The sequence below is a fragment of the Pleurodeles waltl genome, chromosome 7 (genome assembly GCF_031143425.1).
Source record: "Pleurodeles waltl isolate 20211129_DDA chromosome 7, aPleWal1.hap1.20221129, whole genome shotgun sequence".
NCBI lineage: Eukaryota > Metazoa > Chordata > Amphibia > Caudata > Salamandridae > Pleurodeles > Pleurodeles waltl.
Window position 1 is genome coordinate 496513998 of NC_090446.1, and position 1037228 is coordinate 497551225.

Here is a 1037228-nt window from a genome sequence, read left to right on the forward strand (position 1 = left end):
TGTTGCCCCTATACCTATGTGCTCTCATTGCAATCTATTGTGACTGTACATTGCTTGCATTACTTCCTTTTGCTATTACTGCATATTTTTGGTATTGTGTACATATATCTTGTGTATATTTGCTATCCTCATACTGAGGGTACTCACTGAGATACTTTTGGCATATTGTCATAAAAATAAAGTACCTTTATTTTTAGTATATCTGTGTATTGTGTTTTCTTATGATATTGTGCATATGACACCAGTGGTATAGTAGGAGCTTTGCATGTCTCCTAGTTCAGCCTAAGCTGCTCTGCTAAGCTACCTTTTCTATCAGCCTAAGCTGTTAGAACACCTCTTCTACACTAATAAGGGATAACTGGACCTGGTGCAGAGTGTAAGTACCCCTTGGTACCCACTACAAACCAGGCCAGCTTCCTACAGTAGTGTACACCAATCACTGTAGGTCAAGTGCAAATGCAAGTCCTATCCTCACCGCTGACAACCAGTGTTAGAAATGGTGTCTCTAGATGGCAGTTGGTTTGCATCCTGTCTAAGTAGGGACCCTCACTCTAGTCAGGATAAGGGAGATACCAGCTCAGATAACCCCTGCTCACTCCCTTGGTAGCTTGGCATGAGCAGTCAGGCTTATCTCAGAAGCAATGTGTAAAGCATTTGCACATAACACACAGTAATAAGTGAAAACACTACAAAAGGACACCACACCAGTTTTAGAAAAATAGCCAATATTTATCTATATAAAACAAGACCAAATACGATAGGAATCCAACATACAGTAAGAAAAATATGAATTATGCAAGATTTACTCAAAACTACAGTTCCTTGAAGTCGATAGCTCCACCTGGGGCTATCACTAAGTCGTGATCAACAAAACCAACAGTTCAGGCCGGCCGCGGCATTGTGGGCCAGCTACGGTGTCGGGAAGACCCGCAAACAGTACCTTGGATTTGCAGGTCGTCGTGATCCTCGCGGTGAGCTCTGGAGGGCGGCGTCACTGACGTCGCAATGTCTGGTCCGGAGTCAGGGCAGGAGTCGTCGGGCCCTTGAGGTCACACACGTTGCAGATCGAACTCCAGGCTGATGAAGTCAAGTGCACTGGCGTGGATGGCGTCGGGGCTGCGGTGCGAAGTGGGACGATGTGACGTGCGGTGCTCACAGGTCACGGTGCAGGCAGCGGCTGGGTGATGGCGTCCAGTGGCATCGGTGAGACCAGGGCTGCGGTGTGAAGCGGGGCGGTGCGACGTGTGGTTCCCACAGGTCATGGTGCAGGCAGCGGCGTCATCATTGCCGAAGCGCTGTCGTCGGTAGGCCCAAGCCAGCGGTGCAGGACGGAACAGTGCTTCGTGACCCTCACGAGCGGTGTCCACAGGCCACAGTGCAGGTAGGATGCCTGGGGACGACACAGGAGTCGATGGTGCTGGCATCGGTGGACCGGGGCTGCGGTGCGGGATGGGACGGTGCTTCGTGTACCTCACGAGCAGTGTCCACAGGCCACGGTGCAGGCAGCGGCGCTGGTGTTAGCAGGAGCGTCGTCATCGGAAACGCCCAGGCTGCGGGGTGAGCAGGCGATGCCAGAATGCGGGGCCCACAGGTCGCGGTGAAGTCGTCCAATGACGGCGTCGGTGAGACCAGGGTCGCGGTGCGAAGTGGGGCAATGCGACTCCGTGTGGCATCTGCAGGTCACAGTGCAGGCCAGCAGCGTCGTTGGCAGCTTTGCAGTGGTTTCTCCTCTTGAACAGCACAAAACACAGAGTTACCAGTGCTACAGGTCGAGGAAACTGAAGTCTTTGGTGTCCCTGAGACTTCCAAAAGGAGGCAAGCTCTACTCCAAGCCCTTGGAGAATTTTCTCAAGCAGGACACATAGCAAAGTTCACCCTTTGCACTCTTTTCAGGCAGAAGCAGCAACTGCAGGCCAGTCCAGCAAAGCAACACAGCAAAGGGACAGTACTCCTCCTTCAGCTCTTCTCCTGGGCAGAGGTTCCTCTTGATTCCAGAAAGAGTCTAAAAGTCTGGGGTTTTGGGTCTTCTTCTTATACCCAGTTCTGCCTTTGAAGTTTGCAAAATTCAAAGCAAAGTCTCAATTGTTTGCAAGATCCTTCCTTGTCCAGGCCAGGCCCCAGACACTCACCAGGGGGTCGGAGACGGCATTGTGTGAGGGCAGACATAGGGCCGTGTTTATACTTTTTGGCGCACAACTGCGCCAACGCAGTTGTGCGTAAAAAAATTCCATTCCAAAGCACCATGCGGGCGCCGTATTTATGGAATGACATTAGCCGGCGGAGCTGCCTGGTGTGCGTAAAAAAAAATGACTTACACCAGGCAGCGCCGGCGTAGGGGAAAATGGAGCTTGGGCGCCAAAAAATGGGGCAAGTCAGGCTGAGGCAAAATTTTCGCCTCAACCTAATTAGCGCCATTTTTTTTTACTCCCAACCCCCATTGAAATGACTCCTGTCTTAGCAAAGACAGGAGTCATGCCCCCTTGCCCAATGGCCATGCCCAGGGGACTTCTGTCCCCTGGGCATGGTCATTGGGCATAGTGGCATGTAGGGGGGCACAAATCAGGCCCCCCTATGCCACAATTTTTTTTTTTTTTAAATACTTACCTGAACTTACCTTAAGTTCCCTGGGATGGGTCCCTCCATTCTTGGGTGTCCTCCTGGGGTGGGCAAGGGTGGCAGGGGGTGTCCCTGGGGGCATGGGAGGGCACCTCTGGGCTCCTTCCGAGCCCACAGGTCCCTTAACGCCTGCCCTGACCAGGCATTAAAAAATGACGCTTAAACGGCTGGACGTAATTTTTTTTTACCCGCCCACTCCCGGGCGTCATTTTTGCCCGGGAGTGTAAATACGGCACACATGCCTCGGAGGCATTTTTTAGACGGGAACGCCTACCTTGCATATCATTAACGCAAGGTAGGTGTCCACGCTAAAAAATGACGCAAACTCCAAGATCTTTGGCGCTAGACGGGTCTAACGCCAAAGTATAAATATGGAGTTAGTTTTGCGTCGGAATTGCGTAAAAAAAACGACGCAATTCCGGCGCAAACAGAGTATAAATATGCCCCATAGTCCTTTCAGGTGTGAGTGACCACTTCTTCCCTCCCATCCAGCACAGATGGCTAATCAAGATATGCAGGCTACACCCCAGCTCACTTTGTATCACTGTCTAGAGGAGAGGTGTGAACAGCCCAACCGTCAAACTGACCCAGACAGGGAATCCACAAACAGGCAGAGTCACAGAATGGATTAAGCAAGAAAATGCCTACTTTCTAAAAGTGGCATTTTCCATTGCACAATTTTAAAATCAACTTTACTAAAAGATGTATTTTTAAATTGTGAGCTCAGAGACCCCAAACTCCACATGTCCATCTGCTCCCAAAGGGAATCTACACTTTAATCAGATTTAAAGGTAGCCCCCATGTTAACCTACGAGAGGGACAGGCCTTGCAACAGTGAAAAACGAATTTAGCAATATTTCACTGTCAGGAAATATAAAACACATTAATATATGTCCTACCTTAACCATACACTGCACCCTGCCCTTGGGGCTACCTGGGGCCTACCTTAGGGGTGCCTTACATGTAAGAAAAGGGACGGTTTAGGCCTAGCAAGTGGGTACACTTGCCAAGTCGAAGTTACAGTCAGAACTGCACACACAGACACTGCAGTGGCAGGTCTAAGACGTGATTACAGAGCTACTTATGTGGGTGGCACAATCAGTGCTGCAGGCCCACTAGTAGCATTTGATTTACAGACCCTGGGCACCTCTAGTGCACTTTACTAGGGACTTACCAGTAAATCAAATATGCCAATCATGGATAAATCCATCAACAGTACAATTTCTATAGGGAGCAGTTGCACTTTAGCACTGATTAGCAGTGGTAAAGTGCAAAGAGACAATAAACCAGCAAAAAAAGACCTGAAAAAATAGGAGGAAGAAGGCAAAAAGTTTGGGGATAACCCTGCAAAAAGGGCCATTTCCAACAGGTATGATACTTTTACTATCTGTTTTTTATTATGTGTGTGGGTGGATGGGGGATGATATTGGGGTTTTGGTGTAAAGAAAAAAAAAAAATATATATATATATATATATATATATATATATATATATATATATATATATATACTGGAAGATGCAGGACCACAAGAAAACAACAGCCAGCCAGGGCAAAAGTCTGGATCCCAAAGGATACAAAGAGCCACAAGAAAATGTAATATCCAAGAAAGAAGTGACTCAAACAGATGATCTCACTAAAGAACAAAAATATATTTCTACTACATGCGTTTAAAATCACTGCATCCAGATGGACTGAACATCACTGACAACCCCACTTGATTTCGGCATATCTGAAGAGTTCTCAGGACTGCATTGATTCCACATTCCAATTGGAATCTTCACTCATGATGCTTTTTGAAAATCCAGCAGTGTCAGCTGTGCAGCCACTGAGCAAACCATCTTGTACTACCTGAGGAAGGCGGAAGCTGAAACGTTGTAGTAGAAATATATTTTTGTTCTTTAGTGAGATCATCTGTTTGAGTCACTTCTTTCTTGGATATATATATATATATATATATATATATAAAATTTTAAAAAAACAAATATATTTGTTTAGTATAAGATACTATGGGCCTGATTCTAATTTTGGAGGACGGTGTTAAACCGTCCCAAAAGTGGCGGATATACCACCTACCGTATTACGAGTTCCATAGGATATAATGGACTCGTAATACGGTAGGTGGTATATCCGCCACTTTTGGGACGGTTTAACACCGTCCTCCAAAGTTAGAATCAGGCCCTATGTGTTTAGGTTAGTATATGTTGTCCTCCATGTGTCCCGTCTGATAAGGGGGGTGGGGGGGGCTGATGTTTAGATCTTTTCGTTAAATGTGATAAGTAAGTTTAGCTTAGGTTAGTTAGGGCCTGTTGTGGGTAATGTGTATATCGGATAGGTTAGGTTATGTAAGGTGTTTCCCCAAGTTTTAGCTTCCTTTTTCACTGTTAAATAAATATTTAGGTAATCCTTTACAGTATGTGTCACATGCTTGGGGATCAGGGCCTTGGCATGGGTGAACAGTGTCTCTGCATTTGTGTCCCATCCTGCAACCAAATCCCAATTGAGCTATTACATTAGCAGCTACACCTGAGCTACTTTGCTAAGAATCTGCTATTCATTGCACCCACCACTCAAGGTTACTACGGATCCCAAAGTGTTGTTATTTTTTGATGTATGTTTTCAGTCTCACATACTTTGCGACCAGATTTGGTATTGAGGACACTGTGTTAAGTCTGCCTGCAGCCTGATTTTCAAGTGAAGCCTTATAAGGTGAGTGGTAGTATGATCTCATGTAGTATGGTATATATAACTCACACCTATCATTTATTACATTGTTCAGCCAGGTTACATATTTGTACGTACACTCATACACATCCATTCATGCTGTATGGTGTGTGTTAGGAAAAATTTGCGTCAAATGTCACATGCATAAAGACTGGCTTGAAGAAAAAGTTGAAGTCAATCATTTTTGGCTTAGACATCCCTTGAGGAAGCGTTATTCTGTCCAACACAGCATTATACTGTATAGTTACTATTTCCTTCATAATTAACCCTCAGGAAGGGCAGATGATGGTACAATCCAGACCACAGTGCATAGTTATCAGCCGACATTCTTTCAGGTCAGTTGTATTGACATTCTATAATCATTGACCTGAGGTAAACATCACTGATTTCCATCACGGTTGATGTGTCACATTACATAGAGACAAAGTTGTTGTGTAAGTGCTATTTATTTTAAAGTGCTGTAGTGCTATATGTACATTGTCCATGATTGTGAGTCCATTAGTGTGACACCTTCCATTGTGATCCGACACAAGTGCAAAAGGACATGTCATTGGACATGCTGGGGTGAAGTGTCAGACAGTGCAGAGGGACAGGATTTGCCAATCAGTTAGTGAGAGACAATCACAGAGCAAGGTGACAAGATAAACAGTGGGCCGGAGAACAGTGTTTGTGAGCAACTGTTGCAAGACTGGCTTGTTACAAAGCACAGGACCTTGCTTATAGGTGGCTATGTGCTACCAGGTACTCTTATGGGTGAAGGTGATCTGTTCCACGTCTTCATCTTCTGATGTGTGTGTTGTCTCCTCTGCCCTTGGTGGTGGTGATTGTGAAGGGGCAACACACACCTCAGTGTTTGAAAATGTGGAGTCAGACATCCAGGTAGCTGGCAACTGTGGGGCTACTAAGGGCAGTACTTCAACAAGGAGGAGCTGCTGGTTCTTACGTATAGCAGCCACATCACTATGGTAGGCAGCCAGGTTGACCCTGAGGGGGTCAATATTGCATTCGTGCACACGTTGACAGGATTGTTGTTGGAGGTGTTGTGTCAACTCTCTTACAGCTGTGCTGATTTCCATCACACTTTTTTTGAGTTCATGCAAGATTGATGTTCACCCTAGCATGGCTGCTGCCTGTTCTTCAGTTGACATCATGCACAAAAGCACCCCCTCTAGACTGGCTGCCATATTTTCCATCCCCACCCGCACCTCCTTGGCCAGCAACTGCTGTACTCCAACTACAGTTCTCTCAAAGCTGGTGCCAGTGTTGTCAGAGTCCTCAGCTGGGTTGGAGCTGGCAGGTCGTACAATTGGGGTGGTGGGTGGGTCCTCTGTGATGGCTGCTCTATCTGTGCTCCTCCTTGCGACTGAAGGTGGGGTCTGGAGGGTTCCAAGGACATCTTGGAGGGTCTGCTGGCTGATGTTTGTCAGCTCGTCATCCATGTCATCCGGGAAGTCCAGGACAGGCATATCCCCAGGAGAGCCATCGTCCTCTGCAATGAGATAAGGTACAATTAGTGTGTCTGTGTTGTGGGATTTGTAAAGTGACATGCCTGACTTCCTATTTGTTGCACATTGTGATCTTGGTTCCGGTTCATTACTCTTGTCTTTCATATTAGCATTCTCTCATGGCCTATGTCCCACCTGCATGTCACATGTATTGTGGTCAGTTTGGGGACTTGTCAGAATCACATCCTCTAGGTGTTTGTTATGGCCAAATTGTGAAATGCTACCTTCTTGTCCTAATCAACCCTCCGCCTACTTCCATTCTCATGGTGAGGCATTGCACTGGCTGTGGTGGCTCTGATGGCACTAGCACCACACTTCACAATCTAGAACTGGCCCAGTCTCAGATATTTCACATCCAACTATATGTTGATGAGACCTAGCATATACTGTGTATAGCATTGGCATGGCACACTACATATGTCAGCATTAGTAGTGTGTAATGTTGATGTTGGGGAACGTGTGCTACATTGGATTGCACTGATGGTCCTAGCTGTGTTCCATTTCCTCTACTGACTGTGAGGGTAAATTTCACTAGCCGGTGACATATGTCCTCCCCCTAAATGCTGTTGTCTGAGCAGTATGATATTTGGGATGTTGCATGGTGTCATTGGAGCTATTGTGACCCAGGCACAGGGTGGATCCTGACATATGCAGCATGGGTATGAAATTAGTGCTGTGTACCTCATAATGTTTATGACAATGGCTGATGTTTGTAGCAACTATGGACAATCACATTTGACAAGATTAGAACATTTTTATTGATTACAGGGGATTGATAAAGTTGTCATCCTGAACCCTCTAATTTGGGTGTGTTTGATCCATGGCGCCGTTACTGCCATTAGCTACTTGACCTGCATACACAGCAGAGGTGGTAGTGGCAACTGTTGTCAATGTTAAATTCCACTTGCAGATATGGCCTGAGACTGATAACTGAGCCCTAGTTCATGTAGGGAGAATGCCAGCTGACGTGTGACAGCAGGCCAGTTTTACATTGTACCCTACTCTCCTGGACTGGCCTTACCTTTCCAACATCCTTGGCATGGCAGCATACCCCCATGCAAAGGTTGTTGGTGTAGTGTAGTATTGTGCCCCAGGTTTCCTCTGAATGGGCCATGCCCCCGTGCCGTGCCCCTTTACCCATTCCACTCCCTGAATATCATGACTTACATTCATTGTGTAGTAGGTATGTTTCCCCCTGCTTTCAGTTAACATTTGTGCCTTTTAATTCCCCATGCGACTTACCCTGCATCTGTGTTGTCTCCTGGTAGTCTGCGCTGTCCTGTCCCTGAATCCCTGTGACGATCTCCTCAGGGATGATGGCTGCCACCATCTCCTCAATGTGGTCCAGGGCCTCCTGCGGTGCTGGACTCCCACCTCCAGTCTGCAGTGCTGCCCTCCTGTTCCTAGCCATCTTTTCCTTGGTCCTGCGCTTACAGTCATGCCAGCGTTTCTTGCACTCGATGACTGTTCTCTGTACTTCTGCCACACTGTTTATCTTGTCAACAATTTGTTGCCATATTGCCTCTCTCCTACTGATTGGCAACTTTGAGGGTGACAAACAGTTGGTGCTGGTGTTCCGTCACCTCTTTCACCAGAATTTCCTGCTCCTCTGCACTGAAGCAACACTTTCTTTTTTCTTCTCCCTGTCCTAGGTCTTCTGTGGGTCCTCCTGGCTGGTTTCTGGTCTGTTGTCATCTTCCTGGGGTCTGTGCAAGCACCTGGGATCTATTTTGGCTCTCCTTAGCACATTTTGCTGTGTTTGCGCTGCTTTTTGACACAATTGCGTCAAAAAAATCGCGTATCCAGTTTGCGACGTCGTAAACCGTCTCACAGTCATTTTCACCGCGTTAACGTCGTATTTCTTTACGACGTGATGCATTGGTTTGAGTAAAAAAAAAATGACTCACACCAGTGGTTTGCGCCGCCGTGCGTCAAAGTATAAATTTGATGCCCGAGCGGCGCAAAGAAATGGCGTTAGCCGGCGGTAACATTTTTGACGTAAAACTTTGTCGCCACAGTTTTGCGTCAAAAAGTATAAATATGGCCCTATGTATTTATGTATGGAAAAGTTAACATAACTGTAATGTTTGGCACATCCAATGTGCTCAGAGCTGTCAATTTTATGCAATAATTGTAAGAAAATGTTTGCCATTTTAAGGAGCCTCAAATATTTTTTTACGCGGGTGAGGGCATGGTATTAAAATGTTTGAAACCCATTGACCTAAAATATTAAAAGACATAAACTAGCAATTAAATTGTTGGTGACATGAGATCTTCTAACAGTTACTGGTGTCTACAGCCAGATTTAAAAGCATGTGATGCAATAGTTATTCAAATTAACGTGTCACAACAAGACCAACGACTTGCTAATATTATTACAAAACAGTTAAGAAAACAAGCGCTGCCCTTGGCCACATCCTCTTTTCTCTCCACAAATTCTGGCTTCACACACTACCTTTACTAACAAGTCACTTCATTCCAGTTTACTCACGTGCCTCTCTGCCATTAATTGTGGCATAGCCTGTGCTTCGTAGTGCTGCGTTACCAAGAGATCCCCTCATTGCCTGCTCCACTACACCAAAATCATTGCATGACATAATATCAAATTTACTCACAAGCGCCAGATACCACTCTGGTCCTTAGCAAACTGGACTAATGCAACAGCATTCCTCACAGATCGCTGTGGTCCTATTACTGCCTCTATGTTGCACTGTTCTAATCATACCTTATGTAACCATCCGATTGCACTTTTCTAACCATCATATTTACCTCCAGATCGCTGTTGGCACAGCAGACAGGCAAACTAACCACGCAGCAGGCAAACCTTTTACAAAGGCTAATCATGCTGGCGAGATCATTCGCTTGGAATGAAATGTGAGTGATTGCAGTTGCTTTGGGTGCTGAGAGACTGGAATAGTAACAAGAGTTGTTGGATGTGACAGTGAGTAGGAAAACAGAATAGTTGGAAAAGATTTCTCTCAGAAATTAGCTATTACTTTTTGACGGTGTTCTGATACAAGCCATGCTGTTGACCATCTCATAGAATTCCATCTCTTAATTTAATTTTGATAATATTAGCTTCCATCCACTTGGCTTGTATTTTCTTCCACACGTTCTCCTTAACTTTCATTCTTGAAGAGAAATTAGATTTATTTTGTTCTTAGCGTTGTTCCTTAAGCTGTTGATCCATTCATTAGGAGACCCGATTTAGCCTTTTTTCATGTTGATTATGATATGCAGACTTTGTGCCATGTTTTAGTTTTTACCAATGGACATTACGCCTCTTGTACTGCTTTGGCCAATTAAACAGTGCTGCAGTTAGAGGTGGTCAAATGGCAGTGAACAAAGTGAGAAGGGGAGGTTTGGGGGGGGGGGGGGGGACCAGCTGTAAAAAAAGATAAAATGCTAAAACAGCAATCACTGTGGGCAAACACTGGCTTCAAGAGTTTGTGCCCCTGTCTAGGGTGACCACCTCGCATTGAGACAAATTCTGGACAAGACTTTAAAAATTTCAGGATAAAGGATCAAAATTCAGGACAAAACTTTAGTAAGAAGGTTCAAAATTCAGGGCAAAAATTCAAGAACAAACATCAGTTTTACAGACAGATCCAAGAGAGGCCATACCCCATTACGTTATCAGTGCATTTATTTATTCTTTTTTAACATAGCACTATTTATTCACTGTGGTCTTTTTGTGATTGCCTCCTGGTATGCTACATTCAGGTGTCACATTACGTCCTTTTTCAGTAGTAAATTAACGCTCTTCAGCACTGTATCAAGGCCATCAGCCCTAACCAAATCCACCCAATCTTTCTTGGAGAGAAAGCAACAGCAACATTTTGATGATGTTTCTAAACGTTTTAAACCCCATGTCAACAGTTTGGGAAACATTAGATAAGTAACCTTATGCTTATAGTTTAAACAGGTTGAACAAAACATGTGGCTCACCTCAACCTCCAATGGATTTTCAACCTCAAAAACAAAAATAATGAGACAGAGCAGATGGTGTGGGCGAGTCTCACGCCTGATGTCAGGATGTGCGATACCCACAAATTGTCTGTAGTCTCACAGCACTAGAGTTTATGACCGGGACTCTACATTTATATAAGAGCTGGGAGTCTGGCCTACCAATCAAAGATAATAAAAGAGGAGGATGAAATCGAGATCAAGTGGGAGATCCATGGCAACTGATTCAAAGGGTTGTTGCTAAGAGCTGGATAAATAATGAAGAGAAGAACAAGGTGGGACAATTTCTAAAATCAGGCAAGATGGGTTCACCAATACTATTGGAAGGTATTTGTGTACCTTAGGAGTGGTCTCTGCAGACAGTGGAGAAGTGTGGCACAATGGTTAGAGCAGCAGACCCTGATGCAGAGATCTGGCCCGGGACCAAGGTCCTGCCTCGGTGGGTCTTGGGCTCAATTCCCTAGGACCAGATCATTCTTGCCTCAGTGCCTACTCTAATTAACGGGTCCCACTCTGTAACTCTGGGCAATAGCTTGCTTAATCTCCACAACAGCCCTGACAGGCTTGGATACCTGGGGTTGACCAGGAGTGGGTGCCTCACAGGGAAAAGCCAGGAGAGGTTCCACAGCGGTATGCAGACAGTGCCTTGAGACCCTAAAGGGTGATTAGTGAGCTATACAAGTGCGAAGTTTACTTTTTTTTTTTTAAAGGAGAGAAACAGAAGAGACACTGTCAAGTAGTTGAATAAGCAGCACCAACCCACCCTGGCAAACTCTTATGGTGCAATGCTCCCTTGTTTGTGCTTGTGAAGGATGAGCATGGCAATTGCCCGCTCTGTCCGTGTCTTAAAATGGTTTTGCAATTGAGTGAAAGCCAAACCAGTGATCTTTGTCAAGTACACATAGAATCTTCAAAATATTTGGGATGTAGATTGAACAAACAAAATGCAAGAACATGAGAAAGATTTTAAAATGTAATTAGTGTTTCTTTAACATATGGTACTGTTTTGCCCTTTATATCCAATTAGACCTCAGATTGAACTGGAAACCAGTTACCTTTCGATACTTAGTGATTAATATCTACCATTTCCCCACTGATTTACAGGATGGAAATCTCGGCAGAGCGTCATGGTCCCTCTGAGCCCAGTTTGATTTTTGTCTTCTCTTCTGCTTTCTATAGTCGGCCACGTGGCATTTTAAGGAGGGCTTACCGCACTGCTCATTGTTTCCTACTGACCATTCTACGGAACACTATCCAGGGTTATCACGCACAGCTTTCTCTTGCTAGAACCTGTAATCTCATTGACACGAAGAAACCTTGTGCTCCTGCAACACCTTTGCTGGGCCTTCCCACTCGCACAGGAGAGCTGCGCTCAGAATAGCTCAGTCAGTGGCATGCTGCAGGTGTCTTAAAATTGGGGGATTTGTTTCTGGATGGTGGGCTACTAAATTTCCAAACCCTTGTGGCAGACTACCATCTTCACCCCAGTCAACTCCTTACTTACAACCACCTTAAACAATCATGAAATGCCCTATTTAATTTCTGTCACCTAGCACTAACCCTACATGAGGTGTGCCAGAAGCTCTACACCATAGGGACTGGCGAAAAACTGACAAGATGGGTGTACAGACCTTTCCTGCAATATGGACACCACTCCAGGTCTTCTTGTCATACTACCTGGGTGATTGATGTGGCCAAACCACTGCAAGATATGGACTGGACTAAAATACTGGGCTTTCCCCCACAAAGTATCCCACAGCTGTCACTTTAAGCACATTCATAGAGCTTCCTTGGGAATGCATTCCACCCATTGCTTGCCATTGGGTTTGTCACTCACACTGTGTTGCTTTCAATTTGCTGACTTTATTTGTTTTAGGCTATCCAGCTTGAGCTTGTCCCTTCCCTTGCCCAAACCTTATTTATAGTATCTTTCCGAGTGCTCCCTTTCTGTAAACAGGCCTGTAAATCTTGTTCTCATCTCATCACATTTACTGTGCATTCAAAGAACAAGATCAAACGTCAGGCTCTGTCTTCGGTGGGACCTTAGTGTTTACTTTTATTTCTCTGTCTTCAAAATGAGAGGATTTACGTGACAATCTTGCTAGATACTGGAGATAGGAAAGAGTTTTTTCTATCACATGACAACATTCAAATAAACTGTGCAAGGATTTCAGAATATATCAGAATTAGGAGTACAAATGAAGCATATTTTTGTTCATTCTGAATTGTGCTGGAAACAAATACCTTTATATGATTAAAAGAAATCATTACATTAGCTGATGCAATTCCCACACATCATTGTCTGTGCACTGTATAGTTTTATTTGAAAAACTGTATGTCTGTGCAAATGTAATGGCCATTTCAATCAAAAACATGTTGTTACCACACCATGAATACACCATTCTACTCTACACCACTCAAAACCACTGCACCCTACTCTGCACCACTCCACTTTACATCACTCCATGCCAATGCACTGTGGGATACTGCACTTTCGCCGCTCTTCTCCACTCTACTCTATGCCACTGCTATCTGTACCACTCTACTCTATGCCAATGCATTTTACACCTCTCTACACCACTGAGCTCTGCACCTCTGGCCGCTATACCGCTCCAGTCTAGGCAGCACCAATCCACTCCGCACGTCACTCTACACCACTCTGTAACACTCAACTCTATGCCCCTGCACTCTACACCAATACACTACGTCACTCTCATCTACTCTACACCACTTTACTCTATGTCATCACACTGTATGCCACTCTCCACAACTCCACTCTACCCTGCACCTCTCCACTCTTTGCCACTTCACTCTTCTGTGAAACAATCTACGCCACTGCATTCTATGCCACTGCACTCTACCCTACACCTCTCCATTCTATGCCACTGCACTCTACTCTGAAACAATCTATTCTACGCCAATGCACTCTATGCCACTCCCCCCACTGCACTATACTTCAATGCATTCTACGCCAGTGCACTCTAAACAACTGCACTATACGCCACTGCACTCTACTCTGCACCACTATACTTTATGCCACTGCTCTCTATGTCACTCTACTCCACCATACACCACTGAAATTTATGATACTCTAATCTGCAACACTGCACTCACCGCCACTATAATCTATACCCTTGTATTCTGTATTACTGCATTCTGCACCAATACACTCTACACCATTCTACTCTGCATAACTCCACTCTACACCACTGCACTTTACAGCACTATACTCTACTCTGTACAACTCTGCACTACTCCACTCTATGCCACTGCACACTATGCCACTCAGGCCTACTCTGCACTCTATGCCACTGAACCACTTTAGACTACTGCACTGTCTGCCACTCTATTGTATGCCACTCCACTCCACTGCACTCTATGCCACTACACTCTATGCCACTTTACTCTGCATCACTCAACTCTACACCACTGCACTCTACACTACACCCTACTCTGCACTGCACCACTCTACACTATTCTACTCTGCACTACTGTACACCTCTGCACTCTATGTCACTCGAGCCTATACTGCACTCTATGCTACTGCACTATACACCACTCTACACTACTGCACACTCTGCCACTCTATTGTACCCCACTCTACTCTTCACCACTCCACTCTGCAACCCTACATTCTACTATGCACTGCTCTAATCTATGCCTCTTCATTCTATGACACTACATTGTACGCAGCTGGATTCTATGCCGCTGCATTCAACGCCACTTGACATCACTATATTCTGCAACACTCTACACTAATGTACTCTACATCAGTCAACTCCACTGCATACCACCCCACCATATGCCACTCTACAAGACTCCACAGTATGCCACTCCTAAACACAACACTCTCTGCCACTCTTTGCCATTGTACTCTGCAACACTTCGTGCCACTCTCCTCTATGCCACTAACTTTTAGCCATGCTGAACAGCAGACACTCTGGTGCATAACATGGCTAAAATACATTGGCAAAGCCATTAACTCTTGCGTAGATGAAACCTATTGGTTTTACCAATGGTTGTTAGTACTATGAAGTACCGCGTTCCCTGAAAGAACTCTGAATGTGTAAGTCCTTATTTTAAACATGATTTACACACACCATAATATAGGCTGCTACAAAATGTGCAAATACATTTAGATTAAATAAAAAAAAGTCCTTCTAAAATACAAATTTCAATAAGATACAGATTATACCTAGTGCAAAAATGTTTTATCTAACAGTACATTAAAACCACACACTCCACAGCTCACCTTGGAACACCCTTGCAGTATCTCTCTAGAAGAAAATATCTTTGCCATTAGAAAGCTTCAAGTGACTCATTTGATTAAAGTCAATACAAGTTCCCAAGCCCCTTTGCATTTGCAGATTTACCAGCTGGGCACATTTGCATTTCTTTAGGGATGGAGACACCCTTGCAAGAAGGCCTGTTTCTTATCTGTCTACCCCTCCCTCCCTCAGAGCACACAAGACTCCCTGCCTTTGAATCCAGCTGGAGAAACTGATATGTCCTAATTGCATTTTGTCCTTTAATTGAAAGTCTAAAATTACGGACAAATGCTGTCCATTAAGCCGTTCATCACGGACAACGGACGGTAGGGGTATATTACGGGCAGTCCGTGAAAATTAGGAATGAGTGGTCATCCTATAAATGTCCCAGCAGCTGTGCTCCATTAGGTGCCTCCATCAGGGTGGAGGAGCGGTGCTCCTCAGCTGAAGAGCAGAAAACACGAAAAATAAAATGGTAATAAAACAGATTACCATTTTATTTTTCTTGCTGGGAGTGGCAGCAGCAAAGTCTGAGGGTGGGGTAGCAACAGGGAAGAATAAGATGCATTTCATTTTAAAGTGGGCATATCACTTTGGCCTGCTGTCTTGCGATGGCCAACCTGACTTGAGCACTTTCAACATTCAAACCTGCATGGTCTTAGACAGCTGGGTGGAGAGAATGCACAGGCCCCCAGTGCTTCAAGAAGCGTCGAACCACTGTGCTCCAGCCAATCCTGGTGCTTCTCTCATGCTGCCTGATCAGCATGTGAGCAGTGCCAGGGCCAATAGAGGGGAATTGGACAAGGATCTAAGGTGCATATTTATACTCTGCACCGAATTAGCGTAATGATTTTTAATCTAATTCGGTGCAAAACGAACTCCATATTTATACTTTGGTGCTAGACCTGTCTAGCGCCAAATTTATGGAGTTAAAGTAATTTTTTTGAAGTGGAACCTACCTTGCATTAATGAGATGCAAGGTAAGCGTTCCTGTGCAAAAATGTACTCTATGGCCTTAACGCCATATTTATACTCCTGTGCAAAAATGGTGCACGGGAGGGAGGAGGGGTCAAAAAATGGGGCAAAGCTTGCTTTGCCCCATTTTTTAACGCCTGGGTCAGGGCAGGCGTTAGGGGACCTGTGGGCCTATTTCCATGGTGGAACACCATGGAATAAGCCCACAGGTGCCCTCCCCAGGCCCCGGGGACACCCCCACCCACACCAGAGGGACAGCAAAGGATGGGGGACCCCATCTCAGGTAAGTACAGGTAAGTATTTTATTTTATTTTTTAATGGGCCCCCCTACATGGCACTGGGTGCACTGGCCATGCCCAGGGGACCCTGGTCACCTGTGCTGGCCATTAGGGTGGTGTGCATGACTCCCGTCTTTTCTAAGACAGGAGTCATGTGATATGGATGGTTTTGCGTCAGAAAATGACTCTAGGCAGGTTAGAGTAATTTTTTTACTCTAACCTGCCTAACGTCATTTTTTTGTGCAAAAACCCCTTCTTCCATACTGCCAGCTCTACCCGACTAAAGTCTTTTTTTTTTGCCACTTTCCTACCCTTTGCACCGGCTTGCACCATTCCATAAATATGGTGCCCGGCTGGTCCACAGAAATGGTGCAAGCCGGTGCTAAACTTTTTGGTGCAAAACTGAGTTGGTGCAGTTTTGCACCAAAAAGTATAAATCAGGGCCTAAGGACTATGCTGTCTGTGCTGGTAGAGCCACCCACTGCAGAGATGAAGAGGAGCAGTGGGTAAGTAAATCTGTATTTCTTTATTTTTATTCAATTCAACGCACTGACAGGCACTGTGAGAAACTCGCAGTATCCTCAGTCTCAGCTCCAGAACTCTCAATCATGGCTCGTTATAAACACTGTTTAAAACGGGCTGGGACTGAGAGCTTTGGCTCTCAGACTAAGGGCACTGCTGGTTTTAATTAGTGCCTGTCAAAGGGTTACATATTCGCCCGTCACCCCACCTGTTTTGTTTGCTGCTGGCCCCACTGGAATGTCCACAAATCTATGACTACATATCAGGATTAGAGGTGGAGATTAGGGTTCCAGCTTTCTCTAAATGAGATTAACAGCTCACCAGCTTTAGAAACCTTGATACCCAGAAGTACTTTCTGTAAATTAAAAACAGCAAGTGCCATCTAAGACCAATCCAGTCCTAGAGTCATCAACTAAGCCATATAAAATAGAGGCAACCCCCTCTTTCTTTGATGTATGAATAACAGATAAGTACTTCGAGGTCTGCTTTAGAGACTTGTAAAGTTATTTAGATTTCTGCAGGGTATTTATATCCCACGATATTCACATTTTCCACCCCATTTAGATGTGCTAGAAACAATGGGCTTCTGCCAATAGAGCCACAGCTTCACACTACTTAAGAAAGGGCAACTGCCATTGATTTTAATGCCCGGTATAGCAAAGTGGGGTGCACAAGTCCAGGACTGCAAAATGTTAAAACATCCCCCATGTGCAGGGAGAAAACTCTCTACACCGCTTCTACATCTTCTTTTTGTGTTTTTAGAAACAAGCCCTCACTTTAGCTTAAAAGCAAATAATAAGGCTGAGAAGACTGCATGAACATGGCAGCCCACTCAGCATTCAACTGTGACGTGGAAAGTGCATCTACGGCATCTGCAGATGAACTTTCATCACAAGAGATCCCTGCCAGGCAGATGGGGGTCTCTAGATATGGTGTTTAGTCGTCCAATGGCTGGGTTCATGAGCAAAGGCCTCTGGGAACCTGGCAGGCTGCCCATGAATGTCTGGATTGGAGCTTCAGGGCCAGATGTATCAAGCGTTTTTGCATTTGCAAACGGTGCGAATGGCCGTTTGCGAATGCAAAAATGCCTTTCATTATGTATGAAAGGCATTCGCTATGCAATTTTAAGGAATCGCTAAAATAGCGATTCCTTAAAATTGCGACCCCGTTTAGAGATTAGCAAATTGCGATTCTCTAAATAAGAAATCGCAAATAAGGAATCCTTATTTGCGATTTCTTAAGCACATGTATCAAGCTTTTCCTTAATGCGTATTGGGCATTCAGGAATCGCAATTAGCACCAAATACAATTTGATGGTAACCATGTGCAAATTTAAAAAATGCATTTTTAAAATTGACATGTAACGCACACATGCCCCTTTGGCATGTGTGCACCTTACATGTCCTAAAATAATTTTTTGGGGTGCAGCAGAGGCGGCCTTAGGCCCCCAGCACCCTGGGGTTTGCATTTCCCAAATTGCGAATTCCAGTTAGGAATTGGCAATTTGGGAAATGCAAAAAATTCGCAAATATGGGACAGGCCCATAGGTGCAAATGGGTTGGGAATTGCAATTTGTGATTCAGTAATAGCATTTGCGATTTTTAAGAAATCGCTATTACCGAATCGCAAAAATTATACATACCATTTTTCATTTCTGAAATAGAGATTTTTTTTAAATCGCTATTAGAGAATCACAAAATGGTTTGATGTTACATCTGGCCCCTAGTGTTTTGTTATACTATTTTCTTAGGTGGTAGTTTCTGTACAACTTTTACTTCAGCATTACCAATCGGAATCGCCTGTGACAGACAAGCACATCTCACATCTCTGTGAGACATATACCTGGCCAGCAAGTCATAGTTTGGTAGGGAGTAAATTGATCGTGAGCAGACTGGGATTTTCCTGCTGCGCTAGGTGGAACAGCTGTATGTGCAAGAATACTGGAGGGAGGTGGTGAACCATACTTGTGCCAGGTTGTTGGCTTATTTCCCTGATAGTATACAATAGAGCGGGTATCCAGCTTCCAGGAAAAATCACTTGACTTATATGCTGTCATGTATTACCTTCCCCATTTTCTTTATCAATCCAGGGTGAAGTGAGACAGATTGGTTGGCGCCAGAACTATTCTCATTGGGCAGGAGCCCTTTAAATTTCACGAAGCGCACCCGCTGCTCGGGTCGCGCCAGGACTATTCTTATTGGGCAGGAGCCCTTTAAATTTCACGAAGCGCGCCCGCTGCTCGGGTCGCGCCAGAACTATTCTCATTGGGCAGGAGCCCTTTAAATTTCACGAAGCGCGCCCGCTGTGCGGGACGCGCCCGGGCGGGCCCGTCCTGCGCCCGTCAGCGGCTGACAGAGGCTGGGCTGGGCCATCCCCCTGACATCTATCACCCAAGTAGGCCTTATTGGACTTAGCCCCTTTTGCTATTGCCAACTCTGTGACCTCAGTAAGCTGCTCTACTAAACCTGAACACCTTATAGTTCAACTTTGCACCAACATCAACACCAGATGGGCAAAAGAAAAGCAATAGAGGCTGGGGCCGGGGTCGTGCTAAAAGCCAAGCGAAAAAGGCATAAGCATGCAGCTAGCAACTGCGTCATGGATAGAATCGACTCTCTCCTGGGTGAATCCAATGGAATACTAACTAGCCCCCAGGGAAATAATCCTATTGAAACTGGGGGGGAGCCCACATCAATTAGCAGGAAAGATGGTCCCATGAAAATCGCTGAGATTTTCGTGAAACGTGGACAACAAGTCACTGACACTACAGGGCAGGGCGAGAGTAGGAATGTTATCACCCATACCGCTCCTTCTCTAGTAGAAGACCTACCACTGGCCACCAACGATTTCATCCAGCTCAGTAACCGTTTTAATCCCCTAATCAACATCCCTGAATCACACGACAACATCAATCCAGGCACCCTGGCAGATGGGCCAGCAGCCACCAATATGCATTTTCCTCATGTAACCCCACAGCATATTGAATGCATACAAGTGCTAAAGAAGGAAGTCACAGAACTCAAGCATATGGTTAACTCCCTAATTGCAATAGTAAAACAGCTAACTCACGCAAATAACACGGCCACCACAAACCTTGTCCAAAACCCAACCCTATCAGGCACCATAACAAACCCGCCCAACTTCTCAGCTTCTAGCCATGTCGGCCCCCTCCCCAACGGGGATAAGACCACGAACTCTTACCAGACACCCTTTTCCCACAATTCAGGCATAGGAAACTCACCAGACATCTATCATAAAACCCCCAAACCCATGAGCAACACTGCCTCAAAATACTCTACACAACCTGCCACTGATCGGTCCCATTCAGGTAATATAGTTCTAATGGTTAACGTCCCCAAGTTAACCACATTGACACGCAAGGAAGGGGCAGACTCTATCAAAAACAAGGCAATCCATTGGATTCGCCATGTTAGAGGCTGCCGTTCCATAATACGCGAGGATCTAATTAACGTAGTACGACGGCCAGACCCGGGAACTCACTTTGACATCCTAAAACTGACACTCAAGGACAGGACCATGGTGAACAACCTGGTGGCCTTAGATGCAAGAACAAGCCCACCAGCACACTGACGCATCCAGTTTAAATACCCCAGGCCACCTACGCACCACGAGGAGTGCTCGAGTTACCACCCAGCAGAAAATGTATCCACTGGCTAGGCCTGCAAGCACTTCCCGGACCAGGACCAGGTCAGCTCCTACAGAGGAACATCACCAACCACCCCAGGACCCACGGGTAAACATTGGTATCAACCCACTTCTGCTCTCTCAACCACATCTGCCAGACCAACCCCCGACAGCCAACCATACAAACCCCAGGCATTTAGACAGGATAATTCAGCCACAAACTGGGGGACGACTTGTTTCATGGAACGTGGCAGGTTTGAAATCTATTCTTCCCCTTCCATCCTTCTCCTCCTTTATTGACGAACATGACATATGTCTCCTCCAAGAGACATGGTCACTCGACCCACTTTTTCGAACAGGCTATACAAACTTCCACATCCCCGCTGTGGCCAGCACGAGAGGCAGGCCCTCAGGGGGTCTGACCATCTGGATCAAAACATCACTTAGCTGCCATATTTCACAGCTACCTACCGACTCTCCCGACCTGTTAGGCCTTCGTCTATCCTTTGGGCTTGACTCTGTGGTGAACATCTTTAATATCTACACTCGAGTGGTCGGGGGTTAAGTTTCCAAAACCCTCTGCGCCCTCGTAGCCCTCTTACAAAACTATCCCCGCCATCACAAAACCATTGTGGCTGGGGACTTCAACGTCACATTCAAACCCCTTGACTGGGACGATCTCAGGTCCACCAATGAGGAGGATCAAGCCTGGTCTATCCCCGCCCTGTCAATCCCACCCATCAAGAGATGGACGCAGGTCGCTATCCAGGTCAAATCACTGACCATGGAGTTCGGGCTCAGGGCGTTAAATGGCAGAACCAAATCAGACACCAATGGCAGTCACACGTTCAACAAAACCAACCACACCAGCAGAATCAACTATTGTCTATTCGATATAAGACTATGACCTCTAGTCATCGACATGACGATCATTGAAAGGACTGAAAGTGATCACAACCCTCTCTCTGTCCACACATTAGCCCTAGGTAATCTCCCATCCACGTCTAACTCCCCAGCAGTAGCACCCGAGGGTATTAGCCTGGCCAACAATAAACAACACTTAAAATGGGACAGGGTCGTGGCTCGGCCCGCACTCATCAACGCTGCCAACAACGCCCTAAAATCCACACTAATGGGCCTAGAGGCAGGTCCTGCAACTCCCTACCAGGAAATAAGCTTAATTCACACCTCCTGCTTTAGGGATATCGCAGCCCACTTCTTAGTACCCCCAGCCCACTACGACAAACGACCCATAGGTAGGCACTGATGGTTCAACAAAACGTGTTGGTCTCTAAACAAGCGCTTAGTTCAAGCCATTAAATCCAAGGACCCCACCTCCATCCACATAGCAAGGAAGTCCTATAAATCCGCAATACGCATAGCCAAGCGTGACCAAGATAACAAATGGTGGACAGCACTCAGTGACGCTGTGCGCAAGAGGAACCATAGTCTGTTCTGGTCCCTGGCAGCGCGAGGCCCAGAAACCAGTGGTTTGGACATCACAACCAATATTGCCCCAAAAGACTGGGTAGTTCACTTTAGCAGCCTGTACTCCCCTGATCATGATAGCCCCATCCCTGTTTGCACGGGCCCCCACCTAAATCACTCATTAGCACCCAACACCGCAGCACCCCTGTTGTTTTCCCAAAGTGACATAACCTATTCTCTAAGCACCTTAAAACGCGGCAGGGCCCCTGGATCAGACTGTGTCCCAGCAGACCTGTTCTCAACAGACCTAGCATCCTGGTCAAGATACCTCACCATTATAGCTAACGCAATAGCATCTGGGGCGCCAATTCCCGAGTCCTGGAAAGTGGCTATTGTTATTCCAATCTTTAAAAAGGGCGACAGATCACTTCCTTGCAACTATAGACCTATTAGCCTAATTGACTGTGTCCAAAATGTCTTCTGCCACTGCCTCCTAGGAAAGGTCGAACAATGGATGACTGAACGCGATATCCTTAGCCCCCTCCAAGCCGGTTTCCGGAAGAAAATTTCCACCACTGATCAGGCCCTCAGATTCCTATTATTATATTGGAAAACAGTGTTCATTGGTAAAGGCAGCCTTTATGTAGCTTTTGTGGACCTCAAATCTGCTTTTGACCTAGTACCTTGCAACAAACTAGGGGACACTCTCTTTCGGATGGGAATCCCGGAGAACATTCTTGCCATTTTGATACGACTCCACGAGGACAACTACGCACAAGTCAGGTGGGGCAACAAGGGCCAATTAACTGATAGAATCCACGTTTCCCGGGGTGTGCGGCAAGGGTGCGTACTTGCCCCGACCCTCTTTTCCCAGTATATCAATGAAATCGTCCCCTCCCTCCTCAGTCTGCAGGCTGACGCACCTTCACTTGGCACACAAAAAATCCCAGTCTTACTCTTTGCCGATGACACTCTCCTGATATCCAAGACCCCTAGTGGTCTAAGGAAACTCCTTGCGTGCTTGGAGCATTTCTGCTCATCACAGGGACTCGAAATCAACGCCTCGAAAACAAAACTAATGACCCTCAATCCCGACAGATCTTTTAAAGGGAAGTTTACTTTAGAGGGCTCCACACTTGAGAAGGTGGGCATTTTCAGCTACCTGGGCATAACATTCACTACATGTCTTGGAAGTCACACATAGGAAAACAAGCCCTAAAACTAAAACAAACAACAGGGGTCCTACTAAAAAATGTTCACCTCTCACACACAAAACCAATTCGCCCAGCATTACAGTTATACGAAGCCCAGGCCGTTTCCTCAGCACTTTACGGGGCTGAACTATGGGGCTATACCAAAACCCAAGACTTAACCACCGCTGAAAACAACTTCTTAAGAAACCTTGTGTCCCTTCCGCTAAGCACCCCACTGTTCCCCCTTTTCAAGGATCTCGGTATCAAACGCATTGGACACAAAGCCCGCCTGCGACCTCTGCTGTACTGGTGGCGTCTCTGGACCACTCCGGAGCTCGTCATCTTCACTGAAGCTCTACAGGTCATCCTAAAAGCCGACCATCTTCACAGAATCCCCTGGCTACGATCCATCAAGGGTTCACTGTACTCACTTGGGCTCGATGATCTCTGGAACTCACCAACCATGTCAGTCTTCCCCTCGAAAAGCGCACTAAAGAAACTATACTGGCAAATTACGAAGACACAAGGGCTGCACTCCACACTACACTATCCTGTGACTTTGCCAACCTAAAAGAGTCATGCAAGTACGAAGCTTTTTGGGACCTAATCACGGCCCCAAGGGAAAGGAAACTGTACTACCAGCTCCGCATCGGAACACTCCCATTAGGACTTTTCACCAGCAGCTGGTCACACAATGAATCAACTGTATGCCCAGCTTGCAAAGCCCCCGTCGAGAATCTCCCTCACGCGTACACCGCCCCGCGTACACAGCCCCCCGTATGAAATGGCTGGCCCCGGCATGCAGACTACTGGGAGTCCGCAGCTCTGCGCTAGCCCTGCGAATCCTCAGATCAGACACTAGGCCAATGCTAGTGATCACCGTCGCCAAATTCCTCGGAGCTAGTTGGCTTGTAAGAGGGAAAACCCTTCTGGATAAAGACTCCTTATAAGACTGTCCCATCGTCCTGTGCAGCACATTTTATTCCATTTTTATTCCACTTTTTCCCATTCTCTCTTATCTTTTACTCCCTTTTATCATTATATATTTACTTGTAATTATCATTATGTGTATTTATTTGTATTTATTACTGCTTGCGCTTTTTTGGCTCTTGTAGCCGCAATAAAGCTCCTTTGAAATGAAATGATTGGTTGGCGCTGTGATTGAAGGGTCTAACAGAGAAACAATGTGACATTCTCATTCCAAAGGTGAACAACTCAAACCCCCAAAAGGATGACATCTTGCCTGATCCAGACTCCGAGGAGGATCCAAGCAGCTGTGGACTGATCATGGCTACAGGAGCATGGTGGTCTGTTTGGACGATCTCAGTTGGGCCACTGACTTCTTAGAACATCTGTTGGCATCACATTCAGTGGCAAGTGCTCATGACTGCCACACATTTATAACTGTGAAAAATGGCAGATTCCTGAAAGTACAGAGCTATTCAGGCTGAAGAAGGCACCGGCTGTGAATCATACCTCTTTGAGGAAATCTCAAAGGCTTTTGCATTTGAGAAACTCCTTGTAAACTTTTTGATCATTACACATGCCCTGGGAATCTCTAATTGGAAGTGCAAACTAGGTTGCAAATAGTAATTACCTTGACAGCAGAATTGTGATATTTTGGAACAGTACTACTTGCACAAGGGATAACCCAGATGACGGAGACAGGCCAAATGTTCCCACAAAATGGACTGCATGAGAAGCATGTTGAGGCTAAATGAGGGCTGAAGGCACCAATCAGGAAGAGTGGACTGAAAAGAAAGATCATGTGATCAACTCAGATAACCTTAAGCATAAATTACTTTAGCAGTTTCCCACACTTCTGGTGGGACGCTGACTAGACTTGCCAAAAACACCATTGACAAAGACGTTTAGAAGCAACTTTGGGTAGGGAATTCTCAGGTCTCAAGCATCTTTGTTTCTGATTTGCAGGATGCCATCCCTCCAGCCAGTCCATTCTTCATCTGGGGTGATGAAGTGCCAGGTCTTGCCCTCTGCGATAACAGGAAGTTTAGATGGGAAGAGCACCATGTACTTTAAGTCCCTGGCATGGAGTTCCTTCTTTACCTCCACAAAGCTGCGCCTTTGTTGTTGGACCTGGAAGTCTGGGCATAGATTGATGGTAGCATTCTCAAACTGACCTATTGAAGGATATCCTACAGCAATGAGATTGGATGTTCCAAACCAATATAACGGAAACTCATCTGGAGGTCCTAATTGTTCTATCCCACAAAGTATCTTTCATTTTGTCTAGCAGATCTGTCTCTCCCGATCAGACTATCATGCTCCTGCTGGAGTTTTGCCATACTCCTAAATCTGGTAGGGACAGTCATGATTGCAAAAGTGAGAAAGATGATGGTGGACAACATGCTCTTCGTACCTCAAGCTCATGAACTATGTTATTCATAGGGGAAGGTAGCTGTGGCTCTTCTGTACATTCTACCTGAAAAAGGACATCACCCCTAAACAGTTAACAAAGTCCTGTAGTTTCACAACAAACTCAGGAATGGAGACCTTGAGCCTCCAAAAACCAAGATGGTGTTGGTCAAGAAAGTCCTCCTGTGGGATCATGAAGATCATGCTTAACAACTTGAGCATTGCGAGCCAAGATGAAGATACTATTGTTTGTGTGACAACCCTAACAGTCTAGAATATCAATTCTGTGCAGCACTGACTGCAACAACTCTTTGCTAAGGGCAATATGCAGCACTCAATCATATAAATATACAAGTGCCTACTCCAAAAGGCCAGACCTACATTATATAGACAGAACTGGTAAATTTAACTCAATAAACCTTTCACTGACAAGAGTTGGTATTTACCCCTTTCACACATATGGACAGTATCTAGAAACATGAGATTTAAATATACAGAGTTCAATTATTTGCATATGACATAAATGCATCCTAGATACTTCAACCTGATTAAAGGTGCTTCTGATATACGTTGTCCTAGATGCAGTTTTCTGGTGCAAATATTTTCCAATGATTTGGTTGTTTTGTTCTTTGCAAGTGCTTTGGAATAGAATTATGGGCCATTTGGGGAATTTTTAGAAGCCTAAACATAAGAAAGCCGGTAATCCATTTCTAGATCAGACGATTATGCTTGCGAAAATGTGTGTGGCAATGTTCTGGAAATGCACCTCCTACCACTGAGAAGTTGCAGGCAGACATGAGGCTATGGAGAAAATGAGAAAGTCTTCTATTGCATTTGCAGGATCTGCAATCCTGAAATTGATGCGCCATAGCACCTTTTAGGGATGAGATACTGCTTTTCTCCTAATCCTGTCCTAGCCAGACAGGAAGGAGTTGCCTCTGACTAGCTGTCCCATCCCACTCACGCATTTTTATACTCTACTCTGGTGTTTATTGAATAGGCACGCTACATGGCTCTTATTTGCTGTTCTTTTTGTAAATTTTGTTTCTATTATTTGACTAATGGCACACACCATCTGAATATTTTGATTGAATCAGCTATCTCATGGGGAAAAAGTGTTATGAATTTTGGCAGGCAGTTGAAAAACTGTTTAGTATCAGGAGAGACGACTTCTATCTATCCCATAAATGTTGCCAGGATGTCTCAGATTTTGTCACGACCGGTATTATTGTGGGATGCTTATGATCAATATACAAGTTGCCAAGGTTAGATGTATATGTGTAAATATGCTTTTCAAAAAAGAAAAAACTCAATAAACAAATTTGGAAAAAAAACAACAGTGTGGAATATCCACATTTTGGATACAGAATCCTTATCCACATTTTGTTGCATGCTTCATCATAGAGTCCTATCCACGGTAAGGATGGTTTTCCACCTGAGCAGAATTAACTAAAGGTGGGAGCTCTTTATTTTAGACAGAGGATTTTAGAAGCGATCTAATTGTATAAACTAATCTGGAGGATCACCCAAAAGTAATTTTAGTTTGGGTGCCCTGATTACATTTAAACATATAGTGGGATGTGTTGGAATCCTAATTATTCCTGCATCCATCAGTCAATATGTTTCAGTAATCAGTTAAGCCCATATGGATTAGGGGCCTGCCTCTGGATTGTGAGGTCCCTAGCTCAGTTCACTCTGCCTAAGGTACATGTAGCCCTAAACGTAGGGGACAACAACTGACAAACATAACATTAACACATGCATCCTCACAATAATTAATGAAATGTCATGGGTAATGCCTGGTAATAGAAAGACAAATGACTTGCATTATTTTCACAAATAAACATCCCTGGCAAATGAGAGATTACTACATGCCCATAACATGCATTTGCCCTTCGGTACCACTCCAAACTGCAAGGTGCTGTTCAATTTAAAAGAGTTTGAAAGGTATAATGCAAACATATTGTCAAAAGGTGGAAGAGTGGACTCACTTATTCTTGCTTTAGGGAAATCTGGCCCTAAAGAAGTAGGGGAGAGACAACTTCCTTTCGACAAAACTAAATAAGAATTATGAAGACACTATGGCCCTCATAATTACCGCAAAATTATGAACAAGGTGGATAGATCTCTGATAGACAGCCAATGTACCACACAGACCGCCAGGGTGGAAACAACAGGCACCACGGCGGTAGCCGCCTACAGCCAGGCGGAATTCAATGTTCCGCCCACCAAGACACATCAATCCGCCACCTTTTCCGTGGCGGTACCAATGACATCAATATCCTGGTGGAAACAGACCTCAGAAGGGAAAGGAATCACCATTGGAGACACAGGGAACAACCATGCCACCATGGAGCCCGAGCTGCATGTCTTCCCCATGGTATTCTATGTGCTGCTCCACCATGAACACCAATGACAGCGAAGATGACAATGAGTACAGCCGCCTAGCACACAAGGGGTGAGGGGGAAGAGAGTGACACACACATGCACAACACCCCCCCACACAATTAGCTGCAGTACTAAAAGATATTTACCCTGTACCTCGAATGAATGATGCAAGGACAAAACGATTTTGAAAAAGTGAATGTAATGAGAGCAACACATCAAGATAAATAAGTGAGGCAAGATAATAGATATATACATATGTACATAAAAAGAGAGACATTCCCAGTCCACAATGTACGTCGTCCACATGGCCACAGGCCAAATTCCAAGGCCATACATGGCACCTGCCTCAACACGGAGAGAACACTGCAGGGGCATCAGTTTGAAAATAGGCAGGCACCTCAGGGGGACGGAGGGCACCTCAGCCGGCAGATTGAACAAGACCACTGGTTCTGGAGGGGGCAACATGTCCTGTGCTTGGTCCTGGGGAGTGCAATGTCACAGTCTCTCAAGTGGGTGACTTACCCACATGCTCTGGAGGGGGCAAATGCCCTGTTCCTGGGACTGGGGAGTGCAAGGCCACAGTCTCTCAAGTAGGTGACTTGCCCACAAGCTCTGGAGGGGTCAACATGCCCTGTGCCTGGTCCTGGGGAATGCAAGGCTACAGTCTCTCAAGTGGGTGACTTGCCCACATGCTCTGGAGGGGGCAACATGCCCTGTGCTTGGTCCTGGGGAGTGCAAGGCGACAGTCTCTCAAGTGGGTGACTTGCCCACATGCTCTGGAGGGGGTAACATGTCCTGTGCTTGGTCCTGGGGAGTGCAAGGCCACAGTCTCTCAAGTGGGTGACTTGCCCAGTTGTTCTGGAGGGGGCAACATGCCTAGTGCTTGGTCCTGGGGAGTGCAAGGCCACAGACTCTCAAGTGAGTGTCTTGCCCACTGGTTCTGGAGGAGCATTGTGCCCTGTGCTCTTGATCCTGAGGAGTCTGGGGTAGGTGGGTGTCTTACCCACTGGTTCTGGAGGGGGCATTGTGCCCTGTGCTCTTGATCATGGGGAGTCGGGGTAGGTGGGTGTCTTACCCACTGGTTCTGGAGGGGGCATCGTGCGTTGTGCTCTTGATCCTGGGGAGTGCAAGGTCAGTCCATGGAGGCAGGATTACATACTGTCCGACGGCGGTGACAGCTGCTCACTGATGGTGGTGCTGCTGCTGGGGGGGCGGGAGGGGGAGGCTCCTGCCTATCCCCTGCAACCTCGGATGGCTGTTCACTGGTGGTGGTGCTGCTGCTGGGGTGGGGGGAGGCTCCTGCCCATCCACATGCAACCTCAGACGGCTGCTCACTGGTGGTGGAGCTGCTGGGGGGGATGCTCCTGCCCATCCCCTGCAACCTCTGGCGGCTGCTCAATGGTGGTGCTGCTGCTGGAGGGGGGGAGGCTCCTGCCGATCCCCTGCAAACTCGGATGGGTGCTCAATGGTGGTGGTGGTGTTGATGCTCCTGCTGCTGGGGGGGGGGGGTGGCTCCTGCCGTTACCCTGCAACTTCGGATGGCTGCTCAATGGTGGTGGTGCTGCTGCTGTGGGGGAGGGAACCTCGAGTTCATCCCTGCAACCTCGGACGGCTGCACAACCATGGTTGGTGGTGGGGGCTCCATCACAGTCCCTGCCCCAGGCCCCTTGCCCTTCCTGCCTGCTGGGGCAGGCTCCTTTAACTTCTTACCAGCAGCTGGGGAAAGCTCCTTAGTCTTCCTGGTATCAGCTGGGGCAGGCTCCTTTGTCTTCCTGGCAGCAGCTTGGGCAGGCTCCTTGCTCCTTCCAGCAGCTGTGGCAGGCTCCTTTCCCTTGAGGCTGCCTGGTACAGGCTCCTTCACCCTCAGGATATGTGCCCTGGATCCTTTTCCACCACGAGTGGGTATGGTGACGACTGGGCCCATGGACTGGGTGGTTGAGGTGCGTGGTTGGGTTCTTCACACCCTGGCCAGACGTGCAGGAGGGGGGGAGGGGTGGGGAAGAGCTCAATGGTGGATAGGAAAAGTTTTTTAGGGACATTGGGCGGGAAAAGGGAGAAGGTTTGGGAGTGGAGGAAGAGGGAGTGGTTGTAGGAGTTGTCTGTCTGGTGCTTTTAGGTGCAGGTGCATGGGCTGGGTGCTGTTGTGAGGTGGATGGCTGTTGGGTGTCTGAGTGCTTGCGTTTGTGTACCTTGGGGGGGGGACAGACACAGTGGGAAAGGACACAGGGGACGTGTGCATGGCTGTTGTGGAGGTGTCTGCCAGTGAGGTGTGTGTTCTGCTAGGTGTGGTGGTGATACTGGTAGTGGATGATGATGTAGTGCATGCAGGTGTGAGTGTAGACGGAACTGGGAGGGAGGTGGAGGAGAAGGAGGAGGAGGAAGGGGAAACAGTGGAAATTGTGGATGTTGGTATGTCTGCATCTGAATGGTGTTTGTGTGAGTGCCTGTGGGATGAAGTGTGGTGCTTTTGTTTGCCTGTGCCACTCTTGTATGTTGTCTTGTGTGCATGCTCATCTGCCTGTGTGCTTGGGATAGGTTGGAGGTGAGGAGAATGGGATTGGGAAGAGGAAGTTGGAGGGGGGAGGGTGGAAACAGGGACAATGGCTGCCATCAGAAAGGAGGCCAGAGCCTGGATCGATCTCGGTTGGGCCGCCAAACCAGTGTGAATGCCCTCCAGGAATGCAGTAGTCTGTTGCATCTGGGCTGCCAGCCCCTGGATGGCATTCATAATGGTTGACTGCCCTACAGAGATAGATCTCAGGAGGTCAATAGCCTCCTCACTCAGGGCAGCAGGGCTCACTGGGGCAGGGCCTGAGGTGCCTGGGGCGAAGGAGATGCCCACCAGCCTGAGTGAGCGGGCATGGGCAACTCGATGAGGGGCTTCTGGGAGGGCGGTGCTGGTACGGGGGTGGCGGATGTACCTGTAGCTGGGGTGGTCACTGAGGTGTCCGCCACCACCAGGAAGCTTCCATCAGAGGGAGGTCTCTGTGTCAGAACTGTCTCCTCTAGTCTCCGCCGTGGCGCTCCCCTCCATCCCACTCTGCCTCCTGGGTCCTGTGGGATGCAGCTCCCTCCGTCGCTGGTGCCTCTGCTCTTCCGCCAGATGATGCTAATGCACATAAGGACAGGGTGACAAAACAAGAATGTGGGGGGGAAGAGACAAAGGATACACTTGGTCAATGGCTGCACCAACACCAGCATTGATGTACACAGCACCGTCACACACAGGGAACAGGCCTACGCACTATGCATTGCATTACCAGTGATACTGCTAGCCAACAAAGCATGGGGAGGGGCACACACCGGCAAATCCAGCACACCTGGGACCCACGCAGCCCTGACCAATAGTGGATGCCTTCGAGCTAGGTAGCAGGATTATCCCTTCAGAACCCTGGCCTAGGGACACCCAGTGACACACATCCAGCACCCGGATACCACCCCACCAGGCGTTGGTAGTAATGAAGGGCACTGTACTCACCTCCTTGTGGCTGCTGTGATGTTCTCAAGCGCCCATCCAGCTCTGGATAGGCCACCACCAGTATGCGGGCCATCGGGGGGGGTCAGGGTTGGACGGGCACCCCTTCCTCGTTGGGAGGCCATCCCCAGCTGGGCCTCTGCCTTCTTCCGTGCCCAGTGTTTCAGGTCATCCCACCATTTATGCCTGCCGTAGACCCCCAGGGTCCGCACATCCTTGGCGATGACACGCCATATACCCTTCTTTTGAAGGGCTCTGACCTGCAGAGGAAATACACAGACAAAAATAGTATTAGTCAGACAGTCCTGCCTGTTACACTTATGGCCCACCATACCCCTTCACATCACCATTTGCAAACACATGGCCCAGCACATAACCAATACACTGCCCAGAGGACATCCACCCACCCCCCTTGCACGAGGCCTTCACACACCACTCCATGCATTCATGCCACATGCATCGTGCCAACAGTGTACTCACCTGTTGGTCTGGAGGCCCATACAGCTGTCCATACTGGGGTAGGACCCCATCCACCAGTCTCTCCAACTCTGTCGAAGTGAAGGCTGGGGCACCTTCCCCAGTCACACGGGCCATGACACAGGTCACAGCAGCACATGCAGGGTAGGTCCTCTCCTGTTGAAGATCAGGTAGCAAGTGAGGAATCAGTTATAAAATGGCGGTCAAGTCCGCGGGGGTGCATACCGTCACCGCCGCTGTGGATCACCATTGGCCACTGTAACCCATAGGGCCCAATTATAAACAATGAGGAGTTGCACGGCGGTTCCCGACCGCCTCCTGCAACAGCCCACAACGTCAGCAGAATTACCTCACTTCCAGCTGTCCCTTCGCAAAGGACAGGCGGATGCCATTTCAGTGGGATGGGGGCAGGCCCTGGATAATTGCTGTGTCACTGTTTAAATTTGGACATACTGGACAAGTCACACTGACCCACTACAAGTTAACAGCATGCAATGTTCTGTTGTAACCCCATTGTTCAGTTGGTGACCAGCCCCTCACTCTTTTGCCCCAGAGATTGCTACCACTGTGGATGAATAGGAGATGGAGACATACCCCGGTGTACAGAACCCTGGTAGACTTGGCAACAATGGAGGACAGGCACATCATCCTCAACTATAGACTTGACAGGGCCACAATCACAGGGCTGTGTGCCCAATTGAAGCCTGACCTGATATCTGCTATCCGTCATCCCACTGGGATCCCCCCTCTTGTGCAAGTTCTATCTGTGCTCCATTTCCTGGCAACTGATTCTTTCCAAGTGACAGCGGGCTTGGCAGCAGGAGTGTCACAGCCAATGTTCTCAAACGTGCTGACCAGAGTGTTGTCTGCCCTGATTAAACATGTGCAGCTACATTGTATTTCCCCAGGTAGAAGATTTGACCAAAGTGAAGGCCGACTTCTATGCAATGGGACATATCCCCAACATAATTGGGGCGATAGATGGAACACATATTGCATTTGTCCCCACCGTCTAAATGAATAGGTGTCCAGAAATCGTAAGAGTTTCCACTCTATGAATGTATCGATGGTGTGCTTAGCGGACCAGTGCATCTCCCGCGTCAACGCGAAGTATCCTGAGTCGGTGCATGATGCCTTCGTCCTGAGGAATGGCAGCATCCCAAATGTGATGGGCCAACTACAGAGGCTCAGGGTGGCTAATAGGTGAGCCCTGGTCCCCACTCAGTATATGATGGTGTATAGGTATGGTGTGGGCCATATGGGATAGTGTGTGGCTAAATGTTGTCCCTCAATTTTGCATGTGACTCTGGTTACCCCAACCTATCTTGGCTGCTGACCCCTGTGAAAAATGCCAGGACAAGGGCAGAAGAACGTTATAATGAGGCACATGGGTGAACCAGAAGGGTTATAGAAAGGACCTTTGCCCTCCTGAAGGCCAGGTTCAGGTGACTCCATCTAACAGGTGGGTCCCTGTGCAACTCACCCAAGAAGGTCTGCCAGATTATAGCGGCATGCTGCATGTTGCACAACCGCGCCCTGAGATGCCATGTGCCTTTTCTGCTGGAGGAGGAGGCTGGAGATGCCCGTGTGGCAGCAGTGGACCTTGTGGACAGTGAGGATGAGGAGGCAGAGGATGAGGATGAGGACAACAAAACATCAGTCATTTGACAATACTTCCAATGACACACAAGTAAGACAGTGTTACTTCACATTTCACAGAAATTATTTTGAATTTCTGTGACACTGGCATGCTGTTATTTACAACTTCTATGCCCACTTACTGTACCCTTTGGCAATTCATTTTACAGATGTTGGTGCCTCACAATAGCTCCTGGTGTGATCACTAAAGCCAGCTACAGTTCATTAACATATGCTCATTTACTGTACAGTTGAATAGCAAGGTTTGTACCTGGTTAAATGAATACATCTTTGAGAAATTTGTCATACTCCATACTTCTTTTTTTCCCAAGGGCGTTTATTGAAGTGCTAAAATATTGTCCAGGATCTGTCCCATTGTGTCCTGAGAATGTTGATATGCTCCCAGGATCTCTGCGAGTGCCTCCTGGAGAGTCGGCTCCCTGGGTCTGTCCTCCCCTGGCGCACAGCAGTCCTCCCAGTTTCCCTGTTGGCCTGTGCCTCTGTCTTCCGAACCGTGTGCCCACTGCCACTGACCCCAGATCCCTGATTGTCTTGTGTATGAGGTGTGCCCCGGGGTCCCTGTAGAGGTGGACACACTGCTGATTGACGTGTTCTGGAGATAGAGGTGTGGGTACCCTGGGTGGGTGCTGTGGTGGTGTTTCCTGATGGGGGAGGCTCTGTGGTGATGTGTGACTGGACTTGGGTAACCGACTGTCCAGAGGTCCCTGCTTTGCCAGGTTGGTCATCCAGATCCAGAAGACCAGAGTTTCTGTCATCACTGTTAGCCTCTTCAGTTGGAGGACTGGATAGTGATGGCACCTCCCCCCCGGTGACATTGGCTGGAGTACCTGAGGGGATGTAAATGATGTGTTATTGTTTCTGTGTCTGACATATTTTGCATCCGTGGTTTGCCCTTTTGGTTGTATTTGCCATGGCAGCTTTCACTTGTGTAAGTTGGTATGTGGTGGGATAGCTGATTCTCTCTAGTGTGCACGCTTTAGTGATAGGTGTCCATGCAGGGCTGTGAGTGGTGTCCATGCATTGGTATGGCATGCAGGGCTTGGCATTGGGATTAGTGCGAAGTGATGTGATGGTGGAGTGTGTGGGATGGAGTGGAGTGATGGGAGTGAGGGTGAGGGTATGTGATGGCATGCAGGTATGGGGGAAGTGATAATTGTTGAAAGTTGACTTACCAGAGTCCAGTCCTCCTCCTACTCCAGCCAGGCCCTCAGGATGCATGATTCCAAAGACTTGCTCCTCCCATGCTGTTAGTTGTGGGGAAGAGGTGGGGGTCCACCGCCAGTCCTCTGTACAGGGAGCTGGTGTCTTGCTGCAATGGAACATACCTTCCCCCGTAGGTCGTTCCACCTCTTCCTGATGTCATCCCTAGTTCTTGGGTGCTGTCCCACGGAGTTGACCCTGTCCACGATTCTCCACCATAGCTCCATCTTCCTAGCTATCGATATGTGCTGCACCTGGGCTCCAAATAGCTGTGGCTATACCCTGATAATTTCCTCCACCATGACCCTTAGCTCCTCCTCTGTGAATCGGGGTGTCTTTGTGGTGCCATCGGTGTTGTGTGAGTTGTTTAGGTGAGGGTGTGTAGGGTAATGTGTTGGGGTGTGTGATGTGGGGTGCGTGGGTGGAGTATGTGTGTAGCTCTGGTTCGGTCTGTGGTCTTAATGTCTCTCTGCTGGCAATGGTTTGTAATCGTAAAGGGTTGTGGGTAATGTGGGTGTGTGTTTTATAGTGGTGTGTGGGTGTGGTGTGTGTATGGGTGTCAGGTGTGTGTTATTTAAATTGTCCAATGTGGTGTTGTTTTGTTTGTGTGTGTGTGTATTTTGAGCGTGGCAGTATGTACTGCCAATGGTTTACCGGCACTGAATGTCCGTCGTGGTGATTCATGTGTTATAATGTAATGGGCGTAGTTCTGTTGGCGTAACGGTGTGGGTTTTGATACCGCCCGTTTATCACTGACCTTTGGTGTGGCAGAATTGTGTATGTGGGTGAATAGTGACGGATTGGTGTGTGTGTGTGTCATAATATGGTGAATGGATATCCGTGGCAGCGGCAAGTTGGCAGCAGTCAGTGAGGCGGTAAGTGGGATTTACCGCCAATGTCATAATGAGGGCCTATGTGCACATCAACACTAGTGATTAAAAAAGAACTGCTGTAAAATCACAGAGAAAGTATACATACAAGGTATCCTACTTAATTCCTCAAGGGTCAGTGTCTGTGGCGCTAGCTATTCACCTCTGACCTTATGAATGATAAACATCCAACAGGAAATGAGTTTTAAACCTACTGTAGGTGCTAAGGTAGCTTGTGTGCACTGCAGCAGCCAGGAGTGTCTGGTTCAGGTGTGTGAGGTCACAGTGTCATGTCACTGCATGGTGTGAGGTTCAGATGTGTAACCTCATGGCGCTGAGTCTCAATGTGATGTTTCTGCATCTCATGTAGTGGCTCTTAGTGAAGACTGTGACTATTCTACATTACTATCTCCAAAAGGTACTGAAGGTAGTGCACCAAAACAATCTTAAAACGCCATGAGGTGCATAAAGTGAATATCTTAAAAAGGATTTCTGCTAAAGTAAAAATTATTACAGACGATAAACTAACAAATGCGACTAGCAGTATCAGTAGTAAAATGTTATTCCTGGATAATAAAAGGCTTGTGATAGTAGCTCCTTGTCATAAAGCACAAGACTGTTAGACAATAAAATGAGGAGGGAATCTTCATACTTTCGTATATCAGGACTGTGTCCATACTCAGAGAATTATAAAGGAGTAATACTACAACTGAAAATAACAATTTGGATAAATTAGAATAAGGATCAATCAGAATTACGTCAATAATGAAGACAGAAATAAATAGCAGAAGTAAGACAGCCAAATGCAATACCCAGAAAGGATCTCTATCCAAATGTATATTGATTTGGGAAGGGTCATTACTAAAATAGACTATGCTAACACTGAATATTGATTTGAGACCTGTGGATGTCATCATTCAAACCGGTGATACAGAACGAGTACCTAATTTGTAATTCCATCTTTGTTCTCTTTCAAGTAATAAATTGTATACGTATGTTGCAGAAACAGCTCCTTGCATTTTTTCTATGCCTACCCTTTCAAAGCTATGCTCTGTGCATCCAGATTCCCAGAAATGGGTAGTCACGACTGATCGGTTTATTTTGCAGTGAATGTTTACTCTATGTTCCCTTATAAGACCTTATGTTGTCATGCCAATTTACTTTAATCCACAGGGACAAGTAGTCACATAGTTTACATTTTCTGAATTACAGTTCATGTGTTTGTTGAGTTCCCACAGAGTGTGTAGGCCCAGGGCAATGATCTTAGTAGTCTTTGTAAAGAGCAGACACTGCATCTTCTGCATGGGATATGACCCTTCACTGGGGTGTTGTAGTTTTAGGTTCAGGATAGCTTTCATGTGGTCTGGTGAGCTAAAGTATCTGGTAAATTAATCCCTCATTTGAAGGAAAACAAGTCAAATTTCACGAGACCAAACATTTCTAATTTTTACTGATGGCTTTTTTTTTTTTTTACTCTATTAGATGTGGAACTATAGGTGGTAGTACAAATCAATCTGTCTTCTTGTTTTTGGGCACGCTGGTAAAAGAGCCTTTTCATTATTGTTACTGGTTTGTTTTTTGGCTTTCTAAATAATCTTGTGGGGCTAGTGGTGATTTTGTGATTTCTTTAATAGTTTATCTGTTTGTTTCTAGCAGTCACCCCAGGTTGCACAGATGCTAAAGAATTGGCTAAACTCAATGTACTCCCACACAGGTAGTACATGGAAGATTAAGAAATTGTTTCTCTCTATGGCTTTGTGGTAAACATGTATTACAAGAAAACCATGTTTCAGTATTATTTTTAAGTCTAAAAAAACACTGCTATCATCCTATGTGTACATTTCAAAAACTTGATTACAAGTATTGATCTAATCTATAGCTTTAATGACTCGATCCTTGTTACCATTACAACTGATAAAAATATAATCAATATATCTCCTCTACTTCAGGCAACAGACTCAAGGTAAGAACCATTTCAAGTCTGGAGGGTCACAAGGCATAATATGGATATTTATTGGGTAACATGCATAATTTTCTAATTCAAAGACTAAAGATCCTTCCCCTCAAGATAGATCTCATAAGCGCTGAAGTTCTGACCATTTCTGAGAAAGCCAGGTAGGTGTGTCACTGATGACTGAAGTGCAAGGATGCCTGGAGTGGGCAGGCTGTATTCTGCAGAGCTGCGGATCTGGGAGTGGAGTCCAACACCAACAGGACTGGTTGTATATTGTTTTGTAGACAGGTAAGAACAGGATGAAAGTAGAGTGTGGGAGAAGTATTGCAAATAAATGATCAAGAACTGTAAGCAACGTATTTGCATTCAAGTGCTAATAGGCATAATTTTAATGCTGCATCCTGCTAAGGATAGACAGTGCATCTGCTGTGCCATAGTTAAACCATCTGGGAAGCATAAGATCAAAGCGGTTGATTGACTGGGCCTATAATGTTTAGTACTTCACTCGCCCGAAAGTTTTAAATTCAGGCGCAATACCTTCTGTCAGCAATGAAACGGTGGAGAACTGGAATTCTCATTGTCTGAGGGATTCCAGCACCTGGTTGTTAGATCACCCTGTACAGGGTCCATGTGGCAGTATCATGAAGACAATGTTCTTCAGTCAAAATGTTCTTCAGTTGGAGACAGGCCCAGAAGCAGTATCTGCAGATGCATTTCTGCTGAAATTGGAAAAGGGAATTGTGAGCTTCCCCCTTTCATTAACATCCAGAGGGTTCAGGTACATGCCTATCAAAAAGAGGGAATACCTGGTTGTGGTGTAACCCTTGTAAGGATAAAGATTTCATTGTCTGCAAAGTAATAATGATTACAGCAGGATTAATGATGGCAGCCACTGGTGATTTGTCAATGTTATTTACTCTGAATAGCCTTAATTTCTGCTTTTGATGTTTAATCAAACAGGAGTTGCATGTATCTAGGTTTATTACTTCTTTGTGTGTTTGTCTCTATGGCAGATGCCTGCATGAGTGATGCTGTGCAGAAGGTTTAAGGAGTGCTGATGCACAGTAGGTGTAATTGATAGAATGTTGATGCTGAACAGAATATAGGGCATTTGGAATTAGGAGGCTGAAGAGTTAAAAGCCAGTAGTGGAAGCAGCAAGGAGGCAAAGGCCAGAAACTACACTTTTACTGATGACAGGACCCCTGGTACACCTGAGGTGACATTTGTTTAGCCCCCTGGTTCACTTGCAGTAACATTTGTTTAGATTTAAAACAATAAAAGGGGTCAACTTTAGAATATAACAGACGTGGAGTAAGGAAATTGTCTAATTCCCAACATGTGCTTCACAACTTTAAACAATCTATCATTGTTTCTTCTGAGCAAATCAATTCTACTTTCTTATCCAGCATCAATCAATTATATTTCACAATTTTAAACATTTCAGATCTCATTAATTTATAGACAAAGAAGGGAAAGAAAGAGGGATACATACAATGGGAAAAATCTTGCTTTTGTGGAAAAAAATGATTTTTGACCTGTTTAAGACTTGACAACAATAGACTCTTTTCTTCTACGACTGACATTCAAATGGCATTGTCTCACCTCATTAACCCTATTGGATGGTTATCTACATTATCCACTTCACCCAGATTCTGAAAGATTTTTCAGTTTTTCAGCCCTCAACCAATATTTTCAGTTCCAAGTGCTCCAATTAGGGGAGGGCTCTACTCTTTTGAAGATCACAAAGCTCTAGCTCTGTTGATGAGTATACTTCATTCTGAGGGCATTCCCATATACAGATAACTGCTTCTTCTTTTTCCAAAGCATGCAAGGCTTTGTGACGAGCCTGCAGTGCATGTCAGGACCATGGGTTACTAGTTTTTATTCAAATTGGAAAAGTCATACCCAATTCAATATCAACATCTTCTGTTTTTTGGCAGACGTGAGGAAAGTACTTCTTTCAGCACCCAAATCACTGAAGTTGACTTTTCATGTCAGTAATTTTTAATCAACCACGGCTGTGGCCAGTGAATGGCTGAAAGTCAGGGATACATTGAAGCTTGTCTCACTTTGGTTCCTTAGGCTTAACTTCATCTGCAACCCCAAATGTAATATATTCTTCAGTATTGAAACCCCACCTCTAAGAACTGTGAGGCTTGTCTTCCAATTACACCTCATATAAGGCATTATTACAGAAGTGGCTGGCACCAAGGAATCTCAAGAAGGGGGTTTCTCTGTATGCTCTATCTCCCATAATTCTAACAAAAGTTAAAAACATGAGGGCCTACCCTAGGGGAGGAATCAGCCTTAGGTCCATGGTCCCTAAAGGAAGCAAATAAATATTCTAATTGAACAGAGCTTGATGGGATCCACTAAGCCCTACAGCTATTTTCTATCTTGTTTCAAGGCCAGTCAGTTTGTGACAAAGAAGTCTAAGCGAACATAAACTGTGAGGGAAGTTGGGGGAGGAAGAGGGTTGTGACCCCTTTGTCTGGTAGCCCTAGCATTAGAGACAGATCAGTGTGCATTCCCTGAAAGCTTGGTACCATTGATTGAAGGAGAATGGGCCTTTAAAGTGTTTGAGTCAGACCTTTCCCACCTATCACTGCCTCATTTCCATTCTATTTCCAGAGAAGGCAGCTTGCTGCAGTTTTTCTTGGATGGGTCTATTTGTGTAAGAGGAAAATGTGCTCATTCCATGCTTTTGTACCCTCTGGAAGTTCAGGGCAGAAATCGTCTCACTGTATCCTGTCCTAAGGGCCTTGATTACACTTTCCCTCCATTCCAAATAATCCTGAGTTTTACACAAATTCATAGCTCAAACCCTTCGCCTAGGGGGCTAAAGCTTGAGAGGTTAGCCCTTCAAGTGAAAGGTTGATCTAATGAAGTGGTTCACTAAATTCAACAGTCTCGACATCCAGGTACTCTCAAAGTATATGCACCTCGTTGGAATAACTTTGAGAACTGGTGTATCTCTAAAGGTATTATGGTGATTTCCTCTAAAGTTGTAAAGATTCAAAACTTTTTGAGAAAGCTTTATGCTGGGTTTAACCTTTTTCTATTTTAGGAAGCCACAGGGTGGCCATTGAGGAATCTGTGATTTCAGAACAAGCACAAGTAGCAGATTGGGTGTCTCATCCACATAGAAGCTTTTTCTACCAGACCTAGTAATCCATTTTCCTGGTTCTACATTGGTGTCTGCCTTTTGATCTCCAGAGTCTCCAAGTTGCTACTTTTGAACCCATAGATATAGTAGACTTTCTTTCCGCTAATGCTTCACTGACAGAGGCTGCTTGTTCTGGACATCGCATAAATAAACTGGGAGTTCTACTGCATGCCTCCTTTCCTTCAATTGTTTCCAGTTAAGTTAGTTCTCTGTACAAACCCATTCTTTTTTTACCCAAGATTCCTTCCACTTTTTATTGCACACTAGATCTGGTATTGTCAGTTCCCCCTTTCACTCCCAACCCACGCTGGGAAAGTCAAACTTCACGTTTTAGATGTTTGTACAGCTGTTCTATTTATGTGGCTCGAGCTGCCTTGCTTCATGAAGATACCAACCACTAGAGATACCCACATGTACGCCTGTGCAGCATCAATGTTGGTATCACTCATGGTCATATAAATTGCTTCTGTCAACAGCATCAATGTTTCAAATCAGGTTTGCACTGCAGGCTGTTTAATCGATTAAAGAACTGACAATTACCAACTTTTTTGAGGTCTGAAATATCAACTATAGGCCTACTGTTGTGAAATTTCCACAGACCAATGGTAATGGATGCTATTTACAATTTGGACCCGTTTAAAAGAGCTTCTCAAACCACCAATATTATTGTTTTTAAGGAAACACAAGATCTTCTCCCTGATTTAATACTGCTGTGCTATCTTATTGTATGCTCTACTGGATCAAAGGTTACAGATTTATTCTGCGTAATCAAAAATGATTGGATAATTTCATTTTTTAGAAGAAATTAGTGTTATTGTATCTTGTAACCCTTACCAACTAAATATTTCATATCCTCAACGACTTCTCATCTATAGGATTTGTCATCAAATTTAATAGATCATTATCCATTTTTTCAGCAGTCCACGCAAAATTACAATATCTTCAGTCAGTAGATAATACTGACAACTGAACTGATACTCAAGAAATGTGTACCGTCTAAAATCATTGTTTTAAATTACCTTTCCTTCAAATTGTTTTGTTGTTATGTCTGAATATTCCTAGCAATACACATTGTAATCATTATACTCGAAAATAGAAAAACTTTTTGAACTTCAACCCTAATACTTAGTACCTCAAGTAACAACCAACTGCTTAATATATATATATATATATATATATATATATATATATATATATATATATATATATATATATATATATATATATATATATATATATATATATATATATATATAACCAAATACTTCACATTAGTTCTTATATCAATTCTTCTTAAAACAGAAACACACAAATTATTAAATCCAAATTATATAATTTAGCTCAACTCTGTGATTAAGTCTTGGTGGTTGTAGCGTATTCTGCCTATTCTTTGTGCTAGGGTTCTCTCCACATTTTCACCCCTTTTAGGGTATAGATTTTTTAAAGACTATCAAATCTGATTTGACTGAGATTGTGTCTGTGGTCTTTCCAGTGGGCTGCCACTGGCACCTCCATGTTACCTGGGTTAATTTTCTTTGGTGAATCTGATGTTGACCTTCTTGTTGGTTTTTCCTAGATATTCCCTTACCGAAGGGACATTTTATGAACTACACACAGTTCTTGGTGTCACATGTTTTAATGGGATCTTCTCCCCTGTAGTTGGATGTATGGCTGTACTTCATTTTAGGATTGTGTATCAATCTTTCTTTATTTCGGCTGTAAGCCATAAAAGTAGACAAAACAAAACATAACATGATTAAGAAACATAGCACTTTAAGATTTTTAAAAATGTGTAGATAATATTGTTTTTAAACATTTTTGTTTTTACAAAATCTCAAGACATATAAAAATATTAGATCGTTAGAATTTGGGTTCAATCAATTAAAATGTATCAGACTAATTGATTATAATCTAAAACCAAATTATTAAAAGCACGTAATTATCAAAGTTTTAGTTCATGTCTCCTATATTTTTTACAAAACCCTCGCCGCTGGAGGACCAATTTTTCATTTATCTCTTTTTTTTTTTAAAACCCCTAAATAAAGTTATGGTCACAAATTTATAAAACATGCAAATCATCATTATTCTTTAACTAAAAGTCCAGACCATTAAGGCTATAGCTTCATCCAATTGAGAACTGATATATTAAATGAATATGGTCTAAAACCAATGTGTTGGGATTACACATTTATAATAGTTCTTTTGTTCTTATTGACCATGCACTTCGTAGGTATCCCACCACAGAGAAAACTATTTTATCACTTGTATCAGTTGTTAGGAGTCGTAATGCCGTATTCCATTCCCTTATTCCAATTTCCCTACTTAAGGGAGCAATCCACTTTTTCCTGGGTACCAGATATCTAGGGCAGAAAAACATAAAGTGCGCAAGTGACTCTTTTGTCTTTTGACAGTGATGGCAGTATATTGAATTGCAGTCCTCCGATCTCCATTGCGCTGTAAATGACTTAAGCGGAAGAGTCCCTAGTCTAAACTTAATAAATAGTGTTTTGGTATATGGAGGATTTACATTATCCATGTAAGCCTCAAACTTTGCACTTCTTAGACCACAAATGCAGTCCCAAGTCAGACAGCCATGGTTTTTTAACCAAGTTTGGGTCAAAATGTTCTCCCAGTAGCACTTTTTTACACGTTCCTTTATTTCCTTTACCAAATTGTGGGGAGCACTCCACACCTCCTCCATTTTGAGAAATTTACACGTGTCTCTGATGTATCTAAACCAAGGGATCTTTAGTACACTGTTATTTGCGAGAAATTCATCTAGTGCTGCATGGAGAGTATGCCGGTCCTCTGAGGTCCAAAGATTAATCCAATACATTAGGGGTCTTAGTGCAATTTCATTGTGTATTTCATTTAGGGCTAAATCAAATCTGAGCGGAGTGAGAGGGGTGCTCATCGGCAACTTTAGGAAGTTTCGAATAAACCGGTTTTCTACAGTGATCAGACATCTAGAATTAGTATGGCCCCAAAGCTCGGCACCATAAGTTGAGGCCGCTACTGCCACTGCTTTATAAACGGTGATGGCAGGTGTTATCTCCCCCTCATAGGTATTAGCTATTTTTTTGGCTATCACTATAGCCCTTTGCCTAAGTATTGTCAGACTCTTCTTGATCTGTGCCGACCAACGTTGGTCGTCGCTTAGCCTGATCCCCAAGTAGTCAAATTGTCTGACTCTCTCCACTAATTGGCCTGCTATCGTCATTTTTCCCCTAAATAATTTGTGTGGGTTAAAGGCCATAAACTTAGATTTTGTTAGATTAATGTCAAGTCCTCTTTTGGAGCAAAAATTATAAAAGGTATCCAGTTCGTTTTGCAAACCCATAGGTGTTCTTGAAATTAATAAGGTGTCATCGGCAAACATTAAAATAGGGACCGGAGTTCCAGCTAGTCTAGGGGCATCATGATTACAGTGTAGCAATTGGTCCACAGCACCATTTATATAAAGATTAAATAGTGTTGGTGCCAAGATGCAACCCTGCCTAACCCCTCTATTGACGGGTATGGCTTCCGTTAGGTCACCACTATCTGACCAACGAACATGGGCATAAGTCCCTTCATGGAGGTATCTAATCAGTCTTAGTAGTTCGCTATTGGGGTGATAACTCTCCATAACTTCCCATAGTGTATCCCGAGGGACCGTGTCAAAAGCAGCTTTTAAATCGATAAAAGCTACATACAATTGGCTTTTATTGAGTGACAGGTATTTCCAGCAAAGGAGGTTGAACCTAAATGCCTGGTCTATTGTACTCACTCCTCTTCTGAAGCCTCCCTGGAATTCGGAGAGAATTTGGGAATCCTCTATCCATGTCTGTAGTCTGTTAAGCACTTGCTTAGCGAAGATTTTTTGACTAACATCAATAAGGCTGATAGGCCTATAATTGTCAGGTTGATCCCTTGGCCCTTTCTTATAGATAGGGACTATGACTGCTCCTTGCCATGTGATAGGGAGTCCTCCCCCCCTCAATATCTCGTTACTAAGTGCATTTAGATACAATGACCACGTTGTCAGACGAGAAAGATATAGATCTCCTGGGATGCCATCAAGACCAGGGGCCTTTCCCTTGTGTGTAGATTTGAGAGCCTCTGTTGTTTCTTTTAAGGAAAATAGGTCCAGATCAAATTTGGGTGGTGTTATACTCCCCCACGTTAAGATATTGCCAACAGAATCATTAGGTTTTAGTAGGGGTGTAATAGTACTGTTGATATGTGGTTTCCTATATATATTTGAAAAGTGCGTCATCCACATTTCTGGCTGGATAACAGGGTAGCTTCCCATTTCTTGGGGGCTACTCTTATCTGACACTAGCTTCCAGAATAGGTTAAGATCCTTCTCCTGGAGCGCCACAACCATCTTATTCCAATTCCTATTCGTCCATTCTTTTTTTGCATTTTTAAGTGTGTCTTTGTACACAGACCTATTCTTCCTTATCTCTCTTGGGTTCCCTTCCTTAAGTGCTACCAATAACTGCGTCTTAGCTTGGCGGCAGGGATTGGAGAACCACCTAGAGGTTTTAATCACAGTCTCTGTCCGCCTCCTTACCGTCTGGAAGTGTGGTTTTAGTCGGGTGACCAAGGTGTTATGAAGATAGACCAAGTCTACCAATTTGATGTTTGTATGTTTCAAGGGAGAGAGTGTTGTTGCGAGCGATCTATAGATCGCTAGCTGAAAATTCGCATAGGATTGTGTATCAATTGGTGCAGTTTAAACATGGAAATGTTCAGGTTTGTTTTTAGGTCGAGAGCACAAGCGCTTTGACCTGTTGTAAGTATTGTGGGCTTTTAACCACACGTCACTTTAATTCGTTCCTAGGTTGGCCTTTAAAAAATCACTTGATGTCATTGGTAAATGCTTTACGTTTGTCCTGCCTTGAAGCTGTTTTTGTCATGCCTTGCAGACTTCCCCTGTTCGGGATTATTTCACAACTGCCAATATACTTTGGCGCAGTAGAACAATTTTTTTCTTTTGTCTCTCCACCTTTGTGCTTCATGGTGGCCATGGCACTCAGCGCAAAAAGGCACAACAGAGTAAACTCGATTGGTGGTATTGGAGCACAGGTCACATTGTTCAGTTACCTAATCAGAGTCATTTCTTGTGGCTCTCCCCTTAAACACTTGAAATTGGTAAATGCTTTGAGTAAAGCAGAAATCCTCAAAGCGAAAGTGGCTCTCCCGGCACAGAGGGAGTTCTGATACTATAATATTCACTGAACTCTGGAAATACACCCCATCATGCTTTGAAGGGCATTACTTTTACAAAACATTTTTGCTCATAACAGCCTGTGGTGGTCCTAAGACAATGTACCACCACCAAAACATTCAGCACAACACACCCTTTCCGTCTCGGTAATCGCTGATTACCCACACTAGGTTAGTGGGGACCCCAAAATAGTAGCCCCTCCCACATTCATGGCCTGATTATGACCTTGGGGGATGGGATACTCTGTCACAAATATGATGGATATCATGCCTGCCATGTTATAAGTTTCATTATATCCTATGGAACTTGTAAAATGGTGGGGGGATATTTGTCATGTTTGTGATGGAGTATCATCTCTGCCAAGGTCATAATCAGGCCCTCAGTGTCTTTTTAAGCACTCCCATGGCTAGAGTGTTTGTTTTACAGCTGCAAATAGATCGTGTTTTAAAGGCACTGTTTGTAATATCGTTACTATAAGCCTGCTACCCCTGAAAATGTGTAATGAACTAGTCTCTCCAGGGGCTAAATATATGGTTACACTGTATTATTTATTGTCGTTTTCTTTTTGTGTGGTTATGCTGTCTAGGGGCTAACCATATAGTTAAATGACCATGTTTCTTATAAATAAATACTATTTTAATTGAGGTGTCCCCTAGGGACTGTTCTAAGCATTACAGTCTTATCAACATACTAAAATATTTGTGGCACGGAAACTTGCCCCATAATGTATGGCATTACTTTTACAAAATATTTTTGTTCATAACTCCGTCTGTGGTTGTCCTAGGACACTGGGGCCTCCTTCAGAACATTGACCGCAATGTGATCTTTCTGTCTACATCATCTCTGGGTCCCCACACTATGTTAGTGGGGACTCCAAAACCCCTATCACCATTTGTTATCTTTTGAAGCTCTCACATGGCTGGAACTTTTGTTTTATAGTTGAGAGAAGTTATGTTTTATGGGCCTTGCTTGTAATATCATTGCAACATGCCTACTAACTTTGAAAATATGCAATGCATTCCATCTTCTCGGGGTTACATATATGGTTAGAATGCATTACTTTCTCTCAATCTTTTTTTATGTTGTTATGCTCTCAAAGAGCTGACAGTATGGTTACGTAATTGTAATTGTAATTGTAATCGTATTTATATAGCGCTTACTACCCCTGACGAGGCGTCGAAGCGCTTTTCGATGAGTAGCACGCTAGTCCGGTAACCAACAAGAATTAGTGATGGATTAGTATAATTTAAATAAGGAGTACAGTTTTAGTATTATTATGAGTTAATTTGAGTTGCAGATATGAGAGTTTGTTAGTTAGATTGACTGGAGTAATGGAGGGGTGGAGGAGGAAAGAAATCCAGAAGTGTTAGTTGGGAGTTTATCCTTCATTTACTCAATCCAAAGGCTTGAGATGAATAAAAGGGGAGCGGAGGAGAAAGAGGATGTGGAAGGGTTAGGGAGAGCATAGTAGCAGGGTGAGATGAATGCAGGAGAATTTAGTAGGGTTGTGTGGGAGGTCACAGAGGTAGAGTGAGATTTGGTGAGTTAGATGTGGAGGTGGAGGGAAGAGCTTAGGCAGAGATATTTAGGAGATGAAAGTGGTTGAAGGGATTTGGGATGAGTCCGAGTGAGAATGGAGGATAGTTTGATAGAGACATGACATAAGAGTGATGAGTAGATAAGTGTGATAAAAAGAGAGCAGAAATTCATAGATATCTAGTATAACAACCCATGCAATGATCCACAAACATGCCAGGCACAGAAACAACATATACACATACATACACATATATATATATATATATTTATACACACACACACATGAATACACACACATATGCACATACAATACATAATTAGAATCATGGGTAAAAAATACTTAGTCAGACAGGTTTAAAAAGAGTGTGTGTGTATTTTATTGTTATTGGTTTAGTTTCTGTAAAATGAGCATCGTGGCCTACCCAACCGGAGTATTTTCTACGAGTATGTCAGTAAGCGTTACCTAGCATGTTTTATATGCCCCGTTTATATTGTACACTAAGGGTACGTGATGGGCCACGGGGTAAGCGTCTCCAGCAACCTTGTGTGCCTTTGGCAAAGTGATTGTTACTAGTGCGTCTTTGTGGAGATGTCCTTGTGCTTCTGAGCATCAACAACGCACCACCGGAATCGGCGGTAAACGCATTGGGGTCGTTTTGGAAAGCTGTCCATCATCCTGGTAAAAGGCGGGAATTTCTTTACCTACTTCGAGGGTGGACGGGGCGTGGCTCAGCGGGCGGAGCTTACAGGTGCTTTATAAAGGGAGAACCTTCTACTCTGTGTCTCCAGCAGAGGAAGATAGAACCCGAGCGTCACAGTCAGATACAGATTACGCTCCAGTACATCATCAGTTCACCTCCAGGAAGGATTCTAGATCTTTTCTGCTATGGGATCTCTGAGCGTACAGCCTTGCTTTATCTTTGCCAAGCCCAAGAGTTAGGGTGGCTTGTCCTTTCCAGAGGCTGAGCTTCAACTGCGGCATCTGCTACGTTTATATTTCTAAGTGCTTCCTTTGAGGTTTAGTTTCTGTAAAATGAGCATCGTGGCCTACCCAACCGGAGTATTTTCTACGAGTATGTCAGTAGGTGTTACCTAGCATGTTTTATACGCCCCGTTTATATTGTACACTAAGGGTACGTGATGGGCCACGGGGTAAACGTCTCCAGCAACCTTGTGTGCCTTTGGCAATGTGATTGTTACTAGTGCGTCTTTGTGGAGATGTCCTCGTGCTTCTGAGCATCAACAACGCACCACCGGAAATCGGCGGTAAACGCAGTGGGGTCGTTTTGGAAAAGCTGTCCATCATCGTGGTAAAAGGCGGGAATTCCTTTACCTACTTCGAGGGTGGACGGGGCGTGGCTCAGCGGGCGGAGCTTACAGGTGCTTTATAAAGGGAGAACCTTCTACTCTGTGTCTCCAGCAGAGGAAGATAGAACCCGCGCGTCACAGTCAGATACAGATTACGCTCCAGTACATCATCAGTTCACCTCCAGGATGGATTCTAGATCTTTTCTGCTATGGGATCTCTGAGCGCACAGCCTTGCTTTATCTTTGCCAAGCCCAAGAGTTAGGGTGGCTTGTCCTTTCCAGAAGCTGAGCTTCAACTGCGGCACCTGCTACGATTATATTTGTAAGTTTTTCCTTTGAGGTTTAGTTTCTGTAAAATGAGCATCGTGGCCTACCCAACCGGAGTATTTTCTACGAGTATGTAAGTAAGCGTAACCTAGCATGTTTTTATACGCCACGTTTATATTGTACACTAAGGGTACTTGATGGGCCACGGGGTAAACGTCTCCAGCAACCTTGTGTACCTTTGGCAATGTGATTGTTACTAGTGCTTCTTTGTGGAGATGTCCTCGTGCTTCTGAGCATCAACAACGCACCACCGGAAATCGGCGGTAAACGCAGTGGGGTCGTTTGGAAAGCTGTCCATCATCGTGGTAAAAGGCAGGAATTCCTTTACCTACTTCGAGGGTGGACGGGGCGTGGCTCAGCGGGCGGAGCTTACAGGTGCTTTATAAAGGGAGAACCTTCTACTCTGTGTCTCCAGGAGAGGAAGATAGAAACCGCGCGTCACAGTCAGATACAGATTACGCTCCAGTTCATCATCAGTTCACCTCCAGGGTTGGATTCTAGATCTTTTCTGCTATGGGATCTCTGAGCGCACAGCCTTGCTTTATCTTTGCCAAGCCCAAGAGTTAGGGTGGCTTGTCCTTTCCAGAAGCTGAGCTTCAACTGTGGCACCTGCTACGATTATATTTGTAAGTGCTTCCTTTGAGGTTTAGTTTCTGTAAAATGAGCATCGTGGCTTACCCAAACCGGAGTATTTTCTACGAGTATGTCAGTAAGCGTAACCTAGCATGTTTTTATACGCCCCGTTTATATTGTACACTAAGGGTACGTGATGGGCCACGGGGTAAACGTCTCCAGCAACCTTGTGTTCCTTTGGCAATATGTTTGTTACTAGTGCGTCTTTGTGGAGATGTCCTCGTGTTTCTGAGCATCAACAACGCACCACCGGAATCGGCGGTAAAACGCATTGGGGTCGTTTTGGAAAGCTGTCCATCATCCTGGTAAAAGGCGGGAATTCATTTACCTACTTCGAGGGTGAACGGGGCGTGGTTCAGCGGGCGGAGCTTACAGGTGCTTTATAAAGGGAGAACCTTCTACTCTGTGTCTCCAGCAGAGGAAGATAGAACCCGCACGTCACAGTTAGATACAGATTACGCTCCAGTACATCATCAGTTCACCTCCAGGTAGGATTCTAGATCTTTTTCTGCTATGGGATCTCTGAGCGCACAGCCTTGCTTTATCTTTGCCAAGCCCAAGAGTTAGGGTGGCTTGTCCTTTCCAGAAAGCTGAGCTTCAACTGCGGCACCTGCTACGTTTATATTTCTAAGTGCTTTCTGTTGAGGTTTAGTTTCTGTAAAATGAGCATCGTGGCCTACCCAACCGGAGTATTTTCTACGAGTATGTCAGTAAGCGTTACCTATCATGTTTTATACGGCCTGTTTATATTATACACTAGGGGTACGAGATGGGCCAGGGGGTAAACGTCTCCAGCAACCTTGTGTGCCTTTGGCAATGTTATTGTTACTAGTGCGTCTTTGTGGAGATGTCCTCGTGCTTATGCGCATCAACAACGCACCACCTGAATCGGCGGTAAAACGCAGTGGGGTCGTTTTGGAAAGCTGTCCATCATCCTGGTAAAAAGGCAGGAATTCCTTTACCTATTTCGAGGGTGGACGGGCGTGGCTCAGCGGGCGGAGCTTACAGGTGCTTTATGAAGGGAGAAACCTTCTACTCTGTGTCTCCAGGAGAGGAAGATAGAAACCGCGCGTCACAGTCAGATACAGATTACGCTCCAGTGCATCATTAGTTCACCTCCAGGAAGGATTCTAGCTCTTTTCTGCTATGGGATCTCTGAGCGCACAGCCGTGCTTTATCTTTGCCAAGCACAAGAGTTAGGGTGGCTTGTCCTTTCCAGAAGCTGAGCTTCAACTGCGGCACCTGCTACGATTATATTGTACACTAGGGGTACGTGATGGGCCACGGGGTAAACGTCTCCAGCAACCTTGTGTGCCTTTGGCAATGTTATTGTTACTAGTGCGTCTTTGTGGAGATGTCCTCGTGCTTCTGCGCATCAACAACGCACCACGTGAATCGGCGGTAAAACGCAGTGGGGTCGTTTTGGAAAGCTGTCCATCATCCTGGTAAAAAGGCGGGAATTCCTTTACCTACTTCGAGGGTGGACGGGGCGTGGCTCAGCGGGCGGAGCTTACAGGTGCTTTATAAAGTGAGAACCTTCTACTCTGTGTCTCCAGGAGAGGAAGATAGAAACCGCGCGTCACAGTCAGATACAGATTACGCTCCAGTACATCATCAGTTCACCTCCAGGAAAGATTCTAGATCTTTTTCTGCTATGGGATCTCTGAGCGCACAGCCTTGCTTTATCTTTGCCAAGTCCAAGAGTTAGGGTGGCTTGTCCTTTCCAGAAGCTGAGCTTCAACTGCGGCACCTGCTACGATTATATTTGTAAGTGCTTCCTTTGAGGTTTAGTTTCTGTAAAATGAGCATCGTGGCCTACCCAACCGGAGTATTTTCTACGAGTATGTCAGTAAGCATAACCTAGCATGTTTTATACGCCCCGTTTGTATTGTGCACTAAGGGTACGTGATGGGCCACGGGGTAAAACGTCTCCAGCAACCTTGTGTTCCTTTGGCAATGTGATTGTTACTAGTGCGTCTTTGTGGAGATGTCCTCGTGCTTCTGGGCATCAACAACGCACCACCGGAATCGGCGGTAAAACGCAGTGGAGTCGTTTTGGAAAGCTGTCCATCATCCTGGTAAAAGGCGGGAATTCCTTTACCTACTTCGAGGGTGGACGGGGCGTGGCTCAGCGGCCGGAGCTTACAGGTGCTTTATAAAGGGAGAACCTTCTACTCTGTGTCTCCAGCAGAGGAAGATAGAAACCCGCGCGTCACAGTCAGATACAGATTACGCTCCAGTACATTATCAGTTCACCTCCAGTATGGATTCTAGATCTTTTTCTGCTATGGGATCTCTGAGCGCACAGCCTTGCTTTATCTTTGCCAAGCCCAAGAGTTAGGGTGGCTTGTCCTTTCCAGAAGCTGAGCTTCAACTGCGGCACCTGCTACGTTTATATTTGGAAGTGCTTCCTTTGAGGTTTAGTTTCTGTAAAATGAGCATCGTGGCCTACCCAACCGGAGTATTTTCTACGAGTATGTCAGTAAGCGTTACCTAGCATGTTTTATACGCCCCGTTTATATTGTACACTAAGGGTACGTGATGGGCCACGGGGTAAACGTCTCCAGCAACCTTGTGTGCTTTTGGCAATGTGATTGTTACTAGTGCGTCTTTGTGGAGATGTCCTTGTGCTTCTGAGCATCAAACAAACGCACCACCGGAATCGGCAGTAAACGCATTGGGGTCGTTTTGGAAAGCTGTCCATCATTGTGGTAAAAGGCGGGAATTCCTTTACCTACTTCGAGGGTGGACGGGGCGTGGCTCAGCGGGCGGAGCTTACAGGTGCTTTATAAAGGGAGAACCTTCTACTCTGTGTCTCCAGCAGAGGAAGATAGAACCCGCGCGTCTCAGTCAGATACAGATTACGCTCCAGTACATCATCAGTTCACCTCCAGGATGGATTCTAGATCTTTTCTGCTATGGGATCTCTGAGCGCACAGCCTTGCTTTAGTTTCCAAAGAAACTATAAATAAATAGAAATATACATATAATCTGAAAAAAATAATTATCCACATAGGCATATGCAGTTCATAGTTGTTTGAAAAAGGTGGTTATGAAGGAAAGAGACAACTCTTGAGTAGTTTCCTGAAAACAAGAAAGTTATCTGTGGCTCTTATAGTTGGGGGTAATGAATTCCATAGTTTGGCTGCTTGGACGGAGAAGGATGTACCACCTACAGTCTTTTTCTTGTATGGTGGTGTTCTAAGGCGGGGTGCCAGTCTTGAGCGGAGGGTTCTTTGTTGGATGTATTTGGTAATTTTCTTTCTGATGAAAAGCGGTCCTGTTCCATGTATAGCTTTGTGGGTGATACAAAGCAGCTTGAAAGTGCATCTTCTGGCAACGGGTAACCAGTGTAGTGCTCTCAAGGCAGGGGAGATGTGGGCTTGCGGCTTTATATGTAGTAGTAGCCTGGCTGCGGAATTCTGGATACGTTGTAGTTTTTTCATAACAGATAGAGATGATCCATGGTAGAGGCTATTGGCATAATCCAGTTTGGATAATACAAGTGAGATAGTAGCTTGCACCTTGTGTGGAAATCCGAGGTGAGGGAAAATGCGTCGTAAAGTCTTTAAGGTGATGAAGCTTGTGCGTGCTAATTTGTCTACTTGGGCATTCATAGTTAGTTTGGAATCCATGGTGATTCCTAGGTTTTTCACTTCCTTGGATAATTGAGGAGGTGGTCCGAGATCGTCAGGCCAGACGCACAGAGGGTCATAATGTTTCCAGTCACCACATATGAGTATTTCAGTTTTGGAGGTATTTAGTTTGAGATGGCTCCAGGTCATCCACTGATCAACGGCTCTGAGGCAACTGAAGATTTTAGAGTTTTCAATGTTTTTAGGGTCTTCTAATTGAAGTAGTATTTGTGTGTCATCTGCATAGTTGTAGCATGTGAGATGGAAATCATTGATCAGTTCTGGTAAAGATATCATGTAGATGTTAAAAAGCAAAGGTGAGATGATTGACCCTTGGGGGACCCCTGTTTTTGTGAGGTAGGGTTCGGATGAGAAGGGGGGTGAGTGGATGATACTTGCTCTTTTTTGGAGATAGGAAGTAATCCAGTCGAGCGCAATCCCTTGTATGCCGGCTTCGTGGAGTCTTTGAGTTAGGGTGTCATGGTCAACCGTATCAAAGGCAGCTGAGAGGTCCAAGAGAAGTAGTGCAGCAACTCCATTTCGGTCAACTGTGTTTTTAAGATCGTCCCAGATTGCCATGAGTGCTGATTCAGTGCTTCTTCCTGGGCGGAATCCAGTTTGGAAGTCTGAAAGTATAGAATTGTCTTCAATGAATTGTGACATCTGGGCGAATGCTGCTCTTTCTATCAATTTGCCCAGGAAAGGTCCATTTGTGATAGGTCTGTAGTTGTTGGGGTCTTGCGGGTCTAGATTTGTTTTCTTTAATAATGGTCGTATGTATCCCTTTTTCAGGTCTGTAGGAAAAGATCCTGAAGTTAAAGAGTTGTTGATGATTCTTCTTACAGGTGTGGCAGCGGAAGTAGATAGCAGGATGTTCTTGAAGATCTGTGGTGGGCAAGGGTCAGAAGGGCAACCAGAAGGTCTGCTTGCTTTGACCAAATCCATAAATTCATCCTGGGATATTTGTTTGAAGGACTGTAGAGGTTGGGATGGTTTATTCTTAAAGGGTATTTTAGTAAAGGGGTTGGTGCTGATGGTTTTCTTCTGTTTTAAATAGGAGTCCAATGTCTCTGCCTTGGTTGTGTAGTGCGTTGCCAATTTGTTTGTGAAATCTTGAGTGGTGGGATGACTTCCTTCCATGCATGTGGGTTTTCGAAATTCATTGAGAATTTTGTAAAATTCCTTGGTTGTAGATTGAGCATTTAGAATTCTGTCTCAGTAGTATCTTTTTTTAGCTTTTTTGATTGATGATTTGTATATCCTGTTAAGTTTGTGTAGCTGCAGTTTGTCTTGACTGTTGTTTGTTTTGAGCCAGGTCCGCTGCAACTTTCTGATTTGTTTCTTTATCTTTTTAAGTTCTGTGTTTCTCCAAGGTGTTGGTTTTCTTTTGTCATGTTTAGTTTTTCTGAGTGGTATTAGGACATCAAAAGCTTCCTGTAGCCACTCATAAAGTTTAGGTACAGAATTGATTGTATCTAGATCTGTGTTTGCTGTTAGTTGTGTTTCTAAGTGATCCAAATTGAGTTTTCTCCATGGCCGATAGGTGTATGTATGTAAGTGGTTGTGGGGTGTGTTGATTTGTGGAGTTGTCTGTCGGAAAGTTATCAGATGGTGGTCTGACCAGGTGGTTGGTGTGATGCTATGAATAGTAACAAGTTCAGGCTTAGCAAAAATTACATCTAGGATGTGACCAGCGATGTGTGTGGGATTGTGTACAATCTGATGTAGATTCAATGCGAGTAGGCCAGTGGTGATAGCTTTTGGATGGGGCATATTGGGTTTGTCAAACCAAATGTTTAGATCCCCAAGAATGCATAGATTGGAGTATAGTGTAATAAGGTTTGAGACTATGTCAAGAAAGGCATCTGGGAAAGTGGAGTTGTTAGGTGGAGGTCTGTAAAGGAGGAGAAAGTTACAGGTGGAAGTTGGAGTAGGGTGGCATCTGGTAAGGAGGGCTTCACAACCTTGTATGGAGATGTTGTCTGTTTTACTGAGGATTATTGCCTGTTTGAATATAATAGCTAGTCCACCTCCTCTCTTGCCTATACGGTTTTGTGTGATGGTTTGATAGCCTGGAGGAAGGGCTTCGTGCAATACTGGTGCCATGTCATCTCCCAACCAGGTTTCCGTAATGAATAGTAAGTCAGGTTGTGTGTCTGTGAGAAGGTCGTAGATGTGATGCTTGTTTTTTGAGAGTGATCGAGCATTTATGAGCTGGCAGTTTAGATAGGGTGTGTTTGTGGTAGTGTTGTTTTGTTTAGTAGAAGGGTAAGTAGTATAATGTGAGCTTGAAGCAGGAGAGTTGCTAGTTGTGTTAACTGTTTGAGGCTCACAATAGTCTTGCTTTTCAACATAGTGTTCCTCTTCCAGCAGGTTAAGGAGGCATTTTGTTGGGTCTGTGTGTGTGGGTGGTGAACTTGGTGGCTGAGAGAGCCATGAGGAGTGTAGTGTTTTTTGTAGGGTAGTTTTATTATGAAACAAACAAGGGGATGTGAGGTTGCTATGAGTGGCCTGTTTTTTATTTTGTTTGCGTTTGTTTAGTGTGGATGGAGTATGGGTTAGGGGTGGTGGCGGAGCATGTGGATCATGATGTAAGGCTCTAAATTGTGCAATGGAGGAGAGGCGACTGAATGAAGGTTGCTGGGATGGGGTGCTTGTGGTAGGTGTTTGTGAAGAGTGGGGGGGTAGGGGAGGAGATAGGATGGAATTTGTATCCTTTGTGTAGTCTTGGGGGTGAGAGTGGGTATGATGATGAGTGTAATGTAAGTTTGTGTTGCTTTGATGTGCTGATGTTTGTGGTTGGTATTGTTTTTGTGGAATAATGAGAGGGGCTATTGGTGTAGTTTTTTTTGGTGAGGGACTTGTATGTGAGTTAGTGCTGTTAAGTGGAATTTGAGTGTTAGATGGGGTGTTGATGTGTTTTGGAGATGAATGTATGAGGTGTATATGAGGTGATGGATGTGTGTCAGGGAGATAAGTATTAGTTGAGATGACTGGAAGAGGTAATATGTGTGGTGGAGTGAAATATGGGGATTGTATGGTTGTGTGTAATTGGTGAGCAGAGGGGAAGAGTGTGTGTAGAAGATGTGTTTGAAGGCAGGGTTTTGGCATTGTTAGGAGTTCAGGCGGTCTGTGTGAAGCGAACAGCGGATAGTGTTTTTGGTTAGTATGTGTAGAGAGTGTGTATCTGGGAGACTGAAACTGAGAGAATTGTATGTTGTAGTTTTGTATTGTGTGGGCGGTGGCAGGTAGTGTTAGTGGGAGGGGACCATGTTTCTTCCAAATGCTACTTTTATTGTGGTGTTCTCTAGGAGCTGTTCTGCGCATTGCTGTCAACATACTATAATATTTGTGGCATGAAAACTCACCCCATGCTGCTTTGCAGTGCATTACTTTTGGCAAACATTTTGTTCATAACTCAGCCTGTGGTGGTCAAAGGACAATAGGACCACCTTCCAAACACTTGAAATAATAACCATTCCCACCATTCAGTGTCTTTTAAGCTTTCTCATGGCTAGAACTTTAATTTAACAGCTGGGAGAAGTTTTGTTTAAATGGCCTTGTTTGTAGTATCCATGCAGTGCTGCGAGCCCTAAAAAAAGCCCTCTAGGGGCTAAGTATATGGTTACACTGCATTACTTTTTCCTGTTATTTTTCATGAGGTTATGCCCTGTAGGGGCTAACAATATGGTTACATGACCATGTTTCTTACAAATGATATTTTTGTTATGGTGCCCTCTAGGGGCTGTTTTGAGCATTACAGTCTAATGCCAAAGGTATATTTAACATCCTTATTACACTATGACTGTTCGAACACTCTTGATATGTTTGGGTGACACTTCTAGTTTATTTCTCCTCTGTGGCTGTCTTGTGTCTTTTTGGGGGGAATTGTGCTAGCCAGCCAGCAACTCTGATGGTAGGGTGATGAAAGTGATATTCTATTGGAATTAGCATGGCAGATTTAAATTAGGATGCTAAATGGCAACATTTTCATTTTTTGTTGAAGACAGAGGGAGAATGTAAATGGAAGTGTTTTAGTTATACGCAGGGCCACTGGAATATTATATGGCAGGAAAAGGTGAAATTATGAGGCAGGGTTGACCAATTTATGTGGCAAGAAACGTCCAGTTATGAATTGACAATGCCAGTGGCTCTAAATCAAGCAAATGTGAAACCTTTTGCATTGCAAAAGCATTTGGTATTATGACCATCCTTGTTTCTTACATATAATCCATAACTGCTTTTGAGATATTTTTTGGAACAATCACTGTGTGTCGGGATCAAATTCAAAGGTACTCTAATTTATTTTTATTATTCCTATGATTTATCACTTTGAACTCAGAATTTCTTCACAAAAAAACAATTCTGCAGTCTTGTTTCCTTTGTGTTTTTACTAACCCATCTCTAGGGACATTTTTTGTTCTCCTCTGCGCTTCCATTAGAGTGTGGTTGTTAGAAATGGGGTTTCTGGCTGGCTAGGGTATGCACCAAAGTCAGGCAGAACCTACCACTCTAGTCAGGGCGATGGAGTTACACACCCAAGATAACCCCTGCTCACTACCCTTGGTAGCATGGCATGAGCAGTCGGGCTTATCCCAGTGGCAATGTGTAAGGAGTTTGCACAACACACACAATGCATGTGACACAATAAATACACAACAAAAGAAACACAACTTATATAAAAATAAACTGTATTGCATACAACATCATTAGACCACAAATGACATGCATCAGTAAAATCCTGCTACACAAGTAGATGCCAAAACAACACACAGGTTACTAGTACTCTGCGACAATAAGCAGTAGTCCGGTAAACATATAGGTTACTGGTATTCTGCAACACGAGCAGTAGTTAAGTTGTCCTTGTCACCAACAATACACATGCCAGCAAAAACACATTATCAGGTCTGCCAAGACATCATGAATGTGCATAGAAAGAGAAACCTTCCCAAATGGCAGATTATTACCCAAAAGAAATGCACATCTCATAGAAACATTGTCATAAACACATTACTGCGCAAAGGTAAAAATCCCTGAAACAGTATTTGCACATACACCCACCCACTGCATAAAAGGCAGATTTTGTAAAGGTATTCGTCACCCCAAAATGGCAACAACTACCTATGGCATAAATCAGATAATAAAACAGGCAGGTAGTGAAAGTACAATGACCGTATGACCCTACAGCATTTCCCACTACCATTCCAACTGTACCAAATATGCCTATGCCACCCCTCATGATCAGACTATACCACTTAGACATATGTTAGGGCATTTCCAATGCAATCCTATGAGAGAGGCAGCCCTCACCGTAGTGAGGAACCAAACCGTCTGTGTGTCACAACTAGGACATGCAGTACATAAAGATATATGTCCTACCTTTTACATACACAACACCCTGCCCATAGGGCTAGCTAGAGCCTACCTTAGGGGTGACTTAGGCATACCAAAAAGTGTGACTTGCCAAGTCAATGTGACAGTAACTGTACATGCAGGCTCTGCAGTGGCAGGCCTGAGACAGGTTTGAAAGGTTACTTCTGTGAGTGGCGCAAGCTGCGCTGCAGGCTCACTAATAGCATTTAATTTACAGGCCCTCCGCATAGGGATACCAGCATACAAAGAATTTACAGGTAATTTAAATGTGCCTATTAGGTGTAAGCCAAGCACACCAAGTTTAGAAAGGAGAGTACCTGCACTCTAGAACGCATCTGCAGTAGTAAAGTGTCCAGAGTCCTAAAATCAACAACAAGAGTCCGAAAAAAAATAAGAGTAGGAAGACAAAGGGTTTGGGGATGACCCTATAAAAAGGGCCAAGTCCAACTGTGTTTTTTATAATCCCCCTGTATGAACCTACATAGCACTGATGCTTCTTGTTTTTTAAATCTGATTTTATTTTTGATCGAGAGGAGTTGACTGTAATGTAGGTTCTTAATCAATCTTCTTTGATGATGGTTGACGTGTTCCAATTGCCATCTTTTACCGAAATACTCACATCCAGGTAATTTATCTAATCCTTCTAGTAATTAGTTATGAATTTTATCTGTTCATGTATTGCATTCAAGTGTTCCATGTTTTCTTTTAGTTTGCGCCTAAGGCCCTCCCAAATGATGAACAGATATTTGCTCTATCTCAAATATAGCTTTAAAGTCAGCCACCATTCAATGTTTAAACCTCAAACACAACACCTTGTAACAATGTCTTAATATATGTTAATCTCAGATCTGTTGACTCTGCTATGGGGCGTGTGTAAGGGAGAGTTTGGACAAAACTAACATTTGCAAGGAACAAGTGGTAATGCACCCGTCTCTCTCAAGTCTTGTTCACGCCAGCTGAATCGCAGCAGACACTCAATATTAACTATGAATTACACAGGTAAAAGTGAATCTCAGATAGAGAATAGACAAAGACTATGTTTAATTAAAAAAAGTACAATTGAGGTATAGAATTATAAACTGCTCTCCCTGTTTATCAGCTAGCATATATTGTTTAAAGGTCAACAAAGCAGTTTAACATATATAGCTAAACTATGCATATACTGAAAATGTGCAATGATACAATGCTCATGTGTTTTAGTGAATTTCAGTATCAAAAAGCACTGGTAAAGCCTACAGGTTTGGTTTTCACTTTGATATCTGCCAAATGTATTATTTTTTTTGCTGACTAAAAACAAAAATAAATAAAAATGATCTGTTCTTGTATAAAATATACTTATGAAATAAAGGGCCTGATTACAACTTTGGCGGAGGGGGTTAATCTGTCCCAAAAGTGACGGATATCCTGCCCACCGTATTATGAGTCCATTATATCCTATGGAACTCGTAATACGGTGGGCGGGATAGCGGTCACATTTGGGACAGATTAACACCCTCCGCCAAAGTTGTAATCAGGCCCAAAGATTGTGTAATGATTCACTCTACTTTTGAGGAGTTAACCAATTCCCTTGTGCATTGTAAACACCCCATTGGTGGTGGAATAATACACCAAACAGAAAATACATATGTGCTGAGAGATAAATATTCTTTTGGAAAGAGCCAAAGCTCACTCTATGCATATTATAAACAACAGGTCACAATAGGATATGCAGCTCCTGTTCTCAAACCAGACCTAAAAACTAGCATTGGCAAAGCCAATGGATTTCAACTACGTAAGAGCTATTGGCTTTACCAATGCATTTAAGCCATATTTTGCGGCAACACAGCTGCTATTCAGCATGGCTAAAGGTTAGTGGCTGGTGTAGAGTGGCTCAGAGTAGCGTGGAGTAGAGTGGTGTGACGTACAACAGAGTGGTGTAGAAAGGCAAAGAGTGACATTGTGGGGAGTGGCGTAGAATGGTGTTGATTGGCATAGAGTGGAATGGTGCAAAGTGAAGTAGAATGATGTGGAGTATTTTAAATGAATGGAATTAGTAATTTCTGCTGTGATAGCTGTGGCCTGGCTGAGTGCAAGTCTCAAAGGATGCTTCTGACTCAAAAGCCACGAAAAATAAAGAGGCTCTCTGCTGTTTGTTATCTAACACTTGCTTACTGTATGGCATCCAGGGAACATGAGCAGAAAAGCATGTTTCTCTTGCTACATCAGAACTGCAGCACTTTCGTGACCGAAGCTGCGCTGGAAGAAATAACCAGCTGCTTCCACGATTGATGTGCATTTACAGTGAACCAATGACGCTCCATGATTCTTCCCCATAGTCCCTTTTCTGTTTCTCAGACATCACTGATCTGCCCCTGTTAGTTGCACTACTGCGAGGAGAGGAGCAGGAGGTGGCGCTGTTAGGTCTGCGGCACAGTTGGTGTAGGTTTTGAACTGCTGTAACTTGACCCAAAGGGGTACCTCCACACAGGGTGATCTTGCGTAGAAAAGTCAGAGCTGCAATTTAGTAAAATTAAGGAAGGATGTGACTGTACCCTTTGGAGGGAGCTGCATCGACATTCTCTATCCATTCTGCATTTGAACTCCAACAGAAACCCTCCTGCCCTCTTTGATAAAACTGCTTTCTACTGAGAATAGTAAATAACTGTCTGTGTAAACTGTGAAGGGCACTCATCTATTAGTTTCCGTCCTACTCCCCTCTTTATGGGTCAGTGGGGGATGGGGATTTTTTTTTTTTTTTTAAGTACCATCAGAAGCATCTAGCCACCTCGACTGGGAGCACACTGGCCCCCAAAAGCAGTACGTGGTCCAGGCTCCACGGCCTGAAGACGGAGGTTATGACTAGCAAGGAGCCACGTGTGAGGCAGCCAATGGTAAGTAGGGCGATGTGGAGCCATGCCAGAGCCAGCCCGTTGTAAGTAATGTGACATAGCAGCCAGTCAATGGTAAGTAATGGGAAGGCTTCAAACCCCTTTTAAAGTTTGTTTATATATATATATATACACACACATATATATATATATATACACACACTCACATCCATATACATATATAAAAAAAAAAAAAAATCACATTAGATGTCAAGCGTTGTACAAGCAAAACCTTAAAGAATAAAAATTAAAAAAGGAGGCAGAAATGAGTTGCACATTCTCAATTCTCAAGCATGTATGGGCAGTTCCCTAGCCATGGTAACATACTGGATGCATTCCACACCAAATGTAGTCATTGGGGAGGCCACTCAGACAGAACCAGAAGTAAAATGGAATGGACATGGTCAGAGAAGCATGAAAAAGCATTAAGGTGTCAAAACTGCATGACTACAAGATGCAACCATGCAACACTTATACGCTCTCAAACCTATGGAATGGACAATACATACAAGTCCTGAGGACTGTGCTTCTTCAAGAAAAGTCAAAGGGCATATGGGCCCGCACAGCCAGCTGAGCTCTCACACAGACTCCAGATACTTGTAAATTAATAAGAGGCCATAATCAAGCGGGGATGCCAACACATCAATATGTGTGTGTATACACACACACACACACATATATGTACACATAGCCTTAATTTTTGTTTAAGGGCATGATGGATTACAAATCAAAGTTACATCTACTGTTCTTGGCCCTGCAAATTACTTGTGCAGACATCAAAGTTAGCAGAGCACAGCAAAAAGCGTGTTTGCGATCACACATAGGGCTGTCCAAAAAAAATACTATCACTATGTGAAATCAAACATAACACTAGTGAGGCAGACGCCTCCACAAGCTGTTGTTCTAGCGGCGCAAATCCATCCTTTGAAAGACTTATTTGACGGACACTGTCACTGATTCTCAGCTACAATCCACATTGACAGGTTTACGGAAAGTGAGACTTGGACGGAGTTCCTGGTCCATAGAGATAGTCAAAAGGTAAGTCCATGGTCATTTATTTTGCACTAAACCCTGCCCACTGACACGTCAAGAAATGGTCAGTACCAAAGCAGGACTTTGCAACAATGTGTGGTTTCCACTGATCGACTTTCATGTGAAGTACCTGGAATATCAGGATGCACAATGCCACCAAACCACTGGCTTTGGTAACCAGATGCTGTCTGAGACACCAAAGAAAATGATTTTGTTTGCTTCAACAATACTCACTGCGGACAGCCACAGTAAAGAAGGGAACTGTTGATACAGTCGGGTATAAAATCAGTGTCCGTAAATGTGCCGAGGTTCAAATTGTTGAGAGGGAATATGCGCCTCACACGTCCCCGGACTGTTGCAGGATCAGGAGATCGTGGCGGATGCAAGAGACAAGGAGCCCAATATTTTTACCAGGCTGAATTTAAAAATAGAGGTCAGGAAGGTAAATAAATTAAAAAAAAAACTGCCAGGGAAGCTACCTTAGATACAACACCCGCAAACATCTACCGATGAGCCACACAGGTTCTAGCAGGAAGAACAAAGCAGCAATAAGCAGGTCGCACACATCCATGCCACTCAGGCTGGGGCAAGCAATTCCCTCCCTGGAAATCTAAAAACTTAGGATGGTTAGTGTGTATAACAGTGAACGCAAACGCACAACTTGAAGCGTGCGTACTGGACCCAGGCCATACCAAACATCGCAGCGTGCTGTTGCCATTGTCAGTGATCGTCACTAAGTTCGACGGCCAGCATTAGCAACATCTAGCATTTCCGCTTTCATACCACAATACACCCCTGGCATTGCCTCACTTTGGCACGTCGGCCATGAGGCTCCCCAGTCGCGCCTGTCAAAACTAGTAACTCTCCCAGGCGAAGAGGAGTCCCCTGCTAACAGGACAAATCTAAGTATCAGCCCCTTTTTGGGTAAACAGCTATTACTTTGCCACACCTTCAAGTGTAGTGTTTCTTAAATGGGAGCTCACTCCTGCGGGGTAGATACATAACAATGCCCAATGTTAGAAAGGGGAAAAACTCATGAAATATCAGGGTGTCAGATAGTTTAACCAGCATTCTTTTGAACTTTCATGACCCAAACATTATGCAGAGCCTGACAATAGACGTCACTACGCACGCCGCGGCGAGCGCGACCACGCCGTCATCGTCAGAGCAAACCACGGTTTCCCAACTGCAGATTCGTAACTGGCCTGGAAGCTGGTCGCGGTCGGTAAGAACACAGCCACATTTCTAAAAGGAAAGGCGGAGGGTCTGGGATGTATCAGAAAAGGCTTCGATAACCTCTATTAATTATACTCTGAAGAGGAGATTTTTTTCTCTACTATAAACTGCCATTGGGTGGATTTGGAATATGCCTACGCGCATACGCGAATAACTGCCCGCCTTGTTGTGATCGCCTATTGCTAGCGCAGTGTCCTGGGCCTAGAGGAGAGCCGCTATCTAGGCCGGGGAGCGATCCGGAGGCCAGCGGAGAGGAGCACTAGAGATCGGAGAGGAGCACTAGAGATCGGAGAGCAGCAGGCAGCGTCCGGTGGTTCCAGGACACAAGCCTGCAATCCAGCAGGATCCTGGTGAGTGACAGTCTGACAGAAGTTCCGCTACGCATGCGCGGGACTAGTACACTGAGTGCACGCCTCTTTTTTGTGAACCGCGCCGCTGTGACGTCACATTGATCAGGCGAACCGAGCGCGCTCCCGTGATATCACTTGTGGGGTTATTTGGAGAGTACTGTAATATCAGCGCGCGGTTATAAACGGTCTAAAGGAACCCGGGAAGGAGAGAAAAGGCTACTAAAAAGTAAGAGCGCATGCGCCGGTCGCATACAGAGTGATGTTGCGTAGGCGGCCGTTGTGACGCACAATGCGAGGAGACGAGGCTGGAGCCGGAGCTTGTGAGAAGTGGTGAGTGAAAGGGACCAAGGGGCGCCTGGAGGGGGTGTTGGAGCCGGTGGTTCTTGTGACGTACTGGCAGCTAGAGCTGTGCGCTGCAGTACTAAAGGAGGGCGCTGGAATTAGACTGGAGGGATGAAAAAGTAGACTGGGGGAACAAGAAGGGTTTTGACAGGCTAGCTAGCTTTCTACAGTTGAAAACGCAGAGGTAGGACGTGAGAGAACGTGGAAAGTGTATGAGATTTTGACAGTGGGTAGGAGGGCGTGCGGTTAGCTGCGCTGTGATGAGAGAATAACTCTTGCTTTATTCGTGTATGTAATTTTATTTGTCTCAGGCATTAAATAAGGACATTAAAGCATCTTACGTTAGAAGTAATGTTACAAGCAACGGGATCAACGCAGGGTATTAATCATTGAATAGGGTGGAAGCACCGAAAACCGCGCAAGTTTGCAACTGTAATCGGAAAGAGTATACTGAAGGATGCACCTGAGGGCTGTCTGAACGGTATCAGTGAAAGTATGCAGACACTTGTCAGAAACCGCGGAAAAAAAACGTAATGTGATTTTTGTTGTACTAAATCAGCATAGGAGGAGGAGGAGGAGTTTGTTGGGGGGGGGGGGTGTAACATGGGAAGAAAATGATAGGTGGGGGGCGAGGAAACTAGAGTGCGAGGGGCATCGCCAAACATCAACACAGTAGAGTGAAAGAAGGAGACCTCAGGGGGGATAGGATCTAAAGAGGGGACGTCAACATGGCTCTAGCTAAAGTGTTTTTGGAAGAGAAACACTTTCTTCTCGCACTCGAATATAGATCGCAATGTGGGCAGACCTGGTGAGAGTTCTAGATTCTAATGGCGCCGCTCGAAAAGTTTGTGGCGTTCTGCGTTCCCTTTTCAAGAAGGACGTTCTAGAAGGAATATTTTATTGCTCCTGTATTACTTTAACCCACGGGATACTTTCAGATTCTAGGCCAAGTATTTGAGTAAACCATTTTTAGATCTCAGCTACATATAGCTTTTTGTAACTAGACTGTAATGTTTCCAATATGTAATATACACTTAAAGTTGGTTTTGAGTAAGTCCATTGCTCATCATTGGATGGCTTTGTCTGCCTAACTTGTTTGCTCTTAAGTCAAAAGCTCTCCTTCCTCTTACGTTATTTTTTTGTTCTTACCCAGGAGCATTCTGTCCCGATCGTAGTCTGATTAAATGAACCACATCCCTTTACTCATTATTTCAGGGGACTGTTTAATTTAGTATTGAGTACTCAGTGGAAGTGTGTTTTAAAAAAATAAAAAAAAATTCCCGTCCCCATTTTCCTCTATGTTCCTCCATGCTCTTTTTTTTTTGGTTTTGCTCACCCTTCTCCGATTCTTCTTGCTCCCCTCCCATTCTGTGCTTTTTTTTTTTTAACTCGGGCCTGGAAACTGCAAAGTGCTTTTAGTCCGCTCACTTCATTTTTCTCTTTTTGAATGCCGTTTTTTTGCTTTTTTTGACACTTCATAAGTTACCGTGTTACCATTTTAGATCCGTCAATTAAAAAGGGCCGTGCATCACTCTCACACTCACTTACAGACAGCATCTTGGAATGGGTTTTCTTTAAGAATACCACTGCAGGATTGCTCTCAATGCAAGCACATCCTGACACGTGCATGCGTCTGTTAGTCAACCAGTAGTGGTTTAGATAACAGCTCGGTCCTTTAGGGCCGTGACACATTTCCTTTGCCAATGCTTTTATATAGTGCTGTAGCTTCAATACAAATCGATTCGGTGTTTAGTATTATCCAGTGTAACATGATGATAGCCTTTGGATCAGGACACAATGTACTATGGCATGTAGGACTACTTTCATTGAGAGTAGGCTCACTTTTGCATGTTGGAAAATTGATTTGTTGAGATCATGTAGTGTGGCACATCGCCCACTGTTACTATAGATGCTGGTTTCAGCCCTGAGATTTCGAATTTCAAATAAATCATAGCTGTAGGTTATGTAAATCAAATATGTTAAATACATTCAAACCGTTCATTCAGCACTTAGAACATATTGTTTTGTTGTGTGATATGTTGTAACTGGGTGTGATGTCTGTGATGATATGAAATGAATCATCCACCGTAACTCCAGGTAGGGGTGAAATACCAATGGCATCAAAGTAAATGTTTGGGAGTTCACCAGGGGCAAGAATAAGGCGAGGCAAGGGTTTCCTGCTACCTAACGTCTGATGCATTAGAATGCTTCTAATTAAGTTGAATTGTTTTTCAGCTTGGTGTTACACACTGGAATAACACATCACCTTATCCTGATTGCACAGTTACTGGAGAATGCACTGTCTTCTTCCAGTAAAGGATTGATGCTTCAGTGAGCTTTGAGTAAAGTGTACCTCTAGAGGTAGCATTGTCTGCACCCTCTGTCTATGCTTACCCATGGGCCATTTTCTCTTCCACCCAGATAAGCCCTGAGAACTGGCAGCTTGGACTGGGGTCAGCCCTTTTGAGTAGCCACTGACCAAGGCACTTAGCCATATTTTACAGGTGTCTTTTCTTCTGTCTTCTAATAAGGTTTGAAACGTGGCGTTTGCTGAAACGAAATATCAGTTTGCTGTTTAGTTCCACCATGGAGAGGCTAGTCTTTTAAGACACTTGAAAGACGTGATTGTTGGAAAGGGGTTGAAAGCAGAAAAGATGCAGAAACCTGCAAGACTTATACTAGAGAATGCTGTACTTCAGGTACTGGTAAGAAGTTAAAGAAAGTACGGGTACAGGTGAAGCCACTTGTGAGAAGACCAGCAGCATCACGCTCTGGAAGCCTGGAGAAAACTCTAACCATTGATGATCACTTACTGTGAACTGATGGTGTCTTCTAAAGAGTTACTGTGAAACAGGTGCACATGTAGTGATGTCAACATTTTGTTTTTCTCTGAATTGTTGGCATGCACTCATGGTTGTAAAAAAAAAAAAAAAATTCAAACACACAAAAGGTGATGAGAAGAATGCTTGACATTTTATATACAGTGGCATTTGCCCGGGGTAGCATGCTATCCGATCGTTCTTTCGCTCACCATGTCACCTCAGTTAGTCACAAACGAATTTACATTACATAAGCGCTAATCTCGGATCTGTAGTTTCTGGTGTTGCCAAACTGGTGTAAAAAGCAGTCACATAGTGAGTACCTTTTGTGTTGAGCTGTTTACCAAGGTTAGTAATCCTAGTTCAATTCGGCGAAGGACGAAGGGATGTCTAAACTTTAAAAGATCTATTCTACCCTTAAAGTATCTGCACAATTTCCTGACAGAAAATGGGTTACCTTTCTATTGGAAGGAGTTTTATGAGTGTTTAGAGTGACTAGTGGATAAGCATAAAAAATGGTGCATTGCTGATGTCCTGTAATGGTTACACACATGCGATTTTTAACATGGCTAAAATCTGAAATTTCTTGGTGGAAAACCAAATAAAGCTACTTGACTTCACTGGGTAATCCACTTCATGACGTACTAATTTAAAAAAAAGTTGTTTGCGCCATACCCTCCTATTTCACCTTGTCCTGAAGCTATCTGTGCATGAGCATATTGGAAATGATAATGCCTTATGAATGAGAACTGGAAAAATGTAGTGCTAAACTTCATGGATGGTGATGTGGTACTGGTAAAAGAACATAACGAGAAAAGTCTGCATTCTTTAAGAGACTCAGTTCAGTCGCATTCGGAGATGTGCTGTAATACTCAGTGCTTCTAGTGCCGTAGTTTCACCTGGCTTGGTGATTAATGCTGGTTCAAATCATCCAGTTAGATAACCACCACTGGAGAAAGATAACTTTTTTAAAAGCCATTATCTCCCCATAATTTATTTAACAAATTGATACCTCTGAGGATGAACTAGTTCCCACCAATTATGTAAGATGTATGTATCATCTGAAACCGCTCATTGGCGCTCCTTTCTGAATGAAAAAGCGCCATACTACATGCAGTCACACACACATTCTCCTGCAATTTTGAAAAACTTTGTACCATGAGCTTTATCCTTTTTGTGAGACCATGACCACTGTACTTCTGTATTTTTGAAGAGCTGTTTCCTGGTAGTCTTCGAGGGTGTAGGGTTTCTAAAGGGTGTCAGAGTTTTATTCAGTATGGCAGAGTTTATATTTTGAAATAGATTGTGTGCCCCCGTTAGTGCTAGAACTCTTCACATCTAGGTCGTGAACACTCCCGTAATTTCCCAGGAATGCACAGTTGCATCCCGGGCCAACAAAGGTTTAGTCCCCACCACCCATGCATGTATTCCTGCAACAGCTTCTCCGCTAAGGCGGAGGAGCGTTGCCCCCACTGCTTTATGAAGTGAATAAAAGGGAAAAATAAAATGATAATAATGCAATGTTATTATCATTTTATTTTTCCACTGGAGCTGGTTTAGAGTGGGGCGGGGCTGTGCTGGAGGAGTGGTTTGTGTACATAAGTGCGCATGACGCTTTGGCCAGCCGGGTTGGGCCGACCAAACAGCCGGGAGGAGAAAGTGCACAGGGCCCTATTCCCTGTCTGAATGCTGAAGCAGGCCACTCAGACCAATCACAACTCTGCTGTCATGCTGGTGACAGCAGCGTCAAGATTGGAGTGGAGTCTGGAAGCCTGTGTGCTTCTGGGAGTCTGCAAAGAGATGAGGAAGGAGAGACGGAGCAGTCTCTCTCGACATAAAAGGGACTTTTTTTTTTAATACCTCCTTTCCCACCACCCCATTGACAAGTAGACGCCACTGCACGGTTTGATGTCATCCCAGTTAGTAACTGCAGACTCAACGTATCATCATCAGTGTTTTTTTGTATGGGTCTTCATGCTACATCAAGGAAGGTGTTTAGGATGACCTGTTTCTACTGCCTGTCAGCTTTTTTGCTTTACATTGAGTGAACAATTTGTGTCTGAAGAGCTTTCTCGGAGGCAAGACCTGCAGAGTCGAAGAAAGTGACCTACTAGACCGTGCTTGACTGCCATGTCAGTGTTTAAAGTTGTGTATGTCAGAGAGCCTCATCATCCAGATTTGTAACTAAGGAGCTGTCTGTCTCTTAATGTTGATGTTTATTGTAATAAGAGCACCTTGATCTTACTTGCAGATTCTACCTTGTGGAGGGTGAAGTCCGTGACTCTACAAAGCACATTTTTGCATGAGTGCAAGGCCCAGTATTACTTTTAATTTTTAAATTTTTTTATAAACAGTTGACTGTCTCTGGTTCTGTATGGCTGGGTGTCTGCTGCGAGTCTGAGGGGACGGTGAGTCAGTTAGATACAATAGTTACTTCATTCCTTTGTTATGCTTATCCTCCTGTGCTATGTTTGTGTTCTGTGGTCACCTTGCTTGTTAGATGACTTAGTGAGTTGGACCCTCACTACGAGTTGGTTGGAAATTTCAAGCATAAAATTGCCTCTGAGCTAATGATAATGCTCCTTTTATGGTTTTACGCAGGAACAATTTTTACCACTTTATTCTGAGTTTCCCAGGTTAGAATTAGGGAGAATATGTTGAATCAGTTGCTTTACGCAAATTCCTCACATGTTCTCCCGTTGCTTTCTTTTTTCTTCCTGCGGTTTTAGCTAGTTGAAAGCTGTCAAAAAGTGCCTGATGTTACAGAAAAAAAATCAAATCTACATAGTTGCTATACACATAGAATGTCCGGGTTTAACAAAAACAATATTTTTATCCTGTCTCTATATTTCTGACCACCTCATAAGGAGGGCCTCACTGCCGACTAATTCCTTCATCTTTGCCATGTTGTTAAAGAATACCGTTACATTGTGTATTAATAATACTTGTTATTTTAAGTGTTAGAAAACTTGTAGGGTGCTAACTGAGAAATACCTTATATCACTGACGCTTAATTTTTCCAACGTAGGTTGTCCCCCTGATTCGTCATGTGAGCTTTTCAAATGCCTCCCACATTTGGTAAGTGTAATTGTATGAACATTGTTTATCCCCAAGATTTTTTGTTGTTGCCTATGTTGTGGCTTAATCTGCCGCTTGGTGTATCAGCGTTACAGTTTCATTGGGAATCCCTTCTTTCCCTGTACAAGACGTGCTACATTTGCTTGGGTTCTTTTATGTGACCAGCTAAGACGGGTTCAAAGATGGTGTAGTACATTTAGTTCATGTGCTGTCTGTGATTCTTTGTTTTTAGAGATGACGTTTTTTAAATATAAAATTTGTTTAACAAAACCTCGCAATCCATTATATAACAAGAAGGCCTAACTTCATACGGGTCATTTTTGTAAGGCCATTTGCAGGCACTGTAATCTTTAGCATCTAAAGTGATGTGCAAGTGACGATCATGTTGGGGAACCTTCCTACCAGGGCATACACATTTTGAGTTTATTTTATAATTTTTCTTGACTTTTAACTTAATGTGAGATCGCATCTCTCCCGCTAAATTTGGCTACTGAAATTGTGGTTCTGTAAGTTGAAGTGTGCATGAAATGATAATTTATTTCATTTTATATCATGAATGTTGTTTGTTCTCTTGTCACAGAATTGTCTGGGACTCCCGTTCCGTCAATTGGACCCATACCCTCACTACATGAAAGCTAATTTTGACCTCTTAAATCTTTCTTAGCGAGCCTTCATCCAGAAAGAAGTGTTTGTCTGAGTTATGTATTTACTGTTTTCCCGTGCTACCTGTTTGATTTGTACTTATGAGTGGTATGAGCAATTATATAGTACAAGTACATTGTAGTTGTTGACAATTTGTATACAAAGTAGATGAAAAAAGGATGTAAAAATAACAGCTGACCCCTCCAGTACATACATCCAATCATACACATTACATTACATCCTCAAAGTGAGGTTTTAGTGGCAAAGTTTGTTTTAAGTGATGTTTTGCTGAGTCTTATGCCCAATACTTCACTCTGGTCGTCCCGTTGAATGCCACCTACGTTCAGAGCTTATTGAAGCATGTGAACAGTGTTACAGGTAAGTATGGTGGAAGATGTCTTTCGTTGCTAGCAATATGCCAGCGTTACTAGTAACATTTATTGGTATTTTGGTCTTGGAAGATTCCAGTAAGTTAAAAAAAAAAAAAAAAGTTTTAATTTGGGGATTTCAGGCCATTGCTCTCTTTGCATACTGTTCTGCAGAGATCGTCATTATAGTTTTAATTAGTAATTGTGGCAGCTTCTGTACACCTACATTTTGGTCTTACCTGTGCCATTTGACATTTGGATGCTTATGCTTTTTTGTTGCTCAGTACTGAAGCTACCACAGCACTGGTTTGTTTCCCTATGCTGTAAATGTGTGTCCACGTTGTTTTAATTTTTCCAAGTTTTTGTTTGGATTTGGATTACACATTTGTTTCCGTTTGGAAACGGCTTGTTTTTTTAACAGAGCACTTTTTTGTTGTGGGATACTTAAGCCCCTTTTCCATTTTGGAGGTTATAAACAATGCTGCTGCATATCGGCTTTTTTCAGACCTTTCCACAGCAAATTCCAAAACCCGGGCTTCCTTATAATCCCTGGCAGGTGAGGAAGAAGGACATGATTTTGACCTGGATGTAACCTGACGGCAGGGTTTCCCAGCTCCTCATTGCTTTGCAGAATAAGCTGCATGCTTTTGTAGCAAGATGACCTTTGTAGGCTATCAGTAGTAAGCCTTCAAGATAGGAGTTTTTGATTGTACTTCTTTTTAAACTTGGGGGTAGGGGGATTTGAGATGCCTGCTGGGGGAGTGCAGAGGAGCAGTTATAATGAGAAGATTGTTACTGCTGCCAGACAAGCATGCAATTCATCTGCTGCTAAATGAACTAATATAAATTTGTTTGTCATGTCAGAAACCAGAAGCATGACACCTCTGGTCCAGCTATTACAGTGGTATCCACAAGGACAGGAAAGAGTGAGTAAGGGGGTTGCCATTGTCTTTAAAGAGCGCATACAGACAACAATTGATAACACCTTCCATCCTTGTTAACATTTAGAGATTCGGCTGTTGATGCTATGTGTCAGCTTCTTGTTCGATGTACTGATTAATACTTTGCAGACTACCTGACTCCACTGAATCATTCATTTAAGAGACATTTTGAAGTTTACAATATTTTATTGATCAATTCACTCAAGGTGATTATCTTAGTTAATTTTAACCTGTAGTATGGCGCCCCGCAATCTGGCTATATGAACCTTTTTAACTTGATGACTGCTTGTAGGACTAACAATTCGCTAATCAGCAAACCACCAAGATCATACAATTGACCTCTCTTCTGGTTCTCTGTTTGATCTACTTTTGATCTTCAACCCCTAAGGAATGGACTTGGATGGAAGATTTTCTCATATTATTTCAAACACAGTTTTGTTTATTTGTAAGTTTTATAGTGCCCTACTCAGCCTGCTTTCTTCACGACTTTGCTTTTAAAAGAATGTTTCTGCCCTACTCAAAGACCCACCTCGAAACAGGTCAGTCAGCAACTTAAGAGCAAAGGTTACATGTTGAAAAATAGAGTATAAGTAAACATTTGATAAACATTTAGTGTATTAATTAGAACTCGTTCTACATCAATAAAAGAAAGGGAAACTCCACATTTTGCAGTGTTGCAACAATGTACTGCTTAAGAAAAAGGTGCTCATGTGCTCACGCTAGTGAAATTATGCAAAAGAATAAATTGTGTATAAAAGTAAATTAACAAAGGAACCAAAGTTGTAAATAGTCATTGACGGTACATAGGTCACTGGGTGGAACAGTCCCAAAACAGATTCCATGTGACATGTACATTGATGGCGTTTCGACCCTTTGTGATTATTGGGTCACCGTCAGGACTGTAGGTTATTGAATAAGCAGCAAGATGTGAATAATGTCATCCTGCATACATTTGAGGAGTGGTAATCAAAGAAACTGTCCTGGAAAGTGGGATGATTGAGAAACACAAGTTCACAGTCAGGAATTTGAGGATCAACAGCAGTCCATAAGCAGGCAAGAAATGTAACAGGGAAAATGGTATTCACAAACGTTTACTTGGAGTATGGTTTCCAGGCCGTCTGCTGTGAGTTTCTGAAAGTCAGAAATATGCATCAGTGCAAAAACATACCTGTGAGTTCATTTTTGTGGCTTTCGTTAATTGGATCCCCTAATTTACTTCTATGTTGTCAATAATGGTTTTACTCTAATTCACCATTGTTGTTGTTTATTGGCATGCATCATGCAAGTTTTACTAAATGATGCGTCAGAAGTGAAATGAGAGTTGCATTACAGTTTTTTAAAAACATTTGTTTCAGTTTGCAGGCTTTTCATGTAGTTTTATTTTTTAAACAAATAATTACCAATCTTGTCTTCATACTTATACATTTAATTCCATTTAAATGGGAAGCATTCTGGCAATATTATAAATGTCCTCAAATTGTTTTAAATGTTGGTAGCATGTGTGCAGGTTGTTATACTGGATGCATTGTCAGTGAGAGGCTGGCTTAGCTGGCATCACAGAATTCCCTTAGAGCGTTGACCCTATTAGTAAAGGGTTTAGTATTAATGTCTTATATATAAATGTTTGAACACCTTATACAGATGGATTCAAATCTTGTCTTTAGTTGCAGACAATGCTCTTTCACAGATTTACACCGCAGTACTGTAAGCTGACAGCAAAATGGCTTGTGCTGCAGGGGGTTGGGCTTAGTTATCTAGTGGACAAAGTAAACATAAAATCTCCATTTATTTTGACTCCACACAGTATGTCGCAGGCATTGTGTGATATTAATTTACGCAACCCGAGTAGTATACACTTAGAATATAACCTTCACACACTCATCACAATGACGTGGTTATAATTCTAGAACAATTAAAATACATTTATGACGAAATATACCAAGAAGTAAAGCAAATAATTAAAACAAATAATGTTGAAACTCACTGTAAAATGAGATTGAGACATCTCTCTGTGTTGAGTAGTATATTATATGGATGGATGTATTATTTTAGCTGCATTTTATCTACTTAAACACATATGAAGTCTGTGTTGCATGGCAAATATAGAAAATAAACAGTTGCTCTGTATATTATACTGATTAGTTTGTAAGACTCAAGAGATGTAGGATAATATTGCATAGCAGTAGAGAAGTTATCATTTTAGTGATTCCCATACCTTTTCTTATAGTAGCACCCAACAATTAATGAGCAAAGACTTGGATACAACAGAGAGTCTAACATGACATCATTGGGGAAAAATTAAACTTGAGCACGGAGGCCACTCAGCTACATGCATAAGGCCACCACAAGAAATTACATTATAAGGGGATCGCCCCCTCTAACTTAATCGGGGACTACTGCTGCTTGAAGACTAGCTTGCATGCAAAATTGTTAAGAGGAGGATGTACCTTGCATGCACACAGAATACTGTCAAACCAAAACTAAACTTTACTGTTGTAGGTCCTTATGCTATGACTCAGTCATTGAATCGCACCTGGCCACAATTGTGATTGAAGTAGGCTCTAACATAAAAGAGGAATTCCGCACACTATGATCACTTGATGAGGGAGCGATCGCACTGGGCACCTCTGCAGAATGCAGTAGGGAATAGTGAGACATATTAATGTTCAATAACTTCCCATATAAGTTATGGTCAATATCCCAAAGAGAATTCTGTCATTGATACCAAAGCAGCTATTGCCTAGACCTTTTAGAATGGTCTCTTTAAAAAAAATGGACACATTCAGAACACAGGATAGTAATCCACTTGGTCAACCCGCTCTTAAAAGTCATGGTTTCTAATAGACTAGCGTATGAAGGTGCATGGTATGTTTCTCAAGTACACAACTGATCTTGGTCACACTGAACTAATTTGTAATCTTTTCCATCACAACGACCAAGGGAATTTGTACCTACTATTTGGTTATTACATTTCATAACCTTTTTTTTTTTTTGTTCAACAAATTTTATAACCTCTGAATACAGAGTGCCTGATGCATGCTGAACTCTAATATTGCTTTTTTTTATATGGAAGCCTGTGTTACATTTTGCATCATAAGACATACTCTGGGTAATACTTTTAGGTCTACTACACACATGCTTTGTATTCTGTGCCTTCACGAGTGCAGGATACATAACTGAAATTTTTTTTGATTCATTCTACTAAGTGTACCGCATGGAATGGGTTATCCTAATGTAAACATATGTTTGCATAATATTAGGTAGTGTCTTTTTGTATCGATAACTACAAGCTTGAAAAAGTGCCAAGCATACAAGCTGTTAGAGACAGAATAACGTTTGCTGAGAGATAAGCGAAAAGTCCAAGCACTGCAAATTGTAATCGTCCAAATACCAAGAAAGAATTAAGAATGCAAAAAAAGGTAACATAAATGACTGTGCTGGTTTTATGATCACTGTATGCATAATGTATGTATTACTATCTAATTTGGCAGTTGTTATTTTGGGTAGGTAGTTGAAACTCTGTAGTTGGTGTAATCAGTGTATTCTAGGTTCACTTACAGCTTTATTGTCTGAAGTGCTGTTTAAAAAAAAAAAAATATCTGTACAATTTGCTAAAGGTGTACTTAAAAAGTAATCTGTAAGTTTATTTAATGGGACTTTCCATCGCGTAGGAAAAGGACAATCTTCCTTATTTTGTATCGCTGTGGCACCTCAATTTTTGAAGGGTTTCTGGAACAGGATCACTTCTAATGTTTACATTGCATATCAATGGTATCGTACCCTGGGTTTCGCTGTTAATGCTTTGAAAGATGTCGTAGGCCATTTGAAACATTTACACAGTTGTGATATCAAGTAACTTTTAGAATAATTCTATCCTTAAATCATAAAATAGGTATGGGATTTTATTGAAATAAGTTATTAGAATCTCCATCCTTCTTACTGCCCTTTGTTTATTTAAAGCAGAAAAGAGGATGTGCAGATTAGATGCAAAGAAATCATGTATTTCTGCCATCTCTTGGTTTGATGAATATAGGATGGGCCTGTAGCAGTACTTCTAAAGTTGCAGCTTTTACAAAACATGCTTTTGCACATTGTATGGCATGCATAAAAATGTCTCAGCCAACAGAAAAGGAATACTTGCATGTTCTTCAAGAGTGGCATTTTCTGCTGCCATGACATGGAGGATTGTGGAGGAGATGTGCAGGGGAGCTGTTTGGTTTTCATTTAATCTGAAAGCAAAATAATGTCTTAAACTAGATATTAGGGATTCAGATAAGTGGTTCAGCCCATTTCAACATGACCTTTCTTTTAATGTCAAACCATACATATTTTTTAGGTATTTCTAGATAATCCTTTATCGATAAAGAATCCTTTAGTAGAAAGCAATATGTACCTTAATATAGTACTGATTCTGACAAATCCTGTGTTCCCCCTGCAGATTTTATCGCTTCGCCACCTTCTTTCATAGGTTTTGAATTTTAATGCCAAGTTGGCTGGAAAGAGAATGGAAATGAAGAACTCAGTGAGCTATTGCAATTTTTACACTTGTTTTATTGCAGGATATCAGTGCAGTGGTTCGATACCGTGTGGCACCATCCAGCACTGTAGCAGTGTACAAAAAAGTATTGCAGGGTCTTAAGCTATCGCTGGGAAGTTTTAAAAGAATATGTGATCAGGAGAGCGAACACATTATCCATTGCATCGAACATTGAAACAAAATGGAACTTTGCTTTCTGTTAAACACACTACTATAATTACCTTAGTCTAAATATGCTCTTGTGTGGACAGTGAAACTGAAACACAGGTGATTTTCACTAATAATGTTGCTATATACTATTAAATATTTGTAACCAACTGCACGTTTAGAAGCATTTGGCATGGAAGATCTGTCTGTCCGTTCTTTACTGATCAAACCAAAAGAAACACGATCACACGTTTGGGCCTTGTCTGGTATAATAGGCCCACTAAAATATGTAGGGTACCATTTTTATTTGAAGCTGAGTAGGAGTGCTTGATGGTTGTCCATTTTCCTATAGGCTGCAAAGTTTCTAAGTTTGTGGTATGTGGCTGGATGCTGTACAGACATGAGATAGTGTGGTGTTGGTTGGGTGGAGAGGGCGTAGGGGTGAAGGGAAGACCTGACTGGAACATCTTCTAGGTCTGGATCTCCACAGGCGTCTGTCGTAGTCTTTCCACAGCCCCCTTTGGGCAAAAAGGACATTGTAATCCTTCTGGAGAGTAGGGGTTAAGACTGCTAGTATCTATGTAGAGCTGTGGTTCCCAACCTGTGGTCCGGGGGCCCCTGGGGGTCTGCAAAGCCTCCTCAGGGGGTCTGCAAAGCCTCCTCAGGGGGTCCGCAACTGCTCAGAAAATAAACGAAAATTAACAGATTAGGTTCCCAGCTTTCAGTAATGGCTTAGTCGGGGGTCCCCGGATTCCAATAATGATTCAGTGGTGGTTCCAGTAATGATAAAGTGTTGGTCCTCAGATGTGAAAAGGTTGGGAACCACAGATTTAGAGCTTTGGTTTCCCCTGTGGGGGAATCTGGAGGAGATCGTGATATTGGAGGTGAAAGTGGTTGAGTGAGATGGAGAACTTGTAGTGCTGAGGGAGGGGAAATGGGTGAACTTTGGTGGAGTTTCTCACCAGTAGAGTGCAAATTTGACCACGCATGCCTGGCAAAAACAGAAAGAAAGTGGAGTCAAGGAGCACTGTTGATACATGTCCGAACCCAATGGAGGAGAACAACAATCTAACAATGGGTTTTAAGCCCATCCATCCGAGCCCAACTGTAGATGTTTGGAGTATGCAGAGCATGTGTATCTACAGCCACTCTTGCTACAAACATGCTGTTCTAATCTGTTCCCTCGCTGTGTAGTTTTGGGATTATCTTTTCCCCCCATATACTGTCACTTGGACATCCAGGAATTAAATCTTCTCTTTAAAATGACCTGTACATATAATATTGTCATGACACTTCTTCAGTTAATCTCTTTTTTCATAGTTCCATCTCTGCACCAAATCTCTGCCACTCTTTCTCACAATGTGCTTGCTCTCCTTGTGCGGTCGAGAATGTCTCTTGAGCAGCAGCAGCACGTTTGCAGGTGGCCCATACCACGGGGGAGTCTAGGGGACATGACTCTTGATGTATGTGGAGTCAGAAGGAAAATATAAAAAAAAAAATTCCACTCTATGCAGAACCATTCAGGCGTTTACTCGCCCCTTAGAGGTGCTGGGCAGACTTCAGCATCCCTGTCAACATTGGGAGGAACTGAACAACCCGTTCTATTCTAGATAGATGATGAAATCATTAAGAAAATGATATTAACTGAATAAATCAAACTTTCATCCACAAAACCACTGAATTTTGCCAGGTATGTTTAAGAATGCACACAATACATAACGTAATTCACAATGGACCACCATAAACAAACACCCATTTGGCAATGGCACAGTGCACAAAAAAGTTAACTTGAGAACATGGTGGACAACCGTGATTTAAGTTGTGTCCGTTCTTAGACAAAACTGGTGAATTACAAAAGTTTTGCTTGTTTGAGCCTTAAACCTAACTAATTTTCTGTGATTTTGTTTAACAAAATATGCATACATACACAGGCTTTTGCCAGCCCTCTTCTGCTAGTGTTCTGCCATTCAAACTGTGCTTCCATCCCTGTCAGCATGGAGCAGGGGGAAATAGATCAGCTAAGATCTGACACTATCTCGTTTGCCCTGTGAGTGACAACATTTGTCAGATCACAAGTGTTCTTCGACCTTAAAAAGGTACACGCTTCAGTGCCAGATCTTCTAGGCCAATCCATTTTAGTTTAACATTTTTTCCTTTTAAAGGTGCCCTTTCATTTCTTATTTTCCTTTTCTTTTATTTACTAGAGCATACTTTAGTTCCCCGGTGTTAACAGGTTGCATGCTTGGTGCTCATCTCATTTCCTGTGTAACACATCCCATGTGGGCATTGCCTCTGCACCGGGCAACCATCATGATCTCCTTTATTTCTTTAATTCATCTTGCCTATTTTGCCGTGTTTGTGTGTGATTTATTGTGGCATGTATGTGGGTTAAATTTGTAAGGCAGACCTATTGGCATTGCCAGTAATAGTTCAGTGTTTACAAAATCACTTGGTAAATACAATTCTTTCAGGTGAATGGTACAACAGTAAACCAGATGCATTTGGATTAGATACAGAGTGCATAATTGATTGTATGGGATTATGCACTTTAACACGTTTAAATAAAATAATGCTGCTCAGTCTCATCATTGACTACTGATGGTTATTTTGTCAATGAGAATTCTAAAGAATCCAAAAAAGCATATTTAACAGTCTACAGTGAACATGGACCCATTGTACACCGGGGATTACACAATTTTATGTGGTAGATGTTGGAATATTTATGGTACTTCATTAATGAGCCTTCCTTAGTTGTATATTGAATTTAATGACCATTGAGGGAAGCTAAACAGTAAGGGTCCAATTCCAAAGTGTGGCTTGGAATGAATCTACATGGGTAGATTGACATAGGTGTAGCATTGGGAAATCGGCTTTGGATTTGTAGTACAAAATAGCTAGTTTCATTTTCTAAGGAAATAGTGCTGATCTAAAAAAAAAAGTGATTGCATTTGAATGTTTGAATACATAGCTGTACCATTTTAGTGGTTAGTTTTTTTTCTCAATATTCTATAAAAGTGCTGCCTTTCAATAATTGTATAATGTAACAAAATTAGCTTGGCATATAATGTTTTGTTGTGCTGCACAAAAGAAGACAAGCCTTTTGTGACTTTAACATAATTGAGAGAGAGCGCGCCTTAGAGGCACTCCATGTCCTTCTTTTTTTTTTTTTTTTTTTTTAAGTATGAGACCATGAGCACAAATGTTTAATTTCTGAAGGAGGAAAAAGAAAGCCAATTGAAAAGGTTTGAAATCTTCATAAACAACTGTGAAATGTCTGAGCTTTAATATAATGAACCAAATTGCATTAAACTGTGTAAATATACATTTAACTTGTCCTGAATATTCAACAAAAACTCAGATGCACTCATACAGTCTAACTCTCTCACAAATTGGTTGATAGTCTACTTGTGTGTATTTCCTTTATGACTCTCCTTGCGTGATAAAAAATTATGTCCCTGCTATCTAGTTTTCTGTAAGTTGCATGTACCCCTGGCCTTGTTGGTTTAACCGAAGGTCCCTTCCTTTTATGAATTTGTGTTTTACTTTACCCTGAGAAGGTTGATATATTATTAGTGATCCCATGTGGGTTCATTGGCAAAGGTGAGTTCTTCTTTAACATCTCTGGGGTTTGTAATGTATTTAGGTGTAGTGATATTTATAGGAATGCTGATTTAGCAGTGCCACTTGTGGCCATCCCAATTCACCTGTGCCAAGCAGTCCGCTTGCTGTTCTTCAGCTTTTTTTGTGGAGAGAGTGTAAGATTGCTGTTCTTCTCTTTTTCAATCCGGAGACTTCCCGTGGCACTCTTACCACCTTCTTAAAGTTGCACGAGAGCTCTATACCCAAAATGCCATTTCCTTTTCCAACGATGGTACCATAAAAGCCACTACATGCATTTATGTTTTTCCTGTTTTGCATCTGTGGATAGGCATTTATTTTGTACTTATAAAGTTCTCCATCTTGCCTTTCATTCACTTCAGAATGCTATGGTGTATGGAAGAAAAAAGACAGCGCAGGCAGTGATAGGTTGGTTAGAATCCAGCACAGTGTGGGTAGAAGCCCTTCATAGACATCCGTTAACTGTGTCCTATTCTTTGCCTGTAGATATCTAAAATGGATGGTATATTGAATTTGTTTTCCTTCATTTCCTTAACTGCATGTAATCATATATGTGCCGCTTTAGCAAGGTTATTTGCATTCCAAAACTTGAAGTGCTGTAGGTTCAGCGTACTGCTGTGTGTGATTGAGAAACTCTAGGTCTTTTTGATCAGGGAACGCATTGTTGATTAGTTTCTTTGTTGGAGTGTTGGTATTTGCAGCCAAGTCCGGACTGGCCCTACAGGCTTTCAGCATTTTCCTGAGAGGCTGGAGGGAGTGCTTTTGTTACTGTGGCCAGTTTTGTAGCAGTGCAGTAGTTTTAAAAGCACTGCAGAGTTCCTTGTATATTCAAAAGTTTTCAGGGAACAATAGAAGTGTCAAGATAACTCTGGTGAATAATGTACCTGCTGGCGAGAGATCAGGATTTTGTCTAGTGTCAGGATAGGCTCATCTAAGGTAGCGCAGAGGATTGGTATGCCTGTTGCAAAGAACGTATACTATGCAGATCACAAAACAGTATTTTATGGTTACAGCTCAGTGGGATACTGCTTTTGTCACAGAGCTCCTTTTGTTACTGTGCAGTTCATAAGTTAAAATCCTAATCTAGCACAGGGAGCTAAGAAACTCATCAAAAGCTACATTTAAACTATATGCTGCTGGTTAGAAAGTCCCCCCCCCCCCCCCCCCCCACACCCTCCCAATCCAGATTTTTCTAGAAAGGGTTTGTTTGGGTAGAAATTGAGTTAAATTGGGTTACCGAAAATCCTCTTTCAACAAGCAACAAAGCCACTACGAATAAGGACAAATGCAGTGAAGATGTCATTCCAGCAGGACGCATGGTTACAATCTCCAGCAACTGACTGGAGGTTAATGTTAGAGCTATCACTCAAAAGGAAGGCCTTCCAAAGATATCCCGACAAAGTGGCAAATTAATTACAAAAAACAAAAAAAAAATGCCACAAGAACAGAGGGCACATGCAAAGTTACGTACTTACAAAGCATGGACGGGGGCAGTTTTCAATATTCCCCAGTCTCGTTAAATCTCTCCAGGGAGTTCGAAAGTGACAGTTACCAAGTTCTTCCAATTCCTCAGTATGCCTCTCAAGGCCATCGGATGCACTGAATAGAGGCAACATAATCAGGTTGGTCGCCGAAATACCCGCTTTGAAACTAATTAAATCATCAGATTTGTTATCTGTCAAATTTCTAGCCAGTGTGGACTACAGACAGCGGGAGCAAACCCAAACCACATGGATGTCTGAAGATAAAGCGCTCGTAACAGTGAAGCTCAATAATTTGAGATTGCAATATTTATAGAGGAACCAGTCCCGGTTGCCCTGGTTCACTGCTACTGTTCGCAGTCTATATTGACCCCTTTTTAATCAAACTCGAGGAGTGCACAGCTATTAAGCCAGTTAATCAGAATGGGGAGGATTATAAGGTACTTGCTTATGTCGATGATGTTGCAGTAGTTCCAACGGATCCAGGGGTAGCTGTCTACGAAATTGAAAGGCTGGCAAAGCTGTTTGGGACATACTATGGGTATAAAATAAATGAGGAAAAGACTTGGTTCATCTGCTCGGGCCAAACCACGTTTAGGGACAGGCGGGTAGTATCCAAAGTCGTATACTTGAGGATTACAATCACTGCCAGGCTAGATCAATTAGTGGAGCTAAACATGGCCCCCGTTATTGGCTAAAGTTAAAAGTGATTTAGACAGAATACATTGATTGCAGCAGCTTAGAAGAGAAAGATTCAATGTGTTAAAAATGAATATTTTGCCTTAAGTACTGTACTTTTTTTTTAGTCTATTCTGCTAGAGTTCACCAAAGGTTGACCGACAAAGTTAGAGGCAATTGGTAGAAACTTTCTGTGGGGCCATGCCAAACCCAGAAGTGCTTTAAAATATATGACCCTCCCAAGAGTCCGGGGTGGATGGTCGTTGACCAATTATATTCCATATTTTTATGCATGTTTTTAACGCACATCCGTATGTTGATTACTGAAGAAACAGAGGGGAGTAACTACGCAGAGTCTCCCACAATTTATGAAATGATGCTCTGTTCTGATGTCTGCTGAGGTACCTAGAACCTTCCTATTTTAAAAAGACAAGCTTCAAGGCTCTTAGGGTTGCTTACGTGATATGGGTGAAGCTGAAAGGGTGGTTGCCCATTGGGAGGATTCATTTTTACACCCCTTTGTCCGGCTTGCCGCTTCTCCCTCCTCTCCTTCAAGCCTCTCTAATGGCTAATTGGAGGCAGCAAGGAGTAACCATGATTGGATATTTATATGCTCACACTCAACTTAGATCCTTTATGGAACTGCAGGGACACTGATCTGCCTCGACAACACTTCAAGTTTTTGCAAGTGTGGGAGTTTCTTTATCGTCGGAAAAGGGAATTGCCCCTTATGGAGAAGATAGCTATATTAGAAGCAATCAGGCGCAGAGATAGGATAGGTGTATTGTATAACTTATTACTAGATAGCCAGAATGACGACCTTGTTCTTCAGAATGAGAAGTGGAGCATTTGTTTTGGTACAGAAGGGCTGTGGCTAGCGGAATCCCTTGAGATGGCCGAGAAGGCTTTTCTTACTGCTAGTTTGAAAACAACACTATGTCAGTATTTAATTTATATTGCACTCCGTTTAAGATCTCTAAGTGGGACAGCTCCAATGGGAAATGTAATCGCTGCAGAGGAGAGGAGGCTGAGATTATACACATGTTTTTTTACCTGCCTGAAGTTGAAGCCCCTGCTACATGGGAAGGAGCAGTTTCTTAGTCATATCATCAAGGGTCAGGTCTGTCTTAGACCAATATTGGTGTTACTGGAGGGTAGCGGATGCAGCTGAAGAAAATGGACTTGTAAAGATAACTTTATCTTATATTTCTTGCTATGGCAACAGCCCAGCTCTGCATTGCTTCCAATTGGTTAACAGAACCCCCAACATTTGAAATTTGGAAGGCGAGCTTTTTGACTATAGTATGGAAGTGAGTCCATATAGGCTCAAATGATATAAGAAGCGACGCTGGGAGCAGAGGATCTGGCCAGCTGTGACAAATTGGTTGGAGAATCCTGACCGTGAGACCCATGGGCAGTGAAATGGAATACCTAATGCCCTTGCTAAATGTCTTTCTTGGGCCCCAGGTTGATCTCTGCTTCACTGTCACTTGACGTACCTAGGGATTAGAGGAGTGATGGAACACTGCAACTCCTCTTCTCAACCTTTGGAATTTGCAGTGATCGTAACTTGAGCCCATTCATTCAAAGTATATTGAAATTATATTTTTTCACCTCTCTAAACGCTGCACTCTAAGTGGTTTGTTCTAGCCAGGATTGTTATTGGTGGGGGAAGGAGGCAGTAGGTTGTGCATATTGGATATCTGCATTTCGTGGAAAACCCTGCGAGAGTACTGGGTTCTTGGTTCTTTCCTGTGGTATGCAATAATTAATAGCATTTCATGATTATGGCTGTTTTGCCTTATGTGATTGGAAGCAGAAAATCAAATAAATAAATAAAAAATTTGAATCATGGGGTATATTTCTTTCCACACCCATAGAGCCTCATTATACCTGTACTCTGCTAAAATCTGTTTGAAGACCAAGCAACATCATGAAACTCACCACTGTGAACTCAGTTCTCCAAAGGGCTTGCGGTCCAGTAGGACGAGTACACAGACGAAAATCGGACAGCATCTGGATGGGAATCAAGATCAATGGCACTGGCTGGCTTCAACTATAAACACATCAAAAGGCGAGTGACTTTCAACGAAACTAACACCCCAGGACAGCCCACCAATGGAAACTAAAAGCAAATGGCAGAAAAATATACTACGTATCCTCTCGTGGAACATCGCAGGTGTGAGCTCTGTGATAGTGCCCCCACTAAGCTGGCGAAAATTCAAGATCATTGCCCTCATGAGACCTAGCTGATCGATCCAGTCCAAATGGCTGGCTGCGTCCTTCACCACATTGCAGCCAGGAAGTTCAATTGATTTGGGAAACCAAAACGGGGGTTTGCTGTTTGTGTTCAGAGGACTAAATGTTGCCACTGAGCAACTACCCTACTCAACTCCCAAATTACAAGTTGTCAAGCTCACCATGAAATTTAAACAACATAAAAGCACTTTAATCTTTTTCAATGTCTATTTGCATCCTAAGGCACAAAAAAAAGCTGCGCTTTCTAACACACTAATTTCTGAGAGAATCGAATTAAGGTTTACGAACCAAACTGTGACAGGCGACTTTAACACAAACATAATATGTACTCCAGATGAAGATGAGCACTTGGTAACTGAGAACGAAGTTTGGGCTATCCAGCAACAGGCTGTCTGATCTGGGCTGCGTCCTAACCCAAAAGGGGGAAAAAATTGTTATTGCTATTGAACACCTAGGCTTGAGATTAACGGCAGAACCCAGGATATGATAACCCCCAAGGTTCACGTGTTTTGGGGCAAATTCAAGGTCTATTGTTGTTTGCGCAATTCTTTCTTTACTGCTATTTCAGCATCTAAGGAAATATGCAGTTAAATACAGAATACAAAACGATCACACACATCCGTATCTAGAGCTAAATTTGAACTTGTCAAGGCACGTGTGCGTCATGAGAAATGGGAAACCTTAATACTACCAATTTGAAGCGTTTAAGATGGACACATCATTCACTACCAAGGCTAGCCAATATAGCAAAGACTATTGTGGAGACCATATGCGTATCTAAAACTACCTTTACTAACGCTTGGACAACCTTTTTTAAGAAGGTTGCTGTTATGTGGTCCTGTTCTAATCTCCGCCAGAATGGGAGCCGTCAACCTGCACGTCTTTAAATCTGAGAAATCAATTAAGGCTAGCAGTAAGGAACGCTAGAATATCTGATGCGGCAAATTATGCTTCGGTTAGGATAAAATCACAGCGGAGGCAATATAAAAAACAGCTGTGGGAGAATAGGACAGCAGCCGGTGACTAGTTCGGGATCAAACTACTAACTCATGACGCCAAACAAACGAACACCAGTGTCTTCTGGGAAGTAAATGGTATCAACAGAAATCCACGGGTAAAAAAATTGCTCAAGTGTTCCGGAGAGAACCCGGGTAATCCTTATGTCTAAGACATTCAGTGATGGGTCACATATACGAAACCCGTATCTTGAACGCAGAAGCCGCTCGTCTGAAGTATCAAACCCCACAAAACCATCACCATAGCCCCAGACGCACCTTACTGTTGCCGTACCCCAGACTGCCCACCTTTTCCAGTCAAACCATGTTACACAGCAGCAAAGGTGGTGAAAGTGATAAAGGCAGGACAAACTGACAGGGCACCATGTCCAAATGGTATTCCACCGGCAATCTCTAAGATTGACCCTAAAAATTGGGTAAACCCACTATTGGTGCTATCCATCGAATTGGAAAGAACAGGTATAATGCCAAGCAGCTGGAGAGGTTCAATAATCTGATCTTCCAGGGTCGGCCCGCCAACTATAGGCTGATAGCCCTCATAGACTCAGAGGCCAAATACTATGCAACGGGGACAGGTTGCTTCTCAAATCTACTTGTCCTGTAAAAAAATCTACTTGTCCCTTTGGTGCCATGTAGTGTGGCGACAAATTATGGCAGCAATCTCATTATGTAAGAGCTCTGATAATAGCCTCTCTGATTATGCCAGGGCTACTACCATAGTAGGGCTTGAATACTTGCAGTTTCAATCCCTACTGTAGCAATTTCCTTATTTTGCCACCTTTCTGCAGATCTGCATACTGGGGCTGGAGGAAGCAGTAAGCAACAGTTCCAGGGCTGGAATGCCTTTGAGTCTGCAAACCTACTAACCTGCATGTTTTAAAGATTTTCACCAGCTTCTCTCTAATATTTTCCCATAATAAGATAGGTTGGACATTTACTCCTGACAATGGCAGAATTAGAACTTCTTCCAGGGTTGGGAAGAAAGTGGCCGGAGGGAAAATGAACTTGCAAATGCTCAATAGATTTTCACATGAGCAAATCTACACATGCGTATTTACCCATGCTAAAATACAGTTCACAAATATTTTATAGGGGTACGACATATACCATGGGTGCACTTTTGTGACTTTCTTTAAGAATTTGGGGCCACATGTAGGTAGGTTCAGATTTGCGACCCGTAAATTGCGAGTCAGAGCGACTCGCAATTTGTGAGTCGCAAATCCGAATGTAGGATGGTGTCCCTGACACTATCTGTGATTCGCAAGGGCTTCGCAAATGCCCACCTAGTGAATAATCATGAGGTGGGACGCAATTTGCAACCCCCTTGCGAATAGCGGCCCTCACAGGGATGGTGGCCTGCTGGAGACAGCAGACCACCATGTCTGTGACTGCTTCCTTAAAGGAAAACGAGATGCATTACAAAAACGAAAAATGAAACGTTTTCGTTTAATTTTTTCAGAGCAGGCAGTGGTCCACAGGACCACTGCCTGCTCTGAAAAAATGTTTACAGTGACATTCACAATGGAGAAGGGGTCCCATGGGGACCCCTTCCCTTTTGCGAAAGTGTTAGCACCCATTTGAAATGGGTGCAAACTGCGATTGGTTTGCACCCGCGTTCGCGGTCACAAAACAATCCTACATTGCACTGCGAGTCGCAATTAGGAAGGGAACACCCCTTCCTAATTGCGAGTCGCAAACCCGTTTTGCGATTCGGTAACCAAGTTACTGAATCGCAAAACTGGGTTTGTGCATCGCAATGTGCTTTTTGCACGGCGCAAACAGCGAACGTCGCTGTTTGCAACATGCAAAAAGCTACCTACATGTGGGTCTTGGTCCCTAATTAGGTCTGGTGTTAACAAAGACATTTTGTTTTTATTAAACTTCTATTTCTCTCTCTTTCCGCTAGCTTTACTGTGAGTGATCGCATTCTGCTCTTCCACAAGGAGCATATTGGCACACAAAGTAGTTTTGTTCAGTGTCAGGAACTACAGCGGCAATCAGTGACGTAACGAAACTGGAGGGTGCCCCTTTGCAAAGAACATGGAGAAGCCCCCTCTCCAGACTCACTCAGGGCAGGTGCTGTGCTGAAGGGGCCCCCTGGAGGGCGGCTGCGGGGCCTTTGTTATGCCACTGGTGGCAACGTGTGCTTTTAGAGTTAAAACATTTTTTTTTTTTTTTTTGCCAGTGTTTGTTACAATGCTGAGGGCCTGGTAGCTCCCACAACAATAAAGTGTTACAAAAGCCATGTCAAAACAAGACACACATTGATGAAACTAAAAGACTTCTAAAAATATGTCAGACCAGTTGGCTTTGTCAGTGTTCGTTTATTTTCATGCTTCCCATATTCATTTTGAAAATGGTTACACTGATTTTCCATTAGAAATATTTTTGGGAAATACTAGCATGCATCAACACATTTTACTAAATGACACTTCATTTGCATCTAATCAGAGAGCATTCTGGGAGCATTATACTTAGCCTCATAGCCTAAACTTTTCAAACATGTGTATACACGTTTTTTGTTGTTGTACTGGAACCAACGTCAGTAGTGAAGTGTGACCTTAAAACATTTATTTACAGCACTCACCCTAATAATGAAGGCTTTCAAATAATGAACCATAAATACAAGTTCGAACAGCATTATCTTTTGGAAACACATTACCTCAACTGCAGAGAGTTCCACTCTCTATAAACAGGCAGCCAAAGGGTTTGTGCTGCAGATGGTTGGGCCTACTTGTCCCAAGGACAAAGTAAACATAAAAACTTGTTGCCCTTGACCCCAAACAAGATGTCCCGGGCGTCGGGCGATAGGAATTCCACATCCCTGACCAAACTCTACTTTGCTTCCTTTCCCTGACTCACATTAGAATTGTCTTGATTTCAAGCTATTTGGTCTGAGATTATAACCTAATCTCTTCATATAGATATTTATTGTCTTCTGACTAATCATTAATTTCTTTGGTTTCCATATTCATAATCATTCTTATATTTATATGTCTGATGTGAAATCCTTGGCAAAGATAGGATCTTGCTAATATTCCTGTTATTCCCCCCCATCCAGCGTTTAGTTATCCTGAATAAGTATTTATTTGGTTACTTTTCATTACCAATATGATAATTAATACCGTATCTTAAAGGGCGAATTGTGGCTGTGTAAAACAGTGGTGCACACTTCCAAGATTTTACACATATGCTGTGAGCTATACGCGTACACGGACTACCTTACGGACTTACTATGGTCCAGGTGCGACTATTGATTTAGTCTTACAGTGCACCTCAGAACTCAACATGGAGTACCTTCGTATAGGAAAGGACTCTTCACTCTAAATACCGCAATACGGACATAAATGGCACACTTTGAGTACCATATACTATATCAGCAAGCCTTGAAAAAGTCGTTGTTACGTCGAAACACATGTTGGCTGTCTCCACATTGAACACTGGCTGATGTTTTTCAACGGATAACTAAAAGGAAGAATAAAGGACATTATTATGAATATTTGGATGTGCCGTGGTTCCTTCTATTCTATGATAATTAATACTCTATATACACTTCAAAGTAGCCTGGATTAGCATTTGACTAATTGCACTAGACTTGATCAATATGGCCGACGCCATTACTGAGTTCCCTTTGGGATTGTTTGACTGACACAGAATTAGGACTCTGTTTAGACTAGCTGTATCATAAAAAGAGTTGAGGGACTCAGGACGCCGCCATTTGTCCCAGTACGGCATAGGAATAAAAGTAGGACCACAAGAACTTCTGATCTTACCATATAAATAGATACAGAACCGATGTAGGCGTTTTTTCCTAATCCAACATGGCGCCCGTTCGGGAAGCCGCGATCACGATCTAAGGATCGTTTTGAGGATTCTCCTATTGAATATTAGGTAAGGGACAAAAGTCCCATGGATTAATTTATAATATCAATCTGTAATACATGTCTTTGGCTGTCCTGATTTATTGCCTTTTTTTGTATTACCAGTGGTAAATTATCAGCCATTGGGGAGTGTATAGTTTGTGCTTTTAGTCTGCATCATCTATCAAGAGTGACTGTGTCCTTGATCACAGTTTGCTGTATTTTAAAATTGATTGATCCATGAGATTGTATTCTATTTTATGTTTTAAGTGTGCGAAATTTGTCTACCTGTGTGTGGAGTAAAGTGATTTGAATTTGAACTACGAACTGAGTTAAGAAATTAGGAGGGGGTCACTAAATATTCTGAAAGTATAAAACACCTGGAAGATTGGCCCAAGTTTAAACTGAAGATCAACTTGAGGCAACAAGGTTTGCTGAGTCTAGAAAGAATCCATCAAAAGTTAGAAACAATGGGCGTTGGTCCTCCAAAAAGGAATGTCTTTTGGCAGTATGTGGGGACTTCAATTCAAAACTGCATGCTCAATGGCTTGATCCAAAGCTTAAGTATGAAGATATATGGGAAACCCTCCAATTTCTAAAAAGCATTGCGCTTCTACAAGGAAAGGCAAATTCGTTTTTTAAACCTTAGTTGTAGGGGGATTACGTTCATTGAATAGCAGAACTCCATCCGATGACCCACCAAAATCAACTTTTAAATCTGGAAATAAGTAAAGCGTTATTGATGATCAACATCGAAGCATGGCATTTGGTAGCTAATATGAAAGTGTTTGAGATAACTGAAATCAATGACAACCCGCTACTTTTGGCTATGGCCTATCCAACCCTAAGCTTTTTTGACCATCAAAAATCCATACATAACCGTAGTCTTGAGACCAAATAGAAAGAACGTAATCAAAACGATTGAAACAAGCGATCAAACGGCTCACACTTTGTTTTAAATTGGTGCCCCGGCATGCTTTGGCTACTACCATAGATCCTAAATCAAATATAACAAATTTGAAAGCATTTGAAGGTCTATTCATACAGACAGCTGTAGTAAGAAAAAGCATTATTCAGGTTGCATTTGCAAATCCATGTGTTGTTTAAATCTGTTTCATTGATTATAGTCCAAGGTTAATTACAACATACTTCCCACCTACATCCATAGACCAGTGGGGTGCAAGAAAAACAAGACTCAACAACTGGGCATGGACAGGTAGGAAGGTGGACGGCAAGTTGTGGGGTGAGACAGGGAAGGAGTAAGGGGAGGGAAGGATAGGGGAGGTAAGAGAAGGGAGAAAACTTCCTCAACTGCTCACTATGGGTGAAAGCATGACACAACTAGGGCAGAGTGTTGGGAAGACATGGGAAAAGCTGTCCCCAATGCTCATTGAGTATCACGGTCCAAGCGGGTAAGTTCGAGGAATTGTGAGTAGGCTGGGCACGTTAGCTCCCGAAATTCATTGGACAGGAATCATCATCATCATCATCATCATCATCATCATCATCATCATCATCATATATAACTTTATTTCGGCTGTAAGCCGTAAAAGTAAACAATACAAGACATAACATGATTAAGAAACATAGCACTTTAAAAAAATTTAAAAATGTATAGACAACGTTATTTTTAAACATTTTTTGTTTTTACGAAATCTCAAAACGTGTAAAAATATTAGGTTGTTAAAATTTAACTTCAATTAATTAAAATTTTATCAAACTAATTAAATATAATCTAAAACCAAGTTATTAGAAGCACGTGATTATCAGAATTCTAGTTCGTGTCACCTGTGTATTTTACAAGAACCTTGCCGCTGAGTGACCAATTTTATCATTTGTCTCTGTTATCCGGGATAAAAGGAGAAAATTGCATAATTTACTTTTTTAAGAACCCTAGATAAATAGTGAGGTCATATATTTATAAAACATACAAATCATCATTATTCTTTAAACTAAAAATCCAGACCGTTTAGGTTTTAGGTTCATCCGGTTAAGAACTGATGTATTAAGTGAATATAGTCTAAAACCAATGTATTAAAATTACACATTTATAATAGTTCTTTTGTTCTTATTAACCATGCACTTCGCAGATATCCCACCACAGAAAAAACTATTTTATCATTTGTATCAGTTGTTAGGAGTCGTAATGCCGTGTTCCATTCCCTTATCCCAATTGCCCTACATAGTGGAGCAATCCACTTTTTCCTAGGTACCAAATATCTAGGGCAGAAAAACATAAAGTGCGCGAGTGACACTTTTGTCTTTTGACAATGATGGCAGTATATTGAATTGCAGTCCTCCGGTCCCCATTGCGCTGTAAATGACTTAAGCGGAAGAGTCCCTAGTCTAAATTTAATAAATAGTGTTTTGGTATATGGAGGATTTACATTATCCATATAGGCCTCGAACTTGGGACTACATTTATGGTCTAAGAACTGCAAAGTCAGACTACCATGATTTTTTAGCCAAATTTGGGTCAGAATGCTCTCCCAGTAGCACCTTTTTACACGTTCCTTTGTTTCCTTTGCCAAATTGAGGGGAGCACTCCACACCTCCTCCATTTTGAGAAATTTACACGTATCTCTGATGTGTCTGAACCAAGGGATCTTTAGTACGCTGTCATTTGCAAGAAATTCATCTAGTGCTTTATGGAGAGTGGACCGGTCCTCTGAGGTCCAAAGATTAATCCAATACATTAGGGGTCTTAATGCAATTTCATTGCGTATTTCATTTAGGGCTAAGTCAAATCTGAGTGGAGTGAGAGGGGTGCTCATCGGCAACTTTAGGAAATTTCGAATAAACCGGTTTTCTACAGTGGTCAGACACCTAGAGTTGGTATGACCCCAAAGCTCGGCACCATAAATTGAGGCCGCTACTGCCACTGCTTTGTAGACGGTGATGGCAGGTGTTATCTCCCCATCACAAGTATTAGCTATTTTCTTAGCTATCGCTATAGACCTTTGCCTAAGTGTTGTCATACTCTTCTTAATCTGTGCCGACCAACGTTGGTCGTCACTTAACCTAATCCCCAAATAATCAAATTGTCTGACTCTCTCCACTGGTTGGCCTGCTATCATCATTTTTCCCCTAAATAGTTTCTGTGGGTTAAAGGCCATAAACTTAGATTTTGTTGGATTAATTTCAAGTCCTCTGTTGGAGCAAAAATTATAAAAAGTGTCCAATTCATTTTGGAAGCCCATAGGTGTTCTTGAAATTAGTAAGGTGTCATCGGCGAACATTAAAATAGGGACCGGGGTTCCAGCTAATCTAGGGGCATCATGATTTACAGTGTAGCAATTGGTCCACAGCACCGTTTATGTAGAGATTAAATAGTGTTGGTGCCAAGATGCAGCCCTGCCTAACCCCTCTATTGACGGGTATGGCTTCCGTTAGGTCACCACTATCTGACCAACGTACATGAGCATAAGTCCCTTCATGGAGATATCTAATCAGTCTTAGTAGTTCGCTATTGGGTTGATAACTCTCCATAACTTCCCATAATGTATCCCGAGGTACCATGTCAAAAGCAGCTTTTAAGTCGATAAAAGCTACATACAATTGACTTTTATTGAGTGACAGGTATTTCCAGCAGAGGAGGTTAAACCTAAATGCCTGGTCTATTGTACTCACTCCTCTTCTGAAGCCTCCCTGGGATTCGGAGAGAATTTGGGCATCATCTATCCATGTCCATGTTCAGCACTTGCTTAGCGAAGATTTTTTGGCTAACATCAATAAGACTGATAGGCCTATAGTTGTTAGGTTGTTCCCTTGGCCCTTTCTTATAAATAGGGACTATAACTGCTCCTTGCCATGTAGTAGGGAGTCCTCCCCCCCTCAGTATCTCGTTACTAAGTGCGTTTAGATACAATGACCACGTTGTCAGACGAGAAAGATATAAATCTCCTGGGATACCATCAAGACCAGGGGCCTTTCCCTTGCGTGTGGATTGGAGAGCCTCTGTTGTTTCTTTTATGGAGAATAGGTCCAGGTCAAATTTGGGTGGTGTTGTACTCCCCCACGTTAGGGTATTGCCAACAGGATCGTTCGGTTTTAGTAGGGGTGTAATAGTACTATTGGTATGTGGTTTTCTGTATATATTTGAAAAGTGCGTCATCCAAGTTTCTGGCTGGATGACAGGGTAACTTTCCATTTCTTGAGGGCTACTCTTATCTGACACTAGTTTCCAGAATAGGTTGAGATCCTTCTCCTGGAGCGCCACAACCATCTTGTTCCAATTCCTATTCGCCCATTCTTTTTTTGCATTTTTAAGTACATCTTTGTATACAGTCCTGCTCTTCCTTATCTCTCTTAAATTCCCTTCCTTAAGTGCTCCCAGTAAGTGTATCTTAGCTTGACGGCAGGAGTTGGAGAACCACCTAGAGGTTTTAATCACAGTCTCTGTCCGCATCCTTACCGTCTGGAAGTGTGGTTTTAGTCGGATGGCCAAGATGTTATGGAGATAGACCAAATCAACCAATTTGATATTTGTATGTTTCAGGGGGGAAAGTGTTGTTGCAACTGTTCTATAGATCGCTAGCTGGAAATTTACATCACTTTCAACCCGATCCCATTTCACATTTTTACGGTCATTGGTCCTAATGAGGGCACTATTTGAAGTCCACGTTGATAGTGTCTTGGAACTAAATAAGATAGTGGAAAAGGAGGTACTTAAGGCTAGATGGTCACTATCAATGCGAGGGAGAACTATCATGTCAGTTAGGGATTTCCAGAGGGCGTCATTTACTAAGACATAGTCCAGGTGGCTAGTATATACACCTCTCCTATATGTAGGTGACGCCGGATTGTCTGATCTGGTATTCCCATTTACTATTCTTAATCCCTTTATTTTTATTAGGTCTTCCAGTAGTTCTGAGGCTCCTCCTTCTTTCTTAGATGTAATTTGCACCGGCCCTGATCTATCCCATGAGGGGATCCCTCTTGCTGATTGCCATCTCCGCGGTTCAATTGCATATTGAAGTCGCCCGCAACCATTGTGCCCCGCCCATTAGGTAAGCAGTTAAGAAAGTCTACTATTGAACTCATCTGGATGGTCTGGGTCCTTTGGGTGCCAGGTCTAATATATAAATTTACAATTATTATGTTAACAAGACCTTTAACAGTACTAATTTCAACTGCAAAGGCTAATAAATCCCTCAAAGGGGATACTATCTCTTTAACTTTTGGGAACAAGTCGTGTTTTAACCAAATTATCAGGCTGCCTGAAGCCCTACCTGATGGTGATGGTAGTGCAGCCTTCTGGAAGGTCCAATAGCCTTCTCTATTTACTACAGATGGCGCCCATGTCTCCTGTAATAAAATGATGTGGTGGTGATGTATAAGTCTGCACCAGTCAGGATTAGCTATTTTCTGAGTCAGGCCTGCCACATTCCAGGATAGAATCTTAATCGGTAGGTCATGGTCATGCCCATTTTCTGGTAGATTTTCCCTAGTCTCATATGTACAAAGTATTTCTTGCTGGGACTTCTCCTTTGGCGAGCCACTACAATAAGTTTTAGGCTCTGCTCCCAGGATATTAGGTAAGTCATTTTTTGTAGTATAAGAGTCGGGATTGGGTATGCCATTGCTCCCAGCTTCAGCGGCAGGAACTTCAACGGCAGAGACTTCGCGTCAATCTATGTCTGAAGTATGGGTTTGCTTTCGATCCCTTCTCTGCGGGCAAGGATACTGGGCCATTATAGTATTATTTATCTCTTGTGGAGACCGGTTTGTCAATGATTGAGGAAGTTTGTGAACAAGTGTCATTTGGGAGGAGGTGCCCGGTCTCATTCTTTCCTCAAGTGCCAAAAGGCCCTTAACTAGATTCTGACTAGTCAATTTTATCCCAATGAGATCTGATGTTGAACCTATTTTTGTAATTCTCTGTGCAATGACTATATCGTCCCTTATAATGGATCTACACTTCTTTGTTCTTCTTATCCAATGTATAACTTTATTTTTGAGGGAATCCCCTTGCTCAAATTGATCTTTACTTAGCTTGGGGACGTTTGTTATGTAAATATCATAGACGTTATGTCTAGTCTGGCTTTGGAGGTTATTTCCCAAGGGGCATTTGGAGCTTTTATCTAGGTGTCTTTCTCTGTGCATCTTCCAATTATTCCCTGTGTCCAAGGGTGGATTGTAGTTATTACGAACACACGCTGCAGGAGGTGCGCTATTGCCCCCCTGAGTAGTCTGTGTTACCATTTCGACCCTTTGAGCCCTACGCCTCTGTGGGATGGGTGTTTCCGGTATTTCAACTGACTTTGGTAAGGAATTAAGGTCTAATTTTTGTGGTGTCTTCCTTATGTCCCCAATTACTGCAGATATGCCGTCCAGCTTCTCATATATCATATGAGTAAAAGATGTAAGATGCTCTCTAAGACTTAAAATTTCATCTCTTATCTGTGCTAGCTGGAAGACAGCTAGATGTTCATCCTGAGTGGATATGACTGGGACTGGCTCCTCAATTTCCCTTGAGATGGTTCTCTCTAATTCAGCTGGCGATGGTAGGACAAGGGGTAAGAAGCGGTTATTGCAGTTTGGCAGGGGGGATACACCATCTTGCTGGTTAGGCAGATTTAAGTTAGGGCTCTCTGTTGGATTCTTTAAAATTTCTAACTTCCTGAGTTCTGTGCTGGTGCCTTGGGGTATAGATATCTGCGAATCTCTGTGTACAGGAGCGAAGAAAGATTTTATGACATTAGAGGAGGAAGAAGCATCTTTCCTACGAGATTTTGAGGGTTTAGTGGCTAGCAAACTCTCCACTTCCTCTATAAGATCATCAATTTGGGTGAGCGTACAATTTTCGGCCGCGTGTCGAGGTGCTCTTTTTGCCCTTCCCTGCTCAGTAGGATTACTGGTAGCTTTCCTTTTCTCCATCTTGATAAGCTATTTGCCTCAAGGACGTTATCACTAGCGCGCGAAGGGGGAGTTATGAATAACTTGGGTAATATATTCCAGAAGCCGTTAGGCCCTAATTGGGAGGTAGTGCGATATGGGTGAGGTTGTTTGTACTTAAATAAACCCAGGCGCACTGCTTTTAAGGGGCATCACATTTGAGCCTACCTAGTTCAAATTATTAGGGGGGTGGCCCTGCCCTGGCTCTTCCTGGCAATGACGGGCAAGGACGGGCCCGCCCTTGCTTCGCCCGCGCGCGTCCCGGGCAGGAATCATATGCAGCATTCCCTCAAGTTTTACCAAAATGCTTTAACGTACGAGATGCAGCATCTGTTAATTTCCTCATTCACAGTCCTAGGAGATCCCGTAGCTTGTGGAGCCTGTCGAGGTGCGACTGCACCAAGTTCGAGTCCCAGCATATCAAGAGGACCTGTTAAGCCACTCCAAGCGCCAATGTGATAGCTTGCCCCTCCGGCGACTTCAGTGGGTAAGTGAGCGGTTTTGGAAGGCGTAGGAGAATGTAACTGGGGAATCTGGGGATCTCTCTCTTGTAAGTTTAATTAATGTTAGTCAGTACTTCTGCCCAAAACAATTGTATCCTGGGGCAGTGCCAAAGCAAGTGTGAGAGCGTACCGATTGGTCCACAATGTCGCCAACAAGTCACATCACTGCTCTGTTTCCGCTTGAGCACCCTCCCTGGTGTGCAGTACCAGTAATGTGCAGTCCTGAGCATCATTTCTGCACCTGTCGCACTACATGCAGAGATGTGGGTTCTGTCTCAGATGTCACCCCTCTCTTTGGTGGTGAAGGTTTGTTTACATTTGTGCTCCCAGCGTTATTGCGCTGGAGACTTTGAGGGCACTAAGGGGGTATTGAGAGATTTATAGATGTCCGAGGGTATGCGTTTATCGGATGAGACAGTGATGAGCCACTTTTCAAAAAACATCCGGTATTGGCTCAGGTGGGCAGATGTGGAGCTGCAAGTGCCAATGTCGAAGGGCTATGTACTTCCAGCGGGCTTTTGATGGAAGGCCATAATTATGCAAAGTCCATAATGCCTCCGCCTCAAATAGATCTCCCAACCTTTTGCAGCTGACAGCTTGCCAGGACTTAAAGGAAAGACCCTCTTCCACTGGCAGGAAGTCAGAGTTGCTTTTAAAAGGGGGCCTGGTGCGATATGCATGTGGAGAGTTTGTACCAGGTTTGTACTGTGTCCCAGACTCCTAATATGGCATGAGTCACTGGGGAGATGTACAATCCTGAAGGGCGGTAGGGTTTAGGCAGCCATGATATTTTCCAGATGTGTATGTCTGTCACAGCTTGATCTTTGAAACACCAGTGCTTTCCTGTGTATGGCCTAGCCCATTCCACGATGTAGAGGAGTGGGCCGCCTGGTAGTATCTTGTTAAATGAAGGGTGTCCAATCCACCCTCTGAGGCGGTCAGGCCTGCTTCTTCACAAAACGCACCTTTTTCTCACCCTAGACAGTCATCGTTGAGGTGCTGCAATTTGCTGAGGAAATAGGGGGGAGGGGGGGGAATGCTGTGGTCCAGTGTGCCTTACATATAGAATCTTCAGTAGAAGGGTCATTTTGACTACTGCTAGCCTCTCTAGCTACCTAGCTACGACGGAGTGTACCTCTCCAGGAAGAGTGGTCAGATCTGGTATTGGCCAGGAGCTTTGCATAGTTGCTTTCTGCAGTTCGGCCTGGTGTCGGGCATATGTGGAGGCCCAGACAACGTACACTCTGAGCTGCCCAAGTAAAGGGGAAGAGACTTTCCAAGTGGGCTTGGTCTTCCTTATGGAGGGTGAGGTTAAGAATATTGCACTTCAGAAAGTTGATTTTGAAACCAGAGGCTCATCTCAATGCCTCCATCTTCCTCATCAGAGGAGGTAAGGAGGAGAGAGGCTTTGTCAGTACTGTCATCATATCAGAATTTAAGCCACCTGTAGTTGTTCTTGCATATCAGTTAAGCAAAGGGCTCCATTTAGAGGGCAAAAAGTAAGGTGTGGGGGTGGATGGGAAGGAAGGGGGGATATGGTGGATGGGAGGGGGGTGCAGCAGGCTTGAAGAGTGCCCATAGAGATATCAGGTCGTTGACTGGAACAGCTTACCAAGCCCATTTCAGCGAGGACAAGTTGGAGATATGGTCTGTGTACTCTGTGAAAAGCCTTTTTGGCATTGACGGATAGAATGGCTGGAGTGCAAGACCGCTGAGCTTTGTCAAGGAGATGCAAAGAGACTTGGTGGTGTTGCTGCAGTTGCTTTCAGGTATGAACTCTGCTTAATCAGGTTCCACAAGGTGTGGGCAGCCAGTATACCTGTAAAGAGCTTGGCGTTCACATTCAGCAGTTATATGGGTATTAGGAACCCTAACCCGGTTTAGGGATAACTGTAACGGTTGCCAGTTGCAGTGTTTCAGTGAGCGTACCAGTTGTGGTAAATGAGTTGTACAGACAAGCTAAGATGGGTGCTAGGGTATGGGTGCAAAGGTCTTATAAAGGTCTGCTGTGTATTCGCCTAGACCAGGTGCCTTGCTGAGTGGCAGCCGTTGTACAGTCCTCAGTACTTCAGTGGCTTGGATGTCCCTATCTAGGCTAGAGGAGTCATTTGGGGGGGGAGGGGGGTGGTGGGGGAGGTGCAGGACAGGTCGGGGGTGCTCGCGCCAGATATGATTTAGCATCCCCAAGTCCGGGGCTTCGGCTGTTTAGAGCATGGTGTACAAGTGTTCAAAGGCCTGTGCTATGTGTTCATCTTGACAGGCTCTGTTTCCCTGGGAGTCCTCTACCTCTAATATTCTGTGTTGGAGTGTCTGGGCCTGAAGCCTGTGTGCCAATAGGCGGGCCATCCTTATTGCCCTCGACATAGTATTTCTGCTTAAGGCGCAGGGAGCGTATTCAGCTTAGTCAGTATCAAGGGCTTTGAGTTGCTTGTGGGTAGTTGTAAGATGCCGCCTCACCCTGAAGGAGCCTGTACGTTTATGTTCTTCCTCCAAGTCCCTCACCTCATCCTCCAGCTGTGTCTACTTATCCCTCCTAATCTTGTTCGTCTGAGCTGTCCAAGTAATAAAGCAGCCTTGAAGTATTGCCTTTAAAGTACCCATAGTAGTGCTATGGGGGTCTCATTGGTAAGCACAAAGACGAACATGGCGTTTGTCATTTCATTGGCTATGGCATCATGTCCTAGAAGTGTGTGGTTAAGGCGTCAGGCACAGTGTTGTGGTGTGGGTCCCAGCAGGGAATGGATATGGGAGAAGGATCAGAGTGCAGCCACCCCAATGTCAACCACTTCAGTTACTGCAGCCAAGCACTGGGAGAGGAGGAAATAGCTGATTCTAGCAAAGGACTGGTGTGCCGCAGAGAAAAATGTATAGCTCTTCGTGAGAAGTTGTGGCGCTGGCACCAGATATCGATCAGACAAACATCTCAACCACTGCTGACACATCGGCGACAGTGCACCTGCTTGTCCGATCCTCTGAGTTGACCTATCTAGGGAAGCATCCGGGAACACATTGAAATGTCCCCTACCATAATATCTGCATCCAGAGTGGCTAATACTGGCCCCACTGCTTCCTAAAGAAAGACCTAATGATGGTCATTGGGAGCATAGTTTTACCAGTGTAAAAGTGTAGCCCTTTGTGTCAATGCGTAGGGACAGTAGTCTGCCCTGTATTTCAGCCAGGGTCTGAACACCCTCCCCAGAAAGTGTGTAGCCAGCAGTACTGCCACACACGTTTTCTTCCCCAACCCCAAGGAGAAATATTGGCAGTCGAACCATCTGGAGTGCAGGCGCTTCCAATCTGCTTTAAGGAAGTGTGCCAAACAATTTACAGACTGTTTGCATTTGTATGAGACAGTGTGTTGAAATTAAAAAGAACACTAACTGTAGCATTGAGAAATGGATAGCTGTCCAACAACAGGAAGCAACACATCTACAAAATATGAAAGCAATATAATCAGTCGATAAAATACAAAAGGAAAAACCAATCACAGAAATTGTGGTGAGCATTACATGATGCAATAACATCTACAAAATTGCAGAAAACTCTGGGAGCTAATAAGATGGATCACAAGGGTCCCCTCATGTAACTTAGAGCTGAATATAAGTCCACAAATTTGGTTTAATTGTTTTGCAGCTCTTTTTGTTAATGCAGGATCAATACTTCCAATAACAAGTAAGGATCCAGTTGTAGACAACAAGGTCCCCTCAAAGGTCAATACTTCTTTGAATCTATCAAAGCAATTAAATCAGTGCTTCAGAAATATCGATTAAAAGATAAATATGAGTGAAAATGAGAACGAACAGGAAACTTGAATATCAAAATACAGACCATTTAAGATCCATGGCAAACGCCTCAAATTTCAGCACCCTCCCAGTTGACCCACCAGGTGGTCCTTTATATCACATAAACCTGAGGCTAACTGATTAATTTACTGAAGAAGTTGTTCAACTGATTTGGAATCATTTAAGTTTATGGTCAACCTTGTAATTTAACAATATCTGGTCTTGTGAAGAGATTCCATCTTCTGGGGGAAAAAATCAACAATTGTCCCATTATACACAAAGGGTCCTAGAGACTGGAGCACTATCGTCCAATCTCACTGCTTGGTAGAGTAGAAAAGATCTTCGGTAAGTTGATACTGGCTTGCCTAGCCCAGTGGGTGATTGAAAAAAGACCCATTATCTCCATCCCAAGCAAGCTTGGGATGGAGCAGAGCACAGTAGACTAAGTAATGAGATTAAGGTGCTCATTATGACTTTGGTGGTCTTTTGCCAAGACCATCGTCGAAGCAGGCGCCTAAAGACCACCATTGTTGGTGGTCCGAGGACCACTGTATTACGACTCACCAACGGATTTTCCCCCATAAACAGGCAGAAATCCAAAACCGACTGCTTGTGAGAGGGGGGTTCCACTGCCACATTTCAAGGCCTCTGCCCGCCATATTACGAGAAGTAATTGGGCACATTGGTCTTTGCATAGCGGTTCGGCATTGGCTCTGGAACAGCCGACATCCACTCCCTCCCAGACGACCACCTCAACGTGGGCTGCTGTGCGGCCCAGACAGGTAGGTGGACCAACTGAAAGGGGTGTGTGTGGGTGGGTGTTAGGTGTATGTGTGGTACATGCATGTGTGCGCGTCCGTATGTATGTGTGTGTGTGTGTGTGTGTCGGAATGGGTGTGCGCCTGTGTCTGTATACGTGCATGGAGGGGGGGGTGTGTGTGTGAGCATGTATGCGGAGGGTGTGAGCATGTATGCAGAGGGTGTGTGTGTGCAAATCTATGCAGTGTGTGTGTGCACGTATGCGGATGGAGGGGTGTGTGTGTGTACATGTATGAGGAAGGGTGTGTGCGTGAACGAGTGGGGGTGCTTGTCTGGATGCGTGCTGTCGGCAGGGGGGTGCTTGTCTGGATGCGTGCGGTCGGGTGAGGGTGTGTGTCTGGATGCATGCAGTCGGGCGTGTGTCAGGAAGGGCGTGTGGGGGTGCGTGTGCTTGTGTGACGGCAACAGGAATGAGGATTCCTGTTGCCGAGTGCATTACTGCCACAGGTTTTTGTGGCTGTTTGCTGTCTCTTAACACGGCCAGCGGTCTTCGGTATGCCGCCGGCCTGGAGGCGCTCACCGGCGGGAGTGGCTTTGGCCAAACCACCAAACTCGTAATGCGGCAGTCTTTACTGCCGGTATCCCAGCTGTAAAACCACTCGTAATAAGGGCCTAAATCTTATTTACTTAAAATATACAGTCTGCCAAAAGTCACAGTCATATTTGGTTTTTATTGTTCAAACGGCAGTGCACATTGTTGATCACTCCATTCTGTGGCAAGTTCAAAAGCAAAAGGGAGTCCCCCTGCAAGCTCTTAAACCTTCTAGTTGCAATGCACTCGGTTACTATTACCTGGGTGAAATATAGCACAAGAGGTGAACTTGCTGATGAGATACCAATTGAACAGGTCGTCAAGCAAGGCTGTCTGTTAGCAACAACATTATTTAACTGTTATATGAACAATGTTGTAAAAAACTGACAAACCTAAACGTATCAAAGATAAACAAGTCAATACTAATACTGTTCTTGGCAAATAACTCTACTAAAATCTTGAACAAGATTATTAATGCACTGTCTCTTGGCAGGGTTTGAGTGATTTTGTGCTTCTAGAAGTGTCACGATTACCATTGGAAAACCAAAGTGTATGATTCTCAACCAAAAAACTAAACTCAATGTGACCTTTAGGGTTTATAACAAGCTCTTGGAAATTGTAACCACCTTTGATTATATGGGTATCCGTCTGGATAGCAAATTGTTGTGGTCTTCCCTTGTGTACTCTGTTCTGGCTCAACAAGCAGGTGCAGTTCTGAGACTTGCAAAATCATCTGGGGGCTGCTAGTTTGGTTCTGCTACCCTGGCACGCACATTGAAAGACAGGGCTGCTCGCACGTATGGCTCAGAGATCTGGGGATAAGGAAAAATGTCATTAAATGAGATAACTGAGAATAATTCTATTGTCTTTTGCCATGGTTTGCCCACTTATCAAATATCCTGTGTAATATTTGTCTGGAAGATCTTTGGACTAAACTGGAAGGTATTACCAAAGTTAGTCTTGAACAGGTAACAAAAAATTACCAGTCATATGTAGATCAATTAAAGGCAAGCAACACACGTCCCCTGCTAAAAAATAAATGAATAAATACATTTAAAAAAAATATGGAGTATAAACAGGACCGACACTTTGAGCCATACTTGGTTGAAATCTTTCCAGCTGAGAAAAGATCTCTTTGTTTGAAGTTTCAACTGGGCACTTTGACCCTTAGATCAGCTATTAATAGATGGTCATCAAAACCCGTCCATGGAACAGAATTGTGTCAGTGTTTTTTGGGATGTCAAGAAACAATAGTCTACCTCCTTCTGTTATGCCAGTACACATTAGGCATACAGAAGTTTTACCTGCATTTGCTCTTCCTTAAATATAAAATGAGACTGTGCAGTGAAGCTCTAACCTTTTGTAGGAGAGCAGGCTATGGGAAAATTGTATCTCACATATTTATGTGGCTTGGAAAAGCAGGACCTGAGCCTGGAAAATACTGCCCAAGTTTTAAAACGGTATTCTGAATTTTCTTTGTTTGCCTCCATAATAGATTTAGTTTATAAAAGCCTTGATTTTCTTCTAGACCCAGCTTGTAACGGTTCATATTACATGGTTGTAAAGAAATACTGCAATGGAGATAAACCTTCTTAACGCTCTTGATGTTAAGTCCATGCAGTAAGATATTGATTGTTTAAAGATGCTAGCTTTGAGTTCTAATAAGTTAATTTTCTAGCTTACAGATTTATAGCAACTCTGTTATCCTTTACTGCCTGCTACTATTTTAACTGCACTTAGGTGATATTAAAATGCTGTGAACTCTATACTTTTTAAAATCTGCTTGACATCCTATATGAATTGTATGGTTGACCTTTGGTTTGATCATGTAATTCATCAAATTGAAGATTATCAATGAGCATTTGTATTTTTATTTTTTGTAACCCTAAAACATATTGGGGGTCATTCTGACCCTGGCGGCCGGTGACCGCCAGGGTCACCGACCACGGGAGCACCGCCAACAGGCTGGTGGTGCTCCCGAGGGCATTCTGACCGCGGCGGTTCAGCCGCGGCCAGAAAGGGTAAACCGGCGGTCTCCCGCCGGTTTACCACTGCCCTTGTGAATCCTCCATGGCTGCGGAGCGCGCTCCGCAGCCATGGGGATTCTGACACCCCCTACCGCCATCCTGTTCCTGGCGGGAGACAGGATGGCGGTAGGGGGTGCCACGGGGCCCCTGGGGGCCCCTGCAGTGCCCATGCCATGGGCACTGCAGGGGCCCCCGTAAGAGGGCCCCGCAAAGTATTTCAGTGTCTGCTAAGCAGACACTGAAATACTCGACGGGTGCAACTGCACCCGTCGCACCCCTGCAACTACGCCGGCTCAATTCTGAGCCGGCGTCCTCGTTGCAGGGGCATTTCCTCTGGGCCGGCGGGTGCTCTTTTGGAGAGCGCCCGCCGGCCCAGAGGAAATGTCTGAATGGCCGCCGCGGTCTTTTGACCGCGGTGCGGTCATTCAGCGGCGGTACCTTGGCGGACGGCCTCCGCCGTCTGCCAAGGTCAAAATGACCCCCATTGTGTATTTTAAATGTGAAGGTTGCGTTTTATTGTCATGGCCTATCCTTGCTAAACACAATAAAGTTTGTACTTTTGCATAATAAATAAGAATGTGGAATAGGAAATTACTCCAGCTTTCTTACATTCAGAGAAGTAGATGCGGCATGCTTTGGTTTGAAGGCTATTCAAACTGTGGCAAGCCTAGCTGTGCACTACCATTATTGGAATGTTGGTCTTGTTTGCATTAATCCAGTGGGTAAAAATGTCAGAAAATTAGTTATTTGTGAGGCTAAGGTAATCAAAACTACTGCAATTCACCAGTTTTGTTTAAGAATGAACACACCCAAACTCATGGTTTTCCACTATATTGTTCTCAAGTTAACTTATCTTATTTGTAGATCACCACTTGTCACATTATACAAAAGGGGTGTCCTTTTGTGAGTTACGTTATGCATTGTGTGCATGCTTGAACACAATTGCCGATTTATAGTGTTTTTGTGGGTTGGACCCTGACTTACTCTTTCAATTTAATTTTCCTAATGATTTACTGGTGGAGGTATTCAGCCATTTTAACCAGATTCTGTTGCCCAGTCACATGTGGATTTAGCCTGTTTGGTGTATATTTGTAAGTTTGCCTGTTACTTTCTCAATACAAGTTTAATAGTTGTACATAGCTGCTCAACGATAAGCAAGAAAGTGATGACCTATGAGGTATCCCATGAGCCAAGTTATGTGAAATTGATTCTTGTCCAATCCAAACTTATTCTCTGTAGTTAAAGAAAAAAGATGGGACCCGCGTAATTTGTAGTATATTGCAGTCTGCTTGTTTTTGAGTGTGACAGTTTTCATCACCTCATGATGAACATGTAGGAAGTCTTATAGTAGAGTGAATCACAGTAGTCCAAGGGAGACGGGAAATGCAGCCCATCAAAACAAACAAAATGTGATGGTAAGAATGCTTACTGTTAGAAATGGGGTCAAATCACACCGAACAATCAGTACTTGTAGAGCGCGGCTTATCACCTGTAGGCTCTCAAGGCGCTCTGGTGGGCATGCTGCTGATTCGAAGAACCAGGTCTTGAGGTCCTTCCTGAATTGCTTAAGTGATGTGGCCTGTGAGTTTGAAAGGGAGTGTGTTCCATGTCCAGACTGCGAGGTAGGAGAAGTATCTGCCTCCAGCTGTGCATTTCTTGATTCTGAGGGTGAGATGGGAGGATTGGAGCTGCCTGGTGGGGGTGTAGATGGTCCGGCGGTGGTTGTGGTAGTCTGGTTCGATGTAGTGAAGTGCCCTATAGGTGTGAGTCAGTAGCTTCAAGGTGATGCGTTTGTCAACCGGGAGCCAGTGGCGATCTCTGAGGCGGATATGTGGTTTTGGTGAGGGATGTCCAGAATGAGTTTGGCTTCTGTGTTCTGGATTATCTGTAGTCTTGCTTGTAGCTTGTTTGTGATGCCAGCGTAGAGTGTGTTGCTGTAGTCCAATTGGCTGCTGACCAGCACATGGGTGACCAACCTTCTAGAGTCAGTGGGGATCCACTTGAAGATCTTTCAAAGGAGCCCCAAAGTGTGGAAACTGGCTGAAGAGACTGTTGACTTGACAGGTCATAGAAAGTGTTGAGTTCAGGATGATGCCCAGGTTGCGTGCGTAGTCCATGGGTGTGTGGATGTTTACCAGGGCGCCTGGTCACCAGGAGTTGTCCCAAGCGGAGGGGTAGAGCTAAGTACGAGGATCTCTGTCTTGTCCCAGTTGAGCCTGAGGCAACTGGCTTCCATCCAGGATGTGACTGCTCTTTCACTGTTGTGGAACTTTTTCTCTTGGCTGTTGATGGGTCGTTGGTCAGGGAGAGGACCAGCTGGGTGCCGTCGTCATAGGAGACGGTTTAGTCCATGGTGTCTGATCTTAGCGAGCTAGGCCATGTAGATGTTGAAGAGGGTTGGGCTTAGTTAGGATCACTGGGGTACTCAGCATGTTTCTTTGGGCTCTGAAGTGTATGTTGAGAGTCTGACACTCTGGGTTCTTCTGATCAAGAAGGATCATCTCCATTTCAGTGCGTTGCCTCATATGCTGGTGTTGTGGATTCTGGTACAGAGGGTGGAGTGGGAAACTGTCAAACATGACAGAGAGGTTGAGGAAGATGAGGGCAGCTGTGGCTCCATGGTCCAGTGTGGTGCAGATGTCTTTGGCTGCGAGGAGGGCTGTCTCGGTGCTGTGGTTGCTCCTGAATCTAGACTGAGGGGTCCAGAATGTGGTTTTGTTCGAGAAACTCCGACAGTTGCATGTTGATGGACCTTTTCTGTTACCTTGGCTAAGAAGGTGAGCAGTGAGATGGGTCTGTAGTTTTTCATCTCCCTTGGGTCGGCGAAGGGTTCCTTCAGGAGTGGATTGATCTCTGTGTGTTTCCATCGATGGGAAGGTGGCGGTTTCAATAGAGCGTTTCATAGTCCTGCAGAGCTCAGGTGCAATGCTGGTGCTAGCCAGGTTGAAGATGTGGTATGGGCACTGGTCCGAGGGTTCGCCTGAATGGATAGAGTTCATGATTTTTTCCTGGTGTCTCCTGTGGAGATGGGGGTCCAGTGGTTCAGGGTCTGTGGCTTGGGGTCTTTGGTGATGCTGGTGGGAAGTGGGAGTGGGTTTTGGTTCTTAAAACCTTTTTTTACATATCCTGGATTTTCCAGTGGAAAAAGTGGTGAGGTTGTTGCAGAGATCTTGAGGAAAGGGCGAGGGGTGGTTGGGTGTGGTGGTGGTCAGAGATGTCTGATCTAGTGTCTGTGAATTCACAGACTAAGGTGAATGGCTCCTTGCTATTGTGTGCGTTGGTGCTGATACAGTCTTGAATGGCAGCTTGCTTGGAGGCTCTGAGGTGAAGGTGGTGTTTGGAGACTGCGTCTTTGTAGGCTGTGTGATCTGCAGTTTCTTTGCTGTTCTCCATTTTCGTTCCTGTCTGCAGTTGTGTTTGGAATCTAGGAGTTCTGTTATGAACCAGTCCGTTTTTTCTCCAGTGCTGGTTTCCGGTGGGTTTTCTGAGGGGGGCTATGGTGTTGGCGCATTCAGTAATCCATTAATGCATGTTGCGAGTTGAGTTGTTCACGTTTATGGCATCTGGTGGGGAGAGGAGGTGGGTGCTGGGGGTTGGCTGAGGGCATCGGTGAGTTGGGTTTTGGTGACTTTGCTCCAGTTTCTTCTTTGGGGGGGGAAGGAGGGTGGAGGTCTTCGTAAAGGTGAAGTGGATACTTTGGTGGTCGGTCCAACGGTGTTTGAAGGTGTGGGAGATGGTGATGTTGTTTCCAGCTGAGAAGATGGGGTTGAGGGTATGACCTGCTGAGTGGGTTGGGCGGTTGACTAGTTGCTTTGAGACTGAAGGTGATTAGGTTTTCTAGGAAGGATGAGGTGTTAGGGTTGTTACGGTTTCCAAGGTGAAGTTAAGGTCGTCAAGTATGATGTAGTCGGTGGAGACGTGGGGGGGCGATGAGGTCAGCAAATGTTTTGCTGAACTGGGGCCGTGGTTCTAGTGGTCTGTAGACGAGCATGCCACAAAGAGAGGTGTTCGGGTTGGTCTGAATTTGAAAGTGTAGGTGTTCAATGGTGGTTGAGGTGGAGTGGGTTCTGGTAGACCATGGCGGCACCTCCTCCTGGTCGATTGATTCTGTCTTTGTGTGCGATTTTATAGCGGTTGGGAATAGTAGTGGTGATGTCTGGGGCTGATGTGGAGGTGATCTAGGTCTCTGAGAAAGGCGATGTACGGGCCGATCCAGTCGGAGAATCCAGTCGAGGAGATCCCGTACATCTACTGCATGTTTGGCAAGAGGTGCTGAGGAGTAAGCAGTTGAGGTGTCTGTCTGGGCTGTGGGCGGGGCAGTGCGGAGTGCTTTGGCAGCGGAGGAAAATACTGCCCAAGTTTTAAAACGGTATTCTGAATTTTCTTTGTTTGCCTCCATAATAGATTTAGTATATAAAAGCCTTGATTTTCTTCTAGACCCAGCTTGTAACTGTTCATATTACATGGTTGTAAAGAAATACTGCAATGGAGATAAACCTTCTTAACGCTCTTGATGTTAAGTCCATGCAGTAAGATATTGATTGTTTAAAGATGCTAGCTTTGAGTTCTAATAAGTTAATTTTCTAGCTTACAGATTTATAGCAACTCTGTTATCCTTTACTGCCTGCTACTATTTTAACTGCACTTAGGTGATATTAAAATGCTGTGAACTCTATACTTTTTAAAATCTGCTTGACATCCTATATGAATTGTATGGTTGACCTTTGGTTTGATCATGTAATTCATCAAATTGAAGATTATCAATGAGCATTTGTATTTTTATTTTTTGTAACCCTAAAACATATTGGGGGTCATTCTGACCCTGGCGGCCGGTGACCGCCAGGGTCACCGACCACGGGAGCACCGCCAACAGGCTGGTGGTGCTCCCGAGGGCATTCTGACCGCGGCGGTTCAGCCGCGGCCAGAAAGGGTAAACCGGCGGTCTCCCGCCGGTTTACCACTGCCCTTGTAAATCCTCCATGGCTGCGGAGCGCGCTCCGCAGCCATGGGGATTCTGACACCCCCTACCGCCATCCTGTTCCTGGCGGGAGACAGGATGGCGGTAGGGGGTGCCACGGGGCCCCTGGGGGCCCCTGCAGTGCCCATGCCCATGGCATGGGCACTGCAGGGGCCCCCGTAAGAGGGCCCCGCAAAGTATTTCAGTGTCTGCTAAGCAGACACTGAAATACTCGACGGGTGCAACTGCACCCGTCGCACCCCTGCAACTACGCCGGCTCAATTCTGAGCCGGCGTCCTCGTTGCAGGGGCATTTCCTCTGGGCCGGCGGGTGCTCTTTTGGAGAGCGCCCGCCGGCCCAGAGGAAATGTCTGAATGGCCGCCGCGGTCTTTTGACCGCGGTGCGGTCATTCAGCGGCGGTACCTTGGCGGACGGCCTCCGCCGTCTGCCAAGGTCAAAATGACCCCCATTGTGTATTTTAAATGTGAAGGTTGCGTTTTATTGTCATGGCCTATCCTTGCTAAACACAATAAAGTTTGTACTTTTGCATAATAAATAAGAATGTGGAATAGGAAATTACTCCAGCTTTCTTACATTCAGAGAAGTAGATGCGGCATGCTTTGGTTTGAAGGCTATTCAAACTGTGGCAAGCCTAGCTGTGCACTACCATTATTGGAATGTTGGTCTTGTTTGCATTAATCCAGTGGGTAAAAATGTCAGAAAATTAGTTATTTGTGAGGCTAAGGTAATCAAAACTACTGCAATTCACCAGTTTTGTTTAAGAATGAACACACCCAAACTCATGGTTTTCCACTATATTGTTCTCAAGTTAACTTATCTTATTTGTAGATCACCACTTGTCACATTATACAAAAGGGGTGTCCTTTTGTGAGTTACGTTATGCATTGTGTGCATGCTTGAACACAATTGCCGATTTATAGTGTTTTTGTGGGTTGGACCCTGACTTACTCTTTCAATTTAATTTTCCTAATGATTTACTGGTGGAGGTATTCAGCCATTTTAACCAGATTCTGTTGCCCAGTCACATGTGGATTTAGCCTGTTTGGTGTATATTTGTAAGTTTGCCTGTTACTTTCTCAATACAAGTTTAATAGTTGTACATAGCTGCTCAACGATAAGCAAGAAAGTGATGACCTATGAGGTATCCCATGAGCCAAGTTATGTGAAATTGATTCTTGTCCAATCCAAACTTATTCTCTGTAGTTAAAGAAAAAAGATGGGACCCGCGTAATTTGTAGTATATTGCAGTCTGCTTGTTTTTGAGTGTGACAGTTTTCATCACCTCATGATGAACATGTAGGAAGTCTTATAGTAGAGTGAATCACAGTAGTCCAAGGGAGACGGGAAATGCAGCCCATCAAAACAAACAAAATGTGATGGTAAGAATGCTTACTGTTAGAAATGGGGTCAAATCACACCGAACAATCAGTACTTGTAGAGCGCGGCTTATCACCTGTAGGCTCTCAAGGCGCTCTGGTGGGCATGCTGCTGATTCGAAGAACCAGGTCTTGAGGTCCTTCCTGAATTGCTTAAGTGATGTGGCCTGTGAGTTTGAAAGGGAGTGTGTTCCATGTCCAGACTGCGAGGTAGGAGAAGTATCTGCCTCCAGCTGTGCATTTCTTGATTCTGAGGGTGAGATGGGAGGATTGGAGCTGCCTGGTGGGGGTGTAGATGGTCCGGCGGTGGTTGTGGTAGTCTGGTTCGATGTAGTGAAGTGCCCTATAGGTGTGAGTCAGTAGCTTCAAGGTGATGCGTTTGTCAACCGGGAGCCAGTGGCGATCTCTGAGGCGGATATGTGGTTTTGGTGAGGGATGTCCAGAATGAGTTTGGCTTCTGTGTTCTGGATTATCTGTAGTCTTGCTTGTAGCTTGTTTGTGATGCCAGCGTAGAGTGTGTTGCTGTAGTCCAATTGGCTGCTGACCAGCACATGGGTGACCAACCTTCTAGAGTCAGTGGGGATCCACTTGAAGATCTTTCAAAGGAGCCCCAAAGTGTGGAAACTGGCTGAAGAGACTGTTGACTTGACAGGTCATAGAAAGTGTTGAGTTCAGGATGATGCCCAGGTTGCGTGCGTAGTCCATGGGTGTGTGGATGTTTACCAGGGCGCCTGGTCACCAGGAGTTGTCCCAAGCGGAGGGGTAGAGCTAAGTACGAGGATCTCTGTCTTGTCCCAGTTGAGCCTGAGGCAACTGGCTTCCATCCAGGATGTGACTGCTCTTTCACTGTTGTGGAACTTTTTCTCTTGGCTGTTGATGGGTCGTTGGTCAGGGAGAGGACCAGCTGGGTGCCGTCGTCATAGGAGACGGTTTAGTCCATGGTGTCTGATCTTAGCGAGCTAGGCCATGTAGATGTTGAAGAGGGTTGGGCTTAGTTAGGATCACTGGGGTACTCAGCATGTTTCTTTGGGCTCTGAAGTGTATGTTGAGAGTCTGACACTCTGGGTTCTTCTGATCAAGAAGGATCATCTCCATTTCAGTGCGTTGCCTCATATGCTGGTGTTGTGGATTCTGGTACAGAGGGTGGAGTGGGAAACTGTCAAACATGACAGAGAGGTTGAGGAAGATGAGGGCAGCTGTGGCTCCATGGTCCAGTGTGGTGCAGATGTCTTTGGCTGCGAGGAGGGCTGTCTCGGTGCTGTGGTTGCTCCTGAATCTAGACTGAGGGGTCCAGAATGTGGTTTTGTTCGAGAAACTCCGACAGTTGCATGTTGATGGACCTTTTCTGTTACCTTGGCTAAGAAGGTGAGCAGTGAGATGGGTCTGTAGTTTTTCATCTCCCTTGGGTCGGCGAAGGGTTCCTTCAGGAGTGGATTGATCTCTGTGTGTTTCCATCGATGGGAAGGTGGCGGTTTCAATAGAGCGTTTCATAGTCCTGCAGAGCTCAGGTGCAATGCTGGTGCTAGCCAGGTTGAAGATGTGGTATGGGCACTGGTCCGAGGGTTCGCCTGAATGGATAGAGTTCATGATTTTTTCCTGGTGTCTCCTGTGGAGATGGGGGTCCAGTGGTTCAGGGTCTGTGGCTTGGGGTCTTTGGTGATGCTGGTGGGAAGTGGGAGTGGGTTTTGGTTCTTAAAACCTTTTTTTACATATCCTGGATTTTCCAGTGGAAAAAGTGGTGAGGTTGTTGCAGAGATCTTGAGGAAAGGGCGAGGGGTGGTTGGGTGTGGTGGTGGTCAGAGATGTCTGATCTAGTGTCTGTGAATTCACAGACTAAGGTGAATGGCTCCTTGCTATTGTGTGCGTTGGTGCTGATACAGTCTTGAATGGCAGCTTGCTTGGAGGCTCTGAGGTGAAGGTGGTGTTTGGAGACTGCGTCTTTGTAGGCTGTGTGATCTGCAGTTTCTTTGCTGTTCTCCATTTTCGTTCCTGTCTGCAGTTGTGTTTGGAATCTAGGAGTTCTGTTATGAACCAGTCCGTTTTTTCTCCAGTGCTGGTTTCCGGTGGGTTTTCTGAGGGGGGCTATGGTGTTGGCGCATTCAGTAATCCATTAATGCATGTTGCGAGTTGAGTTGTTCACGTTTATGGCATCTGGTGGGGAGAGGAGGTGGGTGCTGGGGGTTGGCTGAGGGCATCGATGAGTTGGGTTTTGGTGACTTTGCTCCAGTTTCTTCTTTGGGGGGGGAAGGAGGGTGGAGGTCTTCGTAAAGGTGAAGTGGATACTTTGGTGGTCGGTCCAACGGTGTTTGAAGGTGTGGGAGATGGTGATGTTGTTTCCAGCTGAGAAGATGGGGTTGAGGGTATGACCTGCTGAGTGGGTTGGGCGGTTGACTAGTTGCTTTGAGACTGAAGGTGATTAGGTTTTCTAGGAAGGATGAGGTGTTAGGGTTGTTACGGTTTCCAAGGTGAAGTTAAGGTCGTCAAGTATGATGTAGTCGGTGGAGACGTGGGGGGGCGATGAGGTCAGCAAATGTTTTGCTGAACTGGGGCCGTGGTTCTAGTGGTCTGTAGACGAGCATGCCACAAAGAGAGGTGTTCGGGTTGGTCTGAATTTGAAAGTGTAGGTGTTCAATGGTGGTTGAGGTGGAGTGGGTTCTGGTAGACCATGGCGGCACCTCCTCCTGGTCGATTGATTCTGTCTTTGTGTGCGATTTTATAGCGGTTGGGAATAGTAGTGGTGATGTCTGGGGCTGATGTGGAGGTGATCTAGGTCTCTGAGAAAGGCGATGTACGGGCCGATCCAGTCGGAGAATCCAGTCGAGGAGATCCCGTACATCTACTGCATGTTTGGCAAGAGGTGCTGAGGAGTAAGCAGTTGAGGTGTCTGTCTGGGCTGTGGGCGGGGCAGTGCGGAGTGCTTTGGCAGCGGAGGTAGCAGCTGAACAGTCCATGAGTGTTCCTTGGATCTGCTTGGTGGCAGGCTGAGGATCTTCCAGGGCTGAGGGTGTGCAGAATGCTGGTTTAATACCAGTGGATGGTGCGGGAAGCAGGGTCCGTGGCACTGGGTGCAGACAGGTTTGCCTTTGGCACGCCTTCTGATCAGCTGGGAAGTGGGAGGGCAGGAAAACGCTTCACATGCAGGGGTGCAGGGCCGCAGGGCCGGAGCGCGGGGTAAGAAAAGGAGCAGAAGGGGTCAAGAGGTACATAGTTGGCAGTGGTTTGCACCCTGACCGAGTAGGGACCCTTGCTCTAGTCAGAGCAAGGGAGCCGCACAGCTGCAAACACCTGCTCACTCCCTTGGTAGCTTGGCTCAAACAGTCCGGCTTATCTCGGAGGCAATGTGTAAAGTATTTGTGCCCCACCTGCCCACCCCCAAAAAGTACTCCACACAAGTTTAGAAAAGTAACCTATATTTATCTGAGTAAAACAAGAACATATCACAGTCCCCAGGTACACTACCTTGGAAAATGATGAGGAAACAAAGCTGTTGCATGGAGACAGGGGAGTGATGTCGCTGGTGCGGCATCTGCTCCTTACTGCTATTGGGGAGGTGAGCCGTCTGTTCCTTACGTTCGCAGAAGAGGTGATGAGGCATTGGTTCCTTACGACCCCAAGGGGGTGGGGGAGGGGTCGATGAATACAGCAGGTCAATATATGAGGCGTCGACTTTGTGGTGTTGCAGTTACACCACGAGGCCGGCACACGTACTTCGGTGGAGTTGGGTGTGCCGGATTTTGGGGATACAGCACTCCGGATTCGCGCTGTGGTGGGACTTCGGAGGCATTGGGCCTGTGTTGCAGGTCGAAGTCATTGCGGAGACCATTGCTCCATTGCAGGCAGCACAGAGTTGGAGAACAGTACTGGTCCCGAAGTTACTCTGGAGTCAATGTGCTTAGTTTCTTCTTGGTTGCACCAGAGCTCCCTTATAAGGACCCAAGAACTGGATTTGGCACCACTTGCCAAGTCAGGACTCTGAGCAAGGGAGCTTAGGGACTGGCAGGTGAAATCTTTGATGTCCCTTGGACTTCTTAACAGGAGGCAAGCTCAGTTCAAGCCCTGGGAGAACCTTGGCTTTCTACATCCTGCTTCCAAGTCCAGTCCTTTTACTCCCAGGACAGAAGCTGCAAGCCACAGGCGAAGCACAACTAAGCAACAGGTAGAGTGGCAGTCCATCCTTCAGCATCCAGTCATTTTTCTTGGCAGAATTTCCTCATTCCGGAAGTGTTCTAACTGGGTGATGTCAGAGGTCTAGTACTTATTCCCATTTCTGTCTTTGAAGTAGGCAAATGTCAAAGAGAAGTCTTTGTAGTGCACACGGTCGTGCCTTTCCCTGCTCTGGCCCCAGGAACATTCCAGGGGTTGGGAGACCGCTTTGTGTGAGGACATGCACATCCCTATTCAGGAGCAAGTGTCTGCTTCTCCCACCACGCTAGTTCAGGGGGACCAATCAGCTTGGTTATGGGTCATCAAGCTATGCAGGGCACACCTCTGCTCCCTTTGTGTGACTGTCTAGAGTGAATGCACAAACAGCCCAACTATCATCCTGACCCAGACGTGTATTCAGCAGACAGGCAGAGGCACAGAATGGTTAAGCAAGAGAATGTCCACTTTCTAAAAGTGGCATTTTCAAACTTAAAATTAAAAAAAAACCTGTTTCACCAATTGTTGTATTTTTTAATTGTCATTTCACAAACCCCAACTCCAAATCTCTATCTGCTCCCAATGGGAAATTACACTTGGAAGATATTTCAAAGCAATCCCCATGTTATCCTATGGGAGAGATAGTCCTTGCAATAGTGAAAAACGAATTTAGCAATATTTCACTATCAGGACATTTAAATCACACAAGTACTTGTCCCACACTTTAAATACACTGCGCCCTGCTCTTGGGGCTTCCTTGGGCTTACTTTAGGAGTGACCTAAATGTAGTAAAAGGGAAGGTTTGTGCCTGGCAAATTGTTTCACGTGCCATGTCGAAATGGCAGTTTAAAACTGCACATAATGTTACTGCAATGGCGGGCCTGAGATGTGTTTGCAGGGCTACTCATGTGGGTGGCACAATCAGCGCCGCACGCTCACTAGTAGCATTTGATTTACAGGGAGTGCAGAATTATTAGGCAAATGAGTATTTTGACCACATCATCCTCTTTATGCATGTTGTCTTACTCCAAGCTGTATAGGCTCGAAAGCCTACTACCAATTAAGCATATTAGGTGATGTGCATCTCTGTAATGAGAAGGGGTGTGGTCTAATGACATCAACACCCTATATCAGGTGTGCATAATTATTAGGCAACTTCCTTTCCTTTGGCAAAATGGATCAAAAGAAGGACTTGACAGGCTCAGAAAAGTCAAAAATAGTGAGATATCTTGCAGAGGGATGCAGCACTCTTAAAATTGCAAAGCTTCTGAAGCGTGATCATCGAACAATCAAGCGTTTCATTCAAAATAGTCAACAGGGTCGCAAGAAGCGTGTGGAAAAACCAAGGCGCAAAATAACTGCCCATGAACTGAGAAAAGTCAAGCGTGCAGCTGCCACAATGCCACTTGCCACCAGTTTGGCCATATTTCAGAGCTGCAACATCACTGGAGTGCCCAAAAGCACAAGGTGTGCAATACTCAGAGACATGGCCAAGGTAAGAAAGGCTGAAAGACGACCACCACTGAACAAGACACACAAGCTGAAACGTCAAGACTGGGCCAAGAAATATCTCAAGACCGATTTTTCTAAGGTTTTATGGACTGATGAAATGAGAGTGAGTCTTGATGGGCCAGATGGATGGGCCCGTGGCTGGATTGGTAAAGGGCAGAGAGCTCCAGTCCGACTCAGACGCCAGCAAGGTGGAGGTGGAGTACTGGTTTGGGCTGGTATCATCAAAGATGAGCTTGTGGGGCCTTTTCGGGTTGAGGATGGAGTCAAGCTCAACTCCCAGTCCTACTGCCAGTTCCTGGAAGACACCTTCTTCAAGCAGTGGTACAGGAAGAAGTCTGCATCCTTCAAGAAAAACATGATTTTCATGCAGGACAATGCTTCATCACACGCGTCCAAGTACTCCACAGCGTGGCTGGCAAGAAAGGGTATAAAAGAAGGAAATCTAATGACATGGCCTCCTTGTTCACCTGATCTGAACCCCATTGAGAACCTGTGGTCCATCATCAAATGTGAGATGTACAAGGAGGGAAAACAGTACACCTCTCTGAACAGTGTCTGGGAGGCTGTGGTTGCTGCTGCACGCAATGTTGATGGTGAACAGATCAAAACACTGACAGAATCCATGGATGGCAGGCTTTTGAGTGTCCTTGCAAAGAAAGGTGGCTATATTGGTCACTGATTTGTTTTTGTTTTGTTTTTGAATGTCAGAAATGTATATTTGTGAATGTTGAGATGTTATATTGGTTTCACTGGTAATAATAAATAATTGAAATGGGTATATATTTGTTTTTTGTTAAGTTGCCTAATAATTATGCACAGTAATAGTCACCTGCACACACAGATATCCCCCTAACATAGCTAAAACTAAAAACAAACTAAAAACTACTTCCAAAAATATTCAGCTTTGATATTAATGAGTTTTTTGGGTTCATTGAGAACATGGTTGTTGTTCAATAATAAAATTAATCCTCAAAAATACAACTTGCCTAATAATTCTGCACTCCCTGTACAGGCTCTTGGCACTTGTAAATAAAATATGCCAATCATGGATAAACCAATCACCAATAAATTTTAGACTGAGAGCAAATGCATTGTAGTACTGGTTAGCAGTGGTAAAGTGGCCATAGTCCTAAAGCAAAAGAAAAAATAGGAGGAAGAAGGCAAAATAATTGGGGATAACCCGGCAAAAAAGGTCAGGTCCAACACTTACAATAAGTCTAACCACTGGCAGTTACTTGTGGTAGCATTCCAACATATCCATATCTTGTCCACCATGCTACCTCAGATTAGAACCAGAAATTAGCAAATCAGTTTTGGTCCTGCTACAGTAGGAGCAATCCAGCTCAATCTGCCAAGCCAGGTCCTCTGAACTGGAACGCAAGCAAGTCAGGACCAGTTTTGGACTGGTTGGGCCTCTTCACTCCTGTGTAGCCTGGCTCCAGTGGCACAGTAGACAAGGGACCCACATCTAGGCATAACTTTGACTGCTTAAGGAGTCATACAAAAGTTGAAGGGATGGTTACTTGCAATAAATCTAGCCACTGACAATTGTTTAGTGTGGCATTCTAACCCATCTGACTGAAGCTGTTGTGAGGAATAAATGGATAGGTTTCCTAAGTTTTGTACCTTCTCTACATGGTATGGAGGAGGTCTGAGCTTCCACAGCTGAAAGTCAAGGGACCAGGTGTCTGGGTCTCAACCTATATATATCTTCGGTGTTGTCGCCATTCAGATTGATAAAATTGGAAGAAACCCTTGCATCCCAACCAAGTAGTCACATAGGTGACCACTTGAGATGGATGAATACTTTAAACTTAAGTAGAAATTTTATTATCATCTGTCAGAGCAAGTGTGGTGAAGGTGTGGTCAAGCTTCAAAGCTTGATGTAAATGTTAAACAGGATTGGGTGCAGTGCAGAGCTACAGGCTCGCCAAAGAGAAATGTTGTTGATGCGGAAATGGGGTGGTGAAACAGCTTTGGTCTTTTTGACAACAAAGGCGACAAACCAGTTCGAGACTGTGCAATAAAATGGTATTGCTGAACTTGTAGCGAGGCAATAAGAGATCAGGGAGCAGAGGACTACCCCACTGTTCCCCATCCTGCCAGGTGAGCAACTGGCCAAGAGATTTCCGGGTGGAATCTAGCATGGCAGTTGTTGGAAATTTGTTTGTTTTGCAGAGTCATCCCAAATTGTTAACCTTTTTGCTGAATCCTATTTTTGTCTGGCTAAACAACTCTGTGCACTTCCCTGCTAACCATTGGTAAAGTGCGTTTGTTCCTCCTAACATGATAAAATTGGTATACTCCTCACTTGTATATTTAACATACCTGTAAGATTCTAGTATGTGGTGCCTAGGGCCTATAAGTTAAATGTCACCAGTGCACTACAGCGCACATTTTGTCAAACACTACATGGACAGAGTAAAGCTTGTCCCCCAAGCCTACCACTATAGCTTGGCTATGCAATTTAAGACTTCTACTTAGAATTATCAAAATAAACCCTTTTGACAGGCCTAAAATTTCCTTTTTAAATATTAATAAGTCAACCCTAAGTTAGGCCCCACTGCCCCCAAATAAGGGTGCCATGGTATTTAATAATGGGACACCTACAAGTTTAATATTCCACGTGCTTACAGTGGAAAAAAACATAAAAGCTATTTTCGGTGTAGCAAGTTTGGCTGCTTTCATAGGGAAACACTGGATTGCATTATAGGATCTTATAATGCAAATTTCGGATTGATAGCAGCCTGAGAATTATTTCAAGGACTCTTATTAACAGTTGGACAAAATTAGAATTTACCATTAAATTGGATTTTGTTTAACTGTTACTGAAAAGATACTTTAGTAAAGTTGCCTTTTGTTTGTCTAAAGCCCTTGGAGGCCTTACTATAGTATTCAATTGTCATTTGACAGCCTGATATCTCCCCTATAGTGAGGTGTGAACTGCTTCCAGGGCAATAACTGGGGGTCTTGGGTGTGGTGACGCTTTGCATGTCTTCCTCTTAACAGTCCCTTTGGGCTCTTCAAACTGGCCTCCCCATCACAGACTGATGTAGCTCACACCTGGGCCTGACCTCCATCTGTCCTAGTCAACCAGGCACCATCACCACTGGGAGGGAGAACTGCCCCAGAACTGGTTTAGAGTGACCCCTGGAGGTGGGATTTGGGCATCCTATTTGACATTAGAATGTCAAATCTGGGATTTTACTTCTAGCATTTGGGGTCCACTTCAAAGGAGGGCAACAGAATGCCAAATTCTTTGTATATCCACTGTTTGGTTGCTAAAAGCCCAGCTTCGATTTTACTTCTGCCTCTGAGTGGGTTGGAGGTACAAGGACTGTCTAGAACTGGATTTTGCTGTTAGATGTGGGAGGGCACGAGAATTACTTTAGTGCACTCCCCACACACATCCTCAGCCATCACAGTCCAAGTGTAGTGTGGCCAAAGACTTTGGCCACCTTGAAAATGTCTAAAGGGGATAGGGTTAGCCCTGGTAACCGTTACTTCATTGGTACCCGAAGGTGCCATTCCCACCCTCTAGCTCATGCCAGGCATAAATGTGCCACCTCCAGGCACTCAGTCTAGAATACCCCTGGACCTGTAGAAGATAAGTGGACTGGACTGGCTGTCTGAGGCCTGAGAAGAGTCTAGAAGACTGAACCCGCTCTCCCTCTTGTACCCAGGACAAAGAAGTGGACTCCAAGGGTCAACAAAGCTGACCTTCAGTTAAAGCTACAGGGACTCAGCAAGTTATAAGAGGCCTTTTCCCAAAACTACCAAACTGATCAGTGGGACCTGGACTAGACCCGACCCTGCTGCCCTCTGTGACTCTAAGTGCTTTCCTGGATTGGGACTGAGTCAGAAGTTAAAATCCTAGACCAGGACAAACCTTGTTGATGTATCTGACCCGCACTCTTATCACAGTCCTTGTCAAACTGCACCTGTTCAACCGCAAACATTAACCATCATTGGCACTTTTGGGTTCTTAGCCCTATTTCATTTCCCCGTTCCTCTATTTGAGCTTTTCACTTTGGTGTAATTTTTTCATTAAATGTTCCTTTTAATAAATTGTGCATAAGTTAAGCCAGTTTTCTCTGCCATAGCTACCAGGGGGTGAAGCTCAGGTTTATTTTGTGACTTTAGTGGTTCAGCCTGACAAGGATTATAATTATTATTTATATTATTATTACTTGTGAATGGGTACTTACCCCTTCAACTAATAACCAAGTTCCGGTCTCCAAGAAGATTGGCTGGCCAGCCTGCAAAATGTTTTTTGTAAGTTTTTGGAATAGTGTGGAGCAGTTAAATGGTTTTTCAGTTCAGAAGGGTCTCACCTTCTACAAAGTGAAGCATTGACAACTGCTTGAATGAGTTCTGTGGTAACAAGGAAAATACCCTTTTGAAGGACTAAGGGACAGTGGCAGTCTGGAGAGCTGGAATTCAGGCCCAAAAGAATGGAAGTGACTTTGGACAGTCTGATTAGGGATGATCAGGCACAGTTGCTGAGAAGGGCTGAAGTGATTCCCTGACACTGGCTGGAAAATCTCCTTACAGTGTCGTAACCTTTGCATAAATTATGTTGATTTTAAAGGAGGGATTTGGAAAGATTATCCCAAAACAGAGGAGGTGCTGGAACACTTAACTTAGAGGAAGGGTTATAACGAGGTCTTACAAAGATGTTTGGATGTGTTATGTATTGATTGAAGATGTGCTGTGATAAAGGTATATTTGGCCAGATGAAGAATAAGTGTGTATTATTTTAGTACCCTTTTGTACTCAAGATCATAAAGTTTAGCATGTTCCCTGTATTACTTGCCCTCATGTTATGCAGCTTTGAGGCTCTTATCTGACCTCCAGAAAATACCACCTATGGCAAGGTGTGGTGCTCTTGCTTAATAGCTGTTAGTGGAGCACCACCACTACCATCATCAAGAGATCTGGGGGGGCTGATGGAGAACAGTTGAAACAGCATCATGGAGGACATACATGAAGGGGAGGGGGTGGTTGATGTGCAAGTATTATTGGGGGGCAAGGGGGAGTGCATGGTACGTCAAAGTCCATCAACATGTCCTCAAGCTCAAGTTCCATTGCTCCTTCATAACTCACAGTGGTGGCGGAGAGGAACACACAATTAAAAAAAAAAAAACAGGTGGATCACCCTAAGGTTGCTAATGACAGTTAAGGGGATTGCAAAAGATAAAGTCCAGCATGTGACCTGCGATTGAGCATCTTGATCAGTAGAGCTAAGCTCCATGAGTTCATCTGAGACCTGGCAAAAAATAACAGCAGTGTTATTTCCTTGAGTATTAATGTCTCCTGGACCACACAATTGGTATGACTCTTACAGACTAGGCCCCACAGCTCCAGGTAAATGTAGACAAAACCACAGTCTGGACCAGGTAGGTCATATAGGTTCAGATGAAGGTGATGGAGTGCAGGGATCAAGGTGCCATCTGCAGACAAGTCTCCGACAAGAGCAGGCACTCATTAATAAATTTACCATCAAGATTTACTTTGACAGTCATGAATACCAGGTGCCTCACCCCATTCTGTCTGAATGCAGGAGCTTTGAAGCCTATCTTGCAAAGGCAAGGCGCTGTTCCTGTAACAGTGAGAACACCTCCTGCATTTGCAGGGGTAAAGAGTTAGTTTTGTTAAGCATCAAGCTGAGCGAGAAACCCAGAGTTGAGGGGGACATTGGGTCCATCATTCTGCTTGGTGGGCACCCTAAGCGGGGGGCTCTAGACCATGCTCATCTAATTGTGACTGGGGAAATCTACTGTGCAGTCAAAGATGCTTACGTTCAGGCACCAGTAAACAAAAGAGAGGTAAAAAAAAATAGTTAAAATTGGTTATTCATCTCACAATCAACATCATAATTTAATCAGTATAATGAAGATGAAGACCAAGACTAAAACCAAAAAATTGAAAGTCATATGTAGAGTATAATGTTCAAATTACTTTCAAAAGATAATATAATCTCAGAGGACTCCAAATATTATAGAACCTCTAAGTTCAGGTCGACATGTTTCGCGTCTAGGGGTCCAGCCGGATCCATTGGATCCATTAGTGCAACATAAGATTTCAGAAATCGCACTTGTGGTTGTGTATTTGTGTATGTGCATCTGAAACTCAGTCCATTTTCAAGGTTTATGGGGTTGTACAACTGTGTCCCTTGCCGTTCATCTCAATGACAGCACATCATTTATTCGCAAATGGAAATGCTGCTTTTGCTTCTACCTACAGTTCAGTCCTGATATGTGGTCCTGCTGCCATCATTATGCATCTGCCTTCTTGCAGAGCATTTCATGGAAATTAAGCACTGTATAAATACTGCAGTAAAGTATATCTTCCCTAAGGGTTTGCAGAATCACAGCTTGTTAGTGTTTAACTGGGAATATCAGAAGCACTTTATAAACAAGCAGTATTGGGCATACGTTGCACTTGTTTTCTTTATTTTCTTATCGTATATGCCACACTTTAACCCTGTTGTTTTGGTAAGGCTTGCAAACGACAATGCACCCTTAATGTTGGTAAATATGAGGTCATGCCCCGCGTGAGGGAGGTATGAGCACGGAGTGCAAATTTCTTTTATATTTTCATTTAAAAACAAATATCCAGCTGCCATATTCAGAAGCCATGATGTTTTCTTTTCTAATTGTATTATTATTTGATTTACGTTTTTTTATGCTTGCAAAACAATAAACACTTGCACTGGAGACATTTGCTTGCCGAGGCCAGACCTATTGGCTTTCCCAGTGCTTCTTTCTGTTGGTGATTATATTGGATTAGTCAGAAATACAGAAAATACGTAATACTCTTGCTGTGGTTTCTGTGTCATAGTTAGGGAACCCTTGTATGATTAATGAATATGTCACACCTGTGCGAACTTTCAAGAGTATCTACTTTTCAGAAATATCTAATGTTTCTACATTTTCTTAGGTACCTGGATTCACTCGGTCAAAATCTGCAGGCATCACAGATGCTGAGTTTTTATACAAAAGGATATTCCAAAACCACATCGAACTTCACAGGGGTTTAGCTTGTTTCTCTTATCTGAGGTGTCCCTATTCACAAGAGTATGCACGTCGAAGGTTGAACTGACCTTAAACAGTATATTCTTTTGATAGGCTGTAATTTAAAACATGAGGAATTAAATCTTTGCATGTGTGTACCGTTAATAATGTTATTGTTGTCCCTTGTGTGCAGACACGTAATTAACCTTCAATTGATGCTTCGTAAATGACAAAACGGATAGTTGCCTACATACAATTGCTTAAATAAGCACTAGTTGGTAATTTCTGAGCTATAGGAGTCTACAAATGCAGTGTTGCGGAAATTTGCCAAGTGAAGGGAAAAAGATTTCCTTTATCAGCATAACTTAATCTGTGTTGCTGGTCTGCCATGGGCTTCAAATTGGACCTAAGAACATTTGAGGATTATTGATCCAGGTAGGAAAGGACATTGTGAATAGGTACTTGTACCAGCTACCGAGTAAAGGATAGAAATGCAAAACCTTGAGTGTCATACTAATAAGTTGGAAGTTGAAGCTTTTTTTTGCAATTTTTATTCAAAACTGAATCTCGCTAAAAGGAGTTCCCAGTCGTGTGCGATGAAGGATTTACCAACCACAAATTTACTTCACAGATTTTAGGAGTCGCTACTTGAGTTTGCTCACTAAAGTTGTCTGCGTTTGTAATGGATGATTACATCGTTGTAGATGAGCTGATCTGCTATTCTTAGAGTTTCTGTGCCTTACTCATATCAGCTTGAATTCAGTGTGATTTGAAGTAGGCAGCTGCTGAACTTCTACTAAAAGCCAGAGAATGGGGTTAGAGAAGACTGGGGGGTGGCTGCTTTATTCCTGAGCTCTACTTTGTGGCTGCTTCTTTGTGTTGCCCTACTTCTTAGGGTGTTTGAAACTGTGATGGCTCCATGCTGCAGAGGACCGAGGTAGGCTGAGTGGGCTGAGCAATAGGTGCAGTTGACCCAGGTTTCACCTGCAGTTTGACATAAACTCTGCTTTCTCTTACTTCCTCCAAGACAAATAAAATCTTGAGAATGAACTGGAAAGTTATTCTTAGCCACTGGTTATTACTCTGGTCCGCATACAGCTTTAGAAATCCGCTGAGCCTGTAAATAATTCCACTTGTCCATTTAGGTGCAGTGCATTGAGATGACAAACTATAGCAGCATCCTAGTAGTACCCTGTATGGGCTTATATCATAAAAGGGTTTGGATTCTAGCAAGGCTCTGATTTTGCCAGGTTTCTGAAAATCGGACTACAAGGGCTTTAAGTGAGCATGAAGTGCTACATCCAAGGTTGGAATGACCTATGAGTTCCTGCGCATACACAAACTAACATGTAAGTGTATATTCAATAACTCCATTACACTGAAAAAGATTGGAAATTTACATTTCTTCATGGGTGGGAAAAGGATACAGGAAAGTGACTTTGCAACTGCTCAGCAAATTTTTGCATGAGCTAATATACATGTTCATTTACTTATGGAATTTATGAAAACCTGCTAGCAGGACACTGTTCATGCTCACTCCTGCAACTATTTTGGATTTCTGGAAGTCGAAAATCTGCTCCACTGCAAGGACATCTACCTGCAGCTTTTCTTACATTCTTTGAAAATCGAGCTTGCAATTTATTTCCATGTTGTACATCAGTGGTTCCCAACCTTTTGATTTATGTGGACCCAGATTTTAACATTAATGGAACCCAGGGACCCCCACTGAGTCATCATTGGAATCCAGGGACCCCCTCCTGAGTCATTACTGGAAGCTAGGGATCTAATTTGTCAATATTTGTTAATATTTTTTAACTTTCTAAGCAATCGCGGACCCCCTGAGAAGGCTCACAGGTTGGGAACCACTGTTGTACATGATGATTTTGCAAGGATTGTCCCTTTGTTTTTTTGTTTTTGTTTTTGTTTTTTAAAGCAGACAATCGCCAGTGGTGCTGGCATAGTTAGGCATGTACTGTCATGTAGGCAGAGAGGAGCATTTGAAAGTTTCAAACTGTCAAATACTGCAAACATGCTTTCTCGTTTTTATACTGAACCCACATCAGTAATGTAAGCTGAGTTCCACCTCACTGCATTTCCAACTAATACTTTTTTACAGATCTATATTGTGGTATTGCTGGCAGACAAAGGTCTTGTGCTGCTGGGAATTCGGCCTATTTGTTTAGTGGACAAAATGAACAAGAAACCCTATGTTCGATGGCATCTGTCGCTGTAGATACGCATGTTCTGCAATAGCTCGCCATCTGGTGTTGGGCCGGAGTGTTACAAGTTGTTTTTCTTCGAAGAGGTCTTTCGAGTCACGGGACCGAGTGACTCCTCCTTTTGTCTCCATTGCGCATGGGCGTCGACTCCATCTTCGATTGTTTTTTTTCCGCCATCGGGTTCGGACGTGTTCCTGTCGCTCCGAGTTTCGGAACGGAAAATTAGCTAATTTCGGAAGATTTTCGTCGGTATTGTTGCGTTCGGGATCGGCGTACTTAGATTCCACACCGCATCGAAGATCGAAGAGCTCCGGTGCCCTTCGGGGTAGTTTTTCGATCCTCCGTCGGGGCCTGGTCGGCCCGACCGCGTGCTGAAGAACGCCGATGGAACGGACCCCGTTCCGTTTCTGCCCCAAATGCCACAATAAATACCCTTACACAGACCAACACTTGGTCTGCAACCTGTGCCTGTCACCTGAGCACAGCGAAGACACCTGCGAGGCCTGTCGTGCGTTCCGGTCCCGAAAAACACTCCGAGACCGTCGAGCCAGAAGACTTTAGATGGCGTCCGCACCGACAGCCCAACGGGAGTTCGAGGAACAGGAAGAGGAAGGTACCTTCTCGATCCAAGACTCAGACTCCGAAGGATTCGACGATACACAAACCGTGAGTAAGACGTCGAAATCCACTCAGAAGAACATTTACAAGGCCCAGGGGACGCCACTGCCACCAGGCCATGGCTCGACCCATAAATTCGGTGACCGACCGGTCGGCACCGAAAAAGGCCCAAAGAGTGCCGAGATCGTCCGACTCCGGTCGAGACACCGGCACGCAGCCTTCTCGGGACCGAGAAAGTGCTGGAGACAAGCCTCGACACCGAGATGCCGGTGCCGACACGGCTCGACGCCGAGACAGCGGCACCGAAACAGATCGACGCCGAGAGGTTTCGGCCCCGAAAAAGAAAAGAGTCACCTCGGAGCCGAAAAAACACGCAGACAGGGTTTCGATGCCGAAACAAACTGCAAGCGACCCAGCTTCAGGCTCTTATACAGAAGAGCACTCGCTAACCTCCCAAATGCAGAAGCATAGGTTTGAGGAAGAGCTGCAAGCAACTGATGTGGACCATACGCAAAAGCGTATCTTCATACAGCAGGGGACAGGAAAAATAAGCACCCTTCCCCCCATTAGGAGAAAGAGAAGGTTGGAGTTCCAGACGGAACAGACACCACAACCAAAAGTGGTGAAAAGAGTTACCCCACCACCCTCTCCTCCGCCTGTGATTAACGTCTCACCAGCACAAACTCCATCACACTCCCCAGCTCACACCACCATGAGCCAGGGTGACCAAGATCAGGACGCATGGGACCTATACGACGCCCCAGTGTCAGATAACAGTCCGGAGGCATACCCTACAAAGCCATCTCCACCAGAAGACAGCACCGCGTATTCTCAAGTGGTGGCTAGAGCAGCACAATTTCACAACGTAAGCCTCCACTCAGAACAGGTCGAGGATGATTTCTTATTCAACACACTCTCCTCCACCCACAGCTCCTACCAAAGCCTGCCTATGCTCCCTGGTATGCTCCGGCACGCAAAAGACATCTTTAAGGAGCCGGTCAAAAGTAGGGCAATCACACCAAGGGTGGAAAAAAAGTATAAGGCGCCTCCTACAGACCCGGCTTTCATCACTACACAGCTGCCACCAGACTCTGTCGTTGTAGGAGCAGCTAGGAAAAGGGCCAACTCTCACACATCTGGAGATGCACCACCCCCAGATAAAGAAAGCCGCAAGTTCGATGCAGCTGGTAAGAGTCGCAGCACAAGCTGCAAACCAGTGGCGCATCGCGAACTCACAGGCACTACTTGCGCGCTATGACAGAGCCCACTGGGACGAGATGCAACATCTCATTGAACATATGCCCAAGGACTTACAAAATAGGGCAAAACAAGTGGTTGAGGAGGGACAGACCATTTCCAACAACCAGATCCGCTCCTCCATGGACGCTGCAGATACAGCTGCACGGACAATTAATACATCTGTAACTATCAGAAGGCATGCATGGCTCCGAACGTCTGGATTTAAACCAGAGATTCAACAAGCAGTTCTCAATATGCCTTTTAATGAAAAAGAACTGTTCGGTCCAGAAGTGGACACAGCGATTGAGAAACTCAAAAAAGATACGGACACTGCCAAAGCCATGGGCGCACTCTACTCCCCGCAGAGCAGAGGGAATTACAGCACATTCCGTAAAACGCCCTTTCGAGGGGGGTTTCGAGGTCAAAGCACACAAGCCAGCACCTCACAAGCCACACCGTCCAGTTACCAGGGACAGTATAGAGGAGGTTTTCGGGGACAATATAGAGGAGGGCAATTCCCTAGAAATAGAGGAAGATTTCAAAGCCCCAAAGCCCCTACTACTAAACAGTGACTCACAGGTCACTCACCCCCTCCACACAACACCAGTGGGGGGAAGAATAGGTCATTATTACAAAGCATGGGAGGAAATCACTACAGACACTTGGGTTCTAGCAATTATCCAACATGGTTATTGCATAGAATTTCTACAATTCCCTCCAAACATACCACCAAAAGCACAAAATTTAACAACACACCATTCCAATCTCCTGGAGATAGAAGTGCAGGCACTATTGCAAAAGAATGCAATCGAATTAGTGCCAAACACACAAATAAACACAGGAGTTTACTCACTGTACTTTCTGATACCAAAGAAGGACAAAACACTGAGACCAATCCTAGACCTCAGAGTAGTGAACACTTTCATCAAATCAGACCACTTCCACATGGTCACACTACAAGAAGTATTGCCATTGCTAAAACTACACGACTACATGGCAACTTTAGACCTCAAGGATGCTTATTTCCATATACCAATACACCCATCGCACAGGAAATACCTAAGGTTTGTATTCAAAGGAATACATTACCAATTCAAGGTACTGCCTTTCGGATTAACAACCGCACCAAGAGTCTTTACCAAATGTCTAGCGGTAGTCGCTGCACACATAAGAAGGCAGCAAATACATGTGTTCCCATATTTGGACGACTGGCTAATCAAGGCCCATTCGTTCATACAGTGCTCAAATCACACAAATCAGATCATACAAACCCTCTTCAAACTCGGGTTCACCGTCAACTTTACAAAATCCAACATTCTGCCGCGCAAGGTACAACAATACCTAGGAGCCATAATAGACACATCAAAGGGAGTAGCCACTCCAAGTCCACAAAGAATTCTAAATTTCAACACCATCATACAACGCATGTATCCAACACAAAAGATACAGGCAAAGATGGTATTACAACTCCTAGGCATGATGTCATCATGCATAGCCATTGTCCCAAACGCAAGACTGCACATGAGGCCCTTACAACAATGCCTAGCATCACAGTGGTCTCAAGCACAGGGTCACCTTCTAGATCTGGTGTTAATAGACCGCCAAACTTACCTCTCGCTTCTGTGGTGGAACAACATAAATTTAAACAAGGGGCGGCCTTTCCAAGACCCAGTGCCACAATACGTAATAACAACAGATGCTTCCATGACAGGGTGGGGAGCACACCTCGATCAACACAGCATACAAGGACAATGGAACGTACATCAAACAAAACTGCATATCAATCACCTAGAACTTCTAGCAGTTTTTCAAGCACTAAAAGCTTTCCAACCAATAATAGTTCACAAATACATTCTCGTCAAAACAGACAACATGACAACAATGTATTATCTAAACAAGCAGGGGGGGACGCACTCCACGCAGTTAAGCCTGCTAGCACAAAAAATTTGGCATTGGGCAATTCACAACCAAATTCGCCTAATTGCACAGTTTATACCAGGGATACAAAATCAACTCGCAGACAATCTCTCTCGAGATCACCAACAGGTCCACGAATGGGAAATTCACCCCCAAATTCTGAACACTTATTTCAAACTCTGGGGAACACCTCAGATAGACTTGTTTGCGACAAGGGAGAACGCAAAATGCCAAAACTTCGCATCCAGATACCCACACAAACAATCCCAAGGCAATGCCCTATGGATGAACTGGTCAGGGATATTTGCTTACGCTTTTCCTCCTCTCCCTCTCCTTCCTTACCTGGTAAACAAACTCAGTCAAAGCAAACTCAAACTCATATTGATAGCACCAACTTGGGCAAGGCAACCCTGGTACACAACGCTGCTAGACCTATCAGTGGTACCCTGCATCAAATTGCCCAACAGGCCAGATCTGTTGACACAGCACAACCAAAAGATCAGACACCCAGATCCAGCATCGCTGAATCTAGCAATCTGGCTCCTGAAATCCTAGAATTCGGGCACTTACAACTTACCCAAGAATGTATGGAAGTCATAAAACAAGCCAGAAGGCCATCCACCAGGCACTGCTATGCAAGTAAATGGAAGAGGTTTGTTTGCTACTGCCATATTAATCAAATACAACCATTACACACAACTCCAGAACATGTAGTGGGTTACTTGCTTCACTTACAAAAATCTAACCTAGCTTTCTCTTCCATTAAGATTCACCTTGCAGCAATATCTGCATACCTGCAGACTACCTATTCAACTTCCCTATATAAAATACCAGTCATTAAAGCATTCATGGAGGGCCTTAGGAGAATTATACCACCAAGAACACTACCTGTTCCTTCATGGAACCTAAATGTTGTCCTAACTAGACTTATGGGTCCACCTTTTGAACCCATGCACTCCTGCGACATACAGTTCCTAACCTGGAAGGTGGCATTTCTCATCGCCATTACTTCCCTGAGAAGAGTAAGCGAGATTCAGGCGTTTACTATACAGGAACCTTTTATACAACTACACAAAAATAAAGTCGTCCTAAGGACCAATCCTAAATTTTTGCCAAAGGTTATTTCACCGTTCCATCTAAATCAAACAGTGGAACTTCCAGTGTTCTTTCCACAGCCAGATACCGTAGCTGAAAGGGCACTACATACATTAGATGTCAAAAGAGCATTAATGTATTACATTGACAGAACAAAAAACATCAGAAAGACTAAACAACTCTTTATTGCATTTCAAAAACCTCATGCAGGAAACCCAATTTCAAAACAAGGTATAGCCAGATGGATAGTTAAATGCATCCAAATCTGCTACCTTAAAGCTAAACGACAGCTGCCCATTACACCAAGGGCACACTCAACCAGAAAGAAAGGTGCTACCATGGCCTTTCTAGGAAACATCCCAATGCAAGAAATATGTAAGGCAGCCACATGGTCTACGCCTCACACATTCACCAAGCACTACTGTGTAGACGTGTTATCCGCACAACAAGCCACAGTAGGTCAAGCCGTATTAAGGACATTATTTCAAACTACTTCCACTCCTACAGGCTGATCCACCGCTTTTGGGGAAATAACTGCTTACTAGTCTATGCAGAACATGCGTATCTACAGCGACAGATGCCATCGAACTGAAAATGTCACTTACCCAGTGTACATCTGTTCGTGGCATCAGTCGCAGTAGATTCGCATGTGCCCACCCGCCTCCCCGGGAGCCTGTAGCAGTTTGGAAGTTACCTTCAATTATTTATATATGTATCATCTCAACCTTAAATAGGTGCATACTTAGTCACTCCATTGCATGGGCACTATTACTACAATTCAACTCCTACCTCACCCTCTGCGGGGAAAAACAATCGAAGATGGAGTCGACGCCCATGCGCAATGGAGACAAAAGGAGGAGTCACTCGGTCCCGTGACTCGAAAGACCTCTTCGAAGAAAAACAACTTGTAACACTCCGGCCCAACACCAGATGGCGAGCTATTGCAGAACATGCGAATCTACTGCGACTGATGCCACGAACAGATGTACACTGGGTAAGTGACATTTTCATTATCTTGACCCTAAACAATTTGTCTGGGGCTTTGGGTGGTAGGAATTCTCCAACAATGAATTTTTCCTAGATTTAGAAACTTTAATATTTTCCCGTCCTGGGGCTGGAACCCATCAGGAGACTGCCATACACCCCTGTAGCATAGTGGCCTTCTTTAATTCCCCAAATGTCTAATCAACCAAGTAGCTAGGCAGTGATCTCTGCTCTCATCATAGGCTGTAACTGCAGGGTTTTCGTCAGCAAATTAGGATCTCTGCCCCTGTATTTTTTTTGTTGCTTTAATCTAATTTATGTTGAAATCTAAATATAATTCTCATGTGAAGACATATTTTTCATATCTGGAATGCATTCCAGGATTTTGGAAATAATGTACTGAAACAGTTTTTGAAAAGTATACAGGGAGGATAAGCACACAGAGTACATTATATATCCACAACATGATACTGAGAACAGAAAATGTGTATTAGTCTCACATATTCTTAAGAAAATCTGATCATGAGAATAGCAGGCTCCGCCTTGCATTCTTGGAAGAAGGAAATTCAACACCATTAAACTGAAGAATATAAAGCTTCCTTTGGAATTTCTAAAAAATATTTCCCCTCCATCGGTTTCTCTGGCGACACTGTCTACTTAGGTGCAGCGTTCAAGTCAGTCACTGGTTGCCTGCCTTTTGGGTGCATAGTTAGCTGCCTTAGCATCTGGGCTAGCTACTCCTAAGAAGTACACTTTTACACTTTTAAAGCAAAACAGCTTATTGGCCAGCCAGTGATGATGTCACAAATGTTGCAGAATTAATCTGTACATTTTACACATATACCCCATGTCTGAGGCCTACAATAAACACAATCATTTATCTTGCAATGGTTCATTGCTGATAAATTTGCTGAATTATTTTCAATCAGTGATGAAAATGTTTTAAGAATGATCCCGTAAGCCACAAGAACATTTATATTAACCTTCAGGGTCACCCAAACAAACCTCATTAGCCTTTAATCAGAAAGAGACCAGAACCTTAACACCAATTAAGTACCCTGTTACAGCGCATCCTATAAACTACGACAAACCAGATGATCGTGACCATGATATTTAAGGTGATGGCGAGGTGGCAAGTAATTAAACAAGTGATTCCAGTTGTGAAGGTCCGGGATCTAAACGTGTGCCTAAAAAGGACGAATTTGTGGCCCCTGAAAAACATCAACGGAACAGATGCCCTAAGATTTGATTCCAGATGATAATGGAAAATACCATTCCCTAGTTGAGAGAGCAGCATAAAATTTTACCTTGCCCCTGTAGATGATTTTTGATTCCTTTACAACTGTAAGAAAAACTTTTGACAGCCAGTAAGGGCTATTTTACTTCTGGATCATTTATGGGAAGGAAGTCTGGCTGACATTAAAAAATCTTTCTTCAGTCGAGTGTCAAGAATCGAAAAGAAATACAAAGCCCCAGATTCCACTCTTGAGCATCCGATAAAACAAACTAAGTGTCAAATGTCAGTCCCTGACAGTGTGCCCACTAAGGTTGCGATTTCCGTGAGGCACTAGGGGCAATAGTTTGTGCACTATTTTCTTTGTCCATCAGAATTGCTAATGTGCTTGGCTTCATGGCCAGATACTTTCATCAGTCATGGCAAAACATTGTACCGTTTTTATCACAACTGCCCAAAGAAGACTTAACACAAGACTTAAATATCCTTATGGAAGGGGAGTTAGCTTCGGCATCTCCAATTGATTGATCAAAGGATTTGGCTACAACAAGTTTTTAAACAATTCGGAATGTGCCATGTAGCTTTGTGGATGGCTAAAAAAGTAATCCCTTTAGGCCTGCAGTAGTGACAGAATATCTAGACCTGGCATTCAGCGCTGAACATTTTTAGGAAAGTATAAAGATGAGGTCCTACAACCCATTAAGTCAGATAAAGAGACTGCCAAATCATTAAGTTCACTTCAGCACCATCAGAATGCAGATCTCAGACCTTCCTCTCAGCAGACAGGTTATTAGTGCCTCAGAGGTAGCAAGGGGAGAGGATTGTTTGGTGTTCTGAAACACTAAATCATTGCTATTATTTTAACATTCTTTAAAAAAAAAAAAAAGAAAATCTGCTTTACCTTCCTCTGTTTAAATTGTTTTTGTCTGTCTTCTTGAAAGTTTGCAGTCTAGTTCTTTATGACCTAGTTGACCTATAAAGGAGCAGAGCAGCGGGCTTGCCAAAGGCAAGACTGTGTGTGTGCCAGACTGTGACCTGGGGCCAGGAGCCCTGCTTGTTTTCTTTACCCTCCCCATGTAGAAGGTTCCTTTTGACCCCCACCTAATTCTCCTCAGTCCAGCTCTCTGCCTTTTTGTGGATCACCCCTCTCCCCAAAAACTCTCTCTCTCTCTCTCTCTCTCTCTCTCTCTCTCTCTCTCTCTCTCTCTCTCTCTCTCTCTCTCTCTCTCTCTCTCTCTCTCTCTCTCTCTCTCTCTCTCTCTCTCTCTCTCTCACTTCCTATCTTTCCTTATACATGACTCTCCTCAATAACAGGTCATTGAGTAAGCTTGCACTGAAATCAACAATTTGTGGGAGAAGAACTCACAACAGACTTAATAAATTCTTCCTTGAGGAGACTCCTATGCCTGATATTTTGGAGGACTTACTCTCGCATATCATTTTTAACACAAGTAGCGTCACTCACAAGAGGGGTTGCCATTACCACCCCCTAGTTCTTAACTCCTCTGTTGCGAATTTCCGACTTGCTGTCTAGTGTGCATGGCTCTATTAAGGCCACTGCACTGCATGCCTATCTTTACTGACGTCTCCTTTGAAAGAATATAGAGACTTAGAACCTCTCATAACCATCTGTTAGTCGTTCAGGATTTTAACTTTTGGTACGACAACCCTGCCGCAAATTCTAAGGACAAAGAGTTCTTTGATCTAATTTCTTCTTTGTCTTTCATTCAACAGGTCCAATTACCCACCTTGCTAAGGGACATATTTTGGATTTGGTATGGTCACACAACACACTTGTCAAGAAGGTGTCAATCCTCCCATGAATATAGTCCGATTACCACCTCATTAATTTTGAAGCATTTCTGAGGACCAGCACTTCATTAAGTAATGTGTGGCTTAGCACCTTGTGCCACTGGAGCAAGGTAATTCTCCAGGAAATGGTTAAAACCCCCACAAAACCTGTCTAGAACTCAACTCCTTTCTTGAACAGACTTCTGTGTTTTTGTTGTTGTTTTTTTAAAATAATTGGCTGCAGTGCCCCGGTGATCTATATTTCCCAGAATGTACACGCCTGCAGGCGACGTACATTAGTGCATCATCTGGATATAGGGAGACAAGGGTCTGGCCATCCTCCACAACCCCCGATCTACCTATGTCGCGGCATAACCAGACGGCCAGGGGCTCCATTGTTAGGACGAACAGGAGAGGAGACGGGACAGCCCTCATGCCCCTCCTGAAAAGCAGCTTAATCTTACCATAAGAGTCTCAATTATTAGATTATGATGTTTTTTTATTTATTATCATTGATGTGTAATGTGTCTTTTAACCCTTTTGCTGCTAGCCCCAATGCTAAGCCTTTGTTTCTCTAATTGGGGTAGTTGGCACTCGCTTAGGGTTCCATAACGTTTTATCCACACAAGCTATCCATCCCAAATTTGTGTCCTTTTTTCCCCCAACATCCTAGGCATTCTAAAGGTGCCCAGGGTTTGTGGATTTCCTTGGAGGGGGTCCAAGAAAATAGGCGAAATATAGCAATCAATGTGTTTTATTTTAACGAGAAAAAGTGCTCCAGATAAGGACGTATTTTTTTTCCCCCACTTAAAACTGACATCCACAAACAGCTTGTTGGACTAAAGTTACCATCATCCCAGCTTTCAGGAACACACAGATCTGAATCAAAAAACCTAATTTTCTACCACAGTTTTTTTTTATTTTTTTATTGTTTTATTAAGAATATAGGGCGGTACATACTGTATACAAATAAGCTTTCAACTTTCAAAGCATTTTCTTTTTACCACAGTTGGTTCCATAATGGGTATATAAGATCATACAATCAATCAAACAAACAAATATTCCTGATCGTATAGTTGAAAATTGTACACACATTTTTTGAGAGAGCAGGTGGGGGAGGGGAGAGGGGGGTGGGGTGTAAGGGAAAAAAAAAAACAAGGATAAGGTGGGGGATTGATCTTGGAATAATGGAGAGATGGGGATGTCTTGTGAAATGAGGGATAGGGAGAGAAAGTTGGGGGGGGGGGGGGGGAAGGTTGTTAGGTGGAGAAACTGGGGGATAGATAGGGAGGCCATGAGTCCTGGAGCTAGCCTGGCCGGACCAGAGGGTAAGTTGTTCCATAGTTTCCCGTCTGAAGTGAGTTACTGCCTGGAAGTGGGCAGTGTGATACATGGACCTAATTTGTTATGCGTGTTGTTAGTAATGAAGTCAATTTAAGAAAGGATTCTTCTTATATGTGTTAGTTTCTCAAACACTAATTGCGTTAGAGGGCAATATACGGTATCAGGTTGGTTTGTCAAGGTGAGGGATCTAGGAGAAAAAGGGGATGGAAAAATAACTGGAGGAGGAGAACAGGAGGAGGAAAGAAAGAAAATGATAGGTTCTAAGAGGACGGTTAATGTTCCTTGGCTGTTGGTCATTGACCATCCGCCAGCTACTTCATGGTTCTGTCAAGAATGGGCGCAAGACGTCCGCGAATATAGCAGCTTGGTCCTGCAGGTTGTAAATCACTCGCTCATAGGTGGCAGTTTGGTACATGGCATTCATCCATTCTGTCGGCGTGGGGGCAATACTGGACCTCCAATGCCGGAGTATGCATATTTTGGCCATAGCAAGTGCCGTATGGAGTAACCTTTTATGGGCTCGTGATAGGGAGGGGTACATACGAGTATTGTGTAAAAGAATAAGTGATGCCGGGGTCGGATTTGGTATCTGTATGAGATCCAATAGGGCATGGCGTACCGCGTCCCATAGGGGCTGTATCGTCGGACAATGGCATAGGATGTGGAGTAGATCACAATAGGATTCTGTGCATCTCCAGCAGTTCGCCTGCGGCATCAAGCCTGCCCTGAGAAGGTTAGCGGGGGTCCAGTACCATTCTTGAAGGATTTTGAATAGGCAAAATTTCAGGCAGGCTTCGCGTACTCCCCTATCGAGGGCTTCTAGTATGTCTGGCCATTCTTCGTCCGTATAGGTTATCTCAAGTTTGTCCTTCCATTTTAAGCGTAGTCGTTCGAGAAGAGGCTGCGAATAGAGGTGGTTTGTTAACTCTGCATAAAGACCAGCCATAACGCCTCTGTGTCTGCCCCATTTCTGGAGATAGGTGACGATGGGTGAGGTTTTAAGGGTCCACGGGGGACTCCTAATATTCTAGGCATACAATGTTTAAGCTGTATATATCGCCACTCCTGGTTGCTGTGGATACCGTACTATTCCTGGACAGAGGCGAAGTTGCGAAAGTTATTTCCGTCTACAATATGAGATATATTGTAGATACCTGCCTCGAGCTATCTCTGTGTACTGTCCATTTAGGAGTTTCTCTGTGGCTACCCATTGCAGTGGATTGGGTATATCTGGGAGTGTGTATACTAACTGTGAGAGTTGTAGGGCTAGTGAGTATTGTTCTACCGAGGGTAGGCCTAAGCCTCCATAGGGTCGTCGTGCCAGTATGATTGCAGGTTTCAGTCTTGAGCGTAAGGAGCCCCAGACGAAGGTCCTTATGGATGAGTCAATCAAGCGGAGCAAAGAGAGGGGTATATTTAGGGGGAGCATACCTAGTACATATGTAAAACGTGGCAGGGTAACCATTCTGACCGCTTGTGTCCTGCCCCACATGGACAGGCTTAATAATGACCACTTGGCAAAGTCCTGTTTCATTTTAGATATAAGGGGGTCTAGGTTGTCCCTGACCATATGTTCCAGGCCTTGGTAAATAAACGTTCCTAGGTATTAAAGATGGGTCTGGGTCCATTTAAATGGGAGGCCTTGTATTGCTGCTCTCGTCGTTATGCGGGATAGTGGTAGTGCTTTGCTTTTGTCCCAGTTTACACGGTATCCGGATAGGAATGCGAAGTCCTCTATGGTAGAGAGTAGTGCTAGTAAGGAAGTTTTTTGCAGATCGGACAGGGTTAACAAAATGTCGTCTGCATAGAGATAGATTTTGGATATGCCCCCGGTTATATGAATCCCTTTTATCTGTTGGGAGTTCCGTATGGTGGTTGCTAGGGGTGCCATGGCCAGTAGGAATAGGAGCGGTGACAGGGGGCAGCCATGGCGCGTGCCTCTTCCAATAGGGAATGGGTCTGACAAGAAACCCCCACAATTAACCTGTGCTGTGGGATAGTCATATAATAGACATACTTTGGAAATAAATTGTTCCCCAAGGCCAAAGTGCTTCATGGTAGTGAATAGATAGGACCATTCGATGCAGTCGAATGCTTTCTCCGCATCTAGGGACAGAGCTAGGGCTTCTTCATGTAGTTGTAGGGATTCCAGCAGTGGATGGCAAAGAGTACGCATGTGATTTCTGGAGGTGCGGCCCGGTACGAACCCCACTTGGGTATTGTGAATCAGGGATGGTATCACCTTGCGTAGGCGTGCTGCTAAAACACTGGCTAGGAGTTTAACATCTCCGTTCAGAAGGGAGATAGGACGATAACTGCCCCAGAGGAAGGGGTCCCTCCCTGGCGTAGGAAGGATGACAATTGTGGCCTTGTTGGATAGAGCACCCAGGAAGCCTTCCTGACATGCTTCCGTCAGTGCTTCATGTACTGCTGTGATTGCCTCTTCCTCGGCCCATTTATAAAATTCCACAGGGAATCAATCCTCTCCTGGAGATTTATGGTAGAGGAGGTTTGTTATAACTTGCGTTATCTCTTCTTTGCTTATATCGCTGTCTAGGAGAGCCCTACCTGCCTCCGACAAACGAGGTAGGTTAATCGCGTTAAGGAATACCTCCAGTTGTGTCTGATCGGTCGTTGTTTCAGGAGTATACAGATGTCAGTAGTACTCGGCAAATTCATTCACAATATCTTGCGGGCGAGTCAGCACTGCTCCTGAGGAGGATGTGATGGCAGAAGCAGCCTCTCTTTGTCGGAGCTGTGCCGCTAGGAGACGTCCTGCTTTTTCTCCTTGTTCGTAATGGCGGTCTCGTAATTTTTGCAGTGCGTATTCCGCCTGAGATGTATAGAGTTCATTGTGTGCCATGCGGGCCTGTTCTAAGGAGCAGTGTAGCCTAGGGGACGGTTGGGAGGTGTATTGTTTAGTGAGGTCATGAATTGTGGCCTCTAAGGTGGTTTGGCGGGCTATTCTGTCTTTATTGGCCAATGCTGCATCTCGCATCATATTCCCTCTCACAGTCGCTTTTGCCGCTGCCCTTAGGATCCTTTTGGAGGTCACTGTACCTGTATTCTCGGTCATGTATGTGGATGTGTGGACTCTTAATTGTTCCTTCCCTTGGGGGGAGCGGTATCTGCGTACAGCGAGGCACCATGGTTATCGGCCGGGGGGAATAATCCTACCTGGATCAGAATTAATATTGGAGAGTGATCTGAGAGGCCACTGTCTAGGATGTAGGTGTCTTGCATGTGAGGAATTAGTGTGTGATACCAAGAAATAGTCCAGGCGCGACTGGGTGCCATGGGCAGCGGATAGAAAAGTATATTCCTTATCTTTCGGGTGTTGGATTCTCCAGCAATCAACTAGACCGACATCCGTAGTTAGGTCCGTCAGGAGTGCCCTATCATGATTGTTGCTTACATCAATGGGGCCTGTCCTGTCCATTATGGCATCTTGGGCGAGATTCCAGTCTCCTCCGATTATATATCGAGTAGTTCCGATTTCAATCAGGAGGCAATTTAGTTTTAGGAAGAATGGGCGTTTTGGGCCGGTTGGTGCGTAGATGGAGTCCACGCATAAGAAGGTATTCCCTAGTTTTAGTTTGGCAAATATATACACCTACCTTCCGTATCGTTCCATGTTTTGATGATTGTGATCGGAAGGGATTTACGCATTAGTATCGCCACTCCGCATTTGCGGGCTACGCTGCTTCCGGATTCTTGGTTCACAGGGCTGCAGCTGAAGGCGACCCTCCCTACCCAATCCCTTTTAAGTTTACTGGATTCCAGAGTGTCAAGGTGAGTCTCCTGGATCAGAGCGATATCTGCTTTTTTGGATTGGAAATAGGACAGTATCTTTTTCCGCTTAACATAACTCGTCTATGCCATGTACGTTCCAGGAGAGTATCCGTAATGGTCGTGCCGCTTGGTGGGTGTTCCTCGACATCCTGGATGAGTGTGAATAATCACACTTGTTCCGGGGTTAGCGTTGGGGGGGAGGGAGGGTGAGGAGGTACTGATTCAGTTGTTAGAGTGGGAGTTGCGTTTGTTATAGTACAGTGTTTTATTGTGGAGGGGGGGATAGCAGCTGGCGGAGGCCAAGGGTGTTCTCTGGAGGAGGGAGAGAAAGGGAGGAGGGGGTGAAGGGAGAGAACGCAGAATAGATATAGCAGGAGCCGGGGGGGGGGGGGGGCGATATGGAGGAAAGAGGAGGCAAGGAGAAAAAAAAGAGGAGAAGGAAATAAGAAAAAAAGGGGGGGGAAATGAAAAGATCAATGTGTATACTGAGTGTAAGAAAATAACGAGAGAGCGTGCAAGAGGGGGAAATGGGGGGGGGGAGAGAGCAGGGATGAGGGAGCTAGGAGTCCAACCTCCTTTGTTTGATCTGTAAACGGCGGGTCCGATTCCTCTCAGCTCACGTGCTGTGGGGGAAGGGGGACTGACGTGGGGGGGGAGCAACAGACAGCCAGCTGTCGATAGCAAGGAAGGGTGGAAAGTACATGGTTGTGTTTCGAGAGACAGGCCTATTCGTCGGGGGTTGATGGCAGTTATAGTGTTTATATAGCTAAAGTGTGTACTGTTAGAAGTAGGGGGTAGTTGATAGTCATCGTGCCTGGGCAGTACTATCGTGAAGTGTTACTGATCGTGCAGGAGCATTAGCAGGAAAGAAAGAAGGGGGAGAGAGGTTGATGTAGGGTGATACTTAATGCGTGGTGCTTGATGGTGTAGGGGACGTGGAGTGTTTTATGGGCTCATAAGATAGTATCGTAAAGTAAGAACATAGTAGATGAAAAGATAGGGATCGGTAGGTGGGGGAGGTCAGGGCGGGGGAGGGAGGGTGCAGACAGGGCAATATAGTTCTAGTACAGGCGAAGGTACATAAAGGTGCAAATATATAGTACATCCTGAATATTTCTTTTCAACTAGAACACCGCTTCATCACGCACTACGACATTTCTGTAACCTATTAATTCAATTAACATAATACGTCCTAGTACCTTATCGCATTATTATATTATGAGCCGTTGAACTAGGCGTCAAGCTATTTATCATAGAATAGATAATGAGTGCTTGTGAGCCCCAGGTTATGCGAGGGCAATGTGTGTCTCACCCCCTTGTAGATATCTTGTGTATTATTACATCATAATACTGTAAGGAGGAGTGAATTCATGTATTGCCAGGTTGCTAGCTTGGCATGTGCTACCATCATGGTCATCCTGTCTTAGATGGGAGTTACGGGTAACGACAATAGTTAGTCTGGGGGCAGGTACATGCGTTTGGGGGAGGGGTAATTGACAGTTTATATTGTAATAAAATAGTGTGGGATACCATATTATTAAGCTATGTTATTTGATATTGTATATTATTTTATTATTTTATTTTATTATAGTAATGGGGGCATTGATGTACCTTAGGTTGTGTTGTGTGTCTCGGGGTTTAGGTTAGTTTATCTTTGTTTGGTCTAATCCCAGCCGCTGGGATAATTATGGGGGTTAGTTTGTTCTAGTGTCGGCGTTAGTCGTACGTGTTATGTGTTAAGGTAGGTCTGGGTTGTACTGTGTTTGCTGCTATGGAATATTTTGTAGTGCGTTGAGAACGTGTCAGTTTCTATAATAGTTGTTATTAGTTATTTGATACCCCTGGTACAGTGTTGTAAGGTCTGGTCTGGACCCTTATGTAGCTTACGAGGAGACGGTAGAGACTAGTCCCTGCATTGGTGAGTTTCCCCCATCGTTCCCTGAAAACAAATAACAATTTGCTTGATAGTTTCACATTATAAGGCCTCATATCTAATCATGGAGAGCATGGGCTTTTCAATCGCCTGGTTTTAACATCAACACTAGCAATCGTAGACAATTATAATAATGATACACATATATGATCTGGATAGGTACTCCTCCGTCCTCGGGGACAGCAGCTGTTGTTTTTCGATTTTCAAGCAATTGTCTCTCATATTCACAGCATTGCGTCGTCTTCTCAAGAAGATGCAGTCGTTGGTTTTAAAGGAGAGCGGGATTTGTCTCTCTCCGATAGTTGGGTGCGGGTTACTACTGTGTGTAAGACCTGACCCCTGTCATCATATGATCTGGCTAGTCTCTCTATGTCTCTGCCTCCTTGGCTGGCTTCAATGTCATATAGAGCCGTATTCGTCTTCTCCTTTCCCGCGGGGAGGGTTCAGACACCTTCACTGTCTCTTGCGATATCATGCAACCAGTCTGTACTAGTTGAGTCCATAGGCTGAGATTGGAAAGAATTGAGGAAAAGTCTCAGTTCGTCGGGATTGTAAAAGTCCTTGGATACTCCGTTTTTGGTAACCCACATTCTTGCAGGGTCACAAACGGCATATTTAATCTCTAGTTGGCGAAGTCGGGGTCGTAGAGCTAGGAAGGCCTTTCTGCGTTCATTGGTCTCCTTGGAATAATCAGGAGTTATTCAGATATCATGCTGATCTATTCGGAAAGGACCATGAGTGCCCGCCACTTGGAGTATTTGACAGGTTTGGTCATGCCGCAGCAAGCATGCGATGATTGGTCGTGCCTTGAAGAGTTGTCGGAGTGTTTTGGGCCTATTTTTTGTGCCCGTTGAAATTCTAGCGGTGGGTCGAAGTTCAGTGAGGTAATTTTTGGGCGGGTGGAGCTCAGAAAGGCCTGCATATCCGTGCCTTCTTCATTTTCCGGGATCCCAAGTAGGCGAATGTTGTCTCTCCGGCTTCTATCCTCCATGTCCGTTAGTTTACTCCTAAGGTAGAGGAGATCTTGGTCTCGTTCCTGAGACACATTGGCCTGCACCTCTAGTAATCCCATGCGCTGTTCCAGTCCCGTCACTCTAGATTGAAAGCCTACAATGTCAGATCGCATAGATTTGGTCTCTAGTGTTAGCGAAGTTATAGAGGCGTCTATCCCTTCTATGTGGCGACTGACAGTGGTGATCTCCTGTAGTATCCGGTCCATAGTTGTAGAGTGATCTTTATCAGACATTGTGGTAGGCTCGGTTGGAGGTGGCGATGTACGAGGGCTTGTCGTTGTGGGGGTTAGACGTTTGTGATGTAGCGCTTCTGAAAATATTAGCTGTTGTGCAGGTTTGCTGGCGGATTTATGGTTCGGTTTGTTACCGGGCATCACCTCAACTGTCTGCAGAGACTGTCCACTTAGGGCCCGGGTTTCCCGCCTCAGGATCCGATAAGGGTATGGGTTTTCCGTGCCAGCCAATTCTCGTTTTTATTCTGTGTCTCCCCTTTTTTGGTTCTTGATTTTTTTTTTTTTGATCATCCCCCTCCCCCCCACCCCACCGGTTTCTGTGTCGGCTTATTTCTTGTCCTCCACTTTCCTCCCCCCCCTTTCTTTTTTTTTTTTTTTTTTTTTTTTTTACTTTATCACCCTAGCTATTATTGTGGGTTGTGACGGCCTGTCATAGTCTTCGGGTCGAAAGAGAGGTTATAACAAGAAGAATTCCGCTGCCGAGGAATCGATGTAGAGCCTACCGTAGCCCAGAATGTTGAAAAGCTATGTCCACTATCCGCCATGCCTGACTCTTCTGTGATTGGCGTTGATTGCGGTGAGTTTTAGGGGGGAGGGGAGGGTCGGGCTTGCTTTACTCCAAGTCTTTTGCCGGCTGCCTAACCTGGGCAGGGTATGGATGACTGCGCTCTCCACCTGTCGTCGCCAATACCCCCCTGGTGAATGTGGGTTGCGGTAAGGGCGTTGGTTCCTACACTTGAGCTGAGGTGACCTGAGAGGAGGGGGAGGAGCAAGTGATGATGAGGCCCTCCCCAGTCTTCCAGCTTGGCTCACTTGCCCCTGATGTAGCTTTCTTTTCAGTGTATCTTTTCGTGACTGTTGCCTTGTCTTTCTTTTGTTGTCATTCTGTCTTGACTTTGGGCACTTTTTTTGGGTATCCTCCCGTTGTTCTCTGGTCCTCTCTTACTCCAACATGTCCTATGGGGAGGGGGGTATGGGGTGTTTGTCCCTCTCTGGATGTGGTGAATTTTCTCGTCCCTCCTCCTCTCCTCTCCTCTCTCCGGTCTCTCTGCTCCTCCGGCTTCCTCTGTTCACTTCTCGCTCTCTGCGTTTCCTCCGGTCTCTCCCCCTCTCCACCCCGTCTCTTCGCCTCTCCTCTGCTCCCTTCTGTTCCCCTACTTCTCCTTCCTCCTCCCCTGCTTTTATTGATATTGTCTGCTTTGTGTGGGGGGGGGGGGAAGATTAGGTATGGTGTCCCAATGGAGGCATATTACTGTCCCTTGGTATCGGAAGAGAGGATGGGGGGGGTCATACCTCTGCTGCCAATGGTATGCTTCTGCTGTGTTGACTGCTCCGTCCTGTGTTCGAGAGGCACAGTCCCGCCTCTCTAACAAAACTTCTGCTCCCTCCTCGGCCGTCAGAGGGTCCGTGCCGCTTCAATGGATCTCCCCACTGGGGGCCAGAGGTCCGTAAATAAGATTAAATAAAATAAACAAGAAGGCGCAGGTCGTCGCAACCCCTCAGCCCTCCAGGCTGCCTCGCAGCCGCCGCACCGGCTACGGCCTTCGGGTGACGCGACTCCACCCCTCCGGCCAGGTCTTCTCAGCCGGGAGCGAGCTGCGAATTTCTGGCCCTCCGACCTGCTCTTGCGGAGTCCCAGGGCGCAAGTCTGAGGCACAGCTGTTGTGGGTATGAGAGGTGCCGGGCGCGATGGATTCTCCAGGTGACACCCCCCCCCCACAGGAATTGCCACGGCTCGGAGCTCACGCTCTAAGCGGCCATCTTGTTTCGTGGCCCGGCCACACCCCCCTTGTACCACAGTTTTGAGATTTTTCTAAGAGGTAGCCTATTTTCCACATTTTTGTGTCTTCAACCTACTTCCTGTTTGGTGGAAACCAGTGCGAAACCCATGAGTGATTCAGAAAAGCCATACATTTCTGAAAAGATAAAATTCTGAATTCAGCAAGGTGTTATATGTGTAGATCTGTTCAGGTATTCACAAGGAAAGTAACTGTTGAACTAAACAAATATTGAAAATGAGTAGGAAAAAATTATATTTGTGACATTTTTATCTAACTTTTTGTCACAATGGCTGATTGACAAAAGTAATACACCATTACTCCTGCTAGACCCTTCTGTTTGCTGGGATATATAGGGTTTGAGGTTTCTCCAAGAACCCAAGGTATCCATAGCAAACAGAGCACTGCCCCATTCAGTGTTTTTTCATTGAGTAACGAGTGTAGACCAATTCTTATAGCAAAATAGGCAGAGTGAAAAATGTGTATTAATGAAACTTATGTATTACTGAAATGGACACAAGATATAGGGTTTAGGAGCGGTGATTATTTCTCCATCTCTGAATTTATGGGTACCAGTACTAGCGTCTAATTTGGAGGGTATCTTCAATATATTGTCTTTCTTACACACTGGCTTACATTCGAAAGGCGCAAATGCAGCGAAATCCAATTGATAATGACAAATGTTCTACTATTGTATGATCCCACAAGTCTCCCAATTAAAAAATGTTACCTCACTTGTAGACCTAGTGCCTGCGACAGGAAATGGACGTAAAATGGATGCAGCGTATCTTTCCACTGAAAATTGACCCTCTTGCCATGTAGGTAGCTCTAGATTTTGGACCCTAACCCAACTGCCACTCATGAAAACCTAGTCAACCTGCACCTAAAGGTATCCAGGGTGGGCTGACTTCCGTGGCTCTCACTTTTAATTTTTATTTTTTATTTTAACTAGTAACCGGGCTTGGGCCTTGGAGATCTGAGGGACCATGCTATGGTGAAAAATCAGTAGGAGTAAACACACCTCACTCCATAGAACTAAACGGATTCCTTTTTTAGTTTTGCTGCAAGACATTTGTGCAGATTTTTAGGGAGGGAGTACTCGAAGCATTATAAGTTCTATATTGTCGGCCTGGATAATTCAGTGTTGGCAAAAAAAAAGGTCAATATGTGCAGCGGCTATTCATTTTTAATTGTTTCACAGTAAGTAGAATGACAGACACTCACAGCCTATATTTTTATCCTTCCTAAGTATATTGAATCACAGAAATTGAAAGGATAGGTATTCAAACCCATGTCTCATTCTACTTTGTTGTAGAGACATTTCTCTGGGAAATGTAAGGACCTTGCTTACTCCTGATGTCCTGCTTCATCACTGGGCTTCCGACTCCTTGTCTTCATGAACGTCTGTGTGGTCTCAACCATTTAGTTCGAGAGCAAGATCTCTTGAATGTTTGGTTTTGGGGAACGAAGTTTAAAACAGCCTAGGGCCATCTTCTGAAGTGTTTTATTGCTGGATACCCTGGCTGGATTAAAAGCTGCTTTATAGATGAAGTAGAGTTACTACCTAGCTGTCTCACTAAGTCCTTATGTTTCGTCTAACCATTGAAAAAGCCCTATTGATTAGTGCCTTTTACAGGCTAACAGTAAAAGCGCTGCAAGATCTTTGAAAGAACTGATGCATTTTGGAATGATAGGTGAACCGAATTAGCATAGAAGGGTCTGAGTAGAAGAGTAAGGACAAGGGTAGAATTGAAGGGTGGTACTAGTGGAAGAGTGGGGTGTACAGATAGTTGGGAGTGGTTAGCAGGAATATGAAGAAAAGGCAAGGAGAGGTAGTTGACAGTGAAGGTGACTACAGGAGTGAGGGTGCAGGAAGGATAAGAGTAAACATCACATTAATAAGGGTAAATGGTGTTCCTGCATGTTACATGTCTGTCTTTATGATGTGGACAACAAAAACACATCTTAAAATATGCGTATTACTCCTGTCTGGTGTTCATCTAATCATCAGTCTTTTCAATGGCTGAGAGCACATAGCAGGTTACAAAGAACCGTTTAGGTTAGTATATGTTAATTGTTTTCTCTACATACAAGATCGATAGTGACGTGAGGCGCAGCACAATGTGAAGCTCAACACACATGGTGTAAGTTAGTGGTATCACTTGGACATAGTGAATTAATCACACTCTTACTCGAGTTGTTGTTGTTAATCCGGTCAATCAGGGGGCGTCACCTAGTAGTGACACACTGTAAAATATCAAGTTCATGTTCGAAGTAGAAATTGTTCTGTTTGCAAAAGGAATTCATATTCATAGTTCCTCACAATTTTAGTTAGGGGATGTTAATTAAATGATTGCCTGTTTGCATCATATAATGGTGGAGGCCTCTTTCTTGAGTCAATGATAGTTATAATATGTTTTCTAAGTATTTCACTCAGTGACATTGTGGATTTGGCTCTCGAGGCTTCTATGGGTGGGTTAGATAATTGTGAGAAATGAGTGATCTTTGTCTCTTTTGCCCCTGGTTGGCCTGGTGGGTCTTGTGTTCCTCAACTAGAATCCTAGTGACTTAATATAGCGGAGTTAGCCATGGGCTTTGTGATAGTTGACCAAAACTTTTCAAACTAATAATACCATGATACCAGCGCTTACCTTGTGTACTATTTTTTACAGTGCTTTTAGTTTAGTGGTGCTAAGTATTGCTATGCTAGATAGCGTATTCTGCAGCTGTAATAAAGACAGAACATTTGCAAGTTTGTTCTCCGTTACATGGTGGTGTCTCGTTGCCATCCCTTCAAGTTTACAAACCACAGTTGACCAAATTGATAACTCCTCCTGAATTACACTTTGTGTGTTGCTTGCTCATTCATGGCGTCTCAAAGCCTAAATCATTTTTTTTGGTTGTGGATGTGAATCGACAGATAATATAAATTCTGCACAGGAAATACCCTTTGCCCTAGGAGTCTTTTCCTCAGCAACATCTTTTCTGGGTATTTTGCTTCTTTGTTGGGTATGTTTTAGGAGATCTCACAAACTGGCACTTTTCTCAAAAGAAAAATGGGTTTTGGAAATTTCATCTCATTGGAGCACAGCATTCTCCAGAATTGATTGGCAGACTTTTTGATATTAGATGCTGTTCTATATGTTGTTGCACAGCTGAGTTTTATCTGTCTCGATCTTTGGGTTGGCTTCATAAGGGATTGTCTTTAGTTGTTTCTTGGTCTTTTGGTTGCTTTCACCAACTGTTTGGGGGTAGCCTCGCTTTGTTTGCCACACAGTGCCTCGCAATGTTTTGCCCCCTCATCGTAATCTTGATGGAGGAACAATTTTGGCAGATGCATAGAAACTGACCCACCAGATTTTTTTTTCTCTAGGTTCTCCGCTGCTCTAGTCAGTTGAATTGTGGTATACCCAAGTGGTGATTATACCTTATTTAAGGGTGATGACAAGGTCCAGAAAGTAGAAAGATATTGTAGACATACCATGGTTGCATTTAAAGAAATTACAGGTGCCGATCCAATAGGTAAATCAAGTGTTCCTTTATAATCACCCTGCCAAATGCATAGACCATCCTCCATATAGTGCGCCCAGTATTTTATTCTTTGAAATAGGTTGTCATTGAGGTAAGTAAATTGTTCCTCGAATTTGTGCACATATAGACATGCCAAACCTGTGGCTAATGTTCTCTCCATAGCCCTCCTGGGGGATACACTTGCAAAGTGCTTCTGTATTTAACATTTATAAGTATTGTTGATCCGGAATAAATGGCATTGTGTCAGTAAGGTTAGGTACTCTTTTCATATCTTTAAGGTATGGTGGCAGGTATTGTACCAGAGGTCTTAGATATGATGATCACAAAACTGTGATAAGGGTTCTAAAAAGATGAAGCCAATACTTAGTAGAGTGGACCAACCTGAAGGTTTTTTTTATTTTTTGGGGTGCATTTTTGGGTTTGTGTAGAAGTCGGAAACTCTCCAGATTGTTAAAGATTCTTTAATAAGGCATTGCAGGGTATCTTTTTTACATCTTTGAGTCCTTTTTATTGGATCCTCCCTGCTGATTTGATAGTTTCTTGTATCTCAATAAACGTAGGCATCCATTGTTATATCCAGTGGTGTTTTGGGTAACTATGGATCCATCTTTGTCTGGAGCTTGATAACTAAATATCTGTGATCTTGAAATAATTAAATGCCTTTTTTCATCCTTATTCATAATCTGGTGTGTTTATATTAAGGTCATTTGAAGTGTTTATCTTTCCTTCTTTTCCAGAGGCTGTCTTGTCTATGTATGTTTCAGATCTTTATTCTGAAAGAACATTTTAAGTCTTGTCTTCCTTTAAAAAAAAAAAAAAAAAAAAAAAAAAAACCCGACCAATTCTCACCTTACTAGCAATATATCCAGTGTGTGTGGAGGGACAAAGCTGAATCTGTGTTAAGTGATCATCTGAGATATTTAGTAGTCTGCTAGATTCACCACATAATTGTGGTCTTGCTGTTACTCAGCAGTTCTTCCTTGGACATGCTGTTTGATTTGATGTTGATTTATTTTTAAACATTTCCTCCCCTTTCCTCAAACAAACCCGGAGAAGCTAGCAGTGAGATGTCTCTACTTTTGGACAAGAGTTATCAAAGAATGAAAGGCCTCTAATGCATTCCATAATATCATCTTAATATTATTGTACTCCGATCTAATATATAAAAACCTACAAAGCTGTGGAAATTAAAATGGAAACCCTTACTGACAGAGTGCAGTTTGTAAGTATTGGAAACAGTTGGCACCCTGACACACTCCTGCTGCGCCAAAGACCCCTCCAGTGAAGGTCTTAAAATCTCTGGCACTAAAGTTTACATACTAGTCATTATGGAGGTCCCTGCTTGAAACTCCTGAATGCAAATAGCCCCACAAGTTGGTGAAACCAGGTTCCTCTAACTGTAGTGCAAGACATGGATGGGGTTTAGAAAATGGTGATAATCCTGGTAGTCGACCTGCTGAGTGAGCAGTGGGGTTCTGGTGTAGTGTCCATTAACAACCTTTCGATGGGAAGAAGACTACTGGCACTCTGATGCTGAGGAATGGGTAAGCGCTGGCAAAGAGAAGTTGGATATAATGAGCATCGTGGTTTTGCTGAACTGTGCCCTGCAACACTCCAGAGGAACACATACATATGGGATATGGCAAGAACTACATACTTTGTAAATTTTTAGTTTCAGTCAGCTACCAGTGCCAAGCCAGTGTCGCATGAATGCACAATAAATATATTTACTGGAGAAGCAGCCTGGTCCTTTCTAGAGAGAGTAAAAATAATTGATTAGGGTGGTATTGGTCCTCCGTGTTTTCGTGCCGTGACTTACAAGTATGCATTTTTGTTGTAGATGGACGAATGTACACTTCAGCTCACCATCGTCGGTACTCCTTTGAGTATTGCTGGAATGTTGGAGTGTACTTAAGCCTTCAGAATGAAATAGTTACCTAATATTCCAGCACTTACTTTTCCTCTATTTCTAAATCCACTCCACCCTTCCCACTTTGATGCTGGTAGAGAATCATTCTTTTGTTAGAACTACTATGAAGGCAAAAGTGAGGATGCTGCTTCTCTTTTGCTCCTACTTGGGACTGTTTGCCTGGAATCAGTGCTACCTGTGGGGAGTCTTATTGTGTCAGGTGTATTATTGATTAAAAGACTTACAAATTACACCCAGTCTAATGTGGATTTTAGCAACCTCTACCTCATTAACACACACAGCGCCATCTGCACACAGCGCCATCTGCTTACAGCGCCATCTGCTCCCACCCCTACCCCAGTAACACACACAGTGCCATCTGCACACAGCGCCATCTGCTCTCACCCCTACCCCAGTAACACACACAGCGCCATCTGCTCTCACCCCTACCTCAGTAACACACACTGCGCCATCTGCACACAGCGCCATCTGCTCTCACCCCTACCCCAGTAACACACACAGCGCCATCTGCTCTCACCCCTACCTCAGTAACACACACAGCGCCATCTGCTCTCACGCCTACCCCAGTAACACACACTACATTAAAAACAAATAAATAAATAACCAAAGAGCCTTACCTGACTCAAAGCACTGTAAAGATGCCACAAATGTGGAACAGCAGGCAGGCAGGCAGGCGGGCAGCAGACGTGGAGCCGGTGACAGGAAGCAGACGACCAAAGCCCCGTAAAAGTTAGCTGCAAGCGCTGACTTTTATGGGGCTTTGGCTTCCAGGATCGTCAGGGCAACGCCATAAACAATGGCCGCCATATGTAACGGCCCTCCTCTATGTTTACATACTGCTGCCATTATGATATGGCGTTTGGTGTGCGTCTCGCGGGCCGCCAAGCTAGGTCCGTGGGGCCGTACTTTGAGTACCGTTGCTCTAGATCCTCTTGTAAAAAAAAAAAAAAAAAAAAAAAGAGTTTTAGCTGTAGTAAAGTGCTACAATTGGGATATTTTTGCGGTTTTATTCATGGCTTTGGTTTGCTAAAAAGTGTGTAATTCATCAGTGGTACCTAGGAAAGTCTGGTACTTAATAAACATTCAGGTGTGTGTTAATTACTACGGGAAAAGGGGTAAACTGTTAATTGAAGCACTTGCACTTGAACTGTCAGGCTGTGCATGCAGGAGACCATTCATTCTTAACTGGATTTTTTTTCTTTCTACTAACAGTGTAAATGAGTCAGAATGGAACAGGACGGTGGGGGAGACTTCCAGAAGACCCCAAATTTTCAGTGGAAAAGCTATAAACTAGTAGCGGATCCATCTTTAAGAAGAGCCACGCAGAAAATATACCGATATGATGGCATTCATTTTAGTGTTCCGGTAAGTACCTTGATTCCTCTGCTTCGCAGATACTCAGGCGCCATTATTTTATGTGTAATAATTCTAAACCACTTGTTCCTACAATAAGGACTTCTCAAAATGCTGAGCAAGGTCAGAAAGAAGTGCAAATGAAGCATTCAGTTGAGGGAATGACAAAAGAGCTGTGTTTCTCACTGGGCTAATAGCTAGCTTTGTGGACACATATGCCTTATTTGTTTTATTGGGCCATAGAGAAATAATTGGTGGAAAAATTCAAGAGGGGATAGGGAAGGAGAAAGGTGGAAGTCAATGAGGCAATATGACTTGTGGAACCAAACCTCACAACGTTTCCGAAAACAATACTCATGGGGATCAACTTGTGGTGGACATTTAGAACCTTGGGAAATTAGAAAATCCTTTTCACTCCCCTTCTACCATCAGAGTGCAAGTCGGTCATGCAAGTCTTCCTAACAGATATGTTTTTTGCAGTGTGATTCTATTCTACTTTGACATCTTGTGACTCATCCTGTCATTTTGTGATTGTGCTCAGTATATTTAGCATTGAGCAAGAGTCAAATTGACATGACTTATAAAGGTATTGGGGAAAATGGCTCCATCAGGACACTGGCAACTCGGTGGCAAGCTTGTGTGCTTGTGCTCAACAACTTACCAAGATCATAACAAACAGAACATTTCTGGGAGCGATTGTCTTGTGACGATGCAAACGAAGCCTAAAATCATTTGGACCAGTCTGCTCTCTTAAGCTGTACAATTAGATCCAGTCTTCCAGCTTCAAAGCTGACCCTCCTCGTATTTGCATGTGTTGATTTAGGGTGAGGAAGGACTGTTTTTGGAGTTATTTCATCCTTGTCAGAGATACCTTCCACCAGTGTTGATTAATCACAATCTTTTTCCAAAGGTGTCCACAAAGTGCACTGCTCCCATTTCAGAAATGTGAACCTGAAGGCAAAAGTAAGATTTTATTTTCTTTCACACCAGAGATGTACCTCTCGTCTGTGCCAGACCAACCACTGCTTCATATCAAAAGTCCATCTCAGCCAAATCCTAAGTATGGTTATTGAGCTGGAAATAAACCTCAACACCAACACTTCCTCAGTGCCCACAAAGAAAGTCCAGGATTTCACTTTAAATTAAGTAAGTCAGCCAAAAGGTGGAGTATGACTCCAAATGAAGAATCTGCTTGCTTTCTAGTATGGTTGTCCACAGTATATCCAAGAGCTAGTCTAGTCCATTGCACCCATCAACGCAGATGAATTTAAGTCATGGTGCTGTGCACAGTGCATCCCATTGATTTGGGGTACATTGGAAGAAAAAACAATCTTATGTACCCAAGTATAGATCCTTACTTTCTCCTGTAACCTAATTTGGACAACCCTTTTGCAGATAGTAAACCAAGTACCAGATCTCTTCAACATAACAGCCACTGCTGAGTCAGTGACACATCTGGTGGCAAGACGTTTTGCTACACCAGTCTGTATTCCACATAAATGAGACCCAAAGAAACACCAAATTCCCTTATTGTGGTCATGGTACAATTGAGATCCTGGAGTCTGAGCAGGCCTTCCTCCTGAAAAGAATAGCAGGGATCTGGATAATGAAGGTATGTAACATGATGCATAGTGGCCACTACATGAATATACCCTAATACTCTTCTAAAACAGTGTGCTGCCTTCAGTGAGAGCAGCTAGCTTAAATTCTCCAGTATCTCGTAGAGGAGCACAAGAACATATGGCCGTGGCATTGGAGAAGACATACTTAATCTCTTGCAGGTATACCACAATCTAATTGCCCCTATTTCTGGGATGGGTGGAGAGTAAGTGGAAAGAAGTAGGTGGGCTAAACTTGTAGGTAGCTTTATTTGGCTTCCTATAAATTGTTTTTCCGGTTTTCCTTTGTGAATATTGCATAGATTTTATGACTAGACCCATAAATAACAAATAATGACAGACTTTCATGAAATCTCTGGAAGTAGCAGCAGCCAGGTGACTCCACTGGTTTTCCACATTTAAAATGAGTCCAGAGGGAGGATAGTAATCTGAAACATTCTTCTTAGTCAGGTGTCTTCTTTTTCCTAAATTGGTGTACATGTCTTCTTGGTACCAAGACAAGAAAGACGAATCAAGGGATGGTTGCGAGTCTTATACCAATACTCTTCTGGTGGCCAAGACACAATAACTAAGCCAATCAATATGGTCTGCAACAGTAAACAATTAATGTGCTCCTTCAATCTAGGAGGTTTGTTCTATCCTTCTTGTTGGCCATATTGTGCTATCTTCCAAAATCAGAGACCTCAGTCAGACCATTTCTGACTGGTGTAACTTGTATGTATATTGGCCTCAGACCCAAGATCACATCTGTTCCTGATGATACTTACAAATAGAGGGCCCTGATTAGTCACTGTTGGCACCTGTTTTTCGTATCACAAAACAAATGCATCCCCCCCTCACACAACTTTGTTTTCAGTGTTGCTCATTTGTATTTGACATCAGTTCATTTCCACAACATAAACATGTTCTGCCATATGTCTGCTGGGGCTATGAAGTATACGTTTTATCCTGCCTTTATTAACCATTAACTTTTGGATTGAGATCCTGGGCACATCGGTTTATAAGAAAGTTTGCATCATCTGAGTTAAACAAACCCTTGATGTTCACTGTCCTGCCATCTAGTATTGGGTTCAGAATATAACACCTTGCTTAAGTGTTTATTTGGAGTTTGTGTCAAACATTTATGGTTGCTCAAACCCTAAATGTAGAGATTGTATTTTTTCCACCACTGGGTTTGGAGTTGTTTAGTTTGAAATACTGCTCACTAAAGGTGAACACTGGACATTGAAGGCCAAATTAGAAGTAATATGATAGGCCTAAACACTTTAAGTATAGAAAATGATATGACTCAGAGGGATAGAAGTTATTATATTGGCTGTAAAGGCCTCCTTTAATCACCACAGTGTGCCTTTCAAGAGGAGTTCAGATGTGACATAAGCTCCAGTTAGGGGGTTATAAAACCAACTGAGCATTCTAACATTGGATGAAAGAATGAACGTTTTTGGATAGTGAAGAATAGAATCGTTTGGTTTGTGGAGTTTATTAAGCTCAGTTTATTCCACAGAAACTCACTGACCAGGATACACCCTGCATATACAATGCCTTCAAAGCATACCATTTAAATACCAGGGCCATCAAAATGTGGTCACACATATTCTTGTATTTCCTCACAAGATACTGAAAAAGTGCTTTATCACTGGCTTCTAAACATGACTTTATAAAGACTGTCAACCATGATAGGAATGTTGTATGGAGTCTTGAACACTGAATTTCCACACTTTTCACTGAGTTTGAAAAAGCCTGCATATCTAATGCACAGAGGCACCTCTCAGAGTGTGTCAGAGGCTAGGGTTACGATTTTGTTTTTTTAATAGGGTGATTAAAAAAAAAAAAAACAGCACCCCACAAAAAACTACATTGAAGCACCTATAACTAAACCTGCTCATTAACATATCTGAAAAAATAAGACAAAACAACCTAAAATCTTTAACAGTAGAAAAGCTAAAAACAAAAAAGCTCCCTCTTCTTTAAAACTTCAGGTCAGGGGTCTCCATCCACTTCTATAATAATGAGACCTACTTTTGACGTATGCAAATCATCCAGCACTACTAACAAATATTATCACTGTTCTGCTAGAGACTTTTACATGCAGATTCCTCACATTATGAATATCCTCAGGCTGGATCTAGCAACTGTTGCGTAACCAATGCCTCACATGCTGACAGGTGGCAACATGCGGCTTCATTCTTTCTCATGCCACGCCGCCCCACGCAGATGACATGTTGGTTCTCACCGTTGCATCTTTAATGGGAGATTTAGAAAACCAAAAAGGATCCACAAACATAAAGCATTCAAACAAGGGTGGCCAGTGTTGTGCCACACACACCATTCAGAGTTATATGATGCACCTGTGTTGACCATATAGCCATTCTCTGCCAGCTGAGTCTGCTTTGGTCCTGATTCTGTTAAGAATCCCTTACGATCTGGTGTGACTCTGGAACATCTTCAGTAGCTTAAATTAGCTAGTTACTGAATCTCTGGTGCTACACTAAATACCACTGTACCCCCTTCGTGCCACATTTATCAAAGAGGTTCTCAAGCTGGCTTAGGTTCTGGATTTTTCCACATGCCAGCTGTGCCCTTAGATCTCATTCCGAGGCCAGTTCCATGTTAGGCTCCGGTCTGGTTGAGTCTGGATCCAACAACACTTATGGCTCCATTAATAGTGCTGAGTATGGCATCACTGGTGTTGACATGACCAACACCATTGCCTTGGGCATCGCGAGTCGAGGACTCTATTCTCTCAGATTGAGCACACACATTCCATAGCCTAGATCTAGACTGTGTGCCCAGTCAGAACCCGATTTATTCTCAGGTGGAATGTACTTCTGAAAACAAAAATACCATTCATGTGAAGAAGGGGATGTTTTTGAAGATCTGCAGAAAGCCAATGGTCTGGATACCTAACAAAACACATTGACTCTTCCCCCAATTTCTGCAATAGCTATTGAGGAAACTCAGTCATTTGCCATAGATAGTAGCAGACCCTTGACTATCTTACCCACACAGGTGGTCTGAACAAGTCTGTTCACAGGGGTTTTAAACCCAGGGCAATCTTCACAGGAGTGCTTTCCGTACCGCTCCTCCAGACAGGGAGTATAAGAAAATGGAGGATTCCTCGATGTGACAAAAGCAAATTCAGCTTTTCAAAGGATCACAGAGAGTAAGGCCACTCCCAGTTCTTTAGGTTTAGATCTAGAAACTAGAGCTAGTCAAATAAAGTGACCTAATTAAAGTTGCTCACAATTTCATTGTCAACCCTAGCCCAGTTTGTGATTGGGTTCGTAAATGGAATACGTGGGGAATATCAGGAGACTGCGCTATTCTTGCCTTCAAGGCCGATCTCTATTAGCCTGCTGTTTGTTTCACAACAATGTTCTTTTTGACACTGAAAATATGTTACAGGCTGTAGTCACTAGATGGCAAAATAGCCACATGGCAAAATCATCAATAGTGATGGCATACTTTAATAACATTTAAACAAAATCTGACAAACCCTCCTTCTTGAATGCACAATTATGGCACAATGTAATTTTATGTATAATCCTTATAATGGGTAGGTGAATGTCTTTTCAACCTTGGGTGCAATAATAAAAAAGCTAAAGAAAGCCTTTTTAACTGGTGGTGGTTTCCTTTAGCATCATATACACATCACACAAACGGTATTGGCCATAATCCTAATGAACAGTGTTGTATTATGCAATAGTGGTGGCAAAACTGAAAAGAAAATAGTGGCAGTAAATGGCTTAACAATCTTCAAAGTGAAAGAAAAGACTGTTTTGTCCAATCAATAATTTTTTCAGTATTTACTACAGAAACACAACACAATAGAATATGTTTTGGTACAACAGTAGTAACAGAGGATGAGGGTGGCAGCTATTTCAAATGGGAAGGCCTCCTGCAAATTGCATACACTGCAGTGCACCAAAAGCAATTTTTAAAACAAAAATAATTAAAATAACAAAATTCTATATGGCATGCAGACCGCAGTGCTCAATAGTATTGGTTCTCACTCATCCAATTAAAGTTTTCTATTAAACTGTTATATTTTTATTTTGTTATAGCTATAATTAAAATACCTTCATCTGCTTCATCCTAATTATTTTCAGGACAAAAAACGGATGTGCTCCCTTAACATAATGGTGAGCCGCAGCTAAATCCCTATAGATCAAGGGAGCCGCAGGTTAAAAGTGTTTGGGAACCACTGCCGTAAGATGTGAGGTTGGGATCTGGTCAACAGCGTTCAGCTTGTCCTGTCAAGGTAGAACCAATAGTGACGGCATCTTGTGACCCCATCCCCAAAGTCAACAGTATTTACTGAGGCCTAAGCAGACAAACTGGACTTTATTAAAATCTAACACCCCTCGCCACTGCCCAGACCACTCCCAGTGTCTGAAAATAGACTATAGGGTGTATCCGCCAGTGGCAACAAGCAGCTCCTGGGGTAACAAGTATAACAGCAATTTAGAGAAAGTGCCTCTTAGACAATAATCAATCACATATATGAATAAAAATAATCATATGATCCCAACGGAACATAAATACAAATAGGATGTTGTAAGGAAATGCCTCCTTGGCATGGTTACCCCCTGACATTTTGCCTTTGCTGATGCTATGTTTTGAATTGAAAGTGTGCTGAGGCCTGCTAACCAGGCCCCAGCACCAGTGTTCTTTCCCTAACCTGTACTTTTGATTCCACAATTGGCACACCCTGGCATCCAGGTAAGTCCCTTGTAACTGGTACCCCTGGTACCAAGGGCCCTGATGCCAGGGAAGATCTCCAAGGGCTGCAGCATATCTTATGCCACCCTGGGGACCCCTCACTCAGCACAGACACACTGCTTGCCAGCTTGTGTGTGCTGGTGAGAACAAAACGAGTAAGTCGACATGGCACTCCCCTCAGGGTGCCATGCCAACCTCACACTGCCTATGCAGTATAGATAAGTCACCCCTCTAGTAGGCCTTACAGCCCTAAGGCAGGGTGCACTATACCATAGGTGAGGGCACCAGTGCATGAGCACTGTGCCCCTACAGTGTCTAAGCCAAACCTTAGACATTGTAAGTGCAGGGTAGCCATAAGAGTATATGGTCTGGGAGTCTGTCAAACACAGACTCCACAGCACCATAATGGCTACACTGAAAACTGGGAAGTTTGGTATCAAACTTCTCAGCACAATAAATGCACACTGATGCCAGTGTACATTTTATTGTGAAATACACCCCAGAGGGCACCTTAGAGGTGCCCCCTGAAACCTTAACCGACTATCTGTGTAGGCTGACTGGTTCCAGCAGCCTGCCACAACCGAGACATGTTGCTGGCCCCATGGGGAGAGTGCCTTGTCACTCTGAGGCCAGTAACAAAGCCTGCACTGGGTGGAGATGCTAACACCTCCCCCAGGCAGGAGCTGTAACACCTGGCGGTGAGCCTCAAAGGCTCACCCCTTTGTTCCAGCACCGCAGGACACTCCAGCTAGTGGAGTTGCCCGCCCCCTCCGGCCACGGCCCCCACTTTTGGCGGCAAGGCGGGAGGAAATAATGAGAATAACAAGGAGGAGTCACTGGCCAGTCAGGACAGCCCCTAAGGTGTCCTGAGCTGAAGTGACTCTAACTTTTAGAAATCCTCCATCTTGCAGATGGAGGATTCCCCAATAGGATTAGGGATGTGACCCCCTCCCCTTGGGAGGAGGCACAAAGAGGGTGTACCCACCCTCAGGGCTAGTAGCCATTGGCTACTAACCCCCCAGACCTAAACACGCCCTTAAATTTAGTATTTAAGGGCTCCCCTGAACCTAAGAATTTAGATTCCTGAAACCTACAAGAAGAAGAGGACTGCTGAGCTGAAAGACCCCTGCAGAGGAAGAAAAGAAGACACCAACTGCTTTGGCCCCAGACCTACCGGCCTGTCTCCTGCCTTCCAAAGAAACCTGCTCCAGCGACGCTTTCCCAAGGACCAGCGACCTCTGAATCCTCAGAGAACTGCCCTGCTTCAAGAAAGACTAGAAACTCCCGAGGACAGCGGCACTGCTCCAAAAGAACTGCAACTTTGTTTCAAAGGAGCAGATTTAAAGACCCCTGCAACTCCCCGCAAGAAGCGTGAGACTTGCAACACTGCACCCGGCGACCCCGACTCGACTGGATGAGAACCAACACCTCAGGGAGGACCCTCCGGCGACTCCGAGACCGTGAGTAACCAAAGTTGTGCCCCCTGAGCCCCCACAGTGACGCCTGCAGAGGGAATCCCGAGGCTCCCCCTGACCGCGACTGCCTGAACTCCATTTCCCGACGGCTGGAAAAGACCCTGCACCCGCAGCCCCCAGCACCTAAAGGAACGGAACTCCTGTGCAGGAGTGACCCCCAGGAGGCCCTCTCCCTTGCCCAGGTGGTGGCTACCCCGAGGAGCCCCCCCCTTGCCTGCCTGCACCGCTGAAGAGATCCCTTGGTCTCAAATTGAAAACCACTGAAAACCCGACGCGTGTTTGCACACTGCACCCGGCCGCCCCCGCGCTGCTGAGGGTGTACTTTTTGTGCTGACTTGTGTCCCCCCCGGTGCCCTACAAAACCCCCCTGGTCTGCCCTCCGAAGACGCGGGTACTTACCTGCTGGCAGACCGAAACCGGGGCACCCCCTTCTCTCCATTGAAGCCTATGTGTTTTGGGCACCTCTTTGACCTCTGCACCTGACCGGCCCTGAGCTGCTGGTGTGGTAACTTTGGGGTTGCTCTGAACCCCCAACGGTGGGCTACCTTGGACCCAAACCTGAGACTTGTAAGTGATTTACTTACCTGACAAAACTAACAAAAACTTACCTCCCCCAGGAACTGTGAAAATTGCACTAAGTGTCCACTTTTAAAACAGCTATTTGTGTTTTATATGAAAAGTATATATGCTACTGTAATTATTCAAAGTTCCTAAAGTACTTACCTGCAATACCTTTCAAATGAGATATTACGTGTAGAATTTGAACCTGTGGTTCTTAAAATAAACTAAGAAAATATATTTTTCTATAACAAAACCTATTGGCTGGATTTGTCTCTGAGTGTGTGTTCCTCATTTATTGCCTGTGTGTATGTACAACAAATGCTTAACACTACTCCTTTGATAAGCCTACTGCTCGACCACACTACCACAAAATAGAGCATTAGTATTATCTCTTTTTGCCACTATCTTACCTCTAAGGGGAACCCTTGGACTCTGTGCATACTATTCCTTACTTTGAAATAGTGCATACAGAGCCAACTTCCTTCAGATGTAGAAGAAAGTCTGCAGGGGAAATCTCTTTAGGACTAAAAGCTTAAAGGTGGCTTTGAGCCCTCCTATTACCTACCATTAGTAAGCTTGCACATTGCTCCAGTTTCCTTGCTTATTATTGGTCAGCAGCTCGCTGTTTCCTTCTGGGACTTGAGTTACTGTCCCTGCAGTGGCGTATGGACTAACTACAGTTTCCTCTCTACGTCTAGTTCCTTCCACTGGCAAAGTTCTTGTTCTTCTTGTTCTTCTTGTTCTTCTTGTTCTTCTTGTTCTTCTTGTTCTTCTTGTTCTTCTTGTTCTTCTTGTTCTTCTTGTTCTTCTTGTTCTTCTTGTTCTCCCTTTCCGGGGTCTTGCCCAAAGCTCCTTCCTCCAAACCCACTCACTTTGCTTGCACCCCTCTGTATGTGGTCTTTGTGCTCTCCGACTCTCTCTTCCTCATCGTCCACCAATTTCTTCCCTGAGAGGCAGTTGGATTTCTTAATGTTTTATAGAGGTGAACACACCAGTGTGGGCTGCTGTGCAACATGGCTTAAAGCAAACAATAAAAAGGCGCTATGATGCAGTCATCTCTGGCCTCGCCATAGCACTTTGTTTTTATTTACGTTAAGACATGGTGCACAGCAGCCAGTGCTGCTGTGGGACATGTCTTAAAAAAAAAAAAAAAAAAAACTTTGACAACACCAATAGATCTCGCATACGCAGAATCTTTTGGCTTGCCAATGCTTGTTTTCAAATCCATTTTCCTGCCAGAGAGGCTTTAGGATGCCCTTGCTGTGAAAAGGGCATTGTGTTATTATTTGAACAAGCAAAAAACGTTTTGTAAGGTCAAACAGCTCTTTGTCAATTATGGCGCTCTTCAGACAGATTTCTTTGCCTCAAATTCAAAAAGCTATTAGCCAAGTTGATGGGTTCTTGTATTGTTGCCAATTATAAGTGGGATGAGGAGCCTTACGATGGCTGTTTTTCCCCAACACTCCATTTGAACAGCTTGTAAAGGAACTGTACAAATATTTCAAAATGCATCTGCAGTTAGGAAGTACGTTGGTTGGTAACTGATGGACACAGAGATTTTAGTAGGATCAAAACAAATTTGAAAACTTTACCTAGTGATGTGTAAATGATACACATTTGCAGAAACCCGATTTTCAAACATAGATTGTATGCTTTATGGTTGTATCAGTTAAATTGCATGGCAGAAGGTAATTTTGAGGCATTTTTTTATTGGACAGTGTGCTGTATGTAAATGACAGTTCGTTATTGCATCATGCTTTACTAATATATTTATTAAAAATGAGTTTTTAAAAATGAACTGAGAAACGTTTTTGCCCCCACCCTGATGACAATGCTGTTTGTAAACTAACAGAAGTGAGGGGTTGAGTGTACGCTATATGTGGGCTATATTCTTATTATACAAAAAGTTTAATCCATTAAAGCAGTGGTTCCCAACCTGTGGTCTGGTGTCCGCGACTGCTTCGAAAATTAAATAATATTAACAGATTAGGTCCCCATCTTTCAGTAATGACTTGGTTGGGGGTGTGGGGGGGTCTCTGGTCTCCAATGATGATTCAGAGGAGGTCCCTGAGTTCAGTAATGATAACGTGGGGGTCCACAGAAGTCAAAAGTTGGGGAACTACTACATTAAAGCAAACAATTTTTGTGCAGCAGACATGCCAAAATAACATGTTTGAAGGAGCTCTTATATGTGATCATGAAGGAAAAGATGGCTTGGGTAAATACAAATATTTGTCTAGGTTCACACAATTTAAGATCAATTTATGGGTCAAGAGCGCATTACAGTTAGGTCAAGTAGATTTTTCAAGTCACTAGACATCTTTGATTTTTCAAGGCCTGCTTTAACAATTGAGCTACTTGTTTTTTTAAAGTATGTTGTTTCTGATCAGGTTTACTTTTATTTAATTGGCTTGGGAAACATGCCATTTCTTAAAAATTTGTGTTCCAGCAACTTAGAGACATTCTGCCTTTGACGCGTTCATTGATAAGGCCCATACTGAAGAACTAGGATTACAAGTAAGAAAATGTTGCTTCTTCAAGACAGTTTATCCCAAAATATAGCTTTTATAATCAGAAACGGAGGCTTTAATCTGCTTGTTGGTCTTTACATCAGCAAGATCAAGGGTACCAGAGAGATTGTTGTCACCAGTCCCTAGTTTCTTAAACCAAAAACCTAATTTGCAAGTTCATCAGGACATTCACCATAACACTTGTGGTGATTCTTCCCGCCCTCAGCCCCCTTCCTCACCCGCCAACCTCCACTCTTCACTCCATTAGGGGGCAATGTGTGGTGGTCTAGAACTGTAAATTTAAGAGGGAGGCAAAATGTCACAAGAAACAAATTGGTGCAGCTTGTTGTGTGAAATGGCTGTTCAGTTCGCTTGAAGGCATCTCCATTTTCTGTTGCTCTTAAGTCTGTTTCAAAACACTATCTAATGGATTTGCGCAATGAAGACAACCTACTTACAAAAAAAAACCCAAAACAATCTAATCCCAGAGAGAAAGGCATTTACGAACAGTTGCCTAGTTTGAAAGAAAGATCATCAGGAGTTCAGACCGTAAAAGATACCACAAACACATCAGAAGTAATCTATTACACCTGTTTGTGTCATATTTAGGGTCAACTAACTACACACAATATAAAGAAAAGTGTTTCCTTCGAAGGTGAGTGTCATCGATTTGGAGAAAGTTTGAACTCTTCATAGGACTTACTAAATGTATGGCCGCAGCATTTGTTGATGTTGGGGGTCAATGGCCCCTTTTTAATGTTATCATTCCAAATGCAAGTGCTGATGATGCCACATGGAACTGAACGGAACCATCCGAGGGCGTGCAGGGGTATTGATCAAGCAAAGAATTCCAGATCCAGTCTGATGCCTGTGGAAAATCAAAGGTAAGGAATATGCAGCTAGATAGTCTCTACTAGATAATGCGTCACTGAAGGTAAGTAACTTGTTCATCTGAGCACAAAATGATGATTGCCCATTGTTGGAAACTGAAGTTGAAATTCTCTCGTAGCGGATTTCCATGTATAGTCATAAGCACTGAATAGTTCCGCACGCCTGTGGGGACCCCGGAGCACTGTTCTGAAGTGTATTCTTAAGTGTAGATGCTTGCCTTTCTTGAAAAAGGCCTGTAAAGTCACTTAAGAATATCAATGTGCAGCCTAGAGGAAAGGCTACGAAGGCCAAATTGTTCATTCTTTTGGTTGGAAAGAAAGGAAACTGTAGTACAGATATACCTTTAAAACATAATTATTCTAGAAATGTAGTAAAAAACATGTTTTCCAACCTTATTTACAACCTCAAATGAGGATGAAACAATGCAGGGCAGTGTAGCCCATAGGCTGCCATTATACAGAATGTAAATAGAGCTGTGCCTTTAAGAAAAGAAAAGTCTTCCTCTCTCCCATCATGCACAGCAAACGGCAGTTGCCTCCGTTCTTTTTTTCCGGCTCCTTCTGACAGGACCCTGAAGCATTGAGCTCCACCTCTCATAGCTTTTTTTGACTATAATTCAACAAAAATCCTTTGGATTTCAATTTCACTCAACGTTTTTCATCTAGAGTGAACGTTTCCTAGCTTTTACTGTCAGATTCTGACAGAAAGTTGAGGCTTTTTGGCCACCAGAATGCCTTCTCTTTTTGATAAGTGCCCTAGCTGTGGCAGGAAAAAGGCCAAAACAGACCCACATCAAGTCTGTATTATTTGCCTGCTGTCTTCTCATAAGCCTAATGCCCTTGACATTTGTAAAACCTTCTCCCAGGCGAACCCTTCGTGACAGGGAGAAAATCCGTCTTCAAGTCAAGGAGGACAGGAGGAGAAGAGGACAATCTGCCACAGAGCGAGGAGAAGGTCAGTCTTCTACCAGGGCTCTCACTGTGTCCTCTGGAGCAGCTTCCAGATCTGCTCAGAAGCGTCACAGGTCCCCAACGATGTCGAGATCATCAACGTCGAGACAAGGAACGGCGCAGACATGCTCGCCGTCGAGAACCAGTCCGACGTCGAGGAAGAGACATCGCTCGCCGTCGAGAGCGTTATTGTCGTCGAGACGGCGTAGACACTCGACGTCGAAGTTCCCAATCCAGGTCACCGTCGACGCGAAGGGGAAGATCGACGTCGGTGGACAGTACTCGTCGTCGGAGACGATCGCCGTCATCCCATCGAGGGAGATCGCTGTCAAGGGGCTCTCAACGGGGAGAGGGGTCAACGCCGAGAGGTATTCATCGGCGACGTACTTCGACGTCGAGAAGGCACTCTAGAGACCAAGGAGGGTCTATACCACCTCAGAATCCTTGGCTTCTCTCATTCTCTTACCACCTTCGCCTCAGCCTTCTCCTCAGCCATCTCCTCTACCACCGACACCTCTGGCACCTACAGCTCCTCCGCCGGTATCTCTTTCAGAGTCTGCCCCAGTGACTCCTGCATCTCAACATCGTCATCGGCATGACTCGGATCGCATGTCTCCTCGTTCCCACCATAGACACTCCTCCTCATCCATAAGAGATTACTCTCCGACGTTATCTGACTCCCCGTCTCCGAGAGTTTCTCCCATAGACAATGTCAACACTTTTCAAGAGGTGCTAATTTGCGGTGCTACCAAGTTGAACATCCCTCTGGCAGAACCCACTCCATCAACCTCTGTCATTTTTGAGACACTAAACCAGCGTTCTTCTGCTAGACCATTACTACCGCTGGTCCCAGGGTTACTTGAACCGGCAACGGACATTTTCTTAACACCGTCCACAACTAAAACTGCTCCCTCCAGACTCATAAAGAAATATCGTCCTCCGGAGCAGGACCCTTTATTTCTGAGAGCGGATCCAGTGCCCGATTCGGTGGTAATCGTGGCTGCTAAGAAATTACATTCTACATCTCCGTCTTCTTCTTCTCCACCGGACAAGGAGAGTAGAAAAATTGATGCCGCAGGCCGCAAAGTTTGCTCCACTTCAGCCACCACTATGAAAGCGGCTAGTGCCACTGCCCTGTTGGGCAGGTATGATCGCGCCCCTCGGGATTCTGTGCTGCAATTTGCAGAATACCTCCCTAAGGAGAAAAAGGAGGATTTCTTGGAGATGTAAGTGAAGGCGCCATGGTCTCCAATCAAGTAATAAGCGCGGCTGCAGACTCCTCTGTGTTATCCGCACATAATTATTCTCATGGAATTTCCCTGAGTAGACATTCCTGGCTACTCCTTACTTCACTTAAGCCAGAGGCGCAACATAGGATACAAAATTTGCCTTTTTCAGGTTCCACTTTGTTTGGTTCTCATGCTGACGACGAAATGTCGAGGATGAAAACAGAACTGGACACTCTGAAGGTGGTGGGCATCGAGAAGCCAAGAGAGCAACGGAAAACATTCCGTCCCTACCACCGTAGATTCTTTGCTCAAAGGCTTCAAACACCGCAGTGGATGCCTCCAAGATCCCAGCCACAGCAACATCAGAGAACCTTTTCGACCCAGCGAAAACAAACAAGGGGTCGCTGTACGCCACAAATTGCCCAAACAGCTCGTCAAGCATCAGCGTCTAAGCCCTGAATCCTCACTTCCCCCTCCTCCGTTACCCACTCCGGTAGGGGGAAGTATTTCACATCATCTGGAAGAGTGGCAACGCATAACGCATAACGTCAGACGCCTGGGTGTTTGAATATTGTGCGGAATGGCTACTGTCTCGGGTTCATAAGCCCCCGCCTTCTGTTCCACCCAAACCAGTGAATTACCATCTCAACGCTCTCAAAGTGGAAGTAACAACCCTATTACAAAAGAAGGCGATAGAACCTGTCCCTATCAACCAGCAGGGAAAGGGAATCTATTTGGGGTACTTCCTGGTACCAAAGAAAGACCAACACGAGTTCCGACCCATTCTAGATCTAAGGGTAGCCAACAAATGGGTTCGCAGAGAAAAGTTCAGGATGCTATCCTTACACCAAATCTATCCCCAACTTCGTCAAGGCGATTGGCTCTGTTCAATAGATCTCTGCGACGCTTACTTCCACATTACTGTGATCAAAAAGCATCGGAAGTTTTTAAGATTCCTCGTCGGAAAAAGTAATTACCAATTTACAGTGCTACCTTTCGGCCTCAAATCAGCACCGAGGACGTTTTCCAAATGCATGGTGGTGGTGGCAGCCCATTTAAGGAAACATCGGATATTCGTCTATCCCTATCTAGACGATTGGCTCATAAAAGCATCCACATACCTAGAGGCCCAACAGCACTTCAATTGGACTCACCAGCTACTCCAGAGGCTGGGCCTTCAGGTCAACCTCTCCAAGTCCACGGCAACACCTGTACAGAGGTTGCACTACTTAGGCGCCATCATAGACACCACTGAAGGAAAGGTGTTTCCTTCGGTGGAACGACGTTTATCAATCCTCCAAAAATGCCAGCAGCTCGAGAAAATGCCTCAGGCCACTGCAAGAGTGATATCCTCTCTCCTGGGGTCGATGGCGTCTTGCATCTACCTCACTCCCAACGATCGCCTCCATATGAAACCTTTACAGGAATGCCTAGAGAATCAGTGGTATCAACTAGTAGACGATTGAGAGAACAGCATCCTTCTTTCTCCTCTTGCCATTCAATCTTTCAAGTGGTGGTGTTCTCCGAACAATCTTCTGAAAGGGATGCCATTCCACCAACAGCCTCCAACTCAGACCATAGTCACGGATGCATCGCTGCTCGGATGGGAAGCGCATATGGATCACCTCCAAATACAAGGCTCTTGGTCGCAGAGAGAACGACTGTATCACATCAATCTTTTAGAGCTTCGCGCAGTCTATCTTGCACTCAAAGCCTTCTTCCCCGCACTGAAGGCGAAAACTCTGCTTCTCCAGACAGACAACATGGCCACCATGTACTACTTGAACAAACAAGGGGGTACCAGATCCAGGACTCTGTCGACAGAGGCCCAAACAATCTGGCACTGGCTTCTAGCCAGGAACCTATCAATAGTGGCAACTCACCTTCCGGGCATACAGAATGTCCAGGCGGATGCCCTCAGCCGAGCAATGGACGAAAACCACGAGTTGGTTCTGCACAACAACGTCGTCCGCTCCATCTTTTCCATGTGGGATACCCTTCTATAGACCTATTCGCAACCCCAGAAAACAAAAAAATGCCAAGACTTCGCCTCCAGGTACTACCATCCAGGAATATTGGGGAATGCCCTGTGGATAAACTGGTCAGGAGCATTTCTTTACGCCTTTCCACCGCTTCCCCTGATACCGACAGTCCTCCTCAAGCTGTCCCACTCCCACACCAAGATGATTCTCATCGCCCCAGAATGGCCACGCCAGTGGTGGTTTCCAGACCTCCTTCACCGGTCACTCAGACCAACCATCAGATTACCTTGCCGCCCCGACCTTCTCACGAAGTTTCGAGGCCAGATGAGACATCCCAACCTCTAGTCGTTGAATTTGGCAGCATGGCTCCTGAGCTAGTGCAATATGGTCACCTTAATCTTCCTCAGGACTGCATGGAGATTCTAAGGGAGGCAAAACGCCCTTCCACAAGAACAGCTTATGCCTTCAAATGGAAAATGTTCTGCCTGTGTTGTTTGGACAAGAACTTTGACCCAATAACATGCGGAGAAGCTATTCTTCCATATTTGTTAAACCTGGCAAAGTCTGGCTTACAGTTGTCATCAATCAAAGTACACCTGGCAGCTCTAACGGCATATAGGAAGAGTCCTTCCCAATCCTCTTTCTTCAAAATTCCAATCATAAAAGATTTCCTAGAAGGTTTGAAAAAGGGTTTTCCTCCCATTAAACGGCCATCTCCTCGATGGGAGCTTAATATAGTCCTTTCGCGTCTGATGCTGCACCCTTTTGAACCAATACACAAAGCATCCCCCCAGCATCTTACCTGGAAAACTGCTTTTCTGGTTGCAATCACTTCAGCTCCAGGCCCTTTGCGCTCAGGAACCTTATACGGTTTTTCATTCCTCAAAAGTAGTAATGAGAACACATCCTAAATTTCTACCTAAAGTCATTTCAGACTTTCACGTAAACCAGACCATCTCCTTACCGACTTTCTTCCAAAATCCATCTACTCCTGCTGAGAGAACCCTACATTCTCTTGATGTAAAAAGGGTTTTAAAATTTTACTTGGATAGAACAAAATCTTTGCGCAGATCACAGCAGCTGTTTATTAACTATGGCCCAGTTAGAACAGGTCTGGCCACCTCCAAACAATCCTTATCCAGGTGGATTGTCTCATGTATCGTATTCTGTTATCGGTTAGCAAATAAATCCCTCGATGGCTGGCCAAAAGCCCATTCTACTAGGGGGGAGGCAGCAACTGTTGCTTTGATGAGAAACATTCTTTTAGCAGAAATATGCAAAGCGGCTACCTGGAGATCTGTCCACACCTTTACTAAGCATTACTGTCTTGATTCAGATGCTAGGACAGATGTTCAGGTTGGCCAGGCCTCTCCTAATCTTTGCGTGATTTATTGTTTCTTTATTGTTCGGTATACTCCACCGCGGTTATTGGGATGGGCTTTCTAATCTATTCAGTGCTTATGACTATTCATGGAAATCCCCTACGAGAGAAGGAATAGTTTCTTACCTGTAACTCCAGTTCTCTCGTAGGAGTATTTCCATGATAGTCATAAGCAACCCTCCCTCCTCCCCGGTGGAGTTGACATGAGGATAACTATACAAATAGCGATATTGTTAATGAGAGAGATATTCAGATTTCTTCATGTCACATTACAAGCCTACAAAAAGAACTGAGGCAACTGCCTTTTGCTGTGCATGATGGGATACAGGAAGACTTTCTTTTCTTAAAGGCACAGCTCCATTTACATTCTGTATAATGGCAGCCTATGGGCTACACTGCCCTGCAATGTTTCATCCTCATTTGAGGTTGTAAATAAGGTTGGAAACATGTTTTTTACTACATTTCTAGAATAAATATGTTTTAAAGGTATATCTGTACTAGGCGTGCAGAACTATTCAGTGCTTATGACTATCATGGAAATACCCCTACGAGAGAACTGGAGTTACAGGTAAACTATTCCATCTTAACAAATAGGACAATAAAACACTGAGCTTTAGACTCCATAGTGCAGATATCAGACTTGAGTGTTTTCCAAGTTTCAGAGCAGATTTTAGCAGCACTCTTAAACATTTGTCTCAGGGCTGAAAAAAACTGAAGTTTATAACATCTCCAAATGACAATATTTTAGAGTCTAAAGTAGTTTTTTTTAAACCAAAATTCTTTGACGTGCAAAAAGCTGAAGACTAAACAAAGATATATACTTTAAAGTATCTTCTTTGTGGTTTATAAGACAACACTGCACAATCTAACAGAAGGTCAGACTTGATGTCTTAATCAGATGATTGCTCTTGACAAGAACCAAAATGAATTCAGAATTTAAAAAGCAATGAAAGATAGCTCTGTCTTTGTTACAAAAACAACAAATAATTCAGCCTAAACCGTCACCCTCCTACACCAAAAAAAGAACAGCTAGACACCAAAAACTTCACTATGCAAAAAAAAAAAACCTAAGAAATTCCTGTGATGAAGCATTGGTAGTCCTATATGCTTCCGAAAAAGACCAGACAGAGTTGGAAATGTATAGAGCTCAACATGTTTCAATCCTTAGCAGCTACTACAAGGTATTCCATCTGTGTTAATGAAAAAGCCACTGATGAAACTGGGGAGAAACTGAGACCAGATGAATGGGAATCGCCACAAGAGGAGACAGAGGGCAACCAAAGAATACAGGAAAATATAAGTGACTTCACAACATGGCCAAAACTTGTGTCCAAATAGATCTCACCACATGAGAGTTCTTCTATTTTTGAAAAGGCAGTGAACACTTGTATCCAACTGAAGCAATATGAGTAGGAGTCATGTTTCTCATTAGAGATAGTAAGACCCATAACTAAGCTTAGTCTACCCAGTATGATATAAGACACCAGCTGTGGTTGAGGCAGTCACACTGTTAGAGGAAACATGGATCACCCACACACTGCCCTACATATTTGCATAAGGATAGGTATGTAACTGCTTAGTTGTTGACAGCATCAGCTAGAAAGAGATCATAGACCCCAGCAGCCACTAGTAACTTTCTAAAATATTGGTAGAGCAAGAGGTTTGATGGTAAACATAAGTAGCTAGCGAGAGCACCGGCCACACAATAGGACATTTCAAACACTACTGTGCTTCTCAGGTAGTACAGCCACCAAATGTGGGAAGAAATATAGGTGGTTGAGGGGTCTCGCTCCACTTTACTGAAAAGTACAAGAAAGGAAAATGCCCTTAATCAGCCTATGATGCAGTAACTACAGCATGGAGACCACGAAATGCATGCACAGTAATACAACTGACCAGCACACTCAGTGCAAACTGGAAATTCAAGTTGTGGTTCATATCCTTCTGGTTGCCCAGTGAATGAATCATTAGAATAGTTGAAAAAAGAAGGGACAGCAAAACTAATAAGTGCTTTACAGTGTAGAAATATGTCTAGAAGAAGATATTTACCGGGATGAGAAGATAGTCTGATGTATTCACAACATTGTTATATACAACAATCTCAGCAACCAGTGATGACATGGTTGCTTTCATCTAATACTCAATCACAATGCTTCTGTGGCTGACTGAGTTCTAGTTTCTGTTGTCTTCAAGTGACATGATCTTTTTACACTTTCCCTACTTACCCTTATACTATATCTTTGCGAGATGTAGTTTGTGAGTACCTATTATTTGTTAAACATAAATTCCTCTACTTGGATTATTTTCAGATTTGCTTGTTGTTCATTTTTTTAGAGGAATATTTTATTTCCACGTTTTACTTTCATGATGTAAAAACATGATGCAATGATATTCGTATTTTCTTGTGATAAGCTTTTGATGTGATCTTTTGCCATGTATTTTTTTTTTTTTATGTTGTCTTCCAGTGGACCTACATTGTATATTTCATCCCTATGTCTTTCTCATGTTAGTCATTATTTCCATCTTTATTCCTCTGTCCATTTTCAGTTGCTTCAGGCTTCGATTTTCCTTGCTACAAGTGCACCTTAAATTTCCTCATCTTCTTTCAGTCCATTTGAAAATACAAATACAGTTATCATTGTTATTAAGTCAGTTTGTCGTCATTTATGGATGCAATATCCACTTATCTTGTGTTTTTGAATACTTACTCTATTCCAGTGGTTCTTAACCTATGTTTGGGGGACCCTTGGGGGGCCACAAAGCCTAGGCAGCGGGTCTGAGACTGTTTTAGAAAATGAAATAGTATTGAAATATTAATGACGCATAAAAATAAAGAAGCAAATTATAAAATGTAAAATTGTAAAAATTTCTGTAAATGTGAAGGAGTTTTTAATTGGAGGGTTAAAATTGTCGGTGTCCTCAGATTGATTCATGGGAACAGTGTAAGTGCATCAAGCAGAATATAGTATGGATGATGAGTGGCCTCAGTTGAACTTAAAAAAAAAAAATAATGGACTTTCCGTAGTACTCTTCTCAGAAAAAAGTATATATCTTGAAACTGAGAAAACAAACCACTCTTCATAACCAGAAGATCCTCACAGATAGTCAAATATTCCTAATGAACCCCATATTTGGGTAAAAAGAAGTGCAGCAGAATTCACAACTTGCTGCTTGTAGGTAAAGGAAAACAAATGTAGGCAAATGCACCCTGAAAGGAAATTGTAATGGAAATGCGAAATGTAACAATGTTGATTTAATGCACCTGCTTCAGTATTCCATCATAGTGTACCAGCAAGTTATTTTACCTGACCTATGTAACAGTGATACCGGAACATGTATTTTTCCTGTCCCGCGTGACAGTGATTCCAGAGTACCAGGCCCAGCTGCCTTTTCAGTTTTTTTCATCTAACTTCCTTGTTTCTCCTTTCACACAGTATCTTCTACCAGCAGCAGTGTTAGACCTTGTCCTAAATTATATCCCTGTTTTTCAGTTTTGTTTTGACCCTTTAAGACATGTTTTGTTAGTTTGAGATGTCTTAACTTGGTCAAGCATGGATTGTGTATGGTTTGCTTCTCAAGCTCTTGTTTGTGATACGAATATTTTGCCAATTAATGTCCAAGGTAATATTGGGGAGAGGGGACAGAAAGGGAATTTGCCTTTATAGGATAAAGGAGATTGTCTCCATTAGACAGAGGTTGCATGATGCACTGGAGAATTATGCTAGAGCTGCCAGGTAATTGGCTCCGTCCACTGAAGTCCATTTCTTAGCCCACTAGTTCTTGCCGAGTTTGTGACGCAGGGAATGAAGAAAGTGTGACATTTTTTAATTTGTATTCCTTTTGTTCTACGTCGAAGACTTATGCGTCTATTAAAGGCGCAGAGGCTACTTGTTTGCAATCATAAGTTACTTGTTCACAATTATAAACTAATGTATCACACACTATATAATAAAGTGATTTGTTGTTGGTACATACATTGTGAAGACATTTGACTTCTCATTACATTTCTCAGTCAGCGTCTGGAGCTTTAGCTTCAGTGATGTGTCTTTTGTTGATGTTAACATGTGCATGAAAGTATAACAATATTAAGATATTGCCAAATCCGCCGCCTTTTGTTTAGGTTTGTGCTATAGAAATGCCATTTATTTACGTACCACATACACATAAATTTAGTCTATCATCATCATTATTGTCTTAATGACCCACTTTGGCCATCTCTGCAGCTATTGGAGATGTACATTTAACAACCTTGATCTGTTTACACATTGATGCCAATTAGCTTGGGTATTGCCTCTTTGGATAAGGAGTTAATCTCCACATGCCTCAGTTGTGGTTCCCCCTACAATTCCTTGAAGTACGTGATTGTTCAACCTCCGATACCTGTGAGACCTAATGTGTCTGATGTTCGTCCCGATTTGTGACGGATATGCCAAAACACACGTCCCTTGCTCATTGTGCTGTAAAACTCAAGTTCTGACTTTGCTGATAAGGGCAAAGTGGGCAAAACCGTACTAGGGTTGCCTGTGTCCCTGTCTGCAGAGGGGGCCAGGCTTGAATGTGTTGTTGACTATTCATATTGAAGCACTACCAAGGCTGAACTGCATGTGACTGTTGCCTTTTAAAAGTGGCATGATGAGCATAACAATAAGGGACTCAATAGCCACAGAAGAAATTATTAATGGCTGAGATTAATTCACGCAATCCACTCATCACTTTTTTTTTTTTAATTGTTTTATTTTTCTCAGTGCCTTCCACTCCAACAATGCCAAGTTTTCTGGGGCGCTACCGAACAGATGAGGTGTATGCCTGCTATGGGTGAAAGGAACCAAAGCCAGACCGTCTCCTCTCAGAATGGGCATATATACAGATTCATACACTGAGGCATCACCACAACATTCTACCTTAAGAACATTAGCAGTGGACAGCATCATAATGTTTTATGAAGTGTTGACAGGGGGAGCTGACACTTCGAATATTCCACAAAAAAAGGTTTATGTCAAAGTTGAGATTCTGCAGCCAAAGGTTCCTACTTGCCTCAGCTTACTGTTGGTTCGAAGATTCATAGGGGTAGTTTCTGATAATTTCATCTTTAAGACTATCACATAAGTAGCATCCTCAATGTTGCTGATTACATTTGCATCGCTTACTGGAGACACCCCCTTGGGTTGGGTTCAGTGATTAGTTTTTCAGTAAGGAAACACTATGCATTTAATGAGGTTTCTTCTTTACTGTCAGATAAGAAAATTAAGCCCTTGGATTTAGTTGAAATTAAAGTGTGTGGCGCAGCTGGAGTGACACACTAATGGCATTAGGTACTATGCTGCTGTGAGGTAAATTGTGAGAGGTCACTGGAAGTGGCTGCATACATTCTCGGAGGCAACCACCTGAAGAGAGGAGACAAATTATACAAAGTTTTAAAAGACGGTTTAATGTTCTTCAGCTGGGGGTGCAGCTGTGATTCAGTGAGCTTGCCAAACCTGAAAATTGTTAAACACCTTTTGCTATGTTTAGATCTTCAAGGATAAGACTCCCAATCTTCAAGCCAGATCCTCAGCTAAAAATCATTAGCCTTTTGTTGTCGGCCTCTGCTCTCATTCTTGAACCTATAGCAGCAGCTCTAGCTGTACCAACTTAAAGGGTCATCCAGAGGAAGAGGAGAAGCGTCTAGAAAACCACAAGTGTCTTCAAGAAAGACACATGTTCCCTACCACAGTATTTCACATATTGGTTGATGTGTTGTAAATTGTCTAAAAGAATGGTGATGCCTAACAAACATAAATGGGTGCTGAATATTGAATAAGATGGTTTGCTTCATTTTAGAGCACCAGTGATTCCAACAAAAAAGGTATAAAGAATACAGCTGAACCTTTTCTAGAGCGGGGTCAGGGGGCAGGGTCCCAAAACATGGTTTTCCCATGTTAATTTCCATAGTGATTTTTATCACTACTACAGCCGGAGCTGCTGGGCAGATTTGCACCAAATTTGGCAGATAGCTAGCTCTTGGCCCAGGAAACACCCTTGTTGTGATTTGGTGTAAATCTGTTCAGTAGTTTTTTAGTTATTACATGAAAATCTAATTTGTATCTAAAGGAATCCGGATCCTTTGCGATGCCTATCCGGAGCTTCGCAAACCCTTGCACCTGAAGTGCTGTAATTGGTGGGCTGCAACCTGTGAAGTAAGTTGCAGCCGCCATTTTTTAAACCAGGACCATGTCCTGAGGGATGAGAATAAATATTGGAAACTATAGAAGGGGTACCCTGACCCCATGGGTGCATTGTAGAGGTCTCTGAGTGACCCCTTATAAGTTTAAAAAAAAAAAAAAAAAAAACATTCTAGCATGCATGGAATCGGTGACTCCATCGCGACACTCAGGGCGGCCCCCTGTGAACGCAGCGACGGAGACGCAAACTGTGCTGAACAAAATATACAATCACACCCTCACACACTAATGCACGCACTCACAGACCCATTCAGACTCACGCACCCACTCACAGACCAACTCACTCACCTGCTCACAGACCCTCCCAAACTCCCACACCCACTTGCAGAGACACTTGCACCGACTCTCACACCCAGAGACACACTATCACACCTATTCTCTCACACTGTGGCCAACCCCTGCTGCGCACGGCTAAAGGCAGTTCGTGGTACGGAGTAGGGTGGATAAATGGGGGTTGGCAGCCAGGCCCCATGACCAAACCCCGTGGCCAACCCTCGCAGCCCACGGCATTCAGCAGTGATTGCATTAACGTATAGTAATTGAAATTACTTTACTTTAAAGAAAAAGAAATAGAAATTCACTGAAAAATAAAATAAAGGTTAGAGGGACGTTATAGTTGGGAGATACAATGTTAAAAAACCTAGAAATTCACTTAAAATTCCAAAGGTTACGGGGAATTTATAGTTAGTTACTAAATTTACTCGCACAAAACCAGAGAAATTCAGCAGTTATATTTAGAGCACGAGTTCTAGTTAATTGAAATAACTCTAACCACTCTTATAGTTGATCTGATTGTAGTTGTTGGGGTCGATTACATGCCCTTAGGGGCGACCTCGCCCTTTTTGGGCCTACTTTAACAAGTTGTAGTGGGACAATGGTAGGCTGATGGAACGGACTCAGTTTTTGTTCTGTCCTCTGTGCCATGCCAAATTTCCCTACACTGGTCAACATTTGGTGTGCAATCTCTGTCTCTCTCCGGAACACAGAGAATAAAACTGCGATGCTTGTAGATCATTCTGATCCAAAAAAAACTCTTTGGTACTGAAGGGCGCATCAAATGGAGATGGTATCCAAGTCGTCAGAGCACACACACCAGACATTTTCGGAGATTAACATGCACAATAAGAAGTAGGACAGCTTGTAGCCCTTTCCATTGCAGATTTGGATTTGGATCGAGACTCCAATGTCGACAGCCAATCCATACCACCAGTGCAGTATGAGAGTACACCAGCCCTGTCACACCAGACAAAGACTATTAAGAAAACTTGTGCTTTGGCCCCCCTCCACTCCCTTCGGGTCATGGCCGGACCTGAAAATTACCTTCGGATTACCAACCCCCGGGTTTGTCACTGAAACAAAAGACCAATGTGCTTTCGACATATACCAAACAGCCTGCTACATCTGTTTCGGTAACGAGCCGAAAATCAGACTTTTCTACATCAGAACCTAAACAATTAGAAGCACTTTCGGGGCTGACATTTTCGGTTTGAGCCAAGCATTCCGTATCCAAACCTTCGGAATCGAAAGCTGACAGTAGTAAACAATGCCCAGCTAAAGAAGAGTCATCATAGATACAACCTATATAAGGGGTATGGACGCTAAACAGTGCAAAATCCATATACATAAAGAAACAGGAAGGATCATAGCCTGTCCTCCTTCAAAAATAGAGAGAGAACTGACTTTTCAAGAGACTTTGGATGCTGGGCCTCCACCTATTAAGGTCTCAAAACAGAAGGAGAAACAAAAGGCAAAGCAACAGCCTCAGCCTTCACCGCCACATTCTCCTATCCTTCCTGCTACCCCACCACCACATCCTTCACCTACACACTCAGCACAAGTTTCTGCACAGGCATCCTGTACATCACCACATGCAGATGACCTAATTGATCCCCAACAAGAGGTAGACGTATGCATTATATATGACATAGATCCCATTCTCCATAATGATCCAGATTTATACCCAGCAAGACCATCTTCCCCCTGAAGATACTACTGCTTATAATCAAGTTATAGCTAGAACAGCTGCTTATCATAAAGTAAAGGTACATAACGATCCTATTGAGGACGACTTTCTATTTAATACACTAACATCTACTCGTAAAGAGTATCAGTGTCTCCTTATGCTTCCAGGTATGCCTAGACATGCTGAAGACATTTTTAAAGAACCTGTGAAAGCAAGAGGGTGGGTTAAAAATATAAACCTGCACCCTCTGATCCAGTTTTTCTAGGACACAATTACCACCTGATTCCATAGTGGTAGGTACAGCAAGAAAAAGAGCAAATACCCAGTCTACAGGAGATGCTCCCACTCCTCCAGACAAGGAAAGTCCGAAATTTGATGCAGTGGATGAAAGAGTTGCTACTCAGGCTGCTAACCATTGGAGAATTGCAGACTCCCAAGCACTCCTAGCAAGGTATGACCGGGCTCATTGGGATCTGATGGGAGACTTGTTACAATATCCTCCACCAGAACTTCAAAAAAGGGGACAACAAATAGTAGTAGGACAGGCTAGTTTTAACAGCGCAGTTAGAAGCACTACAGATGCAGCTGTTACATCGGCCAGGGCAGTCAACACCAGCATAATCATTAGGAGAGATGCATGGCTAAAAGCTTCAAGGTTTAAGCTAGAGATAAAGCAAGCAGTATTAAACATGCCCTTCGATAAAGAACATCTATATGGGACAGAGGTTGATATGACAATAGATAAACTTAAAAAAGATTCAGAAACAGCTAAAGCTATGGGTGCATTATACACCACGCCAACTAGGGTCATTTTTTGTAGGCCACAATTTAGAGGTGGTTTCAAATCATCAACCACAGAACCATCTACCGCTCAACAAAAACAAGAGCCACACTTCCTTAACAGAGGTTCATTCAGAGGCTCTTACAAAAGATCTAATTGTAGGGGAAAAGCTAAATTAGCCGCTCCCACAGGTTCCTCCACCTCAACAAAACAGTGACTTCTTAGAAGTCCCCACAGAGCATACATCTACTGTGGAAGGAAGACTGTCAAAATATTACCCACAATGGTACATCACCACCACATATCAATGGGTTTTATCAATTATCCAACATGGGTATTGTCTAGAGCTCATCTCTACTCCACCATACATTCCCCCTCGTTCACACAGACTCACTCAGGAACATCACACTTTATTAAAACAGGAAGTAAAATCTCTACTTCTCAATGGAGCCATAGAGATAGTACCTATATCCCGACAGTGGTCTGGAGTGTATTCACTATACTTCCTCATACCAAAGAAAGCTGGTACTCTCAGACCAGAATTAGATCTCAGACCCCTCAATCTATACATCCTTTCAGAACACTTTCATATGGTCACTCTACAAGACATAATTCCCCTACTACAAAAACAGGATTACATGACAGCATTAGACCTCAAAGATGCTTATTTCCACATTCCCATACATCCAGCACGTGAAAAGTATCTAAGATTTGTTATCATAGGAAAGCACTAACAATTCAAGGTGCTACCATTTGGGGTAACAGCACCAAGGGTAATCACCAAATGCTTAGCAGTGGTTGCAGCATTCCTCAGATGACAGCACATATACGTCTTCCCATATCTGGACGACTGGCTCATAAAGGCTAATACAATTCAAATTTGTCAACAACACACTCAATATACCATAGACAACCTACACAGTCTAGGATTCACAATCAATTACCACAAATCTCACCTGCAGCCATCACAAATACAACCGTATCTGGGAGAAATTCTGAACTCTCAGTCAGAATTAGCATACCCAAACCCAGTGAAGATTCAAACATTTCACCATCTCATATCTCAACTACAATACAGCCACACTTATAAAGTAAAGTTAGTGATGAAACTATTGGGAATGAAGGCTTCATGCATAGCAGTAGTACTGAATGCAAGACTATACATGAGACCACTACAGCAGTGTTTTTCTCAACAATGGTCTCCGGCACAGGGTCAGATTCAGGACCTAGTGTTAGACCGCCATCCTCACCACTCTCTTCAGTGGTTTAATTACACCACCTAACAAGGGGCAGCCCTTTCAGGACCCTGTATCTCAGACCACAATTACACCAGATGCATCAATGATAGGTTGGGAAGCTCATCTGAACAACCTCACTATACAGGGGAAATGGTACTCAGTTCAACAGACATATCATATACTAGCAGTTTTCCTAGCACTCAAAGCCTTTCAGGCACAAATCACACACAAGATAGTGTTTATCAGGATAGACAATATGACCACAATGTATTATCTGCAAAAACAGGGGAGGACACACTCATCTCAATTGTCCCTTTTAGTATAAACCATTTGGAAATGGGCAATTCACAATCATTCAATTACTGACAGAGTATATTCCAGGGGTACACAATCAACTAGCAGACCTCTTTAGCAGGACACATCAACAAATACACAAATGGGAGATTCACCCACAGGTGATTCAACAATATTTCCAAATGTGGGGAACCCCAGTCATAGACCTTTTCGCCACAAGAGAAAGCACAAATGCCAAAACTTTGCTACCAAATACACACACCCTCATTTCAAGGGCAAAGCTCTATGGACCAATTGGTCAGGAATATTTGCCTATGCTTTTCCACTTCTCCCACTAATTCCATTTCTGATCAAAAACATGAAACAGACTTCCCTCACATTAATACTATAAGCTCCCATGTGGGCACATCAACATTGGTACACAACACTATTGGTTCTGTCTGTAGTACCAAATCACAAACTACCAAACAGACCAGATCTGTTGACTCAAGAGAGAGATCAAATCAGACATCCAAATCCCAGCATACTCCACATGGCAATTTGGCTCCTGAAGTAATAGTTTGGCTACTTACAAATTCCATCAGAATTTATGGCTATTCTAAAGGAAGCATTCAAACCCACAACAAGACAGTGTTATGCGGCTAAATGGAAGTGTTTTGTCTTACTATTGGCAGCCTTAGAACATTAACCCACTGAAAGCATTCAATGCAGGTTATTGTTTGCTATTTGCTACACTTATCAAAAGCAAACCTCGCATACTCCTCTATTAGGATACATTTAACAGCAATAGCTGCTTACCTCCAAAACAGACAACATACCTCCCTGTTTAGGATTCATATTATAAAGGCTTTTATCCGGGGGGTGGGGTCTTAAAAGGGTTATTCCACCTAGAGCTCCACCAACCCCTGTGTGGAATCTTAACATTATACTCAAGACTTACAGGGCCACCATTTGAACCCATGCATTCTTGCCCAGTTTTTATCATGGGATGTTGCTTTTTTAGTAGCAATCACTTCTTTAAAGAGTTAGTGAAATTCAAGTGTTCACTTTAGAGGAACATTTCTTTCAAAAGCACAAAATCTTACAAATTAGGTGGTCTCACCTTTTTATATCAATCAGTCAATGGAATTGCCAGTCTTCTTTCCACAGTCAGATTTAGTTGCTGAAAGAGCTCTTCGCATCCTTTGTTAAAAGAGCTCTCATGTACTAAATAGACAGAACAAAAGATTTCAGAAAATCCGAGCAACTCTTTGTGGCATATCAACAAACTCTCAGAGGTAATCTAAAAAGATGGATTAGCACGATGGAGAGTCAAATGTATACAAACTTGCTATCTTAAAGCTAAAAGACAGTTACCAGTAACTCCTAAAGCTCATTCCACTAAGAAGAAAGGGGCTTCAATGGCATTCTTAGAGAGTATACCAATGGCAGACATATGTAAAGCGGGCACGTGGTCTGCACCACACATTTACTAAACACTACTGTGTGGATGTGTTATCTCACCAACAAGCAAACGTTGGACAGGCAGTGCTTAGAACACTGTTTTAAACTACTCCTACTCCTACAGGCTAGCCACTGCTGATTTTGGGAGAGGACTGCCTTACAGTCTATTCACAGCATGTGTATCTACAGCTACACATGCCATTGAATAGAAAATGTTACCCAGTAGACATCTGTTCGTGGCATGTAGTGTTGTAGATGAACATGCACCCTCCCTCCTCCCCGAAAGCCTGTAGTACTATATATTATAAATATGTATATACATTGCATGGACATCTTTTTTTCTTTACTATACATGTACGTATACGCTTATACACTGTCTACTTCACCCTCCTGCGGGAAAAAGAATCTAACAAAGGGCTCAGTGCCCATGCGCAGTATCACCGAGATGAGGACTCACTCGATCCCGTGACTCAAAAAAGGAAAACAGTTTGTAACACTCAGAGCACAACACTAGATGGCAGACTTGTGCAAAGCATGTGAATCTCCAGCACTACATGCCATGAACAGATGTTGGGGGTTGGGAGGATGTTGGACGCAGGGCCTGGCCTGGCATTGTGCTACCTCCAGCCAAACTAGCTGCTATTGCACCCCCTCCTCCTTGCCATCCATTGTCCAGGTCCATGTCCCTGCGCCCTTATTAAAGCCCTGTGTGGCTGTTGTTCTGCCACTCCCCTTCATGCCTGCCGTGAACAGTTAGCTTGCTGCCTTGTCCATCCCCACCCTACCCTCTATTGTCCCAGTCAACGCGCCAGCCCGCTCCCTCCTGCCCTGCATGGTTCGATGTGCTGCCTTTGCCTCAATTTAGCTTCATGTCCCCATCCGCTCCTTCTGACCCCCCCCCCAATTGTCCAATTCTGTCCCCATCACTGCCCTCCTGCTTAGCCTCTGTGCTTAGCTTGCTTTCCCTACCCTCCTCTCCCCTGCCCTACGTTATCTGCGTGCTGGCCCTTGCTCCCTCCCCTCCTTTTTGCCCACTATGTTCCATGGATCTGCCACTGCCCCTCCTATGTACTCTGAGCATTCTGTTGAGCTGCCACTGCCCCACCACCTGCCTAGCATGATCAGATGACTGCTGCCTGTCCCTGGTTTGAGTTTGTGTCAGCTTGACATCTTGTGATTCTGGGTGTATCGCTTAATCACCCAAATCTAAAACGCAAAAGCAGTGTGTCCTTGTAAATGTAACTGATGCTCAAGTAAAGGACTGCAATACTGTCAGTTCAAGTCTGCGCTATATAAAACTGCAAGAAGACAAATTGTTTTGCAAACGTCTATCATTGGGCTGTACTTGGGCTTCATTTAGGTGATATTTGTGCTACATTTGGGCTCTTTTTCTCTGATGTCTATCTTGGGAGACTTATTTGCTATGAAGCTCCCTAATCTCCTCATTTACTGCAGTATCCTCAGTAAAAAATGCTTTCAGTTTTCCTCTTCGATTCCATCAAGATGGCAGTCAGACGTGCCACACTTTTGGCATAAATTCAGAATGTTAGCACTGTAGTTGCTCATTAGAAGCTTTTAGTAAACTGCTGATCACCGGGGGTTAACTGGCAGTTTGCTGCTGGTGTTGAAAAGTGCATGTTTCAGTCTACCTGTCAGAATGTTTCAATGAAATAGAAAAGGAAAATGTTTGAGAACTCACTTAAAACGTGTCCTAATTTTCTTTCCACAGCACTAACCATAATTTCGTTGACAAAATGAACCCCATCATTTTTTTTCCTACCTAAATTGAATGTTTTAAGTTTTACGAGTTTGATTCAATCAAGATGGCTTCAGGTGTGCCACACTTGTGTCATAAGTAAGACTGTTCGTGCTCTAGTTGTTCTTTAGAACACTGTGGAGGCTGCTGAGGAGCACAAGTGAATCAACTGACTGGCTGCTCCTGTTTGAGGTACATGTCTTACTGAGAATGTCAGGCTTCATTCTCATAAGGCTGAGGAAGATAGTGTGAATTTACAGAAAAAATGCTCTCATTTAAGCTTCTGGAGCACCTTCCATAACCTCTGGGAAAATCATGAGAAAATAGTTTTCTCTCGAACATGATTAATGAAATCCGAGCAGAAGGCTTTTTGATAGGGCACAATCACCTTAGCAATAGATTATTTATATTGTAACTAAAATCAGTTATCACCCTCTATACGTTCTCCTTTGTGGTCCTCAAAACCTGCCATTCACTACAATGCACTTTCATGGGGGTGGTGTCATGTATATTGGTCCCAAGATGGCTGCCATCACTTTCTGTTTGAAGTGCTGACAGTAAATCAGATCTCACCATGCGATCTGTGTTTAGGCTCTGCCTAGATATAAAAATGTAATTTTCCTATGATAGCTCAAAAACTAGTGAACGGATTTACACAGAAAAAAAGGTGTGCTTTCGGGGCGAAGAGCTACCTTCCTGTCAAATTTGGTGTAATTCTGTTCGGGCGGAAGTTGTGTCTAAAATCTCTGAGAATTAACAAGGGAAGCGCACTTTTTTTTTTTAATCCCCACTTTTCTCACCTCCCCGCTTGACAAATAACCCCGAAACATTCTGTGCACAAAGATATAGCCCCAAAAAATAATATCAAAATTGGAATGTAATTCTTGTGCATATTAATTTAAACTTGAGTTTGTATTAAATCCTTTTCAATCAACAACAAATATATGGTTTGGAAGAGTACAGCTGTGTGGTAAAAATGTAGGGGCCTATTCAGTTAAGATAGTGTTTCATTTAATACGGCAATTACGTTTTTTTTTTTTTCTTTTTTTTTTTTTCCTTCTCATTCATTTGCTTTTGAGCAAACATTGCTTTAAAATATTCGTTTTTACTGTTTAGTTGTGTGTTTTGTAATTCATAACTTTGTATGGTGACCAGTATGACCCTTCATTTAGGATTCAGGGTTCTTGCCTGTGGGAGATGTGCGAGACCCAAGAGCCCGGCGTATTTGGTCCAAGCACCGGGACCTCTCTCTCCCTGTCCCCAAATTTAAGGTAAGAGCTTAAATCCTTCACATGTGAATAATTTAATGTGATGAGTGCACTGGGCAAAGCATGTTTTTTTTTTAATTATCCGATTTATTATGAATAATGTGCCTTTTGACCTGGTCCTTTTTAGCATCCGATCGAACTCCCATTGATTACTTTTGTGTGTCATGCCCACTACTTTATCAAGTCTTTGATTTAATGTACACCATGATGTTTAAATAGCCAAGCACATTAAGTTCTGCCTATATTACTACTCATAACTGATGGATTTGAACAATTCGCTTTAAAACTGGAAAGTTCATATTTGTTGAATATAGGCCATAGAGCCTGCTTGGATAGGTCAAGCAGTACACAGTGACATCTGCAAATATAACCACCTTGTCATGGCTCAATCCAGAGGTCATCCCTTCAGTTCATGGATCAGAGTTTTTGGCCTGCCTATAACATTCCCCGTTTTATCCTATTAAGCATTCAAAGGTTTAGCTACCATCCAAAAATGTTACCTTTATCAAGACACCATGGCCTCATTTCAAGATTCACTGTCCAATAATTTTCGTCATCTTTGATCATTTCTTTATAAGCTTAAACAATTCCTCTTGCATTTTATTCTGTTCTGAGCACAACTAACATGTAAGTTGTTCTTTCTACAGTATTGAATCAACCTCTTTGTGACTATTGTTTTTTTTTTTTTTTTTTTTTTTTTTGCTGAATGCATTGCTGTAGATACACATGCTCAGCATGTTCCTCCCTATGTGTTGATGTTTGCAAGATGTTTTTCTTCAAAATTGTCTTTGGTCTAGAGGCATCTAATGACTCCTCCTTTTGCCCTCTATGCACCAGGATGAAGACTGTACCTCAGATTGTTTTGTTTTATTTTTTTTCTACCATCTGGTTTGAGCGTTTAGCTCAAACTTTGGGACCATTGACAGTTTCTGCATCTGTTTTGGTTCCTGACATCAAATATCCTGATCCATCATTTGAAGAATCATTTGAAGAATCATTTAGATTAGCATGGATGACAGTCTCTCTTTGTTTCCAAACTGCATCAGAGAGGATCCTTTCCAGGGCTCAGGTTGTATTGAGATTCAGTGTTAATGGAGGGTTGTATGGGTGCACATCGTTCCAGTTTTGCCCACCATGGTAATAGCAAATACCAGTGGTCAAGTCACCACTGGGTCTGCAACTCTTGTACCTTCCTAGAGTGCAAAGAGCTGACCTGATGTGTTTGGCAGGTGTTAAAAAAACAATCAGATATAGCCAAGGGAGTTGCTGGGTTAATCATGAGATGCAGTGTTGAGACTCCACCGACATACTCGTCGTCTTTGACTATGAAGACATTGAGAAGAGTCTACAAGGAAGTAGATAGCATATTGGGCATTTTACAAGCAAGCAGGTTCAAAGCCTTGAGGGTTTGACCTTGGAGGACTCATATATCGAGGAAGAAAATCTAACTCCACAACTACTTCAAGGGCCCAAAGCAAAGACTGTGCCTATAGCCACTGTTCCTCATCCCATAACTGAGGATCGAGCATTCCGGAATTGACCTTGGAAGCTGTCACAGCAAGATGCCAAGCACTGTTCCTCAGCATATTGGGCATCGAGCCCCTGAGACTGGCCACAACTTTGGCTCTGTCCTCTGGGTCCAAACCTGATCAACACTGGAAGTCAGCCTTCGTTCCAGAGAAGTCTTGACTAAGGCCATTGAGCATCGACTCCATCCAGCTTGACCTTAAGGGACAGACCAGTTGCCTTTAGAGCGGACATCAGCTTTAAAGCCCATTTCGAAACCAACACCCAAAACAGGAAGCGAAAAATACCTCAATACTGAGGCATTTCCTGTCATAGAGCTATCTGTAATTCTGCAGTTAGCTGCACAGAATCTCCATTTATTCTTCTGCAACACAACTGCTGTTTGGAGGGAGGGAAAGATGGCCTTTGTGGAGGGGATATCAGAATAGCTGTAGGAAGTTGGCTCTGTATGTGCTATTTCAAAGTAAGGAATAGCATGCACAGAGTCCAAGGGTTCCCCTTAGAGGTAAGATAGTGGCAAAAAGAGATAATACTAATGCTCAATTTTGTGGTAGTGTGGTCGAGCAGTAGGCTTATCCAAGGAGTAGTGTTAAGCATTTGTTGTACATACACATAGACAATAAATGAGGTACACACACTCAGAGACAAATCCAGCCAATAGGTTTTTATATAGAAAAATATCTTTTCTTAGTTTATTTTAAGAACCACAGGTTCAAATTCTACATGTAATATCTCATTCGAAAGGTATTGCAGGTAAGTACTTTAGGAACTTCAAATCATCAAAATTGCATGTATACTTTTCAAGTTATTGACAAATAGCTGTTTTAAAAGTGGACACTTAGTGCAATTTTCACAGTTCCTAGGGGAGGTAAGTATTTGTTAGGTTAACCAGGTAAGTAAGACACTTACAGGGCTTAGTTCGTGGTCCAAGGTAGCCCACCGTTGGGGGTTCAGAGCAACCCCAAAGTCACCACACCAGCAGCTCAGGGCCGGTCAGGTGCAGAGTTCAAAGTGGTGCCCAAAACACATAGGCTAGAATGGAGAGAAGGGGGTGCCCCGGTTCCGGTCTGCTTGCAGGTAAGTACCCGCGTCTTCGGAGGGCAGACCAGGGGGGTTTTGTAGGGCACCGGGGGGGACACAAGTCCACACAGAAATTTCACCCTCAGCGGCGCGGGGGCGGCCGGGTGCAGTGTAGAAACAAGCGTCGGGTTCGCAATGTTAGTCTATGAGAGATCTCGGGATCTCTTCAGCGCTGCAGGCAGGCAAGGGGGGGATTCCTCGGGGAAACCTCCACTTGGGCAAGGGAGAGGGACTCCTGGGGGTCACTTCTCCAGTGAAAGTCCGGTCCTTCAGGTCCTGGGGGCTGCGGGTGCAGGGTCTCTCCCAGGCGTCGGGACTTTGGATTCAAAGAGTCGCGGTCAGGGGAAGCCTCGGGATTCCCTCTGCAGGCGGCGCTGTGGGGGCTCAGGGGGGACAGGTTTTGGTACTCACAGTATCAGAGTAGTCCTGGGGTCCCTCCTGAGGTGTTGGATCGCCACCAGCCGAGTCGGGGTCGCCGGGTGCAGTGTTGCAAGTCTCACGCTTCTTGCGGGGAGCTTGCAGGGTTCTTTAAAGTTGCTGGAAACAAAGTTGCAGCTTTTCTTGGAGCAGGTCTGCTGTCCTCGGGAGTTTCTTGTCTTTTCGAAGCAGGGGCAGTCCTCAGAGGATGTCGAGGTCGCTGGTCCCTTTGGAAGGCGTCGCTGGAGCAGGATCTTTGGAAGGCAGGAGACAGGCCGGTGAGTTTCTGGAGCCAAGGCAGTTGTCGTCTTCTGGTCTTCCGCTGCAGGGGTTTTCAGCTGCTCAGTCCTTCTTCTTGTAGTTGCAGGAATCTAATCTTCTAGGGTTCAGGGTAGCCCTTAAATACTAAATTTAAGGGCGTGTTTAGGTCTGGGGGGTTAGTAGCCAATGGCTACTAGCCCTGAGGGTGGGTACACCCTCTTTGTGCCTCCTCCCAAGGGGAGGGGGTCACAATCCTAACCCTATTGGGGGAATCCTCCATCTGCAAGATGGAGGATTTCTAAAAGTTAGAGTCACTTCAGCTCAGGACACCTTAGGGGCTGTCCTGACTGGCCAGTGACTCCTCCTTGTTTTTCTCATTATTTTCTCCGGCCTTGCCGCCAAAAGTGGGGCCTGGCCGGAGGGGGCGGGCAACTCCACTAGCTGGAGTGTCCTGCTGCGTTGGCACAAAGGAGGTGAGCCTTTGAGGCTCACCGCCAGGTGTGACAATTCCTGCCTGGGGGAGGTGTTAGCATCTCCACCCAGTGCAGGCTTTGTTACTGGCCTCAGAGTGACAAAGGCACTCTCCCCATGGGGCCAGCAACATGTCTCGGTTTGTGGCAGGCTGCTAAAACTAGTCAGCCTACACAGATAGTCGGTTAAGTTTCAGGGGGCACCTCTAAGGTGCCCTCTGTGGTGTATTTTACAATAAAATGTACACTGGCATCAGTGTGCATTTATTGTGCTGAGAAGTTTGATACCAAACTTCCCAGTTTTCAGTGTAGCCATTATGGTGCTGTGGAGTTCGTGTTTGACAGACTCCCAGACCATATACTCTTATGGCTACCCTGCACTTACAATGTCTAAGGTTTTGTTTAGACACTGTAGGGGTACCATGCTCATGCACTGGTACCCTCACCTATGGTATAGTGCACCCTGCCTTAGGGCTGTAAGGCCTGCTAGAGGGGTGGCTTACCTATACTGCATAGGCAGTGAGAGGCTGGCATGGCACCCTGAGGGGAGTGCCATGTCGACTTACTCGTTTTGTCCTCACTAGCACACACAAGCTGGCAAGCAGTGTGTCTGTGCTGAGTGAGAGGTCTCCAGGGTGGCATAAGACATGCTGCAGCCCTTAGAGACCTTCCTTGGCATCAGGGCCCTTGGTACTAGAAGTACCAGTTACAAGGGACTTATCTGGATGCCAGGGTCTGCCAATTGTGGATACAAAAGTACAGGTTAGGGAAAGAACACTGGTGCTGGGGCCTGGTTAGCAGGCCTCAGCACACTTTCAATTGTAAACATAGCATCAGCAAAGGCAAAAAGTCAGGGGGCAACCATGCCAAGGAGGCATTTCCTTACACAACCCCCCCCCAAACGAAAGAGGATGAGACTAACCTTTCCCAAGAGAGTCTTCATTTTCTAAGTGGAAGAACCTGGAAAGGCCATCTGCATTGGCATGGGCAGTCCCAGGTCTGTGTTCCACTATAAAGTCCATTCCCTGTAGGGAGATGGACCACCTCAACAGTTTAGGATTTTCACCTTTCATTTGCATCAGCCATTTGAGAGGTCTGTGGTCAGTTTGAACTAGGAAGTGAGTCCCAAAGAGGTATGGTCTCAGCTTCTTCAGGGACCAAACCACAGCAAAGGCCTCCCTCTCAATGGCACTCCAACGCTGCTCCCTGGGGAGTAACCTCCTGCTAATGAAAGCAACAGGCTGGTCAAGGCCATCATCATTTGTTTGGGACAAAACTGCCCCTATCCCATGTTCAGAGGCATCAGTCTGCACAATGAACTGCTTAGAATAATCTGGAGCTTTTAGAACTGGTGCTGAGCACATTGCTTGTCTCAGGGTGTCAAAGGCCTGTTGGCATTCCACAGTCCAGTTCACTTTCTTGGGCATTTTCTTGGAGGTGAGTTCAGTGAGGGCCGTCACAATGGATCCATATCCCTTCACAAACCTCCTGTAATACCCAGTCAAGCCAAGGAATGCCCTGACTTGAGTCTGGGTTTTTGGAGCTACCCAGTCCAGAATAGTCTGGATCTTGGGTTGGAGTGGCTGAACTTGGCCTCCACCTACAAGGTGTCCCAAGTAAACCACAGTTCCCTGCCCTATCTGGCATTTGGATGCCTTGATAGAGAGGCCTGCAGATTGCAGAGCCTTCAAAACCTTCTTCAGGTGGACCAGGTGGACCAGGTGATCCTGCCAGGTGGAGCTAAAGACAGCAATATCATCAAGATAAGCTGTGCTAAAGGACTCCAAGCCAGCAAGGACTTGATTCACCAACCTTTGGAAGGTGGCAGGGGCATTCTTTAAACCAAAGGGCATAACAGTAAACTGATAATGCCCATCAGGTGTGGAGAATGCTGTTTTCTCTTTTGCTCCAGGTGCCATTTTTATTTGCCAGTACCCTGCTGTCAAGTCAAAGGTACTTAAGAATTTGGCAGCACCTAATTTGTCTATGAGCTCATCAGCTCTTGGAATTGGATGAGCATCTGTCTTGGTGACAGAATTGAGCCCTCTGTAGTCCACACAAAACCTCATCTCTTTCTTTCCATCTTTGGTGTGAGGTTTGGGGACTAAGACCACTGGGCTAGCCCAGGGGCTGTCAGAGCGCTCAATTACTCCCAATTCCAGCATCTTGTGGACTTCCACCTTGATGCTTTCCTTAACATGGTCAGATTGTCTAAAGATTTTGTTCTTGACAGGCATGCTGTCTCCTGTGTCCACATCATGGGTACACAGGTGTGTCTGACCAGGGGTTAAGGAGAAGAGTTCAGGAAACTGTTGTAGGACTCTCCTACAATCAGCTTGCTGTTGGCCAGAGAGGGTGTCTGAGTAGATCACTCCATCTACTGTGCCATCTTTTGGGTCTGATGACAGAAGATCAGGGAGAGGTTCACTCTCTGCCTCCTGATCCTCATCTGTTACCATCAACAGATTGACATCAGCCCTGTCGTGGAAGAGCTTAAGGCGGTTTACATGGATCACCCTCTTGGGGCTCCTGCTTGTGCCCAGGTCCACCAGGTAGGTGACCTGACTCTTCCTTTCTAGTACTGGGTAAGGGCCACTCCATTTGTCCTGGAGTGCCCTGGGAGCCACAGGCTCCAGAACCCAGACTTTCTGCCCTGGTTGGAACTCAACCAGTGCAGCCTTTTGGTCATACCAAAACTTCTGGAGCTGTTGGCTGGCCTCAAGGTTTTTGGTTGCCTTTTCCATGTACTCTGCCATTCTAGAGCGAAGGCCAAGTACATAGTCCACTATGTCCTGTTTAGGCTCATGGAGAGGTCTCTCCCAGCCTTCTTTAACAAGGGCAAGTGGTCCCCTTACAGGATGACCAAACAGAAGTTCAAAGGGTGAGAATCCTACTCCCTTCTGTGGCACCTCTCTGTAAGCGAAAAGCAGACATGGCAAGAGGACATCCCATCTCCTTTTGAGCTTTTCTGGGAGCCCCATGATCATGCCTTTTAATGTCTTGTTGAATCTCTCAACCAAGCCATTAGTTTGTGGATGGTATGGTGTAGTGAATTTATAAGTCACTCCACACTCATTCCACATGTGCTTTAGGTATGCTGACATGAAGTTGGTACCTCTGTCAGACACCACCTCCTTAGGGAAACCCACTCTGGTAAAGATACCAATGAGGGCCTTGGCTACTGCAGGGGCAGTAGTCGACCTAAGGGGAATAGCTTCAGGATACCTGGTAGCATGATCCACTACTACCAGGATATACATATTTCCTGAGGCTGTGGGAGGTTCCAGTGGACCAACTATGTCCACACCCACTCTTTCAAAGGGAACCCCCACCACTGGAAGTGGAATGAGGGGGGCCTTTGGATGCCCACCTGTCTTACCACTGGCTTGACAGGTGGGGCAGGAGAGGCAAAACTCCTTAACCATGTTGGACATATTGGGCCAGTAGAAGTGGTTGACTAACCTCTCCCACGTCTTGGTTTGTCCCAAATGTCCAGCAAGGGGAATGTCATGGGCCAATGTTAGGATGAACTTCCTGAACAGCTGAGGCACTACCACTCTCCTAGTGGCACCAGGTTTGGGGTCTCTGGCCTCAGTGTACAGGAGTCCATCTTCCCAATAGACCCTATGCGTTCTATTTTTCTTGCCTTTGGACTCTTCAGCAGCTTGCTGCCTAAGGCCTTCAAGAGAGGGACAGGTTTCTTGTCCCTTACACAGCTCCTCCCTTGAGGGTCCCCCTGGGCCTAAGAGCTCAACCTGATAAGGTTCAAGCTCCAAAGGCTCAGTTCCCTCAGAGGGCAGAACTTCTTCCTGAGAAGAGAGGTTCCCTTTCTTTTGCTGTGTTGTAGTTGGTTTCCCAACTGACTTTCCTGTTCTCTTGGTAGGCTGGGCCATTCTTCCAGACTCCAGCTCTACTTGTTCACCCTGTGCCTTGCACTGTGCTCTTGTTTTCACACACACCAGTTCAGGGATACCCAGCATTGCTGCATGGGTTTTTAGTTCTACCTCAGCCCATGCTGAGGACTCCAGGTCATTTCCAAGCAGACAGTCCACTGGGATATTTGAGGAGACCACCACCTGTTTCAGGCCATTGACCCCTCCCCATTCTAAAGTAACCATTGCCATGGGATGTACTTTTCTCTGATTGTCAGCGTTGGTGACTGTGTAAGTTTTTCCAGTCAGGTATTGGCCAGGGGAAACCAGTTTCTCTGTCACCATGGTGACACTGGCACCTGTATCCCTCAGGCCCTCTATTCTAGTCCCATTAATTAAGAGTTGCTGTCTGTATTTTTGCATGTTAGGCGGCCAGACAGCTAGTGTGGCTAAATCCACCCCACCCTCAGAAACTAGAATAGCTTCAGTGTGGACCCTGATTTGCTCTGGGCACACTGTTGATCCCACTTGGAGACTAGCCATACCAGTGTTACCTGGATGGGAGTTTGGAGTGGAACCTTTCTTGGGACAGGCCTTGTCTCCAGTTTGGTGTCCATGCTGTTGACAGCTATGACACCAGGCCTTTTTGGGATCAAAGTTTTTACCCTTGTACCCATTGTTTTGTGAAGAGGCTCTGGGCCCACCCTCCTGTGCAGGTTTTTGGGGGCCTGTAGAAGACTCTTTACTATTTTTAGTTTTGGTTGTCTCATCACCCTTCCCCTGGGGAGTCTTTGTGACCCCTTTCTTTTGGTCACCCCCTGTTGAAGTCTTGGACACCCTTGTCTTGACCCAATGGTCCGCCTTCTTTCCCAATTCTTGGGGAGAAATTGGTCCTAGGTCTACCAGATGCTGATGCAGTTTATCATTGAAACAATTACTTAACAGGTGTTCTTTCACAAATAAATTGTACAGCCCATCATAATTACTTACACCACTGCCTTGAATCCAACCATCTAGTGTTTTCACTGAGTAGTCAACAAAGTCAACCCAGGTCTGGCTCGAGGATTTTTGAGCCCCCCTGAACCTAATCCTGTACTCCTCAGTGGAGAATCCAAAGCCCTCAATCAGGGTACCCTTCATGAGGTCATAAGATTCTGCATCTTTTCCAGAGAGTGTGAGGAGTCTATCCCTACACTTTCCAGTGAACATTTCCCAAAGGAGAGCACCCCAGTGAGATCTGTTCACTTTTCTGGTTACACAAGCCCTCTCAAAAGCTGTGAACCACTTGGTGATGTCATCACCATCTTCAAATTTTGTCACAATCCCTTTGGGGATTTTTAACATGTCAGGAGAATCTCTGACCCTATTTATATTGCTGCCACCATTGATGGGTCCTAGGCCCATCTCTTGTCTTTCCCTTTCTATGGCTAGGAGCTGTCTCTCTAAAGCCAATCTTTTGGCCATCCTGGCTAACAGGAGGTCATCTTCACCGAGAGCATCCTCAGTGATTTCAGAAATGTGGGACCCTCCTGTGAGGGACTCACTATTTCTGACTAACACAGTTGGAGACAGGACTTGAGGGGTCCTGTTCTCCCTATTTAGGACTGGAGGAGGGACATTGGCCTCCAAGTCACTAATTTCTTCCTCTGTGATGTCATCATCAGAGGGGTTGGCTTTTTCAAACTCTGCCAACAGCTCCTGGAGCTGAATTTTGGTAGGTCTGGAGCCAATGGTTATTTTCTTTATATTACAGAGAGACCTTAGCTCCCTCATCTTAAGATGGAGGTAAGGTGTGGTGTCGAGTTCCACCACCTGCATCTCTGTATCAGACATTATTCTGCTAAGAGTTGGAATACTTTTTAAAGAATCTAAAACTGTTTCTAGAATCTAATTTCAAACTTTTAACAAACTTTTAACTCTAAAAGACAATGCTAAACAGGGACTTAACACACAAGGCCCTAGCAGGACTTTTAAGAATTTAGAAAAATTTCAAATTGCAAAAATGAATTTCTAATGACAATTTTGGAATTTGTCGTGTGATCAGGTATTGGCTGAGTAGTCCAGCAAATGCAAAGTCTTGTACCCCACCGCTGATCCACCAATGTAGGAAGTTGGCTCTGTATGTGCTATTTCAAAGTAAGGAATAGCATGCACAGAGTCCAAGGGTTCCCCTTAGAGGTAAGATAGTGGCAAAAAGAGATAATACTAATGCTCAATTTTGTGGTAGTGTGGTCGAGCAGTAGGCTTATCCAAGGAGTAGTGTTAAGCATTTGTTGTACATACACATAGACAATAAATGAGGTACACACACTCAGAGACAAATCCAGCCAATAGGTTTTTATATAGAAAAATATCTTTTCTTAGTTTATTTTAAGAACCACAGGTTCAAATTCTACATGTAATATCTCATTCGAAAGGTATTGCAGGTAAGTACTTTAGGAACTTCAAATCATCAAAATTGCATGTATACTTTTCAAGTTATTGACAAATAGCTGTTTTAAAAGTGGACACAGTGCAATTTTCACAGTTCCTAGGGGAGGTAAGTATTTGTTAGGTTAACCAGGTAAGTAAGACACTTACAGGGCTTAGTTCGTGGTCCAAGGTAGCCCACCGTTGGGGGTTCAGAGCAACCCCAAAGTCACCACACCAGTAGCTCAGGGCCGGTCAGGTGCAGAGTTCAAAGTGGTGCCCAAAACACATAGGCTAGAATGGAGAGAAGGGGGTGCCCCGGTTCCGGTCTGCTTGCAGGTAAGTACCCGCGTCTTCGGAGGGCAGACCAGGGGGGTTTTGTAGGGCACCGGGGGGGACACAAGTCCACACAGAAATTTCACCCTCAGCGGCGCGGGGGCGGCCGGGTGCAGTGTAGAAACAAGCGTCGGGTTCGCAATGTTAGTCTATGAGAGATCTCGGGATCTCTTCAGCGCTGCAGGCAGGCAAGGGGGGGATTCCTCGGGGAAACCTCCACTTGGGCAAGGGAGAGGGACTCCTGGGGGTCACTTCTCCAGTGAAAGTCCGGTCCTTCAGGTCCTGGGGGCTGCGGGTGCAGGGTCTCTCCCAGGCGTCGGGACTTTGGATTCAAAGAGTCGCGGTCAGGGGAAGCCTCGGGATTCCCTCTGCAGGCGGCGCTGTGGGGGCTCAGGGGGGACAGGTTTTGGTACTCACAGTATCAGAGTAGTCCTGGGGTCCCTCCTGAGGTGTTGGATCGCCACCAGCCGAGTCGGGGTCGCCGGGTGCAGTGTTGCAAGTCTCACGCTTCTTGCGGGGAGCTTGCAGGGTTCTTTAAAGTTGCTGGAAACAAAGTTGCAGCTTTTCTTGGAGCAGGTCCGCTGTCCTCGGGAGTTTCTTGTCTTTTCGAAGCAGGGGCAGTCCTCAGAGGATGTCGAGGTCGCTGGTCCCTTTGGAAGGCGTCGCTGGAGCAGGATCTTTGGAAGGCAGGAGACAGGCCGGTGAGTTTCTGGAGCCAAGGCAGTTGTCGTCTTCTGGTCTTCCGCTGCAGGGGTTTTCAGCTGCTCAGTCCTTCTTCTTGTAGTTGCAGGAATCTAATCTTCTAGGGTTCAGGGTAGCCCTTAAATACTAAATTTAAGGGCGTGTTTAGGTCTGGGGGGTTAGTAGCCAATGGCTACTAGCCCTGAGGGTGGGTACACCCTCTTTGTGCCTCCTCCCAAGGGGAGGGGGTCACAATCCTAACCCTATTGGGGGAATCCTCCATCTGCAAGATGGAGGATTTCTAAAAGTTAGAGTCACTTCAGCTCAGGACACCTTAGGGGCTGTCCTGACTGGCCAGTGACTCCTCCTTGTTTTTCTCATTATTTTCTCCGGCCTTGCCGCCAAAAGTGGGGCCTGGCCGGAGGGGGCGGGCAACTCCACTAGCTGGAGTGTCCTGCTGGGTTGGCACAAAGGAGGTGAGCCTTTGAGGCTCACCGCCAGGTGTGACAATTCCTGCCTGGGGGAGGTGTTAGCATCTCCACCCAGTGCAGGCTTTGTTACTGGCCTCAGAGTGACAAAGGCACTCTCCCCATGGGGCCAGCAACATGTCTCGGTTTGTGGCAGGCTGCTAAAACTAGTCAGCCTACACAGATAGTCGGTTAAGTTTCAGGGGGCACCTCTAAGGTGCCCTCTGTGGTGTATTTTACAATAAAATGTACACTGGCATCAGTGTGCATTTATTGTGCTGAGAAGTTTGATACCAAACTTCCCAGTTTTCAGTGTAGCCATTATGGTGCTGTGGAGTCCGTGTTTGACAGACTCCCAGACCATATACTCTTATGGCTACCCTGCACTTACAATGTCTAAGGTTTTGTTTAGACACTGTAGGGGTACCATGCTCATGCACTGGTACCCTCACCTATGGTATAGTGCACCCTGCCTTAGGGCTGTAAGGCCTGCTAGAGGGGTGGCTTACCTATACTGCATAGGCAGTGAGAGGCTGGCATGGCACCCTGAGGGGAGTGCCATGTCGACTTACTCGTTTTGTCCTCACTAGCACACACAAGCTGGCAAGCAGTGTGTCTGTGCTGAGTGAGAGGTCTCCAGGGTGGCATAAGACATGCTGCAGCCCTTAGAGACCTTCCTTGGCATCAGGGCCCTTGGTACTAGAAGTACCAGTTACAAGGGACTTATCTGGATGCCAGGGTCTGCCAATTGTGGATACAAAAGTACAGGTTAGGGAAAGAACACTGGTGCTGGGGCCTGGTTAGCAGGCCTCAGCACACTTTCAATTGTAAACATAGCATCAGCAAAGGCAAAAAGTCAGGGGGCAACCATGCCAAGGAGGCATTTCCTTACAATAGCTGTGTATCTTTTTCATACCCAAGAATAACAGAACAGGACACTGTCCCAGAACCACAGTATCTTCTGCACTCTCCCTTGCCACCTCCACGTACACACAGTATACCTGCACACCCGCCACACAGACCATTCTGCCCTCAAAAGTCTATAAATTCTTTCCATACTGCCCGACCCAGGCCATGATTGTCATCTTGACATAAAGTAATCGTATTTCGAGCATGCATCACCTGGGATTGACCTATGGGGGGACAACCACGAGGTTGACCCACAAGAAGAGTTTAACCAAGAGCCAAATCCCTTGAAAGCCTCACCTCCTGATCACACCTCCACATATCATGTATTACTGCATGAGGTAGAGCTTCATGTAGTGGGGAAGGAGGATGATTTCCTCATAGAACACTCAAAAACAAAGAGTGGAGCAGTAGTTGCCAGTGCTTAAAAAGTTTACTAGTTATCCCACGGAAAACTTTAGAGAACCTGGAAATGTTTGGGCGGTGACTCCAAAGATATGGAAAAAATCAAAGCCTTCTCTTAGCAATCCACCTGGTATCGGAGGCATAGCCACCAAACTCTTATTGGCCATACGTCCAGTTAATTAGCTGCTGCCGAGGGATACAGGGAACACCCCACCTCCCCTCACAAGTAGAATAAAAAGACACAACTGATAAGTCACAATGGGAGCATTAACCCATTGGGGAATTTCCAGTACTGTGGGGGCTTTTTTTTCCCCCAGAACCGCGATTAACACTAGGAGAAAAAAGATTAGCTTGTAAACCACCTGCCAGAGGCATACCGCAAAAGTGTGCACTCCTGCTAGAAGGCAAACTTACATCTAATGTCAACATTTGGTATGCAGGAGGTGCTGCATGTACAGCCTCCAGAAAAGTCAGTGCCAGTACCATTGTCTGCCATCATGCATGACTTAGGGTGTTGAGTTTCTGCTTAGAGGTTTAACAACAGCTCATCAGTGAGGCTTTTGATGAGGACATATCTTTGGACTCAAATAGGCAGCATGGTGTAGAGGGCTGGAAAAAGGTACTGACACCCCTAAAGCTATTGGTGCTTTTCAATCACAATGCAAAAAACTGGGTTTTGAAAACAGCAAACTTAAAGGGTGGAGACAAAGCTCTAACTTCAACACAGTAGGGAAATTTCCATCAGCAGCAGTACTTTTGGGGAGGGGCATACTTCCAACTCCTGTGGCTGGGGTGGGGACCATGACACTGGATGAGATGAGGGTAGAGGCAGTTCTAGTAGGGGCTTCTCCACATAGAAACAGAGTTGACATCCATTCCTGCAATCTGGATCCTAGAAACGATATGTTGTTGCATAATTTAGAATTAAGATACTCAAGCCTACACTCTGAAGATGGAGAAGGCTCTGATCCAGGAAGGCAGCATACAATGAGAATAAGCATTTGGCAGTAATAGTGGGGGTGGGAAGAAGTGCAGTTTTGACCTGGGTGGTGGGGGTGGCGACCATGACCCTGCATTGTTCCAAAAAGTGAAAGTGTTAATAGGGTCTGCCAGTTACAAACCAGCAATGTTTGACCAACATGTATATCGAGCTGGATTCAAAGTGTTCTTCTGTCAATGTTATTCCTTTGGAATTATGGATCATCAAGTTCATTTTGAATGGTATGGAGCACTTTTCTGGGCCTCGCATATACACACTATTGTACTGTTTTACAGTGCTTTTAATTAGGACACCATTTCCTAGCTTTACTTTTACTTATAAATTATTAGCAAGGATCTTTCAACTGACTTGGAAAGGTACATTTGTAGAAAAATGCCACACGAGGCTGAGGGAAAGGGAACATGTGCAACTCTGGGCATACAGTAGTGAGATTGATAAAGGTCTGTACAGTGGCTTCTTTAGCTTAGGAGGTGAGAGGATCAGCTTACCTCCGCTCCGGCTTTCATTACTCAAATTCTGCCACTGCTGGAGGTAAGTGGGCAGTTTCTCACGCTCAACACTGAGAGGCCATCCAGATGTTCACTTGCAGGGCAATTCTATGCTTTAAAGTCAGAGCACACTAGGTGGACATTAAGACCCCTCTCGCCATTAAGACACATTTTAGTTTCTATAAGCTTCTTGTCCCTCATGTTTTCTTCCTCCTCGGGAGCAGCTTTTCTTTTGTCTCGTAAGAAATTGATTTTTCCCTTTTGCATTACCAGTCACAGTATAGCTTTCTGGGGATAATGTCCTTACTTCACCAAACTCCCGAAGAAGATGCACCTATAAAACCACTCGTACAAATTTTAATTCAGATGATCTCCCTATAGTTGGTCAACCCCACACATGTCGCAGTTGAGGTTTTTGTCCTCTCATCTTTGTCCCAATCTCCTCTGAGACCCTAGTGACAGGTAAAATTAACCACCTCCTGATAGAAGTTACCCCAAGGCTGAAACCCCTTTAGGCTGCTCTCACAAATGGCTTGGTTACATAAAAGCAACACTCTTTTGTCCCATAGGTGAGCGGTGATTTCTAGGAAACATAAAACATTCAATAGAGCAGTTTCCCCAGCTGCTGAGGTGTGCAAAGAACTGGCTAGAGCATTTTATGGGGAGGAAATATGGGGTTTGGCTGACGCCACAAGAATTACCACCAGAGAAAATTGGTTCATAAGGTCTGTGGTGAATGTACCATTGACTACTCTCCTTATACTACCAAGGTGGGACTCAAATCAGAGAAAAATTGATCATGTTGCTCATCTTAAAATATTGATATATTGGAGCAGTAGCTTGACAACCGAAAAGCTGATTCCATATAAAGCAGCCTTGAGGAGCTTATTACTTTAGACAAGAACTGTGTTTCACCTTGGCTGGGTGCTGTAACATCCTTATGTAACAATCTAAATGAGCATATTAGAAGATCCTACCATGTTATATAGGAACTCCGTTAGATGAATAAAAGGGCTTTTATGGGACTATGTTTCAGAAAGAGTGTGGCGCGATATGAAGTCTGAAGAGCTGGTAGACAAATTCTTGACTCACAGGTCTACTACACACTTTGAGCCATACCTCAATAGGATTTCTCCAGCTGAGGCAAAATCCTTGTATATTCGCTTTTGAATTGGCACATTACAGTAAAGGACCTCAGCGGCAAAGTGGGATCATTGTGGGCAAGGACTTCAGAGCTACCCTTTTTGTCTGAAAACTGCTGAATCGGAGGTTCACTTCTCTGATGAAAGCAAAAAGGCCCTTCAAACTTCCCTTCATGGGTCAGCCAAAGAACCTTTAACAGTGGAGAAAAGTGCACAAATGTCATCAGGCTGCCTCCTCTGAGCCTAGCACTCCATCTACCAGGACTGGATATCACCCACTTACATCCTCCTCAGAACCGTTGACGACGAGGCATAAAACTCTTGCTAAAGCACAGTCGATGGCAACTTTGCTGTTGGCAGCATTGTTGTCGACGATGACTGCAATTGCGGTCATTAGCGTCTCGCCGACTAGACCATTGACGACAGTAACACAATCCACCTTCGAAGCACAGATTCCGTCAAAGATTTCATTGTTGATGAAGAATCCATCGAAAGCTACGCCGCTGCCGTCAACGCCAAACCATGGCCCTGTGATGCTGCCACCAAGAACCTCAATAGTGCCGAACAACATTGATCCATCCGGTGACGATTATTTACATTAAACATTTTGGAATAACAAAACAATTACTTTCCAAAGGCAAAAGGAGAATATATACAGCATAGATATGTCACATTCACAATAATTTCATTATTATTATTATTATTATTATTATTATTATTATTATTATACTCAAAATTCCTAAGAAATCCTACCCTCCCACATACAAACACAGAAGGACCAAAAAGTTCTCGTGATTTAGAACCACAAAGACCAAGAGTAAATCACCCACATATCCATTAACATCCACAATTAAAAAATAGCCTGTTGGTTAAACATTCTTGTCAGTGAATCACCACTTATTTACATCTGGGTACATCTTCCCATTTTAGTCCTACACTTCATTCGAAATAAAGGCAAAGACAAAAACAATCCAGGCTAGTAAATAACTCGTTGATGTTTCGACCCACTGTAGGAGGCTGGCCTGTAGTGGGTACCAGAGGTACTTACACCTTGTGCCAGGTCCAGTTAGCCCTTATTAGTGTAGAAGAGGTGTTTCTAGCAGCTTAGGCTCATAGAAGGTAGCTATGGCAAAGCAGCTTAGGATGAACTAGGAGACCTGTAAAGCTCCTACTATACCACTGGTATCATATGCACAATAGCATAAGAAAACACAATACACAGAAGTACTAAAAATAAAGGTACTTTATTTTTATGACAATATGCCAAAAGTTTCTCAGTGAGTACCCTCCGTATGAGGATAAGATATATACACAAGATATATGTACACAAACCAAAATTATGTAGATAATAGCAAAAGGAAGTAGTGCAAGCAATGTAAAATTAATGTAGATTGCAATAGGAGCACATAGATATAGGGGTAACACAAACCATATACTCCAAAAGTGGAATGCGAACCACGAATGGACCCCAAACCTATGTGAGCTTGTAGAGGGTTGCTGGGACTGTAAGAAAATAGTGAGGGTTAGAAAAATAGCCCACCCCAAGACCCTGAAAGGTAGGTGTAAAGTGCACCTACTACCCCCAGAGAGCACAGAAGTCGTGATAGGGGGATTCTGCAGGAAGAACAAACACCAGCAATCCAACAACAGTGGATTTCCGGACCGGAGTACCTGTAAGACAAGGGGACCAAGTCCAAGAGTCGCAACAGTGTCGAGAGTGGGCAGGAGCCCAAGAAATGCCAGCCGAGGGTGCAAGGAAGCTGCCACCTGTTGGAAGAAGCTTGGTGTTCTGCAAGAACGAAGAGGACTAGGAACTTCCCCTTTGGATGATGGATGTCCCAAGTCGTGAAGAAGCTTGCAGAGGTGTTCCCACGCAGAAAGACCGCAAACAAGCCTTGCTAGCTGCAAGGGTCGCGGTTAGGGTTTTTGGATGCTGCTGTGGCCCAGGAGGGACCAGGATGTCTCCACTTGGATGAGGAGACAGAAGGGGCGCCCAGCAACGTAGGGAGCCCTCACAGAAGCAGACAGCACCCGCAGAATACCTGAACAGGCACTTAGAAGAAAAGTGAACCAGAGTCCACCCGAAGTCACAAAAGGGAGTCCCACGACGCCGGAGGACAACTCAGAAGGTTGTGCACTGCAGGTTAGAGTGTCGGGGACCCAGGCTTGGCTATGCACAAAGGAAATCCTGGAAGAGTGTACAGGAGCTGGAGCAGCTGCAAATCACACGGTACCCAGCAATGCAGTCTAGCGTGGGGAGGCAAGGACTTACCTCCACCAAACTTGGACTGAAGAGTCACTGGACTGTGGGAGTCACTTGGACAGAGTTGCGGAGTTCCAGGCACCACGCTCGTCGTGCTGAGATGGGACCCAGAGGACCGGTGATGCAGTCTTTTGTTGCCTGTGGTTGCAGGGGGAAGATTCAGTCGACCCATAGGAGATTTCTTCGGAGCTCCTGGTGCAGAGAGGAGGCAGGCTACCCCCAGAGCATACACCACATGGAAACAGTCGAGAAAGCCGGCAGGATGAGGCGATACAAGGTTGCTAGTAGTCGTCTTGCTACTTTGTTGCGGTTTTGCAGGCGTCCTGAGCAGTCAGTGGTCGATCCTTTGGCAGAAGGTGAAGAGGGAGATGCAGAGGAACTCTGGTGAGCTCTTGCATTCATTATCTGGTGAGAACCCCAAAGCAGAGACCCTAAATAGCCAGAAAAGGAGGTTTGGCTACCTAGGAAGGAGGATTGGCTACCAAGAGAGGTAAGAGCCTATCAGAAGGAGTCTCTGACGTCACCTGCTGGCACTGTCCACTCAGAGCAGTCCAGTGTGCCACAAACACCTCTGTTTCCAAGATGGCAGAGGTCTGGGACACACTGGGGGAGCTCTGGGCACCTCCCCTGGGAAGTGCAGGTCAGGGGAGTGGTCACTCCCCTTTCCTTTGTCCAGTTTCGCGCCAGAGCAGGGCTGGGGGATCCCTGAACCGGTGTAGACTGGCTTATGCAGAGATGGGCACCATCTGTGCCCATCAAAGCATTTCCAGAGGCTTGGGGAGGCTACTCCTCCCCAGCCCATCACACCTATTTCCAAAGGGAGAGGGTGTAACCCCCTCTCTCAGAGGAAATCCTTTGTTCTGCTTTCCTGGACCAGGGCTGCCTGGACCCCAGGGAGGCAGAAACCTGTCTGAGGGGTTGGCAGCAGCTGCAGTGCAAATCCTGAAAAGGCAGTTTGGCAGTACCCGGGTTCTGTGCTAGAGACCCGGGGGATCATGGAATTGTCCCCCCAATGCCAGAATGGCATTGGGGTGATAGTTCCATGATCTTAGACATGTTATATGGCCATGTTCGGAGTTACCATTGTGACGCTGTACATAATTGTGACCTATGTACAGTGCACTAGTGTAATGGTGTCCCCGCACTCACAAAGTCCGAGGAATTTGCCCTGAACGATGTGGGGGCACGTTGGCTAGTGCCAGGGTGCCCACACACTAAGTAACTTTGCACCCAACCTTTACCAGGTAAAGGTTAGACATATAGGTGACTTATAAGTTAAGTGCAGTGGTAAATGGCTGTGAAATAACGTGGACGTTATTTCACTCCGGCTGCACTGGCAGGCCTGTATAAGAATTGTCAGAGCTCCCTATGGGTGGCAAAAGAAATGCTGCAGCCCATAGGGATCTCCTGGAACCCCAATACCCTGGGTACCTCAGTACCATATACTAGGGAGTCATATGGGTGTACCGGTATGCCAATGTGAATTGGTGAAATTTAGTCACTAGCCTGTTAGTGACAAATTTGGAAAGCAGAGAGATCATAACCACTGAGGTTCTGGTTAGCAGAGCCTCAGTGAGACAGTTAGGCATCACACAGGGAACACATACATATAGGCCACAAACTTATGAGCACTGGGGTCCTGGCTAGCAGGGTCCCAGTGACACATAACAAACATACTGACAACATAGGGTTTTCACTATGAGCACTGGGCCCTGGCTAGCAGGATCCCAGTGAGACAGTGAAAACACACCGACATATACTCACAAACAGGCCAAAAGTGGGGGTAACAAGGCTAGAAAGAGGCTACATTTTCACACCCACTGATAACTCTCTGGCCTATTCCAAGCTCCCACACGTGTCTTCCTCAGGACTGAGAGGTAGGAAACCTCTAAAACACTTCCAAAAAATGATTACCCACTTACTAATAAATCTATTTTATTCTATGCTGAAAATACGAACCCATCATTACTCACCTCCAACGTACTCAACCTCCAAACACACACATCTTCTCAATTCAGTCTTGCAGCATATCTTCCATAGTACACAGATCTAAGAAAGATAATAATAAACTCTTCCCAACAAAAAATCCTTCACCCCCTAAGTGGCCAAGGAGAGTCACTACTGACCAAACTCTTACCTACATTGCATTGTTGATCCTTTTTATTATCCACTGCTCAGGACACTATTTTCACCAAATCCAATGGTAAATTCTTCCTAACTGAATTGCTGAACGGGCCCCTTAAAAACAAACGTATTCAAAAAGTTTTATATAGATTGCCCTTAACTTAACAGCCATACCACATTTCACAAACCTCTGACTGGATAAGAACAAAACCTTCCGACCGTATTTAATCAAAAAAAGGTTGGCTGTAGGCATTACCGCTGATCTCATAATACAACTAACCTGTTCAGACACCAGGAGCACCGCATGTCGAACTAAAAATAAAACATCAATTTGTGCCTCAATATTACTTTCAAAAATAGACACGACATAGTTGATTATTAAATCCAACCTTCCCCGTTATCCAACGATTGTAAAAATTACATCATATCCACTTAAATAAATAGCGAAGTAAACATCCCACTACTGCACCAAACGTATTTTCACACCTCACAATTCTATAACCTTGGAGTCACACCTCATGTTAATATTAACTCGGCCGGCACTTAGATTAACAAGTGCCAAATGGGGTGGTCCTACATCTCAAACCTCCTCACCATCCCAATCTCTTTACACTAAAACCACCATCTTCTTATATGTACCATAAGTCTTAGCCATTTGATAAACTTGCTGTTTGTCTAGTTATCTCTTCACATTCATTCAAACCCTGGGTCACAGAGTCCAAAAGTTGAATCCATTTATATTCATGCAAGTTCAGAATACTAGCTATGTCACCTCCACGTCCGTTTATAATAACTTTGTAAATCACCCTGAATCTCAGAGTTTTCTGAGTGATTCATTGTCACAAAATGGTCAACCAGTAGTGCACCCCGTACCTTACATCTTATACAGCTAGAATGTTGTAGAATGCGCACCTCTACTTTCTGTCTGGTCTGCCCTACATATATCAAGTCACATGGGCATTTAATCACATGAGTTACAATATTACTGTTACAACTAGTATGTTCTTTAAGTGTCACAGACACCTGCTTATATTGAAACATTTTCATTTCCATGTAGAGTATACAAGCTTTACATGTTCCACATTTATAATGACCCAAAACCTTTGGTAAATTCCACATTGTACGTAAAGAGGATTTGCGGAGTGTATCTTAAAAAAAGAACTTACCAACCAATCTTTAATATTCTTACCCCTCTTAAAGGCATACATCAGAGTATCTTGTGTATCAAGCTAGTCCGATATTAGGGACCAATATTTATTAATGATCTTTTTAATATCAATGCTCCGTGTGCAGTATGTAGTGACACACATCGTCCTGTTGTTCCCTATATTTGTCCACTCCTTAGGTTAAGGTAGTTCCTCCCTATGGCAGATCCACGCTCTTTTCCGTGATCTTCTCACCATAGTCTTGCAGTAACCTCTCAACACAAGTCGCCCAATCAAATCTTCTGATTCTTTAAAGTAATCGTGCTTACATAAGCTATTCCTCCGGAGACTGAGGAATTGGCCATAAGGAAGTTTATCGCTCAAATTGTGGGGGTGATGACTCCTATATTGTAACAAAGAATTCTTCTCACTTTCTTTCCTATATAAGGTGGTATATAGTTGGTTCTCTTGCACATCTAAGAAATTGATTTCTCGCAAACTATATTAGATGGTAAATTGTATATCATCTGATCTTTCATTCAACCATTTATGAAAATCCAGCAGGTCATGTTGTGTACCTGTCCAAATCATTAATACATCATCGATATATTGTTTCCATAAGATTATATGTTCACAGTATGACACTGATTTATCATATATAAAATGTCGCTCATAATTGTCCATGTATAGAATTGCTACATCCGGTGCAAAGGTAGCACCAATGGCAACTCCTTACGTTTGTACATAGAAGTCACCCTGAAAAAAGAAAAAACCCTTGGTCATTGCTATCTATAACAGGTCTACTATAAAATCTGTAGGTACTTGTGTTGGCTGTGATCTTCCATTGAGTTCTTCTCTCATGACCTGTAGGGCATGTTCCTGGGGAATATATGTATATAATGAAACCATATCCATTGTTACCAAAATCTGGTTAGCAGGGTCAAATTCTAAATTGTCAGTTACCGTAATCGCCTCCATCGTATCTCTCAAATATGCCTCTGTAACCTCAACAAGTGGTTTCAAGAAAAAATCCACATATTTGCAAACTGGCTCTAGAATCAAGCCACAACCAGATATAATAGAGGACCAGGGGGGGTTCAAAGGAATTTTGTGTATCTTAGGTAGTGTATAGATAGTAGGGATACGTGGGTTCTTCTTATTCAAAAAATCATATTCCAAGTCAGTAAGGAAACCCAATCTTAAACCATCGTCAGTCACTCTTTTAACCAAAACTGCCACCTCATTAGTCAGATCCACATCCAGTTTATCATAACTCCCTGTATCGGAGAGCTGTAAGAGAATCTCATTCTTGTAATCCATCATATTTTGCACCACTATAGCCCCACCTTTATCTGCCATTTTAATGACTTTTTCTTTATTTGACTTCAAAGCCATCGGTGCATCTTTCTCAGCCTTTGTGATTCTATATTTTACATATTTCCCCTTTAGGAGTAGGTTCATTGTGTCTCATAACTACCTGGTGAAAGGCTAAGATCCTCTGCGACATCAAATGGGCCGGCGGGGACGGGGGGGGGAACGGGGGGGGGATTGGGGGTAAAAGTGGAAGGAGTTCTCAAACCGGTGACAGAGGATGATGGAAGGGACAATTTTCTATTAAAATTATATCTTAATCTCACCTTCCTGAAAAACTGATGTAGTTACATTTTCAAATTAAAAGAGTTTGGTAAATTAGTTGGGACAAAAGAGAGTCCTCTTGATAAAACCTGTTCTTCCACCATAGAGAGGCAGCAAGATGACAGATTAACCACTGGATTAAGTTGTTTCCAATTCACCACCTGTAGTGTTGTCTCTGTGTCTGTATCGCCCCATGGTACTCCTGTTGAAAACAAACCTGTTTACTGCCTCTGAATCTCCCTCTGCCCCACCCCCACTCTCTGGGTTGTCCCCTGTTCCAAGGGCGTCCCCCTCCCCTGTGTGAAGTCCACTGACTGGTCTCTAAAAAAAAAAAAAAAAAAAAAAAGACCAGATGCCAAATCTGGATATTGAAAATCCTGCTCCTGAGACGCCGTACTAGTACTTGGTGGTTCATTATCACTCTCTCCTCCACTGGCACTGGAAGTATCAGGAAAAAGTGGTATATTGTTTGTAACCCCCACGGCCCCTACTCAAAAACCTACCTTGAGAATCCTGTCTATAGTACTTATCCGTTAGATAAGGGTAAGTCACTTATCATAGAAATTGATATCTCTAGCTAATTTGTCAAGTTTATGGGCCTGTGTATTCACTTCAAAATCCTTCATTGTTCTTTCCAGATGTTCCAAAGTCTCCTTACTATTCACCAACCCCTTATTCTCCAAATTCTCTCTTAAGGTCTGTGATTTCCCTGGTTAATTTCTGAACCTCTTCCAACGCCGTTTCTACCCCTAATACCATAGCTAAAGTTCTCTTTAAATTTGGGTTTATCGACAAAAATGGCAGGTTCATTTCTAACCTGCAAACCTAATGGAATGGTATTCTATTGCAGATGTTTTGTTAACAAATGTCTATGTAGACGAGTCCGTATTAGTTTTTTCTCCAATCCATCTAATCTATTGATCTCACCACTTAATGATAGATGCATTGAAGAAGCTACAGTGCTTAGAAATTCCGTGCCCGTTGGTCCCTATATCAATCTGTTGATGTAATCTTCACTGTATGACAGCGTCTCTTTCTAAAGTCATGTTTACAGAACAATTCATTCCTCTATTCAAGCCAAACACACGTTACTGATAAATATAACCTCAAGGCAGTGGGCGACATTACTGCTCGCTACCATCACCTGGGCAGCATAGTCATGGTCTGACACCGTCGATGACAATTAAAATCACCAAGACTTTCCTACGGCCTGAGCATACCTTGCCTAGCAAGGTTCTCTCCTCCTCCCCCCCCCCCCCCCCCCCCCCCCCCAATTTGGTAGATCTAGTGGAGTGAGTGGAAGAGGGCCCATTTGAAGCAGCCCATCGGAGCTCCAGGTTAAATACCAGGAGGAGGATGAAGAAGAGCATTATTATGGCGATTGTAATAATCCCCAGGCAAAGCAGAGCATTTTGAGCACCATTATCAGTACTATACTGACCCATCTTCCAGAGAGGGTGACATTCAATTGCCTATGTCACTTTTTCAAGATCTACAGAACCATTGTAAGAGGTTCCTGGAACCTTCACAGGAGCAGCCAGTGGCTCTCTCTGCCGACATCTCTTCCAACGCCAAGGCTTATCCCACTGATTGCTCCCAGGATGATGCCTGCTTCCACCATAGCAGCACCAACGTCATCAGATAACTACAGAAAGGAAGGCAACCTTCCGGACATTCCTCCACCCCAAGGTGAATAGTATGATTATCTTATCCCCACTCCGTCGCCTCCAACACCACACCTTGCGGACTGTCCACCGGAGGACATCAGAGGATTCCATAATCTAATGGAACAGGCTGCAACAAGATTTGACCCACCAATTTCGGTTAAGCAGTCTGACAGCTTCCTATAAGATTTTAAAGAGCAGACCAGGAAATCAGCCCGGTCCATTCCAATTATAGATCGTGTGGGAAGGGGGGATAAAGAATATGAAGAACCCGACGACAGTGGCAGCGGTATTATTGCACATTGACAAGAAATACAAGGCCCCAGAAGATTCTCCTGCTTGAGTAACAGGGCATTCAAAACCAGATTCTGTTTCACAAGTGGCAGTGTTGCTCTAAAAATTCTTCCACTCCCATCTCCGCTCCGTCAGACAAGGAAAGCAGGCACTTGGACAACATAGGGAAGAGATTCTCCACCATGTCTACCATCGGGGTTTGTGCAGCCAATTCCCTGGCTATGTTAGGCCGCTATGGTAGACAGATGTGGTTAGACGTCAGCACATTCATTGACCAAGTGCCTGTAGGCAGAAAATCTGAGGCAAGGAATATCTTACAAGAAGGGAGCTCATATCTTCTGAGATAATAGACTGCTCTATGGACATAGCCTTCACCGGCTTTCAACAAGTGACAGGAGCAGCAGTTTTATGAAGGCAAGGCTTGCTCAAAGCAACAACCTTCTGGCCAAAAGACCAATCCAAGATTCCGGACATGGCCTACAATGGGGGAAACACTGTTTGACAAACACATAGACAATACTGTGTTGGCCTTTAGGACGGACCTGGATAAGGCTAAATCCGTTGGCACCCTACAGTTTAGAAAGTGACCCTTTTGAGGGGCATGTGGAACAGGTTTTGCGACATACTGTGATTGGAAAGGCTGATACTGTTGGAAGCATTGGTATCCCTCTCTGTAGGTCTGCCTACCTGCAAGAGCCCTACAGTCTACCATCCACAGCAGCATACACCAAACAAGGTCCTCAATGGAAACAACCCACCCAAACTCTGGACACGAGCCACAAACAGTGACCTCAATCAGATACCGGCTATCCCCACTTCTTCCCATCCCATGGGTGTGAAAATTTCAAACTACCTCCATCAGTGGTGCCAAATAACTTCAGACATATAGGTATTGGATCGCATCACCTATGGCCATACGCTGGAGTTTATCAAGAGACTGCCAAACTTCTTGCCGACACACTCAGCAGATTCTAAGACAGTTGCCACAAGTGGAACTGGGTCAGTCAGAGCTGGATAATATAGTCTGGCTTTGGGGCAAACCAGCATTAGATCTCTTTGCGGCAAACAAGAACAACAAATTTCAGCTCTGCGCCAGTCAGCACCCGGTCCCAGGGTTGTGGAGGAATGCCTTTTTCCTCCATCCCTCTCAAATTGAAGGTTCTCAACAATATGAAAGTGGAACAATGTCACCTCGTCCTGATTGCTTCCAGGTGGCACAGGCAATATTGGTTCACAAAACGTTTCCTCCTATTGGAGTCTGCGCCCATTCACCTTCTGACCACGCAAACACTGACAATAAACCAGGGCCACGTCCTACATCTGGACCTAGATACTCTCCACTTATGCACATGGTTCCTGAATTCCATGAGTTTCAGGATCTTAATATTCCCCAATACTGCAGGGATATCCTCTCTAAAGTGAGACCGGACTCCACCACCAAGACCTATAAATGGAAAAGAAACTGTTCTGCTTATGCTGTCAGCAATGCAACCTGCATCCTTTATAGGCATCACCAGAGCAGATCCTACCTTATCTTCTCTCTCTCTCTTTCCGGTAGATGCCTGCGTCTATAAAAGTACTCCCCCCTGCACTATCAAGGTATATACGTTCCTTGCGCTCTCTCTCGATCACTGTGTTCCGAAGCATTATCAAGCAATTCATGAAGGGATTGTTCTGGTTTTTCCCTCCTGTATGAGCTCCTCCTCTGGAATGGCACCTAAATGCAGTTCTCTCTCAACGTATCAAACCTCCATTCAAACCCATTCACAAAGCTGACCTTAAATTTCTTACGTGGCAGGTAGCTTTACTGTTGGCACTCAGGTCAGCTTAAAGATTGAGTGTGATACAGGCTTTAATAATGCAGGCATCTTTTATTTTTAACGTTTCGTGGATTGATCATGTGATCCTTTAGAACCTATCCAAAGTTAATTCCCAAAGTTCCATCTTAGTTTCAGCTCAATGAAACAGTTGTACTATGACCCTTTTTCCCCAAATCCAACATCACCAGCAGAAAGATCTTTGCATAAGCTTGACATTAAGGGATGTCTGAAATTCTGCCTGCATCGCACCAAACGGATTCAGAAAACTGAGCAACTGTTGGTCGCTTATGGACAAACTAGACAATGTGATCCAGTCACAAAAACAACCATCGCAAGGTGGATTTTGACCACAGTCCAGTTTTTCCACTCCAAAGCTGGCAAGTCGCTCAAAGCAAAGGCACACTCTGTGAGGGCAGTTTTCACTTCAGCTGCCCTGTTTGTGGTTGTTTCGCTAGAAAGGATATGTTGTGTTGTGCCCTGGAGGAGCGTCCACAGGTTTACGAAGCACTGTTGCCTGGAATCGACAGCGCATCGATGCAGCCGTTGGACAGGCAGTGCTATCTCTTTCAATAAAGTGAGCCCCTGTTACTGTAGGTACTTATTTCATTATTTCAATGTGTATTTATATATGTTCCTTGGCATGTGTAGCTGCAGATACACATGCTGTGCATTATCCTGCCATCTAGTGTTGGGCTCGGAGTGTTACAAGTTGTTTTTCTTCAAAGAAGTGTTTTCGAGTCATGGGATCGAGTGACTACTCTTCGGTTCCGTTGCGCATGGGCATCAACTCCATTGTTAGATTGTTTTCTTTCCGCCGTCGGGTTCGGACGTGTTTCCTCTTCCTCTGAGGTTTCGATTTGGGAAAACTCTGTAAAACTCTCTTTTCGTCAGTATTGTATCGATTGGGATAATATCCTTCCATTGACACAGCAGTACAGTCGGGAAAACAACTTTGTTCGCCCTTCGGGGCACGCGTCCCCAACTCGGGCCTTTTCTGGCCGACCGCGTGGAAGCTCATGGATTGGAATCCATTCTGATTCTGTCCTCGGTGCCACGTGAAGTACCCGTACGCAGACCAGCATCTGGTTTGCAACCTCTGCCTTTCCCCAGACCATCGGGAAGAAAATTGCGAGGCCTGTCGATCCTTCCGATCGAAAAAGACTCTTCGAGACAGAAGGGCAAAAAGACTCGAAATGGCGTTGAAGTGGTGAACATCTCGACGTAGAAGAAGAACTGATGCAAACCGCAGTCTCAGTTTGAGATTCCGAGTCCGAGCAGGAATCAGAAGAAGACAGACATGTCACAGCAGGTCAACATGTGAGTACGTCTGTGTAGGAAAGTACCATCTTGTCTGGCATGTTACCCCCATCTTTCACTGTATATATGTTGTTTTAGTGTATGTGTCACTGGGACCCTGCCAGCCAGGGCCCCAGTGCTCATAAGTGTGCCCTGTATGTGTTCCCTGTGTGATGACTGTCTCACTGAGGCTCTGCTAACCAGAACCTCAGTGGTTATGCTCTCTTTGCTTTCCAAATTGTCACTAACAGGCTAGTGACCAATTTCACCAATTCACATTGGTATACTGGAACACCCTTATAATTCCCTAGTATATGGTACTGAGGTACCCAGGGTATTGGGGTTCCAGGAGATCCCTATGGGCTGCAGCATTTCTTTTGCCACTCATAGGGAGCTCTGACAATTCTTACACAGGCCTGCCACTGCAGCCTGAGTGAAATAACGTCCACGTTATTTCACAGCCATTTACCACTGCACTTAAGTAACTTATAAGTCACCTATATGTCTAACCTTCACCTGGTAAAGGTTGGGTGCTAAGTTACTTAGTGTGTGGGCACCCTGGCACTAGCCAAGGTGCCCCCACATCGTCCAGGGCAAATTCCTCGGACTTTGTGAGTGCGGGGACACGATTACACACGTGCACTGTACATAGGTCACTACCTATGTACAGCGTCACAATGGTAACTCCGAACATGGCCATGTAACATGTCTAAGATCATGGAATTGTCACCCCAATGCCATCCTGGCATTGGGGAGACAATTCCATGATCCCCCGAGTCTCTAGCACAGACCCGGGTACTGCCAAACTGCCTTTCCCGGGGTTTCACTGCAGCTGCTGCTGCCAACCCCTCAGACAGGTTTCTGCCCTCCTGGGGTCCAGCCAGGCTTGGCCCAGGAAGGCAGAACAAAGGACTTCCTCAAAGAGAGGGTGTTACACCCTCTCTCTTTGGAAAAAGGTGTCAGGGCCGGGGAGGAGTAGCCTCCCCAAGCCTCTGGAAATGCTTTGATGGGCACAGATGGTGCCCATCTCTGCATAAGCCAGTCTACACCGGTTAGGAATCCCCCAGACCTGCTCTGGCACGAAACTGGACAAAGGAAAGGGGAGTGACCACTCCCCTGACCTGCACCTCCCAGGGGAGGTGCCCAGAGCTCCTCCAGTGTGCTCCAGACCTCTGCCATCTTGGAAACAGAGGTGCTGCTGGCACACTGGACTGCTCTGAGTGGCCAGTGCCAGCAGGTGACATCAGAGACTCATCCTGATAGGCTCTTACCTGTGTTGCTAGTCTATCCTCCTTCCTAGGTAACCAAACCTCCTTTTCTGGCTATTTAGGGTCTCTGCTTTGGGGAATTCTTTAGATAAAGAATGCAAGAGCTCATCAGAGTTCCTCTGCATCTCTCTGATCCTGCCGGCTTCTCGACTGTTTTCCTGGTGGTGCATGCTGTGGGGGTAGCCTGCCTCCTCTCTGCACTAGAAGCTCCGAAGAAATCTCCAGTGGGACGACGGAATCCTCCCCCTGCAACCGCAGGCACCAAAAGAACTGCATCACCGGTCCTCTGGGTCCCCTCTCAGCACGACGAGCGTGGTCCCTGGAACTCAGCAACTCTGTCCAAGTGACTCCCACAGTCCAGTGACTCTTCAGTCCAAGTTTGGTGGAGGTAAGTCCTTTCCTCCCCACGCTAGACTGCATTGCTGGGTACCGCGTGATTTGCAGCTGCTCCGGCTCCTGTGCACTCTTCCAGGATTTCCTTTGTGCACAGCCAAGCCTGGGTTCCCGACACTCTAACCTGCAGTGCACAACCTCCTGAGTTGTCCTCCGGCGTCGTGGGATCTCCTTTTGTGACTTCGGGTGAGCTCCGGTTCACTCCTCTTCGTAGTGCCTGTTCCGGCACTTCTGCAGGTGCTGCCTGCTTCTGTGAGGGCTCCCTGTCTTGCTGAGCGCCCCCTCTGTCTCCTCACGCAAGTGGCGACATCCTGGTCCCTCCTGGGCCACAGCAGCATCCAAAAACCCTAACTGCGACCCTTGCAGCTAGCAAGGCTTGTTTGCGGTCTTTCTGCGTGGGAACACCTCTTCACGACGTGGGACATCCATCCTCCAAAGGGGAAGTTTCTAGCCCTCTTCGTTCTTGCAGAATCCACAGCTTCTACCATCCGGTGGCAGCTTCTTTGCACCCTCAGCTGGCATTTCCTGGGCATCTACCCAATCTCGACTTTGTCGCGACTCTTGGACTTGGTCCCCTTGTTCCACGGGTTCTCACGTCCGGAAATCCACTTTGGTTGCATTGCTGGTGTTTGTCTTCCTTGCAGAATTCCCCTATCACGACTTCTGTGCTCTCTGGGGAATATAGGTGCACTTTACACCTACTTTTCAGGGTCTTGTGGTGGGCTATTTTTCTAACCCTCACTGTTTTCTTACAGTCCCAGCGACCCTCTACAAGCTCACATAGGTTTGGGGCCCATTCGTGATTCGCATTCCACTTTTGGAGTATATGGTTTGTGTTGCCCCTATACCTATGTGTTCCCATTGCAATCTATTGTGACTATACATTGCTTGCATTACTTCCTTTTGCTATTACTGCATAATTTTGGTACTGTGTATATTTGCTATCCTCATACTGAGGGTACTCACTGAGATACTTTTGGCATATTGTCATAAAAATAAAGTACCTTTAGTTTTAGTATATCTGTGTATTGTGTTTTCTTATGATATTGTGCATAGGACACCAGTGGTATAGTAGGAGCTTTGCATGTCTCCTAGTTCAGCCAAAGCTGCTCTGCTATAGCTACCTTCTACCTGCCTAAGCTGCTAGAAACGCCTCTTCTACAGTAATAAGGGATAACTGGACCTGGTACAGAGTGTAAGTATTCCTTGGTACCCACTACAAGCCAGGCCAGCCTCCTACAGTCTGCCCCTGTATCCTCACAAAAGAAAAAGCACAAGGCCTTTGGTACGTCGCTGCTGGAAGGCCATGACTCGGCCCGAAAAAAGACTGGCGGTGACCAACTTAACAGTTCGGCACCGAAAAAGGCAACTCCTCCGAAAACATCTGAGACAACAAAAAGCTCAGTTTCCGACTCCACTAGACACAATTTTTCAGAGTTGAAAATTAGAAAACCAGTTTCGGAGCCAAAATCTTCCTCCTCCTCATCTTTTTCGATTCCCAAAAAAGCATGCTTCGAAGCCGAAAAGGCCAACTTATACAGAGGAACATGGACTTTCAAAGAGGCTTAAAGAAAGCCACAAAACCTCGGAAGAGGAGTTAGAGGTACAACCAACACTAGAAGTTATGGATGAAAGGCAATCCAGGATCCACATCCATAAGGAAACAGGGAGAATTCTGACAGCACAACCTCAACAAACCAAAAGGAAGCTAGCTTTTCAGGAGGAATTTGACACTTTTGCTGGAGGCTGCATAGCGTCCAAGCACAAGGAGAAACCACAACCTCTTCAAACTTCTCCTCCTCATCCTCCCCACCTACCTACCTCTCCTCCTACTAGCCCTACACCAGTGCAGTCACCCACTCACTCTTACGATTCACAACGAGACAGTGTGGATCCATGGGATCTTTATGACCCAGATCCCATTCCAAGTAAAGATCCAGACCGCTATCCCTCTAAACTATCACCACCTGAGGATAGTACTGTCTATAACCTAGTTATAGCTAGGGCTGCAGCATATCATGGTGTCACCATGCATACAGCGCCCCTTGAAGAGGATTTCTTATTTAACACTCTATCCTCAACACGTTCTAGATATCAGTGCCTCCCGATGCTTCCAGGCATGGTAAAACATGCAGATCAGATATTTGGTGAACCTGTTAAAGCACGCATCATAACACCTTGGATAGAGGAAACAATATAAACCTGTACCCTCTGATCCTGATTGTATCACCCATCAGGTACCTCCTGGTTCTGTGGTAGTTAGCGCTGCCAGGAAGAGCAAATAGTCAGTCATCAGGAGATGCACTCTCTCCTGATAAAGAGAGCAGGAAATTTGATGCTGCAGGGAAAAGAGTTGCGTCCCAGGCAGCAAATCAGTAGAGAATAGCTAACTTGCAAGCACTATTAGCTCGCTTTGACAGAGCCCATTGGGACGAGATGCAAGACATAATCCAGCATCTCCCCAAAGAACACCAGAAAAGGGCACAACAAGGAGTGGAGGAAGGGCAAACCATTACTAATAATCAAGTACGATCTGCCCTAGATGCAGCAGATACCGCTGCTTAGTGTCAATACTGCGGTCACTACACACAGGCATGTATGGCTCAGATCTTCTGGATTCAAGCCAGAAATTCAGCAGGCTGTATTAAATATGCCGTTCGATAAAAATAAAAACATCTTTTTGGGCCAGACGTAGACACTGCCATAGAAAAATTGAGAAAGGACTCTGACACAGCAAAAGCAATGGGCGCACTCCACTCTGCACCGTACAGGGGGTCCTTTCGAAAACCTCCGTTTCGAGGTGGTTTCAGACCACACCCCGCTGAGGCATCCACCTCACAGGCAAAGCCAGCCTACCAACCGCAATATCAACGGGGTGGTTTTAGTGGCACATATAGAGGACAGTACCCCAGAAATAGAGGAACATTTCAGGCCTCTAAGCAGCTTTCACAGCACCCAAAACAGTGACTTCTCTCATCCCCTTCTACTCTTCTCCTGTGGGGGGGGGGGAGACTACAACAGTTCCACACAAATTGCCAAAATATTACCACAGACAATTGGGTGCTATTAATTAACCGCAGTGCCCCACCAAGGTCACACAAACTATCCACAGAACACACCATTCTGTTGCAGGAAGAGGTCCAATCTCTACTACTCCAACAAGTAATAGAATTGTTGCCACAGTCTCAAATAGGGACAGGAGTTTACTTACAAAATTTTCTAATTCCCCAAATAGATGGCACCCTCAGGCCAATATTAGACCTCAGGTCACTCAATCTTTACATCCTGTCACAACATTTTCACATGGTAACTTTACAGTATGTCATTCTACCACAACAAAAACAAGATTTCATGACACCTTAGACCTCAAAGATGCGTATTTTCATGTTCGATGGCATGTGTAGCTGCAGATACACATGCTGTGCACAGTCCGCCATCTGGTGTTGGGCTCGGAGTGTTACAAGTTGTTTTTCTTCGAAGAAGTCTTTTCGAGTCACGAGACCGAGGGACTCCTCCCATTTAGAGTCCATTGCGCATGGGTGTCGACTTCATCTTAGATTGTTTTTTTTCCGCCATCGGGTTCGGACGTGTTCCTTTTAGTTCCGTGGTTCGGGTCGGAAAGTTAGTTAGAATCTCGGAAAAAAACGTCGGTATTGTTTGCGTTCGGTATCGGGTTAGTTAGAACAAATCGACACCAAATTTTGAAGAGCTCCGGTGGCCCTTCGGGGTTTTTTCGATCCCCCGTCGGAGCCTGGTCGGCCCAGCCACGTGCGACTTCAAGGCTCATGGAACGGACCCCATTCCGGTTCTGCCCAAAATGCCATCACAAGTATCCGTATACGGATCACCATCTGGTCTGTAACTTGTGCTTGTACCCCGAGCACAAGGAGGATACTTGTGAAGCCTGTCGAGCGTTTCGGTCGAGGAAGACGCTGAGAGACCGAAGAGCCAGGAGACTGCAAATGGCGTCCACGCCGACAGGTCAAGAACGCTTCGAGGAGGAAGAAGAAGCTTTCTCCATCCGCGAGTCGGATTCTGAAGAACTCGACGCCGAAGAAACACCCCAAACCGTGAGTAAGACGTCGAAAAATCAAGACTCACGAGAAGTCTACAAAAGCCCAGGGGACGCCACCGCCAACAGGCCATGGCTTAACCCGAAAACTAGGTGACCCATCCAAGGCACCGAAAAAGGGCATGCTAGTGTCGAAGTCATCCGACTCCGGTCGAGATACCGCCACACAGCAACCTCGGAGCCTAGACAGTGGCTCCGAGAAACTTCGGCACAGAGACAGCGGCACAGAAGAATTTCGGCACCGAGACACCACGCCGAAAACAAAGAAGGTTTCTTCGGAGCCTAAAAAGACTTCCGAAAAGGTTTCGGTTCCGAAACAGCCAGCCTCGGAGCCGAAAACTAGTTCCTATACAGAGGAACAAGGATTAACCTCCCAATTACACAGATTTGGAGAGGAGCTTCAAGCTGTAGAGCCTGACTACACGCAAAGAAGGCTTCATATTCATGAGGACACAGGGAAGATAACCACTCTTCCCCCAATCAAAATAAAAAAGAAACTTGCCTTTCAACAAAAGGACAAGCAAAGGTGGCAAGGAAAACAACCCCACCACGGTCTCCACCACCATCAATACATGCATCACCAGCAACAACTCCACCACTGATGCACTCACCAGCTCATACCACAATGAGTCAGGATGATCCCGATGCGTGGGACCTCTACGATGCTCCAGTGTCTGACAATAGCCCAGACTCTTATCCTCCAAAACCGTCACCACCTGAGGACAGTACATCCTATACACAGGTGGTCGCAAGGGCAGCCGAGTTTCACAATGTCTCCTTACATTCGGAACCAATTGAGGATGACTTTCTCTTTAACACCCTATCCTCCACCCATAGCCAGTATCAATGCCTTCCCATGCTCCCAGGAATGCTAAGACATTCAAAAAAAAAAATTCAGGATCCAGTTAAAGGCAAAGCCATAACTCCAAGGGTGGAAAAAAAATATAAGCCACCGCCCACAGATCCAATATATATCACAACACAACTAACACCGGACTCAGTAGTTGTGGGGGCAGCTCGTAAGAGAGCCAACTCTCATACCTCAGGCGACGCACCACCTCCAGACAAGGAGAGCCGCAAATTTGATGCTGCGGGAAAAAGGGTTGCAGCACAAGCAGCAAATCAGTGGCGTATTGCCAATTCACAAGCACTTTTGGCAAGATACGACGGGGCTCACTGGGATGAAATGCAACATTTCATCGAACACTTACCCAAGAAGTTCCAAAAAAGATCGCAACAGGTGGTGGAAGAGGGACAAAGTATCTCAAATAATCAGATACGGTCTTCCATGGATGCAGCAGATACAGCTGCAAGGACAATAAACACTGCAGTCACAATACGAAGGCACGCATGGCTGCGCACTTCTGGGTTCAAACCGGAAATCCAGCAGGCTGTGCTCAATATGCCGTTTAATGAACAGCAATTGTTTGGGCCGGAGGTAGACACTGCCATCGAAAAACTCAAAAAGGACACCGATACAGCCAAAGCCATGGGCGCACTCTACTCCCCGCAGAGCAGAGGCACATTTCGGAAAACACCTTTTAGGGGAGGGTTTCGAGGTCAACCTACAGAAACCACAACCTCACAAACAAGGCCTACCTACCAGGGTCAATATCAAAGGGGAGGTTTTCGGGGGCAATTTAGAGGGGGCCAATTCCCAAAAAATAGAGGAAAATTCCAAGGCCCCAAAACCCCTCAAAATAAGCAGTGACTCACAAGTCACACACCCCCATCACATAACACCTGTGGGGGGAAGACTAAGCCAATTTTACAAACTTTGGGAGGAAATAACAACAGACACTTGGGTCTTAGCAATTATCCAGCATGGTTATTGCATAGAATTTCGCCAATTCCCTCCAAATGTCCCACCGAAAACACACAATATGTCAAAACAACATATAGATCTTCTAGGACTAGAAGTTCAAGCATTGCTACAAAAGGACGCAATAGAATTAGTTCCAATTCAACAGAAAAACACAGGAGTTTACTCACTGTACTTTCTAATACCCAAAAAGGACAAAACTCTGAGACCAATACTAGATCTCAGAACACTAAATACCTACATTAAATCAGACCACTTTCACATGGTCACGTTACAAGACGTAATCCCACTGCTCAAACAGCAAGACTACATGACAACATTAGATCTAAAAGATGCGTATTTCCATATACCAATACATCCTTCACACAGGAAATACCTAAGGTTCGTATTCCAAGGAATACATTACCAATTCAAAGTGTTGCCATTCGGAATAACAACTGCGCCAAGAGTTTTTACAAAATGCCTGGCAGTAGTAGCTGCACATATCAGAAGGCAGCAAATACATGTGTTCCCGTACTTAGACGACTGGTTAATCAAAACCAACACGCTAAGACAATGTTCACAGCACACAAACTACGTCATACAGACCCTTCACAGGCTAGGTTTCTCGATCAACTACGCGAAGTCACACCTTTTGCCGTGTCAAACACAGCAATACTTAGGAGCGACAATCAACACAGCAAAAGGGATTGCCACTCCAAGTCCACAAAGGGTTCAAACATTTCACAAGGTAATACAGGCCATGTATCCAACACAAAAGATACAAGTCAAAATGGTAATGAAACTCCTAGGCATGATGTCTTCATGCATAGCCATTGTCCCAAACGCAAGATTGCACATGCGGCCCTTACAACAGTGCCTAGCATCACAATGGTCACAAGCACAGGGTCAACTTCTAGATCTGGTGTTGATAGACCGCCAAACATACATCTCGCTTCTATGGTGGAACAGTACAAATTTAAACAGAGGGCGGCCTTTCCAAGACCCAGTGCCACAATACGTCATAACGACGGATGCTTCCATGACAGGGTGGGGAGCACACCTCAATCAACACAGCATCCAAGGACAATGGGACATACATCAGAGGCAGTTTCACATAAATCACTTAGAACTGTTAGCAGTATTTCTAGCGCTAAAAGCATTTCAACCCATAATAACCCAAAAATACATTCTTGTCAAAACAGACAACATGACAACAATGTATTATCTAAACAAACAAGGAGGGACACACTCGACACAGTTGTGCCTCCTAACACAAAAAATATGGCATTTTGGCGATTCACAACCACATTCGCCTAATAGCACAATTTATTCCAGGGATTCAGAACCAGTTGGCAGACAATCTCTCTCGAGATCACCAACAAACCCACGAATGGGAAATTCACCCCTAAATACTAAACAATTACTTTCAAATTTGGGGAACACCTCAAATAGATCTATTTGCAACAAAAGAAAACTCAAAATGCCAAAACTTCGCATCCAGGTACCCACAAGATCAATCCCAAGGCAATGCTCTATGGATGAACTGGTCAGGGATATTTGCGTACGCTTTTCCCCCTCTCCCTCTCCTTCCATATCTAGTAAACAGGTTGAGTCAAAACAAACTCATACTAATAGCACCAACATGGGCAAGGCAACCTTGGTACACAACACTACTAGACCTTTCAGTAGTACCTCATGTCAAACTACCCAACAGACCAGATCTGTTAACACAACACAAACAACAGATCAGACATCCAAATCCAGCATCATTGAATCTAGCAATTTGGCTCCTGAAATCCTAGAATTCGGGCACTTAGACCTCACACAGGAATGTATGGAGGTCATAAAACAAGCTAGAAAACCTACCACTAGACACTGCTATGCAAATAAGCGGAAACGATTTGTTTATTACTGCCATAATAATCAAATTCAACCTTTACACGCATCTGCAAAAGAAATAGTAGGATACTTACTACATTTACAAAAATCTAACCTAGCTTTCTCTTCCATTAAAATACATCTTACGGCAATTTCTGCTTACCTACAAATTACGCACTCAATTTCATTGTTTAGGATACCAGTCATAAAGGCATTTATGGAAGGCCTAAATAGAATTATACCACCAAGAACACCACCATTTCCTTCATGGAACCTCAACATTGTCCTAACACGACTCATGGGACCACCTTTTGAGCCCATGCACTCTTGTGAAATGCAATACTTAACGTGGAAAGTTGCATTTTTTATTGCCATCACATCTCTAAGAAGAGTGAGTGAGATTCAAGCATTTACCATTCAAGAACCATTTATTCAAATACACAAAAATAGAGTTGTTCTAAGGACCAATCCTAAATTTTTACCAAAAGTAATTTCACTGTTCCACCTAAATCAAACGGTAGAATTACCAGTGTTCTTTCCACAACCAGATTCTGTAGCCGAAAGAGCACTACATACATTAGACATCAAAAGAGCACTAATGTACTACATTGACAGAACAAAACTAATTCGAAAGACAAAACAATTATTTGTCGCCTTTCAAAAACCTCATACAGGAAATCCAATTTCAAAACAAGGCATTGCTAGATGGATAGTTAAGTGCATTCAAACCTGCTATCTTAAAGCTAAAAGAGAACTGCCTATTACACCAAAGGCACACTCAACCAGAAAGAAAGGTGCTACCATGGCCTTTCTAGGAAATATTCCAATGAACGAAATATGTAAGGCAGCAACATGGTCTACGCCTCATACATTTACCAAGCACTTCTGTGTAGATGTGCTAACTGCACAACAAGCAACAGTAGGTCAAGCTGTATTAAGAACATTATTTCAAACTACTTCAACTCCTACAGGCTGAACCACCGCTTTTGGGGAGATAACTGCTTACTAGTCTATGCACAGCATGTGTATCTGCAGCTACACATGCCATCGAACGGAAAATGTCACTTACCCAGTGTACATCTGTTCGTGGCATTAGTCGCTGCAGATTCACATGCGCCCACCCGCTTCCCCGGGAGCCTGTAGCCGTTTAGAAGTAGATCTTAAACATTTGTAAATATATTACTTAAAACTTTATTATGTACATACGCATTCACTCCATTGCATGGGCACTATTACTAGCATACACAACTCCTACCTCACCCTCTGCGGGCAAAACAATCTAAGATGGAGTCGACGCCCATGCGCAATGGACTCGAAATGGGAGGAGTCCCTCGGTCTCGTGACTCGAAAAGACTTCTTCGAAGAAAAACAACTTATAACACTCTGAGCCCAACACCAGATGGCGGACTGTGCACAGCATGTGAATCTGCAGCGACTAATGCCACGAACAGATGTACACTGGGTAAGTGACATTTTCCATACCCATCCATCCTGCATACAGAAAATATCTCAGGTTATTATTCAGGGAAAACACTAACAGTTCAAGGTGTAGCCCTTTGGAATAACAACAGCTCCAAGGGTATTCACAAAGTGCTTAGCAGCTGTTGCAGCCTATCCAAGAAGACAACCTATACATGTCTTTCCATATCCAGGCGATTGGCTAATAAAATCAAACAGTCATATGCAATGCCAAAATCATATGCATTATGTAATACAAACCTTGCACACACTAGGGTTTCTTAATAAACTACCAAAAATCACCTTCACACCTTCAACCAGCACAAATACAACAATATTTGGGCGCAATATTAGACACTCTGCAAGCTCTAGCATATCCAAATACACAAAGGATACAAGCTTTCCAAAATATAATCACACAAATACAAACAAATCAACAATACACTGTCAGATTTGTCATGAAGATTTTAGGAATGATGGAAACATGCATTGCAATTGTGCCACACGCAAGATTAAACATGCAACCCTTACAACAGTGCCTTGCACAACAATGGTCACAGGCACACTGTCAACTTCAAGATCTAGTGTTGATACACTGCCAAATGTGCATGTCCCTTCAGTGGTGGAATTTCACAAATCTAAAAAAAAAAGGGCGTCTATTTCAAGACCATGTGCCTCAGACCATAATCACAACCAATGCATCAATGATTGGTTGGGGAGCTCAGCTAAACAATCACAATATTCAAGGGCAACGGGATGTCAAACACAAAGAGCTACACATAGACCACTTGGAGTTATTAGCTGCTTTTCTAGCACTCAAAGCTTTTCAACCTCTTCTCACACAGAAGAATGTTCTTATCGAAACAGACAACATGACAACCATGCATTATCTCAACAAACAGGGAGGGACACATTCATCCCAACTCTCCCTTCTAACCCAGAAAATTTGGAAATGGGCAATCAACAACCAAATTCATCTATTAGCACAATATATTCCAGGGATAGACAATCAATTGGCAGATATCCTCAGCAGAAATCACCAACAAATTCACAAATGGGAGATTCATCCTCAAATACTTCAAAAATACTTTCAAAAGTGGGGAACACCAAACATAGACCTGTTCGCAACAAGCGAAAACACAAAATGCCAAAACTTAGCATCCAAACACCCACGTCCCCTATCCAAGGGCAATGCTCTGTGGATCAATTGGTCAGGGATATTTGCATACACTTTTCCCCCTCTCCCACTCCTTCTGTTTCTAGTCAACAAGTTGTGTCAAACTTCACTCAACATGATGCTCATAGCACCAACATGGGCACGTCAACCGTGGTACACAACATTATTAGATCTGTCAGTAGTACCGCACTCCAAACTCCCAACTAGACCAGATCTGTTGACACAAAAGAGGTCAAATCAGACATCCATATCCCAAAACACTCAATCTAGCAATTTGGCTCCTGAGGTCATAGAGTCTGGATATTTACAACTCCCATCAGAATGTATGGAAATTATTAAGCAAGCAAGAAAACCCACTACTAGACAGTGCTATGCAAACAAATGGAAATGATTTGTATATTACTGTCAATCCAAATACATTGACCCTCTGTAGGAGGCTGGCCTGGCTTGTAGTGGGTACCTTGTGGTACTTACACCTTGGGCCAGGTCCAGCTATCCCTTATTAGTAGACTAGAGGTGTTCTAGAGGCTTAAGCTGATAGAGGTAGCTATAGCAGAGCAGCTTAGGCTGAACTAGGAGACATGCAAAGCTCCTACTATACCACTTATATCATATAGCACTATATCATAAGAAAATGCAATACTCAGAGTTACTAAAAATAAAGGTACTTTATTTTAGTGACCATATGCCAAAAGTATCTCAGAGGATACACTCCCTTAGGAGGTAAGTAATATACACAAATGATATGCACACAAACCAAAATCAGGTAAGTAACAGTTAGAAAAGTAGTGCAAACAATGTAGAACACAATAGAATGCAATAGGGAGAAATAGGCCTAGGGGCAACACAAACAATATACTCCAAAAGTGGAATGCAAACCACAGATGGACCCCAGGCCTAGTGTAGTGTGTAGAGGGTCGCTGGGACTGTTAGAAAACACTAAGGGTGTCCAAGATACCACACCCCAAGACCCTGAAAAGTAGGAGTAAAGTTACCCTACTACCCCAGAAAGACAGTAAAGTTGAGATTGGGGATCCTGCAAGGACAACAACTGACTGCAAAGCACTGAAGACGGATTCCTGGACCTGAGGACCTGTAAAGGAAGAGAACCAAGTCCAAGAGTCACGCAAGTGTCCAAGGGGGCAGGAGCCCACTAAACCCCAGATGAAGGTGCAAAAGGGCTGCCTCTGGGTGGAAGAAGCCAAAGATTCTGCAACAACGGAAGGTGCCAGGAACTTCTCCTTTGGTCAGAAGTTGTCCCACAGCGTGCTGGAGGATGCAGAGTTGTTTCCATGCAGAAAGACCGCAAACAAGCCTTGCTAGCTGCAAGAGTCGCTGTTGAGGATATTGGGTGCTGCTAGGACCAGGAGGTCGCCCCTTGGAGGAGGAAACAGGGGGGGCACTCAGCAACTCAGAGAGCACCCGCAGAAGAACCTGAACAGGCACTTAAAAGATCTGAGGACAGCGGTCAACTCAGAGTCACAAAGGAGGGTCCCACGACGTCGGAATCCAACTCAGCGAGTTGGGCAATGCAGGGCGGAGTGCTGGGGACCTGGGCTAGGCTGTGCACGAAGGAAGTCTTGCAAAAGTGCACAGAAGCCTGAGCAGCTGCAGTTCACACAGTACACAAGATTACTGTCTGGCATGGGGAGGCAAGGACTTCCCTCCACCAAACTTGGACAGAAGGGCCACTGGACTGTGGAAGACACTTGGACCCAGCTCCTGTGTTCCAGGGACCACGCTTGTTGAGATGAGGGGACCCAGAGGACCGGTGATGCAGACGTTTGGTGCCTGCGTTGGCAGGGGGAAGATTCTGTTGACCCACGGGAGATTTCTTCTTGGCTTCCAGTGCGGGGTGAAGGCAGACAGCCCTCAGAGCATGCACCACCAGGGAACAGTCGAGAAAGCCGGCAGGAAGAGGCACTACAATGTTGCTGGTAGTCTTCTTGCTACTTTGTTGCGGTTATGCAGGCGTCCTGGAGCAGTCAGCGGTCGATCCTTGGCAGAAGTCGAAGAGGGAAGTGCAGAGGAACTCTGGTGAGCTCTTGCATTCGTTATCTGAGGAATAGCCCACAGGAGAGACCCTAAATAGCCCACAGAGGAGTATTGGCTACTGAGAAAGGTAAGCACCTATCAGGAGGGGTCTCTGACGTCACCTGCTGGCACTGGCCACTCAGAGCTGTCCTTTGTGCCCTCACACCTCTGCATCAAAGATGGCTGAGGTGTGGGACACACTGGAGGAGCTCTGGGCACCTCGCTTGGGAGGTGCTGGTCAGTGGAGTGGTCACTCCCCTTTCCTTTGTCCAGTTTTGCGTCAGAGCAGGGCTGGGGGATCCCTGAACCGGTGTAGACTGGCTTATGCAGAGAGGGCACCATCTGTGCCCATCAAAGCATTTCCAGAGACTGGGGGAGGCTGCTACTCCCCAGCCCCTTCACACCTATTTCCAAAGGGAGAGGGTGTAACACCCTGTCTCAGAGGAAATTCTTTGTTCTGCCTTCCTGGGACCAGGCTGCCCACGCCCCAGGGGGGCAGAAACCTGTCTGAGGGGTTGGCGGCAGCAGTAGCTGCAGTGGAGACCCCGGAAAGTTAGTATGGCAGTACCTGGGCTCTGTGCTGGAGACCCGGGGATGCATGGAATTGCCCCCCCCAATACCAGAATGGTATTGGGGTGACAATTCCATGATCCTAGACATGTTACATGGCCATGTTCGGAGTTACCATGGTGACGCTACATATAGGTATTGACCTATATGTAGTGCACGCATGTAATGGTGTCCCAGCACTCACAAATTACGGGGAAGTTGCCCTGAACAATGTGGGGGCACCTTGGCTAGTGTCAGGGTGCCAACACACTAAATAACTTTGCACCTAACCTTCACCAAGTGAGGGTTAGACATATAGGTGACTTATAAGTTACTTAAGTGCAGTGTAAAATGGCTGTGAAATAACGTGGACGTTATTTCACTCAGGCTGCAGTGGCAGGCCTGTGTAAGAATTGTCTGAGCTCCCTATGGGTGGCAAATGAAATGCTGCAGCCCATAGGGCTCTCCTGGAACCCCAATACCCTGGGTACGCAGGTACCATATCCTAGGGAATTATATGGGCGTTCCAGTGTGCCAATGAGAATTGGTAAAATTAGTCACTAGCCTTCAGTGACAATTTTAAAAGCAGAGAGAGCATAAACACTGAGTTTCTGGTTAGCAGAGCCTCAGTGATACAGTTAGGCACTACACAGGGAACACATATGGGCCACAAACTTATGAGCATTGGGATCCTGGCTAGCAGGATCCTAGTGACCCATATCAAGCACACTGACAACATAGGGTTTTCACTATGAGCAATGGGCCCCGGCTAGCAGGATCCCAATGAGACAGTAAAAACACCCTGACGTATACTCACAGGCCAAAAGTGGGGGTAACAAGGCTAGAAAGAGTCTACCTTCCTACACCCTCTTACAGCATCAACACAAGAGATTGTATGGTATTTACTTCATTTACAAAAAACTAATTTAGCATTCTCTTCAATAAAAATCAATCTTATTGTAATTTCAGCATATTTACAAAATAGACAACATAGCTCTTTATTTAGAGTTCCTCTCATTTAAGCTTTCATGGAAGGTTTAAAACGCATCATTCCACCCAGAACACCACCAGTTCCTTCTTGGAATTTAAATATAGTGCTCACACCACTTATGGGACCACCATTTGAGCCTATGAACTCGTGCCAAATTCAGTTTCTAACATGGAAGGTTGCCTTTTTAGTGGCAATTACTTCTTTAAGAAGAGTAAGTGAAATCCAAGCCTTTACTCTTGAAGAACCGTTCTTCCAGGTACACAAGCATACAGTTGTACTAAGAACAAACCCAAAATTTCTACCAAAAGTGGTACCATTTCATATAAATCAAGCAGTGGAAATGCCTGTATTCTTCCTACAGCCAGGTTCTGTGGCAGAAAGAGCTCTACATACAGTAGACATCAAAAGAGCTTTAATGTCCTATATAGATAGAACTAAACCATTTAGAAAGACTAAACCACTATTTGTCGCTTTCCAAAAACCTCATACAGGCAATCCCATATCAAAACAAGGTTTAGCACGATGGATTGTAAGATGCACAGCTTTTAGTTACTCCTAAATCACATTCTACAAGGAAAAAAGGTGCGACAATGGCTTTTTAGGGAATATACCAATGGCTGAAATATGTAAAGCTGCCACTTGGTCAACACCACATAGTTTCACTAAATACTACTGTGTAGACGTATTATCATGACAACAAGCCAAAGTAGGCCAAGCTGTACTAAGAACATTATTTCAAACAACTTCAAGTCCTACAGGCTAACCACCGCTCTTATATGGGAGGACAAACTGCTTTGTAGTCTATGCACAGCATGTGTATCTGCAGCTACACATGCCATCGAACGGAAAATGTCACTTACCCAGTGCACATCTGTTAGTGGCATGTTCCACTGCAGATTCACATGCACCCTCCCTCCTCCCTGGAAGCCTGTAGTCGGTCAAGTTACAAACATTTGTACATATGTATATACATTTACATTAGCATGGCCATCTCTTACTTAGTACATATATACTCTATCACTCCTTCCTTTACCCTCCGTGGGAAAACAAACTAACTGTAGTTCTCCACTATTGTTATCTTTCATAGATTCACGTGCGACCCACCTTCCTCTCCATAGAGGCTCCCTTTATGTCCTCTCTGTATATATCTCACTTGTGCTAGAAAAGCTGTGCTTCTATGCTATAACGTGTGCTGTTGCCTGATTGGCTGGACTTTGGGTCTTTTCTAATGATGTGAATAAGCTGTGAAAGTGAATACACTTTAACATTGACTTCTTGCATGTCAAATCTTCTATACTGCTACTTGATTGTACTGTGGGACTCCCACTTTGACAGAGAATGATGAGAATGATTTAAGCATGGGGCTCTGTTTTTATGTGGACACAGACGGATAGGATATTTTGCGTCAATCAAATTGTGTATTTGCCTTTCTGTTAAACGTTAGAGTCCACAAAACTACTTCTTGAAAAAAAAATTCGCAGAATCTTTATTCAAAACCTAGCAATTATAGCTAATCCAAAAGATGAGTGGGAATTATGACCTCTACCTTCCTCTTGGTTTCTTGGGTACCTTAAAAAAACAAATGCACAACTTTTTTTATTCACAATTTTTATTTGTTCGATTTTTCATCAAGTGGTACAGGTTTCGAATACAGTCATAAAAAAATGCTTTAAGCCATGGCCTAATAGTTGGCTGTGTAATAGATTTTTGGTTAAAATAAAACTACTCTATCTCTGTATTCTGAAGAGCCTGTCTGATCTAATCATGTTGCCATTCACTGCAAAAAGGTACTAATGAAACTTTCTTTCCCTTTTCTCTACTTCTATTCACTTCTTTAATCTCAGCATTGATTTTCTTAGGGTAAACATTTAGCAGAGAACATTAATATTCTCCCACTGAATTCAGAATATCTACAACTCTCCACAGTACAGCCTTCTGGGTTCACCTGGGGGTTTCTCACCGGTTCCTCGCCAATTTGGAAGTAGTTTTAAACCCCACAAATAAACGTTAATTGCCACTTAACAAATTGAAAACTGAAGTAAAAATCTATTTTTTTCTTCTCTGCTTAAAACTGGGAAGAGCTGAATCTTAACACAGTAAACCTTTTGTAGGTGCCATTTTAGCCATATTTTGGCTTTTCTCTAGACCCCTGATGATAAATGTGATTTGACATCGATACCGTTTATTAAAATGTTTAAAGACTTAAGCATGAACATCCACAAATGTCAAACAAAAAGTGAATGGCACTGGTTTGACTGAGAGGGAAAGGTTCAGGGCCACTGGAATTATGCGGCAGGCGTATACAAAATAATGCGGCAGTGTAGACTATAAATTATGTGCCAAGGCACATTATGCAGAGTAATACAGCACATTTTGTCATAGTATTACTTTATTATTTTGTCACTTTTACACTTGTTAACACTGCAACAAGATTATTTGGAACATGCAGCAAATCCTTAGTTGTGCTGGAATCGCAATGGCTGTAATATCGTTTAATTCCAGTGAATCTGAAGAAGCTTTTCAGCACTTGAGGATTTGAAGGGAAAGGTTCAGTTTGGACAGTTTTACATTTGTTTTAGGACACAATTTCTTGCTTTATATTTACTGTAAATTTGTATTTAGCAGTGGTGTTTTCAGCCAAATGCCCTGCATTTTGATTTGTCACTGATAGGTTAAAAAACAGTAACTGTACTTAATGTTGCCCACCTGCTCATGTTTTCTGTGTAGTTTTTATTGTATTTGAAAACATGATTTTTTTTTTTAATTAAAAAGACGTGGAAAAGAAGAATCCCAGCTTCTTGTCCACATTTATACCATCTCTGGAGAATTTTCAGGGATTACCCATGGCGGAGAACTACAATTATTACAAGTACTGTTTCCATTCTGCATAACATGAGTATGAGGAACCCTCAAAATGCTCTGTTTTCACAAATTGAACATTTTCCACAATTAGTAACTATTCTCTAAAAATATCTTTATGGTTCAGAACTTTGTACACGATGTTTGACCAGCTTCCATCAAAATAAAGCTAATGCTTCTTTAGCTGTACTTTGATTGCTTTCTCTGGAATTATAAAAAGCACATCATGCCACCATTTTTATTACAATTTCCTTTAGCTCATTTCCACGTGTCACATGTAATAAACTATTTTACAGCTTTGTTTACTGGTTTCCTGTGCTTGTAAGCACAAACGTTCCTGCTGGATTTTTAGCGGGTAACATGTCCACTGAATTTTTATGAAAACTAGAATATTTTTCTGGAAATATTTACTTATTGGGTAAATTGGGAATTTGTGAAATCGAATTTTAAAGATGCCTCACACTGAGTAGTTTAGATATTATGTACTGAACCATATCTGTTTGATATCTCATCCAGTGTGCTGGGTAAGCTTTTTATTTTGTTTTCTCTTTTTAAACAAGGTGGTTGTGAGAAGAGGAAAACAGCATTATTGCACTTTTCAGCTTAACATTCGGCAACGTTTTGCCTCTAACATTACACTAATAGTAACTCTTAGTGTTCTGAGAACATGCAATTATGAGGTGACACTTGTGATTAAGAATTTAATGAAGGCTCCTGTGGCTTGTAACTTTTGTATTTGCCTATTGCTTCCTTGTTTCTCAAAGTGTGCTCCTTTTGCAAACTGTACCATTCTGATAAGTGTGTGAGAAGAGAAAGCAACTGTTGTCTCTGTCTTCCCTGCAGTTGTTTGTTACATAATTCTCTAACCTATTCTCTTGTCTCCCTTGACAGCTGGACGAGCATTATGTTGGACAGATTCCTCTAAAGGAAGTAACCTTTGCCCGTCTCAATGACAACATCAAAGAGCATTTTCTATCTGAGATGTGTAAAAAGTTTGGGGACATTGAAGAGATAGAGATCCTGTACAATCCCAAGAACCGAAAACACCTGGGATTGGCAAAGGTTCTCTTCACAAGCACTCGCGGTGCCAAGGAGACTGTGAAGAATTTGCACAACACCTCAGTCATGGGCAACATTATCCATGCCCAGCTAGATATCAAAGGTGAGTGAGGCTTTATGGGCACTTTTTAGCACCTTTTACATACTGAGTACACCCAAACATGGTCTTTTGTTCTCCCTATGAGTAGATTGTGTGCACCAAGCTGGCGATTCAGAACTTCTTATAGTTAGCCAAACAATTTGGGTTTTGTTAGAAAATTAACATCGTTTTCAATAGTACAGATTCTAATGTCCAAGGTGAGATTAATTAATAAATTGCAGGTGTTCTTGAGATTGGGCAACCATGTTTAGTATTTATTTGTATTTGAGGGTTTTACTCCACAGATTGGCTCTTTGGCCTGCAACTCTTTTATTCAGCCGTACGTAGTGGGTGAGTGCTTTTGACTTCGAATGCTACCGAAGAGACTTAATTCTTTGATGGATTATGTTGCAAAAGTTGAATCCCTTACAATAGGTGAATATGCCCTGGGCCATATCGCTTCTGTTGAAGGTTGAGATTTGTTCTCTGCAGATCGGACCCCATTCCAGGGGCTGTGTGTCAGGCAGAAGCTACTGGGACGTGTCGGTTTATGTAGAGGTTGCTTGCCACAGTTGTTCCTGGGTCCTTCCTACTATGCCACTGCAAACCTGCCCAAGTAGAACTTGTTCGGCACTTTACCCTCATTAGTAGTGATGGCGACCAGCCACAGATTTTAAAGGGTGGTATTGTAGGAGTGCTAAAGCTCAAAACCCAGTATTAACACAAAAAAACGAATTAACATTATGGCCACTGCTTTACGTAAGAAAGAAAACTACTTTAATGCAAATTAAATTAAAACACTGCACATTATTGCAACAAAATGCAAGTTAGTTTCCTTGGGTGTCTTCACTCTTCCAAATCCTTGACCTTGATTCATGCTCCAATCCATTGGTCCAAGATCTGAACCCAGGTCTAGGTGGTTCCCCAACCCATCTTGGGGATAAGTGGTATTAGCGTGATTTGCACCAGAGGCAGTTACTGCTCCTGAAGTTATTGTGCTCAGTCTCAGTTTTTAATCTTATTACACATAGTGGATCAGTCCTTGATCAGGCGGTACAGCCTCCCATCTCCTATGCACTTGCAACATCTCTCTTCAGAGGTGGCGTGCCAGCCAGTAACTTAGTTCACTCATCCTGTCGGCAGTCATGGGCCATCCCAGTCCTGGCCTGATATTTAATTGATGTTACACCATTTTAGTTTTTTTTAAATTTCTTTGAGTTTTTACATGTTCACAAACAGGTCTAAGTACAATACACAGTATATTCGGGTCATAGCTTAATATGCAGTGGAGTGACTAGTAGACATGATCAGACATATACAAATAACACAATTCTAGCGGCCCTGAAGGAGCTCTGCCACAAGTAGAATCAAAAGTGGGGGAACCGTCTAAAACACAGGTGTAGGCTTTCTGCAGTGGTGCTTCCGCTAGTAGTGCCTCCTATTTATCTGAGGGTGATGAAGGGGTTGGCTTTGATTTGTCATCTTACATAATTGAGTGGGTGTCAGAGTCCCTAATTCGAGCCAGATAAGTTCTGAAGGGTTGCCAGATGTTCCTTGACCAGGAGGCATGGGGTCATAGCTGCCCATAAATTTTGCATTTGTATTGCAGTGCACCAAATCTCCACACCAGGCCTGTCTATGTAGCGCCCACGGACTCCCCTAGCCCATCGCCATGCGTCTCCTTCCATTAGTAGAGCTATTGCAATGAATCTATACACTCCCTTCGAGGTCTGTTTCAAAAAGCCCAGTAGGGCAACCAGGGGTGTTAGTCCCAGGCGGAACTCAGTCATATCTGTTATCACATCCACTACCTCCCCCCAAAAGGCCCTATTTTAGGGGAGTCCCATGCCAGGTGGAGGAGGTCTGCATAATCATGGGAGCACAGCAGACATCGATATGCGTGAGAAGGCTCTATTTTGGCTCTCTGGGCGGGCGTGGAATATAACAGGTGCAAATATTTGAAAGGTATGAGTTTGTTCTTGTAGTTCAATGAGATTAGTTTAGTTTGCATGCAGCAGTGTGTCCATTGGGAGTTGGTAATGTCAGCTCCTGAGCCTCTGGAGCTGTCCAAGGCACCCTAGTGCATGGCAAAGCAGTTTTTTTTTATAAAGGCGGGATACCCATTTGGTGGCTCCGGTAGAGCGGATAATCAGGGTTAAGAGAACAAAGTTCAGAGACCGGTCGTGAAAGCTGGGAGGACATGTCTGGGCAGGGTGGCTCATTCTCGGGTAGAGGAAACTGTCCAAAGGAGCGGGGGTAGTGTCTCAAAGAGGTGCTGTGGATGAAGGTCACCCAGTTCCTTCACCTCCCGTCTCATTTGTGGAAAAACTGGGAAGAATCACCATATTTATAATGGCAGTTCTGCCAGCCATGGATATAGGCAGCTTGACCCATAGTTCCACCTGTGTTTCAAGACGTTACAGCGCTGGCTATAATTTTGTTGGACAATACTCTGTTTATCTCAATGGAACATTGTCCCTAGATATCGGACTGTGATGTTTACCTAACAAATGGGGTGTTCAAAAGGAACCTGTAAGGTACAGGCTGCTAGTGGGAAAATGACAGATTTTGCCCAGATGATAGCTAAGCCAGAATAACGACTGAACTGTATAGTCTCACGGATAATAGCAGGTAAGATTGGATGCAGGGTCACAAATGAACAACAAAATAATATCCACATACATGGCCATGAGAAGGTGCGGTGCGCAAAATACAAGAGTGAAGTCGCTGCAGATGGCTGGCCAGAGGATCCATAGCTAGCACGAACAAGAATGGTGATAGGTGACACCCCTGCCTGGTACCTGTAGATATTGGAATATGGTCAGTCAGAGTGCCATTAACTAGAATTTGGGCAGTTAGATTTGCATGCAGTAATTTAATGAGTGCAATAAAGTGCAGGGGAATGCCCGCTTTCACTAGCACCTGAAAAAGAAAAGGCCATTCCAAAAAATCATATACCCATTCCACGTCAAGAGAAATTGCTGCTGCACGAATCTGTGGGGTGCTGATAAAACAGTGCACAGTTTGATAGATGAGAACATATGGGAATCAAAGCCAGATTGTACAACCAATATAAAATCTTCCATTAGCAAGGAGTCCTGCGCAGCAACGGCCTTTCTAAAATTTTATTATTAATGTTTGAGCGACAGCAGCCTGCATGAGGCACTGTATGCAGGATCTTTACCAGAGTTTGGCAGTAGTATGATCACAGCCTGATGGAGAGAGGGAGAAAGGGTCCCAGCCTGCACCTCTTTAGAGTATATGGTGTCCATCTTCATTGCATATACGAGTTATGTGAATCCCATATTAATAGCCCTGCAAAAGTTGAGTCACCCTCTTCACATGCCTGGGCAATAGAGAGGTTACTCAGGAATGCTACCATTGTATAAGCAAATTCTGTATACTGCTAGAGTAAACTGTCGTTCATGGAGGTGTGCATTAAAAGGGGGTGTGGTGGCGGTTGTGTCCAACCGCAATAGGTCTTGTCAAAGTTTACATGCAGATTTCAACACTCCAGAATGTTTTTATAGAGCAATACCTCTAATCTAGACTTTGAAGGCCTTCCTGATTGTGGAGTGAGTAACCACAGTCCCCTGGTTGAGCCTCAGATATTCTTCTATTGCCTCATGGAGTTCCTCCCAAAGAGCTCATCTTTGAAGCCCCCCACTAGGAAATCACTGGGGGTGTTGATGCCCACGACCAGGCACTTGGAGAACCAATTTGATGGGGGAATGGTCAGACAATGTAAGCGGTTGATGTGACGTCTTTGATCTATGCCATGATGGATTGAGTGACAAGCCATTAGGCGGTCCAGGAGTGACTACCATGAAGGACAGAATGGAATGTGTATTTGCGACTAGTGGTGTGTATACGTCTCCAGGCATCCATCAAGTCTAGCAGGTCTATAGTTTCTACCTACACTCTCTCTGTATTATTGGGACTGCTGTGATGCGCTGGAGGGACCATAAAGGGGATTGAAAAAAATTCAGGCGCGTCAACATTTCAGGCACACGTGTTATGCAGAATCACCTTCAAACAGAACATAATGCCTGTTCAGGTCTGAATGTGCTGTGTCCATAACGAAACAAATGTGTTTGTGTATGAGGATGCAGAGCCCTCACGCAAAAATGCGGTGTGATTAGTAGTATCAACGGCAGCGCACATGGAAAGCCTGCCAGGGGGAATATGCTTTTCTTGTAGAAATGCAATATCTGCAATGGCATACTAGGTATGCCATCACCAATTTCCCTTTATTCAGGTTATTTATACCATGGATGTTCCAGTATATTATTACTAAATCTCTTTCTGCCCTAATAGCCATGGCTGATTGTGGAACTTGGCATGTGCGGTTGAATTAAACTAAACCGTATTCTGCATGAATGTAGTAGGTTGTATGTGACCCTGCTGTAAACTAAATAAAAAAATTACAAAAAAAAACATTGCAACCTAAAACACCAACCCCACACCCGCCCTGCACACTAAAATACCCAACTTTCAGTAATGGTTTGCGTTTAACATCCGAAAGCATGAAGCAACTGATGCACACAATGGGCGATGACAATGTTCTGTAGTACCCATTCCCACCAGGCATTATAGCAGGAACATTAGAATGTCCAGCAAACAAGAGCATATGACAACAAGTTGATTAAAGTTTTGTAAGTAGAATTCCAGACACACAATGTCTTTAATAGGTGGACTCCGATGTAGCAGGCTTTGGTGACCAGTATCCATTCAGTCTCCATTGCCCACCTCTGGGTCGGATTCTGCTGAATTCTGTGGGTGAGCTTGTTTGCTTCAGATGCCTTTTGCAGAATGGGCCCACACATGCAGGGTTAATGAAGATGTGCGTTTTGCCATTCATGTCCATCCGCTTCAGAGCTGGGTATAGCAAGCCATATCGAATCCCTTTGCTGCGTAGCTATTTCTTCACATCTGTGAACTTCTTGTGGGCTCGCTCCCTGAACCGCTTGAATAAAGTCTGGGAAAATGGAAACCACGATTCCCTGGTACTGAAATGGACCCTTCACTCTTGCCAAGCGGAGCCCCATGTCCTGATGTCAGTAGTTCAGTAATCTGGTTATGAGAGGGTAGGGTAGAGCCCCAGGGGCAGCCTTCGTCCCAGTTAATCTTTGGATGCGCATAACTAAAAACTCCGAAGAGAACTCAGAGGTGGCGAACAGGTCTGCCAACAGCTGCTCCATAGACCTGTCTCAGAGAAAACATGACTGACTTCTGCCATTCTAGCTGTACCTATGTTGTTTCTGCAGGATTAGCCCTCCAAAACTTGATTCGTGACCATTACCTGGGAGAGCTGCTTTTCTAGTTTATTCAAACAGCTAGCACGAGTGCTCTGCTGTTCTCCAGATTCGAAGCTATGTGCCATCGATAAGCTCTGCCGGTCTATCCAGTCTTTCTGCAAGTTTCAATCTGAATTGCCAGGGAGTCTATTTTACTGCAGATGGCTTGCCAGGGCACCACACAGTTCCAAACGAAGTGTCTTCAGCCACTTGAATGGGTGCCACATGACACCCCCATCCTCCGCCGACCTGGACCTTTTCTGCTCAAACTGCAGCTTGGCTTGTGTGGGGGTCCCCTTTCCCCATCATCGTGAGCTGTTGTACCGGTTACAAGAGGTTAGTGTAAAGGACAGCAGCAGTACAGCAGGATGAGGTCATGTTTGGAGGACCATGACCTGCACTGCCCACAACAACAATCCAATCGGCAGGACACCTCCCTCTTAATAGTTAAAAGTGCAGGATTTATGTTAGTGGCCTCAAATACAGGTAGATCTGCAGGGCCCGCATCCAGCACCAGTATCCAGTCATGGGACCCCACAGCACCATTCGTCCTTGCAACTGGTCCGGCAGTAGAAAGCAAAGTGTGTCTAGGCTATATGTGCCATATGCATAGATTAATGGAGGTGTAACTCCATCAGGAGGGAGGAGTCTATGCGTGAGGGGGCACCCACATCTCACCTTGTCTACCATACAGGGACCAGCCTCTCCTCTCAGCGCGGGTATGGCAGATCTGCACCTGCAAGGTTCAGACAGGAAGCCCCGAGGCACGGCCTGACTGCCTGTGTTCTTGTCCAGCTAGTTCTAGGCCACAATCAGGCTGTGTGGCCCTGCGGGAGCCTCACCCACAGTACCGCTGCTGACCAGCAGACTGGGCTGGACCTCCTATCAATCAGTTAGTCAATCCATCAACATAAGCTTTATTCAGTCATAAATAACCATCAAAGCATAAAACAATCCAAAAATTACATACTTGATATATAATGTACAAAGAAGATAGTTATTTCTGACAAAGGACCAATAGGCAGATTTCAGAAGTTGTTTCTGGGCCTTCGCTAGATTCTGAGGGTTCTCCCAGTAGTTCCCAAGTCCCAGGGTGCGAAACCATTTTGACACATGCCTGAGCCATGAGATGGAAGCTGCATTAGGTCTATTTAGAATGTCAAGGAGGGACTCCCTGTAAACCGTGAGCTCTGGTGTGGTCCAGATCCTCACCCAGACGAGTAAGGGTCTCAGAGATATCACGTCAGAGATGCGATTAAGCCCAAGATCAGAAAGACCGGAATCAAGGGTGTACTATGTGGACACGCAAGTAGAGCTCTGGTGAAGTTGTTTTCGCCCACAGACAATTTGTTAGTATTAGAGAAGCCCCATACCTCAGCACCATAGGCCGCAACACTCTGCGCTTTTGCCAGATCGATCTTTATAGCCGGAGAAACAGCTTTCGTGGCAGGGCTTTTATAAAAGCCCAGAATGGCGCCTGACCTATGCTGAAGAAGTGATACACTTTTACTGATCTGATCCTCCCAACGTAAGTTGTTTGTAATTCTTACTCCCAAATAATCTGTTGAGCAAACCTTACTTAAGGGGGCCCATTCTAAAGTAGTGGTACATCTCTTAACTGGTCCTGAACTAAGTACCATAAGTTTGGTTTTACTAGCATTGAGTTCCAGGCCATAGTCTACACTGAAAACATTGAACCTGTCAACAAGAATATGAAGACTTGTAAGGGTTTTAGAGATGAGGAGCGAGTCATCTGCAAAAAGTAATATGGGAATTTTCTGTGCGTTAAGGGAGGGGGCGTCATTTTGACAGGAGCACACAGCATGCACCACCTCATTTATAAATAAAGTATATAGAGTTGGTGCAAGAACACATCCTTGACAAACCCCGCTGAATGGCAATATGATCAGTTAATTCTCCCAGACTACCCCATCTCACCTGGGCATATGTGGTCTCATGCAACCGTTGTAGTAAATAAATTGTGTTGGTAGGAGTACCTATTCTGTGCAGAACATCCCATAGCTTTTTTCTTGGGACCATGTCCAAGGCAGACACAAAAACAACATATAAGTTTTGCTTTGCCAGGACTATATATGTCCAATATAGGAGGGTCAGCCTAAAAACCCAGTCCACCGTACTGGTTTTTGGGCAAAAGCACGCCTGAAGTGGGGATAGCACCTGATGGTCTTGTGCCCAGTCCAATAGCCTATTCAAAAGCTGTTTGGCAAAGATTTTCTGAAGGTTGTCGATAAGGCTAATTGGTCTGTAGCTGCCAGGGGAGCTCACAGCGCCCTTTTTGTAAATGGGGTTTATTTCGTCCCCTTTCCAGGTGTTAGGAATTGGGCCTCCTGCAGCTATGGCATTTGAGATAATATTTATGTACCAGGACCAATTTACTGATTAAGATTTAAAAAGATCCTCCGGTATCTTGTCAGGGACTGGTGCTTTGGCAGATTTTAGTGTTAATAGCAGCTGTGGTTTCCGCCAACGTAAAAACAATAAAATCATCATAACTAGAAATGTCCTTTCCTTGATCATCGGGCAGATAGCACTTTTTAGCTGGCTGAAAGGGTGGGGTGGGGGGGGTGGGATTTCTGCATCACAAAAGTACTAGGTGGGGCATAAAGTTTGGAAGAATATTCCACCCAACTTTCAGGTTGGATATAAGTGTGGATTATGCCTTTGCCCCCTCGGTCTATTGGACAACAACTTCCAGAATGTCACATTATAATTGTATTTAATTGCATCAAGCAATTTCTGTCACGTTATGTCTTCCCAGCTTTTCTTTGCCTGTATTAGGGTTTTATTATAGGCAAATCTAGCTGTTCTAATTGCCCCCTGTGAGCGAGTCAAAATGGCTGATTTGGCATTAGAACAATCCTTATTAAACCACTCCCTAGTTTTGTAATTACTACTAAGCAATCTCCTGATAGTCTTCCTATAGAAAATATCCTGTAGATTCCTTATAATTTCTTCATGAATGCTGAGGATTGGAATGTCCCTGACCTCTCGCTCCTCATAATCAGCCATAATATCAATAAACAGTTGATAAATTTTCTTGATCAAACAAGGATTAGACATTACTTTTGGCCAGCTGACACGAGTATGACTATTGTTCAAAAGAGGCCCTGGAACCACAGTGAGATGGATGTTCTGCGATTTCCTAAATATGTTACTATGTAGGGTAAGAAGAAGGGGATTATGGTCACTCTTGTGACGAAAATCCACCTTCATGTCTATTAATAATGACCAGAGCCGAACATCCACTAAAAAAAAATAGTCAATAATGCTGGAGAACAAACCTCGCATAAAAGTAGGTGCAATATTAAAATCAGAACAGGTGCGTCCATTGCATGCCCTAAGTCGATAATTAAAGCATAGGGAAGTGAACTGTAAGGCAGCACATGAGTGAGTACACTGCGGCTTATTCATCAATTGAGGAATGCCCCAGAATTCATACTCTTCAGCCATCCGATCACTACTTAAACAGAGGTTCAAAATTACAATTCATATCCCCTGCAACCACTAATTTGGTTGAGGAATGCAGGGTGTCCATATATACTCGGACAGCTGAGCCAGTGTCTGAGACTCTAATCCCCTGGAGACAGACTTGGCATATACATTAATTATAGTCATCTTAAAATCGTGGTTAAATACAAGCTGGACACCCAATAAGTTTGGGGAGTCTATATTTAATGCAAAATGAACACACTGTAATTTCTTGTTTAACAGTATCATGAGCCCCCCCCTTAGCATGGCCACAGCCCCCCGCTGCTGGCTAGGCCATGGAAAAATATGACAGAAACCCATCCAGGTAAACCGGGTCCTTGCCCCGAGTTTCCTGGAATAGGCATATGTCCTGCTTATTTATATAATAATTGACCCACTCTGGGTCCCCCAAAGTTCTGCCTAACCCAGCCAGATTCCAGGACATGATAGAGAGTTCCGAACTGGTTATCAAAACAGCAGGCCTAGAGCACTGGGCTTCCCTATGATTTCCGGACCCCTCTCCAAAACTAGTCCCAGGAATCACAGTTTGGTACATTAGGTGAGGATCAGTTAGTAGTCAATCTACTTCTGATAGTGTATGAAGATGATTTGCTGGCGGGACCAAAGCACGCTTTTGACCAGGATCACATTTCCTGCCCGCTGGGCCATCACATAAAATTTGTTGATTTTGGTCTTCCGACATGGCGGAAGATCAGTGTAAGGAAATGCCTCCTTGGCATGGTTGCCCCCTGACTTTTTGCCTTTGCTGATGCTATGTTTACAATTGAAAGTGTGCTGAGGCCTGCTAACCAGGCCCCAGCACCAGTGTTCTTTCCCTAACCTGTACTTTTGTATCCACAATTGGCAGACCCTGTCATCCAGATAAGTCCCTTGTAACTGGTACTTCTAGTACCAAGGGCCCTGATGCCAAGGAAGGTCTCTAAGGGCTGCAGCATGTCTTATGCCACCCTGGAGACCTCTCACTCAGCACAGACACACTGCTTGCCAGCTTGTGTGTGCTAGTGAGGACAAAACGAGTAAGTCGACATGGCACTCCCCTCAGGGTGCCATGCCAGCCTCTCACTGCCTATGCAGTATAGGTAAGACACCCCTCTAGCAGGCCTTACAGCCCTAAGGCAGGGTGCACTATACCATAGGTGAGGGTACCAGTGCATGAGCATGGTACCCCTACAGTGTCTAAACAAAACCTTAGACATTGTAAGTGCAGGGTAGCCATAAGAGTATATGGTCTGGGAGTTTGTCAAACACGAACTCCACAGCACCATAATGGCTACATTAAAAACTGGGAAGTTTGGTATCAAACTTCTCAGCACAATAAATGCACACTGATGCCAGTGTACATTTTATTGCAAAATACACCCCAGAGGGCACCTTAGAGGTGCCCCCTGAAACTTAACCGACTGTCTGTGTAGGCTGACTAGTTCCAGCAGCCTGCCACACCAGAGACATGTTGCTGGCCCCATGGGGAGAGTGCCTTTGTCACTCTGAGGCCAGTAACAAAGCCTGCACTGGGTGGAGATGCTAACACCTCCCCCAGGCAGGAGCTGTGACACCTGGCGGTGAGCCTCAAAGGCTCACCCCTTTGTCACAGCCCAGCAGGGCACTCCAGCTTAGTGGAGTTGCCCGCCCCCTCCGGCCACGGCCCCCACTTTTGGCGGCAAGGCTGGAGGGAACAAAGAAAGCAACAAGGAGGAGTCACTGGCCAGTCAGGACAGCCCCTAAGGTGTCCTGAGCTGAAGTGACTCTAACTTTTAGAAATCCTCCATCTTGCAGATGGAGGATTCCCCCAATAGGGTTAGGATTGTGACCCCCTCCCCTTGGGAGGAGGCACAAAGAGTGTGTACCCACCCTCAGGGCTAGTAGCCATTGGCTACTAACCCCCCAGACCTAAACACGCCCTTAAATTTAGTATTTAAGGGCTACCCTGAACCCTAGAAAATTAGATTCCTGCAACTACAAGAAGAAGGACTGCCTAGCTGAAAACCCCTGCAGAGGAAGACCAGAAGACGACAACTGCCTTGGCTCCAGAAACTCACCGGCCTGTCTCCTGCCTTCCAAAGATCCTGCTCCAGCGACGCCTTCCAAAGGGACCAGCGACCTCGACATCCTCTGAGGACTGCCCCTGCTTCGAAAAGACAAGAAACTCCCGAGGACAGCGGACCTGCTCCAAGAAAGGCTGCAACTTTGTTTCCAGCAGCTTTGAAAGAACCCTGCAAGCTCCCCGCAAGAAGCGTGAGACTTGCAACACTGCACCCGGCGACCCCGACTCGGCTGGTGGAGATCCAACACCTCAGGAGGGACCCCAGGACTACTCTAAGACTGTGAGTACCAAAACCTGTCCCCCCTGAGCCCCCACAGCGCCGCCTGCAGAGGGAATCCCGAGGCTTCCCCTGACCGCGACTCTTTGAATCCTAAGTCCCGACGCCTGGGAGAGACCCTGCACCCGCAGCCCCCAGGACCTGAAGGACCGGACTTTCACTGGAGAAGTGACCCCCAGGAGTCCCTCTCCCTTACCCAAGTGGAGGTTTCCCCGAGGAACCCCCCCCTTGCCTGCCTGCAGCGCTGAAGAGATCCCGAGATCTCTCATAGACTAACATTGCGAACCCGACGCTTGTCTCTACACTGCACCCGGCCGCCCCTGCGCCGCTGAGGGTGAAATTTCTGTGTGGGCTTGTGTCCCCCCCGGCGCCCTACAAAACCCCCCTGGTCTGCCCTCCGAAGACGCGGGTACTTACCTGCAAGCAGACCGGAACCGGGGCACCCCCTTCTCTCCATTCTAGCCTATGCGTTTTGGGCACCACTTTGAACTCTGCACCTGACCGGCCCTGAGCTGCTGGTGTGGGAACTTTGGGGTTGCTCTGAACCCGCAACGGTGGGCTACCTTGGACCAAGAACTGAACCCTGTAAGTGTCTTACTTACCTGGTAAAACTAACAAAAACTTACCTCCCCCAGGAACTGTGAAAATTGCATTAAGTGTCCACTTTTAAAGTAGCTATTTGTCAATAACTTGAAAAGTATACATGCAATTGAAATGATTCAAAGTTCCTAATGTACTTACCTGCAATACCTTTCAAACAAGATATTACATGTTAAATTTGAACCTGTGGTTCTTAAAATAAACTAAGAAAATATATGTTCGATGGCATCTGTCGCTGTAGATACGCATGTTCTGCAATAGCTCGCCATCTGGTGTTGGGCCGGAGTGTTACAAGTTGTTTTTCTTCGAAGAAGTCTTTCGAGTCACGGGACCGAGTGACTCCTCCTTTTGTCTCCATTGCGCATGGGCGTCGACTCCATCTTCGATTGTTTTTTTTCCGCCATCGGGTTCGGACGTGTTCCTGTCGCTCCGAGTTTCGGAACGGAAAATTAGCTAATTTCGGAAGATTTTCGTCGGTATTGTTGCGTTCGGGATCGGCGTACTTAGGTTCCACACCGCATCGAAGATCGAAGAGCTCCGGTGCCCTTCGGGGTAGTTTTTCGATCCTCCGTCGGGGCCTGGTCGGCCCGACCGCGTGCTGAAGAACGCCGATGGAACGGACCCCGTTCCGTTTCTGCCCCAAATGCCACAATAAATACCCCTACACAGACCAACACTTGGTCTGCAACCTGTGCCTGTCACCTGAGCACAGCGAAGACACCTGCGAGGCCTGTCGTGCGTTCCGGTCCCGAAAAACACTCCGAGACCGTCGAGCCAGAAGACTTCAGATGGCGTCCGCACCGACAGCCCAACGGGAGTTCGAGGAACAGGAAGAGGAAGGTACCTTCTCGATCCAAGACTCAGACTCCGAAGGATTCGACGATACACAAACCGTGAGTAAGACGTCGAAAACCACACAGAGAAACATTTACAAGGCCCAGGGGACGCCACTGCCATCCGGCCATGGCTCCACCCATAAATTCGGTGACCGACCGTCGGCACCGAAAAAGGCCCAAACAGTGCCGAGATCGTCCGACTCCGGTCGAGACACCGGCACGCAGCCTTCTCGGGACCGAGAAAGTGCTGGAGACAAGCCTCGACACCGAGATGCCGGTGTGGACACGGCTCGACGCCGAGACAGCGGCACCGAAACAGATCGACGCCGAGAAGTTTCGGCCCCGAAAAAGAAAAAAGTCACCTCGGAGCCGAAAAAACACGCAGACAGGGTTTCGATGCCGAAACAAACTGCAAGCGACCCAGCTTCAGGCTCTTATACAGAAGAGCACTCGCTAACCTCCCAAATGCAGAAGCATAGGTTTGAGGAAGAGCTACAAGCAACTGATGTGGACCATACGCAAAAGCGTATCTTCATACAGCAGGGGACAGGAAAAATAAGCACCCTTCCCCCCATTAGGAGAAAGAGAAGGTTGGAGTTCCAGACTGAACAGACACCACAACCAAAAGTGGTGAAAAGAGTTACCCCACCACCCTCTCCTCCGCCCGTGATTAACGTCTCACCAGCACAAACTCCATCACACTCCCCAGCTCACACCACCATGAGCCAGGGTGACCAAGATCAGGACGCTTGGGACCTATACGACGCCCCAGTGTCAGATAAGAGTCCGGAGGCATACCCTACGAAGCCATCTCCACCAGAAGACAGCACCGCGTATTCTCAAGTGGTGGCTAGAGCAGCACAATTTCACAACGTAAGCCTCCACTCAGAACAGGTCGAGGATGATTTTTTATTCAACACACTCTCCACCACCCACAGCTCATACCAAAGCCTGCCTATGCTCCCTGGTATGCTCCGGCACGCAAAAGACATCTTTAAGGAGCCGGTCAAAAGTAGGGCCATCACACCAAGGGTGGAAAAAAAGTATAAGGCGCCTCCTACAGACCCGGTTTTCATCACTACACAGCTGCCACCAGACTCTGTCGTTGTAGGAGCAGCTAGGAAAAGGGCCAACTCTCACACATCTGGAGATGCACCACCCCCAGATAAAGAAAGCCGCAAGTTCGATGCAGCTGGTAAAAGAGTCGCAGCACAAGCTGCAAACCAGTGGCGCATCGCGAACTCCCAGGCACTACTTGCGCGCTATGACAGAGCCCACTGGGACGAGATGCAACATCTCATCGAACATCTGCCCAAGGACTTACAAAATAGGGCAAAACAAGTGGTTGAGGAGGGACAGGCCATTTCCAACAACCAGATCCGCTCCTCCATGGACGCTGCAGATACAGCTGCACGGACAATTAATACATCTGTAACTATCAGAAGGCATGCATGGCTCCGAACGTCTTGATTTAAACCAGAGATTCAACAAGCAGTTCTCAATATGCCTTTTAATGAAAAAGAACTGTTCGGTCCAGAAGTGGACACAGCGATTGAGAAACTCAAAAAAGATACGGACACTGCCAAAGCCATGGGCGCACTCTACTCCCCGCAGAGCAGAGGGAATTACAGCACATTCCGTAAAACGCCCTTTTCGAGGGGGGTTTCGGGGTCAAAGCACACAAGCCAGCACCTCACAAGCCACACCGTCCAGTTACCAGGGACAGTATAGAGGAGGTTTTCGGGGACAATATAGAGGAGGGCAATTCCCTAGAAATAGAGGAAGATTTCAAAGCCCCAAAACCCCTGCTACTAAACAGTGACTCACATGTCACTCACCCCCTCCACACAACACCAGTGGGGGGAAGAATAGGTCATTATTACAAAGCATGGGAGGAAATCACTACAGACACTTGGGTTCTAGCAATTATCCAACATGGTTATTGCATAGAATTTCTACAATTCCCTCCAAACATCCCACCAAAAGCACAAATTTTAACAACACACCATTCCAATCTCCTGGAGATAGAAGTGCAGGCACTATTGCAAAAGAATGCAATCGAATTAGTGCCAAACACACAAATAAACACAGGAGTTTACTCACTGTACTTTCTGATACCAAAGAAGGACAAAACGCTGAGACCAATCCTAGACCTCAGAGTAGTGAACACTTTCATCAAATCAGACCACTTCCACATGGTCACACTACAAGAAGTATTGCCATTGCTAAAAGTACACGACTACATGGCAACTTTAGACCTCAAGGATGCTTATTTCCATATACCAATACACCCATCGCACAGGAAATACCTAAGGTTTGTATTCAAAGGAATACATTACCAATTCAAGGTACTGCCTTTCGGATTAACAACCGCACCAAGAGTCTTTACCAAATGTCTAGCGGTAGTCGCTGCACACATAAGAAGGCAGCAAATACATGTGTTCCCATATTTGGACGACTGGCTAATCAAGGCCCATTCGTTCATACAGTGCTCAAATCACACAAATCAGATCATACAAACCCTCTTCAAACTCGGGTTCACCGTCAACTTTACAAAATCCAACATTCTGCCGCGCAAGGTACAACAATACCTAGGAGCCATAATAGACACATCAAAGGGAGTAGCCACCCCAAGTCCACAAAGAATTCTAAATTTCAACACCATCATACAACGCATGTATCCAACACAAAAGATACAGGCAAAGATGGTATTACAACTCCTAGGCATGATGTCTTCATGCATAGCCATTGTCCCAAACGCAAGACTGCACATGAGGCCCTTACAACAATGCCTAGCATCACAGTGGTCTCAAGCACAGGGTCACCTTCTAGATCTGGTGTTAATAGACCGCCAAACTTACCTCTCGCTCCTGTGGTGGAACAACATAAATTTAAACAAGGGGCGGCCTTTCCAAGACCCAGTGCCACAATACGTAATAACAACAGATGCTTCCATGACAGGGTGGGGAGCACACCTCGATCAACACAGCATACAAGGACAATGGAACGTACATCAAACAAAACTGCATATCAATCACCTAGAACTTCTAGCAGTTTTTCAAGCACTAAAAGCTTTCCAACCAATAATAGTTCACAAATACATTCTCGTCAAAACAGACAACATGACAACAATGTATTATCTAAACAAGCAGGGGGGGACGCACTCCACGCAGTTAAGCCTGCTAGCACAAAAGATTTGGCATTGGGCAATTCACAACCAAATTCGCCTAATAGCACAGTTTATACCAGGGATCCAAAATCAACTCGCAGACAATCTCTCTCGAGATCACCAACAGGTCCACGAATGGGAAATTCACCCCCAAATTCTGAACACTTATTTCAAACTCTGGGGAACACCTCAGATAGACTTGTTTGCGACAAGGGAGAACGCAAAATGCCAAAACTTCGCATCCAGATACCCACACGAACAATCCCAAGGCAATGCCCTATGGATGAACTGGTCAGGGATATTTGCTTACGCTTTTCCTCCTCTCCCTCTCCTTCCTTACCTGGTAAACAAACTCAGTCAAAGCAAACTCAAACTCATATTGATAGCACCAACTTGGGCAAGGCAACCCTGGTACACAACGCTGCTAGACCTATCAGTGGTACCCTGCATCAAATTGCCCAACAGGCCAGATCTGTTGACACAGCACAACCAAAAGATCAGACACCCAGATCCAGCATCGCTGAATCTAGCAATCTGGCTCCTGAAATCCTAGAATTCGGGCACTTACAACTTACCCAAGAATGTATGGAAGTCATAAAACAAGCCAGAAGGCCATCCACCAGGCACTGCTATGCAAGTAAATGGAAGAGGTTTGTTTGCTACTGCCATATTAGTCAAATACAACCATTACACACAACTCCAGAACATGTAGTGGGTTACTTGCTTCACTTACAAAAATCTAACCTAGCTTTCTCTTCCATTAAAATACACCTTGCAGCAATATCTGCATACCTGCAGACTACCTATTCAACTTCCCTATATAAGATACCAGTCATTAAAGCATTCATGGAGGGCCTTAGGAGAATTATACCACCAAGAACACCACCTGTTCCTTCATGGAACCTAAATGTTGTCCTAACTAGACTTATGGGTCCACCTTTTGAACCCATGCACTCCTGCGACATACAGTTCCTAACCTGGAAGGTGGCATTTCTCATCGCCATTACTTCCCTAAGAAGAGTAAGCGAGATTCAGGCGTTTACAATACAGGAACCTTTTATACAACTACAAAAAAATAAAGTCGTCCTAAGGACCAATCCTAAATTTTTGCCAAAGGTTATTTCACCGTTCCATCTAAATCAAACAGTGGAACTTCCAGTGTTTTTTCCACAGCCAGATACCGTAGCTGAAAGGGCACTACATACATTAGATGTCAAAAGAGCATTGATGTATTACATTGACAGAACAAAAAACATCAGAAAGACTAAACAACTATTTATTGCATTTCCAAAACCTCATGCAGGAAACCCAATTTCAAAACAAGGTATAGCCAGATGGATAGTTAAATGCATCCAAATCTGCTACCTTAAAGCTAAACGACAGCTGCCCATTACACCAAGGGCACACTCAACCAGAAAGAAAGGTGCTACCATGGCCTTTCTAGGAAACATCCCAATGCAAGAAATATGTAAGGCAGCCACATGGTCTACGCCTCACACATTCACCAAGCACTACTGTGTAGACGTGTTATCCGCACAACAAGCCACAGTAGGTCAAGCCGTATTAAGAACATTATTTCAGACTACTTCCACTCCTACAGGCTGATCCACCGCTTTTTGGGGAAATAACTGCTTACTAGTCTATGCAGAACATGCGTATCTACAGCGACAGATGCCATCGAACTGAAAATGTCACTTACCCAGTGTACATCTGTTCGTGGCATCAGTCGCAGTAGATTCGCATGTGCCCACCCGCCTCCCCGGGAGCCTGTAGCAGTTTGGAAGTTACCTTCAATTATTTATATATGTATCATCTCAACCTTAAATAGGTGCATACTTAGTCACTCCATTGCATGGGCACTATTACTACAATTCAACTCCTACCTCACCCTCTGCGGGGAAAAACAATCGAAGATGGAGTCGACGCCCATGCGCAATGGAGACAAAAGGAGGAGTCACTCGGTCCCGTGACTCGAAAGACTTCTTCGAAGAAAAACAACTTGTAACACTCCGGCCCAACACCAGATGGCGAGCTATTGCAGAACATGCGAATCTACTGCGACTGATGCCACGAACAGATGTACACTGGGTAAGTGACATTTTCATTTTCTATAACAAAACCTATTGGCTGGATTTGTCTCTGAGTGTGTGTATCTCATTTATTGTCTATGTGTATGTACAACAAATGCTTAACACTACTCCTTGGATAAGCCTACTGCTCGACCACACTACCACAAAATAGAGCATTAGTATTATCTATTTTTACCACTATTTTACCTCTAAGGGGAACCCTTGGACTCTGTGCATGCTATTCCTTACTTTGAAATAGCACATACAGAGCCAACTTCCTACAATCAGCCTCAGCGGTCATAGGCTGTCCAGCGGTCCCTGTTTCCTCCAGGCCTCAGAAGCATGTGGCGGCCTGCAGACGTTTGCTCAAGAGCACTCGTCACAACCGCGCACCCTGGTTGGGGCAGCATAGGCATCTCTGGCCACAGATGAAGGGCGTCCTCTGTAATGATCAGGGATGGGGCCGGATTGCCCTATTCACAAGCAAAATGGCCAGGTTTGGTACTGGAGCTATGCTCTAATTGGCCATCTTGGACCCCAGTGTGGCCATGCCCCACTTTTGAGACCTTGGTGATGAATGCAGGTACAGCCTGTTTTGGTTATTTGCGACATAAGTGATTGTATTCCTGCATGGGCTAGCTGGTGGAGTCACGTACAGGTCTGATACACTCAGCAGGTATGTCCAAGCACTAACTTTTTATTCCTGGATATATGTTGCCTCGCGCTGCCTGGTAACTTAACATTTTATCAAATTTCCTACTGGGCCTTGGCAATTGCAGTTACGATTTTTGCCGTTCCTGCCAGTTTACTAGTTTATTTTTAAGTTTATGTAGACCCATTTTAACATTAAATTTATAAATCAATTCCAAAATATATTTAATTATGATAGTTTATACACATACACATTTAAATGCATATTAAAAACAAGTTTAAGACCTTTTGCTGCATCTTAACAAAATTAAAATCTTTACTCTAGTATTGGAACTTTCATAGATTCACATGCTTGAATCCTTCCCCGTCGTCGAGATGGGAGCCCCCGGTACATCAAAACAGCTATACATACAGGCTACTGCAATGAAAAGAAGCCTAAAGGCTTTCACTTTAGTAGCCTATCCTTATCACTATGAGTAAAAAGGACCAAAGCAAGGCCCAGCCAATCAGGCTTTCCCTCCCTCTAGAACCCTCCTGAGAGGAGGTCCCTTCCCTCACATTTTCTACCGCACGTCGTGCTAGGGAGTCTCCATTGAGCTCTGCTCAGTCAACACTTCAGAGAAGTTCATTTTTGCTATTTTTCCTCAGGAAAAAAAAAAGGATTTCCTACAGCAAGTAAGGTGTTTTCTTCTTACTTTATTTAAGGGAACTCTATTGTGAGGAGAATTCACCATGTCTGATAAAGAGAAGAAAAGTCTTTTCAGAGCCTGTAAGACCTGTGGGAAGAAAAGACTCCACTTTGAGAACCCACACAAGGACTGTATTTATTGCCTCTACCCTGACCATGTAGCCACAGACTGCACAGTTTGTAGGACCTTTTCTAACTAAACCTTCAAAGACAGGGAGGGTAGGCTACTAATTTGGCTCCAGAAGTTGAAGTCCAGATCTAATCTAGTGTCTGGTTCAGACAGTGAGGAATCTACAACTTCCTCCAGAAAACTACAGAAAAGAGGCAGTTATCCTCAACCCCACTCAGAAGATCTTCCAAAAAAGGCTCACAAAAAGACCAAACGGGTGTCGTCTAAAGCTGGAAGTCCTTCCAGTTCTCCGCACAGGAGTTAATTTTCTTCTAAAAAGCACTCTAAAGAAAGCTCTTCAGAGCGCAGCAAAAAAACCTTTTCTGAGCCTCCAACTCCACCTCCTGTGGTGAAACATGTCTATAAGAGGCCATCTGAAAAATCGACGACGACACCGTCGATGACATCATCGACGAGAGCACCATCGACAGCGGTGTCTAACGGTGTCTGTACAGCTTCGTCGTTGACTGCTACAACTTCTACAGTCTCTACGTCGTTGTCTTCATCATCGACTATCGTGTCGACGACGTCCTCGTCGACGGCGTTTATGGTTGCCTCGCCCACCGCCTCTCCTTCATCAATGCTACCTCTGGTGAGACTGTCGACGTTGACTCTGCCGTCGTCGTTTTCCTCGCCAATGAGAATTTCTCCAGCGCCGTCGGTGATGCTGACGAGTGTGCCAGCTATGTCCCAGTCGACGAGGGTGAAAGCACATAAGTCTGCTTTCACCATTGGTGACATCTCCAAGTAGGGTTTCAGCCTTGGTACCTACACATTTTCTGGTACAAGAGGACTCCGATGATCAGGGAACTTTCGGGGTTGCTCATAGCCCATCTGAACTACATGTTAAGTGCCAGGATCTAGAGGAAGACACGCAGCATGATCCGCACTTATTACCCGGAGGCACACCTGTATCCTTATCAGGAGCAGATGGTTTCTTTGCCAGGATCACTCATAGCTGATCTGCAACTCATGTTGGATGACTACAGAAGGCGGTTTCCACCAGCTGGCTTGGAAGTTCAGCAGCCTTCTGTTGCACCCTCTCTGCCTTCTTCTCCGGTCCATCCAGGAATCCAACCATCTCATGTACCGCCACAGACACCAATTTCCATCCCTATGCAAGATTTGTCCTCTTCTGATGATGATGAGGACAGAGAGGAGGGAGAATTACCGGATGCAATAACAGAGTGAAATGACCATCAAATTCCTACTCCATCCTCGCCCTCCGGTTCCTGTGGATTTCCCTCCTGGCAACATCAGTGGTTTCCACAACCTGCTTGAAAGAGCTACTAAAAGGTTTGAGTTGCCCATGCCCACGAAGCAGATGGACTGCTTTTTGTATGATTTTAAGGAGCCATTTCAGAAGCGTGTAAAATCTATGCCGATTGTGGACTATATCTGGACTGAAAGCATTAAAGTTATGAAGAACCCAGCCACGGTCACCCCGGTTCTACCTCGCCTTGACAAAGTATAAGGCGCCTGAAGACTCTCCAGCCTGCCTCACGGGGCATCCCAGACCCGACTCAGTTATTGCCCAGGCGGCACAGCACAGATCAAGGATCCCTTCAGCACCAATCTCTGCCCCACCAGACAAGGAGGGTAGGAGATTAGACAATATAGGAAAACGCTTCTCTTTAATGGCTTCGCTTATTATAAGGGCTTCTAACTCTGTCTATCATAGGCAGATATGATAGACAGCTATGGGCTGACATGGCTCCCTGTTTGGATCAACTGCCTGAAGACTCTAAATTAGAAGCCAGGATAGTCTTGCAGGAAGGAGAGAGGTCTTCTGCAGAAATCATAGACTGTGTTATGGACATCGCCACCACGGCTTTCCGTCAGATGGCAGGTTCTGCAGTTCTCAGAAGGCAGGGTTGGCTTTGAGCGGCTTCATTTAGACCCGAGGGCCAAAACAAAATCCTTGACCTCCCTTTTGATGGTGAAGCCCTTTTTGGGAAGCACATTGATAATGCGCTTCAGTCAATCAAGACAGACACTGACACGGCCAGGTCACTTGGCACCCTGCAGTTTAAAAGACAGCCTTTTCGAGGAGCTAGAGCCCTAGGCTACTCATCGTATAGACCTGGTTTTCAGCAGTGCAGATACCCTTCTGTGTCTGCGGCATCCCATTCCTTTCGTCCTCCGCTCCAACAGCGAATGCCTCCACAGGCAGCTTATTCAAGAGCTTCCCAGAGAGGAAGGGCTGGAAGACAACCAAAAGATACAGGCTGTAGACAATGACTTGCTATCGTCTCCGGCTACGAACCTTCCCTTGGGCTCAAGACTAGGGGGGAGGATTTCCCTCTACTTCCACAATTGGCAGAAGATAACATCGGACCAATGGGTCCTAAATCATATCCAGTTTGGCCATACCCTGGAGTTCTTGCATTACCCTCCTACGAAGCCTCTCCTTCCTCGAAAGGTGAAGCACTTGCATCTGCTCAAGCAGGAGGTCGAGTCCATGCTTCTCATGGGAGCTATAGAAAGGGTTCCACATCAGGAGAGAGGAAAGGGTTACTACTCCTGATTCTTCTTAATTCTAAAGAAGCAGAAAAGTTGGCGTCCAATTCTAGACCGCAGGGATCTCAACACTTATCTAAAAAAACAATAATTCCGTATGATCACCCTATCAGACATTCTGTCCCTTCTCAATTTGGGGGATTTCATGGCCACCCTCGATTTGCAGGATGCATATTTCCATATCCCTATTCATCCCTCCCACAGACGTTATCTCAGATTTGCAGTAGCCGGAGACCATTTCCAGTTCAAAGTCTTGCCCTTCGGCCTGAAATCGGCCCCCAGGATCTTCACCAAGTGCTTGGCTCCAGTGGCAGCTTTCCTCAGAAGACAGAACCATCAAGTCTCCCCGTATCTGGACGATTGGCTGGTCAAAGCCAGATCCAAATCTCAAGTGCAGAAGTCCACAAGAGTTTGTATCGAGCTGTTCACAAGCCTGGGCCTAACGGTCAGTCGCGAAAAGTCAGCATTCCAACCCTTAAAGAGAAGAACTTTTCTAGGGGCAGTACTGGACACTTCCACCAACAATGCAGCCCCTACAGAGGACAGAGGTAGAGAAAGCTCAAATTCCTCACAAAGCGTTTACAAAAAATAAAATAAGTTTCAGTTCGCCTCTTCAAGTCCCTGTTAGGGATGATGTCCTCCTGCATTCCTCTGGTGCCTTTCTGTCATCTAAGAATGAGGCCCCTACAGGAGCAGTTAGATATTCAATGGACACAATCCATGGGGTCTTTCGACGATATCATCAGGATAACAAAGCCCATGATGCCCTCTCTAGCTTGGTGGACTCAGGAGTCTCACTTAGCAAAGGGGCTTTCTTTTTTCCCCCAACAAGCACCTTGGGTGATAACTACAGACACTTCTCTCGAGGGATGGGGTGCTTTCCTCCAGCACCTACAAGTCAGAGGCAAATGGAAGCCACACCACAAAGTCTTTCACATCAATTACCTCGAATTGAAGGCTGTTCGATTAGCGCTTTGCGCTTTTCTCCCAAAAATAAGAGGTTCCTCAGTTCTCATCCGGACGGACAACACAACGACAATGCATTAAATCAACAAGCAGGGAGGAACCAGGTCCCTGCTCTTATCGAGAGAATCTCAGCGCATTTGGGAATGGTCTATCAGCCACAAAGTAAACATGTCCCAGGCGTACAGAACACCATTGCGGATTCCCTGAGCAGATCACGGTCATCCAGCCACGAATGGGAATTGGACCAAGGAGTCTTGAATCAATTCTTCGCCCTATGGGGGAAACCGAGTCTGGATCTCTTCGCCACCCTGCAGAATGCGAAATGCCATTTCTTCGCAAGTCGGGTTCCACATCGGGGCTCTTGGGGGAATGCGTTTTCCATGGCATGGTCAGGAATTTATGCCTACGCTTTTCCTCCCATTCCCCTAATTCCAAGAGTTCTGGCGAAGATCAAGATCGAACGCTGCAAGCCCCTTCTGATTGCTCCGGCATGGCCTTGTCAGTTTTGGTATACGGTAACTCCTTCACCTCTCGCAGAGCTGCAGCATCCCTCTACCAGTTATGCCCTCCCTGCTTATGATGAACGAGGGCCAAGTTCTCCACCCGGATCCGGCTTCACTTAACTTGACAGCCTGGCTCTGAACACCATGAGTTGGCACATCTAGATATAACTTCGGATTGCAGAGCCATCCTTGCCAGAGCTGTAGCTGAGAGTACCAACCAATGTTATTGTCTAAAGTGGAACAGATTTTGCTCTTGGTGTGCTCAGGTTCAAGCGCATCCCTTTTCTTCATCATCTCAGCAGATACTACCTTATCTTCTACTCCTGGCTAGATCAGGTTTGGCGATTTCTTCGATTAAGGTCCACCCGGCAGCGATTTCCTGTAATAGGCGTATGGAGAATGTGCCTCCTCTGTGGTCAGCGAGAGTCATAAAACTGTTTGAGTCTATTCAGGTCCTTTCCTCTGGTACGGCCTCCACCTCCATCATGGCACCTTAATTTGGTCTGGTCTCAATTAATGAAACCACCGTTTGAGCCAATCCACAAGGCGGACATGAAGTTCCTATCCTGGAAAGTCTCTCTTCTCACTCTCACCTCAGCTAGAAGAGTAAGCGAAATACAGGCATTCACTATCCAGGATCCTTTCTTAAAATTCAATTGGGATAGAGTAATTTTGCGAACAAATCCAAAATTCATACCTAAGGTCCCGTCCAATTTTCATATAAACCAACCGGTGATACTGAAAACATACTTTCCTAATCCATTGACGCCAGCAGAGCAGGCTCTACATTCTTTGGATGTTCAGAGGTGCCTGAAGTGTTATCTGGACAGAACTAAACAGTTTAGGCAATCTAACCAACTTTTCATGGCTTTCAGAGCTCCACGTAAGGGACGAGCATTATCTAAACAAGGAATTGCGAGGTGGATAGCCTCTGCTATTAACTATTGTCATACAGCGGCAGGTAAACCTTTGCAGAATCCAGCGCATGCACATTTTACAAGAAAAATGGCTGCATTCATGGCACTTTTTGCAGGAGTACCCATTCAGGACATCTGTAGGGCAGCCACGTGGAAGTCTGCTTACTTTCGCAAGGCATTACTGTTTGGAGGAAACTCAACAAGGTGATATGGCGGTAGGACAAGCGGTGTTGAGACATCTTTTCCAGTAACGGTGAGCTGTTGTAAGTTCTTTATTCCATTTTTCCCGCCAGCCCAGTTTAATTTGCGCACTTTGCATAGGTTTGTTTCTTCCTTTACGGCTCTCATATTCATTGTTTTACCTGGTTAGGGTAACGTTCTATTATCTTATTTATTGTTTATCTAATATGGTATTCTTTCCTACGTAATCTTTTCTTTTAAGATTTTGCTGATAAATGTATGTTTCAAGATGTATAGATAGTCATATGTATATGCATGTATCAATTAGTATACATATGGATTAATGCTATACAATGTGCTTCATTACAGCTTGCTATTCTGATTCAAGAATGTGAATCTATGAAAGTTCCAATACTGGAGTAGGAAAATAAGCTACTTCCCTGTAACTGTAGTTCTCCAGTATCTGAATCTTTCATAGATTCACATGCGACCCTCCCTCCTCCCCTGGGAAGCTCACCGTTTCCTGTTTTCTTCAGATACTCTTACACTCGTGCTTGAGAAAATCTGAGGGAAGGAAGCTCCTCTCCGAAGGGTTCTAAAGGAGGGGAAGCCTGATTTGCTACGTCTTGCTTTGGTCCTTTTTACTCATAGTGGTAAGGATAGGCTACCAAAGTGAAAGCCTTTAGGCCTTTTTTCATTGCAGTAGCCTGTATGTATAGCTGTTTTGATGTACTGGGGGCTCCCATCGCGACGACTGGGAAGGATTCAAGCATGTGAATCTATGAAAGATTCCAATATTGGAGAACTACAGTTACAGGTAAGTAACTTATTGTCATTTGCAGCTTTAGAGCTGAGATTCGGGTCAAGATTGTTTACTATAAAAACAAGTATTTTGGACATTTTGTATGAATACTTGGGAACATTGGGCATTTCAGTGCTGAATGGATTGGTGCATATTTTACTTCCAGCTGTCAAATACTACGTTCATCATACTTTGTCACTCTTAAAGTTAATTCTGCCTTTGAAACCAAGGGATTGCAACTTGTTAGAAATTTTAGCACATCCAGTCTTAATTGAGCATCAATTAATTTCTCTGTAGTGAAATAAGTTACCTATGGCAGCTAACATTTGGGCAATCAGTTGTTTAGAAGAAAGGTAATTAATATCAATTTTAATTGAATGATATAAGGCTGATTGACTTAGAAGGGGTTTTAATGGAAAAGGGTCCCAAAACATTTTCTCCCCACAATTTGCTTTGTCTTTTAACATTCGTAGTGCAAGCTAGTACAGTTGTCACAAAGCTACTTTAGTTTTTCAGTACCTGCTTTGAACAGAAGGAACCCGTTTTGATGAAATGCTCATTACTTGGCAAGATGGCTCATTTAAATAACAATGGATGGCTTGAATCAAATATCTCTATTGCATATTAAATGGTCTCTTTAAGCAGGTGCTTTCTATTGAGCCCACTGTTGTTTTGGAATTGGCATAGAGTAACTTGGAACCTTCTCTAGATACATATGCTCTGGTTACTCATACCATCTAGTGTTGGGTGAGGAGTTGTGCAAGTTGTTTTGCTTCCAAGAAGTCTTTCACGTCACAAGGTAGTGACTCCAGGCGTCCACTCTATTGTTAGATTGTTTTCTCTCCACCATTTGCTTTAACCGTGTGTGCCTTCACTCCGTTGTAGACTCTGTTACAGTTTGAGCTTCGGTTTCACTTACAGTCCCTTTCATCGGTATAGTTTACCATTGCGTTTTACCATCTGTGCATCAACAAACAATCTCGCTGACTCAACTCAGTTCGGGGCCTACCTTCAGTCTATCCCAGTTTTTAACAATGCCTAATGGTATGCATACCTTTTTAGTACTGTTCATATTGCCATGCGAAGTGCCCCAGCACTGACCATCATTTCTTGTGCTTGTCCCCAGAGCGCAACGAAGTTGACTATGACAAATGCAAGTCTTTCTGATCCAAAAAGACACTTCACGATTGAAGAGCATGTCTCCTCCAGATGTCCTTTAGAGCCTCTGAAAACACTCCTGGCATATTTGGTGAGGAGCATGCTGTCAGAGAGCAGGAGGTCTCCTCTATCGACGAGCATTCCGGCTCCAAGTATGAGGTTGACTTTGAAATATAGGACATGACAGCAACTCAATCTGTGAGTATGGCGGCCCCTGTCCATGCCCTCCAGCCCAAGCTGACTAAAAAAAGCTTCTGACACTTCTGGTTGTAGACCCTGAGATCCTCTGTCCACCACTGCTGCCTAGTCATTGTGGGCACCAAAAAAGCCCTACTGATGCCACACCCTCTGGCCCGCCGCTGAAAGCACATTTGAGGCTGAAACGTTCTGCACCAACCTCCTCGGACTGAGACCAGCAATCGGCACCGTGTCTGCCTTTGGTCCCGAGCCAGCAGTCAACTCCAGCCACCTCCACACTGACCTCACCTTTCATCTAAAAGCCAAAATCTTTGCAGCCAAAGATTTCAGAGCTGAAAACATTGAAATTGAGCTCCAACCATGCTCCTGATGCACAGATGTAACTAATCATGCACAAGCTGCTGGAAAAACTAGATGCATACAGAAAGAAATACATATCTAAGCAGAGACTGATCAAATCCTGCCTAGAGTTTCCTCTCCACCACCACCTAAAAGGAAGTTCACCTTTGAATAGGCGTTGAAAGTGCCAGTCCCTCCTAAAGGAAGACTGTGGACAAGACTACTGGCCCTTCATCCCTTCCATGTCCATCACCACTTCCATCTCCATCACCCCTACCTCCACCAATACCAGACTCTCCTTCACCACCACCTCATTCTGGCGAGACACTAGATATTTCACCACAGGGGTCACCTCAGCCTGATACTGTTGGGAATGAGGAGCTACAAAGATGATCCCTGGAATACCTAAGACACTGTTCCCCGATGCTGACATGGATACTGACCTTTATCCTGCACGCCCTTCTCCCCCTGAAGATACTACCTCTTATCAAGAGGTTATGGCTAGGGCTGCTGCTTTCCACAATGTAGAGCTACATAAAGAGCCCTTTGAGGATGGCTTCCTCTTCGATACGCTGTCTACAACACAGGGCTGTCCAGCACCTGCCCATGTTAAAAGGTATGCCTAGGCATACCAGTGACATATTCAAAGACCCTGTTAAGGCTAGGGTTGTAACACCTAGGGTAGATACAAAATATAAACCTGCACTGTCTTTACCTAGTTTCATTAAAGGACAGGCACCTCCAGACTCCCTTGTTGCCACCACCGCACGGAGGAGCCAATGGCCACTAGAGACACCCCGCCTCCGAATAAGGAAAGCAAAAAAAATAAACGCTGCGGGTAAAATGGTTGCAGCACAGGTTGCCAACCATTGGTGTATTGCCAACTCGCAAGCTCTCCTAGCACTCTGACCACACCTGTTGCAGTGAAGTGGAAGAATTACTCCAGTACCTCCCAGAGGAACTTAAAAACGTGGTCAGCAGTTAGTCTCGGATGGAAAAATGATCACAAACACCTCCATATGGTGTGCATTATATGCTGCAGACACCGCCTAAAGAGTAAACACCGATATCTTACTTAAGCATCACACCGGGCTCAGAATCTCTGGGCTTACGTCTGAGGTCCAGCAGGAAATAATAAACATGCTCTTGGACAATGGAGAACTTTTCGGTCCTCATGTGGACTACACTAGAAAAAATCAAAAATGACAGACGGCGAAAGCCATGGGAACACTTCAAGCACCTGCTTCCTGTGGCACTTTTCGTCAACCAACTTACAGAGACGCCTTCAAATCTACCTCTTCTGAGGCATCCACCTCTCAACAGAAACTAACTCAGGCCTCTTGTCAAAGGGCACTGCATTGGCTCCTTTGTAGGTATTAACGCCAAAGATGGAGGTAAGGCCCCCCCCCATGGATCTACACACTCCACCAAGAAGTGACAACCCTCTCTTACCCCCCCGACCACAACACCTGTCGGGCAGACTACACAATTTTCTAACAGTCTGGCAGTCAATCACATTAGGCGAGTGGATATTAGCCATTATCTAACATTACTATTGTCTGCAGTTCACTACTGTGCCTCTGAATATTCTGCCTCACGTTCACTGGTTATTGCAGGAAGTTCAAGCTCTTATTGTCAAAGGAGCTGTAGAGCCTGTACCTCCTTAACATCAGAGGTATACTTTCTCTACTTCCTATTCCCCAAAAACGGACAGGGCAATCTTAGATCACAGGCCCTTAGAATGTATCTGTTTATCAGAGCACTTCACGTGGTCACTTTACAAGACGTCATTCAACTTCTGAAACAGGACGATTTTATGGCAACACAAGGGCACCTACTCCCACATAACAATATACCCAGCTCATTGCAAATACCTAAGATATGTCCTAGCAGCCAGACATTACTAATCTAAAGTGCTCCCATTTAGGCTCACAACTGCACTGTAGGAAGTTGGTTCTATATGTACTATTTCAAAGTGAGAAATAGCATGCACAGAGTACAAGGGTTCCCCTTAGAGGTAAGATAGTGGCAAAAAGAGAGAATTCTAATGCTCTATTTTGTGGTAGTGTGGCCGAGCAATAGGCTTATCAGAGGGTTGTGTTAAGCGTTTGTTGTACACACAGACAATAAATGAGGAACACACACTCTAAGACAATTCCAGGCCAATAGGTTTTTGTAAAGAAAAATATATTTTCTTAGTTTATTTTAAGAAACATAGGTTCAAGATTTACAAACAATACTTTAAATGAAAGGTATTTCACTTAGGAACTTTAGGAACTTTGAATTAGCAAAATAGCATATACAGTTCCCACACAAATGGCAATAAGCTATTTTAAAACTAGACACTTAGGGCCAGATGTATCAAAGGGTTGTACCCATTTTGTGTCAATGGGAAAATGTCTTCGTACATATGGCCCCTAGTGCAATTTTCAACAGTTCCTGGGGGAGGTAAGTGTTGGTTAGTTTTGCAGGTAAGTAAACCACCTACAGGGTTCAAAGTTGGGTCCAAGGTAGCCCACCGTTGGGGGTTCAAAGCAACCCCAAAGGTGCCACACCGGCAGCTCAGGGCCGGTCAGGTGCAGAGGTCAAAGTGGTGCCCAAAACGCATTGGCTTCTATGGAGAAGGGGGTGCCCCGGTTCCAGTCTGCCAGCAGGTAAGTACCCGCGTCTTCGGAGGGCAGACCAGGGGGGGTTTTGTAGGGCACCGTGGGGGGGGGGGGGACACAAGTCAGCACAAAAAGTACACTCTCAGCGGCACGGGGTCGGCCGGGTGCAGTGTGCAAACAGGCGTCGGATTTGCAATGTAGTCCAATGGGAGACCTAGGGGTCTCTTCAGCGATGCAGGCAAGGGGGGGGGGGTGGGGCTTCTTGGGGTAGCCACCACCTGGGCAAGGGTGAGGGCCACCTGGGGGTCGCTCCTGCACTGGAGGTCGGATCCTTCAGGTCCTGGGGGCTGCGGGTGCATTGTCCTTACCAGGTGTCTGGTTCTTAGAAGCAGGCAGTCGCGGTCAGGGGGAGCCTCTGGGGGGGCTCAGGGGGGGCTCAGGGGGGGGTCAACTCTGGCTACTCACGGGCTCGCAGTCGCCGGGGAGTTCTCCCTGTAGTGTTGGTTCTCCACAAGTCGAGCCGGGGGAGCGTCGGGTGCAGAGTGCAAAGTCTCACGCTTCCGGCGGGAAACGTGTGTTCTTTCAAAGTTGATTCTTTGTTGCAAAGATGCTTCTTCCTTGGAGCAGAGCCGCAGTCCTCAGGAGTTCTTGGTCCTTTTAGATGCAGGGTAGTCATCTGAGGCTTCAGAGGTCGCTGGATCCTATGGAACGCGTCGCTGGAGCAGTTTTTTTGAAGTGGGGAGACAGGCCGGTAGAGCTGGGGCCAAAGCAGTTGGTGTCTCCGTCTTCTCTGCAGGTTTTTCAGCTCAGCAGTCCTTCTTCGTCTTAGGTTGCAGGAATCTAGTTACCTAGGTTCTGGGAGCCCCTAAATACTCGATTTAGGGGTGTGTTTAGGTCTGGGGGGTTAGTAGCCAATGGCTACTAGCCCTGAGGGTGGCTACACCCTCTTTGTGCCTTCTCCCTGAGGGGAGGGGGGCACATCCCTAATCCTATTGGGGGAATCCTCCATCTGCAAGATGGAGGATTTCTAAAAGTAAGAGTCACCTCAGCTCAGAACACCTTGGGGGCTGTCCTGACTGGCCAGTGACTCCTCCTTGTTTTTCTCATTATCTCCTCCGGCCTTGCCGCCAAAAGTGGGGCCGTGGCCGGAGGGGGCGGGCAACTCCACTAGATGGAGTGCCCTGGGGTGCTGTAACAAAGGGGGTGAGCCTTTGAGGCTCATCGCCCGGAGTTACAGTTCCTGCAGGGGGAGGTGAGAAGCACCTCCACCCAGTACAGGCTATGTTACTAGCCACAGAGTGACAAAGGCACTCTCCCCATGTGGCCAGCAACATATCTGGTGTGTGGCAGGCTGCTAAAACTAGTCAGCCCACACTGGTAGTTGGGTATGGTTTCAGGGGGCATCTCTAAGATGCCCTCTGGGGTGTATTTTACAGTAAAGTGCACACTGGCATCAGTGTGCATTTATTGTGCTGAGAAGTTTGATACCATACTTACCAGTTTTCAGTGTAGCCATTATGGTGCTGTGGTGTTTGACAGACTCCCAGACCATACACTCTTATGGCTACCCTGCACTTACAATGTCTAAGGTTTTGCTTAGACACTGTAGGGGCATAGTGCTCATGCACTTATGCACATATCACCGTTGGTATAGTGCACCCTGCCTTAGGGCTGTAAGGCCTGCTAGAGGGGTGATTTATCTATGCCATAGGCAGTGTGAGGTTGGCATGGCACCCTGAGGGGAGTGCCATGTCGACTTAGTCATTTTCTCCCCACCAGCACACACAAGCTGGCAAGCAGTGTGTCTGTGCTGAGTGAGGGGTCCCCAGGGGGGCATAAGACATGCTGCGGCCCTTAGAGACCTTCCCTGGCATCAGGGCCCTTGGTACCAGGGGTACCAGTTATAAGGGACTTACCTGGATGCCAGGGTGTGCCAATTGTGGAAACCAAGGTACAGGTTAGGGAAAGAACACTGGTGCTGGGGCCTGGTTAGCAGGCCTCAGCACACTTTCAAATCCTAACTTAGCATCAGCAAAGGCAAAAAGTCAGGGGGTAACCTTGACAAGGAGGCATTTCCTTACAACTCTGTCTAATGCTTTCTCAGCCTCCAGTAGGAACATGGCCATAGGTTCCACTGCCACGTGTGTGGCATCGAATAAAGCTATAACTGTCCTAATATGATCTGTTGTATCCCTCCCTGGAACAAACCCATGTTGATTAACTGTTACCAATTTACTAATGTGGGCTGACAAGCGAGTCGCTAATATTTTAGAGTACATTTTCATGTCGCTGTTTATAAGAGTGATTGGGCGGTATGAGCTTAAGCTGAGCCTGTCCTTGCTTTTCTTTAAAAACACTACTGTATTAGCAGTGCCCCACGATGGTGGAGGGTTGCCCCCCTGCTGAGCTTGAGTTAACACTCTCAACATCACTGGTAAAAGCAGGTCCTTAAAACCTTTATATAGCTCGAGTGGAATACCATCCGGGCCTGCAGCCTTCCCATTCGGGAGTACCCTAAGTGCTTCCTCCAACTCTTCCATTGCAGGCTCCTGTCCTAGCGCTATAGAAAAATGAGAATGGAGCACACAAAAAGTAATGTCCCTCTATTATCAATAGTCAAATAGTCATTGCACTCTTAAACATATAAGGAAAACATAATATGAGTTTCCACTAGAGTGGTATCAATGCAAAGTATAATCGTTGCAAAGTTCAGAAAGGCAAAAAAGAATTTTAATAGATAAATCTTAAACATTGAATTTGATGTACAAAAGTTATTTCCATAGGGAATTGTTGATAACAAAAACTAAAATTTCATAACAAATAACCTATACATATATACAAACATTCAACCGACATTTAACAGAAGTATGTGTTTAGTCAACATATGAGTGGTTCATCCCCTACTATGACCATTCAAAGTCCAAAAAAGAGAAAAATGGTTATAGGGGTAGAAATTGTCCACTCTGAAGATTAGGAAGCGGAAAGAATTATCTTCATCCAAATAGAAATAAGGATTGTCCAGTTCTTCCAAACTCAGCCGACACGTGTTTCGTCCTGCAAGGGACTTTATCAAGGCTTTCTCTTTTTATAACTGTTGTTTGAGATCGAAATATTGGTCCAAACTATATTCAAAAAGTCACGAAGAATCTGTGATTGGAAATCTCCATTACAAAAAATGTCTCTACAGGTCCAAAGTTAACCTGACATCCAAATATAGGGTGCCTCAGGGTGTCTGCCACGAGACCAGAAGGTGACCCGGAAGCGCCTACCCCTGAAGGCCCCGACCTCCTAGCATCCGTAGAAGAAATCCTGTCCTAGCGCTCCTTGCTCCTCTATGGTAACCCTGCCACCCAGAACCTCATCTATCCACCTACCAGCGGATTGCCCTATACCAACGGTGGTGACACTATACAATTCTCCATAATACTCCCGAAAGACTTCCCTAATTGCTTAAGAGACAAAAACTATCAGCCCTAACTTATTCTGAATTTTCTAGACTGCCCCGATGGATGCACTTTGGCGAGCACGTACTGCTAGGACATGCCCCACTTTCTCACTATATTCGTAACACTCACTCCTACGTGCCATATATTTTGCCGCAATCTTTTTGTGCCCTTATCAATTAACATTTTGGCTGTCACTGTCTGTTGTAAAGCATGCTCAATGCCCACGCCAAGCTCAACTGCTCTGATAAGCTGCTCTTCTGCTACACGCAGCTTTCCCATTAATTCCTGCGCCTGAGCTGCTGTCAATTTCTGCCGTCTAATACAAAAACCAAGGTCCCCCACTCGCCCCCCCCCAATTACCGCCTTTAATGTATCCCACTCAATTTCGAGTGGAATAGTCCCAATATTAACTTCCAGAAATTCCCTGAGCTGTGTGCACATATGCTGTATATACAGAGCCATTCAGTAAAGCTCTTTCAAATGTCCAATCTTTCCTAGATCTCTGTCAGCCGATTAACCTAACCTCCAAAAGCAGAGGATTATGATCTGCCATATATCGAGGATATAACACAATGTCCAGCCCTTCTAGAAATATAGATGAGACGAGAAAGTAGACTAATCATGCAAGCTTCCTATGTGGTGCTGAAAAGTAGGTGTATCCCGGATTTGGCCATTTCAGTATTGGCCATACGCCTACCAATCCTACTTCCCTTTGCATACACTTGAGGGCCTTAAAGACTTTAGGTTTACGCCCCGGATAACTTTTATTCCTGACCTTACTTAGATTCTGCAGTCCATGCCATGACCCGTTTATATTCAAATCACCACAGACCAATATACGGGCGGACCAAGCTGCTAGTTCTGCTGAAATTAAATCAAATAATGACGGGTATTCATCTACCGAGCCATACAGTGTACATAGGGTAAATCTTGTTTTATCCACTAAACATTCATTGATCACCCATCTCCCGAATGGGTCAGCTTTCCTCCGGGGAACAGTACATTTCTTTTCAGTATTACTTGTTAAGATAGCTACCCCACCTTGTTCTAAACTTTTGCTCGGAGCATCCTAACAGGCGTAAGCCCAGGGTCTCCAACAGAGCCTTATCGGAATTTTCTATGCGAGTTTCCTGCAGACAGTAAATGTCTGCCTTTAACTTTTTCAGATCGTGAGACGTTTTCCTCCTCTTACGGGGATTATTTAAGCCACAAATATTAATAGTTGCTATACGAAGTGGCACCATTAAAATACCACAGATAGTTTTATACCGGCAAACCACACTTATAGGTCATCCCCTTACAACTCTCACAACTATTCTTATCTATCCACCTCTGACCCTTTAATTCCCTCTTCGTACCAAACGCTCCAAGCCCGGAGACAACCTGCAAATGGTAACTTTGCCTTTGACTACAATCTCTTGGGTACCAATTTTCCTGCATCCCCGCTCCAACCACCCCTCCCCTTTCCCACCGGTTGCCCACCCCACCCCTACCACCCACACCCCCACCTCCCCTTCTACCCCCTACCGACCCACCCCAACCTCCCTCCACCACCATAGGACCTTGCTGGGGCCTCCCACCCCCACCCAGCCACCCCCCACCCTGAAGAGCAATCAGACCACCCATGGCCTGAGTGTTAGTGCGACATAGGTGCAGGCCGCCAACCCACCCCCGGACTGCCGCTTTGACCTCATACACCAACCCTGCACTACTAAATATTGTCACCTAAAGGCTGATCCTTCACTTTTTTACAGCTTTAACCCTGACAGTCTTTCGCCTGAACCTCTGAGGTAAACAGTTTCACTTTCCCATTAACCACTGTTTTTAAGCGAGCGGGGGCCAACAGATAGGCCTCCCCTCCTTTATCCTGAAATGATTTAATCATCTGTCGAGGCCGCCATCTTCGTTCAACGGTGGTATGACAGTAATCTGGTCGAGTAAAAAAAAGTAACTCCATCTGCACTTCGCGGGGTGTCTGGGAGAGCTTTTTCGAATATGGCCTGTCTTAGCAGGAAGTTACCAAAGAAGACCAATATGGCTCTGGGACATTTAGATTCCGCTATGCTGCCACCCTCCCGACTGACTGCTGGAAACCTATGAACCCGCTGAACTTTAATCTCCCAGTCCCAGTTGGTAAGCTCTGGGAAGGCGTCTCGTAAAATCTCAATCATATAGGCCCGGATATCATTACCCTCTACCCCTTCACCAATGCCTAGGAAACGTAAGTTATTTCTCCTTTGCCGATTCTCGTGATCTTCAAGTTTCCACATTATATCAGTCAGTTGTCCATCCTGTGATGCACACTGTACTCTTAAGGCTTCCACATCCGCCTCTACCGCCATCGTGCTTTCCTCCATTGTATTTAACTTTCCTTCAATTTCAATGCGCGACTTCGCAACCTTGCGGTCAGTTCCTTGCAGGCGCTTTGTGGCAATCCACGCCCGACGATTCTCTGTCCTTGGTCTCTGTTTACAGCTCCTTAATTGAGTCATATATTGACTGTAACATTCCTGTCTCTGTATTAGTGCATGTACTGATCGCCGGGCCACCTATGCGCCCGACAACATCCCTATCAACCTTTAACTGCTCGTCTATAACAGACGCCTCCCCAGCCGCCGTGCCTTTGATGCCTGCATAGTCCCATTTAAGTGCCTTGCTGCTCAGCACGGAAAATTCAGTGCCCTCGCTGGGGCCAGAACGTGCTTTTACACACTTGCGTTGTCGCTGTTGCTGTCGCACCTGGTGTAGGAAGTTGGCTCTGTATGCACTATTTCAAAGTAAGGAATAGTATGCACAGAGTCCAAGGGTTCCCCTTAGAGGTAAGATAGTGGCAAAAAGAGATAATACTAATGCTCTATTTTGTGGTAGTGTGGTCGAGCAGTAGGCTTATCAAAGGAGTAGTGTTAAGCATTTGTTGTACATACACACAGGCAATAAATGAGGAACACACACTCAAACAATTCCAGGCCAATAGGTTTTTGTTATAGAAAAATATATTTTCTTAGTTTATTTTAAGAACCACAGGTTCAAATTCTACATGTAATATCTCATTTGAAAGGTATTGCATGTAAGTACTCTAGGAACTTTGAACAATCACAATAGCATATATACTTTTTACATAAAACACATTTAGCTGTTTTAAAAGTGGACACTTAGTGCAATTTTCACAGTTCCTGGGGGAAGTAAAGTAAAGTAATGTTAGTTCTTGCAGGTAAGTAAATCTCCTACGGGGTTCAAATTGGGGTCCAAGGTAGCCCACCGTTGGGGGTTCAGAGCAACCCCAAAGTTACCACACCAGCAGCTCAGGGCCGGTCAGGTGCAGAGGTCAAAGAGGTGCCCAAAACACATAGGCTTCAATGGAGAGAAGGGGGTGCCCCGGTTTCGGTCTGCCAGCAGGTAAGTACCCGCGTCTTCGGAGGGCAGACCAGGGGGGTTTTGTAGGGCACTGGGGGGGACACAAGTCAGCACAAAAAGTACACCCTCAGCAGCGCGGGGGCGGCCGGGTGCAGTGTGCAAACAAGCGTCGGGTTTCCAATGGATTTCAATGGGAGACCAAGGGGTCTCTTCAGTGGTGCAGGCAGGCAAGGGGGGGGCTCCTCAGGGGAACCACCACCTGGGCAAGGGAGAGGGCCTCCTGGGGGTCACTTCTGCACTGGAGTTCCGATCCTTCATGTCCTGGGGGCTGCGGGTGCAAGGTCTTTTCCAGGCGTCAGGATTTCAGAGTCAGGCAGTCGCGGTCAGGGGGAGTCTCGGGATTCCCTCTGCAGGCGTCGCTGTGGGGGCTCAGGGGGGACAACTTTGGTTACTCACGGTCTTGAAGTCGCCGGAGGGTCCTCCCTGAGGTGTTGGTTCTCCACCAGTCGAGTCGGGGTCGCCGGGTGCAGTGTTGCAAGTCTCACGCTTCTTGCGGGGATTGCAGGGGTCTTTAAATCTGCTCCTCTGGATACAAAGTTGCAGTCTTTGTTGAACAGAGACGCTGTTCTCAGGAGTTTCTTGGTCTCTTGGAAGCAGGGCAGTCCTCTGAGGATTCAGAGGTCGCTGGAGCAGGTTTCTTCTGAAGGAGGGAGACAGGCCGGTAGGGCTGGGGCCAAAGCAGTTGGTGTCTTCTTCTTCTCTGCAGGGTTTTTCAGCTCAGCAGTCCTCTTCTTCTGTAAGTTGCAGGAATCTAAATTCTTAGGTTCAGGGAAGCCCTTAAATACTAAATTTAAGGGCGTGTTTAGGTCTAGGGGGTTAGTAGCCAATGGCTACTAGCCCTGAGGGTGGGTACACCCTCTTTGTGCCGCCTCCCAAGGGGAGGGGGTCACAATCCTATCCCTATTGGGGGAATCCTCCATCTGCAAGATGGAGGATTTCTAAAAGTTAGAGTCACTTCAGCTCAGGACACCTTAGGGGCTGTCCTGACTGGCCAGTGACTCCTCCTTGTTTTTCTCATTAATTCCTCCGGCCTTGCCGCCAAAAGTGGGGCCGTGGCCGGAGGGGGCGGGCAACTCCACTATCTGGAGTGCCCTGTGGTGCTGGAACAAAGGGGGTGAGCCTTTGAGGCTCACCGCCAGGTGTTACAGCTCCTGCCTGGGGGAGGTGATAGCATCTCCACCCAGTGCAGGCTTTGTTACTGGCCACAGAGTGACAAAGGCACTCTCCCCATGTGGCCAGCAACATTTCTCGAGTGTGGCAGGCTGTTAAAACCAGTCAGCCTACACGGGTAGTTGGTTAAGGTTTCAGGGGGCACCTCTAAGGTGCCCTCTGGGGTGTATTTCACAATAAAATGTACACTGGCATCAGTGTGCATTTATTGTGCTGAGAAGTTTGATACCAAACTTCCCAGTTTTCAGTGTAGCCATTATGGTGCTGTGGAGTTCGTGTTGGACAGACTCCCAGACCATATACTCTTATGGCTACCCTGCACTTACAATGTCTAAGGTTTTGCTTAGACACTATAGGGGCACAGTGCTCATGCACTGGTGCCCTCACCTATGGTATAGTGCACCCTGCCTTAGGGCTGTAAGGCCTGCTAGAGGGGTGACTTATCTATACTGCATAGGCAGTGTGAGGTTGGCATGGCACCCTGAGGGGAGTGCCATGTCGACTTACTCGTTTTGTCCTCACCAGCACACACAAGCTGGCAAGCAGTGTGTCTGTGCTGAGTGAGGGGTCCCCAGGGTGGCATAAGATATGCTGCAGCCCTTAGAGACCTTCACTGGCATCAGGGCCCTTGGTACCAGGGGTACCAGTTACAAGGGACTTACCTGGATGCCAGGGTGTGCCAATTGTGTAAAACAAAAGTACAGGTTAGGGAAAGAACACTGGTGCTGGGGCCTGGTTAGCAGGCCTCGGCACACTTTCAAATCAAAACATAGCATCAGCAAAGGCAAAAAGTCAGGGGGTAACCATGCCAAGGAGGCATTTCCTTACACCTGGGTTCCATGGTTGATGGTAAACTCCCTATCTCGGAGGATATGCTACCACCAGTTTCACTCTGATTATATTCACTGCTGGTAAAATCCGAGTCCTCTGTTAAAGAGTAAAATTTATCACCGCCGTCCTTAGACCAATCAGGGGCTTTTTTACTCTTTCCAGTTTTTTTTGGTTTTTACCAACTGTTTTAAGACCGTATGATTTGAAACCCCCCACACACAATGCTGGGGATGTGTCACCCACGTTGTGTACCTCCTGCACACTACGGGGGGTTCAGTCCATTGTGGTTGATACGCGCTTTTATTAGCGGGGAATCCCCCTATTTGGAGTTTTTAGATCATCTTGGTTATCCAAACCGCCAGACGGGCTACCACCCACATAGTCGACTCCTTGCAATGTAAAAAATAGAGGTCCACTTCCTTCCATATGCGGACTCTCCCCACTAGTCAATGAACATTTTTCTTTAACTACTGAAAGATTGTCTGCTGTGGGGTTGGGGGGGGGAGCAGTATGTTCAGAGACATTTTCTTGTAGCCCAGCCGACAAAAAGGATGTGATCGTAGGCTGTGTTTTATCCTTCTTCTCCCCCCCCCCCCCCCTGGCATCTAAAGGGGGAGGCTTGCCATCCCCATTCTTCGCGTCCTTGACAGGATCTACTGTGAGTTTTCCACTCGATTTTGCTGCCATTAAGGTAGGGTGTCTGCCAACGACAGCTGTGTCGCCTTTGTCTTTTCCCATTCGCGCTACCCGAGCCCCCTCCCCTTTGTCTCCGGAGTTCTGGCTGGTTTTTGGTGCCATATTCCTTTTTAAAGCGCCTGGAAGCGCATTAGACGATTCGCCAAGCCTCGCTAGTAACGATAACGTGTTCTGTGTCAACCGCCTAAGAGTACTCCTTACAACACCTCTCAGTTTCTCCCGGGAATCTATACAGATTTGTTCAGCTGAGTCAATCAAACATGCTAATACGGACAGCATTAGGCCCCCGCCACCACCTTAACAATTATTCTACTGTGAGCTCTCCCGGAGCATCGTACCTCTTGCTGCTCCACTCACGCCGACAGTTCCAGCACTGAGGCTCCGATACTCTCTACTCCTCTGAGCAGGGGCGCGCTCCAAACTGCAGGACATCGATTAACGCCGAAAAAAGGGAGACAGGGGAGGGCAGCGCGGAGTTCCGGCGATGCAGCTTCACCTCCTTCGGTCAGCCGTTTCCAGATTCTGCCGGTGTCCGAAGTGGGCAGGGCCTAGCGGCCTTACACTACGTTAGCACCATCTTGCTCCGGTAAGGGGACAGAGTACTGGACAGCGTCTTCCAATACTGGGGACGACCGACCCTAGATTTGTTTGCCACCAATCAGAACGCCAAATGCCAGTTGATACCCACTCCTGGAGTCGTGGGGAAATTCTCTTTCAATGAGATGGTACGGGATCTTTGCGTACGCTTCCCAAATCCGTCGACAATCACAGAAAAGACTCTACATTCCTTGGACATCAAGAGATGCCTGAAATGTTACCTTCAAAGTACCAAGCAGCTTAGTAAGACAGATCAGCTGTTGGTATCTTTTGCTCATGGACTGCAAGGGGCAGGTGTCACTAAGGCCACCATAGCCCAGTAGATTGCATGTACAATTCAGTTTTGCCACACAAAAGCAGGAAAACCATTGACTAAGCGCCCAAGAGCGCACTCCACAAGAGCAGTTTCCACATCGGCTGCTCTGTTCCCAGGGCATTACTCTGGATAAAATGTCAGGCTGCGACGTAGAAGAGTACGCACTCCTTCACGCAGCACTACTGTTTAGAATCATCACAAAGAACAGACTCTCTAGTTGGACAGGCTGTCTTATGTCATCTCTTTCACTAAGGTGAGATCTTTCCTTTAATATGTAGACACAATTCTTTATGCAGTAGTCTATATTTGCTATGCAATATGTTTTGAGATACGGATATATATATATGTTCGATGGCATGTGTAGCTGCAGATACACATGCTGTGCACAGTCCGCCATCTGGTGTTGGGCTCGGAGTGTTACAAGTTGTTTTTCTTCGAAGAAGTCTTTTCGAGTCACGAGACCGAGGGACTCCTCCCATTTCGACTCCATTGCGCATGGGCGTCGACTCCATTTTAGATAGTTTTTTTTCTGCCATCGGGTTCGGACGTGTTCCTTTTCGCTCCGTGTTTCGGGTCGGAAAGTTCGTTAGAATCTCGGAAAAAAATCGTCGGTATTGTTTGCGTTCGGTATCGGGTTAGTTAGAACGAATCGACACCGAATTTTGAAGAGCTCCGGTGGCCCTTCGGGGTTTTTTCGATCCCCCGTCTGGGCCTGGTCGGCCCGGCCACGTGCGACTTCAAGGCTGATGGAACGGACCCCATTCCGCTTCTGCCCAAAATGCCATAACAAGTATCCGTATACGGATCAGCATCTGGTCTGTAACTTGTGCTAGTCCCCTGAGCACAAGGAGGATACTTGTGAAGCCTGTCAAGCTTTTCGGTCGAGGAAGACGCTGAGAGACCGAAGAGCCAGGAGACTACAAATGGCGTCCACGCCGACAGGTCAAGAACGTTTCTAGGAGGAAGAAGAAGCTTTCTCCATCTGCGAGTCGGATTCTGAAGAACTCGACGCCGAAGAAACACCCCAAACCGTGAGTAAGACGTTGAAAAACAAGACTCACGAGAAGTCCACAAAAGCCCAGGGGACGCCACCGCCAACAGGCCATGGCTTAACCCGAAAAATAGGTGACCGATCCAAGGCACCGAAAAAGGGCATTCTGGTGTCGAAGTCATCCGACTCCGGTCGAGATACTGCCACACAGCAACCTCGGAGCCGAGACAGCGGCTCCGAGAAACTTCGGCACAGAGACAGCGGCACCGAAGAATTTCGGCACCGAGACACCACGCCGAAAACAAAGAAGGTTTCTTCGGAGCCTAAAAAGACTTCACGAAAGGTTTTGGTTCCGAAACATCCAGCCTCTGAGCCGAAAACTAGTTCCTATACAGAGGAACAAGGATTAACCTCCCAATTACATAGATTTGGCGAAGAGCTTCAAACTGGAGAGCCTGACTACACGCAAAGAAGGCTTCATATTCATGAGGACACAGGGAAGATAACCACTCTTCCCCCAATCAACATAAAAAGGAAACTTGCCTTTCAACAAAAGGACAAGCAACCACAGGCAAAAGTGGCAAGGAAAACACCCCCACCACCGTCTCCACCACCGTCTCCACCACCATCAATACATGCATCACCAGCAACAACTCCACCACTGATGCACTCACCAGCTCATACTACAATGAGTCGGGATGATCCCGATGCATGGGACCTTTACGATGCTCCAGTGTCTGACAACAGCCCAGACTCCTATCCCACAAAACCGTCACCACCTGAGGACAGTACATCCTACACACAGGTGGTCGCAAGGGCAGCCGAATTTCACAACGTCACCTTACATTCTGAACCAATTGAGGATGACTTTCTGTTTAACACCCTATCCTCCACCCATAGCCAGTACCAAAGCCTTCCTATGCTCCCAGGAATGCTAAAACATTCAAAACAAATATTTCAGGATCCAGTTAAAGGCAGAGCCATAACTCCAAGAGTGGAGAAAAAGTACAAGCCACCGCCAACAGATCCAATCTATATTACAACACAACTAACACCAGACTCAGTAGTTGTCGGGGCAGCTCGTAAGAGAGCCAACTCTCATACCTCAGGAGACGCACCACCTCCAGACAAAGAGAGACACAAATTTGATGCTGCGGGAAAAAGGGTTGCAGCAAATCAATAACGTATTGCCAATTCCCAAGCACTTTTGGCAAGGTACGACAGAGCTCATTGGGATGAAATGCAACATTTCATCGAATACTTACCCAAGGAGTTCCAAAAAAGAGCGCAACAGGTGGTGGAAGAGGGACAAAGTATCTCAAATAATCAGATACGGTCTTCCATGGATGCAGCAGATACAGCTGCAAGGACAATAAACACTACAGTCACAATACGAAGGCACGCATGGCTGCGCACTTCAGGGTTCAAGCCGGAAATCCAACAAGCTGTGCTCAATATGCCATTTAATGAACAGCAATTGTTTGTGCCGGAGGTAGACACTGCCATTGAGAAACTCAAAAAAGACACCGATACAGCCAAAGCCATGGGCGCACACTACTCCCCGCAGAGCAGAGGCACATTTCGGAAAACACCTTTTAGGGGAGGGTTTCGAGGTCAACCCACAGAAACCACAACCTCACAAACAAGACCTACTTACCAGGGTCAATATCAGAGGGGAGGTTTTCGGGGGCAATCTAGAGGGGGCCAATTCCCAAGAAATCGAGGAAAATTCCAAGGCCCCAAAACTCCTCAAAATAAACAGTGACTCACAAGTCACACACCCCCATCACATAACACCTGTGGGGGGAAGACTAAGCCAATTTTACAAACTTTGGGAGGAAATAACAACAGACACTTGGGTCTTAGCAATTATCCAGCATGGTTATTGCATAGAATTTCTTCAATTCCCTCCAAACATCCCACCGAAAACACACAATATGTCAAAACAACATATAGATCTTCTAGGACTAGAAGTTCAAGAATTGCTACAAAAGGGCGCAATAGAATTAGTACCAAATCTACAACAAAACACAGGAGTTTACTCACTGTACTTTCTAATACCCAAAAAGGACAAAACTCTGAGACCAATACTAGATCTCAGAACACTAAATACCTACATCAAATCAGACCACTTTCACATGGTCACGTTACAAGACGTAATCCCACTGCTCAAACAGCAAGATTACATGACAACATTAGACCTAAAAGATGCGTATTTCCATATACCAATACATCCTTCACACAGGAAATACCTAAGGTTCGTATTCCAAGGAATACATTACCAATTCAAAGTGTTGCCATTCGGAATAACAACTGCGCCAAGAGTTTTTACAAAATGCCTGGCAGTAGTAGCTGCACATATCAGAAGGCAGCAAATACATGTGTTCCCGTACTTAGACGACTGGTTAATCAAAACCAACACGCTAAGACAGTGTTCACAGCACACAAAATAGGTCATACAGACCCTTCACAGGATAGGTTTCTCCATCAACTACGCGAAGTCACACCTTTTGCCGTGTCAAACACAGCAATACTTAGGAGCGACAATCAACACAGCAAAAGGGATTGCCACTCCAAGTCCACAAAGGGTTCAAACATTTCACAAGGTAATACAGGCCATGTATCCAACACAAAAGATACAAGTCAAAATGGTAATGAAACTCCTAGGCATGATGTCTTCATGCATAGCCATTGTCCCAAACGCAAGATTGCACATGCGGCCCTTACGACAGTGCCTAGCATCACAATGGTCACAAGCACAGGGTCAACTTCTAGATCTGGTGTTGATAGACCGCCAAACATACATCTCGCTTCTATGGTGGAACAGTACAAATTTAAACCAAGGGCGGCCTTTCCAAGACCCAGTGCCACAATACGTCATAACGACGGATGCTTCCATGACAGGGTGGGGAGCACACCTCAATCAACACAGCATCCAAGGACAATGGGACATACATCAGAGGCAGTTTCACATAAATCACTTAGAACTGTTAGCAGTATTTCTAGCGCTGAAAGCATTTCAACCCATAATAACCCAAAAATACATTCTTGTCAAAACAGACAACATGACAACAATGTATTATCTAAACAAACAAGGAGGGACACACTCGACACAGTTGTGCCTCCTAACACAAAAAATATGGCATTGGGCGATTCACAACCACATTCGCCTAATAGCACAATTTATTCCAGGGATTCAGAACCAGTTGGCAGACAATCTCTCTCGAGATCACCAACAAACCCACGAATGGGAAATTCACCCCCAAATACTAAACAATTACTTTCAAATTTGGGGAACACCTCAAATAGATCTATTTGCAACAAAAGAAAACTCAAAATGCCAAAACTTCGCATCCAGGTACCCACAAGATCAATCCCAAGGCAATGCTCTATGGATGAACTGGTCAGGGATATTTGCGTACGCTTTTCCCCCTCTTCCTCTCCTTCCATATCTAGTAAACAGGTTGAGTCAAAACAAACTCAAACTCATACTAATAGCACCAACATGGGCAAGGCAACCTTGGTACACAACACTACTAGACCTTTCAGTAGTACCTCATGTCAAACTACCCAACAGACCAGATCTGTTAACACAACACAAACAACAGATCAGACATCCAAATCCAGCATCGTTGAATCTAGCAATTTGGCTCCTGAAATCCTAGAATTCGGGCACTTAGACCTCACACAGGAATGTATGGAGGTCATAAAACAAGCTAGAAAACCTACCACTAGACACTGCTATGCAAATAAGTGGAAAAGATTTGTTTATTACTGCCATAATAATCAAATTCAACCTTTACACGCATCTGCAAAAGAAATAGTAGGATACTTACTACATTTGCAAAAATCTAACCTAGCTTTCTCTTCCATTAAAATACATCTTACGGCAATTTCTGCTTACCTACAAATTACGCACTCAATTTCATTGTTTAGGATACCAGTCATAAAAGCGTTTATGGAAGGCCTAAAGAGAATTATACCACCAAGAACACCACCAGTTCCTTCATGGAACCTCAACATTGTCCTAACACGACTCATGGGTCCACCTTTTGAGCCCATGCACTCTTGTGAAATGCAATACTTAACGTGGAAAGTTGCATTTTTAATTGCCATCACATCTCTAAGAAGAGTGAGTGAAATTCAAGCATTTACCATTCAAGAACCATTTATTCAAATACACAAAAATAAAGTTGTTCTACGGACCAATCCTAAATTTTTACCAAAAGTAATCTCACCATTCCACTTAAATCAAACGGTAGAATTACCAGTGTTCTTCCCACAGCCAGATTCTGTAGCCGAAAGAGCACTACATACATTAGACATCAAAAGAGCACTAATGTACTACATTGACAGAACAAAACTAATTCGAAAGACAAAACAACTATTTATCGCCTTTCAAAAACCTCATACAGGAAATCCAATTTCAAAACAAGGCATTGCTAGATGGATAGTTAAGTGCATTCAAACCTGCTATCTTAAAGCTAAAAGAGAACTGCCTATTACACCAAAGGCACACTCAAACAGAAAGAAAGGCGCTACCATGGCCTTTCTAGGAAATATTCCAATGAACGAAATATGTAAGGCAGCAACATGGTCTACGCCTCATTCATTTACCAAGCACTACTGTGTAGATGTGCTAACTGCACAACAAGCAACAGTAGGTCAAGCTGTATTAAGAACATTATTTCAAACTACTTCAACTCCTACAGGCTGAACCACCGCTTTTGGGGAGATAACTGCTTACTAGTCTATGCACAGCATGTGTATCTGCAGCTACACATGCCATCAAACGGAAAATGTCACTTACCCATGTGTATCTGCAGCTACACATGCCATCAAACGGAAAATGTCACTTACCCAGTGTACATCTGTTCGTGGCATTAGTCGCTGCAGATTCACATGCGCCCATCTGCCTCCCCGTGAGCCTGTAGCCGTTTAGAAGTAGATCTTAAACATTTGTTCATTTGTAAATATATTACTTAAAACTTTATTATGTACATACGCATTCACTCCATTGCATGGGCACTATTACTAGCATACACAACTCCTACCTCACCCTCTGCGGGCAAAACAATCTAAGATGGAGTCGACGCCCATGCGCAATGGAGTCGAAATGGGAGGAGTCCCTCGGTCTCGTGACTCGAAAAGACTTCTTCGAAGAAAAACAACTTGTAACACTCCGAGCCCAACACCAGATGGCGGACTGTGCACAGCATGTGAATCTGCAGCGACTAATGCCACGAACAGATGTACACTGGGTAAGTGACATTTTCCATATACAGGGAGTGCAGAATTATTAGGCAAATGAGTATTTTGACCACATCATCCTCTTTATGCATGTTGTCTTACTCCAAGCTGTATAGGCTCGAAAGCCTACTACCAATTAAGCATATTAGGTGATGTGCATCTCTGTAATGAGAAGGGGTGTGGTCTAATGACATCAACACCCTATATCAGGTGTGCATAATTATTAGGCAACTTCCTTTCCTTTGGCAAAATGGGTCAAAAGAAGGACTTGACAGGCTCAGAAAAGTCAAAAATAGTGAGATATCTTGCAGAGGGATGCAGTACTCTTAAAATTGCAAAGCTTCTGAAGCGTGATCATCGAACAATCAAGCGTTTCATTCAAAATAGTCAACAGGGTCGCAAGAAGCGTGTGGAAAAACCAAGGCGCAAAATAACTGCCCATGAACTGAGAAAAGTCAAGCGTGCAGCTGCCACGATGCCACTTGCCACCAGTTTGGCCATATTTCAGAGCTGCAACATCACTGGAGTGCCCAAAAGCACAAGGTGTGCAATACTCCGAGACATGGCCAAGGTAAGAAAGGCTGAAAGACGACCACCACTGAACAAGACACACAAGCTGAAACGTCAAGACTGGGCCAAGAAATATCTCAAGACTGATTTTTCTAAGGTTTTATGGACTGATGAAATGAGAGTGAGTCTTGATGGGCCAGATGGATGGGCCCGTGGCTGGATTGGTAAAGGGCAGAGAGCTCCAGTCCGACTCAGACGCCAGCAAGGTGGAGGTGGAGTACTGGTTTAGGCTGGTATCATCAAAGATGAGCTTGTGGGGCCTTTTCGGGTTGAGGATGGAGTCAAGCTCAACTCCCAGTCCTACTGCCAGTTCCTGGAAGACACCTTCTTCAAGCAGTGGTACAGGAAGAAGTCTGCATCCTTCAAGAAAAACATGATTTTCATGCAGGACAATGCTCCATCACACGCGTACAAGTACTCCACAGCGTGGCTGGCAAGAAAGGGTATAAAAGAAGGAAATCTAATGACATGGCCTCCTTGTTCACCTGATCTGAACCCCATTGAGAACCTGTGGTCCATCATCAAATGTGAGATGTACAAGGAGGGAAAACAGTACACCTCTCTGAACAGTGTCTGGGAGGCTGTGGTTGCTGCTGCACGCAATGTTGATGGTGAACAGATCAAAACACTGACAGAATCCATGGATGGCAGGCTTTTGAGTGTCCTTGCAAAGAAAGGTGGCTATATTGGTCACTGATTTGTTTTTGTTTTGTTTTTGAATGTCAGAAATGTATATTTGTGAATGTTGAGATGTTATATTGGTTTCACTGGTAATAATAAATAATTGAAATGGGTATATATTTGTTTTTTGTTAAGTTGCCTAATAATTATGCACAGTAATAGTCACCTGCACACACAGATATCCCCCTAACATAGCTAAAACTAAAAACAAACTAAAAACTACTTCCAAAAATATTCAGCTTTGATATTAATGAGTTTTTTGGGTTCATTGAGAACATGGTTGTTGTTCAATAATTAAATTAATCCTCAAAAATACAACTTGCCTAATAATTCTGCACTCCCTGTATATATATATATATATATATGATGGCATGTGTAGCTGCAGATACACATGCTGTGCATTATCCTGCCATCTAGTGTTGGGCTCGGAGTGTTACAAGTTGTTTTTTTTCGAAGAAGTCTTTTCGAGTCACGAGATCGAGGGACTCCTCCCTTTCGGCTCCATTGCGCATGGGCGTTGACTCCATCTTAGATTGTTTTCTTTCCGCCATCGGGTTCGGACGTGTTCTTCTTTGCTCCGTATTTCGAATCAGGAAAGTTAGCTAAATATCGAATATTCGACGGTATTGTTCGCGTTCGGTACCGGTTTTAGTGTTAGCGTATCAACACCGATAGTAGAAGCGCTCCGGTGGCCCTTCGGGGCTTCTGCTCCTCAGCGGGGCCTGGTCGGCCCAGCCGCATCCATCGACGAAGCTAATGGACCGGACCCCCTTCCGCTTCTGTCCGAAGTGCCACTCTAAGTATCCTTATACAGACCAGCACTTGGTCTGTAATCTGTGTCTATCACCGGAACACAGGGAAGATACTTGTGAGGCCTGTCAGGCGTTTCGATCAAAAAAGTCCCTACGTGATCGAAGAGCCAGAAGACTACAAATGGCGTCTACACCGAGAGAACAACTCGACGTCGAGGAGGAGGAAAGAATTTCCATCCAGGGGACGGACTCAGACGATTCCGAAATTGAGCGACCCACGACGATGCAGAAAACAGTGAGTAAAACTGCCCCGTCCAAGACTCACACAAAGATCGTTAAGGCCAAGGGGATGCCACTGCCAGCAGGCCATGGCTTAACCCATCGAAAAGAAGGTGACCAAACATCGGCACCGAAAAAGTCCAAAGAATTGCCGAAGACATCCGACTCCGGTCGAGATTCAGGCTCCGAACAATCTCTGCACCGAGAGTTCGACTCACCCAAGGTGAGAAAAGTAACGTCGGAACCGAAAAAGACTTTCTCGGAAGCATCGGTACCGAAAAAGCGGCTTCGGAGCCGAAAAGAAGCTCTTACACAGAAGAGCAAGGACTTTCCAGCCAAATGCATAAACACAGATTGAGCAGGAAATAAGTATGGGGGAACCAGACCATACCCAAAGGAGGTTGCATATCCAGAAAGAGACTGGAAAATTACAAACTCTTCCTCCAATTAAAACCAAAACAAAGCTGTCATTTCATGAGTCAGAAATGCAGCCGAAGGCAAAGGTGGCAAGAGATAAAACCCCACCACCAAGGTTTTCGCCACAACCTTCCCCACTACTCTCACCACAGCTGTCCCCGGTAACAACACCTCCAATGCAGTCACCTACTCATACAGGGATGACACAGGATGATCCGGATGCATGGGACTTATATGATGCTCCAGTATCAGACACCAGCCCAGATTGTTACCCAACAAGGCCGTCACCTCCAGAGGACAGTACTCCATATATTCAGGTACTATCAAGGGCAGCTACGTTCCACAATGTAGCAATGCATTCAGAGTCAATAGAGGATGATTTCCTATTCAACACCTTGGCATCCACCCACACTTCATACCAGAGTCTGCCAATGCTCCCGGGCAAGCTAAAGCACGCAAAACAGGCCTTCAAAGACCCAGTTAAAGGAAAGGCTATCATGCCTAGGGTGGAGAAAAAATACGAGCCTCCCCCAACGGACCCTGTGTTTATAACACAGCAACTTACACCTGACTTGGTGGTTGTAGGAGCCGTAAGAAAGAGGACAAACTCTCAATCGTCAGGAGACGCACCACCACCTGACAAAGAGAGTAGGAAGTTTGATGCAGCGGGCAAACGTGTGGCAGCACAGGCAGCCAATCAATGGCAAATCACGAACTCACAAGCTCTGCTGGGCCGCTACGACAGGGAACACTGGGACGAGATGCAACACATTGTACAGCAGTTGCCCAAAGAACACTTAAAACGTGCAGGTTGTGGAAGAAGGACAAGCAATATCCAACAACCAAATAAGCTCTGCATTAGACTCAGCAGACACAGCAGCAAGAACAGTCCACACTGCGGTAACCATTCGCAGGCATGCATAGTTACGAAGCTCGGGATTCAAGCCAGAAATCCAGCAAGCCTTTTAACCAGGAACAATTGTTTGGGCCGGAAGTGGACACAGCAATTGAAAAATTAAAGAAGGACACGGCTAAAGCCATGGGCGCGCTCTACTCCCCACAGAGCAGAGGCACATTTAGAAAGCCACAATTTAGAGGGGGGTTTTGAATGCAAACACAAGAGCCTTCCACCTCGCAAACCAGACCTACCTATCAGGGACAATACCAGAGAGGAGGGTTTTGTGGCTCATACAGAGGTGGACAATTCCCAAGAGGAAAGAGAAAATTCCAAACACCTAAGACAAGTCAAACCAAACAGTGACTTCAGTGTCACAAAACCCCAACACTCAACACCAGTGGGGGGGAGACTTACGACATATATAACCAAAACTGGACACACATAACTACGGACGCATGGGTCCTAGCCATTATCCAACATGGTTATTGCATCGAATTCATATATTTCCCACCAGATGTGGCCCCAAGGGCACACAATATGTCCAAACAGCACTTAGACCTATTACAACTAGAGGTCCAAGCATTATTACAAAAACAAGCAATAGAGTTAGTACCCAAACATCAGAAAGGAACAGGTGTCTACTCACTATATTTCCTAATTCCAAAAAAGGACAAAACGTTAAGACCTATATTAGGCCTCAGAACACTGAATCTCTTCATCAAGTCAGATCACTTTCACATGGTAACCCTTCAAGACGTGGTTCCCTTACAAAAAAAAAAGGGGAGGACTACATGTCAACGTTAGATCTCAAGGATGCCTACTTTCACATACCCATTCATCCTTCCCACAGAAAATACTTAAGGTTTGTAATACACGGCGTACACTATCAATTCAAAGTGTTACAGTTCGGGATAACAACAGCCCCAAGAGTATTCACAAAATGCCTTGCAGTAGTAGCCGCTCACATAAGGAGACCGCACATGCACGTATTCCCATACTTAGATGACTGGCTAATAAAAACCAGCATTCAACAACAGTGTCTTCTTCACACGCAATACGTTATAGAAACTCTACACAAACTAGGATTTTCTATAAATTACCAGAAATCACATCTGCAGCCATCCCAAATACAACAATACTTGGGAGCAACACTCAACACACAAAAAGCGATTGCCACTCCAAGTCCACAAAGAGTACAAGCGTCCCAAAATATAACATCAAACATACAGCCAAACCAACACTACCAAGTAAGGTTTGTAATGAAACTTCTAGGCATGATGTCTTCAGACATAGCCATTGTCCCAAATGCGAGATTACACATGCGGCCCTTACAACAGTGCCTAGCAAAACAATGGACACAGGCACAGGGTCAACTCCAAGATCTAGTGTTGATAGACCGTCAAACTCACTTTTCGGTTCAATGGTGGAACCCTATAAATTTAAACAAGGGGCGGCCATTCCAGGACCCAGTGCCTCAAGATGTGATCACAACAGATGCTTCCATGATGGGGTGGGGAGCACACCTCAACTAGCACAGCATACAGGGACAATGGGACGATCAACAAAAACAATTCCACATAAATCATTTAGAACTGTTGGCAGTGTTTCTAGCATTAAAAGCATTTCAACCACTAATAGTCCACAAACAGGTTCTTGTCAAAACCGACAACATGACAACAATGTATTATCTCAACAAACAAGGAGGGACACACTCATCACAACTGTGTCTCTTAGCCCAAAACATTTGGCAATTCACAATCACATTCGCCTAATAGCACAATACATCCCAGGCATTCAGAACCAGTTGGCCGACAATCTCAGTCGAGATCACCAGCAAACACACGAATGGGAAATTCATCCCCAAATCATACAGGATTACTTCCTACGCTGGGGAACACCAAAAATAGACCTATTCGCAACAAAAGAAAACACAAAATGCCAAAACTTCGCATCCAGGTACCCACACCCTCAATCCAAGGGCAATGCGTTATGGATCAGTTGGTCAGGGAAATTTGCTTACGCTTTTCCCCCCTCTCCCACTCATTCCCTATCTGGTAAACAAACTAAGTCAAAACAAACTCAAACTAATTCTCATAGCACCAACCATGGTACACAACACTGCTGGACCTCTCTGTAGTACCTCACATCAAATTACCAAACAGGCCAGATCTGTTAACTCAACACAAACAACAGATCAGACACCCGAATCCAGCATCGCTCAATCTAGCAATCTGGCTCCTGAAGTCCTAGAATTTGGGTACTTAGACCTTACACAAGAATGTATGGAGGTCATTAAACAAGCTAGAAAACCTACTACAAGACATTGTTACGCAAACAAATGGATTTGTTCATTACTGCCACAATAATCAAATTCAACCACTACATGCTTCCGCAAAGGACATTGTAAGCTACTTATTACACTTACAAAAGTCTAAGCTAGCATTCTCTTCAATTAAAATACATCTCACAGCAATATCTGCCTGTCTGCAGATTACACATTCAACATCGCTTTTTAGAATCCCAGTCATCAAAGCATTTATGGAGGGATTAAAAAGAATCATACCCCCGAGAACACCACCAGTACCTTCGTGGAACCTTAACATTGTATTAACACGACTCATGGGACCACCATTTGAACCCATGCACTCTTGTGAAATGCAATACTTTACTTGGAAAGTAGCCTTTCTAATAGCTATCACATCACTTAGAAGAGTAAGTGAGATACAAGAATTTACTATACAAGAACCCTTTATACAAATACATAAAGTGGTTCTCCGTACAAATCCCAAATTCCTACCAAAGGTTATATCACCATTCCACCTAAACCAAACAGTGGAACTCCCAGACTTCTTTCCACAGCCAGACTCAGTAGCCGAAAGAGCATTACGTACATTAGACATAAAAAGAGCACTAATGTATTACATTGACCGAACAAAACAATTTTGTAAAACAAAACAATTGTTCGTAGCCTTCCAAAAACCTCATGCAGTTTATTCTATATCCAAACAAGGCATTGCTAGATGGATAGTTAAATGTATTCAAACTTGCTATATTAAAGCTAAAAGAGATTTACCTATTGCACCAAGAGCACATTCCACTAGGAAGAAAGGCGCCACAATGGCTTTTCTGGGAAATATACCTATGACAGAAATTTGTAAGGCAGCCACCTGGTCTACGCCTCATACATTCACGGAACATTACTGTGTAGATGTGTTAACAACCCAACAAGCCACAGTAGGACAAGCTGTATTAAGAACATTATTTCAGACAACTTCAACTCCTACAGGCTAAGCCACCGCTTTTGGGGAGATTACTGCTTATTAGTCTATGCACAGCATGTGTATCTGCAGCTACACATGCCATCGAACAGAAAATGTCACTTACCCAGTGTACATCTGTTCGTGGCATGAGACGCTGCGGATTCACATGCTCCCTCCCACCTCCCCGGGAGCCTGTAGCTGTTAGAAGTTGGATAAAAACAGTAAATTTGTAAATAAATATTATTTTAATACACATTATGTACATACATACCTACTCCATTGCATGGGCACATTTAGTATATTCACAACGCCTACCTCACCCTCTGCGGGGAAAGCAATCTAAGATGGATTCGACGCCCATGCGCAATGGAGCCGAAAGGGAGGAGTCCCTCGATCTCGTGACTCGAAAAGACTTCTTAGAAGAAAAACAACTTGTAACACTCCGAGACCAACACTAGATGGCAGGATAATGCACAGCATGTGAATCTGCAGCGTCTCATACCACGAACAGATGTACACTGGGTAAGTGAAATTTTCCATATATATGTAATGTTTGTTTTATGCTCATAATAAAAGATTTATAAGCTTGTTAGTTGCTAATATGTTTTATTGCTCGCACCCACCATCCACGGAGGGCATGACGTTTATTAAGAGTACTGCTGACTATTCAGATTCAATCATGTGAATTTATGAAAGATCCAATACTGGATAAGAAAACCAGTTACTTACCTGTAACTACAGTTATCCAGTATTGGTATCTTTCATAAATTCACATGCGACCCACCCTCCTCCCCTTAGACGCTCGCATTTCCTTCTCAGGTCACCGTCTTCACTCTTGTGCTAGAACGTCTGAGGTAAAGAGCCTGTCTGGAGTGTATTCTAGAGGGTGCTGGTGCCTGATTGGCCAGCAACCAGGTTTGGGTCCTTTTCAGAAAAGGACTGAGATAGGCTATAAGAGTGATTTGGGTTACCGTTATAGCCTACGGAAAATAATTGGTGATTATTGCTTTTCATGTACCGCAGGACTCCCACTTCGACGGGGATGATTCAGACATGTGAGTTTATGAAATATTCCAATACTGGATAACTGTAGTTACAGGTAAGCAACTTTTTTTCTTTCTTAACACTGATTGTTGGATGATTACATTTACACTACAAGGAGAACTCCTCTAATTTTCTTTGAATACCTCTTGTGTTAAAGTCCATAGTAACAGGTTGTTTGCATATAATAGAGAGGATATGTGAATTCCACCCAATTTGGAGCGAGGGGGTAGTGAATTAGTATTCTTTAATACAGAGGCAAACTAAACTCTTCTGAATACAGGTCAAAATGTGATGGGACCAATAAACAGCTGTGTTTGACACAATGTCTTACCTTCATCTTATTAGGGAGATGTTCAGTTGACTTAATCTCGACTTGCTCCTATATAGAGCAGCTGTATGAGAGGTAATAGATCATGTGAAATATTCCAGTTCTTTAATTGTTGCCCCAAAGTCCCTCAATCATTAGTATCGTAAGTGGTGTAGTCTTCTGTTCTGCAGACTTCCACTGTACAACCCACCAGGAAAATCAGTTGTCCAAGATATAGTGACCTTCCCAGAAGCCTCCCTGTAGAGTCGGCAAGAGCTTTTATTTTTCTGTTACCCTTCTTCCGAAGCAAAACTTTGGCAAATACTTTTAACAATAATGTCTGTTAAACTAATGAGTTGTAGTTGGAGGGCATACTGCATCACCCTCCTCATGTATCAGTTTCATGATTGTTGCCCTCCATAAATTATTAATATTAACAGTTTCAATTGTTCAGTTTCAGAACAGCGATAGATGAATTTCCCATTGTAGGAAAGTCCCTCTTTTTGGCATGGTTACCACGACTTTTTGCCTGATATCAATGTGCTTAGACTGTTTTTACTGGGATCATGCTAACCAGGACCCCAGGGATTGTGCTCTCTCCTGTACATTTGCTTACCTTGGTACCCTTTACACACCATAATTGGCATACTGGTGCACACCTGTAAGTCCCTAGTATATGGTACTTAGGTACCCAGGGCATTGGTTCACCAGGGGTCCCCCATGGGCTGCAGCATGTATCATGCCACCCATGGGAACCATGCAAATTGTGTCTGCAGCTCTGCCATTAGCAGCCCGCGTGAAAAGGTGCATGCACCCTTTCACCATTGGTCACCACACCAGGTCACTGCAAGCCACCCCTATGGTATGCCCTCCTAGTCCAAAGGGCAGGGTGCAGGTACCTGTGTGTGAGGGTACCCCTGCATCAGCAGAGGTGCCCCTATCAACTCTGGTTCCTGTGATAGGCCCTTCCAGCCCTAAGGATAGAGTGCAGGTTTCTGTGTGTGTGGGTACCCCTGCAAGAGTAGAGGTGCCCCTGTAAACTCCAATACCAATTCCCTAGCCTCCATAAGTGCGGGTAAGCCATTTTAGCTATGTACTGACCATAGATCACTACCTGTGGTCCAGCTACATAATGGTAACTCTGAACACAAGCATGTTTGGTATCAAACATGTCATAATCATACCCCAATACTGATGCCAGTATAGGTGGCATGATTCCAATCACTCTGGGGCTCCTTAGAGAACTCCCCAGTATTGCTCCTACCAGTCTTCCAGGATCCGCGAGCAGCCCACGCTGTTGCAGCCCCTCAGGCAGGATTCTGCCCTCCTGATGCTTGACCAGCTCGAGAAGGGGAAGGCAGAACAAAGGATTTCCTGTAGAAGAGGGGTGCGACCTCCTCTCCCTTGGAAAGAGGTGTTACAAGGCTGGGAAGGGCATAGCCCCCCCACGCCACCTGCTTGCTCTGAAGGGCACATTTGGTGTCCTCCTTGCATAATCCGGTTAGCACCAGTCCAGGGACCCCCTGCCCATGCTTTGGAGTGCAACGGCAAAAAGGGAAAGGGGAGCGACTACTCCCCTTTTCTCCACCATCCCAGGGGTGGTGCTCAGAGCTCCTCCAGGTGGCCACTTGATTCTGCTGTCTTGAAACCAAGATGGGCAGAGGCCCCTGGGAGCATCTGAGTGGTCAGGTTAGGCAGGTGATGTTGGTGCCCCCCTCTGATAGGTGGTCACCTTGTGTAGGAAGCTGGTCTAGTGTGTGGTGACGGTCTATGGTGTTATCACCTTCTACCAGGTCCAGGTATCCCTTATTAGTGAGGTGTAGTCTTCCAACTCTCCTCACTGCTGACGGTCACATGGGTCTCCCCTCCATGGGTTGAGTCCCCCTGGACGTTGCTGGTCCCCGGCAGCTCTGCAACTCTTAATCTGTGACTTTTGCCTTTGCCAAGGCTTGTTGGTCATTTTCCAACTCTGCTGACTGACTGGAATTCTCCTTCCGTCGTGGGACATCGTCTGCTTCTCTTCTGCAACTCTTCTCCTGCTCCAGTGTGGCACAACCGACTCCTTGTGTTAACCGTCCACATGTTCCTGCTTCACCAGAAGGGTGAGTAGTGGCTCCTGCCCCAACCAAACACTCCAACTCGAACTGGACTTGGTCTCCTTGTTTTGCAGGTCCTTATCTATCAGAATCCACCTTTGGTTTCTTCTAGTCTTGCTTGGGTCTTGCACAGTCCTTTTCCAAAGCTTACCTGTGAGTTTGGGGAAAAACCAGGTACTTACCTCCTCTCTCCTGGTCAGTAGGGGGCACCCTGGTACCTACCTTTTGGGGTTCCACCAGCTCCCCTCTACAGATTCCACTTTCTTGGGTGCAGGACTGCCTTTCTCATTCCACTTACTTTAGTATATGGTTTGGTCTTCCCCTAGGGCCTTCCCTATTTTCTATTGTTGTACTATTTGCTGTTGCTTTCTATGCTAATCACTGACTTCTGAGGTGTATATATTAGTGTGTTTACTCGCCTCCTAGGGGAGTATTGCCTTTACAGTATTTTAGTATTTGTGTTACCTTAATAAAGTACCTTTATTTTTATAACTGTGTGGTTCTTTCATGTGTGTGAGTGCTGTGTTAATGTAGTGCTATTGCAAAAGCTTTGCATGTCTCCTAGATAGGTCTTGGCTGCTCATCCACAGCTACCTCTAGAGAGCCCTGGCTTCCTAGACACGGTCTACACCTCATTAATAGGGGATACCTGGACCTCGAATAAGTTGATAACATCATAGGTGCTCACCACACACCAGGCCAGCTTCCTACAGTCTGCTGTGCAGACAGTGTTGTAGTTTGACTCTTGTTGTAGTCAAGACTGCTGGTTTAAGGATAAAAGCACTTATGTTTGTAGGCGACTATGCCAGTTCCACAACAAGTCGCAGCTGTCGTCCCAACCCTACCGGCTCACAAGCAGCACCTCACCAAAAACCCAAACTGTAAAAGGTGATTTGTGGTAGCCTTTACGCATGGTGTGAGATCTCAGGGAGTGTTGTGGTTAAATGGAGATTGCCCCTTTCTCACATGAACAACATGTCTCAATCAAACACAGGCAATGAAGGAGATGCAGTAAAGTTTCCAATAGGTTTTATTAACAAAACTGCAATCTACAATTAGTTGCATGGGCTGCAATGATAAGGATAATGAATAATGTAAGAAACAGAATTGTGAACATGAGTCATTAACACAAAGACCCTCACCATCTTGAAATGACATGAGATATGAAATATGTCCTAATACCCTAGTGCAGAGGTCTTCAATCTGGGGGTCGGAACCCCTGGAAAGGGGGTTGCGCATTCCCCCAGCCGATTGTTAAAATGCCTCAGGTGAACTTTGATTTATTGAGTCTCCTTTGCTGTGAAAGCCACAGATAGCTAAGGAGGCCTTCACACCAGGTCGCCTGCTTCCTGAATGAAATGTAAATTTGCTCTATGAACTGATCTGCAAATGTAAAGGGTAATCTAAGTGTAAAGGATGCTTGAGAGCTGATCAAATCACTCAAAGGTTTGTATTGACAAACATTTATTCTTTTTTCGGGGTAGTGCAAAGAGTTGAGAAATGTGTGTGCTTTTAATTGCAGTTACACAGCGCTTACTTCACCTGGAGGTGTTGGGACAGCTATTTAAAAAGAAAAAAAAGGCATTGCATATGCTCTAGTGCGCTGTTGGTGCCGGGAGGATTGACAAGGGGCAGGAGCCCTTTAAATTGAACTCGCGCTCCCGCCGCACGGGACGCGCGCGGGACGCCCGGGCCAAGGGCAGGCCAGTCCTTGCCAGGAAGAGGCAGGGCTGGGCCACCCCCCCTGTCATCTACTCAAAGACGTGGACCTGACAGCTAACTTGCTCATGGCTGCCTGAAGGAGAATTTAAGTTCCTTTGCTCGTGCGTGGGCAGCCTTCCCATAGAGCCCCAGGCCCCATCAAGCACGTGGAAAACTAGCAACCCAAACCGGATATTCGCAGGTTTTCTGTATACTCAGTTGAATTTACCTCAGTTCATCACATAACTCCCTATTGAATCACGCTTTTTGGAGGGCCGAAGGGGGCGGCACCACTCTTCTTCCAAGGGCAGGAGCCTAAAATTCATTACCCGTCCTGCGCCCGTCTGTGCCCGAAAAGTGGTTGGGCTGGGCTATATATACACACACTTTGGGCATTTGATTGTGGTCTTGTCTTTGGGATCTGCGAACAGTAGGGTCTGAGAAGCTCACTAATCGCGCTATAGTGGCAGAGGGTGGGGTCCCAAAGGCCTAAACACCCCTATAAGCCGGGGGCTCACTAAAGGCCCCTGGTTTCAAGAAAAAAGGGCCGACGACGTTGGGGGGGGGGGGGGGGTGTTGGGGGGGGTTGGAAGGAAAGCAGCACTCTAACAAAACCCTAGATGGTTTTCTGCAAAAGGCTGTTGGGGAACTTGAAAAAGAAATAGTTAGTGCAGCGACGCTTAGCTGCCCCCCCCCTTCTTCAATTAATAGCCTAGTTCATGATAGCTCAGCCCCACAGCCCCCCCTGCGAACAGAATTACAGCCTCTACTGACTACCCCTTCCCCTCCCCTCTAAAATCCCCCAGGAGATCCAGGATGAAACTCCAATCGCAATTTCCACCCATGCTGCACCAACTCTGTTGGCTCGGAGTCCCTCAAATGAAGGCCCCCTTACCTCAGTAGATTCTAATACCAAAGGAAAAAGGAAACGAAGGGAACCCGCTTTTAAAAACAAACGATCCAGGACTTTGAGCCCCTCTAACTTGGCTCAACCTTCTAATAAGGATACGGTATTAATCCCCTCACACAACATCAATGACTGTCATGCAAATGAGTATACCAGGGATCTCATAAGAGATGAGCTTTCAAAACTATTCCTTCCTATTTTAACCCGCCTCCAAACAATTGAGGACAAACTGGAGAGTCTTATACCAATAATTGCTCCACCCGTAGAAATTCAATCCTATCCCCTTGCCAAACATGACCTCATCACTGCTAACAGACCCACTGGCCAAATAGCAAAAATCCCTTTTTCCTCTTTAAACCAAGATTGGCCCAGCTCTGTCAAAACACCTAGTATCTTAATGAATAAGCCCGATATGGTCCCAGTTCCCCTTTCAAAAGGAACCGCCCCATGGAATAACCCAGTAACTAATCCGGGAAATGGTAACCCCACTTGGGAGCACCCGCAATCAGAACACCAGAAGAGTGACAAGATCAGGGGTCTGCTAGATCCAAAAGTGCTCCATTTACCACCAGAATCAAGCCCTTATGTTCTCATTATATCGAATGTACCTGAACTCAAACCTCATTCCACTGAATCTTTCACCGAACTTAAAAACAAGGTCATCCATTGGTTGCACGCGAATGCAGGGTTTGCTTTTCCCATGACACCCTCAATACTGATGGTGAGAAGGGTAGGGTGGGTGGGTGGGTTCCCTAGCGAAGATCGGTTCAGGGGACTTCATTGTTATCAACTTTAACTCACCTGACCTTGTCCAATGGCTTTTTTAAAACGCTAATAGACCCTATCCTATAATTAGTCAAGCTTCACTTTGCAGGCTACAAGTGTTTTATCCACCTTCCATGCCATCTTGGAGTAGACAATCCCCACCGTTACACGGGGCTCCCCTGGTTATCCACACACAGTCTATCCCTGCACTCGGCCCTAGATGCCCTTCGTCATCTCTTTCTGAGACAGACTGACTAGGAGATGACCTTTCGGAAGTGGCTCAGAGTAATTGTGAAGCTGAGGACACTCACCCTACTGTCCTCAGCATCTCTAACCCTGTTGTCCCTTTGACCTTGGCAGATTTTGTTAATCAGGGATTACCCACAAGCACCATGTGCCAAGCAAGCGAGGAATGTATTCCGAACCTGTCAATTGTTCCTTACATCCTGGGGTCCACCCGCATAGCCAATTCACCAAACTTAAATATAGCTGGGGTCACATCCAGCGAGGTTTATAAGGCACAGAGTGAGAAAGCTACTGGTCCTAATATACCTGAGGGAAATAGCATGGTTCCTAGCAGTTCCCCCCCCCTGTAGGAAATATCCCCAGAATAAAGTAGGGTCCATAAAAACAGAGGATCTCGATAAGGTACTCAGCTGGAATATAGCAGGGTTGGAAAGCAAATTACAAAGCCCAGGATGGGGCAACTTTATTGATAATCACCTGATCTGCCTCTTCCAAGAAACGTGGGCATTAGAACCCAAATATAGACCAGGCTTTAAAAGCTATTGGGTTCCAGCACGCAAGTCCTCTTCTGGGAGACCATCGGGAGGGCTGCTTGTGTGGATAAATATTTCTCTTAGGTGCAAGTTAGAAGAAATAGATATGGGTTGCCCTGATTTGCAAGTCCTATTATTAACGATTTCTGAAGAGAGACCTTTACTTTTAATTAATATCTATAACAGGAATGTGAGCTCCCACCCTGATTCCGATGTCCTGCCCATTTTGGACAGTTTTCTTAAAAACAATCCTTCCTTTTTTGTCTTGATTGGAGGGGATTTTAATGTCACTTTCGAACCCAATCCTCTAGTTCAAGGAATATGTAAAGAAGAGGACGCCCATTGGGGCATCCCTCAGCTAGTCTCCAACAAAAGACCAAGACTGAACAAATCTGCGCGCTTACTGGCTGATATCACACTAGCCCATGGCCTCCGAGCCTGCAACGGTCGCTCGCGCTCAGATGCAAATTTGCAAGCTACCTTTAGACGCGGAGGGCACAGTAGTCGTATTGATTATATATTTCTCGACATCCGACTGTGGAGCCACATGTTCGATATGAGGGTCCAAGAGCAAATTGAGAGCGATCATGACCCGTTGATTTTATCGACCAGAGGTCTTTTTCCTACGTTTAAAGTGCCCTACTCCAAGAGCCATGCCTCCCAGCTGGCCCTAACAAATAACAGACACAACCTAAAATGGGAATCTGTTATTTCTTCCTCTAAGCACCAGGCATCTATTTACAACCTGCTTGCCAACCAAATGGAGTGTATGATTTGGTTTAATGAGAACGGGGAGGGTGACAGACTCTTAGCAGCCCACACTGATTTGTTCCAATCTTTAAAGCATCTTTTTACAAAAAAGATTCTCAATAATCCAAATAAAAAGCACTGCGCTCCCTGGTTCGACAATTCTTGCAGAGAAGCACAACTATCTCTCCTGGAAGCAATAAAAGAAGGCCATGCTGAGCTGTTAAGAACAGCCAGGAAGGTTTACAAGAAGGAATGTTCCAAGGCACGCAGAAGCTGGGAAGAGGCCAGATGGGTTACCATTCTGGAGTCTGCTAAATCCAACAATACATCTAGGTTTTGGAAACTAATAGCTGATGACTGTAGTGATTCCCCTGCCGCACCTGGCTCCTCAATTCTCTCAGCATCATGGGTAGAGCACTTTGGGCAATTATACGAAGGGCCATCTGAAGCTTCTCTGTGGGCCCCTGATGCCCCAATAAACCAAGAGACCACCCCGATTATATTCTCTCTAACCGAAACAAGAGCAGCAATTGATTCATTGAAATGGGGAAAGGCACCTGGCCCAGATAAGATTCCAGGCGATCTATACAAATCAAGACCCGACATATGGGCACCATATCTTAACCTTATCTGCAATGCAATTGCAGCGGGGGCACCCGCTCCACCTACTTGGAAAGGGGCTGAAATAGTACCCATTTTTAAAAAAGGAAACCCAAATACCCCTGCCAATTATCGTCCGATTAGTCTCCTTGATAACTCCCAAAAAATCTATGCTAAACATCTTCTGTTCCATCTTGAGGAATGGATTATGGAGTCTGAAGCTCTCTCTGACCTACAAGCGGGATTCAGACCTGCAGTGAGTACAGTTGACCAAGCCCTAAAATTCATGTCAGTAAAATGGAAGAATGTTGACCTGGGGAGGGGGTAATCTCTATGTGGTCTTTATAGACCTCAGAGCCGCATTTGATCTGATCCCCAGGAACTTGCTGTGGTCAACATTATCAAATATGGGAGTGCCATCTGGTCTCCTGAAACTCATTGCTCAACTGCATGAAAATACTTTCGCTCAAATTAGATGTGGCCAGGGGGGTGAGCTGACTGACCCCGTAGCTATTAAAAAAGGAGTTAGACAGGGATGTGTCCTGGCACCCACTCTTTTTCTGCTCTATATCAATAATTGCATTCACTACTTAGAGAATTGTATAAATGACTCACCTAAACTGGTTGGGAAAAAAATCCTGTGTCTGCTATATGCAGATGACACAATTTTGCTATCAAAATCGCCAATGGGAATCCAAAACTTGATCAATCAATTCTGTGTTTATTGTAGTGATTATGGTCTGGACGTAAACATCAAGAAAACAAAACTTATGATATATAGTACTTCCTAGAAACGAACGCGCTTCAGTATAGAAATGAACTCGATTCCGTTGGAGAAAGTAGAAGAGTTCGACTATTTGGGTTTCAGACTATCGACCACAGGCAAATGGAAGGCAGCCATTGACAAAGGGGCTCTTATCATAAGCCAAAGAGGCGGGGCCCTTGTCTGTAGATCTAGAAAGGCTCCGAGCCCCCCCTTGAACATACTTGCGGAGATTTACAATGTTCAAATCTAAGCGGCGGCTCTATATGGAGCGGAACTTTGGGGGTCCCACAAAAACCTGGACATTCTGCAAACCAAGGAAAATTATTTCCTCAGACAGGTGTCCCGGTTAGGTATGGGCACACCAATGGACCCCCCTTTAAGGCTCGACCTAGGTTTAAATAGTATTAAAACCACAGCGGCCCTAAGACCTCTCTCCTATTGGATTAGTTTATGGAAATCTGTTGAACTCGAACCATATAGGCTGGCTATAAGAGAGCTCATAGCCGCCCCCCAGGCACTGGAGAAAATTCCATGGCTGAAGGAGATGAAATCTGCCTGGGATAAATTAGGTCTTCCCCACTACTGGAAATATCCAGATCAAATCCCCGATAATGCAAGGAAACTTGTCGTAAGAAGATATTGGGAGAAAGTTAATGAAGACTCCTTGCACCAAAAGGGGGCGGGCAGGCTAACAATGGTATTTCTCCAACTCAAGCACGAGCCCTGGGCTGAGAATTTCTTGAACCTTCCCATGCCTCCGTATGCCCGTGCTCTATATCTCCAGCTAAGATATGGTACATTGCCTATTAATGGTTTTACGGCTCACTGGCCATCCAACATCGTTTCAAATGACAGATGCATCTCTTGCCAATACTGTAAAGAAACAACAGAGCATATACTATTCTTCTGCCCTTTGTATAAGAGTCCCAGAGAGAGGTGGATCATTCCCCTCTGCAAAAACATGTCATTGCAGGATAGAGCAAACACCACCAGAATCTGTACATATGATTCATCCTCCGTGGTAGCTATTACAGTTACCAAATATCTATCGGAGGCCTGGTACATCCGTCGTAGGTTTACCGTATCAAAGGGCATTTGAGCCATCCTGACATTAGTCCACAGAAAGAGTCTCAACTGTTATTTTCTATGTAGTACCAGTAGGAATTTTCAGTAGGAACTTGCTGCCCTCCATATGAACAATAGAGATTGTATAAGCTCATAGAGCCATTTTTATCCTTGAAATCTGATAGGCTTCTTGACAAAGTATCTTATATCTAAATGGGAACTATACAGTATTTGTTTCTTGGATTGACGAGGGCCAGGTCTTATGGGAAAATAGCTGCACACATTGGTATGTTAGACAAAAGTTTTATATCCTAGCTTTTATCTTCTTTCTTCTTACCATTTTTATCCATGTCCTATTTATTTTATTTTTATCTATGATCAAAAGCTTAGTCCTGTCGATTTTATTGTTATATTGTTCAGATTATATTGGTTTTTATATTATTACGTTTTTTAACATATATTATTTATCATGTATGATTGTTACCTTTGTTACTCTAAATGGTCCAGATTTCTAGACCGAATGAATTCAAATAAATATATATTACTTAAATCTACATTTTGAAAGCACAGTTTTATCTTTAGGCCACTACAAAAAGGTTTAATTTATACTGGGTGTAACACAAGTATAAAATAATGCCTTACATATTCACAATGCTTTCTGTCACAGTCTGTGACCTCTTGGCACTAAAAATACATGTCACTATTCTCCACTGTACCAACCAAGATTTAATTCTGTTGCTCTCCGGTTACACACAGATCTCTGTGGTGCATTAACTAATAGAGGTTTCCTAATACACTACATTGAATTTCCAAATGAGTAACAACTTCCTTTTAATTATTTTTCATTTAAGCTGGCTTTTATTTTATATGTAGCTTCCTGACGTGAAAGACTTAAAAACAAATAAAAAAAAATTGGGGTTTATTTATGAGAGGGTTGCGCTGCTGGAGCATCTTTTTTTTTGACGTTCCAGCCTCTCAATCGTATGTATGAGGTGATGCAAAGCCATCCTACGTGGCTTTGAATGGCCTGATAGATATGGAGTACCTTACTTTGTGTCAAGGAGAGGTTCCAGGGGTGATGTGGTGGGTGTTCCCAAGCAAAACCTGTGGATTTCGATGCACCACAGATTTACAAAGTCACATAAACTGGAGCAGTGCCAAAACCTTACACCTCCCCAGAGCAAGCATAATGAGAATTTTTTTTATTTCTCCTTGTTTTTCCTCTTTCCATGTGTGTTGCTGTCTGCCGCACATACAGAAAGAGGTACAATGCCTCTCTGGATTGTTTTTGTGCAGCAAGGTGCCCCTTCCTGCACAAAAACAATCCTAGCTAAATTGGTGCTAGGCAGCAATTTATGCGTCAGCAGAGGGGGAAAGGACAGAAATGCTCTGTATTTCATAAATACGGTCCATTCCTGCCCTTTTGTATTGGCGTAGGGCAGTGTAGCAACAGACTTGTGACACTGTCCTACGCCAAATCCTCATAAATGAGAGCCTTTGTTTTTAGCTATTTCTTTGGCCATGCACCCACACTCACTGACCTTTGGTTTGCTAAATACTGTTTAATATTAATATTATTTCCTCAAAGTAAAAATGATTTGCTGTGGGAAATGGGGACATTTATTATTGACGATGATGATGAGTACCAGGTTCTAGACATTTTTGTCAGGAATGTTAAACCTAATCTGCCAATGCCATGTCCATGAGAAGAGCCCCCAACTCTTGTTAACTTGGAATGAGGTTTCTAGCTCAGAGTCCATAGGGACACGAAGACTGGGTCAGCGTCAAGGAGACGTGTAGCATGGATAGCGTAGATGTCATCTGGTCGGAATCCCTCTGACTATCTGTTTATGTGAGGTGCATTTATACAGATCTGCTCTGACCCTTGACGTAGGTCTGTACCCAAACAGTAGATAACAAGACATGCTTGGGGTGGCAATTACATAAGCAATTCCACAAAAGCAAAAAGTGGGAATGTACCTAATGTGAATACCTACATCTTATCTATCTCCGGTGCTGATAGTGATGGCTTAAAGAGTGGCACTAATAGCGGGAAACTAAAACATTGTCCTAACTAAAAACAGTGCAGCCATCTTGGAAGGATGTAATTAATTAAATAATTGAGCTAAAACAGAACAAGCTAATTAGGATAAAAGTCACTGGGTAACGGGGGCACAGGCATGCAAGCCAGAAGGCTTAGGTAACTCCTTCCCATTAAAACAAGATAAAATTCACTATAACAGTGAGCATTGCAAGGGTGCTGGTGCAACCTTCGGCAGCAGCATTGCCACTGGCTCGATTACAAGGCGGCGACAATGCTGCCACCACTTTTGCGCTGGGCTGACGAGCATAAACCTTGGTATTCACCCGTCAGCCCAGCAGGAAAGTCGAAATGGGCCTGGCAGGAAGGTAGCCTGTATGGTGGCAACCTCCCCATAGGACGTTCGGCGGATGTGTCATCCCGTCTGCAGAACTCATAATCAGGCCCAATATCTCTCTGGGGCGAAACTGTTGGACAATAGAGTGGATAATATGTCCCACTCTGACTTGACTGCGAAAGGGGATTGTGATCAGATAAAGGAAGGATTAAAGAGTCCAGTAAGAAGAAAGGCATTAAACCTCCACCTGAAAAGGCCTTGCCACTGCATTATGTTAATCAAAAAGCCAACGCTGTTAACATAAAAAGAAAAAAAAAAACACGGCCAAAACTGTGGCTTTACTTCAAAAGAAGGAGTTCATAGAAAGCAAGAAGGCTTTCAAAGTTCCCTCCAAAATAGACAGTCAATGGCCCGGGTACATGACCGTAATAGAACAGGAGGAAAATGTTCCACTTTCAACCCTTGAACCAAGGGACAAAATGCAGGACTAAATTTGAACAAGAGACAGTCACCTGTGTGGGATGAAACCATGTATAATTTGGAAAGGCAGTCTACAGTTGACAGTATTAGGTTGCTATTTAAACAAGTATCGAGTGGAAATACTGAAATGGGCCAAGGCATAGCTTCTGAATCTGTGTATATCAAGAAAACATATGGTAAGAATGAGACTAGTTGAACTTTCTAAAAGGCAAAGTTAATAGTGCTCTTAGGCTGGACATTAAACAAAGGTACTGTCAGATAATTTCAAACTATGGGGTGAGGGTTTGGTTGTTTTCAATGGGGTCAATTGGGTGTATCTGCTAAAATGCCAGTTACAAGTGAGGGTGGCAACCTCCTGGATCTGAACTTATGTAGTGTCTTGCAGGCCCTGAATTTGTCGTCCGCTTTTACCGAGAATGAATTGCTGTTGAGTGGTAGTAAAAATAAAATGAAATAAAATATTTGCAAAAAAAAAATTACTCTGCATGCTGACATTATAGATTGCAGGAAGAGTTCACAGGCTGTTCACTAAATACACTTCGTTTATTAGAGGCATGTTAAACCAGTATCTAAAGGATATACAGTTAAGAAATATTCAACGTTGAATGTTGATATTGAGAATAGGACAAATCTCGTCATTTATAGAATGGAAATACAGCCCTGTGATATCTGTCCATGTTGCATACAATGCACTTTAATGTGGTCATATGTCCATTTTCTGCACAACTTTTAAAATTTAAAGAAAATATTATTGACATTTTTTTTGAGCGCTTCAGATATGACACACCCAAGTCTTATCTTTAATATTAGAAAGTAGCAATTTTAAACTATGCTACGGGTGGACATATTTTTACAGCTGGCCAATAATAGTTTCAGTCAAGGTTTTTAAAAAAAAAATTTATTGGATTTTTGGGCAGTGCTGGGGCCAGTGGTGACAAACAATAGTAAGTGCGATATAAATTCCAAGTATTCCAGATATTTTTACTTTGTAACGAATAAGATTCTAAAAGTATTTGATTAATTGAATAAAACTGATCTTGAGATGCAAGTGTCCTGATCAGGGTATCACAGTGTAAGACTAAATCTGTTGAGCCACATTTTTGAAAGAAAATGCAGTGATAATAGTAGGTCAAGTAACTTTTTGTGGAAGAAATTCTGCCTTTGGCATTAAGGAAAATGGCAAGTAAAACAAATGAAACTTTCTGATCATCATAATCTGTGCACAGTAATAGGTGATGAATGTAGTAATAACTCGATGGAGTTTCCAAAGAGTTATTCAACTTTCAAACTGTGACACTCTATCTTGTCAATATGAATGTGTGCAAACATCTTTATGCAGTGATGTAGAATAATGTTAGGTTGCTGCATTAAATTAATGGGTTGGAACATCCATGGTTTCTAACAAATATGGAAAAAATATGACAAAAATGTTAAGCCAGTATCATGCTTCAATGTTCAAGGAAACGTGGTTGCAAGAGAAACCCTTGGTAGGTGTGGCTGCTTTTTGTGTGAATGACTGCCATGTTGGTGGCAGAAGATTGGGTGTTTATTTACATTGATGTCAACACAAATTGTAAAATACATAATAAATGATAGGAAATAAATATAAAACTCACTCACATAATGATTATTCATGCAAATAAACGTAAATAAAAACATAATTTTTGTTAATTACACAGTGGCGGTCAACATTGTGTAGTTCTAGTTATGACCTAGTTACCATTGAAAATGGATATTTTAGGTTTGCTAAAAACTTAAGAGACATTTGACAAATCTTCACAAACATTTCCAAAAAATAAAGGTTCATCGCCCTCCGCTCCATCCTGTAAAGTTTTGAGGTAATCCTACAAGTGGGGGCCAAGAAAAAAAAGAAAGGGCCCCAAAACAAAAGTTCCCTATGCAGTTTCCATACACAATATACACAATTTTAGACACCACTGCAACCAAAACATATGAACGGAATTACACCACATTTGGCAGAACACTAGATCTATACCCAGGAAGAGTGCTGTTTGTGATTTGGTATATATCCATTCAGTGCATTTTTGAGAAATTAAAGTTCAAAATGTATATATATCTGAACAGTTGGGTTTGTGGGACTCTTGGGAGCCAAAAAGTACCCTGAGCACCTGGAACTTAAGGTGGTTGCGAGGTGTTTCGCAGAGGAACCCATTTAAAAAAAAAAAAACATTTTTAGGGGGGGTTCCTGCAATCCCCTGGAACTTCTTCATGAGTCAGTGAAACCATCCTACTCATACGAGAGTCGCACAGGATCTCAGGGTCCCGAACTGGTTCTTACGAGTTTGGAGAACCAGTGAAAACACAAATAGGTTGAGATGGGGGCTAGGGGGTGTGTATCTGGTGAGGTGGCTGCATACGTGCAGTAGCCTCTAAGGTTAACACATGCCGTGCCTGGCCAAAGCACTAGCGGCTTCCTTGCCCTCCAACCGGTTACTCAAAACCTCACCGAGGAGATCAGAGTTAATTAACCGGCGTTTGCACTCACGGGCATCCAGTGCTTGGAGTGCACAGCCCACAGAGAAGGATACAGAGTTTTTGTGCACCTCATTAAGACATGGGATGCTAAGGTCCTTGCCTCAGTGTATATCCTTCTGTTTAAAATCAGGCAGTAGTTCGGACTTAGAAACATGTTTCACCACTAAGTCCGACTGACTGGAGCATAAGGTTCTCTTTCCTAACATGTTCTGAGCAGGCCCTAAAGGATTTGGGCCGAAATGCATTGACATTCCTTTGGAGGAGTTACAATATAAATTATTACAGCATATAAGGACCGGCCGATGGCGATATAATACACATCCTATGGTAAATGACAAGAAGTCCAGACAGTCAGGCGACAGCACCTTTTAGAGCTCTCACCACAGAGGCTCCAGTCCCTCAGATTTTCTACTGTACATTGTGTGAAGGGAGTGTACCTGAGCTCTTCTCAGTTCAGAATTTTCCTGACAGGAATTCTTCTGAATACTGTTGTTTACCTCTCGGACTGCGACTTCCACATCATGTCTACAGCCAATAAAGATTTATTTGGACCCTGCAGCACCTGTGGAAAGCTAAGGCTGTATTGTGAAGACCCTCACAAGAACTGCATATACTGTATTCACTCAGAACACAAGGTGAAAGATAGTAAGATTTGTCAAACCTCTCCTCACAAAACCTTGAGAGACAGAGAGGCCAGGCTCCTGCTTTGGCTACAAAACCTAAGTCCAAAGAGTACCCCCTCTCTGATGACAGCGACACTTCACAGAGAAAAAGATATGTGGAGAGTTTCTCTCCAGAACGAAGTAAGGCAGCCTAGAAAACCCATTCTGTGGGAGAAAAAGCAGAGGACGGTCCATCCACCTCAAAGAAAGAGAAAGGAAAAGGTAATTATGAACCTTCCATACCAGCTGCTGGTACTATTAAGATTGAGAAACCATCCAGATCTCTGCCACCATAGACTTAACTTTGGTCACCACTGCTACCATAGCGACGGCAACATTTACAGCACCACCTTCGCCCATGATAACGTCGTCACAGATCTCATCGATGAAGATACCATTGGTGAGCATAAAGCATAAACCTGCTTTACCGTTGACAATATTTCTGAGTAAAAAAGTGTCAACAAAATAGTCTAAAATTGACCCTTAAATGAAGAGGTTCTGTCCCTCAACATCCAAAGAGTACCCCCTCTCTGATGACAGCGACACTTCACAGAGAAAAAGATATGTGGAGAGTTTCTCTCCAGAACAAAGTAAGGCAGCCTAGAAAACCCATTCTGTGGGAGAAAAAGCAGAGGACGGTCCATCCACCTCAAAGAAAGAGAAAGGAAAAGGTCATTATGAACCTTCCATACCAGCTGCTGGTACTATTAAGATTGAGAAACCATCCAGATCTCTGCCACCATAGACTTAACTTTGGTCACCACTGCTACCATAGCGACGGCAACATTTACAGCACCACCTTCGCCCATGATAACGTCGTCACAGATCTCATCGATGAAGATACCATTGGTGAGCATAAAGCATAAACCTGCTTTACCGTTGACAATATTTCTGCGTAAAAAAGTGTCAACAGAATAGTCTAAAATTGACCCTTAAATGAAGAGGTTCTGTCCCTCAACATCAAGTTTGTCGATGTCAGTAAGGGAAGCGACTACATCAAAGACATTTAAACGGCTGACGCTGATTCAGTCGACTGCTTCATTGACATCCGCTCCGATGACCTACATATCGACGACTGCAGCTCCTTCGTCGGCAACACTGTCAGCGACCGCACAGTTGAAGGAAACACCGTCTACGACAGCACCATCAACAACTCACTTATATCCTGCAGGCACACCATCAACACCGTTGACAACAATACGGAGAATTCCTTCAACAAAACTTATTTTCTACCATTACCATTAATAGCTGCAAGGTTAAAATCCACTCGAGACATTGCTACTGTCACATACGTCACCCAGTAAAGTATCACCTGCACCTCCAGAAAATCTTCTTGATGATTAGGAAGATGAAGGGGAATATGAAGATGAATGTTCTGATGATGGGTTGTTTGCAGTGGCTCGTAGTCCTCGGATTTACAAATTAAATGCCAGGAAGACAATGAGGAAGACCAGCAGTATGAACATTCATATGTTCACAAATCGCTTGTTGACGCATGTGCACAAGAACCAACGCTGCAGATACTAATGTCACTGATTGGCAATTTACAACATATCATGCAAGACTGCGTGTAATAGTCCCACCACCAGGATCAGCAACTCCACTACCAAGGACATCATCATCACTTCAGTGACCACCTCCGTTAAGCCCTTCTACCCGATCACTTGTCAGAGTTCCAGGTACCCGAAACACCGTTGCTGCTTCCTTCTTCCCCTCCCGAAAATGATCCACCTTCTTCGAGGACCAGGAAGAGGGGAAATCCAGGATACTGCCTCACTTCCCAAAGAGTGGGACGACTACAAAACACAGCTCAGGGCATAGAGGGGTCAATAGTATTATGGAACGAGTTGCCAAAAGGTTTCAGCTTCCCATTGTCACAAAACAATCTGATTGCTTTCTTCACAACTTTGAAGATGGTACCAGAAAGCCAGTTCATGGAATCCTGATTGTGAATTGTATTTAGAAAGAGGGCCTTAAATTATGCAGACCCCATACTCAATACCAGCGGTACTTCCCAGATTGGATAAAAAGTACAAAGCGCTGTAGAATTCACCAGCTTGTCTGATTGGTCAGCCCAAACCTGATTCAGTGATAACTCAAGCAACCCAACGCAGGTCCAGAAACCCATCCGCACCCCGGATAAGGAAGGGAGGCGCCTGGATACCATAGGAAAGAAATTCTCCACGATGGCAGCTACAAACGGTCAGAGCAGCAAATTCATTGGCGAACCTGGGATGATATGACTGCCAGATGTGGTTGGATATTTCCTAATATATCTATCTCCTTACAGAGGATGCTAGATTTGAAGCTCTGGAGATCTTACAAGAGGGAGAGAAGACCTCCACGAAGATCATAGACTGTGGCATAGATGTCTCATTTACAGGCTTTCGACAGCTAGCCGGAGCAGTAGTACTAAGGCGCCAGGGATGGCTAAAAGCCACTTCTTTCTGCCCAGAGGTTTAGATGGGGGTACTAAACATGCCCTACGATGGAGAACTCCTGTTTGGTAAGCATGTCAATGAGGCACTAAAGCCTGTAAAGGCAGAAACGGACAGATCTTTGAGTACTTCAAAACACAAGGGGGGAAAAAAAGGGAGAATTGGGCGGTCCAGTGTACGTTCTCCCAATAATATGCAAATATAAAGTGGTACACTGTTCCGAATAAGAGGAAAGAAAAGGAGTCCTGAAATTCAGGAGCAATGGTCCTCACACACCTTGGTTGGTGTCATGCTTCATCATCGGACAGCTCCTCGTCAGACCGGCGCTGCAATGTCTGACGGGCACCCCCCGAGGGGGGGCTCTTTGCCGGAGATCTTTTTATATAGTCGATGATGCCGTGGGACCTAATATGGATCTGAGAAAAGAACAAATCCACAAGAGAGAGAAAGATAAGGATAAAATTGGCTCAAATCCCTCACTCAATGATTTATTGTTTGCTATTGGGAGATGGTCAAAAATCCGGGACCGCGAACCCCAGGGTAGGTGCTACGGAGGACTTCGGCTACTTGAAAAATTTTCGGTAAGCCAGGCAAGAGGCCAGCGTGATCCCATGGAACCTGTTCTTTCAGTAAAGAGGGGTGACTAGTAGGAAAGAGAAGCCAGTCCGGCTTGACCTCAATTTTCGGTAAGCCAGGCAAGAGGCCAGCGTGATCCCATGGAACCTGTTCTTTCAGTAAAGAGGGGTGACTAGTAGGAAAGAGAAGCCAGTCCGGCTTGACCTCAGTAAGTGACTGATGACGCCTTGACTGTGTACGATAGTCAGCAAGAGTATAGGTATATTGATATTTTGAGAGTGATTTCTTGATTTAGTAGGTCCTGAAGAAGCGTCACTGGATCCTGTTGGACCATCACAGACGCGAAACATGTCGACCGTATACTAATGAGGAGTGGATTATTTCCACCATCCTCTTTTCTTAAATGTTTTGTGTGAGTGTCCGAGCATTACCTCTGTTTCGACTCCCTACATTTTTTTATTTTTGACCATCTCCCAATAGCAAACAATAAATCATTGAGTGAGGGATTTGAGCCAATTTTATCCTTATCTTTCTCTCTCTTGTGGATTTGTTCTTTTCTCAGATCCATATTAGGTCCCACGGCATCATCGACTATATAAAAAGATCTCCGGCAAAGAGCCCCCCCTCGGGGGGGTGCCCGTCAGACATTGCAGCGCCGGTCTGACGAGGAGCTGTCCGATGATGAAGCATGACACCAACCAAGGTGTGTGAGGACCATTGCTCCTGAATTTCAGGACTCCTTTTCTTTCCTCTTATTCGGAACAGTGTACCACTTTATATTTGCAGATCTTTGAGTACCCCACAATTCCGAAGCCAGCCCTTTCAAGGACCCAGAGGTCGGGTCTTTACTCCTACAGAGGCGGTCTCCACCAATATAGGCAATAGCAGCCTTATCAAAGCCAGTGTTGTACAACCACCACACAACAGCAGCAACAACAACCCTATAGGCAACCACCATCATCATCATCCGAAGCCTACAGACATCCCACCAGAGGAAAGTCTTCCTATAGAGGCAAGGGCGCTTCCAGAAAGCACTGACCTCCACTGGCTGCTGGCCACCAACCCCTATTACAATACTCAGATAGGGGCTTAGTTTCCACCTTCTCTTACCAGTGGTCCCAGATCACTTCAGACCAGTGGGTCCTCGATATTCTCACCAGAGGACATACCCTGGAATTCCAACAAACCCCTCCACATGTACCACCACGGGGACCCTCACCTGCCCATTTGAAGGAGCTCCTTTTACAGATTAGCACATTGGTGGACAAGGGAGTAATAGAAATCATATCAAAGTCTCAGAGGCAAACCAGCTTCTATTCTCGCTTCTTCCTCATTCGGAAAAAGACAGGAGACTGGCGCCCCATCTTAGATCCTCGACAACTGGACAAGTTCCTGAAAAAACAATCATTCCATATGGTCACTCTTCAGGATGCATTACACCTTGCTCAATCAAGGGGATCACATGACGGCCTTAAATCTCCAAGACACCTATTTTCATATCCCAATTTACCCCAGCCACAGGAAATTCTTACGGTTTAAGGTAGCCGGCACCCACTACCAATTCAAGGTGTTACCATTAGGTCTGAGATCAGCTCCTTGAGTGTTAACAAAAGTCTTGGCTCCGGTAGCAACATATCTGAGAGAAAGGGGAGTTCAAGTGTTTCCGTATGTGGACGATTGGCTCATAAAGGCAAACACAGTGTGCCAAACAGCCAGGGACACATCAACCTGCCTATCTCTTCCAAACCTTAGGCCTTTCGGTCAGTTACCAAAAGTCACACCTAACTCCTACAACTATCATCTCCTTTCTAGGAGCTGTACTGAATACGCAACAATCAGAAGCCTTCGCCTCTCTCGAGAGGCAGAAAAAAATCTAAATCTAGCGCTACGCCTCAACAAAAGAAAGTCCCCTTCTGTCCGAATCTACAAATCTTTTCTGGGGATTCTATCCTCTTGCATTCCTTTGATACCAAACTGGCGTCCCCACATGAGATCACTTCAGGACCAGTTGGACAACCTGTGGGTGCAAATCAATGAATCTTTCAATGACCTTGTTCAAAGACTTCACCAATCTCCAAGGGTCTCTTCCTGAATCAAAGCAGTAATGACCACAGACACGTCCCTATAGGGATGGGTGCTCATCTCCATGACCTTACAGGGAGAGGGAAAAGGACCACCCAGGGAGCAAAGCTCCACATCAACTTGCTAGAATTAAAAGCCATCTTCCTAGTGCTCAAATCCTTCCTAACCAAGATCAGGGACTTATCGGTTCTGATCTGAACCGACTACACCACAAGCATGCACTACCTCAACAAGCAAGGTGGTATACGCTTACCAGTGCTATCTCCCCAGGCGCAAGAGATCTGGAATTGGGAGTCTCCAACACCCTTGCAGACTCATTAAGCAGGACCTCAACAACCTGTCACGAGTGGGAGCTCAACCATATAAAGGAAATGAAGGAGTCTTGCTGGCTGTTACTCATAGCTCCCAAGTGGCCATGCCAGTTTTGGTTTACAGAGCTCCTACTCCTCTTGGAGCAGCCTCACATTCTGTTGGAACCAACACCGACCTTATTAACGATGAACCTAGACCAACCTGTTCTGTCATCCCAACCCGACTTCTCTTTGGTTGTCGGCCTGGCTCCTTCATTCATTCAATTTGCTGAGCTAAATATTCCATCTGGTTGTCGAGAAATGCTTGCTAATGCTAGAGCCCAGACTACAAATTTACAAATAAAACATGTGAAGTCAAATGGAAAAGATCCTGAATGTGGTCTAACGATTCCGACGTCCACCCTTTCACATCTGCTCCAGAACAGATACTTTCATAATTTCTTCACTTGGCAAAATCGGGTCTTTCACACTCATCCATCAAGGTACATAAGGCAGCAGTTTCTAGGTTTCCCCCTATCACGAATTCTCCATCTTTATGGTCCTCCAGAATAGTAAAACAATTCCTTAAGGGACTATTGGCATTGTTTCCTCCTGTAAAAATCCATCCTCCTCCCTGGCTTTTCAATGTTTTACTATTGCAAGTGAGGAAGCATCCATTTGAGCCTATACACAAAGCGGAGTTGAAATACATTTCCAGGAAGAATGAGCTTCTCCTAGTGCTTACTTCATCAAAGAGGGTCAGTGACATCCAAGCATTTACAATCACTCAGCCTTTTCTCCAGTTTAAGTCTGACATTATCATCCTCAGAACTAATCCTAAATTTATCCCTAAGGCTCCTTCGGACTTTCATCTAAATGAACCAGCAACATTGAATTTGTTTTCCCAAATCCTCAAACTACAGCAGAAAGAGCTCTACATTCTCTAGATATCCAACAATGTCTCAAATTATGCATACAAAAGACTAGCAGCTTTCCCAAAGCAGATCAATTGTTTGTAGACTATGAACAACTGAAAAAGGGATATCCTGTTATTAAACAAACTATATCACAGTGGATTGCTGCCGCCAAAAGTTTTGTCATCAGCTAGCAGGAAAACCATTGACAAATAAGGTCAAGGGCCAAACCACAAGAGCTGTCTCCATCTTTGCAGCTCTTTACGCAGGTGCGCCTATACAACAAATATGTAGAGCGGCAACTTGGTCTAGCAGGCACACCTTCACTCAGCACTGCTGCCTCGATGCCGCAGACAGAATGGATGCAGCAGTAGGTCAAGCGGTTCTACGTAATTTGTTTCGATAAGGTGAGCCACTTATTCTTTTTCCCACCTTCCACTATTTAATCGGCATGGCATTTGATAGATATATATTAGCGTTTCTGATTCAAGCATGTGAATCTATGGAAGATACCCCAATACTGGAGAAGAAAATAAGTTACTTACCTGTAACTGTAGTTCTCCAGCATTGGTATCTTTTTATTGATTCACTTGTGACCACCTTCCTCCCCATAGAGGCTCACCTTAGGTCTTGCTGTTTTCTACATCACTTGTGCTAGAAAATTTGAGAGACTGGAGCCTCTGTGGTGAGTGTTCTAAAGGGTACTGTTGCCTGATTAACTGGACTTTGGGTCATTTATAAAAACACTGATAAGCTATTCAAGTAAATGTCTTTTGCCTTAACTTTTATGTAAATTTAATTTGACTGCTTTTTTAGTACTGTGGGACTCCCACGTGGATGACTGCGAATGAGTCAAGTTTATGAATCTATGAACGATACCAATACTGGAGAACTACAGTTACAAGTAAGTAAATTATTTTCTTTTGGTTTTCCAGTGACTAATTAAGGTTTCACTGTGGCACAAATATTTTTGGGGAAATTCATCCCTGGCGCATCCTGTTTTTTCTTTCTTTACCCAATGGGTATTGAGCACATGTACTGGTTGCAGGCTGTGCTCTGCTTATGACCACCAATATGCCATCACTCTTTACATGTTCTGTGACATCATTGATAACATCACTGATGACTATCTAAAATGACGTCATTGAAGACAACAGAGTGCATGGTGAGGGCAAGAGTATAATTACTTCAGTTGACTATAATCAGTAAATTTCATTTTTTTTTTTTTTAAGTCAAAAAAAGTTACCTTTAAGCTAATATTTTCACCCAGCGATAAATTCACTTAAACCTTTGTTTTTTGTTTTTTTTCTCCAGGGATTATGTATTTGCATAAGAGTCCAATACCTGTAGTCCTCACAGTATGGAAGAAATAGGATTAGCCATTCAGTAGATTAGGTTAGAGTATCCAGAGTCAAATTGTTGTAGCAGATAGTATTTTTAATATGAAACTGATGCCACCAAATATAGACTAAGTTATAGGGGTTGTATTGGCATCCTACAAAATCCTCAAGGCAGGAAATGAGTTCATGTGCCTTAAAGGAAGTACACCATTGGATTCTATACCAAATCAAAACTTTGCTATGGAAATTAAGTCTGTCCTGTAGAATGCATCTTTGTTCCGTTATTGCAGTTCCTCTAGTTTAGAGAACATAACATTTTAGGCATATTTTTGGAGGGGTGTGGAGAGGGATTATTGGGCAGTTGGAGGTGTGTCTGTCTTTAAGATTAAGTGAAAGGGAGCACGTTTTTTTAAGTGTTATTCCGTTGCAAAGAATTTACCGTAAAGGATTAAATATTTGTTAAGGTCCTAATCATATTCAATTACTGCATGACTAAAAATCTGCTAATCACATAATTTGATAATTTGATAGGTCGAACAAGCTGCTTTGGTATTCTCTATAGACTGTCCTTAATTTGTGAAAGGACAGGAGCCCGTGGTCACGTGTTTTTTTTTTTTTTTTTCCCAGAAGCCCACGACTGGTGCTATCAAAGGTCAGGGTGTTGAATACCAAGACTGCTTAGTCTTGATTCCATTACGTGCCTCTTTAATCCACCACTAGGCACTCCTTCCCTCTCCGTCTCATTCTTGCTGGCTCTATCTCATAGAGACTTCTATTTCCCGGAGCAGGTCTCGATGTTGGCACCATCTGGCGCTGTCATCCCTGTTCTCATCCCTGACTGACACAGAGCCGGAGGGGCATCGTCTGAATCAGACTCTGGCACAGACTATAGCTCTTCCTTCCAGGCTGGAGCCTGAGCCCTATTTCTATGGTCTGGGACTTGGAGAGGATTGGGAGTGGTTGTTAGTTCCTGAGGAATACCAGCCCCTAGATCTAAATTGGGAATGGTGATGACTTGGCAGAGGCCAGTGGACTGAACACCTCCCCAGATACTGACGTGCTTTCTTCCTCTATTGTCGTTATGGAGGACGTAGTGTCATTTGCTACGGTGGTGAAAAGCTGAGGTCCTGGACCTTCAGTTGCTGTCAGTGGCTGTCAAGACTAATGCCCAACAGAGGTGCTTCAACCAGGAACGACCCCTTCCGAGCCACGTCTCCCTTTTAATGAAGCCGTTACAGACGTTCTGCTTGGGACTCCTGTGAATAAGGCTATTGTCCGCAGCCAGTGCCCTGCCCCAGGGGACCCCTGGTTCCTCACACAACAACCTACCCCAGAGAGCTTGGTTGTCCAAGCCTCCACCTCTTGTGTAAAACCAGGAACAATCCCTACTGCTTCACTAGATAAGGAATCCAAGACACTTGTCACCTTAGTTAAGAAAATGTTTTTTCACACCAACCTGGCACTGTGATTTTTGAACACCTGTGCATTTTGGGCCATTACTCCAATGCTCAATGGGACTTGGTTGCACAGGTGCTGATCTTGGTTCCGGAGGAGGCCTGGACCATACTTTCCCAAGCTTTTGCTAATGAAAGAGACACAGCTAAGTTCATGGTTCTATTTGAACTGGATACCACTGACTTGCTAGACAGAGCAGTTTCATCGACGACACCACTCCTGGCTGAAAACAACAGACTTTTCCAGGGATGTTCAAGCATCGCTTATGAAAATGCCTTTTGATGGGTCCTGTCTCTTCAGGGACGAGACAGACTCCGTGCTGGATTACATCAAGGATAGCAGAGCTATGACAAGGTCCTTGGGCCTTTCCATAACCCTTTGCCTACCACAGTCTGCCTTTCGTTACCTCACTATGTATTAGCCAAGAAGCAACCCCAGAGGGTGTTCGTGCTTGTTCCACCAGAGGAAAGGCTGTGACCACTGCACTAGCATGCAGAGTTCTGGTACTAGACATGTGCCAGGCAGCAACATTGTTATCTGTGCACGTTTACCAAGCAGTACTGTCTGGACAGTCAGGTCTGTGGGGATAGGCATTTGCCCATTTCGGTTCTGCATGACACTATTTTCTTTTTTTTTTCTTTTTTGTGTGTGTGTGAGATTGTATCGCAAACCCACATCCTGTTTTGCTTCGGTATCTGTTCTAAGGTAGGGAATTGGTAGCTAAAAGTCCCTATCCGATGCAGAATTTACTTAACATTGGGAAATCCTTATGTGGTAGAGATTCTGTCTAGCTGCAGATTCCTTATTGACCCACCCTCCAAATGGTTTTCTAGGGACAGGGCTTTTCCCTTTCACTGCCCTTGTTTTCCACACAAGTGGTCAGTGTTCTTAGTGGCTCTGTGCTCTTGGCTTGGAAAGTCGCAAAAAGAAACTGACCTCAGTGCACTAGGGTGGAGCCTATATAGGCATCACAGACATTGCCTACGGCACCACGCAGAGCCGAATGATGCCATCTATTGGCGCACACGGGGTTCTGCTTACAAAAACATTCTGCATCCAGTCTGATGCCTGGAGCTAATTCTAAGGTAAGGAATCTGCAGTTAGATAGTCTCTGACAGATAAAGGGTTACTGCAGGAAAGTAACTTGGTCTTTATGATTTACGCCTTGTTTTTGTAATTGCTCTCAGTTCTTTAATCTGCTCTTTCTGTAAAGAAAAAAAATCCATATTTAATGAGCAATGCCAGCTAAAAACCTACAATGATTGGCTGACCACTGTAAGGGATAAATTCTGTCATTTGTGGGCTTTCGAAATATGCAACATGCGATCACATCAAACACTAACTGTGCAGAGAAAAATATTTACCAGCAACCACCATTAACACATTGCACAGGCTGCTTTAACAAAAAGCTAAAATTGAATTTTTGAAAAAAAAAACCAAATGCTTTCAAGCATTGAATAAACCTGTGGCTGCAGTGTCAAAGTGTGTCATTCTGAGTGTGATAAGTGAAAGAACACTAACATCACTACTTGGTCCATGCTCCATCAAAGGGAATGAACACACAGAGAAAAGGGGCACACTGACCAATGAGAAGCGGGGAAATGAGAGAGACAAAGTCAACCACAGTGGTAAGTAAAGGGTGGGCTCCAAGCCCCTTGCTATGTTAACAAAATATCTGAGTGACTGCACGTGCACTGTCCAAGAGAGACCTAGAAACATAATACCAGAAGATAAATGGGAAAGCAATCTTCAAAACCTATTTGGTATGCCAAATGTAATTCCTTCTGGTAAAACGTATGTTTCATCAGGAAATTATTCATTCTTTCTCAATGACTAATATAAGAAATGTCATCCAGTCATTCAACCTATTCCAAGTTGCAGGTCCCGGTAATCTTCTTGCTGTGGTAGTTCAAAATAACATTGAATGGCGGGCAAACTTTTATACCTTCCTATTCAAATGGATGTCAAACAGGTGAATGCCAGTGTTCTGGAAGGGAACATTGGTAAAAACCAATATATAACCAGGGAAATTGAAGCATACCACATAATTATTGTAGACTAATAGATCAGATTTGCAAAAATTCGTTTAATGTAGCTACAGGAATATAGAGCATTTCTGAAAATCTCAGTCATTGAGAGCTTGGATGATTTCGAGGAGGGCACTTGATGTTGGAGTACTGTTTTCCATTGTGGGCAACAGTTTAGAAGTCAATAGCAGTAAATTAAAGGTTCTGAATGTGCTTTCTGAACTTCGGAACTGCCTTCAACACTGTAGTCCGAGGCCACCATTGGACTAAACTAATCATATGGAAAATACAGATTGCCTTTCTATCTCTGATTTAACAATTGCAACTTTAAAAGAAAGGAAAAAATCTCAGTACATAATGGCCTGCACCAGAGCTGCATCCTATCCCTCACTTTTAGTCTGTAAATGGGGGCTCTTCCCTCTATTCTTAAAATCCGTCTTTCTCACTGAAACTGGGAAAAGTGTATATGCCGTGCTCCTTTATGCTGACAACTTAATTGCCATAGATTATGCCACTATAGCTTTACAGAGGAACATGGATATTCTTACTCATTGTAAAACGAATTCTTTAGCTATGAACATTGAAAAACACAAATATTATGATATTCAATAAAAAGCAACCAAATTATAAATTATTCCTTTTAAATGAAAGAATAGATGAAGTTAAAGATATAAATATCTTGGCCTATACTTTATAATACTTCAAATTGGGAAGGTTACTCTAAGTCTATATCAGTGTGGTCCCTATCAAGGTTTAATGGGAAATGTGATGGGCTTTCTTTTTCTCCTCCTAACACATTTTGGCTTAACAAATGCCACCAGTGGTGTTATGTGGAGAAGACATTTTACACTTGATCAGAAAACCACTTTGGGAATAATTGGAAACTGCTATGTTTAAGAGAGTGTTAAACATACCAAAAAGGTCCATGAAATAGGCTACCAGGAACGAACTCAGTCTTACCTCATGGGCAAAGCTTGCAGAAGTATGTCTTCTATGCTTTATAAAGAAACTGTCCTTGAAACAAAACTTTAAAAAGTATCATATACTTGTTGACAAAAAGTACAGAACAGTTATAGACAGTGAGACTAATTTAATTTAATCAACAATTGCTATGAAAACCTAAATTGGCTGGCAGTACAGAAATTTGTAAGTGTACAATGTATTAAAAAATCAACTGCTTTTTATCGCAAAATTGGCAAAACCCGGAATTTTTAATATTTGGGAGAAAAAGGTGATAATTTGCATTACTATTAAAGGCATTGGGAGGGGAAGAAGTGTACAAATAAATGAATCACAATTTATGTCTAACTGTTTTACATTTTAGAATGGGATGCACTCCTATTGTTTCAGTAATTTTTTTTTTATCAACAAATACAAGGAAATGTTAAAAAAAATTCTGTCTACCGAGTAACAAATCACTTCATTACATATTGTAATAGATAGTATTTTGTTGTTGGTTTTACATAAAAAGATTCTTAATAATTTTTTTATTATACTGAAAAGTAGTAGTAGACTTAATAATTAATATGCAATTTTTAGATATCAGTAGCCCTAGGAAGTTTTATAAATTCTGTTAGAGGTAGGATGGAAAGATCACTGTGATGTGATGTAATTTATTTTACTGTGCTCCAACGTACAGGGAGTGCAGAATTATTAGGCAAATGAGTATTTTGACCACATCATCCTCTTTATGCATGTTGTCTTACTCCAAGCTGTATAGGCTCGAAAGCCTACTACCAATTAAGCATATTAGGTGATGTGCATCTCTGTAATGAGAAGGGGTGTGGTCTAATGACATCAACACCCTATATCAGGTGTGCATAATTATTAGGCAACTTCCTTTCCTTTGGCAAAATGGGTCAAAAGAAGGACTTGACAGGCTCAGAAAAGTCAAAAATAGTGAGATATCTTGCAGAGGGATGCAGCACTCTTAAAATTGCAAAGCTTCTGAAGCGTGATCATCGAACAATCAAGCGTTTCATTCAAAATAGTCAACAGGGTCGCAAGAAGCGTGTGGAAAAACCAAGGCGCAAAATAACTGCCCGTGAACTGAGAAAAGTCAAGCGTGCAGCTGCCACGATGCCACTTGCCACCAGTTTGGCCATATTTCAGAGCTGCAACAACACTGGAGTGCCCAAAAGCACAAGGTGTGCAATACTCAGAGACATGGCCAAGGTAAGAAAGGCTGAAAGACGACCACCACTGAACAAGACACACAAGCTGAAACGTCAAGACTGGGCCAAGAAATATCTCAAGACTGATTTTTCTAAGGTTTTATGGACTGATGAAATGAGAGTGAGTCTTGATGGGCCAGATGGATGGGCCCGTGGCTGGATTGGTAAAGGGCAGAGAGCTCCAGTCCGACTCAGACGCCAGCAAGGTGGAGGTGGAGTACTGGTTTGGGCTGGTATCATCAAAGATGAGCTTGTGGGGCCTTTTCGGGTTGAGGATGGAGTCAAGCTCAACTCCCAGTCCTACTGCCAGTTCCTGGAAGACACCTTCTTCAAGCAGTGGTACAGGAAGAAGTCTGCATCCTTCAAGAAAAAACATGATTTTCATGCAGGACAATGCTCCATCACACGCGTCCAAGTACTCCACAGAGTGGCTGGCAAGAAAGGGTATAAAAGAAGGAAATCTAATGACATGGCCTCCTTGTTCACCTGATCTGAACCCCATTGAGAACCTGTGGTCCATCATCAAATGTGAGATTTACAAGGAGGGAAAACAGTACACCTCTCTGAACAGTGTCTGGGAGGCTGTGGTTGCTGCTGCACACAATGTTGATGGTGAACAGATCAAAACACTGACAGAATCCATGGATGGCAGGCTTTTGAGTGTCCTTGCAAAGAAAGGTGGCTATATTGGTCACTGATTTGTTTTTGTTTTGTTTTTGATGTCAGAAATGTATATTTGTGAATGTTGAGATGTTATATTGGTTTCACTGGTAATAATAAATAATTGAAATGGGTATATATTTTATTTTGTTGAGTTGCCTAATAATTATGCACAGTAATAGTCACCTGCACACACAGATATCCCCCTAACATAGCTAAAACTAAAAACAAACTAAAAACTACTTCCAAAAATATTCAGCTTTGATATTAATGAGTTTTTTGGGTTCATTGAGAACATGGTTGTTGTTCAATAATAAAATTAATCCTCAAAAATACAACTTGCCTAATAATTCTGCACTCCCTGTATTTATGCTACTGGTTTGTTTTATGGACACATTTGTTTTGATAAACGTATATAGGTTTCTTAAATGAAATAAGACTTTTGATGGAATGTTGACACAAGCTCACACAGAGAAGGTGTTGGTTCCAGTAGATCCACACCTCTCCAACAGATGACCTTTCACAATACCATAGATTAGTAAAAAGAGCAGTTAAAATCTAGGCAGTACAGGAGGCTGATTGATGCCTTTTGAAACACTTCTGTCAACTCAGAAGTGTCATTTCTTGCCATTGTTACCAAACATTTTCCTGTAAAGTAAAGAAGCCTTAACAGAGCCAGCCTTTACAAAAGCTGTCATCTCTTGGAGTAGGTAAGGAAAAGTACAGGGCTTCTGCACAACATTCATCGTACATTGAGATAAATGTACTGCTGACTTCTTTACAATCGCTACAACCCTTAACTGGGCAAGCACTCGCTATTCAACTGTTCTTCTGCCAGAAAACTGGAGGCACCGGGGAGACAGATGGAAAGAACAGCAGTAACACAAAGGAGGATTGAAAACTCAGACTGCCTTCAAGATACTATCATCATAAAGTGGATGAGATCAAAGAGTTCATGGAGCATTTGCCCATAGAGTTCACAAGGAGAGTAAAGCCAGTCATACTAATGGGAAAGACAATCTCAAACATTTGCCTCAAGTAATCCCTCAGTACTGCTGAAATAACATTGAGACAGCTGTGCACAGGCACAAACATAATCTTAGGAGACACTCATGGCTCAGAATTTCTGGATTCATAACTGAGGTGCAAGCTAATCTCATGTGCACCCTTTTCATAGGAGAAGACATGCTTGCTTCCGCTGTGCATGATTCATTATAGCAAGCGGAGAAAGATAATGGCACAGCATGGATCAAGGGAGTCTTACAAAGAGAGGGTCATTCAAAAGAGGAATACCAAAAAGTTGGGGTTGACGTGCCCCTTCGAACACCCACAATTTCAGAGTGGTCAGGCTCACAAGCTACATCTTTACAGTGTCAGCTGTCTGCACAATCCTTTCAAGCAAAAGAGGAGGCCTGAGCTCAGGGGGCACAGACCAAAACCCAAATTACATGTATGCAGATTACCCCCTTTTCCCAGTCATCCAACACGTTTAAGCAGATAGACTGAAGATGGTATTTTCTCTACGGATGGGTAAGGGTAACCTTGGATAATTGGGTACTAAACACATTGCAGCGTGGATACTGGCTCTCAGACCATTCATCTTCTATGAAGGTCCCCGTACTTTTAGCCCATGATCAGCGAATGGTGGGATCGCTTACACACTGGCCTTTCTTTTGTCAACATTTTGATATCCTAGTGGAACGAGAGATCAGCTGGCCTCCACAGTTGCAGTGTCCACGACCACACGTGTTACCTTAACCTGGCGGTGTTTGTCCATCCTTGCCCAGTATGAAACTCCTTCCTCCTTTTCTGATGGATTTCTTCTATCTTTTTTGTGGGGCAAGTTATTCATCTAAGTCTTTGGAGACTGTTTCATGCTTAAGGATAGACTGAGGCATTTGAGTCCTTTGCTTCTACCTCTTGAGGCAATTACGCTTTATTTTGGCTATAACCTACCCTTCTGTCAGTTATGTGTGTGGCAGCGGCTGAACATGTTTATGTTGGCAAACTGAAGAGGTGGCCGTTTGCATGCAAGGTTGGCAGTTTTTAAGCTTGTCTTCATCTTTGAACTGACAAGGTTGCTTGCCTGAACAGTTAGACGTATTTTATTCTGAGGACTCAGTTGGACCCTGTTTTGGAACTTTCTTGTCTGAGTCCACTTTTCTGGTGGGTACTTCTAATAGAGATTCCTCACCTTGTGAATTATCCACAGGCACCAGACTGAATCCGGAAACTCAAAAAGCAGTGTTTCACTGCCCAGGTAGATGGAGCCATGCAACTTTGCGACGACTCTGTCCTGCTCTGGAAGTGACGAGCAAAGCCTCATATAAGCACCATGCTTGCATGCGGACATCATTTCCTTTCTTTCCGTGTTTTAAGACCTGGATTCAAAGCTCCCATACTTTTCTTTTTCACTACTTGAAGAGATTTTTTCCTATGATTTTCACTGTTAAATTCTTCCTTTCATTGTGCAAAGGGACATGTCATGGCTAAGACTACAGTATTTAAACCTTGTGCAGACTGTTGCAAACACATCTGTGATAGGTCCCCAAGAGCTCTACCTGTTTAGGATTGGTGCATGACACCAAAGGCTATGACGACTGCCTGGATGAATCTGAAAGCCACATGAGGACACAAAACAAAGCTCTATGTGGCAAAAATTGCAAGACTCCACGTAGGTCCTGCTCCTGGTTGAAGTCAAGAGTGTGGACTTGCTCCTGAAGATGTAACAGTCGCTGATTTTCTTTGTGGTCAATGTCTTTGGGTAAGTCCAAGAAGAAACATTAACAGTCTAAGCAGGACTACCACCACTCTCGTTCTCCAATGAAGACACAGAGGCCACACCATGCCTCCAAGACCCATGCCTTTTCCAGCAACACGTAGATTCCAGCATTCCAGGAGCAATCAAAGCCTTTATAAGGGCCATACTCCACATATTTGGAACACTTCCATCTTCCTTTGGCATGTTTTTTGGCCACCAGAAAGGTTACCACTGGTGGGTTCGTTCAGTTGCCCTTTAGCCTGCTTTGGGTTCTGCATTGGTTATACTTTGGCTCTTGCTCCAAAATGTGGATGCTGCCGATGCCAGAGGAAGAGCCAAAGTCACCTCAACTGACTCCACGCCCAACTCCTGCTGTGGTACAGCAAATAATAAATCCATCAGACACTTATCATCCATTGCTGCACAGTCCTGAACAGGCCCTGCACCAACTTTTTGGCTCCCTCCAGCCAGATTTAGCCATATGGAAATGACAACGGAGATGATGTGAAAATGTTCGCCTCACCCTATGATGAGGATAAATGGTGCATGGATCTTGAAGATGCCAGTGTTTTGGACTATATTGGTCCTGCCCCTAAGCCCACCCCCAAATATATCACTTGCAACTGTCATTAACATTGCTGCTGAATCCTCAAACTCCATCTCCCTCTACTGGGGTAAAAACAAATGTTCATACTGAGGTTCTCCAGCCTGGCCAGGTACCAACCAAACCTCTTCTACCCTTCAGTGAAGCCCTCTCTAATACATTCTTGGGATGTGAGGGAAGGCAAAATCTGTCCTTTGGGTCAATCGGCGGTTACAATCAGAAGGACAGGCATTATCTATAAACCAGCAAATGACTTAAATCGTGCCACGTTATAGCCTTTTACATTGTAGTCTGATTCCACGACTGTATGGTAGTATATATGTGGTAAAACTCAAAACCAAACATGAGCCTTGAAACCCATATGGAATATAAAATGTGTTCGGGCTGTACAGTACTGCTGGTGAACCACCCACAAGGGTGTTTTTTGGGGGAGAGGGGGTACAGAAGGAGGGGAAGTGCTGTGGTAGAAATGCATATGATGGTAAAATGCATTTTGTGTCAAGTCATTCAGATCCCTCATTGTCATCAGGAGGGTCCTGACAGGCAGTAAGCAATGCATCCCATTCCACCACAATAAGGGTGTCTTTATAAGCCCTGTATTTCTTGTGGCGCAGCCGTCTCTGCGTGTATTACTGGACGGTCATGCGCCACCAGTATGTCAGACCAGTCAACGTTGAGGCCTTCCAGTGCATTGTGATTACCCACTTAATCAATAGTGGCAGGTCAGTGAAGCGATTAGCAGCTTCACCCATCCTGCGGCACCTGGAAGGGCCCAGTAAACAGCGAGGTATGCAGCCGTAAGTCCACCCGGTCTGTGGCACATGAGAATATATTGTGAACTTCCACCCACAGCACTCTAACTTATGAAGAGCTCCAAAGCATATGCGCTGCATCTGCCACTGTGACCCGGCAATAAGGGCATTGTGGAGATGCTGTAGGGTATAGCAAATGTACCTTAGCTGGTGGTAAGTAAGCTCTATGTAACACATTAAACTGTGTGTGTGTGTGTGTGTGTGTGTGTGTGTGTGTGTGTATGTATGTGTATATATATATATATGTGTATATATTTTGAATATTTTGAAAGCAGGCATTACGCAAGACTTTTCTTGGGTACATCAGTGCTCTCTCCCACTCCTTTTTGGGTCAGTGTACTCCCGAAATACCTCTCCCAAGCGTGCAAAGGATAGTCAATGGGTCTTGAGCGGTATTAAGAATGGCTCTAGTTAGCCATGCAATCAATCTCCGCCCTTTATCCATGGCCTAAAGGTCCTGCATCAACAGATGCAGGCCCTTCCTGTCTGCCAGACATTGACCCATCGGATCACCAGTCTGCTCAGACAGGAAGTCAAAGGGGAATCAGGGCTCCAACATGGAATAAAGCCCCAAGTGTACCCACCCCTGCTGATTTTCAAAATTCCAGTCCCTCCCTACCCACGCTTGCTCAACAGAAATGGATGGAGCCCACGGAGATCTCCGGAGTGTACAATTGCTATCCAGGTGCAACTTTCAGCACTATAAGCTGGCACTCATGCACCACTTGAATGAGGGTGTTAGAAGACCGAGGCAATGCTGAGCCCTGAAGAAACACTTCCTGCATAAGCCTCAACACCCTCTGCTCCGACCCAAGATTCACCTCAGCTCAGTGGCGCCCAGCCAGCCAACAGGTTAGCCATTGGAGCTTTGTCTCCAGGTAATAGTGTTTAAACACCAGAGCTCCCAGTCCTCCATGCTCTCTTGTCTGTTGTAGTTTGGCCATGCTACTTTACATCTCCCCTTATTCCACACAAAGCAACCCAGCATTGTATTCAGTGTCTTGAATGTGCTGCGAGGGACAAGGATTGGTTAATGGATGAAATAGTACAGGAGCCTCAGCAGCATGACCATTTTCGTGAGGCCAACCCAGCCTTCTACCATTGCTTGGGTTCTCAGTCAATGACCTGAAGTCACACCTGACTCCTTCATGGAGCTTCCTTTAATCAGAGACATCCGGAAATGGCGTGCTAACAATCCTTTCCTCTGGACCGACATGTCCAGGATATTCAGGCTAAGACCTTGATGTTTCAACCTCTTTTGTGTGCAAACTGCACTTCCATGTGGGAGGTTGAGTGGTTGCAGTTTCATCTCATTTTACCTGTTTTACCTTGCCTATTGTTCATCTCCCATTGGTTCATTGTTAATTATGCCTGCTCTTTTCTTCTAATTCTTTGATTGTGCTGTCTGTAGGAGCTCCACACTATGGGATTACTCTAAAAACATCAACAAAACCTACAAAGGTTGTAGTTAATAGGTAATTCATTAAATAATCATTTCTCTGCCACTTAGGAGCTCAAATTTCCAATTCGCTTTTCTCACCCCTAATCTACCTGATCAGTTCATTATGTGGATCAATAGCCAATTTCCAACTGTCATGAGCCTTTAAATAAATTAACTTGATCCTATGTCCCACACTTTTCCTGGGGCGCTCAAAATGAAAGAATCTCATTTAGTCAAGGATTCCCCTTTTCTCTTAATTACTCCCAATTGCCGTAACCTTGAATAAACCCTTCAAAAATATATTTTTATAAAGTTACTATCTTCACAGGGGAGTCTGTGTATCTCATGTTTTCCTACCTTTCTTTATAATGTTGTAATGTTATGTTGAGATTACATTGCCAGAATTGCCAACCTACTTAATATCGAAAATTATTTTTAGAATTGGGGAATGCCCAACCATCTCCACTAACACAGCACTGTTTTATTTGATCCACACAGGGTGCTTCAAAATAAGTCACTAATTCATTTAATCTCTTAATTAAATCATCCTCGAGAAAAACCTGAGGTACTTCTATTTGTTAAATATTTGACTCGTCGTTGTGTGAGGGTATATTACTGAACATCAGAATCACCCTTAATCCCCCCCCTCCCAAAACCCCAAAAGGTGGCATAATCCACACAGTATAATGCACAATAATCTGCCAAAGCAATGCTATTTTAATGATAGTCATATATTTGTTTTACATATTGATCTTTTATTCAGAAATAAGAGAATTCACTAAGAACGTCTTACAACCTAGTTATTATCAGTTTTAGTCTGTTTTTCAGACGTCAGTCACTTTCCTAAGACATTCCTGGAATACTAACACTACCTTGAAACCCTTAATAATATATGCAGCCAAATACTAAATAAAAACTGCAAATAAAACTGGGAGAAAGTTATGCTGTTAAGTGCCCCTACTAAACTCAACCAGGGCCATTTCCCTTTGACATGTCAACAATTGCATGCCCATTTGTTTGCACCTCTGCTTTTCTGTGATCTTCCCATGGGAGTTGTCTTCTACAAAAATCTTTTAATTAAACGTATGATTATTCAGTACCTTTGTCTCCTTTTACTACTTCTGTGCTTATTAGGTGCATTTAAGTGCATAATACATCGTTCTGTCGCGGGTTCTGTTGCATGCTTTCACTGTGTAAGGTGTAGCTGATGTATAAAAATCAGAAATTCTTTGTTTTCCGTCTCAATTCTCTTCCTCTTGTCGAAACAGATATACCTTGCAAGAATAATTTTAATTGTTCCCAAACTATACCATACTCATCTGTTTATGAGTGCAATTATTTCCTTAATCTGCTCTTCAAAATTCTCAAGAGAAAAAATAAAGGAGCAAGAAACACCCCTTATCTGTCAAGTGAGAGGAATTGAGTTTGGGCCTCAGCCGTTCTCAAGCTGGAGTCATTATTCAAAAAAGATTATCAAATGGCCTGAAAGGACTGCTAGTGCAATTTTGGCTTGAGGCAAATTGGAGCCTGATGTAAGAAAAGGCTATTCCTTCATTTACTTTGGTGCTGTTTACTTGCAGATGTATAGGAGGTCTAATTGAAACATAATCACTGCCAAATAGCAACCGGTCCAGTATTGGAATCAGTACCTTTGAAACCTTAATTATCTAGGAGCACCATAGCTATTTAAGTTTCCGTCACTACCCAGGCATGAGGGGGATCTCCATGCTCAGTGGTTAGCTTTTGGAAATCTTGGGACATCTCCGATGCTCACCAGTAGCATAACAAAGTACAGTTTGAGGATGTCAGTTATTAGCTTTTTGTTTACAATTGCATCTGTCACTGATCTGTTTTACCAAATGTTGAACCCTAAAGGTGTAGTGAGAATCTACTGTCCATGTGTGATGCATTCTTCTGTATTAGACATCTCATCAGTACATTGTCAGTAGTGATCAAGCACCACAGGGACAAAATTAAGATAGCCTCTTGAGTGAGTTTGTAAAATAACTAGCTATGTGATAATGGTACAGTTGCAACACTGAAACCATGTCAAAGTGAATGCCTTACCAGTGGGGTATTATCCTACAATGAATTTAACGCCACCAATCCTGCCACACATGTTAAAAGCTTCAAAGAATCACAAGAGCAGTTGTGTATTTCATAAGGTGTTTTCTAAATATTTCATAATTCAGTTTTAAAATGTTGGCTGCTAACATTAACTGTATTTCATTTCCTCTTTCACAGGGCAGCATAGAAAGAAATTGTATGATTTGATTGTTAATGGCTCCTACACCCCCCAAACTGTTCCCACTGGCCTGAAGCCTGGTAGCGAGAAGCATCAGCCACCTCCTCCTCCACCCCCGCCTCAAGTTGAAGTGGTAAGGGAGCCCCACCACGTGTACCCAGATAGGGCTACAAGTGGAGTTTAAACCTTTTGTAGTTTTAGCCACTGTTATTTACTACTTTAGCTCTTGATTTTTAGTGTTAATGTGGGACAATTTGCTGGGCAAAGAATTCAACAGTGTGACAGATTTTTCTTTCGGAGCTTCATCACTGTAGTTTGAATTGTCTAACATTTTCATTTCTGATAATGTTTCCAGGCATGACCTGAACAAGATTTTGATGTTAAAGTGGTTTGCCTTGTTGGCACACATTCCATTTTTAGAAAGATTGAACAAGTGATCATTGGCTCATATGGGGGATCTCATTCTACCAGGAAAGGAAAATTAAACTTTCTCAATACATTAACCTTAGTTTCTTTAGCGTTTGGATCTTTCCTAGATTCAGTTATTACCTGACCTCCGACCTGGAATTTATTATCCCCAATTGGACTTCTCTTTTAATTGATAAACTGTCCAATGTAATGTATACCTGCAAGGAGACAGTTTATTTCAAAGTATGTAGTTTCCAAAATATAATTAGTTTGATTAAAAAAAAAGAATAAATAGCCAAAGAACGTCAACCCAGCTTTTATTAGCTTTTGTAGACAACTAGGAGACCAAATCAGACTAAAGCACATTTGCACGAAAACTACGACAGAAATGTGATAGAAGTGAAAAAATAAAACGGGGAATCGTCAGTAATATATTGCAACAATGTACTGAGACATTTATCTAATGTTGCAACTTGTTCAGTGTCACCATTTTATTTTATGACCCATGGTCTGTCTGTTGAGAGCTTTTTATCTCTACTATATCCACTTCCCCCACAAAAACCTCATATCTACTTCAGTTAAAAAAAAAAAGTTTAAAAGTGGGGGGAGGTGGTGGACTGAGGAGTGTAGAATTAACCTCCATGGGTTTATGGGTAATATCTGGTTTCTGATGGTATGGATACTTCTCACTTTAAATCCTTCACCTTGTGACTATCCCAAGACACCAGACTGGATCAGGAAGACCTTTACCCCCTAGCCCTATGCGCCTGCAGGTGGCATTGTGTGCCTCCACGTCTGTCTTGTTCTTCATCCAGAAGTGATGTCAAAACCACATGTGAAGGCAACACCTGTCCACTGACACCAATTCCTTTCTTGTGCATTAGGAGGTGGATGCACAGCTAACCCCCAACTTTTTCTTATCAGTGGACAGGTTTTTTTCTCAAAATTCATATTTTCCAATGAGCAAGAGAACATGTCTCCTCTTAAAAGTACATAGTTTAAACCTTGTAGGGACTTTCACAAACACAATCTGTGGCTGATCCCCTAAGAGGTGTATCTTTCATGTTTTGGCTTCGGTCTTCTGCTCCAGGTTGTGCAAGAAGTGTGCTTTTATGCTTCCAAAAGGCAATCCAGGGTCCTGAGGCCCAGCTTTACATTACCGAACACCTAAAGAAATTGTGCCAGTCTTGTTCACGCTCTAAGTTGAAGGTGGAGACACACTCCTGCTCGAGGGGCTGTTTCCAGGACAGGTCATCATTGCAGTCCAAGTCTTCTGGTAAGCCATAATTAATGAGGAAGCTTAAGAAGCGCAAGCAAGAATCATCCCAGTCTTGACATATTTCTTTCTGAGAAGTTGAGGATGTCAAGGTGCCTCTCACTCCTCTGCTAAGGAGTTGATTCCACAGCTATTCCTGATGCACCCTGAATTCCCGGGTTCGCTGGCGATGTTGCAACAGACTAAGGCTTTCAGAGGAGTTACGTTGTGAATCTTTGGCACCCATCTGGCTCCCTCTGGTGAACCTTCTGATCATATTGATCCACCAAGGCCTCCAGTTGGGTTCCTGCTGGTGAACCCTTCTTCTACGCAGTCTGTGCCTCCGGAACCCATTTTGAGTTCAGCTCTGACTTCTGAACAGACTTCAGTCCGAGTGCCAAGAACCGTGTTACTTCTTGCCATGTCGACTCTGGCCTCATCACTGCCAGCAGATGTCATTCCTGTTGTCTTGTCTGACCTTGAACAGAATTAGTCTCAACCAAGGCTGCCTCCCGGGAAAGTTCCGAAGTGCCCAGACCCATTCAGACTTTGGCGAAACATTGACTTTACCTAGCAGCTGCTCTCCAGCTCTTCAATAGCTTTCCAACATCAATCACTTTTGGCAACAATGGGGATAAATTATCATCAAAATATAATGACAATTTCTACTTGGGCCAACAAGAGGGCAATGGATTCAACACTTCCCCTCATCCTGGGTTGGGATCTCCCCCTAGTCTTTCGACAGAAGAGACAGCCTTATTTGCTATGGTCATCAGATGCTCAGCTGGATTCCTACTCTTAACTGTTAACTACTATTGAGGCAAAAAACATTGTCTTCACAGATGTTTTGCATTCTGGCAGGCTTTGTCTGAACTCTTATTGCCAGTCTCCAAAGCCCTGACTGACACACTCATGGATACCCGAGTTAAGCCATGCCCTTGCCCACATGTGCATAGACAGCTAGCCCAACACCATATGCCTGCTTCAGGTACCCCTGCTGTCCTGACACAGCATCCTGCACCTGAGAGCCTGGTAGTAAAGACATGTACCAGCAAAATTAATCCCAAATAATTTGTTACAAACCTGCTTAGACACAGTTTAAAAGAATCAAGGCATTTGTGAAACTACTGGCCAGCTTAGCCCTTCGGTCAGTCAGTGCCAGCTGTGTAGGTATTCCCAAGCGTTTGGGATGTGGTCTGAGATTTTGCTGGCAGTCTGGAGAAATTCCATTTCAATCTGGCACAAACTATTCAGAATGCAGCAAAATGTCATTGCAACAGGATTGGACTGTTGTGGTTGTGTAGTCATAGCAGTCAGGGCGAGCATTGTGCTGAGGTGCTAGACATCAATAAAATCTGTAGGTTTCTTGTGTGATATTCAGCTATCACATATGGATATGTCTTTTGATGGGACTCACCTGTTGGGAAAGTAGGCCGATTTTGCAGTGGTGCGCTTCAAAGGGAACAGTGCCACAGTGCGTTTCTTGGGCCCTGTGAGTCAGTATCCTCATCAGTTTTGCCCTTTTTGAGGTCTTTCCAGGGGTTTTGCATACATGCAGCGCTAAGGCCCACTGCCCCTGCAACAGACCCATTCTTTTTGTGCCAGTAGATCCAGTTGACATCATCCAGTCCCTCTGAGACAGTGAGCGGCCCCATCCCCCCGCAACAGAATGCCCATCCAAGCCGTTTTAGTTTTTTCTTTAGTGCCACAAGACAGGCACAGTAATTTTCTCCATGGATGGTATAAATACGTCAACTGGTGTGTTATGTAGATTGTTCAATTGGCTACATCTGCCATTCTTTTCTGACTGGCCACATCTTCCTCCCACATCAGAGCAGCTTTTGGGAGAACACCTTTCCATTTAGCTGCAAGAAGTACAGGTGGTTTTGATGAAGGGAGCTGTAGCGAGAGTGCTGGCTTAGGAAATAGGAAATGGATGTTAATGCCTCTGTTCCTTAGTGCTGAACAATGACCAAGATCTTCGTTCTGTTTCAGGGCTTTGACTTCTCAACTTCTTCCTATGGAAGGACTAATTCAGAATGCTCGTCCTGAAACAAGTTCTGTCTGCTTTAAATGTGGACGCTTGGATGTTACTTTAGACCTTCAGGATGCATACTTTTATGTGCCCCTCCTGCAGTCCCAGTTCAAGGTCAGCAAGGAGCATTTTTAATTTGCTGTGTACCCCCTTTGGCCATATCCGCTCCCCTCATTGTTCACAAAAGTGCTGGCAGTGGTCACTGCCTATTTTCGAATGTCAGGGATATCGGTTTTCCCTTACCTTGATGACTGTTTAAGGTGGGCTTGCCACAGTCATTTGTAGACTATGTTCAGATGACAGTGAGCTTCCTGACATTGTTGGGGTTCTCTTTCTATTTATAGTAGCTGTTCTGGACACTGTGCATTTCTGTCATGAGTCCAGGACATTCAGACTATGATGTTTCAATCTTGGTCCTAGATCTTTTTTAAAGCAGCTTTGAGCCTACTTAGTCTGCTGGCCATATGTTGGTCTCTACTTTTGGCTTCTGAAGTCTGTGGGCCCAACACCAAGGGAATTTTCTGTATATCATCCAGGTTTTGGAGGAGACTGCTGCAGTGCATGCTGCTCAACTGCACCTTGACGAGAAGCAGACCTCTCTTCCATCTCCACTCGGAGCTGACCATGGTGATTGATTCTTCACTGCCCTGCTTTTGTGGTGCCTGGCGGATATCTAGTGATGATTGCACCCAGAGTTGGAGCAGGGCCTCTTTCAACTCTGTGGAGAATCCTGGCTGGATCTTTTCACCAACATCAAGAACACTCACTGTCAAAACATTTAGAATTTCCAAGAGTGCTCTCTGTAGGAGATGCTTTAAGGCTGGGTTGGAGCACTGGACACCTGTATGCCTTTTTTCCACTGTCCCTTCTGCCCACATTTCTAAGGATGATCATGAACTGCTAGCCTTACTCAACCTAGTGACTTCATATTGAGCCAGAAGAGTGTGGTACCCAGAACTTTCTGGGCATGAGCATCTGTCCTCAATCAGATAATTGCTTCTGAAGGATCTTTTGTTACAGCATCAGGGCAGAATTGTGTATTAAACATGTGCAATCTGCTCTCCCATTCGCTGAGTCTGACCATCAGAAGTTAACTACATTTGATCTACCTCTTTTAGGTTGTTGATGCGATCTTTGCAGCCAGATGCCTCTCTACAAAATCTTATTTACACAAGGCGCTGGGACAAATGTAGGATCTCCGTAGCATATACCCTTTACAAACCAAACTGTGGAATGTTTTTTTTGTGTGTTTGTTTTATCTTTGGCTATTCAGGGTCTTGCATTGTGCCGGAAGGTTATTTGTCAACCCTTTCATAATTTTTGCGTTTGCTGGGCCAGGCCAGTCATCCTTGTTTAAATCATCTGTGGTTTATTAAAGATTTTACACATATCACCTTCTAGAGCATTTGTGATCCCACACGGGCATCTTCATTTAATCCTGACGTCCTCATGTGTACCTCCTTCAAGCCAATTCAAAGCTGCTTGTTGCAGTAATGAGCTCTCAGATCCATCTTCTTCACTGTGATTACTTCAGCTCATTACGTGAATGTGCTCCATGCTGTGTCTGTGAAGCTGTCCCATGCCACCCTTAGGTGCTTAGGACCAGGGTAGCCTTTTTGCATAATGTACTGATGCCTTTTCATGTTGTGCAATGCATCACCCTCCCCATCCTTCTTTGGCCCCCCTCATCTCTGAGAGACTCCATCGGCTGGACCTCAAAACAGCTATAAGCTCTCACATCGGTTGCACCAAATGCCATCAGGTGGAAGATCAGCTCTTCACATGGTTCTCTGGGCCAAGAAGGATAAGGTGCTGTAGAAAAGCACCCTGTCACTAGCCAAGAAGCAGACTCCAGAAGGACTGAGGTTTCATTCTACCAGGTCCAAGGCAGCGAACACTGCAATGGCACAAGGAGTTCTTCTACTGGACATCTGTCAAGCCGTGATGTGCACATCATTGCACACATTCATCAAGCACTACTTCCTTGACCACTGTATCTGACTCGAAGGGAATTTCGCTCTTTGTTCCTGCTGTACTTTTTTGGTCTGAACCCACTCCACCGACCCTCCATCGTGGGAGCTACTGTTATAGTATCTAGTCTGAAGGTGAAGAATTTACAGTCAGAAATATCCTTCAGAAGAACAAGTTAATTACCTTCTGTAACGTTGTTTCTGGTGGGTTCTCTGTCAAACTGCAGATTGGTCACTGCTCTCCCACCTCCCCGTTGTGTGACAAGCTCAGGTGCCTCCCCTTCTCCCCCACCCACCACAAAAGGTACCAAAGTAATGATATGAACACTGGTAACTCCAATTGTCTTGTGCTCCACTCCAGGGCGCAGAAAGAGTTAGAAAGAAACTAATATCGGTGTGCAGGTGTGATACCTCTGGGCGGCTCTCCTTAGTCACTTTTAGAGGGAAACAGTCAGTGTGAAGCCTCATGTGCCCCCAATCAGTGCACAGGAGCACTACAATGAAGATCCCGTTTGGCACCTGCAGAATATTCTAAAGGTGAGGAATCTGCAATTAGATTATCCACCAGTGTTACTGAAGGTAAGTACCTTAGTCTTCAAACACTTGAAATTCATTTTTTATGTTGTCCACCAATGGGTCAGTCTTAAAAAATAAACTAATCACTTGTGATTCCCCCTTACTCTTGCAGAACCCTATCAAACATTTACTAGAAGCCTCTGTAGGCGACTAGGAGAATGCTGAGTTGAAGACTAGCTTCCTTATCGTCAACATCACCACTTGAAGGTGCAACAGTGTTGTCAGATAAGGTCTAGAGCACTTTTGCCCCTCTGCTGTATTTCCACACGATTTTTGATCATTCTCCTTAGCATCTACAGACACCACTGACACTGTTCTGTCTCCGATAGTAATTAGATACTGGATGCACAGGTAAAGGGGATTCCTCGTTGGCTTTTGTCTCCTACATTTGTGAAATTACATAAAAAGGAAGACTTTTTTTTTCTCTCAGGGGTAAAAAACGCAAAACACTCCACAAAAAGACAGTCTGCTCCTACTGAAGTGACTAGCTAGGACATGGCAACATTTGGCGAAGCCAAGTGTTTCGATAGCCTCACATACGAGTGCAGAAAGATTAACTGAATCCCAGCTTACTTGGCTGAGTCATACTACCTATGCAGTTTTTTTTTTTTTCAAAAAAAAATTCAGCCTTAAAGAAAATGCTTTTATGTTGGATAGGAAAAGGGATTTGGAATAGTTTTGCATATGCAAGTTTTTGCAAAGAAAATCTTTTCAGGATTCACATGATGTACATATTCTGCAATTATGTGGTTGGGTGCAAAAACACAAACCAGGAAAGGACCGTAAAAAAAAATGGATAACCACTGGATATCACCATAAAGTATGTGCACTGCTCTGGGAACAGACCACGAGGGTGAATGTCCAACTAGGAAACTAGAAAATCAAGGAAAATGTAAAGCACATGCTTTACCTGTCTCAAGTACCACTGTAAATGTGCACAAAAGGGCAGCCACAAAGTCTGCAACCTCTGACTGCGCAGAAACTACACGGCAGAAGACTGTGGGGAATGCACCTAATTCCAACTGAAGAGTGTCTCTGGACCAGGGGAAAGCAGAGGTGGTCGCACTATATCACAATGCAGATGCAGCACTGTAGGAAGTTGGCTCTGTATGCACTATTTCAAAGTAAGGAATAGTATGCACAGAGTCCAAGGGTTCCCCTTAGAGGTAAGATAGTGGCAAAAAGAGATAATACTAATGCTCTATTTTGTGGTAGTGTGGTCGAGCAGTAGGCTTATCCAAGGAGTAGTGTTAAGCATTTGTTGTACATACACATAGACAATAAATGAGGTACACACACTCAGAGACAAATCCAGCCAATAGGTTTTTGTATAGAAAAATATCTTTTCTTAGTTTATTTTAAGAACCACAGGTTCAAATTCTACATGTAATATCTCATTCGAAAGGTATTGCAGGTAAGTACTTTAGGAACTTCAAATCATCAAAATTGCATGTATACTTTTCAAGTTATTCACAAATAGCTGTTTTAAAAGTGGACACTTAGTGCAATTTTCACAGTTCCTAGGGGAGGTAAGTATTTGTTAGGTTAACCAGGTAAGTAAGACACTTACAGGGCTTAGTTCTTGGTCCAAGGTAGCCCACCGTTGGGGGTTCAGAGCAACCCCAAAGTCACCACACCAGCAGCTCAGGGCCGGTCAGGTGCAGAGTTCAAAGTGGTGCCCAAAACACATAGGCTAGAATAGAGAGAAGGGGGTGCCCCGGTTCCGGTCTGCTTGCAGGTAAGTACCCGCGTCTTCGGAGGGCAGACCAGGGGGGTTTTGTAGGGCACCGGGGGGGACACAAGCCCACACAGAAATTTCACCCTCAGCAGCGCGGGGGCGGCCGGGTGCCGTGTAGAAGCAAGCGTCGGGTTCGCAATGTTAGTCTATGAGAGATCTCGGGATCTCTTCAGCGCTGCAGGCAGGCAAGGGGGGGGTTCCTCGGGGAAACCTCCACTTGGGCAAGGGAGAGGGACTCCTGGGGGGTCACTTCTCCAGTGAAAGTCCGGTCCTTCAGGTCCTGGGGGCTGCAGGTGCAGGGTCTCTCCCAGGCGTCGGGACTTTAGGTTCAGAGAGTCGCGGTCAGGGGAAGCCTCGGGATTCCCTCTGCAGGCGGCGCTGTGGGGGCTCAGGGGGGACAGGTTTTGGTACTCACAGTATCAGAGTAGTCCTGGGGTCCCTCCTGAGGTGTCGGATCTCCACCAGCCGAGTCGGGGTCGCCGGGTGCAGTGTTGCAAGTCTCACGCTTCTTGCGGGGAGCTTGCAGGGTTCTTTAAAGCTGCTGGAAACAAAGTTGCAGCTTTTCTTGGAGCAGGTCCGCTGTCCTCGGGAGTTTCTTGTCTTTTCGAAGCAGGGGCAGTCCTCAGAGGATGTCGAGGTCGCTGGTCCCTTTGGAAGGCGTCGCTGGAGCAGGATCTTTGGAAGGCAGGAGACAGGCCGGTGAGTTTCTGGAGCCAAGGCAGTTGTCGTCTTCTGGTCTTCCGCTGCAGGGGTTTTCAGCTGGGCAGTCCTTCTTCTTGTAGTTGCAGGAATCTAATTTTCTAGGGTTCAGGGTAGCCCTTAAATACTAAATTTAAGGGCGTGTTTAGGTCTGGGGGGTTAGTAGCCAATGGCTACTAGCCCTGAGGGTGGGTACACCCTCTTTGTGCCTCCTCCCAAGGGGAGGGGGTCACAATCCTAACCCTATTGGGGGAATCCTCCATCTGCAAGATGGAGGATTTCTAAAAGTCAGAGTCACCTCAGCTCAGGACACCTTAGGGGCTGTCCTGACTGGCCAGTGACTCCTCCTTGTTGCTTTCTTTGTTCCCTCCAGCCTTGCCGCCAAAAGTGGGGGCCGTGGCCGGAGGGGGCGGGCAACTCCACTAAGCTGGAGTGCCCTGCTGGGCTGTGACAAAGGAGTGAGCCTTTGAGGCTCACCGCCAGGTGTCACAGCTCCTGCCTGGGGGAGGTGTTAGCATCTCCACCCAGTGCAGGCTTTGTTACGGGCCTCAGAGTGACAAAGGCACTCTCCCCATGGGGCCAGCAACATGTCTCTGGTGTGGCAGGCTGCTGGAACTAGTCAGCCTACACAGACAGTCGGTTAAGTTTCAGGGGGCACCTCTAAGGTGCCCTCTGTGGTGTATTTTACAATAAAATGTACACTGGCATCAGTGTGCATTTATTGTGCTGAGAAGTTTGATACCAAACTTCCCAGTTTTCAGTGTAGCCATTATGGTGCTGTGGAGTTCGTGTTTGACAGACTCCCAGACCATATACTCTTATGGCTACCCTGCACTTACAATGTCTAAGGTTTTGTTTAGACACTGTAGGGGTACCATGCTCATGCACTGGTACCCTCACCTATGGTATAGTGCACCCTGCCTTAGGGCTGTAAGGCCTGCTAGAGGGGTGTCTTACCTATACTGCATAGGCAGTGAGAGGCTGGCATGGCACCCTGAGGGGAGTGCCATGTCGACTTACTCGTTTTGTCCTCACTAGCACACACAAGCTGGCAAGCAGTGTGTCTGTGCTGAGTGAGAGGTCTCCAGGGTGGCATAAGACATGCTGCAGCCCTTAGAGACCTTCCTTGGCATCAGGGCCCTTGGTACTAGAAGTACCAGTTACAAGGGACTTATCTGGATGCCAGGGTCTGCCAATTGTGGATACAACAGTACAGGTTAGGGAAAGAACACTGGTGCTGGGGCCTGGTTAGCAGGCCTCAGCACACTTTCAATTGTAAACATAGCATCAGCAAAGGCAAAAAGTCAGGGGGCAACCATGCCAAGGAGGCATTTCCTTACAAGCACAAATAGTAAGTCTCCCGTCCGGACCTTGATCTGTTCAGTGATAATGACGAACCATTAAAGAAATTGATGTGGTGCAAGGGGTGGGTTCTGACGTTGAGTGTGTTGTTCACTCCCAAAACGAAAGGGCTAATGAAGAGGTGCAGAAAGACGGAGAATATAGGGCATACCCATCTAAACCTTAAAGACCTAGCAGGCTAGAGATGAAACAATCATACTTGAGAAACCTGAAAACCTCCTTTACGCTGAAACCCTTGACAAGTGAAGGGAGTTCATAATAAAAAGATCCCCATTGGTCCTGGTTGAAAGACGTTGCTGGTATATGGCCCTAGACACCAATTCAGTGCTGAAAAATGATCGACATTGTGGGATGGACTCCGTAAAGGATGACTACACCCACCCACAATTCTGGAGAGAAAAAAAAGTGCTCAAGATCAAAAAGGTAGAAGTGACAGCTGAAAATTGAAATAGTGGGGATCCTCCCAAAGGAGTAATTTTGATGAATGTGAAGGTGCAAGTAGGATTAAAACTGTGAACTGCACATGAACACCAAGATGAGCTCCCAGATAAGTCCTCTTCCGTGGGACAAAGAGATGTATGGACAAGACCCTTTTCGAGAACTTGAAAGTGCTGTCAGGGACCACCAGGCCATCACAATGAACACTTATCTAGTGAAGAGAGTTGCAGACACATACGGGGTTCAGCTATAAAATAGTCAGTCAGAAACTTTTAATTCAGAAAATAATCTTAATATCGCAGCAAAGGATCAAATTCCTTCCAATTATCCTAAGTATTCTAGACCACTAGGTAAGGAGGCTTTTAAGGAACCACTCTCATATAAAGCAGTAACTTCAAGAGTGGAGAAATAGTACAAGCATTCCTCCATAGACCTTTATAATTGATGGGCGATGCATGGTGGACTCAGTAATAGTGGCTACAGCCAGGAAAAGAGCCAATGCCCTGGCTTCGAGGAACCCTCCCAGGGAAAGAAAGCAAGTGAGTGGAGATGATGGTACGCAAGTTGGAAACAACAGCTGCCACCAAATGGAAATACGCCAACTTCAATGCACTCCTTAATCAAAAGGTTATTAACATTCGGAGGAGATAGAAATATAAAAAGAGGGCAGATATCATCATCCTAGAGGGCAAGAGTATTTCCAACACCCGAATGCTGTGGACACAGTAACCAGTCAACTGTAAATGAGCACTACCCTCAGGAGATAAGGGGAGAACATCTGTTAGGTGTAGTAGTGGATGACTCCCAACAGATGTCAAAAAAATTAACAAAGCCATGGTGAAGGCAATGGGATGACTGCTGTTTTGTCACTTTTTGAGAAGGGGATCTGCTACAATGAGGAGGACTTTAGAAAGGGGGGGTGTTTGGAATCTCTGCATAGGGAAAGCAGTTCGTGGAACAAACAGTGCCACAACAAACAACTACACAGTGTCAGTTCTGCCAGCCCTTTCAAGGCAGGGGCTGGGAAAGGGCCAATTGCCATGAGGATTGGGGTCACTTAAATGTCTCCCAGGAGGAAACCCCACCATTTAACACTGGCAAGCAGAATAGGAAGGTTCCTCCTGTAGTGGAGCTCCATCACATTTGACAAACTGATACTGCACATTGTCTACCCGTACTATGTTATCGAACTGCTAGGAAAACCCCCAGCTGTGAAGCCAAGAAAGGGAACTTGTACCAAGAAGGAACAAAATCACTTGCAGCAGGAGTTTGAGGAACCCCTACAAAACCAAGCGAGAGACGAAATACAGAGGAGAGAGACCAACAAAGGGATCTGTCTGCTTTTTTCTACCAAAACCATACCAAACATTCTGGCCAATTTGGGATGTCTGTTTCTTAAATACATAAAGACTTAGAAGTCCAAAAAGATGACACTTCAGGCGGTCAGTCTGTGGCTGCAGAAGGTACATGGTGATCATATAACTTGAGGATGCCTGTTGACATGTGCAGGTAAACAGCAGGCACAAGAAATTCCTTCAATTCAGCTTGAATCAGGTACACTATCAGTTCATTGTACTTCCATTTAGGGTAAAGAGAGCATCTTTATAAAATGTTTCACTGTTGTAGCGGCACACTTAAGGAAGTGCAAAGGATACATGTATACCCCCTAGCTAGACTAGCTGGTAAAGGTCAACTTACTGAGACCGTGCCAAAGGAGCATACATACTATCATACGTAGCCTAGACCTACTGGTGTTTTCATTGAGCTCAAAGTCTTCCCTGTTACTGGAGAAGGAAAAGGCATTTCTAGCAGTAGGACCCAATTCCGAGGATACAAAAGCATTCTTCACAACAAAAAAAGATCCTCTCAGAGCAAACTTGTTTATACCAAAAGGGGCAGTCTACACCGCTTATGACAGCTGAGAAATAGATGGCTATGATTGCCTTTTTCATCCCTTTATTCCACATTCCATACTCCACGGGAGACAAGTTGAGGAATGGTTATGAAACAGCGTCGGAGACAGTGGTCACAGGCAGGGGGAAGTTCGGAGGATTTAGTGGTTGCTACTCGGAAGGTATAAAAGAAGGTAGCATGGTGGAATTTGGGCCTTTAAAACCATCAACTAACTATCACCATAGATGCATCCAACACAGGATAGAAAGCATACATGGGGGCCCGGGACCAGAATCCTTGGTGTGCACAGACTCTGAACATCAGGGTCTGTGCGTACCAAGGGAAGCAGTAAAACACATGCATTTGCTGGAACTAAAAACTGTTTTCCTGGTACTAAAGGCTTTTCAGGAACAGATGAAAGAGAAAGTCTCCTTTTCTGCATGGTTATCCCTGATTTTTCGCCTTTTTCTGGGCCTGATATTTTTACTAGTTTTTGAATCTGTGCACCTTTCCCCTGCTAACCAGTAATAAAGTGCCTGTGCTCCCCCTTTAAACGTAGTTGAATTGGCAGAATCCAAAACTGTTATTTTTAACAAACAAATAAGTCCCTTGTATTTAGTTCAATATGTTCCCAGGTATTTCAAGTTAAATGTATTTGGTATTTAACCCCTTCGCTGCCAGACATTTTCCCCTCAGGTGGCAGGACTTTTTTTTGGCTATTTGGGACAGTTCGCGCTTAGGCCCTCATAACTTTTTGTCCACATAAGTTACCCACGCCAAATTTCCAACATCCTAGGGATTCTAGAGGTACCCAGACGTTGTGGGTTCCCCTGAAGGAGACCAAGAAATTAGCCAAAATACAGCGAAGACGTAAATTTTTTTTTTTTTTTTTTTTTTAAATGGGGGAAAAAAGGTCTGCAGAAAAAAGGCTTGTGCCCCCTCCCCCCCACAACCTCCTTAGAAAATGGCATCTACAAAGGGTTTGCGGTGCTAAAATCGCCAGCTTTCAGGAACAGGCAGACTTTAATCAGAAAACCCAATTTTTCAACACAATTTTGGCATTTTACTGGGACACACCCCATTTTTACTATTTTTTGTGCTTTCAGCCGCCTTCCAGTTACTGACAGAAATGGGTGTGAAACCAATGCTGAACATTTCTGAAAGTGGACAAAATTCTGAATTCAGCAAGGGGTAATTTGTGTAGACCCTACAAGGGTTTCCTACAGAAAATAACAGCTGAAATTAAAAATTGAGGTGAAAAAAAAAACCAGCCATTTTTCTCCACGTTTTACTCTGTAACTTTTTCCTGCAATGTCAGATTTTTTTAAAGCAATATATTGTTACATCTGCTGGACTCTTCTGCTTGCGGGGATATATAGGGCTTGTAGGTTCATCAAGAGCCCTAGGTACCCAGAGCCAATAAATGAGCTGCACCTTGCAGTGGGTTTTCATTGTATACCAGGTAGACAGCAGTTCATTTCCTTTCCTGAAATATAGAGTGAAAAATAGGTATCAATAAAACTTTTGTATTTCCAAAATGGGCACAAGATAAGGTGTTCAGAAGCAGTGGTTATTTGCACATCTCTGAATTCCAGGGTGCTCATACTAGAATGTGAATTAGAGGGCAGAAATGGCCTAAAAATAAATTGCCTCCCTGGGAGCAGCTCTTGCCCAAGGGGCCGCTCCCCTTATTCAGTCTCCCCCCCCTCCCTCCCCCCTCCAACAAAAACTCACTGGTGTCTAGTGGGCATTTCTGCGATCGGGCAGCAGAAATGCTCAGAAAAACATCAAAGGAAAGGCCTTTCCTTTCCTTAGATGCCTATCTTGGCCCCTCCAGTGATCAGAGGAGAAATGCAAAAGCATTTCTCCTTTGATCGGTGTTGGAAGCTGAGCTTCCTGTGCGGCGGGGTGAGAACTGAGTGGAAGGGGAAGTAATTCCCCTTCATCCCTGCCCAGGGGAGGAGGAGGGTGCCAGGCCCCCAGGGGAGCGCTAGCGCTTACCCTGTGGGCCCCTAGCTGGACGTAACGATTACCTCCTGGGCATCCGAGCAGTAACCAGGGTGCAGGTACCTGTGTGTGGTGCCCATAGCTCCTCCAGAGGGGCCCTGGGATCTGCCATCTTGTTTCCAAGGTTGACAAGGAACTCTGGTAGCATCTGAGTGGCCAGGCCAGGCAGATGCAACCTCCACTTCGACTTCTGGAACTGCAACTGGACCTGCCTGGAACCGACAACGTTGCTACAACGAAGAAGACTCCTCTGCAACTTTGTTTCCATGCCTCCTGCTAGCTTTGCAACATTTCCCTGGCTGTGCATCCTTAGAAGACTGCAACTCTTCATCTTGCCCAAATGAATCTCTTGGAGTGAAAGAGTCAGTCAACTGCAACCGCAGGCACCTACAGCAAGCGAAGCGACGACTGGCTGCCTGGATCTCCCCTCATCCTGAGCTGAGTGCATCTTGTATCACCGGTGGTGGTCCAGAGTAGTCCTCTTGGTCCTCTCTGCCAGCTGTCCAACTTTGGTGGAGGTAGGCCTTTGCCTTCCCATGCAGAAGAGTACCCCCATGCACCCTGTCACTTGTAGCTGTCACGGCTTGTTAACATCTCCTCCAAGGGATATTCAGGCGCCAGCACGCTCCATCCTGCAAAGCCTAACCTACTGCCTGGTTCTCCGGCGGTGTGGGATCCTCGTTTGTAGTGTTGCATGGGCTCCTTCGACTTCTGTGTCCCCTTCCTGTGGGACTCCTGTGGGTGCCGCCTCTGCTCCTGTGGACTCTGCGACGTTGAGGGTCCCCTGTGAGTCCCCTTCCTGGGTTGAGTCCTGGGCCTTGCTGGTCCCTGGCAGCACTACTTTTCCACTAACCGCAAGTTTGCCTTTGCCAGGGCTTGTTGGTGGAATTCCTGCGCCGACACCTGTCTGCAATCTTCCTTCAAGCGAGGGGCATATTTGCATCCATTGGGAACTCTTCTCCGGCTCCAGGGCTGCAGTGCTGACCTGTTTCTCATCACCGTCTACCAACTCCTGCAAGTACAGCTGGGTGGGTAGTAGCTCCTACTCCTCCTGGACTCCACTGTGACTCTTGGACTTGGTCCCCTCTCGCCACAGGTAGGTCTTTTTTCTTCAGGAATCCACCCCTGGTTTTCTTGCAGTCTTGTCTGGGTGTCTTCTTTTTCTTTTCCTCCTTTTGGGTGGTTTGGGGAAAATCCAGTGATTTACTCCTGCATTCCTGGTCGCTGGGGGGTGCTGTGTTATATACCTTTGTGGTTTCTACTACTCCCAGCTCCCCTCTACACATTCTACTTACCTAGGTTGGGCTCCTTTGTCCGCATTCAATTTTTTAGTATATGGTTATTAGTATTTGCACGATTTTCTAACATTTTCTATGCCTGTTTCTGATTACTAGTGTATATATTTAGTGTATTACTTACCTCCTAATGGTGGGTTACCCTTCTAGTATTTTGTGGTGATTCGTTCCAGAAATAAAGTACCTTTATTTTTTTTTATTTTTTTTACAACTGAGTGTTTTTTTTCATGTATGTAATTGCGGTGTGACTACAGTGGTAGTGCATGAGCTTTGCATGTCTTCTAGATAAACCTTGGCTCTCATCCACAGCTACCTGTAGAGAGCATGGCTTCTAGACACTGCCTACAGGCCATTAAGAGGGGATACCCGGACCTGATATAAGGGGTAAGTACCTTAGGTACCCACCACACATCAAGCCAGCTTCCTACACGCTCCTTTTCGTCTGAGATGTTCTGGACACAGTACAGTTTCGGGCTTATCCTCCAGAGTAGCAAGCCCAGGATATTAAGGCTTTGACAGAAATGTTTCATCCTCTATCCTTGAATGACTCTGAGGTTGCTGGGCCTCATGGCTTGCTGCATCCTGCTTGTGACACATTCTAGATGGCATATGCAGCCTCTGCAGTTGGACCTGAAGTTCCAGTGGGGGCAGCATCAGGGGATTCTCTCGGACGTGGTCTAGAACTCAGAGGGAACTGCACAAGATCTGCAGTGGTGGCTCACAAACCGTGATTGTGTCAGAGGCAGGCCTCTCTCCCTTCCCCAACCAGATCTCACAGTGACTGATGCGTTACTCCTGGGATTAGGTGGCGATCTGAGAGAGCTGGAGATCCGTGGACTCGGATCTCCAGCAGAATCCGGACTCCACATCATCTTGCTAGAGATCTGAGCGATTGGACTGGCATTGAAAGCCTTCCTGCCCTCCATCAAAGGAAGGCCAGTGCAGATCGTCACAGACAACACCTACTATGTGGTGCTGCAACAAATGGGGCCGGGTAGCGTCTTGGACCCTTAATCAAGAGGCACTGTATCTATGGACATGGCTGGGACAGCAGGACATATCCTTGGTGGTTCAACACTTGTCAGGTTCTTTGAGCGCCAGACCAGACAAACTCAGCCACTGATGCCTAGCAGATCACTAGTGGTGTCTCCATCTGGAGGTGGCACAAGATCTTTTTTTAAGCAATGGGGAGAGCCTTGGTTAGATCTGTTCGCATTCGAAGATAACGCACAATGTCACTAGTTTTGCATGCTGGAATTTCCAAGGCGGCTTTTGTTCGGAGACCCTTTTTTGTGGAGTGGAGCTCTCCTCCTGTACGCCTTTCCGCCTATACCACTCCTGCCCTGATTTCTCAAGAAGATCAGGAATGACTGGGCTCAAGTGATCCTTGTGGCTCTGGCCTGGACACAGACAGCCTGGTATTCAAAGCTTCTGAACATGAGTGTCGATCCTCCCATCGGGCTGCCCCTTCGGGAGGATCTTCTGTTGCAGCCGCAGGGGAGGTATCCTCCACCCAAACCTGTCAACTCTTCTTTTTCTTGTGTGGAGATTGAGCGGTGACAGTTAACAGCTTTCAACCTTCCTCTGAAAGTCCAGAATGTGATTCTGGCAGCCAGACGTCCCTCTACCAAGTGAGACATTTGTATTCTATTGTACAGCTAAATCTGCCGACCTGCTTCTTGCTTTGATTTCCTTCCTTTTATTCTTACCCCTGTCCAGCAGCTCACGCTCAAAACCGCATGTTCGATGGCATCTGTCGCTGTAGATACGCATGTTCTGCAATAGCTCGCCATCTGGTGTTGGGCCGGAGTGTTACAAGTTGTTTTTCTTCGAAGAAGTCTTTCGAGTCACGGGACCGAGTGACTCCTCCTTTTGTCTCCATTGCGCATGGGCGTCGACTCCATCTTCGATTGTTTTTTTTCCGCCATCGGGTTCGGACGTGTTCCTGTCGCTCCGAGTTTCGGAACGGAAAATTAGCTAATTTCGGAAGATTTTCGTCGGGATTGTTGCGTTCGGGATCGGCGTACTTAGATTTCACACCGCATCGAAGATCGAAGAGCTCCGGTGCCCTTCGGGGTAGTTTTTCGATCCTCCGTCGGGGGCCTGGTCGGCCCGACCGCGTGCTGAAGAACGCCGATGGAACGGACCCCGTTTCGTTTCTGCCCCAAATGCCACAATAAATACCCCTACACAGACCAACACTTGGTCTGCAACCTGTGCCTGTCACCTGAGCACAGCGAAGACACCTGCGAGGCCTGTCGTGCGTTCCGGTCCCGAAAAACACTCCGAGACCGTCGAGCCAGAAGACTTCAAATGGCGTCCGCACCGACAGCCCAACGGGAGTTCGAGGAACAGGAAGAAGAAGGTACCTTCTCGATCCAAGACTCAGACTCCGAAGGATTCGACGACACACAAACCGTGAGTAAAACGTCGAAAACCACACAAAGAAACATTTACAAGGCCCAGGGGACGCCACTGCCACCAGACCATGGCTCCACCCATAAATTCGGTGACCGACCGTCGGCACCGAAAAAGGCCAAAACAGTGCCGAGATCGTCCGACTCCGGTCGAGACACCGGCACGCAGCCTTCTCGGGACCGAGAAAGTGCTGGAGACAAGCCTCGACACCGAGATGCCGGTGTGGACACGGCTCGACGCCGAGACAGCGGCACCGAAACAGATCGACGCCGAGAGGTTTCGGCCCCGAAAAGGAAAAAAGTCACCTCGGAGCCGAAAAAACACGCAGACAAAGTTTCGACGCCGAAACAAACTGCAAGCGACCCAGCTTCAGGCTCTTATACAGAAGAGCACTCGCTAACCTCCCAAATGCAAAAGCATAGGTTTGAGGAAGAGCTACAAGCAACTGATGTGGACCATACGCAAAAGCGTATCTTCATTCAGCAGGGGACAGGAAAAATAAGCACCCTTCCCCCCATTAGGAGAAAGAGAAGGTTGGAGTTCCAGACGGAACAAGCACCACAACCAAAAGTGGTTAAAAGAATTACACCACCACCCTCTCCTCCGCCCGTGATTAACGTTTCACCAGCACAAACTCCATCTCACTCCCCAGCTCACACCACCATGAGCCAGGGTGACCAAGATCAGGACGCATGGGACCTATACGACGCCCCAGTGTCAGATAACAGCCCGGAGGCCTACCCTACAAAGCCATCTCCACCAGAAGACAGCACCGCGTACTCTCAGGTGGTGGCTAGAGCAGCACAATTTCATAACGTAAGCCTCCACTCAGAACAGGTCGAGGATGATTTCTTGTTCAACACACTCTCCTCCACCCACAGCTCCTACCAAAGCCTGCCTATGCTCCCTGGTATGCTCCGGCACGCAAAAGACATATTTAAGGAGCCGGTCAAAAGTAGGGCAATCACACCAAGGGTGGAAAAGAAGTATAAGCCGCCTCCTACGGACCCGGCTTTCATCACTACACAGCTGCCACCAGACTCTGTTGTTGTAGGAGCAGCTAGGAAAAGGGCCAACTCTCACACATCTGGAGATGCACCACCCCCAGATAAAGAAAGCCGCAAGTTCGATGCAGCTGGTAAAAGAGTCGCAGCACAAGCTGCAAACCAGTGGCGCATCGCGAACTCCCAGGCACTACTTGCGCGCTATGACAGAGCCCACTGGGACGAGATGCAACATCTCATTGAACATCTGCCCAAGGACTTCCAAAATAGGGCGAAACAAGTGGTTGAGGAGGGACAGACCATCTCCAACAACCAGATACGTTCCTCCATGGACGCTGCAGATACAGCTGCACGGACAATTAATACATCTGTAACTATCAGACGGCATGCATGGCTCCGAACGTCTGGATTTAAACCAGAGATTCAACAAGCAGTTCTCAATATGCCTTTTAATGAAAAAGAACTGTTCGGTCCAGAAGTGGACACAGCGATTGAGAAACTCAAAAAAGATACGGACACTGCCAAAGCCATGGGCGCACTCTACTCCCCGCAGAGCAGAGGGAATTACAGCACATTCCGTAAAACGCCCTTTCGAGGGGGGTTTCGGGGTCAAAGCACACAAGCCAGCACCTCACAAGCAACACCGTCCACTTACCAGGGACAGTATAGAGGAGGTTTTCGGGGACAATATAGAGGAGGGCAATTCCCTAGAAATAGAGGGAGATTTCAAAGCCCCAAAACCCCTACTACTAAACAATGACTCACATGTCACTCACCCCCTCCACACAACACCAGTAGGGGGAAGAATAGGTCATTATTACAAAGCATGGGAGGAAATCACTACAGACACTTGGGTTCTAGCAATTATCCAACATGGTTATTGCATAGAATTTCTACAATTCCCTCCAAACATACCACCAAAAGCACAAAATTTAACAACACACCATTCCAATCTCCTGGAGATAGAAGTGCAGGCACTATTGCAAAAGAATGCAATCGAATTAGTGCCAAACACACAAATAAACACAGGAGTTTACTCACTGTACTTTCTGATACCAAAGAAGGACAAAACGCTGAGACCAATCCTAGACCTCAGAGTAGTGAACACTTTCATCAAATCAGACCACTTCCACATGGTCACACTACAAGAAGTATTGCCATTGCTAAAACTACACGACTACATGGCAACTTTAGACCTCAAGGATGCTTATTTCCATATACCAATACACCCATCGCACAGGAAATACCTAAGGTTTGTATTCAAAGGAATACATTACCAATTCAAGGTACTGCCTTTCGGATTAACAACCGCACCAAGAGTCTTTACCAAATGTCTAGCGGTAGTCGCTGCACACATAAGAAGGCAGCAAATACATGTGTTCCCATATTTGGACGACTGGCTAATCAAGGCCCATTCGTTCATACAGTGCTCAAATCACACAAATCCGATCATACAAACCCTCTTCAAACTCGGGTTCACCGTCAATTTCACAAAATCCAAAATTCTGCCACGCAAGGTACAACAATACCTGGGAGCCATAATAGACACATCAAAGGGAGTAGCCACTCCAAGTCCACAAAGAATTCAAAATTTCAACACCATCATACAACGCATGTATCCAACACAAAAAATACAGGCAAAGATGGTATTACAACTCCTAGGCATGATGTCATCATGCATAGCCATTGTCCCAAACGCAAGACTGCACATGAGGCCCTTACAACAGTGCCTAGCATCACAGTGGTCTCAAGCACAGGGTCACCTTCTAGATCTGGTGTTAATAAACCGCCAAACTTACCTCTCGCTTCTGTGGTGGAACAACATAAATTTAAACAAGGGGCGGCCTTTCCAAGACCCAGTGCCACAATACGTAATAACAACAGATGCTTCCATGACAGGGTGGGGAGCACACCTCGATCAACACAGCATACAAGGACAATGGAACGTACATCAAACAAAACTGCATATCAATCACCTAGAACTTCTAGCAGTTTTTCAAGCACTAAAAGCTTTCCAACCAATAATAGTTCACAAATACATTCTCGTCAAAACAGACAACATGACAACAATGTATTATCTAAACAAGCAGGGAGGGACGCACTCCACGCAGTTAAGCCTGCTAGCACAAAAAATTTAGCATTGGGCAATTCACAACCAAATTCGCCTAATTGCACAGTTTATACCAGGGATACAAAATCAACTCGCAGACAATCTCTCTCGAGATCACCAACAGGTCCACGAATGGGAAATTCACCCCCAAATTCTGAACACTTATTTCAAACTCTGGGGAACACCTCAGATAGACTTGTTTGCGACAAGGGAGAACGCAAAATGCCAAAACTTCGCATCCAGGTACCCACACAAACAATCCCAAGGCAATGCCCTATGGATGAACTGGTCAGGGATATTTGCTTACGCTTTTCCTCCTCTCCCTCTCCTTCCTTACCTGGTAAACAAACTCAGTCAAAGCAAACTCAAACTCATATTGATAGCACCAACTTGGGCAAGGCAACCCTGGTACACAACGCTGCTAGACCTATCAGTGGTACCCTGCATCAAATTGCCCAACAGGCCAGATCTGTTGACACAGCACAACCAAAAGATCAGACACCCAGATCCAGCATCGCTGAATCTAGCAATCTGGCTCCTGAAATCCTAGAATTCGGGCACTTACAACTTACCCAAGAATGTATGGAAGTCCTAAAACAAGCAAGAAGGCCATCCACCAGGCACTGCTATGCAAGTAAATGGAAGAGGTTTGTTTGCTACTGCCATATTAATCAAATACAACCATTACACACAACTCCAGAACATGTAGTGGGTTACTTGCTTCACTTACAAAAATCTAACCTAGCTTTCTCTTCCATTAAGATTCACCTTGCAGCAATATCTGCATACCTGCAGACTACCTATTCAACTTCCCTATATAAAATACCAGTCATTAAAGCATTCATGGAGGGCCTTAGGAGAATTATACCACCAAGAACACCACCTGTTCCTTCATGGAACCTAAATGTTGTCCTAACTAGACTTATGGGTCCACCTTTTGAACCCATGCACTCCTGCGACATACAGTTCCTAACCTGGAAGGTGGCATTTCTCATCGCCATTACTTCCCTGAGAAGAGTAAGCGAGATTCAGGCGTTTACTATACAGGAACCTTTTATACAACTACACAAAAATAAAGTCGTCCTAAGGACCAATCCTAAATTTTTGCCAAAGGTTATTTCACCGTTCCATCTAAATCAAACAGTGGAACTTCCAGTGTTCTTTCCACAGCCAGATACCGTAGCTGAAAGGGCACTACATACATTAGATGTCAAAAGAGCATTGATGTATTACATTGACAGAACAAAAAACATCAGAAAGACTAAACAACTCTTTATTGCATTTCAAAAACCTCATGCAGGAAACCCAATTTCAAAACAAGGTATAGCCAGATGGATAGTTAAATGCATCCAAATCTGCTACCTTAAAGCTAAACGACAGCTGCCCATTACACCAAGGGCACACTCAACCAGAAAGAAAGGTGCTACCATGGCCTTTCTAGGAAACATCCCAATGCAAGAAATATGTAAGGCAGCCACATGGTCTACGCCTCACACATTCACCAAGCACTACTGTGTAGACGTGTTATCCGCACAACAAGCCACAGTAGGTCAAGCCGTATTAAGAACATTATTTCAGACTACTTCCACTCCTACAGGCTGATCCACCGCTTTTGGGGAAATAACTGCTTACTAGTCTATGCAGAACATGCGTATCTACAGCGACAGATGCCATCGAACTGAAAATGTCACTTACCCAGTGTACATCTGTTCGTGGCATCAGTCGCAGTAGATTCGCATGTGCCCACCCGCCTCCCCGGGAGCCTGTAGCAGTTTGGAAGTTACCTTCAATTATTTATATATGTATCATCTCAACCTTAAATAGGTGCATACTTAGTCACTCCATTGCATGGGCACTATTACTACAATTCAACTCCTACCTCACCCTCTGCGGGGAAAAACAATCGAAGATGGAGTCGACGCCCATGCGCAATGGAGACAAAAGGAGGAGTCACTCGGTCCCGTGACTCGAAAGACTTCTTCGAAGAAAAACAACTTGTAACACTCCGGCCCAACACCAGATGGCGAGCTATTGCAGAACATGCGAATCTACTGCGACTGATGCCACGAACAGATGTACACTGGGTAAGTGACATTTTCATTCTCGTGGCAATAGCATCTACCTGAGCTGCAGGCTTTATCATCCACTATTTGACTGTGTTTTCAGACTAGTGCCTCTTTCTTCCCGAAAGTGGTGACACTATTTTATGTGGGCCAGTCTATCACCCAGCCTCCTTTTAACGCTCCTCCGCATCCCTGCAAAGAAGGGGAGCGACTCTATCATCTGGACCCAAATAGATCATTATCATTCTACGTTGACAAAAGAGTTCCGTGTGGACGACCAGCTCTTTGTTAGGTATGTTGGTGAGAGGAAAGGTCAGGTGGTGTAGAAACTAGCTGTCTTCCAAAGGGTGGTTCTCTGCATCATAATTTGCTACGCATTGTCCAAGTAGTAACCCCCTGAGGGGTGGCGGGCTCATTCTGCCAAACTTGTGACCACTGCGTTCGCATGTGGAGTCCCAGCCCTGGACATCTGCCAGGCAGCAATGTGAGCATCCCTACACATGTTTACCAAACACTTCTGCCTGTACAATCCGGTCCGCAGGGATAGGCTTTTCGCCTGTTCGGCCCTGCAGGACTTCATAGTTTAACAAATTTGTCCACATCCCTCCACTGAGGGCAGTATTTCTTGGGTATCTTTTCAAAGGTAACTAATCTGTGGCTAGAAGTTTCTGTCAGATGAACAAGTTACTCACCTTCGATAATGCCTTATCTGGTAGAGCCAGTATCTAGCCGCAGATTCCTTACCGAACTACCCATCCTTCCCGCTCTGTGGACAGATTTTTAGGGTTAAGGATACTCCCTTTCAGGGCCCAAGTTTGGACACACTAGTGTCAGTTCTCTTCATGGCCCTGTGTTGCTCGCGTGGAATGTCGTGAAAAATTAACGTCAGTGTGCTGAGGTGATGCCTATATAGGTGACGCAGACGTCAGTTCTGGCGCTTAAGATGCTGATGTCCTCCTGAGCGATAAACGCCACCTGCCGGTGGGCAGGAAATACTGCTTACGAAAAATCTTCGGGATCCAGTCTGACCCTTGGGAAATTCAAACGTAAGGAATCTGCGGCTAGATATTTTCTGTACCAGGTAAGGCGTTACCGAAGGTAAGTAACTTGTTTGTCAGCAACGCACAATCCTAATACCAATATAGCTGCCATGTATGCAAAACGTGGCGGCTGACAGCCACCAATATTGGAAATGTTTTTTGGAAAATTGTGCACCCAAGAGTTAGATCTGCCTGAACTTTGCTTCCAGGTACCTATGGACAAATGGATAGCGATTTCTTCAATACACAAGTCATCAAATTCCTTGAAAGAGCAAAAAGGGTAGCACCACTAAAATCAGCCCCTGCACCCATGTGGAATCTAAACATGATGCTCACACAGCTAATTAAGTTAATTGAACTAATGCAGAAAGCAGGACTAAACCCTAATAACAACATTCACAATAGTCCTCACTTCTCTATGCTAGGTTAGGGAGCTACAAGTGCTTACAGTGCAGAAACTCTTCTCGTAGATCCACAAAGACAGAGTGGTCATGAGACTAATACACATACACTGTTCCTTTCCAAGGTCATTGCACCCTTCCATATTAACGAAAACATCCAGCTGCTGGGATTGTTCCAGCAATCGGATGCATGCAGAAAGAGCTCTTCACATGTTAGATGTTAAGGGGGCAGGCGTGTACCACCAGGAAAAAAATAAACAAATTAGGAATGGAAGACAGTTCATTGTTTTCTTTGTAGCAGGGTGCCGGACTCGCCATTTACAGAGGGAGTCATTGCACGATGAAAAGTACAGACCTGCTATAAAAAGTTAAGAGTAAGGCTATAACAGAAGCCTATTGCTTACTCCACAAGGAATATCAATTGGCAATGTCAACCTGTGATTTAATGGAATTTTGTATGCTAATACGAATGGTAATGTGAAGCATTACAAATGGATAGCCTGGGACTGGATATTTGAGTGGAATTAACTGTCGAATAATATTGCTGTAGTTTAAAAAGTCAGTTGGCCGTTGCACTCAGTCATTCAAGACCTACTAGTCATTTTCAGTTATCGCCTAACTTCCTCCCATCTGTGCTTCTCCCAGAGAAGAACACAATAAATTATCTAGTTATTTACAACACTTCAATAGCATTACAATATCATGCATGCACCCCTGAAATTTCAAATCCATGCAGGTGGCTAAATAAACAAAATTATCACATCTGTGTGGAGATCATATACCTTTTATGTGAGAGCACATAACTCCTGACCAATCAAAACATGTACTCTTGGCTCCCAACATGTGGATGGAGCCAAACCCCCTTTCCTGTTGATTCTCACATAATTGTCTGCCGACAGCTGCGCTGTCAAACCAGACCATAAAAACGGGGCAACTTTCACGTTATGGTAAATATTTCCATTAACACCAGCCACATAGTCATCCATACACACCTTCTGAATACACTATTGTGTGGAACTTGTAGTCAACAGAGAAGTGTAGACATGACAAAGTATTGAAGCCCCTGTTCAAAAGCACCAGTCCTGTAACCCAACCCCTTTACAGAGAATACCACTAAAACAGAATTGCACAATATGAGAATACATAGAAAAATCATGCAGCTAAATGAAAAGGTTACTTATCTGTATGTGTATTTTTGTAGCTTGAAGAGTTTTCTGGCCTTATACATGACACTCCCACTTCTCCAGAAATCGGGTGTCTCAAAACACAAAAAACGATTAAGTGCTTAACCTTCACACAGTACTTGTGCACCTTGTATGCTGTGTTGTAGGGTTCCTATCTGAAGTCACAAGAATGGGTGGACATGCCACCATATGGTGGCCAGCGACTCCAAAAGCCACAGAAAAAAAAATAAAGAAAATTCCAGACATAACTACTAGGTGGTGGACTAATGCATATCATGTCAATCCAAAAAAACATCTTTAGGCTTTAAAACTGCACCTTCAGGTTAGTAATCATTTTTTTTTCTTGTGTAAGGATTTTTTGCGATCCTGCAAAGAGCCAAAGACCCAGTGTTCATAAATTCAGCACAGATTCCTGTGACAGAAATTTAATCTTACAATTATATACCACTGCAGTGGAGGGAAATCACTATGAATTGTTGAAAAAGGTTACAGCATAGAATTAAACCCAACTATCCATAGCTAAAAAACATTAGTACACGTTGCCATTTCTGTCGAAGGATGTAAAATCTTTGATTGCCAAAGCTGCCTTGGATGAAAGGTCACTACTGCAGAGAAGCGTTTATTTGGTATCCTGCCTGATCCCAAAAAAATGACAACAACCTTAGACCAATCTTACATCTAAGAATATTTTAAGGTGACTGTCCTTCAAAGGTGATTGAGTTTTGGAGAGTTTACAATACTATATTTAAGGAACACCTACTTATTCCCAGCACACCATCAGTTACTGAGATTTGTGTTAGTTGGCCAGGATAGTCTTCAGTGTTGCACAATAGATTTAACATTGGGCTGTGTGTCATCAAATGCATATAATAGCATAGCATTTACTGGGAGTTAACAAGGAAATAGCAGAATTGTAAGCCGGTATCTCTAGAAATATGAATTGGAAATCTGTTTGCGGTTCAGCAGGAAGACAGATTCCTGGACTACTTTAGTTAAGTAAAGTCAAAAGTGATTCCTATCATGCACCTCATCAGATAAAGGGTATATGAGATGTGGAGCCCAGCTCCTATGCCCTTTTATTGTACCAAATTTGCTTCACTGGCAACCTGAACTGCTAATGAAGTACTGGCTTCACTGGCTACCCAAAATCAGCCAGTAGGCACACCTGCAACCACTCCTCTCAGTGTACAGCTCCGTCATGAAAGAGAAGTTCAATCTATGAAAGGTACTCTACATCTGCCCTGCAAAATCCCTTTCCGACCTTAGGCATTGCAGTGGGCAGGTGTGGAATGATTTAGATGCTTATTTTGACTTAATTCTGGAGGGCAAGATAGAGGAAGCCAAGACTATTTTCTGGGTAGGAAAGAGAATCTATGGCCATTAACAGTTAGCTTGGGTTTGCTGTTGTACAATGCTAGAGCTGGCTTAGGAGCACTTTGGTTCGCCCAGAGATAAGGAGCTGCATTCTTGACTTTGCTCTATGATGGGGAGTCCATGTTCATGCACGGTGTTGAGGTCTCCCTCTAACATATTAACACTAATGCAGAAGTGGGGGTCCTTAGGAAATAGTCACACTCATTGGCAGCAGCCTTTTCAGTCCAAGCAGTGTGGAAATAGGCACTGTCTTGCCCATCTCACCCACAGGGCCAAACACCGAATTTTGTCCCTAAAAAAGAAAAAAACGGATCATGTTGGTGAGAGGATCGCTGCCCTCTCCAAGAATTGTGCGACATCACGTTTGATAGGTGGGTTCTGGACCTTGTTGATTGGCTGTTATAACCCCTCTCAAAGTTAAGAAAGGTGGCCTGCCAACCCATTGCTCAAATCTCATAGAAACAAAGGTTTCTCGTAATTTTTTTTTATTTTTTTTTGCCGTATAAAAAATGTGGAGAGTACATCTTAAACCTTCAACGTTTAAACAAAGCAGTCTTTCTGAATATTCACCATTCTGGACTTTCTCTTCTTCCCCCCTAGATTAGGGAGAACACATGCCTTCTCTGCATTTTCAGGGCACGTTTGAATATCCCCATACTTTCCAAACACCAAAATACATTCTCTTCGAAGTAGCTGGGTGACACCGCCAGTTTTGAGTTCTGTACATTGGTCTCGGATCTGCCCTGCTAGTCTTTGTAAATTGTTTGCCTCTAATGGCAGTGCTTCTCCAGCGTTGAGGAGATAAACACTCACCCTACCTAAACAAATAGCTTTTAAAAAGAATAAATTGTTACAAGGCAGCAGCTTCCACTTCCCTGCAGCTCTTTCAGAGATTCAGACTGACTCTGAATCCTAGAAAGTCCACTCTATCTCTTACTATCAGGATACACTTCTCTGGGGCAGTTCTGGAAGTGTTGACTTAAGCAGGCTACATTCTCAGTCTGCAAAACACTTCCAGGTTTATCCAGCATGCAAGAAGACATCCCCTGAGAGTGATGTCGTCCTTCATTTCCTTGTTGTCCAACTGCAACCTAAATTGACACACACAGGGTGCAGTCTCAAGGCTCCATCAAAGACTGGGTGAATATAACTTTGTCAAAAAGCCTGTGCTGTGGTGGACTGAAAAGAACCTCAACATTGCAAGCCTCTACCTTACTGTGCAACATTTGAGTTTACTGATAACTATAGATGCCTTCCTGTGTGACTAAGAAGTGCACAGTCAGATCTCAGAAAGGGTACTGCGAACTCAATATTGCATGTAAATGTGCTATAACACGGGACATATGTAGTGACATTGTTTCTTTCCTTTCCAGAGATCGACATTCATCCGCTCTAATTCTGACAGACAGAGCCACATCCACATCCACGTTTTATGTGAGCAAGCAAGAGGGAAAGTCCTTTCAAACACTGTCAGTGAAGCATTGCACTTATGGCCAATCCAGCATAGAATTTTGGTAGAAGCAGAAGCCATATTCCTTGTCTAGCAACTAGCGGACGGATATGCTCAGCAGGTTGGTGGGAGAATACCAAGAGCAGTATTTAAATCAACTAACACTGAACAGGTTACTCGACCTGTGGCAGAAGCCCAACTTCGACCCTTTTTTTGCAACAAAGGACAACACGAAATGCTGGTTCTTTGCCAACAGATATTGACAACCTGGAAGTAGGGGAGATATTTTTTCAATGACTTTGAAAAGGAATGTTTGCTTGTCCTTTTTTGTTTTCCCTTGTTTCACAGACAGTAGCAATATAGTTGTTTATGAACCCTGAAAAACTGTTTATTGCCACCATAGTTCATCTTGGCAAAAACAATTTTTTCCCGCCTCGCTAAAGAGGCCAGAAAATGTAACTGCAAACTTAATTCATCTTCACAGCTTGGCTTTTGGACACAGTGACTTTACCAGCCAGACATACTAGGTTACTGTAGGAAGATACTCCCCTGGCTGGAGCGCAGTCCACCAACAGAACTTCCAAAGCCAAGTTGAAGTGCTTTGCTGCCCAGTGTGTCCCTTAATTCCTGCTGAGTCTCATCAGTTACTTTCATATGTACTGCAAATAATAGAACCAGACTTAAATGCAAGTCTGGGTACTTATATTGGGTCTTCTCACCATGCAGAGACTAAGCACAATGTTATCATGGTTGCTAAAGAATTCCTTGTGCACCTACATAAGGTGGACTTCAAGTATGTCTCTGAGATAGCTCTACTTCTGGAGCTAACGTCAGCTAGAAGAATTGAAGCTCTCAAGATGAGAGACTTATACTTGACATTCACTGTTGGTAGCCATTCTGCAATCTTACCCAACTTGCATAAGGAAAGTGCCACCTTCTTCGATCTGAACAAGCCTGTTGTCCTCCTGTCTTTCTGTAGGAATCCCTTCATTGGTGTTAAATAGGCATAGCATTCTTTGGATGTTAGAGGGTGCCCCTGATTGTTCTTATTTAGGATTTTTCCTTTCATACATTTGGACCAGCTCTTTGATTTCTTTGGACAATCCAAGAAGGGCAGATCCCTTTCCTTAGAAGGTGTCACTAGGGGGAATATCATCTGCAATTACATTATGCCACCTAAAAGGTAATCCTCCTTTGTTAGGAGGAGTTTCAGTACACTCCACCGTGGGTGAATCTGGAACTCTGTATGCTGCAGTCCCACTGGCTGAGCTGCCACACATTTGCTAGGCAATACTGTCTAGTCATTCAGTCCACAGTAGAGTTTGTTGTCTAGCAGGCAGTTTTACCACAACAGTTGTTATGTTTCATAAACTCATATGTGGCCATCTCTCCTTCCCACTCTAAGGCTCAAAAGTACTGTATTCCTATATTACAATCAGACTAGTGTTGTTTTGGGGAGATTGAAGTTCAGAGTTCTTTCACCTCATTTACTGGTGTCTGTCATTTTCACTGAAGTATGTGTGCAGTGATGGTTTGTTGATATTATTCACTGTTACTGCATGTAAATGGAGGTTCTTCCATCAACAGTGGTGCGTGATCCAATCTTGTAAACCCATGAAAAATTCTAAAGCTGAAAAACAGATACGTAACTTGTTCCCAACTGTCCGCTGCAGGACCAACTGAATTGGAATGCCTCTCAGTATAGCTTTTAAGTGAGTGTGAAATATTTCTAGAAGGCCCTCTTGGATTTAGCTCTGTTTGTCTATGGACCGTTTGACTCAGTCAACATAGAAATCTCTACCAAAGTCAGCACCAGTGACACCTCAGGTGACCTCGACTGGTGAGACAAGGTGGGACTAACTTCCCAAGGCATGTGGTGCCGTGATCATGAAGTCCGAGATACCGACTGAGGGCTGTCATCTCTGTACGAACGGCGCCCTGATTCATGTCATCAGCGTCGCTTCTTGTGGAGCCTCGATGATCTGTGCAACGAAGTGTCCCGAGTCCTTGATCTACGACGTCCTCTTTTCTCTTTCTTTACTTTAGAGATAAAGTTTTGCTTCCCTTTCTTTTAGAGCCTTAGGATTCATGCGCTGGCAAGATGAGCAAACTGCCATGTTGTGATCCGAGCTCAAACACCAAAGTCCGTTCTTGTGCAGATCTGTCACTGACATATGACCCCCACACTCGCTCAAGGTTTGAAGCCGGATTTCTTCAGTGGAGACATAGTAGTACTACAAGAATTCCCTTAAAACAGTTGAGAAACAACGGAGAGGCAGAAAACCGTTAGTGTCAAAGGCGCGGAAAAAAGGGAATGGACGTAAGCACGCCAGCGAGGACTTCTTATGGCTCTGATGACATCAGAAAGAGTCACATGAGGAGCAGTGCTAGTATGATGTCCTTGTTGATATGGAAAGATAGGAAACATTTTCTGCCGAATGCTGGTGCTTTGGGAGAATTCATAAGGTGATGTAGCTACTGTATCCACCAGATAAAGTGTTAATGAAGGTAAGTAACTTGTTCATCTGCACCAAATGAAAATCGGACAAGACTTTAGTTAGAAAAGAGGACTTAGCCTGCCGTCATCTGATCTTTGGAAGATCATTGTAACTGTTGGCACACCGAACTAGCAGCTACCTCTCCCGGTATTCTGGATGACATAAAGGGTCAAGGAAAGCTGTTTTTGAAGAAGGGAATTTTGGTGGGTAATGAATAAGGTTTCAAAGGGCGCATCCATGAGTAAATCCTGAAATAAATTGAAGTGAGACCTGTGGACATTAGTATAAGAGTTAAACGGAAAAAGGGGGTCCTAAATACCTTTTCCCCATTCTCTGTCTATGGAGATTTTGCAATCTTTAGACATGACTACAGGCTAAACCTCTAAACAGAATAACACCAAATTTGGCAAAAAGCTAGACCTTGGTCCATAGAGCGTGCTTTTTATGATTTGTTCAGTTCGATTGTTGTGTTCAGTGCTTCTGAGTTATTAAAGAGGAAGAACAATAGATATCTAGGGGTGTGGGTCCTCTGCAGACCCGAACAAAAAGCAAGGCCCAGATTGGCTGGCTGCAACCTGAGAGGAAAGTTGCAGCCACCATTTTATTTCTTGACTGGGCCCTCGGGGATAAAACATAAATAAAACAGACACAGAAGGGGTCCTGACCACATAGGATATATGGAGGGGTTTCTAAGGGACACCATTGTGGGCAAAAAATTGCCCATTTTTTGTTCTTGGCCAATCCACAGATCCATTGTCCCTCACAGATGACCCCCAGTGTACATCTGCAATGGATCTGCTGGTCCAAAGCCCAATTTTGGGGGTGGAAACTCACCCTTGCACATACCATACCCTGCTGTGCCCTGGCCTTGCTATGACCGTGTGCGACGGTGGTTGTATAATAATGCAGTATTTATACATTAATTTACGTTTATTAAAAAATAAAAAATACGGGGGGAGGCGGGGGGGGGGGGGGGGCAAAGGTTACAGAGATGTTATAGCTGGATTCACTTTTTAACCACACAAAACCATAGACATTCAACAGTTAGTGATACTTGTAGTTATACTTGCCCAAAGAAACTATAACTCATGCCAGAAAGTAACTTTAGGCCACAAGTTATACAAGTTATAGTTTCTTTAAGTAGAAGTACTATGTAACTGCTAAATTTCTGTGGTTTTGTGTGGTTAAAACGTAAACCTAGCTATAACGTCCCTATAACCTTTTTTTTTTTTTTTGTCATTATATGTGCGTGTGTGTATGTTTGTATGTGTGTGTGTGTATATATGTATCTGTGTGTGTGTATATATATATATATATTTGATGGCATGTGTATCTGCTATGCATTGCTTCTGCCATCTAGTGTTGGGCTCGGAGTGTTACAAGTTGTTTTTCTTCAAAGAAGTCTTTTCGGAGTCACGGGATCGAGTGACTCCTCCTCTCGGTCAAACTGCACATGGACTTCGACTCCATTGTTAGATTGTTTTCTTTCGCTGTCTGGTTCGGATGTGTTTCCTCTCGCCCTGAGATTTACGAATCGAAAACTTTAGATAACTTTCTTTGACCGTCGATATTGTTTCGATCGGTTTTCTATCTATAGTCCAACCGATAGTACTGTTGAGAACCAAATTTCGCCCTTCTGGGCGCGAGCACCCAAATCTGGCCTGTTCATGCCTACCACGCTGAAGCCTGATGGATCAGACAGCATTCCGATTCTGTCCCCGTTGCCACGCAAAATTTCCATACACAGACCAACACTTGGTATGTAATCTGTGTCTCCCCATCACCGAGAAGAAGATTGTGAAGCCTGTTGATCGTTCCGATCCAAGAAGACACTACGTGACCGGAGAGCGAGGAGACTGGAAATGGCATCGAAGAGCACCGAGTATGTCGACACCCTTGAGGAAGAACAGGCGCAGATGGCAGTTTCCATTCAGGGCACCGACTCAGAAGAAGACTCTGAGGAAGATAGCCAACTCATCTCTGCCGGTCAGCACGTGAGTACGACTGCCCCTACACCCACTCCTAAAAAATCATCGAAGGCCTTGGCTGCACCACTGCCAAAGAGCCATGGTTTGACCCGCAAGAAAATACTCGGCGACCGACCTTCGTGTTCGTTGCCGAAAAAGGCAACACTGATACCAGAGTCGAGCAAATCAACCAAAATCTCAACTTCTGAACTGAGTCGACGTCCACACCGGACCGGAGTTGAAGCCTTGACTTCCTGCCTCTGAGCCAAAACACAAGGTTGGTTTTCTGGGCCCGAAAAAAATCGCAAACTTCGGAGCCGAAATAGTCTTCTTACTCGGAAGAACAAGGACTTTCAAGCCACCTAAAACAGAGCTCCAAACCATATGATGAGCAGTCCTCAAAGTAATCAAAACCATCAGAATACATTTCTGAGTACGCTGACATTCAACCTATTAGGAAATCATAGATGAAAGACAATCAAGGATCCATATCCATAAAGAGACTGGGAGGATCATTACTGCACCTCCTCCACAGACTAAAAGAAAGTTGGCTTTCCAGGAACATCTCGATACTGCTCCACCACCTGCAAAGATTTTTAAACGGAAGGAGAAGCCATTACCTTTGCATACTTCACCCCCACATTCACCACAACTTTCTTTTTCACCACCACCCGTTAGCCCACCACCATTGCCTTCACCAACTCACTCACAGACTTATTATCATGGTGATATGGTTGACCCTTGGGATCTGTATGATCCAGATCCCATACCAGCTAATGACCCAGACTTATATCCTTCAAAACCTTCCCCACCAGAGGATACAACTGCATACACACAGGTCATCTCTAGGGCAGCTGCATACCATGGGGTACTCATGCATAGTGAGACTTTGGAAGAGGATTTCCTTTTTAATACCTTATTCTCCACGCACTCATGTTACCAGTGCCTCCCAATGCTACCTGGCATGATCAAGCATGCAGCTGAGATATTTAACAAGCCTGTAAAAGCTAGGGTTTTAACACCACGCATAGACAAGAAATATAAGCCTGCACCTACAGACCCTGCTTACATTACACATCATGTACCTCCAGACTCGATGGTTGTCAGTGCCACCAGAAAAAGAGCCAATAGTCAGTCGTCAGGGGATGCCCCTTCCCTGACAAAGAAAGCAGGAAATGTGATGCTGCTGGCAAGAGGGTAGCTACACAGGCAGTTAACTAATGGTGCTAGCAAGGTATGATAGAGCTCACTGAGACGAGATGCAGGAGCGATTACAACACCTGCTGAAAGAACATCAGAAAAGGGCTCAACAAGTTGTTGAGGAAGGTCAGGCAATCAGTAATAATCATAAGGTCTGCCCTTGATGCTGCAGATACAACAGCTAGAAGTGAATACTGCTGTAACCATACGCAGACACGCATGGTTACGTTCTTCTGGATTCAAATCAGAAATACAGCAGGCAGTACTGAATATGCCTTTCGATAAGAAACAACTGTTTGGTCCTGAGGTAGACACCACAATAGAAAAACTCAGGAAAGACTCAGATACTGCTAAATCAATGGGAGCCCTATATACAACACTTTACAGAAGCTCCATTCATAAGCAGCAATTTAGAGGAGGATTCAAGCCACAATCTACAGAGGCTTCTCCCTCACAGCCTAAACAAGGTCACCAGCAGCAGTACCAGAGAAGGGGATTTAGAGGCTCTTATAGAGGCCAACACTTTAGAGCCAGAGGCAAATTCCAGGCTTCCAAAAATTTCACTACCCCATCAAAACAATGACTCCATAAGCATGCCACAACCCCACACATCTGTGGGGGGCAGACTGCAGCAATTCCACTCCCAATGGCAAAATATCACCACAGAACAATGGGTACTTTCAATTATCCGCAATGGTAATTGCCTAGAATTGATTTCTACCCCTCCTAATATTCCTCCTCGTTACCACAGGTTGTCCCCAGAACACAGCGTTCTATTACACGAAGAAGTACATTCGCTACTACTAAAAGAGGCAATAGAATTAGTCCCAAAATCTCAACACAGAACAGGGGTATACTCACTATACTTCCTTATTCCCAAAAAGGATGGCACTCTCAGACCCATTCTAGATCTCAGACCACTAAATCTATATATCTTGTCAGAACACTTTCACATGGTAACTCTGCAGGACGTCATTCCACTACTACAAAAACAAGATTACATGACTGCATTAGATATCAAAGATGCGTACTTCCATATACCCATCCATCCAGCTCACAGAAAATACCTAAGGTTTGTGATAGCAGGAAAACATTACCAATTCAAAGTTCTGCAATTCGGCATAGCAACCGCTCCAAGGGTATTCACAAAATGTCTAGCAGTAGTGGCAGCTTACCTAAGAAGACAACACATACATGTCTTTCCTTATCTAGCCGATTGGCTAATAAAATCAAGCAATTTTATACAATGTCAACAACATACTCAATACACAATAGGAAGCCTACATACAATAGGGTTCACTCTCATTTACCTGAAATCCCATCTTCAGCCAGCACAGGTGCAACCTTACCTAGGTGCTATTCTCAATACACAAAAAGCCTTAGCCTACCCCAATACACAAAGGATACAAGCTTTCCAAAATCTCATACCACAAATTCAGCCAAAATAACAATACAATATAAGATTTACCTTAAAACTATTGGGAATGATGGCATCCTTCCTAGCAATAGTACTGCATGCAAGACTAAACATGAGAACACCACATCAGTGCCTCTCACACCAGGGGTCTCAAGCACAGGGTCAATTGCAAGATCTAGTGTTAGACCGCCAAACCCACAAGTCCCTTCATTGGTGAAATCTCAGCAATTTAATGAAGGAGCAGTCATTTCAAGACCCTGTGCCTCAGACCACGTTAACAACAGATCCATCAATGATAGGTTGGGGAGCTCAACTCAACAACCTTACCATTCAAGGAAAATGGGATTCAAAACAGCTAAATTATGACATAAACCATTCAGAATTATTAGCTGTGTTCCTTGCCCTAAAAGCTTTTCAACCACTTCTCAAACACAAGACTAGCAGAATACATCCCAGGAATACACAATCAGCTAGTGGATCTCGTAAGCAGAGCTCACCAACAGATACACGAATGGGGGATTCACTCTCGGGTACTTCATCAGTACTTTCAAAAAGGGGGTAACACCAGAAATAGACCTGTTCGTAACAAGTGAAAATGCAAAATGCCAAAACTTTGCATCCAGACACCCACACCCTCTGTCCAAGGGCAGTGCTCTATGGATCAACTGGAATGAAGGCCATCGCAGAATGGATGAAGAGCAGGTGCCTCAAACTCAATTCCAACAAGACGGAAGTCCTCATCTTCAGCTCCACCCCCTCCGCATGGGATGACTCCAGGTGGCCTGCCACTCTGAGCCACTCCGACTCCTATCGACCATGCACGCAACCTAGGATTTATCTCGGACTCCTCATTATCCATGACCCATCAAGTCAACGCCATCTCCTCCTGCTTCAACACCCTCTGCATGCTCCGAAAGATCTACAAATGGATATCCACAGAAACCAGAAGAACAGTCACCCAAGCCCTCGTAAGCAGCAAACTGGACTACGCAATTCCCTCTATGCAGGAACCACAGCCAAACTCCAGAAGAGGCTGTAACGCATCCAGAACGTCTATGCACGCCTCATCCTGGTCATCCACTGCCACATCAGACCACCTGAAAAACTTACACTGGCTCCCAGTCAACAAGAGAATCACCTTCAAACTCCTCACCCATGCTCACAAAGCACAGCACAACACTGGACCAGAATACCTCAACAGACAGCTCTCCTTCTACACCCTTACCCGGCATCTCCGCTCCGCAGACCTCGCCCTCGCAACCATACCACGTGTCCGCAGAACTGCAACCAGCGGTAGATCGTTCTCTGACCTTGCCGTGAAAACGTGGAACACTCTTCCCACCCGCCTGCGCCAGACCAAAAACCTCCTTACTATCAGGAAACTTCTCAAGACCTGGCTGTTTGCACCTTACTGCCATATCAGCATATTTGAAGACTATACATCAAACCTCTCTCTTTAGAGTTCCAGTTATCAAAGCCTTCATGAAAGGACTTAAACGTATTATTCCACCTAGCACACCACCAGTTCCTGCTTGGAATCTGAATATTGTACTTACAAGACTAATGGGCCCACCTTTTAAACCCACGCATTCTTGTGAGATTCAATTTCTAACTTGGAAAGTTGCTTTCCTAATAGCGATTACTCCATTAAGAAGAGTTAGTGAAATACAAGCAACACTCTCGAGGAACCTTTTTCCCAAGTACACAAACACAAAGTTGTACTTAAAACTAATCCAAAGTTTCTGCTAAAGGTTGTATCACCTTTTCACATAAACCACAGTGCAATTACCAGTCTTCTTCTCACAGCCAGATTAACCGGAGAAAGAGCTCTTCACACTCTTGACCTTAAAAGAGCTCTAATGTATTATGTGGATAGAACACAAAAATGTAGACAAAGTAAACGGCTTTTCATTGCCTTTCAACAGCCACATAAAGGTAATCCTATCTCTAAACAAGGATTAGCTAGATGGATTGTTAAATGTATTCAAGCATGTTACATTAAGGCAAAACAACAACTTTGAATAACACCTAAAGCTCATTCCACTTGGAAAAAAGGTGCATCTATGGCATTTTTAGGAAACATACCAATGGCAGATACATGCAAAGCTGCCACATGGTCTACACCACATACATTTACAAAGCATTACTGTGTAGATGTATTTTCAAAGCAACAGGCCACTGTTGGTCAAGCTGGCCTAAGAACATTATTTCAAACAACTCCAACTCCTACAGGCTAGCCACCACTTTTTGGGGGGGGAGAACAACTACTTTGTAGTCTCTGCATAGCATGTGTATCTGCAGCTACACATGCCATCGAACAGAAAATGTCACTATCTCAGTGTACATCTGTTCGTGGCATGGAGTGCTGCAGATTCACATGCACCCTCCCTCCTCCTCGGAAGCCTGTAGTTGTTGCAGTTTTCTTATTTGTACATTTGTATAATATTTATATTTTCATGGACATCTATTTTTTACTTACTAATTTTATACCACATTGACATTCTTACACTCTATCACTCCTTCCTACATCCTTTTTGCGGGAAAACAATCTAACAATGAAGTCGATGCCCATGCGCAGTATGACCGAGGTGAATCTCTTTATCGGCACCATATAGATTGTTTCAACTCTGCCTCAAGACAAAAAGACTCGAGTATATTAGACACCAACCGTTTCACTCGTTTCAATTGATGTTTTTTGCACTTCGACACTTGTCTGACATGCTATGTCTCACTGATTAATTTTCTTAGCATTCAAATTAAGATAGGTCATATGTTTACTGCAAAATCTAGTTTCAAGCCTTGTTCCAGAATTTGCAAGACAATGTGCTATTCGGTTCCTCTTAATATTTGCATGTAGTGTCTGGGCTCTGAGCACAGTGTCCTGGCCTGTGGTTTTGTGCCTCCATGCACTGAATGTCGTCAGTGAGTGGGAGGCCAACTTGTTTTGCCCTTTGGTAAGACACCTGTAATGGAACACTTTTCTAAAGAAACATGAAGAGCCCAAACTGTGGCAGGGGAACAAGTGGTCTTCCTCCTCTTGGAAAAATTCCTGCTCCCATTGTCGTTTGGCCTCCCTATGCTGTTTTCCGATGCAGAAATTTTCCTTAGAACAAGATCCTTACATGAAGATGAACCACAGTTTCAAGTTCCATCAACTGAAACTGCGGTTTGAGGCCTTCCAGGTTCCTATACTGGATCTGTTCAGAACTGCTTGTGTTCTCTCTGGGCCACCTTCTAAAGGCAAGCATGTTTTTATAGGGTTGGTGATTGAGTTGGCTCTGACCCAGATGCCATGGCTCCATATACCCTGGCACCTCCGAAGGTTGAAGCCTGCCAAGGCGCCATTCCTATTCCGTCTGTACCTCCTTTGGTGCTGACAGACTGTTTCTGTGGTGCAGACTACAGCATAACCCTCAATGCTGTCCATTTTGGAACAACTTATTTGTGTGGTGAGAGAGTTAATGCGAACTTTAATGCTCTTCACTCGGCAGAGCACCTCCCTAGGCTCAGAGAATGTGCTCGACTCAGACTTCGATGCCCTCATGTTGCTTGATGAAGACTTTGATCGCTCAGAGAATGATGATCTGCAAGATGCGTATTTTTATTTCTCTTCCAGGGGATCCTCATCAAAGTCATAAACATTGAATATTCCTGCCCTTGTGCGGGGACCCCGGAGCATATATAAAATACACACATATAAAGTATGAAATATGCACGAAAAAAATATATATAGCATTTTTATTAGACATATCTTTCATACTAAACTCATATATACATGTGTAAAACAGCAATGCAGGCTATAATCATAAACAGGCTAAAATGCTTTATTTCTATGAAGTTTTTTTTTTTTTTTTTTTTAATCATTATAAAATTACAATAGAGAATAAATATCTACCCAAGCCCCCAAAACTGGGCTTAGGGAAATAAGCAGTAGTAATCACTAGAGAAAAAGAGAAAAAAACTACATTGAAAAACAATGGAGCATTCTTAGCCAATAGGCTGCATGCAGGTTAACACAGGAGAACCATAAAAACTTTGGCACCGTGCCTTTAAGACCCTGAGCACCTCCAGTATCCCACCATGCCTCAGGGGTGAAGGAGAGGTGACAGTTGGTTCACAGTTTGATCAGTTCTTTTTTCCGGCTTCTTCTGAGAGGATCCTGGAGGATTGAGCTCTCAGTTTTTCTGAGTTTTTCTCAGAAAAATACTTTAAAACAGTGTTTTTTCCGGTTTTACTCGACATCTAACATCATTGTCTGAGTTTGGCAGTTTTTTCCTGACAGAAAAATGCCTTCCCTTTTCGTCAAATGCCCCTCTTGTGGGAAGAAGGCCCAGTCAGATCCACACACACTTTGTATTGTGTGCCTGCCTCAGAGTCACTGCCCTGACACTTGCAAACACTGCAAGAACATGTCAAAGAGGACTCTGAAGGACAGAGAAAAGATCAGGCTTCATGGGCTTCACGAGAGGCAGAAAACATCATCCTCTTCGCTTCCCAGGCAGCCAACAAGCCACTCTCAGGAGAGAATCGCTAGGTCGACGTCAGCAGGTAGGAAAGTACCTGTTTGTTCCCCGTCGACGTCGTCGCTGCCACCATCTCACCGCCATAGGTCGACGGCGACCCGCCCGACGTCGAAGGATACGGCATTGAGAGAACATGGCCATCGCAGGGGCATATCTCCGTCGACGGCAGCCCGCCGATCGACGTCCAGCCATCACCGGTGAGCCCGTTCGCCGCCGAAGGCCTCACACCCCCGACGTCAAGAGACACGACGTCGAAATCGCCACGCCGACAAGAGCGACGTCGGCCGCCCACCGCTACACGTCGAGGCACACGGCGGCGAGCAGGTCGAGGTCCAGAGATCGCCGTTCGACGTCAAGACACTCAACGTCGAGGCACTACACGTCGAGGCAAGAACAACCGGCGGCGCGCCCTTTGACGTCAGCACAGCCGTCGAGGTCGACACAGGTTTTACCTGTCTCGCAGGGAGTAGAACATCGCCTTCAGCCAGCAGATAAGGCCGCTCCATCTCCAGTGGTCTCCATACGGAGCGATTTCATCTCGTTCGAGAGCGGCATCATCGGGACATGTTTCACCCATCAATTTGTCACCAAGATGGTTGGAGAGCCTTAATAGACCAGCGGCCTCCCCGGATTCGCAGTACTCACGAATGTACTCTCCTACTGCCTCTCTCCCGAGAACACCATCACCGACAGCGCGGGCAGGACGGGCTCGTTCTGCTTCTCGTCAACCCATCACGAGGCCTGGGCGCTCTGTTACAGCGTCTCGCAGCAGGTCACGTTCCCAGCGATGATCTAGGTCACGACACGACACAGAAGATCGCCCTCTTGGTCGTCGTCAGGGCCATCCGTCGGACGTTACTCCCCCACCTTAACAGATTCGCCACCAGCTAGAGTCTCACCGGTGGATGACATCACTACTTTTAATGAGGTACTTTTCAGGGGAGCTCAGAAGTTAAATATAGAGGTTCCAGAACCATCTACCTCCTCGTCAGTCATTTTTGAGACTCTACAACATAGAGCAGTTTCGAAAAAGCTACTGCAGCTAGTGCCTGGTCTGTTGCAGCCAACCATGGACACTTTTTTGGCGCCAGCCACCCTCAAATCTGCTCCGGTTAGGATTTTGAAAAAATATAAAGCGCCTGAACAGGATCCTTTATTCCTAAGAACGGATCCGCCACCGGACCCAGTAATATTGGCCGCAGCCCGAAAAACTCACTCGGTGGCATCATCCTCCACGGTCCCACCGGACAAAGAGAGCAGGCATCTAGACTCTCTGGGGAGAAAAATGTGCGGCACGGCGGCATCTATAATGGAAGTCTCCAGCGCGTCTGCACTCCTGGGCAGGTATGACCGTTCTCTGTGGGACTCTCTCAACAGGTTCACAGAAAAGTTACCTAGGGAAGACAGACAGGACTTCCAAGAGATCCTGCAAGAGGGATGTCTGGTATCCAACCAAGTCATCAGCGCAGCGGCAGATGGGGCAGACTTAGCTGCACATGGGTACGCACATGGAATCTGTGCAAGAAGGTCTTCCTGGCTGAGACTGACTGGTTTAAAACAGGAAGCACAACAGCGCATCCTAAATCTTCCATTCAACGGGAACTCGCTGTTTGGTACCCATACGGATGAAGAAATGGCACGCATGAAGACCGAAGTGGACACCATGAGGGCAGTAGGCCTGGAAAGGAAGAAGGACTTCAGGCGGAGGTATAGGCCTTATGACAGGCGCCCTTTCCAGCAGAGGGTTCAAACCCCTCACTGGTCCCACAGGCCACAGCAAAGGCAGGGACGCCCTCTTTTTCAGGCTCGTAAGGCCACAAGGGAACGAGGGTCAAGTAGACCTCAACAGTCCACACCAAAAGCGCCGGCCAAGCAATGAGGTCTTGCTTCCCTCGACACTGTGCACCACTCCGTGGGGGGGGAAGTATCACAGATTTTCTTCACGAGTGGCACTCTATCACAAAAGACAAATGGGTGCTCAACATTGTCGAAAATGGCTACTCTCTTCTTTTCAGACAACCTCCACCGCACTTGCCACCAGCCAAATGCAATCCGTCTCATGTCAGCCTACTGCGCAAAGAGGCTCTCGCCCTCTTACGAAAGAAGGCAATAGAAAAGGTTCCACTTGCGCACAGAGGAAATGGGGTTTACTCCTGTTATTTTCTGGTGGCGAAAAAAGGCCGAGAGGGCGTTTTCAGACTGATTTTGGACTTACGGCTTCTTAACAAGTACATAAGAAAACAGAAGTTCAGGATGCTGGCTCTTCACCAGATTTTCCCTCAGCTACATCAGGGAGACTGGATGTGCTCCATCGACCTGCAGTATGCATACTTTCACATCCCGATAGCTCCCAAGCATCGGAAATTCTTGCGCTTCCAGATAGCCTCACAGCACTATCAGTTCAAAGTGCTACCATTCGGCCTGAAATCTGCCCCCCGCGTCTTCTCGAAATGTGTGGCAGTGGTAGCGGCACATCTTCGAAAACAAAAAATCTTCATCTACCCATACCTAGACGACTGGCTACTGAAAGCTTCCTCTCCGGATCAGGCGAGAAACCATCGGGACATTGTGCTCAAGGTTTTCGAGTCTCTAGGTCTTCAAGTCAACTACCAAAAGTCCACCTTGATTCCAACACAGAACCTCCACTACCTGGGAGCTATACTAAACACAGAGCTCCAAAGAGTGTATCCTTCGTAAGGAACGACTATTATCAATAAAGAGGAAGTGTCAAGACCTGTTAAAATCCGACGCAGCTGACAGGTGACATCTCTGCTGGGCTCCATGGCATCATGCATTTTCATTGTCCCAAATGCCAGGCTGCACATGAGGCCCCTCCAAGAGGCGTTGGAGAACAACTGGAGCCAAAGGACAGGTCACTGGGAGGACAGCGTGCGGCTACCGATAGCAGCACGTCAGTCATTGCAATGGTGGATGCACAGACCTCACCTGTCAGTAGGGGCTCCGTTTCACCAGGTAATTCCATCAGACACTCTGGTAACAGATGCGTCTCTTCAGGGTTGGGGGGCTCATCTAGGTCCCCTTCAAGCTCAGGGCCTGTGGTCCGACAACGAAAGGAAGTACCACATCAATCTGCTGGAGCTCAGAGCGGTCCATCTGGCTCTCAAGTCTTTTGCTCCATCGATTCAGGGGAAATTTCTCCTAATACAAACGGACAATACAACCACAATGTATTATTTGAACAGACAGGGGGAACGAGATCCCTACCCCTATCTCGGGAGTCCCAAACAATCTGGCATTGGCTCCTGGCCTGAGGAATGTCACTTACAGCGGTTCACCTACCAGGTCAACAAAACGTGGAAGCAGATTTCCTGAGCAGACACCTAGAGGACGCCCACGATTGGGTCCTACACGGCGAAGTCGTCTAAGACATCTTCGCTCAATGGGGTCGGCCTCAATTGGATCTCTTCGCAGACGAAGTAAACAAGAAATGCCCAGACTTTGCATCCAGGTTCTACCGTCCGGGATCTCGAGGGAATGCCCTTTTGATCGACTGGTCAGGGATATTTCTCTACGCTTTTCCACCGATTCCCTTCATACCGGTAGTGATCAACAAACTTTACAGATCCGGCACCAGAATGATTCTCATAGCCCCGCAATGGCCTCGTCAGTTCTGGTACACGGATCTCCTCAACCTATCAGAACAACCGCACAAGAGGCATGCGTGCAGACTGGATTTCCTTTGCAGGCTGGGAGGCAGCATACTTCACCCCAACCTTCCCTCTCTGAGCTTGACGGCATGGCTCCTGAATTCCACCCATTCGAAAACCCTCGCCTCCATGGGAACTGAACATAGTATTATCTAGACTCATGGGCTCTCCTTTCGAGCCTATCCACAAAGCTTATTTACAACACCATACGTGGAAGACCGCTTTTCTCGTAGCCATTACTTCAGCGAGGAGGGTCAGTGAAATCCAGGCTTTGTCCTCCAAGGAACCGTACACGGTTTTCCATGAAAATAGAGTGGTTCTAAGAACTCATCCATCATTCTTACTTAGGGTGGTGTTGGATTTTCACATTAATCAGACTATTTCACTACCAATGTTTTTCCCCAATCCGGATACTCCGGCGGAGAAAGCTTTGCACTCTCTGATTTTGAAAAGATTGCTAAAATTTTACTTGGATAAGACAAAATTGAATAGACTATCTCACCACCTATTTGTAAATTACGGTCATATGAGAATAGGCGATGCAGCCTCAAAACGAACCATTTCTAGATGGATAGTTTCATGTATTGTTACTGCATATCAATTGGCTAACAAACAGTTACTGGCTAGGCCTAAGGCTCATTCGACAAGAGGAAAAGCGGCTACTGCTGCCCTCCTTAATAATGTTCCAATCTCTGAAATCCTTAAGGCTGCTACATGGAAGTCTGTACATACTTTTACTAGGCATTGCTGTTTGGACTCAGATGCCAGAGCAGATGCTCTAGTGGGGCAACCGTCGCTGAGAAATTTGTTTGCATAGTATATATCTTTTCCTGCACTTCGTTTAGACAGTCCGCAGAGTTAAGGGATGGACTTGCTAATCTATTCAATGTTTGACTATTGATGAGGATCCCCTGGAAGAGAAGGATAAGTTACTTACCTGTAAATCCTAGTTCTCTTCCAGGGGTATCCTCATCAAAGTCATAAACAACCCACCCTCCTCCCGGACGCAAGTAAGTGCAGGACAGACCATATCTCTCTAATCTGTTGGATGCGTTGTCACCATAAAAAAAGTACTGACCTAACTGTGAACCAGCTGTCACCTCTCCTTCACCCCTGAGGCATGGTGGGATACTAGAGGTGCTCAGGGTCTTAAAGGCACGGTGCCACATTTTATGGTTCTGCTGTGTTAACCTGCATGCAGCCTATTGGATAATAATGCTCCATTGGTTTTCAATGTCGTTTTTTCTCTTTTTCACTTCTGCTGCTACCGCTTCTTTCCCTGGGCCCTACTATGGGGCTTTGGAAAGTTTTTTTTCTTCTTGTAATTTTGAAAGGGAGTGTTTAACAAAAAAACAAAAAAAACTCCATAGAAATAAAGCATTTTTGCCTGTTTATCAATATAGTCTGCATTGCTGTTATACACATGTATACATGAGATTGGTATTGTCTACTAAGAATGCTATATATTTTTCGCGTATATTTCATACTTCTACATGTGTGTATTTTATGAATGCTCTGGGGTCCTCGCACGAGGGCAGGAATATTCAATGTTTATGACTTTGATGAGGATACCCCTGGAAGAGAACTAGGGTTTACAGGTAAGTAACTTATCCTATTTGAGACTAAGATGCAAAAAATAGCGGAAGCTTTGGAATTGATGTTGCCCATTGCAGAGGTGAGGGCTGACATTTTACTGGGATTTTGCTACCATCCTCCTCAGAGGTGGAGTCCTTGTTTTTATTCTGTGTGGCACTCTTGGAACATACCACATATGCATCGGATAAATAATCCTTGTAGTATATAAATGCATTCCCCACAGCTACCTCTTATGGAGTCTGGCTAGAAAAATCTTTGTTTTTGGCAGCCTGTGCCTCCACATTTTAATTCCACCATCATGCTAGGACGATATGTTCATGCCTTGTGGGAATTGTCAAACCCTGCAGCGATCCTCTGCCAGACAGTATGAAACAGCTATGTTCGATGGCATGTGTAGCTGCAGATACACATGCTGTGCACATCCCGCCATCTGGTGTTGGGCTCGGAGTGTTACAAGTTGTTTTTCTTCAAAGAAGTCTTTTCGAGTCACGAGACCGAGGGACTCCTCCCATTTCGACTCCATTGCGCATGGGCGTCGACTCCATCTTAGATTGGTTTTATTCCGCCATCGGGTTCGGACGTGTTCCTTTTCGCTCCGTGTTTCGGGTCGGAAAGTTAGTTAGAATCTCGGAAAAGACGTCGGTATTGTTTGCGTTCGGTATCTGGTTAGGTACAACAGATCGACACCGAATTTAGAAGAGTTCCGGTGGCCCTTCGGGGTTTTTTCAATCCCCCGTTGGGGCCTGGTCGGCCCGGCCACGTGTGAATTCAAGGCTGATGGAACGGACCCCATTCCGCTTCTGTCCAAAATGCCATAACAAGTATCCGTATACGGATCAGCATCTGGTCTGTAACTTGTGCTTGTCCCCAGAGCACAAGGAAGATACTTGTGAGGCCTGTCGAGCGTTTCGGTCCAGAAAGACGTTAAGAGACCGAAGAGCCAGAAGACTGCAGATGGCGTCGACGCCGACAGAACAAGAGCGTTTCGAGGAAGAAGAGGAAGCTTTCTCTATCCAAGAGTCGGACTCGGAAGAGCTCGAGGCCGAAGAAACGCCGAAAACCGTGAGTAAGACGTCGAAACATAAGACTCACGAGAAGTCAACAAAAGCCCAGGGGACGCCACCGCCAACAGGCCATGGCTTAACCCAAACAAGCGGTGACCGAGCCAAGGCACCGAAAAAGGGCACGCTGGTGTCGAAGTCATCCGACTCCGGTCGAGATACCGCCACACAGCAATCTCGGACCCGAGACATCGGCTCTGAGAAATTTCGGCACCGTCACAGCAGCACCGAACAAATTCGGCATCGAGACACCACCACGCCGAAAATTACAAAAGTTTCTTCGGAGCCTAAAAAGACCTCCGAAAAAGTTTCGGTTCCGAAACATCCAGCCTCGGAGCCGAAAACAGGTTCCTATACAGAGGAACAAGGATTGGCCTCCCAAATGAAAAAACATAGATTTGGAGAGGAACTTCAAGCTGTAGAGCCAGACTATACTCAAAGGAGGCTCCACATTCATCAAGACACAGGGAAGATAACCACTCTTCCTCCAATTAAGATAAAAAGAAAACTTGCCTTTCACGAAAAGGACAAGGAGCCACAGGCAAAGGTGGCAGAGAAAACAACTCCACCACCATCAGTGCACACATCACCAGTAGCAACTCCTCCACTGATGCACTCCCCGACTCATACTGCCATGAGTCAAGATGATCCCGATGCATGGGACCTTTACGATGCTCCAGTATCGGACAACAGCCCAGACTCGTACCTTACCAGGCCGTCCCCTCTTGAGGACAGTACATCTTAAACACAGGTGATCGCAAGGGCAGCTGCTTTCCATAACGTCACCTTGCATTCAGAACCAATTGAGGATGACTTCTTGTTTAACACGCTAACCTCCACTCATAGCCAGTACCAAAGACTACCTATGCTCCCAGGAATGCTAAAACATTCAAAACAAATCTTTCAAGATCCTGTTAAAGGCCGAGCCATAACTCCAAGAGTGGAGAAAAAATACAAGCCACCGCCAACAGATCCTGTTTATATTACAACGCAGTTAACTGCAGACTCAGTAGTTGTCGGGGCAGCTCGTAAGAGAGCAAACTCTCATACCTCGGGAGACGCACCACCTCCAGACAAAGAGAGTCGCAAATTTGATGCTGCAGGCAAAAGGGTTGCAGCACAAGCAGCAAACCAATGGCGCATTGCCAATTCACAAGCGCTTTTGGCAAGATATGACAGAGCGCACTGGGATGAGATGCAACATTTGATAAAACACTTACCCAAGGAGTTACAAAAAAGAGCACAACAAGTGGTGGAAGAAGGACAAAGTATCTCTAATAATCAGATACGGTCTTCAATGGATGCAGCAGATACGGCTGCAAGGACAGTAAATACTGCAATAACAATAAGAAGGCACGCATGGCTCTGCACGTCAGGTTTCAAGCCAGAAATTCAGCAAGCCGTGCTAAATATGCCATTTAATGAACATCAGTTATTTGTGCCGGAAGTCGACACTGCTATTGAGAAACTCAAGAAGGACACTGATACGGCAAAAGCCATGGGCGCACTCTACTCCCCGCAGAGCAGAGGCACCTTTCGCAAAACACCTTTTAGGGGAGGGTTTCGAGGACAACCTACAGAAACCACAACATCACAAACAAGGCCCACTTACCAAAGCCAATATTAGCGGGGAAGTTTTCGGGGGCAATATAGAGGGGGACAATTCCAAAGAGGTAGAGGAAAATTCCAAAGCCCCAAAAGTCCTCAAAATAAGCAGTGACTCACAAGTCACCCATCCCCATCACATAACACCTGTGGGGGGGAAGATTAAGCCAATTTTACAAACATTGGGAGGAGATAACAGATACTTGGGTACTAGCAATTATCCAGTATGGTTATTGCATAGAATTTCGAGAATTCCTTCCAACAGTCCCACCGAAAACACACAGTATGTCGAAACAACATATAAATCTTCTAAGATTAGAAGTTCAAGCATTGCTCCAAAAAGACGCAATAGAATTAGTACCAAAACAAGAACTAAACACAGGAGTTTACTCACTGTACTTTCTAATACCCAAAAAAGACAAAACTCTAAGACCTATACTAGATCTCAGAATATTAAATACATACATCAAATCAGACCACTTTCACATGGTTACATTACAAGAAGTAATCCCACTGCTCAAACAACAAGACTACATGACAACACTGGATCTAAAGGATGCATATTTCCATATACCAATACATCCTTCACGCAGAAAGTACCTAAGGTTTGTATTCCAAGGGATACATTACCAATTCAAAGTGTTGCCATTCGGAATAACAACTGCACCAAGAGTTTTTACAAAATGTCTAGCAGTAGTAGCTGCACATATCAGAAGGCAGCAAATACATGTGTTCCCGTACCTAGACGATTGGTTAATCAAAACCAACACGCAAAAACAGTGTTCACAACACACAAATTACGTCATAGAAACCCTACACAAACTAGGTTTCTCAATCAATTACTCAAAGTCACACCTTCTGCCGTGTCAAACACAGCAATACCTAGGAGCAACAATCAACACAGTAAAAGGGATTGCCACTCCAAGTCCACAAAGAGTCCAAACATTCCAAAATGTAATACAAGCCATGTATCCAAACCAGATGATACAGGTCAAATTAGTAATGAAACACCTAGGCATGATGTCCTCATGCATAGCCATTGTCCCAAACGCAAGGTTGCACATGCGGCCCTTACAACAGTGCCTAGCATCACAGTGGTCACAAGCACAGGGTGAACTTCTAGATCTGGTGTTGATAGACCGCCAAACATACATCTCGCTTCAATGGTGGAACAGTATAAATTTAAACCAAGGGCGGCCTTTTCAAGACCCAGTGCCACAATGCGTAATAACAGATGCATCCATGACAGGGTGGGGAGCACACCTCAATCAGCACAGCATCCAAGGACAATGGAACATTCAGCAAAAACAGTTTCATATAAACCACTTAGAACTGTTAGCGGTGTTTCTAGCTCTGAAAGCATTTCAACCCATATTAACCCACAAATACACTCTTGTCAAAACAGACAACATGACAACAATGTATTACCTAAACAAACAAGGAGGAACACACTCGACACAGTTGTGTCTCCTAACACAAAAAATATGGCATTGGGCGATTCACAGCCACGTTCACCTAATAGCACAATTTATTCCAGGGATACAGAATCAGTTAGCAGACAATCTCTGTCGGGATCACCAACAGATCCACGAATGGGAAATTCACCCCCAAATACTGAACACTTACTTCAAAATGTGGGGAACGCCACAAATAGATCTATTTGCAACAAAAGAAAACTCAAAATGCCAAAACTTCGCATCCAGGTACCCACAACATCCGTCTCAGGGCAATGTACTATGGATGAACTGGTCAGGGATATTTGCATACGCTTTTCTCTCGTAGGGGATTTCCATGTATAGTCATAAGCACTGAATAGTTCCGCGCGCCTGCGGGGACCCCGGAGCACTGTTGTGTAGTATATTCTTAAGTGCAATCATCAGCTCCTTGACAAAAAAGGTCTGTGAAAAACACTTAAGAATAACAATGTGCAGCCTATGTGAACAGCTACACAGGCCAAATTGTTAGAAGAAAAAACAGTTGTAGTGTAAATTTCACGTTTAAACCTCTATTTATTCTATAAATACATAAATAAATACATTCAATATATTTTATTTACACCTCTCATGAGAATAAAACAATGTAGGGCAGTGTAGCCCATAGGCTGCCATTATACAGAATGAAAATAGAGCTGTGCCTTTAAGAAAAGTAAAGTCTTCCTGTTTCCCATCATGCACAGCAAAAGGCAGTTGCCTCAGTTCTTTTTTCCGGCTCCTGCTGACAGGACCCTGAAGCATTGAGCTCTACCTCACAAAAGCTTTTGTGACAGAAATTCATTAAAATATCTTCTGAATTTCATTTTCACTCGACGTTTTTACCTTTGAGTGATCATTTTCTACTGATTTCTGTTAAATTCTGACAGAATTTTGAGGTTTTTCTAGTTAGAAATGCCTTCACTTTTTGATAAATGTCCTTCTTGTGGAAGAAAGAAGGCTAAAACAGATCCACATAGGGTCTGTATAATTTGTCTTCCATCCAGCCACAAACCGGAGTCGTGTGACATTTGTAAAACCTTCTCTAGAAGAACCCTTCGTGATAGAGAGAAGATCCGACTTCAGGCGAGAGAGGACCGGAGAAAAAGTGGCCATTCCACTACAGAGCGAGGAGAAGGTCAGACTTCTACCAGGGCTCAACCTGTTTCCTCCATGACTCCTTCCAGACCTGCTGAAAAACGACATAGATCTCCGACGACGTCGAGAGCGTCGACGTCGAAGCAGGGAACGGCGCCAACATGTTCGCCGTCGAGGAGTGCTTCGCCGGCGAGAAAGACATCGTTCGCCGTCGACAACTATTTCGCCGTCGAGGCGGCGAAGGCACCCGACGTCGAAAGGATCTGGGTCGCCGTCGACACGACGAACACAGTCCACGCCAAGGAGATCCGAGTCGGGCTCGCCGTCGACACGGCGAGGGAGATCGCCGTCGAGAGAGAGTGTTCGCCGTCGGAGGCGTTCACCGTCACTGCACCGACGTCGAAGTTCGTCGTCGAGAGGTTCTCAGCGGCGAGACGAGTCGACGTCTAGAGGCACTCGGCGTCACCGCAGTTCGACGTCGAGGAGTGCTTCGACGTCGAGAAGACCATCTAAGAGGCCTAGAAGGGTTTATACAACCTCTGAATCCTCGGCCTCGCTTATCCTACTTCCAGCATCACCACAGCTCTCGCAAAGGCAGTCGCCGTTACCACAGACGCCGGTAACACCTACGGCTCCTCTTCCGGCGCCTCCTCCAGAACCTGTTCCGAGGACTCCAACGCGATCTGCAGGGCGTTCTGGTTATTCCTCGAGGCGTACATCTACCTCTAGGCACCGTCGTCAGGAATCACATCATGGACATTCTTCATCGTCCACACGAGACTACTCTCCAACCTTATCGGACTCACCGTCCCCAAGAGTGTCTCCTATAGATGATGTCAACACATTTCAGGAGGTCTTAGTGAGAGGGGCAACCAAGCTGACTATCCCGCTAGCAGCTCCGGCCCCATCGACATCAGTGATCTTTGAGACCTTACATCAAAGGACATCTTCACGACCTTTACTTCCACTGGTTCCGGGTCTTATTGAGCCAGCAATGGACATTTTTCTCACGCCGGCTACAACAAAGTCTGCTCCTTCCAGACTCATTAAAAAGTACCGTCCACCAGAGCAAGATCCTCTATTCTTGAGGTCGGACCCAGTACCAGACTCGGTAGTTATAGTGGCAGCGAAGAAATCGCATTCGACGTCACCGTCTTCCTCTGCTCCCCCAGACAAAGAGAGCAGAAAGATCGATGCTGCAGGAAGAAAAGTATGCTCGACGGCATCTATCACCATGAAAGCAGCCAGTGCCACTGCTTTATTAGGGAGATATGATCGATCCCTCTGGGACTCTATACTGCAGTTTGCGGAGCATCTCCCTAGGGACAAAAGGGAAGATTTCCTAGCGGTCGTGAGCGAGGGAGCTATGGTTTCTAACCAGATTATAAGTGCTGCGGCGGATTCTTCAACACTATCCGCACATAACTATGCTCATGGTATAGCGCTCAGGAGACATGCATGGCTGCGGCTTACATCGCTTAAACCCGAAGCACAGCAGAGGATACAGAACCTGCCTTTCTCAGGCTCCACTTTGTTCGGCTCTCATGCAGATGATGAGATGGCCAGAATGAAGTCGGAGCTGGATACCCTGAAAGCGGTAGGCATGGAGCGACCTAAAGAACAGCGAAAAGGATTCCGCCCATATCAAAGAAGACTGTTCACCCACAGGTATCAGGCTCCACATTGGTCGTCTTCACGCCCTCAGCAACAGCAGCAGCACCAGCATCAGAGGGGTTTCTCCAGAAGGTCGACAAGGGGTCGTTCAACACCTCAGACCCAGACACCTCGACAAGTTCCCACGTCTAAGCCCTGAATCTTTGCTTCCCCCTCCTCCGTTATCCACTCCGGTAGGGGGAAGTATCTCAAATCATCTGGACGAGTGGCTACGCATCACAACAGACGCCTGGGTATTGAATATTGTGAGACATGGTTATGCTCTCAGATTCACCAGTTCTCCACCATCTGTTCCACCCAAAACAGCCAACCACCATATCGAAGCTCTGCAGTTAGAGGTCAATATCCTATTGCAAAAAAGAGCCATAGAACCCGTTCCCATCAGCCAACAAGGGAAGGGGATTTATTCGAGATATTTCCTTGTACCGAAAAAAGACAAACAAGAGTTTCGTCCCATCTTAGATCTGAGGACAGCAAACAGATGGATTCGCAAAGAAAAATTCAGGATGTTAGCCTTACATCAAATTTACCCACATCTACGTCAGGGCGACTGGCTATGTGCGATAGATCTTTGCGACGCTTACTTTCATATCCCAGTAACCAGGAAACATCGAAAATTCCTAAGGTTCACCGTCGGAAAACGCCATTACCAATTTGCAGTTCTACCGTTCGGCCTAAAATCAGCGCCAAGAACTTTTTCCAAATGCATGGCGGTAGTAGCCGCCCACTTGAGGAAACAGCGAATATTCGTCTACCCCTATCTAGACGATTGGCTCATAAAGGCCTCCAGCTATCTCGAGGCACAGCAGCATTTCGAATGGACTCTACAACTGCTACAAAAACTTGGTCTTCAAGTCAATCTTCTGAAATCTACAGCAACACCTGTTCAGAGGTTGCATTACTTAGGGGCCATTGTAGATACCAGGCTAGGAAAGGTGTTTCCTTCGGAGGAACGACGGTTATCGATTCTCCAAAAGTGCAAACAACTGCAGGAAAGACCTCAAGCCACTGCAAGAATAATAGCTTCTCTACTGGGCTCGATGGCGTCTTGTATCCATCTGGTTCCCAATGCTCGTCTCCATATGAGACCATTGCAGGAAAATCTAGAGGATCAGTGGTGTCAACTGAGGGACGATTGGGAGAACAAAGTCCTACTTTCTCCTCACACCCTACAATCCCTCAAGTGGTGGTGTCTACCCAGCAATCTCTTGGTGGGGATTCCGTTCCAACAACGACCTCCATCTCAAACCATCGTAACAGATGCGTCACTGCTCGGATGGGGGGCGCACATGGAACATCTTCGAGTCCAAGGCGAGTGGTCACAGAGAGAGAGTCTCTATCACATCAACCTGCTGGAACTTCGCGCAGTCCACCTTGCGCTCAAAGCCTTCCTTCCCTCTCTGAGAACGGAAACTCTCCTTCTTCAGACAGACAACGTGGCCACTATGTACTACGTGAACAAACGAGGCACCAGGTCCAGAATTTTATCCAGAGAGGCTCAGACAATCTGGCATTGGCTTCTAGCCAGGAACCTGTCGCTAGTGGCAACTCACCTGCCCGGCATCCAGAATGTTCAAGCGGATGCCCTCAGTCGGGTAATGAACGAGAACCACGAATGGGTACTACACGACGACGTCGTTCATTCCATTTTCGCACTCTGGGGTACCCCCTCTACAGACCTATTCGCAACCCCAGAAAACAAAAAATGCCAAAACTTCGCCTCCAGATATTACCATCCAGGGACACTGGGGAATGCCCTGTGGATAAGCTGGTCAGGAGCATTTCTTTACGCCTTTCCACCGCTTCCCCTGATTCCGGCGGTTCTCCAGAAGCTGTCCAATGCTCAGACCAAAATGATCCTAATTGCTCCGGAGTGGCCACGCCAGTGGTGGTTCCCAGACCTTCTTCACCGGTCACTCAAACCACACATCAGGCTACCATATCGTCCGGACCTTCTCACGAAGTTCAGAGGGCAGATATCTCATCCCAACCCCTCATCGTTGAGTTTGGCAGCATGGCTCCTGAGCTAGTGCAATATGGACACTTGAACCTACCTCAGGACTGTATGGAAATTCTGAAGGAAGCAAAACGCCCTTCTACACGATCAGCCTATGCAAGCAAGTGGAAGAGATTCTGCATTTGGTGTTTACACAACAACATTGACCCGGTTTCCTGTGGAGAACAATCTATCTTGCCATACTTGTTAAGTTTGGCAAAATCGGGCTTACAACTGTCGTCAATAAAAGTTCACTTGGCGGCGATAACAGCATACAGAAAGAGTCCTTCACAAACTTCCTTTTTTCGGATTCCGATTATTAAGGATTTCCTAGAAGGTTTAAAGAAGGTTTTTCCTCCCATTAGAAAGCCTTCTCCTCCATGGGAACTGAACGTTGTCTTATCACGTCTGATGCTGCCGCTATTCGAGCCGATACACAAGGCATCGCTGCAGCATCTCACATGGAAAGCTGCTTTTCTGGTGGCAATCACTTCAGCGCGTAGGGTCAGCGAAATCCAGGCCCTTTGCGCTCAGGAACCCTACACGGTTTTTCATTCTGCAAAAGTGGTAATGAGAACTCATCCAAAATTTCTACCTAAGGTAGTCTCCGACTTCCATGTGAACCAAACAATTTCATTACCGACTTTCTTTCAGAATCCAGCTACTCCTGCTGAGAGAACTCTGCACTCTCTGGATGTAAAGAGAGTATTGAAATTTTACTTGGACAGGACAAAAAGCTTACGAAAATCACAACAGCTTTTTATTAACTATGGCCCAATCAGAACAAGTTTGGGCACATCTAAACAATCTTTATCCAGGTGGATTGTTTCATGTATAATGTTATGTTATCAGTTAGCAAACAAATCCCTTGGTGGTAGGCCAAAAGCCCACTCTACCAGAGGGAAAGCAGCTACTGTAGCCTTGATGAGAAATGTCCCTTTGGCAGAAATATGCAAGGCTGCCACTTGGAGGTCGGTCCATACCTTTACTAAGCATTACTGCCTTGATACAGATGCTAGGGCAGATGCTCAGGTTGGACAGGCTTTGCTCAAGAATTTGTTTGCATGATTCATGTTTTTCTCAGTATTCTTATATCTACTCCACCGCGGTTATGGGGATGGGCTTGCTACTCTATTCAGTGCTTATGACTATACATGGAAATCCCCTACGAGAGAAGGAATGGTTTCTTACCTGTAACTCCAGTTCTCTTGTAGGGGTATTTCCATGATAGTCATAAGCAACCCTCCCTCCTCCCCGGTGGAGTTGACATACAACATGAATATTATGGAGATTGGTACTCCAACAAATGTTTTGTTTTTTCTTCATGTCAGGTTAATAGCCTCCAAAAAAGAACTGAGGCAACTGCCTTTTGCTGTGCATGATGGGAAACAGGAAGACTTTACTTTTCTTAAAGGCACAGCTCTATTTTCATTCTGTATAATGGCAGCCTATGGGCTACACTGCCCTACATTGTTTTATTCTCATGAGAGGTGTAAATAAAATATGAGAATGTATTTATTTATGTATTTATAGAATAAATAGAGGTTTAAACGTGAAATTTACACTACAACTGTTTTTTCTTCTAACAATTTGGCCTGTGTAGCTGTTCACATAGGCTGCACATTGTTATTCTTAAGTGTTTTTCACAGACCTTTTTTGTCAAGGAGCTGATGATTGCACTTAAGAATATACTACACAACAGTGCTCCGGGGTCCCCGCAGGCGCGCGGAACTATTCAGTGCTTATGACTATCATGGAAATACCCCTACGAGAGAACTGAAGTTACCGGTAAGAAACCATTCCTTCCCCCTCTCCCACTTCTTCCATATCTAGTAAACAAGTTGAGTCAAAACAAACTCAAACTCATACTAATAGCACCAACATGGGCAAGGCAACCGTGGTACACAGCACTACTAGACCTTTCAGTAGTACCTCATATCAAACTGCCAAGCTGAATCTAGCAATTTGGCTCCTGAAATCCTAGAATTCAGGCACTTAGACCTCACACAGGAATGTATGGAGGTCATAAAACAGGCTAGAAAACCTACCACTAGACACTGTTATGCAAATAAGTGGAAAAGATTTGTTTATTACTGCCATAATAATCAAATTCAACCTTTACACGCATCTGCAAAAGAGATTGTAGGATACTTACTACATTTGCAAAAATCTAAACTAGCTTTCTCTTCCATTAAAATACATCTTACGGCAATTTCAGCTTACCTCCAAATTACGCACTCAACTTCGTTATTTAGGATACCAGTCATAAAAGCATTTATGGAAGGCCTAAAGAGAATTATACCACCAAGAACACCACCAGTTCCTTCATTGAACCTCAACATTGTCTTAACACGACTCATGGGTCCACCTTTTGAGCCCATGCACTCTTGTGAAATGCAATACTTAACGTGGAAAGTTGCATTTTTAATTGTCATCACATCTCTAAGAAGAGTGAGTGAGATTCAAGCATTTACCATTCAAGAACCATTTATTCAAATACACAAAAATAAAGTTGTTCTACGGACCAATCCTAAATTTTTACCAAAAGTAATCTCACCGTTCCACTTGAATCAAATGGTAGAATTACCAGTGTTCTTCCCACAGCCAGATTCGGTAGCTGAAAGAGCACTACATACATTAGACATCAAAAGAGCACTAATGTACTACATTGACAGAACAAAACTAATTTGAAAGACAAAACAACTATTTGTCGCCTTTCAAAAACCTCATACAGGAAATCCTATTTCAAAACAAGGCATTGCTAGATGGATAGTTAAGTGCATTCAAACCTGCTATCTTAAAGCTAAAAGAGAACTGCCTATTACACCAAAGGCACACTCAACCAGAAAGAAAGGTGCTACCATGGCCTTTCTAGGAAATATTCCAATGAACGAAATATGTAAGGCAGCAACATGGTCTACGCCTCATACATTTACCAAGCACTACTGTGTAGATGTGTTAACTGCACAACAGGCAACAGTAGGTCAAGCTGTACTAAGAACATTATTTCAAACTACTTCAACTCCTACAGGCTGAACCACCGCTTTTTGGGGAGATAACTGCTTATTAGTCTATGCACAGCATGTGTATCTGCAGCTACACATGCCATCGAACGGAAAATGTCACTTACCCAGTGTACATCTGTTCGTGGCATTAGTCGCTGCAGATTCACATGCGCCCACCCGCATCCCCGGGAGCCTGTAGCCGTTTAGAAGTAGATCTTAAACATTTGTACATTTGTAAATATATTACTTAAAACTTCATTATGTACATACGCATTCACTCCATTGCATGGGCACTATTACTAGCATACACAACTCCTACCTCACCCTCTGCGGGGAAAACAATCTAAGATGGAGTCGACGCCCATGCGCAATGGAGTCGAAATGGGAGGAGTCCCTCGGTCTCGTGACTCGAAAAGACTTCTTCGAAGAAAAACAACTTGTAACACTCCGAGCCCAACACCAGATGGCAGGATGTGCACAGCATGTGAATCTGCAGCGACTAATGCCACGAACAGAAGTACACTGGGTAAGTGACATTTTCCTTACACACCTGGTCAATGGCAGATTGAATACATCCAAACAAATCTTGAATAACATGCATACAAGTGTGGCCTGGACTCTGAGTGCACCATTGCTCAGCCAACGTGCATAGAAATCACCCTGAGGGGGCCCCAATTTATGGCGTTCCACTGGCTTCTCATCAGCCCCAATAATGGACATGTTCTTTGATGGCAAGCTGCTCTTTGAAGAGAAAACAGGCTCCTATCTTCAGTGCTTCAAAAAAGAGCTGTGGCCCACATGTTGGGCCTAGCCTCCCGAGTGCGACAATTCCAACAGCCATAAAGGATGTTCCTGAGCTACTATAGGGCAGTGCAGTGCCAATGAAAGGCAACCTTTTTAACCTGACAGACAGCATAACAGCTATACTACTGCTTTTGGGGCAGGGATAGGGTGTGAAATCAAGCCAACCGCATGGCTAAAGTCTGTGCCAGCTATGCTGCCTCAAAAAACCTGACGCATCCCATCTTGCAATCTTATTCCAGTGGGGATTAGGCTCTTCCATTTTTTTTCAACCATTGGGAGTTGATCAACAGATCACAGAGTTATTTGGCAGATCTAAAAGGGCTAGGCCCTACCATCTCTATCCTTTTCTCTGTAACACAATCCTTACACCAAGCAGAGATCTCCAGTGCATAGCTTGACTTTACAAGCAATCCCCCTTGCTTTGCTGAACTAAGGGATGACAGAGGTGCTTCTTCTGGAAAAGGGGCATGAGATTCAGTTACTTTTACTTTTTGGTTTCCAAGAAGGGCAAATTTTGCATTTCCATTGTGGATCTTTGGCCTCTGAATTTGTTCATTTGACCGGACTGTTAAATGCTGTCCTTGAGTCAAGTCTTTGGCCCTGAATGCTGGATATTGGTTGCAGGGTTTGGGCCCTTAGGAATCCTCTTCACAGCTTCCAATATTTCCTGCCCAAATACATTATCTAAATTTGTGATGGATCCAAGTACTACCATTTCACAATTCAGTCATTCAAATTATTCCTTTTGTATTAAACTTGCTGGTGGTTACATCGACCTCACTGTGATAGTCTGTGTATTTTCATATATGGATGACTGGTTAGTGAAAGTGGAGTTCCTGGTGGTGGTCAGGAAGCACATTCAATGGACTGTGACGCTCTTCAATGACTTGAGCTTCAATATTTGAAAGTTCCATGTACCTTCTACTCAGAAGGCTAACCTTAAAGGAGGTCACAGATATCTGGAAATGATTCCTGGGTTTCTTATTCAGGCTGTGGTCCTGGTTCTGCAGTTCCTAAGTTTGCTTGGCTTCATGGTCTCGTACATCCTGTTGATACTGCATTTATGATCGTGGGTGAGGGTCCTTCAGTGGTGTCTGAAGTTACAGTGACTCTTAGCATTAAAGCTCTGGTGTAGATCTCCCTCTCTGTTCATTTAGATCTGCACTGCTGGATGGGCCGCTTCTTAGCCTGAGCATTCTGTAGACTCATATCAACGATAGTCGAAGAATGCTCCCTGCCAGGCAGGCATGCCCATCTAGTGACATTCTGTCCCATTGCCTTCAAGCTTTAGCTTGAACTGTGAGAGGTCCATCATGCAGGAAAGGCATTTCTTCTTTCTATCTTATGGTGCATCATGCATGATTGCATGGGGCAATACCATTGCTGTCAAATATATCAGTAGATAAGGTAGTCTGAGTTCATCGACCCTATGCTGAAAGGCAATTCGCCTGTGGAAGTGGGTTCAGGGACCAAGGGATCTTTCTGGCAGTTGTACACCTTACCAGTGCCCTCAGTGGCTGAATGGATGCTCTTGTTCCTCCATGGTGGGAGGATAGTGCACAGATGATTGTGATTACTCTAGGCTTGGGAAGGTGGATCTGGTATGTAGTCTGTTGACACCCGTCACTCAGGCCTGTTCTCACAGCAGGATGGTCAGGTCCTCCATGCCAGTCCTTAAACGTGACACTACAGATGTGGAGATTGACCCGTGCCAGCTCGAACCTTTTGTCGTCCTGATGAAGTTGCAGGCATCTTTTTTTGTGAGCGTGATGTGTGTTTGTATGCGTGTATACATTGTATTTGTTCATTGCATACTCCTTCCATCTAGTGTTGAGCTTTGACATCTGAAAGTTGTTTTCCTCTGAATAAGTTGTTTGTGTCATGAATCCTCCTTTAGATGGCAGGGCACACAGTCATCGACTTCATTTTAGATTGTTTTTTCCTTGTCATTGGACTTGGATGTCAACAGACAGGGCTTCATATTTGACGCAGTTAACCTTGTTCTTCCTACCTTCAAAACCGATCGAGACGACCTCTGAAACTACTTTGAATCCTGCTATACCAAATGCCAGCAGTACTTGGGCCTTAGGCCCTAGTCAGGACTTTTACACCAGACTACTCAGCTTTCAGTGACGAAAATGTGACAGGAGTGATGGATAGATCTCCATTCTAAACCCGAACAAAGTGCCATGAAAATGTCCCTGGACTGACCCACCACTAGGTCTGCAGCCTGTGCCTCTGTCCTGAGCACAGGAAAACCATGTGCAAGGCCTGCGTCTGGTTCCATTCCAGGAAAAGTCTTTGTTATTGACAGGCATGCAGGTAAGCCCATTGGGAGATGCACTCGTAAGATATTGTAACCCCCAACATCTTTGGCGAATAGGACATTGAAGTTTAGGAGCAATATCAGCCAGAAACTCACCCTTTAAGAAGCTTCTGAACTTTCGCCATGTGTTAAAGTGGTATTCTCCGTGGAATCTGAAGAGGAACAGAAGCAAGATTGTGAGGCTGCTTAAACAGCACCGAAAACAGAAACTGTTAGTAGCATGTCCTCTGCGGGTTACATGGACCAAGCTCAAAGGTCCGAACAGAGAGCAAGCAGCACACAGTCTATAGAAGACTTTTTGCCAGACCACCACTGCTTGGGCCGTGGTCAGGGCAGAGCACAAATTTTGAAGCCAAGACCAGTCGATGCATCAAGCACCGAACTGCCTCGAGATACGAGCCCCTAGGGTCTCACAGGCTGTGAAAGCCAAAAGAACACCCAGCCCTGGCCTCAAAACCCAAACAGCCACTAACACCACAGTCAGTGCTAAAAGAGACGAAGGTCCAGATTATGCTTTCAGTGCCCAAATAGCTGCTTATTTGACAACTGAGGAATCAGAGCTGCTTCTGCAGCATCTATAGGAGGAGATCAACACCAGTCAAAAACTGCTCTCTCCCCAACCAGACTGAGAGGATCGGCACCAAGGCTGCAGTGAACCCAGTAGAGATTCCCTCTCATAAAAGGAGGCTCAATTTTGAGGGACAGATTGCTTTAGAACCGGAACACCAAAGCAGAGGAAATTCAAAGACTGGCACTAGCGCTTCACCTTGATTTGCTAAACCTGCTTCTTTTTAATAGTCTGTCGCCCCCACCACCTACTGCACTTCCTCACATGTCTCCTCATCCTTAATACCAAGAGGGGTCACCACACTCTTCACAAGTGGAGGAAGTCCACACCCAGATGTCTGCCCAACTAAGCCATCCCTGCCGGATGACACCATCTGCTACATGAAGGCATTAAAACAGTGTTTAGCTATCAAAAAGTTAGCATGCATGTTCTGGAGAAGACAGTGGCTTCCTGGTAGAGACATTATCAAAAACACAACTCGTGTTGCAATTCTTGCTGATTCTCAAAAGAATGCCAAAATATCAGCTGACATGTTTAAGGACCCAGTGAGAGCTAGAATTACCACCCCCTGGGTGGATAAAAAAAAAATACATAGCCATTAGTAATCCTATTTCCATCAGGGGTCAGCTATCGCCAGACTCTTTAGTAGAGCATACTACACATAAGCTTGCAAATGTTAAAGCTACTTGGGACTTACTGCTGCAGACAGAGAGTAAGAAAATTAATTCAGCAAGAAAGAGGCTCGCTGTACAAATGGTGGCTCATTGTGGAATTGCCAATTTTTGGGGATTGCTCTCATTATGACAGGGTGCACTAGTATGTTGTACATGAGCTCCTTAAACATCTGCTAAATTAATACAAGCAGAAGAGAGAGGAACTAGTAAACGAGGGGAAAAAAACCTCTCCAATGCAGTCATTCAGTGCCTTAGGTGCTGTGGACACTGCAGCATGAGGTCGCCATTAGGATGAATGAATGGTGCTTCTTTGGGCTGCAAGTGGATCAAATGCTGGATAAGTTGAAAAAGGACACAGCAAAGGCTATGGATGGCTTTCCCTATACAGATGTGCCTTTAGGAGGCAGAACTACAGGACAGGCAGTAAAAATAACTTCCTGAGAAATGTTTGATAATAATCACGGGCGTAGGGGACAAAGGAGGCGCCAGTAATTATGTCTTTGCCACCAACAGTGACGTGAACTCTGCTCAACAGCACCAAACATCCCACTAGGCAAGCACATACTCAGTGGAGCTCATGTTCACCTGTTCTGAGAATCGGTTTAAGTGCTCCTTCAGAATGACACCATCAAACCGGGGCCTCATTCTCTGGGGGATAAAGGAGTCTACTCCCTATACTTGATCATCCCCAAGAAAAACTGCACACTCAGACCTCCTTCTGGATCTCTGGCCACTCAAGCAGGTACATCCTCAACATTTTCATAAGGTAATATTTCAGAATGGCATACCTGTCCTCCAGCAATTACAGGGCGTCTGTTGATGTCAAAGATGCTCACTTCCACATTTGAATCCATGCAATCCATTGGCAGTACCTGAGGTTTGTGGAAAGTGGCCAGCATTATCAATTCAAGGTACTACCTATCGATGTCGCCACCACCCCAAAGGGTGTTCACCAAATGCCTGGTGGTGGTCATCTTTCTCAATGATTTGCTGATCAAGAGCCAAAAGCACACCCACAAAAATATTTTGCTCCTCCACAATCTGGGATTCACAATAAATGCAGTAAAGTCTCATTTACAACAGCTTCAGATGCAGCCTTTTATAGGAGCGATTCTCAATGCACTCAAAGGCCAGCCTGCCACTAAGGGTGTCAGCTTTTGATCAGCTTGTACCTCTTTCTCAGCAACAATGTTATCTCGCCTTCAAAACAGTAATGTACCTTTTACACATTCACTTCGTTACAGAATACCTTCTGGCAGTGGACAGATCTTCAAAGCAGGAACCATCAACAAGTCCACAACTCTGCCTGCTTGGGAGCCTCCATTGTGGATCTGTTTTCCTCTCCAAAAAACGTGAGGTGCCCAAACTTCGCCTCAAGGTTCCCAAACCCCTGATCCCTTGGCAATGCAATATGGATGAATAGGTTGGGTATATATGTCAATGCTTTTCTACCTCTCCTTTCACTAGTGTTGTGGGAAATGCAGCACACATCACAAATTCTTGCTCTGGTAGCTCCAACCTGTGCGGGACGGCCTTGGTATTCCACACAGCTGGTAGTGTCTATCAGCCCCCACAAGAAGCTCCCCAATATGCCAGACCTCTCACATGAGACCAGGGCCAGATCAGACACTTGGGCCCCAGACAGCTCAATCTTGTGATATGGCACCCGAGATCTTAGAATTTGTTTACTGAGGGCTCCCACATGAACACATGGACATTTTAAGTGAAACCCATAAATCCACAGCCAGTGCATGCTACGTACACTGATGTGTTGCAAACAACATAGACCGCTCAGACATGTTGCCTGAGACATAATTGTATATTTGCTTCACTTACAAAAATCAGGACTAGTTTACGCTTCCATACATATTCATTTGATAGCAGTCTGTGCGTGCATCCAAAACAGTTTCACATTTTAGTGATTAAAGCTTTCCTGGAGGACCTTAAAAGAGCCATTGTGCCAGCTCCTTTATGTAACCTTGACATTGTGCCCACCAGGCTCATGGATCCATTTTTTGAGCCCATGAACTCATGCCAACTTCTGTACCTCTCTTGAAAGGTTTCTTTTCTTGAAGCAATAACCTCCTTTCGTTGAGTAAGTAAGATACAAGGCCTCATGCAGGAGGAAGAACTTTTCATGCAAGTCCACAAAAATAGGGTAGTCTTAAAGACAAAGCCTAAGTTTCTTGCCAAGGTGGTCTGCCCATTAACCTCTACCGGTCCATAAGAGTCCTTCGAGCCGATATAGCTTCTGATGTGCTTCCCAAACCTACACTCCATGGCAGAGAGAGTACTAAACTCCTCGGGGTGCAAAACATGCATTCATGTATTACATTGACAGACCAAAACCTTTTTGTAAAAAGGATCAACTGCTTATTGCCTTTGCAAAACCACATAAAGGAAAACTCACATCTAAGGTGGTTTTCCCCAGATGGACAGTTGTGTTTTCAAATCTGGTACCACAAGGCTAAGAGAACCCTCACCGTAAAACCCAAAGCAACTACATGGACAGATGCAAGCATATTCTCACACGTAATTAATGTATGAGTGTCCTAGCCAGGCAGCAAGCTGTGGTTGGCAAAATAGTCCCTAAAACTTTAAGTGTTTCAGACATATCTATCATTCTCATGCTAGCCATTGCCAATTGGTGTGGGGGGGACGACGACTGATTTTTATCTATTCTAAGCATGTGTATCTACAGCAACACAAGTTATGAAATGTGGATGCTACCCTGTAAGCATCTGCTCGTATCACATAGTGCTCTAGATTCACATGCACCTACCCCACCTCTCCTACTCACAAATGTGCATCATAAACTCTTATGTTGGCACTTCATGTACTACTCTCGCCGGTTCTGTGGAAAAACAGTTGATTCATTGCAACAACTATCTACCAAAGGGTGGAGTCATTACACCTCACGGCTTGGAAGACTCTTCGAAAGAATACAACTTATTTGTGGGCCGTGACGAACACCGCAAGGTTGAAACGCATTGCCATTGAATAAACTTTTGAAACAAGTGTGCTAGCCTTTCTGTGTGGTTACGGATCAACACAATTTTTCTTGGGGGTGGGGGCACACAGTGGAAAAAACAAATTTAAATGATGATATACGTAGGTTAAAGGGTCAGTTTAAATGTAACATTATAAACTAAGAAAAAAACTGAAATTTACCAGCCATAGTTGATTCAAATAGCTGTAATGTGCACCCCCATCATGCACAGTGTTATCAGTGATGTCATAGATCGTGTCATCAGTGATGTAATATGTGAAACTATAATCAGTGCATGATGAGTACAAGTTATAGCTACTAGAAATAACTATAACTGGTTAATTTCAGTGGCCTTTTTATGTTTAAAATGTTACAATGAAACCAACATTTTGACCTAACTAGAACCTCGCTTCAACCTTTTTTTTTTTTCTGTAAATTTCCAGTATTTTTTTTTTTATGTAAAGTAATGTTTTACCATACATAACTATGGCGGCCAAGCCCTGCGCCCAAGCACTTGTGGGCAGCCATCCCCTCCTCCCAGGTGCATCCAAATGGTGTGGCTTTGGCCACAGGACCTGGCCTGCAGCCCTATGTCAGTATCCTTATCCTGAAAATACAGGACAAAGAGGTATAATGGGGAGCATAGGGGTGCCCTGACTGGGTTGGGGGGGGGGGGGGGGGGGAAATGGTCCAGGAGGTCAGGGACAGAGTCTCTGTCCTTATAATGCAGCTGCAACATTTCTCCTCATGTTGTGGCCAGCCTCTGAGCGCCAGCTCTAGTTGCAGTTGGAGGAGCTTCTCATTACTGCGAGACAGCTGACAGGAAGGGTAGCTTTTAATCAAGGTTGTTTGCTCGCTGGACTCCTGTGAACCCACTGTCCAGATATACATACATTTTGAACCTTACTTTCTCAATGACAACTGAACTACTTTACACCAAATCACAAAAATCTCACTTTTTGGGTAAAGATCTAGCTTTCCGCCAAATGTGGTTTAAATCTGTCCAGCTCTTTGGGCTGTTGTGCTGTTAAAAATTTCCTGTGTAATTTATGTGGGAAAATTGCATTTTGGGATCCCCCTTTTTTTCATGGCTCCCGCTTGACGGATCACCCTGAATCTTTCCAGAAGAGAGCGGAGGTATATAACCATTTTTATTTGAAATTTTTCATGAAGATTCTGCGAACTGCACCAGCTCTAACCATGGTAACCAGGTCACGCTCCCCACGTGGGCCTCCCACCCCCTCCCATGGGCAGGGATGGAAGTGGAATCGCTTCACCTTCTACCCTGACACTCCCAACCCCCCTCCAGCTTCCAGCGCGATCGGAAGAGAAATGCAAAGCATTTCTCTTCCGATCAGGGTGTTGGGGCAGGCAGAGGCATGAAAGGAAAGACCTTTCCTTTCATGTGTCTGAGCATTTCTGCAGCCCGATTGTGAAGCAATCGGGCTGCAGAAATACCTACTAGACACCAGGGATGCTTGTTTTTGTGGCGGGCAATTTATTATTAGGCCTTTTTGCCCTTTTTGTAATACCCATCTGCCCCCAAGGGGGGCAGAAAGCCCACTAGACACCAGGGAAGAATTTGTTTCAAAAAAAGGGTCGGGGTATGACCATACCCCACCCCAAATACATGGGGACAAAGTTGTTCTACCCACCAGTGGGCAGATGGGGCAATTGCCCCCAATCCACACCCTAGGAGGGGCATAAAGCCTACTAGATGCCAGTGAATAAAAAAAAAAAAAAAAAAAATTGTGTGGTGGTGGCTACCAACCAGTATGAGCATGGTTATGCCCCTGCCCCAACTGAAGGGGGTAACAGTCTTTCAGCTCCCGCCCTGCACACTAAAACATCTTATCCCACGGCAAGCAAGAGGACATTTGATTATTTTGAGTTTTGGTTTTTTACGTTTGGGCCATGAGAGCTTGTCTAACTCTCAAAATCGGCCCACTTGGAATGGGGAGGGCTGCACTTTTTGGACTTTGGGACTCTGCCATCTAGAAAAATCTACGAGGCCTAGACACATTTGAAAACTAACCATGGGGGTGGGGGGGGGAGTCCAGGGTGGTGTGCTTCACATGCACCCCACACCATTTTCCTACCCACAATGCCCTGCAAACCTCCAACTTTGCTTGAAATCACACATTTTCCCCACATTTTTGTGATGGAACCTTCCAGAATCTGCAGGAATCCACAAAATTTCTACCACCCAGGATTGTCGCATGTATACCAATAAAAATTCTGCCCTATTGGTCAGCCTAAGTGGTTTCTTTTCTTTTCAAACTGACCTTTTGGACCCACTTTGGTTCCCCCTCAATTTCAACATGTTGTTGGCTCTTCCCTGTCACAGACACTTTGCCCACCAATACAAGTGAGGTATAATTTTTTAATCGGGAGACATAGGGGAGCGTTGGGTGGTAGGAAATCTGTGCATGTGCAGTGAGCCCACACAGTAATGTGGGAAAAATTTGATTAAAAAAAAAAACTAAATTTGAGGTTCTCTGAGGATTCTGGGTAAGAAAACACTGGGGGATCAACGCACGTCACACCTCCCTGAACTCCCTTGAGTGTCTCCTTTTCAGAAATGTCTGGGTTTGGTAGGTTTCCCTATATGGCTGCTGAGTCCAGGACCAAAAACTCAGGTGCCCCCCCCCCCCCCCTTTGGGGCCTGGAGGAATGCTGGGTGGAAGGAAGTTTGTGGCTCCCCTCAGATTCGAGAACTTTGCAGCACCGAAATGTGGAGAAAGTGTTTTTTTTTTTTGCCAGATTTTGAGGTTTGCTAAGGATTCTGGGTAACCGAACCTGATGAGAGTGCCACAAGTTACCCCATCCTGGTTTCCCCTACGTGTCTAGTTTGAAAAAATGCACAGGTTTGGTAGGTTTTCCTAGGTGCCAGCTGTGCTAGAGACCAAAATCCAGAGCTAGGCACTTTCCCAAAAAACACGTCAGATTTCAATGTAAAAATGTGATGTATCAATGTTGCGTTTCCTGTTGTGGGCATTAGGCCTACCCATACAAATGAGGTACCATTTTTATTGGGAGACTTGGGGGACGACACAGTACAGAAGAACAAGTGGTTCGATGGCATCTGTCGCTGTAGATACACATGTTCTGCATAGCTCGCCATCTGGTGTTGGGTCGGAGTGTTACAAGTTGTTTTTCTTCGAAGAAGTCTTTCGAGTCACGGGACCGAGTGACTCCTCCTTCTGTCTCCATTGCGCATGGGCGTCGACTCCATCTTCGATTGTTTTCTTTCCGCCATCGGGTTCGGACGTGTTCCTGTCGCTCCGAGTTTCGGAACTGAAAGTTAGTAAATATCGGAAGATTTTCGTCGGTATTGTTGCGTTCGGGATAGGCGTAGTTAGATTCAACACTGCATCGAAGATCGACGCGCTCCGGTGCCCTTCGGGGTAGTTTTCGATCCCCCGTCGGGGCCTGGTCGGCCCGACCGCGTGTAGAACAACGCCGATGGAACGGACCCCGTTCCGTTTTTGTCCCAAATGCCACAACAAATACCTGTATACAGACCAACATTTGGTCTGTAACCTGTGCCTGTCACCTGAGCACAGTGAGGAGACTTGCGAGGCCTGTCGCGCGTTCCGGTCCCGAAAGACACTCCGTGACCGTCGAGCCAGGAGACTTCAGATGGCGTCCATGCCGACAGCGCACCGAGAGTTCGAGGAACAAGAGGAAGAAGAAACCTTTTCGATCCACGAATCGGACTCCGAGGAATTCGACGATCAAAGAACCGTGAGTAAGACGTCGAAAACAACACATAAGAAAAGTGACACGGCCCAGGGGACGCCACTGCCACCAGGCCATGGCTCCACCCATAAATTCGGTGGCCGACCATCGGCACCGAAAAAGGCCCAAACAGTGCCGAGATCGTCCGACTCCGGTCGAGACACCGGCACGCAGCCTTCTCGGGATCGAGAAAGTGCTGGAGAAAAGCAACGACACCGAGATAGCGGTGTAGAAACGGCTCGACGCCGAGACAGGGGCACCGACGAAGATCGACGCCGAAAGGTTTCGACTCCAAAAAAGAAAAAAGCCACCTCGGAGCCGAAAAAAGATACAGACAGGGTTTCGGTGCCGAAACAACCCGTAACCGACCCAGGTCCAGGCTCTTATACAGAGGAGCAATCACTGTCCTCTCAGATGCGAAAGCATAGGTTTGAGGAAGAGCTGCAATCCACCGAAGTGGACCATACGCAAAAACGTATTTTCATACAGCAGGGAACAGGAAAAATAAGCACCCTTCCCCCTATTAGGAGAAAAAGGAGACTGGAGTTTCAAACAGACCAGGCGCCACAAACAAAAATGGTGAAAAAGGTGACTCCGCCACCCTCTCCTCCACCTGTAATTAACGTCTCACCAGCACAAACTCCATCACATTCCCCGGCTCACACCACCATGAGCCAAGGTGACCAAGATCAAGACGCTTGGGACTTATATGAAGCCCCAGTTTAGGACAACAGTCCGGAGGCATATCCAACAAAGCCCTCACCACCAGAAGACAGCACAGCATATTCTCAAGTGGTGGCTAGAGCAGCACAATTCCACAACGTAAACCTCCACTCAGAACAAGTCGAGGATGACTTTTTATTCAACACCCTCTCCTCCACCCACAGCTCCTACCAAAGCCTGCCTATGCTGCCAGGTATGTTTCGGCACGCAAAGGAAATCTTCAAGGAGCCGGTCAAAAGTAGGGCAATAACGCCAAGGGTGGAAAAGAAATATAAGGCACCTCCTACAGACCCTGTTTTCATCACCACACAGCTGCCACCAGATTCCGTCGTAGTAGGAGCAGCTCGGAAAAGAGCCAACTCCCACACATCTGGGGATGCACCACCCCCAGATAAAGAGAGCCGCAAGTTCGATGCAGCTGGGAAAAGAGTTGCAGTACAAGCTGCAAACCAGTGGTGCATCGCTAACTCTCAAGCACTACTTGCGCGCTATGACAGAGCCCATTGGGATGAGATGCAACACCTCATCGAGCATCTTCCCAAGGAACTACAAAAGAGGGCAAAGCAGGTGGTTGAGGAAGGACAGAACATATCAAATAACCAGATACGATCCTCTATGGACGCAGCCGACACAGCTGCAAGAACAATTAATACATCTGTGACCATTAGAAGGCACGCATGGCTAAGAACGTCTGGGTTCAAACCAGAGATACAGCAGGCAGTGCTCAATATGCCATTCAACGAAAAACAACTGTTCGGACCAGAAGTGGACACAGCAATCGAAAAACTAAAAAAAGACACTGACACTGCTAAAGCCATGGGCGCACTCTACTCCCCGCAGAGCAGAGGAACCTACAGCACCTTCCGCAAGACACCCTTTAGAGGGGGGTTTCGGGGTCAGGCCACACAAGCCAGCACCTCGCAGGCAACACCGTCCAGCTACCAGGGACAGTACAGGGGAGGCTTTCGGGGCCAATACAGAGGAGGGCAATTCCCTAGGAATAGAGGAAAATTTCAAAGCCCCAAAACCCCTACAACCAAGCAGTGACTCGGATGTCACTCACCCCCTCCACACAACACCAGTGGGGGGAAGAATAGGTCATTATTACAAAGCATGGGAGGAAATAACTACAGACACTTGGGTCTTAGCAATTATCCAACATGGTTATTGCATAGAATTCCTACAATTCCCTCCAAACATACCACCAAAAGCACAGAATTTATCAAAACAACATTCCGAACTTCTGGAAATAGAAGTTCAAGCACTATTGCAAAAGAATGCAATCGAATTAGTACCAAACACACAAACAAACACAGGAGTCTATTCACTGTACTTCTTAATACCAAAAAAGGACAAAACACTGAGACCAATCCTAGACCTCAGAATACTAAACACCTACATCAAATCAGACCACTTTCACATGGTCACGCTACAAGAAGTGTTACCATTGCTAAAACTACAGGACTACATGACAACCTTAGACCTCAAAGACGCGTATTTCCATATACCAATACATCAATCGCACAGAAAATACCTACGGTTCGTATTCAAAGGAATACATTACCAATTCAAAGTATTGCCTTTTGGTTTAACAACCGCACCAAGAGTCTTTACAAAATGTCTAGCAGTAGTGGCAGCAAATACATGTATTCCCGTATCTAGATGACTGGCTAATCAAAACCAGTTCACTAACAAAGTGCTTACACCACACAAATCAAATCATACAAACCCTCTACAAACTAGGTTTCACCGTCAACTTTGCAAAATCCAACATTTTGCTGTGCAAAGTACAACAATACCTGGGAGCCATAATAGACACAACAAAAGGAGTAGCCACTCCAAGTCCACAAAGAATTCAAAATTTCAACAAGATCATACAGCGCATGTATCCAACACAAACAATACAAGCAAAGATGATATTACAACTCCTAGGCATGATGTCTTCATGCATAGCCATTGTCCCGAACGCAAAACTGCACATGAGGCCCTTACAACAGTGCCTAGCATCACAATGGTCGCAAGCACAGGGTCACCTTCTAGATCTGGTGTTGTTAGACCGCCAAACTTACCTCTCGCTTCTATGGTGGAACAGTATAAATTTAAACAAAGGGCGGCCTTTCTAAGACCCAGTGCCACAATACGTAATAACAACAGATGCTTCCATGACAGGGTGGGGAGCACACCTCGATCAACACAGCATACAAGGACAATGGAACGTACATCAAACAAAACTGCATATAAATCACCTAGAAATGCTAGCAGTTTTTCAAGCATTAAGGGCTTTCCAACCAATTATAACTCACAAATACATTCTTGTCAAAACAGACAACATGATGACAACAATGTATTATCTAAACAAACAAGGGGGGACACACTCAACGCAGTTGAGCCTGCTGGCACAAAAGATATGGCGATGGGCAATTCACAACCACATTCGCCTAATAGCACAGTTTATTCCAGGGATCCAGAATCAACTTGCAGACAATCTCTCTCGAGATCACCAACAGGTCCACGAATGGGAAATTCACCGCCAAATTCTAAACACTTACTTCAGACTCTGGGGAACACCTCAAATAGACTTGTTTGCAACAAAAGAGAACGCAAAATGCCAAAACTTCGCATCCAGATACCCACACAGGCAGTCCCAAGGCAATGCCCTATGGATGAACTGGTCAGGGATATTTGCCTCCGCTTTTCCTCCTCTCCCTCTCCTTCCTTATCTGGTAAACAAATTGAGTCAAAACAAACTCAAACTCATATTAATAGCACCAACTTGGGCAAGGCAACCCTGGTACACAACACTGCTAGACCTATCAGTAGTACCCCACATCAAATTGCCCAACAGGCCGGATCTGTTGACACAACACAACCAACAGATCAGACATCCAGATCCAGCATCGCTGAATCTAGCAATCTGGCTCCTGAAATCCTAGAATTCGGACACTTACAACTTACCCAAGAATGTATGGAAGTCATAAAGCAAGCCAGAAGGCCGTCCACTAGGAACTGCTATGCAAGTAAATGGAAGAGGTTTGTTTGCTACTGCCATCATAATCAGATCCAACCTTTACACGCAACTCCAAAGGATGTAGTGGGTTACTTGCTTCACTTACAAAAATCTAACCTAGCCTTCTCTTCCATTAAAATACACCTTGCAGCAATATCTGCATACCTGCAGACTACCTATTCAACTTCCCTATATAGGATACCAGTCATTAAAGCATTCATGGAAGGCCTTAAAAGAATTATACCACCAAGAACACCACCTGTTCCTTCATGGAACTTAAATGTTGTCTTAACAAGACTCATGGGTCCACCTTTTGAACCCATGCACTCTTGCGAAATACAGTTCCTAACGTGGAAGGTTGCATTTCTCATCGCCATTACATCTCTAAGAAGAGTAAGCGAAATTCAGGCGTTTACAATACAAGAACCTTTTATACAACTACACAAAAATAAAGTCGTCCTAAGGACTAATCCTAAATTTTTACCAAAGGTTATTTCACTGTTCCACCTAAATCAAACAGTGGAACTACCAGTGTTCTTCCCACAGCCAGATTCCGTAGCTGAGAGGGCACTACATACATTAGATGTCAAAAGAGCACTAATGTACTACATTGACATAACGAAAAACATCAGAAAGACTAAACAACTATTTATTGCATTCCAAAAACCTCATGCAGGAAACCCAATATCAAAACAAGGTATAGCCAGATGGATAGTTAAATGCATCCAAATCTGCTACCTTAAAGCAAAACGACAACTGCCCATTACACCAAGGGCACACTCAACCAGAAAAAAAGGTGCTACCATGGCCTTTCTAGGAAACATCCCAATGCAAGAAATATGTAAGGCAGCCACATAGTCTACGCCACACACGTTCACCAAGCACTACTGTGTAGACGTGCTATCCGCACAGCAAGCCACAGTAGGTCAAGCCGTGTTAAGAACATTATTTCAAACCACTTCCATTCCTACAGGCTGAGCCACCGCTTTTGGGGCGATAACTGCTTACTAGTCTATGCAGAACATGTGTATCTACAGCGACAGATGCCATCGAACTGAAAATGTCACTTACCCAGTGTACATCTGTTCGTGGCATCAGTCGCTGGAGATTCACATGTGCCCACCCGCCTCCCCGGGAGCCTGTAGCAGTTCGGAAGTTAGCTTCAACTTTGTACATTTGTATATATATTATTTTAACCTTAAATAGGTACATACTTAGTCACTCCATTGCATGGGCACTATTACTACAACACAACTCCTACCTCACCCTCTGCGGGGAAAACAATCGAAGATGGGAGACAGAAGGAGGAGTCACTCGGTCCCGTGACTCGAAAGACTTCTTCGAAGAAAAACAACTTGTTACACTCCGACCCAACACCAGATGGCGAGCTATGCAGAACATGTGAATCTCCAGCGACTGATGCCACGAACAGATGTACACTGGGTAAGTGACATTTTCATTATTGCCCCTTGTCTTTCTCTACATTGTTTCCTTCCAAATGAAAGTGTGTAAAAATAAAAATAAAAAAAAAAGCCTATTTGAGAAATGCTCTGTAATTCACAAGCTAGTATGGGGACCCCGGAATTCAGGGATGTGCAAATAACCACTGCCTTTCAACACCCTATCTTGTGGCCATTTTGGAAATGCAAAGGTTTCCACAATACCTATTTTTATCTTTCACCAAATGAATTGTTTTATACCCGGAATACAATGAAAACACATTGCAAGGTGCAGCTCATTTATTGGCTCTGGGTACCTAGGGTTCTTGATGAACATACAAGCCCTATATATCCCCATAACCAGAAGAGTCCAGCAGACGTAACGGTATATTGATTTTAAAAAGCTGCTATACCTGGAAAACGTTATAGAAGAAAACATGGACGGGAAGAGGCTCTTTTTTTTTAACCTAAATTTCAATATTTCTTTTATTTTAGCTGTTACTTTCTGTCGGAAAACCTTGAAGGATCTACACAAATGGCCCCTTGCTTAATTCAGAATGTTGTCTACTTTCAGAAATGTTTAGCTGTCTGGAATCCAGCATTGGTTTTTACACCCATTTCTGTCGCTAACTGGAAGGAGACTGAAAGCAAAAAATAGTAAAAATGGGGTATGTCCCAGTACAATTACAAAATTGTGTTAAAAAATTTGGTTTTCTGATTCAAGTCTGCCTCTTCCTGAAAGATGGGAAGGTGGTGATTTTAGCACCGCAAACCCTTTGATGCCATTTTCATGGAAAAACACAAGCTTTCTTCTACAGCCCTTTTCTCCCATTTTTGTGAAGAAAAAAACAACAAAATGTTCAGTGTATTATTGCAAATTTCTCGGTCTTCCCCAGGGGAACCCACAAACTCTGGGTACCTCTAGAATCCCTAGGGTGTGGGGAACAAGGGACGCAAATTTGGCGTTACTTATGTGGACAAAATGTTTTGAGGGCCAAAGTGTGAACTGCAACAAATAAGCAAGAAAAGGCCTGGCACCTGAGGGGGAAAAGGCCTGGCAGGGAAGGGATTATATAAATATTTAATTATGTATGTAAGTAGCTTAGGGGAGGGTTAGTGAATATTTTAATTTGAACCTCAGTTTCTTAACATTTTTTTCCATCTTTAAACTACCTTTAATGTGAAAGCTCTAGCTTCTGATGCTCCTTTGTATGCCTTCAGACACACCTTTACTCAGTGGTCTTTTATGACAAGCTAAAAATGGTCAGTAAATCTCATTTCAGTGAATTTTGTAAAACCAATTGTATACTTATAAAGGTAACAAAAAAAGTTTTAGAACAGTGTATATTGAACACTCTTAATCAACTTTTGTCTTGTGCGATTTGTTTTAGTCTATTGTTGATAATTTGTATCACATTTTTCTTTCAGTAAAAAGGAAAACTGGTCAGATTACAGACAAAATTGTTCTCCTGGGAGCATTGCTTTAGTTTGTTTATAGTTTATTCTAAGAGTGTCCTTGCTTTTCCATTTTATACTTTTATCTGCCAGAGTTCTGCTCAACAGCCGTGAATGGTGTGGCACTATAATTTATATGTTTTTAAAAACAAACTGCTACAAGTGTATGAGGTAACCCCCAACTTTTGCTGGGCAATACGACATGTGAATAAGAACTTTAACCAAGAAATAAAAACTCAGTGTTATGGATTTACCTCGGGACCAGTCTTCACTAAACCAAATTAGAAAAATTGTAACTAATCTTTCACACTCCCAAGAAGTTGGACATCCTCTTGTTCTGTAAATCTCACATTCACACTTTCTAATTAAGATTAATTTAAACTAATTATGGGTTTACCCAGAACAATATATTAGCTCAGTCAAAGCACTGATCAAATAAAGCCTCTATCTTTGGATAAATGATAAATATTGGACCACTTCTTTCAAAGAATTTACCCACGTTGAATTTAAAACTTTCCTAGGAGACCTGCCATATTTAGCCAAGGTTTTTTTCACCCGTGTGTTCTGTTTGTTTTTCCGCTCAGATTGGGAGCATTCCCTCTAGCGACTGTGAGCATTCCTTTTAGCAACATTATAGTAGAGATATTGCAAGCGTTTTTATTGTTTTCATTCGATAATGCAGCTTTTAAGATGTATCCAGGTAAAAGTGGATAGTCCTGTATTTGAAAAGTCAAATAAGCTATTTAACCTCCACATTTTTAGATGGTACTTTTTTAATGCTTGAAAATACAAAAATAGTTCTTTGTTATCATTTATTTTAATTTTAATATATACTTAATAGCAATGTTGCCTTCTGCTTGACTGCTTCATAATAATGGGCAGTTGGTGTCAGCCTGTATCCATTTGGAATGATTTGGTGAATTATTGAATATTATGTAATTTCACAGACCCTTATATAATGGTTGTATTTTGGTTTACCTATCTTAGTGGAATGTCTGAGCTACAATTATGATGTGTACTGTGTATCGACCAATTATTTCAAACTAAGTGATTGCTGGATTTTGGGGGGTTAAGTTTTTGTGTTATGTCTTTCCTAGAATTAAATGCATTGTAGGTTGCGAGTGGTCATATTTCCGATGTTTGCAGTTGTGCTTTTCTCTAATTGCATGTCTCCTTCTTATAGACTGAGACCAGAAGGCGCCTCTCAACTGACACTACCTTCTCCGCCAGCTCGGGGCCTTCTACTCCTGGAAACGGCACCCCATCCTCCCAGGATACAGTTTTCTCCACTGGACGTCAGGATACCCCTTCTCCATATGGTCAGTTCACACCTGGGTCTACGCAGTCATCCCAAGGGACACCCTTTACGCCTCGAGGAGGAACCCCATTTTCACAGGATTCAGCCTACTCCAGCAGGTGCTTACTTGGAAATGTTTGCTCATCTTTATTGCAGAAGCATCACATGTTTACAATGAGTAGTAGACTTATTTGACCATGAATTTATGCCACAAGTAGAGATGGAAACCTTTTAATTCAAATATGTCTTTATTGTGTAGATTAATTGTTATCCTGTCATAGGGGGATTTCCATGTATAGTCAAAAGTGTTCAATAGTTTTGCCTGCCCGCGGGAACCCCAGAGCACTTTTTATAATATAACTTCTTAAGTGTCCATGTTCGCCTTACTTTCAGAAAGGCCTGCTAAGTCACTTAAAGTCAATATGCAGCCTAAATGAAAGGCTATGGTGTCTTAAAGTCTTCATCTTGTTTGCTATAAAAAGGACAAATGGCTAAGACACATGCATTCAAATACATGAATGAGTTGAAAGTTTAGCAGACAAAAATCCTTCACAAACCTTTTTGTAATGCAAAATAAGGATGAAGGGCATCTGGGCAGTGTAGCCCGTAGGCTCCCATTATAAATGAAGAAAAAGGAGACTGCGTCTTTAAGAACATCTAATCCTTCAGTACCCCATCATGCTTAGAGATGGGCTGTTACCTCTGATCTTTTTGTAGGCAGTCCTAGCTGAGAGTAATGGTATACCTGAGATTATTTTGTCTACTCCACCAGAAGAGGCAGTTAGTTCATTTCTTTTTTCTGGCTCCTGCTGACAGGACCCTGGAGCATTGAGCGCTACCTTTTTAGGTTTTTCTTCAAAAATTAAGTGAAAATCTATGTGACAACTGTTTCACTCAATGTCTTTTGACTTTCTTTCTTGATTAGTGTCTTTTTGTGACAGAAATTGGCATTTTCCCCAGACAAAAATTCCTTCTTTGTCAAATGCCAACGAAATGCCAGAAAAAAAGGTCAGAACAGACTCATAACGTCTGTATCATCTGCCTGCTGTCTTCACACCTCCCTGCCTCCTGTAATATCTGCAAATCATTTTCCAGGCATACCCTGCATGACGGAGAAGATTCACCTTCAAGGGAGAGCAGAGAGACGACTCCAGCAAAAAGCCAGTGGAACCTCTGAGCAAGAAGGTCAGTCTTCCACCAGAGCTCTTCCCTCAGCCTCCAGTGGATGTGGAACTCCATTTTGCAGACCAGGTCACGAGGGATGAGAAGGAGGATTTTTGGGAGCTTGTCCAAGAAGGTGCTATGGTCTCTAAACAAATAATCAGTGCAGCGGCGGACTCATCCTTGCTCTCAGCTCATGCATACTGCCACGGGGTAACCTTAAGGAGGCATGTCTGGCTGCGTCTAACGATCCACACTGTTCAGCTCTCATGCAGACGATGAAATGGCAAGGATGAAGGCTGAAGTAGACACATTGAAGCCGGTAGGCCTTGAAAAATCTAAAGAATAATGAAGATCCTTCCGTCCTTTCAAACAATGCTATCCTTCGGAGGGTTCAACCCACTCAGTGGCTGCCTAGTAGATCTCAGCAGCATTTCCAACGATCCTACCATCCTCAGCGTAAACAACAAAAAGGATGGGCGGCACACCAGCATAATCAGGGTACTCGACAACAGCCAGCCTCAAAACCCTGAAAACTTTCTTCCCCCGCGGTCTGTTAACTACTCTGGTGGGGGGAAGCATCGCCAATTACCTGGCAGAGTGGCATTGAACTACAACAGATGCTTGGGTCTTAAACACTGTGCAGAATTAGTATTGTCTCAGATTTTCCACCGCACCACTGAGTATTCCGCCAAGGTCAACCACTTCTCATCTTGACCTCCTACAGGCGGAAGTCTCTATCTTGCTGAAAAAGAAAGTGGTAGAACCTATTCCCCTCAAGCAGCGTGGAAAAGGCATTTACTCTGGGTACTTCCTTGTCCCGAAAAAGGGCAAAAAAGAGTTCAGACGCATTCTAGACCTAAGGGTTGCCAATAAATGGATCAGAAAGGAAAAGATCAGGATGCTGTCCATACACCAAATATATCCCCAGATTCACCAAGGGGACTGGCTTTGCTCAGTCGACCTACACTATGCTTAAATTCATATCCCCATTGTGAAAAAGCATCGGACGTTCTTGAGATTTGTTGTGGGTCAGCAACAATACCAAGACATTGTCCTACCATTTGGGCTCAGGTCAGCACACAGAACTTTCTCCAAGTGCATGGCTGTGGTGGCAGCACATCTTCGGAGGCACCGAATCTTTTTCTACCCATATCTGGACAACTGGCTAATCAAGGCATCCACCTTTTCAGAAGCCCAGCTTCACTTCAAAGGGACATGCGGTCTACTTTATTGACTAGGGCTTCATGTCAATTTTGTCAAGTCCACGACAACACTAGTCCAGAAGCTGCACTACTTAGGAGCTACCATAGACACTTTGCAGGGAAAGTATGTCCTTGAGAGCCCCAGTCCCTGCCCTGGCGCAAAACGTTACAATTGAAAGGGGAGTGACCACTCCCTTGTCCATCACCACTCCTGGGTGGTGCCTAGAGCTCCTCTAGAGGGTCCCTGGCTGCTGCCATCCTGTCTCCAAGGTTGGCAGGGAACTCTGGGGCATCTGAGTGAGGCCGGTGACGTCAGAGCCCCCTCCTGATACATGCTTACCTGGTTAGGTGACCAGTCCCTGTTTCAGGGCAATTTAGGGTGTGTCGCGAAACCGACAACATTGCTACAACGAAGAAGACTCTTCTACAACTTTGTTTCCACATCTACTGCCAGCTTTGCAATATTTCCCCGTCCGTGCATCCTCAGAAGACTTCAACTCTTCAGCCTGCACAAGAAGAAAAAGGAATCTCCCTTCGAGTGAAGGAGTCATTTCCCTGCAACCGCAAGCACCTACAGCAACGACTGACTGCGTGGATCTCCCCTCATCTTGAGCTACGTGGATCCTGCATAACGGGTGGTGGTCCAGAGTTGTCCTCTTTGTCCTCTCTGCCAGCTGTCCAGCTTTAGTGGAGGTAAGCCATTGCCTTTCCACGCAGGACAGTGCACCCGTGTCTCTTGCAGCTGCCAAGGCATGTTTGCATCTCCGACAAGGGGCCGTCAGGCAAAGTGTAGCTCGAGTCCCCAGCACTCATTCTTACAAGGCACAGCCTCCTGCGTGGTTCTCCCGTGATGGGGCATCCTCTTTTGTAGTGCTGCGTGGGCTTCTTCTGCAACTCCTGTGTTCTCATCCTGTGGGACTCCTGCGGGTGCTGCCTCTGCTTCTGTGGACTCTCTGCGACGCTGAGGGTCCCCTGTGACTCCCCCTCCTGGGTTGAGCCTTCCTGGCTCTGCTGGTACCTAGCAGCACCCCTTTTCCACTAACCACAAGTTTGCCTTTACCAAGGCTTGTTGGTGGAATCCCTGCACCGACACATGTCTGCAATCTTCCTTCCAGTGTGGGAAGTCATCTGCATCCATCAGGAACTCTTCTCCGGCTCCAGGGCTGCAGTGTGCTGACCTGTTCTTCATCACCGTCGACCACCTCCTGCAAGTTCATCTGGGTGGTTAGTAGCTCCTATTCTTCCTTGACTCCACTGTGACTCTTGGACTTGGTCCCCTCTCTCCACAGATCTTCCTTCTTCAGGAATCTACCACTGGTTTTCTTGCAGTTTTATCTGGGTGTCTTCTTTTTTTTCTTTTCCTCCTTTTGGGTGGTTTGGGAAAAATCCAGTGATTTACTCCTGGATTCCTGGTAGCTGTGGGGTACTGTTACTTACCTCTGTGGTTTTCTAGTACTCCTAGCTCCCCTCTTCACATTTTACTTACCTAGGTGGGGGTACCTTATTGGCATTCCATTTTAGGTCAAGCATAGCAACGCACATGTGCTGCTTTTCCGACGTGTTGGTTATGTTTCTGGGGTTTTAACCACTGCACGCACATCTCTATCACGAGTCATGGCCTTGCCTTTCAAAAGTCCTTTGTTTCCGTTGGGAACTGCTTTACGTTAGTCCCTCCCTGGGGGTAGTTTTGTTACCACCTTGGCTATCGCCCCTGTTACATGGATAATTGCACTTTTGCCGAATAACTTTGGCTGCAAGCAAACTCCTTTTTCCTTTTGTCTCGCTCTTTGCGCTTACGGCGGTGCTTTGAATCGGATCACTTATGTCAACTCTTTTGCTTTTTATTTTCACGTTTTTTTATTTTTTTATTACATTCTTGACATTAGCCTTCAGATGGTATCCTTACTCCTGTTCTTTTAAATGTTTGGTGCTCAGACGATCACATCCTAGAAGTCACGTCATACTACAGTGATCAAATAACATAATGTCTTAATCCTGCCTGCTGCTTCTTCCGAATGTGACTTTGGAACTCGGGCTCCAGTCCCAGCGTTGCTTCAATAGCCTGTAATTCTAGACAAATCACTTAATCTTCATGTACCTAAAACAAGCAAAACAATTGATCTGACCTTGTGTAATGCAACCTCCTGATCATGTAAAGAGCTGCAGTGCCCACCTGCCGAGTTCGTGATGCATAAAACTGCAAAAAATAAGGCAATGGTAATTTTTTTAAATGATAATAGCCAATGCTTGAGCACAACCAACTATCTCTGTGAAGCTTGTATTGGCTACTAATGGTATAGCATCTAACATTTAAGGTATCGTGCTATGTCCCCCAGGGGTGCTGACTCCAAAGTGCTATACCATAGATAGCTGACCATCACAGACTGAGATTAGCAACAAGGGTCTCCATGTAACGGAAATACTTCTGTGGAGGGCACAAATCTGCTGCTCTTGCGTCGTATTCTGAAATGTCCTCATATGACTAAAAACGGGAGAAAGCTTAAAACACAAAAAATACTGCTACTCGAGAAAGGTTTGTTAGATAAACATTTCAACTGTCTCTTCTTTCTTCACTTCTCCTCACTCAACTTTCTAGGATACTGCCTCTGCGTCATTTTATTGCGAGAACAAAGAGGTACACTCATATAGGTGTTCTTCCTGGTACTAGCTGTCATGTGATGTCAGTTTTTCCAACCAATGTTCGATGTAGGTTCCCACTTCCAAGCGGTGAACACTTGTGTTCCAGAGCCTCAGTAGGATCCAATGATAAAGGTCCTTATCCGCTGCGAGTCTGACACTTTTGAAGGTCATAAAAATCCAAAAACAATGTTACTACCTTGGTACTGTTTATATTCCTTTATTTGCTGATTGGGATGCAATCCATTTATTTCGATAGTGCCTTGTAGAGTTCTGCTTAGAAGAAACATGCACACCCTGAAATCCAAGGGTGCATAGCCTTAAATCCTCCTCATGCCCCTTTTATCCACTTTCAAATACTCTCTGCCCCTTTATGTTACTCCTGCAGGTTCCTGCTCTCTCCCTTTGTGACTAAGTAAATGTTCAGGGCCAAACAATAAGTGCTGGTACCCAAAAATGAGTGCCAGTTGCCCCCATGGAACACACCTGCCTAAATTAAGCACTGCTCTTCTGCCTCTGTCAGTTGTTTCTCAGAAAGGTTCACAAGTACATTGTTTTGTTCTGTTACCTTCTCTTTGCTCTGTGTCACCATTTGGGGTTCTTCCATGACCCGTTCGACATGTTGTGCTTTTCCCCTTTCTCCTCCTCTGCCTTTGCCCTGACCTCGTCCAAGTCACAGGAACTGGGGGAGCGCTAGCGCCCCCCCCCCCCCCCGTGCTCCCCACCCACTGCCCCAAGGCAGGGATGGAAGGGGAAGCCCTTCCCCTTCCACCCCCCCCCCCCTCCCCCCCTCCTTGATGTCAGCGCGCAAGGGCATGCTGATTTGTTACAGGGCCTCCCCCATCCAGCGACAATCGAAAGAGAAATGCTTTTTTTTTTTTTTTAAGGTGGGGAGCAAGGGAGGCAAGGGTCGCTCCCCTAGGGGGCAAATTATATTTAGGCCATTTCTGATCCCCTTGGGGGCAGATTGGCTTATTTTGATGAGGCCAGTCTGCCCCCAAGGGGGCCAGAAACCACTAGACACCAGGGAGTTTTTTTTGTTTTCGTGAATTTCACGCAAGGGGAGCGACCCCTTATGCAAGGGGGGGGGGGGGGAATTATTTTAGGCCATTTCTGCCCCCCTGGGGGGTAGATCAGACTATTTTGATTAGGCCGATCTGCCCCCAGGGGGGGCAGAGACCTCTAGGTACCAGGGCAATTATTTTTTTTTTTTTATAGAGTTGGGGAGCGACCCATTAGGCAAGGGGCAAATTTATTTTAGGCCATTTCTGCCCCCCCCCCCTGGGGCCGGCTGAGCTAGAGGCCAAAATCCACAGGTAGGCACTTGGCAAAAAACACCTCTGTTTTCTGTGAAAAAATGTGATGTGTCCACGTTGTGTTTTGGGCCATTTCCTTACGTGGGCGCTAGGCCTACCCACACAAGTGAGGTACCATTTTTATTGAGAGACTTAGGGGAACGCTGGGTGGAAGGAAATTTGTGGCTCCTCTCAGATTCCAGAACTTTCTGTCACCGAAATGAGTGGAAAATGTTTGTTTTTTTTGGGCCAAATTTTGAGGTTTGCAAAGGATTCTGGGTAACAGAACCTGGTCAGAGCCCCACAAGTCACCCCATCTTGGATTCCCCTAGGTCTTTAGTTTTAAAAAAAGCACAGGTTTGGTAGGTTTCCCTAGGTGCCGGCTGAACTAGAGGCCAAAATCTACAGGTAGGCACTTTGCCAAAAACACCTATTTTCTTTCAAAAAATTTCATGTCCACGTTGCGTTTTGGGGCATTTCCTGTCGCAGGCTCTAGGCCTACCCACACAAGTGAGGTATCATTTTTATCGGGAGACTTGGGGGAACATAGATTATTGCCTCTTGTCTTTCTCTACATTTTTTCCTTCCAAATTTAAGAGAGTGTGTAAAAAAGACATCTATTTGAGAAATGTCCTGTAATTCACATGCTAGTATGGTCACCCCGGAATTCAGAGATGTGCAAATAACCACTGCTCCTCAACACCTTATCTTGTGCCCATTTTGGAAATACAAAGGTTTTCTTGATAGCTATTTTTCACTCTTTATATTTCAGCAAATGAATTGCTGTATACCCTGTATAGAATGAAAACGCACTGCAGGGTGCAGCTCATTTATTGGCTCTGAGTACCTAGGGTTCTTGATGAACCTACAAGCCCTGTATATCCCCGCAACCAGAGGAGTCCAGCAGACTTAACGGTATATTGCTTGTGAAAATCTGACATTGCAGGAAAAAGTTACAGAGTAAAACGTAGAGAAAAATTGCTGTTTTTTTCACCTCAATTTCAATATTTTTCTTTTTCAGTTGTTATTTTCAGTAGGAAACCCTTGTAGGATCTACACAAATGACCCCTTGCTGAATTCAGAATTATGTCTACTTTTCAGAAATGTTTAGGTTTCTGTGATCCAGCATTGGTTTGACGCCCATTTCTGCCACTGACTGGAAAAGGAGGCTGAAAGCACAAGAAATTGTAAAAATGGGGTATGTCCCAGTAAAATGCTAAATTTGTGTTGAAAAATTGGGTTTTCTGATTCAAGTCTGCCTGTTCCTGAAAGCTGGGAAGCTGGTGATTTTAGCACCGCAAACCCTTTGTTGATGCCATTTTCAGGGGAAAAACCACAAGCCTTCTTCTGCAGCCACTTTTTCCCATTTTGTTTAAAAAAAAAAAAAACGAAATCTTCACTGTATTCTGACTAATTTCTTGGCCTCCTTCAGGGGAACCCACAAAGTCTGGGTACCTCTAGAATCCCTAGGATGTTGGGAAAAAAAGGATGCAAATTTGGCTTGGCTAGCTTATGTGGACAAAAAGTTATGAGGGCCTAAGCGCAAACTGCCCCAAATAGCCAAAAAAAGGCCTGGCACAGGAGGGGGAAAAGGCCTGGAAGCGAAGGGGTTAAAATGGTTGGACAAAAGGTGCCATGGTAGGTGGAGGACAAAACAGCCCTTATTGCGCTACATGGATTGTTGTTCTGGGTAAGGATATGGTCTCATCTGATAACCGAAAATCTTAGTGGGGCCATATTTATCATCACTGCACCATTTTTCTGAGCTAGAGGTCCCCCAGTAGAATTTCCCTTTTTAGGTTGAGCCTATTCAGTGCACAAGTGCTGTCTTTCAACATGTAATTTAAATCTGTATGCTTGCACCACTTCCATCACTTCCATTTGTTCTTTGGCCTGTCTTTCATAATTCCCTTGATTTTGTAGGCAAATGCTTTGTTTGTCCCGCCTTGAGGCTGTTTAGTTACCACCTCTGAGACTGACCCTGTTATGTGGCTTATTGCATGATCGGCCATATGCCTTAGTGTGGCACGCTACTTTGTTCTTTTGCCTCGCCGCTTCGCGCTGTGTGCCATATGTTGTTTTCTTCCTTTTCCTTGTTGTGGGCTACTGCTGTTTCTTTATAGTGACTGCGCACAAAGGCTGCAAGCTGGAGGGAAGTTCTTTTTTATTTATTTAATAATGTTTTTAAAAAGGTTCATATAGCGCAGACTCCATTGGAGTAGCACTTTATATGAAGATGTAAAGTTTCATATAGCGCAAACTTGACCAGAGGAGTGCCTTACATGACTAAAGTTTCATATAGCACAGCCTCAATCTGACTTGGTTACAAGTTTAGTAGTTAAAAAATATACAAACTGGAGCATAAAAAGAAATCCTCAAAGCGGCTGTCCCAGCACAGCGGGAGAGCCAAAACTACAATATTCACTGCACTCGGGAAATTCTCCCCATTATGCTTTGCGAGGCATTTCTTTTTTTTAAAATATTTTTTTGTAAACACTTTTGTCCATAGCTTAGGACCACCACCAAAACCGTTCATCACAACACTTTGTCTAGGTCATCTCTGGGTCCCCACACTAGGTTTGGGTGGACCCCAAAATAGTAATCTCTCCCACCATCCAATGTCATGCTCATCCACAGCTACCTCTAGAGAGCCTGTCCTTCTAGACACTGCTTACACTTCACTAATAGGGGATACCTGGAATAAGTTGTAAGTATCATAGGTACCCACCACACAGCAGACCAGCTTCCTACATATGGAAATACTCCTACAAGAGAACTGCAGTTACAGGTAAGAAACTATTCTCCAGTATGGGGTATCTTTCATAGATTCACATGCTTGAATCATTCCCCTTCGTCAAAGTGGGAGTCCCACCGTACATAAAAAGCAGTATATTAATTTCTTTTTTTTCTTCAACATTGAAGTAAATGATTAAAAATGCATTCCCTTTCATAGCTTACTAGCTTCATTAGAAAAGACCCAAAGTCCAGCCAATCAGGCTAGACCACCCTTTAGAACCCTCAGCACAGAGGCTCAGTCTCTCAGATTTTCTACTGCATGTCGTGTGTAAGGGAGTCTCCCTGAGCTCTGCTCAGTTTACCTTTTTCCTCAGGAATTTTTTCCAGATATTGTGTTTCTACATCATCTGCTGTACTTTCTACAACATGTCTACAGCAAAGAAAGGTTTATTTCGACCTTGCAGCACCTGTGGTAATTTAAGGCTTCACTGTGAGCTGCCTCACAAGGACTGCATCTACTGTCTTCACCCAGAGCATAAGGTGAAGGACTGCAAGATTTGTAGAACTTTTCCCAGCAAGACTCTGAGACAGAGAAGCCAGGCTCCTTCTTTGGCTTCAGAAATGAAAGTCCAGAGAATCTCTCTCTGATGAGGAGGACAGTGACACCTCAGTGGCCTCAAGGAAAAGGAAGAGATCTGTGGAGAGTTTCTCTTCTAAAGGCAGTAAGGCAGCCAAGAAACTGCACTCTCTCAAAGAAAAAAAAACTGATAAATTTCCCTCAACTTCAAGGGAATATAGTGGCAAAGTTTGCTCTGAGCCGTCCACTCCAGCTGCCACTTCGAAAAAACTTAAGAGGCCATCTAGCAAGGCCGTTGACGAGTGCGTCATCAATGGCATGTTTCGCATCGTCTACGACCACAGCAACGGTGACATTCACAGCCCCATCGTCGCCCATGATCATAACTTCGTCACCGTTGTCTTCAACAACAGTAACGCCAGTGAGTTTGAAGTATGGCTCTTCATCTACCCAAGCAATAAAGATTACAGAGAAATCAGCATAATCGACGGAGAAGAAATTAAAATTTCCATGGTCGACCCGCACACCGTCGGCATCAGCGTTGAAGGGTAAACTACATAGAACCCCATCGACAACGGTCCCATTGACGTCCGCTTCGACAGCACGAAAACCTGCTTCGTCGTCACCCACCACACAGTCGATGACCGCACCGTCAACGGATCAGTTTTCTTCATCCATGGCTATGCGTTCAAGAGGATCTTCCTTCTTGCCCTTGAGAGTTTTAGCAATACGACGGAAATCCACTCAACAGACTCTATTGCTCTCTCATACCTCGCCTAGTAAGGTATCGCCTGCACCTCCACAACATCTTTTTGATGAGGATGATGGAGAATTACTCGGACGATGGTCTGTTTCCAGTCGCACGTAGCCCTTCAGACCTGAGAATAAAATGCCAGGAGGTAGCTGAAGAAGATGAGGTAGAGAGAGAACAGGTATACATACAACACTCAGTGCGAGAACTGCGGCACCCAGGTGCTCAAGAGCTGCAACAAGTCAACAGTCCAGATGCCAATATCATTTATTTCCAATCTCCAAAATATGATGCAGGATTATTATTCTAGGTTCCCGCCACTGAGATCAACCACTCCCTTGCAGCATCCACCAACGCCATTGAGTCCTCCCAACCAACCATCAGACTCTGAAGGACCTATTCCGATTCCATTGTCAGGTCAGGATAACGATCCGCCTTCTTCGGAAAACGAACAAGAAGAGGGCGAGATACAGGACACAGTCGCTCCTCAATGAAGGGGATGATTATCAAACACAGAAACTTTCCTCTTCTGTGCCACCAACGGTCAATTCGCCACCATAAGACAATGGTGGTTTCCATAGGGTGATGGAAAGAGCAGCAAAGAGGTTCCAGCTGCCCATCATGTCTAAACAGTCGGATTGTTAACTATACGACTTTAAGGAGGACAACATTAAATCGGTTTGTGCTATACAGATTGTGGACTTTATCAGGGAAGAGGGCCTTAAAGTCATGCAGACCCCATCTTCTGTTCCAGCGGTGCTTCCTAGGCTGTAGAAAAAATGTAAAGCACCAGACAATTCACCAGCATGTTTAATTGGTCACCCTGAGCCGGACTCTGTGATATCTCAGGCAACCCAGCTTCGTTCCAGGAATCCGTCCTTCCCGCTTACTGCGCCCCCTGATAGAGAAGGACGGCGATTAGATTTGATTTGAAAAAAGTTTTCAACAATGGCGGCCACCACAGTCAGAGCAGCTAACTCCTTGGCAATCTTAGGAAGATACAACTTCAAATGTGGTCGAACATCTCACAATTCATCGACCTCCTTCCTGAAGATGCTAGAGGTGAAGCTTGTAAAATATTGCAGGAGGGTGAGAAGATCTTTGCCGATATTATAGACTGTGCTATAGATGTATAATCTACAGGTTTCCGCAGTTAGCCGGGGCTGCAGTATGAAGGCGTCAGGGGTGGCTGAAAGCTACATCCTTCCGACCAGAGGTTCAACTGAAGGTCCTAGACATGCCTTACGACGGAGAACTTCTATTTGGCAAGCACGTCGATGACGCCGTGCAATCAATAAAGGCAGACACTGACACAGCTAGATCGCTGGGTTGGCTGCAATTCAAAAGGCAATCCTTTCGAGGGACAAGAGGAAGGGGACTTTATTCCTACAGAGGTGGACTGCACCAGTATCAGCAGTACCAACCCTACCAAGGCCAATTCCGTCCCACCACTAGTCAGCAGCAGCTGCACGCTTATCAGCAACCACCATCTGCAACCACCATCTGCAACCTTCAGTCACACTACAAGAGGAAAGTCCTATTATAGAGGCTAGGACGTGACCAGAAAACACTGACATCCATCGTTTTCCTGCAACCAACCCCTATCCCAACACTCTGATAGGGGGCAGAGTTTCCAAATTCTCCCACCCATGGTCCCAGATTACATCAGACCGATGGGTCCTCGATATTATCAACAAGGGGCATACCCTGGAATTTCAACAATCTCCTCCAGAAGTACCACCACGAGGACCCCCACCTGCCCATCTAAAAGAGCTCCTGGTACAGTTTGCCAATTTGATAGACAAGGGAGCAGTAGAGATCGTACCATAGTCTCAGAGGGGAACAGGCTTCTACTCCTGCTTCTTCCTCATACGGAAAAAGACAGGAGACTGGCGACCTATCTTAGACCTTTGAGGTTTAAAAAATTCCTGAAAAAAGTCATTTCGTATGATCACTCTCCAGGATGTGCTACGATTACTCAACCAAGGAGATTTCATGACGGCCTTGGATCTCCAGGAAGCCTACGTCCACATCCCTATCCGTTCCAGTCACAGGAAATTCTTAAGCTTCAAGGTTGCAGACACCCATTACCAGTTTAGAGTGTTACCATTCGGCCTCAGCTCAGCCCCACTAGGTTTCTACAAGGTCTTTGCTCTGGTTGCAGCCCATCTCAGGCAGATAGGAATCCAAGTATTTCCATACTTGGACGATTGGCTCTTAACGGCACAAACAGCGTCCAAGGCGGCCAGAGACACAAAATTGCCTTTCCTTCTTCAAAACGTTAGGAATAGCTTTCAACTACCCAAAGTCTCACCTAGTACCGTCAGACAACATCACCTTTTTAGGAGCTGTTTTGGACTTGGAGTGAGCAAGAGCTTTCACTTCTCAGGACAGGCGGAAGAGAATTTGAAGTCTAGCGTACTGTCTTGGCAAAAGAAGGTCCACTTCTGTTCGGACTTACAAATCTTTTCTGGGGATGCTCTCCTCATTCATTCCGTTGATATCAAACTGCTCTCTTCACATGAGAACACTTCAACAACAATTAGACAGACAGTGGAAGCAGATAAACAAATCTTTCAACAATATTGTCCAAATAACCACACCAACGAGACCAGCCTTGGAATGATGGAAGAAGACCCCTCTCATCTCGGAAGGTCTTTCCTTTCTGTAAGCCAAACCAGTGCATATTCTGACAACGGATGCGTCTCTGGAGGAATGGGGCGCGCACCTAGAAGACCTAACAGTGACAGGGAAATGGAACATACAGGAATCAGTGCTACACATCAACATGTTGGAATTAAAGGCAGTGTTCCTGGCGCTCAAAGCCTTTCTCACCAAGATCAAAGGCTCATCGGTTTTGATCCGAACCGACACCACCACAGTCATGCATTTCCTCCACAAGCAAAGGGGTACTAGATCGCAAGCGCTGTCTCTCCAGGCTCAGGAGCTGTGGTATTGGGTGCCTCGCCATCATATATCTATCTGAGCTGAACACCTCCCAGGAATATCCAGCACCCTGGCAGATGCACTAAGCAGAAAAGCGATGCCCTGCCACGAATGGGAGCTGTACGAAGTTGGCTTTGTATATGCTATCTCAAAGTGAGAGATAGTGTGCACAGAGTCCAAGGGCTCCCCTTAGAGGTTGATAGTGGCAAAATTAGATAATTCTAATGCTCTATTTTGTGGTAGTGTGGTCGAGCAGTAGGCTTATCAGAGGGTAGTGTTAAGCATTTGTTGTACACACACAGGCAATAAATGAGAACACACTCTCAAAGACTTAACTCCAGGACAATAGGTTTTTATATAGAAAAATATTATTTTCTTAATTTATTTTAGAACCACAAGATTCAATTTTTTTTAAAGTACATAAATTCTAAGGTACTTTACACAGGTAATTATGGAACTTTGAATTAAAACAGCTTATTGCCAAACTGTGTATACTACTATTTTAAAAGTGAAAGTGGACACAGTGCAAAAATCAACAGTTCCTGGGGGAGGTAAGTATTGGTTAGTTTCACAGGTAAGTAAAGCACTTAAAATCTCAGTCTCCTGGGCATAGGCAGCCCAACGGTTGGGGTTTAAGGCAACCCCAAAGCCACAGCACCAGCAACACCGGGCCGGTCAGGTGCAGAGGTCAAAGGAGTGCCCAAATAACATAGACGCTTATGGAGAACAGGGGTGCTCCGGTTCCAGTCTGCTAGCAGGTACGTACCTGCGTCCTCTGGGAGCAGACCAGGTTTTTTTTGTAGAGCATTGGGGGGTGGGGGGGCTAAATGGGCACAGGCACCCAGAATGTACCCTCAGCAGCACAGGGGTAACCGGGTGCAGTGTGCAAAGTACGTGTCGGGTTTGTTGTTAAAAACAGTAGAGGGACCCAGGGGTCACTCTGGCGGTGCAGGCAGGGCACAAGGGGCTTCTCGGGCCAGCCACCGACTGGGCTAGGATGTGGGCCCCCTGCTGGTCACTCCTGCACTGGTAGGTGGTTCCTCTCGGTCCTGGGGGCTGCGGGTGCAGTGCTTGGTCCAGGCATCGATTCCTTTGTTACCAGGCAGTCGCGGTCAGGGGGAGCCTCTGGATCCTCTCTGCAGGCGTTGCTGTGGGGGTGCAGGGAAGGCGACACAGGGTGTTCACGTCGTTTGAGTCGACTGGGGGTCCTCTCTGTGTTGTTGGTTCTCCTGAACTCGAGCCGGGGGTGTTTGGTGCAGAGTGTGTAAACTTGCGCTTCTGGTGGGAAGTTGGAGTCTCTTTAAAGTTGCTTGCTTTGTTGTTGTTTCTGGGCAGAGCCGCTGTCCTCTGGAGGTTCTTGGTCCTTTAGGTGCAGATCAGTCCTCTGAGTCCTCAGATGTCGCTGGTCCTGCTGGATGCGTAGCTGTGCAGGTTTTTTGAGTCTGGAGACAGGCCGGTAGGGCTGGGGCCGAGTCAGTTGTCGTCTCCGTCGTCCCTGCGGGGCTTTCAGGTCAGCAGTCCTTCTTTCTTCAGGTTGCAGGAATCTCATTTCCTGGGTTCTGGGTTGCCCCTAAATACTGAATTTAGGGGTGTGTTTAGGTCTGGGAGGCACTAGCCAATAGCTACTGTCCTGGAGGGTGGCTACACCCTCTTTGTGTCCGAAGGGGTGGGAATCTCCACTAGCTGGGATGCCCTTGGGTGCTGTAACAACAGGCATGAGCCTTTGAGGCTCACCACCAGGTGTTACAGTTCCTGCAGGGGGAGGTGAGAAGCACCTCCACCCAGTGCAGGCTTTGTTCCTGGCCACAGAGTAACAAAGGCACTCACCCCATGTGGCCAGAAACCCGTCCCGTGGCAGGCTGGCAGTAACTGGTCAGCCTAACACTGGTGTTTGGACTGGTATACGGGGGCATCTCTAAGATGCCCTCTGTGTGCATTTGTCAATAAATCCCACACTGGCATCAGTGTGGATTTATTGTGCTTGTAAGTTTGATACCAAACTTCCCAAATTTCAGTGTAGCCATTATGGAACTGTGGAGTTCGTGTTTGGCAAACTCCCAGACCATATACTCTTTATGGTTACCCTGCACTTACAATTTCTAAGGTTTTGCTTAGACACTGTAGGGGCATAGTGCTCATGCAACAATGCCCTCACCTGTGGTATCGTGCACCCTGCCTTAGGGCTGTAAGGCCTGCTAGAGGGGTGACTTACCTATGCCACAGGCAGTGTGAGATGGGCATAGCACTCTGAAGGGAGTGCCATGTCGACTTAGTCATTGTCTCCCCACCAGCACACACAAGCTGTGAGGCAGTGTGCATGTGCTGAGTAAGGGGTCCCCAGGGTGGCATAATATATGCTGCAGCCCTTAGAGAGCTTCCCTGGCCGCAGGGCCCTTTGTACCAGGGGTACCAGTTACAAGGGACTTATCTGTGTGCCAGGGCTTGCCAATTGTGGGAACAAAGGTACAGTTTAGGGAAAGAACACTGGTGCTGGGGCCTGGTTAGCAGGGCCCCAGCACACTTTCAATCTTAACTGGCATCAACAAAAGGCAAAATGTTAGGGGGGTAACCATGCTAAGGGAGGCATTTCCCTACAGGAGCTTTACCAAGCAACTCTCAATCGCCTTTCTCGCTGGGGCAAGCCCAGTCTGGACCTGTTTGCGACAAAAGAGAACAAAAAAATGCCAATACTTTGCAAGCCTGCAACCGCAAAGAGGGTCGAAGGGGAATGCATTTTTGATCAAATGGTCAGGGATTTATGCCTAAACTTTTCTCCCGCTAATCCCAAGAATTCTTCAGAATCAGAAGATGAAGATAGAACCTTGCGTATTGCTATTGATAGCTCCCAGATGGCCACACCAGTTTTGGTTCACAGAGCTACTGCTTCTCTCGGACCAACCTCACATTTGACTGAGACCAATACCAGACTTGCTAACGATGACTCGAGCCCAGGTCTGTCATCCCAACACGACTTGTCTTCAATTATCGGCCTGGCTCCTGAATTCTATGAGTTTGCCAAGATAGATATTCCACCAGACTGTCGAGAGGTGCTTGCCAGAGCCCAGTCTACGAATAAGACATACAAACTCAAGTTGAAAAGATTTTGCATATGGTGTAAAACCTTCAGTATTCATCCTCTAAAGTCTTCTCCAGAGCAGATACTTCCGTAACTTCTGCAACTAGTGAAATCAGGTCTCTCCCTGTCATCTATCAAAGTTCACCTGGCAGCCATCTCTCGATTCCGCTGTACTGCAGCGTTACCATCTTTATAGTCCTCTAAGAGCAATTCCTAAAGGGATTATTCAGGATGTTTCCTCCGATTGAACTCCATCCTCCTCCCTGGCATCTCAATATTGTTCTGTCGCAATTGATGAGGCATCCCTTTGAGCCTATTCACAAGGATGACTTGAAATATATATCTTTTAGAAGACGGCACCCCTTCTAGCACTTACTTCCGCGAAGAGGATTAGTGACATACAGGCATTCACAATCTCACCACTTTTTCTTCAATTTAAATTGGAAATGGTCATTCTTAGAACTAATCATCTGAACGAACCAGTAATATTAAAGACTTTCTTTCCAAACCCTCGAACTCCAGCTGAACGAGCGCTACATTCCTTAGATATCAAAAGGTGTTTCAAGTTCTATATCCAAAGGATTAGCAGCTTTCGTAAAACTGACCAATTGTTAGCTATAGTCAACTCAGTAAAGGGAATGCTGTTATCAAACAATCTATAGCTCGCTGGATTGCCACCGTCATACAATTCTGTCCCCAGCTAGCGGGAAAACTGCTAACAGCCAACGTCAAGGCTCACTCCACTAGAGCGGTATCTACTTCAGAGTCATTTTCTCCATGATCCTCATCAAAAAGATGTTGTGGAGGTGCAGGCAATACCTTACTACGTGAGGTATGAGAGAGCAATAGAGTATGTTGAGTGGATTTCCGTCGTATTGCTAAAACTCTCAAGGGCATGAAGGAAGATCCTCCTGAATGCATAGCCATGGATGAAGAAAACTGATCCGTTGACGGTGCGGTCATTGACGGTGTGGTGGGCGACGACGAAGCAGGTTTTCATGCCGTCGAAGCTGACGTCAATGGAACCGTTGTCGATGGGGTTCTATGTAGCTTACCCGCTGACGCTGATGCCGACGGTGTGCGGGTCGACCATAGAAATTTTAATTTCTTCTCCGTCAATGATGCTGATTTCTCTGTAATCTTTATTGCTTGGGTAGATGAAGAGCCATACTTCAAACTCACTGGCGTTACTGTTGTTGAAGACAACGGTGACGAAGTTATGATCATGGGCGACGATGGGGCTGTGAATGTCGCTGTGGTCGTAGACGATGCGAAACATGCCGTTGGTGACGCACTCGTCGACAGCCTTGTTGACAATAGAGATTTTTGATGTTGACGGTGGCAAAGAGCTAGATGGCCTCTTAAGTTTTTTCGAAGTGGCAGCTGGCGTGGACGGCTCAGAGCGAACTTTGCCACTATATTCCCTTGAAGTTGAGGGAAATTCATCAGTTTTTTTTCTTTGAGAGACTGCAGTTTCCTGGCTGCCTCACTGCCTTTAGAAGAGAAACTCTCCACAGATCTCTTCCTTTTCCTTGAGTCCACTGAGGTGTCACTGTCCTCATCAGAGAGAGATTCTCTGGACTTTCGTTTCTGAAGCCAAAGAAGGAGCCTGGCTTCTCTGTCTCTGAGAGTCTTGCTGGGAAAGGTTCTACAAATCTTGAAGTTCTTCACCTTATGCTGTGGGTGAAGACAGTAGATGCATTTGTTGTGAGGCAGCTCACATTGAAGCTTTCGCTTACCACAGGTGCTGCAAGGTCGAAATAAACCTTTCTTTGCTGTAGACATGTTGTAGAAAGTACAGCAGATGATGTAGAAACACAATATCTGGAAAAAATTCCTGAGGAAAAAGGTAAACTGAGCAGAGCTCAGGGAGACTCCCTTACACACGGCGTGCAGTAAACAAATCTGAGAAACTGAGCCTCTGTGCTGAGGGTTCTAAAGAGTGGTCTAGCCTGATTGGCTGGCCTTTGGGTCTTTTCTAATGAAGCTAATAAGCTATGAAAGTGAATGTATTTATTACCATTGACTTCAATGTTGAAGAAAAAAACAAATAATATACTGCTTTCTATGTACTGTGGGACTCCCACTGTGATGACTGGGAATGAGTCAAGCATGTGAATCTATGAAAGATACCAATAGTGGAAAACCACAGTTACAGGTAAGTAACTTATTTTCTTTCTTTCTGTTGTATCTCAGCCACCTCAGCGTGCAAAAGCATTTCTTTTTCCTTAGAGGAGGCATTACTAAACCTTGCCTATATGACGTAAATAGTTTAGAATGGTTCTTTCCCATTGCAGAGCCGTATTCTTTGAAATATCCCAGCCACAGGCTGGTACTCCTGAAAACCTTTTTACATGCTTCGGAATTTAGATTTACCCTTTAGTTTGTTTTGTAAAGAAAAATATAGTGACATTTTTTTGTCATAACTGCAGAAAAGTGGCCTGGTGTGTGGTGAGCACCCATGGTGTTATCACCTTATACCAGGTCCATGTATCCCCCTTTGGTGAAGTGTAGTCAGTGTCTAGGAAGCCAGGGCGCTCTAGAGGTAGCTGTGGATGAGCAGCCAAGAGCTATCTAGGAGACAAGCAAAGCTTATGCAATACTACAATGCACTTACAAACATGAAAGAACCACACAGTGTTACAAAAATATAGGTACTTTATTAAGGTAACACAAATAAGGAAATACTGCGTAGGGAATACCCCAACTAGAGTCAAGTAAACACACTATTATATACAGATTAGCAATCAGGAAATAGCGTTGAAAGCAAAAGGCATTGATAGAAGCAATAGCAAATAGGGAGGGCCAAACCCAATACTAAGAAAGTGGAATGTGAAAAGCAGTCCCCCACCCAAGGAAGGCAAATCAGTAGAGGGGAGCTGGAGGAACTAGGAACCCCAGAGGTATGTACCAGTCTCTCTCCCTCCCAACCACCCTGCAACCATGAGAGAAGAGGTTTTCCCCAAAACCAGCAGGAGGATTTTGGAAAAGGACTGTGCAAGACCCAGACAAGGCTAGAAGAAACCAAAGGTGGATTTGAGAGAAGAGGACCTGCAAAGGAAGGGGACCAAGTCCAGTTACGGTTGGAGTGTCCTGTTGTGGCAGGAGCCACTACTCACCCTTCTGTGGATGCAGGGACAGGTCAACGGTGATGGTGGATGAAGAAAGTCATCAGTGCAGCACAGGAGCAGAAGAGGAGTTCCAGGAGTGATGCAAGTGATATCCCACGTCTTGGCAAATGCAACAGTTTGAGAAGAAGGTTTTGCAAGGCTGAAGAGGACCAGCGAGGACCATCAAGGCCCAGGGGATTCGACCCAAGGAAGGGAGTCTGAGGTGACCCTCAGCAGCAGGGAGTGTGACAAAAAGAGGAGGCATCCCCTACAGTCAACACAGTGAGGCCCACTCAGTACACCTGAAAAGTAGTCCCACGATGCTGGAGAAGTAGGCAGAAGTCTGTACCTTGCAGGAAGGGGTGCTGTGGGCTGGGGCTACACAGAGCCTGAAGATCCCTTGGAGGAGGAATGAACAAGCCTTGGTAGCTGCAAGAGTCACTGTGCACAGAGGTACTGTCCTGCAATGAGAGGCAAGGGCATACAGTGTCCCAAGTTGAACAGCTGGTAGAGAGGATCAAGGGAACCACTCCAGACCACCACCTGTGATGCAGGATCCATGCAGCTCCGGAGGAGAGAAGATCCACGCAGCCGGTTGTTGTTGCATTTGGTACCTGCGGATGTAGGGGAGTGACTCCTTCACTCTAAGGGAAGATTCCTTCTTACTTCTTGGTGCAGACTGAAGACCTCAGAGGAAGCACAGCCAGGAAAATGTTGCAGTTGCTGGAAGGAGCCAGAGAAACAAAGTTGCTGAACGAAGTCGTTGCTGGAGCTGCAGATTGTAGGTTTCTGTGAAGTCCATTTGTGGTTCCAGTGGCCAGAAGTTGAAGTAAATGTTGCAGATGAGTCCTGCTGGAATCTTGCACATCGAATCTGAGGACTCACCCAAGAGAAAGACCCTAAATAGCCCTGGAAGGGGGATTGGTTATTAGCAAGGTGACCACTTAACAGGAGGGGACTGTGATGTCCCCTGCCTGACCTGGCCACTCAGATGCTCCCAGAGGCCTCTGTCCACCTTTGTTTCAAGGTGGCAGAATCAAGTGGCTACATAGAGGAGCTCTGGGCACCACCCCTGCAGTGGTGATGGACAGGGGAGTGGTAACTCCCCTTTCCATTGTCCAGTTTTGTGCCAGAGCCATTTAACGCCTATTTTCAAAGGGAGAGCGGGTGTTGCCTCCCTCTCCCAAAAGAAATCCTTTGTTCTGCCTTCCTGGGCTTGAGCTGCTTAAGCAGCAGGGTGGCAGAAACCCATCTGTACGATGGCAGCAGCGCGTGCTGCTCCGGAAAACTCTGCAAACTGGTAGGAGCAAAGCTGGGGGTCCTCTAAGGAGCCCCCAAAGTGCATGAAATCATACAACCAATACTCGCAACAGTATTTAGTTATGATTCCGCCATGTTTGGTACCGAAGATGCCTAGATTTGGAGTTACCATAGTGTAGCTGGACATAGGTAGTGACCTATGTCCAGTACTTGGCTAAAATGGCTTCCCCACACTCACGAAGTCAGGGAAAAAAGAGCTGGAGATTGTGGGGGTGCCTCTGCTCATGCAGGGGTGTCCTCGCACACAGTTACTTGCACCCTGCCCTCTGGGCTACGAGGGCCTGCCATAGGGGTGACTTGCACCCTTTCACGCAAGCTGCAATGACAGGCCTGCAAACACATTTTGCATGGGCTCCCATGAGTGGCTTAATATGTGCTGCAGCCCATGGGGAACCCCTGGTGGCTCAATTCCCTGGGTACCTAGGGACTTAGATGGGGGCGCCAGTATGCCAATTGTGTGCATTATGTTAAGTCTTAAGCAACTAAATTTAGAAGGAGGGAGCACAGTTACTGGGGTCCTGGTTAGCAGGATCACAGTAAGCACAGTCAAAACACACTCATCAGGCAAAAAGTTGGGGTAACCATGCCAAAAAAAGGCTACTTTCCTACATAATTATCCCCCACCCCTACGAATGACAATGAGGCTAACCTTGTCCAGGTGAGTCTTCATTATCTAAGTGGACATATGTGGAGGTTCCATCTGCATTGGAGTGGTACTCAAGGCCTATGTTCCACTGTGTAGTCCATTCCCTGTAGGGATATGGACCACCTCAAACGTTTGGGGTTTTCACCCTTCATCTGTTTTAACCATAGAAGGGGCTTGTGGTCTGTTTGAACAAGGAAGTGAGTGCCAAACAAGTATGCCCCCAGCTTCTTCAAAGCCCACAACAAAAGCAAATACCTTCCTTTCTATGGCTGACCAATGCTTTTCCTTGAGGATCAACCTCCTGCTTATAAAAGCTACAGGTTGATTCTGGACCTCTGTATTAAATTATGACAGCACTGCCCCAATCCCTACCTCAGAAAGCATCTGTCTGTACTATGTACTGCTTGGAGTAGTCAGAGCTTATTGAAATAGGTGCAGAGCACATGGCCTGTTTCAAATCTACAAACGCATTTTGGTAGCTAGCTGCCATAAAACGTTCTTGGGCATCCTTTTTGAGGTGATGCCATTAACAGGGGCTACAATGGAGCCATAGTTCTTCATTAACCTCCTGTAGTAACCGGTGAGGCTTAACCAGGCTCTAGCCTGGGTAGTAGGGGGAATCCAATACAAAATGGTTTGATTTTTCTCTTGCATGGGCTGAATCTGGCCCCCACCTACCAGGTGCCCCAGATATACCACCTTCCCCTGCCCTGTTTGGCACTTAGAGGCCTTGATAGTGAGGCCTGCCCTTTGCAATGCCTGTAAGACATTGCTTAGGTGGACCAGGTGACTACCCCATCTGCTGAGCCATCATTTGCGTTGTGGGAGAAGAGGTCAGGCAGAGGGTCACTCTCTTTTTCCTGTCCCTCATCAGTAGCCATGAGCAAAGTCATATCTGACCTGTCACAATAGGGTTTGAGGCGGTTCACATGCAGCACCCTGTGTGGGCTTCCAGGAGTGCCTAGGTCTACCAAGTAGGTAATCGCACCCCTTTTCTCCACAATGGTGGGTGGACCACTTCACTTGTCCTGGAATGCCCTAGGTGCCACAGGCTCCAGGACCCACACTTTCCTTCCTGGCTGATAGACAGTTAGGACAGCCTTCTGGTCATGCCATTGGTTCAGTAACTCCTCGCTGGCCTGAAGATTTTGACTAACCCTCTGCATGTGTTCAGCCATCCTTGATCTGAGCCCAAGAACATAATCCACTATGTCTTTGTAAGGAAATGCCTCCTTGGCATGGTTACCCCCTGACCTGTTGCCTTTTTGCTGATGCCAAGTTATGATTGAAAGTGTGCTGGGACCCTGCTAACTAGGCCCCAGCACCAGTGTTCTTTCCCTAAACTGTACCTTTGCTTCCACAATTGGCACAGCCCTGGCACTCAGATAAGTCCCTTGTAAATGGTACCCCTAGTACCAAGAGCCTTGATGCCAGTGAAGATCTCCAAGGGTTGCAGCATGTCTTATGCCACCCTGGGGACCCCTCACTCAGCACATGCACCCTGCCTCACAGCTTGTGTGTGCTGGTGGGGAGAAAATGACTAAGTCAACATGGCACTCCCCTCAGAGTGCCATGCCAACCTCACACTGCCTGTGGCATAGGTAAGTCACCCCTCTAGCAGGCCTTACAGCCCTAAGGCAGGGTGCACTATACCACAGGTGAGGGCATATGTGCATGAGCACTATATGAGCAGTTTTGTTGAACTGGTGGAGGAGGTTTTGAAACCACATTTTTCATCACACAAAGTCCGAAGAGATTTATCCTTTGTGAACATTTTCGCAGTGCCAATTCCTGATGGGATTGTTTGGGACAAAGTAATTTTTTATATATATGGTCCCACGGAAATTATTCAAATAGCGAATGTGTTCAAATTATCAATGAATGATATAGTGATACCAGGCATTGTATCTGATGATTGGGATGTGAAAACAGTTGATTCTATGATGACAGAATTGCAATATTATACGGTCTTTGAAAACAAAGATGTTTACCAATTCAGAGAAAATTATGGTGATATATTTTGCTATAATTATTATGGACACCACTTCATACATAGAGCGAGCAGTCCCAAGCGGTATTTAATTACACGCAATGGGAACATTGTCCAACTCCACCGCAAGGGAGTTCTAAAACATATTCTGAAAAGTTTGCATATTTTTCTGGGCACAACCAAAAGAATGGTGAGTCATATTACTTTATGGTACCACCTTCTAAGGACATACACATGTTATTGACCAATACGAAATTTATATATTCAGAATACTTTGTTTCCCGGCTATCGATACAAGGCTATGAATATTGGTCCAAATCAATTGATCTGAAATGTGTCTGGGGAACAAAAAATTGGCAAATTTAGGGGAAAACAAACATTGTTTAGAGCATGTCTTATTCCTGTTCAAATGATCTTCTTAAATGAAACAGTGCAACAAACGAGTTGTTTAGGCTTAGCAACAATCAGGGAATTAAACATGCCCAGTATACCTGCCCCTGCAAAATTTTACAAATGGCAAAAATACACGAAGGCAACTAAAGAGGAGCTTGATGAGTGGGTCCAGAATGGTATGTTTAATGCTTCACTGACACGTCCAGGCGGGTGGTTATTGTGGCCAATAGATACCAGTGGGTGTCATCAACGTTTTATTAACTCCTCGGGGGGGTTTTAGGACGAGTAGACCAGACCCTTGCTGTATATCTCCAGAGCATGCAGATATCATTACAACATATAGTGTAGTAAAATTATGCCAAAGGCGGCTAAAATCATCCTCACTGAACGCGGTTGGAGAACACCTCAATCTCCTGTTTAATTCCACTGACTTAAAAGATTTCTTGTCAGGCCCTAGAACACCACGTAAGAAGCGTTTTTTCTATGCAGTATATAATGAAATTTGCAAACTTTCCCAACAAGATGGAAAATCGATCAGGATTTTTTTTTTTTTAAAAGGCATTAGCTGTTGTGTATAATGGGATTAACACCTTGTCCGGCCGGATATATACAATTAACAACATTCTCTTCTGCTATAGACATTATACAGTCTGATATGTCTTCCTTGCATCATGGACAGAGTCAGATCAGGTCTATTATGCAGTTGGGTTGGACGCTTCAAACATTGAAGGCGGGTCGCGTTCCATGGCAGCACGTCAGTGCAAGGGAGATATTTTCTTCCTTTAATCTAATGTGACAACAACAACTAATGGCTAAGAAAGAAGTGACTTATGTCATGCTTAATATTGAGAAATTAGAAAAGTTGCCTTTTACCGTGGCCGAAATACCATCGGCTGAGTGGTTAATACATGGGGTTATTAATCTACCTATTTCAACACTACAATTCACCTCCTGTTTAAAACACATTCCGGGTGGCAGATATGAAAAGCTGGGAGATAGTTACATCCATGAGGTGTGGGAGCTTCCCTTCTCGTACAAATGCTTCAATGGCATGAAAGAGGTCTTTCTTAGCAGTAGTGAATGCAAGACTTCAGTCAGCCATTCGATGATTTGTAAACATCTGTCCTTGCATGGGGCATGTAACGCCTCGGCTGCAAACTTGGCTTGTTATCTTAAGGGAGTTCCAGTCCCCTTGATTAGACCTACGTTCCAGGTGCTTTTAAATGGCAGCTATGTCCTTCTCAATTTCGAAGACTGTTGTGGCATGCAGGCCTGAATAGTTTACGTTGTTCCGTTCTCTAAGGTTGTTAAATGTTGCGGGAACGTACTTTTCCCCCCACTAAATTTAAGGAGGTAGCTGATATCTGGCCTTACATTGCTACTTCAAACGTGAATTTTGACAAGTTAAGTAGACTCAAGGCTCTATTGTTTCAAAAACATGTGGCCCTTACATCTGCACGTGAGACCTACGCACTTCAAGTGGCAAGGTCATCAGCAGAAACACAGTCCCTGTTAAATACTAACTTTCTGAGATACTTAGTGAACTCGTGGGACGAATATTTAATGCGTCCAGCACGGCTGGAATCGCACATTTTTTCAAAGCTGTTGGTTCTGGTTTTGTTCACACCTTTTCCTCCATATTCGGTTTGATACCTTCATCTATCCACTCAATTTTCGATAGTATTTTTGGGGGATTTCCGATAACTTTGGCTTTATTAGCTGGCATCCTGATGTTGCTGTTGTTTATGCGCAGTGGCTGTCCCGCCGCAACGAGGACAAATGACGGCGCTCCCATCAGCGCAGCTGTGTCGTGAACGTATGATGCAGTATTTTGGAGCAACACTCCTGGAGCTTTTGGAGTCTGACCGGTCTTTGTCATTGAGACCGGTTCTGTATTGTGTGCAGCCTGTTTTCCGGTGCCTCTGGTGCTCTTTCGAACATGCACTGGAAGTTTCTTTCACAGCAGCGCCCCCCAGCAAAAGATGCTGATCTGTTGATGTTCTCGCTGAGGGTTCATTACCAGACATGCGCACTGAGGCTGCGTTTGCTATGCGAAGCTAATTAGGAGTTACCCTTCCTGGAGGAAGTTGCCAACAACTCATCAATGGGCACTCCACAGGATGCCGCCTTGGTTGACACTGGGGCTATGAAACACACTTGCTCCTTGATCATTTTTGGTGCGGACTTTGTGGTTCTGGCTCCTGCCGAAGTGGAAGATCGCCTGTTCTCCATGGCTCGTACTTAATTTGGAACTTTTCTAAATTGACATTTCCGTTGAAGCCACATGCTCATGTTTTAAATTGCCAAGTAGTATGCTTGTGTGTCCTTTTAACTTGTCAAAATTGTTCTTCTTTTTTTTTTTATATATATATCTTAAGGTGAGTTGTGTTTTTTTTTTTTTTTTTTTAGCAATGAAATTTGAGTTTTTGCTTTCAATCACTTTAACCGACAAGGGGAGGGTGTTGTGTAGCCAGTTTAGCTATAGCTCCATGCCCGTTAGTTTAATACACTAGGCCGCTGTGCACTTTGACATAGATATATTTTATTCGGCTCCGCATTTTTATTTTTACAATAACCAGTTTTATGGTCTTGTTTTAATTTCATCTATCTAACTGTTTTGCTTAGCCCAGCACTGTGTTCTCAAACAAGAAATTCTTGATCACTTTGTGCTTCAGTCAAGTCTACAGTTTGGTACATTGCCGGTGAACGTGGTAGATGTTTAGTCTCCAACATTCGTAGAAAATACACATCTTTACGTAGGGACACTTTCTTAGAACATTAGCTGTGTTATTATAAAAACACTTCCTAGTCCCATTACACTTTAAGAGGGAGATTCACGCCAGGGAACCACGACTGTTTGCTGATTGCTTCGCTGCAGATGCTAACGCAGACTTCAGGCCTTTGCTCAGGTATGAGTGTCGATCTCCTCCCGGGGGAACCTGAAAGGCAGAATTAGAGCTTAACATGCTGTGCTCAGATAGAAAATAGTCCATCGATTCTAGTGACAATATGATAGCGTTATTCTTATGCTTCACTCTCATCATCACCATTTTATTATTGTCATGTTGTGTCGTCCTGGTTTTTGCAGCTCACGCTTTGCTATCTAAAATGCAGTCGTTTTATTAAACCAGTCTTTAAAACTCATACTGCTTTTTATTGTCATTCATATATGAGACTGAAATGCGAATGAGAGAACCGGATGCGATCGGAGTGACTTCAACTTCCCTGAGCAGTATGATGTCATGCGCTCGGCTGCCCAATCGTCTCTACCTTTTGGGAGAGATGAGGCGCTGCTAGTTAGCTGGAGCAAAACCCGGATTTGGAGCGACAGGTGTCACCCACTGTGGGTCAGACTCAGTCTCCCACACCGTGGACGATCTTGCTGCTCAAAATCCAGTAGTCTCATTAGAATGAGAGCCTACGCGACAACCCCATTCTTGAACCATTGTTTTCGTCCTTTACAATTTCTTTCATGGAAAGTGTCTTTTCTAGTTGCAATCACTTCCTTAAGACTAATGAGTGAACTCCAGGCATTAACATTGCAAGAACCATTTTTCCAAATACATAAGTATAAAGATAAAGTGGTTCTTAGTACCAATCCAAAATTTCTACCAAAAGTAATCTCAATTTCATCTTAATCAAACTATTGAATTGCTAGTTCTTTTTTTACAACCTGAATCTGTTGCTGAAAGAGCCCACCTCACACTAGATGTGAAGAGAGACGCTTATTTTCTATATTGATAGAAATAAAACATTTAGAAAGACAAAACAACTTTGTTGCTTTCTCTCCACCTTAACAATATTGTTTGTAAAAGTTATACCGACTTGTTATGCAAGAGATTGCTGCCTATTGCCCCTAGAGCCACACGTAAAAAAAGTGCATCTACGGGTTTTCTAGGTAACATACCCATAGCTGACATCTGCAAAGCAGCTACATGGTCAACACCTCACACTTTCATCAATTACTCCTGTGTTGATGTTTTAGCACACCAACAAGCTAGTAAGTAGTACTACAATTTCTTTATTCAAAACAATGCAACACCCACAGGTTAGCTACCACTTATGTGGAGGCACTGCTTTATAATCTATGCAGAGCATGTGTATCTACGGCCACACATGCCATCAAAGGGAAAATGTTGATTACCCATTAAGCATCTGTATGTGGCATGTAGTGCTGTCGATTCACGTGCGCCCACCCACCTCCCTGGACACCTATGGTTGTTACTGTACTCTAATATTAGGTAACACGCATGGTCAGCCTTTATTGCACACATTTACATTACACTCCATTCACAACCGACTGTGGGAAAATAATCTGAAGATGGAGTCTAGGACCATGCGCATTACCAGCAAGAGGATGAATCACTATACCTTGTGACCCGAAATACTTTTTCGAACAAAAACATCTTGTAATGTTCCACACCCAACACTAGATGGCAGAAGTATACAGAGCATGTGAATCTACAGCCGCACATGCCACAAACAGATGCTTACTGGGTAAGTAACATTTTTCTTCCTATAAGGCATTGAGGGAACCTCTCTCCAGTTTGCAGAAACATGATATAAAAATCTATTTTGGGATGGATGCATGCCTCAGTAAACTTAGCTTTCATTGTGGAAGAGGGCTCTACGTTTTTAAACATCCCTCTGCACCAATCCTTGGAGATTGAAATATCCACCCTGTAAGCTGGACAACCCCTTATTTCATCACCTCACCAGTTAAAAAAAAAAAAAAAAAACTATACCTATATTGGTCTTCCTTATGGAAGCTTACACACATTGGATCAGTGTCTCTTGAGAGGACAAGGAAGTCATGTTGATGTACATAATAGCTGGATGAAATACAATAGTGTGGGTTGGCCATGCTCTTCAGATTTGGTGTGAACGACCATGTACTTAGGTACTAGGGAGTAAGTACCAGGCTAGAGGTACCTGGCCTGATGCACCCCCCGTACAATAGTCATTTAGCGTGTACCTGCATCACCTAAGGAGAAAGTGTGATCAAATAATAAAATAACAGACAAACTTTAGCCATGTCCTATGTAGGACAAATGATAGTGAGCCTACATGCAATATATACAGATTAATCAGATCTAAAGAGGCTTTCTTCTTCCTCAGCAAACCATTTGATGCCACATTGTACACAGTAGCAAACAGAATTAATTGTTTGCATCAAAAAGACTGATGGGAAGATAAGTGGCTTGGAGAGAGCGAATTGGATAAGTAGTTTGGAGAGAGCAAATTGGATAAGTGGCCTGGAGGGAGTGAATTGTTCATCATTGCGAACTGTGGGACATTTTTGGAGTTGCATGTTCTTGCTAGTAAGAGAAACTATAGTTGTTTCATGGTGATGCTTTTAGCGGTAATATTCATTGCCTTGAAGAAAGTAGAGCATAAGCCTTGCCTCTGATATAGATGTATTTTATCTAATTATCCATTTGCAGACTGTTCGTTTTTGCAGTTAATACTAAAGTGAGGCCTAATACAGTTTTTGATAATTCATCCATGGTTTGAATCCACTGTGGAAAATGCGATGAAAATGTATTTTCTTCTGATTCATTGGTAAACTGTTCCAGTAATTGTTTAGCTACAACTATTTTTGAGGCTCTGGATCTCTTTCTGATACGGTAAAAACGTTGATTTGATGACGTGGACTCTTCCTTCCATGTGACACTGTGGTTTTTATTTGCCTGATTGCTGAGAGGTGGTCAGACTACTTTATCATTTCAAGCCTCTCTTCTGATTTAGATTGTCTGGATTTGCAGTTAGAGGAGTTCATTCAATGATGCAATAACTCATGCAGATTTAAATTATTTGGAGACTGGAAACTTGAAAGTTCGAGACAACTTCAGTATTTAAAGCTTTCATGGGATAGAAGATATCGAAAACTGATGCCCAGACATCAGCTTAAATTTGTATCTACAACCGAGGCAAAGATACTTCTATAATCTCCAGTTGCTACATACAGCAGGTTGCAATGAGAGAAGACAGGCTTATAGATTTTTTTTTCCTTGAGTTCTGAGAGCTTAACCTATTGGGTTCTGCCTATAGTGAACTTGGTACCATTTTCCTGTGAAGAGTTCCCGTCTCACTGCCATTCGCTTCAAACCATCAAGAAGAAGACTACTAAACCCTAAAAAGAGTTCATAAATCTTAAAATGTGAGCATTAGTCCTGTTGGTAAGCAATAATGGAATATAGGGTTTAACTGCATCTCAGAAAAATGAATCTCAAAATGGAGACCTTTTTATAGGTCTTGGTGAACTACAAAACATTAAGCATTCAGATGAGCAAAGGGTGTTCCTTGATACGCACTATAAAGGTTTCTATATTCCTTTTACTGCCAGCGCCAAAGGTTCCTTTACAATAGCGTGCAGGGCTTTTCAGACAGAGGATCTTGATTATGTCCTTATTTTAGCACCTTTGCTTTTACAACAAAATTATTTGAGGTGGTAGCTGCTCATTTTATTTTACGGAATATACATATTTCCTTTCTAGGATAACTGGCTCCTGACAGATGTGCTGTAGAAGGTTGTTGCTGCTCTTTAGAGCACTGACATTTTTCTGCTTATGGCTTTTTTTTTTTCAAACTCCAAAAATCAAAAACGTATGCTTAATGAGAAGTTTGTGCATTGGTACAGTCATGGGCACATCTCTCAGGAAGGTGTTTCCTCAGATGGAGAATGTTGAAAATATATGAAGTGATATTTGTATCATGGGTGGCTGTATGCTCTGCATACTCTTGCCATCTATTGTTATGCTTGAAGTGTTTTGCATATTAATTTTTATCACAGCAGTCTTTTGAGTTATGGGATCTTGGTGACTGCCATTAGCATTCCATACCAGAAGAGCAGAGAAGTGTTTTGAATGTGTATCGCAGTTGCTCCCAGTATCGACATGTTTGGTTCTGATCATTGTGCTTCCAGGGCCGGTTGTTTTCCTTCCCTTCCCTGAGAAAGGTTCTCTACTTTGGCTCCTGTGCCATCTTTTATCTTCTTCGTTGCATCATTTACTTCATCTTCTGGCCACTGGGACTGCAACTGGACCCTGCAGGAACTGACAATCTACAACTACAGTGATGACTCCACTCCTCAATATTGTTTCTCCAGCTGCTTACAGCAACATTTCCCTGGCTGTGCATTCTCTGAGGGTGACGAGTCTTCAGCCTGTACAAGAAGTAAGAAGGTTTCTCCTTTGGAGTGAAGTAGTCACTCCCACGCATCGGCAGGCACCAACTGCAACAATGTCCGGCTGCATGATCTTCTCTTCTCCTGAGCTGCGTGTATCCTGCCTCACAGGTTTTGGTCTGGAGTGGTCCCGTTAGTCCTCTCCACCAACTGTCCAACTTGGGAGACAGTAAGCCCTGGCCTCTCCTTGCAGGGCAGTACCCCTGTGTACTGCAACTCTTGCAACTACCAAGGGTTGTTTGTTCCTCCTCCAAGGGATCTTTATGCTCGGTGTAGCCCCGGCCTCCAGCAGTCCTTCCTGCAAATTAGTCTCCTGCCTGCTGCTCCACCGAAGTGGGACTCCTCTTCAGGTGTGCTGAATGGGCCTCACTGCGACTCCTGTGCCTGCTGCCAGTGGGGGCTGCCCTCTCTTCTTGTGACTCTTCCAGCTGCTGACGGTCTCCCCGGACCCCCCTCCTTGGGTTCAGTTCCCTGGACCTTGCTGGTCCTCTTCAGCTATGCAAACCTTGTTCTCCATCTCTTGCATTTGCCAAGGTTTGTTGGTTTCCCAGCACCACTAACCGACTGCATCTCGACCGCTGACGTATGACATCATTTGCATCACTTTTGGTGGTACTCTTCAGCTCCTGTGCTGCAATGCTGACCTTCTTTCGTCGACCTGGCCCTGCATGCACAGAAGAGCGGGTAGTGGCTCCTGCCACAACCGGACACTCCAATTCGAACTGGACTTGGCCCCCTTCCCTTGCAGGTCCTCTTCTGTCAGGATCCTCCTTTGGGTTCTTCCAGTCTTGGTTGGGTCTTGCACAATCCTTTTCCAAAGTCCTCCTGTTGGTTTGGGGGAAAACCAGGTATATACCTCTGTTCTCCTGGTTGCTGGGGGTCACTCTGGTACTCACCTCTTGGGGTTCCTAGATCCTCCAGCTCCCTTCTACAGATTCCACTTCCTTCTGTGGGGGACTGCCTTTCACATTCCACTCTTCTAGTACATGGCTTGACCCTCCCTATTTGCTATTGCTTTTACCAATGCCTATTGCTTTCTATTCTATTTACTGATTGCTAATGTGTATATAATGGTGTGTTTACTTACCTCCAGTTGGGGAATTGCATATTCAGTATTCTAGTATTTGCACTATAATAAAGTACCTTCATTTTTGTAACACTGTGTGGTTCTTTCATGTGGTGTGTACGTGCTGTGTGACTATAGTGGTATTGCATAAGCTTTGCATGTCTCCTATGTAAGTCGTGGCTGCTTATCCACAGTTACCTCTAGAGAGTCCCGGCTTCAACACACTACCTACACCTCACTAATAGGGGATACCTGGACCTGGTATTAGGTGATAACTCCATAGGTGCTCACAACACACCAAGCCAGCTTCCTACAATGCACTTTGGCTTTCATAACTGTAAGTCTCTCCCTCATGGCTTAGGTGTCCAGATGCAGGTCTGCCACTGTCCTCTAAGTCGTGGTGACCCTCTCAGCCACTCGTCTGTAATTTTATTTTATTTTTTTATTAAATTTGCAATATTCAAAGAAACGTACATTAACACAAACTGACCCCCTCATCTTAGCAACGAGTTGCACATGTTACAGCCCTCCTCAGCTACAGCATTGTCCCAACCAGCTAAAAAGAAATCTGCAAATATTTCTCACACTGTGCATCAGTATCAAGGGACGTTTCTCCGGAACACCTCTCCAGGCTTTCAGTCGACGTAGTACGCATAATCAGTCCTGGAGGTTTGTCATAGTCAACAAGAGATTCAACATATCATTGAGAGAGGGGGGGGGGACAACAAAAAGAACAAAGAGGCAGGTGGAGCGCACACCCAGGTCATGCTAGTCTTTCTCAGCAGCACCAAAGCATTACCCATTCAAGGGAGGGAATGAGCTACCAGCGTGAGCATCTCCAGCCATTCCACCTACACATTCCGGGACACCAAATACTCATTCAGCGGAGCCCAGATATCCCTTGGCCGGGATCCTTCAGGCATCAGCTCCCAGAAGACCCTCAGCTGATCGTGACAAAAGGCAGCGTCCCCCAGCCATTCAGATCTACGCGGCGCACTCCTCCTGCCCCAACACATGGCAACCCTACGCTTGGCCAGCAGCAGAAGCAAGCCAACCAGTCGCCTATGCGGTCCCTGGATCTCATCCACGCTCCCAAGCAGCGCAACTCTGGGAGAGATGGGCATCTCTAGGCCGATCATCTCAGTAATCGCCTGCAGAACCTCCACCCAGAAAGCGTGAACTTCCGCACACTCCCACGCCAAGTGCAGAAAACCTGCATCCAGCGCATCACAGCGAGCACAGCACGCATCCGCACGCAAACCCATGGAGTGGAGCCCTCTGGGTGTATAATATACACAGTGCAAAAAATTAAAGTGCAGCAGTCGCAAACTGTAATAGTCGGCAACCACGCGTTACATAACACCTCCAGTGGCCAGAACTCCAAGTGTGCCCCAACCGAGCCAAGAAATCGGTCCTGCAACAAAGCACGGACCCGGAGAGCATACATAGCTGCAGCGCCGTCCCGTCGCAGCCATCCAGCGCCTCCGAGGTGTCAAGCAGACGACCGTCCACCAGCCAATCCCCCAGCTCCGTCAAGCCGGCATCTCGGAGAAAACCACGCACCCCGCCATCCCGGAACATCTGAGCATCAGCGACCGCCATAACGGGCAACGAGGGAGCAAAAGGCACAGTAACCCCAGAACGCTGCATCAACATCCCCCACGCTCTCACTGTACATGCCACCGTATCAATTCCCTTAACTCGAGACCGAACCTGGCCCCCAAGCACACGCATCAAGCCGTCCGGCCACACAGCGTCACTCTCAGGCGCCAAATGTGACAAGTATCAAATCAGATTCAGCCAATAGTACGCAAAGTGCGCCTAGCCACTCGTCTGTAATTGTCTTTCAGGATGCTCAAATCTGTGCCTATGTGTCAGTTTTGATTTCTAGTGCTTCCGAAAAGCCCTTATTGCCTGTGGGATGCCCCTTAGAGTGAGTCGCTCCTGTATCTCTCACCTTGGGCCCGCAATAGACTGTTTGGAGGATTGTCAGGTCGGGTTGAGCCTCCAGTTTGCGCTTGTGGGTTGCCTTGTCCATTGTTGCAGCACCGGGGTCCACAGCCTAAGGAAGCATCCTCAACTAGTTTTTGTGCATGCGCCGGGGCCGGTCTGTTGTGTAGGTTGCCTGTTTCAGAGCACCAACCAACCCCCCACCCCACCTTTTTGCACTGAGGTAATAATTAGGTAGCTCTGCCTGTAGGCAGCAGCACCCATGTACCCAAGGAGAAGCAGTTGTCCGAGCTCCTCCTCCAGCGCCTTTCCACATTCCCACAGGGACGCAGTTCACTGCAGCTGGTATGGGGCAGTTCCATGTGTGTACTCAAGCAGAGTTCAGGTTCTCAGGGCAGGCACCATTGCTCACCAGGGGGCAGTAACCTTGGACCTGGCCTGCTGCATGTCAGCATAAGTCCTTTTCAAAATGATGCAGCACGGGCGGAGGGGAGCAACCTTCATTTACTGAGGCTACTCTTCACTGGCTGAATGAGGCCACCACTCCCCACAAGAACCGTAGCACAGGCCCTGATAGTAGCACTTTGTAGCAGGGGATCTGATGCTCCTATGGGCCAGCTATGGGATCTCAACATCTATTAGGTGTGCAAACAGTGCCTCACAGAAGCAGAATGGAGGCCCCTTAGCAGCCCACTGTTGTAACAGATGCCTCACTTGGCATATGAGCAAAAGGGGATGTTGCCAACTTGCGCTATCAGCAGGCTTCACTCTCCTCCCAGTGGCAAAGCTCTGTGCCATCAGAGCTGCGTGGGGCATCCAGAAAGGGATACCCCCCCCCCCCCCCTCCTCCTGGCTGCATCTGTAGAGGGGCTAGTCAAACACCGCGGGGGCAGGGGGGGCCCGTGTCTCAGGGTACTCGGGCCCACACCTCTGAATGCTACCAGCATTGGCTGCTGCAGTCCTCTCTGCTCTGCAGTCCTTACAGGCCTCAGTAGTTTCAGCGCGCAGATCTTCGTCCGAGCCTCTGTATTACACCATAGCGCAGTGGGCCTCAGCTGCACAGGCCAGGCATACAACTCCCCAGGCACTCTCAGCTTAATCCGGCATCGCCGCATCCCCTTCCAGGGTAGAGCACGAAAAGGTGTATGGCTCCTCTGTCCTTATGCCGCTATCTTGTCAGTGCCTCCTTGGCCCGACAGGCTGCCCAGCAGGTCCTGTCTCAGAGTTTATAGAGGTACGAATCAATGTAGGAATGAGTCCTTCTGTCGATGGGAGGTGCACAGAGGATTTGGGGGCTACATCTGTGGCATAAAAGCGGAAGGATTTCAGTGAATGGGGGGTGTCACCCGGCAGGAGGTGGTAGTTTCTACGGCATCGGCATAGGCCCATTCCTCAAAAAAGCATTACTGGTTGTCTCTCAAAAGAGGCATAAGTGGCCAGGAGCAAGTAGCAATCCAGGAATCCTGTCTAGAAGAAGGACAAATAATCCATTGAAGAGGGCTCTCCACACTGCAAAGAGAATACTAGTCACCTAAAGCAGAAGAAAAGGACTGATGTATTTGAACTTTAAATGGTATGGATGTAAATGGGAGTTGAGTCTGTTTATTGGCGTGAAGTGGCCTTTTCATTTTTCTGATTTGCTGAGCAAGAGTTTTCAGATCTCTGGGCTTCAGACAGGGACTACCATTTATCTGGATGTTAAGTGGCTCTACCTTTAATATTGTAAAATGAAAGTAACATTCTCTTCACCGTATTTGTATCTTCTTTGAATTTACATACTAATTCAATGGATCTTAACCTTATAGTGTGCAGAACTCTTGGTGTCTGTGGCTGTTTTGACAAATGTAAATTAAATTAGCAGTTTAATAAATTTAGCCACACAAAAAAGGAAAATGTAATATTTTAATACTCCATGTAAATGAGAAGGAATTTGAAATGGGAGGCTAAAAATTAAGTTGGCATCCTTAGTTTGGCTTGTGGGAGCACAAAACATACAGCAAATATTAATATGAATGATTGGTGGGTGCAATAGAAGCACTAGTACTCACCAACAAAAAAAAAATAGGCTCTACTAGGAGCAAACAAAATACATAATATATTATTCTAGCATATTGCTTTGTCATTTACAAACAAAAGTTAAAAGGCTCTAGCTATCATTATAATTAAAATGTTGATTTATGTATACTTTTGTTTGTGAATTAAAGGGAAGAAGTTCATAATTTATGTATCTATTTGATGTGTACATGTTTCTGTAGTTTTTTTGTATTTGAGTTTCAAATTGTAGAATTTGCGTAGGCTGGGTGTCCAGCTTCCAATTGTGAATCAGTATGGGTCCAGAGAAATCTAAAGGGTAAGAACTGCTGTATTAGATTAAAATACCTCTTTAAGTGTTGATTTTGGGAAGCAAACCGAAGGTTTATTGGTAAGTGACTAATGCTAGAATTTAGTAATTTTCCTTGTTGGCTGTATCAAATGCCCCTGTTAGTCCAATTTTGTTAATTAATGTTAGCAGACCCAATTGAGTGATATTCCCGGGTGCAGATATTTTAATTTTGTTACTGAAAAAGTTAGTTAATGGTTGCAGTTTGCTTTTGCTTTTTCTTTTAAATGATTTGATTTTTGTATATTTTATCTTTCACAGGCAGGGTACACCTAGCTACAGTATTCCACCTCAAGAATCCACTTACAAGTCCAGGAGGCATGAGAACAGTTATCGAGACTCCTATTCCCAGAGGACCAATATGCAGTATTCTCACACGTCTGCTCAGTTTCAAAGCAGTGACCCTCACTATTCTGCATATAGCCAGCAGTATGACAGCGGAACTGCATCCTCCTCATCCACCACTCTCCTTACTCCGCCTGTCTCCTCCACATCTTCTTTATCCTCACATCATAAAGGAGGCAGCAGGTACCTGCGCCATTCTGAGGGACGCTCCTATCACAGTCAGCGTGAGGAGTTATCTTCTCACAGATCCCACCACCGAGAGGAGTCTGCTTTCCACCATCGGCACAGAAACCACACTCAGCGGGAAGAACTTGCAACTGTGACAACGGCAGCTTACCCGCCTCCTCCTCCGCCTCCTCCCCCTCCCCCTCCACCTCCTCTCCCTGCCTCCGAGGGACCTCTGTTCCAGAACAGCCATGGATTTGGCAAGCAGGGTGAAAGTTTTGCTGTTCAGAATGCTTACCCCTCCTATACAAATGTGAATGAGGCTCCACCTCCTCCACCTCCAGCAATTCCTGCCTTGATGGATCAAGTATTTGACCACCACGTAGGGGATAAAGATTATAGACTCCCTCCCTTGTCCTCTGCAACTGCTTCCATATCAGATTCTTTCTTAATGAACAATGTGGCAGTTTCTGAATTCTTTTCTCAGGAAAGAAAGGAGACTTTGAGCCCAGTTGTGGCTGGCCCTCCTGCTGTTCCTCTACTTCCAACCCTCATTGAGGACAGGATACAGTCCCCTAATCCAGTACCTGTATCCCCTGCCCGGTCAGGATCCCCTGCACCTGACTTCACCAATGAAAGTGTCCCCTTTGCCCACCATACTAGCCTTGACTCACGTATTGAGATGCTGCTGAAAGAACAAAGGTCAAAGTTTTCTTTCCTAAATTCAGACTCTGAAGATGAAGAGAAGGAATCTTCCAACCCAGTCACTTCCCCTTCACCTCTTCCCCTTAGTTTTGAGGATGTTGGAGTAGGCCTTGTCACAGGACAAAATAGTGACCTTCTGACAACGAATGGGCAGGACCGGGTAAGTAATATATTATGGGGGAATTGTGCTGTCATTTTAACTGCATTGCATTGTGTTCCCTCTGAAGTTGCATAATGAATTTCCAAAAGGCATTCCAGAAAAAATTCTGAATTGTAAAAGCATAGTGATGCATAATAAGATATAGTCTCTGTGCATGCCAGCTATGTTAACATTTACTCGGAACCAAACTAACATTTTTCTATCACTGGTTCTCTTGTAGGGGATCTCCGTTGATGATAATAAACATGTTAATAGTTCTGCCCCCATGCGGTATCCCGGAGCACTTATTTACTTACTGCCCTATTACGACTTTGACGGGTGGGATACTCCGTCACAGACGTGACGGACATTCTGCCTGCCGTTTTACACGTTCTGTAGGATATAATGGAACTTGTAATAAGGTGGACGGGATATCTGTCACGTTTGTGACGGAGTATTCCATCCGCCAAGGTCTTAGTCAGGCCCATAGTCTCTTAAGGGTGGACGTTTGCCTTGTTTCAGGAAGGCCTCCAGAGACACTTAAGAAAGAACATATTATGCAGCCTGGGCAAACCGACTACAGTGGTGTAATTCTTCAGATTGTACACCCTTATAAATGTATAATTTGAGGTAAATGTTTTCACCAGACCTTAAATCTCCTTCACAAACCCTTTTTCTGACAAAGTAAGAGATGAAGAACAGGAATACAGTGTAGCCCCATAGGCTGCTATTATGTGAGTGGAAAACACGGACTTTGCCTTTAAGGCTGCAGAGACCACCAGTATCCCATCATGCGCAGCAGGTTGGCAGTTGCCTCACTTCTTTTTCCCCCGTACCTGGTGACAGGATATTGGAGCACTGAACTCTGCTTTTTAAGCTTTTTTCTTCAAAATTCACATGTGAATTTTCATTTAAATTGGTTCACTGGACATTTTTCTTCTAAGCCTTTTCTGACGACTTTGAGCCATTTTTTTTACATTTATCATGCCTCCCCTGTTTGGCAGGTATCCTTTCTGTGGAAAAAAAAAAGGCAAAAACAGACCCCCCACAGCATCTGTATCCTTTGTCTTCCATCAAGTCATCATCCAGAGCAATGTCCTTACTGCAAGAAGTTTTTGCGCCAAATCCTTAGAGAGAAAATTCGCCTCCATCGAAAGGAAGAGCGCCTCACACAAGTACCTCAAAGCGAAGAGAGAGTCACACCTTTACCAGGGCTCTTACATCTGCCTCTGAGGGACGTGGAAGGTCCACAAAGAGAATGCCACAAAGAAAATGCCATCTTTCCCAGTCGAAGAAGGTACAGCACCGACTTGTTCGCTGTCGAGGACTGGACCGCTGTTGTCGGGCAAGGTAAGATCTACACACTGTCAACACATACTGAAAGGTTGACATCGAGAAGCATATCGATGTCGAGACGACCAGACCCTTTAATACCATGGAGTGGTACGACATTGAGGCGTTGTAGACACCAATCACCGTCTAGTCGATGTTGCAGGTCGACATTAGAGTCCATCTCAATGTCGAGAAGAAAAATTAGGCATATATATTCCTCATCTGAATCGGAGTACTCAAGGGTATACTCCCCTTCCTCTCCAGTAGTTCTGCCGGATTTACCGCCTACACCTCCTGCAGTAACTCCTTTGCGCCATAGGTCACGCCACCATAGATGCTCATCTTCTTCCAGGCAATTCTGACACCATAGCCATTGTTCTCTCACAAGGACAACCTCTAGGCATCGATGAGGACATAAAACAACCTCCTCTTTATCAACATGACGCTACTCACTGACTCTGACTGATTCACCACAACCTTGCGTCTCACCAGTGGACGACATATCCACCTTCCAGTAGGTGTTGGTAAGAGGAGCAGTGAAATTAAATATACAGATATCTGTTCCCAAACCTACAACAACTGTCATCTTTGAACTGCTCTATCAAAGATCGGCGTCAAGGCCACTGCCTTCATTAGTGCCCTGACTGGAGTCTGCAGTGGAGCTTTTCCTCTCTAACAACCACCAAACCGGCTCCTTTGAGGCTACAAAAGAAGTACAGGCCTCCAGAACAAGATCTGTTCCTAAGAGTGGATCCACCTTTTACTCCGTTATCATTCTAGTTGCAAAGAAGTATCATGCCACTGCTCCTTCTTCTGTACCTCCTGTTAATGATAGCAGAAAATTGAATTCAGTAGGGAGCAAGGTGTGTAATACAGCCACAACAACTATGGAGGCCGCTAATGCCACCGCCCTCCTGAGTAGGTATGATAGAGCGTTCTGGAAATCTATCCAGCAATTTACAGATGACTTCCCTAAGGATAAGAGATGATTTTCTAGAAATAGTAAATGAAGGCCTCATGGTGTCCAACCACATAATTAGTGTGGCAGTAGATTCCTCCTTGTTGGCGGCTCATGAATACTGTCATGACATTGCCTTGAGACATCACTCTTGGCTGTGACTCACCTCAATAAAGTCTGAATCGCAAACCTTACATTTTCAGGACCTACCCCCTTGGCAGCCACACAGACAATGAAATGACTAGCAGAAATGAAAACACTAAAGGCGGTCAGCCTTGAAAGACCGAAAGGACAAAGACCTTCAGACCTTACCGATATCATTTTTACCCTCAGAGGGTTTAACCCCTCATTGGTACCAGGGTCACCAGCAGACACAGCAGCAGCTCCCGTACTAACAACACCGCCACCAGCGAAGGCAGTCTAGAGGACGACCTTCACAGCAACCCACCCAAGGAGGAAAACGAACATGGGCAAAACAATGAATCTTTACTTCCCCCTCTTTCATTACCCACTCCGGGTAGGAGGCAGCATCTCAAACTATCTAGCAGAGTGGTGAAAAAGCGCAAGATTCCTGGGTACTCAATATTGTTCAGAATGGGTATTATCTCAGATACACCAGTCCTCCCCCCGACCATTCTACCGAAGCCATCCAACCATCATTTGCCCATACTTTATAAAGAAATTAACATCTTGCTTCAGAAGAATGTGGTGGTAGTCATTCCCCACAAACAGGGAACAGGAATCTAGTTCAGATGTTTTCTAGTGAGGAAAAAAGACCAGAATGAGTACAGGCTCGTTCTGGACTTAACAACAACCAGCAAATGCATTTGAAGGGAAACATTTTCAATGCTGGCATTACATCAGTTTACCCTCAACTACGTCAGGGAGATTAGCTCTGTTCTATAGACCTCCAAGACCTGTTTTTTCACCTACCAATCGCAAAGGAACACCAAGTTCTTGAGGTTTATAGTGGGGAAGGACCACGATCAATAGCAAGTCCATCCATTTGGCTTCAAATAAGCCCCCAGAACCTTCTCCAAATGCATGACAGTAGTGGATGCACATCTCAGGAGGCACTGAATTTTCGTCTGTCCCTATCTAGATGATTGGCTGATCAAAGCTTCAACCTCACAAGAAGCCCAATGTTGGCACAGCTGGACTTGCAAAGTACTTCAGCACTTGCGTCTACAGATCAACCAAAGCAAGTTGATTTCCAAATCAGTGCAGACCCTGCAATACTTAGTAGCCACTCAACACCATAAATGTAAAGTGTCTCCTTTGGAGGAGAGACTTTCATTGATCTGTCGTAAATGTCACACGCTAATGGAAAGCTCTTATCCCACGTTGAGGTCAGTTTCTCTCTCCTTGGCCTCATGTATTTTCCTCAACCCAAATGCACGCCTTCACATGTATCCCCTTTAGGAATGCCTTGAGGATCATTGGAATCAAGCGACAGGAAGATGGAAAGACAATCTCTCTCTCCCCCCGCACATGAAACAGTCTCTGGCCTGGTGGTTCCTCCAACCAACCTTCTTCAGGGAGTACCTTTCCACCAGCAGCCACCTTCCCAAACCATAGTAATGGATGCAGTGTTACTGGGATGCGGAGCCCACATAGATAATTTCCAAGTAAAAGGCAAATGATTTCCGAGGCAAATGACTTCAACCTCCTCGAGCTCAGGGTAGTCCACCTGGGGCTCAAAACATTTTACCTGTCATTCAGGACCCAATCCCTGCTTGTTCAGATTGACAACACAACCAGCATGTACTATCTCAACATGCAGGAAGGAATGAGGTCCAGACCTTTGTCCCAAAAATCCCAAGCATTTTGGAAGTGACTCGTAGCCAGAAACCTGCGGAACATGGCAGCACACTGTAGGAAGCTACCCTGGTGTGTGGTGAACGTGTACTAGGTCCAGGTATCCCCTGTTAGTGAAGTGTAGGCAGTGTCTAGGAAACCAGGTCTCTGAAGAGATAGCTGTAGATGGGCAGCCAAGTATTTTCTAGGAGACATACAAAGATTATGCAATACCACTATAGTCACACAGCACTCACACATGAAAGAACCACACAGTGTTACAAACATAAAGGTACTTTATTATGGTAACACAAATACTAAAATACTCTATAGGCAATACCTCAACTGGAGGTAAGTAAACACACTATTGTATGCACATCAGAAGTCAGTGATTAGCATAGAAAGCAGTAGCAAATAGTAAAAACAATAACAAATAATGAGGGCCCTAGGGGTAGACCAAACCATATACTAAGTGGAATGTGAAAGGCAGTCCCCCACCCAAGGAAGAGGAATCAGTAGGCGAGAGCTGGAGGAACTAGAAACCCCAAAAGGTAAGTACCAAGGTGCCCCCCCCCCCATTGACCAGCAGAGAAGAGACCTGGTTTTTCCCCAACCCACAGGAGAACTTTGGAAAAGGACTGTGCAAGACCCAGGCAAGACTGGAAGAAACCAAAGGAGGATCCTGAAAAAGGAGGACCTGCAAAAGGAGGGGGCCGTGTCCAGTTAGAGTTGGAGTGTCCGGCTGTCGCAGGAGCCACTATCCATCCTTCTGTGAATACAGGACCAGGTCGACAGTGGATGAAGAAAGTAATCAGTGCAGCTCAGGAGCAGAAGAGAAGTTCCAGAAGTGATGCATGTGATGTCCCACTTCGACGGTCGTGATGCAGTCAGTCAGTGGTGCTGGAGAACCACCAACAGGCCTTGGGAAATTCAAGAGTCAGAGAAGAAGGTTTTGCAAGGCTGAAGAGGACCAGCAAGGCCCAGGGGACTCAACTCAAGGAGGGGAGTCAGAGGTGACCCTCAGCAGCTGGGAGAGTCACAGGGAAAAGAGGCAGCCCCCACAGCCAACCCACTGGCAGCAGGCACAGGAGTCGCAGTGAGGCCCACTCAGCACATCTGAAGAGGAGTCCTATGTCGGTGGAGCAGCAGTCAGGAGACTACTTTGCAGGAAGGGGTGCTTGAGGCTGGGGCTACGCAGAGCCTGAAGATCCCTTGGAAGAGGAACAGGCAAGCCTTGGTAGCTGCAAAAGTCTGGGTGCACGGGGTTCTGTCCTGCAAGGAGAGGGAATGGCTTACAGTCTCCCAAGTTGGTAAGTAGAGAGGACCAAGGGAACCACTCCAGACCACCACCTATGATGCATGATCCACGCAGTTCCGGAGTAGAGAAGAGCCATGCAGCCGGTTGTTGTTGCAGTTGGTGCCTGCGGATGAAGGGGAGTGACTCCTTCACTCCAAGGGAGTTTCCTTCTTACTTCTTGTGCAGGCTGAAGACTTGTTGCCCTCAGAGGATGCACAGCCAGTGAAAGGTTGCAGTTGCTGGAAGGAGCCGTAGAAACAATGTTGCAGAGTCGTCACCGTTGTTGCAGATTGTCGGTTCCTGGAGGGTCTAGTTGCAGTCCCGTTGGCCGGAAGATGAAGTAAATGATGCAGAGATCATCTGCTGGACTCGTGTAGGTCGAATCTAAGGACCCACCCGAGAGGAAGACCCTAAATATGCCAGGAAGGGAGATTGGTCACCTAGGAGGGTGACCACCTCTCCGGAAGGGGCTGTGATGTCACCTGCCTGTTCTGGCCACTCAGTTGCCCCCAGGGGCCTCTGTCCTCCTTGAATTCAAAATGGTTAAATCAAGTAAGCACCTTGAGGATCTCTGGGCACCACCCCTGGGGTGGTGATGGACATGGGAGTGGTCACACCCTCTTTCCATGTTCCAGTTCGCACCAGAGCAGGAACCATGGGTCCCTGGACTGGGACAAACCGGTTTGTGCAAGGAGGGCACCAAATGTGCCTTTAAAGCGTACCTGGTGGCTTGGGGAGGCTATCTCTCCCAAGCCATGTAACACCTGTTTCCAAGGGAGAGGGTGTTACGTCCCTCTGCCACAGTAAATCCTTTGTTCTGCCTTCCTCTGTCTGAGCTGTTAAGGCAGCAAGAGGGCAAAACTTGTGTGGGCTGCCTGGAAAACGCCAAAAGACTATTAGGAGCAATACTGGGGGTCCTCTAAGGAGCCCTCAGAGTGTATGCATTGACTTAACCATTACTGGCATTAGTATTGGAGTATAATTCCGACACGTTTGATACCAAACATGCAGAGATTCGTAGTTACCATTATGAAGCTTGAAACAGGCATCCAGTACAAGGATAAAATGGCATCCCTGCACTTACAAAGTCCATTGTAATGGAGCTGGAGTCGTAGGGGCACCTCTGCTCATGCGGGCCTGCCCTCACACACAGGTACCTGCACCTTGTCCTCTGGGCTAGGAGGGCCTATCATAGGGGTGACTTGCAGTGATCTGTAGTGAAGGCTGCATGCCCCTTTTCACGCAGGCTGCAGTGGCAGCCCTGCAGACACATTTTGCATGGGCTCCCATGGGTGGCATAATACATGCTGCAGCCCATGGTGCCCCCCTGATGCCCCTATGCCCTGTGTACCAAAGTACCAAATACTATGGACTTAAATGGGGGCACCAGAATGGCAGTTGCGGGGAGTGCTAAGTCCTAAGCAACCAAATTTAGAGGTAGAGAGCACAATCACTGGGGTCCTGGTTAGCAGGAACCCAGTGAACACAGTCAAAACACACTGATAGCAGGCAAAAAGTGGGGGTATCCATGCCAAAAAGAGGGTACTTTACTACACACACCTCACAGGTGTTCAAAATGTGCAGGTAGACGTCCTCAGCAGGGCCTTGCAAGAAAACTAGTGAGTCCTTGACAATGACTTAGTCAAAGACATTTTCAGGCTATGATGCTCGCCGCACATTGACTTGTTCGCCACTGCAGAAAACAAAAAATGCCAAGACTTCACCTCGAGGTACTTTCAACCAGAGTCTCTGGGGAATGCCCTGTGGAGCAACTAGTCAGACACATTTCTCTACGCCTTTCCTCAATCCCTTTGATCCTTGCAGTCCTCCTCAAGTTGTCCCACTCAGGAGCCACACTCATCCGAATAGCCCCGGAATGGCCACGTTAGTGGTGGTTTACAGACCTCCTCCACCAGCCTCAACATCCACATCTCAAGCTGCTATGCTGACCAGATCTAACAAAGTTCAGCGGACAGATGGCCCACCCCAATCTCTCCTCTTTGAATTTAGCAGCATAGCTCCTGAGCTAGTGCACTATGGACACTTAAATCTGTCATAAAACTGCATGAATATACTTAAGCTAAACGTCTATGAATTTGTGGAAGAGGTTCTGCATTTTGGGTTTTTCCAAGAACATAGACCGTACATCTTTTCAGGAGGAAGCCATCATTACCCTTTCTCCTCTGGCAAAACCTAGCATACAGTTTTCATCCATAAAAGTGCATTTGGTGGGTCTTAATGCCTACCGTCAATGTCTTTCACAAACCTCTTTTTTTGCAAGATCCCAATACTTAAAGATTCCCTTGGGTTAAAAAAGGTTTTCCCTCCCATAAGACAACCATCCTCCGCCCCCACCCACCCCCAGGGGACTTGAACCTATGCCTTTCACTGCCAATGCAAGATCCTTTTACTCATATTCTTAAGGCAGAATTAGCGAAATCCAGGCATTGTGTGCTAATGAACCCTATACAGTTTTCCACTCTAATTAGTTGGTTCTCAGAACCCATCCGAAATTTCTTCCCAAAGTTATTTTGAATTTTCATGTCAATCAAACAATGTCTTTACCCTTCTTTTTTGAGGATCATTCTTCTCCAGCAGAGCGTACCCTTAACTCTCTGGATGTAAGGGTGGTCTTGAAGTTTTACCTAGACAAGACACAGGACCTGCACAAATCGGACCAGCTTTTTTAAAACTATGGGCCTAACAGCACAGGTGTGGTCACTTCCAAACATTCCATCTCATGCTGGATAGTATCAGGCATTCTTTTCTGTTACCAAAAGGCTAAGAAGCCTCTATATGTGAAATCTAAGGCCCGTTCTACAAGAGGCAAAGCAGCAACAACCTTTTTGATGAAGAATGTCCCTATTGCTTTGTAAGGCAGCTACATGGAGATCTGTTCACACATTCACCAAACACTACTGTTTGGCCTCTGATGCTAGGGCTGATACTCAAGTGGACAAGCTTCCCTTAGGAATTTATTTGCCTAGTCCAATCGTCTCTCTTTTCTTTCCGCCACGTTTATTGGCGATGGGCTTGTTATCTTATTCAAATGCTTATGACTTTCAACGGAGATCTCCTATGAGAGAAGGAATAGTTTCTTACCTGTAACTCCAAAACTCTCTTGTAGGGGAATTGCCGTTGAAGTCATAAGCAACCCTTCCTTCTCCCCATTGGACAGAACAGAGAATAGTATTGGACTTCCCTAGCACTGGCGCTTATCGACAAAAAGAACTGAGGCAACTGCCACCTGCTGAGAATGATGGGATACTGGTGGTCTCTGCAGCCTTAAAGTCACAGTCACTGTTTTGCACTCACATAATAGCAGCCTGTGGGGCCACACTGCCTTTCTATTGTTCATCTCTTACTTTGTCAGAAAAAGGGTTTATGAAGGAAATTTGAGGTCTGGTGAAAACATTTACCTCAAATTATACATTTAGAAGGGTGTTTGTAACCTTTTTTTCTAAGTACAATCTGAAGAATTGCACCACTGTAGCCTGTTTGCCCAGCCTGTATACCATGTTCTTTCTTAACCCCTTTGCTGCCAGGCCTTTTCCCCCTCCTGTGCCGAGCCTTTTTTTGGCTATTTGGAGCAGTTCGCGCTTAGGCCCTCATAACTTTTTGTTCACATAAGCTACCCACGCCAAATTTGCGTCCTTTTTTTCCAACATCCTAAGGATTCTAGAGGTACCCAGACTTTGTGGGTTCCCCAGAAGGAGGCCAAGGAATTAGCGAAAATACAGTGAAAATTTCGTTTTTTTTAAAAAAATGGGAAAAAGGGGCTGCAGAAGAAGGCTTGTGGTTTTTTTGCTGAAAAGGGCATCAACAAAGGGTTTGCAGTGCTAAAATCACCAGCTTCCCAGCTTTCAGGAACAGGCAGACTTGAATCAGAAAACCCAATTTTTCAACACAATTTTGGCATTTTACTGGGACATACCCCATTTTTTACGATTTTTTGTGCTTTCAGCCTCCTTCCAGTCAGTGACAGAAATGGGCATGAAACCAACGCTGGATCCCAGAAACCGCAACATTCCTGAAAAGTAGACAAAAATCTGAATTCAGCAAGGGGTAATTTGTGTAGATCCTACAAGGGTTTCCTACAGAAAATAGCAACTGAAAAAGAAAAATATTGAAATTGAGGTGAAAAAAACATCCATTTTTCTCTACGTTTTACTCTGTAACTTTTTCCTGCAATGTCAGGTTTTCGAAAGCAATATACCGTTACGTCTGCTGGACTCTTCTGGTTGCGGGGATATATAGGGCTTGTAGGTTCATCAAGAACTCTAGGTACCCAGAGCCAATAAATGATCTGCACCCTGCAGTGGGTTTTCATTCTATGCTGGGTATACAGCAATTCATTTGCTGAAATATAAAGAGTAAAAAATAGCTATCAAGAAAACCTTTGTATTTCCAAAATGGGCACAAGATAAGGTGTTGAGAAGCAGTGGTTATTTGCACATCTCTGAATTCCGGGGTGACCATAGTAGCATGTGAATTACAGGGCATTTCTCAAATAGACGTCTTTTTTACACACTGTCTTACATATGGAAGGGAAAAATGTAGAGAAAGACAAGGGGCAATAACACTTGTTTTGCTATTCTATGTTCCCCCAAGTCTCCCGATAAAAATAATACCTCACTTGTGTGGGTAGGCCTAGCGCCCGCGACAGGAAATGCCCCAAAACACAACGTGGACACATCACAGAAAATAGAGCTGTTTTTAGCAAAGTGCCTACCTGTAGATTTTGGCCTCTAGCTCAGCCGGCACCTAGGGAAACCTACCAAACCTGTGCATTTCTGAAAACTAGAGACCTAGGGGAATCCAAGATGGGGTGACTTGTGTGGCTCGGACCAGGTTCTGTTACCCAGAATCCTGTGCAAACCTCAAAATTTGGCTAAAAAAACACCCGTTCCTCACATTTCTGTGGCAGAAAGTTCTGGAATCTGAGAGGAGCCACACATTTCCTTCCACCCAGCGTTCCCCGACGTCTCCCGATAAAAATGATAACTCACTTGTGTGGGTAGGCCTAGCGCCTGCGACAGGAAACGCCCCAAAGCGCAAAGTGGACGCATCCAAATTTTTGAAAGAAAACAGTGCCTACCTGTGGATTTTGGCCTCTAGCTCAGCCGGCACCTGGGGAAACCTAGCAAACCAGCGCATTTTTGAAAACTAGAGACCTAGGGGAATCCAAGATGGGGTGACTTGCGGGGCTCTGACCAGGTTCTGTTACCCAGAATCCTTTGCAAACATCAAAATTTGGCCCAAAAACACTTTTTCCTCTCATTTCGGTGACAGAAAGTTCTGGAATCTGAGAGGAGCCACAAATGTCCTTCCACCCAGCGTTCCCCTAAGCCTCTCGATAAAAATTGTACCTCACTTGTGTGGGTAGACCTAGCGCCCACGAAAGGAAATGGCCCAAAACACAACGTGGACACAAATGATTTTTTCACAGAAAACAGAGGTGTTTTTTTTGCAAAGTGCCTACCTGTGGATTTTGGCCTCTAGCTCAGCCGGCCCCAGGGGGGGGCAGAAATGCCCTAAAATATATTTGACCCCCCCCCCCCCCCCCCCCCTGCTCGGGAGCGACCCTTGCCTACGGGGTCGCTCCCCCTGCATGACATTGGTGCCAAAAAACAAATCCCCGGTGCCTAGTGGTTTCTGCCCCCTTGGGGGCAGATTGACCTAAAATCGACCAATCTGCCCCCAAGGGGGGGCAGAAATGGTCTAAATACAATTTGCCCCCCAGGGGAGCGACCCTTGCCTGATGGGTCGCTCCCCATCTCTGAAAAAACAAAAGAAAACATCACAAAAAGAAAAACCAAAAAAAAAAAGATCCCTGGTGCCTAGAGGTTTCTGCCCCCCCTGGGGGCAGATGGCCTAATAATAGGTCGATCTGCCCCCAGGGGGGGCAGAAAAGGCCTTCCCAAAAAAATGCCCCCCCCCCCACTGGGAGCGACCCTTACCCAAGGGGTCGCTCCCTTTTGACAGTTTCAGGAAAAAAAAAAATCCCTGGTGTCTAGTGGGGTTTCAAAAGCCGGATTGCAAGCAATCTGGCTTTTGAAACCCTGTGAGAGACTTCAAAGGGAAGGAAATACATTTCCTTCCCTTTGAAGCCCCTCCGGGCCTCCCCCATGGGATTGAAAGAGAAATGCTTTGCATTTCTCTTTCAATCGCGATGGGGGAGACCCTGTGATTAATCAGCGCGCACTCGCGCTGATGTCACAGGAGGGTTGGGGGGTCGGGGGTGGGAGGGGAAGGGCTTCCCCTTCCAGACCTGACTTGAGGGGGTGGGGGGGAACCCCACAGAGGGAGCGCTAGCGCTCCCTCTGGGCTCTGTGCACAGGACGTAATGGTTACGTCCTGGGCACAGCAGCACTGTGCCTCTGGACCGTAACCATTACGTCCTGGGCACAGAAGGGGTTAAGTGTCTGCAGGCCTTCCTGAGGCAAGTGGAACACCTACACTTAAAAAGAGACTATGAAAAGAAGTGCTCAAGGATACTGCACATGGGCAGAATGCTTGTAACTTCAATGGAGATTCCCCTATGAGAGAACTGGAGTTACAGGCAAGAAACTATTCTATCTTCCTTAACATTCATAAACGTTGAGTATTTTAATAATTGTGCAGAATTATAGAACACTCCAGTTATAAGAAGTCTTGCCTAAAGTCAAATTTTTTGATATTATTGCTTATTTATAAACATATTTTTAAAAAGTTGGAAACTGAAATAGGGTTAATTTTTTTTTATTTTTTTATTAGAATGCCCATCAAAAGGAATGTGGATGCAGCAATGCTGTTTCTTGTGTTTAAAATACAAATGCCACTCCCTTTAAACTTACAGGCAACTTTTATACCAAGGAAGCCAAACTGATTCTTACTCACTTCCCATAGCAAGAAACTAAGAAAGTGGTGGGGAGATCAAATCAGGGTATGTAAGGAGTACACAAGGTGGGACATTCAGATATTGAAATTTCAGTCATGTCTGACAATACACTTGCCCTCAGAAGCACTACGCTGATCACCACCATTCATGGTTGTGGTGTTTAGTCCTTTTCTTGAGCATTGAATCATTCATAGATTCACATGCCTGGATCGTTCCCAGTCGTCAAAGTTTGAGTTCACCGGTAAGTTTAAAATAGCAGTACTGGGCATCGACAGCTGTAAAAGGCGGAGGCAGTGGCCACTTTTTATTTTTAGCCGTCCAGCTCATTCTAAAGGTCCCAAGTGTCAGCCAGTGAGGTGAAGGTGCTCTTTCAGTTATACCTCTCAGATTACTTAACATCTTACATTTCTACTGAACGAAGTGTGAAAGTGTGTTCTGGAGCTTTGCTCCTCAAAGTAATATTTTAGCATTTTTCTTGGGCGTGGATGTTCTGTATACCCTGTTGCCTCTGAGAAATGACATCAATGGATAAATCCAAAAAGGATTTGTTTAAGACTCCAGCTGCAAAATGGGGTTTTCTCTGCATCTCTTATCATGGTCATTATGTATTGCCTCTACCCAGACAAAAGGGACAAAGGTTGAAAGATCTACAGCAGGGGGACTTCAGTCGATCACAAGCTGCTAGTAGCTCTGACACCTTCAGAGTAGCTTACAGCTCTGAGTTCATTTTTAATTAAGAAAAGGGTCACATTTTGCTTTTAAATTTAAGAAAAGCCTCTGTTTATTTTACATTATTATCATTAGGCTACAGATAGCAGGACATGATACTGAGCAGTCCTCAGTCAGACATATGACCCTACCCTGGGACACAAAGGTGAAGAACTGAGGTATTTAACTCTTAAAATAGTCTTGTCAACTCAAATATTGGAGTACGAGAACAAAATGCTGTTTATGAAAGCTTTTAAGTGGTTGAAAAATAAAATGAAGAGGTAACTTAATGATTAAGTTAACTCTTCTTTTTTCCTCCCAAAAGTGTCATATTTACAAACAGCAGCAGTAAACAGTTTATATCTGAGAAATGCATTTGTTCTTTTTTAAACAGGAGTGATTTAAAGTAAAAAAAAAATATTTCTCAGAAACATTAAGCTTTAACATTTTTCTTTGTTTTCAATTAAGCCGATGACGTCTATAAAGTTTTATGAAGCAGGTGTCTTCACTTCAAATGACTTCCATTTAAACAAATGGCTCTATTTGATAAGTATGGCACCATGTCTATAGGACACTGGGAGCAAGATACCTACCGTTTGTAAATGTGTGAGTTGGAAATGGGGGGGTGGGCAGTAAATCATGAGTTAAATGAAATCCATATAAATATAAAGTTAACTCTTTAGTTTAATTTTTTCCCATTTCAAAGTATCTCTTTTAGAGACAGCAGGCATTTTGCTCCCCGTGGCTGGTAGACACTGTGCCATATTCATAACTGAAAAATACAGCCTTTATTTTAAGTGGGAGAAATTAAAAGCACAGAAAAATGTTCCATATTATGAAAATTTTTGCAGAAATTGATTTCTGCACATTAAATTTCTCCCATTAAAAAATAAATAAAATAAAAAATGGTTGTGTGTTTTCATGGAACTGTGCTGCATATGGCGAAAGTTATGTCCAGTGCCACACATATATGCAACCCATTCTCTCAGTCACTTATGCACGTATATCTCATTCATACGCACACATGTTCAGACATCTCCAAAGAACACGCTCTCGCTGACATGCATGGAAGCCCGGTCATCGTGTCTCTAGTCAAAGTTTTTTGTCCAAACCATAGTATATGGCTCTATGAAAGTTAGGCTTAAATTCAGTGAAGCTAGGCGTGAGGGTGTCTAGTAGAAATGTACAAGTTGCTTGAATTTCAATAGCTCACAATGATTTTCACTGATCAGAAGTCGCTCTCACTACAGAAAACATTGGAGACACCTGAACTACAGGAATTTTCTGCCAAGTGACCGTGAGGGGAGACTTAGATGGATTCAAAAGAATAAATCATCGTAACACCCCTCTTCAGGAGATGAATCTGAGGCTAGTGGAAAAATAGGCCTTCTCCAACTTTAGTGCCTCCCCTGGCATCACTGCTGAAAGGTAATTTCACTGTCGACAGTCAACAACCACTTCAATAGCACCATTGGATGAATCTTGTCTATGACTGCAAAGGCTAGTACACAACATGGGGAGAAGATATTGATCACGTCAATTACTTTTTCACAGTAGAATATACCTCCGGAGAACCCATCATGCCCAAAATATCTCTCCAAGCAAAGTAGCGTCTCAGCAAAGTCAAAGACTCTGGGAATGGAAGTAGTGGGTGCATTCTGATTGGGATGATTCCTTTGGGGCAGCTTATAGTCTGGGATAGGATAGGTTAACATCAAGTTCCATGACACTGATGATAAACAAGCATATTCTCCAGCCCAGTAACCCAAGATCTACCACCCACAGTTCACACCGCATGATGAGAAGACGGGGAATACTACGACCACCAGTATGACCCTTATAAAAGTGCATTTGACAGCTTTGAGCAAAGGCCTGTGATGAGAGTACCGGTGGACCTTGGTAAAGATCTGAGCCACATGATGGTATACAGTTATACAAACTTTCCAACTGGTCCATAACAGTCTCTTACACTTTCTATGCTTTAACAAGCACCTGGTTCTCCAGCGCCTGTACTGCAAGCATCCCAGTAAGGCAATCAACATCCACCTCAAACTCCACGCCAGCGCAGCAGTTTTAGGTGTGCATCAACCACACATTCAGGTAAACACATTATATGATGACCAATAAGCAGATGTGAAACAGTGAAATACACCCAACAGACCCTCCGAGGGAAGACAAATGTGATGATCACATCCTATCAGTTGCAAACCCATTGATTCACCTACCTGCGGATTCATCGCCTGATGATATTGACAAATCTGATGGTTTGAACGATAGACCGGGTAAGAGATTTGATTTCCTGTATGTTTTCAAGAAACCAGTAATGTGGTCTGTCAAGACAATCCCATTAATAAATCACATCTGGCATGAAACTTATGTTATCTTCGACTAAAGTGGCAGTGGTTGATTAAACTGATTTAAAACTATATGCAATACTGGAAAATTCACAATTAAACCTTTGGGCTCACTTTCAGCCTGTTTCCATTCTCATTCAGACAGTGCAGATCCAGAAACTCTATATAAAGCACTATTGCATTGAGAAGGCCACATGATGAATATGGCGGGGAAAAGATTCTTCTCTTTGGCGACTACATCTGTAAGAGCTGCTAAAGCCATGGCCATTGTAGGTGGATATAACAGGCAGATGTGGTCCGACTTAGCCTTGAATCTGGAATTGCTACTGTAGGATAAACAGCAAGAAGTCAAGGCTATCCTCCATGAGGGAAAGAGCATGACTCCTTTTGTAGATTCAGCAATTGATGTCTCCGCTTCAGACACATAGCCAGTACAATAGTGTTACACCAACAGGGATGGTTGAGGGCCACCTTTATCAGGCCAGAGGTTCAACAGGATAAACAAGGTCATAGACATGCCATTTTATGACAAATAGCTGTTTGAGAAGCATGTGGAAGAGACACTTCGAGATATCTCATTGGATACAGAGACAGGCAGATCTCTGGTGGAGACCTGTGTCAGCAGAAGCCCCTGTGCTTTTGAGGAAGAAGCAGAATACAGTCCTACTGAGGTCTGGTTCAAGCCTATACATTTACAACTACCCAAGCTATCAGCCTCCACAGTTCTGTATTCAGTGTCATCAACCATTGTAGTCCTATAGGCAAGGACAACATCCCTATTAAAGACAGCCACAAACATGTAAGGCCAAACAAAAGGTTCAGGTTGCCAGGCGTCACTGACAATCTCCAGCTACCATATACCAAAAGTCAGAGAGCCAGAACATCAGGCCCTGTAGCAGGCAGAATATCTTCCTTATACAACAACTGTGAGGCAGTCACTGCAGCCAAAGTGGTTATGAACATCATCCAGTATGGCCATACACTGGAGTTCATTCAGAGTCCTTCAAAAACTCCACTGTCCAGAATAAAACACAAACACGTGCATTTATTGAAGACAGAAGTATGAATCCTGCTGCAGGAAAAAACTGTAGAAATGGTCTCATAACATCATTAAAATGTGAGATTTTATTCCAGATACTTCCTTATAAAAAAAATACAATTGCAAAAGACTGTCAGCTCAATCTATGTCTGAGAGAGCTATCACTCAGAATGGTAACTCTCCGGGACCTTTTACTCCTCCTAATGAGAAATGAATTCACATCATTAGATTTCAGTGATGCCTTTTTTCACACTGTCAATTCCTGAGACTCAAGGTATCCGGATGCATGTCCACCTTTGACATTTTTTTAGGTCATCAGGTCTACCGTTACCTAGATGATTGGATGATCAAAATCTCTTCCACAAAGTCTATCAACAACTCAGTCAAAGCCTGAGTCAAACTGTTGAGGTTCTTAGTCCTCCAATTAAACAAAAACAAATCATCTTTAATCGACTTGAAAAAGTTCAATTTCTTAGGAGCTGAATAGACCTGGCAAGCACAAAGGCATTACCATCAAAAGAGAGGAAAATAGCTCCTTTGACACTGACAAAGCAAACCATGAAAAAAAAGATATAAAAAATATGCCTTCTTAAACAGTTCCTAGGCATGATGTCTACTAGTATAGTGGTAATACACTTGAGGCCCATTCTACAAGAGTTGGATGGGCCCACATATCTGGTTTATTTGAGGACAAAGTAATAGTACCTGCAAAAATTAAACAAGAATTCCCCTGGTGACCATCACAGGACGACATAGATTTGGTCCTTATATTCCTTTAACCGGGATATCACCTTGTGTTTACCATGGATGTTTCCTAGAGTTATCCACAAGAGGACTCTGGACATAATGAGATAAATGTCTAAATATAAACGAGTTCCAAGTCAGAGCAGTCAGCAAGGCGCTGCAACCATGTCTTCCACCTGTCAACAATTTTAAAGTATTGGTCCGCACAAACCACACCACAAACAATGTTTTTCATAAGCAAACAAGTAGAAACACTTTCTCTGCTTCTGTCAATAGAAGCACAAAAAGCATGCCATTTGGTGAGTCGCAGTGGAATTACCCTTACAGCAGAGCATTTCCCAGGCAGAAACAACGGTAAGGCAGATTGCATCAACAGAATGTTAGAGGATTGTCAAAATGGGAGTTGAAAGACATTATACTCAACCAAATATTCCATTCATTATTCACTTTTTCTGAAGCCTGATTGTCAGCCTGTGTGCTTTGTATACTATAACTAGGAAGGATAAGTCCTGAGAAAGTATCTCATTTTTAGGAAACTCCACTGGATGTAATTGGATAGGATTCATCCTCATCAGGTTTCAGTACCCCCTGTGTCTGTGCATTTGTATCATGTGCAATGTCCCCTGCGCACAGTGGATGAAATTTAAGTCCCTAATCTCAAGTTGCAGCTTTGTCGGCTGCCAATTCCATCGTTAAGGACTCGTAATTGGAAAATTATTTGACATTCCTTACAAGGATAGCCTGTGCTGTACTTAGATGCTTACCTGTGGCTATTAAACCGTAAGGACGTCTCCTTCGTCATATCTTTTGTAGTGTTCTGTAATTCCTGAGAACCTCCCCTGTCGGGTATTTACTTGTGGGTCTGTTGTCTTTTTGAGCGACGGTAGCCCACCAAGCTGACCTCTTCTCCATTGAACTTTAGTGAAGACTTGCACTGAAATTGTCTCTTTTCTGTTTGTTTTAACTCTGTCACCTTTGACTAAAAGCACATTAAGACGTTTATAAAACAAGTAAATAATAGCCAGCATATTTACAGGTCTTCCATGACCTCCTTTATGTCAATCACTTTTGCTTCTGATGTTCGAACTCAGGTACAGTAGCTTTGGAAGCAATAACATTTTGATGAACTTAGATATCTCTTCGCCTGTCCTTAGAAAGTAGACTATCTTGATATCTGTTCAGACATTTTGTGCAGTGCCTGCAGTACCTCCATAATTGTTTTCTGAGAACAGAAACCATATCTCTGTTTATCATGATGCCAAGATATTTGACTGAGCCATCACACCATTCCAAGGGAACCTCAGAAGAGTATGGAGGCATACATTTGGTGAGAGGAAAGATTAGGGACTTATTCTAGTTAATGAAAATGCCAGACCTTGCCTCCCAATAACTGTAAAAATTTGCCTTCTTTATCAGCAGGCCAAGAGGCACAAACTAACCAAGGGTGTGTGGTTACTCATGAAGACATGCACCAGTCTGGGTCATCAAGGAAGCCAGAGTTGTAACCCTCAATCTCAAGGTTAAGGGGTCTTGGGGGTGCATTCTGTCTCTTCTTCACATAGCAACTTTGTAGAACATCATAATTAAAGTTATATATGACCAACTGTTGGACCCTGCAGGATAGAATGCGATTTATCAGTTGCTCATCATGAACTACAAGTGGTACCTGTCTCTAGTGAGGTACTAGGTGGGTCATAACTAGTGGTGGGTGGTATACTCTGGTCCGCCAGCAGAGTTAGCAGAGTTTTGCCACTCCGCTTGGAGCGCGCTGTTCGACAAAAACTGTCCCTAAGTTTTACATGTGGAATGAGCTGCTGGGGAGGCTGTATACCGTCAGCCTCGTGTTATTGAGGCACATTAAGTACAGCAAGAAGCCGCTGCCTGCAGGGATCATTAAAAATGAGTGGCTGAGGGCCTGTGCCTGGGAATGAAAGTGAGTGGTAGCTCCCTGCTCCTTCCCTCCCCCTCCTCCTCCTCTTTCCAAGCCTTGCCCTGGGTACAGGCAGGCACACGAGGAGCTCCAGCGGCTACTTCACTCCCTAAATATAGCGCCTACACTGGAGGCTGCAGTGGGTCAGACATCTGAAAGCAACAAATGTGAGCACCACCCAGTAGCTCCTCTGCAGCTCACCTGACTGCTCCAGCTTACAGAGGCACCATTTCTGCCTTCCGGGGAACAGTGAGCAAGCTGTGCCTGGATGCGCTGCCAGGAGGAGCTGAGCAGAGGAGGGACTGCAGACTGAGACTGAGAATGGAACCTGAGGGCAGAGACCCCTGAAGGTAAGTTGGTGCTGGTGAAGGGTACACCTAGGGAGGCGGAGGCATGAAGGGGTGTGCATATGCCTCCCAGGAATCTGTTGGATGGGTGAGGAGATGGCATACTGCACCAGGCACACCAGGCTCACATGGCAAAAGGGTGACCAGTTATGTCCGTCTGGGGTATGTGAGGGGAGAGATATAGTTTCAGTTGGTTGTGAGAAGCTATGATTAAAAAAACTCCAAAGAGCAAAAGTTAAGTTCTGTTAAGCACAGGGGTTATAACACATACCACCAAATGGGTAAATTTGATTGTAAAGAGCTGCAGATGTATAAATAGCACTTGCTGCAGATATATAAATAGCACTTTTAGTACTAGTGGATACTCATTCAAGAAATGAATGAAGAAATATAACATTGAGCACCAAACGTATTTGTTTGCTTAGCGAAAAGTAAGGCTGTGACAAAAAGTAGCAGTAAGGGATTGGGAATGTTTCACAGATTGCACAGATCGAGGTACAATTTGGCCCTGGCATTTACATGGTGCTTGTTTGACCAAACAGCCAGCTAATGCAAATGTAGGGTTTTGCACTTGTCTAGAGCTGCATTTTTATAGCCAAAAGTGAACCTGTGAAAGCTACTAATTTAAATATGTTGTTCAAAGTTACACCAGTGCAACCTATGAAATCCTGTACACAAGCATTGGCAACTGTTAATGCAATTTATTAGCACATCCAGAGGTCTCGATATAATATGTACAGCTCCCTTTTGTGACAGCACTACTTCACACGTTGTCTTGTGACGCAACAGCATGGCAGCTTGTGCAATGTGCAGCTCAAATCTTTAGTCAGGCAGCAGTGATCATGAGGGTGACTGGTGTCAGCACAAGCTGGCGTAGTTTGAATAATACTTTGAAAGACTCATCTTGTTGGCCAGTGGTCAGAAAACAAATGCCACAGTGTTTCTTTCCCTGCAGAGTACAGACAGACTATATTACTATAGTACTTACTTCTGCGCATAGGATAATGCCCTGCACTTTGGTAGTCATTGCCTTTCGGCAGTGAAGCCTTGCTGGATATAGCATGGCGTATTGCATTTTGGTCCTTGAACAGTTCTGTTCAGCTGGTGCGAATTTCCTTCTAGCTTCCTGAATTGCGATAGTAAAGTCAAGGAAAAAAGAAAGCTGATATCTTCAAACTCGAGTTGTTGCATTTCCCATGCCAGTCACTGGGCTGCATCTCTGTAAAGAAATGGCTCCCTGTTGCAGTTACCCCCCACTTTTTGCCTGATACTGATGCTGACTTGACTGAGAAGTGTGCTGGGACCCTGCTAACCAGGCCCCAGCACCAGTGTTCCTTCACCTAAAATGTACCATTGTATCCACAATTGGCACACCCTGGCATTCAGATAAGTCCCTTGTAACTGGTACTTCTAGTACCAAGGGCCCTGATGCCAAGGAAGGTCTCTAAGGGCTGCAGCATGTCTTATGCCACCCTAGAGACCCCTCACTCAGCACAGACACACTGCTTACAAGCCTGTGTGTGCTAGTGAGAACAAAATGAGTAAGTCGACATGGCACTCCCCTCAGGGTGCCATGCCAGCCTCTCACTGCCTATGCAGTATAGGTAAGACACCCCTCTAGCAGGCCTTACAGCCCTAAGGCAGGGTGCACTATACCATAGGTGAGGGTACCAGTGCATGAGCACTGTGCCCCTACAGTGTCTAAACAAAACCTTAGACATTGTAAGTGCAGGGTAGCCATAAGAGTATATGGTCTGGGAGTTTGTCAAACACGAACTCCACAGCACCATAATGGCTACACTGAAAACTGGGAAGTTTGGTATCAAACTTCTCAGCACAATAAATGCACACTGATGCCAGTGTACATTTTATTGTAAAATACACCCCAGAGGGCACCTTAGAGGTACCCCCTGAAACTTAACCGACTATCTGTGTAGGCTGACTAGTTTTAGCAGCCTGCCACAAACCGAGACATGTTGCTGGCCCCATGGGGAGAGTGCCTTTGTCACTCTGAGGCCAGTAACAAAGCCTGCACTGGGTGGAGATGCTAACACCTCCCCCAGGCAGGAATTGTCACACCTGGCGGTGAGCCTCAAAGGCTCACCTCCTTTGTGCCAACCCAGCAGGACACTCCAGCTAGTGGAGTTGCCCGCCCCCTCCGGCCAGGCCCCACTTTTGGCGGCAAGGCCGGAGAAAATAATGAGAAAAACAAGGAGGAGTCACTGGCCAGTCAGGACAGCCCCTAAGGTGTCCTGAGCTGAGGTGACTCTAACTTTTAGAAATCCTCCATCTTGCAGATGGAGGATTCCCCCAATAGGGTTAGGATTGTGACCCCCTCCCCTTGGGAGGAGGCACAAAAAGGGTGTACCCACCCTCAGGGCTAGTAGCCATTGGCTACTAACCCCCCAGACCTAAACACGCCCTTAAATTTAGTATTTAAGGGCTACCCTGAACCCTAGAAAATTAGATTCCTGTAACTACAAGAAGAAGGACTGCCTAGCTGAAAACCCCTGCAGAGGAAGACCAGAAGACGACAACTGCCTTGGCTCCAGAAACTCACCGGCCTGTCTCCTGCCTTCCAAAGATCCTGCTCCAGCGACGCCTTCCAAAGGGACCAGCGACCTCGACATCCTCTGAGGACTGCCCCTGCTTCGAAAAGACAAGAAACTCCCGAGGACAGCGGACCTGCTCCAAGAAAAGCTGCAACTTTGTTTCCAGCAGCTTTAAAGAACCCTGCAAGCTCCCCGCAAGAAGCGTGAGACTTGCAACACTGCACCCGGCGACCCCGACTCGGCTGGTGGAGATCCGACACCTCAGGAGGGACCCCAGGACTACTCTGATACTGTGAGTACCAAAACCTGTCCCCCCTGAGCCCCCACAGCGCCGCCTGCAGAGGGAATCCCGAGGCTTCCCCTGACCGCGACTCTTTGAACCTAAAGTCCCGACGCCTGGGAGAGACCCTGCACCCGCAGCCCCCAGGACCTGAAGGACCGGACTTTCACTGGAGAAGTGACCCCCAGGAGTCCCTCTCCCTTGCCCAAGTGGAGGTTTCCCCGAGGAATCCCCCCCTTGCCTGCCTGCAGCGCTGAAGAGATCCCGAGATCTCTCATAGACTAACATTGCGAACCCAACGCTTGTTTCTACACTGCACCCGGCCGCCCCCGCGCCGCTGAGGGTGAAATTTCTGTGTGGACTTGTGTCCCCCCCGGTGCCCTACAAAACCCCCCTGGTCTGCCCTCCGAAGACGCGGGTACTTACCTGCAAGCAGACCGGAACCGGGGCACCCCCTTCTCTCCATTCTAGCCTATGCGTTTTGGGCACCACTTTGAACTCTGCACCTGACCGGCCCTGAGCTGCTGGTGTGGTGACTTTGGGGTTGCTCTGAACCCCCAACGGTGGGCTACCTTGGACCAAGAACTAAGCCCTGTAAGTATCTTACTTACCTGGTTAACCTAACAAATACTTACCTCCCCTAGGAACTGTGAAAATTGCACTAAGTGTCCACTTTTAAAACAGCTATTTGTCAATAACTTGAAAAGTATACATGCAATTTTTATGATTTGAAGTTCCTAAAGTACTTACCTGCAATACCTTTCGAATGAGATATTACATGTAGAATTTGAACCTGTGGTTCTTAAAATAAACTAAGAAAAGATATTTTTCTATATAAAAACCTATTGGCTGGATTTGTCTCTGAGTGTGTGTACCTCATTTATTGTCTATGTGTATGTACAACAAATGCTTAACACTACTCCTTGGATAAGCCTACTGCTCGACCACACTACCACAAAATAGAGCATTAGTATTATCTATTTTTACCACTATTTTACCTCTAAGGGGAACCCTTGGACTCTGTGCATGCTATTCCTTACTTTGAAATAGCACATACAGAGCCAACTTCCTACATTGGTGGCAGCGGTGGGATACAAGACTTTGCATTTGCTGGACTACTCAGCCAATACCTGATCACACGACAAATTCCAAAATTGTCATTAGAAATTGATTTTTGCAATTTGAAAAGTTTTCTAAATTCTTAAAAGACCTGCTAGGGCCTTGTGTTAGATCCTGTTTAGCATTTCTTTTAGAGTTTAAAAGTTTGTAAAAGTTTGAATTAGATTCTAGAACCAGTTGTAGATTCTTAAAAAGTATTCCAACTTTTAGAAGCAAAATGTCTAGCACAGATGTGACGGTGGTGGAACTCGACACCACACCTTACCTCCATCTTAAGATGAGGGAGCTAAGGTCACTCTGTAAAATAAAGAAAATAACAATGGGCCCCAAACCTACCAAAATACAGCTCCAGGAGCTTTTGGCAGAGTTTGAAAAGGCCAACCCCTCTGAGGGTGGCAACTCAGAGGAAGAGGATAGTGACTTGGAGGAAAATTCCCCCCTACCAGTCCTATCTAGGGAGAACAGGGTCCCTCAAACCCTGACTCCAAAAATAATAGTCAGAGATGCTGGTTCCCTCACAGGAGAGACCAACACCTCTGAAATCACTGAGGATAACTCCAGTGAAGATGACCCCCTGTTAGCCAGGATGGTCAAAAGATTGGCTTTGGAAAAGCAGCTCCTAGCCATAGAAAGGGAAAGAAAAGAGATGGGCCTAGGTCCCATCGATGGTGGCAGCAACTTAAATAGGGTCAGAGATTCTCCTGACATCCTAAAAATCCCCAAAGGGATTGTAACAAAATATGAAGATGGTGATGACATCACCAAATGGTTCACAGCTTTTGAGAGGGCTTGTGTAACCAGAAAAGTAAACAGATCTCACTGGGGTGCTCTCCTTTGGGAAATGTTCACTGGAAAGTGTAGGGATAGACTCCTCACACTCTCTGGAAAAGATGCAGAATCTTATGACCTCATGAAGGGTACCCTGATTGAGGGCTTTGGATTCTCCACTGAGGAGTATAGAATTAGATTCAGGGGGGCTCAAAAATCCTCGAGCCAGACCTGGGTTGATTTTGTAGACTACTCAGTAAAAACACTAGATGGTTGGTTAACTGGAAATGAAGTGTGTGACTATGTTGGGCTTTATAATTTGTTTATGAAAGAACACATTTTAAGTAACTGCTTCAATGAAAAGTTGCATCAGTATCTGGTAGACCTAGGTCCAATTTCTCCCCAAGAATTGGGAAAGAAGGCAGACCACTGGGTCAAGACTAGGGTAACCAAAACTTCCACTGGGGGTGACCAAAAGAAAGGGGTTACAAAAACTCCCCAGGAGAAAGTGGGTAACACTAGAAACCGAGAAAAAGAGTCCTCTGTAGGCCCCCAAAAACCAGAACAGGTGGGTGGGCCCCAGGACACAACCCAAAACAAAGGTGGGTACCAGGGTAAGAACTGGGATGCCACTAAGGCATGGTGCCACAACTGTAAACAGTCTGGGCACCACACCAAGGACACTTCTTGTCCCAAAAACAAACCCCAGAACAAAATTCCTGGGGTAACCAGTGTAGCCATGGGAGATGACTCCTCAGATGAGGAGGTCTTCCTAGCCTTCAACTGGAAACAGGGCCCAACAGGTGAGTTGGAGATTCCAGAGGGAAGCAGACACTTCCACCACCTACTGGTGAATGGAATCCCAACCACTGCCCTGAGAGACACTTGTGCCAGTCACACTATTGTGCATGACAGGCTGGTGCTCTCAAACCAGTACATCCCAGGTGAGACTGCCAGGGTAAGAGTTAGCCTAGACAGGGTCACTAAGAGGCCTGTGGCTTTAGTGCCCATAGAAGTGGGTGGCACTCTTAGCTGGAGAAGGGTAGTAGTCAGTACAGACCTCCCCCTTGATTGTCTCCTTGGAAATGACTACCCAGAGGTTAGTCAGAGCTCAAGAGAGGAACTGGTCCAGTGCCAGTCCTCTCCCAAGGATTCTGGAAGTCCTGCCTCTGCAGTAAATGCAAGCAGGCCCCAGAAGAAGAAGAAAAGAAAACAGAGTAGGAAGGGTGGACAACCTTTAGCCAAGGTTACAGCAAGCCAAGGAGATTCTGCTCCAGTAGGGGAGAACTCCAAAAATGGCCCTGATAAAGTCCAACCTGACCCACAAGAAGTCCTGGCTAGTCAGGCAACTGTTAAACCTGAGTGGGTGGCTCCTCAGCTAACAGAAGAAAGAGTGGAAGAAGGGTGTTTACTACAAGATGTGGTAACCCCCCACTCCAATACAGCAGACAGGCAACCTGAACCCAAAGAAGCCTGTAACTTAGCCCCTTCCCTTTTAGGTGAAGAGCTAAAGGTGTGGTTCTGGGCACTGACAGCTGTCAGTGGCCTCTGCTGGGTGTTAGCCTTTGTGGCTGCACTATCCTTGGCATGGTGGTCAGACCCCATGCCAAATAGCAAGCTAGGCCCCCTGACCCTGTTGGTCATGGTGGGGTTACTCCAGCTCTGGGTAACCTCTTTGGGTAAGCTAGGGATGACCCTGGCTAAGATAAGATTAGCAGAGGTGGATACCTCTAAACCCAAAATAAAAAGAATGGGTGGAGACATTGAAGAAGCAGACAAGAGGCAATTCAGACTAGGTCCTATCACTGTGGAAGTGGGTCAGTTCCCCAAAGGGAATGACCTGAACAGAAGGATGTAAGGCAGAGTAGGCCCTGCAACTAACCAGCCTATTTCTCCTACTCTTCCTCGCCTGACAGACTAGGAAGACTCTCCCAGCTTGGGCTGAGTCTCCTGGCCTGTGGGCTGGGGGGGGCTTGTGTAAAGAAATGGCTCCCTGTTGCAGTTACCCCCCACTTTTTGCCTGATACTGATGCTGACTTGACTGAGAAGTGTGCTGGGACCCTGCTAACCAGGCCCCAGCACCAGTGTTCCTTCACCTAAAATGTACCATTGTATCCACAATTGGCACACCCTGGCATTCAGATAAGTCCCTTGTAACTGGTACTTCTAGTACCAAGGGCCCTGATGCCAAGGAAGGTCTCTAAGGGCTGCAGCATGTCTTATGCCACCCTAGAGACCCCTCACTCAGCACAGACACACTGCTTACAAGCCTGTGTGTGCTAGTGAGAACAAAATGAGTAAGTCGACATGGCACTCCCCTCAGGGTGCCATGCCAGCCTCTCACTGCCTATGCAGTATAGGTAAGACACCCCTCTAGCAGGCCTTACAGCCCTAAGGCAGGGTGCACTATACCATAGGTGAGGGTACCAGTGCATGAGCACTGTGCCCCTACAGTGTCTAAACAAAACCTTAGACATTGTAAGTGCAGGGTAGCCATAAGAGTATATGGTCTGGGAGTTTGTCAAACACGAACTCCACAGCACCATAATGGCTACACTGAAAACTGGGAAGTTTGGTATCAAACTTCTCAGCACAATAAATGCACACTGATGCCAGTGTACATTTTATTGTAAAATACACCCCAGAGGGCACCTTAGAGGTACCCCCTGAAACTTAACCGACTATCTGTGTAGGCTGACTAGTTTTAGCAGCCTGCCACAAACCGAGACATGTTGCTGGCCCCATGGGGAGAGTGCCTTTGTCACTCTGAGGCCAGTAACAAAGCCTGCACTGGGTGGAGATGCTAACACCTCCCCCAGGCAGGAATTGTCACACCTGGCGGTGAGCCTCAAAGGCTCACCTCCTTTGTGCCAACCCAGCAGGACACTCCAGCTAGTGGAGTTGCCCGCCCCCTCCGGCCAGGCCCCACTTTTGGCGGCAAGGCCGGAGAAAATAATGAGAAAAACAAGGAGGAGTCACTGGCCAGTCAGGACAGCCCCTAAGGTGTCCTGAGCTGAGGTGACTCTAACTTTTAGAAATCCTCCATCTTGCAGATGGAGGATTCCCCCAATAGGGTTAGGATTGTGACCCCCTCCCCTTGGGAGGAGGCACAAAAAGGGTGTACCCACCCTCAGGGCTAGTAGCCATTGGCTACTAACCCCCCAGACCTAAACACGCCCTTAAATTTAGTATTTAAGGGCTACCCTGAACCCTAGAAAATTAGATTCCTGTAACTACAAGAAGAAGGACTGCCTAGCTGAAAACCCCTGCAGAGGAAGACCAGAAGACGACAACTGCCTTGGCTCCAGAAACTCACCGGCCTGTCTCCTGCCTTCCAAAGATCCTGCTCCAGCGACGCCTTCCAAAGGGACCAGCGACCTCGACATCCTCTGAGGACTGCCCCTGCTTCGAAAAGACAAGAAACTCCCGAGGACAGCGGACCTGCTCCAAGAAAAGCTGCAACTTTGTTTCCAGCAGCTTTAAAGAACCCTGCAAGCTCCCCGCAAGAAGCGTGAGACTTGCAACACTGCACCCGGCGACCCCGACTCGGCTGGTGGAGATCCGACACCTCAGGAGGGACCCCAGGACTACTCTGATACTGTGAGTACCAAAACCTGTCCCCCCTGAGCCCCCACAGCGCCGCCTGCAGAGGGAATCCCGAGGCTTCCCCTGACCGCGACTCTTTGAACCTAAAGTCCCGACGCCTGGGAGAGACCCTGCACCCGCAGCCCCCAGGACCTGAAGGACCGGACTTTCACTGGAGAAGTGACCCCCAGGAGTCCCTCTCCCTTGCCCAAGTGGAGGTTTCCCCGAGGAATCCCCCCCTTGCCTGCCTGCAGCGCTGAAGAGATCCCGAGATCTCTCATAGACTAACATTGCGAACCCGACGCTTGTTTCTACACTGCACCCGGCCGCCCCCGCGCCGCTGAGGGTGAAATTTCTGTGTGGACTTGTGTCCCCCCCCGGTGCCCTACAAAACCCCCCTGGTCTGCCCTCCGAAGACGCGGGTACTTACCTGCAAGCAGACCGGAACCGGGGCACCCCCTTCTCTCCATTCTAGCCTATGCGTTTTGGGCACCACTTTTAACTCTGCACCTGACCGGCCCTGAGCTGCTGGTGTGGTGACTTTGGGGTTGCTCTGAACCCCCAACGGTGGGCTACCTTGGACCAAGAACTAAGCCCTGTAAGTATCTTACTTACCTGGTTAACCTAACAAATACTTACCTCCCCTAGGAACTGTGAAAATTGCACTAAGTGTCCACTTTTAAAACAGCTATTTGTCAATAACTTGAAAAGTATACATGCAATTTTTATGATTTGAAGTTCCTAAAGTACTTACCTGCAATACCTTTCGAATGAGATATTACATGTAGAATTTGAACCTGTGGTTCTTAAAATAAACTAAGAAAAGATATTTTTCTATATAAAAACCTATTGGCTGGATTTGTCTCTGAGTGTGTGTACCTCATTTATTGTCTGTGTATGTACAACAAATGCTTAACACTACTCCTTGGATAAGCCTACTGCTCGACCACACTACCACAAAATAGAGCATTAGTATTATCTATTTTTACCACTATTTTACCTCTAAGGGGAACCCTTGGACTCTGTGCATGCTATTCCTTACTTTGAAATAGCACATACAGAGCCAACTTCCTACAATCTCTGTCTCAGTAGTTCTGTAAAAGGGGAATGATCAGGTGTGCGGGGGCACCAAATGGAGGCCTGACCACCAGAGAGCAATATGTGTGTTACACTACCAGTAGGCAGGAAATAGCCTCTGTCCTGAGGGCTCCTATCAGAAGCCTGTCAGCAAAATCCTCCTTGTTCCCAATATTGGTTGACTCCGTGATGCTAACAATCCGGAGATTATTTCTTCAGGACCTGACTTTGAGGTCTTTATCTTGAGTGTTATCACAAGTTTAAAAAAATCCGTATTAGAGGGAGTTTCACTTTTTGTCTTGAGAGAATTCTCTGCTGCGGAAAGCCTCTGCTCCGCCTCCTCCAATCGGCTAACCTTTATTTCTAGCTTGTGGGAGATAATATCCAAGTGGGTAGTCAGGGAGTCTATTCAGGAGTCTATATATTGATCAGTCTGTCCTGCATAGCTCTCAACAGTGCTTTCATCTCATCCGCTCTGCAACATTGCTTCTCCGGCTCCTTCCAGCAACTGCAACATTACCCTGGCTGTGCATCCTCTGAAGGCGACGAGTTTTAAGCCTGCACAAGAAGCAAGAAGGAATCTCCCTTGGAGTGAAGGAGTCATTCCCCTGCTTCTGCAGGCACCAACTGGAAAAACAAATGGTTACGTGGATATTCTCTCCTCTGGAACTGTGTGGATCCTGCAACACAGGTGGTGGTCTGGAGTGGCCCCCTTGGTCCTCTCTGCCAGCTGTCCAACTTGGGAGACGGTAAGCTCTTGCCTCTCCTTGCAGGACAATACCCCTGTGCACTGTGACTCTTGTAGTAACCAGGGCTTGTTTTCTCCTCCTCCAAGGGATCTTCAGGCTCCGTGTAGCCCTGGTCTCCAGCACTTCTTCCTGCAAGGGCACAGTCTCATGCCTGCTGCTTCAGCGGCCTGGGACTCCTCTTCAGGTGTGCTAAGTAGGCCTCACTGCGACTCCTGTGCCTGCTGCCAGTGGGTTGCCGGTGGGGACACCTCCTCTTCTTGTGACTCTCCCAGCTGCTGAGGGTAACCCTGAACTCCCCTCCTTGGGTCGAGTCCTCTGGACCTTGCAAAACTTCCTCTCTGTCCCCTGCATTTGCCAAGGCTTGGTGGTTTTCCAGCACCACTAACCGACTGCATCTCGACCACTGACATGGGACACCACTTGCATCACTTCTGGGACTTCTCTTCAGCTCCTGTGCTGCACTGCTGGCCTTTTTCGTTAACCATCGACCTAATCCTGCATCCACCAGTGGCAGCTCGAGAGAGGGAAAAGGGGCGGGGCGGCACGTGGCAGAAGGGGAAGGAACACGATGGGAAAAAAATGAAATAATAATAAAATAAACTTTCCTTTTGCACTGCACCTTGCCGCGCCCATCCTCTCCTTCACTTGACTGCAAGCACAGGCTCCCAGCCTGCCGTTCATCCAATCCTAATGCAGCTTTCATGCAGCTGGCAGCATGAAAGCAGCACTAGGATTTGATAAAGTGCCCAGCCAGGGCGCTCCGAGGCAAAGTAAAAGTCTCAACCTGCTGTCTCCAACCCAGCAATGCAGTGCCTGCGATGCTGGGTAGGAGAGAGCCCAGTGTGCTTGTGTATTTGGCCGGCCTGAGACGGCCGGCCAAACATACATGCACACCAAAGGGTAGTGCTGTGGACTCCATCTCATCACAGCCCTATGGCCAGCCCCTTATACTATAAAACAATAATAAACATAGTCTATAATCGTTTTATAGTAAAGTTTTGCAGCTGCTGCTGGGAGGGGCGATGCTCCTCTGCTGTAACAGAGAAGCCGCCCATGGCATCCACAGAAGGGTGGGTAGTGGCTCCTCCCACCACAAGACACTCCATCACAAGACACTCCATCACAAACTGGACTTGGTCCCCTTCCTTTGCAGGTTCTCTTCTGTCCGGGTTCACCTTTTGGTTCTTCCAGTCTTGTTTAGGTCTTGCATTGTCCTTTTCCAAAGTCCTCCTGTTGGGTTTTCTGGGAAAACCAAGTACTTATCTTCTCTCCCCTGGTCGCTGAGGGTCAGTCTGATCACCCTCGGGGTTCCTAGTTCCTCCAGCTCCCTTCTACCGATTCTACTTCCTAGGGTGGGGGACTGCCTTTCACATGCCCCTTTTTTTTAGTATGTGGTTTGGCCCTCAATGGTTACCTATACTTTTGCCAATGCTTATTGCTTTCTATGCTCTTTTCCGATTGCTAATGTGTATATAGTAGTGTATTTACTTGCCTCCAGTTGGGGAATTGCCTTTACAGTATTCTAGTGTTTGTGTTACTATAATCAAGTACCTTTATTTTTGTAACACTATGTGGTTCTTAAATGTGTGTAAGTGCTGTGTGACTGTAGTGGTATTGCATAAACTTTGCGCGTCTCCTAGATAATTCTTGGCTGCTCATCCACAGCTACCTCCAGAGAGCCCTGGCTTCATAGAGACTGCCTACACTTCACTAGTAGGGGATACCTGGGCCTGGTGTAAGGTGATAATACCATAAGTGATCACCACACACCCGGCCAGCTTCCTACAGTGACATCCTTGACGTAGTTCCTAGTGTGAAAGTGACTTTATTAGGAAGCATCACAGGCCTTATAGGTCAGGTTGACCAGCTGGCCAGAGGGCGATGACTCCAAATGCTAGCACAGTGAAAGGGCTGTATAACAAAAGGGATATAATGCAAAAGTAAATCCATAATTATTAAGGACTTAGCTGCCAGATGACTGCCACCAGAACTCCGACACTAGTGTGTCGTACTGGTGGAAGACCAGTAGTTAAGATACCAATTCATTATGTAATTTGTCTATGATGCCAGAGGATTGTGTTGGCAGAGAAGCCACTACTTTGTGAAGATCCATACCGTTACTGTAATCAGTGGAGTCAGTCAGTGTCATATGGTAAGCCAGTAGGTCTTTTAAGTTATTTATAACCAATAGGGTATTGAGACCATCAAGTGACAAGGTTGTGAAGCAGCCAGTATCTGGGTCTTTGAGGCAACTCACTACAAGAGAACATACTATCCTGTCGCAGAAGATCACCAGAATAGACAATGGCAAAGCAGGTCCTAGAGCAATAAAGAACTGTTGTAGACTCCAGTTTTTCCAAACTGCTGTATTTTAGGTAGGAGCACCACAGAGTATGGGGGACTGAGTCTGATCCCACCCCGTGTGAGTACTGTTGGCATAACTCTTCCGGCCAGCTAGCGGTACCTCAGCACTACCAAAGGTAGAGGTGATTTGTGACAGCCTATCGCATGTCACTCAGAGTCCTCAGGGAAGTTGTGGTAGAGCAGATCGTAATCCTTTCTCTCAGATACAGAAGTCTCATACATGCAAGGAAAAACAGAAGCAGGAACCTGGTTCAATAGGTTTTAGTGAATCAACTGCATTAAATGTAAAACGGCATGATTTGCGAATATGAGGGTAATTAAACGAAACACTATCACAGAGGAGACCAGGAAAGTGAAGCACAGGAAGAGTCCCACAATATTGTCACATTGGTGTCGCTAATATCCATACCTATATACAAAGTTTCTACATGATAGCAGTGGTAGCCTTAATCACCCTATCTAGTCCCAAGGAGGAAACCCGATCCCCTACCCATGCTAGAGATAACAAAGAGGTCTATTAGTCTGCTGGCCTGGCTTGTAGTGGGTACAAGAGGTACTTACACCTTGTGCCAGGTCCAGTTATCCCTTATTAGTGTAGAAGAGGTGTTTCTAGCAGCTTAGGCTGATAGAAGGTGGCTATGGCAAAGCAGCTTAGGCTGAACTAGGAGACATGTAAAGCTCCTACTATACCACTGGTGTCATATGCACAATATCATAAGAAAACACAATACACAGAAGTACTAAAAATAAAGGTACTTTATTTTTATGACAATATTCCAAAAGTATCTCAGTGAGTACCCTCAGTATGAGGATAAGTTATATACACAAGATATATGTACACAAACCAAAATTATGCAGGTAATAGCAAGAAAAGTAATGCAAGCAGTGTAAAGTTACAATAGATTGCAATAGGAGCACATAGGTATATGGGCAACACAAACCATATACTCCAAAAGTGGAATGCGAACCACGAATGGACCCCAAACCTATGTGAGCTTGTAGAGGGTCGCTGGGACTGTAAGGAAACAGTGAGGGTTAGAAAAATAGCCCACCCCAAGACCCTGTAGAGTGCGCCTACTACCCCCAGAGAGCACAGAAGTCGTGATAGGGGGATTGTGCAGGAAGAACAAACACCAGCAATGCAACAACAGTGGATTTCCGGACCTGAGTACCTGTAAGACAAGGGGACCAAGTCCAATAGTCGCGACAGTGTCGAGAGTGGGCAGGAGCCCAGGAAATGCCAGCTGAGGGTGCAAGGAAGCTGCCACCTGTTGGAAGAAGCTTGGAGTTCTGCAAGAAAGAAGAGGACTAGGAACTTCCCCTTTGGAGGATGGATGTCGCACGTCGTGAAGAAGCTTGCAGAGGTGTTCCCACGCAGAAAGACCACAAACAAGCCTTGCTAGCTGCAAGGGTCGCGATAAGGGTTTTTGGGTGCTGCTCTGGCCCAGGAGGGACCAGGATGTTGCCACTTGGGAGACGAGACAGAGGGGGCGCCCAGCAACGTAGGGAGCCCTCACAGAAGCAGGCAGCACCCGCGGAAGTACCTGAACAGTCACTTAGAAGAAAAGTGAACCAGAGTCCACCTGAAGTTACAAAAGGGAGTCCCACGACGCCGGAGGACAACTCAGAAGGTTGTGCACTGCAGGATAGAGTGTCGGGGACCCAGGCTTGGCTGTGCACGAAGGAAATCCTGGAAGAGTGCACAGGAGCCGGAGCAGCTGCAAATCACGCGGTACCCAGCAATGCAGTCTAGCGTGGGGAGGCAAGGACTTACTTCCACCAAACTTGGACTGAAGAGTCACTGGACTGTGGGAGTCACTTGGACAGAGTTGCTGAGTTCCAGGGACCACGCTCGTCACGCTGAGAGGGGACCCAGAGGACCGGTGATGCAGTCTTTTGTTGCCTGCGGTTGCAGGGGGAAGATTCCGTCGACCCACAGGAGATTTCTTCAGAGCTCCTGGTGCAGAGAGGAGGCAGGCTACCCCCAGAGCATGCACCACCTGGAAACAGTCGAGAAAGCCTGCAGGATGAAGCGATACAAGGTTGTTAGTAGTCGTCTTGCTACTTTGTTGTGGTTTTGCAGGCGTCCTGAGCAGTCAGCGGTCGATCCTTTGGCAGAAGGAGAAGAGGGAGATGCAAAGGAACTCTGGTGAGCTCTTGCATTCGTTATCTGGTGAGATCCCCAAAGCAGAGACCTTTGGCTACCTAGGAAGGAGGATTGGCTACCAAGAGAGGTAAGAGCCTATCAGAAGGAGTCTCTGACGTCACCTGCTGGCACTGGCCACTCAGAGCAGTCCAGTGTGCCACAGACACCTCTGTTTCCAAGATGGCAGAGGTCTGGGACACACTGGAGGAGCTCTGGGCACCTCCCCTGGGAGGTGCAGGTCAGGAGAGTGGTCACTCCCCTTTCCTTTGTCCAGTTTTGCGCCAGAGCAGGGCTGGGGGATCCCTAAACCGGTGTAGACTGGCTTATGCAGAGATGGGCACCATCTGTGCCCATCAAAGCATTTCTAGAGGTTGGGGGAAGCTACTCCTCCCCAGCCTTTACACCTATTTCCAAAGGGAGAGGGTGTTACACCCTCTCTCTGAGGAAATCCTCTGTTCTGCCTTCCTGGGCCAGGGCTGCCTGGGCCCCAGGAGGGCAGAAATCTGTCTGAGGGGTTGGCAGCAGCAGCTGCAGTGGAGATCCCGGAAAGGCAGTTTGGCAGTACCCGGGTTCTGTGCTAGCGACCCAGGGGATTATGGAATTGTCCCCCCAATGCCAGAGTGGCATTGGGGTGACAATTCCATGATCTTAGACATGTTACATGGCCATGTTCGGAGTTACCATTGTGACGCTGTACATAGGTAGTGACCTATGTACAGTGTACGCGTGTAATGGTGTCCCCGCACTCACAAAGTCTGCGGAATTTGCCCTGAACGATGTGGGGGCACCTTGACTAGTGCCCACACACTAAATAACTTTGCACCCAACCTTCACCAGGTGAAGGTTAGACATATACGTGACTTATAAGTTACTTAAGTGCAGTGGTAAATGGCTGTGAAATAACGTGGACGTTATTTCACTCAGGCTGCACTGGCAGGCCTGTGTAAGAGTTGTCAGAGCTCCCTATGAGTGGCAAAAGAAATGCTGCAGCCCATAGGGATCTCCTGGAACCCCAATACCCTGGGTACCTCAGTACCATATACTAGGGAATTATATGGGTGTACCAGTATGCCAATGTGAATTGGTAAATTTAGTCACTAGCCTGTTAATGACAAATTTGGAAAGCAGAGAGAGCATAACCACTGAGGTTCTGGTTAGCAGAGCCTCAGTGAGACAGTTAGGTATCACACAGGGAACACATACAGGGCACATACTTATGAGCACTGGGGCCCTGCCTGGCAGGGTCCCAGTGACACTTAGACTAAAACAACATATATACAGTGAAATATGGGGGTAACATGCCAGGCAAGATGGTACTTTCCTACACATAGCCATGTATTTATCAAACGCTGTCAGTGTGCTGACTAATTTGTTACTAAGTATGAAAATGTCATATTTCTTTAAAGTCTACATTTAGATCACTAAAGACTGCCCTCCACAAAGAAGGTATATCTTAATTTAGACAATAGTCTTACCAGTTTCCTCCTTTGACACAAAGAAACAGCTCCCTCTCATCATATATATCTTCGTACACAGCCGTCTACAGCCACAACTTAATTTCTTGTCACTTTCTTAATGTTCTTTTAGCAAGAGACTTTCCGAGAGTTCCTCCTGCTTGGAGGTTACTACTAGTGCTTTACTTCTATATTTCTTTGCTACCAAAATTTAGTTTCAGTAGTATAGTCTATTGAGTCATCCAAAAGCCTTTGATAGCTTAGTCTGAGTCTTCCATCAGTCAGTTCTCATAGTGCGCTTGCACTGCTAGTTTGATGTTGCTTCCTGGGCCTGATGAAAAGTACCTAGCTGAAATCACCTTTTGTGTAAGCTGAGGCAGTTATTGCACTCTCATTCGGAGTTTCTACAAAGGTAGGAATAAATCCTCGAAATTACTGGGTTATTCCCACTTTTTCTCTTTGAACAAGACTGAGGTTTTTTCATGATTTGCCCCTGAGGAGACCAAAGTCCCCTACACACATGGGAATTCAAAATGGTGCCAAAACAAAAATACATAAGGAGGGTGCAGCCTACCTTGGCACCGAGCCATACCCCTAGCCCAGAATGGGCAATAATGTTTTCTGACCCCAAGGTAGAAAGTTTCTCCCAATTGGGGAAGTTGCCTCAAACATGCCCCAGAGCATATTTGCCACCAAAGATTTTGTATTTGGGTACAATTACGTGATATTTGTGTTGCACTCTGGCATTGGCCACACACCCACCCCAAAAAGGAACAGTATCAAGCTAAGGTTAACAGGAGTCTCCGGACAAGGGCTCCGATTGACCTTGTGTTGATCCTTTCCTGTCACAGGCACTAGTCCGAGCCACCCATGTGGCACAGCATTTTTATTGCCACCAGTGTGGTAACACTGAGTGGTAGAAATTTTGTGGAGTCTTGTGGAGTTTGGAAGTTTCCATCACAAAAATGTGATAAGTGTGTTTTTTTGGGCTTCTGGGTAAAATTCCCTAGTGAACGCCACACAATTCACGCACCCTTATACCCTGGTTGTTTAGTTTTCAAAAACTTGCATTTTCACTCGTTTCCTTAAGTGCCAATGAGCTTAGGGTCCAAAAATCCACAGCTATACACGTTGCAAAAAAGATTATCAGTTTCGAGTGGAATAATAAAATGTATCCATGTTGTCTTTTGGGCTGTTTCCTGTTATCAGGAGACTTCGAGGAATACTAGGTGGAAGGACATTTTTGGCATCCAGTGTATTCAAGACCTTTCCATCACAGAAATATGAGGGAAATGTGTGTTTTTTTTTTTTTTTTTTTCTTAGTCAAAGTTTTAGATTTGCAAAGGATTCTGGCTAAAACATAAAAACCTGGTGAGAATCGCAAAGTCACCACACCCTTGATTCCCCCAGGAGTCTAGTTTTAAAAAATGTGCAAGTTTGCTTAGTTTCTCTAGGTGCCCGCTGAGCTAAGGCTGAAAATGCAGAGCTACACACCTAGCAAAAAATCTTCAGTTTTGAGTGGAAAAATGTGATGTATCAATGTTGTGTTTTTGGGTGCTCCCTGTCATGGGCACTAGGCCTACCCTCACAAGTGAGGTACCATTTTATCAGGAGACATGTGGGGGCGTAGAATATTGGAACGTTTGTTATTACCAATTGGATTTTGCAGCATTTATACCTTCCAAATGAAAGTGTGTAAGAAAGAAGACATTTTGAAAAATTACCCTCTAAATCCTATGCTATTACGGATACCCACAAATTCAGGGATGTACAAACAACTGCAGCTCTTAAACTTGCGTACCTTGTGCCCATGTTAGAAAAACATAAGTTTCCTTCATACTCAATTTTCACTGCATGTTTCACCACATGAATTGATCTATGCTTGTTACACAATGAAAACCAGAACCTACAAACCCTATGTTACCCAGCAATCTGGAAGTGTCCAGCAGATTTAATGGTATATTGCTTTTGTAAATTGGCCATTGTGACAAAGTTATATATGAAAATGTCACAAATGGCTGCTTTTTTCCTATTCATTTTCAATATTTCTTTATTTCAACAGTTAGTTTCTTTGGGAAACCCTTGAGGGTCCTCACATCTGACTCGCTGCTGAATTCGGAATTTTGTCTACTTCTCAGAAATCTATAGTTTTGCAGCAGGAATCCTTTTCTGGATTCACATACTTGGCATTGTTCTGCCAGCTAGTGGTTGGATGGTTGGTTGGAAACAGTCTTTCTTCCAAGGATGATCAACTTCTTCACCGCCCACCTACATGGATAGGAATACACTAAGGCATACAGACTAAACAGACAGGAAAGTAATTCACACGAATTTGAACCAAATTCGTGAACACTGGAAAGGATATTCCAGTGGACAGTACAACCGTGGAAAACACAAAATATGAACACAAAATACCAACGCTTCGCCTCCCAGATTTCAACACCACCAGTGAGTGGGGAATGCCCTACACTAAACTGGTCAGGGAGATTTGCTTAAGATTTTCCACTGATCTCTTTAATACAGAGAGTAATGGAGAAAGCCAAACAGCCAGGGACGAATCTCATCCTTGATAGCCCCCCCCCAATAGGCCAGACATACTTTGCACTCAGAACTGCTAGAGTTGTCCAGGGGACAAATGATTAAAATTGAAACACAGAAGGGCCTGCTAACAATGCAAGGTAGAAAAGTGTACCACCTGTAACCAACACCATGCAACCTAGTGGTGCATGGTGCCTGAATACAGAAAGTTTGGACATCAACATTCAACATCTAACATCCAGAACAGTGGAAATTCTTAGGGAGGCAAGAAAGCCTACCTCAAAAACATGCTATGCAGCAAAATGGAAACGATGTATCCACTGGTTCACAAACAACGAGAACATGGAAACAGATAAGAGACTTGACAGTATTAACTTATCTCACTCATTTACTAGATAGTGGGTAACCTACTCATCATTGAAAGTATATTTAGCAGCAGTAGCAGCATATACCAGTGGCACCTCATGTGATAGTTTATTCACATCACCAGTAGTGAAGAGGTTGTTCAGAGGGGTCAAAGAGAATTGCACCACCAAGATCAGTTCCAGCACCAATGTGGAACTTAAACACAGTGTTAACGCAATTGATGACAAAGCCATTTGAACCTATGCACAAAAAACATCTCAAATCACACACACACTGAACTGCATTCCTAATCCTAGTCCTTCAGGAGTTACTCATAATGGTCTCCGATGATGATGGCTTTGATGTTGGGAATGAGATTGCAAGATTGCCCATCCTAGTGAAGGGTAACTGGTACGAGGACCACCAAGATGACAGTGGTTTGGATTCCTGCCCAGACATGGGACTAATTTGCTCCAGGGCCTGATTTCCGCCCCCCCCCCCCCAACCCAAACCTTTATTATGGTTGCTATGTAGGATGGTGGAGGTTCTAGATGTTCAGCATCCCACTCAGAAGTCAAAACCAGTGTTCTCATAGTTGCAGCCAGTTGCTTTTTTGAGCTCCTACACCAATTCAGCAAGGCTCTACAGATATCCTCCTTGAGTACTCTGGGCGATCCAGCTTTCCTCACCCAGCACCCACTTCTTAAAGCCTTGTGGTACAAGCTTCGACCAATAGAGTAAACCCAAACTTGGCTTCCACTTCTCCACCTGGCAGAGCAGAGAAGAGGATAGACCTTTTGGTAACCAGGTTTTTTCCTCTGCAAGTTTGTACCTTTTCTCAGTGAATATCAGCTGCCTCTTAAGCCATTGCTGTCACACCTTGTGGGACTTTGTGGCCCAAGTATTGCCCATGGTGCCGGAAGAAGCCCAGGCCATATCTTTCCAGGCTGTGCACGATAGTTGTTGTAGGAATCTGGCCTGGTGTGTGGTGAGCACCTATGGTGTTATCACTCTATACCAGGTCTAGTGTAGGAAGCTGGATCTGTATATACTATCTCAGAGTAAGAGATAGTGTGCACAGAGTCCAAGGGTTCACCTTAGAGGTTGATAGTGGCAAAACTAGGTAATACTAATGCTCTATTTTGTGGTAGTGTGGTCGAGCAGTAGACTTATCAGAGGGTAGTGTTAAGCATTTGTTGTACACACACAGAGGCATTAAATGAGAACACACACTCAGACTTAACTCCAGGCCAATAGGTTTTTATATAGAAAAATATTTTCTTAATTTATTTTTAAAACTACAAGATTCAAATTTTAGGTAAGTACATAAATTGTAAGGTACTTCACACAGGTAAGTATAGAACTTCGATTTAAAACAGTAGTACACACAGGTTTGGGTAAAATATCAATAAGCTTTTTTAAGTGGACACTGCACAAATCTGCAAAAATCAACAGTTCCTGGGGGAGGTAAGTAATAGTTAGTTTTTCAGGTAAGTAAAGCACCTACAAGTTCAGTCTCCTGGGCATAGGCAGCCCACCGTTGGGGGTTAAAGGCAACCCCAAAGCCACTGCACCAGCAACACAGGGCTGGTCAGGTGCAGAGGTCAAAGGAGGGCCCAAAACACATAGGACCTATATAGAACAGGGGTGCCCTGGTTCCAGTCTGCTTGCAGGTAAGTACCTGCGTCCTCGGGGAGCAGACCAGGGGGGTTTTGTACAGCACTCAGAGGGTAGAGGGGGGGGGGGGATGTGACGGGACACAAGCACACAAAACACACCCTCAGCAGCACAGTGGCGGCCGGGTGCAGTGTGCAAAGTAGGTGTTGGATATGCTGTAGAAAACACTGGAGGGATACGGGGGTCACTCTGGCGATGCAGGCAGGACACAGGGGGGCTTCTCGGGCCAGCCACCAACTGGGTTAGGATGAGGGCCCCCTGCTGGTCACTCCTGCACTGGTAGGTGGTTCCTCTCAGTCCTTGCGGGTGCAGTGCTTGGTCCAGGTGTCGCGTTCCTTTGTTACCAGGCAGTCGCGGTCAGGGGGGGCCTCTGGATCCTCTCTACAGGCGTTGCTGTGGTGGTACAGGGAGGTCAATTCAAGGTATCCACGTCGTCGGAGTAGCATGGGAGTCCTCTCTGCAGTGTTGGTTGTCCTGAACTCGAGCTGGGGGCGTCTGGTGCAGTCTGAAGACTCAAGCTTCTGGTGGGAAGTTACTCTTTAAAGGTGCTTGCTTTGTTGTTGTTTCTGGACAGAGCCGCTGTCCTCTGGAGGTTTTTAGTCCTTTAGGTGCAGGACAGTCCTCTGAGTCGTCGGAGATTGCTGATCCTGCTGGATGCGTCGCTGTGCAGGTTCTTTGAGTCTGGAGACAGGCCGGTAGGCCTGGGTCCAAGTCAGTTATCATCTCCGTCGCCTCTGCGGGGCTTTCAGGTCAGCAGTCCTTCTTGTTGTAGGTTGCAGGAATCTGATTTCCTGGGTTCTGGGTTGCCCCTAAATACTAAATTTAGGGGTGTGTATAGGTCTGGGGGGCAGTAGCCAATGGCTACTGTCCTGGAGGGTGGCTGCACCCTCTTTGTGCCTCCTCCCTGAGGGGAGGAGTGCACATCCCTATTCCTATTTGGGGAATCCTCCAAAACCAAGCTGGAGGATTTCTTAAGGCAGGGGTCACCTAAGTCCAGGACACCTTAGGGGCTGTCCTGACGTGGGGGACTCCTCCTTGGTTTTCTCATTATCCCCTCCGGACTTGCCGACAAAAGTAGGGGCTGTGTCCGGAGGGGCAGGCATCTCCACTAGCTGGGATGACCTGGGGCACTGTAAAAACAGGCATGATCCTTTGAGGCTCACCACCAGGTGTTACAGTTCCTGGAGGGGGAGATGAGAAGCACTTCCACCCGGTGCAGGCTTTCTCCCTGGCCACAGAGTGACAAAGGCACTCACCCAATGTGACCAGAAACCCGTTGGGTTATGGCAGGCTGGCAGGAACTGGTCAGTCTAACACTGGTGTTTGGACTGGTATACAGGGGGCATCTTGAAGATGCCCTCTGTGTGCCTTTTTCAATAAATCCCACACTGGCAGCACTGTGGATTTATTGTTCTGAGAAGTTTGATACTAAACTTCCCAGATTTCAGTGTAGCCATTATGGAACTGTGGAGTTTTTTGTTTGACAAACTCCCAGACCATATACTCTTTATGGCTACCCTGCACTTACAATGTCTAAGATTTGGCGTAGTGCTCATGCAACTATGCCCTCACCTGTGGTATTGTGCACCCTGCCTTAGGGCTGTAAGGCCTGCTAGAAGGATGACTTACCTATGCCGTAGGCAGTGGGTTGAGGGCGTGGTACTCTGAGGGGAGTGCATGTCGACTTAGTCATTTTCTCCCCACCAGCACACACAGTGGGCATGTGCTGAGTGAGGAGTCCCCAGGGTGGCATAATACATGCTGCAGCCCTTAGAGACCTTCCCGGGCCACAGGGCCCTTGGTACCATGGGTACAAGTTACAAGGGAGTTATCTGTGTGCCAGGGCTGTGCCAATTGTGGGGACAAAGTTACAGTTTAGGAAAAGAACACTGGTGCTGTGGCCTGGTTAGCAGGATCCCAGCACACTTTTAATCATAACTAGCATTAACAAAAGCCAAAGGTTAGAGGGTAACCATGCCAAGGGCGGAATTTCCCTTCATCCAGGTATCCCCTGTTAGTGAGGTGTAGTCAGTGTCTAGGAAGCCAGGCTCCCTAGAGGTAGCTGTGAATGAGCCTCCAAGGCTTATGTGGGAGGCATGCAAAGCTCATGCAATACCACTTATAGTCACACAGCACTTACACACATGAAAGAACCACGCAGTGTTACAAAAATAAAGGTACTTTATTTTAGTGATACAAATAGTAAAATGCTATATAGGCAATACTCTTAGCAGGTGAGTAAATACACTATTATACACACCTTAGTATTCAGACATGGGCATAGAAAGCAATAGTAAACAGTGAAATAACAGTAAACAATAGCAACCCTGGGGGGAGACCAAATCATATACAAAAAAAAAAATGGAATGCAAATGTCAGACCCAGGTAAATGGAATCTGTAGAGGGGAGCTGGAGTAACAAGGAACCCCAAAAGGTAAGTACCCAAAGCCACAGAGAAGCTTTGTAAAAGAACTGTGCAAGACCCAAGCAAGACTGAAAGAAAGAGAAGATGGATCCATACAGAAGAGTACCTGCAAATGAAAGGGAGCATTTCCAGTTCCAGTTGGAGTGTCTGGTTGGGGGAGGAGCCATTACCCATTCTTCTGGAGATACAGAACCAGCTCAGCAGTGAAGACCAGGAGTCTGCTCTGCAGCACAGGAGCAGAGAGAGAGTTTCAGAAGTGATGCAGCCATGTAGGAAGAAGAGTTGCAGTCCGTCGGTAGTGTGGAAAAACCACCAACAAGCCTTGGCAAAGGCAAGAGTCACAGAAGAGAAGTTGCAGAGCTGCTAGGGACCAGGAAGGTCCGAGGAGACTCAACCGAAGGAAGTGAGTGCCAGGCGGCCCTCAGCAGTGAAAGTCAGAAGTCAAGGGTGCAGCCCCCACAGGCAATTCACAGACACAGGAATCGAAGTGAGGCCCACTCAGCACACCCGGAAAGGAGTCCCACATCGCTGGAGCAGCAGGCAGGAGACTGCGCGTTGCAAAGAAGAGTGCTGGAGGCCGGAGCTACATGTACCCTGAAGATCCCTTGGAAGAAGAGCCTACAAGCCTTAGTAACTGCAAGAGTTGCATTGCACAGGGGTACCGTCCTTCAAGGAGAGGCAGAGATGTACCACCTCCAAAGTTAGATAGCTGGTACAGGGGACCAAAGGGACCGCTCAAGACCACCTGCGTTGCTGGATCCACACAGAGTTGCAGCAGGGAGGACCCATGTAGCTGTTAATCATTGCAGTTGGTGCCTGCAGATGCAGGGGAGTGACTCCTTCTAGCCAAGGGAGATTCCTTCTTGCTTCTTGGTGCATACTGAATACTTGCTGCCCTTAGAGGATTCATAGCCACGGAAATGTTGCAGTTGCTGGAAGGAGCTGGAGAAATAATGTTGCACAGCGCACTCGTCGCCGGAGCTGCAGATTGTAGGCTTCTGTGAAGTCCAATTGCGGTTCCAGTGGACAGAAGTCAAATTACAGGTTGCAGAGGAGTCCTGCTGGAATCTTGTGCATCAAATTTGAGGACCCATCCAAGAGGGAGACCCTATATGGCACTAAAAGGGGATTGGTCACATAGCAGGGTGAGCACCTTTCAGGAGAGGGCTGTGACGTTACCTGCCTGACCTGGTCACTCAGATGCTCCCAGAGGCTCAGCCCATCTTGTATTCAAGATGTCAGAATCAAGTGGCCACCTGGAGGAGCCCTGGGCACCACCCCTGGGGCTGGTGTTGGACAGAGGAGTGGTAAAACCCCTTTCCATTGTCCAGTTTCGCGCCAGAGCAGGGACGGGAGGTCCTGGAACCGGTGCACACTGGTTTATGCAAGGAGGGCACCAGATGTGCCTTTCAAAGCGTACCAGTGGCTTGGGGAGGTTACCCCTCTCGAGCCATGTAATACCTATTTCCAACTGGAGAGAGTGCTGCTTCCCTCTCCCAAAGAAAATACTTTGTTCTGCTGTCCTGGGCTTGAGTTGTTCAAGCAGCAGGAGGGCAGAAACTCGTCTGTAGGATGGCAGCAGTGTGGGCTGCCCAGGAAAACCCTGCAAACTGGTAGAAGCAAAGCAGGGGGTTCTGTAAGGATTCCCCTGAGTGCACGGCAACATACAACCAATACTGGCAATAGTATTGGGCTATGATTCTGACATGTTTGTTACCAAACATGCCTAGGTTCGGAGTTAACATTATGTAGCTAGATATATAATCCAGGTATTTTTAAAGACACCATCAGAGTAAAGATTATAATGCCCATGGTGTACAAGAAATACAAAGCCTCTACATCTGACCCCATTTATATTTGGTGCCAACTTCCCTCAGATTCCCTGGTAATTAACACTGTATGCAAGCGGCAAATCCCAAGCCAGTGGAGATGCCCTGCCACCACATAGAGAACAAAAGAATTGATGTGTCAGGGAAACGGGTGGCAGCTCAATCAACCAACCATTGGCGGATTGCAAACTCAATGGGCCTCCATGCAAGGAATGTCTGTGTTTACTGGGATGAAATGGAGGTCCTGCTCCAATACCTCCTAGAAGAGCACAGACAACAAGGCCAAGAACTTATGCCAGAGGGCAAGTTATTTTCAATACCACAATCTGCTGCGCCTAAGTTTTAGCTGACACTGCAGCTCGGGGAGTCAATATAAGCATCCTCTTGTAAAGGCGTGTATAGCTCAGCATTTATTTCTTCTTTTAAGCCAGAGGTTCTGCAAAATGTGTTGAACATGCGCTTTGATGGCAAACGTCTTTTTGACACCCCCCCCCCCCCCCAGGTGGACCAAGCCTTAGTAAAAATTCAAAAAGAGACAGACTGCAAAGTCAATAGGGGCACTGCGAACACCTGCTTCCCGTGGCTCTTTTCACTGCCCCTCCTACCGTGGACATTCAAAAACATCCGCTTCTGGCACCTCAACTTCATACCAATGCTCCCAGGGCCAGCACACTTCCCCAAGGGCTACTTCAGAGGCTCATGGTGGTAACAACTGAAGAGGCAGAGGCAAGGGTAGTTCCCCAAAATCACCTACCCATGCCACCAAACCCCGACTCACCTCTTTTACCTCCAAACCATATAACACCTGTTGAGGAATGTTTAATTTTCTTTTACCCACATGGCAAACCGCCACCTCAGGCCAGTGAGTTTTTGATATTGACTGACAGTTATTGCCTGGATCTCACTACAACACCTTTGAACATTCCACCTCGCAAACAGTGTCTGTGCAACATCAAACACTACTCAAAGAGGTGGTCCACTCTCTCCTCCTCAGAAGAACTATAGATCCTGTTCCCATCCGTCCGCAAGGTACAGGAGTTAACTCTTCATACTTCCTAATACCCAAAAAGTACAGTTCCTTATGGCTCATTCTAGACCTCAGGATGCTAAATGAATGCTTCCTATCAGAGCACTTCCACATGGCTACCCTTCAGGATGTCATTCCGCTTCTACCACTAAGTGACTTTGTGACTGCACTAGACTTTGAAGACAACTATTTCCACGTTCCAGTACACCGGGTGTTACCGAAACCTCAGGTTTGTAATAGGCAGAAAACACTACTAATTTAAGGTCCTCCATTTCAGTGTGACTACTGCACCTCGAGTATTCACCAAGTGACTTAGTAGCTGCACACCTGCTCAGACAGGGAGTCCATGTGTTTCCATACTTCAACGATTGGCATATCAAAGCCGCCATCCATCGTTAGTTTCTCAATCACACACAGATTACAATAGACTTATCACTTAGGGTTCACCATCAGTGCCACCATGTCTCATCCCCAACCCCTCCAGATCCAACTTTATATAGAAGCTAGCCTCAACGTGGAAATAGGCATGGCCTATCTCAGTCCTGCAAGCTTTCTGTCCTTTCAGATGTTGATTCCATTGTTTCAACCAGATCAGCAGCTTACAATCAGGACCATCATGTGCAGCTTACGCATGATGGTCTCCTGCATTGCCGTAGTACCTCATTCACCGCCTCACATGTCAGTTGCAGGAATGTTTAGCTCAGCAGTAGTCTCAGACAGAGGGCCATTGGGACTTTCTGGTGTTGACTGGCCATCGGACTCAAGTCTTTGCAGAGGTGGGACACCAATAATCTGTTGAAGGGGCAGGCTTCCTCAACCCAGTTCCGTACATCATTCTAATAGCAGATGCATCACTCCCTGGGTGGGGTGCTCACTTACAGAATCTTGCAGTGATGGGCCTTTGGAGACAAAAACACATGGGTCTTCACATCAACTACCTAGATCTTATAGCTGTTCACCTAGCGAGGAAAGCATACCTACTTCACCTGATCAGCAAGGTTGTCCTAGTCCTTGATGGACAATATGACAGCCATGTCCTACCTACAGAAACTGGGGGAGGGACACGTTTTCCACAACTGTCACATTTATCTCAGAATATTTCGTCCTGGACTCTGTCACAAAATCCACCTGTTAGCAGAGTACCTTACAGGAACAGACAAAGATTTTGCCGACCTCCTCAGCAGGATACGGCAACAAGTCAATGAGTGGGAAATCCACCCGCAAGTCATTCTCTGGTACTTCCATAAGTAAGAGTTCCCTGAAATAGATCTGTTTCCAACCACGACGAACGGCAAATGCCCAAACTTCGCCTCCAGTTTCCCACATTCGAGAAGCAATGTACTGTGGATGAATTGATTAGAGACTTTTGCCTACACTTTTCTTCTTCTCCCTCTTCTTGTTTGGAGGCTCAGGCAGACATCACATACACTCCTCCTAATAGCTCCGACATGGGCTCTCACCACCACTGGTTCTTAACTCTACTAGACCTTTCTGTAGTACCCCACAAAATGCTCCCAAACAGGACTGGACCTTCTCAAGCAGAACCATGGAGAAATCGGACCCACAGAAATTTCTCAACCTAGTGATTTGGCTTCTGAGGTCATAGAAATTGGATACCTCAATCTTCCACTTGAGTACATGGCAGTTCGCAGGGAAGCTTGTAGACCTTCCATTCGAGCATGTAGTGGAGCCATACGGGAGAGGTTTGTGTGCTACTATCACTCTGAACAAATTGACTCTTTTAAGGCAACAGTACAAAGCATTGTCTGTTATTTGCTTCATTTACACATCTCTTTTATCGCCTTCACTTCCATCCATTGTATCTGCCTGCAGTAGCTGCCTATCTTCAATATAGGCAACACATTTCTCTCTTCGTAATACCAGTAATTAAGGACATCATGGAAGGTCTCAAAAGAGTAATTCCACCACAGGTTCCACCTGCACTCTCATTGAATCTTATCATTGTCTTTCACAACTTATGGGCCCTCCGTTTGAGCCCCTTAACACTTTCCCCCTTAAATTTCTCTCTTGGAATGTGGTATTTCTAGTTGCTGTTGCCTCACTCACATGTTAGTGAGCTTCAGGCATTAACCTTGGAAGAAATCTTCTTCCAACTTCATAGAGATAGGTTGTCATGTGCACCAACCCCAAATTCCTTCTAAAAGTAGTCTCCCATTTCCATCGCAATCAATTTATTGACTTACCTGTCTTTTTCCCTGCCAGACTCTGTTGTGGAACGGGTTCTTCATATATTATTTGTCAAAAGAGCCCTCATATACTATATACATAGGACAACAACTTTTAGGAAAACTCAACAACTTTTTGTTGGTTTCTCACCACCGTATAAAGGAAAGGCCATCTCCAAACAGGCATACCCAGATGGATAGTTCGAAGCATTCAAACTTCTATGCTAAAGCTAAAAGAACCTGATCTGCACCTCCTTGAGCATACTCTACTCAAAACAAAGGAGCTTCTGTGAGCTTCCTGTGAAACATCCCACAAATGTATAGCCACTACCTGATCAGCATCACACACTTTCACTAGACACTACTGTGTGAATGTTTGTTGCACAGCAACATTCTAATCAGTCAGGCAATGCTGTGTACATTTTTCCAAACAAGTGAAACACCAACAAGAAAGCCACTGCTTTTGGGCAGGACTGCTTTACAGTCTATGCAAAGCATGTGTGCCTCCAGCCACACATGCCTCGAACGGAAAATGTTAGGTACCCTTTAAGCCTCTGTTTGTGGCATGTAGTGCTGTAGATTCACATGCGCCTTCCCTTCTCTCTGGACAGCTTTCTGTTTTTCTCTTTTTATATCTTTTCTCTTATGTCTGGACATCTCTTTACTTATCACTTCGTTTCACATTCCATCCTCACCCGCCTTGGGCGAAAATAATCTTACAATGGAATCTGATAGAGACTTCTAGTTGCAGATTGCTTACATTTGAATTTCCCTAGGCATCAGTCTGGATCTGGACTCCCCGGGCGTCTTTGGCGTCATGGTCTCAGTGATGATGTCACATCATATATGGATGCCGACCCGTTGCTCTGACATCAGTTCTTTTCTTTCCGTGCCAGCCTACGCGCAGATCCAGAGAAGAGTTACCTCAGTCACTTCTTGACTATGACAACATTTTTGTCGAATTCTTTTTGACGGGGTCGTTGATGCGTTGAGGGATGTCCTGCAAGGCCGGTTTTAAGCCCTGCGACTCCTGTCACCGAATGATGTCGGTGACGGATCCGCACCTCATGTGTCTTTGGTCCCTGGAGCGTGATCACGACCTGAAGGGAGAGGTCCCTAAAGCTAATGACGGCCCGACACTCTACTCCACAGTGCTCACGGTCTCGTTCAAGCGAAAGGTCTCGAGACCGGCCTCAGAGTCTCCACCACTCTTTGTCCTCTAAGTCATCAGGACATTCAGGTCATAAGAAAAAGAAGTTGAAGGACAAGCGTTCTTCGACTTGACCCCGTTGCTCGGATGATGTGGCGTGGGAAGAGCGTTGACGCTCTAGGCCTCTGTCCTCTGAGTCTTCATCTGGGTCAGCTCTGCTTTTCCCAGGAGTCGAAGCCACCCCTGCCAAGCTCAGAGTTTTATGAGGCAATGCGCCTCATTTTTGGGCAGACCGACCCACCTTTGGCACAGGTGAGTTGGTGGAGGGGCTCCCCTCGGGTTCAAAGTTTTCGGCTTCGGCCACGGCTCCGGAGGGCTCTTCTGGAGCCAATCTTAGATCCGCCAGATGCCGGTTGTACCACAGTGACCTTCCCTAGCATCGGGTCGGACGTCGATGCTCCCGATGTCGGTTGGGCCCACAATCAACATCAATCCCATTCTCATACCCGATGACCCGGAGCCAGAAAGACGTCGCTCAATGCGGATTCCGTTCTCTATAGGCTCTCCGGGGCCCAGGGTTGATCCAGACCCTTATGCTTATGGGTACAGCTATGGGGAGAGTTTGGAGGGGATGCTGGACCCTTTAGAATACCAGGTTGACCCCCAGATGGACTGGGTGCAGTATGTGGGTGATGCCAGTGGTCTAGACACCTCCCCTGGCACTGGTATGCTCTCTCCTCCTAGCGTGGCTACGGAGGAGGGCGCCCCATACTCCATGGTGGTGAGCGGCTGAGGTCTTGGAGCTTGAGCTACCTTCTTTGGAGTTTAGGCCTAATATGCTAACATCCTAATCGACGTGCTTCAGGCGGGGTCTTCCACATCAGAACCCCTTCTTCCCTTTATTGATGCACTCATGGATGTCCTTTTGAGTACTTGGTCCAGACCCAGCACAGGGGCTCCTGTGAATAGGACGATTGCCCGCCACCATCGGCCTGTGCCGACAGACTCAAAATTCCTAAACTAACACCCCACGCCTGAGAGCCTTGTCATCCAGGCTCTATCTTCATCAGGTGCATTCCCTGTCGCACCCCCGGATAGGGAATCAAAAAGACTGGACAGCTTGGGGAAGAAGATGTTTTCTTCCAACAGTCTAGTGCTGCAGTCCGTGAACACCGCATGCCTTTTGGGCTGCTATTCCTATACTCTCTGGGATAAGGTCGCGCAAGTGCTGCCTAGAGTTCTGGAGGAGGTCCGGACTGTCCTTTCCCAAGCCGTGACATACTGGAGGGACGCTGCAAAGTTCATGATATGTTGTGGACTTGATATGACTGACTCTCTGGGCAGATCGGTTGCATTGTCTGTGGCACTGAGACGCCATGCCTGGCTGAGAACTTCTGCCTTCTCATGGGATGTCCAACAATTTCTGATGGACATGCCCTTTGATGGCACACGTCTCTTTGGAGACTAGGTGGACTCAGCGCTCGAGCGCTTCAAGGACTCCAGAGCCACTGCCCGGTCCCTTGACCTTGCGCCTGCTCCTAGACACCAGCAGTCCGCCTTTCGTGGCTACGGAAGGGGCACCCAGCCGCGTTGTTTCCCCTCTGGACATCGACCCGCGCATGCTGTACAGCCCCTGCCCGGACGATGGGATCCCTTGCCCCCAGAGATCAGGAAGCCAGCAGGTCGCCCAGTCCACCTCGCTCCTTCCTCAGCCTCCAAACCTTCCTAGACCGCGGATACACCATGTAGGAAAGTGCCGTCTTTCTTGGCATGTTAGCCCCATTTTTACCTGTATGTCAGTTTGTTTTGGACTGTCTTACTGGGATCCTGCTGGTCAGGACCCCAGTGCTCATAGTTTATGGCCTAATATATATATATATATATATATATATATATATATATATATATATATATATATATATATATATGTTCGATGGCATGTGTAGCTGCAGATACACATGCTGTGCACATCCCGCCATCTGGTGTTGGGCTCGGAGTGTTACAAGTTGTTTTTCTTCGAAGAAGTCTTTTTTCGAGTCCGGAGCCCAAGGGACTCCTCCCATTTCGACTCCATTGCGCATGGGCGTCGACTCCCAGTCCACCTCGCTCCTTCCTCAGCCTCCAAACCTTCCTAGACCGCGGATACACCATGTAGGAAAGTGCCGTCTTTCTTGGCATGTTAGCCCCATTTTTACCTGTATGTCAGTTTGTTTTGGACTGTCTTACTGGGATCCTGCTGGTCAGGACCCCAGTGCTCATAGTTTATGGCTATATATATATATATATATATATATATATATATATGTTCGATGGCATGTGTAGCTGCAGATACACATGCTGTGCACATCTGGTGTTGGGCTCGGAGTGTTACAAGTTGTTTTTCTTCGAAGAAGTCTTTTTTCGAGTCCGGAGCCCAAGGGACTCCTCCCATTTCGACTCCATTGCGCATGGGCGTCGACTCCATGTTAGATTGTTTTTTTTTCCGCCATCGGGTTCGGACGTGTTCCTTTTCGCTCCGTGTTTCGGGTCGGAAAGTTAGTTAGAATCTCGGAAAAATCGTCTGTATTGTTTGCGTTCGGTATCGGGTTAGTTACAACAGATCGACACCGAATTAAGAGGAGCTCCGGTGGCCCTTTGTTTTGTTTTTTCCATCCCCGTTGGGGCCTGGTCGGCCCGGCCACGTGTCTCTTCAAGGCTGATGGAACGGACCCCATTCCGCTTCTGTCCAAAATGCCATAACAAGTATCCATATACAGATCAACATCTGGTCTGTAACTTGTGTTTGTCACCAGAACACAAGGAGGATACTTGTGAGGCCTGTCGAGCGTTTCGGTCAAGGAAGACACTCGGGGACCGAAGAGCAAGAAGACTGCAAATGGCGTTGGCGCCGACAGGACAAGAGCGTTTCGAGGAGGAGGAAGAAACATTCTCCACCCAGGAGTCGGACTCTGAGGAGATCGATCCCGAGGAAACGCCTAAAACCGTGAGTAAGACGTTGAAACCAAGAACTCACGAGAAAAGCGCTAAAGCCCAGGGGACGCCACCGCTAACAGGCCATGGCTTAACCCGAAAAGTAGGTGACCGTTCATCGGCACCAAAAAAGGGCGAGCTGGTGTCGAAGTCATCCGACTCCGGTCGAGATACCGGCACACAGCAATCTCGGGCCCGAGATAGTGGCTCAGAGAAGATTCGGCACCGAGAGAGCACGACGCCGAAAGTAAAAAAGGTTTCGTCGGAGCCGAAAAAAGCAGCCGAAAAGGTTCCGGTACCGAAATATCCCGCCTCGGAACCGAAAACAAGTTCCTACACTGAGGAACAAGGACTGTCCACACAAATGAAGACACATAGATTTGGAGAGGAATTACAGGCAATAGAGCCAGATCACACACAAAGACGGCTCTTTATTCAAAAAGATACAGGGAAGATCAGCACTCTTCCTCCAGTCAAAATGAAACGCAAGCTTGCCTTCCAAGACAAGGACAAACAGCCACACGCAAAGGTGGCTAAACAAGTAACACCCCCACCATCCCCACATCACTCTCCGCAACCATCACCGGTAGCCACTCCACCAATGATGCAATCCCCAACTCATACAGGAATGAGTCAAGATGACCCTGACGCATGGGACCTTTATGACGCACCAGTGTCAGATAATAGTCCAGAATGCTATCCAGCTAAACCATCGCCACCAGAGGATAGTACAGGCTACGCACAGGTGGTGTCAAGAGCAGCGGCATTTCATAATGTCAGCCTTCATTCAGAGCCCATTGAAGACGACTTTCCTTTTAATACACTGTCGTCCACACACAGCCAATATCAGAGTCTTCCTATGCTACCCGGAATGCTAAAACACTCCAAACAAGTGTTTGAGGAGCCTGTTAAAGGGAGAGCCATTACTCCAAGAGTAGATAAAAAATATAAACCGCCAACAGACCCAGTGTACATTACACAACAGCTAACACCAGACTCTGTTGTAGTGGGAGCAGCGTGCAAAAGAGCCAACTCTCATACTTCAGGAGATGCACCACCTCCAGATAAAGAAAGTCGAAAATTCGATGCTGCAGGCAAAAGGGTGGCGGCACAGGCAGCAAACCAGTGGCGTATTGCGAATTCGCAAGCTTTGCTAGCCAGATATGATAGGGCCCATTGGGATGAGATGCAACACCTTATTGAACATTTACCCAAGGAGTTCCAAAAAAGAGCGCAGCAAGTAGTAGAAGAAGGACAGGGTATCTCCAATAATCAGATACGGTCAGCAATGGATGCTGCAGACACAGCTGCTAGAACTGTCAACATAGCAGTAACAATAAGGAGACATGCATGGCTGCGTACATCAGGATTTAAACCAGAGATACAGCAAGCTGTGCTGAATATGCCATTCAACGGACAGCAGTTGTTTGGGCCGGAGGTGGACACTGCGATCTAAAAACTTAAGAAAGACACTAACACGGCCAAAGCCATGGGCGCACTCTACTCCCCACAGAGCAGAGGCACATTTCGAAAAACACAATTTCGAGGGGGGTTTCCGAGGGCAAACCACAGAAGCCACAACCTCACAAAGAAAGCCCACTTACCAAAGCCAGTATCAGCCGGGAGGTTTTCGGGGACAATATAGTGGGGGACAATTTCAAAGGAATAGAGGAAAGTTCCAAAGTCCCAAAACTCCTCCAAACAAGCAGTGACTTAAAGGTCACAAATCCCCAACACATAACACCTGTGGGGGGGAGACTAACCAAATTTTACAAACATTGGGAGGAAATAACAACAGACACTTGGGTCTTAGCAATTATCCAGCATGGTTATTGCATAGAATTTCTCAAATTCCCTCCAGACATCCCACCGAAAACACACAATATGTCAAAACAACATATAGATCTTCTAGGACTAGAAGTTCAGGCATTGCTACAAAAAGAAGCAATAGAGTTAGTACCAAAATAACAAATAAACACAGGAGTTTACTCCCTGTACTTTCTGATACCCAAAAAAGACAAGAGTCTGAGACGTATACTAGATCTCAGAACATTAAATACCTACATCAAATCAGATCACTTTCACATGGTTACATTACAAGACGTAATCCCACTGCTCAAACAACAAGACTACATGACAACACTAGACCTAAAGGATGCATATTTCCATATACCAATACATCCTTCACACAGAAAGTACCTGAGGTTTGTATTCCAAGGGATACATTACCAATTCAAAGTGTTGCCATTCGGAATAACAATTGCACCAAGAGTTTTTACAAAATGCTTAGCAGTAGTAGCTGCACATATCAGAAGGCAGCAAATACATGTGTTCCCGTACCTAGACGATTGGTTAATCAAAACCAACACGCTAAGACCGTGTTCACAACACACAAAATATGTCATAGAAATCCTCCACAAACTAGGTTTCTCAATCAACTACACAAAGTCACACCTTCTGCCGTGTCAAACACAGCAATACTTAGGAGCAACAATCAACACAGCAAAAGGGATTGCCACTCCAAGTCCACAAAGAGTTCACACATTTCACAATGTGATACAGACCATGTATCCAAATCAAAAGATACAAGTCAAACTGGTGATGAAACTACTAGGCATGATGTCTTCATGCATAGCCATTGTCCCAAACTCAAGGTTGCACATGCGGTCCTTACAACAGTGCCTAGCATCACAATGGTCACAAGCACAGGGTCAGCTTCTAGATCTGGTGTTGATAGACCGCCAAACATACATCTCGCTTCAATGGTGGAACAGTATAAATTTAAACCAAGGGCGGCCTTTCCAAGACCCATTGCCACAATACGTAATAACAACAGATGCTTCCATGATAGGGTGGGGAGCACACCTCAATCAACACAGCATCCAAGGACAATGGGACATACAGCAAAAACAGTTTCACATAAATCACTTAGAACGGATAGCGGTATTTCTAGCGCTTGAAGCATTTCAACCCATAATAAGCCACAAACACATTCTTGTCAAAACAGACAACATGACCACAATGTATTACCTAAACAAACAGGGAGGCACACACTCGACACAGTTGTGTCTCCTAACACAGAAAATATGGCATTGGGCGATTCACAACCACATTCGCCTAATAGCACAATTTATTCCAGGAATTCAGAACCAGTTAGCAGACAATCTCTCTTGGGATCACCAACAGATCCACGAATGGGAGATTCACCCCCAAATACTAAACACTTACTTTCAAATGTGGGGAACATCACAAATAGATCTATTTGCAACAAAGGAAAACTCAAAATGCCAAAACTTCGCATCCAGGTACCCACAAGATCAGTCTCAGGGCAATGCGTTATGGATGAGCTGGTCAGGGATAATTGCTTACGCTTTTCCCCCTCTCCCACTCCTTCCATATCTAGTAAACAAATTGAGTCAAAACAAACTCATACTAATAGCACCAACATGGGCAAGACAACCTTGGTACACAACACTACTAGACCTCTCAGTAGTACCTCATGTCAAACTAACAAACAGACCAGATCTGTTAACACAACACAAACAACAGATCAGACACCCAAATCCAGCATCGCTGAATCTAGCAATTTGGCTCCTGAAATCCTAGAATTCGGACACTTGGACCTCACACAAGAATGTATGGAGGTCATAAGACAAGCTAGGAAACCTACCACTAGACACTGCTATGCAAATAAGTGGAAAAGATTTGTTTATTACTGCCATAATAATCAAATTCAACCCTTACACGCATCTGCCAAAGATATAGTAGGATACTTACTACAATTGCAAAAGTCAAAGCTAGCTTTCTCTTCAATAAAGATACATCTGACTGCAATTTCAGCCTACCTGCAAATTACACACTCAACTTCATTATTTAGGATACCAGTCATAAAAGCATTTATGGAAGGCCTAAAGAGAATTATACCACCACGAACACCACCAGTTCCTTCATGGAACCTCAACATTGTCTTAACATGACTCATGGGTCCACCTTTTGAGCCCATGCACTCTTGTGAAATGCAATACTTAACATGGAAAGTTGCATTTTTGATTGCCATCACATCTCTAAGAAGAGTGAGTGAAATTCAAGCATTTACCATACAAGAACCATTTATTCAAATACACAAGCATAAAGTAGTTCTACGGACAAATCAATTTTTTTTACCAAAAGCGATCTCACCGTTCCACTTGAATCAAACGGTAGAATTACCAGTGTTCTTCCCACAGCCAGATTCTGTAGCTGAAAGAGCACTGCATACATTAAACATCAAAAGAGCACTAATGTACTACATTGACAGAACAAAACTAATTCGAAAAACAAAACAACTATTTATTGCTTTCCAAAAACCTCATACAGGGAATCCAATTTCTAAACAAGGCATTGCTAGATGGATAGTTAAGTGTATTCAAACCTGCTATCTTAAAGCAAAGAGAGAGCTGCCTATTACACCAAAGGCACACTCAACCAGAAAAAAAGGTGCTACCATGGCCTTTCTAGGAAATATTCCAATGAACGAAATATGTAAGGCAGCAACATGGTCTACGCCTCATACATTTACCAAACACTACTGTGTAGATGTGTTAACGGCACAACAAGCCACAGTAGGTCAAGCTGTACTACGAACATTATTTCAAACAACTTCAACTCCTACAGGCTGAACCACCGCTTTTGGGGAGATAACTGCTTACTAGTCTATGCACAGCATGTGTATCTGCAGCTACACATGCCATCGAACGGAAAATGTCACTTACCCAGTGTACATCTGTTCGTGGCATTAGTCGCTGCAGATTCACATGCGCCCACCCGCCTCCCCGGGAGCCTGTAGCCGTTTAGAAGTTGATCTTGAACATTTGTAAATTTGTAAATATATTACTTTAAACTTCATTATGTACATACGTTTTCACTCCATTGCATGGGCACTATTACTAGCATACACAACTCCTACCTCACCCTCTGCGGGGAAAACAATCTAACATGGAGTCGACGCCCATGCGCAATGGAGTCGAAATGGGAGGAGTCCCTCGGTCTCGTGACTCGAAAAAAGACTTCTTCAAAGAAAAACAACTTGTAACACTCCAAGCCCAACACCAGATGGCGGGATGTGCACAGCATGTGAATCTGCAGCGACTAATGCCACGAACAGATGTACACTGGGTAAGTGACATTTTCCATATATATATATATACATATGTGTGTGTGTGTGTGTGGTGCTTAACTGTGTCACTGAGGCTCTGCTAATCAGAACCTCAGTGCTTATGTTCTTTCTGCTTTTAAATTTGTCACTATAGGCTAGTGACTACATTTACCAATTTCAATTGGCACACTGGACCCCCCTTATAAGTCCCTAGTATATGGTACCTAGGTACCCAGGGCATTGGGGTTCCCGGGGATCCTTATGGGCTACAGCATTTCTTTTGCCACCCATAAGGAGCTCAGACAAACCCTTCCACAGGCCTGCCATTTCAGTAAGTCACCTATACGTCTAACCTTCAATTACTGAAGGTTAGGTGCAAAGTTACTAAGTGTGAGGGCACCCTTGCACTAGCAGAGGTGCCCCCACATAGTTCAGGGCCAATTCCCGGCACTTTGTCAGTGCGGGGACGCCATTACATGCGTGCACTACTTATAGGTCAATACCTATATGTAGCTTCACAATGGTAACTCGGAATATGGCCATGTAAGGTGTCTAAGATCATGGAATTGTCCCCCATTTCACATATGGTGTTGGGGAGCCAATTCCATGCATCCTGGGGGCTCCACCATGGACCCCCAGTACTGTCAAACCAGCTCTCTGAGGCTTGCAATGCAGCTACAGCTGCTGCCACCTCACAGACCGGGTTCTGCCCTCCTGGGGTCTGAGCAGCCCAGTCCCAGGAAGGCAGAACAAAGAATTTCCTTTGGGAGCACGGTGTTACACTCTCTCCCTTTGGAAATAGGTGTTACAGGCTGGGGAGGGGTAGCCTCCCCCAGCCTCTGGAAATGCTTTGAAGGGAACAGGTGGTGCCCTCCTTGCATAGGCCAGTCTACACTGGTTCAGGGACCCCTTGTCCCTGCCCTGGCGTGAAACTGGACAAAGGAAAGGGGAGTGACCACTCCCCTGTCCATCACCACCAAAGAGGTGGTGCCCCCAGCTCCTCCAGTGTGTCTCAGACCACAGCCATCTTGTTCCCCAAGGTGTGGGGTCACTCTGGAGGCCTCTGAGTGGCCAGTGCCAACAGGTGATGTCAGAGACCCCTCCTGATAGGTCCTTACCTGATAAGGTAGCCAGTCCCCCCCCAACAGCTATTTAGGGTCTCTCCTGTGGGTTCTCTGCAGATTCTACTTGCAAGTTTCCAGCAGGAATCCTCTGCAGCTACTACTTCATCCTCAGACCTCAGTTCAACTGCAGACTGCTCCAGGAACCGCTGTAACAGCAACAACGTATCCAGAAGGGCTACTTTTCCTCTGCAACTTCAGCTCCAGCCAGCAACTGCAACATTTCCCACGGAGTGCATGCTCTGGGGACTCACTGTCTTCACCCTGCACCAGAAGGACCGAAGAAATCTCCTGTGGAGTGACGGAGTCACTCCCCTGCTCAAGCAGGCACCTTCTAAGTCGACGACCGGTTCTCTTGGACTCCTCTCCTGGTGACGAGTGCGCTCCTTGGAACACAGAGGGTGGACCCCATCGACACAGACTGTCCTGAGGTCCTGCTGTCCCAATTTGGAGGAGGTAAGACCTTGCCTTCCCCGAGAACGACAGTACCGCTGTGCACCACGTTTTCTTCACCTCTTGAGGCCTCTGTGCACTATTAGCAAAATTCTTTTGTGCACAGCCTGGCCCAGGTCCCCAGAACTCTATCCTGCAACGCTCAATTCGCTGAGTTGCCCTCTGGCAGTGTTAGGCCTTCCATTGTAGTGCTGCACCAACCACATTTTGCAGCTCATTTGTCCACGGGTCCTGGGACTCCCGTGGGGGCTGTCTGATCTTCTGAGGGCTGTCTGATCTTCTGAGGGCTCTCTAAAGTGCTGAGAGACCCTCTTCCTCCTCACACAGAGTTGAGGCCCCCAGGTCCGTCCTGGGTCCAGACAGCACCACTTTAACACAAAAAGCGACTTTGCCAGAACAAAAGCTTGTTGGATGAATCCAGCGCCAAAACACATCTGCATCCAACATCTCTTCGTGTGACATCCATTGCATCATGCAGGAACCAGCTGACATCTTCTTTGGGTGCATTTCTTCAATCTTCGTCCAACCGGGAGCTCTTCTTTAGCACCCTCTTCTGGGTTGGATGAGCCTCCTGTCGTTCCTGGAACTTCTTCCGACTTCTGGACTTGGTCTCCTTCCTTTGCATGTCTTTAGGTCCAGGAAACCACCATTTTTTGGTTGCAGTCTTGCTTGGTTCTTGCACTACCTCTAATCACAACTTATAGTGTGTCCTAAGGAAATATGCACTACTTTAATCCTGCTTTTCTGGGCTCTGGGGTGGGGTACTTTACTTACGTTTAATGTATTCTTACTCTCCCAGCGATTCTCTACACACTACACTTGTTTAGGGGGGAATTTGTGATTTGCATTCCATTTCTTAGTATATGGTTTGTGTTGCCCCTAGACCTATTTTCTCCCATTGCAATCTATAGCATTTCCTATTGTTTGCACTATCCTATTGTAGGAAGTTGGCTCTGTATGTGCTATTTCAAAGTAAGGAATAGCATGCACAGAGTCCAAGGGTTCCCCTTAGAGGTAAGATAGTGGCAAAAAGAGATAATACTAATGCTCTATTTTGTGGTAGTGTGGTCGAGCAGTAGGCTTATCAAAGGAGTAGTGTTAAGCATTTGTTGTACATACACACAGGCAATAAATGAGGAACACACACTCAGAGACAAATCCAGCCAATAGGTTTTGTTATAGAAAAATATATTTTCTTAGTTTATTTTAAGAACCACAGGTTAAAATTCTACATGTAATATCTCATTTGAAAGGTATTGCAGGTAAGTACTTCAGGAACTTTAAATCATTTCATTAGCATGTATACTTTTTACATAAAACACAATAAGCTGTTTTAAAAGTGGACACTTAGTGCAATTTTCACAGTTCCTGGGGGAGGTAAGTTTTTGTTAGTTTTGTCAGGTAAGTAAATCACTTACAAGTCTCAGGTTTGGGTCCAAGGTAGCCCACCGTTGGGGGTTCAGAGCAACCCCAAAGTTACCACACCAGCAGCTCAGGGCCGGTCAGGTGCAGAGGTCAAAGAGGTGCCCAAAACGCATAGGCTTCAATGGAGAGAAGGGGGTGCCCCGGTTCCGGTCTGCCAGCAGGTAAGTACCCGCGTCTTTGGAGGGCAGACCAGGGGGGTTTTGTAGGGCACCGGGGGGGACACAAGTCCACACAGAAAGTACACCCTCAGCAGCGCGGGGGCGGCCGGGTGCAGTGTGCAAACAAGCGTCGGGTTCTCTGTAGATTTCAATGAGAGATCAAGGGATCTCTTCAGCGGTGCAGGCAGGCAAGGGGGGCTCCTCGGGGTAGCCACCACCTGGGCAAGGGAGAGGGCCTCCTGGGGGTCACTCCTGCACAGGAGTTCCGTTCCTTTAGGTGCTGGGGGCTGCGGGTGCAGGGTCTTTTCTAGCCGTCGGGAAATGGAGTTCAGGCAGTCGCGGTCAGGGGGAGCCTCGGGATTCCCTCTGCAGGCGTCGCTGTGGGGGCTCAGGGGGGACAACTTTGGTTACTCACGGTCTCGGACTCGCCGGAGGGTCCTCCCTGAGGTGTTGGTTCTCCACCAGTCGAGTCGGGGTCGCCGGGTGCAGTGTTGCAAGTCTCACGCTTCTTGCGGGGAGTTGCAGGGGTCTTTAAGTCTGCTCCTTGAAACAAAGTTGCAGTTCTTTTTGGAGCAGTGCCGCTGTCCTCAGGAGTTTCTTGTCTTTCTTGAAGCAGAGGATTCAGAGGTCGCTGGTCCCTTGGAAAGCGTAGCTGGAGCAGGGTTCTTTGGAAGGCAGGAGACAGGCCGGTAGGACTGGGGCCAAAGCAGTTGGTGTCTTCTGGTCTTCCTCTGCAGGGGTTTTTCAGCTCGGCAGTCTTCTTCTTCTTGTAGTTTCAGGAATCTAAATTCTTAGGTTCAGGGAAGCCCTTAAATACTAAATTTAAGGGTGTGTTTAGGTCTGGGGGGTTAGTAGCCAATGACTACTAGCCCTGAGGGTGGGTACACCCTCTTTGTGCCTCCTCCCAAGGGGAGGGGGTCACATCCCTAATCCTATTGGGGAATCCTCCATCTGCAAGATGGAGGATTTCTAAAAGTTAGAGTCACTTCAGCTCAGGACACCTTAGGGGCTGTCCTGACTGGCCAGTGACTCCTCCTTGTTGTTCTCATTATTTTCTCCGGCCTTGCCGCCAAAAGTGGGGACCGTGGCCGGAGGGGGCGGGCAACTCCACTAGCTGGAGTGTCCTGCGGTGCTGGCACAAAGGGATGAGCCTTTGAGGCTCACCGCCAGGTGTGACAGTTCCTGCCTGGGGGAGGTGTTAGCATCTCCACCCAGTGCAGGCTTTGTTACTGGCCTCAGAGTGACAAAGGCACTCTCCCCATGGGGCCAGCAACATGTCTCGGTTGTGGCAGGCTGCTGGAACCAGTCAGCCTACACAGATAGTCGGTTAAGGTTTCAGGGGGCACCTCTAAGGTGCCCTCTGGGGTGTATTTCACAATAAAATGTACACTGGCATCAGTGTGCATTTATTGTGATGAGAAGTTTGATACCAAATCCCAGTTTTCAGTGTAGCCATTATGGTGCTGTGGAGTCCGTGTTTGACAGACTCCCAGACCATATACTCTTATGGCTACCCTGCACTTACAATGTCTAAGGTTTGGCTTAGACACTGTAGGGGCACAGTACTCATGTATTGGTGCCCTCACCTATGGTATAGTGCACCCTGCCTTAGGGCTGTAAGGCCTACTAGAGGGGTGACTTATCTATACTGCATAGGCAGTGTGAGGTTGGCATGGCACCCTGAGGGGAGTGCCATGTCGACTTACTAGTTTTGTTCTCACCAGCACACACAAGCTGGCAAGCAGTGTGTCTGTGCTGAGTGAGGGGGTCCCCAGGGTGGCATAAGATATGCTGCAGCCCTTAGAGACCTTCCCTGGCATCAGGGCCCTTGGTACCAGGGGTACCAGTTACAAGGGACTTACCTGGATGCCAGGGTGTGTCTTCATTTTCTAAGTGGAAGAACCTGGAAAGGCCGTCTGCATTGGCATGGGCAGTCCCAGGTCTGTGTTCCACTATAAAGTCCATTCCCTGTAGGGAGATGGACCACCTCAACAGTTTTGGATTTTCACCTTTCATTTGCATCAGCCATCTGAGAGGTCTGTGTTCAGTCTGAACTAGGAAGTGTATACCGAAGAGGTATGGTCTCAGCTTCTTCAGGGACCAAACCACAGCAAAGGCCTCCCTCTCAATGGCACTCCAACGCTGCTCCCTGGGGAGTAACCTCCTGCTAATGAAAGCAACAGGCTGGTCAAGGCCATCATCATTTGTTTGGGACAAAACTGCCCCTATCCCATGTTCAGAGGCATCTGTCTGCACAATGAACTGCTTGGAGTAATCTGGAGCTTTTAGAACTGGTGCTGTGCACATTGCTTGTTTCAGGGTGTCAAAGGCCTGTTGGCATTCTACAGTCCAGTTTACTTTCTTGGGCATTTTCTTGGAGGTGAGTTCTGTGAGGGCTGTCACAATGGATCCATATCCCTTCACAATCCTCCTATAGTACCCAGTCAAGCCAAGGAATGCCCTGACTTGAGTCTGGGTTTTTGGAGCTGCCCAGTCCAGAATAGTCTGGATCTTAGGCTGGAGTGGCTGAACTTGGCCTCCACCTACAAGGTGTCCCAAGTAAACCACAGTTCCCTGCCCTATCTGGCATTTGGATGCCTTGATAGAGAGGCCTGCAGATTGCAGAGCCTTCAAAACCTTCTTCAGGTGGACCAGGTGATCCTGCCAGTTGGAGCTAAAGACAGCAATATCATCAAGATAAGCTGCACTAAAGGACTCCAACCCAGCAAGGACTTGATTCACCAACATTTGGAAGGTGGCAGGGGCATTCTTTAAACCAAAGGGCATAACAGTAAACTGATAATGCCCATCAGGTGTGGAGAATGCTGTTTTCTCTTTTGCTCCAGGTGCCATTCTGATTTGCCAGTACCCTGCTGTTAAGTCAAAGGTACTTAAGAATTTGGCAGCACCTAATTTGTCAATCAGCTCGTCAGCTCTAGGAATGGGATGGGCATCTGTCTTGGTGACAGAATTAAGGCCTCAGTAGTCCACACAAAACCTCCTCTCTCTCTTTTCTTCTTTGGTGTGAGGTTTGGGGACTAAGACCACTGGGCTAGCCCAGGGGCTGTCAGAGTACTCAATTACTCCCAATTCCAGCATCTTGTGGACTTCCACCTTGATGCTTTCCTTAACTTGATCAGACTGTCTGAAGATTTTGTTTTTGACAGGCATGCTGTGTCCACATCATGGGTACACAGGTGTGTCTGACCAGGGGTTAGGGAAAAGAGCTCAGCAAACTGTTGTAGGACCTTCCTACAGTCAGCTTGCTGTTGGCCAGAGAGGGTGTCTGAATAGATCACTCCATCCACTGAGCCATCTTTAGGGTCTGATGAGAGGAGATCAGGGAGAGGCTCACTCTCAGCTTCCTGGTCCTCATCTGTTACCATCAACAGATTCACATCAGCCCTGTCATGGAAGAGTTTTAGGCGGTTTACATGGATCACCCTCTTGGGGCTCCTGCTTGTGCCTAGGTCCACCAGGTAGGTGACCTGACTCTTCTTTTCCAGGATTGGGTAAGGGCCACTCCATTTGTCCTGAAGTGCCCTGGGAGCCACAGGCTCCAAAACCCATACTTTCTGCCCTGGTTGAAATTCAACCAGTGCAGCCTTTTGGTCATACCAACACTTCTGGAGCTGTTGGCTGGCCTCAAGGTTTTTGCTTGCCTTTTCCATGTACTCTGCCATCCTTGAGCGAAGGCCAAGTACATAGTCCACTATGTCTTGTTTAGGCTCATGAAGAGGTCTCTCCCAGCCTTCTTTCACAAGAGCAAGTGGTCCCCTTACAGGGTGGCCAAACAGAAGTTCAAAGGGTGAGAACCCTACTCCTTTCTGAGGCACCTCTCTGTAAGCGAAAAGCAGACATGGCAGGAGGACATCCCATCTCCTTTTGAGTTTTTCTGGGAGCCCCATGATCATGCCCTTTAATGTCTTGTTGAATGTCTCAACAAGGCCATTAGTTTGTGGATGATATGGTGTAGTGAACTTATAAGTCACTCCACACTCATTCCACATGTGTTTTAGGTATGCTGACATGAAGTTGGTACCTCTGTCAGACACCATCTCCTTAGGGAAGCCCACTCTGGTAAAGATACCAATGAGGGCCTTGGCTACTGCAGGGGCAGTAGTCGACCTAAGGGGAATAGCTTCAGGATACCTAGTAGCATGATCCACTACTACTAGGATGTACATATTTCCTGAGGCTGTGGGAGGTTCCAGTGGACCCACTATGTCCACACCCACTCTTTCAAAGGGGACCCCCACCACTGGAAGTGGAATGAGGGGGGCCTTTGGATGTCCACCTGTCTTACCACTGGCTTGACAGGTGGGACAGGAGGTGCAAAACTCCTTAACCTTCTGGGACATGTTGGGCCAGTAGAAGTGGTTGACTAACCTCTCCCACGTCTTGGTTTGTCCCAAATGCCCAGCAAGGGGAATATCATGGGTTAAGGTCAGAATAAACTCTCTGAACCCCTGAGGCACTACCACTCTCCTAGTGGCACCAGGTTTGCGATCTCTTGCCTCAGTGTACAGGAGTCCATCTTCCCAATAGACCCTATGTGTTCCATTTTTCTTGCCATTGGACTCTTCAGCAGCTTGCTGCCTAAGGCCTTCAAGAGAGGGACAGGTTTCTTGTCCCTTACACAACTCTTCCCTTGAGGGTCCCCCTTGGGCCCAAGAGCTCAACCTGATAAGGTTCCAGCTCCATAGGCTCAGTTCCCTCAGAGGGCAGAACTTCTTCCTGAGAAGAGAGGCTCTCTTTTTCTTGTTGTGTTGCAGCTGGTTTCCCAGCTGTCTTTCCTTTTCTCTTGGTAGGATGGGCCTTTCTTCCAGACTCCAGCTCTACTTTTTCACCCTGTGCCTTGCACTGTGCCCTTGTCTTGACACACACCAGTTCAGGGATACCCAGCATGGCTGCATGGGTTTTCAGTTCTACCTCAGCCCATGCTGAGGACTCCAGGTCATTTCCAAGCAAACAGTCTACTGGGATATTTGAGGAGACCACCACCTGTTTCAGGCCATTGACCCCTCCCCACTCTAAAGTTACCATAGCCATGGGATGTACTTTAGTCTGATTGTCAGCGTTGGTGACTGGATAAGTTTGTCCAGCCAGGTATTGGCCAGGGGAAACCAGTTTCTCTGTCACCATAGTGACACTGGCACCTGTATCCCTCAGGCCCTCTACACTTGTCCCATTAATTAAGAGCTGCTGCCTGTATTTTTGCATGTTAGGGGGGCAGGCAGCCAGTGTGGCTAAATCCACCCCACCCTCAGAGACTAATGAAGCTTCAGTGTGACACCTGATTTGCTCTGGGCACACTGTTGATCCCACTTGGAGACTGGCCATTCCAGTTTTAGCTGGAGTGGAGTTAGAAGTGGTATCTTTCTTGGGCAGGCCTTGTCTCCAGTTTGGTGTCCAGGCTGACTACAGCTACGACACCAGGCCTTTTTGGGATCAAAGTTTTTACCCTTGTACCCAGAATTGTTTTGTGAAGAGGCTCTGGGCCCACCCTCCTGTGCAGGTTTTTGGGGGCCTGTAGAAGACTCTTTACTATTTTTGTTTTTGGCTGTCTCACCACCTTTCCCCTGGGGAGGTTTTGTGACCCCTTTCTTTTGGTCACCCCCTGTGGAAGTTTTGGACACCCTAGTCTTGACCCAATGGTCCGCCTTCTTTCCCAATTCTTGGGGAGAAATTGGTCCTAGGTCTACCAGATGCTGATGCAGTTTATCATTGAAACAATTACTTAATAGGTGTTCTTTCACAAATAAATTGTACAGCCCATCATAATTACTTACACCACTGCCTTGAATCCAACCATCTAGTGTTTTTACTGAGTAGTCTACAAAGTCAACCCAGGTCTGGCTCGAGGATTTTTGAGCCCCCCTGAATCTAATCCTATACTCCTCAGTGGAGAATCCAAAGCCCTCAATCAGGGTACCCTTCATGAGGTCATAAGATTCTGCATCTTTTCCAGAGAGTGTGAGGAGTCTATCCCTACACTTTCCTGTGAACATTTCCCAAAGGAGAGCACCCCAGTGAGATCTGTTCACTTTTCTGGTTACACAAGCCCTCTCAAAAGCTGTGAACCATTTGGTGATGTCATCACCATCTTCATATTTAGTTATAATCCCTTTAGGGATTTTCAACATGTCAGGAGAATCTCTGACCCTATTTATGTTGCTGCCACCATTGATGGGTCCTAGGCCCATCTCTTGTCTTTCCCTTTCTATGGCTAGGATCTGTCTTTCCAAAGCCAATCTTTTGGCCATCCTGGCTAACTGGATGTCCTCTTCACTGGAGTTATCCTCAGTGATTTCAGAGAAGTTGGTCCCTCCTGTGAGGGAACCAGCATCTCTGACTATGATTTGTGGAGTCAGGGCTTGAGAGGCCCTGTCTTCCCTAGATAGGACTGGTAGGGGGGAATCACCCTCCAAGTCACTATCATCATCCTCTGTGTTGCCATCCTCAGAGGGGTTGGCTCTTTCAAACTCTGCCAAAAGCTCCTGGAGCTGTAGTTTGGAAGGTCTGGGGCCCATTACTATTTTCTTTAGTGTACAGAGTGACCTTAGCTCCCTCATCTTAAGATGGAGGTAAGGTGTGGTGTCGAGTTCCACCACATTCATCTCTGCACTAGACATTATGCTTCTAAAAGTTGGAATACTTTTTAAGAATCTAAAAACTAGGTCTAGAATCTAATTCAAACTTTTACCAAACTTTTAAACTCTAAAAGGAATGCTAAACAGGATCTAACACAAGGCCCTAGCAGGTCTTTTAAGAATTTAGAAAAATTTCAAATTGCAAAAAATCAAGTTCTAATGACAATTTTTGGAATTTGTCGTGTGATCAGGTATTGGCTGAGTAGTCCAGCAAATGCAAAGTCTTGTACCCCACCGCTGATCCACCAATGTAGGAAGTTGGCTCTGTATGTGCTATTTCAAAGTAGGAATAGCATGCACAGAGTCCAAGGGTTCCCCTTAGAGGTAAGATAGTGGCAAAAAGAGATAATACTAATGCTCTATTTTGTGGTAGTGTGGTCGAGCAGTAGGCTTATCAAAGGAGCAGTGTTAAGCATTTGTTGTACATACACACAGGCAATAAATGAGGAACACACACTCAGAGACAAATCCAGCCAATAGGTTTTGTTATAGAAAAATATCTTTTCTTAGTTTATTTTAAGAACCACAGGTTCAAATTCTACATGTAATATCTCATTTGAAAGGTATTGCAGGTAAGTACTTCAGGAACTTTAAATCATTACATTAGCATGTATACTTTTTACATAAAACACAATAAGCTGTTTTAAAAGTGGACACTTAGTGCAATTTTCACAGTTCCTTGGGGAGGTAAGTTTTTGTTAGTTTTGTCAGGTAAGTAAATCACTTACAAGTCTCAGGTTTGGGTCCAAGGTAGCCCACCGTTGGGGGTTCAGAGCAACCCCAAAGTTACCACACCAGCAGCTCAGGGCCGGTCAGGTGCAGAGGTCAAAGAGGTGTCCAAAACGCATAGGCTTCAATGGAGAGAAGGGGGTGCCCCGGTTCCGGTCTGCCAGCAGGTAAGTACCCGCGTCTTCGGAGGGCAGGCCAGGGGGGTTTTGTAGGGCACCGGGGGGGACACAAGTCCACACAGAAAGTACACCCTCAGCAGCGTGGGGGCGGCCGGGTGCAGTGTGCAAACAAGCGTCGGGTTCTCTGTAGATTTCAATGAGAGATCAAGGGATCTCTTCAGCGGTGCAGGCAGGCAAGGGGGGGCTCCTCGGGGTAGCCACCACCTGGGCAAGGGAGAGGGCCTCCTGGGGGTCACTCCTGCACAGGAGTTCCGTTCCTTTAGGTGCTGGGGGCTGCGGGTGCAGGGTCTTTTCCAGCCGTCGGGAAATGGAGTTCAGGCAGTCGCGGTCAGGGGGAGCCTCGGGATTCCCTCTGCAGGCGTCGCTGTGGGGGCTCAGGGGGGACAACTTTGGTTACTCACGGTCTCTGAGTCGCCGGAGGGTCCTCCCTGAGGTGTTGGTTCTCCACCAGTCGAGTCGGGGTCGCCGGGTGCAGTGTTGCAAGTCTCACGCTTCTTGCGGGGAGTTGCAGGGGTCTTTAAGTCTGCTCCTTGAAACAAAGTTGCAGTTCTTTTTGGAGCAGTGCCGCTGTCCTCTGGAGTTTCTTGTCTTTCTTGAAGCAGGGCAGTCCTCAGAGGATTCAGAGGTCGCTGGTCCCTTGGAAAGCGTCGCTGGAGCAGGGTTCTTTGGAAGGCAGGAGACAGGCCGGTAGGACTGGGGCCAAAGCAGTTGGTGTCTTCTGGTCTTCCTCTGCAGGGGTTTTTCAGCTCTGCAGTTTTCTTCTTCTTGTAGTTTCAGGAATCTAAATTCTTAGGTTCAGGGAAGCCCTTAAATACTAAATTTAAGGGCGTGTTTAGGTCTGGGGGGTTAGTAGCCAATGGCTACTAGCCCTGAGGGTGGGTACACCCTCTTTGTGCCTCCTCCCAAGGGGAGGGGGTCACATCCCTAATCCTATTGGGGAATCCTCCATCTGCAAGATGGAGGATTTCTAAAAGTTAGAGTCACTTCAGCTCAGGACACCTTAGGGGCTGTCCTGACTGGCCAGTGACTCCTCCTTGTTATTCTCATTATTTTCTCCGGCCTTGCCGCCAAAAGTGGGGGCCGTGGCCGGAGGGGGCGGGCAACTCCACTAGCTGGAGTGTCCTGCGGTGCTGGCACAAAGGGGTGAGCCTTTGAGGCTCACCGCCAGGTGTGACAGTTCCTGCCTAGGGGAGGTGTTAGCATCTCCACCCAGTGCAGGCTTTGTTACTGGCCTCAGAGTGACAAAGGCACTCTCCCCATGGGGCCAGCAACATGTCTCGGTTGTGGCAGGCTGCTGGAACCAGTCAGCCTACACAGATAGTCGGTTAAGGTTTCAGGGGGCACCTCTAAGGTGCCCTCTGGGGTGTATTTCACAATAAAATGTACACTGGCATCAGTGTGCATTTATTGTGCTGAGAAGTTTGATACCAAATCCCAGTTTTCAGTGTAGCCATTATGGTGCTGTGGAGTCCGTGTTTGACAGACTCCCAGACCATATACTCTTATGGCTACCCTGCACTTACAATGTCTAAGGTTTGGCTTAGACACTGTAGGGGCACAGTACTCATGTATTGGTGCCCTCAACTATGGTATAGTGCACCCTGCCTTAGGGCTGTAAGGCCTACTAGAGGGGTGACTTATCTATACTGCATAGGCAGTGTGAGGTTGGCATGGCACCCTGAGGGGAGTGCCATGTCGACTTACTAGTTTTGTTCTCACCAGCACACACAAGATGGCAAGCAGTGTGTCTGTGCTGAGTGAGGGGTCCCCAGGGTGGCATAAGATATGCTGCAGCCCTTAGAGACCTTCCCTGGCATCAGGGCCCTTGGTACCAGGGGTACCAGTTACAAGGGACTTACCTGGATGCCAGGGTGTGCCAATTGTGGAATCAAAAGTACAGGTTAGGGAAAGAACACTGGTGCTGGGGCCTGGTTAGTAGGCCTCAGCACACTTTCAATTCAAAACATAGCATCAGCAAAGGCAAAAAGGCAGGGGGTAACCATGCCAAGGAGGCATTTCCTTACACCTATGTCTAACTATTAACCTTATTTTGGTATATTGTGTATAAGACAGGAGTATTGTCTCTAAGATAGTTTTGTCCTTGTGTTACCCAAATAAACTACCTTTATTTTTGGTAACACTGAGTATTATCTTTACTTGTGTATAAGTACTGTGTAACTATAAGTGTGTAGGGAAATGCCTCCCTTGGCATGGTTGGCACGGTTCGTGTTTGGAGAAACCAACACTGCAGAGAGGACTCCCAGGCGACTCAAATGACGTGGACACCCTGAGTCGACATCCCTGCACCCCCAGCGATACCTGCAGAGAGGATCTAGAGGCTCACTCTGACCGCGACTGCCTGGTAACAAAGGAACCAGACGCCTGGACCAAGCACTGCACCCGCAGCCACCAGGACCGAGAGGAACCAGCTACCAGTGCAGGAGGGACCAGCAGGCGGCCCTCATCCTAGCCCAGTCAGTGGCCGGCCCCTGTGGTCTGCCTGCATCACCAGAGTGACCCCCAGGTCCCTCCAGTGTTTTCTAAAGCAAACCCAACACCTACTTTGCACACTGCACCCGGCCACCCCTGTGCAGCTGAGGGTGTGTGTTGTGTGCTTGTGTTCGTTCCCCCCTCCCCCCCGGGCTCTACAAAACCCCCCTAGTCTGCTCGCAGAGGACGCAGGTACTTACCTGCTAGCAGACTGGAATTGGAGCACCCCTGTTCTCCATAGGCGCCTATGTGTTTTGGGCCCTCCTTTGACCTCTACACCTGAACGCCCTCGTGTTGCTGGTGTGGTGGCTTTGGTGTTGCCTTGAACCCCCAACGGTGGGCTGCCTATGCCCAGGAGACTGAACCTGTAAGTGCTTTACTTACCTGAAAAAATAACTATTACTTATCTCCCCCAGGAACTGTTGATTTTTGCACTGTCCACTTTTAAAATATCTTATTGCATTTTAAGCAAAACTGTGTGTACTACTGTTTTAAATCAAAGTTCTATACTTACTTGTGTGAAGTACCTTACAATTTATGTACTTACCTAAAATTTGAATCTTGTAGTTCTAAAAAATTAAGAAAATAAATTTTTCAATATAAAAACCTATTGGCCTGGCGTGAAGTCTTTTAGTGTGTGTTCTCATTTATTGCCAATGTGTGTAAAACAAATGCTTAACACTACCCTCTGATAAGCCTACTACTCGACAGCACTACCACAAAATAGAGCATTAGTATTATCTAATTTTGCTACTATCAACCTCTAAGGGGAATCCTTGGACTCTGTGCCCATTTTGAGGTAGTATATGCAGAGCCAGCTCCCTACAGAGTGGTATTGAGGGAGCTTTGCATGCCTCCTAGTTCATCCTAAGCTGCTCTGATATAGCTACTTCTATCAGCCTAAGCTGCTAGTACACTACTGCATTTCACTAATGAGGGATAACTGGACCTGGTGTAAGGTGTAAGTACTCATTGTACCCACTACAAACCAGGCCAGCCTCCTACATACCAGAACCCAGTTGGTGACAGGATTCGCCATCACCTGCCCCAATGGCAATCTATTCTCAGACAGGTGGGTCCTCCAGATTCTCCAAAGGGGCTACTTACTCCCCTTCTAGACACCTCCTCCAGCCACGCCACCTTCATACAGCCGCAAATAGGAGGATCATATGGCGCTTCTCCGCGAGAAGTCCAAGCCCTTTTGTCCAAAGGAACTATAGAGAGGGTTCCGCTTCCAGAAGTAGGTCGTGGTTGTTATTCCTGCTCCTTTCTGGTGCCGATAAAGGACAAGGTTTTTCATCCTATATTAGATCTTTGGTCCCTCAACCTCTTCCTCAAGAGGGAGAAGTTCATAATTTTGACATTGGCTCAGGTCCTATCTGTCCTGGACTCCGTAGACTGATTGGTAGCGTTGGACTTTCAAGATGCGTACTTCCACATCCCTGTCTTGCCGGCCCCCAGACATTGCATACGATTCTTGGTAGGTCAGGAGCTTTTTCAGTTCACTGTGCTCCTTTTTGACCTTACCAGTACCCCTCGGGAGTTCACAAAAGTGATGGTAGTGGTGGCAGCCCATCTGCGCGGGTTAGGGGTTCCAGTCTTTCCCTACCTTGACGATTGGCTGTTGAAGATGAACTCGCCCCAGACAGTCGTCTCCCACCTCCAAACTACGGCAAACCTTTTGCATTCGTTGGGATTCACTATCAATGTGCTGAAGGCACACTTGAGTCCTTCGCTGACTCTCCTTTTCATCGGAGCTGTTCCGGATACAGTGCAATTTCGGGCATTTCCTCCCGTAAAGCGAGGCAAGGATATTCAGGCTCGGATACCGATGTTTCAGCCTCTATCCTGGATTTCGGTGAGAATGACTCTGAGGCTGCTGGGCCTCATGGCCTCCTGCATCGTGCTAGTTCAAAAGGCCAGATGGCAAATGCGGGCTCTGCAGTGGGACCTGAACTGCCAGTGGGCACAGTATCAGGGGAATCTCTCCGACAAGGTCCAGATCTCTGAAGAGACCTGCAGGGATGGTTAACGAATCAGGATTGGGACAAAGGCAGATCCCTCTCCTTTCCCCAACCAGATCTTACAGTAGTGACAGATGCGTCACTCCTGGGATGGGGCGGCCACATGGGAGAGACGGAGATCCAGAGGCCTCCGGTCTCTGGCAGAAACCGGGCACCATATTCATCTTCTGGAGCTCTGAGCAATTCGACTAGCATTAAAAGCATTCCTTCCCTCTATCAAAGGGAAAGCAATGCAAGTGTTTACAGACAACACCACCACCATCTGGTACTGCCACAAACAAGGTGGAGTGGGGTTGTGGACCCTTTGTCAAGATGCTCTTCGCCTCTGGACGTGGCTGGAACATCAGGGCATTTCCCTCGTGGTTCAACACCTGCCGGGCTCCTTGAATGCCAGGGCAGAAGAACTCAGCTGACAATGAGTGGTCGATCACTAATGGTGTCTCCATCCGGAGGTGGCGCAAGGTCTTTTTCTTCAGTGGGAAGAACCTTGGTTAGACTTGTTCGCCTCCCTAGAGAACACGCAATGTTGGCTGTTTTGCGTGTTGGAGTTTCCAAGGCGGCACTCACTTGGCAGCGCTTTTCGTCACAAGTGGAATTCAGGCCTCTCCTGTATGCCTTTCCGCCCATACCACTTCTGCCCAGAGTTCTGAAGAAAATCAGGTAAGACTGGGCCCAAGTAATCCTGGTATCTGCGGACTGGGCACAAAGAGGCTGATTGGTGGAGCTATTGCCATGCTCAACAGCTTGAGATACCAGACTGCCTCTTCGGGAGGATGTTCTGTCGCAGGAGCAGGTGAGGGTCATCCTCCCGAACCTGTCCACCCTCCGCCTCCATGCGTGGAGATTGAGCGGCAACAGTTGACGCCTTTTGACCTGCCACCCAAAGTCTGTAACGTTATCTTGGCAGCTAGGCATCCCTCAACCAAAACCATATACACCTGTTGTTGGAAGAAAATTGTGGCATGGTGCATCGACAAATGTGTTGATCCTCTATCTGCTCCTCTTTCTCAGCTCCTCCTCTTTATTCTTTCCCTTGCCCCACAGGTCTCCACCCTGGGCACCCTTAAGGGATAGCTCTCTGCTATCACTGCTTTCTTTAGGTTACCAGATCAACCTTCTTTATTCAAATCTCCCATTGTTGTGAAGTTTCTTAAAGGCTTCACACATCTTTTTCCTCCTACCCCATTCATCATGCCCCAATGGGATCTGAACCTAATATTAACATACCTTATGTGTGCCCGTTCAAGCTGCTTCACAGCTGCTATTTACCGCTCTTAACCATCAAAACTGTCTTCTTAGTTGCCATCTCTTCTTCCTGCTGAGTAAGTGAGCTCCAGGCTCTCATCTAAACCACCTTTCCTGGCTATACATCCTGACAAAGTGGTACTTCGCACACGGGCTTCTTTTCTACCTAAAGTAGTGACACCCTTTCATGTCGGGCAGTCCATCACCTTGCCTACCTTTTATGCACCCCCACATCACTCACATGAAGGGGAGAGACTCCACTGCCTGGACCCAAAAAGAGCGTTGGCGCTCTACCTTGATTGTACCAAACAATTCCGGGTAGACGATCAACTCTTTGTGAGATATGTGGGTGCAAAGAAGGGGAAGGCGGTACTGAAGAGGACCATTTCAAGATGGGTGCTCCTATGCATCAAAATGTGGTATGCTCTAGCTAAGAAGCAACCTCCTGAAGGTTTGTGTGCCCACTCCACCAGAGCTCCTGCTGCTACCACAGCGCTAGCACTGGGCGTTCCAGTCCTGGACATTTGTCAGGCAGCAAAGTGGGCATCTCTGCTCACTTTTACCAAACATTACTGCCTGGACAGTCTGGTCCACAGGCACGGCTACTTTGGCTGTTCGGTCCTGCAGGACTTCTTGGTGTGATTTTGGTTCTCAGCCCACCACTGGAGATGGTATTGCTCGGGTATCTGTTCAAAGGTAAGGCATCTGCAACTAGAAGTCTGTCAGATGTACAAGTTACTTACCTTCAGTAACGATATATCTGGTAGAGACATATTCTAGTTGCAGATTCCTTACCCACCCGCCCATCCTCCCTGCACTGCGAGCTGATTTCTAGGGACAGGAACTTCCCTTTAAGGGCCCTAGTTTTGGTGCACCACTCTGTGTTCTTCATGGCTCTGCGCTACCGACGTGGAAAGTCGTGAAAAGAAACTGACGTCAACGCGCCAGGGTGGCCCCTGTATACGACATAATCACAGTGCCCGCGGAGTCTACCGATGCCACCTGACGGCACAGAAAGGTACTACTTGAAGAAAAATCTCCGGATCCAGACTGATACCTCGGAAAATCCCAAGGTAAGAAATCTACAACTAGAATATGTCCCTACCAGATATATTGTTACCGAAGGTGAGTAACTTGTACGTCAATGCCCATGTGTATTATGATGAAGAGGAGTCACTACCTTGTGACGCAAAAGACTTCTTTGAAGAAAACTATTTGCACACATCCGGACCCAACACTAAATAGCAAGAGTGTGCAAAACATGTGAATCTACAGCACTCCATGCCATGAACAGATGCTTACAAGGTTGGTATCATTTTCCTTCCAATATCTTACTCGTGTGCCCACTAGCCACCGCTGGAAGGACACTGTTTTGCAAAACATGTGTATGTACAACAAGTCATGGTACAAAAAGAATATGTTGTTTACTCTATAAGCATCTGTGCGTAGCGTGTAGTCCTTTAGAGTCTCATGCACCCACCTTCCTCCCCAGAAGTGGGCACTGGTTGCATATGTTTCCTGACACTAGCTATAATGCACAAGACACATATGCTTAATAATACACTCTAGTACATTTCGCCTTCCCTTTCTGCATGAAAAACAATCAAAGGTGAAGTTTGTGCATATTCACATTGTGGACTAAGGGGGGGGTGTCCTTCCACATCCTGTGACTTGAAGCTTCTTTGAAGAAAAACAACTTCTAATGTCTAGATCAAACACTAAATTGTAGGAATAAGCAAAGGCTATGAATCTTCAGCACGGCTCACTACAGATGCTTACACCTTAAGTAACATATTCCCTCCTATCTAAAGAAGTGGTTAATTATCAGGTTATCCTCCATTTACACATAACAGTAGAATTCTTCCTCATTTTGGTGACCTGTTAAAAGATTCTGAATTTGGGGGATTTGCCAATTCCGACAACTAGAATTTCAGATAAGTATACTTTCAGTTGATGAGCTTCAGTCAGATAATCAGACTTTCCCTAATCCGGTTAACCCATCTGTTATCTACATTTTACGGAATGTCCCTTTTGTCATATTCCCTGCAGCACTTCCATATGCTTTACACTAGAATGCACTTTGGTGGAATGTTTAAAAACAGAGTATAAGCTATCAGAAATGTCTCAGGCACAGTTTGATTTACCCCTGTAGAGTGTTTATATTCGACATACATTTATTTAATGATGCAGGCATTCCACACCTTTCAGAGTTGGTCATTAAAACAGACTTTTTTCATTTTTAGGCTTCTCTGCAGTCGTCAGGAGAGGATATGGAGATCTCAGATGATGAAGCAGAAGATCCAGCTCACTCAGGACAGCAGCACTTTCCTGTTCTCCCTTCAGCAGTGGGGCACCTTTCCCTTGGTGTTTCAGGTTTTGCACATCATCCTCACCCTGCTGGTACACTCCCTCAGACTGGCTACCAGCTTCAGTCCCCTACGGGCATCCCCGGAGCTGTATCCCTCCTCAGCAGAGCTGAGGGTGTGCCTCAGCAGCAGATTCAAGACTTTTCCCAACCTGGCCTTCATGTGCAACATAACCTAGATGACTATCCCCAGGCTCCTCCACCTCACATTTATGACTATGTGAACTCTATGGAGTTGATGAACCGCTTGGGCAATCAGTGGGGAGGCATGCCCATGTCCTTCCAAATGCAGACGCAGATGCTGAGTCGTCTCCACCAACAGCGGCAAAATAAAGGGCAGGGCTCCTTTGAGGAACCTTTTCATGGTTTTTCCCAACCCCAGGATTCCTCATTTGGGGCACAGGCTCTTTATGGGCATTATCCCATGGATCAGGACGGCCAGCACTTTGACAGTGACCATCTCTTTATGGCACAGCAGCTTCAACAGCAGCTTCATCAGGACGATGATGATGACCATAGGCTCTATGACTACCGGACGTTGCAGTGGCAATACCAGGAGGAGGAGAAAGACCCACATGCTGCCACAGTGGATAGTGTGCTTGCCACTCTCGTCCAGGAAATGAAGAACATTATGCAGCGTGACTTGAATCGTAAGATGGTGGAGAATGTGGCCTTTAGCACTTTTGATGAGTGGTGGGAGCTTAAGGAGCAGAAAGCCAAGGTACGTGGTCCTCAGCAGGCCTCTCATCTCCTTTGTAACGGCTCCTCACAGTGCTTGCTAAGTTTGTTACATTTAAATATTTTGCTGTGTAAGGAACCCTGGCATGTAATGATTGTGTGTTATTCTTGTGTCTCAACATCTTTCTTTGGATAGGAGTTATCTTCCTACTGTCCTGATGTCATGGGTCCCTGAGGCGCCTAATATGATATTCCCATATTACATCCACTGGTGTTATGCAAATGTGCTACATTGCTGTACAGTTCAGCCTGTGGCTGGTGGCATGATGCTACTTGGAAAAAAGATTCTAGATCCAGTTTGGCTTTTGGGTTGAAGGTTCAAATAAGGAATCTACAGGAGCTGTCTTATAAGGAAAAATGTTACAGTTGGGAAGTAGCTTTGAAGTAGTCTGTTTTTTAAAAACATAATTCCTATAGTTCCATATTTTGTTTCTGGCGATCATTTCTTTTGTATGGAATATCTGAGAACTTCTCAAGTGTGTGATTAGCACCTCTATTACCTAGAGATCTGCAGGCATGTTTGTACTACTGCAAATAGTTTTTTGTATTGAATATTTTAAATCCTCACGTAAGCAGGTGACAACTTTCATAAGCTACCAGTCTTTTAATGTAAAAATTAAGTCATAAAGTCTACTTTTCTGCATTACCTAAACATAGTACTGAACTTGCTGGTCTCTTTGCTCTAACTCATACCCTTCTGGAATCAATTCTCCCATTTCCTTCTTTTATGTTTGCCAGATGAAGACAAAAGGGGTAATCCACTGGAGAAAATTGGGTCAGATGAGAGTTTGAGGCATTAGACAAATGGGTGGAGGAAAGGCGCAGAGTATTCTCATCCTGTCTCAGAACGCAGGAGATCTCGAATGTTGGTCCCTAGTTTTTTCTTTACTTCATTTTTAGAAGTATTACTCACATTTAATTCCACAATTGCAAAATACTTCATTTTTAGCTTTGATTCAAATCTGATGGTGTGATTTCAGTTTCCATACCTCAGCAAATCATACTGTATTTGCTTCCAATGCCGTGAATCGGTCCGAGTTAAGTCCAGTTCACATTTGAATAATAGATTGGCGTCTTTTTGGATAAGTTCAGATTTAGTTTGTGAAAGTAAGACTGTAGTGGTCAAGGAAACAACGTTCTAGTATAAAAAAAAAAAAGCATCTGTGAAATCAGTGTGGCCAAGATTAAGTTTCTCAAGGTTACATTTTAGGTTAATCCTATCTGCAGTCTAATGTATGTTGTTTAAAGCATATTTGCCCACTGTAAAGTTGAATGCTACTGTATTAATGACTCCAAGATGCTAGGACTTCGGCGGTTTAATAGGTTGTTTACCAGTCTATATTATACTCGTAAAGTCTTTATTTATCCTTTAGTTCTTGCCAGTGTGCTTCATTTTTTAATAGTAAGCTGGCAGGTACCACTCCGCCTTCTGTGACATGTTGGATTAGGCAGATTGTCCACCACTCATAGAACTTTTCATTCATACATAGGCTGTGTTCTATTTTCCATTGCTTTCTTCTTTATTTTCTAGAATGACTTGATAGAATGTCCTGAGATATTAGCGCTAAAAATTAAATTTTGTTAAATATGCAGTTTCAGCTATGTTGAGGCTTTGTCTGTGGTCTCGGAACAATCAGTAAATGCCACATTGTTTAGTTTTTTTCTATTTCTATTTTTTTTATTTAGCGCAAGTTGTTAGTTGTCTCAGTATTGTGTCATTTTTTTTGGATTGGTCGGTGATATCCAGAACTCAGGTACTGTATGTTTTTTTTTAGTTTGACATGCAGTATTTGTTATGCATGTTTCAAATTTCTGCATCGAGATCGGCTGTTAAACAAAGTTTAGATAACTCCTTCATGTGTCGATCCTGTATTAATGCAAAAGAATGCCTTAACTATTACTTGGCAATGTAATCATTGCCGAATGCAAGGGCTGCTGTGGGAATTGAGATCCCTGTGAGAGGTGAGTTTTGTTTCTTTGAAAAACAAAATGTTATCCATCCTAGGAAAACTTCTTCCCAGTATATGGTCTCTTGCAGGCACATAATGTTTACCTTTACAAATCTGAATACTTTAAAAAACGGAATCCCTTGCCGAGGTTGTTAAGCTTATCAGTGTGAGTCTCTGAGAATTACATTACTCTTGCTGTTTGTGTGACTGAGTCTTTGCTTCTGTTTCATGATGAGTGCTTCTTTTTCTCTTAGTTGGGTTTCCCAAGTCTTGTGCTGCCCGCTATCTCTTCTGTCTCCCTTTGCACTTTCACTTCCCACCCATGGTTTACAGGGAAATCTTTGGTCTGAGGATGCAGAACCCTAGGGTTGCATAAATGAGGTTTCTCAGTTGACTGTGTAACACATGGGCAAAAATCAAATGTACTTGGATATTAAGAAACAAAGGCTGATGGACTTCTAGACGCAGATTCCTTACCTTAGAATATTCTTCAGGTGTCCGAATAGACCAATACATTTTCTGGTGAGCAGTACTGCTGCACACAGGTAGGTGGCATCGTTCGGCTGCACTTGGCGTGTGCTGTGCATAGATAGGCACCATACGAGCACAATGAAGTTGATTCTTTTCTTTCTACGCCAGTCAGCGCAGATCTGGAGAAGAGCTACCCTGAGGCCTTTTTGACTATCCTTTAATTTTACTTTTGGTCAAATAATTTTTCAACACTTTGTCTCCTGATATGAGCGATGTCTACCTGAAAGGCAGATTTTAAGCTGTACAATGCCTGCCATTTGCGGATGTCATGCCAGACCTGCAATTGGTTTGTCTTTGGTGTCTTGGGCATGGTCACAACATCAATATATTTGAGGATTGCCATGCCATGCATCCTAACGCGCTGAGGGGGCAACCCTTCAAGCTTCTTGGCAACCAGTGGCGATTGTCTTGTCAACGCTCCAGGTCTTAGTCAACTTTTTGGATTGTCCTCAGGCCACATGATTTGGGATGGGCACTATCGTGTCTTCTGCCGACAGGTTCGTCTTTGGCGCAATTTGGGCCCAGGGATCGTTTGAAGGTCCGGCTCTGTCCCCATTGTTAATTCCGACTCCAACAAAGAGCCGAACGGGCGGCATCCATGGACAGACTCCCCATATAGGAACCAGAACCCTATTCTTATGACAGGCCTCATTTGGGGGATGATTGGGAAGGTTCTAGGGACACTTATGGATACCAGCCTTTATAACAGGCATCTTCAACGAGTAATTGATTTCATACTGAATAACAACTACGTTCGATGGCATGTGTAGCTGCAGATACACATGCTGTGCACATCTCGCCATCTGGTGTTGGGCTTGGAGTGTTACAAGTTGTTTTTCTTCGAAGAAGTCTTTTCGAGTCACGAGACCGAGGGACTCCTCCCATTTCGACTCCATTGCGCATGGGCGTCGACTCCATCTTAGATTGTTTTTTTTCCGCCATCGGGTTCGGACGTGTTCCTTATCGCTCCGTGTTTCAGGTCGGAAAGTTAGTTAGAATCTCGGAAAAATCGTCGGTATTGTTTGCGTTCGGTATCGGGTTAGTTACAACAGATCGACAACGAATTGAGAAGAGCTCCGGTGGCCCGTCGGGGTTTTTCGATTCCCGTCGGGGCCTGGTCGGCCCGGCCACGTGTCTCTTCAAGGCTGATGGAACGGACCCCATTCCGCTTCTGTCCAAAATGCCATAACAAGTATCCATATACAGATCAACACCTGGTCTGTAACTTGTGTTTGTCACCAGAACACAAGGAGGATACTTGTGAGGCCTGTCGAGCGTTTCGGTCAAGGAAGACACTCAGGGACCGAAGAGCAAGAAGACTGCAAATGGCGTCGGCGCCGACAGGACAAGGGTGTTTCGAGGAGGAGGAAGAAACATTCTCCATCCAGGATTCGGACTCTGAGGAGGTCGATCCCAAAGAAACGGCGAAAACCGTGAGTAAGACGTCGAAACAAAAAACTCACGAAAAGACTGCCAAAGCCCAGGGGACGCCACCGCCAACAGGCCATGGCTTAACCCGAAAAGTAGGTGACCGTCCATCGGCACCGAAAAAGGGCGAGCTGGTGTCGAAGTCATCAGACTCCGGTCGAGATACAGGCATGCAGCAATCTCGGGCCCGAGAGAGTGGCTCCGAAAAGATTCGGCACCGAGACTGCGGCACCGAGATTGGTCGGCACCGAGAGGGCACTACGCCGAAAAGTAAAAAGATTTTGTCGGAGCCAAAAAAAGCAGCAGAAAAGGTTTCGGTGCCGAAACATCCGGCCTCCGAACCGAAAATTAGTTCCTATTCAGAGGAACAAGGACTGTCGTCTCAAATGAAGACACACAGATTTGAAGAAGAATTACAGACAATAGAGCCAGATCACACGCAAAGGCGGCTCTTTATTCAGAAAGATACAGGGAAGATCAGCACTCTTCCCCCAATCAGAATTAAACGAAAACTTGCCTTCCAAGACCAGGACAAGGACAAACAGCCACAAGCAAAAGTGGCTAAACAAATAACACCACCACCATCCCCACATCACTCTCCACAACTATCACCGGTAGCCACTCCACCAATGATGCAATCCCCAACACATACGGGGATGAGTCAAGATGACCCTGACGCATGGGAACTTTACGACGCACCAGTGTCAGACAATAGTCCTCAATGCTATCCAGCAAGACCCTCGCCACCTGAGGATAGTACAGGCTACATTCAAGTGGTATCAAGGGCAGCAGCATTTCACAATGTCAGCCTTCACTCAGAACCCATTGAAGATGACTTCCTTTTTAATACACTGTCGTCTACGCACAGTCAATATCAAAGTCTGCCAATGTTGCCCGGAATGCTAAAACACTCCAAACAAGTGTTTGAAGAGCCTGTCAAAGGGAGAGCCATTACTCCAAGAGTAGATAAAAAATATAAACCGCCACCAACAGACCCAGTGTACATCACACAACCGCTATCACCAGACTCTGTTGTAGTTGGAGCATCGCGCAAAAGAGCCAACTCTCATACTTCAGGAGACGCGCCACCTCCAGATAAAGAGAGTAGAAAATTCGACGCGGCAGGCAAAAGGGTGGCAGCACAGGCAGCAAACCAGTGGCGTATTGCAAATTCGCAAGCTTTGCTAGCCAGATATGATAGGGCCCATTGGGACGAGATGCAACACCTTATTGAACACTTGCCAAAGGAGTTTTTTTAAAAAAAGCGCAGCAAGTGGTCGAAGAGGGACAAAATATCTCCAATAATCAAATTCGATCAGCAATGGATGCTGCAGACACAGCTGCTAGAACTGTCAACACAGCAGTAACGATAAGGAGGCCTGCATGGCTGCGTACATCAGGATTTAAACCAGAGATACAGCAAGCTGTGCTGAATATGCCATTCAACGGACAGCAGTTGTTTGGGCCGGAGGTGGACACTGCAATTGAAAAACTTAAAAAAGACACTGACACGGCCAAAGCCATGGGCGCGCTCTACTCCCCGCAGAGCAGAGGCACATTTCGAAAAACACAATTTCGAGGGGGGTTTCGAGGGCAAACCACAGAAGCCACAACCTCACAAACAAAGCCCACTTACCAGAGCCAGTATCAGCGGGGAGGTTTTCGGGGACAATATAGAGGAGGACAGTTTCAAAGAAACAGAGGAAAGTTCCAAAGTCCCAAAACTCCTCAAAACAAACGGTGACTTCAAGGTCCCAAATCCCCAACACATAACACCTGTGGGGGGGAGACTAACCAAGTTTTACACACATTGGGAGGAAATAACAACAGATACTTGGGTCTTAGCAATTATCCAGCATGGTTATTGCATAGAATTTCTCAAATTCCCTCCAAACGTCCCACCGAAAACACACAATATGTCAAAACAACATATAGATCTTCTAGGACTAGAAGTTCAGGTATTGCTACAGAAAGAAGCAATAGAATTAGTACCAAAAGATCAATTAAACACAGGAGTTTACTCGCTGTACTTCCTGATACCCAAAAAGGACAAGAGCCTGAGACCGATACTAGATCTCAGAACATTAAATACCTACATCAAATCAGACCATTTTCACATGGTTACTCTACAAGACGCTCAAACAACAAGACTACATGACAACACTAGACCTAAAGGATGCATATTTCCATATACCAATACATCCTTCACGCAGAAAGTACCTAAGGTTTGTATTCCAAGGGATACATTACCAATTCAAAGTGTTGCCATTCGGAATAACAACTACGCCAAGAGTTTTTACAAAATGCCTGGCAGTAGTAGCTGCACATATCAGAAGGCAGCAAATACATGTGTTCCCATACCTAGACGATTGGTTAATCAAAACCAATACGCTAAAACGGTGTTCACAACACACAAAATATGTCATAGAAACCGCAGGGATGTGGAATTCCTATCGCCCGACGCCCGGGACATCTTGTTTGGGGTCAAGGGCAACATGTTTTTATGTTTACTTTGTCCTTGGGACAAGTAGGCCCAACCCTCTGCAGCACAAACCCTTTGGCTGCCTGTTTACAGAGAGTGGAACTCTCTACAGTTGAGGTAATGTGTTTCCAAAAGATAATGCTGTTCGAACTTGTATTTATGGTTCATTATTTGAAAACCTTCATTCTCTTCCAGGGGATCCTCATCAATAGTCATAAACATTGAATATTCCCGCCCTTGTGCGGGGACCCCGGAGCATATATATAAAATACATACATATTATCATGTGTAAAACAGCAATGCAGGCTATAATCATAAATAGGCTAAAATGCTTTATTTCTATGAAGTTTTTTTTTTTTTTTTTTTTTATATTATAAAATCACAATAGATCATAAATATCTACCTAAGCCCCCAAAAACTGGACTTAGGGAAGTAAACAGCAGTAAATAGCAGAGAAAAATAGAAAAAACTACATTGAAAAACAATGAAGCATTCTTAGCCAATAGGCTGCATGCAGGTTAACACAGGAGAACCATAAAAACTTTGGCACCGTGCCTTTAAGACCCTGAGCACCTCCAGTATCCCACCATGCCTCAGGGGTGAAGGGAAGGTGACAGTTGGTTCACAGTTAGGTCAGTTCTTTTTTCCGGCTTCTTCTGAGAGGATCCTGGAGCATTGAGCTCTCAGTTTTTCTGAGTTTTTCTTCAGAAAAATCCTTAAAAATAGTGTTTTTCCTGTTTACTCGACAGATAACATCTTTTGTCTGAGTTTGGAAGTCTTTTTTGACAGAAAATGCCATCTCTTTTTGTAAAATGTCCTTCTTGTGGGAAGAAGAAAGCCCAGTCAGACCCACACTCTCTGTGTATTGTCTGCCTGCCACAGAGTCACTGTCCTGACACCTGCAAGTATTGTAAGAACATGTCAAGGAGGACTCTCAAAGACAGAGAGAAGATCAGGCTACATGGGCTTCAGGAGAGGAAAAAGTCAACATCCTCTTCACTTCCCAGACCTACAGCAGAAGGAATGGCCCGATCGACGTCGACAGGTAGGATTGTACCTGTTTGTTCTCCATCGACGTCATCGGCACCACCGTCTCACCGGCATAGATCGCCGTCGACGGCGACCAGACCGACGTCGAGGGACAAAACGTCGAAGCATGGACACAGGGGTACATCTCCGTCGACGGCAGGCTGCCGTTCGGCGTCGAGTCATCTCCGGCGCTCCCGTTCGCCGTTGAGAACGTCTCACCCCTTGGCGTCGAAGGACACGACACCAAAAACACCTCGACGGCATGAACATCCGCCGTCGACCACTCGCCACTCAACGTCGAGACACACGACGGCGAGTAGGTCCAGGTCCCGCGATAGGCGATCGGCGTCAAGACACTCGACGGCAAGACCTCCGACGTCAAGACCTCCGACGTCGAGAACAGATCACCCATCGCAACCTTCGACATCGAGGATACAATCGACGTCGACACAACCTTCAGCTGTGTCACAGGCAGTAGAGCCAGCGGACAAAGCTCCCTCACCGGTGGTCTCTATAAGGAGTGCATCATCCCATTCCAGAGCATCGGGGCATGTTTCTCCCATCACTCTATCACCCAGATGGTTAGAGAGTCTGAATAGACCGGCAGCATCCCCGGATTCACAATACTCTAGGATGTATTCTCCTACTGCCTCATTACCGAGAACGCCATCGCCTACAGCTAGAGCAGGACGGGCTCGTTCTGCTTCTCGTCAGCCGACCACAAGACCTGCACACTCTGCTACAGCCTCTCGGAGCAGGTCCCGTTCCCGAAGGAGAACCAGGTCACGAACACCACGCAGAAGATCACCTTCTTGGTCTTCTTCAGGATCGTCTGTTGGGCGCTACTCCCCCACACTCACAGATTCTCCACCTGCTAGGATTTCCCCGGTGGATGATATCACCACTTTTAATGAGGTTCTTCTAAGGGGAGCGCAGAAGCTAAATATTGAGGTACCGGAGCCGGCCACCTCATCCTCAGTTATCTTTGAGACCCTACAACACAGATCAGTCTCGAGAAAACTGCTGCCACTAGTACCGGGTTTGCTGCAACCGACTATGGACACTTTTCTGTCTCCAGCCACTCTCAAGTCTGCCCCGGCTAGGATTCAAAAGAAATACAAAGCTCCGGAACAAGATCCTTTATTCCTGCGGAAGGATCCGCCACCGGACTCTGTGATCTTAGCCGCAGCCAGAAAAACACACTCTGTGGCATCATCTTCCACAGTCCCCCCGGATAAGGAGAGCAGACACCTAGACTCTCTGGGGAGAAAGATGTGCGGTACGGCGGCATCTGCTATGAAGGTCTCCAGCGCCTCAGCACTTCTGGGCAGATATGACCGCTCTCTGTGGGACTCACTCCACAGATTTACAGAAAAGTTGCCCAGGGAAGATAGACAGGACTTCCAGGAAATCTTGCAGGAAGGGGGCCTAGTATCTAACCAGGTCATCAGCGCGGCAGCGGACGGGGCGGATTTGGCTGCGCATGGGTATGCGCACGGAATCTGCGCTAGGAGGTCTTCCTGGCTACGGCTCACGGGTCTGAAACAGGAAGCACAGCAGCGCATTTTGAACCTCCCATTCAGCGGGAGTTCGTTGTTCGGTACCCACGCGGATGAAGAGATGGCCCGAATGAAAACGGAAGTCGACACGATGAGGGCAGTGGGCCTGGAACGTAAAAAAGACTTCAGGCGGAGGTACAGGCCGTATGACAGACGACCATTCCAGCAGAGGGTTCAAACCCCTCACTGGTCTCAAAGGCCACAACAACGACAGGGACGTCCCCTGTTTCAGGCACGTAGACCCACAAGAGACAGAGGGTCAAGTAGACCTCAACAGTCTACAGCAAAGACACCATCAAAGCAATGAGGCATTGCTTCCCTCAGCACTGTGCACCACTCCGGTGGGGGGAAGTGTTACGCATCATCTTCGCGAGTGGCACTCAATCACAAAAGACAAATGGGTGCTCAATATTGTCGAACATGGCTATTCTCTCCTTTTCAAAAAACCTCCTCCACACTTGCCGCCAGCAAGGTGTTTTCCTTCTCATCTCAGCCTGCTACGCAAGGGAGTTCTCGCACTCCTACAAAAGAAAGCTGTAGAAAAGGTTCCTCCGGCACAAAAAGGAAAAGGGGTGTACTCCCGTTACTTTCTGGTGGCGAAAAAAGGTCAACAGGGCCTCTTCAGACCAATTCTGGACTTACGGCTCCTGAACAAGTACATAAGAAAACAAAAGTTCAGGATGCTAGCCCTTCACCAGATTGTCCCGCAACTGCATCAGGGAGACTGGATGTGCTCCATCGACCTACAGGATGCATATTTTCACATCCCAATAGCAACCAAACATCGGAAATTTTTACGTTTCCAGATAGCGTCACAGCACTACCAATTCAGAGTCCTTCCATTCGGCCTGAAGTCTGCACCCCGAGTCTTTTCAAAATGTGTAGCAGTGGTAGCGGCACACCTTCGAAGACAAAAAATATTCGTCTACCCCTACCTGGACGACTGGCTAGTGAAGGCCTCATCTCCGGATCAGGCGAGAAAACATCGAGATATCGTTCTAAGAACTTTCGAGTCTCTAGGTCTTCAAATCAACCACGACAAGTCAACCTTGATTCCAACACAAAACCTCCACTACCTGGGAGCGATACTAAACACAGAGCTCCAAAGAGTGTATCCTTCGGAGGAACGACTTTTATCAATCCACAGGAAGTGTCAACATCTATTAACAGCCGATGCACCTACAGCTCGTCAGGTGACATCGCTTCTGGGCTCCATGGCTTCATGCATCTTCATTGTCCCGAATGCCAGGCTACGCATGAGGCCCCTTCAGGAGGCATTAGAGAACAATTGGAGCCAAAAGACTGGTCACTGGGAGGACAGAGTTCGACTACCAGCAGTGGCTTTTCAATCACTACAATGGTGGATGCACAGACCTCACCTGTCGATAGGTTCTCCGTTTCACCAGACAATTCCAGTCGACACTCTGGTAACGGATGCGTCTCTTCAGGGTTGGGGTGCTCATCTGGGTTCCTTCCAAGCTCAGGGTCTGTGGTCCGACAAGGAAAAGAACTATCACATAAATCTACTGGAACTCAGAGCAGTCCATCTGGCTCTCAAATCTTTCTCTCCATTGGTTCAGGGGAAATCTATCCTAATTCAGACAGACAATACAACCACAATGTATTACCTGAACAAACAGGGGGGAACAAGATCACTACCTCTGTCTCGAGAATCCCAAACGATATGGCATTGGCTCCTGGCCAGGGGAATGTCTATCACAGCGGTACACCTGCCAGGTCAGCAAAACGTAGAGGCAGATTTCCTGAGCAGACATCTGGAAGACGCGCACGACTGGGTGCTACACGACGAAGTCGTCGAGGACATCTTCGGTCAATGGGGTCGACCTCAGTTGGATCTCTTTGCAGACGAAACAAACAAGAAATGCCCAGACTTCGCATCCAGGTTCTGCCGTCCGGGATCTCAAGGGAATGCCCTGTTGATCAACTGGTCAGGGACATTTCTCTACGCCTTTCCACCGATTCCCCTCATACCGGCAGTAATCAACAAATTTTACAACTCCAGAACCAGAATGATTCTGATAGCGCCACAATGGCCCCGCCAATTCTGGTACACGGACCTACTCAACTTATCGGAAAGACCTCACAGGAGGTTGCCGTGCAGACCGGATCTCCTGAGCAGAATGGAAGGCAGAATCCTACATCCCAACCTTCCCTCTCTGAGCTTGACAGCATGGCTCCTGAATTCCTACAGTATGGGCACCTAGGGCTCTCACAGGAGTGCATGAGCATCTTGAAAGAGTCAAAACGACCTTCCACGCGGCGTTCTTACGCTTTTAAGTGGAAGAGATTTTACATCTGGTGCTCTCAACAAGGTATAAATCCCATACGAGCTCAGGAGGACGTCATACTATCCTATTTACTTCATCTGGCGAAGTCTGGTCTGCAGGTATCTTCTATTAAGGTTCATTTGTCTGCAATTACAGCGTATCGTAAGTCGCCTTCTCAGGAATCCTTCTTTACGATACCTGTAGTCAAGGATTTTTTAGAAGGCTTGAAAAAGGTTTTTCCTCCCATTCGGAGACCTTCTCCTCCATGGGAACTGAATGTAGTCCTGTCAAAACTTATGGGCCCTCCTTTTGAACCTATCCACAAGGCCTCTTTACAGCACCTTACGTGGAAGACGGCTTTTTTGGTGGCCATTACTTCAGCGAGGAGGGTCAGCGAAATTCAGGCTCTGTCTTGCAGAGAACCGTACACGGTTTTTCACGATAATAGAGTGGTTCTGCGAACTCACCCATCTTTCCTTCCGAAGGTGGTGTCAGAATTCCATATCAATCAGACTATATCTTTACCGACTTTCTTTCCCAAGCCGGAGACTCCGGCTGAGAAAGCATTGCACTCCTTAGACTTGAAAAGAGTGCTGAAATTCTATTTGGACAAAACAAAACCGATTAGACATTCTAACCATTTGTTTCTAAATTATGGTCATTTAAGAACAGGAGAGGCAGCGTCTAAACGAACGATATCAAGATGGATTGTGTCTTGTATTGTTAACTCTTACCAACTGGCTAATAAGAGATTACTGGCTAGGCCAAGAGCGCATTCCACAAGGGGAAAAGCGGCTACTGCTGCCCTCCTTAACAATGTACCAATTTCCGAGATTTGTAAGGCTGCTACATGGAAGTCTGTGCATACCTTTACTAAGCATTACTGTTTAGACTCGGATGCAAGAGCGGATGCCCAGGTGGGGCAGGCCTCTCTTAGAAATCTATTTGCATGAATATATATCTTTTCCTGCACTTCTTTCAGACAGTCCGCAGAGTTTAGGGATGGGCTTGCTAATCTATTCAATGTTTATGACTATTGATGAGGATCCCCTGGAAGAGAAGGATAAGTTACTTACCTGTAAATCCTAGTTCTCTTCCAGGGGTATCCTCATCAAAGTCATAAACAACCCACCCTCCTCCCCGGACTCAAGTCTCCTGGAAGTGCAGGACAGATTATCTTTCTGATCAGTTACACAGATTGTCACCGTAAAAAAGTACTGACCTAACTGTGAACCAACTGTCACCTTCCCTTCACCCCTGAGGCATGGTGGGATACTGGAGGTGCTCAGGGTCTTAAAGGCACGGTGCCAAAGTTTTTATGGTTCTCCTGTGTTAACCTGCATGCAGCCTATTGGCTAAGAATGCTTCATTGTTTTTCAATGTAGTTTTTTCTATTTTTCTCTGCTATTTACTGCTGTTTACTTCCCTAAGTCCAGTTTTTGGGGGCTTAGGTAGATATTTATGATCTATTGTGATTTTATAATATAAAAAAAAAAAAAAAAAAACTTCATAGAAATAAAGCATTTTAGCCTATTTATGATTATAGCCTGCATTGCTGTTTTACACATGATAATATGTATGTATTTTATATATATGCTCCGGGGTCCCCGCACAAGGGCGGGAATATTCAATGTTTATGACTTTGATGAGGATACCCCTGGAAGAGAACTAGGATTTACAGGTAAGTAACTTATCCTTATTAGGGTGAGTACTGTAAATAAATGTTTTAAGGTCACACTTCACTACTGACGTTGGTTCCAGTACAAATAAAAAAAACTTGTATACACATGTTTGAAAAGTTTAGGCTATGAGGCTAAGTATAATGCTCCCAGAATGCTCTCTGATTAGATGGGAATGAGGTGTCATTTAGTAAAATGTTTTGATGCATGCTAATATTTCCCAAAAATATTTCTAATGGAAAATCAGTGTAACCATTTTCAACACGATTATGGGAAGCATGAAAATAAACAAACACTGACAAAGCCAACTGATCTGACATATTTTTATAAGTCTTTTAGTTTCATCAATGCGTGTCTTGTTTTGACATGGCTTTTGTAACACTTTATTGTTGTGGGAGCTACCAGGCCCTCAACATTGTAACAAACACTGGCAAAAAAAAAAAAAAAAATGTTTTTGAACTCTAAAAGCACACGTTGCCACCAGTGGCATAACAAAGGCCCCGCAGCCGCCCTCCAGGGGGCCCCTTCAGCACAGCACCTGCCCTGAGTGAGTCTGGAGAGGGGGCTCCTCCATGTTCTTTGCAAAGGGGCACCCTCCAGTTTCGTTACGTCACTGATTGCCACTGTAGTTCCTGACACTGAACAAAACTACTTTGTGTGCCAATGTGCTCTTTGTGGAAGAGAAGAATGCGATCACTCACAGTAAAGCCAGCCGAAAGAGAGAGAAATAGAAGTTTAATAAAAACAAAATGTCTCTAACACCAGACCTAATTAGGGACCAAGACCCACATGTAGGTAGCTTTTTGCATGTCGCAAACAGCGACTTTCGCTGTTTGCAACGTGCAAAGAGCACATTGCGGTGCACAAACCCAGTTTTGCGATTCGGTAACCTGGTTACCGAATCGCAAAACGGGTTTGCGACTCGCAATTAGGAAGGGGTGTTCCCTTCCTAATTGCGACTCGCAGTGCAATGTAGGATTGTTTTGCGAACGCGGGCGCAAACCAATCGCAGTTTGCACCCATTTCAAATGGGTGCTAACACTTTCACAAAAGGAAAGGGGTCCCCCTGGGACCTCTTCCCCATTGTGAATGTCACTGTAAACATTTTTTCGGTCCGCAGGACCACTGCCTGCTCTGAAAAAATGAAACTAAAACGTTTAATTTTTCGTTTTTGTAATGCATCTCGTTTTCCTTTAAGGAAAACGGGCTGCATTACCAAAAAAAAAAAAAAAAACTGCTTTATTGAAAAGCAGTCACAGACATGGTGGTCTGCTGTCTCCAGCAGGCTACCATCCCTGTGAGGCCGCCATTCGCAAGGGGGTCGCAAATTGCGACCCACCTCATGATTATTCATGAGGTGTGCATTTGCGAAGCCCTTGCGAATCACAGATTGTGTCGGGGACACCATCCTACATTCGGATTTGCGACTCGCAATTTGCGGGTCGCAAATCTGAACCTACCTACATGTGGCCCCAAATTCTTAAAGAAAGTCACAAAAGTGCACCCATGGTATATGTCGTACCCCTATAAAATATTTGTGAACTGTATTTTAGCATGGGTAAATACGCATGTGTAGATTTGCTCATGTGAAAATCTATTGAGCATTTGCAAGTTCATTTTCCCTCCAGCCACTTTCTTCCCAACCCTGGAAGAATTTCTAATTCTGCCATTGTCAGGAGTAAATGTCCAACCTTTCTTATTATGGGAAAATATTAGAGAGAAGCTGGTGAAGATCTTTAAAACATGCAGGTTAGTAGGTTTGCAGACTCAAAGGCATTCCAGCCCTGGAACTATTGCTTACTGCTTCCTCCAGCCCCAGTATGCAGATCTGCAGAAAGGTGGAAAAATAAGGAAATTGCTACAGTAGGGATTGAAACTGCAAGTATTCAAGCCCTACTATGGTAGTATCCCTGGCATAATCAGAGAGGCTATTATCAGAGCTCTTACATAATGAGATTGCTGCCATAATTTGGCGCCACACTACATGGCACCAAAGGGACAAGTAGATATGTTTACAGGACAAGTAGATTTGAGAAGCAACCTGTCCTGTGGACAAGTAGATATTTTAATAAATTCCACACCCCTGAAACCCTACACAAACTAGGTTTCTCAATCAACTACGCAAAGTCACACCTGCAGCCGTGCCAAACACAGCAATACTTAGGAGCAACAATCAACACAGCAAAAGGGATTGCTACTCCAAGTCCACAAAGAGTACAAACATTTCACAATGTAATACAAACCTTGTATCCAAAACAAAAAGTACAAGTCAAAATAATACTGAAACTACTAGGCATGATGTCCTCATGCATAGCCATTGTCCCAAATGCAAGGTTACACATGTGGCCCTTACAACAGTGCCGAGCATCACAATGGTCACAAGCACAGGGTCAGCTTCTAGATCTGGTGTTGATAGACCGCCAAACATACATCTCGTTTCAATGGTGGAACAGTATAAATTTAAACCAAGGGCGGCCTTTCCAAGACCCAGTGCCACAATACGTGTTAACAACAGATGCTTCCATGACAGGGTGGGGAGCACACCTCAATCAACACAGCATCCAAGGACAATGGAACGTACAGCAAAAACAGTTACACATAAATCACCTAGAACTGTTAGCAGTATTTCTAGCGCTGAAAGCATTTCAACCCATGATAACCCACAAATACATTCTTGTCAAAACAGACAACATGACAACAATGTACTACCTAAACAAACAAGGAGGGACACACTCAACTCAGTTGTGTCTCCTAACACAGAAAATATGGCATTGGGCTATTCACAACCACATTCGCCTAATAGCACAATTTATTCCAGGAATTCAGAATCAGTTAGCAGACAATCTCTCACGGGATCACCAACAGATCCACGAATGGGAGATTCACCCACAAATACTGAACACTTACTTCCAAATTTGGGGAACACCACAAATAGATCTATTTGCAACGAAGGAAAACTCAAAATGCCAAAACTTCGCATCCAGGTACCCACAACATCAGTCTCAGGGCAATGCGTTATGGATGAACTGGTCAGGGATATTTGCTTACGCTTTTCCCCCACTCCTTCCATATCTAGTAAACAAGTTGAGTCAAAACAAACTCAAACTCATACTAATAGCACCAACATGGGCAAGGCAACCTTGGTACACAACACTACTAGACCTGTCAGTAGTACCTCATGTCAAACTACCAAACAGACCAGATCTGTTAACACAACACAAACAACAGATCAGGCATCCAAATCCAGCATCGCTGAATCTAGCAATTTGGCTCCTGAAATCCTAGAATTCGGACACTTAGACCTCACACAAGAATGTATGGAGGTCCTAAAACAGGCTAGAAAGCCTACCACTAGACACTGCTATGCAAATAAATGGAAAAGATTTGTCTATTACTGCCATAATACTAAAATTCAACCCTTACACGCATCTACAAAAGATATAGTAGGATACTTACTACATTTGCAAAAAGCAAAACTAGCTTTCTCTTCCATAAAAATACATCTTGCTGCAATTTCAGCTTACCTGCAAATCACGCACTCAACTTCATTATTTAGGATACCAGTCATAAAAGCGTTTATGGAAGGCCTAAAGAGAATTATACCACCAAGAACGCCACCAGTTCCTTCATGGAACCTCAACATTGTCTTAACACGACTCATGGGCCCACCTTTTGAGCCCATGCACTCTTGTGAAATGCAGTACTTAACGTGGAAAGTTGCATTTTTAATTGCCATCACATCTCTAAGAAGAGTGAGTGAAATTCAAGCGTTTACCATTCAAGAACCATTTATTCAAATACACAAAAATAAAGTTGTTCTACGAACAAATCCCAAATTTTTACCAAAAGTAATCTCTCTGTTCCACTTGAATCAAACGGTAGAATTACCAGTGTTCTTCCCACAGCCAGATTCTGTAGCTGAAAGAGCACTACATACATTAGACATCAAATGAGCACTAATGTACTACATTGACAGAACAAAACTAATTCGAAAGACAAAACAACTATTTATCGCCTTTCAAAAACCTCATACAGGAAATCCAATTTCAAAACAAGGCATTGCTAGATGGATAGTTAGGTGCATTCAAACCTGCTATCTTAAAGCTATAAGAGAACTGCTTATTACACCAAAGGCACACTCAACCAGAAAGAAAGGTGCTACCATTGCCTTTCTAGGAAATATTCCAATGAACGAAATATGTAAGGCAGCAACATGGTCTACGCCTCATACATTTACCAAGCACTACTGTGTTGATGAGCTAACTGCACAACAAGCAACAGTAGGTCAAGCTGTACTAAAAACATTATTCCAAACTACTTCAACTCCTACAGGCTGAACCACCGCTTTTGGGGAGATAACTGCTTACTAGTCTATGCACAGCATGTGTATCTGCAGCTACACATGCCATCGAACGGAAAATGTCACTTACCCAGTGTACATCTGTTCGTGGCATTAGTCGCTGCAGATTCACATGCGCCCACCCGCCTCCCCGGGAGCCTGTAGCCGTTTAGAAGTAGATCTTAAACATTTGTACATTTGTAAATAGATTACTTGTAACTTTATTATGTACATACGCATTCACTCCATTGCATGGGCACTATTACTAGCATACACAACACCTCACCCTCTGCGGGGAAAACAATCTAAGATGGAGTCGACGCCCATGCGCAATAGAGTCGAAATGGGAGGAGTTCCTTGGTCTCGTGACTCGAAAAGACTTCTTCGAAGAAAAACAACTTGTAACACTCCGATCCCAACACCAGATGGCGGGATGTGCACAGCATGTGAATCTGCAGCGACTAATGCCACGAACAGATGTACACTGGGTAAGTGACATTTTCCTTTCTTTTAAAAAATGACTGGTACAAGCAAAAACAGGGTGTAGCAATGGGCTCAGAATTTTCCCGCTCATACGCGAATTTGTTTATGGGGTGGTTCGAAGAAACTTGGATTTGGGGCCCGGTTGCAGCGAAATGGCATACTCGTATCCTATATTGGGGACGATACATTGATGATTGTTGTATGTTATGGACAGGAGATTTAAGCTCATTAGAGGAATTTTGTAAATATCTTAATGAAAATGATGTGAACATCAAATTCACACATAAATATAGTGATGTTCGGTTAGAATTTCTTGATGTGGAACTGTTTGTCGTGGATCACAAAATAGAAAGTAGACTATATCGTAAACCGACTTCATGCACTAATATACTGCATGCTACGAGTGCTCATCCACAGCATCAGATAGAGGCAATACCACTCGGAAAAATGATCAGAGCAAGGAGAAATTGCAGTAAAAATATTGACTTTGGAGAGGAAATTGACAATATGGGACGGAGATTTCTAGCCAGTGGCTATTCTGATACTACTATAAAGAAATCACTACGGAAAGCGAGAAACCTATCACGTAGACAGATATTAGGTTTGGATACATGTGGTGATACATCTGATATAAACAAAGATCAGAAGATTAGAATTATTTTGGATTATACGGAAAAGTCTAAGATACTCATTAGAAGTATGAAAAAACACTGGTCCATACTAATTCAGGACAATACACTTCGAAAACATATAGGGAATAGACCTGAGGTAGTATTTAGAAGGGGCAATACCCTTGGTAATATACTCAGTCCCAGCTATCCATTGGAGAGGAATAAGCTAGACTGGCTTAGTAAACGTAGCTTGGGTTTTTTCAAATGTGGTTCGTGTGCAGTATGCAAATGGGCATGGCAGCCTAAGAAGGAATTTAATGATAGTAGTGGTAACAAAGTGTCTATGAAATCACATATAGACTGCAGTACTAAGTTTGTGGTGTATATGATTATTTGTAAGTGTGATAAGATTTATGTAGTTAGCACAATACGCCCGCTAAAGGTTAGAATCTCTGAACACTGGAGGGCAATTAACCAACAAGAGGAGCGTTACCCCATAGCATCTCATATGAGAACATGTAGTGCGCAGACAGTCCATAAGACATTTACATTTTTTGTCTTTGATCACTGTGAAGTCAACCCCCGTGGTGGAAACAGGGAATTAGCTCTAAGGAGAAAAGAATCGCAATGGATCTTAAAATTGGGAGCTGTAGAACGAGGTCTCAATACGGGCTACGAAATGGAGTATTTCTTAGGAGATAAATAATTATTACCCAGGGATCAAGTTTATATATTGATAGGTGGGTAATAATCTATATAATTTTTGTACTTGAGAGTCTGTCAATACACAATAGGGGTGTAGGTACACATAGAGTTATATGGGCAGTATTTCAATATGGGTAGTATGTAAGATTTCGTATTTACAATTAAGGTTTATAGATAATGCTTCCATATGAACATAATTAGATATACCTGGGAAGCTGCCAGATGAGATTTCTGATGTTTACACTCAGCAGAGATGTTTGTTAAAACACGGTATAAGAGCATAGCCTAAAACTATGTACCGGGGTTCCTAGCCGAATAAGCAACGTGACGCCTCGGTGACTAAAGAAGAATATTTCGGAATAATATGGTCCGTTTTCGATTTCTACCACCAAGAGCGTACGGACGTTAGTAAGTTTAGTCCTTCCTTTTTTTTCAATTACCGGACGGCTGTATATAGCGTCACGAGCCAAAGAGTGTCTGTTTTGACACTCGGGAATGCGTACTCGCAGAGCGTGGTTGAATACAGAAGTCAATGGGTGAGTAGAAAGTGAGGCTATGAACCTCAGATAATAATTGTCTAAATATACGCTCTAACTCAAGATTTATACCTCTTAACACGGACGGGCTAATTAGTTATGTTTATATTTACCACAGGAGATTGTGAATACGAAAATCTATTTCAATAACTTATCAGAGATATGGAGCAGTGGTAAATTATAGGACGGCAACGACAGAGATATACCACATAATAATATAATGGGGAGCTAGATAATAGAATATTTATTTTATCCTTACAGAAGTCCTCTCAAAGGCTGTGCGAATATTAGGAAAATATCACTAATACAAACAATTGGAGACTTCCTGTAAGGTAGGATTTGTCGCATGGATATAATCTTACACTGAGGTATTTAAGGAGACTATCTAGTAGATGATGTGGAACCATCACTAGTATGGTGTTATGGTTTTGGGTTTTGCATGTTTATTAATTTGATTTTTTCTACACACAATGATCTTTGCTCACCTGGACGATGATAGAGATGTATTGGTAGATAAGTAATATTCAGTTTTCATAAAATAATATAATTTGATTTTTTTTCCATTGCATACATAATGTAATATTGTATAAACTAAAATAGGAAGAAAATATAGGATATATTGTAACTGTGTCTAAGGTAATACCATTGTAGGAGGTCCTGATGAAATCCAGGGGCACTCCCCGGATGAAACACGTGTTGACAGGATGGACATATCAATAGTGGACAGTTTTGAATTGGACTGGATCCTGTTTGGACATTTGGAATTATTCTGGATCCCTACTTGGAACAGTGAAGATGTTAAGACTTAAATTTTGGAATGTGGACTATTGAATATTCAACTTTATTAACAGAGCAAGGATAATAGGATATCTATAATTTTGACTCTATGCATATTTTGGATTCTTTTGTTATATATAATGGTTACTTTTTGGATATAATACTATCTGAACCTATTTATCTATATCATGTTCAATTTGAATTATACACGTGTGCGAATACCTTGTCTTATGTCATAGGTAACATTGAGTTACTCTGTTGGGGATATTGGAGGGTTTAACCCCAGTATTTGGCACTGTGTACTATTAGATGTTCAGGGAGCAATATCATGAAGGTAGGAGCGCCATTCACTCGTTAATCTTAACCCCCTCTTGTGTATATATATACACATCTTCAACGAGTACCTCATGAGCTACTGGTAGCTCTCCAGCTACCTGTGTGTAGCTTTCCTGTGTGCAGCCCAGCCTACTAAATTAGAAGCTTTTGCTTGGCTGAATTAACACATGTATCCCAAAATTGTGAAGCGTGTATTTGAGAAGAAAATATGAGTATTTTCAGAACTCATGAGCTGATGTTTGAAGAAAACTGATTGGATTTCCAAAATATAATTAAAAGTTATATTTGTGCTGTAAATCATGAGGCAGTGAGAAAACAAAGGCCCTGATTTAGAGCTTGGTGGGTGGATTACTCCATCATAAACAAGACCGATATCCCGTCCACCGTATTACGATGTCCATCGGACGTAATGGAATCCTAATACAGCAGCCGGGATATCCGTCACGTTTGTAACGGAAAAAACCCATCCTCCTAACTCTAAATCAGGCCCTTATTATTATCTTTGTGCATGGGCATTGCAACTAAGCTGTTACGATTTAGAGGTGGCAGTGCAAATTAATAAAGCCTTCTTCTCATTACTGGTAGCAACCCTGTTAGTGCACTGAGGTGATTACTTCTGGTAAATTTACATGGGTTGGTCACTTTTGTAATCTTATCTGATGTGCTCACTAATTGCACACTAATAATATTAGTAGCTTATAATGCTTTTCATTGAACAAAAGTAGCTCTTATCATAGAAAATGTTGTAGACCCCTGCTTTAGAAGAGCCTGAGTACAACTAGTATGAGAATCTGTTGGATGGTAGTAGACTGGAACCCTCCCCAGACACTGGCCTCGTCTCTACCCATACAGTGACTGTGGAGGAGGGTGCCTTTTTCATATGGTTGTGCAGAGCGCGGTTGAGATCCTGGACCATATGCTGTCCTCCGTGCCAGACAAGACAAATTTCTTGATGGAGGTGCTTCAGCGGGGAGTTGCCCCCATCGAAACATTACTCATATTCAACAAAGCCCATGTCAATCTCCTACTTGGAACCTGGTCCGAGCCCTGCACAGGGGCCCCTGTGCTTTGGGGAATTGCCCGCTGCCGTCGCCTCACCCAAGAAGACTGCACTTTTCTCACCCATCACCCCACAGAACTTGGTGCTCCAAGCCTCCACCTCCAAAATTAACCCTGGCGCATTCCCTACCAGATAGGGAATCCAAAAGGCAGGATACCTTTGGGAAGAGGATACTCTTTCCTCCCCAGCCTGGCTCTGCATGCCTCTTGGGCCAGTTTCACCATGCCATCTGGTACTCAGCTGCCCATGGTCTCTGAGGTGGCCTGAGCCATACTCTCTCAAGCAATGGGAGGGAGGGATTTGCCCAAGTTGACCATCAGATGTGGGCTGGGCCTGACTAACTCTCTGGGCAGATCGATTTTGTCATCGGTGACCCTTATACGTCATGTCTAGTTGAGAACAACTGGCTTTTCGGGGGTATGTCCAGGCCTTGCTCATGGACATGCCTTTTGACAGCTTCTGTTTCTTCGGAGAGAAGGTGGACTTGGTGTTGGAGCGCTTTAAGGACAAAAGTGCTATGACCTGGTCCTTGGGCCTTTCCATTGCCCCTTGCCAACCCCAGTCCCCCGGAAGCCGAATATTCCAAACCCTTTTAGCTTGCCCTCTGACCATAATGGACATCCAGGGGGAGGCAGGATAGGCCAACACCTAAATCACTGGAGGTCAAGCACATCTAACTGTTGAGTTTTGGCAGCTCATCCAAAGGGGCTAGTCTCTATTCTTTGTGACAACATATATACATATAACAAACAGACGGTGGACCACCTCTCCTTGCTCCAGCAGGCGGTGTTAGCTCTCTTGGGCAAGGGAGCTGTAGAGAAGTTGCTATTATCGGAAGTAGCAAGTATAGATGGTCCTATCATATAATTATTTACTTTTGATTAAGAGTTTGGTTTGTAATCTTTTTTTTTTTTTTTTTCGCATTTTCTTTGCACCTTGGGGAGGCCATGAACTTGGATTTTAATGTGAATATTATTCCTTTGGATTGAAGTGTTGTGCGCGCGCAGCAGAATTACGGTTGTCCATAATCAACGTATATAGTAACAATTATATCTTCCGGTGAAGTTGTTTGCGAGGGAAGAGATGTTGTTATAAACACATTCCACAATTTTGATTGGTATGTTTCCCCTTTTAGGTTGCTCATTATAATCCTGATGAAGACCCAGCTGTAAGGGTTAACAGTGACCTCATCTCTATTGGGCTAAAACGTCAACAATCTTTACTTCTGGCCTGGACTAACAATATTCCCCACAGTGGGACAGTGTTAATTAGCAGCCTGCACATGATGGATGAAGTTTAATCTGTGAAAAATTGTCAGACAGGCTTAAATAATTGTGAATCTGTTTTTGATTAGTTACTCTATTCACACTATTTAGACTATTTGCTTTGATTTTTCTGCACTGGCACATGAGTACCCCTCTTCTTTTTCTCAGTAGCACTACTTTATTTTTATAATATATAAAAGTATATCATTTGATCTGAATATAGCTTTGATTTAATAGTGAATCAATGTGTACTGTTGTTCTTTGTGTTATAACGTTCAGTCATATTTCTCTCCTGGTTAAAATTATTATTCCCTGTGTGATTACGGCGAGGTTGGCTAATTTAATTGTCTCACATGTAGATTAAGGTGAGGTAGACCATTTGAATTGTCTTACCCAAGAAATCACCTTGTAGGACCATCTGTACCTGCAACATATATTCTATCCAGGTCCTAGGGTTTACTGGATTACCAAATTGTTATGTAATAGTGCCATCAGAAGAAGGTTGTAGTTGCTATTCCTGTTACATCCTGGTGCCCAGTAAGGACTTAAGGCTTCATCCTATTCTAGATCTGCGCCTTCTCAATCACTTCCTGAAAAGGACACATTCAGAATGCTCACGTTTGCGCAAGTCCTGTCTGCTCTGGACCCAGGAAGCTGGATGAAATTGTTGGACTTGCAGGACGCCTATGTTCACATCCTTTTCCTGCCTGCCCACGGGTAGTACTTGTGGTTCAAGGTTGGCAATGAGCACTTTATTTGGCATGCTCCCCTTTGGCCTTACCAGCACCCCTCGGGTGTTCACGAAAGTGATAGTGATGGTTGCAGCTCATCTACTGAGGTCGGGGGTTCCAGTCTTCCCCTGTATTGATTATGGACTGTTAAAGGAAAGCTCAGTGTAGCCAGTTTTCTCCCACCTCCAGACTACGGCAAACATCTTTCATTTGCGATCAACATGCCGAAGTCAATCCTGACTCCCTCTCAGATGCTCCCTTTCATCAAAGATGTTCCGGATTTGGTGCAGTTTCGTGCTTACCCTCTCAAGCATCGAGTCCAGGATAGTAAGGCTATGATACAGGTGTTTCACCCTCTACCCTGTATTTCGGTATGACTGACTCTGAGGCTGTTGAGCTTCATGGCCTTTTGCATCCTGCCAGTAACACTTGCCCTCCGATATATGAGGGCTCTGCAGTTGGACCTGAATTTCCAGTGGGTGCAGCATCAGGGTAATCTCTTTGACATGGTTCAGATCTTTGCAGGAACAGCAAAAACCTACAATGGTGGCTAATGAGTCACGATTGAGTCAGTGGGTGAACCCTCTCCCCTCCCTAATCAGAACTGATGGTAGTGAAGTGTGTCACTCTTGGGCTGGGGTGGTCATCTACGAGAGGTGGAGATCAGAGACCTCTGGTCGCCAGCAGAATCCGGACTCCCAATCAATCTACTGGAGCTTCGGGCGATCTGATTCGCATTTAAAGCCTTTCTTCCTTCAATCAGGGGAAGGCTGGTATGGGTGTTGACGGACAACACCACCGCCATGTAGTCTTGCAACAAACAGGGCTGTGTGGGGTCTTTGACCCTTTGTCAAGAGGCCTTGCACCTCTGGACGTGGCTGGAACACCAGAGTTTCCCTGATGGTTCAACACCTGGTAGACTCTCTGAGCATTGGATCCGACAAACTCAGCTGTTGATGCCTAGTGGATCACAAATGGTGTCTCTATCTGGAGGTGGTGCATGATGTCTGCCAAGAGTGGGGAGATCTGTGATTAGATTGGTCGCCTCTGTTGAACGCACAGTGTCAGCACTTTTGCGTCCTGAAGGTTCAAAGGCAGGTCCTGCTTGGAGACACTTGGGGGGTTATTCTAACTTTGGAGGAGGTGTTAATCCGTCCCAAAAGTGACGGAAAAGTGACGGATTTACCACCAGCCGTATTACGAGTCCATTATATCCTATGGAACTCGTAATACGGCTGGTGGTATATCCGTCACTTTACCGTCCCTTTTGGGACGGATTAACACTCCTCCAAAGTTAGAATAACCCCCCTGGTCTTGAGTGGAGTTCTGGCATCATGCTCATCTTTTTCTGTACAATACCTTTGCGTTGAAACTCCATCAGCCGTCAAAACCTTCTTTGGTGTCAAAAATCCTGTTGGTGCCAAAACTGCCCTTGATGCCAAAACTTTTTTCAGTGTCGAAACTGCCAAAGACTCCGTCAGAGCCCATACAGAGGTCCTTTGAGCCCATTTTTGAGAAACTTCAAGACAAATTATATCAAATGCAAAAGAGTATTTATTCATCCAGAGACTTGCAAATTAGTGTCAAAACTGCCTCCAGCCCTAACGGATGCACTTTAAAAAAAGAAAAAGTCGAAAATATTTGAAGAGATCATGGAGCCAAACCCTCCTAAGGCTCACAAGAAAAAAACACTAAGTACCCTCCGTACATCAAGGGTCAAGTTCCCTCTGATTCCTTGATAGTTCACATGGCTAGAAAGAGTGCTAATTCCAGTGCACTGGCGATGCCCCTCCACCAGACAAGGAAAGTACAATAAAATGCGATGTGGCAGGCAAACTTGTAGCTGCATAAGTGGCTAATCACCTCTGCATAGCTAATTCATTAGGTTTACTTTCACATTATAATAGAACCCAGTGGAATGAGATGCAAGAACTACTGCAGTATCTTCCTGAGCAATTGGTTGAGGAAGGTAGATTGATTTTCACTGCAACCATTCAGTGCACACTAGATTCCGGCTATACTAGTGTTAGGGAAGTCAGTATGTGTATTATCATTAGATGGCTTAGGGTATCAGGCTTTAAGCCTGATGTACATCATTAATTCAATCTTCCTTTTGATGGGCAACCTTTATTTGGACCACAGGTCGTTGCAATGTTGGAGATAATTAAAAAAGATACATAGACAGCCAAAGCCATGGATGCCCTACAAATTCTCTAGCCTAGTGTCAACATCAGGGCAGTGCGCGCTCTACTGGCGACTAGAACGCAAAAAACAAACAATTTCAAGCTAACATAATTTATGCATTGTGCTGATATGATGTTGTTTAACCTTTTGCATTGCAGAGTTTAATCTTAAAGACTTAGATTCAGCATGCATATAAATCCTGGTCACATGTAATGTACTGCTGCAGGCTTTCAGACTGTATCAGGGTGTGGTCCCTTTCCAGGGCCTTCTAGAAGCTTAAATAGACTCTATAAAAGGGAGCCAGCCCAGCTCCATGTGCTCACTATTCAGAGGTCCTGGTGCAGAGCAGTAGCAACTTCCTGAGCTCCTGTTCCAGTGGCCTACTTTGATCTTCCAAGCCTCTGCCCTTCATTTACATTGGTGATCCTTGATCAGGGTGGTAAGACGGAGGTCGGGCTGGGCCCCGATCCCGTTTTCAAAGACATCTGAGTTCTTGGGCCTAATTTTCATATTGAGAGATTTTACCTTGTGTGTGTGTGAATGTGCTCTGGGTTTTTCTGGCATTTACATGTTAACATTCGAATCGGCAAGACACGCGATTCGTTTCTCGTGATTTACCCCTTGATATTCATTGTGCGCGACCATTTCTTGGCAGTTTCATGGTGGTATTCGAATCGGCAAGACGCGCGATTCGTTTCTCGTGATTTAACTCTTGATATTCATTGTGCGCTACCATTTCTTGGCAGTTTTTCATGGTGGCATTCGAATCAGCAAGACGCGCAATTAGTTTCTCGTGCTTTAACCCTGGATATTCATTTTGCGCTACCATTTCTTGGCAGTTACATGGTGGCATTCGAATCGGCAAGATGCGCAATTAATTTCTCGTGTGTAATTCAAGTTACTCATTGTACGTTACCATTTCCTGACATTCATATGATGACATTCGAATCGGCAAGTCGCACGATTCTTTTTCTTGTGTCTAATTCATGATATTCATTGCGTGTTACCATTTCATGACATTTACTGGCTGACATTCGAATTGGCAGAACACGCAATTAATTTTTTGTGTTTAAAATCGCGGTGTTCATTATGCTCTACCACTTCATGGCATTTACTTGGTGGCTCTCGAGTTGGCAAGACGTGTGATTTATTCCGCAAGTCTATTTTATGTTATTCGTGGTGCACAATCATTCCATGTTATTTACAACCTTTGTGAACATCTGCAATGTGCGCAATTCATGTTCCGGCAATTTTGTGAAAGCAAAAAAAGCTAGAGTTTCTAGATGTAATGTTGTATGTACATAATTAGTTTCTTAGACGCTTTTCATATGATGGTTTTAGAAATCATTTAGATTATTTCCTAATCCTCATGCAAAATATAATACTTGAATTTGAAAGTTGCATTTAACCTTTCTTGATTCCCTCACAGGTGTCCAGTCATCTTGAAGTCTAGTTATTTAAGTCTATGCTTAGGTAGTCCATGTTTTTTTCAGAATGACAATGCTTAGAGTCATAGCCTAGTACTGATTAATATGATATAATTTTGATATTGTGTGTTTTAACCTTTTTGCTTCCTACAGGTCTCCATCCCAGCTGTTCCCTTCCTAATTCCCTTTTCCCCACTTGGACTCTCTTAGACTCTGTGACAAATCTAATCGGAGTATTGGAGCTGTCTTGTGGTGGAAGTGTTGGGGACGTGCACAGACCCCATGGATCTGGTGACTCTGACACCTAGAGGTTCCTTTCGGAGAGTACAGCATAGACCTACATAAAGACCTGCCACATCTACAGATTCGGGCAATGTACAAAAATAGTAAGGCTCATACCTGTCCCAGTATACCAGAGTGGACCTACTACAAACCACAATACAAAAACAGTAGATGCAGAAGTTGCGGTTCTGCCGCCAAAACCACCATACCTACTGAACAGTGACAAACTAAGCCTCCTCCCGCAACATATGACACCAGTAGGAGGAACTGTACAACAGTACCACCAACACTGGACACTAATACTTCAAATGGTTGATAAATCTGGAGATAGAACACTTTGCAACACAATGTAAAAGAACCAAAGCTTTGCCTCCAGGTTTCCTCACCCCAATCCGAGGGCAATGCCTATAGATCATCTGGTCAGGGATACTTGCTTACACCCCCCCCCCCCCTAACACCCCCACTCATTCGGTACATGACTCAAAAGCTCACATAAGCATCCCTCACGCTAATCCTAATAGCCCCAACATGGACGCTCACCATGGTTCACAACCCTACTAGCACTACCTCTAGTGACAAGAAGTTACCTCTCTGGATACAGCTTTTGGCTCGGGAACAAGGGAGAGTAATATATCCAAATCCCTCACAACTTAATATGGCGATTTGACTCCTGAGGTCTTAGAATTTGGACATCTTGACCTCCTAAAGGAATGAATGGACATTCTAAAACAAGCACGTAGACCAACTACACAAGCATGTTATAGTGCCAAGTGGAAAAGATTTGTACATTACTGTCTAAGCAAACAAATCCAACCACTATAGCCAGCAGTACCAGACCTCATTGGTTGTCTTTGATTTACAACACACAAACCTTGCATATGCATCAGTTAGGCTACATTTAGCAACTCTTGCTGCTTACATGCAAAGCAGCCAAAGTTCCAGTCATCAAAGCATTTATGTAAAGTCCAAAAAGTAATTCCACCTTCCACACTACCAGCATCGGTTTGGAATCTTAATAGTTTTCTCACTAGACTCCAGGTACCTCCCTTTGAGCCACTTTTGTCCTCATTGGAAGAACCTTTCTTTCAAGTATATCTATCAAATTTAGTACTTCGTACTAACCCAAAGTTCCTTCCTAAAGTGGGATCCTCTTTCTATGCAAACCAAACAATAGAGCTGCCGGTTTTCTTTCCTTAACCAGATTCAGTAGCAGAAAGAGCTCTTCACACACTAGATGTTAAAAGAGCAGTGATGTATTACAAAGAAAGAACTAAACCTTTTCGTAAGACGTAACAACTCTGTGTTACATTTGCAATACCACAACAAGGTTCCCATGTATGCAAAGTGGGAATAGTCAGATGAATAGTTAGATGTAATCAGACTTGCTGTTGCAAAGCGAGCACTTCCTACAACTCCAAGAGCTCATTCTACAGATAAAAAAAAAAAGAGACTCAGTGGCTTTTTTAGGAAACACCCCACTGCAGTTATTTGTAAAACAGCTACATTGAGTAACCCATCTACATTCAGAAGACAATATTTTTTTGATGTGTTAGCTAATCAACAGAGTAGAGTGGGTCAGGCTGTATCATGAACACTTTTTCAAGCTTCTACGTCAAATGCTAGCTAACCACTGCTTTTGGTTAGCACTGCTTTACAGTTGATGCTAAGCATATACATCTACGGCCAACATATGCTACGAATGAAATATGTTTCTTACCCTGTAAGCATCTATTGGTAGCGTGTAGTGCCGTAGATTCATATGCACCAGTCCTCCTCCCTGGGAGCTCCTGGTGACATACTTCTTTATTAATACTTTATCCTAATCTTTACTTGCATGCTCATCTTTTCTCTCACTAGGTTACTCCTATCCTAAGCTCACTTGATGAGCTAAAAACAGTTTAAAAAAGGAGCCAATGATAATGCGTAACACAGACTATAAGAGGGGTCATTATACCTTGTGACTTGAAGGACTTCTTTGAAGAAAAACAAGTTGCAGTCCGAGCCAACACTAGATGGCAGGAGTATGCTAAGCAAATGCATCTACAGCATCACATGCTATGACTAGAGGCTTGCAGGGTACGTAACATAGTCCTTGTCTGCCATAGAAGCATTTCTGTGATTGCCAGATCAGCCATCCCTTTTTAAATCTCATATGGTAAATAGGTTTCTGAAAGGCATTAAACATGTGTTCCCACCTGCACCTTTCAATATTCCTCAGTGGAACTTGAACCTAGTTCTGACATTTTTGATGTGTGCTCCATTCAAGCCACTACATAACTTCTCTCGCAGGCTTTTGACTGAACAGCCTTCCTAGTTGCAATAACATCTGTCTGGAGGGGCAGTGATCTACAGGCATTATAAGCACATTCACTGTACCTGAACATCTACTCAGACAAACTGGTCCTTTGGACTAGAGCATCCTTTCTACTGAAGGTAGTAACACCCTTTTGCATATGCCAGTCCATTACTCAGAATACCTTCTAAGTTCCGCCTCACCACTCTAAAGAAAATTAAAGACCTCATCAACCGGACCCAAAAAGAGCATTGTTGCTGTACCTTAACCGTACAAAGAGTTCTGGGTCGACAGTTGTGAGGAAATGAGATGTATTACATAGCGTGTTTCTGTGAACTCACTATGTAATACCACCATTTTCTCACATTGGTGCCTAGCGGTGGGATCAAGACCTTGAGTTTAGCTGCACCATAAAGTTGTTGAAGTTAAGACCTTCTAGTTTCCACATAGTTTGACACCTACAAAGGAAGTTCTAGCTCCCAAGAAGGATTTTCTGTGAACATTGTTGAACTCCAGAGTACTGTCTCCAAAGAGCTGCAAAAGAAGTAAAGGAGAGTTTGAAAATGTTTGGCAAAGTTTCCTACAAGTTCATATAGAGGAACAGAAAGTTTACATACATTTTTGAAGAGAGGTCAGGAGCCACTTTTTGGACAAAGGAGATGTGGAGCTCGACTTAAAGGATCTGTCCTTCTAGTAGAGGAATGCTCTGAGGGCATTTTGTGCACAGAGAAAAATCATGGCATCTAAGGCCCTTGGAGGAGGCTCACAGGGTACCTTCATGCTTGAGGAACGAATTACCCCAAAGTAGTTGGGATCAAAAGGAAGTAGAGGATAATTGCAGACTGTTGAATGGAGCCAGTGGGGCAGGCAGAAACCTACTTCCCCATCCACCTTTGAGAACCCAGGAGGGTCTGCAGGTCCCACGGTCTGGCTGGCTCTGAACACGGCCAGATATCCATGTCGGAGAGCATGGCAGCCCGGGACTTGGAGGAGAGGGCCATAACTCTGCGTGAGAGAAGGGTAGCCCTAGAGGAAAGGAGGACCAGGTTTGGGTTGGATCCCAGAGAAGATGGGGGCAGCCCATCTGGAGGGGCTGATGAGTGTGCCCCTGACATAATTTTGCCTGAAAGGATTGTCCCTTTTAATATTCCAGGGGATTACATTGACAAGTGGGTGACCTTGTGTGAGAAAACTCTCATGATGTGCAAGATGGTGGCACAACACTGAGGAACACTGTTGTGGGGGTTAGTACCAGGGGTTTGTAGCGATAGGCTACTCAAACTAGAGGAGGAGGTAGCTGAATCCTACACCCACATGAAGGCAGCCCATGTTGAGCTTTTTAGGTTCACTCCTACGAAATCATAGAAGTCAAAGAGGGACCTCAGAAGAAGATCTGAAAGGAGGTAAGAGTCGCCAACCTCCATTTAAAAAAAAAAAAAAAAAAAAAAATCTGACTTTCGGGCACACAAAGGAGCCTCGGCGGGCAATGTTCGCGGACCGCATCGAAAAGGAGTCATGCAGAGCCCTCACAAGGGCCTGCAGTGTGGAAAAGAAGCTCCTCGAAAACGTACTTCATTGAAGAATGGAAAGGCAAAGGACGTGTCCATGTCCAAAGGCCTAGATTCTGAAAGAGTTCGCCAAAGCCCAGAGAAAGAGCACTCGACAAGGGAGGTTCCTTTGTCAACGAAAAGACAGATCATTTTGATTCCGGAAGACGGAGTCACTGAAATGAAGTCAGAAAGGAAGAGACTCGAGGCCGAAATGACTGCGTTATTTCAAAAGTAGTTTTCAAATTCCTCGGAAGATTTCGAAGAATGCAGAGGGTGAGGAGATGGAAATTGAGGGAATTCAAGCTCCTAATACTCTAGAGCCACAGGAAGGAGAGGACCCCTTCTACACAGAAAAAGAGCAGAGCAACCTTCAGAAGAAGGAGAATGCATAGAAGTACAGAGAAAGACTTGCAAGGGGAGTTACCAGTGGAATGTCATTAATCCAAGCCCTCCACACCAGATGAAATTGGTACTTATAATATAGTTATTAAAAATGCGACTGATAAACTTAATGTACAGTTAGAAGAGGATAAGCCTCAATCATGTTTCTCTTTGAAAACACTTCTGTCCAGCCAATCAAAAAACCAGTACCTACCTATGCTTCAAATTGTGTTAGATCAAGGCAGGAAATCATTCAAAGAGCCAGCCACATGGAAAGCAGTCACACCAAGGGCTAAGCAGAAATATACATTTTCATCAAAAGACCCCCTTACATTAAATGTACTGTTCCAGCTGACTCCATTATTACAGCGACAGCCAGAAAAAGGGTGAATGTCCCATCCAACTCTGGGTCATATCCCGACAAAGAAAACAAGAGGATGGAACTCATGGGCACAGAATGGAGAGGAGTGCAGCTAACCAGTGGCACATTGTTAACTCAAACACCTTACTTAACAGGTACACTCATCAACATTAGGAGGAGGTAGAAGATCTTTTAAAACACCTCCCCGAGCAATACAAAAAAGAGCTGCTGATCTGGTGGGCAGTGGGAAAAAAATATTGCCAACAACTGCTTAAAGTCGGCATTAGATGAGACGGAGACGACTAGCCATCAGCTGGTGTTGAGGGTTACCTTGAGACGCCATGCATGGCTAAGAATTTCGGGATTCAAGCCGTAAATCCAGGCAAATATATTAAATACACTGTTTAATGGACAGCAATTGTTTGGTAACACGGTTGATGAAAACCTCACCCAACTTAAAAAGGACAATGAGACTGCTAAGTCTATGGAAGCTTTACAATGAAGAGGGGGAATATTAAGGGGATCTTTTGTATCAAGAAGACACTTTCTTAACTGGAACTTCTCATTAAGGGTTGCACAGCTGTACTCAAATATCTGCACCGCAGCAAACTTGGCAATACCAGCAACATCAGGGAAGAGGTTCCTTTCAAAGAAGAGGAAGAGGACAGTCAACAAGGGGTAGTTCGAATACAACCAGTAAATGAGTGCTCTACAGAATTAATAACAGCCACAGTATTGCTAATAAAATACAACAAAAAAAGTTTCTTCATCAATCCCCTGTAGGAGGAAGACTAAACAAATTCCAGGAGTAGAGAAAAATAACTTCAGACAAATGGGTATTAAATTTAACAAAATCAGGGTATTGCATAGAACTGGACAAGTTCCCTCCAACAACAAGACCAAGGAAAAGGAATCATTCAAAGGAAGAAACAGATCTATTTGTCAAAGAAATCAAGGAACTATTAAAGAAACAAGCTGTAGAGAAAGTGCCATATCAGGAAGTCAAGAAGGGGAATTAATCAAATGACTTCTTAATTACAAAGGTAGACAGATCCCTCTGCCCGATTTTGGATCTCAGGTTCATTAACAAATTCATAAAGACTATAAAGTTCAAGATGACAGCCTTGCAGGAAGTAATCCCATAGTTGAAGAGAGGAGATTTTATGTCTACAATAGACCTAAAAGATGCATATTTACACATCGGTGAATGCTAAACACAAAAAGTATCTACGGGTTGTGATAGACAAAAAACACTACCAATTCAAAGTTCTAGCCTTCGGAATACAGTCAGCTCCAAGAGTGTTCACAAAATACCTGACTACAGTAGTGGCACATCTCAGGAGAATGGGTATTCACGTCTATCCATATCTAGACGACTGATTAGCAAGGGCACACTCCTACCAGAAATGCAAGAAGGACATTCAGATAGTAATGAGCATGTTGTATTCCCTGGGGTTCTCTTTAAACCCAGAAAAATCATCCCTTGTTAAAGATAACCACAGATGAATCACATATAGGATGGGGAACCCAGTACAACACATCAATCTTCTGGAATTTAAGACTGTGCTTCTTGCTATGAAAACATTCTAAGGACAAATTCAGGGAAAGACAATATTAAGTCAGACAGGCAAAACAACAGCAAGGTTTTATATTGACAAACAAAAGGGAATTCAGTTGTACTCTGTGGCCAAATTAGCCCAGGAACTCTGGACATGGGCAATTCAAAAGAACATAGACATACAAGCAATAAATCTCCCAGGAAAGGAAATGGCGTGGCAGACAAACTAAACAGGCAGGCCTTAAGCTCACACGTATAGGAGCCCCATCAGAACGTGGTAAAAATAATCTTCAGGAAATGGGGCACACCAACAATAGATCTGTTTGGAACTCAAGGAATGCGAAATGACAAAACTTCGCCTTGAGGTAACCACTTCCTCACTCAAGGGAATGCCCTTTTTATGAACTGGTCCGGGATATTTGCATACACTTTTCCCCCAGTTCCTCTGCTACACAGGGTTATCATCAAATGCAAAATACGTCACATGACAATGATTTTAATTGCATCCTCATGGGCATGGCAAACATGATACTTGGGAATAGTACAACTAGCCCAAGGAAATTGAGCACCGAAAAAGGCCTCCCAGCAGCCGAAGACATCCGACTCCGGTCGAAATACCGGCTCCGAACCATCTCGGCACCGAGAGTTCGGCACCCCTAAAGTCAAGAAGGTTTCCTCAGAGCCGAAAAAGACTGTACAAAAAGCTTCGGTGCCGAAACATGCAGCCTCGTAGCCGAAACCAGGCTCCTTATACAGAAGAGCAAGGCCTTTCAACTCAGTTGCAAGGGCACAGATTTGAACAAGAACTAGGCATGGGAGAGCCAGACCATACCCAGAGGAGGTTGCACATACAGAAGGACACGGGGAAAATCCAAACTCTTCCTCCAATAAAAATCAAGCGAAAGCTAGCATTCCAGGAGACGGAAATGCAGCCAAAAGCAAAAGTGGCTAAAGAGAAAACACCACCAAGGTTCTCGCCACAACAATCTCCATTAAATTCGCCACACCTGTCCCCGGTAGCAACACCCCCAATGATGAAGTAGCCGACACACTGGGATGACCCAAGATGACCCGGATGCATGGGACTTGTATGATGCACCGGTCTCAGACAATAGTCCTGATTGCTACCCGGCAAGGCCGTCACCACCTGAGGACAGCACTGCATATATGCAGGTGGTTTCAAGGGCAGCTACATTCCATAATGTAGCAATGCATGCAGAGCCCATAGAGGACGACTTTTTGTTTAACACCTTGTCATCTACTCACAGCTCATACCAAAGTTTGCCAATGCTGCCAGGCATGTTAAAACACGCCAAACAAGTGTTCCAGGACCCAGTAAAAGGCAGAGCCATCACGCCTAGGGTGGAGAAGAAATATAAACCTCCCCCAACGGACCCTGTGTTTATCACATAACAATTAACTCCTGATTCGGTGGTAGTGGGAGCAGCCCAAAAAAGGGCAAACTCCCAATCCTTAGGAGACGCACCACCGTCCGACAAGGAAAGTCAGAATTTCGATGCAGCAGGCAAGAGGGTGGCAGCACAGGCAGCCAATCAATGGTGGATTGCCAATTCTCAGGCTCTACTGGCTCGATACGACAGGGCACATTGGGATGAAATGCAACATCTCATTCAGCACCTTCCCAAAGAGTACCAAAAACATGCCCAACAGGTTGTTGAGGAAGGTCAAACTATTTCTAACAACCAAATAAGGTCGGCTATGGACTCAGCAGACACGGCGGCAAGGACAGTGAACACTGCAGTAACCATTCGTTTTCACGCATGGTTACGGAGCTCCGGATTTAAGCCAGAAATCCAGCAAGCTGTGCTGAATATGCCGTTCAACCAAGAACAATTGTTTGGGCTGGAGGTAGATACGGCAATAGAAAAACTCAAAAAGGACATGGACACGGTCAAAGCCATGGGCGCGCTCTACTCCCCACAGAGCAGAGGCATTTTTAGAAAGCCGCACTTTAGGGGGGGGTTTCGTTCCCAAACCACAGAGCCTTCCACCTCACAAGTCAGACCCACATATCAGGGCCAGTATCAGAGAGGAGGTTTTCGAGGACAATATAGGGGTGAACAATTCCCTAAAGCAAGAGGGAAATTCCAGAGCCCAAAAACCCCACAAACCAAACAGTGACTTCAATGTCACAAACCCCCACCACTCAACACCAGTAGGGGGGAGACTTACCGCATATTACCACAACTGGGAACACACAACTACGGACGCATGGGTCCTAGCCATTATCCAACATGGTTATTGCATAGAATTCCTACAATTGCCACCAGATGTGCCTCCAAGAGCACACCATATGTCCAAACAACACTTAGACCCGTAACAACTAGAAGTCCAAGCATTGTTACAAAAACAAGCAATAGAACTAGTGCCCAACCATCAAAAAGGAACATATGTCTACTCCCTGTATTTCCTAATTCCAAAGAAAGACAAAACTCTGAGACCCATATTAGACCTCAAAACACTGAATCTTTGCATCAAATCAGATCACTTTCACATGGTGACACTTCAAGACGTGATTCCCTTGCTCAAAAAACAAGACTACATGTCAACATTAGATCTCAAGGATGCTTATTTCCACATACCCATACATCCTTCCCACAGGAAATACTTAAGGTTTGTAATCCAAGGCGTGCATTACCAATTCAGAGTGTTACCATTCGGGATAACAGCCCCAAGGGTATTCACAAAATGCCTTGCAGTAGTAGCCGCTCACATCAGGAGACAGCACATGCACATATTCCCTTACTTAGACGATTGGTTAATAAAAGCCAGCACTCAGCATCAGTGTCTTCTACACACACAATACGTCATAGGAACCCTATACAAACTAGGGTTCTCTCTAAACTACCAAAATCACATCTACAACCGTGCCAAATACAACAATATTTAGGAGCAACAATCGACACACAAAAGGTGATTGCCACTCCAAGTCCACAAAGAGTACGAGCCTTCCAAAATATAATGTTAAACATGTACCCAAACCAGCACTATCAAGTGAGGTTTGTAATGAAACTTCTAGGCATGAGGTCTTCATGCATAGCCATTGTCCCAAACGCAAGACTACACATGCGGCCACTACAACAGTGCCTAGCAAAGTAATGGACACAAGCACAGGGTCAACTCCAAGATCTAGTGTTGATAGACCGCCAGACACACTTCTCGCTTCAATGGTGGAACCTTATAAATTTAAACCAAGGGCGGCCATTCCAAGACCCTGTGCCTCAATACGTGATCACAACAGATGCTTCCATGATGGGGTGGGGAGCACACCTCAACCAGCACAGTATACAGGGACAATGGGACGTTTACCAAAAACAACTGCATATAAATCATTTAGAACTGTTAGCAGTGTTTCTAGCATTGAAAGCATTTCAACCACTCATATCCCACAAACACATTCTTGTCAAAACAGACAACATGACAACAATGTATTACCTAAACAAACAAGGAGGGACACACTCATCACAACTGTGTCTCTTAGCACAAAAGGTTTGGCATTGGGCGGTTCACAATCACATTCGCCTAATAGCACAGTACATCCCAGGGATTCAAAACAAGTTGGCCGACAATCTCAGTTGAGATCACCAACAAACACACGAATGGGAAATTCATCCCCAGATACTACAAAATTCCTTTCTACGGTGGGGAACACCAGAAATAGACCTATTCGCAACAAAAGAAAACGCAAAATGCCAAGACTTCGCGTCCAGGTATCCACACCCTCAGTCCAAGGGCAATGCGTTATGGATGAGTTGGTCAGGGATATTTGCTTACGCTTTTCCCCCTCTCCCACTCCTTCCTTATCTGGTAAACAAATTGAGTCAAAACAAACTCAAAATAATACTAATAGCACCAACCTGGGCTCGCCAACCGTGGAACACAACATAACACTACTAGACCTGTCAGTAGTACCTCATATCAAATTACCAAACAGACCAGATCTGTTAACTCAACACAAACAACAGATCAGACACCTGAATCCAGCATCGCTCAATCTAGCAATCTGGCGCCTGAAGTCTTAGAATTTGGACATTTAGACCTTACACAAGAATGTATGGAAGTTATTAAACAAGCTAGAAAACCTACTACAAGACATTGTTACACAAACAAATGGAAAACATTTTTTTATTACTGCCATAATAATCAAATTCAACCACTACATGCTTCCACTAAAAACATTTTAAGCTACTTATTACACTTACAAAAATCTAAACTAGCTTTTTCTTCTATTAAAATACATCTCACATCAATATCTGTCTATCTGCAAATTACACATTCAACATCACTTGTTAGAATCCCAGTCATCAAATCATTTATGGAGGGATTAAAAAGAATCATACCCCGAGAACACCACCAGTCCCCTCGTGGAACCTCAATATTGTGTTAACACGACTCATGGGACCACCATTTGAACCCATGCACTCTTGTGAGATGCAATACTTAACTTGGAAAGTAGCCTTCCTGATATCTATCACATCTCTTAGAATAGTAAGTGAAATACAAGCATTTACTATACAAGAACCCTTTATACAAATACAGAAACATAAAGTGGTTCTCCGTACAAATCCCAAATTCTTACCAAAAGTTATATCACCGTTCCACCTAAACCAAACCGTGAAACTCCCAGTTTTTTTTCCACAACCAGACTCAGTAGCCGAAAGAGCATTACATATGTTAGACATTAAAAGACCACTAATGTATTACATTGATAGAACAAAACAGTTTCGCAAAACAAAACAATTGTTTGTAGCCTTCCAAAAACCTCATGCAGGAAATCCAATATCCAAACAAGGCATTGCCACATGGATAGTGAAATGTATTCAAACCTGCTATATCAAAGCAAAAAGAGATTTACCAATTACACCAAAGGCGCACTCCACTAGGAAAAAAGGCACCACAATGGCTTTTCTAGGAAATATACCTATGACCGAAATCTGCAAGGCAGCCACATGGTCTACGCCTCATACATTCACAAAACATTACTGTGTAGATGTGTTAACAACAAAACAAGCCACAGTAGGACAGGCTGTATTACGAACATTGTTTCAAACAACTTCAACTCCTACAGGCTAAGCCACCGCTTTTGGGGACATTACTGCTTACTAGTCTATGCACAGCATGTGTATCTGCAGCTACACTTGCCATCGAACGGAAAATGTCACTTACCCAGTGTACATCTGTTCGTGGCATGAGACACTGCAGATTCACATGCGCCCTCCCGCCTCCCTGGGAGCCTGTAGCCGTTATAAGTTGGATGAAACTTGTAAATTTGTAAATATATACTATTTTTGAGACACATTATGTACATACATACTTACTCCATTGCATGGGCAGTTTTACTATATACACAACTCCTACCTGACCCTCTGCGGGGAAAACAATCTAAGATGGAGTCGACGCCCATGTGCAATGGAGCCGAAAGGAAGGAGTCCCTCAGTCTCGTGACTCGAAAAGCCTTCTTCGAAGAAAAACACCCTAGCCCAACACTAGATGGCAGGATAATGCACAGCATGTGAATCTGCAGCGTCTTCGTGGCATATATATATATATGTATGGAAAATGTCACTTACCCAGTGTACATCTGTTCGTGGCATGAGACGCTGCAGATTCACATGCTGTGCATTATCCTGCCATCTAGTGGGCTTGTGTGTTTTTCTTCGAAGAAGTCTTATTTTTATATATATATATATATATATATATATATATGCTAATTGGAATAAGTTTCTTTACAGTGCCAATGGTCAAGAGATTTTTAGAGGGGGTGAAGAGAATAGCACCACCTAGAAAGGTACCAACTCCTACATGGAACTAAAACCTTGTTTTTACGCAGCTCACGGAGAAACCCTTTGAACCACAACACAAAGCTTCTTTAGAGATGCTAGCCCTAAGGGACTGCCTTTTTGGTGGCTATTACGTCTCTACGTAGAGTCAGTTAGCTTCCAGCACTCACAGTCCAGGATCACGATTTACAGTCACAAAGACAGAATTGTCATGAAAACAGAGCCACAATTTTTACCAAAGGTGGTTTCACAGTTACACATGAACCAATCTATTCAAATACCAAGTTTTTTTTCCCAAAACCCTAAGACTCTTGCGGAAAGAACTTTACAGACATTAGATGCAAGATGTGCCATTATGTACTACATTGAAAAGACAAAAGAGATTATAAGGACTCAGAAATAGTTTATCTTCTTTTCAAAAGGTTACAGGGGAAATCCAATTGCAATGAACACAATAGCAAGATGAATTGCACAATTCATTCAATTGTGCCAAAACAATGCAGGACAAACATTAATAAGGACACCCAGAGCACACTCAACCAGAAAGAAGGGTGCAACTATCACATTCATGCAAAATAGGCCATTACAAGCTATCTGCACAGCAGCAACTTGGTCTTCTGAACATACCTTTACAAAACACTACTGTTGAAGTTCAAATGAATAAGGAAGCTCAAGTAGGACAAAAGGTGTTAAGACATTTATTTGCCATCACTACTCATCTACTCAGCCTCTTTATTAAAAAAAAAAAAAAACACGGTTTCAAGTCAATGCACAGCATGTGAATCCAGAAAAGGTTCACACTGCAAAACGTAAAGTTTTTTTACCTGCATATGTATTTTTACAGCTAGAAGAATTTTCTGGATTTACAAGAGACCCACCCCCCTCCACCAAGAAGATAGGAAGAAAGAAAGAAAAAGTCTGAAGATGAAGACAAAAGGTGTAAACAGCTCGTGAAAGAGCGACAACGTCACAAGGGAACACCAAATGGATGCCCACCAACAAACAGCAGTAGAGAAAGATGTAGGACAAAAGCATTTTTAGATCTTAGAGCAAATAGTAGAATTTCCGGACACAACCAATATAAGGCCAAATCTAGATTTGCATCTCAATACCCAAATTGTTTGCGAAATGTTGAAAGCTTTAAATTCATAGTATAATGAGGAAAACTAAACTGGATTGTTGCGTTTTGAAGGATTAAAATTTTTTTTTTTTTTTTTTTTTTACAGATGTAGTACCAGTATAAACACTAAATAATTGAAATCTAGTCTAAATGTGTGAAAATTACACAGCTGGCAAAACCATGGGAAGCATATGCGAAATTCTAGATATGCCTTGTATTCTCACATATACCTAGCATCTCTTCTGCTTGTAGATATGCTTGTTAGCATCATTGTTATACACTAGGAAAGTACCCTCTTTTCTAGGCATGGCTAGTCTCATTTTCTGTTGTCAGTATGTCTGACTGTCTACTCGGTTCCTGCTAGCCACAACCCCAGTAGTTTTGCTCTCTGCTCTAACTTGTACCTTTTCCCACAATTGGCATACAGGTCCCATGTGTAAGTCTGTAGTATATGGTGCCTAGGTACCCAGGGCATTGGGGTTTGATAAATGGTATACTGTTGTGTTCCCATGCTTCTGGCAATTAAAACAGTGGTCCACTTACACAACATAGTCTCCCATGCCCACAACACTCTGCTCATCCTATCCCTCACAGTCGTTACCTCCACCGCACAAACCAACTTCCAAAACATCAGGGCCAACATCCCCACCTGGATGAGGACCAACTGCCTCAAGCTAAATTCAGGCAAAAAGGAGATCCTCATCTTTGGAACAAGCCCTCCACCCGGGGCAACTAGTGGTGGGCCACCAAACTCTGTCCCCCTCCCACCAGCCACGCACACAACCTCTGGACTATCCTGGACACCCAACTTACGATGAAGCAACAGATCAACACTGTCTCCTCCGCCTGCTTCCACATCCTCTGCATGCTCCTCAAGATTTTCTGATAGATCCACATCTGTACCAGGAAGACAGTCACCCAGGCCCTCATCTCCCGCCAACTCAGCCACCCTTGCACAAACCCACGTCCCCTGCATCCAACCCAAATGCCTTGGAGGCTCCTCCTTCTCCCACCTTGCTGCCAAGTCCTGGAATGACCTCCCTCCTCCCTCTTCGCACATCCCCTTCTCTGAATGACTTCAGAAAGCAGCTCAAGACTTGGCTCTTTCGACTGCCATCGCCAGCCGGATGAGACTTACAGCATCCCACCAGCGCCCGGAGACACCACCCCACCCCTGGTGTGAGAAGTGCCCACTACAAAAAAAGTCCCTAAATGTATATGGTGTTGCCAATAAAAAAATTACTTTATTTTGGAGATATAGTAGCTGATATTTCAACTTTCTTTCACTGTTCTTCGAAGCATAGTTGCTTGGGCTCAGAAATGACAAAGAATGGACATTTCGCTAATTCCGTTGTGCAGGATTTCCTAATCTGACCATTCTTTCAGTCCCAGCACCTGTCAGTGTATTACTGTCATAACTGTTCAGTAGGTGAGGAGTCTGGTGGTAGAATTATTCAACCAAAAAAAGTGACTTTTTTTTGGTAATGACTGTCTACCTGCAGATTATTAAATCCTTCTTTCCTCCCCGTTGTTAAGGATGTGCAATAGGCAACTGAAAATTAAAAAGGTTGCAACTTAACTCTGTTGCTCTGCATGCCCACATTCAATCTGATGCTATCCTTGTCTCTGCCTCTAAGAGCTTATGGAACTATGTCATGGTACTGTACGGCTCTGCTTCTGATGCTTAGGTGGAGCCTGCATCACTTACAATGTGGGAGAGCTATTGTAATGCTTGGAGATGTACTCTGTCATCTGGGGATTTTCAAAAAGTGAGGAATCCACCAGATAGGTACTTAAAAAAGGTAAGTTATTTTTTCTTTGTCCCCATGAGCTATATACTTTGTTCCATAAGAACAAAGATGTCATTTAGATACAGCCATTTTTCATCCTAAAATCTGCAAATTGTATGTATACAAAACTATTTTCCTACCTATTTTCATTTTTCGAATTCGACTTCTTTGGCTGAAACTCTCTTAATGCATTAAATGTCATTTTATTATGGATACTGGTATAACAAGAGGACCGGTGCTGTAAAATTAGTTCTTTTTTGCTGTGCCGTGCCAGTCTGAAGCTTTGTTCTTCATCTAGTTATAGATTTCTTTTTTTGTTACCAGAAAATAAATGTTTTTTGTTGTAGTGGAGACAGTATCTGATAGAGATGTCTAGTTCTAGATTTCTTACCTTAGAATTTCCCCATACATCAGAATGGATCTGGAGATTTTTCTTTGAGAGGTACCCTTGTGCGCCGTTTGGTGGCGTCGGTCGACTTCGTGTCCGTCGTGGTTGCAGTGATGACGTTGCGGTCGTATATAGGTGCCACACCAGGGAGCTGATGTCAGTTCTTTTCTTTCTGTGCCATCCTACGTGCAGATCCAGAGAGAGCTACCCTCAGTCGTTCTTTGACCTCTTTCAACAGTTTTGTTGATTTTTTTGACTCTTTGGTGCGTCTAGGATGTCACGCAAGACCATATTTACGCTGTGACTCCTGCACCGAATGATGTCAGTGACTGATCCGCATCTTGTGTGTTTGTGGTGTCTGGAGCACGACCATGACTCAAAGTTGTGATCCGTGTCACTCCCGGTCTCGCTCCAGAGGCAGGTCTCGAGACCGCTTGCAGAGTCATTACCACTCGTCTTCATCCCATTCTAAGTTCTCTGGACATTTTGGGTCACAAAAAGAAGTTGTCGAAGATGGCCAAATGTTCTTTGACTTCACCCCATTGCTTGGCCAATGCGATGCGGTAAGAACGTTTACGCTCTAGGCTTCCATCCTCCGAGGCCCGTTTCTGGATTGGCTCCGTGCCTCCCTGAGTTTCTGGGAGCCTGAGCCACCCCTGCACAGCTTCAAGAATTTTATATCAACAAAGATGTTGATGCTCCCGACGGTTGGGCCCAGAATCGACATCGACCTAGTACTTATCCCCGATGACCTGCATCGTTCGATACCAGATCCTGCTTCAATGGGGTCTACTCACCCCAGGTTGGATCCTGACCCCTTATCTTATGGGTACGGGGAGAGTTTGGAGGGGTCGCTGGACCGTCTAGAATACCAAGTAGAGTATCCTGAGATGGACTGGGCACAGGAATTGAGCGAGGCTAGTGGTCTGGATTCTTCTCCAAACTCTGGCATGCTTTCTCTCTCTACTGTGGCTATGGTAGTAAGAAGGGCGGCTGAGGTGCTTAGCCTGCAGCTACCTTCTGTTGTGGTCAGGACTAACCTCCTGACTCCGATGCTTTGGCCTGGGGCCTCCACTTCGGAACGCCTCTTACCTGTTAAAGAAGCCCTCACAGATATCCTTCTGGGTACCTGGTCCAAACCCAGCACAGGGGCTCCTGTGAATAGGACAAGCGCTCGCCGCCATCGGCCTCTGCCAAACGACCATAAATTCTTGTCCGAACACCCTATGCCTGAGAGCCTTGTCATCCAGGCTTCTTCATCTGGCGCATTCCCATCTGCACCTCCAGATCGGGAATCAAAGAGACTGGAGCAGTTTGGGAAGAAGTTTTCTTCCTCCAGTCTGGCATTGGGGTCTGTGAACACCACATACATTTTGCGCCGCTACTCCCATACCTTGTGGGATACGGTCGCACAGGTGCTGCTGAAGGTCCCAGAGGAGGCCTCGGCCATCCTTTCTCAAGCTGTTGCTTATGGGAGGGATGCGGCCAAGTTCACAATACGTTGTAGAGCTGTGGTTAAATATTGTGACCAGGGGTTCATTTTTGCTTTGAAGATTGAAGAGCTGATTTCAGTGTGTTTGCTGGGGCCATAATACTCCTATGGTAGTATTTCAGGTAGGCGCCCTTATTATCCCAGTTCTGGTTTTCCAGGCCAAATTCTAGCCTTATCAGGCAGCTCCTTATGTGTTGCTGTAGTTTAAACACATTTGTATGCTTTGACTTGGAGCTTTTCCACCAGTGTTGTGAGTTGACCTGGAAAAGCTTCATGGCCATAGTTTAAGGCTGGATGTAGAGTGGCTCTGAGCACTTGATTTAAGATGATGTAGATGTACTTTGGGATTTCCCTTCGCAGATAGCCACATGCCCAAATAGTTATACAAGTCTGTTCTGTTGATTGTAATAGGGCCCATATTCCAACGGCAGTTCTGATATTTTCGTGACCCTCCAAAGGTGAGTACTGGCTTCGAAGCATCCGCCTTCATTTTATTTTCCATGTTGTAGCCATGAAGGACGGTTAGTGCTTTTTGGAGCCCTGTTCTTGAGTGGTCCAGCAACACAATATCTGCATATTGTACGAGTGTAATTTTAAGATTTCCGATTTTCTGTTGAATCAAGTTAGCGTGTCTTAAGCCCTGGGACATATCTGCTGTGTAGAGAGTAAATAAGAGGTGCTAGCACGCACCCTTGTTTTGGCCCATTGGTGGTAGGGATCTCCCTGCTGATGGCAGAGCTTGACCCTTGCCCAGGTAGATGTGTACAGTAGAATTATTGCCCTTTAATAACTTATTGGAATTACCCAGCCTTGGACCTTCCTCCATAGCAGGTTTCTGTCCACCGCATCAAAAGTGGCAGAGTAATCCACGAAACAGGCAGGTGACTTCTTAGCGGCTGCCTGGTGTATTAAAAAGGAAAGGGCCATGATGATATCTGTGGTTACGCAAATCACCCTAAAGCCAGTTTGATAAAAGAGAACAATCCCCTTAGCTTCCTCCCAGCTCTCCAGCTCCCTTGGAAGGACTAGGGCAAAACCCTTGGCTTTGATGTCCAGAATGGCAATGAGTCGATAATTAGCAGGATCCTGCCTGTTCCCTTTTTTATAAATGGGGTGTAGGATTGCGCCCCTCCATCTAGCTGGTACCTTCTGAGTCTCCAAGCAGGAACAGTAAAGCCCGGAGAGAATTGTTGACCAATGTTCTGTGTCTTCCTTAAAAACTTGTGCTGTTATGCCATTAGGACCAGGGGCCCCTGTCGCCTTCATGCTACGCAAAATGTTGAAAATTTCGTCTGGTGAGGGGGCGAGTTTTGGTTCTGAGTAGAAATCACCATAGGTACAGGATTTGACCCGCTGTCGTTCCCAGAGAGTTGGGTTGGTTGCGTATACTTTGGTTATATGTTTTATCCAGGAATCTTCATCTATCACATTGGTTCGTGGCCCTCCCTGGCTCATCTTATTTTTAATATATCTCCATAAGTCTCCATGATTGTGTTTGCTTAGGAAGGAGTTGATATGAAGGCACTCCTCCGCCTGTTTAGGGACCAGACCAATTGCTTATGCTGCTTGGTGTGAGCCTGGAGCTTTGAAGCTAACCCCGGCTTTGTTGAAGAATTTCCTGTTTTACCACATAGCAACCACAACCTAAAAAATCTCTGTTTACTTTCCGTTATAGGGCACTGGGGAAGGCCTTTTGCAGGGATCCCTAGCAGGGCATTAGAAGGTCATGGGTTTTGTGTGGTTTGGTGCCAGTTGCTCCAAAGGATTTCTCCTTTCATGCATAGCATAGCAGGGCCATTTGAATTCTTCCAGATGTTATGTCTCTTGGAGTCCATTGGTCCCTATTTTATTCGCCTAAATGCCTGCACGTCTTAGTCTTCCATTGCCAGGAGAGTACCCATTAAATCAAACTTCTACAGGAGCAGATGCCTTTAACCCAACTCCCTCCAACAGATGCATGCTCAGACTTTTCTGATTATCTGAACGCTGCATACGCTAGGGGGAAAAGGGAATGGGAATAGAAAAAAAAGAGACCACCTCCAGATCCAGTTCCAGTCTGTGTTTCCCACTTCAAGATAGGATATTCAGTGTGTGCTTCTGTAACCTGCATGTTTCTTCTTATTGGGATTTCTTTAAAGGAGGGACCTGCAGGTGATAAGAGCATAGATAAGTACATTCCTACTGCGCATTCAACTGTTCAGCCATTCACATTCGCCCAATTCTGTTGTTCTCCTAACCCGGATCTTTTGAGAGACTAGCCTCTCTCTAAGAGAACAATGTTAACTTAATATCTTCTTTTCTCCAGGAGTCAGAGGCATCCAAGGTTCTCTGGACAACAGTTCAAAGGTTCAAAAATATAAAGTCTACTAATGTCTTTTGAAGGAAACAAACTCTTTCTCAAGGTTCAGTTTTCTCAATCACAGTCGCTAGGAATTAGTCTGAGCACTGAGGTTGGTCTCTAAAACTGGCAAGTCTGTAAGGCGAAGAGTTTTTGAATATGTATGTACATATTTATATTGGCAAGTCTGGAAATCATGCAAAAGGATTCCTTATGGCAGTTGCTTGAAGTTTTGTTAAGCCAAAACGAATTCTCCTCAGAAAGCCGATAGCCAGTTGCTGGAAGAAGGAAGAAATGAAACTTCTCCAGAAAGGAAAACAGCAGCTGGCGTGCACACCGTAACAAGAAAAATAATTAATTACTCAAAACTGGAAGAATTCTCTATAAAACAAAGCGCCTCAGGAACACTGCTCATTCTCAGTTGATGACAGTGACAGTTGAAGTGCACAGCTCCCAGACAGAAACAGCTGGAGGGAAACTTCAGCACAAGACTAAGGTAGAAACACTAGAGCGCTGACCTCACAAAGATTTGCGGCCACCATCTTGAGTGGCAGTTAAACCTGAAGAAGCTAGTTCTAAGAACAGCCTCCGCAAGAGCCACCGGGAGTGAGGACGCCGCAGCAACCAACATGGGTACAAGAAAAAGAGGAATCGTTTTTGCTGAGGGTAGAACTTAACACTAGCAATAGTTTTCTGGACACCCAGGGAGGTCCCCAGTGTCATTTGGGCTTCCAGGCAGGTTGACTTCATCTTCAGTTTTACTGGAAGAGGGAGGTGATCGATAGCATCCATTAGTGGTATTTCAAAGGTTACCAGGCATTTAATAACTTCATCTGAGGCAAAAATATAGTCCTGCGTACACTTACCCTGGTAAGATTTTGGATACATCAGTGCTCATGAACTCTTTTTCAAGAGTATGCTGGATAGAAGAAAGGCCGTGTTTGCTAAACATATTTTGAAGCTGCCTAGATATTAGGCATACAGGCTGATGGACATCGGCCCTTGTTCGTAAGTGCCTAAGATTAAAGTCCCCACAGACCATGATATTATAGTCCACATTGTCGTACAGCACAGTGTGTAGCATTTCTGCTAGTTGCGACATCCTTTCTGCCTTCCTTTGGCCAAAAGAGTTAAAGTAAAGGTTAACTATTAAGTATTTTAGCATATGGCCTTTTGCTTTTGGAGATTCCAGCTTGATCACTTGCAACATTGGATCTTAGACAGGAACTTTGCAGACTTTTAGGTCCAGACCAATGCTTAAATATATTGAGAGCCCGCCAGAAGGCTGCCCGAAGATGGTTCTTTTTGTTGCAGATTGGTGCATTTTGTAAAATTCAGGAATTACCAGAGGGAAAGTTAACCAAGTTTGGAGGCATAGGATGTCGGCGTCCCTCAAAACTGGTGAGCAGCATCATACTTCAAAGGTCTTGTCAGACCTGCCACATTCCAAGAGACAATTAACAGCTCACGTTTCATCTCCCACTCCTGATTGTCGTTGCTAGGAGTGCATCTGAGCTTTACTATAAGAGGTATCAGGCCTCCATGTCAAATTCGTTATATTATTATTATTTTTTTATTTTTTTATTTCTAGAGCCAAAAGACACCTTTCCAGTGCAAATCATTGTACTTGAGTATGTGCAAGATATAGAGACAATTTTGTTCGGCCCAGGTGGTTTGGGGTGCCCTACCCCTTTTAAAATGCTGTCGGTGCTGACTTTTGGATATAAAGATTCAGTTATTTTTCTTATGGGGTGAAGGGTGTTTAGGCGGGCCAATCATGGTCACCTTTATGCCCCATTCTTCCAAGGTCTACCTGTTTTCTAGTACCCGATTGGCCAATGCCTGGGTACTTAAAGTCAGTATTGTTGATTTGTGATGTTTGCAATATTCAGGTAGCACCTTAAATGCTACTCTCAAGATGTTGGAGTTTATATTAACCACCTCTGAAAATGCTTCATATAACTGTAACAAATTTGAGTGACTCAAGATATCATGCTTGCCTTCTCAATCAATCAGGAATTTGTAAAGCGCACTACTCATGCGTGATGATCTCGAGGCACTGAGGGGGAAGGGGGGGCTGCTACTGTTCGTACTGTTCGAACAGCCAGGTCGTGAGAAGTCTCCTGAAGGTAAGGAGGTCTTTGGTCTGATGCAGGTGGGTGGGAAGAGTGTTCCACGTCTTGGCGGCTAGATGGGAGAATGATCTGCCGCAGGCTGTAGTTCTGCGGATGCATGGGAACGGTTGCGAGGGTGTGGTCGGCGGAGCGGAGATGCCAGGTCGGTGTGTAGAAGGAGAGCCGTCTCTCGAGGTATTCTGGTATGGTGTTGTGCAGTGCTTTGTGAGCGTGGATGAGGAGTTTGAAGGTGATTCCCTTCTGAGTAATATTATAGTGTAAGTACCAACTTAGCAGAGGCTTTGTTGATTTGCCCAGCATTCATACCTTCCTGATTGTTTGTGCCAGTGACTTTTGAGTTCTCCCACACTGTCCAAGCTTTGATATCGGAGTGCTGCACATTCGTAGCATCCAGAATATTTATATCCGTGTCTGAGTGTGGGGGTCGGATGTTCTATGGAATCTGGACACTGGAGACAAGCCAGCGACACAGGACGGAGCTGATGTGACTGTATGGGTGAAGGCAAAAGATTTAAAGTCCGATGCAGCTTTTGCTGAGGTCAGGTGGCCAGGCGATTCACTGAGATTTGTGTGTTCATTGCTGTTATTATGTACACAGGCATAGGCCAATGGCTGATTTCCAAAAGAGCTATGGATTGTCTGGTGTGCACTAAAGGTTGGGAAGATTTCTGATTTTCTGGGGGCTTTTTATCAATCTGTGCTTAAAGATGGGGGTATGTACTAATTTAGTTAGCGATACCCACTGTTTGTTCCTTGATTTCCTGAACTTGCAGTTGTTCCTTAGCTGCTTTGCTTCTTGCCTTTAAAAAATCTTTTTAGCTCTTTTTGATAGCGCCTTTGACCAGTGGGAAGGTATATTGTGTTGTCAATAGAGGCGTAGGAAAGTACCCTCTTTCTTGGCATGGTTACCCCCCATTTTCTGCCTGTTGTCAGTGTTTGACTGTCTGCTGACATCCTGCTAACCAGGACCCCAGTAGTTTTGCTCTCTCCTCTAAATTGTACCCTTTTCTTCAAACAATTGGCATACTACCCCCCTCCCCCATGTAGGGCCCTAGTATATGGTACCTAGGTACCCAGGGCATTGCGTTTCCAGGGGATCCTTATGGGCTGCAGCAGTTATTCTGCCCCCATAGGGAGCCCATGCAAAGGTTTCTGCAGGCCCGCCATGGCAGCCTGCATGAAACTGGTGCATGCACCCGTTTTCACTACAGACCACTATGCCAGGTCACTATAAGTCACCCCTATCGTAGACCCTCTCAGCCCAGAGGGCGGGGTGCAGGTACCTGTGTGTGAGGGCACCTTTGCACTAGCAGAGGTGCCCCACAAACTCCAGATCAATTTTCCTGGATTTTGTGAGTGGGGATGCCATTTTACACGTGTACTGGACATAGGTCACTCCCTATGTCCAGCTACATAATGGTAACTCTGAACCTAGGCATGTTTGGTATCAAACATCTTGGAATCATACCCCAATAGTGTTGCAAATATTAGAAGTATGATTCCATGCACTCTGGGGGCTCCTTAGAGGACCCCCTGCATTGCTGCCACCAGTCTTACAGCGTTTTCTGGGCAGCCCAACTGCTGCCACCCCTAAGACATGTTTCTGCCCTCCTGCCGCTTGATCTGATCAAGCCCAGGAAAACAGAACAAATGATTTCCTTTGGGAGAGGGAGGTAACACCCTCTTCCTTTGGAAATAGGTATGACTGGCTTGGGAGCGGTAGCCTCCCCAAGCCACTGGTTTCCTTTGAAGGGCACCTTTACTGCCCTCTGTGCATAAACTAGTCCACACCAGTTCAGGGGCCCCCAGTCCCTGCTCTGGCCCGAAACTGGACAATGGAAAGGGGAGTGACCACTCCCCTGTCCATCACCACCCCAGGGGTGGCGGCCGGGGCTCCTCCAGAGGGTCCCTGGTTTCTGCCATCTTGTTTCCAAGGTTGGCTGGGGACTCTGGGAGCATCTAAGTGGCCAGGCGGGTGACGTCAGCGCTTCCTCCTGATAGGTGCTTACCTGGTTAGCTGACAAATCCCCCTTTCAGGGCTGTTTAGGGTCCCTCTCTTGGTCGGGTCCTCAGATTCAGCTTTTAAGATTCCAGCAGGACTCCTCTGCAACCTCTGCTTCGACTTCTGGCCACTGGAACCGCGACTGGACTCTCCAGGAACCGACAAATGCTACTACAACGAAGACTCTTCTGCAACTTTATTTCCATGTCTCCTGCCAGCTTTGCAACATTTCTCTGGCCGTGCATCCTCAGAAGACTGCACATTTTCAGCCTGCACAAGCAGAAGGAGGAATCTCCCTTGGAGTGAAGGAATCACTCCCCTGCAACTGCAGGCACCTACAACAAATGACAACCGGCTGCATGGATCCCCTCTCCTGCTGAGCCGCATGTATCCCGCATCACGGGCAGTGGTCCGGAATAGTCCTCTTGGTCCTCTCTGCCAGCTGTCCAACTTTGGTGGAGGTAAGCCTTTGCACATGCATGGCGCCTCTTGCAGCTGCCAAGGCCTGTTTGCTTCTCCTCCTAGGGATCTTTAGGCGACATTTAGCTCCAGTCCCCAGCACTCCATCCTGCAATGTACAGCCTCCTCCGTGGTTCCCCTGCGGCATGGGATCCTCTTTTGTAGTGCTGCGTGGGCTTCTTCTGTGACTCCTGTGTCCCCATCCTTTGGGTGCTGCCCCTGTAAACTCTCTCTGCGACGCTAAGGGTCCCCTGTTACTTCCCCCTCCTGGGTTGAGCCTTTCTGATCCCTGATGGTCTGGAGCAGCACCACTTTTCCACTAACAAAGTTTGCCTTTGCCAAGGCATGTTGGCAGAATTCCTGCATTGACGCCCATCTGTAATCATCCTTCCAGCGTGGGGCATCATCTGCATCCATCAGGAACTATTTTCCAGCTCCAAGGCTGCAGTGCTGACCTGTTCTTCATCACCGTCGACCAACTCCTGCAAGTACAACTGGGTGGGTAGTAACTCCTACTCCTCCTGGACTCCACTGTGACTCTTGAACTTGGTCCCCTCTCTCCACAGTACTTCTTTCTTCAGGAATCCATTGATGGTTTTCTTGTAGTTTTTTCTGGGTGTCTTCTTTTTCTTATTTTCCTCCTTTTGGGTGGTTTGGGGAAAATGTATTGGTTTACTCTTGTATTCCTGGTCACTCGGGTACTGTATTACTTCTGGTTTTCTAATATTCCCAGCACCTCTATACACATTTAACGTACCTTGTTTGCATGCCATTTTTTTAGTATATGGTTTGTGCTCCCTCTAGGGTCACTATTGGTTATTTGCTATTTGCACTGTTTTCTAATTTTTTCTATGTCTAATTCTGATTGCTAGTGTATATATTTAGTGTATTACCTCCTAATGGAGGGTTACCCTTGTAGTATTTTTTGGTGATTTGTTCCAAAAATAAAGTACCTTTATTTGTGTATAACTAAGTGTTTTCTTTCATGTGTGTAAGTGCTGTGCGACTACAGTAGTATTACATGAGCTTTACATGTCTCCCAGATAAGCTCTTGCTGCTTATCAACAGCTACCTCTAGAAAGCCTGGCTTCTAGTCACTGCCTACACTTCACTAAGAGGGAATACCTGGACCTGGTAAAAGGTGTGAGTACCCTAGGTACCCACCACACACCAGGCCAGCTTCCTACAAGTGGCATCTGTCTTTGTCTCCAACTCGTGTTGGAGCAGCACAGATGGTTGTTGTAGTACGATATGTGGCTCCATGTGAACATGCATGCTAGTATTAGAGATGTTGAGCAGTTTGTCCGGCTGGGGCAAAAGGATTGTTTGTGCAATTTGTGTTGAAGCTGCTTGATCACCCTGGGTTATTGTAAAACTATGTATAGCCTTTGGAGTCTGATTTGGAGATTTGAGCCGCATTATATCAAACATGGGTGGCCTAATCATGCCTGAACCTTGTAAGACTGATTTCCATTCAGGGATCATTGAAGTCAATAGCTCAGGCAGGGTGGACAGTTTGTCCAGAATTGGAAGGCAGGCACAAGGTGATGTATCGGTATTAAACACATTGGTGCCGATGCAGAGCCCTCATCGTTCCAGCGCTGTAAACTTCGCCTCCATCTTAGCAAGAGATGTCAGTATCCGGTCCAGTTGCATCTCAAGTGTATGTGACTGCCAGGTGAGGGCATTTATTGTAGCGGTTAGAGTTCCATTGATCGAAGCCAGTAGGTTGCTCTAATCTTCATCCATTTGGGATAACGGGGAGGCAGCTCTTTGGGGGACGCTTGGGAAGCCCATCTGAATGAGGCTGATTATGTGGCGTATGGTGCTGGGCTTTGTAAGGAAACTGTATAATTGCTTTCACTGCCGTCTTTCTGGCTGCCATCCGCAGTGGCATGAGAGTTCTGCCTTGGCCCTGTTGGTGCCAATCCGGTATACAAGCTTGAACTCTCCAGTATATGGTTGCTTGTCGTAGCCCCTTCTTTTGAGCTTGAAAACCAGTCTTGCGCAGTGGATGGTGAACTAGCTGCAGTTGGGCTAATGTCTGCAGAGGTCTTATGCTCCAGCTTTGGTGGAGCTGGGAGGGAGGCTGAGAGATTTAAGCAACTGATTGTGGGGGTGTTTCACGTACTTTGTTGGATCTGTTACTCATGTTTTAAGTTATTGAGATTACCATATTATCTGAGAGGCTATTTGATGACATTTCTATGATTATATCATCCGTCGGCTGGACCGACCCGTTGTATGAATGAGTCAAAGAATGATTCAAAGAGTTTACTAATCAATGCTTAGTGGTTTTCTTGGCGCATAGGATAGCCTCAGAGAGAGACTGACCAGCAAGTGCTTTTGGTATTTTTGGTGCTTTCCTGAAAAAGTCCAAAACTGTGCTTTGAACTGCTTTACCCAGTTTGGTTGTTTTAGCACTGTTCCTATTGGGATGGCTATCTGTGTGTGCGAGGATACGTTGGTATGAACTAGATAATCCTGCTTTAGTGAGGCCTTTGGGCTCTTTGGCCTGTTGGTGCAGCCTCAGGGTGTTAGCTGGCTGGGGTGGCCGGGGCACGCAGCCTTGGAAGAAGACTGCGCACATGCCACCCTGAGCTGCTTTCGATGGCGCTTTTGGGGGTATTCTCAATGTTGCTAGGCTAGAGGGCCATTTAGCAGCGGGTGTCTTGTCACTAGATTGAATTGGCGGCAAAAGGACTGTAAGGTGGATAATTTCCAAATTAGTGGGTATATGCTTAGTCTGTTTGATGGAACTGCATGCTTACTTGCACTGTTTGCTGCTGCTTTGCACATTTTCGGCACCGCATGCAGCACTGCTTGTAGCAATCCCAACGCTAGAGGACGATTGCCCATGGGTGGAGGGGCATTTAAAGGCATTGAAAACGATATTATATTACAGGCGAAGGAGGTGAGATCAGAGTGAAGTTAAGGTGAGGTCAATGGGCGTGGATGCAGTCTGTTAGATCTTCGGGGCAGGCAGGAGCAGGTAATGGGTGCAAGAACTGAGCAAGTCATGGAGAGTTGTGAGGTCGGAGCAAGGCACCCCAAATCCCTGCAAGCCAACACCCAGGCGCTAGCCGGGGTGCTTCTGCCGGGCTCCTGGTGCACAATCTTAGCAGTGGCTGCCTATAGCCGCCACACTCCGCCCTAGTCTTGCCTGGACTTGCCTTGCCTTCGTCAGTGTACTGCTGCTGCAGGCCCCAATAGTCTTTGGTAGGCACTGCTGGGGCTGTATAGTTGTGGGGCTGAGGGAACCATGACACAGCTCCAATAATGACAGCTTTTTTGGACGATGTCAAATGGCAAGTGGTATCGAGCACACTTTAGCCAGGCTCTGCCCCCTCCTTAACCCCCTTCTTTTCTCCTCACCTGCATCTCTAGGTCTCTAGGGTGAGGAGGTGGGCGGCTACAGTGCAGGGATGGAGGGGAGACGAGGACAAGGAGTATCCCCTGCAAATGTCCTAGGCAGGGGTCACCGTGCCCTGCTTACAGGCCGCTGTGGGCTGATGGCCCCAATAGGTCTCGATAGTCACGATGGGCCCGATAGGCTCCATCCACCCACCAGCCATTTGGCTTTGGTTCTGGTCTCAGCCACTACGGGCCTTGCAAGCTGTTAAAAACCCCAGAGGATGCACAGCCGTGGAAATATTGCAAGTTGCTGACAAGAGCTGTGGAAACAATGTTGCAAGCAGAGGTCATCTCTTGGTGCACTCTTGTTCAGTTCCTGTGTAGTCCAGGAGCGTGTCCGATGGCCAGGAGCAGAAGAGGTCTTTGCAGAGGAGCCCTAATGGAATCTTGCATGATGAATCTGGGGCCCTACCTACAAGGGAGTCCCTAAATAGCCCAAAAAGGGGCTTAGTCACTCTGCAAGGTGACCAACTATCATAGGCGGTCATTGATGTCAGCTACCCCCCCCCCCCCCCTGATCAGTCAGATGCTCACAAGGGCCCCTGCACACCTTGTTTACAAGATGCAGAATCAAGTGGCCACCTGCAGGTGCTCTGGGCACACTCCTGGGGTGGTGATGGACAGGGGAGTGGTCACTTAATTAAGTTGAAAAATTACTTCCCCTATCCCTACCTTTGAAGCATCTATCTTACAATTAATTGTTTTGAGTAGTTGGGTTTTATGGGAATGGGAGCAAAGCATATGACCTGTTTCAGGTCATGAAAGGCTTTCTGGCAGCTAGCTGTCCATAAGACATTCTTGGGCATCCTTTTGGATGTGAGGTCATTTAAGGGGCTACAATAGGACCATACCCTTTTATGAACCTTCTATAGTACCCAGTGAGGCTTAAGAATGCCCTGACATGGGTTTGAGTGGTAGGGGCAACCCAATCCATTATGGTTTGGATTTTGCTCCCTGTAGTGGATGGATTTGGCCTCCACCTAGCAGGTGGCCCATATAAACCATTTTTTCTGACATAGCTGCCATTTGGATGCCTTGATAGTACGGCCTACAGCACAGTTCCAAGGTAGACCAGCGGATCCTCCCAGGTGGAACTAAAGACAGCTATATCATCTAAATAAATAAGCTGCACTGAAGCCTTCCAAGCCTTGTAGACCTTTGTTTACCAATTTGAAATGTTGCAGGGGTATCTATCAGTTCATCTGCCCTTGGAATTGGATGGGCATGAGTCATGGTGACTGCATTGAGACCTCTGTAATCAACACAAAACCTAATTTCTCGTTTTCCATTTTGGGAGTGAGGCATGGGTACCAAGCCTATCGGACTAGCTCAAAGGCGGTCTGAAGGCTCAATGACTCTCAAATCAAGCATCTTTTGCACTTATGCTTTGGTGCATTCTTTGACATGGCCAGGCTGCTTAATGATTTTACTTTTTACAGGCAGACTGTCACCTTTGTCAGTATCATGTTCACACCAGGTGAATTGTCATGGGGTCAAATACGAGAAATGTGAGAACTGACTGAGGAGGTTTCTGCAATCAGATTATTGCTGGTTAGGGAGACAGTCAGCAAGGACTACTCACTCCACTGAACGATCAACTGGGTTGTGGGAGAAGCAGTCAGGGAGATGGTCACTTTCTTCTTCCTGACCATCATCACTGGCCATGAGTAAAGTCATGTCATCCCTGTCATAATAAGGTTTTAGATGACTCAAATGAAGCCCCCTGTCAGGGCTTTCCTATGTCAGCCAAATAGGTGACCTCACCCTTCTCCTCCACAATGGTATGTGGGCCACTCAACTTATCTTGGAGTGCTCTAGGACCCCCAGGCTCCAGGACCCATACTTTCTGTTGTGGCTGATAAACAGTCAGCACAGCCTTTTGGTCATTCCACTGCTTTTGCAGTTCTTGGCTGGCCTCAAGGTTTTTGGTTGCCTTCTTCATATACTCTGCCATTCCAGATCTTAGGCCTAGTACATAGTCTACTATGCCTTGCTTGGGTGGTTCGAGAGGTTGCTTTCAACCCACTCTTACAAGAACAAGTGGACCCCTAACTAGGTGTCCAAAGAGAAGATCAAATGGACTATAGCCCAATGCCATCTCTGGAACTTTATTGTAGGTGAAGAGGAGGCTTGGCATTAGGACATCCCATCTCCTCTTGACTTTTTAGGAGAGTCCCACGACCATGCCGTTTAAGGGTTTGTTGAATCTTTAAGCTAAATTTGTTTGTGGATGGTAAGTGGTGGTGAATTTATATGTTACACCACACTCCTTCCACATAGCTTCCAGGTATGCAGAGAAGGTGTTTGTACCTCTGACTGACACCACCTTTTTAGGAAAAACCCACCCTAGATAAAATTCCCAGGAAGGCCTTTGCCACTGCAAGGGCTGTCGTGGTTCTAAAGGGAATTGCTTCTGGGTACCTGTTGGCAAGGCCCACTACCACCCAGATTAAATCTGTTCCCAGATGCAGTTGAAGGGCTTAAGGGCCTAACAATGTCTATCTGCACCGTCTCAAAGGGCACCCCAACCACTAGGAGTGGAATTAGGGGGGGCTTTGGAAAGCCACCTGTCTTGCCACTGGCTTGACAGGTAACACAGGAACAACAAAACTCCTTTGTGTCTTCAGACATATGAGGCAAGTGAAAGTGAGAGAGAAGTCAGTCCGAAGTCTTGCTTTGCCCCAGATGGCCTGCAGGAGGAATATCATGTGCTAAGGTCAATAAGAACTTAAACTTTTGAGGAATGACAGGTCTCCTGGTTGCACCAGGTTTGGGGGTCCTTTGCCTCAGAATAAAGGAGACCATTGTCCCAGTAGACCTTGTGGGCCCCACTGATATCTCTTGCTTCCTGAGCAGCAGCTTGCTGTCTCAGCTTTTCTAGAGAAGGACAGGTCTGCTGTCCTGGGTTAAGTTCTTCACTTGTGGGTTCTCCTGCATCTAAGAGCTCAGCTGAATCAGCTTTAAACTCCTCTGGTGTAGTTTCCACCCAAGGGGTAGATTCCTCTCCCCGGGGAGTGGATCCTCATCTGAAGCCTGGACGGGAGGCAATTTCTAACTCTCCCGGCCTTTCCTTTTGGGAGTCACCTGTGCCATTTTTCCAGGCTCCAGTGCTCCTTGCTCTCTGTATCTTGGCCTGTGCTCTTGCTAGTGCAATGATATGTCCAGGGATGCCCAGCATTGCATGGGACTCCAGCTCCACTTCAGCACAGGCTGAAGTCTCAAAATCATTGCCTAGTAAACACTCAACAGGCAGGTCAGAGGAAACTACAACTTATTTTGGGCCAAGAAATCCTACCCGATTCTTTGGGAGTGGTCAGATAGGAGTCCACCAGATGCTGATGCAGTTAGTTTGAAATGCAATTATTAAGAATGTTCTCTCTCATCAGAAGATTGTACAAGCCCTGATAATCATGCACATTACTGCCATGTAACCAGCCTTCCAGGGCATTGACAGAGTTGTCCACAAAATCTACCCCGTCCTGGGGGGACTCCTATCTGGTTTCCCTAAATTTTATCCTATACTCTTCTGTTGTCAACCCAAGCCCCTCCTTAACAGCATGCTTAAGTGCCAGATAATTGTCTCCATCTTCCTTCCTGACAGTGAGGAGTTGGTCCCTACTGTTTCCAATAAAGGAAAGCCACAAGATGGCTGCCTACTGTGTTTGAGGGACTTTCTGTACTCTATAGACTATAAGGCATTGAGACACTTGTGGATGTCATCCCCAGCCTTGTAAAGCTGACTATTATGCTGATATTCCTAAAGTCATAGGAGTCCTCCCTGACCCTGGTCTCCCTGAAGCCGTTGCTACCACCATGGGGTATCAACTCCAAATTCTCTCTATCTCTCGCCAAGGCCCCCATCTATGTCTAACTGTTGCTGCTGCAGCTTCAGTCTGGCCTCTTCTAGTCTGTTTGCTGAATTCCCTAGAGTGGTTAGCCTCCTCCTGGGAACCCTTTACACCATCATCCACCCCTGGGAGAAAAAGTGGGTCTATAGGAAGCTGGCCTGTTGTGTGTTGGACACCTATGGTGTTGGTACCTCATACGAGGTCCAGGCAACCCCTATTAGTTAATGAAGGAAGACAATGTCTAGGAAGTCAGGGCTCTTTAGAGGTAGATGTGGACGAACAGCCAGCACTTATCCAAAAGGAGTGGAAAGTGCTTGCAATACCACAGCAGTCGCACGGCAGCTTATCATACCTGAAAGAACCACACAGCATTGCAAAAATAAAGGTACTTTAATATAGTAACACTGAACTAGATTACTTATAGGCAGTGCTTTAAATGGAAAAATATAAGTGCAGGTACTCTGTAATAGAGTACCTGCTTGTTTCTGAGAAGTGCCGGTACTCTCCAATTAAAAGTATTCCGTTTTTCTTGAGATATGCCGGTACTCTCCCTCTCAAAATAAAAAAGTGCCGGTACTCAGTACCGGAGAGTACCGGCCCATTTAAAGCACTGCTTATAGGCTGTCACCCAAGTGGAGGTAAGTACACACTGTGTGTGTGTGTGTATATGTGTATATATATGTATGTGTGTATGTGTGTATATATATATATATATATATATATATATTCCACACTGCAAACTCCGTTAAAGAGGGCCTCCAACTCTGCAGGGCGGCTCCACAACACGGGAACGGAGAATCCCGTGAAATTGATCCAAAAAACAAACAAAGTGCAGGAGCCCCGATTCCATGTAAGCCACATGTTTATTTCTCAATAATACTGGCAGCAGAGATCACTTTCCTGACGCGTTTCGGCATTGTTGCCTTGTTCACAGGTGATTGCAAGTTACCATAGGTGCTTAAATATCATTCAGTCACGTGCCAATTAGCGTATAATACTTCAATGTCCATAATGCATCCTTATAGTCTTTAAAACAATGGTGTAGTCTTCAGTATTGCTTAATAGCGTTATTTCACCACAGTTTCTAATTGCAGGTGCCAAATATTCCTGTTCATAAAGTGGCCACGTGCACTCCATTATATATGATTTTTAGTAACTCGCATTTCTTTATACTCACTGCCATGAATAGTCTCTTTAACAAGTGGAGAACAGGAACGTGAAAACGAGGTGAATCCCTCTTACTTCGCCCTTTCTCACCTCTGTAAACATTATAATAGGTTAAATCCTTTTCTTTCTTTAACAGAGGCGAGCGAGTCATGCCCCCTAAGTAAATAGTCCACACTGCAATTTACTTAGGGGGCATGACTCGCTCGCCTCTGTTAAAGAAAGAAAAGGATTTAACCTATTATAATGTTTACAGAGGTGAGAAAGGGCGAAGTAAGAGGGATTCACCTCGTTTTCACGTTCCTGTTCTCCACTTGTTAAAGAGACTATTCATGGCAGTGAGTATAAAGAAATGCGAGTTACTAAAAATCATATATAATGGAGTGCACGTGGCCACTTTATGAACAGGAATATTTGGCACCTGCAATTAGAAACTGTGGTGAAATAACGCTATTAAGCAATACTGAAGACTACACCATTGTTTTAAAGACTATAAGGATGCATTATGGACATTGAAGTATTATACGCTAATTGGCACGTGACTGAATGATATTTAAGCACCTATGGTAACTTGCAATCACCTGTGAACAAGGCAACAATGCCGAAACGCGTCAGGAAAGTGATCTCTGCTGCCAGTATTATTGAGAAATAAACATGTGGCTTACATGGAATCGGGGCTCCTGCACTTTGTTTGTTTTTTGGATCAATTTCACGGGATTCTCCGTTCCCGTGTTGTGGAGCCGCCCTGCAGAGTTGGAGGCCCTCTTTAACGGAGTTTGCAGTGTGGACTATTTACTTAGGGGGCATGACTCGCTCGCCTCTGTTAAAGAAAGAAAAGGATTTAACCTATTATAATGTTTACAGAGGTGAGAAAGAGCGAAGTAAGAGGGATTCACCTCGTTTTCACGTTCCTGTTCTCCACTTGTTAAAGAGACTATTCATGGCAGTGAGTATAAAGAAATGCGAGTTACTAAAAATCATATATAATGGAGTGCACGTGGCCACTTTATGAACAGGAATATTTGTCACCTGCAATTAGCAACTGTGGTGAAATAACGCTATTAAGCAATACTGAAGACTACACCATTGTTTTAAAGACTATAAGGATGCATTATGGACATTGAAGTATTATACGCTAATTGGCACGTGACTGAATGATATTTAAGCACCTATGGTAACTTGCAATCACCTGTGAACAAGGCAACAATGCCGAAACGCGTCAGGAAAGTGATCTCTGCTGCCAGTATTATTGAGAAATAAACATGTGGCTTACATGGAATCGGGGCTCCTGCACTTTTTGTTTTTTGGATATATATATATATATATATATATATATATATATATATATATATATATATATATATATATATATATTGCATGTGTAGCTGCAGATACACATGCTATGCACAGGTCCTGTCATCTAGTGTTGGGCTTGGAGTGTTACAAGTTGTTTTTCTTCAAATAAGTCTTTTCGAGTCACGGGACCGAGTGACTCCTCCTTTTCGGCTCCATTGCGCATGGGCATCGACTCCATCTTAGATTGTTTTCTTTCCGCCATCGGGTTCGGACGTGTTCCTCTTCACTCAAGTTGTTCAAGTCGGAAAATCTTACAAACCCTCTAAATTCGTCTGTATTGTTTTTCGATTGCGTCTCATCCAGCATTGACACCTTGGTACCGGCGGATACACATCTTTGATTGCCCTTTGGGGGACCCGTGCCCAACTTGGGCCTGGTCGGCACGACCAAAAGTATTGTCGAAGCCTCATGGACCGGGCCCGTTTAGATTCTGCCCTCGGTGCCACGCCAAGTATCCCTACACAGATCAACATCTGGTTTGTAACCTGTGTTTATCTCCGGATCATCGAGAGGATACCTGCGAAGCCTGTTAATCCTTCCGTTTGAAAAAGACTTTAAGAGACCGAAGAGTGCAAAGGTTAGAGATGGCGTCCAGAAGCACCAAACGCCTCGATGCAGAAGAGGAGGAGATGATCCACACCGCCGTCTCCGTTCGGGGATCCGATTCCAAACAAGAGTCCGACGTCGACCTACCACTAACAGCGGGCCAGCAAGTGAGTACGCTTGCCCCGACCCAAACCTGCCCAAATACAAGGCCTCGGGGACGCCCCTGCCAGAAGGCCATGGCTCAACCTGTAAAAAAGCGACCAGTGACCAAGTAACATCTTCGGCACCGAAAAAGGCCACGCCAGTAACAAAGCCTTCGGACTCGAGCCGAGGCACAGGCTCCGAAATCATACGACACCGACCCATCGAGTCAAAACCACAAAAGTCACTTTCGGAACAGAGGCCAACTACTACTCCAGGCCCATCGGTGCCGAAAAAAACGGCTTTGGAGCCAAAAAAACATACCTACACAGAGGAACATGGACTTTCGAAACAATTAAAAGAAAGCCATAGATTTGATGAGGAATTGCACCAAATGGAGGATTTCAGTGAAAAAACAGGCCAGGATACAAATCCACAAGGACACTGGCAAGATCCTCACATCACCTCCTCTGAGAACAAAAATGAAATTGGCCTTCCAAGGAAGTTTGGACACTGATCAGCCAACGGCTAAAGTGCCAAGAGAGAAATCTCTGCCTCCCCAGTTTTCTTCTCACCAGTCTCCTCCTCAGTCTCCCTGCCTGCCTCACCCACTGCACAGTCTCCATCACACACTATGCAGTCACAACATGGCACCGATCCATGGGATCTCTATGATGACCCAGTCTCAGACAATATTCCAGAGTGCTACCCATCTAAGCCATTGCCACCTGAGGATAGCACCTCATATACACAGGTTCTAGCTAGGACAGTGGCATTTCACAACGTGACCATGCACACAGAACCTCTGGAGGACGACTTCTTGTTCAATTCATTGTCCTCAACTCATGCCACATACCAAAGCCTACCCAAGCTCCCTGGTATGCTCACATGCGCAGCAAATATTCCAATAACCGGTTAAAGGAAGGGCTATAACCCCAAGGGTAAAATACAAGCCACTACCCTCAGACCCCATTTTTATCACACAACAGCTGCCCCCAGATTCAGTAGTGGTGAGCACAGCAAGGAAAAGGGCTAAATCACAGTCCTCTGGAGATGCACTCCCTCCAGATAAAGAAAGCAAGAAATTCGATGCTGCAGGGAAAAGGGTGGCGTCACAGACAGCCAATCAGTGGCGCATAGCTAATTCGCAGGCCCTACTTGCTAGGTACGATAGGGCTCACTGGGATGAGATGAAGGACATTATCCAGTATCTCCCCAAGGACCAACAAAAGAGGGCCCAGCAGGCAGTAGAGGAGGGAAAGGCAATTCCGAACAATCAAATAAGATCGGCGCTAAACTCCGCAGATACAGTGGCAAGAACTATAAATACGGCTGTCACCATTAGGCGACATGCATGGCTCAGGTCATCAGGTTTTAAAGCTGAAATCCAACAGGCCGTCCTCAACATGCCTTTTAATCAGCAACAATTATTCGGCACACAGGTTGACACAGCCATAGACACGATGAAAAAAAGACGCCGACACTGCCAAAGCGATGGGAGCGCTTTATTCATCCCAATACAGAGGCTCATTTTGAAAGCCTCAATATAGGGGAGGCTTCAGGCCACATCCTCCCGAGCCATCTACCTCACAAGCCAAGCCCTCTTACCAGACACAATATCAGAGAGGGGGATTTTGGGATCCTACAGAGGACAATTCCCCAAATCTAGAGGAAAATACCAATCCTCAAAACAAGCCAATAATAACAAACAGTGACTTCCCCTGTGGGAGGAAGACTACAAAAGTTCCACGACCAATGGTTAAACATCACAACAGACACCTGGGTACTATCCATTATCCAACATGATTACTGCATAGAGTTCACACAAATTCCTCCAGACATTCCTGCAAAAGCGTACAAACTTTCATCGCAACATGTTGCAATGTTGCAAACAGAAGTACAGGCACTATTACTCAAACAAGCCATAGAACTTGTGCTGCATCATCAAAAAGGAACAGGAATTTACTCCCTGTACTTCATTATTCCCAAAAAGGACAAAACATTAAGACCAATATTCCATCTCAGGACTCTCAACCTCTACATCCGATCAGAACACTTTCACATGGTAATGCTACTTGATGTAGTCCCACTACTATAACAGGAAGAATTTATGGCAACACTGGATCTAAAAGATGCGTATTTTCACATACCCATCCATCCAGCTCACAGAAAATATCTCAGATTTGTAATACAAGTAAAACCTTACCAGTTCAAAGTATTACACTTCGGGATAACAACAGCTCCCAGAGTTTTTACAAAATGCCTCGCCGTAGTCGCAGCATACATAAGGAGACAACATATACATGTCTTCCCATATCTTGACGATTGGCTAATAAAAGCCACACTCAAAAACAATGCCAACATCACACATGTTATGTAATAAACACCCTACACACACTAGGGTTCTCAATAAATTACCAAAAGTCACAACTGCAACCAGCACAAATTCAGCAGTAGTTAGGGGCCACATTAAACACCCAAAAAGCACTTCCAAGCCCACAAATAGTGCAATCGTTCCACACCATATTGCCAAAAATTCAGCCAAACCAACACTACACTGTCCGATTTGTCATTAAACTGTTGGGTATGATGGCATCATGCATCGGCATTGTCCCAAACTCAGAGTTACACATGCAGCCCTTACAACAGTGCCCCGCAAAACAATGGTCACAGGCACATGGTCATCTCCAAGATCTAGTGTTGATAGACCACCAAACACACATTTTGCTTCAGTGGTGGAATCCCACAAATTTAAACAAGGGCCGCCATTTCAAGACCCTGTGCCTCACGCCGTTCTTAAAACAGATGCATCAATGATTGGATGGGGGGCACACCTCAACAATGACAATATTCAGGGACAATGGGACAACAAACAAAAACAATTTCACATAAATCACTTAGAACTTCTAGCAGTGTCCCTAGCACTAAGAGCCTTTCAACCTCTTCTTGCTCACAAACACGTTCTTGTCAGAACGGACACTATGACAGCAATGTACTACCTAAACAAACAGGGAGGAACCCACTCATCACAACTTTGCCTTCTAGCACAAAAAAATTGGCATTGGGCAATTCACAACAGCATACACCTGGTAGCTCAATACATTCCAGGAATTCACAATCAATTGGCAGACGACCTCAGTCGAGATCACCAACAAACCCACTAGTGGGAAATTCACCCCCAAGTACTTCACAAATACTTTAGTCAGTGGGGGACACCAGACATACATCTGTTCGCCACCAACCACAATGCAAAATGCCAAAACTTCGCGTCAAGGCACCCACACCCTCTATCCATGGGCAATGCTCTATGGATCAGCTGGTCAGGGATATTTGCTTACGCTTTTCCCCCTCTCCCGCTGATTCCATTTTTGGTCAACAAAATGCGTCAAAACAAACTCATACTTATAGCACCAACGTGGGCACGTCAACCATGGTACACCACATTGCTAGACCTGTCAGTAGTACCACACATCAAACTCTCAAACAGACCAGACCTGTTGACACAAAACAAACAACAGATCAGACACCCCAATCCAGCAATGCTCAATCTGGCAATCTGGCTCCTGAAATGTTAGTTTGGATATCTAAATCTTCCACCAGAATGTATGGAAGTGATTAAACAGGCAAGAAAACCTACCACCAGCCAGTGTTATGCTAACAAATGGAAAAGATTTGTTTTCTACTGTCAAGCAAAAAACATTACATCCTTAGACGCAACCATACAAGACATTGTAAGTTATTTACTCCACCTACAAAACGCAAATTTAGCTTTTTCATCCATCAAGATACATCTCACAGCAATTTCTGCTTATTTGCAAAATAAACAAACTCTCTATTTAGAGTGCCAGTCATCAAAGCTTTCATTGAGGGTCTAAAAGGAATCATACCTCCAAGAACGCCACCAGTACCCTCATGGAATCTTAACACTGTACTCACACGACTCATAGGTCCACCGTTTGAACCCATGCACTCATGTCAGATTCAATTCCTAACTTGGAAAGTAGCATTTCTAGTGGCAATCACTTCATTACGGAGAGTTAGTGAAATACAAGCATTCACTATTGAACAACCCTTTATACAAGTACACAAACATAAGGTTGTACTTCGCACAAACCCTACATTTCTACCAAAAGTCATTTCGCCGTTTCATTTAAATCAAACAGTGGAACTTCAAGTCTTCTTCCCACAGCCAGACTTAGTGGCAGAAAGAGCATTACATACATTAGATATTAAGAGAGCTTTAATGTATTACATCGACAGAAGAAAATCATTTAGGAAAACTAAACAGTTGTTCGTCGCATTCCAAAAAACCCATACTGGTAATCCTATATCAAAACAAGGCATAGCCAGATGGATAGTAAAATGTATCCAAACTTGCTACCTAAAGGCTAAAAGACAGCTGTTAATTACACAAAAAGCGCATTCCACTAGGAAAAAAGGAGCAAAAATTGCATTTCTAGGAAATATACCAATGACAGAAATCTGCAAAGAAGCCACTTGGTCGACACCTCATACATTTACCAAGCATTACTGTGTAGATGTGTTAGCAACACAACAGGCCACAGTAGGACAGGCTGTACTAAGAACACTATTTCAAACAACTTCAACTCCTACAGGCTGACTACCGCTTAGGGGAGGAGAACTGCTTTGTTGTCTATGCATAGCATGTGTATCTGCAGCTACACATGCCATCGAATAGAAAATGTCACTTACCCAGTGTACATCTGTTTGTGGCATGTTCCGTTGCAGATTCACTTGTGCCCTCCCTCCTCCCTGGGAGCCGTTAGCCATTTAAGTTACATTTAAAATGTGACCATATGTAGATACATCTTTATTCCATTGTATGGACATCTTTCTTTACACTCTATCACTCCTACCTTACCCTCTGCGGGAAAACAACCTAAGATGGAATCGATGCCCATGATCAATGGAGCTGAAAAGGTGGAGTCACTCGGTCCCGTGACTCGAAAAGACTTCTTCGAAGAAAAACAACTTGTAACACTCAGAGCCCAACACTAGATGGCAGGAATTGTGCATAGCATGTGAATCTGCAGCGGAACATGCCACGAACAGATGTACACTGGGTAAGTGACATTTTCCACATATGTGTATGTATGTGTATGTATGTGTATGTATGTGTATATATATGTATGTATGTGTATATGTGTGTATGTATATATGTGTATGTATATGTGTATGTATATGTGTATATGTGTATGTATATGTATATATGTGTATGTATATGTATATATGTGTATGTATATGTATATATGTGTATGTATATGTATATATGTGTATGTATATGTATGTGTATATATATATCTATATGTATGTATATGTATGTATATATGTGTGTATGTATATATGTATGTGTATGTATATATATGTATGTATGTGTGTGTGTATATATATATATATGTGTTGGGCCCGGAGAGTTACAAGTTGTTTTTCTTCGAAGAAGTCTGTTTTCGAGTCATGGATTCGAGTTACTCCTCCTCTCGGTAATAGCGCGCATGGGCATCATTGTTTTCTTTCCGCTTTCGGGTTCGGACGTGTTTCTTCTCACTCCAAGACTTTGGATTCGGAAACTTTATATTAATTAATATTTATTTTACCACTGGTATTTTGTAGATTGCGTTTCCATCTGTAATCGAGCCAATAGTAAACAAGGAAACAAGAAAACGCCCTTTTAGGCGCTCACGCCCTACTTGGGCCTGTTCAAGCCTACCACGCCATACCCTAATTGATCGGACTCCATTCCGGTTCTGTCCTTGAGGCCACGTGAAATTCCCTTACACCAATCAACACGTGGTATGTAATCTTTGCCTTGCAACCTGAACATCTAGAGGAAGATTGTGAAACTTTTTGGTCGTTCCGGTCAAAAAATGACACTGCGTGACCGGAGAGCAAGGAGACTCGAAATGGCGTTAAAGCATACAGAGTCCACCGACACCTTAGAGGAAGACCAGGCACAGACAGCTGTTTTGATTCAGGACACTGAATCCGAAGCAGATTCAGGTCAAGGCAGCCAACCGGCTCAGCATGTGAGTACACCTGCCCCTACGCCCATTACCAAAAGGCATATTAAGGCCTTGGATGCACCACTGCTAGAAAGCCATGGTTCCACCCGAAAGAAAATTATCGGCGACCGACCATAGAGTTTGGCGCCGAAAAAGGCCAAGTCACCACATCAAGATGCCACACCTGTTTCTATGCCAGAGTCGAGCAAACACATTAAAAGCACCACAGCCGAGCCGAAGTCCACACTCTTTGGAGTCGAAAATTCAACGTCCGGCTTTGGAACCGAAATCACAGGCTGTATCTTCGGGACCGAAAAAAATTAGGTACTGTTTCGGAGCCGAAAAAATCCTTCCATACAGAGAAGACAGGACGTTTTGAGACGATTAAAACACAGTTCAAAGACAATTCCTGAACAGTCCTCCAAGGGAGTTAAAACATCTGAGTATCATTTGGAGGACTCTGATATCCAGCCAATCCTTGAGATTATGGACAGTAAACAAAGAAGGGTACATATTCATAAGGAGACGGGGAAAATTATTGCTTCACCTCCTCACAAACCAAGAGAAATCTGTCGTTCCAAGAGACTCTCGATACTGCTCCACCACCAGCAAAGATATTGAAAAGAAAGGAGAAACCATCACCTTTACAGCTTTCGCCACCACATTGGCCACAGCTTTCTTTCTCTCCACCGCCTACTACCCCACCACCATTGCCCCTCAGTAACACATTCTGATACATATTCATATGGAGATACAGTGGACCCCTGGGACTTATATGACCAGATCCTATACCACTAAATGACCCAGATCTCCATCCGTCCAAACCTTCACCACCAGAGGATACAACGGCTTACACTCTGCTCATTTCTAGAGCAGCTGCACACCATGGAGTTCAGATGCATGCTGAGCCTTGGGAGGAGGATTTTCTTTTTAATACATTGTCCCCCAACTCACTCACGCTACCAGTGTTTACCAATGCTGTCTGGTATGCTTAGACATGCTGATGACATATTTAAGGAACCTGTCAAAGCTAGGGTTTTAACCCCAAGAATAGATAAAAAAAATATATATAAGGCTGCGCCATCCGACCCAGTTTATATCACACAACAGGTACCACCAGAATCTATCGTAGTCAGTGCTGCAAGGAAAAGGGCCAATAGCCAATCTTCAGGGCATACTTCTCCCCCTGACAAGGAAAGCAGAAGGTTTGATGCTGCTGGTAAGAGGGTAGCTACAGAAGCAGTTAACCAATGGCGTATTGCCAATTCCCAAGCCCTGTTAGCAAGGTATGACAGGGCACTCTGGGATGAAATGCAAGAATTCTTGCAATATTTACCGAAAGAGCATCAAAAAAGATCACAACAAATTGTTGAAGAGGGACAAGAAACACCAGTAACCAAATTAGATCTGCCCTTGACGCAGTTTGAAGTATAAACACTAGCATAACAATTTGTTGGCACCCATGGTTAAGATCTTCCGGTTTAAACGGAAATACAGCAGGCAGTGCTTAACATGCCCTTTGATAGGGAGCATCTATTTGGACCTGAGGTGGAAAAACTCAGGAAAGACTCTGACACTGCAAAAGCCATGGCAGCCCTATATACCACACCTTACCGGGTTCCTTTCGCAAACAGCAATTTAGGGGAGGTTTCAAACCCAAAATTACAGAGACTTCCACCTCATAGCCTAAACCTACCCAGCAGTATTATCCAAGAGGATCATTTAGAGGCTCTTACAGAGGCCAACACTTAAGAGCCAGAAGCAAATTTCAAACCTCAGTGTCGCCACTCCCACAAAACAATGACTTCCTCAACATCCCACAATCCCACACAACTCCTGTGGGAGGAAGACCGCAACAATTCCACTCTCACTGGCAAAACATTACCACAGATCAGTGGGTACTTTCAATTATCTGCAGTGCTTGCTGACTAGAACTCATTTCTACTCCTCCAAACATTCCCCCTCGCTCTTAAAGACTCTCCCTAGAACACAACGTTCTGCTAAAGCGTGCTATCTCTATTACTGCAATAGGAATGGTTCCAATATCACAACAGGGAACAGGGGTGTATTCACTATACTTCCTCATACCAAAAAAGGATGGTACTCTCAGACCCATTCTGGATCTCAGACCTCTAAATCTATATATCCTGTCAGAACATTTCCACATGGTAACTCTGCAGGACATAATTCCCCTACTAAAAAAACAAGATTACGTGACCGCCTTAGATCTCCAAGATGCTTACTTTTGTATTCCCATACATCCAGCTCATCGCAAATACCTAAGATTTGTAATAGCAGGAAAACACTTACCAATTCAAGGTACTTCCCTTCGGCATAACAGCTCCAAGGGATTTCACAACATGCCTAGTTGTAGTAGCAGCTCACCTAAGAAGTCAACACATGCATGTCTTTCCTTATCTAGATGACTGGCTCATAAATTCAAGCAACATTATACAATGCCAACAACACATTCAATACACAATAGATACCCTACACACATTAGGGTTCACAATCAATTACCAAAAATCACATCTTCAGCCAGCACAGGTTTAACCTTACCTATGTGCTATTCTCAATACCCCAAAGCCTTAGCCTACCCACATGCACAAAGGATATAGGTTTTTTCAAAACCTCATATCGCAAATACAGCCCAATCAGAGATACACTGTAAGATTTATCATGAAACTATTGGGAATGATGGCATCATGCATAGCAATAGTACCGCATGCAGGACTAAACATGAGAACACTGCAACAGTGTCGCTCACAACAATGGTCTCAAACACACGGTCAATTACAGGATCTAGTGTTGCTAGACCGCCAAACTCACAAATCTCTACAATGGTGGAATCACAACAACTTAATAAAAGGGCAGTCGTTTCAGGACCCTGTGCCTCAGACCATAATAACAGATGCGTCAATGACAGGTTGGGGAGCTCATCTCAACAACCTAACCATACAAGGGGAATGGAATTCAACGCAATTAACTCATCACATAAACCATCTAGAATTGTTAGCTGTGTTTCTCGCCCTAAAAGCTTTTCAACCTCTACTCAGACACAAAACAGTCTTAATAAAAACAGACGGTATGACAACAATGTGTTAGCTCAAGAAACAGGAAGGAACACATTCATCTCAGTTGACCCTTCTAGCCGAAACAATATGGAAATGGGCAATGCACAATCCGATTTACTTGCTAGTGGAGAACATCCCAGGGATACACAACCAGCTAGCAGACCTACTAAGCAGGATGCAGCAACAAATACACAAATGGGAAATTCACTCTCCGGTACTTCAACAGTACTTTCAAATGTGGGGAACACCAGACATAGACCTTTTTGCAGCAAGCGAAAACGCAAAATGCCTAAACTTCGGATCCGCACACCCACACATTCTGTCTAAAGGCAATGCTCTATGGATCAACTGGTCAGGGATATTTGCTTACGCTTTTCCCCCCTCTCCCATTAATTCCATTTCTGGTGAACAAACTGCGTCGCACCTCTCTCACCGTGATACTCATAGCTCCCACGTGGGCACTGGTACACAACACTCCTAGATCTGTAAGTTGTACCACTTTGCAAACTTCCAAACAGACCAGTTCTGTTAACACAGAACAAGGGTCAAATCAGGCATCCTAATCACTGCATGTTCTCATCTTAGTGATTTGACTCCTGAAGTCATAGAATTTGGATATTTACACCTTCCATTAGAATGTATGGAAGTTCTAAAGCAAGCATGCAAACCTACAACTAGACAGTGCTATGCTAACAAGTGGACTCGATTTGTTTGCTCCTGTCAGCCCAAAAATATAGACCCACTGAAAGCATCAATACAGGATATTGTATGCTACCTGCTTCATTTACCAAAAGCAAATTTGGCTCTTTCCTCTATTTAAATTAATCTTACTGCTATACCAGCGTACTTACAAACCATACAACCTACTTCTCTCATCAGAGTCCCTGTCATAAAAACCCTTAGCCAAGAACTTAAGCTTATTATTCCACCAAGAACCTCACCAGTTCCTGCATGGAATCTCAATATTGTTCTCACAAGATTAATGGGACCACCATTTGAGCCCATACATTCATGTGATATTCAATTTCTCACTTGGAAAGTTGCTTTCATTAAGAAGAGTAATTGAAATACAAGCATTCACTCTGGAGAAACCATTTTTCCAAGTACACAAACATAAAGTTGTACTTAGGACAAATTCAAATTTTTTGCTAAAAGTAGTTTCTCCTTTTCACATTAACCAGTCAGTGGAATTGCCAGACTCCACTGCTGAAAGAGCTCTTCATACTCTATACCTTAAAAGATCTTTAATGTACTACGTTGATAGAACAAAAGAGTTTAGGAAAACTAAATAGCTTTTTGTAGCTTTCCAACAGCCACATAAAGGAAATCCTATCTCTAAACAAGGATTAGCTAGATGGATTGTTAAATGTATTCAAACATGTTACATTAAAGCAAAAAGAAAATTTTTGATAACTCCTGATGCTCATTCCACTAGGAAAAAAGGTGCTTGTATAGCATTTTTAGGAAACATACCAATGGCAGACATATGCTAAGCTACACATGGTCCATACCACATACATTTACAAAAGCATTACTGGGTGGGTGTAATTTCAAAGCAACAGGCCAATGTTGATCAAGCTGTACTTAAAACATTATTTTAAACTCCTTCAACACCTACAGGCTAGTCATCATGGGGTGAAGGACTGCTTTTTAGTCTGTGCATAGCATGTGTATCTGCAGCTACACATGCCATTGAATGGAAAATGTCACTTACCCAGTGTACATCTGTTCGTGGCATGTAGTGCTGCAGATTCACATGCACCCTTCCTCCTTCCCTGAAGCCTGTAGTCGTTGCAGTTTTTATTTGGGCCATATGTATATATATTTACATTTGCATGGACATCTTCTTTATTTACTTATTACGTTTAGTTGTACATTTACATTCTTTCACTCTCACTCCTTCCTATACCCTTCTGCGGGAAAACAATCTAACAAAGGAGTTGATGCCCATGCACGCTTTTACAGAGAGGAGGAGTCACTCGATCCCGGGACTCGAAAAAAGACTTCGTTGAAGAAAAATAACTTGTAACACTCCGGGCCCAACACTAGATGGCGGAATCTGTGCGTAGAATGTGAATCTGCAGCACTACATGCCACAAACAGATGTACACTGGGCAAGTGACATATATATATATATATATACACACACACACACATACACACACACACATAAGATCGATGGCATGTGTAGCAGCAGATACACATGCTTTGCATAAGTCAGCCATCTAGTTTTGGGCCCTGAGTGTTACAAGTTTTTTTTCTTTGGTGAAGCTTTTTCGAGTCATGAGATCGAGTGACTCCTCCTCTTAGTGATAGTGCGCATGGGCATCTAGTCCTTTGTTGGATTTATTTTTCTTTCCGCCATCTGGTTTGGACGTGTTTTCTCTTGCTCCGGTAGATCTCACTTCGGTACTATCTGAACTTCCTTCTTCTCTCTATAAACGTCGGTATAGCTTTCTCAATCGTGTTTTCTCACTTATATTCAATCTGATTGTAATCGTCTGGGTCGATTAAACTCCCTTTCTGGCAACTGCACCCTTCTTGGGCCCACTTCGTCTTGGGTTGGTCGAACAATGTCAGGCTGATGGAATGGACGCTGTTTAGTTTTGCCCTCAGTGTCACACCAGGTTCCCATACACCGACCAATAGTCGGTGTGCAACCTCGGTCTTTCTCTGTAAAACAGAGACGAAAGCTGTGAAGTGCGTCGATCCTTCAGCTCGAAGAAAACTCTTCGGGATCCAAGAGCACCTCACTTGGAGATGGTGTCCAAGTCGTCAGAACAACGCCTGACATTTTCGGAGAAGAACACGCACAAGTTGCAGTTTCCATCACGGACTCCGATTTCGAATGAGATTCGGATGGGGACAGACAATCGCTTCCAGCAGTGCAGTACATGAGTACATCAGCCCCTTCCCCATCACCCAAAGACAACCAAAAAGACTTAAGCACTGGTCTTGGGTCCACCACTGCTTGTCAGCCTTGGTCGGACCTGAAAAACACATGTGGAAGACCATCTCTCGGGTTCGGCACCGAAAATTAAGACCAAAGTGCATTTGGCACTGACTGAACAGCATGCCACACCTGTTTTAGGATCGAGTTGAAAAGCAGAGCCTTCCACCTTGGAGCTGAAAAAACTGCCATCCACTTCGGAGGTGACATTCTCGGCCTGACTGAAACATTCAGTCTCCAGAGTTTCGGACCTTAAACCTGTGGGTGGAAAATATGCTCCAACTACAGAGGAGTCTTCGGAAGTAAGGCCCATACTAGAAGTAACGGATGCTAGATAGTGCAAATTCCAGATACACAGACACTGGAAGGATTATTGCTTCTCCTCCTCCTACAACAAAGAGAAAGTTAGCTTTCCAAGAGACTCTGGAAGCTGGGCCTCCACCTTCTAAAACATTTAAGCATAAGGAGAAACCAAAGGCACTCCAACAGCGTTCACCACCACATTCTCTTTTACTTACTGCTTCTCCACCATCAGATACTCCACCATCTACACAATTTTCTCTACACATGGGGATGATTTATGTGATACTCATTATAACATAGATCCATGGGATTTATATGATTCAGAGCCATACCTTCCAATGATCCTGATTCATACCCAGCTAGGCCCTCTTCACGTGTAAACACAATCAGATCATAGCTAGGGAAGCTGCATATCACAATGTGCAGTTGCATACAGATCCCATTGAGGATGATTTTCTGTTCAACACATTACCATCCACTCGCAAGGAGTATCAATGTCTACGCATGCTCCCAGACATGATTAAACATGCAGATGACATTTTCAAGGAGCCAGTGAAGGCTAGAGTTATCACACCCAAGGGTAGACAAAGTACAAACCCGCACATTCGGATCCACGTTTTAGTAGAGCCCAATTGCCAACTGGCTATATAGTTGTCAGTGTAGCCAGGAAAAGGGTAAATAGCCAATCCACAGGGGATGCTCCTCCCCCAGACGAGGAGAGTCGTAAGTGGGATGCAGCTGGGAAAAGAGTAGCAACTCAAGCTTCTAATCACTGGAGGATTTCAAATTCTCAAGCTCTATTAGCCAGACACGATAGAGTTAATTGGAATGAAATGGAGGAGCTCTTACAATACCTTCCACCAGGACACCAGAAAAGGTCATAGCAGATAGTTACTGAGGGCCAGGCTATCTCTAACAACTAAATTAGATTTACCTTAGATGCAGCAGAGACAGAAGCAACGGGGGTTATCAACACCAGTGTGATTATTAGAAGGCACGCATGGCTTCATGAACTTCGGGGTTCAAACCTGAAATACAACAGGCTGCACTCAATATGCCTTTTGATAAGCAACACTTATTTGGCCCAGAAGTAGATACCACCATAGAGAAACTAAAGAAAGACTCTGATACAGCTAAGGCTATGGGTGCCCTTTACACTACCCCTACTCAGGGAACTTTTCGTAGACCCCAGTTCAGATGTGTTTTTAAACCATCAACCTCAGAGCCGTCCACATTCCAACAGAAACGGGGACAACAATTTTACAGTAGAGGTTTTTTAAGAGGCTCTTACAAAGGAAATAACTTTAGAGGTAGAGGTAGAGGTATATCCACCACCACAAGAGGTTCCTCCACCTCAACCAAACAGTGACTTTCTCAACATCCCCACACACATACATCTCCTATGGGAGGAAGACTGGCAAATTTCTACCAGCAATGGCACAACATCACAACAGATTAATGGGTGCCGTAAATTATCCAGAATGGTTATTGCCTAAAACTCAGTTCTACTCCACCAAACATTCCTCCTTGCTCGCACAGGCTTTCCCTGGAACACCTACATTTATTCAAACAAGAGGTACAATCACTTCTACTCAAAGCTGCAATAGATGTGGCACCTATATCCCAAGAAGGGCCAGGAGTAGATTCTCTATACTTCCTCATACCAAAAAAGGATGGTACTCTCAGACCAATCCTGGATCTTGACCCCTCTATGAGTACATCCTGTGAGAGCATTTCCACATGGTCACTCTTCAGGACCTCATTCCCCTGCTACAAAAACAAGACTACATTACAGCATTAAATCTAAAAGATGCTTACTTCTACATACCCATACATCCAGCACATTGCAAATTTCTAAGATTTGTGCAAGCAGGCATGCACTACCAGTTCAGAGTACTACCCTTTGGAGTAAGAACAGCACCAAGGGTATTCACCAAATGCCTTGCAGTGGTTGCAGCATACCATGTCATTCCTTATCTGGACGACTGGTTTATAAAAGCCAGCTCCATTCAAACCTGTCAACAGCGCACACAGTACACAGTGGATACCTACATAATCTAGGGTTCAAAATCAATTACCAGAAATCTCATCTGCAACCAACCCAAGTACAACCGTATTTGGTAGCAATTCGGAAAACTCAATCAGCAGTAGCATACCCAAACCCACTGAGAATTCAAGCTTTCAACAGTCTCATATCTCAACTACAATACACTCACACAGTAAGGTTTATGATGAAACATTTGGGAATGATGGCATTGTACATAGCAATAGTACCCAATGGACGTCTAAATATGAGACCCCTACAACAGTGTCTCTCACAACAATGGTTTCAGGGTCAACTTCACGATCTAATGTTCTTGGTCCGCCAAACATACAACTCTCTGCAATGGTGGAATCACACCAACTTATTAAAAGGGCGGCCATTTCAGGACCCTGTGCTGCAGACAATAATCACATCTGATGCATCAGTGATAGGTCGCCGAGCCCATCTCAACGATCCTTACCATTCAGGGGGAATGGACTTAGCTCCACAAACTTATCACATGAACCATTTGGAATTGCTAGTAGTATTCCTAGCACTCAAAGCTTTTCAACCACAGATCACCCACAAAACAGTGTTGATAATACATTGTGGTCATGTAGTATGTTGTTATCTGCAAAAACGGGGGGGGTGGGGAGAAGGCCCACTCATCTCAGTTGTCCCTTCTAGCACAAACAATTTAGAAATGGGCAATTCTCAATCAAATTTAACTACTAGCAGAATATTTTCCAGGGATACACAACCAACTAACGGACCTCTTAAGTAGAACACAACAACAAATACACAAATGGGAGAGTCTCCCACAAGTGACTCAACAATACTTCCACATGTGGGGAAGCCCAGACATAGACCTCTTCGCAACAATGCAAAATGCCCAAACTCCGCATCCAGGTACCTACACCCTCGATCCAAGGGGATATTTGCTGACACCCCCCCACTAATTCCTTTTCTAGTCAACAAGATCCGTCACACCACCCTCACTAGAATACTCAGCTCCCACATGGGCACGTCAACACTGGTACACAACTCTGTTCTATCTGTCTGTAGTTCCACATCACAAGCTTCCAAACCAACCAGACCAGTTGACTCAAAGGTCAAATCAGGCATCCCAAACCCAGTATTCTCACCCTGGCTATTTGGCTCCTGAGATCATAGAGTTTAAATATCTACAGCTTCCAACAGAATGTATGGACAATCTAAAGGAAGCACTCAAACCTACAACCAGACAGTGCTATGTAACTAAGTGGAAATGTTTTGTATATTACTGTCAACCCAAAAACATTAATTCACTTAAAGCATCAATACAGGATATTGTCTGTTATTTGTTTCATTTACAAAAAGCAAATCTTGCATACTCTATTAAAATTCATTTAACAGCGATAGCTGCTTACCTCCAAAACAGACAGCATAATTCTCTATTTAGGATCCCTATCATAAACGCTTTTATGGAAGGCCTTAAAAGAATTATTGCACCTATAGCTCCACCAGCTCCTGCTTGGAATCTTAACATCGTGTTCAAAAGTCTTATCGGTCCACCATTTGAACCCATGCACTCCTGCACTCAATTCCTCTCATGGAAGGTTGCTTTCTTAGTAGCAATTACTTTCTTAAGAAGAGTTAGTGAAATTCAGGCATTCACTTTAGAAAAACCTTTCTTCCAAATTGACAAAAATAAAATAGTACTTAGGACAAACCCAAAATTCCTTCCTAAAGTAGTTTCACCATTTCACATCAGTCAGTCAGTGGAATTGCCAGTCTTCTTTCCACAGCCAGATTCGGTTGCTGAAAGAGCTCTCATGTATTATGTAGATGGAACAAAAAATAACTTTTTGTGGCTTTTCAGCAACCTCATAAGGGTAATTCTATTTCAAAACAAGGATTAGCTAGATGGATAGTAAAGTGTATTCAGACTTGCTATCTTAAAGCTATAAGACAGCTATAAGTAACTCCTAAAGCACATTCTACTCGAAAGAAAGGAGCTTTAATAACATTCTTAGGAAATATACCAATGGAAGAGAAATGCAAAGCAGCCACATGGTCCACACCACACACATTTACTAAACACTACTGTGTGGATGTGTTATCTCGCCAACAAGCAAATGTGGGTCAAGCAGTGCTTAAGACACTATTTCAAACTACTCCAACTCCTACAGGCCAGCCACCGCTTATTGTAGGAGAGGACTGCTTTTCAGTCTATGCAAAGCATGTGTATCTGCAGCTACACATGCCATTGAATGGAAAATGTTACTCACCCAGTAGACATCTGTTTGTGGGAACGAGTGCTGCAGATTCTCATGTGCCCTCCCTCCTCCCAGGAAGCCTGTAGCCATAGTAGTACTTTTTTAATGTAAATATGTGTTCGATGGCATGTGTAGCTGCAGATACACATGCTGTGCACATCCCGCCATCTGGTGTTGGGCTCGGAGTGTTACAAGTTGTTTTTCTTTGAAGAAGTATTTTTTTCGAGTCACGAGACCGAGGGACTCCTCCCATTTCGACTCCATTGCGCATGGGCGTCAACTCCATCTTAGATTGTTTTTTTTCCGCCATCGGGTTCGGACGTGTTCCTTTTCGCTCCGTGTTTCGGGTTGGAAAGTTAGTTAGAATCTCGGAAAAATCATCGGTATTGTTTGCGTTCGGTATCGGGTTAGTTACAACAGATCGACACCGAATTAAGAAGAGCTCCGGTGGCCCTTCGGGGTTTTCTTCCATCCCCGTCGGGGCCTGGTCGGCCCGGCCACGTGTCTCTTCAAGGCTGATGGAACGGACCCCATTCCGCTTCTGTCCAAAATGCCATAACAAGTATCCATATACAGATCAACACCTGGTCTGTAACTTGTGTTTGTCACCAGAACACAAGGAGGATACTTGTGAGGCCTGTCGATCGTTTCGGTCCAGGAAAACACTCAGGGACCGAAGAGCAAGAAGACTGCAAATGGCGTCGGCGCCGACAGGACAAGAGCGTTTCGAGGAGGAGGAAGAAACATTCTCCACCCAGGAGTCGGACTCTGAGGAGATCAATCCAGAGGAAACGCCGAAAACCGTGAGTAAGACGTCGAAACCAAGAACTCAGGAGAAAAGTGCTAAAGCCCAGGGGACGCAACAGGCCATGGCTTAACCCGAAAAGTAGGTGACCGTTCATCGGCACTGAAAAAGGGCGAGCTGGTGTCGAAGTCATCCGACTCCGGTTGAGATACCGGCACACAGCAATCTTGGGGCCGAGATAGTGGCTCAGAGAAGATTCTGCACAGAGACAGCGGCACCGAAACGGGTCGGCACCGAGAGAGCACGACGCCGAAAGTAAAAAAGGTTTCGTCTGAGCCGAAAAAAGCAGCCGAAAAGGTTTCGGTACCGAAATACCCGGCCTCGGAACCCAAAACAAGTTCCTACACTGAGGAACAAGGACTGTCCACACAAATGAAGACACATAGATTTGGACAGGAATTACAGGCAATAGAGCCAGATCACACACAAAGACGGCTCTTTATTCAAAAAGATACAGGGAAGATCAGCACTCTTCCTCCAGTCAAAATGAAACGCAAGCTTGCCTTCCAAGACAAAGACAAACAGCCACACGCAAAGGTGGCTAAACAAGTAACACCGCCACCATCCCCACATCACTCTCCGCAACCATCACCGGGAGCCACTCCACCAATGATGCAATCCCCAACTCACACAGGAATGAGTCAAGATGACCCTGACGCATGGGACCTTTATGACGCACCAGTGTCAGATAATAGTCCAGAATGCTATCCAACTAAACCATCGCCACCAGAGGATAGTACAGCCTACGCACAGGTGGTGTCAAGAGCAGCTGCATTTCATAATGTCAGCCTTCATTCAGAGCCCATTGAAGACGACTTTCTTTTTAATACACTGTCGTCCACACACAGCCAATATCAGAGTCTTCCTATGCTACCCGGAATGCTAAAACACTCCAAACAAGTGTTTGAGGAGCCTGTTAAAGGGAGAGCCATTACTCCAAGAGTAGATAAAAAATATAAACCGCCACCAACAGACCCAGTGTACATTACACAACAGCTAACACCAGACTCTGTTGTAGTGGGAGCAGCACGCAAAAGAGCCAACTCTCATACTTCAGGAGATGCACCACCTCCAGATAAAGAAAGTCAAAAATTCGATGCTGCAGGCAAAAGGGTGGCGGCACAGGCAGCAAACCAGTGGCGTATTGCAAATTTGCAAGCTTTGCTAGCCAGATATGATAGGACCCATTGGGATGAGATGCAACACCTTATTGAACATTTACCCAAGGAGTTCCAAAAAACAGCGCAGCAAGTAGTAGAAGGACAGGGTATCTCCAATAATCAGATACGGTCAGCAATGGATGCTGCAGACACAGCTGCTAGAACTGTCAACACAGCAGTAACAATAAGTAGACATCCATGGCTGCGTACATCAGGATTTAAACCAGAGATACAGCAAGCTGTGCTGAATATGCCATTCAACGGACAGCAGTTGTTTGGGTCGGAGGTGGACACTGCGATCGAAAAACTTAAGAAAGACACTGACACGGCGAAAGCCATGGGCGCACTCTACTCCCCACAGAGCAGAGGCACATTTCGAAAGACACAATTTCGAGGGGGGTTTCGAGGGCAAACCACAGAAGCCACAAGCCCACTTACCAGAGCCAGTATCAGCGGGGAGGTTTTCGGGGACAATATAGAGGGGGACAATTTGAAAGGAATGGAGGAAAGTCCCAAAGTCCCAAAACTCCTCCAAACAAGCAGTGACTTCAAGGTCTCAAATCCCCAACACATAACACCTGTGGGGGGGAGACTAACCAAGTTTTACAAACATTGGGAGGAAATAACAACAGACACTTGGGTCTTAGCAATTGTCCAGCATGGTTATTGCTTAGAATTTCTCAAATTCCCTCCAAACATCCCACCGAAAACACACAATATGTCAAACCAACCTATAGATCTTCTAGGACTAGAAGTTCAGGCATTGCTACAAAAAGAAGCAATAGAGTTAGTACCAAAATAACAAATAAACACAGGAGTTTACTCCCTGTACTTTCTGATACCCAAAAAAGACAAGAGTCTGAGACCTATACTGGATCTCAGAACATTAAATACCTACATCAAATCAGATCACTTTCACATGGTTACATTACAAGACGTAATCCCACTGCTCAAACAACAAGACTACATGACAACACTAGACCTAAAGGATGCATATTTCCATATACCAATACATCCTTCACACAGAAAGTACCTAAGGTTTGTATTCCAAGGGATACATTACCAATTCAAAGTGTTGCCATTCGGAATAACAACTGCACCAAGAGTTTTTACAAAATGCCTAGCAGTAGTAGCTGCACATATCAGAAGGCAGCAAATACATGTGTTCCCGTACCTAGACGATTGGTTAATCAAAACCAACACGCTAAGACGGTGTTCACAACACACAAAATATGTCATAGAAATCCTCCACAAACTAGGTTTCTCAATCAATTACACAAAGTCACACCTTCTGCTGTGTCGAACACAGCAATACTTAGGAGCAACAATCAACACAGCAAAAGGGATTGCCACTCCAAGTCCACAAAGAGTTCACACATTTCACAATGTGATACAGCCCATGTATCCAAATCAAAAGATACAATTCAAACTGATGATGAAACTACTAGGCATGATGTCTTCATGCATAGCCATTGTCCCAAACGCAAGGTTGCACATGCGGCCCTTACAACAGTGCCTAGCATCACAATGGTCCCAAGCACAGGGTCAGCTTCTAGATCTGGTGTTGATAGACCGCCAAACATACATCTCGCTTCAATGGTGGAACAGTATAAATTTAAACCAAGGGCGGCCTTTCCAAGACCCAGTGCCACAATTCGTAATAACAGATGCTTCCATGATAGGGTGGGGAGCACACCTCAATCAACACAGCATCCAAGGACAATGGGACATACAGCAAAAACAGTTTCACATAAATCTCTTAGAACTGTTAGCAGTATTTCTAGCGCTCAAAGCATTTCAACCCATAATAAGACACAAACACATTCTTGTCAAAACAGACAACATGACAACAATGTATTACCTAAACAAACAGGGAGGCACACACTCAACACAGTTGTGTCTCCTAACACAGAAAATATGGCATTGGGCGATTCACAACCACATTCGCCTAATAGCACAATTTATTCCAGGAATTCAGAACCAGTTAGCAGACAATCTCTCTCGGGATCACCAACAGATCCACGAATGGGAGATTCACCCCCAAATACTAAACACTTACTTCCAAATGTGGGGAACACCACAAATAGATCTATTTGCAACAAAAGAAAACTCAAAATGCCAAAACTTTGCATCCAGGTACCCACAAGATCAGTCTCAGGGCAATGCGTTATGGATGAGCTGGTCAGGGATATTTGCTTACGTTTTTCCCCCTCTCCCACTCCTTCCATATCTAGTAAACAAATTGAGTCAAAACAAACTCAAACTCATACTAATAGCACCGACATGGGCAAGACAACCTTGGTACACAACTCTACTAGACCTCTCAGTAGTACCTCATGTCAAACTACCAAACAGACCAGATCTGTTAACACAACACAAACAACAGATCAGACATCCAAATCCAGCATAGCTGAATCTAGCAATTTGGCTCCTGAAATCATAGAATTCAGACACTTAGACCTCACACAAGAATGTATGGGGGTCATAAGACAAGCTAGGAAACCTACCACTAGACACTGCTATGCAAATAAGTGGAAAAGATTTGTTTATTACTGCCATAATAATCAAATTCAACCCTTACACGCATCTGCCAAAGATATAGTAGGATACTTACTACAATTGCAAAAGTCAAAGCTAGCTTTCTCTTCAATAAAAATACATCTGACCGCAATTTCAGCCTACCTGCAAATTACGCACACAACTTCATTATTTAGGATACCAGTCATAAAAGCATTTATGGAAGGCCTAAAGAGAATTATACCACCACGAACACCACCAGTTCCTTCATGGAACCTCAACATTGTCTTAACACGACTCATGGATCCACCTTTTGAGCCCATGCACTCTTGTGAAATGCAATATTTAACATGGAAAGTTGCATTTCTGATTGCCATCACATCTCTAAGAAGAGTGAGTGAAATTCAAGCATTTACCATACAAGAACCATTTATTCAAATACACAAGCATAAAGTAGTTCTATGGACAAATCCAAAATTTTTACCAAAAGTGAACTCACCGTTCCACTTGAATCAAACGGTAGAATTACCAGTGTTCTTCCCACAGCCAGATTCTGTAGCTGAAAGAGCACTGCATACATTAGACATCAAAAGAGCACTAATGTACTACATTGACAGAACAAAACTAATTCGAAAAACAAAACAACTGTTTATTGCTTTCCAAAAACCTCATAAAGGGAATCCAATTTCAAACAAGGCATTGCTAGATGGATAGTTAAGTGTATTCAAACCTGCTATCTTAAAGCAGAGAGAGAGCTGCCTATTACACCAAAGGCACACTCAACCAGAAAAAAAGGTGCTACCATGGCCTTTCTAGGAAATATTCCAATGAACGAAATATGTAAGGCAGCAACATGGTCTACGCCTCATACATTTACCAAACACTACTGTGTAGATGTGTTAACGGCACAACAAGCCACAGTAGGTCAATCTGTACTACGAACATTATTTCAAACAACTTCAACTCCTACAGGCTGAACCACCGCTTTTGGGGAGATAACTGCTTACTAGTCTATGGACAGCATGTGTATCTGCAGCTACACATGCCATCGAACGGAAAATGTCACTTACCCAGTGTACATCTGTTCGTGGCATTAGTCGCTGCAGATTCACATGCGCCCACCCGCCTCCCCGGGAGCCTGTAGCCGTTTAGAAGTTGATCTTTAACATTTGTAAATTTGTAAATATATTACCTTAAACTTCATTATGTACATACGTATTCACTCCATTGCATGGGCACTATTACTAGCATACACAACTCCTACCTCACCCTCTGCGGGGAAAACAATCTAAGATGGAGTCGACGCCCATGCGCAATGGAGTCGAAATGGGAGGAGTCCCTCGGTCTCGTGACTCGAAAAAAGACTTCTTCGAAAAAAAACAACTTGTAACACTCCGAGCCCAACACCAGATGGCGGGATGTGCACAGCATGTGAATCTGCAGCGACTAATGCCACGAACAGATGTAGACTGGGTAAGTGACATTTTCCATATACACTGCATGGACAGCTTTTATTTATATATGTATATATATATTACAAACACTTGATTTCGGCGTAATCTATCCATGCCTGGCCGCGGGTGGTGCCAAACACAACGTGCGCCACCGCGTCTTAGTACCCACTCTCTCTTCCCTCAAACGGAAGAAAGGCACTCCACAAACAGAGAAAATTCAAAAGCTATTTTATTGACGTACAGGAATGCGTTTCGGCATTGCTGCGTTAGTCAACCTGATAGACGCCATGTTTTGTTTTTATAACATCACATGATCACCTTAGCGAAATAAAACACAGAGAAAACATATATGTCCCACTACAGGATAACACATTATATTGTATACCATATTTGAATAATTTAAATATCTAATATTATTCAAATTTTTACTTCATTTGTGGGAAACCTCGTTCGTGAAAATGCCCAAAGGGACATAATGATGTTAATAGGTTACGTAGTTAACCTTGTTATTTCTGTTTTTTTACTATATTGCGGTTTACGATTGTGAATCATGGTAAACCTACTGCCATAGAGATTTCATACTAGAGGTCGAAAAATTACAAATGTTTTTGAACTAATCCGTTATATATGATTATTTTAACTCATCATCACAAATATAATAACAGGCATGGGCTCAATCTATGCTTTGCATCAAAAGGGCTTAGTTCATAAAAAAAATCCCCAACAACTGATAAGGTTACTGATATTTCCACAAATATCCCAGTTTTAAATTCATGCTTGCATTCACACATCTATAACATATCTTTGAGCTTCTTTCCTTAATCCAAACACCAATGCCCATCGAAAGTTATATATTTAATGATAAATCAAATTTAATTTATCGCCCATCCACAAATGTTATTTCATGTGTTCTCCAACTCATTAATTATGGTTGATTATTTGTTTCACAAATGCATAAAATAAACATTGGCCAAATCCATATTTAACCCAATTGCAAAACATTATCTTACACTTTGTACATGCCATGGCCAGAATTACTGCAAATATATTTATATCATTGTATGTGTATATGTAATGGTCTTCACTGATATTTAATCTATTTGGTTCTTCCGTATCAAGGTTCTATTAGGTATCTCGACTCTAACATCATCAGCTTCTTTTCTCTGTCCCCTCCTCTGATATCGTTAGATATTCCATCAATCACACTATATTGTAGATCGTCCACCTACCACCATGCATTTCATGAATATGTTGTGCGACCGGGTACGTATCATCTCTATTCTGGATGGCTCCTAAGTGTTGTAAAATAAGTTTGTGGACTTGTAACTTAGTACTTCCTATGTATATTTTGGGGCAATTGCATCTTAAAATATATATTACATATTCACTTTTGCATGTGTATAGTCCTCTAATCTTATGGACAATTTTTCCTCCCATCACCAAAATGTTAGTGTTTTTCCCCATTTTGACATGTTTTGAATTTAGACCATTTATTTAACCCATTTTTTTGGCTTAACCAAATATTGCGTGTTTCTCCCTTTCTAATATCACTTCTCACCAATACCTCTCTCATAGATTTCCCTCTACGTTAAGTGATCTGCGGACTGCTCTTTATTTCTGCACCTATCACGGGGTCACTCTTCAGCATGTGCCAATGTGTATGCAGTATCCTTCTTACTTGTATGTTTGCAGTATTAAAAGTAGTTATAAACCTGTGACATTGTTGTTCCCTTGCCTGTTTCTTATTTTCTTGTGCATCAAACAATAAAGAATCTCTAGAACGTGAGCTTAAATTTCTACTGGCTGCATCTAACGTTCTACTAGAATACCCTCGCATTTTTAATCTCGCAAGCATGTCTTGTTTGACTATTTCAAAATTTCTTTCTGTACTGCAAATTATCTTGGCTAATAGCAACTATCCCAAGGGGATATTCTTTTTCAGTGGTTTGGGATGGAATCTAGCCTCATTTAATATGCTATTACCGGACGTTGGCTTCCTATATAAAGTTGTCTCCAATTTTCCATTCTCTATCTTAGTTGTAACATCCAAAAACCCAATATCTTGTGTGTTAATGTTGCCCGTAATTTTCTAATTTAAATTACTTTCATTGATATCACATATGAATTTGTTTGCACTTTCCACAATTCCTTTCCAAATAACAAAGATATCTCAGCCACATTACAATATGATCATTCCATGCTTGTAAAGGAGGGCTATTGAGAACCTGGTACTCCAGTATTGGAACTTTCATAGATTCACATGCTTGAATCATTCCCCGTCGTCGAGATGGAAGTCCCCCAGTACATTATAAAAGCAATGTAGAAGCAACTACAATGAAAAAAGCCCAAAGGCTTTCACCTTAGTAGCCTATCCTTGTTTCTTTGAGTAAAAAGGACCAAACCCAAGTCTCAGCCAATCAGGCTTCCCCTCTCTCTCTAGAAGCCTCCTGTGAGAAGCTCCATTCCCTCAGATATTCTACCGCACTTCGTGCTAGGGAGTCTTCACTGAGCTGTACTTAGTCCAATCTGCAAAGATCTATTTCTAGTGCTTTTTCTTTAATAAGTAAGGCTTCAAACTTTTTCCCTGGTCTAGGGGAATTCTATTTTTTCAAAATTTCAACATGTCAGACAAGGAAAAGAAAAGCCTTTTTAGAGCCTGCAAAACCTGTGGAAAGAAGAGACTTCATTTTGAGGATCAACACAAGGACTGCATTTTTTGCCTTTATCCTTATGTAGCCAAGGACTGTAAGGTATGCAGAACATTTTCTAACAAAACCCTCAAGGACAGGGAGGGCAGGCTACTGATTTGGCTGCAGAAATTGAAATCCAGATCAAACCCTGTTTCTGTTTGTGATAGTGAGGAGTCGTCTTCTTCATCAAGAAAGTTCCACAAAAGGGGCAGATCTCCTCAAGCTTATCATTCTGAGGATCCACCTAAAAAAAGCTTTAAAAAAGAAGACAAAACAAGTGTCTTCTAAAGCTTACAGCCCTTCCAGTTCTCCTCACAAGAGTTCTGTATCACCCAAAAGAGACTCTAAAGAGTGTTCTGTTTCCACAGAACGCAGTAAAAAAGCCTTGTCTGAACCCCCAACGCCACCTCCTGTGGTAACACACTTTCAAAAAAACATCTGGAAAAAGTATGACGACACCGTCAACAGCAGCGTCAAAGGGAGTGTATACGGCCTCATCGTTTACTGCCACAACGTCGACTATCTCTACAGCAGATACTGCTAGACCGATGGTTACCTTGACAACGTCCTTGTCAACAGGTTTTTCAGTCATGTCGTCGACGATCAATGTAGTCATGTAATCGTCGCCGCCAACACTATTTCACCGAAAAATATAAAAATCTGAATTGCTTTCGCCATTGCTCACATCACCACCTAAGGTATCATCAATGGTACCTACACATCTTTTAGAGGAGTAGAATTCAGAGGATGAGGGCCCGATTGGGATTGCAAATAGCCCCTCAAAACTGCATGTGAAGTGCCAAGACTTGGAGGAGGATATACATTATATAATGATCCTCAATCCTTTTATTCACAGACACAGCAATATCCTTACCAAGAACAAATGGTCCCTTTGCCGGAATCCCTTATAGCGGACTTACAATTGATGATCGAGGACTACAGAAGGCCACTTCCGGCATCCGGCTCGGAAGTACAGCAACCATCTTTGCCACCTTCTGTGCCTCTTCCTTCCACTCCTATTCGTCCGGGGGTACCACCGTTGGATGTACCACAACATACACCCATATCAGTTCCGACACAAGATCTGTCCATATCAGACGAGGACAGGGAGGAGGGAGAATTGCCGGATGCAATAACAGAGTGGGATGATTACCAAATTCCTACTCCATCTTCACCTTCCCCTGTCCCAATAGATTCCCCTCCCGGTGACATCGGAGGTTTTCACAGTTTTGCTAGAAAGAGCTGTGAAGAGGTTTGAGCTGCCCATGCCAGCGAAACAAATGGATTGTTTACTTGATGATTTTAAAGAAGCTTTTCAAAAGAGTACAAAATCGATGCCAATAGTGGACTATATATGAGATGAAGACATCAAAGTGATGAAAAACCCGGCTACAGTCACTCCTGTCCTGCCTCGTCTAGATAAAAAATATAAGGCACATAACGACTCCTTGGCCTGCCTCATGTGACACCCCAAACCGGACTCAGTCATTACCCAAGCTGCGCTTCGCAGGTCCAGAAAGCCTTTGGCACCAATATCTGCTCCACCAGACAAGGAGGGTAGAAGACTGGATAATATAGGAAAACAATTCTCCTTGATGTATTCTCTTCTGATAAGGGCCTCTAACTCTTTGGCTATAATTGGCAGGTACGACAGACATTGCTCCCTACTTAGATCAACTACCAAAGGAATCAAAGAAGGAAGCGAAAAAAATCTTACAGGAAGGTGAAAGGTCTTCCACAGAGGTTATAGACTGTGCGATGGATATCGCTACTACGGCGTTTCGGCAGCTGACAGGTGCGGCTGTTTTAAAGGGTTGGCTCCATGCAACTTCTTTTAGACCGGAGGTTTAAAAGAAGATTCTAGACTTGCCTTTTGACGGAGAAGCCCTCTTCGGAAAACATATTGATGACACACTTCAGTCCATAAAGACCAATACGGACACAGCCAGGTCCCTTGGCACGCTACAGTTTAGAAGGCAGCCCTTTTGGGGTGCTAGAGGTCGAGGGTATTCATCCTAAAGGGGAGGCTTCCACCAATACAGATACCCCTTCGCTGCTTCTCAGTCCTTTCGTCCTCAGTACCAACAGAGGCTGCCTCCGCAAGTGGCATATACGAGATCAGCGCAAAGGGGAAGAGCAGGAAGACAAGCGAAGGACACAGGATGCAGGCAATGACTTTCTATTGACCCGGCTACGTGCATTTCCTCGGATACAAAAATAGGGGAAAGAATTTCCCACCACTTTCACAATTGGCAAAAAATTACATCAGACCAATGGGTCTTAAACCTGATTCAATTTGGCCATACTTTTGAATTCCTGCAGATTCCACCTGCAAGATTTCCCCCTTTCCACAAATGGTGAAACACTTATATCTGCTCAAACAGGAAGTCGAGTCAATGCTCCTCAAGGGAGCTATAGAGAGAGTTCTGCATCAAGACAAAAAGAGGGGATTTTATTCTCGGTTCTTCCTGATTCGAAAGAAGTGGATACATTGGAGCCCAATCTTAGATCTCCGGGTTCTCAATACTTCTCAAGAAGCTGTTAATTTGTATGATTACCTTAACAGATATCCTATCGCTTCTCAATCCGGGAGATTTCATGTCCACCCTTGATTTGCAGGAAGCATACTTCCATATCCCTATACACCCTTCCCACAGGAAATATCTCAGATTTGTAGTAGCCGGAGAGCATTTGCAGTTCAAAGTGCTTCCTTTTGAACTGAAATCGGGCCAAGAATTTTTACCAAATGTTTGGCTCCAGTCGCAGCCTTCCTCAGAAGGCACAACCATCAGGTCTTTCCGTATTTGGACGATTAGCTCATCAAGGCCAAGTCCAGATCTCAGGCGCTGAGGTCAACATGCGCCTGCATGGAGCTATTCACAAATCTGGGCCTAACCGTCAACCGCGACAAATCCGCTTTCCGTCCCTTAAGAAGAACAACATTTCTGGGGGCAATATTGGACACATCCACCAACAAGGCAACCCCTACTGGAGAGAGGCTGAAAAAGCTCATATCCCTGGCCAGGCTGCTGCAAAAAAAAGTCTGTTTCAGTTCGCCTCTTCAAGTCACTGTTGGGAATGATATCCTCCTGCATTCCACTGGTACCATTCTGTTGTCTCAGAATGCGATCCCTCCAGGAACAGCTGGACCTTCAGTGGACACAGTGCAAGGGGTCTTTCGACGATATAATCATGATAACGAAACCCATGATATCATCTCTGGCTTGATGGACTGACGAATCTTAATTGTCGGTGGGACTATCTTTTCTCCTCCAACCAGCTCCTTGGTTGATCACTAGCGATGCATCTCTCGAAGGTTGGGGAGCCTTCCTTCAGCATTTACAATGCAGGGGCAAATGGAAGCCACATCAGAGGTCTTTTCACATCAATGACCTCGAATTGAAGGCAGTCCACCTAGCGCTTCACACTTTCCTTCCAAAGATAAGGGGCTCATCAGTTCTCATTCGGACGGACACTTTTTTAGTATATGGTTTGCGATTCATCTACATCAACATTTTTGCCACCAATTGTTGGATTCGACTCCTTCATGAGTCCCACTGAGTTTCTGTTTCCTCCAATGGTCAAACTTTTTTTGCAAACATGTATATCTGACCCGTTTCATAATCCATTTATCTTTATTGAATTTGCGTGTCTTTTTTTGAACAATATCTTCTTCTACTTTCCTCAATCATCCATTGCTTGATTCAAAGATTATACAAGTTTTTTTTTCTTTTTTTTATCTTCACATAATTCAATTTTTTTTGTTAGAATATCTTTTCAATCACATTATATCTGTCAATTTGTGTCATATTTGATTACATTTTTCATCATTCTAGCTGAACTCTGTGCATTATGCATTACCCATTCTTTCAACGTATCCAGATTGGGGTCATCATAAGTTGGTGTGATAAATTCTTAGCCCTCTAGGGACTCTTTCTGCATCCAATTATCTTTTTAAGGATTCACACTCCCACCATTTATTTAATTCTCTTTTCTTGAGTCTCTCCAATGCTCTGAATAAACCATAAATGTCGGTACTTGCTTCCAATTTCTGAAGTGCTTGATGATCTGTCATATTCATGGGCTTTGAAAAAAACATTTCAGCTCTGCTTTCTAGTGTCCTATGCACTTTTCATTTTGCTAGCCATATTTAAGTGATGTCTCTTACACTTGTAATGAGCTTAAATGAATCCGAACGCTTGTATGCCACCGTTAGAATATCTTTATATATCCAATACTCCATTCAGTGGCACCCGGCTCCGCTTACACAATATTGTCTACTCTCGCTTTCCTTAAGCCTGTATGTTCCCGACTCTGGTGCCCTCCGACTACTCATCGGGCCTTTACGCAGCTTTGGCTTCACTTTTAATGCATCCAAATTCAGAATCAGAGTCAGATCGGTGAATAGACACGCTTGATTTCGGTGTACCCTATCCACACGCCTGACCGCCGGTGGTGCCAAACATATGATGCACGCCACCGCGTCTTAGAATCCACACTCTCTTCCCTCAAAGAGATGAACGGCACTCCTCAAGCGAAGAAAATTCAAAAGGTAACTTATTGATGTACAGCAACACGTTTTGGCATTGCTGTCTTTGTCAACCTGATAGACGCCATGTTTTGTTTTTATAATATCACATGATCATTTTAGCGAAATAACACACAGCCAAAAGATTGAGCCCATGCCTGTTGTTATATTTGTGATGAGTTAAAATAATCATATCTAACTGATTAGTTCGAAAACGTGTAATTTTTTTACCTCTAGTATGAAATCTCTATGGCGGTATGTTTGCGGTTTACGATTGTGAGTCATGGTAACGTTCTAAAAAAACAGAAATAACGGGGTTAACTATGCAACCTATTAACACCATGTCCCTTTGGGCATTTTCACGAACTATGTTCCCCACAAATGAATTAAAAATCGTAAATAATATCATTAGATATGTATTTAAATTATTCAAATATGGTATACAATATAATGTTGTATCCTGTAGGGGGACATAGATGTTTTTCTCTGTGTTTTTCTCTGCTTTTGGCTGTGTGTTATTTCACTAAAGTGATCATGTGATGTTATAAAAAGAAAACAAAACATTGCATCTATCAGGTTGACAAAGGCAGCAATGCCAAAACACGTTCCTGTATGTCAATAAATTACCTTTTGAATTTTTTTCACTTGTGGAGTGCCGTTCTTCAGTTTGAGGGAAGAGTGTGTATATAGATATAGATATAGATATATACATATAGATATAGATATATACATTTCTTTACTTCACCCTCCTGTGGGAAAACAGTCTGAGGACTCCATGCGCACTATCACCGAGAGGAGTCACTCGATCTTGTGACTCGAAAAAGCTTCTTCGACGAAAAACAACTTGTAACACTCCGAACCCAACACTAGATGGCAGACATATGCAAGGCATGTGAAGATCCAGCACTACATTCCACAAGCACATCTACTGGGTGAGTAACTTTATATAGCATAGGAAACAACAAACATTGGCAAGAATTAGTGAAAAATAGCTTGGGCATTAGGGGACGACCAAACCATATGGTAAAATAATGAAATGCAAAGTGATGTCCCCCACCAAAGGGTATGGAGTAGTTAGAGGGAAGGTGGAAGAACTCCGACCCCAAGAGGTGAGTACCTAAGTGACCCCCAGTGACCAGGAGAGGAGAGGCAACAAGAGGACTTAGAAAATGGATTGTGCAAGAACAGGACTAGACCAGTGGATTCCAAAGGTGCATTCTGGAAGAGGAGAATCTGAAAAAAGAAGGGGACGAGTCCATTCCACGATGTAGTGTCCAGATGGGTCAGGAGCCATTACGCACCCTTCTGTGGATGAAGATCCAGGTCGATGGGGGAAGTAGATGATCATCTGTGGAGCCCAGGAGCTGCACAGGAGTTCTTGGAGTGGTGCATATGATGTCCCACATCGGTCGCTGGGTCGCAGATGGTCAGGGGTTAGGAGAACCACCAAAAAGCCTTGGCAAATGTGAGAGTCAGCAAAAGAAGAGCTGCAAGGTTGAAGAGCACCAGCAAGAAACCTGTCTTAAGGGCTGCTGCAGCACTGGCTGCCTGCAAAACCCTGGAAGACTAGTAGGAGAAATACTGGCATTAGTATTGGGGTATGATTCCGACATGGTTGATACCAAACATGCCATGGTTCGGAGTAACCATTATGCCCAATACATAGTTAAAAGAGCTTCCCTAAACTTAAAAAGTCCAGGGAATTCTTAGGGCACCTCTGCTCTTGCAGGGGTGCCTGCACAGGCAGGGACCTGCACCCTGCCCTTAAGGATGGAAGGGCCTACCATAGGGGTGACTTACAGTGACCTGATGTAGTGACCAGCAGTGAAAGGGTGCATGTACCTTTTCAAACAGGCTGCAAATGGCTGGCCTGCAGACAGTTTGCATGGGCTCCTAAGGGAAGCATAATACATGCTCCAGCCCATGGGGTACCCCTGGTGTAACAATGCCCTGGGTACCTAAGTACCATACACTAGGGACGTACAGGGGTACACCAGTAGGACAATTGTGGGGTGCGAAGAATACCAAGACAACCAAATTTAAAGGAGAGCGCATAATCACTTGGGTCCTGGTTAGCAGGATCCCAGTGAAAACAATCTAAGCACACTGACAACAGGCAAAAAGTGGGGGTAACCATGCCAGAAAGAGGGACTTTCCTACAATGTCTATTGGCTAGCATCACTATGTGTAACCGCAATGTGCTCTTTCATATCAGTAGACAAAGTAGTTTTATTCAATGCTAAATAATGCTGTGGCAATGTGCTTTCTGAGACCCAACATATGTTTTCTTTTTTCCATTTTCTGTTATAATAATGAGGGCTTGGCATCTCCCACAACAATAAAGTTTTACAAAATCCATATCAAAACAAGGTGCACTTTGACAAAACCAAAAGGCTGACGACCAATGTCGAACTTCCTAGCTTTGCCAATGCTTGTTTGTTTTCGTGTTCCCCATAATCTTGTTGTCACTGGTTTCAACGTTTTTTTTTTTTTTTTTTTTTACCTGTATGAATTTGTTTGGAAATACTAGCATGAATCAACACGTTTAACTAAACGATGCTTCAAAGAAATGGTACCTCTAATTTCACAGTTGTTTAACAAAATGTTTTTTAGGGGCGAGCGCAAAGCGCTACGTCCCCTGATGTAATCTCTCTTTGGGCTTCTAACCACGCCCGTGTCCAGTCAGTCCCTTACATTGGCTCGTTGGCTTACCTTTTAAAATCCGCTTGCTTTCATTAGTGTAAGGCATGCATACATCATGCCTTTTCCGGTGTTTAGCCCTCCTCGAGCTCACCGACCAACTACTGGTGTAGGAAAATTCCACTAATGGCATGGTTATCCGCTAACTTTTTGACTTTTGTTGATGCTAGTCATGATTGAAAGTGTGCTGGCGCTGGGACCCTACTAACCAGGCCCCAGCACCAGTGTTCTTTCCCTAAAACTGTACCTTTGTCCCCACAACTGGAACAGTCCTGGCACACAGATAAGTCCCTTGTGAACGGTACCCCTGGTACCAAAGTCCTGTGGCCAGGGATGGTCTCTATGGGCTGTAGCATGTATTAAGCCACCCTCGGGACCCCCCCACTCAGCACATGCACACTGCCTTACAGCTTGTGTGTGCTGGTGGGGAGAAAGACTAATTCGACATGGCACTCCCCTCAGGGTGCCATGCCCACAACCCACTGCCCTTGGCATAGGTATGTCACCCCTCTAGCAGGCCTTACAGCCCTAAGGCAGGGTGCACTATACCACAGGTGAAGGCATAGCTGCATGAGCACTATGCCCCTACAGTGTCTAAGCCAATTCTTACCCATTTTAAAGGGCAGGGTAGCCATAAAGAGTATATGGTCTGGGAGTTTGCCAAACACGAACTCCACAGTTCCATAATGGCTACACTGAATTCTGGTAAGTTTGGTATCAAACTTCTCAGCACAATAAATCCACATTGATGCCAGTGTGAGATTTATTAAGAAATGCACTTAGAGGGCTACTTAGAGATGCCCCCTTTATGCCAGCCCAACTGCTAGTGCTAGGCTGACAGGTCTCTGCCAGCCTGCCACCTCCAGACTAGTTTCTGGCCACATGGGGTGAGTGTCTTTGTGCACACTCTGACCAGGAACAAAGCCTGTCCTATGTGGAGGTGCTTCACACCTCCCCCTGCAAGAACTGTAACACCTGGCAGTGAGCCTCTGAGGCTCAAGCCTGGTTTTACAGCACCCCAGGACACTCCAGCTAGTGGAGATGCCCGCCCCCCGGACACAGCCCCACTTTTGGCGGCAAGTCTGGAGGAGATAATGTGAAAAACAAGGAAGATTCCATCCAGGACAACCCTTAAGGTGTTCTGAGCTGAGGTGACCCCTTCCTTAGAAAATCTTCCATCTTGCTTTGGAGGATTTCCCTCAGTAGGATTAGGAATGTGCCCCCCTCCCCAAAGGGAGGAGAGGCACAAGGAGGGGGTAGCCACCCTCCGGGACAGTAGCCATTGGCTACTGCCCTCCAGCCCTAAACATCCCCCTAAATGTAGTATTTAGGGGCGACCCTGAACCCAGGAAGACAGATTTCCTGACGACCTAAAGAAGGAGGAGGACTGCTGACTTGATAGCCCCAAAGAGAAGCCTGAGATGACAACTGACTTGGCCCCAGCCCTACCGGCCTGTCTCTAGGCTCAAAGAACCTGGAACAGCGACGCATCCAGCTGGACCAGCGACCTCTGCCGACTCAGAGGACTGCACTGCAACCCAAAGGACCAAGAAACTCCAGAGGACAGCAGCTCTGTTCAACCAACAAAGAAACAACCATCTTTAAAGGGACTCCAGCCTCACTCCGGAAGCGTAAGTCCCCAACACTGTGCACCCAACACCCCCAGCTCGTGTCCAGAGAAACCAACACTGCAGTGAGGACCCCCAGGCGACTCCCACGACGTGGCCACCCTGAGATGACCTCCTGGACCCCCGCGGTGAGCCTGCAGAGAGAATCCAAAGGCTCCCCCTGACCGCGACTGCCCAGTAACAAAGAACCCGACACCTGGGAGAAGCACTGCACCCGTAGCCCCCAGGCCCGAGAGGAACCAACTACCAGTGCAGGAGTGACCAGCAGGCGGCCCTCATCTTTGCCCAGTTGGTGGCTGGCCCGAGAATCCCCCCTGTGCCCTGTCTGCATCACCAGAGTGACCCCCAGATTTCTATTCAAAACCCGACACCTACATTGCACACCTCACCTGGCCGCCACTGTGCTGTTGAGGGTGTATTTTGTGTGCCTGTTTGGATCCGGAGCACCCATAGGCGACAATGTTATTTGGGCCCATTTGACCTCTGCACCTCACCGGCCCTGTGTTGCTGGTGCTGGGTGTTTCTGGTTAACTTGAACCCCCCAATGGTGGGCTGCCTATGCCCTGGAGACTGAACTTGTAAGTGCTTTACTTACCTTCTAAACTAACTTGTACTTACCTCCCCCAGGAACTGTTGAATTTTGTAGTATCCACTTTTAAAATAGCTTATTGCCATTTTTGCCAAAACTGTGTACCTTATGGTTTTCATTCAAAGTTCTATATTTACCTATGCCAAGTACCTTACAACTTATGTACTTACTTGAATTCTGAATCTTGTGGTTATAAAATAAAATAAGAAGATAATATTTTTCTATATAAAACCTATTGGCTTGGAGTTAATTCTGTGAGTGTGTGTTCCCATTTATTGCCTGTGTGTGTACAACAAATGCTTAACACTACACCTCTGATAAGCCTACTGCTTGACAACACTACCACAAATTGAGCATTTGTATTATCTATTATTGCCACTGTCAACCTCTAAGGGAACCCTTGGGCTCTGTGCACACTATCTCTCACTTTGAGATAGTATATATAGAGCCAACTTCCTACAACTGCAAACATACGAGGCTTTTCAGTATTGTTTCTGGACTACTTTTTCTCTTTATTTCACTGCGAGATCACACTGTGTAATACTCAGGTTAGGAGTTTACAACGCTAATAGCTCTAACTTGACGAAATGCGAGACCCGTTGCATTGCAAATGGTTGTCCCTAGTTGCAATCTTGCTTACAAGCGTCTGCAAATATTTGCATCTAATCAGAGCATTCTGGTGAGCATTTTTTGTAGCATCGTATTGTTAATCTTCGTTAACTTGTTTACACATTTCTATACTGGAACTATCATCAGTAGTGCAGCTCGAGCATACAACATTTTCGTAGACTGCTCACCCTGATAAGAAAGGCTTTGCATTAATGAAGCATAAGTTCAAGTTTGAACAGCATTCACATAAGGAGTCAAAGATTGCCTTAGCTGCAGGCAATGCCCTTCCCTGATCTGTAATGTGGCACTGTAAACTGGCAGCCGAAGGGTTTGTGCTGCATGGAGTTGGGCCTACTTGTCCCAATGACAAAATAAATATGAAAACGTGTTGCCCATGACCCTAAACAATGTCCTTGGCATCGAGCTGCAGGAAGTCCACATTCCTAAATTATGTTAGTTCTTCAGATTGAAAGGGATTGTCAGTCCTTAAAGTAACAGTGTCAGTTTCCCAGCTTTTTGTGGCTGCAGACTACATCTCCTTTTTTCTTGTTCTAGTTTTGCCATTCTTCTACTTTAAAAAAAGGCTTGTAAATGTTTTTGGCTTGTTTCCTGGTTTATTTTGTGACCTTTTACATTTTGAAGTGGGCTGTTTTTTTTTTGGGGTTGTGTTGGAAATGGCCCCTTTTGCAGGGTTATCCCCCAAATTTCTGCATTCTTTCTCCTATTTTTTCAGGTCTGTTTTTGCTGGTTTATTGTCTCTGCGAACTGTGCTACTGCTCCCTATAGAAATTGTACTGTTGATTGATTTATCCATGATTGGCATATTTGATTTACTTGTAAGTCCCTAGTAAAGTGCACCAAAGCTGCCCAGGGCCTGTAAATCAAATGCTACTAGTGGGCCTGCAGCACTGATTGTGCCACCCACATAAGTAGCTCTGTAATCATGTCTCAGACCTGCCACTGCAGTGCAGTTTTGACTGTAACTTCGACTTGGCAAGTGTACCCACTTGCCAGGCCTAAACCTTCTCTTTTCTTACATGTAAGGCACCCCTAAGGCCCTAGGTGGCCCCAAGGGCAGGGTGCAGTGTATGGTTAAGGTAGGACATATAGTAATGTGTTTTATATGTCCTGACAGTGAAATATTGCTAAATTCGTTTTTCACTGTTGCAATGTCTGTCCCTCTCATAGGTTAACATGGGGGCTACCTTTAAATCTGATTAAAGTGTAGATTCCCTTTGGGAGCGGATGGACATGGGGAGTTTGGGGTCTCTGAGCTCACAATTTAAAACTACATCTTTTAGTAAAGTTGATTTTAAGATTGTGCGTTTGAAAATGCCACTTTTAGAAAGTAGGCATTTTCTTGCTTAATCCTTTCTGTGACTCTGCCTGTTTGTGGATTCCCTGTCTGGGTCAGTTTGACAGTTGGGCTGTTCACACCTCTCCTCTAGACAGTGACACAAAGGGGGCTGGGTGTAGCCTGCATATCTTGATTAGCCATCTGTGCTGGAGGAGTGGTCACTCACACCTGAAAGGACTGTGCCTGCCCTAACACAATGCCGTCTCCGACCCCCTGGTGAGTGTCTGGGGCCTGGCCTAGACAAGGAGGGATCTTGCAAACACTTGAGACTTTGCTTTGAAGTTTGCAAACTTCAAAGGCAGAACTGGGTATAAGAAGCAGACCCAAAACCCCAGACTTTGAGAATCTTTCTGGAATCAAGAGGAACCTCTGCAAGGAGAAGAGCTGAAGAGCTGGAAGAGGAGTACTGTCTCTTGGCTGTGTTGCTTTGCTGGACTGGTCTGCAGTTGCTGCTTCTGCCTGAAAAGAGTGCAAAGGGTGAACTATGCTGTGTGTCCTGCTTGAGAAAGTTCTCCAAGGGCTTGGAGTAGAGCTTGCCTCCTGTTGGAAGTCTCAGGGACACCAAAGACTTCAGTTTCCTCAACATGCAGCACTAGGAACTGTGTGTTTTGTGCTGCTCAAGAGGAGAAACCACCGCGCCGCCGCCAACAACACTGCTGGCCTACACCGTGACCTGCTGACGCCACACGGAGCCGCATTGCCCCGCTTTGAACCGCTACCCTGGTCTCACCGAAGCCGTCATCGGATGACTTCACCGAGCCGCTTCTCGCACTGTGACCTGTGGGCCCCGCACTCTGGCATCGCCTGCTAACACCGCAGCCTGGGCATCCCCGACGAGGCCGCTGCCTGCAACGTGGCCTGTGGACACCACTCGTGAGGTACACGAAGCACCGTCGCGTCCCAAACCGCAGCCCCGGTCCACTGATGGCAGCATCCTCGACTCCGGTGTCGCCACCAGGCATCCTGTCTGCACCGTGACCTGTGGACACCGCACGTCGCACCGCCCCGCTTCACACCGCAGCCCTGGTCTCACAGACGCCGCTGGATGCCGTCACCGAGCCGCTGCCTGCGCCGTGACCTGTGGGCACCGCACGTCGCATCGTCCCGCTTCGCACCACACCCCCAACGCCGGCGCACCTGACTTAATCAGCCCGAAGTTCGATCCGCAATGCGTGTGACTTCAAGGGCCCGACGACTCCCTGCACCGACGCCAGCGATTCCGCTCTCCAGAGCTCAACGCAGGGATCACGATGCCCTGCAAATCCAAGGTACTGTTTGCGGGTCTTCCTGACACCGTAGCTGACCCGCGACGCCGCAGCCAGCCTGAACTGTTGGTTTTGTTGATCACGATGCCTTGATAGCCCCAGGTGGAGCTATCGACTTCAAGGAACTGTATTTTTGAGTAAATATTGCATAATTCATATTTTACTTACTGTATGTTGGATTCTTATCGCATTTGGTCTTGTTTTTAATATATAAATATTGGCTATTTTTCTAAAACTGGTGTGGTGTCCTTTTGTAGCATTTTCATTTATTACTGTGTGTTATGTGCAAATGCTTTACACATTGCTTCTGAGATAAGCCTGACTACTCACGCCAAGCTACCAAGGGGGTGAGCAGGGGTTACCTGAGCGGGTATCTCCCTTATCCTGACGAGAGTGAGGGTCCCTACTTGGACAGGGTGCAAACAGACTGCCATCTAGAGACCCCATTTCTAACAGGTTGCTTAACATGATATTAGGCTGCTATGTTGTTTATTTCAATTAAATATGAAAATTCTAATGAAAAGAGAAAAACAAGTTTATTTTTGACAGGGTTCCAGGAACCCTTGTGCTTTGGATGGAATTCTTTGCTTATGATTTATATGCAAATTTCCCTGACTGACAACTAAAATTACTGATCACTATTCCTTGATTTGTAACTTTTCTATAGTTGAGTATTATCATTCTTTGACACATTGTGTTTTTTAATAACAGTAATTAAGCAGATAAAAATAAATACATTGTTTTCTTTTTTAACTTTCTATCCTTAAGCCTTTCCAAAATGCAGCCAAACAGCAGGCCAAAGAAGAGGAAAAGGAGAAGAGCAAGTTAAAAGAGGCAGGACTACTTTCGCTTGTTGACTGGGCCAAGAGCGGTGGTGCCGGGGGACTTGAGGGCTTCAGCTTTGGCACTGGATTGAGGGGCACTCTTAGACTTCCATCTTTTAAGGTACTGTTCGTTCCATCCTTGTGTTAATCTGTCTCTTCATTGTTGTTACTGAGAGATTCATCTCCTTCAGCAAAACAGCTCTTGACACTGTCTTTTGAATGTAATGTCTGACTCATATATAGAAAACATTTTGTTGACTTGCACAAGAATTGGGGTATGCATTCCAAACCATACCCAAAGACTGACATCTTCTGACTTGACATTTGGAATTACTAAATAACATTTGAGTTTAGATTAGTCCAATGATAGATTACAAATATTATAGAGGCCTAACTTTTATTCCACATTAGATCTTTCATAAAGTCACTTACTTGAAAACATCCCTATCAACAAATAGGGAGCCCTTCATACTAATGTTAAAACTGCAGCGTACTCCCTCCGTTAGCCTCCTAAGTGCAGAGGCTAATAACCTACCCCCTTTAAAAGATGTGAGACCACATTTAGATTGAGTTTTCCTCACATGTAGGGAATCCTAATGGCGCCCATGGTTGTGGGTTCTTTGGGAGGGAAGAATTAAAAATGCATGTTTTTGTAATTTGAAAAATTAGTAAACTGTGCTATGCAAGAAAGTGTGAGTTTTTCTTATCTCTAAAAATGGCATCAACAAAAGGTTTGCTGTTTTAAGATCACCCTCAACAGCCTGCAGGGATAGACATAAATATGAAAGAAAAACAATTTTTAGCACAGTTTTTGCATTTTTCTAATTGATAGTCCATTTTTCCTGTGTTTTGCGGTTTCAGCACACTTGCACTTTATCCATAGTTTCTGATTGGCACTACTAACCTCAGATTCTTCACTTTTTGAATAGTTCCCTGGTTCTAGACTGGGTCTGGAAATTTTGACAGCAGTCTACCATGCGGCAGGTGGTGTTGTGTGGCTCCAGTTTGACTGGACTGCAGAACTGGAAGTCCACTTCCTTTTTTAAATGATACAGCAGCTGGTTGAGGCAATGGGTGTATTATTGACACATTTATAGCTCCCACTGGGTACGCCTTTGGAGCCAAGGATTCTCAGAGGGCTCCACTTGTGTTACCTATGGCAGGTTCACCCTTAGTGCTGTCTGCCCCAGAACCTGCCTCAGGTTGTGCACCATATCTGATGCAGACTTTCACTCTAGGTTGCTTATCTTACTGTTTACCCCTCCACTAATGCTGGATATTCCACTGACAGACTTCGACACCCTCTGAACCCTGATGTACGACCTTTTGACCCCAACTGAAATTGCACCTTGACTCCATTCACATCTGGTCCCAGCATTCTTCAGTTCAGATAAAACTCGCCTTCTGTGAAGCCTTCTTCAGTCTTCATCACCTTTTTGGTTCCAATTCTGGTCACCCTGATAGTGATGGTGGAGATGATTTACCTCCACTCTGTGATAATGATGGCATATACACGGACTTGCAAGAGGCCTGTGGGCTGGATACCTCCTGGACTTAGGGTTGATGTTGCACCCTTGGTCTCCCTTTGGAGGAGAACACATCTTTTGCGTTTTGGATTAGATGTGCTACTATGGTCCTGGACCTCTAGCTACTTCAGTGAAAGTCAAATCTAATGTACTGAATAAAATAATTTGCATCTTGGACCAGATTCATGGGAGCCCTTACTCCCATTTACTGGAGTCCAAACAGGCTCACTTATGTGAGGTACTTGAGCAAAGCTCTGCTCTTACCTGCCAGTAAACAGGCAGGTTGCCAGACACCATGGGCTGGCACCGGGTGACCCTCACTTTCTCATACTGCAGCCAATCCAGAGAGTCTAAAGGTCCAAGTCTGCACCGGTAAGGTTAACCCTAATGCATTTCCTATGACACTTCTGGACAGGGATGTTTTGTCAGTGCAGTCTGCCTGTAAGGCTGCTATGCACGGCCTTTGGGATATGGCCAGCGAGATCTTGCTGACTGCAGAGGAGTTTTGGGCTTCTTCATTCAGGATGACCAGTATACAACCACATGAGTCATCCAGGCCTGTGTGCACGCTACAGACTTTGCTTGGGGCATGCAGTGGGCACTAGTGTGCTCCACCACCACTTGTGAATGAGATCCACTGGCTTTTCTGGGAGCTTACAGGCATCCCTAAGTAAATGCCTTTTGATGGGTCCCATCTTTTTAGAGAAAAGTCTGAATCTGTCCTCTAATGATTTAAGAAAAGGAAGAGCCGCACTGCATTCTCAGGGCCTTTAAACTTGTGGCTGACAATTTCCTCAACAGTTTCAATACTTTCAAGACTATTTCAGCAGGCTAGCATATAGGCACGACAATTCCCACAAGCATCACTGGAATACACGCCGCCTTTGTGTGGCTGTGGTCAGGGATCCAGCAGACATCGAGCAGGTCACCGGGGACAATGTTACATTCAGTTCTTTGCTCCTGCCATGTCTGCCTACACGCCGCTTTAGCTTGCCCTTAGCGGCACACACCCATCCTGTGGGAGGCAGGGTCAGCTGATTACTTTTGGTTATTGGTGGATCATCACAAATTCTATAGATGGCTCCTCCTGATGGTTCAACAGAGCAATGCCTAACCATTTCTTCCCGTCCCACCTCAACTTCCTGACATCAGAGAGGCTTACCATTCCATCTTGGTGCAAAAGATGTAGGCTATGTTGGCCAAAGGTGCCATCTTCGGAAGTAGGGACAATTTGTACTTCCTTGTGGCAAAGTTGATCGTGGGCCTACGTCCTGTTTTAGATCTTCACCCTCTGAATGCATTTCACCAAAGGACAAGTTCAAAATGATCACTTGGGCCCAAGTTCTGTGTGCCTTGGATCTGGGTAAGTGGATGTTTGCTTTGGACTGGCAGGATGCGCATATTCATGTGCCTGTCTTGCTTTCGCAGAGGTGCTACCTCCCGTTCATGGTTGACCAGGAATATTTTCAGCTTGACAATATCCTCCTATGTGACCTTAGCAGTCACAAAAGTCATACTGGTGGTAGCGCCCATATTTGGAGGTTGGGGATACAGTTTTCTTCTAATTGAATGTGCCTTCAGCAGTCAGTCACCAAATGTTGGCGAACCTCCTAAAATCGCCCAGGTTCTCACTCAGTAAGCTGAAGGCGCAACTGACTCCTTCATAGAGACTCCCCTTTTTTGGATCCATTCTAAACATGGTCTGTTCAGGGCCCTTCCTCTGTCGCAGCGAAGTCAGGACATTTATGCTTTGATGCTAGTGTTTCTGCTATGATCCTGAGTGTTGATGAGTCACTTAGAGACTTCCTGGATGATTGGCCTCATGCATTCTGCTTCTCCGCTGCGCAAGATGGCACATGTGGGCTCTGCAGTGGGACCAGCACCAAGGAACCCTGTCAGATGTCATTCTGGTTTCTGAGGAGACTGCAAAAGATCTGCATTGGTGGGTGCTCGATTGCAACCTGACCAGCGGCAGACCACTCTCTTTCCCACTCAAAGTCGACAGTGGTGACGTGACGTTCACCTGGGAGAGAAAAAGATCAGAGGTCTCTGGTGGAAAAACTGCTCAACATAAATCTGTTGAAACTACTTGCCATCTGCTTGTCGTTAAAGGCCTTTCTGCCATCCATCAAGGAAAAGCAGTTGCAGGTTGTTACTTATGACACTACTGCCGTGTAATTCTTCAACAAGCAGGGCTGAGTGAGCTCTTTGCCTCCATCGAATGCGCAGTGTCATAGTTCTTGCTTCCAAGAACACTGTCTTTAGGGGAGGCATTCTGGAGTGATACATGGGACTCTTGTATGCCTTTCCACCATTGCCTCTTCTGCACAAGTCCTGAAAATGGTCAGGAATGACCGGGCCAAGTCATCCTGGCTGCTTTGGATTGGACCAGGAGAATGTGGTAACCAGAACTTTGTAGCATGGGCATTTGTCCTCCCAGCAGGGTATCACTGTGTGGGAGGAATCTAATGTCCCATCAGCAGAGCAGCGTGCTGCACCTGAACCTATGCTTTTTTGCACCTCCATGTATGGAGATTGAATGTCTGCAGCATAGGTGTCTGAGCACAAGTTGACCACATTGACAGCCAGAATCAAATGAAGGGGCATTTTGCCCATTCGGGACTGTGGAAATTTCTGGTTTGAGTTGTGAGAAAGTAGCCTCTTTCTAGCATGGTTAACCCCACTTTTGACCTGTTTGTGAGTGTATGTCAGTGTATTTTTACTGTGTCACTGGGATTCTGCTAGCCAGGACCACAGTGCTCATAGATAAAACCCTATATGGAAGTATGTTTGCCTCTTTCACTGGGATCCTGCTAGCCAGGACCGCAGTGCTCATAGTTTATGGCCTAATGTGTGTGTGTTATGTATAGTTCTTAACTGTGTAGATGAGGCTCTGCTAATCAGAGCCTCAGTGCTTATGCTCTCTCTGCTTTTAAATTTGTCACTATAGGCTAGTAACTTCATTTACCAATTTCAGTTGGCACACTGGACCATAAGTCCCTAGTATATGATACCTAGGTACCCAGGGCATTGGGGTTCCAGGAGATCCGTTTGGCCTGCAGCATTTCTTTTGCCACCCATAAGGAGCTCAGACAAACCCTTTCACAGGACTGCTCCGCAGCCTGCATGAAATTGTGCAGACATTATTTCACAGCCATTTTCACTGCACTTACGTAACTTATAAGTCACCTATATATCTAACCTTCATTTAATGAAGGCTAGGTGCAAAGTTACTAAGTGTGAGGGCACCCTTGCACTAGCAAAGGTGCCCCCGCTTGGTTCAGGGCCAATTCCGGGACTTTGTGAGTGCGGGACGTCATTACACTCATGCACTACATATAGATGTAGCTTCACAATGGTAACTCCGAATATGGCCATGTAAGGTGTCTAAGATAATGGAATTGTCCCCCCATTCCAAATCTGGTATTGGGGAGCCAATTCCATGCATCCTGGGGGCTCCACCATGGACCCCCAGTACTGCCAACCCAGCTCTCTGAGGCTTGCAATGCAGCTACAGCTGCTGCCACCTCACAGACAGGGCTCTGCCCTCCTGGGGACTGAGCAGCTCAGTTCCTGGAAGGCAGAACAAAGTATTTCCTTTGGGAGCAGAGTGTTAAACCTTCTCCCTTTGTAAATAAGTGTTGCAGGCTGGGGAGGGGTAGCGTCCCCAGCCTCTGGAAATGCTTTCAAGGGCACAGATAGTGCTCTCCTTGCATAAGCCAGTCTACACCGGTTCAGGGACCCCCACTCCCAGCTCTGGTGCAAAACTGGACAAAGGAAAGGGGAGTGACCACTCCCCTGTCCATCACCACCCCAGGGGTGGTGCCCAGAGCTCTTCCAGTGTGTCCCAGACTTGAGCCATCTTGTTTTCCAAGGTGTGGGGACGCTCTGGAGGTCTGAGTGGCCAGTGGCAGCAGGTAACATCAGAAACCCTTCCTGATAGGTCCATACCTGATAAGGTAGCCAATACCCCTCTCAGGGCTATTTAGGGTCTCTCCTGTGGGTTTCTCTTCAGATTCTGCTTGCAAATTTCCAGCAGGAATCCTCTGCAACTGCTACTTCAAGATCAACCACAGACTGCTCCAGGAACCGCTGTAACTGCAACAAAGTTTCCAGAATGGCTACTTTTCCTCTGCAACTTCAGCTCCAGCCAGCAGCTGCAACAGTTTCCCTGTCGTCACCCTGCACGAGAAGGACCAAATTAATCTCCCGTGGAGTTACGGAGTCACTTACCTGCTCCAGCAGGCAACTTCTAAGTCTACAACCGGTTCTCTTGGACTCCTCTCATGGCGACGAGCGTGCTCCTTGGAACATAGGTGGTGGACCCCTTCGTCACAAACTGTCCTGAGGTCCTGCTGTCCCAATTTGGAGGAGGTAAGACCTTGCTTTCCCTGAGAATTACAGTACCGCTGTGCACCGCGTCGTCTTCACCTCCTGAGGCCTCTGTGCACTATTTGCAAAATTCCTTTGTGCACAGCCTGGCCCAGGTCCCCAGCACTCTATCCTGCAACACTCAACTCGCTGAGTTGACCTCCGGCGGCGTTGGACACTCCTTTGTGGTGCTGCACCAACTGCATTTTGCACATCCTTCGTCCCTGTGTCCTGGGACTCCTGTGGGTGCTATCTGATCTTCTGAGGGTTCTCTGAAGTGCTGAGAGCCCCCTCTTCGTCCTCACACAGAGTTGAGGCTCCCAGGCCCCTCCTGGGTCCAGACAGTGCCACTTTGACGCAAAACGTGACTTTGCCGGAGCCAAGGCATGCTGGAGAAATCCAGCGTCAAAACTCGCTTGCATCCAACTTCTCTTCGTGAGACATCCAGTGCATCACGCAGGAACCCGCTGACATCTTCCGTGGGTGCATTCCTGCAGTCTTCATCCAACTGGGGACTCTTCTTTTGCTCCCTCTTCTGGGTTGGCAGTGGCTCCTGTCCTTCCTGGAACATCTTTCGACTTCTGGACTTGGTCTCCTTCCTTTGCAGGTCTTCAGGTCCAGGAATCCACCTTTTGTTTGCAGTCTTGCTTGGTCCTAGCACTTACTCTAATCACGACTTGTAGTGTGTCCTGAGGAAATTTGCAGTACTTTACTCCTACTTTCCTGGGCTCTGGGGTGGGGTATTTTACTTACCTTTGCTGTATTCTTACTCTCCCAGCGATTCTCTACACACTACACTTGTCTAGGGGGGAATTCGTTATTCACATTCCACTTTCTTAGTATATGGTTTGTATTTCCCCAAGATCTATTTTCTCCCATTGCATTCTATAGCATTTCCTATTGTTTGCACTATCCTATGTCTAATTACTTACCTTATTTTGGTGTCTAGTGTGTGCGTGTGTATATGTTTGTGTATATATATATTTATATATATATATATATATATATATATATATATATATATATATATATATATATATATATATATGTTCGATGGCATGTGTAGCTGCAGATACACATGCTGTGCACATCCCGCCATCTGGTGTTGGGCTCGGAGTGTTACAAGTTGTTTTTCCACGAGACCGAGGGACTCCCCCCATTTCGACTCCATTGCGCATGGGCGTCGACTCCATCTTAGATTGTTTTTTTTCCGCCATCGGGTTCGGACGTGTTCCTTTTCGCTCCGTGTTTTGGGTCGGAAAGTTAGTTAGAATCTCGGAAAAATCGTCGGTATTGTTTGCGTTCGGTATCGGGCTAGTTACAACAGATCGACACCGAATTAAGAAGAGCTCCGGTGGCCCTTCGGGGTTTTCTTCCATCCCCGTCGGGGCCTGGTCGGCCCGGCCACTTGTCTCTTCAAGGCTGATGGAACGGAACCCATTCCGCTTCTGTCCAGAATACCATAACAAGTATCCATATACAGATCAACATCTGGTCTGTAACTTGTGTTTGTCACCAGAACACAAGGAGGATACTTGTGAGGCCTGTCGAGCGTTTCGGTCCAGGAAGACACTCAGGGACCGAAGAGCAAGAAGACTGCAAATGGCGTCAGCGCCGACAGGACAAGAGCGTTTCGAGGAGGAGGAAGAAACATTCTCCACCCAGGAGTCGGACTCTGAGGAGATCGATCCCGAGGAAACGCCGAAAACCGTGAGTAAGACGTCGAAAACAAAAACTCACGAGAAAAGCGCTAAAGCCCAGGGGACGCCACCGCCAACAGGCCATGGCTTAACCCGAAAAGTAGGTGACCGTTCATCGGCACCGAAAAAGGGCGAGCTGGTGTCGAAGTCATCTGACTCCGGTCGAGATACCGGCACACAGCAATCTCGGGCCCGAGATAGTGGCTCAGAGAAGATCCGGCACCGAGACAGCGGCACCGAAACGGGTCGGCACCGAGAGAGCACGACGCCGAAAGTAAAAAAGGTTTCGTCTGAGCCGAAAAAAGCAGCCGAGAAGGTTTCGGTACCGAAATATCCGGCCTCGGAACCGAAAACAAGTTCCTACACTGAGGAACAAGGACTGTCCACACAAATGAAGAGACACAGATTTGGACAGGAATTACAGGCAATAGAGCCAGATCACACACAAAGACGGCTCTTTATTCAAAAAGATACAGGGAAGATCAGCACTCTTCCTCCAGTCAAAATGAAACGCAAGCTTGCCTTCCAAGACAAAGACAAACAGCCACACGCAAAGGTGGCTAAACAAGTAACACCACCACCATCCCCACATCACTCTCCGCAACCATCACGGGTAGCCACTCCACCAATGATGCAATCTCCAACTCATACAGGAATGAGTCAAGATGACCCTGACGCATGGGACCTTTATGACGCACCAGTGTCAGATAATAGTCCAGAATGCTATCCAACTAAACCATCGCCACCAGAGGATAGTACAGGCTTACGCACAGGTGGTGTCAAGCGCAGCTGCATTTCATAATGTCAGCCTTCATTCCGAGCCCATTGAAGACGACTTTCCTTTTAATACACTGTCGTCCACACACAGCCAATATCAGAGTCTTCCTATGCTACCCGGAATGCTAAAACACTCCAAACAAGTGTTTGAGGAGCCTATTAAAGGGAGAGCCATTACTCCAAGAGTAGATAAATATAAACCGCCACCAACAGACCCAGTGTACATTACACAACAGCTAACACCAGACTCTGTTGTAGTGGGAGCAGCGCGCAAAAGAGCCAACTCTCATACTTCAGGGGATGCACCACCTCCAGATAAAGAAAGTCGAAAATTCGATGCTGCAGGCAAAAGGGTGGCGGCACAGGCAGCAAACCAGTGGCGTATTGCAAATTCGCAAGCTTTGCTAGCCAGATATGATAGGGCCCATTGGGATGAGATGCAACACCTTATTGAACATTTACCCAAGGAGTTCCAAAAAAGAGCGCAGCAAGTAGTAGAAGAAGGACAGGGTATCTCAAATAATCAGATACAGTCAGCAATGGATGCTGCAGACACAGCTGCTAGAACTGTCAACACAGCTGTAACAATAAGGAGACATGCATGGCTGCGTACATCAGGATTTAAACCAGAGATACAGCAAGCTGTGCTGAATATGCCATTCAACGGACAACAGTTGTTTGGGCCGGAGGTGGACATTGCGATCGAAAAACTTTAAAAAGACACTGACACGGCCAAAGCCATGGGCGCGCACTACTCCCCACAGAGCAGAGGCACATTTCGAAAGACACAATTTCGAGGGGGGTTTCGAGGGCAAACCACAGAAGCCACAACCTCACAAACAAAGCCCACTTACCAGAGCCAGTATCAGCGGGGAGGTTTTCGGGGACAATATAGAGGGGGACAATTTCAAAGAAACAGAGGAAAGTTCCAAAGTCCCAAAACTCCTCCAAACAAGCAGTGACTTCAAGGTCACAAATCCCCAACACATAACACCTGTGGGGGGGAGACTAACCAAGTTTTACGAACATTGGGAGGAAATAACAACAGACACTTGGGTCTTAGCAATTATCCAGCATGGTTATTGCATAGAATTTCTCAAATTCCCTCCAAGCATCCCACCGAAAACACACAATATGTCAAAACAACATATAGATCTTGTAGGACTAGAAGTTAAGGCATTGCTACAAAAAGAAGCAATAGAGTTAGTACCAAAACAACAAATAAACACAGGAGTTTACTCCCTGTACTTTCTAATACCCAAAAAAGACAAGAGTCTGAGACCTATACTACATCTCAGAACATTAAATACCTACATCAAATCAGATCACTTTCACATGGTTACATTACAAGACGTAATCCCACTGCTCAAACAACAAGACTACATGACAACACTAGACCTAAAGGATTCATATTTCCATATACCAATACATCCTTCACACAGAAAGTACCTAAGGTTTGTATTCCAAGGGATACATTACCAATTCAAAGTGTTGCCATTCGGAATAACAACTGCACCAAGAGTTTTTACAAAATGCCTAGCAGTAGTAGCTGCACATATCCGAAGGCAGCAAATACATGTGTTCCCGTACCTAGACGATTGGTTAATCAAAACCAACACGCTAAGACGGTGTTCACAACACACAACATATGTCATAGAAATCCTCCACAAACTAGGTTTCTCAATCAATTACACAAAGTCACACCTTCTGCTGTGTCGAACACAGCAATACTTAGGAGCAACAATCAACACAGCAAAAGGGATTGCCACTCCAAGTCCACAAAGAGTTCACACATTTCACAATGTGATACAGCCCATGTATCCAAATCAAAAGATACAAGTCAAACTGGTGATGAAACTACTAGGCATGATGTCTTCATGCATAGCCATTGTCCCAAACGCAAGGTTGCACATGCGGCCCTTACAACAGTGCCTAGCATCACAATGGTCCCAAGCACAGGGTCAGCTTCTAGATCTGGTGTTGATAGACCGCCAAACATACATCTCGCTTCAATGGTGGAACAGTATAAATTTAAACCAAGGGCGGCCTTTCCAAGACCCAGTGCCAGAATACGTGATAACAACAGATGCTTCCATGATAGGGTGGGGAGCACACCTCAATCAACACAGCATCCAAGGATAATGGGACATACAGCAAAAACAGTTTCACATAAATCACTTAGAACTGTTAGCGGTATTTCTAGCGCTCAAAGAATTTCAACCCATAATAAGACACAAACACATTCTTGTCAAAACAGACAACATGACAACAATGTATTACCTAAACAAACAGGGAGGCACACACTCAACACAGTTGTGTCTCCTAACACAGAAAATATGGCATTGGGCGATTCACAACCACATTCGCCTAATAGCACAATTTATTCCAGGAATTCAGAACCAGTTAGCAGACAATCTCTCTCGGGATCACCAACAGATCCACGAATGGGAGATTCACCCCCAAATACTAAACACTTACTTCCAAATGTGGGGAATACCACAAATAGATCTATTTGCAACAAAAGAAAACTCAAAATGCCAAAACTTCGCATCCAGGTACCCACAAAATCAGTCTCAGGGCAATGCACTATGGATGAACTGGTCAGGGATATTTGCATACGCTTTTCCCCCTCTCCCACTTCTTCCATATCTAGTAAACAAGTTGAGTCAAAACAAACTCAAACTCATACTAATAGCACCAACATGGGCAAGGCAACCTTGGTACACAACACTACTAGACCTTTCAGTAGTACCTCATGTCAAACTGCCAAACAGGCCAGATCTGTTAACACAACACAAACAACAGATCAGACATCCATATCCAGCATCGTTGAATCTAGCAATTTGGCTCCTGAAATACTAGAATTCGGGCACTTAGACCTCACACAGGAATGTATGGAGGTCATAAAACAAGCTAGAAAACCTACCACTAGACACTGCTATGCAAATAAGTGGAAAAGATTTGTTTATTACTGCCATAATAATCAAATTCAACCTTTACACGCATCTGCAAAAGAAATAGTAGGATACTAACTACATGTGCAAAAATCTAACCTAGCTTTCTCTTCCATTAAAATACATCTTACGGCAATTTCTGCTTATCTACAAATTACACACTCAATTTCATTGTTTAGGATACCAGTCATAAAGGCGTTTATGGAAGGCCTAAAGAGAATTATACCACCAAGAACACCACCAGTTCCTTCATGGAACCTCAACATTGTCCTAACACGAGTCATGGGTCCACCTTTTGAGCCCATGCACTCTTGTGAAATGCAATACTTAACGTGGAAAGTTGCATTTTTAATTGCCATCACATCTCTAAGAAGAGTGAGTGAAATTCAAGCATTTACCATTCAAGAACCATTTATTCAAATACACAAAAATAAAGTTGTTCTACAAACCAATCCTACATTTTTACCAAAAGTAATCTCACCGTTCCACTTAAATCAAACGGTAGAATTACCAGTGTTCTTCCCACAGCCAGATTCTGTAGCTGAAAGAGCACTACATACATTAGACATCAAAAGAGCACTAATGTACTACATTGACAGAACAAAACTAATTCGAAAGACAAAACAACTATTTATCGCCTTTCAAAAACCTCATACAGGAAATCCAATTTCAAAACAAGGCATTGCTAGATGGATAGTTAAGTGCATTCAAACCTGCTATCTTAAAGCTAAAAGAGAACTGCCTATTACACCAAAGGCACACTCAACCAGAAAGAAAGGTGCTACCATGGCCTTTGTAGGAAATATTCCAATGAACGAAATATGTAAGGCAGCAACATGGTCTACGCCTCATACATTTACCAAGCACTACTGTGTAGATGTGCTAACTGCACAACAAGCAACAGTAGGTCAAGCTGTATTAAGAACATTATTCCAAACTACTTCAACTCCTACAGGCTGAACCACCGCTTTTGGGGAGATAACTGCTTACTAGTCTATGCACAGCATGTGTATCTGCAGCTACACATGCCATCGAACGGAAAATGTCACTTACCCAGTGTACATTTGTTCGTGGCATTAGTCGCTGCAGATTCACATGCGCCCACCCGCTTCCCCGGGAGCCTGTAGCCGTTTAGAAGTAGATCTTAAACATTTGTACATTTGTAAATATATTACTTAAAACTTTATTATGTACATACGCATTCACTCCATTGCATGGGCACTATTACTAGCATACACAACTCCTACCTCACCCTCTGCGGGCAAAACAATCTAAGATGGAGTCGACGCCCATGCGCAATGGAGTCGAAATGGGAGGAGTCCCTCGGTCTCGTGACTCGAAAAGACTTCTTCGAAGAAAAACAACTTGTAACACTCCGAGCCCAACACCAGATGGCGGGATGTGCACAGCATGTGAATCTGCAGCGACTAATGCCACGAACAGATGTACACTGGGTAAGTGACATTTTCCATATATTGCGTATAATACTTACCTCCAGAAGGAGCATTGTCTCTAAGAGATTTTTGGCCTTGTCACCCAAATAAACTACCTTTATTTTTGGTGACACTGAGTTTTGTCTTTACTTGTGTATAAGTACTGTGTAACTATAAGTAGTATTACAGGAGCTTTGCATGTCTCCTAGTTCAGCCTAAGCTGCTCTGCTGTAACTACCTCTATCAGTCTAAGCTGCTAGAACACTACTACATTTCACTAATAAGGGATAAATGGACCTGGTGTAAGTACCCAAGGCACCCACTACAAACCAGGCCAGCCTCCTAGTCCACTCCGCTGACCCTCAACATTTGGGTGGTACTGATTTGGTATCTATTCTAAATTGAGGAATTTGCTGTTATAAGCATCCATCAGAAGAATAGGTTACTTACTTTTGATAATGCTCTTTCTGGAGGCTGTCCTATCTATGCAAGTGTATAAAACGCATGGCTACCCGAAGTCTTCCAGTAGTCTTCTCGCCGCCTTCCTATGTCCCTATTCTAAGATTGACTCTCTTCTCCATCTAAATCAGTTGATAGCTCCACGTCAAATGACGCTTGCATGGTTTAAAAAAAAACTGACGTCAGTGCTCATTGGTGGCGATTATATGTTGCTCTGGCATCATTTTGGGGTGAGACTAAGTAGATGCTTGCCACACAACCCCACTTACCAGCGTAGAATGGAATTAGTGGAAAAATTATTTTAATACAGTCTGGCACCTGATAGTGTTCACAAAGTGAGTAATCTGTGGTTAGGGTATTTACCAGAAAGTGTTGCCAAGTATAGGTAACATATTTTTCTCCACATCTTAGGACATTTCCAGCTCCTCGAAGGTGCAACTAAGCTCTAGATAAATATTCTAGAAGGTCAAGGCGTCATTTGCGTCTATTAACATGGTAGATATCTATAATCTTTATACGATTCTCATTCAAGATTTGGCTTTCCCTGGTCTTCAGTTAGAGAATACTCACCCACCTTGTGCGAGTTTTCTCATTCTACGATTTGTCCAATTGATTATCACCAAAGGCTGGACTAATGTCATTCTCTTAATATGGGCCCTTTAATCTATTTTTCTGCCGGATTGTTCAGAATTCCTATGTGGCAGTCACTTCATTTTTCAGTTTCCTGCCACACTTCTCTCTTTAAAACTCCTCTTTTGCCTTATTATTCCCAGTAACCGTATGGTCCACACACTCTACATAGTTCTCCAGTTTAGGGGTAACTTTCATAGATTAACAATTGTCCGTCGTCCAAGTGGGAGTCCTATGGTATCATAGTAAGTAGTATACATTCGTATAATAGCTGTAAAGGGAATACAATGATCAGCCTAATAGCCAATCTCTCCTTTTAAAGAAAAAAGACAAAAGTTGAACAATGACCAATCAGACAACAGCACCCATAGAACACTCCCAACAGAGGCATCCTCCCTCAGATTTTGTGTGAGGGAGTCTCCCTGAGCTCTGCTCAGTTTTTCCAGAATTGGTGATTTTTAATCTGTTCCAGTAAGTCGGAACTGGTGAAGAAAGGACTCTTCAAACCTTTTGTCACCTGTGGTAAGAAAAGGCTCCATTCAGAAGATCCACACAAGGAATATTGCCTTCATCCACCCCACAAGGTGAGAGACTGCAAGATTTGCAGAACTTTTTCTACAAAATCCCTCTAAGACTGTGAGGGATGACTTTATTATGGCTACAAAAACTTAAAACCAAGGCTATTGTAGTTTCTGAGGAAGAAAGTAGAGTGTTCCATCTCCTCACAGACTTCCAGAAAGAGGGAAAGGTCTCACCATGAGTCCCCTCAGCAAAGGAAAAAAGCCTTAAAAAAGACCCATTGTGGGTGTAGGAAAATGGCTCCTCGTTGCAGTTAACCCCCACCCACCTCACACACACACACTTTTTGCCTGATATCAGCGCAGCTGGGAGGAATGGGAGCTTGGAGACTACAGGCGAGAGGTATCTTGCCTGAGCGCTGCCTGCCTCTGGGGCTTGTGAAGAGACTGTGCTGGACAAGGGACAGAGGCAGGGCAGAGACTGTCGGAACATACAGAGATGAGACCTCAGACCGGACTTTAAAATCCAGCGGAGCATTTACATAGGAGCAGGCACAGGTGAGTACAGGCTGAGGACGGCAATCCCCGACAGCAACTGGTAGTGTGGGGCTCTGAGAACTTTTATTGTGGAACGTCCACCTATGTGGACGGCTGACATTGGTGGTATAGGGGGGCTGAGCTGACGGATAAGTGAGGCGACGTGGCCCTGGATTCCCCCCCCCCCCCCCCCCCCCTCCCCCAGGTGCCGCTGGGGCGAGACTTCATTGCTTTGTAGGGGCTGTCTCTCCTTGAAAGACTCCGGAGACACATAGAAGAGTTCAGAGAGCAGATGAGCTGGTTCAGACCTGCCGGCGGGAGGAACAGTTGTGATCTGTAATGCGAGTCCGTTCCCGAGCTCACAGAGGGTGCTGATTTTCTCCTAGAAGGGCAACCGTGCGGCCCGCTTCCGACTCACACCGTATAAGATGGAAAAGGCCCTCAAGAAAAGAGATGAGGAGCTGGGGTGTCCCCCGTCGCAAGAGGGCTACCAATGTCGAGACAGAACAGGCACTGACAGGGACATCGACAATGTCAACTACAGCTCCTACACTGTAGGATGTCCTACAGGCCATAGCAGCACCTCGCACAGCACTGGAGGTCAAAATCGACACTAAGCATAGACCTGGGCCTTCTCCACAGCGATCATCGCCTCCTGGTGGTTACAGCTATGGATCAAGAAATATCAGTGACACTCCTGCTTTGGCACTTGCGGATGGCCGTCTGACGTCCATTGAAGCTCGCTTAAAAACACAAGAAAATAGAGGAGAAGATGCAGAGACCAGAGCACGACGTAACAATGAGAGTGGTGGTATTCCCCGAAAGAGCTATGAACATGGTACCTGGAGGCCTGGCTCAGGTCTGTAGTGACTCTGGAGGGGCTCACCCCCTATTTAGCACTGGAAAGAGCCCATAGGGTGCCCACTAAATCGCCGCCCTCTGGGGTACCGGCGAGGACAGTGGTAGCACAACTGCTCCACTTCAAGGATCGCGACTACCTACTGCAGCAAGCTGGGCTACCCAAGAACTTAATGGTGTAAAAAAGGAGAGTGTCCTTATTCCCCGACTCCTCTAAAGATATCCAGTGCCACAGAGCAGCTTTTGTGACAGTCAAGCGGAAACTTAGGGAATTTGGCATCTTTTATTTGATGCAGTTTTCAGCCCGGCTCCGGGAGGTTACCCCGTCAGGAGTGGAATTCTTTGCCACTCTACAGGAAGCATGGTCTTGGCTGGAGTGTATGCCTGACCTGGACCCAGGCGAATCATCCCAAAGTCGGAAGAGGCATCCTCGATCCCGCCGGAGACGACCAACAGTTGGGCCTGGTTCACCCACTGCTGAGGAAGCACAGGAGGGGAACGGCAGAGAGTGGTGGCGGCAGTCGCTTCGATGGGGGATTCCTCACTGAGTAACATGTCACCAGCCAGAGAGACAAGCAGGTAACAGACTGATTCGGACAATCAATCTGCGGCTTCGACCCACTTGAGTGTCATCCTCCTGGTAGTTACCTCAGGCAATGCAGATGAACTTATCTAAATGAACACCTGTCTGCTGCAGATGTATTCATTTAATGAACCATTGCGCTCCTTCAGTAAGCAATTACCACTGGTTGCTGAGAGGGCTGATGTGCCTTCCCCCCATGCCGTCTGCGCTGGACTTGATGCAACTTGATTACATGCGATACTCGCATTGCAGCCGTAAGAAGTGGGGGGCGAGATGGGGGCTAGGATTCCCTGGAGCCCACTGCTGAACAACAGCAGAGCTACCACCCCCTCATAAACCGTAGCCTGAACGACAACCGGCATGAACAAGTTTGATTTCTGGTTGTTTAACTGTTTGGCCAAGAATGTCACACCTCTTGCCCTGGGGACTGGGAGTTGGGGACAATGTTATTTGTTTACTTGAAAACCCTATAGAGTGTTGCCTAGCTTTCACATATACGTACACTGCTGTGAGTGCTGTTACCTCCAAGACAGATAGGAAACCCCCACGCTGGCTAACATATTATGCATTATCCCACCAATGGTTGTGCTACCGAAGATTAAGGTCTTAACATGGAATGTTAGGGGGATGTGGTCCATGGCTAAACAACATAGTTTTTTCGCACCTTATTAGATGAGGAATCCTCATAGCTCTGCTGCAGGAGACCTACTTGTATGCCATTTAGGGGAAGGCTCTTCAGCAGCAATGGAGGGGCCAAGTCTACTATACTACCTATTCGGCATATGCCAGAGGGACGTTAATATGGATCAATGCCCGGGTCCCATATCAGCATGTCACGTCTTTTATTGATCCTCTTTGGCGATACACTCTAGCCATAGGTAAATTGGATGGGTGGGAAATAGCCATGGGGAGCATATACGGTCCTAACACAGACCAATCAAGTTTCTTGGCATCCCTTTCTGAGCAGCTGGCCCTACGCTTTATGGGTTCCATATTGCTGGGAGGGGACTTAAACTGCATATTAGACACAACATTAGATATATCACACCCTCCGCTACCATCTTCCCTGACTCATCGGACAGCTAATCTGTTCCGCAACTGGTAGAGGGAGTGGTGCCTGATTGACTCCTGGCGGGCTCATCACCAGGGGCTCAGAGACTACTCTTTTTATTCCCCATTATATGATCTTCATTTACGATTGGACACATTCCTTTTCTCACCGAACGTACATGAGACAATAAAACTGTCTGAATATCTGACCCGAAAGATCTCAGATCATAATCCCCTCCTTCTGACAATGGGATGGGTCCACACCCACGTGGCGCCTCCAGCCTGCATCAGGCTTTCGCAGACACCATAGGTATTCCTATCAGTGAGTACTTTGAGAGAAATCAGGGCTTGATGCATTCGAAACTGATAGAATGGGACGCATTCAAGACAGTGATGTGAGTGCGGTACATCACCGCAACCAAGGGAGAGCGCCAGGCTCTGCTAAACGACATAGCACAAGTAGAATGTGAGCTATGCTTACTTGAACAAAAGAAACCAGAGGATTCGGACCTGCAGAAAGCACTTCTTACTGCTTGGGAAAATGCACTTAAAGCAATCGAGAGACGTCGCTGTTATGACTACAAAGCCTATATAGCATGTACACACTCAGAAGGAGACCGGGCCAGTTCCCTCCTGGCTTGGTTGGCAAACCCAGCACACAAGGGCTTGACCACAGTGGAACTGACAGACCCTACAAGGTGATATCATACCTACCCAGGCCATTATTAACAAGGAATTCTATAATTATTACGCTGACCTCTACGTAAGCAAAGTGAGGCCAGCTGAGAGGGATATTAAAGATTTCTTATCATCCCTGGCCCTCCCAACTATTTCAGTGCAGGAGGCGGAAGATCTGGGGCCACAATTACACTTGCAGAAGTGAAAGAGGCAGTTGCTAGCATGGTGTGAAATAAAACTTAGGGACCGGACTGGCTTCCGGTGGAGTTTTATTCAACATATATAACCAAGCTAGGCCCGAAACTGGTCGAGATGATTGAGGATGCCAGGAAATGTGGCGCATTTCCTGCGTCGGCCTGAGAAGCCCTAATTATCCCACTTTTATTAAATTGTTCACAGACGTTGCGTCTCATCGGCCCTTGTTGATGTTATCAGTAGACTATAAGATATTAAGTAAAATATTAGCTATGCGCCTTTTAAGTTATATGCCGCATTTGGTTCATACAGATCAGGCCGGATTTATCCCTGGGCGCCACACAGCTACTAACATACGGCTATTTTGTTTCTATTTTAGACAGCGACGTTTATAATAGACAGGAGGCGATGATCTTCGCTATAGATTTCGAAAATGCCTTTGATAGTCTGGAATGGCCACTTTTTACTTTGTAGAGCGGTCACTGAGGTGATTGTAGGGCATTGGCAGGTTGGACACGCAGAACCCCCACTGTCTGAGGTGTGCCAATATCTGACATCTGCCATGGGCATATATAAAGTAATGACCTGCCTTTACAAGAAAATACGGAAAACATTATGCGCTCCGCTTACACTTCTTAAATAGAAGTGGGAAGCAGACCTTGGCACTGCAATCACCGATGAAGACTGGGCGGAGAACTTGGCCTGGACCCCAAGGGTCTCACTGAATGCCCGCTTTAAGCTTATAAACATAAATGTCCTACAAAGGGCCTACCTGACGCTGGGGAGACTTCGGAGACACTTCAGGGTGGAAGAGGCCAAATGCCCAAGATGTGGGTAGGTAGAAGCAGAATTCCTTCACATGTTTTGGACTTGCCCGAATGTGAAGGGGTTTTGGGGAGCTGTTATCAATTCATTAACTGAGGTACTAGAACGAGAGGTCCCCAATGACCCCAGACATAGCTTTACTTGGGGGATATTGGCACATGACCAGCAATAGAGTGACTGACCAGTTCGGAGATTTAGCTTTGTTGCTGGCTAAAAGAGAAATAGGAATGAATTGTAAGGTGCCTCACGGACCCCAGGAGGAGAAATGGAGAGGGGAGGTGCTGAAATGGGCATGAGCGGAGGAGACTGTACGGTCCCGGGAGGCTAGAAGAAGTCTGAGGATGGCAGAGCGGGCAAGAGCCTGGGGTACGCTAGTATATGATTGGGACAGACTGTGAGAAGCACCCCAAGATGAGACACTGCCGCCTTAAGGAAGAGATACCTACTTTTCCTACAAGAGCCCAGCAGCTAATTCCCCAGCACTTAATTACTGTAGACGCAGTGATAAGAGCAGAGGGGGTAGAGAGCGACACCTGATTGGGGGACGCTCATCACAGCGACATATACTCTGAATTAGGAGATTTCCAGAAATAGCTAGGCACACAAGTGAGGGGGGTGGGAAGAGGGATTCACTGCCTACATGGGAGATCTCCCTTAAGAGATGAGCTCCTAGGAACCAAGCACCACTAGACCATAAGCAGGCGTTGTGGCCTGTAGGCGATAAGAATAGTGTTGATTATGACTCTAGACTGCGTGAACTGTGGCTATCATTGTGCTGTGGTTATGGATACAGCAATGTATGAGTGTGCAAATAATTTTTACGAAATGACAATGCTGTAAGGGTGGTGCACCCAAAGTATGCAGATATTTACTTGGTTAAGTTACATAATCAATAAAATATGGTTAAAAAAAAAAAACAGTTTCCACATCAACTAAGACTACCTTGTCGATGGCAACCACATCCATGGCATTGATGATGAATGTGATGTCGACTAAGTCTGTGCCAACAGAGTAGATTACCACATCGGCATCTGCCCCACCGTTGACGCATCCATCAGAAAAGACCTCCTTGTCATCTGTGAAGTCAAAACACAAGCTCATTACTATTGCCTACACCGTCTACGACAGTCTTGCCATTGCCTCACTGTATTAATCTTAGTTTCACATCACATACTGATGTGCCCCCACTTATACTCAGCCACTTACTGGATACTCCAGACTCAAATGATGATCAAGGAATGTTTGGTACAGCCCCTCTGAATTGCACATACTTATCAGGATGAATACAAAGAAGAGGATTATTATGAGCCTGTTTACCAGACTCATCAATAAGTGAAACAGTAGCATCCTTATGTGCCTCCACCACCAGACAGGGTTTAGGTATTTGTGCAGGACCTGCAGAGTATGCCTACAGGTTATTGTAAACAATTCCCAACACCAGCTGATGCGCATCAATCACCTGCAGTGGTACCTACGCCTGCACCTAAATCTTCAGAACATCTGCCTCCACTTCCTACCACAAGGATGACTCCACAATCCTGCATAACCATGCCTCCTCAAGATGATCCTCCTTCAACTGATGATGTTGATGGTGATGGAGACAGGGAAGAAGGCGAAGTTACCCTATCCCTCCACCTTCTTCTCCTTTGCCACAACCAGTAGATTCTCCACTTGGAGATATTACTGGCTTTCACATGCTAATGGAGAGGGTGACCTAGCATTTACAACTCCCCATTACTATTGAACACGTGGACTGTTTCTATGTGACTTCAAAGATAAATCATGAAAACACCAGCGGCCATCACTGCTGTTCTTCCCAGAATTGGAAAAGAAAATACAAAACACCAGATGATTCGCCAGTCTGCTTAATTGGACATCCAAGACCTGATTGAGTCATTACTCAGGCTGCACTATGCAGATCTAAAAACCCTTCCACCTCATCACTCCTCCGCCTGATAAGGAGGGCAGATGATTAGACAGTATTGGTAAAAGATTCACAGTCATGTCATGACCACTGTCTGAGCTGTAAACCCTGTGGCCATTCTGGGGCGATGTGATTGCCAAATGTGGTCAAATATTGCCACATACCTGGATTTCCTGCCTGATGACAAGCATCAACCATATTGAGCAGTGCCATCAGCAGCCTATTTGAAACAGCAACCAAGGAGGAGACAGGCTCCTTCCGCCAGAGACACCCTTAGGAAACAGTGACAACCTCAGTGTACCGGCTATATCCCCTACTCATCCTTCAGTGGGTGCCAGAATTTCCCAGCACTTACATCACTTGAGCATAATAACTATGGACAAATGGGTTCTAGATCTCATTGAGCAAGGCCATACATTGGAAATCACTCAAATTCCACCTCCACCAACAAAATCCCTCCCTTCTCACCTTCCTCTTCTTGGCAAGGAAGTTTTGGCATGTTATCGAAGGAAGTCATATAAATGGTTCCATATTGTCAAAAAATAAAGGGATTTTACTGCTGTTTTTTCCTTGTGAGGAAGAAGTCACAAGAGTGGAAATTTTCCAGCTTCTCAAACATGGAGATTTTCTTACTAGCCTTGATCTCCAGGATGCCTATTTTCACATTCCCATCCATCCCAACCATCGCAAATCCCTCAGATCTGCAATAGCCGGTACACATTACCTGTTCCAAGTTCTTCCCACTGGTCTCCAATCTGTTCCCTAGATATTTACAAAATGACTTGACTCAGTGGCGGCCCACCTGCGTCCCTTCTTTCGCCCTCAACAAGGATAACCTTTCTGAGGGCAATTTTAGACACATTACTCAACAAGGCATTCTTGTCTGCAGACAGGCAGCAGAAACTCTCCATTCTGGCCCGCACCATTTAAAGAAGAAAGTGCACTTCAGTTCGCCTGATCAAATCTCTAATAGGCATGATGTTGTAAGCCATTGTCCTAATACCTCAGGCTCGTCTAAAAATGTGACAGTTCTTGGAGAAATTGGACTTAAAATGGCTCCAGTTGGAAGGTAAATTCACCAACATCATACAGAGAAGACACCTTTCATGAAAGCAGCTCTTCCCTGGTGGATAAGTTCCAACAATCTCTCTGCAGGGCTAACATTCCTTCCTCCCATTTTGGAACAAATCATTACAACCAACGCTTCTCTAGTAGGATGGGGAGCTTATTAGTAGGATCTAAAAACTCAAGGCAAGTGGTCTGCAGTCCAGTCAAAACTGCGTATCAACTTCCTCAAGCTCAAGGCAATCTTGCTGGCTGTTCAAGCTTTCTTGCTGAGGGTTCAGGGGTCCTCTGTTTTAAGGGCAGACAACACGCGTATGCATTACCTCAACAAACTGAGAGATTCAAGATTCTGTCTCAAGAAGCTCAAACTATCTGGCAGTGGGCACTACGTCATCAAGTGACCATAAAGGCAGAACATCTCCCAGGAGTACACAACTCGCTAGCAGACACCTTGAGCAGAATGACCCAACGTTGTCACAAATTGGTACTGAACCACCTGGTCCTGGATGCCATATTTCTGAGATGGAGCAAACCCAATCTGTATCTGTTTGCATCACGAGAGAACAAGAAATGCCGGTTTTACGCCAGCAGATACCCTCAAAAGGGAGCCTGGGGTAATGCCCTTTCGATGCAATGGTCTGGAAGCCTGGGGTAATGCCCTTTCGATGCAATGATCTGGAATTTATCCCTACGCTTTTCCCTCAGTCACACTTATTTCTCTGGAAAATCAAATGTGAACCATGCCAGTTAATACTTAATGCTCCACGATGGCCCAGATAACACTTTTTAATGGAGCTCCTCATGTTGTTGGTGGACAAACACATCCAACCAAAGCCCCAAGTAGGCTTATTGTTGATGGACAATCAGCAGGTCCTTCATCCAGACCCAATTTCTCTGCATTTATCAGCCTGGTTCCTGAGCACAGTGAACTACACCACCTAGATATTCCAGAAGACTGTTGACACATTCTAGAGAAGGCTAGAGCTGTGCCTACCAACAAAACTTATATATTCAAATGGAAACGATTTTGTCTTTAGGGCGAGAAATCTAACGTACACCCTATTAATTCACTTCCCGAACTGTTACCATATTTACAATCTCTAGTCAAAAACGGTCTAGTGCATTCCTCTGTCAAAGTGCATTTGGCTGTTATTTCCAGATACAGGTGAGCTTTGAGATCTCCTTCATTGTGGTTGCACATATTAATCATCCAATTCATTAAAGGACTATTCAGAGCATATCCTCCAAAAAAGCCATTGTCACCTGCATGGCAACTTAAAACTGTGCTAGCTCAATTGATGAAAAGTCAACTTGAACCAGTTCATAGGGATGAACTGTAGTTTCTCACCTGGAAGATGGCATTATTACTTGCCCTCACTTCCACTAGAAGTGTAAGGAAACTTCAAGCGTTCGCTATTATGCAACCTTCCTTACAATTTAAAGATACTATGTTAATCCGCTGTGCTAATCCCAAATTCAGACCTAGGGTTCTTTCGGATTTTCATCTAAATCAACCAGTTATGCACAAGACTTCCTTTCACAATGCACAAACACCTGCAGAACCACTTCTTCATACTCTTGACATCAAGAGATGTTTAACATTTTTACATCGAACAAAGCGTATTCACCCTACTGATCAACTTATTGTGGCCTATGCTATCAATAACAAAGGAGGATCAGTCTCCAGGCCTGCCATAGCAAAATGGATTTTATCGGCCATCCAGTTCTGCCAATCCAAGGCTGGCAGACCTTTACAACAAAAGACTAAAGCACACTCCTCAAGAGTAGTGTTCACAACAGTAGCCTTATTTGCTGGGGTATTTTAGCTACAGAAAAGGATGATGGATGGAGTGCTGAAACTTTTCAAACACTCACATCCACAGATCTGGGATTAATCCACCATGCCACCCCATAGGAATAGTCCAGCCCGAAATGCCACGCCAGGTCCTCCCTGGACCAGAAACAAGCACTCTGGGACCATTTTCACCCTCCATCAGCTACGCTAACTTGAATCCTGTGGTACAGTGAGCACGAGGGTATCCTTCGAAAATATATGCCGTGCTGCAACCTGATAAAGCAGGCACACTTCCCCCAGCACTTCTGTCTGAATTCAGCCACTTCAGACCACTAATACAGCCGTGAGTCAAGCAGTACGTGGTCATCTTTTCCAATAAGTTGAACCTAATACAATATAATGTATAATGTTGTAACCACCTTCCGCTATCATATTCATATTAATTTGATGGCTAATTGTAGGAAAGTGGCTCCCTGTTGCAGTTACCCCCTACTTTTTGCCTGATATTGATGCTGACTTGACTGAGAAGTGTGCTGGGACCCTGCTAACCAGGCCCTAGCACCAGTGTTCTTTCACTTAAAAATGTACTATTGTTCCACAATTGGCACATCCCTGGCACACAGATAAGTCCCTTGTAAAAGGTATCAGTGGTACCAAGGGCCCTGTGACCAGGGGAGGTCCCTAAGGGCTGCAGCATGTGCTGTGCCACCATAAGGGACCCCTCAGCTAACACATGCACACTGCCATTGCAGATTGTGTGTGTTGGTGGGGAGAAAAAGGCAAATGTGACATGGCATCCCCCTCAGAATGCCCTGACCACAAAATACTGCCTGTGGCATAGGTAAGTCACCCCTCTAGCAGGCCTTAAAGCCCTAAGGCAGGGTGCACTATACCACAGGTGAGGGCATAGCTGCATGAGCAATATGCCCCTACAGTGTCTAAGTCCATTCTTAGACATTGTAAGTACAGTGTGACCATATTCAGTATATGGTCTGGGAGTTTGTCAAAACGAACTCCACAGCTCCATAATGGCTACAGTGAATACTGGGAAGTTTTGGTATCAAACTTCTCAGAATAATAAACCTACACTGATGCCAGTGTTGGATTTATAAAAAAATACACATAGAGGGCATCTTAGAGATGCCCCCTGTATTTGACCCAATCCTTCAGTGCAGGACTGACTGGTCTGTGCCAGCCTGCTGCTGAGAGACGAGTTTCTGATCCCATGGGGTGAGGGCCTTTGTGCCTTCTGAGGCCAGAAACAAATCCTGCTCTGGGTGGAGGTGCTTCAACCGTCTCCCCCTCCCCCCCCCCACCACCACCAAAACATACAGGAACTGTAACACCTAACAGTGAGCTTCAAAGGCTCAGGCTTCGTGTTACAATGCCCAGGGCACACCAGCTAGTGGAGATGCGTGCCCCCTGGACACAGCCCCCACTTTTGGCAGCAAATCCAGAGGAGATCTTGAGAAAAACAAGGAGTCGTCACCCACCAGTCAGGACAGCCCCTAAGGTGTCCTCAAATGAGGTGACCCCTGCCTTTAGAAATCCCCCATCTTGGTTTTGGAGGATTTCCCCCACTAAGAATAGTGATGTGCCCCCTCCCCTCAGGGAGGAGGCTCAAGGAGGGTGTAGCCACCCTCAAGGACAGCAGCCATCGGCTACTGCTCCCCAGACCTAAACACACCCTTACATTTAGTATTTAAGGGCACCCAGAACCCAGGAAATCATATTCCTGCAACCTGAACCAAGAAGAAGGACTGCTGACCTGAAAGCCCTGCAGAGACAACGGAGACAACTGCTTTGGCCCCAGCTCTACTAGCCTGTCTCCTGACTCGAAAAACTGCAACTGCAACAGCAACACATCCAACAGGGACCAGCGACCTCTGAAGCCTCAGAGGCCTGCCCTGAACCGAAGGATCAAGAAACTCCTGTGAGCAGCGGCTCTGCTCAACAAACAGCAACAATATTGCAACTTTTCTGCAACTTTCAAAGACCTCACTCTTCCCGCTGGAAGCGTGAGACTTCACCCTCTGCATCTGACACCCCCGGCTCGAGATCCAGAGAACCAACACCACAGGGAGGACTCCCAGGCGACTGCGACCTTGTGAGTGACCCGAGACGACCCCCCCTAGACTCCCACAGCAACGCATGCAGAGAGAATCCAGAGGCTCCCCTTACCACGACTGCCTGTAACAAGGAACCCAACGCCTGGACCAAGCACTGCACCGCAGCCCCCAGGACCAGAAGGAACTGTACTTCAGTGCAGGAGTGACCCCCAGGTGACCCTCTGCCTAGCCCAGTCGGTGGCTGGCCCGAGAAGCCCCCGTGCCCTGCCTGCACCGCTAGAGTGACCCCGGGTTCCTCCATTAAATCCAATACAAAACCCGACGCCTGCTTTGCACACTGCACCCGGCCGCCCCTGTGCCGCTGAGGGTGTGTTTTGTGTGCCTACTTGTGTCCCCCCCAGTGCTCTACAAACCCCCCCCTCCCCTGGTCTGCCCTCTGAGGACGCGAGTACTTACCTGCTGGCAGACTGGAACCGGAGCAGCCCTCTTCTCAATAGGCTCCTATGTGTTTTGGGCACCACTTTGACCTCTGCACCTGACAGGCCCTGAGCTGCTGGTGTGGTAACTTTGGGGTTGCTTTGAACCCCGACGGTGGGCTGCCTATGCCCAGGAACTTAGACTTGTAAATGTCTTACTTACCTGAAAAAACTAACCATTACTTACCTCCCCCAGGAACTGTTGATTTTTGCACTGTGTCTACTTTTAAAATAGCCTATTGCCATTTTAACAAAAACTGTACATGTTCTTGCTCTAATTCAAAGTTCCTAACTTACCTGTGTGGAGTACCTTGCATTTTATGTATTTACTTCAAATCTTGAACTTATGGTTCTAAAAATAAATTAAGAAAATATATTTTTCTATATAAAAACTATTGTCCTGGAGTTACGTCTTTGAGTGTGTGTTCCTCATTTATTGCCTGTGTGTGTACAACAAATGCTTAACACTACCCTCTGATAAGCCTACTGCTCGACCACACTACCACAAAATAGAGCTTTAGAATTATCTAATTTTGCCACTATCTTACCTCTAAGGGGGACCCCTTGGACTCTGTGCACGCTATCTCTCACTTTGAGACAGTATATACAGAGCCAACTTCTTACACTAATATATTGCACTGCTAACTATTTAAATTCAAGCATGTGAATCAATGGAAGGTACCCCAATACTGGAGAAATAATTTGTTGCTTACCTGTAACTCCTGTTCTACAGTATTGTTATCTTTGATAGATTCACATGTGACCCACCCTCCTCCCCTTAAAGGATCTCTTTCTTGGCCAGTGAGGTTCAACCCACTAGTGCTTGAAATAACTATGGCAAGATGCCTCTTTTGGGAGTGTTCTAAGGACGCTGTCCCCTAATTGGTCATTGTTCAACTTGGGTCCTTTTTTTAAAAAGGAAATAGATAGGCTATTAAGTTGAACTTTGCATTCCCTCTACAGCCTATTATACTGATACATACTGCTTACTATGATACTGAAGGAGTCCTACTTCTAGGGGAATGATTCACACATATGAATCTATGAAAGATATCAATACTGGAGAACAGGAGTTACAGTCAAGTAACACATTCTTTCTTCGTGGTTTTCACCAGTCCGGTCCCAATTTTCTTTAGCAGTGTTTAGCTCATTAAACCATCGCCCACCCTTTCTCTTTTATGGCGGCAAAAGGCCTTGAACGGTCTCCTGGTTTACCTTTGCTTGATTGACAATTGTCTTGCCTTTCATTGGGCTTTAAAGATGCATCTTTTTACTTCTGTGTGCTAGCTCTACGTCCAATGACGCATACAAGTTTAAGAAAGAAACTGACGTCAGTGCACATTGGTGACAATTACATGTTGCTGTGGTATCACTTCGGGTGGGACTAAGTAGATGTGGAGCCGCACAACACTGCCTACCAATGCATGATGGAATTGCTGAAAACATTCTTAGAATCCTGTCTGGCATCTGAGGTTTTTCCCAAGGTGAGCAATCTGTGGTTAGAGGGTCGACAATACTCTTAGTAGTATCAATTCAACAACCCTTGGGTCTGAGAATAAATCAAGGTAAATCAACTTCTGTACCACTTTAGACAACCCATTGTCTGGGAGCGGTCAGCAGGAAGTGCTTCAGACTTCTACAGAGTACATTCACTGATCCTCCATTTAATCACTACTGTCATCCATAGCATTCACATTTTTTTGGTTCCACATGTACGACTGTAAATGAGACCGCTTTACTGGTGCACGGAGCATTAGTGGAAAGAACATTCAGACAGACAGTAGTCCAGTCTTTTTCATGCTTGTGTTACTGCAAACCTACTTAAAGATGTACCATTTCAGCATGTTCCATCACAGTCTATAGTTAATATGATGCCTCTCTTCTAAAAAGGGGGGACATGTATGGATCCGTTTCAAGTATAGGGCACATAACCAGAAAGGAGAGAGGGGTCCTTCCATATCCATCTAGAATTCATGGGCAGCCCTCCTCCCTCTTTTGTTCATCAAGAGGTGCTATATCTGGCATCCCAGCTTTCAGGTGTTGACCTTGACAAACTGGCTCCTAAACTTGTGAAAATGCAAACTGTTAAATCTGCAAGATTGCAAAGAAGCTAGAGATTCTTTCACCTGTCCTTCTATGCCTTTAAATGGAAGAGGTTCTACATCGGGTGCTTACAAATCTAGAAGTGATCTGTATTTGCTTGTTTTCTTCATTTGGCTGTTTCTAGCTGTATTTTCCTGTACATTGGGCAACAGTTAGAGACAATGTCCTTCACCATCTCCTCTTTTAAGATTCCCAGTGATAAAAGATGTTTTTAAGGACATTGAAAAGTTTTTTCTTCCAATAAGGCATCCTTCTGGGTGGCCCCTCACCTCTGCTGTCAGGGATAGTGAAATCCAGTCACTGTGTTATAATGAACTGCACAAGGTTTTACATAAAAGAAAAGATTTCATGTGAACCAGGTTATCCTGTATTGGATCCTTCATAGATTCACATGCTTAAATCTTTCCCGTCGTCGAAGTGGGAGTCCCACGGTATCCTATAAAGCAGTACACAACAATAACCATAGAGTTTACAAGGCAAACAGGCCTACATTTGCTAGTTTGTCCATGTCATTTTTTTTTAAATGGACCAAACTTGAACTATAGCCAATCAGGCGACAGCACCCTCTAGAACACTCCCAAGAGAAGCTCCCTTCCTCAGATTTTCACTGCACATCGAGTGTGAAGGGAGTCTCCCTGAGCTCTACTCCGTTCTTTCCATACATTTCTTTAGAGAAGGTTTGGACTTTCTTTACTTCCAAATGATGTCTGATTCTAAAGGCCTCTTCGTCCCTGCAAGACCTGTGGGAAAAAGAGAGTTCATGTGGATGATCCACTTAAAAAATGTATATAGTGCCTTCATCCTACTCATAAGGCAAAAGAATGCAAAATCTGTTGTACTTTCCCACCAAAAACTCTGAGAGACAGAGAAGGCAGAATGTTGCAGTGGGTACAGAAAACTAAAGCCCAGAAAAAATCATCTGATGAAAACACTGACTCCTAAATCTCACAGGAGGGCTAGATCTCTAGAGGAAACTTCTGAGGAGAGCAGGAAACCCCCCAAAATCCATCATCAGTCTAAGGAGTCAAAAAAGAGAGAAAAAGAAAAACAACCCTCTGAGGTAGCTTCAGCTGCTCCATCTACCCCCTGTAAGCCACTAAAACAAAAGGGGCAACATTTCCTGTTTTGCCATCGATGACGAAGCCACTGTCAATGGCAACATTGTCGACGACCACCGTCACCACTGTAACGTTGAAGAGACCATCCACGACGACGACAGCATTTTCTGTGCTGTTTCCAAGTTTATCTACGAGAACTTCGGAGACGTCTAAGACTTCGCAGGCAGCACCGTCAACAGCATCATCACTGGTGATGCTCTCATCGCCGACGCTCTCATTATCCACGCCTCCATCATCGACGATTTCACCGTCGACGGTCCCACTGTCGGCGGTACCACCGTCAACGCTACCATCGACGAAAACACTGTTGACAAGGATCAAAATTAAAACTTGCCATAATCCCACCATGGCCTACGTGGCAACCATTTCCCCTCTTCTTCCAAGTCACCTTTTAGACATGGAGGACCCGGATGATGAAGTACCTTTTGGACAGGGTCATAGTCCTTCGGAACTCAATGTGAAATATGAGGATGATCAAAGTCAGCATATCGAGGGATACTATCTCACACCCTCTACTCATAAATACAATGAGCACCACTATTATCCGGACTACCATCGTCCACAGGAGCAGGCATGTATGCCTCGTTCAGTTCTATAGGATCTTCAGGACATGTTGGCGGATTACAGACAGCGCTTTCCTCCACAGACAGAGGTACCACCATCTACTCTGCTAAGTACAGCTTCTGTTCTGCCACCAGAGATTCCAACTCCAATAACACCCAGAATGACGCCACCACCGCAAGCTGTTCCTCCGCCTAGGGACGATCCTTCCATATCGGAGGATGAAGCAAGGGAAGAAGGTGAACTACCGTCTCAGCATGAGGAATGGCAGGATTATGTGATTCCTACTCCATCTCCTCCTCAATACCCTATGGCTGATTCCCCACCTGAAGACTTTGGGGGGGTTTCATTCTATTATGGAAAGGGCAGCGGAGAGATTTCACCTACCCGTCACAGTGAAGCATTCTGATTGCTTCTTGTATGATTTCAATGATCAAGTGCAAAAATCACGAAGGTCTATTTCCATCATTGACCACCTATTGGAGGAGGGTGTCAGGATTATGAAGAGCCCCGCAACAGTGCCCAGTGGTCCTGCCATGGATTGACAAGTACAGGGCTACGGATGATGCTCCTGCATGTCTCACGGGGCACCCTTGGGCAGACTCTGATATCACAGGTTGCACAGAGGCACTCTAAAAATCCAGCATCTCCTATCTCAATGCCACCAGATAGAGATGGTCGATGCCTTGACACGATAGGCAAAGATCTTCTCTCATGTCAGCCGTTACAGTAAGAGCTGCTAATGCTTTGGCTATCCTAATATGCTGTGATAGGCAGATGTGGTCCGACATCAAACCTATGGTTGATCTCATCCATGAAGAGCAGAGGCAGGAAGTAAAGAAGATCTTGCAGGAAGAAGAATTAGCCTCTTCTGAGATCATTGACAATGCAGTGGACATGGGGGCGGCACAGGCACACAAAATACCCCCTCAGTGGCACAGGGGCAGCCAGGTGCAGTGTGCATAGTAGGTGTCGGGTTTTGTGTTGAAAGCAATGGAGGGACCCGGGGGTCACTCTGGCGATGCAGGCAGGGCACGGGGGCTTCTACGCCCAGCCACCGACTGGGCTAGGATGAGAGTCGCGTGCTGGTCACTCCTGCACTGGTAGGTGGTTCCTCGGTCCTGGGGGCTGAAGGTGCGGTGCTTGGTCCAGGCGTCGGGTTCCTTTGTTACCAGGAGTCTCGGTCAGGGGGAGCCTCTGGATCCTCTCTGCAGGCATCGTTCTGGGGGGTGCAGAGAGGTCGACACAGGGTGTCCACGTCATTGGAGTCACCTGTGGGTCCTCTCTGCGGTGTTGGTTCTCCTGATCTCAAGATGGGGTCATCGGGTGCAGAGTGTGAAAACTCATGCTTCCGGAGTGAGGCGAGAGTCTCTTTAAAGTTGGTTTCTTGTTGTTTTTTAACAGAGCCCCTGTTCTCAGGAGGTTCTTGGTCCTTTAGGTGCAAGTCTGTCCTCTGAGTCCTCAGAGGTCGCTAGTTCCGCTGGATGCGTCACTGTGCAGGTTTTTTGAGTCTGGGGATTGGGGGGGACCTCCACGAGCTGGAGTGCCCTGGGAAATTGTAACACGAAGCCAGTGCAGACTTTGTTTCTGGCCTCAGAGAGCACAAAGGCTCTCACCCCATGGGGTCAGAAACTCGTCTAAGTGGCAGGCTGGCTCAGACCAGTCAGTCCTGAACCGAAGGATTGGGTAATATACAGGGGCCACCTCTAAGTTGCCCTCTGTGTGCATTTTGTAATAAATCCAGCACTAGCATCAGTATGGGTTTATTATTCTGAGAAGTTTGATACCAAGCTTCCCACTATTCAGTGTAGCCATTATGGAACTGTGGAGTTTGTTTTGACAAACCCACAGACCGTATACTTAATATGGCCACACTGTACTTACAATGTCTAAGAATGGACCTGGACACTGTAGGGGCATATTGCTCATGCAGCTATGCCGTCACCTGTGGTATAGTGTACCCTGCCTTAGGACTTTAAGGCTTGCTAGAGGGATGACTTACCTATGCCACAGGCAGTATTTTGTGTGCATGTAACCTGAGGGGGATTCCATGTCAAATTTGCCTTTTTCTCCCCACCAACACACAGAAAAACATGCTGCAGCCCTCAGGGGAACTTCCCTGGTCACAAGGCCCTTGGTGCCAATGGTACCTTTTACAAGGGACTTATCTGTGTGCCAGGGGTGTGCCAATTGTGGAAACAATGGTACATTTTTAAGTGAAAGAACACTGGTGCTAGGGCCTTTTTAGCAGGATCCCAACACACTTCACAGTCAAGTCAGTATCAGTACCAGGCAAAAAGTGGGGGTAACTGCAACAGGGAGCCATTTTCCTACATGACTCCTATGTGGCCTCTGAAGATTCAAACATTGCCATCTTGATGGCAGTGACATGCAATATAGGTGTGTGACGGGCTGGCTGAGACCCGCCCGCACCTTCTGCCCACTTGTGCTGTCGCTGCCTCTGGGGTGCTGGAACAACAAGGACTCTCAGCCAATGAGAACGGCACGTCCTGGACAACGCGGGAAGGCGGGATCTTCAAAAGGTCGGCAGAGAAGGAGTCGAAGAAGGAGTGGAAACATGAATCTGGAGAATCAGCGGAGGACGGAGAGGAAGTGCGGGACGACAGAGCGAGCGGCCAGGAGGCTACTGAGACGGGAACCAGGATCGGAGGATCCGGGATCCAGGAAAGGAGTTTCACCGCGACTGGCGGAATCCGACCCAGGAGGGGCGAGGAGGAGACCAGAACGCCACGGTGACCGGGAGGCAGAACGCAGCAGCCCGCCACGCTTCTTGAGAAGCGTGGCAATCTCAGGTGTGTGACGTGTTGTGGTCTGGGGAAGGGAGGACGGGTAGTGCGGACAAAAGGTACAAGGGAGGACGGGTGAGGTAAACGTATGAAACAGAGTGAGGGGCAGACATAAGAAATCAGGAAGCACGGGTGAGGTGAGGGGAATCACAGCACTAGAAATAGAAACGCCGTAAGAAAAGTACCAGGTCATGCTGTTACAATGAAAGGGAAGGAGTGGGTAAAAGACCGACGCCAATACCAACAGAAAGGTCCAGAAAGAAGACAGAAGCAGGGAATTGCAGAAGAAAAAACAGCTGAAACACAGGGAAAGAAAAGAGAAGGTTAAAACTAAGAAGGAGAGCACATGAAAAAGAGAGTGAGTGAACAGAAAGACGAGACAGAAGAAGAGGGACAGCAAGGAATAGTTAGGAAAAGAGAAAACAACCGTAACACTTAACGTTACATTCCCGGGAGACCTATGAAAAAGAAGAGAAACAAGGAGACGGTTAAAGAATCAGGAACTGAAGTATACCCACAGAGACAGACGGAGGAACCAAAAGAGCCACTCAACAAAACAATCATTTGCATAAATAATAAACATCCCTAACCTATTAGAATACCGACTCCCGTGTTGTCCTTTTCACTGCGGCTTGCTACAAGGTGCTTGCATATTGTAGGAAGTTGCCTCTGTATATACTATTTCAAAGTAAGAAATACTGAGCACAGAGTCCAAGGGTTCCGCTTAGAGGTAAGATAGTGGCAAAAAGAGATAATTCTAATGCTCTATTTTGTGGTAGTGTGGTTGAGCAGTAGGCTTATCAGAGGGTAGTGTTAAGCATTTGTTGTACACACACAGGCAATAAATGAGGAACACACACTCAAAGACAAATTCCAGGCCAATAGGTTTTTATATAGAAAAATATATTTTCTTAGTTTATTTTAAGAACCACAGGTTCAAGATTTACAAACAATACTTTAAATGAAAGGTATTTCACTCAGGTATTCTAGGAACTTTGAATAATCACAATAAGCATGTACAGTTTTGACAAAAATGGCAATAAGCTATTTTAAAAGTGGACAGAGTGCAAAAATCAACAGTTCCTGGGGGAGGTAAGTAAATGTTAAGTTCACAGGTAAGTAAAACACAGGGTTCAAAGTTGGGTCCAAGGTAGCCCACCGTTGGGGGTTCAAGGCAACCCCAAAGTTACCACACCAGTAGCTCAGGGCCGGTCAGGTGCAGAGGTCAAAGTGGCGCCCAAAACACACAGGCTTCAATGGAAATAGGGGTGCCCCGGTTCCAGTCTGCCAGCAGGTAAGTACCCGCGTCTTCGGAGGGCAGACCAGGAGGGTTTTGTAGGTCACCGGGGGGACACAAGCAGGCACAAAGTACACCCTCAGCGGCACAGGGGCTGACGGGTGCAGAGTGCAAACAGGCATCTGGTTTCTAATAGGAATCAATGGGGAGACCCGGGGGTCTCTTCAATGATGCAGGCAGGCACGGGGGCACCTCGGGGTAGCCACCACCTGGGCTAGGCAGAGGGTCGCCTGGGGCTCGCTCCTGCACTGGAGTTAGGTTCCTTCAGGTCCTGGGGGCTGCGGGTGCAGTGTGGTTTCCAGGCGTCTGGTTCCTTGAAGCAGGCAGTAGCGGTCAGGGGAAGCCTCTGGATTTCCTCTGCAGGCGTCGCTGTGGGGGTTCAGGGGGGGTCAACTCTGGCTACTCACAGGCTCGCAGTTGCCGGGGAGTCCTCCCTGTAGTGTTAGTTTTCTGCAGGTCGAGCCAGGGGTGTCGGGTGCAGAGTGGAAAGTCTCACGCTTCCGGCGGGAAACGTGTGGTCTTTAAACGTTGCTTGTTTGTTGCAAAGAGTTGCAGTTTCTTGAACAGGGCCGCTGTTCTCGGAGTTTCTTGGTCCTTTAGATGCAGGGTAGTCCTCTGAGGCTTCAGAGGTCGCTGGACCCTGTTGGATTCGTCACTGTTGCAGTTTTCTTCGAAGTAGGGAGACAGGCCGGTGGGGCTGGGGCCAAATCAGTTGTCGTCTCCGTCTTCACTGCAGGGCTTCAGGTCAGCAGTACTTCTTCTTTAGGTTGCAGGAATCTATCTTCCTCGGTTCTGGGAGCCCCTAAATACTCAATTTAGGGTGTGTTTAGGTCTGGGAGGGAAGCAGCCAATGGCTACTGGCCCTGAGGGTGGCTACACCCTCTTTGTGCCTCCTTCCTGTGGGGAGGGGGGCACATCCCTAATCCTATTGGGGGAATCCTCCTTCTACAAGATGGAGGATTTCTAAAAGTAAGAGTAACCTCAGCTCAGGACACCTTAGGGGCTGTCCTGACTGGGGGGTGACTCCTCCTTGTTTTTCTCATTATCTCCTCCAGCCTTGCCGCCAAAAGTGGGTGCAGTGGTCGGAGGGGCGGGCATGTCCACTAGCTGGGATGTCCCGTGGCGCTGTAACAAAGGGGGTCAGCCTGTGAGGCTCACCGCCAGGTGTTACAGTTCCTGCAGGGGGAGTTGAGAAGCAGCTCCACCCAGTACAGGCTTTGTTCCTGGCCACAGAGTGACAAAGGCACTCTCCCCATGTGGCCAGCAACATGTCTGGTGTGTGGCAGGCTGGCAAAAACTAGTCAGCCCACACTGGAAGTCGGGTATGCTTTCAGGGGGCGTCTCTAAGATGTCCTCTGGGTGTATTTTTACAATAAAGTGCACACTGGCATCAGTGTGCATTTATTGTGCTGAGAAGTTTGATACCAAACTTCCCAGTTTTCAGTGTCGCCATTATGGTGCTGTGGAGTTCGTGTATGACAGACTCCCAGACCATATACTCTTATGGCTACCCTGCACTTACAATGTCTTAGGTTTTACTTAGACACTGTAGGGGCATAGTGCTCATGCACATATGCCCTCACCTGTGGTATAGTGCACCCTGCCTTAGGGCTGTAAGGCCTGCTAGAGGGGTGACTTACCTATGCCACAGGCAGTGTGAGGTTGGCATGGCACTCTGAGCACACACAAGCTGGCAAGCAGTGTGTTTGTGCTGAGTGAGGGGTCCCCAGGGTGACATAAGACATGCTGCAGCCCTTAGAGACCTTCCCTGGCATCAGGGCCCTTGGTACCAGGGGTACCAGTTACAAGGGACTTAACTGGGTGCCAGGGTTGTGCCAATTGTGGAGACAAAGGTACAGTTTAGGGAAAGAACACTGGTGCTGGTGGGGCCTGGTTAGCAGGGTCCCAGCACACTTTCAAATCATAACTTGGCATCAGCAAAGGCAAAAAGTCAGGGGGTAACCATGCCAAGGAGGCATTTCCTAACACATATGTCTTTGTGTGGATGGTTTAACATGTACCTCCAGAGGTTAATGGTGGAGTCCACTGGACTCCATTGGAGTCCATGTGAGGGTGCTACTCATGGTTTCCAACTTTGTATGAGACTGCCAGTGTTCATCTCGGTCATTGAGGCCTGTACAACTACATTCTTCTCTTTAAAAAAAATGCTTTTTTCAATGATTTGACAGGTGCCCTAGTTCCTTTTTTGCCATGAGTTTGCATCTTTTAAGTTCATCCTTCTTAAAAGCTGTTTTAAGCTGATGGTTGCTTTTCTCTTGTAGGTGAAAAGGAAAGAACTGTCAGAAATTTCTGAAAGTAGTGATCAGAAGCGTCCACGTCCTTCTACACCCATCGACGAGGATGATGACGGTAGGTCTTTTCAGGTAGTGTTTTCACTTTGCACTGCTAAATTCTTTGAACACAAAGTACAGTGTCACAGATGTGTAGCACCATGACGCAGGAGGTTAACCAGTGTATAGATTTGGCAAAATCTTACATTGCTTTTCATTGCTTTGTCATACTCGATGAGCTGAAATAGACTAACAAATACTATGCAGTAAAGATTTTAACTATAAGATAATAGTATTGTTTCGCTCTTCTGGTTACTTATTGGTGAGAGATGACGATCTCACTGTATGACCAAGAAAACAGTGTTTAGTGTAACAACACTTTCATCTCCATTATGTAGGTTTCATTGATGCTTAGCAACTGTAGGAAGTTGCCCATTTATATGGTATGTGAATACCGTGGAAAGGGACCAGGGATTCCCCAGTGAGTGGAAATGCTCTATTTACGGGTAGTGTGGTCAAGCAGCCTTAGGTTTAACATAGAGGAGTGCAGGCCATCTACAAATACACAGTAGTTAATAAATGAGACACACAACTTAAGAAGTCGATCCACACAAATTTATACGAATAGCAGGTATTTATATATATTCTTGGGCATCAGAGAAAAATCGTTCCGGTAAGTACGTTTTTAAGTATGAATTCTTTTCACTTTAAAAAGTGGAGAAAGTGCAGGTTCTCCAGTGTTATCACATCGGAGGAAAAACTTGTTCTCCTCCAAACAGGTAAAATACAGCGACTTACAAAATCTCTAGCTTTTAAGGTTAGTAGTGGGCAAGATTCCAAGGCAGCACCCACAGTACCCCCTCAGCGAAACATGGGTGGCCGGGTGCAGAGTGCAAAACAGCGCTGGGTGCCCAATACATTCCTGTGGAGATTGGTCATTGCAGAAAGCGGCTGCAGGCTCCGGCCAGGAAGCCATTCGGGCTGAACTAATAGCAGGGCTGAGGCCTCAATATGCTCGGGCATATGTAGGTCCCTTTGGTCCTCTTCTCCACGGCTCTGGCAACAGGTGCAGAGATGTCCTTAGGTGTCTGGTTTTCTTTACTGGAGGGTTGCAGTGGAGGCTGTTTGCAGAGGCTGCAAGCGTCGTCGGGGTGTCCTGGAGGGGTGAGACCACAATGGACTCGAACTGTGGAGGGCCAAAGAAACTTTTGGTACTTGTGGTCCACTTCAGCTCGGGTTGGAGACGGCAGATGCAGTTGTGATTTAAAGTGTCTGGTTTTGGCTTTGCCAAAGACTTCAGAGAGCCTTCTTTGGAGATTGTTGGAGAACAGGTCCGCTGTTTATGGTAGGTCTTGAGTCTTTATTGAAGGCAGGAAGTCCTCCCGGGTTTCTGGAGTCACAGCTGCAGGATGAGTCGACTTTGTTGCAGATCGACAAGTGATGCAGACAGGCCAGCGGGGTTTTTACTAGGTCAGCTGTTGCTTTTTCCTCTTCTGCTGTTGCGGCTTCAGTGTCCTTGGTCTTGTTAAGTTGTCAGGATCTGGTTCTCTGGTGCCAGGGGCTACCCTAAATTCCGAATTTAGGGGTGTGTAGGGTAGTACCTTTGGTTGACCCTTGGGGTCACTACACCCCTGTATGACCACTTCCTGTGGGGAGTGGGCATAACCCTATCCCAGAATTCCCAAGCATGCCATCACCCGGATGGCTACTTCTGAAAAATCATGGCCACCTCGCAGTAGCCCACCTTAAGGGGTGATACTAGCCTGGGGGTGGCAAGCTAATTTTCCTGCCTGTCCAGGTGCCAAATGGGTACTGGATGGGGGGTGGTGACTTCTTCTCCTGTGAGGGGATCCAGATTCTCATTTTAAAAGCGGCAGCCCTTTGAGGCCTACCGCCTTAGGAAAGCTAATTAGCAGGTTCTCCTGTGGGAGGGGGTGTTACACCCTTTTCCTGGCATGCTTTTGTACTGGGCCTCCTGAGAGCAGAATGCTCTCACCCTAGGGGTTCAGAATGGTTTTTTTGGGTGGCAGGCTGGCAGAAACTGATGAGCAAGCACACCAGAGGCTGGTAGGATTTCAGAGGGCACCTCTGAGGTGCCCTTTGGGTACATGTATTGGTAAATTCAAGACAGGCATAAGTGTGGGTTCAACAATATGAGATGATGGATACCATACATCCCTGTCTTCAGTGACACCATCATGTAGCTAGGAGCTTGTATTGACCAATGTCCAGCACATGCATTTAAAATGGCTTACTTTGTCCCTCACTATGTCTGAGAATTGACAGGCATAGCAGGGCATGTCAGCTCATGCAGATATGCCTTCACATGTAATGTAATGCACCCTGCCTTAGGGCTGTAAGGCCTGCTGGAGGGGTGAGTTAAATATATTGCATGCAGTGTTAGGGGACAGGCTGTGTGCCATGTTGTGTTCATTTTTATCTGCACCAAGACTTGCAGCCTGCAATGGCAGCCTCTCATGTTCTTGGTGAGGGATACCTTAGGGTGGCGCAAATGAGCTGCAGCCCTTAGGGGACTCTCTTTAGTACCCAAGGCCCTTTGTACCAGGGGTACCATTTACTAGGGACTTACAGAGGGTGCTAAAGGATTTGCCAATTGGGGAAACATCTGTACAGTTTTGGGGAAGAACTCTGGCACTGGGGACCGGGTTGCAGGAACTCAGTACACCTTCAATCGAAATCACATCAGATACCAGGCAAATCGTGGGGGCTAATCATGTCAAAAATAGGTGCTTTCCTACTGAAACAATGAATATGTCTCTGTGAGGCATTTCGAATCACTTTTCTTAATGCAGTCAAAGTGTAGACGTAGCAATAAAATAACCTAAAAGACTATAATATCTGTACTTGTTTAAATTGCCTGTTACCGAATTAATAAGAGTTGGAGAAGAAGGTTTTGCAAGGCTGAAGAGGACCAGCAAGGTCCAGGGGACACAACCGAGGAAGGGGAGTCTGGGGTGACCCTCAGTAGCTTGGAGAGTCCGGAAGGGGAGGCATAACCCACTGGCAGCAGGCACAGGAGTCGCAGTGAGCCCACTTAGCACACCTGGAGGAGTGTCCCACGTCTCCGGAGCAGCAGGCAGGAGACAGCACTTTGCAGGAAAAAAATCATAAATATCCCTTTGGATGAGGAACAAACAAACCTTGGTAGCTACAAGAGTTGCGGTGCACAGGCGTACTGCCGGGGAAAGAAAGGCAAGGGTTTACTGTCTCCCAAGTTGGACAGCTGGTAGAGAGGACCAAGGGAACCACTCCAGACCCCCATCTGTGATGCAGGATCCACGCAGCTCCGGAGGAGAGGAGATGAGATCCACACAGCCAATCGCCTTTTCAGTTAGTTCCTGCTAATAAAGAGGGGAGTTACTCCTTCACTCCAAGGGAGATTTGTTTTTCCTTTTTTTTGCAGGCTGAAGGCTCCGTTGCCTTCAGAGAATGCACACCCGGGGAAATGTTGTAGTTGCTGGAAGGAACCGGAGAAACAATGTTGCAGAGCGGAGTCGTCGCTGTAGTTGCAGATTGTTAGCTCCTGGAGGATCCAGTTGCAGTCCCACTGGCCAGAAGACGAAGTAAATGAAGCAGAGGAGTCCGTCTGGAATCTTGCACGTCAAATCTGATCACCCACCCAAGAGGGAGACACTAAATAGCCCAGGCAGTGGGATTGGTCACCAAGCAGGGAGACCACCTATCAGGAGGGGGCAGTGATGTCCCCTACCTGACCTGGTGACCCAGATGCTCCCAGGGGCCTCTACCCACCTTAGATTCGAGATGGCAGAATCAAGTGGCCACCTGGAGGAGCTCTGGGCACCACCTCTAGGGTGTGATGGACAGGGGACTGGTCACTCCCCCTCTCCTTTGTCTAGATTCGTGCCTGAGCAGGGACCTGGGGGTGGCCCATGGACTGGTGCAAACGTTTTTTTGCAAGGCTAGCACTCTGTGCCCTTCAAAGCTTATTGGTGGCTTGGGAAGGCTACCCTGCGCAAGCCATTGAACACCTATTTCCATGGGAGAAGGTGTTTACTCCCTCTCCTGCAGGAAATCCCTTGTTCTGCCTTCCTCTGCCTGAGCTGGTCAAGCAGCAGGAGGGCAGAAGCCTGTCTGAGGGGTGGCTGCGGCGTGGGCTGCCCAGAAATCCCCAGAAGATTAGTAGGAGCAATGCTGGTGGTCCTCTAAGGAGCCACCAGAGTGCATGGAATCATATAACCAATACTGGCAACAGTATTGGGGCATGATTCTGACATGTTTGATACCTAACATGCCCAAGTTCGGACTTACCATTACATGGCTGGAAATAGGTAGTGACCTATGTTCAGTATATGCATAAAATGGCATCCCCGCACTCACGAAGTCTATAAAAATGGCACTGGAGTTTGTGGGGACACCTCTGCTAGTGCAGGGGTGCCCTCACACACAAGTACTTGCACCCTGCCCTCTGGGTTAGGAGGGCCTGCCATAGGGGTGACTTATAGTGACCTGGTGCAGTGACCTATGGTGTAAAAGGATGCAGGTACCTGTTCATGCAGGATGCAATGGCAGTCCTGCAGAGCACTTTGCGTGGGTTCCCTATGAGTCGCATAATACATGCTGCAGCCCATGGGAATCCTCTGGTAACCCAATGCCCAGGGTACCTGGGTACCATATACTAGGTACTTACATGGGGGCACCAGTATGCCAAATGTGGGGTGAAAATGGTACAAGTTACCAAGGTAGAAGGGAGAGAGCATAATCACTGGTGTCCTGGTTAGCAGGATCCCAGTGAACACAGTCAAACAGGCAAAGAGTGGGGGTAACCATGCTTAAAAGAGGCTACTTTCCTATTCCCAGTGCCTCCGTGCACTTTGATTCACTGAACGCTTTCCAGCATCGGATGTTGTGGCAATAAGGCAGGGTTCCCAGAGAAGGCCTTTGGTGCCCAGCAATACGTTGACAGTGGTGGTGTTGAGCATGTCTTGGCCCAGACCTCAAACAAGGTCTCTGCAAGGGCCTCACTGAAGGATTTCAACAACTCAGAAGTTGAAGGAATTAACTGCAACATTCTGAGCATTTTCACTTTAGTCTCCACAGTAGATAACAGCAACATTAGCCACACAGTTGCTCTACAAACTACCACTGTGACTGTGACATGCTCTTCTGTACGAGGGCCCAATAGCAATTTCAGCTTGGTTTCAATAGAGGTGTCAAGGCCACTAGCTTTCTGTAGGTTTAACTATAGATCAGCATTAATGCAGTGAGGAGAGAGCAAATTGTCCGAGATACCACAGAAGAAAAGGCAGCCCCTGTAGGAGACCCACTGGAATAGGACCCAGGAGTTGTAGAGTAGCCCATGCAGTACAACTGAAGAAAGGTCCCACACCCCAGGAGACGCACGAAGAGGACTGTGCGTCACAGGGAAGAGTGCTGGGGCTACACGAACCCTGAAGATCCCTTGGAGGAGATGCCAACCAGCCTTGGTAGCTGCAAAAGATGTGGTGCACCAGGGTACTGTCCTGTGTGGGAAGGCAAGGGCTTACCTTCACCAGAGTTGGACAGCTGGCAAAGGGGACCACGCCAGACCACCAGTCGTGATGCAGGATCCACGCAGCTCAAGATGAGAGGAGATCCACGCAGCCGGTCGTCGTTGCTGTTGGTGCTCCACGCTGCCGGTGTTGTTGGTGCCTGGGGATGCAGGGGAGAGACACGCAGACTAAAGACTTGCCGCCCTCAGAGAATGCACAGCCGTGGAAATGTTGCAGAAGCTGGAAGGAGCCGTGGAAACAATATTGCAAGCAGAGCCTTCACCGTGGATGCAGATTGTCGCTTCCCTGAGGGTCCATTCCATTAGACTGATTTATGCACAGAGGGCACCAAATGTGCCTTTCCTAGCATACCAGTGGCTCAGGGAGGCTATCCCTCTCAAGCCATGTAACACCTATTTCCAAAGAGGGAGTGTGTTCACCCCCCACAAAGGAACTCCTTTGTTCTGCCTTCCTGGGATTGAGCTGTTCAAGCAGCAGGAGGGTAGAAACCTGTATTAGGGGTTGCAGCAGCTTGGGCTGCCCCGAAAACCCCAGAAGACTGGTAGGAGCAATACTGGGGGTCCTCTAGGGAGCCCCCAGAGTGCATGAAATCATACTTCCAATACTGGCATTGGGGTATGATTCAGACATGTTTGATACCAACCATGCCCAGGTTCCGAGTTACCATTATGTAGCTGGACATAGGTAATGACCTATGTGCAGTACACGCAAAAAATTGCGTACCCGCACTCACGAAGTCCAGGAAAATGGAATGGAGGATGCACAAGGAGTTTGGAGCACAAGCCAGGCCCACTGCAGGTCCAGCCCCCTGCCCCCGGGGGAGAAGTGAGTAAGGGCCAGAGCTCGAAGTGGACTCTGAGGGCAGGGGGGGGGACTACTGTTGTGGGTTGGCGGTTGAGGCCCCCCGCCTTTCCCCTGTGCCGGCCCTCACTACGCATTTCTTTGCTGCCTTCTACTCTGCTGTAACTGTCTCCTGGCTAGCTTCGCGTCCTGGCTGACTCTTGCTTTGCTGCGCCCGGGGCCTGGGAGCAATCCATCAAGGGGACCTGCACTATTGCCTATAAATTTGAAAATAATGTTTTTCTTCTTGGAAAATAGCCCTTAGGATGGTTTGGGCGTGGCCATTATGAGACCGCATGGACGCTGGGTGCTGGTCTCTGGCGGAATGTGGTCTTGAGCACGCCAGCAAAGCAGCAGGAAATAGGTGAGAGCGATGGCAGTAGAGCCATTTCACTAGGTTGAGCCCCTTTGTCGCAGAAGCAGGCTGACATGGTTCGGGCGTGGTCTGCGGACAAGGTTGAGCAGCTGCCCCCTAAAATCCTTCTGTTAGAACTCACGTCGAAAATTCTGCTTAAATTTGATTTCCTGAATGACCTTGTTGGGGCTGTCTATACCATCTCTGAAGACAGAACTACTTTTCCAAACCTAATTTCTCCAACAAAAAGCGACCTAAGTGGTAAAACCTGGCCTGGAGGGGGAATGGGGAACACAATTTCAGATAATGAACTGGAAGGGGGCCTGGAGGGAACCAGAGAGAAATTGGAGACTATTTGGGGTTGTATAAGTGACCTAGAGGTACTCACTCTAAGTTCACGTCTCTAATGGGCTCCCCCGCCCATCAACACCATCCTTGTTAACATTCTCTACTGGGTTATTAAAGAACAGTGTTCAGGTGCCGGACTATACGTTTCCAGAAAGAACAAGAAGTTCTAGAAATACATCTGGTACTGGAGGAACGGTAACCTGTACAAATGAACTGTATAGGAGATGGCCAAAATGTGCCCCATGAGTTAAATCCTAAAGCATATTGTCAGTTCAGTCCAGATTTGTCAGATTTATGTTCTCACACCATACAAAGGGCAGATGATTGGTACTGTGGGAATACAAATTTAACACCTACAGTAGGGAAGTCAAGTAATTTGCACCTCCAGGAGGAGACAGAGTTGTATTGTTCAATTGTGCATTGTAGAGTAATCATTTGACAAAACAAGCTAAAAATGGATCCACCCAAAGTGGATACTTGTCTATAAGTATATAAAAAAACAGTATGTCTAAGTCAGGGAAATATGGAAAAACACTGTAAGGAAAATCCATCCGGGAAGATTGATTATGTGGCATTGTGGGATATCCTTTTTAAAACCCCACAATTAACCTTGGATGCCTTGATGTACTGGTCCGCAAAAATGGATATTCAAGTGGACTTGTTAAAATGCTGACAAAATCATCCTCGAGGATCAACCAAAAGTTGGCTGATTTTAAATAAATTGATAAGCACACATGTTTGCAGAAACAACAAATATTGACAGCACATGCAGCCCATTAGTTAATAAATTGGCCACAATACCAGAGGGCCTTATTAGTTTAATGGAATATTTTAAAACCAAACTTGATATCTTCTGTTGTAAGAATGATCAAATTCTCCAAAATAACTAACAGAGGATGGTAGCAAGTCATATGATTTTACCACTCCATGTTCTGTTAATAGAGGGCAGAAGGTGTATGTTGATTTATAAAAACATAGAAGGCTCCTGTCCATGTAGTTCACAGCCTAACAATAAGGGAGGTGCCCCCTCGAAATAAACTCTCTCAATTACTAAAAGAACCTGACGATCAGTTGACAAAAAACAGAGGAAAAAAACAACGCACGGCCAGAAATAAAATTGTGTTTCTATTTTTGCTTTTGATATAACTGAAGACACTTAGTAAAAATACAACACAGCATGCGGATAAGTTATTAACTGAGTCAAATCAAATTATCAAGGATAAGACATTGAATAAAAAGCTGTTCCCGCTATTTGAAAAACAGCGGGGAAGATCTGAGCAAGGTGGTACTAAATTAGCTATAACTATAAGCTATTAGCCGTACAATAAAGAAAAACACCTTAATGACAGATGAATCCTTCTCACCCCACACCATTCATGGATTGTCATAAATGAGTATAAAAGTCTCAAACCTCAACCCTCCTTGGAGACAGGGTGGTCAAGGAAGGAAAAGATCCTTTTTATTAGGTACCATTTTGGTCTCCTAACAGGACAGGCCCGTGATGCTCCTTAGTTACGGGACTCAAACCATGCTTTGTGTAAGCATTGTGGACTTGGGAAGAAGACCATTACCCATGTGATCTGTCTTTGTAAAGGTCTGCTAAGTGGAAGAAAAGCCCTACTCAATGTAACATTTAATCAAAGAGGAATTTGTGCCTCTAGACAAGCTGTGATTCCATGTTTTAAAGCAACAGACACCATTTAAAATTTTAAACTCACTAAATTTTTGCAACTGGTGTCAAGAAAGATGGACACTTGTGATAACTGTATCACTGGTGGAGTTGTAGTTCAAGTGTTAGTAAACCTCTTTGGGCCTTTGATATATGAACAGAGTAAGAAACAATGTTAGGAGTATTTTTTACTGTAGTAAAGCAGGCTGTGCGTAACTATTTGTACTCTATTTTTTTTATAAGTACTATGCACTTTTAGTGCTAGGTACTTTGTAATATAAGGATACAAAAGACGAGTAAAAGTTCTTAAGAAATGCTCTTTACAGGAAATGTAATAATGTATTAGTTATTACAATGATCTTCCGAATTATCTGATCTACTGATGTACAAATTGGAAAGTGAAAGAAATTAGGAGAAAGCCTGCTGGCTGAAATGTATTTGTGTTAGGCACTTCAGTACACTAGCCCCTTTACTTGACCTATTATTCTAGGCTCACAAATGATTTGAAGGATGTGAACTGATTTGTGGTCCATACGAAGGGAAAGTTTTAAGCAAATTTTGCAATTTTCAAATACATGTATTGATCACTTAAGTATCTAAGCATGATGGAACTTTATTAGCTATTGCAGCGTGGTTTGTGCAAAATGCTGTATACTGTTGTAAATTATGTGTTTCAAATACAGACTTTTTTAACATTAGTGTAATGGTTTTAATGTACTATACTTTCCTAAATAAACTTAAACCTTTGACCACACTCTACTCGAAAAGTAGGGGCTTCTATGGCTTTCCTAGGCAACATCCACTAGCTGACATCTGCAAAGCAGCTACATAATCTACACCACACACCTTCACTAAACATGATTGTGTGGATGTTCTGGTATTCTAACAAGCTAATGTAGGGTAGGTTGTGCTACATACACTCTTTCAAACAACTGCAGCATCCACAGGTTAGCCACTGCTTTTGAGGGGCACTGCTTTACAGTCTGTGCAAAGTATGTGTACCTACAGCCACACATGCCTCGAACGCCCCGGACACCTGTGGCTGTTGCAGTTTCCCTTACCTTTTTCATGTGCATGGACATCTCTTTACTTAAACCATTACACTCCATTCTCACCCTGAAACAGTATAACAGTGGAGTAGGTGCCCATGCGCATTATCACCCTGAGGAGAGGGTCTCTCAAACTTGTGACTCAAAAGACTTCTTCGAAGAAACCCAACTTGCACACATGCAGACCCAACACCAGATGGCACAAGTAAGCAAAGCATTGAATCTACAGCACTACATGCCACAAACAGATGCTTATAGGGTAGGTAATATAATCCTTAACATCCACAACCAAGTAGGGGTAAACCTATATTGCCCTTACTTCAAATTTATGAAACTCCATATATTTCCACTTTAGTTTATGGTGAAGGTGTGTGTGGCTGCATTTGAAGTGGAAGTGAAAAGATTTTGCTAACTTCTTGTTGTGCCGTCCTCTACTTCTTGCTTTATAGGTCATGAGGATTTAAATCATCCATATGTTGAAGTCTTTGGAAAATGTTGACATATCTATTTGTGCATATGTCTGGCTCACTCATCTGTCTGACTCAGTGCTAAAACAACACACAATTAATTCATAAATTACAATTTGCATTCATGCCAAAATGAGCGTAAAATACCATGGCTCACCTGTTTACAGCAATGCGTTAATGATATAAGGCAACGCTCCCTCTTCGACAGACCATCAGCTGTTCGTGCAACAGACAAGAATATGGTCAAGCAATAGTTTTTTAAAAGGAGTGATTGCACAAGGGAAAATGCAGAGCTACACAAGCCCACTGTTAGGTAGTATGCCCCCCTTAAAACCTGTCAAGGGATTGAACCTTACCACCAGGTTGTATTGGGACATTTGGAAATGTCTCTTCTGTTCTGTTCTGTTTCAGAGCAGGTATTGTTCACTGGTTGCTTAGCTTCCCATTAGGGCTACATTTCAAACATTTTGACACCTGGTAGTGCCCATATGATATGTCAACTCCTCAGATTCATTTGCATTTGACCTTTTTTGGTATTTTTATACAACTTTTACTAAACGGTTCTTAGTACCAATTTTAAAAAAGCAGAAAATTTCCGAGTGTACACTTGCTCTCTGCTACTGTTAAATGAGGGGGATGTTTGTTTGAAATAGGATGTTTATTTAAAACTGCCTTTTATAGCTGAACATCGATGATTTTCTAAAAAAATAAATAAAAATAAATAAAAAAACTTGCCATTTATCTTGAGGTTTGCACTTTACTAATTTACTACTTACAAATTGTAATTTTGAATTTTATGGTATGCGTTTTATGATCTTAGGCATTTTATCTACTTTTTTGTGTCAGATTTTTGACTAAAGATTTTTTTTTTTTTTAAATCATGTTTTCTATTGGAAAATACATTTAATTAGAAAACATGCCTCACATTTTTGATTTAGTATTGTAGTAATATCTGGCAAATTATTATGAAACATTCAATCCAAACGCTGCAAAACTACAATAAAAAAAAAAAAGAAAGAAATTGTCCATGTAGCTTGAAAGATAATAGTGAAACAGGCCTCTTGCCTGTTAGATACCTTGGCAACTGCTCTGTTGCATCATGCACATCATTAGTGTCCAGCATTAATGGTCAGCCTGTCATGGAAAGATGACAACGGTGTCTTTGTGTTTTGTCCTCCTGACTCATACCACACTGTCTGATAGGAAGGGTTAACGATAGGGAGCAAGCTCATCTAAGGGCCAAGGAATGTGAGATTTTAAATCAGGGTTTTTGCCTCTGTTGCTGTTATTGTGGCATGAGTGGCAAAATAAATAGTTTCATCTGAGTCCGGTAAGCTGTACTAAGCCAAAAACGGAAACAAATGCTTTAGGTAAGTCTCGCTGTTGCTCCAAATTGATGGCGTGGTCTCACTCCCAAGACCACTTGCACAAGAGTCCAATAGGATACATAAGAAAGTGAAGTGGGTCTCAACTCCATCCTGAACTCAGATCTTGCTCCTGATTGCCAGTTGAGGAGCCGAGTTCCTTGCATCATAGGCGACATCATAGAATGTCAAGGCTTTTAACGAAACTATGCTTCACCTCTTTGCCACTCTTCTGACACCCTCTGTTTATATTATTTCTCAGAAAAGTGTGTTGGCCAGTGCAGGAAATGAGTTTGCAGTTTCTATTTGGTAATGTTGCTCATACTCACTTTCTTCCTCCCTGGAAGTGACAGAAGGAAGCCGCCTATAAGGGCCATCCCTGTGCACTGACATCAGTTCCTTTCGACATAGATATGGAACTGCGCTCCCACTTTCCATTTGTCATTTGACAACTCCCAAAACAAACTCCAGTGTCCAAGGTAACAACGCCCCTCCCCAAAACTGCAGGCTAAAAACCATGCCCTGTCTGCAGAAAATAGATGACATGAGTTGTCTTTGGTGCTTGGCATTGGGGCAAAGCTCCAAATCGTACAGTGAATGTGTCATCTGAGTCCGGTAAGCTGTACTAAGCCAAAAACAGAAAGAAATGCTTTAGGTAAGTCTCGCTGTTGCTCCAACTTGATGGCGTGGTCTCACTCCCAAGACCACTTGCACAAGAGTCCAATAGGATACATAAGAAAGTGAAGTGGGTCTCAACTCCATCCTGAACTCGGATCTTGCTCCTGATTGCCAGTTGAGGAGCCGAGTTCCTTGCACCATAGGCGACATCATAGAATGTCAAGGCTTTTAGCGAAACTATGCTTCACCTCTTTGCAACTCTTCTGACACCCTCTGTTATATTATTTTATAGAGACTTATTGAGCGCAAACAACTCATTCCCAATGGAGTATTTTGGAGTTGTCGCAGTACTAGTTGAAAATTGGTGCATGAAGTAGAAGGCAGTTAGCTAAAATAACCAAGTTGTAAGCAGCTTATTAATAGTGGTAAAAGTTTACAGGAACAGGAGCAGGCAACGTGTTCATGTGATGAGTTAAAAGGCAGAAGAAAGAGCTTCTGCCGCATCACATGGTACATACACACCATGGGATTGCCAATGCCATGTCGGTGGCTCTACGGTTTCTAGCTGCCTGGAAAAATCACATCTTTTATGCGTAGATAGACTGGACCCCTGCCGTACAAGGATCTGTGGGTCTGGCAGAGAAGCTTGAATATACATGGCTTCCTAACTTGTAGCCAGTAATGCAACCTCAGGACTAGACCTGCAGGAGTCCTGGGGGAGAATACCGCAGACCGGTTTGGCTGCTTGGAAGGAATTACCTCATTGTGTATGGTCTCCCTCAAGTTTTTGGGCCGATGCTGCTGGTTTTTTTAACAGTGTGTACCTAGTTGGCATAAGCTAAATTGCCAGCAAATACCTAGTATATGGTACCCATGGCATGTAAGTTAGAGAGTCAGTCATCCCAGGGATTGCAGCACTTCTTGTAGAGTCAGTTGGCTGACCTCCTGCTCTTAGCCTAGGGCCACAGCAGCTGAAGAAGACTGCTAGGGCAAGTTGGTAGCCCAGAAACATCACCCTACTGTCAGCTGCCACCATGCAGCGTGAGAGACGACCTGATGAACAAACTTCCACCCAAGTCTGCTGAACCTGGGAGAGTCATAAGAGTGCAGGTTGGTCCCCCAGGATCCTTGGACATCCTTAGAAATCTTCAGCATGCTGTATCCCTTGCTTCAGGACTACTTCAGTAAAGCCTACAATAAAGATAAAAGGGCCTGGAACTGACTGAAGACTGATTTTTCAATGTAATTGTTTCTATGAATCTTGCTGGTCTCCCTGACTTGCTCAGTACTGGAGTTGGTCACCTAAAGTAAGTCTAAGTAACCACTTACCGAAGTTTTCATTGAAACACTTCCTGTGTCAAATTTGTTTGATTTACCAAAAAGTACTTATTTACTATACATTGTAAATTCTGTATCTCCGTAACCATCTGGTGGATCTTTTTCGTTCTGGTGTCTAAAATCTATTTTTATAAACTGGCGTTATTCCTTCTTCAACTGTTTTGTTGCTGTTTAAATGCTTAGCACTTGTTCCTTTATTTAAGCCTTGCTGATGAGAGATACAACTATCCAGGATTGAGCTAGAGGTTAGAAATGAAACCTACTTATCCTAAAGAGATTGGTAAGAGTATTACTTGGTGAGGCTGGACAACCACACCATACACTCTTGTATTCTGAACCACTTGCAAGGGTGACAGGAGACTTGTTGATTACGACAGATAGTGTGGCCATAGTCTCGATGGCTGGTTCTAAGAGCTGGTAAAATTGTCTTCTCGCAGTGCAGAGGAATCCAGAAGAAAACCTTTCTAAGCTTACAACGAATTCCAAAATGGACCTCACAAACTGATGCAACTTGATTAACCATATACAGCTTATTATCCAGCAGGATGCCAACATTTTTTGCAACATTTTTAGGGCAGGAAGGACTTTCCAGTTCTTTGAACCACCAGTCATCAGACCTTATCTGGGTGGCCTTACTTAATTGGACAATTTCCATTTTTCCTCCATTAAGTTGCTGGCAGTTATGCTTCATCCAAACCGATGTCACAGCACACAGACAATGATAGAATCTGTCTCTTCCCATCCAATTGACAGCACCAGCTGAGTATCGTCAGAACAGTACAGAATCTCAAAGCCCTAATCCCAAACAGCTATTGCTGGATGGGCCATATAGTTTTTAAAAAAGGTAGGACTTGGTGATGACTCTCCTGGCACACTGTAGCATTGGTTATAGATTTGAAAAGGGGGATATATGCAGCTTGTGATATATGCATGAGCCAGGCTAGAGCCTGTGAATGAATACCAATGTCATATAGCCTGCCAATCAGGACCACATGAGAGACTATATCAAAAGTTGAAGAGAAGTATAGAATTTCCCTCATATAGGCAGGTCCTACATCCATGACCACCAAAAGAGTAACTTCTGTGCTGTCCTAAAACCAGTATGTCATTGGTCTGTAAATTCTGAGTGAGCTGTTGATAGTTTTCGCCAGTATCTTATTTGGAAAGCACAGCATTGAGATTGGAAGATAACTGGATAGTTTAGCAGAGCCTGCAGTGGGCTTCTTTAGAACCTGGAAGACATTAACATGTTTCCAGCTCCTTCGCACTTTGGCTGTATGTTATAGAAATTAGTCAAGAAGGGCACAAACTGAAGAAAAGGAGGAAAAGAGATGAGCCAGACACAGATCATCCGTAGATCAGACTTATTGAGGGAATCAGACCACTGACTTATGTTGGGAAATTCTGTGAAACCTTTCCAGCCTGCAAAATACTTCTGGATTCGGTTGTCATCATTGTATTTCCAGTGAGTGTGACACACTCTGGCTATCAGAGTTGTCCTAGATTGTGACTATCCTATTGAGAATGAAAGCTGATTAAGTTTTGCATAGCTCAGGCGAAGTAGAACTTAATGACCTGCAAGAGTCTAGCTTTATGAATCTTCAAAAGGTTTTAAAAAGCTCCTTAGTAGACAAGCAATTCTTCTGGAGCCACTCTCCTACGAAACTCCTCCTTGCCACCTTCATATGTTCAGGGTAGGTATTTAGAGCATTTTTATATATGAGCATTTGTCATGAGGTGATGAAGGACAGCGCCTAAGCTCCTCTGGTCTCTTGCATCCTTGTTGCTTTTTTCTTAGACTATAACATTTGGCCTGCTTCTATCTTGCCTGATTATCAGTGTTTTCATGGGGAGTCAAACACTTTTGATACATTGATGTTGCTTCTTCAATGTCTGTGAGATTATTGAGATCCTGAAATTACAGATTGTTCCCTTGATTATCCTTAGATTATCGTCTGGCATCTATTTGCGCCATGGATTTTCAGTGCCTCTGTTGGATTACTGCCAGCAGATCCCTTGTCTGCGTGATCTGAACCCCTTGGTCCCGTCATGGTCCAGCACCAACTGATGCTGACTTCCAGCATGCCTCTAAGACCTGCATCAGTCCCTCCTTCATAGACCTCTGAGGTGACTCTGGTACAAACTCTGTGGTTGATCCTGCGTTGACTCAGCCCCATCCAAGATTTTGCTCTGAATCTGCAATAGCACACTTGGTTTCCACACAGGTCTGCTCCTGTGTTTCCACCACCACAGATATGCCCTCAGAGGCTTTATTGTATTTTTGGCAGTGACTCACCACCCAGTGATGACGATGATTGGGTGAATTCCAGTGACCCACCCCCGGTCAGAGAATTAGAGGGTTAAAGCATTAGGAAAACAAATGCTCTCTTCGTCTAGTCTAGGCTTGAGGTGGGTCAATGCTGCTTGTTGTTTAGGCCAGTGTAGGAAGCTGGCTCTGTATATACTATATCAAAATGAGATATAGTGTGCACAGAGTCCAGGGGTTCTCTTTAGAGGTCGATAGTGGCAATAATAAATAATACTAATGCTCTATTTGTGGTAGTGTGGTCGAGCAGTTAAGCGTATCAGAGGGTAGTGTTAAGCATTTGTTTTATACACACAGGCAATAAATGAGAACACACACTCAGACTTAACTCTAGGCCAATAGGTTTTTATATAGAAAAATATTATTTTCTTAATTCATTTTAGAACCACAAGATTCAAATTGCAGGTAAGTACATTAAATGTAAGGTACTTTGCATAGATATAGATAGAACTTTGAACCAAAACAGTAATGTACACAGTTTGGCATAAAATGGCAATAAGCTATTTTAAAAGTGGACAATGCAAAATTCAACAGTTCATGGGGGAGGTAAGTACAGGTTAGTTTTTGAGGTAAGTAAAGCACTTTCAAGTTCAGTCTCCGGGGCATAGGTAGCCCACCGTTGGGGGTTCAAGTCAACCCCAAACACCCAGCAACACGGGGCCGATTAGGTGCAGAGGTCAAAAAGGGGCCCAAATAACATAGGTGCCTATGGAGACTAGGGGTGCTCCGGTTCCAGTCCGCTAGCAGGTAAGTACCTGCGTCCTCGGGGAGCAGACCAGGGGGAGTTTGGTAGAGCACTGGGGGAGGTCACAAGTAGGCACCCGAAGTACACCCTCAGTGGCACAGTGGTGGACGGGTGCAGTGGGCAAACAAAGCATCAGGTTTGTAATAGGAATCAATGGAGGGACCCAGGGGTCACTCAGATGATGCAGGCAGGGCACAGGGGGGGCTTCTCTGGCCAACCACCGACTGGGCAAAGGTGAGGGCCGCCTGCTAGTCACTACTGCACCAGAGGTTCGGGTGCAGAGAGGTTGGCCCAGGGTGGACATGTCATCTGAGTTGCCTGGGAGTCCTCTCTGCAGCATTGTTTTCTCTGGACATCGGCCAGGGGCGTCTGGTGCAGAGTGGAAGAGACTCACGCTTCTGGAGTGAGGTGAGAGTCTCTTTAAAGATGGTGTCTTCATCTTGGTTTAGACAGGGCCGCTGTTCACAGGAGTTCTTGATCCTTTTTAGTTGCAGGGCAGTCCTTTGAGTCCACAGGATACGTCGCTGGAGCAGTTTCTTTGAATCAGGAGACAGGCCGGTAGGGCAGGGGCCCAAGCAGTTGTCGTCTTCCTTCTTCTCAGCCGGGTTTTCAGGTCAGCAGTCATTTTTCTTGTTAGGTCGTCAGGAATCTGATTTCTTGGGATCATGGTTGCCCGTAAATACTGAATTTAGGGGTGTGTCAGGGCTAGAGGGCAGTAGCCAATGGCTACAGTTCCTGAGGGTGCCTACACCCTCCTTGTGCCTCCTCCCTTTGGGGAGGGGGCACATCCCCATTCCTATTGGGCCAAATCCTCCAAACCAAGATGGAGGATTTCCTAAGGAGGGGGTCACTTCAACCCTGGTTAACTTAGGGGTGGACCTGGCTGAGAGGTGACTCCTCCTTGTTTTTCTCATTACCTCTCCGGACTTGCCACCAAAAGTGGGGGCTGTGTCTGGGGAGGGCGGGCATCTCAACTAGTTGGAGTGCCCTGGGGCGTTGTAACTCCAGGCTTGAGCCTTTGAGGCTCACTGCCAGGTGTTATAGTTCCTGCAGGGGGTAGGTGTGAAGCACCTCCACCCAGGGCAGGCTTTGTTCCTGGTCACAGAGTGCACAAAGGCACTCACCTCATGTTTCCAGAAACTAGCCTGGAAGTGTCAGGCTGGCAGGGACCGGTCAGCCTAGCACTAGCAGTTGGGCTGGCATGCAGGGGGCATCTCTAAGATGCCCTCAGTGTGCATTTCTCAATAAATCCCACACTGGCATCAGTGTGGGTTTATTGTGCTGAGAGATTTGATACCAAACTTCCCCGTGCTCAGTGTAGCCATTATGAAACTGTGGAGTTCATGTTTGACAAACTTCCAAACCATATACTCTTCATGGCTACCCTGCACTTACAATGTCAATGAATTTGCTTAGGCACTGTAGGGACATACTGCTCATGCAGCTATGTCCTCACCTGTGGTATAGTGCACTCTGCTTTAGGGCGGTAAGGCCTGCTAGAGGGGTGACTTACCTATGCCACAGGCAGTGGGTTGTGGACATGGCACCCTAAGGGGAATGCCATGTCGACTTAGTCTTTTTCTCCTCACCAGCACACACAAGCTCTGAGGCAGTGTGCATGTGCTTAGTGAGGGGTCCCCAGTGTGACATAATACATGCTGCAGCCCTTAGAGACCTTCCCTGGCCACAGGGCCCTTGGTACAAGGGGTTCCTTTTACAAGGGACTTACCTGTGTGCCAGGGCTGTGCCAATTGTGGAGATAAAGGTACAGTTTTAGGGAAAGAACACTGATGCTGGGGCCTGGTTAACAGGGTCCCAGCACGCTTTGTCAAAGCTGGCATCAACAAAAGGCAAAATATAAATAGGGGGTAACCATGCCTACAGTGGCATTTTCCTACAGCCCTCTGGGACATTTACAGTGAGATCTTGCTGTTGGTCCCAGAAGAAATTATTGACACCTTGTGTAGGAAGTTGGCTCTGTATATACTATCTCAAAGTAAGAGATAGTTTGCACAGAGTCCAAGGGTTCCCCTTAAAGGAAAGATAGTGGCAAAATTAGATGATTCCAATGCTCTATTTTGTGGTAGTGTGGTCGAGCAGTAGGCTTATCAGAGGGTAGTGTTAAGCATTTGTTGTACGCACACAGGCAGTAAGTGAGGAAAACACAATCAAAGACTCAACTCCAGGCCAATAGTTTTTATATAGAAAAAATATATATTTTTAATTTATTTTTAGAATCACAAGTTCAAGATTTGAAGTAAATACATAAAATGCAAGGTACTCCACACAGGTAAGTTAGGAACTTTGAATTAGAGCAATAACATTCACAGTTTTGGTTAAAATGGCAATAAACTATTTTAAAAGTGGACACAGTGCACAAATCAACAGTGTCTGGGGGAGGTAAGTAATGGTTAGTTTGTCAGGTAAGGAAGACACTTAAAAGTCTAAGTTTCTGGGCATAGGCAGCCCACCGTTGGGGGTTCAAGGCAACCCCGAGGTTACCACACCAGCAGCACAGGGCCGGTCAAGTGCAGAGGTCAAAGAGGTGGCCAAAACACATAGGTGCCTATGAAGAACTGGGGTGCTCTGTTTCCAGTCTGCCCTCCTACTACCCGTGTCCTCGGAGGGCAGACCAGGGGGGTTTTGTAGAGCACTGGGGGGGAGACACAAGTAGGCACACACAACACACCCTCAGTGGCACAGGGCGGCCGGGTGCAGTGTGCAAAGCAGGCGTCCGGTTTTGTATAGGATTCAATGGAGGGACCCAGTGGTTACTCTGGCGGTGCAGGCAGGGCACAGGGGGGCTACTCGGGTCAGCCACTGAATGGGCAAGGCAAAGGGTCACCTGAGGGTCATTCCTGCACTGGGATTCGGTTCCTTCTGGTCCTGGGGGCTGCAGGTGCGGTGCTTGGTCCAGGCGTCGGGTTCCGTGTTACAGGCAATTGCGGTCAGTGGGAGCGTCTGGATTCCTCTGAATGCGTCGCTGTGGGGATCCAGGGGGGTTGTTAGAAAGTTGCAAAAATGTTGCTGTAGGTGAACAGTGCCGCTGTTCTCTGGAGTTTCTTGGTCCTTCGGTTTTCAGGGCAGTCCTCTGAGGCTTCAGAGATCGCTGGTCCCTGTTGGATGCGTCGCTGTTGCAGTTTTCTTCGAGTCAGGAGACAGGCCAGTAAGGCTGGGGCCAAAGCAGTTGTTGTCTCTGTCGTCTCTGCAGGGCTTTAAGGTCCTTCTTGGTTTAGGTTGCAGGAATCTGATTTCCTGTGTTCTTGGGTGCCCCTAAATACTAAATATAGGGGTGTGTTTAGGTCTGGGGGGCAGTAGCCAATGGCTACTGTCCTTGAGGGTGGCTACACCCTCTTTGTGCCTCCTTCCTGAGGGGAGGGGGGCACATCCCTAATCCTATTGGGGGAATCCTCCAAACTTAAGATGGAGGATTTCTAAAGACAGGGGTCACCTCATTTGAGGACACCTTAGGGGCTGTCCTGACTGGTGGGTGACTCCTTTTTGTTTTTCTCATTTTCTCCTCCAGCCTTGCCGCCAAAAATGGGGGCAGTGGACGGAGGGGCGGGCATCTCCACTAGCTGGGATGCCCTGTGGCGCTGTAACAAAAGGGGTAAGCCTTGGAGGCTCACCGCCAGGTTTTACAGTTCCTGCAGGGGGAGATGAGAAGCACCTCCACCCAGTACAGGCTTTGTTCCTGGCCACAGAGTGACAAAGGCACTCTCCCCATTTGGCCAGAAACTCGTCTGGTTGTGGCAGGCTGGCAGAAACTGGTCAGCCTAGCACTAGGAGTCAGACTTGTTTTCAGGGGGCATCTCTAAGATGCCCTCTGGGTGCATTTTTCAATAAATTCCACACTGGCATCAGTGTGCATTTATTGTACTGAGAAGTTTGATACCAAACTTCCCAGATTTCCGTGTAGCCATTATGGAACTGTGGAGTTCGTGTTTGACAAACTCCCAGACAATATACTCTTTATGGGTACCCTGCACTTACAATGTCTAAGGTTTTGCTTAGACACTGTAGGGGCATAGTACTCTTGCACATATGCCCTCACCTGTGGTATAGTGCACCCTGCCTTAGGGCTGTAAGGCCTGCTAGAGGGGTGACTTACCTATGGCACAGGCAGTGTGAGGTTGCCATGACACTCTGAGGGGAGTGCCATGTCGACTTAGTTATTTTCTATCCACCAGCACACACAAGCAAGTGAGGCTGTGTGCATGTGCTGAGTGAGGGGTCCCCAGGGTGGCATAAGACATGCTGCAGCCCTTAGGAGCCTTCCCTGGCATCAGGGCCCTTGGTACCAGGGGTTCCATTTACAAGGGACTTACCTGAGTGCCAGGGTTGTGCCAATTGTGGAGACAAAGGTACAGTTTAGGGAAAGAACACTGGTGCTGGGGCCTGGTTAGCAGGGTCCCAGCACATTTTCAATCATAACTTGGCATCAGCAAAAGGCAAAAAGTCAGGGGGTAACCATGCCAAGGAGGCATTTCCTTACACCTTGGCACAGACTTCAAGATGCAGCCAAATAAGTGAATTGTGATGACCTTAATACTACTGATTGTCTGGGGTGATGAGTTGGTACCAATGTGGTACTCCGTTGCCATGCATAGATGAGATCCACAGGTTTCTTAGGAGCCGTACCAGCCTCTCCTAAGGATATGTGTTTTGAGGTCTTGAATCTATTTGGTGAAAGTGTGGTTTCTGCCTTGGAACACTTTAGTGAGAGAAGTGCCGCACACTCTTGTTATGCCTTTCTATCCCTGCTAAAATGGTTCCTTGCCTGTTCAGAAATTCTAATGCTACTCCAGGCGTTGGCGTACAGACAGTGCCTGTCTCTCCAGCCACTTCTGAAGTCAAGGGCATCGTTCACATCTCAGAGAGGAGAAGGAACACGGACAGGTGAAAAGGTTTGGGAGGGAGCCGGTTTGTCAATTCTTTAATTAAGGGCATCACCTTAGGCCTTTCGTGGCCGGGGACTTGGATCTGGCAGACAATGTGCATGCCCTCCTGGGCATCAGACTTTCCAGCTCCCCTCGTCAGTGGCAACAGAATTCAATGTGCTGGAGCTTGCCATTATGGGCTTCCTTCTATTGCAGCAAGTTCATCCAGGACATTCAGGCTATAATCCTGATGTTTCAACATCAGCCTTTGATCTCAGTGAGATCAGCTCTCAGGCTTCTTGGTCTTTTCTCCTCCTATGTCCTGCTTGTTGACCTCGCCAGGTGGCATATGCAAGATCTGAATTGGAATCTGAAGTCCGAGTGGGTTCAGCACCAAGACAGATCCCATCCAGGTTTCAGAAATGACTGCACTCAGTTTGCATTTGTTTGCATTTGTGTGGACTAGCAGAAAACCGCTTTCTCTTCCTTCTCTGCCCACCACAGCTGATGTTGGTGACAGATCCGTCACTGCTGGTCAGGGGTGTGGGTGCTGAGGTAGGGATCAGTGGAATGTAGAGATCAGAGACCTCTAGTCTCCGACAGAAACGCTGCTTTATGTGTTGGAGTTAAGGGCCATTTGTTTGGTGCTGAAAGCCTGGCTGGTACAGGTTCTCATGGACAGCACCACTGCCATATGCCTCTGCTTTCCCTGAGTTTTGAATATCTGATAGAGAATTCTAGTTGCAGTTTCTTTACCTTAGAATTTTCCCCTAGGCGTCAGACTGGATCTGGAGATTTTTTTATTCGAGCAATACTCTTGAGTTTCAGTAGGTGGCGTTGGTCGACTCCGCAGGCGTCATTGGTGTCGTAGTCCCCGTGATGACATTGGGAGTAGTACATAGAGGCCGCCTCAGCGCATTGACGGTAGTTCTTTTCTTTCTGTGCCATGCGCTGATCTAGAGAGAGCTACTCTGGTCTCTTTTTGACCGATTTCGACCCTTTTGTCGAGTTGTTTAGTGAGTTTTTTTGGTGCGTCGAGAATGTCCCCAAAGACCGGTTTCAAACTGTGCAAGGACTGTCACCGCATGATGTCGGTGACGGATCAGCATCAAGTCTGTTTGTGGTGCCTGGAGCGCGACCACGACCCGAAGTCGTGCTCCGAGTGCCGGGCCATGCACCTGAGGGCCTTGAGGGAGCGGTCCCTCAAGCTTATGGTGGCCCAGTGCTCAACTCTGCATAGGTCCTGGTCTCGCTCGAGGGGAAGGTCTTGAGACCGCTTACGGAGCCACTACCATTCTTCTTCCTCGAAGTCTTCGGAACAAGGTAAGAAGAAGAAAAGGTTAAGAGATCCCGTCACCCTTTGACTTCACCCCATCGCTCGGCTGATGCGACACGAGATGAGCGTCGGCGCTTGAGGCCTCCAACTTCTGAGCCTGCTTCTGGGTCCGCTTCGTGCTTCCCCAAATTTCCGGGAGCCAGAGCGACCCCTGTCCAATTGAAAGTTTTAAGAGGCCCGACACCTTATTTTTGGGCAGGCTGAACATTATATGGCGCCTTTGGGCCCAAGCGGTTTGGTTGGGGGCCTTCGGGTTCTGCGCCAGCGGCTTCAGTTCCGGCCACAGGGTCCCCTCCGGATATGCTCTTGGATCCACACCGGCACCGTTCGTACCATTGAGACCTTCCCTGGTGCCTGTTCGATTATCAACTCTTGACGTCTGTGGTGCCCAACATCGACCCAATCCTCATCCCCAATGACTGAGTCTGAACAGCGTCAGCCGACACCCAATCTGTCTTTGATGGGGCCTATTCACCCCAGGTCGGAATCTGACCATTTTTCTTATAGGTATGAATTCGGGGAAGGATTGGAGGGGTTCCTGGACCCTTATGAATACCAGGATGACCCTAATTTGGACTGGGCACAGGAGTTGGGCAAGGCCAGTGACCTAGACAGTTCTCCAGACACTGGCATGCTGTCTCCTCCTACCGTGGCTATGGCGGAGGGAACAACTTATTCTCTGGTCGTCAGTAGGGGTGGCTGAGGTCCTTGACCTTGAGCTGCCTACTGTTCAGGTCAGATCAAATCTCCTGACAGAGGTGCTTCAGCCAGGGTCTTCCACATGTGAGCCCCTTCTGCCATTCAGTGAAGCCCTGACTGATGTCCTATTGGGTACTTGGTCCAGACCCCACACAGGAGCTCCTGTGAACAGGACTGTTCACGCTGCCATCGGCCCAGCCCGATCAACCCTAAATTCCTGTCTCAACACCACACGCCTGAGAGCCTGGTATCTTCCTGTGGCGCATCCCCTTCAGCACCCCAGGATCGGGGATCAAAGGGGCTGGAACAGTTTGTGAAGAAGTAGTTTTCTTACTCAAGTCTCGCACTGCGTTCCATGAACAGCACATGCCTTTTGGACCGCTATACCCACTCTGTGTGGAATACGGTCACGCATGTTCTGCCGCAGATACCAGAGGAGGCCTGTGCTATTGTCTCCCAAGATGTCAGGGAGAAATGCTGCAAAGTTCACAATCAGATGTGGGCTGGACACAACCGACTCTCTAGGTAGATCAGTTGCGACGACGGCCTTAAGGCACCACGCCTGGTTGTGTACATCTGGTTTTTCGGGGGATGTCCAACAGACTCATATGGATATGCACTTTGATGGCTCCTATCTCTTTGGGGAGGTTCAAGGACTCCCGGGCTACGGCTCGGTCCCTCTGCCTTTCCACTGCCCCTCCACCCCAACAGTCCCCTTTCATGGCAAGAGAAGGGGCACCCTGTTGTGTCCCCATCCCAGCCACTGTCACCCATGTTGTTCAGCTGCTGCGTGGCCGGGGATGCGGATCCCCATGTGGGCATAGCACAGAGAACCAAATGTCTGCTTAGTCTACCCCTGCCCTACTGCATCCACCAAACCCTCCTAGTCCGTCCCCTCGCTCCGGTCGATTTGGCGGCAGGATTCGCCATCACCTTCTCCACTGGGAATCCATCAGTGCAGACAGGTGGGTTTTGCAGATTGTTCAAAGGGGCTACTCTATCCCCTTCGAATCTGCTCCACCAGCCATGACTCCATCAGTCAGCCATATTGCGGGGGAACATTTGGCACTTCTCCACCCGGACGTTGCAACTTTCTTGGCCAAGAGAACCATAGGGAAGGTCCCTGCGCCAGAAGTAGGTCGTGGTTGTTATTCCAGCTACTTTCTGATACCAAAAAAGGACAAGGGCTTACAACCTATCGTAGACCTTCAGGACCTCAATTACTTCCTCAAGTAGGAGAAATTCAGAATGCTCACCCTGGCGCAGGTCCTGTCTCCCTTGGATCTAGAAGACTAGATTGTAGCCTTTGACTTGCAGGACCCTTATTTCCACATCCCATCCTACCTGCCCACAGACGTTACCTACGATTTGTGGTAGCTCACGAGCACTTTCAATTTACCGTGCTCCCCTTTGTCCTTACCAGTGCTCCTCAGGTGTTCACGAAAGTGATGACGGTGGTTGCAGCTCATCTGCTTAGGTTGGGGATTTCATTCTTCCCCTACCTCGACGACTGGCTGTTAATGCTGACTCGCCCCAGAAGGTCGTCTCCCACCTTCAGACTACGGTGAACCTCCTGCACATGCTGGGGTTCACTATAAGCGTGCCAAAGTCGCACCTGACTCCCGCTCAGACACTCCCTTTCATCAGAGCTGTTCTAGACACAGTGCAGTTTGAGGCTTATCCTCCCGAAAAGCGAGTCCAAGATATTCAGGCCCGGCCTACCTCAACGAGAGTGAACTTTCACACTCCCACTGCAACCTCCGATCAGCCAACCTCGCACTAGCTACAGTCCCCCGCATCGAATGAACCACCCCACAGGAGGCAGGGCCTTCTCTTACCTCGCCCCCACAACCTGGCACTCCCTCCCCACCAACTTCCGCAAAACCAAAGACCTCCTACTCTTCATAAAAAAAACCTCAAGACATGGTTGTTCGAACAGTAACCCCCCCCCCCCCAACCCAAGCGCCTTGAGACCCTCACGGGTGAGTAGCGCGCTATATAAATTTTTTGAATGATTCTGATCTTTCAGCCTCCAGCTTGGGTTTCAGTGAGACTGACTCCAAGGCTGATGTGCCTCATGGCCTCCTACATCCTGCTAGTGACACATTCCAGATGGGATATGCAGGCTTTGCAGTGGGACTTGAAGTTCCAGTGGGCGCAGCATCAGGGAAATCTCTCCGACGTGGTCCAGATCTCGGAGGGGACTGCGAAAGACCTGCAGTGGTGGCTTTCGAATTTGCATTGGGTCCATGGAAGATCCCTCTCCCTTCCCCAGCCAGATCTATCCACAGTGACAGATACGTCACTTCTGGGATGGGGCGGCCACACAGGAGAGGCGGAGATCTGAGACCTCTGGACTCCAGCGGAGTCTGGACTCCATATCAATATTCTGGAGATCGGGGCGATCAGGCTTGTTTTGAAAGCATTTCTTCCCTCACTCAAAGGGAAAGTAGTGCAAGTGTTCAAGGACAACACTATCGCCATGTGGTTCTGAAACAAAAAGGGCGGAGTAGGCATATGGACCCTTTGTCAGGAGGCACTACGCCTCTGGACATGGCTGGAACATCAGGACATGACCTTGGTGGTTCAACATCTGGCAGGCTTTCTGAATGATAGAGCAGACAAACTCAGCTGTGGATGCACAGCCAATCACGAATGGTGTCTCCATTCAGAGATGGCGCAAGGTATCTTTCAAAAGTGGGGAGACCCTTAGATCTGTTCCCCTCTGCACAGAACGCGCAATGTCAGCTATTTTGCGCGTTGGATTTTTCAAGGCGGCACTGACTCAGAGATGCTTTTCGTCTTGAGTGGACCTCTGGCCTCCTTTGTGCCTTTCCACCTATACCACTTCTGCCTAGAGTTTTCAAGAAGATCAGGAACTACTGGGCCCAAGTTATCTTGGTGGCTCCGGATTGGGCATGGAGAGTATGGTATCCCGAGCTATTGAGCATGGCCACGAATCCTCCACTCTGACTGTCTCTTCGGGAGGATCTTTTGTTGCAGCAGCAGGGGACTGTTTTCCAGCCAAACCTGTCCAATCTCCGCCTTCATGCGTGGAGATTGAGTGGCGGCAGTTGACTGCTTTTGACCTTCCATCTGAAGTTTGTGACGTTATCTCGGCAGCCCGGCGTTCCTCCACCAAAACGATATACGCCTGTCTGCATACATTTGTGGCATGGTGTACCAATAAATCTGTTGATCTCTCTGCTCATCTTTCTGTGGTTCTTTTGTTCATCCTTTCTTTAGCCCAGCAGGCCTCTTCTTTGGGCCCCCTTAAAGGGTATTTATCGACTATTTCGGCCTTTCTTAGGTTACCTGAGCAGCCTTCACTCTTTAAGTCTCCTATTGTCAACCGATTCCTTAAAGATCTCACCCATTTATTTCCACCCACTCCATTTATCATGTATGATCTTGGTTCACAGTCACCTTAGAGAATGACATTGCTTGGGTATCTATTCTAAGGTAAGGAATATGCAACTAGAAGTCTCTCAAATGTACAAGTTACTTAATTTGGTAATGCTATATCTGGTAGAGACATATTCTAGTTGCAGAGTCCCTACCTCTGGCCCACCCATCCTCCCTGCTTCAAACTGATTTCTAATGACAGGTATTCCCCATTCAGGACCTTAGCACTGGCACATCAATTTCAGTGTTCTTCGCAGCTCTGCGCTTTGGCGTGGAAAGTAATTAAAAGAAACTGACGTTGCTGTGCTGAGGCGGCATCTATGTACTACTCCCGACATCATCCCGGTGACTAAGACGCTTTCGATGCCTGTGGAGTCGACTGACTCCACCTACCAATGTACAAGGGTATTGCTTGAAGAAAAAAAATCTCCAGATCCAGTCTGATGCCTGAGGGAAAATTTGAAGGGATGGAATCTGCAACTAGAATGTCTCTACTAGATATATTGTACCAGATATATTGTTACTGAAGGTAAGTAACTTGTACATTAGGAGCAACCAGGCCACAAGTCATCTTATTAGCATTGGATTGGGCCAAAAGCGTGTGGTGCTCTTAGATTCTGGGCTTGCATGTCAGTACCTGTCAGGAGTGCACTCAACAAGCCCTCCACCTTCAGAAGGTAATGCTTTGATAACTATTCTCAAGATAAGTATTCTGCTGTTAGTGGTTTCCTTCAGAAGAACAAGTTTTTTTTACTGTGGATACTGCATTATCTAACCAGGGACTCCTGACTGCCCTTCCACAGGGTAGTCTGTTTTCTCCATTTAAAAAGGTACATCCCACATTTTCTTGCCTGATATTGATGCTGACTTGACTGAGTGTGTGCTGGGACCCTGCTAACCAGGCCCCAGCACCAGTGTTCTTTCACAAAAAATGTACCATTGTTTCCACAATTGGCACACCCCTGGCACACAGTAAAGTGCCTTGTAAAATGTGCCAGTGGTACCAAGGGTCTTGTGACCAGGGACGGTCCCTGGGGGCTACATCATGTGCCGTGCAACCCTAAGGCACCCCTCACCTAATACATGGACCCTGCCATTGCAGATTTTGTGTGTTGGTGTGGAGAAAAAGGCAAAATCGACATGGCATCCCCTAAGGGTGCCATTCACACCAAACACTGTCTGTGTCATAGGTAAGCCACCCCTCTAGAAGGCCTTAAAGCCCTAAGGCAGGGTGCACTATACCCAGGTGAGGGCATAGCTGCATGAGCAATATGCCCCTACGATGTCTAAGTCCATTCTTAGACATTGTAAGTACAGTGTGGCCATATTAAGTATATGGTCTGGGAGTTTGTCAAAACGAACTCCACAGTTCCATAATGGCTACACTGAATACTGGGAAGTTTGGTATCAAAATTCTCAAAATAATAAACCCACACTGATGCTAGTGTTGGATTAATTAAAACGTGCACACAGAGGGCATCTTAGAGATGCCCCCAGTATTCTACCCAATCCTTCAGTGCAGGACTGACTGGTCTGTGCCCGCCTGCCACTGAAAGATGAGTTTCTGACCTCCCTGGGGTGAGAGCCTTTGTGCTCTCTGAGGCCAGAAACAAAGCCTGCACTGGGCAGAGGTGCTTCACACCTCCCCCCAGCAGGATCTGTAACACCTGGCGGTCAGCCTCAAAGGTCCGGAGGGATATTGAGAAAAACAAGGAAGAGTCACCCCCTCCCGCAGGACCACCCCTAGGGTGTCCAGAGCTGAAGTGCCCCCCTCCTTGAGAAATCCTCCATCTTGCTTTAGAGGACTAGGACCAATAGGGATAGGGATCTGTCCCAATCCCCAGAGGGAGTGGGCACAAGGAGGGTGTAGCCACCCTCAGGGACAGTAGCCATTGGCTACTGCCCTCTGACCCTAACACCCCTAAATTTAGTATATATGGGTGACCCTGGACCCAGCTCTTCAGATTTCTGACAACCTACAAAGAAGGACTGCTTAGCTGAAAAATCCCGCAGAGAAGAAGGAAGACAACTGCTTTGGCCCCAGCCCTACTGGTCTGTCTTCTACTTCAGAGAACCTGCACCAGCAACGCATCCTGCGGGCCCAGCGACCTCTGCCGACTCAGAGGACTGCCCTGCAACTAAAAAGGATCAAGAACTACAGTGGACCTATCCAACCAAGAAAGAAGAAACCATCTTTAAAGGGACTCTCACCTTACTCCAGAAGCGTGAGTGCCCACCACTCTGCACCCGATGCCATTGACCCGTGTCCGGAGAAACTAACAACCCAGAAAGGATTCCCAGGCAACTATGACTTGTCCACCTTGGGCTGACCTCTCTGCAACCCCCGACACATGCAGAAGGAATCCCGAGGACCCCCCCCAGCCCCCCAAACCGCGACTGCCCGGGACAAAGATATCCGATGCCTGGAGAAGCACTGCACCCGCGGCCCCTGAGAAACCAACCTCTGGTGCAACAGTGACCAGCAGACGGCCCTCACCCTTGCCCAGTGAGTCGCTGGCACGAGAAGCCCTCCTGTGCCCTGCCTGCAACATCTGAGTGACCCCCCGGGTCCCTACATTGAATCATATTACAAACCTGACGCCCTGTTTGCCCACTGCACCTGGCTGCCCAAGTGCCACTGAGGGTGTGGTTTGTGTGCCTACTTGCCCCCCCCCCCCCCCCCCCCCCCCCAGTGCTCTACTAAGCCTCCCTGGTCTGCCCTCTGAGGACGTGGGTACTTACCTGCCAGCATACCGGAACCGGAGGGCCCCCTGTCTCCATAGGTGCCCATGTTATTTTGGCTCCTCTTTGACCTCTGCACCTGACCGTCCCTGTGTTGCTAGTGCGGGGCATTTGGGGTTGACTTGAACCCCCAATGGTGGGCTACCTATGCCCCGGAGACTGAACTTGTAAGTGCTTTACTTACCGTATTAACTAAACTGTACGGACGTCCCCCAGGAACTGATGAAACTTGCACAGTGTCCACTTTTAAAATAGCATATTGCCATATTTTGAAAAACTGTGTACATTACTGTTTTGGTTCAAAGTTCTAACCATACCTATGCAAAGTACCTTACATTTAATGTACTTACCTGCAATTTGAATCTATGGTTCTAAAATAAATTAAGAAAATAATATTTTTGTATATAAAACCTATTGGCCTGGAGTTAAGTCATTGAGTGTGTGTTCTCACTTATTGCTTGTGTGTGTACAACAAATGCTTAACACTACCCTCGGATAAGCCTAACTTCTCGAACACACTACCACAAATAGAGCATTAATAATATCTATTATTCCCTCTGTAAAGCCTCTTGGGGAACCCCTGGACTCTGCACACTATATCTCATTTTGATATAGTATATACAGAGCCAACTTCCTACATTTGTGAATCAGCGGTGGGGTCTAAGCCTTTGCATTTGCTGGACTACTCAGCCAATACCTGATCACACAACTAAATTCCAAAATTGTCATTAGAAAATTGAGTGTTGAATTTTTACAGTTTTTCCAAATTTTTAAAAGTCCTGCTTGAGCCTTGTGTAAGTCCCTGTTAGCATCTCTTTTCTAAGTTTAAACGTTTTATAAAAGTTAGGATTTAGTTACTAGAGATATTTTTATTTTCTTAAAAAGAAATCCCAACTTTAGTAAACAAAATGAGTAGCTCAGAGGGACATGATGATGGAACTCAACCTCACCCCTCACCTTGATCTTGCCATGAGAGAGTTAAGGAATCTCTGCAGCTTCAAGAAAATCAAAACAGGTTCCCACCCTACCAAGACCAGGAGCTCCTGGCAGAGTATACCAGGGACCACTCTACTGAAGGGGAAGACCTCCCCTCAGATGGGGAAGAAGTTGGGGATGAAGAGGTAGAACTCCCCCATCATCCCTAACTATGGAGACCAAGGTTCCAAGACCCCTGTCCCCACAAATCAAACTCAGAGATTCTGGTTCTTCCACAGAGGAGTCCAGTTCCTCTGTGAACATTGAGGGCAGCCTCAATGAGGAGGACGTCCTTTTAGCAAGAATGGCCAAAAGGTTAGGTTTGGAGAAACAGCTCCTAGCTAGAGAAAAGAAATGGCTTTAGAACCCATAAATGGTGGCAGCATCAGAATAACTAGGGACAGAGAGTATTCTGACACTCCTAAAATCCCTAAAGGAATTGTCCCCAAATATGAGGATAGGGATGACATCACCAAGTGATTCATAGCCTTTGAGAGGGCCTGTGGAACCAGAAGATTAAAAAAGTCTCATTGGGGAGCTCCCCTTTGGGAACTGTTTACTGGTAAGTGTAGGGATAGGCTCCTCGCACTCACTGGTGCAGATGCTGAATCCTATGACCTCATGAAGGCTGCCCTGATTTAGGGCTTTGGATTAGCCACTGAGGAGTATAGAATTAGGTTCAGAGGGGCTCACAAAACCTTGAGCCAGTCCTGGGTTGATTTTGTAGACTACTCAGTAAAAACACTGGATGGTTGGGTAACTGGAAATGAAGTGCATGTCTATGATGGACTTTATAACTTGTTTATGAAATAGCACATTTTAAGTAACTGCTTCAATGAAAAGTTGCATCAATATCTGGTAGACCTAGGTACAATTTCTCCCCAAGAATTGGGAAAGAAGGCAGACCACTTGTTCAAGACTTGGGTAAGCAAGACTTCCACTGGGGGTGACCAAAAGAAAGGGGTTACAAAGCCTCCCCTAGAGAAAGTGGGTGACACTCCTATAAGTAAAGAAAAAGAGTCCTCTGTAGGCTCCCAAAAACCTGTCCAGGTGGGTGGGCCCCAAGACACATCCCAAAACAAAAGTGTGTACCAGGGTAAGAACTAGGATGCCTCTAAGGCATGGTGCCATAACTGTAGACAGATAGGGCACCACACCAAGGTCACTTCCTGTCCCAAAAACAAACCCCCTAGCAAAAACCCAGGGGTCCTCAACTGTAGAAAGGACCCAACAGGTGAGTTAGAGATTCCAGAGGGAAGTAGACACTTACACCACCTACTGGTGATGGTGAATGGAATCCCAGCCACTGCTCTGAGAGACACTTGTGCCAGCCACACTACTGTTCAGGACATGCTGGTGCTCTCAACCCAGTACATCCCAGGTGAGACTACCAGAGTAAGGGTTATCCCAGACAAGGTCACTAATAGGCCTGTGGCTTTAGTGCCCCTAGAAGTGGGTGGGACTTTTAGATGGAGAAGGGTGGTAGTCAGTGCACACATCCCCCTTGATTATATCCTTTTAAATGACCACCCAGAGATTGTTCAGAGCCCAAGAGAGGTTCTGGTCCAGTGCCAGTCCTCTCCCAAGGATTCTGGAGGTGCTGCCCCTGCAGTAACTGCAAGTAGACCACAGAAGACAAAGAGGAGAAAACAGTACAGGAAAGGTGGACAACCTTTAGCCAAGGTTCCAGTAAGCCAAGGAGTTTCTGCTCCAGTAGGGGAGAACTCTATGGGTGGCACTGGTAAAGTCCATCCTGACTCACAAGAAGTCCCTTGTAAAAGGTACCAGTGCTGCCAAGGGACCTGTGACCAGGGAAGGTCCCTAAGGGCTACAGCATGTGTTGTGCCACCCTAAAGGACCCCTCACCTAACACATGCACACTGCCTTTTTCTCCCCACCAACACACACACACTCTGCAATGGCAAAGTCGACATGGCATCTCCCTCATCCTCCCCCGATCATTGCTGTCAAACCTCTTGGGAACCCCTGGAGTCTGTGCACACTTTATATCATTTTGGTATAGTGTATACAGATCCAGCTTCCTACAGTCTCCCATTAGAAATATGTGCTACAAATTGTGTTTGCTCTGCATTTGAGGGCTCAGTAGGAGACCAGCATGAAACTGACCTCAGCGCTCTTGGGTGATGGTTATATGACCGTCCTCTCAGTCACTTTTTAGGTGGGACTAAGCATACTCTGTGCCACCCAGTGCCGCCTAGCAGCGCTCGGGAACACTGAAATAAGTTTTCCAGATCCATTCTGGCACCTGGGGAATAATCTATAGGTGAGGAATCTGCAGTTGAAGTATCACAAAGGAGCGTAGTCAAAAGTAAGTAACTTGTACTTCATAATTAGGGACTCTGTATGAAGTTGTATGGTGGCTCAACCTACACTGAAAGATGATCAAGTATACTCTTGGCAAATATTTTTCCTAATGCATTAAGTAGGGCAGTTTGGCAGAAATTAGAGGGGAGATTTTTGAGGGATTTTTTTTTTTTAATTTAAATTATCTAATACTCCCATACCAGGAAGGGGGGTTATACCATGTTGATAATAGTGTACAAAACAGAGAAAAATATCCCATACCGAGGCTTCTCTTAATTATGGAAGTGGAAATCTCAATAGGCCCCATCACCTCAGAGGCTCGCATTCTCCGAATAGTAGCCTCGATCTTCGTTGTGAATGGAGGGCCAAATACTGATGCGGAGAAAGGTAAGGAACCAGATTAGCCATAGGCAACTTTGCACCAGCGTTTGGTGAATAAAGATCACAAGTGTAATTGCTCCTTCCTCTTCTTTAATTGGAATTGGAAGATATTGTATTGTAAACCACAACTGTTACAGATAATCTCCCGAAGTCTGTGTCCTTTTCGGAGGCAGCTTCTTTTAGAGCAAGCCATTTATGTTCATACTCCTCCTTCTTGAATGCAATTTTTAATCTCTGCCTTCTTCTTTTGAGGAGATTAATTAATTTGCCTCTTTCCAAAGAGAAACAATCGAATTGACCTCTCACTAGTCTATATGACTCCCTGTTTATGTAGATAACAGGATTATGTTGTAGTCTCATTGAAGAGACCAGGATGTTTACTTTTGATTTAGCCACCAGGGACTTCATGTAACTTTCATACTTAAATAGTGGCCCTGGGTACAGGAAGAGGAGCTCCACAATTAATGTAGTCAAGGATATTTCCAGTTAGTTTGATATTCCAATGTGTTCTACCATTTGATTTCTCAAACCTTACTTTTTCTTTGAGGTTCCAGCCCCTACTTCCTTTAGTACTAAATCAAAAGGAGAGTGCTGTATGACCAGAAGAACGGTCACCCACGCCCTCATCAGCAGCAGACTGGACTACGGCAACGCCCTCTACGCAGGGACCACAGCCAAGCTTCAGAGAAAACTCCAGCGCATCCAGAACGCCGCTGCAAGTCTCATCCTCAACCTCCATCGACACAAGCGTATCTCCGCCCACCTCAGATCCCTACACTGGCTGCCCATCAACAAAAGGATTGTCTTCAAAATCCTAATCCACGCTCACAAAGCCCTCCACGACACCGGACCGGCCTACTTCAACGAACGAATCAACTTCCACATCCCGACCTGCCAGCTCCGCTCCGCTGACCTCGCATCCAACGCACCACCTCTGGTGGCAGATCCTTCTCCCACCTCGCCGCCAAAAACCTGGAACTCCCTCCCCACCAACCAACGCAAGACCCAGGACCTCCTAACTTTCAGAAAGTGCCTCAAAACATGGCTCTTCGAGCAGTAACACCCCCACCCCCAACCCCAGCGCCTTGAGACCCTACCGGGTGAGTAGCGCGCATAAGAAATTTGATTGATTGATTGATTGATCACTAAAGGAATTATCATTGACACTCATACCCAAAATCATACGAAAGTAGTAAAAGGAACAATCACGTAATCTGTGATTGAACTACAAGCAGTCAAATTATGTGTAAAATTCTTGGAAATATTCTCAATTCTTCCATTAACTGTAAGAAATTCTTTATTCCTTAAAACCTCTAAAAGGAGGCCTCCTTATCAGTTTTACTATTGGAAGGGAAGATTTTTAATGCTGCTCCTTAGTCCTCATTTGCAAATAACCTCAGAGCATGGTTGGATATTTCATCATTAAAATAACCTACTGAAACTATATATTTATATGTTCGATGGCATGTGTAGCTGCAGATACATATGCTGTGCACATCCCGCCATCTGGTGTTGGGCTCGGAGTGTTACAAGTTGTTTTTCTTCGAAGAAGTCTTTTCGAGTCACGAGACTGAGGGACTCCTCCCATTTCGACTCCATTGCGCATGGGCGTCGACTCCATCTTATATTGGTTTTTTTCCGCCATCGGGTTCGGACGTGTTCCTTTTCGCTCCGTGTTTCGGGTCGGAAAGTTAGTTAGAATCTCGGAAAAATCGTCGGTATTGTTTGCGTTTGGTATCGGGTTAGTTACAACAGATCGACACCGAATTGAGAAGAGCTCCGTGGGCCGTCAGGGTTTTTCGATTCCCGTCGGGGCCTGGTCGGCCCGGCCACGTGTCTCTTCAAGGCTGATGGAACGGACCCCATTCCGCTTCTGTCCAAAATGCCATAACAAGTATCCATATACAGATCAACACCTGGTCTGTAACTTGTGTTTGTCACCAGAACACAAGGAGGATACTTGTGAGGCCTGTCGAGCGTTTCAGTCGAGGAAGACACTCAGGGACCGAAGAGCAAGAAGATTGCAAATGGCGTCGGCGCCGACAGGACAAGGGTGTTTCGAGGAGGAGGAAGAAACATTCTCCATCCAGGATTCGGACTCGGAGGAGGTCGATCCTGAAGAAACGCCGAAAACCGTGAGTGAGACGTCGAAACAAAAAACTCAAGAAAAGACTGCCAAAGCCCAGGGGACGCCACCGCCAACAGGCCATGGCTTAACCCGAAAAGTAGGTGACCGTCCATCGGCACCGAAAAAGGGCGAGCTGGTGTCGAAGTCATCCGACTCCGGTCGAGATACAGGCATGCAGCAATCTCGGGCCTGAGAGAGTGGCTCCGAAAAGATTCAGCACCGAGACAGCGGCACCGAAATTGGTCGCCACCGAGAGGGCACTACGCCGAAAAGCAAAAAGATTTTGTCGAAGCCGAAAAAAGCAGCAGAAAAGGTTTCGGTGCCGAAACATCCGGCCTCCGAACCGAAAATGAGTTCCTATTCAGAGGAACAAGGACTGTCCTCTCAAATGAAGACACACAGATTTGAAGAAGAATTACAGACAATAGAGCCAGATCACACGCAAAGGCGGCTCTTTATTCAGAAAGATACAGGGTAGATCAGCACTCTTCCCCCAATCAGAATGAAATGAAAACTTGCCTTCCAAGACAAGGACAAGGACAAACAGCCACAAGCAAAAGTGGCTAAACAAATAACACCACCACCATCCCCACATCACTCTCCACAACTATCACCGGTAGCCACTCCACCAATGATGCAATCCCCAACACATACGGGGATGAGTCAAGATGACCCTGACGCATGGGACCTTTACGACGCACCAGTGTCAGACAATAGTCCTCAATGCTATCCAGCAAGACCCTCGCCACCTGAGGATAGTACAGGCTACATTCAAGTGGTATCAAGGGCAGCAGCATTTCACAATGTCAGCCTTCACTCAGAACCCATTGAAGATGACTTCCTTTTTAATACACTGTCGTCTACGCACAGTCAATATCAAAGTCTGCCAATGTTGCCCGGAATGCTAAAACACTTCAAACAAGTGTTTGAAGAGCCTGTCAAAGGGAGAGCCATTACTCCAAGAGTAGATAAAAAATATAAACCGCCACCAACAGACCCAGTGTACATCACACAACAGCTATCACCAGACTCTGTTGTAGTTGGAGCAGCGCGCAAAAGAGCCAACTCTCATACTTCAGGAGACGCGCCACCTCCAGATAAAGAGAGTAGAAAATTCGACGCGGCAGGCAAAAGGGTGGCGGCACAGGCAGCAAACCAGTGGCGTATTGCAAATTCGCAAGCTTTGCTAGCCAGATATGATAGGGCCCATTGGGACGAGATGCAACACCTTATTGAACACTTGCCAAAGGAGTTTCAAAAAAAGAGCGCAGCAAGTGGTCGAAGAGGGACAAAATATCTCCAATAATCAAATTCGATCAGCAATGGATGCTGCAGACACAGCTGCTAGAACTGTCAACACAGCAGTAACGATAAGGAGGCATGCATGGCTGCGTACATCAGGATTTAAACCAGAGATACAGCAAGCTGTGCTGAATATGCCATTCAACGGACAGCAGTTGTTTGGGCCTGAGGTGGACACTGCAATTGAAAAACTTAAAAAAGACACTGACACGGCCAAAGCCATGGGCGCGCTCTACTCCCCGCAGAGCAGAGGCACATTTCGAAAGACACAATTTCGAGGGGGGTTTTGAGGGCAAACCACAGAAGCCACAACCTCACAAACAAAGCCCACTTACCAGAGCCAGTATCAGTGGGGAGGTTTTCGGGGACAATATAGAGGAGGACAGTTTCAAAGAAACAGAGGAAAGTTCCAAAGTCCCAAAACTCCTCAAAACAAACAGTGACTTCAAGGTCACAAATCCCCAACACAACACCTGTGGGGGGGAGACTAACCAAGTTTTACACACATTGGGAGGAAATAACAACAGACACTTGGGTCTTAGCAATTATCCAGCATGGTTATTGCATAGAATTTCTCAAATTCCCTCCAAACGTCCCACCGAAAACACACAATATGTCAAAACAACATATAGATCTTCTAGGACTAGAAGTTCAGGCATTGCTACAAAAAGAAGCAATAGAGTTAGTACCAAAACAACAAATAAACACAGGAGTTTACTCCCTGTACTTTCTAATACCCAAAAAAGACAAGAGTCTGAGACCTATACTACATCTCAGAACATTAAATACCTACATCAAATCAGATCACTTTCACATGGTTACATTACAAGACGTAATCCCACTGCTCAAACAACAAGACTACATGACAACACTAGACCTAAAGGATTCATATTTCCATATACCAATACATCCTTCACACAGAAAGTACCTAAGGTTTGTATTCCAAGGGATACATTACCAATTCAAAGTGTTGCCATTCGGAATAACAACTGCACCAAGAGTTTTTACAAAATGCCTAGCAGTAGTAGCTGCACATATCCGAAGGCAGCAAATACATGTGTTCCCGTACCTAGACGATTGGTTAATCAAAACCAACACGCTAAGACGGTGTTCACAACACACAACATATGTCATAGAAATCCTCCACAAACTAGGTTTCTCAATCAATTACACAAAGTCACACCTTCTGCTGTGTCGAACACAGCAATACTTAGGAGCAACAATCAACACAGCAAAAGGGATTGCCACTCCAAGTCCACAAAGAGTTCACACATTTCACAATGTGATACAGACCATGTATCCAAATCAAAAGATACAAGTCAAACTGGTGATGAAACTACTAGGCATGATGTCTTCATGCATAGCCATTGTCCCAAACGCAAGGTTGCACATGCGGCCCTTACAACAGTGCCTAGCATCACAATGGTCCCAAGCACAGGGTCGGCTTCTAGATCTGGTGTTGATAGACCGCCAAACATACATCTCGCTTCAATGGTGGAACAGTATAAATTTAAACCAAGGGCGGCCTTTCCAAGACCCAGTGCCAGAATACGTGATAACAACAGATGCTTCCATGATAGGGTGGGGAGCACACCTCAATCAACACAGCATCCAAGGATAATGGGACATACAGCAAAAACAGTTTCACATAAATCACTTAGAACTGTTAGCGGTATTTCTAGCGCTCAAAGAATTTCAACCCATAATAAGACACAAACACATTCTTGTCAAAACAGACAACATGACAACAATGTATTACCTAAACAAACAGGGAGGCACACACTCAACACAGTTGTGTCTCCTAACACAGAAAATATGGCATTGGGCGATTCACAACCACATTCGCCTAATAGCACAATTTATTCCAGGAATTCAGAACCAGTTAGCAGACAATCTCTCTCGGGATCACCAACAGATCCACGAATGGGAGATTCACCCCCAAATACTAAACACTTACTTCCAAATGTGGGGAATACCACAAATAGATCTATTTGCAACAAAAGAAAACTCAAAATGCCAAAACTTCGCATCCAGGTACCCACAAAATCAGTCTCAGGGCAATGCACTATGGATGAACTGGTCAGGGATATTTGCATACGCTTTTCCCCCTCTCCCACTTCTTCCATATCTAGTAAACAAGTTGAGTCAAAACAAACTCAAACTCATACTAATAGCACCAACATGGGCAAGGCAACCTTGGTACACAACACTACTAGACCTTTCAGTAGTACCTCATGTCAAACTGCCAAACAGGCCAGATCTGTTAACACAACACAAACAACAGATCAGACATCCATATCCAGCATCGTTGAATCTAGCAATTTGGCTCCTGAAATACTAGAATTCGGGCACTTAGACCTCACACAGGAATGTATGGAGGTCATAAAACAAGCTAGAAAACCTACCACTAGACACTGCTATGCAAATAAGTGGAAAAGATTTGTTTATTACTGCCATAATAATCAAATTCAACCTTTACACGCATCTGCAAAAGAAATAGTAGGATACTAACTACATGTGCAAAAATCTAACCTAGCTTTCTCTTCCATTAAAATACATCTTACGGCAATTTCTGCTTATCTACAAATTACACACTCAATTTCATTGTTTAGGATACCAGTCATAAAGGCGTTTATGGAAGGCCTAAAGAGAATTATACCACCAAGAACACCACCAGTTCCTTCATGGAACCTCAACATTGTCCTAACACGAGTCATGGGTCCACCTTTTGAGCCCATGCACTCTTGTGAAATGCAATACTTAACGTGGAAAGTTGCATTTTTAATTGCCATCACATCTCTAAGAAGAGTGAGTGAAATTCAAGCATTTACCATTCAAGAACCATTTATTCAAATACACAAAAATAAAGTTGTTCTACAAACCAATCCTAAATTTTTACCAAAAGTAATCTCACCGTTCCACTTAAATCAAACGGTAGAATTACCAGTGTTCTTCCCACAGCCAGATTCTGTAGCTGAAAGAGCACTACATACATTAGACATCAAAAGAGCACTAATGTACTACATTGACAGAACAAAACTAATTCGAAAGACAAAACAACTATTTATCGCCTTTCAAAAACCTCATACAGGAAATCCAATTTCAAAACAAGGCATTGCTAGATGGATAGTTAAGTGCATTCAAACCTGCTATCTTAAAGCTAAAAGAGAACTGCCTATTACACCAAAGGCACACTCAACCAGAAAGAAAGGTGCTACCATGGCCTTTGTAGGAAATATTCCAATGAACGAAATATGTAAGGCAGCAACATGGTCTACGCCTCATACATTTACCAAGCACTACTGTGTAGATGTGCTAACTGCACAACAAGCAACAGTAGGTCAAGCTGTATTAAGAACATTATTCCAAACTACTTCAACTCCTACAGGCTGAACCACCGCTTTTGGGGAGATAACTGCTTACTAGTCTATGCACAGCATGTGTATCTGCAGCTACACATGCCATCGAACGGAAAATGTCACTTACCCAGTGTACATTTGTTCGTGGCATTAGTCGCTGCAGATTCACATGCGCCCACCCGCTTCCCCGGGAGCCTGTAGCCGTTTAGAAGTAGATCTTAAACATTTGTACATTTGTAAATATATTACTTAAAACTTTATTATGTACATACGCATTCACTCCATTGCATGGGCACTATTACTAGCATACACAACTCCTACCTCACCCTCTGCGGGCAAAACAATCTAAGATGGAGTCGACGCCCATGCGCAATGGAGTCGAAATGGGAGGAGTCCCTCGGTCTCGTGACTCGAAAAGACTTCTTCGAAGAAAAACAACTTGTAACACTCCGAGCCCAACACCAGATGGCGGGATGTGCACAGCATGTGAATCTGCAGCGACTAATGCCACGAGCAGATGTACACTGGGTAAGTGACATTTTCCTTCTCTTGCTCCCTAATATCAGAGATGAAAGAGAATGTTTTGGTTACCAACTGCCCATAGATATATCCACAGCCAGACTATTCAGAAACACTATTTAATTACCATCAGTCGATAGTTCAGCTGCATTCCAGGAAACCACTTTTAGGCCACTACTAGGTACTTCTATTGCTATTTACCTCTTAGGCATCCTTAGCATTAAGGACGCCTGCTCCCCTACTTTCGAAACAGGGATAGAATATCTCCCCCGCCGTTTCACAGATATACCCACAGATTTGTTAGATTCTCTTTTGAAGCAAATTCTAGAGTTTCTAATATAGGGAAAAGAGGATAAGGCACATCATAAAGAGTTTTTGGAGAGGTGACTCTACTATCCTTTTCCTCATGAAGGGGGATTACGTCAATAGCTCAACTGCGTAGCTTGTCACTATCTAGTAGGAATATTTTTGATGACACGTTTGAATAAAAAATTGCTTTAGCCCTGTTACTTGCCTGTGAGTTGTCGATTTACATGAGGGAAATAACACTAATGTGAGCAATACGCAATTAAAGCAACCCAATAACAACTCAGTTAAAAAAGATTTATTGATGATTAAAGATACCAATAAATCCAATTGAAAGAGTCACATTCAATGCATTACATGAGATATTGGCCCCCTTGTTTCCCCCCAACCAAAAATTACATTGTCTCCGAAATTGGAGGAAAATATCCTAGCCTGGAGATTCAGGGAATAGGGGAGACAACTTGTGGAGGGTCTACGTTTGGAAAAAGGCCAGTATATCCTCAGTCTGCAGGCATGAGGTGAAGCCTGTTGCGGGAAGGAAACTACTGCCCTTTCCCCAATTTGAACAGTGTCTTCTTTCTCCACTTCCACAACATAAACAACATTTAAATCAATGCAGTTTTTTGATGTGTGTTTTCAACAGATTCTACATAGTTTTTTCTTCCTTGCTTTCATTCCTCTTCTTGTTTTTTTTTTTTTTAATTTTTTTTTTTACCCCTGGGCTTTGTAGGCACAGGGACCTTTTTATTCTGAGAAATTAGGAAGAAATTACTTATTTTGTTATTACAAAGGTAGAGGAGGAGAGAGCAGAGTTACTTGTTCCTGAACAAAGAATCAAAGAGATTCTTCAGGAGGAAAATCTAGTAATTCTCCATCAAACTGGCAGGCTCATTGTTCCTTTTCCGACATTGCGGAGAACTGGCTTGTGACCCAAAGTCTCTTGAGTCGAGGGATAGATGGGGATTCCTTTCTTAAGTCCACTTGTTGAACAATCAGTTGTGGAGCAATGGCAAAAAGTCCCCTCCATCTTTTTCAATTTAAGGATGGAGGACAGTAGTTTTAGCCGATGATAACCTTTTGTCCTTGCTCAGGCACTTTAATATGGTCAGGAGCGAGTCTAAAATATTGCGCTTTCTCTGAAATCACAATATAGAGGGCAGAATGATCTCTAAACAGTGCAACGATTCAGAGTACTGTGTATAGTTCCTGTTAGAAATGGGGCCTGTAGTTGGCAGCGATTTACACCCTGTTAAAGTAGGGACCCTCACTTTAGTCAGGGTAAGGGATTCACACAGCTAAGATAACCCTTGCTCACCCCCTTGTTAGCTTGGCTACCCACCCACACACACCAGAGTAAAACAAAACAAAAATCCAACATACACAAAGTTATCGCTTTTCAAAGGTTAAAGAGTCTTAATCCTGAAAAATCTGTGGCTGTATCCTTATAACACACAGTACCTTGGAAGAGTCAAAAACTAAGATGGTGCGGGCAGCAAAGGAGGTGATGCATCGGAAAAGCAAGCGATGAGAGGATTATTTTCCCACTGGACGGGCGGTGCATGGATTCTTTTCTCACTGGGTTTGCGATGCGTCAATTCTTATCCCACCAGATGGGCGATGCTTGGATTCTTTTCCCGCCAGGATGGCGATGTGTCAGTACTGCAGTGCGACACTGATGCAGAAAATAACGCCCAGGGATGATGCATGGAAAATTCTGATGCATTGTGTGAAGGGGCCATGTTGAGAACATTCGCTGCGTCGATTCTTCTGCCACGAGGCAGTCGCTGTGTTGAATTTTCATCCGCAGGACAGGCGCTGTTGATTTTTCTGACGCACACATAGCGTTGCATGTATTTTCTCCCTCCATTTACAAGCTTCTAATTTTAAGGGCATAGGGACACAATGACACCCACTTGGAAAGTCAGCACTCTTAGCAGAAGGGCCCAGGCACAGGCAGATGAAGTCTTTGATGTCCCTGAGACTTCACAACAGGAGTCAAGCCAAGTTCAAGCCCTTGGAGAACAAGGGAAAGCAGGATGTAGAGAGATGTAGAAAACAAAGTCCAGTCCTTTCACACTCAGGACAGAAACAGCTGGCCAGCACGGCAAAGCAACAGGCAGAGTGGCAGTTCCTCCTACAACATCCATCTCTTCTTCCTAGCAGAATGTCCTCAATCCAGCAGTGTTCTGAAGTTGTGGCATAAGCAGTCCAGTACTTAAACTCATTTCTTCCTTTGAAGTAGGCAAACTTCAACGGAAAGTATTTGTAGTGCACAAGATCTTGCATCTCCCTGTCCTGGCCCCAGACACACTGTGTTGTGTGAGGGCAGATAGAGACCTATTACGGCCCTATTATGGTGCAGGTGTCAGCTCCTCCCACAACTCTAACCCAGGAAGACCCATCGTAATATGCAGGACACACTTCAGCTCCCTTTGTGTGACTGTCTAGAGTGAATCCACAAATAGCCCAACTGTCAGTTTGACCCAGATGCATATTCAGCAGCCAGACAGAGGCACAGAATAGTTAAGCAAGAAAATGCCCACTTTCTAAAAGTAGCATTTTCAAACTTAGATTCCAACAGCCAACTTTACCTAAATATGTATTTTTAAATTGTGAGTTCATAGACCCCAAACTCTATCTCTGTCTGTTCCCGATGGGAACCTACACTTAAAAGATATTTTACAGCAATCCCCATGTTATCCTATGGAAGAGATAGGCCTTGCAATAGTGAAAACCGAATTTGGCAGGATTTCTCTATCATGACATGTAAAACACATCAATACATGTTCTTGTTAAATACACTGCACCCTGCCCAAGGGGTGGCCTTGGGCCTACCTTAGGGGTAACTTATATGTTGTAAAAGGGAAGGTTTGGGCCTGGCAAGTGGGTGCAATTGTCAGGTCGAACTGGCAGTAGAAAACAGCACATACAGATACTGCAGTGGTAGGTCTGAGACATGTTTACAGAGCTACTCATGTGCCTGGCACAATCAGTGCTGCAAGCCTACAAGTAGCATTTGCTTTACAGGCCCTGGGTACACATATCGCACTTGACTAGGGGCTTGCTAGTAAATCAGTTATGCCCATCATGTATCAACGAATGACCAATACAATTTAGACAATGATCATATGCACTTTAGCACTGGTAAGCAGTGGTAACTTGCCCAGAGCCCAAAAGCCAACAAAAACAGGTCAGAAAAAATAGTAAGAAGGAGGCAAAAAGGGACCCTATCCGTGCAGCACCTAACCTTACTTGGCTCACAGATGTATCCCAGTAGCCGACAGTACTGCCGTGGCCAGCATAGGGTTGTGGCCCATTCCACCCTTGGGGTGTGACTCCTGTCACCAACCCAAGGGCAACTCCGTCCACCAGGACAGCAAATCACAGTGGCCACTGACATCTGTCAGTGATGGGAGCCAGATCCTAGGCCTTTCAGGGCTCTCTAACCACTGTGACTAAGAGAGTGGGGGCGGTAGCCCAAGTGCCTCGCACATGCTTTGTCCACCCTCCTTCCCACCAGGTCAGGGATGGCAGTCTGACACTGGTCCTACTCCTGAGGGCCTCTACCTCCCCTCCCACCCCCCTAGGAGTGGCACTCCTAGAGTCCAGAATTGTTAGGGTGCTTGTGGAAGCAGTCCTGTATAATTCTCTCAACAGTGCAGTGCAGTTTTACGAACTCCACAGCTCCTTAATGGCTTCCCTGAATACTGGAAAGTTTGGTATCAAACTTCTCAGCACAATAAACCTACTCTGATGCCAGTGTGGGATTTATTGAATGCAAACAGAGGGCATCTTTGAGATGCCTCTTGTATGTTAGCCAAACTGCTAGTGCAGGAATGACTGGTCTGTGCCAGCCTGACAGTTTTAGACAAGTTTCTGACTACATGGGGTGAGAGCCTTTGTGTTACCTGTGGCCAAAAACAAAGCCTGTCCTGGGCAGAGGCGCTTCACCTCCTAGGGAAAACAGGAATCCTCCATCTTGGTTTGGAGGACAGGGACCAATAGGGTTAGGTTTGTGCCCCCCTACCCAAAGGGAGTGAACACAAGAAGGGTGTAGCCACCCACGGGGACAAGACATTGGCTACTGCCCTCTGGCCCCTGCAGACCCCCTAACTCTAAGTTTTAAGGGCCTCCCTGAACCCAGCTCACCTGTTTCCTGGCGACCTAAGAAGAAAAAGGACTGCTAAGCTGAACCTCCAACAGAGAAAAAGGAAGACGCAAACTTACTTGGCCCCAGCCCTAATGGCCTGTCTCCTGCTTTAAAGAACCTGCAACAAGAAAGTGACGCATTCAGCGGGACCAGTGACCTCTGCCAAGCTCCAGAGGACTGCCCTGCACCCTGAAGGACCAAGAACTCCCAAGGACAGCGGTCCTGTACACAGAGAAACTACAACCAGGGGACTCCAGAGCCTCCAAGGATCTGTGTGTCCGGACCAACCTGCACCCGACGCCTGTGGCCATGGTCCAGCTGGCCCTACCAGCTAGAGAAAGTCCCCAGGCGATTGTGAGCAAGTACCCACTCTGGGTTGACCTCTCCACCCCTCCAAGACGACGCCTGCAGAGGGAATCCCGAGGACCTCCCTGACCGCGAAAGCTCCAGACGAAGATATCTGACGGCTAAAAAAAAACACTGCACCCGCAGCCCCCAGGCCTTGAAAAATCCGACCTCTGGTGCAGCTACATTCAGCAGGTGGCCCTCCTCCCTGTCCAGCCTCTGGTTTACCCAAGTCAACCCCCTGGACCTCGCTGCAGCATCTGAGTGACCCACCAGGGTCCCCTCATAGACCTGCATTGGAAACCCAACTCCTTTTTTACACCCTGCACCTGACCGCCCCAGTGCTGCTGAGGGTGTATGTTTGGTGCTTATTTGTGGCCCCCCAAGTGCTCCTCTAAACCCAGGTCTGCCTTCCGAAGTCGCAGGTAATTAACCTGCACAGCAGGCCCGATTCCGAGTGCCCCCAGCTCCATACAAGCCCATGTTAAACTTGCCTCAACTTTGACCTCTGTACCCGGCCGGTCCCATGTTGCTGGTGGTGGGTGTTTGGGGTTAACTTGAACCCCAACCTGTGGACATCCTAACCCCTGGAGACTGGAACTGAAAGTCAAGTACTTACCTGTAAATCGTACTAACTTTTCTTCCCCCGAGGAACTGTTTCTGAAAATTGCAGTCAACTTTTAAAACCGATAATTGCCAATATTTAAAAAAACTGTATAACTTATCAATTTCGAGCAAAGTACTATTGATACATGTCTGAAATACGAATCTATTGAAGTACTTACCTGCAACTTAAATGATGAGGTTCTAGATAAAAAATTAAAAAATATATGTTCGGTGGCATGTGTAGCTGCAGATACACATTCTGTGCATAGTCCGCCGTCTGGTGTTGGGTCGGAGTGTTACAAGTTGTTTTTCTTCGAAGAAGTCTTTTCGAGTCACGAGACCGAGGGACTCCTCCTACTTTGGTTCCATTGCGCATGGGCGTCGACTCCATGTTAGATTGTTTTTTTTTTCCGCCATCGGGTTCGGACGTGTTCCTTTTCGCTCCGTGTTTCGGGTCAGAAAGTTAGTCAGAATCAACGGAAAATTCGTCGGTATTGTTTCGTTCGGTATCGGGTTAGATTAGAATCGACACCGAATCTTGAAGAGCTCCGGTAGCCCTTCGGGGTAATTTCGATCCCCCGGGTCGGCCCGACTGCGTGCAAGATCGAGACTGATGGAACGGACCCCGTTCCGATTCGGTCCTAAATGGCACAGTAAATATCCCTATACAGACCAACATTTGGTCTGTAACTTGTGCCTGTTACCCGAGCACAAAGAAGAAACGTGTGAGGCCTGTCGAGCGTTTCGGTCGAGAAAAACGCTCCGAGACCGAAGAGCCAGAAGGTTGCAGATGGCGTCCACGCCGACAGGACAACGGTTCGAGGAAGAGGGAGAAGAAGAAACATTCTCCATCCACAAATCGGATTCCGAAGAATTAGACGTCGAAGAAACCGTGAGTAAGACGTCGAAACAAGCATCACACAGAAAAACAGACAAAGCCCAGGGGACGCCACTGCCGACAGGCCATGGCTCAACCCATAAAGTAGGTGACCGTCCATCGGCACCGAAAAAGGGCGAGCTGGTGCCGAGATCGTCTGACTCAGGTCGAGACACAGGCACGCAGCAATCTCGGGACCGAGAAACTGCCGCAGAAAAGGGTCGACACCGAGGCAGCGGCACCGAAGCTGCTCGGCACAGAGATAGCGGCACCGAAGATGGTCGACGCCAAGAAGGTACGACACCGAAAAAGAGGAAAATCTCTTCGGAGCCGAAAACAACAAAAGACACGGTTTCGGTGCCAAAACGCCCAGCAACCGAACCGAAAGCCAGTTCCTACTCAGAGGAACAATCACTGTCCTCCCAACTTCAAAAACACAGATTTGAGGAGGAATTACAAACAACAGCTGTAGATCACACGCAAAAGCGGATCTTTATACAAAGTGGTACAGGGAAGATCAGCACCCTTCCCCCAATCAGAAGAAAAAGGAAACTAGATTTCCAACAACAAGAAAAAACACCACAAGCAAAAGTGGTGAAGAAGGTAACTCCACCACCCTCTCCACCACCGGCAACTCATATATCACCGGCACAGACTCCGTCACAATCACCAGCTCATACCACCATGAGCCAAGATGACCAGGACGCATGGGATCTCTATGACGCCCCAGTATCGGACAATAGCCCTGAGTCGTACCCCACTAAGCCCTCACCACCTGAGGACAGTACAGCGTATGCTCAGGTGGTAGCTAGGGCAGCAGAGTTTCATAACGTATCGCTACATTCAGAGCCTATCGAGGATGACTTCCTTTTTAACACCCTGTCCTCCACCCATAGTAATTATCAAAGCCTTCCTATGCTCCCGGGAATGCTAAGGCACGCTAAACAAATCTTTAAGGAGCCAGTTAAAAGCAGAGCAATAACCCCAAGGGTGGAGAAGAAATACAAGGCACCACCCACAGACCCTGCTTTTATTACATCACAACTGACACCAGATTCAGTTGTCGTAGGAGCAGCTCGTAAAAGAGCCAACTCGCACACATCAGGCGACGCACCACCTCCTGACAAGGAGAGCCGAAAGTTTGATGCAGCCGGGAAAAGGGTTGCAGTACAAGCTGCAAATCAGTGGCGCATCGCCAACTCGCAGGCACTCCTAGCGCGATATGACAGAGCCCATTGGGACGAGATGCAGCATCTCATCGAGCACCTCCCCAAAGAATTCCAACAACGGGCAAAACAAGTGGTTGAAGAGGGACAAAACATATCCAACAACCAAATCCGTTCTTCTATGGATGCAGCAGATACAGCTGCAAGAACTATAACTACTGCTGTAACAATAAGGAGGCACGCATGGCTGCGCACATCCGGCTTCAAACCTGAGATACAACAGGCAGTGCTCAATATGCCGTTCAATGAACAACAATTGTTTGGACCAGAAGTGGACACTGCAATTGAAAAATTAAAGAAAGACACTGACACAGCTAAAGCCATGGGCGCACTCTATTCCCCGCAGGGCAGAGGCACATTTGGCACATTTTGCAAAACTACTTTCCGGTTTCGAGGTCAAGCCACACAAGCCAGCACCTCACAAACAACACCGTCTACCTACCAGGGAGAGTATCAAAGGGGAGGCTTTCGGGGGCCAATACAGAGGGGCCAATTCCCAAGAAACCGGGGAAAATTTCAAGGGCCCAAAACCCCTCAAAACAAGCAGTGACTCACAAGTCACTCAACCCCTTCACACAACACCAGTGGGGGGGAAGACTAAGCCAGTTCTACAAATCTTGGGAGGAGATAACAACAGACACTTGGGTCTTAGCAATTATCCAACATGGTTATTGCATAGAATTTCTCCAACTCCCTCCAAACGTCCCACCGAAAACACACAAGTTGTCCAAACAGCATATAGACCTTCTAGGACTAGAAGTTCAAGCATTACTGCAAAAAGACGCAATAGAATTAGTACCAAAAACACAAAAGAACACAGGAGTTTACTCACTGTACTTTCTAATACCGAAAAAGGACAAAAGTCTGAGACCAATATTGGATCTCAGAACACTAAACACCTACATCAAATCAGACCACTTTCACATGGTCACGTTACAAGACGTAATACCACTACTGAAACAGCAAGAATACATGACAACGTTAGATCTAAAAGACGCGTATTTCCATATACCGATACATCCCTCGCACAGGAAATACCTAAGGTTCGTATTCGAAGGAATACATTACCAATTCAAAGTGTTGCCATTCGGAATAACGACAGCACCAAGAGTCTTTACAAAATGTCTAGCAGTAGTAGCTGCACATATCAGGAGGCAGCAAATACACGTGTTCCCGTACCTAGACGATTGGTTAATCAAAACCAACTCGCTAACAAAGTGTTTACACCACACAGATTATGTTATACAAACCCTTTACAAACTGGGTTTCTCCATCAACTATGCAAAGTCACATCTTTTGCCGTGTCAAACACAGCAATACTTAGGAGCGACAATCAACACAACAAAAGGGATAGCCACTCCAAGTCCACAAAGGGTTCAAAATTTTCACAAGGTGATACAAGCTATGTATCCAACACAAAAGATACACGCAAAGATGGTCTTAAAACTCCTAGGCATGATGTCCTCATGCATAGCCATTGTCCCAAATGCAAGATTGCACATGCGGCCCTTACAACAGTGCCTACCATCACAATGGTCACATGCACAGGGTCACCTTCTAGATCTGGTGTTGATAGACCGCCAAACATACATCTCGCTTCTATGGTGGAACAGTGCAAATTTAAACAAAGGGCGGCCTTTCGAAGACCCAGTGCCACAATACGTGATAACAACAGATGCTTCCATGACAGGGTGGGGAGCACACCTCAATCAACACAGCATCCAAGGACAATGGGACGTACATCAAAGAAAGTTTCATATAAATCACCTAGAATTGTTAGCAGTATTTCTAGCGTTGAAAGCATTCCAACCAATGATAACCCACAAATACATTCTTGTCAAAACAGACAACATGATGACAATGTATTATTTAAACAAACAGGGGGAAACACACTCGACACAGTTGTCTCCTCACACAAAAAATATGGCATTGGGCAATTCACAACCACATTCGCCTAATAGCACAGTTTATTCCAGGGATCCAGAACCAGCTAGCAGACAATCTCTCTCGGGATCACCAACAGGTCCACGAATGGGAAATTCACCCCCAAATCCTGAACACTTACTTCCAAATGTGGGGAACACCTCAAATAGATCTATTTGCAACAAAAGAAAACGCAAAATGCCAAAACTTCGCATCCAGATACCCACACCAGCAATCTCAAGGCAATGCTCTATGGATGAATTGGTCTGGGATATTTGCATACGCTTTTCCCCCTCTCCCTCTCCTTCCATATCTAGTAAACAGATTGAGTCAAAACAAACTCAAACTCATTCTAGTAGCACCAACATGGGCAAGACAACCTTGGTATACAACACTACTAGACCTGTCAGTAGTACCTCATGTCAAACTACCCAACAGGCCAGATCTGTTAACACAACACAAGCAACACATCAGGCATCCAAACCCAGCATCGCTGAATCTAGCAATTTGGCTCCTGAAATCCTAGAATTTGGACACTTAAACCTCACACAGGAATGTATGGAGGTCATAAGACAAGCTAGAAGGCCATCCACTAGACACTGCTATGCAAGTAAATGGAAAAGATTTGTTTGCTACTGCCATAATAATCAAGTTCAACCATTGCATGCATCTCCAAAAGATGTTGTAGGGTATTTACTACATTTGCAAAAGTCAAATCTAGCTTTCTCTTCCATAAAGATACATCTCGCAGCAATATCTGCATACCTGCAAATTACTCATTCAACTTCCCTATTTAGAATACCTGTCATTAAAGCATTTATGGAAGGCCTAAAAAGAATTATACCACCAAGGACACCACCTGTTCCTTCATGGAACCTCAATATTGTCTTAACAAGACTCATGGGTCCACCTTTCGAACCCATGCATTCTTGCGAAATGCAATATCTAACGTGGAAAGTTGCATTTCTCATTGCCATTACATCTCTAAGAAGAGTAAGTGAAATTCAGGCATTTACTATACAAGAACCATTTATTCAAATACACAAAAATAAGGTAGTTCTAAAAACCAACCCAAAATTCTTACCAAAGGTCATCTCACCGTTCCACTTAAATCAAACAGTAGAATTGCCAGTGTTCTTTCCACAGCCAGACTCAAGAGCTGAAAGAGCACTACATACATTAGACATCAAAAGAGCACTAATGTACTACATTGACAGAACAAAACTAATTAGGAAAACAAAACAACTATTTATTGCATTTCAAAAACCTCATACAGGAAATCCAATTTCAAAACAAGGTATAGCTAGATGGATAGTTAGGTGCATCCAAACCTGCTATCTTAAAGCAAAGAGACAGCTGCCTATTACACCAAAGGCACACTCAACCAGAAAGAAAGGTGCTACCATGGCCTTTCTAGGAAATATTCCAATGAACGAAATATGTAAGGCAGCAACATGGTCTACGCCTCACACATTTACTAAGCACTACTGTGTAGACGTGCTATCTGCACAACAAGCCACAGTAGGTCAAGCTGTACTAAGAACTTTATTTCAAACTACTTCCACTCCTACAGGCTGAACCACCGCTTTTGGGGAGATAACTGCTTACTAGTCTATGCACAGCATGTGTATCTGCAGCTACACATGCCACCGAACGGAAAATGTCACTTACCCAGTGTACATCTGTTCGTGGCATTAGTCGCTGCAGATTCACATGCGCCCACCCGCCTCCCCGGGAGCCTGTAGCCGTTTGGAAGTAATCTTCAACATTTGTACATTTGTAAATATATTACTTTAACCTTCATTTTGTACATACTTATTCATTCCATTGCATGGGCACTATTACTAACATACACAACTCCTACCTCACCCTCTGCGGGGAAAACAATCTAACATGGAGTCGACGCCCATGCGCAATGGAACCAAAGTAGGAGGAGTCCCTCGGTCTCGTGACTCGAAAAGACTTCTTCGAAGAAAAACAACTTGTAACACTCCGACCCAACACCAGACGGCGGACTATGCACAGCATGTGAATCTGCAGCGACTAATGCCACGAACAGCTGTACACTGGGTAAGTGACATTTTCCTTTTGCTACACAAAAGCCATTGGACTGGAGTTAAGTCATTGTGTGCTTCTTCTCTTGTCTGTCTGGGTACAATAAATACTTTGCTCTACCCTCTGATAAGCCTAACTGCCCGACCACACTGCCCCAAAAGAGAGCATTAGTATTATCTACTTTAGCCTCTTTTAAGCCTCTGGAAAACCCCATGACTTTGTGCACACTGTATCTCATTTTGATATAGTATATATAGAGCCAGCTTTCTACACTGAGGCTGAATCTGTGCCTAGCAAGCCAGGACTTCAGAGCAATAACCGTATACAAACCCCCCACACCCTCTGAGAAACACATTCCTCAAATGTTGGGTAAGAGTCTGCCTGGTGCATGTCTCCAGCTCGCTGCCCATCTGACAGTGCCTGAAGGCCCCCTCGGCCAGATTTGGGACCTCAGAGCTGGCAGCCCCTGACCTCCTGGTCCTCCCACTTGGGAATCCCCCTTCCCCCCCCCCCCCCCCCCCCCCTTTCTCTGAACGTCTGCACCCTCCCACCAGGAGTGGTACTGCCAGACACCAGATGCTTGTGCCAGTCCCCTCTGCCCACCCAAGTCTCTCCCTTCTGAGACAGAACATGGAACCCGTCACCCTTTCCAGTACACAGAAACCTACCTGGGTCACTGCAAACCTCTCCCACTTCCTTTGGTTGGGGAAAACCTAAGCCACCCCCTGCAGGAACACCCCAAAATGCCTCTTTAGACTCTCTGGTACTCACCCAGAAGTCTCCCTCCAGTGAAAGTTCCCTGGGGTCAGAACTCGCACTCCACCTGGTGTTGGCGTAGCTCTAGAAAGCAGGGACTGAGCTTATGCTCTCCAGCAAACACCTCACACAGCCCCATACATGTTAACCAAACTACCCTCCACCTCACCATCTAGTGCCTTGAAAAAGTACCCAACATCACTCTCCTGAGACTGATAAGGCAGTATCTGACTGTTCCGAACACTCAACCCACACTCTCCTGGGGTGTCTCTATACTTCCAGCTCTCTCAATTTCCGCTCATAAGCTAGCATAATTTCTTCTTTCTCCGTGGCAAGTGTTTTCCTCTGTCTCTCCAGCTGGAGCCTGGCTAGTTCCAACTCACGCTTTATCTCCTGTTTGAACTTTTCCAGCTCCTTGGCTCACCGCTTATTCTTCAGCTTCTCTGGAGACAAACCTGTAGAGGAAACAGTGGTGTTAACTCAGGAGGGAGCCCCTCCACCTTTCAGGCTGGCCCTCTGTCCCACAGGCTATGCTGGTCCCCCTGCACCACATCACTCCCATCCTTCTTGTGCTCACCAGTCTGAGGCCTTACTGTGGCCCAAACTCGAGAGTCGCCAAGTTTCCAGAAGGCAAGAAACAAATCCAAGAAGAAAAAAACTGGTGTGTTTTTGTAATGTTCTTTAATATGCATTATGCAGTAGTGTACACCAATCACTGTATGTCAAGTACAAACACAAGCCCTATCCTCACCTTTGATCACCAATGTTACAAGTGAGGCCACTCATGGATAAACCAAACACCAATACAATTTAGACAAAGATCATATGCACTTTAGGATTGATTAGCAGTGGTAAAGTGCACTTGTTCCTAAAGCCAACAAAAGCAGATCAGAAAAAAATAGGAGGAAGGGGGCACAAAAATTGGAAATGACCCTGCATGTAGGGGACAGGTCCATCTGAGAAGATTACATAAATAATTTGGATTTAACTCCATTTCTGGAGTGGCAGATGTCCTAGAAGTGGTAAAATGATTTTTTCTTTCTAAGAAGTACTGCTAAAGAACTACTTATTCGATTGTGGCCCAAAGAAATGCCTTGTTAGTGATGGTGGGGGTGTTCAGGTTGCAATTGAGACATGATGATGATGCCTAAGATCGATATCTAGGCCCAAGAGAGTCAAGTCTTCAATGGAAGGGGATGTTTGCACACACCCTCCAAGCACCTCACCATCAGAAATCAGTGGTTTAATAGCTCTTTGATTAGATATGACTCCAGCATCCCGTTCAATAAATATGAAATTACATTAAAACCCTCCAAAGCATTTTTATTCAACAATGTATTGCTCATGGGGTTTGATTTTGTTGTCTTTCATGCTTGTACATAGACTAACCTCCCAGAGAGTAGTTTCTTAGTTGTCGTACCTTTTTTTTGTTTTTTTGTTGTTTTTGGGACGGGACCAGGCAAACAGATCAGGCACAAGAAATAGGCTTACTGAAAGGGCACAGAATTGATAGTGATAAGGCACAAGAAATAGGCTTACTGAAAGGGCACAGAATTGATAGTGATAAAATTTTTTCCAAAGGTTTGAAATATCAGGTGACCCAGTTTACCCAATGCCAGGTTTCCAACCAGATCAAGCTAGAGCGAGTCACATATGCCTGGGGGCTTGTTTACTGTTTTTCCTATAAACAGGAAGAGCTTGATGTGATGACTGTATGCCCGTATTCCAAGTAAACTATGGCAGTGATGGAAAACCGAGTTTCCAATGGTTAAATCTACACACTTTGTGCGGCCTACAGAATGACAATGTAGGATCAAAGAGGTGCCGAGAAATAAGCCGCCAAACCGCAAAATAGCATAGAAAGGTACCGTGAATGACAAAGCACTGTTAATTTAAGTCAGCTGCTAGGGGATTTGCAAGTCGCACCTGGCTTCGGCCAGACTGCCTCAATTCAGCAAGCACACACCATTTCGCAGGTGACGTCCTCACTTCAAGGCTCTCAAGTCAACACATTGAATATTCACAGAGTGTATAGCTACAGTGCCAGTGTTTCTTACACCATCTAGCATATAAAATCTTTTTGTATTTGGGTGACTGGTTGACCAAGGGAACGACCTTTTGAGAAGTAGGCTCATCACAAAACAAATGTGTGAAAATATTTGAAAGTTTGAGTCTGTCTCTTCAGTCCTTTGCAAAGCAGATCCAGAAGTAGAAAACAGCGGTCTGTTCAAGTATTTGCTGAGAATCTCACCTTGCTGTTGACTGGTACCTTTCTGTAGGCTGCAGATGTGACTTATGCAAGAATGTTTGCATGCCCTTCTCTCCAAGGGACTGGGTGTTCAGCCGGAATCAAAATCAAAACTGCCTAAATTCGGTGTTTGGAGTGATCAGCTTTCAAGTGTTTACTCTTACTGTCACAAATAACCCAATACTTCATGACATCAGAGTCATCCCTCGAACAGTGGACTGCCCACCTTCAGGAACTTGAAGCAACAGCTCTTTGGACAATGCAAAATAAGAACTACCACATATATGTCCAGGAACTCGGAGCAGTTCTAAAGGGATTACAATACTTTCATCCAACGTTGGAAATTTTGAAGCCTGGTAAGGACAGGCTCCAGTTCTGTGGTGGTGTGTACCAACAAGCAGGTTGGTCCAAGGTCTTGTCCAATTTTTTGAGAAGCACAGCTCATTTGGAACTGGAAAATAGCTCAAAGAATCTTACTAAAAGCAGAATACCTTCCAGTAGTTGTGAACACATAGGCAGGCCCATCAGCAAGTTTGAAAGCTTCTCCCAAGTATGGAAACTGATTTATGGCTAAACAGCCATGATGTTTTTCAAAATGGTCACATGCTGAATATATTTGCAACACCATCGAAAAACTGGCAGTGGCATTCGGGTACGAGAGGAGATATTTTTTCAATCACATGGTTCAAGACATTTTCTTATGCTTTTCCTCCTTTTCGCCCTCACCCCTAGGCTTCCCAGCAAGGCCCAGAATTCTGTGATGGCTGAACTTAACTGCACCAGTTTGGCTCGTCTGTGTAGGTACACAGACCTCAGTCATCTCCCAGGAGTTCCTTCCATCAGTCTGGAAACACAACACATTGTTCTTTCAAAGTACAATTGAAGGTTCTACATCACTACTTAGCGCATTTGAACTATAGGGCATGTCTCTTGAGCATCTAGAGCGTCCACAATTAGACTTTCAGCAGTATTGCTGACACGCATTCCATGGAACTTCTATTCAAAGGTTACAATTGTGCCCCCAACTTGACACCAGAAAATGATTCAAATATTTGAATCTGTAAAAGAAATCAACACTAGAGAACTGTAGTTAAAGGTTAGTAGCCATTTTCTTACTGGATGTTCAGTAACAGTTTTACAGCGATTTCAATTTTTCTAGGCAGAAGTGAGTGTTTGGAAGACCTCTTTTACTGGGAACAATTTGTTAGGTGGGAACAACAGCTTTAATGTTTCGTTTTGCTGAAATAAAGGCACATGCCAAATTTGCATTCTTAACCTACAAAGTGGGGCCACATACAGAGGATTTTCTAGAATAATTTATGTTTGATGTCATGTATTGAGGGAGCTACACATGCTCTGCATATTGCTGCCATCTAGTGTTGGGCCCGTAAGGTTGCAAGTTGTTTTTGTTTGGAAAAGTCCTTTGAATCACAAGGTATAGTGACTCCTCCTCTTGATAGTGATGCACATGGGCATCAACTCCATCTTCAGATTGTTCTCCCGCAGTCGGTGTAGGAATGGAGTGATGTATAATATAAAGTGACTGAAAAAACCCATGCATGTTAATGTGTACCAAAGATTACTACAACCACAGGTGACTGGGGATGAAGGTTAGCACATGTGAATCTACAGCACTACTTGCTCCAAACAGATGCTTAATTGGTAAGTAACATTTTTCGTTTGATGGCATGTGTGGCTGTAGATACATATGCTTTGCATTGACTTTAAAGGAGTACCTTCCCAAAAGCAGTGGCTAGCCTGTGGGCGTTGTAGTATTTTGAAAGATAGCACGTAACACTGTCTGGCCTACATCAGCTTGTTGGATTGCAAATACACATTAGTGAAAATGTGTGCTGTACCCCGTAATGCTGCTTTGCACATGTCAACTTAAGCCATAGATGTACCTTTTCTTTTACGATTTGAGTGTGCTCTAGGTGGAATAGGTAGTAACCTTTTAGCTTTTGCATAGCAAGTTTGGATGCATTTGACGATCCATCTTGCTACAGTAGATTTAGTAACAGGGTTGCCTTTTGAAAAAGCAACAAAAAGATGTTTGTACTTCCTAAACGTTGTGGTCCTATGAATATAGAACATGGGCACATTTTTAACATCTAACTTTATTCAGCTTTGTCTTATGCTCATTTTCTAATTTTCTGTTCCAGAGAGAGAGAAAGATGTCAACAGACAAGGATCCAAGCCTTCCCAGAGGGAGCTGGAGAGAATGCAGGCTAAGGCCAAGCACAGGAAGCCTTTTGATCTTGACAGTGAGGGTGAAGAGGCATCAGAGGAATCCTCTTCTGAAAAGGTTAGTGACTGTAACCCTAATGCAGTGGCACCTGACAAATCTTTCTTGTGGAGAGCATTTACTTTTAAGCACAATGGTGAATAAGTGTTACTGTTGGGAAAACCTGGCTAAATGGAGATTGTGTGTGTCTAGCTGTGCAAAGGAGTGGTTTTCTGAATGGCTTCAGCTGTTGTTTTTGCCACCGCATTTTAGGATTCTCACTGATGGTCATGAACATTGAATTGTCCCGCCTATGTGCAGGAACCCTTGAACACTGATTTATGTCTATGCTTCTGATGTTGGAGATAGGCACCCCAGTGGTTAACAGTCTTAGCCTCATTAGTCTGTGACAGGCTAGGTTTAACCACAGTTTATCTGCCGAAAACTGTAACAATTAATTATGATGCTAAACCACATTGCAGCATTTAGTGTGCCCTATAATTAAAAGCGAACTTAAAAACCCTGTCACTGCAGAGAAAAATGAAGGGAAATATGCCTGTCGGGTCAAAAGTGCATCAATCAGTAACTTTGAGAGCTAGCGGCTTCCATTACACAACATGCACTGTAGTGGAAGTTTGACTCCCAGCCCCAGTTCTTTTGTTTTTCCGGCTTGTGCTGACTGGAACTGTGAACACTTCAGGGTTAAATGTCCATACTTTTCCTGTTTTTTTTTTTTTTGTTTTTTTCCCCCCGGAAATAATTTTTCCTCTATTTCACCAACATCTTATGAAGAATTTGCCATCTTCCCTGATTTTAAACATCAAGAGTATTTTTTTCTTCAGATATGCTTCACTTCTTGTGAAGTTTCCCTCCTGTGAAAGGAAAATGGCTGTTTCTGGACCGCATGACTGAATTAACATTATACAAAAGAACGTCCTCTGTGTCAAATATCAAAGAAAATATCCTCAATGACAGAGCAGGAATTCACTGAGAGGGAATCTGGAGTAACTCCGAGCTGAATAAGAAAGAAATAGAGAAAATAGGGGTCTCTCTTTATTGGCGCAATGAAAGGAACACAATAGAGGGAGTTCCAGTGAGAACAGACATAAGATGTTACAATCATCTCTCAAAACACTCCCATCATTTACAGAAGCCCCACTTAACGGCGAAACCATTGGCGCGGACTTCCTCACCATCATAAGGGTGACACCAACACTTAGAGTACTTTCCTCTGCTCTTTCAGTTCTATTACCGTGAGCGGTGACTCCATCAAAGTCAGCACATTCAACGAGGACTACTGCAGCTAAACAAGCTATGACACAGTCACTGACCAGACGGACATCAACACACTGTCAGTTACTCAGATGTTACCACGCTTCATCAAGCCACTCCACAGCGCCATCAATGTCAAAGCAACACCATGTCTCAGCTCAGAGAATGCCACTATCTCCATCGAGAGAATCTGTCAAGAAAGTTGGCTTTGAGACATTCCACATAACTTCCTTCTGTAGCTTCAGGAGAAGGTGTGGGTCCTATTGATGAACCTGTTGCACCACAGAAACAAAGACTGATCACTTCAGAAGAATCCTTTACAAGTTCCTCTTGAACCTTTGATTTCACCAACTCTTAATATATTTGGGGACCCTGCAAAAACATGTTTATCTCCACCCGATCCACCAAACCCCTCTGTGATCTTTTTACAGACTTAAATGGTAAAGAAGAACTCCTAGTTCTAGAACTCCTTCTTTTGATGATGCACACTCATCTTACACTCAAAACATCATCAACTGGGGAGACATGCAGTGAATCCGGAAGATATGTCTATCATTTTGAGATGTACTCATCAGAGAGGCATGGAAATTCAGCATTCTAATGGAGACTTCTGTCTACAGATTCCTCATCTTTCTAAAATTCCTCAGGTGTCAGACTGGATCGGAAAACGTTTTTTCAGCGGTACCTGTGTGTCTGCCAGTACATAGTGCTGTGCGACTCTGCATTGAGGTTATTTTGTAAAAATTAGTGTGCAAGACCTATATAAGTGCCTCTTCTGCCTGCTGATGTGCATTCTTTTTTTCTGCTCCACTGGATGAGGATCCGGAGCTAACTTTTGTCTCAATGAGAGTTTTTCAACTGAAAAGCTTACACTGTTCAAGATAATTTTCACCTCCCAAGACTACAGAATTCAAACCCTGTAAGGACTGTCTCAAACAAATGTCAGGTGTTTCTGTTGTGCGGGAGTCAAACCACGACTCTAAGACCTGTTGACTACATGTTGATGAACTTGGAGTTCATCCAAGACCGTGAGGTGAAACTTTGTTGCCAGACATCAGAAGTCTGTGCAGCGAGACCAGTCGAAGGATCAGTCCCATTTCCGGCCTAGAAGTCGCTTGATTTGTTCTAGAGGTTGGTCGGTTTTGCATTCTATTCCATTCCATTTTGCACGTATGAAGGCGGAGGTCGACCCAATGAGGGCAGTGGGTCTCGAAAGAAGGAAAGACTTCAGGAGGAGGTACAGGCCTTACCACAGGCGCCCGTTCCAACAGAGGGTTTAAACCCCTCATTGGTGTCAAAGACCTCAACAGAAACAAGGGCGTCCACTTTTCCAGTCTCGCAAGGCCACAAGAGACCGAGGATCAAGCAGACCTCAGCAGTCTACCCCCAAAGCCCCCGCAAAACAATGAGGGTTCGCTTCCCTTCATACCGTACACCACTCCGGTTGGGGGAAGTATCACAGAGTTCGCTCACGAGTGGCATGGCTTAACAAGAGACAAATGGGTGCTGAACATTGTAGAGAGTGGATACTCTCTTCTTTTCAGACAACCTCCACCTCATTTGCCACCAACCAAGTTGAGACCTGCTCACATGAACTTACTACGCAAAGAGATTTGCGCCCTGTTGCAGAAAAAAGCAATAGAAAAGGTGCCAGCCACCCAAAGAGGAAAGGGGGTATACTCCCGCTATTTTCTAGTAGCAAGAAAGGGTCGGGAAGGAGTCTTCAGACCGATTCTTGACTTGAGGCTACTCAACAAATAAATACGGAAACAAAAATTCGGAATGCTGGCTCTTCATCAGATTTTCCCTCAACTGCATTGAGGAGACTGGATGTGCTCCATAGATCTGCAGGATGCGTATTCTCATATCCCGATCATTCCCAAACCTCAGAAATTCCTACGGTTTGTGGTAGCCTCCCAACACTATCAATTCAAGGTGCTTCCTTTCAGCCTCAAATCTGCCCCTCGCGCATTCAAGTGTGTAGCAATGGTAGCGGCACATTTAAGGAAGCAGAAAATCTTCATTTATCCATACCTAGACGACTGGCTACTGAAAGCCTCCTCTCCGGAACAGGCGAAAGAGCATCTAGACATTGTTCTCAGTGTCTTCCGATCTCTAGGTCCGCAAGTCAACTTCCGAAAGTCCACCCTCATCCCAACACAAACCCTCCACTACCTGGGAGCGATACTGAATACAGAGCTCGAAAGAGTGTATCCTTCGGAGGAACGACTGTTATCAATAAGGAGGAAGTGTCACGATCTTCTTGGTTCCCCCCGCGCCTACGGGCCCGTCAGGTGATATCTCTGTTGGGCTCCATGGCCTCTTGCATTTTCATTGTCCCGAACGCCAGATTGCATATGAGACCTCTTAAAGAGGCTCTAGAGGAAAACTGGAATCAACACACAGGCCACTGGGAGGACAGGATGCTTCTTCCATTAGGAGCGCGACAATCATTACAATGGTGGATGCGCAGACATCACCTGTCAGTAGGAGTTCCTTTTCACCATCCAATCCCTTCAGACACTCTGGTAACGGATGCATCGCTTCAGGGCTGGGGAGCTCATCTGGGTTCCCTTCAAGCTCAGGGCTTGTGGTCCAGCAAAGAGAAGACATACCATATCAACCTGCTGGAGCTCAGAGCGGTTCATCTGGCTCTCAAATCATTTGCACCATCGATTCAGGGAAAGTCTCTCCTGGTGCAAACGGACAGTACGACGACAATGTATTATCTGAACAAGCAAGGAGGTACGAGATACCGGCCCCTGTCTTGGGAGTCTCAAACCATTTGGCATTGGCTCATAGCGAGGAGAATGTCTCTTACAGCAATACACCTCCCAGGGCAGCAAAACGTGGAGGTCGACTTCCTAAGCAGAACCCTCGAGGACACCCACGACTGGGTTCTTCACGACGAGGTCGTCGCAGACATCTTCGCTCAATGGGGTCAGCCTCAGTTAGATCTGTTAGCAGACGAGGTAAACAAAAAATGCCCAGACTTCGCGTCCAGGTTCTACCGTCCGGGGTCTTGAGGGAATGCCCTGTTGATAGACTGGTCAGGGATATTTCTCTACGCTTTTCCACCAATTCCCCTGATACCAGCGGTGATAAACTCTACAGATCCAGCACCAGAATGATTCTCATAGCCCCGCAATGGCCTTGACAGTTCTGGTACACGGATCTCCACAACCTGTCAGAACAACCGCACAAGAGGCTGCCGTGCAGACCGGATCTCCTTTGCAGGCTGGGAGGCAAGATTCTTCACCCCAACCTTCCCTCTCTGAGCTTGACGGCATGGCTCCTGAATTCCTGCAGTATGGGCATCTAGGGCTCTCGCATGAATGCATGAACATTTTAAAGGAGTCCAGAAGACCTTCCACGCAGCGCTCTTACGCTTTCAAGTGGAAGAGATTCTATATATGGTGTCGTCAACAGGGTCAGAATCCTATTCTGGCTCAGGAGGAGGTAATATTGTCTTACCTGCTCTATCTGGTGAAATCAGGTCGGCAATTGTCATCTATTAAGGTACATTTATCTGCCATTACAGCTTATCGTAAGTCACCTTCTCAGGAATCCTTCTTTACAATGCGAGTAGTCAAGGATTTCTTAGAAAGTTTAAGGAAGGTTTTTCCACCCATTCGAAAACCCTCGCCTCCATGGGAACTGAACATAGTATTATCTAGACTCAAGGTCCTTCCTTTCGAGCCTATCCACAGAGCTTCTTTGCAACACCTTACGTGGAAGACAGCTTTTCTCGTAGCCATTACTTCGGCTAGGAGGGTCAGTGAGACTCAGGCTTTGTCCTCCAAGGAACCGTATATGGTTTTCCATGAAAATAGAGTTGTTCTAAGAACTCCTCCATCATTCTTACCGAAGGTGGTGTCGGATTTTCACATCAATCAGACTATATCACTCCCAACTTTTTTCCCCAATCCGGATACTCCAGTGGAGAAAGCCTTGCACTCCCTGGATTTGAAAAGAGTGCTAAAATTTTACCTGGATAAGACCAAATTGATTAGACGTTCTCGCCACCTGTTTGTAAATTAGACATATGAGAACAGGCGATGCAGCCTCAAAACGAACCATATCCAGATGGATAGTTTCACGTATTGTAACTGCATATCAATTGGCTAACAAACAGTTATTGGCTAGGCCTAAGGCTCATTCGACAAGAGAAAAGGCGGCTACGGCTGCCCTCCTTAATAATGTTCCAATCTCTGAAATCTGTAAGGCCGCTACATGGAAATCTGTACATACGTTTACTAGGCATTACTGTTTAGATTCAGATGCCAAAGCGGGCGCTCAAGTTGGTTAAGCGTCTCTGAGAAATTTGTTTGCATAGTGTATGTCTTTTTCCTGCACTTCTATTAGACAGTCCGCAGAGATAAGGGATGGGCTTGCTAATCTATTCAATGTTTGACTATTAATGAGGATCCCCTGGAAGAGAAGGATAAGTTACTTACCTGTAAATCCTAGTTCTCTTCCAGGGGTATCCTCATCAAAGTCATAAACAACCCACCCTCCTCCCCGGATGCAAGTCTCCCAGAAGTGCAGTACAGACCATCTATCTAATCTGTTGGATGCTTTGTCACCGTAAAAAAGTACTGACCTAACTGTGAACCAACTGTCACCTCTCCTTCACCCCTGAGACATGGTGGGATACTGGAGGTGCTCAGGGTCTTAAAGGCACAGTGCCAAATTTTGTGGTTCTGCTGTATTAACTTGCATGCAGCCTATTGGCTAACAATGCTCTATTGTTTTCAATGTAGATTTTTTTCTCTTTTTTCACATGTCTTGCTGGTATTTCTTTTTCTGTGCCCTTCTATTGGACTTTAGAAAGTTTTTCTTGTAATTATAAAGGAGAGTGTTTAAAAAAAAAAACTCAATAGAAATAAAGCATTTTAGCCTGTTTATCAACATAGTCTGCATTGCTGTTATACACATGTATACATGAATCTGGTATGAAAATTGTCTACTAAAAAATGCTATATTTTTCATATATATTTCATACTTAAACATGTGTGTTTTTATATATGCTCCGGGATCCCCTCACGAGGGCGGGAATATTCAATGTTTATGACTTTGATGAGGGTACCCCTGGATGAGAACTAGGGTTTACAGGTAAGTAACTTATCCATCCTTCCTTAACTTCCTCTGCTGGCTGTGTGGGTCCCAAGGAGCAGAGAAGCCCTTTCTATCTGGGACACTGCCGGTGGGTTCACCCTTGGTACCATTTGGACCCTCCGAATCTACCATTGGACTTTCTCCAGCTCCTGCCCTGACTCCACCTCAGGCACCATGCTCCACACTGTTAATCGAAGCCTCAACGCCAATGCCGACTCAATCAGTGCCAGAAGATGAGGTGTCCATTGTGCTCTCTGAGTCAAAGTTTGCGCCGCCACCACCCCGACCACGCCAGATTTCTGTTGAAATGCCCCTCTCTCCCCAACCCCCCCTTGACATGTCACCTCTGCAAGGAAAGGCACAACGTTACATTCTTTATTTGGTACTGATTTGAACAATGATTATTATGCAGGTGGTGAAAAATGCAACCATGCAAGGAAAATTGCTATGATGACCTTCCGGAGGTTCCTGAGTCTGTACTCTGGTCACCCCTTGCTCTTTCACTGAGGAGAGTGCCTCTTATGCAATGATTATGTGTAGGGTAACCTTGCCCTGGCCCCTCAGTCTATCTCCATATTGCGAGATGCCACTGCCGTACCCCAAGTGACCCTTCATTTTTGTCTCAGCACCCTTCCCCTGAAAGCTTAGTGGGGGAGACATCTACTAGTTGGACACACATGAATACCTTTCAGACTACTTGCCCCAATAGGCACTCCAAATGAGTGGATATCTTTGGGGAGAGGGTATATTCTTCCACCATCTTGGCCTTTAGGTCTATGAAGACCAACTGCATCCTGGGCTTCTATTCCGATGCTCTTTAGGATTCCATCGCACAAGTCCTCCCAGGTGTCCCGGAAGACCCCCCCCCCCCCAACCTGTACTAAACCATGACATAACAGGGTGATTGTCAGGTGGCCAGGGTCACAATTTGTTGTGGGATGCCATTGGGCACCAGCATTGCCGTTGATTTTCAGATAATGTTCAATCATTCCTTATGGATATTACCTTTGGATTCGCCTGTTTGAGGACAAGGGAACTTTCCACACTGGAGCAGTAAAAGGGAAGTAGGGCCACAGTAAGCTTCCTGACCTTACCTGCCTACCCTTGCCATTCATATCAGCCCTTTCATTCCTTTTGCAGCTTCGGCAAACTAACCCCATACCCATACCGTCAGCTAATTAAGTCCCAGTAAGATGCCCAGCAGTTTCACAACCGCTGGACCCATGCCCCCTCAGTCAGGGTCAACAAACCAGTCCGACCACTGGCCCACATCAGCCCACTCTCCCTGAGACCCCAGGTGCCAAACCCCTTCAGCATGCCTTTAATAGAGCACAACCATTGGTTTCGAGGCAGGATTCGACAATTCTTGCTGTGTTGGCAGACTACCACATTGGACAGGAGGGGCCTGAAGTTAGTCCAGAAGGGGATACACCTTTCTCTTCATTGCCACTCAGCTGAACCCTGTACTGTCCACAGAGCAATGGATGGAAGACCCTCAATCCATCTTACTGCAGGGAGTGGCAAGCCCTTATGGCCAAAGGGGCTATCAAGAAGTTGCCTGCATCAGAAGTAAGTTGTGGTTGTTGTTATTCCTGTGACTTTCTGGTACCAAAGAATGACAGAAACCTTTGCCCTATTTTAGACCTGCACCCACTCCATGTCTTCACAGTGAAGGAAAAAAATCAAGATAATCACACCGGCCCAGGTCTTGGTACCCCTCGATTCTTGAGACTAGATGGTAGTGTTGGACCTGCTGTAAGCCTATTTCCATACACACATCTTGCAGGCCCTTCATGCTGTCTGTGGTTCGTGGTGAGAAAGGAGCATTTTTAGTTTGCTCTGCTGTCTTTTGGTCTCAACCGCTCACCTCAGATGCTCACAAAAGTGATGTCAGTAGTAGGAGCGTACCATCGGAGGTTGTGGGTTCCAGTGTTATACTACCTCAGTGACTGACTGCTGAAGGCGGGCTCGAACCAGGCAGCCGTCATTCCCCTTCAGACTACTGCGAAACTTCTTTCCTCTTAGGGTTCACTGTTAACATAGCAAAGTTACACCATCCCCCTTCTCAGACGCTCCCCTTCATCAGAGCCATACTGGACACAGTTTGGTTTTGTGACTTTTCATCGCCAATACATCTTTTGCGTCGAGTTCTGAAGATCATCAGGCTGACTGGGCCCAAGTCATCCTAGTGACCTTGACAAGGAGAGTATGATATCCAGAGTTCCTGAGGTTGAGCATCTGTCCTCTAATGAGGCTGTCCTTCAGGTAGGACCCGCTGTAGCAGCAAAGGGGCAGAGTTTTACCATCACTCCTCTGCAATTTCCACCTTGATATATGGTTATTGAGCAGCAACGGGGTGGTTGATGTCATATTGGTAGTAAGGCTTCCTTCAACAAAAAACATATGTGCCTGTTGTGACAATAGATTTGTAGTTTGGTGTGGCACACACCCAAATGACATCCTTCATCCCAAGTTGTCTTATGTTCTGTTGTTTGTCTCTCACCCAGCAAGACTGCTTGGGGCATAGTTAAAGGGTACCTTTATGCCATTTTACGACTACTGGGAGTAGGAAAGTACACTCTTTTTGGCCTGGTTACACCCACTTTTTTGCCTGCTGTCAGTGTGTTTTGACTGTGTTCACTGGGATCCTGCTAACCAGGACCCCACTGACTGTGATCTTTCCCCTAAATTTGGGTGCTTAGGACTTACCACAGTTGGCAGTTGATGCCCACATGTAAGTTCCTAGTATATGGTACTTAGGTACCCAGGGCATTGGGCCAACAGGGGTTCCCCATGGGCTGCAGCATGTATTGTGCCACCCATGGAAGTCCATGCAGTATGTGTCTGCATTCCTGCCATTGCAGCCTGCATGAAAAGGTGCATGCACCCATTCACCACAGGAGCAGAGGTGCCCCTACGAATTCCAGTTTCATTCTACTGGACTTCGTAGGTTTGGGGAAGCCATTTTACCTATGTACTGGACACAGCTGTGTCCAGCTACATAATGGTAGCTCCGAACCTGGGCATGTTTGGTATGGAACATGTCGGAATAATTCCCCAATACTATTGCCAGTATTGGTTGTATGATTCCATGCACTTTGGGGGCTCCTAAGAGGACCCCCAGCATCACTCCTACCAGTCTTCTGGGGTTTTCTGGGCAGCCCGCCCTGCTGCCACCCCACAGACTGATTTCTGCCCTCCTGCTGCTTAACCTGCTCAAGCAGAGGAAGGCAGAACAAAGGACTTCCTTTGGGAGAGAGAGACAACACCCTCTCTCTTTGGAAATAGGTGTTACATGGTTTGAGAGGGGTAGCTTCCCCAAACCACCAGTATTCTTTGAAGGGCACATTTGGTGCAAAACTGGACAATGGAAAAGAGTGTACCCACTCCCCTGTCCATCAATACCCCAGGGGTGGTGCCCAGAGCTCCTCCAGGTGGCCACTTGATTCTGCCATCTTGAATCAAAGGTGGGCAGAGGTCCCTGGGAACATCTGAGTGGCCAAGTCAGGCAGGTGGCGTCACAGCCCCCTCCTGATGGGTGGTCACACTGCTAGGTGACCCATCCCCCTTCCTGGGCTATTTAGGATCTCCCTCCAGGGCGGGTCTCCAGATTCGACGTGCAAGACTGCAGCAGGACTCCTCTGCATCATTTACTTCATCATCTGGTGACCGGGACAGCAACTGGACCCTCCAGGAACTGACAATCTGCAACTCCAGCGAGGACCCCGCTTTGCAAATTTTTTCTCCGGCTCCTTCCAGCACCTGCAACATTTCCCTGGCTGTGCATCCTCTGAGGGCTTCGAGTCTTCAGCCTGCACAAGAAACAAGAAGGAATCTCCCTTGGAGTGAACAAGTCACTCCCCTGCATCTGCAGGCGCCAACTGCAACAACGACCGGATGCCTGTATCCTCTGTCCTACGGAACTGTGTGGATCCTGCATCACAGGTGGTCTGGAGTGGTACCCTTGTTCCTCTCTACCAGCTGTCCAACTTGGGAGACAGTAAGCCGTTACCTCTCCTTGCAGGACGGTATCACTGTGCAGCACGACTCTTGCAAATTCCAAGGCTTGTTTGTTTCTCCTCCAATGGATCTTCAGGCTCTGTGTAGGCCTGGCCTCCAGCACTCTCCCCTGCAAAGCACAGTCTCTCTTCTGCTGCTCCAGCGACGTGGGACTCCTCTCCAGGTGCGCTGAGTGGGCCTCACTGCAACTCCTGTGCCTGCTTCCTGTGAGTTGCCTGTGGGTAGCTGCCTCCTCGTCTTCTGAACCTCCTTACTGCTGAGGGTCACCGGGGACTCCCCTCCTTGGAATGAGTCCCCTGGACCTTGCTGGTCCCCAGCAACTCTGCAGCTCTTCACCTGCGACTTTTGCCTTTGGCAAGGCTTGTTGGTGGTTTTCAAACACCACTGACTGCAACTCTTCTTCTGTCATGGAACACCGCCTGTATCACTTCTGGTACTCTTCTCCTGCTCCAGTGCTGCACAGCTGACTCCTTGTCTTCACCGTAGACCTAGTCATTGCATCTCCAAAAAGGTGGGTAGTGGCTCCTGCCCAAACCGGACACTGCAACTCGAAGTGGACTTGATCCCCTTCTTTTACAGATCCTCTTCTGTCAGGATCCACCTTTGGTTCCTTCTAGTCTTGCTTGGGTCTTACACAGTCCTTTTCCAAAGTTGTCCTGTGGTTTTGGGGAAAGACCAGGTACTTACCACTTCTCTCCTGGTTGCTGGGGGCACCCTGGTACTTACCTTTTGGGGTTCCTAGTTCCTACAGCGCCCCTCTACCGATTCCACTTCCTTGGGTGGGAGCCTGCCTTTTCAATTCCACTTACTTAGTATATGGTTTGGTCACCCCCTAGGGTCTTCACTATTTTCTATTGTTTTACTATTTGCTGTTGCTTTTGATGCTAATCACTGACTTCTAATGTGTATATAATAGTGTGTTTACCCACCTCCTAGTAGAGTATTGCCTATACAGTGTTTTAGTATTAGTGTTACCATACTAAAGTACCTTCATTTGTGTGGTTCTTTCATGTGTGTGACTATAGTGATATTGCATAAGCTTTGCATGTCTCCTAGAAAAGTCTTGGCTGCTCATCTACAGCTACCTCTAGAGGGCCCCGGCTTCCCAGACACGGTCTACACCTCACTAATAGGGGATACCCGGACGTGGTATATGGTGATAACACCATAGTTGCTCACCACACGCCAGGCCAGCTTCCTACACTGGGACTGTACCACTGTTTAAATCACTGGTTGTTTTTTATTTTTCAATGACCTCTATCACTTTTTTTCCATTGGGACGTTAACTTGGTTCTCATGTAGTTGTGTCCCCCCTTTCAAATTTTCCACGGTTGTCCTTTGCGTCTTTTCACCCTCAGGACGGTGTTTCTCTTCGCTACCACATCAGCATGGTGAGTGAGCTTCAGGCTCTCTTTGTAAAACCACCATATACCATATCCTTCCCAGGCAAAAATGGTTGAGCGAATGCAGCCATCCTTGGCAAAAGTTGTGACGACACTCCACATCTGTTAAACAGTCACTCTGTTGCTGTCCTATGCTCTGTCTCATCCCTCTAAGAAGAAGGGGATACTTCATTGCTTAGACCCCAAAAGAACATTGAGCTTTTACATTGATTGTTCTAGGAAACACTTAGCGGACGATCTGCTCCTTGTGTAATTCGCTAGAATGAAAGTAAAAAAAGGTAACACTGTGCAGAAATGGACCATCTCCCATTGGATTGTACTCTGCATCATGATTTGTCACGCATTGGCAAAATGGCAGCCTCCAGAGCTGCTCACTCCTTCAGGGCCATATCTGCCACCATTGCATTGGCCTGGGGAGTCTGCCAGACTACAACATGGACACCCCGCCAAAAATTCACAAAGCAAGACCGTCTGGCAGCCAGGCTTAGCGAGAGGGGCATTTTGCCCACTGGGTTCTATTGGACTTCTTGGATTGCATCAGTTCGTAGACCCACTTCATAATAGATACTGGAGGAGATAATGAAAAAAACAAGGAGCAGTCACCCATCAGTCAGGACAGCCCCTAAGGTGCCGTGAGCTGAGGTGACCCCTGCCTTTAGAAATCCTCCATCTTGAGATTGGATGATTCCCCCAATAGGATTAGGGATGTGCCCCCCTCCCCTCAGGGAGGAGGCACAAAGAGGGTGTAGCCACCCTCCAGGACAGTAGCCATTGGCTACTGCCCCCCAGACCTAAACACACCCCTACATTTTGTATTTAGGGGCGACCAGTGCTTAATTTGTGCTTGTTGTTTCCGGTGCTGAGCACCGGCACTTATTTTTGAGGGCCGGGGCTTATTCTTCTGCGTCAAGCATTTGCTGCGAGCAAAAGAGAAATATGGGAAAGACGGATGAAAAGAAAAACGAAAAAGCGTCACAAAGGGAGAGAGCAGAAAGCTGCCAGAGTGAGCTGAAGGGGCTGGGAGTGGCATTATATGGATTGAAGAGGCCCGAGGTGGTTTCAGGATTACTTTGCCTCAGTGTTCCGTGCTCGCAGATTTAATTGCAGTAGCCACATGTTTAGGAGGAGGGCTTTGGGCACCAGCACGTTTTTATTTACAAATTAAGCACTGGGGGCGACCCAGAACCCAGAAAATCAGATTCCTGCAACCTACACAAAGAAGAAGGTCTGCTGACTTGAAAGCCCTGCAGAGACAATGGAGACAACTGCTTTGACCCCAGCCCTACCGGCCTGTCTCCTGACTCAAAGAAAACTGCAAAAGCGATGCATCCGACGGGGACAAGCGACCTCTGAAGCCTCAGAGGACTGCCCTGAAAACCGAAGGACCAAGAAACTCCAGAGAACAGTGACACTGTTCACCTACAGCAACATTTGTGCAACTTTCTAACAACCCCCCTGGACCACCACAGCGACGCAAGCAGAGAGAATCCAGACGCTCCCACTGACCGTGACTGCCTGTAACAAGGAACCAGACGCCTGGACCAAGCACTGCACCCGCAGCCTCCAGGACCAGAAGGAACCAAACCTCAGTGCAGGAGAGATCATCAGGCGACCCTCTGCCTAGCCCATTTGGTGTCTGGCCTGAGAAGCCCCCTGTGCCCTGCCTGCACCGCTAGAGTGAACCCTGGGTCCCTCCATTGATTCTAATACAAAACCCGACGCCTGCTTTTCACACTGCACCAAGCTGCCCCTGTGCAGCTTAGGGTGTGCCTACTTGTGTCTCCCATCCCCCTGTGCTCTACAAAACCCCCCTGGCCTGCCCTCAGAGGACGCGGGTACTTACCTGCTGGCAGACTGGAACCGGAACACCCCTGTTCTTCATAGGCGCCTATGTGTTTTGGGCACCTCTTTGACCTCTGCAACTGACCGGCCCTGTGCTGCTGGTGTGGCAACTTTGGGGTTGCCTTGAACCCCCAACGGTGGGCTGTCTATGGCCAGGAACTTAGACTTGTAAGTGTCTTACTTACCTGACAAACTAACCATTACTTACCTCCTCCAGGAACTGTTGATTTGTGCACTGTGTCCACTTTTAAAATAGCTTATTGCCGTTTTAACCAAAACTGTGTATGCTATTGCTCTAATTCAAAGTTCCTAACTTACCTGTGTGGAGTACCTTGCATTTTTTGTATTTACTTCAACTCTTGAACTTGTGGTTCTAAAAATAAATTAAGAACATATATTTTTCTATATAAAAACTATTGGCCTGGAGTCAAGTCTTTAAGTGTGTGTTCCTCATTTATTGCTTGTGTGTGTACAACAAATGCTTAACACTACCCTCTGATAAGCCTACTGCTCAACCACACTACCACAAAATAGAGCATTAGAATTATCTAATTTTGCCACTATCTTACCTCTAAGGGGAACCCTTGGACTCTGTGCACACTATCTCTTACTTTGATAGTATATACAGAGCCAACTTCCTACACAGAGTGACCCCCAGCGACCAGCAGGGCAGAGGTAAGTACCTTGTTTTTCCCAAAACCGATAGGAGGACTTTGGAAAAGGATTGTGCTAAGGATTGTGCAAGACCCAACCAAGACTAGAAGAATCTAAAGGTGAATCCTGACAGAAGAGGACCTGCAAGGGAAGGAGGCCAAGTCCAGTTTGTGATGGAATGTCAGGTTGTGACATGAGCCACTACCCACCCTTCTGTGGATGCAGGACCAGGATGACGGTGAATGAAGTAGGTCAGCAGTGCAGCACAGAAGATGAAGAGAAGCCCCAGAAGTGATGCAAGTGATGTCCCACGTCGGCGGTCGAGAAGCAGTCGGTTAGTGTTGCTCGAAAACCACCAACAAGCTTTGCCAAATGCAAGAGATGGAGAAGGTTTGCAAGGCTGAAGAGGTCCAGCAAGGTCCAGGGGACTCGACCCAAAGAGGGGAGTCCATGGTGATCCTCAGCAGCTGGAAGAGTCACAAGAAGAGGAGGCAGCCCCACAGGCAACCCACTGGCAGCAGACACAGGAATTACACTGACGCCCACTCAGCACACATAAAGAGGAGTCGCTGGAGCAGCAGGCAGGAGACTGTGCTTTGCAGGAAGGAATGCTGGGGTGGGGCTACACGGAGCCTGAAAATTCCTTGGAGGAGGAAAAAACAAGCCTTGGTAGCTGCAAGAGTTGCAGTGCACATGGATACTGTACTGCAAGGAGAGGCAAGGGCTTACCGTCTTCCAGGTTGGTCAGCTGGTAGAGAGGACCAAGTGGACCACTCGAGACCATCACCTTTGATGCAGGATCCACGCAGTTCTGGAGGAGAGAGGATCCATTCAGCCGGTCTTCGCTACAGTTGGTCCCTGCGGATGCAGGGGAGTGGCTCCTTCACTCCAAGGGAGATTCCTCATTACTTCTTGTGCAGGCTGAAGACTTGTTGCCCTTAGAGGATGCACAGCTGGGGAAATGTTGCAGTTGCTTGAAGGAGCGCAAGAAACAATATTGCAGAGCGGAGTCGTCGCTGTAGCTTCAGATTGTCTGTTTCTGGAGGATCCATTTGGAATCCCAGTGGCCAGAAGATGAAGTAAACGATGCAGAGGAGAGAGGAGTCCTGCTGGAATATTGCACGCCGAATCTGAGGACCCACCCAAGAGAGAGGCCCAGGAAGGGGGATTGGTCACCTAGCAGGGTGACAACCTATCAGGAGGTGGCTTTGGCGTCACCTGCCTGACCTGGCTACTCAGGCGCTCCCAGGGACTTCTGCCCACCTTGGATTCAAGATGGCAGAACCAAGTGGCCACTTGGAGGAGCTCTGGGCATCACCCTTAGGGTGATGATGGACAAGGGAGTGGTCACTCTCCTTTTTTTTTTTTTGTCCAGTTTCATGCCAGAGCAGGGAACGGGAGTCCCTGGACTGGTGCAAACCGGTGTATGCAAGAAGGACACCAAATGTGCCCTTCAAAGCATACCAGTGGTTTGGGGAGGCTACCCCTCCCAAGCCATGTAACACCTATTTCCAAAGGGAGAGGGTGTTACCCCCCTCTCCCAAATGAAATCCTTTGTTCTGCCTTCCTGGGCTTGAGCTGTTCAAGCAGCAGAAGGGCAGAAACCTGTCTGAGGGGTTGCAGCAGCTTGGCCTGCCCGGAAAGCCCGAGAAAGTCTGGTAGGAGCTATACTGGGGGTCCTCTATGGAGTCCCCAGAGTGCATGGAATCATACTTCCAATACTGGCAACAGTATTGGGGTATGATTCCGATATGTTTGATACCAAACATGCCAAGTTTCACAGTTACTATTAGGTAACTGGAAATAGGTAGTGACCTATGCCTAGTACACACATAAAATGGCGTCCCCGCACTCACGAAGCCCAGCAGGAAAATGGAACCGGAGGTCGTGTGATCACCTCTGCTACTACAGGGGTGCCCTCACTCACAAGTACTTGCACCCTGCCCTCTGGGCTAAGTGGGCCTGCCATAGGGGTGACTTATAGTGACCTCGTGCAGTGACCTGTAGTGAAAAGGGTGCATGCACCCTCTCACGCAGGCTGCAATGGCAGGCCTACTGATTCACTTTATATTGGCTCCCCTAGGGGTGGCATTATACATGCTGCAGCCCATGCGGATTCCCTGGTACCCCAATGCCCTGGGTACCGTATACTAGGGACTTGCATGGGGGCACCAGTATGCCAAATGTGGCGTCTATGTGGTTGAGGTAACCAAGTTTAAAGGGAGAGAGCATAATCACTGGGGTCCTGGTTAGCGGTATCCCAGTGAACACAGTCAAACACACTGACAAACAGTCAAAAAGTGGGGGTAACCATGCTAAAAAGAAACTACTTTCCTACAGTGAACCATTGCCTCTATTTGCAGAAACAGTACCAATGTGCACCACGACTTGACTCCGGCTCCAAGGGATCTTCAGGCTCCATTAGCCCCGGCCTTGAGCGCACTTCATGCTCGCAAGTGCAGTCTCACCTCTGCTGCTCTAGCGATGTGGGACTCCTCTCCAGGTGTGCTGACTGGCCTTCACTGCAAATTACTGTGCCTGCTGCCAGTAGGTTACCTTTGAGGGCTGTGACTGCTTCTACTGGCTTTCTCAACTGCCAAGGGTCAGCCCAGAATCCCCTTCAAGGATCAAGTCCCCTAGACCGTGCTGGTCCTCCCCTTCTCAGAAAATCTTCCTCTGCCTAGATTTGCATTTGCCAAGGCCTGTTGGTGGTCCTCCTGACCACTGACCATCTGTGACCCGGTGCCAGACGTGAGACAACATCTGCATGACTCCAAGGACCTCCCTGCAGCTCCTGGCTCTATAGCTGATCTTCATCTATCCTCGTCGACCCGGATCTTCGTCCACAGAAGGGTCGGCAGTGGCTTCTGCTCCACCTGGACACTCCTGCTGGACTGGACTCCGTCCGTTCTCTTGCAGGTCCTCTTCTTCCGGGAATTCACTGTTGGGTTCTATTGGACTGGACTGGTCCTGGCCTTGCAATCTTCCTTTTCCAAGTCCCCTTTTTAGTCCTTGCGAAAACCAGGTAACTTACCTCTGCTCTCCTGGTCGCTGGTGGTCACCTAGCTACTCACCTTACTGGGTCCCGAGTTCTCTCAGCTCCCTTCTAACTATTCCACATCTTCACTTTGCATTCCACTATTTTAGTGTATTCCCCCCCACCCCAGAGGGCCCTAGCTATTTTCTGCTATTTCTGTCAGTGCTTGTTGTTTCTATATGCTACTTCCTAATAATTATAGTGTGTACTTACCTCCAGTTAGGGGACTGGCTATACGTAATCTACTTCAGTACTACTGTAATAAAGTACCTTTATTTTTGTAACACTGTTGTTCCTTCCAAGGTGTGATAACTTACTGTGTGACTGCTATGGTATTGCAAGTGATTTACAGTCCACCTAGATAAGTCTTGGCTGCTCACCACATCTACAACTAGAGAGCCCTGGCTTCCTAGACACTCTCTCACTCAGTATTAGGGTTTGCCTGGACCTGGTATAAGATGCAAAAACCATAGGTGTCCACCACACCAGGCCAGTTTCCTCCATATATCTCATACCGTACTGTCGCCTGCAGATGTGCCCTCTTCAGGAAGCACTGACTATTCAGTAGAAACAAGCAACAGTGTCCTTCGAGGATATCATTCAAGTAACTCCGCTCATGGTCGAGTCTATAAACTGGGGGGTAAGCCCTCCAAACCTCTCACTGGGCCTCCAGTTTTGAACGCAGGCTTCCCCTCTGGTCGTTAAAACAGAGATATCGATGGACGGATGGGGAGCTTACCTATAGGACCTCCTGCTCATTTGCAAGTGGTCTCCTCACATCGGACCTTCACATCAGTTTTCCAGTGTTCAGGGCAGTATACCTGGCACTACAAGCCTTCTTTCCGAGAATTTAAGGATTTTCAGTGCTTGTCAGAATAGACAAACCGATAGGGCACTACATAAACAAGCAGGGAGGAACTCTATCTCGCCTCCTGTTTCAAGAGGCCCAGTTAATTTGGACCTGGTGTATTCGACACTCAATACACTTAAGAGCAGAACATGTGACTGGGCATCAGAACGCCATAGCAGACACCTTGAGCAGGCTGAGAACAACTTCTTATGAGTGAGAATTGGATCAGAAGACATTGGACCACATATTTCTCCAGTGGGGCAAACTGAACCTGGATCTCTTAGCGACCTCCCAGAAAGCTGAATGCTAGTGCTTCGCAAGTTGGCATCCCTAACAGGGAACGTGGGGGGGGGGGGGGGTGCCTATTCGATTACATGGTCTGACATATTTTCTTATTCCTTTCCTCCGATTCATCTCTTGCCAAGAGTACTCAGCAAGATGAAAGATGAGCCCTGTTAGATCATACTGATATCCCCTTGGTGGCCATGTCAGCACCAGTACCCAGAGCTTCTCATACTGTCCGTATGTCCTCCCATCAGACTGAAGCTGATCACATTGTTGCTGACTATGAACCAGGAACAAGTGCGCCATCCGGATCCCAGCTCCCTCTACCTTTCAGCCTAGCTCCAGAGTCCCAAGAATTTGGTCACTTAAACATTCCTAAAGATTGCAGAGATATTCTTGCCAAGTCGCAGTTGACACAGTCAGGATTGGTGCACGCTTCCATTAAGGTACATCTTGCAGTCCTTTCCCGCTTCAGAAGATCAACAAATACCCCATCTTTGTGGTCTGTGAGAATTATTAAACAGTTTCTCAAAGTTTTCAGAGCATTTCCCCCAGTCAGAGCCCCTCCTCTGACATGGCAACTTACCGCAGTATTGGTACAGTTGATGAAAGACCAGTTTGAGCCTATCCATAGAACAATTACAAAGTATCTTTCATGGAAAGTGGCCGGTCAGGTGCAGAGGTCAAAGTATAGCCCAAAACACATAGGTGCCTATGGAGAACAGGGGTGCTCCGGTTCCAGTCTGCCAACAGGTAATTCGGGGGGCAGATCAGGGGTGTTTTGTAGAGCACTGGGGAGGGGACACAAACAGGCACACAAAACACACCCTCAGCGGCACAGGCGGCCGGGTGCAGTGTGCAAAGATGGCGTCTGGTTTGCTATTCAAAGCAATGGGAGGGACCAGGGGGTCACTTAGGCAATGCAGGCAGGGCACAAGGGGGGCACCTCAGGCCATCCACAGACTGGGCTAGGCAGAGGGCCGTCTGATGGTCACTCCTGCACTGGAGATTGGTTCCTTTTGGGCCTGGAGGTGTCGGGTTCTTTGTTACAGGCAGTCGCGGTCAGGGGGAGCCTTTGGATCCTCACTGCAGGCGTTGCTGTGGGGGTGCAAGGGGGGGGTCGTCTCAGGTTACTTACGAGGTCGCTGTTGCCTGGGAGTCCTCTCTGCAGTGTTGGTTCTCTGAAGCTCGAGTCAGGTTCAGAGGGTGAAGTCTCACGCTTCCGGCGGGAAGAGTGAGTTCTTTAGAAGTTGTTTTAAAGTTGCAAAAATGTTGCTGTAGGTGAACAGTGCCGCTGTTCTCAGATGTTTCTTGGTCCTTCGGTTCAGGGCAGCCTCTGAGGCTTCAGAGGTCACTGGTCCCTGTCGGATGTGTTGCTGTGCACGTTCTTTGAGTCTGGAGACAGGCCAGTAGGGCTGGGGCCAAGTCAGTTGTCGTCTCCATCGTCTCTGCAGGGCTTTCAGGTCAGCAGTCCTTCTTCTTTCTGTAGGTTGCAGGAATCTGATTTCCTGGGTTCTGGGTCGCCCCTAAATACTAAATTTTGTGGTGTGTTTAGGTTAGGAGGGCAGTAGCCAATGGCTACTGTCCTGGAGGGTGGCTACACCCTCTTTTTGCCTCCTCCCTGAGGGGAGGGGGGCGCATCCCTAATCCTATTGGGAGAATCCTCCAATCTCAAGATGGAGGATTTCTAAAGGCAGGGGTCACCTCAGCTTAGGGCACCTTAGGGGCTGTCCTGACTGATGGGTGACTCCTTGTTTTTCTCATCATCTCCTCTAGCCTTGCTGCCAAAAGTGGGGGCAGTGGCCGGAGGGGCGGGCATCTCCACTAGCTGGGATGCCCTGGGGTGCTGTAACAAAAGCGGTGAGCCTTTGAGGCTCACCGCTAGGTGTTACAGTTCCTGCAGGGGGAGGTGAGAAGCACCTCCACCCAGAACAGGCTTGGTTCCTGGTCACAGAGTGACAAAGGCACACTTCCCATGTGGCTAGAAACTCATCTGGTTGTGGCAGGCTGGCAGAAACTGGTCAGCCTAGCACTGGGAGTTGGACTGGTATTCAGGGGGCATCTCTAAGATGCTCTCTGGGTGCATTTTACCATAAATTCCACACTAGCATCAGTGTGCATTTATTGTTCTGAGACGTTTGATACCAAACTTCCCAGATTTCAGTGTAGCCATTATGGAACTGTGAAGTTCCTGTTTGACAAACTCCCAGACCATATACTCTTTATGGCTATCCTGCACTTACAATGTCCAAGGTTTTGCTTAGACACTGTAGGGGCATAGTGCTCATGCACAAATGCCCTCACCTGTGGTATAATGCACCCTGCCTTAGGGCTGTAAGGTCTGCTAGAGGGGTGACTTACCTATGCCACAGGCAGTGGTGGATGGGCATGGCACTCTGAGGGGAGTGCCATGTCGACTTAGTCATTTTCTCCCCACCAGCACACACAAATCTGTGAGGCAGTGTGCATGTGCTGAGTGAGGGGTCTCCAGGGTGGCATAAGACATGCTGCAGCCCTTAGACACCTTCCCTGGCATCAGGGCCCTTGGTACCAGGGGTACCATTTACAAAGGACTTATCTGGGTGCCAGAGCTGTGCCAATTGTGGGAACAAATGTACAAGTTAGGGAAAGAACACTGGTGCTGGGGCCAGGTTAGCAGTGTCCCAGCACACTTTCAAACATAACTGCCATCAACAAAAGGCAAAAAGTCAGGGGGTAACCATGCCAAGGAGGCATTTCCTTACATAAAACAGTTGAAGAAAATTGATGGAGCGTTGTGAAACAGGCTTTAAAGCCCCAGGGAGAATTAGGGTTTGAATTTAACCATATCTCTACTTTTGTTGTGGGTTACACCTCTTGAGGCGTCATACTTGTATACCTCAGGGAACTACACAGCTTTTGTTACATGTCGGCGGAGAGCACTTGATCTGAAGTGTTCCAGTGCATCCTTAGACCATTGCATAGTATAAATGTGCATTTTTTCTTCAAGGTAGGACTAGAGCGTTTAGATATGGAGGAGAGCCAAGAATATTTGATCTCATTTCATTTTACCTTTGGAGCATTCCGATACTGTCCACTAGGTCAAAACATTCTAAATTCTTTCAAAAGGATGGGCTTTACATGAAAAGCTATTTTGACACAGCAGGGGGTGTAGGAGGCTGGACTGGCTTGTAGTGAGTACCAAGGGGTACTTACACCTTGCACCAGGCCCAGGTATCCCTTATTAGTGTATAGGGTGTCTAGCAGCTTAGGCTGATAGATAATGGTAGCTTAGCAGAGCAGCTTAGGCTGAACTAGGAGACGAGTGAAGCTCCTACAGTACCACTAGTGTCATTTGCACAATATCATAAGAAAACACAATACACAGATATACTAAAAATAAAGGTACTTTATTTTTATGACAATATGCCAAAGTATCTCAATGAGTACCCTCAGTATGAGGATAGCAAATATACACAAGATATATGTACACAATACCAAAAATATGCAGTATAGTATTAGAAAACAGTGCAAACAATGTATAGTTACAATAGGATGCAATGGGGGCACATAGGGATAGGGGCATCACAAACCATATACTCCAAAAGTGGAATGCGAACCACGAATGGACCCCAAACCTATGTGACCTTGTAGAGGGTCGCTGGGACTATAAGAAAACAGAGAGGGTTAGAAAAATAGCCCACCCCAAGACCCTGAAAAGTGAGTGCAAAGTGCACTAAAGTTCCCCAAAGAGCACAGAAGTCGTGATAGGGGAATTCTGCAGGAAAGACCAAAACCAGCAATGCAACAACAATGGATTTCCAGACGAGGGTACCTGTGGAACAAGGGGACCAAGTCCAAAAGTCAAGATCAAGTCGAGAGTGGGCAGATGCCCAGGAAATGCCAGCTGTGGGTGCAAAGAAGCTGCTACTGGACAGTAGAAGCTGAGGATTCTGCAAGAACGACAAGGGCTAGAAACTTCCCCTTTGGAGGATAGATGTCCCACGCAGTGGAGAGTCGTGCAGAAGTGTTTTCCTGCGGAAAGACCGTAAACAAGCCTTGCTAGCTGCAAAGCTCGCGGTTAGGGTTTTTGGGTGCTGCTGTGGCCCAGGAGGGACCAGGATGTCGCCAATTGCGTCAGGGGACAGAGGGGGCGCCCAGCAAGACAAGGAGCCCTCTCAGAAGCAGGCAGCACCCGCAGAAGTGCCGCAACAGGCACTACGAAGTGGAGTGAAACGGTGCTCACCCGAAGTTGCACAAAGGAGTCCCACGCCGCCGGAGGACAACTCAGGAGGTCGTGCAATGCAGGTTAGAGTGCCGTGGACCCAGGCTTGGCTGTGCACAAAGGATTCCCTCGGAAAGTGCACAGGGGCCGGAGTAGCTGCAAAACACGCGGTTCCCAGCAATGCAGTCTGGCGTGGGGAGGCAATGACTTACCTCCACCAAACTTGGACTGAAGAGTCACTGGACTGTGGGAGTCACTTGGACAGAGTTGCTGGATTCAAGGGACCTCGCTCGTCGTGCTGAGAGGAGACCCAGAGGACCGATGATGCAGTTCTTTGGTGCCTGCGGTTGCAGGGGGACGATTCCGTCGACCCACGGGAGATTTCTTCGGAGCTTCTAGTGCAGAGAGGAGGCAGACTACCCCCACAGCATGCACCACCAGGAAAACAGCCGAGAAGGCGGCAGGATCATCGTTACAGAGTTGCAGTAGTCGTCTTCGCTACTTTGTTGCAGTTTTGCAGGCTTCCAGCGCGGTCAGCAGTTGATTCCTTGGCAGAAGGTGAAGAGAGAGATGCAGAGGAACTCGGATGAGCTCTTGCATTCGTTATCTAAGGAAATCCCCAAAGCAGAGACCCTAAATAGCCAGAAAAGAGGGTTTGGCTACTTAGGAGAGAAGATAGGCTAGCAACACCTGAAGGAGCCTATCAGAAGGAGTCTCTGACGTCACCTGCTGGCCCTGGCCACTCAGAGCAGTCCAGTGTGCCAGCAGCACCTCTGTTTCCAAGATGGCAGAGGTCTGGAGCACACTGGAGGAGCTCTGGGCACCTCCCAGGGGAAGTGCAGGTCAGGGGAGTGGTCACTCCCCTTTCCTTTGTCCAGTTTCGCGCCAGAGCAAGGCTGAGGGGTCCCTGAACCGGTGTAGACTGGCTTATGCAGAAATGGGCACCATCTGTGCCCATGAAAGCATTTCCAGAGGCTGGGGGAGGCTACTCCTCCCCTGCCTTAACACCTTTTTCCAAAGGGAGAGGGTGTAACACCCTCTCTCTGAGGAAGTCCTTTGTTCTGCCATCCTGGGCCAAGCCTGGCTGGACCCCAGGAGGGCAGAAACGTGTCTGAGGGGTTGGCAGCAGCAGCTGCAGTGAAACCCCTGAAAAGGCAGTTTGGCAGTACCCGGGTCTGTGCTACAGACCCGTGGGATCATGGGATTGTGCCAACAATGCCAGGATGGCATAGAGGGGGCAATTCCATGATCATAGACATGTTACATGGCCATATTCGGAGTTACCATTGTGAAGCCACACATAGGTATTGACCTATGTGTAGTGCACGCGTGTAATGGTGTCCCCGCACTCACTAAGTCCGGTGAATTTGCCCTGAACAATGTGGGGGCACCTTGGCTAGTGCCAGGGTGCCCACACACTAAGTAACTTAGCACCCAACCTTGACCAGATAAAGGTTAGACATATAGGTGACTTATAAGTTACTTAAGTGCAGTGGTAAATGGCTGTGAAATAACGTGGACTTTATTTCACTCAGGCTGCAGTGGCAGGCCTGTGTAAGAATTGTCAGAGTTCCCTATGGGTGGCAAAAGAAATTCTGCAGCCCATAGGGATCTCCTGGAACCCCAATACCCTGGGTACCTCAGTACCATATACTAGGGAATTATAAGGGTGTTCCAGTATGCCAATGTAAATTGGTAAAATTGGTCACTAGCCTGTTAGTGACAATTTGGAAAGAAATGAGGGAGCATAACCACAGAGGTTCTGATTAGCAGAGCCTCAGTGAGACAGTCATAACACAGGTAACACATACAGGGCACACTTATGAGCACTGGGGCCCTGGCTGGCAGGGTCCCAGTGACACATACAACTAAAACAACATATATACAGTGAAATATGGGGGTAACATGCCAGGCAAGATGGTACTTTCCTACAGGGGGTACACCCGAGGAAGCCTGAATTTAAGTCCGATTGCATGGAATGCACTTTAAAAAAACAAAAAAAACAGTAAATGTGTGTGTGCACCTGTCCATGTGTGTTCGTTTGTCTGTGCATGCCTGGCTTTTATGGACCTGAAGCATAGCAAAGGGTATTTCATGGCATTTTGTTTGTTTTTTGCTGCCATTGTTTTTGTAGATTTTTCTGTCCCTCTAGTCCTGCATGTGTCAGAGCATTAAAACTTTACCTGAGACTTGGAATATTTCACACGTATATTTGTTTTGTTAAAGGAGGATGAAGATGATGAGGAAGATGAAGACGTAGATATAAGCGAAAAAGATGAGTCTGAAGGTGAGATTTCTGTTTTTTGTTCCCAAAGGTATTTCCTTTTTCCCTCTGTTTATAAATAGACAAAATAAGTTAATTAAATATAAGAGATAGTATGACAAACCATACATCAAGAAAGTGGTATAAGAATGAAGGGTGCCCAACCAAGGTAAGTGTGTTAGAATCCCAAGGGATGGGGGAGTATGGAATTACCAGAGGTAAGTATCAGAAATCCCACAGGCACCCGGGTGCAGAGTTATCATCAAACCAGGTGTTGCATAGGCTAACATAGGACTGCTGCGGTTGGAATTTTCAGGATTCAGGACCTTTCCCTGAGGACCCAGAGAAAACCAGTTGGCACAAGGAGGTTTGGATACCTAGAAAAGTGGCGTACCTACACCAAGGTGCTGAGGTGCATAGGGGTGAAGTGACGTTGGAAACCTTTGTTGAGTCAATGGGTGCCTCGCTTGTCCTGCTACTGTTGCAACATGTGGACCAGGTCGGTGGAACCCAAGGGTGAATTCCAGACTAGGAGAACCTGAAAAAGAATGGGACAGTGTTCAGACCACTCGGAGATGTCCAGGCAGTGAGGGTAGGCAATGCCCACCCTCCTAAAGGTGAAGTTCCTGTAGGTCAGTGAAGGAAGAAGTCCAGCAGCGGAGTGCAGGAGACACAGGAAGATCTTTGGAGTCATCCACGAGCTGTCCCATGTCGTTCACCGGATTTCAGGAGGGTCAGTGCTCAGCAGGACCACCAAGAAATATTGGCAAATGCAAGAGAAGTTGCGGAGAAGCTTGGAGGTTTTTAGGGACTAGCAAGGTGCAAGAGACTTAACCCTGGGAGGAGAGTCAGCATGCAGGAGAGCCAGCAGGAATCGTTGGGGCCCCCATGAGTGACCCACTCATAACAAACATTAGGTTCCGTGAAACCATTATGTAGTTGAACTACTTGTGTTGAACAGTGTCTACTACATACCTTAAAATGGCTTCCTTGCACTTACAAAGCCCAGAGAATGGATTCTGGGGTTTGTAGGGGCACCTCTGCTCTAACAGGTGTGCCCTCGCTCTCAGGACCATGCACCCTGCCCTTGGGCTGAAGGGCTTGCCATAGGGGTGACTTAGTGTCCAAGTGCAGTGACCGCGATAAAAGGCAAGCCTTATATCTAAAGTAAAAGTGCATTCACCATATTACGGAGGCTGCAGTGGAAGGCCTGCAGACACAGTATGTGTAGAATAGTAAATGCTGCAGCCTATGGGATGCCCTGGTATACCAATGCCCTTGGTACCTAAGTACCATATACTAGGGACTTACATAGGGGCACCAGCATGCCAATTGTTGGTGTAAAAGGTTTTCCAGCAACCACATTTAGAGGAGAGAACACAGACACTCGGGTCCTGGTTAGCAGGATCCCAGTGTACTGCAATCTAGACACACTGACCACAGGCAAAAATTGGGGGTAACTATACTAGAGAGATTCTACTTTCCTACAGTCTTTATATGTAGTAGTGTGGCCACACCAACTGGATAAATGTAATGCATCATCTTTTCCCATCTTGATTTTAATTCACGTAAGTTGCCACTACATGCTGCATACAACAAAATATGTATTTTTAACTCCAGCTGATCAGAAGTTATGAAAATCAGTGGGCAAGTGTGCGTCATCCTGCCTGATGCTTTGCAAAATTAAATATTCCCTTTTTAGCTTGAAGTTGGTAGATGTCATCGGACATTGCAAATGGTGCCACATATTCCAGGTAATGTAAAATCATCAGTCACACAAATTGATGTTTCCATCAGAGATTGTTCCTGAATAAGAAGTTACTTCGAGTGGGCACTGCGACTTACGCAGATCACAAAAATGTTTCATCTCTCTTTTTGAGATCCAGTGTGTTGAATATGAAAGTACCTCTCAGAGAGACACGTTATATATGTTGATGTACTCCATTGGTCTGTGGGTTTGTTTAAGAGAAGCAGATTCTTCTACATTCTTTGTTGTGAAATTACAAGGCAAATCGTAAGCTGTGGAAAAGTCTACCTGCAGATTCCTTACCTTTGAATTCTCCCCAGGTGTCGGACTGGATCCGGAAGATTTTCGTGAGTAGTGTCCCTGCACACCAGTAGGTGGCTTCGATCGGCTCCATGGTCGTACACACCAGAATTGATGTGTTCCGCCGCCCCCCCCCCCCCCCCCCCCCCCTCCCCTCTCCTCCCCCCTCCCTCTCCAAGTTTATCTGCCCTGGACCCAAGAGTTGAAGGCTAGTGTTGACTTGCAGGACACTCATTTCCATATCCCCTTCCTGCCTGCCTGCAGATGTTACTTGCGGTTCACAGTAGGCCACAAGCACTTTCAGTTTTCTGTGCTCCCCTTTGGCATTACCAGCACTCCTTGGGTGATGTCAGTGGTTGCAGCTCATCTGCGGGGATCAGGTGTTTGTCTCCCCCATCTCGGCAACTGACTTTTGAAGGCGGGCTTGACCCAGGCTGTCATCTCCCACCTTCAGACTACAACGGACCACCTGCGTTCGCCGGGGTTCGCTATAAACGTGCCAAAGTCACACCTGACTCCCTCTCAGATGCACCCTTTCATCAGAGCTGCTCTGGACACAGTGCAGTTTTGGTATATCCTCCTAAATGGTAAGTCCAGGATTTTCAGGCTATGATACCGATGTTTGATCCTCTATCTTGGATTTTGGTGAGAATGACTCTGAGGCTGCTGGGCCTCATTGCCTCCTGCATCCTGCTGGTGGCAGGTGCCAGATGCCATGCTCTGCAGTGATTTCCGAAGTCCCAGTGGGGACACATCATCAAGGGAATCTTTCTGACATGGTCCACATTGGAAAGGAGTGTGCAAGAAATCTGCAGTGGTGGCTGACGGACTATGAGTGAGTCAGTGGCTTACCCCTCTTCACCTCACCCAGAGCTATGGTCACTGATGCATCTCTTTGGGGCTGCCAACGTGGAGAAGTGGAGATAAGAGGACTCTGGTCTCCGGTGGAATCTCAGCTTCACATCAATCTTCAATAAGTGAAAGCTCTTTAATTTGCATTGAGAGCCTTCCTTCCATCCCTGAAGGGAAGGCTGGTTCAGATGTTTATGGACACCACTGCCATGTGCAAACAATGCAAGGTTAGATTGTGGACATGTTCCAGGAGGTTCTGTACTTTTGAATTTGGCTGGAGCTCCAGGACATCTTCCTGGTTGTGCTGCACCTGGTGGGTGCACTGAACACCAGTACGGACAAACTCAGCTCACGGTTGTAGGAGGCTGGCCTGGCTTATAGTGGGTACCTTGTGGTACTTACACCCTGTGCCAGATCCAGTTATCCCTTTTTAGTAGAATAGAGGTGTTTCTAGCAGCTTAGGCTGATAGAAGGTAGCTATGGCAAAGCAGCTTAGGCTGAACTAGGAGACATGCAAAGCTCCTACTATACCACTTATATCATATAGCACAATATCATAAGAAAACACAATACAGAGTTACTAAAAATAAAGGTACTTTATTTTTATGACAATATGCCACAAGTATCTCACGGAGTACCCTCAGTAAGAAGGTAAGTAATATACACAAGTTATATGTACACAAACCCAAAACATCTAAGTAAGAGTAAGAAAAGTAATGCAAACAGTGTAGAATTGCAATAGGTGAACATAGGTCTAGGTGCAACACAAACCATATACTCCCAAAAGTGGAATGCAAATTACGAATGGACCCCAGACCTATGGGAGCTTGTAGAGGATCGCTGGGACTGTAAGAAAACAGTCAAGGTGTCCAAGATACCCCACCCCAAGACCCTGAAAAGTAGGAGTAAAGTACACCTACTACCCCAAAAGGACACAATAGTCGTGATAGGGGGATTCTGCAAGAACCACAAACACCAGCAAAGCACTGAAGACGGATTCCTAGACCTGAGGACCTGCAAGGCAAGCGGACCAAGTCCAAGAGTCGCGATAGTGTCGGGGGGGGGAGGGGGTTAGGCAGGAAACCCCTGATGAAGGTGCAAGGAAGCTGTCTCCGGATGGAAGAAGCTTAGGATTCTGCAACAACGAAGAGAGCTAGGAGCTTCTCCTTTGGGTGGAAGATGTCCCACGGCGTGCTGAAGGTTGCAGAAGTGTTCCCATGCAGAAATACCACAAACAAGCCTTGCTAGCTGCAAGGGTCGCAGTAGAGGTTTTTTGGTGCTGCTGGGGACCAGGAAGGACAAGGATGTCGCCCCTTGGAGGAGGAGACAGAGGGGGCGCTCAGCAACTCAGAGAGCCCCCACAGAAGCAGGCAGCACCCGCAGAAGTACCGGGGCAGGCACTTAGAAGATTTGTGAACCGGAGCTGGCTCAGAGTCACAAAGGAGGATCCCATGACGTCTGAGTCCAACTCAGAGGGTTGAGCACTGCAGGACGGAGTGCTGGGGACCCAGGCTAGGCTGTGCATGAAGGAATCCTTGGAGGAGTGCACAGAAGCCGGAGCAGCTGCTAATCACGCAGTACACAGGTTTGCAGTCTAGCGTGTGGAGGCAAGGACTTACCTCCACCAAACTTGGATTGAAGGATCACTGGACTGTGGGAGTCACTTGGATAGAGTTCCAGGGACCACGCTCGTCAGGATGAGAGGGGTCCCTGAGGACCGGTGATGCAGTCTTTTGGTGCCTGCGTTAGTAGGGGGAAGATTCCGTCGACCCACTGGAGATTTCTTTTTGGCTTCCAGTGCAGGGTGAAGGCAGATGACCCCCAGAGCATGCACCACCAGGAAACAGTCGAGAAAGCCTGCAGGATTAGGCGCTACAATGTTGCTGGTAGTCGTCTTGCTACTTTGTTGCGGTTTTGCAGGCGTACTGGAGCAGTCAGTGGTCGATCCTTGGCAGAAGTCGAAGAGGGAAGTGCAGATGAACTCTGGTGAGCTCTTGCATTCGTTATCTGAAGAATACCCCAGAGGAGAGACCCTAAATAGCCAGAAAAGGAGGTTTGGCTACCAAGAAAGGGGGATTGGCTACCAAGAAAGGTAAGAGCCTATCAGAGGGGGTCTCTGACGTCACCTGCTGGCACTGGCCACTCAGGGCAGTCCAGTGTGCCCCCAACACCTCGGTTTCCAAGATGGCAGAGGTCTGGGACACACTGGAGGAGCTCTGGGCACCTCCTCTGGGAGGTACTGGTCAGGGGAGTGGTCACTCCCCTTTCCTTTGTCCAGTTTCGTGCCAGAGCAGGGCTGGGGGATCCCTGAACAGGTGTAGACTGGCTTATGCAGAGATGGGCACCATCTGTGCCCATCAAAGTATTTCCAGAGGCTGGGGGAGGCTACTCCTCCCCAGCCCTTCACACCTATTTCCAAAGGGAGAGGGTGTAATACCCTCTCTCAGAGGAAATCCTTTGTTCTGCCCTCCTGGGCCAGGGCTGCCTAGACCCCAGGAGGGCAGAATCCTGTCTGAGGGGTTGGCAGCAGCTGCAGTGGAAACCCCGGAAAGACAGTTTGGCAGTACCCGGGTTCTGTGCTAGAGACCCGGGGGATCATGGAATTGTCTGGTATTGGGGTTACAATTCCATGATCTTAGACATGTTACATGGCCATGTTTGGAGTTACCATTGTGACGCTATACATAGGTAGTGACCTATGTATAGTGCACATGTGTAATGGTGTCCCCGTGGACGTTATTTCACTCAGGCTGCAGTGGCAGGCCTGTGCAAGAATTGTCTGAGCTCCCTATGGGTGGCAAAAGAAATGCTGCAGCCCATAGGGATCTCCTGGAACCCCAATACCCTGGGTACCTAAGTACCATATACCAGTGAATTATATGGGTGTACCAGTGTGCCAATGAGAATTGGTAAATTTAGTCACTAGCCTGCAGTGACAAATTTAGAAAGCAGAGAGAGCATAAACACTGAGGTTCTGGTTAGCAGAGCCTCAGTGATAGTTAGGCACCACACAGGGAACACATACAGGGCACATACTATGAACACTTGGGTCCTGCCTAGCAGGATCCCAGTGACACAAGGGCTAAAACAACATTCACACAGTGAAAATTGGGGGTAACATGCCAGGCAAGATGGTACTTTCCTACAACGGTGCCTTGCGTATCATGAATGGTGATTGCTTCCAGAGGTGTTGACTTATCTTCCAAGAATGGGTAGAAATTTGGCTTGATTTGTTCATCACTGCCAAAATAGTGAAATGCCAGCATGTCTGCACTTTGGAGTTTTCAAAGTGTTTCTTGCTGAGATACTTATTTTGCCTCAAGTGGAATTCAGGACGCCTATATGGCCTTCCGTCGATTTCACTCCTGCCCCGAGATCTCAAGAGGATTAGAATCAGTCTGGCCTAGTTATACCAGTGGCTCCCAACTGGGCTTGGAAAGTATGGTATTCTGAACTCCTGATTATGAGCATAGGTCCTGCTGCCACTTTGGGAGGATCTGTCCGTAGGGTCCTGCATCCGAACATGTACACTCCACCTTCATGCGTGGAGGCGGAGTGACAACAGTGAGGGGTTCTGACCTTTCTCTTGCGGTCTGTGATATGATCCTGGCAACCAGGCATCCCTCCACTAAGACTGTATACACCTGCCTTTGGGATAAATTTGTGGAAAGTTGTGTGGATACCCCTTTCTGCATTGCTCTCGGAGGTGTTGCCGTTTGTTTTATTTTTAGACCGGCAAGGCCTTGCAATAGGCACTTTTAAGGGTTACTTGTTGGCCATTTCGGCTTTTCTGCGGTTGCTGGATCAACATTCCCATTTCAGGTCGCCAGTTGTGACTTATTTCTTGAAAAGTTGGCAACATTTGTTCCCTCCTATTCCTTTCATGATTCCCAAATGGGGACCTCAGTCTGGTTCTCACATTTCTCATGAGTTCTCCCTTTGAGCACTTACACCACTGTTCTCTGGAGCTCTTGACCATCAAGGCTGTCTTCGTAGTGGCCGCATCATCCGGGGGGTCAGGGAGTCTCATGCTCTGTTGGTTCACCGTCCATGCACCAGCTTTGAAATCTGGACCAGGTCACCCCCTTTCCTGTCCGTCAGAGCATCACGCTGCCTACTTGTTTCATTTCACCTCATCCTTCTAAGAAGGAGGAGAAATTCTATTGCATGGATCCAAAAGGAGGTCTTTCTACATTGACCTCATCAGAGACCACTGGGTGGATGATCAGCTCTTCATTGGATTCATTGAAGCAAAGAAGGGCAAGGCTGTGCAGAAATGGACCATATCCCGATGGATCTTACTCTTATCAAGATATGCAATGTATTATCTCAGAAGCAGCCTCAGGTGCAAATGTACTGGGGTGAAGGGCGCTACTACTGTGTTGGCACCTGCAAGGTACCTAACCTTTGCATCTGCCAAGCTGCTACGTTGGTGTTTCTCCCCAAGTTCACAAAGTACTACTGTTTAGACAGTAAAGGCATTTCATCTGATCGGTGCCTCAGCAGTTTTTGTTTTAAGCAAGTTCATAGACTCTCCTTCAGGGGGATATTCCTTGGGTATCTGTTTCCACGGTGAGGAATCTGAAAAGGTTTCTAGCAAAAGAACAAGTAAGTTACCTTTGATAGGTTTTTCTGGTAGATAATCTATTCAACTGCAGATCCTTCCCTTCCCCATCACAGTGCAAATTGGGCTCTTAACCCAAAAGATCGTCTTAATCACTGCACACTGTTTCAACATAGGTATTTTATTATGTGGCTCTGCGTTTTTGGCTTGGAAATAGTCACAAAGAAGACTGATGTCATCACAACAGGATTGCGCATATATGAGCACCTCGCCTTTACTTCTCATTTGGACAACGATGGCACAGGACACTTATTGGTGAGCAGAGGTTATGGTTTTGCAGATCTAGTCTGCAGCATTACCAAAGGTAAGTATATTGTTAATTAGTAAATTCTTAGATCCTCCGGAACGCAGTATTGCTAAAAGGAAAGTCCCTGAGTTTTGCTTAAAGCTTATTCAGTTTTTATTTAAGGTTTAATAAGAGTTTTTCCAAGGAATAGCATGAAAATGTGAATGCCTGAACAGTAACTTGTTATTCTTTGCACTCCTTTTGCCTAGACAATCCAAAACTGTAATTGTGTTATACAGCTGCAAAAATGCCCAAAAAAGGAAGGGAAGAAGAAATGTGAAACAACTCCACATCAAAGACTAAAATCGATTGACTCTAATGTTGAGATAGTTCCTCTCACCTAATGCATGTAATATGTAGATGTTGCCACTTTGATAATAGTATTGTAGGAACTGTGCACATCTCAGATGAATTGAAAGCACCAAACACTGATAGTTGAATATTTGGTGCATCTGGCCTTGATAACATTACGGCAGAAGTATTGTGTTATAAGATTCCCACCAGCCTTTAAATATGAAGCCGTTGCTGATGGGAGGCTCTCCATTATTGTCACCATGCAGTATTAAAGCAGTAATAATCAACCTGCAGAAAATAGATAACCCTATATTATAGAAAGAACATGCAACCTTTAGTTTGGCAAACTTTGCCTGATTACTAAGCAGGTTTGTGTTAACATTGTCGAGAACAAGATTTAGATGTAAACTATTAGTGGCATGTGTAGCTGTAGATACACATACTGTGTATATTCCTGCCATCTAGTGTTGAGCTTGGCGTGTGCAACTTGTTTTTCTTATAAGAAGTCTTAGAGTCATGAGGTATAGTGACTATTGCTGGTCGTGCGTATGAACATCGGCTCCATTGTTAGATTGGTTTTTTTCCGCTGTCTGCTTTGGATGTGCTCCACCGAGCTCCGGGTCAACACCTCAAGGTAACTGACTTCAGTCCTTGTTGGGTCCTCTGCACCGGCTGTTAATATAATTGCCATGTCTCCTACCATGTCCGTGTTGGCGCTTCACCGGTCGGTTTTGACAACTAGAAACTCTTCAGCCCTTCGTTCAAGGCCTCACCCCTCCTGGGCCTATTCCATTCTGTTTGTTACAGAAAATACTGCATACATGATTGTAGAAAAGCACACTTTTTGGCATGATTACCCCCCACTTTCTGCCAGGTATCTGATGCAATTTCGACTGAAAGTGCACTGGGTTTCTGCTAACTAGGTCCCTTGTGACAGATCTCTTTCCACAAAACTGCACAGTTGTTTTCCCAATTGGCTAAACCTTTAGCACCCTCTGTAAGTCCCTAGTAAATGGTACCCCTTGTACCTAGGGCCTGGGGTCCTATATAGGGGACCCCAAGGGCTTCAACAAAATTTGTTGCACCCCAAAGGACCCCTTATCTAGAACGACAGTGTAGGAAGTTGGCTCTGTATATACTATCTCAAAGTGAGAGATAGTGTCCAGAGTCCAAGGGTTCCCCTTAGAGGTTAATAGTGGCAATAATAGATAGTACTAATGCTCTATTTGTGGTAGTGTGGTCGAGCAGTAGGCGTATCAGAGGGTAGTGTTAAGCACTTGTTGTACACACACAGGCAATAAATGGGAACACACAATCAGACTTAACTCCAGGCCAGTTGTTTTTTATATAGAAAAATTATATTTTCCTAATTTATTTTAAAACCACAAGATTCATAATTCAAGTAAGTGCATAAATTGTAAGGTACTTGGCATAGGTAAATTTAGAACTTTGAATGAAAACAGTAATTTACACAGTTCGGCATAAAATGGCAATAAGCTATTTTAAAAGTGGACACTACAAAATTCAACAGTTCCTGGGGGAGGTAAGTACAAGTTAGTTTCGCAGGTAAGTAAAGCACTTACATGTTCAGTCTCCAGGGCATAGGCAGCCCACCGTTGGGGGTTCAGGTCAACCCCAAACACCCAGCAACACTGGCCTGGTCCGGTGCAGAGGTCGAAGAGGGGCCCAAATAACAAAGGCGCCTATGGAGACTAGGGGTGCTCCGATTCCAGTCTGCTAGCAGGTAAGTACCTGTGCCATCAGGGAGAAGACCAGGGGGTTTAGTAGAGCACTGGGAGTGTGTGGGGGTGGCGGGGGGGGGGGGGTGGCGCATGTGTCCTCGTCCCATACAAAATACACCCTCAGCGGGCCGGGGGTGGCCGGGTGCGGTGTGTGAACAAGGCGTCTGGTTTTGAATAGAAATCAATGGAGGGACCCGGGGGGGTCACTCTGGTGATGCAGGCAGGGCACATGGGGGCTTTTCAGGCCAGCCACCGACTGGGCAAAGATGAGGGCCGCCTGCTGGTCACTCCTGCACCAGTAGTTGGTTCCTCTCGGGGTGGGGTGGGGGTGCAGTGCTTCTTCCAGGCGTCGGGTTCATTGTTACCGGGCAGTCACAGTCAGGGGGATCCTCTGGATTCTCTCTGCAGGCTTTGCTGTGGGGGGTGCAGGGAGGTCGTCTCAGGGTGCACACATCGTGGGAGTCACCTGGGGGTCCTCATGCAGTGTTGGTTTCTCTCGACACGGGCCGGGGGCGTCTGGTGCAGTATGTTGGGGACTCACGCTTCAGGAGTGAGGTGGGAGTACCTTTAAAGATGGTTTCTTCTTGGTTGTTTTGGACAGAGCCACTGTCCACTGGAGTTTCTTGGTCCTTTGGGTTGCAGAGCAGTCCTCTGAGTTGGCAGAGGTCGCTGAGCCTGCTGGATGAGTCGCTGTTGCAGGTTCTTTGAATCTGGAGACAGGCCGGTAGGGCTGGGGCCAAAGCAGCTGTCTCCTTTTTCTCTGCGGGGTGTTCAGGTCAGCAGCCCTCCTTCTTGTTAGGTCGTCAGGAATCTGATTTCCTGGGTTCAGGGTCGCCCCTAAATACTAAATTTAGGGGTGTGTTTGGGCTGGAGGGAAGTAGCCAATAGCTACCTTCCCTGAGGGTGGCTACACCCTCCTTGTGCCTCCTCCCGTTGGGAAGGGGGGCACATACCTATTCCTGTTGGGTTAAGTCCTCCAAAACAAGATGGAGGATTTTCCAAGGAGGGTGTCACTTCAGCTCTGGTCACCTTGGGGGTGGACCTGGCTGAGGGGGTGACTCCTCCTTGTTTTTCTCATTATCGCCTCGGACATGTTGCCAAAAATGGGGGCTGTGTCCGGGGGGCGGGCATCTCCACTAGTTGGAGTACCCTTGGGCATTGTAAACCTGAGCCTTTGAGACTTACTGCCAGGTGTTACAGTTCCTGTAGGGGGGAGGTGTGAAGCACCTCCACCCAGTGCAGGCTTTGTTTCTCGCCCCAGAGAGCACAAAGTCTCTCACACCAGGGGGTCAGAAACTCATCTTTCAGTGGCAGGCTGGCATAGACCAGTTAGTCCTTCACCGAAGGATTGGGTAAAATACAGGGGGCATCTCTAAGATGCCCTCTGTGTGCATTTTTTAAGAAATCCAGCACTGCAATCAGTGTGGGTTTATTATTCTGAGAAGTTTGATACCAAACTTCCCAGTGTTCAGTGTAGCCATTATTGAACTGTGTTGAGTTTGTTTTGACAAACCACAGACCATATACTTAATATGGCCACACTGTACTTACAATGTCTAAGAATGGACTTAGACACTGTAGGGGCATATTGCTCACCTGTGGTATAGTGCACCCTGCCTTAGGTCTTTAAGCCCTGCTAGAGGGGTGACTTACCTATGCCACAGGCAGTATTTTGTGTGCATGGCATCCTGAGGGGGATGCCATGTTGACTTTGCCTTTTTCTCCCCACCAACACACAATCTCCAATGGCAGTGTGCACGTGTTAGGTGAGGGATCCATTACGGTGGCACAACACATGCTGCAGCCCTAAAGGACCTTCCCTGGTCACAGGGCCCTTGGTACCACTTGTACCTTTTACAAGGGACTTATCTGTGTGCCAGGGGTGTGCCAATTGTGGAAACACTGGTAAATTTTTAGTGAAAGAAAACTGGTGCTGGGGCCTGGTTAGCAGGGCCCCAGCACACACTCAGTCAAGTGAGCATCAATATCAGGCAAAGGGTGGGGGGAGGGGGGTGTAACTGCTACAATGAACCATTTTCCTACGGACATGCTGCCATTGCAGGTTGTGGGTCTTGGTGCAGACAAAAGTGAAAGCACAACATGGCACACAGCCCCCCCGCACCTGTTCTTTCCCTAAACTATACCATTGCTTCACAATTGGCACACTCCTGGCACACATCGAAGTCCCTTATAGAAGGTACCAGTGGTACCAAGTGTAGGAGCTGGCTTGGTGTGTGGTGAGCACCTATGGGGTTATCACCGTATACCAGGTCCAGGTGTCCACTGTTAGTGAAGTGTAGGCAATGTCTAGGAAGTCAGGGCTCTCTAGAGGTAGCTGTGGATGAGCATCCAAGACTTATCTAGGACGACATGCAAAGCTATGCAATACCTCTATAGTCACATGGCACTCTCACACATGAAAGAACCCTACAGTGTTACAAAAAATAAAGGTACTTTATTATAGTAACACAAATACTAGAATACTGAATAGGCAATCCCCCAACAGGAGGTGGGTAAACACACTATTATATACATATTAACAATCAGTAAATAGCATAGAAAGCAATAAGCATTGATAAAAGCACTAGCAAAAAGTGAGGGCCCTAGGGGAGGGCCAAACCATACACTAAAAAAGTGGAATGTGAAAGGCAATTCCCCACCAAGGACGTGGAATCAGTAGAATGGAACTGGAGGAACTAGGAACCCCAAGAGGTGATTATCAGAGTGACCCCCAGCAACCAGGAGAGCAGAGGTAAATACCTGGTTTTCCACAAAACTAACAGGAGGAATTTCGAAAAGGATTATGCAAGACCCAACCAAGACTCCTCACAGAAGAGTACCTGCAAAGGAGGGGGACCGAGTACAGTTTGCGTTGGAGTGTCTGGTTGTGGCAGGAGCCACTACGCACCCTTCTGTGGATGCAGGACCAGGTCGACAGTGGATGAGGAAGTCAGCAGCACAGGAGATGAAGAGAAGTCCCAGAAGTGATGCAAGTGATGTCCCACATCGGTGGTTGAGATTTAGTCAGTTAGTGGTGCTGGAAAACCACCAACAAGTCTTGGCAAATACAAGAGACTGAGAAGGTTTGCAAGGCTGAGGAGGACCAGCAAAGTCCAGGGGACTCGACCCAATGATGGAGGTCCTGGTTGACCTTCAGCAGACGGGAGAGTCAGGAGAAGAGGAGGCAGCCCCCACAAGCAACCACTGGCAGCAGGCACAGGAGTCTCAGTGAGGCCCACTTCAGCACACCTGAAGAGGAGTCCCATGTTGGTGGAGCAGCAGACAGGAGACTATGCTTTGCAGGAAGGAGTGCCGGAGGCCAGGGCTGCGCAGAGCCTGAAGATCCCTTGGAGGAGGAACAAACAAGCCTTGGTAGCTGCAAGAGTTGGAGTGCACATGGGGTACAGACCTACAAGGAGAGGCAAGGGCTTACCGTCCCCCAAGTTGGACAGCTGGTAGAGAGGACCAAAGGGACCACTCCAGACCACCACCTGTGATGCAGGATCTGCGCAGTTCCGGGGGAGAGCAGATCCACCCAGCCGTTCGTTGTTGCAGATGCAGAGTAGTGACTCCTTCCCTCCTAAGGATACTCTTTCTTACGTTTTGTGCAGGCTGAAGACTTGCCACCCTCAGAGGATAGCTGGGAAATGTTGCAGTTGCTGGAAGGAGCCTGAGAAACAATGTTGCAGAGTGGAGCCATCGCTGGAGTTGCAGATTGTTGGTTCCTGGAGGGTCCAGTTGCAGTCCCAGTGGCCAGTAGATGAAGTAAACAATGCAGAGGAATCCTGCTGGAGTCTTGCACTTCGAATCTGGGTACCCATCCAAGAGGGAGACCCTAAATAGCCTAGGAAGGTTGATTGGTCTCCTAGCAGGGAGACCACCTATCAGGAGAGAGCTGTGATGTTGCGTACCTGACCTGGCCACTCAGATGATCTCAGGGGCCTCTGCCCACCTAGAATTCAAGATGGCAGAATTAAGTGGCCACCTGGAGGAGCTCTGGGCACCACCCAAAGGGTGGTGATGGACAGGGGAGTGGTCACTCCCCATTCCTTTGTCCAGTTTTGCGCCAGAGCCGGGACCGGGGTCCCTTGACTGGTGCAAACTGTTTTTTTGCAAGGAGGGCACCAAGTGTGCTCTTCAAAGCATACCGGTGGCTTGGGGAGGCTACCACTCCCAAACCATGTAACACCTACTTACAAGGGAGAGGGTGTTACCTCCCTCTCCCACAGGAAATTCTTTGTTTTGTCTTCCCCTGCCTGAGCTGGTCAAGCAGCAGGAGGACAGAAACCTGTCTGAGGAATGGCAGCAGCGCGGGCTGCCCGGAAAACCCCAGAAGACTGGTAGAAGCAATACTGGCATCCTCCAAGGAGCCCCAAGAGTGCATGGAATCATACAACCAATACTGGCAGCAGTATTGGGGTATGATTCCAACATGTTTGATACCAAACATATTTAGGTTTGTAGTTACCATTATGTAGCTGGACACACCTGTGTCCAATACATGGGCAAAATGGCTTACCTGCACTTACGAAGTCCAGTGCAATGGAACTGGAGTTCGTAGGGGTACCTCTGCTCATGCCGAGGTGCCCTCACACACAAGGACCTGCACTCTGCGCTAGGAGGGCCTACGATAGGGTTGACTTACAGTGATCTGGGTCACTGACCTAGGGTGAAAGGGTACATGCACCTTTCCTCACAGGCTGTTATGGCAGGCCTGCAGACACATTTTGCATGGGCTCCTATGAGCGGCACAATACATGCGGCAGCCCATGGGGGAACCCTGGTGCCCCAATGCCCTGTGTACCTAAGTATCATATACTAGGGACTTATAAGGGGGCACCAGTATCCCAATTGTGGGGTGTGCAAAGTCCTAGGCGACCACATTTAGAGGGAGACAGCACAATCACTGGGGTCCTGGTTAGCAGGATCCCAGTGAAAACAGTCTAAGCATACTGACAACAGGCAAAAAGAGGGTGTAACCATGCCAAAACGAGGGTACTTTCATACAGTCAGCGTAACAAAAGGCAGGAGACTTTAAGGCTCACCGCCAAGTGTTTCAGTTTCTGCAAGGGGGGCTGTGTGAAGTACTTCCACCCAGGTCAGGCTTTGTCCCTGACTCCCGAGAGCACAAATGCTCTCACCCCATGCAATCAGAAACATGTCTGTTATTGGCAGGCTGATATAGACTGGTCAGCCACACACTAGAGAGTTGGGTGAATTTCAGGGGCATCTCTGAGATGCCCTCTGTGTCCATTTTTCATTAAGTCCAACACTGGCATCCGTGTGCGTTTACTAAGATTGATACCTGTAAGAGGCTGGCCTGGCTTGTAGTGGGTACCAGAGGTACTTACACCTTGTGCCAGGTCCAGTTATCCCTTATTAGTGTAGAAGAGGTGTTTCTAGCAGCTTAGGCTGATAGAAGTTAGCTATGGCAAAGCAGCTTAGGCTGAACTAGGAGACATGTAAAGCTCCTACTATACCACTGGTGTCATATGCACAATATCATAAGAAAACACAATACACAGAAGTACTAAAAATAAAGGTACTTTATTTTTATGACAATATGCCAAAAGTATCTCAGTGAGTACCCTCAGTATGAGGATAAGTTATATACACAAGATATATGTACACAAACCAAAATTATGCAGATAATAGCAAAAGGAAGTAATGCAAGCAATGTAAAATTACAGTATATTGTAATAGGAGCACATAGGTATAGGGGCAACACAAACCATATACTCCAAAAGTGGAATGCGAACCATGAATGGACCCCAAACCTATGTGAGCTTGTAGAGAGTCACCGGGACTGTAAGAAAACAGTGAGGGTTAGAAAAATAGCCCACCCCAAGACCCTGAAAGGTAGGTGTAAAGTGCACCTACTACCCCCAGAGAGCACATAAGTCGTGATAGGGGGATTCTGCAGGAAGAACAAACACCAGCAATGCAACAACAGTGGATTTCCGGACCTGAGTACCTGTAAGACAAGGGGACCAAGTCCAATAGTCGCAACAGTGTCGAGAGTGGACAGGAGCCCAGGAAATGCCAGCTGAGGGTGCAAGGAAGCTGCCACCTGTTGAAAGAAGCTTGGAGTTCTGCAAGAACGAAGAGGTTTAGGAACTTCCCCTTTGGAGGATGGATGTCCCACGTCGTGAAGAAGCTTGCAGAGGTATTCCCACGTAGAAAGACCGCAAACAAGCCTTGCTTAGCTGTAAGGGTCGCGGTTAGGGTTTTTGGATGCTGCTGTGGCCCAGGAGGGACCAGGATGTCGCCACTTGGATGAGGAGACAGAGGTGGCGCCCAGCAAGTCAGGGAGCCCTCACAGAAGCAGGCAGCACCCGCAGAAGTACCTGAACAGGTACTTAGAAGAAAAGTGAACCGGAGTCCACCCGAAGTCACAAAAGGGAGTCCCACGACGCCGGAGGACTACTCAGAAGGTTGTGCACTGCAGGTTAGAGTGTCGGGGACCCAGGCTTGGCTGTGCACGAAGGAAATCCTGGAAGAGTGCACAGGAGCCGAAGCAGCTGTAAATCACACGGTACCCAGCAATGCAGTCTAGCGTGGGGAGGCAAGGACTTACCTCCACCGAACTTGGACTGAAGAGTTACTGGACTGTGGGAGTCACTTGGACAGAGTTGCTGAGTTCCAGGGACCACGCTCGTGCTGAGAGGGGACCCAGAGGACCGGTGATGCAGTCTTTTGTTGCCTGCGGTTGCAGGGGGAAGATTCCGTCGACCCACGGGAGATTTCTTCAGAGCTCCTGGTGCAGAGAGGAGGCAGGCTACCCCCAGAGCATGCACCACCTGGAAACAGTCGAGAAAGCCGGCAGGATGAAGCGATACAAGGTTGCTAGTAGTCGTCTTGCTACTTTGTTGCGGTTTTGCAGGCGTCCTGAGCAGTCAGCCGTTGATCCTTCCTTTGGCAGAAGGTGAAGAGGGGGATGCAGAGGAACTCTGGTGAGCTCTTGCATTTCTTATCTGAAGAATTCCCCAAAGCAGAGACCCTAAATAGCCAGAAAAGGAGATTTGGCTACCTAGGAAGGAGGATTGGCTACCAAGAGAGGTAAGAGCCTATCAGAAGGAGCCTCTGACGTCACCTGCTGGCACTGGCCACTCAGAGCAGTCCAGTGTGCCACAGACACCTCTGTTTCCAAGATGGCAGAGGTCTGGGACACACTGGAGGAGCTCTGGGCACCTCCCCTGGTCACTCCCCTTTCCTTTGTCCAGTTTCGCGCCAGAGCAGGGCTGGGGGGATCCCTAAACCGGTGTAGACTGGCTTATGCAGAGATGGGCACCATCTGTGCCCATCAAAGCATTTCCAGAGGCTGGGGGAGGCTACTCCTCCCCAGCCTTCACACCTATTTCCAAAGGGAGAGGGTGTTACACCCTCTCTCAGAGGAAATCCTTTGTTCTGCCTTCCTGGGCCAGGGCTGCCTGGACCCCAGGAAGGCAGAAACCGGTCTGAGGGGTTGGCAGCAGCTGCAGTGGAGACCCCGGAAAGGCAGTTTGGCAGTACCCGGGTTCTGTGCTAGAGACCTGGGGGATCATGGAATTGTCCCCCCAATGCCAGAATGGCATTGAGGTGACAATTCTATGATCTTAGACATGTTACATGGCCATGTTTGGAGTTACCATTGTGACCTATGTACAGTGCACGCGTGTAATGGTGTCCCCGCACTCACAAAGTCCGGGGAATTTGCTCTGCACGATGTGGGGGCACCTTGGCTAGTGCCAGGGTGCCCACACACTAAGTAACTTTCAACCCAACCTTCACCAGGTGAAGGTTAGTCATATAGGTGACTTATAAGTTACGTAAGTGCAGTGGTAAATTGCTGTGAAATAACGTGGACGTTATTTCACTCAGGCTGCACTGGCAGGCCTGTGTAAGAATTGTCAGAGCTACCTATGGGTGGCAAAACAAATGCTGGAACCCATAGGGATCTCCTGGAACCCCAATACCCTGGGTACCTCAGTACCATATACTAGGGAATTATATGGGTGTACCAGTATGCCAATGTGAATTGGTAAATTTAGTCACTAGCCTGTTAGTGACAAATTTGGAAAGCAGAGAGAGCATAACCACTGAGGCTCTGGTTAGCAGAGCCTCAGTGAGACAGTTAGGCATCACACAGGGAACACATACAGGGCACATACTTATGAGCACTGGGGCCCTGCCTGGCAGGGTCCCAGTGACACATAGACTAAAACAACATATATACAGTGAAATATGGGGGTAACATGCCAGGCAAGATGGTACTTTCCTACAATACCAAACTTCCAAACATTCAGTAAAGCCATCATGGAGCTGTGGAGTTTGTAGTGACAAACTCTGTGAACATTAGACTTGTAAGAACGATGTTTAAGTTTCACGAAGGTACTTGGTGGTGTACGAGGTGCAATTACTCTTTTCAAAACTTCCATCCAAGCGTTAATGACTGGTATGGGAACAAGTGACTGATACTTGCTGTTTTGGAGATAAGTTGCAACTGCTGCAAGATGCAATCATATATAAGTGTATGCTAAGCGTAACCTCTGAAGGTGTAGCAGGTAGAATACCTATCTGTTGTACTGGACCTCTGCAGTTCCTCTCTTGGAATGTGGCTTTCCTGGTCACAATAACTTCCCTTAGAAGAGTTAGTGAAAACCATGCTCTAGCTAGAGCAGAGCCTTACTTTCATGTTTTCTGGGTGCGTCTTTGTACAAATACAAAATTTATCCCAAAGGTCTTCTCTCGCTTCCATTTAAACCAAACACTTGATTTAGCAGTTTTGTCACTGTGGCAGAGTGTGTTCTTCGTGCACTTGATATTAACAGAACACTCATGTATTACATTGAGTCCTAAGCATTTTAGGAAGACACAACAACTTTTTTTTAGCTTTCTCAAGTCTAAGGAGAGGTAAAGCCATTTCTAAAGCAAGAATTGCAAGAAGGATTGTTAAATGTATCCAGATTTGTTATGTAAAGACCAAAATAACTTTACCAACCATTCCAAGAGCCCACTATAGAAGAAAGAAAGGTGCTTCAATTACTTTCTTAGGAAACATCCCCTTAGCTTAGGGATGCTTCTCCAGAATTTGATCTTTTATAGATTCACAAGCTTGAATCATCCCAGTTGTTGAAGTGGGAGTCCCACAGTACATTAGCATAACAGTATATATCATTACCTTAGGCCCTAATGGCAATGAATATTCTCTTTAATAACATCTGTGTCCTTTTTTGTTTTTAAAAAGGAACAAACTTGGCTTATGACCAATCAGGTGACGGCACGCTCTAGAATACTCCAAAGAGAGGCAGATTCCCTCAGATTTTTGCATTTGCCAAGGTTTGTGGGTGGCCCTGCTGGCCACTGAACTTCCTGCAATCAGACAAATGACGTGGGACAGTTAGTGGGTGACTTCAAGGATCTGCTGCATCCCCCTGGACTCCGCAGCTGGACTTCTTCCTTCACTGTCCTGCAGGAACTTCATCTCTAAGAGGGATGACATTGCCTACCTACATCGCCTGGACACCTGAGTGGTCTGGACACTGTCCCCTTCTTTTTCAGTTTCTTCACGTCTGGAATCCACCCTTGGGTTCCACCGGCACGGCCTGGTTCATGGGTCACTACAGTAGCACTCCTGTCTCCTGAGTATCCATGGGCGGGGGCATTATACAACCATCTTTGTGCCAACTCTTTTCCTCTGGGTCCACTGGGAAGGGTCCCGAATCCATAAAAATCCAACTGTGACAGTCATGTGTTAGCCTATGAGACACCCAACTTGATAGGAACTCTGCACCCGGGCCTCTGTGGGATTTCTGTTACTTACCTTTGGTAATTTCTTACACCCCCCAGCTCCTGGGATTCTAACACACTTTGGTTGGGCACCTCCATTCTTTTACCACTTTCTTAGTACATGGTTTGGTCCCCCCATTGGACCCATGTATTTCTATCCTATTCCTGTTTGTTTCTAACTGTATATTTTGTGTGTTGATATCTCCAAGGGGAGATATACCAAAGTTAGTGTAGCCCTAGTGTTGTATTAAAGAATACCTTGTGTTCAATGGCATGTGTATCTGTAGATACACATGCTGTGCATAAGTTCACCATCTAGTGTTTGTTTCAGAGTAGTACAGCTTGTTTTTGTTTGAAGAAAACTTTCGAGTCACGTGATCGAGTGACGACTCGGTAATACTGCGCATGGACATCGAGTTCTTTGTTAATTGTTTTTCTCCCCGGTCGGGTTCAGATTAGTGTTCCTCTTGCTCCGAGTTCTCGGCTCCAAACAGTCTATAACGGTTTTCTTTCCATCTTACTGTGGTCATTGGTATTCTTTGAGAAGGCGTAATCTTTAATAATTCAACTCTATGTTCCTTTTTCTGTACTCGGATTCGAATTTTGCGACCCTCATGGAAACAGAAAGGCCCTCTCAGGCCCACTTTGGGCCTACCCTTCCATGTGGTATCGAACAAATGAGCCCTAATGGAACTCACTCCATTTCGGTTTTGCCCTCTGTCATTCAAAGTTTCATCAGGTGTGTAATTTGTGTCTTTCACCAGACCATAACAACCAGACCTGCGAAACGTGCCGTTCTTTTTGGTCGAAGGAGACGCTTAGAGATCGAAGAGCCCGTCAAATGGAGATGACGTCTCGACATACAGATGATACACTGGACATCTTTGGCAATGAGCACCCACAAAAGAGGTAACCGGTCTGCTACTCCCTTCCAGCCATGGTCGGAGCCGAGAAACGTATTCTGATGCCTTGCAAACCAGCTCGGCAACAAAAAAAGCCAAAGATAAATCTTCAGCATCGACCTCCAGAACCTCCATTTCAGCACCGACAAAACAAAAACTATATGGTGCTTCAGTGCCAACCACTTTGGCACCGAAAAAGAGACAACTGTCAGCTAATAATTCAGCACCGAACATTTTGCATCCTAAAAACCCTTCAGAACTGAAAAAAACACAAAAGACTCTCAGTGACTCTGGACAGTCTGTAACAACCCCCTACATCACAGGTGGAACCAATTTTAGAAGTTATGGATGCCAGGCAGCGTCAAATTCAAATTCAACAAGGAACAGGGTGGATTGTAACATCACCTTCGCCACCTTTAAAGAGGAAATTAACTTTACAAGAGAGTCTTGATTGCTCTACACCTCCAAAGAAGACTACCAAAGAAAATACTTCTTTTCATACTGTTATATCTCCACCTTTACCTACTTCTCCACAAAATACTCCTCCACCAACATCTCCCCCTCTTTCAGCATTCACACCACCTAGTTCACCACCTGGTGGGTCTCAAAATATAGGGGATACATTAGATGAATAGGACCCATGGGATGAGTACGATCCGGATCATATTACACCAAATGAGCCAGATATTTACCCAGCTAGACCTTCACTGCCTAAGGATTCCACATCATACCAACAGGTTATATCTAGAGCAGCAGCATTTCATAACATCCACGTGTGAAATGAGACAATAGAGGAAGGTTTTGTATTTGATATACTTGGTGCAACACATAAAGTCAGTTCCTTCCAGTGCTTCCAGGCATGCTCAGACATGTAGAAGAAATATTTAAAGTGCCTGTTAGAGCAAGGTTTATCACTCCTAGTGTTGATAAAAAGTACAAGGCTGCATCCATTAATCCTTTTTATATAAAAACACAAATTCCTCCAGACTCTATTGTTGCATCTAGTGCACGCAAAAGGGCTAATAGCCAGTCAACAGGAGACACACCTCCTGATAAGGAAAGAAAAAAAATAGATGCAGCAGAGGAAAGAGTGGCAGCTCAAGCAGCCAATCACTGGCAAATTGCTAATGCTCAAGCTTTACTATCAAGATACAACAGAGTTCACTGGGATGCTATGGCGGAACCTTTACAATACCTACCAGAAGTACATCATAAAAGAGGGGTCGAAATTGTAAATGAGGGACTAACAATTTCTAATAACTCCATTCGATATGCACTTGATGCTGCTGATACAGCAGCACGCAGTATTAACACCAGTGCCATCATAAGGCGCCATACATGGCTCAGATGTTCAAGGTTTAAACAGGAGGTACAGCAGGCAGTTTTAAATATGCCTTTTGATAAAGAGCATTTGTTTGGTCCATAAGTGGATACTACGCTTGAAAAATTAAATAAGGACTGTAGGAAGTTGGCTCTGTAAATACAATTTAAAGTAAGAAATAGTGTGCACAGAGTCCAAGGGTTCCCCTTAGAGATAAGATAGTGGCAAAAAGAGATAATTCTAATGCTCTATTTTGTGGTAGTGTGGTCAAGCAGTAGTCTTATCAGAGGGTAGTCTTAAGCATTTGTTGTACACACACAGGCAATAAATGAGGAACACACACTCAGACTTACTCTAGGCCAGTAGGTTTTTATATAGAACAATATGTTTTCTTAGTTTATTTTAAGAACCACAGGTTCAAGATTTACAAGTAATACTTCAAATTAAAGGTATTTCACTCAGGTATTCTAGGAACTTTGAATAATCACAATAGCATGTACAGTTTTGACAAAAGTGGCAATAAGCTATTTTAAAAGTGGACACAGTGCAAAAATCAACAGTTCTTGGGGTAGGTAAGTAAATGTTAAGTTCACAGGTAAGTAAAACACTTACATGGTTCAAAGTTGGGTCCAAGGTAGCCCACTGTTGGGGGTTCAAGGCAACCCCAAAGTTACCACACCAGCAGCTCAGGGCCGGTCAGGTGCAGAGGTTAAAGAGGTGCCCAAAACATATAGGCTTCAATGGAAACGGGTGCCCCGGTTCCAGTCTGCCAGCAGGGAAGTACCCTCGTCCTCAGAGGGCAGACCAGGGGGGTTTTGTAGGGCACCGGGGGGACACAAGCAGGCACAGAAAGTACACCCTCAGCGGCACAGGGGCGACCGGGTGCAGAGTGCAAACAGGCGTCGGGTTTTGTATTGAAAGCAATGAGGAGACCCGGGGGTCTCTTCAACGATGCAGGCAGGCACAGGGGGGGCTCCTTGGGGTAGCCACCACCTGGGCTAGGCATAGGGTCACCTGGGGGTCGCTCCTGCACTGGAGTACGGTTCCTTCAGGTCCTGGGGGCTGTGGGTGCAGTGTTGGTTCCAGGTGTCAGGTCCCTTGTTACAGGCAGTTGAGGTCAGGGGGAGCCTCTGGATTTCTTCTGCAGGCGTCGCTGTGGGGGCTCACGGGGGTCGTCTCTGGTTACTCACGGGCTCGCAGTCGCCGGGGAGTCCTCCCTGAGGTGTTTGTTTTCCGCAGGTCGAGCCGAGGGTGTCGGCTGCAAAGTGGAAAGTCTCACGCTTCCGGCGGGAGATGTGGAGTCTTTAAAGTAGCTTCTTTGTTGCAGAAAGTTGCAGTTTGTTGAACAGGGCCGCTGTTCTCGGGAGCTTCTTGGTCCTTTGGATGCAGGGCAGTCCTCTGAGGCTTCAGAGGTCACTGGTCCCTGTTGGATGCGTCGCTGTTGCAGTTTTCGTTGAAGTAGGGAGACAACTGATTTGGCCCCAGCCCCACCAGCCTGTCGTCTCCGTCTTCACTGCAGGGCTTAAGGTCAGCAGTCCTTCTTCTTTAGGTTGCAGGAATCTGATTTCCTGGGATCTGGGGAGCCCCTAAATACTGAATTTAGGGGTGTACTTAGGTCTGGGAGGGCAGTAGCCAATGGCTACTGTCCTTGAGGGTGGCTACACCCTCTTTGTGCCTCCTCCCTGTGGGAAGGGGGGCACATCCCTAATCCTATTGGGGGCATCCTCCAAACTCAAGATGGAGACGTATTTTGTCAGACAACAAGCAAATGTTGGACAAGCTGTTCTTAAAACACTTTTTCAAACAATTGCAACCCCTACACACTAACCAGCGCTTTATGGAGGGACTGCTTTAGTCTGTGCACAGCATGTGTATCTACACCTAAACATGCCATCAACTGAAAATGTTACTTACCAGTAGACATCTGTGTGTGGCATGTAGTGCTGTAGATTCACATACACCATCCCTCCTCCCGGATATAATGTTTGATGGCATGTGTAGCTGCAGATACACATGCTATATGCATAGCTTCCGCCATCTAGTGTTGGGCTCGGAGTGTTACAAGTTGTTTTTCTTTGAAGAAGTCTTTGTTCGAGTCATCACGGGGATCGAGTGGCTCCTCCTCTCTGTCATAGTGCGCATGGGCATCGACCCCTTTGTTAGATTGTTTTCTTTCCGCTGTCTGTTTCGGACGTGTTTCCTCTCGCTCCCACGTTTTCAATTTGGAAGCTTTAGATACATTTATTTGACCGTCGGTATTGTTTTGATCGTGTTTCTGCCTATAGTCAAACCGATAGTACAGTTGAAAACCAAATTACGCCCTTTTGGGGGCGCGTGCTTAACTCGGGCCAGTTCAGGCCTAACACACTGAAGCTTGATTGATCTAAATCCATTCCGATTCTGCCCTCGATGTCCGTACACAGATCAACACATGGTGTGTAATCTCGGTCTCTCTCCCGACCATTGAGAAGAAGACTGTGAAGCCTGTTGGTCGTTCCAGTCGAAAATGACACTGCGTGACCGGAGAGCCAGAAGACTTGAGATTGCGTCGAAAAATACAGAATACGTGGACACCGTGGAGGAAGAGCAGGCCCAGATGGCAGTTTCCATTCAGGACACCGACTCTGAAGAAGGCTCGGAGGATGATAGCCAACCCATCACTGCGGCTCAGCATGTGAGTACAATTGCCCCTACGCCCACTATTATAAGCCCATCCGAAGGCCTTGGGTGCACCGCTGAAAGAGAGCCATGGTCCTACACGAAAGAAAATAATTGGCGACTGACCTTCGGGTTCGGCGCTGAAAAAGGCCACACCAGCTTCAATACCAGAGTCGAGCAACCTATCAAAAGCTCCACATCCCAGCCGAGCCAGCGTCCACACTCTTCGGAGTCTAAAGCTCGCCACCCAGTTTCAGAGCCAAAACAGGCTGTATTTTCGGGACCGAAAAAATTGTCAACGTCCGAGCCAGAAAAATATTCATATACAGAGGAACAAGGACTTTCGAGCCGATTAAAGCAGAGCTCAAGGACATTCGATGAACAGTCCTCTAAATCACCAAATACTTCAGAATATATTTCTGAAGTTTCTGACGTTCAGCCTATATTTGAGGTCATGGATGACAAACAATCAAGGATTCATAGCCACAAAGAGAGTGGGAGGATCATTGCTGCACCTCCTCCACAAACAAACAAAGTTGGCTTTTCAAGAGCATCTTGGTACTGCTCCACCACCACCGAAGACTTTTATAAGTAAGGAGAAGCCATTACCTTCGCAAAATTCTCCACCACATTTGCCACAACTTTCTTTCTCACCACCACCGGTTAGCCCACCACCATTGCCTTCACCAACACACTCCCACACTTATTCGTGTGGTGATACAATTGATCCCTGGGATCTGTTTGATCCACATCCCATACCACACAGTGACACATCTTTATCCTTCCAAACCTTCACCACCAGAGGATACAACAGCATACACACAGGTAATTTTAAGGGGAGCTGCATACCGTGGAGTACTTATGCATAGTGAGCGTTCAGAATAGTATTTTCTTTTCAATACACTATCCTCCGCGCATTCACGTTACCAGTGCCTACTAATGCTGCCTGGCATGATCAGGCATGCAGACAATTTTTTTATAGACCCTGTTAAGGCTAGGATCTTAACACCACGTATAGAAAAAAAAATACAAGCCTGCATCTACAGATCCAGCTTGCATCAGGTACCACAGACTCTGTTGTCATCAGTGCTGCCAGGAAAAGGGCCAATAGCCAATCGTCCGGGGATACCCCTCCCCCTGACAAAGAAAGCAGGAAGTTTGATGTTGCTGGCAGGAGGGTAGTTACACAGGCAGCGAACCAATGGCGCATTGCCAATAAACAAGCATTGCTAGCAAGATATGATAGGGCACACTGGGACGAAATGCAGGAATTATTACAACACATGCCAAAAGAACATCAAAAAAGAGCTCAACAAATGTTGAAGGAGGTCAGGCAATAAGTAACAACCAGATAAGGTCTGCTCTTGAGCTTAAATACTGCTATAACCGTATGTAGGCATTAATGGTTAAGATCTTCTGGCTTCAAACCAGCAATACAACAAGCAGTACTAAATATACCATTTGACATTAAAAACAGTTTGGTCCTGAGGTAGACACAACAATCTAGAAACTCAGGAAAGATTCAGACACTGCAAAAGCAATGGGAGCCGCCCTATACACAACACCTTATAGAGGCTCCTTTCGTAAACGACAATTTAAAGGAGGCTTCAAGCCCCAATCTACAGATTCCTCTACCTCCAAAGCTAAACAAGGCCAACAACAATACCAAAGAAGAGCATTTAAATGCTCTTATAGAGGCCAACACTTCAGAGCCATATGAAAATTCCACCCCTCAAAAAGTGTTACCACTCCAACAAAACAGTGACTTCCTAAGCATACCACAACCCCACACATCTCCTGTGGGGGGCAGACTACAGCAGTTCTTCTCCCAATGGCAAAATATCACCACAGACCAATGGGTACTCTCAATTATCCGCAATGGTTATTGCCTAGAATTGATTTCTGCCCCTCCAAACATTACTCCTTGTTATCACAAGCTGTCCCCAGAACACAACGTTCTATTACAACAAGGAGTACAATCGCTACTACTAAAAGAGGCAGTAGAATTAAATCCAAAATCTCAACACGGAACAGGGGTATACTCACTATACTTCCTTATTCCAAAAAGGATGCCACTCTCAGACCCATTCTAGATCTCAGACAACTACATCTATATATCCTGTCAGAACATTTTCACATGGTAACTCTGCAGGACGTCATTCCAGTACTACAAAAACAAGATTACATGACTGCATTAGATCTCACAGATGCGTATTTTCATATCCCCATGCATCCAGCTCACCAAAAATACCTAAGGTTTGTGATAGCTGGAAAGGATTACCAATTCAAAGTTCTACCATTCGGCATAACAGCAGCTCCAAGAGTATTCACAAAATGTCTAGCAGTAGTAGGAGCTTACCTAAGAAGACAACACATACATGTTGTTCCTTATCTAGACAATTGGCTAATAAAATCAAGCACTATTTTACAATGTCAACAACACACTCAATACACAATACAAACCCTTCACATGTTAGGGTTCACTGTCGGTTACCAAAAATCTCATCTTCAACCAGCACAGTTTCAACCTTACCAAGGTGCAATTCTAAATGCACAAAAAGCCTTAGCCTATCCAAATACACAAAGAATATAAGCTTTTCAAAACCTCATACCACAAATGCAGTCTAACCAACGTTACACGGTAAGATTTATCATGAAATTATTGGGAATGATGGCATTCTGCATAGCAATAGTACTGCATGCAAGATTAAATATGAGAACACTTCAACAGTGCCTCTCACAACAATGGTCTCCGGCACAGGGTCAATTGCAAGATCTAGTGTTAGACCGCCAGACGCACAAGTCCCTTCAATGGTGGAATCACAGCAATTTGATGAACGGGCGGTCATTTCAGGACCCTGTGCCTCAAACCACAATAACAGATGCATCAATGATAGGTTGGGGAGCTCATTTCAACAACCTTACCATACAGGGGAAATGGAACTCAAAACAGTTAACTTATCACATAAACCATTTAGAATTGTTAGCTGTGTTCCCTGCCCTAACAGCATTTCAACTACTTCTCATCACAAAACTGTCTTGATAAAAACAGACAATATGACAACCATGTACTATCTGAAGAAACAAGGGGGGGCACATTCATCTCAACTGTCCCTTCTAGCCCAAACAATTTGGAAATGGGCGATTCACAATCCTATTTACTTACTAGCAGAATACTTCTGAGGAATACACAATCAGCTAGCGGATCTGCAAAGCAGGACACACCAATAGATACACGAATGGGAGATTCACACCTGGGTACTTCAGCAGTACTTTCAAAGGTAGGGGACACCAGAAATAAACCTCTTCGCATCAAGCAAAAACGCAAAATGCCAAAACTTCGCATCCAGGCACCCACACCCTCTCTCCAAGGGCAATGCTCTATGGATCAACTGGTCAGGGATATTTGCTTACGCACTTCCCCCTCCCCCAACTAATTCCATTTCTGGTCAACAAACTGTGTCAAACTTCTCTCACAATGTGTAAGGAAATGCCTCCTTGGCATGGTTACCCTCTGACTTTTTGTCTTTTGCTGATGCCACGTTATGATTGAAAATGTGCTGGGACCCTGCTAGCCAGGCCCCAGCACCAGTGTTCTTTCCCTAAACTGTACCTTTGCTTCCACAATTGGCACAGTCCTGGCACACAGATAAGTCCCTTGTAAATGGTACCCCTGGTACCAAGGGCCCTGATGCCAGGGAAGGTTTCTAAGGGCTGCAGCATGTCTTATGCCACCCTGGGGACCCCTCATTTAGCACATGCACACTTCCTTACAGCTTGTGTGTGCTGGTGAGGAGAAAATCACTAAGTCTACATGGCACTCCCCTCAGAGTGCCATACCAACCTCACACTGCCTATGGCATAAGCAAGTCACCCATCTAGCAGGCCTTACAGCCCTAATGCAGGGTACACTATACCACAGGTGAGGGCATATGTGCTTAAGCACTATGCCCCTACAGTGTCTAAGCAAAACCTTAGACATTGTAAGTGCAGGATAGCCATAAAGAGCATATAGTCTGGAAGTTTGTCAAACACAAACTCCACAGTTCCATAATGGCTATACCGAAATCTGGGAAGTTGGGTATCAAACTTCTCAGCACAAGAAATGCACACTGATGCCAGTGTGGAATGTATTGTAAAATGCACCCAGAGGGCATCTTAGAGATGCCCCCTGAATACCAGTCCGACTCCTAGTGCTAGGCTGACCAGTTTCTGCCAGCCTGCCACAACCAGATGAGTTTCTGGCCACATGGGGAGAGTGCCTTTGTCACTCTGTGACCAGGAACAAAGCCTGTACTGGGTGGAGGTGCTTCTCACCTCCCCTTACAGGAACTGTAACACCTGCCGGTGAGCCTCAAAGGCTTACCCCTTTTGTTACAGTGCCACAGGGCATCCCAGCTAGTGGAGATACCCGCCCCTCCGGCCACTGCCCCCACTTTTGGCGCAAGGCTGGAGGAGATAATGAGAAAAACAAGGAGTCACCACCTACAAGTCAGAACAGCCCCTAAGGTGCCCTGAGCTGAGGTGACCCCTGCCTTTAGAAATCCTCCATCTTAGTTTTGGAGGATTTCCCCAATAGGATTAGGGATGTGCCCCCCTCCCCTCTGGGAGGAGGTACAAAGAGGGTGTAGCCACCCTCCAGGACATTAGACATTGGCTACTGCCCCCCCAGACCTAAACACACTCCTACATTTAGTATTTAGGGGCACCCCTGAACCCAGGAAATCAGATTCCTGCATCCTACACAAAGAAGGAGGACTGCTGACCTTAAAGCCCCGCAGAGACGACGAAGACGACAACTGCTTTGGCCCCTGCCCTACCGGCCTGTCTCCTGATTGAAAGAAAACTGCACAGCGACGTATCCGACAGGGATCAGTGACCTCTCAAACCTCAGAGGACTGCCCTGAACTGAAGGACCAAGAAACTCCCGAGAACAGTGGCACTGTTCACCCACAGAAACATTTTTGCCACAAATAAGCAACTTTTAAAGAGCTCACTCTTACCCCAATAAGTGTGAGACTTCACCCTCTGCTCCCGACGACCCCGGCTCAAGCTTCAGAAAACCAACACTGCAGGGAGGACTCCCAGGCGACTGCGACCTCGTGAGTAGACCGAGACGACCCCCCTGGATGCCCACAGCGAAGCATGCAGAGAGAATCCAGAGGCTCCCCCTGACCGTGACTGCCTGTAACAAGGGACCCGACGCCTGGACCAAGCACTGCACCCGCAGCCCCCAGTACCAGAAGGAACCAAACCTCAATGCAGGACTGACCCTCCGGCGCCCCTCTGCCTAGCCCAGTCGGTGGCTGGCCCGAAAAGCCCCCCCTGTGCCCTTCCTGCACCACTAGAGTGGCCTACTTGTGCCCCCCCCCAGTGCTCTACAAAACCCCCCTGGTCTGCCCTCTGAGGACGCGGGTACTTACCTGCTGGCAGACTGGAACCGGAGCACCCCTGTTCTTCATTGGTGCCTATGTGTTTTGGGCTCCTCTTTGACCTCTGCACCTGACTGGCCCTGAGCTGCTGGTGTGGTAACTTTGAGGTTGCCTTGAACCCCCAACGGTGGGCTGCCTATGCCCAGAAAATTAGACTTGTAAGTGTCTTACTTACCTGACAAACTAACCATTACTTACCTCCCCCAGGAACTGTTGAATTTTGCAGTGTCCACTTTTCAAATAGCTTATTGCCATTTTTACTAAAACTGTGTATACTATTGCTCTGATTAAAAGTTCCTGACTTACCTGTGTGGAGTACCTTGCATTTTATGTATTTACTTCAAATCTTGAACTTGTGGTTCTAAAAATAAATTAAGAAAATATATTTTTCTATATAAAAGCTATTGGCCTGGAGTTAAGTCTTTGAGTGTGTGTTCCTCATTTATTGCCTGTGTGTGTACAACAAATGTGTGACACTACCCTCTGATAAGTCTACTGCTCGACCACACTACCACAAAATAGAGCATTAGAATTATCTAATTTTGCCACTATCTTACCTCTAAGGGGCACCCTTGGACTCTGTGCACACTATCTCTTACTTTGAGATAGTATATACAGAGCCAACTTCCTACACCATGATACTCATAGCCCCCCCCATGTGAGCACGACAACATTGGTACACAACACTCCTAGACCGGTCTGTAGTACCTCACTGCAAACTTCCAGAAAGGCTGGATTTGTTAACACAAAACCAAGGTCAAATCAGACATCCCAATCCCAGTGCTCTTAGCTTAGCGATTTCGCTCATTTGCAACATCCATTAGAATGTATGGAAGTTCTGAAACAAGCACGCAAACCTACAACTAAACAATGTTATGCTAACAAGTGGGAACGTTTTGTTTATTACTGTCAGTCTAAAAATATTGACCCACTTAAAGCATCTATACAAGATATCATATCCTACCTACTTCATTTGCAAAAGGCAAATTTAGCTTTCTCATCTATCAAAAATTCATCTTACTGCTATATCAGCATACAACCTCTCTTTAGAGTTCAGTTATTAAAGCCTTCATGGAAGGACTAAAACCTATTATTCCACCAAGAACCCCCACCAGTTCCTATTTGGAATCTAAATATTGTACTCACTAGACTAATGGGGCCACCATTTGAACCCATGCATTCGTGTGAGATTAATTTTCTAACTTGGAAAGTTCCTTTCTTAGTAGCAATTACTTCATCAAGAGGAGTTGGTGAAATACAGGCATTCACTCTGGAGGAACCTTTTTTCCAAGTTCACAAACATAAAGTTGTACTTAGAACTAATCCACAATTCTTGCCAAAGGTAGTATCACCTTTTCACATTAACCAAACAGTGGACTTGCCAGTCTTCTTCCCAAAGCCAGAGTCAACTGCTGAAAGAGCCCTTCACACTCTTGACCTTTAAAGAGCTCTAATGTATTATGTGTATGGAACAAAAGAGTTTAGAAAAACTAAACCGCTTTTTGTTGCTTTTCAACAACCACATAAAGGTAATCCTATCTCTAAACCAGGATGAGCTAGAGGGATTGTTAAATGTATTCAAACATGTTACATTAAGGCAAAACAACAACTTTTGATAACACCTAAAGCTCATTCCACTAGGAAAAAAGGTGCTTCTATGGCATTTTTAGGAAACATACCAATGGCAGACCTATGCAAGGCTGCCACATGGTCTACACCACGTACTTTTACAAAGCATTACTGTGTGGACATATTTTCACAGCAACAGGCCAATGTTGGTCAAGCTGTACTTAAAACATTATTTCAAACAACTTCAACTCCTACAGGCTAGCCACCGCCTTGTAACTGCAACTGCTTTGTAGTCTATGCATAGCATGTGTATCTGCAGCTACACATGCCATTGAACGGGAAATGTCACTTACCCAGTGTACATCTGTTCGTGGCATGTAGTGCTGCAGATTCACATGCATCCTCCCGGGAAGTCTGTAGTTGTTGCGGTTTCCTATTTGTACATATGTATATACATTTACATTTGCATTGACATCTTATTTACTTATTACATTTTATAGCACATTTACATTCTTAATCTCTATCACTCCTTCCTACACCCTTTGGCGGGAAAACAATCTAACAAAGGAGTCAATGCCCGTGCGCACTGTGACCGAGAGTAGGAGTCACTCGATCCCGTGACTTGAAAAAAGACTTCTTTGAAGAAAAACACCTTATAACACTCAGAGCCCAACACTAGATGGCAGAAGCCATGCATAGCATGTGAATCTGCAGCACTACATGCCACGAACAGATGTACACTGGGTAAGTGACATTTTCCATATAAATGTATATATGTAAATACATGGCATGGAGCTTTTTTCTATTCTATATACTCTTTTCTCTACTTCACTCTCCCGCCTTCGGACAAACAATCTAACAAAAGACTCGATTCCTATGCACAGTATTACCTAGGGGAGGAGTCACTCGATTCCGTGACTCGAAAACTGTCTTCGCACAAAAACAAGTTGTACTACTCCAACACTAGATGGTGAGCTTATGCACAGCATGTGAATCTACAGCACTACATGCCACAAACAGATGTCTACCGGTAAGTAACATTTTCCTTATGACTGAATTGGATTTCTAGGGGTATCCGCTCCCAGATTTTCCCAAAGTATGATGATTTGGAGAATGAGTTACTCATATTTTAGGAAAAGGAGCTTAATAATGGCTCCGTTCACCTGATGGAAATTCTAATAGAAAATCAGGGAGAAAATGTGTAAAACTACTACAGGAGATTAGCATACTTGAGAAAGAAATTCTATATTTAAACTTGCCTGAACCAACAGAAAAAAACAGAGATCCTTAATAAACACCAGGTGGATATTATTCAAAGGAATGCTAGAAAACTAAAACAGGACAAGTCTGATAATAATGGGAGAATCATTAAGTTTGCTAAACAATTTGATCATCTGATAAAGAATGACACACTTTCTGACAGGATAGATAATCCCTCTGTAAGCAGTAGGAGTACGTCACCATCCAGGAACTTGTCAAGCAGTGAAAATAATGACGACACAGGAAAAGGGTACCTGAGGCCAATGCAGGGACACCACTTTTTTAAAGGAAGTACTCCTTATCAGAATGGGAAACAGGGACAAGAATATAAGGCCCAGGTCAGGTACGTTAGACCAACAAAACAGGGATCAAGGGGCACCACCCGACGATTGAAGGGGTATGAAAACAAGATTCTGGAGCAAAGTCACCAAATGAATACGGACATGATTTCTCATGTAAAGGTAGTTCATTTATCTAATAAATGCTTAACTAATGAAGTTGTTAGTCTTTTGAAAAAAAGGTATGAGTTTTTGCACAACTATGACTTGATATCATTGAATATAGATTTTAACCGATTTATTAAACATCTAAAAGTAGGGGAAAAAACCTCAATTTATCCGATTAGCAATACATCCACTGTGGAGGATAATCTATTAAGTAATATGATAATACAGGTTGTTTATGACAATGTGGCATTATTATTATTATCTATCATTTGAAAATAAGCAATATCCTGTGACTATACACAGGGTAATAAGTGATCTGGAACTGTGTATGAACTTTAGTGTAGACAGTGGTTTGAAACAAAAGTTGAAGTGGACGTAATGTAGATGTCTTTTACAAATTGTCCTTTATGGAATTGATGAAGGGGAATATAATTCACCTTCCAAATATAGAGGCTACCTTAAAGATAACTTGACTAGCTCGGAACGTTTGGCTTTACAAACTTTACTCCTGAATGAAGGCATTATTATTAAAAAGCCAGACTAGGGTGGAAACATAATAAGTATGAACAAAATTGTTTAATATAATGACATTTTAAGCCAACTCAGTGATTACACCTGTTATCTGAAAATGAACTACAATCCAATTTTGCCAAGTATACAGGGAGTGCAGAATTATTAGGCAAGTTGTATTTTTGAGGATTAATTTTATTATTGAACAACAACCATGTTCTCAATAAACCCAAAAAACTCATTAATATCAAAACTGAATATTTTTGGAAGTAGTTTTTAGTTTGTTTTTAGTTTTAGCTATGTTAGGGGGATATCTGTGTGTGCAGGTGACTATCACTGTGCATAATTATTAGGCAACTTAACAAAAAAAAAATATACCCATTTCAATTATTTTTCATTACCAGTGAAACCAATATAACATCTCAACATTCACAAATATACATTTCTGACATTCAAAAACAAAACAAAAACAAATCAGTGACCAATATAGCCACCTTTCTTTGCAAGGACACTCAAAAGCCTGCCATCCATGGATTCTGTCAGTGTTTTGATCTGTTCACCATCAACATTGCGTGCAGCAGCAACCACAGCCTCCCAGACACTGTTCAGAGAGGTGTACTGTTTTCCCTCCTTGTAAATCTCACATTTGATGATGGGCCACAGGTTCTCAATGGGGTTCAGATCAGGTGAACAAGGAGGCCATGTCATTAGATTTCCTTCTTTTATACCCTTTCTTGCCAGCCACGCTGTGGAGTACTTGGACGCGTGTGATGGAGCATTGTCCTGCATGAAAATCATGTTTTTCTTGAAGGATGCAGACTTCTTCTTTTACCACTGCTTGAAGAAGGTGTCTTCCAGGAACTGGCAGTTGGACTGGGAGTTGAGCTTGACTCCATCCTCAACCCGAAAAGGCCCCACAAGCTCATCTTTGATGATACCAGCCCAAACCAGTACTCCACCTCCACTTTGCTGGCGTCTGAGTCGGACTGGAGCTCTCTGCCCTTTACCAATCCAGCCACGGGCCCATCCATCTGGCCCATCAAGACTCACTCATTTCATCAGTCCATAAAACCTTAGAAAAATCAGTCTTGAGATATTTCTTGGCCCAGTCTTGACGTTTCAGCTTGTGTGTCTTGTTCAGTGGTGGTCGTCTTTCAGCCTTTCTTACCTTGGCCATGTCTCTGAGTATTGCACACCTTGTGCTTTTGGGCACTCCAGTGATGTTGCAGCTCTGAAATATGGCCAAACTGGTGGCAAGTGGCATCGTGGCAGCTGCACGCTTGACTTTTCTCAGTTCATGGGCAGTTATTTTGCGCCTTGGTTTTTCCACACGCTTCTTGCGACCCTGTTGACTATTTTGAATGAAACGCTTGATTGTTCAATGATCACGCTTCAGAAGCTTTGCAATTTTAAGAGTGCTGCATCCCTCTGCAAGATATCTCACTATTTTTGACTTTTCTGAGCCTGTCAAGTCCTTCTTTTGACCCATTTTGCCAAAGGAAAGGAAGTTGCCTAATAATTATGCACACCTGATATAGGGTGTTGATGTCATTAGACCACACCCCTTCTCATTACAGAGATGCACATCACCTAATATGCTTAATTGGTAGTAGGCTTTCGAGCCTATACAGCTTGGAGTAAGACAACATGCATAAAGAGGATGATGTGGTCAAAATACTCATTTGCCTAATAATTCTGCACTCCCTGTATAATCTAGTAAATACCAAAATAAAGCATTTGCACAATTTTTGGTTACTTGATGATGAGTACTACTATATGCTGAAAGATCGCCCCAGATATTCCTGCCTATAAACATTACCAAATTACCAAAAATACATAAAGGTCTGCCTTTTCCACCTGGCAGACCCATTATATCGGGTACTGGGGGACCGACTGGAAGAAAATCTGACATTTCTTTATTTCCCTATGTCTGCAACTTACCATCATTTGTGACCAGAAACATATCCTGAATCTACTCAATGATGTAATTTGGGAAACAAGACATGGGGCCTCATGAGTTTGGCGTAGGGGATTACTCTGTCCCAAATGTGGCGGATATCCCGTCCGCTGTATTACAAGTTCCATAGGATACAATGGTACTTGTAATACGGCAGACAGAATATCCGTCACATTTGGGGTGGAGTAATCTCCTCCTCCAAGGTCCTAATCAGGCCCATGTTGTTGATTACTATGGATGTTGTGTCACTATAGTGTCACAAATATTGTACGTTAACGTGAGATTAATGTGTTACAAGATTTTTTAAACAAGAGGCCTGTTGAACTATTGAACACACTGAAAAGCTTTTGACCATGTCACGGCTGATTCTTGAAAACAATGTTTCTCTAGTATTGGGGTATCTTTCAAATTTACACATGCTTGAATCATTCCACGGTATTATGCTAAGCAGTATATATTAGTTTAACAGGCTGCAAGAGAATGGAGGGTTAATTTTTAAGCTTGCATGTGTCTTTTTCATAAAAGGACCAAAGTTCAGCAATGACTAATTAGACAACAGTACCCTTTAGAACACTCCCAGCAGAGGCATCTTCTCTGATTTTTCACCACATGTGTGTGAGGGAGTATCCCTAAGTTCTGCTGAGTTTTCTTCAGGCTTCCTGGTCTTCATTTCTTCGCCAATATATCAGAACTGGTTATAAAGGACTTTTCCAGCAGTGTTCCACCTGTGGCAAGAAAAGACTGCTTTCAGCAGATCCCCACAAGAAGTGTATATATTGTCTTCACCCATCACAGAAGGGGAGGCATTGTAAAATATGTAGGACTTTCTCCTCAAAAATCCTCAAGGATCGCAAGGGAAGGCTTTTATTATGGCTCCAAAGGCTCAAAACTAAAATTGGAAAAACGATAAAGGGCCTCTTCTGACTCTAAATCTGAGCCATCTACTCCTGACTCTGCCCTTCTGCTGAAGCCTAAGACTTCCTCGGAACCAGCCTAAAAAAAGTCAAAGATCTCAGTTAAAACATCGTCGTTGGCGATAATAATTGGGAGCCTGATAATGATTTTATCATCTTCATCTACTCAGTCAACAAGGACATAGACGATGTCGACTACGGTATCAGCGATGTAAATGACTTCTTTGTCAATGACAACTACAATGTAGACAAAATCTATGGCCGCAATGACGATGGTCACTTCTAATAGGATATTACCAACACTGTCGACGTTGTCAGAACCACTGCTGATGGCCATCTTGTCGATGACGTTGATTGCAATCTCGCCTGATACAGTTGGCACAAAATTTGGAATCTACTTCACCATCAATAAAACCAAAGAAATGAACACCTACATTGTTATTGACATAATTGACGACAACCTCGCCGACGGCTGTCTTTTAACTGCAACGTTTGCATACAGACTTCACATCGCCTACTGAAGTGTCTCCTCTTGTACCCAGCCATTTGTTGGATATCCAGGCCTCTGATGACGATCAAGAGATGTTTAGGGCAGCACGCAGTCCCTCTGAATTGCTTGTAAATTACCAGGATGACTAAGATAATGAGGAGGAACAGAGGTATTATGAACCTGAATACCAGGGTGACCATTATCCAAGGCAATACCAACAATTTCCTCCTCCTCTGCCACCACTAGACATGGTCCAAGTTCATGCTACTCAGATACAAGACTTGCAGGGTATGCTGCAAGATTATTACAAGTGCTTCCCAGCACCAGCCACTGTACAACCATCAGCAGTACCGCTTCATGCATCCCCAGAACATCTACCTCCACCTATTAGTCCAAGGATGACTCCGCAATCATGTGTTGCTTTGCCACCTCGAGACAACCCTTCTTTATCGGACAGCAATGATGCTAACTGAGGCGGAGACAGGGAGTAAGGCGAGATACCTGATAACCATGCCGTAAACAGTGAATGGGATGATTATCTCATCCCTCAACCTTCCCCTCCACCAAACCAACAAGCAGATTCTCCGCCTGCAGATATAAGTGGTTTCCACACTTATATGGAGAGAGCACTAAAACGTTTTTAGCTACCACTCACTATTAAGCAGACAGGCTATAATAACTATGAATAGGTGGATCTTAGACCTCATTGAACATGACCATTCTCTTGAGTTCACTCCGCTTCCACCCCAGACTCCACCGTCAAAATTTATTCCATCCCAACTTCGTTTTCTGCACAAAGAAATTGTAACCATGTTATCAAAAGGAGCCATAGAACATGTTCCACATTCTCAGAAAGGAAAACGATTTTGCTCCTGTTTTTTTCCTCATAAGGAAGAAATCTGGAGAGTGGCGTCCAGTACTCGACCTCTGGAAGTTCAACAGTTACCTGAAGAAGCAATCTTTCCGTATGGTTTCCCTGCAACAAATTCTCCTGCTTCTCAATCACGGAGACTTTCTTACAAGTTTAGATCTCAGACCCATACTTCCAAATCCCATCCATCGCAAATACTTCAGGTTTACAGTTGCTGGTACTCACTACCAGTTCAAAGTCCTTACCTTTGGTCTCCGCTCCCCAGATATTCACAAAAGTACTTGCTCCACTGGCAGCTCACTTGCAACTACAAGACATACAAGTTTTCCAATACCTCGACGACTGGTTGATAAAGGCTCATCTTCCCAGCAAGTGTTGAGGGATACTGCAGAGTGTCTTCAGGTATTCCAAACAATGGGTCTGTCAGTAAACCTCCAGAAATCTCTCCTTATTTGTTCCACAAGGATAACGTTTCTGGGAGCCACTCTAGACACCTCACTAGACAAGGCATTCTCGTCTGTGATCAGACTGGACAAAATTTCAACTCTGGCTCATCTTCTCTAAAAAAAAGAATGTGTACTTCAGTTCGCTGAATCAAGTCTCTATTGGCCAGTTTCCTAGTACCTCGTGCTTGCCTCAAGGTGCAACCTTTTCTAGAGCAATTGGGGGACCAATGGATCTAGTCAGAGGCCAGCTTTGACGACGTAATAACCATCACGCCTGTAATGAAGGCAGCTCTTCCCAGGTGGACACTCCAACAACGTTTCAGCAGAAGTAACTTTCCTCCCTCATGTTTCGGAATGCATCATAACAGATGCTTCGCTAGAAGGATGGGGAGCTAATTTACAAGATCTACAGATTCTGGGCAGATGGACCCCCGGCGCAAATGAAGTTCCATATCAAATTCCTAGAACTCAGAGCAATCTAACTTGCTCTTCAAGCATTTCTGCCAAGAGTTCAAGGCTCTGCTGTGTTAAGAAAAGACAACACAATAAGTATGAATTATTTCAACAAACAAGCAGGTACCCGGTCCAAGATTCTGTCCCAAGAAGCTCAAGCCATCTGGCTCTGGGCACTGGAATATCAAGTGACCCTAACAGCTTGAGCAGAACATCCCAGAATTGACACAAATGGAAATTGACCCAAAAGGCTAAGACAAGGTCTTTCAGCGATGGGACGAGCCCAACCTGGATCCATTATATACTTGAATAGTTTTCTGCATGCGTTGATGGTGTTTTATAGTGGGGAAGACCCACACCTTGGAGACTTTGTTTCCAGTGTCAGAAAGGATAGCTGGGAAAAGAGCAAGTGCTTGTGTGTTTTTGTGACATCGTTTTAAGCACCTCCTGCAGAGAAGAATATGATGTATACATATATCATCTTCTTTATGAGCTTTATCCTTAATAGATCCACTCTCTTGCTTATGGCCTCAGTAGGACTTATCATTGGATTAACTGCTGATTCGTTATTGGATTAACTACTGGTTCGATGGCATCTGTCGCTGTAGATACGCATGTTTTGCATAGCTCGCCATCTGGTGTTGGGCCGGAGTGTTACAAGTTGTTTTTCTTCGAAGAAGTCTTTCGAGTCACGGGACCGAGTGACTCCTCCTTTTGTCTCCATTGCGCATGGGCGTCGACTCCATCTTCGATTGTTTTTTTTTCCGCCATCGGGTTCGGACGTGTTCCTGTCGCTCCGAGTTTCGGAACGGAAAGATAGCTAATTTCGGAAGATTTTCGTCGGTATTGTTGCGTTCGGGATCGGCGTAGTTAGATTCAACACCGCGTCGAAAGATCGAAGAGCTCCGGTGCCCTTCGGGGTAGTTTTTCGATCCCCCGTCGGGGCCTGGTCGGCCCGACCGCGTGCAGAAGAACGCCGATGGAACGGACCCCGTTCCTTTTCTGTCCCAAATGCCACAATAAATACCCCTATACAGACCAACACTTGGTCTGTAACCTGTGCCTGTCACCTGAGCACAGTGAAGACACCTGCGAGGCCTGTCGTGCGTTCCGGTCCCGAAAAACACTCCGAGACCGTCGAGCCAGAAGACTTCAGATGGCGTCCGCGCCGACAGCCCACTGAGAGTTCGAGGAACAAGAAGAGGAAGGAACCTTTTCGATCCACGAATCGGACTCCGAAGGATTCGACGATACACAAACCGTGAGTAAGACGTCGAAAACCACTCGGAAGAAGATTTACAAGGCCCAGGGGACGCCACTGCCACCAGGCCATGGCTCGACCCATAAATTCGGTGACCGACCGTCGGCACCGAAAAAGGCCCAAACAGTGCCGAGATCGTCCGACTCCGGTCGAGACACCGGCACGCAGCCTTCTCGGGATCGAGAAAGTGCTGGAGACAAGCATCGACACCGAGATACCGGTGTAGACACGGCTCGACGCCGAGACAGCGGCACCGGCGAAGATCGACGCCGAGAGGTTTCGGCCCCGAAAAAGAAAAAAGTCACCTCGGAGCCGAAAAAAGATGCAGACAGGGTTTCGGTGCCAAAACAAACTGCATCCGACCCAGTTTCAGGCTCTTATACAGAAGAGTAATCGCTAACCTCCCAAATGCGAAAGCATAGGTTTGAGGAAGAGCTACAATCAACTGATGTAGACCATACGCAAAAGCGTATTTTCATACAGGAGGGGACAGGAAAAATAAGCACCCTTCCCCCTATTAGAAGAAAGAGAAGATTGGAGTTCCAAACTGAACAAACACCACAAACAAAGGTGGCGAAAAAGGTTACTCCACCACCCTCTCCTCCACCTGTAATTAACGTCTCACCAGCACAAACTCCATCACATTCCCCAGCTCACACCACCATGAGCCAGGGTGACCAAGATCAGGACGCATGGGACTTATACGACGCCCCAGTGTCAGATAACAGCCCGGAGGCATACCCTACGAAGCCATCTCCACCAGAGGACAGCACTGCGTATTCACAAGTGGTGGCTAGAGCAGAACAATTTCACAATGTAAGCCTCCACTCAGAACAGGTCGAGGATGACTTTTTATTCAACACCCTCTCCTCCACCCACAGCTCCTACCAAAGCCTGCCTATGCTCCCTGGTATGCTCCGGCACGCAAAAGAAATCTTTAAGGAGCCTGTCAAAAGTAGGGCAATCACACCAAGAGTGGAAAAAAAGTATAAGGCGCCTCCTACAGACCCGGTTTTCATCACTACACAGCTGCCACCAGACTCTGTCGTTGTAGGAGCAGCTAGGAAAAGGGCCAACTCCCACACATCTGGAGATGCACCACCCCCAGATAAAGAAAGCCGCAAGTTCGATGCAGCTGGTAAGAGAGTCGCAGCACAAGCTGCAAACCAGTGGCGCATCGCTAACTCTCGGGCACTACTTGCGCGCTATGACAGAGCCCATTGGGATGAGATGCAACATCTCATTGAACATCTGCCCAAGGACCTACAAAAGAGGGCAAAACAAGTGGTTGAGGAGGGACAGAACATTTCAAACAACCAAATACGCTCCTCCATGGACGCTGCAGATACAGCTGCACGGACAATTAATACATCTGTAACTATCAGAAGGCATGCATGGCTACGAACGTCTGGATTTAAACCAGAGATTCAGCAAGCAGTTCTCAATATGCCTTTTAACGAAAAAGAACTGTTCGGTCCAGAAGTGGACACAGCGATTGAGAAACTCAAAAAGGACACGGACACTGCTAAAGCCATGGGCGCACTCTACTCCCCGCAGAGCAGAGGGAATTACAGCACATTCCGTAAAACACCCTTTAGAGGGGGTTTCGGGGTCAGGGCACACAAGCCAGCACCTCACAGGCAACACCGTCCAGTTACCAGGGACAGTACAGAGGAGGTTTTCGGGGACAATATAGAGGAGGGCAATTCCCTAGGAATAGGGGAACATTTCAAAGCCCCAAAACCCCTACTACTAAGCAGTGACTCACATGTCACTCACCCCCTCCACACAACACCAGTGGGGGGAAGAATAGGTCATTATTACAAAGCATGGGAGGAAATCACTACAGACACTTGGGTTCTAGCAATTATCCAACATGGTTATTGCATAGAATTTCTACAATTCCCTCCAAACATACCACCAAAAGCACAAAATTTGATAAAACATCATTCCGATCTCCTGGAGATAGAAGTGCAGGCACTATTGCAGAAGAATGCAATCGAATTAGTACCAAACACACAAATAAACACAGGAGTTTACTCACTGTACTTTCTGATACCAAAGAAGGACAAAACGCTGAGACCAATCCTAGACCTCAGAATAGTAAACACATTCATCAAATCAGACCACTTTCACATGGTCACACTACAAGAAGTGTTACCATTGCTAAAACTACACGACTACATGACAATTTTAGACCTCAAAGACGCGTATTTCCATATACCAATACACCCATCGCACAGGAAATACCTAAGGTTTGTATTCAAAGGAATACATTACCAATTCAAGGTATTGCCTTTCGGATTAACAACCGCACCAAGAGTCTTTACCAAATGTCTAGCAGTAGTCGCTGCACACATCAGAAGGCAGCAAATACATGTGTTCCCATATCTAGACGACTGGCTAATCAAGGCCCATTCGTTAATAGAGTGCTCAAACCACACAAATCAGATCATACAAACCCTCTTCAAACTAGGGTTCACCGTCAACTTCACGAAATCCAACATTCTGCCGTGCAAGGTACAACAATACCTAGGAGCCATAATAGACTCAACAAAAGGAGTAGCCACTCCAAGTCCCCAAAGAATTCAAAATTTCAACAACATCATACAACGCATGTATCCAACACAAAAGATACAAGCAAAGATGATATTACAACTCCTAGGCATGATGTCTTCATGCATAGCCATTGTCCCAAACGCAAGACTGCACATGAGGCCCTTACAACAGTGCCTAGCATCACAGTGGTCACAAGCACAGGGTCATCTTCTAGATCTGGTGTTAATAGACCGCCAAACTTACCTCTCGCTTCTATGGTGGAACAACATAAATTTAAACAAAGGGCGGCCTTTCCAAGACCCAGTGCCACAATACGTAATAACAACAGATGCTTCCATGACAGGGTGGGGAGCACACCTCGATCAACACAGCATACAAGGACAATGGAACGTACATCAAACAAAACTGCACATAAATCACCTAGAACTGCTAGCAGTTTTTCAAGCACTAAAAGCTTTCCAACCAATAATAGTTCACAAATACATTCTCGTCAAAACAGACAACATGACAACAATGTATTATCTAAACAAACAAGGGGGGGACACACTCCACGCAGTTAAGCCTGCTAGCACAAAAAATTTGGCGTTGGGCAATTCACAACCAAATTCGCCTAATAGCACAATTTATACCAGGGATTCAGAATCAACTCGCAGACAATCTCTCTCGAGATCACCAACAGGTCCACGAATGGGAAATTCACCCCCAAATTCTGAACACCTATTTCAAACTCTGGGGAACACCTCAAATAGACTTGTTTGCGACGAAGGAGAACGCAAAATGCCAAAACTTCGCATCCAGATACCCACACAAGCAGTCCCAAGGCAATGCCCTATGGATGAACTGGTCAGGGATATTTGCTTACGCTTTTCCTCCTCTCCCTCTCCTTCCTTATCTGGTAAACAAACTCAGTCAAAACAAACTCAAACTCATATTAATAGCACCAACTTGGGCAAGGCAACCCTGGTACACAACGCTGCTAGACCTATCAGTAGTACCCCACATCAAATTGCCCAACAGGCCAGATCTATTGACACAACACAACCAAAAGATCAGACACCCAGATCCAGCATCGCAGAATCTAGCAATTTGGCTCCTGAAATCCTAGAATTCGGGCACTTACAACTTACCCAAGAATGTATGGAAGTCATAAAGCAAGCCAGAAGGCCATCCACCAGGCACTGCTATGCAAGTAAATGGAAGAGGTTTGTTTGCTACTGCCATATTAATCAAATCCAACCATTACACACGACTCCAAAACATGTAGTGGGTTACTTGCTTCACTTACAAAAATCTAACCTGGCTTTCTCTTCCATTAAAATACACCTTGCAGCAATATCTGCATACCTGCAGACTACCTATTCAACTTCCCTATATAGGATACCAGTCATTAAAGCATTCATGGAGGGCCTTAAGAGAATTATACCACCAAGAACACCACCTGTTCCTTCATGGAACCTAAATGTTGTCCTAACTAGACTTATGGGTCCACCTTTTGAACCCATGCACTCCTGCGAAATACAGTTCCTAACCTGGAAGGTTGCATTTCTCATCGCCATTACTTCCCTAAGAAGAGTAAGCGAGATTCAGGCGTTTACAATACAAGAACCTTTTATACAACTACACAAGAATAAGGTCGTCCTAAGGACTAATCCTAAATTTTTACCAAAGGTTATTTCACCGTTCCATCTAAATCAAACAGTGGAACTTCCAGTGTTCTTTCCACAGCCAGATACCGTAGCTGAGAGGGCACTACATACATTAGATGTCAAAAGAGCATTAATGTATTACATTGACAGAACAAAGAACATCAGAAAGACTAAACAACTATTTATTGCATTTCAAAAACCTCATGCAGGAAACCCAATATCAAAACAAGGTATAGCCAGATGGATAGTTAAATGCATCCAAATCTGCTACCTTAAAGCTAAACGACAGCTGCCCATTACACCAAGGGCACACTCAACCAGAAAGAAAGGTGCTACCATGGCCTTTCTAGGAAACATCCCAATGCAAGAAATATGTAAGGCAGCCACATGGTCTATGCCTCACACATTCACCAAGCACTACTGTGTAGACGTGTTATCCGCACAACAAGCCACAGTAGGTCAAGCCGTATTAAGAACATTGTTTCAGACTACTTCCACTCCTACAGGCTGAGCCACCGCTTTTGGGGAGATAACTGCTTACTAGTCTATGCAAAACATGCGTATCTACAGCGACACATGCCATCGAACTGAAAATGTCACTTACCCAGTGTACATCTGTTCGTGGCATCAGTCGCTGTAGATTCGCATGTGCCCTCCCGCCTCCCCGGGAGCCTGTAGCAGTTCGGAAGTTACCTTCAACTATTTGTATATATATCATTTCAACCTTAAATAGGTACATACTTAGTCACTCCATTGCATGGGCACTATTACTACAATTCAACTCCTACCTCACCCTCTGCGGGGGAAAAACAATCGAAGATGGAGTCGACGCCCATGCGCAATGGAGACAAAAGGAGGAGTCACTCGGTCCTGTGACTCGAAAGACTTCTTCGAAGAAAAACAACTTGTAACACTCCGGCCCAACACCAGATGGCGAGCTATGCAAAACATGCGAATCTACAGCGACTGATGCCACGAACAGATGTACACTGGGTAAGTGACATTTTCATTATCACACCTAGGTGGATGTCTTGGGTAGCTCCTGAAGTCCGAATAATCTTAAGAAATGGTTGTCATAATGCTTGTCTCACAACTAACTGGTATTCCAGTTGAAAAAAGGGCAGCACTAGCTTATTCCGAGTGCAACTCTAGTGATCCCATTCCATCCAAAGAGGATTTTCAAGTTGATCTAATAGTGTGGCGCGTTATTGCCTACTTGATATTGTCGGCATTGCGCTTGAACTCAACCATTTTCCAGGTGGACCTAAGAAACCCTCTTATTATACCTTTGTTTTGGAATTTAAGATTTTGGGTGGATCTAGTAAAACTGTTTGATATCTCTGATTATTTATAGGCTACAATGTTTCCACTACAGAGTTGATTCACCAGACCCACCACTATGGTCACATAATATACTCTGCCAGCACTAACTCATCATCTATCTAAAGTCCTGTAAAGTCAAACATAACCATTCACTCCAAGAAACTTTTGGCTGAGCTTCCACCAATCTAGATAAATTTCTATTAAGGTTTAGATTACTCGGTCAACCAGAAGTGGCCCTGATAGCTGAGTGTAGGAAGCTGGTTCTGTATATATTATATAAAAATGAGTTAAAGTCTGTACAGAGTCCAGGGAATCCCCAGAGGCTAAAGTAGATAATACTAATTCTCTCTTTTGTGGTAGTGCGGTTGAACAGGTAGGCTTATCATTGGGTATTGCAAAGCATTTGTTGTACACACACAGGCAATAAATGAAGAACACACTCAAAGTCGAACTTCAGGCTAATGGTTTTTATATAGAAAAAATGTTTTTGTTACCTTATTTCTAGAACCACAAGATTCAGTTTGCAGGCAAGTACATTTGTAAGTATCAGACACATCTATCAACACTACTTCGTTTCAATTTGGCAAGTTGAACTGTTTTCGAGAAAATCACAAATATCTGTTTTTAAAGTTGACCGTGCAATTTTCAAACAGTTCTAGGGGGGTGAAAAATGTGTACAGTTTCAAGGTAATTACACAACTTAAAGTTCCAGTCTCCGGGTGTTAGGATGTCCATAGGTTGGAATTCCAGTTAACCCCAAATACCCACAACCAGCCAACACAGGGCTGGCCAGGTGCAGAGGTCAAAGATGATGCAAGATTTAAAATAGTCCTATGGAGACTGGGGGCACTTGTAATCAGGGAGGGACACAGGTAGACACCAGACACACATCCTCAGGGGCAAACACAGCGTCAGTTTCCCAATGTTTTTCAGTAGGGGGGACTCCAGGGAGTCACAAGAAGGCTGCAGTCTTGGGTCCAGGGGGTCGGTTCGGAAAAAACACAGGCTGGAAAGTGAGGAGGACCACCTGCTGCACTGGCTGTCTGGTTCCCCAAGGCCAGGGGGCTGCAGGTGCAGGGTACCTTTTGACATTGGGTATCTTCAACCGGATCCTTCACAGGCAGGGGGAGTCCTCAGGATTTAGTCTGCAGGCGTTGTTGTGGGGGGCAGGAAGGGTCAACGCAGAGTGGACACTAGGTCAGAATCGCCTGGGGACCAGCTCTAGTCCGGTGGGCCACCTGGACATGGGCTCTGGGCGGTCTGGTGCAGAGCGGGCAGGACTCCAGGAACCGTGGCTGTTCTGGAGTCCTTTGTTTAGTTTCTTTCTGGAGAGGGCCGCTCTCCACAGGCGATTGTGGTCCTCTGGTGTACTGGCAGTCCTCTTGAGGCTTTTAAGAGGTTGCTGGTCCTGCAGGATGCGTTGCCTTTTTGTAGCAGGGCTTCAGAAGCTGAAGACAGGCCTGTAGGTCTGGGGCCAAGTCAGTTGGTGTCTTCTGTTTTCTCTGCTCGGGGTCAGCTTAGCAGTCCTTCATTCTTCTTGTTGTCTTATTGAAGTTGCCCGGAATCTTACGAGCTAAGTTCAGGAGAGCCCTTATATCCCTGATTTAGGGCCATTAAAGGGGTCAGAGGGCAGTAACCAATGGCTACAGTCACTGAGGGTGACTACACTCTTCCGGTGTCTACTCTCTTTGGGGAGGGGACACAGGCCTGACCTTGTTGGTACCTGTTCTCCAAACCAAGATGGAGGATTTTGCAGGGGGGGGGGGGGGTCACTTCAGCTCTGGACACCTTAGGGGTGGTCCTAGCCGGACTTCCACCAAAAGTGGAGCTTTGTCCAGGGAGCGGGCATCTCCACTAGCTGAAGTGTCCTGGGTCACTGTAACAAGCTCTGGACACCTTAGGGGTGGTCCTAGCCGGACTTCCACCAAAAGTGGAGCTTTGTCCAGGGAGCGGGCATCTCCACTAGCTGAAGTGTCCTGGGTCACTGTAACAAGAGGACTGAGCCTTTGAGCCTCACCGCCAGGTCTTACAGTTCCTGCAGGGGGGAGGTGTGAAGCACCTTCACCCAGTGCAGGCTTTGTTTCTAGCCACAGAGAGCACAAAGGCTTTCACCTTTTGTGGTCGGAATCTCATCTGGAAGTCGCAGGCTGGCACAGACTGGTCAGTCCTGCACTAGACGTTTGGCTAAAATACAGGGGGCATCTCTAAGATGCCCTCTAGGTGCATTTTTCAATAAATCCAACACTGGCATTAGTGTGGATTTATTGTGCTGAGAGGATTGATAGCAAGCTTCCTAGACTTCAGTGGATCCATCATGGAGCTGTGGAGTTGGTAATGATAAACTCCCAGCCCATGTACTTTATATGGCCACACTGCACCTACAATGTCTAATGGACTTAGACACTGTAGGGGCATATTGCTCATGCAACTATGACCTTACTGTGGTATAGTGCACCCTGCCTTAGGACTGTAAGGCCTGCTAGAGGGGCGACTTACCCATGTCAAAGGCAGTGGTTGGTGTGCATGGCACCCTGGGAGGGGTACCAAGTCGACTTTCTTTTTCTCCCCACCAGCACACAAGCTGCAATGGTAGTGTGCATATGCTTGGTGAGGGGTCCCCCATGGTGTCATAATACATGCTGCAGTCTTTGGGGCCTTCCCTGGCCACAGGCCCCTTGATACCATGGGTACCTTTTACAAGGGACTAATCTGTGTGCCAGAGGTGTGCCAATTGTGGGATCTATGGTATAGTTTTTGGTAAAGAACACTGGTGCAGGGGCCTGGTTAGCAGGATCCCAGCACACTCTTGTCAAGTCAGCATCAATATCAGGCAAAAGGTGTGTGTGTGGGGGGTGGGGGGGTAACCATGCCAAAAAGGGGCACTTTCCTACACTGTGGGTCTGCTACAGAAGATTTGCTTTGTATGCAGTGAGCAAAACTATTAATCAAACTATTCACTTACTACCCAGTGCATAAGTTGCTCTCCAGACACAGCACAACCATCCTCCAGTCTCATGTACAACACCAAAACACCCCTCATTCAACAACCTTTTCCAGATATAGGCAGTACAACGAATATGTATGTACTAGTCCACTTGGAAAGTTCTACGGAGCCTCGTCGGAGCATAAGAAGTAGCTACTGATGTGCTACAATAAGCTATCTGTGCATGGAGTGAGAAAAAGTTGTACATGCTAACTTGGCAAGATTGTAGTTCTATATTTAGTTTTAAACTGTAGAGAAGCACCTTTGTAGGAAGCTGGCCTGGTGTGTGGTGGATAGCTATAGTACTTACACCTTAATCCACATCCAGGTATCCCCTCTTAGTGAAGTGTAGTCAGTGTCTAGAAGCTAGGCTCTATAGAGGTGTCTGTGGATGAGCAGTCAGGGCTTATCTAGGAAACATGCAAAGCTCATGCAATACCACTTTAGTCACACAGCACTTACACATATGAAAGAAAAAACTCACTTGTACAAAAATAAAGGTGCTTTATTTGTGGAACAAATCACCACAAAACACTAGAAAAGGTAACCTACCCTTAGGAGGTAAGTAATGCACTAAATATATTCACTAGTAAACAGAAACCGGCATAGAACAGGTTAGAAAACAGTGCAAATAGTAATAACCAATAGTGACCCTAGGGGGAGCACAAACCATATATTACAAAAAATGGAATGCGAATAAGGTACCCCCACCTAGGTAAGTAAAATGTGTAGAGGGGAGCTGGGAGTACTAGAAAACCACAGAGGTAAGTAACACAGTACCACCCAGCGACCAGGAATGCAGGAGTAATGCACTGGATTTTCCTCAAACCACCCAAAAGGAGGAAAATAAGGAAAAGCCGTCACCCAGACAAGACTGCAAGAAAACCAGCGGTGGATTCCTGAAGAAAGAAGACCTAGGGAAGGACGGGGGGGTTAGGGCAGACACCAAGTCCAAGAGTCACAGTGGGGTCTCGGAGAACCAGAGGCTATATCCTACTCAGCTGTGGATGCACGAGTTGGTCAACGGTGATGAAGAACAGGTCAGCCCTGGAGCCGGAGAAGAGTTCCTGGTGGATTCAGATGAAGTCTCACGCAGAAAAGTAGATCTCAAACTGATTTCGGTGCAGGAATTTCACCAACATGCCTTGGCAAAGGCAAACTCACGGTTAGTGGAAAAGGGGTGCTGCCAGGGACCAGCAAGACCCAGGATGACTCAACCTAGGAGGGGGAAATCACAGGGGACGCTCAGCGTTGCAGAGGCAGCACCCACAGGAGTCCCACAGGTCAGTGACACAGGAGTTGCAGAAGAAGCCCACGCACCACTACAAAAGAGGATCCCACTCCGCAGGAGAACCACGCAGGTGGCTGTGCTTTGCAGGATGGAGTTCTTGGGGGTGGAGCTGCACGTCACCTGAAGAATCCTTAGAGGAGATGCAAACAAGCTTTGGCAGCTGCAAGTGACGCAGTGCACGGGGGAAGTCCTGCCACCCAAGTTGGACAGCTGGCAGTGAGGACCAAATGGACTACTCAGGACCACCACCCGTGATTCAGGATCCACGCTGCTCAAGATGAGAAGAGATCCCTCCATCTGGTCATCGCTTGCTGTAGGTGCCAGCGGTTGCAGGCAGGTGACTCCTTCACTCGAAGGGAGATTCCTTTTTCTTCTTGTGCAGGCTGAAGAGTTGTAGTCTTCTGAGGATGCACAGCCGGGGAAATGTTGCAAAGCTGGCAGGAGACGTGGAAACAAAGTTGCAGAAGAGTTTTCTTTGTTTTAGCTGCATTTGTCAGTTCCTGGAGGGTCCAGTTGCGGTTCCAGTGGCCAGAAGTCGAAGCAGAGGTTGCAGAGGAGTCCTGCATGAATCTTGCAAGCCGAATCGGAGGACCCACCCAAGAGAAAGACCCTAAATAGCCCTGAAAGGGGGATTGGTCACCTAACCAGGTAAGCACCTATCAGGAGGGGACTCTGACGTAATCTGCCTGGTCTGACCACTCAGTTCCCTGCAAACCTTGGAAACAAGCTGGAAGAACCTAGGTACCCTCTGGAGGAGCTCTGGGCACCACCCCTGGGGTGGTGATGGACAGGGAAGTGGTCAGTCCCCTTTCCACTGTCCAGTTTCACACCAGAGCAGGGACTGGGGGTCCCTGAACCGATGTGGACTGGTTTATGCACGGAGGGCACCAAATGTGCCCTTCAAAGCAAACCAGTGTTGTGGGGAGGCTACCCCTCCCAAGCCAGTCACACCTGTTTCCAAAGGGTAGAGGGTGTTACCTCTCTCTCCCCCTAAGGAAATCCTTTGTCCTGCCTTCCTGGGCTTGATGAGATCAAGCAGCAGGAGGGCAAAAACCTGTTTGAGGGGTGTCAGCAGCTGGACTGCTCTGAAAACCCTGTAAAATTGGTGGTAGCGATGCAATTTAGTGGAGAGAGCAAAACTGCTGGGGTCCCGGTTAGCAGGAACCAGCAGACACAGTCAACCATACTGACAACAGGCAGAAAATGGGGTAACCATGCCAAGAAAGAGGGTACTTTACTACAACCTTCCTTAATGTATTGATTGAAGGCTGGCAGGGTAAATATTATAGAGTGCATCCAGAAGCTTGTGAGGTCCCAACCTACTGCATGCACTGGATATTCAAAGCAGATTGTTTAAATATCCCATTCAACAGTGACAGATGGGCAACCCAAATGATGCAGTGATTACAGGCAAAGCAGATAAATGATCAGTAGGGTTCACACTGCAGCGACCAGGTGGAATCTGCATTACAGAAATGGCGCCCACCACAATAGCGTGGGTAGTAGTTTCCTTCTCTGGAAGGAATTTCATTGGTGTAATAAATGAGTAAAAGGAAAGAATAGGTGTTGGGAAAGATAGGGTTGAAAGTAGTCAAGTAGTATTTTTTTTTGGCAGACCATCTTCTCCAGCTGGAGCTGCACTCTGTTTCAGTGGGTGCAGTGGAGTTGGTTCTAGAGGAGGCTGGGGTCAGTGATTTTTTTTTTTTTTCTTCACATTATTTCATGATTCCCAAGAAGGATGGTCTTTTGCATCTGAGCCTAGACCTCAGGATTTTGAACTGATTTCTCAGGCAGGAAGGGAAAAAAACAAAATGCTGACACTAGGTCAGGTGCTTCTCGCGAAGGAAAACGAGGATTGTATGATTTCGACCACCTTGCAGGATGCATACCTTCACATCCCTATTCAGCAGTCTCACAGGAAGTATCCACGCTTCACTGTGGTACCTCAACACTATCAGTTTGCAAGTCTTTTTTTCCACCCCCAAACTCTTCACAAAGGTGCTAGCAGTGGTTGCAGCTCATCTCAGAAGTTTGGGGAGTATCCGTCTTCCCTTACCTGAATGATTGGCTCATGAAAGCCTGTTCTCCATTATTAGGGTTGTCACTTTTGGTTAATGACTCAACAGTTGTTAACCCTGGGCAAACCCAACTCTCACCTGGAACCCAATCAGTGCATCCTGTTCTTGGGGACAGTACTGGACACTACGGTGAGTCGAGCCTTCCCTCCTCTGAGGATTCTGGACATTCAGGCTGCAATGTGGATGTTTCAGAATGGAGTAATTATACCATTCCTGAAGGTCTTGTTAGGTCTGTTAGCCTTCTGCATTCTGTTGGTCAGCCATACACACTGGCACATGAGGACCCTCCAGTGGTGCATCGCAACTGTGTCCAGAGACACAACAGTGGATCTGCAATGATCTGCAACAGTGGCGGTGTAGGAAAGAGACCAGTTTTTGACATGGTCACCCGAACTTTTTGCCTGGTATATGATGCAGTTTTTACTGAAAATGCACTGAGTTCCTTCTGTCCAGGTCCCTATTGCCAGATCTGTTCCCCTAAAATTGTGCAGTTCAGCAGTTGGCAACCTTTGGCACCCCTGTAATTCCTTGAAAGATGGTACCTCTGGAACCCAGGGTGTGGGTACCAAAGAGGGTCTCCGAGGGCTGTATCATGTATTATGCCACCCTCCGGGACCCCTCACCTAGCACGTGCCGACTGCCATTGCAGGCTGCGTGTCTTGGTGCAGCTAAAAGTGAAACACAGCATGGCACACAGCCTGTGTGCTTGTCCCATAATACTGCATGTGTTATGTGCGCTATCCCTACAGCAGGACTTAGAGCCCAAGGGCAGAGTGCATTTGATTACCTGTTAGGACATATCTGCAATAGCAGATATATGCCCCTGCTAGGTATGTCTTGATTCTTAGACATAGTGAGTGAACAAGAAATACTTTTTTAGGTACATGTGCTAGACTATGGTCAATATGAGTTCTCAGTTACATGATGGCTTCACTGAAAATAGGGATGTTTGGTATCGAACAGGCCGTATTAATAAACCCTCACTGATGCTAATGATGAATTTATTGATACATGCATCCAGAGGGCAACTTGAAGGTGCCCCCTGAAAAACCAACCATTTCCTTTTGAAAAAGAAACCTCTTCTCAGGATTGGCATCCCGCCTCAAAACACCACAATACAAGAAAAAGACAATAGGTGATACATCTTTCTCTGTTCAAGTGACCAAACTATAGAATTCATTACCCCAAAATATAAGATACATAGATAGCTATCTCATCTTCAGAAGACTGCTCAAGTGTTGGCTCTTCCTTACACATATATTGCCTTACTATGTAATCATGTATCTCTTATTTATTACTTTAGTCCTACTGTACAAGAGGAAAAGAAAAAAGAAAAAAAAATCTCTCAAAAGCTTTACTCTATCTCTCCATCACTTTATACCTCTATGAATCTATCCTCCATCTCCAGGCTGACTCGCCCAAAAGCCATTCTGCTACTGTGATCTCCAAAATATCCCTTCCTAGACTCTTCCCTCCTCTAACCGTCCTCGCTCACCCCTGACCTACATCTCCCAAACAACCCTACTAAATTATCCCTCATTTATCTCTTCTTTAACTCATCTCAAACCCCATTTTACTAATTTGATCTCCCCAATCCCTTTCTTCAGACTCTTTCCTCCTCATCTCTCCTTTACTCATCCCAAACCTCATCTTGCTACTATGATCTCTCAATTAACACTTCTGGATTCTTCCCTCCTCTATACCTCCATTATTCTATTCAATCCAAATAACAGACTCGGGTCCTTTGCTCAAAAATTATACCTCCCTGTAATACTGCTGTACTCATATTCCCCTATACTAATCTACCACTAATTCTTTTGGGTTCCTGAGTAGCGTGCTACTAGCTGCAAGGGTTTCGACACATTGTCAGGGGTAGTAAGTTCTGTATAAATACAATTACAATGGTAGTGAAGTTTAGCAGCAGATGTCATAGACGTGATGTTAGTAACAGTTTACCACATCATGGCAGCAACCACCAGCAAATTGCAATGGCCAGCACTAACTTCTGACATTATTTTCCAACCAATTGCTATACATTACCTCAAATCATTAGTTGCTGGTGTTAATTTTATAACCGTCTCTCCCTGTCATTCCCTATCGCTGTTAGAGGTTTGTTGCCTTTGTGGTTTAATGTGCTCTACAAATCTAAATTACAAAATCTTATAGCATCAAGTTAATCAGCACACTGAAAAAATGTAAACCAAGGCAAGCAACTTACAACAAGGCCAAAGGATTTTATAACTTCTGTAGTTCAGGCTTCTTGTCTCTGTGTCTTGCTAGAGAGGCCAAATGGTGACACATCTCTGGATCTGCAACAGTGTTCACAAGAGGATCTCAAATCTTCCTGACCAGGCTGGAAAGCAGACTCTTCAATCCGAGGTGTAACTGTGGTCTTTGATAAAGATTGGGAAGATTGTTGAATACAAACCCTCTGAGGAGCGTTTGCTGCTGCAGTGGGGGTAGATCTGGTAATTATGCTCCATTGATCCCACAATCACCACATCTTCATGATCCAGAGAAGATGGCCAAGTTGGTACAATCCTTTTCCAAGATTTGCGGGTAGAAGGTGATCCAGCTCCCTTTCAAAAGGGAGAGGTCCTAAAAGCCCACCAATTTTGAGAGATCTCTTGACATCAGATGGTGTCTGGACATCGACCCAGAGAACTCCAAGCCTCTTGACATTGAAGCAGTGGTGTGCCTCAACATTGAATCCCCATCCAAAGTACCCTCATTAAGGTTAACAGGGATCAGATGTGCTAGTGATGAGATGCTGCTCACTCTACCCTAGAGGTAGCAGAAGAAGCATCACTGAAGGAAGAAAGGGTGAAAGGTAAGTATAATATCTCCATCAAAAATGAAAATAGAGTTGATAACCAGACATACGAAGCACGTTCTCTAACAAACTTACAGCCATACAGGTATTTATAGCTTCCTTGGGCTAGGTGCTAGAATTTTATCGTTGACTCTTAATCCAACTGTTTCTTATGAAGGTATTTCTGGAGCAAATATGATGCTGTGGGAGTTGGGTCCTGCACTGTCAGACAGTAAGCTGAGCGGATACAGTGATACAACGTTGGTTACTGATGCGTGGCCCTATCAGCAAGAGTGGCATTATGATTTATGGTCTACCAAGTAATGTGCAAAGCTTACAGCTCAACCAAGAACCGCTCAAACTGTTGTTTCCTTTGCAGAAAAGTCTGGTTACCGTGCTTCTACGTCATCCTTGGTCTGATAGGTTGTGATCAGTTGCACAATGCTCACTGCACAGTGCAGAGGTACAAATCACTGTACTCTAGTTGCTGGAGGATGGGGTAGTGTTAAAATGACAGTTTTAGGAGTGTGGGTATGTCTCTGAAAAGCTGTTGGTCACAGTTGAGATTTTTCAGTGGTAGAGGCTTAAGCATGAGAGCATGTTTTAACTGCTTTTATAGCAGTTGTTAATGGAGCGAGGGAGGTCATGGCCTTATATAACTATATTAATATTCAAAGCCCAGGTTTTGGGCTTTGTATGCATTGTGTATCGGTGGTGATGTTTCCAGCTGTGGGGAAAGGAGTTTAATCAGGTCTTATATGAATGATGATCCTCATTAACACCAGATGACTTGAATGTTTTATTTAAAGGATATGTCTAGTTTTAGCACGTTTTTTTTCTACTGAACATTCCTCGAATTAGGCCTGCTGCAAATGAAGTTTGTAAACTAAGCTCAAGTTCCACATGTCTTTCATTCTTCTCTACTCATTCGGGTGAAAATGATCTCCTTAATGATGATTCGAACATTTAACAAAGTATTAGCTAAAGTTGTCAAGTCCTTTTTTCTCCTGTGGCCCGGCCTGGCCATTCTGGACAGGCAGCACATTTTCAAAGTCCTGTGGAGCATTCTTCCTTTGGATGCTTCCTTTTCTGTTGTCCCACTGGAGATTAGTTTAAGTTGCTTCTTTTGAATGATGAGTGGCTTGGTCTAGAGATCAATTTAACATTGAAAGTGATGGTAACATGCAGAAAAAGAAGCGATCTGGCTTTCACTCTAACAGGGAAAGTTCAGCAACTTGACAGTGGTGAGAGTTGACTTTCTCTTCCACTGACAGACACACCTAACTTCAGAGAGGGGTCAGGATATGTTTATGTACAGGCTGGCATTTCTAAAAGGTTAGCACTTTGAACCACCATCTTGTGCAGTTACACAGGAAGTGCAGTGGAATCCAGCACCACTCAATAGTCCATTCAAAACACAGTAAACCCTCAGATGTTAGACATTTAACACAATCTGTATCCATACATGTCCCAGATAATAAGGCATTCTATTAGAATTTTTGTAAATACAAGAACAGTTTTCAAGGCGTTATAGATTATATGCTTGAATGTATACTTCCATTTTTTTGCCATCATAATTCCCTTTAAAATTTGCATAATGCATTTAGAAAAATTATTCTGTAATTTCATTGAGAGGTTGAAATCTGCATGTCATTTGACCATATTCTAAAGCATAAAATTCTGTACCCACAAACAGTGTTGGAAAGAAGAAACCCCTTCCCTCACATTCAATTATAGTTTAATCCTCTCTTCTAATAGATGAATTGGCAAGTGACAGCTCTTCTAAAGGAGATGAGGACAGTGAAGAGAGCGAGACGACATCAGACTCTGAGTGCAGCTCTTCCTCCTCTGACGAAGATGATGAGGATGTTATAGCTGGTGAGAGCCTGGGTGAGACAGCTGAAGATACAATGGATGATTCCACCATGGATAGCTCTACATTGGAAGAGGAGGAGAAAGTGAAGAGGAAGTCTTTAAAGAAAGAATACAAAACTCCAGCTTTCCTTTTGGACCATATGGAGGACGAAGAGAGTGAAAACCTTTCTGGTAGGTGGCATATGTATCACTTAAATATTTGCATCGTTGCTCAGAGCATTTGTCACCTGAATTTGTATGGCACTGCATTCACTCACTAAATCTGCCTGACCTATTGGGGGAATGCAGCATATTCAGAAAAGAGACTGTGAGACAGACAACAGCGTGAATGCTTAAGATCCTGTCGCATTAACTTTTCTAGGATTATGTTTTTCAGATTTACATGCTGCCTAGGGATCCCCTAGATTCATGTTGATTGCAAGTTTTATATATAACCACTTCATTATAATTGACAAGCACTAAATGCAGTAGGCATATCCATCCTAATATATGACCCAGACTCACTCTGGCCAGTGAGAACCAGGGGCTCTGGCACCACTTTTTACAGAGGCCTCCATAGCTTCAGATTTCTTTTTTATTTTAACAGCACGTCATGTAAGGAAGGAATGTCTTAAGCTTCTCTTTGCACAGTATTTTCACTTTTTTAAATCCGGATTTTCCATTTCTCAGCTTGTTAGGACTACCAAAATGGTATTTATATAATTCTTAGGAGTGAAGTTGGAACAAAAGAGCACCTTTTAGGCTAAATAAGGCTGAAACACCAACAAATACTAACGTCCTCCTAGACGTCTAAGGCTAATGCCTTATAAAGAACCTTGTCAACATTCTCTCCCTTAACTGTCCTTTTCATCAGTGGCCAGTAACAAAGAATTCTTGACTCATTTAGCTCAAAATGGAGTCTGTCTCATTGACGTAGGATGCCTTTGACACAACTCAGCGACCACCATTCTCGTCTGCAACTATCTTATCATTCACAACCTCCTCATCGATGAACACAGTCCAGTCAGATATGAAAAATTCCATGTCCCCTCGGGTGTACCTTCACCTTGCCTTAGTTGTGCCCTCGCAAAATTTAGAATAACCATCTTCTAGTCAGAAAAGAGGAGTGGAGGGGAAAGGACAGCATTAGAGACGGGGCATTTTTTTCCAACAGTCAGCCCACTGAGAAAAAGTCAGTCTTCTGGATTTAAATAGTCACCTCACGATGGAGAGGCTGTGCCCCTAAGTTAAGGGTTATTCTCCAGGTGGAGGATGCCCACTCTATACTCTGAGGTACCAAGGCCCCTTCTTTTCAGTAGTACAGTATCAAACTTCTATGCCATGATCACCTCCACGGTGCAAGTCACCAGAGGCTTTTTGAACTCCTTTAAATAGCACCAACCCTGCAAGGTCAGAATTGGGAGAATAGAGGACAGGGAGAAATCTGCAGATGGAGTATACACCAGAAAAAGCATTACTGAGGATAATTAACTTGTAATTCTTATGGGTACTCCTAACCGGAGATCGCCTACCTGTAGAATAAATTCCATAGCAGTACTGCCAAATGGAGGAGGATCTGTAGAGAGGGCTCACAGAAAAATGTCCCGCAGAACCATGAACGCAAAGGGACCTTCCTGTCGAACCTAGCTGTCAAGATAGTGGTGCTTCTTGAACATAAGTACTTAAGCTGACGTCCAAGCCTGCACACCAATACAGTTGTAGCTGTCTTGGCTCTGATAGAATGGACCTTGAGACATTTAGTGGGCTGCTTTTTGGTCACTGCAGCCCAGATACTGATGCAGAGCACTATCCATCTTGACCGGGTCTTCTTCGTCTGCCTTATCTTTCTTTTCACATGAAACCCCAAAGAAGAGCAGATTGTAAACGCAAAGATCTTTTTTTACAGTAAGTATAAAAGCTTAACTTTCTTTTCAGATCAAGGCAATGGAGTCTCTCCTAATCTTTCTAGTGGTGAGTTGGAGCAAAGATGGCTGGCAAAGTGATCGAGTCACCAAAACAGGGGAGCAGGGGGTAGGTGGGTGGATTTATTGAACTGACAAAACCTGCTGTTGGTTCGTCTGGCTAAGTCTGGCTCTCAATATTTTTTTTCCCCACTACATTTAATGGCTTCTCCAGCTGCCAAACAAATCAGCAAGCAACCTGTACAACAAATTGATGGTACCTGAGAAGACAGCAAGCTTTTTGTGGAATACATTCTAAGACTTTGTGAAAGCCCTTATTCACGCATAAGTCTCAGGGGTTGCCGGAGCCTAATTTTAATAAAGCAAGCGGGCAGTAAGTGTAACTTTATGTAACTCTGCAGCGTGGAGCATAGTGCCAGTCAGGACTAGTTTGAAATACAGACGTTTGTATGAGATTTTATAGTTTATGGTACATGTTACAGAAAGAAACACAGCCAATCAGGGCATATCCATTGTAGGTACTTTCCAAATATTTATTTAATCATTAATCAACATAAAACATTTAGCTATATATAGTATCGTCTTATGAAACGTAAACAACAGTGTGTCACATACTGTTATAACTCGGTAATTTCTCAGGCCTTAGGGTACTTCGGGCTTATGTCTTCATAAAAAGGTATCTATGTGAAATATCTCATTGGATTTCCAGTGACCACACATTTTTTTCTCTCTTCCTCAAAGCGCACTTGAAGAGGGTCTTGCAGTGGCTACACGTCTTTTTGACCATTTGGATCTGCCAAACAAAGCATATAGATCCTGTGCAGGTCTAATTTTTTGCTATTTTTCTGCCATATTTTGGGCAGTTCACAAAGAGATGGCATCTGTGAAAAAACGAGACAGATTTCCAGTTAGGAAATTATCTAAAAAAATCTCTACGCCCCAAAGGTCGAGTGGATCCGTTTTGGAAAAGTTCCAGATGGAAAACTCGTTGAAAAACCTTAAAGGCAGAGTTCAGCCAGAGCTGGAAAAAAGAACTTTGTAAACGGGCACCTGCGTAGATGGGAAACTAGAGGTCAAGAGGCCCTTGCAGGCAGATGAGGTGTCCTGTTATCATTGTTTCCAATGCTGCAGCCTATACAGCTACATTGCTGTATATTACCCTGTCTCTTACTTTAAAAATAAGTAAAAAAGTGTGAAAGATGTTTTTGAAAGGTGATTTCTCATTTTACTTAAGGGGACTTTAAGATTTTACCCCTTTTTCCTTAAGTAATTCTTAGTTTTGGCACTATATCATGTTTGAGGGCTGCAGAATTTAACATTCATGACGTATTTCTCCTGGCTTTTCGGAAGTATGGCAAAGTGGATGTGACTTTGAAAGAACTGCACTTGGATGGGACTATTCAGTACTTACAATTTCAATAGAGATTACCCTGAAAGAGAACTAGGATTGCAGGTAAGAATCTGTTCCTTCCTAATTGTTCTGCTTTCAACCTACTTGCAGGTTGTATTGGAAACAGGCGTGAAACCCATGGGTGATCCCAGAAAGCTATACATTTCTGGATAGTTGACAAAAGTCTGTATTAAGCAAGGAGCTGAACGTTTTCCCCAAATAAAGTAATAATTGAAATAAAAAATATGGAAAATAAGTAGAAAAACGTAGCAATTGGGGAAAACATTTTCATCTCTGTTTTTGTCCTGATGACTCATTTACAAAAACAATATACTGTTAAATCCATCAGGCCCTTCTGGTAGCAAAGATATATAGCATTTGTAGGTTTTCCAAAGACATGCAAAACCCACAGCAATCAAGTAAGCTGCAGTTTATGATGTTTCATTGTATGCCGACCATTCAGCAGTTCATGTGGTAAAATCTAATGATTGGAAAATGGGTATGAAGAAAAATCCTGTGTGTTTTTTTTTTTTTAAATATGCTCAGAATGCCGAGTTTGAACCAGTAGTTAGTTCTAAACATCTGAATTTGGAATTACCCATATTGTTGAGATTCAGACAGCATTTTGCAAAATGCGCTCTTTCCTGCACACTGGTTTACGTGTAGAAGTCAAAAATTCAGAGAACACTACTCGGGGGTTCTGTGACTGTTCAGAAAATGAAATAATATTAACATATTAATAACATTTATAAATAAATACATTGAAAAATGTAAAGCGCTCTGTAAATTTGGAAGTAATTTGCAATTGGAGGCTAAAAATGTAGGTAAAATCCCAGATTGATTTGTGGGAGCAGTACAAGTGCATCAAACAGAATATAGCAGTGATACTCGAAGTAAGGCCCGTGAGCCACTTGAGGTTCTTTTGATATTGACATGCGGCCCCAAGGTGAACAACCGAACGGCTGCCGTTTACTTAAGAGAATACTAACCTTTGGAAAGGTGATAAATAAAAGGGCACATGTTTTTTTAGAAGACAACTGAAGAAAAAGAAAAGAAGCCAAAAAAGGTATCCTGTAGCGCTTTACGTTGGGAACACATTCGTTTTTTAAGACCTCTTGCAACAAACTTTTGTAAAAATGTCAGTCTTCTCAAAATTCTAAATTTGTATTCATTAATATGCAAAAGAGTTTCACCTTAGCGCATAACAGAAGTATTTTTTAAAGTGATAGTTTTTAAAAATGTATGTAGAAACATTCATGCCTCCTTGCACCCTGACAACAATGCCAGTAGTTAACAGGCAGGTTGGTTTTCCCGTCGAACTCTCTGGATGGCCTGGGATCTTATTATACATGGACAACATTATAGTTTATTAAATCAACACAATAGAAGGGTTTGTACTGTGCATATCCTAAACACAGCTATTTCAAGATGCTCTTACATGTGAAACGAAGAAAAGGAAGGTAAAGTGAAATAAAACAATTGCCTAGGATCACACAGTTTGGTCATGTGGGGAAGCTGGGATTGATAAGTTTTTTTTTTTTTTTAATGGTTTTACATTGTGCAATTCTATTTCATTCCATTTCAGTTATGAAGTTACTTTGTTTTTTTCACACTTGACTCTCCCGAGGTAGTGGTAGCAAGTAGAGAAGCCTGGCAAAGGGATAGTGGTTCAGATACTGCATACAAAAACAGTATTGTCAAATCTGATAGAGACGTCTAGTTGCAGATTTCTTACCTTATAATTTCCCCCAGGCGTCAGACTAGATCTGGAGATTTTTCTTTGAGCACTACCCTTGCACGCCGTCTGTTGATTCCACGTGCATCGCTGGTGTTGTTGTCACCGTAATGATGTCATGGTCGTATATGGGCGCCACCCCGCCACGGTGATGTTAGAGACAGCTCGTTGAGTCACCACCACTCTTAGCCCTCCGCTTTAAGTCCCGGGACACTCTGGTCACAAGAAAAAGAAGTCGAAGAAGGCCAAACGTTCTTCGACTTTTCCCTGTTGGTCTGTCGATGCTGCCCGGGAAAGAGCGTCAACTATCTAGGCCTCTGTCCGCGGAGGCTACTTCTGGGTCAGCTCCGTGCCTCGCCGAGGTTCTGGGGCAACCACTGCCCAGCTGAGAGTTTTATGAGGCTATGCGCCCCATCTTCAGGGAGACCCAGCTCCCCTGTGGTGCCTTCAGGCCCAGTGGGGTTGGGAGGGGACCCTTGGGTTCCGCACTGGCAACTTCGGCCCCAGTCACTAAGGGGCCCTTCCGGATCTGTGCTGACACTGTTCGTGCCAACGTGATCTTCCCAGACGGCAGTGAAGACGTCAACTCTCCCAATGTCGGTTGGGCCCACAATCGGCGTTGACCCGGTCCTTTTCCCCGACCAGCCGGAACAGTGTCACTCGATGGCAGATCTGTCTTCGATGCGGTCTACTCACCCCTGGTTGGATCCTGACCATGGGTACGGGGAAGGTTTGGAGGGGTCGCTGAACCCTCTAAGAATACCAGCTAAACAATCCTAATTTGGACGGGACACAGGAATTGGGCGAGGCTAGTGGTCTGGATACTTCTCCAGACGCTGGTATGCTTTCTCCCCCTACCGTGGCCATGGAGGAGGGAGCCTCATATACCATGGTGGTCAGTAGGACGGCTGAGTTACTTGGCTTTGAGCTTCCTTCTGTGTCGGTAAAGACTAACCTCCTGACTGATGTGTGTCAGCCTGGGGCTTCCACCTCTGAACCCCTTTTACCTTTCAATGAAGCCCTCATGGATGTCCTACTGGGTACTTGGTCCAGACCCAACACAGGGCCTCCTGAATGAACACTTAGAGGAGGATCATTTGGCACTTCTCCGCAAGGAAGTCACTGCTCTCTTAACCAAGGGAGCCATAGACAAGGGTCCCTGTGCCAGAAGTAGGTTGTGGTTGTTATTCCCGCTACTTTCTGGTGCCCAAGAAGGACAAGGGTCTTCGCCCTATCCTAGACATCTGGGCCCTCAAGCTCTTCCTCAGGAAGGATATGTTCAAAATGCTCACCTTGACTCAGAGACTGGATGGTAGCTTTGGACTTACTGGACGCCTACTTCCACATACCCGCCCTGCCGCCTCACAGACGTTACTTGTGATTTGTGGTAGGTCACAAGCACTTTCAATTTACCGTGCTCCCCTTTGACCTTACCAGCGCCCCTCGGGTGTTCACCATATACTAAAATAGTATAATGCAAAGTGGGACCTCCAAAGGTGAGTACCTAGATGACCACCAGCGACTAGGAGAGCAGAGGTAAGTTACCTGGTCTTCCCAAAGACTAGCAAGGGGACTTAGAAAAGAAAGATTGCAAAAACAGGGCCAGCACAGTGGAACCGAATGGTGGATTCTGGAAGAACAGGAACTGCAAGAGAAGGGGAGGGAGTCCAGTCCACTCAGCAGTGTCAAGGTGGGGCAGGGGCCACTGCACCCCCCTCTGTGGATGAAGATCCAGGTCGTCTTTGGAAGATGAAGATCAGCTGTGGAGCCAAGGAGCTGCAGAGAAGTCCCTGAAGACGTGCAGAAGATGTCCCACGCACTAACAAGCCTTGGCAAGTGCAAAACTAGACAGAAGAGGATTTGTAGAGCTGAAGAAGACCAGTAAGGTCCAGGGGACTCGCCCCTTGGAGGGAAGTCCAGGTTGACCCTCAGCTATCGAGAGAGTCAGCAGAAGCAGTTGTAACCCACTGGCAGCAGGCACAGTAAGTTGCAGTGAGGCCCAGTCAGCACCCCTGGAGAGGAGTCCCACGTCGTTAAAGAAGCAAAGGGGAGAATGTCCTTGCAAGGATGAATTGCTGGAGGCCGGTGCTACTTGGAGCCGGACGATCCCTTGGAGCAGGAGTCACCGATTCTTGGTTGATGCAAATGTGGCGTTGCACAAAGATTCTGTCCTGCAAGGAGAGACGAGCTCACTATCTCCCAGGTTGGACAGAAGGAAGAGAGGACCACTCAGAATCACCACCTCTTGGAGGATTCATGCAGTTCCTGTGGAGAGCAGATCCCAGCAACCGGATGTTGTTTCCTTTGCTGCCTGCGGAAGCAGGGGAGTGCCTCCTTCAATCCTAGGCAGATTCCTTCTTTGCTGCAGCTGAAGTCTTGCCGACCCCATAGGATGCCCAGCCCTGGAAATATTGCAATTGCTGGAAGGAGCCAGCGAAACAATGTTGAAAGACGAGGTTGTCTCAGGAATTGCAGGCTTGTTTGGTTCCTGTGGAGTCCAGCAGCGGTTCCGGTGGCCAGGTGCAGAAGAGGTCGATGCAAGGGAGTCCTAGTGGAGTTTTGCACGCCGAATCAGGGGACCCACACGGAAGGGAGTCCTTAAATAGCCCTAACAGGGGGCTTGGTCACTCAGCAGGGTGACCACCTATGATATAATGGGGGGGGGGGGGGGGGGCTGATGTCAGTCACCTGTCCAAACAGATGCTCCCAGGGGCCTCCAAGATGGCAGAATCAAGTTGTCACCTGCAGGAGCGCTGGGCACCACCCCTGGGGTGTTGATAGACAGGGGAGTGGTCACTCCCCTTTCCAATGTCCAGTTTTGCACCAGAGCAGGGACTGGGGGTCCATGGACTGGTGCAAACCAAATAATGCAAGGAAGGCCCCAAATGTGCCTTTCAAAGCAAGCCATAGCGTGCAGAGGCTTCCCCTCCCCAGCCTTATAACATTTATTTCCAAGGAAGAGGAGGTTGCACCCCTCTCCCACAGGAACTCCTTTCCCCTTCCCTGCTCAAGTTGGTCAAGCAGCAGGAGGGCAGAATCCTGTCTGAGGGGCTGCAGCAGCGTGGGCTGCTCGCAGACACTGAAAGACTAGTAGGAGCAATACTGTGGGAGTCCTCTAAGGAGCCCCTAGAGTACATGGAATCATGCCACCAATACTGGCATCAGTATTGGGGTAGGATTCCGACATATTTGATACAAAACATGCCTGGGTTCAGAGTTACCATTTACATAGCTATAATGGATTCCCTATACTTACGAAGTCCAGGGAATTGGTACTGAATTTGTTGCTACTTAAGGCTGCAAGGGCCAATCATTACGTGACTTACAATGACCTGGTGTAGTGACCAGCATTGAAAGCGTGCATGCACCTTTTCATGCAGGCTGCCAATGGCAGGCTTGCATCCCCAGTTTTCATGGGCTCACATGGGTGGCATAATACATGCTGCAGCCCATGGGGGATCCTTGGTGTATCAATGCCCTGGGTACCTAAGTACCAAATACTAGGGACTTATAGGGGTGCACCTGTAAGCCAACGGTGGTGTGTAAAGGGTACTAAGGCACCCAAATTTAGAGAGAAAACAATCACAGGGGCCCTGGTTAGCAGGATCCCAGTAAAAACAGTCTAAGCACACTTACAGCAGACAAAAGTAGGGGTAACCATGCCAAAAAAGAGGGAGTTTTCTGCACCGGTGAAGTAGGTGCCAAGAAAAATGGGGGTCCCAAAGTATGTTTTGGTCATACAATTTCCCAAAGGGGCTTTAGATAAGACTACAGTTCAAACTGTTGAACGGAATTAGACCAAATTTGGCAGAAAGGTAGATCCATGTATGTATTTCTAGAGATGGGAAGGGTCCGCGAATCCAACAGATCTCATACTGATATTTTATTGGCTGCCACTACTTAAACAGGAAGTGGTGGCAGCCATCTTAGGATGCAGTACTTGGCCTAGTTCCAAGAAAAATATATAAAAACACAAGGTGGCAAGGTAGGAACACTCTAACCGACCCCCCCGCCCCCCCCCCCCCCCCCCCCCTTCCCCCAGGTGGGCTTGGTCGAGGGGAAAATTCTTTACATTGTTATAGAGGTAGGGATTCAATTGCCCCCTTTCTCCCCCCCACCTTCCAATGCCCATTTTATCCCTGCAGGCCCCATCTCCCTGGGCCCATTAAAAGTTGGAGGAGGGTGCACGCAACCCCAAAGCCGGTCCTTGTTTCAGAACAGCCCCAGGGACCCCACCCTCTAGGGTGTGGCAGGAATAGCAAAAAGGAGGTGGACCATACGGCCTCTTTCCAGAAGGCATTAATGGCCCTGGGGACCCCATCCCCCTGGACCGGCTGCTGCTATGTCCCATGGTGCCCACTTCCAGGACATAGCGGTTTGCTTGCCTGCACTGCAGGGAAACCTTTGTTTGCTCTCAGTTGCCTGTGGCATTTCAGAGCGCCTTTCAAGCAATAGCAAACATGAAGATGACTTCTTGCTAGTGCGGCTCCTGGTTTTCATCTAGATAATCCCCTAAACATCCATCATCCTATTCATCCTTCCTAGCGAGCAACTCAAGATCTGTAATCAAATCACTAGTAGGATTTGAATCCCCTAAACATCATTGCCGTGGGCCAACATTAACACGCTATGTGCATAGAGACCTGCATGACATGGCGCAGCCCGCCTTGCATGTGGCAGTAAGCAATGGCGACCAGAGTACAGGTGAAAGTGCCCAACAAGAGTCTGAGGTTCCCAAGGAGACTTTCCGACTTCCTTCCTGGGATTTTCCCCCCTTCTGCTGCCTCAGTCATCTTTTTGACTGCTATAGTCAGACATTTTTATGTAGGATTTCAGTCCTAGCAGTTGCTTCTTCCTTTCTATGTCAGCTGCATTGTGGTACTGGGATTTCGTCCTTCCATGGGATATTTCTTTAGGACTGTTGTCCAGGGCTATGGCCATTCTCATTTGACATTGCAAACTTGTGCAGGGCCAGTGTTCACCCCTTTTCTGATGGTTGAGGTCTAAAATACCTTATATTTCATAGTCCACATATAGATCGCTTTTTTATTCACTGGCTATCTCTCTGGAGTTCTGCCCCTTTTCCTTCAGCCCTTTCTTCAGCAATTGCTTTTATATCTGCTGGATAGTCATTGCTGTTGCCTTACCCTTCTGTGGTTGGATTATACTCATGCAGCATGTGTGTGACCCCTGTTGGTCTTTTTCATGCCCTGCAAAGTTTCTTTTGATTCCTGTCAGCAGGTAGTTATACCAACCTATTTTTACTTTGTCTGCTTGCTGTAATTTTCCTGTTTGGCTGGCTTTTCTTTCTTGAGGGGTGTACTTTCTCCATCTCATTTCTTTTACACCTTGCTGTTGCGCAGCTCTTTTCTTTCTGATTTCTATATATTATATATAAGCATGTATACCAATGTCTCATTTCTTCTTCATAGGTCTATGTTGTAGGAATGTACCCTCTTTTGGCATGTTACGCCACGTTTTGCCTACTGTCAGTATGTTTAGACTGTTTTCAGGGGGATCCTGCTAACCAGTACCCCAGTGATTGTGCTCTCTCCCTCTAAATTTGGTTGCTAGGACTTTGCACACCCCACAATTGGCATACTGGTGTCCCCTTATAAGTCCTTAGTATATGGTACTTAGGTACCCAGGACATTGGGGCACCAGGGGTTCCCCATGGGCTGTGGCATGTATTGTGCCACCCATGGGAGCCCATGCAAAATCTGTCTGCAGGCCTGCCATTGCAGCCTGCGTGAAAAGGTGCATGCATCCTTTCACCACAGGTCACTGCAACAGTTTGCTGTAAGTCACCCCTATGGTAGGCCCTCCTAACCCAGGGTGCAGGTCTCTGTGTGTGAAGTAACCCCTGCAGAGGTGCCCCTACTGGACTTCGTGATTGCGGGAAAGCCATTTGACCCGTGTACTGGACACAGATCACTCACTACCTGTGTCCAGCTACATAATGGTATCTCTGAACCTGGGCATGTCTAGTATCAGGCAATATCACACAAAAAATGGTGTGCAGAGTTTTGAAACTTTTCACACACTCACCCCCAGTCACAGATCTGGGTTTAATCCAAGCGTTATTTTGCTTGCCACGTCACCCCAGATCGGACCCAGCCATATGCAAATCGGTCTCCCAGTGGGAGCACTCCAGCCGAACTGCCAAGCCAGGTCCTCCCTGGACAGGATTCAAGCATCTGGTATCAAGTATGTCGAAATCACCCCAATATTGTTGCCAGTATTGGTTGTATGATTTCATGCACTCTGGGGGCTCCTTAGAGGACCCCCACTATTGCTCATACCAGTCCCTTGGGGTTTCCAGGCAGCACATGCTGCTGTCACCCCTCAGACAGGTTTCTGCCCTCCTGCTGTTTGACCAGCTCAAGCAGTGGAAGGCAGAACAAAGGATTTTCTTTTGGAGAGGGAGGTAACACCTTCTCCCTTGGAAATAGATTTTACAAGGCTTGGGAGGGGTAGCCTCCCTAAGCCACTGGTTTGCACCAATCCAGGGACCCCTCCCCTGTCCATCACCATCCTTCAGGTGGCCACTTGATTCTGCCATCTTGAAACTAAGAGGTGCAGAGGCCCATGAGAGCATCTGAGTGGCCAGGTCAGGCAGGTGACGTCACAGACCTCTCCTTTATAGGGGGTCACCTTGCTATATGACCAACCCCCGTTTTAAAGCTATTTAGGGATTCCCTTGAGGCTGGGTCCCCAGATTCGATGTGCAAGATTTCACCAGGACTACTCTGTATTGTTTACTTAATCTTCTGTCCACTGGGACTGCAATTGGGCTCTTCGGGAACCAACAATCTGCAACTTCGACGACGACTCTGCTTTGCAACATTGTTTCTCCGGCTCCTTTGAGCAACTGCAACATTTCCCTGGCTGTGCATCCTCTGAGGTCGGCAAGATTTAAGCCTGTACCAAGAAGCAAGAAGGAATCTCCCTTGGAGTGAAGGAATCACTCCCCTGTATCTGCAGGCACCAACTGCAACAATGACAGGCTGCTTGGATCCGCTCTCCTCGGGAACTGCATGGATTCTGCATCATAGGTGGGGGTCTGGAGTGGTCCCTTTGGTCCTTTCTGCCAGGTGTCCAACTTGGGAGATGGTAAGCCCTTGCCTATCTTTGCAGGACAGTAACCTTGTGCCCCGCGACTCTTGCAGCCACTAAGGCTTGTTTGCTCCTGCTCCAAGGGATCTTCAGGCACCGTGTAGCCCGGTCGCCAATATTTCTTCCTGCAAAGCACAGTTACCTCTCTGCTGCTCCAACAACGTGGTACTCCTCTTCAGGTGTACTGACTGTGCCTGCTGCCAGTGGGTTGCCTGTGGGGGGCTGTGTCTGCTTCTGTTGGCTCTCCTGACTTCTGAGGGTTACCTCGGACTGCCCTTCTTGGGTCGAGTTCCCTGGGCCCCGCAGGTTCTCTTCGACCTTGCAACTCTTCTTTTGCTCCTCCTGCGTTTGACAGGGCTTGCTGGTGGTTCTCCTGCACCACTGACCATCTCGGACCCGACAACCGACGTAGCACACCATCTGCACTACTCCAAGGACTCCTCTTCAGCTCCTGGGCTTCACAGCTGGTCGTCTTCTCCCTTTGTCGACCTGGTTCTGTATCCACAGAAGCGTGAGGAGTGGCGCCTGCCCCCAGTGGACAGTCCATTGTGGACTGGACTCTGTCCCCTTCTTTTGCCAGTCCTCTTCTACCGGAATCCACCTTTGGTTTCTTGTTGTCTGGTCATGTTATTGTACAATCCTTTTTCCAAGTCCTTCTGTTACTCACCTCTGCTCTCCTGTTCGCTGGGGGTCACTCTGGTACTCGCCTCTTGGGGTCCCTAGTGCCTCCAGGCTTGGCCCTCCCTATTTTCCCTAAGTATTGCCAATGCTTATTGTTTCTATGCTAATTTCTGATAGCTAGTGTGTATAGAATTAGTGTTTACTTACCTCCACTCAGGGGGACCTGCCTATAAGTATTCTATTGTTGTGTTACTATAATAAAGTACCTTTATTTTTGTATCACTGTTCTTTTATGTGTGAAAAGTTGCTGTGCGACTGTGGTCGTGTTGCAGAAGCTTTGCATGTCTCCTAGATGAGTCTTGGCTGCTCATCCACAGCTACCTCTAGAGAGCCCTGGCTTCCTAGACACTGCCTAAACTTCACTAATAGAGGATACCTGGACCTGGTATAAGGTGATAACACCATAGATGTCCACCACACATCAGGCCAGCTTCCGACATAGGTCTTCATTTTAATATCGGCGTCTGTGTTCACATGAACCTCTGCATATCTTTAATTGTCATTTGTATGGCCACATCTGATAAAGACTTTTAGTTGCAGATTCCTTACCTTAGAATTTTCCCCCAGGTGACAGACTGGATCCAGCGATTTTTCTTTGAGCAATACCCTTGCACGTCAGTAGGTGGCGTCGTTCGACTCCGTAGGTGTCGTGATGACTTCGGGAGTAGTACATAGACACCGCCCTTGCGTAGTGACGTCAATTCTTTTCTTTCCACGCCACGCGCTGATCCGAAGAGCTACCCTCGGCTATTTTTTGGCCGAATTCAACCGTTTTGTCGAGTTTTTGTGTACGAACTTTGGTGTGTCGAGGACTTCCCCGAAGACCGGGTTCAAGCTTTGTGAGGACTGCCATCGGACGATGTCGGTGACGGATCCTCATCACGTTTGTCTGTGGTGCCTCGAGCGCGACCACGACCCGAAGTCGTGCTCAGAGTGTCGGGCCATGCACCCGAAGGCTTTGAGGGAGCGGTCCCTAAAGCTGATGGCGGCCCGGCACTTGACTCCGCGTATGTCCCGGTCTCGCTCGAGAGGACACGGAGTCATCACCACTCGTCTTCTAGATCCTCGAGTCAAGGAAAGAAGTCTAAGAAGTCCCATTGCTCTCCGACTTCACCCGTCACTCGGCCGATGCAATGCAGGATGAGCGTCCACGCACTAGGCCTCCATCCTCGGAGCCTGCGTCTGGGTTCACTCCGCATTTCCCAGAGTTTCCCGGAGCTGGAGCGACCCCCGCCCAACTAAGAGTTTTACGAGGCCATGCCCCTCATTTTTGGGCGGGCCGACCCCGATATGGCGCCTTCGTGCCCAAAGGATTCGGCTGAGGGGCCTTCAGGTTCCGCGCCGGCGGCTTCAGCCCTGGCCACCGAGGTCACCTCCGGATCCGCACCGGTGGTACCCTCGAGACCTTATCCGGCACCGGGTCGATTATCGACGCTCCTGACGTCGGTGGTGCCCACTATCTAGGTCGACCCAATTGTTATCCCCGACGACTCTGAGTCGGAGTGGCGTCGACTGACTTCGGCTTCGGTGGGGCCTATTCACCCCAGGCCGGATTCGGACCCTTTTTCCTATGGGTACAAATATGGGTAGGAATTGGAGGGGCCCCTGGACCCTTATGAATACCAGGATGACCCTGCTGTGGACTGGGCACAGGATTTGGGCGAAGCCAGTGGTCTGGATACTTCTCCTGACACTGGCATGCTGTCTCCTCCTTCCGTGGCTACGGTGGAGGGAGCAACTTATGGCATGGTGGTCAGTTGTGCAGCTGAGGTCCACGGCCTTGAGCTGCCTACCTTAGAGGTCTAATCTCCTGACGGAGGTGCTTCAGCCTGGGGCTTCTACTTCAGAACCCCTTTTACCATTCAGTGAGGCCCTCACCGATGTCTTTCTGGGTACATGGTCCAAACCCAACACAGGGGCTCCTGTGAACAGGACTATCGTACGCCACCATCGGCCCACTCCGAACGACCCAAAATTCCTGTCCCAACACCCCATGCCTGAGAGTCTTGTTATCCAGGCTTCCTCTTCTTCAGGCGCGTTCCCTTCCGAACCCCCAGATAGGGAATCCAAAAGACTGGAACAGTTTGGCAAGAAGTTGTTTTCTTCCTCCAGTCTAGTGCTGTGGTCTGTGACACTGCATGCCTTTTGGGCAGTTATACCCACTCCCTGTGGGATACGGTTGCGCAAGTCCTGCCGCAGATACTGGAGGAGTCCCGTGCTATCTTCTCCCAATCAGTGAGCAATGGGAGATACGAGGCAAAGTTCACAATCCGTTGTGGGCTGGATATGACCGACTCTCTGGGTAGATCGGTTGCAACGACAGTGGCCTTACGGCGCCATGCCTGGTTACGCACTTCTGGTTTCTCGGGGGATGTCCACCAGTCACTCATGGATATGCCCTTTGATGGCACCCGTCTCTTTGGAGACAAAGCCGACTCTGTCTTGGAGAGATTCAAGGATTCCCGGGCTACGGCTCGGTCCCTCGGTCTTTCCTCGGCCTCTCGCCCACCGAAGTCTGCTTCTCGCCCCTTTCGTGGACACGGAAGGGGCACTCTGTCACGTCCTCCACACAGCCACCGTGCCACGGACGCTGGCCAGCCTATGTGTGGCCGAGGACACGGAATCCCACGTGGCCGTGGGACGGAACCAGAGCTCTGTCCAGTCCACCTCTGCCCCCGCTGCAGCCTCCAAACCCTCCTAGTCTGTCCCCTCACTCCCGCCCAGTTGGTGGCGGGATCGGCCATCACCTGCCCCACTGGGAACATATCACCACGAAGGGGTGGGTTTTGCAGATCATTCGAAAGGGCTACTCCCTCCCTTTCGAATCTGCTCCACCACACGCCACCATTCTTCCATCACCTTCCGGAGGATCATTTGGCGCTTCTCTGCCAGGAAGTCGCGTCTCTCTTGGTCAAGGGAGCTGTAGAAAAGGCCCCTGTGCCAGAAGTAGGTTGTGGTTGTTATTCCCACTACTTTCTGATATCAAAGAAGGACAAGGGCTTACGTCCTATCCTAGACCTTCGGGACCTGAACTACTTCCTCAAGAAGGAGAAATTCAAAATGCTTACCCTGGTTCAGGTTCTGTCTGCCTTTGACCCAGGAGACCGGATGGTAGCGTTGGACTTGCAAGATGCTTATTTCCGCATCCCTATCCTGCCTGCCCACAGACGTTACCTACGATTTGTGGTAGGTCACAAGCACTTTCAGTCTACCGTGCTTCCCTTCGGCCTTACAAGTGCCCCTCGGGTGTTCGCGAAAGTGATGGCTGTGGTTGCAGCTCATCTGCGCAGGTTAGGGGACTCAGTCTTCTCCTACCTCGACGACTGGCTGTTGAAGGTGGAATCGCCGCGGACAGTCCTCTTCCCACCTTCAGACTACGGCGAACCTCCTCCACATGCTGGGGTTCACTATAAACGTGCCGAAGTCACACCTGACTCCCTCTCAGGCGCTCCCTTTCATCAGGGCAGTTCTGGACACAGTGCATTTTCGGGCTTATCCTCCCGAAAAGCGAGTCCAAGACATTCAGGCTATGATTCCAATCTTTCAGCCACAGTCTTGGGTTTCGATGAGACTGACTCTGAGGCTGCTGGGCCTCATGGCCTCCTACATCCTGCTAGTAACACATGCCAGATGGCATATGGGGGCACTGCAGTAGGACCTGAAGTTCCAGTGGGCGCAGCATCAGGGGAATCTCTCTGACATGGTCCAGATCTCGGAGGGGACTGCGAAAGACCTGCAGTGGTGGCTTTTGAATCCAAATTGGGTCCACGGCAGATCCCTCTCCCTTCCCCAACCAGATCTCTATTGTGACAGATGCGTCACTTCCGGGTTGGGGCAGCCACATGGGAGAGGCGGAGATCAGAGGCCTGTGGTCTCCGGCGGAATCGGGGCTCCATATGAATCTGCTTGAGCTCCGGGCGATAAGGCTTGCGTTGAAAGCATTCCTTCCCTCTCTCAAAGGGAAAGTGGTGCAGGTGTTCATGGACAATACTACCGCCATGTGGTACTCCAACAAACACGGTGGCGTAGGGTCCTGGACCCTTTGTCAGGAGGCACTACGCTTCTGGACATGGCTGGAACATCAGGGCATTACCCTGATGGTTCAACATCTGGCTGGCTCCCTCAACGCCTGAACAGACAAACTCAGCCATCGGCGCACAGTCAATCACGAATGGCGTCTCCATCCGGAGGTGGCACAAGGTCTCTTTCAGCAGTGGGGAGAGCTTTGGTTAGATCTGTTCGCTTCCACAGAGAACCTGCAATGTCAGCTGTTTTGCGCTTTGGAGTTTCCAAGGCGGCACTCGCTCGGAGACGCTTTTCGTCTCGAGTGGAATTCTGACCTCCTTTACGCCTTCCCACCTATCCCTCTTCTTCCCAGAGTTCTCAAGAAAATCAAGAACGACTGGGCCCAAGTCATCTTGGTGGGTCCGGACTGGGCTCGAAGAGTGTGGTATCCAGAGCTGTTGAGCATGTCCATCGATCCTCCACTCAGACTGCCTCTTCGGGCGGATCTTCTGTCGCAGCAACAGGGGACAGTTCTGCACCCGAACCTGTCCAACCTCCGCCTTCATGCGTGGAAATTGAGCAGCAACAGTTGTCGGCTTTCGCCCGTCCACCCGAAGTCTGCAATGTTATCTTGGCAGCCAGGCCTTCATCGACTAAAACTGTATACTCCTGTTGTTGGAATAAATTTGTGGCATGGTGTACCAACAAATCTGTTGATCCCCTTTCTGCCCCTCTGTCAGAGGTTCTTCTGTTAATTTTCTCTTTAGCCCAGCAGGGCTCTACTCTGGGTTTCCTTAAAGGGTATTTATCTGCCATTGCCACCTTTCTTAGGCTCCCTGATCAGCCCTCACTCATTAAATCACCTATTGTGAGTAGGTTCCTAAAAGGGCTCGCCCATTTATTTCCCACCACTCCATTGAGCATGCCTCAGTGGGACCTTAATCTTGTACTTACTTATTTGATGAGTACCCCCTTTGAGCGAATGCATAATCGTCCCTTGCGGCTCCTCACCTTCAAAACTTGTCTTTCTGGTCGCTATCACCTCTGCTCGCAGGGTGAGTGAGCTTCAGGCCCTGTCCTCAAAACCTCCATACTTGTCTGTACATCCTGACAAGGTTGTGCTACGCAGTAGAGCTTCCTTCCTTCCTAAGGTGGTTACACCATTTCATGTAGGCCAGTCCATCACTTTGCCTACCTTCTGCGCACCCCCACATCCGTCCCATAAGAGGAGATACTCCACCGTCAACCCAAAAAGAGCTTTGGCGTTCTATCTCAATCATACTAAAGATTTCCGGGTGGACGATCAACTCTTCCTTGGCTATGTGGATGTGAAAAAAGGGAAGGTGGTGCAGAAGCGTACCATCTCTCGATGGGTGCTTCTCTGGATCAAAATCTGCTACGTTTTGGCTAAGAAGCAACCTCCTGAAGGCTTGCGTGCTCATTCCACCAGAGCATCTGCTGCTTCCACTGCGTTAGCACGCGGAGTTCCTGTCCTGGATATTGGTCAGGCAGCTACGTGGGCATCTCTGCACACGTTTGCTAAGCATTACTGCTTGGATAGTCAGGTCCATCGAGATGGCTACTTTGGTCGTTCTGTCCTGCAGGACTTTCTAGTATGATCTTGGTTCGCAGCCCACCACCGAGGATGGCATTGCTTGGGTATCTATTCTAAGATAAGGAATCTGCAACTAGAAGTCTCTGTCAGATGTACAAGTTACTTACCTTCGGTAACGAAATATCTGGCAGAGACATATTCTAGTTGCAGATTCCTTACCGCCCACCCATCCTCCCCGCTTTCGAACTGATTTCTAGGGACAGGGATTCCCCCTTTCAGGTCCTTAGCTCTGGCACACCAATCTCAGTGTTCTTAGCAGCTCTGCGTTCTGGCGTGGAAAGTCATTAAAAGAAACTGACGTCACTGCGCGAGGGCGGCGTCTAGGTACTACTCCTGACGTAATCACGACGCCTACGACACCTGTGGAGTCCACCGATGCCACCTACTGACGTGCAAGGGTTTTGCTCGAAGAAAAATCTCCGGAGCCAGTCTGACGCCTTGGGGAAAATTCTAAGGTAAGGAACCTGCAACTAGAATATGTCTCTACCAGATATTTTGTTACCAAAGGTAAGTAACTTGTACATCTGTGTCTTTCCATTTATCTGTATGCGTATTGGTATCTCAACATGTATCTTGTATATCGGGCATTTGGCTCACCTTTCGTGCCTTCTGTCGACTACCTCTAGGTGTCTCTCAGTTCTATTTCACCACTCTAAGTTTTTCCCATGGGTGTTCCTAGGGATGTGCATTCTGTATTTTGGGTTAGTCTCCCTTTTTCTGTTAAACCTCCTGCTTCTTGCGGATTTTGCCTATGCCTCCTGGTGGGAGCAGTATATTTGCATCACTTCCCTTTTTTTTTTCATATCCTCTGGGGTTACCCCTTGACCGGTGTACCATTCCATTTGTCTCAGTGACCGTTAGGGACGCTTTTGCACCTTATTCCTTCAGCTTCCATTTTGAAGAGCTTCATATTATTTCCCTGTTGTTTTTCTCTACCAACAGATTCATTTTCATTGCCATACTTCTGCCCCCATGGCATTTCATACTTTCTTACACTATTCTGTGAGTTATCTACTCTCTTCGGGTGAGAGGAATTCTTCTTCTCACTTTCTCGCTCGTCTGGTCTACTACTCCTTTAGTTTGACCGATTTGTTTCCTGCAAGATTTAGGTAGATTGTGTTTGCAGACCCTCCTCCTAGGTTGTTACTGCTTTGGTATCTAATTCTAAGGTAAGGAATCTTCAGCTAGCTGTCTCTATCAGATGAACAAGTTACTTACCTTCGGTAATGCCTTATCTGGTAGAGGTAGAGACATAGACTAGCTGCAGATTCCTACTGACCCACCCATCCTCCCCGCTCTGCGAACTGTTTTATCTTACTTCAGCTTAGCTTTCTTGGCAGTCTTTTAACATTCTTTTCAATTTCGTAGTTGTACATTCAAATTTACATCTACCTCTCCTGTCATACATTTTTCCATTGCCAGTTTCTATAGTGGCTCAGCGTTGTGCGGATTCTAGTCACAGAAGAAACTGACGTCAGTGCATTGGGGGAGGGACTATATGGACTTTGTCAATGTCATATACGGAGGATGCCATCAATATGGAGTTGCACAGCCCCTTCTACCTACGCACAGTGGTACTGCTGAACGTTTAAGGTAAGGAAGTAACGAATCTGTGACTAGTCTGTTTTTACCAGATAAGTCGTTACCGAAGATAGGTAACTTGTTCATCTGGAGAACTGTAGTTGAAAGTAAGTAACATATTTCTTAGGCTGGCAGCTCTTCTTGGATTGAGCAGCAAGTAATACTATTGGTAATTCAGACCTAAATGCTCTTTTCAAAAGAAGTTCAGTGAACATTTTCATTACTCATTGTACTAACTGGAGAGGCCCGAATCAACTGAGCTGACCCATTCCAAGCAAACATACGTAGCTTAGGGCCTTTGTATTGGAAGAGGCCTTGCATATACTCTGCTGTTGTGTTTTTCAGTGATGATACAAGTGCCCAGTATCTTTCTAAGGGCAAGGTTGTTTAATCCACATCAATTAACAGAGCATGTATGACTGTAACTACCATTACTGTATTATTATCATTATTATGCAAGATTTAGTAGCAGATGTGTATCTCAATTTGTTTTGTAAGTAGCCAGCAGTGATCGGAGATAGATTGGAATATTGTATTGATTGGATAAAGTAAGTCACTCTACCTGCAATTATCCTTTATGTATGTCTCTGTTGTAGGTGGAAAACTGGAAGTGGAATCAGCAACTAAAGAAGAAAACAATACAGTGGCTCCAATTGCTCCAGTGTTAGCCCAAAAATCTGAAGAACCAACCTCTTCACCAATTCTGCTCTTACCGCCACCCAAGAAAAGACGGAAAACTGTCTCTTTCTCATCTTTGTTTGAGGAGGAGCATGCAAAGAGTACCGTGGAGAAGCTGACTGAAGGTGAACCTAGCCCTCCGGTTGCTGTTGAACTTGCCCCTCCAGCTGTAGTTCAGCCTGCCCCCTCGGCTGAAGGGAAGCCTGCCCCCTCGGCTGAAGGGAAGCCTGCCCCCTCGGCTGAAGGGAAGCCTGCCCCCTCGGCTGAAGGGAAGCCTGCCCCCTCGGCTGAAGGGAAGCCTGCCCCCTCGGCTGAAGGGAAGCCGGCCCCCTCGGCTGAAGGGAAGCCGGCCCACTTGGCTGAAGAAAAGCCGGATGTTGAGACTGAAATGAGGCTTGTCATCCCTGCTAACGTGAGGGCGCCTGTTGCTTCAGAGCTCAAGAACGATACACCAAATGCATTAAAACAAGGCGTCTCTGTTGATGAAATAGAATACATCTCCCATAAAATGAAGCCGTGTGTCCCAGCTGATTTTCTGGCTGAAGTGAAGTTGGATATTAAATCTGAATCTCAACATGCTGTCCTTGCAAGTATGAAACATGACGTACCAGCTATATCCTCCCCTAAGGTCGATAAATTTGCTGAAGAACCAAGAACCCATACAGTGCCTGATATCAAGGGCAAAAACATGCCTGCTCAAATATCTGATCCATCTACTGTAAAACCCCCATCTAAATCTGAAGTGCCCTTAACACCCTTTTTACCTTCATCTCCCAAGAATCTCACAGAGGCAATGGCCCTGATGAAGAAATCGCCACTGAAGACACCTTGTACTCTTGGAAGTACTCTGATGAGCCCTTTGAAGACAGACACTCCTGTAACTCCTGTGTCTGAAGGTTTGTTCAGCCAAGAATCTTCTAATGCCATGTCTTTTTCCACCTCTGAGTCCACTGTGATGTCACTTATGTCACCACCTCTTAAACATGACAGTCCTAAGCCAAGCCACAGAACTATTCGTAATTTGCCTTTGGATCATGCATGCATGGTGAAATCATGGGATGACTCATCTGTCCGTGGGCGATCACGCACCCGATCACGTGGCTCTGAAACTGGCTCAGGGCCATCTCTTCATGACATGCTATACCCAGGGTCCCCAGAGCTGGACGATGAACATCAGAGACGAAGGGAACAGCTGAGTCGAGCGAGCTCTCTCCTGGTTCTAGCGAACACCTCTTTCTCACCAACTCAGCTATCATCCAAACAGGCACCTTCCTCTGCAACGGACCTCACAGTTCTGGCTGATCTTGCTTTAAAGACTCCTTTACCCCAAGAAAAACTTTGCCGTGAGTTAGACTCTGAAGGCACAGAGACTTCTGATGAAGCGGAAGGGTCACTGGGCCAAATCCAAGAGTGCCATAAGTATATTTTCCAGGAACATAACTATGCTATGGCCCCCACCCCATCCCCTGAGAAAGTTGTAAAAGCTGGGACCAGCCCAGAAACTCCTGAAATTATTCATGTGAATCTCTCTAGCCACTCAGCTGGTGATGTTCTAGAAGCACCTGAAGAGGTTGTGGCTGTTATTGATCCAACAGAAAGCACCCTAAAGGACGAACTGGAGATTGGAATTCTTAGCCTCTTGGCTGAGATTACACCACCACCTCTGCCCCTCTCTAGTTTGTCCCCGCATGAACCCACCACTCCTGAGTCTAAGAGTGAGAAGTCCACAAATTACCGGGAAGAGAAAAGTAAGAAGAAAAAACACAAAGACAAGCAAAAAGAGGAGGCAAATAATGCAGATGCTTTTCCTGACCTGGGAGAGGTCCTCATCTCAGATAGTGAGGAGGAGAGTGGGCGGAAGCGCTCATTACGGTCTCGCCACAAACCCAGGCCAATTTTTGAGATGCGGAGTGAATTTGAGCAAATGACAATCTTATACGACATCTGGAATTCTGGTATTGATGTGGAAGATATGTATTACCTGAAACACATGTACGAGAAGCTTCTACAGGAGGACAGTAGCACAGACTGGCTCAATGATACCCATTGGGTCCATCATACTAATATCCTTTACTTAAGCTGCGTATGTTGAATGCTTTAAAGCACATAAACAAGCACTGTCAGCTGTTGTGAAGTGAGAGTAATTTTCTTTTACATCAGGTTCACCCCTTTTTGAAAATCCAAACTTTTCTTTCATGAGAGTTGTAGGAAGCTGGCTCTGTATATATCAAAATTAGATATATATTGTGCACAGTGTCCAGGGGTTCCCCAGAGGTTAGACCGAGGCAATAATAGATAATACTAAGTTTCTGTTTGTGGTAGTGTGGTCGAGCAGTTAGGTTATCAGATGGTAGTGTTAAGCATTTGTTGTACACACAGAAGCAATAAAAGAGACACACACTCAATGACTTAACTTCAGACCAATAGGATTTTATATAGAAAATACGTTTTGTTTTATTTCTAGAACCACAAGATTCAGTTTGCAGCTAAAATGTAAGGTACTTTCCATAGTTATAATCAGAACTTTGAATGGAATGAACAATGTATACAATTTAAAGTGGACATTGCAATTTTCAGTAGTTCCTGGGAGAAGAAAAGGTTTTACAGGTAAGTATTCAACTTTGATTCTTATCTTTACATTTTAGGTAGTCCGTCTTTGGGGCTTCATGTTAACCCCAAACACCCACCACCAGCAACATGGGCCAGTTGGATGCAGAGATCAAAGAGGCACCAAATTAACGTGGGCTCCTATGGAGACAGGGGGGTACTCGGAATCTGGTCAGCCAGCAGGTAAGTACCTGTGACTTGGAGGGAAGACCGGGGGTGGGGGGGTTCAAGAAAGTAGTGGAGGGACACCAAGTAGGCACCAAACACACACCCTCAGCGGCACTAGGGCAGCTGGGTGCAGGGTGCAAACAGGGCGTCTGGTTTCCAATGCAACTCTGAGGGGACCCCGGGGGTCACTTAGAGGCTGCAGGTGAGGTTCGGGGGGGGGGGGCTCTCGGGCACACCACGGGGTTGGACAGGTAAGAGGGCGCTTGCTGATCAATGCTGTACCGAGGGTCAGGTTCTCCAAGGTCTGGGGGCGGCGGGTGCAGTAGGTCCTTTAGACGTTGGATATCTTCGTCTGGAGCTCACGGTCTGGGGGGTCCTCTGGATTCTTTCTGCAGGCGTCATCGTGGAGGGGGTCAACCCAGGGGGGGCTCTTGCTCCCAATCTCCAGGGACCCTTTCTTGCTGGGTGGGCCACCTGGACACAGGCCGTGGGCGTCTGGTGCGCAAGGGTCAGGACTAACGTATCCGGAGTGAGCTAGGAGTCCTTTAGAAGAGATTTCTTCTTTTCTTCTTTGGACAGGGCCGCTGTCCACGGGAGTTCTTGATCCTCTGTGATGCAGGCAGTCCTCTGGAGGTTTTTCAGAGGTCGCTGGATCTGCAGGACGCGTCACCTTTCTTCTGCAGGTTCTTTGAAGCAGGAGACAGGCTAGTAGGTCTGGGGCCAAGTCATTTGCTGTCTCCTTTCCTTCTCTGTTGGGCTTTCAGCTAAGCAGTCCTTCTTCTTGTGAGTTCGTCAAGATTCTCACGAGCTGGGTTCAGGGAAGCCCTTAAATACAAGATTTAGAGGCGTTACAGTGGTCAGAGGGCAGTAGCCAATGGCTACTGTTCTTGAGGGTGGCTACAGGCACATTCCTATCCCTATTGGTCCATGTCCCCCAAACCAGGATGGAGGATTCTGCTGGGAGGAGGTCACTTCAGCTCTGTATACCTTGGGGGTGGTCCCAGATGAAGTGGTCACTCCTCCTTGTTTTTTTTTTTTTTTTCTTGTTTTTTTTTAAGGTTTTCCACCGAACTGGCCGCCCAAAGTGGGGGCTTGTCCAGTGGGCGGGCAGCTCCACTAGCTGGGGTGCCCTGGGGCACTGTAAAATGAGGCCTGATCCTCTGAGGCCCACCACCAGGTGTTACAATTCCTGCAGAGGCGGGGAGGTGGTTGAGGGTTAAAGCCCCTCCACCCAGAGCAGGCTTTGTTTCTGGCCTCAGAGCACAAAGGCTCTTACCCCAGGGGATCAGCGTCTCTTAGTGGCAGGCTGGCACAGACCAGTCAGTCCTAGCCTAGACTAGAGGATTGGGTAAAATACATGGTACATCTCTATGATACCCTCTGTGTGCATTTTTTTAATAAATCCAACACTGGCATCAGTATGGGTTTATTGTGCTGAGAAGTTTGATACCAAACTTCCCAGTATTCAGTATAGCCATTCTGGAACTCTGGAGTTCGTTTTGACAAACTCCCAGACCATATACTTAATATGGCCACACTGTTCTTACAATGTTTCAGTTAAGAATGGACTTAGACATTGTAGGAGCATATTGCTCATGCAGCTCTGCCCTTGCCTGTGCTATAGTGCACCCTGCCTTAGGGCTGTAAGGCCTGCTAGAGGGATGACTTACCTATGCCACAGGCAGTGTTTTGTGGGCATGGCACCCTGAGGGAGGATGCCATGTCGACTTTGCCTTTTTCTCCCCACCAACACACACCATCTGCAAAGGCAGTGTGCATGTGTTAGGTGGGGGTCCCTTAGGGTGACACAGCACATGCTGCAGCCCTTAGGGACCTTTCCTGGTAGCAGGGCCCTTGGTACCACTGGTACCTTATTTGTATGCCAGAGGTGTGCCAATTGTGGAAACAATGGTACATTTTTAGTGAAAGAACACTGGTGCTGGAGCCTGGTTAACAGGGTCCCTGCACACTCTGTCAAGTCAGCATCAATATCAGGCAGAAAGTGGTGGGGGGGGGGGGGTGTTAACTGCAACACGTGCCAGTTTCCTGCAGGAGTCATTGGATTCTCTATTAATTCCATAAATAATATAATATGCTTATATGCAAAATCTCCTGTAATACTTTTTAAATATTAATGTTTTTAATGAACGACCTGTTCATCTCTGACAAATTATACATTAATTTGTGAACTGCAATGCTGTACCTTCAGGTATAGCTTCCACTAAAGAGATCAAAGCTTGGTGGATTGTATCTTTTATAATTACTTGATATCTAAAGATTACTAGATTTTTGCCAGGTAAGCATAATGCCCGCTCGGCTTCAGGGGAAAGCAGGCACAGCTACCTTCATTCGAAATGTTTCCACCAATATACCTAGTGGATGGGTACTGTTGTAAGGCTCCATTGATCTGCTCAGCTTGTATAACCACCTCCATAAACGAAGTAAAAAATCTATCCAGTTGTCTATCTTGCACACAAGTCTCTCACCCAACTTAGTTCCCTTGGTGTACGAAGCATATGATGTAAAAAGAAAAATGTCCTGTGCAGCGTTTCCTTAATTATGCACACACTGGTTTTGTCGAAGGTGTTTCTCCGAGAGGGGTGGAATCTGCACCTTTTCTTCTCAAATAGCCGAGATTAGTTTTTTGACTCCGCTATCTATGTTCCTGGCATTCCACAGCATGAAGTTATAACTACTTGCAGATGCTATAGCCAACAATAGAAAGCAAAGCAAATACCTGTACCAAGCACCCTGTAGCATGCATAACCACAGGTTCGATGGCATCTGTCGCTGTAGATACGCATGTTCTGCAATAGCTCGCCATCTGGTGTTGGGCCGGAGTGTTACAAGTTGTTTTTCTTCGAAGAAGTCTTTCGAGTCACGGGACCGAGTGACTCCTCCTTTTGTCTCCATTGCGCATGGGCGTCGACTCCATCTTCGATTGTTTTTTTTCCGCCATCGGGTTCGGACGTGTTCCTGTCGCTCCGAGTTTCGGAACGGAAAAAATAGTTAATTTCGGAAGATTTTCGTCGGTATTGTTGCGTTCGGGATCGGCGTACTTAGATTCAACACCGCATCGAAGATCGAAGAGCTCCGGTGCCCTTCGGGGTAGTTTTTCGATCCTCCGTCGGGGCCTGGTCGGCCCGACCGCGTGCTGAGGAACGCCGATGGAACGGACCCCGTTCCGTTTCTGCCCCAAATGCCACAATAAATACCCCTACACAGACCAACACTTGGTCTGCAACCTGTGCCTGTCACCTGAGCACAGCGAAGACACCTGCGAGGCCTGTCGTGCGTTCCGGTCCCGAAAAACACTCCGAGACCGTCGAGCCAGAAGACTTCAAATGGCGTCCGCACCGACAGCCCGACGGGAGTTCGAGGAACAGGAGGAGGAAGGTACCTTCTCGATCCAAGACTCAGACTCCGAAGGATTCGACGATACACAAACCGTGAGTAAGACGTCGAAAAACACACAGAGAAACATTTACAAGGCCCAGGGGACGCCACTGCCACCAGGCCATGGCTCGACCCATAAATTCGGTGACCGACCGTCGGCACCGAAAAAGGCCAAAACAGTGCCGAGATCGTCCGACTCCGGTCGAGACACCGGCACGCAGCCTTCTCGGGACCGAGAAAGTGCTGGAGACAAGCCTCGACACCGAGATACCGGTGTGGACACGGCTCGACGCCGAGACAGCGGCACCGAAACAGATCGACGCCGAGAGGTTTCGGCCCCGAAAAGGAAAAAAGTCACCTCGGAGCCGAAAAAACACGCAGACAAAGTTTCGACGCCGAAACAAACTGCAAGCGACCCAGCTTCAGGCTCTTATACAGAAGAGCACTCGCTAACCTCCCAAATGCAAAAGCATAGGTTTGAGGAAGAGCTACAAGCAACTGATGTGGACCATACGCAAAAGCGTATCTTCATTCAGCAGGGGACAGGAAAAATAAGCACCCTTCCCCCCATTAGGAGAAAGAGAAGGTTGGAGTTCCAGACGGAACAAGCACCACAACCAAAAGTGGTTAAAAGAATTACACCACCACCCTCTCCTCCGCCCGTGATTAACGTTTCACCAGCACAAACTCCATCTCACTCCCCAGCTCACACCACCATGAGCCAGGGTGACCAAGATCAGGACGCATGGGACCTATACGACGCCCCAGTGTCAGATAACAGCCCGGAGGCCTACCCTACAAAGCCATCTCCACCAGAAGACAGCACCGCGTACTCTCAGGTGGTGGCTAGAGCAGCACAATTTCATAACGTAAGCCTCCACTCAGAACAGGTCGAGGATGATTTCTTGTTCAACACACTCTCCTCCACCCACAGCTCCTACCAAAGCCTGCCTATGCTCCCTGGTATGCTACGGCACGCAAAAGACATATTTAAGGAGCCGGTCAAAAGTAGGGCAATCACACCACGGGTGGAAAAGAAGTATAAGCCGCCTCCTACGGACCCGGTTTTCATCACTACACAGCTGCCACCAGACTCTGTTGTTGTAGGAGCAGCTAGGAAAAGGGCCAACTCTCACACATCTGGAGATGCACCACCCCCAGATAAAGAAAGCCGCAAGTTCGATGCAGCTGGTAAAAGAGTCGCAGCACAAGCTGCAAACCAGTGGCGCATCGCGAACTCCCAGGCACTACTTGCGCGCTATGACAGAGCCCACTGGGACGAGATGCAACATCTCATTGAACATCTGCCCAAGGACTTCCAAAATAGGGCGAAACAAGTGGTTGAGGAGGGACAGACCATCTCCAACAACCAGATACGTTCCTCCATGGACGCTGCAGATACAGCTGCACGGACAATTAATACATCTGTAACTATCAGACGGCATGCATGGCTCCGAACGTCTGGATTTAAACCAGAGATTCAACAAGCAGTTCTCAATATGCCTTTTAATGAAAAAGAACTGTTCGGTCCAGAAGTGGACACAGCGATTGAGAAACTCAAAAAAGATACGGACACTGCCAAAGCCATGGGCGCACTCTACTCCCCGCAGAGCAGAGGGAATTACAGCACATTCCGTAAAACGCCCTTTCGAGGGGGGTTTCGGGGTCAAAGCACACAAGCCAGCACCTCACAAGCAACACCGTCCACTTACCAGGGACAGTATAGAGGAGGTTTTCGGGGACAATATAGAGGAGGGCAATTCCCTAGAAATAGAGGGAGATTTCAAAGCCCCAAAACCCCTACTACTAAACAATGACTCACATGTCACTCACCCCCTCCACACAACACCAGTGGGGGGAAGAATAGGTCATTATTACAAAGCATGGGAGGAAATCACTACAGACACTTGGGTTCTAGCAATTATCCAACATGGTTATTGCATAGAATTTCTACAATTCCCTCCAAACATACCACCAAAAGCACAAAATTTAACAACACACCATTCCAATCTCCTGGAGATAGAAGTGCAGGCACTATTGCAAAAGAATGCAATCGAATTAGTGCCAAACACACAAATAAACACAGGAGTTTACTCACTGTACTTTCTGATACCAAAGAAGGACAAAACGCTGAGACCAATCCTAGACCTCAGAGTAGTGAACACTTTCATCAAATCAGACCACTTCCACATGGTCACACTACAAGAAGTATTGCCATTGCTAAAACTACACGACTACATGGCAACTTTAGACCTCAAGGATGCTTATTTCCATATACCAATACACCCATCTCACAGGAAATACCTAAGGTTCGTATTCAAAGGAATACATTACCAATTCAAGGTACTGCCTTTCGGATTAACAACCGCACCAAGAGTCTTTACCAAATGTCTAGCGGTAGTCGCTGCACACATAAGAAGGCAGCAAATACATGTGTTCCCATATTTGGACGACTGGCTAATCAAGGCCCATTCGTTCATACAGTGCTCAAATCACACAAATCAGATCATACAAACCCTCTTCAAACTCTGGTTCACCGTCAATTTCACAAAATCCAAAATTCTGCCACGCAAGGTACAACAATACCTGGGAGCCATAATAGACACATCAAAGGGAGTAGCCACTCCAAGTCCACAAAGAATTCAAAATTTCAACACCATCATACAACGCATGTATCCAACACAAAAGATACAGGCAAAGATGGTATTACAACTCCTAGGCATGATGTCATCATGCATAGCCATTGTCCCAAACGCAAGACTGCACATGAGGCCCTTACAACAATGCCTAGCATCACAGTGGTCTCAAGCACAGGGTCACCTTCTAGATCTGGTGTTAATAGACCGCCAAACTTACCTCTCGCTTCTATGGTGGAACAACATAAATTTAAACAAGGGGCGGCCTTTCCAAGACCCAGTGCCACAATACGTAATAACAACAGATGCTTCCATGACAGGGTGGGGAGCACACCTCAATCAACACAGCATACAAGGACAATGGAACGTACATCAAACAAAACTGCATATCAATCACCTAGAACTGCTAGCAGTTTTTCAAGCACTAAAAGCTTTCCAACCAATAATAGTTCACAAATACATTCTCGTCAAAACAGACAACATGACAACAATGTATTATCTAAACAAGCAGGGAGGGACGCACTCCACGCAGTTAAGCCTGCTAGCACAAAAAATTTGGCATTGGGCAATTCACAACCAAATTCGCCTAATTGCACAGTTTATACCAGGGATACAAAATCAACTCGCAGACAATCTCTCTCGAGATCACCAACAGGTCCACGAATGGGAAATTCACCCCCAAATTCTGAACACTTATTTCAAACTCTGGGGAACACCTCAGATAGACTTGTTTGCGACAAGGGAGAACGCAAAATGCCAAAACTTCGCATCCAGGTACCCACACAAACAATCCCAAGGCAATGCCCTATGGATGAACTGGTCAGGGATATTTGCTTACGCTTTTCCTCCTCTCCCTCTCCTTCCTTACCTGGTAAACAAACTCAGTCAAAGCAAACTCAAACTCATATTGATAGCACCAACTTGGGCAAGGCAACCCTGGTACACAACGCTGCTAGACCTATCAGTGGTACCCTGCATCAAATTGCCCAACAGGCCAGATCTGTTGACACAGCACAACCAAAAGATCAGACACCCAGATCCAGCATCGCTGAATCTAGCAATCTGGCTCCTGAAATCCTAGAATTCGGGCACTTACAACTTACCCAAGAATGTATGGAAGTCATAAAACAAGCAAGAAGGCCATCCACCAGGCACTGCTATGCAAGTAAATGGAAGAGGTTTGTTTGCTACTGCCATATTAATCAAATACAACCATTACACACAACTCCAGAACATGTAGTGGGTTACTTGCTTCACTTACAAAAATCTAACCTGGCTTTCTCTTCCATTAAAATACACCTTGCAGCAATATCTGCATACCTGCAAACTACCTATTCAACTTCCCTATATAAAATACCAGTCATTAAAGCATTCATGGAGGGCCTTAGGAGAATTATACCACCAAGAACACCACCTGTTCCTTCATGGAACCTAAATGTTGTCCTAACTAGACTTATGGGTCCACCTTTTGAACCCATGCACTCCTGCGACATACAGTTCCTAACCTGGAAGGTGGCATTTCTCATCGCCATTACTTCCCTGAGAAGAGTAAGCGAGATTCAGGCGTTTACTATACAGGAACCTTTTATACAACTACACAAAAATAAAGTCGTCCTAAGGACCAATCCTAAATTTTTGCCAAAGGTTATTTCACCGTTCCATCTAAATCAAACAGTGGAACTTCCAGTGTTCTTTCCACAGCCAGATACCGTAGCTGAAAGGGCACTACATACATTAGATGTCAAAAGAGCATTAATGTATTACATTGACAGAACAAAAAACATCAGAAAGACTAAACAACTCTTTATTGCATTTCAAAAACCTCACGCAGGAAACCCAATTTCAAAACAAGGTATAGCCAGATGGATAGTTAAATGCATCCAAATCTGCTACCTTAAAGCTAAACGACAGCTGCCCATTACACCAAGGGCACACTCAACCAGAAAGAAAGGTGCTACCATGGCCTTTCTAGGAAACATCCCAATGCAAGAAATATGTAAGGCAGCCACATGGTCTACGCCTCACACATTCACCAAGCACTACTGTGTAGACGTGTTATCCGCACAACAAGCCACAGTAGGTCAAGCTGTATTAAGGACATTATTTCAGACTACTTCCACTCCTACAGGCTGATCCACCGCTTTTGGGGAAATAACTGCTTACTAGTCTATTGCAGAACATGCGTATCTACAGCGACAGATGCCATCGAACTGAAAATGTCACTTACCCAGTGTACATCTGTTCGTGGCATCAGTCGCAGTAGATTCGCATGTGCCCACCCGCCTCCCCGGGAGCCTGTAGCAGTTTGGAAGTTACCTTCAATTATTTATATATGTATCATCTCAACCTTAAATAGGTGCATACTTAGTCACTCCATTGCATGGGCACTATTACTACAATTCAACTCCTACCTCACCCTCTGCGGGGAAAAACAATCGAAGATGGAGTCGACGCCCATGCGCAATGGAGACAAAAGGAGGAGTCACTCGGTCCCGTGACTCGAAAGACTTCTTCGAAGAAAAACAACTTGTAACACTCCGGCCCAACACCAGATGGCGAGCTATTGCAGAACATGCGAATCTACTGCGACTGATGCCACGAACAAATGTACACTGGGTAAGTGACATTTTCATTACATCCATAACTTCCCATTTATGAATGCTGCATTAAGGGTAATAATGAGTGGCTGCTCTTTCCCATCCCAACAAAGACTTCTTCCAACAGATGTGTTATCTCCTGTAACAAGGTCTTCCCTCACATCCACCCCTTACCCCTAGAGCAAGATCAGAACTTAACCCGGACCATCAGCAATAGTAAGAACGAATATCCCATCATCTCACCCTCTTGAGTGGAGAAAATAGTGGGAAGATTGACTCAAGGCGGCAATTTTGCCCACTACCCACCCTCACATCAAGGTGTTTTTCACCTGTGCCTAAAGTCAAGGATCACAAACAATGTATTGAATGAAACAGCGTGATAAAGCACTCCACGTACATTGCAGCTCATTAATGGCTTCTGTGGTTGCTAAAATTATATGATTGCATAGTGTAAATACGGGGCTATTTGCTGGTCTATCTCTGATTCCTATGCATCGGTCCCAGGACCCAAATTTGACGACACACAGCTGATTCTCACCGACGAACCTACAGTCGAGAACAACAACTTCCACAATGGGATGAAGGCAGTTGCCACCTGGATGAAAGATGGCTGCCTCAAGCTCAACTCTGACAACATAGAAGTCCTAATTTTTGGGCACCACCTCCTCTGCCTGGGACATCTCCTGGTAGCCCACAACATTGGACCTGCATACCTCAACCACCGCCTTGCCTTCCACACGCCCAGCAGAGAACTCCGTTCTGCTCACCTGGCCCTGAACACCATCCCATAGATCTGCAAGACCACAGTTGGGTGAAGCTCATTCTCCTCCTTCGTCGCTAAGACCTCGAACGCTCTCCCTTTTCATCTCGGCAACTCCCTCTCTGTCTCTATTCAGGAAGGACCTCAGGATCTGGCTCTTTGACTGAACCAGCCATCCAGCGCTTCGACTGAGCTGCACCATGGGAACAGCCGTTAAGCCAAGATCTGCGCTTGAGAGTAATGCTGGCATAAATTGCTTATAGGTTAGCTTGGACCGTTTAATCTTATCCATTGAAGTACAGTGGGAGTCAGAGGGTCGCCCCACCATCTGCAAGCATTCCGTTCAGAAAGAAGGTGACCCACGATTTCAGTTATGCAAAGGAGCTGTAGATCTTCTTTGACTGCACCAGATGCCTAGGCCCAATCAACCAGGGCATGGAGAGGTGGAAGGGGGCAGCCTGACCAGTCTGCAGATATTGCCACTCCTATTCCAGAAATACTACAAAGGCTCACAAGTACTGGGCCAGAGGATGCTCCTGTGAACGAACATTCACCCCGCCCCAGTAAGACCAAGACAGAAGTCACCTCAACTGTGCCTCCTCCATGGAAGCTCCAGGGCTCCATGTACTAGCCTTGGAAATCGTCAGTCAGTGCTATGGTAAATGCAGTTCCATAGTCCAGTACCCTCAGGGTGGCCACAATCGTGACCACAATCGTCTGATCTGTGCTAGAAACTGAGCAATTTAAGGGTGAGCGTTACCGCATTCCCAGCCCCAGTGCTGCAACCACTCAAGCCCATTCATCTATATTATTCCTCTAAAAACATTTTGGCTGTTGAGAGTCTACTGAATTGAACAGCCTATCTGCACTATGCAGGACTTCAATCCTCCAACACTGCCTGTGCCCAAACTAATTCCCTACCTTCAGCGATCAGGAGTTAGGACAGCCACACATAGCTGCATGTTGCCTTTCATCTGCCACTGAAGCCATGTCTCTGCTGGCTGGTAAACTGGGCCGTGATCAGTATCATAAAGGAGAAGCTGTTGGAGACAGTTCCTCTTAAATGATTTTTTTTTTTTGTTAAACAGTAGTGCTTTGGCCATATAAAATCGGAAACACATTTGAATGAATTGCATGAATTTAAAACCGAAAAACATATTTTTCCTCATTTGAGCATCTTTTCCTTTAATGTTATTGGAAAGTTTCTGGTTTTCCCCCATGTGTGTGGAAATATTCTATGGTTTATGGATTCAGAGAGAAATCCCATCACAGATAATTGGGCTTTTACTTAATCCTTTCACTGTAACAGAATTTTGCTTTAAGTCTCAACCATCTGAATAGTGTTTTACTATCTGGAAGGATCCCAAATGTATGACAGGTATTATCAGTGGTAAATGGATGTGAATGGTATTATATTATTGCTAAATGTAAGTAGCTTTTAATTGCCCAACACAGCTCCTTCCCTGAATGCTGCAAGGACCGTTACTCTCTGCCTCTTATCTGAAAGATCTCTTGATACGATTGCACATGTTGTAAGCTTTATTTTTTGGAAAAGGTCTTAAAACATTTTTCTGGTCCGTCATGTTGAAGATTTCTAAAATGTCAGCCATATGAAAAAGTTAACAATGATTGCATCACCTTCTAAATAGAAAAGTTAAAGTTCATTAACACAAAGGTCCCTTTTCTGCTTAGCAAAAAATACAGAATACACTGTTCCTAATAAGAGTGAACACAGGGTAACCCTTAGGTTAGAAGCTAATGCCCTCACACATCCAGTCGGATGTCATGCTTCATCATAGGGCAAGCTCCTCGTCAGACCGCCGCAATGTCTGATGGGCACCCCAGAACGGGGGCACTTTGCCGGAGGTCTGTTTTTCTTTAATGGGACGATTGCCGAAAGTAAATAGTGCCCTTCTTTCGGGTACCACGTGAACGAGCAGAGAGAAGAAGTGAAAACAAGAGGGTTAAAATTGATTCACAACCCTAAAAGAACATCAAATTTTCATGAAAACAAGGGTGATGGCCAAGGATAAAAACAAAATAGGAGAGTGAGAGTTGAAATAATGTTCAACCACTCTCACATAATGCCTAGAAGTAAGGGTTACGGAACTACCCTAAACCCTAAGACAATGGGGTCGACATGTTTTGTGTCCTAGCGGTCACAAAGGATCCAATGACACTTCATCAGGACCAACACAACTATCTCACTATTTCTCCTAACAAAAGTATAAATCGTCAAACATGTCAGTCATATTAGACTCCAGTCACTTACAAAAAAGACTGCACGTCATGCTAGTCGGAGGTAAGGGTCAACCTGTTAAGGAGACATAAGGATATCTAAATTATGTCACACATTAATTTAAACAATACTTGCACTAACACCCCCCATGGGTGACACACTGTGTGAACGTCGTGGTATCATGCTCAGTAGTAACATATAGAACCAAAAAATCAGCAGCTTACCGTCCTCATGAAAGGATCAGGTGTCATAGAAAAACACGAGCCCAGAGGAGAGTCATGATACTAAAAAGATACGGCACAGAGCGATAATATGGTGAGAAAAAGAATGATTTCCTTTGGTAAATAACAATCAACTAAGTCAGAAGTTGGAAGGTATTCCTCACAGACAGAGGAAGCTGTTATAACATTTCAAACACCTGCTAATATGTCCACACGTATGGTACAGATAGTCTATCCAGACTAATTACAAAAAATTAAGGAGCACACAATCAGTACTCGTGTGCCTACTCATCGTCAATAGCCACACGACAGCCTGAACCGACCTCTATATGGTTCAAGGCTAAACGTGGTACAATTTAATACGTAAGTATTAGAGGGAACATACGTTAAAGGCCGGTCGAAGACACCCGCTAAGGGACACAGGTAAACACCACAACTTCCGAACTGTCTCCGTAAGCACCGATTCCGGTGTAAAAACATGCCCGCGGACCGTTGCGACGGTTAGATATACTACCAGGAAGATCATCACACTGAAAATGGGTAAACACACTACTCGTGCGCACTTACTTCTAAATTGAAGCTCCTCGCCCGGCACCTACCCGCGGCCGTGTTCCTGCACTGGTAGTTAGGATACACGGCCACCCGCAATTTAAACAGGAAAAGCCCGGGCATCTGGGGGCTCGTAGTCACGTGAGCCTCCTCGAGAATGACAAGAGAGGAAGGACTCTCGAGTCCAGAGTCCCGTATTAATCACTAAAAAAGGACTCAGAAACAAAGATAGAGAGTGTAGTAAATAATATCCTGAAAAAAACGGGTGTGTTGTTGGTACGTAGGAAGAAGGTATATGAACCATTAGTGAATAAGTGTACTCAAAACAACCTATTTGGTTGGAAAATGAGCACACAACTGATGTTCAAAAAGGAGAAATCATTTACAAGAACATGAAAGAGAGTGTTCCCCCATATTTACACCTACAGTCCTAGGGAAGAGGAGACCCTACCAGGACAGCAAATATACGTGTAGGTAGGTGCAAAAGATCAAAAGGCTCATTTCAACAGTGTCAGTGGGGGACCTAACTGAAAGAGGAAAAGACTCTAAAACAGTCAGCCCTGTATCAAAACGGGGGACAGCTAAACAAATCCAAGAAAAAACAAGGATTAATCGGTAAATTGGAGCCACGGGATATCATCTTTCAGCCCGTGGATGTGAGTCCCTAATTTGAAGATCCAGCATTGCTCGGATTCGAATAGGGAGTTGGGGTCAATCCTAGTATGTCCTTGGGAGTAGATAACCACCCACCACATATCGTCAGTGTTACTATGAAGTTCCAAAAAATGCGAACTAAATTTGGTGGTAATTTACTCAGGACGATAATGTGGAGTACGAACTGATAACTCTGTAAAGAATTTCATAAAAACAATGAGTCATTGTCCAGCCAGTGAATTACTTAAAGCAAAGAAAGTTAATCGGAGACACAACTAAATAGTACACTGGATAGTGTAGAGGCCAAAGGAAAAATAGTACAATGTCACAGGGGCGTTGTGGAGGACCAGCTACTTGTAAGGATGGAGAAAGGTCCCCTGCATTGCTGTGGAGCACATAAGGCCCTGCCTCAAGTCTTTCACAGCAGTCTGTACTGTTTGTTTAAGCTAAAGAGTTCCACTTACACTTTTCGGACCCCTTTGCTCTCTGGGTGAGACTACTACCCATCCCCAGGTAATTGAGTAGGGCAGCCTTATTCGCTTTTTGGGAATTGACAGGAGACCCCCAGTTTACTCTGGTCTTCCTATTCACACTCAAGCCAACAACCATGGTTGGAACACTGCATCAAAATAACAAAACAGCCCAGAGCCTGTGTCAAATCTGACCTGCTGGAGGATACAAGGACTCGTTCCCAATTTCGTTAAAAGAAATGAAACTGAAAATTCCAGCAATGTGCCAGAATTTCCTGATCAGAAGCCTAGTGTCACACCAGTGGTGCCCAGAGGCTTTCCCTTTGAGCACCAAGGTTGGAGTACTGCCAGCCAAAACCCTCTGGGATCCAGAACCTAGAATTAGTGGTTAATCCAGTGTTAATGGTTACTTTTAGTTGTTGGGATGAGTTTTGTGTGTGCAAGCAATCCATTCCATGCAATCATTCCAGTTTATTTATAGTCTGGACCACTGAAATTATGTATGTAACGTAATGCAGCACATTAAATGATAGTATTACTTCATTACTTTGTCACTTTTAAACTTGTTCACATTGGGCATTGGTTGCACCTTTTTAATACCCAAATATAGCATTAAGCAACAGAAAGGTTACAAGTCAACCTCTGCAAAGGGCCTTCGACTGTGCAGCAACAACGGTTTCTGTGGGGTTTTTTTTTGTAGGTTTTTTTGGTTATAACTTTTCAACCGTTTGGGCATAGAAAAATTTTTTTGGTTAAAATCTGCAGGTTATGCAGCAGATGATGAATTGTGTGGCAAATGCGGCAAATCTGTAATTATGCAGAAGTCGCCCTGGCCGCACAATCACTTAATTGCAGTGGCCCTTTTTATAGTGCACTAAGTTAATAGGGTTAGTTAAGATTATTAGTGGGTGGGGGTGTGTATGAGCGCATGCACATGGTTGGTGGGAATATGGATGGATGAATGAGAGGAGATTAGATATTGTTAGGTTGCATATGTATGATCTTCAGGTGAAGGAGGAGAGATTGTGGCCTTCTAAATAAGTTGTGTCCAGTAAGCAGAAATACAGTAATAAGAGAATAAGGCAAACACACATGTGTCATGCAAGGGGTGGAGAGGACCATTTAAAAGAGAAGGGAAAAACAAATAGTGATAATCAGAAGTTAAAAATTAAAGGTCAGTTTTTCATGCTGGTTTTAAGCAATGTAGAGCACAATATGCAAGCACATAGAAAGAAATACTATGTTCGGTGGCATGTGTAGCTGCAGATACACATGCTGTGCATAGTCCGCCGTCTGGTGTTGGGTTGGAGTGTTACAAGTTGTTTTTCTTCGAAGAAGTCTTTTCGAGTCACGAGACCGAGGGACTCCTGCTCCTTTGTTTCCATTGCGCATGGGCGTCGACTCCATCTTAGATTGTTTTTTTTCCGCCATCGGGTTCGGACGTGTTCCTTTTCGCTCCGTGTTTCGGGACGGAAAGATAGTCATAACTTCGGAAAACCACGTCGGTATTGTTTCGTTCGGTATCGGGTTAGATTAGAATCGACACCGAATCCTGAAGAGCTCCGGTAGCCCTTCGGGGTAATTTCGATCCCCCGTTGGGGCCTGGTCGGCCCGACCGCGTGCAACATCGACACTGATGGAACGGACCCCGTTCCGATTCTGTCCTAAATGCCACAGTAAATATCCCTATACAGACCAGCATTTGGTCTGTAACTTGTGCCTGTCACCCGAGCACAAGGAAGAAACGTGTGAGGCCGGTCGAGCGTTTCGGTAGAGAAAAACGCTCCGTGACCGAAGAGCCAGACGGTTGCAGATGGCGTCCACGCCGACAGGACAACGAGGGTTCGAGGAACAGGGAGAAGAAGAAGAAGCCTTCTCCATCCATGAATCGGACTCGGAAGAATTCGACGTCGAAGAAACCGTGAGTAAGACGTCGAAGCAAGCACCACACGGGAAAACAGACAAAGCCCAGGGGACGCCACTGCCAACAGGCCATGGCTCAACCCATAAAGTAGGTGACCGTCCATCGGCACCGAAAAAAGGCGAACTGGTGCAGAGGTCGTCCGACTCTGGTCGAGACACAGGCACGCAGCAATCTCGGGACCGAGAAAGTGCTGCAGAAAAGGGTCGACACCGAGACAGCACCACCAAGGCTGCTCGGCACAGAGACAGCGGCACTGAAGATGGTCGACGCCGAGAAAGTTCGACACGGAAAAAGAGAAAAATCTTGTCGGAGCCGAAAACAACAAAAGACACGGTTTCGGTGCCTAAACGACCAGCAACTGAACCGACAGCCAGTTCGTACTCAGAGGAACAATCACTGTCCTCCCAAATGCGCAAACACAGGTTTGAGGAAGATTTACAAACCAGTGGCGCATCGCTAACTCGCAGGCGCTCCTAGCGCGATATGACAGAGCCCATTGGGACGAGATGCAGCATCTCATCGAGCATCTACCCAAAGAATTCCAGAAACGGGCAAAACAAGTGGTTGAGGAGGGACAAAATATCTCCAACAACCAAATACGTTCCTCTATGGATGCAGCGGATACAGCTGCAAGAACAATAAGTACCGCGGTAACCATAAGGAGGCACGCATGGTTGCGCACATCCGGCTTCAAACCAGAGATACAACAGGCAGTACTCAATATGCCGTTCAATGAACAACAATTGTTTGGACCCGAAGTGGACACGGCAATTGAAAAATTTAAAAAAGATACTGACACAGCTAAGGCCATGGGCGCACTCTATTCCCCGCAGGGCAGAGGCACTTTTGGCACGTTTCGCAAAACAACCTTCAGAGGGGGGTTTTGAGGTCAAACCACACAAGCTAGTACCTCACAAACAACACTGTCTACCTACCAGGGACAGTACCAAAGGGGAGGCTTTCGGGGCCAATACAGAGGGGGACAATTCCCTAGAAACCGGGGAAAATTTCAGGGTCCCAAGACCCCACCAACCAAACAGTGACTCACAAGTCACTCAACCCCTTCACACAACACCAGTGGGGGGAAGACTAAGCCAGTTCTACACATTTTGGGAGGAGATAACAACAGACACTTGGGTCTTAGCAATTATCCGGCATGGTTATTGCATAGTTTTTCTCCAACTCCCTTCAAACGTCCCACCAAAAACACAGAATATGTCAAAACAGCATTTAGACCTGCTAGATCTGGAAGTTCAAGCATTACTACAAAAGGACGTAATAGAATTCGTACCAGGTCCACAAAAAAACACAGGAGTTTACTCACTGTACTTTCTAATACCAAAAAAAGACAAAACACTGAGACCAATCTTAGATCTTAGATCTCAGAACACTAAACACCTACATCAAATCGGAACACTTTCACATGGTCTCGCTACAGGACGTATTACCACTGTTGAGACAACAAGACTACATGACAACCTTAGATCTAAAAGACGCGTATTTCCACATACCGATACATCCCTCGCACAGGAAATACCTAAGGTTCGTATTCAAAGGAATACATTACCAATTCAAAGTGTTGCCGTTCGGTATAACAACCGCACCGAGAGTCTTTACAAAATGTCTAGCAGTAGTAGCTGCACATATCAGAAGGCAGCAAATACACGTGTTCCCCTACCTAGACGATTGGCTAATCAAGACCAACTCCCTAACAAAGTGTTCACACCACACAGATTATGTCATACAAACCCTCTACAAACTAGGGTTCACCATCAACTATACAAAGTCACACATTCTGCCGTGCCAAACACAGCAATACATGGGAGCGACAATCAACACAACAAAAGGGATAGCCACTCCAAGTCCACAAAGGGTTCAAAATTTTTACAAAGTCATACAAGCCATGTATCCAACACAAAAAATACATGCAAAGATGGTGTTAAAACTCCTAGGCATGATGTCCTCATGCATAGCCATTGTCCCAAACGCAAGATTGCACATGAGGCCCTTACAACAGTGCCTAGCATCACAATGGTCACATGCACAGGGTCACCTTCTAGATCTGGTGTTGATAGACCGCCAAACATACATCTCGCTTCTATGGTAGAACAGTATAAATTTAAACAAAGGGTGGCCTTTCCAAGACCCAGTGCCACAATACGTGATAACTACAGATGCTTCCATGACAGGGTGGGGAGCACACCTCAATCAACACAGCATCCAAGGACAATGGGACGTACATCAAAGAAGGTTTCATATAAATCACCTCGAATTGTTAGAGGTATTCCTAGCGTTGAAAGCATTTCAACCCATCATAATCCACAAATACATTCTTGTCAAAACAGACAACATGACAACAATGTATTATCTAAACAAACAGGGGGGAACACACTCGACACAGCTGTGTCTCCTAGCACAAAGGATATGGCAGTGGGCAATTCACAACCACATTCGCCTAATAGCACAGTTTATTCCAGGGATCCAGAACCAGCTAGCAGACAATCTCTCTCGGGATCACCAACAAGTACACGAATGGGAGATTCACCCCCAAATTCTAAAATCTTACTTCCAAATTTGGGGAACACCTCAAATAGACCTATTTGCAACAAAAGAGAACGCAAAATGCCAAAACTTTGCATCCAGGTACCCACACCAGCAGTCTCAAGGCAATGCTCTATGGATGAATTGGTCAGGGATATTTGCGTACGCTTTTCCCCCTCTCCCTCTTCTTCCATATCTAGTAAACAGATTGAGTCAAAACAAACTCAAACTCATACTAATAGCACCTACATGGGCAAGACAACCTTGGTATACAACACTACTAGACCTGTCAGTAGTGCCTCATGTCAAACTACCCAACAGACCAGATCTGTTAACACAGCACAAACAACAGATCAGGCATCCAAACCCAGCATCGCTGAATCTAGCAATTTGGCTCCTGAAATCCTAGAATTTGGACACTTAAACCTCACTCAAGAATGTATGGAGGTCATAAAACAAGCTAGAAGGCCATCCACTAGACACTGCTATGCAAGTAAATGGAAAAGATTTGTTTGCTACTGCCATAATAATCAAGTTCAACCATTACATGCATCTCCAACGGATATAGTAGGATACTTACTACATTTGCAGAAATCAAATCTGGCCTTCTCTTCCATAAAGATACATCTCGCAGCAATATCTGCATACCTGCAGATTACTCATTCAACTTCACTGTTTAGAATACCTGTCATTAAAGCATTTATGGAAGGCCTAAAAAGAATTATACCACCAAGAACACCACCTGTTCCTTCATGGAACCTCAACATTGTCTTAACAAGACTCATGGGTCCACCTTTCGAACCCATGCATTCTTGCGAAATACAATACCTAACGTGGAAAGTTGCATTTCTCATTGCCATTACATCTCTAAGAAGAGTAAGTGAAATTCAGGCGTTTACTATACAGGAACCATTTATTCAAATACACAAAAATAAGGTAGTTCTAAGAACCAATCCAAAATTCTTACCAAAAGTTATCTCACCGTTTCACTTAAATCAAACAGTAGAACTACCAGTGTTCTTTCCACAGCCAGACTCAATAGCTGAAAGGGCACTACATACATTAGACATCAAAAGAGCACTAATGTACTACATTGACAGAACAAAACTAATTAGGAAAACAAAACAACTATTTATTCAATTTCAAAAACCTCATACAGGAAACCCAATATCAAAACAAGGTATAGCCAAATGGATAGTTAAGTGCATCCAAACCTGCTACCTTAAAGCAAAGAGAGAGCTGCCTATTACACCAAAGGCACACTCAACCAGAAAGAAAGGCGCTACCATGGCCTTCCTAGGAAATATTCCAATGAACGAAATATGTAAGGCAGCAACATGGTCTACGCCTCACACATTTACTAAGCACTACTGTGTAGACGTGCTATCTGCACAACAAGCCACAGTAGGTCAAGCTGTACTAAGAACTTTATTTCAAACTACTTCCACTCCTACAGGCTGAACCACCGCTTTTGGGGAGATAACTGCTTACTAGTCTATGCACAGCATGTGTATCTGCAGCTACACATGCCACCGAACGGAAAATGTCACTTACCCAGTGTACATCTGTTCGTGGCATTAGTCGCTGCAGATTCACATGTGCCCACCCGCCTCCCCGGGAGCCTGTAGCCGTTTGGAAGTAATCTCCAACATTTGTAAATATATTACCTTAACCTTTATTTTGTACATACTTATTCATTCCATTGCATGGGCACTATTACTAACATACACAACTCCTACCTCACCCTCTGCGGCGAAAACAATCTAAGATGGAGTCGACGCCCATGCGCAATGGAAACAAAGGAGGAGGAGTCCCTCGGTCTCGTGACTCAAAAAGACTTCTTCGAAGAAAAACAACTTGTAACACTCCGACCCAACACCAGACGGCGGACTATGCACAGCATGTGAATCTGCAGCGACTAATGCCACGAACAGATGTACACTGGGTAAATGACATTTTCCTTTCTAGGCAAGTGTGACTGTAGATGCACATACTCTGCATACTCCTGCTATCTAGTGTTTGGTCGGGATGTGTGCTGTTTGTTTTTCTTTAAAGAAAGCCTTTTGATTCACGAGGAAGTGACTACTCCTCGGTGATACTGCGCATGGGCATCAACTCCATTGTTAGATTGTTTTTTCTCCGCCATCGTGTTTGGACGTGTGTTACCTCTTCCAGTTGAGACCATCGTCTGATGTCGCTCTCGGTTCTATTCTATTGCCATCTGTATTATCGATCGTGTTTTTGTCTTGTGCATGTTAAACCATAAACGAACATGGAGTTGATGCAGATTCGTTGCGGCCTGTCGAAGACCTCACCCTTCGATCCTTTCATTGTTGTCTCCAGATCCATTTTCCAAGCAATGCCCTCCCAGTGATGGAGCGAGCGCCATTTTGATTCTGTCTGCGTTGCCACCCAAAATACCCCAAGGCCGACTTCCACCAGGTCTGTATCATGTGACTCCCCAGACCACAGGGGGGCTGACGACTGTGAAGCCTATTGAGCTTTTCACTCTAAGAAAATGCTTCATGATCGTCGAGCACACCGCTTAGAGATGCAACGAAGATCTGCTGTTAAAACTTCCGACCTCTTCGAACATCAGGATGTTGAACAGGAGCACCACCCAGAGCTTCAGTGGCTGAAGAAGAGGCTTTTTCTTTCAAGGTCAGCTCAGAATCCGATCCTGGGTTTGAATTTATAATAACCAGCGTAACAATGGAAACTGACGCAGTGAGTACGCTAGCCCCTACCCCTCAGCCTTGAGTTGAATCCACTAAAAGACTCAGCCTCCAAGCAAGAGGCCTTTGGACTGCCTCTGCTTGTAGGCTATGGTTGGCACCGAGAATCCAGTTGTGACGCCCGCTCTCCTGCTCGGCGTCAAAACCCGACTCACAGCTGAAAGCTTCAGTGCTGGCAACCTCTATGGCCTTCCCTCCTTCTGGGTCGACACAACCATTGACAGCTTTGGTGCCAAAACAAAAAATCGGCTTGGAGACGAAATCCTCGAAGTCAGTGCTGAAAAAAAACATTGGGGTTACTGTGGTACCCATTCTCCAAAAACTGCAAGAGAGAAAAGACTCAAGACAACAGCAGATCCAGATTCATCCTAAAACTGGAAGGATATTAGTCAACCCATTACCTTCCCAGCCACCACCTTCCAAGAGGAACCCCACTCATTTCAGGAGGCTTAAGATGTACCAATTCCATAAATAAAAAAAAATAGTTGGACAAGGCCACCAGCCCTTTGCCTCTGACACCGCCTTCTCCACCATTACCGCAGCAGCCTCCACCACCTCTACCAGACATGCCTCATTTACCAAACTCTGATATATAGAGCCATTAGATATTTCTCCTTGGGGATCCCCTGGAGATGACACTGGTCCCACCCTGATCATGTGCATGATTATTTTCATGTTCCCCAAAACATTGCCCCCTGGGACTCGTATGACGTGGCTCCACCAGGGGATACAGACCCAGACCTGTACCCAGCACACCCATCACCTCCTGATGCCTCAACCACATTCCTGGAGCTTATAACAAATCAGAGTGGGTTCCATTTGAATGCATTTGGTTTGCATTGGCACCATATGGTAGGAGAGGACATCTTCTTAGACAGTGAAAGAGTATTGTCTGCATTCCAGTGGCTAGAGGATAGAAAATGCGAACACGGGAGTGAGTGTAGCGATGGCAAAAAGGCTCCCTTTACAAATTCAGTGAACACTTTATTAGCCGATGGCTGTTGATTAGAAATCCTGTAGCACTTTGTAGATGCTGCGCACGAGAAGGGGTTAGGCTGCAGGTAGCAGACGGCCCTTTAGTTGAGGCCAAGTCTTTTGTCTACCTTGATCATACTTCACTGCACAGCCTTCACACCTCCTTGTGCCTCGGTTGTTGATGTTCCATGATAGGGACTTCCCTGATGTTTAAGGCATCGCTACACAAAGACTGTCCAGTGAGCAGCCTGGAAAGACATTTGAAAAATGAACCATCCCAAACTGGTTCTGAAGCGTTAGGCAATGGTTGCACTTGCAGTTATTCAGGTCGACATTTTATTATTATTCTTAAACTGAACGAATAGATTATGCTGAAATACAAGAATAATTTGCACAGTGGAATAATGCAGTTTGAATCATTTGATTATCACAATTATCAAAGTTTGAAGTTTGCATAAAATAAACATGGAGATCTATTAATGAGCTACAGTTTTTAAAACTGTAACTCAGTATAACTGAATACAGAAGCACGTGTGCTGTGCTATGCTTTAAATCCTGTACGTCTGCTGAAGTAAGACTTGGTCAGGTGTACCTCTAGGAAGGCATGCAGGCGTAATGTTTTTATTCTGCTGCTGTCCAAGTCACTACACAAACAGTCAGTGTACCTCAACACATTGCAGTACCATGACAGCTAAAGTGGGTTTGTATGTGCTACAAATGCCCTTTGTACATGGAAGAACCAGCCATACATAATGCAGTATCCGCTGCTTCAGAGCAGATGTGCCATGCTTCATTTATATTACAGCTTTACAAGGTACCATGTAAGCACATGCCTGAAAGCACACATCTGGGGGCACAGCAGCCGAGTCTACTGCATAGACAAGGGAGAAAACACTGCACGTTACTGTCTCTGCTGCAAATATGTGGGATATATGCCTGGAAAAGCAGCACACATGGGAGCCCAAGTGCAGACATGGATGATTAAACAATGCATATACCTGGAAGCAAACCACTTACCTGAAGCCATACACTGCACAAACATGGGAAAACAGAGCAACAGATCAACAACTGGAGGTGCATGAGAGCACACACTGCTTGTGCATTCCATTATACCCTCCCTCAGGAGAGAGAGCTGTGACTTCATAAGGAAGAGGGCACCTGGAGGGAGAGGAGATGGGACAATCCCATTAAAGACAGTTTTACCTCTATAAAAAGAGAATCGATGTATAGTGAGGGAAGAATGACTACCAGGAGGCATCTAACAGTAAGAGGTGCCTCTAGGGTGGAACAGGCAGAGGCCACTTTAGGAGTTATACTATGACAGTACACACATCTGGGCGTACCTCTCACCTAGGAACACCCAGTGATCACACACACTGCAGCAATCACTGTACACTATTGGTATTACTACATAGATGTACAAGCCAACACTTGAGATACTTGGAGCCGCTCAGGCAGGAACATATCAGAAGTGCAAACACTGCACATTTCTAGGAACTAATTGCACACCGTGCAGCACAACACACCTGTGAGCATGCATCTGAGAGCACGAACACCAACTCACTGAAGCATGAGAATATGAAAGGAGCACATTGAAAGCGCACACGGATCAACATATGCATTTATTGTGTGTTAGAACCTGTTCCCCCCCTGTGTGGTTTCTCCCTTTGACTGTCCAGATGCCCTTCTAATTCTGATGGATACTCACTGCCCTTGAAAGTGAGTGTCAATAAGCCTGTTGGTGTCCCGCTGTGTCTGTGAACTCTGGGCACCTCCCGGGACTCTTGCCCCATCCATTAACTCTAGCACTCTCCACTGGACTATGGACTCCCTCCTGCAGACTCTTCCCCTGCCTGTGAACATTGGACTCCATGTGGTAGATTCTTCCCACTCTTGTGGCCTTTGGGCTCCCCCTCAGGTGTGTATCATGACTGGATACATTTAACTATTCAGCTGGCTATGCCTGATTATAATAAAGCCTTTGCTTTATGCAGTTCAGAAAACGCAACAAAAAGTTGAGTGTTTTTAAAGTAGTTCTTCCTATTCACATAGTACATTAAGGCTTGTTTAAAAGCTAAGCTATGAGGAACCCTTTCTTCGACTGAGTCAGGTTGAGGAAAGAAAACAGTTCTATAGACTGGTTACGGTGGAACGGATAGATCACCTTAGGAATAAATTTAGGGTTATTGCAAAGGACAGCCCTATCTCTCTGAACCAGAAAGAAGGGTTCTTTTAATGTTAAAGCTTGGAGCTCACTGCCACGTCTGAGTGAGGTGATAGCCACAAGAAATGACACTTTCCAAAAGAGGCAGTGAAGATGGCATGAATGGAGGGGCTCAAATGAAGAACCCATGAGTCTTGTAAGGATGATATAGAGATTCCACAACAAAGACTGGGAAACACGTGGAGGAATGACCCTCAGGAGTCCCTGCATAAAGCTTTAATGACTGGGATCTTAAAGAGGGAATCTTGTTGCCTATATTGGAGATAAGCAGCCACAGCAGCCAAGTGTAGACAAATGGAGGTGAAGACTCGTTCACAAATTTGTAGGTGTAACAGGTAACAAAATGTTTTGGGCACTAGCTGCTGAATGGTCAATGTGGTTTGAAAATCAGTAGAATCCAAAAACATTTTAATTTGGCAGCATAAAGGTCACGAGTAGTGGGCCTGTGTGCTTTAGTATATTCATGCATTCAGGGGGCTCACTGAGGTAACAAACTCTAAGACTTCAGGAGTCAGATCGTAAGGTTGAGACTCCTGGGATTGGGGTGCCTGATTTCTCTAGAGCTCTGCGTGGGAAGTTCCAGTCTGTTGTGGAGCTTATCGTGCAGAGCCACTGAAAACTCAGGTGGAACCACTTGGTTGAGGGACGTTTGCTGAAGCCTCTGAACCACAAACAGCAATGAGTGGGAGAGGTTGAGAAAGGTAGGCGAATATCTCTAACCAGTTTATCCATTGTGCGTTGCTCAAGGAACGTGAATAAGGGAATCTGGAGGCGAAGTTTTGGCTTTTTGTGTATTCAGTCATAGAAAAGAGGTCCATGTCTAGAAACCCCCATCGTCGGAAGTACTGTAGGAGGACTCGCAGGTGATGTTCCCACTCGTGGACTTGTTGCTGCATCCTGCTAAGGTCGATGAGGTAGTTGTCCACCCCTGGAAGGTAGTCCGCTAGCAGATAGATCATGTAGTGGAGAGCCTAGAGTCAGATGGAATAGGCTAGCTAAGAGAGCTAGGGAGAGCGAGTGTCTCCCTGCTTTGTAGGTAATACATGGCTGTTATGTTGTCAGTCCAGATGAGGTCCACCTTGCCCACTATGTAGAGAAGGAATGCCTTGAGCGCTAGATGAACAGCTAACAGCTGCAAATAGTTGATGTGGAGGCCCCCGTGACTGGGATCCCACTGATCCTGTACAGTCAGGTTTTGTAGATGCACTCCCCACTCAGTGATAGATGTGTCCATTCTAATGGTAATCTGTGGAACTAGGTTGAGAAATGGTTGCCTTTTCTTCAAATTGTTGGTGTTCAGCCACTGCAGAGAGCGATGTGCGTGGCAGCTAATCAACACTAGATCTTCCCAGTGAGACTCTGCCTGAGACCATTGATGCGTTAAGCATTGCTCCAGTGGGCGCATGTGTAACCTTGTGTGGGGAACTATGGAGATGCATGAGGCCATCATGCCGATAAAGTGCATGCTAGTCTTGACTGTGACGTTTTGCTATGGCTGAAAAAGACTGTACTGAGACTGGCTCTGTCAACCTCTGTATTTAGGATGATGCCACCTAAATAGGGTTGGATTTAAAGGGGTTAAAGATGAGACTTTACATTATTGATCATAGAGCCTAGTTCCTGAAGAACATTGATAGAGGCTAGGGTGTGTACGTAACACTGCTGTTGTGTTGCGCTCTTTATCAACCAATCATACAGGGTTGGGAATAGATGGATTCTATGTCTTTGCAGATGCGGGGCCATTACTGCAAGGCATTTTGTAAAAAAACATATGGTGCGATGTCTAACTGCAGCACTTTGAACTGATAGTGTGCCATTTACAACAAACCAGAAGTAGCGCTGATGCACTAGGTGAATTGGGATTTGGAAGTATACGTCTTTGAGGCTGAGTGCAGCCATGAAGTCACCTTGCTGTAGCAGTGAAATATAATCTTGGAGAGTGATTATGTTCTGACAGAATGTACTCGTTGAGAGGTCTGAGGTTCAGAGTAAGACTGAGGGATCTGTCCTTTTTGGGAGCATGGAAGTAAAGGGGCTATACCCCTGAACTCTGTAGGTCTTGTGGCATATTAAATATGGCTCCTTTGACTCCTTTCGAAACTTTCCAAAGTAGGTGTTAACGTTCTGGGAATAGGACATATCTGTGAGATGGTATGTTGGGTGGTGCGGAAGGAAGCTCCAGACAGTAACCATGTTGAATGATGTCTAATACCCACTGGCTGGTCTGAGGTGACATGTTGCCAGGTGGGGAAGAACATCTGAAGTTGTCGTCAGACAGGTGTTATGTGGTATTGGTGGTGAAGAGTGGGGGATTAGCCTGACCAGTCAAGTCACTGCTTGGTTGAGGCTGCTGCTTTGGGGAAGCCACCTTTGCCTCTAACCTTGGTACTCTTACCCCAGTAGGCAACTCTGAAGTAGCCTCTTGTGGAGGTTTGCTGGCCTCGCTGATGCTGAAAGGATGGGGAGCTGAAGTCAAAAGGAAGTCCACCCTGGATGAAACTGCAAGCCTCGCCCTGATACAAGAGAAGGGGAACATAATCTAAGACAATACTGATGGAGGGAGAAGAACCATGAAGGCTGAAGAGAACACTATAATGACATTGTTTCGAGGCATGAGAACACATGTCCGAACCAGATGACAGAAAGAAAACCATCTAGCAATGAAGCTGATGGCCATGCACATTACAAGTAAGAGGAGGAATCACATTACTGCCTGATTCGAGAAGCCTTCTTTGAACAAAAACAAATTGCACACATCCAGGGCAAACATTAGATGGGACAAACTTGATCAAAGGACAAAGGCTCAGGCTCAATCTTCTGCTCTGTCTGGGGCAAAAAGAATTACTTGTGACTGGTTGGTCTTGATTTTTCCTTTGAACCAGAGGCAGGGGATTTAGCAGTGGAAATGCATACAGGAGCCCTTCAACAGGTACTGACAATGCGTTTTCTTGACAGTCGCAAATACATCTAGCAAGGGAGCAACCACTGCTCAAAGAAGCCCTGAACCACCTCGGAATGAAGATGCCACATGTAGTCATGCAGATGAAACCGGGTCAGCTCGTCTGCTCTGGCAGAGTCTGTCAGGTATTTGGTGAAGAGAAAGTTGCTCCGTAAGTTCAACCATCTCCAGGGGCATTGCCCCTTTGAACAATTTCCAAACACACCTTTCCGACGGCATGATCTCCAGTCAGGAAGGAAATGCCATACTCTGCCTCTTAGTGATGAGGCATGAGCCTGACTGGGAAATCTATAGTGATGGCTGATGCTAAATCAGGGTAGGGAAAATTTGAGGACTGCTGTCATCAGGGGACGTTCTAGGTCGCCTAGCGCAGATCAAGACTGACTGGTGGTCGTGGACATAGCTTAGACCATACAGCTAAAAGGATATCGGTAAAGGGATCACTTAAGTGGCTGAGATGAAGCTGGCCTTTGTCAAAGAATCTAGGTCAATACATTTGTGTCTGTCTCTTTAGTGAGCAACTGCATTTCTAGGACTGCAGCTGCCCTTCAAACCACCTCTGCAATTAAGCACTTTCTTCCATTGGTGAGCTAGCTTTGTTTAAGGAGATGTGTTTTTGAAGTCTACAAACAATGAAACTTCGGTTTAATGAGAGGGGAGAAATCCATATCCTTACTCATCAGTGTCTTAAGGGACACAGGACTCAGGATGTAAGAATAGAGGCCTTTATGAGTGAGATCCTGGCTCTTCACCTTTACCAGTCGAGCAGAGAAAAACGTACTCAAGGAGGTGGCATGAGGTTAGAAAGTCAGCATTCATAATATGCATCAAGCAATAATCAGTAGCTGAAGGATGAGTGTTCTTTAGTTTTAATAAGAAAAGTACTTTAAAAGGTAAGACAAAGGCCAAATAATGTGCCCGCTTGTAAATCGGGACAGAGTCTTCTGTAAAGTGTGCTGGCCCTTGATATTTTTGATTAGGCCCAGTCAACAGGGTTGTGCTTCAGACTACGAGCATCTGTTTCCTGCAACCTCGGGTAAGTAACAGCAGAGCCAGAATTACTCGAAAGGAGGTTTAGTTGTGCTGTCAACAGTCCTGATGTAATTGACACTAGTGTGTTCTGCACAAAGGAAGTTAACTATGGAGTAACTTTGGCCAGTGGATGTCAATATTAGTAAAGCGGGGCACGCCTCACACTGCATCAAAGGAACAATGTCAATTTGTCTTGCCTCCGCTCCTTCAGAGCAGCATCTCCTGTCTAAGAGCAAGCTCCCCCACTGGCAGTGTGGCCAAGCAGTACAATATCCTGCTCCAGCGGCTCCTCATAGGGTACTACGGTGTGGGCAAGACCTATTTGTTGTGCATATTCACAGACGAGTTCCACTTTTGTCGCACATCTCCACAATAGGTAAAACTATGCCCACATTTATTCATGGGGTCCCAGTATATTCCATAGATTTGCATACTTTCCCCTGTGCTCTCTGAGGATATACCCATGCATAGTGTGGGGTGTAGACATATGCATTCATTCATCCATTGATTCAAGGCGGTTCCTGGAATGTAATGTAGATAATAGATTTCAATACTAGCATATGTGATGCCCTATGGGTGCTCCCTGGCATGTCCATGAGCTCTGGGCATGTCCCCAATTACTCATTCATTCATTGTGATCTCAGTATGATAGTGCCTATGGTGCCCTGAGAGCTTGAGAGAGCAGCAACACACATCACCACACTACAGCTGGCTGTGAAGTGTTTTAGATTTGGTGCACATCCTTTCTTTGCATTGTGGATCTCTTTCAAGTCATCTGGCAGGACCGGGCAGCCTGTAAAGAATGAAGTGGGGTTCACCTTCCTACATTTCACGGTCTTGGGGGGGGGGGGGGGAGCAGCTCATGAGGGGTTTGCTGTAAAAGTTACAAAGGATTTACCAGTTCCTCCAGGAGCCCTCTGTACTAGAAAGAAAGGGGGCACCATAGCCTTTCTGGGAAACATCCCCATAGCTGGTATTTTACAGCAGCTGCTTGGTCTACACCACACATTTTCACTAAACTCTATTCTGTGGACCTGTTAAACCGCCATCAAGCCAAGTTTTAAGTTGCTGGTTGTGATGAATTTCATAAAAGTATTAATTTGCATAATTTCCCCCAAGCCACTTGTTATGCCTCAGTGGGATCAGCACATTTGCACACCCTTTGAACCACTGCACAACTGTTCTTTATGGCTTTTGACAGTTAAAACCATCTTCCTCATTGCAGTTAAGTGAACATGCTGCATAAGTGAACTACAGGTCCTTTTGGTGCAGCTGCCCTACACTCCTCTTTACAGTGGAGTGGCCTCACCCGTGCTGGTCTGAAACCTACCTGCACCTCTGCAGAGAATCATTGTGTGCCATGTAGGCTGAACTTCCAATAATTCTATGCAGTATCTTGCCTCACAATGTTTGAGCTTGGCAGCCTGGTCCAGAAGATCTTCTTTATGACCACTTGAACTAAACAGTTGCATGGGTGTTTTGGAAAGAGACAGAACATCCTTCCACCACACTTTCAAGTAGAGATGATTTTGCATCTGCTTTTGTGGAAAATCTATCCTTGTGACCATCCAAGAAGCCGCCCTCGCCATTCTCTTTGGCTACATTTGAATTGCAGTTTTCTGTAATTGACTACCTCTGATGGCTGTTAGAAGGAAAAAGAACCTTTTTGTATTAGAAAATGTCTCGTACAATCACATGTTCTCTTATTAAACATTCATTAGTGTGGAATTATTGAGGCAGATTTCAAGTGCCTTAAAATGCATCTCAGGCAAGTACGTTTGCAAAATATTTTTTTCTACTGAGCTTGTTCAAGTGTTTTTATTGTTGAAATAGTTCTGAGGTCTGTTTCACACCTCATCCTCAAAGTGACTGGATGCTTCACAGCAACTTGTGTCATTGTAATTGTTATATTTGAAAGCAATCCCATCAGTCAATAAGGGTGTGTGTGTGTGTCTGTGCCTGTGATATCCTGTAATGGCATTGACCGAACAAAAGATTTCAGAAAAATATTTGTTAACTTCATTTTCATTGTAAGTGCACAGATGTCAAAGGTAGGAATAGTTAGTTTGCAATTCTATTTACAGATGTTTAACTTGCGGTCAAAGATTATGTAACGTACAGATAAGTAATGTCCTTTTCTCTTACCTTAGCACAGAAACTCCTTGTTTGCTTTTATTGTGCATCCCACTGCTTACACATTATTTTGCATTTTTGTTTTGTTGTCCTGATCTTAATATTCACTTTGTCTCTGATGGTGTTTAGAGCTGGGTATCGTATAGCTTTCTGAGATGCTATTTATTGTTTTAAATGAAGTGTAGCATATAAAATGGATGCTGGTGGACAGATATTTGTTTTTCGACCACTTTTGCATGCATACTTTAGTTTCTCTTTCCTTAACCTACTTCATCTACTTACCAATATTGCAAACCCGAAGAGAAGGAGGAAATCTCAGGACGGTCTGAGGGAGCATGCAACTGGCTGTGCTCGCAGCGAAGGCTTTTATACAATCAGCAAGAAGGACAAGGACAAGTATCTCGACAACTATCCCATGGCAGTTCAAGAATTGGATGCTTTGGACTCACAGGTAGACCCCTTTTCACAGAGCTCTTTAAAAAAACTTGCACTTTCACCTAATTTGGTCAAGATTATATCTGTAGAATATGTAAATCACAGATTCTCTAACAAGGAAGGATTCCTTCCCTTTTGAGTAATTTTTTTATACACCACTGTAAAAAAACACACCTTATAGAGGATTCTGCCTGCAGATTCCTTACCTTAGATTATCCCCTGGGTGTTAGACTGGATCTGACATTTTCGAACAGAACCTCTGTTCAGTGGTAAGTTATGTAGAACAGCTCCTCAGCAGCATCCTCACCCAGTGTGACGTGCATGATGCCTATTTAGGCACTACCCCATCTTGCTTACATCAGTTCTTTTCTTTCCATATTCTTAATGCAGATCTGGAGAGTGCTACCTTCATCCACTTTTTGGACTCATTTTTCAACATTTTTGTCTTCTATTTTTGAGTTTTTCATTCCCAGTGTGTAAGGGGTGTACCCTAAAAAAAACCTGTGTTGTTTACGCCCTGTGGTTCCTTTCACAGACAGATGTCTGTGACAGACCCACACTTTGACCCCAGAGCGTTAGAGCCAGGCACGACTCCAAGGCCTGTCCTGACTGCAAGGGCATGAATACAAAGGCAGTTCGGGAGGGCTTCCTGAAGCTCCTGGTCACTTGTGGAGTCAACTCCGCAGCATTCCAGATCTTGGTTGTGGAGACGTTACTGGTGCTTTTCATCATCGGCTAAGTCTCCCAACAAATCTAAAACCGTAATCGCCAGTCCAAGTCTTCGGATGATGCACTGGTATAGTGCTGCAGTTCTAGCCCCTGCTTCAATTCGTCAGCTGCTTAGCCTGAGTCTGGGTCCGCTCCACACACCCCCAGAATTTCCCAGAGTCTGAGCAACCCCTACCCAGTTAAAATAATTCTGTTATCCTGGTGTTTCTCAACCAAGACATTATACTCCTGTCGATGGGGCAAGTTTGTAGCTTGGTGTACTACCAAGAATGTTTCAACCCCTCTCTGCAGCTATGTTCTATGTGTTTTTTTTTCTATTGTTAGTCCGGCAATGCTTTGCTTAATGCAGAATTCAAAGGTATTTTTCGGCCCTATCTGCTTTCTTGCAGTTGCTGGATCAGCACTCCCTGCTCAAGTCATGTGTGACATATTTTCTAAAATGAGTCCAACATATGTTTCCTCTAAAACCCTTCATCATGCCTCAATGGGACCAGAACTTAGTCATCACATTTTTGATGTGCTTGCCCTTTGAGCCCATGCTTAGCTGTCATCCATGTCTTTTGACTATCAAAATAGCCTTTCTAGTGGCCATTACATTGGCCAGCAGGTTAGTTAGCTGTAAGCACTCTGTGCACCCTCCCTCCTTACACAGATTTTTTGCCAAACCAACTGGATTTGAGAACACATGGCTTGTTCCTGCCAAAAGTGGTCACACACTTCTGTAGTGTTTTGTGAGTTCTGTGATCCAAACCTTGTGGCTCTGAACGGACTCCATAGAAGTGTGACATCGTTTTTAGATCAGAATGCATTGAAAGTTTTTTTTAATATTGAGTTTGCAGTTACACACAGAAGAAAAAAGGCTTGTAATATTCTGCTCCGTGTGGCGTAGTCATTAGTGGGTACCCAGGCTGGGGAGGGGACACTACAACTGCGACCAGGATGGAATAAGTAACCCGAAGAACGATCATGCTCCCCCAGAGAGTTTGCCGTGGTCCAAGCAAACTGCTTCTGTACTGCATCGACGCTTCATTTGTATGAAGTCAAAGGACAGCTCCAGCTGCTGTGATGCAGTTTAAGACACAAAAGCATTGTAAAGAAACTACACGTTGTTGGCTCCGAATCTGCTGGTCAGGCCATAGATAAAGGTACCAGGCTGACACGCAAGACAAATTTGTTCATTACACGGAGCATTAATACTGAAGACTGATACAACTAGGTTTACAAAGCACAGACAAAGATAATCATAGCTTTCCAAATACCTCTGCGAACAGAAGTGCTGCAAGGCGGAGATTAACCTGTTGTCAGGAAGTACAAACTGAAGTTTAGAAAAGAAGAAATAAATGACTTGCCAAATCCACTAAAGTCATTGTACCACAGCTCTCTCTGAAGCAGCTCAAGGAAAAGTGCCCAGGGTTGTACTTACAGAGCCATCTATACCCGAAGCGATTTGCCTACAAAGTTGCAGAGTGGACTCTCGGAATAACTTCATAGGTCAATAAAGAGCCGAAAGTGATTTTTGGAACAGTGGCATTTTTCAGATGGTAGCTAACAAAGAAGCCATAGTTCCAAGTAATGTTAAAGACGATCCTGAGGCCAACCCGTCAAAGGACCTTAAACAAGATCTGCATGTACATGATTACCAAACAGCCTCAGAGTGCACGCTACCCTCAACGTTAGTAAGTTCCACACTTGTCTACAGTACTGCTGCCTTCCTGACACCACCACCTTTCGATGCTCCCAAAAAGCATAATATTGGAGATAGATGGACTTCTTGGAGAGAGACATTTGATGATTTCATTGATGCACTTGAAGAGCCTTATAACAGAAAGATTATCAATTATCTTAAAAAATCTTGCTGGTGATGGTGTGAAAGAAGTCATAAAGAATATGCTGAGAACTGACGAAGAAGGTCACCTACAGTTTAAAGAAGCTTTGAATCTCAATACAGAACGTTGGTTATGAAAGATATTTTTAAAGTGGACACTGCAAAATTCAACAGTTCCTAGGGAAGGTAAGTTCAAGTTAGTTTAGCAGGTAAGTAAAGCACTTACAAGTTCAGTCTCCGGGGCATAGGCAGCCCACTGTTGGGAGTTCAAGTCAACCCCAAACACCCAGCAACACAGGGCCAGTCAGGTGCAGAGGTCAGAGTGGGGCCCAAATAACATAGGTGCCTGTGGAGACTAGGAGTGCTCAGGTTCCAGTCCGCTAGCAGGTAAGTACCTGCGTCCTCGGAGAGCAGAGCACTGGGGAGGTCCCAAACATGCATACAAAATACAACCTCAGTGGCATAGGGGCAGCCGGGTGCAGTGTGCAAAGTAGGTGTCTGGTTTTGAATAGAATTCAATGAAGGGACCCGGGGGTCAATCTGGCGATTTAGTCAGGGCACAGGGGGGCTTCTCGGGCCAGCCACCAACTGGGCAACGATGAGGGCCACCTGCTGGTCACTCCTGCACTGGTAGTTGGTTCCTCTCAGGCCTGGGGGCAGCGGGTGCAGTGCTTCTTCCAGGTGTTGGGTTCTTTATTACCGGGCAGTCGCAGTCAGGGGAATCCTCTGGATTCTCTCTGCAGGCGTTGCCGTGGGGGTGCAGGGAGGTAGTCTCAGGGTGCCCACGTCGGAGTCGCCTGGGGGTCCTCTCTACAGTGTTGGTTTCTCTGGACATGAGCCGGGGGCATCGGGTGCAGAGTGTTGGGGATCCACGCTTCCGGAGTGAGGCTGGAGTCCCTTTAAAGCTGGTTTCTTCTAATCCTATTGGGGGAAATCCTCCAAAGCAAGATGGAGGATTTTCTAAGGAAGGGGTCACCTCAGCTCTGGACACCTTATGGGCTGTCCTGACTGGAGGGTGACTCCTCCTTGTTTTTCTCATTATCTCCTCCGGACTTGCTGCCAAAAGTGGCGGCTGTGACTGGGGGGGAGAGGACGGGGGGTAGTATTTCCACTAGCTGGAGTGCCCTGAGGTGCTCTGACACCAGGCTTGAGCCTTTGAGGCTCACCGCCAGGTGTTACATTTCCTACAGGGGGAGGTGTAAAGCACCTCCATCCAGGACGGGCACAACGGCACTCACCCCATGTGGCCAGAAACCTGTTGGGATGTGGCAGGCTGACAGAAACTGGTCAGCCTAGCACTAGTAGTTGGGCTGCCATGCAGGGGGCCTCTCTAAGATGCCCTCTGTTTGCATTTCTCAATAAATCCATCACTGGCATCAGTGTGGATTTATTGTGCTGAGAAGTTACCAAACTTCCCAGTATTCAATGTAGCCATTATGAAACTGTGGAGTTCGTGTTTTGACAAATTCCCAGACCATATATTCTGTATGGCTACCCTGCACTTAAATATCTAAGAATTGGCTTACACTGTAGGGGCATAGTGCTCGTGCAGCTATGCCCTCACCTGTGGTATAGCGCACCCTTCCATAGGGCAGTAAGGCCTGCTAGAGGGGTAACTTACCTATGCCACAGGCAGTGGGTTGTGGGCATGCCACCCTGAGGGGAGTGCCATGTCGACTTAGTCTTTGTCTCCCCACCAGCACACACATACGCTGTGAGGCATTGTGCATGTGCTTAGTGAGGAGTCAACAGGGTGGCATAATACATGCTGCAGCCCTTAGAGACCTTCCCTGGCCACAGGGCCCTTGATACCCGGGTTACCTTTTACAAGGGACTTATCTGTGTGCAAGGGCTGTGCCAATTGTGGAGACATTGTCCCTGTCACAGAAGGGGTTAACTTTGACTTACAGGGCAGGCTCTCCACCTGGTTTAACCTGCAAGTCTACTGGTCTTAGCCCTAATAACAAGTGTAGGAGACGGACACCTGTACCCAAGGGTGGGAGCATCATGTCAACGTGAGCAAGCAAACTGATAGAACAGATAATTTTTCTCTTTTTGAGGGTGCCTTGCCTGATGCTTCTTTGAAAGTGTTTAGTGATGCTTTTAGCGCCAACATGGCACCAGTTCTCTCTAGGTTAACGATTATTGAATCAATACTGTTGCAGATGACGGAATTCATGCACGGGGTGGAGCTCTGACTCCTGAATATAGTGTGTTAAACCCTGGTTTGTCTAATAAGCCCACTCTTGCGCACCCATGGACTTTGCATGAGAGTGGTACTAGGTTGGATCCTTCCCCTGACTTAGACCAGCTTACTAGGGAATAAACAAAGATCCTCCTGTCTCTGTGGTCTCATTAGACCCCTTTCCAGGCTCCAGTCCCCTAAATGTGACCCAACCCACATAACCTCAAACAGGGATTGTAATCAACTTTCCACCTGAATGTGCCTCCTTTGATTAGGTCAATGTTGGAGCCCTGTGATGAGCTTACAAACAAATTGGTGCATTGGCTAAATAAGGACTTTAATTTGGGGATGCAGATGTATGATTCTATTAACGTGGTGAAAAGGGTGAGCTGGTTGGGGTATGAGGTTGAGAGGTGGGCCAGGGATTGTGTAGTGAAAATTTTTAACAGGCACAACATTGCAGCATGGTTCCTGGCAACCGTAGCTTTCTTTAGATCTTCCAAACCAACTAGCATTCAGGCCCTTCCCTTTGGCTTTTATTTTTATTTTTTTTATAAGCAAGAAATAATTCTTATGAACAAGCTAAAACAGGTTCCACAGGGGCATGACCATAAGGGGGATGCTCACCTGTTCCCCCAATATTTCCAAAAGGACAGTGAATAAATGTGCCCCTCTATGTAACCTGGTTCCCTGCAACTGATTTGCCCAGCCTGCTTTACCTTCGTCTGCTGTGGTCCCCCTCTGCCAGCAACCATCTCTACAGACACTTTGGCTAATAGCCCCCATGAGATTCTTCTGTTATCCTGCGATATTGCGGGTCCGTTAGCTAAATATGATTGCAATTGGGTTTCCTTTGTTAGGCAATTCCAAGTGATCTGTCTCTGGAAACATGACTAGAGTCAAACCACTTCTTTCCAGAAGGGTACAAACCCTATTTTTCTGCAGCTTTGCCCATGTAGGCTGGGTGAGCTAAAGGTGGGTTGATTACTTTTGTCTCACTCTACCTGTGTGGGAGAATTAAGGATTTTGCTTGGGACTCACATTAATTGCAATTGAAATGATCTGTTTGATGGCTTGTGTGGCTGTAGATACACGTTCTGCATACTTCCGCCATCTAGTGTTTGGTCTGGAATGCTGCATGTTGTTTTTGTTTGGAAAGTCACGAGGTAAAGTGACTCCTCCTCTTGCTGGCAATGTGCATGGTCCTTAACTCCATCTTTAGATTATTATTTTTTTCCCGCTGCCTGGTCCGGTTGTGTTTTGTCTGAACTCCAGTTTAAGACCCAATAAGGTCTCTTCCATTCTGAAAAACTTCTCCAAACCCATCTATACTGTTTTCTATTGCGTTTTTCTCTATCCCTTTGGATTCCTCGATTGAAGAGATCTGTTAATCTGAACTCCATTCTACACCTCGGAAAATGGAAGCCTGATGGAACGGACGCCTTTCCGGTTCTGTCTTAAGTGTCACTCCAAATTCCCTCGGACCAATCAACATCAGGTCTGTAATATCTGCTTGTTTGCTGGAACATAGAGAAGGCTGCAAGACCTGGCATTTGTTCATGTCGAAAAAGACTCTTCGAGATAGAACAGCTCATCACTGAGAAATTGAGGCAACGCAATACATTTTTGCAGAGAAATGCAGAGGCAAGAAGTTGAAGGGACACCCAACATTTTTGTTATCAAAGACAGCATGTCGGACACGGAGCAGGAAATTCAGGAAGCTTCAGCTGCCGAAGAGGAGTCATTTTTCATTCAAGAATCAGCCGAAATGACTCGACATGTAGGAAATACCTCCATGTCAACAAACAGTGAGTAAACACCCCCCTGCTCCAACCAAACAACTCATGAGTTTGGAAGCAAAGGCGATCGAGCCATCATCATCATCCTCTTGCCATGGCAGGCTTTGAAATACTTTTTTGGAATCCTCGTCCTCCGGCTCTACACCTAAACCAAAGACAATCGCTTTCATTCCGAGCCGAACGCCTCCGGCACCAAAACCTTCCACATCTAACTCAGTGCTGTCTGTTTTGGGACCCAAAAAGAGTGTCTGCCTCAGCTCCGACAACTTTGCACTGAAAATTAAAAGCACTTCGATACCAAAAAGACTAGAAACCACATCACTCTGAGTCGAAAACGCCACCAGAGCCTATTCTTCAAAAGATGAAGCAACAGCTCCAAGTCAAGCAGTCACAGCTTCACAACTAGCTACAAACAGGGAGAGTATTGGTCAAAACTGTTTCCACTCCTTCCAAGCAACAGCTTACTTTTGGGGAGGCTTTTGGACACCTACACCTCTAATTAAACAAAGAAGAATGGACAAGGACTTGTAAGCAGAGGTGGCTAAACCTCTTCCATCACCTCCAACAATCACTTCACCGCCACCACGGACTTCTTGCCCACAGCATTCTGAGGGTGACCCTCTAGATATTTCTCTGTAAGGCTCATCTCATTCCTTGCACGATACTCAAGACAGAGGGATGACACAGCGCACTTTCAGGGTGACATAAACCCTTGGTCTCAATATGATGTGGACACCTACACTAATACAGAATGAGGTCTACCTAGCTAGACCTTCACCACCTGATGACACTACTTCTTTTCAAGAACTTGTGGGAAGGGCATATGTATACCACCAGGTATCCCTCCATAAAGATCCTATAGAGGACGATTTTCTCTTTGAGACATTAACTGCCTTACATAAGTCCACCCAAGAACTCCCCATGCTTTAGGGAAAGTTAAGACATTAGGGTAATATATTTCAAGACCCTGTTAGAGCCTGTATTATTACCCAGAGAGTGGACACAAAATACAAGGCCTCTCCCTCAGATATAATTTATATCAAGGGTCAGATTCCAGCAGCCTCTGTTTGTGTCAAATACTAGCAAGAGAGTCAATTCTCAAGCTGCTCAAAATGCTCCACCTACTGATAACACAGTAAAGTAATTAATGCTTCAGGCAAACGTGTTGCTGCTCAAGCAACAAATCACTGTCATATTGCCAATATGTAGGGACTCCTGGTGAGATACAATTGTGCTCACAGGGACGAAATGGAGCAGTTACTCGAATACCTCCCAGAGGAGCACAGAAAAAGATGACTGGAAATTGTTAACGAGGGACAACTAATTTCCAGTAGCTCCATACGCTGTGCTTTGGACTCGGCTGATATAGCAGCCTGAGTGTCCTCTTACATCGGTATGCGTTGCTACGCATTTCTGGTTTCAGACAGGAGTTACAACAAACAATCTTGAATGTCCCATTCGATAAGGAGTATCTTTTTGGTCCGCAAGTAGATCAGGTGTTAGAAAAGATGAAGAAGGACAACGAGATGGCAAAATCCATTGGGGGCACTACTTCAACTTCCTCCCTCTTGTGGTGCTTTTCGTAGACCACAATACAAACTAGCCTCTAAATCTTTTTCAGGTGAAACATCTTCATCATACAGTAAAGGTCAGCCACACACATCCTCGCACATTATTTTACAAGGGTTCCTATAGGAGGAACAACTACAGAAGTAGAGGTAAGACACCCTCCCCTGGAGCCTCTGCCACTGTCCCTAAACAGTGACTCACTCCAGCTTCCCTCCGATTACCTAACACCTGTAGGAGGGCGCTTTCAGTTCTTTCTACAAAACTGGCGACAAATTACAACAGACCAATTTGTGTTTGGTGTTATCCAACATGGTTATTGCCTGGAGCTCGGTTCCACATCTCCAAACATCCTACCTTGCCGTCACACACTTTCACAGGATCACACCAATCTTCTCAAATAGGAAGTACAGTTTTTACTAGCAAAAGGGGCAATAGAACCAGTTCCTATTTAACATTAGGGAACCAGTGTGTATTCCTTTACTTTCTCATACCCAAGAAAGATGGCTCATTAAGACCCATCCTAGATCTCAGACCCTTAAGCCATTACATTATATCAGAACATTTTCACATGGTCACACCCAAGATGTACTGCCTTTGCTAAAGCAGGGCAACTTTCTATCAGCACTGGATCTAAGGGATGCCTATTTTCATATTCCTGTACACCCAGCACACTGCAAGTATCTCAGATCTGTCATAGAACGGCAACATTACCATTTCAAGGTGCTCCTATGCAGGGTAACCTCAGCACCAAGGGTATTCACAAAATGCCTAGCGGTGGTAGCAGCTCACCTCCGCAGGCAAAACATTCATGCGTACCCATATCTAGACAACTGGCTCATCAAAGCCAGCTCTCTCAAACAATGTCTCAGCCAGGGTCAAGTAACGATAGACTTGCTTCACCATTTAGGGGTCACAATCAATTTCCAAAAGTCACATCTTTCCCCCTCTTCAGGTAAAACCTTACCTTGGGGCCTTAATCGATACACAGCGAGGAATAGCTCACCCAATGCAGCATGAATACAGAACTTTCAAACACAGCTTCATCACTTTCGCCCCAATTAATGAGTCACAGTGAAATTAATTATGAACCTTCTAGGAATGATAGCTTCTTGCATTGCAATCATGCCACATTCACATCTTCAAATGCACCGTTGCAGGAATGTCTATCACGCCAATAGTCTTAGGCACAGGGTAATATAGAGGATTTAGTGTTGGTAGACCTCACCTTTCGCTCTCTGCAGTAGTGGAACATGACCAACCTCTTAAAAGGGCTACCATTTCTGGACCCTGTTCCACAGGTCGTTCTGACAATGGACACTTTCCAGATGGGGTGTGGGGCTTATCTCCAAGACCTCACAACACAGGGTCTTTGGGATTATGCACACAGACTTTTGCACCTCAACTATCTGGAGCCGTCAGCTGTTCATATAGCACTCAAAGCCTTTATGATGCATCTGATCAACAAAGTAGTCCTCATTCACACAGACAGCATGTCAACCATGTTCTATTTAGAGAAACAGGGAGGGCACACTCAATTCCGTTGTCTCACCTTCCAGAGACAATTTGGCACTGGGCCATTCATCACAACATTTACCTGTTAGCAGAACACCTCCCAGAGTCGTACAACAATTTTGCTCACCACCCCAGCAGCGTGAGACATCAAGTCCATAGATCTGTTTGCAACAAAGGGGAATGCAAAATGCCCAAACTTCACCTCCAGGTTTTCACACCATCACTGCTCAGTGATATTTGCCTACACTTTTCTACCTCTCCCTCTCTTTCCATATGTGGTTCGGAAGCTCAGGCAAACTTCTCTCACACTAATCTTGGAGGCACCCACATGCGCAAGATAACCATAGTTCACCACTGTACTGGACCTATCAGTAGCGCCACACGAGAATCTTGCTCTTGACCGGAACCTTCTCACTCAGAACCAAGGTCAAATCGGGCACCCAAATCCCAGGGAGTTCAATCTTGCAATTTGGCTCTTGAAGTTGTAGAATTTGGGTATTTAAATCTTCCTCAAGAGTGTATGAACATTCCTAAAGAAGCACGCAGACCAACCACTAGAACATGTTATGCAGCAAAATGGAAATGCTTAGTTCACTCTTGCATTTCTGAAAACTGGGATCCTTTCCAAGTGTTGGCACAAAATAGTATTTTGTAACTTCTCCATTTGCAAACTGTGTATACCTCTATAAGATTACATTTAGCAGCCATACCTGCTCATCTTCAGAACAGACAACAGTCCTCTCTTTTTAAAATCCCTGCTATAAAGGCTTTTATGGAAGGACCTGAAAGGGTGATACCACCATGCTTACCTTCAGTGCCTTCTTGGAACCTTAATGTAGCACTCCCTAGAATTATGGGACCACCTTTTGAACCACTACATTCATGCCCGCTGCAATCACTTTCCTAAGATGTGTAAGTGAGCTCCAGGCATTAACATTACAAGAACCTTTTTTTAGATATATAAAGATAGTGTTTTTTTGCACCAACCCAAAATTTCTACCAAAGGTAGTATCTCAATCAAATTATTGACATGCCGTTTTTTTCCCACAACTTGTTTCAGTTGCTGAAAGTGCCCTACACACGTTAGACGTGAAAAGAGCGCTCATGTTCTATATTGATAGAACTAAATCTTTCAGGAAGACAAAACAACTTTTTATTGCTTTTTCTCAACCACATAAAGGCAACCCTATTACTAAATCCATCATAGCAAGATGGATTGTTAAATGCATCCAAACTTGTTATGCAAAATCTAAGAGGCCACTACCTATTACCCCTTGAGCGCAGTTAACACATAACGCATTTTAGGTAACATACCTATAGCTGACATTTGTAAGACAGTTACATGGTCAACACCACACACTTTTACTGAACACTATTGTGTGAATGTTTTAGCACGCCAACAAGCCAGTGTAGGACAGTCAGTGCTGCATAATCTTTTTCAAAGCACTGTAACAACCACAGGTTAGCTGCCACTTCTTGGGAGGCACTGCTTTCCAGTCTATGCAGAGCATGTGTATCTACAGCCACACATGACATCAAACAGAAAATGTTACTTACCCAGTAAGCATCTGTTTGTGGTATGTAGTGCTGTACATTAACATGCGCCCACCCACCTCCCCGGACATCTGTGGCTGTTAGACTCTTGATAAACATTCTTACGCATGGTCATTTCACTTGCTTATATTTACACTACACTCAGTCATCACCGCCTGCGGGAAAGCAATCTAAAGATGGAGTCTAGGCCAATGCTCATTGCCAGCATGAGGGGGAGTCACTTTACCTCGTGACTCAAAAGACTTTTCGAAGAAATTCTGGAACCAACACTGGATGGCAGAAGTATGCAGAGCGTGTGAATGTACAGTACTGCATGACATAAACAGATGTTTACTGGGTAAGTAACATTTTCCATCCTTTTGCACTAATCAATTTTAGTAACACCAAAGCCTAGGTGGAGGAGCCATCCGGTTTTATAATCTTATGCGCCGCTATTGACACCCTGTCAGGCCATAGGTTTGGGCTGGATATGGTAATCATAATTGGAGGTTTCAATTGTCATCTTTGTTAGAGCCCTTTTTCCCCAAATAACTTCAGGCCCAAATGTTTGTTGGTAGAGGGACTACATCTGGCGCATACGAGGGAAGACTCTGCGCTAAATGCAATCTTAAGCAATCATAACCTTGTTTTTTCTTTGGGGAAATGTATAAACTCCATCAGTACCCATATCTTACCTACCTTTAAGGGAAGGGAGTGTGACTCTATAATTGATTTCATTTTTGTCTGCTCCCATGTTTCTTTTTATTTCCAACTTTAATAAAGTGCATAGTCCTTTTAGTGATCACAACTCCCTTTCTCTAGGGCTTGACTTAATAAGTGGTAGTTCCAGGAACCCTTCCTAGATTGGGTGAACGCTTTTCCATACAGACAGGGTAGTTGCTTAGGATGGCCCGAGGTTGAGTCCACACAGTTTAAAAATTCTCTTTTCAGGGTGTAGACGTGAGATGCTTAAATGTTTGGATTTAAGTGTCTTGAGTGGGTCAATTTTATCCGCATTCAAGGGCATATTACATAAAGTATTAGCATTACTTGAGGTCCCCATGACGAATGCCCGGCCCCATGAACCTAAATGGATCTATAGTAAATGTTCTATGTATCTTGAAAGAAGCATTAAAGAAGGTACCCAGGGATAAGGATTCTGTTGCTGCCTAACATTGAGTTGTGGAGCCCAGCCCTTGACAATGATTTTAAACGCTGCAGTTATTAAGGGTCCCCTGCCCTTGTGGTTTACTGCTGTATTAATCTTCTTATTTAAGAAGGGGGACAAAGATAATCCCCAGTGTTATCAGCCAATATTCCTGATTGATGCATTTGTGAAGGTTCTGAGCAAGGTGGTACTAGATATGCTGATGGTGTGGGCTGATGAGTACAGTATACTTTTTGATGTTCAAAATGGGTTTAGGCAGGGTATATTGACAACGGACCCTTGTCTGAATTCATATTTGACCATAAATGAATATGCCGTCGACAGGTCTGAATCAATCCACCTGGCCTTTATGGATTTAGCGTCCACGTTTGAAAGGGTCAATTGGGAGAAATTGTGGTGTTTGCTTCTCACAGTGGGGGTGGACCCTAATATTGGCCTATTTTTGTTGTGACCTACAAACCCACACAACAGCATTGTTTGATATTCCTAGGGTTCGGTGTGCACCTAGCTGTTCAGCACTAGCAGGGGCAGTGCTTCAGGGGTGCATGCCTACTCCCTACCTCTTTACGTTATGTTAATGGGCTGGAGCAAACCCATCTTTCTGTGGGTACTGACTGCCCAAAGGCTGGGTCGAGACCATTCCTGGTATTACTGTACACTGACGATGCGGTCCTTCTGGCGAGGACCGCTGTGGGATTTCATTTATTACCAAACAAGTTTGTAGATTTTATTACCAGTTTGGACCTTGCAGTCAATTTCACCAAATCGTATGTGATGGTATTGGGCCTGAGGACCACTAGACCTAAAACATTTAAGGTAGGCTAGTTACCCTGCACAAAGTCCCAGTTTCTTCTTATCTTGGTTTTTTTGTGTGACTGTAATAAAAGTTGGAAGCCCTTGGACGAAAACAAGAAAGCAGAGCTTGTTAAGGCAAATGCTGTTGTCTCTAGTTTTGCCCAGTGATTGCGGTCCTGCCCACCCAGAACCTAAACTAAAGTTTATCAGGCTAAGTGCATCTCTAAGATTCTGTATGGCAGTGAGGGATGAGTATTCACAAATGTGGACAGCATCCAGACTGTGGAAAATGAGTTTCAAAGGTGGGTGTTGCAGGTTCCCCAAAGATTCCCAGCAGTGCATAATGAGTTAGGAGGAGTACAGTATATAGGTGATATGATTGCCCTTAGGCCACTGCTATGTTGGATTATGGTTTGGACCATGGAGGAATCCCAGATGAATAGGTTGATCATTAAGGCCTGTTTAACTCTGGATCATGCTGTTAAAATCCCATAGATTGCATAGTTTAAGAATGCATTCAGTAGCCAGGCAGGGAGGACTTATTCTGTAGCCCCCAGTCCTTGAGTACTGCTGAATTGAAGTGGATAAGGGAACATTTCTTGAAACATATGTCTTTACTTCAAGAGTAGGTAGAACTCATGGAACCCATGGTACCAAGGCACACGCTGCTAAAAACAGTTTGGACTATGGAACCTTATGTTCGATGGCATCTGTCGCTGTAGATACGCATGTTCTGCAATAGCTCGCCATCTGGTGTTGGGCCGGAGTGTTACAAGTTGTTTTTCTTCGAAGAAGTCTTTCGAGTCACGGGACCGAGTGACTCCTCCTTTTGTCTCCATTGCGCATGGGCGTCGACTCCATCTTCGATTGTTTTTTTTCCGCCATCGGGTTCGGACGTGTTCCTGTCGCTCCGAGTTTCGGAACGGAAAATTAGCTAATTTCGGAAGATTTTCGTCGGTATTGTTGCGTTCGGGATCGGCGTACTTAGATTCCACACCGCATCGAAGATCGAAGAGCTCCGGTGCCCTTCGGGGTAGTTTTTCGATCCTCCGTCGGGGCCTGGTCGGCCCGACCGCGTGCTGAAGAACGCCGATGGAACGGACCCCGTTTCGTTTCTGCCCCAAATGCCACAATAAATACCCCTACACAGACCAACACTTGGTCTGCAACCTGTGCCTGTCACCTGAGCACAGCGAAGACACCTGCGAGGCCTGTCGTGCGTTCCGGTCCCGAAAAACACTCCGAGACCGTCGAGCCAGAAGACTTCAAATGGCGTCCGCACCGACAGCCCAACGGGAGTTCGAGGAACAGGAAGAAGAAGGTACCTTCTCGATCCAAGACTCAGACTCCGAAGGATTCGACGATACACAAACCGTGAGTAAGACGTCGAAAACCACACAGAGAAACATTTACAAGGCCCAGGGGACGCCACTGCCACCAGGCCATGGCTCGACCCATAAATTCGGTGACCGACCGTCGGCACCGAAAAAGGCCAAAACAGTGCCGAGATCGTCCGACTCCGGTCGAGACACCGGCACGCAGCCTTCTCGGGACCGAGAAAGTGCTGGAGACAAGCCTCGACACCGAGATGCCGGTGTGGACACGGCTCGACGCCGAGACAGCGGCACCGAAACAGATCGACGCCGAGAGGTTTCGGCCCCGAAAAGGAAAAAAGTCACCTCGGAGCCGAAAAAACACGCAGACAAAGTTTCAACGCCGAAACAAACTGCAAGCGACCCAGCTTCAGGCTCTTATACAGAAGAGCACTCGCTAACCTCCCAAATGCAAAAGCATAGGTTTGAGGAAGAGCTACAAGCAACTGATGTGGACCATACGCAAAAGCGTATCTTCATTCAGCAGGGGACAGGAAAAATAAGCACCCTTCCCCCCATTAGGAGAAAGAGAAGGTTGGAGTTCCAGACGGAACAAGCACCACAACCAAAAGTGGTTAAGAGAATTACACCACCACCCTCTCCTCCGCCCGTGATTAACGTTTCACCAGCACAAACTCCATCTCACTCCCCAGCTCACACCACCATGAGCCAGGGTGACCAAGATCAGGACGCATGGGACCTATACGACGCCCCAGTGTCAGATAACAGCCCGGAGGCCTACCCTACAAAGCCATCTCCACCAGAAGACAGCACCGCGTACTCTCAGGTGGTGGCTAGAGCAGCACAATTTCATAACGTAAGCCTCCACTCAGAACAGGTCGAGGATGATTTCTTGTTCAACACACTCTCCTCCACCCACAGCTCCTACCAAAGCCTGCCTATGCTCCCTGGTATGCTCCGGCACGCAAAAGACATATTTAAGGAGCCGGTCAAAAGTAGGGCAATCACACCAAGGGTGGAAAAGAAGTATAAGCCGCCTCCTACGGACCCGGTTTTCATCACTACACAGCTGCCACCAGACTCTGTTGTTGTAGGAGCAGCTAGGAAAAGGGCCAACTCTCACACATCTGGAGATGCACCACCCCCAGATAAAGAAAGCCGCAAGTTCGATGCAGCTGGTAAAAGAGTCGCAGCACAAGCTGCAAACCAGTGGCGCATCGCGAACTCCCAGGCACTACTTGCGCGCTATGACAGAGCCCACTGGGACGAGATGCAACATCTCATTGAACATCTGCCCAAGGACTTCCAAAATAGGGCGAAACAAGTGGTTGAGGAGGGACAGACCATCTCCAACAACCAGATACGTTCCTCCATGGACGCTGCAGATACAGCTGCACGGACAATTAATACATCTGTAACTATCAGACGGCATGCATGGCTCCGAACGTCTGGATTTAAACCAGAGATTCAACAAGCAGTTCTCAATATGCCTTTTAATGAAAAAGAACTGTTCGGTCCAGAAGTGGACACAGCGATTGAGAAACTCAAAAAAGATACGGACACTGCCAAAGCCATGGGCGCACTCTACTCCCCGCAGAGCAGAGGGAATTACAGCACATTCCGTAAAACGCCCTTTCGAGGGGGGTTTCGGGGTCAAAGCACACAAGCCAGCACCTCACAAGCAACACCGTCCACTTACCAGGGACAGTATAGAGGAGGTTTTCGGGGACAATATAGAGGAGGGCAATTCCCTAGAAATAGAGGGAGATTTCAAAGCCCCAAAACCCCTACTACTAAACAATGACTCACATGTCACTCACCCCCTCCACACAACACCAGTGGGGGGAAGAATAGGTCATTATTACAAAGCATGGGAGGAAATCACTACAGACACTTGGGTTCTAGCAATTATCCAACATGGTTATTGCATAGAATTTCTACAATTCCCTCCAAACATACCACCAAAAGCACAAAATTTAACAACACACCATTCCAATCTCCTGGAGATAGAAGTGCAGGCACTATTGCAAAAGAATGCAATCGAATTAGTGCCAAACACACAACTAAACACAGGAGTTTACTCACTGTACTTTCTGATACCAAAGAAGGACAAAACGCTGAGACCAATCCTAGACCTCAGAGTAGTGAACACTTTCATCAAATCAGACCACTTCCACATGGTCACACTACAAGAAGTATTGCCATTGCTAAAACTACACGACTACATGGCAACTTTAGACCTCAAGGATGCTTATTTCCATATACCAATACACCCATCTCACAGGAAATACCTAAGGTTCGTATTCAAAGGAATACATTACCAATTCAAGGTACTGCCTTTCGGATTAACAACCGCACCAAGAGTCTTTACCAAATGTCTAGCGGTAGTCGCTGCACACATAAGAAGGCAGCAAATACATGTGTTCCCATATTTGGACGACTGGCTAATCAAGGCCCATTCGTTCATACAGTGCTCAAATCACACAAATCAGATCATACAAACCCTCTTCAAACTCGGGTTCACCGTCAATTTCACAAAATCCAAAATTCTGCCACGCAAGGTACAACAATACCTGGGAGCCATAATAGACACATCAAAGGGAGTAGCCACTCCAAGTCCACAAAGAATTCAAAATTTCAACACCATCATACAACGCATGTATCCAACACAAAAGATACAGGCAAAGATGGTATTACAACTCCTAGGCATGATGTCATCATGCATAGCCATTGTCCCAAACGCAAGACTGCACATGAGGCCCTTACAACAATGCCTAGCATCACAGTGGTCTCAAGCACAGGGTCACCTTCTAGATCTGGTGTTAATAGACCGCCAAACTTACCTCTCGCTTCTGTGGTGGAACAACATAAATTTAAACAAGGGGCGGCCTTTCCAAGACCCAGTGCCACAATACGTAATAACAACAGATGCTTCCATGACAGGGTGGGGAGCACACCTCGATCAACACAGCATACAAGGACAATGGAACGTACATCAAACAAAACTGCATATCAATCACCTAGAACTTCTAGCAGTTTTTCAAGCACTAAAAGCTTTCCAACCAATAATAGTTCACAAATACATTCTCGTCAAAACAGACAACATGACAACAATGTATTATCTAAACAAGCAGGGAGGGACGCACTCCACGCAGTTAAGCCTGCTAGCACAAAAAATTTGGCATTGGGCAATTCACAACCAAATTCGCCTAATTGCACAGTTTATACCAGGGATACAAAATCAACTCGCAGACAATCTCTCTCGAGATCACCAACAGGTCCACGAATGGGAAATTCACCCCCAAATTCTGAACACTTATTTCAAACTCTGGGGAACACCTCAGATAGACTTGTTTGCGACAAGGGAGAACGCAAAATGCCAAAACTTCGCATCCAGGTACCCACACAAACAATCCCAAGGCAATGCCCTATGGATGAACTGGTCAGGGATATTTGCTTACGCTTTTCCTCCTCTCCCTCTCCTTCCTTACCTGGTAAACAAACTCAGTCAAAGCAAACTCAAACTCATATTGATAGCACCAACTTGGGCAAGGCAACCCTGGTACACAACGCTGCTAGACCTATCAGTGGTACCCTGCATCAAATTGCCCAACAGGCCAGATCTGTTGACACAGCACAACCAAAAGATCAGACACCCAGATCCAGCATCGCTGAATCTAGCAATCTGGCTCCTGAAATCCTAGAATTCGGGCACTTACAACTTACCCAAGAATGTATGGAAGTCATAAAACAAGCAAGAAGGCCATCCACCAGGCACTGCTATGCAAGTAAATGGAAGAGGTTTGTTTGCTACTGCCATATTAATCAAATACAACCATTACACACAACTCCAGAACATGTAGTGGGTTACTTGCTTCACTTACAAAAATGTAACCTAGCTTTCTCTTCCATTAAGATTCACCTTGCAGCAATATCTGCATACCTGCAGACTACCTATTCAACTTCCCTATATAAAATACCAGTCATTAAAGCATTCATGGAGGGCCTTAGGAGAATTATACCACCAAGAACACCACCTGTTCCTTCATGGAACCTAAATGTTGTCCTAACTAGACTTATGGGTCCACCTTTTGAACCCATGCACTCCTGCGACATACAGTTCCTAACCTGGAAGGTGGCATTTCTCATCGCCATTACTTCCCTGAGAAGAGTAAGCGAGATTCAGGCGTTTACTATACAGGAACCTTTTATACAACTACACAAAAATAAAGTCGTCCTAAGGACCAATCCTAAATTTTTGCCAAAGGTTATTTCACCGTTCCATCTAAATCAAACAGTGGAACTTCCAGTGTTCTTTCCACAGCCAGATACCGTAGCTGAAAGGGCACTACATACATTAGATGTCAAAAGAGCATTAATGTATTACATTGACAGAACAAAAAACATCAGAAAGACTAAACAACTCTTTATTGCATTTCAAAAACCTCACGCAGGAAACCCAATTTCAAAACAAGGTATAGCCAGATGGATAGTTAAATGCATCCAAATCTGCTACCTTAAAGCTAAACGACAGCTGCCCATTACACCAAGGGCACACTCAACCAGAAAGAAAGGTGCTACCATGGCCTTTCTAGGAAACATCCCAATGCAAGAAATATGTAAGGCAGCCACATGGTCTACGCCTCACACATTCACCAAGCACTACTGTGTAGACGTGTTATCCGCACAACAAGCCACAGTAGGTCAAGCCGTATTAAGGACATTATTTCAGACTACTTCCACTCCTACAGGCTGATCCACCGCTTTTGGGGAAATAACTGCTTACTAGTCTATGCAGAACATGCGTATCTACAGCGACAGATGCCATCGAACTGAAAATGTCACTTACCCAGTGTACATCTGTTCGTGGCATCAGTCGCAGTAGATTCGCATGTGCCCACCCGCCTCCCCGGGAGCCTGTAGCAGTTTGGAAGTTACCTTCAATTATTTCTATATGTATCATCTCAACCTTAAATAGGTGCATACTTAGTCACTCCATTGCATGGGCACTATTACTACAATTCAACTCCTACCTCACCCTCTGCGGGGAAAAACAATCGAAGATGGAGTCGACGCCCATGCGCAATGGAGACAAAAGGAGGAGTCACTCGGTCCCGTGACTCGAAAGACTTCTTCGAAGAAAAACAACTTGTAACACTCCGGCCCAACACCAGATGGCGAGCTATTGCAGAACATGCGAATCTACTGCGACTGATGCCACGAACAGATGTACACTGGGTAAGTGACATTTTCATTATGTATCGTGAAGAGTGATTGTTACAGATTGCTATTGACTAGATTTAGATTTACCATGTTGAGTCACCTTCTGGCCTCTCCGAGGGTTGGAGTCCTCCTGGTTCATTGGGTCCTTGCGGCTACAACAGTTTGTCCCCACAGGATACCCTTCACTTTAAGATGTTCTGCAGTTACTTCAAGGTTCCCAGGAAAATGTTTATGAAGCATTTACTGAAGTCCCTGAATTTTACACAAGTCTGACCGGCTCTTATGTACCTCCAGCTGCTACCCAATGAACACATTATTTTTTTAAAGGTTCTTGCTTTTTAAGAATCTTAAGAAGAGTAAGGGATTCCATGCCTGATTAATGTTGTTACTGTTAATGGCTGTCTTAACTTGTGCAATCTGTGAGTTTTTTCTGATGGATACTTCTAGCTGTAGATTCTTCACCTTTGATCTTGATATATCCAGTGGCTTCACCTTTGATGTATCTAGTGGGCAAGACTGGATCCAGAAACCTTTTTAGTAATGCTCTCTCACTAGCAGGAGGCGCCATGTAGCTCTTCAGGGACTCAGTACTGCCCTGGAAGTGACTGAGCCGAGCCATATATAAGCACCTTTCTTGTGTGGTAATGTAATTTCTTTATTTCCTGATCCCTCAATGCAGAACTGGAGCTCTGCTTCCACTGTTCCTTAATTTTATAGCTCCTAAAACTTCACAGTGTGCTGGGGAACAATGTCTCCTCTGTTAACAGTATGATTAGGCCGTACCAAGTCTGACTGATGGAGGTTGTTGGTCAAGTACCTGCACGAGGTGTGCCTCTTGTGCTGGTGCTCTGATCACAACTCTTAAGTTGTGGGATGAGTGTGCTCTCAATCACCCAAAGGTCATCCGAGATCCAAAGGTTAAAGTCTGTCAGCAAGCACATAAAGACTTTGCAGTAGCATTCAAAGCACGGCCCCATTCTCAAGGCATTTCCCCCTTGAAGTCTTATATTGCATCAAGTATAAAGTCCATACCTTTAAGCATAAAAAGATGTACGGGAACTTTTCAAATTCTGCCAATGAAAGCTAAGGGAAGAATGTATGAGGGTGTCATGTAAAGGTTGCACTCCTCCACAATCCCTGGAATCCAAACCAGTTCTACAGCATATTCCTGCACACCTGAGTTCCTTGGGCTGCCATCGACCCTGCAGCAGGTAAAGACCTTAAAAGAGGCCATTTGTAGGTCTGTGGTAACTTCTGTCTCCCTTGGTTATGTCTTAAGGCACTGAGGCGCTGCAGAGGTCTCTAGTTGAACTACTGCTGGTGCATCACCCCCGACACAGTCTGCACCCACTACTAGGCCAGCGCAGTCTGGTACAGCTGTCTACACCAGCATCAAGGTCCATGCTGATTCCTTATGTGCCAGTCTCGGACCCCACATCAACATCTCCCCGATTTCAACTGATGTTATGCTATGAGATCACAAAAGTGCAACCATTGTTAATCTGACCTGACTGACCAAAGACCTCTATCGCAATTCAGTTACCAGCAAAGGATCCATGCTCTGACACTAACCCTGTCCACAAGGTGTCCAATGTCCCTCAAGATGATGATGACAGGGAAGTGGAAGGATCCCTTGCACTCACCATGCAGGTGATGCACTATACCTGTAATTACAAAAGGCTAGTTGTCTCGATCCAGTCCCCTGAAACAGAGCTAGATTTGCAACATAGGCCACCCATTGAGAAAAACCCTTTGTTTGCAGTTCAAAGTGCAGCTCAAGCATTAGTACTACAGTTGCCCTTCATTGAGACAACATCAGATGTGCTGACTGACATTCTTAAACCAAGCCCTACTTAATGAAGTCCTTACTGAGGTCCTTACAGAGACATGAGTTAAGCCATGTTCAAGTCTGTCACTCATCCTGCTCGTAGATAGACAGCATAGACCTGCCAGTGGTAATCCTGCCTTCTAACGAAACTGGAGAGCCTGATTGCCCATGCTTCATTAAGTAATGAGGGCCTGGGTTCCTTTATGGCCAATCCCCCAGACAGAGAATCGAAAAGAATTGATGCCTTTGGGGAGAGGCTGTTCTCTTCAGCCAGTCTAGCACTTAGATCAATGCAGTTTGCTTACGAAGCTGTTACACACATGGCCTGGGGGAAACAACCTGTGATAGTCTGCTACCGATCTCAGAAGATCTTAGGGTAGTGGTTCCCAGCCTGTGGTCTGGGGACCCCTGGGGGTCTGCAAAGCCTCCTCAGGGGGTCTGCGACTGCTCAGAAAATGGATTCCAATAATAATTCAGTGGGGGGTCCCTGAGTTCCAGTAATGATAAAGTGGGGGTCAACAGAAGTCACAAGGTTGGGAACCACTCTCTTAGGATATTGTTAGCCCAGATTATTTGTGGTGGCCAAGATGCTGCAAAGGAGCATGTACTGGTCAGACATTGGCCAGAACAGACTACATTGCTAGGGCTTTTGGCACTAGCGTCAGACTTAGAAGGCACATCTGGATAAGTTCAACCTAGTTTTATGGTGACATGCAAATATCTTTCATGGATATGCCTTTTAACGGCTCCAGGCTATTAATGCGAAGGCTGATTGGGCGCTCATGTAATTTAAAGACAGCTGGGACACAGTATGCTCCCTTGGCTTATCCAATCCAGTAAAGCAGTTTCTGCAACAATTAAGAAAATTCAGACACTACTCCAGGAATCCAGCTAATAGACCACGTCAAACCTTTCAATCTATTGTGCAGCAGCCGACTCACTCCTTTTGAGACTGTGAATATGGCACCAGTAGAATTTGAACAAGTCAACTGGGGCAGCAGTCCTCCAACTGCTCTGCTGCAGACACCTCCAAGCTGCATTAGATTGACCTGTGCGACCTTTGTCAAAAGGAGGTTGTTTTCTACATGTACTCCCTGGCTGTAGTTTCAGACAGATGGGTTTTACAAAGCATCCAAAAGGGTTATATGCTCTTGTAGGAAGTTGGCTCTGTATGTACTATTTCAAAGTAAGAAATAGCATGCACAGAGTCCAAGGGTTCCCCTTAGAGGTAAGATAGTGGCAAAAAGAGATAATTCTAATGCTCTATTTTGTGGTAGTGTGGTCGAGCAGTAGGCATATCAGAGGGTAGTGTTAAGCATTTGTACACACACACAGGCAATACATGAGGAACACACACTCAAAGACAATTCCAGGCCAATAGGTTTTCATATAGAAAAATATATTTTCTTAGTTTATTTTAAGAACCACAGGTTCAAGATTTACAAGCAATACTTTAAATGAAAGGTATTTCACTTAGGAACTTTGAATTAGCAAAATAGCATAGACAGTTTTCACACAAATGGCAATAAGCTATTTTAAAACTCGACACAGTGCAATTTTCAACAGTTCCTGGGGGAGGTAAGTGTTAGTTTTGCAGGTAAGTAAACCACCTACAGGGTTCAAAGTTGGGTCCAAGGTAGCCCACTGTTGGGGGTTCAGAGCAACCCAAAGTTACCACACCAGCAGCTCAGGGCCGGTCAGGTGCAGAGGTCAAAGTGGTGCCCAAAACACACAGGCTTCAATGGAGAAGGGGGGGCCCCGGTTCCAGTCTACCAGCAGGTAAGTACCTGCGTCTTCGGAGGTCAGACCAGGGGGGTTTTGTAGGGCACTGGGGGGGGGCACAAGTCAGCACAAAAAGTACACCCTCAGCGGCACGGGGGCGGCCGGGTGCAGTGTGCAAACAGGCGTCGGGTTTGGAATGTAGTCCAATGGGAGACCTAAGGGTCTCTTCAGCGATGCAGGCGGGGGGGTGAGGGGGGGGCTCCTCGGGGTAGCCACCACCTGGGCAAGGCAGAGGGCCACCTGGGGGTCGCTCCTGCACTGGAGGTCTGATCCTTCAGGTCCTGGGGGCTTCGGGTGCAGTGTCCTTACCTGGCGTCGGGTCTTAGAAGCAGGCAGTCGCGGTCAGGGGGAGCCTCTGGATTCCCTCTGCAGGCTTCGCTGTGGGGGCTCAGGGTGGTCAACTCTGGCTACTCACGGGCTCGCAGTCGCCGGGGAGTCCTCCCTGTAGTGTTGGTTCTCCACAAGTCGAGCCGGGGGCGTTGGGTGCAGAGTGCAAAGTCTCACGCTTCCGGCAGGAAACGTGTGTTCTTTCAAAGTTGCTTCTTTGTTGCAAAGATGCTTCTTCCTTGGAGCAGAGCCGCTGTCCTCGGGAGTTCTTGGTCCTTTTAGATGCAGGGTAGTCCTCTGAGGCTTTAGAGGTCGCGGGACCCTGTGGAACGTGTCGCTGGAGCAGTTCATTTGAAGTGGGGAGACAGGCAGGTGGAGCTGGGGCCAAAGCAGTTGGTGTCTCCGTCTTCTCTGCAGGTTTTTCAGCTCAGCAGTCCTTCTTCGTCTTAGGTTGCAGGAATCTATCTTGCTGTGTTCTGGGAGCCCCTAAATACTCGATTTAGGGGTGTGTTTAGGTCTGGGGGGGTTAGTAGCCAATGGCTACTAGCCCTGAGGGTGGCTATACCCTCTTTGCCCCTCCTCCCGGAGGGGAGGGGATCACATCCCTAATCCTATATGGGGAATCCTCCATCTGCAAGATGGAGGATTTCTAAAAGTCAGTCACCTCAGCTCAGGACACCTTAGGGGCTGTCCTGACTGGCCAGTTACTCCTCCTTGTTTTTCTCATTATCTCCTCCGGCCTTTCCGCCAAAAGTGGGGCCGTGGCCGGAGGGGGCGGGAAACTCCACTAGCTGGAGTGTCCTGGGTTGCTGTAACAAAGGGGGTGAGCCTTTGAGGCTCACCGCCAGGTGTTACTGTTCCTGCAGGGGGAGGTGATAAGCACCTCCACCCAGTATAGGCTTTGTTACTAGCCACAGAGTGACAAAGGCAGTCTCCCCATGTGGCCAGCAACATGTCTGGTGTGTGGCAGGCTGCTAAAACTAGTCAGCCCACATTGGAAGTCGGGTATGGGTTCAGGGGGCATCTCTAAGATGCCCTCTGGGGTGTATTTCACAATAAAATGTACACTGGCATCAGTGTGCATTTATTGTGCTGAGAAGTTTGATACCAAACTTCACAGTTTTCAGTGTAGCCATTATGGTGCTGTGGAGTTCATGCATGACAGACTCCCAGACCATATACTCTTATGGCTACCCTGCACTTACAATGTCTAAGGTATTGCTTAGACACTGTAGGGGCACAGTGCTCATGCACATATGCCCTCACCTATCGTATAGTGCACCCTGCCTTAGGGCTGTAAGGCCTACTAGAGGGGTGACTTTTCTATGCCATAGGCAGTGTGAGGTTGGCATGGCACCCTGAGGGGAGTGCCATGTCGACTTAGTCATTTTATCCCCACCAGCACACAAAATCTGGCAAGCAGTGTGTCTGTGCTGAGTGAGGGGTCCCCAGGGTGGCATAAGACCTGCTGCAGCCATTAGAGACCTTCCCTGGCACCAGGGCCCTTGGTACCAGGGGTACCAGTTACAAGGGACTTACCTGGATGCCAAGGTGTGCCAATTGTGGAAACAAAGGTACGTGTTAGGGAAAGAACACTGGTGCTGCGACCTGGTTAGCAGGCCTCAGCACACTTTCAAATCATAACTTGGCATCAGCAAAGGCAAAAAGTCAGGGGGTAACCATGCCAAGGAGGTATTTTCTTACAGCTGCCTTTCACTTTTAGCCTTGATCATCTCTCCAGTGGCCTCATTCACACAACATTTCTGAAAAACTTTCTGAAATCTTGATACAGAAGGTCAGTTTGCTTACCTCCATGGGTGCTATTGAGCCGGTACCAGAATTGGAGAGGAGATGGAACATTACTCTTGCTAATTCGTCGCCTGAAGAAGAATACTGGAAATTCTTTAATGTTGCCCACTGGATGCTTTTCTGAAAGGACAAAAGCAAGATCCTTACGCTGGCACTGTTACTTTCGGTTCTTGATTTAAAGGTGTCTTTGCTGAGTGCGCTTTTACATATACTCATCCTGCAGTCCTACAGGCATCGCCCAAGGTTCAATGTTGGCCAAGACCACTTCTACTTCAGTGTTCTCCGCTTTAGCCTTACCGCTACCCTCCGGTTCACATAAGTGCCTCCCATCTTTGGGGGCTGAGGTAACATATATTCCTGTACATCAATGAGTGGCTCCTGAAGGGGGCTAGTGAGCATCAGTTGTTAGTCACCTCTACTTGATGACCTCACTCCTGACTTGTTGGGATTCACTCTCAACTAGTGAAAGACACACACTGAGCCCCACATAAAAGATCCCATTTATTGGGGCATTCCTGAACACAGTCAAGCTCATGCTTTTCCTCTGCCACAGCAAGCAGGAAACATTCAGTATCTTGTCCTGATATTTCGGGATTAGTGCTGGTTCTCAGTGGGGATGGTTCAGAGGCATCTGGTCTCCTCTTACCAAACACCAGCTGACACATGAAGACACTGGTTCAGGAACACAAAAAGATGATGGACAGAGTGCTGACAATGCGAACACTCACCCCCAGTCACAGATCTGGGTTTAATCCATTGTTCTTTTGCTCACCATGCCACCCCAGTTTGGACCCAGCCATATGTAAATCAGTCTTGACCCTGTTCCTCTTGGGAACAGTCCAGCCTGAACTGCCAGGCCAGGCCCTCCCTGGACCGGAAACAAGCATCCTGGGACCGGTTTCAGGGTATCACCCTTCTTCAGCCAGGCTAGCTTGATTCCAGTGGCACAGTGAGCAAGGGACCCACGTCTGGGCATACCCTTCCCACTTAGGGCAACTTTAGCAACACAAAAGGATGATGGACGGAGTGCTGACAATGCAAACCCTCACCCCCAGTCACAGATCTGGGTTTAATCCATCGTTCTTTTGCTCACCATGCCACATGACAGGGTCAAGACTGATTTGCATTTGGCTGGGTCCAAACTGGAATGGCATGGGCAGCAAAAAAACAATGGATTTAGGCCCAGATCTCTGTAGTGGGGGTGAATGTTTGACATTGTTCAGCATTCCGTCCATCACTTGTTCTTTTTGCATTTGTCGCCCTAAGTGGGAAGGGTATGCCCAGACGTGGGTCCCGTGCTTCCCATGCCACTGGATTCAAGCTAGCCTGGCTGATGAGGGGTGAAACCCCGAAACCGGTCCCAGGATACTTGTTTCCAGTCCGGGGAAGACCTGGCCTGGCAGTTCGGGCTGGACTGTTCCCATGGGGAACAAGGTCAAAACTGATTTGCATATGGCTGGGTCCAAACTGGAATGGCATGGGCAGCAAAAAAAAGATGGATTAAGGCCCAGATCTCTGTACTGGGGGTGAATGTTTGACATTGTTCAGCATTCCGTCCATCACTTGTTCTTTCTTTTGACACTGGTTCAGGACCAGAAATCCCAGAGGACCCACCATTCTGGTTGCCTCTCAGACTCATCCATACTCAATGGAAACTGCACAGGATAGTCAGTGGTGGACATTGGATGCCAATTGTACCTGCTGCAGGCCACGCTTCCTTGCCCACCCAGAGCTTATGGCTGTACCCTCTAACCACTGATTTAGGGAGGTCACATGGGAGTGATGGAGACGAGAACCTGCTCATTTTCACTTGAGTACCAGCTCCACATCAACCTGCAGGAGCTTTCAGCAATCTTTCGGGCCTGAAAGCATGCTTCAATCCATCAGATTAGGGAAGGTGCAGATCCTCAAAAACAACAAGTACTGTAACAAGTGGTACTGTGACAAGTAAGGTGGAGTATGGTCCTGGATTCTGTGCCTTGATGTGCTATACCTCTGGAGGCACCTGGCCCAGAAGCCAACATCTTCATCCACCTGTTGACATTTCTGAATTCCAAAGTGGATGCGCTGAGCAGGTGTCCTCTGGTGGACCACAGGTGGCATCTTCATCTTGAGGTGATGCAGGGTATTTTGCCCTAGCTAGAGCTTCTCATCACTGTTAAGAATACGTAGTGTCAACAATTTTATGCACTGGAGTTTCTTCCAAAGGGCTTGATAAGTGATTAATTCCAGCTGGGAGGGAAGGAGGAGCTGCTGCACTCCTTTCGTCTCCCCTTTGGTTTTAGAGGAATATCAAGTAGACCGGGCCAAAGTTGTTCTTATCCTCCCATACTGGGCCAGGAGAGTGTGGTGCCCTATGCTTGTGTCCCTACGCATTTTTCCTCTAATCAAGCTTCCTCTTCAGAAGGATCTTCTGTCACAGCAAAAGGTCAGTACTCCATACCAGAGTCTGCGCAACTTAAACCTTTGCTTGTGGAAATTGAGCAGCAGTAGCTATATGTATTAGACTTGCCAACCTAGCCAAATGCCCTTCTATGAAGTCTGTCTTAATTGGGTTCTGGGACAAGTGTATCACTTAGTGTGGTGACCAAAACATAGACTCCTTCCTAACTCTATTTCTGATATCCTATTTATTCATTTGTTAACCAAGCAGTGGGCACATTGAAAGGTTGTCATTTTTTTTCAGCCTTCCTTGTGTTTACCTGAGAAACCGTTATTGTGGTGTTTTTTCTGAAAGGTTTGGCCCACGTTTCCTCCCCTCCCCACCACCACTGCCAAGCTTATGAGAGCTGGCACAAGGACAGACCTGGGTGGAAGCAAACTTTGTGGTGCATCTCTCTGGGCCAAAGAACCCCTTTCTGGAACTTCAGTACCATTCTCCTGTCCCAGTGCATGTGCATCATTGTTGTGGGGGCAACAAAAATGTCAACATACAATGTGATTTTGAAGTTTGGAAAACTCAGAGCAGGAGTGCACCTTTGCAGAACCACATTGGCCATTCCTGTTCCAACAGTTACCCATTTGAAAAATGCAAGACTAACTAGCACACATGAAATAGAGATCCTGTGAAGGCTCCCACAGATAGGCACTTTGTCTTTTTAAGGTCCTGCCTTTATTTTCTGATATTTTATAAGTGAATTTCTGATTAATAATTCTAACTGCAGATTCCTCACCTTAGAATACTAACTAGGCACCAACCCAGATCCAGAAAAAAGCCTTGTAGCAAAGCTCCCACACTCCGACATTGACACCAAGGAGCACCATGTTGACTCTACAGTGATAAAGCAGAGCCACATATAAGCTGACATAATTTCCTGTCTTTCTGCACCTTCCGACGTCGGTCTGGAGCTCCTTTCCCAATTCCGTCAGCCTGCTGACAACTCCTTTACTCCTGCCCCCTCGTAAGGTTTCACGTTTCATTCTAAGCCATAAATGTAGGAAACATGTTGGTCACAGACCTGCACAAGCTGTGTCTCTGGTGCTTGGGCACGAGACATGATACAACGGTGTGCAATAAGTGTGTCGTCATGAACACAAAGATAATGTGGAACCAAATGTAAAGCTGTACGCTGCCATACACAAGAAGTTGAGGGCACACACTTAATCCAGAGATTGCTCCCACAAGAAGTCAACTTCATTAAACTCCACTAAATCGAAATTCATGTCCAAAAACAATCACAAAAAAGTGAAGCAGGACTTAACCCCTCCTGCTACTTTGTATCCAAAGAGAAGGCGCCATTTGATCCACTTAGAGCAGCTACGGTCCCATACTAACTCCAGTAAAAACTTTCACTCGGCTTCACCATCTACACCTGTCCCTCCCTTCTCAACATTGGTACTAACGCCACTGGTGCTGGAAGAAGATCTGGTGCTAATTCTAATATCTTATGTCAAACCGACTTCAGCCCGATCCTGACTGTTGATGTGCTGCAAAATTACTTGAGTGCAACCAGTCACCATATAACCTGATCTGATCCAGTGCCTCTACTAGTGAAGACATGCCAACGAAGTTTCCACACGGAAGTGGTGGATGTCCTCTTCGCCACAGACCCCGTTCCCAGAGTCAAATTATACTGTCAAGACAAGCAAGTTTAGGTGGCTTTTAATATCACGATTAACTCCTTGCAATCAAAGCTCCTGTATGTTATTTTGCTTATTTTGTCTTTAGCCCACAAAGGTCTTACAGTGGATTCTGTTAAAAGATATTTGCTGACTCTTTCAGCCTTTTTACATTTGCTGTATCAACAGTCCTTCTTTAACTCGCCTGTGGTGATGAGGTTTATAAAAGTTTTGACACATTTCCTCTTTGTCACTAGTCCGCTTCATTCACTGTTGTATCTGTTCTACATCACCTTTCTTCCATACAAACTATTGATGAAAACTCGAACGACCTTCTTTCCTAAAGTTGTGACTCCTTTTTCATAGTGCGTAGTCCTTCACCCTGCGTACGTCCTTTGCCCCTCCTCACCCATTAAAAGATGAGTAGAGGCTTCATTGGTTGGACCCCAAAGGGCTTTATCCTTTTATATTGAACTCCATCTGAAAGATCTGCTTTTTGTGGGGTTCCCTTGGGCGAACAAAGTTGAGGGTTGTGCAGAAGTGGACCCTGTTGAGTAGGCTAGTCCTCTCCATTAAGATCTGCTATGCACTGGCCAGCAAGCAGCCCCTGGAAAGTCTTACTGCCCATTTCACAAAAGCTAAGGCTGATACCACTTCGTTGGCAGAGTGTCTGTCCTTTGCATCTGTGAGGTTGAGACATGGGTGTCGGTGTATACATACCTACATGAATCGCTACTGCCTTCATCACCAGGCCAAGCTCGAAGCACGTTTAGCCTTCTTGAGACTGGGTGACTTATTGTTCTGAGTCCACTCCATAGTCCCTCCTCCTGGGGAGATACTGCTTTGGTATCTTCTTTTTAGGGGAAGATTCCGCAGTTAGAAGTATTCATTTGAAGACCAAATAACTCAATTTTGGTTATAGTAATTCTTGTGGATAATGCATCTTACTGCAGATTCTTCATTGGCCTTCCACCTCCCAGTTTATGAAATGATATCTTTTTAACAACTAAACAGGTCCCAAGTTAAGAATCTGCGCACTGCTACTACCGTTTGATTACTTTCCGCTTCATAGGGCCACAGAAAGAGACAAGCAAGAAACTGCCATCAGAGTGCAGGGACTCACTTATATGTGGCTCAGTTCTGTCTCTTTTGGGGCATATGTAGCCAATGCCAACCTGAGCTGCATGCAGTAACATTACTGGAGAAAGGTTTTCTGGATCTAGTGTGGCGGGTGGGGAGTATCTTTTATTATGTAACCACCAGAAAGAGTGTTACTGATTGTAAGTGTGTTTATTTATAATGTAAAACAACTATTACTTGTGGTATAGTTGGAACATGCCTTTAGAGTTAAAAGAATACATGTTTTCTAAACCTTTTTAACAGTGTGGTGCAAGAGAATATATTAGCTTAATTGCTACAGTGTGTTTGACTGAAAGTCAGTGTGAAAGTTTCAGGAGCTGGTTTACATTCTGGTATGTTACATTTGAGGCGGTTTGTTCTGTTTCAGTTGTATATGATGATAGTGCCGTGTTCCTTTATTTGCACTTATTTTTTTTTCTTGCCGCAGGGGACTAATCGTGTGTTATCGGAGCGCCGGTCAGAGCAGCGCAGGCTGTTGAGTGCCATTGGGTCATCAGCCTTACTGGACAGCGACCTCTTGAAACTGAATCAGTTGAAGGTAGGTCCTGTTATAGTCCTACCTTCAAGATACAGCACTCTAACTGAACAAGAGAAATGTTCCCCAGACCTAGAAAAATTATTTGGCATGCTTTGAATGTTGTAGTGTACTGTGCACTTTTTTGTTTTTATAAACACTTGTGGGAGAAAGTTGGACTGCCAAATTAGTGAGTAGGAGTCTTGAATATCTTTTATACATGACGTGTGGTTTGCCATGGCACTCACTTTGCCGTTCTTATGTGTATTTTGAGACAAGCTACCACTGTACCACCCAGTGGTGTGGGTGAAGTAAGCTTGCATTGTGTCTATATCGGTTGCCTGTGGATGTGTTTGGGGATGGGAAGCAGTAGTGGCTGCTGCTAGGAAGGGGTGGGGCGGCTGGGGGGCCGGAGGGAGCAATAATAAAAAAAAAAAATAATAATAAATAACGTACCCGTCACCTTGGTGTTTCGCCGCCTCAGTCATTCTCGCCTTCTTCTTCCCCTCCCCACCCAATCCCGACACTTCTCTCACGCTGTTACCTAGCATGAGAGAAGCGCCAGGATTGGCCTAAGCGAGCTGAAATGCAGCTAAGGAAGGGAGTGAGAGATTGCGCTTGGTCTCTGCCTTTTGAAGAGTTCTAAGTGCGATTGTCAGTTTGGACGGCCAGCCAAACTGACATGCACACTTAAAAGTGCACATACCACTCCTCCACCTGCAGACATGGAGGATGCTGGCCCTGCCCTAAATTAGTGGGAAAATAAAATGATATTATAGAGATGGTAAACTGCTGAAGGGGAGGTGTCAGAAGTCGCTGCATGTCGTATACCACACGCTGCATGCTGCTGACACCGGGGCTGGGATCGGAGCCAGAGCTTAGAAGCCTGAATCTGAGCTGGAAGGAGGCAGTTTCTCACTGTCTCTTACCCCTGCCCGACCGTCTTGCTTTGCCCTAAGAGCAGGGGCTGGGAGCGCAGGCTTCAGGGCCTGTTAAACTCAAGTGTTGGCCGGTTTGAATTAAATGGCCTGAGGCTGCCCGAGCCAACTATGCACACCCAGCTTCCAGCCTAGAGTTGTAACAGAGTCCTTCCCAACGGCTGCGGTGAGCCAGCGCAAATGCGAGTAAGGCCTCAAAAACATCAGAAGGCACAGAAAGGAGAACGCAAGGGCCTAAGGAGCTGCTTAAACCTCCAGCAACTGAGAACCGCTGGAATCCTGGTAAGTAGTGACGTAGCAGCGAAGAAGTAGCAGTTGTGTGGAGGATGCAAGACACTCAAGCTATCTGAACAAAGCGGCAGATAGCAGTTAGCACCCGGAGCATTTGGAGATATGCTACAGTGAGAGCGAGTGATGTTCGAGTGAGAGCAAGGCTCGGAGCAGTGGCTTTAGCCGTGTTGAGCGTACGCGGCAGAGAGTAGGCCAGTGCAGTTGATCCCATGGCAGGCTCCATTTGCTATTTTCCCTCTCTACTGACTGAATTGTAGCTTCCTGCATTTTTCGGCAGAAGAATTTAATTCCCCGTATTTGATGGTATCTTCTAGCTGCAGATTACTTACCTTTTGAATTACCTGGCGTCTGCTTTGAATCCGGAATCTTTTTGCTGACCAATACCCTGCACACGCCGTTGGGTGGTGTCGTTCAGATCCTCTTGCGTCGTACTGCTCCGTATGGCTTTGTCAGTGTTGTCGGAGCTGTCTGACATCACGGTCGCCTATAAAGGCACCATCCCGGCATGGTAAGTCAGTTCTTTTCCTTCTGCGCCGGCGCTGGTTTATCACAGTCTGCCACCTTCGGCACTGGGCCCGACGTTGATGCTCCCTCCTCCACAGATGCCCACTGGTGATGGAAGCTCCGTCCTCATTCCTGATGAGCCGGAACGGCGTAGTATGATGCAGATTCCAATTTGGATGGCACCGATTAGGCCCAGGTAAGTACTGAGGCTTATTATGAACAGCCATGTTCAGGTGAGGAGTGGGAGGGGTCTGAGGACCCTTTAGAGTATAGTTTGGTGCAGGACTGGTAGGATCTAGGGCAAGCCAGTGTACTGGATGCTTCTCCAGATGCTGTATGCTCTCACCTCCTAATGTAGCTATGTAGGAGGGAGCATTGTATGCCATGGTGGTGCGTAGGGCAGCTGAGGTCTTGGACCTAGACTTACTTACGGTGCCAGTCAGGACTAACCTCCTGACAGAGGTGCTTCAGCCAGGGGTTGCTACATCGGAGCCGAAGTTACCCTTCAATGAAGCCTTTACAGATGTCCTACTGGGGACGTGATCGAAAACCCAGCACAGGGGATGCTCTGGACAATCATCTGCCGCAATTGACCAGCTCCTACTGACCCTAGTTTCCTCACCCAGCGCCCCACCCCGGAGAGTTTGGTGGTCCAAGACTCCACTTCCAATGGTGCCTTCCCTTCTGCTCCCCTGGATAGGGTATCCAAGAGGCTGGACCAACTTGGGCAGAAGATGTTTTCTTCCTCCAGCCTGGCATTGAGGTCGGTAAACACCTCTTGCCTATTGGGCCGTTTTTCCCATACCTTACGGGATACAGTGGCACAGGTGCTGCGAAAGGTCCCGGAAGACGTACGGGACACTCACCCAAGCTGTCAAGGATGGGAGAGATGCAGCCAAGTTTACTATCCGGCGTGGCTTGGACACAACCGATTTGCTGGGCAGGGTGATTTCTTCAACAGTGGCCCTTTGACGCTACGCCAGGCTGTGTACCACTGGCTTTTCGGGAGATATCAAGGCAAATTTGATGGACATGCCTTTCGGTGGCTCACGCCTTTTTGGTGAGAAGGCAGACTCTGCACTTGAAAGGTTTAAGGTCTCTCAAGCCACGGCCTGATCCTTGGGCCTCTCAGCGCCTGTTCGCCAGCAGTTTTCCTATCTCCCCTTTCGAGGCTTTGGGATGGGCGCGGTACCACACCAAACACAGGTTAGCCACCATCCTCCGGCTTCACAGCATCCAGTGCAAGGACGAGGTTGTGGTACCTTCAGACCCAGAGGGTCTAGCCAGAGGTCGGCCACCACCCAGCCCAGCCCCACCCCCCTCTTCCGCAGTGCCCAAGCCCACCTAGTATGGTTCTGCAATACCATGCTTGTTCAGTTGCAGGGAGGATTCAGTTTAATCTCCCTCACTGGCGGTCCATAACATCGGACAAATGGGTCTTGCAGATCATATGGAAGGGCTATTCCCTCCCTTTCCAGTCTTTCCCTCCCTCTAACCCTCCATTTAAAGAATGGCTAATGAAGGATCATTTAATCTTCCTCTGCGAGGAAGTTACAGCTCTTGCCAAGGGAGCCATAGAAAGGGTCCCGATGTCAGAAGTAGGCAGAGGTTGTTATTCCCGATACTTTCTGATTCCAAAAAAGAAGGGGCTTCGTCCTATCTTGGATTTTAGGTACGTCAATCTCTTCCACAAAAAGTAGAAATTCAATATGTTCACTCTTGGTCTGCCCTAGCCCAAGGAGACTGGATGGTAGCGTTGGACTTGCAGGATGTGTATTTTCACATCCTGCCTGCCTACAGGCGCTATTTGCAGTTCAAGGTGGGCCACAAGTACTTTCAGTTTACTGTGCTCCCCTTCGGTCTCAACAGTGCCCCTCGGGTGTTCACCAAAGTGATCGCAGTAGTGGCAGCTTATATGCGCAGGTTAGGGATGTCCGTCTTCCCCCTACCTTGACGACTGGCTGTTGAAGGTGGTTAGTGAACTTGGATTGGGTCAAAGGCAGACTCCTCTCCCTTCCCCAACCAGATCTCACAGTAGTGACAGATGCGTCTCTTCTGGGATGGGGTGGCCTCCTGGGAAAGGCAGAGATTAGGGGCCTCTGGTCTTCTGCGGAATCCGGGCTCCATATCAACCTATTGGAACTTCGGCGATCTGGATAGCATTTAAAGCATTTTTTCCTGTTGTGAAAAGGAAGGTAGTGCAGGTGTTCACGGACAACACCACCACAATTTGGTACTGCAACAAGCAGGGTGGTGTGGGGTCATGGGGTTCTCCGAACAACAGGGCGGACAAACTCAGTCGTCGATGCCTAGCGGATCACAAGTGTACCTCCATCCAGAGGTGGTGCAAGGACTCAGAGGTGGGGAGAGCCTTGGTTAGATCTATTCACCTCCGCAGAGAACGTGCAATGTCAGCAGTATATTCCGCGTTGGTGTTTCCAGGGCCTCAATCGCTCGGTGACGCTTTTCGTCACAAGTGGAATTCAGGCCTCCTATGTGCTTTTCCACCCATACCACTTCTGCCAGGGTTCTCAAGGAGATCAAGAACGGCTTAGTGGCTCCGGTTTGGGCACAGAGAGTCTGGTATCTGAACTACTCAAAATGACCATTAATCCTCCAATCAGGGTGCCCCTTCGAGAGGATCTTCTATCGCAGCAGCAGGGGAAGGTTCTCCACTCGAACCTGTCAACTCTGTGCCTTCATGCGTGGCGATTGAGTGGCTGCAGTTGATGACTTTTGACCTTCCTCCGGAAGTCTGTAAAGTTATTTTGGCAGCCAGGCGTCCCTTCACTGAAACAGTATACTCCTGCCTTGTATATTATTGTACAGAAAGGTCCATTGTCCCTCTTTCTGCTTCTCTTTCTGATAATCTTCTCTTCCTTCTTTCTCTAGCTCAGCAGGGTTCTGCCCTGGGGCCCCCCAAGGGCTATCTTTATACCTTATCGGCTGCCTGATCAGCCTTCTCTTTTCAAATCTCCCATTGTACATAAATTCCTTAAAGGGCTTGTACATATGTTTCCCCCTAGGCCCTTTATTATACCTCAGTGAGACTTAAATCTTGTCCTCACATTTCTTATGTGTGCTCCTTTCGAGTCTTTGCATAACTGTCCCCTCCGGCTGCTCACCATCAAGGCAGCCTTCTTAGTGGCCATAACATCTGCCAGGAGGGTGAGTGAGATGCAAGCCCTGTCATCCAAGCCACCGTATCTCACTATCCATCCAGACAAGGTGGTTTTCAGAACTCGTGCCTCTTTCCTCCCCAAGGTGGTGATCCCATTTCATCTGGCTCAGAACATCACCCTGCCCACCTTCTTTTCTCCACTGCATAACTCTAAAGAAGAGGAATGACTCCATCGACTGGACCCAAAAAGAGCGTTGTTCGACCTTGACCGCACAAAAGAGTTCCGGGTGGATAACCAACTCTTCGTGGGGTCCTTTGGAGCAAAGAAGGATCGGGCAGTGGAGAAGCAAAGCATTTCACACTGGGTCGTTCTCTGTATTAAGATATGCTACGCATTACATAGGAAGAATCCTCCTGAGGGCTTGCAGGCTCATTCTACCAGGGGCAAAGCTGCTACCACTGCTCTAGCTCGGGGCGTACAAGTCCTGGAGATATTTCAGGCGACAACGTGGGCATCTTTGCACACATTTGCAAAACATTACTGCCTGGACAGACAGGTACGGAGAGATGGGTATTTTGCCCATTCAGTCCTACAGGACTTTTTAGTGTACAAAGTAGTATCCGCAGCCCACTTCCAGCCAGGAGGTTATGGCTTTGGGTATTTATTCAAAGATAAGGAATCTGCAGCTAGAAGCTTTATCAGATGAACAAGTTACTTACCATCGGTAACTAATTATCTGGTAGAGACTCTATCTAGCTGCAAGTTCCTTACACCCACCCATGCCTCCCCACTCTGCGGATATGTCTAATAGGGTTAGAGCTTACCCTTTTGAGGGCCCTAGTTTTGCACAGACAAATGTTGGTTCTATCCATGACTGCGCTCTGGTGTGGAAGTGTTGTGGATAAAAGAACTGACATACGTGCGCCGGGTTGGTTCCTTTATAGGCCACCTTGACGTCACAGACGGCTCTAACGACGCTGAGGAAGCCACGCGATGCCGGACGATGCACACGGATCTGAACGACACCACCCGACGGCCTGCGCAGGGTATTGCTCAGCAAAAGATTCTGGATTCAAAGCGGATGCCAGGGAATTTAGGTAAGGAATCTGCAGCTATATAGTCTCTACCAGATAATGCGTTACCGAAGGTAAGTAACTTGTTCTTTGAGAAGAACATTTAATTTGTATAAGCCTCTCATGCTGCAAAGTCCCCTCCTGGTGCTGAATGTGTGTGATACTTTGGCGAATAATCATGCTCTTTCCAGAAGTTGTTTTTCAAAGAAAAAGCCCTCTTTAGTGGGTCATATTAAAAGAGGGACTTTCGACAAGAGGAAAAGTTATGACAGCTAGAAAGTTTTGCTTGGGGAAGCTGTGTTTTTTTCAAGAGCTTGTTCAAAGACCAGAGCTAATCCCCTAAGAAACAAGTCTGTGCACCTGAATGCGGTGAAAGGCTTTAATGCAGTCTCTCTTTTTTACTTGAAAAAAGAAGTAGGGGCAAACAACGGGTTCTTGAGGGAGAGTTGTCAGGAATTATTTACCAAACCTCTGTTCGATATTGGGACTGAAACCTTGTCCATTTTATTTAGTGGAACCAATGGTACAAAGGAGGAAATGTCCCAGTTAATTCCTTCAGCTATGGAAAGTGCCCTGTTAGAAATGGGTTCTTTAGTGGGCAGTCTGTTTGAACCCTGTCCAAGTAGGGACCCTCAATCTAGTCAGGATAAGGGAGGTATCCACTCAGATAACCCCTGCTCACCCCCTTGGTAGCTTGGCACGAGCTGTCAGGCTTATCTCAGAAGCAATGTGTAAAGCATTTGCACATAACACACAGTAATAAATGAAAACACTACAAAAGGACACAACACCAGTTTTAGAAAAATAGCCATTATTTATCTATATAAGACGAGTCCAAATACGATAACAATCCCCCATACAGTAATAGATATATGAATTCTGCAAGATTTACTAAAAAATGCAGTTCCTTGAAGTCGATAGCTCCACCTGGGGCTATCACAGCTTCGCGATCAACAAAACCAACAGTTCAGGCCAGTCACAGGCAAGCTATGGTGTTGGAAAGACCTGCAAACAGTAGCTTGGATTTGCAAGGCATCGTGATCTTCGCAGTGAGCTCCGGAGAGCGGTGTCGCTGGTTTCTGTTCCGGAGTCGGTGCGTGGGTCGGCAGACCCTAAAAGTCATAAGCATTTAAGATCGAACTCCAGGCTGATGAAGGCAGGAGCGCTGGTGTGGATGGGGTCGGGGTTGCGGTGCGAAACGGGACGATGAAATGTGCAGTGTCACCAGGTCACGGTGCAGGCTACATCATCGTCGTTGCTGAAGCGCTGTCGTGGGTAGAGCCAAGCCAGCGGTACGGGACGGTGCTTCGTGACCCTCACGAGCGGTGTCCACAGGCCACGTTGTGGGCAGGATGCCTGGTGACGACACTAGAGTTGATGATGCTGGCATCAGTGGACCTGGGCTCCAGTACGGGATGGGGCGGTGCTTCGTGTACCTTATGAGCGGTGTCCACAGGCCACGGTGCAGGCAGCGGCGCCGGTGTTAGCAAGAGCGTCGTCATCGTGGATGCCTAGAATGCGGTGTAAGCAGGTGATGCCGGCGTGCGGGGCCCACAGGTCGCGGTGCGAGCAGCTGCTTGGTGAAGTCACCCGATTACTGCATCGGTGAGGCCAGGGTCTCGGTGCGAAGCAGGTCTCCGTGTGGCATCTGCAGGTCACGGTGCAGGCCAGCGGCATCATTAGCGGCGCAGCAGTGGTTTCTTCTCTTGAACAGCACAAAACACACAGTTCCCAGTGCTGCACGTCGAGGAAACTGAAGTCCTTGGTGTCTGTGAGACTTCCAACAGGAGGCAAGCTCTACTCCAAGCCCTTGGAGAACTTTCTCAAGCAGGACACACAGCAAAGTTCACCCTTTGCACTCTTTTTATTCAGAAGCAGCAACTGCAGGCCAGTCCTGCAAAGTAACACAGCAAAGGGACAGTACTACTCCTTCAGCTCTTCTCCTGGGCAGAGGTTAATCTTGATTCCTGAAAGATTCTAAAAGTCTGGGGGTTTGGGTCTTCTTCTTATACCCTGTTCTGCCTTTGAAGTTGCCAAACTTCAGAGTCTCAAGTGTATGCAAGATCATTCCTTGCCCAGACACACACCAGGGGGTTGGAGACTGCATTGTGTGAGGGCAGGCACTGCCCTTTCAGGTGTAAGTGACCACACCTCCCTCCACTCTAGCTCAAATGGCTCATCAAGATATGCAGGCTACATACCATCTCCCTTTATGTCACGTCTAGAAGAGAGGTGTGAACAGCCCAACTGTCAAACTGACCCAAACGGGGAATCCACAAACAGGCAGAGTCACAGAATGGATTGAGGAAGAAAATGCCTACTTTCTAAAAGTGAACATACTTAGGAGCAACCCAGTATTCCCCTAGGAACTAGGTACAGACAATGTCTCACTTAAAAATGCTCCTAGAGGAATTATTTAGATATAGTATGCATACATGTTGTCCAGTCTTTAATTAATTAAATCCAATATAATACTCAATAGGATTCAGGAAGTTTAAAAAAAAAAAAAGTACAACAATTCCAACGAATGTCCATTTCATAAACAACAACACTGTATAGAACACTTCTAGATCATAAGATTGAATCCCAACTGCAGATCCAGGAACGGGTTATAACCCTCCTCATGACACATTTCTGCACAATAATTGCCTGGTTTTCAGTCCTAGTTCAAGCAATATCATGGACTTTAAATTCAGCATGTCAAATGAGCAGATAGTGTTGACGTTTCGGCCTGTAGTGGCAGTCAGAGGTCCGTCAGGACTCAGTGTTGTTAAATAATACCTACACATAAGAAAAATTAATTAAAAAACAGTACGTGCAATCTATTAAATCACACCATGTGTACCGCCTGTTGAACCCCCCAAAAATACCAAAACACAGCTGTGGATACTAGTATAAACCACCACCTATGTGACAAGGAAAGTTCAAAAAATACTTTAAAAACATACCTTTTAAACTGGGAAGGACAGCAACGTTTGATTCTGACTCGCATGTGTTGAGCGGATGTGGTTGGAAACATACACTAGCGATCCCATATTTAAAAGGTATGAGTACACTGCAATGGAGGCAGAGTTTTTCTAGAGTTTGTTGTATGACTGTGAAGCAGTTCTAATATTTTAATCTTTGTAGATTTGTTTACTTGGGTTTGAAGTCCCCTAGTGTGTTGCTACAGAGCCTATTTTTGCAACCTGTTGTAAGTAGCAGAATATAGCTATTCTAACTTGGGAGCCTGACTGTAGTTTATGGTGCACGTTTGCTATGTTTTTAAAGTATTTTGTTTACTTTCCTTGTCATAGAGGAGCATTTGCAAGTGAGACATACTTTCTAAAAGTGGCATTTTCAAACTCTCCGTCTAAAAACCGACTTCATTAAAAGATGTATTTTTAAATTGTGAGTTCAGAGGCCCTAAACTCCATATTTCTATCTTCCCTCAAAGGGAATTTAAGCTTTAAAGTTATTTAAAGGCAGCCTAATGTTAACCTATGAGAGAGATGGGCTGTGCAACAGTGCAACCTGAATTTGGCAGTATTTCACTGTTAGGAGATGTAAAACACTCCAGTACATGTCCTACCTTTTAAATACACTGCACCATGCCCGTGGGGCTACCTAGGGGGACTACCTTAGGGGTCCCTTACGTGTACCAAAAGGGAAGGCTTCGGCCAGGCAAGTGGGTACTCTTACCAGGTCGAATTGGCAGTTTAAAACGGCACGCACAGACAATGCAGTGACAGGTCTGAGCCATATTTACACGGCTACTTATGTGGGTGGCACAATCAGTGTTGCAGGCCCACTAGTAGCATTTGATTTACAGGTCCTTGGCACCTCTGGTGCACTTTACTAGGGACTTACCAGTAAATCAAATATGCCAATTATGCATAAACCAATCAACAGTATAATTTACCTAGAGAGCACTTGCACTTTAGCACTGATCAGCAGTGGTAAAGTGTGCAGAGACAATAAACCAGCAAAAACAGAGTCCAGTAACCCATAAAAACAGGAGGTCAGCAAGCAAAAAGACAGGGAAGACACGCTAAAAAGCTGCCAGGTCTAACATGCCCCTTTTGTTGAAGATTTCCCTCTCCCGGACATTGATATTGCTACAGTTCACAATTTGCTCCACTCTGCTCTCTTAGCATCCAATTCATTGCAAGATGCTGTGGTAAATAAGAAGGGTTCCCCTTTTGGTTCCCCACCTAGGTTGCAGCTGTTCAGTAGTACACCCAGTAGAAGTTATTCAGCAAATTTGTGGATGTCACATACGCTGGAACTTTGTCTCTTCCCCAAATACCTTCCACAATTCCTTGGAAGAAAAAGGTGGTTTGTCTGACATTTTTAAGTGCTTAGAGATAATTTTATCTCGATTTTGGCTCAGATGGAGAAATCTGTAAATAATTCTGATCAAATCTTGGACGCAGCCCTGGCCTACTAAATATCTTGTTTTGGATAAACAGACTTTTGTGGTTAGAGTATATGAAGGTTTGATTGAGTGTTCCCTTTCTAATTGTGCTCCTAATAAGGTTAATAGTGGAGTGGAGGTTTTCCAGTCTTCTTGTAAGGATGCCAGTTCTCAAGCAGGCCCACCTTTATGTGGGCCACAGGAGAGTGAGAGTCAGGATGCTTCTGTGCTTGATCTGTCTTATTCCTTGTATTTGTTTTTTCTGATCTGAGAGAAAATGTTTCAGCCCCCAATTAGGTCCCTGGCAAATATAGTAGAGGAGGAAACGTTTTTTCAAATTTTTCGAAGTAAGGAGGCCTCAGACAATCGAGAAAAGATAGACAAAGTATTAAAGATTAGGTGTGCGAAAGGGCAAGATTCTTCAAAGAGGAAGAAATTGTTGAATTTATAAAAGAAAGTCAAGAAAGCTCTGTTTTGAAGTAAATTCTTTTGCAATTTCTCCCCTCAATGCTGGACTGACTCAAAATATCAAAGCCGCAGATGGGGTCTTGGCAATAGGAAGGTTAAGTCCTCCTCCATCTGTATTGCCTCCTGGGGCTTCACCAATGTTATTGCCAAATGTGAAAGGGGAAAATTGCCATTCTGCAGTAGTTAATGGTCAAACAGCTGTGACCTCCTTGTACTCTTCGAATCCCCAAGCTGACATGTTTGTTTATAAAGTGGGAGAAAGTACAATTTATGGTATAAACAAGAAGGGGCATGTAAGGAATACCTCCCTTTAGATCAGGCTTCAGTTACAGGTCTTTAGAATGTTTAAATATTTTTGATCAAGAAACCGTGAATAGGTCCTTCTTATTGGGTTGCTTTGCTGAAATCCCTGACATCACAATGATACAAAGCAGTGACCTTTCTTTGTAACAGATTATCAGCCATGGGCGGTATGGAGGGGCCATGGTTATTTTTAATTCAAAAGTAATATCTAATCTTGTGCTTTTGAATGGTGCCAAGTCGCCTTGCCGTGGTATTGATGTCTTCCTGAACCTCGAGGGAAAGGCATTTGAAACGTATTCATACATCTCTGCTATACATGTCGCTAATCCGGTTATCTTTCACCTTCCAATTAGTTCCCCAGTTACTTTGCCTCCTGAAAGGGAAAAGCAAATTGCTGGTCTCCTTAGGGAAAGAAGGTAGAAGGGCTTCCTTGCTCCCTCCAGACAGGTGGAGGTAAATTGACTCTTGTCCAGAGAGGAAGAAGTTGAGAGTTGAAGATGGGTGGCAGATGTGCTTAATTTGAGGCATCCAACAGGGTTAAGGGCTAACAATCGTTCCTAGTGATGGCCCTAAACTAATCTCTTAGAACGCAGCTGGTTTATTGTCTTGACAATAACCAACTGCCATTTCTGAAAGGCTTAGAGGCTGATACACCATTTATACAAGAAGCCGTGTCTGTATCCTTTTTTTAGTTTTTCGATTGCCGTGTCCACCACCTCCGGCCTAAACAATTGTTCTTGGTTAAACGGCATATTGAGCACAGCTTGCTGGATTTCCAGTTTAAAACCTGAGCTCCGTAACCATGCATGCCTGCGAATGGTTACCGCAGTGTTCACTGTCCGTGCTGCTGTGTCTGCCGAGTCCAGTGCAGACCTTATCTGGTTGTTGGAAATCGCTTGTCCTTCCTCAACAACCTGTTGGGCACGTTTTTGATGTTCCTTGGGCAAGTGTTGTATTATATGGTTCGATGGCATCTGTCGCTGTAGATACACATGTTGTGCATAGCCCGCCATCTGGTGTTGCGTCGATGTTTTTCAGCAGCACTTTCTCGGTCCCGAGAAGGCTGCGTGCCGGTGTCTCGACCGGAGTCGGACGATCTCGGCACCATTTCGGCCTTTTTCGGTGCCGATGGTCGGTCACCGAATTTATGGGTCGAGCCATGGCCTGGTGGCAGTCTTACTCACAGTTTTTTGGTCGTCGAATTCCTCGGAGTCCGATTCATGGATCGAGAAGGTTTCTTCTTACTCTTGTTCCTCGAACTCTCGGTGAGCTGTCAGCGTGGACGCCATCTGCAGTCTTCTGGCTCGACGGTCACGGAGTGTTTTTCGGGGCCGGAACGCACGACAAGCCTCGCAAGTCTCTTCACTGTGCTCAGGCGACAGGCACAGGTTACAGACAAAATGTTGGTCTGTATACGGGTATTTGTTGTGGCATTTAGGACAGAAACGGAACGGGGTCCGTTCCATCAGCGTTGTTTTACACGCGGTCGGGCCGACCAGGCCCCGACGGGGGATCGAAAACTACCCCGAAGGGTACCGGAGCTCTTCACTCTTCGATTCGGTGTCGATTCTAACTAAGCCGATCCCGAACGCAACAATACCGACGTAATTTTTCCGATATTTAGCTAACTTTCCGTTCCGAAACCCGGAGCGAAAGGAACACGTCCGAACCCGATGGCGGAAAGAAAACAATCGAAGATGGAGTCGACGCTCATGCGCAATGGAGACAAAGAGGAGGAGTCCCTCGGTCCCGTGACTCGAAAGACTTCTTCGAAGAAAAACAACTTGTAACACTCCGACCCAATACCAGATGGCGGGCTATGCACAACATGTGAATCTTCAGCGACTGATGCCACGAACAGATGTACACTGGGTAAGTGACATTTTCATTGCATCTCGTCCCAGTGTGCCCTGTCGTAGCGAGCCAGTAGAGCCTGTGAATTGGCAATCCTCCATTGATTGGCTGCCTGTGCTGCCACCCGTTTGCATCGAACTTCCGACTTTCCTTGTCAGGTGGTGGTGCGTCTCCTGATGATTGTGAGTTCGCCCTTTTTCTGGCCGCTCCCACGACTACCGAATCTGGTGTCAGTTGCTGTGTTATAAACACAGGGTCCGTTGGGGGAGGTTTATATTTCTTCTCCACCATAGCCGTGATAGCTCTGCCTTTCACTGGGTCCTGAAACACCTGTTTGGCGTGTTTTAGCATGCCTGGGAGCATTGGCAAACTTTGAAAAGAGCTGTGAGTGGATGCCAAGGTGTTAAAGAAGAAGTCATCTTCTATTGGCTCCGCATGCATTGCCACATTGTGGAAAGTAGCTGCCCTTGATAACACCTGCATATATGCAGTGGTGTCCTCTGGTTGTGACGGCCTTGTTGGGTAACAATCAGGACTGTTGTCGTAGACCTGTGCATCATATAAGTCCCATGCATCCGAGTCATCCTGTGTCATCCCTGTGTGTGTTGGTGACTGCACTGGGGGTGTTGCTACCGGGGACAGCTGTGGTGAGTGCAGTGGAAAAGGCTGTGGCGAAAACCTTGCTGGTGGTGTTGTGTCTCTTGCCACCTTTGCTTTTGGCTTCATTTCCGACTCCTGAAATGTTAGCTTTCTTTTTATCTTTATTGGAGGAAGAGTTTGAATCTTACCAGTCTCTTTCTGGATGTGTAGCCTCCTTTGAGTATGGTCTGGCTCTCCCATACTTAATTCCTGCTCAAATCTGTGCTCTTGCATTTGAGTGGAAAGTCCGTGCTCCTCTGTGTAGGAGCCTATTTTTGGCTCCGAAGCTGCCTTTTTCAACACCGAAGGTTTCGGAAAAGTCTTTTTCGGCTCTGAGGAAACCTTTTTTACTTTGGGTGTATCGAACTCTCAGTGCCGAGATGGTTCGGAGCCGGTATCTCGACCGGAGTCGGATGTCTTCGGCTGCTGGGAGGCCTTTTTCAGTGCCGATGGTTGGTCACCGTGTTTTCAGGTTAAGCCATGGCCTGTTGGCGGTGGCATCCCCTTGGCCTTTATGAATTTGGAGTGAGTCTTGGCCGGGGCAGTTGTACTCGCAGTTTTTTGCTGCGCACTTTCGGAGTCGTCCGATTCTTGTATGGCGATTCTCTCTCGACGCCGATCTGTTCGGCCGGTGTCGATGCCATCTGAAGTCTTCTAGCTCTTCGATCGCGTAGGGTCTTTTTCGATCAAAATGCATGGCAGGCCTCGCAGGTATCCTCCCTGTGTTCCGGTGATAGACACAGGTTACAGACCAAGTGTTGGTCTGTATAAGGATACTTGGCATGTCAATTCAGGCAGAAGCGGAAGGGGATCCGGTCCATGAGTTTCGACAATGGATGCTGTCGGGCCGACCAGGCCCCGCTGAAGAGTGAAAGCCCCGAAGGGCCGCCAGAGCGCTTCTTCTATCGGTGTCGATGTCCTAACACTAAACCGGTACCGAGCGCGAACAATACCGTCGATATTTCCATGATTATCTAACTTGCCCGATTCGAAATACGGAGCGAAAAGGAACACGTCCGAACCCGATGGCGGAAAGAAAACAATCTAAGATGGAGTCGACGCCCATGCGCAATGGAGCCGAAAGGGAGGAGTCCCTCGGTCTCGTGACTTGAAAAGACTTCTTCGAAGAAAAACAACTTGTAACACTCCAAGCCCAACACTAGATAGCAGGATAATGCACAGCATGTGAATCTGCAGCGTCTCATAGGTATGGAGGGTATACCTTGTATCTGCTAACATTGGTTCCAACTGGTTGTCACCACTTTTCTAACTAGTGGTTTTGCACTCTCTACAAGTGAGATTATAGGGTTCATTAAGAGATTGAGATCATCAGGGGCCATGGGCCCAGATAAAATCCCAATTAAAAGGAGCCTGTGTTATGGCCCATCTTGTACCCTCTCTTTTCCTATTAGTATCAATATTGGGTTACTCCCGCTTCTTTGTCTGGTACTATATTAATCCTGCTTTATAAAAAAAGGTCAGCGACATCGTCCTGGTAACTACAGACATATTGTGCTATTAGAGGCAATTGGGAAAGTCTGCTCTCAGTGTTTAGTGGAGCATCTTACAGATTGGGTGGCGGAAGGAAGTATTCTCCCTTTGGAGCAGACCGGTTTTAGAAAAAAACATTGGTCGTTGGATAATATCTGTATGCTGAAACTTAATGGTGAAAAATATACAGTGATTAGGGGTTTAATGTCTTTGTGGCATTCATTGATTTTTCTCCTGTCTTCGATAGGGGTGGATCGCCCATTGCTCTGGAAAACAAACTGCAGAAATAAGGCATTCCAGACACCCTTCTTTCATTAATAATTGCTCTGTATTATGCTACATGGTGCATGTGCTGTTAGGATTTGACTGTGGTCTATCTGAGACGGTTCCAACACAAAACTGGCTGACACAAGGGTGCCTATTAGCCCGTTACTTTTTTCTCCGTGTGTTTCTGATCTCTCCTGCAGCTTGGCAGCCAGCAGTGGAGATGCTCCAAAGATAGGAGGTCTCCTTTTGCCTTTTTAGGGTCGAGCCTGCGTTGCATGCGCTCGCGCATGCGTTTCGCAGCGAGACTCTTTTGTATTTAGAAAAGGGCTCGGAGCCCTGTCAACTTCACGTCAGTGTTTTTTATTGGTTGGTGGGCTTCCCTAATAAAATCTGCTTGCTTTCATTAGTCCAAGGCACGCATATGTCATGCCTTTTCCGGTGGCTAGCCCTCCTCCAGCGCAGCGACCAAGTACAGAAAACATGCGAGGCTCGCTGTTTTCCATCGGGCTTGTGGACTTCTTTTTCTCTAATTTACGAGTGTGATCTCGCTTGGCAGAAGTCGAGCGCTTTACATAGTTAATTTCACTTTTTCGGGTTATGTACATAAATGCACTTTGGCTCGATAGGTGAAAAGTCGGGTTAGGAGTTTACATCGCGATCAGCTCTAACATGAGCAAACGCGAGACCCGATGCATTGTAAATGCTTGTTGATGTATGCTGATGATGTTGTACTTATGGATTTAACACCTTTTAGTTGAAAAAAAAGGTTGTTGTCCCTCCAACAGTATACATCTTCGCATTTTTTGAAAATTAATGTTTTGAAGAGTTAGATTTTAATATTGAAAAATAGAAAGTTTAGGAAGCGCTACAGTTTTGCTTGGGGCTTAGGTGCGGAAAGAGTAAAATCATATCCTTATCTAGGGAAAGTGGTTTCAGGTAGCATACTGTTATAAGGCCCATATTGACAATTGCTCACTCAAGGCTTCGTCACATGCTAATGGTCTAGGTGCCTTTTATAAAGCAATGGGGCAAAGGCATTTTTTGCATTTGCTCTGTTTTTAATGTGAAAGTCCCACCAACCTTATTGTACGCCATAGAATCGGTTAATCGGGATAGATTGGGCTTTCTAGAGCAAATGGAGGGTCAAGTACTACGTAAGATATGCAGTTTTAATTCATTTGTTCCGACACCAGCAATCAGGCTTGAATTCGGACTGACTAGATCCTATGTAAAAGGACTGCCCAAGGTTATTCGGTGGGGGCTACCAGTTGAAGTATAGCAAGAAGGAATCTATGCGAAGCCTCATGAACTGAGAGACCTTACTGTTTGAGGTTGGAAAATATTTACTCTTGAGATTTTGCCCTGGCCTTGAGATACGTACACCTGCAGGGAAAGATTATGGCCTCCCTTTCCCATTTAGAAATGACATTTTTCTTTAAAAGTATTACTAGTTCTTTCAGTCAGCAGAGAGATTTCGCGCACTGTAAGAGACAACAAAGGTTACAGGTGATGAACGGGCAGGGTGCTCCAAAGGTAGCTCAGAAGTATTTGATTTGGACCATAGCCGCCACAGTTCTATGGTTTTATTCCAAATGTATTTGCTTCCACTGAATGATTTAGTTGCGAATTGGTCCTCGAATGGAGAAATGGTGTAATTTCTGTGACTTTGAATGTCAAGATCTTAATCATGTACTCTGCCTGTCCTGCTCTTCTGCCTCATCGACGCCTTTATTTACGCCCAATGCTTTTACAGAATAGGGTAACATCTGTTTAGATGGCACTGGAGTTTCTCCTTTTTCCCAAGATTTCTGTAATTTTCCCAAAAACGTTTACATTTTTTGAGGGATTTATGAATTTATATCAATGGTCTCTTGATTGCTGCTGGGGAGTCGGGGAATTTTTGTTTACATTTATGGTGTGTTATTTTTTTTAGGGGGTGTTTATTATGGGAAGATTATGGCAGAGTGTATAATATACTATCTTTTATGTTGTATTTTAATTGTTTTAAGCCCCTTGTATCCATTTTATTTAGGACTAGGACCGTTCCAATGTTTAGTTAGGAGTTTAATAGGGGATATTTATGGGCTATTGGATAATTGATGGATGGTTGATTTTATGTATTATTTATTTATGACGTTTTATAGTGGGTGTTGGTGAATTTGATGATTTTTTCAAGTATGTTTATGATATTAAGAATTATATTGGTTGGATTATGTGGACCTCATCAAGTTCCAAATCTTGATAAATACTTTTATTATTACTTTATTTTTCCGCTTTCACCAGCGGGGCGATGCTCCTCTGCTATAGCAGAGAGACTGCCACTGAGGTGGAGGCAATTTTATGGTCATGGGCTGTCATGTACCTGTTCTCTTTGCGAAGGCGAGTTTCCGTTGCTTTTCTCTAACGATTGAGTGCAGTTTTTGTATTGTTTCTTATGCTTGCTCTAAGAAGCTTGATTTGAAGTCTTAGTACTACCACACAAGGATTCACATTTGAAGAATACAAATAACCATTGAACAATTATTCTTTACAGCATTCACCTTCTACCAGTTAATGTTTTTAAATGTGATTTCTGTTAATTTCTCTCCAGTTCCGTAAGAAGAAGCTACGATTTGGTCGCAGTCGTATCCATGAGTGGGGTCTCTTTGCCATGGAGCCCATTGCAGCTGATGAGATGGTGATCGAGTATGTGGGACAAAATATCCGACAGGTACAACTCTTTCGGCCTAGAAAATTATAGAGTAAATATAGCTTATCAGACCTGCAGTTGTCTCAGAAGACTTAACTTTCTTTCAAACAGCATATCTGTAAGTAGTTCACCTAGGCCTCACGCTAGCCCTTAATGTTGGTGTCCTACGTTCTCAGGCACACAAAGCCCAGCATTTTCCATTTTGTCACATATCCGTAAGATAACTCTGCATGAACATGTATGAATTATTGCCAGTGTCATTCAAATTCTTGTAGACAGTATTTTGTTTGCGCCATTCTGTCTCTTGCCTCCTGCCTCACCATTTCTTGCCAAATGAACTGCACCATTAGTTGATCAAGCAAGAGCAGACTGATCACGTCACTTTGAGAAGCGTATTGGCCAAATTAACTTGTTTTCCATTTGTCCGCTATTATCATGAGTTAGAGAATTATACATGAATTGTAACTCCATCTGGTCTGCATCTCCTTCAGGCCTCAGACCGGATGCAGAAACTTTGAAACCGCTGTCCTGTGGTGATTGGCTCCAACTTGACTCCAGGGCCCCCCCCTGAATATGACATCATGAAATACATATAGACACCGTCCTGATGTCATTTTCCTTTTTTTCTATATCTATCAATGTAGATCTAGAGTACATCATAATGGAGAGAAAAAATCCCAAAAATTCTTATTTATTGCAGTATGCATGGACAATTTCACCGTAAAAAAAAAAAAGTCCATTTTCAAATCTTGTAGCTCATTTCATGTGCAAATGTTCTTTTTGGGCCCCCACAAAGGATGCCTGTGGTATTTGGGGACAAAGCACAACTTGAAGTCATGCAACAAGTGCTGCCTTGTACACTGCAAATCCATTAAGGAGCAGAAGGATAAAGGTGCAGGTGAGCAACCACCATTGGCTCTTTGCCAGTCTTAGTCCAGGTCCACACCCTTAACAAGGAAGTCATAAAAAGCATGCATGATTGAGGGATAAGACAAAAAACATGCAAAGCGCTATAAGAGGGATTCTTCAGCATACATGCATTGATTATGCTTTGGGAGTAGGTCTCCAAATGTACAGCATTGTTTCCCCGAGTCAAGCTTTGCCAGCACCAGATCTGGTGCCACTTCCAGCCAGAACACATGGCCTGGAATTGCTTTTAGTATACCAGGAGTTCCGGTTCCGGGCACCGACCAAGTGAAAGTTAGGTCCTTTACTTAAGCCTTGTTGGTAGTGTTCTGCCCTCTTTGGTTTCTCTTGGCATGCCTTTTTCCGTCACAGAATCATCAAAGCCTCCAGGCAGGACTTTTTCTGGCAGATGTTTTATTTGTTCCATTTGATCCCTGACGTCATACCTCGGACATAATTCTGGCTGTTGCCACCTTACTGCCGACGGCTTCCCCCGTGGTACCTCTACCGCTGTCCATGCTGGTATTATCTGATGTCATTACCAGCTTTGGGTCCCCTTCTGAAGATTAAGCCCATCCTCATGCACACTGTGGGGCACGTACAGAGGATGGTAGAGGATTCCCAGCACAGGGAGGGATCTCAGTTACAGGCCTTTGCCTTGGAGAGTCTTTCAACAGGAGCAGTGATATTTTTGGTTCAGCCTTAGACCATATACAAATGCCACATATTGTTGATTGTGACAATAATGAAAGTAGTGAGGCTGCTAATTTGATCCCTCCTACTCTGGCAGAAGCTGAGAACTATCTTGCCCTTCAAAATGGTAGTGAATTTGATACACCAGATGTGGAGCTTGAGTGCTGTTCAGAGCCTTCGGTGGGGAAGATGGCCTCCTCTTTCACAGCAGTCCTAAAAAAAAAAAAGGCACCAAAAGCTCTTAAAATTCAGTGTTTTCAAGAAAGGAAATAAGGCTAATCTCCTTATGGAGATTCTCCATCCAGCCTTTTAAGGTTCAAAGCTATTGCATTCTTTTAATGATAGTCTAATGGAGAACAAACCATCTTACTCCCCTGCGATGAACTATCAGGTTGCCTGTCACCATCGTCTAGCACCAGGAAGCTTATCCTCCCCTGATGGCTACATAGTGCAGGCTTTGTCCTACTCCTTATCTACCCCTCCTCTTGACCAGGGTGGAAGCAAACTAGTGTGTGTAATAATGTTGTTTTAATTAAACATAAAAGTTGACTTGAACTTGTCAAGGTAATAAAGTAGTGTCCTAAAGGTTTACCTGCTGCAGTTCTTAACATGCTGTGATAAGTGTTGTTTTTCTATTATTTTTGCTCTTTTTTTTTTTTTAGTGTAAAGGTAAGTGTATTCCTGGGTCACACCCACCCACTCAACTGTGCTGCTCCTTTTAGATCCACTCCCCCACCCCCAAAAAAACTCTGATTTATATGGTTATATTTTATTCTATTTTTCACAAAACTACTTTTCTGGATATGACTTCTTAAACCCAGACTATTTACTGCAAACCAAGCAGAGAGAGGCCATGTGGAAAAATAAGTTTGTAGCATGTGTGACTGTAGATACAGGTGCTCTGCACACTTTCCATCCACTGCTGGGCTCGGGCTGTTGCAGCACGTCTTTCCTTGAAGAAGTCTTTAAAGTTTTGACGTCTCGGTGACTCCTCTGGTTGTGGGCTCTCATGATCACCAACAGAATTGCTAGATTATTTTTCTCAGCCATCGGCTGTATCAGCATTGCTCCCACTCTCCACCTTGACCACACAGTCCCAGAGCGAGGAAGTAAGAGTTCTTTGTCAAAGGATTAGAGAGAAAAAGGTTAAAGACCTACAGTGGGAAAGATCCTATCATCAACACCAAGTAGGTGGATTTTCCTTCTATATATGAAAGGACAGAGAAAGCTCAGACAGGGGGCTCCCTGTTTGACTGGAGATGGAGAACACACTTTTCTGTTTCTGCCCACCGTGCCACAACAGGTTTTCATGGAGAGAAAGCCACAAGGTGTGCAACCTTCGTCTGCCTATGGACCAAAATTTGCATTCCTGTGAGGCCTGAGCTGATTTCAAGGCAAAGACGCTGAAGACTCGAGACAAGCAGAGGAGTGCACACTACGCTATGCAGGGCCAGAAGGATACTACTTGACTCTGAGAATTGGGGCTGTCAAGTGAGGAAGAAGATAACTCTGTCAAGGAAGCGGAACGTGACGAATTTGACTTTGAAAAAGACATAATGGATGTGGAAAAATGAAAGACCGAAGGAGAAAGCATAACACTAGCAGGTGGCACCAATAAAAGATGCTGGTGGTCATTTTGAAAACAGGCTCTCCAAAGACAAAGTCAGCCTCGACGTCAAAGATCTTGTCACCGAAGGCAAGACAAAGCACACAGAACCCCTTGAGTCCCTTTCGAAGGATACCATGGGTGGTAGAAGTGCCGAAAAAACTTTGACTTTGAAGGAAGAACAAAGTCGAGACAAAGAAAATAAGATGGCAGCTATAACAGCAGCCAAAGCCTTGACGTTGAAAAATAGAACTCTAGTAACTTTTGACATCGAAGAACATGCACTCGAAGTGGAGCGCAAGAAAAAGCTCAAAGCTGAAATGTCGGCCAGTCTACCCAAAAAAGGAGTTCGACGCCGCAATGCAGGCTTTTAGGATTCTGTCAAAGCCTTTGATGGAAGAGTAAAGAGAGAGGACAAATAAAGGGGAACTCATACGACCCCTTACACCTGAGCCTCATGAGGGGTAAGAACAAGAGATCCTCTATGAGGAAGAGGAGACAGAGGTGCAGAGTACATATCAAGAGGTCAAAGATTATGAAGGAGTTAAAGATCAATTGTAAAACCTTGAGACAGATTTTCCTGAAGAAGCCATTGACACATACCTGTCGAGACCATCACCTCCTGATGATCTACAAGTGTATAATCAATGGGTGAAGAAAGCAGCTGATAGGTATGGGGCCTGATAGAAGAGTAAAAAGCGAAAGTGTATTTTTTATTTTTTTTTGCTTCAAACCCTGGTACCATCATAGAACAAAGTACATTACCTTCCTATGCTATCAAGCAATATGGACTGGGGAGAAAGACGTTTAAGGAGCTAGCGACCAGTAACTCCAAGAGTGGAGAAACAATATAAACACACCTCCAGGGACCCAGCATACATGCAAGGAAACATAGTGACTGAATTCAGTAATGGTGTCCACTGCCTACAAGAGGGCCAATATCCCTACCACCTCTGCCCCTACCCACATTTCCCCCTCCCCCGCTCCCCGCCCCCTGCAGACAGAGAGAGTTAAAGAATTGACATGGTAGGGAGAACATTTGAAAGAGGAGGTGCTACTCAGTGCAGGGTAGCAAAATCAAATGCATTACTCAACAGTTATGCCCATCAGACGTGGGAAGAGATGGCCGATCATATGAAGCACCTAACTGAACAGTACCAAAAAATGGCAAAGACATTAGTGACAGAAGGGAGAGGCGTTGCCAACAATTGCCTAAAGTTGGAGATAGATACAGCAAACACGCCAGCAAGACAATGTGGTGATGGGAACAACCTTAAGATGTCCTGCATGGCTACGGATATCAGGCTGCACAGTGAAATACAGGACAATATTTTCAACAGCCCCTTTGATGGGAAGCATTTGTTTGGCAAGGCTGCAGACACACTGCAAGAAATTAAAAAGGATAAAGGCATATCAAGATCTATGGGGGCACTACAATTCAGAGGTCAGCCAAGAAGGGGAAAGACCATCAATTAGGAGACCTACTGGGCGAGGAGTTTTCTAAGGTGGGAAACCACAACAAGGCTTCTAGAGCACAAGTTAAACACAGGCAGTTGCAATTTCAGAGACCACTAACAGTCCTTTCAGAGGCTAGCTTGAGAAAGACGTCTCCCATTAAGAGGGGCAGCAACACCATCAAAGTGACTGTTTAAATTGGAACACTCGCCCGCATACAACATTAATGGGGGGAGGGAGGGATTGGAAACATCTTCCAGGATTGGAGGGAGATAACATCAGACAAGTGGGTACTCAGTGTAATAAACCATTACAAAAAGAAGTGAAGGAGCTGTTGGAAAAATAAGAAGCAGAAGAAATAATTAGGGAGTCTGCTCAGCAAACATGCTGGTTCTAAAACCAGACACAACAGTGCGACCTATTCTAGATTAATGTTTTCAAAACAAATTCATAAAGATTCAAAAATTCAAAATGACAGCTTTACAAGAGGCTATCCCTCAAATCCAACAGGGGGATTTCATAACAACCATAGATCTACAGGATACATATTTTCACATTCCAATGAACCGAAAGCACAAGAAATTCCTGCGCTTCATTATAAGCAAAAAACATTACCAGTTCAAAGTACTACCCTTTGGCATAAAATCAGATAAACAGTAGTCAAAGTGCCTAGCAGTAGTTGTGGCGCATTTGAGAAGGAAAGTAATACATGTCTACCCATACTTAGACTAATGGATGGTAAGAACGAAAACAAAACAGAAGTGCCAGGAGTACATAAAGACAGTAATGACAAAATTGCACAGATTGGAATTCACAATAAACATGGAAAATTCATTGCAAAACCCGAACAGAAACTTTTCTCAAGAGCAAAAATGGACACAAATCAGGAGAAAGTCTTTCCCTGTGACAGGATGGTGATTTACTACTATTCAAAACAGAAGAAACTACAGTGATTAGATATCTAATACGTTTGATGGAAGAGGGACTAACTTATGCTTCAGTGAAAGTACACCTTGCAGCAGTAGTAGATACAGGCTACATATGAAGAAGCCTATTCACAACCCCAGTGATCAAAATATTTCTGGAGGGGGGCAAAAGAATACTACCCCCCAGGAGTGCAGCAACACCTATATGGAATCTCAATGATGTACTCACACAACTAATGAAGGAACCATTCGAGCCAATATTTAAGGAAAGTTTAAAATTCATAACAATAAAACAACCTTCCTAATTGCAATAGCATTGTTATACCCAGTAAGTGACCTGCAGGGTATGAAAGAGCCATATATTCAGATACAAAAGGATAAAGTAGTCCTGAGACCTAATTCACAATTCCTGCTTAAGGTCAGCCCACATTTTCACTTAAATCAGTCTATCTGGATACCAAAAACCCAAAAACTCAAGCAGAGAAAGCTCTGCATACTCTGGATGCACGCATAGCAATAATGTACTACATGGAAACAACCAAGGAACATCAGAAAAGGGAAACCATTTTTTGTCTCCTTTGCCAACAACCGTACCGGAGACCCTGTTATGCAGGGTATCCTTGTAAGATGGATAACACAGGCTATTGAGATACGTCACAAGAATTCTGGCATCCAACTAGAAGGAAAGCCAAGAGCACACTCCACATGGAAAAAGGATGTAACAATCACCTTTTTAGCAAACGCATCGTTGAGTGATATTTGTATGGCGGCCATATGGTTCAGTGCACATGTTCCCAATATGATATTGCATTGATGTAAAAATTAATAGACCAGTACATGCTCGTACAAAGAGTATTAAAACATCTGTTTACAAGTTCTACCTCTTTTTTAACCCACCCACCACAATGAAGAAAACTGTTATGAAATCAATACAGAGCATGTGGATTCAGAAAAGATTCATGCTGCAAAACGACTTTCCGGGAGGAGTCGTTTAACAGCTGGAAGATTTTTCTGGATTCACAGGCGACCATCTGCCTCTCCAGAAGATGAGGCAATGCAGGTAAAAGGGATGGAAGTCGTCAGCGACAACAAAGGACAACTACTACTAAATACAAGAAATTCCGGACCCAGCCACTAGATGGCCGGATAATGCACAACATGTGAATCCAGAAACTTCTTCAAGCTACAAAATGACTCCTACCAGTAAGTAATCATTTTGTTTTTATAATACAAGCACTGTTAATGTCGCGCTTTGTCAGAGTTGTGGGGCCAATGTAATATGGCTGCAAGGAAGGAGCTGTCTCTAAGGGGAATTACAATACTTGGGCCTTGTATTCTGTATGTCTAGCCATGGATGCAGTGTACAGACTAGAAGGCAGAAGTGCTTACAAGAAACAAGCTGCATGTACAGTGAATTCCCAGTACATTATTGCATGAGTGAAAAGTCACGTAAGAGGTCACCATCAGGAAAGAAATGCCAAGTTAAAATGTGCCTTATAAAATAGAGGTACTAAGCGGGCAGTATAGTGCTTCGCCACACAGGTTCCTTTATTCATCCAACTTTCTTCATCCATTGTAGGCTGGGTTCTGTCCAAGCCACTGTACAGAAGCAGTGTAGCTTTCTGCCCTCAGTGATCTCTCGTATGATGGGCAGTTCTCAAATTAGAGGCATTTTTATGGAGAAGTTCTGCCATTGAAGTCCTTGGGTAAGCCTAGGAAGAAACCTAAGAATTCCTAGAGGGGCGCGACCCCTTTCCGCCACTCTCGAACTCCAGGGAAGGTGCGAGGCCTAAATGTGCCTTCACGTCATTCTTTGGAAAACGATCTTCAGGAAGTGATTCAGAGCCTTGTCATGATGCAACCCAGCCTTCCAGGCCTTTTGGCAACTTCACCGCAGATGAAAGAATTTAATGAAGCCATGCAGCATATTTTTTTTCACTGTACTGCCTCCCTCTGATGTTCCTTCGTGCCCCAAGGAACTGTGGGGACCAGCAACTTGGACCACTTTTGTGGGACCCTGCCTTGGCACCAGTTGGCCCCTCTGAACCCACAAAGCTCTGGACCTCCTGTTAGTTGGCATATAGCCTAGTGCCATCACCCTGCTACAGGTGACCCACCTTTCTAACCCAGCATCTGACTGAAAGCTTAGTGGTGCAGACATCCACCAGTAGCATCAACTCTAATACATTCCCCACTAGTCTCCTGGACTGCGAGACAAAGTGCATTGAGACCTTTGGCAAATGCATCTTTTCATCAACCAGGCTTGCACTGGTACAGGTCTTACCTGGTGTTTTTGAAGGCATCAGATCTTTTCTCACACTGGCCATTCAAGCCTGTTGCAATCCTGCCAAATTAGCCATAAAATATGGACTTGAGACTACTGACTGCCTAGGTAGGGCAATAGGAACACTTTGGAATTCTGAAGACAGGCCTGGAAGCGATCTACATGCATTTTTGGAGATGTCTAGTCCTCCTTAATGTATATGCCTTTTGACAGCTCTCTTAAGAAAGCCTACGCTGCCCTTGACTAATTCAAATAAATCCAGCACACTTCTTGGGTCTGTTTGCCCCGGTGTGACAGTTTCACCTGCAGTTTCTTCTCCTCCATGGCTATGGTAAGGGATATCAATAAAGTCAACATCAGCCGATGCAACAGGTCTAGCGTTCCGTGGTTGAGAGCATAAGTCCCACAGATTATGGGTACAGCATGCGGCCAAGGCTACCGCCACTCCAGCTGCTGGTGATTCAAAACCTCTTTAGTATATCCTTCCAGAAGGCGCACAGCCACCCTGTCGGAGGGAGGATCTGGCATTTTCTCACAAGGTGGCACGTAATCACTTCTGACCAATGAGTCCTGCAAATTGTCTGCTGGGGCTTTGCCCTCCCATTCACCTCTACCCCTAGGTACCCAACCATTCTCAGGGCAACAGACAGAAGAGCACCTGCCAGTCTTGCAGCAAGAAGTGCAGTCCCTTCTGGCCAAAGGAACCACAGAAGAAGGTGCCAGCATTTGAAGTGGCTGTTCTACTATCTGGTGCAGAAGAAAAAGGAGGCCTTCGTTTTTTGTTTTTTGTTTTTTTAATCTTTGTCCTCTCAATGCCTTTCTGTAGAAGGGCAAATTCAAGATGCTTACCCTCCTCTAGGTCTTTTCTGCCCTTGTCCCTAGAGACTGGACGATAGCATTAGACCTGCAGGACCATTATTTACAAGTCCTTGTCCTGCAGGCCCACAGACATAATTTGCTGGTCATGGTGGGGCAAAACCGTTTTAAGTGTTTGCAGTGTCTCTCTTCAGTTTCATCAGACGGACGCATCACTTCTGGCTTGGGAGACCATCTAATAGAGGTGGAGTTCAGAGGCAGTTGGTCTCCGGCAGAGACTCTGCTTCACCATCAACCTACTAGAATGCAGCCCGTCCGCAATGCAGTACTGGAACAAACAGGGCGGGTTGAGGTTGTGAGGGATTAAACACCAGGGCAGATTAACTCAGCGGCCAGTGGCTAGCGGATCACGAATGACAGCTACACCTGGAGGTGGTGTAGGTATCTTCTAGGAATGAGAAATACTTCACTTGATCTTTTCACAGCACCACTGAGAACATGCTGTTTTGGCATCTTTGCACAGTAGAGTTCCAAAGACTCCTTTCTCTTGGATTCTACCTAGAGTGGAGCCTAGGACTCCTGTACTCCGTTCTGCCACTACCTCTTCTTCCCCTAAGTTCTGAAGAAGATCAGGTACGACTGGGTCCAGGACATCCTAGTGACACCAGATTTTGCAACAGATGTGTGGTACCTAGAACTCATGAACTTAAGCACCTATACTCCAGCCAAGCTCCTGCTTTGGGAGGATCTTTTGTATCAAAAGCAGGGCAGGGTCCTTCACTCGGCCTGCACAGATTTCCTCTCCATGCTAGAAGATTGAGCTGCAGCAGATGACTCCATACAACTTATCTCTCGAAGTAGATGTCATTCTGGCAGCCACAAAATCAGGCACCTCCAGTTGGGACAAGATTGTGCTTCGGTGCAGCACTCAGCAGATTAACACACTTCAACCCAAGCTATTCGAATTGTTGCTTTTTATTTTGTCCCTACCCCAGCAAGGAATCAATTTGGGCTCAGATGTTTATTTGTCTGCTTTTTTGTGGTTGCCTTGTGTTTATTTTTTTATTTTTAAAGCTCTACATCATTTCCGCCTCATCCTTTCATTATGCCTTAGTGGAACCTGCGTTTGATGCTCAGTTTCCTCAACTGTACACCCTTTGATTCTCTACACAACTATCAATTCAGCCATCTCACACTCCACTGTTTTCTTAATTTACATAACATTTGTGCAAAATGTGAGCAAGCTCCTAGCTCTCTCTATCAATCCGGCACAGACAACTTTCTTTCCCGAAAAACTGGTCTTCAGAACCCCAGCCCCCTTTCTCCTGAAAATGTCGGACCATGTTTCACCCTTCCAGCATTCTTCGCTCCGCCCTATCTCTTTGAGTAGGAAAGGCTTCCTCAGTTAGATCCTAAAAAAGGTCTGTTTTTACATCAATCATTCCAAACCCTACTGGATGGATAATAAGCTCTTGATTGGATTCATTGGAGCTGAAAAAGCAAGACAATACAGAAGTAAACCATCTCTCATTTGATTGCTCACACTCTGTTTCAGAATCTGAAGGAGCTCTCAATGGGCTCAAGCCACGAGAGCCAATGCTGCTACCTGTGCGTTGACACAAGGAGTGCCTGTTCTGGATATTTTTCAGGCTGCTACGTGGGTGCCCCTTCATACGTTTGGGTCATCTGCACCAGAAATAACATGAGTTGTACCCGTGTAGTGGCCACCCTGGCACACCGATGTCAGTTCTTTACTGTTCGCACCACAAAGTGCTGATCCATGAAAAGCTACTCTTGTTTTAGGACTGGCTTTTACTTGACTTTTATCAACCCCAGTTTTGAGAGATTTTCTCTCCTGGTGTGACTGGATGTCCCATAGAAGATAGCTGGTTTCAAACTCTGTGTTGCCTGTCACAGGCAGATATCTGTGACAGACCCGCACTTGGTTTGTGTGTGGTGATTGGAGAGAGACCATGACTCCAAGATTTGCGATGACTGCTGGACCACACACCTGCAGGCGCTGAAGGAATGATCGATCAAGCTCCCAGATGTCAGACGACCCCACAACACTCAAGATCCCAGACATTAAGACGTGCCCGGGACTATTCACAGAGACGCACCTGATGTACATCCTCCCACTCAGAGTCGTTGAGTAAGTCCCCCAAACACAAGAAGTCAAAGAGGTCTTCAACTTTCCAGAGCCTGTCAACTTTTTGACGAGGCATGGGAGTGTCAGCACTTCAGGCCTCGTGCTTTGGCAGAGTCTGAGTCAGGGTCTGATCTGCACTCCCCTGACTTAACCTGAAGCCAGAGTGACCCCCATCCAGCTTAAAGAAGTTTGAGGTCATGCACCATATATTTGGGTGGTCTGGCCCCTCTGGAGCGCCATGGTCTTAACTGGCTCGGGTGGATCACCCACAGGATCCTGGCTGGTTTATTCACCCTCTGCGTCAGTCAGGCCTCATGGATCCCATGTTAGATCTGAAACTGAGCTGCAGGCAAGTCTGAGACCTTCCTTTGCACCTTCTCCCCTGCCCACACCCCCAGTGCTGCGGATAGCCCACTCCAGCACTATCCCCATTGTCATTCCTGACACAGTGACAAATGGGCATCCTCTGACACTAGTTCTGGTGCAGACCAGGACCAGGCCCTCCAGATCAGAGCTGGTTCCTTTTGCCTTTGGCAGGCCTAGAGAGGGAGACAAATGGATACCAGCATCCCCTAGACGAGAATGAGGACACCTGGTAAAAGGAACTACTGGAGGCCAATGGGTTAGTCACCCCACCTGACACTTGCTTGGTCTCTTACTGTGGCTACAGATGAGGGAGCCTCTTTCGATGTAGTGGTGCCTAGGGTTGCTGAGCTCTTGGGCCTTCAGCTACCCTCAGTGGTAGTCAAGGTGAATGTCTTGACATAAGTTTCCAAACCTTTACTCCCTTTTAATGAAGCCCTTACCAACGTCCTACTCAGTGCCTGGTCCCAGCCCTGCATAGGGGCTCCTGTGCATAAGATAATTATCTGTTACTATTGCCCCGCTCCTGGGGATCCCAGGAGAGCTTGGTGGTTCAAGCCTCCACCTCTAGAATCAACCCCAGTGCGTTCCCTACCATAGATGGTAAATATAAGAGACTGGTTACCTTTGCAAGTGAAAGTGCTTTCCTGACAGCCATACACTGTGATCAGTGAACATTGCATGCATTTTGGGAAGATAGTCCTACGCATTCTGGGATTTGGTTTCACAAGTGCTGCCTGTGGTCCTGGAGGAGACGCAAGTCCTAGTCTCCCAAGCTATTGCTAATGGAAATGAAGCAGCAAAGCTCACCAGACGATGTGGACTGGGCAAGACCAACTCACTGGTGAGTGATTCCATCCTCGACCTTGCGGCGTCACCCCTGGCTGAGAACTACTGGCTTTTGAGGGGATGTCCAAGCCTTCCTTATGGACATGCCCTTTGAAGGCTCTCGTCTTATTGAAGAGAAGGCGGACTCGGCATTGGATCTCTGCTGGAAGTTGGTTCTGTAGATACTATCTCAAAGTGAGAGATAGTGTGCACAGAGTCCGAGGGTTCCCCTTAGAAGTTGATAGTGGCAAAATTAGATAATACTAATGCTTTATTTTGTGGTAGTGTGGTCGAGCAGTAGGCTTATCAGAGGGTAATGTTAAGCATTTGTTGTACACACACAGGCAATAAATGGGAACACACACTCAGCCTTAACTCCAGGCCAATAGGTTTATATATAGAAAATATATTATTTTCTTAATTTATTTTAGAACCACAAGATTCAGTATTCAAGTAAGTACATAGTTTGTAAGGTACTGGGCATAGGTAAATATGAACTTTAAATTAAAACAGTAATGTACACAGTTTTGGCAAAAATGGCAAATAGCTATTTTAAAAGTGGATACTGCAAAAATCAACAGTTCCTGGGGGAGGTAAGTAATGGTTAGTTTTTCAGGTAGGTAAAGTATTTACAAGTTCAGTCTCTGGGGCATAGGCAGCCCACCGTTGGGGTTCAAGTTAACCCCAAACACCCAGTGCCAGCAACATAGGTCCGGTCCGGTCAGGTCCAGAGGTCATAGTAGGGCCCAAATAGCAAAGGTGCCTATGGAGAATAGTGGTGCTCCGTCTCCTTAGGGAGCAGACCAGGGGGGGTTTGTAGAGCACTGGGGAGGGAGGGGGGTCACAAACATGCACACAAAATACATCTTCAGCGGCACAGGGGCGGCGGGGTGCAGTGTGCAAGGTAGGTGTTGGGTTGTAGATAGAAATCAATGGAGAGACCCAGCGGTCACTCTGGCGATGCAGGCTGGGCACAGGGGGGCTTCTCAGGCCAGCCACTGACTGGGCAAGGATGAGGGCCGCCTGTGGTCACTCCAGCACCGGTAGTTGGTTTCTCTCGAGCCTGGGGGCTGTGCGTGCAGTGCTTCTTCAAGGCGTCAGGTTCTTTGTTACCTGGCATTCGCGGTCAGGGGTAGCCTCTGGATTCTCTCTGCAGACGTCGCTGTGGGTATGCAGGGAGGTCGTCTCAGGTTGTCCATGTTGTAGGAGTCGCCTGGGGGGTCCTCTCTGCAGTGTTGGTTCTTCTGGACACAAGCAGGGGCGTCAGGTGCAGCGTTTTGGGGACTCACGCTTCTGGAGTGAGGCTGGAGTCCCTTTAAAGATGGTTGTTTCTTTGATTCTTGGACAGTGCCGAAGTCCACAGGAGTTTCGTGGTCTTTAGTTGCAGGTCAGTCCTCTGAGTCCTCAGAGGTCGCTGTGCAGGTTCTTTGAGTCTGGAGACAGGCCAGTAGGGCTGGGGCCAAGTGAGTTGGTGTCTCCTCCGTCTTTGCGGGGCTTTCAGGTCAGCAGTCCTTCTTGTTTTAGGTTGCCAGGCTGGGCACTTCCCTAATCCTATTGGGGGGAATCCTCCAAAGTAAGATAGAGGATTTCCTAAGGCAGGGGTCACCTCAGCTCAGGACACCTTAGGGGCTGTCCTGACTTGAGGGTGACTCCTCCTTGTTTTTCTCATTATCTCTTCCGGACTTGCTTCCAAAAGTGGGGGCTGTGTCTTGTGGGGCAGGCATCTCCACTAGCTGGAGTGCCCTGGGGCGCTGTAACACCAGGCACGAGCTTTGAGGCTTGCTGCCAGTTGTTACAGTTCCTGCAGGGGGAGGTGTGAAGCACCTCCACCCAGTACAGGCTTTGTTCCTGGCCACAGAGTGACAAAGGCACTCACCCCATGTGGCCAGAAACCTGTCTGGATGTGGCAGGCTGGCAGAAACTGGTCAGCCTAGCACCAGTAGTTGGACTGGTATACAAGGGGCATCTCTAAGATGCCCTCTGTGTGCATTTCTTAATAAATCCCACCCTGTCATCAGTGTGGATTTATTGTGCTGAGATGTTACATACCAAACGTCCCAGTATTCAGTGAAGCCATTATGGAACTGTGGAGTTCATGTTTGACAAACTCCCAGACCATATACTCTTTATGGCTACCCTGCACTTACAATGTCTAAGAATTGGCTTAAACACTCTAGGGGCATAGTGCTCATCCTGTGGTATAGGGCAGCCTGCCTTAGGGCTGCAAGGCCTGCTAGAGGGGTGACTTAAGTGTGCCACAGGCAGTGGGTTGTGGGCATGGCACTTTGAGGGGAGTGCCATGTCGACATATTATTTTTCTCCCCGCCAGCACACACAAGCTCTGAGGCATTGTGCTGAGTGAGGGGTCCCCAGGGTGGCATAATACTTGCTGCAGCCTTTGGAGACCTTCCCTGTCACAGGGCCCTTGGTACCAGGGGTACCATTTACAAGGGACTTCTCTATGTTCCAGGGCTGTGCCAATTGTGGAGACAAAGTTACAGTTTAGGGAAAGAACACTGGTGCTGCAGCCTGGTTAGCAGGGTCCCAGCACACTTTGTCATAACTAGCATCAACAAAAGGCAAAACGTTAGGGGGTAACCATGCCAACAGAGGCATTTTCCTACAATCTCTTTAAGGAAAAGGGAGCTACTGCCAGGTCCTTTGGCTTGTCTATCACCCCTCCTTAACCCCAGTCTGCCTTCTGCCCTTCTCGTGGCCACGGAAAGGGGCTCCATCCACATCCATACCCTCCCAGCCCACGACTAACAGACTTCTCAGTTTTTCGTGGCTGAGGGCGTGGGTCCCACACACCATGTGGGACAGGTAGCCAGAGGTTCCACCAACCTTCCCCCCCCCTCCCAACCCCTCCAGTAGCCTGCAAACCCCATCAGCTTGCTCTCCAATCATCATGGACATACAGTGGGTGGCAGAATATGCTATCACCTGAAACACTGGTGGCCAGTAACAACTCTTAGTTACTCCTAAAGCACATTCTACAAGAAAAAAAGGTCCTACAATGACTTTTTTAGGAAATATACCAATGACTGAAATATGTAAAGCAACTACTTGTTCAACACCACATACATTCACTAAACACTACTGTGTAGATGTTTTAGCAAAACAGCAAGCCACAATAGGTCAAGCTCTACTCAGAACATTATTTCAAACAACTTCAACTCCTACAGGCTGACCACCGCTTTTATGGGAGGACAAACTACTTTGTAGTCTATGCGCAGTATGTGTATCTGCAGCTATACACGCCACTGAACGAAAAATGTCTCTTACCCAGTGTACATCTGTTCGTGGCATGTTCCGCTGCGGATTCACATGCACCTTACCCGGGAGCCTGTAGTCGTTTAAGTTAACAACACTTGTACACATATATATATGTTCAATGGCATGTGTAGCTGCAGATACACATGCTGTGCATATCCCGCCATCTAGTGTTGGGCTCGGAGTGTTACAAGTTGTTTTTCTTCTAAGAAGTCTTTTTGAGTCACGAGATCGAGGGACTCCTCCCATTTCGGCTCCATTGCGCATGGGCGTCGACTCCATCTTAGATTGTTTTCTTTCCGCCATCGGATTCGGACGTGTACCTCTACGCTCCGTGTTTCGGTTCGGAAAATTAGTTAGATATTGGAAGAATTTGACGGTATTGTTTGCGTTCGGTATCGGGTTAGTTAACACAGATCAACACCGAATTTTAAAGACCTCCGGTGACCCTTCGGGGTTTCGGTTCCCCGGCGGGGCCTGGTCGGCCCGACCACGTGCGTCGACAAGACTAATGGAACGGACCCCATTCCGCTTCTGCCCCGCATGCCACAACAAGTATCCTTACACAGATCAACATTTGGTCTGTAATTTGTGTTTGTCTCCCGAACACAAAGAGGTTACCTGTGAGGCCTGTCTAGCGTTTCGATCGAGGAAAACGCTGAGGGACCGGAGAGCGAGAAAACTTCAAATGGCGTCGGCGCCGTCAGGACACCAAGACTTGGAGGTAGAAGAAACCTTCTCCATCGCTGACTCGGACGAGGCCGAAAACCATGAGTAAAACCGCCCTAGCCAAAACTCACGGAAAATTCATTAGAGCCCAGGGGACGCCACCGCCGGCAGGCCATGGATTAACCCAAAAAATCGTGACCGTCCATCTGCACCGAAAAAGGGCACACATGTGTCGAAGTCATCCGACTCCGGTCGAGATACCGGCACAGAAAAGACGAGACACCGGGTCAGAAAAATCTTGACATCGAGATCCCGGCACCGAGACGACTCGGCTCCGAGAGATCGGAACACCGAAACACAAAAAAATGGCTTCGGAGCCGAAAAAGATGGTGGAAAAGGTTTCGATCCCGAAACATCCGGTTTCGGAGCCAAAAACAAGTTCCTACACCGAGGAGCAAGGGCTTTCCACACAAATGCAAAGCCATAAATTCGGACAGGAACTAGAGGCAGGGGAGCCAGATTATACACAGAGAAGGCTCCATATCCAAAAGGAGACGGAAGATAAGAACTCTCCCTCCTATAAGGATGAAAAGGAAACTGGCTTTCCAAGAGAAGGACAAACCACCACAAGCAAAGGTGGCAAAACAAGTAACTCCGCCACCATCACCTCAACGTTCACCGCAATCATCACCAATCGCTAGCCCACCGATGGTGCAATCTCCAACACACACAAGCATGAGCCAAGATGACCCAGATGCATGGGATCTTTATGATGCGCCTGTGTCAGATAACAGTCCTGACTGTTACCCAGCAAGACCATCACCACCTGAAGACAGTACTGCTTACACGCAGGTGGTGTCCAGAGCAGCTGCTTTTCACAATGTCACACTGCACGCTGAACCTATCAAAGATGACTTTTTATTTAATACTCTGTCATCCACACATAGTCAGTACCAGAGTCTTCCAATGCTACCGGGAATGTTGAAACACGCAAAGGAGATATTTCAAGAACCCGTGAAAGGCAGGGCTATTACTCCTAGGGTGGAGAAAAAGTACAAACCTCCACCAACAGACCCTATGTACATTACGCAGCAACTGACACCGGACTCAGTAGTAGTTGGCGCAGCATGTAAAAGGGCGAATTCACACACCTCCGGAGATGCACCACCATCCGACAAAGTCGCAAGTTCGCAGCGGGAAAAAAAGTGGCAGCACAAGCAGCCAATCAATGGCGCATTGCAAATTCACAGGCTTTGCTGTCAAGATATGACAGAGCCCACTGGGACGAAATGCAACACTTTATTGAACATCTGCCCAAAGAATTCCAAAAACGTGCACAACAGGTGGTAGAAGAAGGCCAAAGTATCTCAAATAACCAGATACGTTCAGCAATGGACGCAGCAGACACAGCTGCAAGAACTGTAAATACAGCGGTGACAATTCGGAGACATGCATGGCTGCGCACCTCAGGATTCAAGCCCGAAATCCAACAGGCTGTGCTTAATATGCCTTTTAATGGACAGCAGTTGTTTGGGCCGGAAGTGGACACTGCTATCGAGAAGTTGAAAAAAGATACAGATACGGCCAAGGCCATGGGCACGCTCTACTCCCCACAGAGCAGAGGCACCTTTAGGAAGACACAATTTAGAGGGGGGTTTCGGGCTCAAACAACAGAACCCTCAACTTCACAAACCAGGCCCACATACCAGAGCCAGTATCAGAGAGGAGGTTTTCGGGGACAATACAGAGGGGGACAGTTCCCTAAGACTAGAGGGAAGTTCCAAAGTTCCAAAGCCCCTCAAAACAAACAGTGATTTCAGTGTCACAAATCCCCAACACGTAACACCAGTGGGGGGGAGACTAGCAGATTTTTACCAAAATTGGGAGGAAATAACAACGGACTCGTGGGTCCTAGCCATCATCCAACATGGCTATTGCATAGAATTCCTACAATTACCACCGAATGTGCCGCCAAAACACACACAACATGTCCAAACAACACATGGATCTATTACAGATAGAAGTCCAAGCGTTGTTACAAAAAGAGGCAATAAAACTAGTACCCAGTCATCAAAAAGGGACAGGGGTTTACTCCCTGTACTTTATCATACCCAAAAAGGACAAAACTCTAAGACCTATATTAGATCTCAGAACACTAAACCTTTACATCAAATCAGATCACTTTCACATGGTAACACTTCAAGACATAATCCCCTTGCTCAAACAACAAGACTACATGACGACATTAGATCTCAAAGATGCGTACTTCCATATACCCATACATCCTTCACACAGGAAGTACTTAAGGTTTGTATTCAAAGGAGTACATTACCAGTTCAAAGTGTTACCATTCGGAATAACAACAGCACCAAGGGTATTTACAAAATGCCTTGCAGTAGTAGCGGCACATATCAGAAGACAGCACATACACGTATTCCCGTATCTAGACGATTGGTTAATCAAAACCAACACCCAGAAACAGTGTCTTCAACACACAAAATACGTCATAGAAACCCTTCACAAACTAGGGTTCTCACTAAACTACCAAAAATCACACTTACAGCCGTGTCAAAATACAACAATACTTAGGAGCAACAATCAACACAAAAAAAGGGATTGCCACTCCAAGTCCACAAAGGGTACAAGCATTCCAAAACATTATACAAAGCATGCACCCAAACCAAAAGTATCAGGTAAAATTAGTGATGAAACTACTAGGCATGATGTCCTCATGCATAGCCATTGTCCCAAACGCAAGATTACACATGCGGCCCTCACAACAGTGCCTAGCAACACAATGGACACAAGCAAAGGATCAACTTCAAGATCTAGTGTTGATAGACTGCCAAACATACACCTCGCTTCAATGGTGAAATCCTGTAAATTTAAACCAGGGGAGGCCTTTCCAAGACCCAGTGCCTCAATATGTAATCACAACAGATGCTTCCATGGTAGGGTGGGGAGCACATCTCAACCAACACAGCATCCAGGGACAATGGGACACTCAGCAGAAACAACTTCACATAAATCAGCAAGAACTACTAGCAGTGTTTCTAGCGTTAAAAGCATTTCAACCGCTAATAACCCACAAACACATTCTTGTCAAAACAGACAACATGACAACAATGTATTACTTAAACAAGCAGGGAGGCACACACTCATCACAACTGTGTCTCTTAGCACAGAAGATTTGGCATTGGGCGATTCACAATCACATTCGCCTAACAGCGCAATACATCCCAGGAATTCAAAACCAATTGGCAGACAATCTCAGTCGAGATCACCAACAGATCCACGAATGGGAGATTCATCCACAGATACTGCAAACCTACTTCCAAAAGTGGGGGAACACCGCAAATAGACCTATTTGCAACAAAAGAAAACGCAAAATGCCAAAACTTTGCATCCAGGTACCAACAGCCTCACTCCAAAGGCAATGCGTTATGGATGAGTTGGTCAGGGATATTTGCTTACGCTTTTCCCCCTCTCCCACTCCTTCCGTATCTTGTAAACAAATTGAGTCAAAACAAACTCAAACTAATACTAATAGCACCAACTTGGGCACGACAACCTTGGTACTCAACATTACTAGACCTGTCAGTAGTACCTCATATCAAACTACCAAACAGACCAGATCTGTTAACTCAACACAAACAGCAAATCAGACACCCGAGTCCAGCATTGCTCAATCTGGCTCCTGAAGTCTTAGAATTCGGACACCTAGACCTTACACAAGAATGTATGGAGGTCATCAAACAGGCTAGAAAACCTACTACAAGACATTGCTACGCAAATAAATGGAAAAGATTTGTTTATTACTGTCAAAATAATCAAATTCAACCATTACACGCGTCTGCAAGAGACATTGTAAGCTACTTACTACACTTACAAAAATCGAAATGAGCTTTTACGTCCATTAAAATACATCTCACAGCAATTTCAGCATATCTGCACATTACACGTAGCAGTTTATGGCATTTGATGTGCCAACCAAAATTGTGGATGTCATCTTGGCTGTCAGGCAGCCATTCACAAAGTTTATTAATTACCAAGAACTGGGACAAACTTGTGACTTGGTGTGAAGCCTTTGTAAGACAAGGTTCGATGGCATCTGTCGCTGTAGATACACATGGTCTGCATTAGCTCGCCATCTGGTGTTGGGTCGGAGTGTTACAAGTTGTTTTTCTTCGAAGAAGTGTTTTCGAGTCACTGGACCGAGTGGCTCCTCCTTCTGTGCTCATTGCGCATGGGCGTCGACTCCATCTTCGATTGTTTTCTTTCCGCCATCGGGTTCGGACGTGTTCCTGTCGCTCCGGGTTTCGGAACGGAAAGATAGCTGAAAACGGAAGATTTTCGACGGTATCGTTGCGATCCGGTTCGAGATAGACACATACGACGACGCGTTGAACATCGAAGCGCTTCGGTGCCCTTCGGGGTAGATTTCGGCACCCCGTCGGGGCCTAGTCGGCCCGACCGCGTGGAGAACAACGCCGATGGAACGGACCCCGTTTCGATTCTGCCCCGAATGCCACAACAAATATCCTTATACGGACCTACACTCGGTCTGTAACCTGTGCCTGTCACCCGAGCACAGCGAAGAATCCTGTGAGGCCTGTCGGGCGTTCCGGTCCCGAAAAACTCTGCGCGACCGTCAAGCGAGAAGACTGCAGATGGCGTCCACGCCAAAGGAGCGTCGACAGTTCGAGACAGAAGAGGAACAGGAGGAATCCTTTTCCATCCAGGATTCAGACTCCGACGAGCTAGACTCTACAAAAACTGTGAGTAAGACGTCGAGATCAGAACTTAAAAAAGGAAAGAAGGCCCAGGGGACGCCACTGCCAACCGGCCATGGCTCCACCCAAATTCTCGGTGACCAACAATCGGCACCGAAAAAGGCCCATTCAGTGTCGAGATCGTCCGACTTCGGTCGAGACACCGGCACGCAGCCTCCTCGGGACCGAGAGAGTGCTAAACAGAAGCATCGACACCGAGAGTTCGGTGTCGACACGGATCGACGCCGAGACAGTGGCGCCGAAGACCATAGAGGCCAAGAATTTTCGGCACAGAAAAAGAGGAAGGTTACCTCGTAGCCGAAAAAACAATCAACAGGGTTTTCGGAGCCGAAAAAAGCGACATCAGACCCTGTTTCAGGCTCCTATACTGAAGAGCATTCTATGTCTTCACAAATGAAGAAACATAGATTTGAACAAGAACTGCAATCCACTTACGTGGATCACACGCAAAAGCGTATCTTTATTCAGCAGGGGACTGGGAAGATCAGTACCCTTCCACCTGTCAAACGAAAGAGAACGCTTCAGTTTACTCCTCAGCAACAAACAGCACAAAAGGTAACACCTCCTCCCTCGCCTCCACCTGTAACTCCGGCTTCGCCAACTTACACCCCGTCACATTCACCAGCTCACACCGCCATGAGCCACGATGACCAAGATCAGGATGCGTGGGACTTGTACGACGCACCAGTGTCTGATAACAGCCCAGACACATACCCAACTAGGCCATCACCACCGGAAGACAGCACAGCCTACTCACAAGTGGTGGCTAGAGCAGCACTATTCCATAATGTGGAACTACACTCGGAACAAGTAGAGGATGATTTTTTATTTAACACCCTCTCTTCAACCCACAGCTCCTACCAAAGCCTGCCGATGCTCCCAGGCATGCTACGCCATGCAAAGGACATTTTCAAGGAGCCAGTTAAAAGTAGGGCAGTGACGCCTAGGGTGGACAAAAAGTATAAGGCGCCTCCTACGGACCCTGTATTCATCACCTCTCAGCTGCCACCAGATTCTGTGGTGGTAGGGGCTGCCAGAAAACGGGCAAATTCACACACTTCTGGGGATGCACCTCCCCCAGATAAAGAAAGCAGGAAGTTCGATGCAGCCGGGAAGAGGGTTGCTGTCCAAGCAGCAAACCAGTGGCGCATCGCAAATTCACAAGCGCTGCTAGCGCGATAAGACAGAGCCCACTGGGATGAGATGCAGCATCTCATTGAACATCTCCCAAAAGATCTGCAAAAAAGAGCAAAACAGGTTGTTGAGGAGGGTCAAAACATTTCCAACAATCAAATACGCTCCTCCATGGATGCAGCAGACACGGCCGCAAGGACCATTAATACGTCGGTTACCATCCGTAGGCACGCATGGCTCAGAACGTCTGGATTCAAGCCAGAAATTCAGCAGGCAGTGCTTAACATGCCAGTAAACGAAAAACTTCTGTTCGGTCCGGAGGTCGACACAGCCATAGAAAAGCTCAAGAAGGACACTGACACTGCCAAGGCCATGGGCGCACTCTACTCCCCGCAGAGCAGAGGATCTTATAACACCTTCCGCAAAACACCTTTTAGAGGAGGGTTTCGGGGTCAGGCCACACAAGCTAGCACCTCACAGTCCGCACCGCCCACCTACCAGGGACAGTACAGGGGAGGTTTTCGGGGCCAGTATAGAGGGGGGCAATTCCCTAGGAATAGAGGAAGATTTCAAAGCCCCAAAACCACTACCAACAAGCAGTGACTCACACGTCACTCACCCCTCCCACACAACACCAGTGGGGGGGAGGATACGTCAATATTACGAAGCATGGGACAAAATAACTACAGACACATGGGTCCTAGCAATTATCCAACATGGTTATTGCATAGAATTCCTGCAATTCCCTCCAGACATACCACCAAAATCACAAAATTTATCAAAATACCATTCACAGCTTCTAGAGATAGAAGTTCAAGCACTACTGCAAAAAAATGCAATAGAATTAGTACCAAGCACACAAATAAACACAGGAGTTTATTCACTGTACTTCTTGATACCAAAAAAGGACGAAACACTGAGACCAATTCTAGACCTCAGAGTAGTAAACACATTCATCAAATCAGACCACTTTCACATGGTCACACTACAAGAAGTGTTACCATTGCTCAAAAAACACAACTACATGACAACCCTAGACCTCAAGGACGCATATTTCCATATACCAATACATCAATCACACAGGAAATATCTAAGGTTTGTATTCAAAGGAATACATTACCAATTCAAAGTATTGCCTTTTGGTTTAACAACCGCTCCAAGAGTATTCACAAAATGCCTAGCAGTAGTCGCTGCACACATCAGAAGGCAGCAAATACATGTGTTCCCGTATCTAGACGACTGGCTAATCAAAACCAGTTCGCTCACACAATGCTCAAACCACACAAATCAAGTCATACAAACCCTCTACAAACTAGGGTTCACCGTCAACTTTGCAAAATCAAACATTCTGCCAAGCAAAGTACAGCAATATCTAGGAGCCATAATAGACACGACAAAAGGAGTAGCAACGCCAACTCCACAAAGGATCCACAATTTCAACAGAGTCATTCAACACATGTCTCCAAACCGAACAATACAAGCAAGAACAATACTACAGCTCCTAGGCATGATGTCCTCATGCATAGCCATTGTCCCAAACGCAAGACTGCACATGAGGCCCTTACAACAGTGCCTAGCCTCACAGTGGTCTCAAGCACAGGGTCACCTTCTAGATCTGGTGTTGCTAGACCGCCAAACTTACCTCTCGCTTCTATGGTGGAACAGTATAAATTTAAACATAGGGCGGCCTTTCCAAGACCCAGTGCCACAGTACGTAATAACAACAGATGCTTCCATGACAGGGTGGGGAGCACATCTCAATCAACACAACATAAGAGGACAATGGAACATACATCAAACAAAACTGCATATAAATCATCTAGAATTATTAGCAGTTTTTCAAGCACTAAAAGCTTTCCAACCAATCATAACCCACAAATACATCCTTGTCAAAACAGACAACATGACAACGATGTATTATCTAAACAAACAAGGAGGGACACATTCAACGCAGTTAAGCTTATTAGCTCAAAACATATGGAAGTGGGCAATCCACCATCAAATTCGCCTCATAGCACAGTTTATTCCAGGGATCCAGAATCAACTGGCAGACAATCTCTCTCGAGATCACCAACAAGTCCACGAATGGGAAATCCACCCACAAATTCTGAACACCTACTTCACACTCTGGGGAACACCTCAGATAGACTTATTTGCAACAAAAGAGAACGCAAAATGCCAAAACTTCGCGTCCAGATACCCACACAAGCAATCCCAAGGCAATGCTCTATGGATGAACTGGTCAGGAATATTTGCTTACGCTTTTCCTCCTCTCCCTCTCCTCCCTTATCTAGTGAACAAATTGAGTCAAAACAAACTCAAACTCATTTTAATAGCACCAACGTGGGCAAGACAACCCTGGTACACAACACTGCTAGATCTTTCTGTAGTACCCCACATCAAACTGCCCAACAAACCAGATCTGTTAACGCAACACAACCAACAGATCAGACACCCAGATCCAGCATCGCTGAATCTAGCAATCTGGCTCCTGAAATCCTAGAATTCGGACACTTACAACTTAGCCAAGAGTGTATGGAGGTCATAAAGCAGGCCAGAAGGCCATCCACTAGACACTGCTACGCAAGTAAGTGGAAAAGATTTGTTTGTTACTGCCATCATAATCAGATACAACCACTAGACGCAACTCCAAAACATATAATAAATTACTTGCTCCATTTACAAAAAGCAAGGCTAGCCTTCTCTTCTATTAAAATACACCTTGCAGCAATATCTGCATACCTGCAGACTACCTATTCAACTTCCTTGTATAGGATACCAGTCATCAAAGCATTCATAGAAGGTCTTAAAAGAATTATACCACCAAGAACACCACCTGTTCCTTCATGGAACCTAAACGTGGTCCTAACAAGACTCATGGGCCCACCTTTCGAACCCATGCACTCTTGCGGAATACAATTCCTAACCTGGAAAGTTGCCTTTCTCATCACCATTACATCTCTGAGAAGAGTAAGTGAAATTCAAGCGTTCACAACACAGGAACCTTTTATACAAATACATAAAAATAAGGTCGTCCTACGACCTAATCCAAAATTTTTACCAAAAGTTATTTCACCGTTCCATCTAAATCAAACGGTAGAACTACCTGTTTTTTTCCCACAGCCAGATTCTGTGGCTGAAAGAGCACTACATACATTAGATGTCAAAAGAGCATTAATGTACTACATTGACAGAACAAAGAACATCAGAAAGACTAAACAGCTATTTATTGCATTCCAAAAACCTCATGCAGGTAACCCAATATCAAAACAAGGTATAGCCAGATGGATTGTTAAATGCATCCAAATCTGCTACCTTAAAGCAAAAAGACAACTGCCCATTACTCCCAGGGCACATTCAACCAGGAAAAAAGGTGCTTCAATGGCCTTTTTAGGAAACATCCCAATGCATGAAATATGTAAGGCAGCCACATGGTCTACGCCTCACACATTCACCAAACACTACTGTATAGATGTGCTATCCGCACAACAAGCCGCAGTAGGTCAAGCTGTATTAAGAACTCTATTTCAGACAACTTCTACTCCTACAGGCTAATCCACCGCTTATGGGGAAATAACTGCTTACTAGTCTATGCAGACCATGTGTATCTACAGCGACAGATGCCATCGAACTGAAAATGTCACTTACCCAGTGTACATCTGTTCGTGGCATCAGTCGCTGAGATTCACATGGGCCCACCCACCTCCCCGGAAGCCTGTAGCAGTTCAGAAGTTACCTTCAATTTTGTACATTTGTATATATATTATTTAAACCTTTAATAGGTACATACTTACACATTTCATTGCGCGGGCACTATTACTATAGTACAACTCCTACCTCACCCTCTGCGGGGAAAACAATCGAAGATGGAGTCGACGCCCATGCGCAATGAGCACAGAAGGAGGAGCCACTCGGTCCAGTGACTCGAAAACACTTCTTCGAAGAAAAACAACTTGTAACACTCCGACCCAACACCAGATGGCGAGCTAATGCAGACCATGTGAATCTCAGCGACTGATGCCACGAACAGATGTACACTGGGTAAGTGACATTTTCATTTTTGGATGTTTTGTTTCGCGACCAACCTTTCAATCACCTGTTATGAAGTTTATTAAAGGTTTTCACATTAACTGCGAAACCATTTGTGATGCCACAGTGGAACCTTAATTTGATCCAGAAATTTCTCATCTATACTCCCTTCCTGCTGATGCACAGGTGCTTATTGCATCTTCGGACACTAAAGACTGTCTTCCTTATTGCTGTCATTTCATTTGGTTGCGTGAGTAAACTCCAGGCTCTCTCAAAGCAACCTCACTACCCCACCTTTTCTCCAGACAAGCTGTGGCAGAGGACCAGGGTGTCCTTGCCATAATTTGTGACACCTTCTTATGTAAGGCAGTTCACCTTCCCATCTTTCTTTGCCCTGTCTGATGCCTCAGGAGGAGGTGAGGCTCTATAATTGTACCCCAAAAGAGCTTTAGGGTTTTACATCAAGGAGCATCGGATGGACAATCATCTTTGTGTGGGGTTCCTTGGGGAAATGAAAGGTGAGGTTGTAGAGAAAAGGGTTCTGCCAAAGTGGATAGCTGTGCATTTACTGAAAAGCAGCCTCCAGCAAGTCTGGGAGTCTGTTTCACTAGTGAATAATTTTCCACCACTGCGTTTGCACTTGGAGCACCAGTATGAATACAAAGACCAACTACAAAGCAATATGATTATTAAGACTGACTCCAGCCCACAGGGACCGGAGTCTGCTTATACTAACAATCACAGTGGTCTTGTGGGACTCTTGATGTACATATGAGAACCTACTCTAGCTCAACTTGAGGTACCCTGAATGAGGCCAAAACCATTTGATATCTTGTAATCAGTAAACTATGTAGGCCTTCATAGTTCATGTTGAAGTGTTTATATATTTCTTCAAACATCACAGAGGTGAAAGACGTGCACTTATCATAAAATTATAAAAGTATTTGTGTACATTTGAAACCAGAATACAGCATAGAGTAATGATCCAGAATATCCTTCAGATATACAAATAAGATGCTGTTCTGAATCACAGTCATCTTCTTCCCAAGTTGGTCCAGCCTCTTGGATTCCCTGTCCGGGGGAGTGGAAGGGAAGGCACCATGGGAAGTAAAGGCTTTGACCACCAAGCTCTCCGGGGTGGGGTGTTGGGTGAGGAAACTAGGGTCAATAGGAGCTGGTCGATGGCGGCGGCCGATTGTCCTATTTACAGGAGCCCCTGTGCTGGGTTTGGACCACGTCCCCAGCAGGACAGCAGTAAGGGCTTTGTTGATGGGTACCATCAGCTCCGATGTAGAAACCCCCAGCTGAAGCACCTCCATCAGGTTGTTAGTCCTGACGGGCACCGTAGGCAACTCTAGGTCCAGGACCATGGCCTCCTAGGAGTTACACCTACTGACGTCGACTGCCGGGCCACCATGAACTTCAGAGACCGCTCTCTCAAAGCTTTCGGGCCATGTTCCCTCAGGTGCCAGACCGGATCTGAAAGTTTTCCACAGCAGTATTCCGGTGCACCGGTAGATGGTACTATGTGGCTCTGCATTGGCTTTGTTCTGCCCTGGAAATGATGGAATGGAGCTGCGTGCAAGTGCCACATCTGTGCGCCGACGTCAGTTTCTTGGCCAGCAAGTCTGTCTTTCGCCCCTTTCGAGGCCTCAGAAGGGGTGTTGTACCACACCACCCACAGGTCAGCCACCGTCCTCCAAAATTCAGTGTCATCCAGTGCGAGGACGAGGTTGTGGTACCTTCAGACCCAGAGGGTCTAGCCAGAGGTCTGTCACTACCCAGCCCCCTCTTCCACAGCACCCAAGTTCCCTCCCCTTCCAGTCTTTCCCTCCCTCTATGCCTCCATTAAAAGAACAGCTGATGGAGTATCATTTAATCTTGCATAGCGAGGAAGTTACAGCTCTATTGGCCAAGGGAGCTATAGAAAGGGTCCCGATGTCAGAAGTAGGCAGTGGGTGTTATTCCCGCTACTTTCTAATTCCAAAAAAGAGCAAGGCTCTTAGCCCTATCTTGGATTTAAGTGACATCAATCTCTTCCTCAAAAAGGAGAAATTCAAGCTGTTCACTCTTGCTCAGGTCTTGTCTGCCTTAGACCAAGGAGACTGGATGTTAATGCTGGACTTGCTGGATGCGTATTTTCACATCCCCATCCTGCCTGCCCACAGGCGTTACTTATGGTTCAAGGTGGGCCACGAGCACTTTCAGTTTACCATGCTCCCGTTTGGTCTCACCAGTGCCCCTCGGTGTTCACCAAGGTGATGGTAGTTGTAGCAGCTCATCTGCGCAGGTTAGAGATTTCAGTCTTCCCCTACCTCGACGATTGGCTGTTGAAGGCTCCTACGCCCTAGGCTCTCTTCATCCGCCTTCAGACGACAGCGAACCTACTGCATTCGTGGGGTTCACTATAAACTGCAGAAGTCACACCTGACTCCCTCTCAGAAGCTCCCTTTCATTCGAGCTGTTCTGGACACTGTGCAGTTTCGGGCTTATCCTCCTGAGCAGCGAGTCCAGGATATTTAGGTTATGATACCGATGTTTCACCCCTTCTTGGATTTTGGTGAGACCGGCTCTGAGGCTCCTGCATCCTGTTAGTCAATCATGCTAGATGGCGTTTGAGGGCTCTGCAGTGGGACGCAGCATCAGGGAAATCTTACTGACACGGTTCAGATCTTGGAGGGAACTGCAAAAGACCTGCAGTGGTAGTTAGTGAACTGCGATTGAGTCAGAGGCAGACTCCTCTCCCTTCCCCAGCCAGATATCACAGTAGTGACAGATGCGTCATTTCTGGGATAGGGTGGCCATCTGGGAGAGGTGGAGATGAGAGGTCTCTGGTCTCCTTCGAATTCCGGACTCCATATCAACTTACTGGAGCTCTGAGCGATCCGACTGGCATTGAAAGCATTTTTTCCTGTTGTAAAGGGGAAGATAGTGCAGATGTTCACGCACAACACCACTGCAGTGTGTTACTGTAACAAGCAGGGCAGTGTGGGGTCATGGACCCTTTTGTCAAGAGGCTCTGCGTCTCTGAACATGGCTGGAACAGCAGGGCGTAACCCTGGTATTTCAACACCTGCCAGGTTCTCTCCACTTCAAGGCAGACAAACTCAGCCGTCTGTGCCTAGCGGATCACAAATGGTATCTCCATCCGGAGGTGGTACAAGGACTCTTTCAGCAGTGAGAAGAGCCTTGGTTAGATCTGTTTTGCCTCCGCAGAGAGCGCAGAATGTCAGCAGTATTGCACGTTTTGAGTTTCCAAGATGGCAATCGCTCGGCGATGCTTTTCATCGTGAGTGAAGTTAAGGCCGCCTTTCCACCCATACCACTTCTGCCCAGAGTTCTAAAAAAGATCAAGAACAACTGTAATCCTTGTGGCTCCGGATTGGGCACGGAGAGTCTGATATGCCAAGCTTCTCAAAATGAGCATCAGTCGCGAACGTGTTTCCCCTTCAGGAGGATCTTCTGTCGCAACAGCAGGGGAATGTTCTCCACCCAAACCTATCAACTCTGCGCCTTCATGCGTGGAGATTGAGCGGCGACAGTTGATGACATTTCCCCTTGTAAAGTTATTTTAGCAGCCAGGTGTCCCTCCACTAAAATGGTACACGGCTGCCGTTGGAAACGCTTTGTATATTATTGTGCAGAAAGGCCTATTGATCTTCTTTCTGCTTCTCTTTCTGATATCCTTCTCTTAATTTCTTCCCTTACCCAGCAGCGTTCTGCCTTGGGTATTCTCAGTGGCTATCTTTCAGCCTTATCGGCATTCCTTCGGCTGCCTGATCAGCCTTCACTTTTCAAACCTCCCATTGTATATACATCCCTTAAAGGGCGTGTACATATGTTTCCCCCTACACCCTTTGTTATGCCCCATTGGGACTTAAAACTTGTCCTCACATTTCTTATGTGTGTGCCCTTCGGGGCCTTACACAACTGTCCCCTCTGGCTGCTCACCATCAAGACAGCTTTCTTAGTGGCAATAACATCTGCCAGAAAGGTGAGTGAGATGCAGGCTCTTTCATCTATGCCACAGTATCTCACCATAGTTTCAGACAAGGTGGTTCTCAGAACTCCTGCCTCTTTTCCTCCGCAAGGTGGTGACCCCGTTTCATCTGGGTCAGAACATCAGCCTGCCCACCTTCTTTGTTCCACCGCATCCCTCTAAAGAAGAGTAGCGACTCCATCGACTGGACCCAAAAAGAGTGCTGTCGTTCTACCTTGATTGCACAAAAGAGTTCTGGGTGGATGACAAACTCTTTGTGGGGTCCGTGGGAGCAAAGAAGGGTCGGGCAGTGCAAGAAGTGAACCATTTCACGCTGGGTCATTCTCTGCATCAAGATCTGTTATGCATTGGCCAGGAAGCAGTCTCTTGACAGCTTGAGGGCTCATTCTACCAGGGGCAAAGCTGCTACCACTGCGCTAGCTTGGGGCTTTCTAGTCCTGGATATTTGTCAGGCGGCAACATGGGCTTCTTTGCACACGTTTGCAAAACATTACTGTCTTGGGCAGTCAGGTACGAAGAGACTGACACTTTGCCCGTTCGGTCCTACAGGACCTATTTTTTGTAGTAGAGGTGTTCGCAGCCCACCGGCGGGAGGTTATGGCTTGGGTATCTTTTCAGAGGTAAGTAATCTGCAGCTAGAAGTCTCTAGCAGATGGACAAGTTACTTACCTTTGGTAACACATTATCTGGTAGAGACTCTATCTAGCTGCAAATTAATTTCACCTACCTTTGCCACCACGCTCTGCAGATATGTCTAGTAGGGTTAGGGTTTATCCCTTTTAGGGCCCTAGTTTTTCATAGTCAAACTGTTGGTTCATCCATGACTGCGCTTGTGGCGTGGAAGTTCGTGAGTAAAAGAGCTGACATATGCATCCCGGGGTGGTGCCTTTATATGCGACTGTGACATCACAGTCGGCTCCAACTACGCTGATGACGGCAAGCGGAGCGCAGCAACGTACGTGGATCCGAACAACACCACACGATGGCACATGCCGGGTATTGCGCAGCAAAAAATTCTGGATTCGAAGCTGACGCCAGGGAATTCAAAGGTAAGGAATCTGCAGCTAGAGCCTGCACCAGATAATGTGTTACCGAAGGCAAGTAACTTCTACAATTCCAGTGAGGCCAGGGACTGCTTTTCCCAGCCCTGTCAAATTAAGAGACTACTTATAGTACACTTCTAGATTCACCCCGCCCCAGGTTCCGGATACTGTGAATTTTTTTCTGGTGCTGACTTTTTCATTTCTTCCAATTCTTTTCTTCCAGGTTGTTGCTGACATGCGTGAAAAGCGATATATTCAGGAGGGAATCGGTAGTAGCTACCTCTTCAGAGTGGATCATGACACCATCATTGATGCCACAAAATGTGGCAACCTGGCTCGATTCATCAACCATTGCTGCACGGTGAGAGGGTCTTTAGTGAGCTGCGAGTCACTGGGCGGACCTTTCTGGTCTGGGGTTTGTTGGTCAGACATATTAGTGGTCTGTTAATTCACAGAAGGGCATGGTGTGTTTTTTTGGAGTTTCAATGTTAATTTGTGTTCTCCATCATAGGACTCTTATTGAAGTCATCTTGTCAGTGTACAGGGCTGCATAGTAACATTTTAATATAAGTTAATGTTTTTAAAAGCTATTATTTTAGTACAGAAATAAACTGTAACCAATTATGGAATATCATTTCTATAATAGCCAGATCAGAGATTGAACTTGACTAGCTTTCTTGAAAATATAAAAAGAAAAGCAGAGAAAATGAGGGCGATTGAGTCACACAGGCGGCAGCTCCTTGGAGCTGAAAGTTGACCCTGCATATCTGAATAACTGTCTAGTTCCATATTCCATCATGCCTTGCTCTGGAAGGTGTCTTTTTTTCTTTTTCTTCCAACTCCACTCTGGCCATCCCACCCTACTTTTTTTGTCACATCCTCACTCCCTGAACACCTTCTAAAGGCACTCGTGTTATGAATAAGTTTTTGTGATTAAAAACCTCAATTTTTTCATTGTGAGTTTTTTTCTGTTTGGGGTTTTCTCAGTTTTGCTCGCACTTTCTTTCGGTTATCTCCAGGCAACAGAAAGAAAGCAAAGAAATATCCACATGCTGCTCAGCATCCCTGATTCTCGCACAGTAGTACAGTGAATTTTGCAAGCAGATAATTAGGATGACAATTGAAGACCGTAAAGGAATCTGTCTCCAAGAAATACAGAAGATGCCCTCTTTATGCTAACTGATTCTGAGGGTGAAAGGGCACAAAACGTTTTTGGGGCTCCTTTGCAGACTCCCACAGAGCAAGTTATGATGGAGTATCATTTAATCATTCAACAATATGTTCAACTTTTAGGGTGGACATGACATTAAAAATGAATTCAACTTCAGAAAAGATTGATGTCAAGCCAACAGATGATTTAGTCCTCTATATCAAGGCCATAGACGTTGAAGTGTCATACTTTATTAATAGATTCTAATGTGTCTGGTGGCAAAACTCCATAACAAATATATATATATATATACTTTATTCGACCATGGGTCATAAAAGTTACACATTAAATTATACAAAGAAGGTGCATTTGTTCCATTATACTTTCACACTGGCATAAAATAGAGTTTAGAATAAAAATAGCTTCTATAGGCCATGGCCTACTATAGTCCACCATTGTTCCCGATACATAACTTAACATTTAGATGCCAAGGTTTCTGAACATCTGCTTCATAGTGTTAAAAATAATACAAATATTTAAGGCTCTTAAAACAATATGAGATGGTTTCAGATTCAAGTTTCCCAGGTGGTACCATCACCAAGATAAGTGCAAGCTATCAGGCCCATGATTTAAGCTTTAGAGTGCTGAGTTGATGTTACATAATAGTACAGTTTCTTGGTAGTTTAAGTGGCATACTTTAGTAAGGGCGCCTGCAACCGGCACAATCGTATAGGCAAATTTAGGCACTGTCAAGTCATTAAAAACACAAGCACAATGTAATAAAAGCTTATATAGTAACTTAAAATGGTTATCAGATTCATGTTAAAATGGCACTAATGCCAGACAAGTGCATAAAAATAGCTCTTTGCGGCTAACACTAGTGATACAGTAGCAGAACCACAAAATGATTACCCACGTATTATCTAAGAAAAATCTGTTCCAAAGCCCTGTCTAAACCACATGGTCAATAATTCATCATCATCATCATCATCATCAACTTTGTTCGATCCATGGCCATAAAAGCACATAAAACAAGATAATAAATAATTCTTAAGGAATAAATAAGTACACATCTTTAACTTGGTGTAAAAACATTAGGACAATAACTTGAATTGCACATGTGGCTCTAAAACTTATCTATAAAGGGATGGGACTTTGAATTACTTTTTGGAGACGGCATCGTATGCGCCAAGCTGTTGCTAGATACTTGCTTACTGAGAGAATTACATCGGTTGAATTATGGCTTTTTAGAACCCGTAGAGCCAAAGAGCAGTTCTTGAATCCCATGTCCCTGCAAATATTGCGAATCCATTTTAAACGTGGAATCGCATAGGCTGGGCAGAAGAACATGAAATGCTCAATGGTTTCGAAAGTACTGCCACAGGCAGGGCATATATCGGGAAGATTAATCGGCCCCCACCTATGAATCAGTGACAACAAGGGCAAAGAGCCAAAGCGAAACCTTGCATATAAGCTCTTGCCCTGCGAATCCGGTATCACATCCAAATAGGATTCAAACTTTGGGGACCATTTAATATCAATGAAGGAATTAGTTAAGCGACCATGGGATTTGTGAGTTATGTAGTTATCCTTAACATAAGACCAATAGGTTAACTTTAAAACGTTTTTGTGCCGTCTCTCTAATTTATGGGGATTATCCCAGTAATCGCCCAGACCCAATAGCCGGAGCCAATGGGCCACATGGCGAACCCAGGGAAGAGTATTAGCGTTTTGGCATTTCAATAGATCGAGTAGTGCGGTCTTGTATATATCTAGTTCGGGGGTTGTCCACAACCTAATCCAATAGAGGAGAGGTCTTAGAGTAGCTAGATCTGCTACTCGGCTTAACCCCAGATCTAGAAATAATGGGAGCAAGGGTGTGGTACGTGGACATGCAATTAAGGCCCTTGCAAAATTGTTTTCCCCCACACTGATCTTGTTACAGTTAGCGTAACCCCATACCTCCGCTCCGTACAGGGCTGCACTTTGAGCCTTAGCTGTATAAATTTTTATTGCTGGGGAAACTACTTTTGTAGAGGTGCTTTGATAAAAACGCAATATAGATGAGGCTCTGTGTTGTAGGAGCCCTGCACTTTTTGTAATCTGCTCTTCCCATAATAGTTTGTTAGTTAACCTAACTCCCAGGTAATCTATAGAGCTTACTTCCTTCAACAGTATTCCCTCAATATGGATGGAACATTTTTTCCTAGGTCCCTTAGATAACACCATCAGTTTAGTTTTGTTAATATTAACCTCCAACCCATGATCACTACAAAATTGGCTAAACCGGTCAACAAGGGTTTGCAACCCCATTGGTGTCTTAGAGATGAGAAGTGAGTCATCGGCGAAAAGCAAGATGGGAATTTTTTGTGTATTCAGGGAAGGGGCATCATTCTGGCCTATGGACACAGTCTTTACTACTTCATTAATAAATACGGTAAACAGTAGGGGGGCTAGCACACAACCTTGGCGAACTCCTCGTCTAATTGGGATCCGCTCTGTCAGTTCGCCTTGTTCACCCCACCTCACTTGGGCATAGGTGTTCTCATGTAGTCGTTTTAACAGGAGTAAAAGATCCTCTGGGACTCCCAATCTACCCAGCACTTCCCACAGCTTGGCTCTTGGGACCAGGTCAAAAGCCGATCGCAGGTCTATAAATACCACATACAGGCATTGCTTGGCCACAAGAACGTATTTCCAATGCAATATGGCTAATCGAAAGACCTGGTCTATCGTGCTAGTTTTTGCACGAAACCCTGCCTGTAAATGAGAGAGGATTTGGTGCTTCTCGACCCAGTTGATTAGCCTCTGCAAAATTTGTTTAGCAAATATTTTTTGTAGGTTGTCTATGAGGCTAATTGGCCTGTAGTTAGCTGGAAGATTAGCATTTCCTTTTTTATAAATGGGTATGATCTCTGCCCCCTTCCATGTATCTGGAATTAGCCCCCCTGCAGCTATGCTATTTGAGATGGCATTAATATACCAGGACCAAATGGATGGTTCCGATCTATAAAGATCTCCAGGGAGCTTGTCTGGTCCAGGTGCTTTGCCAGGTTTTAGGCTAATTATAGCCTCAAGGGTCTCTTCTATTTTAAAGATAAGGCAACCCTCGGGGACACACTGAGCCACCACTTGGAGGGCCATGCTGGAGTTTGATTCCAACAATTTAGTTGGAGAGTGGACCACATTAGTGTCCATTGGGCCTTCTGGTAGGGCATAAAGAGTAGTAAAATGCTCTACCCAGCTTTCTGGTTGAATATGGTTGCTGGGACAGCTCCTGCCTCCATTTTCTCTTTTGGACAGAAGTTCCCAGAAACGCTTGTTATTCTTCTCTCTGGAAGCATCTAATAGTTCCTGCCACAGGGAATCCTCCCACCGCTTTTTAGCGTTAGACAAGGTTACTTTGTATAGAGACCTGGCTTGTTTAATTTCCCCCTGGGAGCCAGACATTACTGCTACTCTTAACCCGGACTTGTCCTTTGAACACCTCTCATCAAACCATCCCTTGCGTGCCCCTGTCCCTTCATGTGGCTTAGACCGCTTTGTTTTATAAAAGAACCCCCGTAGCTGGGTAGTCATGCTGTCATGTATTTTGAGAATCGGAATATTCCCTACAGCCTGATCTTCATACTCAGCCAAACTATTTAAGAAAATCTGATATATTGCTCTGATGTGGTGGGGGTTGGACATCACTTTTGGCCAAGTAATCTTGGTAAATTTGTTGTTCCAGCAAGGTGGCGGAATTATTGTAGCATAGTTGTTGAGTGTTCTCCTGAACATTTCTCCAGAAAGGGTAAGGAGCAAGGGGAAATGGTCACTATCACATCTCACTTCTACTTTCATGTCTACCAAATGGGGCCACAGCCTAACATCAACCAGGAAATAATCGATAGTGCTTATCGACATGCCCCTTTTAAAAGTAGGTGCACTATTCATATCAGATGGAGTTCTACCATTACAGGCCCTAAGGCCATGGTTTAAACATAATGTGGCTAATTGCATGGCCACCCGAGATTTTTTACAAGGCCGGGTAATATATAATTGTGGGATCCCCCACTGCTCATCTTCTTCATCTGTTAAACCACTTATGAGAATAGAAGGCTCGAAGGTACAATTAAAATCTCCAGCTATGATTAGGATAGTTGAGGGGTCGAGGCTTCCTACAAATTCAGACAGAATAGCCAGGGTACGGGACTCGGAGCCATTTGGGACCGATCGTATATAAACATTAACAATAACAATTGATAATCTTCTGTTGAACGTAATACACATGGCTTTTAGATCTACAGAATCAATTTCAAAAAGCTTATGGTCGCACTGCAAGTTCTTGTTAACAAGTAATAGGAGCCCACCTTTTGCCCGACCCCTCCCCTTCTCTGAAGGTATAGCAGGTGCACTAAATGAGAGAAATCCATCAATATTAGTAGCATCCTCCGCCCAGGTTTCCTGAAACAAACCTATGTCTATTTTTTTAATAAAAGAGGCCCATTCATCATCATCTAATTTCTTTGCCAGGCCGGCAATGTTCCATGACATGAGTTCTAATGTACATTTGTCTTGATTTATCACCACGCTTGAGCATCCAGCCTCTACCGCGCTCGGGTCATTACTACAAATGTTTGATGATGGTGTTTTATCATCCCCCATCAAATGTGGGGCCTTGGGGCGGGCTATCACATTAGTTACTAGGTCAGTAGACAGTCATACAGGGTTAGGCAGCGGCCTGGGATTAGCTTCCTTCCGTGCAGCACCTCCACGGGAATTATTTAAACCATCGAAACTTGCCGGTCCCATGGCTGGTCCAGAATTATGTGGGTGTAACATGAATCTTATTCCCCCCCTGGTTGTTGCGTTATCCAAGTGGGTACGACAATCAAAGTCCATTAGTTGTGACACCATATGCTTGTCTTCAAGAAAAATAGTTATTGTGTCAAAATTGGTCCCTGTGATGCTGCATCTCTTGGCCGATATTATGTCAGAGCGAATAACAGAGAGACAACTTCGTCGGGAGCGTATCCAGTGTATGACTTTGTTGATCAGGGAAGCTTGGTTCTCAGCTAACCCTGGCGGTAGTTTTGGTACATTGGTCAAATAGATTTTATTAGTTCCCTGACTTGTAAGCAGGTCCTGGTCTTTATTAACTACACTCTTGATATTATAGCGAGAGAGAGTGATGTTATTATAGGGGATCTTGTGTGACTTGCTAGGGGTTTGTGTAAAACTGGAATATTGGACAGTTTCCGGAGGGTCGAATCTGCTGGTCCTTCCTCTAGCTCTATCACTAGTTAAATTACTTGACCAATTACCTTGATGGTCTCTGTGTCTAGGTACGTTTGTAGACCTCCTTCTGGGCCTTGTAATGTCGATATTAGGATCACAATGGTAATCTTCCCTCTCTTGGAGAACTGACCCCCCTCTAGTGGGGAGACAGGAATTGTCCCTTAACTCCGTCCCCTTTATTGGGGCAGACAATGGGAAAGTTTCTTCCCCCCTGGCCTCCCCACAGACTTTACAAATCCCTCCACAAGCACGATTGCTCTTCATAAGATCTATTAGTACTAGAACCAATCCCTTAACTTCATCGACTCTCTGAAGAACTGTAGCCAGGTTGTCTCTACTAGCTGCTGGTTCTTTGCCTTCAGACTCAAACTGGGGGAACAAAGAGAAAACACTAGGATTGGGTGTTCCAACTGCTGGCTTGCACTTGGACATACTCGTGGGCACGGGCGGATCCTCTATTGTTAATAGAGGTTCAAAGCGATTTGTACAGACTAAACTAGGGACCACCTTGATCACCGGAGTCAGTGGTAGGAGAGTTGGTGTATGTGGTACATGCTGGAGACCCCACTGGGATACCGGAGGACTCAGTATGTTATGAGTGGGTTTTGGGAAGGGGCCCCTACAGTTATGCGGGCCCCCATCTCCATCAACCCCTTTTATGTTATCTATAGAATCCCTTAACCCCTTCTTTTTAAATAACTCTGGGATTTTCCTATCCTTAGGGGGGCCTCTCTTGGAGTTATTTGCCCCTATAGTTGTTTGTGTACCTAACATAGACTCAACTTCTTTAACTAGAAGGTCTATTTCATCCAGTGGGTTAGACCCATTGGGTGTACCTAGATTTGGGGGTCTACTTGGGCGTTTTTTTGCGATTTTAGTACCCTTGGATTGTGCTGGTAGGTCTATAGCCTTTCTTTTCCCCATATTGGGTAGATGCCCGTGAGATAAAATATATACAAGTACAATGGTAAAAGAAAAAAAAAAGAAAAAGAGAGGGAAGGCAGCTCCCTTTCTTATGAGTTCAGTGTCCTGTCACTGGAGTAACTGGCCCTGCCTCCGGTCTCAGGACGGGCGGAAAACAAAGTTTAAGGACTCCTGCCCTGGCTGCTCCTCCCCTCGAATGGCGCACTTCTATATAATTGATTAGTGGAGCCCTCCAAATTGCGTCCAAATTACAGTTACAGTGGGACAAGTTGGAGGAGGGACTAATCGAGGGAGGGCTTAGTAAAGAATAGGCTTCTCAATTCAGAGATGTAGAATAATGCTATAGTCTATACACTCAGACATAACAAGCTGATCTCTTACTGCAGGTGAAAGAGAGGGGGCCCAGCCCGGCCTCCTCCGGTCTCTGACGGGCCCGCCCTTGGCCCGGGCTTCGCCCGGGCGCCGCCCGCGCGCGTCCCGCGACGGCGGGAGCGCAACGAAAGTTTTAAAGGGCTCCTTGCCCTGCTGTCAGGCACCTCCTCCCGGCTCCTCCAATGCGCGTCCCGCGACGGCGGGAGCGCAACGAAAGTTTTAAAGGGCTCCTTGCCCTGCTGTCAGGCACCTCCTCCCGGCTCCTCCAATGCGCGTCCCGCGACGGCGGGAGCGCAACGAAAGTTTTAAAGGGCTCCTTGCCCTGCTGTCAGGCACCTCCTCCCGGCTCCTCCAATGCGCGTCCCGCGACGGCGGGAGCGCAACGAAAGTTTTAAAGGGCTCCTTGCCCTGCTGTCAGGCACCTCCTCCCGGCTCCTCCAATGCGCGTCCCGCGACGGCGGGAGCGCAACGAAAGTTTTAAAGGGCTCCTTGCCCTGCTGTCAGGCACCTCCTCCCGGCTCCTCCAATGCTACCATATAGTTAGCCTCTTTCCTGGGGTCAGCATTCAAAGGATTTCTGTCAGCAAAGAATGTTGATCATCAGCAAAATCTGTTAGAAGCACCATCAGAGGAGTGCAAAACACAGGCTGCACAGAGAACAGCATCTGCCGAAGGCACTGGGAGTCACACTTCATTCATCCATGGCCCCCGATATGCCTCGACAAGCCTTCTGAGAAGTGGTCCAAGGTGTGGTGGACGCTGCCAGAGGACTCTGATTCACCCACCACAACTCAGGAGAGTTGTGGTTCTGTGGGTCACTGGCTGCAACAGTTCATTGGAGAGACCACTTTGCTGTGGAAGGCACTGGGAGTCGCTCCTCTGTTGTCCATGGCCGCCGAGACACCGTTAGAAAGGTTGCCTCGTCTCAATTGTCAATTTGGCGAAACACCGGTCTGAACTTCCTGTTTGTTCACTCAAACGTCGCTTGAATTTACTTTCTTTTTATTGGCTAGCAGGTCACTTCCTGCTCTTCTGCTTTCGTTCTTCTTTTGCTGCTGCGTGGAGCATGGCCGAAGTACACTTTCTGGGTTTTGGTGATTGGTTCCAGTATCCATGACTGAGGTTCCAATGATGCTTCAAACTGTAGTCGTGATTTCTTTCCACCAGAGCCTAACAATAACTCTGATAATTCTTTTATTTTTATTTATTTTTAACTAGAAAAGCTCTTTTTATCTTTTTATTAACATTAAGGCAACAGTACACAGCATACACCAGTGCATATGGAGTGAGAACATTTGTATCATCACATAAGATGTAGCATTTATGACAGCAGGTTGTATAGGTGGAAGTCCATTTCTACTCTTCCCCCACCCCCCACTCTTGAAACCCCGAGCAGGCTAACAAAGGGAGGGCTTCTCATATGAACTGTCATCCACAAAAGAGGGAGAGTCATATAGGTTTCTTCTATAGTTATTCCAAGTCCCCCAGACCCTAGCCCACTTTTGTGGGCATCTCCAACATGGCTGCCAACATGCACCAATCTGTCTTTTTCCCAATCATGCAGTGGGGGTGGTTGTGGGGCACCCCACTGTCCTACGATGTTTCTTTTGGCGACTATCATTCCAAGAGTCATCCGCAATATCTCATTCCTTTGGAGATCTGAATTATCCCATTTGTTTAGCAGGCACCATTTTGCTGATGTCTCCATTGCCCTACCATGTACTCCATTCATAGACGCTACCATGGAGTTCAAATAAGCTTGAATCATTGGGCAGTCCTTAATATGTGTAGAAAGGTTCCCTCCAGTCCGCATCCCTTGGACAGCAATTATCAGAGGACCTACCCATCTTAGACTTGGCTGTGCATGTTAAGTATGAACGGTAAATGTAAAATGTAAATTTGCACTTGTATAGCGCACTACTCACCCGTTAGGGTCTCAAGGCGCTGTACTCATACCGCTATGGAACCCCTCCTGGCTTTTCCCTGTGAGGTGCCCACTCCTGGGCACCCCCAGGGTGAAGCCAGGCATCCAAGCACTGTTGGGGCCGTTGTGGAGATTAAGCAAGCTATTGCCCAGAGTTGCAGAGTGGGACCCATTAATTAGATTAGGCACCGAGGCGAGAATTATCTGGTCCAAGGGAATTGAGCCCAAGACCTGCCGAAGCGGGACTTGAACCCTGGTCTTGAGCCAGATCTCTGCTTCAGGGTCTGCCGCTCTAACCATTGTGCCACACTTCACCACTCAACGGTGGAGAATTCTCAAATGAATTTAACAAAATCTGGACCTAATTCCTACTTCCTGTTTGGAAGCTAAAGCTTCGTACCGTTCGTCATCTTCAAGAATACCAAGATCCAAGTTCCCATTGTGTCTTCAGGTGCTTTAACAGGTCTGGGGAGTTATTGATCAACTTCTGATAGGTTAGGGAGACAGCTTTTTTGTGAAAATACTCTTCAAGCAGTCTGCTCTCCAAGGGGTAGGATTCAGGCAGGTCTGTCCCCCTGGGAATAGCGGACTTAAGGGCGTGTTGCACTTGGAGTTAGTGGCTATATTCAGAAGGAGCCAATGCATATTCTTTCTGTAGGTCCAGGAAAGGGATGACCTGACCTTGTGTCCAGAGGTTCCCCACTTTTGAGATGCTGATAAGGTCCCACTTATCAAATCTGGGAACAGTCCCCAGGGTGCCCAGTATTGCGTAGTCCCAAAGAGGAGCTGTCCGAGTTATCCTTTTTTCCCATCCTAGTGTTTGAAGTGCAGTGTTCCAGAGAATAATCGTCACTGCTGTGGACTTGTGAATATGTTGCGTTCTAGGGGGCCCATAAATAGCCCTCAAGCAGCTTGTCTGTTGCATTTGACGTCTATCCATGCAATAAGCTGGTTAGTTCAAGCGAGTGTGCATCCAGTAATTTATGGAGGTGAGTTGTGATCCCCAGTGGTATTTCCAGATGTTTGGAAGGGCAATCTTCCCCCATTGTACAACCCCTAGTCAGTTTGGTCAATGCTATTCTCGTCGAGCCCCCTCTCATAATAGAGTCCTTGCTGTCTATGGCTTGGTAGTAACTTGAGGGGACAGGTTAGGGTGTGCTTTGCTGGACATACAAGAAGCGCAGGAGGGCCATCATCTTGAAAAGAGCAGCACACTCCAATAGTGAAACTCTGATCATTCCTACTCAAAAGCCTATTTTGGCCTCTCACCTCATTTGGCCTCTAGCTGTCCAGTGAGATCAAAGACACTAAACCTTGAGGCCTCTTTCAGAACTTTATAAAATACTATTTCCTACACAATGAGAGAGACTGCAAAAAAGTCTCCATTTTTGAAGGTCATTTACAGAGATTGTACTTGACATAAAAATTGTGACTTTTCAGTATTTGACATAAGCCACTTTTGAGACAGTCCAACCAGTTTGTTCAAGACCAGTCCATGTCTTACTGAGTTTGCTGTAAAGAGTTTCTTGACACAGGCAATAATGCCAAACGCTGCTCCCAGACTCTTGAAAAATATGGGTCTCCTATACAGGATCCTTCTTTTGTAAGAGATGACCCACCTCCTGTTTCCATCATCATTTCTTCTTTTACAATGGGGCTTTCTTCTGCCACATAACATCTGTATCAGGCAAGAGAGAGCAAGGTAGTGGATACATTTGGCATGAGGGCTTGTAGGGCAACAGATATTGCTTTGGTAGCTGCCAGTGCCAGTCCATCTTCTTGGTATTGATCTCCTCAGAAAGGAACATCAAGACATTAAATAAGTACTGATCTAAGGATTTTTGGTGAAAGGTATTTGTTCATCTGCAGAGCTGGCGTCTCACTTATATTGCCTTGGTGTAGACCTTACAATATTGACTGGGGTTAACAAATCTCTAACCAGACTTTCACCTGAAGGTCTTGAACATTCCTGTAGGAAGCTGGCTCTGTATATTCTATATCAAAATAAGATATAGTGAGCACAGACTATAGAGGTTTAACAGAGGCTAAAGTAAATAATACTAATGCCCTCTTTTGTGGTGGTCGAGCAATTAGGCTTATCAGAAGATAGTGCAAAGCATTTTTTGTACACAAACAGGCAATAAAGGAAGCACACTCTCAACGACTAACTCCAGGCCAATTGTTTTTATATATCAAAAATATATTTTGTTTCTTTATTTCTAGAACCTCTAAATTCAAACTGCAGGTAAGGGCTTTTGCAAGTACGTATCCAACATATGTACCAATACCACTTTGCTTTAAATTAGCAAGTTATACGTTTTGAATAAATAGCAATAATCTGTTTTAAAAGGTGACAGTGCAGTTTTCAGAAACAGTTCTGGGGGGAAAGAAAAAGTTAGTACAGTTTCAAGGTAAGTACAAGACTTCTAGTCCAGTCTCTGGTGGTTAGGATGTCCACAGGTTGGAGTCCAAGTTAACCCCAAACACCCACCACCAGCAACACGGGGCTGGCCGATTGCAGAGGTCAAATTTTAGGTCAATTTAACACGGGCTCCTATGGAGACTGGGGCACTCTGAATCAGGCCTGCTTGCAGGTAAGTACTTGCGTCTTTGGAGGGCAATCCATCGGGGGGTTTAGAGGAGCACCGGAGGGCCACGCATCAGCACCAAACACACACACTCCGCGGCGCTGGAGCAGCAAAGTCATAGACCCCACAGTTAATCAACCAGTGTAGGAAGCTGGCTCTGTAAATACTATATCAAAATAAAATATAGTGTGCAGACTCCAGGGGTTCCTCAGAGGTTTAGCAGAGGCTAAAGTAGATATTACTAATGCTCTCTTTCGTGGTAGTTTCCACAGAAGTTCTTGGTTCTCTGTGGTGAAGGCAGTCCTCTGGAGGCTTTTCAGAGGTCGCTGGTCTTACAGGATGCATCACCTTCTTGTAGCTTTAGAAGCTGGAGACAGGCCGGTAGGGTTGGGGCCAAGTCATTTTGCGTCTTCAGTTTTCTCTGCTGGGGGCCAGCTTAGCAGTCCTTCTTTCTTCTTATGAGGTCGCTAGGAATCTGACGAGATAGGTTCAGGGGTGCTCTTAAATCCCAAATTTAGAGGTGTTACAGGGGCCAGAGGGCAGTAGCCACTGGCTACTGTCCCTGAGGCTGGCTACACCCTTCATGTGTCCACACCCTTTGGTGAGGGGAACACAGACCTAACCCTATTGGTCCATGTCCTCCAAACCAAGATGGAGGATTTTGCTAGGAGGGGGTCAGCTCAGCTCTGGACACCTTTGGGGTGGTCCCAGCTGAGGTGGTGGTCACTCCTTGTTTTCCGTAATTTTCCCACCAGACTTGCGGCCAAAACGTGGGGCTTTGTCCACAAGCTGGAGTGCCCTGGGGCACTGTCCCAGGAGGCCTGAGATTTTGAGGCTCAATGCCAGGTGTTACAGTTCCTACAGGGGGGAGGTGTGAAGGACCTCCTCCCAGAGCAGGCCTTATTTCTGGCCACAGAGAGCACAAAGGCTCTCACCCCATGTGGTCAGAAACTCATCTGAAAGTGGCAGGCTAGCACAGACTGGTGAGTCCTGCACTAGACATTTGGCTACAATACATGGGGTCATCTCTAAGATGCCCTCTTAATTGGATTTTTCAATAAATCCAACATAGGCATTAGTGTGGATTTATTGTGCTGAGAGGTTTGATAGCAAACTTCCCAGACTTCAGTGGATCAATCATGGAGCTGTAAAGTTGGTAATGACAAGCTCCCAGCCCATGTACTTTTTATGACCACACTGCACTTACAATGTCTAAGAATGGACTTAGACACTGTAGGGGCATATTGCTCATGCAACTATGCCCTCAACTGTGGTATAGTGCACTCTGTCTTGGGGCTGTAAGGCCTGCTAGAGGGGTGGCTTACCTATGCCACAGGCAGAGGTTGGTGGGCATGGTACCTGGGAGGGGTGCCATGCCGATTTTGCCTTTTTCTCCCCACCAGCACATACAAGCTGCAATTGCAGCGTGCATGTGCCTGGTGAGGGGTCCCCCAGGGTGGCATAATACATGCTGCAGCCCTTGGGGACTGTTCCTGGCCACAGGACCATTGGTACTATGGGTACATTTTACACAGGACTTAACTGTGTGCCAGGGGTGTGCCAATTGTGGGAACAATAGTACAGTTGTTGGGGGAAAAACACTGATGCTAGGGCCTGGTTAGCGGGATCCCAGCAAACTCAGTCAAGTTGTTGGAGGGGGGGGGGGGGGGGGGCATGCCAACAAGGGCACTTTCCTGCACTTCCCTTTTCTGGTTAATCATTTTTGTTCCACACACAAAGAAACTCATTACATCTAGCTGGGGATGGAAATGTTGAAGGCAGATGGACTTAAAGGAGAATGTTTTACAAATCTCATTTTAAACAACACAAAAATTATATTGCCAGCATTGAAAGCAGAGGTTTCACTGACAGTCTCATCAAGTCAAACCATGACAAAATTAAAGATATATAAAAGGTAGAGCAGGCCAGAATGTAACAGTAGAACTAGAAAATACCTGCCCATAGCAAAACAATCATAGTTTTAATTCCCTTTCTCTTTGTATTACTCCACGTAGGGCTGTTATACTTTACTTTTTAAGATCTCTTTGTCTCCGTTCCATCCAACTAAGCACTTCAATTCCATCATTATTTTCTTCAAGGAGAATCCCACATCAGATGTAGTGAACAGAACTAGTAATGCCCAACGGAAAGGCAAATAATCTTCTGTAGGTATTTTCTTGTTTGAAAAAAGGGTCTGAAGTACAACTAATTCTCGACTTGAAAACCGTGGACTAATGGATGGGTAAGGAGAGAGATTAGGTATGTTGGTATTGCATTAGCTGTATCCTCAGTTATATCTGGGAGTTTGGATGTGGGCCACTGATCTGCAAGACAAATACTCTCACACCCAATTGCAGTGAAGGAACAGGAGAGTCTGTTCTGTTTGGATCTGGGAATTTGGATGTGGAACTTTGATCTGCAAGCATCAGGATTATCTGTTCTGCTGTAGAAAAGATGGATACAAATACAGTACTTCTTTTAAAACTGAAATCCATTTTCGCCGTGATCTCGACATGTATGGCTTTGGTGGCAGCACATCTGGGAAGAAAAAGGAATTTCCTCTGCCATACCTGTATGATTATTTATTCAGGGCCATTCTTTTCATAATAAAACATTTTCACACAGAGCTTGTTTCTTTCAGTCTGTGGTGTGCTAGAAAATCTTTACAAAGTTTCTTGCATTAGGTGGGGATGACTCTGTGATATATATGTAGGAAATGTTTTCTTTTGGAGGAGAGATTGTTAATAAGAAAGAATCTGACAGTTAATGTTGACTCAAGTTGTCAAAAGTCCAAGCAGATGCCTTCAGCTAGGTATTTCATGAGATCCCATTAGGACTGAACATTTCAAGACCGGTTTCTCAACTAGTATTTTCCACAAATAGACTTCCTCTTTTTTTTCTTTTTTTTTTAAAAGGGAAAAAAAAGAGGAAACGTCCAAATTAGAATTCGAGGTACAACTAAACCAGAATAATGCTATTTTCATGATGGGTAGAAAAATGTTATACTTTTCTCCACCATGTTCTCAGTTTTCATCAGTTTTTATCAAGATTTGATATTCCAGTGCCTGCATTATTTATTGATCCATTGGCTAAGGCAGTGGTGGTAAGATGGTATTCTTCACACCTCCAAGAGACCCCACAGGAATTTGCAGTTCAAACCTTCTCTCAAAGTTACACAGCCAGAATTCCATCCACCATTCATGTAATACTGCCACTTGAATCTTCCAAGAAAATATATGGCCATTCTAAGAGGCGAAATGTTCTTCAGCCAAAATTGTCTGTGTATTTAAATTGAAGAGATTTTGTTTCTGGTGTACATAAGAGCATGAAGCCGACCCACATGCATAGAAGCAGCAGCTCTATCATTCGTGCTGTAATTGGATAAGTCAAACCTTCAGTTCCTCTTCTGTCAAGGTACAGCTTGCTTTATTTCGTAGAATGCATTAAAAAGTTTATTGGAGGCATGTTTGGCTGTAAATACACAGGCTTGGTATACTCCTTCCATCGGATATGTGCAAGTTGTTTTTCTGCTAAGAAAGTCTTTCGAGTCACAAGGTAGTGTGACTCCTCCTCATGCAGGTAATACGCATTGGCATCAACCCCCTTGTTAGATTGTTTTCTTCCACCATCTGGTTCAGGCGTGTTCTCTTCTGCTCCGTTTCGAAACTGTCCTCATATCCTTTTCTCACTACATACCGCCTTTCTGTCTGTATTGTTTTCAGTTGCTGTTTTTTCTATCTTTCTTGTTCGGTTCGATAATGTAAACTTCATCGAAACGACTTGCAAAAACCACGGCCCTCGTGGCAAACTTCCATCCCTAGGCTTTCCACCCGCACCATGTCCACTTGGAAATGGAATGGATGCCTTTGCAATTTTGTCCTCTGTGTCATGCCAAATACCCTCGCACAGACTTCACCAGGTGTGTAATCTGTGCCTCTTCCCTGAGCATGACAAAGCCAGCTGTGAGGCCAGCTGCTCCTTCATATACTGTTTGTGACCGTCGGGCTTGACGTCTCAAGATATTTTGAAGGAGCGTCGAAGAAACACCAGACGTCTTTGGACCTGAGGACATCCAGGAAGAACTACAGGCTGCAGATGAAGAGACCTTCTCCCCTGACGAAAGCTCTGGCTTTGAGATTGAGATGCAAGCTCTCCTACTGTGCCTCCCCACTGAGACATCAACCTCAGAAGATCATCACAAAGCGTCAGCAGCCCATTCCTGGCTACCTAAATCCATTGCCGGGCCACAACTGCCTTCAAGCCTTGGTCGGCGCTGACCATCTGTGTCAGACGCACCCAGCCCCAGCTTGGCGCAGAAAAAAATCATTGAGGCCGCATTCTTCGGAGCTCACCAGTCCAGCCTTGGAACTGAGTTGACCCTCTGAATAGAATCCATCAGCGCCAAAACAGCACTCTACGCTGGCACCAAAAGCAGCTAGTTCTGTGCCCAGAACTATGGCACTGAAACACTCATTGTCGGAGACTTTTACACCTGGCAAAGTAGCACAAGAGATTGGAGCTTGTTTGACCTGTGCTTCAGAGACAACAGGAGGAGGTGCACTTTAGACAAAAGAATATTAAGTTCCACCCTGATACTGGACGCATAATTACAAGACCCATCACCTCCAAAAAGCCCCCCTACACCGCCTCCCCTTCCCTCCCACACGCCATCCCCTCATCTGCCCCAGCACCCACCCCTCCACGCCCTCAAAAGACAAAGGAGTTCTTGGATGTTCCAACACCACCCAAGCATATGAAGAAAATGGACAAGGCCACAATCCCTGTGCTCGTCAGCCCTCCACCAGCACTGACTGAACACCATAGACCCCCACCACCTGCTTCACAGACTGTAGCTCCACTGTATTCCCCAAAAGGTCATTGCATTCTTAATGAGGTTGGAGATATGGGGGAACTTTCGATATTCGACCACAAGATGACCTCAGGTGCACAGATGAACACTGATGCACCAGCTGATACAGACCCTGATCTGTACCCTGTGAAACCGCCTCCCCCGATGCAATACCACTTATCATCCAGGCCTCGAAAATATCTATTCACCCATTCACTATGGCCAGTCAGATTTTATCAGGTCAAGCTATTTTTAGCACTTACTCATCTGTTTTGGCAAGTAAACTTAAGCTGGAAGGAACAGGTGTTTTTTTTCATTCATAAATTGAATGAGCAATAAAGACGCATTTAATCTTGTTTTTATTTTGACACATTTGCTGTCTGTTAAAGGACAGAGATCAAATGTCAGTTTGCATTTTTACTAATTGTTTCTTATCTTATCCTGGAAAATGGTTGTTTACCTTTCTCTCTTATTGCAGTTAAAGGTTTTTGGCAAGTGAGCTCTCTGACAATCATTATGAAACAAAAAGCTATAAGATGTCAGTTTTGTTTTTGTAAACACACAACATTTAAAAGCTTCTAAACAAATAGTACAAATGTTTCAAAATATACCTGGAAGAAAAAAAAATTGTAATTCAGAATTGTGATGCAAACAAAGATTTAAATAAGAGGAAAACAAATCAGTACACCTTTCTTGGTGATGTGCAAATGACAATTATTTGCAGAAACTTGATTCCAAACATTATACCCTATATAGTTTTTAGCAGTAAATCCATGCCAATGAGAAATGTTGTGGCCATTTCAATGGAAAATCTGCTGATTGCAAATAAGTGTGCCACCACATCATACTTCAGGTATGTATTTATTAAAAGTGATAGTTTTTAAACATGGTTTCAGAAACAGTCCTGCCCCCCTTGATGACAATGTAGTTAATGAACCAAGAGGCAAGTCTGAGGTCATGTGTATCCTATATGTGGCTAGATTTGTATTATATATAGAGTAAAAGTTTAGTCTATTAAATCAAGTGTTTTTGCACAGCAGACATGATGAACACACGTATTTGAAGATGCTGTCATATGTGATAAAGAAGAAAATGAAGGCTCAGTGAATTTAAATATTTTCCCAGGATTACATAATTTGAAACCAGTTTATGGTTCAAGAGCATTATAATAAGGTCGGTAGATTATTTATCATTAGACCAGGAGGTCTACTACCATTTTTATGATTAATCGAGGCCTGTGATCTACGTAGTAGAGCTGCCACCTTCCATAAGGTGCAATATCTTACAGACCCCCTAGAGGATGATTTTTTTTCTCTGCTCAGTCCTTGGCAATAAAGGCTTTCTCGGCCTTAACACTGACTTTTTCAATGACTCAGTTACATATAGGGTCATAAGGCCAAGGGTCGGTAACTATAAAGCATCACCTAATGACCCTATGTATATCAAAGGCCATCTCCCACCAGACTCTTTGGTTGTGGGTAAGAGAGCCAACTCCCAAATATCAGATGAGGCACCTCTGCCAGATAAAGATAATAAAAATATTGATGCTAATGGTTAGAGGTCACTGCTTGTGTCGCAAATTCCATTGGCCTCTTCTCTTCAGTTCTGACGGAGCTCATTGGGATAAGATGGAAGAGATGTGCCAGTACATTCCCGATGAACATAATAATGGGCATATCAAATTGCCTCTGAGGGCAAATTAATATCTAATACTACTGTTCGCTGTGCCCTTGACACTGCCGAAACTGCATTAGAGGGATAAATTCTAGTGCATTATTACGCAGGCTTGCATGGCTTCAGGTCTCAGTGTTTAAATCCGAGGCCCAAAGAAATCTCCATGCCCTCCCATTTGATGGAGAACATCTTTTTGGTCATCAAGTAGATACCCTCCTTGAGGAGAAAGTTAAGGCCATGGGAGCATTGCAGATAGATCTCACCATGGTCTCTTACGGTGGAGGCTCTAAGGCCCCCTCCCCTGAGACCTCCACCTCATACCAGTCGCACCAGACCTAGACCACCTCACCTAGGGGATACTACTGAGGTTCATATAGGGGTAACAACTCCAAAGGTAGAGGCAAGGGTGAATTTACGAAGCCATCCACCACAACCACAAAACCCTGACTTAGCAATCATTCCCCCTGCCCCCGCGCCCACCCCCCCCCCCCATACACACTTCACCTGTTGAGGTTGAATACAAGGGTTCTTCCCCACCTGGTGGGTGTTAGATATTATCCCACATGGTTATTGTCTGGAACTCACTCTATTCCTCCAACATTCCACCTCACAAATACAGACTTTCCTCAGAACAGCAGCAGTTGCTCAGGGAAAAAGTACCACACCCCTTAAAAAAACAAAAGCCTATATAACTTGTTCCATTTCACCAACAGAGCACAGGTGTCTATTCACTATATTCCCTTATTTCCAAAAAGGACAGGTCCCTGAGACCAGTCTTTGCCCTCAGACCCCTAAACGAGTACATACTAGCAGAGCACTTCCACGTGGTCACGCTTCAGGATGTCATCCCATTATTACAACAAGGCAACTTCATGGCCGCACTCAATCTGAAGGACGCCTACTTTCACTTTCCTATACATCAAGCACATCACCGGTATTTCAGGTTTGTAATAAACTGTCAGCAGTTCCAATTCAAAGTGCTCCCCTTCAGGGTCACTACCGCTCCAAGGGATTCCAGCAAATGTCACACAGTAGTAGGTGCTGACCTGCACAGTCAAGGTGTACATGTCTTTCCATATCTAGGCGACCGGCTCATCAAAAATGCAACCTGTCAAAAAAGTGCTTTCCACACACGCAGGTCACCATAAACCTACTTCATGAACTACACTTCTACAATCAACACATTGAAATCCTACCTCCAGCCCCTTCAAATTCAGCCTTACTAAGGAGCAATTTTTAGCTCAGAACTAGGAAGAGGTTACCAGAGTGTTTCCAGAATACAATGATTCCAGGCACGTATTCCCCACTTAGAAGCAGATCACCAGGTAACGGCGAGGACAGTTGTGCATCTCCACTGCATGATGTCTTCATATATAGGCATAGTACCTCATGCCAGATTAAACATGGTTCCGTTGCAGGAGTGCTAAGCGCACCAATGGACTCAAGCGGAAGGTCAATTACAAGATCTAGTATTGATCGGTCGGCAAGCTTGCCACTCTCTGCAATAGTAGAACCAACAATCTGTTAAATAAAGGCCTTTCCTAGACCCAATTCTGCAGAGAACTATAACAGATTGCTCCCTCACGGGATTGGGAGTGCATTTCTAAGATGTAACTGTTTAGAGCCACTGGACACACAGTCAAAGACATCTCAATATAAATCAAAGAAAGTTACTAGCTGTTCACCTAGCACCAAAGCCTTCCTCCCTCGGCTAATTGGCAAAGCAGTCCTCATCAAGATGGACAACATGGCAGCCATGTATTATCTCCAGAAGTAAGATGTCACCAAGTCCCCACAGTTTCTCATTTAGCCCAAACCATTTGGAAGTGGGCTCTCCAGTACAACATTAACTAATTAACTGAGAACCTGTTGGAAGTGGACAACAACTTAGCAGATCTCCTCAGCAGGAGGCACCAACAAGTCCACAAGTAGTTCGTTCTCCAGTACTTCTAGTGTTACGAACAAACACACATAGACCTTTTTGCCAAAGCAGAAAACACCAAATTCCTGAACTTCGCATCTAGTTCCCACATCCCAATGGGGAACTAACTATGGATGTCTTGGTCAGGGATATTTGGTTAAGCTTTTCCACTTGTGTAAAATCCGGCACACATCTTTCACCCTCATCCTGGTGGATCCGACTTGGGCACTGCAACCATGGTTCACCTCACTCTCAGTAATTCCCCACAAAACACAGCCAGACAGACAGGACCTTCTTGCGCAGAACCATGGAGAACTCAGACACCCGGACCCCAGATCCTTCAACCTTGCAATCTGGCTCTTACTTTTGTTACCTCAGTAGTCCACAACAATGTATTGATATTCTTAAAGAAGGATGCAGGTCTACTAGTCTGGCCTGTTAGGCTGCTGAATGGAAAAGATTTGTTCACTATTGTCATTCCAAACACATTGATAGTTTAGCAGCCAAAGTAATCTCCGCCCCCTGATAAACCTCTGTAAAAAAGTTGTTGTCCAGAGATTTTCTTTTTTGATTTGTGTTTCTGCATCATTAGACAAGTAATTTAGCTTGAGTAGACATTGCGTATCTGGGCCAAATTTGTCTGGATGACATTTTTTTTAAATGGCAGTTGTTGCAGTGATGTAATATTTCAACTACCATGAGACCTACATAGTTCATTTTGGTGTCAAAACATTTTGGGGCTCATGTAGTCTTATAGAGACAGAAAATAACTCCTCACAGTAACCCTTCTGCCATTTTTCAAACAACAGCTATAATAGAGGCAGAAGAGACATATATAGAAATGAAGTAGTAATGGTTTTTAATCCTTTTATGTATACACCAAACAGTGTTTATGATCTGAATATGAAAAGAAAGTTTACTGTAGGAAAGTACCCACTTTTTGGCATGGTTACCTCCACTTTTTGCCTGTTGTCAGTGTGTTTTGACTGTTTACTGGGATTCTGTTAACCAGGACCCCAGTGACTGTGCTCTCTCCCTCTAAATTTGGTTGCTTAGGACTTAGCACTCCCCTAAATTGCCATACTGGTGCCTCCACATAAGTCCCTAGTATATCTTACTTAGGTACCCAGGGTATTGGGGCACCAGGGGTTCTCCATGGGCTGAAGCATGTATTGTGACACCCATGGGGGCCCATGCAAAATGTGTCTGCAGGCGTGCCTTTGCAGCCTGCGTGAAAAGGTGTATGCACCCTTTCACTAAAGGTCACTGCACCAGGCCACTGTAAGTCACCCCTATGGTAGGCCCTCCTAGCCCAGAGGGCAGGGTGCAGGTACCTGTGTGTGAGGGCAACCCCGCATGAGCAGAGGTGCCCCTACGAACTCCAGCTCCATTACTCTTGTTGGAAAATGGGTTATTGGTAGGGCAGGTAGGTACCTACACCTAGCAACAAGCCACAAACCTCCACAAAAGTACAGTTAGGTCTCAGTAAATTAATCCCAGCTCTACCCTTGGTAGCTTGGCATCGAGCGTCAAGGCTTAACTTAGGAGACAAAGTGTAAAGCATTCAAATATCACAAAACAGTAATTAAATAAAACACAGGAAACAGTTTAAAAATCCAAAACCAATTTATAAAAATAGCTTATATTTTTATCTTTAAAATGACACAAAAACGATTAAAATCGGTTCAGGGGAACCGGAGATATGAATTTTTAAAGTATTATTATTTTCTAGCGCATAGAAACAAAAAGCGCCAATCGGGTCATCTGGTTGCACCAGGACCGGGACAAAGTCAAACTTTCAGGCCGACCGCGATGGAGCCCTGCTCGGATACAGGTCGCGGGAAGCCTCGGTTAAAAAGTTACCTTCTGACTTAGTCTTTATTTTGAAGTTTTTCTTCACCGGGACGAACCTGCCAGTTGGATCCGACCTCCTGGAGCCCTTGTCCGGATACGCGAAGTCGGTTTCCTCGGTGGTGATTTCTACCTTCGGACTTAGTCGTTTTTTCGAGATGAAAATCCTTCGACCGGGGTAAACCTGGATCTTGATCCGACGTCCGTGGAGCCCTTCTCGGATACGATGGCTGGAAGGTCCCGGTCAACTTTTTACGTTCGGACTTAGTCTCTTTTTCGGATGTTTTTCTTGACCGGGACGAACCACGAAGTCAGGCCGGGTCGCGGTTGAGGCAAGCCGGCTAGAATTTCCGCGTCGAGTCGGTCACTTTATGGAGCTTTTTTCTAAAATTTCTCCAATCTTTTCCAAACTTCTGGGGCTTCACCCAGATGTTCTTTTAAGGTTCTTTTGGGGTCCACAGCTCACCCCAAGGGTCCAGAAGTTCTGTGATGGTCCTTGGGAAGTGCGGACTTCAACTCCCAGAGTGCACCTGGCGCAAACTCCTTTTTGGCCACTGGGCAGTGGTCAGCTGGTCACTTTTTCAGGAGTTGGTGCAGGGGACTCTGGTTAGCAATTTTTCACCTGTAGCAAACAGGGAGTCCCTCCTTGAACCAGTGGAAGCCAGGCAAAGTCCTTCTTGTGGTGAAGCCCAAGTGTGCAGCTGGTGCAGTCTTTCTGAGTGCAGGGTCCAGGTGCAGGCCAGGGGTCCAGCAGGGCAGTCCTTCTTCTCCTTGTAGTTCCTTCTTCTTGAAATTTGGTGGGGATCTGAGGCGTGGGTGCAGGTCTGCCAGTTTTATCCTTGCTCCTGGGTGAAAAGCAGGGGGGCCCTGGTCCTCCAATCAGGGACAGGGTCGTCCCCCTGTGATGACCACTTCCTGGGAAGTGTGGCAAAAATCCATCCCAGAAGGCAATAGTCTCTAAAAATCCAAAATGGATGAATCTGATTTTTGGAGGAGAGATCTGGCTGAACCCACCCACTGGTGTGGCTAAAAATCATAAACACACCCCTCTCCTGCCCTCTCCTAATCTAATCAAGGGGGCACCTAGCTGTCTGGGGTTGCAGGATGTGGGGGTGTTGCTGGGTGCTCCAGATGTCCTTCTCTGCCTTTGAAGACCAGTTTGGCAGTCCTCCCCCTTCCTGCTTCCCCATCTGCTGAGGGGAGATTCTCTCCCCCAAGCACATTCCTTTGTGTAAAGTCAGGCCACTTCACACCTCATTAAAGTAGCCTGGCAGAAGCTGCTGCAGGCTGGCCAATCAGAGCACAGCAGCAAAAACAATGCAGAGCTGAAATTGGCAACTTTTTAGGTAAAGTCTAAACTTTTTACCTGCACTAGTTATATTAAATCCAACAACTGGAAGTTGTGGGATTTATTATAACAATCAATTTGATACCAAATTCTTGGTATGTAACATTTAAGGAGACTTTAAAATTTTAAATAAAGTCTGCCCATTCTAGCCTATGAAGGCCATTTACTTCAATGAGGGAAAAACGAATTTGGCTGTTTTTACCTCACCAGGGCTTATAAATCTATTTTTATAAAGTCCCTGCTTATAGTTACATGGCACCCAGCCCTAGGGGCACATAGGGCACACCTTAGGGGTGACTTATATGTAAAAATAAGGTAGTTTAAGACTTTGGAAGTACCTTTAATTCCAAAGTCGAATTTGCATATAACTTTAATTTAAAAGCAGCCAGCAAGGGCACTGGACACTGGACACTGGGCACCTCAGCAATGCACCTAGGTGTGCACCACCTATGCTGTGGTCCCTAAACCTACATGCCCTACCATATACTAGGGACTTATAGGTAGGTTAACTTAGCCAATTATAATTAGCCTAATTTGCATATCCATTTTACACAGAGCACAGGCCCTGGGACTGGTTAGCAGTACCCAGGGCACCATCAGAGTCAGGAAAACACCAGCATAAAGTGGAAAATGGGGGCAAAAAGTTAGGGGGCCTCTGCAATCAGCCCCAGTTTCTCACAACTCTGGACTTAGTAAATGCGGGGAAGCCATTATAGCCGTGTACTGGACATAGGTCCTGTGTCCAGCTACATAATGATAACTCCGAACCTGGGCATGTTTGGTATCAAGCTTGTCAGAATCATGTCCCAATAATGTTGCCAGTCTTGGTTGTATGATTCCATGCACTCTGGGGGCACCTTATAGGACCCCAGCATTGCTCCTACTAATCTTCCGGGGTTTTCCGGGCAGCCCGTGCTGCTGCCACCCCTCAGACAGGTTTCTGCCCTCCTGCTGCTTGACCAGCTCAGGCAGAGGAAATCAGAAGAAAGGATTTCCTGTGGGGGAGGGAGATAGGGAAATAGGTTTTACATGGCTTGGGAGGGGTAGTGCCCCCCCCCCCCCCTCTCCCAACCCCCCCCCCCCCCCCCCCCAAGCCACCAATATTCTTTGAAGGGCACATTTGGTGCCCTCCTTGCATAGACTGGTTTGCACCAGTCCAGGGACCCTATGTCCCTGCTCTGGCGTGAAACTACACAATGGAAAGGGGAGTGACCACTCCATGGTCCATCACCACTCAGGGGTGGTGCCCAGAGCTCCTCCAGGTGGCCACTTGATTCTGCCATCTTGAATCCAAGGTGGGCAGAGGCCCCTGGGAGCATCTGAGTGGCCAGACAGGTGACATCACATTCCCCTCCTTGATAGGTGGTCACTCCACTAGGTGACCAGTCCCCTTCCTGGGCTATTTAGGGTCTCCTTCTCGGGCGGGTCCTCAGATTCAACGTGCAAGATTCCAGCAGGACTCCCCTGCATAGTTTACTTCATCTCCTGGCCACCGGGACTGCAACTGGACCCTCCAGAAACCGACAGTCAGCAACATTGTTACTCTGGCTCCTTCCTGGAGCTGCAACATTTCCCTCGCTATGCATCCTCTGAGGGTGATGAGTCTTCAGCCTGCCTAAGAAGTAAGAAGAAATCTCTCTTGGAGTGAAGGAGTCACTCCCCTGCATCCGCAGGCATCCACCTCCGTGACAACCGGCTGTGTGGATCCTCTCTCCTCCTGAACTGTGGATCCTGCATCACAGGTGGTGGTCTGGAGTTGGTCCCCTTGGTCCTCTCTACCAGCTGTCCAACTTGGGAGACGGTAAGCCCTTGCCTCTCCTTGCAGGACCGTACCCCTGTGCACCGTGACTCTTGCAGCTGCCAAGGCTTGATTGTTCCTCCTCCAAGGGATCCTCAGGTTTTGTGTAGCCTTGACCCCAGCACTCAACCCTGCAAAGCACAGTCTCCTACCTGCTGCTCCAGCGACGCAAGACTCCTCTTCAGGTGGGCTGCGTGGGCCTCACTGTGACTCCTGTGCCTGATGCCTGTGAGTTGCCTGTGGGGGCTTCCTCTGCTTCTTGTGTCTCTCTCAGTTGCTGAGGGTCACCTCGGACTCCCCTCCTTGGGTTGAGTCCGCTGGACCTTGCTGGTCCATTTCAGCCTTGCAAAACTTTCTTCTCTGACTCTTGCATTTGCCAAGGCTTGGTGGTGGTTTCCCAGCACCACTGACTGACAGCATCACGACCGCTGATGTGGGACATCACTTGCATCGCTTCTGGAACTCCTCTTCTGCTCCTGTGCTGCACTGCAGGCTTTTTTCATCAACCGTCAAACTGGTTCTGCGTTCACAGAAGGTAGGGTAGTGGCTCCTGCCACAGCCGGGCACTCCAACTCGAACTGGGCTTGGTCCCATTCTTTTACAGGTTCTCTTATGTCAGGATCCACCTTTGGTTTCTTCCAATCTTGTCTGCGTCTTGCACAGTCCTTTTTCAAAGTTCTCTTGTGGGTTTTGAAAAGAGCCAGGCACTTACCTCTTCTCTCCTGGTCGCGGGGGCACCCTCATACTTAATTTTTGAGGGTCCTAGTTCCTCCAGCTCCCTTCTGCTGATCCAGTTCCTTGGGTGGGGGACTGCCTTTCACATTCCACTTACTTGGTATATGGTTTGGTCTCCCCATAGGGCCTTCACTGTTTTCTATTGTTTCTACTATTTGCTATTGCTTTCTATGCTAATCACGGACTTCCAATGTGTACTTAATAATGTGTTTACTTACCTCCTATTGGAGTATTGCCTATTCAGTATTTTAGTACTTGTGTTACCATAATAAAGTGCATTTATTTTTGTAACACTGTGTGGTTCTTTCATGTGTGTAAGTGCTGTGTGACTGTAGTCGTATTGCATAAGCTTTGCATGTCTGCTAGATAAGTCTTGACTGCTCAATCACAGCTACCTCTAGAGAGCCCAGGCTTCCTAAATACTGTCTACACCTCACTAATAGGGGATACCTGGACCTGGTATAAGGTTAGAAGGTGGAAGGTCACTTAGCGGGACTGTTTTCTTGAACTCATTGTCCTGAAAATCGTCCAATGCGTGGCAGTCAGAACTAGTTTTCCACTCGTGCACTAGGTATTTTTCTACATCTTTAAAGTCACATTGTTCTTCTGTCTCAGGAAATCCTTTTAGAAACTTCACCGGTTCAGCAGTTAAAGTTCCAAGCTTTGTTCCGATTTTGCTCATGGTGTCATTACCCGTAAGAATATGTGCCTTGATAAGTACAGTGGCCATCTCTGGGTCAAGTTTTGTGTACAGAATATGAACCAGCATTAAGAGCCTTTTCCCACCTGTTCCATAACGTGTCCATAATTCTGACAATCCTTGACTTACGAACATTGCAACAAATCTAAGTAGCACAATAATATCTGTCATTTGACAGTACAATGACTCGATTGGAACCATTTCGCACAACCCCCCAAACATGTGGCACAACACAGATCAGCTTCCTTCAATTTGCTGTACAGTTCTTGAACAATATGGAATATTTCTCTGCAAGCACCAACTCCTCATTGACCTTCATTCCGCTTGCAATAATTGAAAATTCAGTGTTCACTGAAGCATCAGCAATATTTTGGTAAGTTAACATCTCGAAGCTAGCTTGTTCGATGTTGATGACCAGAATTTATCACGTTGCACAGGTATAGGTGTCAAATTTTTGATGCTGGCAAGGTCAGTTGCTCCACTTGTAGATATTCGCCTGATTCTCTCACATTCTTTGACAGATAGTTTAGGATAACTGTCAAAGACAGTGTGCAGTTCTGGTAGGGTGCACATTGACTTTGATATCTATAACAGTCTGAACGACCTCGCCGAAGTTTTGCATGGATGAAATCTTGACCATTAGCAATTGTCACATATAGTCCATAATAACAGCAGGTTTCATTGAGGACACCTTTTCCAATTGAAATTCTTCAGGTGAATGTTTTTTTTCGAGCTCTTATGAGTTTGTGCTTCACTGGTTTAGTTGCCGCATTTCCATCAAATAATTTGTTTGTTGGAAGAAGACCATGCAACAGAATGTCCTTGATAAATTCACCACTTTCTTTTGCTACATCCATCTCTCTGTGCTTACAAAAGTTATTTGGTAACCTGTTTTGTAGTGGCTGGTTAGACGAAACTCTTACGGCAATTAAAGCCTGGAAGTTTGACTGTAGTGATTGTCAAACAGCTTTTTCTCTTTCAATACAAATCTCTCTTGCTTCAGTTCTGTGTATAGTTTCGATCTGGGTTCCAGGACATCTGGTAGATGGGTCTTTATATCGTTATCCACATATTGTTTGGTCATGAAGTTGTGAAGTCAAACAGGCTCAGTGATTTCAAGGGGCTTTCCTTGCTGCTGCATCGACTGAAGAAGGCTGTCAACATGTTTATTAAAACGCCCCCCTCTCTTTCCCACAAGTTCATGGCGAGGAACAGTTTCACTGTGATACATTCATTTTTAATTTATCATCTCTGAAATCATTGCAAATAGGCAGGACTTCATGGTAAACTTCCTTCCATTGAGCAACATATTTACTTTTACATATCTGACCAACAATTCCCTTGCAGCTTTTCTGTGATAGCTAGATCGTCTGTTCCAGTTTCATATCTGGAGCCACAACATTGAACCTTACCTCTGTCACTAGAAAATGTCTTTGGATGAATTTTCTATAAAGGTGTGGTTTTTCCACCTCTCGCCTTTTCACTCTTTCAAAATACCAGGACCCATATCTCAGGTAGTTTATGCAGTCAAATTCACAAAACACAATAATCAGTGACTCCACAGTCATAACGTGCAGCTCCAGTCATCTTCCCTGTAAGCATGTACTACGTTTTTCACTAGAGCTATCATGTGTAAAACATTTCCCCAGTACTTGCAAAGTTCTGATTTTTCTTCACATTCTTTGACAAACTCTATGAACTTGGTTTTCAGGTGAACATTGCCTGGCTTTGCATTATGTCATTTGAATGGAGTGTACCCTGTGCCTTATTCCCTTCCGAGATAAGCTATGCAAAACCTAATTTGTAATTCTTGTTCAGGAAAGCATTCCAACGCAATGTTTCTATAGCCTCTGATATGATGAGCATATAAGGAGCAAACATGAGGTCGGCTCAATATTGACTAGACGATTTTGCTTCCAGAGATTTCAGCCTCAATAAGTTCATTGTCTATGCCCCATCGACTGAGATAACTTCCTGCACACCACAGCCCAACTTTTGTCATGTGGAAAACACCCGCCATTGGATAAAGATCATCAAATTCTACTGGATTGCTCATAAAAATGTCAGCTACAATACGGAAAACACCATTGCAGAAAATTGGCAGGATAGGCTGGTCTTAAAGCTCAGCACACAAAATTTGGAATTTTGTTTAGGGCTGTGTTTACAGTTGCATATTTTGTGACTGGAGGAGGTATTAGTGGTAAAAACCCAATCTTTTTCAGTGGGATGATATTCTGGGAGACCAGAGCATGAATTTCAGCCCACAGAGGAACTGGCTTTTCTTCATCCTTCAGAAAAACCAACATGATAAATTCAGTTAAACCAGCTTTGTGGACCGCAGTATAAGGTAGAAGAGGATCCATGTCCTCAGCCACTTTGAAACTTTCTGGTACACTGGGACGTCTTGATGGCTTGTAGTGATTTGCACATGTTGGCAACGCAGTTGGGTTATAAGTTTGCAGCTTAGCTTGTTTATACTAACAGCTGACACAACTTGTTGGTACATTCTTGAAAAAGCCCCCTGGCAGTATCATGTGTGCTGGATTTTTCAGACAAAGCAATTGTAAATCCTTTCCTGGTAAAGTGACTTGGAATTGGTGTGCTGTTGGATTCCATGATTTAACAGCATGACCTGCTAACAAGTTCCTGCTCCATACCGTGTCATAACTTGTTGATACATCAGTCCTATTCATTATAGTGATAAGCTCTCTACTTTTGCCCTTGTATTAGATTGCGTGTGGCATTCATCATGTGTAGCAAAGTTTTCTTTTTGCCATGATGTAATTCATAAAACATGATTTAGAAAAAAAGTACATTTGCACAGCATAAGCCTGTCAGTTCATGGTATTGTCTTCCACTTCTTCGCTTATATCTTCAAAACCATCATCAATGTTGTTGGCTTCTGTTTCAAACTCAAGAACTTTAGTTTATAACAGTTTTGCTTTGCTGATATCAAACAATGATCTAAAAAAAAATGTTAAGACAACATCAGGCATTCTTGTTGACTCCTGTGATTTGCGGAGCTCTGGGGCATCACAAAACTTATCATTAAGTCTAAAATCTAAATCTTCTAGGACGTTTCTTAAAATGGTTCCTGCTGATTTCACTGCATCCTCTGATCTTATTTTGGCAGCAAGATCTTCAGGAATCAGATCAGCTGAGAACGCCATAAGTGGCTTAATTATTTTGTTAGACAGACAAAAGTGAATTCGGTCATTGCACATGCTCACCAGAAAAATCTTAATTCCTTTATTATTGGTCAATACAGTTGAATCAATGTTGACCATTGCTCCTCCGGTCTCACTGAGGGTGAACCCGTAGCCAGCACTCAAAAGTGACTTTAAAACGTAATTTGCTTTTTCAAAGAGTGCAAACTTAACTGAAGACTGGTGGTTACGTTGCTGCTGGGAGCTCATTGTACGTTCATATTTTTGAATATATGGCATGCATGCAATTTGGTTGGGCATACAAATCGTCTGCATATACATTCACTTCACTGTTAAGATCAGGTACTCGGCTAAAAACTTAATCTTGGAAGAAGCTAGCTGCAGATAAACACACTTTTGCCCTTTGAGACCTACGTACTCTGTACTTTGTTCTTTTGTCAGTCCGTTTGCCCTTGTCCTGACTAAACCACAGCTAACATATTGAAGATCCTCTGCTTTGTGATCAGTTTTTGGAGGTGGGCAAGGGGTAGCCATCAATCTTCTAAGTGTATGGGCATTGGTTTTACTTGTCGTTGCTGTCTCAAAAGACTCGGATTCTTGTTATTCACTGATTTGCTGTATTTCTGCAGCATCTCAAACTTTCTTCTGTACAGCCCGATGAGATATTAGCTTTTCTTTTGAATTAGTTTGGCATATGATACATTTTTCTGTGTTGAAGGAGTCCTCAGATATTCTAGTTAGCAACACTCTGCAGGAGGTAAAGATGTTTATGAATTTGAATTAACGGAAAACCTGAAACAAAAACAATATTACCAATCTGATGGCTAAAACACATTATAGACCTGCCATTTTTAAAAATAGCGGGTTGCTCTGAGAAGTTATTTTCTGTTTCTATAAGATTGCTTGACCCTGAAAACCTATGTTTTGACCCCAAAATGAAGGATATAGGTCTCTTGGTTCCTGAAATACTACATCATCACTGCAACACATCCGCCATTGTTTAAAATGTCGGCCAGAAAAATTCAGCCTACATTAGCAATGTCTACCCAACCTAAATTACGTTTTTTCAAATGATAGGAAAACACAAGTCAAAAATGAAAATCTCTGGACAACAATTTTTTACAGAGGTATAACAAGGGCCAGGACTAAATGACAAGACATTGTTTATTACTTATTTCATTTGTATACCTTTGATTTAGCTTTTACATCTATAAGGCTACACTTAGCAGCAGTAGCTTGCAATATAGGCAACACACTTCCTTATATGGAACTCAAGTCATCAGAGCCTTCCTAGAAGGTCCTTAGTCATTCTGCAAGGGTGCCTCTAGCTCCCACATGCAATCTCAGTATTATACTATCAAGGTTGATGGGCCCTCCATTTGCGCCCCTTCACTCCTGCCCCTCCAGTTTTTATCTGGAAGGTAGAATTCTGTGTCGATGAGCTTCAGGCACTAACTTTAGGAAGCTTCTTCTAAATACATAGAGATAGGTTGTACATGACACCAACCCCAGATTTCTTCCAAAAGTGATCTTACAGTTCCACCTTAATCAGTCCATTGAACTGCCTGTCTTTTTCCCTAGCCTTACTCATTTGCAGAAATGGGTCTGCATACCTTAGGTCAGTGGTTCCCAACATGTGGTCCGGGGGGACCACTGGGGGTCCGCAACTGCTTATAAAATTAAATAATATTAACAGGTTAGGTCCCCAGCTTTTAGTAATGACTCAGTGGGGGGTGCCCAGATTTAAAAAATGATTCACTGGGGGGTCACCATGTTCCAGTAATGATACATTGAGGGTCCACAGAAGTCAAAGGGTTGGCAACCCCTGCCTTTGATGTAAAACAAGCTCTTATGTATTACATTGATAGGACCAAATCATTTAGAAAGACACAACAACTATTTGTTGCTTTCTCTAAACCTCACAAAGGAAGGGCCATTTCTAAATCAGGTATTGCACAATAGATTGTTAAATGCATCTAGGCATGCTATGCTAACGCTAAAAGAACTTTACCCATTCCTCCTACAGCGCATTCCACTCATAAAAAAGGAGCTTCAGTGGCCTTCCTAGGAAATCAATCTGTAGCTGTCATATTTGAAACAGATACATGGTCTACACCGCATACATTTACAAATGGAACTATGAAGATGTACTGGCTCGCCAGCAAGCCAGTGTTGACCAAGCAGTTCTATGTGCACTATTTCAAACAACTAATTCCCACAGGTAGCCACTGTCTATGCTAAGCATTGGTATCTACAGCCACACATGTCTCAATAGGAAAATGTTAATATCCCAGTAAGCATCTGTTTCTGGCATGTAGTGCTGTAGATTCACGTGCGCCCACCCTCCTCGCCGGACACCTGTGCTTGTTACAGTTGCTTTCACTAGTTTTTTCACAAACTCCTTTCACATGGACCTCTCTTTATTCTTCTCTTCGCTTCACGTTCCATCCTCACCCGCCATGTAGGAAAACAATTTAACAGTGGAGTTGATGACCATGCCCACTACCCGCAAGAGAAGAAGTCACGTTACCTGGTGACTCGAAAGACTTTCTTTGATGAAAAACAACTTCAACACATTCCAGTCCATCACTAGATGGCAGGATTATTTCGAGCATGTGAATCTATAGCACTACATGACACAAACAGATGTTTACTTGGCATGTAACATTTTCTTTTCTCTAATAAGAATATCCCCTAAATGGAGCCTCAGTGCATTTCTAGCACCATTTAAGGGTCCTGCATTCATCCAGTATTTAGGGCTTCCATACATCTTTATTCAAAGCAGATTTCCTTTTTGTCACTTCAACTCATGGATTGAGTTAAGTTCAAGCCGGAATTACACAGTCTTCCATTCTAAATTGTGACTGCGGTTTTGTAAAAGAAGACTGTAAGTGATAGAGCCATCTAGTTGCAGATTCCTTATCTTAGAATTTCCCCCAGGCATCAGTCTGAATCTGGAGATTTTTCTTGAGGAGTACCCCTGCGCACCGTTAGGTGGCATCCATCAACTCTGCGTCCGTTGTCAGCTTCGTCCGATCCGGACATATCTCACGTTCTATATAGGCACCACGTTGGCACCTTGACATCAGATCTTTTCTTTCAGCGCCAACCTGCACTGATCCAAAGAAGAGCAACCCCTCAGTCGCTTTTTGACTAGCCTTTGCCGATAAAGATTATTAAGTGTCTACACTCCTGATATGTCAAGGATTTCTTAGCATAAGACAGTGTTCAAGCCCTGCGGGTCCTTGTCAATGGGCGATGTCCATGACAAAGGCACACCTCTTGTGCTCTCCTGTGAACAGGACCATTGCCTGGTGCCATTGACCTGCTCCAACTTGTAGGAAGCTGGCCTGGTGTGTGGTGAGTACCTATGGTGATATCACCCTATACCAGGTCCAGTAATCCCCTATTAGGTGTAGTCAGTGTCTAGGAAGCCGGACTCTCTAGAGGTAGCTGTGGTTGAGCAGCCAAGGCTTATCCAAGAGACATGCAAAGCTCATGCAGTACCACCTATAGTCACACAGCACTTACATACATGAAGGAACCACACAGTCTTACAAAAATAAAGGTACTTTATTTTAGTGACACAAACACTAAGATACTATATAGGCAATACTCTCTTAGCAGGTGAGTAAACATACTATAATATACACCTTAGTTGTCGTGAATGAGCCTAGAAAGTAATAGAAAACAGTGCAATAACAATAGATAATAGTGACCCTAGGGGGAGCCCAAACCATATACTAAAAAAATGGAATGCGACTGATGGACCCCCACCTAGGTAAGTGGAATCTGGAGAGGGGAACTGGAGGGACTAGGAACCCCAAAAGGTATGTACCAGAATGCCCCCTCAGCGACCATGAGAGAAGAGGTAAGTACTTGTTTTTTTCCTAACCCACAGAGAAACTTGAGAAAAGGATTGAGCAAGACCCATGCAACACTGCAAAAAACAGAAGATGGATCCAGACAGAAGAGGATGTGCAAATGAAGAAGACCAAGTCCAGTTCCCATTGAAGTGTCAGGTTGGGGCAGGAGCCACTACCCCCCCTTCTGGAGATAAAGGGCCAGGTCGACGGTGAAGAGCAGGAGTCAGCTATGCAGCAGAGGAAGAGTTCCAGAAGTGATACAGTCGATGTCCCACATCGGAAGAAGAGTTGTGGTCCGTTGGTGGTGTGGAAAAACAACCAATAAGCCTTGGCAAAGGCAAAAGTTGCAGAAGAGGATTTGCAGAGCTGCCGGGGACCAGAAACGTCCAAGGGGATTCAACCCAAGGAGGGGAGTCCCAGGCGTCCCCTAGCAGTTAGGGACCAGGAAGGTCAAAGAGGTCTCAACCCAAGGAGGGTACTCCCAGGTGTCAGGAGAGCAAGAAGTCTTGGATGCACTCCCCACAGGCAGCAGGCCCAGGAGTCGCAGTGAGGCCCACTCAGCACACCTGGAAAGGAGTCCCATGTCGCTGGAGCAGCAGGCAGGAGACCACACGTTGCACGAAAGAGTGCTGAAGGCCGGGGCTACACAGAGCCTGAAGATCCTTCGGAAGAAGAGCCAACAAGCCTTGGTAGCAGCAAGAATCGTAGTTCACAGGGGTACCAGCCTGCAAGGAAAAGACTCACCATCTCCAAAGTTGGACAGCTGGTAGAGGGGACCAAGGAGACCACTCAAGACCACTACCTCTATTGCAGGATCCACGCAGAGTTGCAGGAGAGAGGACCCACACAACCGGTCCTCATTGCAGTTGGTGCCTGCAGATGTAGGGGGGGGTGACTCCTTCACTCCAAGGGAGATTCCTACTTGCTTCTTTGTGCAGACTGAAGACTTGCCGCCCTCAGAAGATGCACGGCCGGGTAAATGTTGCAGTTGCCTGAAGGAGCTGGAGAAACAATGTTGCAGAGTGAAGTCGTTGCTTGAGCTGCAGATTGTAGGTTCCTGTGAACTCCATTTGCGGTTCCAGTGGCCAGAAGGTGAAGTAAATGTTAGAGGATTCCTGCTGGAATCTTGCTCGTCGAATCTGTGGACCCATCCAAGAGGGAGACCCTAAATAGCCCTGGAAATGGGATTGGCCACCTAGCAAGGTGACCACGTATCACGAGGGGGGCTGTGACATCACCTACCTGACTTGACCACTCAAATGCTCCCAGAGGCCTCTCCCCATCTTGGTTTCAGGATGGTAGAATGAAGTGGCCATGTGGAGGAGCTCTGGGCACCACCCCTGGGGTGGTGATGGACAGGGAGTGGTAACTCCCCTTTCCATTCTCCAGTTTTGCGCCAGAGCAGGGACGTGAGGTCCCTGAACCAGTTAAGACTGGTTTATGCAAGGAGGGCACTAAATGTGCCCTTCAAAGCATACCAGAGCCTACCCCTCTCAAACCATTTAACACCAATTTCCAAAGGGAGGTGGTTTTGCCTCCGACTCCCAAAGGAAATAATTTGTTCTGCCTTCCTGGGCTTGAGCTGCTCAAGCAGCAGGATGGCAGAAACCCTTCTGTAGGATGGCGGCAGCACAGGCTGCCCTTGAAAACCACACATACTGGATGGAGCAAAGCTGGGGGTCCCCTAAGAGGCCCCAGAGTGCATGGAATCATACAACCAATACTGGCAACAGTATTAGGGTATGATTCTGACATGTTTGGTACCAAAAATGCCTAGGTTCAGAGTTACCATTATGTAGCTGGGCATAGGTAGTGACCTATGTCCAGTACACGTCTAAAATGGCTTCCCTGCACTCACAAAGTCCAGGAAAATGGAGCTTAAGTTTGTGGGGGAACCTCTGCTCATGCAGGGGTGCCCACACACATAGGTATCTGCACCCAGCCCTCTGGGCTAGAAGGGCTTGCCATAGGGGTGACTTATAGTGACCTGGTGCAGTGACCTGTAGTGAAAAGGGTGCATGTACTCTTTCACGCAGGCTGCAATGGCAGACCTGCAGACACACTTTTCATGGGCTCCCATTGGTGGCATAATACATGCTGCAGCCAATTGGGAACCCCTGGTGCCCCAAAGCCCTGGGTATCTAGGTACCATATACTAGGGACTTACATGGGTATGTCAATTGTGGGGTGTAAAAGGTTAGGGACAACCAAATCCAAAGGGCGAGAGCACAGCTACTGGGGTCCTGGTTAGCAGGATCCCAGTAAACACAGTCAAAACACACTGACATCAGGCAACAAGTGGGGACAGCCATGCCAAAAACAGGTTACTTTCCTGCACAACTGATCCAGCATTCCTGGTGCAACACCTCACCCCTGAGAGCTTGGTTATCCAAGTCTGTACGTTCCAGGGCTCAGTGGCCAGAGGGTTTGCTTCGATGGTCGCCTTGAGGTGATATTGCTAGTTGAGGATGTCTGGCTTTTCAGGGGATGTCCAGTCTACCTTTATGGACATGCCCTTTGATTGCATCAGTCTCTTCGGAGACAAAGCAGACTCAGCGCTCAAGCGCTTCAAGGACTCTCGCGCTGCGGCCAGGTCCTTGGGCCTCGCAGCTGCCCCTTTCAGCCTACTTTTCGCCCTTTTTGTGGCTACAGAAGGGGTGCCCCGCCACATCTGTTCCCCTCCAGCCACAATGGCGTGCATGCTGCCCTTCCTCTTCGTGGCCAGTGTTGAGGGATTCACCGTCCTCGTGGATCAGGGAGATAGGTGTCTGGCCAGGTATCAACCCCCACCTCTGTCTGGAGCTGCTTCCAAACCTTCCTGGTCTGACTATTCCACACCAGGGACCAGTCGGAAGCAGGATTCGCCGTCACCTGATGCCCTTCCCTTCGAGACTACCCCTCCATCCATGCCACCATCCTGCGATCGGATGACGGAGATTCACTTGGCACTTCTCCGCAAGGAGGTTACGGCTCTCTTGGCCAAGGAAGCTATAAAGAAGGTCCCTGTTTCCAGAAGTAGGTCATAGTTATTATTCCCTCTACTTTGTGGCACCCGAAAAGGACAAGGGCCTGCATCCTATCCTAGACCTTCAGTCCCTCAATCTCTTCCTCCAAAAAGAGAAGTTCAAAATGCTCACTCCGGCTCAGGTTTTATCTTACCTGGAGGCAGGAGACTGGATTGGTAGCGTTGGACTTGCAGGATGCTTATTTCCGTATCCTGTTCTGCCTGCCCACAGACATTTCTTGTGGTTCACGGTGGGCCATAAGCATTTTCAGTTCACCATGCTCCCCTTTTGGTTTTACCAGTGCCCCTCAGTTGTTCACTAAGGTGATGACAGTGGTTGCAGCTCATATGTGCAGGTCAGGGGTTTCAGTCTCTTTCCCCCCCCCCCTGATGAAGGCAGGCTTGCCCCAGGCTGTCGTCTCCCACCTCCAGCCTACAGCGGACCTCCTGCATTCAACGGGGTTCAATATAAATGTGCCTAATTGACACCTGACTCCCTCTCAGATGCTTCCTTTTTACCAGAGCTGTTCTTGGCACAGTGCAGTTTCGGGCTTATCCTCCTGAACAGCGAGTCTTGGATATTCAAGCTATGATACCGATGTTTGAGCCTCGATCATGGATTTTGGTGAGAATGACTGAGGCTACTGGGCTTCATTGCTTCCTGCATCCTGTTGGTGAATCTTGCCAGATGGCTTATGCAGGCTCTGGTGTGGGACCTGAAGTTCCATTGGGCGCAGCATCAGGGGAATCTTTCCGACATGGTCTAGATCTCGGAGGGCACTGCGCAAGATCTCCCGTGGTGGTTAACAAAACTGGGATTGGGCCAGTCAGATCCCTCTCCCTTCCCCAGCCAGATCTGACAGTAGTGACAAATGCGTCACTTCTGGGATGGGGCGGCCACTCGGGAGAGGCGGAGATCCAAGGCATGTCATCTTGGGCGGAGTCTGGACTCCAGATCAACCTTTTGGAGCTCCGGGCAATCAGACTGGCATTGAATGCATTGCTTCCCTCTCTCAAAGAGGAAGTAGTTTAGATATTCACGAACAACACGACCACCATGTGGTACTTCAACAAGCAGGGCGGGTGGGCTCTGCACCTCTGGACATGTCTGGAACATCAGGGTATTTCCCTGGTTCAACACCTGGCGGGCTTTCTGGCAGCCAGAGCAGACAAACGCAGCCAACAATGCCTGGTCGATCACAAATGGCGTCTCCATCCGGAGGGGGGGGGGGGGGGGGGGCAGGGTCGACTTCAGCAGTGGGGAGATCCATGGTTATATCTATTCACCTCCGCAGAATACATGCAATGTCACCAGTTTTGCACTTTGAAGTTTTCAAGGCGGCACTTGCTTGGTGATGCTTTTCATTGCGAGTGGAGCTCAGGCCTCCTGTACGCCTTTCCACCTGTACCACTTTTGCTCAGAGTTGTCAATAAGATCGAGAGTGACTGGGTCTAAGTAACCTTGCAGCTCCTGACTGGGCATTAAGAATCTGATATCCCGAACTGTTAAGCATGGCCATCGATCCTCCAATCAGACTGCTCCTTCGGGAGGATCTTCTATTGCAGTAGCAGGGGAAGGTTCAGTCTCTGCCTTTTTTAGTAGAGATTGAGCGGCAGCAGTTGACATCTTTTGACCTTCCACTCAGTCTGTAACATTATCTTGGAAGCTAGGCACCCCTCCACCAACACATTATACGCCTGCTGTAAGAAATTTGTAGTATAGTGTACAGACAAGTCCGAACCCCTCTCTGCCCCTCTTCCCAAGGTCCTCATGTTCATGCTGTCTTTGGCCCAGCAGGGCTCTTCTTTGGGCACCCTCAAAGGTTATTTGTCTGCTATCTCCGCATTTCTGAGTTTATCTGACCAACCCTCTTTGTTTAAGTCTCCTATTGTTAGTCTGTTTAAGGGTCTTAACCATATGTTTCCTCCATCCCCTTTTATCATGCCCTAATAAGATTTAAATTTGGTTGTGACATTCTTAATGTGCGCTCCTTTTACGCCTCTCCACAATTGTCCTCTCAGGCTTCTGACACTAAACACAGCCTTCCTTGTGACCTTTACCTCTGTCCGCAAGGTGATTAAGCTGCAGGGATTATCATCTAAGCCGCCCTACCTTTCCATCCATCCTGACAAAGTGGTGCTTTGCACTAGGGCTTCCATTTTGCCAAAAGTGGTTACACCCTTTCATATAGGCTAATCCTTCACCTTGCCTACTTTTTACCCACCCCCATATACATCTAAGGAAGGGGAGACACTCCTCCGCCTCAACCCAGAAAGAGCGCTGCCATTCTACCTTGATCATACCAAAGAGTTACGGGGGGATGATCAACTCTTTATTAGTTATGTAGGTGTGAAGAAAGGTCGGGCAGTTCAAAAGAGAACCATCTTAATTTGGGAGTTTTCTGCATTAAAATGTGCTATGCATTGGCTAAAAAGCAACCACTGGAGGGTTTGCACGCTGAGGGACAGGTACTTTGCCCGTTTGGTCATGCAGGACTTCCTAGTATGATCTTGGTTCGCAGGCCCACTGCCAGTGCTGGTATTGCTTTGATATCTATTCAAAGGTAAGGAATCTGCAACTAGAAGTCTCTATCAGAAGAACGAGTTACTTTCGGTAACGCCTTATCTCGTAGAGTATATTCTAGTTACATATTCCTTACCAACCCACCCATCCTCCCTGTTCTGCAAACTGATTTTTGGGTACAGGGACTTTCCCGTTCAGGGCCCTAGTTTTGACGCACCAGTGGTCAGTGTTCTTCACGGCTCTTCTAGAGTGGAAAGCCATGAAAAGAAACTGACATCAGGGTGGCTCCTATATTGCACCCGTGACGTCATGTCAGCCCACACAGCACCGGCGACGGACGCGGAGAAGCCCAACACCACTGAATGGCACACCGGGATCCTGCTCGCGAAAGATCTCCTGAATCCTGACTGATGCCTGAGGGAAATCTTAAGTTAAGGAATCTGCAACTAGAATATGTCTCTACCAGATAAGGCGTTACCAAAGGTAAGTAACTTGTTCTTTTTGACGCTTGCATCTAAAGGCACAAAAAAGTTAAGAAACTGACATCAGTTTGCAGGGGTGGTGCTTATATGCAGCTTTGCTCTATCACTTCCAGTGTGGAGTCAGTACAGAACCATCCATGCTATCTACTGGTGTGCAGGAGCTTTCACGAACAAATCTCCAGATCAGTCTGGTGCTGGAAAGATATTCTAAAGGTGTAGTATCTGCGTTTGGATAGTGTCTTCACCATGAAAAGTATTTTTGAAGGTAAATAACTTATTCTTCTGCATTAACATAATGCTCTTATTCAAAATGTAATTTACTTAAATTGAAAAAAGTGTTCCACAGTTCAGAACATGGGTTGTCCAATTCAGATGTTTCACTTCAATGAAGAGTCTTTTTGTTAGACAGATTTGTTTTGTTTTGCCTTTGGGGTGTTCATAGCAGGAAAGAGAATCCTGTGTAACCTAATTATCTGCGTAAGTGCTTTCCAGCGTCATCATTTTTGTTTGTTCCCCCTTCCACAGCCTAATTGCTATGCCAAAGTAATCACAATAGAGTCTCAGAAGAAGATTGTCATCTACTCCAAGCAGGCCATTGGCATCAATGAGGAGATCACCTACGATTACAAATTCCCCATTGAGGAAAACAAGATCCCCTGTCTTTGTGGGACAGAGAACTGCAGAGGCACGCTGAATTAATATCCAAGACTTTGCCCACAAAGGACGCTGGCAATCATCGAAGATTGGGTTGCTGCTACTGCGCCAAAGAGATGTTTGGACAGCCTAGGTCTACTGAATCATGCCACGCCTTTGTGCAGATGTAGATGGGCTCAAGCGGGACAGACTCCTATTTGGGATGAGAGAAGCAGGAGTTTGCCTCTGGATAATGGCACAGTCAGCTAAGCTTTGACATGGAATAAGCCCATCCCCTTTTGAAGGAGACAATGGCATTTCTTTTATTTCTTTTATTTTAACTTATTTTAAACTATTTTTATTTTGCACTGAAACCTCCCAGCTTTTATACCATGGAATTTCCTGTAATGCAGTCTTTTGCAGTTGCTGTTTTTTTAATGTCCCATCAAACTTATGGAAAGCTTTTGTACATGCACCCTACCACTAAACTGTAGGGAAATGTGTGGGAATGGGATGTTTCCCTTTGTGGTTCGGTTTCTCTCATGCCTGTCCAGTCCAGCTAGATAACCTAACTCACTTTTCTAGTTTCTACACACTCTAAGAGCAAGTCCAAATTACTTATTTCCTCTGCTTTAGATAACTTCACTGTATGGATGTGACCTCCTATTTATGCCCTAGTGATTTCAGGAGGTGTGTACATTAACTGGACTGGTAGTGGAAGCAGATTGTGTCAGTAAGTTAGTCAGAAGTCCTCGACACAGAAAATACAAACTGAAAAGCTGAGTTTATGCAATAACATATCTCCAGTATTTTTGGGCTGTCCAATTAACTAAAGCGCTATAATGTCTTAAAGAATAGTCAACTATGACTCTTCCTCGTCTGTTTGCCATCCTCACCCCATACCAGATGCACTTTATATCCAGTCTCCTATAAGGCCTCTGCCCATCTAGTCATTAACCTGTAACCGTTCATTAGCGATATATGCCTTGAATTTGCATGTCTGTTTTATGTTTTTCTGGACCTGCTGATTCCAAATAAGCAGATATGACATTTTTATATGTGAATATTGTCACATTTGTATTCCTTAATAGACTGGTTAAGAGTTGCTTGTAGGTCTCACTGTCTAGCTGCAGGCTGATTTCAACCTTTTTTTTTTTTTAAGAAAGAGCAAGGATGACTCAGTAAATGTATGTTAAGAGTTGTGACCAAGAACTGATTAGGTGAATGGAAAATAAGGGAAATACTGTTGGTCCGAAACAGTAAAAGCAGGGAGGGCAGAAAACTGCAAAGAGGTAATCGAGTCTGGAATGATAAATGTTGATAAAGTACAAACTGCTGAAGAGAGCAAAGCATTTATTGTAGCCATATATAACATTGCTGCATTTTATATGTAATCAGGTTACCCTAAGGAAGCTAGTAGACTGCGAACTGGAGCTCCCTTGTTGAGGTATCACTTTTTCACTGTTAACCTGATGATATCTGCCTAACAGCTTCATCACTGGCAGAATGTGGCACATGGCTTCTCAAGTGTCAAAATGTGGTTAATTTGAAGTAATCTTTGTAGTCTTTCGACTAGACGTATTTTCATGCCTTGGATTATGAAAGTTAATTGTTTCAGCCAGTCACACTTAATCTTGCATCCCAGTCAGATGTTTGTTTACTAAATGTTGTTCTCGGGAGTATGCACTTCCATTAAGAAAACCTTTTTTATCCGAATGGCTTCAGGGCCTGAAGGCTGTGTTTTTCTCTGATCAAATTCTTTTAGCACTTTGCAGGATTCTCATTCACATGAAGCAGGAGAGTCTGAAAATCTGTTGGAAAAAGAAAAGTAATGCACCCAGTTCCTGATATGTATCAGAGTCTAAGCCTCTGGGCCTAATTTGGGACAGATGTCTAGCAAGACAGACAAGTGTTGTTAGGCTGTGAAATACAACCAAAAATATTAACACAACTCCCACAGCTATTTTCACCTTTCTGTGTGTTTGGATCAAAGTCTCAGGCTTTAACTATAAGGACTTGAAAGTTCCAGCCTTTTCCTCAGCCTTATTGTATGTGTCTAGGATGCAGGCCTATTATATGCAGATATTCTTCTCTCGTTGTCTGGTATTGGGGATCTGCATTCTAGACAGTATTTTGTTTGGTAAAACTTAATTCCTCAAATTAACAGACTGGAGAATTTGATTTATCCTCACAAACTGTCAGCCCCCTCGATCAGTCAGTGTGGTGTTCCCTCCAAAGTAGATCATTCTTCTTAATTTGAAAAGACCTGTATGCTAGGGTTTTCCATGAATCATAGGGCCATTTCACTTTTAAGACAAGCCCACACCTCAGAGAAAAGATATCTTCTCTAAAAAAAAAAAAATTAAGTAAAATTTTGGGTTTGTGAACAGCACTTAAAAATGTTCCAATTAGTGTGAAGGATTGCAGTGCAGACCAAAGCCTGTGTTTCCAATTGATGTGGGTCATGTATCTGCCATCTTGATGTCATTTCTGGACTGACTGCTCACATAGAACAAGAAATCTTGCTTCCTGGAAAGGGACTTTGTTGCTTCTGTGAATGGAAAGTGTTACCTCTTCACACCTACCGTCAAATTATTTCTAAGCAAAAACAGTGTTTGTATCTAATCTCCCTTGCTATTTCATCCCATTCCATCCCTTCACAAATTACATAAATGCAGTCCTCTAATTGCTTACTTGGACACCACTCTTGGTGTTACTTGTATTCGCCCCTTTAATGAGCTTACTCAACCCACAAAAAAATACCTCCTATTTACTTCCTATCTTGTTTCATATTTAACTTTTTACAGCCAGTCTACAAAGGAGGATTTTCTTTTTCTTTGCATTACAGGGGATCTTTGTAATGTGCCTTTGACAGTCTGTTTATCTTGCCAATAAAAAAACATATGCATGTTATATATTAACATGGGAAGCCCTATATTAATACCTAGAGCGACAACACACACAGTTGTCATTGTGTTTACTATTACATTAAGGATCAGTCCTCCAGTGTTCGTAAGAAAGGACCAATGCTCTCTGATTTGTGCTTCAGAAGCCAAGCCTCTGGGATTTTTGCAGTCCTCCATCCCTACATAAAACCATATTCTGCTTCCTAGGTTATAGGACCTGGTAATCAGAAAACCATGTGTATTAAATAGTGCTTCCACATTCATGTGGTCCAAACAAAATGAAGGGGCTTAGGAACTTCTTAGTAACAAACACTATATATGTCATTGGCCCTATAGTGCTGTAATGACAATTGTTGACATTTGGTAGTGCAATAATCTTTTAATTTACACTGTTCTGTCTTCACCTCTTTTGTGTTAATGTCCCTTGTCTAGATCATTGACCCTTTTTGACTAGGTCTTCTGTGCAGTTTGGCTTAAAGGATCTGGCATAGAGACGAGGTTTGAGACAAAGTGTATCACTAATACCTGTCAAAACAAAACTGAACCCTATATGAAACCTCAAATCTCAATTGGTTATGCTAGGAAAATACTAAGCTGCATGCTGTGGCTAGTAGTATGTGACCTTTTGGACTTTGCAAAATCGATTTTGAATTCTAAAACCACAGTTGTACATTAAAGAGTATCATATGCATTCAGAAAGAGCTGGAAGCCTTTGAACAATAAAAGGAACCATCATTTGTATTCAAAAACAGTGTTAATATTTCTATTTTGAGTCTACAATCTCAACTCCTCCCCTTAATGTTCGATTAACGAAAAAGTGTGGTTTCATGATAGTTGCAATTTGTAATTTTCAATTTATCTAAGTGCCCTTCACAGTAATTAATCTCGGCTTTAAGCCAAAAGGTAAAAAAAAAAAAAAAATGCTCAGTTTAAATGTAAGGATAGCAGGCGAACAAAACATTTAAATAAAATATATGAATGCTTAAGTTATATTTATATAACTTGTTGTTCTTTTTTTAATTGAACTGGCTTTAGAAACAAAGGAATTTCCTACAACCATTCCCAGGTCTTTCCCTGTTTGAGCGTATTTTTATCAAGACAGAAAACCTATTTTTTATTTTACTGCAACAGATTAACAGAAAAAAGGAGACAATATGAAACGTGCATTGTGACTGCAGTTTTTTTTTTCCAAATACCCTTCGGGGTAGCTGAGCTGACAGGAAAAAAAGGACATAATAACGATTTTCTTTAGCAAAAAGAAATTTGTGAATATTGTAGATGGAAAGGTTGTTTCTTGTAGAAACACATTATTGATATGTAAATATTTGTTTTCATTCATACTTAGGAGATGTAAATAAATTGTATTGTTTTTTTTCTACTGCCGTTGAACTGAAGGTTTGAAATGCCTGATCTATATCCTCCCTGCCTTCCTCCCCAACTTGATTGGTGCATTTAAGTACTGTAATGGGATCAGTTTTTCAAAGATGGAGTCTCTGTTTCCTCTTTTCATATTACAGCCAGCTCCTGTTCATTAAAAAAAAGTCTAACGTTTTAGCGGTGCCTGTGTTTGGTTTGGTTTTTCGATTTGTAGTCAGGGGGGCACACAGCATTGGGCCGTTGGTTGACATTATCTTTTGGAACACCCAAAAATCTAAACCTTTGGCAGATGTCCATTTCCCACTACGGGCTAATTGACATAGATGAACAATGTGTTACAAAATAATTGTAAGTTACATACCACGTTGTACCTAAAACACTCACAAAGGTAATGTATAAAATAGAACACTTTACTCCAGCATCACATGTTTTAACTGAGAATGACCATTGACGTTTAATTTCAAATAAGGCAAACTTTGACAAGCTATCAGTGTGTTACATTTTGTTTTGTGTGCAGGCTTCAGGCAATAAAACTAGAACTAAAGTTAGCTATCCAAGACTGCTGAATATATTCTACTTATTTGCTCCTTTAAAAGCATCCCAGAGTCAAGTTATCATCCTTTCGCAACAGGCTAGCGGGTGGTATTTCTAAGATACCCAACTTGAATACATGAAGTTTGTCACTAGGTTGGTTTCTGAAAGAAAATATCCCTTTTTAGTCATTCATTTGTTGTTGGTTGTTCTGTATAAAAGTAAAGCTAGTACATCCCAAAAATGCTTGCATTACCTTCATCTAAAGTCTTTTGGATAAGTGTTCCTGTTTTAGCATTTCTTGGTCTGTTCTGTTTCTGTGAACTGCAACATTTGGTTAATTTCTGATTTTGATAAAATACAACACAATTAGCTAATATATAAATATGACCATGAGATTTATAAAATGAGGCAGTCTAATTAATTACACACGTTTCATGGTTGGCAGGAGGACACTCACTGAATAATGCAGTACCTGAGAGATGTTTTATAAGACTATGTTGATTCTTCTTAAACCACTTAACCATCCACTAATATAAAGTGCCAGAGTTAACTGGATGCTATAGTCAAGGCTCCGAAAAAGCTAAAATAAGTATGGTAAAACGTAAAATAACACTCTATATCCTACTGTCAACCTTCTGTGATAATGTGGTGACCCTTTTCACAGACATTCAAACAGTATCAAAAATGCCTTTGTGGAAGTGGGGGAACAAGAAGTTGCCATCACCAAAATTCAATTTACAGTAAAAGATCCCTCTTTGAAAGCTGAGCTCCTCTTCCCTATCCTCCTTCCCCATTTGTTTTCTAGTGTTAGGTTAGATGGAATCCTAATGTGTAAATATATACATACATATATATATATATATATATTTTCTTGTTACCTTTCGGAGAGGCTTTGCAGAGCTCTGTACCTTGGTTGAGAATGCATTCTCAAAAGAAAGGCTCTTGGTTTCTGTACATATGTTAATATCTTGTGGATTCAATACTTGGTACCTAATAGCACATTTTTTTTATAAATGTCATTAAAATTTTATTGCAAAAAAAAAAAAACTTGGTGTCTGTGATTTCTCATGAAGTATTTTATCCCCTCGATCCACAAAGTAAAGCTTAAGAAAATGATAACTAATTCTTTAGTCCAGGACTTGTACCCAAACAACGTCATATTGATAGTGATATGTGCCTTTGTCCCATAAATGTGTGTAATTGCTTTAACAGTTTCTTTCCTTATTGGAACCTTTTGTATGTATCTCATTTACCACCCTCTATCAAGTATGGGTAGAGTGACCATCTCAAACAGGTCTCTTTTGCATTCTTTGTTTATATCACCTCTGTATAGTTTTTTTCTAAGATGTATAGTAAATGAATGCAAAGAAATTACATTGACCACTTCCATATGTTGCTCGACTAGAACTCTCTAGCTTCATATATCAGCATGCTTGAAATTTTAAATGCAAAATTTGAAGTTTGAAATCTGTACTAGATATAAATGCTGTGCATAATTTTGCTGTGTAGTGGTTAGGTGCAGAAGTGTTCATAGTAGATTTTTTTTTTGGGAGAGTGCATGCATCTATTGGTATTGCAAATGATTGTATTACATACATACAAGATAGGCCATAAACAATCCGTACAGCGGGGTGCATTGTACTTAAAAAGTTAGACATGTACTTCCAAATTTTACTTGTCTTGGTAGTAAAAAAAACAAACCTCCAAATTCATTTAAGTGATAATTTTTGTTAGGGAGCAGGTGGAAATGTCATGTTTGGTGTCTAGGGAATTGTAATTTAAAAACCTCTAATGATAATATCGGGTTTTAAGTTACAATTCTGAAAATGCCACATTTTTTTCTCCTGTTTGGTGCATGTAGGGTGCTTCTTGTTCACATGGCTAGGTGCAGATGGCCTTTGTCCATACCTTCCAGACAGTCACACAATAGAGGGGGACTGGATATTGGCAGGATAGGCCATCAAAGCAGAATGAAGGGGGAGGGAGTGGCGCAGTCCCACTTTCACTTCAAAGACACTACCTCAGCACAAACCCAAAGAACTTCGCACTAGCCTATTGTGCTCCCAGAGATCCTAGGACACAGGGGCAGGAAATTCTAGACACTTTTGTGGGGAGGAGCCCCTCTAAGTTTCTTCCACTTGAGATTTAGCACCAGATATTAAAAAAATAGGATGCCAAGTTATCAGTGGGTTAAGCACAGGTTAATTTAGTGATTATATTGTGGTACAATGGCAAGGATTGTGGCTGTTGCTTGAATAGGGTTTCACCCCTCCCACGCAGTAATCCCATTTCTCACAATTACCAACGCATCTTTTGTGCATCAAGTCTGCTCAATGATTGTTCACCAAACCACCTGCAGTGGTAGCTGAGACTTCATGTGATTCATGTTTATCTTCACCAAGACGAATGGCTGCCAGTGCCAAACCCACATGGGGGTGGTAACATACTGTATAAATTGGGCTTCACAGACAACATGAAGGAATACTCTCCTACATTAGAGAGAATAAACAACTTCCCGGGGGCAACCATGGATATGGCAATGTTGGTTACAAAAGTAAACATGAAGAAAGTGAGTATATTGTATACATGAATTCCCCTTTACCACTGAGTGAGAACTTCAATTAAACTGTTGGCAATGATAGTATCTTGTATTGACCTCATTCCAAATGTTTGTGTGCATATGAGACCAGCTAAGGAATGGTTACGCTGTCAGTGGTCATTAACCAAGACACTGGGATGATCTAGTGGCTGTTACAAGTAAGTTTCAGAATAACATTTAATGGCGGAATATATACAATATGACAAGATGAAGGTTTCAGTTGCTGTAACTCCAGGTCATCACATCAGATGTGGCACGTCGGGAGGGGTAGTATATATGAATAATCTAAGCATCAGAGGTTAGTGATCAGAAACCGATGTAGTACAACACAAACATTTCTTTGGGTTTGTAAGAAAGTGGGTTATTTTAGTAGGGTGTGAGTCCTTCACATGTACTAAGTCAGTAACCGTCTGTCTTCTGGGAACCAAGTGCATCATTGTAGCAGTCTACTCTCAGGGTAGTGAAGCAGAACAGTCCAAAGACTCCATTGGTGGTGTTGTGGACCAGTGCTCCAGTCTGCAGGTGTGCAACTGACAGCACTGAAGAAAGATCAGACCTATTCTGATGAATACTTCTAACCACACATTCCTCATCTTGTAAAGTTCCCCAGGCTTCAGACTGGAGATAGAAAACTCAAAAGCAGTGGTCTTGTGTGTTGATACGTGGTCAGTGCCACTCTTGTGCGCTAATGTCAGTTGCTTTCTTTCTTTGTCTGCAAATGCAAATCCGGAGCTCCATTCGTAACTTCTTTACACTATGAAGAGATTTTATCCCAAAATGTTACTGTGTGCAAGGGATTTCATCTCTAAAACAACACAGTTTAAGCCTTTCAAGGATTGTTGTGAGCTGATGAAAATGACAGATCCCAGCAAGGTGTGACTCTGGTGCCTGGGTTCTTGACACGATTCCAAGGCCTGCTAAACTGTGCCAAAATGATTCCTAAAGCTTTCTTAGAATGGGAGGCAAAGCTGTATGTGGTGAAACACCAGAAATCTCTACGGTGGTCCTGCACTGCGCAAAGCCAGTGGTGAGGTGCTGCTGTCCCTCTCAAAATTTTCCAAAGACTGATCTTCCTCACAGTCAGTCTTTCAGTAAGTAAAAAATAATGTATAAGAAGTCCAAGTGAGGCTCAACCCCTTCCCATCTTTCTTGTTATCCAAAGAGGGCATGAGGGCATCATGGTGCCCCCAAGTCTCGCTTCTGTTCTACCAAGGAGCAGATTCCATCCCTGGTCCCGATGCACCTCGAATTTACAGGTTCATCAGTGTCATCGCAGCAGCTTGAGGCCTTTTGAGAGGCCATGCTCTGTATCTTTGGCATGTTTCTGGTTTCCTCTGGTGTGCCTTAGGACCCCTAGGATACGCAGGGACTCCCAGTCAGGCTACCACCAGTGTGTTCTCCCTCAGTGTCATCTGGCTCCATTGAGTCTGCTTTGAGCTCTGTACCATCGCCGACATCTGCACCAGTTCTTCAAGCGTTGATGCTGCACCGATGCCGGAGGAAGACAAATGACCATCATGGTGTCCAACTCCGATCTGGTGTTGTCTTCATAGAAGCCCAGTCCAGATCTTAATGTGCCGCATCGCCTACTGAATCCATCTGAGTCACATGATTCCACTGCTGCATAACCACTCTGACATAACACCAATGTTTTGGGTTCAGACTATTAACAGAACCAACCTTGTGGAGATGACCATGGTGGTGCAAGGGAAGAGTTTGCATAACCCTGTCTTAACTGGTGCAAGGACCTACAGGTTGGGAGGGGGCTGGTCACCTGACCTGATAGTGGATTGGGGTCCCGAAACAGCAGCAGTTAAAACACTTTTTACTATAGTGATCAGGAGGGCCGATGAGGTTCTTGATCTCCACCTCCTCACTATGAAGGTAAAGACAAATGTATTGACGAAGGTCCTACAGCTTGGCCAGACACCAACCATACTTCTTTTGCCCTTCAATAAAGCCCTAACTGAATTTTGTTGTGCACTTGTGCTAAACCATGTTCTGCACCCCCATCCACATCCCAAGTCAACAGGCAGGTCTCTGGCTGCTATAAACCTGCTCCAGGAGACTTGTACTTCTTAACACAGCATCCAGCCCCAGAACGTCTGGTGGTACAGTTGTTCACCAGTAGAGTGAACCATGTGGCCTTTCCAATCATTCCCCTTGATGTGGAATCAAAATGAATAGATACATTTGGCAAAAAGATGTTCTCCTCAGCTAGTCTTGCCATGAGATTGGTTAACTTTAGCTGTTTCCTAGTTTGCTGCAGCCATGCGCTATGGGACATGGTGAATGAGATCTTACCTGCAGTCCCAAGTGACTTACAGACTTCCCTAGTCCGAACAATTCAGGATGTGGCAAAATTTGCTTCATGGACCTGGACACCACAGATTGTCTGGGAATGGCTAGGGAAACTGATGTGGCGCTTCCAAGTCATGCCTAGATGAGGTCCACTGGCTTCTCCAGAGACATTAATGGCCGCCTTGATGGATGTGCTGTTCGACGGCTCCCACCTGTTTGGTGAGATGTTAGATTAGGCCAGGAGCACTGAGTCCCAGCACGTTCTTTGGGTCTTACAGCTCCAGTAAGGTTAACACCTCCTCCCTCCCCCGCCCCCCAAACACAAACACACAGACATTTTCACCCTTTTGGAGATATAGTAGGGGTTTGCTGTATTGACATCAAACTCCACTGCCTGTATAGGAGGCCTCCCAGCCCTTTAGAGGTCAGGGCCAATAGGCCAAAAGAAAAACGTCCAAGGCACTACTGGCAGCGCTCATCTTAATCTTCCGACCATCCGCACACAACCTCCAAGCCCCTTTATTGTGCCCATTCCAATGCACAGCCATCCAGTAGGAGGCAGGAACAGGGGATTCCTGCAGGGGTGGCAACACATTACATCCAACAATGGATTCTGCAGATTGTCTAACTAGGCTATGCCCTGCTGTTTGTTTTTGACCCACTACAACTTCATCAGACTACTTGTAGAATGTATGGCATTTTTGTGCCAGGAAGTGTCTGCCCTTTTGGGCAAAGGAGCCATAACAAGTGTAGTGGCCTCTGAAGTAGGGACCGAGTGCTATTCCAGTTACTTCCTTGTGTCGAAGAAGGATGGAGGTCAAGTCAATCCTAGATTTTTACCCCGTCAACGCCTTCCTACACAAAGACAAAGTCCAAATACTCACCCAGGCACATGTTCCCTCTGTCCTCGATTTTGGAGACTGTATGGTGGTGTTGGGCTTGCAGTACGCTTATTTACACATATCCATCCTGCATGGTCACAAATGTTACCTGTGGCTTAAGGATGGCAACAGGCACTGTGTGTGCACTGCTCTCTTTCAGCCTCACCAGTGCCCCTCAGGAGTTAACAAGGGTGATGTCAGCGGTCACTGCTCATCTTTGGAGGTCAGGGATACAAATATTCCCTTATTTCGATGATTGGCTGTTGCAGGCCAGTTAGTCACAATCTGCCTGTAGATGACCGTGAAATTCTTAAATATCACTGGTGTTGATGCAAACCACCTTACTCTCACACGGAGGGGCCAGACTTCGTCTCAGGTTGCCAGGAGGCAGGGTAACCATTTTTGGCATGCTGTGAGGGCGCACATAAGACGCCTTTGCTCCTGCGGCGCAGGACCCATGTGGGTGCCTCCCTGGGCCTATCTGCACCTGTCAGTGGCCGGAGGCTGGGTTGGACCACCCCTCCGAGTGCCACCTTTTCTTGCTCCTTGAGTCTTATATTTTTGCTGGATGAGTTACTACAATGGCCAAAAGGAAATCTACATCCATTAGTAAGAAAAAAACTGCAGGCAAACCCCATAGTAAGTTACCCCACAAATGCAGGCAGGGTGGGGCATTGAGCAGGAAATTGGAACAGTTGATGAATGCTTGAGCACAGTAATGAAATCAGCATCAGTAATGAAATCTGCATCTGGGGGTGGACAAGACAAAGGGGCTGGGTCTGTGAACCTAGAAAGTAATCCTCCTCCTGTATTGGTTGGAACTAGAAGGAAATATTCATGTGTTTTGGACACCCCCTGGAGTTTTAGCTCCCCGGAGGATGACTATTCGCATATTTGCATTAGACAGACTTTGCTCACCCCAACTAACTAAAAAGAAACCTTCACAGCTTAAAAAGGGTTAATCGGCTTCTGCTGTTCCAACAGCTGATGAGGCTGAGGTGACAGTTGAGAAAGTGGGTGGCACTGTAAATTCCTATTTAACAACTAAATTGCCTACGATGGAAAATCAAGTAAGTGCCTTTATGAACACCATCTTTGATAGGGGCTAGATTCCTTGGAGAACCTGGTCATGGGGCTTAAAGCAATTGTAGTACCAGTGCACGTCAGCTCCAACTGAATGGGGTTTGTATGTGCCTAATGCGGACACCTATCAGCCATCACAGCCCGAGGCCATGCTGTTTTGTTACAGTTGTCTCGGATCACCTGCATCTGATAAGGACTTCTCGCTGCAGATTCCTTACCTTTGAATTCTCCCCTGGCGTTAGACTTGATCCGGAAGATTTTTGTGAGCTGTATCCCTGCGTACCGGTAAGTGGATCGCTCCATGTCTGTCATACTCCGCAGCAGGTATAATGTCTCCATAGAAGGTGTCGGCTACCCAGGCGTGCCGACATCAGTTCTTTTCTTTCCACGCCAGCCAGCGTTGATCCAAAGAACTACTCCTCATTAATTTATTGACTTACCCATTTTTCCACTTTTGTCAAACGTTTTAGAGATATTTTCCTCTGGTGTGTCAAGGGATGTCTTCTAGGAAGACCGGTTTCATGCCCTGCGGATCCTGTTATTTGGCGATGTCCGTGACTGATCCTCACCTCATGTGTCTGTGGTGTTTAAATTGCGACATGACTTGAAGTCGTGCTCCACACAAATCATAACAATGCCTTCCCGCACTTTTAAAGATAGATGTTTCCGAAGGAATTTGGTGGGTTTCGCTTATATAAATATGGTCAGTCTAATACCCGTGACCTCCATAAAGGTACCGCTTCCTATGTCCTGATGAGGCGCATAGATGGAGGGCTGAAACGTGTCAACCAACAACCTGAGGAATGTTATGAATTTATGAACTAAAAGACTACAATATAGGATTTATACCGCACTAAGCCATACGAACATTATCTATTAGTGACAGTATAGATCATCACTACCTCATATAGAGGGCTGCTCTTGGAAGAAGTGTTTGGCAGCCACAGGTGCGAATAGCGTTGGAAGTTTCGAGTGCAACATTTACTGCACACAGTACCTGCTTTTTGAAAATCGTGATGTATATATTTGTGTGATGTGACGTGTATATATATGTTTTAGTGTCCTGCATTGTGTCAACACTGTATATTGTGTGTTTTCTTAAGAGGAGGAGCGAGACAAAGTGAAACAAGTATAAATTTGTTTATATAAAAGCGTGAGTGCCAGAATTAAAAATCTTTCCAGTGATCAATTAATATCTTCACTGTGATGTATAATATATGTGTATTTTTCCCTACTCCACACATGTCCCAGAGGAGGCCCGTTCTGAACTCTCCCCGGCTGTTGTCTATGGGAGACACGCAGCAAAGTTCACAATTCGTGGCAGACTTAAAACAACTGACTAGTCAGAGCTGTTTCCACAACAGTGACCTTGAGGTGCCACGCCTGGCTTTGGTGGTCTGGCTTTTCAGGGGATGCCCAGGCTTCTTTGATGGACATGCCCTTTGATGGCACCCATCTATTTGAAGACTAGGCTGACTCTGCTCTTGAGTGCTTCAAGGATAATCGGGTTACAGCCTGGTCCTTGGGCTTCACAGCAGCCCCTCGTACTCCCAGTCTGCCTTTCACCCCTTTTGTGGCTACAGAAGGGGTGTCCAACCATGCCAAGTACCAGCCAGCCATCATACCACGCATGCTGCCCAGTCATTGGGTGGTCAGAGGCACAGGACCCACCAACCTTGTGGGTCAGATGGCCAGCAGTCTGACCAGTACCTGCACCCACCCCCCTATCGCAGCCTTGGCAGCAGGATTAGCCATCACCTGCCCCACTTACATTTCATCACTTCAGACAGGTGGGTTTTGCAGATAGTCCGAAGGGGCGACTCCCTTCCTTTGGAGACTACCTCTCCATGCATGCCCCCATCTTATGATTGGATGATGAAGGATCATTTGTCCATTCTCCTTGACAAAGTTATAGTCTCTCGGCCAAGGGAGCCATAGAAGAGGTTTCCAGTGCCAGAAGTAGGCTGTGGTTGCTATTCCTACTTCTTTCTGGTCCCCGAAAAGGACCAGGGATTTTGCCCTATCCAAGACCTTCGATCCCCCAATCTCTTCCTCAAGGAAGACGTTCAAGATGCTAATGTTGGCTCAGATCTTCTCTGCCCCGGAACCCGGGGACTGGATGGCAGTGTTGGACTTGCAGAACACTTAATTCCACACCCCTGTCCTGCCTGCCCAGAGACGTTACTTGTGGTTTGCGGTAGACCACAAGCACCTTCAGTTCACCGTGCTCCCCTTTGGCATCAGCTGCACCACTCAAGTGTTCACAAAGATGATGGTGGTGGATGCAGCTCACTTGCTGAAATCAGGGGTTCTCTCCCAGGGTGATCCTATCAATAGTCATAAGTATTTAATTATTCCCGCCAGCATTGGGGGACCCAGGAGCACATAACACATGTACATATTATTTATATATATATAAATTAACATACATATACATGCAGCTTATGTTATAAAGGTAAAAACATGTTCAATTTTCGTTAAGTTTTACTTCAATAAATATGAAAACTCCAGAATTTCTGAAACTCTGAAAGAAAGGAGAAATAGATAACAGTACTAAGTTTTATTGAAGAGAAAACTGTAATAAAAAGCACAGACATTTTTTGCCAATAGGCTGCATTCAGATTAACATGGCAAAGCAAATAAATGGCACCGTGCCTTTAAGACCTCCAGTATCCCACCATGCCTAAGAGGTCAGAGCAAGGTGTCAGGTGACAGATCCGTTCTTTTTTTTCTGCTCCTTCAAAAAAGATCCAGAGTACTTGCTCCTGAGTTTTTGTGAATAAAAGTGAATTTTCTCACATAAATTCAAAAGAATTTGACTTAACTTGATGTTTTTAGGTCCATTTTGTACTTTTAAACAATTTTCTGGCTGAAAAGTAGTTTTATTATCAGTCAAAATGCCATCTCTTTTTAACAAATGTCCCTAATGTGGGAGGAAGATGGCAATTTCAGACCCTCACTCAGTCTGCATTGCTTGTTTACCAGCTTCTCATAATACTGAGCCATGTTTCCATTGTAAAACCCTGTCAAGAAGAACTCTGAGACAGAGAGAAGAGCAGACTTCATGCACTTCAAAAGAAAGGAAAAATGAGACCTTCAAGTGACCTGGGAGGGTCAAAAACCTCCTTTACAGAGGCCTTCCTCTATGGAACATCGAGGAAGGTCAAGAGAAAATCGACATTCCTCACAACAGTCATCAGGTAGGAGGAAAGAAGTATCTATCTGTTCCCCATCGGGATCCACGTCGAGTGCCAGGTCAACGTCGACAGGACCAACGTCAGAGACGTCCCTGGAGAGGCATTGTCAATCAATGTCAAGAGTCCTAGTCCGGTCGACGTCCACACAACCAACGTCAGAGAAGTCACAGTCGAGACAGGCTACATCGTCGGCGGCAGGTTCGCCCTTGACTAATCCGCTGCCACAAGAAATGTCGACAGCACAGGATTCGACGTCAAGGCCTATCTCACATGCAATGTCAGCACCACCTACGGAGGGTCCAATATCGATGTCGGGAGAAGCTGGACGCCAAGCACGATTCTAGGAAGATGGCCTGGTGTGTGGTGGGTACCCAAGGTACTTACACCATATACCAGCTCCAGTTATCGCCTCTTAGTGAAATGTAGGCAGTGTTTAGAAGCCAGGCTCTCTAGAGGTAGGTGTGGATGAGCAGCCAAAGCTTATCTAGGAGACCTGCAAAGCTCTTACAGCACCACTGTAGTCACACAGTACTTACACACATGAAAGAAAACACTCAGTTGTTAATAAAGGTACTTTATTTTTGGAGCACAATACCACAAACTACTAGAAGTGCAACTCTCCAATAGGAAGTAAGTAATACACTAAATATATACACTAATAATTGAAATAGGCATAGAAAAGGTTAGAAAACAGTGCTGTAGTGTAGCCATTTTTAATATAGCTTCATATATATTAATTTAACATACTAGGCAGCTGTGCACTTTGCCCTAGATATATTTTATTCAGCTTCGCACTGTTATTTTACAATAACCAGTTTTACGGTCTTGTTTTAATTTCTTCTATCACACTGTTTAGCTTAGTTCAGCACTGTGTCGTCAAATAATGTATTCGTGATCGCCCTGTGCTTCAGTCAAGGCTACAGTCTGGTACATTGCTGGTAAATGTGGTAAAAGTTTAATCTCCAGTATTCGTAGAAAATACACATCCTTATGTAGGGACATTTTCTTAGAACATCTGCATGTTAGTTATAAAAACACTTCCTAGTTTATGTCAAGAGGGATATTCCAGCCGGGGACCGACAACTAGATGCTGAATGCCCCGTTGCAGATGCTGATGCAGATTACAGTCCTTTGCTCAGGTATGAGGGTTGATGTCCTCCCGGGGGAACCTGAAAGGCAGGCTTAGAGCTTCACATGCTGTGCTCGAAATATAACTTAGAGAGAAAATAATCTAGCGGCACTATGATAGCCTTATTCTTGTGCTTCACTCTCATCGTTACTATTTTAATTTTACTGTGTTGTATAGTTCTGGTCATTGCAGCTCACGCTTTGCTATCTAAAATGCAGTAGTTTTATTAAACCAATCTTTAAAACTTAAACTGCCTTTGTCATTTATATATGAGACAGTACTGTGTATGAGAAGAACCGGTTGTGACCTGAGTGACCACGACTTCCCTGAGAAGTACTAAGATGTCATGCGCTCGGCTGCCCAATTATCTCTACCATTCGGGAGAGATGAGGCACTGATAGTTAGCCGGAGCAAAACCCGGATTTAGAGTGACAAGTGTCATCCACTGTGGATCAGACTTAGTCCCCCACACTGTGAACGATCTTGCCGCTCAAAATCCAGTAGTCTCATTAGGTAATGAGAGCCTGCGCGATATGGCGCCGCCAACGTTAGGTCAGGCTCTAATTTTCGGGTCCACCGGCATATCTCAGTCTCATTTTTATATAATGACCCCTCAGTTCCGTATACAGAGATGTCTGTGGTACTGAGGATTTCCACCACCGCCGTATACGTAATCCTATTTTTTAGCTGGTGGTTGTTCAAGCTTGAACCTTAAAAGGAAAAAAACCCATCTTGGTGTGCTTTCTCTGAACTCTTAGTGCTTTTATAATGGCAAATCCCCAGGTTGTACAAATAGCTCTTAACATGAGACAACCGCTCACAGCACATTTGCTAGCACATGGCCTTACGGCCCAGGATGGTCCAGTCACGTTTGTGGTGGACGCCCACGCAGCCTATAGAACAGAACTTTTTTACTCTTGGGTCACATTTCTAGCAGTTGATGGGAACACAAATACTTATACAGTAGCAAACGCGCCTGGGCAATACAGGGCGTATGCATATTTAGAGATACCTCTATCTTATCAAGAACATAATAATTGGCTTGATGGCGCCCTACCCTATACAATATTACCAGTAAAGTTAGGTCCACTAAGTAATGATGGTCCTACCTGGCCTTTATTGGCCACATATACACCTCATCCTGCGGCTGCGAATATGGCGGTAGCTGAGGTTCGACGCTTATATATTGAGTAAACAGCGATATACAGATGATTAGTACAATTTGTGATGCCGACACTAAATACAAACCCAGCGCGTGCTGCTCCAGCACAACAACATGCAGTAACACCAGGTATAAATCCGGTGACTGCACACTCGATTTTGGGTAAAGTCCCAGCCAAACGAGAGGAGACTCCGTTTTGGCTAGCACAAAAAAATAATACGCTGGAGGCAGTATTTCCCTATACGGGACCTCAGGATAAACATAGAATATTAACTATGTGCTTGCCCTTTGGGATGGTTCCTACAATTGAACACTGTAATACATGGGGCACAGTATTTGCCGCGCTCTATACAACCGCACACTATACACCGCTGCTAGCCAACCTATCGGAAGTGCATAAACAATTTCAAGATGAATACGGGGCTGCCCCGGCCCTCGATTTGGGAATGCAACTGATGGGCAACTTTGCAACAGTTTCTTCAATTATCCTAAGTAACCTTAAAGGGGAAGCCGTTGCACTTGCAGTGCGCATGCGGCTCTGTGACGTCCCGCAACAAGATCAGGAGCGAGAACTGCCTAAAATAGTAGCTGAAACATATTCCAGTATCGGTCGAGATAGCCTTGGGGCTAGATCACAAAAACAATTTCAGGGTAAAATTAATAAAGACAATATTAAACAACAACCTGAGGGTAATAAGAAACGCTGGGAGAAAAAACAACAAACACCTAAAAAAGAAAGGAGAGAATCTCCACGAGTGGAGACCCCACAGAATAGATATAATCTCAGGAATAGAGAGAATATAAAAACGCCTGATAGATATCAATATACTGATACATGCCAATCTTGTTCCTTTCAGGACTCATCGGAAAAGAGAAATGAGAGAGGTGGGCGATCAGAGCAGAGAACAGAGTACGTGAAATCGAGACAGGAATCACAACGCTCTTCGGAGGTTTCTGTTAAGAAGGAAGAGAAACCAGTACAACAAAAACAACAGTTTAAAAATAAAAAAGTGGCAGCTGTCTCAGTCAGACATGCCACTCAGGAAGAGGGTTCTCTTGAAGAACAAGAACTGGGCCCTAGCACTGCTAGACAGCGCGGCAGAGGTCACAGTAGTTTGCCGGAATCTTCTAGAGCATCTGGAGGTTAAAGCAACTGATGACTTCATAAAAGTAGAAACAGCGGACATGCGCGTCTCCGAACCAGATAGGGTGTATAGAGTAACTCTACAGTTGGAAGAAGACATTGAACGCACCATACACGCAATCTTTTGGGACCGTGTAGTAAAAATATGACATTTTGTTGGCCGAACAAGATTCGCCGCCTGATTTTGTCCGCACCTGCCCAAATGGAGAAGAGGTTATTAAACCTTCCTTCTCGCCCCTTGTTCCAGAGGAACTCGCTGACTCCTATTCTATAGAATGGGCTGTAGCACAAGCACCTGCGTTATATAGAAATCGCATAGGGTGGGATAGGGATTCTCCATACCATGTCATTCCCATTAAAAGCGAACCTCAGCGACAACCGCAGTATCTAATAAAACATGAAGCAAGGGCACCGGTGAGAGAGATACTTACGCAATTAGAATACCAGGGTGTGATTGAACCCGGTGTCTCACCGATGAATAACCCCTTAGTCCCTGTAGCTAAGCCGGACCATTCATACAGAATAGTCTTAGACTACAGACATTTAAACGGACATACACGTACATATGCTATACAAAACTCACATAGCACTGCACTAATGAGCAACATTGTGCGGAAAAAATATAAAACGATTTTGGATATCTCGAATGGGTTCTTGTGCCAGAATGTAGCGCCTGAAAGTAGAGAATTAACAAGCTTTAGCGCACTAGGCTCCCAGAAAAATTCTTTTGTTTGCCTCAGGGATATAAGAACAGCCCAGGACTGTTTGCAGCTTGTGTGACTGCTTATTTACACGAGATAGACCCTGAAGCTTTATCATATGTGGACGATATATATCTTACGGATGACTAGTTACTACAACATTTTAAGACAGGTAGCCCGCATTGTTGTAGGGTTTGCCGAACTCTGCTACAAATTTTACTTCAAAAAGTTGCCTTCCTCATCGCCCTGTTCTTGGGATATGAGCTGTCGAATGAAGGGAAGAGCCTAGCGCCACAATTTTTAGAAAAATGTGCACAACTGCAACCACCAAATACGATTAAAAAACTACAATCATTGTTGGGCTTTCTAAATTTTGGCAGAACGTACATTCCTGATTATGCCACACGCATAAAACCTTTATGAGTTAATACGTCCTGATTTTTCAAGTAAGTTCTGGACAATTGAACATACACATACTCTTCGTGAGTTACAGGCAGATATGCTAGCAGCAAAACATTTACACACACGGGACAATAAGACATATTTGCTCATCAGGGTAATAGCTGGGGCCATCGGTTTTACTTATGTCACATTTAATGAAGGTGAGACAGTCCCGATAGCATACAAATCACCTGTATTCCGCTGCTGAACAACGCTTTGGACCCACAGAGAAAATTCTCACTGCTTTGCAGATGGCTGTTATTAAAGAAAGGCCTCTTGCCCAAGGAAAACGCATTATTGTTGCTTCTCCTATTCCAGCCCTAGAGGCTGTTACAAAAGCTAGCGTCCCGAACGCAAAAGCACTTCATCCACGATGGATACAATGGGCTATGTCTTTAACAGCCACTGATGTAGGCTACATTTTCGACCCAAAGTTACAAACTCAAGAATTTCTACAATATGAAGTAGAATATCCAGTTCCCGCTGACACCTTGCCTGTTGATCAATATCATGTAGTCGTGTACACCGATGGCTCTGCGCAACCAGCGATTGGAACTAAACATCAATATTCTGCTGCATATGCGTTCGTGAGCGGCTATATGGAGGGGGAGAAATTCTGTCCCCAACATACCTATACACAGACTTTAGGGGATTGTACAGCACAAATGGCTGAGCTAAAAGCTCTACTAATGGCACTAGAACATACGGATCTGACACAGTTCACACTGATTGTTTGTGATTCATATTATTCCGTCCAGTCTTTTAATGAATACCTGCATTACTGGTGCTTGAATGGGTTCAGAGATTCAAAAGGCAACACCATAAAACAGACTCCTGTGGGGGAAGGTAGCATACCTGAAAGAGACGCTACCCAAAGTCCATGTTGTGCATACACTTGGACACCAGCACGTTGGAATACACGTTGCTGGAAATACTTTAGCTGATGAAGCTGCAAAGTCGGCAGTGGCAGTCGCCACTGTAGCTGCAGTGACTCGTTAGAGTTCCAAACCAGACACAGACATTATGGCTGCCATAAAAGCTACGGTTGATGGTACGCCTTATCTTAAAGGATTTCCTAATAAATATCAATACTTGATGGGAAGTATGCTGAACGCTGAAGTTAAAATTCCAGGCATAGGCATACGCGACATCCCCAATAAAGATGTAAGACCACAATTGATTAAAGCAGCGCATGAAGGGGTGGTGGCTACAATTTCACTATCGCAGGCCCGTTATTGGTGGCCTGGTCTCTATAAAGAGACTATGCAGTGTGTCCTTTGTTGTGACATCTGTCAAAGTTTCCACGGCTAAGCGCCCGCCGCAGACGCCCCTCTTAATCTCAAATAGACCATTACAATGTGTGTACTTTGATCATTGCGGTGCATTAACACCTGATAGTGCATACAAATATATATTAGTCGCTGTTGATTCTTGATCCAGATTTGTGTGGGTGTGGCCGCAACACTCTGCTTACGCTCGGACTGTTATTAAAGATTTGCGAGTCTTTGTCGGTACATAAGCAGTTGCGGCATTCCATTCGGACCAGGCCCATGCTTTTGCCTCAAGGGCATTCAGGGACACCATGGCTTCGTTGGGGGTCCAGCTCCAGTACTCGTCTCCATTTCATCCTGAGGGAAATTCAGTCCTGGATCGGTTAAACCGCGATTTAAAGCAATCCTTAACGGCCAGAGTCTTAGGTACGGGTCGTAGTTGGCTAACCCACCTGTATGGAGTTCAGAGAGCACTAAATAACCTGCCTACAAGGTCCCTGGGGGGTCGTACTTCATATGAGTGCCTGTTCGGAACACAAATGTTTGTTCTGGATCTTGATGATCCTGGTGTGGAGGCAGCTGAAACACCTTTTGACATAAATGATTGTGTCACTGTTTTACAGGAATTACAGCAGTTCCGTGAAGATAACTCTTCTAAAAGTGCTGCCTCCAGAGGAATTAAGGATGTGGCAGTAACACCTACCGGCTGGATTCCCAGAGTTGGGGATCTTGTGCATGAAAAGTTCACAGTGAAAAAAGAATTTGGCCCTTCTTATCGAGCACCAGCCCCTGTGTTGGGTATACACGCTACCAGAACTGTTATTCTACCACCGTTGCCAGGTGCCAAAGAAAATCGCTTTGTTTCCATTGACAATGTCAAGCTACAACATGTGGCTGATTCTACACAGCCGACCAAGAAGAACGTCCAGTAGGTCCTGAATCCCTCTCACTACTGGAGAAGAAGTTCCGCTTCAAGTTGTTTATACCAACACTGATGCCTCTCCGAGCTTGGGGAGGGTGGATGCTGACGATCTTGCATTAGTTCCACTAACAACAAGCAACTTAAAAACATTTGATCAAGTCACTATGACTGCAAGCCAGACGGATGGTGCTGTCTACTCACCACAGGAAACACCAACTCCTCCATTGACTACGGCAACGCCTTTTGCACAAACTGCCTCTGGTTACTTTGCCGACTACAACGGCGGTCTATCAGACTCGTTTGCCTGTTCGACTGCTGACCTGTCAGGTACACGTAAGCTTATACATTGGCTTAAAGAAACATACTTTGTTTTTCCATGGAACTATGTATGGCTTTCCCTGACTGTCCTAGCCTTCCTGCTTTGGATTGGTTTTGTCGTTACTTTTTTCCTGTTAATACATGGTAATTTTCTTCCCGAGAGATCAGCGGTTGAACAGGTGCAGGAGGTTTTGAAACCACACTTTTCTTCACATAAGATTCGAAGAGACTTGTCTTTTGTGAACATTTCTGCAGTGCCAATTCCTGATGGGATTGTGTGGAACAAAGTAATGTTTGATATATATATATGGTAAAAACAACAAGTGATGGACGGAATGCTGAACATTGTCAAACACTCACCCCCAGTCATAGATCTGGGTTTAATCCATCGTTTTTTTGCTTACCATGCCACCCCAGTTTGGACCCAGCCATATGCAAATCAGTCTTGACCCTGTGCCTCATGGGAACAGTCCAGACCGAACTGCCAAGCCAGGTCTTCACTGGACCGGAAACAAGCATCCTGGGACCGGTTTCGGGGTTTCACCCCTCATCAGCCAGGCTAGCTTGAATCCAGTGGCATGGGAAACACGGGACCCACGTCTGGGCATACCCTTCCCACTTAGGGCGACAAAGCAAAAACAACAAGTGATGGACGGAATGCTGAACATTGTCAAACACTCACCCCCAGTCATAGATCTGGGTTTAATCCATCGTTTTTTTGCTTACCATGCCACCCCAGTTTGGACCCAGCCATATGCAAATCAGTCTTGACCCTGTGCCTCATGGGAACAGTCCAGACCGAACTGCCAAGCCAGGTCTTCACTGGACCGGAAACAAGCATCCTGGGACCGGTTTCGGGGTTTCACCCCTCATCAGCCAGGCTAGCTTGAATCCAGTGGCATGGGAAACAAGGGACCCACGTCTGGGCATACCCTTCCCACTTAGGGCGACAAAGCAAAAACAACAAGTGATGGACGGAATGCTGAACATTGTCAAATCACTTGTTGTTTTTGCATATATATATATGGTCCCACTGAATCAAATCATTAACATTTATAAAGCGCGCTACTCACCCGTGCGGGTCTCAAGGCGCTAGGGGAAAGGGGGGGGTTACTGCTGCTCGAAAAGCCAGGTTTTTAGGAGTTTCCGGAATGCGGAGTGGTCCTGGGTGGTCCTGAGGCTGGTGGGGAGGGAGTTCCAGGTCTTGGCTGCCAGGAAGGAGAAAGACCTCCCACCCGCCGTGGAGCGGCGGATGCGAGGGACGGCAGCGAGGCCAGAGGAACGGAGGAGGCGGGTGGGGACGTAGAAGCTGAGGCGTCGGTTGAGGTATTCCGGTCCCTTGTTGTGGAGGGCTTTGTGTGTGTGGGTGAGAAGTCAAAAGGTGATCCTTTTGCTGATTGGGAGCCAATGCAGGTGTCTCAGGTGTGTGGAGATGTGGCTGTTGCGCGGTACGTCGAGGATGAGGCGGGCCGAGGCGTTTTGAATGCGTTGCAGGCGATTTTGGAGTTTGGCGGTGGTCCCAGCGTAGAGGGTGTTGCCGTAGTCCAGGCGGCTCGTGACGAGGGCGTGGGTCACGGTTTTTCTAGTGTCGGCTGGGATCCAGCGGAAGATCTTGCGGAGCATGCGGAGGGTGAGGAAGCAGGCGGAAGGACACGGCTTTGACTTGCTTGGTCATGGTGAGAAGGGGGTCCAAGATGAAGCCGAGGTTGCGGGCGTGGTCTGTGTGGGTCGGTGCGGTGCCGTGGGCCACCAGGAGTCGTCCCACGCGGACGGGGTGTTGCCGAGGATGAGGACTTCCGTTTTGTCAGAGTTCAGCTTTAGGCGGCTGAGCCTCATCCAATCTGCGACGTCCTTCATACCCTCTTGTAGGTTGGTCTTGGCGCTGGTGGGGTCCTTGGTGAGGGAGAGTATAAGTTGGGTGTCGTCGGCGTAGGAGGTGATGATGATGATGTTGTGCTTGCGTACGATGTTGGCGAGGGGGCTCATGTAGACATTGAAGAGTGTCGGGCTGAGCGATGAGCCTTGAGGTACGCCGCAGATGATCTTGGTGGGGTCTGAGCGAAACGGTGGGAGGTAAACTCTTTGGGAACGGTTTGAGAGGAAGGAGGCGATCCAGGGCCTGGCCTTGGATCCCGGTGGAGCGGAGGCGGGTGATTAGGGTGCGGTGACAGACGGTGTCGAAGGCCGCCGAGAGGTCGAGGAGGATGAGGGCGACTTTCACCGTTGTCCATCAGGGTTCTGATGTCGTCTGTGACTGAGATGAGGGCAGTTTCCGTGCTGTGGTTGGTTCGGAATCCGGTTTGTGAAGGGTCGAGCAGGTTGTTGTTTTCCAGGAAGGTGGTCAGCTGTTTGTTGACGGTCTTCTCTATTACCTTGGCTGGGAAAGGCAGGAGAGATATGGGGCGGAAGTTTTTCAGGTCGCTCGGGTCAGCCGTAGGTTTCTTTAGGAGGGCGTTGACTTCGGTGTGTTTCCAGCATTCGGGGAAGGTAGCAGAAGAAAAAGAAGAGTTGATGACGGCCTGGAGGTGCGTGGCGATGATGTCGTCGGCTTTATTAAAGATGAAGTGAGGGCAGGGGTCCGAAGGGGCGCCGGAGTGGATAGAGTTCATGATGGATTTGGTTTCTTCAGTGTTGATGTGGGTCCAGTTGTTGAGGGTGAAGGCAGGGGGTGCGGGTTCGGTGATGTTAGGTTGGGTCTGGTGTCCGAAGCTGTCGTGGAGGTCGCTGATCTTGCGATGGAAGAAGGTGGCGAGGGATTCGCACAAATCCTGTGAGGGCGTGACGGCGTTTGCGTTGGGGTTGGAGAACTCCTTGACGATGCTGAAAAGTTCTCTGCTGTTGTGGCTGTTTTTGTCCAGTCTGTCGGTGAAAAAGTTCCTTTTGGCAGCGCGGATCAGGTGGTGGTGTTCGCGGGTAGCGTTCTTGAGGTCGGTTATGTTGTCAGCGGTGTGGTCCTTGCGCCAGGCCTTCTCGAGGGTGCGACAAGTTTTCTTTGATTCTTTGAGGGTGTCAGAATGAAATCATTCAAATACTGTATGTGTTAAAGTTATCCATGAACGATATAGTTATACCAGGTATTGTATATGATGATTGGGATGTGAAAACAGTTGATTCAATGATGACAGAATTGCAATATTATACTGTCTGTGAAAATGAAGAGGTTTACCAGTTTAAAGAAAATTATGGTGACATGTTTTGCTATAATTATTATGGGCACCACTTCATACATAAAGCGAGTAGTCCAAAAACGATATTTGATTATACACAATGGGAACATTGCCCAACTCCCCCGCAAGGGAGTTCAAAAACTTATTTTGAAAAGTTTGCGTATTTTTCTGGGCATCATCAAAAAAATGCTGAGTCATATTATTTTAAGGTAACTCAGACTAGGGATAAACATATGTTATCCAGTATTGGATCTTTCATAAATTCACATGCTTGAATCATCCCCGTCGTCGAAGTGGGAGTCCCACGGTATATAAAATAGCAATAATTAACAAATAAAACTTTTTTGCCATAGGCTATAATGGAAACAGTAATTGCTCATGTAGCCTATCCATGTCCTTTTGTGTAAAGGACCCAATCCTGCCTGCTGACCAATCAGGCACCCGCACCCTCTAGAACACTCTCCAGAGAAGCTCCTTCCCTCAGATTTTCTACTGCACGTCGTGTGAAGGGAGTCTCCCTGAGCTCTGCTCAGTTTTCTACTTCTTCAGAAGCTTTTTTCTCTCAAAAAATTTAAAATATGTCAGATTCTTCTAGAAAAGGCCTTTTCCGCCCTTGCAAGACCTGTGGAAAGAAAAGGCTCCATGTGGACGATCCACATAAAGACTGCTTGTATTTTCTCTACCCACAACATCAGGTGAAAGACTGCAAGATATGTCGCACTTTCGCCACAAAAACCCTCAGAGACCGTGAGGGTAGACTCCTGACATGATTACAGGCTAAAGCCTGTACTTCAGGTGAGGAGAGTGGGTCAGAGAGACCACACAAAAGGTCCAAATCTGAGGACCTGGGCCAGACAGAAAAAAATAGAAAGAGGCAGAAATTACATCATGGAAAGGGCTTACAGACTTCAATCTACTCTGAGCCATCCTCTCCTCTTCAAGAGAAGGAGTCCTACCATCTTTCTCCTTCCTCAGAGCCTTCTACCTCTAGAAAGGTGACTATTAAAATCAAATCGACGACAACACCACCGTTGACGACCGTGACGACGGTACTAACAGCTACCATCTCCACTATATCGTCGACGAGACCATCATCGGCGACGACTACTTTAACATCAACGGTAAGGGCTCCTATCCCCTCATTCAAACCTCCGTCTACGAGGACTCCAGAACGGAGTGCGTCGTTGACGTCATAGATGATGACAACATCGTCGCTTATAACTCCGTCGACGACAGCCCCGTCGACTATAATATCAACATAGACAGCGTCATCGGCTGTCTCTCCGTCGACAAGGACACCGTCGAAGAAGCCGTCCGTCGACGGAAAAATCTGTACCGTCAACGGCATCTTCAACTCTGACACCATCTACGACTACACTGGTGCCTGTCAAGCAGATAGAAGCTACTCCTACTTCTTCCAGGTCTCCGGATCTCCGAGCCATGGTCAGGATCACATCTCTGCCCAGATCAGACATTTATCCCATAGACACGTCTCCAAGCAAAGTGTCAACTTTAGTACCCAGTCATCTTCTTGACTGGGAGGAATCTGATGAGGGTCCATTCGGAGATGCACACAGCCCATCACAGCTACACGTTAAATATCAAGAAGAAGATGACGATGATGAGTATGACCAATACCAACCATACTACTCGCATCAGGAACACTATTACCAACCAAGAGAGCCTCAGCCAAGAGACTCTATATAGATGCCTTCCTCCTTAATCCAGGATTTACAATCTATGCTACAGGATTATAGGAGAAGGTTCCCAGTGGCAGCAGAAGATCAGCCACCACCGCCAGTCTCTCCTGCTACACCAACCAATGTCCCTCTTCCAGCTACTCCAATAATGACACCCCACTCTGTGTTAGCTGCACCCCCTAGAGATAAAAGTTCCACTTCAGGGGAAGAAGAGGAAGGAGAGATTTCTACCCCGCAACTTCCTACTGAGGAATGGGATGACTACTTGGCCCCCACTCCTTCTCCACCACCTCCTTGCTCTTCTGATTCTCCACCCGAGGATATAGGTGGTTTCCACAATCTTATGGACAGAGCTGCTGCACGCTTCCACCTTCCAACATCTGTCTCGCAAGTCGGAATGTTTCCTCCATGATTTTAAGGAGCAGTCAAGGAAGTCTGTATGGTCCATTCCGATTATCGATTTTATATGGAGCGAGGGTACAAAGATTATGCGCAACTCGGCAACAGTCCCACCAGTCCTGCAAAAACTGGACCAGAAATACAAGGCAACCCAAGATTCTCCGGCATGTCTCACTTGCCACCCAAAGCCTGACTCCGTTATTTCACAAGCTGCTCAAAGGCGTTCTAAGAACCCTACTCCTCCAGACAAAGAAGGAAGGAGATTGGATAATATAGGCAAAAGATTCTCCTCCATGTCAGCAATCACTGTCAGAGCAGCAAATTCATTGGCAATCCTGGGTCCTTATGACCGGCAAATGTGGTCTGATATGCAACCTTTCTTGGACCTCATCCCTGAAAGCAAGCAAGCAGAGGCATGGAAGATCCTCCAAGAGGGTGAGCGTACGTCGGAAGAAATAATTGACTGCGCTCTTGATATAGCTTCTACTGGTTGTCGGCAGCTAGCTGGTGCCGCTGTCTTAAGCAGGCAAGGTTGGCTCAAAGCCACATCTTTCAGGCCGGAAGTGCAGTCCCGTATCCTCGACATGCCCTACGATGGCGAATCTCTTTTTGGCAAGCACGTAGATGGCGCGCTCCAAGCCATCAAGACCAACACAGACACTGCCAAGTCCCTAGGTACCCTGCAGTAATGGAAACAGCCCTTTCGGGGTGCTAGAGGAAGAGGCTTTACCTCATTTCGAGGTTCCTTTCACAGGCAGTACCAGCAATCCAAATATAGGCCTTCCTACCACCAACAGTACAGGCAACCATCTACGGCTTCCTACGCCAGACAGGGATGAAAGAGAAGACAGGGTTCACAAAGCAGAGATCAACCCAGAAAGCAATGATCTTCTCCAGGCACCGGCTATACTTCCCCAATGTTCACACCATCAACAAATAGGAACAAACATTTCCAACTACATCCAGGAGTGGAAGAAGAAAACATCAGACAAATGGGTGCTGGATATAGTGACAAGAGGTCATACCCTGGAATTCATACAAAAACCACCGCATCATCCACCAAGATCAAGCAGACCTCTCCATCTTCATCTGCTTCAACGGGAGGTATTCATTATGCTTGCCAAGGGAGCTATAGAGACAGTTCCAGTTCAACAACGGGGTCTCAGATTCTACTCCCGTTTCTTCCTAATAAAGAATTAGTCAGGGGAATGGCATCCGATACTAGATCTCAGGAAACTCAACAAGCTCCTTCGGAAGCAATCTTTCTGGATGATCACACTGTCAGATATCCTGCACCTCCTCAATCCTGGAGATTTTATGACAACTTTGGATCTCCAGGATGCCTATTTCCACATACCAATACATCAGAAACATCGCAAATATCTCCGCTTTACTGTAGCCGGTGCCCATTATCAATTCAAAGTCCTACCATTCGGGCTGAGATCAGCTCCAAGATTTTTCGCAAAATGCCTTGCCCCAGTCGCAGGTTTCCTCCGCAGCAAGGGTTTCCAGGTGTTTCCATACCTGGACGACTGGCTCATAAAAGCTTCGTCTACGCTACTAGCCTCCAAAGCGACAAACGCTTGCTTAAAATTATTCCAAAGTTTGGGGCTAACAGTGAATCTACAGAAGTCGGTCACACTTCCCTCATGCAGAAGAGTTTTCCTGGGGGCAGAATTAGACACTATCCAGAACAAGGCATATCTCACTCCAGCAAGGCAGCAGAAGCTAACCCACTTGGCTGACAGAATCTCCACAAAAGAGTTTGTTTCAGTACGACTGTTCAAGTCGCTTCTGGGCATGATTTCCTCGGCCATCGTCCTAGTTCGACTAGCAAGGCTGAGAATGTGACCGTTGCAAGAAGAACTGCAACTCCAATGGACCCAGTCGCAAGGGTCCTTTGACGACTTAATAACTATCGCACCAAAAATTCGGCTGGCGTTGAAGTGGCGGTCTCAGACCAACCAACTCTCCCAAGGTCTTACGTTTCTAGCCCCAATAACAGACTTTGTCATCACCACAGACGCCTCCTTAGAAGGCTTGGGAGGCCATTTGCAAGACATGCGCATTCAGGGCAGATGGTCCAATCTCTAGAAAGGAATGCACATAAAACTGCTAGAACTGAAGGCAATCCATCTCGCGCTCAAAGCTTTTCTTCCACGCATCGCAGGGTCCTCCGTGTTGGTCAGGACGGACAACACAACAAATATGTTTTACATCAACAAGCAGGGAGGAACAAGATCCCTCTCCCTCTCAAGGGAAGCTCAGTCTCTTTGGGACTGGCTCACACTGCACAATGTTCGCCTCAGGGTGGAGCACCTGCCTGGGGTCAACAACACCCTAGCGGACTCTCTCAGCAGGACGGATGACAACTGCCACGAGTGGGAACTCAACCTGAACATACTCCACGGCATCTTCCAACGATGGGGTCAGCCGATCCTAGACTTGTTTGCCACCAACCTGAACGCCAAATGCCAGTTCTACGCCAGTCTATACCCAATCCCGGGGTCATGGGGAAATGCTCTTTTGATGAGATGGTCCGGGATCTTTGCCTACGCTTTCCCCCATCCCTCTGATTCCCAGGCTCCTCAGGAAAATGAAGTCCGAATGCTGCAGGATCATTCTCATAGCCCCCAGATGGCCCAGACAGTACTGGTACACGGTGCTCCTACTCTGGTCCGTGGCCAATCAAGTCCGCCTTCCTTACAACCACAATCTTCTAACGAAGAATCAGGGTCTCATCCTTCATCCCGACCCAGCTTCGCTGCAATTGCATGCTTGGCTCCTGAGTACAGAGAGTTTCACGATATGAACATCGATCAGGAATGTAGACTGATATTATCTAGGGCACGAGCAGAGAGCACAAATAAGACGTACAAACTCAAGTGGAAGAGATTTTGTGTTTGGTGCTCTCAGAACAACTTCCACCCATTACAAATTAACCCTGAACAAATTCTTTCTTACCTTCTCTCACTCTCCAAGGCTGGTCTTTGCCATGCATCAGTCAAGATTCACCTAGCAGCTATAGCCCTCCTATAGGCGATCGGCTGAGAGGCCCTCTATCGGCTCATCCAGAATCATTAAGCAGTTTATGAAAGGGCTTTTCCGCACTTTCCCTCCGGTGCGGTTACCTCCGCCATAGTGCCACCTTAATATAGTCCTGTCTCAGCTCATGAAAGCGCCTTTCGAACCCATTCACAGGGCGGAACTCAAGTACATCACATGGAAAGTGGCAACCGTGCATGCTCTCACTTCTACCAGGAGAGTCAGTGATATACAGGCGTTCACTACTAAAGAACCCTTTTTGTTTTTTTCTGATGACTTTGTTATGCTCAGAATCAACCCCAAATACATTCCCAAGGTGCCATCTTCATTCCATCTCAATGAGCCTGTGATACTACGAACCTTTTTCCAAACCCAACTACAATCGCGGAAAAAACTCTACACTCTTTGGACATCAAACAATGCCTCAAATTTTATCTTCAAAGTACCAAACAAATCAGAAAATCAGATCAACTCTTGGTATCTTATTCTCTTGAACGACAGGGAGCAGGAGTCACCAAGGCCACTATAGCCCGGTGGATTTCCTCGACAATCCAATTCTGTCTCACCAAGGCAGGAAGACCGTTGACTAGGCGCCAGAGAGCCCACTCCACGAGAGCAGTCTCCACATTGGCTGCTTTGTTTCAGGGTATTGCCCTGGATAAGATATGTCAAGCTGCGACATGGAAAACTACACACTCCTTTACGCAGCACTATTGTTTGGAGTCATCACAGAGAACTGACTCTCTAGTAGGACAAGCTGTTCTACGCCATCTCTTTCATTAAGGCGAGACCTTTCCTTGGTTATATAGAAATGGTTTGATACGCAAATAACCATGATTTCCATCATATATACTTTGATATGCTTCTATATAAGTATATGTATGTATGTTATCTTTATATAAATATATATGTGTATTTATAACACGAATGTTCAGTATATGTGTAGATGTACTTAGAAGTATCTATATTTCTCTTCATGCAAGATTTATGAGCTAACTATTTTATATTGGATATAAAGGATTTTCATGCTCGTACCCTCCATCCACTGCGGGTATAATGATCTTTTTAAATGAAACAGTACAACAGACAAGTTGTTTAGGCTTAGCACCAATTAGAGAATTAAACATGCCCAGTATACCTGCCTCTGCAAAATTTAATAACTGGCAAAAGTACATGAATGCAACATTTAGTGAGTTTAATGAGTGGGTCCAGAATGGTACGTTTAATGCTTCACTGACACGTCCAGGCGGGTGGTTATTGTGGCCAATAGATACCAACGGGTGTCATCAGCATTTTGTCACCTCTTCAGGAGGTTTCCGAACGAGTAGGTCAGACCCTTGCTATGTATCACCAGAACATGCTGAAATAATTACAACATATAGTGTAGGAAAACTGCCAACAGTGGCTAAAATCATCTTCACTAGATGCGGTTGAGACACATCTCAGTCTCCTGTCGAACAACAATGACTTACAAGATTTTTTGTCAGGCCCAAAGATACCACGTCGGAAGCATATCTTGTATGAGGTATACAATGAAATATGGAAATTTTCCCAACAAGAGGCTGCAGCCCAGTTAAGGCAGATAGATCAGGAAAATCTGAAAAAGGCATTCATTAGCTGTTGTGGATAATGGGATTCACACCTTGTCCGACCGGGTATATACAATTAACAACATTCTTTCTTCTGCTATAGACATTATACAATCGGATATGTCTTCTTTATAGCATGGACAGAGTCAGACCAGGTCCATTATGCAGTTGGGTTGGACACTCCAGACATTGAAGGCGGGTCGCGTTCCGTGGCAGCACATCAGTGCCAGGGAAATATTTTTTTCCTTTAATTTGACGCTACAACAACTACTAATGGCTAAAAAGGAGGCGACTTATGTCATGCTTAACATTGAAAAGATAGAAAGATTGCCTTTTACCGTGGCCGAGATTCCTTCAGCAGAGTGGTTGATACACGGGGTTATTAATCTGCCTATTTCTACATTACAATTCACTTCTTGTTTGAAACATGTTCCGGTAGGCAGATATAAAAAGTTGGGAGATAGTTACATCCATGAGGTGTGGGAGCTTCCCTTCTCGTACAAATGCCTCAATGACATGAAAGAGGTCTGCAGTAGTGAATGCGAGACTTCAGTCAGCCATTCGATGATTTGTAAGCAGCTGTCCTTGCATGGGGCGTGTAATACCTCTGTTGCGAACTTGGCTTGCTATCTGAAGGGAGTTCCAGTCCCCTTGATTAAACGTACGTTCCAGGTGCTTTCGAACTGCAGCTACGTCCTCCTCAATAGTGAAGACTGTTGTGGCATGCGGGCCGGAATAGTTTAGGTTGTTTCGGTCTCTAAGGTAGTTACATGCTGCGGGAACGTGTTGTTTCCCCCCACTAAATTTAGGAAGGTAGCAGATATCTGGCCTCACATTTCTACTTCCAAGGTGAATTTTGACAAGTTAAGTAGACTGTAGGCTTTATTGTTTCAGAAGCATGTGGCCCAGACATCTGCACGCAAGACCTACGCGCTTCAGGTGGCAAGGTCATCAGCAGAAATAGAGTCCCTGTTAAACACGAACTTTCCGATACACTTTGGTGAACTCGTGGGACGTATATTTAATGCGTCCAGCACAGATGGATTAGAACATTTTTTCAAAGCTGTTGGTATTGGTTTTGTTCACACCTTTTCATCTATATTCGGTTTAATACCTTCGGCTATTCATTCAATTTTCTGAAGCATTTTTGGGGGATTTCCAATAACTCTGGCTTTATTAGCCAGCATTTTGCTGTTGTTTTTCCACAATGGCTGTCCCGCCGCAACAAGGACAAATGAAGGCGCTCCCATCAGCGTATCTGTGTCATGAACGCATGATGCAGCACTTTGGAGCAACACTCCTGCAACATTTGGGGTGTGACTGGTCACTGTCATTCAGAGCGGTTTTGGATTGTGTGCAGTCCGTGTTTCGTGCCGTTGGTGCTCTTTTGAACATGCACTGGAAGTTTGTCTCTCACAGCAACGCCCCTCAGTGATTGATGCTGATCTGTTAATGTTCTCGTTGAGGGTTCATTACCTGACATGCGCGCTGCGGCTGCGTTTGCTCAGAGAAGCTGATTACGAGCTACCCTTCCTGGAGGAAGTTACCATTCACTCGTTCACAGGCACTGCACGGGATGCTGCCTTGGTTGACACTGGGGCTATGGAACACACCTGCTCCTTGGTTGTTTTTGGAGTGGATTTACCAGTTTTGTCATCTGCAGAGGTGGAGAATCTCCTGCTTTCCATGACTGATGCTTGATTTGGACCTGTCCTAAATTGACCTTTTCCTTTGAATTCGGCTTTTGGCCACATGCTCATTTTTAAAATTGCCAAATAGTATGCTTGTGTGTCCTCTTGACTTGTTAAAATTGAGTAGGGTTTTAAATATATTTTAGTTTAGGGCATTTTAGCTTAGGCTTAAACCACTTTCTACCGACAAGGGGAGGGTGTAGTGTAGCCATTTTTAATATAGCTTCATGCACGTTAGTTCAACATACTAGGCCACTGTGCACTTTGCCCTAGATATATTTTATTCAGCTTTGCACTGTTATTTTACAATAACCAGTTTTACGGTCTTGTTTTGATTTCTTCTATCACACTGTTTAGCTTAGTTCAGCACTGTGTTCTCAAATAATGCATTCTTGATCACCCTGTGCTTCAGTCAAGGCTACAGTCTGGTACATTGCCGGTAAACGTGGTAGAAGTTTAGTCTTCAGTATTCGTAGAAAATACACTTCCTTACGTAGGGACATTTTCTTAGAACATCTGCGTGTTAGTTATAAAAACACTTCCTAGTCCTAGTATACGTCAAGAGGGAGATTCCAGCCAGGGACCGACAACTAGATGCTGAATGCCCGTTGCAGATGCTGATGCAGATTACAGGCCTTTGCTCAGTTATGAGGGTTGATGTCCTCCCAGGGGAACCTGAAAGGCAGGCTTAGAGCTTCAAATGCTGTGCTCGAAATATAACTTAGAGAGAAAATAATCTACCGCCACTATCATAGCCTTATTCTTCTGCTTCACTCTCATCATTACTATTTTAATTTTACTGTGTTGTATAGTTCTGGTTATTGCAGCTCACGCTTTGCTATCTAAAATGCAGTCCTTTTATTAAACCAATCTTTAAAACTTAAACTGCCTTTGTCATTTATATATGAGACGGTACTTTGTATGAGAAGAACCAGTTGTGACCTGAGTGACCATGACTTCCCTGAGAAGTACTAAGATGTCATGCGCTTGGCTGCCCAATTGTCTCTACCATTCGGGAGAGATGAGGCACTGCTAGTTAGCCGGAGCAAAACCCGGATTTAGAGTGACAAGTGTCATCCACCGTGGATCAGACTTAGTCCCCCACACTGTGAACGATCTTGCCGCTCATCCAGTAGTCTCATTAGGATAATGAGAGCCTACGCAACAGTGCAAAGAGCCATAACCAATAGTGACCCTAGGGGGAGCACAAACCATATACTAAAAGATTTGAATATGAACAGAGGACGACCACCAACGTAAATGGAATGTGTAGAGGGGAGCTGGGGGTAGTAGAAAACTACAGAGGTAAGTAACAAAAAACAGTCCACCGGAGCAGAGGCAGCACCCACTAGACTGGGACACAGGAGTCTCTCAAGGAGCCCACGCAGCACTACAAAAGAATACCACGCTGCCGGAGAACCACGCAGGAGGCTGTGTTTTGCAGGGATGGTGTGCTGGGTGCTGGAGCTACACGTCGCCTGAAGTTTCCTTGGAGGAGATGCAAACAAGCCTTGGTAGCTGCAAGAGACTGGGTGTACGGGGGTACTGTCCTGCATGGGAAGGCAAAGGCTTACCTCCAGCAAAGTTAGACGGCTGGCAGAGAGGACCAAGAGGACAACTCCGCACCACCACCCGTGATGCAGGATCCACGCAGCTCAAGATGAGGGGAGATCCACGCAGCCAGTCGTTGCTTGCTTATACGTGCCTGCGTTTGCAGGGGAGTGACTCCTTCACTCCAAGGGAGATTCATTTTTCTTCTTGTGCAGGCTGATGAGTTGCTGTCTTCGGAGGATGAACAGCCCTGGGAATGTTGCAAAGCTGGCAGGAGATGTGGAAACAAAGGTGCAGAAGAGTCTTCTTCATTGTTTGCAGCATTGTTGGTTCCTGGATGGTCAAGTCGTTGTTCCAGTGGACAGAAGTTGAAGTGGAGGTTGCAGAGGAATTCTGCTGGAGTCTTGCAAGCCTAATCTGAGGACCCACCCAAGAAAGAGACCCTAAATAGCCCTGAAAGTGGGATTGGCCACCTAACTAGGTAAGCACCTATGAGGAGGGGGGCTCCGACGTCACCTGCCTGGACTGGGTACTCAGATGCCCCCAGAGTTCCCTGCCAACCTTGGAACAAGATGACAGAGCCCAGGGACCCTCTGGAGGAGCTCGGAGCACCAACCCTGGGGTGGTGAAGGACAGGGGAGTGGTCACTCTCCTTTCCATTGTTCAGTTTTGCACCAGAGCAGGGACTGGGGGGGGGGTCCTTGAACCAATGTGGACTGGTTTATGTACAGAGGGCACCAAATGTGCCCTTCAAAGAATACCAGTGGCTTGGGGAGGCTACCCCTCCCAAGTCAGTCACACCTATTTCCAAAGGGAGATGGTGTTACCTCCCTCTCCGAAAGAAAATCCTTTGTTCTGCCTTCCTGGGCTTGATCAGATCAACCAACAGGAGGGCAGAAACCTGTCTGAGGGGCGGCAGCAGCTTGGGCTGCCTGGAAAACCCTGTAAAAATGATGGTAGCGATGCTGGGGTTCATCTAAGGAGCCCCCATAGTGCATGAAATCATACTTCCAATACTTGCAATGGTATTGGGGTAGGATTCTCGCATGTTTGATACCAAACAGGCCCAGGTTCGGAGTTACCATTATGTAGCTGGACATAGGTAGTGACCTATGCCCAGTACACACGTAAAATGGCATCCCCGCACTTACAAAGCCCAGGAAAATGGATCTGAAGTTTGTGGAGCACCTCTGCTAGTGCAGTTTGCCCTCACCCACAGGTACTTGCACCCTGCCCTCTGGGCTGAGAGGGCCTACCATAGGGGTGACTTATAGTGACCTGGTGCAAAGACCTGTAGGGAAAACTGGTGCCAGCACTCGTTTCACGCAGACTGCAATGGCAGGCCTGCAGTCCCTTTGCATGGGCTCCCTATGGGTGGCAGAATAACGGCTGAAACCCATAGGAATCCGCTGGAATCCCAATGCCGTGGGTACCTAGGTACCATATACTTGGGACTTAAATGGGGGGGGGACCAGTGTGCCACTTGTGTGAAGAAAAAGGTACAATTTACAGGAGAGAATAAAACTACTGGGTCTTGGTTAGTAGGATCCGAGGTATATTCCATTCCCTGTAGGGATACGGACCACCTCAACAATATGGGTTTTTCTCCCTTCATCTGTTTGAGCCATAGAAGGGGCTTGCGTCTATGGAACAATGAAGTGAGTGCCAAACAGGTGTGGCCTCAGATTCTTCAAGGCCCAGACCACAGCAAAGCCCTCCCTTTCTGTAGCTGACTAACGCTTCTCTCTGGGGTCAGCCTTCTGCTTATAAAAGCAACTGGTTGATTTTGGCCCTCAGTGTTGAGCTGTGAAAAGTACTGCCCCAACCCCTACCTTAGAAGCATCAGTCTGGACTTTTAATTTCTTGGAGTAGTCAGGGCTTTTTAACACTGGTGCTGAGCACATGGCCTGTTCTTAAGGCATCTTTTTTAGATGTTACGCCATTAGGAGGGGCTACAATGGAGCCATAATTCTTGATGAACATCCTGTAGTACCCAGTGAGACCTAGGAAGGCTCTCATCTGGGTATACGTAGTAAGGGGAGTCCAGTCTAAAATAGTCTGGATCTTCCCCTGCAATGGTTGAATGTGGCTTCCATGCCTCCACCTACCAGGTGGCCCAGATATACAACTTTCCCCTTTCCTATCTGGCACTTAGAGGCCTTGAGAGTGAGGTCTGCTTTTTTGCAGGGCCTCCAAGATATTCTAGAGGTGGACCAGGTGGTCGTCCCAGGTGGAGCTAAAGACAGCTATGTCATCGATATAGGCTTCACTATAGGCTTCCAAACCTTGGAGGACTGCATTCACCAGCATCTGCAAAGTGGCAGGTGCATTTTTTCAAACAAAAGGGCATAACAGTACATTGATAATGCCCTCCACTGGTTGAAAATGCAGATTTTGCTTTAGCATCCTCTGATAACTTGATCTGCCAATAGCCTGCAGTCAGATCAGAGGGGCTAAGATACTTGGCCGATGCCACTGTATCTATCAGCTCATCAGCCCTAGGAAATGGGTGAGCATCAGTCTTTCTGACTGTGTTGAGCCCTCTGTAATCAACACAGAATCGCATCTCCCTTTACCCACTTTGGGAGTGTCTTATCCAGGTGTCTGGTTGACACCTGTTCGGTATATGTCAATAAGGACGCTCAATGAAGGACCACACGCAAATTATAAATACAATTTAGTTTTACTAGAATTGCAGGTAAAATGTAAGCATTTAGCACATTAACAATAGTAGAATAAGAATAGCAATGAAAAGCATCTATTTATATATATATATATATATATATATAGGCAAAGAATTAATTGAAAGATATGTTTTGATTAACTGTATACTAAAATGCATTGCACTACGATATTCAGGAATACTTCAGATAAGTTTTGATTTACTGCACACCAAAATGCATATTTCAATTACTGCAGCAGGCTCTCACTACGATGTTCAGGAGGCAATATATAAACAAACTAAATACTTCTGATAAGCTTTGATTTACTGCACACCTAAATGCATGTTTCAGTTATTGCAGCAGTTCACACTAATAGGTTTAGAAAGCCAAATAAAAACGAGCTGAATACTTCAGGTTATAAACACAGTGCAGGCATAAATAATCAGTCATAATAATAGAGCAGAGAAACAAAGGTGTTTTATCCCTGTGTGGAAACTTAACTTAATCCACGACATGCTGGGGAGCCCTCTACCGCCTGCTTGGACCTCTCTCCCCCTCAAGCACCACGAGCAAACAGGGAGGCAGCGCTGGGCCATGGCAGCTTCCACAATTCCATCTGCGAGCTTCCAAATCCCTCACACACAGTTCAGTGCTTAAATAACTCGAAGCTTGGATTCTATCTCATTCTGGCATTTTCTAGCTAATGTTATCAGTACTTTGCTGCTCTGCTCTACTCCAGCCTTTGTTTACATCCCATCTTCTCCCTGTACTCTCGTTCTCAAGCTTGAGACGGAGTCTTCTACACAAACAAGCGTGAAAATAATATCATGAACTTTTCCACGATGTTTGGGAGGGGGTTTCAACAGGCATTACGCTCATCTACACTGCTCAAGCTAATTAACCCTTCGCGTTACAATGTCTTCTGCATCTTTCCCTAAATACTGCACAGGGAGTGAGGTTTTGGTACCAGCACCACTGGACTAGCCCTGGTGCTGTCAGAGTGCTCAATCACTCCTAAGTCTAGCATCTTTTGCACTTCAGTTTTGATGCAGTCCCTAACATGATCAGGTGGCCTGTAGATTTTGCTCTTAATAGGAAAACTGTACCCTGTGTCAATGGTGTGTTCACCATGTTGTCTGACAGGTGTCAGAGAAAACAGTTCAGTGAACTGCCCTAAAAGGTCCATGCAGTCCTCTTTCTGAGACTCAGAAAGGCAGTCTGCTAGGATAACCCCATCCACTGAGCCATCAGCTGCAGTGGTGGTGAAGCGGTCAGGGAGAGGGTCACTGTCTTCTTCCTGTCCCCCGTCAGTTGCCATGAGCAGGGTCATGTCAGCCCTGTCATAGTAGGGCTTAAGGTGGTTCGCATAAAGCTCCCTAAGGGGGCTTCTATTATTGGGACCACTCCACATGTCTTGTAGTGCCCTGGGAGCCACAGGCTCCAGGATTTAAACATTCTGTCCTGGCTGTTACACAGTTAGGACATCCTTCTAGCCATACTACTGCTTCTGCCGTTCTTGGCTGGCCTGAAGGTTCTGAGTGACCTTTTGTGAGAAAGTAGCCTCTTTCTAGCATGGTTACCCCCACGTTTGGCCTGTTTGTGAGTGTGTGTCAGTGTGTTTGTGTGTGCTAGCCAGGACCCCAGAGTTCATAGTGAAAACCCTATATGTGAGTGTGTTTTGCTTGTCTCACTGAGATCCTGCTAGCCAGGACCCCAGTACTCATAGTTTGTGGCCTATTGTGTGTGTTGTCAGTAGTGCTTACTTGTGTCACTTAGGCTCTACTAACCAGAGCCTCAGTGCTTATGATCTCTCTGCTTCTAAATTTGCCACCATAGGATGGTGACTACATTTACCAGTTTCAATTGGCACACTGGACCCCCCCCTTATGAGTCCATAGTATTTGGTACCTAGGTACCCCGGGCATTGGGGTTCCAGGAGATCCTTATGGGCTGAGCATTTCTTTTGCCACCCATAAGGAGCTCAGACAAACCCTTTAACAGGACTTCCACTGCAGCCTGTGTGAAATAGTGCACACACTATTTCACAGCCATTTTCACTGCACTTAAGTAACTTATAAGTCACCTATATGTCTAACCTTCATTTACTGAAGGCTAGGTGCAAAGTTACTAAGTGTGAGGGCACCCTTGCTCTAACAAAGGTGCCCCCATGCAGACCAGGGACAATTCCCAGGACTTTGTGAGTGTGGGGACGCCATTACACACATGTGCTACGTATAGGTCAATACCTATATGAAGCTTCACAATGGTAACTCCGAATATGGCCATGTAAGGTGTCTAAGATCATGCAATTGTCCCCCCCCCCCCCCATTCCAAATCTGGTATTATGGAGGCCAATCCCATGCATCCTGGGGGCTCCATCAAGGAGCCCCAGTACTACAAATGCTGCCACCTCACAGACTGGGTTCTGTCCACCTGTGGTCTGAGTAGCTCAGTCCCTGGAAGGCAGAACAAAGCATTTTCTTTGGGAGGAGGGTGTTACACCGTCTCCCTTTGGAAATAGGTGTTACAGGCTGGGGAGAAGAAGCCTCCCTAAGCTTCTGGAAATGCTTTGAAGGGCACAGATGGTGCAGTCCTTGCATAAGCCAGTCTACACCGTGTCAGGGACCCCCAGTTCCTGCTGTGGTGTGAAACTGGACAAAGGAAAGGGGAGTGACCACTCCCCAGTTCACCACCACCCCAGGGGTGGTGCCCAGAGCTCCTCCAGTGTGTCCTAGACTTCAGCCATCTTTTTTTCCAAGGTGTAGGACTCTCTGGATGCCTCGGAGAGGGCAGTGCCAGCAGGTGACGTCAGAGACCCCTCCTGATAGTTCCATACCTGATAAGGTAGCCAATCCCCCTCTGAGGGCTATTTAGGGTCTCTCCTGTGGGCTTCTCTTCAGATTCTGCTTGCAAGTTTCCTACAGGAATTCTCTACAACTACTACTTCATCCTCTGACATCAGATCGACCGCAGACCGCTCCAGGAACCGCTGTAACAGCAACAAAGTATCCAGGAGGGCTACTTTTCCTCTGCAACTTCAGCTCCAGCCAGCAACTGCAACAGTTTCCACAGTGTGCACGCTCTGGGGACTTCCTGTCTTCACCCAGCACCAGAAGTACCGAAGAAATCTCCTGTGGAGTGACGGAATCACTTCCCTGCTCTTGCAGGAACTTTCTAAGTAGACAACCGGTTCTCTTGTTCTCCTCTCCTGGCGATGAGCATGCTCCTTGGAACATAGGCGGTGGACCCCTTCGACACACTGTCCTAAGGTGCTGCTGTCCACCTTTGGAGGAGGGAAGAGCTTGCCTTCCCCGTTAGCGACAGTAGCCCTGTGCACGATGTCATCTTCACCTCTTGGGGCCTCTATGCACCATTTGCAAGAATCCTTCGTGCACAGCCTGGCCCACGTCCCCTTCACTCTGTCCTGCAAGGCTCTACTTGCTGAGTTGTCCTCCAGGGGCATGGGACCTTCTTTTGTAGTGCTGCACCAAACGCAATTTGTACCTTCTTTGTCCCCGTGTCCTGGGACCTCCGTGGGTGCAGCCTGGTCATCAGTGGGTTCCCTCCAGTTTTGAGAGCCCCCTCTGCCTCCTCGGTACGAGTTGAGGCCCCCAGATCCCTCCTATGTACAGACAGCCCACTTTTGATGCAATCTGCGACTTTGCTTAAACCAAGGCTTGTTTGACGAATCCAGCGCCGAAACTCTCCTGCATCCAACATCTCTTTGTGGGGCATCCAATGCATCACGCAGGAACCCGCAGCCATCTTCCTTTGGTGCATTTCTGCAGTCTTTGTCCAACCGGGGACTCTTCTTTTGCACCGTCTTATAAGTTGGCAGGGACTCCTGTCCTTCCTGGAACTCCTTCCGAGTACTGGACTTGGTCTCCTCTCTTTGCAGGTCATCATGTCCAGGAATCCGCCAGTTATTGTTTGCAGTCTTGCTTGGTTCTTGCAATAACTCGAATCACGACTTGTAGTGTGTCCTAAGGAAACTTGCCGTACTTTACTCCTACTTTCCTGGGCTCTGGAGTGGGGTATTTTACTCACCTTTGTGCTTTTTATACTCTCCCAGCGATTCTCTACACAGTACACTTGTCTAGGGGGGAATTTGTGATTCACATTCCACTTTCTTAGATTATGGTTTGTATTGCCCCCTAGACCTATTTTCTCTCATTGCATTCTATAGCATTTCCTATTGTTTGCTCTATCCTATGTCTAATTACTTACCTTATTTTGGTGCCTAGTGTATATATTGTGTATAATACCGCCAGAAGGAGTATAGCCTCTAAGATAATTTTGGCCTTGTGTCACCCTAATAAACTATCTTTCTTTTTGCTAACACTGAGTATTGTCTTTTATTTTGTATAAGTACTGTGTAACTATGCTGTAGTAGTATTGCCGGAGATTTGCATGTCTCCTAGTTCAGCCTATGTTGCTATGCTACAGCTACCTCTATCAGCCTAAGCTGCTAGAACACTACTACATTTCACAAATAAGGGATAATTGGACCTGGTAAGTACTCAAGGTTCCCACTACAAATCAGGCCAGCCTCCTACATCTTTTTCATATACTCAGCCATCCTAGATCTAAGGCCAAGTACATAATCCACAATGTCTTGTTTAGGGGGCTTGAGAGGTTACACCCAGCCCTCCCTTACAAGCGCAAGTGGACCTCTAACAGGATGTCCAAACAGAAGTTCAAAGTGGCTGTAGCCCACTCCCTTCTGAGGAACCTCCCTGTAGGCAAAAAGGAGGGAATGGCAGTAGGACATCCCATCTCCTTCTGAGTTTTTCAGAATCCTATGATTATGCCCTTGAGAGTTTTGTTAAACCTCTCTACCAAACCATTGGTTTGGGGGTGGTAAGGGGTGATGCCCTTGTAAGTTACACCACATTCTTTCCACATTGCCTTACAGCATGCAGACATGAAGTTTGTACCTCTGTCTGATACCACCTCTTTTGGGAAGCCCACCCTGGAGAAGATTCCAAAGAGGACTTTTGCCACTGTAGAATCTGTAGTTGTCCTTAGAGGTATAGCCTCTGGATACCTGGTGGCATGGTCCACCCCCACCAGAATAAATCTGTTTCCAGAGGCAGCGGGCGTGTCTAAGGGGCCAACAGTATCCACCCCAACCCTCTTGAAGGGAACCCCAACCCCTGGTAGTGGAATTAAGGGAGTCTTTGGGTGCCACCTGTCTTGCCACTGGCTTGGCAGGTGACACAGGAGCGACAAAACTCCTTTGTATCTTCAGACATATGGGGCTAGTGAAAGTGTGGGACAAGTCAGTCCCAAGTCTTGCTTTGCCCCAGGTGACCTGCCAGGGGTATGTCATGGGCAAGTGTCAAAAAAAATTCTCTATACTGCAGAGGTACTACCAACTTCCCGGTGGCACCAGCTTTGAGCTCCCTAGGCTCTGAGTAGAAGAGATTGTCTTCCCAATACACCTTGTGTGTGCCACGGACACCCCCAGCCTCCTGAAGGACAGCTTTCTGTCTTAACCCTTCCAGTACGGGACAGGTCTTCTGTGCCATACTGAATTCCTCCCCTGCACCTTCAAGTTCACCTGTGTCAGCTTTCAACTCTTCCAAGTGTAGGTTCTACCAAGGGAGTGGATTCCTCCTCCTCAAAGGGGGGACCGCACTGTAGGATGGAGTAGGGGGCACCTTTTTGCCATTTCTACTTTTGGCTTTGGGAGCCTCTTGGGCCGTTGTTCTAGGCTCCAAGATTCCTTTCTCTTTCTGCTTTTTGACCTGAGCCCTGGTCAAAGCAGACATAAGCCCTGGGATGCTCAGCATTGCTACGTGGGCGTCCAACTTCACTTCTGCCCTAGCTGAAGTCTCCAAGTCATTCCCCCAAGAGACACTCTACAGGTAGGTCTGCGGACAATTTTCTTTGGGCCAGTAATCCTACCACTCATCCTCACCGCCGCCACCCCCTCCCCCCCCTTAGAAATCAACAATTGCCATGGGGTGGCAGACGGTGTTGTTTTGGGCGTCAGTCACTTGGTATTGATGGCCAAGTAGGTGTTGCTCGGGGGATACCAGTTTCAGTCACCATAATGACACTGGTACCTATGCCCCTGTAGGCCTCTGCCTGTACACCATTTATTAAGGGTAGCTGCCTGTACTTACCCATGTTAAGGGGACAGACAACAAGGGTGGCAAAATCAATCCCCCATCTGAGACTAAACCAGCCTCAGTAGTCTCCCTACTAAGCCAGCCTCCACCACACTTTCTAAAGTGAACCCAGCTACACCCTTGGATTGGCTATTGTTACCTGACCCACCAATACTGCTGTTACTAGGGGTACTAGTGGTAGAGGTGGGGTTTGTAGTGGTGGATGGCTTGTTACCTTTCTTAGGACAGGAGCTGTCTCCTGGCCTACGCCCCTTGTTTTTACAAACATAGCACCAAGGCTTTGTGTTGCGGAAAGAAGAGGAAGAGGATTTGGACCCACCCCCAGAGGAACTTTGTGGGCCTGATGACTCTTGGTTTGTTTTCGTCCCCACCCTTGTCCTGAGACTTACCTGCTTCCTTTTTCTTGTTTTTGTCAGCCCCTGTGTGAGCTTTTCTGCTCAACCTCGTTCTGACCCATTTGTCTGCCTTCTTTCCCAATTCTTGGGGAGAGGTCAGATCTGCGTCTACAAAGTACTGGTGCAACAAATCAGACACACAATTGTTAAGTATATGCTCTCTCAAAATCAGATTGTATAAGCCCTCTGTAGGAAGTTGGCTCTGTATATATTATCTCAAAGTGAGAGACAGTGTGCACAGAGTCCTAGGGTTCCCCTTAGAGGTTGATAGTGACAAAATTAGATAACACTAATGCTCTATTTTGTGGTAGTGTGGTGGAGCAGTAGGCTTATCAGAGGGTAGTGTTAAGCATTTGCTATACACACACAGGCAATAAATGAGGAACACACACTCAAAGACTTAACTCCAGGCCGATAGTTTTATATAGAAAAATATATTTTCTTTATTTTAGAACCACAAGATTCAAGCTTTGAAGTAAATACATAAAATGCAAGGTACTTCACACAGGTAAGTATAGGACTTTGATTCAAAGCAGTAACGCACACAGTTTTAGTTAAAATGGCAATAAGCAAAAATCAACAGTTCTTGGGGGAGGTAAGTTTGGTTAGGATTTTCAGGTAAGTAAAGCACTTACACAGTCTCCTGGGCAAAGGCAGCCTACCATTGGGGGTTCAAGGCAACCCCAAAGTCACCGCACCAGCAACACCGGGCCGGTCAGGTGCAGAGGTCAAAGGAGGGCCTAAAACACATAGGTACCTATGGAGAACAGGGGTGCTCAGGTTCCAGTCTGCTAGCAGGTAAGTACCTGCGTCCTCGGGGAGCAGACCAGGAGGGTTCTGTAGAGCACTGGGGGACACACAAACAGACACACAAACACACCCTCAGTGGCACAGGGGCGGCCGGGTGCAGTGTGCAGAGTAGGCATCCGGTTTGCTATTGAAAGCAATGGAGGGACCCGGGGGTCACTTAGGCGATGCAGGCAGGGAACAGGGGGGCTTCTCAAGCCAGCCACCAACTGGACTAGGAAGAGGTCCATCTGCTGGTCACTCCTGCACTGGAAGGTGGTTCCTCTCGGTCCTGTGGGCTGCAGGTGCAGTGCTTGGTCCAGGCGTTGGGTTCCTTGTTACCAGGCAGTCGCGGTCAGAAGGAGCCTCTGGATCCTCTGCAGGCATCGCTGTGGGGGTGCAGGGGTTCGACTCAGGGTACCCACGTTGTCGTAGTTGCCTAGGACGTCGGGTGCAAAGTGAGAAGTCTCATGCTTCCAGCGGGAAGAGAGAGTTCTTTGGAAGTTACTAAAAAGTTGCAAATTTGTTGCAGTTTTTTAACAGTGCTGCTGTTCTCTGGAGTTTCTTGGTCCATCCGGTTCAGGGCAGTCCTCGGAGTCCTCAGAGGTCGCTGGTCCCTGTCAGATCCGTTGCTGTGCAGTTTCTTTGAGTCTGGAGACAGGCTGGTAGGACTGGGGCCAAGTCAGTTGTCGTCTCCGTGGGGATTTCAGGTCAGCAGTCCTCCTTTCTTCAGGTTACAGGAATCTGATTTCCTGGTTTCAGGGTTGCCCCTAAATACTAAATTTAGGGGTGTGTTTAGGTCTGGGGGGGCAGTAGCCAATGGCCACTGTCCTGGAGGGTGGCTACACCCTCTTTGTGTCTCCTCCCTGTGGGGAGGGGGCACATCCCTATTCCTATTGGGGGAATCCTCCAATCTCAAGATGGAGGATTTCTAAGGCAGAAGTCACCTCAACTCAGGGCACCACAGGGGCTGTCCTGACTGGTGGGTGGCTCCTCCTTGTTTTTCTCATTATCTCCTCCAGCCTTGCTGCCAAACTTCTCAGCACAATAAAAGCACACTGATGCCAGAGTACATTGTATTGTAACATACACCCCAGAGGGCATCTTAGAGATGCCCCCTGAAACCTTATCCGACTACCAGTGTGGGCTGACTAGTTTTAGCAGCCTGCCACACACCAGACATGTTGTTGGCCACATGGGGAGAGTGCCTTTGTCACTCTGTGGGTAGTAACAAAGCCTGTGCTGGGTGGAGGTGCTTCTCACCTCCCCCTGCAGGCACTGTAACACCTGGTGGTGAGCCTCAAAGGCTCACCCCCTTTGTTACAGCACCCCAGGGCACTCCAGCTAGTGGAGTTGCCTGCCCCCTCCAGCCACGGCCCCACTTTTGGCGGCAAGGCCGGAGGAGATAATGAGAAAAACAAGGAGGAGTAACTGGCCAGTCAGGACAGCCCCTAAGGTGTCCTTAGCTGAGGTGACTCTGACTTTTAGAAATCCTCCATCTTGCAGATGGAGGATTCCCCCAATAGGATTAAGGATGTGCCCCCCTCCCCTCAGGGAGGAGGCACAAAGAGGGTGTAGCCATCCTCAGGGCTAGTAGCCATTGGCTACTAACCCCCCAGACCTAAACACACCCCTAAATCGAGTATTTAGGGGCTCCCAGAACCCAGCAAGATAGATTCCTGCAATCTAAGACGAAGAAGGACTGCTGAGCTGAAAAACCTGCAGAGAAGACGGAGACACCAACTGCTTTGGCCCCAGCTCTAACGGCCTGTCTCCCCACTTCAAAAGAACTGCTCCAGCAACGCGTTCCACAGGGTCCAGTGACCTCTGAAGCCTCAGAGGACTACCCTGCATCTAAAAGGACCAAGAACTCCCGAGGACAGCGGCTCTGCTCCAAGAAAGAAGCATCTTTGCAACAAAGAAGCAACTTTGAAAGAACACACGTTTCCCGCCGGAAGCGTGAGACTTTGCACTCTGCACCCGACTCCCCCGGCTCGACTTGTGGAGAACAAACACTACAGGGAGGACTCCCCTGCGACTGCGAGCCTGTGAGTAGCCAGAGTTGACCCCCCTTAGCCCCCACAGCGACTCCTGCAGAGGGAATCCAGAGGCTCCCCCTGACCGCGACTGCCTGCTTCGAAGTCCTGACGCCTGGTAAGGACACTGCACCCGCAGCCCCCTGGACCTGAAGGATCCGACCTCCAGTGCAGGAGCGACCCCCAGGTGGCCTTCTCCCTTGCCCAGGTGGTGGCTACCCCGAGGAGCCCCCCCCTTGCCTGCCTGCATCGCTGAAGAGACCCCTTGGTCTCCCATTGGATAACATTGCACACCCGACGCCTGTTTGCACACTGCACCCGGCCGTCCCGTGCCGCTGAGGGTGTACTTTTTGTGATGACTTGTGTCCCCCCCAGTGCCCTACAAAACCCCCCTGGTCTGCCCTCCGACGACGCGGGTACTTACCTGCTGGCAGACTGGAACCGGGGCACCCCCTTCTCCATTGAAGCCTATGCGTTTTGGGCACCACTTTGACCTCTGCACCTGACCGGCCCTGAGCTGCTGGTGTGGTAACTTTCGGGTTGCCCTGAACCCCCAATGTTGGGCTACCTTGGACCCAACTTTGAACCCTGTAGGTGGTTTAGTTACCTGCAAAACTAACAAACACTTACCTCCCCCAGGAACTGTTGAAAATTGCACTGTGTCCAGTTTTAAAATAGCTTATTGCCATTTGTGTGAAAACTGTATATGCTGTTTTGCTAATTCAAAGTTCCTAAAGTTCCTAAGTGAAATACCTTTCATTTAAAGTATTGTTTGTAAATCTTGAACCTGTGGTTCTTAAAATAAACTAAGAAAAGAAATGTTTCTATATAAAAAAAACCTATTGGCCTGGAATTGTCTTTGAGTGTGTGTTCCTCATTTATTGCCTGTGTGTGTACAACAAATGCTTAACACTACCCTCTGATAAGCCTACTGCTCGACCACACTACCACAAAATAGAGCATTAGAATTATCTCTTTTTGCCACTATCTTACCTCTAAGGGGAACCCTTGGACTCTGTGCATGCTATTTCTTACTTTGAAATAGTACATACAGAGGCAACTTCCTACACTCATAATCCGTGAATTTGATACCTTGTAACCAGCCTTCCAAAGCCTTCACTGAGCAATTCACAAAATCAACCCAATCCTGGGAGGACTCTTTCCTGGTCTCCCTGAATTTTATTCTGTACTGTTCGGTGGTAAGACCGAACCCATCCAAAAGAGCAGACTTTAACACTGTGTAATTGTCAGCATCCTCCTCTCTGACAGTAAGAAGTCTATCTCTACCCTTGTCAGAGAAGGAGAGCCAAAGGATAGCAGCCCATTGCCTCTGGGGGACCCTCTGAACTGTGCAGGAACTTGGCCAGATTTGGAGTTATCATTATGTAGCTGGACATAGGTAGTGACTTATGTCCAGTACACACATAAAATGGCTCCCCACACTCGCAAAGTCCAGGAAAATAGATCTGGAATTTGTAGGGGCACCTCTGCTAGTGCAGGGGTGCCCTCACACACAGGTACCTGCACCCTGCCCTCTGGGCTGAGAGGGCCACAATAGGGGAGACTTATAGTGACCTGGTGCAGAGACTTGTAGTGAAAACGGGTGCCTGCACCGGTTTCACGCAGACTGCATTGGCAGGCCTGCAGACCCTTTGCATGGGCTCCCTATGGGTGACAGAATAACTGCTGGAGGCCATGGGGATCTCCTGAAACGCAATGCCTTCGGTACCTACTTACCATATACTAGGGACTTAAATGGGGGGACTAGTATGCCAATTGTGGGAAGAAAAAGGTAACCTTTACAGGAGAGAGCAAAACTACTGGGGTCCTGGTTTAACAGGATCCAGTAGACACAGTCAAACACACTGAAAACAGGCAGAAATTGGGGGTAACCATGCCAAGAAAGAGGGTACTTTTCTGCAACTATCAACATCGAGTCTGATACGATGACAGCAAGTCAGGCCCATATTGACTCCTCAGCCAAGATTCTCAACGTCGAGAAGCAGATCTCTTTCCACAGAGATCAGATCCATTCATGAAGAGACGGAGCCAGGGGCAGATAAACCCCCACTACAATCTATGCATCTCCCTCAACAGCATCTGACTCAAGGTTCGGACTATTCAAGTACCTATTCTCCATCCAGAACACCTACACCTGCGCGTACGCCAGGCAGATCTAGGAGTCCACTCAGAGGGAGAACACCAAGTAAAGAACCACGATCTCACAGATCTCCGTCTAGATCTACTCTTACCAGATCTCGGTCCAGACACGTTACCGTTACAGGTCTCAAAGAAGGCATAGATTACCTTCTTGGTCTTTGACTTCTCGTTCCTCCATAAGGGACTATTTACCACTGCTGTCATACTCCCCTCCAGCTAGTCTCCCCTGTGGATGACCTGGTTACATTAAATGATGTCCTCATCAGAGGAGAGACAAAGATAAACTTAGACATTGCAACACCTGTGTCTACGTTGTGGGTCATTTTCGAAACTCTATCAAAGATCTTCCTCCAGACCACTACTATCTTTAGTACCTGGCCTTCTGGAACCTGCCATGCAGACTTTCTGCACTCCAGTGTCTGTTCAAGCTGTACTACAAGGCTCCAGATAAAATAGAAGGCACTTGATCAAGACCCTTTGTTCCTCCGAACAGATCCTCCCCCCGATTCAGTGATTTTGACATCTGCAAAAAAGACCCATGCTACTGCTTCATCCTCAACGATACCACTGGATAAAGACAGTAAGCAAATTGACTCGATGGGGAAGAAAATGTGTAATATCTCTGCATCATACTTGAAGGTGTCCAGTGCAACAGTGTTGCTTGGCTGGTACAATAGGTCTTTTTGGGACTCCCTTTCTAGGTTTACACAAAAGCTACCTAAAGAAGACTGCCAAGATTTTCAGGAAATCTTAGAAGAGGGCAGTCTAGTGACAAACCAGGTCATTAGCGCAGCAGCTGATGCCTCCGAGCTCTCCGCTCATGGTTATTCTCACTGTATCACTACAAGGCGTTTATCATGGCTAAAACTTACAGGGTTAAAGCCTGAAGCACAGAAGAAAATATTTAATCTTCCCTTCAACTGATCGTCTCTTTTTGGTACACCCTTCAATGGGGAAATGACCAGAATGAAAGCAGAGGAAGACACTGTCAAGGGCGTGGGGCTTGAGAAACGAAAGATTTCTCCCCCTCCTTCCACATCCTCGTCCAAAGGACAGCCAAAACAATAAGTCACAGCTTCCCTGTTCTTTGTCTTCTGCTTCGGTGGGGGGAAGCATTGCCAAGCATTTAAAAGATTGGTACGAAATAACAAGCAACAAATGGATTTTGAACATTGTTCAGAATGGTTAAGCACTCAAGTTCTAATCCCCTCCTCCGGAAGTACCACCGAAAGCAGCATTCCACCATCAACAGAGCTTGTTGTGAAAGGAAGTAGACATGTTACTTTGAAAAAGAGGCAATAGAGGAAGTTCCATTCTCACAATGGGGTACAGGAGTTTATCAATGTTATTTCCTCGTCCACAAAAAAGGCCTGTCTCAAGAATACAGACTGATCTTAGACCTGCGGCTCCTGAACAAGTTCATCCAAAAAGAAAAATTCAGAATGCTTGCTTTTCATCAGATCTACCTCCCAACTCCACCGTGGGGGGGAAGGGGGGGTGGGGGGAGGGGGCTGGATGTGCTCGATAGACCTTCAGGATTGCTACTTCCATATTCCAATCACAAGAAAACATCGGAGGTATCTGCGCTTCAGGGTAGCATCCAAGCACTACCAGTACAAAGTCTTACCCTTTGGCCTAAAATCAGCCCCTCGAACATTCTTGAAATGCATGGCAGTAGTTGCTACACATCTGAGAAGGAAGCAAATCTTTGTCTATCAACTCAAAGCATCTGTTGTCTAGGAGCGACACTGGATACAAACCACACAAGAGTGTATCCTTTGGAGAAAAATGTATACTCAATCGTCACAAAATGTCGAACTCTCCTCTGCACTCCTCACCCATGAGGCAGACAAGTAGCATCACTACTTTGATCTGTGGCCTCCTGCATCTTCATTAATCCCAATGCCAGACTGCACATGAAATCTCTACAGCAGGTTCTGGAAGAACAGTGGTTTCAATATTCCAACCAATAGGAGGACAAGATACTTCTCACAAGGGGAGTCAAACAATCACTCCCAGAGTTAGGGGGCTCACATGGGTCCCCTTACAAGTTCATGGCCTGTGGACAGACAAGAAACAACTTTATCAAATAAACATGTTGGATCTCAGAGCAGTCCAACTAGCACTGAAATCTCTGTCTTTCCATTCAGACGAACTCTTTGCTTGTTCAAACGGACGACACCACCACAATGTATTATCTCAACAAGCAAGGAGGGACCCGCTCCCGGACTCTATCATTGGAAGCGCATGCAGTTTGGAAGTGGCTACAAGCCAGAAACTTGACAATATCAGTAGTTCACCTACCAGGATCCTTGAACACCCAAGCAGATGCAGAAGATAACGACTGGGTTCTAAATGAAGACGTCATTCAAACTATTTTTCATGAATGGGGGCAACCGCAAATAGACCTATTCACAGATGAAGCAAACAAAAACAGAAAAGCCTGAGTTCCGCATCCAGGTTTTAGGTTTTACTGACTAGGGACAAAGGGGAATCCCCTTTTGATCAACTGATCAGAAAGTTTTCTGTATGCGTTTCCCTCCCATTCCTATAATTCCGAAGGTCGTCAACAAGCTCTGCCTAGCCAAGACCAGGATTATCCTAATAGCCCCTGCATGGCCTCACCAGTGGTGGTACATGGACCTACTCCATCTGTCAGAGAAACCACACGTGAGATTGCTGTGAAGACTGGACATCCCAACCCTCCTTCGTTGAGCTTGACAGCATGGCTCCTGAATTCCTGCAATATGGTAATCTAGGTCTTTCGCAAGAATGCAAGGACATTCTGAAGGTGTCCAAAATACCATCAACAAGACGTTTGTATGCATTTAAATAGAAAAGATTTTATATGTGGCACATCCAGAACAATTTCCATCCGATTCTGGGGCAGGAGGATGTCATTCTACCTTACCATCTGTCAGGTTTGCAGTTTTCATTGATAAAGGTACATCTTGCAGCTACAACTGCTTATAGCACTCTCCTTCTCAGATATCCTTTTATCAAATTCCTGTTAAAGTTTTTTTTAGAGAATTCAAGAGACGTTTTTCTCCCCTGTTCGTTAACCCTGTACTCCCTGGGATCTAAATGTGGTACTTTCAAAACTGATGGGTCCACTCTTTGAGCCAATAAATAAGTCCTCTCTACAGCATATTACATGGAAAAAAGCATTACCTCAGCACGCAGAGTAAGAGTAATTCAAGCGCTCTGTGCAAAAGAGCCTTACACAGTGTTCCATGACAATAGGATAGTTATGAGAACCTATTATAGTTTCCTGCCAAAGGTGGTTTCTGCTTTCCATATAAACAAGACTATTTATTTCCCTATGCTTTTTCCCCAATCCATCCACACCAGCAGAAAGAGCTCTACACTCTTTAGATCTAAAAAGGGTTCTAAAGTCATATTTGGATGCAATGGAAGACATTGGACACTCAGATCATTTGTTTGCGAACTATGGTCCAATGAGAAAAGGCATGGCATCTTCCAAGCAAACTATCTCTAGATGGGTAGTTTCCTGCATTATGTTTACCTACCAGATGTCTAATAAGCTTTTGATCGCCAGACCAAAAGCCCAGTCTACCAGAGGCAAGACAGCAACAATAGCTCTCTGAAAAATGTACCCATCTCCGAAATCTGCAAAGCAGCGACGTGGAGATCAGTACACACTTTCAAAAGACACTACTACCCCGATTCAGATACTAGAGCAGACACTCAAGTGGGACAGGCATCATTCCGAAACCTGTTTGTAGTAAGCTGGCTCTGTATATACTATATCAAAATGAGATATAGTGTACACAGAGTCCAGGGGTTCCCCAGATTCTTGACAGACGTTGAAATAGATAACACTAATGCTCTATTTGTGGTAGTGTGGTCGAGCAGTTAGGCTTATTAGAGGGAAGTGTTAAGCATTTGTTGTACATACACCAGCAATAGATAAAACACACACTCTCATGACTTAACTCAAAACCAATACGATTTTATATAGAAAAATGTTTTGTTAATTTATTTCTAGAACCACATGATTCAGTCTGCAGTTTAGTACATAACATAAGAGGTACTTTGCATATACAAGATCAGGACTTTGAATAGAATCGACATTGTATACAGTTTTTCTTAAAATGGCAAAGAGCTATTTTAAAAGTGGACAGTGCATTTTTTTTAACAGTTCCTGGGGGAAGAAAAGATAGTAGAGTTTTGCAGGTAAGTATACAACTTACAGTTCTTATCTTCGGGGTGTAGGTAGTCTGTCGTTCAAGTTTACCCCAAACACCCACCACCAGCAACACAGGGCTGGTTGGGTGCCGAGGTCAAAGAGGCACCGAATTAACATGGGCTCCCGTGGAGACAGGGGGCACTCCGAACTTGGTCTGCTGGCAGGTAAGTACCTGTGGTTTCAGAGGGCAGACTGGGGGGGGTTCAAGAGAGCATTGGGGGGCCCTGAGTAGGCACCAAACATTCACCCTCAGCGGCACTGGGGCAGCGGCAAACGGCATTGGGTTTTCAATGCAACTCTGAGGGGACCAACGGGGTCCCTCTGAGGCTGCAGACGAGGCCTAGTGGGGCTTCTCGGGCAAACCATTGGCTGGGCAGGGAGGAGGGCCACCTGCTGGTCGATACTGCACCTGGGGTAGGTTTCTCTAAGGCCAGGGGGCTGCGGGTGCAGTGGTTCCTCAGGCGTCAGTTATCTTTGTCCGGAGCTCGCGGTCAGGGAGGTTCCTTGGGATTCCCTCTACAGGCGGCATCGTGGAGAGGTCAACCCAGGGTGGGCTCTTGCTCACAATCGCCCTGGGGACCCTTTCTTGCGGGGTGGACAACCTGTACATGGGCCGTGGGCGTTGGGTGCACCGGGTTCAGAACTCATGCATCTGGAGTGAGGTGGGAGTCCTTAGTTGTAGGTTTCGTCAGACAGAGCCATTGTTCTCTGGAGTTCTTGGGCAATTTAGGTGCAGGGCAGTCCTCTGGAGTTGTCAGAGGTCGCTGGGCCTGCTGGATACATCGCTGGTGTTTTTGCACTTTCTCTGAAGCAGGAGACAGGCTGGTAGGGCTGGGGCCAAATAAGTTATCATCTTCCTTCTCTGCTGGGGGTTTCAGCTTAGCAGTCCTTCTTCCTATAGGTCGATCTAGGATCTAGGATCTGAGCAAGGTTCAGAGAGGCCCTTAAATCCTAGATTTAGGGGCATGTTAGGGGTCAGAGGGCAGTAGCCAATGGCTACTGTCCCTGAGGGTGGATACACCCTCCTTGTGTCCCTCCCTTTGGGGAGGGGGGTACATTCCTATCCCTATTGGTCCCTGTCCTCCAAACCAAGATTTAGGAATGTGTAGGGAGGGGGATCACCTCAGCTGTGGACACCTCAGGGGTACTTACAGCCAAAAGTGCGGCTTTGCCGGGGGGTGGATGGGGGGGGAATGGGCAACTCCACTAGCTGGAGTGCCCTGGGGCACTGTAACCCAAGGCTCACCGCCAGGTGTTACAGCTCCTGCAGGGGGAGGTGCGAAGCTTTGAGGCCTTGTTTGTGACCACAGAGTGCACAAAAGCACTCACCTGTGGTATAGTGCACCCTGCCTTAGGGCTGTAAGGCCTGCTAGAGGGGTGACTTACCTATGCCACAGGCAGTTGTTGGTGGGCATGGCACCCTGAGATGTGTGTCATGCCCACTTTGTGTTTTTCTCCCCATCAGCACACACATGCTGCAAGGCAGTGTGCATGTGCTTAGTGAGGGGCCCCTAGGGTGGCATACTACATGCTGCAGCCCTTAGCTACCTTCCCTGGCCACAGGGCCCTTGGTACCATGGGTACCTTTTACAAGGGACGTAACTGTGTGCCAGGGCTGTGCCAATTGTGGAAACAAAGGTACAGTTTTAGTGAAAGAACACTGATGCTGGGGCCTGGTTAGCCTGATCCCAGCACACTTTCAATCAAAGTTTACATCAACATAAAGCAAAAAGTGTGGGGGGTGGGGGGGAATAACCACGCCAACGGTGGCACTTTCCCACACTGTTTAAATAAAGAGCTCAACTGCTGTAGCTTACTCCCACCTCCCCAGACAAACCTCACATACAGCAGTTCATGTTTTAGTGGAGTTTCTCATTCTTCTCTTTACCGTTAAAAAAGAACTGATCGAACTGTCACCTTTCTCTGACCTCTGAGGCATGGTGGGGTACTGGCGGTGTTTGAGGCCTTAAAGGCATGGTGCCATTTATTTGCTTTACCATGTTAATCTGAATGCAGCCAATTGACTAAAATGTATTTGCTTTTTATTACTGTTTTCTCTTCAATAAAACGTAGTACTGTTCTTTCTGAGTTTCAGAAATTCTGAAGTTCTTTTTCATATTTATTAAAGGAAAACAACGAAAATTAGAGATGTATATTAATACATATACATATATATATATATATATATATATATATATATATATATATATATATATAGATAGATATATATATATATAGATAAATATTGTAGGAAGCGGACATGGTGGGTATCTAAGATACTTATTCCAGGTATCCCCTATTAGTGTAGGCAGTGTCTAGAAGCCAGGCTCTCTAGATGTTGAGAAAGGAGTAAAATAGAGTTTTAACAGTTCAGAAAATATCTATTTGTGGCGACGCTAACCAAATTCTAATTATGATAAGTAGTCTTAAAAACAACAAAATGTTTTGGCAGTTTGTAAATCAAAGTGATTTCTATGACCCTCCCAGCACAGGCTTTTACACAATGATTAGCCGTGATGATTGGATTAGACATTTTACTAAGGTATATTCAGTCTTAGTCCAATCTGAGGAGACTCCTGGTAGCCAGTTGTACAATAGAGACCCTTCTCTTTTGGGTGTCCCTCCTTTGTCTGACCTTGATATATGGCTACAGATATATTGTACAAGCAATACATAGATGCCCTGGTGGAAAAGCTCCAAGGCCAGATGACCTTCCTGTGGATGTTGTTAAAGATTAATGTTATTGTGGGCCCCCTTTCTGACTAATGTACTCAAGGCCATTGCAAGTTCTGGCCCTCCCAAAAGCGTGGTCCATGCGATTATTGTGCCCATCTTTAAGAAGGGATGCAGAGGGGACCCTCAATGTTCTTGTCCAATATCATTAATTCTACAGCAAAAACAATGCGTAGGATGTTGTTAGAGTGCCTTCAAACCTCCGCCCAAGACAACCTCTCTGACCTGCAATTTGGTTTCTGTGCTGGCCTTGGGACAGTTGAGCAGTGCCTTAATCTCTACCTTTTGATAAATAAATATACAGAAGCGAGTGAAGGGAAGTTATAATTTCCTTTATGGATCTCAGTTTGGCGTTTGATTCTGTAATTAGATCTAAACTCTGGGACACCATGACCAATGACCAAACTGAGGGTGGAATCAAATCAACTTTTCATTGGAACTCCATTCTGAGGTAACTGCCAGTGCTAGGCATGGGCCTGGTAGGCAAACCACACAGCTGTGTAGATTAGTAAGAGGTGTGCGCCAGGGCTTGTGTCCTGGCACCTTTTCTTTTTTTTTTTTCTTTTTTTACTTTATACATCAACTGCTTGGATCAACATTTGCTTAATTATAATATTGATTTTCCATGGATGGGAGACCATCCTTTTCCGCTCTTGATATGCACAGGTTCACAATTGGCCTTCAGCGCCTGCCAGATCAGTTCTGTGTATTTATGGCTAACTTGGATGTGATGGGTAACCAGGGCAAGACCCATATTACAATCTATGGCTCCCAAATAAATAACGCTACTTTTTTCACTATTAATAAGAAATTTAGCGTGGTCCTATCGTTTCCATATTTGGGAGTTGTATATGATGATAGTCAGCTGGGGCCCCTTGAGTATGACTAAAGTTGCAGCCTTAGCTAGAAGTATTGATGCTGTTTTTAGCTTTGGCTCCAGAACTGGTAGCAAACCAATCAGAGAGCATCTGACGGTATATAATGCAAAATGCTGTTCAATTGTTACTTATAAGGCCGGCTTGTGGGTCATCAGAGATTAGGCACATATACATAGTCAGGAATGGCTTTATAAGAAGATTGTTGGCTGTTCCAGCAACTACTGCACTTATATGGCATACGGATGTGGGGTTAGACTATATTAAGGATTTGATTAAATTACAGAAACTGCTATTGTGGTTTAAGGCATGGAGTTAAAAGGAGACCTTTTTATTCAATGTGTGTTAACCGATTGCTTTAAACTGAGTAAGGTGTTGAAGATCCCTGGCTGTAGTACATCCATAAAACCTGCTGTATTTTGAATTAACTGGATCTCTTTGCTAAACCATATTCTTTCTCTACTAATCATTCTAATTCTTTAAAAGGCAGCATGTTTGTCTAATTGTACTGCTGTAGGACTGCCTAACCTATCTGGGAAATCAACAATATCAACTTACGACATGATTTGTACTACTCTTGGCATTCAACCATACCTCATTTGCATCATGATTAGGAACCGTAGATTTTTGTTGACTAGGCTAAGGATGAACATTGCACATTTTCTGTTAGCTTTTGCAGTACAAGGCTCTTATTTTAGGAATTTGCCTGTTTGCCCATGTGAGTGTTCCTCTACGCAATGCACTTTATGCTTTTTTAGCAAATGTTATTCTGCACTAAGGAAGTTTTATATATTGCCAGTTTTAAGATAACCTAATTTCACACAATGCAGGACTGCAGAGGTGTTTTTACAATCTTTTATCACTCAGTCTGTGGGTCCCAGTAGCATGTTTTATGCAAAGAGAAATACACTGGAGGGTAATCTTACAGTGCTGAATTAATTTGGAATGAAATATTTTTAGCTTTGAGATGTTTTAGCTATTTAACTTTATGTATCTGAATTAATTTATCTTGACAAAATATGATTTGTAATAATTGTGTTCCTTTTTATCTTTATGGAATGTGTGAATGTATCTTTTATTGTCACTTGATAGATCAAATGAAGAATTTGACTAATACTGGGGTTCTCAAAGAAAGTCATACCTGACTTCTTCTCAGAGGCTTCCATTTACTAGAGAATCCTAGATACTGTGCGCTCTTGAGCCTTTCCGCCAGACCAATGGTGCCAGGATATTTAGAATATGATTCTGATGTTTCAGCTTCTGTTGTGGATTTTAGTGAGTGTCTTTGAGGCTTCTTGGCTTTGTAGCCTCCTGCGTCCTGCTAACTGACCATGTTAAATGGCATATTCAAAGTTTGCAGTGGGATCTGGAGTCTCGGAGGCCCCAGCACTAGAGAGCGTATTTTAGTTCCAATCAGGTGTTGGAGGAGACTGTAAAAGACCTGCAGTGGGGGCTGCTTGAGCGCAATTGGACCAGCTTAGACTCTGCCCCACTCTGAGATGACCATGGTGATGATGATGGATGTGTCATTAATTGGTTGGGGAGGTCATCTGAAGAGGTTGCGCTCTGAGGGCTCTGGTCTCCAGCGGAAGCCTGCCACCACATCAGTATGCCTTATTTGTGGGCAGTTCACCTGGTGTGGAAAGGCTTTCCTTCCCTCAATCAAGGGATTTCCATGATGGAAACTCTAAATGCTGCTCACTGGCAGTGCCGAGCAGAACAGTTCTGGCAGTTATACCCAGAGGTGGCACGGAGCATCTTCCAACAGTAAGGAGTGATCCCTTTCCACTGTTAAACACGCAATGTCAGAGATACATTTTGTCTAGAGTGGAGCACAGGACTCCTGTATGCCTTCCCACCACTAGTTCTACTATTAGAGTTCTGAAGATGATCAGAATGAACCAGGGCATTGTAGCAACTTCAGATTAAGCTAGGAGAGTGTTGTACTTGAAACATCTGGGCTTGAGCATCTCTCCTCCAATCATGCTGCCAATTTGAAGGACATCCTGTCACAGCAGGGGAACAAGATCCTTCACCAGAGCCTACTCAGCCTGCACCTTCATGTATGGAGGGAGATGGAGCATCAGCAGTTAATTACTTTGAACTTCTGCTGAGGTGATTTACGTCTTTTTGGAAGCCATGCATCCTTTAATGAAATCAGTGCGGAAAACTAGTGCTAAGTACTTAAGCTGCGTTTCTACTGAAGACTGAGATACCTTTTCATGCTGAACAAGCCATCACCTTCCTAACTTTTTTTCACTCCCCCTCATCCCTCGAACGAGGAGCAGCGACTCCAATATTTGAACCCCAGGATAGTTCTCTGTTTTTACCTTGATTGTTCTAAAGAACTTTGGTTGGATAATCAACTATTTGTGAGGTTTTCTGGGGTGAAGAAGATTAAGGTGGTGCAGAAAACAACCATCTATCAATGGGTAGATTGATAGTCCTTTGCATCAAGATCTGCTGCACATTGGCTAAGGAGCAGCCTCCAGAAGGCTTAAAGGCTCACTCCACTAGGGACCAGGCTGCTACCACTGCATCTGATAGAGACTTCTAGTTGCAAATTCCTTACTTTAGAATTTCCCCCAGGCATCAGACTGGATCCGGAGCTTTTCTTCGAGCAGTACCCCTGTGCGCCGTCAAGAGGTGTCAGTTGACTCTCTTCTGTGAAGGTCAGGACTAACCTCCTGACCAAGGTGCTTCAGCCTGGGGCTTCCAGTTTGGAACACCTCCTTTCCTTTAATGAAGCTCTTGAGGATGTCCTACTGGGCACGTGGTCCAAAACCAGGGGCTACAGTGACTAGGACGGTTGTCCGCTGACATCGTCCTGCGCCGACCGACCCAAAATTCCTGACCCAACATCCTATGCCTGAGAGCCTTGTGATCCAGGCTTCTATATCATCTGGCGCATACCCTCCTGCTCCCCCGGATAGGGAATCCGAAAGACTGGATAACCTTGGGAAGAAAATATTTTCTCGAGTCCCGGTTCTCCCCCAGGCTGTTACTGACGGGAGAGATGCAGCAAAGTTCATGATTCATTATGGACTGCATACGACTCACTCACTAGGTAGATCTGTTGCATCGACAGTGGCCTTGAGGCGCCAAGTCTGGTTGAGGACATCTGACTTTTCAGGGGATGTCCAGCAATCTCTGATGGACCTGCCCTTTGATGGCACCTCCCTCTTGGGAGACAAAGTGGACTCAGCGTTCGAGTGCTTTAAGGATGCTGTGCTACGGCTTGGTCCCTGGGGCTCGTAGCTGCTCCTTGACCCCCCACAGCCCACTTTTCGCCCCTTTTTTGGCTACGGAAGAGGCATCCAGCTGCGTTCATTTCCACCCAGCCACCGACCTGTGTATGCTTCACAACCTCTGTGTGGCTACGGATGTGGGATCCCACATGCTTGTGGATCAGGGAGCCAGCGTTTCTCCCAGTCCACCCCGCTCCCTTCACTGCCTCCAAGCTTTCCTAGTCCGTTGGAACATGCTGGACCAGTTGGTGGCAGGATTCACCATCACCTGCCCCACTGGGAATCCATCACCACTGACAGATGGGTGTTGCAAATTGTCCAAAGGGGCTACTCCCTCCTCTTTGAGACTTCCCCTCCGACCATGCCACTATCATTCAATCATCTGTCGGAGGACAATTGGCACTCTTGCCCAAGGGCACCATAGAGAGAGTCCCTGTGCCAGAAGTAGGTCGTTGTTATTCCCATCACTTTCTGGTGTGCAAAAAGGACAAGGACCTTCGCCCTACCCTAGATCTCCGGGCCCTCAGCCTTCCTCAAGAAGGAGAAGTTCAAAATGCTAACTCTAGACCAGGTCCTGCCTACCCTGGAGACTGGATGGTAGCGTTGGACTTGCAGGACACCTATTTTCACATTCCCATCCTGCCTGTGCACAGACGTTACTTGCGATTCGTGGTATGTCACAAGCACTTTCAGTGCACCGTGCTCCCATTCGGCCTTACCAGTGCCCCTCGGGTGTTCACGAAATTGATGGTAGTGGTTGCAGCTTATCTGCGCAGGTTAAGGGTTTCAGTCTTCCTCTACCTCAACGACTGGCTGTTGAATGCAAACTACCCGCAGGCTGTCGTCTCCCACCTCCAGACTATGGCGAACCTCCTGCATTCACTGGGGTTCACTATAAACATGCTGAAGTCACACCTGACTCCCTCTCAGATGCTCCCTTTAATCTGAGCTGCTTTGGACACCATTCAGTTTCAGCCTCTATCCTGGATTTCAGTGAGAATGACTCCGAGGCTGCTGGGCCTTATGACCTCCTGCATCCTACTGGTCCAACATGCCAGATGGCATATGTGGCATCTGCAGTGGGACTGAAGTTCCAGTGGGCACAGCATCAGGGGAATCATCCCGACAAGGTCCAGATCTCAGAGGGGACTGCACTGCAGTGGTGGCTATCAAATCCAGATTGGGTCAACAGCAGATCTCTCTCCCTTCCCCCAACCAGATCTCACAGTAGTGACAAATGGGTCACTCCTGGGATGGGCAGTCACATGGGAGAGGCTGAGATCAGAGGCCTCTGGCCTCCGGCTAAGTCGTGGCTCCATATCAACCTTTTGGAGCTCCGGGTGATGCGACTTGCATTGAAAGCTCTCTCAAAAGGAAAGTGGTGCAGGTGTTCACCGACAACACCACCGCCATGTCGTACTGCAACAAGCAGGGCGGAGTGGGGTCGTGGACCCTCTGTCAACAGGCTCTTCACCTCTGGACACGGCTGGAACGCCAGGGCATTTCACTGGTGGTTCAACATCAGAGCACACAAACTCACCCATCAATGCATCACAAATGGTGTCTCCATCCAGAGGGAGGATTCGTTGGCGCAAGGTCTCTTTCAGCAGAGGGAAGATACTTTGGTTAGATCTGTTCGCCTCCACAGAGAATGCAGCTGTTTTGTGCGTTGGAGTATCAAAGGCTGCACTCGCTCAGCGACACTTCATCACAAATGAAGCTCAAGTGTCCTTCATTCCTTCCTGACAATACCACTTCTGCCCAGAGTTCTGAAGAAGATCAGGCACGACCGGGCCCAAGTAATCCTGGTGACTCCGGACTGGGCACGAAGTGTCTGGTATCCCTAGCTTTTGAGCATGGCCATTGATCCTCCAATCAGACTGCCCCTTCGGGAGGATCTTCTGTCGCAGCAGCAGGGGACGGTACTTCACCCAAACCTGTCCAGTCTCTGCCTCCTTGCCTGGAGATTGAGCAGCAGCAGTTGACAGCTTTCAACCAAAGCCTGTGATCTTATTTTGGTAGCCAATTGTCCCTCCACCAAAAAAGTATACGCCTTTTGTTGGAATTAATTTGTGGGATGGCGTATAAACAAGTCTATTGCTCTCCTTTTTGCACCTTTCTCTGAGGTTCTACTCTTCATTCTGTTGTCCAGCAGGGCTCTGCTCTGGGCACCCTCAAGGGTTATTTGTCTGCAATCTCTGCCTTTTTAAGGATGCCAGACCAACACCCCCCCCCCCCCTCCTCCACCCACCACCACCAGTGCTGAGCCCTTTTTTGGCTATTTGAAGTAGTTCACACTTAGGCCGTTATAACTTTTTGTCCACATAAGCTAGCAACGCCAATTTTGAGTCCTTTTTTTCCAACATCCTACAGATATTAAAGGTACCCAGAGTTTGTGGGTTCACCTGGAGGAAACCAAGAAATTTGCCAAAATACAGTGACAATTTTGTTTTTTTCAAAAACATTGGAAAAAAGGGCTGCAAAGAAGGCTTCTGGTCTTTTCCCTGAAAATGGCATCAACAAGGGGTTTGCGGTGCTAAAATCACCATCTTCCCAGCTTTCAGGAACAGGCAGACTTGAATCAGAAAACCACATTTTTCAACACAATTTTGGCATTTTACTGGGACATACCCCATTTTTACTATTTTTTGTGCTTTCCGCCTCCTTCCAGTTAGTGACAGAAAAGGGTGTGAAACCAATGCTGGATCCCAGAAAGCTAAACATTTTTGAAAACTAGCCAAAATCCTGAATTCAGCAAGGGGTAATTTGTGTAGATCCTACAAGGTTTTCCTACAGAAAGTAACAGCTGAAATAAAAAAAATATTGAAATTGAGGTGAAAAAAAAACAATGTCAGATTTTTTAAAGCAATATACTGTTATGTCTGCTGGACTCCTCTAGTTGCGGGGATATATAGGGCTTGTAGGTTCATCAAGAACCCTAGGTAACCAGAGCCAATAAAAGAGCTGCACCTTGCAATGGGTTTTCATTCTAAACCGGGTATACAGCAATTCATTTCCTGAAATATAAAGAGTGAAAAATAGGTATCAAGAAAACATTTGTTTGTCCAAAATGGGCACAAGAAAAGGTTTTGAGAAGCAGTGGTTATTTGCACATCTCTGAATTCCAGGGTGCCCATACTAGCATGTGAATTACAAGGACAAGGGGCAATAACACTTGTTTTGCTATTCTGTGTTCCCCCAAGTCTCCTGATAAAAATGGTACCTCACTTGTGTGGGTAGGCCTAATGTTCGCGTCTGGAAATGCCCCAAAAAGCGACATGGACACGTCACATTTTTACAATAAAATCTGACGTGTTTTTTTGCAAAGTGCCTAGCTGTAGATTTTGGCCTCCAGCTCAGCCGGCACCTAGGGAAACCTACCAAACCTGCAAATTTTTGTTTGGAGAATCCAAGATGGGGTGACTTGTGGGCTCTCACCAGGTTCTGTTACCCAGAATCCTTTGCAAACCGCAAAATTTGTCAAAAAACACTTTTTCCGCCCATTTAGGTGAAAGAAAGTTCTGGAATCTGAGAGGAGCCACAAATTTCCTCCTACCCAGTGTTCCCCCAATTCTCCCGGTAAAAATGGTACCTCACTTGTGTGGGTAGGCCTAGTGCCAGCGACAGGAAATGCCCCAAAACACAACGTGGACACATCACATTTTCCCAAAGAAATCAGAGCTGTTTTTTACAAAGTGCCTAGCTTTGGATTTTGGCCTCTAGCTCAGCCGCCACCTAGGGAAACCTACCAAACCTTGGCATTTTCGAAACTAGACACATAGGGGAATTCAAGATGGGGTGACTTGTGGGGCTCTCGCCAAGTTCTGACTCCCAGAATCCTTTACAAACCTCAATTTGGCCCAAAAAATACTTTTTCCTCACATTTCGGTGACAAAGTTCTGGAATCTGAGAGGAGCCACAAATTTCCTCCTACCCAGCATTTCCCCAAGTCTTCCGACAGAAATGGTACCTTACTTGTGTGGGTAGGCCTAGTGCCTGCGTCAGGAAATGCCCCAAAACACAAGTGGACACATCCCATTTTCCGAAAGAAAACAGACCTGTTTTTTGGAAAGTGCCTAGCTGTGGATTTTGGCCTCTAGCTCGGCCGGCACCTAGGGAAACCTACCAAACCTGTGCATTTTTGAAAACTAGACACCTAGGGGAATGCAAGATGGGGTGGCTCTCACCAGGTTCTGTTACCCAGAATCCTATGCAAACCTCAAAATTTGACAAAAAAACACACTTTTTCCTCACATTTCGGTGACAAAGTTCTGGAATCTGAGAGGAGCCACACAAAAAACCTCCTACCCAGCGTTCCCCCAAGTCTCCCGATAAAAATGGTACCTCACTTGTGTGGGTAGGCTAGTGCCCGCGACAGGAAAGGATCACACAAGGGTCAATGGTAGTCCTTGCATGAGGGCTACTGTTAACCCTGGAATGATCCATTCCTGACGCAGGCACTAGGCACAGCCACCCAAGTGGGGTTGTGTTTTTATCAGGACAAGTGGGGAAACACTGGGTGGTAGGAATGTTGAGGATCTCTGCACATTTATGTAGTTTCTGTGATGAAAGAGCAAGGAAAAATAGTGTTTTTAATCAAAGTTTCACTTTTGCAGGGTATTCTGGGTAAGAAAGCTTTGTGAAATCCAAACACGCCACACTTCCGTGGACTGGCTTGGGTGTCTAGTTTTCAGAAATGTCTGGGTTGGTAGGTTGCCCTATATGGCTGCCGAGCCCAGGACCAAATACTCAGGTGACTGTCTTACAAAACGAGGCTGTTTTGTGGTAGGTAATTTTGATTTCTCCACAATCCGTTTTGGGTACTTCCCTGTTGTGGTCACTTGCCCTCCCACTAAAGTGAAGCAGTTTTTCGCTGGAGACTTAATGCAATGCTGAGCGGTAGAAAATGTGTGGCTGCCTGCAGATCCCTGGACTTCTGCTTACTGAAATGCAAGGCACAAGTGTTTTTTAAGCAAATTTTGTTATTTCAAAGGGGATTCTGGGTGAAGGAAAACTGATGACAGCCATGCAAGTCCTGCACCCTTGGATTCCCCCGGTACTAGTATGTTAGTTAACCCACCACTCACACTGGTTGGTTTTAGCACCTCCAGAAATTATGGTTTCAAAGCATAAATACTTATCAAAGTATCTGAATATTGAAACCAAGCCTTCTGAAGGTGGGCCATAAAGCCACATCGAGGCACCAACCTCTTTATGGCCCATTCACACGCCATTCACGCACAACAAACAACCCTTTCATACCGCCAGCCACAGGCCCAGTCCAACCAATCACTGCACTCAGATTAACTTACCGCAGCCAGACAAGGGCCCATTACATTCACACGCCACAGAACGGAATAAGTTTGGCTACATTTTACCACCTGTCCAAGTAACCGCCTCCTTCTTCCTGAACATTACCGAATGCACGCGTAACGAACCTTTACTAATGACTCCCATGACAGCCACCCGAGGCTCAGGAAGACATGTTTTTCAAGCGCCTTTAACACCCTCACTATGCTAAATCCAACTCCTTCCAGTTTGTGGATGCAAGTTGGGGGTGTCGGAGTATGCCATACAAAGCGTTTCCTCGAACTGAGTGAGCATATCTACCTTTGAAACTAAGGGAGACATGCTGGGGAATTCTTGTGATGTTCCCTAAAGAGAAGGTCATAGACTATGAAAAAGGGTAGTGTTTGGCACACAGGGGAGTCCGTGAGAACGTAGCATATGTCCCAGCCAACATTATGTGCAGTGCTGTGACTGTGATGCACTGATCATACAGCAAACTGAACATCTACTAAGTTCTGATGGAGGATTAACATGAAAAGCAGGTCAAACACTGACCCATTACATGTCATTGTCCTTCAGTGCTAGGATGGCACCAATGGGTTTGAAACCATAGGTGTAGATGATGTACATCTGTACTACTTTTACTATCTGCCTTCTCCCTGTGCAATATCCCTGTGAAGGCACACCTACCTAAAGCTTTCCTTACCCATTCATGTCTCTGTTCTCATCAGAGTCCTGACTAATCCTGTATAATTGCCAAGTGAACCTATACTAGTTTGTGGATGCAAGTTGGGGGTGTCCAAATATGCCTTGGGAGGCCTATTCCTCAAAATGAGCGAGCATATCTACTGTTGAAACTAAGCCAGACATGCTGGTGAAGAAATCCTAAGCTCTCTAAAATAAAAAGTAAAACAAATATCCAGTGGGACTCATTCACCAGCACTTCTACTTTTGCTTTGAAAGTGAAGCTACAAATTGAGTTTGCTCAATTTCAAACAAGTAGAAATGTTGGTGAATATGTCCGACAGGGCATTTGTTTGACTTATTACACTTACTCTGGTTCTCATTGGCAATCATGGTGGTCGTTGTAGTATACATAAGTTACCTAACAAGCACTTCAAAATTCATTCATGCTTTTAATATTCTGCCACACAGGCTACTCCGTGACAATGTTGAACAGAACACACACCACGTTAGGACGGTGGATTTAGGTCTCAAGCAGGCCACAAGGAAGTCCATGATTTCCTGAATTAGATGAAGTAAAATTATGTGGCTCCTTGCCTAACGAAGCAGTGGCCCATGGATGTTCGGTATCCATGCACTGCCACTGAAAGGATTACCCAACGGCAGTTCCACCTCAGTCGATTTCCCAGAACTTTGCTTTAATATGATACAATGTAAAGAAAGTAGGGACACAGAGGCCTGGTTGTGATGGGCACTGGGGTCAGTAATACCGACTCTCCTGCCGCTTTCCATGCTTCGAGCACACTTTACAGCGACGACATGGACAATCCTTTTTGGGTGTTTTAGGAATGCGATCAGGAAAGTGTCGCTCCTGCAGCCTTGCCACATCCTCCAGAACATGTGAGGTGGAGGCTGCTGCTGCTTCTGTAACAGCAGTGAGGCTTTCAATTACAGACAACTGGAAGTCAAGGAAAGTCATGAGTCTTCCTGTGGTTGTCTGATGGTAAACAACATGCGCATTGTATGGTGCCATCTGGATCAGGCGGGTAAACACTTTCTTGTACCAAGTGTGAGTTTTACGACACGCATTGTATGGTTGAGGAACCTGGTCGTTCTTGTCCACTCCGCCCATGTATTTATTGTAATCAAGTATACAGATGGACTTGTGAATTTCGGCCATCTGACCCCAAACTGTGATGGGGGAAGTGGTCTCATCATGAATTGTAGTGAGCACGTATACATCACGCCTATCCAAGAACTTGACTGCGAGCAGTTTGTTGGAACGTAATGCAGTACTCTGGGATTTCTGGAGCTTCTTGCAAACAAGCTCCTGCGGAAATCCTTTGTGGTTACAACGAACTGTACCGCAGGCCACGTTGCCAGCTTTGTAGAGCTCACTGAACAGATCTACTCCTGTATAGAAATTGTCCACACAAAGGTTATAACCTTTGTAAAGAAGTGGCTGGACAAGTTCCCATAAAATGTTACCTGTGACCCCTAACGCAGGAGGACAACCAACAGGGTTTAGGGTAGAGTCCTTCCCTGTATACACTCTCAAGCTGTACACATAGCCAGAAGAGCTCCATACAGCATGTACAGCTTTATGTCAGAGCGAGCTCTTTTGCTCGCAATGTACTGTCTGAAAAGCAGCCGTCCTTTGTAAAGGATCAAGGACTCATCGACTGCTATATTCTTTCCAGAAGTATAGATCTCTGGAAACCTGGCAGACAAATGTTCCACGACAGGCCGAATTTTGAACAACCTGTCATGGTCTGGATGGTCCCAGGGCAATGCAGCAGAATTGTCATTGAAATGCAGCATGCGCTGCAGTAGCAAAAAACGATCTCTGCTCATGTATGGTGCGAAGATGGGGGTTACCCAAACTGTGCGAGTCATTCAGTAGAATTGCAAGATGGGTTTCTGCACTAACCTTATTTTGAGCGTAAGGCCCAAAAATATCTTCAGCTGGAACAGGGCCCTAGGGTGCCTCCATGCTCCCTCAGAAATTGGTCTGCACACAAATTTGTTTGCTGCACAATTTCCTGAAAGAAGTCAACATCCAAAAATAGAAGGACGTAGTCGACTGGCAAACAGTTGGCCGTATCGACTTTACATCCAGCGTCATCAGTAAAAGGTGGAATTTGGGGCTGAACTAAATTGAGGGGCTGCCAAGAGAGCACTCTCCCTGTGCTTGCAGCCGCACGCACCTGCTCTCTGGGTTCGGCTAACCCGCTGTTGCCGTGCTGCACAGACTGTGCTTGCAAAGAGACAGCACAACTGTCGTCATCGTCTCCCTCAGAATCACTGGAAGAGGTGTCATCAGATAGGACTCTGCCGACTGAAAACTCAATCACAGATTCTGCCCCATTGTCCTCTCCCTCAGATGCTGTCTCAGTCTCTGCTCCTTCCCCAGAGCTATCCTCCATAACCTGAGTTAGGACTTCAGCAGCAGTCATCCAACAAGACGCCATCTCTGCTACTGGCTAAAATGTCCCTCTAAAGTACTAGCCTACGTGGAAGTCCGATTCAGTCACAAAATTGCTCGTGGGTGTGTAGGATGTGTCCAATAGTAAATGTCACCTTACCCTCGCTTCTTTGATTCAGCAGATTCTCAAAAGACACACTATTACTTCACCTTACCACATACCCATCATCACAGCCTTTAACGCTGGTGGCACCCAGTGCAACAGTCATTTTGGTGCTCTGACTCTGCTCTGCCTCCCATGACCCCCTCTTAAAGCGCAGATAACGCCTGGCTTTACTAATCCACTCAGCTAAATATATGTATATCCTTTGCAGCAGGCAAATAAACCATCTGCGCTACTTTATGGCGTCACAAGCTATGCATGTTCAGGATCCAGTTTTTGCGGGCGAAACGCGTTATCTGAGTAGTAAACGCTATGACTGCATCAGCTTGAGAGTGCATCGGTTATTGTTTGTCTTGACATGGGAATTAATTGCCAGATTGCTCCACTGGCGGAGAGCGCCACCCCCCACGGGTACTTACTTCAGGAGGAGCAACTGTAGGTTGCAATATATATATATATGTGTGTGGGTGTGGGTGTGTGTGTATCCACAACAATTATTCACTGCACTCCAAAGAATCCTTTATGGCGTTTATTGTTCAAACAAGCAGCAACCACCAGCGCATTTCAACTCCACTTGAGTCTTGAACAAGACTCAAGTGGAGTAGAAACGCGTTGGTGGTTGCTGCTTGTTTGAACAAAAAACGCTATATAGGATTCTTTGGAGTGAGGTGAATAATTCTTTTGGATACATAAATATTTCAAAGGTGGTCTCCTCTGTCGCCGGCACCTGCAGCCGAGTGCACCGCTGAGATCGTGATCCTGGCATGGCAAAGCTCACATGTTTAAAAAAGCATTTGCAATACAATGGGTCTCTTGTTTCCTCAAGTTAAAACTATTAACGTTGTAAACCCCTAACCGGACTTTTCTTGCCACATAAACTGAAAAGTAAAACAGTTTCACATAAGCGAGACAATGGCCGCTTTGAGCGCAAAGGAAACACACAAAAGAAAACAGAATTTCACTTGCAGGGAAACATATTGGCAAAAGTGCAATCATCCATGTTACTGGCAAAAGTGCAATTATCCATTTACCTATGCATGCCGTTCACTAATTAAATCAAGCTAATTTTAAAAGGCAAGCCCACGAAACAACCAAACTGATGGGCTTAACATGGGCGTGGTTAAAAGCCCACAGACAGATTACACCATTGACAGAGCGCTTTGAGCTCGTCCCTAAAAATGCCCCCATAGGGGGTCAGCCAAAGGGCTGACCCCAACATTTAAATTTATTTTAAATCAAATATTTCCTGGGGTGGTGAAATCAGCCCCCCAGGGAGAAACATTTTTTAAATAATTATAAATATTGACCCCCGGGGTCGGCCCGTGTAAGAAGGTCCGATCTGCCATTATGTTTAAAAAAAAAAAATTACTATCTGGGGGACACGATCATCCCCCCCAGAAGATCCCCAACATCTATTTTTAATGAAATGTGCCCCAACAAGGGAGGGGCCCACTCACACGGGAGCCAACCCCCCAAAACAATATGCCTGGTGCCCAGGGCCATTTCCTGGCCATGGATCGCAGCCACGTTCATTATGTAGAGTGCGTTTTTTTGGATACTTGCTAGGCAGCGATGTAGGCATCAGTGCATATGTTCATGAAGCGCTACTCACCTTATACCAGGTCGAGGTATCCCTTGTTAGTGAGGTGTAGGAGTGTCTAGGAAGCCAGGGTTCTCTAGAGGTGGCTTTGGATGAGCAGCCAAGACTTACCTAGGAGACATGCAAAGCTTATGCAGTACCACTATAGTGACACAGCACTTAGACACATGAGAGAACAACACAATGTTTAAAAAATAAAGGTACTTTATTATGGTAACACAAATACTAGAATACTGTATAGGCAATACCCCACTAGCAGGTGAGTAAACACACTTACATACACATTAAAAATCAGGATTTGGCATAGAAGCAATAGAAAACAGTGAAATAACCAAAAATACTGGAGACCCTAGGGAGAGGCCAAACCATAAACTAAGAAGTGGAATGCGAAAGTCATTCCCCCACCCAAAGAAGTGGAATCTTTAGAGGGGAGCTGGAAGATCTAGGAACCCCAAAAGGTAAGTACCAGGGTGCCCCCCCCAGCGACCAGGTAAGAAGAGGTAAGTACCTGTTTTTTTCCCCAAACCCACAAGTAAACTTCGTAAAAGGACTGTGCAAGACCCAAGCAAGACTGGAAGAAATAGAAGATGGATCCTGACAGACGAAGACCTGCAAATGAAGGGGACCAATTTCAATTCCAGTTGGAGTGTCTGGTTGGGACAAGAAGCACTATCAGGTCGACGGTGAAGACCAGGAGTCGGCTTTGCAGCACAGGAGCAGGTGAAGAGTTCCAGGAGTGACGCAGTCACTGTCCCACGTCTGAAGAAGAGTTTCAGTTAGTCAGTGATATGGAAAAACAACCAACAAGCCTTGGCAAAGGCACAAGTTGCAGATGAAGAGTTGTAGAGCTGCTGGGGACCAGGAAGGTCCAGGGGGACTCAACCTAAGGAGGGGAGTCCCAGGTGACCCTCAGCAGTGTGGAGAGCCAGACGTCGAGGATGCAGCCCCCAAAGGCAACTCACAGGCAGCAAGCATATGAGTCGCAGTAAGGCCCACTCAGCACGCCTGGAGAGGAGCTGGAGCAGCAGGCAGGAGACCGTGCTTTGCAGGGAAGAGTGCTGGAGGCTACACGAAGCCTGAAGATCCCTTGGAAGAAGAGCCAACAAGCCTTGGTAGCTGCAATAGTCACAGTGCACAGGGGTACTGTCCTGCAAGTAGAGGCAAGGGCTTACCATCTCCCAAGTTGGACTGCTGGCAGAGAGGACCACTCCAGACCACAAACTGTGATGCAGGTTCCAGGCGGGAAGATGATCTACGCAGCCAGTCGTTGTTGCAGTTGGTGCCTGCAGATGCAGGGAAGTGATCCCTTCACTCCAAGGGAGATTACTTCTTGCTTCTTGTGCAGGGTGGAGGCTCGTCGCCCTTGGAAGATGCACAACCAGGAAAATTTTACAGTTGCTGGAAGGAGCCGGAATAACAATATTGCAAAGCGGAGTCGTCGCTGGAGTTGCAGATTGTCGGTTCCTGGAGGGTCCAGTTGCAGTCCCGGTGGACAGAAGATGAAGTAAACAATGCAGAGGAGTCCTGCTGGATTCTTGCATGTGAAAATTGATAACCCACCCAAGATGGAGATCCTAAATAGCCCAGGAAGGGGATTGGTCACCTAGCAGGGTGACCACTTATCAGGAGGGGGCTGTGATGTCACCTGCCTGACCTGGTCACTCAGATGCTCCCAAGGGCCTCTGCCCACCTTGGCGTCAAGATGGCAGAATCAAGTGGCCACCTGAAGGAGCTCTAGGCACCACCCCTGAGGTGGTGATGGACAGGGGAGAGGTCACTCCCCTTTCCATTGTCCAGTTTTGCGCCAGAGCAGGGGCTGGAGGTCCCTGGACTGGAACGAGCTGGTTTATGCAAGGTGGGCACCAAATGTGCCCTTAAAAGCATACCTGTGGCTTAGGGAGGCTACCCCTCCCAAGCCATGTAAAACCTATTTCCAAAGGAAAAGGGTGTTGCCTCCCACTCCCAAAAGAGAACCATTTGTTCTGCCTTCCTGGGCTTGAGCTGGAGAGCAAAAAGCCGTTTGTCAGACTGCAGCAGCGCGGGCTGCCCAGTAAACGCCGCAAACTGTTAAGAGAAAAGCTGGGGGTCCTCTAAGGAGCTCACAGAGTGCATGGAATCATACAACCAATACTGA

General features: G+C 45.5%; 1 protein-coding gene across 10 annotated transcripts; it reads left to right on the plus strand.

Annotated features, from left to right (window-relative positions):
- Positions 1–63844: 63844 nt before the first annotated feature.
- On the plus strand, positions 63845–969042 carry SETD1A (SET domain containing 1A, histone lysine methyltransferase). 10 transcript variants are annotated; one of them, XM_069244170.1, is made up of 22 exons: positions 64320–64528; positions 69611–69767; positions 70388–70437; positions 134607–134794; positions 151430–151582; positions 183759–183857; positions 230931–231201; positions 322856–322989; positions 399263–399495; positions 436063–437176; positions 512637–513479; positions 614013–614189; positions 650660–650747; positions 708024–708166; positions 732997–733057; positions 789587–789874; positions 810324–812468; positions 843504–843676; positions 874705–874815; positions 892728–892847; positions 924017–924154; positions 964475–969042. In XM_069244170.1, exons 5-22 carry the CDS (start codon positions 151445–151447, stop codon positions 964646–964648), a joined length of 6450 nt encoding a protein of 2149 aa, XP_069100271.1. In that variant the 5' UTR covers positions 64320–64528; positions 69611–69767; positions 70388–70437; positions 134607–134794; positions 151430–151444; the 3' UTR covers positions 964649–969042. The 10 variants fall into 10 exon arrangements, with proteins under 10 accessions (XP_069100268.1, XP_069100269.1, XP_069100264.1 ...); XM_069244167.1 differs by lacking the exons at positions 64320–64528; positions 134607–134794 and adding an exon at positions 63845–64198; XM_069244168.1 differs by lacking the exons at positions 64320–64528; positions 134607–134794 and adding an exon at positions 63845–64198 and having other exon boundaries at positions 69714–69767.
- The last annotated feature ends 68186 nt before the right edge of the window (positions 969043–1037228 follow it).

Excerpts from the sequence above, each read along its gene's own strand:
- SETD1A (XM_069244167.1), top strand. The coding sequence starts at position 151,445 with ATGGAACAGGACGGTGGGGGAGACTTCCAGAAGACCCCAAATTTTCAG. Across the intron at positions 151,583-183,758 it reads GCATTCATTTTAGTGTTCCG|GATTCAGGGTTCTTGCCTGT; the intron begins GTAAGTACCTTG and ends CCCTTCATTTAG. Across the intron at positions 614,190-650,659 it reads TTAGACTTCCATCTTTTAAG|GTGAAAAGGAAAGAACTGTC; the intron begins GTACTGTTCGTT and ends TTTCTCTTGTAG.